This window comes from Dermochelys coriacea, chromosome 5, assembly GCF_009764565.3.
Source record: "Dermochelys coriacea isolate rDerCor1 chromosome 5, rDerCor1.pri.v4, whole genome shotgun sequence".
NCBI lineage: Eukaryota > Metazoa > Chordata > Testudines > Dermochelyidae > Dermochelys > Dermochelys coriacea.
In genome coordinates, this window is record NC_050072.1 from 112,413,709 (window position 1) to 113,459,776 (window position 1,046,068).

Below are 1,046,068 nucleotides of genomic sequence, written 5' to 3' on the forward strand. Positions count from 1 at the left end.
TTTTGTCTTAACCCCTAAACAGAGTGAAATCAGAATCAGGCACTCTGTTTATCTCAGCACTTCCACAGTAGAGTAAAACACAAGCTGTAATACAACCCCTCTGCCCTTTTCTCAGCACCTAAAGGAAGGATAGTCTTGTGGTTGCAAGTGCCATTCTAGTGCCTCATTCCAGTGCATACAAACAGCTAGTGACTGGGATGTTTCCTGGGTTATGTTTGGAAATAATGCAAACTTGAACTATTGAGTGAAACTATCTGGGTGAGAATGATTGACTTGGACTGCAGCATATCACTCTTCTTTCTTCTGTTACAACGAGGCCTGAATTAAATGAGTCTGTAAGTGCAGCATATTCACATATCAGGGTGACCTTCTGGCCTTCTATTGAGTTCAGCTTCTGAGTGATGAGCACTGGGAAAGTAAAGATGATGACAAGAAGGCTCATCAGCTCACTTAATCTGCAGATTGTATTCAGACCCAGGGCCCACGGAGAACAAGTAATGGACTCTGAGGAAATAGGAGGGAGTCTGACTGTGCCTGACAGCATTTTAACACCCTCTTGTTTGTCTGAGGTGTCTAGGACACAAGAGGAGAAGTGATAAAGGTAGGACCAGACACCTCCCTGTAAGAGGTAATATTGATGGTAACCTGATGAGATTGCAGAAAGGCTGAGAAGAGTTTGGATCCTGGGAATACTGCTGAAGGAGAAGCCTTTGAGAGCTGCAGAAAGCTATGGGCTCATGATCTAGCTGAAATTCTTCCTTTCAGTTGCTGCCATTTGCTTTCATCTTTGAGCATTTAAACGTTAATAGGTGGACTGCCCTGGGAGTCTCTTTGTGCAGAGAATGTACTTCAGGTCACTCAGCCTCAGACTGCCTCTATACAAACTGATACTATGTAGCAGAAGGATGGTCTTGTAGCCCAGGCACTTGGCATGTAACTTAGGCAACATAGTTTCAAGTCCCTGCTGTAATAGAGCAATGTTTGTGTGACCATGAGGGGCAAGTCACTTAATCTCTCTGTGCCTCAGTTCACCAGGTATAAAATGGAACTACTAATTCCCTGCCTCACAGAGACATTGAGAAATAAATTAATATTTCTACGCCACTCAAATAATGGGGGGAGGCAGATAAACACCTACAGGGTGTGACCCTGGTAGGCTCTGAAGACCATTTTCTCTGTGCAAATATTATTTATACAGATAAATAAAAACTGCTGTAGTTGCCCTAGGCAAGAAACCTGGCTCAAGTTTTACTTCAGCTCTTTCACCAAGGTTATAGAAATATTAGGCAGCAAGGGTGCAATAAAAGGTTAGAGGGCCCCAAATGAAATCAAGCTGCAGGTTTTCCTGTATTGTAGTCTTAGAGACTGCTGAGCAGCAGGTGGTACTAATGCCCTGCAAATTAAGAATGTATCTGGTAGGTTTCTAGAAGACTTGGATTCAAAGCCATTGCTTTAGCGTGTGTGTGAGAGAGAGAATGAACTTCACAGGATTGTTTGTCTTTAGGTACAAATGTAGCCCTCCCACCCCTCAATATCTGAATACTTAAGTGTTTAAAAATATAAATAATAGCAACAATGTCTCTTTTCCTTCTTCCCAGCATGTAAAAATTAGACATAGATTTCATTTGTTTGTAGATTTCTGGTTTGAAAGAGTGGATAAAGATGTTATTGAGGGAAAGCTAAGTTGAAAGATAATAGTATCCCTTCCTCCCTACAAGTGAAGGGTTCCATAAATTCTGCGGTTTTTTGCTGCTAGTTGCAACTTTACTATAAACAGGTTCCACCTATACATGCAGAGAACTTAACTTGTAGCATTGTAAGCAAGTTGTCATTCTCTCATTAAAAGACTGCTTATAGGTCAAATTGGCAGCACAGTGACTGCCTTGTCTGCAAACAGTCTATTTCTAAAATGCTCCCTAGTCATAGATTTCAAGGTGATAAGGGACCAGTGTGGTCATCTAGTCTGACCTCCTGTATGATGCAGCCCATAGATCTTCCCCCAAATTTCTAGAGCATTTCTTTTATTATTTTTTAAATTCAATTTTTTAAAAATTGTCAGTGATGGTGAATCCATCATGACATTTGGTAAATTGTTCCAATGGTTAATTACTCACTGTTATAAATTTAAGCCAGTTGTAAATGTGCAGTGCTGAGAAACAGCACACTTGCCATTTTCAGCAAATTACATGCTATGTCAGGGACCTCAGCCTGGTGTCTGAGGAGTTTTCTTTCTGTATTCAAATTATAAACCTGTTTACCAAATTAAACATAGGCTAGTGCCCATAATTATCATTGATCCCCAGAGAATGGGATTGGGGTGGGATTGCTTTAGATCGGGGAGGGGGAGAAGGTCACAATGAATTCTTGGGGATAAAGTCCCACATGCTTTATAAAGTGTAATGGGACATACTTGATTTCTATTTTCATACCCTACAAAGGATATTTCCAGTTGTTGCTGCATAATGATTAAACTCTGATTGCTGCAAGATCCATATGATTCATGTACAGACCCTATCAGCAGTCTTTGGAGAACAATCACCTCTTCAAGCTGCATGCCGCCTTTCCCTTCTCCATTCCTTCAGCACAAATGAGAGGGAACCAAATCTGTGTCAGTGTTACAGAATGTTTCACTATAAAGGCACCTGCGATTTAGTTCTTAGCATTCAGCCCACGATTCTAAATTGGTTACAAAATCTTCATTTTCCTGTTGCTCGGTGTTTGTTAACAGCCAGTAGAGGGCATTCTGGCATTTTATTTGAATATGATTTAACTTGAAGGTTTATATTTTCTTTTAGCTTAAAGTTTTAAATAAATTTTTATTAACCAAAGCAGGGGCTCTCACTAAATTTTCCAAGGGCTACTGTGCAAAGTCAAATGTAGGAAGGCAACAAAAACTGCTCTTGCATTTGCTGAATGAAACATGGATATTTAAATAAACAACTCATGAAAATGGCTAACATTTACTATAGTTGCACTCAGGGTCAGAATGGAAGCATTTTACATATACATTTTGAGTATTAGCTAATGCAATCCATTTAACAGTTGAAAAAGACAGGAAATGGGGCAGCTGACTAGCACCCTGCTATTCAGACCATCCATCTGCTGTAATAAAATTACATTTAGTTATCTGTAGCTGCTACAGCACAGTCCCTTCCAGCACAAAGCTTTATAATTTTAGTCAGGCGCACACATGCTTGGTGGATTTTTTTTTCTTCCTCCCCTGCTACGATAACAGAATTGCAGATGCTCACTGTCAGAAGAGATAAATAATAGGAATTGCTTCTGCACCTATTTGGTCAAGTGCAAAGTATTCATCATGAAATGCATTCATCAGCCTTCATTTACAAGGGAAAGTTGTGTGTGTTCCCGTCACTGTAGCCCAGAAGGTATTATAACATTAGTACTTTGCATGTATATAACACCTTATATAACAAGCATTAATTAAGCCTCACACTTACTTGCAAATATTAATTAAACCAGTTAAGGGAGGGAGGGAAGAATTTCTATTATATTCACTTTACAAGTGGGGCCCCTGAGGCACAGAGATCAATTGACATCAACATTTTCAAAAGCTTGGGGATAGGCTCAAATATTCATTCAGATAGCTATCAAAAGGCTCAAGGAGGCATTGGGCACCCAGGGGTTTTTTACACTGTTTTTTGGCTGTGCCCAAGTTATCTGAGCACCCATTGCCTTAAGCTTTCCAAATGGTGGAGGTTTGGTCTTGGGGATAAATGCAGAAGAAGCCTCAAGGAGTACTCTAAAATAGTCATGTCCGTGGCATATCTAAACCAGGAGGCACAAGTTAAGTTGCTGAAACAGCAGCTCCTCATTGCTGGACACCCTTAAAACTGACAACTACCAGGACTAAGATCCACCCCACACATACTTTTGAGAGAAAGTGAGGGGGTGAGTGGATTTACTGAGGATTTACAGGATTAGATTAGGGAAGGCAGAAAAGAGTAACCTGCATGCGTCATGAAGTGACATGGGAAGGAAGTGCTGGCTGAGGTTTAAAGGAAGTGGAGTCCTTACTCTCACAACATGGGTTAGGAGCCTCAGGGGACTTTCCTCGACATTACAGAGACACATATCATACAGAGCTACCGATAGACTCAGTCCCTAGAGTCTATCATGCCCCTTTGCAATGTATCTGAAGGGGAAACGAGAGGCTGTGCTGGAGGAGCCAGGCCTTGTCTATCCTCACTAGGACAGACAAGTAAACAAAGAGATGGCAAGTGTGGGGAAGGAAGTCAACAAAAATATACTCTTCAGTTAATGACGGCACACAAATAGCACAGTGTAGAATCCAAGATCATGCCACAACTCTTCTGTTATGCCATTGCTACCACAGCACTTATCCAGTTTACACATTAATGCCACATCTTTTGCTTTATATGGGCCTGGAGCGTTTGCCCAGTAGCTTTTCCCAGAGGAGATCAATTCTGTAATTATGATATCAAGTTCTGGCTCTACGCAATTAGGACAGCTCTTGCCCTCTCATCTTCTGTCATCACCCATGCCTGCCCCAAATCCTGACTCTCTAATGAAGTCTGAAAATAGTCCTTTTTACACCTCTTACCTACTGTTGCCCCATTTGCATATGTACTTTACTAAAAATGACAAAAGATTCAGAAAACCTGATCTATGAGGAAAGGTTAAAAAAATTGGGCACATTTAGGCTTGAGAAAAGAAAAATGGGGGGGGGGAAGAGACACCTGATAACAGCTCTTAACATATTTGAAGACTATTATAAGAGGATAATGATCAATTGTTCTCTATGTCCATTTATGGTAGGATAAGAAGTAATCTGCAGAAGGGAGATTGAGATTAGATATTAGGAAAAATTTTCCAACTATAAGGGCAGGTAAGGGCTGGAATAGGCTTCCAAGGGAGGTTGTGGAATCCCCGTCATTGGAGGATTTTAAGAACAGGTTCAACAAACACCTATCTAGGTTTACATGGTCCTGCCTCAGTGAAGGGGACTGGACTAGATGACTTCTCAAGGTCCCTTCCAGTCCTACATTTCTATGATTCTATAATGTGCACCTCATATGCATTGCCATCGTGCCCTCAGCACCTAGTAAAACTTCATCAGCTCTTTTGACAATCCATGTTGCTCGGCCAACTTAGGTAAAGCCAATCATTAGCTCTGAAAATCCTCTGGGTGTGCAGCTCCCACCTGAGCTCTAGATGGTCATCAGAGTGCATATTTGCATTTGCCCAGTATGTGGTTTAATCCTATTTCTGTCACACTCAGCTACAGAATGAGAGAACTTGCCTTATTGTTACTTTTTAACAAAAATGATGACCAATTCCTGTTCCCTTTGCCCCATCTATATCTGAGCCTTCTCCACCAGTTCAAGACCTGCTGAGGTCATTGCATTGTTACTGTTCCAGGTGTGCAGATGCCGTATCAGAGAGGTGCTGACATGTCTTGAGGACCTTAGAAAGGGAACGGAAAGACTGAGGCTTCTTGAATTAGTGAGACACAATGTCCTAGAGTAGTGATATCTGAGAATCCCAGGAGTGGGCAGCCAGTTAAATAATCAATTGGCTGTACCCACATTGGCTGAGCTCCCAGGATTTTCAAAAGAGCCCATGAAGTTTTACTGGGTGTTAAGGACCTGACTGCAAAGCGAGCATGTTTTCAGTGAACAGGCACTAACCATGTTCTGCTCTGAAACTTCCCCTTTGTGTTCCAAGGACCCAAAGCTGACCAACTACTTCTCTGCAGAGCACCCAAAGGGCCATAGAAAATTCCCCTTTAATTGCCCGATTTTTTTCAGAGGTGGTAAGCATCCCCAACCCCAGCTGACTGCTCAACACCTCTGAAGATGAGGCCATCAGTGACATTTTCAAAAGTCAGATGAAAGCTAGATGTGAAATCAAGAATAGAACTCAGGATTCTTCACTCTTGGTCCCCTGATGTAACCACTAAAGTTGATCCCTCAATAAATTGTATTTAATGAGTTTTCATTTGACGGGATAGAAGTCTTAGACTAATGATAGGAGAGCCATTCTCCCTCACATGTTCAAGCCACATTTCTTCTGTTTGGGTGGTTCTTGCCAAAGTCAGTTGCATTAATATCCTTGCCAAAACTATTTATTTATTTAACAAGTAGCATGGTTTTATTATGACAGACAGGGACTGAAGTTGTTCTTGTGTGAGCCCCAGAATTTTCTGCAATTGGATTGCATTCTTCTCATGCCTTCTAGGAGCATTCATTTAAGAACTACTTCTTATTTTATCCATCCTACCACCCAGGGTAATTGGTATAGTTATAAAGTGTCTGACATAACAAAATTGTTATACGGTCCCTAACAGATTAACATCTTTCAGTCCCTTAGAGGACACCAAGTTGTTTTCTATCAATTTGATTCAACCTGTGTCCTGGGGAGAAGTTTGGAATACTCAGGAATAAGAACTTGTAGGGCATGTTAAATACCACAGGTATGTAGTCACCTCCTCATGTGTTTTTGTAAAACAACAATAAAATATACATAACTAGATATAGCCTTCCTGGTGTGAATTTGGTAAACTCCAAGAAAGTAAATAAGATTGGATGACATGGAAGTAGCAGAAACTAAACAGGGATAGGATTTATCTGCCTCAGAATGTACATTTCCTAGCTGTGAATTCAGTAAACCCAGCAGGCTTACAGAAGAAGATTGCCTCTATTTGTGCATAGAAATCATACGGTCATGCTCCCAAAAGGCTGCAATAGAGCAGCCACCCAGCAACCCGTGGGCAAATTTCTGTGGCTCACATTCTTTCTGGCATCTGCAGCCTACTCGGCATGATGTGGCCCATTGGGGCTTTCTTTTTGTCTGAGAATAAATAGCCTTGCTCCCACACTCCCAGGTTGCCTAAGGAAATCCCCTGCTCTACATGCTGTTGTCTCCCTAGGCTTAGGGACTGGCCAATTCCTCAGCCACTCTGAGTTTCCTGTCATATGAAGTTGACTTTTTTGGAGTAACTCTTATTACCCAAGAAGTCTGAGTGCTGGTGAATGGGCTGGTCAGTCACTGTTGAAGAGTCTGAGTGTTCACTAGTGCTGTAGTGGTGGTTGTTTTTTTTTCCTCCAGGTGCAATATACAGGCACACTGTTCTGCTTGGAAGGATTGGTAATGCCAGTAGGATTTAAGGGGCAAACGTGATCCTACGAAAGGTAAAATTTATTTTTTATTCTTTTAAGTGGAATGGAATTTTCCAGGTCCATTGATTACATTATCAGTTCAATGATTCTGAGCAAGTCTAGAGACACTGCCCCCCCCTTTTTTTAATTATATGCTCAGGAAAACAGGGGAAATAGTTTCCCACCATGCTAGAAAGAGGCCAGCTCACTAAGGGTATCTCATGAACTTTAAAGCATATTTCATATATATATATATATATATATATATATATATAACGAGGACCTGACTTTGAATTACTTGACAATCTTCACTCCCTTCCCACATATTTTAGGTGCTATTGTAACACAAATACTCAATAGTAATAGAGGTTATTCCAGAATGTCTTTTTATGGGATTTCTTAGAAGTATCTGGCCACAGTCAGGCTGGATACTAGAGAAAATGGATCATTGCCTTATCTGCCCTGATAATTCCAACTTTAGGATCCTTTGTTCAGTTCTTAATTTCTCCATCTTTTTCTCTTACGTTCTCTGAAATTGTCATACTGACATTTTCTGCAGTAGTAAGAAAGCCAACATAAAGCGCTATTGTAATTCCACACTGGGAGCAATATATTATTAAGCATGTAAAGTGAGATTCCCCAAACTTGCCTTTCACAGTAGTAGTCATAACAATCTACTGAATGTCACAGAGAAAACGTATCATAGGCATAGTGCCTTTATACCAATTTGCAGTGACAATATCAGAGTTTAACTTCTGAGAGTGGTAGGCAAACTAAAATCTTAGCTAGATAGCTATAGGAGGAATGTTTAAAAAAAGCTACAGATGAATATTTCTAAGGCAGAACTTCTTAGTGATAAAGAAGAGGTATCTCGTCAATCCAGAATGAATACCGATTTTTAAGTTGTTTTAACTTGCAATTTAAGTCACACTGGATATGGTTTCACTAGTTTTCCAAAATTTGCCAGATTGTTTTTCTATCTACAGATATGTACAGGGGGTTGATTTTTCAGTGTGAACAGAACCCATGAAATAGCTAAGCTAATAAAGATGAGTGGGTTTTTTTGAATAGGTGTGCCCTTGGAATCATTTCACATGGGATATAGATCCAGGATCATGTCAGACCTCCTCTGCTCAGTGGCACAAAGGAATGAGAGTAGTGAGATCCAAATATCTCAGAAGGAGGAGGAAAACAAATGGGTCTCCCACTCTTTTTAAGCCTGCAATAGTCAGCTCATGTGAACATCACCTGGTTCATCTGTGGCATGGCTGAATAGACATCAGGGGAAGTAGGGAGCGAGTAGAAGCTGTCTGTGCAATAGGAGACTTGTGAAGGTAAAGTTCTGTCTAGGTTTTCATATTACGCTATTCACTGTATTGGTGCAAACTATGCCACCATTAACTCCTGCTAATTCCTGTTATGCACCATCTGTCCCACTACTTGACAAGTGTCCTCTAATAAAAAAGTTGCATTTACTCAGACAAAAAATCCCAAGTATACACCTTACCATGCCTCCTAATTAGCATTTTGCCACACATTCACCTACATAATTTAATATGGTAGGTGTAACCGGACACAGACTCACTGGCAGCACCTCCTGCTGATCTTTTCAGAGAATTAGCTCACCAGCCTCCAGAGCACCTTCTTCAAGCCAGTATCTCACCTTGCTGCTGGTGCCCATGTCCCTCCCAGGACCACAGAGCCCCTTTCACTAGGTGCTGCCCCCTGGCAGTACCCCACAGTTCTGGGTCTCCCCCTCCCAGGGGAAACCCCCACCCACTATGCCTACCTCATCTCAGTCACAGGCTCCTACCAGTCACCAGCTAGCCCCCGTACCCTGGGGAAGACTGCAGTATGAGCCACTCATCACCAGCAAGGTTGGGTTTGGACCTGCTGCCACTGCCTCTGCCTACCTCTAGCTGCCCCTGCAACCCCTGTTCCTAATAGGCCTTTCCAGGCCTGCACCCAGGCTCTCTTGGCCTTTCCCCAAACTAGAACCTCTATTCAGGTCACTGCAGCAAAGTCCTTCCCTCTCAGAGCTAGAGAGAGGGTACTCTTCTGTGTCTGGCTTACAGCCTTTATAGAGCCAGCTGGGCCCTGATTGGGGCATGACCCTCAGCTGAGGCTGCTTCCCCAATCAGCCCCGCTGCCTTTCTTCTGCAACAGCCCTCTCTCAGTACTGTTTTAAACCCCTCTGGGCCCCAGTGGGTGTCCACCCCACTACAGTATGACTGACTATGACTAGCAACCTTTGCTCAAGAGCTTGGAAAACAGAGGTGATGTGGGGCAGGACTGAGATGCATTGTTGATAAAGCTTGCACTGAATTGCCTTCTAAAATACTTGGCCTTGGTCAGTGCTTTGTGAGCCTCAGATTCTCACATGTCAATTTGCTATATTTTTTTCTTTTTTAAAAATGTACATTTCTAGCAGAGGTTACAACATGGAAAAAGGCCGTTTGGCATGATGGATACAAACATTTTCAGCATCGTATTCTCCCCACATATTCTTAACTGAAAATGTATCTGGCTCAATTATTTCAGTTTCTGACATAAAAGTTTCTGTTGTAACTGAGGAACTAGGAAATCTATTCCCCACACAGAACATACCTTTAAAATTATTTAATGAATGTTACAGCACATTAACTAGAACTGCAATAAATTCATCCACGATATTTGGAAACCTTGTAACCTTACGTTCTACCTGCACAGTGGAATAACTCTTAACATTATCATATTTAGGATCTCTGGCTTGCTCATGTGTAAGCGCTCTCATTTTTCTGTTATAAGAAACATTCCTAGTCCAAGCAACCTTAGCACACCTTCTGAATTCTCTGCATATTTTCGGTTTATAAAAGAAGCTCCATTGTCCTAGTTCTTTTTGATGTAGCAAGGGAAAGAAAAATGTGTTCTCTCTTCTACCCAGTATAAAAAGAGAGACAAAAGTGTGGGGAACTGTTGAAGTAGAGTATTGCATACCATTTTTTAAGTAAGTGTAAATGAGAAAAGAATATAATGTAAAAGATCAGACAGGCTTTTGGCTGGGGCGATGACAATTGAGGGATGACAAGAAGGCCAAAAGGAAGAAAAAGGGATCTTTGAACAAATGATATCATGCCCATTCTCATGTAAAACTAGGTAGGTTTTGTCTTCCTCCTTGCTACTGAACAATTTTAAGCCATTGGCACTAGGCCAAGACAGAGAGGAATAGATATCTGCACATACCTGTAGTGCAGTGGAAAGGCTTACATGCCATCCAGTCAAATTGCCTTGCAAGAATCTCAGAGATGAAGAGGGAAATATTGTTTGCACTAAGAAGTGTTTAATATGTTGTTTCATTTTTGCTTTGTTCCAATGAAAGCACCTATTAACTATTGAAAAATCTAAATTGTATTCACTTTTCATGAGTGGCTGTAATACTTTAGCCTTAATACTTTGCACTCATTATGCTTTCCCCCCAAGATTTTCAAAGTAACTCGTCAGAGGATAGATCTGAGGCAGAAGTCAGAGCTCCATGTCACACATTGTATCATTGGCAGACATGAGAAGTGAACACTTATCTCACGTCCTTTGTTTAGTCTAACTGCTACACCACACTATATACCAGGTACTGTAATGTATTATCTAATATCTAGACATTCAGCAAATCTTTAATTGTTCATTTTATGAATGGCACTAAAATAGAGCTTGTACATTTCCCAAACATTACACAGACATTAGTTTAGGTAAAATCAAAACTCCACATTATACTCACGGTTCCATTTACTACAAATTTCTCTTATTGGATACCAGATGGTAATAAGAATTTAAACTTTCTAATAGTCCTGTAGTTAACTCTCATTTTTCTTCCCTAAAATGTTTCATTCGTGGATTGCCTACTCTTAAAAAATATGCAAGAAGAAATCTGCAATAATTTGTATCCCTAGGCATCATACCTTTAGAGAGGTAAGTCAATCATATGTATTCTGTGCTAATACCAGGCGTGCTTTTTGTTTTGCAAAATCTCCTTATCTGGGTTTTGATTTTGCAAAACCAGAACAACACGTGGTTTCAAACCATGTTGTATTTCATCCACACCCTTACAGTTCCAGTAGGGGAGGTGGTTTCCAGACAAGTGGTATTGTTCCAGTTTTGGTTTCTCTTTAATTAAAAACACTTTCTGTATCATTCAGGGGGATCATTCATTTACACTGGGTCAGATTCTGATCTCTGTAACACCAAAGTAAATCCAAAATAACAATTAGTTTCACTTGTGTTTCTCCAAATTTATACTTATATAACTGAGATCTTTCAAAATCTGGCCAATAGATTCTGATACTGTCCATTAGGCATTAATGACACAGTTTTCATCTCTCTGGAATTTGCTTATTCCAATTTTTTCCACATTATACTAGTATGGTAAGTGATTACTGTAAATAGGCCCTGTACCCTGGGATTCTCTAGATCAGGGAAGAAATACTTCATTGCAGAAAAAAGAAATATTACAAAAATATGTAGGTTTCAGAGTAGCAGCTGTGTTAGTCTGTATTCGCAAAAAGAAAAGGAGTACTTGTGGCACCTTAGAGACTAACAAATTTATTAGAGCATAAGCTTTCGTGAACTACAGCTCACTTCATCGGATGCATTTGTAAAAAAAATATGTAATCCACCTGCATACAACAGACCTATCCATCTCAGTGACTGATCTATATTCTTCACCCTAAATTATTATCTACTTTCTCTGCATCTCCTTTTGGTCAACAAATGGCTTACATAATTTGCCAAATGTTTCAATAACTGTGCATCAAGAAACCTGGGATCTATTCCTGGTTCTGGCATTGACTCACTTAACCTCCCTTTGCGTTGGTTTCCCTATGCCACCCACCTTTGTTAAGCACTTTAAGTTCTACTAAGGAATGCTGCTATATATGCATGCTAATTACTTTATCATTTCTTTCCCTTAGTTCCAAATGCCAATTTTCTCCAATTCTGAATATTATGTATGAATGGGCATCTGAATCCTCCATGGCTGAACAATAACACAGCTGTTGTACCTGTAAAGAATAATCCTTCCATTTATTTATTTTCTTCAACTTGGGTGAAAAGCCACCCTTCTGAGCAACGTCAGTAACATCTACTTAAAGTGGTGTCTACATCACGCTACATCAGTGGGAGACGCTCTCCCACCAACATAGCTTTCATGTCTCGTTGAGGGGGAGTAATTATCCTGACGGGAGAGCACCAATGTAGCACCGTAATGTAGACTAGCCCTAAGACAAAGTGTGGATTTGATATGTCCTCCAAAGCCTATTAAACTCAATGGACATCTTTCAGCTGACCTCAGTGGTCTTTGGGTCAATCCCTAAATCCTGTATTTAGCATCCTAGACTCAGGTTCTAATAGATCTTTTCCAATTATGTCTGTTATTAGCGAAATGCTTGCCTGGCACACCGAGCACTACCTGCAAGGGAGTCTGACAGAATATTAAAGTCTAAACCCAGTTTAGTCTGCTTATACACATTCCTCCTGGCTGGGCATGACAAGAGAACATGAAATAGCATGCCACTCTGAGAACATCCCCTGTAACATAGTGGAGAATAGTTTTTACTGACCACGTTTAATCTAATAGGCATACAGCACATCCTTGTTGTTTTATATTGTATCTCACTGTGTGACAGGGTTATTGAGCTCCTGAATATCCATTCATTCATCTAGTTCCATTTCATCTTAAGGTCTCAAAGCCATGTGACAATACAGTTCAGCTCTGCAGCCAATCCTAGCTGGCACAGTGTTTTGTAAATTCACCTGATGTGTTGGACTCGAGGAGTCTGCAGGAGCTTATGTTTCTGTGCCAGAGGGAGGGCCACATCTAATGTCTGATATAACTTTAGCTAGTGTCAAAACTGCATATCTATAAGGCGATGTGCCTGCTCTGAGCTCCTTTTTAATGACAACAGAATTCGGGACTTAGTAAATTATTGTCTCCATTAGTTTTTCTTTCAAGTATTCTGCAGGTAAAAGCCTGTTTGGTTCCATCCCTACATTTTCTCAGTGTGTAGTCTCTTCCCTAAGGCAAATAAATACATTTTAAACTCTTTTTCTGCCTTTTTAGTCTTCTCTTTGCCTAGTTACTTTCTGTCCTATCCTTCCCATTTCTTTTGGTCTGCCTTTCCTTCTCCACCTGAGAACAACTCATGTGTCATTTCAGACAGCGTCAACTAACCCGCAAAACTCCTCTCTCTCAGCTCAGAACTTTCCTTCCTCAAGGCCACGTTGGATACATTCTGCCCTAATTGGCGGGGTTTCATGGGCCCTACATTCTAAGAACCAACATTTGAAGTCCAACTGTCAAATCCTAACTTCAATGGAAATTTTCAGAATCTTCTAGAACATTCTAACTCTAGTGTTCTGTTGCTTCTCTCGTTGAAAGGGATACTACACTACACAGCAGTTTGGTTTAGCCCACAATAGGATAGAAGTTGAAGTTTCACTGCAAAATAATATTTCCTGGGATGCCTTCTCCCCACCCATCAGTTCCATTTTGAAATGACTTCAACCATATTCAGAGCTTCTTGCTAGGGTTGGCAGGTGTCCATTTTTTGACCAGAATGCCCAATGCCAGTGAAAAACGGACCCCGGCGGCTCCAGTCGGCACTGCTGACTGGGCCGTTAAAAGTCTGGTCAGCAGCGCAGCGGGGGCCTGAGGCTAACACAGCCTTCCTACCTGCGTTGGGTCTGCACAGCTCCCAGAAGTGGCCACCAGATCCCTGTGGCCCGTAGGTGCAGGGACGCTCCACATGCTACCCCCACCCACGTGGTGGGTCTGCAGCTCCTATTGGCTGGGAACCATGACCAATGGGAGCTGCAGGGGCAGTGCCTGCGGGTGCGAGGGCACCATGCGGTGCTGCAGCGCCTCCCATGTGTCTAGGGGCCACAGGGACCTGGCGACTGCTTCCTGGGAGCCGTGGTAAGGGCCGCCAGGACCCCACACCCCCTCCTGCACTCCGACCCCCTGCCCCATCCCAGAGGCCCCTCCCACACCCAAACTCCCTCCCAGAGCCCGCACACCATACTCCCTCCATGCCAACCCCTTACCCCAGCCCTGAGTCCCCTCCTGCATCCCAAATCCCTCATACCTGGCCCCACCCCAGAGCCCACACAACCAGCTGGAGCCCTCAACCCCCCCGTACTCAACCCCCTGCTCCATCCCAGAATCCCCTCCTGCACCCCAACCCTCTCATCCCTGGCCCCACCCCAGAGCCCTCAGCCCCAGCCTGGAGTTCCCTCCCACACCCAAACTCCCTCCCAGAGCCCTCACCTCCCCCGCACTCCAAGCCCCTGCCCCAGCCCAGATCCTCCTGCATCCCAAGTCCCTCGTTCTTGGCCCCACACCAGAGCCCGCACCCCCAGCCAGAGCCCTCACCTCACCCCCCCACACCACAACCCCTTACCCCAGCTCGGTGAAAGTGAGTGAGGGTGGGGGAGAGCAAGCGACGGAAGGAGGGGGGAATGGAGCGAGCGGGGGGCAGAGCCTCAGAGAAGGGGCGGGGCATGGGGTGGAGCACGGGAGTTTGGTTTTTGAGCTATTAGAAAGTTGGCAACCCTATTTCTTGTTAATCTCTTCCCTCCACCCATTGCTGTCTTTTGCCTTCCCCTCCAGGAACTCATGTCTGAGTTGATGGATCATTATGGATGTATGAACTATATCTGGGTGCTTTTCAACAAGATGTGTACACATAAGACAGTGACAGTTTTCTAGGAGATGTAGGCTATCCAAAGGACCATTAATGGGTATTCCACTGCTCACAATCTCTCCAAATCCTCTTTCAACTTGAAATATGACCTTTTTTTCTTTAAAGGCCTGATTCTGCATTATTAAAATCAGTGGGATTTTTGCCAGAATAGGATCAAGCCATAAAATACGATTCATAATAGAGGAAACATTATAATTGTGTCAAATTTATCACCCAAATCCACTTACAATGCAGTCACATCTTTCTCAAAACCATTCTTGCCCTGTTTATTAGTTACTGATATCTGTGTTTAATAGACCTTTGCTCCTTTCCAGTCCATAGCGTCTTGCAACTAGATCATTGGATCAAGTTGTAATAACCTTTATTTGTAACACTATGTTAATTTCTATGGCAACACAATGCAGTGTCACAAATGTAGGATTATAGTTGTCAGGGAATAAGTTCTTATCTAAGCACAAATACATCAGATAATAAATTACAAATGAAATATAGAAAATGATGGACCAGCTAAATTATTTTGCATATAAATATAGAGAAACCTATCTGAAGTGACCACCCAAGAGATCAACAAAGATTGGTCTCCTAGCAGTGGATGCCTTTAATTGCCAGTCAAACAAAACTGCACTAGAAAGCTGAGGGATACTTTTAAAGTGGTCACTTAAGGTAGGAGGCTTTTTTCTGGGGGTTGGATCCTTGAGACAAGTGGCAGGATAGTCTCCTGTTGAGGGACTCCAGTATGAAAATCACGCTTTAACAGAAGAACTTCAAAGGGGATTTTTTTTAATGCAGACTAATTTCTCTTACTAAATTTAACTCTCACTGACCTTGAGGAATGCTATGGAATTGTTCACAACACAATCCTGTAAGGAATCTTTCAGGTGTGGATTTGGGATCTTTGTGACCAGGTGTCCTTTGTACAGAATACGTGAGAGTTTCCCTAGAAGAGGGTTATTTAGCAAGGCAGCACTAACCTCATTGCACTACTGTTCCTTTTCTTACTTTTCTGCACCTTTGAGTAGTAAACACTGCAGCCAAAATCTTAGCCTGAAAGAAGTAATAAATCCCATTTGGTTTGTGTGATTACAATTAGAAATCTAACAAACTACTCAGATTTTGTTCATGTATTTATTTTAATAAGTGTTTTTTACTTTGTTTTCAGCTTGCCATGTATGAAATAAGATAAATATTTTAACATGCAGAACAACTCTGGGACAATTATTGGGTCTGCTAAATTCCCCCTGTGCTGAACTGACAGAGCAAAGGCATCATAAATCCAGTTTAATTAGCTATCTGGGAATTCCCCCAGCATGGCTTCAATCCTGATTCTGCTGAAATGAATAGCAAAATGACCAGTGACTTCAAAATGACTTTAGTGGTGCAGGATCATACCCCCTAAGTGGAATCTCCATTTGGTGTGAGCTAACCCCTCCTCACAATGCCCAGCATAGGGGCCATGGTTGGAGTATCTCTGTGCTCCAGAAAAAATGAGGAGTCCTTGTGGCATCTAAGAGACTAACAAATTTATTTGGGCATAAGCTTTTGTGGAATATAACCCACTTCATCAGATGCATGGAGTGGAAAATACAGTAAGCAGGTATAAATATACAGCACATGAAAAGATGGGAGTTGCCTTACCAAGTGGAGGGGGCGGTCAGTGTTAATGAGGCCAATTCAAACAAAGTGGATGTGGCCCATTCCCAGCAGTTGCCAAGAAGCTGTGAGTATCAACAGAGGGAAAATTATTTTTTGTAGTGATCCAGCTACTCCCAGTCTTTATTCAGGCCTAATTTGGTGGTGTCAAGTTTGCAAATTAATTCCAGTTCCGCAGTTTCTCACTGAAGTCTGTTTTTGAAGGTTTTTTTGTTGAAGAATGATGACTTTTAAGTCCGTTATTGAGTGTCCAGGGAGATTGAAGTGATCTCCTACTGGTTTTTGAATGTTACAATTCTTGATATCTGATTTGTGTCCATTTATTCTTTTGCGTAGACTGTCCAGTTTGGCCAATGTACATGGCAGAGGGGCATTGCTGGCACATGTTGGCATATATCACATTGGTAGATGTGCAGGTGAACAAGCCCTTGATGGTGTGGCTGATGTGGTTGGGTCCTCGTTGTTTTTACTGCTACAGACTAACATGGCTACAGCCTCTGAAATCTGTGCTCCAAGTTTTCCCAGCTACTGGAACCAACCCTTAGGACCATAAGCAACCAGGCTTTTAGTTTAGAGTAGCTATGAAGCTGCATTAACTTACAAAGGTGGCCAGAATGCCCCCACAACCAGAGATCCACAATAGTGGCATAATGCCACATTTGCACTTCTTCAAGCCAGCTCTGCACTGAGCATTGCTCAGCCAGTCCTGCATATCTGGATACACTGAATAATTAGACTTTTTTGTACATTGATTACACAATGTGAAATTTGGCACAACATCTGGAATAAGAGTCAGCTACCATATTTAGTAAACAATTAGTAATACTTAGCTTTGAACGGCTAGATAAGCAATAGACCTCAAATTGCTTTACTAAGAAGGTAAATATCATTGCTATTTTACAGATGGGGAAACAGAAGTACAGAGAGGAGAAGTGACTTAGCCAGGGCCAGTGGCAGAACTGTGAATAGGACTATGTCTCCTGAGTCCCCAGTGCTCTAGTCACTAGCCCACCATGGTTAAAATGCCTGAGTGTATTACATATTGTTTGTCTGTATTCTTCTATTTGTTGTGGTTTCATGTTGGCCTTTCTATCACTTTCCAAGCTCCAATACTGATTTTTTAAAAAATATGAAAACATCTATACTGCACTCTTATGTATTTTCTTTCGAGTGCTCATGAGCAGTACCAGTAGTGGAAATGCAGATCCAACGGCAGAGCAAACTTCCCCGTACTGTCTTATCAATTATTCTCAATCCTAAACTGTCAATTCACTTCTTAGGGTAAGAGGATAGCTCAGTCTCTAGGATCATTAAGTTCTAGGTTTCTCTGCTGAAACTGCTAACAAGGATGTCAGTTAGTATTGACAGTTATAATAGCTTTTATGCCAGGGAATCTGTCCATTTGGAATTGGGCTAAGATGACTGAGCTAAACGTAAAAAGCACCATATCTCATTACCAGTCTTCTGAGATATCACTCATTATATGACATGAATTGGCATCCATTCTGCTGCCACTGTCTTAAACTTTAGATCTGCTATCCACTTTAATTGCATCTATTCATCTTGTAAATGAAATGGCTGCAGATACGAGGGGTGAGTGATACATTGAAAGGAGGCATTTCCCCCTCCCCTAATTTCCACATCACTCATGAAGCATTGCTAGTTTGAAAAGTAGGCAATTTAACTACTAATACATAGAACAGTAACCCTATGTTTTGCTTCATGTTTCAATGGGCAAAGGATAGTTAAGGGCTACAGTAGCAGACTCCAGTAGGGGCAGATGCACATTATCCTATTACCTTAATCATGATTACTGAGGATCTAAATTTCACTCGTCTTACCTGATCTTCAGTGAAAAGAGTCTCGCCTCGTGCAATCAAGTAATGCCCTGGCTCCTTCTCCTCAGTTCTGAAATAATCCAATCCCTTTGTGCTGACTTGGTTGAACATACTGGTGCCAATGTAAAAGGACCCTTGGGACTAACACTCAATAGCTAGTTCCTTGCCCTCCTCTAAACCTCAAAACTTAAATTACTTACACACCTGTGCCTTGACATGAACTTCAGCCTAAATGATCTGAAGTCTATTTTGGTGCTGCACCTGCTGCCAGCTCTTATTATATAAACCAAAGGATGGTGGGGAGGGGGATATTATGTTCAGTGCTAATCCCATTTTGAATCAACATTCGAGAAGAGGTTCTCCATGCCGATACTTCTGACATGATTTCAGTGCTATATGCTGAGACTACAGGAATTAGATAATTTCTCTGCTGGTGTTTTGGCTTACTTAATTAGTGCTGCCAACTCTCAACATCAGAGAAAAGCTAGAAAATGTGATCCAAAAATGTGCATCCTCAAAAAATAGAAGAATCCCACAATTGTAAAAGCCAAAATCATGAGATTTCTTTTTGAGGCCCAGTTCATGATTTGTGAGTGATTGGCATTACTGATGCATATCTTTCTCAACAGGCATAAAAAAAAACCCTCTTAAAGCAAGTTCTACAGGGGGGGTGTGTGTGTGTGTGTGTGTTTGTGTGTGTGTGTGTGTGTGTGTGTGTGTGTGTGTGTGTGTGTTTTAAAGCCTTTTTTCATATGCTTCAGTGGGGGGTGAATGTTTTTTGGGCTGTAGAAAATTGGTTTCCTTCTTATTTGCTCTTTGTTTTCACTACACTAATCAATCTAAGCAAGGAACCTCGGAGTGTTCTTAGCATTTGGGATAGTCTTCAAAGTCCATCTCTGCATTTAAGGTGAAATTCATTCCTGTGGAGAATGCCAGACCAAGGCCCATGCACAATTTAAGTCCGACTTGAGCTGGGCATGAGGGCATCAATGATGTATAGTCCTTATACTGTCTGCATACTACTTAATCCCCCACATTAAGAATCCTGTTTTGCTCCCATTGAAGTCAATGGGGGATTTGCCTCAACAAGAGCAGGATTTGGCCCCCACAAGTTTAAATGCAGTCTCTCTGCACCAGCGTGAATTTTACCCTTTGTGCCAATGTGAGCATCATTAGGCCGTATGTTAACCATCTGCAACAGGGACTGAATTTCACTTTAAAGTCAGAGATGAACACCAAGCATCCTCCAAATACCAAAAATACTTGGCAGGTCTCCATGGTTTTGACTGGCATGTTTTCTCCATACGAGAGATCAAAGCATTGAAAAGAGAATCCCAGGCATAGCTTTCTGTATACTCAGGAATGGGTATGGGAGTGGAGGCGGGGGAAAAGCAACCGCTGGATTTGGTGGATACTCACCCCCATTGTGTGACAGTAGTATCACCCCTTTGAAATTATGGTCATCCTTCTGTGGAGATTGGGGCAGATAATAAAGTTCAGGCTCTCTCAGCAGTGTACCTATGTGTCCCACTCTCTGAGCTCTGTGGTCAGTCTCTTGTGTTTTGTGAAGTATTTTTTATGGCACAATTGTAGTTCACCCACTCTGTGAAATAATTGGCTTTAAAAAGAATCCAACCACACTTGAACAACCTTTGTTTTCATTTCTGGCATGACAGGATGAATGGATCTGTATGACAGTAAACAAGAAAATAAGGAAGTGTTCTTTGTTCATATTTCTGTTCAAACAGAAAAGGTTCTTATCTTACAATTGGAAAATATTTTGATGAATACCATATATCTTCAAGACTTTTTGAAAAAGCTTAGAAAGAGTGTTGAGAATTCTGACTTTTGTGTGAGAAAACACACACTATAAAGAGACGCTTAATTCAAGAGGTGATGTTCAATGTTTCCATTGTGCTTACCACAAATATGTACTATTATACGCATGCCAGAGTGAGAGAAGCACTAGGTTACTTCAGAAATATAGGAGACTAAGAGCTAGGCAAAAAATGCAGTTTCGATGAGACTGAGATGTTTCATTAATTTGTTTTGGTTTTGGCAAATTGTTTTGGCAGAAAAAAACTTTAAAAATTGTAATATTCCATTTTTACTCTTTCAAAATAAAACATTTTGAGTTTTTGGATCAAAATGAGTTTGTTTAAAAATCTGCTTTAATGTTTTTTAAAAATCAAACAATTGGTCAAAATCAAAATGATTTTTTTTTTATTTTTGTCAGAACAAAATATTTAGTTTGTTTGACCAATACAATTTTTCCCCATTTTTCCTATCCCAGAGTTGCTAGCTAACCAAAAAAAACCTTTATTCAGACAGCTCTACTCTTATGCATATACAGACCTGTAACCCTAGGATCCTGCAAACACTTACACATGTGATTTTCTTTATGTAGCTTAGTTTCAATGGACTACTCACAGTGTGAAAAGTTACAAATATATGTAAGTGTGTGCATGATTGCGACTTAAGCAGAAACAACATGGGCTAATTTTCTGGAGTTCCTTACCAGTATGAAGAGAATGGTGTGTTAACACCTTTCTTTTATGCCCCACAAAGCTCAAGTATGTGTTAGTGGATCAGACATGTCAAAGACATGTTTATTATAGTTATAGATGGGCCAGAGCTGTGAAGTTTCAATCCAGATCCAAATGTCTTTAAAATTCAGATGTGTTCAGACCCAAGGTTTTGCTTCAACTTGTTACAAGGCAGCTGCAAAGTCTGGGTTTTGATACTGTAACTTCCTCAGGGTTTGGAGTGTCCTGATGTTGGATTTTTGTTTGGGCCTATGTTTAATTAGAATTCTTCTGCTTTATTTTTTATGTTATCTTATATTTTGGTTTTGTTTATTTCCCCTATATATGTGTTTTTTGAGATATGAGGGGTGTTTTGCTCATCTTTATAGGTTTTAAAAAATATTTTATTAGTTTGAAAATCTCTCATTTTCATTAATTCTGACTTGAAATTTAAATGTATTCCAGGGTAATTCAATTTGCAATAATTTATCAGCTGTTCTTTCCAAGTAAATCATCATCTTATGGCTTGTCTCTCTAGATCAGTAGTTCTTAACCTTTACTGCAGCCTGCACCCTTTTGGTTCTCAAAATATGTTCTTGCACCCCTTATCAAAAATAGTTGAAGTAGGTCAGTTCTTTAAACCTAGATATATTTTTTGTTTGTATATTACAGTGATTGTTAAAAAAATGTATAATGTTAATAAATACATAGGTTTGATAAAACAAAGTAGTTGTACTTACGTGCCTGTGCTTAATTTGTGTTTTCAATGATTTACCTTCTAAAAAAATCTCGCATGTCTCACACCCCCAGAAAGGGCATCTCGCACCCCAAGGGGGTGCGTGCACCCAAGGTTAAGAACCACTGCTCTAGATGATGAAGCAATACACACTAGAAGGTAGTGAATTCTAAAGTGTACCAACTGTTGTGCATTGTGCATGCCAGCAGGCCATGTGCATAGTTGTATGTTAACATATACTAGGGAACTTTTAGTGCATGCTAGCAGGGTCTTCATGGGCCAGTTAGTGCGCAACACCCCTCTAGAGTGCACATTGTCACGCTGTCTAAAAAAGCCCTCAGTATTGAAATAAACAAATATGTTCATTAAACTCGGGTGCCAAATACAGCATTGAATTGTACTGAATATGCAGTTGTACACTGCCTCCAGATCTGCATTTGTTTTCATTTGTGCATGCAATACTTTTTATAGGCTGTATTTTCCTCTCAGATCCACAGGGCAGCTCTTGACTTCAGTCTTCTGCTCACAAGTGCGAACTTCCATGGATGGTATAAGCAGTGCAGGTACTCAGAACAAGGATAGGGGAAATATATATTGTTCTGCTCATGTTAAAAATTCTCATGTGTTTTGTTGAGAAGCTCTAGAGCCTCCATGCTTTGGAGCAAGGACTAGAAATTTGGCAGGACAATTGTTCTGGTGTCAGGGATGTGCCCTTTGCCATCACTGTGAAAATCTGCCCAAATCTGGCTAAATTATGAGCCTCTGATAATCTCATCTTGCACATGTTCAACAGGGGACTTGTTGGAATTTGGCAGTTAAATTCTCTGAAGATTCCATGTGCACTGAACATGCTTCAGCCCAGGGCTGCAGGACTTTCTCTACAATTGCTTTTCCTAGCTTCTGGAGACTTATGTGGCTCTGGGCACAGGAATTAAGGGCAGAGAGATTCTCTCCTGTGCTCACAGTGCTGCTGCTGATGGTGGTCAGGTATGGAAGAGGAGCAGCCTGAATGGAATGCATAGGGGTAAGGAGCCAGGCCTTGAGAGTAGCAACAGGGGGAGACTGGAAAAAGGAACTGGGTGCGATACTAGAATGAAAAGCTGAGGGGGGGATAGGGAACATAATGGGAAAGGAATTGGGATGTGGAGCTGAGGGGACCAGAGAGTAGACTGGGACAGGGATGGGGACATACTATCTAGGGGGGCAAGGAACTAGAGTTGTTGAACTATCATTTGTGGCTGATTTATTGCTTGTTTTGTAAACATTAATAATTGCAACTGAGTTGCATGTGCTGTTATCTTTGATTGACAAATATCTAGTTTGAACATTTTATGAAAATGAGCCTGGGAAAAATAATCCTTATGGGATAACTTGATGACATCACCACATGTCTTAGCTGTACCAAAAACCCCCAGGTTTTTTTGGTTTTTTTTTTTTTAAATAAAACTAACCCCCTGATGAGGGCCTGAAAGCCAAAAATGTGGGTGTGTGTTTCTGTGTTAACATATTGAATTTGAACAATAAATACAGTATGCTACAATAGCTAATAAATGTGTAAGTAATTGTTCTTTTGATTGAGGCTGTGTAGTGTGGGGATTTTCATCTAGGAAGAGAGTCTAGATGAAAACCACTCCTCATCATGTGGGACATAAACAAATGGAGAAAATGGATTATCTAATCTCTAAACATACTCATCCCCGGCAAAAACAAACAGCAGGTGGTAATAATCAGAAGCCAGATTTGGAAACACCTGTGAGCAGCATACCGAAAGCCATGACACTTGTGACTTTGCTTTCCATTAGAAAATCATTAGCTGTAGAATGGTGGGTTGGTTTTTTTTCCATTCTTTCTGTGTCTCCCGTGTCCGAGGATCAGTGTTCACTTGGAGCACGTTAAAACCATTCAGTATGATTTCATTCATATGGGACACTTTCTACATGTGGGGCTAGGAGGACGAGTGCCTTTCTCTAAGTCACAGGGATGTAGACAAAACTGAGCCTGAGCTGAATGGGAACTGTGTGCGGACAAATGTTTGGCACTGGAATCACACTTGGGCTCCAGAAATTGAGCTGCTGAAGTTCGGTGAGGCTCCACAGCCAAAACCACAGCATTGTGACTTCTCGCTTTATAGAGCCCAGTTTTATATTAAGCATCTACTTGCAATGCCCTGTATTGTTTAACCAGGGATACATATGTCTGTAAAGCAGATATTTATTGAGGGAGAGAAAGAGCAGTACTTGTCTTTTTGTTTTAGTATAGTAATTTGAAAACTTACTTGCAATGGGAGTGTGGTAGTTAAAATCCTACTGCACTCTTTGCACTGTGCACACATTTAATAAAACTGGTTCAGGATCACACTATTCTCTTTGATAGGGCTGATCCTGCCACCCTGTTCATTCTGAGCAGTGCCTTCCTTAACAAATTGTCACATTGATCTCAGTGGGGATATTGGCATGATGAGTTACTCTGATGAAGTGAGCTGTAGCTCACGAAAGCTTATGCTCAAATAAATTTGTTAGTCTCTAAGGTGCCACAAGTACTCCTTTTCTTTTTACGGATACAGACTAACACGGCTGCTACTCTGAAACCTATTCAAAGTAAGTACGATTAGCAGAACTGGGATGTAAAGGAGGGCCAGCCTTACAATTTGTGGGGACTCCAAGTAAGAATGCGGATTAGGTAAATGGTCCTGTGTGGGAACTGGGACTTGTTTGTCTTCTTCTATAGTTCCACCATTCTAATCTATATATGCAAGATCAATCTGTGGCATTTGGCCACACTGCTCTGTTGGGGGAAGCATGGAGCTGCGCTGGCCCCTGAGAAAAAGCAGGAGGCTTCTCAATTGGACTGGGAGGAGTGCAACCTGTACCACCCCTTTAAGGTGTGCTCCTAGTGTGGCTGGCCCTCAACGATTGTCAGCAAATAGAAGGAAGAGCCTTGCCTCCACCTACTCCCCTCCCAGTTCAGGCAAGGTGATCATGGTAACATCCCAGTAATAGTCTCTGTACTCCCCTCTGCACAGGGGCTGCAGTTCTGGGTCTTGTGCTTAAGGCTAGTCCTGTATTAAAGGCCATTCATTATTCGCTTGTTGTACTAAGTCAGTTTTTAAGTATCCCTAGATCTTGCACTTTATAAGCATTGTCCACCATCATACTGGACATTCCTCACACAACATACGTTCCAGCATGCTACAGCAATGATTTTCCATTTTAAAACACTTTGTGTCTGAAAACATATCCGAATGATTTATAAACTTTTCCAGCTGATGGTGTTAACTGTATATACTGCATGTAGGAATCAGCTTTGCACAGCACTAAACAGGTGGCCTCCATGGGGCACAACTCAGCATGCAATTTAACAGTGCACAACAATGCTTCACAACAGTTTAGGACAGAATCTAATCCAATGGTTTTATATGGGAGCGTCAGAGTGTCTTCCACATACAGACAATAGCAACAGTGAAGTCCCTAGTGGACTTTATGGAGTCTCTCCAGTTCTTCCGTCTTTTCGGGGTCAAAGCTATATTTGGGATAGTTTGTTTATTATTGGGTGCAGGAGAGAGATGGTAGGAGTTAGGCAATAAAAGAGGTATCCATCCATATTGTGAGCATCCTTGTGATCGAGTGCTGGAGGTTAACAAGTGAGCCAGCCTTCTAATCAGTTAAGCACCAATTACTTTCCCTGGAGAAGGCTGATTGGGGAATATGTGGCAAATTAGCTGATCAATCTGGGGGCTGATGAACCAATTAGCCATCAGCTGAGGGCTATAAAAGAAGATAGGAAGAGAGAGGATTGGGTTAGCTAATCCCAGCATGCTCTGAGGTCCCAAGGGAGGGAGATCTCTGTTCCTCTCTGGTCCTGTGAAAAAGAGCAAGAAACCACCGTAAACACTTAGCTGCACAAGATTGTATTGGTGGTGGGAATATAAATAAATAACATGGAGAAGCTACTCACTAGTGAGCCTAAGAGGTTTCTGGACATCAGAGTGTGGAGATTGTGTGCCATGTTACAGTCACTTATGATGGAAAGACATTCTCTGTGATGGAAAGATGTTCTCTAAGAAGAAGGTTTTACATTGTTCTCTAAAGATGGTCAGCCTTGGGATTCACTTGATCTTCTCTGAAAGATTCCCTTGACTGAGACTATTTTGTCCTAAGCTCTCATGTGCTTCATCCTGGGCTTTATGATCCCCACTGTCCCAGAGAAGCTCAGCTGTTATGGTGGTTGATCAATCAAAATTCAGTCTTTGATGTGGCCAGGGCAAACCAGCCTTGGTTGCTCACCCCCATGATGAGAAGTGGGAAAGATTTTGATCTTTGCCTGGATGAGGCGATGATCAGCCAAGGAGAGTAGTATGCTGATGACTTCTCCAATATCCAGACCTAGGTTAAAGTTAGGATCCAACATATATCCGGCTGCACGTGTAGATCCAGTGGCTGCCTAGGAGAATCCCATGATTTCCCTGTAGGCCATGAGATCAAGTACTACTGTGCTCTTAAGATTGTCTATGTGAAAGGTGAGGTCACTGAGGACAAGGAATCTGGGGGACAGAGTTTCCATCTGGTGGTCTGTACATCATTAGCAGTTATAGGTGTCTCTTGTCCTCCACCTCACAAATCATATGGATATACTCTAATATTTTCCCCTAAGATGGAATGTCTTCTCTAGCTGAGGCTGGAGTGGAACTACTTCTCCACCTCCTCTTTTCTTTTTTTCTGCTGGATTCTGGAATCTGTCTTGGCTTGTGACATAGAGTATCCCATGTGGACTAGCTGTATGAGGGTGCAATTGGAGGTGGCATATCTAGCAATGGAAGGAAGGTCAGGTACTTCATCCAAAATGACACAGTGCTGGTTTGATGACTGACCTTGATTCAGTAACTTCCAGCTGTTGTTTTCTGTTTCACATTGTTAATAATTGAACAATTGGCTTTGAATGCCTGGTTTTAGGATTTATGCTAGAGTGCGGTGTTCTAGAATTTATCCTGGTTCATGGAAAAAGTCTCCTCAATCCAGTGATAGCTGGGGTTTGGCAAGGGCTGGGGTAATGTGGTTTGAAATCCTTCTGAAGGAGTTGGTGTTCCACTTCTCCAGATCCTGGGAGTCTGGCACTGCTGTGCTATAGGTCAGAAGATTTGCAGGATGGTCCTTTAGCAGAAGTAGTTGATGAAGGTTGCTGCTGGAGTAGTGATTTCTGGTGTGGAGGTAGGATGCATGTCTTCCCTTCTCCTTTTACTCTTGTCTTTGTCATCAGCAAGAGGCACTTTGTATTTCTGTGAAGGCTGCTACTGTTGTGGGGAAGACATGCAGATGCGAGGGCTAGGTGACAGTAGCAGTAGAGGGTAGCCAACATGGTAGGACTAGCCCTTTAAATATTCTAGATGCTGGGAGAGGGGCAGAGTGAAAAGGAGAAAAACAAAATGAGTTAAAACCATGCATTTATCAGTAAAGTTTTGAAGGAACATTCAAAGATTCCTGGCCAGCCAGGTTAGCAGCAGTAGAAGAGCCTGAGTGATTCCCTGCTGGCAGTGTCCTGACTTATACTCTAAGAAATGCATGTATTTGACTTGGAGTGTGTAAGACAGCAAAATTTTGGCTGTTGTATCCAGTTGGAACTTCAGAGAATTGAAGCAGGCAAAAAGCATTGCCCACATTTAAATTTGACCTGAACATAAAAGCTAATACTCTTACACTCACAAAAAATAAATGTGACTTTAAACGATCACAGATGGTCATTACTTTCAGAGAGTATGGCAGAGGTGTCAGCTAGCAATGAAAGTATCAAGCTGGCCGGCAGGAAGTCCTTAATTCTATAATACCAGTTCTGACACCTGACTTCCACTGGGACTTGGGCAAATTCCTAACTCCTCCATGCCTTTGTTCTCCGATCTGAAAAATGGGGCTAATAATACTTAACTACCTCACAGGAGTGTTGTTGAGATACATTTGTTAGTGTTTGTGAAGAAGAAAGGTCTTAATGCTAATGATGGTGAGAAGGTTGAAAATATTTATCTGGAGCAACTAAGATTTAGCAAGATATTAAATAAGGCCAGATTCTCTGCTGATGTAAATTGGCCCAGCTTGATGCAGAGAACTTTGCCCACAATGTGCATGTGTGAGAATTCAAACAAGAAACAACTTGCTCTCTGGCCACACAGGAAAATTTGAAAACCTCTTTAGCGCATGAAACAATTAATAAATCCCATAGCACAAATAGTATATCTGTGGTTAGAGAAATTTTGACAGTACCCTATTCCATCAGAATATGCAGGTCCATTGAAACTGAAATGCTTTGTGAAATTGGCTTGATCAGAGTACTTCGCTGCAATTCCATTTTGAAAGAAAACAAGAGACAAAAAGTTCCAACAGTGTCAAAAGGTCCCGTTTCCACATTTTCAGTATGAAACATTTCAATTTGCATTTTGAAATGACTTTTTTGTTTTTAATTTTATTATATTATTATATGTATAATATAATATAGTCAAAACAAAATATTTAGATCAACCTTTTTTTTTTAAATTTTCCTTTTATGGAGAATTTTGATATCTTTGGCTTTTGTTTCAATTCATGACAAAATCAGATTATGAAATCTCAAAATCTTTTTGGCAAAATAGAACTCACACCCTCCACACAGCTGTAACAGAGAGGCATAAAAAGGGGCAGTCAAGATGAAATTCTGCCCTCTCCATCTAGTGCACAATGCACCAGAGGGCTACATCATGAATGGTACACCATCCCAAATCAAATGTTACACACGAGGTACATTAAAGACACCCGTTTACCTAATTCTGCCCTTCTAGAAAAAAGTGTGAGACATCTTACAGAACAATAGTGTATGTACAGGTTAACATAGTGAAAAGAGAAACCTGCTTTTTCCTGAAATTTTGAGAAGGTGTTGAATATAAACAGTAAATCAGGAGAGTTAAGTGTTGGGTGATACCATGCGATATATCTCAAAGTAATGAGATTAAATGAAAAAAGGGAAAAATAGATTGACCAACTACGGAAGAAACTCCCAAGGGCAAGGGACAAAGTGAAAGCCCAATAGTGTGAAACTTTTAACATTAGACTGAATCAAGTACTGCAAAATGTATTGGATTAGGAAAGAACAATGCATTGGCTGGGGGACGGACTAGATAATGTAATAGGTAGTTTCAGAGTCTAATTCTTGTCAGTGTAAAGGGGCAAAACTCCATTGAATTCAAAGAAGATGTGCCCATTTACACCAGAAGAGGATATGGCCCTCCCTACTTCTCTGAACATAACATTGCCTTGGATGGGAATTCATTAGTCCTCTTGTGGCAGAGGCCTATGTGAGTTCTTAGCTTGGCATCTGGTTTCACCAGTGTGATGAGAACCTGGATGACATTAGACAAATGAAGCATGTTACTCTTGTTTCTTCTGAAATGCTGCATCTGTTGACCAAAACAACAGCCTCGCCCTGATTAGGTCTTCTATGTGCTATATGATTGCTTTCTGAGTAAGTTTTAGTTCCAAAAATGGAATATTCCCATTTTTATTTTTTAATGAGAGTATAATTGATATGACTAAGTGAATATCTAAACAAGGAACAAGCATTCTTATAACAAAAACCTTTACCCTGCCCTTTTTTTGTCATTTTGTGATCTTCTCCATTAGTAATGATTACTTAGTTCGGATGGCTAAATACCTCACAAAAATATACAAGTTCATTCCAAATAATATGTGCTTAAACGTTGGTTTGATATGTATCTAGGGAGATTATTTAATCTAACACTTTCAGACCACCAGCTTCTCTAGGTTTAGTGGCAATTCAAAATTTGTTTGAGTTTATTGCTAGCATTTTTGCAAGGTTTTAGGGAATTATCAAGACTTGCTACCAATTGCCATGGAGAACTTTTCAGCCAGAAATGAGAGTTGCCGTTAGGTACGTAAAATCATAGGTGATGTTGTCAGAAATCAAAACCAAGCCAGTATAAACCTGCAGGACTTATGATCCTAGTCTACCCTCAGTCACAGTAGGAGTTTCCTAGACCTCAGTGGAACTTTGCCCAAAACCCCAAAGGAAAAGAGGTAAGTGTGCATTGATTCAGTTCAGCAGTTGAGAACTTTTATAAGCTAATTAGAATATGTTTAATTCTAGGCTGGGGATCTGAATAGGCTTGAATCTTCCTATTCCTCTTCACTCTTGGACTGCTCCTGCTCCTACTGCAGTCAATAGGAATGTTGCCATTGAGAGTAGGAGCAAGCTCCATGAATATTAGTGTCCCAGTTGGTCTGTTTTGGACAAGCATTATTCTTTTATGACAGAATGGCACAGATGTGGATTCGCTTTAGAAGAAAAAGTGCTTCCTTATTGCTGCTTTCATCAGTTTATTTTTAATACTTCTATTTTTAGAGAGGGGAAAGGCATGTTGTAAGTGAATACCCCCTTTCTATTTACATTTATGGAATATATATTTTAAGGTTTCATAGTAAAAGAACACTTCCTTACAAAGCACTTGCATGTGCTCAACCTGTCCAGAATGCGCCCAGGTTACTAGACAAAAGTTTCCTTTTTGATTTCATGTCAACATTTTATATAGCTTGGGATTTAGTCCAATTCAAATGGAAAAAAAATGCTTTATGCAGCACTCTTGTTTAAAGGGTGCTGCCATGACGTGTAGCCTAATGGATACCTGTACCAGCTGTGTTTTGCTACACAGGTGTGTTCATGTTGTACTGTGCTTCCAGTCTTCTGTCTGGTTCCATTCTGATGAGCAGGGCAGTAAACTAAAAAATTTTCCTCTATGACTCTCATGTATTTCTCAGTCTTGTCTGCTTTTAAACAAGATGCACCATGGCACGACATGCATACCTGTCACCTACATGCATACGTCAGCTCATATATCATGTCATACATGACCACATTACAAAAATACCCAGTTCCCTAATAGTTCCCCCCAACTTAGAGTTGCTATCCGGCCTGGGGAGTGGGGGGAGGTTGCTCAGTAGAGTATTTTAATTCTGCTGTAACCCTCCTATTAGAAAACATATTTTTGGGGAGGTGAGGGCATAGAGGGCAGTGGTTCTTGGGAAGAAGAGTTCAATATGAATGAAAATACATAATTCTCATATAATTTTTAAAGTACTGTTAGGTCCCTTTTAATTATGTGATGTCAGTATTCCAGCTCCTGGAATTAGGTGCTGATTTTGTAGAACTTGACAGATAACATGTCCTTAAAAAAATTAGGTTGGAGCAAATAGACAAGAGTAAAGGAGCTGATTTAAATAAGCAAGTTTTATTCTCTCCCAAATGTTCTATAGTCTTGGAAAAATTGGGTGTATAAGTTAAAACCACCTCCAGGCAGCTTTAATTCATAGGATTGGCACTTACACAGCCGATCAGACTAGGCCTTACTGAATTTGGCAGCAATATAAGGGTAATATTTTTCACATGGATGGGCTATTCTTGAACAATTTCTCCAATGTATTAAACACAAACGGGCTTTCCTCCTGCATCAAGCATGCTGGTGTTTCTCTTTCTCTCCCCCTTACTTTCTTTCCTCCCTCCCACAACAACAAACATAAGTTATTGTGGCTGCTCTAGTGGAGTTGATACCATCCAACCAGAAACTGTATTTGAGATAACATGGTGCTATTAAGAAAGTCACTTTGGACCTGACTGTGCCAGCACAAGTATACAAGAGAGGAAAGTACAAGGAAATTCCTCCTCCCTTTACACCCTGTATACAGGGTCCAGCCACAACTGCAGTCCCTGAAGCAAGGACTGCACCAGTATAAACTGTTAGAACCTTTAAAAGGGGTGGAGAGGAGACAGAATCATGCCCTTGTAGCACACCTCATCCTGGACCAGCTGGCAGAGTGCACATTGTATTCCTGTCGGCATAGTAGCTTGTGGGAGCACTCCTACTCCAAACCAGGGAGATCAGGGAGACAAAATGCTGCCCTTAGCTCCAGCTGGTACAGTGTGGCACCACATTGCTCCCAGTGCAGACCAGTGGCTTATGGGTTGCCATTAGGAGTGGGGCTGAAAGGGAATGGCTGTCTGACCATTCAAGAAAATACATCCATGGGGGCCATAGGCACATCAGGGGATAATATGCAAATGAATTGTGCAACGGAGGGATATGCAATATTGGCTATTCTTTTTTCTCTCTATTTTAAGTATTTGTATAGCTCCATTCACCACAGTATCCGAGCACCTTAATATAATAAAGGGCCTTCTGAAACGCAGAGAGGAAATTGGAACAATAACTATAGAGAGGAGAGCTTTCAATAAATGTTATGTCATGGCTATTGTATGGGGAAGGGATCAAGGATTATTTTGCTTTCGAAAAGTATTGGACATGAGCAAACATTTTATGAATCCAACATAGGGCTTCAGGGCTAATATGGAAATTCAGATTCATGCTTTGATTTGAAAGATTATCAGGAGTATAGGAAGGGAATGATATAGAGGTTGGTCATTGATTCATTGCAGCATCCCAAAGACTAAGAGCTAGTGAAAGACTTTGACACACCGTAAAAGGCTGACACAAAGACAGGAACTCTAGATAAACGAGGCCCTAATGGGAGCTATGTCATTTTACTGAAGCTGAGGATATAGCCCAAGATTTTTTTCTGTTCCCAAAAGTTTTGGCCTACCTGAGTGAAGTCTGAGGTCAGGTTTAGACCTAAGCATGTTTCATCTTGTTTATATTTCATCTGATTTCTCTCTATTTTCTAATAAACTTTGATTTATTTAAGATATTAAGAAGTCTTCAGGATAATTCAGTGTCTTTTGTTCTCAAAAGACAAATCTGTTTTTGACCATAGGGAGAAGGAAGCAAAAGCTACTAAACCTGTAGGTATTACCAAAAGGTTGACTGATACTGGTAAACACACAGCAAGCAGAGAAAGGTTAAGGAGCCTGAAGACTTCAGGACCTACACAGAAAATCCCATTGTCTACATTTGTGCTTTTTACATTGTCTCTCTGGTCTGAAACACTATGTGATCCTGTTTCACTCTCACATCTTTTTGGAGAGATCCTCGTTAGTGTTTCGATGCAAATAAGAAATGTATGATTCTTTCCTATCATTAGCTATGAAACTCAGAGGCAGAGAGATAGTGAGCCTCATCTCTGCCTAAGATTCTGGCATGCCTTTTGTTCCATCTCTTCAGGGTGGACATGGGCACAACCAACCACCACAGCATGGGGTGTGAATGCAGAACATAGAAGTGTTCTTTGTTCAGAATTAGGACTGAGTATTGTGCTGAGGCTGATCTGCCATGTATTTCCTATAAATGTGAGTAACTTTTGAGGATTTGAACATTCATTAACAATGCTGCATATTCTTAGAGTACCAGCAGTTTGGTGCTTCTCTCCATATTATTTATTTATATATCTTTTGTAGAGCACTCTCGTAACACTGAATGTTACTCATTGGCAGAGAGACACCTCATTGTGCCAGAGTGCTGTGTAAGGTACAGATTCTGCTATATAATAACATGGACCCCATTTGGACATATTGACATGTGTCCATGCACTAACTTCCTATTACTGTACATGCAACATCCAGTGGGCAAAACATCACCTGTAGGGCTGCTAAGTTCTGGCTGTTAAAAGGATGTGTGTGGGTTCTCTACATGGAGAACATTCTGACAGAGCTCAGATGTAGTAAGTTATGGAACTACTTTTTCTATGAAATCTTGGAAATTCATAATATTAACTTTTGTTTTTATAGAGCCTTTCATTTGAGAAACTTGGTGTGTTTACAAACATTGATTATTGAAGCCTCAAGCATCTCTGTGAGGTGATTTATAGTGCTTGATTCACACTGGTTGACAGCCTTGGTTACTGGTACATAGAGTGGTGTTTTTGTTTTTTGTAGTGTCATATCTTGCAGTTGTTCTAGCATTATGTTATTGCCAACCCACAAACCATGCTGGCAAAACACCAGATGCCTTTTTTTGGTGACAGGTTTCTGCCTGCAACTTGGTTAAACCTTGTAATTTTTATCAAACATCTATCCTTATGTGATGGTCCTTAATCCTTGCACTTGCAAACAAATAAGTTGCCCTGGAAGACCTATGGGTACCTATGTTTCTGATCACCTGGAGATAGAGCCACCAAAACTACAAGCCTCTTGCCTATCTTTTGCCAGTTGGAGAATATGATTTATCTCTCGGAATATCTAAGATATTATTAGGTAGGTATTAGTAATACCCCAGCAGGTCTGTGCCTGCAGATTGCAGCACAAGTGCAGAATCCCTTCCCTTACTGCCTCTCAGTAGGTCAATTTCTCTAGGATTAGCTGGCCTGGTGCACAGCCAATTTACATGCCCTCTGACGTCCATGGTTATACCACAGTATATACTACTGTATAAAAGGGTCCAGGACTGAGTCCATTGACATTATGTTTAAATGATCAAAAAGGAAAAACAGAAACGGCAAGTGGTACAATGAACAAGGTGCTATTCTACTAATGGATTCATACCTTAGTGCACAGAGACTAATATGGATAATTCCCATTATTGTTACACTAGGGTTTACATGAATAAATTACAGTATCTTATGAGAATGTGACAGCTAATTACTTAAACCTACTATTCTCATTTTCATCAGTACATACAAGTATTGTGTTTCATTAGTAGAGATAAGCAGAGAGGTTAAGCTGTGAAGTTTGGATCTGGATCTGAAGTTCAGAAGTGTTTTGATCTGGCGTTTTGGTTCATGCCATATTAATTTACTAGACTAGCTATTTTATTTTATATAGTGCCTGTAGCACCTATTTCAGCATATATCTTTGGGCTGCATTGTTTATCTTCAAGTGAAATTACTTGAAATAGGTGACAGTCCAATGTTCTTCACAAACAGGATACTTTTATTCAAAGCAGGTTATACAATGATTTGTGGGATGTACTAGGCCTTTGGAACTAAAGGAAAAAAGGAGAAAAAATTAGACCTTTAGAACCATCTCTCTGGGGCAGGGGCTGTCTCTTGTAAGTTTATACAAGGGTTGGTAGCAAATTTTGTGTCAACTATTTTTCAGTGAAAAATTAGGTTTTTGACTAACAGAAATTGTGTGCAAAAAATATGCTTTGTGAGCTGTAATTCTCTGGTGAAATGCTTTTGGATGCATCTTTGTTAAACATAAGTTTTCTGAGAAAAATTTTGAGTTTCCGTTTTAAAACAAAAACAAACAAAAAAACCTCTGGATGCTCAGGGATGGGGGGAGGAGGAGAAGGGAGTTTTCAGCCAAAACCAGAAATATTTTGCTTTTGGGAACCCAAGGCAAACTACATCTCCCATAAAACATTGCAGCCATGATGGTATTGTCATGATTCATGGCCCGCCCTCACCAAGAGAGGAAACTCTGGTGCATCATGGAAGATGTAGCTCAGCAAGGGAGCCCAGCCTATAGATGAGAATGGCAGCATGAAGCACCCAAGCTACAATTCCCATGAGGCACTGCAGCAGCATTTCAGAATTGAAATAAGGCCTACAATATTTTGATTTTAAACTTTTTACCAAAAACTCAACTTTTTTCACAGGAAAGAAAACCCATTTTCCAATTGGGTTAACTTCATACAGCAATCCAGCACAATGGGGCCCCAATCTTGATTTGAACCCTTTAGATGCTACCATACTATAAACAAATGTACATAATTGTATATTGCAAATGGTATACAGTACAATACTGCCTGAAAGAGTCCTTTATATCAAAGAATAAGTGGGCTGTAACAAAATTACAGTAATAAAAATATGTTAAATGGCCTGATTATTCAAAGATTCTGGACAACTCCAGCTCCCATTGTAATCAACAGCAGCAGCTGGTGCCCCTGCACCTTTGAAAATCAGGCCATAAATATCCTATTGAACTGAAGTACAGCAATTTAAGGAGTGTCTGAATGTAAAATTAATGTACAAAGAAGCTTCTTAAAAACCATGCAGTTGTGCTTAAATAAAACTGATCCTTGCTGAATAGTGAATATTCCCTGTAGTACATTCTAGCATGATGATGTAAAGTAGTTCGGGTGTGGGAGGCCATACCATGAAGCACAGGAAATAGTTTAAATCTTTTGAAATGTTTATAATATTAAGTAAATGGGAAATGGCTACAGCCGAGGTTGCCAACCACTTCAGAGTCATTTTTACTGGCAGATGGTCATTTTTTTTTACTTTCAGCATTTCTCTGAAATCACATACACAAGTAAGGTATGTGGGCACTCCTGTGCACTAATCACAGGCTGTGCTCTTAAAGCTGTTGTTTTCAATCCAACAAGTTTCTCTCTTGATCACTCCTGCCCTGTTCATTACCTGAAATTTACTCTCCCTTAGGATGTGTAGTTTGTTTTGCCCAAGGGATTTCAGATGCCCCTTTCTACAGCTTATATGATTTTAAAAACACCCTGACACAAAAGCCAACGGGGTCTGATGCTCTAGTCTTTGGGGACAGCTTTACACCACCCTGCCAGTGTCAAGCTGCTTACACAGTCATTGAAGGATTCCCCTGCAGTAGGGCACTAAAGCAGCCTCCTCTGAGATGCCTCCATGGCTAGGATAAAGGGTGTAACCACAGCTCCTTTGTGCCTGGCTGATCACTTGCTCCTGCAATGGTTCTTTGAGGTCTTTGACAGTCAGCACCATTTAGAAGGGCCTGAAGGCTGCTGTAGCTGACATCAAGAACAAGGATGGCCCAGGATCAGGGGTGAGCACATGGGATTTAAAAAGCATTTTTTTACCCCCACACTGAGGTCCTGATTCAGGAAAGTATCTCTGTTCAGTAAAGCACTTAAGCACATGGTTAAAGCTATATATGTGTTTAAATCCTATTGAAGTCAATGGGATTTAACTGTGCAATTAACATTAAAGATGAGAGCTGGCCAAAAAATATCCAAATTTAAAGTTTTTGAGCAAGAAAATAATGACCTTTTTTTTCAAACATTTTCACAAGCAATCACCCCTTTTTTTCAGCTAGCTTAAAGCTGATAAAAAATAAATCAAAATTTGAATTCCTGATAAAGTATATTTTTCCCTATTTTCCAATCAGCTCTATTAAGCAAGCACTAAAGTACTTTCTTGAAATGAGGTCTGACAGCTCCAAGTGCTCCTTGACTATAGGCCAAGATCTGAACCTAAATCTCTTTCCTTATAGAATTTGTCAGGACTACTGCTGTCTATTTTCTGACATTATGACCGTGCAATCATTAGAAACTTATTTGATCTACATTAGCTAGAGGGATTACATTCAAGAGGAACTTTAGGCTACGTCTACACTAGCACCTTTTGTAGGTAAATATTTTCTGGTCAGCGGTGTGAAAAAAATCAACCCCCTGACCAACGTAAGTTTCACCAACAGAAGCAAAGGTGTGGACAGTGGTATGTCAGAGGAAGTTGCTCTCCCACCAACATAGCTACCGCTGCTTGTTGGGGGTGGTTTAATTATGCTGACAGGAGAGCTCTCTTCTGTTGGTATAGAGCAGCTACACGGGAGACCTTACAGCAGTGCAGCTGTGCCGCTGTAAGGTCTACATAGCCTTGGAGTAAACTTGGAGGGGAGGGAGGGAGAATATTTATGCAACATTAAATATGCCTGAGCAGTACTTTTGGTGTTCCCTTGACTATTGGTGTCTGGTTAAGCAGTTTCTCTCTTTATATTTCATGTGCTGTAACTTGCAAGAAAAACATAGCCTTGTGTTGATTATATCACAGTCGATTGTGAGGGAAGTGACTATGATGTCCCAAATACAACAGTAGGACTTTATTTCAGGAACAAGTAAAAAGAGATGGTGGTGATGTAAGCAATAAGCCCATCTTTAAACACTGACATCACTGGGTGAGACTTTCTTATTGTTTGGCATGAGTGAATTTAGTGCTAGGTTCATGGTTTATCCATAGAGCAGGTACAGCACAGACAGCAGTAATGCAAGCTTCTCCATCAGCATGCATCAACCTTGAACTGGATGGATCACCATGACCATTAATTTTCATAGAATTTCAGGGTTGGAAGGGACCTCAGGAGGACATCTAGTCCAACCCCCTGCCCAAAGTAGGACCAATTCCATTCATAACCATTCATTCCTTGTCCTCTCTGAGACTTCCCACCAAAGGATCAGTTATGATTGTAGAGGTTTTGTTTTTGTGAGGTGGACACTTCTCTGTTGAGAGAGAGAGACTTAGACCAGCTATTCATTTCAGAAGCTGAAAAATCATGCACTGGTTATCACTGTTAGCCATGACTGACCTGAGCTGAATTGGAACTAGTGTCCTAGGGTTAACAAGATCTGTATGCCCTTATCAATCTAGTAGCCCATAAATATCTCTGGAATAGGATTTGATCCTATATAACTTGAAAATCTGTTTAACTAGGGACTCAATCCTTCAGTCCTAAAGTTAGTGGGAGTTCTGTCTGTGAAAGGACTGCAGAATCAGATACTTAGGGCGACTGTATTTCCTCTGAAATTCTTATCCAAATTACAATAATTATTCAGGACAGGTCTTAAGTCATTTGGGAGATTTTAGTTTGCAACTTCTGTTAACTGGCAGTGGGCTTAAAAGAAATCTTACATTTAGACAGTTTCTCAGGAAAATCTGTGAGGATCCACAGTGCGTCTGTTTCAAGGCATGGTGAAAAACACTAGTAGCAAACCATGGAGTTACAGTTCTTTGACACAAAAGTTAGATGTAAAAATATTTACAGTTTACTAAAAGACTCTTTTTTCAGTCCACTTAAGTAATTTAATATACTCTGACTTTACAATCCTATTTGATAAAATGCCATTTATAAATAGAATAACAGCAATTTTGTCATAATGCCCATAAAATAAGTCTGCCCATATACACAGCACCCTCCAATATGACTGCTATACTTAGCCAACTGTTTTGGCACTCAACTCTGGCCCAGTTTACTCTTAACTATAATCCTCATGGATTACCTAATACCTATTAATTTTTTCTCCTTCTATAATGTCATAGCTGTATGACCACTTTGTATCATGTCTCCATTATGACATGGTTATGGCTTCCTTCAATATATGCAGGTATTGAAATCATGAGTTAGCTTCTGATTATGGTAGATTTACCTCTGGTTGACTTCATATTATAAAAGAATTATTTCTGCAAGCAACTGTACTCACGCTCTGGAAAAATGTATATAAAATAAAGCATCCTACATGAAATTCTGATATGGATTAAAAGTGAGCATTGTTTGAAAAATATATATAACTTTTTTTTTAGCAAAACTAGATTTAATTATAAAAACATAGTTTAAAACTATAAAAGTATTGGGCCAGATCTTCAGCTGGCATAAATTTATGTGGCTCCAGTGAAGTCAGTGAAGCTACACTGATTTACACCAGCTAGGATCTGGTCCTGTATATAGCAATGCTGCCATCTATGGTGAAACATTTGCCAGCATATCCATTCTAATCCCATATTTTCAGTGGTTTATTACACCTTGGGCAAATTACATCACCTCTCAGTGCTTCAGTTTTCCCATATGTAAAATGGGGATAATGATACATACCTCCTTTTATAAAGTGCTTTGAGATCAATTGACTAAAAAATGCTATATAAGAGCTAGGTATTAAAAGAAAAATTATAAAACATGTACAAAAGGTGCATAAACATAACACCTTAGGTTACTGCTGGATGCTGGTCCAGTCACTATAAAATTGTTAACCAGTTCATCTTAATACATGCTCTTTCTCTAGTTATTTTAATTTTTAATTTAATGGCTCAAATTCTTTTCTTGGTTACACCAGTTTCCTTATTAGTAAGAGGAGTTATTCCAGATTTACACCAAGTATAATCAGAAGGAGAATTGTGACCAATGTTCATGAAAGGTGCCATTTCAACGGCATTGGAGAGTGCTGCCCATAGAAGAAATACAGCACAGGCAGCAGTAGTACACATACATTACTTTGCCAATGTGCGTCAACCCTGAGCTTTATGGACCTGTCAGCCGACTATATGTACAGGTCAGCCTCCATTTCATTCAGTCTCTCTCAATCAAGGGCTGTGGCGGTTTCTATTTTTGATGATTTTGATGTTAGACACCTGCTCTCCAAAAACACTCCATCAGTATATTTCAAAGCCTACTGAATAAGTGTAAGTGGGTAATAAATTTTTGTCTGGGACAGATTTTAACACACTCTCAAAGTGATTAGAAAGAAGTGGAATCTAAAGTCAGAGTAGTACAGTTGATCATGTAATTGTTTGGCAGAATATCGGTGCTAAAATATTCCTGTAGTCTTCTGGATGTAAAATCTTGAATTCTTTTTTTAAAAAAAGATTGGTTTATCTATCTGTCCTCTGTCATCTCTTTTTCTAAATTGTTGTTTTTCATTGTTGTAAAGATCTTATAAGAAATTATTTGGCAATGCTTATTTTCTTTTGATAAAAAATGGGTACAGATAAAAGGAGGAGACTATCTATGGAAAATATGTGAACACTATCTGTAATACTCAATATATTTAAGGTCCTTTAACTTTTTGTTCCATTACATCTAAAAATGTAATCACTTCTGGCAAGCAAGTTATGCATAATTGGTTAAGTCTAGAACGAGAGGGACAACTGAGTCTTTAAAATTGCCTTTTTAGATGTAGATGTAGCCTTTTAATATATTTTGAAATTAATATCTCTTGGCAATATAATGAAACATGTCTTTAGTGATTCACTCAGTCTGAGTATTGATTTTGATTTAGCCCTGAAGGGCTCAGTTCATGTAGGAGTTAGGCATCTTCCACAATAGGCTTTCTTAGGAAAGTGTGGAATGCTGCACAAACAAGTAAATTCACAAAGACCCTCTAACTCTTAAGATTAACACTCCAAGTGAACTCTGAGCTTTCCCTCCCACACCTCTCCTCCCCCCACCCCCAATGAAATATAGAATTCATTTAAGTGGGATGGTAGTCCCATTGTAGTGAAGCATTTGATAAGGATATTTCAGCTTTTGGAGAAATTTCAAAGTGTGATCTCAGGAGCAAATTTTCCAAAAAACACATTTAGCTTGCAAGGCTAACACAGAGTTTAGCAAATGTTATTGGATGTGTCAGTTCCTATTAGCTGCAATGTTTGCATGCAGGAAATTTTTAATTAATCTGAGTTAGAGTGCGCTTTTCATTGTACATGCAAAAATTTGCCATTTGCAAAGTGGGTGAGGGGTGGCATGGATGAATATTTGTATGTGAAATTGCAGTGTTGAATGTTACGTATTTGTGAATAGGCAACTGCAACTGTATAGTCACAAACCCAGAAGTACAAGCACTTGCTTTTCACCTGCAGCTCCCATTGACCTCTCCTACTGTATGTGATTGTTACATGTCCGCAAACTGTTTATGCAGCAGCAGTAGGGAGTTGATGCAGCTAAGCGAGGGCTGGGAGAAAAGTAAGATGTGGCCAAAGGATCCACAGCCATGTGGCTCCACCGATCAAAGGACCCATGTATGGGTTGTGCAGCTCCTGCACTGGTACTCTATGGTGGAGAAGTCTGTTCCTAGATTTATAGTTTTCCTGTGCAAGGCCCATTTTACTTCAGCTTTCCACAGGGATCCAGATTCTGGCTTTTTCTCTTTTAAAGAAGAGGGAAATAGTTTATAACGTGGTTCATTTTTCCAAAATTTCCTAAGCACCCTGCACTATTCTTGTTGCTGTATGATTACTCTTTATTGACCTGTTGTGTGCAATGAGTTTATGGCACTAGTCTGGGACTCCTGTTTCAAATAAACGAGTGTCCAGAATGAACTTGACACTATTTGTAGGCACCCTCAGCCAATAGACCAAAGACTGAATGAGCCCTGGAGCTTGAACTACCTTCTCACTCCAGCAGAGGTTTCTCCAGGCATGGTGGTGGGGAAGGGAGCACCACCATTATTCATGCTTTACTTGTTATGTGGGTAAGTTTTCAGTGTGATCAGACACACACACACACCCCTTGCACAAAAAATGTTCTTCGTCATTGTAGGCTTTAATTGCTTCTAAATATTTGAGATCAATATTTTGTGTTTCTCTCCAGGTGTGAATGCGTCAGTGCCTCCTAAAACCCAAGGTCAATGCAACTTTTCTCATTCCTGGTGCAAGAGTCCCATGGACTAAATGTAAGTTTCCTGAAGCAGCAACTGTCTTCTACTGTATGTTTGCACAGTCCCCAGCACAATGGGCCCACAATCCAGGTTGAGATCTCCAGTTTGGGTGCTACCATAGTACATATAATAATTTTGATCGGAGTTGGGTGTGCAGATGGAGGGCAGTGCATGGCCATTAATGTCTGGAGTTTTTTTAAAGTCCATTCTGTATGTTTGATGTACTTAGAGCTCAAAGAGAAAAGCTACTGAGAAAATTCTAAGAATGTGCACATGCAATTTCTGTTGCAAACCATCAATCAAAATACATGTACAAATTCATACATAAAGTTCTTACATAAATAGAACTATTTTGTATTATTTAGAACCTATGATTAATTGTTTTTTTAACATGTCAGAGCTTTGAACATGCAAATGTTCATGTACAGTTCGTCAAAAGCTGGTGTGATTTTTATGGCTTGACTATTCTTGAAAATAGAGCTGTTTGTGCTTTTATTGGGGTGGAGTGTGGGGGGAAGGTAGTCTTCTGATAAAACACCCAGATTAAAATAAAAAGGTATTTATCCAGTAAATATCGGAAGGACATCAGAAATGGTGATTTGTTTCTAAGGGCTTGTGTACTTGGAACAATGTTGTGGACTACAAGGGTATGATTACTAAAGTGTTACACATTAATTGGTTCATGTGGTGTGCACTAAAGGCTCCCTAGGGTACTTTAACATAGTTCTATTTGAAACTGTACTACGTGAAAGCACACTAGGGAAGAGATTACTCATTACCTTACTCTTTACAGTGGTATTTAGTGTAATACACGTTACTCATTACAGTAAAAGAAAGCTTTGAAAAACCTTGATTTCTTTGGACATACACATAAAAAATTAAAAATTCTTTAAAATAACCCCCCCATGAAATTAATAAACCCTGACAAACAGAATCTATACTTACTTTATTGTAGTAGGTTAAATAATTAGCATAAATCAAAACTGCGCTCTTATCAGATGCAAGTGATTTGAAAACATTGTTCAAATGTTCTAGTGAAAAATGCTGTCACTGGACAGACAGTAGCACACACTACCACACACAGCTATATTCATATATCTCTGCCTTGACCATGGATGGGGTGAGAGGGTAATTCAGTATCTATAACTATTCCTTTGCTTCTCTGTTGAGACTATCAAGAAGGGTGTTAATACCAGTGGTAGAGGTAGCATTTGCAATGTGGATACCTTATTCCTCATGTCTCACCCTTTCATTTTTCCTCTGCTTTTTGTTTATGCCCTGAAACATAAACAAGACACACATCCCTTATAATTTTTTGTATTCTATTTTTACAGGGCTATAGATATTCTCATTTTCCATGTAAAATGTCTAGTCCTTTTCTGATTCTAAGGGCTTGCCTACACTACCACACGGGGTCAATCTAAGATACACAACTTCAGCTACATGAATAGCGTAGCTGAAGTCAACGTACTTAGATCTACTTACCGTGGTGTCTTCACTGCAGTAAGTCGACAGCTGACACTCTCCTGTTGACTACACTTGTGCTCCTCATTCTGGTAGAGTACTGGAATCAACGGGAGAGCACTCAGTGTTGATTTATCGCATCTATACTAGACGCGATAACTCAACCCCGCTGGATCAATCGCTGCCTGCCGATCCAGCGTGTAGTGTAGACAAGCCCTAAGAGTATGTCTATGAGGCAAGTTACTGCACAGCAAGACAGGATCTGAAGCTACAGCATATCCACTTGCCTTGCTGTATATATAGGTGTATATAAATCTCTCCTCTGTTTTTTCCACCAAATGCATCCGATGAAGTGAGCTGTAGCTCACGAAAGCTTATGCTCTAGTAAATTTGTTAGTCTCTAAGGTGCCACAAGTACTCCTTTTCTTTTTGCGAATACAGACTAACACGGCTGCTACTCTGAAACCTAAGAAAGAGACAGTGACTGCACTTCCACTACTTAAACCCCATTTTGAGGGGCACTTTATTTTTTCCCTATGTGGCCAGCCAGCTCTACTGGCCTGTGTGTAAGGAAAGCAGAGCTATGGCTCTCATCATTCTGCATGCCTCAAACTCAGGCTGCACAATGTGAGGGCAGATTCCTTCTGCCTTCCCTCCTTATTGCCCTTTTCTCATTCTTCTGTACACAGAATTCTCAGAACGAGGTAGGTCTTGAGGCTCCTTGCACATGTGACTAAGCCCACGGAGGTGATCAGCTGAGAAAGAGCTGTAGCTGCAGGCCCCATATATGTGGCCTAGTGGCCTAACCATATGCAGTAACAAATAGATAAGCCAAGCTTAACTGGTCCCTAGTTATTATCTGACTTATAAAGAGGAGCTGAGATTACAGACAGAAAGGAAAAGTACCTTTGCAGTGTCAGCGCGGTAATGTTCCGTGGAAGCTGTTTGAATACTTCTGCTCAACAGTATTGAACTAAGACTTGATTTTTCATGTTGATCCTCAGATTGAACAAGTGAGTCAGCTTTCTGCCCTTGTAGAAGCCCAGCTGAAGTACCACAGACAGGCAACACAGATCCTACAGCAAGTCACTGCCAAGTTGGAAGAGAGGTAACATTCACTTCTCATCAGACACTGGAATTTACTCTTCTGTACAAAGGCAAAATATGTGCTGGATGTAAGACATTTAAAAGATCTTTTCCATTTTATAATCATAACAGTGCTGTCATTTAAGACAGTTGCAAGTCTGTGTTCATGTTGGCTGGAGACATTAGTAAGTAAAATTATGCACTTTTATTAAAGTGCTCCTGACTTAGGCCCCAATTCAGAGAAAAAACTCTCCTATTCAGTAAAGCATGTGCTTAAGGTCTCTAAGGTGCCACAAGTACTCCTTTTCTTTTTGCGAATACAGACTAACACGGCTGCTACTCTGAAACTTGCCTTGCTGTAACTCATTGTGTGGACACTGCGACAGCACAGTGACAATCCCAGAATGTGGCGAGTTACTGTGCAAGCTGGTGCACTGTAAATTCATACCCTGGCTTCCCATGCAGTAACTCTCCTTGGAGACAAGCCATTACTATGCTCTTCGCCTCATTAATATACTGTGGCAAGGAATTCCATGGGTTAATTATGTGTTTCCTTTTCTCATTTTTAAATTTGTTGTATTTCAATTTATTTTGGGAGTTCCCTTATGCTAGTGCAATGAGATAGGGTAAAAAGGAAGGCCCTTAATTATTTAGAGCTCTACACTTGCTTCCTGCACAACAAACAAGTAAAATGAGAGCCCTGACACGTAAACATCTGTGGCTTTGTTCTTCTGTGCCCTCTATGCTGCATAAAGGGAGGGAAAATCGTTCCTAAAAGCAAGAAAATATTCAATCTTTTGAATTATAGAATCTTAGAATTATAGGACTGGAAGGGACCTCGAGAGGTGATCTAGTCCAGTTCCCTGCACTCATGTCAGGACAAGTATTCTCTAGACCATCCCTGACAGATGTTTGTCTAATTTGTTCTTAAAAATCTCCAATGATGGAGATTCCAACAACCTCCCTAGGAAATTTATTCCAGTGCTTAATGACCTTGACAGTTGGAAGCTTTTTCTGACGTCCAACCTAAACCGCCCTTGCTGCAATTTAAGCCCATTGCTTCTTGTCCTATCCTCAGAGGTTAAGGAGAACAATTTTTCTCCCTCCTCCTTGTAACAACCTTTTATGTACTTGAAAACTGTTATCATGTCCCCACCTTAGTCTTCTCTTCTCCAGACTAAACAAACCCAATTTTTTTCAATTTTCCCTCATAGGTCATGTTTTCTAGACTTTTAAGCATTTTGTTGCTTTTCTCCGGACTTTCTCCTGTGTGTCCACATCTTTCCTCAAATGTGGCACCCAGAACTGGACACACTACTCCGTTGAGACCTAATCAGCACGGAGTAGAGCAGAAGAATTACATCTCGTGTCTTGCTTACAACACTGCTGCTAACACATCCCAGAATGTTTGCTTTTTTTTTGCAACAGTGTTGCACTTTTGACTCCTATTTAGCTTGTGATCCACTATGACCCCCAGATCCCTGTCTGCAGTACTCCTTCCTAGATACTCATTTCCCATTTTTTATGTGTGCAACTGATTGTTCCTTCCTAAGTGGTATACTTTGCATTTCTCCTTATTGAATTTCATCCTATTTACTTCAGATCATTTCTCCAGTTTGTTCAGATCATTTTGAATTTTAATCCTATTGTCCAAAACACTTGCAACCAGTTCTAAAAGTACTTTCTCATTGAAATGTCTGTTTATTATACAAATTAACAGGGATCTACAAGCAGTAAATTAATTAGGGAAATAGATTTCTTTTTCACAGTGCTCTGTCACTAGCAGTATAAGCTGTGTTTCCAATCTGCACCTCACTCCTCAGTGAATCAGCTCATGATCACTAATGCAGAATTATTATTGTTGCTCTAATAGGGAAGAGATCAAGTTTTTCCAAACACTGTTCCAGAAAGTCGAATACACCTGTAGAATTTCATAATGTCCTGCTTCAAACTATCAAGATATAACATGCATTATTGTTGGCTACTGCTTCCGTTTTCACAAGAATTAGTACAGATAGCAGGATTTCTGCTTTATTTTACTTTTGTATTTTAACACAGAAATGTGAAGTGCTTCTCAGTTCCAAAGGAAGGTTACTTAAGATAAACTGTTCAGATTGCTTTGGTTTTTCAGACTAAAATAAGCCCCTGTTCTATTATTACTGGCAAAAAGAAAAACATTTCAGTTATTTCTTCATGCTATTGATGAAGGTAAATGTTTTCACTATGCATGCACTGTACATGCTAGGTAAAGAAACACGTCTTAAAAGAGATTCCATGCAGGCAATTTTTCCATAGAATTCCACATTCCCTCAAATGACATAATCTGGTAAAAGTACATGTGCTGGGCCTGACTTTTTGATCTTGCACCACTGAAAATCAGGAGTAACTCCACTGAAGTTATTTAAATTATTCGGCTGTGAGAGGAGAATCAGGCCAATGAACAGCATTGATGGGCCTGATTTTCAGAGATACTGAGTATTTCCAGCTCCCATTAACTTCATTTGGAGCAGTGGGTGATCAGCACCTCTCAGGCCTGGTACACTGAGTATCAGGAGGTCAGTATGATTGCAGAATATCTCACAGATTATAGATGACTTCAGAGAACTCTGAAAGGTATTAAAGGAGAAGGATGTCCAAATGGTCTTCTTGGAGATCCTTCCTGTCCCATGGACAAAAGAAGACACAAGGCAAAAGATTCTCTAAATGAACTGCTGGTACTAAACTAAAAATTAGTGGTTCCTTAGATGCAAATGATCTCTACTTGATTATGCTTATTATGTGCCAACAGAATAAAGTCCAAACCAGTAATATTTATATGTACTTGGTTTTTCAAAAGGGGCAATTTCACAAAGCTGAAACAATAATAAGCCAGATTAGATGGGAGAAGGAATTTAAACAGAAAAATCTGAATGATTATTGAGAACTGTTTAAGAACATTTTTACTAGATGCCCCCAAAGCCTCAATACTACAGGCTTCTCATGCTTAAAGAAACCCCACCCCACTACACTGGCTCAGATGGGATGAGAGAGCAGTGTGATATATACTAGAACAAATGGGAAAAGAAACTAGTTATTGTAGAAAATTGATAAGGGAAGCAAAGGGACATAAGAAGAAATCTATTGTCCAAAGAGACATAAGAAGAAATAAAGACAGTCAATATGGGTTTATGGAAACAAATCTTGTCAAACTAATTTTATCTTTCTTGATGAGATTACAAGTTTGGTTGATAAAGGTATTAGTGCTATATAATAGACTACTGTAAGACATTTAATTTAGAACTGCACAATATTTTAAATAAGAAGCTAGAGTGACACAATCAAAATGGGACACATTAAATGGATTAAAACTGGCTGATTGATAGGTCTGAAAATGTGATTGTAAATGGGGAAACATCATTGAGCAGATGTGTCCTGCAAGGAACAGTGCTCAGCCCTAGGCTATTTAACATTTTATCAATGTCCTGGAAGAAAACATAAAATCATTACTAACAAAGTTTGCTGAGGACACAAAAACTGGGTGAGTGATAAATAATGAAGAGGACATATTGGTGTGTTTAATTTATAAATATGTCCTCATCATTTGCCTGTCTTTAATCAATGTCTGTTTACTGACTTAAAACAAATAGATCTAGATTATATGCAACAGATTATTAGATAGTATTCTAAAAGGAGCTGAAAGAGTGGGTTAAAAGAAGTCATTGCCATCTTTTGGTGCTGCAAGAGGAAACTGCAGATAAGTTACTTCAAAGTAAGGAAGCCTATTTTGCTTTTCACTGCAACCAGATAGAAAGTATGGGTGAGAATATAAGTAAAAGCTCATAATATTGAAAAGTTTCTTAGAAGGAAAATTGGACTGCCTGCTTCTGTTGTGAGACATACGACTATTAAGAAACATTCAAAAACAAGCTCCAAGGGGCATATTCCAGATATTCTGACACAGAGTGTAGCAGTTGCAGCTGTTTTGGAATAAGTACCGTAGTTCAACTATGAGTTTTCCAGGTATGCCTGTAAGCGCGCACGCGTACACACACACACACACACACACACACACACACACACACACCAGTTACTCCTATGCCTGGATGATGTTGTAATGAAGGAAAACATACCAAAATATGCAAAAATATTTGGCTCATGTCAGAATGCCATTCTAATATAGTAGTAAACTGCCTTTTGTGCTGGAATGTATAACTGTCTGAGAACTACTGTATCACTAGAATGTTTCCCATGCCATTTAAACTTCCTGTATTGGATATATCATGCATTGTGTTAAAACACTTAGGGTTATATTGCAAGTGGCCTTGTGCAAGCAAGTAGGAGAGATGGAGGCTATTCACTGCTGCCCCTTATGTGGCCTGAACAGGGTTGTTCACAATAGAAGTCCTGCTTGCAGTGTCCTCCACTGGGTGAGAAAGTCACTTGAAAGAGCGTCAGGAGAGGTTCCCACACCAGCATGTGGAACAAGGCCAGTGTACTAGAGAAGGAGGGAGAAGATCAAGCCACTCTCCCTAATGGATGGCACAGCATGTGTATACTCTGTGTGCATGGAGCATCATTGAGAGAGTTTGTATTACTTGGGGTACGATGTGTGTTAATGCTCCCCCTGGGGTGTCTGTGCTCTGCCCCCTTGCAGTGGGCTCTTAACAAGCAGATCAATAGTGTCTTGCTTGTTTGAGTTCATCCATTTGGTTGAGGGGGTTGATTTCATACCCCAATACCTAAAGGAATCCACCCTGTGTGGGGGCAGACAATTCTTACACCCCGTCCTCCCTCTGCTTTAATGACAGTGAAGCTCTGCCCCCAGAGGCTGCTCACGAAATGCCCATAATCAATGTATCTCCTGGTTGGTCACTCACTCCCTTTTCCCCACTACTGACTTTTGGGGTTGCCCTGGCTAGATATAGGACTTCAGTGAAGTAAATATTGGGGGTACCTTGGACCACCACAATTCCCATCCAAGCAGGTTTTCTGTTACTGGGGTCCCTGCATCCTACTATACTCAGGGATGATTCAAACTGCTCATGGATATTATAGGCAGAAGTTTCTAAATGAGCTAAAGAAACATTAAAAAGCCACACCAGAGTTTCACACAAGAGTTTCTCATAAAAATGGTGGTGCTGATATTATTTGTAATTCTCTAGCACTTGGAGGCTTCCATCAAGATTGAGGCCCCATTGTGCTAGGTGCTGTGCAGGCACATGGACTGAGGCAGAGCCTACATCCAAGAGCTTACAATCTAAACAGAGAAGACAGAGAGAGAACCACAGACACAGAGGTGAAGAGACTTGCTCAAGGTCACATAGCAGGTCATTTGCAGAGCCATGATTAGAACTCAGTTGTCCAGACTTGATGTCCAGTGTCCTATCCACTGGATCATGCTGTCTCGTACGGTTGACCTGAAATGAGGGGGTCTTGAGTTTCCTATCTGTAATAGTGCTTTTTTGTGCATGTATTAAGAGCTAAAATGCACCTGGGCTGAGATTTTAATAAGAACCTAATGGAGTTAGGTGCCCAAATTCCAGTAACTTTTAATGGGAGCTGGATAGTAATTCCCTTAGTTGTCTTTGGAAATCCCACCTGATACTTAGGAAACTTGTTGGTGTTTTTACCATTGGCCAGCAACATACGGGGTCTCCACTGATATTTCCAAGGTGTCCCTTCCTGTGCACCAGCTTTGTAATCATCACGGCTTAGGACAATTCTTTCTGAGATACTTTGATGACACACTCTGCTTCTATGTTAAGTATGTAGCTTTTGACACTTATTCTCCCTTTTGCCATCTGATTTCTGTGGTAGTCATGTGGTCCTCAGTGATAAAGTGCAAGCTTTTTAATAACTATTGGTCAGTACGTTATATCTGTTTTCTAAAAACTGGATCCTAGTTACCCAGATATGTCAGTATAGAATCTTAGAAGAAAACCTTGCAACTGAAGCACTTCATACCTTAATACTTTGCATACCTCCAACACTTACCATTTGTGCCCAAGACTATGATTTGGAGAGATCTTTAAACACAGTGAGTGACAATTTCAACAATTTTTGATTGTTGTTAATCATAGATTTTGTGTGGCTGGTTAAGCCTCACCCAGAAAGCCTCACCCAACACAGTTTATATATGTTGCTATACTTTGGAATGTTAAGTGTTTTAGATGCAGTCCCTTTTGGGAGCTTTTCTATAAAGAACAGGTTTTCTTCCATGATGCAAGCAAGGATTAAAAAAAAATAATACTGAAGCTGCACTATATTGTTTAACCTTTTAACAGTTTGCGATGTCATTTTTTAATGTTTTAAGAAAAACAAATGTCACACTTTGAGTTTGAGCTTTAGCCAAGCCAACTTAAAGAGATTAAGTGTACATGTTCCAAACGTACTAATATTTTATCCAATTAGTGAGTGCTAGTAGTTCATTTTAGCCCCCTTCTCTCTGGCTTGCTCTCTAGACCTCTTCAAATAAACTGTAGATTGCAAAATGAAAAGATAACCTATTGATAAGTTACACATAACATTGAGACATTTTTTTGCCCCTGTGAAAAAGAAAGAGAGTTAGTTTTAATGTTTAAATTTTGAATGTGAATTCCTAGCAGTTATTTTCTGCTAAGATTCTTATTCCACATTCTGTTGTTCATATAGGACACGCTCCAAAATCTGCTGAAGTCAATGGGAAGACTATGACTGAATTCATTGGGTGTTGGATCAGGGCTACAATGGACAGGTGAAAAAATATATATAGTAGCTAAAATTAAAAGACAAGTGCTGATTCAAATACAGCCACATTAAATCCAGGAGATGTGTGTTTAGCCAACAACTTGCTTCCTTTGTTTATGTTAAAAATGGTTGGGTGAAGATGTAAACATTCTTCTTTTTATTAGCACATAATTCTAGGGGTTGAAACTCCTACAGCTGTGGAATAATGTGGATGGGAATATACCACAGAGAGAGCCTAATACAGGAAAGATGATTTGACAGACTAGAAAAGGATATCCAATTTGTCAGGATTGAGATCTTTAATTCACTGAAAAATTTCAGAGCACACAAGCAGAAGCAAAAGAGCTCAGCTCCCATTTTAGGCATCATGCTAAGAGACCAGATTTTTAAAAGATTTCAGTGTCCACAATGGATGCTGCTGGGTGATTCTCTCTTGAATTCTGGCCCCTTATTTAAATGCTAAATGGAAGCTGCACTCTTTTGAGCAATTGAAAAATCTGGTTGTAAAAATCTGATCTTGCAAAGTTCTGAGAATCTCAGGTGTAGTGTTCAGGAATATCAACTCCCATTGGCATTATGGTACTAAGGGGCACTTGGACAGTTGTGCCATGGTGTTGCTGTGGCCTATACCACAAAGAGCTGTGTGTCCCAGCAATGCAACTTAAAATCAATCTACCATTTTACAGACAGCGTCTGTAAAGAATGCAGGGACTGCATAATAAATTTACAGAGGCAAATGTGTGAGAAAACATGCTGCAGCATTCTGCAGAAACAGCAGTGATGGAAAAGATCTGCTCACAGCTTGAGAAAGAGGGAATTACAGTAATCATGTCTTATGGTCATGAGCTTATTTTGTTTCATAGATTCCAAAGCCAGAAGAAACCAGTGTGATCATTTAGTCTGATCTCTGTATAACACAGAACTTCCCCAAAATAATTCCTAGAACATATCTTTCAGAAAAAAAAATCCAGTCTTCCTTTTAAAATTGCCATTGATGGAGAATTCACCCATTCACCACTTCCAATAGTTATCCTCACAATTAAAAATGTACCCCTTATTTTCAATCTGAATTTGTCTAGCTTCAACTTCCAGCCATTGGATAATGCTATATCTTTGTCTGATAGATTGAAGAGCCCCTTATCAAATATTTGTTCCCAGGTGGGTACTTATAGACTGTAATCAAATCATCCTTTAACTTTCTCTTTGTTAAGCTAAATAGATAGACTCCAGGAGCTCAGTCACTATAAGGCAAGTTTTCTCATTCTTTAGTCATTCTTGTGGTTCTTCTCTGAATCCTCTTCAATTTATCAACATCCTCTTTCAACAGAGGACACCAGCAATGGACACAGTATTCCAGAAGCAGTTGCACCAGTGCTCAATACAGAGGTAAAATAACCTCTCTACTTCCCTTGTTTATGCATCCAAGAATTGCATTAGCCCTTTTGGCCACAGAGTTGTACAGGGAGCGTATGTAGAGCTAATTATCCACCATGAGCCCCAAATCTTTTTCAGAATCATACTTCCCAGGACAGAGTCTTCAATGCTGTAAATATGGCCTATTTTCTCTGTTCCTAGATATATGCCTTTACATTTAACCATATTAAAATATATGTTGTTTGCTTTCACTCAGTTTGCAAAGCTCACTCTGTATCAGTGACCTGTCTTCTTTATTATTTATTATTTAGTATTCCCCCAATTTTTTTTACATCTGCAAACTTTATCTGTCATGATGATATGTATTCTTCCAGGTCACTGATAAAAATGTTAAATAGCATGGGACCAAGAACCAATCCCTGCAGGACCCCACTAGAAAGATGTCTTTTCAATGTTGTTTCAGAGTAGCAGCCGTGTTAGTCTGTATTCACAGAAAAGAAAAGGAGTGCTTGTGGCACCTTAGAGATGAACAAATTTATTTGAGCATAAGCTTTCATGAGCTACAGCTCACTTCATCGGATGCAATTCATCGATGAAGTGAGCTGTAGCTCACGAAAGCTTATGCTCAAATAAATTTGTTAGTCTCTAAGGTGTCACAAGTCCTCCTTTTCTTTTTTGTTCAATATTGATTCCCTGTTCACAATTACATTTTGAAAGCTATCAGATAGTCAGCTTTTAATCTATGTAATGTGTATCATGTTAATTTTATATCATTCCAGTTTTTAATCAAAATGTCATGCAATGCCAAGTCAAACACCTATAGAAGTCTAAATATATTTTGTGGTGCAAATTCAGAACAATGCGGGGTTGTCACCACGTGCCCTGTAACCTTGGGACTCTCACAATGCTTTGCTGCTGCACCTCCCATGCGGGCCACTCAAGCAGCCTACCAGCTTGCAGGTCACACCCTGAGTGTCTGTGTGCTAGACAGCCCTGATTCAGCAGCAGTGACCCTAATAGCCTGGCTACAGCCCCTCTCTGGCTTCCACCAGCCTTGGTTATTATTTGCAGGGTGACCCTAAAACACTCCCAGTCCTGCATATTCTCAAAACTACATGCTCTGCAATGTCCAGCTCTCTCCTGGACAATTCAGAGAAATCATATGGTTCATTGCTCCTGTAAAGAAACAAAACCACATCACTGTTTATTAACTTAACTGGGGAGAATACACCCTTCCTTTTAAATACCACACTGAGTTGCTTTCTAGTAAAATAAAACAAATTTATTAATCATAGGACATAGGTTAAGTAAGGCAAGTAAAAGGAATAAATTTAGAAAGGATTATAAGCAAATAAAAGTGAAATCATGCATCTACAAGTCTACATTTTAATTTAGCAAAACACAGGCTTTTTTCAAGATCGTTTCTCTCATCAGTCATTTTTCTTCCCAGCCACAGTTGACTTTCCCTCAGTCAGGACCTTTTACAAATACAAGCTGCTGGTTTCCCTTGTCATCTTAGGTGAAAGATCTTTGCTTACCCAGGTTTCTCATCTATATTCAGTTCCAGACACTTCATCACCCTTCCACACCCCCTTGGTTGAAAGTCTCATCTTTTTCAGCTTGCGGCTCTGTTCCCTGTCTGTCTAGGATGGATGACAAAAATGGTTTCTGTCCTTGCTTATATTTTCCATAGCCCAAGAAACTTGTTGCAGGAGGACCTCATGTTGTTTTTCCCTTCCTTTGGGCTTCCTATCCCCCTGCTGATTTCTATGTAAATGAAGCTTCCAGTGTATGTGGTCACATCATGCTTAATTTACATAGGAAACAGGTAGATAGCTGTGACATTCTCTCCAGTTTGGGCAAGCTGTAAAACTTAATATCTATCCATAATTCCAATAATTATCCATAATTCCAATATATGGTTGTGATACATACATGTCACAGTGATATTAATCACCACTGTGTCATTAGCTTTCAGAAACGACCTCACTATGCACTCTTATAATACAATAATATTGTATACAACTACTGGATTCAATTACTTATCACTTGAGGTTCATCCCCATCTTTATAGACCAGTAAACCTTTGAAATTGGTTTTTCTGAAAAGTAAAACCCAGACCAAACTTCTCTGTCCCGCTGAATGTAGATGCTATGCTGTCTTCTCCCCCTCTTGTTAATGGGAGGTTGGCCTCCACACCTTGTTACCTGGATGGGTCTGTTTACTGCTTTATATGAAAACTGAGGTAAACACACATTGGTTTGTTTAGGACAGACTTGTTTAACAACTCCCCGACATACTTGATTCATACTTGATAGTTACAATTCCATAACCCTTCATACCCATTGAGTACATGCATCAAAAGAATATTAATGATCAGTGAGTTATTAGTTTTCAAATGATACCTCACAAGGCACATTTTGTTCAAAGATTATTACAATGGTATGTAGGGTGTGAATACAGGGATGCTTAGTGGCATGGTGTGCCATGCTAATTTTTTATCATTCTAGTTTTTTAATCAAAATATCACACAGTACCAAGTTAAACCCCTACAAAAGTCCAAGTATATAACATCAACACTATTATCTTTATCTATCAAATTCATAATCTCATAAAAAGATATCAAGTTAGTCTGTCAGGATCTATTTTCCATAAACCCATGTTGATTGGCATTAATTATATTATCCTTGTTTAATTCTTTATTATTTGAGTCCCATATGAGTTGTTCCATTATCATACCCTGGATCAATGTCAGACTGACAGTCCTATAATTACCACGGTCATCATGAGGACTCAAGGTTATTGTGTTCTAAATAAGAGTGCAGCCTGCACAAATGGCACACTTGGTGGGGGAAAAAAGCACTTTAATACCATGCCAAACCACATGGCTTGTCAAACTAAAGGTCTGGCTGAAATTGACACCATAGTTCTTAACCTGACTCAGTTCCCCTGAACAAGAGGAGTCACATAGGCATGAGCCTCTTTATCTAAATCCGGGGTTCTCAAACTTCATTCCACCCTGAATCGGGAGTTCTCAAACTTAATTCCAAACCTTCTGTTTCCCAGATTCAAGGGCTGCTGCTGAAGGAGTTTTGGTACATTCAGTTGTCAATATTGTTCAAACATTCCCAGAGATCAGGGATCAGACTTCACAGAATATGAACAATGAGCATCCTCCTACTCTACCTCATGATTAGAAATCATCTTGCCAAGTGGCCTCATGTGTGATTTAAAAACAGAAGGCAAGACTGTAACCTTTTCTGCTATGTATCACTGGAAAAAATGGAGGGTGGTTCTAGGCACAGTAGCAATGTATCTTTGTCACCAAAGCAAGAGTCCAGCGTCCTTTGTATCAGAAGCTGCAGAGAGATCCAGCATGGCCATATAACCAGTAGCTATAGCGCTACTATCCACAGGAAATTTACTCATGACCCTAATCAGGGTGGTCTCAGCTCCAGATGAAAGCCAAAGTAGTCTAAGTGCACCTGAATACCCACTGCAATCTCAGTCATCTTTCCCAAAAGGTAACATGTGAGAGTTGGCAACAGCGCCTGTGCCATGCTATTATCACATTATTTATAACATCAGTAACTGTCAACAAAGAAGGAGTTTCCTGGTATTTAATGTCCACCTTGGTTTTGCCTTGAAGCCTCAGTCCCTGTTTCAACCAGTAATTTAAATGCCAGGAAATGCCCTCTCTGTTGGCCATTATTTCTTTAAGCAGATAAGCTTATCTGGCAATATGAAATCTGCTAGTGAGGTAAACAGCTCATGGGTGTCATGTTCTGTTCAGGCAAATCACTTTTCTTGGACCATGCATTTTCTATGGCATATTTCCATCCACATTATTCCAAAGCTGTAGGAGTTTCAACCTCAAGAATTATGTGCGAATAAAAATAAGAACTGCAAACAAAGTTTACATATTCACTCAATGGTATTTTTTTAAGTAAATAAGGGAAGTTAGCAGTTTATTCACTGTACACACACTTAATGGATTTTATATGGGTGTATTTGAATAAGCACTTCCTATTTTTAATTTTAGCTACTGTATTTTAGGGGGATGTTTATCATATGAACAACAGATTGTAGAAAATTATTAGATGAAACAAGGTATGAATCCCAATAGAAAATAGTTGCTAGGAATACACATTTAAATCTAAACATGAAAACCATCTTGCTTTCTCTTCATGGGGCAAAAATACGTCTCAACAATGGCTGACATAATATGTAAAAGATGAAGAAAGATGAGGCAGTCTTTAATCCACACCCACATACTGCTTCATCGACATATAGTTTTAGTTAGGATTCCCGTATGATGTATTTGGTTCCTCGACGAGGTGTGCATTTTCCAGGGATAATCCGAGTATGTAAATATTGTATGCCCAGATGCTATGGGAGCATTCACATAAACACATGGTGGCAGCTTTAGAAATGTGCACAATACAGTTTCTTGTGGTTTTGGAAGATACTTATGGGAGATACACTGAACCTTTCACAAGCTGCCAACACAAATTCATCCAGGTTGATATTCCTGTCTGATTGCTAGTTTGTTTTGCGACTTTTCAGTTGGCAGATGTGTGACTGTATATTCAAACCAACATTTTCAAACCTGAGTGCCTAAAGTTAGGCTAATAAATCCATAGGTAGGCACCTGACTAGAAATGGCTTGACTTTCAGAAGTCCTGAGCAACTGCTGTGCTGACTTCAGTGGGATTTGAGGCTAATTTGCACCTCTACAAATCAGACCAGGTCTAATTAAGTGCCTATATATATATATTTATAACCACTTTGAAGACAACAGGGCTGCTCACATAATTGTAGTTAAGCATGAGCATAAGTGGTTGCAGGCCTGGGACTTTAGACTGCCATCTGGGAATCAGATTCTCCATTGTCTTGCATGCTGTGTAGTTATTTACACCAGTGTAAAGTGAACATGCAAAACTACCATTCTGATCTGGTAACCATATTGAACAGGTGCAAAAGACTCCACAGGGAGCAGGCAGTGATGATTGGGGACTGGAGTGCTTCTTATGAAAGTATCACCAATGAGAACAGACCAGGAGAATCTTATTCCAAAGCCTATCCTAGCCTTGTGCTTATCATCTGTCCCATATGAATTCAATTGGACTACTCACATCATGCTTAAAGCTAAGCACTTGTGTAAGTGTTTGCAGGATCACAGTCCTCCTTAACTGACTACTACTCTTTTTTTAAATATTTGTCTGACTAAATTAGCTCAAGAACGCATTGGAATTAATGAGACTGTATACTAGCTAAAGGAGAGATTTTGTTGAATGATAGATTCCTATTATATCCATCCTGCCAAGAAATGGGAAGACAAATGTAATCCTCTAGAAAACTTCCTGGGTAAAAATGTACTCTGTAGTAGAGAGCTTTCAACACCACCACCAGAGGAAATATACCAGAGAAAAAAATATCTACAAGAGGAGACATTTTAGGAAAGAAAGAGGGACTCTCCTGGACTGCTGTAATGATGAAAAGAAAATGTGAGTTTTGTTTGGAGAGCAAAACAAAATACTGACAACAGTACTGTGTCTTACAACAATAGGGCCTTTGCCTCTATTCACAGGGACAACTAGCAGGTGTGAATTGGTGCAGTGATGATAAACTGTTCTATATCTTAATATGCATTTCCCTTGCTGATAGAAACAATATTATAGGGTCAGTGGATTCCCCAGTTACAAGTTTCTCTGCTGAAATACTATAAGGTCCTGGCTCTCAGAGGCTCCTGCCAGACCCTTGTTAAAATTCCATTACCAGACTGCAGGCAGGGCAGCCAGGGGATTTCCCTGCCTCCCATGGGAATTCACCACCTCTCTCTGCATGCTGCTAAATATTCCTTACAAGACAGGAGTCTCCTGGGATTTTTAAAAACACTTAATAGGAAATATTTGGCCTTTGATTTGCACCAAGCATCAGCTAATTTAAAATAATTTCCTGGGCTATGATTCCCTGCATGACTTTAAACTCCTGGCTTTTCCTCCCACCCAACCACACCAGTTGAACACTGGTCTAGGGGATCCATGGCAAGCTAAGGATTATTTGTTTGTTTTAAACAGGAGCCCCTCGTTAGACTATTGACAGCAATATCACCCGATTTTCCTTTTGAAATTCTAGTTGCAGTTTCTCATTTCAAATACTACAGGACTGGTGAATTTCCTCACTTGGAATCCCGAAATCCTACTGGATCTGGAGTTAATCCTAGTGACGGTGTCTGGCTAGGAATGCTGTGGGATCCAGTTGGAATCTCAGATTTTTTCAGGTGAAAGGCAATAGGATGAATAGCTCAGTTGGGGGAGGAAGCCTCCAGAGCTGAAGTGGAGGAGAGTGACAGTGGGCTGGGAGGTGGGTGAGATGAAAACCTCAGCCCTCGAGGGAAAGCGGCGGTGTCTCTTTAAGGCGCGCAAGGTGGGGCCAGTCCCTCCCCAGCCAGCCGCCCGCTCAGCAAACTTATAAATTTAGTAACAATGTGTTTTAGGCGCTTGGATCCTGAAATTAACACCACCACCGCCGCCGCCGCAGCAGCAGCTCCGGGCGGATCGGTGTCTGTTACTCTCCGCCTTCTAGCAGCCCGGACACGAGGAGGGGAGGAGCAGGGGGAAGCGTTTCAACACATTATCCTGCCCTCCTGAGCCAGGACAAGCAGCACCCCCGACCACCCCCCCCCCTTCACACAAGGCTGCCTATGCCCCATGGACAGAGTGCCTTGCCACCAAGGGAGAGCCACTGGGAGCTTGAGCTGCGCCACCAGAAGGGAAGCGTGAGCCGGAGCAGCTGCAGTCGCCTCTGGACGGACTAAGGCAGGAGGTCCGAGGTGAGGCGGGGTTTGCTGGCCGCTTTCCACCTCCCCCGCCCCGGGGAGAGGATGTCAGCGCCAGGGGGGCAGCGAAGCTGGGCTACTATGAGCCCCATCCTCTCAGCCACCTTGTGGCTCCTGTGCTCCGCTACGCAGGTAAGAGACGTTGCTTCCCCTTGCTTCGGCTAGCGCTGCGCTCTGCAGCCCCCCGGGGGCGGCCGGGCACGGTTATCTCAAGCCGCCCCCGTTACCGGGGGGCGGCAGCCACCGCCGCAGCGCCCGGCTGTTCCGCGCCTCTCCCCCGGCGGGCGGCCCGGGCATCGCGCCGCCCGCAGCAGGTTCCGCGCCAGGGCGGGCGCGGGGCGGCTCGAGCCGAGTCCGGCGCGCTCCAGCCCCCGCGCGCGCTTGGCGCCGGCCGGGGTGGCTCCCCCCCCGGCGGTCCCGCGTGTGCCCCGAGCGGCTGCTATCTGGGCAGGTTTGCGGGCTGGGCGGCCGGCACCTCTTGGCTGCCGCCGCGGGAGCAGCCGGGCTTGGGGCTCCTGCTCTCCTCACACCTGGCCCCAGCGGGGACTCTTGACTCCCGCGGGCACCGCGTGGGGCAGGAGCCCCGCACGCCTCCTGGGGACAGAGCCGCAATCTCTGCGGGCAAATGCGGGTCAGGCTAGGCCCCTCAGCTTTGACTAAGGGCTGGGAGGCCTATGCTCTCCTCCAGGCACCCCGTGGGGCAGGGGTCCTCCTCCCGGGGCAGGACAACCGGAGCAGCACCCCTTTCACCCCCTGCCTCCAGCCCAGGCGCCAAGTGGCCCTTCCTCTTCAAATGTACCGTGCAGGGCAGGAGCCCCTTCCTCGCCTGGGGGGTAGACACGCTTCCTGGCTGTTGCTAGAACCACCTGTAGCAGCGGGTAAGTGGGGGCACCTACAGAGGCTTTCTTTAGGAGTGCCACTGTGGGGCTGGAAACTCCCACGCTGGTGGGTGGGATGTCATCAGGTCTCGGCTCGTGCTGTAAAAGAGGGGAGCTGTTGTTGTGGGGAGGCAGGCAGAAAGAACTCTGGGTTAACAAAAAGTGAGCATGCAGCTAACTGGTTTTGTATTTGTATATGTAACATTTTGCTGATATGTTGCGTGTCTTGTTTAAGAAAACCAAGAAACGCCATCAAAACAAACTCTAGGCTGTAAACACGGGTCTCCCAAGGGGGAGTGCAAATGAGCCACCTGTGGCCAATGGCAGTAAGGTTGCTTAATGCACTACTGAAAGGTGGTGGATACTGCTTGGATGAAAGTGATACAAGAAATTGTATAGGACAGCTTAGATAGACAGGGTCCCTGTACCAAATGTTTTAAGTTCTAGGTATGGTGCCACAATGGGTTCCCCAGTTCTCAAAAGGGCCTTTATCAAACTACAGAGAAGAAATAATAGTCAGTTCTTACAAACTTGTGTGTCCAAAACAGACCACTACCTTCTGCAGGCTTATCCCCTCCCTTCCTGATCTATAGCCAGACGCACTAGCATGCATCAGTGATGGCTGATTTTTGTGCAATCACTTTTTATAAATGGCCCTGTATTACAGTCATGCTTTCCTAGCAAAGGTCTTTGAAACTCAAATTGAGGTTAGTTTTATAACTCTCAGGAAGGGAGGATGAGAGGGTCTTTATAATAAAAATTGCGTACTATTAAGCTTTGCTGAATGTCAGGAGTGCAGGTTTTTATTTTGTGGGGAGGAAATGTTTCCAAGTAATAGAATAACTTTGGTAGTATCCTGTCTGTGTTTTCAAATGAGTGTTTCATTTTCTGAGAGCAATGTGCTGAAGTGGGCTGTGTCAACGGGTTTCTCATGAGTATAATTTACACCCACTTGCATGCTCTGCAAAGTAATTTACTTTGCTTAGTCATGAATTCACTGTCGCAGAGATTTTACTTCAGGGAGTGTAGTTAGGGGGAAATAAGATAGGGGATCCTCATTCAGTGCTCTTGGGACAACAGTTGTTGAAATCACTTTCAGCTGTATATGTGAATCTTTGATCATTCTGTTTTTAAGGTATCTGTTAATTTCCCAGGCTTGAGTAATAACACGGAGAGGTCTGTGAAGAAGATCATAGTCACAGACAAAATAATGGAAGTGTAGATGCAGAAGTATGATCCTCTCTGGACTGGCTCGTAAGTGCATCACCAAAATAGGCTTGGGCAAAATACTACTATTATAGTATTGGTGCACTTACATATTAGCCTGCTTAGGTAAATGTCTTCAGATTGCACCATGATATGGAAACTGATGCTGGAAGAGACTTGTTTTTTAGAGACAAAGTAAGCCCTGCACCTTATTCTACAGGTTATTAAAGCCACATTAGCCTGGATTCCCTGGTGGAACTCCTGCCTACCCCTTCCTTATCACCCTCCTCAGCCCTGCTCCTAGACCAATCAGATCTGCCTTGTGACACTTGGTTCTGTCCCTGCTTATCCTGCTTCTGCACACCTGCTCTCACTCTGTTTATCTGGGTCTCAGCTTTCCTCTGCTTCTAAAGCAACTTTTCTTTGAGGGGATCAAAGTAACTCCTTGCTTTTTGTATAAGGATTTTTTTTTCCAGATTATTCCAATCATGTCTCAGAGTCCATGGAGTAGTTCTACAGGGCACAGAGGGGCTGGGTTAGAGCTGCAATAGAAATGCAGTGAAGTTTTCTTTGGCTCTTTTGTTGAATATTTAACTCTAAATTGAAATTCATTTAGATACTCAATGTAACAACTGAAGTAGTGGAATTTGGCATTGCCTCTTCACCGTATGGCTGCCTTCGATTTTTACAGTTAGATGGTTTGCATTGGGGCCACCCCAGCGCACTGTTGCTGTTTTTTTTTTATAAAGTGCTAGCAAGAGTCCGCAGGTGAGGATCAGAGCCCCATTGTGCTAGGCACAGAACACACACGCAATTAAAAGATGGCCCCTGCCTTGAAGAGTTTACAATGTCTTGGCATTGCATAAATAATGTATATATTAATATTTGGGTTTTTCTGCATTAAATGCTATCTTGACCATGAACCAAGGGTTTAAATGGCATTAAAATATCATGTTTTAGTAAAAGTTAATATGCAAAGCCCTCTCTCTCCCCACATTGATATGAAAATAAAATTGAACTGTTTATTGGGTTTAATAAGATTCCCCCAGGAATTATGAAGGCTGGAAGTGTCAGGTAACAGAAAAGAAAGCAGATTTCTGACTCCTGAATTTTTGGGAGCAAGAAGCTAAACTGAGTCTTTAACTTCATCAAAGTATTACGCTGATGGTGCTGGACTCAAGATCTGGATTCAATTCCTGGCTCTGCTACAGGCTTCCTATGTGATTTTGGGAAAGCCGCTTAATCTCTTTGATGTTGTCATTATACTTCCTGTTTCCCCTCTCTGTGTTGTGCATTTAAATCGTAAGCTCTTTGCAGGCACTACATCTCGGTTTGTGCTAGGTGCTGAATGTGCACAATACACTGATCCTTATTGGGGCCTCTAGGCACTATAATAAAATATTAACAAGTGTCATAGGAAGCTATTCTTGGGAGTGAAGGACATCCTTTTACTAAACATGTTTGTAGTGTAGTAACATTACCCTTGTAGTGTAGTAACATTAACATTGAAAGCCACAAAAGATGACATCTAGCTTTGCCTTCTTTTCCATGCTATATTTACTTCATGCTAGTCTACTCCAAGGACACGTTGATTTGTATTCCACTACACAGAAAAATGACATAATTAAAAACTAGGTCCAATTTTAAGTAGGGTAACTCACTGTCAATTGAGACGCTTTTGCGATCCATACGTTTTGAAGACTAGGTTCACATTACAATTAGGAAGTTAGTTGGATTGAAAGATTAAACAACTTCAGCTTTAAAACATATAGGATGTTGTAAAGACAATTTTTTCTCCAAAAATGACTTGGAGACAGAATCCTATGAGGATAGCAAACTTAAATTACTTAGGCAAATATCAAAATGTCCCTCTTGATTTTTTTTTTTTTTAAATCTTTATTACAAAGCAACATAGCCTTGGAAATCATTAGTATCTATCAGCGTAATCTGATGTACGTGTATTGTGTGAATTATGATAGTATTTTGTGGCCTGGATCAAGGTTCTGTGATGAAGGTGTTGTTCAAATGCATAAAAAGATGCTTCTTGCCCTGAAAAGCTTACAAGCTAATTAGATGTTTGTCGTCTTCTTAGATGACCCCTCTTTTTGAGCTTTACAGCACAGTAGTTTCAGATCTTGTTATACTATATGATGGTGTGAGCCATGTGGGAGAATACTTTCTTTACAGCAACATCCATTAATGTATGCGGTGCTAGTAGCACTTCCTGTTAAGGTTGCCTGACGATTTCAACTATGAGACTGTTTTTAGTTGCTTATAATTTTGCTAAACTTAAACTGAGCTGAAATTTTCCATAAGGGGTGTCTGCCTCCGGCTGATTTTTTTTGAAAGTTTCGCCAAAACAATGGAACTATTTCAGAGAATGAGGTTAAGAAGACCTAAATTGTCTTGTCACTTAAAAAAAAATTCGGGTGGCTCTTCTTTGAGAAGCTTTGGAGCAAGGCCTTGAAATTTGACAACATGGTGACCATGTGTCAGGGATATGCCTTTTGCCATTTCTGTGAAAATCCACCCAAATTTTACTGAGTTATAAGGCTTGTCTAAACTACAGCTGTTAGACATAGGTAGACATAAGGCAGTTTACATCCAACTAATTATGTCAGTACGCTACAATGCTGCTTCTGCTGAAGTAAGTGGCCCACTACACTGACATTGTAACTCCACCTCCATGAGAGGGGCAGCGCTTAGGTCAATGTAGTTAGGGTGATGCAGTGTCGGTGTAGATGCTGCATTAGTTACATTGGCTGTCAACTCCAAGTGGGGCTGATAGCTGGAGTCCTCCCCTCACCACCCTGGCAGTGACCGCCTGAGCAGTCAAACAGATGTGGGCTCACAGCTGGGCCTCCACCATGCCCCGGTGCTGAAAGCGTTAGCAGTCAGCTGGGCACAGGGCTCTCCTAGCTGACAGCTCGAGTTGTCAGCACTGGGGTGGGTTTGGGGGCTTGGGCTGTTAGTGCTGGGATGCGGGGGAGAGGGGGCTAGGCTGTGAGCCCCATGCCTGGCTGACAGCTGAGGCTGTCAGCCCCAGGGCTGCTGGGCTCCAGCTGTCAGTGTCCCACAGTGCCCTACTGCAGTCAATGGAAGCCCTCCTGGTGAGGATATACACCATGGACAGAAGGAGCAAGTGTGGACATCAACCTCCTCTTTAATTGCTGTGGTGGCTGTACATCAACTTAAGTCGGTTTAATTTTGTTGTGTAGACAAGCTCTAAATCTTTGAAAAATCTCCATTTGTATATGCCCAGCAGAGACTTCTGAGACTTTAGTTGCTAAACATTGAGAAGATTCCGTCCTCCCTAAATAACCACCAGTGCCTCACAGCTCCTAATGCTGACGAGGCTGCTCATGCAGCATTGACAGAGAGTGACTGAGCAGGTTTCATCCCTTCATAGCTATTATGTGAGGCAGAACTTCACATGAATCCCCCCTTGGCTCCTCCAAGTAAGTGTGCTCCAGCCCAAGCCTACAGAAGCAAAGTTGGACTTTCCTTATAATTGCTGCTCTGGACTGCTTTAGGCCAGGGTGGAACAGAGAGCAGGGAGCCTGCCTATTCTGTTCTCACAAGGACCTCACTGCTGGTGCCCATGCAGCCTGAAGGAGAAAGCTGCCTGGCCTGAATGCAGAGGAGGCAAGAGCCAGACTTTGGAGCCTGGGGGAGGAAAAGGAGTAGATTGGGACAAGGAGCCTGGTGAGACTGGGATTGGAGGAAGGAGAGACTGGCAGGGCAAGGAGACTGGCATAGGGAGGAGAGGAACTGAGAACTAGTTTAGAGAGGGAAGGGAAGGTTTTGATGGAATGAGAAGCTGGGGGAGGGGAAGGAGCCTGGAAGTGGATGGACAAAGGCTGGGGACCAACTGGGGTGATGGGAAACAGATCGTACAATGAACGAGGGTGCAGGAGGAAACCTGAGACTAGCTGGGTGCAATTCCCCGTTCCACTCAAATCTTCCCTACCCCAGCTCCCTCCTTGGCACTTTCCCAGGCAGATGGCACACAGAGGCTGGAGTCCTGAGTGCTGCAGAGCTGTGAATAATGGGCAACTTAAACAACAAGGGTTCCCTTACTTGTTCCTGCCCCTGGGTGGGGCAGGGTCCTCTCCTGCATCCTACTGGGGAGCCTGGTAAGGAGTGCTAGGAAGGCCTCAGTTGGCTCTTGCCAGTCAGTGCCAAGTTGGAGCTTTGCTGCTTTCTGCAGGGTTGAAACTGCCTGATCCATGCACCATTTCCTGCAGCAGGTCAAAGACTCCCTTTGTGGAAAGAGGGAGTTAATCATGTTGTTCTGCTTTTCTCACAGCTCCCACGCGCCAAGCTCAAAACTGAAACTAAACCAAGTTTCTTTGGCTAGGTCTATACTATAAACTTACATGAGTAAAACTGTGTTGCTTGGGCTGTGAAAACTCCACTGTTCTGAATGATACAGTTATACCGACATAAGCCCTGGTATAGACAGTGCTATATCAATGTGAGGGCTTTTCCCGTCAACATAGCTACTACATCTTGTGGATGCAGATTAGGGAAGACGCTCTTCTGTTGATGTAGTAGCATCTTCATTGAAGTGCTACAGCAACATTTTAAGTGTAGACATATCCTTGTCTCTGAGTCAGGCTGTCCCCACACCCTGAAAAAGCTGAGCAGCCCTGGCTCAAAATTGGCTCATCAAACTACTTGTCCAGTTGACTCAATGCAAAAATCTGCATATTGGCTTCAGCAAGAGTTTCTACTCCATTCTGTCCCCATCCCTGGCTCCAAGCATGATGGGAAGTGGTGTCAGGGTACTCTGGTAGCCATTACAGTTGTAGTCCCTAGGATAGGACCCCCCACTCCCAATAGGCTCAGTCTGGCACTCCAAGAGCTGGCAAATGCCAGGGGAGTTTACATTAGGAAGTGTGAATAAATAGAAACTAGTTCACCCACCACTCAAGATACCAGTTGAATTCTTTGTAAATGATGGCCTACAGCATGCCTAACTTTCTCCTCTCCCAATTGATTTCTTAGGACAGAAGGGATCTGTGGATGGGTGCTGTGAAATTCTATCCTAATCTTAGTTGTATGGGCTTCTTCATCCTCTGACTGATTTATTTTACCTGTTCCAGAACAAAACGCTTCTGTCTGCCCTCTGGGGTTAGGGATGGAGTTGATCAATGAATATGGGCAAGATTCTAAAAAAAAAAATGTATTTAGTGAAGTAATATCCCAAATCCCACCTGTGATGGTAACCTCACATAAAAGATTAGAAAAACTATATCAAGGAAAGTGTTAGCCTTTTAATCTCTCAGCAGCTCCTAATCTGTCTTTGTCTGATAAAAGGATGATTATGACTCTCCTGGAATGGGGAAGATGTTACTCAAAGGAAACATTTTATTTTGCACTTCAAGAACATCACTACTTTTAATTACAAGAAAGAAACAATATTTCATTGAGCTAAGAAATTCTTTAATTTAAATTGAAAGGAAGATTTAGGGATTTGGCTGATTCAAATTTGGTGCCCACACTTGAAAGATGTCTCTTACTTGTATCCTGTCTATAATAGATTTTTACATAAGCTGAATAATAATAAAAACCTTCCACTCTGGCCTTTAAATGAGTTACAGTCTCAAATTGCACTGGCATTAGCCCTCCATTGCTGCAGGTGCTGAGGAAATTAGCCACATCGACAATATCCAATAAGGGAATAAAGGGAGGGTAGAAATTGGCCAATACTGAAAATGACAGTATACAGATACAGTACTATATAGAGACTGTGTGTGTGTGTGTGTGTGTGTGTGTGTATATATATATATATAGAGAGAGAGACCATATATAGATACAGCGTGGAAAATAGGTGTGTAAATCTAATATCAGTTTTTTATGGTCAACATGCACATCTGATCCATAGACCGTGCATGATTTATACAGAATTACAAGGATCACATTTTTGTACAGCAGAGAAAGTGTGCAAAAACTAAATTCAAACATCATAACCTGGTCTTCAATCTCTAGTTTTTTTTCAGACAAGTGAATTGTGGCTGTTGCAAGGATATTATCATATTTGTCTAATTTCCTTGGCATAGGAGCAAATTGTATGTGTGTACTGGATTTGGTTCTGCACTAGTATCTTCAGGATTCCTATTTCAAGATGTCAGTGCCATAGAGCAAAGGGTATAGTATATGGTGTTGCTCTTCTGTATTTCTATCAGTAGATAGGTTAACAATATTGTCACGCAGATAGAGCACTCTGAATCTGCACATATCTTAGCTCCCTCACTGTTAACTGGAGCATTGTTTGTGAAGACCATGCTCTTCAGGAGTTAAAAGTGACCGCATCAATTTTGCTAACCTAGGTTTGGTTAGTCTTATTGCTCAGGGTAAACTTGTGACCTCTTCCCAGGCTCCCACTCATGGCAGCCATGCAGGTGGCCCCTTGCCTCAGATTCTTTCTTGGGTCCCCAGTAGCTCCATTCAAGTTTGTCTTATAGTCCACCTACACAGCTTATTAACAAAACATAGTGCAAAGAATCCATAACAGTCTCAAAATATACTCCATGTTACCCAAGTGCACTTAATTCTTGTGCTCACCATACCCCCAGTGTCTTCTGTCACAACTAGATTCCTTATCTAGTCTCTTCCATTACTCTGCTAGGAAACCCATTCCAGTCCTTCCTTCTGAGGTGCAACCCTGCTCTTCCCACTGGGAACTCCCACAGCCTATCTGCTGGGAATACCCCTTGCTTCCCCTGGCCCGGTCACTGTTCCTCAGGGTCCAGCTCTCCAGCATGGAGTCATCAGTGGTAAGTCCCTCTACTGCTTCCCCACTTCCTTCTGGCCTGGAGCTATCCAGCAACCCCTTCTTTCTACTCTCCTGCCTTCAATCTTCTCCCATGAATCACTGTCTGTCTTGGGAAGCTCTCCTCTCCTGATTGACTCAGTCTGCTGTGACTCCCAACTAATCTTGTATAGCCTACATTTTGCTCCATCCTCTTAATTGACCCAGCTGGGAGCACCTAGTGTGGAACAGGAGAGCTAAGCCCAGTTTCATGTGATGGGCCAGCTGCCCTGTTCCACCCAATTTCTTGTCCACCCAAATCCTCTCCCATGAATATAAACAGATTCTTTGTATTAAACTGCAGTTCCACTCTGGGAAAAAGTCTTTTAAAATAATGGCCAATCTCTACATGCTCTCTGATGTCTAATGCGGCTGCACAGGTACAATTGAAGACATAGTTTGTTCTGAGGGATATTTATTACCATTGCTGATGCTTGAGGAAGACCAAATTCAGCTTGGTTGTTGGATCAGATTGAGGTAGTGGCTGTAGCTCTGGCAGGTAGAAAATTAATATGGAGACCTAATAAATGTGGAATGCCATTTTTTAGAGATTTTTTTTTCCAAAATAGGTCCCTGATTTAAGGCTGCAGCTCCTCAGCAAAATAGCATAAAATATACATTATTCATGCAGCTTTGCCTTATATGATCAAAAAAGGAAATCAAACATGCAGGTGTTTTAAATATTCATTTACTCTCTTACACTTTATATATAGCTTCTTTCATCATGTTTCTTGAATCATTTTGCATATCTGAAATGCAGCCACCTTTGGGGTGAAACATGACATGTCTTTAACAGCACGTAGCAATGATACAACATTAGTTCACAACAGCCAGTGAAGAATACCTTATCCAAGTTTAAATCTGACCCTATCAAAAGAATCATTCTTTAAAGTCAGCCCAGACTTGTGTGTTTATGTATTTTGTATGCCCTTTGAGGGGAATATTGTGCAGTCAATATAACTGTCCTACATGTATACTCAGGGAGATGTTTTGAAGGGGATGGACGTGGGGAAGAGGCAAAATAGAATCTTTGGGAAATGTACCAGGAAGGTCTGCTCTGGGGATCTTAAATTGCTTTGGAAAATAGCTTAATATTTGGATTTGAGACACCATCACAGATCTGGTTGGGTTCCCCCTGCTGACAGGTCACCAGTTTGCTGAGAGGACCCATTGCTGGATCCCTTGAGTTTGAAGCTTCTGGAGTCTGAACAGAGCCCAAGTGCTTTCTCTACCTTGGGATCCCTAAGCACGTTTGGGGTACAGAGACCATGTAGTTCCCTGCACAGCCCCTGGAACGAGTGCTTGACCCTCAGACTCTCCGATAGCTAGAGCAGACCCTGGCTTAACCTATAGGCAAACTAGACAGATGCCTAGGGTGGCAGATTGCTGGGAGAAACAATTCGAAAAAAAATCTGTATTTATTTTTGAATGCTTGAGGCCCAGCCTTCTCTTGCTACCACCAGCACTGCCTACTCTGAGCTATCCCCATCACCAGCGCACACACTCACTTCAACAGCCACAGCACCAGTGCCACACCCCCTGCACAGAGCTCTCTTCTCACCCTGTGTAGAGTTCCACACATTGTACCTCACCCCCCTGCCCAGTGAACTGTAGGGCTCTGGCCACTGTACCGTACAACCTAGCCCACTATATATGGGTTCACCCATGGGGGTAGCACACTGGAGTTTTGCTTACAGCAGCAGATTGTCTTGAGTGGCATCTGGCTGAAGCATACCTTTTCCCAGAACTCCACCCAAAGTGTGGAGCCTTCTGAGTTACCTCTTCAAGGGGCCACAAGGTACAGAACGTTTGCATAGAAGTTCAACGCTTTGCTGCACTTTACTTAATCACATGAGAAATTCACAGATCTATACAAAAAATAATAAACCTTACATGTGTTTCCCTGCTTCAGTTTCCTCACTACACCAGAACGTTCTTTAGGCCGAGGATAGGACCTTCTGTGAGATTCACGATCCCTCCTCTGGAGCCACATGACTTCTCTTCTGAAACATGGATCCACTTTCCTAGGTCATCTTGCTTTCTCTAACCTTGGCCAGTCCGTCCACTCCCCTTCTCTTGCCCAGATGTCCAGTGGGTCCTTTTATAACCTTTTGCTTTGGTCACCTGCCTTTGTCCTGTTCTGGTAACTTTCCACTGGTCTCCACTTCCGCTTCCTCTTCCTTTCAGACAGGAAGAGAAAGTGTCTTTTCCCATGCTGTAGCAGACCCATCATTCCAAGGTACTTGACCTTGAATAGATGGCGGCTGAGTTCTAATGTCCACCATGGTCTCTGATCTGGCAGAGAATTGACACAGCCCTGCCCACTCATAGTGGATACATATACAGAGGTGCATTTATGATACAGAAATTTTATAGTAGTAATTTCATAGGATTCATAAATTGTACAGACCGATCCCCCCAAATCATCGCACTCGTGATGAGGTTCTCTAAAACTAGAAAGTTTTTTGTGTCATTTGGAATTAAGACAACAAAGATATAGGTTGGATTCAAACACTGAGCTCTATTACACTGTGGAGTAGCCCTTCTAAGGGAAGTAGTGGAAAACAGATTGCTTTAAACCTATTAGAATATACACTGGATAAAGCAGTAGCATTTAGGCTGTATGGAAGAATTCTAGACTGGCAGGGGGATGGACTGGATGATCTGATGGGCCTTTCTCCTCTTTAATTTCTTTGATGGATATTGGAAAACAAATCCTGTTCTTGCATCCATGCTTCAGCTTGTTCAGTCCCATGTGGCTGCATACTATAAATGATGACTGCAGTACATCAGTCTTAGATATGGGTCACGAAATCTAGCTTGATACCATTGCTTTTGATTTGACAAAATGTTTCCAGAATTTCCATACAAATACTCTTTTAAAACTAACCACATAAATGTGAGATCTTTTGATGAGGCATTTAATAGTGGGAGAATGGCTTTATGCAAAGTGCCAATAATTATTTCTCTTAGCTTTGCATTTATTTTTATATGTATGATGTGAATGAACTGAATTTCCTGTTTGTGGCTTTTGATGTGATTATAATGTCTCCATTGTGTCTAAAACACACGGCCTGAAGAATCCTTTCTTTAGATTGCACAGGTGTCTTTCTGTGGAGAGCTGACACAGAAGACGGACTTCATTTAAATGAATTTCACTACGTCTGTGTAGCTCCAATAGTGAAAATTGGCCCTCCATGGCTGTACACATTTTCTTTTTATTTCCATCGTTAATTTTTTAGAGAAAGGTGGGGGAGTCAGTCTAGCTTTAAGCTGTATTAACTTCCAAAGAAATGCCTGGCCAACATCTGGGTTATGCTACATAAATGTGAAAAGTACCCCTCCCTTTTTTCCATATAAATATCTGGCCTTACATCCTGGGGTGGGGAGTTAGGCAGAAGAGTCTTTGGATGGATGGATGACATCATGCTTTTTTTAGATTTGTAAAAAATTGGTGTTTATAGCTTTAATGTTTTGTGATTAGTTGGTGAGTGGAACACAGAGCAGAAGACAGTCCTGCATGTGTAAAAGTATACACATTCATTCTGGGGAATTACTGGTGGGGAAAATGGACAGCGTGTTTATAAAATGACTACGCTTTTTCATGTTTGTTCTCAGTTTTGTGAAAATGAGTCCAGCTTCATGAAATACCTCAAATGTCGTGGCTCCTTGCTCAACAAGAAGGATGTGAGTGGCAACTATGACAACTTTGAGTGGTACAAATTAGCCTCATCATGTGACACTTTTGATAGTGTTCTTTTTTTTGAAATTGGAAGCGTCTGACATTAGGAAAGGTTGGGGGGGTTTTTTGTTTGTTTTTTGCATGTTTCCATGTGAAATCCAAATTTTGCAAAATGTCTCTGTCATGTGGTGTGGCCCCTTTACAGGGCCTTGTTCTGTCTCCCAGAGATGGGGAGAAGTTAGCCTGGAATGGGGCTAATAAAGGATTAATGATTGGTAATTTAAGACATGGGGATCATCTAAAAGGGTTAAGGTAATTGACCATCACCAAGGGCGGTGGTGTGGTTCAGGAGGAGAGAGCACTCAAGAAGAGGAAGTGCTGGAATTTAAAAGTGCTCCATGTTGGGAGACATGGTAGTGAGTGAGGAGAGGAGGCTTGGAAGAGAAAGGTAGGGTGTAGAGGAGAGGAACATCTCTGGGCAATGAGCCCCGACTGATGGGCAAAACTGCACTGAAACTGGGCCTTGGAAGAAAGTCTGGACTGAAGGAAATTGGACCATGAAAGAAGGGTCAGAACTCGAAAGAACCCATCGAGTCAGACATTACAGAGAGCCTGGCTGGAGGGCCATGGCCCTCCTGCGTGCATTGCATGCAGAGAACACGAAGGCGTGCTCTGCAGCAGATGTGATCTATGAAAGTCGCACAAAGAAAAAGATGGGGCCACTAAAAAGCCTGGAATTTAATTCCAATAACTTCTCTTAAACCCTTCTTCCTTCTCCTTGCCCCCAAATCACTATGGACCTGATCTTGCAAATGATGAAGTGTGTGAGTGTAATGTCAGTCCTGAATGATCCCAGCAAAGTCGATGAAACCAATCATATCAGTACAGTTAAACACAGGCTTACATGTTTGCAGCACTGAGCATGAAGTCTGCACAATCCTAAATATTGGAAGAAAAGTCCCATGTTTGGTATGCTCACTCTAATGCCTCTTTACTTCTAACCTTTAGCTTCGAGGTAATGGCACTGGGTATTGCTTGGCTTATTGTGAGGCACCTGATTGTTAGGACAATGCTTCACCTGTGAATTGTACAGTGCATTTATCGATTTCTGTTTAGTGGCAGATGGCGGCCAAGAGGTAAGCTACTTAAAGTAAACTAGTAAATTATCTACGGAGTTTCTATACCATGCTGGAATGATTAATTGAAGGCAGTGTTTGCTCTGAGGGAAAGTGCTTTTCAGACTTCATGATTCATACAGTTTCTCTGAGATCCTCTTCAAGTTCCAGGCAGCTTTATACTTATCAACCCATTTACATAAATGGATTACATCTGCCCCATATAGGCCAAGTCCCGAGAGGGGCCGAGTACCTACAATGAAGAAGTTTGAGAGGAATACTTCAAGGTGTTGAAAACTGATCATCTTGGAGAATGCTGCCCTTTGTATGAAACTGGCAGACTTCTACAGATTCAGAGGTTGATACTGTAGTTCAGCTCAGATGATTAAATGGTGAAATATTTATTTTAACTTAATTTTAGTATTTTTGTGTTGCATAGTTTTATATACTTAGTTTTTCTTTTTATTAAATTTGTAACCAAAATTTTCTCTCACTAGATGGTTTCTTAAAATGTCTGTTAATAGTTGTCGCGTTCCACTCTGAATGTATATGGGGAACACATTCAGAGTTGCAGCCAGAAAAAAGTGCAGCCACACTGGAAGTGCAATAAGGTGGAATTTATCTCTGTCTTAGAGCTTACATGCCCCCCATTATCATGGTATCTGAGTGAGCCTCACAATCATTAATATATTAATCCTTGCAACACCCCTGTGAAGTAGAGAAGTGCTATTACCCCATTTTATAGACAGAGAACTGAGGAGGTAGTAAATGCCTTATGATAGCTCATCTCAGCACAATGGTCTGCTATGTACAAATAGAAATGACATACAGTTTGTGTGTGTGTGTTTTAAAGCAATAGGTTTGAAAGTGTCGCCTCACAGGTGTCATGCATGCAGGAAAGTACTTTTTCTTTTTATCCAATTGCTGATGCTGTATCTACATTTTTATTATGAGACTGCCCTCTCTCCATCCTGTGTTTGTTCTCAGGCGCTCTTAGCATCAATGCCCACTCTCAATGCTGTGTGTGTGTGTATGCACGCTTGTTCAGTTTGTTTCAAGGTACAAAGGCTACAGTGTTCCAGGGGAAAGCACCTCTAGTGAGGTTTCCCCTGGAACCACACCAATGCTGGAACCATGCCAGTGCACATCCTTTTGACAGTAGTTATGTTAGCACTATGGAAAAAGGTCATTATTATGTTTTGCTTTCTGAGACATAGGGTCTCTGCCTAGTTGAATCCCATATTAGGATGTCCTCTTGCTTTGGCTTCTAATTTGTGCTGCTTGTAAAACAGAACATGGCATTTTGAATTGTGAACATTTCTCTCTGTGTCAAGGAAGAGGAAACTGATATCAAGGGGGAATTTTTTTTCTAAAGTGAAATCAGTACTTGTGGCAGATGCTGGGTTGATTCAACTGGGCTGAATCTCCGCTGGTGAACTTAGAATCTGTAGCTCCCTATTGTTGCAACTCCTCCACTGCTAGCAACGGTGGTGGCTGTAGTATAGATAAGATTTAATTAGTAATTCCGTGGATATTTAAAGGGGTCTGAGGGACTGTGCCCAACTTCTGTTGAAAATCAATGGGATTTGGCTGCCTAGTTCTCTTAGCCCTGGTCTATGCTGCAGAATTACTTTAGCATAACTGTTGCTCAGGGGTCTGAATAATCCATATCCCTGAGTGACTTAGTCATAGCAACCTAAGCGCTGGTGTAGACAGTGCTATGTCAGCAGGAGAAGCTCTCGCCCATCAGCTTAGAGGGTCTTCATTAAAGTGCTACATCAGTGCAGCTCTGCTGATGCAGTGTTTTAAGTGTAGACCTGCCCTTAGGCCCCTTTGAAAATCTCAGGCTCTGTTTATTACACAAGTGCTTAGGGCCGAAGTCAAGGGTCAGGATGCCATTCTGCTAGGCGTTGAATGGACAAGTAACAAAGATGACTATGTACATGTCAGATAGGAGATGCGAGGTAGATGAAATAGACAAATGGGGTGATAGTGTTGGGAGGAAGAGGTGGTAACGAAATGAACAGAGTTGAGCAGAGAAGCAGAAATCTCTGCTTGCTCCTTGCCTAACCAATGTCAGGCAGCAAAATGAGAGCCAGTCATGAAGGGCATCAATTTTTAGATCTGAAATTAGATGTCTTCTATTTTATTCTATGTAGGTTTCTATAATGTGCTCATCACTAGTATCTGAGTGCCTTCCAGTGTACTAAGCAACCTGATAAAACGTCTGTCACATGTTGTCTGTTCAAAGGTTAAGCTCATAATTTGTTTCAGTTTAAGATAAGTGTCAAAAACTTTTAAACACTATCATTTTCATATTTGTTTTCCTGAACTCCCCCCAAACTTTCAGGAAAAATTGTACCTTGGCATAACATATGGAGAATGATTTTTCCAGTGGGATTTCTCTCTCCTGGCGAAGCTGGACCTCAGGCTTAGAGTGAGAAACAACTTTCAACCTTTATTGTGGAGCAGCTACGGCTATTCTGTATTGTCGCACTTTTAGCATTGGCACTTTCTCCTGTGAAATAGCTCACTGGACAGAATGAGATCTGATATTTTAACACTATCCTTAAAACACTGTGGGGTGTGGCACAGCCTTTTCCCTGGATTTCGAGACTATGGACTGACATGTTTTCATGGTTAAACACTCTGAGTACCTTTCCTAGACCTGACAAACAGCTTTGTGTAGCTTGAAAGTTTCTCTTTCACAGAAAAAAATTGGTCCAAGAAAAGATATTGTCTTGTCTCGCTAATATCTGGGAGCAACATGGCTACAGTAACACTACCAGCGTGTTTTCACAAATTACTTCTAAAGACTTCTCTATGCTGGAACCCTGTTAACATGAATATTTACTGCATCCCTTTTCAAGCAGTTTTATTACTGCAAAATATATTCCATCTATAAACCATACCATTTATGTGACATTGGACCTATATCTAGAAGAAAACATAAAAAGGAAAACCTATGAGTTTGTTAAAATAACTTGAAGGGTTTGAGTTAGAGCCATGAAAGCAAGAAAATGTACAGTCAAGGGCTGGTAAGAAAGATTTCCTCTTACTCCCAGCTCTGTTCTGGACACAGTGGAATTTGAAACTACACTAAAACTGTGTCCAATAGAGCTGGGCCAAATATTTTGCATGAAAAGTTTATTTGCTGAAACAAGCAGTTTTAGATCAACAAACTGTTTGCAAATTTAGGTAAATTTGCCACATAGTTTCAGATGCCTTTTTTGGATGGTATTTATCTCCTGAAGAACTTAGATACCATTAACAAAACGGCTGGTGGTTGTGCTGTCCTTATACCCAATAGCCCATTGGCTAGGGCACTCACCTGGGATGAGGGAGTGCCAAGTTCAAGTTCCTGCTCCAAAGATTAATCAATTTCAGCAGAAGAAATTGAGAGACCCACCCCAGAATAACCAACAGTCTGGTGGTCAGGGCACTCGCCTTCACCTGTGAGGGGTTCAAGTTCTTCAACCAGAGAGTATAATAAGAGGGCAGCTGTCACAATCGCCATCATTGGTTTTGTGAATCTAGCCCTTAATTTCCTTTGCTTCTATTGAACTAAAAGTGAAAAAGTTTTTAAAAAATTGTTTCATTTCTCGGCATTTTTAAATGTGCTGAAAATTGCAAAACTTTTCAGTTTCTGTTTACCTTGATCAGAAACATTGGTTTTTATTTTGTTGGAACTGCCAGCAAACTGAAAAATGAGTTATTTGCTCAGCTCCAGTGTGAACACAAGGAAAACAGATGCGTGTTTTAAAAACATGTCAAAACCCTAACAAGGCCATTTGTATTCTAATGTTTTAGTTGTAGGGGGTCAACTCCCATCTATAATAAGATTTTAACATGTTAGTTAACATGTTTTCAAAAAACACACCTTTTTCCTAGCATGGAGACAGCCTAATAGAAGAAAGCAACTTATTTCAATACAGAACTTGGTATACTGAGTGACTCCTATTGCCACACAATGCCTAAATCGGAGCTGATTTCTCTTTGATTGTGTGGAACAGGATCTAATTTTGATGTTGGTACTTTTGTAAAAGCTAAAGGCTGAGATCTTCTTAGGTTTGTTAGACAATCTTAGCAGCCAAAGATAATAAAGTAAGAGGGGACATAGAACAAAGGTAAAATATAAAGCTGTATAAAAAGTTTATTTAAACCCTCATCAGGATTCTGTATTGTGTAACTAATTCAAATATCTTATTGTCTTTGAATCAGAAACCATAGCTATATATAATAGATATATCACAGGATTAACCTGGACACACAGTTGTACAAGGTAAAACTGTTTGCCAAGATCCTTGGAAAAATGGCTTAGTGGGTGGTTAATCAAGCATTCATAGGACCCAAAAATATTTCATGATGTAATTGCTGTTGGAGGTTGCTGCAGTTTGATTATCTAAACTCTCTTCAGAGGGGTAGCCGTGTTAGTCTGGATCTGTAAAATTAGCAAAGAGTCCTGTGGCACCTTATAGACTAACAGACGTATTGGAGCATGAGCTTTCGTGGGTGAATACCCACTTCGTCAGATGCAACGTTGATGAAAGCTCATGCTCCAATACGTCTTAGTCTATAAGGTGCCACAGGACTCTTTGGCGCTATCTAACCTAGGTAATTGATACAAGTGCAATGAAGCATCTTAGATGACTACTATCTTTTGGTAAAATGTCTCCTATGAGAGTAAAGGGGAAAAATGTTCATGTACCCTCTGCAAACAATTTGATTAGGAACCTGTTTGTTTTCCTGAGATAGTAATTAAATCATGTAATTAAATGAACAAATTGCACTTATAAGCATGAAAGAGATGCATGTGTTCCCGCTGTGAGACAATTAATTGTTTTGCTAGTGTTTTATTTGAGTGCTGTTCAGGAGTTTTGTTTGTTTGTTCTGTCCCATTGAAACAATTAGAAACCGAATACCAATACAAGTAAATCTTCAGAAGAATCATTTTATGGTGAAATACTGAATGTGTTTCTAAAAATAAGACAAGGAGGTTTCGAGTTGGAATTCCTGTGTTTTGTTCCTGGGTTTCCCATTGATTTGCTGTGTGTTGGATCTTGCAATCATAGAAATGTGTGATAGCACTCATATGTGAGAGAGACTGAGCTCTTAATCGTTTTGTGCTGAATGTACTCATTTCTAAAATGCAGATAAGATTGATACCATACCTCCCAAGGGTTAATTAAGACATGCCACTGAATAAATCCATAGTGTGCCCACACCTTCACTACTATGTGCAGTTCTGATCACCTCATCTTAAAAAATAAATAAATAAATAACATTAGTCCTTTCCTTTCCTCTAACCTACTCACATCAACTGATCATAAAATAAAGTACATCATGCAGCACTGAATCAAAGGACAAACCTCAAACTGTAATGGGAAAGGCTAAATGATTCCTTCACAGGAATATTGTGTATTGTAAGTGATGGTAGTGCACCAGATACTTTTCCTTATATACTGATCTGCCACCCTTTATACGCACAAGATAGCCACTGATTTTGAGTAAAGTCTTTCTTGGAAGGTAGAGTCTGAGGCCACATGACATTCTCCCTCTTTCCCTGGTTATTCCCTATTCATCTCCTGTTCTCTAAATGATCTGTCTAATTTCCCCCATCAGGCACTGTTGCGGCTCCATCTACTGGTGGGAAAGGTTGGGAGCCCCAAAAAGTTCTTGAGCCAGACACCAGCAGTTCCCATCTTAGTTTCTATTCCCCGGTGTGCAGTTACCTCACCTTCCAGAAAGGAGAGGGAGTCCTGCTCTGTCAAGCAAGAAAAAGGAGTGGGGGTTGCCTCTTAGTATTTAGATGGGTAGGGGAGCTACAATCCCTCCTATTTAACATATGGTTAGTAGAGAGGACCAGGTGCATTCACTTTCTGAATACAACTCTTACCCATATGGAAAAAAAGTATTTTAAAAATTATATTAAAGGTATTTTCAACCTTTAAATAGTATTTTAAATATTACACAGTTGCCCTTTTCCCTTTTTAAATATTTAAAATACATAGGATATGAAAAATTGGATGTATTTGATAAAGTACATACTAAAGTAAAATCTGACATAATAAATTTATATGTGTATTACATATTTTTTCAAAGGTCTATAAATTCTTGACTCAAATTTCACTCGTATTATAAATTTTAGAAATATCTAAAATGTTTTTAAAACACCTGCAGAAGTGTTTCTTCTATTTATAGTTGTAGAAAAGGTTAGTCACAGATTTAAGTTCTAGCATTCAAAAGGGGCAGGTGCAAGGATAACTTTGCCCCACAAGTATTATCAGGTCTAGTACTTGAAATACTTCAAGTCCATCCCATTGGTGGGCTTTGATCCAGCAAAGCACTTGAACATGTGTGTAACTTTAATGGATGACACTGGCACGAACGATATTCTTGTAGTTGCACTCATCCCTGAGTGCTTTGCTGGATCATGGTTGAGAGGGCAATAAAGTCTTTGGTCCTTAGGTTTTACGTGCCTGTAGCTAAACCGAGAGTCTGTTGTCTGGGTGTCCTCCACTTGTTTTCCTCAGCATCTCTCTTTGTTCTTCCATTATAATATAGCATAGGGAATAGTCTCCCATCTTCTCTTTGAGATTATGCCCAATGGATTGGGAGAATCTCCCAACTTTCACCATGGAAATTCCACATCTGATATGGTGCCATGTAGCTTTCTCTGGCCAGAGAGCCAAATGGCTCAATTCACAAGCCTTTGGTGTACATTTTCTCTTTACTTGTATTAAGAACTGCCCCAAACAGGAATCCCCCTAGTCAGCAGTTTAATGTCTTTCTAAGATCTGTGCACCTGCTGCCCTCTTAAACACACAACCCCTTCAAACTTTCTCAAATGGGTCTCCCATGAGGTTTTCCCATGTCTGTTCTCTCCAAGACTAAACTTGCGATACCTTGTTTGCATTTGCCTGAAGCAGTCTTTTTGGGGATTCTGCTCCTTTAAGATGGCAGTAGAAGACTGTTCCCTCTAATTTTTTCTCTAGAACCCTAATGATGTGAGACTTTGTAAACGGGTGTCTTTCTCTTTCAATATGGGCACCTGCTGTCTGTGAGCTATACTCCCTTGTTCTTAGTTAGTCTCTGCCATCTCACTACCCCTGTTCACCACTGCCTCCTATCATTATCTATGTTTAGTTTTTCCTGGGATCTCTAGCTGTGGCACTCTCCCAGGCTCCTAGCTTACTCTGCAGCTCTTGCAACAAAGCCCGTTGCCAACTCTGTCCACATATCTATTCAGGGGATACCATCATAGGGCCTAATCACATCAGCCACACTATCGGAGGCTCGTTCACCTGCGCATCTACCAATGTGATATATGCCATCATGTGCCAGCAATGCCCCTCTGCCATGTACATTGGCCAAACTGGACAGTCTCTACGTAAAAGACTGAATGGACACAAATCAGACGTCAAGAATTATAACATTCAAAAACCAGTTGGAGAACACTTCAATCTCTCTGGTCACTCGATCACAGACCTAAGAGTGGCTATACTTCAACAAAAAAGCTTCAAAAACAGACTCCAACGAGAGACTGCTGAATTGGAATTAATTTGCAAACTGGATACAATTAACTTAGGCTTGAACAGAGACTGGGAATGGATGAGTCATTACACAAAGTAAAACTATTTCCCCATGGTATTTCTCCCTCCCACCCCACCCCCCACTGTTCCTCTGATACTCTTGTTAACTGCTGGAATTAGCCTACCTTGCTTGTCACCATGAAAAGGTTTTCCTCCCCCCCCCCCCCCCGCTGCTGGTGATGGCTTATCTTAAGTGATCACTCTCCTTACAGTGTGTATGATAAACCCATTGTTTCATGTTCTCTGTGTGTGTGCGTGTATATAAATCTCTCCTCTGCTTTTTCTACCAAATGCATCCGATGAAGTGAGCTGTAGCTCACGAAAGCTTATGCTCAAATAAATTTGTTAGTCTCTAAGGTGCCACAAGTACTCCTTTTCTTTTTGCGAATACAGACTAACACGGCTGCTACTCTGAAACCTGTGTGTGTGTGTGTGTATACACATATCTTCTTTCTATATGTTCCATTCTATGCATCCAGTGAAGTGGGCTGTAGCCCACAGAAGCTTATGCTCTAATAAATTTGTTAATATCTAACGTGCTACAAGTATTCCTGTTCTTTTTAAGTCTTTGCAATTCACTCATCTGTATCTATCTGGCGATGAGCTGAATTTCCCACCCCACTTCCTCCCATCTTCTGAAACTTCCTTTCCTAATCGCCAAAGATATGAAACTTGCAGTCTTGGGCAAATGTCAATTCCCTTCTCCTCCCACGGCCTTACTGTAGGCATTTCTATTCAAATCTGCACTTGGCCATTAAAATATTTGGTTAAAGTGTAAAATCTTAAATAGAGGAGAGTGTGGTCTTAAAAGAAAGATGATAGATTAGATCTTGTTGTTTTAGCTGTTGATACTTGTTTTTGCTTTCTGGGGTATTTTATAGCCTCATATTGCATCATATCAAATGTATCTTGACCCTTTATGCATATTTTATGATGTAAGATGATTGTTCTCAGCGATAACTTCTCCACCCCCAGTACTTTTGAACAAATTCACAAAGGAAACCAAAGCTGCCGTTCAGAATAAAAAGGAAATTCTGCCTTGAAATAAATGTTTAAAGGAAATACTTGTCTCTAGGCTTGAATGTGTAAAAAAACAAATAAACCATGGTAAATTGGTGAAATATATGCAGGAATATGCTTAGACTAAGTGCATTCAGGATATTGATTAAAGATAGTGGCATATTGTTTGCACTATATGTATTTCTTTATGGCCTCTCAGTATTATTCATTTTTACATAAAACCATGTGTGCATGTGGTGGACAAAGCGCTGCAGCTTTAATTCCAGAAAGATACAACTGTTGGACAGTAAAAAGCAGTTAAACAGACACCTTTTGTTAAAGTGTTTATTCACTAAAGTTAAATGAAGAAATGCCTGGTAAACGTTGCTGTGACATCCTTGGCCCATAGCGGAGTACAGAGGATATGTAACGTTGGATAGCAGTCTGAGAGTATATGACCTACCAAGGGAGTTGTGGTGGTATGTTTTACAGGGCTGTGTTAAAATGGTGTCTTGATTTTTAATTTAATTTGTATTCTATTTTTAGCACTGATCCTTAGCATTTCTTTTGTAAAAGGTAGAATAAAGCTATGATAGTTAAAAAGTAAGTAAAATCTTCCACAAGCAACGAAACCAATGTTCCAAGTAACGCTGTTGTTTTGATAGCCATACTGTCATACAGTGGGGGCTAAATTTAAAAAAGGTTTGTGGAAATATTATTTACTACTGAACTACATGAATTTGTCAGTCTCTAAGGTGCCACAAGTACTCCTTTTCTTTTTGTGGATACAGACTAACGCAGCTGCTACTCTGAAACATACATTACTCTTGTTCGTTATTAAGAATTGCTTGTACAGTGGTGCTTTACAAATATATAGGAAGACATGTTTCCTGCCTTCATGAATAGTCCTTGAATGAGTTAAGAAAAGCCTACACTAAAGTGTTCTAGAAAGACAATCAGTCAGGATACTTGATAAAAAGGTAGGAAGGATTGCTAAAGAGTGTGCTGAAGGGAGGACACTTGGCAGAGAAGTACAGGAGAAACTGCTGTAGGCAAAGGGATTGGCATGACAAAAAAGCTGAAAATGGGAGAAAAGTCCATGTTAAAAGGATTGGGAAGGGTATGAGGGATATGAGAACAAAGATATACATGAATGAAAGACTGAATAGGTCTTGAAAGAGGGGATAAGGAGCTTGCATTAATACACTAAAGGTAAGGAGGTCAGTGAAAAGAATGGCAGGAAGGAACCAGCAGTATTTTAGATAGACTGGAGGCAGCTCAGGTAAGACTTAAGCAAAATCGGTGCCGTAAAGGCAAGAGTTTTTCACTGTAAGGGCATTAGTGACAGGGATGATAGGAAAAGGCGGATTTTGGTGATATTAAAGGAGTGATGTGATACCTTCATTCTATTCATAGTTGTGCACTTTTGTATTGCCATAAAAGTGTGTGTGAAAACTTGTTTAAATGCTTATTAGCTAACTTAATTGGAGTAATTTTTAGTCAACTAAAAACTTTGAGCAAAGTGGGTTTTTTTTTTTTTTGTAAAGCAATGAATACAATACTTGGGGGGTGGGGAGGGAGAACCACTGAAAGGCTTACCAGAAACAGACAGGAGTGGAGGAGCTTTGTCACTGCTGTAAACGCCAGAGGCATAATGGGAACATGATGATGATGATGATGATGATAATGGGGCTAAATTGTCTAAGGTGCCTCATCTTGGCCTCTAAAATGGTGTCTGCACTGTCTCATGTTTTAAGTTTTTGCTTGCACAATATTTATAGGGATAAACTTTTGACTAACTGAGCTGTGCATGTAAATTAACTTGTACATGAATCAAGCAGACGATTGGGCATTCAAATACAGGTACAAAGGTAAGACCTGTATAGTCAGTTGCTGTTTTAGAGGCTGCTTTTGAAAATTTCGCCCTGGAAGTTTTACTAGTAGAATCCTAAATGCCAACAATTAAACATTCTAAGATCATCAACACCATCGAAGAGTTTAAGCAATGTTTTAACTTTTAAGTTTTGCTTTAGAATTCAGCACAAAAATGTCCCCAGCCGTCTTCACATTAGTAGTATTTAACTTCTGTAGCATGGCCTGGTGGTTGAGATAAAGGACTCTGGCTAATTAAACTTGGACTTTACCTGTAATTTTGCTCTGGGCTTCCTGTATGCATCTTTGAGCAAGTCACTTAGGCTCAGGTTGTCAAGGTATTTCAAGTACCAGAGGGGTAGATGTTAGTCTGGATCTGTAAAAGTGGCAAAGAGCCCTGTGGCATCTTGTAGACTAACAGACGTATTTGAGCATAAGCTTTCGTGGCTGAATACCCACTTTGTTGGATGCATGTAGAGCAAATTTCAAGAGGCAGGTATAAATATGCAAGCAAGAATCAGGTTAGGGATAATGAGGTTAGTTCAATGGGGGGGGGAGGCCCTTTTCTAGCAGTTGATGTGTGAACACCAAGGGAGGAGAAACTGCTTTTGTAGTTGGCTAGCCATTCACAGTCTTCGTTTAATCCTGAGCTGATGGTGTCAAATTTGCAAATGAACTGAAGCTCAGCAGTTTCTCTTTGAAATCTGGTCCTGAGGTGTTTTTGTTTTTGTTTTTTTTTTTCTGCAAGATGGCTACCTTTAAATCTGCTATTGTGTGTCCAGGGAGGTTGAAGTGTTCTCCTACAGGTTTTCGTATATTGCCTAATTATATTGCCCATTCCTAATATCTGATTTGTGTCTATTTACCCTTTTATGTAGGGACTGTCCAGTTGGGCCGATGTACATAGCAGGGGCATTGCGGGCACATGATGGCATATATTACATTGATGGACCTGCAGGTGAATGAACCGGTGATGGTGTGGCTGATCTGGTTAGGTCCTGTGATGGTGTCACTGGTGTAGATATGTGGGCAGACTTGGCATTGAGGTTTGTTGCATGGATTGGTTCCTGAGTTAGTGACTATGGTGCGGTGTGTCATTGCTGGTGAGAATATGCTTCAGATTGGCGGGTTTTCTGTGAGTGAGGACTGGCCTGCCTCCCAAGACCTGTGAAAGTGAGGGATCGTTGTCCAGGATGGGTTGTAGATCACTGATGATGAGTTGGAGAGGTTTTAGCTGAGGACTGTATGTGATGGCCAGTAGAGTTCTGTTGGTTTCTTTCTTGGGCTTATCTCGCAGGAGGAGGCTTCTGGGTACACGTCTGGCTCTGTTGATCTGTTTCCTTATTTCCTCATGCGGATATCATAGTTTTGAGAATGCTTGGTGAAGATCTTGTAGATATTGGTCTGTCTGAGGGGTTGGAGCAAATGTGGTTGTACCTCAGCGCTTGGCTGTAGACAATGGTTCGTGTGGTGTGTCCGGGATGGAAGCTGGAGGCATGAAGGTAAGCATAGTGGTCAGTGGGTTTTCAGTATAGGGTGGTAATGTGACCATCATTTATTTGCACCGTGATGTCTAGGAAGTGGACCTCCCGGTAGATTGGTCCAGGCTGAAGTTGATGGTGATGTGGCAGTTGAAATCATGGTGGAATTCTTCCAGGGTTTCCTTCCCATGGGTCCAGATGATGAAGATGTCATCAATGTAGGTCTTGTGGCCTACATTGGCATACAAGATCTTGTGGCCCAACATTGTTATGAGTAGAAGTTAATATTGCGAAGCACTTGAAGCTCTGAAGGCACTAGAGAAATGCAAAGTATTGTAAGATATTGTCTCTAAGAGGCAGACACTCCCCCTTGATGGGATGAAATGATGACCTAAAAATAGTTGAGTCATAGACAAGAATTACAAATCTCACATGTGGATGGGAACGTTTTTTATTAGTCATCCAAGAAGCCCCAAAGATGTATTTATTTGCACTTACTGAGTCAGCTCTGGAGGCCTGATTTTTGGATCCAAATATATATAATCATCTGTTGACGAAGACATCCTGTGATGAATTGGTATACTAATGGGGTGGAAAATTGCTAGGAAGGAAGCAGTATATCTTGAATCATGTAGAATCAGCTAGCTGCAACTCTTTATTAAGGATTTGCTTAGAATGAGGTGGATTGTGGTCTGGATTTTAGGATTCTTCAGGACACACTTGGCATCAGACACATTTTGGGCAGACTTGCTATACAGGATTTTCCTTACTATGTGTGTAGCAAACATACTTTTAAAGGAGATTCAAACTGAGATGCCTCAAGTAGAGTGGAAAAAACTGAGTGTTACAAATTATATTCCTCCAAATTATCAACAATGCACATTTATTTAAATTGTGTTTCAGAACAAGTCTAAATAGTTTTTATCCTTTAGTACGTGATAATCTCCCTGAAGTGGCTTATATTTAAATAAGGCTAAAGTTAGCTCAAGTTAATGTAAATTGACAAATAGTAGCAGGATCAGCGTGCCGCATCAGTACATAAGTGGGAGACAACTATAAACAGTTTGTGCTGCTTCTGTCACGTTTTGCTGCAATCAGATTATGCACATCAGTTCTGACAACGCATTTCTGTAATTGTTATAAGTGATGCATCCTCTGCAGTAGGACAGGGTTTGAGAAAATGGGGTTAATCTAGCCAACTCCTAATTATTATAAACCTTCCACAAAGAGGAATATGATAGTGCAGTATGAGTGTTGTTAAACAGAGGACTGGTAAATAACTGAATAGATTTTTGAATTATTGGATCAGGCAGTAATGATTTGACGTGCCATTTTATCTCTTATATTAAATCTGAAGGAGATCTTTCTCTCTCTATACATCCTTAAACATCCTCATAATTATATTAAATGACACCTTACAAAAACATTGTTTCATGAATGAGAGAGGCTGTCCATAGCCATTCAGGTATGATATCAAATCAGGTATGATAGGTAAATCGAACACAATTGGTTAATAGTCCGCTTACACATATCCAAGCATAACTGTAAAGGCATATTGTATGCTAGAATTGTACTCAACTGTAATGGTCTAGATCAATAAGGAAAGTAGTGATGTGTTTTAATTAGGAAGAAAACTTGATATACAGTACTCCCTTCCATGAAGTCTTTTCAAGGGATATTTGGGAATACATTTCTAAAGGATTCTCATTCACTCATTGGAATCTCAGTGAGCTGTACCCAAAGTGTAAGATTAACTAGACAGTATAGCTATTGATTATAACATCTATTATTCATTGCAACTATGTTAAATAATAGATAATTTATTGACTGGAAATGGATTTGTAGATTCCAATTTCAGCACAATCAAGAGGTCCATCTAAAATACATTATAGGTGATAGGTTATCACTCCATTTCAAAGGCTATTACCCTGTCTACAAACATCTGTCTCATGGGGACAGATCCTCAGCTGTTTTTAATTTGCATAGATCCAACCTGGTGAGATTTACATCAGCTGAGGATCTGCATCATTATAACAATAGGTAAATACAATAAGACCATTTTTCCACAAAGAAAACATAGTATTTAAATTTAATTTATTTATGTAATGCATATTCTAAATGCAATCCAAGAATTGAAATGGAGAAATATGTGGGACAATGGACTAATGATCTGAGCACAGGAATTGAATTTCATGCCAGCTTTCACTGTCCCCCTTTGTGGTCTTCAGTAAATCATTTTAAACTTCTTCTTTGGATTGTCCATATGTGAAATGCTGGTATTGTGCCTACTTAAAGGAAGAGGGTATTGTGAGAAGGAATAGACTTGTAAAGCACTCAGAAGATGTATTGCACTAAATACACATTAAAGTATTTTTATTAGAAGAAATAATAGAATAGTTCAGTGACTTCTTGAATTTATATCAGGTTTTGAGAGGATATTTCATCACAAAAAGTATCGCTGTTAGTTAGAAATCAGCCACTGATGGAGTATGATTTAAAAAAGAATTCTTAGGATGGGCTATTTGACTCATTGCCAGCATTTCAAAGAGAATTCTATGTAGCTGTTTGATTTTGCTTTCTTTGTCAAATGTTGTATTGCTTAAACAAAATAAATATTTCCTCTAATAAAAAAAGATGATTAACATAAAAGCATCAACCAAACCTATGCAGGTGCTTACACTGGATGTTCAGTATGCCAACAAAGAGAGAAGACTTTTTAATGTAATCTGATGATGAAGATGGGCGATCACTCATTACCGAGAATGATCATATTCCATGGGAGTTATGGGTCCTCAGGTGGCTAATAAGGCCAATCCTTGAACCACAAGTTCTATTACAATGAGGGCAGATGTTTTCAGGCTCAGCAGGAGGCTGTTGACCATGACTGGAAGCCAGTCTATCCTTTCTTCTGTGCCTCTTGTCCTCTTCAGCTTGTTGTCGAGCAAGTTCAAAATGCAGGGGACAATCGCATAGGACTACACTCCATTATTAGTGATCCTGGGCAATTGTCTCTGAAGTGTCAATGTCAATATTACACTTTTTTAGGTTGTCCTTCAGCAAGTCCTTATAACGCTTCCATTGTCCACCCATGTTTACGGAACCCTTCCTTCAGCTGAGAGAACAGGACCTGTTTTGGGAGGCGATGGTCTGGCATCTGGGGACAACATGACCAGTCCAGTGGAATTGCTGACTGATGATCATTGCCTCAATACTGGTGGTCTTTGCCTCTTCCAGAACACTAATATTGGTTTCAGAGTAGCTGCCGTGTTAGTCTGTATTCACAAAAAGAAAGGGAGTACTTGTGGCACCTTAGAGACTAACAAATTTATCTAAGCACAAGCTTTCGTGCACTACAGCTCACTTCATCGGATGCATTGAGCTGTAGCTCACGAAAGCTTGTGCTCAGATAAATTTGTTAGTCTCTAAGGTGCCACAAGTACTCCCTTTCTTTTTACTAATATTGGTGTGCCTGTCTTCCCATTTGATCTTCAGAATCTTACAAAGGCAGCATTGTTGGTGCCTCTCAAGGACTTTCAAATGGTGTCTATAGGTTGTCCAAGTTTTGGACCCCTACAACAGTGTTGGGAGAATAACAGCTTGATAAACAAGAAGCTTGGTGTCTGTCCGAATGTTGTGATCTTCAAAAATCCTGTGCAATAAACAAGAAAAAACGACACTGGCACTATTTGATGCAGAAATTCAACATCGCCTGAGCTGTGCCAGTGTAATGTAATCTAAACAATATAATAAACACAGAAACATTGGTCATGCTAAGTCTATAACTATATCTACCAGAAAAGCTACTATACTAAACCTAAAGTATTTTGATTTAGTAATAGATATGAATACACAGTAGTGGCTGCTCATAATAAAAATGGTCAGGGATCAAATTTAGACAAGCCAGAGCTGAGGGATAGAAAATTCCCCCCAGTTGCATTATCTAATCTGCAAGAAACAGATAAGTTCTTAGCTTTCCAACCAAAGGATCTTTCCAACCAAAGTAAAGAAGCAACAACTGTAGAAGGTTGAGAGGATATCAAAGGACCAAGTTTCAATAACTAACATGTATCTATATCTGATGCAGAGGGTGGAGAAGAGCATGAAATTGTTTGTAGTGACATAGTGGGGAATGGCAGAGTTTTGGGGAAGGACCTCAATTAATTGGGATGTGTTTAAACAGATTTTTTTTTTAGGAACAGATAATTCTGTTGGGGAGAGAGAGAGAGAGAGAGAAACTTAATTGTAGAAAAAATGCCATTACCTATTGCTTTTAAGATGATGGGTTAGGGAGAAAAGTTACCTTGGGATGCAAGTGCGAATTCCTCCCACCTATGGAAGATACTGTTTAGAAAATGATGCATGCACAAAAGCAAGTTTAAAGTAATGGAGGGAAGGAGAAAGTTTAATAGCCCAATACAGAAAAGGTGTCACTAATATGGTGGTTTCATATGCTTAATCCTTTCCTAACATATGTCAAGGAGTAGAGAGGAAAGATGCTTTGTTCCTCATACGCTGAAGTTTAGATACAATGGTTGAGATTCTTGTCCTTTACACCAGGTAAAAAGACCAGAGCAATGTGAAGGGAACTTAAAATCCTTGTATCTGGTTGGGGAAAATTCCATCAGCACAAAGTTCTCTGAGGACCCCTCTGTGAGTCCTGGTATAGCATGTGTTGAGAGTGGGATACAGAGTGGAAAGGGTGGGTTCAGTGTGGCTGTGCTTTAGTCACCTGCCATTGGGCTGCAAGTCCTGTGCTGAGTCTCTGGAAGTCCCAGAAGTAGTGCACAGTCAAAGGCCTTTAGAAGTCGGATGTATTCCTGCTTTAGACTTCAGACTCAGAAATCCAAGTCATGAAGGCAGCTTTGGCTCCCGTTCAGAACTTTTCTTCTTGTTAACCCCAGTAAAATGAGGATAGTAGTGTATCTTTTCTCCTGTCTTTTAATATATTTGTGTAGTGCCCAGCCCAATGAAAACCTCTATCTTGCCTGTAGCCTCTAGATTACACTGTAACCAAATAACTGTAATAAGCAAGTAGAAGCAGAAGTGTTAATGGCAGTATATTTGCAATCTGCCTCCTTGCTGGCTAACTATTCTAGGATGAGACATTTAACTACTAAGAATAATTTTCTGGATTTAGATTTTTGCCCATAAGACAATTCCAAATCTCACTGTTGTAGGATCTGTTGATTTGCATTTTTACAAGATCAAGATTTAATGTCTCCTGAACTTCTGCATTTTGCAAAGAATCCCTAACAATCATGTTACAATCAGAAAATCCTTTACTCCAGAGTTTTCCCTTCACTCTTATCTGCCTTGTCCCTATATCCAGTTTCTCCAAGACTACAATTTCTGATGGTCGTCTTTGTAAGACTGAGTCAAACAATGATCTGGGAAAAAGCCTATGGGGTAGAGTCAAGGGGCACTTTCCTTGCCAGAGCTTTATTGCTTTTGCCAACACCTTCTGACATAGTTGGAATGAAAGAGTGAGGAACAGAAACAAGGCATATTCCCTCCTGCTGTAGGCTTAAACCTCATGAAGAATTTCACTGTTGTGAGTCTGAAGGCTGGCAAGCATATCCAGCTCTGGAGTTGACTCAACTTGAAGAATAACTTGGTGTTACAGAGGCTTTTCTCCACAGGCCATTGCATCTGGACAAGGCACTGGCTTCTGCAGGCTTTGTCCCAGGAAGGTTTTATGTTCTACAGACTGTACTTCCTATTTTGGCATAACTTGAAGAGTTATATTGTCAGATTGGTTATTCACTCTCTGAACTGCTTCCCCCTGGCTTTGTAAGGTAAGACACTACAGCACTGTTGTCTGACATAGTAATGCCCTGAGGAATCCCTAACCCGCTGACAGCTTTCAAAATTCAATGCATGTCTATCTTGTTTAAGTGTAACAAGTACCTTGAGTGGTCCCACAGCCTGTCTGCTTTTTGATAATCAAATAAGCCCTAGCCTGTCTTTCAGACATCTGCCTGGGATTTGTATAATGTGAAAATTTAGAAAGGAGTGGGGCCTAATAACACTGAGGTTCTCCCTGCACCAGTATGAGGTTTGGGAAGGCAAACTGAAAAGATAAATACATAAATCAGAAGCAAATACGTGGGGTTCCCCCCCCACCGGTATGCAATAGACACCTCTGTCTATTCCTATAATACAGAGAGGTTGAACTAAGAGAAGTGGATGCAAAGGCTTATTGGACTGTAACCGCCTTGCTCAATTCCTCCAACATGAACTCTTGACTAGGGCTGGGCAGTAAACTGTTTTTTCCCATTCCACGGAAATGAGATTTCAGAATGTTTCCTGTTCTGCATCAGGACCTTTATTATTTTTTCACAAAAAATTCGAGAGAGATCCACCTGCCTCAGAATAGCCAACAAGCCAGTGGTTAAAGTGCAAACCTGGGATATGGAAAACCCAGGTTCAAGTCCCTGCTCTGTGAAATATTTCTGTGGAACAATGAAAGTATCATTCACATGAATTAGCATCTTTAGTCTGAGATGCCTGGAAACAAACAATTGGCCTCACAATTCTGGAAAATATCCTGGGAACAGTGCACATACCAACAGTCATCCACTATTACAATACCCCTTTCCAGAAGAATATTAGGGTTTGTTTGTAACTTGGATATAAAGGAATCATAGAAATGTAGGATTGGAAGGGACCTCACAGGTCATCTAGTCCAGTCCACTGCACTGAGGCAGGACTAAGTAGTATCTAGACCATCCCTGACGGGTGTTTGTCAAACCTATTCTTAAAAATCTACAGTGATGGAGATTTCATAACTTCCCTAGGTAACTTGGTCCATTGTTTTTAGCTACCCTTATAGTTAGGATTTTTTTCCTAATGTCCAACCTAAACCTCCCTTGCTGAAATGTAAGTCTATTATTTCTTGTCCTGTCCTCAATGGACAAGGAGATGCATTTATCACCCTCCTCTTTATAACCGCCTTTTACATACATACTTATCATGTCCCTTCTCAGTCTTCTCTTCTCCAAACTAAACAAACCAGTTTTTTTCAATCTCTCCTCACATATCATGTATTCTAGACCTTTCATAATTTTTGTTGATCTCCACTAGACTTTCTCCAGTTTTTCCACATTTTCCCCAAAGTGTGATGCCCAGAACTGGACACAATTGTTTAGTTGAGGCCTTATGAGTTCTGAGTAGAGTGGAAGAATTAATTCCTGTGTCTTGTTTACAAAACTCCTGCCAATACATCCCAGAATGATGTGTGGGGGTGGTGGGGGTTTTGTTTTTTGTTTTTTGTTTTTTGCAACAGTATTATATTGTTGACTTGTAATACTGTTGCAAAAAAGAAATTTCTTCATAGGCAGTTCTTTTCCATTTTGTATTTATGCAATTGATTATTCCTTTCTAAGTAGTACTTCGTGTTTGTCATTTAAGGAATTTTCATCCTATTTTTCCTATTTATCTCAGGGCATTTTTCCAGTTTGTCAAGATCATTTTGAATTCTAATCATGGCCTCCAAAGCACCTGCAACTCCTCCCGGCTTGGCATCATCAATAGACTTTATACACGTACTCTCTATGACATTATCCAAATCAGTTTTGAAAATACTGACTAGAACTGGACCCCAGACAGATCCCTGTGGGATCCCAATAGCTATGCCAATAGCTATCTTTCCAGCTTGATTGTGAACCATTGAGAACTACTCTCTAAATACGGTTTTCCAGCTAGTTGTGCACCCATCTTATCATAGTCCTCTAGGCTATATTTCCCTATTTTGCTTATGAGAGGGTCATGTGAGGCTGTATCTAAAGTTGAGATGTATCATGTCTACTGCTTTCCCTCTTCCCCCCCACCGCCCCATCTACAAGGCTTCTTACCTTGTCAATGAAAGATATTAGGTTGATTTGACATGTTTTGTTCTTGACAAATCCATGCTGACTTACCTATTGTCTTGTCTTCTAGATGCTTACAAATTGATTATTTGCTCCATTGTCTTTCCCTTGTACTACAGAAGCATTTAGTTGTATTATTTGTAAGACTATCCCTTCTGTTCATAAAAGTCTTTCAGAATGTCCTTGTGAAAGGCTGAATTCATAAAAAGGCTTAAGGGATTGCCATTGTAAAAGCTCCAGTTGAGATGAAGACCATTTTATCACAAACTTATTTGATCCTCTTGAAGAGTGTCCTGTAGAATCTGAGATGTGTTTAAGTTTGTGAAGAATGAACACCTTGTACTGGATTAAAAAGAAAAGTCTATTTTTAGCCCCTCTGAAACCCCCTTTAGAATGGCTGGAAGGTGATACAACCATTCCCAGGCTTGAATACAAACCTTCAGAATGCCTGTCATTGACAAGGGAAGGTTCCATACCTCTTACTTTAGAAGGGCTACTCTAAAAGAATGGTGGTGATTTAAATTGGTTAGCTTGTAAGTCAGTAACCAAGAGCTTCTTACCTCAGCCATTGCTCTACGGTGGTCAATGTTGTTGAGTCTCCTGAAGGAACTAGAGAAGTAGAGTTGAAGGGCACAACTAGAGCCTACTATTTCCTAGAGCATAGTATGGTATTGGCACCTTTACTTCTGTGCTGCTGCCTGCAGAGCTGGGCCCTTGGTCAGCAGCTGCCACGCTCCAGCCATCCAGCTCTGAAGGCAGCAGCACAGAAGTAAGGGTGGAGGCCAACAGCCATCGCTTTCTGGCTGCCCACTTCTGAAGGCAGCACAGAAGTAAAGGTGGCAATACCACGACCCCCTAAAATAACCTTGCAACCCCCCTGCAACTTCCTTTTGGGGAAGGACCTCCAATTTGAGAAACATTGGTCTGGCTCCGTGAAATCTATACAGTAGAGGGTAAAAGCATACAAAAGACCAGATTTCATGGGGAGAAACCAGATTTCATGGTCCGTGATGTGTTTTTTTTTTTTTTTTTTTTTTTTTTTTTCATGGCTGTGAATTTGGTAGGGCCCTAATTATATATAGTTACTTGTTATATACCTGCCAGTTATAAATGTTTTGCAAACCCAGGGGTCTGCTGAGGTTATCCACAGATTAGTGGTATGTAACATCCTTGCTAGCAGGCCAAAATACAAGTCTTAGAGGAAATTGTGAAAATGAAATAGACCATGAGCTGTATTTTCAGTTACTAGAGCCCTTTTGGAACACTAACAAGCAGGCAAAAGAATCTCTGATCTCATGGGAAGTATTTTGAGTAATTATATGAAACAATATGTTGCATTCTGAATGGAACGGTGGCTTGGGAGGAATATATGGACCCAGAAACACTTGCTTTAGAAGCTGAATAGAACTTTGTTAAAAGTCATTATTTCCTCCTGTTGCTCCTTATCTTTCTTGGTCAAATCTTTCTGAACAGAGCTCTGCCAAAATCTTGATTTATTTATCCCCCCTCTTGAATTCTCACTTTCATTGGGGCTTCTGTGGCTGTCAATTTACCCCCAAAAAGAGGAAGGGTCCTCAAGTCAAGCTGAAGGGCCCTAGTTGTCTTCCCACAGCTTCTCTAGCCCCAACATCTCCCTTCCTCTCCCTGCCAACCACCTTGAGTCAGTTTTCCAGCTCCACTCACTCTTCTGTTTCCCAGAAGAATGCTGCTAGTCTGCTAGATGAGAGACCAAACAAATAGCTTACCCCCACTTTGGACCATCACCTTACAATTTAACTTTTTAACTTTGAAGAAAACACTCAATTTTATTTTTTTTGTGAATGCGTTGGACAGATTTCCACCTACAGATGTCTTTGGGCTCACTAAGCTATGTACTAGTTAATACATAGGGCTCTACCAAATTCATGGCCATAAAAAATGCATCACGGACCATGAAATCTGTTTGTTTTTGTGTGTGTATGTGCTTTTAACCTATACTATACGAATTTCATGGGGGAGAACAGCATTTCTCAAATTGGGGGTCCTGACCCGAAAATGAGTTGCACAGGGGGCACAAGGTTATTTTAGGGTGGCTGCGGAATTGCCTCCCTTACTTCTGTGCTACCTTCAGAGCTGGGTGGTTGGAGAGCAGCAGCTGATGGCCATGCACCCAGCTCTGTTTGTTTGATTGGGTTAATGGCAGTTCAGACCCGAGGCTCAGAGCACTGTCCATCTTTCCCTTTTATTTGGTTGTATAATCAGTGCTCTGTTTCCAGTGCATTGCATTTTGACCAATAGAAAGCTTTTAGACACAATATACCAAATGTAGTTTGGGCATCAAGTCAGAGTTTTCCTAGTCAGGAATTAGTCTTTCAGCTTGTAAAAGATACATTTATCTCCTCATCTGACAGGAACAAATCCTTTATTATCCTTAATGTGTGGGCTTGTGGTTTTAAAACAGTTTTTTTGCCCTGTTAATCAGGAACTGCCAGACAGCTATCTGAAGGCTTAGTTCTGTATCTAAACATTCTTTTGCTATGCTAGAACCACCAGAATATGCAACAAGTTGAGCCAAATTCATTCCTGATGTGACGACATTGGGTTTGAAGGAGTTAAATCATGGATTAATTTGGTCCCTTATGCGGGTAGGAGTTCTACCGGCATTTTGACAAAATTATTCAGAGGTTCTGTGAAACAAAAAACTCAATATATAATCATCCCATATTTCCCTTGCCAACGCCGTTGCCCCACTTATATATATTAAAGAGACAGTATAGATCAGCCCTTCCCAAAGTGTGATCATACTAGTGATCTGTAGAGAGTTTCCTGGTTTTATGGTGTCATCCTTGTTTCTAGCTGCTGCTTCAGGTGTCCAGGCTTTTCAGTGCAAAGACCTGGAGATCTGGGTACTAGGAAGTGGAACCAGTGACCCAATCAGCACGCAGCTGTAGCCCATGTGATATCCTCAGGGCCATACAGGTAGTATATGTATTGTGTAGACATGGCCCACAACACAGAGAGAGCTGCATATGTGGCCCACAATGGTAAATAGGCTGAGAACCACTGCTTTAAACAGGTGTGTGCCCTTAAAATTTTAAGCGATTTGGACCTTCCTGACTCGTATTTCTGGCCTCCATAAGTACCGCTGCTTTCAGAAAGGGGTGTAGGGTGCCTAGGTGCTGGGAGTATGTGCCTACTTGACAGGAATCTTGACTGTTTTATTAGGTCTACAGATTTTTTTTTTAAGGCCAGAAAAAATTATTTTGACCATGGAAATTTGACCTTGTGCTTAACATAGGCTATAGAATTTCACCTAGTGATCTCTGCATCTAGAGCAATAACTTGTGGAATTTTGAGTTTAGGTGAACAGAATGTCTGTATGACAACACTGCCTAAAGAAGAGTTAAAAGAATGGCACCTGTAGTTCAAAAGAAATGCATAAATGGTGTACAGCAAGACCTATCATTGCCACTTGGTATGAAGGATGGCTTGTGTTGCACTGTAACCTCTGGGAGGAACCCATTTCAATGATTTTGTATGCCCAAAGGTCTTAGGGTTTCTGTAAAGCCATTCCCATGGCAGACTAGCACCAAGAGAGAGATCTTACCACAATGGGATGGAGGTGATGGAGTTAATGAAGCACGCATTCCAGTAGGTGCATGATATTTTGAGCACTACGGTAAGGTATTTTAAGTAGCCAGAAAAACAACTTTCTTAATGTTGCTTCTGCTTGGGAATCATCTGAGAACGCATAGGGAATAAGTGCAAACTAAGTCAAGAGTATAGCTGTCTGATGTGAAATCCTGTTGTTACTGAGGCAAAACTCCCTACAGTGAGGCTTTATAGAAAGTAGGCATTGAATAGCTGCATTAGCAGTAAGTTTAAAGATGTAATGAAAGTAGCTACTACTAGGAAATAAGTGCATACACTCTTTTGAAAAGGTCTCTGACTATGTTAGTGGGACTACTGTCCATGTATCAGAAAGATGTGCGAGTTAAGAGCCGCAACAATTAGGCTTTGCTTTTCTAGTCCTTGCTAGAACCAAGATGCCAAAATCCACGTGTATGGTATACTATTCAGTGTTCTGCTCCTGATTAATGTGTACTGTATGGTCTGTGGCCTGACTTGTTCAGAATTCATTGGAGGCTCTTTTTAAAGAAAGAAAGAGAAAGTTGGGGAGGGAGGAATGGTGTGAAACAGCCAACCAACCAAAAGAATCTCCAACCATCCAACTTTTTTGATAAATAATTTTTCTAAGAAAGCACACTTCAAAGGAACATATAGTCACAAAATGTCAGATAGCTGTCTGGCAGTTCCTGATTAACAGGGCAAAAAAACTGTTTTAAAACCACAAGCCCACACATTAAGGATACATTTGGAGAAATGATGAGTCTTCAGAATACTTGTCTGATACGATGCATTAAATCATAGATCTATGACTGAAGGGAGCTCAGGTGGTCATCTAATCCAGCTTCCTGTGCTAAGGCAGGACCAAGTATACCTACATCATCCCCGAAAGGTGTTTGTCTAACTTGTTCTTAAAAACCTTCAATGACAGAGATTCCACAACTTCCCTTGGAAAAGTATTACAAAATTTAATGTTTGTTTAATGTTATTTTTATATAATGTGTTTTCCTAATGTCTCAACTTAAATCTCCCTTGCTGCCGATTAAGCTGATTACTACTTGTCCTACCTATAGTGAACATGGAGCACAAACAAACATCATCCTCTTTATAACTTTTAACATATTTGAAAACCGTTACCAGGTCCCCCCCATAGTCATCTTTTCTCAAGACTAAACATGCCCAGATTTTAAGTTTTCTAAACAGCTTATCATTTTTGTTGCTGTCCTCTGGACTCCTCCAATTTTGTTAACATCGTTCTTAAATGTGGCACCTAGAAGTGCACACAGTACTCTAGCTTGGGTCTCACTCGTGCCAGGTAGAGAGAGACAGTTACATCCTGTGTTTTACATATGATACTCCTGTATGATACGCTAGAACGTTAGCCTTTTTCACAATTGCATCTCGTTGACTCATTCAGTTTGTGATTCATTATTGTTCCCAGATCTTTTTTAGCAGCACTACTGCCAGTCCAGTTCTTCTCCATTTTGTCTTTGTGCATTTGCTTTTTTTTTCTTAAGTATAGTACTTTGCACTTGTGTTCACTGAATTTTGTCTTGTTGATTTCAGAACCAGTTCTCCAATTTGTCGTCAAAGTTTTGAATTCTAATCCTGTCCACCAAAGTGCTTGCAACCCATCCCAGGACATGATCTATTTGCCTGGTCCCAGAAGCATTTCTCGTCAGGCTGTGCCATGATGATCAAAATGAAAAAAGCTAATCTTATTTTACTTGAAATCAAAGCTAAAAGAGAAATTTCAAAGAAATCAAAACTAAACCAAATTCTTATTTCAGCTGAGTAGAGTCTATCCAGGCTGCTGTAGTATTCTACTGATCTTTGCTGTTCAGTGTTGAGGTGGCAAATGAGACAGTTTTGAGGAGGATTTGCAATCTAAATAAATATTGGTTTCTTTGAATGCTCTACCTTATTAACAGGGTTCTTATCTCTTTCAACTTAGTATTAAGTATGTGTGACCATCTTATTTTTTTCCTCTAAGAGGGTGAGGAGTTGATACTTTTCAGGAGTATACTGAGGATATTGAGAAGCTGTTAAAGTAATAAAGGAGGAGCCTAGTAATGCTGCCTTTATCCTTTTTTTTTTTTTTTTTGGTACACCAATTAGTGCTACATTGGCCCTTTTGCAGTACTGATCCTGACTTGTTGAACTGGTTGCTCTTGTTGTAGTTTCTTGCTATGGTAGGTGAGAGTCAACAGAGGGAATCATTGGGCTGGTAGGAGTAGATGGAGGACTTGCAGTTGGAACTGATGGAGTGGGGAAATAGTGAGAGAAACTGTGGGAGAACAGCTAATAGATATCCATAAAAATATATTTGAAGAAGGGTGGGACAGGTAGATGGTGTTGTCAGTAGATCGGTAAGTAAATGCTGGTGTAAATTCCTTCCAAGTATTTGTTGAGGGTGGGATGGAAACGAACTACAGCTTGATGAGAAATGCTTTCAGTTTAGGTAGGAATGGTGGGTAATAGCCATTTTCACATCTTAAACTCTGTGCAGAGGTCTCCTTCTTGACAAAGATGAATGGAGGACTTTTCAGTGAGATCTCTCTCATCATTGTTCCTGTGCGAGCAAACGATAACCCTTACTCATAGTGTGGCATTGTAAAAGTACAGTACAGTGGATTGGTTCAAGCACCAGGTGTGAAAGCAGTACCAGTGTTTGACTTTTCCCTTGACAGATGACTGGATTTAAAGACTGTTATCTGGGTGCAAACATTACCTAAGAATATATTTAACATCAGCACAGTTGGCAGAGATTATAAAAGTAAACAATGTGCTAAAATATGAAAAATGGATGTGTAAAGGGAGAGAATTGGTGGAGTAACCCAAAGAATAGCTTAGTTCACTGTAATGTAGGTGAATAAAGGGTGGTTAGTTGCATAAATAACAGTAAGTTTACAGGCAGGGTATAGATGGAGGACTCTGACCATCTAAAATGTAATGATTCTGTGAAATAGCAATGATACTGTATCTCTGGGGTCAGAGGACTTGAGCTGGCCTACCTGTCTGAGTAGCCGTGCCCACTGCATTTGAAAAAAAGAGGTGGAACCTTATTATCTTGTTCTTTATTTATTTACTTACTTACTTTATTTAAAAAAGGGGTGGGGGCAGCAGGAAATGAGGAAGCAGAAGAAAAAAGCTGTAGCACCTTCCAGGAAGTTGAGGGACCTGAGGTGGTCAACCTGATGGACTGTTACTAGAGTTATTGCTGAGAGGAACTGCTCCAGAGAACCAAACAGATAAGAGGGAGAGACTGTTTGGGAGTTCTTTGCTGAGATTCTCAGATACAAGCCAGGAAATCTTGATAGTGAAGTTAAAGTTGGAGAGAGAGAGAGAGAGAGAGATTTGGCATGGTAATTCCTGTAGTGCCTATCAGTATAGTTCAATGTCTCTGAATCGTCACTATCTGGTGTTAATTATTGGGTCCCTTCATTCTGATGTTTGTCAGTACTTCACATTGGAAGTCATGTGCTGTAATAACTGTGAAGTGACAGGTGCAGGCAAAGAATATGAGTGACTTGTGGGTACTATTTTATTTGTGCAGATTCCTTTCTGACTGAAATCAGAACTATCCTCTAATTTAGAGGATTGGAACTTTCAAACTTGGTAGCGGTTTCTCCAGTGCAAGGCATACAATATTGCTGCACTTATACGTTTTTCTCACTGCAGAGATGATATAACTTACATAACTGGTTTTGTTAGTCTTAACTTCCCACTGTGGGGAAGTTTATATAGTTACCTAGTTAACATGTGGAATAATACAATAGATGGTTCCAGGTTGAATATGCTGTAAGCCACTCAAGGGACTCTGCTGATGTGATCAGTCGCAAGAGTATTCACTCTAGGGCCATGTGTTATTATTTATAATATATAAAACTCCCTTATCAGTCCTTACCTCATTAAATCAATTTATTGAATGAAAAAGCCAAAAGAATCATTTTTAAAAATAAAATATCTGACTTCACCTGTCAGAAGTAGCCAAATAAATTTTTAACGTCTGTTAATGATTTTACTTTCCCTTTTATTTAGTCAGTAAATGGGTGTTACCTCTCCCAGTCCTCAGTGAAAGGAGACCAGCAGTTTACAGAGAAACAAATTGTGCACATGTATGAATATGTGCATGCATGAGTGTAAATGTATCATGTTCTACTTGATCAGCTAGAAACGAATGAAGAAATGATTTGGAGCCTAGAAACTATGGTGATGGAAGAACTAGAAATTTCTCAATGTTAGGTGTATTATGGTGAGGGGTTGTTTGGTTTTGGTAATTTGAAACCCTTCTCAGAGGTTCCAGAGTAGGTATTCAATTAAGATAACAATTATTTAAAAAAAAAAAAAACACAACACACTCGGGAATCATTTTGGTTTCTTCGTATCTTAGACACTTTAGGAGTATAGTTAAGAACTCTCCAAACTAAAAGGAGATACCTCAAGCCTGGGGAAGGCCTCAAGCTGACACATTGTCATGTGCTTTCAAGAATAAAGCTTGCTTACAAAGAAAGCAATTTAATGCAAACAATACTTTCTTCTGAGACAGGGTGTGTAATGCACAAAGGGAGGCTGTTGATAAAGCCAGTGTTCTTAAAGAGATCATTAGCACCATACTCTGTGCGAGGACAATGCAAGTTTGCTTGAAATTTCTACCCTAATTATATGTGCATATGCATATTTTTGTTTAAATAGGCTTGCACCTCTCGAAAGGGTAAAGGAATTTTTGTTTTAGAGATAGTGTGGATGCCCAGCCTTTTCCTGAAATGATTGATTGATTAGTATGTCTCTTCTTAACTGCTAAGATCCCTTATCTGATATGTTTGAATACACTGAATCCTAAATAAACTTGACATAATTTTCATACCTAATATTGTCATTTGTCACACACTGATAGCTTTCTTGTACTTGCATTCTAATATCCACCACCTATTCCTTTATCAAAAATCAGCTTAAAACTGGAATCTGAATCTTATTCAAAATGCCCACAGTCCTTATTTGTGAGAGTAAGGACTGTTTGTATCCATTAAGGGTCAAGCGTTTATTTGATTATTTATTAGTGGTTGGAAATGGCTTATTAATAACTGTCTCCATGTCTGAACTCACTGCTTCTATTCTGTTGCCATTCTATTTAGTTCTGATGTTCCATTACTGTCAAGGAGCTCTAAATACCAAATTGGGTCTTATGTAACAGATTTTCGTATGCTATAAACATCATTTCTTGCTGGCATGGCAATTTCTTTGGATAACTGAATTAGCTGTTTGAATAATTCAGATACAATATTTTTTCTTGGATTTCTATCCATACAGTATAATCACCTCATACTTTGCTTTTAGAGTAGCAGCCGTGTTAGTCTGTATTCGCAAAAAGAAAAGGAGTACTTGTGGCACCTTAGAGACTAACAAATTTATTAGAGCATAAGCTTTCGTGAGCTACAGCTCACTTCATCGGATGCATTTGGTGGAAAAAACAGAGGAGAGATTTATATACACACAAACAGAGAACATGAAACAATGGGTTTATCATACACACTGTAAGGAGAGTGATCACTTAAGATAAGCCATCACCAGCAGCAGGGGGGGGAAAGGAGGAAAACCTTCCATGGTGACAAGCAGGTAGGCTAATTCCAGCAGTTAACAAGAATATCAGAGGAACAGTGGGGGGTGGGGTGGGGGGGAGAAATACCATGGGGAAATAGTTTTACTTTGTGTAATGACTCATCCATTCCCAGTCTCTATTCAAGCCTAAGTTAATTGTATCCAGTTTGCAAATTAATTCCAATTCAGCAGTCTCTCGTTGGAGTCTGTTTTTGAAGCTTTTTTGTTGAAGGATAGCCACTCTTAGGTCTGTGATCGAGTGACCAGAGAGATTGAAGTGTTCTCCAACTGGTTTTTGAATGTTATAATTCTTGACGTCTGATTTGTGTCCATTTCCTGGACACTACGGTGCTAATAAGCGATGGTCACATAAACACCACCCTATATCGGAAACCTACTGACCGCTATTCCTACCTACATGCCTCTAGCTTTCATCCAGATCATACCACTCGATCCATTGTCTACAGCCAAGCGCTACGATATAACCGCATTTGCTCCAACCCCTCAGACAGAGACAAACACCTACAAGATCTCTATCATGCATTCCTACAACTACAATACCCACCTGCTGAAGTGAAGAAACAGATTGACAGAGCCAGAAGAGTACCCAGAAGTCACCTACTACAGGACAGGCCCAACAAAGAAAACAACAGAACGCCATTAGCCATCACCTTCAGCCCCCAACTAAAACCTCTCCAACGCATCATCAAGGATCTACAACCTATCCTGAAGGACGAGCCATCGCTCTCTCAGATCTTGGGAGATAGACCAGTCCTTGCTTACAGACAGCCCCCCAATCTGAAGCAAATACTCACCAGCAACCACACACCACACAACAGAACCACTAACCCAGGAACCTATCCTTGCAACAAAGCCCGTTGCCAACTCTGTCCACATATCTATTCAGGGGATACCATCATAGGGCCTAATCACATCAGCCACACTATCAGAGGCTCGTTCACCTGCGCATCTACCAATGTGATATATGCCATCATGTGCCAGCAATGCCCCTCTGCCATGTACATTGGCCAAACTGGACAGTCTCTACGTAAAAGAATGAATGGACACAAATCAGACGTCAAGAATTATAACATTCAAAAACCAGTTGGAGAACACTTCAATCTCTCTGGTCACTCGATCACAGACCTAAGAGTGGCTATCCTTCAACAAAAAAGCTTCAAAAACAGACTCCAACAAGAGACTGCTGAATTGGAATTAATTTGCAAACTGGATACAATTAACTTAGGCTTGAACAGAGACTGGGAATGGATGAGTCATTACACAAAGTAAAACTATTTCCCCATGGTATTTCTCCCCCCCACCCCACCCCCCACTGTTCCTCTGATATTCTTGTTAACTGCTGGAATTAGCCTACCTGCTTGTCACCATGGAAGGTTTTCCTCCTTTCCCCCCCTGCTGTGGGTGATGGCTTATCTTAAGTGATCACTCTCCTTACAGTGTGTATGATAAACCCATTGTTTCATGTTCTCTGTGTGTGTGTATATAAATCTCTCCTCTGTTTTTTCCACCAAATGCATCCGATGAAGTGAGCTGTAGCTCACGAAAGCTTATGCTCTAATAAATTTGTTAGTCTCTAAGGTGCCACAAGTACTCCTTTTCTTTTTGCGGATACTTTGCTTTGATATTCAAATGCACTGTTGCATATCTTTTAAAAACAGACAGGGGACTTGAACTATAGGAAGGCATAATTGCTACAAAAGGATACTGTTTAAGTGTAGTTTGAAATCCTGAAAAAAAATTCATGGTATTAATATGAAAAATACAAAACAGTCCTATTGTGTCAGTCAGATACACACTATTCTGGTCATAGTGCTCATGCCCTCTCATGTGGGATCAGACAAACACATGAAGGTGCTCATTCCCATCAGATAGAATTAGATTCAGGCAGGTTGGGAAGATCCTCTTGAGTGATCAGACATGTGAAAAAGATAAATTGTCCTGGAGCTGTCCAACAAGAATCGGACACAATCAGCTATGTTCTACTGCTATGTGGTGGAATTAGATGGAAGGGACAGTGAATCTGCTTGAAAAGAGCAGAAAGATGACCCTTTTGGATGTAGTCTGTCTGTATGCATCTGGCTCCAAGCAGCTGAAACTTGCATAAAGGGGTCATTTCAGGAAAGAATTGTTGCCTGGTGCTGAGATCTTGAGTAGACTAGAATTAATTTATTTAATTGTAGGCGGAGGCTGGATCTAGAGCTCCCCGACCCAGCCCAACCACAGATTAGCTGCAAAAAGTATGAAGAATGCAATGGTTGTAAAATGAGTTGGAATGAGGAATTATCTAGAAATTCTGTCATTTGTGTGTGTGTGTATGTGTTCCTTTTGGTATCACGCTGTCTGGAATAGTTCATGACTGTGAGTGCCTACCATCTGGTACACTTCCTGTAAGAGTCCAAACAGCCCACAGATGCAGGATTCTTTTTGAATCCATACTTATAGCTGCTTCTCACAGAAAACAAGCTGACAGTGTAACTACCCACATGGACTTTTCCTTTTGATGACAGAGTGAGGAATGCATTTTGAGTCTTTAACGTCCAGTCATCACACACAATGAGCACTTGCTTTGAAATTGGGTCTTTTCTGTTAGTTCTTCATTTGCATTCCAAAGGCTTCTTTCTCATTTGATGGGTTACTTATTTACAGAAGTATACACAATGTAAATGTTTGCTGTTACATTATAACAGAATGCAGGTATTTGAAGACAATGCAAGTGACATACCATTAGTTTTCATGAAGTTTAAACACCAAATACATTCTTATACACGTAACAATCATTATGACCTGTACTGATGCACAAGTGAATTGGCCCAGGGCTTTGGCAGGAGACTGCACCTGGTCTGCCTGCATCATATATGGATTATTGCTGTGTCTGACAGACATCCCATGTCTAGCATAGATACAGTTCTGGTCAGGTTAGTGGTTGTTAGCCACTTAACAACTGACCTTTACAGGACTTGCCCCAGATAATTCTGCATTTGAGTTCTGTTGTGGCTGGCACCCTGCATTCCTGTGTGGCTTTTTTTTTTTTAAGAGCACCCAGTACAGTGCGCGCAGTCCTGTCAAATAAATAGAAATAAATAATACTAAATTTCCTATGATGCTCCCAGCAGCTTTTCAAAGGCTGGTACCTGAGGTTTTGTTTAAGATGGATGATCATTTATTGGTGGGAAGAATGTCTCTCTCATAAAGAAGTAGCAGCTTGAAGTTGGCGCAGAGGCAGGGGAAGGACGATTGAAAAGTACTAAGTGTGATGCTGAAGTAATCTGGTGTGGTGCAAGAATGAAAGTGAGCATCTCTGTCCAGAATCAATGAAGGTTATATTAGAAACCAAACTAGGATCCTTCCCCCAAAGAAGAAACTAATTTTATGGGGGAGAGGAGGAAGTTTTAAGCAGGAAACTGAGATATGGGTTTGACCTGTGATCATGTCTAGCATTGGGCAATCTAACATATTCTTTCCTTAGATGGACATGTCCACTAGTGCTCATTCATTTTACTGCTTCGTGAGAGAGGGGAAAACCTATGCTCTTCTTACAATGGGTATTTCTACACACGTCGTACCACTTTAACAATGCAAGTGTATTTAGTGGTATAACACCCATCCCTCCCCGCCTCCGCACAGTGTGGATAGTTATGCCTGTACAAGTGTGTTTTATTCCAGTATAGCTAGTCCCTTAGAACAAGGGGAATAAACGATACTGGGACAAGCACACTTGTACTGGTATAACTGCATCCACACTCAGGACTCTACCAGCATAACGATTTTGGTCAATCATGCCCTGAAATGAAATGAATATACTGGTAAAAGTTAGTGTGTATAGACCAGGCCTGAGATCTTTCAAAGCTGTAGGAGGCATTAATAGATAATCCAGTGTCTCATAATAGGGAGCCCATCTTGTCTGGTAGACATGTGAAGAAGTTTTCACCTAATGAGAGAGAAGGATTAGCTGGTCAGATGACACGGACAGGAGTTGTATGCCAAGTAAAACCATGGTAAAAAAAGAAATTGGCCTTTTCAAATAAGTATAATTTCTCAGTGCTTTTTAGGTCATACTAAAGTGCAAGAACTTTTGCTGCTTTTTTGACTTAGTTACGTTAATCTAATCACAGTTAACTCAAATGCCCACAGTTGGACTAGACAGCAAGGGTCAGACCACCAGCCGATGTAACCCACTAGTCAGTGTGTGTTACAGGTCTCCTTTTTGCCTGATCATGAGAGTCTGTTCTAGCTCCTAGCGATAGAGCAGGGGTGGACAAACTTTTTAGCCTGAGGGCCACATCGGGGTTCCAAAACTGTATGGAGGGCCGGATAGGGAAGGCTGTACCTCCCCAAACAGCCTGGCCTCCGCACTCTCCCACTTCCCACCCCCTGACTGCCCCCCTCGGAACTCCTGACCATCCAACCCTCCTGCTCCTTGTCCCCTGACCACCTCCTCCTGGAACCCCACCCTCTATCCCAACCCCCCTGTCCCCTGATAGCCCCGACCCCTATCCACGCCCCCCCAGGACCTCACCCCCTATCCAACCCCCCCGCTAAAGCCCCTTTTGGAATGTGGCCCTGCGAACATGGGCAGAGGACTCAGGAGGAGCAGGGGCAGCTGTGCAGCTGGAGAGAAGCGGTGGTTTCCCCTTCAAAGCTCCGCTTCTCTCCGGGCGACTGGGCAGCCACCCGCTGCTCCTCCTGAGTCCTCCACCTGCGCTTGCCATGCTCCCGCACCGCCCACCTGCTCCCCTGAGGCTGCAGGTGAGCCTCCCTCCCTGCTCTCCCATGCCCCCGCAGTGCAGCCCCCTCCTGTGCTGGAGACATGGTGAGCGGAGGCTGTGGGGGAGGGGCCAGGGGTTAACCTGCCCAGCAGGGAGCTCAAGGGCCGGTCAGGACAGTCCTGTGGGTTGTAGTTTGCTCACCTCTGCTATAGAGCCTGGCTCTGTCACAAACTGTAGTAGCATATGCTTTCAACACTGGAGGTCCCTAGTTCATTCCCCAATGTGCTGGCTAAGATGGTGGCCATGACAGATGCAACTCATTGGTTTCATTAATGGAGTTGCTGTGCTTACTGTATCAGATGAAGTTCTGATTCTAGCTTGAACAGGAATTAATCCAGGGAAGTTCTGTGGCTTGTATTCTATAGGATAATGACAGTGGTCCCTCTTGCCTTGGTATCTATGAAATCTGTGACTCCTGGTATGTGTGTGCATTCTTGTCTCTGTGCCCTGTCCATATAAGGATGCATTCCCAGATTTAAAAAACCAAAATGTGTAGTATCCTATTCCCTCTTGCTGGAGCAGAGGCCCCACCCATAATCAAGGCCCCATTATACAATGCCTTGTCAGAAATGTAAGAACCTATTTCAAAGTCCTGACAATCTCAGTAGACTAGATGGTCAAAAGGTGGGGGGAAGCAGGTGTAACCCATTCTAACAGATGAGAAACCAAGGCACAGAGGCATTGAAATGACTTCCTCAGGGTCTCACAGGAAAACAGTGAAAGAGCCAGGACTGAACCCAGGTATTCTTAGGCCTAGTCCAGTGTCTTAAAGCCAGTATTTCCTCTCAGTGAAATTAATTTGCATTGTAGCAGGCCTTGCATTAAAATAAGTCACAGAATGGAGGAGCAGTTTTAAATTGCAAAATGACTGTCTTAGAGTGTGTGTGTGTGTGTGTGTGTGTGTACGCACGTAGGGTTTATCAGACCAACCAAACGGAACAGCTTCTTGAACTCTTGGGATATCTTGTGGTCACTTTTGGTTACACAGATCATGACATTGTTAATCAACAAACATGATTTCCCAGATGTCGCAGGAATCCATCCATGTAAAATAACCATTTTGCTGGAGAAAATTAATTTCAAAGTTGTCTAAGCGTGGGGAAAACGCTTTGAATTTGTGCTTAGGGGCCCATGAAAATACTATTAACATCCCTGTCTCATAGGCTTTCTGTTTGCCTAATGCCAAAAATATTCTTTGATAGGTAACACGACTGACATCAGGAAGCTAATAATCGTGAAAAAAATGCAATGAGAGAAAAGACTTGGTTTAATCATTGGCATAGGATTGAGAATGCACAGTTAGAACCATAGTTTAAAACATGCAGTGGAACCTGTGTATAGTTAACGAAATAGTTAATGAAATATTTGAACTATATTTAAAGCAAGTTCTGTAAATACAGTTGAGTTCTCTGTATTGAAGAGATTATAATAGCTGTTGTGATAGTCTGTCATAGTTCATTATTTTAACAGTAAAATAAGAGCCTGATATTAAAACTGCTTTTATTTTTGAAGATATTATTTACACCCACAAGAGAGTTGAATAATGAATTGCTCACTGAAGGCATGAATGAAACATGGGTGCAGTTCTTTGCAGGTACAAAACTGTGCTTGTAAAAATAGTGACATAGAAAATCAGGCTTACTGTTTCTAAATTTATGCTATTCTTTAACATGACACTGAATGGAAACCCCATACCTTCGGATGCAAAGACAGAATATAGTGTTGAAACTGGGAAGGCCATTTACAGTATCTGGCTTTTTAGGGCCTGTCAAGGTTCCTTCCCCACTCTGAACTCTCTAGGGTACAGATGTGGGGACCTACATGAGACCCCACCCTAAGCTTAGTCTTACCAGCTTAGGTTAAATGCTGCCACCACCAAAGTGTTGCACCAAGAACAGGAGAAGTGCCCACTTGGAAATATCTCTCCCCCCTGCAAAATATCCCCCCAAGCACTACACCCCCTTTCCTGGGGAAGACTTGATAAAAATCCTCAGCAATTGGCATAGGTGAACAGAGACCCAAACCCTTGGATCTTAACAATGAAAAGCAATCAGGTTCTTAAAAGAAGAATTTTAATTAAAGAAAAAGTAAAAGAATCACCTCTGTAAAATCAGGATGGTAAATACCTTACAGGGTAATCGGATTCAAAACATAGAGAATCCCTCTATGCAAAACCTTAAGTTACAAAAAAGATACAAAAACAGGAATATACATTCCATTCAGCACAACTTGTTTATCAGCCATTTAAACAAAACAGAATCTAATGCATATCTAACTAGATTGCTTACTAATTCTTTACAAACAGAAAAGGAGTACTTGTGGCACCTTAGAGACTAACAAATTTATTAGAGCATAAGCTTTCGTGAGCTACAGCTGTAGCTCACGAAAGCTTATGCTCTAATAAATTTGTTAGTCTCTAAGGTGCCACAAGTACTCCTTTTCTGTTTGCAAATACAGATTAACACGGCTGCTACTCTGAAACCTAACTCTTTACAGGAGTTCTAACCTGCATTCCTGCTCTGGTCCTGGCAAAAGCATCACAGAGAGAGAGAGAGAGAACCCTTTGTTTTCACCCCCTCCAGCTTTGAAAGTATCATTGGTCACTTTGGTGAGGTGCCAGCAAGGTTATCCTAGCTTCTTAACCCTTTACTGGTGAAAGGATTTTTCCTCTGGCCAGGAGGGATTTAAAGGTGTTTACCCTTCCCTTTATATTTGACACCTGTAAGTACCCAAAAGAAAATACCATGCTATGTCTATTGGCCAAAGAGACACAAGTCAGTACATGTGAGTCAGAAAGCTAAAAATGCAGTCTTATCTCTTTAAAAGGGAGGAATAATGAATTAATATTGTTTTCTGATGGGGTAATTAACCACTAATTGGCAGTACTTGAATAGAGCTGTGTGAATAAGTGATTCCAGGGCAAGTGTCAGTCTCTCCTGTTCCACTTCATGTAAATAAATATTAATGGGAGAGGGACTGCAACTGAGGTGTCCTCCCTTGCGGGTTAGTGCCCTAATCACCAGGCTAGCAAGTTATTCTCATTCCCTCTGTCTGGCTCAGTAATTATCCTACAAAATGGAACAGCTTCAACAGGAGAGATTGAGAGAGACATATCCCCAGAATAGCCAATAGTCTGGTGGTTAGGGCACTCTCCTGGGAGAGAGAGAGAGCTTGTTCAATGTGCCAGTGTCCTAACCAGAGTACTGTTTGGTAAAAAGTGCAGTGGCCACGGCCACTTCCTGGGTTCTGTGAATGGCACCTAAATCCCCTCTTGAATCTAGCCTAAAAAATGAAATATTTTGTTTTGATAATGTTGAAATGATTTTCTTTTCTTTTCCTTTTTTTTTTTTTTTTTAATTTCAACTGAAGCGATTAGCCAAGATCGACACAAATTCACAAAATACTTGGATTGACTCAGATTGGCTTTTCTGGAACAAGGAAGAAAGAGCTGGGTGAAGTTTTTCAGCTGAACCTAATACTGAGTTTTGGTCATTGTTTCCAGTCTTACAGACTTTGTGTGTGTGTGTGTGTGTACATGAATACTGCTGTAAAAGTTACACACAGATCTTTGCCTTTTAGGGTTCAGGTAGGTGTATCATCCCATGCATTCAAAATTCCAGCTATAAAGGAGTTTGCAGTCAGTTAAGTCTGATCCAAAGGTCACTCAATTCCAGTGTGTCTTTCCATTCACTACAGTGTGCTTTGGATCAGGCCCAAGATACTGATTCTACAACAAGCTACTTTAGAAATAGTGATTGTTGTCTTTGGTAATTTATCCAGAATAAGTAACGGTATTAGACTCTCACCCGTTTTGGCGTCAGTGAACAAGACACATTTTGGAAAACTCAGAAACAGGTAAAATTTGCAAAAGTGCCAAGTCCCATTTTAAACAATGACTTAGAGGCCTGTGTCCCATTGAAAATTCAAGGAGATTTAGGAGCCTAAGGATATGTCTACACTATGAAATTAGGTCGATATTATAGAAGTCGATTTTTAGAAATAGATTTTATACAGTTGATTGTGTATGTCCACACTAAACACATTAAGTCTGCGGAGTGTGTCCTCGCTACTGTGGCTAGCATCGACTTACGGAACGGTGGAATGTAGGTAGCTATCCCACCGTTCCTGCAGTCTCCGCTGCCCATTGGAGTTCTGGGTTAAGCTCCCAATGCCTGATGAGGCAAAAATATTGTTGCGGGTGATTTCGGGTACATGTCATCAGTTGCCCCTCCCTCCATGAAAGCAATTGCAGACAATTGTTTTGCGCCTTTTTTCTGTGCAGACGCCATCCTGCTTTCAGCAGACGGTGCAGTAGGACTGCTAACCGTCGTCATCCACTGCTTCCGCTGCAACTCTGCTCTGCTGCTATTGTCTCAATAGTGAATTTCTCGATATTGTCTGTCATGGGCTCCTGGGTATGTATATTCTTCCTCGGGAAATGTGCATGGTGCTAACCATCGTCATCCACCACTTCCACTGCAACTCTGCTCTCATGAATCCACTTCACAGGTCCTCTCGTCAGTCTCCATAAATATCTATTCTCATGGCATCGGTCATTAGCCACTGCTTCCGCTGCAACTCTGCTCTCCTGCAGACGCCATACCACGGCAAGCATGGAGCCCACTCAGATCATTGCAGCAGTTATGAACATTGTAAACACCACATGCATTATCCTGCAGTATGTGCAGAACCAGAACCTGCAAAAGCAGACGAGGCGACGGCAGTGTGGTGACGAGAGTGATGAGGACATGGACAAAAAGAAAAGGAGTACTTGTGGCACCTTAGAGACTAACAAATTTATTAGAGCATAAGCTTCCGGATGCATCCGATGAAGTGAGCTGTAGCTCACAAAAGCTTATGCTCTAATAAATTTGTTAGTCTCTAAGGTGCCACAAGTACTCCTTTTCTTTTTGCGAATACAGACTAACACGGCTGCTACTCTGAAACCTGAGGACATGGACAGACTTCTCTCAAAGTAAGGTCCCCCACGATTTGGACATCCTGGTGGCAATGGGGCAAGCTCGTGCTGTGTAACGCCGATTCTGGACCCGGGAAACAAGCATAGACTGGTGGGACTGCATAGTGTTGTAGGTCGGGATGATTCCCAGTAGCTGCAAAACTTTCACATGCGTAATGGCACTTTCATGGAACTTTGTGACTTGCTTTCCCCTGCCCTGAAGCACAAGAATACCAAGATGAGAGCAGCTCTCACGGTTCACAAGCAAGTGGCGATAGCCAGTGATGAGCTGCCAAAATCTTAACAATGGGTTCCCTCCTCGCTCCATGGGAGTGATCGTTGCCCACTCCTGTCCCATCCAACCCCCCCACATTCCTTGATGCCTGTCCCATCCACCCCTGTCCCCTGCCCCCAGAACTGGGCAGGAGGGTCTCATGGGCCACCGTAGTGGGTGTTCACCCCTAAGAGCCAGAGGCACCTGCCGGGGAGCGAGGTGGGGAGTCCTGGTGGTTCTTACCTGGGGCAGCTCCCAGGAAGCATCCAGCAGGTCCCTCTGGCTACTAGGGGCTGGGGAGTGTAGCTGGAGGCGGAGTGGCCGCTCCCTCACTGATCACATCAAATGTGGCGCCTTAGGCGCTGACTCCCTGGGTGCTCCAGGGCTCCTCCACTCCGCCTCTGCCTCCTCCGCTGAACGCGCAGCCCTGCTCTGCTTCTCCGCACCCCCACCCCCTGGCTTCCTGCGAATCAGGTATTCAGCAGGAAGCCGGGGAGGGCTGAGCAGCAGGCCGTAGCTTCCAGCTCAGGCCGAGGGTGGCGGAGGTGAGCTGGGGTGGGGAGCGGTTCCCCTGCGCACCCCCCACCCCGGGTTACCTGCTGCGGTGCGAGCGGTTCTCCTCGCGCCCCCCCCACCCTAAATCACCTCCATCTCCCTGGGCATGAGCGGGAAGCTGCTGCCTGCTTCTCAGCCTGCCCTGGCTTTCCATGCAAACAGCTGATTCACGGGAAGCCTGCGGGGGCAGAGAAACAGAGCGGGGCGGTGCGTTCGGGGAGGAGGTGGAGTAGAGCAGAGGTGAGCTGGGGTGGGGAGCTGCCGGTGGGTGCTCTGCACCCACCCAATTTTCCCCTTGGGTGCTCCATTCCTGGAGTCAGTGCCTAAGGGGCCACTTTTGGCCAGTTAAATTTAGAAGCCCTTTTAGAACCGGTTGTCCCTTGTGGAATGACCGGTTCTAAAAGGGCTTCTAAATTTAACAGCCGGTTCTAGCGAACCAGTGCGAACCGGCTCCAGCTCACCACTGGCGATAGACCTCTGGAAGCTTGCAATGCCAGACAGCTACTGGTCAGTTGGGAATCAATTTGGAGTGGGCAAATCTACTGTGGGGTCTGCTGTGATCCAAATAGCCAATGCAATCACTGAGCTGCTGTTATCAAGGATAGTGACTCTGGGAAATGTGCAGGTCATAGTGGATGGCTTCGCTGCAGTGGGTTTCCCTAACTGTGGTGGGGAGATGGACGGAACGCATTTCCCTATCTTGGGACCGGACCACCTTGGCAGCCAGTATGTAAATCGCAAAGGGTACTTTTCATTGGTGCTGCAAGCACTGTTGGATCACAAGGGATGTTTCACCAACATCAACGTGGGATGGCCGGGAAAGGCACATGATGCTCGCATCTTCAGGAACTCTGGTCTGTTTGAACAGCTGCAGGAAGGGACTTACTTCCCAGACCAGAAAATAACTGTTGGGGATGTTGAAATGCCTATAGTTATCCTTGGGCACCCAGCCTACCCCTTAATGCCATGGTTCATGAAACCGTGCACAGGCACCCTTGACAGTAGTAAGGAACTGTTCAACTATAGGCTGAGCAAGTGCAGAATGGTGGTAGAACGTGCATTTGGACGTTTAAAAGCACGCTGGCGCAGTTTACTGACTTGGTTAGACCTCAGCGAAACGAATATTCCCATTGTTATTACTGCTTGCTGTGTGCTCCACAATATCTGTGAGAGTAAGGGGGAGAAGTTTATGGTGGGGTGGGAAGTTGAGGCAAATCGCCGGGCCGCTGATTACATGCAGCCAGACACCAGGGCGGTTAGAAGAGCACAGCAGGGCACGCTGTGCATCAGAGAAGCTTTGAAAACCAGTTTCATGACTGGTCAGGCTACAGTATGACAGTTTTTCTCCTTGATGAAAACCCACCACCTTGGTTCACTCTACTTCCCTGTAAGCCAATTGCCCTCCTGCCCTTTGATCAGCACTTGCAGAGGCAATAGTCGTTGTTGTTTCAAAATCATGCATTCTTTATTAATTCATCACACAAATAGGGGGATAACTGCCAAGGGAGCCTGGCAGGGGTGGTGGATGAGGGGAGGACAAGGCCACACTGTGCTTCAAAACTTATTGAATGCCAGCCTTCTGTGGCAGTCCTCTGGGGTGGTGTGGTTGGGTATCCGCCTCCCCCCGCCCACGTTCTTGGGCATCTGGGTGAGGAGGCTATGGAACTTGGGGAGGAGGGCAGGCGATTATACAGGGGCTGCAGCGGCGGTCTGTGCTCCTGCTGCCTTTCCTGCAGTTCCACCAGACGCTGGAGCATATCAGTTTGATCCCCCAGTAGCCTCAGCATTGCATCCTGCCTCCTCTCATCACGCTGCCGCCACCTCTCCTCTTGCTCCCGCAACCTCTCATCTTGCTTGTCCTTCCTGTCCTCACGTTCATTTTCTGCCTTCCTGGACTCTGCCGTTGTTTGCCTCCACACATTCTGCTGAGCTCTTTCAGTGTGGGAGGACTGCATGAGCTCAGAACATTTCATCACAAGTGCGGGTTTTTTTGCCGCCTTATCTGCGCTAGCCTTTGGGCTGGAGATGATAGGGGAAGCATTGAAACATTTGCAGCTGTGGGAGGAAAAAAAAGGGAGTAGTATTTAGAGACACATTTTAGAGAACAATGGGTAGATTTTTTTCACGGTGAACCAAGCTGTTAACGTTATGTAACATGCTTTCAGTACAAGGTCATATTTTGCCTTTTATATTGAGGGCCTGCCAGTTTGATGTGAGAGATCACACGTGCAGGGCCAGGCAACAGAATGCAGCTTGCATGCAGCCATGGAAGCCACAGTCTTTCAGCTTCTTCAACCTTCATAATGTGGGAATGATTTCAAACACCAGCGCCCTCCTTTCCCATACCAAGCAGCCATTGGGTTGGCCATTTAAAAGAGGGGCTGAGGTTTTTGGGTTAACGTGCAGCACAAACCCAACTAACCCCCCCCCAATTCTTTGGGATGATTGCTTCACCCCTCCTCCCACCATGCGACTAGTATCAGGGAAGATCCCTGCCAGCCAAATGCCAACAGCTCAGCAAGAATGGGACCCCCATCACCACCACGTGGCTAAAAGGGGATGATTTCTTTTCAGCCACAGGCAAACAGCCCAGCAGGAACGGCCACCTCTGAATGTCCCCTTAATGTCCCTAGAGGATTTCCGCTCCATCCCCAGACACGTTAACAGACTTTTCCAGTAGCTGTACTGGCCACGAATGCATCCTAAGTCTTCAGGGCAAATTAAACACGCTTGCTTTTAAACCATGTATTATATTTACAAAGGTACACACGCCAGAGGTACTGTCTCTGGCTTCATGGTCCGGGAGCCTGGGTTGGGAGGCTATTGGCTCCAGGGTGATAAACAGTTCCTGCCTGTCAGGGAGAATGGTTTCTCTGCTTTCCTCTTGTGCGCTATTTTCCTTGTCCCGCAAATCCTCATCCCTGTTGCATGAGACTCCCCCCTTGCAGGTGTCCACGGACAGGGGTGAGGTAATGGTAGGGGCACCCCCTAGAATTTCATGCAGCTCATCGTAGAAGCGGCATGTCTGGGGCTCTGACCCAGAGCAGCCGTTTGCTTGTTTGGTTTTTTGGTAGGCTTGCCTGAGCTCCTTAATTTTCAAGCGGCACTGCTGTGGATCCCTGTTATAGCCTCTGTCCATCATGTCCTTGGAGTTTTTTTTTTTTTTCAAATATTTTCTCATTTCATCTTTTGGAACAGAGTTCTGATAGCACGGATTCATCTCCCCATACAGCGATCAGATCCAGTACCTCCCGTTCCGTCCATGCTGATGCTCTTCTGTGATTCTGGGACTGCATGGTCACCTCTGCTGATGAGCTCGCCACGCTGGCCAAACAGGGAATGAAATTCAAAAGTTCCCGATGTTTTTCCTGTGTACCTGGCTAGTGCATCTGAGTTAAAAGTGCTGTCCAGAGCAGTCACAATGGAGCACTCTGGGATAGCTCCCGGAGGCCAATACTGTTGAATTCCGTCCACACTACCCCAAATTTGACCCAGCGATGTCGATTTCAGTGCTAATCCGCTCGTTGGAGAGGAGTACAGAAAGCGATTTTAAGAGCCCTTTAAGTCCACAAAAATAGTTTCATCGTGGGGACGGGTGCAGGGTTAAATTGATCTAACGCTGCTAAATTTGACCTAAATTCGTAGTGTAGAGCAGGGCTAAGTCTCACTGATTTCTCTCCCCCTCCAGAGTGGGGGACAGACTCTGAGGAGCCGAAATTCCATTTAGAATCGTAGAATCATAGACTTTAAGGTCAGAAGGGACCATTATGATCATCTAGTCTGACGTCCTGCACAACGCAGGCCACAGAATCTCACCCACCCACTCCTGTAACAAACCCCTGACCTATGTCTAAGCTTTGAAGTCCTCAAATCATGGTTTAAAGACTTTGAGGTGCAGAGAATCCTCCAGCAAGTGACTCGTGCCCCATGCTGCAGAGGAAGGTGAAAAATCCCCAGGGCCTCTGCCAGTCTGTCCTGGAGGAAAATTCTTTCCCGACCCCAAATATGGCAATGAGCTAAACCCTGACTATGTGGGCAAGACTCAGCAGCCAGACACCCAAGAAAGAATTCTCTGTAGCAACTCAGATCCCACCCCATCTAACCATCCCATCACAGGCCATTGGGCATATTTACTGCTAATAGTCAAAGATCAATTAATTGCCACGATTAGGCTATCGCATCATATCGTCCCTTCCATAAACTTATCAAGCTTAGTCTTGAAGCCAGATTTGTGTTTTTCCCCCACTTCTCCCCTTGGAAGACTGTTCCAGAACTTCACTCCTCTGGTTAGAAACCTTCATCTAATTTCAAGTCTAAACTTCCTGATGGCCAGTTTATATCCATTTATTCTTGTGTCCACATTGGTACTGAGTTTAAATAATTCCTCTCCCTTCCTGGTATTTATCCTTCTGATATATTTATAGAGAGCAATCATTTCCAAAAGTGACTTAGGCACTCAAATCACTTTAAGTGATTTTTGAAAATTTTACCCAATAACTTTATTATGGTTAGTCTTTAGATTTGTTTAAAGCACACTGTAGTTCTATTTACAATTCTTCACATATTATAAATATTTTTTGAACTTTTTTATGGGCTGTAAATTACTCTACCTAAATCTTGTGGGAGTTCTTGTTTGACCCACTTCAGTCTTCTTTATGCATAGTCTTTTATACTATGCCTTCCGTCTCCATTTCTCTCTTTCATTTTAATGGCCAATACAAAAAATGGGCAGTATAACAGCACATTGGAAATGGAACATTTCTGCTGTCTTACTCTTTGTAACAGAATCCACTGGGGTCATGAATGCTCCACTATTTACCATCAATATACAAGTATTTCCATTTAACTGGAGATAAGAGTGCTTAATTGAACTCCATTTCTTTTTCAGAGAGAAAAAATAGTACTTCCATTTACTTAGTCAGGTCGCCTAAAACTTGATCTTTTGATAATGCGGTTCCCAGTACACTACTACATTCCATTAGTGCTATTAGCCTTCAGCAGGGTCCTCATGTTAGAGGATTAGTGTATGGAGCTGGACTTCTTCCAATCAGTTAGAGTGTAGCTGAAACTCATACAGAACACAACAGACATATTTACAAACATATTTTGTAAATAAACAAGCTAACCTGCCAAAAGCAGGCTCCTAATTAATTTTAGTGAGCTGTTAGTGCCACACAAGTATTGACCTTATTTGATACAAATAACCTGATTTGGGTTAAAGAACACCCAGCACTGTGGCCTCCTTAGGTTCTACTTTTGGTTTGTCTTCATCAGACTTCTAGGCTATGTCTCTGGACTAAAATGGAAGTTAGTTAAAATATCTGAAAATAAATAAAAAACATGTTACAACTTGTCTTGCCTACACTATGGTTTTATGTTGCCATGTTAGTCGAGGCTTCACTTAACCAGCTATCTTAAAAACAGACCTTTTAAGCCTGGTCTAGACATATCTATGAACAGCTGATATCCATTGAGTAGCGAAAACACTGCTAAGGTTATGGCTTGGAAATCTTTTCGATTTTACAGGCTCTAATTTCAGTGGTTCTGATAAAGTAGCCATCAAATATGTTAAAACTTCCAAGTACTACTTTTCTGTTCCAAGGATGTGGATGCTGCTTATGTAGAGTTAATTAGAAGAGTGGAATAAGCAGCATGAAAAAGTCTTATTGTGACTTTTACAGAGAGGGAAAGAGCAATAAGGAGAGCAAGGTATTTAATAGTCAGAGGGAATGGATGGGGCTGAGATGTCTTTATTTTTCTCTTCCTTCTCCCCTGTTCCTCGGTTGCAAATCTCTGAATTCTGTAACTTGTCAAATGCTGTATTGTCTATAAAACACCTAATATGAATTTGACACACATTCAGGCCTTCTTTTTGATGCTATACACCGAAACCCCCCCCCAAATGAGATAATTTGGAACAAGCTCGGATACAGTGTAGATAGATTACAAAACTTGTAAAACTTGCTGTTTGTTTTTTTTTTTTTCAAAAGCACTGATGACAGGTTGAATGCTGCATCTGACAAATCTAATTGCCAATAAAGAATTCAACTTCTTTTTGAGTCTTGTTAAAACAAATTTACCAACGCCTAATATAAAAGGAGTTTGCTGGCTACATCTGGAAGGTAAAGACGGCTAAAAGGAGACATTCAAAATGAGAGGTGCAGCATGGAACAAAGGAAGAAAAACCGCCGAAAATTTGTTTGTTTTTTTAAGCTGAATAAATGTAAACAGGGCACAGGCCTGTCTGCCTTACAAATAAATAAAACTAATAAAAATGGATCAGTCATGTGAGTACGTGCTATTTTTGTGAGTTTTACAGGACCAGGTCCTAACTTTTCAGGCTCTAGTTATTTGTTCTCTCTGAAAAGGGAACTGGGTGCTCTGAACTGACTGAAAAATTATCTTAATTTCACTAGCTTTGGTTAGAATTCCTGTATCCCTGCCAGTACTTCAGTGCTGTAAATAGGGACATTTACGGTAATATTTAAATGCTTTTAGATAACGGAGGGAGGGAAATATGCATAGTTTTAAATACCACTGGCATACAGTAAACTGGGAGAGCTCTTTGTAGGGGTAGAATGGAGGCAGAAGGAAGTAAATGTTTTGTTTAAAAAAAAAAACAAAACAGGCAGTTGCTATTTGTGTATCTCTTATCTATTGTTTTCTAACTTGTTAGAGCAGTGTCCCCTCAGTAAACTGCAACAGAGAATCCTTATGCTTCCTGTAAAGACAGTTCATTAGAACATTGACCCTCTTCTCTTTCCCATATATTGGGAGAATGCCACTATCTAAACACTATACCAGTGGTTTTCAACTTGTGGGCTGTGGATCCCTGGAGGTCCACAGACTGTGCCTAAGATTTCCAAAGGGGTCCACACCTCCATTTGAAAATTTGTAGGGGTCCACAAATAAAACAAGGTTGAAAACCACTGCTCTATACTATTTAAAATAATTTCTTTTCCTTTCTATAGTGGTGTGTACAACATACTGGCCCAGATCTTTGTTAATGGCCAAGGAGTTCCCAGTGCTGCTCTGGCAGAGATTTGCATTGGAGTCTTGCCTCTCCTGATTTTGATTATAAGTTAAAGCAAGCTGCACCAAGTTAGACTAGCTGCCATTGTCTCCCAGGAGAGACATACAGCAAATGGGGATGAGTGGAACATGGCAAAGCCCATGCCATGCTCTCCATACCAGAAAATAGGAGTGGAGTGGTATGTCATAGCAGACACAACCTTATTCTTATGCCACTGGAGAATCCTCCCTGTATCATAGAATCATAGAATCATAGAATATCAGGGTTGGAAGGGACCCCAGAAGGTCATCTAGTCCAACCCCCTGCTCAAAGCAGGACCAAGTCCCAGTTAAATCATCCCAGCCAGGGCTTTGTCAAGCCTGACCTTAAAAACCTCTAAGGAAGGAGATTCTACCACCTCCCTAGGTAACGCATTCCAGTGTTTCACCACCCTCTTAGTGAAAAAGTTTTTCCTAATATCCAATCTAAACCTCCCCCATTGCAACTTGAGACCATTACTCCTCGTTCTGTCATCTGTATGTTCTCTGCATAATGATTTAAGTATGTTTTTAGGAATATATTATGATGATGATTATTTAATAAGTGAACTTCTCCAAGATTTAACCTGAGTAAGTAGATTACAGGCAGGTTGGTTGGTTTTTTTTTTTTTTTTTGTGTTTTCTTCTCGCACAGAAATGTGGTGAAGCTTGGGTAACTTGGTAGCAAATGGAACAGATTACACAGAACGTTAATATCTTGATTTACTTTTCACATTCCACCTTGACTTCAGTGGGCCCTATGCAGGCATAGGGGACCATCTGCATAGATCACCTTGCAGGATCAGGGCCTGTGTTCTGACAGTGGTGAGGGTCTTTAAATAAGTGAGTTCCAATATCCAGGTCCAGCTCCCATGAAGGTAGGTCTTCAGATGTAACTCATAAGGGTGAACCTAACTAGGTACTTATGCAACCCCTTCACCATAATATCAGAGTGAGAGCCCCTCTCGGTCATTAATGCGTTTATCTTCACAATGCTCCCATGAGATAGAGAAATTCTATTAACTCTCTATTTTTACAGCTGAGGATTTGAGATACAGAGAAATGAAGTGACTTGCCTAAGGTCACACCAGAAGTCTGTAAGTTTCATTAATTGATCCTAACTAACACAATTGATCAAAGTGTTAGTTCAGTAAACTTAACCATAAGAACATCATCTTTCTATGGAACCAACTTGATGCTAGAAATCTTAGACACTGGTCCACCACATATCCAAAACAAAGCAAGAATGTGGCAGTCATGCAATTTACAGATCTGCTGCAGTGTATTAAGAGGCAGAGCGCTTTCTGAAATATACTTGTGGTGTATGCTTCCCAACTGAAGTACTAATTTTAGATAAAGGCAGTACTTCGATAAGGTGAGTGTTTTGGTGGGGAAAATCAAAAGTATCATATCAAAAAATACCATCTAATATTAAACTGGCTGCTACTTACTTTGCATTATACCGTTACAGCTATTTAAGAGTTGTGTAGTTGATGCAAAGTGTTAACAAATTATGCTTTGCAGGGATTTAGCTTTACCATGTGTATCATAGCAAAGTAAATTCGTTTACAAACACTTAGATGGCTTAAAATGTTACCAAATTATTTTATGCAACTATATACTTTTGTTTGGACCTGACATGTGTTTAAATCCAGAGTTAGCTCTTACTCCTTTGGAAATAAGTTGGTCCTCTTAAAATGCATCTTGTGACCTGGACACCATCATGATAGGTGCTGTACAAACATAAAAATGATAGCCCTTGTCCCAAAGAGTTGCGGTCTTAAAAGCAAGACACAAGAGGATAAGATGCAAAGGTGGTTTGAGGGGTGGCTTGTAGGGTAGAGAAAACAATAGGATGTGAGGAATTCTTAGTCAGGAGCAGTAACCACAATTTGCCACCTATGTAGCTGTTATCAGGGGCCAGTTTTCTATATGCATTACAAAGGAGGAGTTTCAAGGAAGGGTAAGATGGTGGCTTTACAGATTGGGTCAGGGTTGGATGGATTGTGAGCATTTCCTGATTTTAAGGTGCAGGTGGCATAGAAAGCATGAAAGTGCTTGCTGAAGGAACAGGTGATTGTGGCTGGCATCTTTGGCAGAGCAAAAGTAGGAGTTGTAAGGTGGGATAATTCGACAGAACTGTCCAGCCGCACACATTACAATACAATAACTGAGGCCATTCAAATGGACTGTGTCCATTTTGTGCCAGTAAATGTTTGTTACACTGCTATGAATCAGGAGAAGGGCTGATAACTTTTCTTTTTGCTACTTGTTATTCTGCTAGACATTCTGCCTAGTTTCAAACGTCAGTCCCCTCCCCATGATGGGCACTGAGGAGAGCACTGGGCAGCAGAGCGATGGAGATCATGATGAAAATTTCTAAGACTGCAATACTGTGCCTAAGCCAATATTATCAGCTGACTTTTTTTTTTCCTATGGAATTGTATAAGACTTTCCCATAAAAGCTAGCAGCCTCCCTACTACAGGTGAGAAGGACCAGGAATACAGTACCCCAGCAAGGCAATAAAAGGGGGAAATATTAAGCCAGTATACATTGTAAGTAGACAAACCAGCATGAACTGCACATTCCCATCTGGAGAAAAACAATCTTCATAGCCACTGGGGTGAGAGGGTGGGCTAGAACCAGAATCCTCTGTTTGAACACCTCTGAAATTGGGGCAAATTTGGACCTTATGCTGAACTCTGTGGTTTGCCCCTTCAATGTGTCTGTAATGCACCAAACCAAACCCCCAGAAATGCCTCCAAACTTTTGGTTCTAAATCAGAACTTCAGTGCTGTGATCCAGCTCTGTGCTTTACAGATGGATAAACTGAGGCACAGAAAGGTCATGAATAAATCTAGGCTAGAAATGAGGAGTGGGGTTCTGGAATAGCCGTACAATAGGAGGAGCAGGGCCAAACAACCTAACTAGTTTTAAGATGGAGTTTGCTAAGTATATGAACAGGATTATATGAGTGGGTTGTCTGCAGTAGCAGGAAACTGGGCTTGGTGACCCAAGAAGTACTATGCTGCAAATCCATGACAGAGAGCCTCCATGAGGCTAGGAAAAATAATGCCCCGTGCTGCAGGAATTACTGGGTGAAATTCTATGGGCTGCGTTAGACTAAATTCTATGGGCAGGAGATTGGACTAGTTCACTATTGAAATATACAAACACACCTAGGTGTCTCCACCTATAACCATTTGCATATGGACTTTCCAAGTGTAAGGTGCCGTTCCTAAAAATCACCAGATTGCTGGGCATAAATTTAATCACTGGGGAGACTGAATAAGAGACTTCTTCCTATGTTATAGAACTATACTATTAAGTGGAGGGTACATTATAAGTTTTTACCCCTTGCCTCTGAATTGTGTGCCATAGGCCACTCTGACCCCTTATGAACTCTTGTTTTGTTCCAGTATATCGGTTCTTACTCCATTTATTTGGCATTAAAAACATTCAAACTACAGGGAAAAAATATTTCTCAAATAGACCTATTTCCTTTAAGCAGTGAAATTTTCTGTTAGCTCTTTGAAAGTTTCTAGAATGTTAGTTTTCCAACCTTTCAAATTATTATCCTGGTGTCGTTTCATTTGGAAACTGGTTTAGTTTGTTTTATCAGCATGGTGATTGGACAAACAAAAGGAATTAAAGGGGACGTTCAGGACCAAAGAGTAATCACACTGACATACAAAATTATCTCCTTTAATTCATCCCTGCTACCATTCCAGCATCTAGAATGACTGAGACTGATATTGTTCAGGAGGTGTAGAATTCCATCTTGACAGCCCCCTGTAGCCAAATTGGGGTTCACTTATCTTTTCACTTTATATAAAGCTGGATCATACAGAAGGCCCGTTCTGCCTTGTATCCTTCATGAAGAGCAAGATGAGTTTGAAACCTTCTGATGTCAAATGCTGAAGTACATCTGTCAGCCACACCAGATAACATCAAAGATAAGGTCACAATGTGATATACTATTTGAAACTGAGAGTCCCATCAGCTCTGCTACCACAGCAGAGGCCCCATCGATTTTTTTTTATTATTTTCAAGGAACTGCATAGGCATCCAAGTTGCATTCCCAGCAGTCAGCTCTTCTGTTTCCTCTCAAAGTGCTGAATTATAATACAGCAGTAGTTGATACATTGATGAGGGAAATGAGGTGGTGAACAAATAGAGCAACACAGATGTGAAGACATCTTTCAAGATCTGCTTATGTAGCTGCGTCCTTGCAACACCCAGGCACAACATACTTTGACACTTGATATTCTCGTTACATTTAATAATGACCCTGTTAAGACGTGGAAAGCTTCTTGGTCTTTCATCATTCCAGTCATGCTAGCGCTTTAATGTCAGATGGATGGGTAAACCTTCCTTCACTTCCAAAATTTCCTCCTATAAACACTCATAATAGCTTTAATGACCCTATGAAAACCTTTTGTGATTCATATCAGTTCATATATAATGGTGTTCCTCCATTTTTCTTTTAGAGGGGACACTAGTGAGGCTTCCCTATGCCAATAAATGTCTTGAAAGAATAAAGGTTAGACAGTAACTTTATAGAACCCTTCGCTCTTAAGGGAAAAAACTTTTAAAGGCTCAGTTTCACCAGTACCAACTTGCATCTAGCTCTGAAAGATTCACAGAACTGTTTTAATTTAGTTTTATTGTTAAAAATCAATTTTTTTTGAATGACTTTGGAGTGAACAATATGAGATTATAAGGAATTATGTGATGAGTAGCACATGTGACAACTAAAACAGAGCCAAAAGCTTTTATTTTTGAACATGCTTTATTCTTAGCACTTCTGCAATATTGCTCCTCAGAATTGGGGCTCCATTATACTCAACACAGGGGAAGATCTGGTCTCTGCTAGCTATGGGCCTACCTAGGGAAATGAACCCCTCTACCAGAGGTGAAAGTAATATTAATCTCTCAGTATGGGGGCCTGGCTGTGGGCCACTGGAAGGGGTGGGACCGCAGGTGGAAGGGGTGGGGCTAGGAGTCAGGCTCCCCTAGCCAGCCCATCCGCACTGCCTGGCCCATGCGGTCTGGGGCTCCGGCAGCAATTTAAAAGGGCCCGGGGCTCTGGCCACTGCTGCAGTGGCTGGGAGCCTGGGGCCCTTTTAAATCGCCAGCCTCGTGGTGGCTGCCCCTTTTGCCCCACCCCAGTCGGCGGCCCGGGGGGGATACACAAAAGGGGCAGCAACATTAATGTATGGGCCGTACAGGCCGACTTTCACCCTGTCCTCTACAGATAAACTTGTTCCCTTGTCTCCATCTTTTCCCTGTGCCATGTCCTGTCACACAGGGTGACGCAGTATCATCTCACTATATGGTGTTGTATGTATAGGTTTCCCTTCCTTTCATGATGGAATTTAACCTACTAGATATGGGATACATTTTCACTAATCTTTTTTCACTCAGCTTAGCTGGGTGGTGTTTATATTAAACTCTTTTCCAGTATAAGAAGTTTAAACCAAGGGGTGAAATGCTGTCTCTATTGAACTCCCGAGGCCAGGCGTTCCTTTAAGATTGTTAAAATGAAGTCAATGTTTACTGGTAGCAAGTTGCCCAAAGTTCCTGTTATAATCTAATTTGCAATTGCATACAAGTAGGGCAGACTTTAATTATACAGGCTGAAATTTTCTGTGCTTGGTCTCGGCCCCATATATATAATATAATATATTTTTAATGTGTGACCAAAACTGATGAAGCTATTTTTGAGAAGAGGGCTATTGGCAGCTTTGCCAATGTTAAAAATTTTCTGACTCTTTGATATATATTTTAGCAGCTTTAATAGAGTTTGTTTTTTCAAGCAGGAACACAAAATTTGGCAGAGACCTGCCTTTTCTTGTGTCCGTGGAAATGCATCCAGACTTGGCTGAACTATAATCCTGTTTAAAAATTAAAAAAAAAATGAAAATCTCTATTTACACATTCACAGAAGAACTTGTTTAGAGCTTTCTCGCTTAATTTTCAGGCTCCTAACTGCACTGCCTATGCTCCTAGCCCTCTGCCGAGTCTCCTGTACAGTTCTGAAGCAGCCACAGACAAGCAAACATCCAGAGCAGATACAAACAAAATTGTTTCTCGGGCCACTATATCCAGTCAAAACTGGGTATATATGCAGTCAAAGAGGAAAGTGCCTTGTGAGAGGGTGGCGGGGGAATAGCACGTGTACATATAATTAAACGCTGCCTCATAATGTATTCACAGAAAGGGACAGCATTAAGATTGGATTATCAGCCCTAATTGTATCACTTCCTGATTTGGAAGTGCTTGACTTTACTGCCTACCTCACAAGGCTGTTGTCAGACTTGGTGTCATATCCTGCCTTGACTTACTCTCAGGGCAAACGCATAGAAGCCACTACATGTGAATGCAGATCTTGGCCCTCTGATTTTATTAAAGCATTTGGGGAACCTTAGCCATTATATGCTGTATTAATTCTGTTCTGAGATATTGTATCAGTGCAAACAGTGTAGTCCAAAATGAATGTCAGTCATTTACCTCACAAGTTAAACATCTGATTTTTATTGTTGAATAATCACTTTTAAGGTAAAAGCTGGCCGTAAAATCCCTCTGCAAATACCAGTACCTCCTAAAAATAGCATTAACAGAAAATACAGAACAGATGAAAAGAATTAAATTGTCATTGTGAAGTATTAGCACACTGATCTAAGCCTTTTATGCTATGATGATGCTACAGTAAATATCATGGATGATAGTATCACTGCCAATAAATTAGCAAGGTTTTTTTTCAGTGTAGTTAAGGTTATACTAGTTCAGTCTCATAAGTATGTACGTACTTTGTTTAATGTCTGTCGCATGTAAAATTTGCAATTAGAGTTTTGGCAGAGGATGGAAAAAATTGTTATTGACAGCTGTCACAGTGGTTTTATAGCTCACTAGATTAAGAACACCTGTTAGTTGGCAACCTGTTCAACTGACTATATTAGCAACAGATGTTGATGGACAAAATGGTTCTATTGCTAGGCACTGCTGGGACATTGGCTTGTTTGCTTGCTTGCTTGCTTAGCAGCGGTGTGTGAAAACACAGAGGCATCCAGTTACCAAAGAAACAGGCATGTAGCTTATTGGAATTTAGAATGGCATCACTGAAACATACAAATGCACTTTGACGCTGCAGCATGCAAGAGAGGTATGTCTCATTGGAGTGGATTTAGCAACCATTGACAAATTAAAGAGTTCTGACTTCTGAGGCTGAAACTCAGGTGATGAATCTATGAATCATTGTTATAAGACTCTGGGTCTGAAAAGTGCTTGTCAAGGGTTACTTTTCACGATTTTTAAAATCTTAACTCCTCATTCTTAGTAATGGTGAAATGTGACTTCAAACAAATTTTAAAATAGGAGGAAATATCCTAATGGCTAGGTTTATTCCTGTCTCCCCCCCCCCCCCCGATTGCATTAGTGTGTGTTTTGGCTCTAAAAACATTCTGGTTCATTGGGTGATGTGGAAACTTTTCTAATTATAAGAACTTCAGGCCAAGAATTTCAAACCTGGGTGCCTAAAATTAGACCTCTAAAAAGTAGTAGTAGTATATTTTTGCATTGGTGCTGTGCGCTTTCCACTTCCATAGTGAAGACAATGGAATTGCCTGGGTGTGACTGGGTGTGATGACAGAATTTAGCTAACATACCGGTGAGGATGTATGAGCTTGACTTTCAGAGCTAAAGATGAGTTTGTTATTCCAACTGCCAGGCTTACAGTCTCTTGAATTGAAAACAGAAACAATTTCAATGTTGAATCATTAACATAACAAACGTGTCTTCTGATGCCTTTTTATAGTCACTTAAACAAAAATACTGTCATTGGGTTGCATTAAAAACAGAGGAGAGAGAACATTTGAACTGAAGTGGCAGTTCTGTTTGAAGCCACTTAATGAGTCCACAGTAATGGTATAGAATAGGTTGCCAAGTATGCACTTTGAAAACTAATCAATTTCAATTAGGAAAAATCAACAAAAATCCAACATAATCTTCACACAATTAGACTATGACAAGAAAAAAAGAAATAATTTTACAAATGTTAATATAAAAACAAATATTAAGGGAATAAATATAGTCATTGAGGATTCTCTTGTGGTTTAGACTTCAGGCTGAGACTCAAGAAATCTGGGTTCAGTTCTTGGCTCCAACACAGGCTTCCTATCGGACTTTAGGACACACTCTGTGCCTCAGTTTCTCAGTCTCTAAAATGGGGATGGTACTTTTAGCTTTTTGATTGTAAGGTCTTTAGGGCTGGGCAGACTCTTACTATGCTTATATACCATGCCTAGCACAATGGAACACTGATCAACATAAGTGCAATATATTATTTGATGCAATAACTCTCCAAACTTGATCTGATTTGGTAATCATTATCATGAAATAAACAAAATAACTCCCTAAGAAGAGGTTAAATGGTAAGTCAGGCTGAATCATTTGTAAATGGAAGCTAGCCACTAACAGAGCACCATCAATATCAATAAGACCAAACTATGTGCTTATCCCTATAAGTTACTTAAGAAAAATCAATGTCTTTTCCATTTTCTTTCCCCCTTTATACAGTGCTTTTGGATAAATGCAGTGAGTGAAATCTTGACTCCATTGAAGTCAGTAGCAAAACTATTGACTTCATTGGGGCAGGATTTCATCCAGTATTTTCTAACTTTCTATATAGTTGATGTTGAGGGTTTATTCTTTTTGGTATAGACTACCTTCCCGCCATTTCTCCCCTACCCCCCGAACAAAAAAAATTTGTTCCTGGAGCCAAAAAGATAGAACACTGACCTTTTGCTATCTGCTCTTCCCCCCCACATGCCTGTGAGACGTGCTAGAAACTCGTTACAATAGTCCCCATGCATTTAAACTGGTCTGCAGCCAAAATGTGGAGACAAAAATAATCCGTGTATTTTAAGTACAGTGCATATAACTTCTTAACCAAAAAAAACACGTAATGAATACATTCACTGCAACTAAAACATTGGTCACCAGCTATTTGCTTCCTACAATGTTGAATTTTTCAAAAGTAGTTTCACCTAAAGAAATTAGTCCCAAGGTAAAAAGCTTGGTCAAATTCTTCCTCTGCAGCTACTCTGGCAGTGAGATCTGATCACAGTGGTGCTAGAAGTAAGTTTTACCTTGCCACAGAAGCTTGGAGGCATTGGAGAGAGTGCTGTTTTGATGCATTTAGTATCTTTGGAGAGGGGTGAGGTGAGTGATCACTATGAAACAAGGGGGAAAAAGTTGAATGGTGATGAAGTAATTGTCAGATGTGCGTATTTCTGTTCTACTAAGGTTCTTGTATTGCACCAGTCCCCCGGATTTCTGAGCTGTCTGGCTAGTTAGAATTTCATACTTTGGGTTAGAAAAATAGTGTCAGAACCTGCAGTATCTGTTTGTTAATCTCTGAACAAAACAGCAAGGTCCTTTAATCAAAAATCTAGTGTCTTCTGTGAAATACATGCATTCCAACATATCTGAGGCTTAAAATGACAAACCTGAATACAACCACACCCAGAACTCAGACTAAGATGTTTCAGAAGTAGGTGCCTAAAATTACGTTCCTAAATTTAGGTATGCAAATAAGCAGCCTGTTTCTTGAAAAAAGATGCTGAGCTTCTAGCAATGTGCATTGAAGTCATGGTGCACAGTGCTATTAAAGATCAGTCCACTTGCTTTGGTGAGTGAGTTGCATGTTGTGTACCCCACTGCCTCCAGTCTGCAGAGGATATCAGTTGTGACAGACCCCACCTAAAGAGAATTGGCTGTACAGTTCCAGCTGTAGCAACTCATGTTTTCTGGCTCTAGAGGTCCTTGGTTTGTTGGCTGAGATGGTTGCTGTCACACCTAAAGAAGGTTTTATGAGCCTAATTTTAGTTCCCTGACTTTGAAAAACTTTTCCTTAGTAAATATTATAGTAGTTTTTTATGAATTTCTCCAAGTAGGGGGAAAGAGATAATACCAAAAAATCCATGAAGTGCTTTTTATCAAATATGTTACATCCTAGCTCTGCTAAAAATTGGACAGAGATAGGTGTCATCTGGGCCCCAGACTCTGCCAAGTATCTCAAGATCAAGCTTGACCATGAGCATGTAGAGACGTAGCCAGTCTAGGCTTTCAGCTCTCCTTCTCATCTTCTGATCCAGCAGAAATAGTTCTTATCACTGTGAATACAAACTATTATGAACATTAAATACAGGTACTTGCATGAAATCATACAGTAGCTAATGTAAGTGGCATTACACTAATGATTGTGATATTAATAGTATTTAAGATAAAAGTACCTTTCATCCCAGAGGCCCTGACCCTGCAAAGATACACATGCTGAACTTTGAGCATGGGAGTAGTCCTATTCAATGAGGTTATAGGAAAAACATATAGCAGGAAAGACAGCAAGAACTATAGTTAAGGTTGCATAGTGGTTTCCATTTAGGGTGACCATATGTCCCATTTTGGCCAGGACAGTCCCTTTTTTAAGTCCATGTCCCAGCTGTCCTGATCTATTTGGCAAAAGTGGGTGTTTGTCCCATTTGCCAACTGACCAAGTTGGCAAGAGCAAATGGGACAAACACCCACTTTTGTACAAAAAAGGGGGGGGGCAGAGGAACATGCAGGGTGTGAGTGGCAATGCCAGCCCCATGCAGGGGGAGGCAGAACTTGGGCCAGCACTGTGCGGGGAGGGTGGCTCGGGCCAGCCCTGTGAGGGGAGCGGGGCTCCGGTCAGTCCCACATGGTGTCCCATTTTTTCTTTGGGAAATATGATCACCCTATTTCCATTCCACAAATCTCTGGTACAGACAGAAAACTATGGGGAGGGGAAATCAAGGCAGGGAGTGCTTTCAGAACCATGCCTGTCTATGAAGGGCTGTAACTGGGCAGGCATGCCCTGTGATAGTAAGCACTGATTTTTATGCAATGGTTAAGTTTTTACTTAATGTTTGACCAAAAGCTTTTCAGCCATCTTTGAGCTAAGAGCAGAAAGGGGAGCTATTTCCCTATGTTAACAACCAACCAACAGACCCAATCCTTTTTAGCATAAACCTATGGGCCAAGTGCAGTATATTTTACTAAAGGGGTGGACAAAACTGCAAAGCTTGTCAAATGTGGAACTAAGGAAGCCCCTGCAACTAAATTAACCACACATGCATAGTGAAAAGTTTACCAAAGGTACACCTGGGTTGAAGCAAGGGATCCTGCAGAATTTGTGGCATGGCTTTCAAGATGTACACATGAGTGCCTTGGTTATGGAACTCATATGGCTAAACCAGTGAGTCTGGCTAGAAGTCAGGGTCTGGTTTCTGCCCTATTCCTTGTGCAGTGCTGCTTCATGCTGCCCCCTAGGCTGGATAACAAAGATACTATCCAGACCATAGGTTGCAAGAGGGGGGCTTTTCTAGACTCTTACAGAACAGGGTATTCCAGTGGGGTCTAGAGATAGCTGCAGATTATGGAATTTACATATATTATTGTCTAGTCTCTTTGCAAAGCCGCTAGAACTTTGAAGTTCTGGGGAATGGTTCTTCTCTTGGTTATTACAAATGCAGTCTGTTGTATACTATGCAACTTCCATATCAATGCTATCCCAGGGCCTTTGTTTATTTGGCATGCACAGAATAGGACATGCTTGTACATAGTGTTACATGCATATTAAAGTTTTAAAAATATTTAAATTAAAGTGTATTATTGGAGAAAGTGTAGGATTGCTAAATTCAAGAGATGAAAAATCATGAATTGGACCCCAAATATGAGACTATTTGTGGGGCATTTTGCACTATCTTCGGAGTTTTTTTTTTTTGAGCTGTCTCTATCCATCCCGTGTGTGGATGACAATTTGTGTTGCCAGCGTTCCCAAATTTATTAGGTAAATTTTAAGGTAATTTTTGGCCCCTGTTGTAGGAACTCTTACCTCTATATCTGCCCATCCTTTGCCCAGCAATTAATTCTGTCCACCCACTTCAGTTCAGCAACCCTCAGATGCTACCCCCACTCAGTTCAGCCTCCCCTCTGCTCGTCCTGTGGTTCTTCACCCTCTCTCCTAAGCCTTGGGGCTATAACAGGGTCCCTCTTCCAGACTGTGGGTGCAGTTCCAGTGGCTCTTGACCCCCTTTTTCCCCTTCCCAGGCTGGTTGTTGCAAGGTGGAGGAGCCAAGGTGTTCTCCTTTCCCCTTTGCTCACTCAAGAGGAGGGGGCAGAGCTCCCTCTATCTGCTGGGCTCATCATGCTCCCTCCTCCCCTCCTGTGATAAAGGTGAGGGGATGGGACTCTGTCTGCAGCAGCTCTGATTAATTATTCTGACCCAGGATGGGGGCAGGCAGCCAATTGGAGGGCTGAAATTCACTAGAGGGCTGGAGCTTCTCTGGTCATCTCAGACTGGCTCCAGCCCAAGCCAAAATCATGTCACTCAGAAAACATCATGAGATCTGGCAACACTGAGTGGTATGATCACACAATTGAAGACTGCATCATGAAGTGTAAACACGGGAACATGGTGAAGATTGCACTTACAGCCTTAATGTTGCCATTTCCTGACCTGAGGGAGTGACCGTGCAATTTTAATGTCCCATTAATGTCATTTCATACAGAGTAGATGTATCACTTTCAATCCCCCCTACAGTGCTTCTAGGAAGAAAAATAAAACTGACTTTTTTTTTTTTAAAGTATGACTCCCAGTGCAAAGCATTTTGGGGAGGATTCATGATTACTTCACCTGCTGGTGAAATACAGCCACTTACAAGAAGTATTATTGTCATTTATGACATTACAGGGAGGTTTCTTAGAAAATTTAGCTGATTCTTCTCACTGTGTAATTAGTAAGTACATTTTTATTTTTAATGTAGGCACATCCTCTCTCTTTCCCAGTGAGGACAGGAGCCCGGAGTCACAAATGCATTCAAAGTTTTTGCATTTTTGTGTTCCCTTTTATAAAAAAGGATAAGTAAATCATCCATCCCTAGAGTGGACAGTGGCAGTTGTTTAACAGCACATAACAGCTGTTTAACAGCACAAGTTGTGACAAGCCGGGCTAATTTATCCATATGAAACTAAAGCAAAGTTGCCAACTCTTGTGATTTTTATCATGAGTTTTGTGATATTGGGTATTGGGTTTTTTTTTTAAAGTTCCCCCTTTTGCAGTTGTGTATGTGTGATGATGTCAGCCTCCCTGTTTAAGTATGTTTGTAACCCTCATGGTAGCAGAGAAAAGCTTGTGACTTCAATGCCAGAAAACACAACAAATAAATTTTTGAGGCTCTTATCTCCTAATTATTTAAGATAGTCTCATAGATTTTTTTTTTAAAGAGTTCTGGGTCATTATTTTTGAACATTTGGGGTTGGTAATACTACAGACAAGCTGAATGCAGTTATCAACACTAGAATTCAAACAGGACATTGAGGTCAACTCCCTTATATTTGTGAGAAGTGTAATAGAATCTAATGGAGGACCTGTGTGTGTGTTTTGAAGCTACAGTACCAGTTATGTGAAGCAATTTCTTTTACCCATAAGCAGTTAGTCTTGTTTTTCCAACAATTCTGTAGCCTTTGTGGGAGAGAAACAGATATAGTATGATATGTGCTCAAAAACTGATCCCAAGCAGGATAAAATGCAGCAAAATCCCAGCCCATCGTTCACACTCTCTCTTTGAACAGACAAAGCCTTTCTGCTCTGGAGTGTAGCCATGTAGTAATCCTGGTAAAAAGCGTGCTTGAGTATGCTCAGATGTTTCTGCCAATTGAAAAATTTTGTTCCTCATGCTAAGCACCTCAGAGTACATCAGGGCTGCTTTTAAATCAGCCAGAGATGTCATTGTGGAGTTGATGTCTTGGAGTGTTGAGACTGGCTGCCTTTGCTAGGCTTTCAGGGAGGAAAAGAGAACCTTTCTTTTTGAATATCTCTTACAGATGCTTATCGTAAAGCAATAATAACTTCAGTGCAGGACAGTTGTGATCTGGTGTTAGGGTTGTCAGGTGTCTGGTTTTTGACCGGCAAGGCAGGCTCCCTGGCTGCCATGGCTCTGAGTGGATCCCGGAAGCAGTAGCATGTCCTCCCTCCGGCTCCTACGTGTAGGGGTAGCCATAGGGCTCCACGCACTTCCTCTGCCCCAAGCACCAATTCCGCAGCTCCCATTGGCCAGGAACCGCGTCCGACGGGAGCTGCAGGGGTGTTGCCTGCGGATGGGGCAGCGCACAGAGCTGCCTGGCTGTGCTTCCACCTAGGAAGCTGGGGGTGCGGGAGACATGCCACTGCTTCCAGGAGTTGCTTGAGGTAAGCGCTGCCTGAAGCCTGCACCCTGACCCCCTCCTGTGCCCCAGCCCTGATGTCCCTCCTACCCTCTGAACCCTTCAATCCCAGCCCAGAGCACCCTCCTGCACCCCAAACTCCTCATCCCCAGAGCCCGTACCCCTAGCTGGAGACCTCACCCCACGCTCCAACCCCCTGCCCCAGCCTTGATCTCCCTCCTGCTCTCCAAACCCTTTGGTTCCAGCCCAGAGCACCCTCCTCCACCCTCCAAACCATTCATCCCTGGCCCCACCCCAGAGCCTGCACCCCCAGCTGCAGCCCTCATGCCCCCCTCCCACACTCTGAACTCCTGAGTCAGCCTGGTGGGGAGAGCGAGCGAGCGATGGAGGGGGAGGATGGAGAGTGAGCGGGGGTGGGGCATCAGAGGAGGGGCAGGGCAAGGATGTTGAGTTTTGTGCCAGTAGAAAGTTGGTAACCCTATTTGGGGTCAACAGACAGATGCATCAGCTCTTCCCTGCTGATTAGTGTTTGATAAAATACCCATAACTCTGATGAAAACTTGAAATGATTAGTGTGTTACAACTTGTGACGTTTCGATAAAAAGTTTGTTTATATTTTGGCAAAGCAGCTTGACTCTTTGAGAGCAAAAAAAAAAAAAAAAACCGAAAGAAAAACATAATTGATACTACTTCCTCCTTTATGGAAAATTGCTCCCTCTCACCCAAAATCACATTAACAATGCCATGTACTTTGGAAACAGGGTCAATTTCCTATATCTTGATTTGTCCTCCAAACTAGTGGTTAAAATTTTCAAGAGAACCTAAGTTCCATTGAATACTAAGTATCTTAGGTGCTCTTGAAAGTTGTACCCTAGGTCATAAATTCCTTGCTCTATTAAACAAGTAATTATCAGTACTCCTTCAGCAAATCGGATTAACAGATGCCAAACATTTGAAGTGGGACAGTGCAGTAAAAACTCTACATTAATTCTCATTCTGCAGTTTATTAGGCTGCAGGAGACTGTGGTATGTTTGTTACAGAATCAGAACAATTGTAAGTTTCATTGGTCTTAATGCTACCATCACATGCACTGAGTGGATCTGCTGAAAATGGCAAAGCTTCAGGACTAAGTTTATGCTGGGGGAAGTATCTCTTTGGGTAATAAGAGTAATGGGTGATCATCACTTTTGAAAATAGGTCACTTAGGCCTATATTTTTGAAAACTTTGGCCTATAGAATTAAAGTGAGTTTCCCCTGCATAGTAGTGCACTATATATGAAACCTATATATGTAACTGTGGTACACAGTAACAACGTGTTTTTGGAAATAAAAAGCATAATTAGTGGGAGTGAGTGAATGGAGGAGAGCCAGGAATTCTTTACTTTGACGCTGGCTAGTTATATGGCCTTTTAACTTACTATTTACAAGCCAATTAGCTACGATGTGCCTGTGTTACTGACCATGCACAAGGTGGGGACTCAGCCAGGACACCAGACTATTGTAAATGGACCCTGTAGTAGGAAGAGAACCTGAGACATAATCCCTTGTATCAGAGGCCTCGCATAAGGCAGGACCTGCTCACAGAATTTGGCAAGAACAGGGCTGATATTGCAGAAATACACATTCCCAAGAAGTGCTAGTCAGAGTGCTCACGCAAATACATCCCCATAAAATAGTACCAGAACATCTCAATATTAAGGATGGTACAAAAACATTCCCCAAGGAGAACAGGAACACACTGACCCCTCCTAAAAGATAAGGTCAGGGTGACGGTACGTAATAGAGATGTTTTGATCTAACCAACATGTGCAAGATGATGATAACTAGCGATGTCATGGAGCAGTAGCTAACTATGTCAGAGAGGCAGTACTAACTTGTTTGTATCAGAGTATAAAGATGTATCTCAGAGGGAGTGTCTTTGTTCCGCCCGGGGGGGGGGAATGGAAAGTCCTGCTATTGTCCCGCTGCATCCATTGTCACGAGAATACCTGCCTTAGTATCCTCGTAGAGTCTGCCAGGCACTATTATTGTGCTTTGCAACAATAAATCTGGCCTGGCACCTTTGTATCTTAATGGATCTTGTGGTCATTGGGTGGCTCACTCGAGTTCTGCTGTGCTTTCCGTCTGCGCAGAGCTGGGGCAGCAGACAAGATGAACACACACGCAGCCAAACATCTAACTACAGACCCAAACTTTATTTCCAGCAACCGGGCTTGAGTGGCACTATTTCTATTTCTGCAACTTCAGGTACATTTCTGGGGGTGCAGACTCCTTGTCTGGCCCCCTCATTGGGATGAGGAACCCTGTGGTCCAGCTGCCCTAGGCCTCAAGCTCAGTGCTGAAACCTCACACCACTCCCAGTCTCTCCAGTAGCTTATGCATATTCCCCAGAGCTCCACTCTCATGGGCATTCCAGTTTACAGTTTAACTCTCCAGAGAGCATGTGACAGAAAGCAAAGAACGCACAAACTTTGCAAAGGAACTTTTAAAACACTCACTTGATTCATAGATTCACAGAAGAGATACAGATCCAGGCAAAATAACAAAAACCTGAATGCACTCCTCTCTCCAGTGTTTTCAGGCCTGGGAGCCTTTGAGTTTTGAACTGTAGTGTTTGGGGAGGTCTGGTCCATCCTACCCCCATTCATCCTGTTCTGGCAATGGTCTCTCTGCCATCTTGTTAGAGAACCTGTCTCTTTTAAAAGATGGGTTTGACACCTCTTCCTGTTTCTTGTTTCATTCTTCTGGCCCTTGAGTGGGGATGCGGGCAGAGGATTATTAAAAGTTAATTGCTCAGCCTGTCGTCTTTCCCCAATACTATCTGGCTAAGGTTAATCAGTTGTTGATGACTCTTTTGTTATGACCCTGTTTCAGGTTCACAAACATGTCTGCTAACTATAAAATGGAAACTTTAATCTACACTGAAGGTTATACTCCTAAAGAGTTCATAAAATCAAATGGAATCCATAAGTTTACAGAGACAGGTTTCCAGAACTGTCACAGCTATTATCTCATTTAAAAATACTTCAGGTTGATATGACAGTGTGAAGATGGTAACCTGCAAACGAAACCTAAACAGGGCTCATGCCCCTGTCTGCTTCATGATTTATAAAGGGGCTTTTCCCTGCTTGTATTTCACATCAGAAATTCAGGTCTCATACCTCCATCATTTTTGTAACTTTTTTAATGAACACTTTTCAGACTTTCAACCTCATTTAATTGTGGACACCAGACCTGGACTATAATCCAGTAATGTTCTCACCAGTGCTATCAACTGTGAGTTTCCAACATACTTATCTAAAATTTCCAGGAAGTCCTCTATCAAGGAGAAGTAGATTTGACATTCCTATTGTTTTCCACTGTTGGTGGGTGGGGGAGAGAGGAAAAATACATACGTCTCCTCCCACAGCCCTTTGTCAGCAGTTTACAAATAGGAATAATAGGGGGTGGGCAGTATGTGTATGTATATAGATAAAACCAAGTCTGGGTCTTAGTCTGAGTGTCTCTTCCTTGGACTAAAACTCATGGCATAATCTGTAAAACAGAACCTAAGAGGAGGGGGAGGCAGCTAATAAATCCATAATCCTCACAATGGGAAAATAATTCATTTAAAATAAATAATGCCAAATCTCAGCAGTTGCTGATGCAAACAAACCTTGTGGTAACAAAACCAAAAACACATTTTTAGATATGCCATCTGAAGCTTGATAAAACCCCAAGGAATTATTTTATAAAGACCACTGAAATGAATACATTATTTGAATAAAGTAGTTTAAATGAATTTAAGTTCTCTGTATCTGACCATGCTGTTTGCCTTGTCAGTCGCTAGCTGGCGCACGCAGATATGAAGGGCTCTGTGACAGTGCATTTCTTGGCTTGAGTGCTGCTGTTGTGTGTAAATAAAATGGCAAATCTTATATTTTGCAGACAGTGTACCCCAAAGGCTTCCTGTAGCGCTACAAAATCTTTTTTTCAGACTGAATGTATAGTTTAAAAAAAATAATTGCCAAATTCTGCCTTTAGACATCATGTGGAACTTCAATTAGAATTCAGGGGAGTTAAATGCACATATCTGTGGGCTGATTTTGGCCTCGAGCTCAGTTCAGCTCAGTTGTGTATGTATTTTACATACATACGGTACTATTTAAAAAGTATCTATTAATTGTGGTATTATATAAACTCATTATGTTTGCATACTAAATATAGAAAATGGTTCAAGTCAATATTGTGGTCTGGTATTCATTGGTGCTCACTGTGTACAGTAAATACTTTGATGGCTCCATCAGGTAATAGTGAACCATAATATAAATCTATGTTCACTATCAGTAGGTAATGAACCCACAATGTTCTCTGTCTAGCATTTGGGTCTCAACAGACAATTATGGCCAGCCTCCTGAACGAATGGGGATCATTTGCCATCAGAGCTCATGGCTCTTTGTGCCTTTGTTAGAAATACATAAACTAAAAAGGTCCTAACTGCATTGTGTGATGCAAATATCAAGTGATGGAACATTTTGATGATAGACTTTCCACTGTGTCCGAGCAGAATCTGGGGGCTGCAGTGAGCCAGTTATGGCCCCGAGTAGTGCACCACCCCTCCTTAGTATAAGTTAATGCAGTTCAAGAGGAGATCTGTAAGTGACCTTATTTCAGTGCAAGGTAGACATAGTGGAGCTCTGCTACATCTCCCTTCCCACCACACAAACACGCACGCCTTGCCTCCCAATACCAGTGACTCAGGAGGTGGCTACACCACTTCCACCAGCTTTACACCAGTTGATAGTTCCCCTTATCCAAAGGGAATTCTCAGCTGGCTTCACAGAGTGGGCTGGAGAATGTGGCCTCAGAGACTGATCTTCTCAGCAGATGCTATTGCTTATTCTGGATACTATTGCCACCACTGCCCTTCTTAGTGCTGCTTTAGTTTCTAGTTTTCAGGATGCCGTATAACTAAGATGATATGGGTGAGATAGTATGCTGTGCCATGGTCAGATGCAGCAATGGTGTTTACGGGAAGACAATGGTGCCTGCCTCTGTCCCTTTTTTGGAAATTGTAGGGAACTTGTGAAGGGGGAGAGGCTGGGGTTCATGCATTTTTAACGCCTTCTGTTGGGGCTTTTAGGTACAGCATGGAGTGAAGGGCAGTGTGGCGCCAACCTGCCCACATAAAGCATTCACATTACACCTCAGGATTGTCTGGTCCTTACATAATGCTCTTATGCACTATCCACAAGGTCTGGTCACAATCTGGGCCAAGGATTGAGCTAGCTATTTTTATAGCCCGGCACACAGAAGTCTGAGTTCCTCACAAATACCCGTGTTAAGTAAGGAGATAGTCTCATAATTTTAGTGACAGGGATCTCAGGAACAGGGAGAGCAAGTCAATTGCTCACAGTCAGACTGCAGCTGAGTATGGTGTTGAATGTAGATCTGTTGAGTCCCAACCGTGTGCTTTAACTACAATACTATGCCTCCTATTCTTAACAGGATCATGAGGATCCTGGCTTGCAACCCACTTCATCTTTTGCTGCATATAGGCTCATGGGGTCTAGGATGTTGGTGTCCTGCTCTAAATATAAGCAGATCTCTTCATCTGCTGAACTCTTCTATTCACCCTGACTGGCCTTACTTATCTTCATTGCACAAGAGAGAGATTTTGAATAACTGAAAGTAGTTAGGGCAATTACAGTTTTGGATCGACCTTTAGTTTAGTCATTCAGAGCCTGAATTATATTTAAAGGCTACATTTTTATTTTGTTGGCTCTTTTGGAGGCTGAAAGTGGAAGAAAGCAACAGGAGTCAGACCTTGCTCCCCATGAAGTCAATGACAAAACTCCTGCTGACTTCAGAGAGCAGGATCAAACCTTGACGTGGACACAATCATTAGGTCTGCCTTATAAAAAGCTTTGCTGCCACTCTAACAAAACACTTCTTCCCATCCCTCCAGTTCTCAATTGTCTCCTCCAACCACAATCATTTGCATAATGAAAAATTATACCTCTTTTTCTTTAAAGGCACTTTCATGTTCAGGAGGTTGCTGTAACCAGCTTAATTACATTTCATTGGAATTTAATGAAAGATTTTTGCATTAAAACATGTATCCAAATTGTGAAACGCTTGCTCATGTTAAGTAGTAACTAACTTTGATTCCCGTTGATTTTTTCAGCAGGACTGCTCTCAGTAAGATATTACTCAGACTGTGTAAAGCTATTAGTATCTGGGTTTATGTAAGGTTCCTGTTCAATTGAACAAAGAAATAATTTAAAAAAGCTCAAACAATCAACAATATAACCCATAGAATGAAATTTGCGAAAGTTATTTATTTTAACTAATTTGGCGACTTTTGCAACATCTTCCAATTTTGCCATGCATTCTTTGCAATGTGAAAAGGAGAAACTTTGCTCACCATTACTGGAACCCTCCTGCAGTCATGAATCTTCTATTTCCTCAAACTGAGATTAAAAATTTTGCGTCCAGCCTCCAATTCTTTTCTAATCTCGAATGTATGGTGCCAAATTCAGCAAACAGAATCAAAAGCAAGTACATCGAAAACTGAATTAGTCTCATGATCACAGACTCAGAAGTCAGTGTATGAGTGAATCATTTTGAAATGGAAATGCTTATGAAGAATCATCTGAGTATCTTTTTACTGTGGATATTGTCCTGAGTCCTGCCCCATTTGGCTGGCTCATGAGTAAATAAAGCTTTGTCCTGCTCACTCATTAATCTGCACTGAATAGTCCTTCCACATCAGAGAACTTTTTTCTCCTTGAAAAGCATGATCCAAATTCTTAAGTGTTCATATAATGTGTTAAACTGTGTGAGTCTGGGATTTGTGTGCACACAACCCTGATTTACTTATGCCATGTGTATGGAACAATTTTGTATATGCAAAGATACATATGCACTGTTAAAAAGTCAAGCCTCTCTGTGTTTCAGTAATCTTGGCATCCCTTTGTGTCCCCTTTTCAAACGTCATTGGCCAGGCACTAAGAGTTGAATGTCTACATGGAAACTTTTTCCCACTTCTCTTGTGTTTAGTAAGGTGTCAGATTTATAGGGATGCTGCACAAATGAACTACTACTTGTGTTTCTGCACAATGAGACATTGCACAAGTAATGAGTCACAATAGCCTAATATACAGGACCACCGACAATTATTAATATTTCCTGCAAGATTTAATTTAAAATTTTCATCAGCTTTTGCAGGAATTGCAGCTAACTGGGCAGTTTCCTCACAATTTTCTCAACCATAGATATTTCATTGGTATGTTCTGAATTTTTGAAGATAGTAACCAGTTGATTCGTATGTGAATTAACCAATATTGGGATCAATCACCATTCATTAAACGATTCAATCTGTAGCTCGTCTTCTGTTTGGATACTACTGCTTTATATTAGCTCAGCCATCCCCTTGTTCTAATGTGCACCTTGACTTGGGTAACCTGTGAATCTTCAGTTCAGTTTAGGGAAGCTAACATTTACTTGGTGTTGCAATATACTGATATTGCTATGCCTTAGTACAATACCTTTGAAACTGACACACTGAAATGGAGAGCCCAGTTTCATTTTACAATCTCTATTTGAGTGTCAAATGTTAAGGAAATAAAAATAGTTTCCGTATCCCTGTTGTTTCATGCCTTGTATGCCAAAAAACTGAATTGTATCACTTGAATACATGTTTAGTTGATAGGGTTTTCCACCTTATACATCTTAAAGTATTTCTCATTCCTTCTACTTTACATGATCTTCATCAGCTTTTCTCCACATATGCAGGTTGGAAAAATCCATACATTTATTGTGCTTTTCCCTGCTCTGTTTTTTTGTGGTTTCAACTGTGACTAATATTTCTTGTTGATATTTTTATACCTTTTTAGTCTACAGTAAACAACTGACACACTGTCCCAGTTTTCATAATCCAACAATAGATGCACTGTCAGTGAGCAGTTAGCGTGAGTAAGTGCCAAGTGAATAATACTGTCGGAGCGATTACAGCTGTTAAACTTTGCAGTAACTTGGCCTTTGGATTTAACCCTCTCACTTTGCCTGGAGCCACAAATAAACTTGGGAAGACTTCCCAGGTCAAAAGAGAACGCAGACAAACTCCCCACTGTGGAGATATGTACAATGTTTGTACTGCAGGAGGATTGGTGGTGCTTATTTTGAACAATCTGGTTGCCACGATACTTGTAAAGTATTCCTTACATCAGCAGCTAGAGCTGGCATTGTGGTATGTGGCAAGAATTTATACAGCTTAGCTTGATAGCTCCCATCAAACTCACTGGCCAGATTCCCACATACTTAAGTGCAGGATTGGGCCCTGTGGGAGTAGTCGCTTGAGGAAAAAATCACTTCCAATATTTGTGATAACTAGGTAAATCAGAGAAGAAATCCAGAGACTGATTTTACATAGTATTTAATCCTCAAGCCTGTGTATGAATATTGCTGTACATGGCTGATTGCTCGGATCTGGATAGATGTTTTGATTAAGTGAAGGAACTCTGGGCCAGATCTCAGCTGGTGTAAACTGACCTAACTCCATTGGTGGTGTGTTAATTTATAGCAACCAGGGATCTGGCCCTTTGCCACAGGAAGAGGGCTCAGCCATAGAAGTCTACACTCCCTTTACTCCTTCTCTGCCATCACATAGTCCTTGAGAAAGGAACATGCTATGAGAGTGCTTGCTTTTTTTCCCTTGGTAAAATGGCTTTTTATTAGAGCAGACGGTTTGGGGTTGGGGGAGGGAACCCCTAAAAATACTGATGAAAATGAGGGGAATTTTTTCCACCAGAACTTTTTGTCCAAAAACAAAAAAAAATCAAACCAACAACAGAGAAATTATCAGCTGACAACTGAAAGTTTTTTTGGTCTTTGAGTCAAAAGCTTTTGTTGAAAACTGTTTTTCCATGGAAAGCACTCTTCACAAAACCTATTTAGTTGAAAATCCTATTTTTCCCTCAGAGTTTCAATGGAAGACTTTTGACCAGCCCTACTTTCCCTTTACCTTGTGATGCATGTTGGCTTTGTGGGTGAATATTTTTCTTCTCTAGTCCAGTGCTATGCAGTAAAAGATAGCAACTTGTACCAAAACCAGATACTTTTTCTAATTTAAATATGGTAGAGTAGCTCTTATCCCAGTCTTATCTGTGACTTTTTTTATGATGTCCTTTTGGGATAATAGGTTGAATAGTATAAGAATTTCATGAGTAAAATCATTTGATTGTGCTACTGTTTATTTATTGATATTAAAACCAAAATAACTACATTAGAAGAACCTTAAGATTTCTAACTCTACTCTCAAAGTTTGGAAATACAGAATTAAGATTCTGTGCAAACTTAATTTGATCCCTGTGTGTGTCTGCATTATGTTAGTCTATAATTACATGATCGCATACTGCTTTTTTCCATAAGATCCCTGCCTCATTCAGTCCTCTTGGTTCCTGAGCCTGGTGCCACAGCAGCTTCTGGCTCCTTGGAAGATCAATTTCCAGAGAGGTCTTGCTTAGCCCTGCACCTCAGGATAGAGCATGCCCAGTGCAAGTGGAACTTTCTGAGAATTTAGCATGCATTACTGAGCGTGTGCAAACTATAATTTGTTGTCACAGGCTTATAACTTGTGCAAATTTGGGTGGATTTTCTTAGCTGTGGCTAAAAAGCACTTCCTTACAGCAGAGTGTCTCTCTCTCTCTCACCCCCACCCCCATCCGCTAGCTCCCCTTGGCCAAATTTCAAGTCCCTGCTCCAAAGCATGGAGGTACAGAGTTTCTCAATGAAATAGCTGTAAGAATTTTTTCAACATGGGCAAAACAATGCATTTTTCCCCAATGTGTTTTCCCTAACCTATTCCAAGAGAGGAAGCTGAACTCTCTTTGATGAAACTTCCCAAAAATAGTCATCCTGAGGGGAGACGGCATGAGCAATTGGCATTGGCATGAGCAATTTCAGCCTGAATGGTTGAGTTTTTGCACAGTTATAAGCAATTGAAAACAGGATCTTCTAAGGGAAAGCATTAGGCAACCTTAACTGTAGATAGTGCTGTTCGTGTAGAGGCTAAAGTGAAGAAGTGTGTGACATCCCCTTCTCTGCAAAAAAAAGTAGAGGAAGGAGCCATTTGAGGTTGGTCAGCTCCCCTTGTATCTTCCTTTTCAACTGTTGGTGAAATATGCACAATCTGAAATGGGAACTGTAGGAGGAGCTGATGCCTGGTTTTGGAGTTCTTGGCCCTAAGTCTTCTCTCCAGTTGGTGAAGCAGCACTAGCTCCTAATAGAGGCTCCCTTCTTGGGCAATTCATTTTCTGTCTGCCGCCGCCTCCTCTCTCTACAGGATCGCCTTCCAGGGAAAAAAGGAGGAGGGGGAGCCTGCATCATCCAACATTTCTTCTGTTCCAGAGGAAAAAGGAGCCCTTCCAGTGGCTTCTCACTTCCTCCCCCAAAACTCGGGGGAAATGGATTCCCTCTCTTCCAAAGTCTCTAGAGGTACCCAAAACTGTGGGCATGCCCCGCTTGTGGGGCATGGAGGAATGTTTGGGAGGGCATGGCTGGGGCCTGGCCAGCCCCCACTGGGGATGGGCAGGGGCTCTGCTCCTGGCCCCAGCCCTGCACCTGGGGCCCTGGCTGTGGCCCTTACTCCTGTCTGCATGTCCCCATCCCCCTGAGCCATAGACCCTCACTGATAGGGTGGGGTGAGTGGTTGACATCACAGGGGATGTTCCTCTGGACAATTCTGTGTCCTGCATGTGAGGGCACACAAAGAGGGAATGGAGGGGAGAACCAGTTAAGCAACTTGCCTTAGGAGCAATATGAACTAGATCAAACAGACAAAAGCCTGGGTTCTACTGCTTGGCAAGACACTAGCTTGCTTTGTGAGCTTGGACGAAATAGCTTCTGTTTCATCACCTGGGAAATGGACATAAAGAGACTTGGTATAGTAAACTATAGCTGTTGCTATTGGTGGCCTCTACAACAAATCTGTGTTGGACAAAATAAGTGCAAATTCAGGCAGGTGAAATTCAGAGAAGAAAAACAGGTGAAAAGGAAAAACTAAAATTTCATTTGTTTTGTCTGAAACAAACAAACCCTGTTCTCTTGCTCTTCAGTGGGTCATCCTTCCTCATGTAGCAGTTCCTGTTGAGTATGTGTTGGCAGAATTGGGCCCTTCATTTGCGTTCTTTAAGTGCATATGTTGGTATATGTTGTCTTCCCCCCACCCCCCAAAGCTATGAAGATTGTTTTTTAAAGAAACAAAACTTTGATTTCAGAGTAAACCCAAATATAACTGAAGGCAAGTGCACAGAGGAATGTTTTTATTTTAACTTAGAATGGAATCAGGTTTTCTTCAACAAAAGCTATGCACTGTGAAGAACTTGTAACAGGCTTGGGAAATGCTGAATTTAGCTATCTCTACTGTAGAAAAATCACTGGAATTAAGTTTCAGGGCCATGCATTTTCTAGTGAGCCTGGAGGTGTATTCGTTGGCAATTTAAAGTTTCACTGTTGAGATCTGTATTTGGTCTCTGAGGCTGTGTGATGGTTTAATCCTCTCCAAAACAAATAAAAGGACAAGACTGCATGCACACTTAACAGCTTTAGTTCTTTTCATATACATTACATTGTCTAGGCATTGGTTAATTCCTTTGATTAAGGAACCTCCTTTACCATCTAACACAAAAGTTCAAATCTGTATTCCATGAGAGAAGAGAAACTTAGAATTTGAAAAGATATTTTAAACACGTTGTCCTAAATTTCATGCAACATATGATACAGTTCTCTCAAAAGAGGCCTCACAGTGAAGAACAGTGAACTTTTAGGGGTAGTCATCTATATCATGTACACAGGAGGAAAAAATATGGGAAATTGAGTGTTTAAGTGATCTGCATTTAATCTGACTCTTAGCAAAATAGAGGCTAAGTGCATATTTAGTTCACAAATAAGGCTAAACAGTGAAAGTTGTGCAACAGTACATACAACCATATATCATCTTAAATCACTCATAAGTTTTGATTTTTTTTTTTGAGACAGGTTGCCTCTCATTTTTTTTAAAAGCACTTGTCTTGTAGTGAAGGCTAAGTCCATGGCAAGTGTGACATTTAAAATGTAGTAAAATGAAGCTGTTAAAGTACCAAAAAAATACCATTTTTTTAAAGGTGACTTCCTCTTAATGATGGCTCAGAACTTTGTTCAAACCCGCTTAGTTCAAATGTTCAGAAAACTGCTACTTGCATCTCTTGTTGTGTGGGGAAACGTACAAAAAAATCTAAAAAGCAAAAACAAAACTTTGCAGTTCAGCTCTTAAAAATCAAGTTTGCCAAGATGTAAAAATGTATAGTAAGCACAATTTATGTGCATTACATTGGAATCTATCCATAATCTAGCAGTTTTCTGCAAGAACAATCCATGGTCATGTCTAACTCTGACAAAAGATCCCTATTTTGTAAACTGATACTAACTTTCTTCTATTTGTACCTTGGGAAGAAGTGATCCAGATAAATTGGAAGATGTTGATACAATAGTATTCTAGACAATATAGAACAGGAATCTCTCATTCATTACTACTTGTTGAATCAAAATGTCCAGTCTGGAATATTCCTGTGAATTATAATAAAATTAACAATCTCTTAATCCTAGATTAGTAGCGACCCATCAGACTTCCATAAATACTTAGGTTCACAGATATTTCTACCATTTTCCTTCTTGGTTAATCCTACGTCATGTTTCTTAGGAGAGTTGAAATCCCTTATTTGGCCATATTTACCCAAATTTGCTGCCAATCCAATTTGCACAGGGATTGCATGAAATGTCCACAGTGTAGATGAACTGGCGTTAGTTAATACATACAGGAAAGACCTCAGAGGGATATTCACAGTTTTGCAGGAAATGGTTTTATGGCATCAGTAGGTGGCATTCTCATCTCTGAATGTTTCCAGTTTTTAGTTCTATTGTATTGTTTTTAGGTGAACCTTAACTTTGAATTTCCTTCTTTATACAAAAAGAAAAGGAGTACTTGTGGCACCTTAGAGACTAACAAATTTATTAGAGCATAAGCTTTCGTGAGCTACAGCTCACTTCATCGGATGACTAACACGGCTGCTACTCTGAAACCCTTCTTTATACAGTTTGGTTATTTTTCTATTCATATTGAGAGCTTGGGAGGAAAAGACTCTCTATTGTAAGATCTTCAGACCTTCTTTTCACTTTATTTGTATTTCCTAGTGCGGGGCAGTGGCTCTCAACCTTTCCAGACAACTGTACCCCTTTCAGGGCTCTGATTTGTCTTGCGTACCCCCAAGTAACACCCCACTTAAAAATTACTTGCTTACAAAATCAGACATAAAATATGAAAGTGTCATAGCACACTTACTGAAAAATTGCTTTCTCCTTTTTACCATATAATTATAAAATAATCAAACGGAATATAAATATTGAACTTAACATTTCAGTGTACAGTATGCAGAACAGTATAAATAAGTCAGTGGCTGAATGGAATTATAATTTGTACTGACTTTGCGAGTGCTTTTTTTGTAGCCTGTTGTAAATTTAGGCAAATATCTAGATGAGTTGATGTACCCTCTGCAAGACCTCTGCGTACCCCCAAGGGTACGTGTTCCCTGGTTGAGAACCACTGCTCGAGGGCCTCTAGGTGCTATTGCAGTATAGACAGTGAATGATAATATTGTAGAATGAGGTTTGAATAAAGACTGGGAGTGGATGAGTCATTACACTAACTAAAAACTATTTCCCCATGCTAATTTCGCCCCATTGTTACTCGCACCTTCTTGTCAACTCTTTGAAATGGGCCATCCTAATTATCACTACAAAAGTTGTTTTTCTCCCGCTGATAATAGCCTACCCTAATCGATTGGTCTCATTAGGGCTGGTATGGCAACCCCCATTTTTTCATGTTCTGTGTGTATGTGTCTTCCTGCTGTATTTTCCACTACATGCATCTGATGAAGTGGGCTTTAGCCCACGAAAGCTTATGCTCAAATAAATTTGGTAGCCTCTAAGGTGCCACAACATTTGTCTGTCTTTCTTTTTGTCTTTCTATACAGACTAACATGGCTACCACTCAGAAACTCATTGAATTAGGGGCTCTTAACCCAATTAAAAACAATATATGGAAACAGTGGCACACTTTGGTCCCACAAGTGTTTACTAAACCTATGAAAACATACAAGACCTAGTTACATATAAAACACTGCTGCTTCTGCTGGTTTCTGTCAGCTTCTGAAACTTAGACCACAGTAAGCTGGAGGGCTCACAAATTCATGGGATACTGCCCTATTCCAGTACAGTTATTTGTTGAATAAATCTGATTTTAGACCTTGTGGTTTACTAAATTTAACACTGAAAAAGGTTTTGGGGAAATTTTGTTTGTTGAGATGCTTCCCTTTCCAATGAAGTCATGTCCCCTTTATAAAATGACAGTACGTTCTCCCTGCATATCGAGGCAATTGGCCCAACAGACTATTTGTTGCTGGGAAATTTTGCATGGGGAAATTTAAAATGTCTCATTTAAACAAACAACAGACTCCTCAATCTGGAAAAGAAGATGATCATGGGGGCAGGGAAAATGGTGGACCCTTTGATGTGAGAGTATCTCAGAACTGTTTTATTGCTTTCTGCAATATTGAAAACTTTCTCAATTTTCATGAGCATAAAATAGCTTTGACCAGATTAAATTGTCATCTATAGTGGGGTAAATTTGGAAGGACTCCAGACTTCTTTGGAGTTGTGGAATTACTCCAGATGTATGGCTGGATAGCGGAGAGAAGTCTTACTTCTGTCGTTAACTGTGACCTCGGGTGAAATCCTGGCCTAATTGAAGTGCTGCTCCCTTTTTAACCCATCTTTTGAGAAATTAGTTTCCAAACCCACCCGACTCCATTCAGAAATAGTGGTAGTAAAGATGGGAATTTCATTCCCATCTGTGACTTGTGAGCTTCAAAGTTTATTTTGGACCATGCAAGTGTGAATATTGTTAAAAATAAGCAATTTCTCCTCCCACAGTCTTTTTTAAAGGAAATTACAGGCTATAATGCTTAATGTATCAACTCTAAAGTTGAGCAGCTTAAATTAGCAAATGTAGATTCTACAGTGACACTAACTCAGCCATATTAAACTCTCTGTGTGTGTGCGTGTGTGTGTATTCTAGAGTATTTGTTTTATGGCAAAAACAGTACTTAGTTTCAATAATGCTTTGGGATCCTTGAGGAAGAAAGCTATTTGGATAAAATATTAACATAATCACCCAAAAGACTAAGGAAGTACTGTACCTTTTTACCCAGAAAATGTCTCATTGTCTAACTTTTGAAAGAAAAATCCCTGTTTATATACATCGGCGTGTAGACATTCACAGATAAAATATGAGAATACAGTATTGCCTGCATGACTATTGTATATATGGTGGTTATTTTATGAATAAGCCAAAGAGGAATGTTTGCATCCCATAAATCTTTTACCAGAATTATTCCAGCAAAAGAAACCACAGATGTAACTGCCAGTCTTAAGTTTCTAACACATTACTCTGCCAGTCCCATGTGAGCTTCCAAATTGAAAGTCTGTGTTGCTCTGAAATTCAATTGGGGTGCCTGCATTTTAGCTTTCTGGATTATTTGCCTGACACAGAATCAAAACTTTATTGAAAGAATAAGTGCAGCAGTGAGTTCTTGTGTTTGCATCTCTTCATTTTTTCTTTTATGCTGAGGATTATGGTTCGAAATATCTCCCTTCAGCTTGATCTCATCCTGGTGCTGCTCATTGCAGGTATTACTGAAAACTTACACAAATGCAGGAATGAAGTTTGTTTTATCACTGTCAAATATGATTAAATGCAGCATGAAACCTACCTGAAAGGATTTGGCTTGCAGGCTGCACGTTACTTAAACCTGACCCATACAGTAGGTGTTAGGTGGATTACTCCTGTTTTATCAGTGTTTGCAAAGCTTGAAAATGACGTGTGCATTTGTGACAAAACAAAATAATACCAATAAAATGACACTGCTTGGTAGAAAAATCTCAGTGGTCTGAATCTCTTGATATCTTGAATCTCTGCCTAGCCTTAGGTTCCCGTCCTGAATGCCACTCTAATACCTGTTACATTCAGAATCTAAGTCTGTGCCATGGCTTCAGAATCACAACATGACAAATGAGCCCACTTACATTGCTGTCTTGATGCTGATGTCTTTATTCATTTGCAAGCTAATTCATTGTCATTTAAAGAAAACAACATGGATCTCCTACTGTTTTAGGAATCCATATGCAATTGGATTTTACCAGTTAAAAAGCTAGCATTTCTAATTGCCAACCTTGCAAACTCACATGGGATCTGAGAATCAAGCTGGGGTTCTCATTTCCAGACCAGAGAGAGGAGTTCTAGCGGCCAAATTATGCTCTTTTACACTTGTGCAGCCTTGTTACTATGAGGTGGGCTGCTTGGTCTTGGGATAGGAACTTCTGAAACCACTTTCCTAATAGAAAAGGAGTACCCGTGGCATCTTAGAGACTAACAAATTTATTAGAGCATAAGCTTTCGTGAGCTACAGCTCACTTCATCGGATGCATCCGATGAAGTGAGCTGTAGCTCACGAAAGCTTATGCTCTAATAAATTTGTTAGTCTCTAAGATGCCACGGGTACTCCTTTTCTTTTTGCGAATACAGACTAACACGGCTGCTACTCTGAAACCTGTCACTTTCCTAATGATGCACAAGAAGGAATAGAATACAGCTGTCTGTGCAGGCTCTAGTTGGCTAAGAGGGAGTAGAAAGTAGCAGAAGCTTATGTTTGTCAGGTCAAAATATGCAACGTTGACTATAGAGGGAGCAGATCAGTTGACTATGAAAGTGCCACTTTTCTATTGTCGATTTTCAAAATAAATCAATACCCCCTCAAAATGGGGACATTCTCCTCCCTATGGCACTTTTTATTTTCTACATGTGTTGTGGGTTTAATTAACTGAGAGAAGTTACCTAAGAAATAATGGGCCACATCCACAGTGAAGAAATGATTTATAACACCTGAGGACCTTGCTGGAAATCTCTGGGGGCACGAAACAGTTGTAAATATTACTGCCTTACAAAGAGATGATCATTGCTATGTCGTCATTTTACCTTTAGAAGGTGATTTTTCTCTGTGCATGTTGACTGTCAGGTGGTCAGCACGCTTTTCAAGGAGCAGAGAAGAATGTTGTTAACTGATGAATATAGAGAAAATGACGTGTAGTCCATAATTTAATCTGATATCGCCAAATAACCTAGAGCCTAATTTTGGCCAATAACTACAGGTTTTCATAGATTCCAAGGCCACAAAGGACTATAGTGATCATCTAGTCTGAATTCTTGTATAACACAGGACATAGAACTTCCCCAAAACAATTCTTAGAGCCTATCTTTTAGAAAAACCTCCAATATAGATTTTAAAAAGGTCAGTGCCAGACACCCAACAGATCCCTTGGTAAATTGTTCTAGTGGTTAATTACTCTGTTAAAAATTTACACCTTGTTTCCAGTCAGAATTTGTCTAGCTTCAACTTCCAGCCCCTGGATCATGTTATACCTTTGTCTGCTAGATCAAAGAGCTCGGTGCTAATAAGCGATGGTCACATAAACACCACCCTGTATCGGAAACCTACTGACCGCTATTCCTACCTACATGCCTCTAGCTTTCATCCAGATCATACCACTCGATCTATTGTCTATAGCCAAGCGCTACGATATAACAGCATTTGCTCCAACCCCTCAGACCGAGACAAACACCTACAAGATCTCTATCATGCATTCCTACAACTACAATACCCACCTGCTGAAGTGAAGAAACAGATTGACAGAGCCAGAAGAGTACCCAGAAGTCACCTACTACAGGACAGGCCCAACAAAGAAACAACAGAACGCCACTAGACATCACCTTCAGCCCCCAACTAAAACCTCTCCAACGCATCATCAAGGATCTACAACCTATCCTGAAGGACGAGCCATCACTCTCACAGATCTTGGGAGACAGGCCAGTCCTTGCTTACAGACAGCCCCCCAACCTGAAGCAAATACTCACCAGCAACCACATACCACACAACAGAACCACTAACCCAGGAACCTATCCTTTCAACAAAGCCCGGTGCCAACTCTGTCCACATATCTATTCAGGGGATACCATCATAGGGCCTAATCACATCAGCCACACTATCAGAGGCTCGTTCACCTGCGCATCTACCAATGTGATATATGCCATCATGTGCCAGCAATGCCCCTCTGCCATGTACATTGGCCAAACTGGACAGTCTCTACGTAAAAGAATGAATGGACACAAATCAGACGTCAAGAATTATAACATTCAAAAACCAGTTGGAGAACACTTCAGTCTCTCTGGTCACTCGATCACAGACCTAAGAGTGGCTATACTTCAACAAAAAAGCTTCAAAAACAGACTCCAACGAGAGACTGCTGAATTGGAATTAATTTGCAAACTGGATACAATTAACTTAGGCTTGAATAGAGAAGGGAATGGATGAGTCATTACGCAAAGTAAAACTATTTCCCCATGGTATTTCTCCCTCCCACCCCACCCCCCACTGTTCCTCTGATGATATTGTTAACTGCTGGAATTAGCCTACCTTGCTTGTCACCATGAAAGGTTTTCCTCCTTCCCCCCCCCCCCCCCCCCCCCCCCCCCCCCCCCCCCCCCCCCCCCCCCGCTGCTGGTGATGGCTTATCTTAAGTGATCACTCTCCTTACAGTGTGTATGATAAACCCATTGTTTCATGTTCTCTGTGTGTGTATATAAATCTCTCCTCTGTTTTTTCCACCAAATGCACGATGAAGTGAGCTGTAGCTCACGAAAGCTTATGCTCTAATAAATTTGTTAGTCTCTAAGGTGCCACAAGTACTCCTTTTCTTTTTATCAAATATTTGTTCCCCATGTAGGTACTTACAGATTATAACCAAATCACCTCTTAACCTTCTTGTAGTTAAGGTAAATGTATTGGGCTCCTTGATCCTATCACTATAAGGTATGTTTTCTAATGCTTTAGTCATTCTTGTGGCTCTTCTCTGAAGCCTCTTAAATTTATCAACATTCTGCTTGAATTGTGGGTACCAGAACTAGACACAGTATTCCAGCAGCAGTTGCACCAGTGCCAAATACAGGGATAAAATAATCACTCCACTCATATGCACGATTTTCCTGTTTCTGCATCCAAGGGTTGCATTCAGTCGCGTAGCCAGGTGGAGGGAATAGGGGGAGCGATACAAAAAAAAAGGGGGGCGCCACCCGCTGCGGCACTTTTACTTACCCAGCGGCGCTCCAGCAGCAGGCCCTCACTTGCTCCGGGTGCCTTCAGTGACACTGAAGGTCTTGCCGCCGATGTACTGCCGAAGACCTGGAGCGAGTGAAGGTCCTGCCGCTGAAGTGCCGCTGAAGATCCGGAGAGCAGCGAGTGGCACTTTTTTTTTTTTTTATTTTTTTTGAATCGCTCCCCCTGTTACCTCAACAGGGGAAAATTTAAAAGGTGCCAAGACATTGACAAGGCACCACTTGCTCTCAGTGGGGGAGCGGCCGCTGCCCCGCTCCCACCCTAGCTAAACTACTGGTTGCATTAGCCCTTTTGGCCACAGTTGTACAGGAAGCTCATGTTCAGCTGATTTATCCACCATGACTTTCAAATCATTATCAGTCATTGCTTCCCAGGCTAGAGTCTCCCATCATGTAAGTATGGCCTACATTCTCTGTTCCTAGATGTATACATTTACATTTAGCCATATTAAAATGTATATTGTTTGCTTGTGCCCAGTTTACCATGCAATCAAGATCACTCTGTATCCGTGGCCTACCCTTTTCATTATTTACGACTCCCCCAATTTTTGTCATCTGCAAACTTTATCAGCCATGATATTATGTTTTCTTCCAGGTCATTGGAAAAAAATGGTATATAGCATAGACCCCACTGGAAAGACCCTGCTCAGTGATTCGTCCCCATTTACAATTACATTTTGAGGCCTATAAGTTAGCCAGTTTTAGGTATCGTGCTTATTGTCATGGTTATGGGGTTGGTGAACCACTGAGCCTTTGCAGTCCTTTGTGCATCTTGCTCAGGAATAAGTCCTCATGCCTTTACTTTCTGGGGTGAATCCTGTGATTCTCCCATTCTTAGACCAGGTCTTAAGCTACAGTACCCTGCAGGGCAATTGTGCTCACCCCAACGGATCCATCTGGGTTGGGGTATGTGTGGTCTTCCCTTTCAAGGTTTGACCAGCAGCGAGTACAGTGACCCAAAGAAGCCTTCTTAAACCAAAGTATTGTTTAATCTTATCCTTCATTCTTATATATTAAGAGGAAAAAGGATTTTAAACACCCCAAAATAACTACATGTCTGACTACGTTACCTAAAGTCCTAGGCAGGTTTATCTTACCCCAGACTCTAACTTCTGGGAGTCTGGGTATCAGTCTGTTCTCCAGCAGTCTCCACAAAAAATGCTTCCCCTCGGAAAAGATGTATCCTTTTAAAAACTAGTTAGAGCTTTTCTCTTCTCTTGTCAGGGTTTTTTTAGCTCTACTAGTCCTGGTGGGCTCCGAGCCAGAACATCAAAGTGAATGGCTCTAGCAGTGTTTCAGGTGTTTGGGGAAAAGCGTCTGTCTTGTTCTACCTCCCCCTTTTCCATCTTCTTGAGCGCATTTCCTGACTCTTGTGCTATTAAACTAACTCCGTGTATGCATACAGAAGACAGTCCAAGAACCAGATCACATACGGTATGTATAAATTATTACAGTGGGGCTCCAAATCCTTCACGGTTACTGTGAATGTTCATGTTAATGGTACTGTTCGGGTAATAAATACTATTCCTAATAATAGCTCTTTGCAGGATTGGGCCCCGCATGGGGCAGATGACCTGGTTACATGCTATAATTTTGACACACATGAAATAGTTATAATAACAAAAGCCAAGGTTCATTGTTGTTAGTTACTCTGCTTTTCCAACAGGAAGATTTTTGGCTGATCCTTTGGGGAAGCCGTGGGGTCCAGGGACAGGCCACTAGACTAATAGACAGGAGATCTGGGTTCTAGTCATGCCTCTGCCAGTGACCTGCAGTATGACCTTAAACAAGTCTCATGTCATCTCTTTGTTGATTCTGTTTCCTCCTACACTCCTTGTCTGTCACACTCTTTTTGTTCACACTTGATGTTTGGGCGCTACTGCAGTACAAATGATTTAATTGCATTTTAGTGCATCTCAGTCGCACACTGTACTGTAATTGGCAAACTTTTGCCTTGGGGGCCACGTACTTTCCCACAAGCTCTCACTTGGCCACTCCATCTGGAGTGCACTTTTTCAGACCCCATCACATGTCAAGAATAGTGAACTGGTTCAGTGTTGTGTACTCCATTAGAGAATCCTAGAAATTTAGGGCTGGAAGGGACCTCAAGAGATCGTTTAGTCCAATCTCCCCCTGTGCTGAGGCAGGACCAAGTAAACCTAGACCATCCCTGACAGGTATTTGTCTCTAACCTGTTCTGAAAGGACAGGCATTACTTTTTTCCTCCTCTTTTATTTTTATATATATATATATATATATATAAAATGCATGAAATACAGTTTATCTTGGGAAATGCCACTATTAGAGTATCTGAGTCTTGAAAAGTATATTGAGTTTAAACTGATAGAAAAAAGATACTTTGGGACTCTTTCCAGTATGTGCCCTTGTTTGAAAGCTGTTCTGCTGAATAGCTTGGCTGTCACCTAACACAACCTCTTCTTTTACAACATGCCTCTTGCTATTAGACAGATTGTTTGGCTATTGTAAACCTCTCCTGTTGAGGGGGTGTTCCGTGTAAGAGCCAGGCTCCACTCTAATTTCCATCTAGGTTATAAAAGCAAAACCAAGCTAATGACATTTACCTCTTCTCTGTTACTGCATCTTTGAGGGGTTTTTTTTAAATGAAATTTTAAAAGTAAAGAGAGATGAGTCCTATACACAAGTGCAACTTTCTCTGACTATCTGGAAAATTACTCTGAAAATACTCGGCATACTCTGGGCAAGCAGTAAACTTAACCAGATTGATCCTGTTGCTTTGGGGAATATGTAGATGGACACTAAACCTTTCTGAAAAGTAAAAAGGAATGGGGGGGAAAGTGAACTGATTGTTGTGTTCTTGTTGTTTGAGGGAGATCTCTGGATCCTCATTTCTTTGTCGATAATTCCCGCCCATCATACCCAATTTGAACAGTGTCCACTAGTGTTAGAGGGCCCTGTGTTTTAATAAACTTTAATAAACTTCAGATGAGATTTTAGATTGTGACTAAATCTGATTTGTTTGGTGATGCTGTTTATGCTGCTACATGTTATGCTACATCATAACTTTACATGCATCGTGCATTCTTAAAAATTACTGGAGCTGAAAGCTTTATGGTGTCATACTTCAGCTGTCTCTGTTACACTCATATGACAATTTGTCTTATGTAAAAGAAAATCAAGTAAATCAATCTGGTTCTTGATTGTCCTCCTGGGATCACTGATGTCTCCCTCTGCTCTTTTGTGTTTAATGACTGATCACACAACTTTTTTTTGTTATTTCTTGTGTGAAGTCCTTTCCTCCCTTTAAGAGGATAGTGGAGTATGTTTGCTGTTAAGAGGCTAATGTAAAATGGGTTTGGCCTCTGGGTGAAAAAAATCTATATTTATGGTGTAAGGGCTGCTAGTTGATGGCCAAATTCTATGGTTAGTGAGAGCTGGCTTTGCCAGTGAACTTTTGTACCTGGCTGTGTGAGTGAATTATAAATTGGTGTCCGAATATATCAAGTATTACTAAATGTTTGGAGTGGCTTGGTACCTTCAGGGGAAAATAACTTTCAAAATTCCAAGTACTTCTCAGCAACTAGAAAAGCCACTGTGTGTAAAAAAGACTTCTCGACTAACCCCCCAAAATGTGAAGGCTGTACTAATTTATCTGCCTTTCCAAAGGGCACTGTAATGTTTCCCAGGGTACCCAGGTTGTGAGGCACTCATGCCCTAAGCATGAGGCAATCTTGTTTGCGTCTGCTGTGGATCAGCTCCCTGAATTTACCAGCCTCTGGCATACAAATACTACTTTGCATGTCTCACTCTCTTTGTACAAGTTAGTAAAGGTGTACCCCTACCCGGAAGTCCTTGGTGCATTCCCTGTGTTGTCCAATACCTTATCCACTGGACACTTCCAGAATTACCAGGACTGCTGTTTCTAAAGGAACAGAAAACACAAACTTGTAAGATTCAACTCAGGATTAGCACAGCACTTAGATATTCTTGCTTTCACTATAAATATAAGTTTATTGTCAAAGAAGAGAGATCCAAGTGATAGTAAGAATATGCAACCATTTCCAATATAAAATAAAATCATAATATGGTTTCTAGAGACTAAACTTAACTAACAAATCATCCTTCTGTCTAATAGAGCTTCTCGCCAAAAGTTCTAACTAGCATTTTCAGCCATGCCTGGTTGAGACTATTCTTTCATTAATGCAAATTGGCCATTTACTTCCTAGGTGAAGAATGTCAGGCTGTCTTTGTCCCCCAAGTATACTTCAGCAAACCTTTGTTCACCTAAAGACTGGGGAGAGGGCGTGAAAGACAACCCCCGGTTTACTACTTTCTGACTTATCTTCATTTGAAGTTTCTTCAATCCTTTATTAGCACTTGGCTCAGACAGGTGAGGAGACCCATTATGAACCTACACTACTTAAATTGCATATAAAGAGCCAGATAAACATTTCTTGTCTGACATAAACCCTGTTTTTTCACCTTTGCTGGCGACCAGTCCCTAAACAGACTTTAAGAACATAATATTTAATGTATATACCTAACTCCTTGCTTAACATCCATACATGCGTTTTGCAATGCTATCGATGACCAGTATGATACTGGCTTTTATTTGAGCGCTCACGTGACTTTCTTTGAACGGAATGTACATGCCAGATCCAGGAGTTCCCTGTAACGCCTATGTGCCCTGTTGCCAGCTGGAATTAAGAGGCTCTTGAGCCACAAGCACATTTTGCCCTTCATGTTGTGGTGGTTTGCTGGTTCATACTCCTAAATTTTCCCCCAAAACATTTTGTACTGTCCAGCACTCTCCTGGACAGTTCAGATACTTCAGGTCCATTACCCCTCTAAGGACATCAATATCCAGCTGTTTGCTATTTTAAAGAATTACCCACACAATTCAGTTTAAACACAACACTGGATTAGTTTTGATAAAAGAATAAAAAAGTTTATTTAACTACAAAGAGAGAGGTTTTAAGTGAGTACAAGAATAAGGCATTAAAGTCAGAAATGATCACAAGAAAAATTCCTAGTACTAAAACCTAACAACTAGACTTGGTTCAAGGTGAAATCTTTTACCACATTTCCAGTAACATTACTGACCAAATTCTTAGACCAGGATTTGCTCCCAAAGGCTATACATCTGTCATCTTTGGTGAATAAAAGAGAAAAAATATAGGGTGAGGGACCTTGGGGTGTGTTTGCCTCTCACTCTGATAGTTCCATCACCCTTTGAAATTTTCCTGAGGGTTACCCCTCAGTAAAGTTCATTACTGCAGTGAGGACAGAAACAAGGAGTCTTGCGGTGAAAGAGGCTTCATGCTGTTTGATAAGTTGCAGATCTGTTCATTTTTTACCCCATTTCCTTGCCAAAGAATGGCCACTTGATACTTTGGCCTGTCAACTTTGACACTTGGCTAAAAGTGTCAGCTTGTCCTTTGTCTCTGAGAACCATGTTAATCCAGACTTGTCTGGTAAACACATTTCATACCTAATTTCAGTTTGTTTATAACATTGCATATAATGTTACTACACACATTTCATCTTATTATTGACCAGTGAGTTATTTAGTTTTAAAATGATAATTTACAAGGCACATTTTATAGAAAGATTATTACAATGGTAGGATGTGAATACAGGGGTGCATTCGGTCACAGGATAATGGAAAACATCAATGACTTTTCTGGTTCATGTTCAGTCTCCCTTAGTGTCACATTTTAGGATGAAAACGTGAATAATCTCTGTCAGAGGGCCCAGCCCCAGAGCAAGCCTCATCTATACAGAAGTGAGCCACTGGCCAGTGCCCCCAGGTGGCTGGGTGTGGGGTTGCTAGGTCTTCACCTTGGTGGCCTCAGTGTGGGCCTTCTGTGACCTAGTCTTGCAGTCAGGTCACTTATTAGTCAATCCCCTTCCGGATACTCAAAGTCCCCAAATAATCACCTTGGAGATTTGCTCCTGTTAATTTGGAGCTAAAGGTCTTTTGCCCCTCCTGGGTTCAGCTCACAGTTCTTCTCTTATCAGAGCACTGATTCCCCTGGTTTTTCCCCACTGGGAGTCCAAATACAACATAAGCCACAATGGTCTTGTGCCTCTGTGCCTCTTGTGGAACGCGGGCCCCAAGGCTGCCTCCTTGGAGCTGGCCCATGTTCCAACAGGAGTTAACACCATTGTTGTGGCTCAGCTCTCCAGCCACAGCCCACCGTGACTGCTTTTCTCCATAACCAGTCCCCTATTTCTGGGCTTTCTTCCTTTTTAAGTCCTGCACCTAGCACAAGTATGGCAGGCTCAGTGTTTCTCAAATGCGGCCACCAGGGGCCTTTCTTGCAACCACAGCCTCCTGGGCTGTGATGGGGTTGGGGGGAGGAGAAGCAGCAGCCCCTCCCTCTCTTTAGTGCTCCTACGTGTACCGCCTTGGCGTTGGCTGCCAGGGCCACCAGCACGGGATGGGCCCTGCCCCCTTCTGGAGACACCTGTGGCACAGTACTGGAGGAGCAGGCAGCCCGTGAGTTCCCCACCTTCCCAGGGGTGGTGGAGCTCAGGGTTTGGGCTTCAGCCCTGGGATGGGGCTTTGGTCACCAGCTCTGGCTGTGCAGGGCCAGGCCCTAGGTTCTGGCTACACTGCTTCAGGCTCCGTTCCTCCAGCTGTGGGGCTTCAGGTTCTGGCCCCCCACTACCCTAGACCACCCCCCCCGTTTCACCTGACCCTTGCTGCGTCAGCCACCCCCCATCCAGGGCTTAATTTGTCCCTTGGCTTGCTGGGGCTGAGTTAGTCTGCTGTGAAAAGTGATCTTAACAAACATACAAGTATCACTTTTCACAAGACTTACTAGCTAGCAATAAATAAATTGAAAGGATTTGGATGTCTATATGTGCATATTTATTTGTTTTTCCTAAAGCTAATTAATTATTGTAGGAAAAAACATGAGAGCAGCCACCAGCAAGGGTTGGTGGCTGCACTCTGAGGCCACCAAATAATTTGTTTTGAGAACCCCTGGTCTAAATGATATTTCAGGAAAAACACGCTGTGGTGAATGTCTCTGCTTTACTGTGTAATGGATATGCTTCTCCACTGCTTTGCCCTTTGTAGTCATTTATACCTGTGCACAGAGTTGTTACAAATCAGTATGGTAACATTTTACGCTCATTCACCACAAATCTAAATGATTAGACATGGGGAAGAAAGTGGAGATTCAGGCCCCATGTTTAGTTTTTTGTATTCAGGTTTCTTCAGGTAGAAATCCCCCCTCCCTCTCCCATAACAAAACTATCACAGATTGTGTAAAATGTATATTATTCATCTGAAGCACCTGAGCAGCCTGTTCCATAGGATAAATACTGTAGATACTTAAAAAGGTATGTAATTATAGCTAAGGCGGGCACAAGTGTCGTCCGTGCTGGGATGAAAGTTACATATTCCTGCACTTCCTTTTCCCCAATTTCATAGAAATTGCTGAGTGTGATTCAGCTCAGTGGTACTGATAGGATAGATCACAACATCCACAGGACGCTGTGAGAAACATTGCTTAGCAAAGAAACTGAGCGATAATTAGGCAGGGAAGGAGCAGTCGAGGTGAATGCCTCATGGTAGATCAGAAATGCAACTGTTAGTGAAGAACAAACATTGCCCAAAAAGACATGATTAAGCCAAGTTTGAAGAGGTAATTACTGTATGAAGTATTGCACTGCAAGCTTGGCATAAACAATTTAATGAGTTAATGAATGTCATTCAATTGCTCCGCCTCCTGGCTTGAAAACAAAGTAAATTACTATGGTTCATTTTACACTCAAAAATAAAAAGGGAAACTTCCTGCACTACGGTGCACAATAAGTAAGGTACTAGGGGTGGGGGAAGATCATATCTTATACTGTGGGTATGATTTAGGGACAGATTCTTGCACATTTACTCATGGTGAGCACATTTGCCTCAGTGAGTAGTCCCATGGATTTAACTGGAGTAGGGTATTACTTAATCAGAAGAATGTGGCCTTCAGAAAGATTATTCATTAGGTAATATAGCTCAGTATAGATTTCTGCCCAATAATGTATTACTGTTAGTTATCACTATTGCTCTACTATTGTAGACTGACGAAAAGCCCAGTGAGGGAAGTTACTAAATACATATTTTTTTTCTTTCAGTGTGTATAGAGCAAAAAGGGTACCTAACCATTTGCTCTGGGTTCCCTTGATATAACTGAAAATACAAATATCTAAAATTCCTTTTGTTACAACAAGACTATAGCCATTGGAATCCCGTTCCAGACTATGGGCTTTCTGGGCCAGGTCTGTCTTCTTTATTTGTTCAGTAGCTAGTACATTAGGGTACTGAATCCTGATAAATAATGCTTAGTGTCCTAGATGCATAGATTCCAAGGCCAGATGGGAACACTCTGATAATCTAGTATGACTTCTTGTATAACACAAGCTGTAGAATTTTCCCAGAATAGTTCCTGTTTTAACTAAAGCATATCTTGTAATAATCTTGATTTTAAAAATTGCTAATTGTGAAGAATCCCCATGACCCTTGGTAAATTGTTCTAGTGTTCAGAGTGTTCTAGTCTTCAATGTTAAAAATTTGTGCCTTCGTTCTAGTCTGAATTTGTCTAGCTTCAACTTTCAGCTGTTGGATCTTGTTATACCTTTCTCTGCTAGAACAGAGTCCATTATCCATTTTTTTGCTTTCCATGTAAGTATTTATATTGTGATCCAGAATCTCACCCACCCACTCCTGCGAAAAACCTCACCTATGTCTGAGCTATTGAAGTCCTCAAATCGTGGTTTAAGCAGAAGCAGAGAATCCTCCAGCAAGTGACCTGTGCCCCATGCTACAGAGGAAGATGAAAAACCTCCAGGGCCTCTTCCAATCTGCCCTGGAGGAAAATTCCTTCCTGACCCCAAATATGGTGATCAGCTAAACCCTGAGCATATGGACAAGATTCACCAGCCAGATATTACAGAAAATTCTTTCCTGGGTAACTCAGATCCCACCCATCTAATATCCCATCACAGGCCATTAGGCCTATTTACCATGAATATTTAAAGATCAATTAATTACCAAAATCATGTTATCCCATCATACCATCTCTTCCATAAACTTATTGAATTTAACCTTAAAGCCAGATAGATCTTTTGCCCTCACTGCTTCCCTTGGAAGGCTATTCCAAAACTTCACTCCTCTGATGGTTAGAAACCTTCGTCTAATTTCAAGTCTAAACTTCCTGGTAGCCAGTTTATATCCATTTGTTCTTGTGTCCACATTGGTACTGAGCTTAAATAATTCCTCTCCCTCTCCAGTATTTTTCTCTCTCGTATATTTATAGAGAGCAATCAGATCTCCCCTCAACCTTCTTTTAGTTAGGCTAAACAAGCCAAGCTCCTTGAGCCTCCTTTCATAAGGCAAGTTTTCCATGCCTCGGATCACCCTAGTAGCCCTACTCTGTACCTGTTCGTTTGAATTCATCCTTCTTAAACATGGGAGACCAGAACTGCACACACTATTCTAGGTGAGGTCTCACCAGTGCCTTGTATAACGGTATTAAAACCTCCTTATCTCTACTGGAAATACCTCTCCTGATGCATCCCAAGACCGCATTAGCTTTTTTTACAGCCATATCACACTGGCGGCTCATAGTCATCCTATGATGAACCAATACTCCAAGGTCCTTCTCCTCCTCCTCTGTTAGTTCTAATTGATGCATCCCCAGGTTGTAACTAAAATTCTTGTTGTTAATCCCTAAATGCATAACCTTACACTTCTCACTATTAAATTTCATCCTATTACTATTACTCCACTTTATAAGGTCATCCAGATCCTCCTGTATGATATCCCGGTCCTTCTCTAAATTGGCAATACCTCCCAGCTTTGTATCATCCGCAGACTTTATTAGCGCACTCCCACTTTTTGTGCCAAGGTCAGTAATAAAAAGATTGGTACCAAAACTGATCCTTGAGGAACTCCACTGGTAACCTCCCTCTAGCCTGACAGTTCACCTTTCAGTATGACCCACTGTAGCCTCCTTGTTAACCAATTCTTTATCCACCTTTCAATGTTCATATTGATCCCCATCTTTTTCAATTTAACTAATAATTCCCCATGTGGCACGGTATCAAACGCCTTACTGAAATCTAGGTAAATTAGATCCACTGCATTTCCTTTGTCTAAAAAATCTGTTACTTTCTCAAAGAAGGAGAGCAAGTTGGTTTGGCACGATCTACCTTTTGTAAAACCATGTTGTATTTTGTCCCATTTATCATTGACTTCAGTGTCCTTAACTATTTTCTCCTTCAAATTTTTTCCCAAGACCTTGCATACTACAGATGTCAAACTAACAGGCCTGTGGTTACCCGGATCACTTTTTTTCCCTTTCTTAAAAATAGGAACTATGTTAGCAATTCTTCAATCATATGGTACAACTCCTGAGTTTACAAATTCATTAAAAATTCTTGCTAATGGGCTTGCAATTTCGGGTGCCAATTCCTTTAATATTCTTGGATGAAGATTATCTGGGCCCCCCAATTTAGTGCCATTAAGCTGTTTGAGTTTCGCTTCTACTTTACATATGGTAATGTCTACCTCCATATCCTCATTCCCGTTTGTCATGCTACCATTATCCCTAAGATCCTCTTTAGCCTTATTAAAGACTGAGGCAAAGTACTTGTTTAGATAATGGGCCATATTATAATATGCCTATATTATCCTTAATCTCCACTCCATCCTCAGTGTTTAGTGGTCCCACTTCTTTCTTTGTTTTCTTCTTATTTATATGGTTATAGAACCTTTTACTATTGGTTTTAATTCCCTTTGCAAGGTCCAACTCTACTTGACTTTTAGCCTGTCTCACTTTATCCCTACATGTTCTGATCTCAATTAGGTAGCTTTCCTTCCTGATCCCTCCCATCTTCCACTCCCTGTATGCTTTCTGCTTTTTCTTAATCACCTCTCTGAGATGCTTGCTCATCCAGCTTGGTCTAGATCTCCTGCCTATGAATTTTTTCCCCTTTCTTGGGATGCAGGCTTCCGATAGCTTCTGCAGCTTTGATTTAAAGTAATCCCAGGACTCCTCTACCTTTAGATCCATATGTTTTTCAGTCCAATCCACTTCTCTAATTAATTTCCTGAATTTTTGAAAGTCAGGCCTTTTGGAATCAAAAACCCTAGTTGCAGATTTATTTTTGTTAATCCTTCCGTTCAGTTTGAACTGAATTAGTTTATGATCACTTGAACCAAGATTATCCCCTACAACCATTTCTTCTATGAGGTCCTCACTACTCACCAAAACCAAATCTAAAATGGCATCCCCTCTAGTCGGTTCAGCAACTACTTGATGAAGAAATCCATCAGCTATCGCATCTAGGAAAATCTGAGCCCTATTATTATTATTATTACTAGCACTGGTCCTCCAGTCTATATCTTCCAGGTCATTGATAAAAATGTAAATAGCTTAGGGCCAAGAACTGATCCCTGTGGTACTCCCCATCATGAGAGAAGAACAGCCACCAGCAAAACTTTCCCACCATTAGGCACCATCATAAGCATTTTCCTCTTTCAGATGCATGGGAGTGGGGAGAAGGATGAACTTTGTTAGGTAACTTTGAATACAATTGGATGGCTTTCAAGGGAACTGATGCATTTTTAGAATTGGAAGCATGGTTTAGTGGTTTGAGCACTGGACTGAGACGGGAGATTGGGGTTCTGCTTCATTCTTTGCCATGCTCTCTCTGTGTAGCCCTGGAGAAATAACTTCAACTCTGTATGACCCTTCTGTAAAGTGGAGTTAACACCTACTTTGCAAGAGCATTGTGAACTTTGATTAATTCAAGTTGGTGAAGCCCTTTCATATATTTGGATTGAGCGAAACTATTATTAACAAACAACTGAGCATCACCATTCAATGGAAGCTGTGGAAGAATGCACTGGTGATGGCCTTGTGTGAAATTGGTTTGGTTTGCACAGGTTTTGTGAACCTAAACCAATTAAGTTCAACTTGCTTGCCCCTCAGGCTGGCTTGTAATTTCAGGTTCACATTAAACCAAAACAGACTAGATTAAAATAACCTATTTTGATCAGTCATTTGTTCTCTGTGTATTCTCGGATGCATGAAAGGACCGGAACAAGTAGGCAGAAGCAGTGTATTTATGGTCCTGCTGCTCCCAAGGGGTGGCTCTGAGATGGACTGCCCACTTACTGAAGTTGATAGTAACAGGGAAGCCTGCCACAATTGAATATTTAGAAGGACTCCAGCCAGCATCTTATAGATACCGGGGCTTGAGGGGACTGTAGGCCACCAGCCCGTTGTCAGATGACAGCAGCCATTTGAGGGAGAGTTCCCAAATGCTGTTGGAAAGGGCTAGATTATTTAGTCTTTGAAGTTCTCTTGCATAATGAAACCTGAATCCATACAAGCTTCATACAGTTTTGTAACAGTTCTTTGTTTTTGTTTTGTTTGCAAAGCTCTTATTTACAGTGTACAGAGGTTTTGGTTCGTGCTGCCACTTGAGCATCATTTGTAGTGTGTTCTGGAATTAGTGCAAGGGAAATTTAGATTGTTTTTAACTGTTTCAATATCTTGTGTGTATGGCTTCATAAATGTGTGGGTCTGTAATAATGAAAGGGAAAGGAGAAGGAGAAACATGGCTGTGAAATGGGTTTTGTTGTATAATTTGTTCAATTATCATGTCGGATAGGATTTTGCTTATTTATCATCCCTGTTAAGGATTTTCTTAGAAAGCAATATTTTACCCTCAAATTCATACTGTACCTTTTGGAGCCACTAACATTTGTTGTGTAGCCAATTAATTTGGCCACACTGTAAAAGTCTTCATGATATTCCTTTGGGAAGGCGATATTACACATGTGAAATGGCTGCTTTTATACAATGTGCTTTTATAAAGATTATTCTCTGGATTTTAAGAGTGTGAGGTCTCAAGTTAGTGAAAAAGAAAAGATTCCAACTGCAAGCTAATTTTGCTGCCCTTTGTATAGTACAAAGGCCCACATTTTCAGTCAAGCTTATAGTTTTGCTACAGCTTACATCAGTTATAACATTTGAAGTGAAGTTAACACTTTACCCTACTCTCACCCCTTTTCCTTTCCAGCTATCACATGATTGAACTTTAGATGGCAATCTCCATGGAAGCTAGAATTCATACCTTCAAATTACAAACAGGTCACAACTCTGCACTGTACAGCTCCTTGGCTGCCGGAATAGTAGTCACTGCTACTTTACCTCTCCAATGTCAAGATTCTAGGTCACTATCATCATGGATTTAGTGGCCCTTCCAACTTCATGCTGGCTTATTTGGGGCTAGCGTGCACATACCATATGGGAGTGCAGATAAATGTACACCCATAAAGGAAGCAGTAGAACTGCATAAGTGGTTCAGAGGTCCAGGCACCAGCTTTCTGCACCAGGAATGAATTTCCTCTGTGATGGATAGTTTTAAATTAATCTGATATTTTAATCCTAAATAATTTAAAAAAACAAAACAAAACACATTATAGGGTTTTGGGAGCATCTGCATTGGTGTGCCCATGTAATTTTTAAAATGCCCAAATTCTCTTCCTTCCTTTTTTTTTTTTTTTTAAAGGCTTCATGTGTCTCGGCCTACAAAGACAAATTTCACAACAGGAAATGTTTCCCTCTGAGTAAACCAAGGGTTTATAATGGAAATCTAGACAAATCACTAACTATAACAGTGTCTAGGTAACTTCAAAATACTGTACACGATACACAGGTGAGATGATTATAAATGCTCTGGTTTTTAACCACCCACAAGCCCCACATATTTTAAGGAGACTCTGTTAAACTAAGGCTGAGTCTACACTAAACATCTTGCAGTGGCACAGCTGTACCAATGCAGGTGCGCCACTGTAAGATCTCTCATGTAGCTGCTCTATGCTGACGGGAGAGAGCTCTCCCATCCACATAATTAAACCACCCCTGATAAGCAGCAGTAGCTATGTTGGTGAGAGATGCTCTCCTGCCGATATAGTGCTGTGCACACTGCCACTTACGCTGGCAAAATTTATGTTGTTCAGGGGTGCGTTTTTTCACACCCCTGAGTGACATAAATTTTGTTGACATAAGTGGTAGTGTAGACATGGCCTCAGTGGCCCAACATGTAAGATTTATAAAATAAAAAGGCCCAAATCCTTGAACTGTATGCATTGTGAGTAATCTGTAACTAATTAACTAGGAACTGACTATAAACAACAGAGGAATGAACTACTTTCAATGTTCAGGCTGGGATCAATGCAAAAAGTAAACATATGGTTAAAAGTTACAAACTAGATATTAAAATTGTTGTCAATATTCTAAGGTTTTAACATTTAAGATAACTGAAATTAGTAATATTTTGAAAAAAAATACCCCTTAAAGTAGGGTTAAGATTGCAAATAGGCCATTAATTGACAGCATTAGAACTGTGAAGTGTAGTTACATAAGGTCAAAAGTCAGGGAATTTGTAGTGTTCTTTTTTAGAAAAGAATTTAGAGGATTGTAGTTCAAAGCCTAAATACCACAGATATTCACTTGAGTTGCTATCACCCATCATCAGTCTTAAATCTATTCCTGAATAATCTCCCTGCTCGGAGTACCTTTCCTGAGTGTTTCAGAATCCTTCCAAAAAACTACATTTGTATAACATTAAGAGTTACTCAGAATCCATCAGCTGCCAAGCCAAACCTAAAAATTTAGAAAATCTCCTATTTAGGTTCATCCTCAGCAGCTTGTTCAGTATATTCCCTTGATATCACCACCTCAACACAACAATCGTGATGATCAAGTGTCCGTAACATAAATCCTCCCATCACACTTTCCAGCAAATGCACAGCCAGTTACTACATGAAATGTCAGGTTTCAGAGTAGCAGCGTGTTAGTCTTATCTGCAAAAGAAAAGGAGTACTTGTGGCACCTTGGAGACTAACAAATATATTTGAGCATAAGCTTTCATGAGCTACAGCTCACTTCATCGGATGTCTTCTCTTATACGATTTAAAATGCATACAATATTTTTATAAGAACCTGTGTTTGTGTAACTTGCATCAATTTAGTGCAGCAGCTCTGTCCCCCTGTAGAATTGACTAGGCCACAGATAAAGGTTGATTTACCTACTACAGCCTTCACTGAGTGGGAGTGGATTACACATGCTCTCCTGGGCAACACTAGGTACACTCTGCTCCTGGGGTCCACCTTGCAGCTATCTATAGGTTGAGTATCTGTGCCCTGTTCTCAAATAGATGTGAAAAAGTTGGTATGTAGCCTGACATCATATTGTGGTGTATCTGACCAATAGTGGGAAGGTGAATGTGATAGAGTACCCAGCCCAAACTAAAGTAATGGGCAAGGGTAAATTTTAATGTTTGTCCCACTAGTGTAGAATTCTGACCCTTTTTCAGTAAGGAAAGTACAATTAAGTCAAGTGGTCTATATTTGTGGACTGATTTAGCATGATTTGGACTGTAGTGAGCATGCCAGAAGAGACTTCTTGCTTAAGCCATATGAAGAAAGAAAGGTTAGCCACTTGGTTAGTAAAGGGCTTGCCATCTGACCAAAATAACTTCGGTTATGGTTTTATTTGCTTACCAAACATATTTAGAATTCTCAAGGGTCACTTCCTTCAATAAAACTAAACTGACTAAAATGAAGCTCAATTCCGAACGTCTGTACGCTGCCAGAAAAAGATGATGTATGTGGTAAGTGAAATAATAAAAATAAGAGATTTATAAGAAATGTGTAAAAATCCAAGAGTGAGGAAAACTGTTCTGACACAAAGTGAAAAAGATGAGCTAACTCCTTAAAGGAAAGCAGTGTCAAATACTTGTGAAAATAACTTTAATAGTTTTATTTTTCCATTGGTGGTAATAATCCTCCTGGAAAGTTAAAAATAACATTCATTTCCTGCCTTGTCATCTTTTTTCCATTTGCCAATTAATTGTATGGGGCCGGATCCAAAGTCCACTGATGTCTATAGAAAGACTCCCATTAACTTCAGGGGGTTTTGTTTTGTCTCTTAAAATTCCATTTTTCTTACAGTTCAATAGTCAGTACGGCTTTGCAGGCTGAGTTGTTTTGTCAAATATGACTCTGATCCTACAATGGGCTTTATGCTCACTCATCGTTCAATTTACTTTAAGGGGCTGCATGCAAGGATATCCTTGCATGAAGTTAATTGCATGATAGTTCTTTCACAGATGCTAGCAAGTGCCCTGTACTGGCCACCTGCTAGGATGCTGTGAGTGGCATCCAAGCATTTAAGCTTTGGATTCCTAGGAGTGTTTTAAGCTTCTGGGGTCCAGCCAATGCTGCAATTTCAGGGCTCCGACCCTTTTGCCTGGCTTCTGCTGTTTGAGTGTTGGAACACATTGTCCAGCCATCTGGCCCTTCCGGCACAACGCTGACCCTGCGACTCCCCAGTGCTTGAATAAACTCCCCTCCCAGAACTCCACCACAAAAGATCTGAAGCTTCTGGTTCACAGTTTAACTCCTTCTGGGGCACACGTAGTTTTGAAGCAGCTCCCCATCCCCAATTATGTTCAATCTATCAACTTTATGTTCTTTACTTTACATCTAGAGTGTTTTATTGATTTGTACTCTCCTGTGCTTTATCTGTTATGTCTCTACTAGCTCACCCTTCCCTTGTGAGAGCTTGGAGGATCATCTGTGTTCCTCCACCCCCTTGCCTGCCCCCCCTCCCTGTAGCAGCCTCTAACTAATCTTAATCTGGTGAAAAATGGCTCTTCCCGCCCCCTCCCCCAGTCCCATTCACCCATGTGAGCCCCTTCATAAACGCCTCCTGGGGTCACCTGCCACTTTTGTTCTGATTGTATTTTCCATTACTCCCAAACCCCACTCAGACAAGAGCAGTAAGAGTCTTGTCCTCAGTAAAGCAAACCTATTGTCCCAAGGCATGTTACTTTGAATAGATGATCGCTGAGTACTGTTTGTTCACCAATTGTCTCCTTGCCTGGCTTAGCCCTGCTAACTCTTGGAGGATCTGCATCCATGACACTGTGATTTCATGACACACATTTCATAAAATCATCCAAAGTTCTGCAGAGGTATAGACAGAACCCCCTGTTTGTCACAGGGGCCTATATCAGCACAGGCTGATCCAGTGTATTTGAAGGGTAATGGTAAAAATTTTTCTAAGTCCTTAAATGGCTTAGGACCCTATGTGCTACTGAAAGTCTTAAGCTGCTAAATCACTTGGGCTCTTCTGAACATTTCTTCTGCTGTTAAAACAATTGACTAAACTTCAAGTTAAATAATGAGATAAAATAGTGTTGAGTTCCGTGCCTGCCCTTGCAATTCCCTATCAATCGTTGTAGTTTGAAACACATTTTTTTTCTGTTGAGTATGTCCCTTTCACAATGGTTTTTAATTTCCTGGCAAGGCAGCCGTGAGTAAGAATATTTATAATTTAGAGGACATTCCTCAAACAATTGTTGGCTTCCTTATTTATACTGAAATATCAATGTTAATAGAATCAGTTTTATTGGAACAGATTGCCAAGGGATGTGGCAAACTCTCCTAGAACTTGGAGGCTTTAAATCAGGATTGGATATCCTTCTAAATGGTATGCTCCGGTTTAACAAGTAGTTAAAATAGCTGCAGCAATTGCTGGATTGAATTCTCTGGCCTCATGTGCAGGAGGTCAGACTGGATTATTGTAATAGTCCCTTCTGGCCTTAAAATATGACTTTATCCTGTTCTGAAGTCAGGGAGCTTGTTTTTAATAGGTGGATCCTTACTTGTGTAGAGATTATTGTGCATGTATGCAGAATAATCAGACATAGCTAAGCATGCTAATAGGATGAAATGTTGACTTTTCTGTATGTCCATCAGGAGTCAGTTTTAAAATAATTTGGGCAGAAAATTGTCAACACCAAATTAGGTTTCTGCTTAGATACTCCTGGCCATCAGTAATTTACTCAGGTGGCCCTTCAGCCCTCTTACTGAAGCTTTGTACTGGACATCTCTAAATCTTAAGTCAAGAGGTTGAACTGAATTCAGCTCTGATATTAATCATACCCTGATTTTCTTCAGTTTGTGAAATGGTTGCTGGTCCTTAATTTAGTAGAATTTCCCAAGTCAACTTGTCCCCTTTGATAATGTTGGTAAACATGTACAATATGTAGTATTAGGTTCTGAATTTGCTTAATATAAAAATTGCGATTAGAGGTATCGCTTTACATTTTATTTGAGGGGTCAAATTCTGCTCTCAGTAATATTGGTCTGGAATAATTCCACTAACCTATTGAGCTACTCTGGATTTAAACTGTTGTAACTGAGAGCTGAATTTGGCTCTTGTTAGTTGTGCAGTAGGATGAAAATATGAGAGATGGGATGGGTTGCATGTGCCCAAACAAGCGCTGTTCTAACTGCATGGAAGCTAAAGGTATTACTCCAGGGATGAAATTGGAACATTGATATAAAAGAAACAGTGTTGTCAGGGAGTTTTTCTCAGTTGAGAAACTCTGATCTAGCAAATCTTGACTGCAAAGTGTGCAAAGCCATAGTTTCTCAGAGCCACCATACTGTTTCCCTATCAGCTATGCATAAACATGTAGAAATTGAGCACCCCGAGGTTTGGCAAGATACTTTGCAGAGGGCTAGAGAACACTCTGGCTTCTAGAATCTCCAGGCAACCTCTGCCAAATACTTCTCAGAAAGCTATGAAACACTGTGCTGCTCAGTGGCAGCTTTGGAAAATAGGTTCTCCAGAGGCAAGGAGAATGTCATGCTGCCTAAGGAGAGCTGGTGGCTGATAAACAGCCTTTTCAGCTGAGGAGAATTTTTGCTTGAGATGGCTTGTAAAACTACCAGACCCTCATTGCCAGCTCCCTTCTAGAAACTTGTTTGCTAACACCATTATCCCTGATCCCTACTAAAGGGGATAATGCTGATAAAAGGGCTCTCACAAGCAGCATCTGTCTTTCCTGGAATTAAGTTACTGATGCACTGGAGGCAAGACAAAGATTTCCCAAGGAAAAATGCTAAACTGTGCAACTGTTGACAGCCAATGCTAGGGAACCTCCAGTTAGAAGCTTTACTGGACAAGCTTTGATGGGAAAAGAAATCTCTAAACAGTCCACATGAAGCTCTGAGATAATGAAGTTGACATGATGAAAACTTTAAAAAAAAAACAAAAACACAGTTTGGGATGCTACACACACACACACACACACACACACACACACAACTGCTCTGCATTGGGCTCTGTTAGAACAACCCTCCTTTGAGGGCTTAGACATAGGGAGCTGGATACTCCTCTGACCTCTTTCGTTGTCTCCATACTAGGTAGCATTCATTGAATTAGGCATGACCATTACACATTATGATCCAAGAGGTCATGACCTCAGCCTCCACTTTCAATGTATGTGTTCACCAGCAGCATCTAAACAGCTCATCTTGCCTTTTGTTTGGGAGATCTTAGTGCTGACTCCACCCTGGAGGATTTTCATGTAGATAGATTCTAGTCCTGGAGCTGTACAAATTGCTAACCCTCTAGGTTAGCGTTGAACAAGTTGTCATACCTGCGGTGATTCCCCCAATTTGTCAGCTCCTATAGACAGTGATGTGCCACATGAGGTTGTCAGAACCACAGAAGCAAAGACTTTTAGAATCCCTTTTGGTCTGCTTCAGCCATGTCTACATAGTGATAAAAGGATTTAGCTACCTTTCTGTTGGTACACTTATTTTAAGGCCTACACATTTAGACCACATACAACTTATATCATTGCAAAAGCATTGCCAGCAGAATAACAATTAATCAGCTGAACCTTGTGCGCTCCCCTCTTTGTCTGTCATCTATCATTTTTCTCTCCTCTTATATGTGCATTGTCAGCAACTTTGAGAGGGGACCTCTCTTCAATAGACTTTGCACAGTGCCTAGCACAATGGGAGGCCTGCTCCTTCGCTGGGACACAAGATACTACCACAATACAAATAAATATTATGGGCTTGTCTACACTGACCAGGGGATCAAAGTGCGGTGATCGATGCATCAGCGGTAGATTTAGTGGGTCTAGTGAAGACCACTAAATCGACCGCAGATCACTCTCGTGTCGACTCCAGTATGCTGGAATGAGAAGAGTAAGCGGAGTTGACCAGAGAGCATAGTGTGTACCCCACGGTAAGTAGATCTAAGCTACATCGACTTGAGTTACGCTATTCATGTAACTCAAATTGCGTATCTTAGATCAACTTTCCCCTGTAGTGTAAATAAGGTCTAAGTCTTTAGAAACCTGAAAGTAAGGGATAGAATAATTAAAAAGGAGAACCAAGGAGAATGATTGTCCAAATAACGTAACCAGTTTAAATAATAACTCCCTCCAGGATGTGTAAGAAACCTCTGGGAAATGGTTGCCAGATGACTGAGGTAAAGGTCTAAGAAGAGATGTGTTCTCAGGCTTGGATACCACAAATGTAAGAGGAAAGTCAGAGATTGATATGGAGGCTTTTTTAGTACAACTTGGAAACATACATCACATATTGTGAGCAATTTTGCCATGCTATCAGGTGCCTGCAGAGGTATGGGGGAGGGAACACAAACTTTATACATGATATATAAGTGCTGCTAGAGATGCTGAATTCAGGTCTGCATATGGGGAAATAACATCAGCATCCTCTAAGGAAGGAAAGGTGGATGATTTCGATCCAGGGAATAAACTGAATACAACTAATGTTCCTTCCCTTGGGACTCAACAAAAAGATGACTAGCAGGAAATAGGAGCTCTGATTGTGGGAGGTTAAAGGAATAAGAGACAGCTGAGGACTATGAACTCTGGTGACCTCTTGAGATTGAATTGGAGAAGGAACAGGGAAAGGATGCTACATGATATAGCCAGATGCAGAACTACTGCACCTGCTGTGGGAAAACATCAGCCTGTTCAACAATACATTGGATGAGAGGAGATATGAAGCTAACTAATGCACTGGCAGAACAATGGAGGGAAAAAAGTGTTCATGTTGAGGCTAACGGTGGTGTCTTTGCAATTCTATCTGACGTGGGAAATATATTGGCTGCCTATGAGAGCATGATTATCCGATTCCCTTTCCACTGAGGGCAAAACTCCCACTGGAGACCAGAGAGTTACGGATCCATCTGAGAGAGGAGTCCTATTTAAAATGTCTGCATTACAATGTTGGCAACTGAGAGGGGAGAGAGAGCATGTTGTGGTCTGAAACACAGGACCTGGAGGCAAAAGGTCAGCTTCCTCAATTATACAGTTGAGCAAGTTTTCAGGGACATCAAGTGAAAAAGCAAACAGCTGAGCTCCTGAGGAAGTTAAAGGCACCTGGAGAATCAGACACATCAGCCAAACATTAGTCATCAGGATAATAACCACCTTAGTAGTTCTGGCAACAGAAACCTTCCAAACCTGCACTGGACACATAATAGTCATTAGGAAGCCACCTGCACTAGAAAGTCTCTGTGTAAATCAGTTTCCTCATTTTGTTGTGTGGTACTCTGATATTTAAGCACTATAAAAACTTAAATAATCACTCCATGTGGTGTCCTGCAGACCAAAGGTCCAGTGATTTCACTTGTCTGCCTCTAATATTTAGGGAGGTGATTCTATCTGTAGAATAGTGAATACCACAAGTAAAATATTCCTCTCTCCTCTCATCTAAACATTAGTAATAGCATTTTTAAAATATGACTTTCCAATGCTGTATACATTTGTACTTTAATTTGTCTAACCCTGTCTCATGTTTGGGGAAAGGGAGACTCAAATGGCGCATATGGAACAGTCTTAGAGTTTTAACTCAATTTCATCCTATGTGAAAATTGTAGAACCCCCTTAAAATCCCTAATTGGAAAAGTCTTTCCAGCTGTGCCTGCTTAAGATTTCTACTGAAATGCCTAATTGGCAACCACACCCCTGGAATGCCCCTAGCACCATATGCATGTAATTAAACTCCCGGTACAGACTCATCTTGTTCACACCTGTTGAAAATCATCTGTATATGCTGCTGGTGTAGTGTGAATCAGTTCAACACACAACAGTGAATCTCTACAAGTAATGTATGCAGAGCTAGAACAATCCATCCTTGAATGCATGGTACAATTTAAGAAGTCTGCTTTGTAAAGGCAAGCAGAACATCAAGGATATGAATATTACATGAATAGTGGTCAGTATCCCAGTAAGATGGTCAAGGTTGTCGGATGACTTTTATATTTCTAGTCTTTAGCATTTCGATGTATACTGAGAGAAGAGACGCTGTGCCCAAACGTGATATTTAAGTAACTTCTCATTGTTTCCCCTGCCTTCCATTAGTCTCACTTTATAAAACATTCTCAATCTTTAGGAACAGTTAACAAGCCTGCATCTGACCTTGTATATCATAGTACTCTATAGTCCTATTAAACATTTAACAAGTCTTGAAAAAATCGCATGCAGGTGGATCATGGTAAGAGTCATTTAAAATTCAGTATGTTTTGCATTGTAAAACATTGCGTGTTTGAATATTTGTCACTCATTCACTCTCCACTTGCTATATCAAAGATCAGTGAAAGATTTGTAACAGGTCCAACAGTGCTGCTTTCCTCGCTGAATGCTTACGTCTTCAATCAAGAGGAAAAAAAAAACAGGAATCCTCAAGCCTAGGTTATAGGGTACCCCTTTGCTGAGTTGGCCTCCTTGCTTCTAAAGTGAAAAGAGGATGTCAGTTTCTTGTGGCTTATTTGTTTGTACCCATTTTGAAAACTCTTTACAGAAGAAACTCTTTACATATAACAATCCTTCCATAAAATATTTAAAATGGAGATTGCTATGGTTAGGATGGTGGGAAAAATCACATCCATTGAAACAAACATAGTTGTTTTTGATGTACACAAACTGGGTCAAATTTGTAAATGCTGCATTGTGTAGCAATTACATTGTTTAACAACTTGCCTTCATTAACAGAGCAAAATACTACAAGATGGTGCTAATCAGAAACTACCATATTAGTGTTGGCAAATCCTTCCAGCTCCCTGCTAGTTTTAATTCTGTAGAGCTCTAATGTAGTCGGTGTACATAGCTCCCCTCTTCTTGGTTTTCTGAAAATGCTAATTATCTGCAGTAGACTAACGGTACCATTACAGTGCTTTCCTAAGATTTATGGTGGATCATTCTTTGTTTACAGAAGCAGCGTAGAGATTTTGATGTGGGTGGAGAAGAGGTGGGGGAAATGCTTATGACCTGGGTTACACTAGTGTGGTTGTGTAATTAATAATGGAAACCTACATTTGTATGAATTGATGGGTATGTTTGTGATTTAAACATTCACATAATAATGACACTCTCTCTCATGTGATTATAAATCTTTTTGGTTTTGGAGAGGTAGTATTGCATAGTAGATAGATTAAGATTCGAAGACCTGGGTTCTATTCCCAGCTCTGCCACTGATCTGCTGAGTGACCTTGGGCAAGTCACTTCACCCCTTTGCGCCTCTGTTTGCCTATCTGTAAAATAGGAGTAATGATACTCTCCTCCTCCATTATAAAGCACTTTGAGCTCTACTGATGAACAGGGCTATAAAAAAAGCCAGGTATTACATACAAAAGTGACTTTTTTTTTGTATTAAACAATTCACTATATGACTCTAAGTACTTCTGTTGATGGTCTTATAGCTAAGAAACAGGATGGGAAGTCAGGAGACTTGGGTTTTGCTCCTGCTTCAGTCATAAACTGTGCAATTGTAAGTAAACTGTTTACAACCCAAATTACCTCCAATTTTGGGGTGCCTATCAAAAGGCAACTTGAGCTGGTTTTGGGGGGCCAACATTCACAACTCTTTAGGACTCTGTATGAAGTGTAGTTGCTTGGCACTTTTAATCAGCCCTTTGACAAGTCAGTCTGGCACCCAAACTTAAGATGCTTATCAGTGGCCAGTTCTGAAAATTTTGGCAATTATTAATTCTGTGCTTCACTTATGTTTTCGTCTGTAAAATGGGGGCAGCAATACATACCTACCTCCTAGAGATGATGTGAGGCTAAATTAATATATGTAAAGGCTTTGAGATCCTCTGATGAAAGGTGCCATAGAGTCAAGTACTATTTGCAAATTAGGATCAAAAGCACTATTTAAATATGAAGTATTTATTTTAGTCACTGGAAACATCTTTATAATTTGCAGATCTGTAGGACGGTTTTCTTGACCTCCACAAATTGCTTGAGAGAGATAATTATCAAACAGGTGAAATGAGACTTAGAATCATAACACACAGTTCAGCTCTGTTACCCTGCTGTAAATCTGAAATCAGTGAAATCCTTCCAGATTTATGCCCGTGTAACAGAGCACAGTTTAGACAGCAGTATTTAGAGATGGAATAAGAATTCTGTTCCTTCCTCTGCAAGGGCAAGATGCTTCCTTCAGGGAGCTTCATCCGATATCTTTACCTTGCATTTGATTGTCTCCATTAACATTTTAGTTCATGGCAAGCAATCTACCTCATACTAGCCTGCCGTGCTCTAACTGTCCATGTTAATCCTGCATAGCAGCATAGATCAAAATACACTGATGAGCCCTTCTTTGAATCAGGAGTGGGTTAAAACGCACTAATGAACTGTGTGTGTGTGTGTGTATCATCAGGGTCCACAGAGACCGTGCACAGCAAGCTAGTGCAGGGTAGATTCATACCCCAGCTTGATGTAAACTAAATGTCCATGTAGACAAGCCATAATTCTCTTGATTTTCCCGGTCACGTGCTTTCACCACTTGATATTTTTTCTTTAGCTAGTTCGCTACTTTTAAACTTGCATTATCTGTCTAAAAATTCCATCTGCTATGCTAAACACGTTAGAAGTGGTGTATTTAATACAGAGTGGAGTCAGGACTCGAGCTCACAGCTGCTCCTAAGTTTCATGGAGTATGATTTCCAAAAGCCTTTAAAGGCTTTACAAGGGAGCCTGAGCTCTCCCAAGGTTCACTGGGGGCTTTCCCTCTTCCAGACTCAACTGCAGGAAACTCAACTCCCAGGAAAAAGGGAATGGTCCTCTGAACAACAAAAGTCTCACCCAGTCCCTGCTCTGTGCATGCCTCCTGAGGTGTGTAGCAAGTGGATCCGCCTCCTGCAGACCTTGACATCTGCAATGGTGGGGTAAGGCTGGAGAGAACAAGTATGTTCAAAGGGCTGATTTTGGAGGCAATCCATTCCTTCCTATGAACTTAGGGAGGATGTTTGCCAGGGGGAGAATCTTCTGATGATCCTCATAATGGTCACTGTCCCCTTGTGAATGTGCAGAGGATCTCTGGGGCTCACCTCCCCAGCTGATTTAGATTAATTGGGGGTCCACCCTGTGCCTTACTTGATTAGGGCCCACTTCCTGACTCCTTGCCACCACCGGCCTGTAGGCTTTTGGGCCTAGATGAGTCTGTATTGGCTTGTGTGAGAGGTTGTTGAGCTTTTTCTGGCTGTGGGGAAACCCTGGGAAGCCAACTAAAGCAGCAGACAATTGAAGGGCCCCAGCAAACATCCCGTGCCTCATGGAGAAGGCACAGGACTGTTAAAGTTCATGGTGTGTCAGAAGCACCTAGACCACTAAGCTGTGCCTGCAGCCTTTATCATGGGGATAATACATAACTCACAACATTGCTCTGTGGTCTTCTACGGAACTTGAAGGTCCTCAAATGAAATATTCTATATAAGTGAACATGGTTTTTTTCCAGTGTTAATAATTTACCTTAAAGTAGCATTTAAATTCCCAATACTGGGAATTGCCTTGCTGATACTCATGCACTTGTGCACCACTAATTCCTACACCAGAATGCTCCTTGTAGTGACTTGTTCATCTGCTATGGCTTCCTCATTGGAGCTAGCACAGTCTCCCACCAGGATAGTCTAGTCAGGATACCTCTGGGCCACCAACAGAAAAGGGAGTTGCCAAAGTAAATGTTTTCCAGCAAGACTCATGCCTAATGAAATAGACATTTTTCCAAACTGTTACTTTAGAGCTTAGTTTTTCTTCAAGGTTTGTAATGAAAATATTTCATGACCTGTTGACATATTCATATGGTGATTTTCAAAAGGGAGATTTTGTTTACAAAATGGACTTGGCAACAAGCTGGAATATCTGGGAAGTAGAACAAGGCTGTTGACAGGCAAAATTAGGGATGAATCATAACTGACCCTAGCTTTGCAGCTGAGCCATTTTTAAAACTGACCAATGGGCCTGGGTGTGGTGTTGACTAGAGTGGAAAAATGGGGAGACCAGCAAATGAGTGCTGATGGTGGAGATAGAGAGGGAGTTGCATTGGTGGGAGATTTGACACAAACAGCTAATTGCAAACTAACCCAGTGACTAATCATGCTTGGTACAAAGAATGAGTCATCTTTCAAGAAATAACTTCTGAAGGGGAAAAAACCTAAATCGTTTCAAGTGGTAATATTTTTTTAATTATCTTTTTCTTGTATAATTACTTTTCTTTACAGTCTCATTTTGTGTTCTCTTACCAACCTCAATAACTTGGTAAATGGGTTAATATTTTGTGATACATGTCAAAACTCAGGATGGTTTTTCTCAGTTCTCTGAGAAATAAACATGGCATAGAATATAGCATTTGAGTTTGGGGACATGATCATGAACAGGACCGGATTTCCAATTTACACAATAGGCACGTGCCATGGGGCACTGGCATTCTAGGGGCGCCTAAAAATTAAGTGGGTTAAAAGTTTCATTCTTTATGGAAAACATGAAGGTCAGCTGTCGGTGGGGGTGGGCACTGAAGATGCTGTGCCTAAGGGCGCATAAGGTGTAAATCCAGCCCTGATCATGAATGCCCTCAGTTTAGGTGTCTCACTCGGCACTTCGTGGGGAATAGTCCTCGTATTTTAAGTGAACAGTGCGTATCTTAAGAAGGAGCTTTTTGTGGTATTAGAAGTAATGGAGCTGCCTTTAAACAGTACTAATGCCAGGGCAAACAGAAACGTACCAGATAGGCAGTTGCCTGGTTGAAATCCATCCTTGTTGTGTTATAGTACGTTCCTCCTAATCTCTGCTTTGACTACAAACTTGCATTGTAGTATCACACAGTGTGTAATATCTTTTAAATGTGCATTCAGGTGTAACATTTTTTTGAAAGATGTTCTGAACAAATCAAGAAGTATTGTGTAAGATGTGGCAAAACTATCACATTAAGATACTAATTAATACGAGTTAAAGTGGATTTCTGTTCATTCTAATTACAATGCTCCACAGTCTAGGATGAAGGATTTTTTTTTCCTGGTTTTCCAGGAGTCAAAGTAAAACCATCTCTAAGACCTCTTCAGAGCTCCCCTGACTATTCAGGACACCTACCTAATGGTTGTCTGACACTTTCCTGGCTCTCTTGAAGCCTGTATATCTCCTCTTGGCTCAACCAGTACTTCTTGCTGCCCCACACTTATCTCATAACATTGGGAAATCACATTTTTTGTTTTGAACTTTTACTATATTTTTATAAGTCAGGAGACCAGCCTTGTGTCTGGGATGCTGGATTGTCTGATGTAGGGGAGGGAGCAGAATACTTCAAGGGTTTGTACAGCATGTTGTAAAATTCTTAAAGCAACATAAAAGAAGAAATGGAATAAACTTACTGATCGAGAGAAGCACAGCTCAATAGGATTTAGTTTAATTTTGCCAAATGTTAACAAAAGGATCATGGAATTTTTCCACAGAAAAGACACCTGAAATATTTCAACAGTGTAGATGGATATGGACATAATCCCATTTAGATCAGTGGCAAGGAGAGAATAGTTCCCCTCTATGAGATGACAGCTGAGATGGTAAATTTCTCTCTAGAGGTTAGAAGCAAATCTGTGAATTTGGAACTACTGTCAAGTTGTGCATTAGACAAACCTTGAATGCCCCTCGCCACATTCCCCTTCTGCTTATAAATACTCTTTGAGGTGGCACTGATAACTGCTTTTGACAATCAACTTTCTAAATTATGTATGTTGTATGTATTTATATCAGTGTTGGAATGTACCATCTTTCTCATTCCAGTTGTAAGCACCTTGGGACAGGGACCTTGTCTTCTAAGCTTTATACGGGTGAGACAAAATTTGGCCCCAACAAAGAAGGTCTTTAATAGGTTCACTTAAATTCAGAAGGCTTATAAATTTAGTTTGCTAAGGCAACAGGTATTTGTATAGGTAATTACGTACATAAAAGTATCCCTTGGGTGAAATTCACTACGTTTTGTATAAGCTTTAAACTACACTACAAGGAGCTATAAGAAAAGGAGTACTTGTGGCACCTTAGAGACTAACAAATTTATTAGAGCATAAGCTTTCGTGAGCTACAGCTCACTTCATCGGATGCTATGTATCATCATGGTCATCAGAGGAAAGCAGTATGTGGGAAAGGTGGATGCCATGTAGGACAAGGGCTGGAATGTGTGCATGTGTATATTGGCTGATAGAAATAGAATAGATTTGTTTGCTCTGTAGGTATACATAATGGCTCTTTGTCATCTCACACCAAGAAACATATTCTTTGTAAGCCAGCTGGAACTGATTTGACAGGATATAGGAGAAAAGCTAGGCTATTTAGGGCTTTGGTAAATAATAAACATCTTCAACTGCATCCCATAGCAAACTGGCAACCAGGGTGATGTCTGTCATTAGCCTACCCTAAAAGGTAGGCAGTAACATGCTCCCTTTGTCAAAACTTCATTATATTGTATACACTAGAAATGGAGTTTGAGGCTTACTCTGAAGTAGTGTATTTAAATGAGTAAGCAACTTCAAACACTAAATGCTTTTTTTAAAAAAAAATACATATGTATACACACAGATTGTATGTATAGAACTCAAAGGAGCACCCTCTGTTTCCTCCTTCCCTCCCCCCCAAAAAAAACCCCAAAACAAAACCCAACCCCTGATGCAACCTTAACAATGTAAGATTTACTTTTTTACTTTGCCAGAACAACCTTAAACCTTCACTGGTAGTTTTGTGCTGTTGTACAATCTGTTTCTGTTTATGATAACAAATATATAAGGTTCACATTGAACAAAGGAAAGAATAGAGAATGTTTGGCATAGCATGTATAATATGCCTATGTTTCAAATATGCAGCTATTTTTGCAATATCCTTGCCTATTTAAAAATACATATAAATTCACCTATACATAGAGGGGACAAAATCCTGGCCTCATTGAAGGTAATGGAAGTTTTGTCATTGTCTTAAAGGGGACTGGGATTTTTACCCATAACTTCTACCCAAACGGTCAATATGCCTGCTAGTTATGGCCCTGTGAAAACAATGTATAATGGAAATATTTTATTTCTATGGCAGTTGACATTTCTCTCCCCATGATATCTATTAGCTGGTAGCAGATCACTCATTTTCTGGCTGGCTGACACGCTGCATAGTCACATTTCAGCTTAACTAGAATCTTGAAATCTGATGCAGTCTTTGATTATGGGGGTATCTGAGTGTGTGTGTGTGTGTGTGTATGATAGGATTCCAAACTGATCTTACTGTCACATTTCCTGAGGTAACTGCACCACTCGCTCCTTTCTGGCTTCCTTGAGTCTCAGGCCTCTACCTGTCACCTTTCTCAGGGTGGCGTCTTGTGATATTTTCTCCCCCTAGACTGGGGATTTAGGCTGCAATTCACTGTAATCAATTTAGTAGGTCTGACTTTAGTTCAGCATCTGCAGTCCTGTTTTCTCAGGGGCGATGATGGTGTTAACCAGTGTCCAGCCAGACTTCATAAAGCAAAGTACTGTATTATTTTTTCAGAACAAAAGTATTACAGAGAAAACTTACCTTAAAAACCATACTGAACTTGCATGCAAGTTTTAACTTGCCAACTACTCTTCATCTTCATATATGTGGAGACCCTGATAGGAACTACGTACATCCGACCCTTTCTACAGGTCTGTCTGTGGATCACCACATGTCAGTTCTTGGATTGAGTGAGTGACTTGTCCCCCTATGTTAGGGTGATCACTTTATACAGTTTTCAGTTCTTTGTTTGCATATACCAGTTTGACCTGTCTGAAGAAGTCTGACAACTATCCCACATTTATTTGAGCATAAGCTTTCGTGAGCTACAGCTCACTTCATCGGATGCTGTAGCTCACGAAAGCTTATGCTCAAATAAACTTGTTAGTCTCTAAGGTGCCACAAGTACTCCTTTTCTTTTTGCGGATACAGACTAACACGGCTGCTACTCTGAAACCTGTATATACCTAGTTCATTTATTTTTCTATACTACTGATTTTGAGTAGTCTGATTCTATAACATCCTAAATATCTCCTCTTGTAACTGTCATAACAGACTAATACCCTTATGTCTGGTGATGAGGCATTTAACCCTAATGTGACTATTCCTAAAAAAGTGAGGAAAGAAAGGTATGGCACATGGAAACATTTGAAATGGGGAAATTGCTGATGATTTGGATACCATCGCCACTTTTACTACTACCACAATTACCCCCACTTAAGCCCCTGAGGGATTATCCACGCTAGGTTTTTTTTTCCATCTCCTATTAATTGATGGCCAATTAACTTGAGAGTTAATACTTTCATAAAGGCTAGTTTGGACATTCCCTATTCCAGGATACAAATGTCTGCAATTATATTCAGGGTTATGTCTTGTATAGACATGCCCTGACAGGATTAAATCTGGTCCAGGTTGATTGTGATTGTCATTACTATATGATAAATGTTTGGTGATGAACAAACAATGAATGAGTTGCTTTCAATCCACTTCCTGGTTCAGGTCACAAATAGTATTAAATGGCAACCTTGTTGCAGTGCTAAAGGAAATTATAATGATACAATCTTTCTTCCTGTCATTGCAAAATCCAGAATCAGTCACCTCTCATCATTCTCAATATATCAAGCATCAAATGATGTGGAACCAGCAGCAAATTTCTCTTGAGCAGCATCAGTCAACACATTTATGACAAAATCAGACAGACGATAGAGAATGAACAAAAAAACCATAAGATTGGTCAGGGCCTAGGCCTTTTGATGCGACATACAAATTCTGCAACAGAATGTGATCCTAGTGATGCTGCTCAAGAGAAATCTGCTGCTGGTTCCACATCATTTGATGCTTGATACATTGAGAATGGTGAGATGAGACTGATTCTGGATTTTGCAATGCCAGGAAGAAAGATTGTATCATTATTTCCTTCTGATGAAACTGCTGGCAAACTGAAGAACACATCAGGAAAACCTCTCAAACCTAACTACAAGTGAGATGGCTTTTGCACAAAAATAAATGTTTTGTCCAACTGAAGTGGATGAAATGGGAAACAATGTCAGCCGTACAAGAGGAGGATCAAAAAAAAGTTTGAGAGAATATGTTTAAAAAAAACCAACAACCCTGATTTCCTCAGTAAAATTGCAGCCACACTGTTGTAGTTGAGACTGTCATATCATAACTTACAAGATGAGCAGGGTTAGTGTACTTGAATGGCTTTCCTTGAAAGTCCCCCAGTGTGGTCCGTGTAATTGTGCTGTCGATTCAGCAGTCTGCACTCTTTCATCTGAGTATAAATTAGACCAATACTCAAACATGGCATTAGGAGGCAGTGTATTGCTAGATGTACCATTTTACATCTATCCTTGCTATTTCTGTTCATTCGGTATCACATGCCATGGTACTTTTCACTCAAAGTGTAGAAGTGTTAACTCTGGTGTCCTGGCCAAATGTTAACTTGCTCAATTATTTGCATAGCAGTAGTGCCTATAGGCCTCAGCTCCATTATGCTAGACACTGTGCAAACAAACAACAAAGAGATGGCCCCTGCCCTACAGAATGTACACCCTAAATATAGGGAAAGAGACAAGTGATCACAAAAACCAGATGGTGAACCACAAGGTGGTAGTGAGATAATAGTCAGCATGTTAAGCAGGGGTTGCAATACACCACTTGCATCATGTATTAGAATTCTCCCTATGTAAATTCTGCGGTTTCCATTGGACTTAGTTGTCAAAGTTTCAGGGCAGCTGCACGTGTATACCCCCTTTGTGGACCCTGATGATCCCACTACACTAGCTTAGTCAGAGGGAAGACTATAGTACATCATGTAGGATGTAGTCTGACTAAAAAAAGCCTAGCCAACAGAGGAGAATGAGTGCATGATGCCTCTAAAGGACAAGTCCCAGGAGGCACCATGGCATAGTAGGCAGATGCAGTTTCATGCTGAATTGACTTGAAAAAAAAAAGTTCGGTTCAGCAAACCAAAATGTTTTGATTTTAGGTTGAACTGATCTGAAACAAAACATTGCATTTCAGTTTTCCAACAGAAACCGTTGATTTTTGCAGAAACTGCATTTTCTGTCTTAAAAAGCCATTTTGATGGAATATTCCCAACTAGCTCGAACAGTTTTTATAGCGCTTGTGGAAGCGTGGTGCTATATAAACATTTTATTATTATTTTATTTTATTATAAGTGAACACATTGAGTATTGAATACAGTGGTCTGCTCTAACAGACACAGGTTTAACAATAATTAGAAGAGAGATGATCATTGCTAAGCTATGGAATGGATTCATAGATATGATGTAACAGTCAGTGTTGGATTTTTGTTTTTAATTTTGACTAGCCCAATAAAAAAGGGGGAAATTACGTTAGGAGGCCAAAACTGGATTTTGAATTACGAGAAAACTCTGAACAGATTTCCTTCCCTTCAAAACAAGGACAATTCCTTATTTGCACTCTCCTTGTAGTTATTAATGAATCTTCCTATTGGACATCTTTTTCTCATTAGTTCAGTGATTTTTTTTTCACTAATGTCAAGAGAATGAAATATACACTAAAACTCACTTAGCTAACTTTCAAGGTCTTGGAAACCATCCAGAGACTTTCCTGCAGGCAATCTCTTCTAGGCAAAGCAGAAGGGCTCTGTACAGCTGGAACAACAACAGAATCCATGGTGGTAATGAGCTCAGAACAAACTTACTATTTATTTGTATTGCTTCTGCAGTGTGGTTGTGACAAAAGTATTTAAAAACTTTATCAATAAGTATTGATTGAGGGGAAAATTATAGTGACGGAAACGTATCATCTAATGGCTGTTCAGTGACTAATGTAACCGAGGTTGTTGGGTTCAGTCTACTTCCATATTCTGAAAACCGCCACTACAGCTAGCACTGTTTGCCATCCATATTAAAAGTCTTAGTAGAGAAGCCAAGAATTAAGTGGCCATGGATCCTAAACAAACCTCTTCCTCTGTAGTAGACACATTGTCATCGCATTGCTGTGCCTGTTTCATGGAAGAGTTGAAGATGTAACTCTCCACAGCTGTCAAAGTGGTAACTTTCTCAAGCATTAACTTTGCGCACAAATATTTTGTAATAAAAAACTGACTAGAATTGATACTCATGGATTCCCTTCAGTGAATACAGGCTTATTACTGTGGTGCAATGCAAATTCGCCCTGCACTGAAGTAGCCGTTCTTAAATTTGAATGGTATTGTTTTCTAATCTAAATAGATGGCTTGTTTTGGAAACAAATTTTTATTTTACTTATGGAAAACGAGTTATGCTCTATTAGTAAATTGTCTAACTTTGTTGGCCATTGAATATGTGCCAAAGAGTTTTTGAGCAACATGTTTAGAAGATAATAAACTGAAATAATTCCCACAGCATGAACTGTGGACTACAGAAAGTAGTTCAAGGCAGTTCCAGCTGTCTCTTTCCTGACTAAAGCATAAGTAGATATCAGTTTCTTCTATGAAAATGAGCTGTCAAAAGAGGAGGATAAGAAAGAAAGGGGGAAAAAAAGATAAAACTAGCTGTAGCCTGTCTTCCTCACTTTTCACTGGATATGTTCTTCGCAGACATTTTTTGTGTTGGCATATGCATTTGTGTGTGATGTATTCTTGCTGAGAGAGTATATTCTTCTGAAGCTAAGCACAGAGAGAGAACAATACAGCAGAGGTGGAATACTTAGCACATGGCTAGATCTAGCATTTTAGTCTTGTTTTTGAAGCCAGTATTCCTACTTCCTTGCTATATTTTGTTTGTTTAGATATAAATAATAAAAAAGGCATCCTAACAATTATTTAAAATTAGTCAAATGATCACAACCTAGTAGCAAAACACAATAGCTAACAAATAATTAACTTGCCCAGCTAATCAAAGCAGCGAAATAGCCCCCTTAGCACACCTTTCCAGGGATGGAAACAATCAGCCATCTCTCCAAACCCTGTCAAGTAAATGGTGTTTGCAATATGCCCATAACGTTATTAAACGTGGACCATTTCAGACCAGTAGTGGACTTCAGTTCCAATCATATTCCCCTACTGGCATTTAACAGTAAGTTAGATAGCACTGTACTTACAACTGGCATGTTGCTATGCCAAAGGATCCTCACAGTTTTCCGGTGATAAAAATAACACCCCCAAAACCTCTATTTGAAGGGGAAGAAAAAGGGTTTTAAGATGAAAATGTTCCTGTTTTCAGGGCTAGGAACTTATAAGCGTGGCACTGAAGCCCAATAATGAAGCAATCACCTGCACATAATATATGGTGGAGAGGTCCCAGCTTTTATAAAACCCACATGAAAAAGTTTGTTTGACATTGGTGAAAAGTTCATTTTTCAGTTGTATCAGATAAGGATGGTGGTCTTTTCTGGACTGGCAGCTCTGATGAAGACCCTCCCTCCTCCTGCTTGAAGTGGAGAGACACCTCTTCTGTTGGGTGAGGGACCTGTTTCTGTCCTCCAAGGCTGGTACAATTAGAGGATTTTTAGAGAGGAAATTTTCTTCCCTTCTGGATCCGGTCCATTGATGGTTCAGTTGAGACTATGTAACAGTCTTTTGCCCTTAATGTCAAGCAAGTGGCCCCTCTTGGCTTTGTTCTCACAAGTCATCTTGATCTACAGATGACCTGTGTCCCAAAAAAAAAAAAAGTGAGACAGGAGGTGACTAGAATGTCGGTAATCTGATCTCCTCAGTAAGAGCACTGAGGACTGAGAAGAGGGTGTTCTTTTAACGTAAACCTTGCAATTCCTGCCTCCAGCTAGAAGGGCTACTATGAGGCTTCTCTCTCTCTGCAACAGTAGTCCCAGTGCTGCTAGCCGCTACTGCCTTCTCTCCCTGTCTCCCTGTCTTCTTCTTTGGCTGAGAGAAAGGAAGTGGGAAGAAGAAAGCCAGAAATCCTGAGTATGGAGGATAGTGTGGGAGCAGAGTAGGGGAGCTCGGAGTAGAGGGTGCTCAGTAACTTGTGTGATGGGGACTTCAAGAACAACTCATTAAAAGTAGCAGTGGGTTTCAGGCCTGTTGAACAGTTAGGAGCTCTTCCTCCTTCCACAGTAAATGAATTTTACATCCCCCAATCTCTTCTCTTCTGTAACTCCTACCACTGTTCCCTATCTCCTCCTGAAAATGAGCAGGCAGTCTATCCCTGCTCCCTGTTCTCCTCCCCACTGCAGATCACAGCTTCCCTCCTTCCATGTTCCTTCACAGACTTCCCGATCCCTCCCTCCCTCCCTCCCTCTCCACTGCCTTCTTAAAATCACAGGTTGGCCAGTGCCTCTCTTTCCCTCGTACTGCCCCTGTGATGGGGATGGAGCTCTTCACTGAGGCTATGACTGTGCTCATGCTTTGAAGCAAATGTTCTTTAGCCCCAAAGAGGACTGAGAAGGTGGCCCATGAGCATGCTCTGATCTCAGCTCAGCTCTGAATTTTCAGTAGTGGGAGGAGCTCTCTTAGGAGTTGGAAGCTGGCTTTCCTACATGCCTTGCCTTCCTCTGACTGTTTCTGCAGCACTACTATCCTGGAGGGCATGGAGCCTGAAAGCTGCCAGCTCCTTCCTCACAAGATTGCACTCAGCTATGCTGTATTGAAAGGCCTAGACTCTGCCAGCCTCCACCTCTGCTTTCCCCACCTACCACATGTTACTCTCTCTGTTGTACTGATGGAAACATGGGAAGGGATGGGGGGTAAAGAAGACATCTGTCCCAATGGTTTCTATAATGAAAGAAAGGAATTAAGGTGGGGTAGTAAGTTATTTATATATACACATGCAGTATGGGTCCTTTTATACAGTAAGAGGACATCTTTTGGCCACCATCCATTTCCCTTGCTGCAAGGCATGTGGCACTCAGTATGTTCACCTGGGGGCCTGGCATAAGTGAAGCTATTTAAAAATTTTTTTTTCAAAGAACTATTGTCTAAATAAAGAGGGATTCTGGATGCCGCTGGGTCCCCATCTGCAGGAGCATTGTGGGAGCATTTTTGTAAATTTCAGATTATTTTTGGTCTTTTTTCCAAATCTTTAAGTAAAGAATCCAAAATCAATTTTATGTAACATGGGTGTTCAGAATACTCATCCTATCCATTCCTTCATTCCTTCTCAATTCAGATATATGATAGTGTTAGACATGGAAATAAAATACCCGAGCATAAGTCAGGTACATAAAATATACAACTTTCAGGTTGGTTTCTTTCTTGGCTTGTTTTCCCAGTGTTTGTTTGCTGCTTTTTCTCTCCATTTGATTCCTTGAGCCTGAGTTTCTTCTCCTTTATGTCTATGGAAGTACAATTCTGTAAATCCAGCGTGGGAGAAGATTCAGGCCAACTATTTCTATCTCCATACTCTTTGCAATTGTTTCACTTTGGTTTACTTTTTTTCTTCTCTCCTTGTGTCAGGTCTCCTGGGTTCCCGACCCGACTTTTGCTAATGCCTCTCTGTGATCCCAAGCAAGCCATTTTTCTGGACCTCAGTTTCCCCTTTTGTACAATGGGGGTAATAACTTCCTTTCCCACAAGGCTGTTAGGAGATTTAGTGAAGATTTGAAAGTTTGGGATTAAAGCTGATACAGTAACGCTAGTGCACACAGTGTAATTTATGATAATATATCACTCTGCTAGACATTTATTAGAGTCTTGAAACTGTTTTTGGTACTTCAAACCATGAAAGAGCTGCTAGCTGTTTGTGTGAGGCTTAGGGAAGGGGAGAGTGAGGTTATCAGTGCAGCTAGTGACATTTATTAAGAAGAGCAGAGACAGTGCAAAATAATTCAGACACTTTTTCTATGCTGGAAATCTAAGACACTGTGCTAAATACATTTCTATTTTTGTTTAGTTTATTGCTGAAACATTCTTCTCTTGTGCTAATAACTTTCCAAGGACACTTGTCTAATGTTAGCCTACCTTGTTTTAACATTCAGTTAAGGCAACACGTGGCAGTTGGATCAAGTCCCATTGTTAGGAACATCCCTACACGAAATGCCCCTCATTACTCAAGATCTGAGTGCTATGTATAAAGAGGCAGAGCGGCCAGCTTTGCCTAGGATTGCCTTTAAAGAGGACAAGGGGGAAACTTTGGAGCCATGGAGAAGTTGAAAAGAGAGAGACATAGAAACAACATGGTCAAGAGTTGTTTTAATCACATAATGGAGACATAATGATTTTATCCAGTTACACTCAACACTTAAGAATAGATGGGGTTCCTGAAAACTGCAGTATGATCCAAAACGTGATTGACTGAAAATTCAAGTGGGCTGGATTCAGTTATGTTGAAAGATTAACTATTTCTTTCAACCTTCACCCCTTCATTATTGTTTAAGTAAAAGGAGGAATTGGGTGGTATTACCACAGGATGATACCTAACTTAGTACAAGCTACAAGAATAGGAAGAAGAGCAGAAGTTCTCATTAGTGCGTGCACGCACGCACGCACACAAAGGAACTGTATTCTTTTGCACGGTAGAGATGTCAGAAGGCAGAGGCTTGGCATTACCCATTCCACTTCTTTGCAAAGGGAGGAGGGGTTGGTGGCCTTAGCCTGCTACTTAGCTACTGTTTTTGGAAAACATCTAGGGTTAGGCCTCAGCTCCTTGGGCATATATATTCCTGTCCCAACAGAAAAGGTGGGTTGAGAACAGGGAGTTGGGGGAATTTGGGACGTGCAGTGCTGCAGCGACCAGAGAAAGAGGTGACTTTCCCCAGTTCCAGGGCTATGGCTGCCGGGGAGATACCCCCTTCCCCAGCCTCAGCTCTGTGGCTGCTGTGTAGGGGGAGCAGCCATGTGGAGTTCAGTGCACTCCTTTGCAACACATTATGCTCTTGTGCAGGACTTGATGATGAATACCTCCTTTAGCATCGCTGTCCTCTGCACGACCCTTCCATTTTCATCCCCGCACCCTCTACCAACTTAGGTACTACTTGTCAGTCACCCTCAGTGGAATACAATAATGACTATTATTCAGAGAAGAAGGGAAGATTACTTAACTGTAACTGGAGATTCTTTGAGGCATGTGGTCCCTCTCTGTATTGCACTTCCGGCCCTCCTTTTCCTCTGCTTCGGATCGGTCAGGTTCGCGGTAGAGAAGGAACTGGGGATTCGGTTGGTCTGCCTTGCCCTTTATCAACTCAGATGGAAGCACAAGGCAAGTCAAGGCACATGCATGGATCAATGGACCCTACTTTCAAAGTTGTCCAACTCTGGGAGCATGGACCGCGTGCGTAACACTCAGTGGAATACAGATAGGGACCACATGTCTAGAAGATTCTCCAGTTACAGGTAAGTAATCTCCTCTCTGTGGATGACACACTGTACTCAAGAAACAACTTTTGATTAAAAACAAAAACTATGGGTGAGATGGAGCTATGACAATTTACACAATCTAAGAATCTGGCCCTAAATCTCTGGTTCCTATGGCTGTGAAGATAATTTTCAGAATATGAACTGAATGCAAACCAATGCTGTTTTGTCTACTTGAGTCTGCACAGAGACTTAAACAATAGCTATTACAGGTGTGAATTGCTTCCTTTAGCTCAGTCGTGTGTGGATTCTGAAGCTTGATGTGTGTATGCTGATTTAACTGCCAGTATTGTGTACTTTCACTGATGATCAAAGTAACAAACATAAGGAAAAAAAACTATTACCGTGTCATAAAGAGCCACACTGAGTGGTGCTTTCTGGCATTATAAATGTCAAATGCTTGAGGTGTGGATGGGGCTTGGGGGAGAGTACCACCTTCTATCTATTCCTTACAAAAAGCAGTACAGAGCTGGGGGAATAAGATGGCATGACAACAGTGAAGAATCACATTAAAGGACACTTTCTTCTAACAGTGCACAGCAAACTTTATTAGAAAAATGAAAACACTTGTAACCCTTCTACCAGGCTGAATTGATAGCAGCAAGGGCTGGGTTCAGTACACAGGGGTTCCCTTTCATCAAAGCAAATGCAAAACTGGCTCGAGCCCCCACGCAGTGACCTTGGAAAATCTTACACACACCCCTGGGTGCCTCAAAGCGGCAATACTGCCCCTCTCGCAAGCACAGAATCTCGGTGTAGCAGAGAATCTTTAATAACATGAGGTAAATGACATCAGCATTAAATTGGGAAAACACCACAACTAGGGTTCATCAACCAAACCACGAGCAAAGACCCACTCCAGCAAATTGGGCCATGTCTGTTCCCTCGGGTTCTTGAGTCCAACAATCGAAAAGTCCAGCCCAGAGTTCAGAAGTTTATCTGCAGAGTGTTATTCCCCAGTCTGGATGAAAGTGACAGAGAGAGAAAGAGTGTTTGTGGTGGGGGGGAAGAGGTAAGGGGCACCTTACATGATCTGAAGCTGACTGCCCCGCAGCTCCATAGGGCTTCACTCCAATCCGCTCCACCAGCAGGTCCGCGAGCCTCTCCCACCGTCCCACAAGCTGCTCCCACTGGCCCGCAAACTGCTCCACTCCACTCTGCAATAGATCTTCAGGCTCTCCACTCTTTAAAGCTCAGTGATTTCAGCTTGTACCAGTAGTAGTAGCCTCAGTGCTGGTGCACAATAAGGTCAAAGTGAATTCAGCTCAGCACCTTTAGCTAGACTCCTAATAGACCCAAAATTAGCTCTGATGTTCCACAGTGGAGAGAGACAGAGATGCAATTGATGTTTCAGGCCCTCACAAAGGGGCCCATGCCATCAGGTACTAATACTTGTCTCCAACCTCTCTCAGTTCACAGAGTTTTGGAACCCATATCCTTTGCCTAGCGAGTGCTACTTAGTTGATGGCGAGTCCCTCCATCATAACAAAAGGCCAAGTACAGTTCCACTGTCCTTGATTCCCATAATCAGGATACTAACAATTTATTTTTCCTGCCCCAATAACAGAGACACTGGGGATTCCACAGCAGCCAAAATGACCATTTGGGCAGCTATGGGCTCATTCTAGGCGGGGTGGGTGTGCCTATGCAAATGAGATCAGCCCCTGAAGTTCTTTTCCACAACTTGCTACACCTCACCACCAGATGTCAGAGTGGAGCTCATCCTGACTCTGCTTACACACTAAATAGTTATTCCTAAAGTAAACTCTCTCTCTGCTTCACTGTAGATGCATGTTTTAAAAGCAGGGAAACAAAATATTCTGCGCTGGTATTATTTCATGCTTTGATTTTTGGTAGAGCCAGGATTCTCAAGATAGGGTTTGTGATACTCTCCATGGGAATATTTTAACCACTCTGCCCTTCTGATTCTGAGTGCTTTATTAGCACTTTAAAATATCTGTTGTACTGTTTAACAGTGAAACTAGCAAGTGCATTTGTAGGAGGAAAACCTGAAAAAAATGTTACCTTTGTCCGGCTTGTCCTCATCTGTCCCTCCACAAACGCAAGTGGATGCCACACCATTCCATTTTGTTACAAGCATGTTCTTTCCATTTCTGGACAAAGAATTTTGTCATGGAATCAGCCCAGCGCATTTTCAGTCTGTCCAGTGGTTGCTTGTGGTCTCTGGGGATCCAGTCACTGATGCGGATTGTCTACCTATTGTCTTGCCTGTGGACTACATGACCAGCCCATCTCCACTTTGCATCGTACATCACTTGCACTACATCGATCACCTCTGTACTAGGGCTGTCGATTAATCACAGTGAACTCAAGTGATTAACTCAGAAAAATTAATCATGATTAAAAAAAATCATGATTAATCGCAGTTTTAATCCCACTGTTGAACAATAGAATACCAATTGAAGTTCATTAAGTATTTTTGGATGTTTTTCTACATTTTCAAATATATTGATTTCAATTACAATACAATACAATACATGTACAGTGCTCACTTTATAGTATTTATATTACAAATATTTGCACTGTAAAAACGGTAAACAAAATAAATAGCATTTTTCAGTTCACCTCATATAAGTACCATAATGCAATCTCTTTATCATGAAAGTGTAACTTACAAAGGTAGATTTAGTTTGTTACATAACTGCAAAAAAAACCAGTGTAAAACTTCAGAGCCTTCAAGTCCACTCAGTCCTACTTTTTGTTCAGCCAATCGCTCAGACAAACAAGTTTGTTTACATTTACGGGAGATAATGCTGCCCTCCTCTTATTTTCAATGTCACCTGAAAGTGAGAACAGACATTCACATGGCACTTCCATAGCTGATGTTGCAAGGTATTTATATGCCAGATGTGCTAAACGTTCATATGCCCCTTCATGCTTCAGCCACCATTCCAGAGGACATGCTTTCATGCTGATGACACTCATTTAAAAAAAATAATGCATTTAATTAAATTTTGACTTAGCTCCTTGTAGGGAGAATAGTACGTCTCCGGCTCTCTTTCCTGCATTCTGACATATATTTCATGTTATGGCAGTCTCGGATGGTGACCCAACACATGTTGTTCATTTTAAGAACACTTCCACAGCAAATTTGACAAAACGCAAAGAAGGTACCAATGTGAGATTTCTAAAAATAGCTGCAGCACTCAACCCAAGGTTTAAGAATTTGAAGTGCCTTCCTAAATGCGAGAGGGACAAGGTGTGGAGCATGCTTTTAGAAGTCTTAAAAGAGCAACGCTCCAATGCAGAAACTACACAACCCAACCACCAAAAAAGAAAATGAACCTTTTGCAGGTGGCATCTGACTCAGATGATGAAAGTGAACATGTGTTGGTGTGCACTGCTTTGGATTGTTATCGAGCAGAACCCCTCATCAGCATGGGCACGTCCTCTGGAATGATGATTGAAGCATGAAGGGACATATGAATCTTTAGCATGTCTGGCACGTAAATAACTTGTGACCCCAGCTACAATAGTGCCATGCAAACGCCTGTTCTCACTTTCAGGTCACCTTGTGAACAAAAAGCGGACAGCATTATCTCCCACAAATGTAAACAAACTTGTTTGTCTGAGTGACTGGCTGGACAAGAAATAAGACTGAGTGGACTCGTAGGCTCTAAAGTTTTACATTGTTCTATTTTTGAATGCTGTTATTTTTGTACATGCTTCTACATTTGTAAGTTCAACTTTCATGATAGAGATTGCATTACAGTACTTGTATGAGGTGAATTGAAAAATCATTTTTTTTGTTTTTACAGCACAAATATTTGTAATAAAAAATAAATATAAAGTGAGCCCTGTCCTGTGTTGTAATTGAAATCAATATATTTGAAAAAGTAGAAAACATCCAAAATATTTAGAATACAAGTTATTTATTATTTTTAACAATATGATAAAGCGTGAGATTAATTTTTTTAACTGCTTGACAGCCCTACTCTGTACACCTTCTGATCTCTATCATATTTGGTATTCTATATACTCGGAGCGATATCTTACACATTTGCCTTTCCATTGCTCTCTGGGTGATGGCAAATTTTTCTTCCTCCACTTTTGTCATTGACCAGCTTTCTGCTCTGTATATCATTGCTGGCAGTTAAAGTAAAGTTGGCTGTGGAGTTAAACAGTTCTTTCCTTTTCTTAATGGGCAGCTCATCATCTGTTAGAGGACTCTTTATTTTGTTGAAACTTGCCTACCCTGCCTTTCTCCTCCGACTGCATTACTTTTTGAATGAGTTGTCTCTGCTCAGGTGCTGACCCAGGTAAATTATATTTGTCGACCTGCTCGATTACTTTCCCGTTTTACAGTGATGATTCCTTCTGCACAATGCTCATTCCACATCCGCTTCACCTTCGATATGTTCACTTCCAACCCGATATCTGACAAAATGTAAAGAGGATAAGTGCTTTAAAATTCACCGGTGACTTGTCCGAATTAAACGTATTGAAACTGAGTAGTAACTTAGGATTTAAATGTATTGCAGCGTGGCTCACAAGTTTTTCTAGTTGATATTTTAATCAGACATTCAATCTATAAAATCCATTGGTATCATGATTATTAAAATATTTTGTATGTGTTTAAAAAGAGACTCCACTGTGAAATCCAGGCATTAGTCTCCTCTTTGGGATAATTTGAAGATGCACAGGAGTATAAGCACATCCATGTAACCAGTGGCAGAAATCCTGATTACACAGCTGTTACTTGATGTTGCTTGGACTTATGAGGTTACTGTTAAGCACTTTACTTTCAGTTGGAGTGCAATAAATATGTATTTTAAGCAATATGCAAAATGTGGTAGTTTGACAGGACAGTAATAGGAAGAAAAGGAAGGTAGGAACAGATTTAAATTTTAAAAATCCTGGTTTGGCATATCCTTTATGGTAGGGGCAAAATTTTCAAACTAAGCCTCTGAAATGCACATGTCAATGCTGTGTGTTCACAGCAAATTGAGTAACTGAGATCTAACTACACAAATGGGTGTTTGTGCTCATAATTCTCGAGGCTGGTTTGAAAATCTGACCCTATGAGTCAAATGTTGTTGCAGTTCTGGAAGTATGTTGTGGCTGCATTTTGAGAAGATGATGGGAGTTCCCAAACAGGAAGGTTGGTTTTAGTGTTTGCTGCCTCTATTGCCAGATGAGAGGCCAGGACAGATCTCTCAAACTGTCCCTCATCCTGGTATAATGTGGCGAATGGAGATTCTAAAAAGTGTCAAATAAAAAGTTCATAATGTAACTGGGGACTCACTGTTAACATTGTCAAACATATGGCACAGCTGTGAAACTCTTGTGCCAGGCTTGGTGAGCTAGTGTTAAAGCTTATGAAGCTAAGCAGGCCATTTAAATCTATAGAGCTGCTAGTAGGAAAGAAGCAGATGATAAAAACATTTTTTTAAAAAAGCTTAGAAAAATAGCCTTGTGATTTATTACCTAAGCCACCAGATGTACAGTACTATATTGTACTACATCATTGATGTAGCGTTATCTGATGTAATAAGGATATAAAATGTGGGGAAGAGAAAAGGGGAGTAGGAGAATTAAGGGCAAGTTGAACAAATAATTTCATAGTTTGTTGCCAGGTTTGGTTGGGGTTTTTTTTGTATTTTTGTTTTTAACTGTAAAGTGCAAAATCCTAATATGTCTATAACCAAAGGGCTCTTAAAAATAATGGTAGGCTGATTTTTTTATCGTAGTTCAAATCTTTGGCAAACCATTCCCTGTATATGCAAAGTTGTTTTAGATTTTGTCATTCTTTTTCAGAGAGTCCTTGCTGTCAGTGCTGGGAAGGTTAGTGACCTAGGGATTGGGTGTGGAGAGGGGAGAGGTTCAAGTTACTCTGGCAACTTTCAGATTATTAGCAGGAAACAGTCATGAGGAAACTTGCAGTTTCTGGAGCCCAGTTCACTACTTCTACAGAAATGAGATGCATGTAGCATTTTTGGTAGCGTATAGATCATACTGGACACGAAGTGCATGAAATACCCTGGTGTTTCTGTAAGGATAGTTGTTTTCTATTTAGGAGTATTTATATAGAAAAGACCTTACACAAAAACTATTTTAAAGGCATCAGCAAAACAGTTAGAGGCTGGGAAGAGAGATCATCTGTGGAGATTGCAGGAAGGGAGGAAGGAGGGTCAGGGTTGGCAGATGGCTGCTGTATTTTATATAAATTGGAAACCTGCCAAGTATTAATTATTTATATAGAGTTGTCAAATGCTTTGCATTATGACTATAAAACTCCTATAGTAAATCAGACAAAAAGTGATTTAACTGAAAAACCATGTTAAATTCACTCCATTTTATGATAGGACCAGATACTTTTATAACTTTTTTGTAGTAAGAAATTCAGGTAGTTCAGATAATTGGAGGAGGAGGAGGGAGTAAGCAACATTTTTACAAAGTCTGAACTTAGACACATAATGGGGCTCAGCATTTGCAACTGCAACATGGATTTGAGTTTTTGGAGATCAGCTATTTCTTTGCATACTGGTATTTATACTGTGGGAGTGCACTGTAGGGGAAAATGATTTTTGCCAAAATAATATTTTTGATGTTCCAGTTTGGAAAGAGAACAAATTTTGAAACTGAAGAATTTTCCATGAAATGAAAGTTCTGGTTCCCACATATCTCTAACTCTGAGCAAAAACTTTCTAGATGGAGGACATAAACCTGTCCTTAAGGGAAGGGTCTGTTTTGAATATGAAGGAGTAGTGGGTTGGGGCAGCACAAGGTGGGAGTAGGAAGAACTGCATCTGGGTCCAGTAGCAGTGAATGAGCAGGATAAATAAAAGCTAACATAAATTTTTGGCTCTTTGTACAATTAATTGTCATCAGATTTTTTTAAAAAAATTATTGAATAAACTGTATTAGTTTGAGTCCAGATAAAGAAGACAGAATGGTTTAAAAATTTTTTTAAATGGATTGAATGCAAACATTATTTTAAAAATATTTAAAGATTATACATATAGCTATTGCATTCCAAATGGATTGTGTAATTATGTTAAACTGTGGCCTAAAACAGTAAATCTCTCTGGCATTAAATCTTAACTATGTAAGGATCAGTACTGAATTCAGTGCACATTATTTGTCTGTCTTAGGGTTTTGTACTGCAACTCCTCAGTTCCGGGGTGTGTATGTGTGGGGGGAACAAATCTAGTGTTCTCTAAAATAGTCTCATGATTCTTTGTTTTAGGCAGGTTCAGGTGACTTTGTAGTAGGGCAAGAGAATGCCAGGATGGAAATTCAGGGAATAAGGTTATCTGAGTGGAAGGTGAGAAAGTAAGAGAGTAGGGAGTCGAGACAAGAAGAAGAAATGAATGGCCGTTCCTCTCTCTCGGTGATGAGACCAAGGATTAGTGGAGTCTCCTTTGGAGCATCCAGAGTGAGATGTGCATTAAAGGTTATTGTTTCAATCTGAAATTATTTCACATGTTGGCAGAGGAGTAAAGGAAAAAAGTGAAAGCAGGCTTAAAAAAAACATTTAAAAAATCTCATGATTTTAGGGTCAATCTGCTGATTTTGATCTCTTGAGGCGAGCAATACATATTGCATGTAGTTTTAAGTCAGCTTGACCTTCAATTGCACCTGCCTAGGGTTCTGCAACGCCTCATGGATAGAGTCCTACCACATTTTTGGTCAATTTCATGGTCATAGGGTTTTAAAAATAGTAAATGTAACCGTTTCAGATACTTGCATCTGAATTTCACAGTGTTGTAATCGAGGGGTCCCAACCCAAATGGAGGCTATGGGGGGGTCGGAAGGCTATTGTAGAGGGGTTGCTGTGTTGCCATACTACTTCTCTGCTGTTGCTGGTGGCAGCGTTGCCTGCAGAGCTGGATGGCAGGAGAGCAGCAGCTGCTGGCTGTGCACCCAGCTCTGGAGACAGCAGTGCTGCCAGCAGTAGCACAGAAGTGAGGGTGGCATGGTATGGGTGGGGGCAGGGATGGCCTGATGGGTGGGCGACATGGGGGGAGTCAAACCCACCTCCCCCTTCTCCTGGTGTCTGTAACTCTCAAGTGTTGGGGTGCTGGACCTGAAGCCAGGGAGAGGCAGGGCTGGGGGTGCCTTGGCTGAGGGCTCCTACTGTACATGAGACTCCAACTGCTGGCCCTGCCCGGACTGGTGAGGGATGGGAATTCCTCTTCCCCTGCATGGGTTGCTCCTAGGGCAGACCTACCTTCAGAAACCTCCTCCTGCTGCAGGAAGCTCTGCAGCTGCTAGCTGGGAGCCAGTGCCTGAAGACAGTGCCACTGCCAGCAGCAATCCAGAAATAAGGGTGTCATGGTATAGTATTGCCACCTGTACTTCTGTGCTGCTGTTGGCTGCTGTCAAGATTTCTTCCCCACTCTGAACTCTAGGGTACAGATGTGAGGACCTGCATGAAAGACCCCCTAAGCTTATTCTTACTAGCTTGGGTTATTTTAGCTTCTTAACCCTTTACAGGTGAAAGGGTTTTTCCTCTGGCCAGGAGGGATTTAAAGGTGTTTACCCTTCCCTTTATATTTATGACACGCCTCTCAAATCACAGATAGGGTGAAACGCTGACTGCGATTTCTTCCTGGAGCTCTAGGAGAAAACAGAGTTAAGACACATGCACCTCTAAATATGCTACCAAGTATATAAAGACTAACCATATTTTTCACATCTCAAGGACGATTTTAACCAGTTGATTCTGGGAAACTTTCACGGGAGAGTGCATCAGCCACTTTGTTAGAAGCTCCTGAGATGTGTTGGATGTCGAAATCAAAATCTTGGAGAGCTAAACTCCACCGAATAAGATATTTGTTATTTCCCGTGGCGGTATGAAGCCATTGTAGAGCAGCATGGTCGGTTTGCAGGTGGAAACGCCGTCCCCAAACGTATGGGCGTAGCTTTTCCAGAGCATAGACAATGGCGTAACATTCTTTCACTGACTGACCAGTTGCTTTCCCTCTCAGACAGCTTCTTGCTGAGAAACATTACAGGATGGAATTCTTGATCCAGTCTGTCTTGCATTAAAACTGCTCCCACACCACGCTCGGATGCATCTGTGGTTACTAGGAACAGTTAGTCAAAGTCTGGGGCCCTTAGCGCTAGGTCACACATGAGTGTCGCTTTAAGCTTGTTAAAGGACTTCTGACACTCTTCGGTCCATTGAACAGCATTTGGGTGTTTGTTTTTGGTTAGGTCTGTCAGTGGGGGGGCAATTGGGCTGTCTTGCGGTACAAATCGCCTTTAATATTGGCCAAGCCTAAGAAGGATTGGACCTGTTTCTTTGACTTTGGGACAGGCCACTTTTGGATAGCATCTACTTTGGCCTATAGGGAGTTGATAGTTCTTTGACCCACCTGGTGTCCAAGGTAAGTCATTCAGTTTAGGCCTATTTGACACTTCTTAGCCTTAACAGTTAGTCCTGCCTCCCTTATGCGCTCGAAGACTTTTTGTAGATGTTCCAGGTGTTCTGCCCAGGAATCTGAAAATATGGCCACATCGTCAAGGTAGGCGACTGCATATTCTCCCAATCCTGCTAGGAGACTATCTAAAAGTATTTGGAAGGTGGCGGGTGCATTCCACAGCCCGAAAGGGAGTACATTAAATTCATATAGCCTGACATGCATGGTGAAGGCTGACCTTTCCTTGGCAGATTCATCTAGCGGTACCTGCCAGTATCCCTCAGTTAAGTCCAAGGTAGAGATAAACTGGGCCCGTCCCAGTTTCTCTACTGTGCGTGGCATTGGATAGCCTTTAGCTTATGGTAGTCCACGCAAAAACGTATCTCCCCATCCGGTTTGGGATCTAGAATCACTGGAGATGCCCATGCACTGCCAGAGGGGCGGATTACCCCCATCTGTAGCATATCCTGGGTCTCCCATTTTATAGCAGTTTTAGCCTAAGGAGATACCCAGTAAGGTGGGGCTTTAATTGGGTGAGCATTACCTGTGTCAATGGAGTGGTATGCCTGTTCAGTCACTCCTGGGGTGGCTGAGAATGTCAGTGCATAGCTAGTGCACAGCTCCTTGATCTGCTGTCGTTGCATAAGCCCAAGGGTCATGGAGAGGTTCACCTCTTCCACGCCACCATCGCTTTTCCCTTCGTAGTAGACACCTTCAGGCCACTCAGCGTCAACTCCTCCCTGGGCTGTAAACTGACAAGCCTTTAATTCTCTGGAATAAAAGGAATTTAGAGAATTAATATGGTACACCTTAGGCTTTCGGTTGGAGGTGGGGAATGCTATAAGATAATTAACAGCTCCCAGGCACTCTTGGACCGTGAACGGCCCTTCCCACGACGCTTCCATTTTATGGGCCTGGAGCGCCTTTAAGACATGACCTAGTTCCTTACTTTGAAGGAACGCTCTCTGGCATGTTTATCCTACCAGGCTTTTTGCTCTTTTTGAGCATCCTGTAGGTTTTCTTTAGTAAGGGCTAAAGAGGTTCAGAGGGTGTTTTGTAGGTTGGTTACAAAGTCCAGAATGTTAGTTCCTGGGGAAGGTGTAAACTCCTCCCATTGCTGCTTCACCAGCTGTAATGGCCCCTTAACCTCGCAGCCATATACCAGTTCAAATAGTGAAAACCCTAAACTGGGATGTGGTACAGCTCTGTAGGCAAAGAGCAACTGCTGCAACACTAGGTCCCAATCATTGGAGTGCTCATTTACAAATTTATGTATCATGGCCCCCAAAGTTCCATTAAATTTCTCCACCAGGCCATTTGTTTGATGATGGTAAGGGATGGCAACCAAGTGATTCACCCCATGAGTTTCCCAAAGGCTTTCCATAGTTCCTGCCAGAAAATTAGTTCCTGCATCTGTGAGGTTGTCAGAGGGCCAACCTACCCTGGCAAAAATGTCTACTAGTGCCTCGCACACACTTTTAGCCCTGGTGTTGCTTACAGCTACTGCTTCCGGCCATTGAGTGGCAAAATCCATGAAAGTCAGTATGTACTGCTTTCCTCTGGGTGTCTTTTTCGGAAAAGGACCCAGAATATTCACAGTTACTTGCTGAAATGGAACTTCAATGATGGGGAGTGGCTGGAGAGGGGCTTTGACCTGGTCTTGGAGTTTTCCCACTCTTTGGCATACCTCACAAGACTGGACATAGGTAGAAACATCCTTGCTCATTCCCTCCCAGTGGAATGACCTCCCCAAATGGTCTTTGGTCCTGTTCACCCCAGCATGGCCACTAGGATGATTGTGGGCTAAGCTCAAGAGCTTGACCCGTTACTTAGTTGGAACTAACAACTATCTCTGAGAATGCCAATGTTACTGGTGTCCACCAGAAAGAGTTTCCTTGTATAAAAGTCCTCTTTCTATAAAAAACCTGCATCTATTAGAAGAGCTGAGAGGCAGTGGGTTGCTCTGTGCCGCCGTCCAAGGTGTCTGGAGGCTTTCATCTGCTTCCTGTTCGGTCTGGAACTGTTCCCTTGATCCTGGAGACATCAGTTCCTCATTGGATTGTGGACCTAGGCTCGCTCCCTCTGGGAGCGATGTAGGGGATGGGGCTGTTTCCATTGACTGTGAACCGCTCTCTGCTGGTGCACTATGTTGGGGTTCAGGCTCCGGCTGAGCCTCTTGTGTAGGGTTATCGGCTGCTGCCGGTTCAGGTTCGGTGGGGCCCTCTGGGGTTGGGGTTGCAAGTACTGGATTCAGTGTGGGTGATGGGTCTGGTACTGGTTGTTCCGCCGGTTCCAGTTCTGTGGCTGGCTCTGTCTGGTCTCTGGGACTGGATTCACTACTGCTGTTGCAGACGTTGGCATGGGATCCAGTTCCATCACTTCTGACCGGGTCCGGGTAGGAGTTTCTGGAACAGAGCTAGGCGTGACAGCTTGCTTAGCCTGGCTCTGGCTGACCATTCCCAACCTCTTGGCTAGCTTCACATGTTTTGCCAAGTCTTCCCCCAGCGGCATGGGGATGGGATAATCATCATAGACTACAAAAATCCACATTCCTGACCAGCCCTTGTACTGGACAGGCAACTTGGCTGTAGGGAAATTGAAAGAGTTGGACTTGAAGGGTTGAATTGTCACTTGGATCTCTGGGTTGATTAAATTTGGGTCCACTAAGGAAGCATGGATAGCCGACACTTGTGCTCCAGTGTCCCTCCACGTGGTGACCTTCTTCATGGCCACACTCAGTTTCCCTCCACTCTGAGGGTATCTGGGAGGTATCTGGGCCTGAGGACCTCTGGTGTGATTCCAGTGCAATGACCTGTAATCTGTTGGGTTCTTGGGGCAGTTAGCCTTTATGTGCCCCGGCTTGTTACGTTTAAAACATTGTCCAGCTGATGGGTCACTGGGGCGAGGTGGGTTGCTGGAGAACGATGTGGCAGGACGATAAGGTGTCTGGAGTATTCCTTGGGGGGTAGGTGGGGCCTTGGGCTGCCCCCGGTAGTAGGGTGTGGTCTGAGGGTGTCCCTTCTGGTGCCTCTTCAACTGCGACCAGGATTGTTCCTCTCTCCTCCCTCCACCCGTTTTGTTCCGGTTTGCCCCTTCTGATATTCGCCCCAACTGCTACTAGTTTTTTTCTTTTCTTCCACCTCCACCCATTTGACTCCAATCTCCCCTGCCTCGATTACAGTTGTGGGCTTCCCATTTGGTATATATCTTTCTATTTCCTCAGGAACACCCTCTAAGAACTGCTCCATTTGCATTAGGAAGGGCAAATCTGCTGGAGATTTAACACTTGCGGCTGATACCCAGGCATCCCAATGTTTCACAATGTGGTAGGCCTGTCGGGTAAATGACATGTCTGGTTTCCACCTTAGGGCTCTGAACCATTGACAGGAATGTTCGGGTGTTAGCCCCATTTTGACTCTCACCTTGGTTTTAAACATTTCATATTTGTTCATGTGTTCCTTAGGCATTTCAGCCGCCACCTCAGCTAAGGGTCCACTGAGCTGTGGCCTCAGCTCTACCATGAATTGGTCTGTAGAGATGCTGTACCCAAGGCAGGCCCTTTTGAAGTTTTCTAAGAAGTCCTCGGTATCATCGCCTGCCTTGTAGGTGGGGAACTTCCTGGTATGTGAAGCGGTACCTGGAGAAGGATTCAGAGTAGCAGCCGTGTTAGTTTGTATTCGCAAAAAGAAAAGGAGTACTTGTGGCACCTTAGAGACTAACAAATTTATTAGAGCATAAGCTTTCGTGAGCTACAGCTCACTTCATCGGATTGAAGTGAGCTGTAGCTCACGAAAGCTTATGCTCTAATAAATTTGTTAGTCTCTAAGGTGCCACAAGTACTCCTTTTCTTTTTGGAGAAGGATTGCTATTCTGCTGAGCCTTTGCCTTCTCCATCTCCAGTGCATGCTTCCTCTTTTTCCTTTTCCGCCTCAGCATGCTTCCTCTTTTTCCTTTTCCTCCATTTCTTTGTCTTTGGCCTCCATAGCTCTCCTGTGGGCAGCCTCTTTGGCTGTTTCCTTGGGCTCTGTCATGTTTGCCTCTCTGTTTTTAACTAACTTTACACCCGAGAGTTAGAAATAAAACAAACAAAAAAACTTGGCTTGTCAAAAAAAATAGGTTGTGCTGTAACCGGATACCTATGTTCTCTGATAGTGATTGTCAGCCTACGGAAAAATCCTTTTAAATAAAACCTAACACCTTTGTCTCCAGGCAAATAGACAGAAAAACCCTCTAGTTGCTCTTAGATTTAAAAAAAAAAAAAAAAAAAAAGCCCTCTTCAGGTCTGTGAAGAACTTGTGAATTTCCCTGCAGGAGGTTAATTACCCTGTCTTTAGGTAGAGAAACTCCAGCTCACAAAAGCAAGCTCCCTTTTGTTATGCTTGTTTCTTTGTCCCCTTTTACAAAACCCTTTAAAATCTTTTAAAATCCTTCTGTACTTCTCGTTAAAAAAAAAAAATCTCATGATTTCAAATTAATCCCACCACTCTCTGTCACCATATCAAGGTTCCTTCCCTACTCTGAACTCTAGATGTGGGGACCTGCATGAAAGACCCCCTAAACTTATTCTTACCCACTTAGATTAAACGCAGCCACCACAAAAATGCCTAACAATAATAACAGGGGAAGTGCCCACTTGGAAGAGTCTCCCCCACAAAATATCCCCCCAAGCACTATACCCCCCCTTTCCTGGGGAAGGTTTGATAAAAATCCTCACCAATTTGCATAGGTGAACACAAATCCAAACCCTTGGATCTTAAGAACAGTGAAAAAGCAATCAGGTTCTTAAAAGAAGATTTTAATTAAAGAAAAAGTAAAAGAATCACCTCTATAAAATCAGGACGGTAAATACCTTACAGGGTAATCAGATTCAAACATAGAGAATCCCTCTAGGCAACACCTTAAGTTACAAAAAGATACAGAAACAGGAATATACGTTCCATTCAGCACAACTTATTTTATCAGCCATTTAAACAAACAGAATTTAAGGCATATCTAACTAGATTGCTTACTGACGTTTTACAGGAGTTCTGACCTGCATTCCTGCTCTGGTCCCGGCAAAAGCATCGCACAGATGGACCCTTTGTCCTCCTCTTCCCCCCCCCCCCCCCCGCGTTGAAAGTATCTTGTCTCCTCATTGGTCATTGTGGTCAGGTGCCAGCGAGTTTATCTTAGCTTCTTAACCCTTTACAGGTGAAAGGGTTTTTCCTCTGGCCAGGAGGGATTTAAAGGTGTTTACCCATCCCTTTATATTTATGACAGCTGCGGTGCTAACTTCAGAGCTGGGCAGCCACCCAGCCTCCGCCACTCTCCAGCTACCCACGTCTGAAGGCAATGCAGAAGTAAAGGTGGAAATACCACTACCCCCTTACAATAGCCTTGCAACCCCTCCCATAACTCTCTTTTGAGAAACACTGGTCTCCCTCTGTGAAATCTGTATAGCATAAAGTAAATGTACACAAAAAAACAGATTTCATGGACAGGGGATCAGATTTCATTGTCTGTGACACATTTTTCACAGCTGTGAATTTGGTAGCGCCCTACTCATGGAAATTATAGATTGGACTCTTCATGCCACCATTCTTTCCTGGGGCTGGGTTCTTTTGCTGGACTATCTTTCCCATAATGCACCATGGTTTCCTCTCTGATTGATCCATGTAGTGCATCATGGGAGTGTCACAGGACTGTGGCGCAACATGGGAGATGTATTGCATCCAGGAAGCCTGCCCCTTATAGAAGAGTGAGGGCATGAGACGTTTGAACTATGATACACTGTGACATCTTAGAAAGATGCAATTTAAAATTGAGCTGACTGGAAATGAAGTGTTTTGTTTCAACATTCCCAAATCAAAACATTTCAGAACTTCTTATTCCACAGAAATATTTGATATTTCAACTTTTTTGTCCCAGTTAAGGGGAAAAACAAATGTTGAAATATTGATATTTCCTGCTGGATAGAAATTTCAATTTTTTTGCTCAACTCTAATGAATATTCAACACCTGCTATATAACTTGTTCACTGAAGGAAGTAGGAGTCCTGTAGAAATCGTTATCTGATTGTGTAATTGAGAACTGAACTGTAATATATAGAGCTAAATGGGCAGAGTTAAGGTTGTGAGGGCAATCTAAATGTTGTTACTTGACTTTGCAAGCTTATTGTTCTTTTATTGCAGCTTTTTTTAACTGAGTTAAATATTCGCCAATCATATCAAATACATTAAGTGATCTTACAGCAAAACAACTTTTAGGATTAAAGAGGTGGGTTAATATACAAATGAACAATCTCAATCCTAAAAAACCACAAGAGAGCAATTAAAAAATAAACAGCTGTTTAGTTTAATGTCATAAATGAATAATAAAGGTACAGAGAGAGAGGGAAGAGAAGGAGGGGTTATTGAATTATGGCATGTAAATAATTGTTCCGAAAACTTGTATATGTATAGATCCTTCTCCTTGTATATTTAAGGACTACAGTACTAGAGTGCAAGCATATGATTTTGCCTCCTCAAAATCAAAACTATTACCTTCATAAATCACCATTTGGCAGGGTAAAATACGGATGCTTGCCTACTTATTGCATTAAACATTACTCCCGAGGGCATTCTGTTCCAAAAAATTAAAAATTCTGTGCACAGTATTTTAAAATTCAGCAAAATTCTGCCAATTTTATTTGTCAAATAAATGTGGAGTCTCCAGGATGGGATTTGGGAGCACAGGCCACTGGCTGCACAGAGATGGGAGATCACTGTGCAGCTCCTCCCTGGGACACAGACTTAGCAGTGAGGTTGCACCCAACCCTGACACAAGGCAAGGGCTGGGTCTGCCCCAGTATCACCCCAGGGCCTTGCCCTCAGCAAGGCGGGATCCAAGTGTGGAGGAGCTTAGTGTGTGTGTGTGGGGGGGGGGGGATCCAGGTGTGGGTTGAGAGGGTTCTGTGTGGGGCAATCTGGGTGCTGGGGTGATCTGGATGCATAGAGGCTTGTTGGGGGGTTCTAGGTGCAACGGTAATGGGACTCTGCAGGGGGGTCCAGGTGAAGGTGGTTGGGGCTCAGACAGGAGAGTCTGGGAGTAGTGGGCTCTGGGGTGCGGTCCAGATGCTGGGGGATTGGGATTTAGTGGGGTGGGGATCTGGGTGCAGCTGGTTGGGACTCGGTGGGGTGGGGATCTGGGGGCAGCTGGCTCTTGGGGTGGTCCAGGTGCAGTGGGAGTGGGGGTCATTGGGCGGGTCCTGGGTGTGTGGGGGGTGAAGCTTGGCAGGGGAGTTTGGATGGATGGGGGAGCAGCTCCCTATACAGGGATCCCTTCCCCTGCATCTGAGGAGCGATGGGTGCAGGAAGCAGGAGCGGGGAGTCTACAGAGCTTCCTGAAGCCGGGGGAGAAATCTTGGGTTGGGACTGACCCGGCCCCAGATGCCATGCAGGGGAAGCGGAAATTCGGTCCTCCCCCACCCAGCCGGGACTAGCAGCTGAGCCTGGTGCAGGGTAAGAGCCACAGCTGGATCTTCCCCACTCCCGCCTCCTGCCCCATAGTGATTTACCTCTCTGCCTGGGCACCCAAAATATACTGCTGGGGAAGGTTGCATGACTGCTCTTCTGGCTTCCCTTTGCTTCCCCAACAGAAAGTCAGTCATTTTTCTGTGGGGAAGCAAAGAAATCTTCAGGGGACATAAATTCTGTGCATGCACAGTGGCGCAGAATTCCCCCAGGAGTAAAACATTATTAACCTCTTGCTGACGTAAGCAGACTCAGAATGAGCTCTACCCTGACATCTGGTGCTGAGCTGTGGAAAAGGACTTCAGGGGCTGATTTAGTTTGCATGGGCACACCCACCCTGCCTTGCACAATGTGACTGCTTTCCCAAATGGTCACTTTGGCTGCTGTGGGATCTTCTGTCTCTTTGTTGTTGGGGTAGGAGTAATAATTTGTTGTTATCCTGGTTATGTGAATCAAGGACAGTAGAACTGTACTTGGCATTTTATAATGGAGAGACTTGCCCTCAACCAAGTAGCACATGCTAGGCAAGGGACATGGGTTCCAAAGCCCAGTGAATTGAGAGAGACCAGGGACAGGTATATGTATCTGGTAGCATGGGCTCCTTCTGAGGGTCCTAAGCACTGCTTTGACCTCTTTTATCTCCATAGTGTAATAACATAGCAAATTGTGACTCTCTTAGTAGTCTTGTTATGTGCTGTAGAGCTGAAATCACTGATTCCTAGTTCTAAGCATTAGACCTTCTTTGGGTTAGTGGTCCTCAGCGTAGCAGCACCGAGGCTCCTCTACTAACAGCTGAAATCACTAAAGAGCTAACATTACTAAGCTGAAATCAGAGAGCTGTGTTAAAGGGGCCGGGAGGGGCGGGGGCTGAAGGCATGTTGGTGAGCGGCTAGCAGCACGCTGGTGGTGAAGTCTGCAGCAGAACCCCACGGAGCGGCATGACAATCGGCCGTCAACCTGAGCAGCAGAGCATGTAAGGTGCCACCATACCTCCCCACTTCCACTCAGGCGGGGAGGTAAACTTCTGCAGATGAACTTCTGAACTCTGCAGCTGCATTGACTAAGGACAAAAACTGTGTGAAGGCTGACTTTTGGGTTGCTGGTCTCAAGAACAGTCTAGAGCTACACTGACCAAGGGCAGAAACTGTGGGTGGGGTGACTGTTGGGTTGCTGGACTTAAGATCCTGAGAGCAAAGGATACTGCCAAACTTACCTGGGGGTGGGTCTTTTGCTCATGGTTTGTGTTAAATGAATCCTGTTTTTGTTGTTTCCCCAACATCATGCCACATTGTTTCCCTCCTTTATTAAAAGGTTTTTGATACACAGACTCTGTGCTTGCAAGAGGGAAAGTATCGCCTCTTAGAGGCGGCTGGGGGGAGGGGAGGTATGTAATTGTCCCAGGTCACTGGGTGGGGCTCGAGCCGGTTTTGCATTGTGTTATTGAAACGGAACCCCTAGATATTGAATCCGGCCCTTGTTGCTGCCAACTCTGACGGGCAGAAGGATAGAAGAGGGTAAACGAAATACCCTGTGAGCAGTGAACTGGAATTTGTGAGTGTTTAAGGTTGTGCTTTGACCCTGAAAGGATCACACAAGTTTGGAGATGGCAGTTTCCCCCTACAACTGAAAACCGTGCAAAGGTAGACAAAAGCCAGTCTCTTTATTTATATTATTATTTGTACATGATTTTAAAACCAATCTCGTGTTTCTTGGGATCTGATTTAAGATTTTTGAACCCTTGGAACTAGCAATTCTGGAATTCCAATTTTTTTTCTCCAGTAACAAGATAAGCCTCTTGTTGAGTCTGCAAATTCTGGGGTTCTGCCTGTGCTGTTGTCTTTGCAGAATCAGATCTTAGTGGAACTGCAATTCTAGGAAATAATCCCCATTTTAAGGCCCTGCTTCCGAGTCTTTTGGGAAGATCCCTTTACATACATGGAGCCTAACTGACATCACTGGGGTTCTTTTCAGATGGGCCTGAATACGGCTTTAATGTGGCTGTGTGGGGGCACCGGGATTCACCTGCATGGTTCTATTTATACCATCAGAGCCTTGGGTACTACTGCATTATAATTAAGGCTCAGATTTTGTTACGGATATTTTTAGTAAAAATTCATGGAAGCCTGTGACCTGTCCCTGTTTTTTACTAAAAGTATCCCTGACAAAATGGGGAGGGAGGAGGGTTCAGCACCCACAGTGGCTGGACTGCTGCAGGGTTCCCCTCCCCTGCCACCCACAGTGACCCTGCCACCCACAGTGACTGGGCTGCTGTGGGGGTCCCCCACTGCCGGCTGTGGCTGGGCTGCTGTGGGGGTCCCCCTCTGCTGCCTGTCACAGCTGGGCTGCTGCGGATGGATCCCAGCTGCCCATGTTGAGTGGGAGCTCTGGGGTTCCCCTGCTGCCCAGGGGCTAGGAGCTCCTGGGGGCCCCCACCAGCAGTAACTGAGCGCTGTGGGGCTGCCTGCTGACAGCAGTCTAGCCCTGGGGCAGAAAATATCACATAGGTCTGTGGAATGGTAGCCCTAATCATAATGAACCAAAGACTGAGAATCTCTGCCTCAGATTTAATTGCGTTTCCTGCTCCTGGCAGAAACTAATACAATTTTTCCACAGAAATGAACCCATGCATTCCTTGGTTAAAATTATCCTAGGTTTTGAGAGCATCCAATTTACCATTGTTAGATCTGATGACACCTTAAACATTGAATACTTGAGATTTTTTTTAATTATTTTTTTACTCTTGAATGGTGAGATGGAGCTGGAAAAATGGCACTGGGTGACCCTAATGCTTTCTCATCTCCAGTGCTTGTGGATGTATAAAAATAACAGTCCATATGCCTCTGCGGGTTCTTTTTTTAGAAGACTTGCCCTGAAATAAGACTAACTTTTTAAAAATTAAGATTCTCACAGTGATTTAGAAAAACAATTCTTTGAAACAAACTAATTGCTGGGTAATTAATACCATTATAAAAAGTCCCTCGTTTTCAAGCCAATCCCTGTATCCACATCTATAAAAGAGAAACTGTGTATAAACAAATGTTATGCCTACAAATGCCATCAGGTATGTGTGACAGATATTGCAATCGCCTGCAATATCTTTGGGGACCATCTTGTATTAAATGTATGAATGATTTAGGTATGATTGTATTCCACTCCGAGGGGAGGAAGTGCATGACCACAGCTCCTACAGGGACCAAACAGTGGGAGGTGATTAATTTGAATCACTGAGATTAACCACCTCTAGAGAACGGTACCACCCCATGGAGTGGTCTACATGTACTGGTTCAAACTGTTTTTTTCCAGAGACTAGGAGATAAAGAAAGGATTTTTGGTATAAAAGGATGAGTTTGAACTGATTTAGGGCCTTCTTTCTGATCCAGCAATTGGAAAGGACCTCTGTCCAAAAGGGGAGCTCCCAATCCATGTGGGAAGGTTGGAAGGACTTGAATTACTATGGCACCTTCAGAAGGCTGGGTGACCTCTGGCGAGCTTTTAGCATGTGCATAGGAATTTTTATTTCAGTAATGCTTTTTCTTTAAGAATAAAGGTGTTTGCTTAGAAAGAGCCATGTGGTAACTTATAAATGTTGGTAATACATCATTCATTGCCCTCAGCGAGAAAGCAAAGCACAGGCTCTGGCTCTGAGGCAGACTGGCTTGCTTGGACTATAACAGTGTAAAGCAGGGAGCTGTGCAGCCTTAAAATCCTCCAGTCAGAAGTGAGTGGGACTAGAGACAGATAATGGCAGGAGACCTCAGACATGATGGTGAACTCTTGCAGTGAACCACAGGGGGAGGTGGGGAAGGGGGAATATAGGTGCAGTTGCCCGGGAACTGTGACAACATGTATGGTGCTTTGTACTGCAAGGGCATGACTCTCTGTCAGGCATTGCGGTTATTACCAAGTAATTGAAGGAACAGGCCCTTAACCTGGGGGAAGAAAACACTGGCTAGCTTGGTCACTCGGGATTTTTGCATCAGTGTAGTTATCCTGATGTAGCTGCACCACTGCAAAGTAGATCTGGTTGAAAATCCGAATTTCCATTCCATGGGAAATTCCAACATCATAAAATTTCCTTTCATCCTGAATCAGAAAAATATTTTTTTAAAATTTCTTGTGAAACAAAATTTCAGAAAAACAAAGCACCTCATTTCAGTTGTATTGTCTCAACTTTTATGTATTAAGTTGAAACAAAGTGCTTTGACCTAATCGAAATGAAATGCTTTGATAATTTTCCTTAAAAACATCATTGAAATCTGTTCCCATGAAATGTTCAGAATTTGTCAAATCAACGTTTTCTGCCTGAAGACTGTTCTGTTGGAAAACTTTCAACCAACTCTGTTGCAAACCCTTCCTGTGGACTCGTTACAGTGTGCATGCCACGTTTTGCACCAGTGCTGTCTGTCTATGTTAGGGCTTTGCTTGGGTGCAGCTACATCATTATAGTTAAACCAGTGGAAAAATCCCTGATGTAGACAAGGTTTTAGGAGGAGAGCCTAGGTTCTGAAAAGGCTTGTCTTGGTGTTTCTTTCAAGTCGCCAGAGCCATAGGTAGAAACAGGTTCAGACAGCAGGTTCTAGTACTGCCATTAACAGCAATTGGTCAGGGAAGCAATACAGCAGGTTGCATATGCCACAGATGGCTACACAGTAGCAACGTCACAGTGTGAGCTGTGTCATACCCTAACCCTGGTGGGAAGGGTGCAGAGGGTCCAGCAGAAGCAAACTCAGCTGGGTACTTTGAGGCCTGTCTCAGCAGTCCTGATGAAGGGTGAAGGGAAGCAGAAGTTGCTTTGGTTTGTATTTTAATTTAGCTGACTTAACTTTAAAAAATACTTTGTTAGATTTAGCACTCTTATCCCTCAAGTTTTCTTCCCTGCGTTTTAGTACGTTGGGATTACTTTAATGGTCCTTGTTTTATTGATGCTGGATGTCAGCCATACTGCTGACCCATTATGGTTCCTTGTAATTTCCTCCTTTCCTATGTCTTACTTTGGGGAAGAGAGAAGCAACTGCTACAAGACACTTCAATGCATGATGTGGCCAAGCTACTCCCAAGTAAAAGCTGCCGATTCTACAGCTGCAACTCCTTAGTGGAAGTAGATGAACTGTGACCTCCTACAGACGGCCACTTCAGATTACATCATTCTATTAGTCACCACCCACCACTGCAGACAGCCAGCTGGAGGAATAGAATGAACAATTCTTTTTTTTTTTTATTGACACTTAATGAATTAGCAGCATAGGTCTGCTTTGAGAGGATCACTGTTGGCAGCTCTTCATCCTTGGGGACTCAATGTTTGAGATTTCCAAGGCAGAGGTTCAGGGAACAAGAGAATAAAATATAGTAAGCATCTCATTGTCGCTCTGAAACCTTATTGTCCTTATGACAATGCGGGATTTTATTTCTTCTGTGCTACTAGGCTAGTAAATCCAATAAAAAGATAACCCTTTTTATGTGGAACACTTAGGGGAAAGTGCTAAAAATGAGTTTCCATTCTTCTCCAGTGACATCTTTCTGGTTCTCATTAAGAAATGACCATATGGCTCTGCTTTTTATCATCCTTGTTTTATATTTCAGCTCTCAAAATGTGGTGAACAAATGCTTCTTTCCCTATCTTCTCATTGATTTGGGATCTGCCTTTTTATAATATGAACTGTTGAACTACTCTGTTAGATGTGGTTTTATTTTCAGATTAGAAAATGAATTAAGGCTCCAAGAAAGCGTGTTGAGCCGTGGCGTGCTATAGAGAATCAGGCCAGAAAAGTGACCTGCTAGGTCTTTGAAAAATAATACCATTTCAACATTGCTAGACGCATGTGGCTTGACTCTTCAACAGCCATTGAGTGGCTTTTTTCCAAAATGTTATTGTGAGGCCAATTATGATTAACCTTAATAATCTTCTATTCTCAATCATATTATTAATCATAGGGTGTCTTAGAATTTTTAAGCATGAGTACTCTAAATGGATTTGAAGGAAATTGGAGATGCATTATACTTCTAGAACAGTATATACTTGGTAGACATGTGTTAATGACTATAACATCTTTTTTTGCATACATTGCCCAATACAGGTAAAATGAAATCTCTTCACTTGACTAGAACTATGTTGGATTCCCCCCCCCACACACATCTGGAAGTGACCAGCTGTTCAGATAATGTAGACCACAAAGAGGTACAATTAGCTTAACTTCCCACTCTGTGCCAGAAAAGCAGAGGCAGTGAGTAAACCAATGGAAAAATACAATATATAGTACGAGTCCAAATCTGACAGATGCATGACTGAAAGATAATGGGTAAAATTTTGAAAAGAGCCTGAGTGACGTACGAGCTTAGATACCATTTTCAAAAGCAACTTTGGCACTTAAGAGTCTAAGTGCTATTGATTCTTCAATGAGACTTAGGCCTCCAAGCACTTAAATAGGCCCTGTCTATGTTTAAAACTTAGGGTAATCTACCTGCATTGCTCTAGGCTATGAAAAATTTCATACCTTTGGGCAATGTAGCTATGTAAACCTAGCTTCCACTGTAGATGCATCTAGGTTGGCAGAAAAATTCTTCCAGTGACCAAGCTACTGCCTCTTGAGGCAATACTAGTGTGACAGGAAATATCCATTCCATTGCTGCAGCAAGTGTTTATACTATAGAGGAATTTATTTGCTGACTTTACATTTCTTTTTTAAAGTGATATTTGCAAGTCAAGTAAGCAAAGGAGGAAGGAAATACTTGAGCCAATATTAGGTATTTTCTGCTTAAAAAAAGAAATCAAATGAGTCAGTTTAAATAAAATATGACAAGTCATAATTTGAAATAAAATGATAAATGTTTATGGTTAATGCCAGTTTGTTTGCTTGGCATTCTTCAAAGGCTTGAGTGCATCATGTTTGACAGTGCATTAGGGTTAGTCCTGTGAGTTGTTAGATGCTCCCTTTTCAGTAGGTGTTGGGGATGATCAGAACATCGCAGGACTGTACCTGGGTGATCAGTTTTATACAAGTGAAGGGGAAGGAGTAAACCCCAGAAGGTCTGGATTTCAGCTTAGATTGGATAAGCACCCAAGAGTTTCCATGTTTCTCCCAAGTACTGTATCTGTGCTGCCTGAATCTGCAAAATTTGACCAGAAATCTCATGAGAATTTCTTGTGAGTCTTCCAGTACTTTCTGCCGCTTGTTGAGCTGGAAATACTGCAAGAACAGTCTTAAGCGTTTAGCACTTCCAGACCCTGACAGAAATGAAAACTAATGGGAAAAACATGAATCCAAACACGTAAAACCACAAAAAGTTTCATTTGTGGCTTTGGTTTTTAGAAACATGAATTTTTTTTTGTGAATAGAGGGAGGTATTTATTTTTCCAAACCAGTTCATGGGTCCCTAGTGAGCAGTTCCAGCAGGAACTGTTACTTATTCTGTTCTTATACAGCTCCTAGCACAATAAAATCCCAATCCTGTTTGGGGGGGGTATGGTGCTATAGTAATCCAAATAATAAGAGTTTGCATCAAACTCAAATGATCATTTGTCTTGCAAACAAAATGCTAAGTAATTAAACGCATATGTTACTTTCTGTTCTGTCTTAGAAATAAATAAATAAATACATGAATAATTCTGGAATCAGGTCACTGTCAGGCAAGAGGAAAACAGTGAAATCTATTTAATAGAACAGTGCAACTGGGAATCGAGTTATTATTAGAGCACACCTGTTTCTTGCATTATTTTTGCAATATGAATATACTATAGTGATCACATTTCCCATTTTGCAAAATTAAAATTATAGGAAAAGAACCCTCTATATTTCTACTAAATACAGGAAGAGCTCTTGCAGATGGCTAAGAAAGTGTAATAGCTGAGAAAGTATATATGTAGAGTGGGTTTATGATTATTTGACAGGAGTTAAGTGGTGATCTCTGGTTCATGATAGTCTTTAAATTCTTCCTACAGTTTACATAAAACCTCAGAGAGAAACATTTTTAGGCATTACAGGGAGGTACCATTAATTTTCATCTGCTCTATAATATGCCTGAAGCTTGCCAGGATTCTTTTTTAAACCAGCCTTAAATAATCCATTTGTAAAATTTGCCAAAAGGTACTTTGAGTTCATTCTTGTTCTTCAAGTTGAATATTAAGAAGAAAGTGGTATGTAAGAAAGCATATGCTAGGGGTGATTCATGCTATGCATCTGAGAACAAAACCTAACCCTTGAAATAAAATGTAGGACAATACAATACCCATTCTAAGGCCTTGTCTAGATGGGGAAATTGACAGGCATGGCTATTGTGGAATAAACTATTCTGCAATAGCTAATCTCAAATAGCTCTCTTTAGGAACATTTTATTCCAGAATAAAAATCTTTTTTTCCCAAAATAATTACTCTGCCAAATCAGTCAATTTTCCTATCTACACAATACCTTAATATTCTGAGCAAGAGAATTTTTTTACCTTCTTGCTTCTTCTGTTGAGGTAAAATCTGAGATGATTCTTGATAGTATCCCAAAACACAGACCGAAGCATCCTGGGAGAGACCACTTCTTTTGCTGTGGGTGCTATAGACAGCTTTGAAGTGGAAGAGAAATCCAAAGCAACCAGCATATGAAATAAAGGAATAGGAAATTTTAATAAACAAAAAGATAAATGATTAGGTTGTAATGAAAGGATGAAAACGGGAATTGGGAAGAAAGCTTGATTTATCAAATTGTGATTGGGCTTTCTAATGGAGCAGATGTTACCATGTGTCAGAGAGGAAGTTCTAATGAACTTGTGGCCACTCCTTTGTCTGAATAGCCTATGTTCATAGACTCTGTGGGTAAGCCTACCCTGCACTCAGTGGTTTGATTGCACCATGTGTAAATATTTCTGAGCTAATTTTAATTTCACTAGCTCGGGTGCCAATAATGAAGCCACACCAGCACAGACTTAAGCCTGAGCTAGTCTCCCCAAGTAAGGACCCCCGAGCCCAAGTGGGCTGCTGCAGCTTCATTGCTAGATTAAAGCTAGCTCAGGTATGTCTACATGTGCTGCAATCGCACATGTACAACCTCTCAATTGCTATATAAACATCACAGGGCCAAATTCTGTTTGCACTGAAGTCAGTGGGAATTATGTCACTTGAGAGCCAGAATAGGCCCCGTATCTGTCAGTAATCTTTAAAATTTGTGTAGCTCTCATCTTTTCTACTTATCATGAGAAATAAATCTCATCCTTTCTCAAGATTTATGAGAGTAATCAAAAACATAATCTACCATCCTTACTCATATTCAATAGTAGTACCTTATGTAACCGGGCCTGGTATGGGCCACAGCTGAGAGGGCCAATTTCAGGTCAGACTGTCAAAAAAAAAAAAAACAAAAAAAAAACAAAAAAAACCCCAAAAAACAAAAAAAACCCACCTATTGGTCATATGTTCTATAATTAGATTCAACCAAACCAGCAACAAATATGTGCTCCTGAATCTCTACTAGCTTAACATAGAGCCTCTCTCTCTATATATCTCACTGCAGCCTATATTACCACCCAGACAAACTGGACTTCTCTGATGAAAGTTATTAAAACCAAAAATCACCACATCTTCAAGCCCAGGAAGCCAATCACATATGCAGGTCAATGGATGCTCAGGACCTTGCACCAAAAACAATGCTGTAGCCAATCCTTTAGTAAACTAACTAAAGAGTTATTAATGAGGAAAAAGAAATGAGTTACTAAGAAAGGTCAAAGCAAATAAAATAATTGCAGTTGGCTCAAAGTATGTAGTCCAAAAGGATAGCAGGGATGTTAAATCTGCTAGTTTTCTACAAGTATCTCTGGGTTGCCCGAATAGTTTTGGGAACTTCAGTCCTTTTGTTTGAAATTTCTCTAGTGTGACAAAGTTCCTCCTCTACCTTGGTGGGTCTTGCGCTTATTGGCGGATTTGCTCGCCAAGGAGATTCACTGCAGCTCTCAGTTTGGCAGTTTTCATGAACCCACAGTCCCAGGTCAACTTCTCCTGCCTCTGACCAGGAGTTGGGAGGTTTTGGGGGGGGAACCCGGGCCTGCCCTCTACTCCGGGTTCCAGCCCAGGGCCCTGTGGAATGCAGCTGTCTAAACTGCCTCCTAGAACAGCTGTGTGACAGCTACAACTCCCTGGGCTACTTCCCCATGGCCTCCTCCCAACACCTTATTTATCCTCACCATAGGACCTTCCTCCTGGTGTCTGATAATGCTTGTACTCCTCAGTCCTCCAACAGTCTGCATTCTCACTCTCAGCTCCTAGCGACTCTTGCTCCCAGCTCCTCACACGCACACCACAAACTGAAGTGAACTCCTTTTTAAAACGAGATGCCCTGATTAGCCTACCTTAATTGATTCTAGCAGCTTCTTGATTGGCTGCAGGTATTCTAATCAGCCTGTCCGTCTTGATTGTTTCCAGAAGGTTCCTGATTGTCCTGGAACCTTCCCTGTTACCTTACCCAGGGAAAAGGGACCTACTTAACCTGGGTCTAATATATCTGCCTTCTATCACTCTCCTATAGTCATCTGGCCCGACCCTGTCACATTAGTTAGAATTCATCAGCCCAGAGATGGAATAGCAAAGAGGTGGCCAGGGACCTTTTTTCTCCCTTTTATATCTTGACACTTTCTGCTGGAAAAATCCTGGCTGCGTTGTGGGTCAGGCAGTTCTATGATGTACATGCTTTGCCATCAGTCCTTCATATGAATTACAAATTTTGCTGGCACCTCCTGCATATGTGTGACTTAGACGTCTTTGGAAATGATATGCAGAGGCCCATGTTTAGTTCTTTTGTTATCCCTGAAGAGCTAACCTGTGTGCGTTTCTCAGACTCATAACATGTTCGAGTTACAAACATATAGCAAAACTTCATAACTTCACATACAATGTTGATATACACGTTATAACAAAATAATACTCAGCAGGTTACAACTTTTCCAATGATGCCTCACAAGGCATACTTTTGTACAGGTTTTATCACAATTTTGTAACAGCAATGACCATATTAGTGTAGACAACCACCTTCCCCTTTAGATAGCATCACACCTCACTCCATCTGTGATTCAGGAAAACATCTACACATGTGCTTAATGTACCCCTGTTCTGATTTGCTAGTTTAGTCTCCATTCCCATATAGCCCTTTGTCTTTGTGACAAGTGCACCAGTTATGATGGTGGGTTTTGTGATCTGGATCACCCGACCTCTACAAACTGGGCTGAGAGTAATGCATCATCTGTCATTGTCCACTGAAAAGCCAACTTTCAGGAACCATTAGAGCTTAACAAGTTAGCTCTTTCTATTGTGAATTATACATAAACAAATGTTTGTTACTTTGAACTGTGAAATGAATATCCCATGTGAACCTATTCCAGCCTATATGTTGCTTTCAAACTATTTGCTTAAACAATATCTCCAACTGTATGATGTTCCTAGTGTTTCTGCTTTTTCACTAGATTATTGGAACTGACTAAATAACTTCTTAGCTGGATAAGGAAATAAGATTGCAAACTTCTGGTGTGAACCTTTATGCAAAAAATGTTTGCATGAGTGTTTGTGAGACTTCAAGAAAACATTATTGGGAACAAAATAAAACAAATCCCTCTCAGAAATGTTATTGGAACTTCAATTAAAGGGCTTTGTGAGCAAACTGATGTGTTTTACTCTGATGAATAATTAGGAATACATTTTTTTAAAATATTTGCTCAGTTGTTGTCACTATTGAAGTGCACTTGAACCAGTGATGTAGAGGTGAAAATTATATCAATCCCTTGAACCAGCTAGTGTCCTGCAGTGTGTGTGCGCATGTGGGTGACAGGAACAGCTTAAACCCCTTGATAGAATAAGTAGATAGTCCTGTTTGAGCCAAGACTACATTAACATGAATGAGGTACGTTTTAGTTCACGGTAGCAGTATCTACAAGGGGCAGTTACAGTACAACACTTCAGTGCGGTTGCAACTCACACCCTCATAGTCCACATTGCTGGGTTGTGTAGACAAGCCCTTAAACTGCCTGCCATGTGCTTTATCTTTAGCTCCTATAATTTTCATGATTGGGCATTTCTGCAGGTGCTAATTACCGATATTCCTTAGCATAAACATTACACTTTAAGTAGACCATAAGTTTAAAGTTTGGGAGAAATAGAGTTGCATGTGTTGAAAAGTATCAGGTTTTGTTACATTTTAAGTGTGTTGAGAAACAGAAACCCATGAAATAATATTGTGACTGAGAGGTTTTTGAAGCTGGGGATCAGCAGTATGTGATAATGGGATCCATTTTTAAGCAAGTAATGTGGTGTGAAACATGAACATAGAAATATTGCATATGTGTGAAGTGGGAAAAGCAGTAGGATAGCAAAAGTTTTCACTTCTCAGGTTCAAGGTAGTGAAGAATAATGTTTGTGAGAATCCCTTGTGCCAAAGTCTACTGTGTCATGTGGTGTTTTCCACAACAGTGTTTGACAGTTCATCTTGCCTGTTTCTTCCGTTGAGCACCATGCCGATGGGTGTGGGAGCTGGGTGATTGTTGTATTAGTAGCAGTAGTTAGGGAGTATGTGTGTGCTTTATCAGTTCTGCTCCTTGGTCTCTTGGTTCACTGTATAGTTTTCTTTAAGTAAAATTTAAAATATGGTTTTCCATGAACATTTGGAGGTGGGCCAGAGTGGTAACTGCCTTTTGTCTGGAGTTTGGCTAGGAGGTTTTTTGCCTCTGTGTTCAAAGCATTATCTTCATATTACATGGATGTTGAAGTCTCTTGCCATGATGAGCCTAGTGAACACTGTTGCCATATTGACAGCATGTCTGTCACTTTCCTTCAGAAACCTTCAATGTCATGAGGCCTGTAGATTAGCAGGATGCTTGTGTTAGTCTTGCCTCTAGATTTGCAGATTGTGTAGCCACCCAAAGGACTTAATTTCACATGATCTTGGGAGGTGGGTGAGAAGGTGTCCTTCACCTTCCATACTTGAGATTTGAGATGAGTCATGGAGTCTAGAAGCAGTGCTGAACATGGTTGAGAAGGTTTTCTGTTTTACAAGCTATCCAGGTCAGACGGTTGTCTGGTACCCTACCTTAATTTTAGTGGTGACGCACATTGCTTATTACCCAAAGAAAGGTAGTACATTTTAGTACAAACATCTCAATCTTCTCCAGAATTTGTCACATGAGGAATTCCTAGATGTTATAACCTGTTGCTGTCCTCTGTGGTCACAACATGACACTGTGATATGACTTAATGGGCCAAGGTGTGTGAATCCTAGTGATGTGTAATGCCTGTCTTGTTCCTGTTATCATGGCTGCTTCTGCTGATTCCTCTGCTGTGAAGCATTCCACTTCTTGCTTTCCTTTGCAACCCTTCATGGATGAAGATAGGGGTTGGGCCAATGTCTTCCTCTCCCTCCTCCTTAACTCCTAATTCTGGGCTTCTGGCTAGCAGCAATGAGATGTGAAGTGTACTACTACGTGCAGTACTCAGACACCCTATTGCCACTGGGCAGTGAGTGTAGTTAGCAGGTGCCTATCTCATGACATGACGACAATTGTTACCCTCGGTCGTACTATAGATAGGCCAAGGACTGACAAGGCATGATGGAGAATGAGCTCCTCTCACTCCTGAAACTTCACTGGCTAACAAGCTTCACTTGCTGTTCCTCAAAATTTGGTGCACCGAAGAAATCCCTGCTGACTTACGTAATGCTAACATGGTCCCCATGTTCAAAAAGGGAGACGGGGCCGACCGTGGCAAGTTTCGAGGCATTGCCCTCCTCTCCATCGCTGGGAAGATTCTTGCTAGAATCTCACTGAATTGCCTGCTTCCTCTTTCAGAGGAAGTACTTCCAGGGTCCCACTGCGGCTTCAGGCCATCATGACGCACCACTGACATCATTTTAGCAGCCAGGCAGATCCAGGAAAAATGTCAAGAACAACATCAGGAGCTGTATATGGCCTTTACCGACTAGACCAAAGCCTTCGACTCTGCCATCCGTGGGACTCTCTGGAAAATCATGTCAAAGTTTGGCTGCCCAAGCAAATTTATCCTCATTGTAACTTCTCCATGACTAGATGACTACCTCCATCCTGTGCAGTGGCTCCACCTCTAACCCCTTTGACATCTGAACTGGTGTAAAACAAGGCTGTGTACTGGCATCCACCCTTTTCTCCATTTTCTTAGCAGCTATGAAAACATTAACCCAAGACCATCTACCACAGGGCATTGGCATCCAATATCAGATTGACATTAACCTCTTTAACATTTCTCGTCTTCGTGCCAGAACTAAAGTAATATCGGCAACAATAAATGAACTCCAGTATGCAGATGATTGTGCTATAGTTGCATGCTCAAAGGAGGATCTTCAAACAGCCCTTAATTCAGTGGTGGGCAACCTGTGGCCCGTGGGCCACATGCATCCCATCAGGATAATCTGATTGTGGGCCACGAGACATTTTGCTGATGTTGACCATCCACAGGCACAGCCCCCTGCAGCTCCCAGCAAAAGGTCTCGCAGCCTGCAATCAGATTACCCTGATGGGCTGCAGGTTGCCCATCACTGCCTTAATTCCTTCTCTGATTATTACAGAAGCCTAGGGATAACTCTGAACATTGCCAAAACAAAAGTTTTCCACCAGCCAGTCCTTGGTCACTCATCAGACACAGCAAGGAAGATGTATTTCGACAAAGAAGAACTGGAAAATGTAGAATACTTTGCCTATCCTGGCAACCATCCCTCACAGAGGGGAGACATAAACATCGAGATTCAGCACAGAATTTGCCGTGCCAGCCTTGCCTTTGGCAGACTCTCGCTGGGTTTTTAACAATCACAACATTAGAACACACGCTAGACTTTTAGTTTATAAAGGAGGGGTAATCCCAACTCTCCTCTATGGCTGTGAGACTTGGGTGACCTACAGAAAACACCTGAAAAACCTGGAACGCCAGCACCAGCACTAGCACTTTCTATGGAAGAGCCTCAACATAAAGCAGGAGGATCATCGCACTAATGTCAGTAGCCTCACAGAAGCCAGCATCTTCAGCGTTGAGACCCTGATTATCCAGCACCAGCTGAGGTGGAGCGAACACTGTATGTGCGCGGCTGCTGGACGCTTACCAAAACAAGTACTGTATGCCCAACTCACGAAAGGAGAAAAGAAATGGGGAGGCCAAAAGAAATGCTTTAAAGACACCTTCAAGATAAACATAGAGATGTGGCATTGACTCCACATGCTGGAAGACAGCAGGATACGGATAACTGGTGAAGACTTGTCAGAGAGGGAACGTCCACTTTTGAGGAAAATAGCCTTGCCCTGGTCACAGAAAAATGCCAGAAAAGAAAGGAAAGTCACGCCGCAGGCCAACTCTGTCTTTCAACACAACCTGCAATGTCTGCCAACTAGCCTTTGGCTCAAGAATCAGGCTCTTCAGTCACCAAAGGACCCATGGAAAAGTAAAACCTGTGGAAGAGCTCATTCTCTACCTCGAGGGATTGACGACTTCACTCACCATGGATATTGTCTGTTCACTACTACTAAATTCACTTTATAAAAGAAAAACACAGGATTGTAAATTGCGGGAAACAGTGAGAAATTTTCCATTTTCCCTGTTTCTATTTCCCTCATGTTTTACTTGGTTTCAGTTGGGTGGTGATACAGAAGGATATTCTTTGGAAGTGTTAATGTCATACATACAAACGAGTGTAACTGTGAAGACTGCAGTTTGGACCAAAGTCCCCAATGGTTTAATTGTAAATCTGTGAACATGGAGAGAAATTGTTAGAATAGTCTATGGTAATAAAACTGTTGGTGGAATTTTTCAGGAAACATTTCATTACTCTGTAATAGTAGAATTTATCTCCTGGGGGTTACACACTTGCTACAGGGAACCCAGAAGACGGTCTGAAATAAAACCCCAACAAAAGAAAAATCTCTTATCAAGAATTCCCACCTTAAACCCTGGATCTCTTAGTTTTATAATTTCATGGTTTTTTTCAACTACTGCCTAGTGATTGGTGAGTTCAGATGTTCTTTGGGTTGACTAATTTGTAGCGTTTTCAAGGTAATTTTTTTTCTTCAGCAGAAATGAAAGAAAAACAGATCCATGTAAAAAGGTGTTTCTGAACAAATGACAGTCTTCCTTTGTTATATATTGTATTTTTTTAATAGAACCAGAAGATTTGGAGATGTAAAAATCATTTTGATCTGCTCCACATTGAGTGTTTTTTTCTATTCAGTACAAAATACTAGAGTCTGTGCAGCTCTATTTTGTTCTTTCCTTAAAAAGATTCTAAAAACTATAGCATTTCTCCCTTTTTATATAAAACAACTGTTTTGTTTGCCACCATAAATTTAATGTGAAATTTAGTTCCTGTTAAAATTACAAAGTCAGTGTTCTTCAACACAAACTTCAGACCATTATTGGTACACAGGAACTGCCAGACTGGATCCAGACCAAAGGTCATTCTGTCTCTGCCTGTAGCCAGTTCCAGATGCTCCACTGGAAGGTGTAAGAGACCTGCAGATGTGGGATAATCTGTGTGCCCCCTTTCCCTTTCTTATTAGGTCTTAAACTGATCTCTAATAGCAACTGGATGAATCATAACATTTGTTATCCTTAATTATAATAACTGGATATTTTTTCTATGGGTGGGGGTTGTCTATGGGCCAGGCAATAAAACATGTGCCTAGCCCATGTCAGATGTTTTGGTCGTGGGCTAGGGCATATATCATACTGGTAGATGCGCAGGTGAACGAGCCTCTGATAGTGTGCCTGATGTGATCTGTCCACATCTATTCAGGGGACACCATCATAGGGCCTAATCACATCAGCCACACTATCAGAGGCTCATTCACCTGCGCATCTACCAATGTGATATATCCCATCATGTGCCTGCAATGCCCCTCTGCCATGTACATTGGTCAAACTTGACAGTCTCTATGTAAAAGAATAAATGGACACAAATCAGATGTCAAGAATTATAACATTCAAAAACCAGTCGGAGAACACTTCAATCTCTCTGGTCACTCGATTACAGACCTAAGAGTGGCTATTCTTCAACAAAAAAAAACCCTTCAAAAACAGGCTCCAATGAGAGACTGCTGAATTGGAATTAATTTGCAAACTGGATACAATTAACTTAGGCTTGGATAGAGACTGGGAGTGGATGGGTCATTACACAAAGTAAAACTATTTCCCCATGTTATTCCCCCCCCCCACTGTTCCTCAGATGTTCTTGTCAACAGCTGGAAATGGCCCACCTTGATTATTACCACAAAAGGTTTTCTTCCTTTCCCCCCACCCCCCCTGCTGCTAATAGCTCATCTTAAGTGATAAAACCCATTGTTTCATGTTCTCTGTGTGTGTATATAAATCTCCCCACTGTATTTTTCACTGAATGCATCCGATGAAGTGAGCTGTAGCTCACGAAAGCTTATGCTCAAATAAATATGTTAGTTTCTAAGGTGCCAAAAGTACTCCCTTTCTTTTTGCCTACTGAGTGAAATGACTAAATTAAGATCATAAACCTTTTATGTAGATTAGCCACTAGGGGGGCACAGAGATGCGCACACATCCATGGTATATGCATATCGGTCTGATCAAAAGCCAGCTGAAGTTAATGGAAAGACTTTTTGAATCAGGATTGGAATGAACTTCCCTGGGCTTTGGATTGGGTCCTTTGAAAGCATTTAGGTTAGGGACACTTACCACTGGGCAGGGATGAGTAGAAGGGTTGCCACTCATTCCTCCAGGTATTCCAGAATCCCTCACCCAATAACTCCTGTCCTGCTCCAGCCTTCCTCTGTAGAGTCATCCTGGCTTTTCCTGCCTGAGTGTCCCCTGTGCAGTTTCATATTCAGCAAGGTGAGCCCAATGAGGGTATGGACCTTCCAAATCCTACAGTGCAGTAGGTAGCACGTCTGTTTGGTGTGCAGACAAAATCTGGATTTAGCTATCATTGGAAGTGGATAGGTGACACCATGGGTCACCCCAGGAAACTGGGACTTTCTTACCTACCTAATAAGCTGATTACCCTGTGCTTTGGGAAAGGAGGTGGGAGGAGCACCCTCAGTGCTGATGTAGCAAGACATTTTATATCTGTCAAAATGTTTAGCTATTTGCATATTTAATACTTTCACACTTGTTTCTATGGAATGTCCTGTCAAACTAATGAAACATGAAGCTACACAGGATAAACATATTAGCTAGATGTGTTGCCTAAGACCATCAGAAATATTGAAGAATCCTACTTAAACTGCCAAGAGATGTCAATCAAATGAATAATTTCTCTCCACGTAGCTTTTCTGGTAGCTCACATATATCCTTTGTTTTTTGAAAGCAAATGCTAGCAAGGAATTCTGCACTCTATCCTTGAATTGTAATAAGTGGAGAAGAGCTGAAAGCTATTAGCATTCCAGATCAAGATATTTTACTTTGGAATATATGCCGAGCTTTGAATAGATGCAATAAATTCATCTGTTTTACACAGGTAGCTTACAGTTCCAACAACTTCAATCTGAGTTTTCAGAATGAATCAATTCTTAATTCCCTAGAGCTAAATTGGGACACAAAGCAGTCCATATTGCACAAATTCCTAGCTTCCTAAGGGTTTCCTCAGGTTTTTTTTAATGGTCTTTGTCTCTTTCCAGAATTTCCAAGTTGTGGAATTCTGCTCGCCTCTCTGTCAAAACCTTAAATAAAAGGGGTACTCTCCTGCTGATTCTCAGTGGTTGCTGGACACTACTTTTTCTCAGTTTGTTGTTTCTTTCACTCTCAAATTTAGGAGGAAACTAGCTCTAGTTCAGGTAGGGTGAGAAAAGGAGAGAACAGCCATATAAAGTTACTGTATTGGAGATACAGCATTCTTAAATGAATGCAAAAGATTACATTGCTCACCAAATCCATACAAGAGAGATGCTTCTTGAGACCCTAGGAGTCTTTCCATCAATTTTGGATGCTTTTCTAAAAGATGTGCGCTACTTTAACCACAAGTTATTGATGACCGATGCCGAATGCATTGATGGCCTGATGCGGGAATTACTAGGTGAAATTCTCTAGCCTGTGTTATACAGAAGGTCAGACTAGTTGATCATAATGATGCTTTCTGGACTCAGAAATCTATCAATCTCTGAAAATGCTCTGAAGCATCATCTGCTGAAACTGAGAGTTGCATGTTAAAAACAAACTTCCAGTAACTCTGTTACAGAAGCAGTACTATTGGCATTCCAAGAAATTGCTGTCCTGATATTACGTGGATAGATTATGGCTAATCCTTGCATAGTTGCACAATAGGGAGAAGGGTGCAAGGAGTATTCTTTTTGCACATCTCTATAATGTGGCTGAGGAGGCCAGACCATGATGGTGCTTTGAAGATGATACCTGCTTGAAGGTAGGTGGGGAAAGTGGCTGAGCTTACCGGCTGGACATGGAGAGGAGGGCATGCAGCACGAGCCCTGGGGGCTGTGTGGGTCCTGTTGTGTTGTGCACCTGTCTGACAGAATTCTTCCTAGGTAAACATGATCTCTGCAAAAGGTGGGATGTAGGCCATAATGCTTTTGTAAGTGACCGCCACCAAGAAGAAACACGGAGATGAAATTTTAAAAAATAATTTCAAGATGTCATCTTTTTGAACGTTCTCAACAATGGTTCTACAAATGATTTTTTTTTTAAAAGGAAGGAGTTAGTTTCAGAGGAAGCAGATATTGATTTGATTCCTCAGTTGGTATAAATCACTGACTTGAAGCTATGCTGCTTTACGCCAGCTAAAGATCTGGCCCATAATTTGCTAATGTATGTTGAATAGCCCACGCTTACGTTAATTACAGAAACTGTTCAGTTCCATATTTAGCGCATAAAGATCAGAGAGCAGTTTGATTCTGATTGCAAGAGTGTGGTCCAACTCACTTCATGAACAAAAACATGTGACAGAGTTTCAACATACCAAAAATGGAGAGAAAAAGAGATGTCCAGCATCGTAAACATACATAAAATAAAAAAACTACTTCCACATATTGTACAGAACAAAAAAGATGACTCAACAGTTACGAAAACCAGTTTTATTGTTGGCAGGAAACATTAAAAATTCAATCATAAGAAAAGCCATACTGGGTCAGATCAAAGGTCCATCCAGCTCAGTATCCTCTCTGCTGACAGTGGCCAATGCTAGGTGCCCAGAGGGAGTGAACCAAACAGGTAATGATCAAGTGATCTCTTTCCTACCATCCATCCCACCCTCTGACAAACAGAGGCTAAGGACACCATTCCTTATCACCATCCTGGCTAACAGTCATTAATGGACTTAACTTCCATGAATTTATCTAGTTCGCTTTTAAACCCTGTTATAGTCCTAGCCTTCACAACCTCCTCAGGCAAGGAGTTCCACAGGTTGACTGTGTGCTGTGTGAAGAACTTCCTTTTATTTGTTTTAAACCTGCTGCCTATTAATTTCATTTGGTGGCCACTAGTTCTTATATTAGGGGAACAAGTAAATAACTTTTCCTTATTCACTTTCTCCACACCACTCATGATTTTATATCTCTCTCATATCCCTCCTTAGTCTCCTCTTTTTCAAGCTAAAAAGTCCTAGCCTCTTTAATTCCTCCTCATATGGGACCCGTTCCAAACCCCTAATCATTTTAGTTGCCCTTCTCTGAACATTTTCTAATGCCAGTATATCTTTTTTGAGATGACATCACATCTGTACGCAGTATTCAATTTGTGGGCGTACCATGGATTTGTATAAGGGCAATAAGATATTCTCCGTCTTATTCTCTATCCCTTTTTTAATGATTCCTGACGTCCTATTTGCTTTTTTGACTGCCGCTGCACACTGTGTGGACGTCTTCAGAGAACTATCCACAATGACTCCAAGATCTTTCTCCTGATTAGTTGTAGCTAAATTAACCCCCATCATATTGTATGTATATTTGGGGTTATTTTTTCCAATGTGCATTACTTTACATTTATCCACATTACATTTCATTTGCCATTTTGTTGCCCAATCACTTAGTTTTTTGAGATCTTTTTGAAGTTTTTCACAGTCTGCTTTGGTCTTAACTATCTTGAGCAGTTTAGTATCGTCAGCAAACTTTACCACCTCACTGTTTACCCCTTTCTCCAGATCATTTATGAATAGGTTAAATAGGATTGTCCTAGGACTGACCCTTGGGGAACAGCACTAGTTACCCCTCTCCATTCTGAAAATTTACTATTTATTCCTACCTTTGTTCCCTGTCTTTTAACCAGTTCTCAATCCATGAAAGGATCTTCCCTCTTATCCCATGACAACTTAATTTACATAAGAGCCTTTGGTGAGGGACCTTGTCAAAGGCTTTCTGGAAATCTAAGTGCACTATGTCCACTGGATCCACCTTGTCCACATGGTTGTTGAACCCCTCAAAGAAGTCTAATAGATTAGTAAAACATGGTATCCCCTTACAGAAACCATGTTGACTTTTGCCCAGCAATTTATGTTCTTTTATGTGTCTGACAATTTTATTCTTTACTATTGTTTCAACTAATTTGCCTAGTACTGATGTTAGACTTACTGGTCTGTAATTGCCGGAAACACCTTTAGAGCCCTTTTTAAATATTGGTGTTACATTAGCTATCTTCCAGTCATTGGGTACAGTAGCTGATTTAAAGGACAGGTTACAAACCATAGTTAATAGTTCTGCAATTTCACATTTGAGTTCCTTCAGAACTCTTGGGTGAATGTCATTTGGTCCCAGTGACTTGTTACTGTTAAGTTTCTCAATTCCAAAACCTCCTCTAATGACATTTCAATCTGTGACAATTCCTCAGATTTGTCACCTACAAAGGATGGCTCAGGTTTGGGAATCTCCCTGACATCCTCAGCCATGAAGACTGAAGCAAAGAATGCATTTAGTTTCTCCAGAATGACTTTACCGTCTTTAAGTGCTCCTTTAGTATCTCGATCGTCCAGGGGCCCCACTGGTTGGTTAGCAGGCTTCCTGCTTCTGATGTACTTAAAAACATTTTGATATTACCTTTTGAGTTTTTGGCTAGCTGTTCTTCAAACTCCTTTTTTGCTTTTCTTATTACATTTTTACATTTAATTTGGCAGTGTTTATGCTCCTTTTTATTTACCTCACTAGGATTTGACTTCCACTTTTTAAAAGATGCCTTTTATCTCTCACTGCTTCTTTTACATGGTTGTTAAGCTATGGTGGGTTTTTCAATTGGTCTCAATTTAAATGAACCACATTTACCTCATGGTATGAAGTTAGTTCCCTAGAATATTTCATGTTGGATCTTTTAAAGTTTTTCATTTCTTCAGAATGATGCAAAAATCCTGAATTTTATTTTAGCCTTGTACAAGTTTTCATGAAAACTTGCCAGCCTGGGCACAAAATACGTATGACAACCCTCTGCCATGATAATGGAAAATTAACCGTTGTTTACTTGCCTATCCAAAAAACCAATTATTAGCCTAGATTTAATAGAATTTTTCAAAAATAGATCATAAATGAAGGAGGTAACCAGAGCAAAACTGAGTTGCAGGTTATATGGATAGGATTACTACTGTACTCTGACCTCAGTTATTGGCATTTCAGTTGTCTAAACTGTTGTAAATACTATATAAGATTTGAGAGAGACAAGGTGGGTGAGATCTTTTATTGGACCAACTTCTGTTGATGAGAGAGACGAGCTTTCGAGTGACACAGAGCTCTTTCTCAGGTCTGGGAAAGGAACTCTGCATGTCACTGCTAAATATAAGGTTGGATAATTAGTATAAGTAATTAGCGCACATTATAAGGGACCATTCAAGTTGAAGTGACCTGTTAACAACACTGTAGTCATAGGGGGATTAGTGGGCTACAGATTGTTATAACAGACTCTAAATCCAGTGTCTTTATTAAGACCATGATTTTGAGTGCCTACCAATGTTATGAATTTAAGCTCACAGGCTTGTCTTTTGAAAGTGTCGTACATGTTTCCTTTGAAAATGAGGACTGATAGGTCAGATATAAAGTGATTGCTTTGTTAAAAATTTTCACCCATAGGTGTTTTTGTCTTTTATTTTTCTGTGTGAAGTCATTCTAGAGCATAGTGAATGTCAGGTTTCACCCACATGGTTGCTATTTGGGCATTTAGTGCAATGGACGAGATAGACCACATGTTGTTGTGATAGGCATGTGTAGGAGCTATGGATTTTGAAAGGTATGTCGGGGAGGGGGTTGTTGATCATTATAGCAGTGGAAATATGCCTGCAGTTTTGCACTGGCTGTTCTGGCAGGGTCTGGTCCCACTTTGAGTTAGTGTGTCATGGTCTGTGGGGAGCTTAATTCTGATGATGAACTGGAGAGGCTGGAAGGTTGTTTGAAAGCCAAAAGAGGGGTTCAGGAAAGACTTTTCAGGATGTGATCCCCATCAAGTGTGGGTTGTAGTTGTTTGATGATGCCCCATATAAGTTCCAATATGGGGTGGTAGGTCAGACAATTAGGGGTGTGTGGTCAGAAGGGGTTTTCTTTCTGTATTGAAGCAGGTTCTCTTGGGGTATTAGGGTGGCCCATTCCATGATGCGATCTACTTCTCTGGTGGAGTGTCCTTGTTTGGTGACTGTGGTTTTGAGTGTGTTAAGATGTATATCCCAGACTTTCTCCTCAGAGCATATTCTGTGGTATCTGGGTGCCCGACTGTAGATAACAGATTTCTTGGTGTGTTTGGGGTGGTTACTGAATCTGTGAAAGAAGGTGTGGTGGTCTGTGGGTTTCTTGTATATAGCTGTCTGTAGGATTCCATTGCTGAAACTGATCATGGTGCCCAGGAAGCTGATGCTGGTGTGGGAGTGTTCCAGAGAGAGTTTAATGGACTGGCGGTAGAAAACTAAGGGAGTTTGTCATCTGTCCAGAGGCTGAGAACATCCTGGGACCAACATATCTACAACAGCACTACATATAAGATTTGCTCAGTAGAAACAATGAAAACAAAAGTCATTTTCCCACTGCAATAATTAGGCTGTTGTTGGAATTCTCATTCGTATTTAATCAGTTAACTGGCGTGATGACCAATCTTATGACAAGACTGCAAAGACAAGCTATAGTTGCCTAAGAGTGACCAAACTGAAGATCTCATTATTTTGAGTTCTCTCCTTTCGTACCATCTAATATGATAGAAGTAGAGTAGTAGAATCTGGAACTTTCACAGCCAGTAATTGAACTTCTCTGGGAAAATGCACTTTAGGGTCTGATACAAAGCTAATTAAAGTCAATGGGAAGATTCCCAATAGGAGCCACTAGAGCAGATGGAATCTTGTCTGAACTTTTTTTTTGGGGGGGGGGGGAGAGGGGCATAGAAAAGAAACTGGACTCTAGGCAGAAGGTAGAATGAATCAGAAAACAGATCTAAGGTAGAGTGGAATATCACTTATCCACAAGGGAAATATCTTCCCAGAATATTTTAAAAGAAAGTAGACTTCATTCTCAACAAAGTGGGCAGCAAAGAGAACCTAATTGCAATGAACCAAATGAAGGGTTATAGGTAGGGCCCTACCAAGTTCACGGCCATGAAAAATACATCACGGACTGTGAAATCTGGTCTCCCATGGTGAAATCTGGTGTTTTGTGTGCGTTTACCCTATACTATACAGATCTCATGGGGGAGACCAGCATTTCTCAAATTGGGGGACCTGACCCAAAGGGAGTTGCAGGGGGGTTGCAAGGTTAATTTGGGGAGGGGTGCAGTATGGCCACTCTTACTTATGTTGCCTTCAGAGCTGGGTGGCTGGAGAGCAGTGGCTGGTGGCCGGGTGCCCAACTCTGACGGTGGTGCCCTGCCAGCAACAGTGCAGAAGTAAGGGTGGCAATACCATACCATGCCACATTTACTTCTGCGCTGCTGCTTTCAGAGCTGGGTCGCCAGAGAGTGGCAGCCGCTGACTGAGGGCCCAGCTCTAAAGTAAGGGTGGCAATACCATACCACGTCATCCTTACTCCCAGCCAGCAGCAGCTGCTCTGCAGCTGCCCAGCTCTGAAGGCAGCAGCAGCACAGAAGGAAGGGTGGCAGTACTGCAACCACCCCCTACAATAACCTTACGACCCCGCCCCCACCCACCCACAACTCCTTTTTGGGTCAAGATCCCTACAATTACAACACCATGACATTTCAGATTTAAATAGCTGAAATCATGAAATTTAAAATTTTTAAAATCCTAGGGCTGGGAAATTGTCTAAAATGGACCATGAATTTGGTATCGCCCTAGCTATTGGTAACTGAATATCTTAAAAATGTATATCTTACTTCTTGACTCCCTTGGCTAGCAGTTCACTGACTTACTACTATGGATCATAGGGATGTGAAGCTTGAGTATCAAAACACCAGCCCAAAGTAAAACTGTAACCCATCATTCTGAAGTTTTATTTTCGAGAGCAGAATATAGTGCAATGAGTTTCGAGGAAGACTGATCATATCTTCTGTAGAACAGCTTATTATTTCATCTTCCAGGATCTCAACTAAATTCAACAAAAAAGGAGGCTAAAGGATTTTAAATCTTAAATCAAAATAGTATGATGGTCTCTGCTTTTTTCAAGCTGAGAAATAAAGCCATGAGGAAAAACCTCTGTAAGCCACTGGTGGAGAATCAACTTTCCATTTTCCACATGAAACTTGGGGGGGTACAAGAAGATAGTGAAACAAAACCTTTCATAAATGTCTTCATTTCTTCTAAATCAGGTTATTTATTTTTAATGATTCATGTGAGACTGAAGGTTGTACGGTTTGTCAGATCTTTAAAACAAGCCTAATATGCAAAGGCATTTCTTAGTACTGTTAAAAAAAAACAACAACAACAAAGTGGAGTAAAATATATAGTAACCCAACTACATTCATAATAATCTGTACTGCAATGTAATAGTACATTCTGACCTAATTCTAGCATTGTCTTAAAATTAACTAATCTTGATTAGGTCACAAATAAAAATGACTTGGGTCTCACTAATCCTTAGTAAATATGTATCCACAGTCCTAAACCACCATGTAATCTGCATTCTCTCTGCAGGCAGGACCTATGTCCTGGACTAGGTTGGAGGCTGAGATGTGTGGCAAGTCAGGACTGAAATACATTGGTAAGGCTGTGTTTTGAAGTTTACACAGTGATTTCCCAAATCATGCCTTGATCTAGTTTCTCATGTTACACATACCATTTTACGCACATTTTAAAATGTGTTTCTGCTCTGAAAAGTGACTAAGAATAGCATGATGAGGTTTTATACTTGTCTAAGAAAAACTGAATAATAATAATGCACTAAGATAAGAGGCAGCAGGAATTCCCTGGGTTGTATGTTTTGGGTTTTTCTATGGCATGTCCCACAGCAATTCATGTATCTCCCTCTGAAGTGTTTTGAGCAACAATAACAGTTTGGCATGTTTTCTCAAGAAACACATGGCTGGAATCCCAGCATTGGATGGCTCCCACTGTCAAAGCAGAGTAAATTATTTTTTGTTTTGTTTTGTTTTATCCTGTTTTATTAAACTGGGGTTTAAAGAAATATAAATATTGTCTACAGAGTACCTGTAAATTAAAAAATAGGTGAAACTGTTAAGCAGAATCTCAGCAGACTATTACAGGACCTTTTTGCACCTGCGCGTTCTGTGGTGATTTGTTAACTGCTAGAAAGAAAGCTTTAATCAACAGGATTTAAAAGTAGTTGTGTAGCATTGATTTGTTTGCTTCTATGTTAGTTCATCTTTCATTCCCACAGTCTGCTCCTCCTATTTTTTCCAGCAAAGGTTGCTTGGCAGCAGTAGGACTGGTGTGTTTTCGTACATTCTACATTTTTGCCACTCCATTTGATGGGGCCATATTGGCTTTCTCTCTTGTCAGAACGCTGTGGGTCAAGTGTAGGCGTGTGTATGCTTTACAAATTTATCCCCATCATTCCTAATGTCTCTTTAAGATGTTAGTTGCCGGTGGTTTTGTTTGAGGGACACTTCACGCTGTAATTCCTGAGTGCAAATCACTTTTTCTTTTGTTCACTTATAATGAGAGACTGAAATGGAGCTTAAATAATTCCTCCAATGAATACATTAACCAGACTCTTCTATTGTGGCTGTTTAAGAACTGAAAATAATTAGCACAAAAAGCCACTTTTCCTTCACAGAACTTCTTTTAAAAGAAGTCAGGGCATTACCATTAAGAGAATCATGAATTAAGTCTCTGTGGGGAAAGGGGAAAAAAGATTAAATATATTTCAAGCCCAGCTGAAAGATTTTCTGGTGGGAACACTTCCAAGCTGAATAAAACATTCCCTGGGGAAATATTTGTAGTTTTATTTTGTGGCATTTGTGAGTATCTCCAGAGGAGCCAAATAAGTCTCCTTTTCTTTCACAGAACTAAATCTACAAAACCACTACACATAATAGCTAACTTCCAAAAAGACAAGTTGCTGGTTCAGAAACATAATAAAATCACAATACAATGGTTTGAAAAGGCCAGAGACAGAAACCCAAATTGTTGATATACAGGCCCCCAGATGTTGTTTTCCACTGTGAAATATTTTCTTTACTGCAGTTGGGGGGGGGGAGTGTCTTTTTTGTCTCCCTCCCCTCTTCAAGGTATGTACTTTTCTCTTCAGATCCCAGAAGAACACGTTGCAATATCTAGAAATGCCATTTTAGGATTGCTTTTGATGAAACAGTAATTTCTCCCATTTCTAAAACTAAATTATCAAACTCAGATGCAACAGTATCAAAATTAAAGGGAGATTTTCAAAGGCAGAAACCAGTGAGGCACCCAGATCCCACTGAAAATCAGTGAAAGTTGAGCACATAACTCCCATTTGCGCCTTTGAAAATCTCCCCCATCATGATCCATGTCAATATAAACTCCCTTTCAAAACCAGTTGGGGGCAATAAGTAGAGGGAATGCAACCAATACTTAGAATACAAACAGTGGAATGTGGGAAATAGCAGGATCCCCTAGGATCTGCACTAGGGTTCATAAGTGATCTGGAAAAGGGAGTAAACACTGAGGTGGAAAAATTTGCAGACAATACTAAAATACTCAAGATGGTTAAGTCCAAAGTGGATTGTGAACAGTTACAAAAGGATCTCATAAAACTGGGTGACTGGCCAACAAAATGGTGATGAAACTCAGTGTTAATAAATGCAAAGTAATGAACATGGAAAACATCATCCTAACTATACATACAAAATGATTGAGTCTAAATTAGTGGTCACCTCTCAAGAAAGAGATCTTGGAGTTGTCACAGTTAGTTTCCTGAAAACATCCACTCAGTGTGCAGCAGTAGTGGGGGGGGGGAGCTAAAAGAATGTTAGGAATCATTAGGAAAGGCATAGGTAACAAAATAGAAAATATAATGCCAATGTATAAATCCATGGTATACCCTCACCTTAAATACTGTGTGCAGTTTTGGTTGATCCATCTCAGAAAAGATGTATTAGAATGGGAAAAGTACAGAGAAGGGCAACAAAAATGATTGGGTATATGGAGCAGCTTCCATATGAAGAGAGATGAAGACAACTGCTACTGTTTATCTTAGAAAAGAGACACCTGAGGGGGATATGATAGGTCTATAAAATCATGAATGGAGTGGAGAATGGGAGTAGGGAATATTATTTACACTTTCACATAACACAAGAACCAGGGATCACACAATAAAATTAATAGCTAGCACCTTTAAAGGAAACAAAAGTGGAACTCCTTGCCAGGGGATGTTGCGGAGGCCAAAATTATAACTGGATTCAAAAAAGAATTAGATAATTTCAAGGATAAGTCCATCAAGGGACATTAGCCAAGGTGATCAAAGAGTCAATCCCATGGTCCGGGCGTCTGTAGCCTCTGACTGCCGGAAGCTGGGACTGGTAACGGGGAATAAATCCCTCCAATAATTGCCCTGTTCTGTTCATTCCCTCTGAAGCATCTGGCATCAGCATTTCAGTACTGTGGAACGACAAGACACTGTGCTAAATGGGCCATTAATCTGACCCAGTACGGGTATTATGTTCTTAAGAATTTACCAGTTTTGGTAGTGCCAGAGTAGTTCTGGGAGTGAGGGATTATGGAGTGGGTGAAAGGAACATTTGTAGATGAAGAAAGCAGTTGAGACTCCAGAGTTAGCCCTCTGGAAGAGCCATTTGATAATCTGTAGGTGTAGAGACAGTTACTCCTTAAAAGTCTGTTACCCTTCCTGCTCTTGTTGTGACTCCTAATTTTCCTGGCTACAAGGGCATTTTATGTGTACAGGCAGTAAGCTGTCACCCCAAATTTCTTCTGTCTGCTCCCACGGCATTCAACTCCAAATAGGTGGCTTCACCATACACCCAGCAGCCTGTAGCTTGTTAAGTGATGGAATGGAGGGGGGAATAAATCATTGGAGTTGCACTAGTTTTGCCCCAGTCAAAGTGAGACTTGAATCAAACCCAATAACTTTGTTGTTCCTAGCTTGTGCTGCATTTTTACATGAAAAATTAGTGGCATGTAATTCTCCAAGTTTTGTTTCCTATATCTTATTGAAGTGACACTACCAAGATGTTTATCATAATGTATAATGTGATATTATCAATGCCTTAGTGTATGAACATTGAAAGAATTTTGGAAACTGAATTTTTTTTTCATAGTTCATATTGTTTCTCTGTCACATCTAGCCTTCTCTGTCTAAAAACTGGTTGTAAGAAAAGAGTTGATTAATTCACTAGAAGGTAAATTAATTTGTTTATGCTGCCACCAACCACCTGGTTTGTCCTTATAAAACCCCAGGAATAAAAGGGTTCTGTTGATCCTTTCCTATTTGTAACAGTAATGCAGTTTTCAAGGTTCAATCCTGTCTCAGCTGGTTGTTTAGCCATGTGTCTTTTTTTTCCGATCATAGAGAATTGAAATGGATTGGTATCCCATTAAAGCTTGCTGCTTTGTGACAGCTAGGCAAAGCTCATTGCTACCACATGGCTACTCCTCTCCATCTGCAGCTCTTAGGACAGCTGCTGCTGCCATGCCACTGGATTGTTTGTGGGAGTTCGTGATGATAAAGGAGGGGGAAGGGGAAGGTTGATAGGCATCCTGTACCTCAGAGAAGCAATGAGTGGCTGCCAGACAGCCGGGAGGTAGGACAGATTGAGTGTTTCGGTAGCATTCATGCTACTCTGCACCACAGACAGATTTTTGTATTTTGTTCATACCTGGTCTTTGTTTACCATTGGGGAAAACACTTTCAGGCTTCACTGGGTTTAATCTGAAAAGATGATTTATACATAGCAAAGTCTTCTCTCTCACACACTCTGATGTTCCCATGGAGGTTTCCTTTGGGTATCTCGATAGTTGACCTTGAACACTCCTAAATGATCACTTTAGTATCCCCCCAGGAGCATCCAGGATGAGTTATGTAAACTTGCCATCTTGGGGGCTTGATTCTGTCAACCTTAACTGCACTGTTGACAGGGGGACTGTACAAGTAAGGTACATCCCCATAGGCAACATTCAAAATAGGGCTTCACAGTCCAATAGCCTGTGGGCTATCAACCCAATGTGATTAAGGGTGACAGACTCGGGCCCCAAAATTGAAGCCTCCCTTCTACATTTAAGAAGTGTTTAGATTCAGCAATTTTGGTTTGGCCCATTATAAAGATGAAGTGAACTTACAAAATTCAGATCTGGATTCAGATTTTGAATCCAGGTTTAGTCAAGGACCAAAAAGAAGAGCTCAGATCAAAACCAGGCTCCAAAATTGTCAGAGATTAAATGCAGTAATAAATTTCATTTTATTTCAGCACTCCCTTAGGGAATATTTGTTAAATCCTCCTTTGAGGCAACATAGCAGTGCTAATCAACAAGTGCCTTTGGCAGCCAGCAGGTATGTGGACACACTTGTGGCTGCTCCTGGCTGCCTTTTCCTGTTTAAGTAACTGCTGTGTAGAGTCAAGAGTTGCAATGAGACTTTCACTTAGTGCTCATAGAAGAGGAAGTATATAGCACTCTTTCACTTAGGAGAAGGCAGGCACATAAAGCTGAGAAATTTCTTCCATGGGGGCTTTTTATAATACAAGCATTGCATATTTTGTACCCAGAATTCTGACAGTAATGCGTTTCCTGTTTGATTTTTAAAATAGACTTTAAATAGTTTGAGTCCCCTGGACTGATCAGTTATATTTAAACTTCTCTTGGTAGGTGTAAAAAGGTGTTTGAAATGTATATATGTTGGACCACATTTGGCTACTCATACTTTGTGAGTAGTCCTACTGGAATCAATGGGGTTCCATGCATTAATAAAAATCTAGCCCTATATTATTGTACTTATTTGATATGGGCCAGATTGTGCCATCCTTACTCAGGGTGAGTAGTATCTTACTCCATGACTAGTCCCAGTGAAGTCAATGAGACTACTTGTAGAGGGAGGTACTACTCAATGGAAGTAGAAGTTGCATCTTTTCCCTCCTAGTTAGTGTTAACTCATTTCTATTGCTGTTCTGTATTTGTTCTGTAGGCTGATTGGAGCTCTCATCTGCACTGAGTTTACACCATTAGGTGTAATAGTTTCTCACGGTTTACACGGATCTGAAGGAGATGGGAATTGAGCCAAATAAGTCTTGCTTTGATTTTTACGCAATTAATGTTACCCTCTTCCCATCTAATAAAACAATTCTTTCTGTTTTTTTAATAGCACCCTAACATAGTGTACTGCAAAGCATTTTACAGAATGTTGAGCAACCTTAAGGAATGGAAGAGCACCTTCATCATTTAATAGCACCAATGAGAGCCGTAAAACAATCATGAAGTGATCTCCTTCCTTATAGTGAGCAACAATTGTGCTTTTCCCCCCTCCTTTCATGTTCCCGTTCATCAAACATTGCTTTCAAAGTTGTTTGCAGGGCCTTGTCACTGTCTCCTTTCTCCTTAATTCCTTCAGCATCTCCTACCCTATAGCAGCTTCAGACTCCCACCCCCTTTTTCATCCCATCTGCTAAAATGATTAGCACTGAAATAGTTAATCATTAACACTTGACATGTCAAGTGTTACTGCTAGGCTTTAGAGTTAACAGCACAATGATATTAATGAAGGCTGGGGAAGTTGGGAGCTTCCAGAGCCTTTATTTCAGGCTGTCTGGAGGATGACCACGGGTTTGTTTATATTTGTAAGGTTCCTATTTGGAAAATTTCCTTTGTAACTTGCTGCTTTTTAAATGAAAACGTAGTTTCTGCAGAATCTGAACATGTCATGTGGGCCACACATATACACAAATTCAGTGAAGTGAGTTAACCCTGAGCTTATCAGCTCGTGTTCAGCTTCCCAAAACTTGACCTGAATCATTAATTGACCCGAGTTATATTCTTAGCTTCACTTACCTTAAGTGATTAAATCACAGGTAGAGCAAGGCACTTTAAAAAAAATAAAACCCCAAACCATATCATTTCTATTGCCGACATCACTTTTTATTACTAAATCACAGCTGTCACGAATGGGATGAATGAGGAGCTACTTTGGGGAGATTTTGTAATAATAAAATCTATAATCCATAATCTTTTTTTAGTGGAAAATGTATTTTAGTGGTAACTTTTGGTTGTGAAATCAACTATATTTCGTGTTTCCATCACTGCTATGACACAATGATACGAGTGTGTTACTCAGTGTTTACTACAGTGTGTCAGGATGGATATAAATTAGACCTCGCATCATAAAACCATATCCTTTTCATAGGAACTTTTTTTTTATTTTTATAGCTAAGTAACTCAAAGGAGTAAGATGCCCCTTACCGATCTGACTGCAGCTACCATGTATCCCGAAGCGGCTGTCTGCTCTCCTAAGCACTATAAACATATAATTCAGGTTGTTCTGTGCAGAGATACCAGGTTTTTCAGGTTTCAGAGTAGCAGCCGTGTTAGTCTGTATTCGCAAAAAGAAAAGGAGTACTTGTGGCACCTTAGAGACTAACAAATTTATTAGAGCATAAGCTTTCGTGAGCTACAGCTCACTTCATCGGATGCATTTGGTGGAAAAACAGAGGAGAGATTTATATACACACACACACAGAGAACATGAAACAATGGGTTTATCATACACACTGTAAGGAGAGTGATCACTTAAGATAAGCCATCACCAACAGCGGGGGGGGGGGGGGAAGGAGGAAAACCTTTCATGGTGACAAGCAGTACCTGCTTGTCACCATGAAAGGTTTCAGAGTAGCAGCCGTGTTAGTCTGTATTCGCAAAAAGAAAAGGAGTACTTGTGGCACCTTAGAGACTAACAAATTTATTAGAGCATAAGCTTTCGTGAGCTACAGTTTCATGTTCTCTGTGTGTGTGTGTATATAAATCTCTCCTCTGTTTTTCCACCAAATGCATCCGATGAAGTGAGCTGTAGCTCACGAAAGCTTATGCTCTAATAAATTTGTTAGTCTCTAAGGTGCCACAAGTACTCCTTTTCTTTTCACCATGAAAGGTTTTCCTCCTTCCCCCCCCTGCTGTTGGTGATGGCTTATCTTAAGTGATCACTCTCCTTACAGTGTGTATGATAAACCCATTGTTTCATGTTCTCTGTGTGTGTGTGTATATAAATCTCTCCTCTGTTTTTCCACCAAATGCATCCGATGAAGTGAGCTGTAGCTCACGAAAGCTTATGCTCTAATAAATTTGTTAGTCTCTAAGGTGCCACAAGTACAGGTTTTTCAATCTGTCACCCTTTTTGTATTATTTCCTAATTCCTCCCCTCTTTCCTTATTAGCTCTTCTCCTTCCAGCCACCCCATTATAGTCATACTGACTTTGCAGCATCTGTGCTCTCACTGCCCAGCTGGAAGCGAAGACTCCCTCCTCTCAGACTGCAATACCAGCTAGCTTTCAAGCAGTGGTAGATATTGGACATCTCATTGGACATACTTCATGTCATATCCATGGTGTTCCCAGATGCTCCTCTCCTGCTCAGCCTTTTAAAGCTCGAGCTAGACTCATGGTAATTATGGCATCTAGCTTTTCAGGTGCAGGGATATAAGAAATAGTATCAACAGAAGCAGGGGAAAAAATCAGAAATAACTTTTCTTGTTTACAAAATAGCCGGAGGTTGTCTAATAAGGAATTTGTGAGTAATACTTCACCATTTGTAAGTAATCTGCTCTTCTCAAGCTCACAAGCAGTTACCCCGATATCATATATTACTAGAGCACTTGGTATTCCATATATATATACCCAAAGTGGTTGCCATTCCAAAATCAACAATTAACATGCTTTAGTATCTGATCATAAATGTTGACCCTTGAAGGATGTATATTATATTAGATGTATAGGCTGTAGACCCAATTACTAAAATATAAAAACAAAATATATTTATTTACATACAGACCTGGACCTATATAGATAAAACAAATCTAGTGAGACTTTATCAAATTGAGCCTTGTTCAAAACATGTTGCAACTGAAATTAAATTGGAAAAGTTACTAGAATTCCAGTTGATAATGAGTTCCCTATTTTCTGTTAATAACTTCCTCAAACATTTCTCTTTGCTGTGGAATTCCTTGTTTCAGCCCAAAGGCAGCTTTTTGTTTGTGGGAACTTTGAAGGAAAAAACCCATAAGTACCACTGGTTTTGAAAATTTAAAACACGTGTTCTAATTTTAAAAAACGTGGTTTGATTCTTTTTGGCTTTGATAATAACACCAAGGAACACAATGAGAAATTAATTATAGTTGTGAGCATTACAGTAGCACCTAAGGCACTGTTCTGATATGTAATGACATAACAGTCTCTGCCTCAAAGAGCTTTTCAAACTTTGCTAGGCTTGGAAATAATTAAATCAGAAATTCAATTAAAATGATCAACTATGGATTTGCAGTATTTTATTTTCCTTACCCATTAAGATGCATATGCACTCACTTGTATACATACATTATTTCGGCCTTAGTAGCATCCATCTCTACACATACCTAAACATTTCCCCTTCTTACCACCCAACCTTTACATAGGCGCAATGGATTAGGACGCCTCTGGGAATTCTGTCTGTATAGTTCAGAATGTGTTTTAAGAAGATATCACTTCACTACATAACATTTTAACTGTGAACTACTGCTCTGCATGCCATACTTTTTGAGAAACAAAATTCCAGCTTGTTCAACCAACAAACCTTTTGAATCATTCGACATCGGAGCAAACTATTAACTACTTTGTTCTTTTAAATGCAGGTCTCCGTTTTCATTAATGGCCACTCTGGTCAGAGCTGGAATTAATTTTCTAATCTAAGAGACAAAAAAGGCCATTAACAAATATCCTGGTTCACCAGGTCTCCTCCTCTTTTTCTTTCTTGGATATGATCCTGATGGCAATGTTGGGGCATTGCTTTTCTTAATGTGCTATTATCTTTCTAGGTTTGTGGAGACCAAAACCAAGGAGCTGTTTTTCTGCGTGAATTTACATTGATTCGGAGAGAGAGCCTCCATGACGATTTCCTGTCTGACTTACTGAATAACCATAAAACTGAAGATCCGGTAGGACACTCCTTTTTTTTAAAAAAAATGTTTATTTTATTAATACTTCATACTGAAATGAACATTTGCTAGGCTGTGAAATTTTGCATCCGGTCCTTTGCTCTGTTGTCCCTTTATGGAAAAGTTCAGGCCTTAGATATTATGAAGAAAACAACAAATGACCAGAATAGAAATGCAATTAGAATAGTGACAGGCTTGTGTGGAAAATTGCTGGTGTTTGATATACCTGCTGTACATTTAAGGACAGATTTTTTCAAAGGAGCCATAATTTGGTCCCTAAAATTATGGTAGCAATATTCTTTCTCTGAGATTTTGGGTGTCTAGGTTTCTGCCTTTATTTCATTTGCTTACGCCAAGGCAGTTTGCACAATTTTTTTTGTGTTCCACAAGAAGCTTAGAATTGGAAAACAACACTTGCTATTTCAGAGTCTCTATTAGAAAATATCATCCTGAAAACTACTTCAGTATTTAAGTTCGTTTTGAAGGAACAATAGACAAAAATAAATGATGCTTTGTGAAGAGTTAGTACATAGAATGTCACTAAAAAGAAAGAGAGAAGAATGGATTTAGGAAAAAAAAAAGTTTTCTCGTTATCCAAAGTATGATGGACTCTGTTTCCACTACCTCTTGTATGTCTGTGCAAGATTTCTGTTTAAAAGTGTGAGGGATTTCAAACTGAATATTTAGAAGTTTGTTCTCTGATACTTTTAAGTTAAAAAATTTATAGAGCAAAACTGTTCTGAGTGATATGTTGAATTGTGCTTTAATTTGAAACTAAACAAATCAGATGATTTTATTATGACAGTAAATTTGCTGGCCTAATTCTTTCGAAGGCTGTCTTCATGTTTTCTAATATGTTGTGGTTAAACTGGAATAGTGGCACATCAGCAGCTGATATATTCTGGGATTGTTGATGTGTCTTAGAGGTTATAGCCCAGAATAATGATTCTGTGGGGTGAGGGAAAGAACAAGAAACTGAAAAGAAGATTCAGCATAGAATAATCATGTGTGGGAGTGACTATGTTTACTGCATACTATATCTACTTATCTAGTAGTCTAGGAAAGCAATGCCTCAAGTTATCTTTTCTAGGCCATGAAAGACTAGCCAATTACCATTTGTGAGAACATAGTTGTACTGGGACGTTGGAGGGATGACTTTTGATAAATCTTGTTGCTTAGGTCAAAGAACCCAGTGAACAAAGCGAATACAAAACATTAAACAATCCACTGTGTTTGTACTAATCCATCTGCTTTCTGACAAACTGTCCTTGGTGTTTTACAATCCCACTAAAAGAGTTCACAGATTGGGCAAAATCAACACTTTCGTTTATCCGTGTTTGTAATTTTATAGGGAGTTCAGAGCAGTATCAAGCAACTGCTTTACTGCCAGTGCAATAAAGATTCTTTGTAAAGATAGTATAATTTCTCCCCCCACCCCTCAAAATAATTAATGATGTGGGGCCTGAATCACTGTGTATTAGAACTATTGAGGCCATGCAGGCTAGTCTAGCAAGCGGCTTTTTTATTACAGTTTTGTCTGTATCACTGACTTGGCCTGTTGGGTCTTGGAATGTCTTGGTCTTGTGCCTGATTGCAAGTGTATTAGGATATTGTTGACAAGTGAAAACATTGTGTAAATTACCGAAAGTTTTCTTCCATCCCACAAAAAAACTACATTAAAAGAGCATTATTAAGGTTGCAAAGTCAAGTACTCCAAAGTTAGGAGATGCCAGCTTTAATGTTGCCTGTGCAACCTTAATTCAGCCCCCTTATGTATATGCATATTGGCACAGTCTTTAATGACATGATCACATACTGTTTTTTCCCACAATACCCCTGCCTCTTTCAGTATACAGGATAGCTGGTGCTTAACTAGTGAGAAGCTATTCAATATTTTGTTTTCTCCTTGTTCAGTGTGTGGCTTTATTTACTACACACAATGCAAACCTGTTCTGAGGACAAAATTATTAATATTAATAGGCTTTTGCAGGTTACTCATTGCTACTATCTGAGTGCGATCTTCATGATACCCCTGTGAGATGAGAGGGATATTATCTCCATTTTAAAGATGGGGAGCTGAGGCACAGAGAGATTAAGGTCAAATTATCCACTAATTTTGAGTGGATTTTTGAGGCACTTCAGATCTAGCATTATATAGTACTTAATATGTTCAAAGCACAGCTCCAGTTGATTCCAGTTGCAGCTGTGACTGCTCAGCACTTTTGCAAATCAGACTCTAGGATCTCAAGTCAAGCACTCCAAAAATGAGGAACACACAATTAGTGACCAGCTGTGGAAAGTTTGATTTTTAAGTGACTTGTTTAGCATCACATAAGAACTGTGTGGCAGAGGCAGGGATAGAATCCAGTTCTCCAGGGTAACATTGAACTGCCTTAACCATGAAACCATCCTTTCTCTTTCTGTAATTTATGGCTTCATTCACTGCACCCCTTCCAACTTCTGCAACAAACGACAGGGATCCTAGAGACAATAACCTTCTTCAGTGCACAACCCTTATTCATAATGTGCACTGATTGAGATGGGTCTTGTGGAAAAAAATCTGTTGTATGACTTTATCATACATGAATACACACAAAGGGGGCTGAATTAAGGTTGTACGCGCAGCTTCTCAACAAAATGTTTGTAAGCTCTTTTTTTTTTAACATGGGCAAAATATTTTTCCCTAACCTTGTTCTGGGAAACAGCTGTACTGTTTTTGTGGACATTTAAAAAAAAATTGCAAGAGCCAGATACCAAGCATTGGAAATTTCAGGCTTGGTGGTTCAAGTTTGACAAAGTTATTAAGCAACTAGAAAACAAGCTTTTTTAATGGAAAGTGGTGGATTGATCTTAACCATAGGCAGCACTACCTGCACCACTTATAATAAAATGAGACATTATTTCTGAAAGTGTCTGTTGTCTACTCTTTCTACAACTTCTAATGACACATCAGCAAAACATGTAATGAATCCTGATACATTTTTGGAATAAGAAATGCAAGCAGATAATGTTTCAAATAAAAACATTTCTAACAAAAATGAAGTGACAGTTTAATACAAGGAAAGCTCATCTTGGGTATCTGGTAACATAGAATTTGCCTTAGTGGATCAGACCAATAATGTGTCTACTCTAGTATCTTGCCTCCAACAGAGGCCAATATCTCTGCTTCAGAGAACTGTGAAACCCTCCATATATTTATGAAATTCTCATTTCAGTATCATTGAGTGTGGGAGGAGGGAGTTCTCTTCTGATTCCTGCAGAGAATTGGCTTCTTTGCTTTCTACCTCAAAGATTTAGATTTAATTACTCTTCAGTATTTCAGATGGCAAAGCAATAAATGTTGTTAGTGTTCACCTGAATTATCCATCCACTGTATTTAATTTCCTGATCTTCTGAATTCGCAAAATCAACAAGCTAACTACTGACTGCAAACTGCGCTGAGACATTATCACATTAAATGCAGTAATTTTAATTTGTTTCGAGTTTTCATGTTATGGGAAAGGAGGCACTTGAAATTAACACATTCACTATCTAGCCTAAGGATTGTACATGTGTTTCAAGCAGCCCAAGAAGTTATTCCAGTTCGGATAGTGGTAGGCCATAGGGTCCCCTGTCAAGAATCCTTTTGGAGGAGGAGCCAGTAGAGAGATGTTAACCAGTAGTTAGTTATCTTCTTTACCTGGCACAGTTGGGGTAATGACCACAATGTGCTAGGAAAGGAGTTCTGCTCTCTGGGACATGTCTCTGGCCAAAGGCATGCGTATATTTATTAGACAGCCACAGTTAATGACGTCAGTGGCCCCAATGTGCTGTCATTCATAAGGGAAATGTGTATGGCTATATGATGGATAATATGGTTTACTTAGCACTGGTACTGTAACTACGCCATGTAGCCTCTGCCTAAGGGCTGGGTGGTGGTCAAGCGTAGTTGTGCTACATGTAACCATTGCAGCCACTGTGGCTGGTGGGTTGTACAGTCACTGTCTATTAGCAACCATATGGGGACTCTTGAGTTAAGCAGAATGTGGAGTGGCCCAACTTTTTACTTCACTGCATATAATACCGGTATAGTGCAGTACAGCACAGTAATTCCCATATTTCAACTACAGTATTACACGAACCCCAGTTACATGAGCTTGTGTACTACTTGCTTAATGGCATGAGACCTCGAATGAATGCTTCTGTTTTCTTATTTTTTGCCTATTCTTCTGTGCAGTAGATCTGAGCTTTTTGACACTATGGCCTTTAACTCCCCTTTTGATCCTATCACCGAGAAACAAGCCTGTTAACATAGCACTGAGAACATTAACCCCAGATACTTGAGATGTAAAAAAGGCTTCTCTAGCTGGGAAAAGATTTTATATTTTGAGTATTTTCCATTCTGTGCTAAGCCAGTAATTAAAATGATAATGAATGTAGCAGAGTGATGAATCTCCTATCCCCTGAACGGTGGTTGTTTTTTTTTTTCTTGAAAAATGAGAAAACAAAGAACTATTAAAAAGAGAGACGGACAGAGGGAAGCTAGGACAGAATTCAAAGTAATAGTGCACATGCATTTTGAGGCTTTAGCAGTAACCAAATACAAACAGTTTGCAGACTTGTTAAGTTTATTTTATTTTTTAGGAATAGTGTCTTATAGTTTTTCCAAATGCTTTACTCTTTTTGTTGCAGCACGTTGTTAAATAGTGTTCATCATCTCTGTGACACCCACAGAGGGACTTGGAGGTATCAGTACAGGGATTAATTTTGTAGCAAGCAATGATTTTTAAAACAAAGGCAAAGTTAAAATTTGAAGTATTCTATGGATATGTCTGATTTCGACACAGTGGAATTACTCTGGGCTTGCGCCAGTGTAAAGTAGAGTAGAATTAAGCCCTCTGTGTTCAGTAATTGGATCTTAGCATAGGTTTTACTCTGGTTTTTACAGCGTTTAGTTTAATCTTATGCTTCCAATATATTATTGCTTTTTCATTTCACAAGGAGGGGACAATTCTTAGAGTATTTTAAGTGTGTGTGTGTGTGTGTGTGTGTGTATACACACACATGTGCTATTGCATTGACTTTGTTTTCTTGATACATTAGTTCCTGATTTCTTAAAAAAACACTTTACTCTGATTTAAGTGATGTGGAAGGATAGAGAACACTTACCTACCCTCTAGTTAAGCAGTGTCCGGCCTTTCTAGGCAGAGGTACAAATGCATTGTTTCCAGAAGGTTGAGGTTACAATTGATAATTTCTGGCAGATTCTCTGCTCTGAGTGGCACAAAGGGAATGGAAATGACCTCTAAATTCTCTGCTAGTGATTCCTTGGTAATGGGAGAGTCCCGAGCAGGTGCAGAGACAGCATAACTTGCTCCCATGCCTTCTTCTCCAGAGCACCGGCACAGGAGATGAAGAGGAGTGCAATGGGGAGATGGGGGAGTGGAAGCATCAGTATCCTACTAACTATCCACTGGTCATGTATAGCATTGCTTGGATGCTAGTTAGAGCATCCCCAGGCTGTTAGAACCAGCACTGTTGCCAACTGAAATGTGACATTTTGGCCATCGCCCAGACCAGTAAGGGGTTCTGTCACTGCCTGCTGTGTAACTATGTGCCTTAATGCTACACTGCCATGGCTCAGAGCTCTGACACCAGTAGCCAGCCTACAAGCAAAAAGGTTTCATACTGGCTTCCAACGGCCTAGTTTCTCTTTGCAGGGTTATCCCAATAGCCCATCTTGTCCTGAGTCCCCATAGATCCATCCCCTACCCCCGGCTTGTTAACTGCCAGACTTTTCCCTTATGGTTGTTCACCCCTGAAGGAGTGAAAAATTCCCCCAATTATCAGTCCACTTGGGATTGCAATCTCCACCCAGTTGGCACAACAGAGACCTGCGTAGGGTAAAAATAATCTAAAAGTGTGTTTAATAGAAAAATCACAGATTCAGAGATGACATAGTAAGACAAAGCAAACACATACAAGTTACATGGAAAAAAGAACACACAGATGTCACCTCAGGCTTTACGCTTCTATATTCTATATAGCTAAATTCTCGTCTCTACTACAAGTTATCTGTGAACAGTTTCCCTGTATGCCTTCTGTTATAGAGGAGAGCTGGAGTTTCATAGACAGCACCCTGCTTACATGCTGGCCCTGCATTTCTGGATCGCCTTCACTTCAAATCCTTCTCTTTTAACAAGATTGGCAGATGTTTTTTCTTTCTTCCAGGCTATGATCATTCATGGTTACATGGTGCAAGGAAACTCCCTCCTTCCTTAGTGTTCCAAGGCAGGGCTTTGCTTTTCAGTTTCCATTAACTTCAATGGTCCACCCATTGTCTTTCCAGGTTGTACAATGCTAGGTGCTTCATGTGAGCCACTAGTCTGAGATGTGCCTCTCCATGCCTGATTGCTTCCCCACATCACTGTAGCACCCTGGTTACAACATGCATACATTCATAACCCTACCCTGCACACACACTTCCTGGTGGCCATCTGATTCAGAACATTATGTGCATTCATAAGACTTTACTTGTCATCTGTTTATACACAATAACATTGTATACAACTGGCTGATTCAGTTGTTTGTTCAGTAGGGATCAGACCCCCTGTTTTCTCCAGAGGCTGTCTGGACCCTGATTGTCGCATCTGAAAATTGTTAGTCAGGCCCACCAAAATCATGAGACTGGCTTAAAAATAAGGAAATTTAATGCAGAGTCAACTGATCTCCTATCCACAGTCTGGCAAGGGATCACGGAATGGACAACAAGTGCTCAGATTGCTCCCAGTTCATGCCACAGCTACTCCTGGGGCGATAGGGGAAGCATCAAAAGGCAATTGGGGAGATGATACACCCTACCTCCTCTATCAATAGGACTGATTCAAGCACTTAATGTCCCTTCCGTGCTAAGGCTTAGGGAGTACATTTTCAATTCGTAATCAAATATACATTTTCTAAATGAAGTCACCCTCAAGACCCCCGGTGGCTCCAGGGCCATAGGTTGGTCCCCACTGCTGGAGGAGAATCCAAAAATCACTCCACATGAGTGCAACCTGAAAGTGCCATATAATTTGAACAAAATTCTAATTAAAGGAATTCTGTTCTTCCATCTGAGCTTGTTCCTGCATTCATCATGTGAGAGAACTGATAGTCTGGTATCTCATAAATCATATTGTTGCCCTGTAATACTATGATTTGTTGCATTAAAGTTCAAATGAGGTGATAAACTGCTCTCCCTCAACATACTTGGAAAACATTTATCGCATTTAACTTCATGAACATGAGTTGGACTAGGGTGTCCCTGAGTCCACACAGTTCTTTGAATATAGGCTGTGCTTCTTTGGGAACAGCCTGTTTAAAGAACAGTCCTTTATAAATGTCTCCAATAAATATTTCTGGGTCTATATTTACTTTACAAAAATGTTGCTTGCTTCCTGCAGATTAAATTACTTTTAAATTGCTAAAGCTTTTTGTTATCTTAATGGTTTATCTGCTTTAAAAAGGCAAAGTTTTTAAAATATGTGTAGGGATCTGTGAATCTTCAAAAATGTAGACAGAGAATTGGCATTTCCCATGTGTCTCAATTCAAGCCATTCTACATGTACTCAGACTTTAAAGGTTCTTATTGTTTTCTGGTCCATTTTCCCTGATCTGCTCTTAACAATGACATTTTTCTATGTCTCTTTAAAAATGGGAGCATGACCCTTTTAATGTTTGGGACCCATGATTGGGGCTATATTTTTTTTTGTTAGAAAGCCAATCAAGATACCACTGCTGAACGAAAATTGCACTCCCAAGTCCCGTAGCTGCCAAAATTGCCCAAACTATCTAGTGTGGGAGTTGACATAGGAGAAAAGGGAGGATGACTTGAGAAAGACAACGTTATTAGCTTTGTCCAAATTAGGAAAACTACCTTTTACTGACATTGGTAAAGCAATGGTCTCAAGTTGCATTCGGGGAGGTCTAGATTGGATATTGGGAAACACTATTTCACTAGGATGGTGGTGAAGCATTGGAATGGGTTAGCTAGGGAGGTGGTGGAATCTCCATCCTTAGAGGCTGTTAAGGCCCAGCTTAACAAAGCCCTGGTTGGGATGATTTAATGGGAGTTGGTCCTGCTTTGAGCAGGGGGTTGGACTAGATGACCGTCTGAGTTCTCTTCCAACCCTGATATTCTATGGTGCTCTGAGCATGATTTAACTACCACTTGTGAAACAATCTAGAACACAAAAAGAAAAGGAGTACTTGTGGCACCTTCGAGACTCACAAATTTATTTGAGCATAATCTTTCGTGATTATGTGGAAAATGCATCCGATGAAGTGAGCTTTAGCTTACGAAAGCTTATGCTTAAATAAATTTGTTAGTCTCGAAGGTGCCACAAGTACTCCTTTTCTTTTTGCGAATACAGACTAGCACGGCTGCTACTCTGAAACCAATCTAGAACACAGTTTGTCCTGGTCTATATTTATAGTTAATCGGTGTTCAAACGGGTTCATATGTACCTCTCACTGACACCTATTTTCAGCAATGGATAATTTCCTTAATGTGTAGACAGCAAGTATGTATGTATGGGTATGTATGTATGGGGTAGCTTTTCTGTTTGCTGTATGAAATTACTGTGGGTCCCTTTCCATCAAACTACCGCCTTCGCTGCAGTGTCCCTCTCTAAGCACTGCTACCCCTCTCCCACTGTCTTTTTGTTCATCTGTCTTCTAGTATTTGCAACGCCTGTCAATTTGATATCCTCATCAAATGGTTGTTAAAATGGTATTTGTGAAAATTGCTGATTAAGCTAAATTGGGAAGAGACTATAAGAAGTCACAAGGACCTGATGGTATTCACCCAAGATATCTGAAGGAACTCAGATATGAAATTGCAGAACTGCTAACTGTGATATGTGACCTATTGTTTTAAATCAGTCCCTGTACCAGATGACTGGAGGATAGCTAATGCAACACTGATGTTTAAAAAGGCTCCAGAGGAGATCCTGTGCCACTTACTGAAGTTAGGCTTATTGGCTTGTATCAGGCAAACTGGCTGAAACTATGTAATGAACAAAATTAGCAGACACAGATGAACATGATTTGTTGGGAAAGAGTAAACAAGGCTTTTGTAAAGGGAAATCATCCCCACCAATCTATTAACATTCTTTGAGGGTGTCAACAAATCTGTGGACAAGGGTGATTCAGTGGATATAGTGTACTTGGATTTCTGAAAGCCTTTGACAAGGTCCCTCACCAAAGGCTTGCAAATGAAGTAGGCAGTCATGGAATAAGAGGGCAAGTCCTCTCATGGATCGGTAACTGGTTAAAAGTTTGTAAACAAGGGGTCACTTTTCACAATGGAAAAAGGTAAAATAGCAGGATCTAGGGATCTGTACTGGGACTAGCGCTGTTCAACATATTCATAAATGATGAAAAAAGTGGTAAACAGTGAGGTGGCAAAATATGAAGATGACGCAAGGTTGCTCAAGTTAATTAAGTCAAAAACTGACTGAAAAGTTACAAAGGGATCACACAAAACTGGGTAACTGTGCAGGAAAATGGCACATAAAATTCAATGTGGATAAATGCAAAGTAATGCACAATGGAAAACACAATCAAACTATATATACAAAATGATGGGGTCTAAATTCCCCTCAAAGAGATCTTGGAGTCATTGTGGATAGAGAAAACATTCAAAATGGATGCAAGTGAAAATATCTGCTCAATGTGCAGTGGCCATCAAAAAAGCTAACAATGTTAGGAACCATTCGGAGAGGAATAGACAGTAAGACAGAAAATATCATAAATGCCACTATATAGATCCATGGTACGCCCTAGATTTTGAATACTGCATGCAGATCTGGTTGCCCCATGTCAAACATGTATTTTTGAATTGGTAAAGGAATAGAAAAAGGCAACAAAAATTATTAAAGAATATGGAACAGCTTCCATATGAGGATAGATTAAAAAGACTGAACCTGTTCAGCTTGGAAGAGAGGCAACTAAGGGGGATATGATAGAGGTCTATAAAATCATTTAATTGTGTGGAGAAAGTGAATAAGGAAGTGTTACTCACTCCTTCAAAAACAGAAGAACTAGGGGTCACCCAATGAAATTAATAGGCAGTAGATATAAAATAAACATATGAAGTATTTCACACAACACACAGTCAGTCTATGGAACTCATTGCCAGGGAATGTTGTGAAGGCCAGAAGTATACCTGGATTGAAAAACGAATTGGCTGAGTTCATGGAGGGCAAGTCCATCAATGACTATTAGCCAAGATGATCAGGGATGCAACCCCATGTTTTAGGTATCCCTAAGCCTCTAACTGCCAGAAGCTGGCACTGGATGACGGGTCATTCAATAATTGCCATGTTCTGTTTATTTCCCCTCAAGTATGACACCTGCCATTGTCGAAAGAAGGATACTGGGCTAGATGGACCATTGGTTTGACCCAGTATGATTATTGTTATGATATGTAGATGCAAATACCAGTAAGGATAGACAAATAATACAAAAAGACTCTCGAGTAGTGTTGGATGATAAAGTGGTAAGAACACTGACTTGTGTCTATGCTACATCTTCCATCGTTGCTAACACTACTGGAGCTGTACTGGTAGTGAATTACAAATTCAATTTTTTTCTGGAGTAGATGAAAACCTGCATATTGACAGCTAAAAGTTTTCAGCAGGTAGTATGGTATAACAAATTGCTAATTCAAATATTTTGGTGATGAGTTTTCTCTTTCGTGGGACTTAGTATTAATCCAGAGTAACAAGAAAACTTTTTGCCTGCTTGGTAGGATAGTTTTTTATTCCCCCCACCCTTCCTTTACGGGCATTAATAGGTATAAAACTGATTGCAGTACTTTCAGAGCCCACACGTTTGCATTTCTTTATGCCCTCTTATTTCTGTGTTAGTCAGCATACAACTTTGTTGCTTTTCTATGAAGGCTTGATAGTTTTTAAAAGAGCAGATAGCAAGTATATGTCATATCTACAGTGTGAATTTCAGAAGTGCATAGGAACATAGTGGAATCTCCTTTCATCAAACTGGCTACAGCTTAGCTGTCTAGAAATGCGTAGAGGAGCAGATCACAATTTCCTCCTGCACTTCATCCATTATTCAAATTAACCCAATGAATGTGTTTCTAGAATTTTTTACTCAATGGATTTCTTGTGAGCAGTATGATACTGTAATATATGACAACTGATCTGTATTGTTTGTTTGTAATTAATCATATAAACCATACTGTGATCTTCATACATGTAAGCCTAGATTCTCCTCTGCATTAGGGCAGCCTTGTGCTGCTCTGCTGGCACAAAAACTGGTTTAATTGGTCATCCACCACTAATACAGCAGCCCCTATGCTGCCCTCCACCCTGTGGCTGGCATAAGGTGTGACGAGAGGACCTTATTCCCTGGTGACCACCAGCTGCCATTGTAGCCAACTGGAGATGTTGCCTGCCAGTGCCAACCTTCAAGTTGCTATAACTTGGCCTGGGGGATGGAGCAGCCTCAGGGGAGTTGAGTCACCTTTGCAAAATGCTTCACTCCATCATCCCAAATTCACCAAGTGCGCCTCTGTCTAAATTGAATGTTGGGGCCAAAGACTGTAAGGACTTTGGGGGCAGTGACTATCTCTTGCTATTCATATATAAAGTGCCCAATGCAACCTTGATCCTCATGAGAGCCTCTGAACACTGTAAAGCAAATAAATATTTGTTCCTATTCCCTGTTTGCATGAGCAAAAGACTTGTATAGCTAATAAGGGGGCCTGAGAAGCCACTAGTGCTTTTAGACTCAGGGAGAAGTAGCAGTTGCAAAGGATTAGAGAATATTAGAAATGTTTAAACCTCTTCCTTTGTGGGTCACACAGAGCCTTGCCAAGGCATCATTCCTAGAAAAAATTATAGTACTGTAAAATTTATTGGCAGGGTTCAGAGTTTAAATTTAGTTTTCTCTTGTAACATTCACACAAAGTAATTGTGTATGCCTGTGTATTTCCTAGCTGTCAAGTGTGCTGTCATATCCCAGTCTGGCTCATTTAATTGCCATTGATCCAGGAAGCTAATGAGGGTATTGGGAACCCTGCTCTGCTGTGTTAAGCAGGGTATCCTCATTTTCAGTGCTGGCACATTCTCTATGAAAGCAGAGAGGGCACTGCATTGCACTAGGAGTCAGGAGACCTGGGTTTTAATCCTAACTCTGCCATTTACCTCCAGGGTAACTTTAGTCCAGTCATTTTGCCTCTCTGCGTCTTTCTCCTCCCATTCTTTGGTCTTGTCTATTTAGACTATAAACTCTCTGGGGCAGGGATTGACTCGTATTATTATGTGTGCAGGGCCTAGTAAAATGGGGTCCTGAACTCAGGGCTACCATAATTCAAATAGTTAATGAAACACTTCACATACACACTCATGTGAGCAAAACTCAGTCCTCTGAATGTTCCCATAAAGAAATGTGAAACAGAGTGCAAGTGTGGCTAAAACAAATCCATTATTAAAATCAAGTGGATGCTGGCAGAACACTTAGGTGGTATTTGCCCAGCTTCCATTATGCATATTTAAAAAGTAATTGATTGAGAAAGCTATGAATGAAGTTGGAATAAAATGATCATCTCCATTTTAAATACAGTGTTGCTGCTGCAGTACAGTCAAACATAACAATGTGGCTTTAATAATGAGTTGCTACATGCCGTAATTGTTACATCACAATGTATTTAATCAAATGGTATTTAATTAACATTCCATAATTCTTATTAAATCCTTATCCAAGGATTACATTAATGTATGCCCCAGATTTTTATTTTTAGAAGCTTTTCTCTACTTTTCTCTGTGGGCAGCTAGCAATGCATGCAGATCAGTGAGACAGATGCATATCCAAATATCTTGGCTCTGCTCCATCAATCCTTATAGTGAGATGTTTGTAAGATTCCAGATTCAGATTTTCAGGAAAAGCAAACAGTAAGCTCTTCTTGATGCAGTCTGAACTTAGGGTCTCAGAAGAATTTTCCTAAGAGATCTAGTACAAATAAACTTTCTAGTTACGAAGTGCCAGTTCATTGTAGTTTTATTTCTATTGTATAGAGGCTATAGTTAGTGAACTTGGAAACAAGAGCCATTTAGATTTTTGCATTTTCTTTCGGAGACCAAGGCAATCCTTCGCACACCCCTTTTTCCTGCCGAGGAATTCCTGTGATTCTGATCCAACAGGATAGCAGTTGTTGTTCAGCATGATCTAAAAGATTTGAATAGAAAATTGTATTCTGTTCTCTATAGGGTTTTCATACTGCACTTATCACCATAGTATCTGAATGCCTTCCAGTATGAGGTATGTGACTAAAAGCAGTCACCTGTGTTGTTCTTTCACCCTCTATCCATGGGGAGAAGTGTGTGTCGAGTGGAGTGTCTGTTTTTGCTAGGGTTTGGGCTTTTTAAAAAAATATACATGTTGCTATGTATTTGTTAGAGAAGGCCAGGTCAAAGAAATGTACCTTGGACTTGGAGTGGAAGGTGCTGAGGTTTGTGGTGGCCCACAGGTCTTGAGGGAGTTCTATCCACAGCCTTGGATTGGCCACCAAGAAAATTCAGTCTCTCACACAGATAAGCTTTACCTTTATTGTAGGGAGTTCAGTTGTGCCACAGAGGAGTGTAGCTGTTGACTCTGGTCTTCATACCAGAGCTTTAGATGTTCTTTTAGATATCCTGGACTCAGCCCATGAAGTGCCTTGAAAATAAAGACCAGGACCTTGAACTTATTAAGAAATTCTATGTGAAGCCAGTGTAGAGAGTGGAGGACTGGTTTGATGATTGCAATAACTTGTGTTGCTGAGAAGCTGCATTAGTGTTCTGTCCTAGTTGGCGTTTCCTAAATGCTGAAGTCTTCGTGCATGGGTATATCACAGTCCTGTACTACCGTCATCATTGTAAAGTATTAATGTTCGGAATCATTAATGTTCAGAAAGTTGGGAATCATTAAGAAAGGGATAGCTAATAAGACAGAAAATTATCATATTGGCTTTATATAAATCCATGGTATGCCCCCATCTTGAATACTGCATGCAGATGTGGTCGCCACATCTTAAAAAAGATATATTGGCATTGGAAAAGGTTCAGAAAAGGGCAACAACAATGATTAGGGGTATGGAAGGCCTATGTGGAGAGATTAAGAAAACTGGGACTTTTCAGCTTGGAAAAGAGACGACTAAGCAGGGATATGATAGAGGTCTATAAAATCATGACTTGTGTGGAGAAAGTAAATAAGGAAGTGTTATTTATTCCTTCTCATAACACAAGAACTAGAAAAGAAGAAATGAAATTAATAGGCAGCAGGTTTAAAACAAACAGAAGGAAGTATTTTTTCACACAGTGCACAATCAACCTGTGGAACTCCTTGCCAGAGGATGTTGTGAAGGCCAAGACTATAACAGGGTTCAAAAAAACTAGATAAACTCATGGAGAATAGGTCCATCAATGGCTATTAGCCAGGATGGGCAGGGATGGTGTCTGTGACAGGGTTGGGACTCACCACCGCAGCACCTCATGCTGACTTGTCAGAGAATTAGCTCAGTCCAGTGTGGAGTGCTTTCCACTGGTGGTGTCCCATCCGTCTCTCGTCCTCTCTTGGCGCCTGGACCTGTGCTGCTCCCTTCTTGCGGCGTCCTCTTCAAGACACTGCCCTCTGGCAGTGCCCCCAGTCTTCATTCAGCCCCTTACGAGGGGGGGGAAGAGGTTATCAGCAGTCGTTCACTTCGCCCAGCCACAGCGGCCAACCACACCCCAAAGTCTAACCCCTTTTGCCAGGGGTCTGGTGCAGTCCACTATTGCCACCTCCAACGCTCGGTGTATGTACAAGGGGGAAGTGGGGGTGGGGGGGACTCAGGCCTGCCCTCTACGCTGGCACGCAACCCAGGGACCCTTTGGCTGCAGACTTCCTGCCCTCCTCCTCTCCCCTTGTCCGCCTCTCTCCCCTAGATGAGAAGTTCTCAAACAGGTGATCTGCGGATATTTTCCTCTAAGGTGCACACCTAGGCAGCCTCATACACCTAGAGTCAAAGGGCTATCTACCTAAACTTACAATTTCCCTCAATGAGTCAGACAGAATCCATCTATTCACCAAGATGCTTTTGGAGTAAATCGAGTGAAGATGAATATTAGGACGGGATGTGGGCATGAGATACACTACATTTGGCTCATAGTATAGATAGCTCTTGACTCAAGCTGGAATGTGCTACTGATAAGAGAATGAAAGGCCACCCACCTGATTAGTGGAGCCATGCCTGTGGAGCCACTAATTAGGTGCCTAGACCCTGGAGCAGACGCACATGTAAGGTGAGGTGGTGGCTTTGGGGGGAATAGGTAGGAGGGGGCAGTGCAGTGAGAAGAGGGGATGGTGGGAATTTGGGATGTACAGGGCTGCGGAGGCCAGAGAAAGTGGTGACTTTCCCCAGGTCCAGGGCTGTGGCTGCCAGGGAGAGACGGCCCTTCTTCCCAGCCCCAGCTCGGAGGCTGCCACGGCCAGGGGAGAGAGGGCACGTCCATTGCATGAGAAAGGTAAGACTACTGATATTAAAATATGAGTGGTGTGCTTTTATTTGTAGAACAAATAAACATTAATTATTAAGGGTTTTTTTATATAGCGCTTTTATCCAAAGCACTTTACAGTAGTTAGCTAACGGTACAAACAACATTTGGAAAGATCATTAAGTGGTCCGCCAAGACCCTCAGCAATTTTCAAGTGGTCCACAAAAAAAAGTTTTAGAACCACTGCCCTAAATGATCTCAACTGTGGGGATACAGTGCAAAGAAAGAGAGAAGTCTAAGGTAGCTAGGACCCAAGCTATATAGGGCTTTATAAATTAAAATCAACACACTGAACTATGCATGGAAAAGTGCAGTGTATAGAGCACTGTTGACTTGTAATGATATCCACTATCCATTTAAAAAAAAAAGGGGGGGCTGTGAAAGTACATGGAGGTGGGGAAAGCTTTCTAGGGCAATCATGTCATTTGCATTAGAATGAGGGAAAAAATCAAGAATAAATACTTCAATGGAGAAATTAAGTGACTTGCTCAGGGTCATACACGAAGTCTTTGGTAATACAGGGAACTGAAAAACGAAAACCATATATTTTCTAGTTAAAAGTTCTGTCACCTTTCAGGGCATGTTGCAGTTGGAAATAAAATTCCTGAATTGTGTGCAAAATACAGGACTTCAAAAGGGTCCTTAAAAATCTCCTTCTGGACCCTGGTGATATCGCTCATGAACTTATAAATGTGCTAAAAGAAAAGGAGTACTTGTGGCACCTTAGAGACTAACAAATTTATTAGAGCATAAGCTTTTGAGAGCTACAGCTCACTTCATCGGATGCATTTGGTGGAAAAAACAGAGGGGAGATTGATATACACACAGAGAGAACATGAAACAATGGGTTTATCATACACACTGTAAGGAGAGTGATCACTTAAGATAAACCATCACCAGCAGTGGGGGGGGAAGGGAGGAAAACCTTTCATGGTGACAAGCAAGGTAGGCTATTTCCAGCAGTTAACAAGAATATCTGAGGAACAGTGGGGTGGGGTGGGGGGGAGAAATAACATGGGGAAATAGTTTTACTTTGCGTAATGACTCATCCATTCCCAGTCTCTATTCAAGCCTAAGTTAATTGTATCCAGTTTGCAAATTAATTCCAATTCAGCAGTCTCTCACTGGAGTCTGTTTTTGAAGCTTTTTTGTTGAAGGATAGCCACTCTTAGGTCTGTAATCGTGTGACCAGAGAGATTGAAGTGTTCTCCAACTGGTTTTTGAATGTTATAATTCTTGACGTCTGATTTGTGTCCATTCATTCTTTTACGTAGAGACTGTCCAGTTTGGCCAATGTACATGGCAGAGGGGCATTGCTGGCACATGATGGCATATATCACATTGGTAGATGTGCAGGTGAATGAGCCTCTGATAGTGTGGCTGATGTGATTAGGCCCTATGATGGTGTCCCCTGAATAGATATGTGGACAGAGTTGGCAACGGGTTTTGTTGCAAGGATAGGTTCCTGGGTTAGTGGTTCTGTTGTGTGGTGTGTGGTTGCTGGTGAGTATTTGCTTCAGATTGGGGGGCTGTCTGTAAGCAAGGACTGGCCTGTCTCCCAAGATCTGTGAGAGTGATGGGTCGTCCTTCAGGATAGGTTGTAGATCCTTGATGATGCATTGGAGAGGTTTTAGTTGGGGGCTGAAGGTGATGGCTAGTGGCGTTCTGTTATTTTCTTTGTTGGGCCTGTTCTGTAATAGGTGACGTCTGGGTACTCTTCTGGCTCTGTCAATCTGTTTCTTCACTTCAGCAGGTGGGTATTGTAGTTGTAGGAATGCATGATAGAGATCTTGTAGGTGTTTGTCTCTGTCTGAGGGGTTGGAGCAAATGCGGTTATATCGTAGAGCTTGGCTGTAGACAGTGGATCGTGTGGTATGATCTGGATGAAAGCTAGAGGCATGTAGGTAGGAATAGCGGTCAGTAGGTTTCCGATATAGGGTGGTGGTTATGTGCCCATCGCTTATTAGCACCGTAGTGTCCAGGAAGTGGATCTCTTGTGTGGACTGGTCCAGGCTGAGGTTGATGGTGGGATGGAAATTGTTGAAATCATGGTGGAATTCCTCAAGGGCTTCTTTTCCATGGGTCCAGATGATGAAGATGTCATCAATGTAGCGCAAGTAGAGTAGGGCATTAGGGGACGAGAGCTAAGGAAGCGTTGTTCTAAGTCAGCCATAAAAATGTTGGCATACTGTGGGACCGTGCGGGTACCCATGGCAGTGCCGCTGATTTGAAGGCATATATTGTCCCCAAATGTGAAATAGTTGTGGGTGAGGACAAAGTCACAAAGTTCAGCCACCAGGTTAGCCGTGACATTATCGGGGATACTGTTCCTGACGGCTTGTAGTCCATCTTTGTGTGGAATGTTGGTGTAGAGGGCTTCTGCATCCATAGTGGCTAGGATGGTGTTTTTAGGAAGATCACCAACGGACTGTAGCTTCCTCAGGAAGTCAATGGTGTCTCGAAGATAGCTGGGAGTGCTGGTAACGTAGGGCCTGAGAGGGAGTCTACATAGCCAGACAATCCTGCTGTCAGGGTGCCAATGCCTTAGATGATGGGGCATCCAGGATTTCCGGGTTTATGGATCTTGGGTAGCAGATAGAATACCCCAGGTCGGGGTTCTAGGGGTGTGTCTGTGCGGATTTGTTCTTGTGCTTTTTCACGGAGTTTCTTGAGCAAATGCTGTAGTTTCTTTTGGTAACTCTCAGTGGGATAAGAGGGTAATGGCTTGTAGAAAGTGGTGTTGGAGAACTGCCTAGTAGCCTCTTGTTCATACTCCGACCTATTCATGATGACGACAGCATCTCCTTTGTCAGCCTTTTTGATTATGATGTCAGAGTTGTTTCTGAGGCTGTGGATGGCATTGTGTTCTGCATGGCTGAGGTTATGGGGCAAGCGATGCTGCTTTTCCACAATTTCAGCTCGTGCACATCGGCGGAAGCACTCTATGTAGAAGTCCAGGCTGCTGTTTCGACCTTCAGGAGGAGTCCACCCAGAATCCTTCTTTTTGTAGTGTTGGTAGGAAGGTCTCTGTGGGTTAATATGTTGGTCAGAGGTGTGTTGGAAATATTCCTTGAGTCGGAGACGTCGAAAATAGGATTCTAGGTCACCACAGAACTGTATCATGTTCGTGGGGGTGGAGGGGCAAAAGGAGAGGCCCCGAGATAGGACAGATTCTTCTGCTGGGCTAAGAGTATAGTTGGATAGATTAACAATATTGCTGGGTGGGTTACGGGAACCACTGTTGTGGCCCCTTGAGGCATTTAGTAGTTTAGATAGCTTAGTGTCCTTTTTCTTTTGTTGAGAAGCAAAGTGTGTGTTGTAAATGGCTTGTCTAGTTTTTGTAAAGTCCAGCCACGAGGAAGTTTGTGTGGAAGGTTGGTTCTTTGAGAGTATCCAGTTTTGAGAGCTCATTCTTAATCTTTCCCTGTTTACTGTAGAGGATGTTGATCAGGTGGTTCCTCAGTTTCTTTGAGAGTGTGTGGCACAAGCTGTCAGCATAGTCTGTGTGGTAGGTAGATTGTAATGGATTTTGACCTTCAGTCCTTTCGGTATGTTGTCCATCTGTTTGCATTTGGAGAGGAAGATGATGCCGTCAGGAACAGTATCCCCGATAATGTCATGGCTAACCTGGTGGCTGAACTTTGTGACTTTATCCTCACTCATAACTATTTTACATTTGGGTCCCCTAATGCCCCTACTCTACTTGCGCTACATTGATGACATCATCATCATCTGGACCCATGGAAAAGAAGCCCTTGAGGAATTCCACCATGATTTCAACAATTTCCATCCCACCATCAACCTCAGCCTGGACCAGTCCACACAAGAGATCCACTTCCTGGACACTACGGTGCTAATAAGCGATGGTCACATGAACACCACCCTACATCGGAAACCTACTGACCGCTATTCCTTCCTACATGCCTCTAGCTTTCATCCAGATCATACCACACGATCCATTGTCTACAGCCAAGCTCTACGATATAACAGCATTTGCTCCAACCCTTCAGACAGAGACAAACACCTACAAGATCTCTATCATGCATTCCTACAACTACAATACCCACCTGCTGAAGTGAAGAAACAGATTGACAGAGCCAGAAGAGTACCCAGACGTCACCTACTACAGGACAGGCCCAACAAAGAAAATAACAGAACGCCACTAGCCATCACCTTCAGCCCCCAACTAAAACCTCTCCAATGCATCATCAAGGATCTACAACCTATCCTGAAGGACGACCCATCACTCTCAGATCTTGGGAGACAGGCCAGTCCTTGCTTACAGACAGCCCCCCAATCTGAAGCAAATACTCACCAGCAACCACACAACAGAACCACTAACCCAGGAACCTATCCTTGCAACAAAACACGTTGCCAACTCTGTCCACATATCTATTCAGGGGACACCATCATAGGGCCTAATCACATCAGCCACTCTATCAGGGGCTTGTTCACCTGCGCATCTACCAATGTGATATATGCCATCATGTGCCAGCAATGCCCCTTTGCCATGTACATTGGCCAAACTGGACAGTCTCTACGTAAAAGAATGAATGGACACAAATCAGACGTCAAGAATTATAACATTCAAAAACCAGTTGGAGAACACTTCAATCTCTCTGGTCACTCGATCACAGACCTAAGCGTGGCTATACTTCAACAAAAAAGCTTCAAAAACAGACTCCAATGAGAGACTGCTGAATTGGAATTAATTTGCAAACTGGATACAATTAACTTAGGCTTGAATAGAGAGTGGGAATGGATGAGTCATTACACAAAGTAAAACTCTTTCCCCATGTTATTTCTCCCCCCCACCCCACCCCACCCCACTGTTCCTCAGATATTCTTGTTAACTGCTGGAAATAGCCTACCTTGCTTGTCACCATGAAAGGTTTTCCTCCTTCCCCCCCTGCTGCTGTTGATGGCTTATCTTAAGTGATCACTCTCTTTACAGTGTGTATGATAAACCCATTGTTTCATGTTCTCTCTGTGTGTATATCAATCTCCCCTCTGTTTTTTCCACCAAATGCATCTGATGAAGTGAGCTGTAGCTCTCGAAAGCTTATGCTCTAATAAATTTTTTAGTCTCTAAGGTGCCACAAGTACTCCTTTTCTTTTTGTGAATACAGACTAACACGGCTGCTACTCTGAAACTTATAAATGTGCTACTAACTCTTAGATCTCTGTTCAGTTTTCTTTTTTAAGCAGAAGAAATGTAAGTCTAATAGTTAATCTAAAAATGGCAAACAGACATAAAGTTAGATTAGATTTATAAGTCAAATTTAATGTCCAATATCTGAAGAGAAAAGTCATTCTCTTAATGAAACCATGATTACATTCTGAAAATGGGCTGCTGAAAGGATTTGGTCTCATAATGAAGTCTCCTGCTGCTTCATTTCCACTGAATGGAAACTCCTGTTATTTTCATAAGTATGTGAGAAAATAATGCTTAAGTAGAATGGACCCTGAGAGCAGTGATAGGCAATATGACTTATTTGACAGTTTGACAATATGAATTAGATCCAGACAAATGTTTTTCTGGGGCTGCTTAAAGCAGCCTATTAACTAGAAAAACTCTTTGAGTGAAATAGGTGTTATAGATGAGAAAAATATGCATATAACTAGCTTCTACCTGTCCATCTATGAGTTCAAGCTTCCCTGTTTTCTTTTTCTATTTTTTTAATTATATCTAACAGTTTTTAAATTATTTTATCCCAGCTTTTTCCTTAACTGGTATTCTTTGATAATGTTACCTACTACCTCTTTGCTTTCCCTTTCAAATGAAGAATATCTACTTTAAAGCATGGGTCAACTTGCACTTTGTAATAACAGCATCCCAGTGTTCCAGGTTTAATGTGTCTCGGTGGTTTCCACATCAGATTTAATCATTTCACAAGTAAAACATTTTTTCGAACTACTCATCCTAAAACGCAACCCCTCAAAGTCCATCTGGGATCTGAAAGTCAAGTTTTCTTTCTGCTTTGAGCATTACTACCAATAAGGATTCTACGGGTCAAAGGTTGCTGTCATGTACATTTGTGCAAACCTATTCATAGAACTTATTCATAGAATATCAGTGTTGGAAGGGACCTCAGGAGATCATCTAGTCTAACCCCCTGCTCAAAGCAGGACCAATCCCCAATTTTTGCCTTGAATCCCTAAATGGCACCCTCAAGGATTGAACTCACAACCCTGTGTTTAGCAGGCCAATGCTCAAGCCATTGAGCTATCCCTCCCCCCTGAACCTACAGAGTGAAGATAACAAAGGGAAAAGAACAATGAGGATTAAAATAAATTCAGATAATTTGATTATATTCTACTGTGTAGGAGTCCATCACAATGTTGGAAATAGTCAGATAATCAGAAGCAAAATGAAAAATAAAGCAAAAAATGAAACTTTTGTCATAAGAACATATGCTAACTCCTAGATAGATCCCACAGGAAACGTAAGCCTTTGCAGATCCAACTAGGATATTGGTTATTCACATTTGCCACTTTCAATGATAAACGGCACTTCAATAATGCTAGCCCAGGTTGTTTACTGCTTGTAATTTTTAGAGATTTGCCAGGTTCCATTTAAAAAAAGAAAGGGAATGAACAGTAAGGTATCTTTTGATTGGAAATAATTAAAACTCACCACTTTCTAGTAGCCAGCTACTTACTGACATTTGTAATGTTCACTAGACCTTTCCTTGATGTCTAAAACACCAACCAAGGGCGGGCAAAAAATACAATCTCAATGATCTATAAGAACATTGGCACGCCAGCTCTATAGCAATATTGCTGTGCACCAGTTATCACTGAGGATTAGCGTACAAAGCATGATGGAAGCTTTTGTCATAAAGAGCTTTTTTGATGGAAGGTTGTTGTGGATGAACAAAAATGTTAAGACAAATTTTAACAAGGAGAAAACATAGGACATTTTCAAAGTCTCATAATTCAAAAATGGCTTGTCCAATTAACCTTACGTTTAAAGAAATATTCTTCTCTGGTCATAAAATATATCTGCAACATTCTATTATGTCTGGAAAGAAAACTTTTTTGGGGGGTAGAAAGTTGGAAGGGGAGGAATAAATCAGACTTAAGATTGTGACGTGGTTTTCATTTTAATTCACTATATTGACTCCAGAAAATCAGGTTATTGGAAAATATCTAGATACCTGTTGCAGCTGCGTATCACCAAAGGGCTGTATGCTAAAACTCTCTAATAATCTTTTCCTTTTTTGCTCTTCTCATGAGAAACGTAATGTCACAGCACAGTGTGTGAAATGATATATATGGGGTGAACTGCAGAGGAGCATAGTGCTTTAGAGACATGTAACTAGATAATAATGGAGATTAATGATGGTGGATGCTGTAAAAAGACTGCTGTTAGCAAAGGTATTTTTAAAATGTGCCATCAAACTGAGATCTGAATAGCCTTAATATTTAATGGGGGAAAAATGGGAATGCTGATAAGCAACTGCCATGAAAGGCTGACTTTTCAGGCACTAGTGACTGTGGAATAGTGTCAGAGGGGTAGCCGTGTTAGTCTAGATCTGTAAAAGCAGCAGAGAGTCCTGTGGCACCTTATAGACTAACAGTTGTATTGGAGCATAAGCTTTTGTGGGTGAATACCCACTTCATTGGATGCATGCATTCACCCATGAAAGCTTATGCTCCAATACATCTGTTAGTCTATAAAGTGCCACAGGACTCTTTGTGGAATAGTAGATACTAAATAAAGAGATGGTCTGTTAAATCATCTTATCCCTCCACAGCAGGAAAAGGAATTGAGTGAATTGAATTTATTCAGCATATTCTCAAGTGTTTTGCCCAGTCAAGCTCTAAATGATTTGAGCCATGGAACCTCCACTATTTCCCCTTAGCATCCATTTCACAAACTGTAGCAGATCCCATGGGAAGAAGACTTGTTTTCCCTTTCTGTTAGAGGAAATTCTTTTCTACTTTTTCCTTGCTGATTTGGAGTGTTTTAAATTCCTTAATTTTAGGTGACGTCACATCACATCTATCATGTGGCAAATTTTACATTTGTTTACCAGGATGAGTTGTTTTGGAGGAGAAATAGATTAAATGGCTTATTTATTGTTTTTCAGTAGAATCCTTGAAGAAAATACAATTGACTGTTAATATTTAGCATGCTCAGAGAATTTAGTCACCCTAGATCACGTGAGAAGTGTTTTCAGAAGTTTTGGGGATGGATGGATTGAGTGGGATAACCACAAGGGAAGAGTTCTTTACTGTAGGGGCCACGACCGTAAAAGTTCAGGTACCTACTATGGTGGTTTCCTTTAAAATGCATGCTTATATTACAGTAATGAGCACCATGTAAATGCATCTTATAAGGCATGTGAGGCTAGAGTACACATACAAGAGCACAAATTTAGATATAACCATGTACCATCCAGCTAAGGGCTTTAAAAGCCAACAGAACAAGTATAAAATAAATGCACCATTTCGTAAGAGAGCCAGTATAAAGAATCCAGGGCAGATACAGTAAGATCATGACTCCTCAGTCCTGTGAGTAGGTATTCTGTGGTATTGTGCACTATCTTCAAGCAATGGGAAAGCACTGTTGAATGTTCTAAGGGGGAATTACAATAACAGATTTCCACAGTCCATGAAAACATATGTTGTGAGATAATTATAGGATGCATAAGGGTACAACCTGTACGAGTTCTGTATCATGTTTGTTATATGGAAAGAGTACATCTGAAAATGACAACAAGGTCCTTGCCTGGTGCCCCTTTATGAACATTTGCCCCTTATGAATAGAAGAGAGAGCTTTCTCGTGCTGATGACCCCTACCCAGCCATGAGTCACCTGTTTTCACAAAGTTGAGAATGAGATGTCTCCAGTGCAGCCAACTGGCAAGATCATCCTAGTATCACTCGAGCACAGAGATCCAGCTATCAGACCCATGGGCAAAAAGACCAACAGTTGTGCATTATCACTGATTGTCCTGCAGTCTGTGGTGTAAAAATGAGTTCGCCAAAGACCTTGCCCTTAGAAAGAACACCACTTTGGAGTTAACTGGATAAAAAACTGGAATTATATGAATTAGGATTGCCAGCCCTCCAGGATTGGTCTGGAGTCTCTTGGAATCAGCATCTCCTATGACTATTGAAAGTACTGGGAGGCTTTAATAGCATATTTTAAGAAAATGACATTACATTATGTTGGGGGGGAAAATCTCCCGGAATAGTTTCAATGTTGGCAACCCTAGTATGAATGTATAAATTGCTTTCCTTCTGATAGTTCAGAATAGCTCTTTGATTGGAGTAATGGTAACATTGGCAATACCTCCGAAAAAGAACAGCCAGGCAATTCTCTGTTACTTGATAGGAATTTTTGGCCTAAATTTCATGCACAGATTTTTTCTTAATTCTCTACTCAGGAATATACTTTGTATCTGATTATTAGTGTTAACTATGTCAATTTAATCCAGGTGTGAAACGCATGAGTTGAGAAGCATATGGGACTAATTAGAAAATCTGTGCTTGCAGAGGACATGTCAGAATGTCAAAAGTTCAGCTCAAGGTGTAGAGACTCATTTAATTCAGCAAAACCAAACACACACAACCTCGTATCTCATTTTCTGTTATTTATAGCTTTGTAATAATTGGAAAAAACTCACTCCAGGCCACTTATCTGTGCATAAAGTTGGCCTGTGCTTATACCTCGTCTTGTTTTTGTTTCCCCCTCACCCCAGTACTGTCTATTGTTTGGTGCATCCCCAGTTGCACTTTGTCTTAATTTAGGCCTAAATCCTACGAATACTTAAGAATATGCATAACTGATTTGCTGGACTGGGATCTGAGAAACAGGAAGGATGGTTCACTAGTTCAGACTCTAGCTGAAATATAGGAAATGTGGGTTTAATTCCTTGCTGTACCACAGACTTCCTGTGAGACCTTGGGCAAGTCACTTAGTGTCTCTGTTTTCATCATAAAATGGGCTTAATAACACTTCTCTACTTCACAGGAGTGTTGAGAGAATAAATACATTAAACTCTGTGAGGTGCCCAGATAATATGCTGATTAGGGCCATAGACAGTAAGCTTTGGGTGGGTGGGGGGCAGGATTGTTTTGTACTTTTTGTTTGTGCCTAGCAGAATGGGGCCCTAATTGCACCTCCGGGTTTTACCATAACAGGAATAGTTTTATAACCCACTGGTTACCTAAACAGATGCTCATTAGACATTGTCACCCACAGGGCGAGCTGTGTCTTTAGACCCTTTTATAGTCCCTCCCGACTGCAGCAGACTTTGTTTCCTTCACCCCTCTCAAGACTGGAACCTCATGGTCCAATTACCCTTTGACTAGATATCTGGGTTGCAGCCCCCTGTTAACCATGTCACTATAACAGCCCCAACTTGCATTTTGCACCTGCAAGAAACTTCTCTCCAGGAGCCTCTGACCAGTGGTTGACTCAAGTGATTTTAAAACAACTTCTTCAAACAAACCTATTGTTTTTTCACCCAAAGGTACTAGCAATCAGAGAAAAGGATTAAAATGACAAAGGCCTAGGTGCACCTGGGTCTTACCTAAATTTATAATTTCCCTCAAAGCCTGGGCAACAAGTTGCCACAGATCTTTTCCTCAGGGCCTATGTTTTGGTCTACCCGTGTCTCCCCTTGAGCAGCTGCTGATGGCTGAACTGCTCTCCCTCTCTAGATAGGGGTTTTAACCATTGTCTTTTTGACCTTAGGCCCTCAGCCTTGGCAAACCAGCTGTGTTACTTTTGGCTGGTGCCTGAAAATAGGATCTTGCCAATTAATGGCCCAGCCAATGTTCTCTTAAGTCCTTGAAGTTATTTACACAGTGGTGTCTTATCTCTGGCTATTGTTTCATTTCCTCCCTATTCTGCCTAGCCTTTTGAGTTAATTCCATGTAGTCAGATACAATAATATCTAGCAGGTAAATTGAAGTACACAATATTCATTAAAAATAATAGATATCCACCTCGTTCTCCACAAATTTAATGCACCAAATAAATCACAAGTGTAACTCCCTTGGCTCGGTGACATCTGTTGGAACTGTGGAGTGGAGAAAAGGGATTTGAGAATCTTCTTTGCCTGTGCGTGCTAATATAAGCACATTGGGTAAAGATTAGATCCATGTTTGGTGGTATATGAAATCGTGATATTCTGAACAATCTAAGAACTTTTGTTTTGCAAGACTTGGAAAATATCCGTATTTTAAATGAATGTCTTAAAATGAATTACATAAATAATTCTTGTTGAAAATGCCCCTTACAGCACAATTTAATACACAGCAGTGGAAAAAAATGGAAGCCTGCATCTGGATTAAATATATCTGAATTGCATAATGAAACAAAAGCTTTTGGGGTGAGTTTTAGAGAGGATGTCATGTGGTTTGAAGGATAAGCTGTTTTTTGAAGGAATATGGTCCTTTGTTTCTGGTCTATGTGATTTGTATTATTTACATATTAAACATACTGGGCCAAATTCATTCCTGATGCAATTTCACTGAAGTCAGCAGAAGTTTATTTTGCCTCTTTTTCTAACCTTAATTTACTGAGTAAATGTTTAACTTTTATGTATGTGACTAGTTCTATGCACACCTGTACTTATACATCATCTATTTCTCTTCCTTTCCCTTTCCTTCCTCTCTCACAATAAAATAAAAACATCTTAGAAGAAAATAAGATTTTCTGAGAATCCACCAAAATATGTCTTACCTCAACATGACTCCATTCCTCCCATTTATACTTGGGACCATACGTAAGCTTTATCACTGAGGCCAGTTTTTGTGGGGTCATCAGATTTTTTTTCTGAAAGGGGTAAGATACAAATTTTGTCCTGATATATGGTAGAATGGAGTTCCATCTCTAAGGGCCTTCCTTTGAGAAGTCAGCGCGAGGGGCCAGTGCTCAGCACTCCTCAGGGTCAAGTTTTGTCTTGGTGCAATTGCAGCGTGATCCCACATCATTGAAATCAACAGAGGGACTCCTATTGTCTTCAGAGAGTATTGGATCAGACCCTTCAACTTGATCTGTTTTTTCCAGTCTTTAAATAACAGTTCCCAGTGGAATATCTAGAACTAGTCATTTGTTGATTTTAAAAGTATAAATAAGCTTCACCACCATTCCCAGCCACCACACATGCATTTGGGTTTCAGCTTTGCAGTCCTTTTTCAAGCAAAACTCCTTCTGAAGGACTGCAGGATTGAGCTACAATTTTTTAAAAAAATCACTATTTTCCTTCCTGTTTTATGGGACCTTGTGACTTTTATAAACTCTGAGGAATAAAGTTGGGTTTCTGAAGCCATTTTAAATTATTAGCTATCTTGTCATTTTGGTGTCATCTTCATCTGTACCACAGCAAATGACTTTTTCATAATCTTTTTGCAAGTTTTGTTTTGAACTGACTTTGGTACACATCTCTGGCTATGTTCATATGCTAATCTAGCATAACTGAACAGAGGGAAGTTTTTTTAGTGGAAAATGTTTTATTTACAAATATATAATAGGTAAACCACAAGCTAATCATCCAATTTACTGGAATTGAGAGATGGCAGGAGACACCGATTACATTCTTAAATTATACTGCTATAGCAAGGAGTTCCCTTCCCCTCACAACAAATCAGTCAGAGACTCTTCGGAGTGCAATCGCCAGTGCCTTTTATTTACAGTGTCAGCTCCTACTGCCTTATATTTACAGTCTGCTACAAAGTAGCAACCTGGGGGACAGCTAGCTTCTCCAGCCGGCAGGGATGCACAGCCCTTGGCTCCTCCCTTTCCTTTCTTCCCTCCCTTTACTTCCTTCCTGCCAGCCCTCTATTGCCCCTGGCTAATGAGGCTCGCAGGTGCTTCCCTTCTAGTAATTAGGTGAGGCATACTCAGCCAGCCCCAATTAATGCATCTTAATTAGAGCTGGGCTAGCAGAGGACTGGCTTAGGACCTCCTGGCCAGCAGCCTGTTACAACTGCCAACAAAAGAGCTTGCAAGCAATATTCTGAACAGCTTTATATGTTTAATGTATTGTATTATTTTATAATAAAACATATTTGATATTACAATAAAAAATGGGGGGGGAGGTCATATTCATTTATTGCAATGTTTAAAAATGTAGTTGTACAAAGACATCACTGTTTGTTGCCACTATAGTACAAGGCCTAGTGCAAAGTCCAACTTTGACTAAGTAATGAGCATGTAAGATTAGTGTCACAGTTTGAAAAGAAGTAGTTTTACTGAATATTTTTACTACATTAATCTCCAGATTCATGCTATGAAAATCTGCTATTTGATAACTTTACAGTATAATTCTTTCTTTGGACTAAATCCAACTTCGTTCTCCATTCTGAAACTAAGGAGACAGGTTTGATGCAGGGGGATTCTGTTGAGAGGAAGGCTAGAAATCCTCTCTCCCTAGGTGATGAAGCAACAGCGTGTGATAAAATGTCAACATCTGAGGCACTCATGTCAGCTACAGCAACTCTGAGGGTGTAATAGTCCCTCTCTGTAAGCTTCAGTGGCTTGTTGACTTGAGCTACACATGAATCATCTGACTTTACTATCACTCACTCTGGGTTTGGCCTGCAACCCAGCTGTGGAGAGGAGCTATATGGCAAACAGGAATTGCAAACCAGTCTTGCCTCTTCAAATCAAGCTCTTGCTTAACAGAACTAGACTAGTTTTGCTGCAGGCAAAAGCCCTCTGTGGCCAGAAACAAGGAGCAAAATTTGCCCCTTTAATTTTTTACTTGATATTAATGTGCAGTAATGTGGGAACTGCAGTGTATTCTAGCACTTTTGAAAATCAGGCTTTTATTTAGTGACTGAATATGGGCTTAGAAGACTAACTTTAGGTAACCATTTCTTTAAAATGTTGGCCTTGGCTTTCAAATATGGTAAAATGAATGCCTGCTTTTGAGATAACAAGTCTGCATTTCCTAAAATGTGTGCTCTTCCTCAGACCTACATGGCAACAGAGATTACTTTCCTAACACAGATAGACAACTTGACAACATGTTACTACGTATTAAAAATTATTGCATGGATTTAAAGAGGTTGCTTTCAAACTTCTAGTTTATCTAATTACAGGTGTACTGCTCTGACAGGACTGTACAATTGATAGTGGTGACTCCTTCCAAATTACCTCTTATGCTGTCTAATTCTCTAATTAGTTCTAACGTGTGATTCCCTTTTAGAATTCTGCACTATTACCTTTGATGAGCATGCTTTAAATATCTCAGAAGATGCTCGGGTGCATGTGATATGTCTCCAGAACCCACCCAAGAGGTGAGAAAGCAACAAAATGAAGGGTCTGTGTGAGCAGAAAGCTAGAATTATGTATTTGATTTCAAATTGTCTGTGGGCATAAAGAATGTCGAGGCAGACACAGGAGAGTTCAGACTCAATTAAATTGTTTCATAAGGGAATTAAAAATGGAACGGATATCAGCAAATGAGATGACAGTTGGGAAAAGACCATTGGAGGTTTTTGTGAAATTATCAATTAAGAGACGATTACCAGGTTTTGGTTTCTTGCTGGGCACCTACTTTACCCTTTGAGTCAGAAGCACCTTTTGAAAAATGCATGATTACCACTGTGCTTTGTTTTAGGGACAGGCAAGTCCAACAGACATTTTAAAACTTGTGCTGATTTAAATTATGTCTGTTAAATATTGTGCTCCAGTGAATTTGTCTGATTAATGCTAGCAAATTTGTCTAGAATGGACATAAATGCAGTCTATTTGTTAAAATAGAATGAATGTGGTTAGCGAGCTTATTACTGGGGAAAAGCCACCACTGCAAATTGTATAGTGTGATGCACTGTTGCAGGCACACACCTCTCAGCCTGCAGAATTCCAAATGTGGGATGCAATTTGTGACAGGTCTAAAATGAGAGACATACAAAATTATTCATGTACAAAACTTTAAAATGCTTTTTTTATTTGTTCCTTTATTATAAATAACTCTAACTTCACAGGTTTCAGAGTAGCAGCCGTGTTAGTCTGTATTCGCTAAAAGAAAAGGAGTACTTGTGGCACCTTAGAGACTAACAAATTTATTAGAGCATAAGCTTTCGTGAGCTACAGCTCACTTCATCCGATGAAGTGAGCTGTAGCTCACGAAAGCTTATGCTCTAATAAATTTGTTAGTCTCTAAGGTGCCACAAGTACTCCTTTTCCTTCTGTAACTTCAGTTTCATGTTCTTTATTTCTGATTTAAATAATTTTCAATGGTGAAACAGAGAAGGCACCAAATTAGTGCAGAACCTAAGTAATTTCAGGACTAAAATTAATGATGTTCCTTGAAATGTCTTGCCCTTCTGTGCAGAGGCTAAGGATGTTAAAGAAATAGGCCATGCACAATCCTTTAAATCTGGCAGAAATTAATCTTTGTGGTTTAGTGTCAACTTTTGCTTTCAGACATCAGCACACGACAAGGCAGCTTACTTTCAGAGGGAGACAGATGGATATCATGGCAAAAAGAGTAGAATGTTGTATGAATGAGATAAGATTGCCCAGAAACTCCATTTAGTCCATGCAAACTACATTTATTTTTCAAGCAAGTCAGTTTTATTATGGTGGAGATTATAGAATTTCATACTGACCTCTGATCCTCAATGTTTCCTCCTCCCCTAATATAAGAACTTGTCTGGTTAGTAAACGATCCTGTCTGAAATCCCCTTTCCTGATTAACATCTAGAACGGTTGTTTCAACAACCAGGGGCCAAATTACAGGCTAGATTTAACTGGTGGATGAGCTCTCTGCTCAGAATGACTAGTGTTCATGAAAAATATTTGCTATTTTTAACAACTTATAGAGATGTCAAATTTTTTTTAAAATGTGAAAGTACTGCTAAAAAGAAAAAAGATGCTGAACTACTGATGAAAATATTTTTGCATTTTTCAGCCAGTTCTGTTTGGGATAGTTTTGATTTACACAAAGTGCTTTTTGTAGAGGGAGGATCTTCAGATCTGACTCCCTCCCTAGTCTCCAGCTCCAGAAGTGGTACTAATTCCAGCTGCTCATTCCTTTTTAGCACTAGTGATCAGTTTACTCTGGTTTATAGCAGTTTATGTTTTCAAGGTTGTCTTTGTAAGGAAAAGAGCTAGAAATGAGAGCCAGCCAAGATGTTCTTGGGGAAAAAAATGAATGACTTTTTAATGGAGCCTATTGGCAGGGTTGGGAAAGCTGGGGGGTAATTGTGCATGTCTGGGGCTTGGGAAGGAAAAAAAGGCCAAGATTAATCTGAACCTCAGTTGTCTTAAGCACATCCCTCATAACTCTCATTTTTACAGTACAAGATGAAGAGAGAAGGAAGTGATCTGAATATCTGGGGCTTGATTCCCTTTACTCACTGAAATGTGTTTTTAAGCCATGCTAAACTCTGATCTGTCCTGTGTCAGTGGAAACTCACCAGTTTATTTACCCTTCCTTTTCCCCAGGACAAGGAATACATGACTTTAGATCTTGTCTACATGGGGAAGTTTTTTCAGATTTACACTTGTATAACTCTACTTGTGTAGAAACCAATGTGGACACGCTTATCCTGGTAGAAGAATTACTCTTCAATTTAGCTTAAACCATTTCCCAGCCGACATATGCCTAACTGAAAAAGTCGCATTTATTCCAGAATCAGAGTGTGAATTTGGAGGAGGACAGGGGGTTTCACTGAATTAAATGACATCTGAGATTATACTGAGAGTACGTTCCCATGTAGAAAAGGTCTGAGATTTGGAAACTTAATACTACAAAGTTCTGTGCTACAGAAGGAACAGTTTTAGTGATGCTCTGTTTGTTTGGCCTAAAGATCACAAAGGCCTAGTAACTGTTGAAGTTTGGCTTTGTGGGTGAATTCATCACCATGGACAGAATTCTGTATAAAGCAGATGTTGTTCTCCGTAAGTCTTATTTGTAACGAGTGCAGCGACATTGGCTTTGCAGATGACAATCTGTTTATCTTATTTCTCTTTCAAATTGTTTTCCCCCAGATGAGTTTTCTTCGATGAAATTCAGACCTTCTGCCAGTTTACCAGACTTCTAAAAAAAGGTTTTAATTAGCTACTTGAATTGAGTGTATCCTGGCAGTTCAGCTTTCCATAAACATACAGCTTCATCATGGACCTCTGGGGGTTGGAGTGGGGGTTGCGTTAGCTCGTTTGGGATGTCTCAGGATAGTAAACCGCCTTTTTTCCATTCCCTCAAGTCAATTCCAGATTAGTGCTTTTACATTTCTTAGCACCACTCCGTCAGGTTTGGCTTTTTTTCAGCAGTGCCAATAAAAATATCCCCTTGGTAGTCATGTTAGCAACAAGCCTGCAACCCAACTCTGGGCTCCCCATACTGGGATCCTGGCTGCAGTGGCTTATGCATATTTAATAGTACAAATAACTACCTATTTGTTTGCGTGAGTCAAGCACCTAAAGGCAGGTCCCATACCCTAGAACTGTACCTAGCCTATCTGTAGAGTACTGATTTTTCAGATCAGGAAGTGGAAATGCATTGGATTCTCAAAGTCCGCTGTCCACCCCTTGAAGTTCCTTTATATCAGTAGTTCTCAACCAGGGGTACACAGAGGTCTTCTAAGGTGTACATCAACTCATCTAGATATTTGTCTAGTTTTGCAACATGAAAAGCATTAGCGAAGTCAGTACAAACTAAAATTTCTTACAGACTGTGACTTATTTATACTGCTCTATATACTATACACTGAAATGTAAGTACGAGATTCATATTCCAGTTGATTTATTTTATAATTATATGGTAAAAATGAGTCAGCAATTTTTTAGTGATAGTGTGGCTGAGACACTTTTTTTGTATTTTTATGTCTGATTTTGTAAGCAAGTAGTTTTTAAGTGATATGAAACGTGGCTTACACAAAACAAATCAGACTCCTGAAAGGGGTACAGTAGTCTGGAAAGGTTGAGACCCACTGCTTTACATCACCACCTCTTCCCTTCCACTTGTCAACCTATCCTATGGCAAGACAGTATGCTGTACTGAGAATCCCTGGGCTCCTCATTTACATAAAGTTTTCCCGTATTTCTCTTTCCTTCTCAATTCTTTTTTTTTGGGGGGGGAGGGGGTAGTGGTAGGGGGAAAGGAATTCAACTTGATTGAACAGCAGATGAGCAGCAAATTTTGAACTTAGGTTGTAAGATTTGGAGGTCATGCATGGACCATATGATCTGTATCTGTCTGCATTAAAAGGTCACCAGATGCAGCAGTTTCACTGGCAGATTGAATGATGTTCAAACTATATTTTACACTGAAGACAGCGAAGAAATCCTTGATAATCCTGCCACTGTCATCCTTAGATCTCAGCATTATGCCTGAGTGTATACAGATTTTAGCACATTTGCTGTGTGAGATCACCAGATATTTGTCAGTGGTAAAGCTGGCTTTACATTTTGAGGTCAATTATGGCTTGAGTCAAGATGGCCTGCTCTCATACATATTCCTTCTGAAATAATTCTAGACTTCCCCACGCATTGGGACACAGTCCATCTGATACTACACGGACGGTTAAGCCCCAAAGTTTTGGGGTCAAATTCTACTCTCAGATACACCTATACAAATCTGGAATAACTCCATTGACTTCCATGTAGTTGTACCATAGTCACACCTGTGTAGATTTTTGCCTTTGTCTTCAGCAGAGATGAAGGAATCCACAGGAGGTAGGCAGTGAACCTTTTTTGTCCAGGTACTGTGCATATCCAGTCAGAGGACAGTGTTTCTGGTTTCTGGGGAAGAGGAGAGGGCTCAGGTTGTTCTGTGTTTCTGTGGTTGTGGAATGGGATGCTCAGACAAAAGCTGTGGGAAGGGAGTAGCCAGCTTGCTTCTTAACTATGATTTGTGAGGTAGTTGACCTAATGGCCAGCTTTCAAAGCAGTAAAAACATAACAGTTAAGCTAGATGGCTGACCCCTGAAGATGCAAGATGGGTTAGGCTCAGATGGCTGCCCTTGAAGATTTAAGGATGGGAAGGGTGGCTGCAAATGACTGCCCGATCTTGTAAGGACAAAACCAGTTAACAGGGTAGTAGTTGCTAGACCTGTAGGATGGATGAGGGATTTGTATATGTACTAGGATTAGCAAAACATGCCTTTTTTTATTACAAAACTGGCAAGTTTAATTGCCTTTGTTACACTTATTAATTTGTATTACAGTAGCTCTTAGAGTCCTCAACTGAGATTGAAGCTCCATTTGTGCTGGGTATTGTAAAAATACATAGCAGATAGAGACGGTCGCTGCCTTAAAGAGCTTACAAATTGAATAGACTAGTCAGACAAAAAAGAGGAGTGGGAAGGAACATATAGGCTCAGAGAGGTGAAATGGCTTGCTCAGGTGCACCCAGCCTACATGGCATAGCCAAGGATAGGACCTATGTCTCCTGACTCCCAATCTAGTGACTATACAAACCTAAAACTCAAAATTGAAGTTCGGGAGATGTGAACTCAGGTCAAATGAACCTGTCATTTTGGGTTCACTTACATTGCTCTAGACCTAATGTGGTAGGTTTTGCATGACTCTGTTACCAGCACTGAAAATTTCTATGAGCCTTTTGAGAGGCAAAAAAACCCCATGCCTAGGTTTCTGTGCACTTCAGGTGTGTCCCAATGAGACAATCATTAAATCCTACAAATGCTCCCACTATTTTTCAATGGATGGCATTTATTTATGTTCATAGGTTCTGATGTCCTTGCCCTCTGCTTCCTGAGATAACATGGTGAGCAGCAGTCAGATTTTTCAGATGTTTCTTTCCTTCTGAACTCTGGTATTTCTCTTGCTGAGAATTTTACAGATGTCCAGTGTCATCTCCAGAAGAAATTAAGGTCAGGAACCTATAGGCTGGATCAAGATAATGGGAAAGGTGTTCAGCAACCTGCAAGAAATAGTACCTAATTTAGGACAAAGAAAAGCAGTTAGGCTTGTAAGCAGCTTTATCTGCTTACACTGCAGATGTAAATCAAGTTAGCTGATTCCTGATGATGGATTGTAGTTTTATGCAGTTCTTGGTCCCAGGATGTTACAGAAACAAGGTGGCTTAGTGAGATAATATCTTTTATTGGACTAACTTCTGTTGGTGAGAGAGTCAAGTTTTTGAGCTTACACAGAGTTCTTCAGGTTATGAACTTTGTGTCAGCTCGACAGATTTTCTCTCTCACTAAAAGATCATGGTCCAATAAAAGATACTACCTCACCCACCTTGTCTCTCTCAGTAGTTTTGCCTGTCTGGTGATCAGTAGGCTCATGCTATATATATAATGAAGGAAGGAAGGATCTAGACTTGCACAGTAATTGTCCCTTATATATAAAGGGACAGTTACAAAGGCAGCCTAGATCCTTCCTTCGTTGTGTCTGTAGATTTTTACTGGGAAAAGGTTATGTTGGAGCTGGAATTAAATGTTTCAATCTCTTATTTCTGATCATTTAAAAAAAATAAAAAGCTGTAGTCCTTTTTTTTTAGTTATGTACATCTGTTTAATTTGACAGCAAACAGAACCCATTTATGAATGTGCGCTATACTGAATTAGTTTGCAAAATTAGTCCTAATATGTAACTCATAGTCTTTGTTTGCGTAATGGAATAGTGGTTGTAATACCATGAAAACAAATCATGACTGTAATTAGGCATTCTGCATATGGGTGTTCTCAGAATCATTAGTTCACTTTCAAGGAAAAGCTTTAACCCAAGCTAGAGTTTAGTTTTTGACTGAAATATGGATGTGAATTTACGAGCAACCTGCAAAAAAAAATTTTAAAAAAAGAATACCCCATGCAAATCCATTCTGAATTTCATACATTTAAAAAAATTGTTTATGCTGTTTTACTGTGTCCTTGTTTTACTTTCTAACTCTATTCTTTCCCTGGAACTTTAACCAAATGCAGCTGAAATCTTATTGTGAAGCCAGGGACGTTTTGTGTAAAGGAGCAAGTATAAAGGCATCCACCAAAAAGGGAATTATTCAGGTAGTTAAACTATTAACTAGTTAAATTATTCAGGCTAACAAAAGATATAAAGTACTTTTAAAACCCCTATACGACCTCTCCCAACAGTCAAGAAGAAGAGCTCTTACCCAATGGATTTTTAAACCCCGCATTCTGATAAACGATATTGCACATAGACATTTGGCTTTGGCATCTCTTTAAGTATCTTATATTGGAAACCTTCTCCATACTTAATCCCATCACTTAGGGAATATTGTGTATTGTATTGAGTCATCCTAACATCTTAATTAGGATGAGTCTTGGCTTTTATTAGCTGTAGGGCATTAGATAATTTACCTACTGTTTTATATCGTTTACCTGAAGGGAAAAAATGTCAGCTTTTAAAAATCATATGATACACCCTAAACAGTAAATAAAAGTTCTTACATTTTGCAGGATGTGGAACAATTTAATTGATCACTCAGATATAATGACTTAATTATTCATGGCTGTCTTACAAAATGTTGTACTTTGATTCAGAACCTGGAAACAAGTAGAGACATAATTAATCGGGCTCTTGTTCTGTACTTTCAAAAAAAAGAAAAGTCTCTCCTTTTCTATTTTATTTTTTATTCTGTTCTTTAAATCTTGGATAAGTGTTTTTGCAATATACTGAAAAGGCTGTAAAGGAGTGGGGCCAGAGTGCTGAGATTTTTGACACTAGAGAATATGTTCATTTCCTTTCGTCCCTAGTTCGTTAAGGATAGAATTGTGGCTCCCAAAAACTCATTTGAAGTCTGGCAGGGGACACTGCCAGATAATTTTTACTCCCATTTTTACTTATTTCTGCACCTTTTGCAAAGCTTTTCTTCCCCATAAGAGGGCCAGTGTGCAATCTGGAAATATTTTTGGTTTCATCCCCAGAAAATTTGCCTGCCCTGCCCATTGGACTGATCTCAAAATGTTCTCTTAGAAAGTACAGCACAGATAAATTATCTTTGGGATTTAGAGGAAAGAAAGGGATTTCCACGGTAAGCGAGAACAAGTCCAGAAATGAAAACAGCCACATCCACGTTGCAAAGAAAATGTCTGTATTGATGTGAGAAATTGTCTGAAAAATAGTAGTTCTGGCCTAAAGATTTATTTTACTGTTTGAGATAATGCTTTGCTACATTTGCTTAAAGAAGAGGAGAGTTTGTTATGCATCCATATTTTTACAATTCTCCTTGCTCGTCTTTTATTTTGTGTGCCATCCTTCAATTGCTTCCCCCACATGGGCCATAGCTGACAAATTAATCCAGGACTCTGTGAAATAATATTTGAAGTCAATCTTGCCCCTTTGAAAATACTCTTCTTTTAGGATGAGTGGATCAATTCATGTACAATATGATCACACCTGAGAACTCTGAGAACGTGGGTTTTAGCCCATGAAAGCTTATGCCCAAATACATTTTAGTCAGTTTCTAAGGTGCCACAAGTACTACTCATTGTTTTTGCTAATACAGACTAACACTGCTACCACTCTGAAACAAGTTAGCATAGTTAACTTTCTGAGCCTGTTTTTGTATATTCATAACAGTACTGAAATAAAAACAGAGAACATTCTTGAAATATTCCTAGCCTCCTGTTGCTACAAGTGTATTGAGATCTTGTGTTCTCGTGAGATTTCTAGACTGAAGAAGTTTCTGTGAATTGAGATAAGTATCCAAATGTTTGGTTGGTTATTAGAACTGAAATGAGCCTTCAAACCCTCCACTGTTTGGCCTTTACTGATAAAAAGTGAAAATATAATGTTGTTGTCTTTCAGAAAATACAACATTTTAAACTATATAGACATTGTTACAGTGCTAAAGGAGTTCTCCCTCATGGATACAAACCTCGGGTCCCATGTGCTCTTGGATTGCTAGGGTTGTGCAGAACTTAGGCATGGTCACTCTGGTTGTAGACATCTAGGCATACACTCTCTGTGTCTGATACTGCTATTGGCAGTGAGCACCCCTCAGTTCAATCATCTAGACCCCGAGGCCAGTGCTGGTTCTCACAAGCCTCTTCTCCACCAAATGCATCCGATGAAGTGAGCTGTAGCTCACGAAAGCTTATGTTCTAATAAATTTGTTAGTCTCTAAGGTGCCACAAGTACTCCTTTTCTTTTTGAGTTGAACAGAAACTTGTTCTTTTGGCATATCGTTCCCCCATCAGGAACTATGTGACACTGAAAGCAAGTAACACAGGACACCTGAACGGAGGACACCATCTCTCCTCCTGCTCAGCCTTGTCTGCTTCAGGTCTTGATCTGCTCCCCTCTCTTAAATGGCTGGTGAGAAAGCCTCCATGTTGTAAGGTTCCAGTCCTCCCTGCTCTCCCGCAGGGTGACTGTCCTCAGTGACTTCAAGTCCCTCATCTGATGACGCATAGCTTGGTTACAAGCTCACCTTGTTGAACTGGTCCCTTGAGTGGCACTAGCTTTTTCTTAGGGTGATTGCATTTGAATGGGAGACACTCCAGATAAATGACCTTTGATTGTTCTGCATTTTTAGCCATCTATTAGATGTAAATATTTCTCCTGACACCTCCCTGGAGGTTTCAGCACAAGATGGAAGGTAAAAGGCCAAAGCATAGGCATAGTAGAATCAAAAGGAGTTGGTAATTTTGATATAGACCTACACTGATCTATATATGTGTATCATATTTAAAAGATAAAGCCATGGCAGATGGCAAATAAGTTTGAGTTCATCTCCAATGTCGTCATAAAGTTCTCTTCCATGCCTCTGACCACCTTGCTATGAAATACATTTTAAAAAGCCAAGTGTTGAACCCATCCCCCACAAGCCACTTTTGACCAATAGGACTGTAATAAATAAATGAATTTAAATTAGCAGTATGCTGACTGCCTGAATCCCTTGATTACAGTCTCAACAGCCAAGAGTCAGCTGTTCGAACACCCTGTCAGTAAATGAAATGTTGTGTGGAATAGCTATAAAGTGTCAAGTGGAGGAGCTCTGGGGCTGGTGAAGTGGTTTCCAGAGCCCCGATCACATGCCTCTAACTGAAAAGCAGTCCCTTTTTCAGGAGGCAGTGGTTAATCCCTAGGAATGAACTCTACACTTAACCATGGAGCAATACCTTTATCAGAGGAGAGAGTAGCCCTCCAGCTGTACCAAGGGAATCCCAAGAGGAAATTCCTAAAGGGAGTTGCACATATCCTACCGCAGCAACAGAGCAATGTGTAATATACATATTAATGATTTCCAACCTGATTCCCAGCCTCTTGACTCTGGACAAAGAGACCTGTTAATTCCCTTTCTGATGCTCTCTGGGGCATGTTTATGAGCTCATAGGGGCATGTCTCTGTTACTTCTGCACTAGTTGACTCTGGTGCTGTTGCTGCTGGGTTGGTCCCTTCTTCTGGGCTGCATCTTTATTTTCTGAGCTGTGCTGTCTCTGCCCTCCTGGCTTGGCATGTCTGTGGCTGCTTATAGCAGCATGCCTTCTGCTCTCTTGGTTCCTCTTCTCTCCAGGCACAAAGTGAAAGTCCAGACAGCTGCAATTCCTTTCCACTAACCCCCCAGCTCTGGGCCAGCTGTTTCACTGAGAATCAGCCAGGTGATCTAGAGCCAATCCCCTCTGTTTTTGGAGTGACATCTGGGCCAAAATCTGAAGCTCACATTCTTTTCAACCCAGTGGTCACTCTGCTATACACAGGATGCCAGTTAAAGGAAAATAGAACTTAAATGGGAGATTAGTTGTGCATTTTTTAGCTAGTGGCAACCTGATATGAAATCACAGCCAATTGGAAGTGGAAGGATGGCTCTAAGCTTAATAAAAGGTTTATGGGTATTTGGGAAATGTTAATCATGGAAACACTGATGGATGCAAAGAATAATACACAGTTGTTTTCCACGTATTGATGCTGCCATTTCAGAAGTTTATTGAGGAAAATCAGACTACTTTAGTAGTTAAATTTCAGAAGACACCAATCCTTTGAGATACTAACTGTACCAGGTAGGTTGCTGTTGATTAGACGTGTCCAGCCAAAATAGTCTTGGAAAGCTTTGTATACAATGTATTCTCTAAATAGTCTGTGACATTTTATGCACAATGATTGTGACATATTCCATCTTCGGCTTTATTTGATGTATGCTTTGCTCCTTATTATGCAAAAATCTAGATATAAATTTTTAACACCCCTTCAGTCCCACCCCAAATAAATAAATAAATAAAAAGCAAAGCCCCCCCCAAAAAAAAACATATTTTAAACCTGGGAATGCTTACTGGAAGATTTAATATCTTATGTTTCTGTCCATCCCAAGTGTCACTCCAACTGTAGTATGTCAATGAATGAAATCCAGGCATTACAGAATTTATCTCATTTGTAGGTACAAAGTAACTGGTTTAGCTCTTGTGTCCTACTGTTCCTAGTAATAATATTAGACTGTAAGCTCTTTGGAGCAGAGACCATGTCTTCCTTTATTATATTTGTACTGGGCCTCACACAATGGGACCCTGATCCTGATGGGAGAGCGCGGGTTCTTGCCACTACTGTAATATAAATATTCAGGATTAGTTTCTTGGCTTTCGGGGAAGAGTGTTAAGTATCTCCAGCTCCATTTAGGGTTTCATATAACTCACGCCTATAGCAGATAAAGCACGGGGTTTATTTTAGGGGCTTGTTGTTTTAGCTCTATAAAGTGTCTGAATTCGTGATGAGAAATAATTTTAATGGGAGGACATCTTGGTAAGTGAGGCTGTTATTGCAGGTCTTTCCAAATACTGGACCAAATTCTGGCAGATGTGCATACCAGAAAAAACACAGCTTGTGGGCAAAGCGTGGGGTGGAAATCAGCTCTGTTGTTCCCTCCTCGCCCCCAAAACCCCACAGAGAGGCCACCTCATGCCATTTCCACAACAGCCAGGTGCAGCATTCTTCAGCATGATCAGAGGGAGTATGGGTGGATGTGCACCGGTGCCCTGACACAGGATTGGAACCTACTTGCAGACCCTCATGTACACATTATTCTTGCTCCTGCCATATGTATCCTGCTGCAGATGGTCACAGATAAGTTTACTGTTGGCGAAACCGTTGGGAAGCATTAACATTTTTCCAGCATATAGATGTGCCTGTGTGAGGGTGGACTAGGAGGTCATTTTTCCTCAACGATCAGAGTTTGGCCCTTCATTTGTGGTTGATGGTAAATAAAAGCTTGTGGGTAAGGGTGCTGAGCTAAGGATGAAGTAGAGCTTGAGGAAGTGAGGGCTGCTGTGGGGGAAGTAGCCCAGGGAATTGTACATGTCATGTTTCTGAAAGGTCAGCTACCATAGCTGATACTATTAGGGTCCCTGGGCTGGAGCCCGGAGTAGAGGATGGGCCCGGGCTCTCCCCTCCCCCCACCTTTGCCCCCTGTTTAATCACTGAGACTGGGAGACAACAGAGACTGTGCAAGCAAGGATAACTTCTCCTCACCTCCCTCGCTGGTTTATGATGAAAATGGCTCAGTAGACTGTGATCCTTGTCTCTAGAGAAAGAAGGGTTAAGTAGAGGGTCACAGTGATCCTCTGAGGCTAGCGAAATCCGCCAGGAAACGCGGGACCCATGGAGGCAAGGACAGAGCTTTGTCACAATATACAGGCTGTATTTTTCCCACAGCTACACATGTGCAGCTCCATTGCCTTCAAATTATTTTGTTTTCACTTACATTTATGCCACTATGTTGTAGTTCATTGGGGTTGCATAAGTAAAACTGAGGGTATAATTTTGAAAGAGTTCCAGGGTTGAGGAGGTATGAGGGCAAAGTTTGGCCCTGGAATTTAAATTGAGCTAACAATTCTGTTGATGTGAGTAAAATCCCTTAGACATATTGAGGCTATTGGGAATAAAAAACAATAAAAAACCCCAAAACCTGAAGTCTGCAGACATGACTAAAAACACATAAGGAGCCAATCTGTGTCCTGATTTAAGAAATCACTTGAAACTGTACTGATCTGTCCTTAAAATGGGCAGTTTTCTGAGCTGGATTCATGGTGAGTATGTTCCATTTTTCCACAGTCCTATTTCTGCGCTATACCGTGTACGAAAGTCACAGTTTGAATTCAATTTTAGAAACAGGTTCATGTTATAGGAATGTCCTGTTTGTTTTGTCTTAATTCTTGCACATCCCTAAGCTGTGTGTGGTTTCAGACATTTTTCTGAAGCATGTGCACCTGATTTCTACATGCTCAAGCTCTTATGTGTTTGTATAAGTGCATATGTGCTTGTATAACTCTGATTTTTGTGCATATAGGTCTGGATGGTGGGAGGATACTTTTAAACTATCTGGCCATCAAAGTGTATTGAAATGAGGTTGACCATAACCCATACTTAGATCTTTGAAAGGAGGGAGCCATGCCAGTACATAGTGATATTTCCAATTTTATCTGACATTGTTCCCTCTCATGCATTATATAGAAATCTCTCTGTGTATTGACTATTTTATTAAAATTGTCTTAGTGAGGCTTTAGTTCAGGTGCACCTGCAATGTCAGAAACATAAAGCTTTAGGCCAGCATACTGTCGATAGAGAGATGGGGCATGTGTTCACAACTGGGAATTAAGTAAAACTGAATTGTTTCATTCATTCAGTAGGGAATCCAACTCTCAAGATAGGAAGGAAGCCTATGATATGGAAGGAATGGATTTCTAAGAATGTGATCCAATGCTCATTGATGTCAATAGGAGTTGTTCCATTGATTTCAATAGATTTTTTTGGATCAGGCCTTAGAGGTTTATGTACTATTTCCCACTTCTGTGGTAACAGTTCATTTATGCCCATTTGAGAAATTGGCATAAGTGGTTACCAATACAATTTTAGAAGTCCCCGTTTAATAACACACTGTGGAATCTAGGAAGTTATCTTGTTGCAGGACCTGTAATAGGTACTCAGGACATGTGCTACAAATGAGAATTTTGACTAATTCTGTTTGCTTTGTAGCTTTCTTATACTTGCCTCCTGCACTGAAGTACTTAAATGTATGAAGAAAAGTTTTATTTTTTCTCCACAGATGTATAAGAATATAGAATGCTGAATACTGATTTGTGTATGAAGGTGGCACTTACGATTAGAAGTGACAGAATATCTTGATAATGGAGTGTTTCTGTCCACAAGGATCCAGGCTTTTCATCTTGTATAGTATTGCCTTTAAACTTAAATGTATGGATGTAGAGATATAAGCTGAAATCATCCCAGTTTGATTTTAAAGGGCTATTAAAATACAGTGCAATGGTGCGAGCTAATATCTTGAATAACAGGTAGGCACATGGGCCCCATCCTGCAATGAGCACTATGAGTATGTCTACACTGAAGTTAAACACCCATGGCTGGCCCATGTTGGCTGACTTCGGGTCACAGGGCTTAGGCTGCGAAGCTGTAAAATTTGTAGTGCGGATGTTTGGGCTCGGACTGGATCCTGGGCTCTGGGACCCTCCCACTCCAAACATCTACACCACAGTTTTACAGCCCTGGAGCTTGAGCCCCATAAGCCCGAGTCAGATGACATGGGCCAGCCACTGGTGTTTACTTGCAGCGAGGACATGCCCTGTATAGGCAGAATCCTGCTCTAGCCTGGAGACCTGTAATGGTATACCACCTTAATGTGCACAGCACCATAATGTGACTTTTCACTAGCACCATGCACTGCCTGCATGAAACACATTGCAGAGGATCCAGGTCACAGCAAAACAATATTTTGGTCATCATTTTTGCCTGAGTTTCTGTCTATTCCAAGTCAAATAATTTGTACTTCTTTTTTTTTTTTTTAAAAAAAATGCCCATTCTATACAATTAAATCTTCTTGAGAATTCTAGCTAAAATAAAAACCAATCCTGGCATAACTATAATAAACAACTATGATTTACTATTTTTATATTATACAAGTGTTCTATCACTTATATACTAGCATGAGACACATTACAGAAAACCGTACTTTACAGAAGAAAATGAAGACAAGGGGGCTGGTTCTGATCTCATCAGTTTTATGATATTGTAAGTCTATTGACTTCAATGGAGTCTCCTGATCTACGATATTATGAGATCAAAATCAGGCCCAATGTCCTTGTCCTGAAGTGCTAACAATATAAAGCCTTGATCTATACAAAGAAATCCTTATACCCACAGTGACTCCCAATGACTTCAGTGGGACTTTTTGTAGGTGTCCAGGTTCATCTGTGGATCACAGCCAAAATTTTGATTTGATGTGATAAATGAAAATAACAAGCTAAAGAGAGGGTGTAAGGCAAGGAGGGACATGTCTTACAGTAGTAAGAACATGCTGTTACTTAATTTTGGCATGTGCTCATCTTGGTATGATATATATTTTTAAAAAACATTGTTTGTTCTTTCTTGTATTGATTACAACCTATATATCTTAGCTGATGCATCTGCCACAGGAGTTCAGACGTCTATAAACAGAAAGTGAACATGCATAATGTGTATATATATATAACCTGACAAGCAGTGCATCTCTGAGCAAGAGCTGCTTGCTTGAGTGTCATCGTGAGGCACCAGGCCAGGTTCTTTCTGACGCAAGCAGTTATCTTGTAGTAACCATTCACCCCTCATGTTAACTCGCATATAAAACAGATTATTAATTAAAACAAAAAAAAAACAATTAAATGGCTGTGGCATTATAATATCTACTTCTTCTTTAGTGCTTTTCATCAGTAGATCTGAGAGAACTGGAATCTCTCTCTCTCTCTATGTGCTATAATTTAATTTAAAAAACCACTACTGAGCCTAGGATCCTAAAATTTCCAGTGTCTAGTTTAGTCCCAACCCTGCTGTGTCTGCACTTTGAAATCATTTGAAGAAGCTGATGGATAAGTCAAAACTTGGCTGTTAGCAGACATTCCCCCTCCCCCCCACCCAAACCACTAGTTCCACCCTTGAGTTGCTTAGGGCAGTGTCAGTCCAATCTGCAGATACTTCAAAGGCTTCAAACATCAGACACCACAACTCAGTCTGAAGCTGAAACAACCAGTTTGAGGAAACCTAAAGATCCTGGGGCCTCCAATTTTTTTAATGCATTTTGAAACGGATTAAAATGGATAGGAAAAGAAAAACATTGCTTTCTCTTTGGGTATATGGATTGGATTTTATGAGGAAGGGACTTGGGCTACCTTCCGATCTATGTGAGGATTGTCCCATAATGAGATTGGCTGGACCCTTCGTTAGGTAATCAGATTTACCAGTTATCCAATCAGATTGCTTGCTCGGTCTTGCCAATTATTACTTTATCTCATCTAACAATGGTGGTTCTCGACTAGCCAGGACATCTATTTGAATGCTGGGGAATTTTGATAAGAGAGCTGGAAAAAATGCTGTACGTTATATTACTGCACAGGACAATTTCCCAAAACTATACAACAAAGTTATTCGCTATTGGCTATTTTGTATTTCACATATCCATAGCCCTTAAAAACCTGCTACTTAACACTGTTACCATTATTTATTTTATTTATGGTAACCGCCATTCCTAGAATGAGGAATGATTGCTAAAATTTCAACGAATATTTAACAGTCATCGCCATAAACTGCAAGCTTTTTAAGGGCTCAGCTTTTACAGCACCATTAACATTTTTCTTAAAATTAACATTCATGCATATTCTTTATCATTTCTTACTCAGGCACTGTGTAATGTTAGTGATAGCACTGCAAATTAAACTGATCCATGAACATGAAATGTTAATTTCACAATTGTCCGATCACAGGTCTCTCTTTACAGATCTAGAGATAAAATTGTCTTTACTTACAATAAGTAGTTTGTTTTTCTGTGTACTCATAGGTGCCAAGATTTGTGCAATTCCATGTGACATTTATGTAAATTGTATAATGCGCTAACTTGCATATTAAAATGCACAGAGTTTACATGTTGCATGCATAAACTGCTGCTGAAAAATAATTATGTGGATATAGTACTGGGGAAAGGCATCAGATAGTTCTGGTAGAAGAAGTCCTGCGTTTTGCTAGCTGGATGCTGCCCTGCCAACATACATCAGCACTAATCTGGATGGATGACTTTTCCTAGTGGTCCCAGCATTTATCAGATGGAAACATCTCTGTGGAGCTGATCTGGATTAAAACTGGTGATGCGCAGGTGACAGGCTTAGCAGCTCATTAGCAACTCCCTGAGTCAGCCAGTCCCAAATGTGATTGGAGTTTATATAGTCAGGCAGGGTCTTCCATATGCTGCTGCCACAAAATCTACTCTCCTACCCTGCCACTTTTCCCATTCTCCTGCAAAACATTCTATCACCATGTGCCCTCCCTAATCTTCCAGGAAGAGCTGCCAATATTTGCTTCTAAGTATTTTTTCACAATATTATTATTACATAGGCTGATAAATTTTAAGGCTACAAGAGACCATCGTGATCATCTAGTCTGGCCTCCTGCACATCACAAGCCACATAACCTCATCCCCCTGCACTCCTGCGATAGACCAATAACCTCTGCTGAGTTACTGGAGTCCTCAGATTTTGATGTAAAGACTTGAAGTTACAGAGAATACTCCATTTACTCTAGTTCAAACCAGCAAGTGACCTGTGCCCCATGCTGCAGAGGAAAGTAAAAAGCCCCCAGGGTTTCTGCCAATCTGACCCAGGGGAAAATTCCTTCCCAAACCCAAATATGGTGATCAGTTATACCCTGAGCACATGAACATACAATCCACCCACCCATTAGAAGAATATTAACTTTGCAATATGAAGCACTGAAATGTTAGAATTAAGTTTCTGTGCACCCTGAATTATGTCTTTTTTCACATAAGCATTAGGGTATATCATTAATCACTTTATAGTATACTATTTCCCCCCATATGATGGCCAGGAGAATTTGAACTTGAAACCTTCAGATCCACAACACAGACCTCTTCCATTTGGGCTGATGGGGTAACTGCCAGCAGAAGTAGGTTGTTATCCTCTGAGGACCAGTCCCTACCAAATGGAGACATAAAATGCATTATTTGTGAGGCGAAAATAGAATGTTGGGTTCTAATCCTGGCTCTGGGAGTAGTGTCTGATGGTTAGAGCATTGATTACAGTCAGGAAAAGCAAGCACACACATTTGGCACTATTTTCTGAAAGACCAACATTGTTGAATGGATGAGACTGGGGCTCCATTACCAGTTCTGTCTGAATTCATTCTATGCAGTCTCTCTCTTGTCTTGTATATCAAACAGGGTGAATCATAGTTGCTGGCCTGTAGGGTTGGGATTAGCGTTGCTCAAAATGTAAAAAAGTTGGCAAAAAAAATGTCGAGAGGAAAAAAGTCCTTTTTATCAAAATTAAAAAGGTTGGTTTAATGTTTTGTCAAAATTTGGAAAACAACAACCACTTATTTAAGTGTTCGAAAACTTGGGTGAATGTGTCTCAATTTTTATGAAAAAATCATCCAATTTTGTTGCTGATGAAAAACTGAGTAAAATTGCAATTTGGAAAATTTCCACTAGTACTAGAAGAGAGAGAGGTCCTTGGTCAGTAATGAAGTTTTAGATTGCACAGAAATATTAAGGGCACTTAGCAGAAAGAGTTAAGACCAGAACCCATGGTCTCTGGGTTCCTAACCTAGTGCATCTTCCAGTGGGCTCCAGGATTCTGTATTCAGGAAGGATCTTGGTCTCTATCTCTCAAATATGTGGGCTTTTACCTGATATATGGACCGGTTTGACAAGACTGCCAAGTGCATGAATGTCAGGAGTTGCATCACTGGTTTGTATACCTTTGCTTAATTGAAGCTAAGCATCTGGCCAAGCCTCTCACTCGTTCATGTAGAATTATTCAATACAGTGGTATTATCAAAGGGGAAAGAGTTGTCTCGTTTCAAGTATTTATGTTCTTGTGTTGGCCTCATTTAAAACTTGTGTAATGCTGTAAATCTGATATGCTACAACATTCATTACTAGAGCGAGTCCAGGCGTTGCTTGCAAGTAACATTCAAATTAGCAGCTAACATGTCTGTTTAAAAGTGTGTTTTCTAATTAGGATGATGTGCACAAATATAGAGGTGGCAGCTTTTTGAAAGGGGCCTTTAATTCTGGGCCCTTGAAATTGCATGCCCAGTTTGTGAATGCAATGGCATGAGTGACAGCACTTTTGGAGTGTGAAAAAACATGGCTAGAGGGGTACCCTTAGTGTGTGAAGTGAGAGCCTGGGTTAAGGGCACTCTGAAAACTTGGTCCAGTGGGGCAAATCCTCTCTCCAAGGGTGTGCACTTGTCTGATAGCTGAAACTGTGCACAGCTGCAAGAACAGCAGCACAAGGAAGGTGGTACTCTATGGGAGTCCCATCTGCATTGTCATAGGAAGAGTTTAATGACAGAGGGGTGGAGCATGGGGGGTTGAGATGGAGCTGATGCATATACACCAGCCCGTTTCCCCTTCTCTCCTACACAGGGACTGTAGCTGCCCGGTAGGGTGCAGAGCCACTATATTACTGCTTCATGCCCTTAGGAGTAGAGATGGTGGAAGGATTCTGTTCCCATGCAATTACCAGTGAACCACACTGCAGCCCACCTCCTTAGTTTTCGTGCAGGGACCAGATTTTGTGCAAGAGTAACTATAGACTATATGCACAGTACTATATATGGTGTACTCAACAGCTGTCCCTGAACAACAGCAAGACATTTTCTTCTTATGATGAAGTGTAATCAGAGGGCTGTTGAGATTGTACTGTACTATTAAATGGTTTCAGAGTGGTAACCATGTTAGTCTGTATCAGAAAAAAACAAAAACAAAAATGAGGAGTACTTGTGGCACCTTAGAGACTAACAAATTTATTTGGGCATAAGCTTTCATGGGCTAAAACCGATGCCCAAATAAATTTTAGTCTCGAAGGTGCCACAAGTACTCCTCGTTTTTTTTTGTACTATTAAATATTATCCTTAATGTGTAAGAAGAACTCAGAGCAACTTTTATAGCATTTTCACAGTCAGGTAGTTTGCATATAGTATGAAAGGATACTAAATTCTACTGTATAATGAATTATTCATTTATTTCTGACGTCACAGATAACATTCTGACGAAAAAGCAATAGACATCTAGCAGTTTTCAGAGTCCACTGTGGCATTTTCACCACATACATTCTCGAATAGTCATCTTTATGTAATCATTGTTTTGTGGTTAAAAATTTATATATAAAAATATTTTACACTAATTAATACTTTTGTTCTCTCTGAGGGTCTGATCCAGAGGTCACTGACATTAATCAGAGTCTTTGTGTTGACTTCAGTGGGCTCTGGATAAAGTCCCTTGTAAATATTTGAAATGTAGGTTTTTTCAAGGTACTATGTTGGCCCAACAGATAAGATTTATTTTTTGCATACCACATTTAACTCCTTGTGACATCATGCATGAATGAATTACATCAAGTAATAAAAAAAATCACAATTATAAATATTAAATTAGCTGCATGCCTAGTCTATAAATAGCATATTTTCTGCCTTACATGCAGACAAATGCACAACTTCTGTTTTGAGGTACTGTACCTGAATCTATGCAGGATGTACTGTACTAGGCAAGACTTCAATTTATAGTCCCTCAGATATCCAGAACAAATAATAAAGGATATAGCCTTGTTTTGTAAAGATCTGGTAAAGCTAATAGGAGACAGCACCTCTTTCAAATATATAAATCTTAGTGATTACTATGTAAAACAAATCAAATTCATTACTTTATTAGCTTTAGCTCTCAGCTTTTTATTGTATGCATTAGGCGACTGATCCTTCAAGACCATTCCATTGTGAGTAATCCTAACTGACGCAACTTGTCACATTAATTTCAGTGGGTTTATCCATGGGTGTAAGGCTTTGCAGAGTCTATGCCTGGCTAATGATTTTGGCAGAAAGGTTTTAGTAGGAAACAGTTTCAGGCAAGTGTGTTTTCAAATTAAATGGCTGTGTAGTTTTAAAGCAGCTCTAAACTGAAATGTAAGTTTTATTAAACTAAAATTAAACAGTTAAAAATAAAAATATCTGTGTAAGGTGTGGGATTTGTGTGTGGGTTTTTTTCTTTTTTTTTTCTTTTAACATTTCCAAACAGTGTTTGGAAACTTATGCAAGTTCATAAGAACCAAAAGATGAAAGTGACTAGGTCAATGTCACTGTCCAAATTGAATCTGGAGAATGGGAAAGATGAAGAAAGGTGAAAAGTAGATTACATTTATATGAATGCTTTCTGTGTTGGTAGTAAAAGGTGCTATTAATCTTTATCTTGGTGATATTTCTAAACTTTGGAGTTAGCTAGAGCTTCAGTGCATCTATTGAAAATATTCCATTAACTCAGTGTTGAAGAAAGATGTATTATTGCTTAATTCCATGTACCAGACCTTACTTTAGAGAAATGTGAGAGAGCGCCCAGTTTGTTGGGTGAATAAAAGAAAAACTATCTAAATTTAATATTTAAGCTAACACTGAGGAAGGGGCAAATTCAGACATCTGCAAATGATCATGCAGTTCTTCTGATGTCAACTTTTGTACTGCTTATAGCACAGGGTCCTTTCTGCATAACTAGCAGCGCTTTGAGATTTTGTGATAGTGATATCTTTTTTTATTCTCTTCATTGAATCATGTTTTGAAATATCAACTAAATGTGGCATAGATGATGATATAAAACTTGACCACTGAAAAGATTTCCAGATGTAACAATGGCAAATGTCCTGGCAAGAAAAAAAAATTGCACTGGGGAAAATGCACTGAAATATGTAACTGGAGGCAAAAAATTCCACACTAAAGCAGCTCCTATCAGCAAGTTGGGTTCTCTCGCTTGTCTTAGTTTCTGGGCTGGATCTATGTGAAAGAGAAGGGAAGGAGAGAGAGAGACCAGCAGGGTTCTTTTGCTTTTCATGTTAATGAAAATGGCAACAGGAGAATTTAATATTAAGACGAGATATGATCACAGGATGGATATTAGACATGTCTGATTACATCTGTCTGTCAAAATGATGACAGCTTAGGCATTGCATTGGAACTCAGGAGAACTGGCTTCAATTCCTGGCTCTGCCACATACTGTGTGACCTTGGCCATTATCATAATTTTGCTGTTTCTCATTTTTCTACCTAAAGTGGGAATAATGCCCCTTTTCCCCACTCTCTCTTGTCTATGTCGATTGTAAGCACTGTACAAAAACACAGTAAGAAACACTCCTGATCCCAAATTGCTTACAATTGACATAGACAAGCAAGAGAGTGGGGAAATGGGAGCATTATCCACGTTTTAGGTGAAAAAATGAGGAACAGCGAGATTACTTGTGTGACCTTGGACAAGTCACTTAATCTGTGGCAGAGCCAGGAACTGGAGCCACTTCTCCTGAGTTCCAGTTCAATGTCTTAGCCATGAAGTCATGTTTCCCCTCATAGCTGATGCTCGTCAGGCCTGCTCAGAGGTACAGAGGGGCCTGGGCCACTTCTAGCTTTTGAGGTCCTTAGCCATAATAAAAATAAAAAATGACAACACGTGAAAACAAAATAAGGCACCAAATAAAGAGTGAGACATAATATGAATATTTTTTATTTAATAAATGCTTTTCTAGCCTTTTTCTGTGCAAATGCACTAAGTATTGAGAAATTAAGTTATTGGCTTTGAGCTCTTAGCTGCTGCTCACTCAGTTGTTTTCGCTGTCTCTTGTACCACTTTCAAATCTCCTCTTCAGAGTGACCTATCTGATCTATTTACATCTATTTAAAGTAAATATGTAGCCTATCCACACTTGAAATATTCTGCTGTAAATAAGTGTCCTATCTAGACTTGAAATCTTCTACTATACACATGTACACAAATGCTGAATTGTACACAAATGCTGAAAAGACTTAAAACGAAGGAATACTAATTAAGAACACAACATGAAACAGTCAGGTTATTATCCTTACCACTGAATTAAAACTCAAGCATGCAAGGTATAACAGGCTGAGCTGAAGACAAAGGGATGGTGTGTGTGTGTGTGTGTGTGTGTGTGAGAGAACACAGACATGGCTACAGATAGAGGGATAATGTCCAAAAATTTCAAACGTGTGTCCTCACAAAACTCACTGTACAAGATTGTCCTCACAAATGTTCACCTTGAATCTGGGCCTATAGACTATGAAAGCCTATGATGATGGCCAGGCTAGGGCTCAACCAACCAGTCAGTCACCTCTTTTAGCTACCATATGAAGATGATGATGAGGAGTTCTCACACAAATAATTCCTTCATCAACTAAATGTAAAACTCTAAAGACACTAAAATGTTACAATTCTCTACCTTTTAACATGCACTTGATCCAGCACCAGCCATTAGTAGTCGTTTGTTTATATAATCAGCTCATCTGAGAGGACACGCTCATCACGGTCTAATCTTGTGCCATCAGAACCAATACATTTTTATTAATATTTATGAACATTTTAAATTCTTTAATTTGACAAAATCTATGTCCGTTAACAAAAAAAAAAGTATGTCTTTTACCAAATCACATCTCTTATTTGCTTAAATTTGCAGCTCTAAGCTGAGAGAGTATTTTCACATTTTGGCCTGAAAGGGATGTATAAAAACAAGTTGCAAAACTTATCAAATGTCAAAAAATTAACAAGTGTCTAAATCTGAAGCCCCCTTTGAGCTTGAGGCCCAGGCCAAATGACCCTCCTGGCCTCCCTTCTGATTGGCCCTGATGCTTGTGTGTCTATACTCACACATGTGCACACATCATGGAGTAATATCTATACCCAATTGATACTGTGGTTTTAAATCCCAATGGCCAGCTCCTTCTAATAGTAAGTAATCTAGAAGAGTTAGTCAGGAAGAAGCTGGTTGGTCTGGAAGACAGAGAGAAAGATGCAGTTGAGGAGGAGTGTGACCTGAGACCGCTGGATTGGTGAATATTGCTGATTGCTGAATATTAGGACTTCTTTTCAACTCTTTCGTCTTCGTGGGGCAGGAGATTGAGAGGCCTCATTCCTACCTCCCCAGGAGTTTAGTAAGCACACAGACTTTCTTACCCTCCTTTGTAAAACTGTTACCACAGAGGAACTGAATCAAAGATCTCCAGGGAAAGGGCAGTACCGGGACTCCAAAGTAAGAGGAAATCATTCTGATGTTTGCCTAGAGCAGTGGTTTTTAACCTGTAGTTGGTGGACCCCTGGGAATCTGCAGAATAGGAAGGGTTCACACCTCCATTCAAAATGTTTTAGGGGTCTGCAAAGGAAAGTGGCTTGGTGGTATAACCTGGGCCCAGTGGATTTAAATTGTGGTTTCATTTACACTAATGCTTTGGATGGGTTTTATTTGATTCAGCATTCATAGGAGTGGATAGTTACTGTCATGCCTTCCAAACCAGGCCCCAAAGATTTAGTCCAAAGAAAAGAGAGCATGACATCTGCAATTACGAATGCTGTTCTGTTGAAGAAATGCCAAGGTTGAGGTTACCAACCTAGTTCGGGGTACGAAACTAATATTTTATGCAGGGTAAATAAAGGAAATAATGGGCGGCCACAGCTATGATGGTACAGATGCTGCCACCTTAACACCTGTCAATTCTACATTGTGGTTGAAATAGGGAGCACATTTTTTCCTTTTCCTGAATTAAGAAATGGCTGAATTAGCAAGGTGTGGCTCATGTCTGTTTCCTTTTTCTAGCCACTAGCCACTACTGTGAATCTATCTAGATGAAGCTATCAAGGAAAAGCCATGCCTGTGAGAAAGCAGGAAGACTGCACTCAGTCGTGTAGGGAAAGGGTTTCCACCGGGAAAGAGAATAGCACAGAGTTGGGCCATGACAGGCCACAAGATATCAGTGCATGCTGCTGACCAGAGCCGCCACCTCCTGGAGGCGTAGGTGATGTCAAAAGCACCAAGATGCTTGTTTGTGTGAGGGAAAGTGAGCAATGTTTGCGTAGGGCAGCTAAAAATGGAGCATGTCTTTCTGCTGACTCGAGTCCAGATGAGAAGCTTCTTGGTGACTTGGACACTCCAGTTGTACAGGTTCACAATACAGTAGCCTTGCTGCAAAGCAGAAACATGGCCATCACAGGATGGGATGCAGCTAAAACAAGGAATAGCTACACCAAAATGTGGGGGGGGGGGTTTAAAGGGGGAGTATGTGCTCTCTGTTTGTTGTTGTTAATGTATCGGAAGATTTGGAGTGTCTTCGGAAAAACCAGTGTACTTACAGGGAAGTGTCAAGTGGGAAACCACAACTTTAGAGGAGGCGAGAGTATGTGTAAGGAAAGTGTTGGTGTATTTTCTGTGTAGTACAGGAGTTCCTCTCTCCATTGGGGTTGTCCCAGTGGGTGGGGTGGGGTGGGGTGAGGAACATTATAAAGGTGCCTTCTATTCCAGCATTATTGGTGGTTATGACTTTAAGGATGAACTGATCCAATTAACAAAGGGTTATCTGCTCATTCTTGTTGTTGTGTTTCTGATGATGTGTGAAAATGGAGGATCAACCTTCCTTCTAATAGCCAACTGGCAGGTAGCCTAAAGGCAGGGCGAGGCATCTCCACTTGGCATTGTCCATTTGCTTCAGTCCTGACTTGAAATGTCAGCCCTTCACTGAAATGATATAGTTGTTTAGTCTTCCTACACAGTTAGACTTTGACCTTGTCTGGGCCAAACATGAAAAGTCAGCAAAACATAATGTTTTTTTTAATTGGGATCAGAAGAATTAAGGTGAAAGTATAAATAAACTGTACACTCAGGGACCACAGTATTTACAGTCAGCTGGCTAGAGGGATATTTTGTGGGGTCTTAAAATGGAAGTGTTATGGGGGAGAACCGATCAATGATAAACAGAGGCTAGGTTTAATAAACAGTGACTTTATTTAAACACTGATATTGGATAATAGCACTACAACGTTCTGCTAGTCCATTTGATTTCCCTTGTTTTTTCCTGCGGTTCTCTGCTTCCCTGACAGAGCTGTCTGCATGGCCTAATGGATTAGGCATCTGGCTTCAGATTAGAAGATTTATGGTATGAGTCCCTTTGCAGTTGAAGTTTCTTTTGGGGCCAAAGTGATTGGCAATCCCCAAGTATCTGAGAGAGAGAGAAAGAGAGACACCTCTATTTTTCCTACCCACCCCTTGTACCTTTTGGAGGCCTATCGTCTCTCCCGTTGACAATGATTAGACAGGTATCCTTTTAGAGGATGCCCATACTTCATCTGTCAGCGGGGTTGCTGTTGAATGGTGTAAGGCATTCCTTTATCTGAGCTTGCTGGCTCTGAAGCACTCTCTGCTGGGCCAGGAGTTGTGAGACTGAGACTAGAGATCAAATGAAATACTCTGAATTAGCACCAAGTTTCTTGGCTACTATTACACCATCAAGTTATCTCCTAGAATTTCATATTTACCATTTTACAGTGTGGCATTACAGCTCTTGTAAATTCAGATACATGTTAACAGTTTAACACAAAGTGCCATATCACAGTTTACGATACTGTGAAACAGCTGCCTAGTGACAGTTTTGAGAAATAGCTTTAAATAATTTACCAGGTATTGATATTAAGAGTTTAAGTGGCTATAGCTAATGATGGATTGCTTTAGCCCAGTTTTATCTCCCTTACTTCATTTGTATGTGTCTGCCTGTCTGTCACCCTTTCTCTCCTTTCTGCTTTCTTACTGTGGTGTCAGTTTTAGAAATTCACCTGGACTTCTGGAGCATTTAACTAATCTTTTTTGAGTAAAAAGTGCAGCAGGGGAAAAAAAATTCTAAAAATTGCTCCAAATCAGGAAGGTGATAACTGCATTTTATTCATTCATTCGACTTACAGAAAATTGCAGTAATGACAACAGTTGACCTGGTTTAAGTGAGGGTGGATCTTCCATGTAAGGAAAGAAGAAAAAAGATCATGTGTACTTAAATGATGCAAAAGCACACTTCTTTATGGCTCTTAGGGACCCCCTGCACAACTGAATGCCTGAACTACAGCAGTCAGTCTGCATGTGAAAGCCCCTTGTCATGCAGAGAACAAGGATAGTTGCAGCTGATAGGAGCAGAAACAGATAGGGAAAGTGTGGAGGACGAATGAAAAATGGGGCTGCTGTACTTAATCCCAGGAGAGAGAACCATAAAAATGGAGGTAAATCAGAGTTGTACAAGGAGAAATGCTCCTTTGGTTCAGGTATGAATGTGTCCAGATACTGATGCTATGTACCATGTCTAATAGTGCTGCATGTACAATATTAAATTTGCTGTGCAGTGTCTGGCTGCCAGCTCTGGGCTTGATAATCTCAATGATGCACGTGTTGCTGGGAAAGGAGTGTATGGCATTCCACCAAAGTATTCAGCAACACAGTAAAATGAGCAAGAATCACGTCTATTACAGGCATCTAACCTACTCAAAGACTAATAAAAATAAATAAATGTTTAATAATCATAGTGCATTACACACTGCATTAGTTACTCCCAAATACCAGTTGATTTATTTATGTACCTATGTGGCCTTTATCACTGTAGTATTTGAGCTCCTCACTATCATTCATGTATTTAAGGTATTGCTATTATCCGCATTTTGCAGATGGTAAACTGAGGCAGCAAGAGACTAAGTGACTTGCCCAAGGTCCCAGAGGATGTTTGTGATGGAGCAGAAATTGAATGCGTCTCTTCTACTGGCCAAGTTAGCACTCAGCCGCTTACTCTTCCTCTCAAGCTCCAAATGGACTGCAACCCAACAAATAGAGGTTTCATTGTCTGTGTTGTCACTATGAAATTGTTGTGGAGGTCATATTAAACTTAGTTACAGTAGTCGTCAGGTAGCCAGTTCCTCGACATATGGTGTTGCACTGGCACTAACGTCTGCTATGATCCTGCATATGCAGATTGTAAAATGTGCAGCTTTAACTTGTTCCTCTTTCTCATGCTGTTTGAAGGGGAGCATGCCAAGTAAGGGATTTTACTTTAGCCTCACCTATGTTTTCTACGTGATGCCAAAAATATGAGCAAACCATCATGCTCCACCTACCCCTTTTGGGCATAGGAATACTACTTTTCTGATCTAGCTTACTCCTTGGGGGTGAAATTCACCCCATGAAGGGGGCCACCCCAAGATCTCTGTAGCATTTAGGTCCGATATAAGGTTTATGAGAGACTTAAGGGCTGCACAGGCTGCAGGTTGGTATCCTGCTGTGACCTAACAGCGTCCCCATGCAAGATGGGAAGGTGATCAGTGGTGTCTGGTCGTGAGTTTCAGCTGGCCTGACCAGTTCAGTGTACCCAATTCATTACTGTACAAGCTGTATCTGATGTATGCCATGGAAAGTACCTTTGGAATACTAATACTACACTGATCATTAATATTTTTTCATGGTGTGTGTGTGTGTATGGTAAATGTCCAAGGGACCATACAAATATGAAAGAAATGTGTTTTACTGGGCAAGTCTGGGAAGTAGATAAGCAGATTTCTCCCAAACAAAGGACAAGCAGATGTCTCCAGTCAGGTGTTGTCAGAATCAATGGGCAATCACGCATCAGGTGTGTGACATTGCACTCCCTATGTTTATGGAAATATGCTTGAGTGTGAATATGATGCAACTGGAATACGCTTTATGCAAAAGGTCTCTTGTAAGGTATCCTTACAAAGCTTATAATCTACTCAGTGTGTTCATCCTCTTTGTATGAATGTATCATTCTTGTTTCTGAAGCTAGAAATATGAAGTATTACTCTGAAGTCCTATTGTAATTATGCAAAGTGTGGGCCATTAATGGTGGTTTAAAATCTTGATGGCTCCCATTGACCAAAACAATTGGTTGTAAATGGCTCTGTTTACTTGTAAGCCTTCCTGTGTTTCTATGGATCAGGCCGGAAAAAATGGAGGCTTGGGGTCTCACAGGACATGTGACCATGTCACCTGGTACTGGAATCCATTTTAAACCTGGTGCTTTTCCATTTAGAAGGAGGGGTGGGAACCCAGAGAGACAAAGGATTCCCCCCTTGGGGCAAAGCTATAAAAGGGGGTGGAGCAGAACAAGGGGGACTACCAGTCCATGAGAAATCACCTAGTTACCACCTGAGCTGAAACTAACAAGAACTGTACTGGGGAAAAGGATTGGGCCCAGACTAGAAAGGAGTCTAGTCTGTGAAAGAAGCTTATTGGAACATCTCTGAGGGTGAGATTTAATCTGTAATCAGTTTCTTAATGTATTAGGTTTAGACCTGCCTGTTTTGTTTTGTTTTTGCTTGATTTACTTTATTCTTTCTGTTATTACTTGAAATCACTTAAATCCTACTTTTTATACTTAATAAAATCACTTTTGTTTATTAATAAACCCAAAGTAAGTGATTAATACTTGGGGGAGCAAACAGCAGTGCATATCTCTCTATCAGTGTTGTAGATGGTGGACAATTTGAGTTAAACCCTGTATAAGCTTTACAGAGAATAAAACGGATTTATTTGGGGTTTGGATTCTGATGGGAGCTGGGTGTCTGCGTGCTGGAGATAGGCGACTTGCTGAGCACTTTTTGGTTAGTCTGCTGCTTTGGGGGCGTGGACCAGACCTGGGTGTGTGTTGCAGCAGACTGGCATGTCTGGCTCAACAAGGCAGGGTTCTGGAGACCCAAGCTGGCAGTGGAAAATGGGTTCAGAGATCATTTTCAGCACATCAGGTGACAGTCCCAAGGGGGTCTCTGTGACCGAACCCGTCACAAGGTGGTCATTCATTTGCCTGGGTTAGAGCCAGAACTGATCAATTTGCATTTTAGCAGATTCCAGTGGGGGTAAAAAACCAGAAGGAACTTCCTTCACCAGGTCACTCCAGGTCTCCTTCCTCACAGCTTGAATGAACTTCAGAGGGGGCAAAGAACCCCAGGTGATCTTTCACCTAGGAAGACAAGGGAATTGAGCACTTTGGACTTTGTGGGAGATTCTGATCAGAAGGCCTATCAGCCATCTTGCTGGAAGAAAGTGTGATAAGAATCTTACCTTGAACCAAGACTGTAGTTTTAAGTCTTAGTTTCTAGAAAGCATTTTTCTCTTTTATTTTCTTCTATCCATTTCTAACTCTATTCTTTATACATGAACTCACTTAAAATCCTATCTCCATATGTTGATACATTTTGTTTTACTTTTAATCTAAACCAACCCAGTGCTGTATTTGAATTGAAATGATAGTTAGCTCCAGTTAAAATGATAAGCTGTGCATTTGTCTCATGAGAGGAGAAAATAAACCTTATGATTCCTCTGAATGATCCAGGAAAGGGTTGGACATTGTGCAACACATGGTTTTTGGACTTGGACGGTGGTGTTTTGGGGTCATTTTGCCAGGTGTAACCAAAAAGCTAGTGAATACCAGAGCGTGGCTAGGGTGTAACAAGCAGGCTGCTGGAGTCAGAGTTGTTGGTCCGGGGTGGCTTTTCACACAGCCAGCCAGTGTGTGCTTGTAATCTGCTTTGAACATCCAGACAAGAGACCTACAGCAAGAGAGCAATTTAAGGCACCCAAAGTTACAAGGCAAGCAGTGATGCAATCCCTCGCTGGTCTGGATTACACTCCTGAACATGACACCTGCGCAGGGTGACTGTCACCCGATGAGAGGATTTAATGTAGCTTGCACCCTTTTGTTGTGTTTAATTCGTGTCGCAGACAGAACTGACCCTGTAGTTTAAATTTGTTCTATTCCTAGCTGATACTTAAATGCTGTACATAAATTGTTACCCCAGGTCCTTCTCCAATCAAAGTCAATTGCCTTCGATTTATGTAGAAGGGGGGAAAAATCAGGATTTAAAAACTTTTTTTTGCTGCAATGTATGAAAGTGACAGTTTTGCAGCAACAACCTGCAGCATTTGCAGCAACAACCTGCCTTTCATTAGATAATATCTCTTGCTGAACTGATGGCAAAGATCAAATCCAGAAGTGTTCATTTTTAAAACATTTCTGGTGCTGAGTCTAGTTAATTTTAATTGCAGTTTGTTATACTGAGTCGTATCATAAATCATATAACATTAATTATAATACATTGGTATCTATTGTAAGTCCCCAAAGGAATTTAATGTCTTCATGTTTTTAGTTTTAAACCTGGAAATACTGTTTGCCAATTACATTCTCTTTCTTGACAAAATTGGATTATATGAGCCTATTCAAATCTCAGGGCTTGGTCTTCAAATGACTGGCATAAATCCATGTGTAGATTAATTCTTTTTAATTAGGGTAGGAAACATTTTATTCTTGGTGCTTTATAAAATTCAGCTTGGATATAATTTGACATGACATTTGCAGTAAATTTGCCTCCTGTCTCATCCTCCCCTCTTTCCAAGATAGTAAACCTGGGAATAGGAAACCAGAGAAAAAGTTTCCATATGTAGTTTAGCTGATTGCTGGAGAATTGCCATATTGCCAACCCCAAGCATTCAAAAACCAAGAGTCGGATCCCCAAAATCATGAGAGACTAAAAACCATGAGATTTAATAATAATAAATTTGTGGGGGGATTATTTGCCTTCTTGATTTTGAGTCTTTAGGATGCATTTAGGTCATGTATTTAGGTCAGGCTATTCTCTGCAACTATGAGTGCTAGAAACTTGCTTGTTTTTTAATGAAAATATTTTCAGTCACTTGACTACAGTAGCTGAGGCTTGAAATAAAATACAAAATTTCAAGTCTCGCACAGTAAAATCACAAGAGTTGGCAACAATGGAAATGTAATGTCTATGGTTGAGATTTTTCAGTACAAAACTGCTGTCTTGAGTGTTGGTTGGCAGAAAATCCTTGGATTATATTTGCCAGCCTGGATTAAGGTGTTAGAATTGATTTTGCACACACCTGTTTGTTTTGAGTATTGTCTTTTCTTCTCCCTGTGTAGATTTTAAGGCCAGAAGGGGAAATTCTAATCCTCTAGCCTGAGGTTTGCATAATACAAGCTATAAAATTTCACTCAGTAATTCCTGGAGGGGAGGGAATTAATTGTACTTTAAAAAAATTATCAGAGCAGGCTTCCATTCTACCTACCCCACCCAACACTCTCTCTCTTTATTGGCTTCATTACAGAAATGAGGGAAAATGTGTAGCACACATTTGCAGTAGAATGTGCAAATATGTAATAAAACCACAGTTGTCGGAGAAGTATTGATAAGAACAAATAGTATAGACCTCCCCCCACCAATATTTGTGTTTGCATAGACATTTACAAGTACATACAGTGTTAATTTATATGGAGTTATTTTTATATAATAATGTACAGCACAGGTAGCCACACAGGTAAAGGTTTTCAATAGGTGGCTAGACAGATTCTTGGTACTCTGTAGTTGAACATTATCGGTACCAGATTGCTGCTAATAGTGCATGCATTTGGTGCAGCATATCTGTGTCTGTATAAACACAAATATTTAGTGTAGCATTCTTGTAGGTGGATACATAAATAGATGACTTAAGTTTTGTAGAAGTCTGATGGGGCCTTATGTATCAGGTAGAATGGTAATTGGAGCTGTAGCATTTCTTAAACATATTCTATTATGAAGACTTCAGGCAGATTCCTTTCATTGCGGCATTATGTACCAGTATATAAAAGTATTTGGTGTAGCATACCTGGGAGACACTGTACTGTCTAGCATGTGATATCTATGTACAAGTAAGATCCTGATGGGTTCCTTCATTGTCTGTTTCACTGGCACATTTGGGTGGGGTAGTAATCTTTATATACTTCAGGCTCTAGTTCTTTCCTTTTGATTCTCCTCTATTTTAAATGCTGGCAGTTTTACATTTCTTTTACTAGTATATGTACCTCATCCGGGCCAAGAGCTTCTGTATAAATGTACTTCAGTGCTTAAGGAGTAGAAGTTTTGGGGAGAAACCCTGATCATTGAGTATGTTATGTCTTGGCACTTCAGCTACAGGTCTACAGCATGGAGTTGCTCTTGGCTAATAGTAATTGACAAACTGATCCTCCAAGAACGTATCTAATTCTTTTTTGAATCCCATTATACTTTTGGCTTTCACAACATTCCCTGGCAATGGATTCTTCAGGTTGACTGTGCATTGTGTGAAGAAGTACTTTCCTTATGTTTGTTTTTAAATCCGCTGCCTATCAATTTCATCGGGTGACTCCTGGTTCTTGTGCTGTGTGATGAAGAAAATAACATTTCCCTATTCACTTTCTCCACACCATTCATGATGTTAGACCTCTCATTCCTGCCGCCCTTACATGACTCTTTTCTAAGATAAATAGTCCCAGTCTTTTTAATCTTTCCTCATATGGAAGCTGTTCCATACCCCTAATCATTTGTGTTGTCTTTTCTATACTCTTTCCAATTCTAATCTATCTTTTTTGAGATGGGGTGATCAGAACTGCATGTTGTATTCAAGGTGTGGTCATACCATAAATTTATATAGTGACCTGATATTTTCTGTTTTATTATCTATGCTTTTCCTAATGTTACGATTCGGTTAGGTGTTTTGACTGCTGCTGCAAATTGAACAGATACTTTCAGAGAACTATCCACAATAACTCCAAGATCTCTTTCCTGAGCGGTAACAGCTCATTGAACCCCATCATTTTGTATGTATAGCTGGGATTATTTTTTTCAGTATACATTACTTTGCACTTATTAACACTGAATTTAATCTGCCATTTTGTTGCCCAGTGTCCCAGTTATACGAGAACCCTTTGCAACTGTTCCAAGTCAGCTTTGGATTTAACTATCTTGAGTAATTTATTAGTATCTGCAAATTTTGCCACCTCAGTGTACTCCCTTTTCCCGGTAATTTATGAATATGTTGAATGGCACAGGTCCCACTATAAATCCTTGGGATACCCCACTATTTACTACTTATGAAAACTGAACATTTATTCCTACCCTTTGTTTCCTCTCTCTTAACCAATTACTGATCCATGAGATGACTGTCCCTCTTTTTCCATGACTGCTTACATTTTTTGAAGAATCTTTGGTGTGGGACCTTACATTAGAATATAAGAAGGACCTACTGGGTCAGACCAAAGGTCCGTCTAGCCCAGTATCCTGTCTTCCAACATTGGTCAATGCCAGGTGCCAAAGAGGGAATGAACAGAACAGGTAATCAAGTGATCCATTCCCTGTCGGTCATTCCCAGCTTCTGGCAGAGGCTAGGGACACCATCCCTGCCCATCCTGGCTAATAGCCATTGATGGATCTATCCTCTATTAATTTATCTAGTTCTTTTTTGAATCCTATTATAGTCTTGGTCTTCACAACATCCTCTGGCAAAAAGAGTTCCACAGGTTGACTGTACATTGTGTGAAAAAATACTTCCTTTTGTTTGTGTTAAACCTGCTCCCTATTAATTTCATTTGGTGACCCTAGTTCTTGTGTTATGAGAAGGAGTAAATAACACTTCCTTATTTACTTTCTCCACACCAGTCATGATTTTATAGACCTCTATCTTATCCCCCCGTTAGTCATCTCTTTTCCAAGATGAAAAGTCCCTAGTCGTCTTAATCTCTCCTCATATGGAAGGCCTTCCATACCCCTAATTGTTTTTGTTGCCCTTTTCTGAACCTTTTCCAATTCCAATACATCTTTTTTGAGATGGGGCGACCAGGTCTGCATGCAGTATTCAAGATGTGGGTGTGCCTTAGATTTATATAGAGGCAACATGATATTTTCTATTTTATCTATCCCTTTCTTAATGACTCCCAACATTCTGTTCACTTTTTTGACTGCCGCTGTACAATGAGAGGATGTTTTCACAGAACTATCCACAATGACTCCAAGATCTTCCTTGATTGGTAACACATAAATTAGACCCCATCGTTTTATGTGTATATGTTTTCCAATGTGCATTACCTTGCATTTATCAACATTGAATTTCATCTTCCATTTTGTTGCCCAGTAACTCAGTTTTGAGAGCTTCTTTTGTAGCTCTTCGCAGTCTGCCTGGGACTTAACTGTCTTGAGCAGTTTTGTATTATCTGCAAATTATGCAACCTCACCGTTTACCCCTTTTCCCAGATCATTTATGAATATGTTGAATAGGACTGGTCCCCACTACAAACCCCCAGGGGACACTACATTTACCTCTCTCCATTCTGAAAACTGACCCTTTATTCCTACCCTTTGTTTCATATCTTTTAACCAGTTACCAATCCATGAGAGGACCTTCCCTCTTATCCCATGACAGCTTACTTTGCTTATGAGTCTTTGGTGAGGGACCTTGTCAAAGGCTTTCTGAAAATCTAAGTACACTATATCCACTGGATCCCCCCCCCCCATCCACATACTTGTTGTCCCCCTTAAAGAATTCTAGCAGATTGGTGAGGCATGATTTCCATTTACAAAAACCATGTTGACTCTTCCCCAACAAATTATGTTGCTCTCTGTGTCTGACGGTTTTTTTCTTTACTATTGTTTCAACCAGTTTGCCCGGTGCTAAAGTAAAGGCTTACCAGCTTGTAATTGCCGGGATCGCCTCTGGAGCTCTTTTTAAAAATTGGTGTCACGTTAGCTATCCTCCAGTCATTTGGTACAGAAGCCTATTGATATGAGAGGTTACAGACTATAGATATTAGTTCTGCAATTTCACATTTGAGTTCCTTCAGAACTCCAGGGTGAACACCATCTGGTCCTATTTGGTTTATCAATTTGTTGCAAAACCTCCTCTGACACCTCAATCTGGGACAGTTCCTCAGATTTGTCACCTAAAAAGAATGGCTCAGGTTTGGGAATCTCCCTCATATCCTCAGCTGTGAAAACCAATGCAAAGAATTCATTTAGTTTCTCCGCAATGGCCTTATTGTCCTTGAGTGCTCCTTTAGCATCTCGATAATCCAGTGGCCCCACTGTTGTTTAGCAGGCTTCCTGCTTCTGACGTACATAACATTTTTTTGCTATTGCTTTTTGAGTCTTTGGCTAGCTGTTCTTCAAATTCTTTTTTCCTTTCTAATTATATTTTTATACTTCCTTTGCTGAGTTTGCTCCTTTCTGTTTTCCTCACTAGGATTTAACTTCCACTTTTTCAAGGATCCCTTTTTGCCTCTCACTGCTTCTTTTACTTTGTTGTTTAGCCATGGTGGCACTTTTTTTGGTTCTCTTGCTATATTTTTTTAATTTGGGGTATACATGTAAGTTGAGCCTCTATTATGGTGTCTTTAAAAAGTTTCCATGCAGCTTGCAGGAATTTTACTTTTGGCACTGTACCTTTTAATTTCTGTTTAACTAACCTCATTTTTCTGTGTAGTTCCCCTTTCTGAAATTAAAAGCTACAGTGTTGGGTTGATATGGTGTTTTCCCCACTTCAGGAATGTTAATTTTAATTATATTATGGTCACTATTACCAAGCGGTCCAGCTATATTCATCTCTTGGACCAGATCCTGTGCTCCCCTTAGGACTAAATCGAGAACTGCCTCTCCTCTGTGGGTTCCAGGACTAGCTGCTTCAAGAAGCAGTCTTTTAAGGTGTCCAGTAACTTTAACTCTGCATCCCGTCCTGAGGTGACATGTACCCGTCAATATGGGGATAGTTGAAATCCCCCACTGAGCTTTTTATTTGAATGGCCTCTCTCATCTCCCTGAGCATTTCACAATCACTGTCATTATCCTGGTCATGTGGTCAATAATATATTCCTACTGCTATATTCTTATTATTAGAGCATGGAATTACTATCCATGCTCTAATTGTATGGTACAGTTTGGTTCATTTAAGATTTTTTACTTCATTTGATTGTATGCTTTCTTTCCCATCTAGTGCCACTCCCCCACCAGCCTGACCTGTTCTGTCCTTCTGATATATTTTCTACCCTGGTATTATTGTCCCATTGATTATCCTCATTCCACCAAGTTTCTATGATGCCTATTATATCAGTATCCTCATTTAATACAAAGCACTCTAGTTCACCCATCTTATTATTTAGACTTCTAGCATTGGTATATAACCACTTTAAATCCTTGTCACTTTTTAGCTGTCTGCCGTTACATGATGTAATTGAATGGGACTTTTCATTTGACTCAGGAATGCTACCATGGAGGTCCTGGACTTCAGTCTCTTACCTAGAGCCTAGCCTAAGCCTAAATTTGGCCTCCAGGACCTCTCTCCTACTCTTCCCTATGTCATTGGTACCTACATGTACCACGACCAATGGCTCCTCCCCCGCACTACACATAAGTCTATCTAGATGACTCAAGATCTGCAACTTTCGCACCAAGCAGGCAAGTCACCATGCAGTTCTCCTGGTCATCTCAAACCCAGCTATCTGTGTTTCTAATGATCGAATTGTTCCTTTGTTGTTGTTTTTGTTTTTATCAGGGGTGGTTTTGGCTTTAAGTTTAAAGAATGCTAAGCTTATATAGCCCCCTCCCACACACACTCTCCCCTCTAAACTCTCTTGCAAAACTCCCGTTAACTGCTCCTGTTCCCTAGCTCCTCTGGTCACTTACGAGCAGGCTTTTTAAAGGCCCTGGTCTTCCTGAGTAGCCCCGCCCCCTGGTTAAGGGTTGATGGGTGCTACAGGGCTTAGAGATCAAAGCCTCCTTAAGAAGCTCTCAGCCTTGCCTAGCAGGCTCAGCACACACATGGTAACCCTAACCAAACAGACCACACAGTATATTTCAGTTAAGCAGCAAGCACAGCATAAACACGCACAGACAGACAACAAAATTACTCCAAGTGACATGTAATCGCTCCTCCTTCACCTGGAGAACTCCCTCGCATTAAAATGTGCATTGCTTTTTTGCACTTAGTGATCCAGATTGCACTATATCAGTGACCTGTCTTGTCATTGTGTATCACTCCCCCAATTTTAGTCTTATCTGCAACCTTTATCAGTGATGATTTTATGCTTTCTTCCAGTTCACTGATAAGTGTTAAATAACATAGGGCCAAGAACACATCCCTGTGGGATACATACCTGCTTGATGATGATTCCCTTCTTTTAGTTAGGTTTTGAGACCTATCATTTAGCCAGTTTTTAATCTTTAATGTGTTGTTAATTTTATATTCTAGTTTTAAATCCAAATGTCATATGGTACCAAGTCAAATGCCTCCAGAAGTCTAGATATATTACATCAATGCCATTACGTTTATGAACCAAACATATAAACTCGTCAAAAATATTAAATTAGTCTGTCAGGATCTATTTTCCATAATCCCATGCTGATTGTCATTAATTATATTACCCTCCTTTAATTGTTTATAAATTGAGCCCCATATCAGCCACTCCATTATCTTGCCCATGATTACTGTCAGATTGACAGCCCTGTAATTATTCAGTCATCCTGTTTACCCTTTTTTAAATATCGGCACATCAGCTTTTAAATTTCTTCTCTTCATATTCTTTGATCCCTGATTAATTTTTTTTCCTTAACATCTTGATTTTGTGCTAAATGAGTGCTCATCTCTTACACTCTCCTTTTTTAAATTAGTTTAACATCCTCCTGACCACTCTAGCCTGCCTGTTGCTGAGGAGATTGGTTTTCCTTCTGCTGAGGGTGAGGCCATCAAACTCTCTTTCCAGTGGTAGATTTGAGATCAAAATCCACACTCAGCTTACTGGGCCACATTGCTTTCATTGTATTCTCTATCTTGTCCATATTTTCTTCCAGGTCAGTGCTGCACACTTTTTAGCCTGTACCACCACTTCTATCCTCCTGTGGTGGACTTTGTCAAAAGAAACTGGTGTAACCCCATTTCTCAGAGTTACGTATGTTTGTCTCATGAGCCTTGATTCCATTGGATGCAAGGGACAGACGCTCTACCCGCTTAGTCATTTACCTGAGGAAACCATATAAAAGTCTTAAAGGTAAAAGAATTTGACATAAACTTGTCCAATATAAGTCAATTTCTGAGGGTTAGCAACAGCAGCAGATGACTGACAGGAAAACCCCTACAGCTACTGTACAGAAATGTGTAATTCCTGGTAGTGACAGACCAGAGGTTATCTAATTAATCCAGGCATGCAGCAACAACATGCAAGCTTCATCTTAATGTGATAATGTTGCTTGCCATCTTATATTTCTTTCCATAAAGGCAAGCATTTTTCCTCTTCTCCTCCTCTGGCTTCCCTCCACTTCCTTTCTGTCTGCAGACACGAGGTAAATGTTGAACAACTTCCAAAATATTGTTCCACTAAACAGATCTGCCCCCTGTCAGGCAGGAGTAAGATTCTGATTCTCTAATAACCAGCAAATTTTTCTCATGACTCAAATTGTGCATGTGTGCGTGAGAAAAGGCTCAATGGCATTCCCCATCTATCAACAGTTTCCTTGATTTGTGGCTGCTTCACTGTGTTTTAAGCAGAGCTAAAAGCACAGGAAGTTGAGACATCGGGGGTGTCACAACAATGATATGCTACAATGGGGAATAATTCATACGGTGTAGCATCCTGCTGTGTTATTGGATTTTACCCCTTTTGCTATAAGCTTTCATCTGGCTGCTCCCTTGATTTCAGAGCAAGATTCCAAGCTTAGCCTTTGTCTTTAGTTCTGTATTTTATTACTAGATTTCATTTACCAGTGACAGCAATATAAATTACTGTTACCACTAGAAGAGTTGCACAGAGCACAATGATTTTCCTTTACCACTACAAGAAACACAGGGATGATTTACTCCGAGTTACATAATGATCCTGAGTTTCATTCTCTTCCACCCCTCCCCCCGCGCATTTCTTTTGCTTTGAAAATCATTAGTAGATCTTGCCATTGGTCTGGAGAACTTCAGATTCCCTAAGAAACTACTTGCAGCTGGACGCCTGTGTAAGGCACTGAACGACTGCAGTGCTTCAGTGTCATCTTATAGGAGATTAGCATATTCAAGGGCCTGATCCTGCAAAGTGCTTGTGAGTGCCTCTTTTGGAATGCTGAGAATGCCCTAATCTTCCTGTGGATGCAATGGGAGTTGAGGGCACTTACCACTTTGCAGGATTGGGCTCTCATATCCAAATCCTCAGTGAGGTAAGTCAACATAACTCCCTTAAAGTTTGTCAGTTACACCTACTGAGGATCCAGTCTTGACTCTCTTCCAGTAGCTTTAAATATTGGCTTAGCTTTTGTAGCTTAGTATTTTCACACTGAGTTCATAATTACTTGGATCAGGCAGTACTTAACCTCTTAATTAAAAAAACCAAAAACTAGTGGCTGATCTGAATGATCAGATTTATTTATCATTCCGAATGTCATTTGAACATGTTCTTGGGCATTAAAGGTCTGCTCTTCCTCCATTCAGGTCAATGGGAGTTTGGTCTTTGAGCTCTCTGGGAGCAGGATTGCCCCCTTATTATACAACACAATGGAGCCCGTGTATGTTTTCATTAGTCTCTTATAATTCTAGATTTAATTTTGATTGATGGGGATCAAAACAGAATCCTGCTGCTACTTGGCGATTGGCAGAATATAGAGGTGTTGTAGCATGACTCTCCACTTGTCCTGGTACCTTTCATACATGGTATTGGAGTATTTGCATGTTCCATTAGCTGTTTTCATTTAGTAGCTTCATAAGGTGACTGGATTATTGTCTTGCTCCTTCTGCACATGCAGAGCTTTTATCACCATTCTCCTGTTAAACAGTTTCAAGATTGTTTGTTTCTTAAAGACATCCAGGAATGTGGTTATATTTGGTTGGTTTGGTTCCCCTCCATTTAGTTATTCCCAGATTGCCCAGGGGAGTAAAGGGTAGCTAAGGGAATGCTACATGTTGTGGCATCAGAGCAATAGCTAAGGAAGGCTGTTGGTCTACTTAGCTACCAGCCATTGAGACCTAGTGGTCAGAGCAGAATCAGAGGGTAGAGCTGGAGTTGTGGTCAGGAGTCGAGCCCAGGATTGAAGTCAGCAGCCAAAAGAGACCCAAAGGACAGAGCCAGAGTCATGGTCAGGAGACAAGCCAATGGTCAGAGCCAGGAGTTAAGAATCAGGAATTCAGAAGCAGGCAGGGATTAGGGCTGGAGTGGAGCTGGAAAAGGGTGCAGCAAGGACTGGACAGAAAGCAGGTCTGGTGCAACTGCGGGCTTTTTTGAATGGTCCCTTAGTGCAGGTTTATTGGGCACAGCCAAGCTCATTGGGTTGCTTGGTAGCCAAGCTCAGAGGCAGCTGAGTTCCTGACACAGGGCAGTTTATACACAAAACGGGATTTACAAAGCAAAATGGAGTTTGTATAGGCATATATCAAACTATAAACACACCCTAATCCATCACAACATACCATTAGGGATATTGTTTTTTACTTATTGAAGTAAGCAAATAATAACTGAAAAGATGCATTACTGCATATAATATAATTGGGTTTGGATGCAGATGTAGGAGGTAATTATGACAGAGGTTATAACTGATGCTTTTTAGGAATGTGAGAAATTGGCTTAATATGACCAAATATATACTTTTTGTTCAGGGCCTCTTAATTGATACCATTTCTTTTCATTAATACTGACATTTTCAATTATAATTATATCAATTTTCCTCCAAGAATATAGTGTTGATGGAACAAATCCCAAATGTGACTATACATTTTGTTGCTATAGTATTACACAAAGTGATGCAATCGTAAAGGACCTGTTTCAGAAAAACAAATGTACTTACTTAGAATAGCATTTAGAATAGCCAGGCTGACTTTGTTCCTATATTTAATTACAGTAGAAACCTCTTATTTTGGACAGCCAAGTGGAAAGTCTATTGCCCCAGTTAAGAAGCCTTTAAAATCTTTTCAGAGATTCTTTGAAACTAAATAAAATTCCGTAATGAAGAAAATGCAGTACAATGAATTTTGTTTTGTTCTATCTTCCTTTCTTCTCCTAATCTTACTTCAGAACTGTGGCATTAAATAAAACCAAACCTACAACTTAGAATTTTACACCTTTTAAGTGTATTGTTAAAAACGGTTTAACCCTTTGGCACTTGGTAAATAAATCCCTAATCGGGATCTGATCCTGTAGTCCTTACTCAGGCAAATCTCCTACTTAGTTTAATGAGAGTTTTGCCTCATTAAGTGTAAATGCTTTATACTGTAGCATTTAAAATAAGAGAGAGAAGAGCAGTGCTGAGGAGGTATGTTCATGGGTAGCTAGATCTTGTATATAATTAATAATAGGGTTGCCAGGAGTCTGGTTTTCGACCAGAACGCCTGGTCAAAAAGGGACCCTGGTTGCTCCAGTCGGCACCAGTGACCGGGCAGTTAAACATTGAGTCAGTGGCGCAGAGGGGGCCTGGGGTTAAGGCTCTGCCCTGGCTCTGTGTGGCTCCTGGAAGCGGCTGCCTGTGGCCCCTAGGCTCAGGAGCAGCCAGGGAGGCTCTGCACACTGCCCCCACCCTGAGTGCCGGCTCCACAGCTCCCATTGGCTGGGAACTGCAACCAGTGGGAGTTTCAGGGGCAGTGCCTGTGGGTGCGAGGGCAGCACATGGAGCCTCCCTGGCCTCACATGCGTCTGGGGGCTGCAGAGACATGGAGGCCACTTCCTGAGAGCCTCTGTTAGCACCACTGGGACCCTGTACCCCCACTCCAACCCCCCATCCCAGCCTGGAGTCCCCTACACACCCAAACTCCTTCCCAAAGCCTGCACCTCACACACACAACCCAACTCCTTGCCCTGAGCCCCCTCCTGCACCCCAAGCCCCTCATCCCCAGCCCCACCCCAGAGCCTGTACCACATAGCCAGAGCCGTCAACCCCCCACACCCAACCCTCTGCCCCACATCTGAGCCCCCTCCTACAGCCCAAACCCCTCATCCCCAACCTCACCCCAGAGCCCGCACCCCCAGCTGGACTCTTCACCCCACCCTCCTGCCCCCAGCCCGGAGACACCTTCTGCACCCTGAACCCCTTATTTCTGGTCCCACCCACCCAGAGCCTGCACCAGACCCCACACCCGGATGCACTGCCCTAGCCTGGAGCCTTCTCCCATACTCCGAGCCCCTCATTTCTGGCCTCACTCGGAGCCCACACCCCCCTCCACAGAGCCCATACTCCCTATGCACCCAAACACGCTGCCCTAACCTGGAGCCCTCTCCTACACCCCAAAGCCCCCAACTCCATCCCAAGGCCTGCAGCCCCAGCTGTAGCCCTACTCCTCTCCTCCTCCTGTACCCAACCCCCCCATTCCAGCCTAGTGAAAGTGAGGGTGGAAGAGAGCAAGTGACAGAGGGAGGGGGGATGGAGCAAGCGGGGGGCAGAGCAGGGGTGTTTGGCTTTGGGCAATTAGAAAGTTGGCAACCCTAGTTAACAAACAGGATTATTTGGAATCCCTCTGTACCAGTGTGGCTTCCCCATATTCTAAATGTTGCGCAGAGAGCAAAGGCACAACAAATGGTTTTGTATCTTAAATGTAAATATCTGTTTACTAAGCAGTTGTGTAGTACTCTCTTTGAAGTTGCCTGATAGTTGTTACTAACGTGGACATGAAGACTTTGCACTACAAAAGCCCTGGAAAAGCATTTACACAATGTAAACAATGGACTTCTGGCCTGTGTTTCAGCAGAGAGTTAAGCTAAAGTGCAGAACAGTGGAGAATAATAGTAATTGTCCATAATTTATTCTCTACAAGTCACAGAAGAGCAGCAGGTTTAGGTTGATGGAATGTATGCTACTGTAATTCAGTGATGATTAAGAGCAGTCATTATAATTTCACTATTAAGCTAAATTGGAGGCATTCTGATTTATTGCATCTTGGTTAGTTGTATGCTGATTAAGTGGAAAAGACTGCATTTCATTATTTACAGGTAATTACATGACTGATATAAACCAATGTCCATGCTCCTAATTTTTGTCTGTTATGATAGAAAACTAGTTACAGATAAATTTATTGCACCATTTTTGTTTTTATTAATTCAAAAGGATATGGCTGGTTTACGAGATCTATTCTGGTTTGCTCCCTAGAAAATAGAGCTGCTGCTTTATTAAATTAATGTTGTTTTGCATTTGAATGGTTTGGAGCCATGGAAGATTATTATGATTGGTATTAAATTGCAAAATGGAGGCCCTATTGTGCTGGGCACTCTTCAAATATGGGGTGTGACAGCTCCTGATCCAAAGAGCTTCTACTCTAAATTGATAAGACAACAAAGGGTAGGAGAGAATACAGAGGTAAAGCGGTGAAGAGACTTGCCCAGGTCACACGGTAGGTTTGTGAGAGAGCCAGGAATAAACACTTGTCACCTAAAACTCCCCATCCAGTGCCCTATCCACTGATGACCCCGTTTAAAACATTTTTCATTTTAAATTGCTGAGGGATTTAACAGGGTTATTTCTCTCTCAGCTTTTCATATAATACAATGGAGGCTCTTGCAGTAGTTCTGATTGAACAGGATTGTCAAGAACCGGTTTGTGCAAAATTTCTCAACCAAGTAATATGGAAAAATTTGGATGAGTATCTTTGTCTCTTGGATGCTCCCCCACAACCTAATCAAGACCTCAGAGCCTTTTGAGGTTTGCTCATGGTTATGACTCAGAAAAGGTCTATTATGACCAGTGTTTCAGTGCTACATATTGTAAGCAAATGTTCCTAAGTGCCATGGAATTCTGTGGCTGTAGAATTTAACGGGACCTACATTTTACCATAGAATCCAATCTTAGAATCTTTTTCTTTATGATTTTATCTGGAGGAGTGTGGCTGCTACTTTTATTTTGCTTTACTGTATCCTATCACCAGGATACAAAGAGGTGGTTTGAAATAATGTGATTACACTGCTCCAGTTGATGTGGTGGAAATTTCTCCTATGACTACCAGTTCCCTATTGTTCATAGAGGAGAATTCACTCTTCATGGTACATGTATCAGTTTGACATTCTCTTCTGGTTTTGTATCCAATCTAGAACCAATGGCACAGGAACAAATTAGCATCTGGAGATGTGAATGCGACTTGTCCCTCTTATCCCAAGCATCAGTTCTGGCTCGTTTGAGGTTGTTTTCTTATATTCAAGGTTCTGGTTTTATCTGTACTCTGAAAATGGTAGTTTATGTTCTTTTCCTTCCTTTCTTCTGTCCTCCTCACTCTGAGCCAGGCCTTAAAATAACATGCATTTTAAAGTCTTCAGCCAGAGCTTCAAAATACATATTCTAAACATGTTTTGAAGAGAGTATTAATGTTGGCTCTATTCAATGGAAATGTCACCAGGGAGCCACCTGGTGAATTTTTCTTGCAACACCACTTAGAGTATAGAATATTTACCAATACTGTGTGAAATAGTGAATACCTAAAGCATTCATTCATATAGATGGATACTTTTTTAGCAACGTTCTACATATCGGCTTGTGGAAGCCAGTGCCAATGTGTGTTCTGGTTAGCTTTTAAAAGAGAGAAGAAAGTGGGAAGAATATGCACCTACTGACTTGTATTAATTTCTTATATATATAAAAATCACTCCCAGCATCAGAGCAGTGCAGCCCAGGGGCCAGAGTCCATATATCCCCCCCCTTGCAGGTGGGGTAGTGCGGCCTAGCGGTCAGAGTCCATGTTACTCATCCCAAACATCCAGGCAGTGCAGCCCAATGGCCAGAGTCCATACAATCCCCCTCGCAAGTGGGGTAATGCGGCCTAGCAGTCCATGTGGCTCACCCCAAGTGTCAGGGCGGTGTGGCCCAATGGCCAGAGTCCATGGAAATTGCCCTAGCATCAGGGCAGTGTGGCCCAGTGGTCAGCACCCATATAATCACCCCTCTCAGACAGGGTAGTGCAGTCTACTGGCCAGAGTCCATAGGATTCCTGTGCTGGGCCACTTCCCTGACTGGGGGATGGGGCAGGTTGCTGGGAGAGGTAGGGGGACCCAGGCCTGCCCTCTCCACTGGGTCCTTGCCACCGGCTCAGCGGGGATCATCCTGAAACACGCCATGCCTCCGTGCAGCTCTAACACCATTTTCCTCTAAAGTTATGGTCACTTCCTACCATAACCTCTGGGTCCTCCATTTTGCGGATTCCTCCGGTTTGTTCATATTCTGTGATATACTCCGTCAGGGTGTGTCCTGGCTTCTGGAGCACAGGCTGTCCGTCCTCAGGAGCCTCCTTCCCCTCTGGCAGTCAGCCCAAAGTGAGAAGCTCTGCAGGCTTTTATATCTGTTCTCCAGTTGGAGCATGCCCAGCAGAGCCTCAGGGGCGTGGCTTCCTCTGCTAGGAAGGAAGGGTTAACCCCTGGGGTACCAGTGCATGGCCACTCTGCCCCATCACACCATGGAACAGGTGCAACATGAGCAGCAGCTGCACAAGCTACCTCACATCACCCTACCCATATAACTGAGTCCTGACCTGGAAGGGTTACCTCTAGGAGTGGAATGGATGTTTGTTTCCTTAACCCAGTCGGATCTTGATGACAGTGCCACAGATGTGGGGTTGTACCAATTGTGTTCATGGTTTCTCTGATAACACAATAACACGTTATATTTATATAGCATTTTCATTTGTAACTCTCATTATCCATGTATCATTATCCCATATTTTATATAGCGAGAAACTGAGGCACAAAAAGGTCAATCAGCTTGCCCAAGCTCACTGAGAGAGCCTGTGGTAGAGCCAGTAATGGAAACCAGGTCTGCTGCCTACTTATCCAGTGCTCCACGGTGATGGAGATTTCTCTCACCAAGCACAGGATTGAGACCACCACCTTGTTTGACACAAGACACTAGAAACCACGTGCAGATGGGGTAACAGCTTTTGGTCACCACCAGTCGGGGCCATATTTGAGGTGGTGATCTGTAGGTGAAAGTCTCAGTATCCCATTACAAATCCCCCAAGACACCAACTTACACTGATGAGTGGAGGGTTGGTGCAGGATAGATTTTTTTGTTTTTGTTTTTAAAGAAAGTACTTGAATACTAATCTTGATGGTTACATTTCCTGTTGATTCCTGTGCCAGTTCAGCTGTGATCTAGAGATGTGCCACAGCTTTCCTGTAAGATTGAATCCTCTTACAGCTGGTAGATGAATTCGTGGCATCAAAGAGAGAGGCCATGTCAACACTAGAGGCATTATAGTGGAATGGCTATGGCACTGCAGCTATGCTGCTGTAGCAATGTGGTATAGACATTTCCTACATTGATGGAAGGGTTTTCTCCATCGCTGTAGGTAATCCAACTCTCTGAGTGATGGTAGATGGATTGATAGAAAAATTCTTCCATTGACCTAGCTGCATCAACACAAGGATTAGAATTAGCATAGCTACAGCTCTCAATTTTTCACATCCAAGTGCTGTGGCTATGTGGACCTAACTTTTAAATGTAGACCAGACCACAGAAAAAAGGGGGCAGGTTTTAAAAATAAGGTATTGATACTGAGCCACTGAAATGAATGCACACACTTCCTCAGTTTCTTTAAAGCAAAACCCAAAAACTTTAAGTCCTGTGTTGCGCTCTTTTTTGTCAGCTCCCTGTTAAATTCTTACTTTGGTTTTTTTTCACCTTTGAACCTGTCTATTTGACAAAGAAAGTTGTTCATTGTTGAGCAACATCAAAATGAGTTCCATTTGATTCCTGCCACCCCCCAGTCTCACCTCTGGGCCTATTCTAGGATGACATGAGGCCTGTTTTACAAATTACTTGATAGTGTTGAAAGCAATGTACAAAAACATATGTTCAGATGGGAATTTGCAGCAGGTAGCAGTCCAGCACAAAACACACAATTCATGACCCAGCATCCTCTAGTGGAATTAGAGGTCAAAGTACTCCCTATCTGTCAAACTACAAAACAAATGCTGTACTGAGCAATGCTGGTTGGGTTAGTAACAGCACATCATAGGCCTGGAAATTCAATTAGTATGTCACGTGAATGGCAGTCTTAGGGAAATGACAGTTACCCTCATTTTATTCTTCCCTTCACTTTTCCTCACTGAAGCCTTAGGTTAAAAAGGATCTGACTCAAATAATTAATTTCAGTGCTGTCTGACAAAATCTGGCTGTATCTCAATGTGTCTGTAGAATGCAAAGCTTTGGCAGAAAAGGGGGAGGGGAGGGGAACTGATACAAAGTTAATGTAAATCCCGATTTGTACAACGTAGTGTTGTTAAATTTTTGAGAGAGAGAACAGGGGTTACAGTTCTGATGAAAAAAGCAAGTAAAGTAACCTTCTTTTGAACAATCTGGGATTGAAGAGTATTTTTTTGTTTTTGTTGTTTTATATTTGAGCATCCTGATGTGTATGTTAGACATTCAGCAATAAGAAGGACTGTATTGCCCTTTGACTGTCATGTGGCAGAGCATGGAAGGTAAATGATTCTAAAGGACATGGGGTACCAAGGAGAGCAGCAGACAAAGGTTTACCTTCCAACAATGGTATTGACATTGTATTTTTAAAATTAAAATGACAAGAAAGCAAAAATAAAAACTTTTTCTACAGCACTGTCTCTGACTCTCCCTCCCTCTGTTCTTGTTTTTTATGTCCTTAAGATGTCATAGGATAGCTGGTTTTGAGTAGACCAGGCCCAGAGCCCCTGTGTCACAGCAGGTGGACCCAACTGAGGCAATTAAGCGGGGTAGGGCTACACCTGAGGCTATAAAGGCCTGAGAGAAAGCAGGAAGAGAAGTAGTGTCTGGGCAGGCTGTGCCTGGAGATGGGAAATACACAAGAGTGAAGCTAACTCTGGTTGTGGGTCCCTGGAAAAAGGGGCCAGGAGCTCAGGGAGGTAGCTCTGTGCCTGGTGTTCCAGAAAGGGAACAGAGCTGGCCAAATGAGAACTGACTGGGAGAAGTGGGCTGACTGAGAAACTGGAAGAGCAGGGTTACCAGAGACCCCTGAGACAAAGGGTGAGCTGAGCAACTGTTTTTGTCTGTTATATGAGTATGTTGGGACAAATAAACCTACATAAAGGAGCCTGGGCATTGCAGAGAGTCCTTGTTAAGCGAAGGAGAATCCCTGCTGTATGTCACATGATGGAGAATGCAGGCAACTGATACCAAGGGAGAGGGAGGTGGATTTTTGGTGCCCATAGAAGTGGAGTGGGGGAAGAGAGGCAAGATGTTGCAGAGCAACCTTTGACTGTGAGGAGGTGCTCGGGTGGTGACCGGCTTCCTTACAGACACCAAAGCATTTAATGGAAAATAAGTTTTGAGATCGTGTGAAGTTTTTGTAGTCATTTTTTAAAAAGCAGGAGAATTATCCTGAGCCTGCAATCATTTGTAATAACTTTCTTTGTCTTGTACAAAAGGATTGAGGTAGATTTGCAGTTACTGTGAAAAAGAATGTTTGTCACATCTTAGCATCTTGAGTGACCCTGGCACTAGTCCTCTTAAATCCATATTCTTAATTGTTCCAATTTAGTGAGACGTTCAGTAGATTGAGACACCTAGCCACAGGTGTACAATGATCAGATGCAGAAAAAAAAAGTACAGCAGAGATGGCCCAAAGCGAAAGTTTTGATCCAATACACTAAAGATTTGAGGAAGCTGCCATCCATATTCAAATGTGGTGACTTGACCCTAAGCTATCTTGGTGAGTGTCAAGAACTGCAAAATGACTGTTGTGCCACCCATCTCTTAGATGCTCCTCTACAAACTTCAGGATGCTCTAGTGAAGAGAGTAGGGATAGATGGGCTAGTGCAGGCATTTGCCAGCGTATGATGCTGGTGGTTCAGTCTGCATCTTCAAATATTTATTACAAACTGCAGCACTGGTGCCTTCAAGTGCAAGTCTAATAAGATGATACATTTATTTTAAGCCTTTTCTTTTTCACGTATTTTCTTTGTTTTTTAAAATGGAAAAAAAATATAAAAATGCATTAACATAATGAGGGTCTGTCCCTGAACCACATAGATTAGGGAATTTTGACACAGTCCTCTTACACCAGCACCTTCTTAGCTGTAGGCACTGCAGCTCATATGTTCCTCCATTAGAGGGTCCTATAACACTAGTTTATGCTACATACAGTACTACTGGTAAAATATCAAAATGACAATTAAAATATATGTTGAATGTCTGGGATGCACCTGAAAATTTTGGGTATAATATCTAATTGCAAATGTGAAGAGCCGCACAGGGCTTGAAAAACTGTTTAGTGGGAGTAAGGACCGTATGTATAATGCCTAAATTCAAAGCAGCCATGGTAACCATAGATGGAGAACTTCTTCCCTTTTTGTTTAATGTAGATATTTATCACTGAGATAGTTGTAGCCACAGCTATCAGTCAGCATATGATGCATTTTGATACACATCTGCATAAAAATGTAGTTGCTAGTGATAAGTTCCGGATTTAGAATCACAATAACCAAGCATACTTCAGCTGTACTTTATGCTCCTTTCTTTGAATTTTGTCATTGTAGTTTCAGCATTTATTTTACTTTGGAGAATACAGCTCTTTCCTCATTATCTAATACAGCCTCCGACTTTGGGGTCCAAGTGTTCCACAGAGACCTGCTGTTGTCTCATTTTGTGTTACTATTATTTAATCCTTCTGGAAATGCTAAAATGGTGTTATAAAAATGCTATACATTGATGTACAACCTGTACTCATTTGCTCAAGCAAAACTGTTGAGTTCAGTGGGAGTTTTGCCTATCTGAGGCCGGTAGTATTGGTACATATAGAATATACATTGCTTGGAATTTTCTGTTCTTGTGATTTGATTTTTGGAATTGGTTCAATTTTTGTAGTAGTCTGGTATCAAGCAATCAGTATTTGGCAGATAGAGGTAATATTCTATGTTTAGCTTTTTAGAAAGCTCTAATATTTGTGAATCAGTAAAATTATGGGCTGTATGAGAGAATTTCAGTCAAACAACTATTCTCTTTGTATTTTAAGCTCATGCTATAGTTCAGATAGTGATTCTACATACCATAGATGTAACATTCACTATTTGGTAATAGCAAGACCATTTCTGGATTCTTTGAAACCCCCAAAACTATGAGATGAGACAGTTAAACCTCTTATGAAAAAGATTTTTGTTTTGTTTCTTTTTTACAATTTACAGATCTTTATAAGGGGCAGAGTAAATATCACTGTATTCCCACAGAAATAATTATAGTCAGAAGACTAATAGTAATTTCACATTGTTCTTAGGAATATATTTTTTTCCTTTTGTTTGTTCCTGGGTCTGTAAGTGTGTACATACACATACATTAAGGTATAAATGTCTCTCTAAATTATATACTATGAGTAACATTTTTCAAAACTTGGGCTCTTAAGGCCAGATTTTCAAAGATGCAGAGAGGTGTCTAGTGGGATTTTCAAAAGTGCCTAAGTAGAAATCAATGGGAATTAGGTACCTAGGCACATCTGAGAATGCCACTAAGTACCTGTCTTTAGATATCTAAATACCTTTAAAATCTAGCCGTGAAGTACTTGTAAAAATGTTACCCATATGTATTTGCATGTTGGAAAAACAAATGTGTATATTTCCAAGATGTTGACATACATAGCCATGTCACGTGTTTTGCGAACCTTAAAGCATAAAGTGCAAACGTTATGCAGTGTTTTACTCAGTATTGTGGTGATTAAGCAGCTGCAGAAGCCTGGAAGGATCTGCCTTTGGCAGTGTTTGAACTCTGAATTCTCTGCGTCTCTAGACTAATAGGTGTTGGCGGTGTTGTGGAGAGCCATAGGCAAGAGTGACAATAGCCATCTGATCGGGATATCCGGCCAACAGCTTGCTTTCACTCTGGGCTGCAGTGAAGCTTTCTGTATTCTAGTACTTGTCACGTTCTCCATATAGAATAAGACCGAGAAGAAGGAATTTTTAAATAAAACACAAACCCTCTTAAGGCTGATTGTTGGAGCAGACTAGCTTTGAACAGTTATGCATTTCCTAGTTGCGGTTATGACAGCAATAGCTTTAGGTATGTATAATATCACACAAAAGTGGGTTTGATCTGCTTTTATATAAACCCAGAACTTTGACGCTCCAGTGGAGAAAATGTACTTGTTTTGTTACGGAATGAAAATGAGTTTCATCAGCAGAGCCCCACCCGTGAAAGGAGCCTCACCCCGTTAAGCTTCAGAACCCCCATTGCCTGGCACCATCTAATTTGGGGTGTTGCCAGCATCCTTTCTTTTCCCGTTTCCTGTGGGAAAACAGCAAACTCCTTCTGGAGGTGATACTCCCCCGAATGTACTTTGCTAATTCACCTAAAGGCTGGGTGTATAAGTGACTTTTTTATTAATTATCCAGTTTAATTTCCTGAGTAGTTTCATCACCTGGATCACTAATTTTGCTGTCATCGACAGTGCCTCCAACTGTAGGGCAACCACCGGATAGCTATTTTCCTGTTATCCTCTGTGGTGAAGACTGATGCAAATAAATGATTTAGCTTCTCTGAAATCTCTATATCCTCTTTACTCTTTGAACACCCTAATGGCCAACAGACATTAAATTTCCCATGGGGTTTCTGGTTCTGATATACTTAAAGAATTTGTCTTTATATTGTTACTGTTGTTCAGTTTTATCCTTCATTGCTGTTTTACATTTGACCTGCCAAAGCAAATGTCTGCTGTTTTCGTGAGTTTTGTATTATTCTGTATTCTTAATGATCTTCCAGCTATAGAATTCTAAGCATCCACATAACTGCTTCATTCCCAATTAATGTAACTAGCCCAGTGAAATAGGGACTTCTTCACAGCATCTGTCAGTTGGTAGTATCAGTCTGATGTCTGCACCACAAAAGCTGCCATTGTGGTTGACTCTAGTTGGCACCTCTGTTGATAAAAGATGCAATGGTTTTTGGTTGTGGCACTGCCAATGCTACAAGCAGTCCTGACCACTGTGGTCAAAAGTAATAGGTTAGCCCCGAAGGCTTCTTTGTTTTGCAGATAACCATGAGGGGTGCCGCAGGCAGAGGAAATAGGGAGTGGGGGAAACTACAATCTTACCTCTCCCAAGGTGATCTCTGCTTCTTTGCCCCTTTAATTTATTTGTACAGAGAGGGAAGATGTCTGCAAGTTTTGCACCAGGATGCCCCAGTATGAGGGAGCAAAGTGGGTCTGATGCAAGCCATGCAGACCTGGGCCTTGTTTAATAGTGCTGGGTCTGGAAAGGAACTTGTTGTTGTGGCTTTGTAAAAGAAGATATATCACTTGAAGACACCCCCCACCATTCCTCATTAAAACAGAGAGGGCACTTTGAAAAGACGATGATTCTGTTTTGTTCTATTATATTTTTTCACCTTAAAGAAAGTAGTTCTTTGCAAAGGAAATGCGGTGTGTGTTTCTACAAAACAAGGGGGCAGGTGCATGCATGTTAAAACCACAGCACCATAATTCTTTGTAATTACTTTACGGTATGTGCTACTCACCAGGAACTTGCTTGGGCTTTGCAAATCTGCAGTCCGCTATAGTGGTTCTTCAGAACTAGCTGGCAATTTTAGTAGTGGAGAATGAGTCTATAATGAGTCATGATGGAGATGTGATTGAAATTACTGTTCCTAAATCCTGAGGAGAACAGAATTGTAGCAAGGAGTTAGAACTGCTTCCCAGGTACACAGCTTTGGGGTAAGAGCTGCAATGATTTTTCAGGCCTGAAAGAAAAAAAAATATTTGAGTCATTTCTGTACAGTATAGGTTCTTATTTAAGCCTCAATTCAGCAAAGTACTTAAGCCTGTGCCTGGGTACTCACATTAAAAACTTTCCTGAATTAAGGCTTCAATGACTAGTTTTCAGCCCTTTTTAAAAAGTAGAAGTAAGATTATAATACAGTATATAGATAACATAGGAAAGAGAAAATTGTTTTGGGTGCTTTACTGTACATTTTTGGGAGGCAACAAAATGTTTATTTTCTCTTACCATGGCCCACACCCCATGGTGCTCTGTGCTGTACAAATGCAGAAGAAAAAGACACGGTCCCTATTGTCTCAGATATGTTGAGTGAAATCCTGGCTTGACTGAAATGAATAGCAAAATCCCAAATGACTTCAGTGAGGCCAGGACTTCACTCACCATGTATTGTCTAATGGTTAGTAGAAGGACTGGGAGTCAGAATTCCTGGGAATTGAAACCAATTCTGATACAGAACAGCAGTGTGTCCTTTGGAAAGTCATTTGAGGCCTCATATTGCTCCCATCAAATCAATAATATAGCTCCTATTGACTTTAATGGGAGAAGTAGCAACTCTTTAACCTCTTTCTCAGTTTATCAATAATATTTAACCTCTTTTGATCTGTATTAAAGTCAGCATTAGCAAACTTTTGCTATCAAATGGCATCTGAGATCTCTGAGAGATATTTGCAGTACGCTTAAGATAGGGAAAATGCTGGTATTTAAGATGCCAATGTGTGGTAAATGTTGGCAAATGTGTTTTTAATGGTACTCACTGTATTTAGCAGGTGTGTTGTAAAGCTTAATTAATGGTTTTAAAGTGATCTGAAAGTTTCAGGCCTACAATCAAATTTTCAGCCTGGCCTTCAGCAGCCCTTTATATTTGTAGTCCCACAATAATTGGAGTAAATAATGAAATTCTTCATCTACATTTTTTTTTTGTGCCTGCAGTTTAGGTCTGTCAGATATCTAAGTCTCACAAACCAGAGACTGAGTTGTCTGTTGATCAATTATATTGTCTAAATAATGGGCACAACATCACATCCATAATTCACCTCGTAAGGCCTGCACCTGCAAAAATGGAGGGCAGCGTCTGAAAATTTTGCTCTAAAGGGAGAATAAACCAAGATTTTCATATGAAATTAATGCAAGTTGTTGGGTGCTCAGCACTTTTGAAAATCAGGCCACTTGTTTTGGTGCCTATTGTTTTTAGAAACTCTTACACCAGTAAATATAATTTTGGTTCCCCTCTGTCGTACCATTTGATTCCTCATCCCAGTGTGAATGTATGATCACATTTCATCACGTTCTCTCCATGCTGTGGGTCAGAGAAGTAATTAAAAGAAATCCTAAAACCCCAAACATATCACACTATGTAAATAAGAAATAATTAAACCATAAAAATAAACATCTTTCCAAGGGTTTGAGATAAGGTAGTTGGACATCATGACATGAAAATAAGGCTAGCAACATCTGTTATAGTTATGTGACTGTGACTTTAAATGTCAACAGATATACACTTCACTTCTCTTTAAATGAGACTATTAATCTTTCAAAAATGCATACATCACTTTATCTTAATGAGAACAATAATCCTAAAAATCCCATAGTCTCTTTTTTCATCTCTTCCTACACTGAGATCTATCCAAGAGAGGTGCAGTTTCATGCCAACAACTCAAAAAATGGACAGGTTCACTGCATTATATCATCATCACAGTGCAGGTTCTCTTATTTTTCCTGTATGAATGCTGAGGGCACAGTGACAGCCTGCACCTCTTGTTGAGATCTGGATTACAGGTACTGTAATCTGATTCTTAAGCACAGACTCCCATGGGGCAGAACAATTTCAAGTGTTCAATTACATTTTAGTTGAATGATTTTTCTGAACCTGTAGCTCAGATCCCACACCACACAAAGTTTGGCTATAGTTGACCATAGTATATACTTTTTTTAGGTTAAATAATGGCTACCACAACATGATTTGGGTGGCAGAGCTCTAATATGGCTGGAGACTAATTTAAGAGCAGTACTTTTTAATGATACTTGTGCTCAAGCAAGCTGAAGAAAATACAGGTGCGATCATAATATGGTATTTTTTAAAAACAGAGATGATATGGCTCTTTGTTTTTGTTTCTTGCAGTATTCTGTTTTTAAGAGGAAGGAGGTTTGGAATGACAAACCAAAAAAAACAAGTCTGGTTCATGGTGCTAAATCCCCCCATCCCCCAAAAACCTGATGAATTCTTAACATTTTTGAATGCTACTAATGTCCAGTAATTTGGTTGTATAATATTAAGCAATTTATGCCTTCATTGATATGAGAAGTGTAAATTCTGGAATGAACTGATGGATGGATGGATGACAAAATCAAAGTTCCAAAATGGTGTTACTGATGATCATTTTTAGAGGTTTCCCTCTGGTGTCTTGGGGATGGAGATGGGGAAAGGTGGCAAAACACAACTGTTTATCCAGTTGCATTTATGGAGGTGTCTAGGAAGATGAAAGACACAAATTTAAACCCTTCTCTCGTTAGGACTGTGGCGTATTTATAGGTTTATGTCCTATTTAATATGACTTCTGTCCGTGCTCCTCTATATAGCCAAATTCTGCAATTCTTAGGTGAAACTCCTGACGTTTTCCTCATTTTAGGACTGCAGAATTTGGCGCCAGTGGTTTTGTTTAGCCACCTAGTAACATACTTTAAGAGCACTTTTTTTTTAATGTACTTTTCACAACCTAGCCCAGTCTCCTTCTCTGGATGGACACCAGTCTATTGTAGGTGGACCCAACTGCTGAATCCAATGTGCCTCTAAGCCCCCAATTACTGATCGCTATTCCTAGTTCTGGGTCTGCCAGGCACACTCCCAGGTGTAAACCCCACGTCTGGCACACTTCTTGGGCAATGAGACCCTGCACTCCAGTCCTGCTGCTTTAGGTCTAGAAGCATTGCCCCATCCCTCCCAAACTCCAGTTTCTTATGTGCTCCCTCAAAGTTCCATTTCTCTGTGGGTGCTCTGAGCTTCTTGATTAACCCCTTCAGGAACAACATGGCAGGCAAGCAAGGAACAACACAGGAATTTCCTAACCAAAACCACTTTGCTCTTAACAAAGCACACTAGAGAATTACTGATCTTTGAAAAATAACAAACCATCCTGAATCCAACACCCTATATTTTATCTCAACCTGTCCTGTGAGTCCAGGGTTTGGTCAGCATCCTTAGACCATCTCCTTAGCCTGTTTTTCTTGCATGGGGAGGTGGTCACCTTCACATTCCCCCTTAAATATAGCCTCTCATCCTTTTGGCCATATTCATGAACTGGGAGAATTACAGGTTCCAGCTTCTTCTCCCCCATCCTCTCCCCACAATTGGCTTCTGTGTAGAAATGGCATTGTCAACTACCAGCCCAGTCACAAAAACAATCAGAGTTAATGTCCCTAGATTGGTCTATGCCAGCTTCTCAGACATAGCCCTTCAACTAGACATCAAGCCTCTACTAATCCACAAGTGAAGTCCCAGAAAATATAGTGTTCACGAAAATGAAATAAAGTTCACAATTTGTAACCGCCATCTGTCATAGTACCCATGTACCAGAACTCTCATCAGTGCTGATTAGACTCTGTGTGTGCTGAATTTGTGCCTTTGGGAACTACAGCAATACAACTGGATCATGGCCACATTGTGCAAATACACAGAAAAACACTATCGCTGCTCCAAAGAGTTTACCGTCTAATTTGAGAAGCGCAACAAGTGATGGTGACAAACAGTAGGAGGGAAGGTGGGGAGAGAATGAGAGTAACTGTGATAAGATCACATGGTAAATTAAGCTGACTAAGGCATAAATGGATACTTCAGAATCACTTCCAAGTATTTATTTGCTTTTAAAAAAATAAACACAATATCAGCCAAAAATCAGCTTCTCAGCTGGGCTTCATTATTTGTTTGGTTTCTTGAATGCATCGCAGTAGAGCGTTTTGGAGGAGGAGAGGTGAGTGGCCTTATTATATGCTGGCTTGAGGATGGTGTTCTATACATAATGGGCAGTGCAGAAAATGACTGTTGAATAGACGTTTGTGAAACGTGAAACTGAAGGGGACAATATCAGGCTATCAAATGTCTCTAATCCTCCTTATTCGTGTGACCCCTAGTGTCTCACAATCTTCACCATAGTGTCTCACAATCTTTAATGTATTTATCTTCACAACACCTGCATCAGGCAGGGAGGTTCTTTTATCCCCATTATACAGATGGGGAACTGAGACACACAAAGGCAAGGTGACTTGCTCAAGATCTGATGGGAAGTCTGTGTCAGAACAGGGAATTGAATGTAGGTTGCCTGACTCAGAGGCTAACACTTAATTTATGCTGTTTTCTTACCAGATTCATTTCACTCAGCTTGAATAATAACAATAGACTAGTCATTTCACTTTGTTTTCATGAATTAGTGTGGAATTGTAGAGGAATGCTTACCTCCAAACCAAATGTTTTGCGTAGCATATTTTTGAAACTTTTTTTTTGTAAGAATCCACAATACCTAATAGTGCTCCTTTAATTTTCCTTATCTCTCTGTGTTGTGGAAGACCTCCTCGGTCAATGTCAATCAAGTTACATATTCTATGGGACCCTCGCTTCCCTCAGGAAATGACTTAGGAATTATAGCAGATCACATTCCTCAAGACATACACTTGCCTTTTAATTATAGCATATTATCTCTGTGACTGTAACCCACCCACCTCCTGGGTGTGGTGTTCTGTCCCATCTAGTGACACTGAGAGAGAGAGAGAGAGAGAGAGTTAAATGAGTCTGCTCTACAGCCTTAGCTAAGAGCCAGTTGGCTTTTATCTCATGCTGCAGAGGCTTATGCATGACTGGGGTCTGACAGACTTACAACTGTAGTACCTTAAGCCTTCCCCTGTGCGGCCATGTCCCAGGGGAAGCCCTGGATTGGAACATCTCAAGAGCTATGTTTAGAAGCCTGGGACGAGGGGGCAAATGGTGGGTTCTCCATGGTGAATGCTCCTTTAAAAATGGCAAATTCTCCTGAAATCCTTTTCTACACTCCCAATGGAAAAATCTGATAGAAAGCATGTGTACAAACTCAGTCTCCCCAGTCTTGTGTAGGTTACTCCTTCACGGAGGGGTTCATCGGGATCAATGTTAAACCTTCTGTTCTGACATTCTTGAATTTGTTTTCCTGCTTAAGAAGTAGTATCTTTTGGGGGATTGTGTTGTGTACCTGAATAGATTCCCTTCTCCAGTTGAACTGGTTGGGCCATATCCCACTGTGGAGGTAGCTGTTTTGAAGTTGATACTTATCCTTTCATCCATAGTTTGTAACAAAGTGCTCCAAAGAAGCTTGTGGTGTTATAGGTCCCAGACAGTCGCATTCACCCTTCTTCCAATAGGTCTAAGTCTGGAAGGAGAGAGTGCTGATGTGGCCTTGAATCGTGTTCGCTTGTAGAGAAGTGTATTCACCTTGCATTGCCACACAGTTCATTGTTGGTCTTTTTAATTTAATATTTTCTTTTTTAAAAATATTTTGGGACCAAAAAATTAGTTTAAAAAATCTTAGAGTTTGACTTTCAGAAGTGCTGAGTAGCCCCAACTCCAGTTGAAGGCAATGGGAGTTGCAAGTGTTCGGCACATCTGAAAATCAGGCTCTTGCGGAATTAGGTTGTTGTAGATGCTGGTTACCAGTGAAAGAGTATTCTACCATATATAATTGACTATATTGTCCGTTTTGTAAATGGCTTTAGTGTCTGCCCTTTCACCATGTCACTGTGGAAAATTATTCCACAAACCTATAGGCCTCTTAGGAATGCTTTCCTTTGCTATTTATACATCCATTATTTCTAATTATACCACTTTGGATCATCCTGAACATCTCTCTCCGCAATTGATGTTTACACCCTTCAAATACTCTTGCCCAATTTTATTTCCCTTCCCTTTTGTCATTGAGTCAAGTTATAGACTATGTAATTATTTTAGTCTTTCTTCAGGAGCCAACTAGACTTTCTTTTGTAGTTGTAAAATGCTGATTTCAAAGAGTCGTTCTGGTTTTTAGAGGCTTTGATGATAAACAATGAAAGTTAGGTTCTATTTCTATTGCAAAAGTTACAACATTAAATACATCAGACACAAGGGGGTGCTATTACATATACTTACTGTAGCATATGCTAGCTGTAACTGGTGATAAAGTGGCACAGTAATAATAATTTACATTTGATATATGTTTACTTTCAAACTTAAAAAGATAGACTGAGAGTAAAAACAGATGAAACTTTGTTTAATTCTCAAAACGTGATTGGTATAGAGTCAGAAAAATGCTGTTACTTCTCAGTGAGCACTGCATCATGCTTAAGATTGTGAAAAGCAAAAATATTGTAGTTACAAAGTTACTTAGTGGTTTTATGTAAAAGTGTACAGATCATATAATTTCCCACTTGCCTGCTCAAAGAGACAGAAAACACTGACATGCAAGGGCGGAAGTGTGTGAGTTTGAGAATGCAAATCTAAACTTTTAAAGAACAAACTGCCCCTCAAGACAGCAAAGTTTTGATCAGCTGTAGGTAGAATTTGCGCAGCACCAAGGATGTCAAAATGTGTGTCATTTTGTGCTGAAAATCAAGAAGTAGGTTTAGGCCATTCAAAATCAACTGAAGTAGTTTAACTTAACTATCTAATCTCCTCCATGTATCTTACATTTTTTTTAATAAAGTTAGTGTACACATGGCAGTCTGAAGACTGGTTTACTGGCAAAATTAGAGGGGGCTACAGTCAGACAATATCCACAGAAAAGAAGCTAGCCATTTTGGTTTTCCATTTTGAACTACTTCAGAAGCTACTGAAGTGAGGGATTAAAATGACCATTAGAAATACTAACCAAAACAAACTACTACTGAGGGTGCTATGGATAACTGAAATACATGAACTTAATTAGTTGGAACATGGATAGGAATTAAAGTACATATGAATAAAAGCTGAATATTTGCACATGTTCACTATTTGTGCCATTACTTGAGAACACTGAGGTTTCTCTGACTTTCACTTTCTTCAAATTAATTACATCTGCTATAGCTAATAAGCAAAACTGGGGTGGTTTTGGCTTTACCAAAATGCGTTCAGTTAGGTTTTGGTTTTACAAAGCCATGATTGGTTTTGGATTCATCCCCTCTCTGAAAATTGAATACTATTTTACTTTGCACACTTCTGATTTTCAGAGTGCATAAAATAATCAGGTACTGGACCTTAAAGTTTAAGCATTCTTATTACCACCTTTTTTCTTCCCCCTTTAAGAAATCCTGGCTAGGTTCTAGAACTGTCAGTGGAACGCAAATTACACTTAGTTCCCCTGACTCACTTTTGACTCTGAATTGTGAAATTAAAATAAATGTCTTTCCACTCCTTTATACTTAAGTAACCATTCACATGAGTAACTCAGAGTTTCAAAATGACATCTCCTTTGTAGGCTAGTTTTTAAAGAAAAAATTCTATCTGTATCAAAAAACTAATTAGTAAGATATTGAAACCCGGTCTGCAGACCACAATGCTCCAGTCCTTTCCCCTTCTTTTCTGCACCCATCTCCAACTGGGCACCTTTCTAATCGTAGAGAGATTCAGAGGAAAAATAGATTCTCATGGTGTTTCACACTCAAGGCACAGTCATCAAATTGCCAAATACTACAATGAAGTGACTACTGGGTCCTGTCAGCAAGAGGAAGGAGAGGAGTCAGTGCTTTCAAAAGTGACTAGTGATTTTTTGGTGCCCAACCTGTGTCAATGATTTCTCTCAAGCCTGACTTTCAGGTATTGCTAACCAGTCACTGTCTGAAAATCAAGCCCATTTAACATGTCTCAAGTTGGGCACCCAAAATTTGGGAGCCCAACTTGACACGTTAGAACAGATACTAGTCGCTTCTGAAACCCTTAAAGAAAGATTGTCATTTACGTCCCAAGCCAGCTATATCCCGGAAGAAGGGAGTAAGCTACTTGGGTAAAGAGGTTATTACCAGAGAGTTAAAAATAAATCGGGAAAGTGCTAAATTGTGTGTATGAGATGTGATGATGAAACCTCTTCCCAAGGGGATCTCTCCCACTCAAAATCCCATCACTAGACTAGAGAGACACCTGACTGCTTGGGAACACCCAAAGCAATCATGTTACTATGGAAACATAAGAGCAACAAATTGAACTGCTCAGCTCAAAATCTTTGTATAGATTATTTGTGATCTTGACTATACTTCCATCATTTTCACACATCCATCTTCATTGTGACACTTTGTCTGTTACAGAAAGTGAATAGTGTCTCACTGAAGTTGACACCATTGTGCCAGCATATCTTATTATGTGTCAAACTCACTCTGTAGAGGGCCAAATTTATATTTGTAATTATGATGTCTTGGTTAGAGCTGTAAAGTTAAGGCCATATACTACTTTTGATCCTCTGTGGATTGCATTGATGACAATGGAGAGGCTCGCACTAAAACTATGTAGAGTATAGATTTTGTGTAGTAACCAAATACAAAGTCACTGCTCTATTCAGCATCACTCTGGGAAGGAATGGTCCAGGATGTTCTTAGCATCAGCACTGTTTCTGATATTTCTTTATTTGACCGTTTGCGTGGTGGATTTACATGCATAATTGAAATAACTTTGTGCAAATTAGGCATTCATTCGCATGCCTAAAACATTTGAAAATATGGCCCTCAGATGTCCCAATTATATTTGAGATAACACACTACTGTGATGCAAAGGGTATACTCTTATGCTTCTTTTAGAGATGTTGTTTTAAGCTATCTAATACTGTGCTTTGTCAACTCGCATCTTCTTGGCAACCATAAAGGCTAGAAACAATTTATTTAACTGAAGTTGGCATTCTGCAGATGTATCCAATGGATTAGATCCTAGCCCCTACCCAGGATTTTGACACACGTGTTCTTTGGATATTATATATAAAGGGATGACCAACTGGGACCTCTCTCACAAATTCTGGACTGCCCGCAAAGTTGTAATAAAACATGAAAGCTCTTGGTTCATCACACCACTTATTTCATTAGTCATGATCAAATTCTTACAAATTCATGTCTGATATGGCAGAGTGAAAGATCAAGTTTAAAATAAGACTAAGAAAACTTTAGTTTTGAGTTGAAATAGGGAAAAACAGAATTTTTATAGAAATTCATGGGAAACCCTGGTGCCTGGTTTGTGTGCTCAGGAGGTATCTGCAACAAAGGCAGCTAACCAACAGTGCAGTGTATCACATGGCACAGGGGAAAATAGTTCAAATAAAAGTTGTTTGGCAATCAGTGAGATGAAAGACATTTTTTTTTAAATTGACAAAATAGTGGTAAGTTTAAATATATGCAGGACTTCTTTAATTTCTGCAATTGGGGTGTTAAGGTTTTGTTTGTTTGTTTTTTCCAGGGAGTATACTTGGATTTAACTACCTTACTTTCATTAGAGCATAAGGTTTCGTGAGCTACAGCTCACTTCATCGGATGCATTTGGTGGAAAAAACAGAGGAGAGATTTATATACACACACAGAGAACATGAAACAATGGGTTTATCATACACACTGTAAGGAGAGTGATCACTTAAGATAAGCCATCACCAGCAGCGGGGGGGAAGGAGGAAAACCTTTCATGGTGACAAGCAAGGTAGGCTAATTCCAGCAGTTAACAAGAATATCAGAGGGACAGTGGGGGGTGGGGTGGGAGGGAGAAATACCTCTGATATTCTTGTTAACTGCTGGAATTAGCCTACCTTGCTTGTCACCATGAAAGGTTTTCCTCCTACCCCCCCCCCCCCCCCCGCTGCTGGTGATGGCTTATCTTAAGTGATCACTCTCCTTACAGTGTGTATGATAAACCCATTGTTTCATGTTCTCTGTGTGTGTATATAAATCTCTCCTCTGTTTTTTCCACCAAATGCATCCGATGAAGTGAGCTGTAGCTCACGAAACCTTATGCTCTAATAAATTTTAGTCTCTAAGGTGCCACAAGTACTCCTTTTCTTTTTGCGAATACAGACTAACACGGCTGCTACTCTGAAACCTTACTTTCATTGTGGCCTTTGACGATATTACTTGATGGCCATGTGTCCCCTCTATTGATCATAGTTGGTCATCCTTCTTATACACAGAGAAACCCATCCCCAATGCCTGGCTCCTCTCTGCCAAGACAGAACCTTTGGCATTGTTTGTCTGCCAGTCTGGTTGCCGCCTTGTTGGCTTTGGAAGCCAGTGCTCTCTGTGGCTTTTGAGGTTGTTTCCATCAGGCAGTGTGGTCCCTTTCAGAGGCAGTAGCATGCCAGACCAGCCTACTTGAATTTGTGCCAGCCCACTTACTTGGGAGGTGAAGCCAAATACTGTATATTTAAAACCCTAATGCTTTGCTTGTCCACCTAGCTCCTGTCTCCTAAAGTCATTACTTGTGGTTTTACTTCACTGTTAAAACTCTTCCATTTTTACTCGCTCAGCTCTGGCTATTTTCAGCTCTGTATGTTTAGCAAGTTGTATGTAGATAAAAGTAAAGAGATTCTGCTGTTCTACTTAAGAACCTTTATTTTTTTTCTTTTTGTTTCCTAAGGAAACAATGTGTTTCTTATTAAATATAAAACACTATGTTTAACATTTAGAATCTGACTTAACTTTGACTGTCCTGGCTCTGGTAGATTTAACATTGATATCCTGTTCCTAGCCTGCGAATACGTATAATGATAGGGCAGGAAAGTCCAATGATTCAGATCAAGAACAGAGCCACTATCTTTAGCCTGTGATTTGTTGCCTTTTTCTCATTTAAAGTCTTGGTTTTAAATTGAAATGATTTGGGGTTTGTGTATATAATTAAGGGGAAAAACTTTATTTCAAGGTTTTAATGATGGTTGTGCTCTTAGTGTCTCTTTTCTAAGGTCATTGTAAACATTAAGAATCGCTGCACTCCTCTGATTTAAGTACCACTAGACCTATTTTATGAATGGATGAACAGAGAAGTTATATAATTTGCTCAAGCTCAGAGCTGGGAATACAATATAGGATTCCTGATTCTCAGTCCCCTGCTCTAAGAACTCAAAAGTGCTGTCTTTATTTTATACCAATATGAGTTGCCCTAAGTCTAGACATCGGTCCCTCAGGTAAATAGTTAATTAGATAGGAGTGTTGTTCTTGCTCACTGAAGGTGGTAGACTGTAGTCATTATGTCATCCTATTTATTCACAAGAAAGATGTGCAGCAGGCACAAGTGATGGGAGAGTAGTTCAGTTTCCATGTCCATTTACTCCTCAATCTCTCTGCTCAGTCTGCCCACAAGTTGTCAGTTAAAGCTAATTGTGGTGTGGTTTTCTGTTACTGGCAACTGTCCACAAGGGGATGGACTGAGACAAGTCTCATACAAGCCACTGGATAACCATCATGTGTAAACTACTTTACATTATTACTGACCAGGACGAAGGATGAACCTATCACTGAGGTTGATTTATAAGAGCTTGATGTACACAGAGTCATGGCAGAGGGGACAGAAATTGCCATGCCAATGCATAGGCCCTGCTGCAGGTACTGTGGCAGAAACAACTTAATTTAAGCGCACTTAGTGGTATGACCCAGAAGTGAACTCATTTGTTGCCTGTTCCCTGACTCACCTAATTACATTAACGAGGTAGTTTGAGGGGTAGAGAAACGCCAACAATCCATATTTATGCAATAGAGCCCCAGAATCTATCCTTTTCAGTCCATTTTGGAGTATAAATATTTATTTTCTAAAAGATGTATATACTGAATGAACTGGAGCAGTTCCTTCTGAGTCTATTGGTTAAATAAGGTATTTACCCATACTTTTCGTGACATAAGCAGATTTTTTTTAATGACCTACTGTATGTTGGCCACACACTATGTATGATTTTCTTTGTGGAACATACAATTTATTGGTGCTAGCTGATATTAGAACATATATATAGACCATTTTTAATTTATGAACCCAATTGATTTCCGGTGGTTGTTTTTCCAATTTTAAAAAATGTGAAGTTCTTGAATGCTGTCCACTTCCCAATGGATTAGTGTTCCCATTGGAATAACTAGCATCACAAATATCACCACTGTTGACTGTCTCAATACATGGACGGGCACACGTCAATGTTTATAAAAACTGTTGAATTGCTTAACAAAAACAACCAAAAAGGAATAAAGGTAAATCTTTGACTAAGATCTTGTGTGCTGCTGTTGATTAAGGAATAAAGTCAAAATCAAAGTCTTAGTCCCCCACAATAATTATCAGTAATAGAAATAATAATGGACACATCTAGTGCATAGAATTCTAGCACTGCTGCACATTTCATTTAGAAAAATTCTCTCACAAGCAGAGCTTATAAACTCACCTTTGTATTTAATTTTGAGTATGCTCATGCCCAAGAAATTAAACTGGTGCAGAGGCTGGGACTTTGTTATGGTCAAACCTGGCTCAATGTTGTTAAAAAAAAAAACAAAACCCACTGCTAGAGTAAGGAATCGGTGACAGTTTTGAAGTATAAAATATCATCTACTTTCAAAGTAATGGATGAATGTTGTATACAATTGAAAAATTGGGATCTTCTCAGATTTTTAGTGCTAAATTTCATACCTTGACAATTCTAGAGAGAGAATGATACTACTAAGCATTTATATGGTGCTTGACATTTGTAAAGTGCTTTACAAACATTAACCTATTTACTAGTCCTGAACGTTTTTGTACTGTCAGCAAAAATATTCCTAGAAAGTGAGACATCAAACCTTAAAAATCATATAATATATTCTGATTCCTATCAGACTTTATCCACTTCCAATATGATTTTAGGATGGGATTTTCAAAGTGCTCAGCCCTCACCTATTGCTGCTCACATTGAAGTTGATGAGAGCATAGTTAGGCCATTACAAACTATGTTCCCTCTCTCAAAATCTTGTTATAGCTATAGAAGTAGTTTCTAGTGTATCCCATATAAAAGACTAAAGCCCAGTTTTCAAAAGTCATGAAGCACTAATCTCTAATTCAAGGAGTTCATGAGAGATTGGTTCTTAAAAACATAGAAGAGTTGGAGTTGGCAGGAAGGAAAAAGCAAGATGGCAATAAAGATGTGATTATTTTGTTTAATAGATATGGTTTCATACCCTACAAGGAATTAATATATTGCTAAAACTTTCAGTACCGGAAAACTTTTCTATGGACGGTTCGTTAGTACCCAGAAAATATTGATTTGATTAATAATAATTAGACAGCTTTGTATATCAGTAATGATTCTGGGCTTGAACCCCTAAACCAGCTAACAGAAGCTGTTTTCTGTGATGAGTTTTCAGACTGAGAAACAGCTCCCTTGCTAAGTGCACAGTTCTGTAACACTTACGTAAGAGGATCAGACTCTTAAGGATCTGGTTTTCATTGAAATATGGTATGGTGGTTTAAATTTGTCATATTAGGTACTGTAGTCAAGACTGAGGAAATAAAATCTCCTTTCATAAGAAATCAGACTTATTATTAAAAAAGATTGATCAAGTTTGAGGAACTAAAGATATTTAAATTATTGTGGTTACAAACTCTGTGAAATGACGAGATCTTAACAGGAAGGCCTATTGCTGGAAGATGGTGACCACGAACACTGATCACATACATTAAGAAGGGTAACTAATATACTTAACATACAATACATTCAAACGTCAAAGGTAACTAGGCAAAATGTATAATTTTCTATGTCAAAGTTAACGTGAAGTGAAATTTTTCAAGGTAAGCCAAACCAAAGTGAGTTGTTGTCATAAATGACTGGCCATAAGGTTTGTTTACTCCTAGTGTTGTAGTATATTGAGACACAGCTCATAAACATAAAGATGAAACTTACTGCACCCTTATAAAAATAAATGGTTATTGATACCCATAGCTAAACAACAGAGTAAAAGAAGTGGTGGTGACAAAAAGATACACATTAAAAATTGGAAGTCATATCCTACTGAGGAAAACACAAATTCAGGCAAGCGAAAAGAGAATTTGAAGAGCAGCTAGCAAAAAGACACAAACTATCAACAAAAAAATTTTGCACAGCAGAAGAGGGAGTCAAACAATCAATGAGACTGCTGGATGATTAACACGTTAAAGAAGCACTTATGGAAGACAAGGTCATTGCAGAAAAGTTAAATGAATTCTTTGCATATGTCTTCACTGCAGAAGGATGTGAGGGAGATTCCCATAACTGAGCCATACTACTTAGGTGACAAACCTAGGGAACTGTCCGAAATTAAGGTGTCAGTAGAGATGGTTTTGGAACAAATTGGTAAATTTAACAGTAATAAGTCACCGGGACCAGATGGTATTCCCCCCAAGAGTTCTAAAGGAACTCAAATATGAGATTGCAGAACCACTCCCAGGGGTATATAAACGATTGCTTAAATCCGCCTCTGTACCAGATGACTGGAGGATAGCTAATGTGACACTGATTTTTGAAAAAGAAAAATCAGAGGTGATCCTGGCTATTGCATTATAGATTGGTAAGCCTAACTTCAGGACCAGGCAAATTGGTTAAAACTATAATAAAGAACAGAATTATCAGATATGCAGATGAACATGATTTGTTGGGAAAGAATCAAGGCTTTTGTAAAGGGAAATCATGCCCCACCAATCTATTAGAATTTTTTGAGGGTGTCAACAAACATGTGGACAAGGGTGATCCAGTGGATATCATGAACTTGGACTTTTTCTGAAAGCCTTTCAAAAAGTCCCTCACCAAAGGCTCTTAAGCAAAGTAAGGAGTCATAGGATAAGAGTGAAGGTCTTCTCATGGATCAGTAACTGGTTGCAAGATAGGAAACAAAGGGTAGGAATAAATGATCAGTTTTCACAATGGAAAGTAGTAAATAGCAGGGACACCAAGGATCTGGACTGGGACCACTGCTGTTCAAGATAATCATAAATGATGTGGAAAAGGTGGGGGACAGTGAGATGGCAAAATTTGAAGACTATACAAAACTACTTATAAGTCCAAAGCGATCTCACAAACTGGTTGACGGGGCAACAAAATGACATGCAAAATTCAATGTTGATAAATGCAAAGTAATACACATTGGAAAACATAATTCCAACTATGCATACAAAATGATGGGGGTCTTAATTATCTGTCACTGCACAAGAAAGAGATCTTGGGGCACTACTGATAGTTCTCTGAGAAAATCTGGTCAGTGCGCAGCAGCAGTCCAAAAAAGCCATTAGGAAAGACATAAATAATAAGACTGAAAATATCATACTGCTACCAAATAAATTCTTGTTACACCCACACCTTGGGCAGTTCTGGTCACCCCATCTCAAAAAAGATATGTTAGAATTAGAAAAAGTACAAAGAAGGGCAATAAAAATGATTCAAGGATATGGAATAACTTGCCACTGGACTCCTTGTTGTTTTATGAGGAGAAATTTAAAAGACTGGGACTCTTCATCTTAGAAAAAAGACAACTGAGGGGATATAATAGAAGTCTATAAAATAATGAATGGCATCAAAAACGTGAATAGGCAAGTGTTGTTTACCCCTTCACATAACACAGTAACCAAAGGGCACCTAATGAAATTAATATGCAGCAGACTAAAACCTAAAGAAGTATTCTTTCACACAGTCTACAGACCTGTGGAACTCGTTGCCAGTGGATGCTGTAAAGGCCAAAAGTGTAATTGGGATTAAAAAAAGGAATTAGATAAATTCATGGAGAATAGGTCCATCAATGGCTTTTAGGCAAGATGGTCAGGGACACATGCTTTGGGTGTCCCTAAGTCTCTGACTACTAGAACCTAGAACTGTACTACAGGGTATGGATCATTCAATAAATTGCCCTTTTCTGTTCACTGTGTCTGAAGCATCTGGCATTGGCCACTGTTGGAAGACAAGGTACTGGGCTAGCAGGACTATTGGTCTGACCCGGTCTAGCTGTTCTTATGGTCTTATACAGAGATTAATAATTTGTCCAGCTATTGCATCTTGCTGGTGTTGACACATGCTAAGATTGTTGGAGAATAGATGATTGAGTGGCTTATATTGCATATTTATATTAAGACTAGAAAAAGCTTCAGCATGGAAATTCTCTGCAAGGAATTATAGTTGCTGATAGAGAAACTTCAACCTGAAAAGGAACACAAAACACTATACAATTGGCCAAGGAGTTTACACCACCCTGACTAGTGAGGGTCCATGGTAACTTTTTATAGACCGTCGAGGCCCTGGGAAAGGATGTTTGATGCAGGTGTCCAGTAGTTGCTTTAACAATTGAAATTCCAAAAGTGGAAGTAGTATGTCCCAAGACATTTGCATATAAGACTTATGGACTTTATGTCCTGGGAACAAAACTCTGTGTCAGTGTGCAGTTACAAGTGTGAACTTGCAAAAGTGACCCCCTGTTTTTAATCTCTCCTGTAAATAAGTGATTGTGATGGGTTGGACTAGGTCTGGAGGCCTCACAGCCCTGCCTCATCCTGCACCAGAAAAGAGAAGAGAAGTCCTCCAGGCAGCTCAGAGTGTCTGCAGGAGAGCAGTCAATCAGAGGGGCTTCTAGAGTGACCAATCAGCGCAGAATAAAAGGAAGCAGCAGAGATCATAGAATCATAGAATCATAGAATATCAGGGTTGGAAGGGACCCCAGAAGGTCATCTAGTCCAACCCCCTGCTCAAAGCTAGAGCAGTCAATTGCTGCCTGGAGCTTGAGGAGGTAAGAACTGGGCACCTGGCTGGCTGGAAGAGCAGCAGGATCGTGGACAGCTCATTACAGGCAGGACTGAGTCCAGGGAAGGCTGCCAAAGATCAGGTGCCTGGTAGCAGAACCATGGGCAGATCAGTGTGGGCAGATTGAGCTCAGAACCTAAGAAGACTGGGTAAGGTTACCATGATGGGCCCCGCTGGTCTGTTAGAAGACTGAGGCCCTACTTGTGGATCAGGGTCCCGTTGTGCTAGGCACTCTAATGCTTCAGATCTCCTGGAAGCTTCAAACAGCAGCCATTTTAAAAAACCAACAGCCTAACACAAACATTTTCTTCTTTTTACCACAATGTGGGATTCCCCCCTAAAATTGCAGTAATCATAGGTGCATGATGAGTAATATTGCATCTTGTACAAGTGACCGATTTAGAGTCTGGTATCTTTGCACCCCATCTGGACCAGAAATAGGAGTTTGTGTAAAAAGCACTTTTATTTAGCCCTGGTAAGAAGATACCAGCCCTTAAAATTGCAGCATTGTTTTGAAATTTTAGAGGGTTCAAAAAGTATTAGTTATAATTTTTCTCCCTTTGACTGTAGTACACTTGGGTTCGTGGTATTAAGGAACCCTCATTTTATAAGTGGAAGGATATGCAAGATAATCCCAATAATTCTGTTTTGAAATAGCTTGTTTGTGTAATGTGGTATGTAGTGCTATGGGTTCAATTTAATTCAATAACGATGTCAAATAGGTAGGCTTAATCAATTTTGATTCATATAGGTTATTAGTTAAAAATTAATGTAGACAGGAAGGCCAGTACTTTACTAGCTGATCTGGGAGGCAACAGTGCAGCTGGTCAACTGTCTCGAAATTTGAGCTTCTATTTATATATATTCTATTTTTCTTTATATACTAGGGTTGTTTACAACAAATGGGGTTTCACTATTTCTTTGCATTACTTTAAACCTAACACATCGTTCTTCTCTATCTTTTTCTGACATGTCTTTGGAAACTTTTTGCTAGCTGGCACAAATTCTGCAATAAACTGGGCAGAGATTGTAACCAGTTGATCTAGTTTTGACCATAGCATACCAAAAGTCAGCAAACCTTTAGAGACGTCCTGTACCAGCTATAGTTTGATATAGAGGGCACATTACCTATGCATTAATAGAATTTATTCCTTGTCCTGTCCCTCTGGAATGTCCCATTACCTAGCACCAACATTACAACATTTTACAGTTCCCTGTAGTTAGATAGTTTAACTTAAATAAAAAATATTTTGGAAGAGATTAACATGAATAAAATGCATAGTTATAAAAAACATATGTGGATATTATATATAATATTGTATATGATATTGGCTAACACTATAATCCTTACAGACTTTCTCTTATCTGACTCCATACATATTTGCAAGCTAGGAGGTCTGTAGTAGCCAAATATAGCAGAATACCTAAAGGCAGAGGGTTGAGTATATTTCTTAAGCCTTGTTGTATTTTCCTGCAGTATACAGAGAAACAATCATCCAAAGTTTATAGGACCTAACTATAGTATGATTTTAGAGGAACATCATTTAGCATGAATATAAAGCATTCTAAATATACTACACTAATTCCTTAATAACTACTTTCTTATTCTGGTTACATATCTCTTTTTAAATAATATTTATAACTACAACAACAAACAAATCCCATGTTTTGTTTAATAAGATTTTGCTTGTGAGCTGATGCAGTCTATTGTCTGGTACTTACTAAGTAAGCAATTCTTGGTGGTTAATTCTGTTTGTGAGAACTAGTTTCCCAGTATATTCTGTTTATAAGAGTTAGCTTCACAAACCTTGATAAAGTCCATTCTTTATCTGACTACTGCTCCTACAATGGTTAGCAATGTTTGTAACTAAAACGTAGTGTTTTTTCCTTTTGCCTTTGGTCTGGCTGCAAATCACCAAGTTCAGCCTAAAGTAGAGAAAATAAGATGGTGTGCTGGGACATAAATATTTTATTGTTGCTCATGTTGGATGACCTGCGTAGCTCAATTCATGGCTTTGCCATTTGGGAGTTCACGCAGCCTTCTCTAACTGATGCTGATAAAACCTTTATGCCTCGCCATCATGTGTTCCCTATATGGTATTTATTTTTGATATTTCATACCATAAAGTAAGGAACTTGCCAAAAAAAACCTGACCCACTGCTGTCCACAATTCAAGAACTGCTATGAATTAGTGTCAGTGACATCTCCAAGGAGAGCTATCAAACCTTGATAAAGTTGAAACCACTAGTGCAAAACGTGCTTTTGATCTCATCCAACATGAAGTTTCTGTTAATCTCATGGCCTGGCTGCTTTTGCATACCAACCTACAGTGAGCCAGAAGCAATTCAAGTGTAGTTCTAGTATAAGCCTTCAATCAGGTGTGTTTTTATGCCTTTTGGGTAATTCTAGGGCTGGTGCATTTCTCACAGGATTTTTTGTCAATATATGTTATGTTGTATATTTGCAGAACACTGAATATAACAGCAAGCTATACTCTAAAATGTGGTTCTTCAGGTATCATTTATCCTTAGAGGTGATAATGCCCTAAATGCTCAGAGGACGAGTCTGTAAAGTGATTAAATCAAATTCATATTGGTTCACTGCCAAGTGCTTATCAGAAATGCACAGGCCATCAGTCAAAATAAGACAAACAGCAGGGAATTTTAAGTCAGCATTTCCATTCTTCAGTGTGTGACTTGCAAAATCAGCCACAAGGGTTCCCTCTTAATTAGCATCCAGATTTGCTCTCCAAACCCCAAGCAGAATGTTCAAGACTGAAAATATTTTTTCTCGGAGCATTGGGAGATCTCTTAACCCATCTGAATGAATGTATTTCTTAATTAGAAAGCCAGTAGTACCTCTAGCAGGGCAGTGGAGGAACAGTGTGATGTAGGGCTGTGGTGTTTTAATGTATATGCATCAATCTGTCTTTCTCTTTTTCCAGAAGGCACTAAGATATTTAATGTTTTAGTGAATATTTCAGTCCTTGTTGGAGGTATGTATGTAGATTTCCACCCTCCCATGGATAATGACATCAAACTACGAACACTCATTGCTAGGTGACTTCACTTGCTGTGCTGCTTCATGCATTCTGAACTTTCATTCCTTACAACAGTAATGACTTTTTGCAAATTTAAGCTATGATCTTGTTGTACTTGTAGGTAGCCCTTTCACATGCTAGTTTGTTATTTTTAAGGATCTTACAAAAGTAAGTGTATTAGTGGTCTAGTCCTCTGAACCTGTGCCTTGACAGCATTTTACCCAGAACTCTGAATTGTTAAAATTTAAGTGTAGGCAGGTTCCATTCAACATCCTGAAGCGAAGTCCTTCATCCCAATTAGATTGATCTCTAACCAGTGGTCCCAAAAGTTAACCATACCTGTCTCCAGTGTAATGTTCTCTTATCCTTGTCATCCTAGGGATTCTGATGCTTGGATCTTGGCAAGAGTCAACTACCCACACGCGCATACCACTTTACCCTCCCCTCACAACCACTAACACGCTCTGTTAAATTATTCTTTTGGTTGCCAACATAACGGGAGCCCTGGTTAATTAGTCTGGATGAGATTTAAGAAGGCTCTTCTTGGTAACATCTTAGTAATTTCCAAACACTTAAAGGAAGTAGAGGAAAATGGCAAGCAAACTCTGATATTCTTATGAAACATTCAGATCCTCTTTGGGCTAACAATACCTCTGTTCATTTCCCTATGCACTATTGGGAATTCTCTCTTGCTTCCTTCCAAGAGAGTGGCTTGACTAAAATAAGAATGAAAGAAAAAGAAAGAAAGGGCAACATACTCTTCCCTAAATCATGAACTATTTTTGTAGCTGACTGATTGACTGACGAGGTTCACTGTATATCATAGATAAGAAAGCATGACGTTAGATTATTGAAAGTCGCACAGTGTCTAGTAGCTTTACTTTGAGGATTCTTTACTTTGGCTGGATGCAGAAAGATGAGAGAACTGGAAAACCTGAAAGTCTGACACTTTGTTTCTTTTTGATATCTAACCTTGAATATCAAGGGCCTCACAATTAACTAAGCTTTCAAGAGCCGGTTGTCAATGATGGTGAAATTATGTAGCCTTGCTTTGTAGCTAAACAGAATCACCCAATAACAATTTAATGGTGGAGGAAGTGACAGTCAGTTGAAAAGCATAAATTGTACCTTGTGAGAGTATTATTAAACTGGGGGGAAGGGATGGCCCCATCCTCTGTGTTAGAAGTGTTGGGTCAGTTTGTTAAGCACCAGTACATAGAGGCAAAAAAAACCAACCCTGTCCTCAGGTGATGGAATCAGACACCATTAATTTTCCTGATAATAGAATACTATTTATAAGTTAGAGGGTTGCTAGTTTCAAAATATACAAATATGGCTTGTTTATGGACATTTTTAATCTTTTTAGTGTGTACAGTTATTAAACAGCAGAACAGTGTTAGTCACTAACTGGTTGTACAAAAAGGTCAAGGTTCAATTTACAACAAATCTGTTTCAACGGGTGGTGAGCCATAAAAATGCCATTTCCATGAAAAAGGGGATGGACAAACCTCTGTAGATTTGGGCTACATTCAAACCCAAAACCCTCTCAACCTTTCCCAGAACTTGAAATAAACTGAATTGCTATCACAAACGAAAGTGGGGAAACTCCACTGAGAAATCATTTCCTCTTTTTCTTCATCACTTATTATACATCCCTATCATATATTTAGTTCTACCCTGTTTTCACATGTATGAAACTGGGATATTGCCTTGTGAATATGACAGCAGTTGACTGGTATTTGTAGTGGGTTTTGACTCTGCCTACTGCTGGATGACTTGAGTGCCACTTGCAGGGTCTTATTTTCTGGCTGCCATTACCTCCAATCTTTTCAAACAAGACAAGGTGGTGTTAAAATGTTAGTTAGATGTGCTTTAGAAGTGTGGAAAATATGTCCCAATTCAGCAAAGCTCTTAGGTACCTACTGAAGTGTAAGCATGTGTTTAAATCCCATTGACCTCAGTAGTGTTAAGATTATATGAAGTGCTTTGCTGACTAGAGGCCATAGATAGTACGCCGTCTTTGAAGAGAACTCCTCACTGAACCTAAGAACTTTGTGTCAGAGTACATTTGGAGGTGTTTATATAGGAGAGGTTGTCAAAGAATCCAGAAAATCTTTAACAATTTTTAAAACAAATTTTCAAAAAAACTTTGGTTGAAAAATGCATACACAAAAAGTTATTAATAGTTCCAATTTTTGGATTAGCTCTAATCATGAGCGATGGAGAACACCTGGAGTCCTCTTCTGGTTCACAAGGAAAGCTTCCCCATGCTGAACTTGAGGACTACAATGTGTTTCTACAGAAGACCAAGCACTGAATGAGACTGTTGGCAATATTTCACTTCTGATGTCTGTTTTATAGACGTGTCCTCAAGAGTTTGGAAACAGACTACAGATTTATTCCATTTTACATTGTTTCCATCTGATGGCTTTTCAATCCTTGATCACTACCACCTTGAATTCGGTTTGTATCTGCAATCTAGAAATTACAGCTATTCAGTTCTCCACTAATGGATATTTAAGTTTCTGTATATACACAACTAGATATTAATCATTGATGTGACTTTGTTTGGGAAGGCCCTTAAAGATTTTAAATAAACACAGCTTGATTTGCACAGCAACAATAACATTGTACATGCTAAGATATATTTAAAATTTTTCCTTGCAATTGCAAACATATCTCCTTGGATCCCAAATAAACACTAAAAATATACAAAATACAAACTTAAATGGATATGATTCTGTGTACTTTGTCTCCTTTGTGCCACTCTGCCAGTATATCACATAGGGTCTGCATAGCATCTTTATGTACACCTCTTTGTGGCCCTGGTGTAAACTGGGGCAAAGGGTAAGTGTTTGGAATAGGTCTTCAAGCCTGGTTCCCAGGGTGGTTCTGCCAGTGGAGACTATGCATGGTCTACGACTAGGACTGCAAGGCGCTATTATAATACAAGAATTTAATGATGATAGTTAGTAGGCTGCTCTGCCATAAACAAAGAGGACTGAACTGGCCCTCAGATGGCCCCAGAATGCAGTAGCTGCAAGGGCCATCTTTGTCCCCATATGCACAAATCCCCAAAAACTGTCTCCTACTTTAAATAGGGCTTGGCTGAATCTGAGAATTGGGTCCTAAATACAAAGCAAGGGGGATACATTACTATTTGTTACGGTATTTTTTGTGCTTTAACATATACAAGGCATGGGTATATGGAAGCAGTACTTAGTATTTAAAATCGCAACCTTAAAATTTCCAGCATTTTTGAGGGCCAAGTAGACTTTCTTTGTAAAAGGAATGGTGCCCACAAAATTTGATGAAGGATTAACTTGATGGCTTTGACATACCAATCTTTCATTTGAATCATCATAAATGTTCCTAGGCTGCAATTCTATCTTTTTGGGCATCTTATTTCACTGATGTTTGTAATCCATTATATTTTTCAGTGTTTATTTGGGATCCAAGGAGATGTGCTTGCAATTGCAAAGAATGTTTTATGTAAACTCTAGTTGGTGTAAAAGAATATCGGATAGGTTTTGGCCTCCTTTGGCACACGAGCAATACAGTATTTATCTGGATATAGTCTTGCTTTCTTACCATCCCCCTGAAAAACCCTGAAGATGTTGTCAATATGCCTTAATGTACTTTCTGAAGTGTAAAGTGGGATCATTCAGCTCATAGAACTTATCCTGGGGTGTTTGGCCATCTTGAGAATGTTGATATCTTCCCTAAGGGATTTTTAAAGCAAACTCCACAGTTGTTGGGTGGAATAACCACTCTTTTTGGACTTGGGCGGAGAGAGGATACACTTACTCAAATTTAGTTCTGTGTCCTCCTATATCTACAGGTACATTGGTTAGTATATTTTCCCTCTTTGCATTTCCTCCTGAATGCATGTGTTATCTTTACAGCTACCTAAGTAGTGAAAAAGATCATATGGTTATCTTGACAAGCCAAGATGATGAATCCTTGCTTTAAGTATAAAATTCAACTTGGCTTTAAATACATAGCCACAACCAGTGCCTCTGTAATACTTGTTCTTTAAAAATATGCTTAAACTATATTTTATACTATTCCACTGTCCAAGAAATACTGCCATAACTGCTTAATGTAGCATATGTATTGAACTGATTGTCCCAATTTTGAGTGCTGAAAATTAGCAAGTTATAGGTGGGGTCTAATTTTTGACCAGCTGAGAACTAAAGAGTTTTAAGTCCAAGACAATAGAAAGTGCTCAGTATTTGAATATCAGGTCACTTACTGAAGTTTTTAATTATGGATTTAAATGCCTAATTTTTTTGGTGCCTACCTTTGAAAATTTTGATCATTGTTCACATTATTAAAAATTGAATAACACTTTGCTCCCAGAAGAATTTCAACTGTAATGTTGCTTAAGACAGGTTTTACATAAACATCTTTACTTTTTTAAATGTAAGAAAACTCGGATCAAATATTCAAATAAATCTGAATGTGCAATGGCTGTGTGCAAATTTGCAATATGAAATGCAAATACAGGCATTTACTATGAATGCTCACCAGCAGAGAGGATCACACATTTAAACAAATGCATGGTTGACTATATAGTCATTGAAGTAAAAAGGCTTTCACAGTGTTTCAACAGAAGCACAGGGGGCTAGGTTGGAATGGGGGCTCAGGGAAGAGCAGGGAGCAATGTAGAGCTAGTGGCAAAGAGAGGGGAGGAGAAAGAGAGAGAAATGGGAGCTAAATGTACCAGGCTTTCCTGCATCCCCTTTGGATGAGTATATTTGTTCTGAGGCACTCAGGGTTAATTTGCAAGCGCCTGGCAATAGGTGCTTAGCATCACTCTTGAGGTTGTAACAACAAAACCCTTGAATGAGATAGATCGTTGCAGTGAAACGGAAATTTCGTAAAAGATAGTAGCATACCGTTCACAAAGCTGTATCTGAACTTGTGTCAGCGCTTTCATTATAAACCTATATTTTCAGGGGGTTGTACCTTGGCCGAAAGTGAGCACTCTGAGTAGAAATTTGGCTTGCCAGCATTTCCCTCTACATGAGGAGAGCCTTTTGATTTTAAAATTAAAAGTGGTAGCTTCTGAAGTGAATTGAAGTGAGCTATAGGGGATTGGTCTGGTGGTAGCGAGAATAGATCAAAGTTCACATTGTACCATGTGGTCTTTCAGTACAGAGCCTTGTGGGAGCGTTGTGGAGATGAATTTGTACAGTCTGCTCTGATGGGGAGTAGGGTGTTAATGCTGCTATCGTAACCGCCTCTACTGGCAGAATTAGATATGGAATAGTACACCGCAGGAGGCCTTTGCCTAAGGAGGATGATGCCATGGCACATATTTGATGCAAGCCAGGACATGGATGCTTCTGCTGATGGTTGCTGCTGTGCCCTGTGAGTTAGAAGTGCTTTTCTGTTGGAAAGGAGTTTGTCATGCAGCCTTGATGTTAATCTTAGAATTTACATTGCCTAATCCTTGCTTCCTAGTTCCCAGAAGAGCATTGTTTCGGGGAAGAATGGAGGGTTGGGATCGAGCCATGGAATGAGGCCAGAGGAACTTGTGGTTATGATGGATGAAAGTTGGCTCAGAACAAAACCAAATAGCCTTATGGATCTTCATAAACGCCTGTTATTTAAAGTTTTCTCTTGGATGCCAAAGGCCTTTCAGTAGGGCACAGTCTGAGTAGCTGGGCTGTGCAGTGGGAATCTCTGGAGGTCTAGGAAGGAAGGAACTCCCTTCCTTCCCCCTCCCCCCCATGAAGTGTCATTTGACCTACATGCAGCAGCTGTTCCAGCCCCAGGCTTGGGGTAGACTGTCACATCTACACTGTCTCTACCCAACCAGAACAAGGACTAGAAAATCCAGATATAAGAAGAGCCAGTGGCTCCCCCCAAACTACTCCCCTCAGTGCTTATGGCACACAGGACTGTAGTGAGGCATAAGCACTGCAAACCGTGCCTATAGCCCTAGCTCCTGGATGCATGTGTTTACATCAGAGTCTCCACTTTCATTTTTAAAAGAGTACGTTTTTAGCAGTTGTGTTTATGAAGCTTGAAAAATGTTACACTAGGTGTAACCAGTGCAGTAACATCTGTCTGGACCTGCAGAGAGCCTGAAATTATAGCTATGGGAAGCGTGTGAACTGCTCCATTCACCCCATGGGTTGTCAATATTGCTCCAGAAGAGGATTCTGCATGTGCCAAGGCACAAAGTTCAGCCACCAGGTTAGCCGTGACAGTATCGGGGATACTGTTCCTGACGGCTTGTAGTCCATCTTTGTGTGGAATGTTGGTGTAGAGGGCTTCTATATCCATAGTGGCCAGGATGGTGTTTTTAGGAAGATCACCAATGGACTGTAGTTTCCTCAGGAAGTCAGTGGTGTCTCGAAGATAGCTGGGAGTGCTGGTAACGAAGGGCCTGAGGAGGGAGTCTACATAGCCAGACAATCCTGCTGTCAGGGTGCCAATGCCTGTTTCTGTTGTTTTCTTTGTTGGGCCTGTCCTGTAGTAGGTGACTTCTGGGTACTCTTCTGGCTCTGTCAATCTGTTTCTTCACTTCAGCAGGTGGGTATTGTAGTTGTAGGAATGCATGATAGTGATCTTGTAGGTGTTTGTCTCTGTCTGAGGGGTTGTGACTTTGTGACTTTGTCCTGACCCATAACTATTTCACATTTGGTGACAATGTATACCTTCAAATCAGCGGCACTGCGATGGGTACCCGCATGGCCCCACAGTATGCCAACATTTTTATGGCTGACTTAGAACAACGCTTCCTCAGCTCTCGTCCCCTAATGCCCCTACTCTACTTGCGCTACATTGATGACATCTTCATCATCTGGACCCATGGAAAATTAGCTCTTGAGGAATTCCACCATGATTTCAACAATTTCCATCCCACCATCAACCTCAGCCTGGACCAGTCCACACAAGAGATCCACTTCCTGGACACTACGGTGCTAATAAGGGATGGTCACATGAACACCACCCTATATCGGAAACCTACTGACCGCTATTCCTACCTACATGCCTCTAGCTTTCATCCAGATCATACCACTCGATCCATTGTCTACAGCCAAGCGCTACGATATAACCGCATTTGCTCCAACCCCTCAGACAGAGACAAACACCTACAAGATCTCTATCATGCATTCCTACAACTACAATACCCACCTGCTGAAGTGAAGAAACAGATTGACAGAGCCAGAAGAGTACCCAGAAGTCACCTACTACAGGACAGGCCCAACAAAGAAAACAACAGAACGCCATTAGCCATCACCTTCAGCCCCCAACTAAAACCTCTCCAACGCATCATCAAGGATCTACAACCTATCCTGAAGGACGACCCATCACTCTCACAGATCTTGGGAGACAGACCAGTCCTTGCTTACAGACAGCCCCCCAATCTGAAGCAAATACTCACCAGCAACCACACACCACACAACAGAACCACTAACCCAGGAACCTATCCTTGCAACAAAGCCCGTTGCCAACTCTGTCCACATATCTATTCAGGGGATACCATCATAGGGCCTAATCACATCAGCCACACTATCAGAGGCTCGTTCACCTGCGCATCTACCAATGTGATATATGCCATCATGTGCCAGCAATGCCCCTCTGCCATGTACATTGGCCAAACTGGACAGTCTCTACGTAAAAGAATGAATGGACACAAATCAGACGTCAAGAATTATAACATTCAAAAACCAGTTGGAGAACACTTCAATCTCTCTGATCACTCGATCACAGACCTAAGAGTGGCTATACTTCAACAAAAAAGCTTCAAAAACAGACTCCAAGGAGAGACTGCTGAATTGGAATTAATTTGCAAACTGGATACAATTAACTTAGGCTTGAATAGAGACTGGGAATGGATGAGTCATTACACAAAGTAAAACTATTTCCCCATGGTATTTCTCCCTCCCACCCCACCCCCCACTGTTCCTCTGATATTCTTGTTAACTGCTGGAATTAGCCTACCTTGCTTGTCACCATGAAAGGTTTTCCTCCTTTCCCCCCCTGCTGCTGGTGATGGCTTATCTTAAGTGATCACTCTCCTTACAGTGTGTATGATAAACCCATTGTTTCATGTTCTCTGTGTGTGTGCGTGTATATAAATCTCTCCTCTGCTTTTTCCACCAAATGCATCCGATGAAGTGAGCTGTAGCTCACGAAAGCTTATGCTCTAATAAATTTGTTAGTCTCTAAGGTGCCACAAGTACTCCTTTTATTTTTATGATCATATAAGGGTCTTGACAGAAATGCCCTTGAATGTTTATGCTTACAAAGGAGATTATCCTTTAAGAAAGCCCCAAAGCAAGAACTGAAATATCTACTAAGAGACAGTGACCAGAAAACAAGGTTTGTCTTCACTTGTCTCAGATGCAATTACAGCAGAAACAGTTAGAATGCAATTGGTGGCAAATAAACAGCAGTTAGAGCATGAAGAAAAACTGGTAGAAATTGAATTGAAAGAGAAACAAAATAGCGCTAAGATGGAACAAGCAACTGAGGTAAGAGAAAAAAATTAGTATGTTTTGAAAAAATTAAAACCCACCTGTGAAAGACTAAAGCAACAGAGATCTGTGAATGTTTTCAACCTGAGACCATATTCCACTTAGTATTACTCTGAAGAGAAATTGTGCTTCTGAAATAGATGTTTGTTTTTTAAATGACAAAAAGGCATTAAAGTGCCTGATATGCTCTTATTATTTTCAGGTAGACTTTGGAGAAATTTTGTTTTAAGTTACCAGGGAAATATATAAATGGATTAAGTAAGCTATTTTCTCTTTCCTCATCATAAGAAGGAAGCATTATACGCTCCAGGAGAACACTGAATATTATTAGATTACAATGTTTAACATTTGTTAGATTTATGTTGCTTTGGAGAATATTGAATTTTACTCTCACTGATTATCTTTTTTGACAATTTGGTTTTAAAATGTGTTTCCTGGAAAACAGCTTCTCAAAGACTTGAGACTTCCTGTACTACAGAAACCTATGGAGCATTTATACATCCAATATTGATCATCTCAAGAGTGAACTCACTGGGCCTGATGAAATAACTTCAGATTCTCTTTCATATACTAAAAGTACTATTCTCTGAGAACAGCATGATCTCAAAGGTATCGTGGACTGAAAAACTGTTAATTTATCAGAGAGATCTTCTTAATAATAATCCTTTCAATTTGCTGAAATAACCAGATTTCAATCATCAGTTCTGCTGCCATCTTCTAATAGCAAAATCAGTGAGTTTACCACATTCTAAATCCAATCATGATTTTCAGAGTTGTTAGCCACCAGAATCCCCATAGCTATGTAGTGATGCAGGGTTCCCTCCTTCATTTTATAATCAGTAAACTGTGATGTAGGACAAGATTAGTTGCTAGGAGGAGTCATACTGAGTAAAATTTGGTACTTCCATGGGACATCATTAAGAAAGATGAGGTGTTACATGGTTTTGCTCTCATTTTGTAAACTACAATATGTGTGAAAATTGGAAGGTATTTGAAGATTTTACCTTTTTAAATTTTTTTCATATAAAGTAAACTATATAGCAAAACAAAACATATAAATACAATGCAAATAGCATTAAATCACACTATTCAACATTCATTGTTTCTCAAAGCTGGAACAAAACAAACAAACAAAAAACCCATAGAGGTCATGCAGGGCATCAATAGTTAAAATGATTAAACAGATAAATGAAAACATAACTAGGAGTATCCAGGACTAATATACACTAAACTGCAAAAGTATGCAATACTTTCATGTGTGACCAGACATCTCATTTTTTCAAGTGTTTCTATGAGATAGAAAAGGCGTACTTGTGGCACCTTAGAGACTAACACATTTATTTGAGGATAAGCTTTCGTGAGCTACAGCTGACTTCATCAGATGCAACTGTAGCTCACGAAAGCTTATGCTCTAATAAATGTGTTAGTCTCTAAGGTGCCACAAGTACTCCTTTTCTTTTTATGGATACAGACTAACACGGCTGCTACTCTGAAACCTATTAGATGGAATCACTTTTTTCTATTAATGTAGTAGTAGAGAGATCACAAAGCCAATCTGTGTATGAGGGAGGAATCAATGCAGATTTCCATTTTCTGAAAATAACTATTTTGGCAACTAAAAAGTTACTGCAAAAATTTCATTTCTTAATGTTCACCAGTAATACCAACAGGCTTGGAGAAGGAAAGTTAGGAATACTTAAGTTTTTGAGAGTGCACTGAATATGATGTTCCAGTACACATGCATTTTTGACAGGTATAGAGGATTTGTGAAAGGTTGGGATGTGGTTGTGTGTTTAACCCACACACCTCCTGGGTGTGGTGTTCTGTCCAATCTAGTGGCACCGAGACCACTTACAGAGATAAAATGAGTCTGTTCTACAGAATAAACTTACAAGCAGTTGGCTTTTAGCTCATGCCGTAGAGGCTCATGCTCTAAGTTCTAGAGGCCCCAGGTTCGATCCTGCCTGCCGATGACCGGGGTCTGTCAGCGTTACATGTGCATCTCCAATATCCATTGTGTGTTGCCAGTAATGTAGCAATCTCAAACTCTCACCAATATACTCTTTATAAAACTTCAGACCATGGGGGAGGGGTTGTGTGGGTACGTGTACAAATGTACATAAACTTACAACACTACAGTATGTGTTTACAGACATTAAATATTATTTGATACAATATGCATTTAAGTTAACTGTTTTGGCTGAAAACCTGGAGTAACACAGAGATTGATTCCTTATTAGTAATATGAACCTAAGCAATTATTGCAAGCCATGGAGACCAAAAATACCCAAGCCCTCATTTTTTGTTTTGGCTCCTTTTGTTTCATTTGTAATCATGTGTGCTCTGAGCAATCTGTCAGACTCTATCCGTCAGGTCTCCTTATGTTGCTAAGAACTGCATGCAGTAATAACTTGATGTCTGCACTAAATAAGGTAAAATATAGATACTAGTGTTTTTTCCCATTTTGAGTTCCTAAAAGTTAGCTCTAAATTCTTTTATACTCATTACAGATGCCTTTGTTCAGTTTGGAAAAATGCAAACTGTAAGTGACCCTAAGCTGTATTTGTGCTACAGTTTCTCAGATGTTAACTCTAATATGTAGTTAGAAATCCCTGAAAGTGTGTTTGGTTCAAATAATTATAGTCAGTTCTTGTACCCTGTTTTCTTTATTTAACTGCATAAGTGATTTTTTTTGCCACTGCAAATTTTACCTCGAGTTCCAAGAGATTTATGGTTTGACTGGCATGTCTGTGCTCATCAGGATAGTATCTGAGTGCCTATCAACAGCCTACCAGGAGTAGTGGAATATTTTGTAGACAGGAAGAAAAGGAGTACTTGTGGCACCTTAGAGACTAACAAATTTATTTGAGCATAAGCTTTCTTGAGCTACAGCTCACTTCATCGGATGCATGCAGTGGAAAATACAGTGGGGAGACAGGACACTGAAGCAAAGCAGAGAGATGTGAATTTATACAAGGTCATACAGCCTGTATCAGAACAAGGAGTAGAACCCAGAGCTCATGACTCTGTCCCTTGCCTTAACCACAAGATCATATTATCCTACATATGAGAGAAATTGGTATTATGCTAACAGGGAAATCTTTTGTGCTTCAATTTGGCTGTGGGAGAAGGGAAGCAACACTAATGAAGATGAAAAGTAGCATTGTCAGGAGTTTAGGGAAATTGATTAAGGTTATGAAAGTTCATAAGATGGCAAAAGACAACCATCCCTTTTCTGACCAGGAACATTTCAAGCATGATAAGGATGCTGACACCAGTACTATGTAATTCTTGTAGTAGAGAAGCAGTTCTAGTATGGAAAGGCTCTGTATGTTAATCAAACTTCTAATATGTTCACAGACCAATAAACTCTGCTACAGGCCATTCTAAATGTCTGATACAGAATCAACCACTATGCCAGCTGAGAAATCAGAATGCTCATGTGGACTTTCCCAGAAACCAGCACCTACTGGATGGTCTTGATTATGCACCATTAGTGACTAATACCCCCTACTATCACACAAGAGGTGAGATGAACAGGGAACATATTTGTTTATTCACTCTGCTTCAGACTGTACCTTTTACTCATAGAACGCATTTTACCGTTAAATGTCATGGCAATATTAAATTTCCTAAAGAAATGTTTCAGCACATCCCTGCAGAAAGAAACTATTTCTCCACTTACTTTCTCCCATGTTGGAACTTTCTTTTGGTGAATAGTACTGTGTTCTCTAGGTAGCTGCAGGGTGAGAAGGCATGGATCTGGTTCTCTTCTCCCCCCCCCCCCCCATTCTTCATATCTCTCTCCAGACCCTGCCTTATTCTCGCATTTTTGAATGTTTTAGTCTCGTGGTCTCCAACCTTTTTATGCACAAAATCACTTTTTGAATTTAATCTCAACCCAGGATCTACCCTGCCCCTTCCCCGAGGCCCTGCTCTGCTCACTCCATTCCCCTTTCCTCCATCGCTCGCTTTCCCCCCACCCTCACTCACTTTCACTGGGCTGGGGCAGGGAGTTGGGGTGTGGAGGGGGCTCTGGCCTGAGCCTGGGGCAGTGGGTTGGGGTGCAGGAGTGAGGGGTGCAAGCTCTGGGAGGGAGTTTGGGTGCAGGGGTCATATGGTGACACAGCACTTAATCTCATAGAATCCACTGCACATTTCATGAATTTTACTTTTTATTAATGTCATTTGTGGTTTACAGATCCAAAATCCTTCAGGGATTGGCACAAATCAGTGTAACATTCTCAACTGTGGGGTGTGTATTGGTTGAGCCTGGGGCTCTGGGAGGAAGTTTGGGTGCCAGAGCAGGCTCCAGACTGGGGCAGGGGGTTGGGGTGCAAAGGGTGTAGGCTCTGGCTGGGAGGTGCTTACCACAGACGTCTCCCAGCCGTCGGCACAGCGGGGCTTAGGCAGGCCAATGGGAGCTGTGGGGGCGGCGGCACTTGTGGGCACAGGCAGCGCATGGAGACCCGCTGGCCCCCTCCCCACAGGGGTGCACAGAGATGTGCCAGCAGCCAGCCGCTTTCAGGAGCTGCATGGGACCACAGCAGGCAGGCAGCTGCCTGAGCCCTGCTGCACCACTGTACTTTTAGTGGCCTGGAGATCGTGATCGGCTGTCAGAGGCTCCAGGATTGACCAGTCGATCGCGATCGGGTTGGTGACCATTGTTTTAGTGCCTCTCAGGTAGTGAAACAGAGAGCATGCAGAGTAGACCACTTATAGCAGTATGGAGAGGAGCGAAAAGAAAATACTGAGATACAGGGCCAATAGAGATGGACAAATAAAACAATAACTTAAGGGAGAATAGTGCCATTTTCTCTGGGGAAAACAAAGGTCGTTTTTCCTAAGCCCCTCTCCAATGTTTTCTTTTCTTTTCTTACCCGTTGCTCTGAGGGTCTGACTTGTGTGCTCTGCCTGGGGGAGCCCAACAGCAGGCAATCTGGTGTCACCACCCATACCTTTTCTCTTCTATTTAGATTTTTACCATGACTGTCATGGTGGTATCTGAGCACCTTCCAGAATAGAAAGCTGAAAAAATACCTGCATCATCAAAATGCTTCCTTTCTCCGCTCTGTCCCTTTGGGGAGTAAGTTCAAATGTTTTCCCTCATGTTGTAATGTACGTCATTTTTGGCTGTCTTGATCCACTGTGCAGGGGCCAAGAATCTTCCCTGCACCTTCAAGAAAAGTCTTTTTAAACATTCAGTTGGCATTTAGCATGCAGTACTTTAATATAAAGCATTGCAAAGTGATTTATGGATTTTTCCAGAACTTTGTTGATGCCTTTGCACTTGTCTTTTCCACTATTTTAGCATAAATGCAGGTGATTCACTGGTTTGCTGATCAGAACTCTGCTTCCCACATTTATGCTGCATTTTCACTATTTGTTTTTGTTCCTCACTGTGAAACTCTCATGTAAGAATTTCTACACAATAAGTCTATCTGTCATTACTCAGGTAAAATACAATCTTTGTCTTTCAGCCCTGATTAAAATAAAATGGGTATTCTTCATTTTGCACACACTCAACCCCACTCCCTTGCCTAACAAGTCCAAGTAAGAGAAAAATAATGCTACGTTTCTACACATGGCAAAAAGAGTGCTATTTTTAAGTCATATGAAATATGAATGTTAGATGTCCAAGTCTAGATTGGCGATCCATTTGATTGCTGCAGGTGACCTGGCATGGATGGAAGAGATACCCCTATATAATTGTTTGGGACATTGATGAGGCGTTCCATAGTTTGAAGTGTTTCCTCGGTCACAAATAGGATTGTGTCTCCATCCCCATTTATGGAGAAGGTAGGCACATCTGCCAGGTAATGTGCAAATAAAATTCAAAGTGGATTATATTTTCCAGAAGAGTGAAAAGCCACTGGGTCCTTTGGGTGGGTCATTGAAGAGATTTTTATTCAGAACATTGGTATCCTTCCACTTTACTTGTCGTTGATCTTCAGGAAAACCTCTTCAAGGTCTTGCACTACAAGCCCAAAGTGTTTTCTGGATTGGTATATTATTTAGGCCTTCTGTAGTAGAAGGGGACGACAACCTTCTCATGGTCTGCCCTGTTATGTGCTAAGGCACGACAAGTAGCGTCAAATAGCCATCTGAATTTCTCTCAGCAAAGTCCTGGATGGAACAGAAATGGAAAACTTATTCTGCAAAATATATAAATAAATGTGTTGCATTCAAGGTTTGTTTCTTAGTGCTTCATTGTAAAGAGGATTTGATCAGGTTTTGATGGTAGATTGACGTAACAAAAACTGATACATTAAATGCTGGTATTTTTTATGGACAGCTAAGTAGTTCACATGCCTGTATCCATATTTATGTGGCATGTATCATTCTGAATTATGTATTCACCTTCTAAACAGCAGGGCTTTCCTGGTTTATGCAGGAGCCGGCAGTGCAAGAGGGCATTGACAGCTATTATTTCCCCATGTACTGGAGGACGTATGGAAGCAGACTGACAGTTTCCAGTGACATCAGATTTTCACATACTGCTAGTACACAGAAGTGGTGCAAAAGACCTATCTATAAAATGTGAGGCCTGCCCAATGGCCATATGTTCTATGCTGTCCTGTGAGGAACCCAGATGTGATATTTCTGCTCAGTGGACATATGGTTTAACTAAGGCAGAGTGCAGGGTAGTCCATCTCCTTCCTCCCACCTTCCCCCATGGTTTTAGGGGTAATTGTTTCTCCTATCATCTAGAACAGGATCTTTTTATAAAGGTCCCAAGTAGGCTCAGAATCTCAGCTCCAGGCCAGACCTGCTTGCAATTGCAACTCTTGCCTGAACTCTGCATCTCACTGAGTTGCCAGTGTGACTACATTTCCCCATAAGATGATTATCTCTACAAAGATACTGCAAAAAGAGTAAGGCACATGTTGCTGCTAAAGAAGATCACTGGCGTTAAAGATGGACACAAGGACATTCATGGATGCTTGCGCCTGATATAATTATGCCAGTACGGTGTGTAAGAGGAAAGGAAATGCGAAATCATGCTACCCACTGGCTCTTTTTCTAAGCTGAAGCAGTTATTACTGTGCTGCAAATTATGGCCTGCATCAAGATGCCCTGGACTGGAACTCTCACTATCAAAATATGAAGAGTAACAATGCTACATAATGCCAGGAGTAAGAAAAAGAAAGTAGGAAGGATAGCATTGGTAAGTGCATTTACAAATAATGACAACTTTCCAGGAAGAAATGGATTCGTAGAGTCTCAAATTCTGAGTCACGTAACGCAGAGCTTTCTGACATACAAACGACAGAAGAAGGAAAGAAATGCAGAATGCCAGGGATTGCAGCAAAGTTGTAGGTGGTTTAGATATCATATTTACAGTTACATGTATTTGTAAGTTCTATACAGGGATCTTCCCCCACAAAATATTTTCCCTCATCATTATCAAGTTAACTTTCAAGATCTAATATTACTAAATCAGATGCCTCTGTATTAAAGCACATGAGTGTCAGTAGTTCTGACATTACCTTGAGCCTTCCCCAGTTCAGCAATTGAACCAAAATGAAAATAAGATTAAAGAAAGAACAGATACCATATCTCAGAACGCTTTTATTGTATTAGTTGTGGAGACAGAAGGGGGGTGTATTGGAGAACCAACTTGCAACCGTCTCGCCTGTAATTATGTTTTTTCTTGATAAGGCTCTGGCAAGCAGCCCATCAAAATATTGATGCGAAATCTGATCGGCCTGGCCTATGGAATTTCTTCAGCACTGGGATTGAGACTGAGAGGTTTGGAAGTTTTTGGCAGCTGTAGTAAATTCAAGAGCTGGAGGCAAGGAATAATTCCTGTCGAACAAACCCTAACATTATATGACTTGACAAGCCGTTCTGTCTTCAGCATAAGTATGCGTGTATGTACAATCTGCTCACACACACACACACACACACACACACACACACACACACACACACACACACACACACACACACACACACACACACACACACACACACTATTTAATATAATGTATTAAAATGAAGATTCACCTGATGCTCCAGGTGCCCGCCAAGCTTTGGCAGTAAAACTACATAACAAATAGGATCAGTGTCCAAGAGACAGACCCTTCCAAATCAAATCCAAAATCATTCCACCACCAGCTCCCATCTACTCAGCACTTTCTCTTTCCCTTGAAGAGAGGCCCAGGAGCACAGACAGGCTTGTGATCATGGCCTGATGGTTAACAAATTTGAGCGTGGGAGAATCAATGAGACAAGTAAATTTCAGAGGATGAGATTCCTCTTTGAAAATAATCTGCCACTAGCTTTCTTCATAACTCGGGGGACGGCTAGCTCAAGTGCCTCAGCTTCTCTCAGCTACTGTACTGTATTTTTCATATGAAGAGAGAAGCAGCCTCTGAGGTAACCAGAGCCCAACCCATTATAGGCTTTAAGTTATGAAACGCACATCTTAAATTGCCACTGGAAATAAGCGAGTAACCAATACAGATCAGGGAGAGCTGGTGTAATGTGGTCTTTGTGAGAAACGCTCACAAACCCTCTCTCCTCCTCCCCTCCCCTCCCCTCCCCACCCACACACATGGATATTGAAGGTTTGGTCCCGATCCAAGCAATTTGTGAAGTTAATTTAAAATACTTTACAATCAGAAATACTCAACTCTGCTACTGAATGGAAACAATGAGGATTCACCTTCATGCTCACCACCTGGATCAGGTCTGCTGCAAAACTATACTTTTCTTCCTACACACACCCAGCAAAAGATCCCCAAAATTATCTTTTTCTGTTGGTCATCCTCGATTTTATCACTTTTCTCCTTGCTTTCATTTCTTTCAGCTCATCAGAATGCCAATTGTTTGTTCATAGCTTTTTAAGCCCAGAAGGGACCATTGTGACTATCCGGTCTGACCTTACTGCATCACTCAGGGCATAAAACTTCACCCAGTAATTTCTGCATCAAGCCCATAACTTTCATTGAGTTATACCATATCTTTTAGAAAGATATCCAGTTGTGATATAAAGACTTCAAGTGATGGAGAATGTACATCCATAGATAAATGGTTCAAATGGTTATAGTTAAAAGGTGTGTGTCTTGTCTTGTTTCAGGTCTGACATATATGTTCTTTGAAACTGGAACCGTGTCTTCTGTGTTTGGAAAGTGCCTACAACATTTTAGGTACTACCACAGAGTAATTAGTGAATAACAGTAATATAATAAGAATTAGGATTACTGTCCATAAATCATGGATTAAAAATTATTCTGACGTTTGATAGTCGTCTATTGGCTATAAAGTGTGTGTGTGTGTGTGTGTGTGTGTGTGTGTGTGTGTATATATATATATATGTGTGTGTGTGTGTATATATATAAATTGTTTTAGAACCATCTGAAACTGAATTGGACTAACCATGGATCTATATTTTTGTATCTCAGATATGCTGATGATATGTCTCTTTGCTGCAATGATTGATGCAAGGCAATGAATGTTAAAGCCTGTAAAAATAGTTAATGAGGAATATGGAGTATTTCTGAATGTGGCAAAAATGAAATACACACATACATGGATACAAGTGAACTTTATGAATAAATGTCAAGCTGTAGAGCCAGTAGATTAATTCAGGATCATATATATCCAACCAAGGAGGCTCCTCCAAAGAAATTGGAAGAAGACTAGGGTGGTTTGTGCAGCCATGACCTCCCTCACTAAAGCATGGGAAAATTGTGGCATCTCAAAATGTACAAAGGCTCAACTGGTGGAAAGCTTAATTTTCCCCCATAACTTATGGATGTGAATCCTGGGAATGTTGCTGACAAGACGAAATTTAAGCCTTTGAGATGTGATGCTGGTGACAACTCTTGCATTTCTTCCATGCAGGAGATACAAACAATGCTAATATTTAGGGCTGTCAAGCGATTAAAAAGATTAATCGCGATTAATTGCACAATTAAAAATAGAATACCATTTATTTAAATATTTTTGGATGTTTTCTACATTGTCAAATATATTGATTTCAGTTATAATACAGAATACAAAATATACAGTGCTCATTTTATATTTTTATTACAAATGTATGCACTGTATTAAAAAAAAAGTGTTTTTCAATTCACCTAATACAAGTACTGTGGTACAATTTCTTTATCATGAAAGTTGAACTTACAAATGTAGCATTATGTACAAAAAATAACTGCATTCAAAAATAAAACAAGGTAAAACTTCAGAGCCTACAAGTCCACTCATTCCTATTTCTTGTTCAGCCAACTGCTCAGACAAACAAATTTGTTTCCATATGCAGGAGATAATGCTGCCCACTTCCTGTTCAGAATGTCACCTGAAAGTGAGACCAGGGGTTCTCATGGCAGTGTTGTAGCCGGTGTCACAAGATATTTACGTGCCAGATGTGCTAAAGATTCATATGTCCCGTCATGCTTCAACCACCATTCCAGGGGACATGTGTCCATGCTGATGGCAAGTTCTGCTCGATAACAATCCAAAGCAGTGCAGACCGACACATGTTCACTTTCATCATCTGAGTCAGACGCCACGAGCAGGAGGTTGATTTTCTTTTTTGGTGGTTCAGGTTCTGTAGTTTCTGCATCGGAGTGTTGCTCTTTTAAGACTTCTGAGAGCATGCTCCACACCTTGTCCCTCTCAGATTTTGGAAGGCACTTCAGATTCTTAAACCTTGGGTTGAGTGCTGAAGCTATTTTTAGAAATCTCCTATTGGTACCTTCTTTGTGTTTTGTTAAATCTGCTGTGAAAGTGTTCTTAAAATGAACGTGCTGAGTCATCATCCAAGACTGCTATAACATGAAATATATGGCAGAATGTGGGTAAAACAGAGCCAGAGACATACAATTCTCCCCTAAGGAGTTTGGACATGAATTTAATTAATGCATTATTTTTTAACGACTGTCATCAGCATGGAACATGTCCTCTGGAATGGTGGCCGAAGCATGAAGGGGCATACGAAGGTTTAGTATATCTGGCACATAAATACCTTGAAATGCCACCTACAAAAAGTCCCATGAGAACACCTGTTCTCATTTTATGGTGATGTAAATAAGAAGTGGGCAGCATTATCTCCCTTAAATGTAAACAAACTGGTTTGTCTGAACGATTGTCTGAACAGGAAGTAGGACTGGGTGGACTTGTAGGCTCTACAATTTTTTGCATTGTTTTGTTTTTGAGTGCAGTTATGTAACGACAAAAAATCTACATTTGTAAGTTGCACTTTGGCAATGAAGAAAGTGCACTACAGCACTTGAATTAGGTGACTTGAAAAATACTGTCTTTTGGTTTTTTTTTACTATTTTTTTTTTACTTTTTTTGTTATCATTTTTACTGTGCAAATATTTGTAATAGAAGTAATATAACATCAGCAGTATATAATTTGTATTCTGTGTTGTAATTGAAAACAAAACATTTGAAAATGTAGGAAAACATCCAAACATATTTAATTTCAATTGATATTCTGTTTAACAGTGCGATTTAAAACTGCTATTGACCGTGATTAATTTTTTTGAGTTAATCGCATGAGTTAACTGTGATTAATCAACAGCCCTACTTATATTAGAAATTATTACTGGAGAGAAGCAGACTCTGCTCTTGGAAATATGTCCAATCTCACGTACTTTGGCTGTATCAGGCATAGAGATGGAAATAACCTTGAGAAAGTTAGCTTGGAGGGAATGGTGGCAGGTCATCATAGCAGGGAATGACCAGCATAAAAATAGATAGACAGTGTATGGTAGATCACTTGGAGGTCAGCTGCTGAATGTATGAAGTTAGCAATGGAACAAGAAGACTTCTGAAAATTTTGCTACGTCACCACTATTCAGACATGAATAGATTAACTTTCCTTTCTTACTTGAAATACTGATAGAAATGAGGGACAGAACGTTATGTGGGATACTATAAATGTTGAAATGTATTCTATTTAGGATGGTTGTTTACTTACAATTTGTGATGGCATCACTGAGTTGGGAAGGTCCTTGCAAACAAATGGCAATAACCTTGCTGCTTCTTTTTTCCTTTGAAGGAGTTTATTTACCCTGGAAGCAACTATGTCATTGATGTGGATTCAACTTACTTTATTGCACTTATGAACATGACTAAGTTTATATGATATAGCTTCAGGCATGAGCCAAAACACTTGGTTACGAATCTTGAGTCCTCAGAGTTATGGAGTCTTACTGTCTAGCGTTTTGGTGGAGAGCCATTTCTAATATTAAATATAATGGATCAGTAAAATTGCCATGGTTTGGGAAAGTAAGACTTTGAGTTTATGATGACTGCTTATACTTCACAAATGGATAAGCTTATTTGTCTCATTTTACAGGTGGGCATACTGAGGTTAATTGAGTTGCCAAAGATCACATTGACAAGTCAGCATCAGAGTTTCAAATAGAAAGAAGGTCTGTTGACTGACACCCCGTCCTCTGGCCCAGAATGTGAACCTGGTCACATAACTCTGTCCTAGCAAATTGAATGTCTTTAGTAAGACATCCTACCTTGCTTTCCAAGGGCTCCCCGCCCATCTTTTACTTAGATCTTTTGTTTTCTTATTCAATCACAGCAGTCCCATGCTAATTTCCCCCTATTGTTACTCACACCTTCTTGTCAACTGTTTGAAATGGGCCATCTTGATTATCACTACAAATTTTTTTTCTCCTGCTGATAGCCCACTTTAATTAATTAGTTTTGTTACAGTTGGTATGGCAACACCTATTTTTTCATGTTCTCTGTGTATATATATCTTCCTACTGTATTTTCCACTGCATGCATCCGATGAAGTGGGTTTTAGCTCACAAAAGCTTATGCTCAAATAAATTTGTTAGTCTCTGAGCTACAAGTACTCCTCATTCTTTTTGCTGATGTAGACTAAGACGGCTACCACTCTGAAACCAGCACCACCTCTGTAGCTCTCATTTCCCAAGATATTCTTTCCACCAGCTGCTGTGGCTTGGCCTTTAAAACTGGCTAGTGTAAAAATGTGGGGAAGCCCCCAACACAGTAGCTACATAAAACTGCTTCACAGGATGTAGGAGAGTCTCAGACAAGTAAGAAATTGTGTGGGAGTTGGGGGAGAAGTAGTAATTTAAAAACCCGAGAGAGAGGGGAAGGAGTTGCTCAGAGAGGTAGTCCATCCTGGTCTTGTCTTATGTGTTTGATATAATAAAATGTATATTTACTGGGACTTTTGGTTTATAGAGAACTGTTCCAACATAAGGAACAAAACTAACCCTCTAGTGGGAAATAATGCCTTCAACCAGTTGCTTTGCACTCTGACGCTGCCGTTCACTTTCAGGCGTGCATAGTTTAGATACCACATGTGCTGCTTGTTATACTTCAACAGAGTGGGATGGACTAGAAATGGATTTTCAGACTTTTGCGTGGGAACTCAAATTAAAGTCAGATCCATTGTGTTATCTAAATGTAACACTGGACTGCTTGGATGGTTGATTTGGGTTTTTATTTAAACAATGGTATTTACTTGAGATAGTGCCAGAGCTGTTTAGGGTGTAATTAGATTCAATCAAAAGATTGAGTGGGGTTTTGTGTATTATTCTTTGCATTTTGCTCTGTGATTTACCCCAATTCTGTTGGTGACCTGCAGGTGAATGGAAAGTTAGTCCAACTTTTAAATTGGCTAACTTCCTTTAAGTGAAGGAAAAAAGCAAAATCATTTCACATTTGTTGGATGCTTTGTGGAACAAGGCCGAGACTTTCTCTATGGGTGGTGAACAGCCCCGTGGGCATCTTGGGGTTTACATCTTCATAGAACCATAGACAATGAGGAGGTTGTTGGTTCATCATCTCTCTCCCCATCAGTACAGGGTTTAAAAATACATGAATCTCCAGTGCAAAAATGTTAAGTTGAAAAATTTGGCAGGGTATAGAAGCTTTGCCCTCTTTGGCCTTTCACTGCAGGAATGGTATAAGAGTGTGCAGTTTGCGCTTCTCTCCCACCCCATGAGAGATTTAAAGTGAGTGCAAAGACCTCTGTATTTTCCGAACTACTATCTCTGACAATTCAACTTGGGATCTGACAGCCAAGCTTGGTTTATTCTTTCTCATTCATCACCATCGGTAGTAAAGGCTAGTAAAGGAGAGTGAAAAGCAAAATTAGGCCAACACCAAGCACTCTTCAAAATCCCACCCCAATTTCATTTGTGTTGACAATTACCTTGTCTCAAGCCCTCAGATATATCTGTTCCCATTCTGTCTTCCACATCTGTTCAACCTCATTGTCTGGACAGGTATAAACTTCATGAAGAATTCTGCAGATGATGCAGAAAGAGGAATAGAACCCAGCTTACTCTCAGTTATGTTGGCCGTGCAGTGATACCTAGACTAATAAGTATTAAGACTTCTAACTTTGATAAAAATATGATTTTGATGTGCACATACAATAGACTGGTGAGTAAGATGGTGTTGTTTATAGTTATTTTCCAGAGTAAAATGGCACTTTAAACTTTCTTTAAGGATTTGCTTCAGAAAAGCATCCTGAAATTTGGAGTTTTACTTAAAACTTCTTAATACCTGATTAAAGAGCGTTGGGATATCAGTTTGATTTCCAAAGATATCCCTTTTTTTCTGCTTTTGCCTAGTTCCGAAATACTGTATGCTGACAGCTTTTTTGTGATATTTCATTATATATGCAGTCAGCTAAAATCAAGAAATGCAGAGGTGCACAAATTTTTTAAAAACTAATTTTAAAAGGTTCATTTGTTTTTGTGGGGGGAAATTTTGGTTATTCTTTTTTCCAGATTGCTTAACCTATCCTTGTCAATTACTTTGACTAGTGCATATAGGCCATCATTTTCAAATGGGTGATTAAACTTGGGTGCCTAAATCCATACTTTTGGCAGCGTAATAAGTGAAGTTAATGGGAGCTGGAGATGGTCAGCCCTTTTGACAATCAGGCTAACTACTTAAACCTCATCTACATGCACAGGCTATACTGGTTTCTACAAAGCAATACAACTCCCCCCTTAATCCTCCACACCTGTGTCAATGCAGGTATATCAGTATAAAGGTGGCTTATACCAGTACAGCTTATTCCTGTATAGGAAGGGGATTAATCTATATCAGCATAAAATTCCTTTAAACCCATATAATGCCAATAGTTACTGGTATAACTATATAGATTTTAAAAAAATGATAACACTAACTGAAAATTATCATGGTTCAGAAATCAGTTTTAGATCAGGCAATCAGTGCCTAATCTGAGGCACCTGCATTTGAAAATTTGGACAGCAGAGTATTTGAAAATTGTGATTTTTTTTTTTCAAGGCAGACAAACCACAAAAGCTTTGCAATTTGGATTCAGTTTGGAAAACCCCCCAAATGTTCAGATGCTTAACTCTAGCTATGATCCAAACCAAAAGAGAATCTTGATCAGCAAGTTGGGGATGGAAATTGCACAAGTTCAGTTCCAGTCTCTTAATTGGTATGACAACAAATACAAGTACAGTACAGCCAAAAGTTTATCAGTGTATTGATTACTTGAATTGTCTATCTAGGAACAAACTGTGCAGTAATGCTTCAGGTCTGTTTAGCATTTCTGATGTGGTAGCGGGTTGCCCTGTTGTTCTGAGGTATTTCTCACCAGAACAGGATTTCTCTTGGTATTTTACCACTTTGCTTCAAGTCTTAACTAGAACCAGGAAGTGCAGAGGTATGTAAAATTAACAATGTAAGCAGAGATTTTTAGAGTCTCAGACGAGGTTCATTTTGATTAGACTTAAGCTTTGAACAAAATTGCAGGCCTGCTCCTGTTTTATTGGATGCTCTAAACTACTTCATTGATGCCTAATGATCCAGTAAAAGAAAGGGAGTGCTTGCTTATTCAGGTACTAATGTCTTCCATATAGTGAACATGGAACTAAAGTCTGAGAGAATATGAAAGTAAAAATACTCTCCTGGAAAATCACCATATAAATATACTGTGAAATACATCAATTTTTTGCATGCTGAAATGTGTCCAAATACTTATAATCATGCAAGGCCTGATCCAAAGCCCACTGAGATTTATGGACTATTTCAATGAGCTTTGGACTGGGGCCAGGGTACTTTGCGATCCTCAAAACCTAGTGTGTGATTCTACACTTGTAAAACAAGGCCACCTTTCCATGTGTTTACATTACACTTAATGCAAACTTTGGCCAGTTCATTCTGACAAATTGCACTGTGGCCCTGATCCAGCAAGCCACCCATATGCAGAAACCCTATGGACTTAATCATAGGAGAGGTGTGTGTGTGTCCAAAAGAGAGAGACTGATTTACAAGATTGGGTCCTGGATCTCTAGTCCCATCATGCTAGCCACGCCCAAGATCATTGACTATTTCGTACAGTGAGTAGATCCATATTTATTCCCAACTCTGCTTAGACATTTGTTACTACCATGATGCACCACTTTAAAACCCTTGGGGAGAAAGGGAAGATTTTTGTTTTTTGAAGTTAATAAGTTGCATTCACAGTTATCTGGAAATGTAAAACTCTATGTAAGTGCTAAGAAGTATTTACTATTTTTCTTTTTCATATTGTGGCTTAGACTATATTAACAACTACCTTCATTGACTTGAGATGCATTGTAAGGTAGCACACATCACCCATAGCACCCACTTGTGCGATCTGAAAGAGGTCCTTCTCTCCAGTGCCTCCTGCTTCTCTGCTACAAAGTGCTACAAAGCAATCAAGAGACTTGTTTAAATATTCAACTGCTATCCGGAATTGTATTTCAGTAGTGACTTACCAGTTTCCAAGGTTCATTCTCAAATGCATCTTGCCTACATTGACATCCTACAGCAGCGTAGTTTGTGGTAGGAGCAAAGTTCTCTAAATTGGGACAGGTGGAACTTATTCCCTGCTCTGCTACTGCTTCCTTATGTGACCTGTGGCAAGTCGGTCTGGGTGAAATCCTGGCCCCATTGAAGCCAATGAGAATTTTGCCTTTGACTTCAATGAAGCCAGGATTTCCTACATCGTCCTATCCCCCTTGATAGTGATAATTCTTACCTACATTTATAAAGATACTTGGAACAACTTTTAGTGAAGAGAAAGCTTGTGGCATTCACAGAGGTGCTGACCACAGTGGAATGCCACTTTTGGGCTTGGGAAACAAGCATGGAATGAGGGGATCACATCGACATGCATGTCTGGGATGATGGGCACCGGCTGCAGAAGTTTTGGATGAGGAATGCCACATTCATGGGACTGTGTGATGAGCTCGTCCCACCCCCGCAGTCCAAGGATACGAGAATGAGAGCTGTCCTGCCATTGGAGAACCACATGGCAATTGCACTGTGGGAGCTGGCTACTCCAGACTGCTACTGATTGGTCTCTAACCAGTTCCGAGTGGGGAAAGTCAACCACTGGACTCATGTTGATGAACGTGTGCAGGGCCATTAATTGCATCCTGCTCCGAAAGACCATAACTCTGGCAACGTGTGTGACATTGTGGATGGCTTTGTGCAAATGGGCTTCCCTAACTGCAGAGGAGCGATAGATGGCATGCATATTCCAATTCTGGCACCAGACCACCTAGCCACTGAGTACATTAATCAGAAGGGGTATTTCTCAGTGGTTCTCCAGGCGCTTGTGGATCACTGTGAGCATTTCACAGACATAAATGCAGGCTGGTCCAGAAAGGTGCATGATGCTCGCAACTTTCAGAACACTGGACTGTTCAGGAAGCTGCGAGCAGGGACTTTCTTCCCAGACCAGAAGATCACCGTAGGGGAAATTGAAATGCCCATTGTGATCCTGGGAGACCCTGCTTACCCCTTAATGCAGTGGCTTATGAAGCCATACACGGGGCACCTTGACAGCAGCAAGGAGCAGTTCAACAACAGGCTGAACAAGTGCAGAATGACTGAGTGTGCTTTTGGCCATTTAAAGGCCTGCTGGTGCTGCCTATATGGGAAGCTGGACCTGGCTGATGACAATATTCCTATGCTTATAGTCACATGCTGTATGCTCCATAATATTTGTGAGGGGAAGGGTGAAAGCTTCACTCAGAGCTGGATTGCTGAGGCTCAGTGCCTGGAGGCTGAATTCGAACAGCCAGAGAGCAGGGCTATTAGAAGGGCGCCGCATGGGGCCATAAGGATCAGGGATGCCTTAAGACAGCAATTTGAAGCTGAAAGCTACTAATATTTGTTGACAGGTTTCAGAGTGGTAGCCGTGTTAGTCTGTATCAGCAAAAACAACAAGGAGTCCTTGTGGCACCTTAGAGACTAACACGTTTATTTGGGCATAAGCTTTCGTGGGCTAGAACTGACTTCATCAGACGCATGGTGTGGAAAATACAGGAGCAGATATAAATACATGAAAAGATGTGAGTTGCTTTACCAAGTGTGAGGTCAGTCTAACGAGACAATTCAATTGACAGCAGGATACCAAGGGAGGAAAAATAACTTTGAAGGGGTAATGAATGGCCCATTTCAAACAGTTGACAAGGTGTGAGTAACAGTAGGGGAAAATAAGTATGGGGCAAATTAGGTTTAGCTTTTGTAATGACCCAACCACTCCCAGTCTTTATTCAGGCCTAATCTGATGGTGTCCAGTTTGCAAATTAATTCCAGTTCTGCAGTTTCACGTTGGAGTCTGTTGTTGAAGTTTTTTTGTTGAAGAATTGCCACTTTTAGGTCTGTTGTTGAGTGACCAGGAAGATTGAAACATTCTCCTACTGGTTTTTGAATGTTATGATTCCTGATGTCAGATTAAATCCATTTCTTCTTTTGTGTAGAGACTGGCCGGTTTAGGCCCATGTACATGGCAGAGGGGCATTGCTGGCACATGATGACATATATCGCATTGGTAGATGTGCAGATGAATGAGCCCCTGATGGTGTGTCTGATGTGGTTGGGTCATTACAAAACCTAAACCTAATTTCCCCCTACTGTTAGTCTCTAAGGTGCCACAAGGACTCCTCGTTGTTTTTGCTAATATTTGTTGCTATCCTCGGGAGTGCAGTGCTTATAATACTAGGAGGTGATTGTGATTGGTGCAGACAATGCCCTATGAAGGTATAAGAAAATTTTCTGTTGCTTTGCAGGGCTCTGTTTGCTTTCAATTAATGGAATAAAGATTGCTTTCAAAGCAACACAATTCTTTTATTAAAAAACAACCAGAGAGGAGAGAGAGAAAAAAAAAGACATCAGCTCTGAGGATATATAGTCTATGTATAGTTTACTATGGTTGTACAAACTCTTCTGTGAATTTAACTCCAAAAAAGGACAAAGAATATATAGATATACTCAGACTAGGCACGTGGTGGTACATGCATCAGACAGACACAAGGCTGCTTTCTGCAACCCTCCTGCCCCCAACAATTCGCTTCAAATCCACTTACTGGGACTTCCTCTCCTGTTTGCACTTGGACAAGACACGACAGCTGTGACTCCTGCAGGGTAGAAAAGAGCTCCTGGCTGCATGCATCTCTGACATCCAAGTCATCCTCTGCCTCTGGGTTCCCCTCCCCTCCACATCCTCATCCAAGATTTCCTCCTCCTGGCTCGGTCCACTCTCCACTGGCACGCGAGCCAACGAAGTATCCACAGGGTCCTTCACAGTGGAGGTGGGGTCACCACCGAGTATCACGTCCAGCTCTTTGTAGAACTGGCAGCTCGTGGGCGCAGCACCGGAGCGGCGGTTTGCCTCCCGCACCTTGTGGTAGGCCTTCTGCAGTTCCTTCACTTTGACCCTGCACTGCAGTGTGTCCCGGTCATGGCCCCTTTCTGTCATGCATCATGAAATCTGTCCATAGGTATCATAATTCCTATGACTGGAGCGCAGCTGGGACTGGACAGCCTCCTCTCCCCAAATGCCGATGAGGTGCAGCAGCTCAGCATTGCTCCCAGCAGGGGATTGCCTGGTGCGTGAAGCAGGCATGGTCATCTGGAAATATGCGGAGACCACTGCACGCATCACTGAGCAAACAAGGAAGGGAACTTTGAAAATTTGAAAGGAATTTACAGGGTGGGGATGACAGTTGATCACCTGAGGGCAGGACAGTAGAATTCAAACTGATGACCAGAGAGGCGACAACAGTCATTGTGGGACACCTTCCACAGGCCAATTGCAGCACTGTAATTGACCAGGGTGTCTACGCGGGCACCGCAGCGCTGTACCCCCGGCGCAGAAAGCTGTACCTCTCTTGCTTTTTTTACAGCGCTGCAACTGTGCAGTTTCTGTGCACTCAGTGGCTTGGCAGTGTGTACACCTCGGGAGTTACAGCGCAAAAAACTGCTTTACTGCAGAGAAACTTGCTAGTGTAGACAGGGCCTTAGGAAGTAATCAGCTCTGATGCTCTGTTTCATCTAAGCAAGTAAGCGCATGCTTATTGACATCCTATTGACCTCAATGGAACTTAAATGTGTGATTTGAGTACTTTGCTGAGTCAGGGCTTAATATCTTGAAGTGAAATCAGAACACACAAAATGGAACCTACTGTTCTGTTTCCCACATTCTTGAGTTTCCTTACTTCTCAATAGAACTCCGAGTCTCAATTTATCTGGGTCTAGAATCCCCAAATCTTTTCCAACCTCAAACCCTGGATGCTTTGACCTTGGAAAGTAAATGGAGAAATCTCAGCTGGTGATTCTCATTGGCTGCTAAATTTTTCCTGTGTGTTCTCTTTCTAGCTCTTTTAACGGGCCCTTTACTGAGTTCTTGCTGTGTTTCCCGGTCCTTGTATTACATAGCAAATACTTCCTAATTCATTTATACTTGTTATAGAAACTTCTTTTTGCAGAGAGAACTCAGCCTCAAACTATTTTAGGTGAACATGATTACATAAAGCTGTTATATAACAAACATAATGTTGCCAAATGTTATCATTTTCACAAAACTAAAGTATAATTTATATCTATCTGGGGTGCTGTAACAACTTGTGTAGTGAGGGTGTTGAGAGCCATTGAACCAAACTGTAAATCCTGTATATAATGGAAACCACTTCAAGCCAGGGGGTGTGGCAGTACCTCCAGCACCCCTAGTTCCAGCATCTATGTATTTATCTTGCTGATCCTCCACGGTACTACTTTGTGATTACTAAATTCTGGGTTTGGTGTGAGACTATTATATTGCAGTCAAACTTGCAGAGCTTAGTGAGTTGTTCCTATATAGGTACATACAACAATCCAGAGTGTTGTGTTTGTTTTTATTTTCTAGCAGGAGTTATGCAATCTCTTAAGGTTTCGTATACTGCTTTGGTTATTTATATCATGGTCCTGGATGCCACTAATGGTGAGACTTAGGTGTTGCCATATAAAAATGGAGTGTGTGTTTCCGGTCTCTCAGGATGGGATTTTCAAAAGTGCTCAGTACTGTCTTACCTCTGTTCCCATTTATGTCAATGGCAAAACTCCCACTGCTTTCAGTGTGATCTTCAGTATTGCTTTGGTTGAAATGGCATCAGAAATTGGCCATTCTTTTTGGCATGTTGATTAGCAGAGAGAATAATCCTATTTTTGTATATTAATATGCAAGCACAATTAGACTAATGGAGGTGACAGTTGTGCTTAATTTTTAAATACTGATTTCTTTACTAACTTATTTTCTGACTTTTATTTCATGGAAAGGCAAAGTTTAGTATGGTTGTACAAACTCTTCTGTGAATTTAACTCCAAAAAAGGACAAAGAATATACAGATAATTGGAATCAAGTTGTTTTAAAAAAAATTCTGAATGTATATAGCACATAGAGTATAGGAAAGATAAGTATCCATTAACTAATTCTCTATTTTGTATCACAACTGGAAACTATTCCAAGGGGTCTTGGATGTTGAGAAAAGGGACAATGGTAGAATAAATACATATACATAGTAAAACAAGAATCCAGCTCCATCAGAGAGCCCTGGAAGGAACAGGGCTGGCCTGGAAATTAAATGATTCAGAATCTCTGCTTGATTAATTCCACCAGCCAGGCTTCTCTGGAGTCCTGGCTGTAAAATAAAGTTTTTCTATCTTGGAGGAGCCCTGTGCTCATATCCATCTATATACTTACCTAGCCTTCATTGCCATAGTGTCTGCGCACCTCACTGTCATCAGTGGGGTTTAGCCTCATAACACGCCTGTGAAACAGGGAAATACTATTCCAATTGTATAGATGGAGGAACTGAGGCACAGGTTAAGTGACTTGCCCACTGTAAGATGGGAAGTCTGTGGCTCAGGCAGAAATTGAGCCAAGGTCCCCTTATCCCAATCCATTACCCTAGCCATTAGATATTAGAGCTAAAGGGTGATCCAGTGGTTAGGGCACCAGCCTGAGACTTGGGAGACCTTGTTTCAATTTCTTCATCCACCACAGGCTTTCCATATGGCCTTGGGCAAGTCACTAAGGGCCAGATTTAGAAAGCTATTCAGGCATCAAAAGATGCACATAGGCAGTCTGTGGAATTTTTCTAAGAGCCTATGCATCTAACCCCTATTGAAATAAATGAGATCTTGGTGCCTAGGGGCTGCTGAAAATCCTACTAAGCACCTATCTTCTTCTTTAGGAGCCTAAATCCCCTTAAAAATCTGGCCTTTATCCATTCTGTGTCCCAGTGCCCCACCTGTAAAATACAGTGAATAGCACTTCCCTACCTCGCATGGTGTTATGAGGACCAATACCTTAACAATTGTGAGATGCTCAAATACTGTGAAAAGAAAAGGAATGCTTGTGGCACCTTAGAAACTAACAAATTTATTTGAGCATAAGCTTTCGTGAGCTGAAAGCTTATGCTCAAATAAATTTGTTAGTCTCTAAGTGCCACAAGTACTCCTTTTCTTTTTGCGAATACAGACTAACACGGCTGCTACTCTGAAACCTGTCAAATACTGTGGTAGTGGAGTCATATAAGTACCTCCAGATGATAAACCATCCTTCTCACTGGTACAGTCATTTGCCTCCCCTGAGGATGAGTGCTTCTGCCAGTGGTGGTTGTAATAAAGATCTGCTAGGTTACAGGGGTGCCAGCAGGAAGTTGTCTCCTGGACCCAGTCACGTGACAGGTGTCAGTATCCACTGACTCCAGCAACTACTATTACACTCATGAGAGGTAATCCAGTCCTAGTTCAGGGTGGGCAAACTTTTTGGCACGAGGGCCACATCTGGATGGGGAAATTATATGCAGGGCCATAAATGTAGGGCTGGGGCAGGGGGTTGGGGTACGGGAGGGAATGCAGGGTGTGGGAGGGGGTGTGCTGTGCAGGAAGGGGCTCAGGGCAGGGAGTTGGGGTGCAGGGTGTGGCAGGGGGCTCAGGGCAGGGGGTTGGAGTGCAAGAGGGGTGTGGGGTGTGGCTGGGGGCTCAGGGCAGGGGATTGGGGTACAGGAGGGGTGCGACAGGGCGTAAAGGGGCTCAGGGCAGGGGGCTGGGGTGCAGGAGGGGCTACAGAGTGCGGGAGGAAGCTCAGGGCAGGGGGTTGGGGTACTACAGGAGGAGTGCATCGGGGGTGGGGGCTCAGGGCAGAGGGTTGAGGTTCAGGGTGCAGGAGGGGTTCGGGGTTCAGGCTCCGGCCTGGAGCCGCTGCTTACCTTGAGTGGCTCTGGGGTGGCCGTGGCGCACAGTGGGGCTAAGGCAGGCTCCTTGCCTGCCTTGGCCCCATGCCACTCCCAGAAGTGGCCAGCATGTCCGGCAGTGGCTCCTGGGGGTGGGGTGGGGCAGGCAGCTCTACCACGCACTGCTTTGCCTGTGGGTACCACCTCCAAAGCTCTCATTGGCCACAGTTCCCCGTTCCCAGACAATGGGAACTGCGGGGGGCGGTGCCTGCAGGTGAGGGCAGCGCACGGATACCTCTTTCCTCCCCTCCCCCAGGGGCCTCAGGGACGTGATGCTGGCCACTTCCAGGAGTGGCACGGGGCCAGGGCAGGCAGAGAGCCTGCCTTAGCCCCACTGTCCGGATTGAAATTCCTGATGGGCTAGATCTGGCCTGCAGGCCATAGTTTGCCGTCCCCTGTCCTAGTGCTATTGTTGTATTCTAACTGAAAATGAGTGGTAAAACAAATCAGTTGTGACTCTCTTATGTCTGCAGCATACAAACAGAAGTTAGATAAAAAACATCAAATATTCTTCCTGGAAGGTTGCAACATAGCATTACTTTATTTCTTAAAATCCAGAACCTTGACATACGAGAACCAAAAGAGACACAGAAGGCAGGCGGCTTGTTAAGACAGAGAGTCGAGGCTCACCCTACCTTGCTCTAGGTTGGCTTTTTTCAGACTGACTCTGAAGACCCAGTTGCATGCTTCCTTATAGAGCCCCCTAGCTGGCAAGCGGGACCAAGAAAATCTTTGAGAATTTAAAGTGGATATCTTATCATTCTAACACAGTTTTCAGTACACCACAGAATCAGCTTCTGTTTCTCTGACTCTCAGGCTATTCACTTTCTCTGTCTTGCAGTTCACTGCAGAAAGTTAATTTTGCATCTGCTTCAGAGCATTGCCATTGAAAAAGGAAGCATGTTATCGTAAAGTAAATAGGGTGGGCATGGCTCATCCCTGTTGTATGTTTTTATTGTCTCTCAAATGCTCTTTCTTCCTTGATGAACAGCCTGGCTTGTTTATTCAATCAAGAAGCAGATGATCTGTGCTTTTGAAATTTGAGATGGGCACAGACCCAAACTCTGGATCTAAATTTGAGGGTTTGGAATCTAGAACCCAATCTGAGCTTTCCTGACATGCATAGTGTTTGGATTTAGCCCAGTATAGTTTAAAAAAAAAAAAAAAAAAAAAAGTCCAAGCTTCAAACTCTGATTGAAATTGGATGGGTGGGTTGTGGAGCGGGAGCTTGATTTAGACCCATATGCAACTGGAATATTCCTTTTGGAGTTGTCCCCTTCCCTCCATCCCCCAGTAGTTGTTAGGTTTAAGAACTTCTCTTCTTTCACTATACCTAATTCCTGCTTTTTTCCTCCTTCCCCAGTTTTACTATTTGAAAATGAGGTTTCCTATGTCTCATTTTGTGCTTGAGCAGTGATAAATGAAGTGAGCATTAACTGTAAACTGTAGCCCAACAGTTGAGTTAGTTTAAAGTCAACCGCTCCTGGTAAACCAAGAGAATATATAATCCTCAGGGATTACTCCTGGAGAATATTGGTGTCCCTTGCAATGCCTGCCTTGGAAGTTCAGCTCTGTTCCTCCTTCCCCACTGAACTATTTTTTAAAAATAATTCCAGTAGAGAGCGACAATGATGAAAGCTGATGTCATAGATTTATGGGATTTTGAATAGGTAACACCACCCGAGATGTATACAGAGCTCAGTCTTCATTTTATAGAGAGCGATAAATTGTGATTAATTTGATTAGGCACATTAGTTTAAAGCATTTATGCTTTTAATTCATGAAGTGTTACCCTAAGAATCTCTCAATGCCAATGGGCAAAAGAGTTCCCTGTTCTGTGGCCGCAACTGCTAACACTCGGCTTTCATAGAATTTACCTCAAAAGCATCCTGTCAGGTGCCTAGTGGAAACTTGTGTCTCACGGGTCCTCATAATCCTTGTGTGGTGTACGTGCGGGTGATATTTGAGAAGTTGTCGGTATGTACTGAAAGTCTATTTTAGAATCTGTGTCCCAGGCAGGGTTCATAGAGTTTTGCTCGACAAAGGGGTGTGAAATCACCTGCCTCAGTTCATATGTAAATTAATCATCGTAAAGCCACCACAAAGGAAGCATCATTTAGATGTGAAAGTCAGTTGGAGAAACAGGTTGATGGAGGGAGGTGAAACAAGCAGTCATTTGGGAAGACACCTTGGAGCCAGCATTCTGGGAAAGAAACCACAGGGGACAAAACAATGGACTATAAACAATGGTATAAGAGGAAAGCACGAGGATCCCTCTTTTATCCTGCACTTGAGAGGGGAACCAGGCAGTGTGATTCTGCTCATGAAAACAGTATCTCAACCAGTTTTGGTTGAAATGCTGCAAAAAAGGGTGTGGTAAGAAGTTGCTTTACTCAAGGTTAGCCTATTAAAGTTAAGTCTTCATCTGGTAGAAGTGTGTTTATACTTTTTTGTTTTAATTGTAATCTGTTGTTCTTATTACCCTTTCTCACTATCCCTTAAATCTTTACTTTTGTTAACAAACTTGTACTTGTTTTTACTATAAATAGATTACAGCTTTGTCATGTTATTGGAGATGATACTCAACTGAATCAACTCGCTTGGGAGTAGCGAACATGGTAATTAATGACAGGTTTCAGAGTAGCAGCCGTGTTAGTCTGTATTCACAAAAAGAAAAGGAGTACTTGTGGCACCTTAGAGACTAACAAATTTATTAGAGCATAAGCTTTCGTGACCTACAGCTCACTTCATCGGATGCATTTGGTGGAAAAAACAGAGGGCCCCCCTCACGAAAGCTTATGCTCTAATAAATTTGTTAGTCTCTAAGGTGCCACAAGTACTCCTTTTCTTTTTATGGTAATTAATGTCAGTGTCCAGTGACAGGTGCTGGCCACAGGGGATGCTTTGGAAAAGTTTGGGGATAGAGGTATGCCCAGTGTTAATCTCCATGGTAACATAGCTGGCTGGCAGAGCCCAGAAAAGAGTGCTTGAGTGGCTGAAGGGCTGGCTGAGTCAGGGAGCTGACAGAAAGATTCCCTCTCGCTGAAAGCAGGAGGGTAGCATGGTGACTCTCTGTCCTAGACACCTGAGAAAGTGTCATATGGAGTCATCTGCTCTCTGGGGAGGGAGGTGCTGTTTGTTAAATAACCAACCAAAAGTAGCAGTGGGCATTGGCAAAACCCTGATTCGTCAGGAACTCTTCTATCACAGCAAGAAGTGGCAATTTTTTTCATTTAAAATGTTGACTTTTTATTCTCTATAAATATTCATTAATTCAGACCTGGTGAAAGGGGCAGGATTTGACAGCCCTGGAAACTGAAGACCTCCCCCATAGAATACATATAGCATGAACAGTAGCAGTGAAAGCATCCTCTCCTCACCCCATTGAGGGCTTTGAAGATAAGGACTTGTGACCTTCAATTTGACTCACTCTTGCTGACATTTTGTACCACATCAAAGCAATCCTTGCCAGCTAGAGATGGGACCAAGCCACGAGGTTGGATCTGGATTTGAAATTCCCCAAAGCGTGGGGATAGTGTGATGCTGGCAGGCCAGATGCCGGCTCCTGCCCAGGGGCTGCAGGCATTAGCTAAGAAATGACTTCTAGGTTTTGTTGGGTCTGTTCAAAGCTAGAAACTAACTGCAAAGTTCAGATCAGGATCATCAAAGATAAGAAGGGCTAAGAACCAAGATTTTGGTTTCGGCTCATCTCTCAGTTCAACATTGTCTTTATTTATTTTTTTAAATGAGACTTTGTATATACTCCCTTACAAGCATAAGGGACCAGATTCTGATCTTGCTTATTTTGTTCCAAGTATGGAGTGAGGTCAGTGACGTTACTGATGATGTACCTTGCTTTGTAATGAGATGAGAATCTGGGCCAATATGTCTTGCTGCCTCCATACGTTCCTCCCCAAAATGAATGCTGGCTATTTTCCCAGCAGGGAATTTAAATATGCCACAACTTTCCAGATATATTTCCAACAAGTCAGTGAGTCTCCCTGACTCTTGCATTCTGACAGAGAGGCCAGTCCCAGTCCCTTTTGGACCCCGACAATGCTGGCTTCCTGAAAGTGCATGTGAGGGAATAAGGTGAGAATGAGGTCTTGGCTGACCCTCCCATCCCTCAAAAGGTGGCCAAAGGAGCAGGTCAGGCATAGAAGCGTCTTCTGGGGGCACCACACTGGTGGGCATTTTTCCTGAGTCAGCCACTAGTCTTCCTGGGGGCTCTGGCTGAAGTGCAGCCTCTCTGTACTCTGCCTGAAAAAAACAGTATCCAGCCTTTAAATAGATGTAACCCAGCAAGGAAGGACAGGAAGGGGAGTGAAGTATTGGCAACCCCAAGCAATGAAAAATCATGTGGCAGACTCCCCAGATTTGAGATTGGCTTAAAAATAATGAGATTTTAAAAATAATAAATGTTGGGTTCTTTTTATTTGCATTCTGGGTTTTGGGCCTTTAGGATTCACGTTGTCAAGCCTTTCTCTTGAGCCCCAAGGGCTAGAAATGTCCTTTAAAAATTAATGAAATCTGAGATTTTCACAAATTCACTTGACTTCCAGGAGCAAGAGCTTTAAGAAAACCCACAAATATCATGATAAAAGACATGAGCAGTGGCAATACTAGGAGTGAAGGGTGTGGATGGAATCATTTTATAAATAAATACATTCTTAGTTTGAGGGAGGAGCATCTAGCAAAAGAATAAGAATTATGGAGTGGAAGTTCTGTAGATTACCTCTATTGTAGATGGAATTCATCGTTGTGTCAGCTCACTACCCTGTTAGGGTTGCCAACTTTCTACTCACACAAAACCGCACACCCTTGCCCTCCTCCCCCTGCCCTATCCCTTCTCCGAGGCCCCTCCCCCACTCACTCCATCCCCTCTCTCTCTGTTGCTCACTCTCCCCACCCTGGCTCGCTCATTTTCACTGGGCTGGCTCAAGGGGTTGGGGAGCGGGAGGGGGTGAGGGCTCTGGATTGGGGCCAAAAATGAGGAGATCAGGATGCAGAAGGGGGCTCTGGGCTGAGGCAGTAGGTTGGAATGCAGGGGGGTGAGGGCTTACGCTGGGGGTGTGGGCTCTGGGGTGGGGTCAGCGATGAGGTTTGGGGTGCAGAAGAGTGCTCTGGGCCGGGATCAAGGGGTTTGTAGGGCAGGATGGGGACTAGGGCTGGGGCAGGGGTGCAGGCTCTGGGTGGCGCTTACCTCAAGCAGCTCCTGGAAGCAGCGGCATATCCCTGTTCTGGCTCCTACTTGGAGGCATGGACAGGCAACTCTGTGCACTGCCCCATCCTCAGTCGCCGCCCCCACAGCTCCTATTGGCCACGGTTCCCAGGCAATGGGAGTTCTGGAGCCGATGCTTGGGGCGGAGGCAGCATGCAGAGCCCCCAGCTGCCCCTACGCGTAGGAGTCAGAGTGGGGACATGCCGCTGCTTCCAGAACCACGCAAAACCACGGTATGCAAAGAGCCTGCCTTAGCCCCACTGCGCTGTCAACTGGACTTTTAACAGCCCGGTCAGCAGTGCTGACCAGAGCTGCCAGGGTCCCTTTTTGACTGGGCATTCCGGTCAAAAACCGGACACCTGGCAACCCTATACCCTGTGGGGCCTCAGACTGTGCTAGGTTTCCATGCACCTCAGCTCACCCTTCATGCTCTCACCAAGGCTGATGATAGATCTCTCTAAGTCTTGGTATTCCCCCTTGGCCATGAGTATTTTGGTCTTGTATAATTGTCATTTGGTTCTGTAGAACAAACTGCATTAGCTAATAAACGAACCACTCTTTGCAAACCTCTTACTCTAATAGCTACATTATATATAAAAAGACAAAGTGTGCTAGGGACAATTCTGTTTTGTGTTTTGTTTTTTACTTTCAACTGTATCTGTTCTTTGTGATGATATTTACCACACTGGCATTAGTGAGTTTTGACTTCTGCAAATAAAATAGTTTAACTGGGAGTGTGATATTTTTTTTTGCTCACTAAGTATTTTCACTTTGGCAAAAAAAATAAATAGGCATTTTAGCTTAAAATACTGCACTTGTCACTGTGTGCGGTGTGACATTAAAACTTAAGTAAATTAACTATTTCTGATCTTACCAAAGATGTGTTTTAAATGGAAGTTTTGTGTTTTTCTGAAACAGTACAGTAGTATCCAGTCGTCTTTGTGTGGCTTTTTAATAGCTTGCATTTACATTTCTTTTATGCGCCTGATGAGCCCTTAATATTTTCTCCCCTTTCTAGGTGGCTTCTTTACCGTGAGTCACAGGAGAGAATCTGTGTTTGTTTTGCTTCCCCAAACTTCACTACGAAGATTTATTCAGCAGTTGTGTAGATTGGGGGGGAAATTGGACATGTGCAAATTTAAACTGCTCCATCCAGATTGGCACTCAGCCTACAGAGTTCCATGTGATAGCAAAGTGACTTTTCTGTCCTCCTTACAGAAACTCTTACCTGTAATATCCCGCTGAGGTAGCTGAAATGAGACCATATAATGAGTATTGAAGTATTTAGGGTAGGATTTTCTAAAGCTCCCAGCACTGGCCTAACTTTATACCCCTTGAAGCCAATGGAAGTGTTACCATTGACTTCAATGGGAGCACACTTAAGTCAATGCTTGAGCACTTTTAAACAGCCCACCGTAAATATTTGCTTTTCTTAAGGAAACCTCCAAGTGAAACTGCATTCCTGGTTGTATGTAATGGCTTCTGCATTCTCCCAGTCTGCGTGGAGATGCTATACCAATTCTAGGATGAATTATATATTTCACTGAACAGAAGTTGCTATATGAAATATTGTGGCATTAAGGAGCTAGCTGGGAGGGGAAAAGAGTGAGCTACTTCATTTTGGTCAATACTAGTCCACATATTAGCCACTGGGTTATAGAAGAGATTCTGTGGTATGATGCATGTCTCTTGGAAAGCAAACATGGGTCACCCAGGAATAGAGTATATAACTCTATACATTGTTGCTTCCTGTTACAAATATTGAATATTTGACCAAGAAAGCAACCTATAGCAGTCCTGGGGAGTGACATCCCAATTTACTCTTGCACATATGGATGATCCTGTGAGCAGAGCAACTGCTGTATTCACAAAATGGCACATCTTTTTACCCCCAGGCACAGTATTTCACCATGATGAGGTCCTGTGAGAGAGAGAGGTTCAAACGGCCAGTGAACATAACTGTCATTAGAATAAACCAGCTTAACTTCCCTATATTTCACTTTGCATTATGCTGTACTAAGCAGGGTGTTAAAATGAGCTGATAAGGGTTGACACTGCTCAGTGCCAGAACTTGACCATTGGTTCCTTGCAGTCAAAGATAAAGTAAGTGAAGTAGAATTGGGTATGTGCCACTAATTGAACTGGTTGGGAAAGAAAACATTCGGGCCCATTAATTAAGCTGTTAAGACACACAAATGTTATCACATTCCAAATATGTTGCAGATTTATATGCAATGACCTTTAGAGCTAAAAGCCACCATCCTGAACATAATCTCTGCACTGAGTTACTGTTGCAGATAATGTAATATGTTGGTGGTGGTTACTCTGTGGCTCTCTGCGCTAAAGGGGCACTGCAAAAGGTTGATCTCCCCACTGCCAGTGCTCAAAAAGAGCCAGTATTACATTTAAAATGCATCCTTGTATGAAAATAACTCTTTGACCTCTCAACGGAAGGCTTCAGACATCTCAAAATGTGTAGCTGGGATTTTCAAAGTGGTCTATCGGAGTAAGGTGTCCAAATTTCACTCCATTGAATTGGGTATTGGGCAGTTAACACCCTTGATTTTTGAAAAATCCAGACATACTTTTAAGAAGACATAACCTAAAGCCTTCCTACAAACCTGAATTTATTTAGTGCGAGTGATATTCTCCCCTCCGTGGACCTCTATAGCACTGCTCTCCATGACACTACACTGATTTACACCAGCTGAGTATCTGCTTCACTATGTGTTACATAGTTCAATTATTTTTAAAAACGCACACATTCTGTACATCATCCTAATAAGCCCTGGGAGTCGAATAAATATAAAGATTTATTTGTTTTCAGCAGACAAATTACTCATATCAGCTGCAGTTTCCCTCCCCCCTGCCCCTACATTTGTATGACACTAGAGAATTGTTATATTTCATAATAAATTGGGCAGGAGGCCTTCAAAGACAGAGTGGTGATAATCTCTGAAAGCAGAACGTATTATTGTAGCTGCTAGGTACAGCCCTTTGTCATATAATATCCTGGCATACTTTAATAAGCGTAACCTACGTTTTTACTGTAGTATCAAAATAGCTGTTAAATGGAAAACAGGTTGTTATAATGCAGCTAGACTTCCCATGATACATTTAGTCAGCTGGAGCCATTGCTTTCTTTTAGCTAATCATTCTGGTCATTTTCATAAAGATGTAATGCAATGTAAAAGCAGTGTCTTATTTTTCTTATTCCTTTTCCCCACTTCTGCTCTATAACTTCTAAAAGCACAAAGAAAGGAACTGGTTCAGAAAAAAAGAACCATTTATCTTTCCTTAAGGAAGCCACCATTCTCACATAAAACCTTTGGTGATTACTTGTATAAGGAGACTGTGTGTGTTAGGGACATCAAAATGGTGAGACTGCTGTAAAATCAGTGAACTGTGTTATGACGGACTTGGTGTACACCACCTGTGTTCCTTACAGACATTAAACACTTGCGGTGAAAACCTAGCCCTATTGAAGTTCATGGGTGAACTCCCTTTGACATCAGTAGGGCCAGGATTTCACCCTTTGGGGCTGTTCCTGCAGTCTATGCTCATGTAAGCGGGGGAATAGTCCCACTATTATGGGGAACTTTCCTGGCTTCTGCACTACCCCGGTGAAGTGGGCTAGTGAAAGGATCTGAGTCCTCGCTCCCACTTCCTTTACCCAGTGGTCTCCCTGCCCTTGAGGACTCCCCTTCCACTCTCCTGTCTGGCAGAGTCCTCATAACCCCAACGAGGCTGGGCCCAGGATTCCTCGGGGGCTTGACCCCCAACCCTGCTATGGTCACCTAGGACAGGGGCTAGGGTGTCCCCACTCTGGGGTACTCTCTCTGCACTGGGCACTTCTCTGACCCACTGACCATTACATACAAGTTAAAACAAATGCAAGTTATTTAATCAACAATTAATTTTAGAAAGAATAAGGAAAAATGGGAAAGGTTAAAGGAAACACATCACCCCGCTCTGTGGCAGGGAACATCACAAACAGTCTCTCTGGAGTGTCCGGGCAGTTCACAGTCTGTTCCTTGTAAGTCCCAGGCCGCCTTCTCAGGCCCTGGCTGTGCTGCAGGGATGCTGTGGGTTGGACACTTGCTCTGGTGGTAGCTACATGCTCTCAGGCTCTAAGTGGTAGGACCCTTCTTCCCAATGTCACTCCTGCCCAGTTGGGGTTACGATCCAAGCCTGACCTGCAGAGCCTCTTGGCTGAGGCATCTCTCTGTGCTGGGCCTGCTGCCCAGGGTCCCCCTCACTCTCCCCAGCTGCTCACCGTACCCAGCTCTGGACTGCTCCAGCCCCAGCTCCACTGCTCTGTCTCAGCGCTGCTGCTACTCTGCCTCCAGCTCACTGGGCTGCTTCTTTGGCCCCTCTGCCTCTGGTTGCTACAGCTCTGCTCCCAGGACAGGTCTGCTCTGCAGGCTACTTCTGTGACTCTGCTCCCACCACTGGCCTGCTTCGTGGGCTGCTTTTCTGGCCCCTCTGGCTCTGGTTGCTGCAGCTCTCCTCCCAGGGAGAGTCTGCTCTCTGGGCTGCTTTTCTGGTCCCTCTGGATCTGGCACAGCTCTGCTCCCCAGCTCAGCTTGGGCCCCTGCTTTCTCCTTAGCTCGGTCCCACTCTATCTGCCCCCAGGCAATTCCAGCTCACACGGAGGAGGGGACCTCCCTGGCCTCCTGACTCCCTGATTAACCAGGCTGACCTGGAGCATTGGCCTCTCCCCATTGCTCCTAGGGAGTGGCAGTCTCAGGGTCCTGATTCCCCATCAACCCTTCCCTCTTTTAGTACTGGGAGCTAGCAACTAAAATATCCCCACTGAATGTTAGGAAGGGGGCAACAGTCACCTTACACTCAGTAAAACACCTGCTGCGTGCAACTGCAGCTTTGCCTAAGTAAGCTAATTACTACCATAACACCACCATTAAGCCAGGACAGTGTGTACATTAATGCTTAACTCTATCCAGTGTTTTTAATCTATTGGTCTCAAAGCACTATGCGGAGGAGAGTAAGTATCATTACCCCATTTGATAAACAGGGAAACCAGGGCATAGAGCAGTTGTTCAGGTTCACACAACAGGTCATTGGGAGAACCAGTAAGAGATTTCTGGTTATAATCGTCTGTAAGGCAAAACCCTTGCTGATTGTTGTACTAGTGTTTTTTTCTTTAATCAAATCTTGGCTAATTTTTGATCAGGTCTTGGTTGATCCGCTGAAGGCTGCCACTGAAAGTTCTGTACATTCCAAGACCTGATCCTGGTTTAGAAGAATAGTTTGGTAAGTGTGAGCTAACCTTGGATTTTGTGTCAAAACAATTAGTGTTTTAAATAACAGGCAAACCTCTAAATGTTATGGGGTTGCTTCACAAGATTGGATGCCCACTGACGTCGTCTTCCCATCTATGGATGTATGAGTCGATCCAGGAATGTATATGGTGCTCAACACTGGTATCCCTCCCTCTGCCTGATCCTTCCCAAAATACCACTCAGATAGTACTTAAGAATAGTGGAGGTCAATCCCAACTAGCGTAGACTGTGTCCCCTTCTTATCCCTACATAACACTAATACTTCTCATCACCTTGAGCAGACTCTCTTCCTTTGCTGATACTCAACCACATCAACTGTAGGATCTTGACTTGTCTAGCACACTCTGATGCCTCCAAATCTTGCAGTGTTCTTGGGATTCTCAAGGCCAGTGGTGCCGCCAAATGCATTTTGTGCCTGTAAAACTAAAGAGATTCAAAGACATCATCTGTCTTATCGAAATCTGCTAGACCTGCTAAGACCTTGCAAAATATGTGGCAGAATAACACCAAAGGCAATTTAGGATGCAGAGTAGATCTTAGTTCCAGGTGAAAGGGGTGTCTTACTTTTGTCCAAGCCGTCAAGAAAGTTCAGTTCAGCGTTCAGGCTGTTGCTTAGTTTTCTGTAGTCATTCACTCATCCCTAGTTCAAAACCTAGCAGTTTTATTTTCTGTACTGCACTTTTCAGTATGAACAACTGCAAAACCAAAGCATGTGATTAAAAACAAAAAGATCCTGAATTTTTTTCAAGGAAACGTTGCTTAGTTGCTCCATAGATGCCACTGTGTTGTGCCAAGGTGGAGAAAAAAAATCAGGTTTCTTGGTTGCTATGAAATTCATTAGTGTGCTGTCTTTTTTTTTAATCATATAGCATTCTGTTATAGATAGTCAATTGATGAAGTGGTTTCAGAGCACATTACAAACTGATTTTGTTTTCATGGAGTGGAAGGCTCTGGTTTGGGATCCAGATACTTTTGTGAGCACAGAAAATATCTTCAGAGACGTTGAAGCTTAGTGAATAAAGGATTGGCCTCAAACCAAGCTAAACGAGTGTGGTGGTCTCAGCTAAGTTGCTAGCAAGCTTTAGCCTGCATTACAAATTCATCACATGCAATTATGTGCAATTTGGTACAATTGCCAGCCCCTGTTTAGAAGAGGCCCTCTGGACTGAGCTACAGAAGACAGAATTACTTCCCATACCTAAAGGGAGCAGCGTTCCTGGGTCAAGGGTATATTATGGACACAGAGCAGTATTGTCAAGCACTTGTTGATTTAGCAACTGTTGTGCTGTATCCAAACAATGGACAAATGTGAAGTCTCTGCTGGAATCTAGGAATCACGGGAGGGTGCTCACAGCAGGCCTTTCTCTTTCCTGTTCAAGTCAGGTTTACTAGGCTCTTCACTATTTAATATTAAATTAGCTCTGGATTCACCTCTACATGGCAGTTTTATTAGCTCTCATTCAGATGTCACCAGCCCTGATTCAGTATTGTCCAAGTGTGGTTAAGAAAATGAAAATCCCAACTAGAGCTGGGTAGGACATAGTTTTCCCATAAAACTTTACAAGATTTCAAAACACTTCCTGTTCCACATTGGAACAGAACTGAGACTTCATGTATTCTTTGCAAAAGGAAAGAAATTATGTGGACTCCACTGAAATACACTTTCAACCTCTAAAATGAAGTTTTGTTTGGGAAATCATTATTTCAATAGACTGTAAATCCTTTAGTGCTATATAAATGTAAAGCACTTTAAAGGATCAGACAATGGGTCAAGTTAATCCGTGGAGTAACTCTGCTAATTTCACCAGTGTTACTCTAGGGAAGAATAGAACCAGCCATTTGTAGCTTCTCTCTCTTTGTCCTTGCTGAGACTGGTTTTTAAACCTTTTGAACTGGATTACAACAGTTAAAGAGGTTTCTTTCGCTTTGTCCAGTTAAGCCTATTTTTTCTTTGCATTAGTGGAGCAGCCCTTAACACCTTGACTCCAGAATTAGATCTAGGAATCTTGGAATACCAAAGACTATTTGTACATTTACAGTGATATCCACAAAATTAAAAGGAAAGGTGGTGGTGAGAACTGCAAGCAGATCCTGCTGGAGATATGCAGGAACATCGATGTTGTAAATAGCTTCTTTGGAAACTATATTATGATAGTGCATGTGTATGAAAGAAAGATCTTTTGAAATATGTTACTAATTTATATTCCTCTTCAACGGTTCTGCATATTTGTAGGGAGGAGCCGCCTCATTCTTCAACCTTTCCTTTTGTTGTGATGTTTTAGGTAAAGATTCTTTTTATTGAAAAAAAATCACTAAATTCATATCCTGTGCATGTTGTTGTTAAATACTTTACAAACCCAGATCTATCATCACATGCACTGGTAGTGTGGAGGGTGGCATGCTTATGTAGGCTCACTGGGGAGTTCTTTACTGCAGCAGGTTATCTGAACAGCTCTTGCTGAAATACCAAACGAAATAAGATTGTCAGAACCCCTGCAACTCTCTCTATCTTGCAGCATAACATTTTTGCCTGTTGTTTAAAGAAATGCACATTATAGTGGCATGCTGATAGATAAAGCATGAACATAAAAAAAAAAGCAGGAATTCCCATGTCGCAAAGTGATCTTAGCAGTTTTTGTTGTGCTTCCCTGGGCAGAATAGAATAATTTTTTTGTTACTGTATGCTTGTGTAACTTGTTTTGTTTTTCTTGTAATGTAGCTCAAATGACCTAAACATGGTGCATTTGGCTGGCTTTTGCGTTTGAGTGCCAATGCACTCTGCTGTGGTGAATGTTAGATCTACTTAAGTACTTGGTGTTTTTAACTTCTTGCCCCCTTAGCGTTTGGAGGCCTGGAAGGAATAGGTAAGTGCTACAGAAGTAGAAGGGCGCCAGCAGCACATCATGACAATGATTAGAGGCATGGAAGAAGCAATTCAGAGTGTTTAGTCTGAAAGGAGACGAAAAGGAAATATGAAAGATGGACGTAGAATGACTGGTATAGAGAAAATAAATTAGGTGCTCTCATTTACTTTTTCTCATAGTACAAGTTAGACATGCAAAGAAACTGAAACAACGCATTTAAAACTGATAATAGGAAACAAGTACTGTTTTATTCAAAGTGTAACTAGCTGTGGGACTTGCTGTGCTAAGATATCATTGCAGTCAAGGAATCGGATTCACAAAAGATTTCAACAATTATCTGGATAATGTGAGTGTCCATATTTCGGACAGGATAAAAGAATACTGGGTATACCTCTCATATGCCGACCACTAACTGCCTGTGGTTAAAAAGAGACTTACTCCAGGGGAAAAGAGTGAGAAGCAAAGACATGGAAAGGGCGGAGGGAAAAAAGCAACTCAACCAGTACCCCTCCTGGAGCTCCGGTGAGCACACACTGCAGTGGTAGCTGTGCCACCCTCTGAACAGTGAGTGCTCCCCTTGGGGGAGGCTAGTTTCTGCAATGTCATTACCATGGAGCAACGGCACCACTTCTCAGCAGTAGTATAGTTGGCCCCTGCACAAGGAACGGAGGGGGGTGACTTGCTCTCATATACATAGCTACTTTGCGTGCCACCATTTTGGCTGATGCAGACTCTGTTTCCTCTGTATATTAGCCATAGAGAAGAACACATGACACCCCTTCTGACCCCTGGAATTATGTTAGCCAAGATCTTGGCTATTAAATATTCCAAGGCACTTGATCTGACCAGTTGTTTACACTTAAAAAATTGAACCCTTTAGTTGGAATGTGCATCTTCCACATGCCTCATGGGGAAGAAAAACTGGATGTCCCAATCTGGATGACTTGGCAATATTGGGCATAGCAAACATACTGAACCTCTTTCATTTTTCTCCATATAACTAATGCTCAAGACTATTGCAAAGGATGATCTCTTATTTTCTAGGTGCTGTTTTGGCTTTATTTCAAAGTATAGAAGAAATGATTAATAACAAAAGGTGATGTAAGGCAGAAAGATGAAACAATATATGTCTTACCCTCTCAGGCAAAAGCTTTGAACCTGCCCCTTCAGTCAATTCTCTGCCTTCTCTTAATATGAAGCTTAAACTTGCTTTATTAGATCCAGAGAAGGCACTTGCAATTCTACACTCAACAATTGAACTTGATTAAAAATACACTGTCCTTTAAATTATATCACTTAGGAGGGAAAACAATGTAACCTTGCAAAAGCAATGCTCAGCCTCACAGGGAGGGTCTGCCAGATGGGGCTTCTGTTAACATCGCTGAGGAATGTAGCTTGTAATGAGATGGAATATCTTTATTTAAATATGAGAAGAACACTAAAATATAGATGAGTTGAGAGATTACGTACGAGCAGGAAACCTGAGCTGGCAGACATAAAAAGCTTTTCACAGCTAGAGAGACTCTAAGAGATGGGGATGTAATGAACTGAAGTACCCCGACTTCACATTTGAGAAAGCCAAGGAGAGGGAGTGTAACCCTAAATTCAGAGAGAGGATTATCAAGGAGACACGTGTGAGCAAATGATTGGCCTGATTGATGGTAGTTTGGAGTCTTGTAAAGCAATTTTTACAACTTCAGGGTTTGTCTATTTCTGATAGAATTGCAGCATGCTAGAGTCCTATTTAAAAACACTTCCTAATCTCTCTTAGGGTATGTCTACACTACAAAATTAGGTCGATTATATAGAAGTCGATTTTTAGAAACCAATTTTATGCAGTCAATTGTGTATGTCCACACTAAGCACATTAAGTCGGCAGAGTGCGTCCTCACTACCATGAGTGGCATAGACTTAGAGTGATGCACTGTGGGTAGCTATCCCACAGTTCCTGCAGTCTCCGCTGCCCATTGGAATTCTGCGTTAAACTCCCAATGCCTGATGGGGCAAAAAATTGTCACGGATGGTTTTGGGTACATGTCATCAGGCTCCGCTCTCTTCCTCCCTCCGTGAAAGCAATGGCAGACAATCATTTTGGTGCCGACCATGGCAAGAATGGAGCCCGCTCAACTCATTGTCACTGTACGTCTCCTGGGTGCTGCTGGCAGATGCAGTACTGCATAGCTACACAGCACCAGCTCCTTGTCTTCATAGCGGATGGTGCAGTAGGACTGATAGCTGTGGTATGTTGCCTGGGTGCTCCTGGCAGACCTCTGTGAGGTAGATTAAGGGTTCCTGGACAGACATGGCTATTCTCCTCTTAGAGCACCAAATGGGAGCCAGAGACTCCAGGTCATTCTCTTCTTTAAGTTTTGCCTCATGGAGAATCAGTCCTGCCTGGAATATCATGGGAGCTGGAGGTTTCTGCCTCAGGCTGCTCTCCCAGCCAGCAGCACTACGCAGTTGCACCTACCCCAGCCTACCCCTTGCTCCCATGGCTCATGAAGCCTGGACAATAGTAAGGAGCAGTTCAACTATAGGCTGAACAAGTGCAGAATGATGGTAGAATGTGCCTTTGGACGTTTAAATGAAATCACTAACTAGATCAGACCTCAGCGCAACCAACATTCCCATTGTTATTGCTGCTTGCTGTGTGCTCCATAATATCTGTGAGAGTAAGGGGGAAACGTTTATGGTGGAGTGGGAGGTTGAGGCAAATTGTCTGGCGTCTGATTTTGAGCAGTCAGATATCAGAGTGATTAGAAGAGCACAGCAAGAAGCGCTACACATCAGAGAGGCTTTGAAAATCAGTTTCATGATTGTCCAGGCTTCGGTGTGACAGTTGTGTGTTTTTTCTCCTTGCTGCAAACCCGCCCCCTTTGATGATTTTAATTCCCTGTAAGCCAACCACCCTCCGCCCTTTGAAATAAAGTAACAATTGTTTGAAATCATGCGTTTTTTCTTAATTTTTTTAAAATGAGATAATGGACAAGGTAGCCCTGGGTGGGGTGGAGGAGGAGGGAAGGACAAGGCCATATTACTTATTGTAGCCACACTGCAAATCAAAACTGTTTGACAGCTTTCTGTTGCTTGGGCCATCCTCTGGAGTGGAGTGCCCAAGAGCCTCCCCTCAGCGTTCTTGGGCATCTGGATGAGGAGGCTATGGAACATGGTGAGGAGGGTAGGCGGTTATACAATGGATGCAGCGGAGATCTGTGCTCTTGTTGGCTTTTCTGCAGCTCCAACAGATGCTTCGTCGTCAGTTTGCTCCCCCATTAGCCTCAGCATTGCGTCCTGCCTCCACTCTTTGCACTCACTTAATTATTTAGTCTTCAGGAAAGCAGACTTTGACTCCCTCAGGGAACAGATGGCCAGGATCCCCTGGGGGACTAACATGAAAGGGAAGGGAGTCCAGGAGAGCTGGCTGTATTTCAAGGAATCCCTGTTGAGGTTACAGGGACAAACCATCCCGATGAGTCGAAAGAATAGTAAATATGGCAGGCGACCAGCTTGGCTTAATGGTGAAATCCTAGCGGATCTTAAACATAAAAAAGAAGCTTACAAGAAGTGGAAGCTTGGACATATGACCAGGGAAGAGTATAAAAATATTGCTCGGGCATGTAGGAAAGATATCAGGAGGGCCAAATCGCACCTGGAGCTGCAGCTAGCAAGAGATGTCAAGAGTAACAAGAAGGGTTTCTTCAGGTATGTTGGCAACAAGAAGAAAGCCAAGGAAAGTGTGGGCCCCTTACTGAATGAGGGAGGCAAGCTAGTGACAGAGGATGTGGAAAAAGCTAATGTACTCAATGCTTTTTTTGCCTCTGTTTTCACTAACAAGGTCAGCTCCCAGACTGCTGTGCTGGGCAACACAAAATGGGGAAGAGATGGCCAGCCCTCTGTAGAGATAGAGGTGGTTAGGGACTATTTAGAAAAGCTGGACGTGCACAAGTCCATGGGGCCGGACGAATTGCATCCGAGAGTGCTGAAGGAATTGGCGGCTGTGATTGCAGAGCCCTTGGCCATTATCTTTGAAAACTCGTGGCGAACGGGGGAAGTCCCGGATGACTGGAAAAAGGCTAATGTAGTGCCCATCTTTAAAAAAGGGAAGAAGGAGGATCCTGGGAACTACAGGCCAGTCAGCCTCACCTCAGTCCCTGGAAAAATCATGGAGCAGGTCCTCAAAGAATCAATCCTGAAGCACTTAGAGGAGAGGAAAGTGATCAGGAACAGTCAGCATGGATTCACCAAGGGAAGGTCATGCCTGACTAATCTAATCGCCTTTTATGATGAGATTACTGGTTCTGTGGATGAAGGGAAAGCAGTGGATGTATTGTTTCTTGACTTTAGCAAAGCTTTTGACACGGTCTCCCACAGCATTCTTGTCAGCAAGTTAAGGAAGTATGGGCTGGATGAATGCACTATAAGGTGGGTAGAAAGCTGGCTAGATTGTCGGGCTCAACGGGTAGTGATCAATGGCTCCATGTCTAGTTGGCAGCCGGTGTCAAGTGGAGTGCCCCAGGGGTCGGTCCTGGGGCCCGTTTGTTCAATATCTTCATAAATGATCTGGAGGATGGTGTGGATTGCACTCTCAGCAAATTTGCGGATGATACTAAACTGGGTGGAGTGGTAGATACGCTGGAGGGGAGGGATAGGATACAGAAGGACCTAGACAAATTGGAAGATTGGGCCAAAAGAAATCTAATGAGGTTCAATAAGGATAAGTGCAGGGTCCTGCACTTAGGATGGAAGAATCCAATGCACCGCTACAGACTAGGGACCGAATGGCTCGGCAGCAGTTCTGCGGAAAAGGACCTAGGGGTGACAGTGGACGAGAAGCTGGATATGAGTCAGCAGTGTGCCCTTGTTGCCAAGAAGGCCAATGGCATTTTGGGATGTATAAGTAGGGGCATAGCGAGCAGATCGAGGGACGTGATCGTTCCCCTCTATTCGACACTGGTGAGGCCTCATCTGGAGTACTGTGTCCAGTTTTGGGCCCCACACTACAGGAAGGATGTGGATAAATTGGAAAGAGTACAACGAAGGGCAACGAAAATGATTAGGGGTCTAGAGCACATGACTTATGAGGAGAGGCTGAGGGAGCTGGGATTGTTTAGTCTGCAGAAGAGAAGAATGAGGGGGGATTTGATAGCTGCTTTCAACTACCTGAAAGGGGGTTTCAAAGAGGATGGCTCTAGACTGTTCTCAATGGTAGCAGATGACAGAACGAGGAGTAATGGTCTCAAGTTGCAATGGGGGAGGTTTAGATTGGATATTAGGAAAAACTTTTTCACTAAGAGGGTGGTGAAACACTGGAATGCGTTACCTAGGGAGGTGGTAGAATCTCCTTCCTTAGAGGTTTTTAAGGTCAGGCTTGACAAAGCCCTAGCTGGGATGATTTAACTGGGACTTGGTCCTGCTTTGAGCAGGGGGTTGGACTAGATGACCTTCTGGGGTCCCTTCCAACCCTGATATTCTATGATTCTATGATTCTATGATTTCCTGGCCTCTGCCACTGAATGCTTCCATCATTAAGCTGTGCCCTATCAGTGCGGGAGGACTGCATGAGCTTGGAAAACATGTCATCGCGAGTGCGTGTTTTTTTCGCCTTCTAATCTGCGATAACCTCAGGGATGGAGATGATAGGGGGAGCGTAGAAACATTCTACACTCTCCGATTCTGGGGGGACTGCATGGTCACCTATGCTGCTGAGTTCGCCACGCTGACCAAACAGAAAATGAAATTCAAAAGTTGCCAGGGCTTTTCCTGTGTACCTGGCTAGTGCATCAGAGTTCAAAGTGCTGTCCAGAGCAGTCACAATGGAGCACTCTGGTATAGCTCCTGGAGGCCAATACCGTCGATTTTCATCAGCACTACCCCAAATTCGACCCAACAAGGTCGATTTTAGCGCTACTCCCCTCGTCGGGGGGGGGAGGAGTACAGAAGTCGATTTTAAGAACCCTTTAGGTCGACGGAATGGGGTTGGTTGTGTGGACGCAGTCATTTTTAAATCAACCTAATGCAGCTAAATTCGACCTAACCCTATAGTGTAGACCAGGCCTTAGTAGGAAGGATGCTGTCTAATTTCTCCTCTTCATTCATTCTCTCTCTTTTTTTCACCATCAGACTTGAAGTATCCACCATACCTCCACTTATCTTTTGTGATATAATCTTGGATTTTAGTGATTTCATTGGGGCAGTGACCTTCAAACTTCATTTCAAATGGCTCAAAGTACCCCTAGGGGTAGTTGCTGTCCCTTTTGAAAGAATACCTCAACTTAAGGTGAGATCCTGCAAACCATAATCCAGTCCTTCACTAGCCACTGAGACTATTCAGATGAAAAAAGCCTATTCAAGGGAGTGAGAATTCAGGCCCTTGCTTTTGGGATGCGAACGCAGGAGCGCTGGAACAGGAGGTGGCAGCGGACCATGGTCCCATCACTTTTTACCAGCTGTAAGGTTGAGTGAGGGGGAGAAGGGGTGGAGAGGAGCAAACGGGGCTTCGTGAGGGAAGGGGTGGCATGAGGGCGGGGCCTCAGGGAGAAGGGGCAGCCCGGGGAGCAGAACCACTGTTTGGGCACCAGTGGCCCTCCCGCCCGACTTTTAGGAAGCTTCCTTCACCCCTGTGTGAATGTTGTCTTGTATTTATATGTATAGGTCATGCGTATGGTACTTCATAATTAATAATAGAGAAATGTGGGAACTGTTGTGTGGGTAGGCCCCACAACACCCAGAAAGGATACATAACCACATAGTCAGCTCTCCAGTGTAATCTTGATACCAGTTAATCCATATAAGGACAAATGCAAAGTACTCCATTTAGGAAGGAACAATCAATTGCACACATACAAACTGCTGCAAAAAAAGCAAACATAATTCTGGGCTGCATTAGCAGCAGTGTTGTAGCAAGACACGAGAAGTAATTCTTCTGCTCTATTCTGTGCTGATTGTCTCTCAGCTGGAGTATTGTGTCCAGTTTGGGGCACCATATTTCAGGAAAGAGGTGGACAAATTGGAGAAAGTCCATAGAAGAAGCAATAAAAGTGATTAAAGGTCTAGAAAACATGACCTATGAGGGAAGATTGAAAAAATTGGCTTTGTTTAGTCTGGAAGAGAGAAGACTAAGAGGAGACATAACAGTTTTCAAGTACGTAAAAGGTTGTTAGAGGAGGAGGCAGGAGAAAAATTGTTCTCCTTAATCTCTCAGGACAGGACAAGAAGCAGTGGTCTTAAACTGCAACAAGGTGGTTTGGACATTAGGATGAACTTCCTAACTGTCATGGTAGTTAAGCACTGGAATAAATTGCCCAGGGATGTTGTGGAATCTACATCAGTGGAGACTTTTAAGAGCAGATTAGACAAATACCTGTCAGGGATGATGTAGATAATACTTAGTCCTGCCATGAGTGCTGGGGAGTGGAATAGATGACCTCTTGAGGTCCCTTCCAGTCCTATGATTCTATATGCAACCATGACCGTCCACATAGATAAGAGATTGATGTTACCATCTAAACAGAGGGATTAGATTATCTCCTGCAGTACAGAATTCACAGCCCAGGACAAGGGAAGATTAAGGTGGCTTTAAGCCACAGACCTGCAGTCCCAACCTCACCCTGCCCACCCCCCACCCCCCCGCGTATCATGGAACACTCCTTTCACAAGGCTTTGGAAGGCAACCTTACTGCTGTCTCCAGCTGTCTCTCAGTGGAGGTATTTAGAGCCCTGTGATGGGTCCGGCACCGCAGCGCCCCTTTGTGGCAGGGGTGGATGGGGTGTCAGGGCCTCGCTACGCCTACGTTCCCATGCCTGTCCTGTAAGGGCGTTCCAGCATAGCCCAACGGCCAGTCTCCCTGTGCTCGCCCCTTAGTCGGAGTAGTGGGACCTACCGGCTTGAGTCCATGTGTCGCCCCAAGTATCGGGAGGTGTGGCCCGATGACCGGGTCCACATAAATCTCTCCCCAGGTTGTGTCAGTGTGGCCTGGCGGCCAGAGTCCACACAATCCCCTTCACAAGCGGGGTAGTGCGGCCTAGTGGCCGGAGTCCATACACTCCCCCCTCGCAAGCGGGGGAGTGTATGCCAGTAGTGGGGGGGAAGGGTAGGGTAGGGGGACCCAGTCCCGCCCTCTCCACCAGGTCCCAACCCAGGGCTCTCCTATTGGCAGGGTTTCCCCTTGTGCTCAGCTCAGTGGGGATCTGCCCGCAACATGCTGAGCGTCAGTGCAGCTTTGACACTGCCTGTCTCTAAGATGCCCCTGGGTCACTTCCTACCCTCAATGTCACCTTCTCCATGCCTGGGGGCGGTGGGGTCCTCCAGTCCATTCCCTACGGCTGAAACCTCTTGGGTGTCGGGTGCGTCCCAGCTTGGCTGTCCGGGTGCGTCCCAGCTTGGCTGTCCCTCCTCCAGAGCAGGCAGTGCACCTCCTTCTCCTCCAGTGCTCAGCCCAGACTGAACACCTTGAAGGCTTTTATACTTATTCCCCAGTTGGAGCATGCCCAGTAGGGCTTCCAGGGTGGGGCTTCCTCTGCCAGACAGGAAGGGTTAACCCTCGCGATATCAGTGCAGGGCCTCTGTGTCCCGTCACACATTCTCTTCCCCCCCCCCCCCAAGACCATGGCTAGGGCTGGCGGTTCCTGGGACTTTTCTTCCCCCTCCCCTTCCCTGACACGGGAAAAGAAATCCGCATTCCCATGAGCCTTCCCCGGCCTGTGTGATACGTGGAAGGAATAGAGTTGGAGAGACAGATACCACTGCATGATCCGCGTATTCGCTTCCTTCATGCTGTTAATCCATCTAAGGGGTGCGTGATCTGTCACCAAGGAGAAGGTGTTCCCTTACAGGTAGTATCTCAGTGCCTCAACTGCCCATTTGACCGCCAGGGCCTCCCGCTCTATGGTGGAATACCGGGTTTCTTGGGGAAACAGCTAACGGCTTAGATACAAGATGGAATGCTCCTCTCCCCGCACTTCCTGGGACAGCACGGCTCCCAGCCCTACCTCGGAGGCATTGGTCTGAAGAACAAAGGGCTTTGAGAAGTCGGGCTGTCTCAGTATAGGCTCCTGGATCAACCGTTCGCATAGGGCATCAAAAGCCTCCTCGCAGGCTTTCGACCACTGGACCTTCTTCGGCTGGGAGCTCCTCATCAGGTCTGTGAGGGGGGCTGCGAATGTGGCAAAGTTGGGTACAAACTGCCGAACTTGTTTTTTTGTTGTGGGCGTGGGGTAGCTTTTCAAGGCCTCCACCTTGTCTACCAAAGGGCGAAGTCTCCCCTGGCCCACTATATATCCTAGGTAGGTCACTTCTCGTTGACCCAGGTGGCATTTGGCCCGGTTTGCAGTGAGACCCACCTTGCCCAAGGCACGCAACACGTCTGCGAGGTGTTGGAGATGTTCCTCCCAGCTGGAACTGTAAATGATGATGTCATCAATATATGCTGCAGCGTACCAACTGTGTGGGCTCAGCACTTGATTCATGAGCCGCTGGAAGGTGGCCACAGCCCATGTAACCCAGAAGGCATCATTGTGAATTGGAAGAGGCCGAATGGTGTGGGAAAAGCTGTCTTTTCTGTGGAGGTGGGTATCAGCGGCATCTGCCAGTATGCCTTCATCAGGTCTAGGGTGGAGATGAATTCTGCCTTACCCAATCGTTTCAGCAGCTCGTCCACTCTTGGCATAAGATAGGCATCAAAACGGGAGATCACGTTCACCTTACGAAAGTCAATGCAGAACCTGACTGACCCGGCTTGGGGACTAGCACTATTGGGCTCTGCCATTCGCTTCTTGACTCTTTGACAACTCCTAGGGCCAACATCATCTCCAGCTCTTTCTTCACGGTCTCCCACATCTTCTTGGGGAGGGAGCGGTGACTCTCCCTCACTTTGTGGCTGGGAATGGTGGCGATATGGTGGCTGGTCAACCTGGTCTTTCCTGGCTGGGTTAACAGGACTGCGGGGAAGGCTGCTACCAACTGTCGTACCTGCTCCTGCTGTACTGGGTCAAGTTCTGGGCCTGTGGCTGCCACCCCTGGTTCCACCGGTTCCCCGGCCAATGGTCCCAATTCGGGTTCTGGTGGGTACGGGGCAATAATCAGGCCTTCACGGTCTCTCCAGGCCTTGAGGAGGTTCACATGGTAGACCTGTGTATCCCTCCTTCGTCCCGACAGCCGAACTTCATAGTCGACGGGCCCTATTCATCGGGTCACCTCGAAGGGGCCTTGCCACTTTGCCAACAGCTTGGATTCCCAGGAAGGCAGCTACAAGAGGACGTGGTCCTCTGGCTCAAAACTTCTCATCTTGGCTCCTTTATTATAATGAGCCTCCTGGCTACGTTGGGCTTTCACCAGGTTCTCTCGTGCTAAGGTTCCCAACGTGTGTAGCCATTCCCGTATTTGGAGGATATATTGAACGGATCCTCTGACCTGAGTCTCCTGCTCTACCCATGTTTCAATCAGGAGATCTAGAATTTCACGTGTCTTCTCCCGTAGAGGAGTTGGAAAGGAGAGAAACCTGTGGATGCCTATGGTACCCCTCTCACGGCAAAGAGGAGCTCTGGGAGTAGCTTATCCCAGTGCCGGGGATCGTCGTCCACAAACTTTCTCAGCATGGCTTTCAGAGTGCCATTAAATCTCTCTGCCAACCCATCCATCTGAGGGTGGTAGACGGAGGTCTTCAGTGCATGGATATTCAGCAGACAGCATAATTCCGTCATCAATCTAGAGGTCACATTAGTCCCTTGGTCTGTCAGTATCTCTTGCGTCAGGCTGATCCGAGCGAAGATCTGTAGGAGCTCGTTGGCGATGATCGGGGCTGTGGTGGACTGTAATGGTACCGCCTCTGGGTACTTGGTTGCATAGTCAACCACGACCAGGATGTACTTGTGGCCTGAGCTGCTCTTTTCCAAGGGTCCCACCAAGTCCAAACCAATCCGCTCGAAAGGTGTTCCCATCACTGGCAGGGGCACAAGGGGGGCTTTTAGTACACCCTTCGGGCTGGTCTTCTGGCACTCGGGACAAGAGGCGCAGTACTCCCGCACTTCCTGATGGATGCCCGGCCAGAAGAACCTCTGGGCCACCCTTTGGAGCGTTTTCTCCCTCCCCAGATGTCCGGCCCAAGGTACGGAGTGAGCTAAGTGGAGCAAGTTCCGCCGGAACTGCCTCGGGACCAACAATTGGCGAGTTCTTCCTTCGTCTGGGGTTCCTGGACCACCCGATAGAGTAGGTCGTTATGGATCTCAAAGCGGGGGGCCTTGCTGGCGGCATCTGGGTGGGTCTTCCTTGCCTGGGGCACCTGTTGCTTGCTCCCAGGCCTGGCTGAAGGTGATGTCTCCCCTTTGTGCTTCTAAGAAATCAGCATCAATATCCAACCATCCCTGGCTCTCCCTCACCTGGTTCTCAGCCGAGCCCGGCCTCCTTCGTCTAGCCCAGGATTCTCTGAGGGCCCCTCCAGAGGGCATCTGGTGTGGCTTGGCCTAGTAACCCCGGCCTTTTGGCCCGCCCCCCCTTTGACTGTGCTGGTCGGTTACCCCATTCTTTCAGGAGTTCAGCAAAGCCCGGCCAGTCGCGGCCCAGAATCACAGGGTAAGCTAGCTTTGGCCCCAACCAGGCACCACCCTTTCTGTTGCGCCGTCTCGAACTGCACCCAGACAGTAGGGTAAGGCTTCACATCCCCATGGATACACTGCAGGCATATGGGGGTCCCTGCGGGGCCAAAGGTTTCTACCAGCCCTGCCCGGATGACTGACTGGCGACATCCAGAATCTGCCAAGGCCATAGTCGGAGTCCCATTCACTCACTAGTATGATGATGTTACCCGGTTCCCATCTCCGGGCCCATTGGCTGTCGGCCCAAACCTGTCCATAATTACAGTCCGTGTACGGGCATTCCCTCCGGAAATGCCCTGTCTGTCTGCACTCATAACACTGCTCCCATTTTCCCTCTCCAGGTGGGGTGTCCTGGGACAAATTCTGTCTTCTCGGTGAGTCATCCTGGCTCCGCAGCACGGGTCGATGGGGTCCCTTAAGGTTGGGCATATGAACGGGGGCTCCCCCCTCCGCCCTGTGGGCCTCTCTTCCTGGGGCTGGGTTCCGGTCACCTGAGATCCCTCTTTTCGAGCTGGCCTTCTGCTCTCCCTCCGGCCAAGTAATCCTCCATTAGCAAGGTTGCCTCCGCGAGGGTCTTTGGGTGGTGCCGCTGCACCCACTCCTTCACCCCGGTAGAGAGGGTCTGCAGGAACTGCTCCAGATCCACTGTCTCGGCAACCTGAAGACTTGCCGATGTTATGGCTCAAACCACCTCCAGCAGAGGTCACGGATTCATTGGACCACAACTCGTGGTCTAGCCCCGGTTCATATCGTTCTCGGTGGAGTCGTTGGCGGTAGTTCTCAGGACAGATGCCAATTTGGTCTAAGATGGCTGCCTTGACCTTGGAATAGTCCAGCGCCTCCTGCGGGTCGAGGTTACGATAAGTGGCCTGCATGGGGCCCATCAGGTAGGGGGCAAGTATAGTGTCCCAATGTGTGTGGGGCCACTGGACAGTGTTGGCAACCCACTCGAACATCACAAGAAAGCCCTCGTGGTCATCCCCGGGCTCCATATTGGTCAAGCACACAGTAGCCCTCTGAGGCCCTCCCCGGCCCCGCCCCCGGCCATGCCAGAGGAAGGACTTGGTGCGTGTCCTAGCAGCATGGTCATCTGTTGGAATAATCGCTCCTGGCTGGCTTGTTGGATGGTCAGCTCCCTAATCAGCTGCTGCTGTTGCTCCTGCTGCCGTGCCACCTGCAGTTGCTGCTGGGCTGCTAGTTGTTGGAGCAACTGTGTTTGTAGCTGCTGCCTTGCGTCAGGCCCTGATCGCTGCCGGCATTCTCCACCAGTTGTAACAGGTCTGGCACCACACCGCCCCTTTGTGGCAGGGGTGGATTGGGTGTTGGGGTCTCGCCAATCCTACCTTCTCACACCCGTCCTGTAAGGGGGTTCCAATGTAGCCCAACGGCCGGTCTCCCTGTGCTCACCCCTTAGTTGGAGTAGCGGGACCTACCAGCTTGAGTCCATCTGTCGCTCCGAGTATCAGACGGTGTGGCCCGATGACTGGGTCCACATAAATCGCTCCCCACGTTGTGGCAGTGCGGCCTCGCAGCCAGAGTCCATACAATCCCCCTCGCAAGCGGGGGATTGTATCCCAGTTGTGGGGGGGGATTGGGGACCTGGGCCCACCCGCTCCACCGGGTCCTGACCCAGGGCTCTCCTATTGGCGGGGTTTCCCCTCGCGCTCAGCTTGGCGGGGATCCGCCCGCAACACGCCGAGCGTCAGTGCAGCTTTGATGCTGCCTGTCTCTAAGATGCCCCTGGGTCACTTCCTATCCTCAATGTCGCCTTCTCCACTCCTGGGCGCAGGGGGAGCTCCTCTGGTCCATCCCCTATGGCCGAAACCTCCGTCTTGGGCATCGGGTGCATCCCGGCTTGGCTGTCCCTCCTCCAGAGCAGGCGGTGCGCCGCCTCCTCCTCCGGTGGCCAGCCCAGACTGAGCACCTTTGCAGGCTTTTATACTTATTCCCCAGTTGGAGCATGCCCAGCAGGGCTTCCAGGGCAGGACTTCCTCTGCCAGGCAGGAAGGGTTAACCCCTGCGATACCAGTGCGTGGCCACTCTGCCCCGTCACAAGCCCCTTTATGCTTCTTTTATCTGGTGTAAAGGGTCTGGAGTGGGGGGGAGCGAGGTGCTTGCCCCCCATGTGTTGTATGTTATGTTAAAAAGTAGTAGTGTGGTCACCTGTATTGAATCTCACTAATTCTTGATTCTTGGGGCTTTTCTAGTACCCAATTTCTGGTGGCAACAGCTTACAACTTTGTTCTGAACTCACGTCTTACTCCATCTTTCACAGCAGCTGTCGTAGACATTTTCACCCACCCCACCATTTTGTGGTATTTACAACAGGGTTTAAAATGAGAGATTCTGAATCCTTCGGGATATTGCTTGTGTACTAAAAACAATCCCTTTTTTATTCAGTTAAGTTTTGATTTGATTGTTTTTTGTTTTGTTTTCTATTCAGAGCCAAATGCAACAATGTATAAAACGAACTCCTCATTTTGTGTAGGTCGGTTTGTTGTTGATTTAAGTGTATTTTGAGAAGTGCTTGTACTTTGAAAGTTAGTAATGTTGCTTCTTTGATCCTTGGCCTGGCCCAACTTGCACTGTAGTTTTTGCCCATTAGCTTTGAAAATGATGCGTCTCAGGGATGAAGAAAATAGTGTTTTAATACTTTTTTTCCCCCTCTTCAGTTTGTGGAGCCACACTTAAACTTGGCTTCAGAATTTAAATCAAATGTATGTCAAACGCTGTTTTCTAAAGCAGTAGCAGCATCAATCCCAAGACGCTTCAGTTTCAAAGCGAGTGGGGAAACATCACAGCTCAAGTTGGGCCAGACAAGGGATCAGAAGAGTACATTTAGCTGCACTTCTTCAGCATGCAAACTCTTCTCGAAAGCAAATTTAATATCTTCTGAGAACTGTCATTTGCTGTGGATTTGTTTTTATTTATTAAGTTTGATTTAAACGTAAAGCACCCATGCCAAGCTCTAGGAACCCTGCCATAAATTAAAAATACTGCTGCTGCACATACATGTGACCCACTGGTCTTTGTTTGTGATGTATTGCCCTCTGTGCCTGATCCACAGAGGATGTTTGTCTACAGCAGGTCTCAGCTAGACTCTGGCTTTTAGATCAGGCTGTAGCAGCTCACCATTTTAGCTCTGGAGGCTGTCACATAAGTCGGACATCCAGGATTCTAACTGGTGTGCTCCTCAGATACTCGGGGCATACTTCTTCTGATTAAAAAAAAAAAAAAAAGGCATGTAACCTGCTGGTGAGTGTGTGTTACAGTGCCCCTCAGTACCAGATCTGCAGAGGATATGGGTCTCTCTCAGTCTTTAGGGTATGTCTACACTACGAAATTAGGTCATTTTATAGACGTCGATTTTCAGAAATCAGTGTTATACAGTCAATTGTGTATGTCCCCACTAAGTGCATTAAATCGATGGAGTGTGTCCCTAATATGGTGGTTAGCATCGACTTACAGAGTACTGTGGGTAGCTATCCCACAGTTCCCGCAGTCTCTGCTGCCCATTGGAATTTTGGGTTAAGCTTCCAATGCCTGATGGGGCAAAAACATTGATGAGGGTGGTTTGGGGTACTGTCATCAGTTGCCCCTCCCTCCCTCTGTGAAAGCAATGGCAGACAATCATTTTGCGCCTTTTTCCTGGGTTACCCATGCAGATGCCACACCATGGCAAGCATGGAGCCCGCTCAACTAACCACTGCTGTTGTGAGCATTGTAAACACCTTGCACATTATCCTGGAGTACGTGCAGAACCGGGCTAAGAGGCAGCAGCATGAGGACGATAGTGATGAGGACATGGACATATGTTCCTGAAAGCACGGGCTGTGGCAGTTGGGACACCATGGTGGCAGTGGGGCTGGTTGGTACAGTGGAACGCTGATTTGGGGCCCGGCAAACAAGCACAGACTGGTGGGACTGCATAGTGTTGCAGGTATGGGATGATTCACAGTGGCTGCGAAACTTTTGCATGCATAAGGCCACTTGCCTTGAACTTTGTGTGTTGCTTTCCCCCACCCTGAAGCACAGGAATAGCAAGATGAGAGCTTCCCTGACAGTTGAGAAGCGAGTGACGATAGCCCTGTGGAAGATTGCAACACCTGACTGCTACTGGTCAGTCGGGAATCAATTTGGAGTGGGCAAGTCTACTGTGAGGGCTGCTGTGATCCAAGGAGCCAACGCAATCACTGACGTTTTGCTAACAAGGGCAGTGACTCTGGGAAATGGGCAGGCCATACTGAATGGCTTTGCTGCAATGGGGTTCCCTAACTGTGGTGGGGCGATAGACGGAACTCGCATTCCTATCTTGGCACAGGACCAGCTTGCCAACCAGTACATAAACCTCAAGGGATACTTCTCAATGGTGCTGCAAGCACTGGTGGATCACAACGGATGTTTCACCGACATCAATGTTGGATGTCCGGGAAAGGTGCATGACGCTCGCATCTGTAGGAACTCCAGGCTGTTCGAGCAGTTGCAAGAAGGGACTTACTTCCCAGACCAGAAAATTACCATTGGGGATGTTGAAATGCCAGTAGTTATCCTTGGGGACCCAGCCTACCCCTTGCTCCCATGGCTCATGAAACTGTACACAGGCAGTCTGGACAGTAGTAAGTAACAGATCAACTATAGGCTGAGCAAGTGCAGAATGGTGGTACAATGTGTCTTTTGGCATTTAAAAGCTCGCTGGCACTGTTTGCTGACTAAGTTAGACCTCAATACAACCAACATTCCCATTATTATTGCTGCTTGCTGTGTGCTCCATAACATCTGTGAGAGTAAGGGGGAGACATTTATGGCGGGTTGGGAGGTTGAGGCAAATTGCTTGGTGGCCGATTTTGAGCAGCCAGACATCAGGGCGATTAGAAGAGCACAGCTAGGCGCACTGCGCATCAGAGAGGCTTTGAAAACCAGTTTCATGACTGGCCAGGCTACGGTGTGACAGTTGTGTGTGTTTCTCCTTGCTGCAAACCTGCCCCCTTTGTTGATTTTAATTCTCTGTAAGCCAACCATCCTCCCCCCTTCGATCACAGCTGGCAAAGGAAATAGAGTAACTATTGTTTTGAAACCATGCATTCTTTCTTTATTAATTAAAAAAGTGATATAACTGACAAGGTAGCCCAGGTGGGGTGGGGTGCGGGAGGAGGGCAGGACAAGGCCATATTACTTATTGTAGCCACATTGCAAATCGATACTATTTGAATGACAGCCTTTTGTTGCTTGGGCCATCCTCTGGAGTGGAGTGGCTGGGTGCCTGGACCCGCCCCTCCGCATTCTTGGGTGTCTGGATGAGAAGGATTTGGAACTTTGAGAGGACAGCAGGCGGTTATACAATGGATGCAGTGGAGGTCTGTGCTCTTGTTGGCTTTCCTGCAGGTCCAACAGATGCTTCATCATGTCCGTTTGCTCCCCCATTAGCCTCAGCATCGCGTCCTGCCTCCGCTCTTCGCGCTCACTTAATTCTTTCCTGGCCTCTGCCACTGAATGCCTCCATGCATTAAGCTGTGCCCTATCAGTGCGGGAGGACTGCATGAGCTCGGAAAGCATGTCATCACGAGTGCGGTTTGTTTGGTTTTTTGCCTTCTAATCTGCAATAACCTTAGGGATGGAGATGATAGGGGAGCATAGAAACATTTGCACCTGGGGAGAGATAAAAAGGGAGAGTAAAATTTAAGATGATACATTTCTGAGAACAAAAGGGAGACTCTTTCACAGTGAATCAAGCAATTTACAGCATACAGCACAGTGCTTTTAGGTACAAGGTCGCATTTTGCCTTTTATATTGAGCGCCTGCCAGTATGGCGATACATCACCCACGGCTAGTCAACAGAATTTGGTTTCCAGGCAGCTATAGTAAGCCTTTTGGTATGCGGGGTTGGCTTCTTATGCCTTCATAACATGTGGGAATGGTTTCAAACTGCAGCGCCATCCTTTCCCATAGCAAGCAATGCCGATTGGGTTTCACATTTAAAAGGAGGGGCTGCGGTTTTTGGGTGGATGTGCAGCACACCCCTCCCCCTACCCCACCTCATGGCTATTCTCTGGGATGATCCCTTCACCCCTCCCACTGCCACATGGCTATTCTCTGGGATGATCCCTTTTAGCCAAGCTCAAATAACCCAGCATGAACGCGGTCCTTTTACTATTCCCTTACAAAAATTCCCCTATCTCAACCAGGTGACCATGAATGATATCACTCTCCCAAGGCTAACACAGAAAGATAAAAACTGAATGTTGCTTGAATGAGACCAAAACCCAGGACCATTTGTTGCCATGATTTGTGCTGCAGTGATTCCAGACTACTTGCTACTGGCGTCGTAAAGTATCCTACCGTGGAGGACGAAATAATGCAGCCCTCCCGAGAAACCTTCTGCAAGGACTTTGAGTACCTCCAGGAGAGCTTCATGGAGTGTCCCTGGAGGATTCCCGCTCCATCCCCAGACACGTTAACAGACTTTTCCAGTAGCTGTACTGGCTGCGAATGCAATTCTTCAGGGCAGATCAAACATTAAACACTATTGCTTTTAAACCCTGTACTGTAGTTACAAATGTGCACTCACCAGAGCTGCCTTCTCCAGCTTCAGGGTCGGGGATCCCACCCTGGGAGTGTATTGGCTCCAGGGCGATGAAAAGGTCCTGGCTGCCAGGAAGAATGGATTCACCGCTTGCCTGCTGCGCATTCTCCTTCTTCTCCTCCTCTTCCTCATCCACAAAATCCTCCTCCCTGTTGCGTGAGACTCCTCCCTTGCAGGTGTCCACAGACAGTGGTGGGGTAGTGGTAGGGTCCCCCTCTACAATGCCATGTAGCTGATCATAGAAGCAGCATGTATGGGGCTCTGACCTGGAATGACCGTTTGCCTCCTTTGTCTTTTGGTAGGCTTGCCTGACCTCCTCAACTTTCACGTGGCACTGCTGTGTGTCCCTGTTGTAGCCTCTCTCCTCCATGCCCTGTGTGATTTTTTGGCATATGTATTAGCATTTCTTCTTTTTGATCAAAGTTCGGCCTGCACAGATTCTTCTCCCCATACAACAATCAGATCCGGTGTCTCCCTTTTGGTCCATGCTGGAGTTCATTTGCGATTCTGCGGGGACTGCATGGTCACCTGTGCTGCTGAGCTCGCCATGCTGACCAAACAGGAAATGAAATTCAAAATTTCCCGGGGCTTTTTCTGTGTACCTGGCTAGTGCATTGGAGTTCAAAGTGCTGTCCAGAGCGGTCACATTGGATCACTCTGGGATAGCTCCTGGAGGCCAATGCCATCGAATTGCATCTGTACTACCCCAAATTCGACCCAGCAAGGTGGACTTTAGTGCTACTCCCCACGCCAGGGATGAGTACAGAAGTCGAATTTAAGAGCCCTTTAGGTCAACAGAACGGGGTTGGTTGTGTAGACACATTCATTTTAAAATCGACCTAATATGGCTAAATTTGACCTAACCCCGTAATGTAGACCAGGGCTAAGATACAGAACCTGGCTCTTTAGCTCAGGCTGTAGCAGTTCATGCTTTTAACTTTAGTGAACCCTGGGTCATCCCCAATGCAGCACATCTTGTATGCACCTACACATAGCCACCACAGCCCAGAAGTAACATTAGTAAGGCCTGGGAGAAGAGAGTTTCTAAGTTCAGCAGGTACCAGGCTAATTAAGAATTTATATGTTTTTTAAAAAAAGCCAACACCAGAATTTGTGAAATACTGGCACCACCTGCTCCTGAAAGAGTATTTAGCAAGTGGTCCACTGTATTCTTAACCCTTTTCAACTTCCGAATGGATGGTAGGTTCTATTCCGAGACAGTGCATTGCAGGAGCCTACCCTGGAGGTGACAAAGGAATGGATCTCAGTAGCAATATTGGTACCTTGAGAGACACGGTTATAACGTGCTGGGCTGCTGATGTTAAACAACAACAAAAAACAGTCTTGATTGATGCTGCAATTTTATCATCAGTAGCACCTGGAAATCTAGCTAGACCCCCAAGTTGCAAACTTTGGTCACAAATTATGGGTGAACTAATGGGTGAGTTGGAGGGGACTAGTATAATCTCAGCTAAATCCTCCTGTTTTTTTCCACCTCAACACACCATCATGACATCAGTGTTATCTGGATTGAAACTCAGCCAACTTATTCTCATCCATTCCCTATCTGGCCCAGTCAATGAGAGACTCGAAAATACTCAGTGCTGTGCTAAGCTGGCTCTCATCAGCAAAGTGTACATACATCAGCCTGAGTGGCCTCATATTTATATATTACATAGAGGGGGTGAATACAGGACCTCTAGGAACAAAGAGGAATTGCCTAAATCCAACCCTTGGGTTCTTCCCATGAAATAGGCATGTACGCACCCTGAGGGCATCTCTGTCCATGCCCACCAAGTATCAAAGGTGAGTCAAGCACACCTTATGATTCACAGCATCAGAGGCAGCTGATGGATCTAATCATATGAGGATGGAGATTACTGATCTTTACCCATTGCCAAGAGAAGATCAGCCAGTGCTACAAGTGTAGTCTTTGTGCTATCTGCTGGTTGGAACCCAAGTGATAAGGATGAAGGAGATTGGAGACATTTTAATACTACAAGAGTTGTCTCACCATTACCTTTTCCGTATTCTTAACAAAGAGAGCTAATTAGATGCTGGTCAGAAATTAAATAAACCGTTATCATCAAGGGATCACTTTTTGAGCAGAGGTCAAAACCATGCTTCCTTTAAAGCAATTGGCACCTTGCCCTCTTCTAAAGGAAGTGAAGACAGGCTCCCCCAACAAAGGGCTTGCTACTTTCCCACAGGCTTCACCAAGGAGGGCAAGGATCCAAAGCATGAGGTGTGGCACAAAGTTCTCAACACATCCAGAATGTCTCCCCCCCCAAACGTCAAGCAGGGAAGACTTAACATACGACTCCTCCAGATATTGACGTACCTGCTACAAACAGTCTGCTCTGAATCCAAATTGATCGATCGGTAAATTGAAATTTCCTCACAATGCATCAGCCAGCTGATTAAAAGTCAAATGAAACATCATGTGCCCACCACTCTGAACCAATACACTGATTGAGAATTTGCAGGCACTACTGTGGAAGCAATAAAACATTTATTTCCCTTTTGCATAGCCATGGTAAAAATTACTTTGCTACAGCCGATCAGTTTCAGTACAAGACTCCTGTCACTGGTGCGCTATCTTCTCTCTCTCTTCACCTGTCACAGATCATCCCCCTCAGGGCACAGACTACTACATTATACCCTTACTGCAGCCTCTTTGTATACTTCTTATCAAGACCTCCATAGGGAGAGGGACAAAAGTTCACCTTGAAGTTTCCTGAGTGCACTGAGACAGCGGGGAGACCCCTAGCTATAGTGGATGACTAGGATACACAGAGATGAGAGTTGTTTGTGTATTGGTGGCACTTTGCTCCATGTCACTTCATTATATCCTTTATCTGGTTGTACGCTGATGTTTAATAAGAGTGGTGACGAGCATTGTTGGGCCTTACCTATCCGGTTATAGACTCCTATCCTACAAAGATCTATCATAGGAACTCTTGGAAAGAAATGAGCGTAGTCACTTTAATGCAATTTTGTCATCTTTTGCTTGGTCATGGAGGTGGGTCAGCTGCACTTTGTGATCACCAGTGGCAAAGGCAAATAAGTAATATCAGCACAATGTTTCACAACTCTTCAGTGCTATGAGGAGGTTTGTCCATCAGTTTATGTGCTGTTTCTGTGTCATACCCAGGCTTGAAGTCAGATTTGAGGAGACTAAGACATAACTGAAGGTCATGTATTGTTGGAGTTGCTTCACTCCGAGTCCTTTGCAATAATTTTGCTGAGGAATGAGTGGTCTAAAAGTAGACAGTAGCGAAGGAAGTCCTAAGAGTTTTGAGAACAGGCCAGTATTTCAGGGCAGTTAAGCATGCCTTCCATGAAGGAGGTATTTCTATCATCAGTAGACCTCACTGCTTTTGACCAGCCAGGAGGATCATGAATTTTGTTTGCACCATAGTAGCATCACATACTTCTTTCAGTATTTTTAATACCACACTGGGCCTACGTGTCAGAGGATTGGAATCCTTGCATTCTTGCTGTTTTCTCTTCCAATATGTTTATCTCCAGTCCCAAAAGACTCCATGGATTTGCTCTTTTCCACCCCAGTGATCGAGGATATGTGTTCCCTCCCCACAGCATGAAGTGGTTGGGCCTGTGGTTGAAAGAAGTCAGGGTTACTAGGAGGCCTGTGGGGTCGAACAGCACCTTTGTTCAGCATTTGGCTGATGGTGAAGAAGGACCTGGTGAGCTACTGAGACAGTTTTGTTACAAAAAGAAAAGGAGTACTTGTGGCACCTTAGAGACTAACAAATTTATTAGAGCATAAGCTTTCGTGAGCTACAGCTCACTTCATCGGATGCATTTGGTGGAAAAAACAGAGGAGAGATTTATATACACACACACAGAGAACATGAAACAATGGGTTTATCATACACACTGTAAGGAGAGTGATCACTTAAGATAAGCCATCACCAACAGCAGGGGGGGGAAGGAGGAAAACCTTTCATGGTGACAAGCAGGTAGGCTAATTCCAGCAGTTAACAAGAATATCAGAGGAACAGTGGGGGGTGGGGTGGGAGGGAGAAATACCATGGGGAAATAGTTTTACTTTGTGTAATGACTCATCCATTCCCAGTCTCTATTCAAGCCTAAGTTAATTGTATCCAGTTTGCAAATTAATTCCAATTCAGCAGTCTCTCGTTGGAGTCTGTTTTTGAAGCTTTTTTGTTGAAGTATAGCCACTCTTAGGTCTGTGATCGAGTGACCAGAGAGATTGAAGTGTTCTCCAACTGGTTTTTGAATGTTATAATTCTTGACGTCTGATTTGTGTCCATTCATTCTTTTACGTAGAGACTGTCCAGTTTGGCCAATGTACATGGCAGAGGGGCATTGCTGGCACATGATGGCATATATCACATTGGTAGATGCACAGGTGAACGAGCCTCTGATGGTGTGGCTGATGTGATTAGGCCCTATGAAGTTTTGTTACAATTAGACAGCAGCAGTCTGACTCACAGCCAGACTCCCTTCACCAGCTTTCTAGCTTCCTGTCTTCACACATTAGCTGTCTGAGTTAATCAGAGAACCAGGATCCTGTGAATAGGGTGTGCTCCCAGAAAGCTTTTTGGAACCAGTATGTCAGTTGTTGATGTAACACTGACAGACCCTGGTCGTTGGCAGGTGGGATCGAATCTGGGACCTCTGGAGCTTAGTGCATGAGCCTCTACCCCATGAGCTAAAAAAACAACTCGCTCTTAGCAGACTCATTTTATCTCTCTAAGTGGTCTTGGTGCCACTAAATGGGACAGAACACCACACCCAGGAGATATGTGGGTTACGTACTTCCCCTAGCTGAGGACGCACGTCCTGAGCTTCAGAGTTTTCCCAGTTGAAATCCCGGACAAGCCCCCCACTTGTAATGCCAACAGACACCGGTGGTCGGCAGGCGGGATCAAACCTTGGGCCTCTGGAGTTTAAAGCATTAGCCTCTACTGCATAAGTTGGCAGCAGAGGCTGTAGAGTAGTCTGTCTCTCTCTCTCTCTCATTTTGGTGCCACTAGATGGGACAGAACACCACACCCAGGAGGTGTATGCGTTACATTGGGATATGTGGGGTCATCATGGTATTTTACCAGATCATCAGTGCCTTCCTTTTGGGGTATATAGTATTCCCTGCACAGGAGTTTTGGAAGTTTCTTGTGTCCTTGAGTTTTCAGGACTGGGTCCATGTGGTTAATTTTGTTTCTAACTAGGTGGGGGGAAAGTTCTGACTTCACACATACTTTTGGTCAATCACTGATTTTGAACATGGAGATTTTGATATTTGAGGTTCAAAAAATCCTGTGTGTCTAGGTATATAGATACTTACATCAAATAAGGTGAATGTGTTGGGATGGGTGGGAGAGGGCAGGCTGCTGGAAAGTGAGGCATCGCTAAGCCAGAAGGCCAGTGCTCCATTTAAAAAAAACACACTGAGCCAGTTTGGTTCTTGTATTAGAGTATGTCCCAGTTTGCAAATAAAAGAAATAGATCAGGAAAAATGTTTTCAGGATGAAATAAGAAATTGCAAACAACAAATTAACTGTTGTAATATGGATGTATGTTTTTAAATTACAAAATACTACCTTCGCTAAAAGAAAAGGAGTACTTGTGGCACCTTAGTGAGCTGTAGCTCACGAAAGCTTATGCTCTAATAAATTTGTTAGTCTCTAAGGTGCCACAAGTACTCCTTTTCTTTTTACCTTCGCTAAGAAACAGAGTGACTGGTTAATGTGTGTTAACCTTATATTATGAATAAGATTTCTATTTCTAGATTCTAAATGAAAGGCAAAACTTTCCCCACAATCTGGAAATTATTTTGCATTTTTAAACAATACATTACCATCATACTCTGTCTGATTCTGTTAGGTTTTCAAATAAATCCCATTTACAAACTGAAGGTTTGTATAATCTATCATATACAAACACTGTCCCCCTCATTATGAGACTGTCTCTGTTTTAACATGCTGTTACGTATAAGGCTCCAGTAGAGCTATCATACATACCATCATTAGAATAATACATTATGCTAACACGCAAAATGCCTGTCTCCTAAAGTTGGTATTTTAACAAGGGTGGAGTGCATCTGAAACTTATATCACATTGCAAACTGCTTATGTTGCCAAACCTTAAATACAAGCTATAGCCACTAGAGGATTTTTGTAATGGAATCTGATATTATTTTAGTTGTTACTGTTAGGTTTGCTTGGAATTTTTATTTGCTTATAAATACGTGTTTGTTAAAATGTAGTGCATTCTTGATGTACAGCTTTATACAGCTCCTTTGGAAATTCCAACTATTGTTGGATACAAAACAATAAATAGCAATTGAAAAAACCAGGCAATTATTTTAAGCATAATGAGATTGACATTCTGAAATCTGTTCTTTACTATGTCACCCTGAATGTTGACATTCATTTATCTCATATAAAAGTTTCTATTGCTTACCACATATCTGGACGGTAGGAGTGGGTGGAGTGACCATCTTTTGGTTTTTGAAAGAAGTTTCTTGAGCCAGATTTGCTTTGTTTCAATAATAACTTCGTAGTGGTGATTTAAAAAACAAACAAAAAAAACCAGTTATGAAGTCTGCTTGACTTTCAGATAAATATGTATGGCTTCGTTCTGACTTGGACACATGAGTGCAGACTGGGACAAAGCCTGGAAAATCATCTATTTCACTTGCATGTATTCACTGTTGCTGCTTTTTTCGTTTTTGTTTATTTAGCTTTATTTTTCAGGAGAGTGTGGCATAACACACCCCTTTATCGAAAGCCAAAATTACTCCATATATGGCTAAAGAGAGTTAGTTTTTTAGACACAATCTAACTGCTATTTTGGAAAGCAGGTGGGAAGAACTCGCTACTGTCTACAGTGACCTGGGTATTGTGGTAATTTGAAGGCGATTGGATGAGAACATCTTAAGTGTAGCAGGGGACTGAGGTTGAAGCACGTTTTCTTGTTTTTGGCTTGGCTATAGTGACTGTGGGCTCTCTTGCACGCCCTGCGATCAAGGGGCACAGGAGCCATTGTGTTTGTCCTACCCCTTAAAGCATGTAGCAATCATTTGTGTAATGACTTGTAGACTATATAAATCCATTTGAATTTCTCTAAAACTCTAGTTATACCTTACAGTTGTATGGTTTAAGGTCACAAGTGACCGCTACATAATCTAGTCTGACTTGTATATCACAGGTCACCAACACCACCCAGCACCCACACACTAAACCCAGCAATGGAAATGAGACCAAAGTATGCCAACCCCTGGGAGATTCAACTATTATGTTTCACAGGCAGAGAATAGGAAGGACCTAGGTGCTTGAGGCCCCCACACTGGCAGATAAATGAGAGACACCCAGATAATCCTGGCACGTGACAAAAACCCACATACTGCAGAGGAAGGTGAAACCTCCCCCCAACAGTCACTGCCAATCTGACCTTGGGGGGAAATTCCTTCCTTATTCCACGTATGGTGATCAGTGAGACCCTGAGCATATGAGCAAGAACCAGTCAGTCAAGCAGTCAGTGCCATCTCAGAGCTCTGGTCCTCCCGGTCTAATGTCCCATCTCCAGCTGTGGCCATCCTTGATGCTTCAGAAGAAGGAGATGCCATGTCATAGAATCATAGAATATCAGGGTTGGAAGGGACCTCAGAAGGTCATCTAGTCCAACCCCCTGCTCAAAGCAGGACCAACACCAATTTTTGCCCCAGATCCCTAAATGGCCCCCTCAAGGATTGAACTCACAACCCTGGGGTAGATATACAACCAAACAAAAAAGCTCCCAGAATACACTGGGGGGAAATGTCCCTCCCTTACCCCCTGCTGGGGGCTAGCTGGAACCCTGAAGCATGAGCTCTAGAATCATAAGACATAAACCAGAAGCGAGCTCCAGGTTTGTTGAGCCCTGCCCCCTACCATCAAAAGCATCCTCATCATACAGTCATACTCATAAATTTATCCAGCCCTCGTATAATGAATTCAGTTGTTTGTCTCTGCAGCTTCTCCTGGAAGCTGCTCCAGAACCTCACCCCTCCAATGATTAGAAACCTTCTTCTAATTTCCATCCTGAATTTGTTCATGGCCAGTTTATATCCATTTGTTCTTGAGCTTAAATTCTACACCCTCGCTAATGCATGTATAGAGAGTAATCCTATCTGCCCTCAACCACCTTTTTGCTGTACGGAACAAGCCAAACTCTTCCAGTTTCCTCTCTCAAGATCATTCCCCTGATCATCATAGTAGCTCTTTTCTGCATCTGTTAATCTTTGTTGAACATGGATGACCAGAATTGTACACAGTATTCCAAGTGAGGTCTTACCCTAATGCTTTGTACAATGGCATTAATACTCCTGTATGTCTTTTGGAAATACCTTGCCTAATACCTCCTAGGATCGTATTTGCCTAGATTCATAGATACTAAGGTCAGAAGGGACCATTCTGATCATCTAGTCCGACCTCCTGCACAACGCAGGCCACAGAATCTCACCCACCCACTCCTATGAAAAACCTCACCTATGTCTGAGCTATTGAAGTCCTTAAATCATGGTTTAAAGACTTCAAGGAGCAGAGAAGCCTCCTTCAAGTCACCCATGCCCCATGCTACAGAGGAAGGTGAAAAACCTCCAGGGCCTCTCCAATCTGCCCTGGAGGAAAATTCCTTCCCGACCCCAAATATGACAATCAGCTAAACCCTGAGCATATGGGCAAGATTCACCAGCCAGATACTACAGAAAATTCTTTCCTGGGTAACTCAGATCCCATCCATCTAATATCCCATCTCAGGGGATTAGTCCTATTTACCCTGAATATTTAAAGATCAATTACTTACCAAAATCCCATTATCCCATCATACCATCTCCTCCATAAACTTATCAAGTAGAATCTTAAAACCAGATAGATCTTTTGCCCCCACTGCTTCCCTTGGAAGGCTATTCCAAAACTTCACTCCTCTGATGGTTAAAAACCTTCGTCTGATTTAAAGTCTAAACTTCTTGGTGCCTCTTTCACAGCTGCATCACATTGGTAGCTTAGAGTCATCCTGCAATCAACACATATGATGAGGCCTCTCTCCGCCTCTGTTGCTTCCAACAGATGAGCCACCATATGTAGCAGAATTTCTTATTATTAGACTGTAAGTGCATGACCTGGGATTTTGTACTATTGAATTACATCCCATTTCTGTTGTTCTAGTCTTCAAAGTCAACCAGATCTTCCTGTATAACATTCCAATCCTCCCCTGTATTGACGATGACTCTCAACTTTGTATCATCAGCAAATTTCATCAGCACACTCCTCATTACGGTATTAGACCTATCCAGGTTCAGCAATAGCATTTTCTGACACGTCCAGGGCAAGTTTTGCCTTTCAGCCCCATTCCATCCCTTGCTCAAAGAAATAAAGATTATTTCTCTTGTGCCATCCTTCCCCCTAAAAAAACCCAAACAATCTGGCTCTTGTGCTCACACTACACACTGTTAATGTGAATGAAAAACACTATCTCCATCTGTATAGATAAGGGCAGCCAAGTGTGTTACACTAGCAAATATGGAATCAGAAACATTATCAGATTCCTATGTTTCACCCAAAAGAAAACCACAAATGTATGGTGGAGGGGGAGAAATGTGTTTCTTATTTCTAATTTGAATTTGTTTGGCTTTAAGTTAAAGCCATCAGTTCTTCTTATGCCTTTCCCACTAGATTTAAGTGTCCTTTACTACTAGTGTTGAAGGTACTTATACCTTAATCGACTCGTTTCTTTGTCTTCTTTTAGATAAGTTAAACAGATTGAGCTCCTGAAATCTCACTGTGTAAGGCATATTTTCCAGCCCTTGAATAATTTTTGTGGCTCTTCTGTATATCCTTTCCCATTTTTCAACATTTTTTTAAATGTGGACACTAAAACAAAATTTGAATCCTTTTTCAGAGCCTGTGAAACAAAAATTATTTCAAAACTTCGTAAGTCTTTAGCATTATTCAACCAGCTCTAATATTAATGGATTAAATGTTTAAAACTCCATTTTGCCGATGGGGAAACTGGTGTGCCTAAGGTCACCCTGGAAGTCTGTGGCAGAGCTCAGAATAGACCCATGGGTTAAATCTTGCTATGTTGAATTCTGTGTCATAGCTCCATGAAGACCAGAATTGCACTCCAGATTTCCGGTGTCCTAATAATAGGCTTTAACTGTAAGACCATCCCTACTCCTTCATGGTCATCTGTTTTAGGTTTCAAAAGAACTCTCTGTTTCGATATAGATGCTCTCCTGTGTCTTGCATAATAGACATGGATAAACCTGGGTCAGATTACCAGATCCAAATTTTGGAGGATATTTGGGGAAGTTTGGCTCCAGATCTAAATGCCACATCTCTGGTGAGGACCAAACACTTTTTAGCATTATAAAAGGAGTGAATTATCTTTAAACATTTTTGGCTCTACACCTAGTAGCTTAGGAAGTTCTTTGTCTGAAGGTGTCAGTTTCTTATAAAGGAACCAATAATGTTCTCAGTGTAATATCTATGTTTGAGAAAGGGATGCTTGTAGCAGGCAAAAGAATGTTAGTTTTAATAAACTTTGGCAGCCTGCAGCTGTATTGTACGTGGACAGAATGCAATTTTCTCACTGAATTCCAAGTGCAACGCTGAGACTGCACATAATAATCAGTGCTGTGGTAACTACGTGAAGCTGGTTATAAGCAAACAATAATCACAATCCATTAGCAAGAGTAAGAAATTAAAAACTATTTTACCAACTAAGGACCCTATCTGAGCTGTATGGATGCAAAGGGCTTCTGACACTTGCTCTGCAGCAGGTTAATCTACAGTACACAGGAAAAGTAAGGTAGTGACTGTGTCATCGTCTGTTTGTATAGCATCTAGCTAAATGGGGACTTGACTTCAGGAAAGCAATCACTTTCTTGGAGCCACAGGACTAGTGTGTATAAAATGGGCTCTGGAGCTTGGCTCAGCTACAACAAGTACCATACTGATTTCTGGCACTGAGAACAGTCCGTATTTTGTATTCTTGTTGTAAGAAGTGCACTGGGAGGGAAGGGGAACAGAGCAGCAGCAGTCTCCCCAAATCTTTCTGTAAGTGCAGGTCAGATACTGTTCAAATGGCTTTGGGAGGTCTTTGGAGGCAGTGCCTCCTGCAGTGTTTCAGCACCAGACCACTGCCATATAAGGACTGGCCACACTTTCAGCTTGGTGTCTGAGCAGTAGTATCAGATACATTAACGGGCCTCACAGCAACATGAATGCTGACTGGTTTCTGCATTAGAACACTGATGTGAGGGAGAGGATCCTGAGGGCAACCATAATTGAGGTCACCGTATATTAATGTTTTAGCATTTGTTACTTAAGTTTTGTACCTACAGCATTCCTAATGGAGGCCTGAAAACATTCTTCTTTGTGTTCGAGTGGGACTGAGATGACTCCGGCGAGGCGATCAATTGAGAAAGTACTGTCCAGTGTGTTCGCCAAGCTAGAAGTACAATGAGAGGTTATACCAGTTAGAAGCATAAGCTATCTCCTGTGTGCAGAATCACAGGGAACCCACTGGCCACTACTGTACTGTACAGGAGCTTGCAATGAATAGATAATGATCACAGGGCTGTGTGTGAGATTGTGGACCTATACTTAATCTGTCACTATGGGGAGAGAACACTTTTTCATACTACTCAATGAAACATTCTCTTCCATCTATTACATACCCTCTTTCTCCCCCTACCCCCTGTCCCAACTACCCAGAGCCCCCTGTCTTTGCCATTATTCACATTCTACTGCTACATTTTGGGTTAGTCTAGCTCATAGTGTTGAGAGACAAGTTTTTGTTCCATAGTCTTGCTGCCATTTGCTCCTGGAAGATGAAGGAAAAGAAAACTGAGAATACAGAATCAAATCGCTGATGATGGGGGAAGGAATCACTGACTCTGAATTCCCCAAGCATTCCCCAAGTGTCCATTCAGCCAATGAGAAATGCTGTATAGGGTGTTGGAGGATGTTGGAACCTCCAAAGTTATCCATTTAACATCAGTTTAAAGGCCGACTGGGCGCACTCCGTGGGGCCAGTTCTCCTATCCTTAGGAAAAACTGCCACTAACACTAATGGGAGATTTCCATTAAGGACTGACTGGTCTTTGACTTTATAGCCAATGGGAATCGGCAGTTACATGAGAATTTTGACCCTTTGATAATTTGCTATTCTATCACTTTATTTTACTTTCCATCTATTTTCAAATATGTTATTTGCATAAGTCCCATGTGCTGTAAACGATTTCACAATGTCCCTGTTTTGGCAGATGAGATAGGCTGGGAGAAGAGAGTAGGCACAAGCTGTACCTGAACAGTCCATGTCCTCAAGCAAGCACGTAGACAGACAAAGATGTGTGTTCATGCAGGTGTGCACACAGTGTGTGCAGTTCTTGGGGATCAACTCTCATGCTCCCATCCATATACCCTACTGCAATGCCAAGAGGGCAGAAAGAACAGATAGGACCACTCTGTTTCTGGGTCCTAGCTAGGGAATCGGGTGGCAGGATCTCCCTTTTTTCCCTGCAGAGAAGGGAGAACTAGAAAGCAACATTTTTAAACTCTCTGTTGCAACAGCTTAAGCTTGTGGGCCGGATGCCATGGCTCAGACCTCAGTGACCTCACTGCCTGAGCTCCTTCATTTTTCTGGTTGATGTCAAGGCACAGGCCTTGGTGAGGATGTGGGCTAAGTACCCCTCTCTCTCTATCTTGTTGTTGTACTCTCAAGGCACAGGCTCTTGAGTCTGCTGGTTCAGAATGTCTATTTGCTGGTCTGCTATGAAGGCACAAGGCTCTCCGTAAGGTCATTACCTTAACAGCTTTACCATAGTTGGTTGATGTCAAGACACTGATGTCTGGGGTTACTGGCCTGCTCAGTTGATGTCCAGGCAGAATGCTGAGTTGTTGAGTTAATGGATAACTGAGAGCAGAGAATAAGGAGCGATGTAGGGAAAAATGAATTTTCGCCACAAACTCTGCCTGATCACATAGGTTTAGAAATGAATTATATGGGTCCTCAAGTCTTCATTTCACTCCAATGAATGGGCTAGATGTCTTTCATGGCAGTGGAGGACAGTGACAGTCTGACTTGTTCTTTGAAGGCCCCTTTCCAACCAGTATCTCTTTGAAGTTGGCTGGGCTGTTTGAACCAGCTGTTCTTTCAGGTGCTGACCTCCTGTAAGCATTGTGACAGGCCTATGGTGACTTTGCAAGGTGTGACGTCCTTATAATGGCTTTGCAGGTCTAAATTGCCCACATCCAGGGGTTAGTTGTATTTGTTTAATAAAGTGGGGCTAAACATACTCTTTTACCTTAAATGGTGTGTTTGGTTTTTTCCCTGTCTGTGGCAGCTTTACTTTACACCCCAGAATAGTTGTCTATATGAGAAGCTAATACTCCATGTTCTTAGTACAGTGAGCTTCCAGTTCTCATTTCTGTTGGCAGCAGTTAGTACGTGTCAGGGAGCTGGTTTTTCACTGCGGGGGTGGGCAAAGTGGTGGAGGAGCATTGAAAAATTTCAGCGTTCAGCAACACAGTTTCCTGCCAAAATTCAGGAGTGGATCAGCACTGCTTTTAAAGCAGCAGTGGCTATGGGAACATGTTCTGGGTTGTTGCAGATGTAAAGAAGGGTCAGTGATTAAACATCGGAATGTTTTAAGAGTGAACAGAGAAAATAATCACCCTGTATCTTAGTGATATTAATATTTGTTTGCCAAATCCAATGCTAACCATTGCATTGTATACACCCACCTCATCCCTCCTTTCTTTTCCTTTCTTAGGTTTCCCCCATGCACACACACACACTGTGCATTCTTTTCAGGCTTAGTATCAATTTGGAATTTTAAATTCAGCCAATTGTTTTTGGGGGTCTGAATCCAAAATCCAGACCAAATGTGAAGCTTATTCATTTCGCCCCCTTGGCTGTAATGTAAAGACTTCATTTTTCCTTTAATAAAGGAATCTAATAAAACATAACCATTTAGCATCTTGCTGGCTGTGTGCACAGAATATGGATGTTCATCTGGGTTGTTTTGCAGGAGGAGGCCTGCTTATAAATGTTATAAATATTATGAATAATATTTTATTGTCATATCAGAAATATCAGAATCAGCATGAAAATAAGAAGAGCATAACATTTAGAGTTCATCTAGGGTCTCGGCACCACTGAAGTCAATGGGAGTTTTGCCATTGATTTCAATGGGAACAGGATCGGGTATCCGAGAGAATGAATTTTCTTTAATGGTAGAGGGCCAGTAATTTTCTTTGGCCAATATATATTTTCTTTGGCAAATATATGTAAGAGTACTTTACAGCCATTAGGAAGCAACAGTTCAATGGGAACCATTTTGCTTGATGATTTAGAAAAGCGTGTTTTGAATCCAAACACTCTATACTATCATCTTGAACAGCATTAAGAGCCATAGGAATAGAGGAAACTCAATTTAAATGGAAACAACAAATGACTGTCACCGTAAGAGGTTCCGGCTCATGCTATTTTGCACTGGGTGCATCACATAAATTATTTTAATACAACAGAGAAGATTTAGTAAACATTAAATCTTGTTTCCTTTTCTTTTTTTCCTCCTCAAGAACTTCAATTTTTTTCTGTTCTCTTAAAAAAAAAAAAAAAAAAAGTCCATGTTTGGTTTGTTTATAAATAAAACTGCCTCTCATTTAAAAATCAGTGTGTTTAAGTGATCTTGGTAAAAGCAGAGGGTGGAAATCCCACTTTTAAACTTAAGTTGTAAAAGGAATATAAAGATTTCAAGCAGTTTGGGCGAGGGATCATGTCTTGCACAGTGATCCTAATTTTGCTGAGTTGAAGCTTGTGAGTAACTTTACACCTGGGAGAAGTCCCATTGAATTGCATGGGACTATTTAGGTACTTAAAATTAAGCACATGCTTAAGTATTTTGCTGGATTGGGGCCTCTGGTGCTTAAAGTTACTCAAATGCATAAGGATCAGGGCCTATATTTGTAAAGTGCAAATTCTGTGTTTCACTCTGTGTGTTGCTTTAATAATAATTAATCGTTCTACCTCATGTATATTAAGGCCAAATTTCTTTCAAAAGTAGCCCAGAACTTTTCACTTTCCAACTTTCTGGTGGTTCATTTTCCATCTATAAGTTTTTGAATACACAAAAATGTTATCCGGAGAAATAGCAGACAGAGTATGAGAGGCCATTTAAACTCACTTTGGAAATTTGGCCCTTTATTCACACAGAAGGCCTGAGCCTTCTGCTCTCAAAGTCAATGGGGATTATTTCATTCACTTCAGTGGGACCAGGGCCAGGCCCTTAGTTAGCTTCACAAAATTAATAGGTGATCTTTAAGCCTGATCCAACCGACTGAGTCCTTTGTTGGCTATAACAGTTATGTCTGATTAAGGGCTGTAAGATTAGTTGTATTCATTTTTCCCAATCTTATTGTGATAAAAGAAATACGTACATAATAGCTCTCTGCACAAAAATAGCTTCTTTTATTGAAAGATCTCAAGGAACTTTGCATATACAGATGAATTAATAACAAACAATGGTGAGTAAAATAAATCTAGAGATACAAGTGCAGCTCAATTTTTTTTATCACAACCTGAGATTCTTGCAGCAAGCAGCATTTTATTAATTACTTTAAAAAACAAAGTCCCTAGTATCTAACAATGTCGTTTTGGCTCTTGTTTGTACTTCACTGCTAAGCAGAACTTGGCTGACATTTCACTTTCTCTGATGCTTGCCACATTTAGAACTGCTAACCAGCAACACATGGCACAAGAAAACTGTTCTAAGAATACAGTGGCAGGATTTTGTTTTAGTGATATGGGACTGTCTGTCACTTCAGTTACCTTTTGACCTTAATGTTTTCAGTTGTCCCTCCACTTCTCCCCTACCTGCCTTTCTGAAGTGGTAAAATAAAGAAATACATATTGGCTTATGAGATATAAATGCATTTATCAGAAACTAGCAACCTGACAGTGTCCAAAGCAAAGCTCTTGCATTCTGGTTCATATGGACAGATCTTTACACCTGCATGGAGTTCCCTTATTTCAGTACATCTGCATCCGTGTTGCTACAGTTCATTCCTCCTCTAAGTTTTGGCATGAGACTTTGGAATTTATTAAGAATACAGTAAGTGTATTGTTTTGTTCTTAGGCATCATTTTTCTTTGCTGTGCTAGAAAGACTATTCACAAAGTTCAGATAGTTAAATGATAGACTGTGAGCCTGGGGCAACTGGCATTCCAAGTGCTACTGTCTTTCAGACCAATTTGTCAAGACAAAACAGCAGATCATTTTCCAGAATCTTTTTGCCTTTTGTTAGCTACATGATCAGTGTTTTCTGCAATAAAATCCTTAGCTGAGTATTTCCAGTCAAACAAGGCAGGGAAGTGTGGGGTAGGGAGAGCTGGAGGAAAGTGGGAAATCTTCCTCTAAAAGAAAGGAGTTGGACTCCCAGTTGGGACAGTTCTTCTCCCATCAGGTGTTGGTGCTCCTCCAGATTTCTAGTGGAAAGCTCTGGAGATCCATAAACTCCCCAGCCAGGCACCAGCTTCTCCTGCTGTTCCCACTTAAGGTTCTTCCACCTTGTGAGTCCTTGTTTCACCAGCCAGTGAAGGGGCAGGAGAGTTCTGAGGGACCTAAGCTGCCCCACGTCTCAGGGAGGGTGTAGAGATGGAACAACGCTCCCACAGGCTCCCTCACAAGCTGCTGTTCCTGAGTATCTCTAGTTGGACAAGTCACAGGCCGCTCTGAGCTCACTGGTTTAGCATTTCTAGCTTGCTGGGCTTATTCCAATGCACAGGTCTTTGTGAGATTACTTGGTAAATGCAACTACCTTGCTGTAACAATGTGAAGACTGAAACCTCTTTGAAGTTCCTGGCTCAGAATCTCTATCTTGTTTCTCTGAGATCAACATACAAGCCTCAGTAATGTTTCTGGGTCCGTGCCTGTAATTTGCTGGTTTGATATCAAGGCAAAGGCTTTTCTTTGAGGTTTTGGCTAAACAACTCTAGTTTGCAGGGCTTATGTCAAGTTCTCTTTAGCTCCTTAGCTTATCAGCACCACCTGCCTCCTGGTTTGATGTCAAGGGAAGAGCCTCTGGGAGGGAAATGCCTTTGCGCTTCTTAAGAGCTGGTCTGATCTCAAGGCACGGGCCTCGATTAGGGTTACTGGACCAACAGCTGTAGGGTGGTGTGATGTCAAGGTGCAGTCTGTCTTTGTGCAATTACTGCCTCATCAACTCTAGTTTGCTTGTTTTATGTGAAGATTCAGATTTCTGGGATGTTACTGGCTCAGAACCTCTAACATGTTGTTCTGATTACGAGCAAGATACAGAAGAATAGGGGATGGTGGGTAGCGAGGGAAGCAATCAAGGGTCAGCAGATAGTGAGAAATGGAGGCAATGATGGCAGAGCTGGCAGGAAAACAAGATAAAGGACAGTAAAGGGAGAGCAAATTGAGCCACAAATGGGGGGGAGAAGACTGAGAAAGCAGACATACAAGATGGGAGAAAATGAAGGAAAGGGGGAGAGAAAAACAATAAATCAAAATGAATCACAATGGCTCCCAATTTTCCTCCATTCCCATTTTGATTTCATGTGGCTGATACCAATCAAAGGAGAGCATTTGTTTCAGAGGACATGGCCAACAATGTAGAGGGAACATGACATTGTGCTGAGGTATTTGAGAAGAAGGTATGTTAATCATGTGGGGCCATGTACCAGTTGGTTGCTTGGATAATGGGGGAACAGATTGCACAAGGGAGAAACAGTCTTAATGGGAGGGTGGGGAAAAGGGAATGGGAAGGGAACAGAGAATGGGGGAAGGGCAGTACATGTGGATGAAAACCTTAAAAGGCTTAGAAAGGGTGGGTGGCTCAGTGATTGGGGTGCTAGGCTGGGAGTTAGGGGGTACGGATTCACTTCCCAGCCCTGCCACAGGCTACCTTGGCAAATCACCTAGGTCCAGGTGATTGTGAGCCTGGCTGCTTTGGCCAGCAAGGGTAGGTAGATGTAGAAAGGCAGCAGCACATTTAAGCTCTGTGTTTGCTGTGTGGAAAAAGTGGGAGAGTGAATTTCCCCACATTACTCAAGTTACCTCCTCTAGCATTATTAAGAAGTGGCATTGATGAGTTCCAAAGGGAATCGGATTTAAGCTGTGTCATATGTGTCTGGAGATTAGGTGGTAGGAGGACTGAAAGAAGAAAGTAGGTCCAATCTATTTGGCACTTAGTGTATTAGCCACAGAAAGATTTACCTTGGTGTACGTGTAATTGAATTATTCAATTTGATTCTTTTGTATACAAGTTGAACAAGTACAAACAAAAATGTTGATAGCTCTCCATTTGGTCTGTAAAGTAACAGAAGAAAGCATTCTTTGCATTACACTATTAAATGGAACACTTAATCAGATCCCCCCCCAAAAAAAGAGAGCTTCCCGTTATATTCAAGTTATAAACACTGTGATGCGGGGCGGGTAGTAAACATACTGGCAGATTTTAGTGTTATAATGTTACATTTACTGTTCCTTGGTTCTTCTGTATGCTAGTCTTAGGTACAAAGAGTTGACTGATGGCTAATATTGGAAAATATGGATTTAACTAGATCTGTGTGTGCTGGGAGGTTTGACTTTCAGATTTTGTAAATAGCTCAAGCAATTCCCAAAACAGTTTTGTCAGTCATTTCTCTCTGATTCTCTTTCTGAGCCATTTCCAGGTTCAGTATTATTTCATCCAAATGCATTATGTCATGGAAAATAAGAAATAGTGTCTTGTGAACCTGTTTTCAAAAGAGCTCACATTAAGTCTGTGTGAGTTTACATAGGTTTAATATGCATCTGAACACGTGACTTTGTAAGGTTCTGCCTAAATCTGCTTTGCTCCAGTGGAACTGAATAAGTGGAGAACTTATATTTTAGCTGCTTCAGAGCCAAATTTTGCCTTCAGAGCACAGTATGGAGCATTCAGTCTCATCCTTCGTTTTGTTCAAAAATGCATCCATTACATTATTATTTTGATACAGCTATGTTGTGCCAAAAGTGTGGTTGGTACTTTTCATACAATAAAATGATATGAGGCTAAATCTTTAGCCGGAATAAATGGGTATACTGTGCTGATTTACATCAGCTGAGGATCTGGCCCATAACCCCTCTTCCAAAGAGCTTAAAAATCAAAATAGAACATGTACAGATGGAGATGGGATACAACAAAAAATAAAATGCTGAAGCTGTCAAATTTCTCATGTGTCTTGTTTCCACCAGTTTTGTTTTTTCTATAATACATTATCTGTACATTTTGGGTAAACCAAAACTCTTTTGAGAGGTAGAGAAGGGTTTATAGGCTTCTAGAAAAGTGTGTTTTAATGAGGAGTCATGAGATATAAATGCAAAATGATTTTCGAGAGACCCCAGAAAACAATAGTCAGTGATTTCTGCCTTTTCAAGGACAACTATTCCACTGGCAACAGAAAACACATAAGGGTTGCTGACTGACACGTTGTAACAAGGATGAGATTTCCTCCTTTGAATATAGATTTAATTTGAGAAAATCAAGAGAACACATTGTTAAAGAATCTTTGCTGAAGTAGTTATGAGTAGACATAAATGGTGTAGAAATTACGTTTCTTTTTTAATGAGCACTTAGGTCTACCTGTTAAATAAATGTTTATTAAAGTTTATAAATGGTGCTATGATACATTGCAGGTATTCCATAAACAAAATGCACTAGTATCTGGCACTCAAGGAAAACTGTACAGCAATGGTCAACATATGTAAAGTATAACCTCCCCTATCCTTACCCCCAGGAATTAAAGACACCAAGGTTACTTCTTACACATATGATCTATGAGCAAATTTATGGGGAACCTATGGGCATATCTTCACCACAGTAAAATCAATCAGATTACACTCCCTTATGGGACATGGAGCTTTTCTGTCATTTCAGAGACAGTGTCAGAAACCAGGTTTCAGAGTAGCAGCCGTGTTAGTCTGTATTCGCAAAAAGAAAAGGAGTACTTGTGGCACCTTAGAGACTAACAAATTTATTAGAGCATAAGCTTTCAGAAACCAGTTAGCTTGCCTAAAGTCTAATGCTGCAAGATGCTGATTATCTTAGACTCATGGAAGTCTATGGAGATTTGATCATGCTCAGCATCTTGCAATATTGGGTCTAAGTTTTGCCTATTTAAACAGAACAAATAAAGTAGGGAAAGTAAAATGTCTTAAGGTTTAAAAAGCATATTTACAATATAGGGCTCTTAGGGATACACATTTTTATGTAGAAGAATGACATTTGCCAGAAGTGTGAAGTTGGTAATATTTTAATATCAATTGATCAACAAAACTCACTATGAAGTACACAGGTTTGTAGGGTGGGTAGTATGAGTGCAGCTACTTACACATGTACACCCGGAATACCTTTTAAACCAACATTTTTTTATACCTTGCACAATCGCTAATTAATCTTAGGCAGAATGGGACATTGTTCATTCATTTTATATAAAAGCAAGCACACTTCTAACCGAACATTAGTGGACATGTAAAGCTCTGTCCCTGCATTGCTCTTTAGCCATGTTGGTTCTCAAAGATTAAAAACAATAAAATAAAATAATTACTCATTTTCTTTTCCCTTCATACTAATAACGATAATACATATGTTTTAAACAAAAAAGCAATGAAAAATGCTCAAACCTGCAAGCAAAAAAGCTATTCATCTGCTACTGATGTTAAACAGTGCCCAGCTGAGCAACAATAATCCAGCCAGTTCCTATATTGTCTGAACTGCTGTTTCAGGGTTTCTTTAAGGATGTGTAGCATGGATGCTAGATGTTTTGTTTTCTCTGGTCTGGAACATTAAAAAAAGCTACAATTAGCAATTATTCTTAATATATATATATATTTAAAAATATTTTAACTCCATCTACTTCCTAAAAAAGGCAGAAAACCACAATATAATAGTATTTTAAATCCAATACACACAAAGTCGACATTAGTTTTGTAACGCTTTGATTTCAATTAATGATATTTAATTCTTGTATATGTTTTTCATTTGCAAATCTCAAGATGCTTTACAAAGAAGGACAGGTACTATTATCCCCATTTTACAGATGGAGAAACTGAGGTACACTAAAAAAAAAGTTCAATATGTCAGCTGCAGAGTCAGGAATAGTACTCTGGACTCCTAATTCCAAGCTAATGTTCTGTCCACTGGACCACACTGCCTATATTGATGTATAAATCTGGACTGGAACCTATCTAATACAATCCCTGATTAATGTTTCTAATAACTTCTGCACATAGTACCTTATATATATATATATATCTATATAGATATATAGATATATAAAATATACTAAATGTATATTTTAAAAAAGGCAATATAATTCTTTGGAAAAGTCCAAGATAGACATCCTTGGGTTTTTACCCACAGAACTTGTACCAAGTAGGCAACAGCAATAAAATCTTCCCAACCTGTATCTCCCCCTACAGGATGAGAGGGTAATTCAGTTTCCAAGCTTGTTCAGTCCTTAGTCTCTCGGAGACGCAGCTAAATGCTTGAGGCTGAATTATAGCTAAAATATTAGACACCAGATAGTGTCAGATTTCAGCCAACCTAGGACATCCCTTTGTCCTTCCAAAGGCAGTGTTATCTATAACTTACATCCCATGCTTTTCTGTTAGTTTTCATAAACTCGTATAAGCACAGATCCCGCCTTTCTTGGTATAAGCATCTTGGCACGTCCCTCTTCCTCCTACACCCTCTGTGTGTTGTAGAGGGAAATAGTATCAGCCCCATGATAACAGAAGGTGCTTTGTGCCTTCTCAGCCTGGCACTGATTTTGTACTGAAGAAGGCTTTTTTTCTAGTTCAAATGAAGATGGACTTTTCCTCATACTCTTCCAATGGTGGATTTCATTGAAGACTGTTTTAGGCATGTCAGTATTTAGAAGGTCCCAGTGTTCTTGTTTTTGTTTTTTTCCTCCAAGCTTCCTTCATTTCCCAAAGATTCATATAAGGATCCCAATTTTTCAAGTCAGATCCAAATCAAACCATGGAACTTTGAAGGTTGGCTGCATACTATATAGGATTCCATTTGAATTCCTTGCAAAGCTAGTACATTTTTTGTAAAGAGTAAATTATGAAGCAAAACCATTGTGCAGTGTATCCTGGATCTATACACAACACCAGACCTACAAAATTTAAACCTAATCTATACTACGAATAACACTGGGAATTTTCATGCATGATAACATTTCAGATAGTCCAGTGTGGACTGAGGAGTTGGGCTCCTTCTTTTTCACCTTCAGTTTAGGCTCAGAATCTAGGCAGGAACAGGCCTGGTTAGGCTTTGTATGGGAGACCTCCAGAAAAAAATCAAGATGTGTTTGTAGTTCAGTAGGTGAACCTCTGAGTTGGTACTAAACCATTTCCCCAATCTGGTGATAAATGTCATTCCACTGATAGAAGTTCTATCTTTTGGCCGAGACATACCAAAGGAGAAGACAGATGGCTCGTTCCCAATTTTTTGGGGGCTTTCAGTGGGGACTGGCTGGCTTGCCCCACTGTTCATCTTTCCTCTAAACCTCCACCCTCTGTTTTTGAGGAGGGTTGGTAAAGAGAGCTCTGCTCCTCCAGCAATAAGTGTTTCTTCTGGGGACTGGAAAGATGTCCAGTCACCAGCTTTGCAGCACTTTTGTGTAGTATCCAGTGCATTTTGGAGCATCTTGGTGACCAGAATGGAGTTAAGCATTAGGTTTGCTGGCACGAAAACATAGTGGAGACATATACTGGATCCACAGATGATGAACTGGGAGTAGGCATGGCAACCATGCTTTTGCAATCCTTCAGGATAAAAGATTTTAGCAATATACATTATTACTATTGCTGGCATAAATATTTTATTAATTCTCTATTGTTTTAAGCTCTGTGGTCATCAGAATTTCTTCAGAAAATCCCTTAATACCATAGGCTGAGTAGACATCCATCTACTGTGTTGCCTTCTTTCTGTATAGCAACAGTTAGCTACTTCTGCTGATGCAGCTTCATTTTTAAGCATCTGATGGAATGAAATCAGAACTCCTTTTTAGTATAAAAATGTTTGCTAAATTTTAAAGGCCATATACAATTCCCTTTTTTTAAAAAATGAAACAGGCATCGTTACACCCAAGATACTTCAAAGCTTGTATACTCTTGCACAATCTGTTGTGAAATTATAGCAATTAACAGTCTTCAGGAATTTTATGATGACTCAAGTCAGGAAAAACCCCATCACCTCCAGAAAGGGGGTGTTATCATTTATATATTTGTGTAATTTCTTTGAATTTGTGTACTGCTTTCCTGTTTTTGTCTAGTTCTTTAGAAGAGTGAAGAAATAGAGTGCATAATAAATTCTCCTAGCTACTACACCTTCCCCCTGTATCTCCTAATGGTGCCCGCTGCTCTCTACAAAGAACGCTATGGATGGCAAAAGGCTTATCTTGGGTTATTTTCATCTTTAGGACACAGGTTCAAATCAAGCCTAGGAGTTTGAGCCCACAAATGTTTAAGCATGTGTATAACTTTACACACACAAGTAGTCCTAGTTATTTCAGTGAGATGACTCCTCACATCAGCAAAGGGTTAGTCACGTAGGTAAGTGTTTGCAGGACTGGGGCCCAGGTTGGCAGTGATGGAATGTTGTTACCATTTTATGGTGGTTCATTGGTCTATGTGAATGAAATTGATGGTCTCAATCCTTCATTATAGGAACATTCTATAGAATGTAACAGGGATTAAACCAGGTGGGTTCTATAGAAATTACTCTAAATACTACAGAATTCAGTAGGCAACAAAATCCATTCTATAGGATTTTTGAGCTTTCTCATAGGATTTTTCAGCAGGGATTTAAACATAAGGTCTTTAATAAAAACCTATAAAAAGAGATAATTTTTCTATTAAATACTATAGAACTTTTTCACATGGGCAGAGAGTTCCTAGTGAACAGATATTAAGATCAGATTTTATATCAGTGAACACACTTGATGGCCATCTAAGTAAAGAGACCAAGGATTGACTGGACCTAGGGAGGAAAAGTACCCAGTCACCCCAGTCTGGGAGAGAAATTCTAGCTCCATTTTAAATCCATCAGAGTTTTGCTATTGACTTCAGTGGTGCCAGGATTTCCCCTCTGATCTCTCCAGGGCAAAGCTGAGTCACGTTAAGGCAACATGGGAAGCTTGTATGTCTGTGCTGCATCAGTTTTGTAAATGGAGAACTTGAGTATCCTGAGTTATGAATATGGCAGATATAATCAATATTCAGTTCACTTCACTTCAATTATTGGGACAAATACTCAGTGATGTACAGGCTTTGAAGAACAAGAGCAACACTTCGCCAAGCCATGTCAAGGCCTTTGACTGTTGGAAAGCATATGTTTATAAATTACTAACAAACTCTCATTTAATTGAAATCCTAGTCAAAATGCTGCTACCTGCAATCTGGCTTTTGAAGTCAGTTGCCACTCATTTGATACCTTACTTCATACCTGAAGTGTGCAGCTGGCATCTGGAAATGCATGAGTCTCTGCAGCTCATCTTGCCACTGTGCACTTTGGAGGCCACTGCATGCTAATTAACATTGGCTATGACATCTCTGTCAACTATGATCATGTGCTTGGAGGTGAGTAATATTGATTACCAGGCTTTGTATTTGATTGTGGCACGCTAGACTGGAGATACTGTATAAAATAAAAAGAAAAGGATTACTTGTGGCACCTTAGAGACTAACAAATGTATTAGAGCATAAGCTTTCATGAGCTACAGCTCACTTCATCGGATGCATACAGTAGAAAATATAGTGGGGAGATTTTATATACTATGCTGACAGCTTGTGCCACACGCTCTCAAAGAAACTGCAGAACCACCTGATCAACATCCTCTACAGCAAACAGGGAAAGATTAAGAATGAGCTCTCAAAACTGGATACTCTCATAAAAAAGCAACCTTCCACACAAGCTTCCTTGTGGCTGGACTTTATAAAAACTAGACAAGCCATTTACAACACACACTTTGCTTCTCTACAAAAGAAAAAGGACACTAAACGATCTAAACTACTACATGCCACAAGGGGCCACAACAGTGGTTCCCTTAACCCACCCAGCAAAATTCTTAACCTATCCAACTATACTCTTATCCCAGCAGAAGAATCTGTCCTATCTCGGGGCCTCTTCTTCTGCCCCTCCACCCCCACGAACATGATACAGTTCTGTGGTGACCTAGAATCCTATTTTTGACACCTCCGACTCAAGGAATATTTCCAACACACCTCTGAACAACATACTAACCCACAGAAAGCTTCCTACCAACACTACAAAAAGAAGGATTCTGGGTGGACTCCTCTTGAAGGTCGGAACAACAGACTGGACTTCTACATAGAGTGCTTCCGCCAACCTGCACGGGCTGAAATTGTGGAAAAGCAGCATCACTTGCCCCATAACCTCAGCCGTGCAGAACACAATACCATCCACAGCCTCAGAAACAATGCTGACATCATAATCAAAAAGGCTGACAAAGGAGGTGCTGTCGTCATCATGAATAGGTCGGAATATGAACAAGAGGCTGCTAGGTAGCTCTCCAACACCACTTTCTACAAGCCATTACCCTCTGATCCCACTGAAGGTTACCAAAAGAAACTACACCATCTGCTCAAGAAACTCCCTGAAAAAGCCAAGAACAAATCCGCACAGACACACCCCTAGAAGCATGACCAGGGATATTCCATCTTCTACCCAAGATCCATAAACCTGGAAATCCTGGACGCCCCATCATCTCAGGCATTGGCACCCTGGCAGCAGGATTGTCTGACTATGTAGACTCCCCTCCTCAGGCCCTACACTACCAGCACCCCCAGCTATCTTCCAGACACCACTGACTTCTTGAGGAAACTACAATCCATTGGTGATCTTCCTAAAAACACCATCCTAGCCACTATGGATGTAGAAGCCCTCTACACCAACATTCCACACAAAGATGGACTACGAGCCGTCAGGAACAGTATCCCCAATAATGTCACGGCAAACTTAGTGGCTGAACTTTGTGACTTTGTCCTCATAACTATTTCACATTTGGGGACAATGTATACCAAATCAGTGGCACTGCTATGGGTACCTGCATGGCCCCACAGTACGCCAACATTTTTATGGCTGACTTAGAACAACGCTTCCTCAGCTCTCCTCCCCTAACGCCGCTACTCTACTTGCGCTACATTGATGACATCTTCATCATCTGGACCTATGGAAAAGAAGCCCTGGAGGAATTCCACCATGATTTCAACAATTTCCATCCCACCATCAACCTCAGCCTGGACCAGTCCACACAAGAGATCCACTTCCTGAACACTACGGTGCTAATAAGCGATGGTCACATAAACACCACCCTATACCGGAAACCTACTGACAGCTATACTTACCTACATGCCTCCAGCTTTCATCAAGACCAAACCACACAATGCATTTCTACAGCCAAGCTCTAAGATACAACTGCATTTGTTCCAGTCCCTCAGTCAGAGACAGACGACTACAAGATCTCCATCAAGCATTCTTACAACTACAATACCACCTGCTGAAGTGAAGAAACAGATTGACAGAGCCAGAAGAGTACCCAGAAGTTGCCTACTACAGGACAGGTCCAACAAAGAAAATAACAGAATGCCACTAGCCATCACCTTCAGCCCCCAACTAAAACCTCTCCAACGCATCATCAAGGATCTACAATCTATCCTGAAGGACGACCCATCACTCTCTCAGATCTTGGGAGACAGGCCAGTCCTTGCTTACAGACAGCCCGCCAACCTGAAGCAAATACTCACCAGCAACCACATACCACACAACAGAACCACTAACCCAGGAAACTATCCTTGCAACAAAGCCCGTTGCCAACTCTGTCCACATATCTATTCAGGGGACACCATCATAGGGACTAATCACATAAGCCACACTATGAGGCTCATTCACCTGTGCATCTACCAATGTGATATATGCCATCATGTGCCAGCAATGCCCCTCTGCCATGTACGTTGGCCAAACTGGACAGTCTCTACGTGAAAGAATGAATGGACACAAATCAGACGTCAAGAATTGTAACATTCAAAAACCAGTAGAAGAACACTTCAATCTCTTTGGTCACTCGATTACAGACCTTAAAGTGGCAATTCTTCAATAAAAAAAACTTCAAAAAACAAACTCCAACGAGAGATGCCACAATAGGATGAAATTTAATAGTGAGAAGTGTAAGGTTATGCATTTAGGGATTAATAACAAGAATTTTAGTTATAAGCTGGGGACGCATCAATTAGAAGTAACGGAAGAGGAGAAGGACCTTGGAGTATTGGTTGATCATAGGATGACTATGAGCTGCCAATGTGATATGGCTGTGAAAAAAGCTAATGCGGTTTTGGGATGCATCAGGAGAGGCATTTCCAGTAGGGATAAGGAGGTTTTAGTACCGTTATACAAGGCACTGGTGAGACCTCACCTAGAATACTGTGTGCAGTTCTGGTCTCCCATGTTTAAAAAGGATGAATTCAAACTGGAGCAGGTACAGAGAAGGGCTACTAGGATGATCCGAGGAATGGAAAACTTGTCTTATGAAAGGAGACTTAAGGAGCTTGGCTTGTTTAGCCTAACTAAAAGAAGGTTGAGGGGAGATATGATTGCTCTCTATAAATATATCAGAGGGATAAATATAGGAGAGGGAGAGGAATTATTTAAGCTCAGCACCAATGTGGACACAAGAACAAATGGGTATAAACTGGCCACCAGGAAGTTTAGACTTGAAATCAGACGAAGGTTTTTAACCATCAGAGGAGTGAAGTTTTGGAATAACCTTCCAAGGGAAGCAGTGGGGGCAAAAGATCTATCTGGTTTTAAGATTCTACTCGATAAGTTTATGGAGGAGATGGTATGATGGGATAATGGGATTTTGGTAAGTAACTGATCTCTAAATATTCAGGGTAAATAGGCCAAATCCCCTGAGATGGGATATTAGATGGATGGGATCTGAGTTACTATAGAAAATTCTTTCCTGGGTATCTGGCTGGTGAATCTTGCCCATATGCTCAGGGAGTAGCTGATTGCCATATTTGGGGTCGGGAAGGAATTTTCCTCCAGGGCAGATTGGAGAGGCCCTGGAGGTTTTTCGCCTTCCTCTGTAGCATGGGGCATGGTTGACTGGAGGGAGGCTTCTCTGCTCCTTGAAGTTTTGAACCATGATTTGAGGACTTCAATAGCTCAGACATGGGTGAGGTTTTTCATAGGAGTGGTGGGTGACATTCTGTGGCCTGCGCTGTGCAGGAGGTCGGACTAGATGATCAGAGTGGTCCCTTCTGACCTTAGTATCTATGAATCTATGAATCTATGAGACTGCTGAATTGGAATTAATTTTCAAACTGGATACAATTAACTTAGGCTTGAATAAAGACTGGGAGTGGATGTGTCATTACACAAAGTAAAACTATTTCCCTTTGTTTATTTCCTCTCCTGCTGTTCTTGTCAAGTGCTGGAAATGGCCCACCTTGATTATCACTACAGAAGGTCCCCCCTCCCTCCCGCTCTCCGGCTGGTAATAGCTCACCTTTCCTGGTCACTCTTGTTACAGTCTGTATGGTAAGACCCATTGTTTCATGTTCTCTATGTATATAAAATCTCCCCATTATATTTTCCATTGTATGCATCTGATGAAGTGAGCTGTAGCTCACGAAAGCTTATGCTCTAATAAATTTGTTAGTCTCTAAGGTGCCACTAGTACTCCTTTTCTTTTTACGGATTCAGACTAACACAGCTGCTACTCTGAAACCTGTGTAAAATAAGAACTGGTGAGAAAGCCCATATGGGAAAAGTTAGATGACTTTAGGCACAGGTTGTTAGCATGGGAAATTAAGAAGTATTGATCAGAGACAAAAGCATTTCAAAAATGCCTTGGGTGCTTAGGGTGTTTCATTCCAAGTTAATGGGAATTAATCTTTCAAGTTCCTAAATCATTTCTGAAAATAGGATTTGAGCTCCTAATTCCTAGCGATCCTAAAAGAGTCTCTCTTTGGACAGATGCCATTTAAAAATGCAAAGAGACAATAACTGCTTTAAGGTTGGGGGGCGGGGGTGTAATAGGAAATGATAAATTAACTCCTCCAATAACCAGTGACTTTCTCCAGCTGTAATGCATTCTGTAGGAAAAGTATCACATCTGAAAAAGGGTAGATACAGTTAAAGTGGCAGTAAAAGATCACTTTCCTGATCCATATTTATTCTTCCTCATTTGCCTTCTTCCCAAAAGTCCTCAGTCCACAAGTTAAAACATGTTTCTAAGTGCCAGCACAGCAAACTCGCCCTCACTCAGAAACCAATAAATGATATCTGAAAATGAAGCTGTTTTTTTCTCCTCTAATGAAGCATGGCTGTGAAACAGGTATCAAATTACTGCTATCAGGGTGACTGCAAACAAGATGGCATAACACTAAAATGGATGTGACTGAGCTAATATATGTATTGAGCTTCTAGCATGCTCAGTGTGCTGGTTTACACTGGCTGAGGATCTGGCACTACAAACTTTTTTTGCAGTTATATTATCTGGGTGTGAGGCAAATTAAAATACACTTTATTCATCTGTAGCTAGAGTCCTGTCTTAATCAGCAGCAAATATGTACCTTTGCAGGAACAATGAAATCCTGATTGCCATCTTGGATTTGCTCCACTTCAGGAAGAAGACTTTGAGATAGTTTACAGAGGTTCTCACCTCTTCATCTTGTGCTGGGAAAGCAGATTTGAACATTCAAATGCAACATTCATTAAGGACGACATTAAAATAGACGGGCTCAACCAGACATCTAATCTAGAATGTACAAATTCTCTTTGCATGGGTATATTAGCAAATGATTTTGGGCAAATGTGTAGGCCACATTTTGAAAATGTGTCCAGATAGGCCTTAAAAGTAGCTGCAGAGATTTCTTCCTCAGAAGGTACAAATCAAGAATAGGGATGGGTTGTGAGCTGAACACGAGACAGGGCCAGCTCCAGGCATCAGCGAAGGAAGCAGGTGCCTGGGGCGGCCAATAGAAAGGGGCAGCACGTCCAGGTCTTCGGCGGCAATTCGGCGGTGAGTGCTTCACTCCCTCTCTCCCTCTTCGGTGGCAATTTGGCGGCAGGCCCTGCTTCTTTTTTTTTCTTTGCTACTTGGGGCGGCAAAAAAGCTGGAGCCGGCCCTGATACCAATCCATTAAGAGTTTGGAAAAGTTTTGATACAGATACAAATTTCATGAGTTAGGTCCATCTCTACTAGAGGCATTTAATCTGGAATGTTGGAGCTGGTCAAAAATGTCATCTGAATGATTTTCTGATGAAAAATGCCCTTTTTGAAAAACCAAAATTTTTGAAGAGGAAAATTTTGTTTTTTCCAAAACATTTTGATTTATCATGAAAACACCTGGACTGCCCATCTGGAAGGCTTCCTGTCAACTTCACTTTCTGCCATGAAACTGAACAAAGCTTTCAGGAAGTGCTGTCCAAGCTGAGTGCCCTGATTCTCTGCTTCCCTCCTCTAGCTCCAGGGACTAGAGGCCTGTGCCTGCTGCCTCTCTACCTCCCTCCTCTGCTGCAGGACCCAGATAACCAGAAATTATTGGTAAATTAAGCAATTATGAGCAGGAAGAAATCTGAGGAGGAAATACTGTGTCTGTGTCTGCAACAAAAGCAGCTTTTTGTAGCTACATTTCTGAATCTTGAGAGATATACATGAATTACTTTATTGCAAATGGGTGGCCAAGTTGTTTTGTCAAAAAAACTCTATATAAATAGTATTCTGTTCTTGTTCAACAGTGCGATTAATTGCGATTAATTTTTTTTAATCTCTTGACAGCCCTAAATATCTGTTAACTGGGATGCAGATTTCTCAGGGGTCCTGTAAGATCAACCTATTCTTTTTGTTTATTCAAATCAAAAACCTATTACAACTATTGGATTATACAATGTCTTAAATTGGTTGCCATTGAAAAAAATCATTTAGGCAGAGTTATCTGAGGTATTTGGAATACCACAATAGTTTCCCTGCACTTAATTAGGAAATAATTGTATTATCCCAGGTATCGGTCTGTGGGGACTGAGGGTGAATGATGACTTTCATATATGTTCCTTGTTTCTGTTATGATGTGTTTGCTGTGTACTGCATTTTAAGTGGAGAGAAGTTCCATCAGCCCATACAGTAGCAATTTGTATTTTGTGGTCCCCTTGTTCCAAAGTGACTCAAACCCTGTGTGTTGTCTCATGAAAATCTGCCTGTTTTCTTGTTTTAGTTGTTCTCTTTATTTTCTATTAAGTACATTCTGGATGAAAGTATATGGTTGCTCTTTATGTATGGAAAAACAAAACTCACCGCTTTGCTTCAGTTGAGGATTAACTAATATTATGAAATACCTCATAAATGTCTATGCTCTTGCTATCCAATTATTGTTTGCTCTTTCACTACTGAGACATTATCAAGTCTCACCTCCTCTCCTCCCCACCCCCGCAATAAAATTACATTCAAAATTATTCTAATATCGTTTGTATAAAACAGTTTGTTTGAATCAGGTGCCCTGTGCATTGGGCAGATGTTTTGGTTCTCAAATCATTTGAAACCTAGTTTATATATAAAGGGGTTAGTTGATTCCACTTCTGCTGATTAGTTCCTAATAATAATTTCACTCTGAGAAAATATAGTCATTTTTAAAAATGAGTAGCATCAGCGTTTTTTGTGTGTCTAATAATAATGATGTTTCCTTTGAGGAAAGGCAGGAAATAATTTTACCCCAACAATTGCATTTAAGAATAGCTAGAAATGGTGTTAGTTGTCATCTGGTTACCATATTACTTGTATTGTAGCAAGGTCATTGAAATATTTAACTTTCATTCCAGACTTGGGCATGTCATGCTTATAAGACACACTTTCTTATTTAGTGGTAGCTAACTAACTATATCAGCCCCATAGTTCTTCCTGTAACCCACTTTAATTAAATTTTCCAGGGCGTTTCACTGGTGACCTAAAGGCCCATAGGGATTTCATGTTCAGGAGCAAATCTGGCCTCATGCCCAAATCCTCATGGTGGTTTATTGCTTCATGGAGAGAAATTACTTTCTGCTCAATTTAAACAGGAATTCACTCTGTGTGTGTGTGTGTGTGTGTGTGTGTGTGTGTGTGTAATATATAAAAGGTTTTGTCCTGAATCAAGTAATCTAAAAGAAAAGCTTTTAAATTGCTATACAATGTATCTAGTCACTCGCTTCTCTCTATGGGCTCATCCTCCCCCAGCTCCCCTGAAGCAACTCTCATGCCTGCAGAGTTCTCCTGAACATGGCAGACATCCTTTTGGGGGAGGGAGATCATGCTGACAATGTGAGATTTCTCTTCCATCAAGTAGGGACAGAAAAGAAGTTTCTCCAGTTGGACTTCATTCCTAATTTGGTTTCAGTTAAAAAAAAAATGTTTGTACACATTATCTGCCATCCTGTGAGTCACACCACAGATGTCACTGTCAGTTACGGGACAAACTATACCTCTGACCTCTTTTAGTGTCTCTAAGTGCACCCTTGCAGGTCTCTGGCTTCTGGCAGTCACTTGTCTCTCAGGGTGGAATCATGTGATTCTCCCACTCTCAGCCCAGATGTTCGGTTGCAGTCCCTATGGTTACTTCAGCGGGTCTGACTTTGCATGTCTACACTACAATCTTAAATTGGCCTGATGTCCACACTACCCTCCTTCCGTCGGAGGTGCACATCCTCACCAGGAACGCTTCCATGCAGTGAAGAGGGGTAGTGGGAGGGGGGGCTGCTTGGAGTGTGTGGGGGAAGCCACGCCCAGAGTCTAGTCAGTTGCCGTTCTCCGGGCGGGAAGCTGGGACCCCAGGGGCAGCAGGCAAAGCCGGGAGCCTGAGTGGTAGCTTGCCTTGGAGTGGAGACCTGGCAGCAGACCAGCTGGGGAGCCGGGAGCCAGCATTCTTCCCAATTCCATGGCTCCAGCAGAGTTGTGACATTGACAAGACAGCCAACAGCTGATGTAAGGAATGTAGTCTCTCCACAGACACAGTGTCGCCCTAATTACACTGGCATAAGCTCTATGCCTCTTATGGAGGTGTGGTTATGTCAGAGTAGTAGGACACTTACTCTGGCGGGAACAAGGCTTGTAGTGTGTATACTGACATTGTTAGGTCGACATAAGCTGCCTTATGTCAACCTAACTCTGTAGTGTAGACCAGGCCTTAGATTCAGACTTCGCAGTTCCACTCCCTATGCAAAAAGTGACAATTGTAATCATTGACCAAACAGCTGCCTTAAAGCAAAGTATCATTTTATTTAGAACAAAAGCATATGAGGAAAAACAGATCTTAAAAACAATAAAACAGCCTATATGCATGCCTGTTTTCCAGATGTTTGACCATCTGCCACGTGTGGACTTTGGAATGTCTAACTGCCTATAGGCTTTTCTGCAGAGCTTTCCGCTGTGTTACCTTGTCTTTCTGTCAGAGCTCACTGGCACTCTCTGGGCAGCTCCTGGAAAACAAGGCTTAGAGCATGTTGGTGACAGGACACAGAATCTATAAAGCCAACAACTTTCCCCATTGTCTTTCAAGTGATGACCTAGATGTCCTTATTTGGGAAGCCATGCTTGCTGGTTCTTCAGGTCTTAGTAGATCAATGCATTCACATAGGAAAGATTTATAACCCTGGTTTACAACAACTTATCCTCACTGTCCAGATCACAGACAAGGTTCATACAATTGTTACAGTTCAGTATTCATAACATTATTACATAGCAGCTCCACTTTGGTCAGTCACGTTTTGTAGCTTTTTGTACACTAGTCAGTATTAATGGAACTAGTGGATCCAAGCGCTTGTTGCCCTGCTTCATGAAGTCCTCTGTCCTCCATATTCTGCTCACGGTAGTTGATGCTCATGTGAGTACAGCATTCTTTATTGTGATCTTCTATCTACAGGAGACAGGAAATGTAGGAGAAGATTAAGAAATCTATCGCCCAAGCTTTTTTAGAAATATTAGAGCACAACTAGAAGTACACAAGGTATTTCTTTGAAATTTGGCTTTCCCTATTCAAGATAGTCAGAAATGTATGTCTAATGTATGCAAAATCTGTTATTTAAACATATGCTCATTGGACTCATTTGTACAAATATGACTTATGTATGATCCTATGGAACTTAGTCTCATGTCATTTCATGTGTCTTTGAAAGCCAGGCCCTAAACATCTCTCAGCCACATTTTGGAGAAAGGCAGTATAGCTCTGATGGGATCAGATGGCCCTGAGTGACATTAGGTGAATCACCAATATCACAAGAGGCACTGATGTTTGAATGCAGAAAACTCAAATGCTGTGGGTTTGAGTTGTGACCTTGAAATGGAGTGGTTAACTTGGATTTCTTTTTCAACTATATTGTCTCCTGTCTGTAGGGAGATGACTGAGTATGAGCTCATGCACTAACATGGTATCCCAATGTTTTCTGTTTTCATGTTCGTTGAGCCCCAGAATGTGTGGAATTAGTGTAAGAAAAAGCACATCAAGCCAAACAACATTATCTGGAGGAAAAGAATTAAGCTCAGGTTGATGCCAGCTTTAGCAGAAATAAGCTGAGCTCATCAGCATATGTATACATTTACTTTAGAGACCTTTATGTGCTTTCCACATCTGTCAGTTCAATCACAGAACCAAACACAAAATATAGCATGCAGAAGCATTAACTGGATTTGTAACACTCCTTAGAAGACCTGAGTTCCGTAAAGCAATGAATGGATTACGTGGAGATATAAATATAGTATTTTCCTCCATGACAGTTATATCTTGCTCCCATTATGTCAAAGGAAACCTGACTCGTTTTCCTCAGAAGGCCAGCACTTTGAAATTTCAAAAGATAAAAAGCAGTTCAAAGCAGACATAAACTAAGATATATTTATGAACTTAATTTGTCATCTTTTAAAGCTTCCAGAAGGAGCACGAGGGGTGCAGTTTTCTTTTTGAGTTCCCAGGACCAATGTGGGCAAACATACAGGGACAGGATTTATTTATCTAAAATAGAAGATGAAGCTGCAAAATGTTGTGGCATGTGTCGTGCGTGTCATCTGTGTACTGTATATGGCATGTCAGGCAGGAGTAAATGACACCCACAAAAATGGTAATCAAGTGAGAACAACACTTTGAAATTGTCAACCAATAGTTCTTTGCTCTCAAAATCACTTATTTGGCAGTGAAAGAGTGTTCTGATGACGTAATGTTTTCATCTTACATTTCACTGGCTGAGTATGCTGTTACTCAATAACCTTTTTGGGGAACTTTGGTGAGGGGAGCACCAACTGAACTGGTCCCTCCCATTTTAGAGGTGTCCCGGCTCTCCAGACTACGTGTCAAGGTTGGTGTGTCTCCACCCAACCACCAGGCGGTTTTGTTTGTGGAATGACACCTGCACCATGCCATGTTGTCACAAGTACAACCTAAGTGATTAGCTACAGCTTAAAGGGCTACATATGGCTTGTCACGTTGTCATGCTAGAGTGCATTATATTTAGGTATTCAAAAAATCGAGCCAGGTTTTTTTCGTATTTTTATCTGTATTGTTGAAATGTGGTGTCTAAATACATGGAAAGCTCACTGTGCCCATTGTAAATCTTCCAAATATAATTGAAAACAGTTAGAGTAGTTCAAAGACTGCATAGTTCAGCTATTGCTCTTCTGTTACCTATATGTGAATGTTTCTGCTGGGACTATGTAAAAAGAATCAAAAGTAAACTACAGGTTAAAATGTCTTCCCAATTTTTAAGTGATATCTGTAATGTACATAATATACCAAATTATGTTCCCATGAAAGGGAATAGTAGTTTCCTCAAGGAGAATCTTTTATACATATGCATACAATAAATAAATTCTGTGTTCTCACTCTTAGAATACCAGAACTATTTTGGGCAATATTACACAACTCCACTTGGAAATCCACAAGCTTAGACTTTCTAAATTTGACTTAATATCTTTTGCAGCTTCGATCACATATTGTATTACTTTTGCAAAAATTTTATTTTTATTGCATAATAAATGATTGATTTTTGTGGCACAATGGAAATGTACGCACACCTCCTCTTTTTTCCCCTGCCCACCCCCCAAAAATAGTTTACATTTTTGCTTGGGAGGAATTTGTGTCTCTGTGTGTGATAGGGGAAGATTGAGGGTAGGAAGGAGATGTTGTCTTTAAGTTAAAATGAAATTTCATCTTTCAGTTCTACAGCCACTAATTTGATTTAAGTTAAATCACGCTTAGAGTACCCTGAAGGCCTCTCTGTGTTCTGTGAAGTAAGTTAATTACCTCAGATTTCATGTGCAAAAGTCACCTACTGGTTCCACATACGTTTTTGGGGCTTGATTTTGCAGGCCCACCACATGTTGAACTCCAGCTGAAGTTGACAGAAGTCCCACATAGGGTCTGAGCATGCAGACCTTCCATTTCTCTTCACTTACTTCTCTTCATGTTTGAAAGAGAGATAAACATGTATTGTACTGCTGGGGGGCGGGGTTTCCTTCAATTTTGTGGATGCTTTGTTAGCATGTATTGCTCCATTGCTTTTCAAAACCAGTTAGTATCAATTTTTCATAATTTCAAAATCAAAAACAAGTTTGTGTCAAAAAAGGTAGGGAGAGGAGGAGGAAATAGTTGGGGTTACAGTTCTTTTCAAATGGAATTCAGCTAATGATACCTATTTTCAGAAGACAAATAGAACTTGTATAAAGGATTCACAATTGGTATCATGTAGTGGCCATGTGATTATCCTCTCACGAAAAATGAGTTCGGGGAGAGGAAGTGAAAAATAATTAAAGTACTTTCAGTAAGAAAACTAAGAGATAATAGGCAAGCTCAGCTGGGTACAAGTAAACCCATGAGTGGGACAGAAAGTAAAGGAAGGCAAATAATTAAAAAACTAACAGAAAATAACTCTACAATGTGAACATATTTCCAGGATAGTGAAATAATTTTTAATCTTTTTGTCTTTAGGTTTCTTGTTGACATTGAACATTAATACATGCAAAAAGTAAACTATATATTAATACAACTAATGATTATATAGAGTTAGAGCGAGCTATATGATGTGTATGTGTCATAGGGTGGCTGGCCCCTGTAAATAAAGTAGATCCAGCGCCCCGAGCCAGAGCCAGTGTTCCTAATTAGCCAATTAGAGTTGTACCTGGGAGCTATAAAGGATCTGGGGAGTCCTGGTGAGAGGCGCGAAAGGTCAGGAGACAGGAGGAGCTCTCTGGAGAAAGCTGCAGAAAGCTCTCTGCCGGCTCTCCCTGGGCAGAGAGAGGAATTGCCTAGGAGACTGTATGTTTGGTTCCTGGAAGAGGGTTGAAGGCAAGACATTAGCAAGAGGTACTTGCTGGCTGGCATCCCCAAACCAGGATCAGAGGGGCTGGACAGGGCTGAATGGAGGAGGAGCAGTGGAAAAAGAAGTTATTTGCTGTTTCTAAACTGAAGGGCTGGAGTGAAGGCCTGGATAGGGTTGAAGGCAGGGGAGTAGTGGAGGAGCTTACCCACTGACATCTCCATGGATGGAGAGCTGGATCCAGAAGAGCCATAAGAGGGTAAGAGGAAGTGAGGGATGCACCCCTGGCAAGGATGATCTCCCAGCAGAGAGACTGGGGGATTGCCATTGGGAAGAGCAGGTTTTCACTCTATTTGGAAGGCCTGGGTGGCTGTCCTAGTACAAGGACAGAGGAGGACCAACAGAGTCTAGGCATGGTCAAAGGTACCGGTGTATGATTCGTCGGGCATCATGGATGAGATGTGAGGGGATCTTAATGACCATTTGTACTGGAATGGGAAATGAACTACATGTTTGGGACTCTTATTATGGACTGCTCTGAACTATGTTCTGGTAATAACCATATTGCTGAATGAGAGGATAAGCCTGCATGGAATTACTAGTTGCTCTGAGAGGGAAAACTGTGCCTGTCATGCCATGGCCTGCATCAGGGAGGCACTCCAAGAAAGGTTGCCCTATGACCTGCATGCAAATATATACCTCTATTTGGTACAGGGGTGATGGCATGTTTTGGGTAAGGTAGCACAGTAACAATCCCAAATTCCCTTACCACCCAGCCCTTCTCAAAATAGCAGATTGGAAATTTCAGAAACTGATTAAGTATTTCATTCCGATTTGCAAATAATTTCAGATTTGTGTTTTGAAAACCCTGTTCCCATATTTGTGAAAAGGGAGAATAGACTAATCTAATTTTAAGAATCTCTTGTTGGAGATACTTGAAGGGTGCTAACCTTAAGCCACTATGCAAATCAAGAGGCTCGAGACTGTTGACTCTCAAGGTGCCTGTGTCTGCTAGCAAGAGAGGGATGCTATGGGCTTTATGCAAAGCCCACTGAAGTCAATAGACTCCCATTGACTTCACTGAACCTTTGATTAAATCCTGTATCTGTATCCTGGATGATGCCAAAAGTTTGTTGCATTGGTCATCGCAAATTTATTTTAAATTAGTCGTGTGCAAATCTGTTATGAGAGTTGTTGTCCATATTCCCTTGTGTATATACATCTTTTAAGATCTGAATATTCTGGTGCCATATTCATGCTCTTCTTTTTCTATTTTGTTCTTCAGTGTCCAAAATATTTAAACTGCTCATTCCCTCAGAATTTTCTTATAGCTTTTCTGTCAGGCAGAACTTTCCCTTTAAAGAGCGTAGGTTTCTAAACTGGGTAGTTATATTACGAATATACCTCATGATCCAGACCATGCTGGCTCAGACAGTGTTTTGTCAACTAAAATAAATGTTAAGATGCAGGATCTGAGCATTCATGGGATGGGAAGGTTATAATTTATTTAAAGGAAGCTATGTCCTGCATAAACTAATTCCCATTGGGTTTCCAGTACAAGAAGTACAGGCTGGCTTCTGAATGACATAGCTGACTTAGTTTAGCTGTGGTAAAGGCTGCAGTATAACACCAGCAAATGTCTTTGAGACAACCGGAAAGTAGTAGGAGTGCAAAGAATTATACTGATGATGAGGAATGATTGAAAAAAATCTGTCGATCTGTCCCTCCACTCCAAATGTTAATTTAATTCCTACTTTTTAAAGCTTTTCCTCTTGTGGTTACTTTTCTCTTCTTTTTTCTTTAGGGCACTGGAGGAGGAGATAATGGTTTGGAGTTACTTGATGAACAGTTAACCAAAGCAGTAAGACTCTCCATAATATCTGTAATAATACTCTGTGAGGTGCTTTCAGTTAACTTGGTATCAATGAAAATGAAAATTGTGGCTTCTAGAAATATTGTGCTCACATTAATCTAATGAGGGAATAAGGGAATTGCATTGTTTCCGTAGCACCAGACAATCCAGTCAAATTAATGTATTACAACTAGGAAGCATCAGTTAGAATCTTGCACATCCTGAGCAGTTGCACAAAGAGTAACACTCAAATTATTTTACCGAGTGAATGGCATTCAGAGCATCATTAACAATAAATATAAAACATGCATCTTTGTGGGTGTCGTTGATAATGGGGCCATTGCCATGCCCTGGTGTTTTGGTTTGCCACGGATGCTCTAATGTACACCTTAAAATGGGAAATATCGCTAACACTGCTGTAAATGTACCTCCTCTGATTAGCAAACATCTCGTTTTTAGTAGCACCACCAACTGTATGCTGTAAACAGGGCTTTGTATCTTAAATATTCATTCTTGGTGCTTGATTCCACTCACTGATAAGCAATGATAAGGAATGAGTTAAGCATGAATGTAGCCTGTCTCCATCAAATTTCAGGGCATTTTGAAGTCAATGGAGTTACATGGATAAAAGCCAAGAGGAGCATGAGGCTCTTTCTTCTAGGATCATGAGCTCACTAAAAATGCAGAAAACCAGAGCATATTTGCAATCTGTTTTGTGATTTTCTTTTCAAAAAACTCAATAACTCGTATTTAGAAATCACTGCTTTGATCTAAGTAGCAGCAGTAGAAGGCAAACCAGCTGTACCTGGCTGTCCAGTCTTGCAAATGGAGGGGACTAGTTAGATTCAGATATTTTTGTGGTACTTTTTTAGTCATTAATGCATCATGGTCTAGTGTCACTTTCTTCAGAACTATTTATTTACAGCCTCGAAGAGCAGCTTGATCCTCACCAACATTAGAAACACCGACCAGATATGAGACCCCTGGACTCTGTTGCGTGTGGAGGCTTGGCTAACCTTTGACATGAGGCTGGAATCTGAGGCCTTCTACCCAGTTCTCTGATTTCCCTGTCTGCTGCTAATATCTCTGGCTTTACATAACTATAAACTGAATTTCCTTTAAAAAGAGAGGTTGGCCTTCTACCTCTCATTGCAAGCTGCTCTCTCCCATGTTGAAAGGACTGTAGGAGTGAACTTCAGGGGGTCGTGTGGAGGGGAAAGAAATTAGAACCTCAAAAAGAGAGAGAGATGCCTCTCTGCCTTCCAGGGGAATAGATGGGGAGTGGCCTTGAAAGCTGCTACCTAAGGATAATAGACCTGCCCCCTGAAGACATGGTGACCCTAAAGTATGCAATGTTCATTTCAGACTCTTCAGTGTTCCTGTGTACAGAGGGCTGAGAGTCCTACATTTTATAACAGAAGCATTGGAACAGGATGAACAGGGAAATGCCCAGAGGGAGAAACAGAAAAATAAGGATCTCTCAAATGGCTATAATGTATTCCATCCCAAAATGCCTTGCTTTATAGATGCAGGGATCAATTTGCCATCCTCTGTTGAAGTGCATCCACTTTGAGATGGAATGCAGCAGTCATTCTCCACTAGCAACAAACAGCCACTTTAGAAGGGAAAGTGAACAAGAAGTGGGTTTAGAAGGGAAGGTGAACAAGAACTTATCCAGTTGAAGCAAAGGAGAGAATTATCAGAGGGGTACCTGTGTCAGTCTGTATCCACAAAAACGACGAGGAGTTCTCTGGCACCTTAAAGACTAACAGATTTATTAATCTGTTAGTCTTAAAGGAGAGAATGTAGTTTGGTACAACATAATTACAGGAGATAACATTTGGGCCAGTGTAGTGAAGCAACATATGTTTCTGAAAAGTACCATGGCATCACTAATATTTAAAATATTCTCTGACCAAGAGAAAATCCTGAAGTGTGTGTGATTGGAATATTGTGTAATGTATCTTTGGCTGCTAAAATCTCTGATGTCTGGAAGTAATTGTGACCTCTGGAGTCCTGAATCCAAGATATCCAGCTGTAATGAGAGCATTTTTGGCCCTTCAGAACTACCACCTAAAATAAGTCAAATTTTAAATTTACTTTTCATGAGTTTCTGTTTTTCACCAAATATCTGCCTGTTAATTGACCACTGCTGTTCATGGTCTCCTGCGTACACTATAAAGGTTACGCTTTGTGTCAATCACATTATCATTGTAATCTTTGGAAGGAAAGTCATGAAATGCTGCAGGCTGATTTAGTGGGTAAAAAATAGTCTTTCCCTACTGGGCTCTTGGTTTGAGCCCAGATTTTATTCTTTAAAAAAATAAGGTTAAAGGCAAGGGATGTATTTCTTCTTTTAGGAGGGGGATATATACACAGCACTATTTTTCTTACTTATTCCTGACATTTCGTCTATTATTCCTAGTGTTTCCTCAGAGGATAAAAAAAAAAGCAATTGCTCGTCAGTTTCGTAAGAAAAATTATTAGCTTTTGGCACAATGCCAAAAATAATTAAGGCACGCTGGGTAAACCCTGACAGAAAAGCAACAGCATTGTTCTCCTTGTAAAGAAGATCGCAAAAATATAGACATTTCCCTTTTTTGAAAAAATAATTTAATCAATATTAACATACGTGAACTTTTCATACAAATATTATCAAAATGAACCCATATTTGTTATCTTTAAAACCCCCATTTGTGTTTGGTCAAGCTCATCATTTACTTTGTATTTATTTTGTTGAAATTCCCAAAATAGTAACCCCACATTATATAACTTATTTGATTGAGATAGGAGGAGTCTCTCCACTTGATAACACTCCATATCATAAAACAAGTAATACATTATTCAACGCAGTTTTGGAGAGCTGGTGCTCTTGGACTGAAACTGGTTTAGCTCTGAGGTGCTATGGAGGATAATCACTTATTTGTTTTTTTAAAAAAACAGCAATATGCTGGGTGCTGAACATGACAAGGATCAAGACCGTGTCAGCCCTGGAAATGTACAAACGAAAAGATAATTTCTCTGCCAGGCAATCTGTGTTGCTGGCTATCTGACTCCTGCTTCTGTAAGTTGGAGGGGAAGAGAGTTTCTACTGAGCTGAATTATCATGCTCATTGTAGTACCATGGGCCAAGTTCTGCATTCAGAGCTGCTGCCATTATAATCCATTGAAGCAGTTTGTGCTTATCCAAAGGTGAAGCTTGGCCTTGTGTTTGGATAAGTTAGTTTCTGACTGGTTATAGTGCATATGTGTGCATGCACACAGATCATATGTACAATGTGTTCCCCAAACCAGTTCAAAATCAATCATAGTAAAAGGAACCAGCTTTCACCCCATAGTATCAACATCAGTGGTATGAGACAAAAATGTCTCTTTCTGCATTCATCATTTGATACAAGAGAAACAGTGTCATTTTAATGGATCACTGTTGCAGGATTCCTGTCTTCTGCTGGGCAAATAAACATCCCTGCTTTACCATAGCATTAATCCAGCAGCAGGAAACCATTATCCTGTGACAATATTCTGATGCATCAACATTATCTCTTCATTATTTGTATTTGCTGTATTAATTTGCATTAATTGTATTGAGCTGACAGGATTGCATCAATTTTGTTCTGTCTGTTCACAAAGTTCTTTTTAGTTTTTCCTCCCGAACAAGAGAGAAGAAATGACAGAAATTAGAGCTGGAGAAGACCTATTAGGTGACTTTTCCTATCTTCCTGCTGCGTACAGTATTAATTATTGTGTGGTAGCACCTAGGAGCTTCAGCCATGAACCAGGACCCCATTGTGGTAGTTGCTGTACCCAAACAGAATAAAAAGATGGTCCTGCCCCTAAGAGCTGCATAAGTGCTTTGTCTCCTTTCTCAAGTGAAATGTTTTTTTGTGCTTGCCAGGTTAGAAACTGTCGCACAGTCCAATAGATTTCTCTGTCAGGAAGAATTTCCTCATATTTAGCCTATATTTTCCTGCTCTTCGTTTCTTTAGGAAGAAGGGGTCAGCAAGAAAAGTCTATTGTACAGTGAGCCAAATTCTGCCTGTTGGATTCCTGTGCCCATGTCCTATTGACTTTACCTGGAGTTGTGCACTCATTCAAGGAGAGAATTTGGCCAACTGCAAATAACAGTGGGATGTGGGATGGCCCTCTGAATCAATTCAGTCTAAGTTTTAATTTGACATAGTATCAGTATAACCTGCTGTGAGTTCTTTTACTCATCTGCTATTGAAAACACTTTGGGCCTGATATTCCTCTGGTTTAAATTGGTGCAACACCATTGAAGTCGGTTGAGCTACTCCGCTTTATAGCTGCTGGGGATGTGGCTCAGTGGATTTGTGTCCAGGATGCTCACTCGCTTTCTGCTTATGGTCAAGGGTGAATGGATAAGCTCTGCTGAAAGGTTAGACAAGTAGCATATGTTGCCATGTCTCCTGGTTTATTTGTAGAAGTGATCTTCTAATTAGAAACACAGCCACTGACCTAACAATGTGATGAGAGGCATTTTAATAAATACTGGTACTGATCCCAGGAAACCGTGTGACATTTTCACTGCCCAGCACTGCTTAGAGAGCAACAGCTGTCTGATATCCGGCCTAATCTGAACACTTGAGTTTTACCACTAAATCCTTTATGTACCCAGCTGTTATCTCTGCTATCATCTCAGACCCAGCACCAGATGGCATTTCCAGGGCACTTCACCATCTCCACTGGATTTCCGAGTCATTCTGGGGAGGGAGGGGAAGGAGAGCAGTATTGCTCATTAGTGAACCTGCTACATGAATTCCTCCTACCTTTCCATTCCAGGCTAGATCAAGTAAACATGGCTGTGCTCATCTGAAGAGACAAGACAGGTTGTACTGATGCACCAAATTGCCAATCTTTTCTTTTACCCAGACAAGCCACTTATAAGTAATGACATATTTAATGGCCAAATTGGAAAAAAAAATCCCCCTCCAAAAATAATTTAATGGGAATTCATATTAAAAATATTCCTATCTGGAACTTGTTTTTATTGCATGGTGGATTTTTTCCCTAACCTGGAGAAGTCTTGCTTGATCTCTTTAGCAGCTGTTTTTCCCATTGATTCCAGTGGCACATACTGGGGAAGCCCAAACTCCCACTGTGCTGTTGACCTTTATCATCAAGATACCTGTGATACTGCATTGGAGGATTTATTCCTTGTGTGTCCAGCCGGACTTTGCAGACTTCCTCCCTGGAAGTATTTTTATTCTCTCTTCTCCTGTCTTCTTGCACAATCTTTCCTTCTCCCTTTTCCCTTTCCAAGTCTCCCACCACCACTATCACTTCCTCACCACCACATACTGCTACTACTTTCTTCTTCAGCTCCTCAGTGGTACCCTGGAGGGGGCTGTAGCACGGCTGGCTGCTTCTTGACAGCAGTCGCCTGCTGCTGTTGGGTGTTAATGTGAGGTTCTGTGCCAGCACATCAGTGCTGAAGTTTTGGTCTCCCCTTAATCATTCACTTACCACACTTTCTGTGCTTGCATACACACATAAGGCCATATTCGTTCCTGGCGTACCTACCTTGAGTGGCTTCAGTGGAGTTACCCCAGCGATGAATTTAGGCCACTCTGTCTACATTAATGGAACTACTTCTGCAAATCAAGCTCCTGCATGGCTTTCTCATTCTATAGAGTTGTGGCTTGTCTTTATCATGTAGCATTCCCTTCCCTTCCCTAGCTGTGGTCTGCAGTCAGAGCTGGCTGGCCCTGCTGTTGAAAAGCACAGTGACCATATCTTTTGAAATTTCCACAAACATGTAGCAGTTTTTAAACGTATATTTATGTTTGACTGTGTGCATGCCACAGGAGAAAACCTTAAATGATAGTCCAGGGATATTTCCTGCCTAACAAATGGAATAAGTATGGTAGTAAGTATAAAAATAATCACCAAGATGACTCTTTGCCTGCTGCATCTCTCTGCACAGCACTTCCAGACTTTTTTTTTGTAGCTGGTTCCATTATTTTTTACAGTGCTGGACTAGGGTGTCTGTATATGTAGTGTGAATCCATGTGTCTATTTGGTGCCTCTTCAGGAGTCTTGCTCTGTAGGTTTTATGGCATCAGAAGGAAAGTACTATTTCAATTTGCAAATCACTTCTTAATCCAAAACTTGTTGGGGGAGGCAGATCAACTGTATGGGTATTTCATGTGCTTTATTAATGCTTCCATTTTAGCACTGAAGATTAATTCTATATTTTGAAAAGGATGTACTTGTAGCCTTTATAATATTGGTATGTTTGGGTTGGCATTACTAATACCAATTATTAGTAATGGGTATCTTAAACCAGTGACTTTGTGAAGGGTTTCGTCTCCTGAATGAATGCAATGTTGGAATTAGCAGGATGAGAATCACCCTTAGGAATATCATTAGATTTAGAGACTCTAGATATACACAAGGAACTGTGACCATACATCATACTCACAAGTTATCAAATGTCATTTTATTAACAATGTTGTTAAGCAGATGAACAGTGCCCCAACTACTGAAACATACACAGAGATGGAAATAAACCAAAGATGTCCAGCATCCATGCTTTCCTACTCTCATCCTTTGGAAAACCATATAGATGAGTAAGATATCATCGGGTGGCCATGGCCATCCGGTTGGGTGTCTGTTCATGTGCTTCCCCCCCACACACACTCAGGCTGAGCAGCACATTTTATCCTGTGTTGATCTTCTGCCCACTAAGCTTCTGCATTTGCATAAAAATATCAGCCCCTTTTTTCTTTATTTGTGCTTGTATACCACACTAATTGAGGGGTGCCCCATTTCTCTTAGTTGATCCTCTTAGTTCCCCTTATTTTCATTAACATATCCATTGAGTTACTATGGTAACATGAGGTTATTACAGAATTCCCAGAAAAGTTACTATCAGCCATCGTGCAATATTAACAGATACATTTGGGCATATTTTCCAGAACATGAACAATTAACACATCTTTTACTGTAATCTTTCATCTTTACTTGCACAGGGTTATCCCTTGGTCATCTAGTCGTGTCAACCTGTTTCAGGCCTGAGACCTTCTGTGGCCAAATTATCTCACTTACAGGCCTAAAGCCTGTAGTCCTTGATTTGCAGCCTTACCTTACTTATCCTTATCTTGCAGCTTAAACCTATTAACCACATATTGATTTATACGTAAACTAACTGCAAGAATAGGTGAATACACAAATTAATACAATCAATCACATAACTATATAATTGCATCATATGATTAACTACACACTCCTGCTGTGGAAACACCTAGTTGGGAATACTCAAATGAGGTTATTAATGAGGATGCAGGACTTGATCCTGTTGTTCTGAGAGTGGAGGGCACTCAGCACATGGCAGGAAGTACTCAGCTCTTCACAGGATCGGAATCATATTCAGCAGTGGCATGACAGTCAGCAGTGTGTGGACTTTGCAAAGTTAGGTTCACATTTTCAAAAGTCGGCCTGCACGTGAGAAGTGCATACATGCTTAAGCATATGCCTGTGCAAATATCTCCCAAATCAGGCACAAGCACCAGTCATTGGGTGTGCACAAAACTGCATGCCCACTCTTGCACAAGTATATTTGAAAAATTGGCCCTATATGCTCAATACTGTTCAGCTGTTTTCAGTTGCTCTCATAGAAAGCCTACATCTAGATGTGAAATGTGCAGGTAGGAACCGTGGCAAGTCGCAGCAAAAGCTAAAATACACAATTAGGAGGCGAGAGATGTACTAGTGCATGTTCAGAAATGTGTGGACTTTTTTCAGTCACACAAGGTACTTCCGCTGTATATGTGACAATAAATCTAAATTTTTGTGTGTTGAATTCAGTAGCTGTGTATGTATTCTGTAAACTCTGAAAATACATACTATAGAATTCTGAAGATAAATCCTTTTATTGTTGTCAAGTAAATGCATATGGGTCAAATTCTGCATATTGTGTCATGTCTTTGAGGCTAGTATGGTTGGGAAAGGGTGTCAGTTGGTTTGAATTTGGCTCTCTCTTTTTAATTCCTTATTATTCTTGATAGGAGTTTCATGCCTCATTCTTGACCCAAAGTGCTGGGAAGGTGGCCCCAGGATGCTGCTTAATGTAATGCAGTCAATTGTACAGATTTCTGAATTGCAAATTCAGTGAGAGTGATCCTGAATTTTGAAATGTTTCATGCATGGCAAACAGAAGAACTGAAGTACAGAGAGAGAGAGAGGGGGGGGGGATTTTTTTCCCAAAGCAAGGAATTATTTGGACTTTCAAAAGTATGTTGTTTAATTAAACCCTTGCTAATTTGTTGCTAAACAAATGTTGTTTTAATTACTTTCTCTTTAAGCTACCTATAGTCATGAACAACATGCATAAGATTTCTTATGTGCAAAGCAAAATATATGTTGGAAAACTGGGGTGATGTCATGGTTCTTCACCACACAAGTTCAGTGAACTCTGCTGACCAGACTCATTGCAGAGTCCACCTGTTGCATGGGGATATAGAGATGAAAGCACGCAGATGCAATTTTCCCCAAAAGAATGAGTGTGAACAAAAACCGTGATTTGAACAAAAATATAGGCAGGAAAGGATTTTATTTTCAAATCAGTGAATTTGAAATTACACAGTAGGAGTCTGCCCTGACTGATATCAAGTGCATCCCCATTGGACTCAGAGGGGATAGATGTCAGGCCAGAATTGGGTCCACTAGTTTTTGCTACCCAATAAAATGCTTTTTTTTTTTAATTTTTAAAAAGTGTTGCTAAAAATGCAGGAAAATGTGAACAACTAAGGATCTTGGTTCAGTTCTCTCTAGGTGACTGGATGTCCTGATTTTACAGGGACAGTTCCAATTTTGGGTCTTTTTCTTATATAGGCTCCTATTACCCCTGCTGCCTGTCTCGATTTTTCACATTTGCTATCTGGTCACCCTTCCTCTCTCCCACACCAGTTAGATGCCAGTGGAGCTGCTCCTAATTTATTCACAAAAGTGTGTGAGAGGAGAATCAGGCCAAGAACTGAGAGCGCTCCGGCCAACAAATTAAGACTTTGCCAAGGACCAAAAATCTGCCTGCAGAGGGAGCCAGAGGTACCCCCATCTCAGGGCTAAATTTGGTGTTTTAAAATACTGTTTCATGTAGCTGATTTACTCATAACTAATTATTTTTGTTGTTATATTTCCGCACTGGTGAGTGTAGATCTGTGGTTTTGGATTTCCTAGGTATCTGGGATACCCAATCGAGATAGCTGAAGTTTAATTAAGGTAGCTATGAGGAGCTTTACTTTTCCAGTGTTGTATACAAAGCATGCTACACTTAAGTCTATTCTTAAAACAGTGGTCTCTAGCTACATTCCAGACAGCCAAGGAGGAAGAGACTACATTTGTGATTTGGGTATGTTAATACAAATTATAATAAGACACAGGCTTGGGAGTCAGGAGATCTGGGTTCTACTCACAACTCTGCTAGATAATTCTGGTATGATCTTGGGCAAGTCTGTCATTTTATTTTTCTGTGCATCACTTTCAGCATCTTTGAAATCCAGATAATACAGGTTTCAGAGTAGCAGCCGTGTTAGTCTGTATTCTCAAAAAGAAAAGGAGTACTTGTGGCACCTTAGAGACTAACAAATTTATTAGAGCATAAGCTTTCGTGAGCTACAGCTCACTTCATCGGATGCATTCCGATGAAGTGAGCTGTAGCTCACGAAAGCTTATGCTCTAATAAATTTGTTAGTCTCTAAGGTGCCACAAGTACTCCTTTTCTTTTCCAGATAATACAGTACTTCCCTACCTCACAGTGGTAAATAAGGTAATGTTTTATTATTGGCCACATTAATTCATGGCATCCAAGCCCTTTTCAGTTCTCGCTTAGAAGGCTTTAGAAGTGCAAAGTATTACTGGCATCTAGAAGGGATTGTGATAGATGCATTAAGATTACCTAAAATCGGTAGTTATGTCCAGTGTTCTAGTCCATGCTAATACTCAGTGATTTTACAATCCTGTAGAGCACTGCACTTCCTAAACTTCACCTGTTACATTGCACTGCTGGCTGCATTTTCAAACGAGGTCTTTTGTGCTGGATACGTCTTTCCAAATGGCAAGCTATACTCAAGCCTTTGAAAGTCGAGCCTTTGATGTATTTTATAGGGATAGGGAAGCATATTGAAGTGTACTCTGTTCGCCTTATTGAGCTCTATTGCTGGGTCAATACTAAAGCTGTAATTTCATCTCCAGCTTCTTATAACTTAACTGCTTTAGCATCACAGTTGATGATGACATCATAGGAAACCATTGATGAGCTGACAGCCTTTTATGACCCAGCAGTGTATGATTTACTCTCTCTCTTCTCTTTTTTAATATGTAGTGTAGGTCTGTGCTCATAAATGTTAAAGAATTACCAACAAAGGAAATCACAATCCTTTGGTTATCCACAGCCCAATTACAGTGGAGGCCAGCAATACAAATATGTCTGCATTGCTATATCTTGTACTCTGAACTCGGGCAGAGGCACAAGGCTGTATAGGTGGAATGATCAAAGTGGGAAGAAAAAAGTGGCAGCTCTTGTAGTTCAGCAATGTAAATTCGTGCACAGTGATTATATTATAAAATACGGTGAGTGCTGCAGAAAAATTCTGCATCACCATAATACTAAATATAATAAACAATTAAAATTAATCTAGAGCTCCCTATAGTGGACTCTGTTCCTTGCCTCTCCTTGGTTCAGCAGCTTTTCTTTCTTTCTAATTATTGCAGCAAGGCTTTTGCAGGAAAGTGAATCCTGCCCCATGCTCTCATTGCACTTTTAGAATATAGACATACCCTAGCAGGAGATTAGGGATTACCAGCTCAAATGCTGATTTGCAGGTGCATAACATTATGGACTGCAGTGCTCAGAGCAATTCTTAAAGTCAAAGATATATAGAAGCCAATTATAAATCAGGACTCAAATAAAAGGAAGCAGGCAAAGCCAAAAACTTCATTAAGATGGCTCTGCAAAAGATGCTTCCAAGCTAAAAATACAGCAGACTATTCTGTGTTCTGGGCAGAAATAGCACCTGGAAACAAATACACACTGACATACACAAAATACCTTGATGCAATAGATGGCATCAGATTCAAACAGAAAAAGATGTAAAACTCTAAGGCAGGGGGCTTTAAAAGGATGGGGGTTATACTATGTAATGGGGAGTATAGAAGAGTGTAGAATGAAGACCCTACAATAACTATGACTCCAAGATGCTAGATGATGCAAAACTAAGGACAACTAACAAAGTCAAATGTACTAGCAAATTAGGGACTATCTAGTGAGAGCAAACTGTGAATTGGTGACAGAGACTATGGGGGAATGGTGCTATTGGTTTCTTTTGTGAAGACAAGGGAAGGCATGATAGCCTTTCCCTTCTGTCTCCACACTCCTGTGCAGGGGAGGTGGAATCCCACATCTTGTGCATCCTGTAGTGCAGGAGTCAGTGGTGGTTGGCACAGCTCAGACTGTCACAAAGATTTATTTGAAGGATGGTCTTGTGCCTAAAGGCCTGCACCAGTCAAAGCACTGGACTGTGACTCAGAAAGTATGAGGTCAACTCTTGGATCTGCCAGAGACTCTCGTGTATCATTTAATCTCTCTGTCTCTCAATTCCCTATCTGTAAAAATGGGGGTAACCCTTTCCTAGTTCACAGGGCTATTGTGAGACTAGATTTAGTAATGATTGTGGGGTGTATCAGTTCTGTACTGATGAGAGCAATATATGTAAATAGATAGACCAAGTAGAAGCTGAGCTAACAGTTCCAGGCCACGGTGGGACTTGCAGAGCTCCCTGGCTCAGAGGTGGGGGAGGGACATGAGACCTGAATGCCTGGAATAAAGGTGAATTGGAAGCCCTAAGAAGAAAGCCTTGGGCCTGAAGAGCCAGAGGGAACTGTAGCCTGTAAGAACTTAATAAATTAGATTAATAAATTTGGGACACGTTACTTCACATACTTTGGGCTGGCAAATGAATTACTGGGAGAATCAAGAGAACTGACAGCAGGGTGCCTGCCACAGAATACTTGAAATGAAACTGATTCAAAACAGGCTTGCATGAACCCTGAAAACACGTACTGCCCACTTTCACTCAGCTCTAGGTCAAATCCTGTAACAGTTATGCTGTTGGTTTTAGTGGAATTATTGTGGATTTACACCAGTGTAATTGAGCGCAGATTTTCTTTCTCGTCTCAAAAATGGAATCGTCGTAAGATAGTGGATTCAAAGTGCTTTCCCATTTCCACACAGTGAAAAGTGTTGGTAAGACTGGCTTCATGCCTGTGATGCTCATTGACATCAGTGGGAGAAGAAATGAGTGCTAAGCTTTGACTCTGCAAAGGTTTCAGTTCCGGAATTTGGATTTAGGGTCAATCTTGGAACTATTTGTTCTCGGGTTAGTGGAAATCAGGAATGCCACAGAGATGTGGAGTTTGGCTTCTGGCTGTAAGAGAGCTGTGGATATTTACTACATAAGTACCTCCCTCCAGTCAGTTCCTGTAGGGTGTCTGTGAAGTGCTGCTGTCTTCCACCTCTCTCCCAGCTAGTTGAAAGAAGAATGCTTCTATTGCAGTTTTAAGGAAGGGGAGGTTTAAAAATTGTGGTGGTGTTTCCTTGTGCTCCCTTATGGGTCTGTCTGTATCCACCTGTTGTTTCTTGTCTAATACTTAAATTGTTAGCTTTTTGGAGCTGCCCTTTAGTCCTGTTTTTGTACAGCGCCTGGCACAGTGAGGTCCTGGCACATGGCCGGGGTTCCTACATGCTACTGAAATGCAAATAATAATAATTAGAGCTGTTTGAAAAGCATAATATATATTTTGTAAAAAAACAAACTTTTTGTGATTTTTTTTTTCTAAAATGTTCATTTCATTGTGATGTGGGAGAAATTTAAATCGGGAGCAAAAAATAAAAATTATTTCCAGTGCAAAAAAGGTGGGAGGAGTCAAAAGTGGTAGGATTTCAGCCAAAATGAGCTTTAAATTTTAGTAGAAAATCAAAAGTTTTTTTTATCAAAATGAAAAATTTCCACCCAAAAAAAACATTGATGGAAAAATCGTGACTAGCTCAAAGCGGTTTTCCCCCAGAATCTGGGGGACAGAGCTGGATCCAGATGCACATGTTGCAGGAGAGTAAAAGCATTTTTATAAAACAAACCTGGGAAGAATTTTCTCATCGATGCTCCTTCATTATCAGTTGTTTTCATCTCCCACCAGTTGCAGGGCACAGGATCCTGATCCTGCCCATTATGCAGATGTATTTATCTGGAATGTCATGTTAGCCTCATGCAAGGTTGAAAGGCATTGACGCTGTTGGTCACATCCATTTCTTTCCAAGCCTTATTACTTGGGGGCGGGGCGGTCTTTGTCACGCTTGTTGTCACTTATTTCAGTTAATATGAGGTAGGGTCTTTGACTTTCAGCTCAGTTATTTAATATAACATAGGCTTTTATCCAATAAAATGCACCTGCACATATAGAGTTGCATGATTAATTGATCCTTTTATGCCTAAAATATAAATTGAGGGCATGATTCTCCTCCCATTTTCATCAATTTTTGACTGTTAAAGCTCCATTTACTGCAGTGCAATTGTTCCTGAATTCTTCTTTGTAAGTGAGAAGAGTTGGATCCAGCAGGTGTAGAATGAGGGTGATCAGCTTGCAAACTGCATGGCTCAAGCTAAGCTAGTCTTTCACAGATGCATCAGCAGCAATAGGTCTTCAATAACCTGAGTGATGGCCCTGAGTGATGAAGTGCTGATCCATGTTTAGGTTTGGACTTAGAGCCCCTAAACTTTTGGGTTCAAACTGGAGTTCCAGTTATAGAGAGAAACTTAGAATACAGAAAAGATTTGCTTTTTCACCTGTTTAGCTGAGGCTGAAAATTTTTTCTTCTCAGCTTAAGGGGAGAAATTTATCTGTTTTATTTAATCATTTCCTGTATTTCTACCATATTGAAACTGTTTAATCCATCAAGTAAAAATTGCTACTCTTTGCATGGCAATCTTTAGCACTGAGAAATTCGATATGGAACTCTATAACCTCTTAGTTATTAACATTATGATTTCTTCCAGTATTTTACTGGTTGCTTATAAATACATTTTTGTTACAACATAATAGTGCATTCATGGTCACGATTGTATACAGGTAGGAATTGTTCACTGTTCTCAAACATTTGCGAGAAACACAAACAAAACCATATGTTTCAAATATTTCACCAAATACCTTTTCCATTTATGTGCATGTGTTGCAGGAAGTTTGAGCCTGGTGCTGCTCCAAAATCCTATCACTTATCTTTTATGTTTTATGGCAGGTTCTTTTAAATATAAATGTGCTTTGACTTAAATTGGGGGTGGTGGGCTTCTCTGCCAGTACTAAATCCTAATCATTATCATCAAATCACAGGAGCTACAATGTTTCCAGCTTTTAAATTGACCATGCTGTAATCTGTAATCCTATTTATTTCAAATGCTAATATGCATTAATTCTACTGATTTGATGTCCAATCTCGCCAGTGCTCTACAGGCGGCGCTCCCATTAGCTTTGGTGGGAGTTCCATTTGCAGAATCACTTCACTGATATTGTGGCATATGAAAGCTGTTAAATGACAAAAGGGGTTCCTTTAGAATGTTCTCGATTCAAAAATCCTTCTGCATCATTTCAAAATCTGCCTCATGCTGTCCAGGCATTCTTCATAATTGTTAACACTAGAGATGGGCCCAAACCATAAACTTGAGTACACCCCTCCCCTGGATTCTGGAAGCACTGGAAATCTGAATCTAGCTGCAGATGTGAATATTGCAAATGGCCGTCTTTAAGCTGGCCCAAACACCAGTCCTGCCTCCCTTATCCTAAGGGTTTTTCAAATCCAGATCCAAAATGCACAGCTTGAGCCTTTCTCTAGTTTAAAACCTCTTTTCTCTTCCTCTTTATTTATTGCAAGTTTAAAACTGATATTTTTTGGCAGTTTCCGCTGATTTATTTGAGGATTGCTCGTGAATCTTTAGCTTTGTTTTTTTGTTTTTGTTTGTGTTAATAAAAAGAAGAGTATCATTTTGGAAAAGCAAAAAAGCACACAAAGAATTATGTCGGTGTCGAAAACTCCTACAAGGGGGGAAAATGCACAGCCTTGCAGGTTAAAGAGCTGAGGAGGCTCAAATGTGTGTGTGTGTGTGGTTTTTTTGTTTTTTGTTTTGTTTTGTTTTTTTAAATAAAGTCAGGTATAACTTTCAAAGCCCAAACTGGTTTCAAATTAACTTGAAAGCTTACCAAATGCTGGGGGAGGGGGAAGGGAGCGTGCCATTTTCTTTCAATGAGCTCCACATAGATACAAACAATAATGTCAAAATCATAAGAGTTGGCAGCACTGCACAGGGATCTGTGTGAACAGCGCTCACTGCAGGATTGGGGCCTTAAGTCCTTTCAGTATTATTATTTATATAATGCCATAAGTATGCCTGGCACCTTACAGAATAGAGTGAGAAATTCCCTGCCCTAAAGAGTTACAATAAAAGACGAGATCTTACAAACACTTGTCCCTGGTGCACTGCTTAATATCATGAGTAGCCCTATTCACTTAATTGGGAGTACACATGAAAGTAAGTACTATGTGGTTAGAGTGCTTGGTAGACATGGGAGACCAGCGTTCAGTTCCCTGCCCCACCATGCTTGGGCAAATCGCTTAGTCTCTTTCTGTACCTCAGTTCCCCATTTGTAAAATGGGGGAAATAAGTATTTCCCTACCTCACATGGCTGTCCTGAGAATAAATACATTCAAAAGATGCTCAGATACTGTGATATTGAGGGGCCATAAAAGTACCTAAGATAGGAAGCAAGTGTTTCCAGAAATGTAAGATATGCAGCACTATATTAAGAATGGCAGGGGAAGGAGGCTGAAGACATTAAGATGAAGTGGTAACTTTAAAGACTAATGCACTTGTTGTTAGGGTTACAAAACTAATTACTTTTAGTAACTCCACATATTTCAGTTGTCTAGAACCAGCACCATAAATGTGGGCAATACATAGCTTCTGACAAGCTGATGGCTGGAATTCCCACTATGTGATTAATTAGGTATGGGGGGTAGGGGGAAGGGAGTGATTGGGGGAAAGTAGTCAGGTGATCTGGAGACAGAGCTAAATGTGGAGCATTAAAGAAATGTCATGATCATTCTGAAGGAGACCTTGATAGAGAGCTGATGTCAGGGCATTTCATTGTGTTAGCTCACAGATTGGCCCTGAAATTGAGTTAAAAGCCTGTGTTCACCTTTTCAGTCTGACCAGAAGAAAGATGGTGGGCTATCAAAAAGGGAGGAGAGGTGTTAAGGGTATGCAAGGGAGAATGGTGCCGTGCAGTGGAAGACCAAATGGGGATAAATCAGTCATGCCTAAGTGTAGTGATGGAAATCTGCTTGTCTATTGTACCTGAGATTCCCCTCCTAAATAGAATGGAAAAGCAGTTTTGTATTTTTTGTTGCAGAATTTCCCTGTTCTGAAGTTGTGACTCGGATCTGAAGCACGCTTGATCAAGGTGTTTGGCTAAGCCACTAAGATACCACACTTTACCAGTGCAAAAACTGTGAATACAATATAACATTATTGTGAAGAGTGCAATGCAAGTTTTATGAACTATTTTAACATTCATTTATCTTTCTCTCTCCCTGTGTGTGTGAGGGGAGGTGACTTTTCGCTATCAAAGGTTCAGGAACAGTTACCGCTGGACAAGGTTGTACAATAGGCAGTACAAACAGCCACTTCACACAGTCCACCTCCCTGATGTGCCATTAACTCCATTCATTAACTATAATCCAGAGGAATTGTCCTATTTTTTTATATCAGGCTCATTGCTGGATATGCTAAGAACCTTTCAAAATGGCCAGAGCCAGCTGTGAAACAGCATTGCTGGTGACTTTGATTCATGCAGGGGATTGCTCCAACCTTGCCAATTAGATCAATTAGTCAGGTCTCAAGAAAGAGCAGAGACCATTTCTTTTCTCAAATGTCCCCAACATTTTTGAGGGTGAAGCAGACTGTAGTTCTTCTAGAACTTGGGGTACAATTGTCATATGATTTAAAGGTATACCATTAGCTTGACATCTAGTCAGTTAAATATAGATGCATTTTTGCTGTGTTCTTTAGTCTGTACCTCATGAGGGTGGGGAAGATAAATATATTAATGATTGTAAGGTGCTCAGTTGCTATTCTGATGGGGGCCATAAAAATACCTAAACTAGACGGTCTCAATCCAATCCCCAGACTTCCTCATTGCAGGTTACTGGTACTAGATAAGTTCTTGGAGGACAGATCTATTCATGGGTATTAGCCAGGATGGACAGGGATGGTGTCTCTAGACTCTCGTTGCCAAAAGCTGGAAATGGGCAATAGGGGATGGATCACTTGATGATTGATTCTGTTCATTCCCTCTGGGGCACCTGGCATTGACCACTGTCGGAAGACAGGATACTGGGCTAGATGAACCTTTGGTCTGACCCAGTATGGTTGCTCTTATGTTCATATGTACTATTTGGCAGTCTTTTTGGCAGTTATTCTCAGCATAAAGGCCAAGGAACAAGTGGATCTGGAGACTGAACTATCCTTTCATCCCTGGAGGTCATCCTTACAGGTAAAAGCAAGGAAACCTGCACAGTGCAGAGTAACGCTGTGCTTGCTCAGTGGAAAGACATTTCTTTCTGTATGGGGTGCTTGCACAAAGACTATGCATCACTTAAGCCTCAAGAAAGGGTTTATGTAGAAGTTAAGAGCAGTATCAGCCTTGCGCATGGGGTGAACTTGCAGGAGATTGTGGTCCCCACAGCTGTCAATCTGACATCTTTCCTAGCCGTTAAATTCTCTCTCTCTCTCTCTCTCACACACACACACACACACACACACACACACTCTCTCTCTCTCTCTCTCTCTCTCTCACATCCTGTCTGAAGCTTCTTTATAAGTGTAAGCAGATTCAGGATGAGCTCTACCCTGACATCTGGTGGCCAGTCATGGTGGGTTATGGAAAAGAACTTCAGGGACTGATCTCATTTGCATAGGCACACCCACCCCGCCTAATTGGTCACTTTGGCTGCTGTAGGAGCCCCAGTTTCTCTGTCATTGGGGCAGGAATAAACTGTTATTATCCTGATTATGTGAATCAAGGACAGTGGAACTGTACTTGGTCTTTTATTATGATGGCGGGACTCACCATCAACTTAGCAGCACTCGCTAGGCTAGGGTTCCAAAACCCAGTGAATTGAGAGAGAGGCTAGGGACAGGTATTAATATCTGGTGGTATGGGTCCTGATGAGGGCCCTACATGCCAATTGCATCATCTCTCTTCATGGTGGAATATCAGAGTTAGTTTTGATTCTACTAGGAGTCTAGTTACAGGCTGCTGAGCTGAATTTACTTTGGGCTAATGATGTACCAGCCCTCAGGCTCCCCTACTACAAGCTGAAATCACTGAGTGTTGTGTTAAGTAGTGGTGGGTCCTGAAGATAAATTGTGGAGCAGTTCGTGGGATGGCTGGCGGAGTGAAGCGGCTGGCAGAGCAGAGCAATTCATGGGGCGGCTGGTGGAGCAGAGTGGAGTTGAGCCCCATGGAGAGGTTGGGCAGTTGGCTTTGGACCACATAAGGTGCCCCTTAAACTCCCCCCCCCATTTCCACCCATGTTAGGAGGTAAAACTCCGTAGATAAACTTTCGAACTCTGGGGCTGCATTGACCAGGGACAGAGACTTTTGGATTGTTGGACTTTGGGGACTTTGGGTGACTTTTGGGTTGCTGTGAACCAAAGGGAAAGGACACAGCCCAATTTGCTTGGGGTGGGTTTTGGCTCATGGGTTGTGTTATGAATCCTGCTGGAAGTGTTTCCCCAATATAATGCCACATTGTTTCTCTCTGTTGCTAAAAGGCTTTTGCTATGCTCACACTCTGTGCTTGCAAGAGGGGAAGCATTGCCTCTTAAGAGGCGCCCAGCAGGGATGGTGTATATTTGTCCCAGGTCACTGGGTGGGGGCTCGAGCCAGTTTTGCATTGTGTTATTGGAATGGAACCCCTAGATACTGAACCTGGCCCTTGTTGCTGCCAACTCTGATGGGCAGAAGGGTTACGTAAGTATTGGCTCCCTCCCACTTTCCATGGTTATGTGAGCATCCAACATCCCAGAAATCAATCCAGAATAATAAGAGGCAATCTAAGAATAACTGCTAACTGAAAAATAAAATGAAATAAAAAATATTGGTTGCTGCAGATCTGATGGCGGAAAAAAGGAGGTTCAGCTCCAGGAAGAGACAGGCGGCTTCTGAGTGAAAACTGTAACATACTCTCCCCAGGGAGATCAACTCCACAGTTTAGTTCACTCTTTCCTGCTATAAAGCATATTGATGTTACTAACTTTCTCCTTCCTGGGCTAATGTTTTTTAAATTAAGCATTGTTGAAATCTGTACAGCTTGGAATGATGCTTCAGACAGTCCTGACACCCTCCTTCATTTCTGCTCTCCTTTCACATAATCTGCCATTGCTGTGCAGTGCTGCTAACCAGCACCACTGCTTACAAACATGTGCAGACTGCTTTAATTTAAACACCTGAAAGGGGGGAAGAAAGGAGTGTAGTTAATGGTCAACGTGGATACCAGAAGTGGTCATTTTCAGGGCTTGTGAGTGGATGCCCTTCACTTGTGACTTGGAGACCAACCCTGCTTCCACTAGTGTTAATGAGAGTTTTGTTTTTGAGTGATATGGATTCAGGATTGGACTAAAATGTCTATGAAACTTAATGTTTTTGCAGTGCAAGATTTGCATGGACCTTTACTTTGGATTTGATTCATGTGAGTTTCCACTCCCTGGGGTTCACTTTTAGTTCTTGGTTCAAATGCATTCAAACTCTCAGAACTGTGACATTTCACCTGGCTTCATGTCAAAACTTGGGTTTTACATGACTTTCTCTTGGAACCAAAAATGGACCTAAGTTCCTGAACCTGAGCTGAGTTTTAAATGTGCAACAAAATCCAAAGTCATGTGAGTTTTGCACCATTTTCTGTTGCATTATGAAAGTCTTGGACAGCTCTGCTATTGTTTTAAATATCAATCTTGAACAAAAAAGAGCTCTCTTCAGACAAATCACATTTTTTAGGCATCTGAGGATAGCAGGCAACACCATTTGGCCACTACCAGTGTATTTCTTCTGCCATGATTTTGCGTGCAAAATTCCCGTTGACTTCAATGAGAGTTCCATGCACAGAATAATGGTGGGACAATAAATTGTGCATGTGTAGGCTCCAGTTTTACTAGCGTTAGAGGATGTTATTTGCCTTTTGAGAGTCTACTTTAAAAAAAAATGCAACAATTCACCTTTTCCAAAGCTGAACAAGGCATTTCAAGGGTCAGTAAATCTGGGATGGGCATGTGTAGCATCAGTAGCTGCTTTTCCACATTAACTGTTTGCTACCAAACAAGTGAATATAGTATTGTGTTTTGGCTTCAGTCAGAAATATGAACTGGAATTTTAAAGGGCGTGCCCATCTCTAATTGGTACATCCTCTACCATTCAGGTAGTCAGGAATTGAGCAGTTTGATTTTGAAAAATAAAAGCAGAATTTTGTGCATGTCTGGAAGCATCCTACTGAGATCACTTCATATACTCTACTGCAAGCCAGTATATTAATGATGACAATGTTTCCTGGTATATGAGTGCACAAAAATTAACTCACTAAAAAGAGGCTGCTTTTGAAAATAATCCTATTTTCGACATCTCAGACTCAAGGAATATTTCCAACACATCTCTGACCAACATATTAACCCACAGAGACCTTCCTGCCAACACTACAAAAAGAAGGATTCTGGGTGGACTCCTCCTGAAGGTCGAAACAGCAGCCTGGATTTCTACATAGACTGCTTCCGCCGACGTGCACAAGCTGAAATTGTGGAAAAGCAGCATTGCTTACCCCATAACCTCAGCCATGCAGAACACAGTGCCATCCACAGCCTCAGAAACAACTCTGACATCATAATCAAAAAGGCTGACAAAGGAGGTGCTGTCGTCATCATGAATAGGTCGGAGTATGAACAAGAGGCTACTAGGCAGCTCTCCAACACCACTTTCTACAAGCCATTACCCTCTGATCCCACTGAGAGTTACCAAAAGAAACTACAGCATTTGCTCAAGAAACTCCCTGAAAAAGCAGAAGAACAAATCCGCACAGACACACCCCTGGAGCCCCGACCTGGGGTATTCTATCTGCTACCCAAGATCCATAAACCTGGAAATCCTGGACGCCCCATCATCTCAGGCATTGGCACCCTGACAGCAGGATTGTCTGGCTATGGAGACTCCCTCCTCAGGCCCTTCGTTACCAGCACTCCCAGCTATCTTCGAGACACCACTGACTTCCTGAGGAAACTACAGTCCATTGGTGATCTTCCTAAAAACACCATCCTAGCCACTATGGATGTAGAAGCCCTCTACACCAACATTCCACACAAAGATGGACTACGAGCCGTCAGGAACAGTATCCCTGATACTGTCACGGCTAACCTGGTGGCTGAACTTTGTGACTTTGTCCTGACCCATAACTATTTCACATTTGGTGACAATGTATACCTTCAAATCAGCGGCACTGCGATGGGTACCCGCATGGCCCCACAGTATGCCAACATTTTTATGGCTGACTTAGAACAACGCTTCCTCAGCTCTCGTCCCCTAATGCCCCTACTCTACTTGCGCTACATTGATGACATCTTCATCATCTGGACCCATGGAAAAGAAGCTCTTGAGGAATTCCACCATGATTTCAACAATTTCCATCCCACCATCAACCTCAGCCTGGACCAGTCCACACACAAGATCCACTTCCTGGACACTACGGTGCTAATAAGCGATGGTCACATAAACACCACCCTATATCGGAAACCTACTGACCGCTATTCCTACCTACATGCCTCTAGCTTTCATCCAGATCATACCACACAATCCATTGTCTACAGCCAAGCTCTACGATATAACCGCATTTGCTCCAACCCCTCAGACAGAGACAAACACCTACAAGATCTCTATCATGCATTCCTACAACTACAATACCCACCTGCTGAAGTGAAGAAACAGATTGACAGAGCCAGAAGAGTACCCAGAAGTCACCTACTACAGGACAGGCCCAACAAAGAAAACAACAGAACGCCACTAGCCATCACCTTCAGCCCCCAACTAAAACCTCTCCAACGCATCATCAAGGATCTACAACCTATCCTGAAGGACGAGCCATCACTCTCACAGATCTTGGGAGACAGACCAGTCCTTGCTTACAGACAGCCCCCCAATCTGAAGCAAATACTCACCAGCAACCACACAACAGAACCACTAACCCAGGAACCTATCCTTGCAACAAAGCCTGTTGCCTACTCTGTCCACATATCTATTCAGGGGATACCATCATAGGGCCTAATCACATCAGCCACACTATCAGAGGCTCGTTCACCTGCGCATCTACCAATGTGATATATGCCATCATGTGCCAGCAATGCCCCTCTGCCATGTACATTGGCCAAACTGGACAGTCTCTACGTAAAAGAATGAATGGACACAAATCAGACGTCAAGAATTATAACATTCAAAAACCAGTTGGAGAACACTTCAATCTCTCTGGTCACTCGATCACAGACCTAAGAGTGGCTATACTTCAACAAAAAAGCTTCAAAAACAGACTCCAACGAGAGACTGCTGAATTGGAATTAATTTGCAAACTGGATACAATTAACTTAGGCTTGAATAGAGACTGGGAATGGATGAGTCATTACACAAAGTAAAACTATTTCCCCATGGTATTTCTCCCTCCCACCCCACCCCCCACTGTTCCTCTGATATTCTTGTTAACTGCTGGAATTAGCCTACCTTGCTTGTCACCATGAAAGGTTTTCCTCTTTTCCCCCCCTGCTACTGGTGATGGCTTATCTTAAGTGATCACTCTCCTTACAGTGTGTATGATAAACCCATTGTTTCATGTTCTCTGTGTGTGTGTATATAAATCTCTCCTCTGTTTTTTCCACCAAATGCATCCGATGAAGTGAGCTGTAGCTCACGAAAGCTTATGCTCTAATACTAAGGTGCCACAAGTACTCCTTTTCTTTTTGCGAATACAGACTAACACGGCTGCTACTCTGAAACCTTTGAAAATACTATAATTATACACCAAAAATGTGTTAAAACAATATTATTAAGATTCCAAAGTCAAGCACTCAAAAAATTAGGAAATTCCAAAATTGACGGTTGCACAAACAACCTTAATTCGGCCATCTTGTGCCTATGCATTATACCACATTATGATAGCAATCATGTAATTAAAGATAGTATCACAATGCATACATCGCAGGGATCCGAATTAAGGTTGTGGAAGCCATCTAGATTCTGGCATTTCCTTACTTTTGAGTACTTGATTTTGCAACCTTTTTGTACTTTTGTCATATGTTTTTAAACTTGTGTATTTTCTTTCTTTTTCCTTTAAAAAAAAAAACACCCCAAACTGAAAAAAAACAGAAATTCCATATATTGATACCCACATGGCTCATCAGCAGGACTAGAACCTTTCAGTTTTGTTCTTTCTCCCTCAAGGTTTACTGCATTTGCACTTTCCCCATCCATGTCCCATCCCTGGGTCCCCATCCCAGTCCTATTCTCTTACCCTAGCCAGCCCCAGTCCCTCATTCCTTGCCCAAATCCTAGTTTCACCCCTCTGGACTCCTCATTTCAGTACCAGTCTCTTGCCCCAGCTAATCTTCTCCACAAACCTTTCAGCTCCCAGTACCAGTCTCTTCACCCAGCCAGTCTCCCCCTGCATCCTGGCTGTGCATCAGATCTATCTCTCCTTCCCACCCCCTCACGCACACATGCACACATCCCTCTAGTTCTCAGTCCCAGTCTTCTTACTATTGACTGTATTCTCCCTCCACAACACCTCCTCCTATCTTAGCTTCCCCACTTTTCTTCACATTTCCCTTCCTGACTTCCAGTCCCTGTCAATTTGCCAAGTCACTTCCAGTCTCTTCCCCATCTCCTGCTAGTCCCAGTATCCTCCCCCGGGGGCTCCTTATGCCAGTCCCGCTCCCCGCTGGTCCAGCTCTTGTCCTGCTCGCAGGAGCGTCATTGAGAGCACTGGAGAGGCCCTCTTGCAGCATGGAGGAGAAAATTGCCTCACTTGAATGCAAAGAGGACAAGAGCTGGACCAGCTGTGGGGAGGCTGGGAGCCAATAGATAGTTGGGAAGTCATGTGTGACCTGTGATTGATTTTTTTTTTTTTTTTAAAAAAAAGCTTATAAGATGGCAGACTTTCATAAGGACAGCAAGAGGCCCATCACAGACACAAAGGCCACCCATGTAGCAAACTTCAGGCCCTTGCTCCAAACCAGAAGATGCTAGAGCTATTGAAAGAAAAGGTTCCCAGAAGTTTTTAACATGGGCAAAACAATTTATTTTCCCTTAGTCTTGTTCTCAGCAATGGCTGATTCATTCTGGCTGAAATTCTCCAGAAAGCTACAGCATGAGGCAGACCCCTGGCAGGGGAAATTTCTGCCTAAACAGTTAAAGTTTGGCAAGGTTTCATAAGCCACTGAAAACAAGGTATTATGACGGGAAGTGGCAACCTTTCTAATAGGCGGTGATACTATGCTCTAACCGGTACCTATAATAGGCCTCACAGACGTCAGTGAGAAACTGGTCAATATAGCTCTGAACTGGTAGTTACCTAACTCATCTGTTGAAGGAGCTAAGCAAGCACATCCCTCACTCAGTATCTGGGGCCCTTTTGAATGTGGATAATTGAAATTGCTTTTCTTTAGGTGATGAGAATGTTTTTCTTAATTCTTTGTTTTACAGACCAGCATCTTTACCAGCTGACTTAGTTACCACAACATTGCAGCCACCATCCATGTAAAGCAGGAAATCCTGAAACCAGTTAAAAATAGATATGAGAATGACAAGAGGTGATGGGGGAGCGGGGGGAGATATGATCCTTTGTGACAAAATGGCATAAAAAGATTTTCACAGTCCATGTTCCCTTAAGGGATACAGGAGGACCTTATTTAAGTAGAATTTATTTTTCTCTGGCAAATTTCTGTCTCTTATGATTTGTGCCCTTTATGGCATGTATTATATATTGACACAGATTATGTTTCTCTCCTCAATGGAACAATGCACAGTTAGAAGGAACACTTTTATACTCGCAACAGCCACAAACAGCTTGTGGCAAGTAAAGGACTAGATCTCTTTGAGTAGGGTTAACTAAAGGCAGAGCACTCCCTTCAGCTTTGCCATTCTCTCTCTCTTTCTCTCTCTCTTTCATTCCTTCCTCTCTTTCTTTCTCTCTTATACTTTCCCTGGACCCCTTGGCTTTGTTATTCTGCATGTCTGATTAGCAAGAGCCTGATTGGCTGGCTGCCTGCTCAGAGAGAGATTCCATTCAGCTCACCCCCCACCCACCCACCCACCCCTTAGTCAGGAAATGTGAGCAGAGCTGATGGAAGCTGATAGGCAGGGCTGAAGTGTTAGCACCAGTAGTGAATGTGACAGCAGGCAGAGGAGCACTTAGCAGCTTATTCAGTGTCCGATTCAGATTGCGGCAAGGATCCAAGCATGGAATGCTGCCGTTGGGCAACTGCTGGCACCTTGCTTCTGGCATCTCTGCTCCTGGTAAATTTCATTTCTTTTATATAAATATTTAACTGTTGCAGTCGAGAGATCCATTTTTCTAAATCTTTAAGACCCAGGTAAAAAGAAATGATTCTGCAGGTATCAACCCCTCTAACCCAACTAGAGGTTCTGGGGGGTATGTCTACACTGCAATTAAACACCCGGGGCTGCACTGTATCAGCTGACTTGGACTCATAGGGCTTGGGCTGCGGGGCTATAAAACTGTAGATGTCCAGGCTCCGGGAGACTATGAGGGGTCTTGTAGTATAGGTTGCTCCAGGTAGAACCAAAAGGTTAATGTTGGCATAGATTCTATAAACGTGGGGAGAGATGAACTGTGCATGATGGATTGAGTGCTTGGAATTTGGACAACAGCCTTTTTTCCCTGTTGAAATCAAACTGTAAAATGTTGTAGTGTTCCTGGAATTTTATGTACTAGGGGGTTGGGTTTTTCTTCTCTTTTTAAAAACTATTTTTTCCTCTGCAAATGCAGAGAAACCAGGTACAGCATGTACTGGGACTTCTGCAGCCAACTCGGATTATCTCTGATAATTACTGTAAGTTATTAGAGAGACAAGTTAGCTCTAAGTTTTGGAAGCAAAATATTGTTCTGTGATCTCAGGTGTACATTAGAGATGCAAAATTGGTGGTTTTTGTTTGGTGGATGTTTGTTTGTTTTATTGCGTCTCCCAAGGAGACTGATAAGATGCTCTGCAGCTGAACACCCTTGCTGAGTTGTTTGATTGAAAATAAATGTTCCATTGTGACTCATACTTAATTTTATGGGTATGAGCTGCGCATTTACTCTCCAGAAAGTCTGCAGTGAAAACATTAATAGTAATGCACACATTTTTAACAGGAGAGTGTCCTGGGCATGCACATTAGCTAAGTCTCATCTGAAGATTAGATTAAATTTGTAAATAGTGATCGAAAGCAAAAACTCTTGTTTTTTTAAAAAACATTAATTTACAACTTTGACTCTAATGCAAAGTGCATATTTTATATACTTAATAACTGAAGAATCATTATTTTATTCCAAAATTCATTATCTACTTCCATTAAGATCAAACTGAGTTTATATCTTCATATACATGTGAATGAAACAAAATGTGCTAATTATTGTATGCTAATGTTTATGTTGATAGCCACGAGAGTATTAGAAACAATATATCCCTATTCAGAATGCATGTTATGGACCTTTGTTAGGTCTCAATAACAGCTAGACGCAGCTCATTAAATATGAGTTTCCAAAATAATTGTAAATATGAATATCTTCCACGCACAAAAAAAGGTTAAAAAAGGCTCTTTCAAATGTAAAATGAAATGTAAGCCACACAAATTACTGTAGAGAGGCATGAGAGGGTTGAACATGCTCTCCCTAACAAATGAAAAGTTTATTAGCCTAGCAACTGTTATGCATTATGAGCCAGATCCTGCAGTCCTAACTCAGGGAAAATCAATAGGAGTTTTTCCTAAGTTAGGACTGAGTAAGGGCGGATGAGAATGTTTGACTCCAGGTTAATACCCCTAGCTTCACCACTTGTACTTACTTCACTCCACTGCTTGTGAATTGTACACTCAGTCCCTAATTCATGAAAATAAATAGTGCATTCTGCTGCCAACCATTATGCATTATATTTAATACTATACCAGTTTGTGTGATTTTTTGCCCCTCCCCCCATCAGAGATTTTTAAAATAAAACTCTTTTTGTGCCTTAAGAATAGTGACATGAAACAAGCAAAACTTTCTTTTTCAGAGTCCAGGCATTTTTTTCTCAGTTCTCACTTAGGCAAATCCCTTATTTGGTTTCAGTGAAAGTTTTGACTGAGTAACGACTACAGGATTTTGACTTGGATGTTAATATGGTGAAGTGTTGGGATATATTTATATATGTGTCACTGCCAGAGTATACCAAACAGTAAATTCATAAAGGGACTGATGCAAAGCCCATTGAAAGTAAGGGGAAGACTCCCCTTGACTTCAGCTGTAAGTAAAGTCAGAGTTTGGACCTGTACTTAAAAAGTAAGTTCAGTCTTGCAAAAAGTTAGCACTCTGAGAGGTCCTTACTACAGGAAGTAGCCCCATTTACTATAATTTACTACCCCCAGTAGAAAGCCTTCAGAGGATCTGTCTCTTAAGTCACTTAGCCCACGTGTTGCTGTGTGAGATGTGTGTGCAGTAGACCCTCCTGAAAGAAAAACATGCTCAAGGCTAGAGAGTCGCTTGGTCTACCTGGGTGCACCAGCAGGGAAGGTTGGCACAGTCCAGATGCAACCCCACCCCTTGCGTTACTGGTGCTAAAAGACTGGAGGAATCTATAGCCAGCTGCAGCGCTAGTCTCCCAGCCTCCTCACACCAATGAGCAGAGCTGAGCCAGTACAGGGCAGACCATTAGACCAGTTTGCACCCTGTAAAAAGATGTAGCAATTGGTGTTGATGATGTGTGCAGTCCTTCAGAGCTCCTTAGGATTAAGTCAGGGCAAAATCCTTTTGACTTCAATGGGGTGTTTTCCCTGAGGAAGGACTGCAGGTTTTTAACTTGTTAATTGCCCTGGAACATAGTGCTCAGAGGTTGTCTGTAAGCATTAAAGCAGACTTGATACTTATTCAAATATATATTTTTTCCTCTCTCCAGACTAAGATCAGATATTTGGGGAATTTTGCTCATTGTCCTACAGACTTTTGCATGCTAAGGAAGTTGTAACAAACCTCTTTTGAGGGAAACAAAAATGAGCAGGCATCCTGTTCCAAAGATTTCCCTTTCTATTCATTTAAAAATAAAAACCCATCACAAGCAAACCACAATGTGTAAGACCAGCCATTGACATGTGTGTTCATCCAAACCTGAAGTCAAGCCACTTCTTGTCAGAAAGGCATTTAATCACATTTGCATTTGCTCTTTGCTTCTTTTTAGTGGTTTTTAGCTCTCTGGCCTGCTATTGTGGTAGTTGTGCAGAAGTAACACTAGGAATTATAATAAAGTACATGTGTCTGTAAGTAAGAATTTCTTTTTTTTCTCTCTGCACTAATTTATACATGGAAACTAGTCAAGCAAAATAGTCCATTCCTTTCAGGTTCTCTGGCACTCTACTCCTCTATTATCTAACTTGATCTGTCTTGGATGACCATAAGCACAATTAGTCTGTGGAATGAATGTTAAATTCCTTGTTTACAGCTGAATGTAGAAAGGCTGACTCTCTCATTTCTCTTCACGTGCAGATATGTCTTTCTACCACTTGTATGTATGCCCATCTGTTTCTATGTTTTTAGCTATATAAGGATAGATTTTGCAGCCTGGACTCCAAACCTGCATATGTACACTTTCTATGCATGCTCATTTGTGTGTACAAACTGGCATTTGAACATTCCAACTGGGTAGTCACACGCTCAACTACACAGTTTGTACATTCAAGTGCAGTCTTTATTCATGCAAATGGGGTGTATTCAAAACTTTGCACAGTTTGGGCACTTGAAAACCTGGCCAATAAACTCTCAATCTGAATGTTTCACATCTGTACACACAACATACAATTTTCTTGATATGAATGGCCAAGTCAACTAGTAAGTGTGTGTAATATGTCAGTTTCTTGATATCTTGTTCTAGAGTTTCATGTCTAGACGTGCTTTGCTGAACTTTTCCAGATTGCTTTTCCAAGTGTATCATTTACTGTCCCTCCATTAACTGACGGCAAGGATTTGTGGGAACTGCTGTAATCAGATGAACTGAGTTGGTGGTGGGATTTTGTTCTTTGGACCCAAATCCCTACACAGGCAAAATGCCCATTGAAATTAATGGGATTTGGACCTGAATAAAGACTATTAGGCTAGGTCAGTGGTGTCACTAGTCTCCTGAGGATTAGGGGTGGGTTTTTGGGTGGCTTTATGTCTTTAGCATAATTCTTAGGCCTGGCTAGAGAAAATAAAAAAGGCCAGGCAATAAAACACCCTAGAGAGACTAGAGGGGCCTAGAACATATTCAGCCATAATAATGTTGGTCCGGATTCTGTTTGTTAACTGAATGAACTAGTCAATCAAGAATTAACTTAATAGACTAATCAATTAGTGCAGTGCTAGAACAGTCCACTCACCAGGAGGAAATAAGAAACTTCTTGAGAAGATTTCTACGTAATATATGCTTTCATTTAAAAAGTCTCCAGCCTTTAGGGTTGTGAAGATAACCATCCAAATGTGAACCAAGAATATCTGGTGCAGTGCTGTCTGTCTGAGACTGCAGACAGCTGCATTGCCTCTGCTGCTGCTCATAGCTGCTTTCTCAAACTGCTGCACAGTCTGTTGGCAGCAATGAAGCTGACTTAAAAAAAAAAAAAAAAAGATCAGATCAGTTTCACTCTGCTATGGCATTGAGCATAGCAGAGGCCAGCACAGAAACAGAGGTTGAGAGAGGGATGGCGTATCAAGGTCATCCCCATAGCAACAACCAGGAAGCTGATCCAGAGGTAGAGTAGTGAAGACACTTCCCACCAATTGCTGCAACCAGGATGCTCTGGGGCCAGATGGGGAACAGAGAGTAGCAGAAAGAGAATGATCCATCTTTCTTTTGGTAGCTAGTCAGAGTTGTGGAGGCAGACTTCAAATGTATCCAAAAGCTAGTAGACAAGTTGGAGTCATCAAAATAGACTGAGGGACAGCACCCAGCTAGGAAACACAACACCTTCCCCTTTTCTAGCAGTTGTAGAGGAGAGCAGTTGGCTTCTCACATGGCCATTGCCTTGGTCAGTGGGAATCATCTTTCATATCAGTTGCTGGCTACTAGGTTTAGTCCTTCAGGTTTTCGGCGTCTGGTAACATTTCCAAACTGTGTGTGTGTGTGTGTGTGTGTGTGTGTGTGTGTGTGTAGTTGCAAGGATGGGCATGGGAGTACGTAGGAGGAGAGCGTGATATGGGTTAAAGTAGAAAAAAAGGAGTATAATATAGAGAAGATACAGAAAATATGGGGGAGGAGATTGAGAATGAGTGGAAAAAAGAATACCGTGCAAGGAGAGAGAAGGAAAAGAAGAAATAGGCAGAGACGATAAATCATTAAGATACACTGTAATCTATTAGAGGTTCCAGCCCATCTCTGCTTAGTGATAGAGAAAGCTTTGCAAGGGGTAGTTAGTGATGGGCAAGATTTTATTTGGGTGGTTGGTGATGGCCGATTCTTGTCCGAACATGAATCTTTTGAGAAATCATGCCCTTTCGTGGTTTGCTCCCTTCTGACAGGAGTGCCGAGATTTCACTGTACATTAGAGCTTGGGAGATATGCCATAGAGGTGATGGGGACCCAGCAGAGAAACTGCTGCACCTGCTGAGACCTGTATCTTTATCATTGAAGATAGAGATGTCTTTGGTAGAGAGCAGAGAGAGAGAGGATTCTGGAACAAATCGAGATCTCAAAACAAAATATTTTAATCCAGGATTGGGCTAAAGTGTGCCTCATCCATCCATCCATCCATCCCTAGGAGATGCACCCACACATGAAGGAGTTGGGGGGAGGGGTAGAAGCTCCTTGTGGAGCAGTGTTAATCATAGTGGAAACTTCTATTGTGCTGTCTCTCTGCCTAGGTGGGAATTTCACCTTTATGATCAAGACATGGTGTTGCAAATATATTTTGATATTTCTGAACATTGGGCTATTACCTGTCCCCATACATACACCCCAGCATCAAGAAGGTTGGCTTTTTTGCTGAGCTGTGTAGGAACTTGGAAGATGTAATACACATAATTTCTTACTCCTTGACTTTAACCTTGAGGTTTTGGGTTGGGAAACCCCAAAAGTTCAAACCAAGCCTCAGCTAAAGGCACCTAGCATTGCCTAGTTTCTGCTGAAACCCATGAAAAATCTACTGAGTATCACGTAGTTTCCACCCAAACATATACCCTGTTCCAGGTTTTCTCCAAACTTACACAGCAGGCCTGAGGTTTTCCATTTGTAACAAAACCTGAGGCTGTGTGTTGCTTTGGACCATGCTATGGAAATCTAACATAGCTTCTGTATCTAGTTACCTTTGGAGAAGTAGTTCCATATTCATTCTGTAGGAACACATCCAGAAGAGGATTCTTGTGGGGATTATGTTGTGCTGGAAAGATTTAATGTCATTTAATGGTGCTGAAATGCCATTCTCAAATGTTTCACCTTCCTATCAAGAATGACAGAGAAAACTCTGTACATAGGTGTCATTGCAGTGTCTCCCTTGACTGGACTTGGTTAATTGGTGTGTAAACATCTGCCCATCTCTATTCAAGCTGCAAATATTATACTTAAAGTAGTAATGCCAAAACTAAGTTCAAATGGACATTTGCAAATGTGGTGCTAGCTGAAAACTAATCATCAGCTGGTGTAAATCAGTTTACCTCTCTTCACTTCAATGGAGCTATGCTGATTAATACCAACTTAGGATCTGGGCCTAAGTATCTTCCTAAAATACCTATTTCAAGTGAGCATTTATATGTGTAGCATGTGCATGTAATAGAGAGTATCCATTTTTAAAAAGTGATCATTCACAATTACCGTGATTTGTATTCTGTGTAGTATTTGATTGTGAATCGTCTTATTATGGAGACATTTTATTTCACAGAACAACTTGTATTTAAATTGGGGGTTCATTATAACCTGAACTTCATAGGCCACCCTGCAATCCATTGAAACAATCTGGAACTTTCCTTCTATTTCACTATCCAATGGAGTTTCACCATATCAGACTTCACTGTACCCAGATTGTGGTGCATTTCTCAGAATGGATAAACACTTTTATTTCCTTTTAATCACACTGGTTAGAATTTCCTTTCACATGTGAGCAGCCTCTCTCGCCTGCCAGATATAGACATTGTCGCAATTTCTTGTAAAAATAACTAAAATAGTTGTGGTGAAATCGGAAGGCATTATGGACGGGTGACCGGGGAAAAAGGAGAGAAAGCAGTGTATGTAGCATGTGAGATTTATTCTTCTTATGAGGCAAGCATCTGCAGAACTCTCTCTAATAGTTTCACCACCTGTGAATTATTTGGATACATCTCATAAGCGGGTTCCTTTTCCTATTTGCGTAGAGAAATAAGTAGTATATACACTGATTCTACAGTACATTAATTTTCACACAGTTTCCATTTTCATCTTCATTGGTCTTATTGAATTTGTTTTAAGGCTTCAACTGTTTCTTAGAATGGTGCTCTGGGCTTTTTGCCTTTCTGAGCTTTTCTTTACAGCAAGTTCAAGAGAGGGTGTCAGGGCAGAGGGGTGGGGGTATGTGATAAAGTAAGACATCCTAGAATAAATTCCAAGAACACTAAAGAAATGAGACAGGAAATTATTTGCAACATATAATAATATTAAACTGTCCCATAAAATAAATATAAGTCATTTTGCTTCCACACGAAGGTACCGTAGGGGTGTCAGATTTCCCCTCCCAACTTAGTTGGATATAATTTTCATTTCCATTTGAAGTCTGCCAGAGTATTGTTCAAATCCTGTGCTGCATCAATAGAACCAGAAATGAAAAGGAATAAAGGAAGCAATAAGAACTCCTAATGCTCTGGTACTGAAATGAGTAGATAATTTTTTTATTTATTTATTTATATATTAATTTAATTAAATCTCTTTCTTTCATCCAGCTCTTAAAACCATCTGTCATTGAGGGCTAATATAACTGCCTGATAGGCATGCCGCACCCTGCTTTTCTTTTTCATTTCAGTGTGTGGGTGGGTTATGATTATAATTGTACTTTGGATGTGACATTTTCATAGGTACTGTAACTTTAAAAAAAAAAGAGAGAGAGAGAGAGAGAGAGGAAAATGATATCAACAATGTGTTGCTTAAAGATCTAGCCCAGGCAGTGATTTTCAAAGATGAAATAGTTGAGCTAATGATTTTAAAGAGGGAAGGGGGGTGGAAACTTCTTACCAAAGATTTATATCAAAAGTGAGTAGAACACATAGGAGAACAGTTTCTTATGAAAAACATTTTGACTCCAATGTGTGGATATGTCATTTTTTTTGAGAGAGAGAGAGAGTGCACGAGCCGTGCAAATATGTATTTTTCCACATGTGATATCAGAGGGAACTTGTAAGGGCAGCTATAATTTAAATCCTGGTAATTTATGTGTGCTTTACCTCTCTTTCTATGTTGTTCAATTAAAAAAAAAAACAACACCCTGCTGCTCATAGCAAACCTTGCTTTGCTTGGTATATATAAACTAATAATGAGATAAGGTGTATTTTCCATCTTTAAAAAAATACACACACCAATATGAGGTCAACATACCTATATTTTACAATGATTTAAGAGGAAAAAAATGTGGTAGACAAACTCCAAGATTTATAGTAGTTCCTTTGTGTTCTGCATGCATCCACCTCCCTTTTTTTTATATTTTAATTCTGATGCAGGAACTGGAGCTTAGCTCATGCATATTTTTTTTATTTCTCTTTATTTTTTACATAAACACATGCCTTTCCCTTTTTTGGCTCTGGTAGGGCTAAAGTTCTGAACCCTCTGAATGGCCCATCGTCATTAAAATAAATACAAATATGAGTCCATGAGGTAACTGTGAGTGATGGGAGACGCTCAAAAGATTGGGAGGTTTGATTTATTTTGGATAAGCCCCAAAATTGTGGCTGTTTATCTGAAATTATACAAATCTTTGGAGATCTCTCTCCCCACTCCAAAACATTTTCCACCTACTGTCCAGAGATAAGGAGTACTTGTGGCACCTTAGAGACTAACAAATTTATTAGAGCATAAGCTTTCGTGAGCTACAGCTCACTTCATCGGATGCATTTGGTGGAATACAGACTAACATGGCTTCTACTCTGAAACCTGTTCAGAGATAGTCTCCCGATTTCCCATCCATCCTATTGTAACCCATTTACTCAGTGTAGCCCTCTGTTTTCAGCTGAGGCAGTACTGGCTCATGCTTTTAGATCCAGAGATCTCAGGTTCTGCAGTTGATGACTCATGTGGGGTGGGGGGGTGTTACAGATAGTAGCCCATACAGGGCTTTGAGTTGGGTGAACCTATAAAGCTGAGGATGAGTTTCCCCAGCCAGGTGGAAGTGTGTAACTCTCACCCTCTCAGTGTGATATTCTGTATCCCTCTAGGGATGGCTAAGCCAGAGATAAAAGTTGATGAGTCTGCTACGCTTTTATTCCCTGGCTTTCCCCTCTTTCTGCCAACCATCAACCAGCCTGCGTGTGATCACCCTTCTTTTACAGCCATACCTGTCTACTCAAGCCTTGACTTCCACCTCATGGACTTGTGACCTGATCTACCTCTTCTTATTATATTATCTGGAAAGCAGATTCCATAGCCATCACTCTCCCTTTCAAATTTAATATCAAATCAGAGGCCATCCCAGGTTGTATTGTGCACTTCTGATATGGAAGGCATAGAGTATGCAAGACTAGTACTTGAGGCCTGCTGTGCTTTCCTCTCTCTCAATCACCTCTCTTCAGCCTCTCTGCTCCCTGGCACAGTGCAACTCTCCACTGTAGCTTGTTACTAGCTGCACCTTCCCAGTTTGTGGTGTCCATATTGAAAGTTTTCAAGTCCCTCTTGCAAACATCCTCGAACCTAAGCCTAGGTCAGCCTACTGGTCTCTCAAGTTCCCTATGCATGAGATCCTTTAGAATGCATCTGTCATCTATCCCACACAGATAACCAAGCCAATGGAGACATCTGTTTGAGAATAGGGATTAGACTTGGCAATTTTGATTTCTCAAGTACTTTGGTATCAAGAACTTTGGTTTTCCACTTGATATTTTGAATACAATGAAGGTAGTGGGTCTGGAAGGTGGTGCTTAGCATCCACTCATGCCTACTGTAGGTGGACCAGGTCTTGCCACCATACAGTAGCATGCTCAGAACACACATCTGGTAAATCCATATCTCGAGTGTTCGGTGTTAATTTTCTGTTATCCCATACGTGCTCTGTCAGTTGACTGGCTGGCTGGCCACCTTTCCAATGTGAGAATTGAGCTCATCATCTAGAGATAAGTTATTCAATGCAGTTGATCCCAGATAGCAAAACTTTGTCCTAGTGTAGTCTAGTTATTGAAACTTCTGGTGCAGTCAACACAGCTTGTGCCATAATCATTTCCTTCTTTAGATTGATAGGTAGTCCAAATTCATCACAAGCTAGCACAAAGCTACTGCAAATTTGCTTGAGCTCCTTTTCACGGCGTGTGATCAGCGCTTCATCGTTTGGAAAAGAAATTCTCTTATCTGCAGGTGTCTGACTTTGCATTTTGTCTTTAGACACAAAGAGTTTCCATCTGATTTTGTATGGAGAGGGACATGTTCGATGCTAGATGGAAAAAGAATGACAAAGCAGCACAGAGAAGAATATACCAAAGTGTGTTTCTGCCAAAACGCATCCCTATTTGACACCACTTCAGATTTCAAAGCTGTCACATTGGTCGCCGTTTATATTGGGCTAGCTTTCATGCCATTGTGGAAGGATCAAAGCAGACTGAGGAGGATGTGGGGGGCAACCAATTCTCTCTAGCAATAGAAAAAGACCCTTTCTGCTGACCAGGTCAAAAGCCTTTTTAAGATCTGTGAAGGCCATGTAGAGAGATTTTCCTTGTTCTTAACACTTTTCTTGCAGTTGCCTCAGTGTGAAGACCATGCTGATAGTTGATCTAGTGTGGAGCTCGAGGATCGCATTTAGTGCTGCTTCAGAAACAGTGGTTTCACGTGAATTGAGCTTATGATAATGTTCCACTCAGCATTGCATCTGTTTGCTTCTATCAATAATGTTGTCTCCTTTAAGAGATTTGAGTGGGGCAGTCTTCTTGGTTGAGGCACCTGTTCATTTCTTGATTCCATCATACATCTTGTATCTCTATTCTCAAAGGGTGTTTGTGTCTTCTTGCACAGATTGAGCCAGCGTGACTGAATGTATTGCCTTGCTGTTCATGGTAATGTGCTCATAGTCACTCTGAGGTTAGCATGTGTCTCAGGAGTGGGGTTCATTGTGCATTGGTGCCATGCTTCAATAACTGGAAGTATTTCTTCAGGATACCAGTCTTTATCTTGTAAAGTCTTTTTACCAAAAAGCAAAGGTTGCACCTAGATGGATATTCATTCTGAGTGTGTTCCATGCTGCATCAGCATTCAGAGGAGGTGCAATCAATGGCATAGCTTCCCTGAGATTCATAGTGAATTGGTGATACCTTCTTTAGTCATCTTTTGTGTTGAAGTTAATGTATGGGCAGCTTCTTTGTTTGGCATGATGAAATACCCATGATGAAAGTCTTATTTTGCAGCACACAAGCACATGGTCTGTGCAGTAGTCTACACTGTGAAAAACATTGAGTATGGAGAACATCCTGTATATTTTTTTCTATGGGTGACAAATCCATTTGGTGCCAATGTCCAGATCTAGGGTTTCTCCATGAGACCGTCCAGTGGTGAACCCCTTGGAATTAAGTTCTGGTAATGTGGGTGCAGAGCTCCAGTAATCTTTGCCCATTATAAGCCATTTTTCCCACTTCACAGTGGCAATATCCTGTGATCTGAGCTGACTCTAGCACTGAAATATATCAGTAGATAGGGTTAATCACCCAGTGGTAGCTTACTGACAGTGCTGCTAGAACAAGTCCTTTTCTTGAGAGATGGAGGAAAGTGGTGAGACATATGTAATGATGATGATGGCAAAACCACCTGTTGTAGATATTCTTAGTGATATGATACATTCTGATGTTGCAATGGGACATTCAACCATGGATGCTAATGAGTTTTGGACTGCAAAACCCACCTTGTGTTCGAAGTCTGGTTTGCTTTTTCCACACCAGAAGGTGTAATGCATCTTGCATCAACAGTCTGTGTCAGCTAGTCTGGTTTCAGAGAGAGCGGCTACATTGATGTCAAGCTTCTTCAGCTCTCTGTTGGTGATAGTGTCATTGACCTATAGAACATTTGACATACTAATGAGAAACCTTTTGGCATGTATGCCTAGGCAGGAAAAAAAATAAGGAGGGTAGAGGCTTGCCTTCGGACCAAAGCCCTCCCCTGAACACTCAGCAATACGGACTGTGCCCGAGAGCTTGGAGACCACAATGTTTGGAAGCCAGCACAGTTGCAGCAGATGTTGTAGGGCACAACTAAGTTGCAGGGCTAACTGCCTGATGTTCTCTCCGGAGCTGACTTAGTTCAGGGTTTTCCTTCCCTATCCCTTGTTCAGTCAAGAACTAGCTGTAAGATAGCAACGCCAGATGGAGTTATTCCTCTGTGGATATTGTTTTTCATTCCAATGGGTGTCTGGGATACTCCACATCATTCAATGAGTGGCAGGGATCCTAGTTTAGTTGCGGAGCACCCAACCTGTGGCAAGTTATAATCAGTTATGTGGTACCAGTAGCAGGCCTTACATGCCTGATCTGACCTGTGCATATTTAAGTCTCTGAGAATTACACACATCTTCTGTGCTACTTACAGTGAATTGAGTTGCCTGTTGTTGTTCACATTGTTGTTCCTCTTTCCACTTGTCTCTGTCCTTTGGCTGTGAGCTTCTTGGAGCAGCTTCCCTTCTTGAGTTTTTGCAAAGCAGCTAGCTCTACCATAAACAATAATTAACTTACTCTTTACCCTGCCTCTCTATGCTCCTTCTTTGCCTCTCCCTTCCTCCCCAGTGTCACCAAAATGGAATGTGAACCCAAATAGCTGGATTTTAAGGTAAACTTCTGAACCCGGCAATGTTTGGATGGGTTCAGAATTCTGCAAAAATGATTTCACTCATACTGAAACTGAACCAGTCCGAGCCTTAGAAACAGTTCTGATTCATTTAGACAACAAGGCTGACATTGAGCCAGCTTGTACTCTTCTCTCTATTGGATCACCCATATCTGGTGTTTACACTTGTGCAGAATGAGTAAAATACAGGAAAGTATTGTAACTTTCATCTGTGTGAGAGTTTGCTCTCTCTTTGGCTTGGTCTACACTACAGGGTTAGGTCAAATTTAGCTGCATTAGGTCGATTTAAAAATGACTGCATCCACACAACCAACCCTGTTCCGTTGACCTAAAGGGCTCTAAAATCGACTTCTATACTGCTCCCCGGTGAGGAGTAGCACTAAAATCGACCTTGTTGGGTTGAATTTGGGGTAGTGCGGACGCAAATCGATGGTACCGGCCTCCAGGAGCTCTCTGAGTGCTCCATTGTGACTGCTCTGGATAGCACTTTGAACTCTGATGCACTAGCCAGGTACACAGGAAAAGCCCCGGTAACTTTTGAATTTCATTTCCTGTTTGCTCAGCGTTGCGAACTAAGCAGCACAGGTGACCATGCAGTCCCCCCAGAATTGTAGAGCGTAGAATGTTGCTACACTCCCCCTATCATCTCCGTCCCTGAGGTTATTGCAGATTAGAAGGTGAAAAAAATGCACTCATAATGACGTTTTCCGAGCTCATGCAGTCCTCCCACATTGATAGGGCACAGCTTAATGCATGGAGGCATATAGAGGCCAGGAAAGAATTAAGTTAGCACAAAGATCAGAGGCAGGATGCGATGCTGAGGCTAATGGGGGCCCAAACGGACATGATGAAGGGTCTGTTGGAGCTTCAGGAAAGCCAACAAGAGCACAGACCCCCCCTGCATCCATTGTATAACCACCTACCCTCCTCCCCATGTTCCATATCCTCCTCACCCACACTCCCAAGAACGCTGGATGGGAGGCTCCGGGCACCCAGCCACTCCTCTCCAGAGGATGGCCCAAGCAACAGAAGGCAGTCATTCAAACAGTTTGATTTTTAGTGTGGCTAGAATAAGCAATGTGGCCTTGTCCTTCCCTCCTCCCCCACCTCACCCAGGCTACCTTGTCTGTTATCTCTCTCTTTTTTTTTAATTAATAAAAAAAGAACGCATGGTTTCAAAACAATAGTTACTTTATTTCGAAGGGCTGAGGGAATTACAATCAACAAAGGGGGCAGGTTTGCATCAAGGAGAAACACACACAACTATTGCACCAAAGCCTGGCCAGTTATGAAACTGGTTTTCAAAGCCTCCCTGATGCACAGCACTCCTAGCTGTGCTCTTCTAATCACCCTGGTATCTGGCTGCTCAAAATCGGACGCGATTTGCCTCAACCTCCCATCCCACCATAAACGTCTTCCCCCTTACTCACAGATATTATGGAGCAAGCAGCAATAACAATGGGAATGTTGGTTGCACTGAGGTCTGACCTAGTCAGTAAACAGCACCAGCGAGCTTTTAAACATCCAAAGGCACATTTTACCACCATTCTGCACTTGCTCAGCCTATAGTTGAACTGCTCCTTACTACTTTCCAGACTTCGTGAGCCATGGGAGCAAGGGGTAGGCTGGGGTAGGTGCGACCGCATGGTGCTGCCAGCTGAGAGAGCAGCCTGAGGCAAAAGCCTCCAGCTTGCATGATATTCTAGGCAGGACTGATTCTCCATGAGACAAAACTTAAAGAAGAGAATGACCTGGAATCTCTGGCTCCCATTTGGTGCTCTAAGAGGAGAATAGCCATGTCTGTCTAGGCGCCCCTGATTGACCTCACCGAGGTCTGCCAGGAGATGTACAATGGCTATCAGTCCTACTGTACCATCTGCCATGAAGGCAAGGAGCTGCTGCTGTGCAGCAATGCAGTACCACATCTGCCAGCAGCACCCACGAGACGTACAGTGACGGTGAGCTGAGTGGGCTCCATGCTTAACGTGGTATGGCGTCTGCATGGGTAACCCAGGCAAAAAGGCGTGAAACGATTGTCTGTCGTGCTTTCACAGAGGGAAGGAGGTAGGGGGGCCTGACGACATGTACCCAAAATCACCCACGACAATGTTTTTGCCCCATCAGGCATTGGGAGCATAACCCAGAATTCCAATGGGCAGCGGAGACTGCAGGAACTGTGGGATAGCTACCGACAGTGCACTGCTCTGTAAGTCGATACTAGCCATGGTAGTGAGGACTCACTTCGCTGACTTAATGCACTTAATGTGGACGTATAAAATCAGTTTCTAAAAATCGACTTCTATAAAATTGTATATAATATATTCTATATAATTTCATAGTGTAAACATACCCTTATTCTCACTTTAGTGTTGCCCCACTGGTGTTTATTTTTACATGGTTAAGCAGAATGAGAGTGTGACTGATTTTATAAGGCATTGTTATAACATATTACGGTGAGCATAGTGTGCCACATATTGAAGTAATACAGTGTCCGCACCATACTCTGCCAATCTCCCAACTTCCCTCTCCCTCTGCCCTTTAAAGGGAAACAAGTGAGCGCACCTTTGGCACATTTCTCCTGGGATACGAACACCAGTCCAGCTATGGGAAATGGTTGTCTGGCTCTTAAAGAAAGCTTTTTTTTCTTTTTAATTATTGCTGTGAACTAGTGCATGCATTATAAACCTTGAAGGGATACAATTTTTGAAGTGCTGTATGGCAGTATTGCCACGTGGCACATGTTCAGGCAATGGGAGTCTCATGAGGCTAAGCCAATGGGCATGACATGGACCATGTACTCCCTTCAGCCACCTCTCATTAAATATTGTTCTGCATATTGAGCTGCTGAATAAGTAGAAGAAATAAGTCTGTCCATCCATTCTTATGGTTAGTCATCCTGTGTTAAGGACACTGATGCTCAGAGGATGACTTCAGTCTTAATACGGGCTAAGGACAGGAGTGCAGGGGAGGGGACATTGCACGCCAGTTGCCCTCACAACTATTCCTTAGGAAAGTTAGTATAACCGGAGGGTGGAATATTTTTCCATGGAGCTCTTTCCTCCCTGATATCACAACTCCATTGGACACACAACTGCCAGGAGCTTGGGGCTGGTGCAGGTCTGCCAAGTTTTTCTGCTGGGGAATCTCTGTCCCCCATTAACACAAGGAGAACAGTCAGGGGAGACTTTTTTGCCTGGGGATTCTCATGGAGATTTCCTCCCCTGAGTTGCCTCTCCCTGTTCTGCAAGAGGGATGATCCAAACAAATTATAATAAAGAATAAAATAAAAATCTAGAAATAACTAGGCATCTTCTGTTTAGAAATTTTTTACACATTCATAGTATAGAACAAAAAGAAAAGGAGTACTTGTGGCACCTTAGAGACTAACAAATTTATTAGAGCATAAGCTTTCGTGAGCTACAGCTCACTTCATCAGATTATGCTCTAATAAATTTGTTAGTCTCTAAGGTGCCACAAGTACTCCTTTTCTTTTTGCGAATACAGACTAACACGGCTGCTACTCTGAAACCTGATAGTATAGAACAAACTCTGTCTTCTTAAAAAATGGGCTTATGGGACAATGCACCAGCACAAAATAGCCAGCTGTCCCTTGCATCCCCAGCACGTGCCCTCCATGCCTCTGCCCTGGAGCCTCTCTTGTGGATCAGAGAGAGCCCATTGGCAGAGTCCTGTGCCAGGATATTCCACGGGGGGAACTTATGATCCCTTTGCCCGGGTTAAGCTGATGCAAAAGGGAACACAGTTGAAAAGTGGATTTTCCAGGCTGAGTAACATTAATGGCTTCTGAATAGTAGTGCATTGAACTAGTGCTGCATCAGCGGCACATTTGCAGATGTGATGAAACTACAGCTGACCAGGAAGTGGAAGACCCACAAGGCAAGTAGACTATGATGACTTCTATCTCTAAGAAATTAGACCCTTCACTGTTACTGTCAACGTTACCCTTTCCTTCCATGATACTTGTCAGAAAACTAAGAGCTTTCAGGGGTTTGTGAAGTTTTCTAAGCAGCAACATCTTTTCGATTAGGCAATACACAGTAAATCACACCTCCTCCAACTGAGTTGTTGTCATGAAATAACCCCACGTGTGGGCTGCTAATCACAACAGTGGACAGCTAACTCTTTACTTTTTAAAGTAAAACTTCTGTGCAAGCAAAACTCCCTTTGTGTTCAGTAACTTTGTATGTGCAAGGAGCCCAAGATCAAGCTCTTACCGTTTGTGCGGCTCTCTTGAAAGTTGGTGGGCTGACAGCTCTGAAGACTGGAGTCTTCTGTTTCGCCTTAGAAGAGGAAAAGTAGGGGTAACAGCAATTCAAGCAACCTCACGCCGCCTTCCCAATGTTCTTCCATCCTGACCTGAAGGAAGCACCTCTGAGGTAAGAGGCTAGTTCAGTCTTCACACCCATTCAGTCCTTGCAACTGAGATTGCCATCAGAGGGTCACCCGTTGTGGTGGTGGTTTCCATGAAATGGGCATGTGTCCACTAGAAGCTGGACTGAGACCACTAATGCATTTCACAGAAGAGCCTGGTCATTCTTGATAACCATTATGCTCCCTGTTATGATGAGATGTGCAGAATGGTAACACATTTTGGTACAGCTGTTGTACCTCAATACTGTGGTACTGTATCAGACAGTATACAACTCTTTGTGCTGTGATGGGGCAAGGCCAGATGGCTATGGAAGAGTAGTGGGAGATAGATATATTAGCTCCAGGCTAAACAAATCCCTGGTACCAGGATAAGTGAAATGGCAGCTGCTCCAGGTCAGTTAAGACACCTGGGGCCAATTAAGAACTTTCCAGAAGTCAGGGAGAAGGCTAGGTTGATTGGGACACCTGAAACCAATCAGGGGCTGGCTGAAACTAGTTAAAAGCCTCCCAGTTAGTCAGGTGGATGTGCATGTCAGGAGCTGTGGGAAGAAGTTGCGTGGTTGGAGAGGCTGAGTAGTACACAGCACATCGGACACAAGGAAGGAGGCCCTGAGGTAAGGGTGAAGTGGAGCTTGAGGAAGTGAGGGCTGCTGTGGAGGAAGTAGCCCAGGGAATTGTACATATCATGTTTCTAAAAGGTCAGCTACCATGCTGATACTATTAGGGTCCCTGGGCTGGGGCCCAGAGTTGAGGGTGGTGGGCCCGGGCTCCCCCCCTCACCTTTGCCCCCTGATTAATCACTGAGACTGGGAGACAACAGAGACTGTGCAAGGAAGGATAACTTCTCCTCACCTCCCTCGCTGGTTTATGATGAAAATGGCTCAGTAGACTGTGACCCTTGTCTCTAGAGAAAGAAGGGTTACGTGGAGGGTCGCAGTGAGCCTTTGAGGCTAGCGAAATCTGCCAGGAAACGCGGGACTCACAGAGGCAAGGACAGAGCTTTGTCACAGTGCCTAAATATATTAAACATATTCTCTGCCCACTAGAAACACTGTTAGAATATTTGATTCATGAGATTTCCAGAGATAATAACCAAGAAAGTTCCAACCGCTAGTCAGAAATGCCTTATCAGCTAACTTTTTGTTCGACAGTAATTATCAATATTAATTCATCTGGCTGTGAAGTTATCTTCTAGCTTTGCCTTCTGTCAAAAAATAGATTTCCAAGCAAATTCCTAGTTGAGCTTTCATCCAGTTGTCACCTTGGATAGAATGCAAGAAGGATGCACAATATTTTGCAAGTGAAAATTTGTAAAACATATATTTACACTGGGGGAAATTTTGAATTTTTTATTCCTTAAAAAGGGATGAAGTCACTATTCCTGTTTCCTGACATTATGCACCTAGCTAAGCCCTGCATGCGGTTACTTCTTGACACACTAGAGACAGCATCGTTTTACTGTAGCAAATTCCTGACCTGTCAGACATACCTGAAGAATAAGAAACACCAACAATTGCAAAAGAGAGAGAATACATTGCCTGGCAGAAACCCAGGTAGGGGTATAACTGTGTGTGGAGGGAGGGAGGGCTTTATATAGAAAAAATATTCTTTTCTGATACTGGCTTCATTTCTGCAGTAGCAAAAGACAAGTTTGGGCAATGGCCTCAGAAGAGCCTTGACTGCTGTCACTGACATATTACCATATCCCCAAATAGTGGGGCTGTGATAAGAACCAGATGATCTGAATTTCCTAACCAAGACCAGCAGCAAATATCATCTGGGAAATAGCTGTGACTCCGATTCCACATCAGCATCCTCATCCGTCAATGGGTTAATGGCATTTTCAACGGGCTGTGTTACTGGTTCATTTCTAGAACTCTCTGGCTGCTTGGAGGATATGACTCCAGCTGCAATTTACTGGAGGAGGAGGAAAATCTGAACCCTTGGAACTGGTGGAAGAACTAAACTTATGTGATCTACGTTTGCACGTGATAGTCTCTGTTTGACACGAGCAAATAGTTGGTTTCAATAAGGAGGCTCACATTCCAAACAGAATTTTCAATTGAATTCCAGTATGTTGAACAACTCATTTATTTTCTTAGGGACAGACTTCTTTTATAGAGCTTAGAATATAAATTGAGGTCTTGCTCCCCATCCCGTTCTCCCGTCGCATATATGCTCATGCATGTTCTCTCTCTCTCTCTCTCTGAAGAAACATGGTTCTCTCACGGTGGATGTAGCTGCTGTAACTCAAGAGGTGTGACATTTGGGTTGTATCACATACTATTCCAAATGGTTAGAGTGACTACTACATGCTGTGTATTAGGGGAGGAAAGACCTGTTGTTCTGCAAATAACATGAAAACCTGAAGACTGTAATAAACAGTCCTTCGATGCTGATTGTTAAACAATGAAGATGGGGTTTTCTGAGAAGCCTAAGGGAGACCCTAAGGTACTCATGGCACCCAGCTCCCACTGAGTTTATTGTGATTGGGTGCCTACCTCCTTTAGACTCCATTGAAAAACGCAGTCTATTTATTTATCTGTTAGGCAAAGGTTTTGTACAGCTCTGTAGTTTAAAACTTGATTCTCCTTTGTAAGGCTCTTGGACCATGTGCCCTGTGCATTCACCACTCTTTATGTATGTGCCTGATTCGTCCAGCTTTCATAATAGCGATGGGGATTTCTCTGACTCCTTAAACAATTTTTCATTTTTCATTTTCCTTTCTTCTGGCAGGGGTCTGTTGCTACGTCACATGGTAGTTGCAGGATCAGTCCTAGGTGAAGTGTATGTTAAGGCAGTGAGGTACAAGGAAAGATTAGCTTTCAGTTATTCCTGGCCGTTTTTTAATGCTTGTCATTCGTAACCATATTGTTGGGAATTTCTTGCATGAGGTGATATTTCTGCAGTTGATATCTCAGCTGTTGGGACAAATAATAGAAATGACTGTAGACAAATCAGTGACTGGCTAAAAGCGAGATCAAACTGAGTCCTGCTTATGACTGCCAGCATGAGGAAAACCCTTCTGATCTCAATGGAAACATATAATGAGCCATGCCCAGAGTCTGCATTCTGGGCAATTGGCATTTAGTGGTATTTAGAGAAACATCAACCTGAAGGAAAGCAACCAACATCTTATAAAGACTTTTCCAAGAAGGAAATAAGTGTTAGTTGAAGGGAGCTTCAGATAGTGGCAGAATTTCTCAGCTGCTCTGGCATGGGATAGTCCTGCTTCTTCTCATCTGCTAAAGAATTCTGTGGTAATGGTTGAAATATTACAAAAGTGTATAGTAGCATATCTAGAATGTTCTGGGCTAACAATGTAGAGGCTGGTTTTTTTTAATATGCATGTTTCAGTTTAGTCAAATCTGCTTTCTAGAATCATTGACTATGTGGGACTGAAATGATTTTCCTTGGGGTATAAGTTTTTGTCTTAAATCTGTACTGTACAGTAAATCCTTAAGTGTTAATGCCATAAACCAAAAAAAGAAAATAGATTCAACTGGATTAAACATGTTGTATGTTTATATTCCAGGCTCTTCAAATTTGCAGTAAACATATGATTTTAGATTTGAAATGGTTTTTAAGGCAATGCTAGGATTTTAGTCTCAAATGCATAGTTTAGAGGAGGGAAATTCACTTTACTTTAACATTAAACATGGATTGAGTTGAAATGAACTATGTTTATTCCACTTGTTAAAAGAAAACTTGGAGCCTGTTCCAGCTTGAGATCACATGCTTTCTGGGAATATATAGGTCTTGTAACAAATCTTGGAATGCAAATAACCGGCACATGGCTCTCTTCTGGGTGGGTGTGCAATTTATTTCAGAGAAATTTGGACCCTTCGCATGTCTAGTTGGGCTGCTTGTAACTTGTGATGAGGTAAGAGTCCTCAGTTACGTGGCTTCACCTTGTAACCCTGTTTATCTGCTCTTCAGACTGGACTTATTACCAATGCTGAATAATTAGCACATGTATCTGTATGCAATTGGAAGATATTGTTTCTTTGAAAAATAGAAACAAGCAGCACACAATTTTGTTTTATGAAGCCGGTAGCCAGAAAATGGCCAGCTGAAATAACCTCAGTAAACTGGCTTCCAGCTATTCTTATCTCCCATGTAAAGGCTAATAAGATTGCATTGAGGGGATGGAATGCATCTGGGAATCTATTGCATGTGTGATCTTTTGCAGCTGGGGGGAAGATTGGCTATAGTCAAGAGTTGAATCCCTTATCATACCCATTTTAATTGCTGCATTTATTCCTAGCAATTATAGGGTTGATTCAAAATTAAGTTGAGCTGCATTTTCATAAAGGTGAGAAAGAGAGGATAGAATTTAGTGTGACTAATCAATATAATACACACAATGGTTGGATCCAGTGTTCTCTCTCACTAAATTAATTCAGTCTGTTTTTTACAGCTGGTGAATCCGAAGCATAACAATATAGTCCTGCATGGTCACAGTGGTTAAAACATGATTCAATTACCCATCTAAATTAGAACCTGCTCTTAAGAAAGCTGCATCTGGGGAATAAAGTTCTGCACCTGTTTAAGAAACATTTCTAGTACCCATGCCATGCAGCAGAGTTGAAATAGAGGCTGGCCACATCCTCAAAACCATCACACAATTTGGCATGATGGGCAACCTCAGCATGGGAGAGGTCCGGTAATGGAGTAGGAGGGTCACAACTGAGGTGCTTTAGTAGACCTGCATGATAAAAGTTTGCCCACTGTATGCCTCTGGCTCAATCCAATGATCCCTCAGTCACTAGATTCACTTGCATAGCTCTTTAAAAAGATCCAAACCAAGTCATTTACTCATCACATTCTCTTTTGCACTCCACCTTACAAATTGTGCTGGGGCCTGCTTGCAGCCTATAATTTTAAAATCTGATCCATTTAAAGTCCATTAAACATAATAGGGGAGTTTTTGCATTGACTTCAGTGGGCTTTGGATCAGGCCCTGAATACCCTCTTAAAAGGGGAAGATCAGGAGGATCTGGCATCATGAGAATTTTGTCAAGTGGATAGAGGTGGCTTCAGAATTGAAAAGGCGAATATATCCAACTCTGTTTACTTGGGGGCAGGGCTTTACACACGTGTATATTTCAAAATGTATACTCTAATTTAAAAAAAACCAAACTGTTATGCCTCTAAGAATACGTGAGCAATAGTGCCAGGAATGCAGCACCAGTGTCATTGCAAGGGTCCAGCAGACAATTATGTTATATGGCTTGCCTGTCAGCCCTGAACCTTAGCCTCACCACTTACTCAGGGCTTCCTTTAAAAATAAACAGCTGTATTCCGTGCTGCTGCTGTAGAGTAACAACTTGCTTTTTCACCCATATATATGTGACTCATTTTCCAAGACTGGGCAAGATAAAAGACAAGTACAGAGATGCGAAGAAAAATTGGTTTGATGGCCGCCCTGAAAATTTTAATTTTTCTTAACAGTTGCCAATTTATGGCCTGGCTCTGATCTCACACTGGTTTAACACCATTGACTTCCACAGGGTAATTGCTGATGCACATCAATGTCAGTGAAAGTGGAATCAGGCCTTTGGAGTGAATATAACAATACAATTTGAAAAAAGAAAAGGAGTACTTGTGGCACCTTAGAGACTAACAAATTTATTAGAGCTTTATAAGCTTTCGTGAGCTACAGCTCACTTCATCGGATGCATACAGACTAACACGGCTGCTACTATGAAAATACAATTTGATTATCACTTCAACCTGTGAAGTCTAAGTATTTTGACATGAACTAAATTGTTAGTCAAGTGCAGTTCCCATATACCTCATTCATGTAACTGAGGGCAAAGGTGAGCCTTCAAAACTTAAGCATTTTTTAAAAAATTATAAAAATTTACTTGTTACTTTTTTTCCTAAAGGGGCTCTTCAGAAGGCATCAGAGAACTAGAAAACATCTATCCTTTATTAATCAATTTAACCCTTCAGTGCCTTTGGGGATTGCAGATTAACTGTGTTCCTAGAGAAGCAACACCTGAATTGCCATATGGATGTTTGTGGCAATAAAACTAAAAGGAATGCCTTGAAAAAAGGTGTAATGCTTTCATATGTGCTCTGCAGCAAAGCATGCATAGGGTTAATCAATTATTTCCCAAAGTGTAAGCTACCGATAAATTTTCTTAACACATGTCAAAGTAATAAGGGGTCTTATTGTAAGACACTTGTAGCAACAACTTCTTAAAGGAAAACAAATATAGAAACCACTATGTAACAAATAGAATAAAGTAGGAAGAATAGAAACCCATCAATTAATGTGACCTCAGACTGTAATGTAGTGGGAAGTTTAATAGTGTACTGATCAGTATGAAAATCAGACATTTCTGTAATGTTCATCTATTTAATATCATGAATTTACACAGATGTAGGAACTCTCTCTCTCTCTCTCTCTCTCTCTCTCTCTCTCTCACACGCACGAACAGAGTACCAAATTCATCTCCATGTAAATGGGTGCAACTCCATTGAAGGCAATTTGCTTTGTCTGTTTTCTACAGTTTTCATTTCCCCCACATTTTGTTAAGTACATACAGTGTACCACTAAGTCATGGAAATTGTTTGTACTCAAGCAACTAATATGAGAGGGGTTACACAACACCAAAGTTAAGCCTCTGAGCATGCCCATGTGATCTAGATGTGTCCAGATGCTTGAGCAGAGCCAGCTGAGCTCAATGTTGGGGCATTGTGTAAAAGTGCTGTCTTCTCTTCAGCCAGCCTTGTTGCTGAGTGCTTACCCTGTATAATATGCGACTGTGAGAACATATGCTACAGCACGCCCTGCCACCTCTGATAGGATTAGAAAATTCCCATTTTAGAACATTCCCTCAGTATTCATAGGATAAATAATAAACTCTTGGTTCCTGCATTACAAACACAAACAATGGTACCTTTACACTGAATAACACATTTCTCACACTGTAAGACCCAGGTGGTTAACAGTTTTAAAGACTGAGGACAGCAGGCATAATGCCCAACTCAGTGGATATTGAGGGTTTGAATTTGGATTTAGGTCTAGGGCTGTGTTATGTTCTAAGTCAGTTCAGAAGAGACATATATATAACTGTTCACTGCCCCAGATCAGTCCGTACTTTCTCTTCTGCCTGTGACTAACACTCGAGTCTTTGCCAGGTTTCAGATTTCATTATACAAGTTGTACATAGCTTTGTTTATGGTGACAAAGTGATTTCTATGTTGATCTGTCTCTGCTTCTGAGAAGAATCCCTGCAGATTTACAGCTAACACAGGTTCCCAGACTGCTATACCAGTGGTTAGTAATGATGCTTAAAATGGTCCTCCACAAAAGCTTTCCCCCTATTTTTGTTCATTCCTCTAATCTGTTCTAAATAAAATAAAAGTGCAGCATTCTTTAGGAATGGCCCAAAGTGCAATGAGCCAGTTTTTCAATGCGTACTTTAGTTGCCCTCCATTTGTACTCGTATACTTTACAAGCCAATCACCTGCTCAGATTATGGAATTTCTCTTCGAAAAACCAATTGTCCAAATGAGCTTTGTTTTCTTCTTTTCTAGTGCAGCAAAAATACTCATGAACAACCCCGAATTTTTTTCTTCTGCCCTACTGACAGTCCCCTTCCCCACAAGCACAGAAAATGCCTGATCTCACTGCTGTATAAAATGCTCTTTCATATTAATCCTCCCCTGTCTTGAGGCTGGGTTGGACTGTGAACACTAAAAGGATGAAATTAGGTATCTTTAACATCATCTACTGTGAACACCACATTAATCCCAAGCAGTTAGGAATTTCAGCAAAACAGCTTTTTGCAGGGTCTGCTAAGACCTGCAGCAGATCTGATACGCAGAAAAGCGAAGTGAATTACAGTAAGATTGATTTAAAACAATTTTTTCTTCACTAATCTCCTGGGTTATGAGATGTTGTTTTTTCTTTTCTAGAGCTCCAGAACAGCTCGATCTGAAGAAGACCGAGATACACTGTGGGATGCCTGGGGTTCATGGAGCGAATGTTCACGCACTTGTGGAGGAGGGGCTTCCTATTCACTCAGACGCTGCCTGAGCAGCAAGTAAGTTAATAAATGCTTTTATCTTAGCAGTGGGAGAACGCAACATGCTGACATATGTCACAGCATAAAGAGCAGTGGATGTGCTGGATGGTGCTGAAATTTCAGCCTCAGTGGAAGAAGGTTGCATATTTTTTTTTAACTCGGGCGACCAGCCAGCAGGTTTGATAGTCCACTAAACCATTTAAAATATGAAACCCATAGAGGAACCAAAGTTTTCTGCACAGTACTGTACCCTGCCAACTACTGAGAAGTGAAACTCCCATGCACCATCTGTGTTTGAGTGGTAATCCTTTTCACACCCACATCCTGGGCTGGAGTTAATTCTCCAGGTTTAGCTCCCTGAAACCTTTAGCTGCATAGAGATTGTAAATGCATCACATAGACACAAAATAATATATTGGGCTGTACAAGTGAGAATGTTAACATCACTACAGATGGTATTCTTCAAATTTACCAGAGTTCCCTAAAGACAGTTCATGCAATAAAGTCTCCTTCCATCACAGGATATGATAAAATTACCATATAGTTCTGAGAGGCAACAGACACCTGGCTGAGAGATGGAAGACCTGGGTTCTATTCCTGCTATTGATATGCTGTGGGACCTTGGGGAAATCACTTAACCTATCTGTATCTCAGTTTCCCATTCTGTAAAGTGTAGATGAAAGCATTTAGGGATTAATAACAAGAATTTTAGTTATAAGTTGGGGACGCATCAATTAGAAGTAACGGAAGAGGAGAAGGACCTTGGAGTATTGGTTGATCATAGGATGACTATGAGCTGCCAATGTAATATGGCTGTGAAAAAAGCTAATGCGGTTTTGGGATGCATCAGGAGAGGCATTTCCAGTAGGGATAAGGAGGTTTTAGTACCGTTATACAAGGCACTGGTGAGACCTCACCTAGAATACTGTGTGCAGTTCTGGTCTCCCATGTTTAAAAAGGATGAATTCAAACTGGAGAAGGTACAGAGAAGGGCTACTAGGATGATCCGAGGAATGGAAAACTTGTCTTATGAAAGGAGACTTAAGGAGCTTGGCTTGTTTAGCCTAACTAAAAGAAGGTTGGGGGGAGATATGATTGCTCTCTATAAATATATCAGAGAGATAATACAGGAGAGGGAGAGGAATTATTTAACCTCAGCACCAATGTGGGCACAAGAACAAATGGGTATAAACTGGCCACCAGGAAGTTTAGACTTGAAATCAGACGAAGGTTTTTAACCATCAGAGGAGTGAAGTTTTGGAATAACCTTCCAAGGGAAGCAGTGGGGGCAAAAGATCTATCTGGTTTTAAGAATCTACTTGATAAGTTTATGGAGGAGATGGTATGATGGGATAATGGGATTTTGGTAAGTAATTGATCTTTAAATATTCAGGGTAAATAGGCCAAATCCCCTGAGATGGGATATTAGATGGATGGGATCTGAGTTACTATAGAAAATTCTTTCCTGGGTATCTGGCTGGTGAATCTTGCCCATATGCTCAGGGTTTAGCTGATTGCTGTATTTGGGGTCGGGAACGAATTTTCCTCCAGGGCAGATTGGAGAGGCCCTTTTTTTCACCTTCCTCTGTAGCATGGGGCATGGTTGACTTGAGGGAGGCTTCTCTGCTCCTTGAAGTCTTTGAACCATGATTTAAGGACTTCAATAGCTCAGACATGGGTGAGGTTTTTCATAGGAGTGGGTGGGTGAGATTCTGTGGCCTGCGCTGTGCAGGAGGTCGGACTAGATGATCAGAATGGTCCCTTCTGACCTTAGTATCTATGAATAAAGCACTTTGTACTATTGATAAGCATTATTTCTGAAATATTTCCACTAAGTATTATGTACATCTACTCAAGTCAATATAGCCCTCATAAGCCAAGCCTATGTGATAAGTTTAAATAGACATCTGCTAGAGAAGGGTATGAAGAAAAACTCCAGCTGTAACTTTTGTGGCTTAAAACTTCTCTCTGACACCTTTTATATTGTAGCACATGAACATAATATAATTTTCCATCCTGCATACATTTGCTTTCACATACCGATGAAATTAAAACAAATCAAGAAAAGCATTCTCTGAACATGTTGCATAGGTCAGATATTACAACACATAACACTGCTTAGCAAAGACATGAGATGGCATAAGACATTGCATCACAAGACAAAAATAAAACATTGTGCGTTTTAGCATCAGAACTAGACAGCACAGAGACTAGAGTTGACTCTCCTGGTGCCTGTAATTATAGAATCATAGAATATCAAGGTTGGAAGGGACCCTCAGGAGGTCATCTAGTCCAACCCCCTGCGCAAAGCAGGACCAATCCCCAACTAAATCATCCCAGCCAGGTCTTTGTCAAGCCTGACCTTAAAAACTTCTAAGGAAGGAGATTCTACCACCTCCCTAGGTAACACATTCCAGTGTTTCACCACCCTCCTAGTGAAAAAGTTTTTCCTAATATCCAACCTAAACCTTCACTGCTGCAACTTGAGACCATTACTCCTCATTCTGTTATCTGCTACCACTGAGAACAGTCTAGATCCATCCTCTTTGGAACCCCCTATGAGGTAGTTGAAAGCAGCTATCAAATCTCCCCTCATTCTTCTATTCCGCAGACTAAACAATCAGCCTCTCCTCATAAGTCATGTGTTCCAGTCCCCTAATAATTTTTGTTGCCCTCCGCTGGACTCTTTCCAATTTTTCCACATCCTTCTTATAGTGTGGGGCCCAAAACTGGACACAGTACTCCAGATGAGGCCTCACCAAGTCGAATAGAGGGGGACAATCACGTCCCTCGATCTGCTGGCAATGCCCCTACTTATACTGCCCAAAATGTCATTAGCCTTCTTGGCAACAAGAGCACACTGTTGACTCACATCCAGCTTCTCATCCACTGTAACCCCTAGGTCCTTTTCTGCTGCCTAGCCATTCAGTCCCTAGTCTGTAGCGGTGCATGGGATTCTTCCATCCTAAGTGTAGGACTCTGCACTTGTTCTTGTTGAACCCCATCAGATTTCTTTTGGCCCAATCCTCTAATTTGTCTAGGTCCCTCTGTATCCTATCCCTACTCTCAAGCGTATTTACCACTCCTCCCAGTTTAGTGTCATCCTCAAATTTGCTGAGGGTGCAGTCCATGCCACCCTCCAGAGCAGTGTTTCCCAACTTGGCGCACTGCTTGTTCAGGGAAAGCCCCTGGCGGGCCAGGCTGGTTTGTTTACCTGCCGCATACGCAGGTTCGGCCAATCGTGGCTCCCACTGGCCATAGTTCACTGTGCCCGGCCAATAGGGGCTGCGGGAAGTGGTGCAGGCCGAGGGACGTACTGACCCCCATTGACAAGGCACAGTGAACTGCGGCCAGTGGGAGCCGCGATCGGCTGAACAAACCGGCCGGGCTCGCCGGGGCTTTCCCTGCACAAGCAGCGTCCCAAGTTTGGGAAACACTGCTCCAGATCATTTAATGAAGATATTGAACAAAACCATCCCCAGGACCAACCCTTGGGGCACTCCGCTTGATACCAGCTGCCAACTAGACATGGAGCCATTGATCACTACCCGTTGAGCCCGATGATCTTGACTGTTGATTACTAGGTTGATGCGTAGAGTGTTCTGTTTGATTGGGGAGTGTCCCATGAAGTCAAAGAGAAAACTATACATTTCCATTCCCTCCCTGGTAAAAGTGCCAATGAATTGTTCTGCTTCTAGACTGGGAGCCAAATTCTTGTCCCTGTGCAAAGCCTCAGCACATAGGCTTTCCTCAGGAGATCCACTCAGGAGATGTCCGGATGGGAACCTTCTCTACCCAACCACACTTCGGAGTCACAGTGACTCTCAAGCATACAGGACATCAAGAATGCTATTGAGTCCAGCTTAAGGTAGCATCTGTTACATGCCACATGTCCCTTATGTGGGGACTGATGTCTAGCAAGTGGATTTGTGTAATGGCTGGGCCTCCTGGCCACACCTGTGTCCACCGCCCCACCCAGCTACCTTCAGTGTTGTGATAGAGGGAGGAACAGTGATCAGTGTCCCATAGTGACAAGGGTGTGTGGAATCCACCTTTGCAGCCTCCTGTCCCAGTGGGTCTTCTGCTCTTCAGGTCCTTGTGTCTACATAAGGAGAAGGAAGATGGCAGAGTCAGAGAGTGTCTATAGAATAAACTCATAAATCAGTTCCATTTGTCTTTAATACAGTAGGTTTTCACTGCCCCGTTCACACAGAATCAATTCTTTCTGCCTTATGAAACCGGATGAGAGCTTGTGTCCAATCAGAGATTGATATCTGTATTTTTAATGTGGAATGCAGGGGGTTATTATGTGACCAACTTCTGCTAGCTGGTAACAATAAATTGTAAACAGTAAAATTTGACCCTGAACTAGCACTGTCATAAAGGCAGAACTGTTTTTCCTTTTTTTCTGGTTTGTATGCAGTTCCAAATTTAAAAAGTGTTAAATGATTGATTTTTGTGCAGGGCAAGCATTTTACAATTTTTAAAAAAAAAAAGAAAGCCGGTGGGGTGTAAGGGAGGGAGGAAAGAAACACCGAAACATTGGGGATTTTGAAATAAACCTACATATATGACAGCTGACAACCTGGCAAGACTATATGAAGAAATACCTGAGCATATATATGTGGAGCAGTTCATTGCTTGATACATTTGATCACATTACAGAAATGTACATGCTATAGAGAACTGTACAACAAATCAAATTAAAAGGAGGAAGCTAGAAATTTTTTGAAAAATTACAAATTGGCAGGTTAGCTCAGTATTGTAGAACAAAGCAAACCTAAAGATTTCTTCTCCTGTGAGGAATGTTCATGGTATGTGATGTCTCCCAGAACAGCAAGGGAAAACAGAGAGGGAGCCCATCTTGTCAGCTTTGAAGCTATGCAAAAAATACTTGCTCCGTTTTTAAACGAAATGCAGCTGACTAACTGAAATCAATTTCTTTCCAACCTGCAGTTGCCAATGTTCTGATTAGTATCACAGTGCTCCTGCTATTTGTTAGGTCCAGTACTGTTTTGCTGTTAAGCTTTTGTGGCAATTGTGCAAGAACGAAGTATTAACTTGAAATTCTGTTTTCAGATCCATGTGGAAGACCCTAACTCTGACATTCTGATGCTCTTACATTCAGCAAACTCCAATTAACATCAATGTTTGCATAAGTCAATAAAATAACATAATGGGTACATAGGACATAATTCTCCTCTCTGAGCTGCCTGGTTTATCTCCAAACTAATATTCTGCATGTGCAGAGCTACTTTTGATACCAGTGGGATATAAATACACATACTATAGGAGGAGCAGAATATTGGAGTTGAGCTCGGGTGTAAGGTTTTTTGGGGTTAAGTAAGAGATAATTAATTAGTAATGCAGCCACTTCCTTTTGAAAATGTGGTTTTAAATATAATGGCTAAATTCTGGTCTCAGTTATATGGTTACAACCCTTAGTAAAGTCAGTGGGGCTTGCACATGTGTAAATGAGAGAAGAATTTGACCAAATATATTATATTATATTGCATGAGTAGAAAAGAGAGGGAAAATAATATCCTCAAAAACAGAAGAGTTATGCTGTACTGCTTCTAACTGTTCTTACAAAATGCAAAGGAGAAATCATGAGAAGATGTGGATTTTGAACTCTGTCACCCCCCGTCGCCCCACTCCCCACACAATTGTATTTTGCATGTACAGTACATTTAAAAGGTAGGACCCAGTTGTGTGATCCTTATTTGCGTGTGTTGCAGTGGACAGCCATTGGGCTGCCAGTCAGGGGAGCTGCGTTCTAATCTGCGACTTTTGGGCAAGTCACTTTGCATCTCTGTGTCTCTGTTTCCTCTCCCACATGTTCAGACTTGTCTTTTAGACTATAAATTCTTCAGGGCAGGAATTGTCATACAGTGCATGTGTGGACAGTGCGTAGCACAAGGGGTCCCGATCTCATCTGGGGACTACAGGAACTATTGTAATACCAATAATAATATAACTAAATTAGGAACACAGGCATTCCCAGACTGGTACAGACCCAAGGTCCCTCCAGTCCAATATACTGTCTTTGATAGTGGCCAGTGCCAGATGCTTCAGATGAAGGTGTAGGAACTCCCACATGTGATTTAATCTGCTCTATGAAGACATTGTCCTAATCCATAGTAGTTAGATGGATTTAAATCCTAAAGCATGAGGCTTTTAATCCCTTCAAATATTCTTTGTGAGTATTAATTTTTATAACTTTAGATATTCATGTTCTCTGTATAAATGTCTAATACCTCTTAGTAAGATTCAAAGTTATTTGCCTCAACGATGCCCTGCAGCAGTGAGTTCCACAGTCTAATTTTATATGAAGTGAAAAAGTAGTTCCTTTTTTTCTTTTTCAATTTTAAATTGGCTACCTTTTCAGTTTCATTGAATGTCCCCTTATTCTTGTGTTGGGAAACAGGGAGAACACAAGCTTCCAACCTGCCTTGTTGGTACTGCGACTTGCCGTTTGATTAGTAGTTTTATCAAAAAATAAGACATCACAATATTAAAATCCATTAGCTATGGAGAAGAGATGACACAGTCTCTGGATCTCATTCTTGAGACTTAAGGTGAAGAGGGTAGGTAAGGCACACTGTATGCCAACAAAATGCCACAAAGTAATTAAATTGCAGTATGGTGGCACAAGGCAGTATCTGCAATGGAGACCTGATGCAGAGAGATTCCACACTCCCTGGCAATATGGGGATGATCTTTGTGCAGTATCTCTATAGGTTTCCTTGAGAGGGAGATGAAGATTACGCTGACACATGGCAGCCCGGGGAATGTCCAGTGGGTCCCCACATTACATGCATCCACTGATCCAACATTCTCAGGTATGGGAGAGCAGCAGGTTACATCTGCTACTCCTTCCTATGCCTTGTTGTAGCAGCCCTGGCACTGCTTTCACACAGACCAAATTTGTATTAGCTGCTAAATACTGTGCTTATGGGAGCCCTAGAAATACATAGATAGACAAGATAGAAAAGCCCTTTACACTGGCTTGGCTCCATTCCCCAGGATCTAGCCCTTATTTATTGCCTACTATAGAAACTGAAGCTATTTCAGCACCCAGCTGGTGTAAAAATAACATTATGTCCTTCAGCTTTCTGACTGACGGAATAAGTGTACGTTGCAATCAAGGTAAAGAATATTCCCAGCGCGTGTGTTGATGCAAGTTGATTTACACAGAAAAATAAAAAGAAAAGGAGTACTTGTGGCACCTTAGAGACTAACAAATTTATTTGAGCATAAGCTTTCGTGAGCTACAGCTCACTTCATCGGATGCATGGATTTCATCTCATGATGAAGGGATGAAGTGAGCTGTAGCTCACGAAAGCTTATGCTCAAATAAATTTGTTAGTCTCTAAGGTGCCACAAGTACTCCTTTTCTTTTTGTGAATACAGACTAACACGGCTGCTACTCTGAAACCTGACAGAAAAATAAGTAGCTGGGAACTCTTTGTATATATCAAATTTGTTTTGAGTCCAACTTTCATTGGAAATATTTTATAATTGCAAAGAGTTGTCACATCAATTCTGTTAATCTAAATTCACCCCACCCTAATCCTATAAATACACAGGGAGCTCTGGAATTGTACTTCACATGTAAGCAAGTGTTGCCATAATATTAAAATTATTCTGCTGCTTCTGGTCTTGGCTGGAAGGTAAATGTGATCTCCCCCACCCCCTTATAATCTTCCAGATTCTTCATGAATTTATAATAAGTAAGGTAGGAGGAGACAGCAAGAAAGCTGAAACTCATGGGGCTGTAGGAATGATTTTAGGAGATAATAGGTTAATCGAAAATCCAGAGTATTTACTTAGAATTCCGAGCCATTATTGTTGCTGCTGTTTCCGGCAGAAGGATGGAACATGGGCTAGGCTGTGTGAATGTAAAACAGAATACTTAGTGGAATGTGAAATCCCATGGATACTGACCTGCTGAATCCAAGTTTAAGGGTCAAAATCCATTATCATCATTCTTTCTTCTAGGAAATCCTGTATAAACTGCTTAACAGGATGGAGGTTTTCTTGACATTAGATGGGTGATGTATGTGTGGTAGGGAAAGAAAGTAAACATTAACATCTTCCTGCCAAGCTCTCCTGAGCAATAAAAGTAATGGGGGTGAGAAAGGGAGGGAATCCACACAAGTGAGTCACAATCCTAGCATTGTTTAGCGGCTTCATGCTGGTCCAGTCACTTGTGTGAATTCATTTTTTCCCTTATTTAAATCCCTCCCTTCCTTCCTGAGAGTGATTTCTCCTTCATAATATGTCCAAACCACAAATCCAGCTGCACCAGCCCCACTTGTTTTGCTAACTAAAATGGGTCTCTGAAATCAGCTGGCATTGGGAAGCAGTCCTACTCTTTTTTTCACTAGCTGTTACAAGTGGTGCAAGCTATCCATTGAGCCAGATTGGCAGATGCACATCACTCAGAGGGCTCGAAGCTAGTGACGTAGTGGGTTGGATTTTTTAGAAGCGCTCAGCATTCCTATTACATATGGCAGAGTGGATCCAATGGCTCTGCTAAGTTGGAATAATCGTTGGCTCTACTCCAGCTTGAGTCAGTCACTCAGTATAGTAAATATTGATAGACACCTTTTCTTTGTAGCGTGAGAGAGGATAAATGGCATACTTTTATGATGCCTATATCCTGTGTAACATTTTTTCCAGGACAGTGTCTAGGTGTGGATTTGTTCCACCAGATGCCATCTCTTCTTGATGGTGCAGATTATCAATTAAGGAATTAAAATAACCCAACCTCATATAGACCTGTGATCCTGAAACTGCTGTGTGTATGGTGCACTCACATGGTGCACTGGCTGCTTTAAAATGCAGTATCAGAACAAGAACCCATTATAACACTGATTAACATTATGAAGATAATACACCAAGTACTTGTGAGTTTGAGATATGTTATGCTACGTCGTGTTTAAGAACTGCTGCAATATATCCTTGGTTCTAAGGTCCATAGCATAGTCTCCTATCACATTACTAACCTTGGTGCTCCAGCACTTTTTCCAAGCCTCAGTTCGGAATAACTGTTGAGGTCTATACTCCTGATTTGTGGAAGCAATCATGGGCTTAGCTGTCTCAGTAACGTCAATTGCCAGAGCACCTGCAAAAATGTAGGCCGAACATTGGGCTAGAAATGCAGCCAAATAAAGCTGGTGGATATTATTGATGTAAAGAATAATAATCACAAGGTGGGAGGGTGATGATGGTCATCTCTGAGGTGCCCTTGTATAGCTTTACAATATGAGACTATTCCTTGGATCATATACAATGAGTGTATTTTCATATTTGCAGCGTGAAACAAATAGCATAAAAACCAAATGACAAACTGAAGATATAAAGGTTTATCTGTAATATCTTAACACAGATCACCACAAATTGTAAGAATTCTTTTGTTGTAATGTAAAGAAAACCTCATGTTTAGGAAGATATAATGCATGTGTCCTTCCAGTACAATGGAGATGGGTAAGGTTTGTTTTCTGTCTGTCCCAAGAGACTATCTACAGAACTTATTTAGTAGAGAATGAAAAAATTTCTTTAGAAATAAAATTTCTGTAGTTTGTTTTTTTTTAAACCGACCTTTAGAATTCTAAGAACATAAGAATTCCATACTAGATCAGAGAGTGGCCCATGTGCAGTACCCTATTGCAGACAGAGGCTAGTAACGTGCTTCAGAGGAGGGTGCACACTTGCTGTAGTACCGTCAGGAAAGTCTCCTTCCTCCTCCCCCAACTAGTTAGAAGGGTGGCTTATTCCCTGAAGCGTGAGGATTTATAACTCCTTATCATTTTCATATTTACTGTTATAACTCTGGATATTTATATTATTCATTAGAAATGTTTAATTTTGTTTTGACTTCTGGTAAGCTCTTGGCATGAATCATACTTTGTGGCAGTGAGTTCCATAGGCCGAATTATGCCTTGCATGGAAAAAGGTTTCCTGGTCTCAGTTTTGAATGTGACACCTTCTTTAACATGGCTGTCATTCTCTGTTAAGCTCTGCTTTATTTTTCCTTTTTGTAGTTTCCAAAAACCTGGTATGGGACTTTTCAAAGAGGGTACACTGGATGGTAGGGCCTTCTTTGATCAGGGACCTTCTTAATGGAACTCCTACCCTGAAGATGACATCTGGAGTCCCTGAAGGTATGTCTACACTGCAGTTAAACAGTGGCTGGCTCAGATCAACTGACTTGGGCTAGTAGTGCTGCGGGGCTGTAAAATTGCAGTGTAGTTATTTGGGCTTGGGCTGGAGCCTGAGCTCTGGGGCCCCATGAGAGGGGAGGGTCCCAGAGCCCAGGCTCTAGCCCGAGCCCAGACATCTACACCATAGTTTTACAGCCCCATGACCCCAAGTCAGCTGACAAGGGTCAGCCGTGGATGTTTAATTGCAATGTAGTCATCAGTGGTTGTCTCCAGGGCTTTGTGACTGGCTTTTCTATGTTGGTTGGCACCCTCTGTGACTCTTTTTAATCACTTATGTCATCATCTCTTCCTTTGAATTTTATTTTCTTTCCTACATTTATGTTGGCTGGTTACATCTGGACTGGTCCAAGTTTTGTTCTAAGTCATATTTCACAGCATCCCAGTTACTGTATTTAGAGATGGGTCATTTTCGAAAGTAACACGTGCACACCCTAATTAAAATAAATAACTGTTCTAGTTATTATTCCCTCTGCTTCCTTTGTTACATAAAGTCACTTTTTAAATGTTCAGAGCAGAGTAGGAATGATTTTTTTAAAATAATTTTTTAAATTAGGTTATCTCAAGTGCTTATATACAAATGCACAAAGCCTTGGAAACAAGCAGGGAGAACTGGAGGTCCTGGTGATGTCAAGGAATTATGACGTGATTGGAATAACAGAGACTTGGTGGGATAACTCACATGACTGGAGTACAGTCATGGATGGTTATAAACTGTTCAGGAAGGACAGGCAGGGCAGAAAAGGTGGGGGAGTAGCACTGTATGTAAGGGAGCAGTATGACTGCTCAGAGCTCCGGTACGAAACTGTGGAAAAACCTGAGTGTCTCTGGATTAAGTTTAGAAGTGTGTGCAACAAGAGTGATGTCATGGTGGGAGTCTGCTATAGACCACCGGACCAGGGGGATGAGGTGGATGAGGCTTTCTTCCGGCAACTCATCGGAAGCTACTAGATCGCATGCCCTGATTCTCATGGGTGACTTTAATTTCCTGATATCTGCTGGGAGAGCAATACAGCGGTGCATAGACAATCCAGGAAGTTTTTGGAAAGCGTAGGGGACAATTTCCTGGTGCAAGTGCTAGGGGAGCCAACTAGGGGGAGCGCTTTTCTTGACCTGCTGCTCACAAACCGGGTAGAATTAGTGGGGGAAGCAAAAGTGGATGGGAATCTGGGAGGCAGTGACCATGAGTTGGTTGAGTTCAGGATCCTGACGCAGGGAAGAAAGGTAAGCAGCAGGATACGGACCCTGGACTTCAGGAAAGCAGACTTTGACTCCCTCAGGGAACAGATGGCCAGGATCCCCTGGGGGACTAACATGAAAGGGAAGGGAGTCCAGGAGAGCTGGCTGTATTTCAAGGAATCCCTGTTGAGGTTACAGGGACAAACCATCCCGATGAGTCGAAAGAATAGTAAATATGGCAGGCGACCAGCTTGGCTTAATGGTGAAATCCTAGCGGATCTTAAACATAAAAAAGAAGCTTACAAGAAGTGGAAGGTTGGACATATGACCAGGGAAGAGTATAAAAATATTGCTCGGGCATGTAGGAAAGATATCAGGAAGGCCAAATCGCACCTGGAGCTGCAGCTAGCAAGAGATGTCAAGAGTAACAAGAAGGGTTTCTTCAGGTATGTTGGCAACAAGAAGAAAGCCAAGGAAAGTGTGGGCCCCTTACTGAATGAGGGAGGCAAGCTAGTGACAGAGGATGTGGAAAAAGCTAATGTACTCAATGCTTTTTTTGCCTCTGTTTTCACTAACAAGGTCAGCTCCCAGACTGCTGTGCTGGGCAACACAAAATGGGGAAGAGATGGCCAGCCCTCTGTAGAGATAGAGGTGGTTAGGGACTATTTAGAAAAGCTGGACGTGCACAAGTCCATGGGGCCGGACGAATTGCATCCGAGAGTGCTGAGGGAATTGGCGGCTGTGATTGCAGAGCCCTTGGCCATTATCTTTGAAAACTCGTGGCGAACGGGGGAAGTCCCGGATGACTGGAAAAAGGCTAATGTAGTGCCCATCTTTAAAAAAGGGAAGAAGGAGGATCCTGGGAACTACAGGCCGGTCAGCCTCACCTCAGTCCCTGGAAAAATCATGGAGCAGGTCCTCAAAGAATCAATCCTGAAGCACTTAGAGGAGAGGAAAGTGATCAGGAACAGTCAGCATGGATTCACCAAGGGAAGGTCATGCCTGACTAATCTAATCGCCTTTTATGATGAGATTACTGGTTCTGTGGATGAAGGGAAAGCAGTGGATGTATTGTTTCTTGACTTTAGCAAAGCTTTTGACACGGTCTCCCACAGCATTCTTGTCAGCAAGTTAAGGAAGTATGGGCTGGATGAATGCACTATAAGGTGGGTAGAAAGCTGGCTAGATTGTCGGGCTCAACGGGTAGTGATCAATGGCTCCATGTCTAGTTGGCAGCCGGTGTCAAGTGGAGTGCCCCAGGGGTCGGTCCTGGGGCCCGTTTTGTTCAATATCTTCATAAATGATCTGGAGGATGGTGTGGATTGCACTCTCAGCAAATTTGCGGATGATACTAAACTGGGAGGAGTGGTAGATACGCTGGAGGGGAGGGATAGGATACAGAAGGACCTAGACAAATTGGAGGATTGGGCCAAAAGAAATCTAATGAGGTTCAATAAGGATAAATGCAGGGTCCTGCACTTAGGATGGAAGAATCCAATGCACCGCTACAGACTAGGGACCGAATGGCTCGGCAGCAGTTCTGCGGAAAAGGACCTAGGGGTGACAGTGGACGAGAAGCTGGATATGAGTCAGCAGTGTGCCCTTGTTGCCAAGAAGGCCAATGGCATTTTGGGTTGTATAAGTAGGGGCATAGCGAGCATATCGAGGGACGTGATCGTTCCCCTCTATTCGACACTGGTGAGGCCTCATCTGGAGTACTGTGTCCAGTTTTGGGCCCCACACTACAGGAAGGATGTGGATAAATTGGAAAGAGTACAATGAAGGGCAACAAAAATGATTAGGGGTCTAGAGCACATGACTTATGAGGAGAGGCTGAGGGAGCTGGGATTGTTTAGTCTGCAGAAGAGAAGAATGAGGGGGGATTTGATAGCTGCTTTCAACTACCTGAAAGGGGGTTTCAAAGAGGATGGCTCTAGACTGTTCTCAATGGTAGCAGATGACAGAACGAGGAGTAATGGTCTCAAGTTGCAATGGGGGAGGTTTAGATTGGATATTAGGAAAAACTTTTTCACTAAGAGGGTGGTGAAACACTGGAATGCGTTACCTAGGGAGGTGGTAGAATCTCCTTCCTTAGAGGTTTTTAAGGTCAGGCTTGACAAAGCCCTGGCTGGGATGATTTAACTGGGACTTGGTCCTGCTTTGAGCAGGGGGTTGGACTAGATGACCTTCTGGGGTCCCTTCCAACCCTGATATTCTATGATTCTATGATTCTATGAAATGTATTCTTTATCATGTTCCCTCTGTTATCACTGGATTACAAATTCCATACAGTACATAGCAGAAATGTTTATGGGGTAAAAGTGGCATTGTTATTAATAACATATGTATCCAAAAGTTTAGATACAGTGTTCTAATAAAATGCATATGATCATTAAATAGGGTCATAATAACACTTGTGGAATCACTAAGCAGCTTGTACAGGCAAAGTTATTTGATTTGGGAGAATGATTCTCACTGACACCATCATCCTAGAATAGAAACTGAGTGTGTGTGTGTACACGTAATATTGTCCTGTGGTTACAGATCTAAAATCTGGAAGAAACTCTGAATATCATTATTTGGTAGAATTCACTTTGTTAATTTAAACATCCTAGCATCATTTTTGTTTTGGGTTTGTTTTAATTGCTGTGGGCTAAACAAGGTTTCACAGTGATTGGGAGAACTTACATTGTTTTAATTTGGTGGGGGAACATCCCCATTTTTCCATAGATGTTACAGGTTCCAACTAAGATAATGTCAAAAAACCCATGTTTAAATCCTAGTTTTGAGTCAAAAGTCTGTGAACCTGTACATTTCACACAATTTAGGTAATCAGTTCCCAAATTATGGTCTGTGGCATACTTGCTAATGGTCCTTGGGGAGCTGGCTAGTCACAGGGTGTTGGCTCTCCTAATTTTCAGCTGCTGCACCACATAAAAAGCATGTAATAGTACATGAAATACTTTCCTAGTGTTACTTTTCCATGTAAGCAGTTGGTGTAGTTGCCACAGAGATGTTACATGATTGTGAATGAGAGGAGAGGAGGTCCATGTGATTGTGAATGGGAATAGAAGACACTCCTGCAACTGTGAATGATAGGAGTGGTGTCCATAAAACAATCTGTCTACTGAGATGTAGCCAACACTATGAAAATGCTTGGGAATTCCTCATTTAGATAGTAAATACGCCTGGGTTCACCTGAGGAGTTTCTGCATGTTGTTAATCCTTTCAACATACCTATTCTGATTTTTGAACAAAAAAGTGTGAAACCAGCCATATTTTTTGTGTGGTTTGGAGTTTCATTGTAAATATTTTGCACAATTGTATTAACTACAGGCAAGAAGTTATACTGTCATTCTTACACATCTAATCTGTTTCTCTCTGTAAGAGCTTTAAAGAAAGCGAGCATTATAGTATAGTCATGTAGTTCCGATCCAGATTCAAACTTAAGAACATAAGAATGGCCATACTGGGTCAGACCAAAGGTCCATCCAGCCCAGTATCCTGTCTACCGACAGTGGCCAATGTCAGGTGCCCCAGAAGGAGTGAACCTAACAGGTAATGATCTAGTGATCTCTCTCCTGCCATCCATCTCCACCCTCTGACAAACAGAGGCTAGGGACACCATTCCTTACCCATCCTGCCTAATAGCCATTAATTGACTTAACCTCAATGAATTCATCCAGTTCCCTTTTAAACCCTTTTATAGTCCTAGCCTTCACAGCCTCCTCAGGCAAGGAGTTCCACAGGTTGACTGTGCAATGAGTGAAGAACAACTTCCTTTTATTTGTTTTAAACCTACTACCCATTAATTTCATTTGGTGGCCTCTACTACTTATATTATGGGAACAAGTAAATAACTTTTCCTTATTCACTTTCTCCACACCACTCATGATTTTATATACCTCTATCATATCCCCCCTTAGTTTCCTCTTTTCCAAGCTGAAAAGTCCTAACCTCTTTAATCTCTACTCACATGGGACCTGTTCCAAACCCCTAATCATTTTAGTTGCTCTTTTCTGAATCTTTTCTAATGCCAGTGTATCTTTTTCGAGATGAGGGGACCACATCTGTACGCAGTATTCAAGATGTGGGCGTAGCATGGATTTATATAAGGGCAATAAAATATTCTCAGTCTTATTCTCTATCCCTTTTTAAATGATTCCTAACATCCTATTTGCTTTTCTGACTGCCACTGCACACTGCATGGACATCTTCAGAGAGCTATCCACGATGACTCCAAATCTTTCTCCTGATTAGTTGTAGCTAAATTAACCCCCATCATATTGTTTGTATAGTTGGGGTTATTTTTTCCAATGTGCATTACTTTACATTTATCCACATTACATTTCATTTGCCATTTTGTTGCCCAATCACTTAGTTTTGTGAGATCTTTTTGAAGTTCTTCACAGTCTGCTTTGCTCTTAACTATCTTGAGCAGTTTAGTATCATCTGCAAACTTAGCCACCTCACTGTTTACCCCTTTCTCCAGATCATTTATGAATAGGTTGAATAGGTTCGGTCCTAGGACTGACCCTTGGAGAACACCACCAGTTCCCCTCTCCATTCTGAAAATATACCATTTATTCCTACCCTTTGTTCCCTAGCTTTTAATGAGTTCTCAATCCATGAAAGGATCTTCCCTCTTATCCCATGACAACTTAATTTACATAAGAGCTTTTGGTGAGGAACCTTGTCAAAGGCTTTCTGGAAATCTAAGTGCACTATGTCCACTGGATCCACCTTGTCCACATGGTTGTTGAACCCCTCAAAGAAGTCTAATAGATTAGTAAAACATGGTATCCCCTTACAGAAACCATGTTGACTTTTGCCCAGCAATTTATGTTCTTTTATGTGTCTGACAATTTTATTCTTTACTGTTGTTTCAACTAATTTGCCCAGTACTGACATTAGACTTACCAGTCTGTAATTGCCAGGATCACCTCTAGAGCCCTTTTTAAATATTGGCGTTAGATTCGCTATCTTCCAGTCATTGGGTACAGTAGCTGATTTAAAGGACAGGTTACAAACTATAGCTAATAGTTCTGCAATTTCACATTTGACTTCCTTCAGAACTCTTGGGTGAATGTTATCTGGTCCTGGTGACTTGTTACTGTTAAGTTTCTCAATTAATTCCAAAACCTCCTCTAGTGACACTTCAATCTGTGACAATTCTCAGATTTGTCACCTACAAAAGACGACTCGGGTTTGGGAATCTCCCTAACATCCTCAGCTGTGAAAACTGAAGCAAAGAATTCATTTAGTTCCTCTGAGATGACTTTATCGTCTCCTTTTGTATCTCGATCGTCCAGGGGCCCCACTGGTTGGTTAGCAGACTTCCTGCTTCTGATGTACTTAAAAAAACATTTTGGTATTACCTTTTGAGTTTTTGGCTAGCTGTTCTTCAAACTCCTTTTTTGCTTTTCTTATTACATTTTTACATTTAATTTGGCAGGGTTTATGCTCCTTTTTATTTACCTCACTAGGATATGACTTCAACTTTTTAAAAGATGCCTTTTTATCTCTCGCTGCTTCTTTTACGTGGTTGTTAAGCCACAGTGGCTCTTTTTTTTAGTTTTTACTGTGTTTTTTTTTTTAATTTGGGTAATACATTTAAGTTGAGCCTCTATTATGGTGTCTTTGAAAAGTGTCCATGCAGCTTGCAGGGATTTCACTTAGTCACTATACCTGTTAATTTCTGTTTAACTAACCTCCTCACTTTTGCATAGTTTCCCTTTCTGAAGTTAAATGCCATAGTGTTGGGCTGTTGAAGTGTTCTTCCCACCACAGGAATGTTAAATGTTGTTATATTATGGTCAGTATTTCCAAGCGGTCCTGTTATAGTTACTTCTTGGACCAGATCCTGCACTCCACTCAGGACTAGATCGAGGGTTGCCCCTCCCCTTGTCAGTTCCTGTACCAGCTGCTCCAATAAGCAGTCATTTAAAGTACCAAGAAATTTTGTATCTGCATTTCGTCCTGAGGTGACGTATACCCAGTCAATATGGGGATAATTGAAATCTCCCACTACTATTGAGTTTTTTATTTTGATAGCCTCTCTAATCTCCCTTAGCATTTCTTTGTCACTATTACTGTCCTGGCCAGAAAGAAAAGGAGTACTTGTGGCACCTTAGAGACTAACAAATTTATTTGAGCATAAGCTTCTGTGAGCTACGTGAAAGCTTATGCTCAAATAAATTTGTTAGTCTCTAAGGTGCCACAAATACTCCTCTTCTTTTTGCGAATACAGACTAACACAGCTGCTACTCTGAAAGCTGTCCTGGTCAGGTGGTTGATAATAGATCCCTACAGTTATATTCTTATTCATAAGCTTCTGTGAGCTACGTGAAAGCTTATGCTCAAATAAATTTGTTAGTCTCTAAGGTGCCACAAATACTCCTCTTCTTTTTGCGAATACAGACTAACACAGCTGCTACTCTGAAAGCTGTCCTGGTCAGGTGGTTGATAATAGATCCCTACAGTTATATTCTTATTAGAGCATGGAATTACTATCCATAGAGATTCTATTGAATGTGTGGATTCATTTAAGATTTTTATTTCGTGTGATTCTACCTTTTCTTTCACATATAGTGCCACTCCCCCTGTCCCCCGGCAAAACCTGTTCTGTCCTTCTGATATATTTTGTGTCCTGGAATGATTGTGTCCCATTGATTGTCCTCACTCCACTAGGTTTCTGTGATGCCTATTGTAGCAATATCCTCCTTTAACACGAGGCACTCTAGTTAACCCATCTTATTATTTAGACTTCTAGCATATGTGTACAAGCACTTTAAAAACTTGTCACTCTTTATTTGTCTGCTCTTTTCTGATGTGTCAATACTTTATGTGAATGTTTCTTGTCTGATCTGGCCCATACTTTATTCTCTTCCATCCCCTCCTCCTGACTAAAACCTAGAGAATCTCTATCAATAGACTCTCCTCTAAGAGAAGTCTCTGTCTGATCCACGTGTGCCTCTGCAGCAATCGGCTTTCCCCATCTCTTAGTTTAAAAACTGCTCCGCAACCTTTTTAATGTTAAGTGCCAGCAGTCTGGATCCACTTTGGTTTAGGTGGAGCCCATCCTTCCTGTATAGGCTCCACCATCCCAAAAGTTTCCCCAGTTCCTAATAAATCTAAACCCCTCTCTACACCATTGTCTCATCCACGCATTGAGACTCTGAAGCTCTGCCTGCCTACCTGGCCCTGCGTGTGGAACTGGAAGCATTTCTGAGAATGCCACCATAGAGGTCCTGGATTTCAGTCTCTTTCCTAGCAGCCTAAATTTGGCCTCCAGGACATCTCTCCTACCCTTCCCTACATCATTGGTACCTACAGGTACCACGACCACCAGCTCCTCCCCAACACTACACATAAGTCTATCTAGATGCCTCGAGAGATCTGCAACCTTCACACCAGGCAGGCAAGTCACCGTAAGGTTCTCCCGCTCATCACAAACCCAGCTATCTATGTTTCTAATGATTGAATCTCCCATTACTAACACCTGCATTTTCCTAATGACTGGAGTTCCCTCCCCCAGAGAGGTAATCTCAGTGCGAGAGGATACCTCAACTTCATCTGGAAGGAGGATCCCAAGAAGGGAAGGTTTCCCTCTGTTCCTCTTGACTGCTCTCCTTCTCTGGGCCTTTCATCTTCCTTAACAGCTCAGGGGCCGTCTGACTGGAGGTGGGACAAATCTACAGTGTCCTGAAAAGCCTCATCAACATACCCCTCTGCCTCTCTTATTTCCTCCAGTTCTGCCACCCTGGCCTCCAAAGCCCGTACACAGTCTCTGAGGGCCAGGAGCTCCTCACACCAAATGCACACATGCTCCACCCACCCACAGGGCAGGTAATCATACATGCTACACTGAATGCAATAAACAGCATAGCTCCCACTCTGCTGCTGGCTTCTGCCTGCATTTTCTCCTATAGTTACCTAGGTTAATGATAGGGTTTTTGTTTATATCAAGAAGTTTTGATTATAGTTTAGTGTAAAGGTTTTAAAGAAGTGTACCTCACCCCTTCCCACTCCCCTTCCAGACTCCCTCTCGAAACTCCCTGTTAGCGGCCCCTGGTCACTTGCTCACTGCTTTATAAAGCCCTGGCCTCCTTGATAGCCCCACCCCCTGACTAAGGCTCAGCCAATGAACAAAGGCTTCTAGATTTCAAATCTTGTTTAGAAGCTCACAGCTTCCAACTGCTGGGCATAGCACACTGTCCTACAAACAAGCAAACAGACAAACACAAGCTCAGCACACAGCACGTAACCCCCAAACACAAACACACACTACAGACAGCAACTTACCCCAAGGGTCCTGTATTTGCTCCTCCTTCACCTGGAGAACTCCGTCTCGAAACTCCCTGTTAGCAGCCCCTGTGTTTACTGGGTTTTAGAGTCTAAGATTTAGTTTGGTCCATTGGGACCAGCCACAAAATTGGGATCTAGATCTGAGATTTTACTGAGGTCAGACATGGTCAGATCTGGGATTTTATTATTCTGAGTCCCAAAGATGTTCTAGATGCTTTTGGCTCAGACCCATCTCTGTGCTACAGTAGGCCAGGTTATATTCATTTAGGTTTCCAAGAGTAACCTCTAGTACTGAACTTGCTTTCCGTTGGAGTGATGGAGAAAGCTGTGATTGGTTTTTTTACTGAAAAACATTTATTTTAATTCTAACCCTTTCATTCTCTGCCTCTCTTGGCTAGTGAGCAACTGCAAAAATATTTGCAAATGTAATGAGCTTTGTGTATATATACACTATGCACTGTATGTGTATTTTACTGATAAGTCTAAAGCCAAAGGCATTGTTTTAAACTATTCTCAGGGAAAGCAAAGATACTGTAGTGACGAACAAACTAGAGAGAGACTAAATATATGAAAATAAACAGAAGTCTAAAAGCAATCTGGCCAATTGTGGACACTTTTTTTTCTTTTTTAGCCATCTGTATTAGTCTTTAACTTTCTCCCAAGTTTTATTGTTGCCAATTTAGTTACACAGACTAGAGATGTCTTACTGAAGATAATTAATATAGTCTAACATTCACTGTTCAGATAGCTAATAAGACAGCAAAGGGAGTTGTTGAAAGTAGAAACTGGAGGGGGAAACAAAACACTATAGTCTAGAGCATTATGGGACCAAACCCTACATCTGGACACGACTGTGGTGTGTATATTAGATTTTGAACTAGGATCCACATTTTGCAACTAACCTTTATTTCAGTAATGGGCCAAATGAAACTCTGGGTTCTCAACCCTCCTTGCCCACAAATATCAGGGTGTTTGAAATATGGATCCAAATTGTCTCCAACCCTCCCTGATTTTGACACTTCAAAGAGATAGCAACATCCACTGAGCTGACTGCCATGTCATTCATTGTCTCCAGTAGGTTCTTTCTGCAACTGTTGCTGAAATCAGTGGGAGTCCTGGTGCAAATCTTCTCATGATTAGATTTTTAGGGTGGAGTGTTCAGATGTACAGCGTTGGTCTAACTTTGCTTCTGTTGCAGTCCATAGTAAAACCGCCATTGAGTTCATTGGGAGTGGAGTTAAGCCTATGCTCTCTGTTTTGAAAATCCCACCCTTAGTTATAAAGTAGAGACAGGCAAGACCCAGACATGGCTTTTGTTTTGTGAAGTCCCATCACTCATGTTAAGATTATAGAAAACCAAAACTAATGTGAGTAGGGTCTCAGACCCATTTTTCTCAATTTTCAATGGAAGCAAAACCAAGGGTGTGATCTGGGTTTTGCCTGACCTCATTGGTCAAGAATTTGGTTAGCCAAATTGTGATTCTGGCTGGTATTGACCAGGGTCTGTTTGTCTGAATCCTCAAACCTCAAAGGGAGGTTAGATAAATGATTAGGGTTTTAACACGTCTAGCATCTTCAGGTAATGCAGTTAATTTAACCATTATCTTCATCACTTTCTTTTGGTTATATAGAGTAAAGTAATAGCAATTTTGGTTCCCTTTCCTCTGCTCAGCAGCATTGCATATGTGCTCCCATTTTCATATGCTGTTCCACTGGTGACTAAAATGTGTCTGCTTTTTAAGGGAAGATGCAGCGATCATGCCTATAATGTTGCCCTGAATTTGAGGGGTGTATATACCCCAGAATGTAATCAAGCTAGTTGCAACCATATTTGTGCACTCAGCCACTATAAATTAATGAAATAAAACACTACATAGTTAAGGGTTAATTTTAAAACAGGCTTTCAGAAGCAAAGCCATAACTACTGGCAGTTTTGCTAATCAGAATGGGAGAAGGGGAAAAAATAAATAACTAAAAATGAAAAAAAATGTAAAACAGCCGTAAGTCTAAACGTCTCTGATATTAAAAGTTAAGTTAAAAAAAACTTGATAATTTCATAAGGGTCATTATAACCTATGTGTTTTGTAAAGTTATAAAAAGATTAAATAAAAAAGTGTACTTTGAAACCATCCTCTGGAGCTATCCTGGGAAAGATGTTTTTCCTGACATCTTTACTTCCCAGCAAGGAGGCGTTTGGCCAGCACTGACCCATTGTTAATTACTCAATACCATCTCAGAATATAGGTAAATATCTGGGATGCTCTAAATCTATTGCTTATGTCTTTGTGCACTTAAATTTAATAAACTGCAGTTTTAAGTAAAGCACGCTTACCTGCATAAATCTTATCAAATGGAATTGCTGTGTTCCTATTAATTTATTCCTGACACCACCTGGAGTAAAATAGTTAAGTTGCCCCTGCTGTGGGTTCTGAAAACCCTGGGTAACAATAAGATAGTAAACTATAAAAGTTCACTAATGTTCATACCTGACAGTTGATCAGGCTCTCTCTACTGAGCAGAATTGTCAAAAAAAAATTAAATTTTGATAAAAGTTGCCTTCAGAATTCAAAAGATGAAAACTTTTGCAAACATTTTTTTTATTTTTCAATCAGTTCTACTAGTAGTTATATCCAAGTCAATGGTTCTCTGACTGGTGGTCCTGTGAAGAGATGGTTGGTCAACATGGGGCTGGTTCTCCTCCATGATGCCACTGAGGAGGATTTAAAAACAGCTAAAAATGAACTATCAGTATTACTTTTCCATAGAAATAATTGCTATAGTTGCTGTAGGAATGCTATGTGTTAGTGAATGGTAGGGCATGACATAAGCCACAAGATTATTGCTAAAGTATGGGCCATACTGAAAAACTTTGAGAACCTCTGATCAAAATCAGTCAGCTCCTAACTATGAAAGGACATACACCAGGGAAGAAATATTTTCCTTGCATTAATATCAAATTTTAAAAAGACCCTCAGTGTCTGAATAGCAGATTGTTTACATGCACAATTGAGATTTTCAAACACTCACAAGGTCTCAAGGTGTTTGCATCCTCATTTTGGTTCAGGCCATTTAGTTAGTAAAAGTAATTTATTTCTTTTTACTCTGTATAACAATGTCTCCCTTATTATAGTACAGAGCCTTATTTTGCATTCAGTGTATTGGGGTCAATCCAGAGTAATTCAGTAAACTTCAGTAGATTTACATCATTGTAACACAGACCAGAATTTGACGTGGAGTCGCCCTTTTAAACCCAAATGTATTGCCTTCACACACAGGGCCCGTGTTTGTTTCATTTTACTTATGATAAATTAGTTACACTAGAAATGCTGATTCCCTAAAATTGAGATTGTCGGAAATGTTATTTATGCCCAGGTATTAATCTCTAATATTTTAAGTATCCTGCATTATTACTAGTAGGCTTGCTCTCACTTTTGGTCATTATCCTACTCCGCTTCCCACATGTGGGCCTTTGGCAACCTGAGACGTATGACTTGTGTTTTGATTTTCCTAGCCAGTTTGCTGACTGCAGTGAGTGAAGTTGGCATTTTGCCTTCTGGTTGTTTATTTTGTTACTGCTACAGAAAGTTATTCATAAGATGTATTTCTAAATTTGCCAGGGCATTTTGGCTTGTCTATCACTGCCCACTTTTCTTGTTTTAAAATTAACTATTCCCATTACATTTCTGATGTTTCATGGGACAAGGTGTGGGAGTCTAGCAGAAGCTGTTAGTCTTCTAAACTTAAAGAGCTAAATTTTCTAAAATCTGCAACGCTAAGTTGCATGTGAAAACCACGGGGCAGCTCAGTGGCAACATAACAATGGGAAATTGTAAATTCTTTGGACAATTTCTCATTTTGAACATGTTAATGGCATGTTTTGCACACACAATATAGGCACACCTCACCAGGTGATTTAAAAAAACAAATTTTTTGCCTAGATTTTCAATGCTTGGGCCTGCCCCCTTGTTATGTTTCATAACTAAGAAAAGAAACATAAGAGAAATGAGCCGCCCATTTTGTTTCCTTACTCCTTGCTGAGGAGAAGTGGAACACAGCAAAGGAAAGGACCTTCTGCTGTGTTTCCATACCTCTTCCTAAGAGGAAAGACATGGCTATAACTTGAGTTCTCTTCCCCAGGAGTATCATTCTTACTGATAGACCCTTTTTTGTTAGCACTATCTTGCGGTTTGGGGTCCTGGTTAGATACCACCTTGTTCTGAAGACTTGGAACAGGACAGAATTTTCCTTTGCAGTCCCGCCTCGCACCAGCAAGGGCCGCTGCCACTCTCCAGTGTGTTCTACAGGCTGCAGAAGCTGCCTGTTTTTCTAGTCCTCACTGGCTTCTGCTACCTTCTTGCCACGTGCCTCAAAGCTACAATCATGTGGGATCCATAGCAGGGGAGAATGCTCTGGTAGCTGTCCTGGGTGGCTGGAGAGGTGAAAAAGGATCAGAGACACAAGAAGCAGCAAAGAATAGGGGATGGGGAAAGAGAAGAACTGTACATGAAAGAAGAGTGGGAAATCTGTGGGAAGGGTGAGAGATGGGGAACTTCAGGAATGGGGAGAGGGCAGGATACCAGCGAACAGTTTAAACTAGGGAAGTCAGGGCCTCGCTGTGGGGAAAGAGAGAGCTGAAGAGGGCACCATATGTGATGCAAAGGGCATGTCTAACATCTACCCCTACAGGGGTAAGGAAGGAGGTAGCCTACTAAAACTTCCCTGAAATCCCAGAGGACATAGGAGCTTACCAGACTTCTCCCTAGGCAACACGGGCAAGGAGTAAGGAAGGCGGGGGGAGGTTTATGCAAATAAAGAAGAATGAGAACAATCTAAAAACAAAATCTGTTTTCAGACCCCAGTGTTGGATATTCATATAAAAATGAAATTAATATTCCCATCACTGACTGGAGCTTAGTGGCCCAGACCCCCAGCATATGTGGCAATTTGTTTCTGGAAAAAAACATTTCAAATGTTGGCAACTCTGGGGGAAGGGACACTTCTGTAGGCTCTGGTGTCATACCATCTCTGCGAATCTTAGTGTCACCCTTGCTAGATACAAGGAAAAGGGGCCTGCTGCGGCATTGGAAGAAGGGCTGTTGTACTGCATGACCCATTGAAAGGTTTCTAAATCCAGCTAAACACAAGGAACACTATATCCACCTCCATTGTGAATATTAGGGGACTTTGAACCAAGCCCCCATGCAGACAGGAATCTGTAGAGAAAAAGAAAAAGTGAGATTTCTTTTTTTTGTGGGAAAGTGTTCTAAGAAAATATGGTAAGAAAGCTTTGGCATTGTTTACTTTAAATAGGGGTGGATATTTTAACAAACTTGAAGTTGTTAGTATTCTTTTAAAAGTCTGCTTGTTCAAATCCAAGCAGCCTGGGTTTTTTCCTCCATATTTGCATATTAATACAACCTGCAAGTTGATTTGCATATCAAGCCACACCTTCCAACGTGCCCCCTGCTTTGTAAAATCCACTACAACTTGTGTCTGATAGCTAGAGTGACCAGATGTCCCGATTTTATAGGGACAGTCCTGATTTTGGGGTCTTTTTCTTATATAGTCTCCTATTACCCACCATCCCCTGTCCTGTTTTTTTACATTTGCTATCTGGTCACCCTACTGATAACAGCTCTAGTTATACAGATGCACAGTTTGTGGATCATCATTGCTCTCATACATGCCTTCTCAGAAAACAAAAGGGTATCATTAGAAATACTAGAATGTTCACCAAGTTTCAGGAGATAACTGCAGTTACCCATAATAAATCCTATTTTGATGGAAGTACGGGTCTGATCTTGCACACAGCGGTTAATAATGCTTTTACCATTCATGGGAGCAGGATTAGACCACAACTCTGCATTTAGCTCTTCCTGGCGATAAGGTGTTTTTGCAGCACACACAGTTCTTTTGGACACTTTTCTGAAAAAATACAATGATTTGGAGGTCTCAAAGACTTCAGAGGAATGTACAACCTCTTTCAACATCCATCAACAGAGGGCAGCCTTCTGCTGCATGTATTGGCTTATATAGTCAGGTCTGGCCAAGGAGCGCACAGTGCAGTTCAAGAGGAGAGGTGTAACAGTAGCCTTTGCACTTTCCGGATATGGGGCTAGACTCTGTGTAATATTTATGCTAGTAGTCATTGGGGCATAAGGATTTCCCAGCCACACCTCTTTGTCAACAGGGGCTAAGGGAATGGCAGGAGAGTCAAGACACTGCTACATAGGTTATGTGCCACCAGAGGTTTTCTCCTGGTCTAGGAGGATGCTTCCAATCCCACCATGCCAGCTTTCAAGCAGTTTTGGGTTTGGGTGTACTGCAAAGCAGCCACAGTGCAGCACAGCATCTAGACAGGGTGAAAAACAGATGAGGAAATTATATAAATGTTAGTGTTGTGCAAAATTTTCTTTCAAACTAAATTAAATACTCATGGTGCCCTATTTTAAATGCTGAGATATTTTGAGACATAACTTCATGTTTAAAGTACAGAGGTTACTAGCATTGTCTTTTTCAGGTCTGAGGTTCCCTAAGCCCACACCATTTTGAATAAAATTTTAATGATTACAAAGGTCTCTCTCATTTTTAAGATTATCTGGTACCTTGTCCTGTATAGCTCAGTAATCTTAGCAGCCTTGCAAAGGTGCCAGGAAAAAGCACCAGCTCAGACAAATATCTACCTGCCTGCTCTTGATCATGATGAGTGGTGATAATGAAGAAAGGTGCTGTAGTCACACACAAGAAAAATTACATACTCTGGGCAAGTGGATAAGTAGGATTTTGCAAGACCAACTCCTAGTTTTCATGAGTCATAATGGCTCTAGTTCCATGCAGATCTGCACACTTGTTCAGAACAAGCACAGCTGCCAGCCAAAGGAGTGAAAGTGGGAGGAAAAAATGGCTGAGGGTGGGGCAGTTGGCTAATCAAAGTACAGTACTTTGTTTTTCCATCAAATACAGCGAATGAATATGAGTGTTGTTCTTGATTTTTTAGATCAGACAATACGAAGAAACAGAGATCCAACCTTGGGAAGGCTTCTGTCAAAGAAGTTTACATTTCCATGGTTGTTCATCAGTTCTGAGGTTTATAAATTATAGTAATTGAAGCTGCAATAACAGCAGGTTGTGTGAGGTAGAGATTTTTGATGGTTTGCATGGCATTAATGAATGAGGTATGTATCAGGCCTGCCAAATGAGTTGCTCTGATATGATTGATGAAAGTTTTTGCTGCAAAGCCTGCACTGAGTTTGCCTATACGCTGCCTTATATGCTCGTCACTTATGCTTTCAGAAAGGGGTGTGGCTGGAGTAGGAAAAAAGTGACATTACAAGGAGCAAAAGTTGTAAAATCTGCCTTGTAAACCAAGTAAGGGAGCCTTCTGACTCATTCTTCCCTCACTTTTATTGATAGTGCAGTTTAACTAGTATAAGGCCCTACACTAGAAAAAAAAATTACCAGTATAGCTATGTCAGTTAGAGTTGTGCTTTTTTTATTAAATATATCAGAATGAGCGCTAGTGTGGACACAGATCTGCCGATTGAAAGATATTCCCATATGGCTTATTTTGCTTCCCAAACCAGAATAAGCTAAACTGTATAAGTACTTTTATACAAGTACACTGTGCTCAGACCTGGCAAGTTGTACTGCTTTAAATATACTGTTATATAAATTAAATGTATATTTAAAGCAAGATAGCTTTTTATGTGTAGACAAGCCCTACGAGGAGAACTAGGTCCTTAATTTTTATATCAAAATGGTCAAACTTTTCTCTGAATTAATTTTCTTGCATCATGAAAGCATTGCTATAGTTATGGTTCACACAGCATTTTCCTACATATTAATTACTTTAGAACTCATTACCTTTGGGTTGAAATTTCTCACGCTCATTCTCATCCCAGAAGACTGAATGGGTGTTTTTTCTCCATCCCTTAGCACCTGGTGCAGTTATTTATACAGTGTAAAGCTACCATTCTGATCTGGTAGCATTGTGTACTCAAGTGTAAACGGCTACCCCGTAGTGCAAGGCAGCAGAGAATTAAGTCTTGTGAGTTTTCTGGTTTGTTTGAGTAGGTTGAAGAAAACCTATCGGGTGACTTTAGGGTTAACTCAGAATGGAAAAAGTTTTTCAATCATTTAATAATTAAAAAAAAACCCTCAAAATCATGCAGATACTGTCCTGGCACTTGGATAATTCAAAAATGGTTTGGGTTTAAAACTTTTGACTTGGCAGGCGTGTAATCCTCAAGGAATGCATGCTTTGCTCAATCTGAGAAATTAAAAATGAAGGGAATTCCGTTCTGGTGTAGATGAAGAACAATGTAAGGGCCAAGTTCTCCATTCTGTTTTTCACTGAGAACCTCTGCTGAATATTCTGAATAGAGCTGGGTGAAATTTTTCAACCCAAACCTTTTTTTGGGCAAAAATGCAGATTCAACATTATTGAAATATTTTGCAAATTTGTGTCTGTTTCATTCAATTGTTTTGGTCAGAAAATACCTTTTAAAAATTCCCCCAATATCAAAATGCTTGGTTTCAACATTTTCTTAAACAAAACATAATGACTTTGCTGGTTTCAAATGATTTTTTGTTTCAAAATGTCCTTTAAGTTTATTTTAAAAATTCAAAACATTTGAAAATGAGGGGAAAAAATCAAAGTGAAACATTTTTTTATTTTTCCGGAATCGAAAAATCCCTTATTTTCAGAGCTCCAATTCTGAACTCCTACAGCCTATGAAACTCCCCTTGAGGTCAATGAGCTGGGATATGTGTTATGGAGCCACACTGCTGAAAAGACATCCGGATCTGGAGCGGTCTTCTACACACACAAGGCCCTGCTAGTGTGGTTCTGCTGTGTGGGAGGAAAGAGAAAGATTTAGCAAAGTCCACATAAGGGGTACGGAGTCCCTAAGCTCCATAGGGCCCAGTGGCTCTGCAGCACAGATTTGGGAGTAGAATGGGGATGGGGGATCTCTTGTGATCCTCTTGCCTTCCCAGGTAAGATGTGAGGCAAGCACTGAGGAGGTTGTACGGTTCCACTGCTGCCCTGTGGCTTAGTGAAAGGATTCCTTTCCTCCTAGTCCATGAGGAATACCCCCTCATGCAGTCTGGCTGCCAGGGCTATGCGTCAGTTTTAGGATTTGGGTTGAAGTGGAGCTGAAGTATAGTTATGCAGCCAGATACGCGATGCTGGAAGGACATTTATGCATTCTTGGGAGGTGTGAAAAATTACTGATGAAATTCAGGGATAGGCTTCCAGCTCAGTTTCTGATGCTGCATTTCTTTATTCTGTTTATGTAGTTGATGCACTTCTTCAGGAAACCCACTCCACATCAGGAGAGAGTTTTTTAGGGAAGGAATGGGGAAAAGAAACTTATGCTAGGAGTATCTATACAAATAAGCAATTGCATTCAAGAAACAGTTACGCCTCAGTTTCCCCATCTTTAAAATAGGCATAATGATCATTACTCTCTTTTGTAAAAAGTGCTTTGAGATCTATGGATGAAAAGTTGCAATATACAGTAAACACTAAGTATTGTTGTGGTATTATGTTATTAATATGTGGGGGTATTTTTCTTTTTGGACACAGGAGCTGTGAAGGGCGAAACATTAGATACAGAACATGCAGCAATGTGGTAAGTGAACCTTACTTATGATGGTAATACTAATAAAATGTATTTGTAATTAATATAATTATGTAAAATAAGTAAATAATAAAAATGGGATGGTAGCACTAATAACGTAATTATTTAAATAATACGGGTGCCATGGAAATACTGTTATGTACCTCGCCATTTCTAGAGCTAATTTGGAGGGTATAGAGCAGGCATGGTAGAACCATGATACTAGCATTGTTCCAGCCATGATTATTTACTTCTTTTATAAACTGGACCAAGCCCATGAAGCATGGAGAAGTGGATTCACTGTTCTGTATAGCTAGTTCGGTGGAGGTAAGGGCCTGATCCTCTTCTAGCCCTTAGTTTGGTAAAACTCTTACTGACTTGAGTAGGAGATTTGTCTGGCTACAGGACTGACTTCCACAGAGAATGGGAGGAAGGTGGTGGCTGAAGAGAAATATGCGTGTGTGTATCTCTCTCATTCTTCTGTTCCTCCCCAGGGTTGAAATCCCTTTTGAACATTTTATTAGGATGTTTTGCGATGGTCCCTTGCATTCACTATTCTATTTTGCCATTGTCTGCCATTCTAAAGGTTTTCAGCTATACCTGGTAGTGAAATGCAGTTTTCAATACAATAAAATAAGCGTCTCAAACTTCTCCTCTCAGCAGAACAAAGAGCTGTTTACACTGGTGGACTATAATGTGGAAAGTCTTGTATTATGCTAAAAATTGTAAAAATTCCCAAATTACATGGGTCAGCAAGAATTTCACTGGTAAAAATCTAAATTAAAGCCAGTCATGCATTCTGTCAAATTTTCACACCTCACAGGGCCAGATGGAGAGGCCTCTCAATGGGAGCTATGTCTCAGAAACAGTAGGGTAAAAAACTGAGTAAATTACTCTGGATTTGGCTCTTGTTTTTTAGAGAGCACAATTCACAAAGAATTGGTCATTTCTGCACAGCTCTAGCATCCCCATGCAGAGAGAATTATTGTCCCTTTGACTTTCACTTCTGCTTCAATCAAAAATTTTGCTACTCCTGGGGGTTTTCTTTGGGTCACTGAAATCTTCCTTCAGTCTAGACATGTGCTGCACTGACAACAACTTGAGTTGTCAGTAAATAAGCCTGCCTGCTGCTTCATGGGCTGTTTTCCAACTATGAGGCACTTACACTACACCAGGACTGAGGAGAGCAGGAAGGTTAATTTGTGTCAGTCAAGCCACATAGCTGTAGCTCCACGGAATACGACATGGAACAAAGGGAAGAGACACTGTTGAGGCTGATAGGCCTAAAATTAGACCCACCAGCTTTAGTTTGGCTTTGAAGTGCATGCATATCGTGTCAGCCCTCCTCCCTGCCTGGCTGGCTCCTCTAAGCAGTGAGGGAAGTGAAATGTACAAGATCCTGCTCTGCATGGGTTTGCTGTTGCTGGATCACCCTTCTGAGAAGCTGTGATTTCATGTAGATTATAATCCTGTGTTTTGGAGTTGCTGAGCTGATTTTCCAAGACATAGGATTTTTTTTTTTGTAAATGTTATTTTTAGGTTAGGTTCAGTTTTGGGCCTGTGGACCTGGACGGTTTCTCTTTAGAATAAAAGAGAAGGTAGGATTTAGGGGGAAGTGGTTATGGGCAATGCTCACAAGCTTTGGTAGTTTGGTTTGAACTAACATCTATAGGTTCAACCTTGGGTCTGTATAATTGATCTAAAAGGTATTACAAATATAGGCATTCTCGTAGCTTTGCCTAGAAGAAATATCTTTACTTACTTAATACTTAATAATATTGGCTCCAAACTTCTGATCACATTAGTAATATAAAATTCACTTGATTATCCAACACCAATTAACCAAAACTTAAACTCCTGGTGTGAAATCCAGACCCTACTGAAGTCAATGAGAGTTTTCTTTTGATTTCAGTAGGGCCTGGATCTCACCCCTACTGTGTGACTCTAACATGAACTTATTTTGAAGAAGGTGCAATGCTGAATGTTGCTCCATTGTTCACTTATTATCAATAAATAGATAGTGCAAGCACTGCAAAAACCAATTTGAAATAAACCTAATTAGACCTTCTAGATTCAGACCTTAGTGTGCTCAGACCTCCGCTGTGCTTGCTTTTGGCCATCTGGATGGTCCTAGCATCTGACTGGAATGCTTAGCATACTTGATTAACAAGAAACAGTTTCCAGATAGTCACGTATTTAAAGAAGAAGCCTGCTGACCTCATACAATTATGAGGGAGTGGGGGGAGGGATAGCTCAGTGGTTTGAGCATTGGTCTGCTAAACCCGGGGTTGTGAGTTCAATCCTTGAGGGGGCCATTTAGGGATCGGGGGCAAAAATTGAGGATTGGTCCTGCTTTGAGCAGGGGTTGTACTAGATGACCTCCTGAGGTCCCTTCCAACCCTGATATTCTATGAATTATATGTCTGTAGAGTGGATACAATTAAGTGTTTTCCATTTACCTTTTTACCATTTTGAAACACTTTAACAGGTTGAGATGTATTCCCTATGTAGCTCTGGTAGTAGGATATCCCTAATGTCTTTGAGAATTGTAAGAGTCATATGTTTCTTTCGACCTATGCCCTCTGTATTTGCATGCTCAATTATCATGAGTATACAAGCAAATGCAATAACTGGTCCTGCAAAGGGCTACTTACTTATGTATCCAGGTACAGGAATGTAGAGACACAGTTTGGTGTGCATTTTTGCTCACAAATCTCAAGTATCCAGCTTCAAAACTTTGTTCCATAAAAACCTGGAAAACAGAGAAGGCACCATCCTGGATGAACGTTCTGCCTCTAGCAAGGGCTTTCAAAATCCATAATGAATCTAGCCACTTCTTCATTCTTTTACACATGGAAAAATTCCTTTCTGATTCTTGGAGGGATCAACTTATGCATGAGCTACCACTACGTTACGTGGATAACTTCTGCACTAGTAGTATAACTGGACATAAAATTAGCCAGTCTTTTTATTTGTAGTTATCTCTCAGAGCTCACGTGCCTTTGTTTATATGACTGTCCTCTCCTGGAGAAGGGCAGTTATAAATGCTAAAAGCAAACTCTTTATTTGGGGGGATGAAATTAGAGAACTGGAACTGTACTTCTTGGAGTTTGGCAATGAACACATTTTCACAGACATCATTTGTGGGATTTTTGCCACAGCTGTTTTTAATTCATCCTGAAATTAGATTACAGGAGGAAAATGTAGAATGGGAAAAGAGAGAGGAGAGGAAAGAGGAGAGAGAAGTGCATCTATTTCTTCAGTGACCTGTATTATTCTTCTGAGAGCTCCAGTCACAGCTGGGGGCTGTGAGAGAGGTTGACACTGTTGTCTAGGAAGCTTTTGAGCAGTCCGGTAAAGGAACACATCTGATTTGGCATGCTTACCAGTTACACTGCCCTATATTCATCAGAAACTGGAAATATTATGAATATGAAGCCACATGTATAAATGTTGAAAGTAGGAATGAAAGACTCAGAAGATGATTTGGGTTCCTAATTACTTTAGAAACATTTTATATAAACACTAATATTGATTCCAAATATGATTCCAATCGTAGAAATTCAGGTGGGATGGGGGAAGCCAGTTGGTTTTCTTTAGAAAATTATTCTGAATGCAATAAAAACATGTTTTGATAATTATATGTCTTATGGTATGAAAAATAAACAAACATTTTAAAAAGTGACTCTCACTCTAGGTGGAATTTCTGGAGCTGGATTCTTCTGCAATGCTGCATTGTGGGCAGATTATAGATGGATTTTTTTTTCTTTTGAGCTGATGAGTTGTGCCTTTTCTTGCCTTCAGTCTATTTCTCAGCTACCAGATTCTCTCCTATTTATCATGTTAGGGCCATCATTCAACCTCCTGGTCACCCTTTCAGTCCGCCTCTCCCTCACCAAACTTTCACCCTGCTTTCTCTGTCTGACCACTGTCCACTGCTTTCTCTGTCTGACCCAAACATCTGCTGTCCCCAACATTCAAACATTTTTGCACATTTGAAATGTTCAGATTTGTCACGAATACTTTTCATTTTGATACACTGCTTCTTGGTTCTAGACAGAAACAGTGATGAGCACTTGAGCACGTTTGACATTCCACTCTGTTGGGTTGGTACTTCCCACGAGCATGCCAGTATGTTATAACACACTGAAGAATCTTTCCCGGCCATTCGAACACCACAAATAAGGTTCTTGTGGTGTTTTCCTCAAATGAAAACAAGCACATGCCAGAAATCTCACAAGAATGCCTATATTTGTAATACCTTTTAGATCAGTTATAGAGATCCAAGGTTGAACCTATAGATGTTAGTTCAAACCAAACTACCAAATCTTGTGAGCATTGCCCATAACCACTTCCCCCTAAATCCTACCTTCTCTGCTTGGCTACAACACTACACGTACATTTTTTAAGAATGAGAATAATTAACCATTGAAACATGTTGTGGAGTCACCATCACTGATGATTTTTAAATCAAGATTGGATTTTATTAAAGGAATTATTTTGGGGAAGTTTTGTGGCCAGTATTATGCAGGAGATTGGACTAGATAATCACAGTGATCCCTTCTTGCCTTGTAATCTGAGTCAATTTATTTGACTACACCACCTTCTGACTCCCATACAAACTTCCTCCCTTCCTGCTTCTTACCACCATGTGCTCCTTTTGTGTAAACAAGCATCAACACCACTGTCGTGTCTTTTTTTTTAAAGGGGCAATGTTGTTACATAGTTACACTTCAAAATATCAGACCTGTAAGGGATGTGCAATTTTCTCAGACAGGTTGTACTGGCTTGCACTTGTGGGCAGCACTGTCCTTGCTGGAGGGAATGTCAGATCTGTTCAGGTGTTTAGCAGTGTGTAGTTTTTCCATCTTCCTATGACTGGCATATCAATAAAATCTTTTGTAACAAAACCACTTAAGTTGGGGCTTTGTTACAAACATAAGCATTTTCCTTCACTTGGATGATTCTGTAAGACACTTGAGTAGGCTGCCAACATGCGAAAATTTGCTCAAGTGAAGAAGGCAACCATAAGCCAACTTGAATCTCTTTATTAACACCAAGTTTACTTAAACCCCCAGAGTAGGAACTGAATTATGTTTTAAATGACAGTTCTCCTGCACTCAGACCACTTATTATGACTACATCCCTTATTGTGGAAGGAGTTTGGTTTGTGTTTTTCCTTTGGACATGTCCATTTTCAGAAGTTATTTTCATAGTAACTGCCTAAGAATTATTTCTTTATGTTAGTGAACAAGTGCCATTAACTATGTTATTGTAATGATAGATGCTTTGAGGTCTGAATTCATGTCTCCCTGTCATCTAGCAAAATAACTGTGATCCTGCTCAACCATTATTTTTTAAGGAAGGCTTTGTCCTAAATAAATACATCAAGAAGATTGGCAGGGCAGACTAGGGGGACCACTGCAGGTGTTCTTCTCTGCCCCCTCTACACAAGTGGCATTTTAGGATTCTGATCAGACTATAATTGATCTGGATAATTTAATAGGATTCATTTTCAGTTTTTCTGGTAAGTCTTTCATTTCAAACCCTTGTATTTCCATTTTCTGTAGTATATTATTCTATCATACACCCTTCAGACCACAAAGTGTCCAGAGTGGCATATTGAAGATCATTCTGCAGCTAGAGAGAATTTTGTTTCTCAACATAGCTGTGCTACTCAGCAAGAGCCCAAAGCAAATGCAGGTTGCAATCCACTGTTCTTCTTCACCTAACATGAAATAACAAATGAGAGAGTCTACAATAGGTGATTGTATACAAATCTGTATCAAATCAGTGATTCTTTACTGCACATTTAATTACTCTATTTCAGTGAAGTATGAGAAAAGTGTCCCCAGATTCCCACCATCCCAACCCCTGAAACACACACACTCCCCAGAGCAGTTCAGTTTGACAGCATGCCAGCTACATTTATACCATAACTTACACTTGTGAGTATTTTCGTAATAGTAGAGGCAAACTCTTCTTAAAGGGTTATACTCAAATAAATTTGTTAGTTTCTAAGGTGTCACAAGTACTCCTCATTCTTTTTGCTGATACAGACTAATGCAGTTACCACTCTGAAACCTGAATTAAAGGTTGTGTCAGAGAATTGGATAGGTAATTTTCTCAAGATCTTCATTAATTTTTTTTTAATTTTTATTCATGACTTTTTGGGTTTGACCTCAAATAGTCAGCCACAGACTCCTCATTGGGTATTAGAAGTTGAATGTTGTGCTGTACTATGTATCATTGGGGGAAAAAACTCCCCTTAGACCTTGAAAAGCAGTCTTCATATATGATCTCAATGTTGTGATAATTTGGGAATTCTTAATCAACTTGTTTTTCAGGTGCTTCTGCTAGCAGAAAGACAAAGCCTCCCAATGAATGTGCTGTTGAGTTACTGATGACTTTTGTGTGGTATCTGTAATGCTGCTTACAAACCAAGTTATTGTACATTTGTAAAGTACATACTAATGTCCTGATCTCACTTGATAACAGAAGTGATTCCTGTTTCTTTGGAAAACTGTTGAATTACCACTGTGTACAAATAAGCAGCACTGGGAATGAAATAAATTTAGAAGTCTACAAAGTATTGCCCCCCTGGAAAACATTTTTTACCCATATTTAGAAACACTTTGATAACCTGTTCTTGTCCCTCTGAAACAGCAGTAGATCAAAGTGCACTATGGAACTTTTAGCACATGGCAGCATGGTCCACATGGATACTTAGGGTTCTCACTGAAAGTTTGCCATATAGGCTCCAGTTCAGCAAAAAATTTAAACATGTCCATAAGTCCCACAAAAGTCAACAGAAGGGGTCAGACAATGGAGATTCAGGCCCTAGGAATTTGCACTTGAATTAGAGTAGCTACACTAGCGCAAAAAAAACCCCAGTATAGACAAGGCATTAGGGACCAGTGAAGGTTCCACTACATCACAGGGCATTTTGCTGTTGATGTCAATGTGAACAGAGTGTGGGGATAAAGCCTCTAGATAGTTTGCTTTTAACAAACAAAAGAGAATGTAGGTGCAAACCTGACCTTATTTTTTAAAAAATGCCCCTCACTGTGGTGGGTCTTTCTTTGGATTACATCATGCAATGAATTTCTCTCTTTTTAAAGACTTTTTATGGAAGGCTCAAACAAACGTAAGGTTGTGTAATCCCAAAGATGCTATGCAAAATAATTAGAATAGTACAGAGGGAAAAACAGTAGTGAGCTAAGCAGTAATGAGAGCTCTGTAATGTTAGTCCTATATTTATAGAAAATCTTTCCTATTGCAGCTGATTCTTCTCCCTTTGCTTGCATCTCCAGGTACTGTATGTCTACAGAACCTGTGGCAGGCTGCAAGCCTCCCAGCCCAGGTTGATTGTCTTGGGCTAACAGGGCTCATTCTGGCACACTAAAAATAGGTGTGGAGAAGCCCACCCCCTTCCTAGGTTTCAGAGCCCATGCTCCAGCCCGAGCTGCAACTTCAAAGCACTGTCTAAGTAGCTTATTTTAGACTACTAGTGTGAGCTCTGCTAGCTCATGTGTGTCAGCCTGGGCTGGGAGGCTCACTGCTGCAGGCTGTGTAGACATACTCTCAGGTGCTTACTCAGTTTTTACTCAGACAAATTCTCACTGCAGGAGGACCTCAGGATTTGACTGTGGAGTCAAACTACAGCACATGTGCCATGGAACTGATTCAATAAACTGTTATGTCAGATGCTACACAGAATAGTCCAGTTGTTAGCCATTTTTTGTGGAAAGGAAAAGCTCAATCTGCAGTAAATCTCTCTTGGCCTCTGAAAATATACAAGTATCTATACTGTAAACTGTTTTAAAGACTCCACAACTGCTTCCACCTTATAACAGCCTAGATATGATCTTTTACATTTCACCCACTAAGTAAACTTTAAAAAGCCTGACCCTCTTTTGTCCCATGTAATCTGATCTACCTATCGCCATCAGGGGACATCTGGGATTCATCTTATCTTTTCCACTGGCTCGTTGATTAATAGAAAGTGTTTTGAATGGGATTCAAATATGGCAGAACTCCACGGACCTTATGAATTACAATAGGGGCAAATAAGAGGTCAGGTTAAAAAAAATTTGGAGGGGAGGGAGTGAATGAAGCCTTAATAATGCAGTCAGGATTAGGTGCGTAAGAGATGGGGATGAAACTTCTGTGTTTATTTTAAAATAGTAGGTTTCATAGACCTAAGGGATTTCTGATCATCTTTAAAGTGAAGTCTGTTTTCACAGGGATGGAGACAATCTCGACCTGACTGGATGAACTGTGTTTATAGACATCCTGCACTGACTCCATTGATCAGAAATGTTCCACAGACCTTTGCATGTCGATGATCAGGAAACAGCCTTCTACACCTAGCAGAGTGATTCTAGGCAAAGTTAATTCGGGAGCCGATGCCTTTTTTTTTTTTTTAAACTCAGTAGACTTTTGCCTGCCCTGAGAAGCCTTAATGAGGAGGGAGGGGAAAGCAGCTGAAAAGAGACTTAAGTTGAATGAATCTTTCCATCTTATCTGGCTCTTTCTGATTCTCCAGGGAGAGGAAAGGCCTTTATGCCCTATTTCTACACAAGCCCACAGCCATCTTTTCTAAAAAATATTAAAATTTGAATGTAGTGCTTAAGCTAGAGTAACTCTCGTCTCAGGTTCAGTCAGTTGGCAGGTTACTCTTCCAGGGCTAGATACTTAGCTGGTATAAAACTGTGTGATGCTGCAGGGATGCAATGGAGCTGTGCCAGTTTACACTAGTGGAGGATCTTCCAGCTCTTCCAACCCCATCCAGTTGCAACAGCTGACCTTCCTTTTTTTTAGAAAATCATTGGAGCAAAGCATTTTCAGAAGTGGGAAAGCATCATGAAATCGGACCCTATGGTTTCTGCTGACTGAAAACCTGCTGGTCGGACATGTAAATTTTAAAAAGAGAGGTGCAGGGAGATTGTGACAGACAAGAAAAGAAAGCTCATTATCTTATACGAAGTTTAATTTAATTGTTTAGAAGTTAATCACATTTTACAGGGTGGAACAAACATGTGGCCAAATATCACGACTTGGTCTTGCTTGCTCATTCAGCAGCTACAATACCAATTTTTAGCCTCTAAGCTCTTGGGGGCAGGGACTGTATTCTGTCTTTAATTAAATGATTGCACAATGCCCAACGCAATGAGGCTCTGCCCTCTACCATAATACAAATAATAATACTTACCAAAAAAAACCCAACCCATGGACATGAGGGGAAAAAAAAGATGAGCCAAATTCTGTACTGACTTTCACTCCATGTGTCCTCATTGTATCCCATATAATGGAAGAAAGAATTTGTGCTGTTACTTTTCGTAATGGTCTCCCTTTGGATGTAAAAAGATACTAATTGGTTACATTTCCAAGCAGAATCACAGAAGAAACGTGTGTGTGTGTGTGTACGTACATATGTATATGGCAGTAAAATTCACCCCAAGCCCAATGAAGAGGCTCAAACAAGACCTTCATACATGTTTAGTGCCAGGCTTAGGGCATTAATGGGAAAGAAGCAGTGTATATGGCTTGTACTGGTTCTCTGCACAATAGGGTCAAATTCTCACCCTCTCTTGCATGTGTGTTCCAGTATGTGTATGCTTATGCAGTGTATGTATGGGTGCTTACATTTATTCTTTGAATGGCTTCGTTTCCCATGAAAACTTTTTAAAAACTAGCTCTGCTATTTAAATCCTTTGTTATATTTTGATCAGGGAGATCAAAGACTGAAAGTAGTTAACATTTGGTCTTTGTCACCTGCAATGTCCTGAGAGCTTGTTATGTTGACTATGTATTTTTATTTATTTGATTTTAAAAATAAAACCCAAATAAACAAATGTAGTGAAACATGTACAAAGCAGGATTATGAACTCTCCATGTTGTGCACTTTATTGGGCCTTTTGTCTTTATAAAAATAAAGCTGTACAAGCCAGGAAGTTTTGAAGGCAGAGCCAAGCTAGAACCAAACAAGAGTTCTGGCTTGGCTCTGTGAGCTAAAGCATAAGCCAAGTATTAGACCTGACTCTCTCCACTTATGGACAGGAAAATTCAGAGAGGGATATGCACTGTAAGTTTTTGTGGCAGGAAGTGAGGCCACAGATTGTCCCTTCCTTAGTTAGTGAACACATAGTTAAACCAGATCTTGGGTCAAACTTTGATTGCCTTGTTCACCTTTGTTTAAAAGCATAACGAAGGCCCAATTCTGCCTGCAGATACACATCTATGTAGGCAGAACTGGACCTATAATGTGAACCTACTCTGTTCGGTCTGTGTAAAGGGTGCCCAAACTTTGCTCCATGCAGAGCTGCATTGGCAGTTTGCCAGAAGCATGAGGAAGGGCACAACTAACTTGTGTATAATTTTACAGGGATTTTTTTAGAATGGAAAATAAATGCATCCAGACATAACAGTATGTGTTCTTGTATTCTTCCATTATGGATTAACAGAAATTGTGTGTTGTCTGAGTTCTGCAGTAGACCCACTTTGTCCTCAACCCCTACACTTATAGGGAGAGGGTGATTGAGGCTCATTTTAGAACTTCGATGTACATTACTCTAGAGTAAGGGGCAACCAAAGTCCCTTTTCCCACCACTCCTCCGACTTTCATAAAGTTGTATTATTGTCTGTGGTATACTGTGGGAACACCATTCATTTCACGCTCTAAACATGGAAGACTTCCATCCCCTACCAGTGTGTATATGGGAGGATTTCCAGGATTCCTAGGCAAGTGCCCTAACTACTCAGCTATTGTGTCAGTCTTTCTTTCTGGCCCAATGAATAGTTAATTATTTATACAAATTGGAATAGCTCCAACAGGAGAGATTGAACCTACTCTGAATCAGGAAGAGCAGGATCTTGAACCCAGGTGTCCTACATCCCAGGTAAGTGCCATAAACACAGGGCCATTGGCTGTTCTTGCTTGTTTTTTAACACTTTTTTTTTTTGCAAGGTGTTTTTCCAAAGTGGAACAAAAACAAATGTCGAAACATTGCATTTTTTCACGGAACAGAATATTTGTTTTCTGTGCAGCCTGAGTGCACCAATAAAAAATGTCTCCCAGTTTGCTCACAAGAGCTATCTGAAAGCTTGTCAAGTAAGAAATACTACTTCTTAGAACCTGATCAATACAATCCGTAAAGTTTTTAAGTTTTAAAATTTACCTGCAACTCTCACAATGACTATACCTTTCCTACCGAACAATGTAGCAATTGGAACTGTTTAAAAATACCAGCAAGGAGTTAACAAATGGAAGTGCAAGGGAAGTATTGTAAGTAGCTAGCACAACAGAAACTGGGAGTGATGGTATAAAACGCAGAGGACACATTTTGGCTAAATAGCAGGAAGGCTTTTCCTTGGACAAAGCTGTCAAGAAATCTTGGAATCTCCATCAGAAAAGAGGTTTACTTCAAGGCAAGACTAGATATACATGAAGCTAATAAGGATACTGTAGAATTTTGTGAGTACTAGGATCATTGTAGTTAGATATGCTAAAGATCTACTGAATCAAGACCAGGGTCCATTTTCATACTCCTTAGTAGATAAAAGATATAGTCTCCAAATAAAGGACGTAACACATATAACGCTGAACGAGCACATAAACAAACACCAAGAAGAATAGCCTTGACTGCAGAAACAGGGTGAGCTAGGGAGGACTCAAGGGCCACTGAAATCCTAATGCAGCAGCATTGCAAACTCTTGCAATTTTATCACAGTTCTTGTGATATTTAGTGTTTGTCCTGTAGACCCAGTGCCTGAAATCATGTGATTATTCAAGACTCTTTGTTTCCATTTAATAAAAAAAGGAGTTTTTAGCCCTGTGGTTGCAGAGAAAAGTTTAAAAATGTGAACCCTAAGGGATCAAAAAGTGGATGATAAATAGAAAGAACCCAAATTTTACTATTTTTAGAAATCTCATGATTTTAAGTCAATCTCATGATTTCATGAGACTCAACTCAATATTTTTGAATGCTAAGGCTTAGCAATACTGATACAATATCTCTGTCTATGGAAAGCATTCAACTGTTATCGCAGAGAGAGCAGTTCAAATCAGATCTGTATTCACCAATAAGTGAAATCTGTACTGGGTGGTCTGAATAGTCAGCAGCTAGCAGTCCTTATCACATAATTTATTGCAAATTAGGGCATTTATGTCTGCACCCAAAATGTTTCAGAAACCTTCCCAGAGAGCTTAACAAAGGATTTTGTTTTTAACATTTGTACAGCAAAACCTAAAAAATTGCTGATTCTGTAGATTGTGAAATCTGTGCCTGTATTAGTCAGGTTGAAGTAATACAAATATACGTAGCATTTTTCTGGCTCTTGTTGCTTCACTGACTGATTTAGGTCACTGGGGGGTGGGGAAGGGGGAGCTAGTTAGGAATGCTTATACATACAAACATTTGAATTGAGTAATTTGTGATTTTTTTTCCCCCAAAGGAAAAAGAAAAGTTCGCTAAAGATTCATGTGTATATGCAGTTTTAAAGTTAATAAGAACGTTTCATGACTGATAAGTTTTATGGTTAAGACAAGCACATGTCTGTCCTATGTTAAAACATATTTCCCAGTGGCTTGATGTTGTTCAGTATTGCTACAGTAATCTCCTGAATGCATAGTAGTCTGGTGAACTACTGACAGATAAAATGGCAAGGAATACTTTGACCAGTGTGTGCCTAAGTGAAAAACTCCTACATCTAAGTGTGTTACTCCAGTGCTGCCAGCTGTGCATCCTTTGACATGAATGTAATTAACCCCTTTGGAGCTGACCTCTTTTTTTCTCCCTTTTCTCCTCTTCAGGACTGCCCTCCAGAAGCTGGTGATTTTCGGGCCCAGCAGTGTTCTGCTCATAACGATGTCAAGTACCAGGGACAGTTTTATGAATGGCTTCCTGTCTCGAATGACCCTGACAACCCATGTTCGCTGAAGTGCCAGGCCAAAGGGACAACCCTTGTTGTGGAACTGGCTCCCAAGGTTCTTGACGGCACGCGATGCTACACTGAGTCACTGGATATGTGCATAAGCGGCTTGTGCCAAGTAAGCAGGGAGTTCTTATTCTAGCATGTGTAGTAATGATTCTTTTCCTGACTATCTGGCTGTCACTCACTCCTTCATCCCCCTCTTTATTTGCACAGCTGTAGGGTTTTCTTTTTATGTATTTCTATTTTCATAATCATTTTAATATACTTTCTGTAAACTACTATAGGAAGAGATGGGCCGGTTCATGAAACAAAGGGATTTTTCTTTTTTTTTTTTCTTTTTTTCGGGGTTGGGGGTGATGACTTTCCCTTCTTTTCACAAAAAATGTGACAAAAATGTGGTTATGGTTCCTGCATTTTATACATTTAGCTATAGTAGCTGTTCCTATTGAAAAAATACCCTAAAAAAGAACAATTTAATATTTGCCGTGTTAGTCTGTATTCGCAAAAAGAAAAGGAGTACTTGTGGCACCTTAGAGACTAACAAATTTATTTGAGCATAAGCTTTCGCGAGCTACAGCTCACTTCATCGGATGCATCGTGAGCTGTAGCTCACGAAAGCTTATGCTTAAATACATTTGTTAATCTCTAAGGTGCCACAAGTACTCCTTTTCTTTTTGCGAAAAAAGTGTGCGCTTTATAAAGCATATAAACATTGCTACTAAGATTAATGAATCTTAGTAACAATTCTGCATTGGTGTCAGTGACATTAAGATAGCTATGGGCTTTAGAGAAATGGTACATTTTTCCAGTGGATCCAACAATAAGCTATATATGTCAAATTTCCAGCCCAGCTAGATGACTTTCTTCGTGTATGTGACTGGGGTCAGTCTGTGGCATATCATGTGTCTACAAGCTGTTCCCAAAGGTAATAATGTCAGGAATAAAGAGTTAGCTTTCGTTCTATGTGACTCACTACCATTCCCTAAGTAGAACGTGGAGGTCTCTGCCCCCCACTGGTGACTGTGGATTTGTTAATTTCCTTCTCAAGATGCTCCATACAGAATTTAAGATATATTTTTTGGGTTTTATCCGTTATTTTTCATATTGATCAGAGGTTTAGAGATCCCAGTAGCCAATTGTCATATTTATGAGGATTTTTGTAGTAAGTATTACAAGCAAGTTGACATTTTTGCTGTACATATGACCACCCATCAGTTTAGCATAAAATCAACACAGACTTCTGACTATATTCGGAATAAGCAAAGCTAGCATCATGTGTAGAGTTATGGAGTTAGAAGCAGCTGTATCAGGAATCCTAGACTCATTAGGAGAACGTTTAGATGTTGTTGAAGAGATGCTTACGTTATCTTTATTTACAATATGGCAGGTGTGTGTGCGAGAAATGTACCATTAACTTGTTGTTGCTGATTCAGTGAATGCTTCCTTTTCACTTTTGACTATTTCTTTCTATGGTAGTAAACGGAGAGGATGGCTCTGCTGTTTAGGGAGTCCTACAAGATACACAGTATCCCCCTTTTTCTTTTTCAGATCCCTTTGATTACAATATGCAACGATTTGCTAACACATAAGGGCCATATCTTGCCTTTGTTCTGATGTACAACACCCATTAAAGCAAATGGAAGTTTCACATAAACCTCGGTGACAGTGTACATTCTTATCAGTAGTAGAAGTTTAAGAATCCTACCTTGCCTATCCTCCATAACTCTGTTAATTGTGGCTTTAGTGTGCTTCATGCAATGTGTCCATCAATAGGAAAGGCAGATTCTAGTGGAAGGACAGGAATCGTGTGGATAATGTTGTAAACAGACTTTCCTTAATATTTAGAATACACTTAGGGTGGGGTTTTCAAAAGCACTCCACATTGGCCTAATGCTACTGGGAGCTTTGCTATTGACCCCCATTGGAGCAATGTTTGGCCAACACTGAGGACTTTTGAAAATCCCACCCTTCCTGTTTGTTGTTACTTCTAACCATTTTAAATCTCCTTTTTTCTTTGGTTTTCTGGAGTATTAGAACCCCTTCTCTTTCCTTCAGTCTTCTAGAAGCTCATCTTGCCTTTTAGCAGCTGTTTCTTGTCCCTATCTTCAACTCATTTTCCTGTCATAAAATCCAGATCTGAAATACTGAGCAGTTCTTAGCTTAGACCCCCATTCTGCAAACCGTAAACTTTAACCCACATGAGTACTTGAACTGAAGTCAATGGAACTGTTCACATGAGTAAAGTTAGGTACGTGTTTACAGGATCAGTATTGTAGTTTTTATAATAGAAAGTGTCTGGAGGGCTACAAACTTGCTGAAAGTGGAGCCTTGGCACTCTAAAAAGATGGGAGAAATTTAAAACTGTCCCTTTTCTTTTTTAACTTCAGCTCTTCCTATTTTTAGTCTATATATCTGGGCTTTGGGAGGGTGAAGATGATTTTCCTCAAAAGGCTATTGGAAGCTGTCTCTTTAGTATCTTGAGTTACTAATGGGTCCATCTTGATTTCCTGGCATCACAGGCTACATTCTGATCTCTGTTCCACCAGTGATTCTTAATTACACCAACATAACGAACATCAGAAATCCACTGAATCTACTTGTGCAGATATCGTTGGTGCCTTCCCATCTCTGATTCAGTAGCTACCTTTGACACTTTGCTTGTGAGCTGATGGAGAAATGAAGTTGCTAATTGCTTTCAGAAACAGTCACTCTAGCTAGAGTCATGATAACTGATAACTTTCAATTTTCAGTCTATGTAAAAGGATCAAGATCTCCTGGCATTAGAAAGGCATAAGCTACAGCAAAGTAAACTGATATGAAAGCAGTTTAGCTATGTATTTTTTAAAAAAGAGAATATTCTGCATGAAAAAATACATGGGAATTTGAATATAAGTGGAAACTTCTCTTTTGGCTGCTGAATGGTTAAGTTGTATAACAGGGCTCTTTGTTCTTTCATTCTGCTTTTCTTATAAAATATCATATTACACTTATTTGAAATCAAGGTTGCCATTTTTCATCATACTTCAATCATCGTCATCACCAGCAGCAACAAAAAGGGTGAGCCAACTACTCTGAGCATTTGTTAAAGCACTTATATTGTCACTTTGTTTTATGCAACTCACACCTAACGTGAAAGCAGACTTAAAGGTACATACCATCAGCTCACAATCTACTTTTTTTTTTAATGAATTTAAAGTAGTTTCAGGTCTTACACCTGCCCATGAGTCCTCCCTGCTCAATCTTTGTGGTTTTACAAACATATTTTCCTGCATTTTAAAATGGTTTTCTCTCCCTAGTTGTTGTGTGAAGGATCCACACAAAGATTGGGGAAGTATGACTGTCTATTCAGAAGAAAAGAATGAAAAATGCTCTTATATGCCAAAAGGAACCAAACTGAAAATGCAGTGGAATATTTTTTTTTCTATAACCTCTTTCAGTTCCAGTAATTTGTAGTAAATCTTCTAGCAAGCAGTAATAGGGTGAACATTTTGCAGGCAGAAGTGTGATTTTTAAATCAACTGTTAATCCCTTTTAATAAGTGTTCCATTTCTGCAGCTTCCTTTTCCCACAGATCCCCAGGATTGGCAGAGTTTGCAGGTCTCATACTCTCCCTCCTCCACTGTTTCCCCACTCCAAATTGATCTCCTGCAAGGGCAGTATTATGGTAGAACCAAGAGGCCCCAAGTAGTGTCTGGGCCCCAGTCAGTGTTCAGTAATACTGTACTGCATGTAGAATTATTGTTTTCTTCAGTAACAATCTATAAGTTCTTGAACTGTTTCATAAATAGTTTTTTATTTATATATTTTCTCTGTATTCATTCAGTAAATTTCTGTAGTTTGTGGACTTTGTTCTTATCTTTTGTCCCCATTGTAACTGATGCAGCATTTTTCTTGGTTATCCAAACAATCAACTGCCTGTTTATGGAGTTCTCCTTTCCCTCGTAATCCCAGCCTACATGTACCATAAACTAGTGCTGGATGCCTGTAGCACAGAAGCAGAAAGGAGCATGGCCTCTCCGATTGGTGCGTACACACAACAATATTCCATGAAAGTTACTAAGACTTTTAAAAAATAAAAACAAAATTTATCTCCTGTCACACAGTGACCGATTTCTTTCTAGCATTTTCCTGTTTTCTCTTACACCAAAAACCTTGGATTTCTCTCTGCTTCTGGTGAGCAGGGAAATGCTTCTTATTCATTGCTGGCCTTTTCTATTTTCACTGTTTTCCCTTTGCTTGTCCCTCCTGTTTTCATAACCCTCACACATTATTCTCCCTCTGTTTCACTTTGTCTCCTACTTTTGCTAACTCCACAAATAGTCAGCCCAAGACTAAGTACGTGAATCAGTGTTACACTCAGTATCTGTGAGGCTCCAAGTTGTGGGGAGGTTTATCATCTCCATTTGTGGTGATAGTCTCGACACTAAATGAAGTCCCATTTTGAAACTTCCAACTTTTTCAGGTTAAAGGATCAGACTTTGAAACACATGTGGGCAGACAGCTCCCTGTTAGCTAAATATCTGAAGAGGTGCAAGCATGTAAGTTATTCTGTCAAAAGTCTGTTAGCTGTAAACAGATGCATATGAAACAGATTCTAATCTCACTTACAAAAAAAATCAACCATATGAAGAATTGCCACCTGTAAGTACTCTGCTTCTTTTTGGAGTGTCACTAATGTACATACAGACATGAAGAGGTGCGTGTTTGGATATGGAAGAATGTAGATAGATTGGTACATACACAAGCAGGCAGAAAACAACTGCTTAATTTTATAAAATATCACAAGGAATCAAGGAAGATGCATGAGGCCAAGTTCTGCCTTCAGTTACAATGCTATGAGTCTAGAACAATTCCATTCTAATCTATGATTTTGTGTCCATTGACAAACACCTGTTTGATGCTAACAGTCTTGCCTGTTGTTCAAGTCAATGAAATTACTCCACATTTACCCTGGTGTAACCAGGGGCAGCATTTGGCTCATAGTGTAGACCAAAGTGCAGAATTAGACCCAATATTCAAAGAGCTGTCCGGTTCCAACCAGAGGCTTGAGGTAGATGTGTATTTGTTTCTTCCCTTGTTAGTAGCTGCCTCCTTTCTTGCTGTCAGGATAAGAGTGCTACCCTCCTACAGACCCCTTCCTATCAGGGAATCCATCATCAGCACATTCTGTTTTTCCTGAAACACAGGATCAGAAGAGAACCTAGAGTAATTTGGGGAACACTGACCATAGAACGCTCTTCAGATGGGCATTCAGCTTCTTACTATAGGGTGCCCATTGTGAGAGTAGGGAGAGGAATTGATTAATGGAGCAGCACATAACTTCAGCAGATAGAAGGTTGGAGGTGGGTGGTGAAGGAGAGTTGCTGGGCAAGCAAGAGAATCATAGAATATCAAGGTTGGAAGGGACCCTCGGGAGGTCATCTAGTCCAACCCCCTGCTCAAAGCAGGACCAATCCCCAACTAAATCATCCCAGTCAGGGCTTTGTCAAGCCTGACCTTAAAAACTTGTGAGGAAGGAGATTCCACCACCTCCCTAGGTAACACATTCCAGTGTTTCACCACCCTCCTAGTGAAAAAGTTTTTCCTAATATCCAACCTAAACCTCCCCCACTCCAACTTGAGACCATTATTCCTCGTTCTATCATCTGCTACCACTGAGAACAGTCTAGATCCATCCTCTTTGGAATCCCCCCCTTCAGGTAGTTGAAAACAGCTATCAAATCCCCCCTCATTCTTCTCTTCTGCAGACTAAACAATCCCAGTTCCCTCAGCCTCTCCTCATAAGTCATGTGTTCCAGTCCCTTAATCATTTTTGTTGCCCTCCGCTGGACGTTTTCCAATTTTTCCACATCTTTCTTGCAGTGTGGGGCCCAAAACTGGACACAGTACTCCAGATGAGGCCTCACCAATGTTGAATAGAGGGGAACGATCACATCCCTCGATCTGCTGGCAATGCCCCTGCTTATACATCCCAAAATGCCATTGGCCTTCTTGGCAACAACGGCACACTGTTAACTCATATCCAGCTTCTCGTCCACTGTAACCCCTAGGTCCTTTTCTGCAGAACTGCTGTCTAGCCATTCGGTCCCTAGTCTGTAGCGGTGCATGGGATTCTTCCGTCCTAAGTACAGGACTCTTGTCCTTGTTGAACCTCATCAGATTTCTTTGGGCCCAATCCTCTAATTTGTCTAGGGCCCTCTGTATCCTATCCCTACCCTCAAGTGTATCTACCTCTCCTCCCAGTTTAGTGTCATCTGCAAACTTGCTGAGGGTGCAATCCACACCATCCTCCAGATCATTAATGAAGATATTGAACAAAAGCGGCCTGAGGACCGACCCTTGGGGACTCCACTTGATCCTGCTACCAACTAGACATGGAGCCATTGATCTCTACCCGTTGAGCTCAACAATCTAGCCAGCTTTCTATCCATCTGATAGTCCATTCATCCAGCCCATATTTCTTTAACTTGCTGGCAAGAATACTGTGGGAGACTGTGTCAAAAGCTTTGCTAAAGTCAAAGAACAACTTGTCCACTGCTTTCCCCTCATCCACAGAGCCAGTTATCTCGTCACAGAAGGCAATTAGATTAGTCAGGCATGACTTGACCTTGGTGAATCCAAGCTGACTGTTCCTGATCACTTTCCTCTCCTCTAAGTGCTTCAGAATTGATTCCTTGAGGACCTGCTCCATGATTTTTCCATGGACTGAGGTGAGGCTGACTGGCCTGTAGTTCCCAGGATCCTCCTCCTTCCTGTTTTTAAAGATGGGCACTACATTAGCCTTTTTCCAATCGTCCGGGACCTCCCCCGATTGCCATGAGTTTTCAAAGATAATGGCCAATAGCTCTGCAATCACATTCACCAACTCCTTTAGCACTCTCGGATGCAGCGCATCCGGCCCCATAGACTTGTGCTCATCCAGCTAACAAAAGAGGCTAATGAGAAATTAGACAAAGCTTGCATGTGAGGCATCAAGTTTCAAATGTAAGACGCTCTGGCTTCAGGCAAAAGTCTGGGCAGGTCTGAGTTTGTGAGCAGGGACTTTGCAAGATTCCCATCAAACTCTGCCAATGTTCCTCAGTCCTGACTTGCAACACCATTGATTGCTCCAGTCCTGGACCTCTTAGCTGCTAATCTGTAAATCTGCATTTGGCTATATTATGTGGTATGTTTTGTAGTAGCACAAACCAGACGAAGCTTGTATTCATAAAATTGCGACCTAAGCTAGGATTGGTTTGTTATGTGCAATGTCCCTGTTGTCTGCTTCTTCTGGCATTTGCTCTGTTTTCTGGGGGGAGGGGAAAAACATACATGACATTCTCAGAACTAATTAATCCACTTTCAATGTAAAATATTCTTCAGTAGTGTTAAACTGGTCTTAATGGAACAACTAATAAACATCTAAAATAAGGGAAGATTTGTCCTCTGAAGAAATGATTTCCTGAAGCAAATAGAGGAATAGTATTTTACTAGCTGTGCTCAAAAGAACACTCAACATTCAGCTAGTCTGTAAAATATGGTTAGTCCAGTCCAAAATAAGGCATCAGATGCATTGAGCTCTAAATATATCGTAGGAGGTTTCAAGTAGACAATCCTATCCTTTGGATTTGATCACAGATACAGCCAGTTTGACAGCAGGTATTACAGTTTAATATTCTTGCATTATTTCATTGCAATTCAGAATTTATCACAGTTGAAGAAGCATATAACACTACAAGTATTATGTTTGGCAAAGTTGTTTTACCACTACCTAGATAATGGAATCCAGATCTGCCAATAGTAAAAGATTAGTTTCAGTAGCTGAGAGAAATGGCTTCCCTTCATATGATATATTGATTGAATGATAATGTGGTAAGAGTTGGGGCTATATAAGAATAATTTAAAAAAAACCGAACACATGAGGAATAAATACAATTGTCTATAATTGTATAAGAGTACTGAAAGTTCCGGACTGCTTTATTTTCTACTTCCTCTCTTCATTCTCTTTCTCTTGTTCTTTGTGTGTACCATTCATTTCAAGGATTTCTTTTTTATGTAAGTGTATTTTTCACCAGTGTTTTTTTTCACTTTTGATGTTGTTACCCTTGCACACCCTGCAAAATCATAGCTATGATTGTAGCAAATATTCTCATATGCTTCAGCAAAGTGCTGTTAGACACTTATCACCATTATTTTCTGACCAGGCATGGCAGGTGTCCATATAATTAAATACAGCATGTTAACTATCCATGACAACTAAGTGAGACTGAAGTTTAAGTGTAACTGAGCCCTGAGATTGTCATACTTGGGTTGTTTCTTTTCACTTCCTATAGCAAGAAAGGCTGGAGTGGAACAATTATCACAGGCCTTTTGATGGCGAACTGGAAATAAACACACTCTGGTTAATTATCTAACAAGCAACATTTGGGCTGCTGTCAATGTCTGTTAATTTTTAGGGACTTGATTTCCCCATACCAGCTGTTACTGTTGATACATTTTCTTTCTTTTCTCAAGGCAATGACAGAAGTAGTGCAGAAGCCAGACTAAAATGAAAGAAAGCATTGAAAACAAAGCATAGTTAGTTAAATGTTTCAGAGATTTCAGTCTCCTGTAATTCAGCTGCCTTGACTCCTTTTTTGGTAATTTAATTTTTCCTCTTAAATGGAAACTTTAACATTTGGATTGCACCCATTACTGTAGTTCCTAGATACCAGGGTGGCTACCTACCCAAAAATTTAGAAGGCATTATTGATGGGATCAGTCTTTAATCAGTTTTATCGTGGCATAACATCCTCCTGTGCTGATCATGATAGCTTCATGACTCTTGAAGTATGTGCTAGGCTTCCAGACTTATATCTTCAAAAAGTTACTGATGATTTTGGAGTGCTTTGATTTTTAGTTGCCAACTTGAGACATCTGAATGAGGCCTCATTTTCAGAAAGTGCTGAGCACCCACCCTCTGAAAATCAGGTGCTTTTATGTTGTCTCGGCTTGGGCACTTGAAAATTGAGGCACCCAAAATCACTAATTGCCTTTTGAATGTTTAGGATACACTTTGAGCTGGGGGCAGGGGGTGATTCCCAGCTTGAGGAGATGCACTCGTGTTAGCTCTCATCAAGCTTGTGTGCTAAAAACAGAGTGTAGCTGCAGTGGCCTGGGCATCAGAAGGGATGAGCTGCCTCAAGTACATGCCTAGCATCTCTGATGAGTATGCACTTGGGGCGCTTATCTCACCCCTCACACTGCCTCGGCTACATTCCCTTTGTAGCACACTAGCTCATTGCTCTTCTCAAGCTGGGAATCATGCCTCTAGCTTGGAGTCTAGACATATCCTTAGACCAGTACTCTCCATGTTACATTCATCCACATCTAAAGACCTTTTGTTGTAAGGCAGTTTAATTTTGAGTTTGTTGTTTCTCCATCATTCTGTCATGGAGAAATAGTGTTTTCTCAGTGCAGTTTCAGCACCGTTCCTAAAGGAATGAAGCAGAGAGCACAACAGGTGTTCTAGTCAGTCAGGGCCATGCATATATAGCCATCAAGGTGCCAGCTACCAATATACATGTGTATGGGCTAGCAGGAGGATAGGCGCTCTAGAAAGTGGAGAGACATGTTGGCCCTGCCATGTGGAAGAATCTGAATTTGAGTCATTAGCTTGGTCCTTTCTCTCCAGGCCTGGAGCTTAGATCTCCCCATTCTAAACCAGTTGGGATTGGCAGCATTGTGGAAGCAATGCGTTCGTGTGACTCAATAGAACGAGTACTTTGTGTTGCTCATAAATGAACGCTCTGTCTGCTGCAAGGTACAGCGCTGAAGAGCACCACAGAGAGAGAGAGAGAGAGACATGTCACACCTTCCTTTTCAGGAGGGAAAGACGTTGTAATATTTGCTGTTGTGAGGATTCCTGGGGAAGTTTCTACTCAGAAAAAAGAATTGGGAGATGCTTAAAAAATGATAGCTCTAGGTGAGACCAGTTCTCTCGGGGTCATGATAGAGTTGGGAATGTTTCTGTCATCCCCTGCTGAGCTGGAAGAAGGTGCTCTGATTATTTTCCTCAGAAGGTATCTTTTCTTAATTAACTTAAAGTCATGCACAGAATGCTGTGGTGACCTGCACTGAGATGTCTGTAATGAGCAGCAGTTTTAAAAATCTCCAAAGAAAGGGACCTAGGGTTGATTGTACTCTCATTGAAGTTGATGGCAAAGCTCCCAGGATTAGGCCATAGTCCTCTGAAATAGTTGAGAATCTCATTCCTTTTTCACACACTTATTCCTGTACAACATGGAGGTTAGGCTGTGATACCATATTGCTTAATGGTACTACAGCACAAGGAGTTTTATTAACGGCTCGGTGAACTGGGATCTCTAAGTATGTGAGCTGTGGATGCAATTTTTTCCTCAAGAGGACAGGTTGCTTGTTGGACTGCAGCATCAGAAAGACCTGCATTGGCATTGTCTCTGTCAATAACGACGTACTCTGGCAGAATCCACATTATCATCAGGACAGAAGACTGGAAACAGAAAACAAAAGAGCCTTGTATTTAAACAGAAAGCATGTATGCCCAAGAGAAAAGGAGATATCAGTGGTGATATCCAAGTATGCTATGAAGTCATCACCATTGACAAAGAATCACATTCAGTGTAATGTGAAACAAGGGCAAATTAAATGCTCTCACTATTATAATACTTCACAGTCTGGGAGACCAGAGTGATACTGGAGGGCAGACTTTTTATATAACTTTCAACTTCTCAGGGAACATTGTTCTGAGGATGTTGGTGCAGAGTTGCCCTGACCATCTTGTGACATTGTGTTTTAACTTAAACTGTCCTGTGCTAGATAATTCTTGGATCTTCTGCTGGAATATTTTCCTGTTCTTCTGGAAAAACTGGCAACTTTTTCCCCTCAAAAAGTTAAATGAGCTAAATATCCAAGGGAGGGACCTGCAGGATTCCTACAGAGGGAATCAGTAAATATTTCAGTAGGAATCTACTACAGTCGAGTTATTTTTTTTTAAAGTCACTTGCATTCTCACTTGTCAACACTAGCACTAAAATGCAACCCGCAGACTTTACTGAGTGTCCAGGGGATAAGGCCAGAAACTTATTTTTGCTCTGGCAAAGTAAAGTCCAAAGAACCAAACTGAAGCAAAACAAAGAGAGAAAACTGTGAACAAAGTGACCAAGTAAAATAAAGGAAAAGAGTTAATAAACACTACAGAAGCCTTTTTCTTCTACAGCAGTTTTTTCCTCTCATCCTCTGCTTATAAGCCATTGGGGACTGTTTCCTGTTTAAATGGTGCCTATTATAGAATGTGACAGCTTCTGGATTTCTTTGTAACCAGAGAGCTAACAAGCTATGGCTTTCTGTTCCCAGTCTCTTGTGTCCGTGTCTGTGGACTGGCCCCAATGGGTAGGTTGGCTATGTTCTGCTAATAATGATTGAGCCTGAAAAGGCAACATTTTTCACATAGGAAGGGTCACCTCTGATGATTTTTCTTTAATTCAAGGGTGATTTCACAAGGAGGCTACATCTTTGTAACCTATATTTCTCTTCGCTGAGGTTTGCTTAGTAAATGTGAAGCTTCTAAATATGGGGTAACTTGAACCGAAGATGCATGATGGCCACCATGCCTCCCTTCTCTGACCAATGGGAATGTCTATAGTGTTCTTCTTACTATTATAACAGTAGCTGTTTTGTCTCCTGGGCTTTGATTCTGCAGCATAGTCTGGGTAGGTGGACCCCGGCATCTGCATGCAGCTCCTTGAGGTCATGGTCTGGGTTTAATAAAGGATTAATAAATAATAGGTAGAAAGGCAGAGCAAACTTAGATTGTAAACTTTTTGGGGCAGGGACCGTCTTTCTGGTGTGTTTGTTCAGAGTCTACCGCAATGGGACCCTGGGTCCATGACTGGGACTCTTAGGTGCAACTATAATACAAATAATGAATAATAATAATGACAGTGGAAGATGAAGAGAAATATGACAGCAATATTAAAATGCAATTCATTTTTAAAAAGTAATTATAGAAATAACTTTGTGGGGTTCTGTGTTTGTTTTGCAACAAATTCTATAGAAACTGTACTAGATTTACAAATCAAAAGTGTTTTTTCCTACTGCTAACTCTGCAAATTCACCTTTGAATCTGTATCGAAAACAGGGTTCTTTCCTCCTTGGATGTCATCATCAGTAATAAATAATCTGAGACAAAGGCTCTGCAGGCCAAATTCAGCTCCCATACTTACTATATTAAGGCTGTATTTTTTAAATATTTTTAAAATATTGAGAGCGACTGCAAAAAGTGCAAATACAGAATGTAAGTGGACTGCATAGCTGCACTGCAGATACAGCCATGACCAGGAATATAAGGGCTACAACTCAGTGGTCCCATAACTCAGTAACAAACATGGTGTGAGTTTGCAGAGTAACTTGGACCTTAGTCCTATTTCATAACCAGACAAAAGTTCAAGGAAACATAATGTGTCAGCTTGATTATAAAACATGGTTAAGATCCAAATTGATCCTCAGCTGTTTGTAAATGGTCACAGCTCCATTGACTTCAATTGAGCTATGACAATTTACATAACTCAAGGTTTTGGCCCCTTGTTTGTAACCAGCTTAGGGACAACAGTGTTGCAAATGGGGTCTTAGCAGTTTGTATTTGTAGTGTAGAGAGGGTCTTTGGAAAGCAGATTTATTTATAATTGGCTAGATTTGCAAGCTTACTTTTATCATATTATTTCCTGCACAAGATTTCTCAATGCTGAAAAGAAATGATTATGAAAACTTCTTACTCCAGAGCATTTACAGGCAGGCAGGATTCAACCAGAACATGTCATTGCTGGTGCAGTTTTATTCCTGGAAAAAGTCTGCTAAGCAGAGCCAGAGTTCATGTCTACCAGGGCAACACACACTCAGCTCCAAGTCATCTTCTCAGACCTTCCATTTGGGATCTTTAAACTGCACATAAGCAGTTTGTTCTGTTAGCTCAATGGCCTTCTTTTCTCATGTAGTGTCTTGTAAAAATATTTTTAGATATGTATCTAAATGTCAGGAGTATCCCAACTCTTCCAACTTATTTTGCTGTCAGTTCAGTCAAATATGGTGATGGGAAGGAATCCAACGCAGCACGAAGTATGGGACTTCAGCCTAAAATGCAATATTGAATCTTTACCTCTGAACAGAGCCGTTGTGCTGCATCCAGAGAACAATACAGTCTGAGCCAACTAAGGCTGAGCTGTTATTGTTCTGGCTTTTTCTTGTTGGGCTGTTTCTTTACTAACCCCAAAAGGCAAGTTAAAAGTCAGCTCGGCTAAGGGTGTGCACTGTCAGAAGATGACACACTTGGTAACATCTGCTGTGCAAAGAGCAAACACCATTGTTGATCTAACTGGTGATTTTCCCAATGTTGTAGGGTGTGCAAAGTAGCTGTCATCTTCCTTATATTATACAAAGTCTGGGGTGCCTCCAAGGCTTGACATGATGTATTCAAGCACCTCACTCTATTAAAAGTACTACAGTGATAAGCCCCATAGTAATGCCTATACATATAAATAAGGGCCTGATCCAAAACCCACTGACGTAATGGCCTTTGCGTTGATTTCAATGGGTTTGGGATCAAGCCCAAAATGAATGGCATGATTGCTACTTGTGACATTTTATGCTGTAGCATATTGCAGTGCACAGGCTGTCCCAGCACTGTGAGAGCACATTGAAGGGATTAGAAACTCCAAGAATTCCAACTTGCAAAGTTTATACTTCATCACCCTATCTGGGTGGGAGAAGGCAGGTTTTCCTTACCCACCATTTGTGAAATGAGCAGGGATTTCATCTCCCTAATATCCCATATTCTCCTGAGATCTATGAAGGTCAGGGCTAGAGTTGATCAAAAACCAGAATTTCCATCCAGGGGAAATTCCAATTTTTTGACATTTGTTTTTGTCATGGATTAAATATAGAAATTTCAGAACTTTTTGTGGAATGAAAATCATGCAGTATTATCATTCAGAAATGTCAAAAAGTTTTTTGGTTCAAGTCATGGCTACATTAATCTCTGCTCATCTGAACAGTCGTGGCGCTTCAGGGGAGTTGTAGTTCAAGTGCCTCATGGCCCCATTCTCCCTCATGGCCAAACTCCAGCCATACTACATCTGCAATGGTACAATTTTCAGTAGTTAGTCCTGACAACAGATGGTTGGGAATAATCTGTCTAGGGGCCCTGTGCCTTGGCAATACTTCATAGCTATTTCAACCCAACTGAACCTGAACTCAATGACAGAAGGATTTATCTAGGAGTTGTGCTCCTATTACTGCACTGATGTCCATTACCCCAGAACCTCTTCTCTGGAATTGATTCACATCACAGAGATGGACAAGGAAGAGAGAGAGTGCTGACTGAGTGAGCATTGCTTTCCTCATTGATTCCATGCACGTTTCTGGGAATACAATGCCATGGACAGTGGTTATAGCCATAGCCCTGCTCTCACCCTCTTTCTGCTCTTGATCCTTGCAGAGGACCTTATGAGGTCCTAGGGAGGTGAAAATAATGTTACAGAGCTGGCACGCCCCTACCCCAACTCCACCAGATCTAGATTCCCTCTGCTAGTGGAGGAAGGAATGATTATACTCATAGATGAGTTGCTTCAGCCTCTTTGGTATTTCAGGAGCTCTGTGGTGTTTTAAGTTGACTTACCATATTCAAGTACAGTCCCAACTTGTACAGTTTCTTTCCTGTAAACTCCACAAAAGGATTTTATACATCTTTTTTCATCCTAAAGAATCACCAAGCTCATTACAAACTCTGCAGAAATCATTTCTCCCCAAGCCATCTCACTTAAATAAAGATACTTCTGGGGAATGGAACGTGGCAGCCATTTAACAGATAACACATCTGTTTTCCCAGGCTTTTCCTGGAGCGGGAGGGGGCAAAGAATGAGTTGGAGGGAAAGTTTTTTCGGGGGGGGGGACATTTTTAATTTTGGTCCAGTTGTTGTCTTGAAAGGAACAATTGGTCCAGTCCATCTGTTATAAGGATTTTTTTTATTATAACCTTTAAAAGGGGCCCGGAGTTTTGGATGGGGATATTTTAAATACTTTGACATAAATAACTTAGAGTACAACAAAACTGGGCAGTAATTTAGGAGAAGAACTGAAGAAAAATACTATGTCCAGTTAAAACTGCAGAGGAACTTACTCAGGCAGAATATAATGATCTAAACTAGAATTTGGCCAGGACAGTGAGATTAACACCTCTGATCTTGTATATGGTGCCATAGGATTTTTAGTGAATACAAGCGGTTAGAGAATGCCATTTTGTCCCATTTAAAATACAGCACTTCCAGAGAACAGTGTCTGGCTGGGGCAATGACTCCATACCGTCTCAAAAAGAATAATGAATCACACAAAAAATTTCCTCCAGCACCTGAGGTTTTCCTTGCCAGTGTTCCATCCAAGTACTGACCTGGTCCAGCATTGCTCAATTTATAAATGAGATATAATAAGATCACAGCCAGAGGTGATATGACTGTTGATGAGTCACATGCAAAGTTATGAAATCTTAAGGGGATAAAAGTTGATGTTGAAATTGAATGGATGGAACAGAATTTGTTTATATCCAGACCCTTTCACACCAAAGGAATTCAGATGTGCTTTACAGTATGAGGTATGCGTGGGCACATTTAGATTTGCATTCCATTGTGGAGCATACCTTTAAATTATTGTGTGGTGCCAGGATCGAGGAAGGGGAAATGCCTGCAGTTCCTCTGGCATCAGGATCTTCAACAGGAGCCTTTTTGCCTAATATTAGGTGTGGGCTGTTATTCAGCTCCATGCAAAAGTATTTCAATCATGCAGTTGTATGTGTCTGATTTCATATCCTAATGTCCTAATATGGGGACAAAAAAAAACATATAGCCTGACTGGTCAGTTGTAATTCACACTTTTTGTTGTTTCAGTGCAAGTGTGTGTGTGTGGATATTTATTTCAGAATCAAAGTGTCCACACACACGATTTGTTCTGAAATAACAAAAGGTGCCAATTAAAGCCAGTTTAGTTATTTTGTACAAGTTTGCATGTAGACGAGGCCCTAGACATATGTCAAGATTGACAATGTAAAATTAGGTCTATTATGGCTCCACCCACAGGATTCAAAACCTATATGCAGAAGCTTCAAATGGAGTAAGTAGTTTCCACTCAGGTTAGAAGTAACTTTATAAACTTGATTATTTCACCTTTATCTGCCATTGTTACAAAGCTGAACAGTGTCTCTTTCTATCTTGGCAGTTTTTGTACATGTATATCTGATAAAAAATGTTTAACATTTACCCCGTGGCCTTTGTTAGCTTCTATAGAGTCATTATGGCTTCACTCATAAATATAGTATGCCAAATTGAACAGGGTTGAAGTGAGTGAAGTCAAAGAAATTGTCTGATTCTGTCTAGTCTGAATTTGACCCCATTGTGTTTTAAAATAAGTCTACATAGTCTGTTCTGACTAATATTAATTGAAGGAGCTTTCATGGTACAGGGAGTAATGTCATTATTATTACTGGTTTCAGAGTAGCAGCCGTGTTAGTCTGTATTCGCAAAAAGAAAAGGAGTACTTGTGGCACCTTAGAGACTAACAAATTTATTAAAGCATAAGCTTTCGTGAGCTACAGAATCCGATGCATCCAAATGCATCTGATGAAGTGAGCTGTAGCTCACGAAAGCTTATGCTCTAATAAATTTGTTAGTCTCTAAGGTGCCACAAGTACTCCTTTTCTTATTATTATTACTGTGACACTTTGGGGGTTCACACAGACCAGTAAGGGGTTGTCACCATGCGACCCGTAACCCTGGGTGCCTCTGTGCTGTGAAGGTTTAGATCAGAGCCCTGACACCAGCAGCCTCTTCGCAGCCCAATGGCCTCAGCCCAGCTTCCACCAGCCTGGTTTCTCCTGGCAGAGTGACACCGACAGCGCTTCTGGTCCCGATTCCCCCCCCCCAAAAAAAAACATCTCCCCTGCAACGTCCAGTGCCTCTCACTGGTTACTCACAGACAATATTAAGTTTACTGCCTCCAAACAGGCAGAGTGCACCAGCCTGTTTTGTTTAGCTGAGGACTTCACCCCTCAGTTTAGTATACAACACTGAGATGGTTTTGTAATAAAACCAAGAATATGTTCATTAACAAAGAACAGATATTTAAGTTACAATAAGCAGAACAGAAAACACAGGTATGGTTACAAGTCAAACAAAACATGCTTTCTAGTGACTAAAACTTAATTTCAGCACTTTATACTCTTTATCCAAGCAGATTTCTCACCTATAGTCAATTCTAGCTATTCTTTGTTAGGTTAAGAGGATCCACTTTTCGTGATCTCATAGGATGCTGCTCATCCTTTGTCCCCTATCATGGATGCCAAAATGGCTTTCTGCCTTTGCTTATATTTCCCAAAGTCTATTGTCTCCATTTCAAGAACCAAGAAGGCTTCCTGAGGGTGTAGGCTCCATCCCCTGTGATCTTTCAGAGGTCTTTCCCCCTCCTGGTTTAGCTTTATGGCTCTGTTTCTTTTCTATGTAGATTGCTTTTCATTGTCCTCTGAAACGAATTTCAATTTACAGTGAATAGGCAGGAAGACAGGCAAAACAGCATTCATTTGTCTAGGACAGGCTGTGTGTATGCCCTGCTTGCAAAACCCCTTCTGAGACCATATTTCCATCACACAAACACCTCCCATACACATTTTTGACCAGCATGTTACTAGTTTGCATAGGATACCTAACATGACACTTCTTTTAAAATACAGATTATGAAAAGAATATGTTGGGGCAATGAGTATGTCAGACCTGATGTGAGTTATGGTACGATGTGTCCTCTGCCAGCTGGAACAGTAATTGAGGGACAATTACTACACAATTTTTAAGTTTAAAAAAAAAAGAGAGAGAATTAAACCACTAAAAAGTTATTAAGTCATAACATTAAACAGGTTCCACATTTTTCCCAGGAGAGCATAAAGGGGGAGCTGACAAAAATAATTGGAACACCCCTTGTTTCAGCAAAGCCTAGCAGAGAACAAACAACCATATGCACATATAAGTCAGGGACTTGTGTCTAAAAACCTATTTGCATTCATCTTTATTGTAGTGTTCAGTAACCCAATTTGCACATGTACATGTGTGTTTTTATGAGCCCAGCTGATGAGCATACATTTTTACAGCTGCACCTGTTGTAATCGCCTTCTAAAATTTGGCACTTTGAATTTAAGTGAAGCCCACGGAAGCATGCAGATTTAGCATTAAGGTTAACACTTTATTCATAACTTACTACTGTTTATATCTATTCTAAATTTAGCACAAACACTGTAGAAAAGAATTTTATGTACAAACCTGGTCCATGGCTGGCTTTGGAAGCCAGAGTGCTAGGAGGCCTTTCATGCTTATTTAATATGTGCAATATGGACTTGCTTATTTTCTTGGCTTTAAAGCAATGTGGGGTGAAACGCCATAATTTCATGTCCAGGATCAGTTCAGATAAAAGGCCAAATTCACCCCCAGCTTAAAAAAGTTTAAATCCCATTTACTTCAGTGGGCACTACAGGTTGTTTAGGAGCCTACATCTGGATTTAGGAGCCCAGTTTGTTCACCCAAAATTAGTTAATTAAAAATTTTAACTAAAATGATTTGCCCAAAGAGAAAGCCTATTGCAGAGCTGAGAATAGAATCCAGATCTCCTGGCTCTCAGTTCTTTGTTTTAACCATTCTTCCCCTCCTTCATCAAATCCTTAACATTATCCAAATGCAGGCTTTGATTGTGTGGAATGGGATTATTGTCAAATGTAATTAAAACCACATGGTTTTCCCAACTGCATATCAGGTAAGACACCACTGAGATCACAGCAGAGCTTTTTAGTTATCTGTTCTGTAAGTATATATCAGTCTAACTAGAATCATATATTTTTCTTTACAAACCTTTTAAAAATGTTATCTCTGATAGGACAGTTACCAAGAAGCATCCACAAGACCCTAAAAAAATCAACATGTTTTTTCTTTCTCTGAACTGCAAAAGCCATTTAGTGCAGACCTGCTGAATATCTAGCTCCTAAGTTCAGTTCAAGCTCTCAGCCAGATTCATTCAGATTCTTTCATTGCTAATGTACTTTATGGCCCTCTGGAGATGATGTGAGAGAAATTTGGCGGTAATTAGCTGCAGAGATGGATCCAGCAGTCCGTAGGTACTCAGTTTGAACTGCACATCTTTCTTTCTTGTCAGATCGTTGGCTGTGATCACCAGCTGGGAAGCACTGTCAAGGAAGATAACTGTGGGGTCTGCAATGGCGATGGGTCCACCTGCCGGCTGGTTCGAGGCCAGTATAAATCCCAGCTCTCAGCAAATAAACGTAAGCTGTTGACTTTAACCTCAAAGGGTAGAACAAGCCCTCTGAACTGAAAGTGGTGATGAGGTGTCAGAGGGACAAGTAGGTGGGTAAAGTGTCAACTTTCCTCTTCTTAGTGAAGTACACAAGCCTCTTAAGGGATAGATTGTCCCCAGGCCTTACTAAGCCGTACAGGGGAGTAAGGTGGAGTCAGGCCATGTCCTTCCCATCCTCAATAACCCCTCCTTGGCCAAGTAAGGACTGCTCAGATTGTGGTGCTGTCTGCAGAGGGAAGAGAATGGGAAAGCCGCTCTTTCTTGCCCGTTACTCTCCCTTTCAAGGTAGTGGGTAGGGAATGGGAAGAGTGTTGGCTTCATCCACTTCACTCACTACTCAGGTTAGCTGCTTGGGCACATAGCCTGGGATGTGTTGCATCCTGACTAGGGGTGAAGAAGTAACTTATGTCACCCCACCAGTACCAGAGGGAGCAGGGGAGGAATTGTCATGTCTTTCTGGGGCACATTTCTACACCAGAGCTCCTATTGGGATGGTATAGCTATTCTTTATGCTATCAGCTGAGTCTAACCCTAAGGGAGCTCATGCTTTGTCTTACAATTCCTGCACGTTCTTTACTCTTTCAGTGAGTTCCATTGGAGTTACATTAGCCAGATCTATATTTTTATCATTCTTTTTTTTTTAATGCTGCATGGTACGTGATCTAAAAGTTTCAAATAACACTATAATTTCGTGTGAGGGTGTGTACGTACATTTGTGGATTTCTATTGGATATCTTGTTCTTTATATTTGCATTTGCATTTGGTTTCTCTGGGGAACAATAAGAGGCGTTTGTTTACAGAATCATCTTTGCTCTGTCAGAGAATAACTTGTTAAGCAGGGAGCACAGCACACACCACTCATTAACACTTGACCTTCTGGATCTTAATGTGCTAGTTGAGATGGGAGGGAGAGGGCTGAGATCTTCTGTTGTACGGAGGAGGGAAAAGAATCATCTGTGGAAGGAGTTGGCGTTGTTGAGGTAGGACTGCGTCTGGCAGCACCGAGGGAATAATTCATAAAGCAAGGAGTGGAATCTCACATCTGAAATGTTCACGAGCAGATTGTGCAGTCCTCAGACTTGAAATCACTTCTGAATTTATTTACAAATGTATTTTATGAATAGCTCATATTTATTATCATTTATTTGTACTGTGGTAATACCTAAAGGACCCCATCAAGGATCAGGGCACTGTTGACACTGTACAAACATGTAACTAAAATGCAGTCCATGGTCCAAAGAGCTTGCAATTAAGTATAAGACAAGAAACAACAGGCAGATACATGTACGTGGTGGAGAGGTACAAGGTAACCTCTCTCCATATCATTCAGCATGCATCAAACATCTGACAAGAAAAACCAGGTTAAGAAACTCAGTTAGAGCCCAGTTCCCCTCTCAGATATACCTGTGTAACTTCCAGAGGAACAAACTGGAGTCATGCATAGAACTGAGGGAATAATTGATTTAACCAACATTTGCAAATATTTTCAGTTGCCCCAAAACTGTGTTTTTCAGCAAATTTACTGTTTGACCAAAAATTTCACCCAGTGCAAGTCATGCATGCCTGTTTGAAGACAGAACTTTATTCATCTGATTAGCCCCACTGAAGTTAATAGGACTAATTCCAAGAGTAAAATGTATACATGTACTTAAGTGTTCACAGGATCAGGGCCTCATCTGTTCTCTGGGATAGGTGGTGACTTTTGAGTAGTGGCCAGTTTAATCTCAGGCCTCAGGACCGGTGTAACCTCTAGGCGAACTAGGCGGCCGCCTAGGGCACCAAGATTTGGGGGCACCAAAAAGCGGTGACCCAAATTTTTTTTTTTTTACATTATTGCTTAGGGGCAGGTACCTGTCAGTCTCCTCTCCACTCCACTCCACTCCTCTTCTCAGACTCCCCGGCCCTGCCGAAGGGTGCAGGAGCCTTCGAAACAGCAGCAGCAAAGAGTACAGCCTCTCCTGCCCCATGGCGGGCTATGCTGCTGCCTGCCCCTGCTGCTGCGGAGGCTGCCGCCACCCTGAGCTTGGGCCACCCGGCTCCCCCTCGAGCGGTGCCCGGTTCCTGCTGCTCTCGGCCGGCAGGTGCGGGGCCCCAGCTGAGCCCGGCCCCTTGCATCTCCTCCACAGTGCCTCCCGCCCGCCCGCATCCTCCCAGGTGGCCGCGGCAGCAGCATCCGGGGAGCCTGAGAGGAGGAGTGGCCCCCGGGCAAGCGGGGGAGACTCCGAGGTGAAGAGGCTGCTGGCCCTGGCACAGCCCGAGCACTGAAGACTGACTGGTACCTGCCTCTGCCCCATCCCAGCACCGCCTACCCTCCAGCCCAGTGCATGTTACCTGGCCCACCAGCCTCAATGCCCTACCCCATGCTGTCAGCCACCCCAAGCTCACTGTGACTCCAGCACCCCTTGGCAAAGGGCCCCCGATCTTCACAAACCACTGTCACCGCAGGTCTGACAAACTCACTGCACCCCATACGTGTCTTACGGGGCACTTACCCACAAAGGAATGTGGAAGGGATCTACACAAGGCTGGTAACTTGTCAAGAGTGAGACTCTTTGTGAGATGTGTGCATGGGTAATATTGAAGGAATAATGTGTTTACCTTAAAAGTCTGCTTTATAGACTTGGAGTAGAAATTAGTCACCAGGGGATAATGGCCCTTTGGGGCAAGGGGGATTTGTCACCCTACCTAACCTAGCTGGTGATGCAATGCAAGGCTCAGTTGTTTAGCTTTGCACAATAGTAAGACTTTGAATGGGATACCATCAGAGGCAATGGCAAACAATAGAAATACCTTAAAGGTAAAAAAGAAACATTACAACAGCCGTTCTGCTTTCTGACAGGCTGTTTATAATGCTAAGTTTACTAGTTTTCAGAGATTGTTGGGGGGAGGGTAGAGTGAGGGGGGGCACAAGGTGGAAGTTTCGCCTAGGGCGCAAAATATCCTTGCACCAGCCCTGTCAGGCCTTCTCTTTAAAAATAATTGTTTGACCCAGGAAGGACACATTTCCTTTCCCATGCTTCCTTCCTGTGTCCTCCAGGAACAGCTCTGAGGGCAGCAATAAGAGACTTTTGAGCCATGTTGTTATGTGAGATAGGAAAAATCAGTAGGAGCATATGTGAAGCAGGTGGCTAGAAGTCATCGAAGGTGTCCCATGGGCATGTATATGATTTTATTTCCCTTAATGTACGTTGGAACATTTACAAACGTGCATTTCTCAGGATGTGCAGGAGGAATTGGGCAGCGGCTTTTTTCTACTGTGCCAAGAGTTGCTGGAAATGGTTTATTTTCTCAAAACCATCCCAAACGTGGTGTTGTGCTCGTCACACTGAATTCATTTTCTCTTGGTGCTTGTATCCAACTCTGTTCTCCACACTGTTTATACCATGCAGATGGGTGAGGAAAGGATAACGCCAGAAAGGGAAGAAGTTCACAGAGCTTTAAAATTGTTTTCACTTGCGACGGAAATGGCTTCCTCAGTATTTATAGGGACAGTCTATCTGTGCCAAAGGCATCAGCAATTGAAACCCAGCAGGGTAGGAAAAGATGTGTCCTTGATTTCCCACCTGCATTTTTCTACAGGAGAAACCCCTGGGCTGATGCCCCTTTTCTCCCATTAAAATAATTAAAAGATCTTGGTACAAAAGAGCGCATTCATTCTTCAGGTCCTGAAGAAGAATTCTGTAAAGTTGGAAAGCTTGTAGCTTTTACCAACATTTGGTCCAATAAAAGATATTACTTTATCTACCTTGTTTTTCTCATATGCTTCAAATGTAGTTACAGCTCCCCCATCCCTATACAATACTACTAGATAACGTGCGGGGGAGGGTAATTATTTTTCTGATCCTGCCCTTAAGCATGAGTATTGTTAACTGTGCAGACTTTTTGCATCAAAACCCAAAGCCAGGAGAATGGATCTGACTTTGGATTTCTATGCATGGTCTTGAAACATCCAGAGTTGAGTGGATCGTGGACTTTTGTATCCCCTTCACAATTCCTCTGTCTTCCTCCACCCACCAAGCCAGGGGCTCCCCCTTCACAATATCTCTATGTATCTTCTGAGGAAGGAGCCAGAGGCCTCATATTCTTCCCACCCTCTCTCCATTCAGCTTCATAGGGCAGCCGGTTGACCCTTTTCTCGCCACATTGTTTGTCTGAGGGTTCAGTCACCAGGTGTTTGCCCACTCCCACCATGTCTCTTCTTGGGGACAAGGGAGAAATGTGTCCACTTCCCTTCCCCTTCTCTTCCTCATAAGCCCCAAGAAATGGTACTGCAGTCTTGCTGCTGCTTTACATAAGCTGAGACTTTCCAGGATGTGCTATGATAATAAGGAATCCCCTAGAGATATGCCATTTAACAAAGAATGTGCTATGATTTCACATGGAGAATAAGCAACAGGAGCAGGTGAATTATATCCCTAGTAATAAAATGGAGAGAGAAAGAATGCAAAGAAGTTATGTGATATAATCTGAGTGGTCTTTAAACAATAAGATTTTCCAATTGTTCCATGGCACATTAGTAGGTCTTTAATTTGAAGATTGTGTTCAAGGTCTCCTGACACTAATCGCAGTTTTCAAATCTGCTGGGACAATTTTCTCTATTTTCTTCAGCATAAAACTCATAAAACAAAGGGAACCCTGTCAGTGGGAGCTACTGAACAATAATAATAAGTTTTCTAATACAGATGGGGAGGTCTAGTGATTTTTTTAAATATAGCATTTTTAAACGGAATATTAACATTTTTGGAAATGTGACACTATATTCTGTTTTCTGAAAATTGGATAAGGAGGGAAACTACATGGCATAGTTATGAACCTCATGCAAGAAAAGATACTTGTGCTACCGGGTTCCTTAAACATTATTGCCACTCAGTTAATATACAGTGAAACAGGTAAGAATCTATAGCAGGTCAAATAATTGAACAAGAACCTATGTGTAAAAATGAAAGAAATGTGTGTTGCTGTCATGAATGATACCAGACACACCCATGCAGGATACATTACAGAACACAGTTGACTGTTTTAACTTCAATTTTCCAAAGGTCTCAGAAGACACCTGAAGCCTTTGGATAATATTGGGTTAGGGTAATAGAGAAAATTGTCCCAGCAGATTTTGAAAACTAATTAGCATCAGGAAACCTTGAACATACTCTTCAAATCCTCTGGGCTGCTCCCCCAATTACAGATACTAGCTGGCTTCACCAAGTCTAGCTGGCTTTGCAGCTTCCCTTCTGCAAAGTGTAAGAGCTCCATGAGACTGGAGGTTTAGCCCTGCAGCACTTAAGGGTTCTGCACAATTGTGCTGCAGAAGAGATCAGTCCAGTACTGTTGGACCCCAGCTCAGACTTGTGCTGCTTCTAGGATCTGGTAATAGAGTATTTGGGAGATCTTTTGGACAATAACTTGAGTAAACCCGTAGGGATAAGACAGTGTTCTAGTTAACCAGGGTTTGGATAATCAAATTTTGATTGAATGAACTTACTATCATTACTGTATAAAATAATCCCTGTCTTTTCCTCCTCTGGCTTGCCACTCCTCCAACTCCATCTCTCCTCGTCATGCACGTACACATACTGTCAGCTCTTATTTGGCCACTGTTCCACAAAAACACACTGGCATCAGCTGATAAAAGATCATTTAGGACATCAGCAGGGAAGCTTGCTGAACTTTTTCCCAGCACTGACAGTCCTAAATTGATTGACTTAATGGCTCCCAAATATTTTCCCTAGGAAGAAAGCTTTCTTTAGTGATATTCCAACCAATCATAAATGAAAGCTGTATCTTCTATTCAGGGTTTAATTCATGCTATGAAAGCTGCACCAGACCAAAAAAGGGAACAGTTTTGTGGTGTCTGGACCAGATGAGATTCACGGCCTATTGATTGGGCAGCTAGATAGAAAGTATTGTAAATACTGAACTAGTCTTACACCTACAAGTCTAGATGGTGACATGACTCAGTGAACTGAGTTACAAGACTTTAACTTGGCTTATAAACAAACTCCATAACTATACACTGAATTTGACAGAGTTGCTAATATCTGGTCATCAGAGGGTCATACAGTAGTGTGGACACTGAATCACTTTTTGCAAGAGAGTAAGGGTGGGGAATCATGGGAGGAGCCCTTTGAAGGCTGGGCTGAGCACACTGAGGGCTAAAATGGAGAGTTTGTCTTTGCTTGCACTTTCCATGACCTATGGGTAAACAGAGACTTTCTATTTTCAGCACTCTCAGTCCATTAAATTTTATGAACATACATTTATACTAAAAATGTTCATAGATGTAATTTTAAAGGCTCCATCAACCTTTTTCCCATTGTCTCCAGCATTTTAAATGTATCTATGAAGAACCCAAAGCTTTCCTTTATGGAAAATCATCATGAGGCAGTGTCATATAGTGGATAACTTTTTGGCTGTTATGATTATGAATAAAACAGGAGAGAGAACAGAGCACATGTCATCTTCTTGAGCCTGCAGACCGAAAGAATAGTTCTAAGAGATATTTGAACTGCCCTAGTCATCGCAACAGGGTATTGATTCTGAACCACAATAATGACAATTAAAATGTTGACCTTCTTAACTATTTCATGATTAGTCGTTTTGAATAAAAATGTTCATCATTCTAAGATCCAGGGTTGGGCCTGAGTACTGTAAATTTTTTTTATTTTCCTTGCTTATGTCTGACTGCTATTCAGAAAGTTCCAGTGACAGTACAGATCTTCCTGTTACTGGCTGTGTTACTTTCACGTGCCAAAATAACACCCTGCTGCTTTCAAAGCAGGTCTTCATGGCTCCTAGTCGAAGGGAGTCACATGATTCAACCTGGGAATAACTTTTATAGGTGTTGAAAGGAACATCCCCCTGCAAATTTCAGCTTTGAGGGGGAAAACACTATTGTCATTCCTGCCCCCAATGGTCAGCATCGAGTTCAAGAGGGGCAGGGGAGACAGGAAGCAGAGAGAGAAGGAGGGAACAGCCTGAGGCTGCTACTGAGTGCAGCTGAGCACTCTCCTGCCTGCCTGGCTTAGCAGCTGATTAGCGGGAAGGTGGGGAATCTGCTCTCTGGAGCCACAACACTCTCCCCTCCTGTACCCCTGCAGAGCACCAAGATGCTATTCAGATAGCTGGTTCTTTAGCATTATTGATCTAACAGCAGCATGTAAACTGCAGGAGAGAGCAGATTAGTGACTATTGCCTTGGACTCACTAAGGGCGCAATCTGGCTCCCACTGAAGTCCGTGGCAAAGCTCCCAATGACTTCAGTGGTGCAGGATCAGGCCCCAAGAGCCTGTTTATGCTGCAAGTCTAATGGGCCCATGTACTACTATGGTTTGTTGTGGGTGGTATGGAAAGGAAAACACAATATACCACCACAGTAGGGGCATGTCTTAGAAGGGTCTGCCGTGAGACAAGGAAGGAGTTGCAGAGTTTAGCTGGGAGATCACATGGCATGCAAAGGCATATGGAAGAGAAAGGGTTTTGGGGGTTCAGCTGGGAGAGGATCACGTAGTATGTGAAGGAACAGGGAGTTCTAGAGTTCAGTGTTTTGACTTTTCCCTTTGAACATTTTTATACTTCCCTAATTCAGCACAAATATATATGCCAAAATAATTTGGAAGAGTAAGAGATGCTTTGTTTTAATTGGAGGTCAGGTGAAAGAAAAAGCTGTCAGCCTCTCTTTAGACTCTTGGGTAACAGTGGAGTATAAATGAAATCAATAGGTTGGAATGTGAACATCCCTTTAAGATGACTGCTGACCTTTGCCTTTTGTCAGGACTTGCGGGGGGGAGGACGAGGGGTTATGGTACCAAAAGCTTGGTTTTTAATTTTCCCGTGAACAGCTCTTTCAATGCTTGGTTGGAGACAGGAGGGCGTCCTTTGCTTACTGACTCCATGCATTTTTGCATTTCTCTGCAGCGGAAGATACTGTTGTCGCTGTTCCCTATGGAAGTAGGCATGTTCGTCTAGTGTTGAAAGGACCCGATCACTTATGTAAGTAGAAAAAGCCAGTGTGGTGTTGCTTTATAAGATCCTTGGCATCCTCTGGTGTTTTATTTACAACAGGAATGTCTGGTTTCTTTCTCTCAAATCACTGATTTCAACACGGGACAGAATTCTGCCTTCGGTTGCTCTGGACAATCCCAGTGAAATCAAGATGCATCATGCATCAGAGAGTAGAATGTGGCCAGAGGCTCAGACTCTTTCTGTCCCTCCACAATTTTTCAACCGTTTCTGTGTATTCATCTTTTGGCTGATTCGTTCAATGCCAAGCACTTCTGTTTAAAAAAAAAAAAAGAAGAATCCCACTGACTGCAGATTTCAGAGTAGCAGCCGTGTTAGTCTGTATTCGCAAAAAGAAAAGGAGTACTTGTGGCACCTTAGAGACTAACAAATTTATTAGAGCATAAGCTTTCGTGAGCTACAGCTCATGAAAGCTTATGCTCTAATAAATTTGTTAGTCTCTAAGGTGCCACAAGTACTGACTGCAGAGATACTGAGGAGGTTAGAGTACAGGCTTCCCTGCTGCTGAGCTCTGTCATCAAACTGCTCATGAGTTTAGCACATGCTTCTGTTCTTTTAATCTCTTGCTCTCTTTAGCACACATGCCCACCCTATTCATCCACAGTGAGAAGAATGGAAAGGATACACGTGTGTAGAGCCAAATTGTGCAGTTAAGGAGTCACCCTGTCCCAGAGGGGATGAGCCCACTGACTGGACTAACCCTTTCATGGTTGAAACATCTGCAGCTGGTGTGGAGGGAGCGGGAGAGGGGACGATGGACCTACTTCCTCCCTGCATTTTTTGAAGTTCCATGTACCCCAGACTGTGCAAGCAGAGAACATTCTCTGCATTCAGGAGAACACAAGGTCTTTGTCATACAGTGGATAAGTTTTGACTGGTCTGTGAGCAAGGACACAAGGCAGGGCGGTAAAGCCCTTTGCACTCTTCCCCTCTCTTGCATACCTATGCAGTAGCCAACCACCTGCTGCCTCTTTTTCAGCAGTGGCACTGAAGATAGATCAAAATGCAAGTGAGCCAAGTAATCTTCCCCCTGCTTTTTTAGAAGAAAATACTGCAGTATTCTCTAATAATTGCCCCAAACACTCAAAGTGGTGTAAATGGTAAGATGTAGCATTTGGGGCAATTACAAAATACTGTAGTGGTTTTTCTCCCCCCCCCTCCCCATTGTGGACACAACTTTCTGACAGCGTAGACCCCAGTAAGAGACAGCAGGCCATATGTCAGCATTAACAGAGCACTACTAATAGCACAGAGCTGAAATACATAGGCAATCACGCCAAAGTGCTTGCATCCTGGTACAATGGAAAGGGTGTGTTTGGAAATTCCAGTATATGATCTGCTATTTGTGTTGAGACAGCAGTAGTTACTTAATAATATTTTTATAGCTGTTTAGATTTAGAGCAGTGAATAATCACCAGCAAATTACAGGTTATAAACTATAACAACAAATACATAACATTTTCTTAAAAGTTCAAATCCTCTGAAATGCATAATTTTTAAGTGGACCGTTGGGTATTCCTGGCCTGCTCTAGTGTAGTTGTTATTCCTTTCCCCGTAAATGACTTTCCCTCTTCCCTTGCTCCTGCCTTCTCTCCCAGCATACATGCTCTTTCCCAAGCTAGCAAACTTTTGCAATGGAATTAAGCTGTATGGCAGCCAAGGGAGGCAATTTTTAGAAGTAAGAGAGAAAAGGTCGATCCAGGACCTTTTTTATTTTGGAATGAGATGTTGCCTCAGCGAAGTTTTGGGACAGTGGGGCACAGATGAAATCACTAGGTTGTGATTTGGATTTGGATCACGTGGCACAATGCCACTCGCTCAAATTTGTCCTGACCAATCCCACTCCGCCTCACCCTTCCCCATCATGATGATGGGGCATCCAGGCCAAACCTGAGTGGCTCTGTGACCCTTTGTATAAGGTCGCAACGCCAATCAGTTTTGGTCATTTCCAATGTCAGCCACACAAATCTGGCTCCACCTCGCAACCCCCTGCCCCCGAGAGGCACTGAGTGCATGTTGGTTAATTTGGGCCTGGTTTTCCTTTACTATTTATTACACTCCATCCCCATGGTATTATTATTTTGTAACTGTCATGACCTCGCCTGCTCTGGGTAATCTTTTTTTGTGTTTGTCAGATTTGGAAACCAAGACTCTCCAAGGCGTGAAGGGAGAAAACAGCCTCAGCTCCACAGGCTCTTTCTTGGTTGACAATTCTAGCGTCGACTTCCAGAAGTTTCCGGACAAGGAGATACTCAGAATATCTGGGCCTCTCAATGCAGACTTCACAGTCAAGGTGAGATGGCTCAAACATGGCTTTGTAAAAACAAAAACCCAAACTGAAACCAGGTTGGTGCAGCAGAAAGACCACAGGGATCTTTCCTAGAGAGCATCCTTTGCCAGGAAATGTTTACATCTAGGGCTTAGAGAAGGCTATTTCCTGCACCCTCTCTGGATTTCTTGATAAATAGATTATAAAAGTTTCACTGGAAGCTCTTTGGGAAGGAGACTGAGTTTATGGAGAGGAACACACATCCCATGTGTGTCTTACTCAGAAAAGATAGACTAATGGCAAGAGAAGGCAGATTACTTTCAGTGGATGTTGTCTGGGATAGGTATAAACTGAAAGCCAAGCAGCTTACTTAGCTTGTGACATGAAAAAAAAAAGACTGAGGGCCTGAGTTTTCACTCCATTATGCTGTTTGTTTTTTATACCAGTGTAGCCCCACTGAAAGTGTAAAATGGGTGTAATAGAGTAAGGAATTAGGCCCCAAGACCCCAAGGTAAGCAAGATGCCTTTGGTAGAGAAGCCATTGTATTGTTTGGAGGATCTGTTTTGTGTTGCACTGGCAATAAGAATCAAGTTGTTTCCTCCCATTAGTGCTTTTTCTGTTCTTCCAGGTAATACAAAACACATTGCTGGAAGCAATGCATAAATTCTGTAGGAAAAATGTGCACACACAAAACTGAACATTTGGGGATTACAATAAAATAAACCCTTTTTTCAGTAGGTCAGAGAGACCTGAAGGATTTCATCCATAAAGCTGTAAAACTTGTACCATGTCCAGGACTCCATAAATTTTTCATCATGGGATCTAGAGCCAGAGGACATTTGATTTAAGCTAATGCTGATGACCTTGTGGCAGCTGGAAGTATGAATGCTGTATTGGAAAATGTGATAGGTGATTGGATTGGAGCAGTGTACTAAAGCATTGTCCTCTGTCTCTCTCAGCATGGTAGCAGCCCCAAATCCAGTCCAGACCCCACAACCAAAAGTGTCTGGTGAACAAAGAGCCAAAGGAAAACAAGCTGAAGTTGTATCTTCCTGGTCAAAGGCGGGAATAGTTTAAAGAGAGCAGTTCAACCCTCGAAATGTCACCCCACAGCACTGATTGAATATATCCAAACTCAAAAGACTTCTCAATTAAAAATGTTTTATATATTTAAAAAAATCCTTTCCTGTTTTACAAATTACACCCTCGCTTAGATTGTTATATTTAATTTACTTTTCATTATTTACTGGTGGTGTGGGAATTTCATTCGGCTTGGACAATTGAAATATAATAGCTGGAAGCAATATGGTCCAGGACACTGAACTGATCATCAGGAGAGCTGAATTGTGTGCCAGGCTCTGCCACTGCTCTGTTATGTGACTTTGGGCAAGTCCCTTCTCCTCTCCATGCCTCCATTTCCTCATCCTTTTATAAAGCACTTTGAGACCCATGGATGAAAAATGCCATATAGGAGGTGGTGTTATTTGCAAATGTTTAGCTTCTACAGTCTGCTCCTGCTTGCCATTGACCTTAATAGAAATTTTGCCATTGATTTCAATGGAAGGTATCTTGTGTCTCTAGTCCATAACGCTTTCAGGTTTTCCCTAGCACCAGGCCACTATGTATGGACTCCAGTTGTACCAGGGGAAAGTTACGGCTTTGCTTTCTATTTATAACATATTCATTTGGAATTAAAAATAAATAAATGCAGGGAAACATTTCTGTTGGGTTATATAAAGGCTTATCTTCCCAAAACCTGCTGGTAAATTTTTGGCCAAATTTGACTCAACAATGTCCCTGTGTTGCAGTATAAAAAAGAGGAGTACTAGTCTCTAAGGTGCCACAAGTACTCCTTTTCTTTTTGCGAATACAGACTAACACGGCTGCTACTCTGAAACCTGTCAGAATAAAAAAGGGAATTGTTCAGTGCAGAATAAGAAAAGAAGATAAGGAGATATTTGATAAAAACTGATAAAGTACTTGGTGCTGCACAATACACGAAAAGCAAAGACAGTGTCTATCCTCTTTTTTTCCCCACACAAGAAAATTATGCAGGCACTTTAGCGTATCTCTCATTAAGGTTGCATAAAAATTTGCATATAGGACCTGAACCAAAGCCCTTTGAAGTCCCTGGGAATCTTTCCAAGGATTGCATTGGCTTTAAATCAGGCCCTTAAAGCAGGAATAAAATCCTTCTCACACTTCATTATTTAAATATGTAGACAATTTCAGTTTTTACTCACAGTAAGTGTAAGAGCAGAATCAGACTAGATGAATGTGTATTTAGCCAACAGCTATCCTCAAATACAACAAACCCTACCCCATTATTCTTTGCTATTTAATTAGTCCCTTTTTTTTTTAAATCTTTAGTTGCTAGATTTTCCCTTTGTCAGGCTTACCCTAAGACTAACTCTTCAGAAGGCAGAATATACAAATGCAGGCATCCCCATACCAAACCAGGCTTGCTCGCAACCTTTCCTGCCCACAAGAGTGCTGAGTGTTTTGCCTGCAATGCAGAGCGAATGCATCTCTGAAAAGCCAATTAAAGGCCCTACAGTGGCGGCAGCCAGCTTTCCTTGCAAAGCGTGCCTTGATTTACTTTGAGTGCCCTGATTTACTTTCCTGGAAAAGCAATTCTTGTGCAAACAGAGCTAAGTGAAAATGTAATAAAAAGAGCTCTAGTTCAGGGGCTTGTTGCCTCTTGAAACACTCCTAGAATCTTTATTAGATTGGCTGAAAATGTTTTCATTTAGAAGAGTCAAGTTAGCAAACTTGTTATAATCCCAGGTATGCAAACATTACATTCCTACTGGCTGAAAAGTTGCTAACCAGAAGTGAGAAAGCAAAGGAGGGCTGAAATTTGGGCTTATTTACAGTTAGATACTGATTGTTCTGAATTGCAGGAAGCAACTGCATGCAAATCCTACAGGAGTTGTACTGAAATAATTGTTTTGGTTTCTTTTACTTTGTAATAGTGAGTGGTGTATTTGAGTCTATAGATCATTGGAAGAGATGTATGTGCTGTCCAGCCGCCCATCATCTGCTTTCACAATTTGGTCGTAGAATATATGAATGGTCAGGAGAATTGAATGCAAACGCCAACTCCGTTTTTAAAGAATCCTGGTCTCTAGAAATGTAGGAGGGAAAGTCCGGAGTTGTCCTGACTGTTAGTTCCATGTTGTTGTTTTTAGTGTCCATAATGTATGAAACTCCTCACCCCTATGCAGTGGCCAGCATGGGGCCAATGCTCCATTTCATTCCCACTTAAGCAGTTGGTGGCCAGGTAGTGTGGGGAGCCAGTGGTTACTACAAGCTTTGGTTGTTGGAAGAAACAGGGCTCTTGGAGAGGAGGAAAGAGCTAAGGGTAGACATACTGGGGGTATGTCTACACTGCAATTAGACACCCATGGCTGGCCCATGCCAGCTGACTCAGGCTACTGGGACTTGGGCTATGGGGCTCTTTTAATTGCTGTGTAGATTTCTGGGCCTCACAGAGTCCTAGAGCCTGGGTTCCAGCCTAACCCCTAGAAGTCTACACTGCAATTAAACAGCCCTACAGCCCATGAGTCAGCTGGCATGACCAGCCATTGGTTCTTAATTGAAGTGTAGACATACCCCAAGTGTCCAAAGAGGGAGAGTAGCTGAATAATTGACTGGCTCCAATTATGAGGAACAAAACAGACCAGCCAGCTCCATCAGGTCTGGAAACCTCTTGGGGTAAGTCTACACTGCAGTGAAAGTCCATAGTTTGAACTCAGGCTCCAACCTAACTCCCTTTTCATCTATACACAAATCGCACTGACCCAGGGTCCCTAGACCTTATGCGATGTGGGGTCAAAGCCTGAGTTAAGCCAGGACCTTTTCAGTGTAGACTCAACCCTACTGGACTTACGTTCTGAAAGTCTGCCAAAAGTATCACACCATCCCACAGGCTGACTTTTTTGTCCTCTGGACAGTCAAGTTTGGTGGACAGTCAAGTTTTCCCACACTGCAACGTGAACAAAGTCAGATGACCCATGCCTGCTGATAGTGAGGGGGTGGAGGCACAACCCTGGAACAGCTCAAGTCATGACCCTTCCCCCTCCCTTCAGCTTCCAACTGTTCCTCCTACCTCTCCCTCTCCCTGCCCGGCATAGCTCACAGCTCGCTAGCTCAGTTCCACCCCCCAGGAAGGGGACCCAGCCACATCATATGACCAAGCAATCTGGGAGGCATATGGCCCCATGTGCCCCCCCCCACATGTCACCTCTGGCTAGAGCGGTGGGTTTGGGAGGGTGCTAGGAAGACTGGGATACGGGTGGTGGTACTTGAGCCCACATTATGCAGTGTAGTTGCTGGAGACCTAGGTTGTGACCCAGGATATAAGCATTCCTGACTTGGCGTTACAAATTAGTGTAGATGCTCAAGTCCTAGGTTAACAAACCCAGGCTCTGCTAATTTGAGTTCTGCTAACCCTGGGTTTACATTGCAATGCAGACATACCCTAGAAGGCTGGGAAGTGAGCAGGGAGAGTTAATATCTGAGAGATATTTCTGAGCCATTAGCAATTATCTTTGAAAAGTCATTTAAGACGGGAGAGATTTCAGAAGACTGGAAAAGGGCAAGTATAGTGCCCATCTATAAAAAGGGAAATAAGGACAACGCAGGGAATTACAGATCAGTCAACTTAACTTCTGTACCCAGAAAGATAATGGAGCAAATAATTAAGCAATCAGTTTGCAAACACCTAGAAGATAATAAGGTGATAAGTAACAGTCAGCATGGATTTGTCAAGAACAAATCGTGTCAGACCAACCTGATAGCTTTCTTTGACAGGGTAACAAGCCTTGTGGATAGGGGGAAGCGGTAGATGTGGTATATCTTGACTTTAGTAAGGCTTTTGATACTGTCTTGCATGACCTTCTCATAAACAAACTAGAGAAATACAACCTAGATGGAGCTACTATTAGGTGGGTGCATAACTGGTTGGAAAATCATTCCCAGAGTGTAGTTATCAGTGGTTCACAGTCATGCTGGAAGGGCATAATGAGTGGGATCCCGCAGGGAATGGCTCTGGATCTGGTTCTGTTCAATATCTTCAGCAATGATTCAGATAATGGCATAGAGAGTACACTGTGACAAAGCTCTGTCCTTGCCTCCATGGGTCCCGCATTTCCTGGCGGATTTTGCTAGCCTCAGAGGCTCACTGTGACCCTGCACGTAACTTTCTTTCTCTAGAGACAAGGGTCACAGTCTGCTGAGCCGTTTTCATCATAAGCCAGCGAGGGAGGTGAGGAGAAGTTATCCTTCCTTGCACAGTCTCTGTTGTCTCCCAGTCTGTGATTAATCAGGGGGCAAAGGGGGGGGGCCGGGCCCACCCGCTACTCCAGGCTCCAGCCCAGGGACCCTAATAGTATCAGCTATGGTAGCTGACCTTTTAGAAACATGACATGTACAATTCCCTGGGCTACTTCCCCCACAGCAGCCCTCCCTTCCTCAAGCTCCACTACACCCTTACCTCAGGGCCTCCTTCCTTGTGCCTGATATGGTGTGTACTACTCAGCCTCTCCAACAGCACAACTTCTTCCCACAGCTCCTGACATGCACACCCACCTGAGTGACTGGGAGGCTTTTAACTAGTTTCAGCCAGCCCCTGATGGGCTTCAGGTGTCCCAATCAACCTAGCCTTCTCCCTGCCTTCTGGAAAGTTCTTAATTGGCCCCAGGTGTTTTAATTGACCTGGAGCAGCTTCCATTTCACTTAACCTGGTACCAGTGATTTGTTTAGCCTGGAGCTATATATCTATCTCCCGCTACTCTTCCATCTCCATCTGGCGTTGCCCTGTCACAACACTTACAAAGTTTGCAGAGAATACCAAGTTGGGAGGGGTTGAAAATGCTTTGGAAGATAGGATTAAAATTCAAAATGATCTGGACAAACTGGAGAAATGGTCTGAGTAAATAGGATGAAATTCAATAAGGACAAATACAAAGTACTCCACTTAGGAAGGAACAATCAGTTGCACACACACAAAATGGGAAATGACTGCCTAGGAAGGAGTACTGAGGAAAAGGATCTGGGGGTCACAGTGGATCACAAGTTTAATATGAGTCAACAGTGTAATACTGTTGCAAAAAAATCAAACATTATTCTGGGATGTATTAGCAGGAGTGTTGTAAGTAAGACACGAGAAGTCATTCTTCTGCTCTACCCCACGCTGATTAGGCCTCAGCTGGAGTATTGTGTCCTGTTCTGGGCGCCACATTTCAGGAAAGAGGTGGACAAATTGGAGAAAGTCCAGAGAAGAGCAACAAAAATGATTAAAGGTCTAAAAAACATGACCTATAAGGGAAGATGGAAAAAATTGGGTTTGTTTAGTCTGGAGAAAAGACGACGGGGGGGGGTGAGATATGATAATAGTTTTCAAATATGTAAAAGGTTGTTACAAGAAAGAGGAAGAAAAATTGTTTTTCTTAAGCTCTGAGGATAGGACAAGAAGTAATTGGCTTAAATTGTAGCAAGGGAGGTTTAGGTTGGACATTAGGAAAAACTTCTTAACTGTCAGAGTGGTTAAGCACTGGAATAAATTGCCTGGGGAGGTGGTAGAATCTCCATCATTGGGGATTTTTAAGAGCAGGTTGGACAAACATCTTTCAGGGATGGTCTAGATAATAATTATCCTGCCTTGAGTGCAGGGGACTAGACTAGATGACCTCTCAAAGTCCCTTCCAGTTCTATGATTCTATGAATAAGAGAGAAGTCACTCAGGAGAGGGAGTTGAGCTATTGAGGTGTGGGGAATAGGCCTGGCAGGAGTCCAACAAAATTAGGTGGGTGATAAGAGTGCATTCCCATGATGGTGATGTTGAAATTCTTCTGTCAGTCAAAGCTGTGATAGGGCTACGTGAATCTTCAGGGATGCTGTCCCTCTGCACAGGGTTGAATTTTACCCATTCTACTGCCTTTCTAAATATGGACTACTTGTCTTGTAAAGAATATTACAACCAATTTAATGAATACCTGCTAATTAACTTTACTAAAACACCCTCAAAAATATTTTTCTTCATGAAGTCAATAGTAATAAAAAAAGGGCCTATTTCAGTAATGTAATTGAAAAATAAAAAATGAAACAAAACTTGCCTGGCCAGTTGGGGGGGGGTGTGTGTGTGTGTGTGTGTGTGTGTGTGTGTGTGTACGTACGTACGTACGTATATGATGTAGGTAGTTCATTGCAGTTATCTGTTTCTCCCTCTCCCCCATTTCATTCCATTCCATTCATTTGCATGCTGGTTCTTTCCTTGGGGACATTACTGAGAGTCAAGCAGTCATCTGAACTTGATAGCTTTTTATTTTAGACTTGTAGAAAGCTTACGTTCAAAGACATTTTAAAGAGTCCATTTTAATAGTCTCCCCAGTGCTCTTGCTTGATCTCTTTTTCCTGGTGAGCAGAGGCTGACACCACAACAAAGAGTTGTGCTTGGTCCCTGGTCAGTAAAAGTGCCTCCTGTCATTTTTTGGTGGTTCCTTTGGCTGATTAAGAAGTGATATTGACAGGCACCAGAGGGAGCTCTCCTCTGTCAGAAAGACAGTTGGCCCCACTCAGGGGACCTTTGAAACTAAGGGAAGTTGAGGCCAAAAATGGACTGGAAGATTAATCCGGGGAGCTCAAAGGTCATGCATTCCTTCCGCCAAGGACAGAAAAAGTATTAAAGGAATCAGCCTCTAGTTCTGTTTTATACTATACAATTGAAAGCCTTCAACATCTCTAATTATTTAGTCTGTTGTGCTTATTGTTTTATTTTAAATCATCATCTTAAATTGTTTTTCCTGCATATATAAATTCATATACAAATTATGAACAGCAATTAATCTCCTACACACCCTAGCTCTCTAATTGTAGCTATAATTGGGAATATTAAAGCACTGTAACTATAGAAAGGAAAGTTTTGTACAAAAGAATCTTGCCATTTTTGTTTTTAACATAAAAAGGTCAAAATTACATATGCCAGATGTGGCTCACTCTTCTCTCCCCTCCCCCCTTCTTTATATGTTATTTAATATAAGGCTTTAATGTTCAGTATGCCATTAAGAAATCAAACATGATGGTTTGGGATTTGGCACTTGCAAAAGCATCTGTGATAATGATGCAGAAAAATCCTTCAGAACTTTTATGATAGGGATGGTGGTGACTGAGTTAGATCATAACATGCCAGATCAAACTTGACTAGACAAAAGAGTGCAGAGTGATGCAACCCCTGGTTTAGATTATACATAAAAAGAACACAAACATACACATGCACACGCACAAATTCCATAAAGTCTCTGGGCATTTTATTAGAATGCAGACATCCTTACTTGACCATATATTGTACACTGACAACTACCTGATGGACAGGAAAGGATGAATTAATAATGCCTGCTGATTAAACAGCACAACTGCGGATGTAAACTTAGTACAGTCCTGGAGGTCAGATTACTGTGATCTATAACAGACATAAATAGATTGCAGAGGCAAAAACCAAAGAGGGGTTTTTTTTAATATATGGGCTAATTTTGTTCTGATGACTCAAAGGACAGCATAGCACCATGTAAAATAAAGCCTAAATATTTCCATCTGCTGATAGTTGCTACAGAAGTGCCATTTGAAAATGTAAATGTTCCAAACCCCAGTTAATTTTGTGCTTCAAATGTTAAGTTATTTGTTGGTTTTCATTTAGGATGCTGCAGTTTTTCCCAAATCAATATTGTATTTTATCAAAGTCAAGGTGCAGTTATTCATCAGGGAACTGAACAGTTGGTGCCTGTTTACACACACACACCCCGCTTTGATAAAAGATTTACAAAAACAGTTTTAAAAAGCAGAGAAATATGGGTAAGAATTAATTATGGGGGCCCTTCCTTCCTTGGAGGGGAAAAAGATCAATAGTGAGGGTTTGTCAAAGAGAAAGTAACCAGTTGGTTCCCCTGAGACAGATATGAGCCTATGCATTCTCCCCAAATCTTCACAAAACTGGTGGTCTTCTGTTATGTCTTGTTCCTGAAAGATGCTAAGCACCTATCTGATCTGCTGAGCCTCCTCCCCGCAATTCCCACTGACTTCAATGGGAGTGGAGGGCAACAGGCTGGGATACTCAACCTACCTAAGCACACAGCTACCAGGATTAAGCACAATGCTAGCAGCCCAGCATCCTAAATTCTTTTACCATCTCAGCCACTTCTGGTCTTGATAGTTCTATGCACTTATTCAACATTCTATGCAGTTTTGAAATGGGTACCATTTTCTCCATTTTGAGACTCAATGATATCCCTAGGACCGCACAGCAAATCAACGTCAATTAAAGAGTTTCTTCTAATTATTGTTTTAAAAGATACACAAGATGTTGCCGCCTCTTCTCAGGGTGGTGGCTACCACCATTGGCAGGGTGGAGTCTAGGAGTAGGACAGCTGGGCTATTGGAGATGGGACAGCTTCACAAATTCCCCAGTCTTCCGGTTTGGACTGGCTGTGGGTGGGAGTTGGCCCTATGCAACAATCTGAATGGTCTCCTGAAGCATTTGATGTTCTACAGAGTCAACATGTGTTACTCTCTGGGTCTTGCCTGGATTAGACAACCCCTGATGTTTTCTGCTGGATCAAACCCTTAGTTTTAACAAATTGTCAAAACATTCAAAAGACATTGCTGCATGGAATCAGTATATACTGGTCTTCCTATGCTTATAGTACTCAGAGAAAATAAACAGTGATTTGTCCCATTCTTTCACCTGACTTATTTAGTATCATTCAGTTCGCATCTGTAGCTCATTGCAATTTCTTTGTACCCATGTGGTTGTCATGGTTGTGTGGGTAACTTCCACCTAGCTCTGGAAAAGATCCGCATCTGCCTTTTCTCTCTGTCGGATCAGACAGACAATCACAGACACACACGGATAATCCTTGGGGAGATGGGTTATTATGTCTTCCTGACTTTTGATGTGAAACCCTTTCCCCCCACCCTTTTACTAAGCTCTGTGTAATCTATCTTCTCATTTATCACGTTCCACCTAAGACCGCACAGCTGAGTGGATCATTTTGGTTTAAGCATCATTGTTGATCTTTATTTTAAAGAGGAAAAGTAAATTCTCCCCGGTGAATTTTGTTTGTGTGTGTTCAAACCAGAGATCTTCTCTAATGGTTTCCAGCATGATACCGTGCTAGTCCCAGGAGCGTGCTGAGCTCTTGTGAACTAAGAAAGGTCTTTCTGAAGAGTGTGATTAATGGACCATCCCAGCACAAGGAATTAGATATCCTGTTTCTGACATACAGAACTAAATGATATGAATCCATACAAGAGGCCTCATTTGCTGAGAAACCTGTATTGCCACAGCTGTATTTTTTCTGTTGGGAATTTACCTCAGTGTTTACTCTAATTAGAAGAGACCAGCATACTCTCAGTGGACCAGAACTCTTGTGGCCCCCCAACATATCCTGCAGCATTTCCGTTTTCTTCCTTCCCCCTTCATGCAGTTCAAGATTTGCTGTGATTTGTTATCATGTTTCTGTCCATCTACGGAGGGGCAGGGGAGAAACCCACAACACAGACTCTGCTGTTCAATTCAACTTGATTTGTGAGGTTTTTTCATTCTTGTTTTTCTTTCTAGTCCCTTTCCCTTTGTCAGTGCCTCTCAATTTTTGGAGGGAGAAATAAAGACAGCATTAAAAGCAATTCTAACCCAAAAAGATTAAAATCAGGGCAACTACTTGACTATATGGAGAGAGAGATATTTAAAACTAGTCTGGATAAAGCACTAGAAAACTCACTTCAGGGAACAATCTTGTACTGGCGAGGGGAAGGACTAGGTGACCTAATAAGCCGCCTCCATTTCTGACTTGTTAGTCAGATTCTCCCCTGTGTTGTGTCCCCTTTGCACCATGGCACAGGTGCAGAACAGCCCTAGCAACACTGACACATCCAGCCCTGGCAATAACACCCAGTCTAGTGGCACAGCAGCTCCCATGCTATCTCCCTCCCAGCTGTCAGTGTAAGAAGCATCACTGGGGGAAAGGGAGGGGGACCAGGGCTTCCGTGCCTTACAGTCCCTCATTGTGGTCAACCCCGTGGGGCCATTGTCAGGTAGGCACTGTGCTTTATGCCAGGGGACCAGTCCTGCACACAGATCATCCAAGATGGGGGGGGGGAAGAGGAGCACAAAGAAGGACTTTAATACACATGCACGCACACCCCTCCTGAGTGTCAGCATATGCGCCTTGAGCAAGAACCTGAGCCTGTAATTAAAAATGCAATCAGATCTCAAGTAGGATCCTAAACTGTATGTGGAAATCCAAAATTCAATTCAATTAAATAAAAGGACTAGTTTATAATATAAAACAGTACCACAGTAGAGAGAGAGAGAATATGAATGCATTACAGGCAGAATAAGAGATACTCCTGGCACAGTAAAGAATTAGATCTTCCTGAAAGCTTTAGTTTGCTCTAGTTGAAGTATTTTACTTCCTTTTACATGTTAAAGTAACATGGATAGTTGCATCTGTTCCTTTTATGCGCATGTGTTTCTCTCTGGTACAAGGCTGTAAAACACTATGGACCCAACTCGCTAACAGTTTGTGAGAGTAATTTCTAGCGTTGGTTCAGTCTGAATGCCAAGAGGCAACATTCTGTTTGTGCTTCTTGTTTAATTACAAAATGCTCTGGTATTTCATGTAATGCATGGTATTTACAAGATCCTTACAGCAAAATGACTGTTAGTGTCACAAATCGTGGCAGCTTTTCCATTCCCATTACATCTTTTTCAGGTCCGCTACACTGGTGCTGCCGACAGCGCGGTTCAGTTTATCTTCTATCAGCCCATCATTCACCGATGGAGGGAAACTGATTTCTTTCCTTGTTCTGCATCTTGTGGAGGAGGTAATATTTTGTGTGTGTGTGTGAGAGAGAGTGAGAGATCCCACCTACAAGATAGCTCAGACCTGCTCAATTATTTGTGACTGTGGCTTTTAGTGGCTAGTCTACGGAAAACATGAGCATGAATACTGCAGGGAAGGGAGATTCTCCTGTCACTTCCATGGTAGTAGCCTGTATTTTTGGATTAGAAGGTCCTAAATTCTATCGTTGCTGAAACCTTGAAGTCCATGTGGCCATAGTGAATGATACAGCTATCAAATAATGGCCCAGATTCAGTGGTATAAAGCTGGTGTGATGGCTACTGTTGATGAATTGTATAGTCAGTTGCTTGACTTCACTTTGGTTTGTTATAAAATATACTCAAGATGCCAAATAACCAATGTCAGCCAGGTTTATTGCTCTAAGCTAATAATAATAATAATAACAACAACAACAAACATAGTACAGGGAAAAAGATTCTATATGATACCAGTCTCTGGGAAGCAGTCTTGTGCAGCATTGTTACATTACAGTGTAATGTGTTTCCCAAGTTATTAACAACAGCTGAAATTTGTATGATGATTTTACACATTATAAATCTCTTTACTAGGGCTGTCGATTAATCACAGTTAACTAATGCGATTAACTCAAAAAATTCTGATTAACTGCGGTTTTAATCACACTGTTAAACAATAGAATGCCAATTGAAATGTATTAAATATTTGTGGATGTTTTTCTACATTAAAACAAAGAATGAAAGGATACCAGTGCTCATTTTATGTTGTTTTTTGATAAATATTTGCATTGTAAAAATGACAAACAAAAGAAATAGTATTTTTCAATTAACCTCATACAAGTACTGTAGTGCAATCTCTATTGTGAAAGTCTAACATACAAAAGAAGATTTGTTACATAACTGTACTCAAAAACAAAATATAAAACTTTAGAGCCTACAGCTTCACTCAGTCCTACTTCTTGTTCAGCCAATCGCTGAGACAAACAAACAAGTTTGTTTACATTTACAGGAGATAATGCTGACCACTTCTTATTTACAATGTCTCCTGAAAGTCAGAACTGGCATTCACATGGCACTTTGTAGCCGGCATTGCAAGGTATTTACATGCCAGATATGCTAAATATTCGTATTCCCCTTCATGCTTCAGCTACCATTCCAGTGGACATACTTCCATGCTGATGATGCTCATTAAAAACAAATAATGCTGTAATTAAATTTGTGACTGAACTCTTTGGGGGAGAATTGTATGTCTCCTGTTCTGTTTTACCCACATTCTGCCATATATTTCATGTTATAGCAACCTTGGATGATGACCCAACACATGTTGTTCATTTTAAGAATAACAAATTTATTTGAGCATAAGCTTTCGTGAGCTACAGCTCACTTCATCGTATGCTGATGAAGTGAGCTGTAGCTCACGAAAGCTTATGCTCAAATAAATTTGTTAGTCTCTAAGGTGCCACAAGTACTCTTTTTTTTTTTTTTGCGAATACAGACTAACACGGCTGCTACTGTGAAACCTGATTTAAGAATACTTTCACTGCAGATTTGACAAAAGGCAAAGAAGGTACCAATGTGACATTTCTAAAAATAGCTCTAGCACTCGACCCAAGATTTAAGAATCTGAAGGCCTTCCAAAATGTGAGGGGGACAAAGTGTGGAGCATGCTTTCACAAGTCTTAAAAGAGCAACACTCTGATGTGGAAACCACAGAACTTGAACCACCAAAAAAGAAAATGAACCTTCTGCTAGTGGCATCTGACTCAGATGTTGAAAATGAACATGAACATGCATTGGTCCGCACTGCTTTGGATCATTATCGAGTAGAACCCATCATCAGCATGGATGCATATCCTCTGGAATGGTGGTTGAAGCATGAAGGGACATATGAATCTTTAGCGCATCTGGCATGTAAATATCTTATGATGCAAATATGTTGCTACAACAATGCCATGTGAATGCCTGTTCTCACTTTCTGGTGACATTGTAAATAAGAAATGGGCAGCATTATATCCTGTAAATGTAAACAGATTTGTTTGTTTCAGCGATTGGCTGAACAAGAAGTAGGACTGAGTGGTTCTAAAGTTTTACATTGTTTTATTTTTGAATGCAGTTTTTTTCCATACATAATTCTACATTTGTAAGTTCAACTTTGATGATAAAGAGATTGCACTACAGTACTTTTATAAGGTGAATTGAAAAATACCATTTCTTTTATTTTTTTACAGTCAAATATTTGTAATCAAAAATATAAAGTGAGCACTGTACACTTGGTATTCTGTGTGATAATTGAAATCAATATATCAATAATATTGTATATATGAAATCAATATATTTGAAAATGTAGAAAACATCCAAAATATTTAAATAAATGGTATTCTGTTATTGTTTAACAGCATGATTAACATACATACATGATGTGGATAATACATGTTATATATTAGTCAATAGCTCCACTCTTCCCTTGCCGATGGCCTAGGGATGTGACTAAGGAAAAATGGAGCATGGGCAGGGACTTCCTTTTCATGCTAATCTTTGGCTGCTTTGTTGGGCCCCTTAGAGTTGTTACTCCTGGGACCAGTGTGCCATTCTGCAGGCCCAGAATCTTGGGAGTGCAAAGGTCTTCTTTACTCTCCCCTTCCAGAGCTGTACCCTGCACGCCTCAGCTAAAAGCAATCTTGATGGGTGGTTCTTCCCTTTTTCATGCCGGGGAATTCCTTTTATCCCGAGTTATGCTCACAACCCTGATGCATAAATATTAGGATGCTCCACTTTGCAGAGGCCATTTTCTTAATTCATAGAATCATAGAATCATAGAATATCAGGGTTGGAAGGGACCCCAGAAGGTCATCTAGTCCAACCCCCTGCTCAAAGCAGGACCAAGTCCCAGTTAAATCATCCCAGCCAGGGCTTTGTCAAGCCTGACCTTAAAAACCTCTAAGGAAGGAGATTCTACCACCTCCCTAGGTAACGCATTCCAGTGTTTCACCACCCTCTTAGTGAAAAAGTTTTTCCTAATATCCAATCTAAACCTCCCCCATTGCAACTGAGACCATTACTCCTCGTTCTGTCATCTGCTACCATTGAGAACAGTCTAGAGCCATCCTCTTTGAAACCCCCTTTCAGGTAGTTGAAAGCAGCTATCAAATCCCCCCTCATTCTTCTCTTCTGCAGACTAAACAATCCCAGCTCCCTCAGCCTCTCCTCATAAGTCATGTGCTCTAGACCCCTAATCATTTTTGTTGCCCTTCGTTGTACTCTTTCCAATTTATCCACATCCTTCCTGTAGTGTGGGGCCCAAAACTGGACACAGTACTCCAGATGAGGCCTCACCAGTGTCGAATAGAGGGGAACGATCACGTCCTTCGATCTTCCCCTTATCTTCATTAACATTTAAATCAACAAGTCCCCTGGTAACTTGCAATCAATGCAGAATTTCCCATCATGTTACAGTTGGGCATCTTGCAATAGTGATGGACATATTGTGGCATATTTTCTCATCACCTATTAACACATCTGTTACAATAATCTTGAAACTTTACTGTTACAAGGTTACCCCTGGGTCAGCTAGTCATGTCAACTTCTTTCAGATCTAAGGCCTGATATGGCTAAGCGGAAATTTGGCAGGCCTGAGGCCTGTAAGTCTTGCTTTACTGCCTTATATTACTTATATACCTAACAAACTCTTACCAATAATACATCCTTATCAATCCTATACCTCCATAATACTACTCTATGTATTCTTATACTCTGACCTACAACTTTAATCTATTCATCACACATTGATTACATATGGGTAAATTACAACAATAGATAACACAATTCACTGAATATATAAGATAGTTAGATATGTAGAAAAATTGTAGCAATGTGATAGCTCACCAGCATGGTGCCTCCTGCTGGTTGTCCTAGGAATTAGTTCTTCCAGCCTGGAGCATCCTCTGTGGGCCAGTGTCTTGCCTGGCACTGGCCCCATGTCTTTCCGGACCCTGGTGCCTCCTCATCCTGGGATGCTGCCCCCTGGCAGTGTCCCCACGCTCTGGGTCTCCCCTCCCAGGAAACCCCCCCAATCCTCTAAACCTACCTTGCTTCAGTGGCTACTGCCAGTCCTCATCTAGCCCCTGCTCACTGGGGCAAACTGCAGTGTAATGGCCACTCATCACTGGCAAGGAGGTTGGACCAGTGCCTCTGCCTAACCCCAGGCTGTACCTCTGCAACCCCATTACCTGTGTAGGCCTTCACCAAGGCCTGCAGCCTGGGAGTTTACCAGGCTGGAGCTCCCCAGCTCTCTTGCCCTATTCCCCAGCACTGCTCCAGTTTTAGGTACCTTGCTCCCAGGAAGCTAGCCCTTCCCACTCCAGGGCTAGAGTGAGACTTCTCCAGCTTCTGGCCCACAGCCCTCTTATAAGGGCCATCTGGGCCCTGATTAAGCCAGCCACACCTGTGGTCAGCTATATAGTCAGCTGGGTCACTACATTTGGGGTTGGGAAGGAGTTTTCCTCTGGGTCAGATTGGCAGAGACCCTGGGGTTTTTCCACCTTCCTCTGCAGCATGGGGCACAGGTCACTGGAAGATTTAAACTAGTGTAAATGGTGGGTTCTCTGTAACTTCAAGTCTTTAAATCACGGTTTGAAGACTTCAGTAATTCACCCAGCAGTTAGGGGTCTATTACAGGAGTGGGTGGGTGAGGTTCTGTGGTCTTCAGTGTGCAGGAGGTCTGACTAGATGATCATGATGCTCCCTTCTGACCTTAAAGTCGATGCGTTAAATGGCCTCTGAGGTGCACAGTTATCCTTTAAATGCCCATTTGCATATGCAGTTTAGGCATAAGCTTTTGAAAACAGGGCTTTCTTGCCTTAATGCAGATCTCACTTATACTGTTTTTACTCCAGCATAAATGAAATAAATTTTACACCAGCATAACACCATTAACAGGGAATATTGTCTTGTGGCTAAGGTATTTGACTGTTACTCAAGGGATCTGGTTTCCATTCCTGATTCTGCCACAAACTCACAGTGGGACCTTGGGCTCCTTGGAGCAGCGTCTCCATGCTCTGCTCCTTTTACCACTGTGGTGCCCAGGAGAGCCCTGCAGTTCTGTGGATACCAATTTATATCCACAGATATCTGCATCCACGGGTATAAATTTGTATCTGCGCAGGGATCTACAAATAATAGTTCATGTCAGAGCCGAATCAGCTCCTTAGTCTTTAATGTATGTGCTTTTTTAATACAATAATATGAACTGTGAAACATGACTACTTATCTTTGCAGTGTTAACTGAATTATATTGCTCCTGTGGCTCTAAAATAAAATAAATAAATAAATAAATAAAAGTTAAGAAGTAATTTCAGTAGTGTAGGCATTTTTGTGAGTTAAAATGTGTGTCTTTATAGATCTATTTATATACCTTGATCCTATCTATATTTAATAGATTTAATGGGTAATGTATGGGGGGAAATCTGTTTTATGAAGGTTTTGGGTGACGCACAATCTTTTTGTAAAATAAGTTTGTTAAATCTGGGGTAAACCTCTTGTTACATTGGGGCGGAGGTGTCACTTTGGGTAGTGTTTTACAAAACCAGGGTTAACTTGTATTTAATACATATACAGAGAAAGAAATTGAGCTCAGATGCTCTGTCTTTTGACTCTCTGAATGTCACAGGTTACCAGCTGACATCTGCTGAGTGTTATGATCTGAGAAGCAGCCGGGTGGTGGCTGATCAATACTGTCACTACTACCCTGAAAACATCAAGCCAAAGCCAAAACTTCAGGAGTGCAACTTGGACCCTTGTCCTGCCAGGTCAGTCAGCTCTAGCATTAGAAGAGACCAGGCACTACTTGAACAAAACCAAATATCTATTTATTCCTCTTCCTGTTTGTTGATTGACCTATAGAATAGCCCCACCTTTTTTGTTGGGCAGTGGATAAAGTAAAATTGGCGTTTTATCCCATGTACAGTGCAAAGAACAGTTTTAGAGATGGTTGTTTCTTCCTTCCAGATTACTTTCTGCCTCATTATATATTGTAAAGTGTGGGAAAACAAACTACCCAGGATAATATCCTATGATAACCACATGTCATTAAAAGTGTTAGTAAAATAATAACAAATCCTGAAACATGTGGCTAGCAGTGGGTAGATCTTGTTTTTATGGGCATTAAATTTTGCCTTTGAAAAAAGGATGGCTTGCCACAACAGCTGCTTCTGAAAATTTAATGCAGGAACGTAGTCTAATCATCAACGTTGTCTGACCTTTCACCAAAAGCAAAAGACCCCTTCCCTGTCCCCTGCCAAGAACCCATTCCCATAGAACTTGCAGAAACAGGAGAGGCACAAAATCAGGGCATCCACTAGCTTGTTAGAGCTCTCTGATCCATTTAAAATTCAACAGCTAGCCACTTAGGGGTCACTCCTGTGAGGTAGTGAGCACCCTGAACTCAGTGAGAATTAAGGGTTCTCAGCACCCTGAATGGTGGGGCTGTAACTGTTCACAAATCATGTATTACATGCATCTTCTAAACATCTGTGTCCCAATTCATGGCTCTGCAAGAAGTGTGCTCAATATAGCTTAGGAGCAAAGATGCCTTAAAGACACCTACTCTCTCCCTTTACCCTGGGGTTGCTCTGTGCCAGGCTCAAACCACACTCAAAGCAGCCTCAATGGCTGCCAGTGGCCCCAATGCATGTACACCCTATGGTACACCAGGGTGTAAGGAAACCCCCAACCCCCCTCCCAGCACCAGCTGCAGGGAGGAGGAGGATGGTCTGGAGCCCTTATGGTTTCTCTTCACCACCCAAGGAGCCCTCCGTAGTGGGTGGTGCTCCTCTAACCAGATAAACTGGCTTTTGGCTAGGTTTGCACCAGCAGAGGAGCACAAAGCTGCTCTCACATTAGGTGACTCTGCCCCTTGATCCCTTTAAAAAATGACATAGAGCCATTGGCGTGGATGGTTTGTCACAACTGGGAAAACACTCAAGTTCCTACAGTCATGGAGACAGGTCGTGTTACACACTTGACAAAAACCTGAAGTACATTCGCTCTGACTCCAATAAATACACCTTGCAGAATCTTTCAAAAAGACGGAGGGGAACAAAACACACTGAGATATGATTAATGATGTGACGCAGGCTGGTGTAAAAGCAGGAAATCCAAAGTTAAAGATGAAGTCAGGAGGATTGAGGTGATTTAAGTCAAGGTAGAATTTGGTCTCAACCTTCCTTAAGTTACACTGCCTTGTGATGAAAAGGGAGTGTGCAATGGGAGATGATGGACTTGATATCCCTGGCTTTCGTGTGTTTCTGTAATACCCTAACACACAGCGCTGGCTCTCAGTTGTGTGCATCTAATCTACAGGCAGAATTTAGCTCAGTGTCTCAACCCTAATAAGGGATTATATTTAGTTAGGCGTGACAAAGGGAAATGAGCTTGGAAGCAGAAGGAAGTCATAGTATTGCAATCTCTCACTATTCCCTTGGTAATTCTTACAGATCCAGGATTAGATTACAATGCCCCAAACTTTAGTACAAGAAGCAGCCTTATCTTGAAAAAAATGAAAGATTAGAAAATAGCATAATATTGATGAATGCAGCCAAATTGAGAATATGTTATGGCAAAAACTTCCAGAGAAGATTAGGCCTTCCAAAGGCTGGCCATGTTTAGGAAACACTGTAAAACCTTCTCTTTGACAAAGCCTTTCCACCAGAACAAGAATGACACTCACTGTCAACACACTCTTCTACTTGCCGCCTTCTCCCTCAATCAAAATAAACAAAAAACAACCCCCTGAAAGTAACAAACAAATCAAAAAACCATAACCATGCTCCAAACAGAGGTTTCATATCCCAGAAAGAGAAGAACCAGAGATTCCATGAAGTCCATTAGGGACTTTGCTATGGCTGTTGATTTTTACATAGAAGGTGCTCAGATACTACAGCAATGAGCAGCAATATAAAACCCTCCATAGATTAGATAAAGGCAGACAGACTGAAATTGCTGGATCTGTTTCCCCCCCACTCCCTCCCATGGATTCAGTGTTCTTTTGTCCTTGATGTTAAGGCAACATTTTGTGTGGGTTTTGCTCTCTGTGGTTTTCCACTGAAACAATTACAATCTGTTGTGATTTTCCTCAAAACAAGTTTTCCAGTGAGCACAGACCGACCGTGGTCAACTACTAAATCTAAAATATTTCAGAAAGCGTGACTATGGAAAAACAGCAGGTTATAATGGAAATCCATTTTACAACCTCAAGTACTGTGAGTATGTCTCAACTTTGAGTTAGCGATATGATTCCCCGCTCTAGGAAACCTATTCAGGCTAGCTCTCATACAGCTTGTGGGCCAAAGAAAAAATGCAGCCAAGGCTTCACAAGCTCGCTGCCCCCAATATGTACCTAGTGTCTCCCATGGACATGTACTCATGTTGGCTAGCCCCTCCCACCACTTGCACCACCATGGCTACACTTCATTTTTCTAGCAGGTTATCTTTATTTGACCTAGTGTTGGTATGTTTACTTGAGCTGGGAATCACACCACTGGCTCAAAGGGGGCATGAGCAGCACCTAATGTAATGAGAGGTTTCAGAGTAGCAGCTGTGTTAGTCTGTATTTGCAAAATGAAAAGAAGTACTTGTGGCACCTTAGAGACTAACAAATTTATTTGAGCATAAGCTTTCGTGAGCTACAGCTCACTTCATCGGATGCATGCAGTGGAAAATACAGTAGGGGGGTTTTATATACACAGAGAACATGAAACAATGAGTGTTACCATACACACTGTAACGAGAGTGATCAGGTAAGGTGAGCTATTACCAGCAGGAGAGAGGGGCGGGGCAGGGACATGCACACCTGCACATCTACCAATGCGATATTTGCCAGCAATGCCCCTCTGCCATGTACATTGGCCAAATCGGACAGTCTCTACGTAAAAGAATAAATGGACACAAATCAGACGTCAAGAATTATAACATTCAAAAGCAGTCGGAGAACACTTCAACCTCACTGGACAATCAATTACAGATCTAAAAGTCACAATTATTCAACAAAAAAAAAGTAAAAAAACAGACAGACTCCAACGAGAAACTGAAGAATTGGAATTAATTTGCAAACTGGACACCATTAACTTAGGCTTGAATAAAGACTGGAAGTGGCTGTGTCATTACACAAAGTAAAACTATTTCCCCATGTTTATTTACCCCCCTACTGTTCCTCACACGTTCTTGTCAACTGCTGGAAATGGCCCACCTTGATTATCACTACAAAAGGTTTTTTTGTTTGTTTGTTTTTGTTTTTCCCTCTCTCTCCCTCTCTCTCTCTCTCTCCTCTGCTGGTAATAGCTCCCCTTACCTGATCACTCTCATTACAGTGTATATGGTAACACCCATTGTTTCATGTTCTCTGTGTATATAAAATCCCCCCATTATATTTTCCACTGCATGCATCCGATGAAGTGAGCTGTAGCTCACAAAAGCTTATGCTCAAATAAATTTGTTAGTCTCTAAGGTGCCACAAGTACTCCTTTTCTTTTTACTGTAATGAGATAATTTTACTTTGGCATTGATTTTAATAAACTGTTACCTGACCTGTTTTTTGTTGGTTTTTTTTTTTTTAAATCCAGTTCTGGTTCACACATGTCTTTTCTCTCTGGCATTTACCCCAAGGCTTTTTTTTTAATAATTTGAAATTGCATATGCTCAAATGTTAAGGCAGGTGGCTGCAAGGTATTTGTGAGGAAAGAGAGAGGAAAAAAACTTTTGGGCAGATGTCAGGAAGTAATTTTTGTTTTGTCCAAGGCACATAACGAGGCAGAGCTGTTGACATAAAGACCCTGGGGAGGAGAGTCATTTGGAAACACAGCTATGCTGTCCTAATGTACAGGGAGTACAAGAAATGACTCAACTTAATGGAAGTGCCTCCACAGAATGCCAAGTTACTGACAACCATGGCTTTCTGGAGAACACACAGAATCAGGAACCCAGACTCAGAATCAAGGACAGTCTCTGATAAGAAGAAAATAAGATTCAGAAAACTATAGACAATCAGGATGGTCTTGTGGTTAAAGTATAGGCTGGGGGGATCAAGATTTCTGAGTTCTAGTCTCTACCATGGGTTTACTATACGAGTAGCTAAAACACACAATCTGTGTGCCTCAATTTCCCAAACTGTAAAAATGGGATAATAATTCTTCCCTATCTCACGTGGTTGCTGCAAGGCTTAATTTACTAATGTTTGCCAGGTACTCATAGACTATGGTGAGAAGTGCCATAGAAAAGCTGATAAAAGTAAGTGGTTTTGAAAAAAGAAATGAAGAGGTTTTACTGTAGTGTAGTTTATATCTGAATTCAAACTGAAAGGGAAGGACAACATTGTTTTATAATAATTGTGTTCCATGGTTCTGGGGATTTACAGTGCCTATAATGTAGTCTTTTACCTCTAGCTTGTTGCTCCCTATTGGCAATAATTAGCACCGTTTTTGGCAGTGTCAGCAGCAGAGAGACCAAGAATCGAATGGACATGGAAAATGAACCACCCACTCTTCCTTAGGGGTGGTTCCTCCAGCTCAGAGTTGAGGAGCAGCATGGGGAAGCTTAGGCTGCCAAATCCTGTGCTGTATCTGATCTGTGGCAAAATTCAGGACTTTGGTCTCTGAGGTTTTCATGAACGCTAAATTCATAGCAGCCCTCTTTTAACTTTCCAAAACATCCACATGATGGAGAGCTTTGAGCTGAAACATTGGATGGGAAGTTCAGGTGTCTCCAATAGCCTCCCAATGGCTGCCTAAAATGATCATGGGGCTTTTCTTTCTGCTCTGGGCCCCAGTGAGTCTAATGCTGGCCCTGCTTGGAGGACCACCTGAAACCTGCTCACGGCCCCCCAGGGAGCCCTGGCCCTCTGGTTGAGAACCACTGCTTTATTGGGTGGTTTAAATGGTATGTACGGCTTTGTGCAGGTCCTCTTCACCAAGTTGAATTTCACCTATAAGCCTTGTCTGTACTTAAAAAATATTCCGTGACAAGCCCCTGGTAGCTGGACCACTTCATCAATTAAACCTGCTTAACTGACACCGGTAAAAATGCCAGAGGTCACCTGAAGCCTTGCCTCTATGGTTCCCACCAGAACTGGTGCTAACACTAGTGGGAATTTTTTGGAAGATTTTCTGGTTCAGACATGTCCTTCAACACCTGGATACCCGCAGTCATTCCCAAACGTATCTTTGGTGTTTAACATTCCCAGCAAAATTGCAACAAACCCTCTTCCTTTAGCATTCTGATGTGGCATTTCTGTATGTGCATGTGCGTGTATGTAGTATTAATATTAATAATAGTAATAGTAATCTCATAGGTACCAAGAAGCAAAATGAAACTTCAATATTAAATAAAAATTGTTGTCCCTATTTTTTTTAGTTGTAATTGTTATTAACTTTTTAGCTATTCTAACAACAGCAGCATGTTACAAATCACAGCACATGAAAGCATTCCAAGTATGTCATGACCATTCAGATCAAGCCAAAGTACTTGGAAACCCATCAGAGCACAAGATCGCATGGACTTTATAGTCCACTTCACTCAGTGATGATTTGATTGTGAAGGTCACTAGTATTTCTTCAACAAACAATAGAAGACATTTGTGTGGTGACCTTTTGTGAATCTCATCAGAGAGGCAGCTAGTGTTTCAGTATCATGAATGAAAACATACAATTAAAAAGCAAACTAAGATATTTTCTTAACTAATCATAAAGGTCTCTGGTTCATTACAAATTGGCAGCCAGTGCAGGAAATTGCCAACTGCCTTCCTTTTAGCTTGTCATCACCTCCTTTAAATGTATTTAATTTGATAGCAATTATGAGGCAACTACCGCAGTAAATCAGTATTCCTGTTTTCACTGCACTCTTTGTCAGAAGATAAATGAAATTAGAATTCTGGCACATTTCTGAAGAGAAGGGGCCTGCTCTCTCTGATGCATGCAGTAGCAGCAATAAATCTGTGAGGATGAGGTTCTGAGAGATGATGGTTCACTTATCCCTATTGCCCTCCAGTGGGATGTACAATAAACTTTATTTTCAATAGTCTTCCATATAAAATGGCTCCAAAGGGCCTTATAGTTACATGATTTAATTGCAGACTTTAACCAGAGAGAGGCAAAAAGATTATTTTGGATTAAATTTAGAAATAGATCAAGTCAATGAGGTGATGAAACAAAGGAAGCCTTTTCCAGATGGTAGGAGATGCAAAGAAGGTGGCTCTCACATCAATGCAGATGAAATTGTGTGGATTAGAGAAATGAGGCTAGCATTAGTTAAACGAAAGGGGTATGTGGTCGCTGGTGAGTATCTGCTTCAGGTTGGGGGGCTGTCTGTAACTGTTACTGTTACTATTTTCTTTCTGTGGCACATGCAATAAAGCACTGTTGCTGTTTGTAAGCAAGGACTGGCCTGTCTGTGGCACATACAACAAAGCTCCCACCAACATAGCGCTGTCCACATTGGCGCTTCTGTCAGTGTAACCTTGTCTGTAGGCAAAAGAACTATGGAAAGAGAATGAGGTGAGAGTCAAGGATGATACCAGAGTAGTGGCAAGTGGGTCATTAGAGTTGTACAGGAAGATGGATAAAATAGAATTGTGCCCGTGAATGCTCTGCTTGCCTCAAGAAGCAGTTTTCTTTTGCAGACACGTAGGTAAAAACCAGAAACACTGCATAGAGCTGAAGGAATCTGAAATGAAGCCACAAGATGATTTTGTTAGGACAGGTAGGGAGGGTGGGTTGGAAGGTGTTAATCGCTATGTGCAGTTGAGTAACATCAGTGCAAAAGTGGCTATTAATGTTAAAGGAAGAGATAAGATAAAGGAAACAAGGAGAGTGCAATCAGCAGCAGTTAATAAGCTACATGGCAGAGAACAATTTCCATGCTAGTGTTAGCACCAAACTCAGATTTCTGTCTGTCCTAGCGGAAGATATGTTAAAGTTGATTGTAGGCTCTTTTAATCAAGTCACTTGTTGAGAATGAAACTCCAGCAAATATAGAAAGACAGTTGGCTGCTGGGATTGGCTATGTCTACAATAGCACTTTTGTCAATATAAGTTACGTTGCTCAGGGGTGTGAAAAAACACCCCTCTGAGCGACACAAGTTACACCGACAGAAGCGCCAATGTGGACAGCGCTATGTTGGTGGGAGATGCTCTCCTGCTGACACAGCTACTGCCACTCATTAGAGGTGTTTTAAGTATGTTGATGAGAGAGCTCCCTTCCATCGGCACAGAGCAGCTACACGAGCGCTTTTACAGTGACACAACAATATCAGTACAGTTGTGCCGCTGTAAGCTCATCAGTGTAGACATGGCCGGATTGTGCTGGATATTCTGCTGTAGCTGTTTAGTGGAAGAAGATATCGCAAATTTTAATCCCTATGTACGTCAGACTTCATCTAAATCACTATGGAAAAGTTAAACTAGATGAAAATGTTGTTGATTTTGACACCTTCTGTTTTAATTGGTGGTACAGCATATTTTAAAGGGCTTTATTGTATGTGCCACAGAAAGAAAAGTAACTTTTGTGCTTTTACTGCTTCCCAATTTAAATTGAAGATACCCATTCCAGGGCATCTAAATAAACTGCCAAGCCTAATCAGAATGCATAACATTATTCTCTTTAAAAAAAAAAAAAAAAAAAAAAAAAATTAAAAAAAATCAGTTGTTTGACACTTTTAAAAAAAAATCAGTTTGCCACTTTTGATTAACCTCAGTTACAAGGGCTTCAAAAAGTCTGATACAGATTCTGGCAATGGTCTTCAGAAGTCTATAGCGATGGCCCATAAATATTAACAATACATTTCTGCAAGGAAAAATGAAAGAAATGCACCCCAGGAAGGTCGCTTTCATTTGTTACGATGATGAGACATAATAGCTCTAGCTCAATGAGATGAGAATCCACAAATATCTAGATATGAGACACTCTAGAATGCTGAGCCAGAGATATGAAAAAAGTTGGCTTTCTCAAAAGGATCATCTGCAGGTTTTTTATCATAAGACTATTTAAGTAGCCACTGACAATCAGCTCAGTTTCATAAGCTCCTTGGAGAGCTGAAACTGGCTTTTACCTATCTGTAATATACCTGACAGATGTAAGGCACTGTCAACTTAATAAATATAATATTACACTTGTGGCTTTTTGACACTGGTGAAGTGCAAGGCACTTGTCTTTTGGCTATATAGTTAGGGATTAAGCATGATGATCCAGATTCCAGAAATGGGAGTGCTTCTACTTTAGAAGTAGGCTGCTTACATACAGAAGTTTGAATTAAAAAGCCATTATCAATCATTACCACACAGTTAACACAGATATCTCCTAAGACTACGGGGAAATGGTGGTGATCTCAGATAGTAATATATGGAAAATGCTTCCTTTTTAAGGGTGAGTACTGTATCTGTTCTTCAGGACAAAACCACCACAATGCAATTGTCTCACATGGTCATGGTGTCACATCCTCATAATATGAGGATGCAGCATCATCACACTGTGACTTAATGGCAGAATGCCTAACCTAAAATACGAGACTTTCTCATGGGACAGTGCAATGAAATCATGACTCTCCTGTAATATTATAGTATATATAGTATCTATAGTAACTTTAGTTTTATATGGCAGCGTTTTTACAGCCTTTTCAGGTGCAGACCACTAGTGGAAGTGTGACATAAGAATGGCCATACTGGGTCAGACCAAAGGTCCATCTAGCCCAGTATCCTGTCTTCCGACAGTGGCCAATGCCACTAGAGAGAATGAACAGAATAGGTAATCATCAAGTGATCCATCCCCTGTCAGCCATTCCCAGCTTGTGGCAAACAGAGGCTAGGGACACCATCCTTGCCCATCCTGGCTAATAGCCATTGATGGACCTATCCTCCATGAATTTATCTAGTTCTTTTTTTAACCCTGTTATAGTCTTGGCCTTCTCAACATTCTCTGGCAAGGAATTCCACAGAAGTGACACTCCACTCCCAAGTTGAATTACCATTGGCTCTTTTTTCTTTTCTTTTTCTTTTTCTTTTTCTTTTTAATTGCTCACAATATGCTTGATGACCTACAGAATGTCATTTAAAAGACAAAGTCCCTGAAAAGTTTACAATCTAAACCCCCTCAGTGCAGAACACTGGGGTAGGAAACATAGCAGTTCCAGCTGCATGACTGCTGGTGCTATGTAGCCTGCAGCACGGGGTAAAAAACAAACAAAAGGAAGCTGCAGTTTCTAAGGGGGCTGCTTTTGTCTCCAATTAGCCCAATGCAATTTGGGGGTAGGGGCAGAAAGGCTTGTAGAGATTGGGGGAGAGAAGTGGGGATGAGGGATCTGCAGGATTCCTGCCCTCTGGGCAGACGTGCCCTCCAATGCTCTCTAGCTAGACGGCTGAAACCAGGAAGAAGAGATGGTCCAGTGGTTCCTTTTTAGCCGCCAACCTGACTTCTCTTCAAGCAGCTGCTCATGCCAAGTTTTTCTTCTTTGCTCCCTTTGGAGCTCACAGATAGTCCAGAGGCACTGAGAGATCCTGCCCTTGCCTTCTTCATAGATCCTTCCAGTAAGCAGTGCTGGGGAAGCTACCAGCATTCTTGCCAGTAGTCCTGGTTAGGTGAGAACAGACCCAATTGGAGCCCCTCACAGAGAAGTTTTGTACTCACTATCCTGAGATTGTGAAGAAGACAGCTGTTTTGCAGTTCCCTTCTCTATTTCCTGCTGGTTGCTGCTCCCAGCTCCAACCCTCTACAGCTGCCTCTAGAACTGTGCTCAGCTCAACAGGTGGCAGATCTGGGTGCCAAACGCATGTAGTGAAGTGGGGGAAGAGGCCACTAACAGCCAGGAGAGGAGCCTGCACTCTCTGTCAGAGTCTCTAGGGTAGATGGGCTGAGCTATGGAAGGAAGCCATTTGGGGAGATGAATTAAGCCACAAGGGATGGAGGGGAGACCAGGGAACTATAGGAGGAGAAAGGGGCTAACACTATTTTCAGGGAATTACACTAAACATCAGCCAGAAATTTGGGACAGCTGGGGGGTTGATGTGCATGCTGGTGAGTTTTCAATGATTTTTCTGTCCATGCTTCACTCACTTCCTAAGAAGAAAACTCCCTTGTAATTCACCCCCAAGCCAGAAGAACTGTCTATTGGATGGGGACCTAGCAGACCCCAGAGTTCTTGATTATTCAGAGAATTGTCCCTGGCCACATTTTTCATAGTGGGAGGGATCTATGAGTAACAGTGAAGGAAAACTGGTGGGGAGAGGAATCTGGGGAGAGAACCTGGAGAGAGAGAGAGGTTAAGAAGTGGTGGCTTCACAGAGGGGCAAGGAAAGGGAAGAATAAGAGTCACAAACTGACAGAAAAATCATTAAAAATGAGAAAAGGGAGGGAATGGGGAAGAGGTGGAATGCAGCAATTGCTCTAGGTACATGTGTGGCCTAGGTGTAGATCCACCACAAAGGGGGGGCTCCAGCCCCTAAAAGATTAAGTATCTCTGATTTAAACCAATAGTAGGCAAAAAGACCAGGGCTTAGTTATCATTAGCCTCTGGCCCTTCGCATCAGCAATGCTCAACTTTTCTCCAGAGGTATAAATTTCCCCCCACGGGCATATTTCAAGCCACTTCCACATGAGCCCTTGATGCCAGGGGCAACAGATCAGAGGCAAGAGGGGGTATGGCCAGGACAGGCTTGTGTCCCAGATATTCTGTGTCCCTGAGGTCTGATTTAACAGCACCCAGAGGCCGTTCAAGCCCCTGCTCACCATGAACAGGGGGAAAGGCAAACTGCCTGCCCTGTATCCCTGTGTCAGCACCTGCACTGACATAGGCCTGAATAGGGCCCCAAGTGGCTAGAAGCTAGATTCATCACATGGAAGTGCAGCGGTGCTTTTCCATACAATTGAAAAGCATCAGCTTCTAGAACCAACTCTATGGCTTTAACAGTGAAAAAGGAACATTGTAGGTAGATATCCAGCCTTTGTGGTGCACCCAGCCTTGGCATGTTTCATTCCCAAGGCAGCAGGGCAGATACACTCAAAAAGCAAACTGCTAGGTTCCATGTAGAATAAAGCAAAACTGCAGTGTGAACAAAGCAACTTGCCAACTGGGAGAAAACATAATTCTACATGTTAGAGAGAGGACAGTCCTCTAAAATTTAGTCCATGCCTATGCCCCTTCCAGAGTAGGATTGTGCCATGTGGTGCATGCAAAGTCCCATTTGTTACTCCCACAGCAGCCTTATAAAACAAGCTTTCTCTCTCCCCCCCCTATATATATGAGGTCCAAAGTATTATTAAATGTCATCTAAAAGTTTTGGGCCCAGTCCCCTGAGTCTAGTTGAGCTGTGCTTGGTGCAGGAACTGGGGGGTGAGGAATGGTGGGTCAAGACACTTTTGCATTTGGACCTCAGCATATCGTAGTGCAGTTTGGGGTCTGCTTTAAATTATACTGGCTGAAGCAGTTCCCTGGAGACTTCTCTGCCTCTGGTGCATGTTTTACTCTGTTTCCACCCTCTCTCACTTGCTCCTTATGCCCAAAATTGGGAGCAGGTGGCACAGAGCTAGTTACGCCAGCTTCACACCACCTAGGGGTTCCATTACATCCGAGGAATATCCAACTGCCCTCCTAGAGCAGCTGTGCCTCCCTTGGCATGGTCAGAGTAGCACAAAGTGAACAGAGCCAGGGTCCATGATCTGGCTGTAGATCTCTTCCATCATTAATTTCAGTGATGCTACAACTGATCAATAAGAGTTTTAAAAACCCAGAAATACCCTTTGCTGAGTCAGAAACCAGACAATTCAGAACTGTAGAGAAGATCTTTAAGTAAATGTATTTTTTGTGAATCACTTTTATTTGTTTTGATTGGTAGCAACAGGCATGTTGTGTAAACTGGCTAGCTAGGATGCAGTTATTTAACAGTAATCGTCTTGTATTGTTTTGTGTCTTTTGGGACAGTGGTTCTCAACCTTTCCCGACTACTGTATCCCTTTCAGGGGTCTGAAGCCTGAGCCCCACCACCTGGGGCGGAAGCATGTAACTTAGGGTATCTGGGCCCCCGGGCAACTGCCCTACTTGCCATCCATTAACGCTGGCCCTGCACTTGTGACCCTCACATAAACCCATCCTGCATTCCCTCCCCCACGGTCATGACCTCTGTGTACCCCCAGGAGTATGCATACTCCTGTTTGAGAACGAGTTTTAGGATATGTCTACAGTCAGAGATGTGACTACAGCACCTTTAGATATACCCGAGCTAGCTTTGATCATTCACAGCAAAGTTGCTGTACAAGCTAGCCACTCAAGTACACATCCAGGTGGTGGGCTTCTACAGCTCATGGTGCCTCATCTTCATTGCTATTGTGTTTACTTGAGCTAAATCAAAGCTAGCTGGAATGTGTGTGTATGTGTATGCGTACTGCTGTCACACCATAGATTGCAGGGTGGACATACCCTTAGGAAGTTTTTTTTGGGGGGGGGGGGGGATTTAGTCAGCATATAACAATGGAAAAACAAGTCATTGTAGTAAAAGTAGTCAAAGGAATAGGATAAATACGTTCTGCTTTGAAAAATCTCATCTTGGGGTTTAATTCAATAAATTTTTCAGCTTCTCTCTGGCAGTTACGCTGCAGAATTTATGAGATGGTATTATGGTCCCTTGACAATATTTCCCAAATACACAGCAATTTAATAAACAATATGATACAAATTACATGTGAATGAAATACAAACTGTGGCCCCTGTACATCCCGAATAATAGTGTTGCCTGGCCCTTCTGTAGTGCTTTACAAACATTAACTAATTAATCCTCACAACAGCCCTGGGATGGCAGTGTGTAACCTCAAGACTCAGTCTCCTGACTAACTGTTCAAACCGAGTTTTATTAGAAGAAAAATTTTTTAAAAAGTTTTAATTCTTTACAGCAAAGAATTACAAATTAGGATTTGAAACCCGTTTGGCTGTCAAACAATGTAGCCTCGTTGACAGTATAATTGCTTCAATTCTGGACTTGGTATTAATCTTTTCCTGTATGTTTCTCAGCAGATTGAGGAGCTGGAGTGAGCTAACAACTTTTGTGTGGAGCAGCACTAGTAGAGTGGTGGGGAAGGAGGGTGTACTTTGCAAGAGCATGACAAAATGTCCATTATATTTAAAATATTATCAAGAGCTTCCCAAATCAGTGTCACTCTCTCTTGTCCGACAGAACAAAACTGGAATGATTTGCTTACTGAACAAACTTTAACTGATCCATCCTTCCCGTTTCCAAACCTACCCAAATCTTGGAACTCTCTCAGATTTTAAGTCAATGGGGAGGCACGGACTCCACTCAGTGCGCGTACACACAACTGCTGTCATTTCAGAGAGTTGTTAACCTGACAGAGAGCAGTCCAGTTCTCATCACACACACTTTAGTGGCTTCAGCTTCTTCTAATGCATTAGCTGGAAAATACCATCACACTGACCTAGCTGTGACTCCTCACTGTGGAAATACAGTGGGATCTATTCTCCCATTGTGGAGAATTATCCACATAAACACTCTTCCCATCAAAAGGAGAACAGAACCCTTTAGCCTGAACATGCCAAGACCCTTTTTAACTCTTGGAGAACTTCTCTTCAATACATTGCACTGAGGATGAAGAATACTTGTTCTCAATTCTTTATTCTTACCTGTTCCCCTAACAGATGCCCTCATCCCCTTTCACCCAACCTATCTCAGCTATCGAAGCCTCTCTAAAATCATCCCTGTCTTGGCCTCCACATCCAGCTCCTTCATTCCAATGTGGCTTACTTCAGCTTTTCCATGAGCTCCTACTTCAAGCCTCTGCCAGGTTCCCAGCCTGACAAAATGATAACGGGTATATGGGTGACATTGGGAACACTGATCAAGGATCAGGGAGGGAGTCACTCCAGGTAAGAAGTTCTTCAAACCCCATCCCCCCCAGCAAAACTTAAAATCCTGGACTAACCAAATAGGACCCCCTAGTTAGACCTTCCTGTTCCCGTCCCAAGTGGCCATTTCCTAGGCGCTGTGCACCTTTTAATAATCAACTTCATAAATTTTCATATAATGCCTGATATCCTCAGTTTTACATATTTTGATTTACATAAGTGCCTATCACAATCTTTAGACACACGAACAATAATATCATATCAGACAAGAACACCATAAACTCCCCAAAGAATGGTCGCTAAACAACAACAACAAAAAACACAACAGCTGTCTTCCTCACTCCACAAAACACTTCTTTCAAAAAGGTCCAAGTAAATAAATGAGGGCTGAAGAGGAACATAATTGGGTTTCTTTGGGTTGGAGAGATGCGAGTCCCAGTGTCGAGGACCCTGCATGGAAAATGCCCTTAGTTACGCATCACAAGTTGCTGTAAATCTAGTGGACTGTTTCATCTGAAGGGCAGAAACAACCATGTAAATGTTAAGTAAGGACCTGATCCAAAGCCCACTGAAGTCAATGGGAATCTCTTCATTGGCTTCTACAGACTTTGAATCAAGCTCTAAATGTATAAGTTTTCAGAGTACTAATAAAAATGATCCCTCATAGTATGTAATTACTTTGTAAGTGAAGAGTGTATTTATGTGTTTATTGGTGTCATTTGTAACAGTGGAACCAACTTTTTGCTAACATGGTGGGTAGCTTAATAAGAAGCAGAGGGTTAATTGGTATGCTAAATGGTTAACTTGTAGAACGACTTGTGAACTGCGAGGATTACTCTGGAAAGGTTTCTTATGTTTTGTTTTCAAAACATTAGCAATGTGGGTAGAATATTTTGACAGTTTTTTAATACCATGTAAAAACAATTGTATAATGTAATCATTTAGTGTTTGTTTTATTGTGTGTACCTTCTACTCAGAGGGTTGGCATTATTGTTCCTAACAGTGATGGATACAAGCAGATCATGCCCTATGACCTCTACCATCCCCTTCCTCGGTATGTAAAACAATCAACCAGACGCTAGGATTAGCAAATAAGTTTACTGCTTTTCTCCTGCATTGCTGCTTTTCTGTAGAACTAAGACAATTGATGCTGCCTGCCCCTTGTTCTGAACTCTCCTATGGAATAATCATGAGTTGCTCAAGCGCTAAACTTGTTGCTATAAAGACTATTGAAGCAGAGCTAAAATTACATCAAAGTAAGTTGAAACAGTAATTCAGTCTGATTGTCTACTGGATATCTGTCTCTCTTTGTCGTCTCCACCCCTCCCTCCCCCATCCCTCCCCTGCCCTTCCATGAATGGTACCTAAACCACTGGCTTTGTGGCTAACTGTTCAACTTTTCCCCCTCAAAAGTATCTAGCATATGCCATAGTGTATTATATTGGTATGAAAGTAGAACTCCAGATTCTGTAGTTCCATTTTGTGTATTAAATTCTCTTTTAAACAAGTCACAAGTTTATTAATTGTGAGGGGTTTTATTTTTTAAAATGAATAGTGTTCAAAGGCCCAATCCTGCAAACATTTCCATATGAGTAACTTTTCTTTACGTACATTTGCCCCCAACTTGCCTTCCATGGGTAAATGTACTCACATGTATTTGCAGGATCAAGCTGGGCTATAGCTTGCCACGCACTTATTGGCTGGGTGGACCCTGCTACCATCTACTAAAAAGTAAACGCACTATGGAACTTTTAGTGTGCCGTAGCAAGTTCCACACAGCCGTTAGTGTGCAGCAAGCTAGAGCATAATAAAGTTACACCTGAGCTTGCAGTGAATTAACTCTCCATTAAAATATGGCCAATGCAAGAGAGTTCTAACATATCCTATTAATTACTTTATGGTTAAGAATGTCTTTAAAGCATGAGGGGGTGCTTGAAAATCTCATGTAATTAGCCATGTTTCTGTGCGTCATTAGAAACCTGGAATATAAAAGAACAGGAAATATAGGTCTGTTACATTGGTGATTGTATTAATAATAGAGTAAGAGTAAAAAGGCTAACAAAGGTACTCTCCCATTTGAAGCAAGCCCATCAATAACCAGAATCTGCACTGTCTTGAGGCAATAGCTTGAAATAGTATTGTTTTTTGCCTCATTTCCTTCTGTTAGTTTATTGTGTCATTGGGCCTTCTAGCACTAAAGGCACATACTAGCCACTGTGTTAATCTCACCTCACTGAGAAAGTGATCCCTCCCCAACCACAGTGAGTCCTAGCACGGGTACCACAGAGCTCTGCTGTAGTGAGTGAACAAAGGCAGTGCATTCAGATTTGAAATATGGTATAGGACCACACAACAGACTTCCCAGTTGAGATTAGGAGGACATGGAGGACAGCAGCGTTTGCCTGCATTTGTGGCTGCCGCTTACATTGTCACCACTGACGTATGATTTGTATAGTTTATATTTATATGCCAAATGCCTGTCTTGCTCACCTTCTACTAACGTTAGATACATATTTTGGGTGGGTTAGGGATTTTTTCCCCATGGCTGCATGTTTCCATATATGAACACAGAGTTAATATATTGGTCATTTATCTCACTATATTTTATGCTCTTATAAAATATATATTCATTTCCTGTCCCTCATTTCTGGAAACCTCTTTTTCTTTCCTATAAAACAAAAACCCACCAATCTCAAAAATTTACAAAAGATTTAAAAATGGTTGTAAAGGACAGTCATTAATAAGATCTGAGTGTCTTGTGGTAAAAAAGTATTTTGTCTTCATTATGACAAAATTCTTGAACATTGACAGAAAGAGAAAGAGACAGAATTTTATAGATCACAGGATGAACCAGCAACACTCAACAGTGGAAGGACTGAATCTCAGCAAAAAGCATCCTGAACCTGGCAGCTTGACAGAGGTTTTCTAACAGTTAAAGAAAATCCAGAATAAAGGATTGACATGCCCTGAAGTATTTGCCTTTCAGCAACACAAAAAGAAAGAAAATATCAGTCCATGAGAAATGATCAAAGGCCTGAGGCAGTGCTTCTCAGCTTTTCCGGGCTTTGGTCTCAATCTGTAACAATCCCTTTAGATCCACCATTTCAACCCCAGCACCATTCTACACATGGGTGGTATCATTTCCCTCACCCCAAATCCACATATTGATTGGAACCCTCTGAGCATGGATCACGGTCAGACCCCTCCTTTGCATCACCACTCCCACTCCAGATGTGACAGGTCTAGAATCCATTTGGATAAGGAATGGGCTGAGTTAAAGGGACCAGAGGGAGGATTTAGGAAGACTTGAGGCAGGACCAGGATCAGAGGGATGCAAATTGTCTTCCCTCTGGACCTATAGAGCTTACAGCCCCAGGCCATATTATCTTTTCTGTGTAGCCTAATCACTGCATGGCTGGTTAGCACCAAGTGGAGTAGGCAGCAAGGCTCTACTGGATCTGAAAGGTTGGGAGCAGGTTGAGATGAGGTCTGGAAGGGAATCTTTGCAGGAACTTCCCTCTGCCATGCTTTTTATCATGAAGAGAGGATGATGTGGTCCATTGCATGTAATACACTCTTGTGGTACCAGAGTCCTCATTGGGCACCACTTTCTTCCCAAATTCCTGGTAGATGGTACATTCTCCCTGTCTCTGGTGACTGTGACCTCTGCTTTGAGAGCCATGATCCCAGAAACTCTTTCAACAATTTTATATTGGAATAGTACCTGAGGGCCAAATTCTTGGCCCACTGTTTGTGCTGCTTTGTAGTGCTGAGGTAACACAAAGCAGCTGGAAAGTTACCATAAAAGGGCAGACTTGGATTCCCATAGAAAGTCCCAAGATATCAGACTCCAATCATCACACTTTTATGTATGGAAAAATTATTGTAGGTAATTATTAGAGGTTTTTTAACTGTTTCTTAGTTCCAATTTTAGGCCTGTATAGGTGGCTCAACATAACTATGGAACTCTGGCTCTACAAGGGGAGCATTAGTGGAAAGTAATGCTAGCAAAATATTTTAAAACTAAGTTCTAAAAATACCTTTTCTTTAACTTCTGTAGCAGTTGCAGAATAGAAGGTGTGGTGTAAAAGTTTTATTAGCACTCCTTTGAGATGAACTACATAACACATCAATGGCTTTGCCACTGGTAAACAATGTGGCCATTTCACACTGTTGTCAATAAAACCTTTATACAATACAATCAGCCATTATCTAGTGTGTGTGCAGATATACATACATTAGAGCTAGTCAGAAAAAGGTAAGTGTAGTTGGTGAAACATTTGAAAAGAACTGAAAATTTTTCATCCTGTCTGAATTTTTCCATGAATTTTTTCATTTGTTTTTAATTAAAATGTTGATTTTGTTTTGATTGGGGAGCACCACTCTTGCTTTTTTATTACTTATTTTTTTATCTCCTGGAATAAAAACTGCAGAGGGGGAGATTTTAGTTTTTCCTAAAAATGATTTTTTTGTTTTTGTTTGTCAAAAAGCAGACTTTGTTTTGTTTTTTTTTTTTTTTTTTTTTTTGCAAAAACTTTCATTTTAATTGAAAAGGCATTTTCTCCAGGAAAAATGTTTCACTGAAAACTGCTGACTAGCTCTAATATATATTCACTATGTGGGCAGATATACAGGAATCACGAGTCTGGATCAGACCCAGGGCCCATCTAGTCTTTGTTCCTATGTATGACAATGGCTAATACAGCTGCTTCAAGAGAAGCAACATCACTCTCTCTGTGTGTGTATTCTATACACACACACACACACACATTGTTTATGCATATATACAGTATATATTTTTTTCTGAAATCTATGTGTATATGTATATTTATAGACATTCTCATAAAGCAACCAGAGCACACACATTTCACTGTTTTTTCTCAACAAAATGTCACTTGTTATAAATCAAATTAAAATGTTCTTCTCATTACCTCAATAGCAGTCAGACAAAAGCAGCAGTGTTTCCCAAACTAACCTGTCTTTCTCTAATAGTCACTAACCATATCAGTGTAATGCTAGCTATAGTTCTATCCCCCGTTCACACACACTTCATCACACAGTCATTTTATTCTCATGAGAAAATTGCTTCCATCTCTGTTTTCCCCTCACCCACTGTGCACATGATGGCTGTAGCAGCTAAGGATGGCATTGCTCCTTCCCCTTGCAATGCAAAGAAGGACATCAACTTCATAGCACACTGAGGTCTGGTCTATACTAGAAAATTAAGTGAGCTCAATTACATCAGTCAGGGGTGTAAAAGAATCCACACCCCTGAGCAGAGGCGTTAAGCCGACCTAAGGCCCAATTTAGACAGCACTAGGTCAACAGAAAAATTCTTCTCTGCCCTGGCTAACACCTCTCAGGGAGGTGGATTACCTACGCCGAGGAGAGAATCCCTCCCATCAATGTAGGTAGTATGCACATTACAGCAATGCAGCTCTGCTGCTGTAATGTTTTAAGTGTAGACAAGCCCTGAGCTTTCAGCAATTTGGAACTTGGGTCTCCCAATATGTGACACATAGTGCCAAGATATAATAGTCTCCCTAATTAACATAAATTAAATTCTCTGTGGTAATAACCTGAACTACTGGGTGGGTGGGGGAGAAGGGAACATCTTGTAAATTAAATACTAATGGCACGAAAACTTTTAAAGGAGCCAGATATAAGTGTGTGTGGTTGTTGGGGCCATACATATAAATGAACAAGTCCTGCTCATAATAATAATCTTATCAAAAAAAGACCACAAGGAAAGGTCAAGCATTTGGGGTGTTTTTACCGCTTCATTGATGCCTTTTTTTTTTTTTTTTTTTTTTTTGTGCAGATGGGAGAGTACTCCATGGACAGCATGCTCCTCCTCGTGTGGAGGGGGCATTCAGACCCGCACAGTCTCTTGTGTGGAGGAAGACATTCAGGGGCACATCAGCCCTGTGGAGGAGTGGAAGTGCATGTACACGCCAAAGATGCCCATTGTCCAGCCCTGCAACATATTTGACTGCCCAAAATGGCTGGCCCAGGAGTGGTCTCCGGTACACAGTTCTTTGTTGAGTTTTGTTGTTTGTATTTAAGCCAGGCATTGGGAACAAATCTTCTGTTCGTTAATGTGTTTGAGAATTTAGTAGAATAAGAATGGTCACTAAGCTTATTTACCTTGTGGAATTTTCTGATCTTCCTGCTTCAAGAATGGCATTTATCCCACTGCAGAGTAAATACTCAGGATTTATAACATTAGCTGAGGAGAATGATGGAAAAGCAAATCAGATCGGTCATGTTAAATAACGATCAGATATAAATGATGAAGTAGAAACATAAACGCACAGGCAGAGAGACACAAGCTGTCAATGGACACGTTCTAATACACATTTATCTTGTACTCTTTGTCCACAAGTCAAATATCCTGGACTGCTGCTCTGAGGTCTGAAATATGAGCAGCCATGCAAGCATAGTCATGAAAGTCTTTGCTCTATAATCATTGTTTAGTACCATAGTCGCTACCTGCTGCCTAATCCTGACTCACCTCGTTTTCTTTAAGACTTGTGCTGAAGTCACAAGACTGGAGGAAAATGAGGTCTGGGTCCTATTCCAACAGGTCTGAGCTTCGTCAAGTCATTTATCCTTTTTATGCCTGAGTTTCCTCACCGATAAAACTGACTTTAAAAACTTACCTACTTTACCAAAATGTGAGACTTGGTAGATTATTATCTGTAAAGTGCTTGGTGATTTTCAGATTAAAGGGTGTAGATATGTGCAAAGCATTATTATTACTCTCTGCTTCTCTCCTATTTGGTTGGTGCCTGCAGCTTCAGAAACCCACTATCCTGGGGGAAATGACATGCCATATAAAAGAATTCAACTTGAGAAAGTGCATGGAGTTTAAACCTCAAATTGTTTCCCACTCTATACAGTGCCATGTTCCAAAATATTTAGTTGTTACGCCCGTTAACCCATAAGTTCCAGTGCCTTGTCCAAGCGGAGTAGACGTGGCCACAGCTGAAACTGACAAGGTGTTAGTGAATACATCCAGTATGGGACTGATGGCCGGAGGCCAAGTGACCAATGCTGAGAGAGTTAGTAGAGTGACACAGAGAGAGAAATCCAGCCGCTGAATCTCTAAACCAAACAATTGTTCAGAAGAGAAAGGAAAAAACCAGCGATTGTTTGTCAACTTTGTCCCTAACCAGTATCAAACAAGTAATCTATGGGCCAGTATGGGCTGTTTCTGATCCAAGTTTTTCCCTCTGATGCTGTTATATTATTGCTGTATACTCCATTTTTCCCACAGGGTGGTTTAAAAAAAAAAAAAAAAGCTACTTTGTACTTTTTCTTTTCTTCTTTCAGTGCACTGTAACGTGTGGCCAGGGGCTGAGATACCGTGTGGTGCTCTGCATTGATCACAGAGGGATGCATACAGGAGGTTGCAGCCCTAAAACAAAGCCTCATATAAAAGAAGAATGCATTGTACCTACTCCTTGCTATAAACCCAAAGGTAAAAAGGCAGACGAATCTTTACAGCTCTGCCACATTAAGGAGCTGTTTTTGCTTGTTGGCTGAAAGTTCCCAAGTCTGTCTGAATGCAGTAATTCATGACTTTCTATCGAGATTCTGCTGTTGCTGTACCAGTTTGGATGTAAGTGGTGGTGTTTGAAATGCTGGCAACCTGTAGATCTTTCAAAACAAATCAGATCTTATTACTATCAGTTGGTGATCCACCAACCTAGAAAAAAAATCCAAATTCAACCCTGATGTAAGTGGGTGCAACTTCACTGACTACATCAGGGCTAAAGTTGGCCCATAGTGCTTTATTAAAGGGAAACAAATATGTTTAAAGTGACTGGTTTAAATTTACCCATAGGTTTAAACAGCATTCAGACAAATCAGCAGCTTTAACTAAGCTAGAAGCAAGCGCTGTATGTCCCATAGAGAAGCTCCTATTACTAGCCAGGCTACAAGATTGTACAGACTTGAAAATCACAACAGTTTTATGGTTAGAGAACCCCTTGCTGCTGCAGAATTGAATAGTCCCTGTCTTGAGCCTCTGATAATAAGTGATATTGGGAGGAGTTCCCCACTTTGGTTGAGGGGAGAAGGAAATGTTGCTGAGGCATATTGATTTCTATAAGGCAGCTATTTGAAGCTGCTCATGGGGTTGGAATGTAGGAGTAAATCCTGGGGTAAATGGAGTAATGGGCAGGGGGCAAGTGCAGCAAAGGTGCTTGATAAATTATCACATGGTTCTCTAATTATATGTAGATGGATATCTATGGATAGAACAACATGGATATAACCTTCTCATGCGTGTGATGTGTGTAGGCCAGTTTATTTTTAATGGAAATTTTCCTGGCTAAAATATGACTTTCATTTCTCTGAATTGGAGGCTCTAGACCCGACATGATCCACTCAGAAATAAAACTAATATAATTTTGTAAATCACTACGGATAATACACATTAAGGGCACTTGAATGGTTGAAATTGAATAAAAGTGGCCTATAACTTTTTAGTGACCACAAATGGAAAGGAGAAAGTTGGAATTTTTATTTCCATACTCAATGGCCAATGATAAGTGAGAGCACCAATGTCAAGATGCCAACCCTTGAAACCTCTGCTGGTGGGGCTCCTATGGAACCCCATCCACATGGCAAAGCTACTCTTCTGATCCAGTATAGCATAATATCTGAGTGCCTTCCAGTAGCAAATTAAGTGATGTGACCAACATCTCTGACATGTAGTTTATTCTTTCTCTTAATTCTCCCCTCTGGGGAGATGATGTGTATGCAGTGTAGCATTTTGGTTTGGTAGAGTTTTGTTTTGGGAGTGGGGAGGAGTTGGTGTGATTTTAAAAATACACTCTGCTGTCCTTTTCAGGTCAAATGCCTCCTCTTTCACAGTTGCCCTTTCAAGTGCCGGGTGGTGCAATTTCCTGCCTCATGCACTTGCAGGGCTGAAACTTACTAGAAAACTATCCAAAAAGAGGTGATTTGCTTAATAAATGTAGAGTTATAAATTACAGTTGAACGAGTCAATACCTGTGGCAAAGTATGCATCTGCTAGTCAACCCTTCAACTTAGCCTGCCATAGCATTCTGAAGATGGATTACTACAGGGCAGAAAATCAGTGATTATGGCTGGTCAAGACTATAAGAAAAAAATACAGAGCAAGTCTTTATCTTAATATACGTCTGCTAAATAAAATGAAGGGTATGCAGCTGCTGTAATTTATCCCACTCTTAGCTCATGAAAGCTCTTAGGTATGTCATAATGTACTGGAAAATTTAAGATATCCCTAAGTTAAATAGTGATTTGTGGTTTTTAATGCTAGGAAGGATGTTCATATATCAGAGGGGTAGCCATGTTAGTCTGTATCCACAAAAACAAGTAGTCTGGTGGCACCTTAAAGACTAACAGATTTATTTGGGCATAAGCTTTTGTGGGTAAAAAAAACCCACTTCTTCAGTGGCTCTGCATGCTATGCATCTGAAAAGTGGGGTTTTTTTTACCTACGAAAGCTTATGCCCAAATAAATGTTAGACTTTAAGGTGCCATCGGACTCCTTGTTGGTTTTGTGTTCATATAGTTGTCCTCCTGCACAACACAAGGCATAGAGTTTAAGAGTTTGTATTAGGCTAAAAACATGAATCTATTGTAAAAGCAGGGGGCTTTTGTTTTATCTCCAAAGTCTTGGTTTCTTCATTAAATTACTTTAGAAATTGGTTTTGTTTCATTATTTGTAACAAGTTATTTAATAAAAGTGAACATCTCTAATACAGAAGTGTTTTTTTTACAGTTCAGTTTATTGGAATTGATTTTACCTGCTTCTCCCCACCAACATGTAACACCATTCCCCCCCAACCCCCAAAAGAAGGAAAGGTTAAAATAAAAGTCACTTTGCAGTCAGCTGTGTAGAAGAGCACAAACTGCTTTTTACAAGACTTTGCATTCAAAAAGGAAAGCAAAAGAGTAAGATCTGGCTTTCCAAACCTCATAAAAATAAGCTATATGGTATATAAATAAAAATATCTCTTACATATTTTGGATAACAAATTTGGTAAACTAAGAGCTGTGCTGGCACATATTCATCCTTAAATGTCACTAATAAATATATCAGAATAGAATCCTGGCCTGCTATTTCTGGAAGTGAAGGCATAATAGCTGTTACGACACTCTTTCTTCGCAGCCACTGGTTTACTTCCAAAAAACTTTGTATTGCTCAGCTGAAGCTGCAGTAGCTGTGAAATCAAATGGCAAGTTATGATCCCTGTACATTGCTAATGTTGCTACTGACAGTTTCAGTAGTTTGCATGTTTATGCAAAAATTCCAATGTATGCACCAAGTTCCTGAAAATTCTCATGTATTTGGAGTGAAATTAATTCTCTGCAGCAGGCCAGCTTGAGGTGTGTCTGCCACTTAAACCCTAAAGGTTTAAATGGAACTCAGTTGGTACATAGACCCTGCACTGGTTCTCTGTATAGGGCTGAATGCCACCCTTTGTGTTTTCGTCTGTTTTTTCCTAATCCTGACCCAAACTACTCAGAAGAAATGCAGAGCTGATTTCAGAGAAATTGTGCCAAATTTGCTCTTTAAAACCAGAACAGCTCCATTGACTTCAGTGCAGATACTCCGAATTCACACTGCTGTGAAAGTAAAATTTGGCTCATAACGTGGACATTTTTTTCCCAAAAGCAACTTATTATATTTAGTGCAGATCTTGGAGAATAAAAAGCATCTGTACTGTTTTCTATCAAAAATGACAGAAAAAATATCCAACTCATTTTTTTAAATCCACATAGCTGATGAACTGATAAGCTTAGAGTCAGAGAACATCACTGAACTATTTCACTCTGGTTTCTCTGTTTCTTGCAGTATCACTCATCAGATGTGGATTTTCTTCAATGTCATAATCTATCAAAAGTGAATTTAATGTACTTTATGAGGCTGTAAAATTTAAGGATACACACAGGGCTATGCAAGGTTAGAGTCAGCAACAATGTTAATATGAAGATTGCTTCCCCCCACACACACACACGCTCCATGGAATGTCTTTTGGGGTGCATTCTTCACAAGGGCTTATGTATTACTTAGGCTCCTAATAAGCCTGATTTTGAGGGCTTATGTGAGATTAAGTCATGCCTAGGCCTTGACTGGCCCCCTGCACAAAAGTGAACTTCCCCCTTTGTTACTTGAGCGGATGAATTTGGTGCACTGCAATTTCCAATTATTTGTCTCCGTGTGGGAAGTACAGTTATTGGCAGTGCAGTTATTGTGCAAATACAAAACTCAAAGCCAAAACAGCCATCATGAATATTTCAGCTCTGCAGTGTAGATGAAAATCTGATTCTCCCCCTGGATGTTAGAAGAGTTTTTGAAAAATACTTTGCTAAAGTGCCCACCTGTGTAGACTTTCCTCTAAAATGGCATTTAATTTGCCATTCTAGCATTATAAAAACAAACTCTCTTTCTTCATAGAAACTCTATATTTCTTTATATATTATATATATTTATTTCTTTATAGACTGTATATTCTGTACTGTAGTGGAATGTCTCTCTCTCTCCCTTGCCCCCTTCTGTGCTGCTCAGTATGCACATGTACAACCATACACACAAGAACATTACAGAAATGCAGATATAGTCACTTACAGAAACAAAGCAGTGTGCATTGCTATATGGTTTTTGTTTTCATGTACCTGTGTATGTTCTCTAGAGAAAGTTCCTGTGGAAGCTAAACTGCCATGGTACAAGCAGGCACAAGAGCTGGAAGAAGGAGCAATGGTGTCTGAAGAACCATCGTAAGTCTTAAAACATAATTCGTTGAAAACACGCTATGGTCAGATCAGGATTCAGGGCCTGCATTAAAATAATACTCTACCTTGAATCGTATTTGGTTCTTTCATTAGGATAGAAGGGCCTTATTCAAATCCTGATGAAATTAATGGGCTTTAGTTGAAGTTGTATCAGGCTCTAGATAAGAGCTGGAGAAACTGAGTACAGGAGTATGGTGTACGTTGAAGATTTAGACTGAATTCAAGGAAACTTATAATCATGATGCCATTTATTTTCGGGCATTTATTATGTGGAAAGTCTGTCTGTCTATGGCACTTGTATAGCCCTCATTACCATGCTATCTGAGCATCTCAGAGTCTTTATTTATTCTCACAACATCCCTGAGCGGTCAGGCAGCAATTATCCCTGCTTTACAGGTAGAGAACTAAGTCACAGAGACATTAAGTGACTTACCCAAGGTCAGAGAGGAAGTCAATGGCACAGCAGGGACTTGAGCCCAGGTCTCCCAAGCTAATGCCCTAACCACTGGACCATCCTTCCTGTCAAGTGGACACAACACAATAGTTTCAGGAAAGTACAGGTTGGACCAATGACCATCATCACTTTAAAACTAATGGTGTTCAATCACATGCTTTACAGATCCTACAGTCCTTTCACATGCAAACTCCTTCTTGATTTCAGTGAGAGCTCTGTGTGGAAAGGCTGAAGGATTAGCCCTGTAAGCTAGTGAAATGACTTAGCAGAGAAAAATACAGAAGCAGCCAGCAACGGCTTTTTTCTCAAGGGCTAATGCAACAGTAGCAAGTGAAATGAATGACCATAAGCAGAAAATAAATCAGAAAACTCTACAGCCTTAGAGTTTAACCCAATCCTGTCACTCCTACAGGGGTTCTTCCCCTCAATCTTCCAAGCATCTGGTTTATAGTTCTTCCCCATAGTGCCTATGCAAAGTTGATCTTGGTTAACACCTGGTTCCCCAGTGACCAGGTAGTATCCCTGCATCATGAGGCAGGCACGTTTGAACAGCAGATTGGGCTACATCCATAAGTTAAAAGAACACAGGATTTCCTGAATGAATGTCCCTATGCCTTTTTTTCTAAATCTATGCATTTATTGCTTCTAAACCATACAGATATTTATTCCTATTCGAGCTTGTAATGCTTCTATGGAAAAATTAGCAGTGTAACTAAAGGAAAATATGCAGTTACAATTAATGCTGCAAAATTAAAACAAAACATTTCAACAAGAACCTAAAAAGGGAGATAAAAATGCTAAATACTTTCTCTTCAATTGAGTACCTACATTCCTAGTAAAACCAGTAGGAGTTTTGATTGCACCAGGATTGCAGGAATCTGACCTTGATGCAGCAAGTTAGTGATACACACAAAGTTAGAGCCACAATAAGAGATATGCTTCAGTCAGATTGAACTACAGCATACTGTATGTGCGGTATTTATTCACAGTAGGAATACAGTAATAAATATGGGATTATGAGTGGTTTTTAAAACCATCAGAAACACACATTTACCACAGTTCCAATGTGGAGGGATGGGGGGCGGGGGAGAAGGAAGCATGCTCATTATGGTATTTGTAATTTCTCTCAAGAAGTTTTGTGGCCCTGCTGAGAATGCCTGCATTTATCCCATTACTTCCACCGCAGCTTCCTTCTCATAGCAATGTAATTGTGCAAAAGATGTTTAATTTTCAATAAATTACAGTCTGTTAGACAATCTGTTTATTGACAATTAAACATCTTTAGGACAATTAAATTGCTATGAAAAGGAAGCTTCTTTAGAGAAATTACAAATACATAATGAACATGTTGCATTTTTATTTTATTTTACATGGGAACAGTGGTAAATGTGTATTTATAAGAAATTCTTTATAGTTTTAATCAGAATGGTGCAGTTAAACACATGGCTCCTTCCACTGTAACTACAGCCCTCTATTAGGCTAATAAATGTTATCCTTCATGGAGTAAAATTGCAGTTCTGGCACAATTAATCCAAACTGAAGTAGATTATAGTTGGAGTACTGGTATAAAGCAAAGGAAATGTATAATATTGTGCTCAAGACAATAATTATTTTACCCCATCTCCCCGATATACAGATGAGTTCCAGCTGTAGGATATAATATGGTGACGTGTATACATAGTCTTGTGTGCTTCATATGTTCAGTTTGTTCATGCATAGACAAGATCCAGAAAAACACATGAACCTGAATTTTTTTTAACTTGTGAAGCACAGTTGGTGTTTTATTTTTTTTCTACCATATTAAACCACTCCACTAAATATGTATTTAACAAACTATAATTACTCCCTAAAAGCATAATGAAAATGCTGTATTGTCAGCAAATTTATAAAAAAAAGGAATCATATTGCTTAAACTGAAATATGATGATGATTTGAAATGCAGCCCACATTTCTGCTGGAAAGTGATGAAGGGAGGACGCTGTGATTTTAGCCTACTGTCAACAGTCCTAAGCTGAATTTTGAGAATTTAATTTTGACATGGCTTTAAAAAATGTGCTTATTTGTTTTATATATTATTACATTCTTTTTTAATATTAACATGAGGGATTTGTGAACTGCAGCATGGCTGGATCTTAGCAAAAGGTGGATGAATTGCAGAGAAAATACTGAAGAGGTCTTTTCAAAATATTCTGGAGAAAAATGAGTATATGATCCATGATATAAAAACAGGGCTTGGGTTATAAGAGCAAAGGAAGCTAAGAATTTTAAAATATTTAAAGTGTGGTTATGATACCTTCTTACAGAACAGATCTGCTCTCAGTGTGTATGTAGAGTCATATTTGCTCACTTTAGTGACCAAATTAAGGTCCCGATCCTGCAAAGAGATCTGCATAGGCAGATCCTGTCCCATGTGGAACATCAGTGGTGCACCATTCTGAGCTTATGCTAGAAACCAGGGTGAAGTGTTCTACATTTTACTCCTATTAGCCCTGCAGAGCCAGCACGGGAGTAAAATGTAGAACACTTTTACAAACAGTAGAACACTCTGGGAGAGTGAGCAGGTTTCTTTTATGGCCCTTGCGTAATCAACACAGTTGTTAAATGAGATCCTACTACAGAGTTTTTTTTATTAATGGTGATTAATGGATATGAGACAACGTTGCAAAAGGTCCATCCATATTCAATCTTCTCGAAGGAGAGATTTCCAAATCTTTAGTTTGGGTCCCTATCTGGTGGTGCATGAGGCAGAAGGAGCACATCTTAACCTTCAGATCCCAAGCTGGGTTTGCTGGGCTGGAGTTACGAAAACAAAACTGAGGGAAATTTACTCTGGACTCGTTGAGATGCTGTAAACTGCTGGTTTTATACAGTCACTCATCAGAGTCTAACACACAGGAATTACAAAAAAAAATACCAACATAAACATTCGTTGTTAAGTACCCAATAATACATGACAGTGAATCTGACAGTCAATATACACACCTCTCGAGTATACTGAGACACAAGCTAGAATCATGTGCCTCAGCATATCCACAGTGTGCGTATTTTAGCACCCCCTGGAGTATTGTTGCCCTTATTCTTGAATTTATTGGGTATGGTAGTGGGGTGGGGAAAGACACATTTTTAGACATTGGGCCAAATACAGTACTGGTATAAAAGGGTGAATGGAGTTCCAGCCTCTTACACCAGCTCTGAATATGAACCACTGAAATATGATCATATATCTATCAAAATTCATCCACTTAAGAGATACAGTTCTGTTTTAACATGTCAACTCATTGTAAATATTGTACAAAATAGCTCCAAAAATGCTGCAGTTTTACCTCACCATCTCTTATTCATATGGTGGGGAGAGGAGGAGGGCTTCCAAAAGGAAGCCATGCATATTATTCCACTCCTTTCAGCTGAGCTCCAGTAGCAGGACTTCATCTGAGAAAATTTTTTGACTTCTCTGTTGAAGCCCCCCTGTTCAGCTCAGGAGAGCAGGGCTGTTGGCTTCTCCTTTGGAGCCCCTCTCCGCTTTTCATTAGGAAAGGAGGGGAGGAGAAGAGGTGAATAGAGGGAGAAAGAGAAGGGGAATGGTTTTTAAAACAGAAGCCCCTGTTATTCAATTGAGTGGCAGATTTGGAAGTGTAGTGATCTGGTTGGCGAAGAGACTATACAGTTTTGATGACTGTGTTTTCTTGAAGACCGTTATAAGGATTGGAAGTCTCTTCAGCCAGTCAGACTGCTGTGTTCATCCATTCCATGTCTGTGAGATTTTCTTACCTACATTGTACCAGCCCATGATTAATTGTGAATAAATAGTAATTCTTTCAATATACTTGACAAGATAGCATCTGTCATCTCTAATATGCTATTAAGCCATCAACTCCTGCCTCTGTTTTGTTAATAATGCCAGCCATTGTCACCAGTTAATCCAATTTTCCCCCAAGAACCTTCACTCTTTCTTCTGTGCCATCCCATAAAAGTCCATAAAGCCACTACATCATCAATCATAAAATTTACTTCTGTCCTGATTGTCTACCAGACACATAGCAATGTCTGGTCAGCCAGTGCATTGTGGCATTATATTAAACATGGGTGTTTCACAGTTATATCCCTTCCATTTGTTTGTTGTATCCTCTTGTTGTCTGTGGTCAATGCTAAATTTGTAAGATTATAGGAGCAATGACTCTTTTTTAAAAATTTCATATGCATACACTATCTATCATAATGGAACCTAGCTGTCTGATTGATTCATAGAATGAAGTCCAAAAGGGACCATTATGATCATCAAGTCTCACCTCCTGCATAATTAGGCTCGGCAAAATTTGATTTCAGTGTTTGTTTAGAAGTATTTTATTATCAATTTAAATTATCATAGATGCACAAAGTCATGGGTTTTAACCATTTGTTTTTATTTATTTAAATTTTCACTGTTTCAGGAAATAATTGGGGGGGGTAGGCAATAGAACAATGAGGGTGGATCAGACAACCAGCTCTGGTGCTCCCAATTCAAATAGGATGTTGATAAATGGGAGAGGCTCAGAGAAGACCCATGAGAATGATTAAAAGATTACAAAACACGCCTGATAGTGAGAGACCCAAAGAGCTCAATCTATTTAGTTCAGCAACTAGAAGGTTAAGGGGTGACTTGATTACAGTCTATGCGTATCTGCATGGGGAACAACTATTTTATAATGGGCTCTTCAATCTAGCGGACAAAGGTATAACATAATCAAAGGGCTGGAAGTTGAAGCTAGACAAACTCAGACTGGAAATTAGGCATATATTTTTGACTGTGGGTAATTAGCCATTGGAACAATTTGCCAAGGGTTGTGGTAGGTTCTCTATCAACTGACAATTTTTAAATCAAGATAGGATGTTTTTCTAAAAGATCTGATCTAGGAATGATCTGGGGACAGTTCTATGGTCTGTGTTGTATAGAAAGTCAGACTAAATGATCACAATCGTTCTTTCTGGGCTTGGAATTTGAGTAGTTTTTTAGTGACAGTAGATGTTGAGATTCAAAAGTTAGTTTTATAACCTTTAAAACACAAATTCTCAACATCACATGTCAAAATATACAAAGTAAATATCCTTACATCAAACTCCTAGCTCTCAAGTATCATTTTCCATACTCTACCTTTATCAGAAATTTATCAGTAAATTTCTATTGTAGATGGAAATATTTTTTTTGTGTATGATGAAATTGATGTTTATCTACGTTTACCAATAAGCATCTAATCCTTCCAAGCCTATGCATAACACAGGCCATAAGATTTCTTTTCGCCATGCTCCTGAAATACTAATATAATAATAATAAATAATGAGTTAGACACCTTTTATATGAATGAACCTAGAATGAAAAGAAAATCACATAATGGTTATTAAAACTATAGAAGGTAGTTCTAGAAGTCTTTGTGCTCCTTTGTCATTACATGTATAAGGTATCTAATACTACCCATTTGGGGAATGGTCATTCACCACTCTCAAGAAAATCGTACATGAGGGATATTTATATCTATATGAGAGCTCTTTCACTGGGGCTCAGTTTTACACCAACACTCTATGACAGCCAGAGTCAGAAAGAGCCGCAGACATGACTGAAAAGGTATGGGATGGTCTATTTTTAATCAGATTGGTTTTGTTGGGAAGGTGGGTTTTTTTTTTGCTGTATAACTCTTGAAAAACACTTTTCTATGTTAACCTGAAACCCAGCTTTTAACATTGCCATAAATAAACCTGGTGTGAGCCATAAAAAACAGAGGGCAAACAATAATATCTGGATGCCAGATGGCACCAGCTTAGTGATGGGGCTGATTCAGTAAGAAACAAAAGGAAATTCCTGACATGCATCTGTGTGAACAGAACCCACAGGGAATTTCACATAGGCAGAAAGATCAGTGTACCAGAGTCACCTAAGCACTATTTCACATTTTTAAATAAGATTTTTGTGTATGCAAACATTCATATATAGTTTATCCCATTTTTCCTATTAAAATAGTGCATCTTTTAGATATTTATACATAGAAATTGACTAATTAGCAGGTTAAAAGTGAACTAAAAGTTGTTCCGACATAGACTAAAAATACTAAATATATGATTTTTTAATTATTTTTTGCCAAATATATTGACTGAGCAAGATGGCAGTAATGACACACACAGATATTACCAACAGGACCAGTCTGTCAGTGCTTCGCTCCATCAATTTCAGGAAACAGAAGAAGAAACAAAAGCAGGGAAAACTTCTTCCCATATTGGGGTTTAATCATATCCAATTAGGCTGTAAGTGCAGCTGCATAAAAGATCATACATGTGTTAAACTAACATTAGATGATGTTTGTGTCTTTTCATTTAGAAGGATCCCACAGTGTCTTAGGGAGTTAATGTGTATAGCATGTACATACTGTATATAAGAATTGCTGTATCCACTACTGGGGAGAAAAACAGTAAATGTTTAACACTAAACAATGAGACTACAAAATGGTGTGACACAATGTGAAGAAAAATATTACATTCAATTGAAACTGCAAGGAACATGTAGGGAAGAAGAATGTAATTACCCAGATTGGCGTTTGACCAGTGTGTTTCGACTGTTCTTGCAAATGGAGCCTTGAGATTTTGAATGACAAGTGATCATGATCTTGTTTTATATCTCATCTGAACAATGGCACCTCCAAGTGCACAGTGCTCTTTGTGATAATGCTGTGGCATTAGTTCAGTACTTTCTCTAGGGGAAGAGTGCCACGTATTGAGAAGGAGAGGAGGTATGGTGATTAAGTGCAGGTCTGGCAGTCAGAAGACTTGGGTCTATCGCAGACACCTTCTGGGACCTTGGGCAAGTCACTAAAAGTAGCCAGTGCTTTGGGGTGTCTTGATTTTTTGGGTGCCTAAATTGACACCTGTGATTTTTCAAAGGTTCTGAGCACCCAGATCTTCAGATGAACCCCAGAGTAACCCAAAGAGGATTTAAAAAATGTAAATGGTATCTTAAGAAAGGAACAAAAGGAAGCATAATGGAAGAGATGGAGGAGTGGCGGTGAGGAAAGGGAGAAGAGGTTTTCACCCTGCACCTTAGATCATGTATGTTCTGTCAGTCAATATTCATTCTGATTCTTCATAATGTACCTGTGGATATGCAGATTCTCAAGGAGCAGTGCCCGTGTGTGTACAATCACGTAGAATGGTCTGGATCTCCCCATAAAGACAACAGGACAGCTGTGGGTCTAGGGTGACCAGATACCAAGTGTGCAAAATCGGGACCGGGTAGGGGGTAATAGGAGCCTATATAAGAAAAAGCCCTGAATATCGGGACTGTCCCTATAAAATCAGGACATCTGGTCACCTTACATGGGTCTCATCCAGTGTCCACTGAAGTCATGAGTTGTCTGTGAGTGTTGGATCAGGCTCTATGTTTCAGCCTCCCACTTCACCAATTTCCCTGTAGCTACTTTCACAAAGCAAAGTATGCATTGCTGCTCAGCTGCCCTCTAGAGAGTTTTTAAGTTAAATTAGTGTGATCATTTCATGCCAAAACAAAGCATGGATGTTCTCACCACCAATATCTGTTTAAAATAGCAAAGTCCATTATGTTGTTTTTATAAATGAGATGATCTTTGGCTGAAAAGCCACATTCTGAGTGCCAATCATGTTGAATTTTGAAATAAATTCCCTTACATAATTATAGAAGATCTTAGATCATGCTATCTAAACTAAGAGGGAGAGAGATAAAATACCACACAGCTTACCACATGAGACAGCAAGAGAGCTGTCATCTTGTGTTTTGAATACGAGTCTGGAAAAATTAAAATTGAATTTAATGAGGACCTGTTTTCAAAAAAATTCTGGTGTCCACAAATCGGCAGGTGCAATTATTTCTGCATGCAAAAGCCTACATATGCAAACAGTGCTAATATATACAAAGTAGGTAAATGAATGTGTATCTAATTGGCATGCACAGCTGGGTTTTCACATACAAGCACTATTCACTTGCATATGCAACTGATTGTATGTGCAAACTGAATGCTGGATGCAAACTTTGAACATTTGGCCCACTGTTATTTATTGGCTTACAAATTCATGTTCTATGTTGTTTTTGTTTTAATTTCCACATTTCCTTAAAATATATTTTCATCAAGGTTTGTTAGGTATGTTACAGAACCAATGAGCCAAACTCTCATCAATCCAGAGTAAATCTATTGAAGTCAATGGCACTACTCTGGGTTTATTCAACGTACCAGTGTGCACAGTTTGGCTTGCTGTATTTATTACATTTTTATGAACCTTGCGTAAATACTAAATGGTACAGCAAAAATCTTTTCAGCTGAAATGGGTCCTGTGCACTATGCCCAACAGCAGCAACTAAGAAATCCTATAGGAAAATACTCTGCCTCTTGTAAATACAGGATCAGTCATTTTGCAAGGAGCCTAGGAAATTCTTGTAATAGGAGAAGGCTGTGTGGCCCACCAGATGAGTGTCTGCACATAAAAGGAACAAGTACATGGCTTTCTTTAAAAGAACCATTTATTTTTAACTCATATTTTTCTTTGTCAAGTATTCCACTTTTGATTCCAATCCTCCCCTTTCATGGTCTTGTCAGTGCCACTGATACAGAGATGCCCTCTGGGGGGTGGCAGACAGTGACATCCTTCAGACTTTCCCACAGCTGGACTCCATAATGTCAACTGAGTTCCTGCCATTCAGTAACAACAGACAATATAAGGTCAGTCATAACAGAACAAGGTCACCAAGGGCCCTCCTTCCAGTTTTCCCTTCTCTTCTTAATAGTGGGTCCCTTGAAAGAGTGAGTGAGTGAGTCCTCTTAAAGAGTGGGAGGGAAAGAGAAGAAGAAAGGACCTAGAACTCATAATGTAAAAGTTGGGTCTAGGAAGCTGGACAAAAAATATAAATTCCTGAAGTTATTTCCAGTATTTACCTTATCAACTGCTAAGCATGGTGAAATTATATAATAATAGATTGTATTTATATAGAGACTCCCATTTCCAAAGGGCTCCAGGATGCTGTAACATAGTATTTCTTTCTTTGTCTGCTTGTGTATTTTATCTATTTAGGTATAAATTGACTAGATGACGTAATAGGTGTCTTTCATGTCTCACATCTGGGATTCTGAATGTTGTGTGTGTTGATTAGAGGAGAGAGGAAGGGCATAAGAGAGACTTAGAATTATACTGAGTTTTGCCCTAAGAACTGTAAGGTGTCCAAGATGTATGGCTGTGATGAGCACTTTACAGAAGTACTTGTATGGTGAGATGAAGCACTTGTTTCCCAGACAAATCATGATGTTTTCTGCAACCACTGGACAAGGGATGCTGCCCAGTTATCTTGGACATTGCTGCTTATTTTGCCCTCTCTCTTGCTTACCATAGGTTTATTCCTGAGGCCTGGTCTGCCTGTAGTGTCACATGTGGGGTGGGCAGCCAGGTGCGGCCAGTGAAGTGTCAGGTGCTCCTGTCTTTCTCTCAGTCTGTGGCTGACCTGCCTATTGACGAATGTGAAGGTCCCAAACCTGCATCACAACGAGCCTGTTACAGCGGCCCCTGCAATGGGGAGGCTGCTGAATCTAACCCTGAGGAAACCGAACTGATCTATGGGGGCCTCCAGGATTTTGATGAACTCTATGACTGGGAATACGAGGGCTTTACGGAATGCTCAGAATCCTGTGGAGGAGGTGAGGGCAATTTGCTTTTTGCTCTGGTTAATTTGCTTTCCCCTTTTCCGGTATACGGTGCTTTGCAATGCACACTGTCTAAAAGATGGCTTTGCTACATCTGTTTGAAGAATAAAAAAGGCTTCAATGGGAAACTGTTAAGAATATACTACATGTATTTCCCATTTGAGCCCATTGAGTATCAAATGCCATGCTCATGCTCTCAGCTGTGAATGATTAATGCAGCTAATACTGCTGTTTACATTTCTTTCTTGATGACTTACATTTTTTATTCACTCAAGGAAGAATAACATAAAGCAGCCTAGTGAGACGAACTAGCATCGTTTTCTGTGCTTGTCTCTTGATATGGTCATATATGCACACACATACAGAACCAAATAATTCTGCCACTGCAGATGCATTTGCTTACTGAACTACTGGGGGCTCAGCTGGTTTCTGTAGCTTATGCTACCATCTGACGTTAGCTTGGATCCCAGTGCAAAAAGAAAACATATGGCAAAAATAGCCAACCATTTGATTGCCTAAAGCTTAACAGACTTGGCATTTGGAGAGTCTAAAAGTTGATGAAAGTCAAAGGTTACGCATATTGTGATAATTATTTACACATTGTATAGTATTAATTTGAGTTTATGCTATCTTTTGTCCAATTGGTTCTGAAAAATTTTCCCATTGCAATTGTTTAAAACCCTAGGCTTTCCCAACTGCTGCCCTTTTAAAGGCAATTTTCAGGCTATTTACAAAAGAATGCAGATAAATAATATGGCCAAAAGAATCAATTTTCTATATTAAATAGGAATGATGTTGCAGAATTGGAAAGAGATCAATAGTGGGTTGAAGTTTAATGATTGGCTAAATATTGATCCTCTAGCAGTCAAATACAATAGAAAAAGATTCCAGAAGATAGAAAAGGATGGAGGGATAGCTCAGTGGTTAGACCTGCTAAACCTAGGGTTGTGAGTTCAATCCTTGAGGGGGTAATTTAGGGATCTGGGGCAAAAATTGGGGATTGGTCCAGCTTTGAGCAGGGGGTTGGACTAGATGACCTCCTGAGGTCCTTTCCAACCCTGATATTCAATGATTCTATGATGCAAAGCATATCACAAAGTGCTTATATATTGCTGGCTACTATATATATATAGTAGTTGGCATTTGATTGCTGTCAACATACAGTTTTCCAACAATTACCACCATTATTTCCTGCTCTAATTATAACTAATTTTACCAGGGCATGTTGACTAGTGGCAAACGCTGACTTTTTAATAGCAACCGTTGTATTTTGAGTCTGACTGGCCAATAATGATTTGTAATGCTTGTGTTTTGAACCTTGTATCTTGACTAGCTCAAGCAATGTCCCCTTGAACTAAAAGGAAATAATTTCAATACATACAGTGTGTGTGTGTGTGTGTGTGTGTGTGTGTGTGTGTGTATATATATATATATATATATATATATATATATATGTATATATGTAGACATTTTCATATAGAACGTACATAAATTATTATGACAGAAACACTTTACCAATTTAAGACCTTTGGATTATCGACAAAGATGGTTAGTTGGGAGATTTACTTATTTATTTATTTGTTATCTGGTCAACCAAAAATAGGCCAGATTAAGAAATAAATTCTAAATCAAAATTTTTGTAGCTACAGTTGCAAGACAGGTCAAGCTAATTTTATTGGTTTTGTACTCTCAGGAGATGAAATTGGATAGACATAGAAGTAACCTTTCACCTTGGAGAGGTAGCAACCAGAAGGAACTAGTTAGTAATTTCATCTGCCGTTAGTGGCTGCATTTCCCAGAACTGTCATCAAATATCATGTAACAATTATGCTATTCTGGTAGATATAAACATAGAAAATCCCATTTGATGGTATATTGAAAGTGAATTTAAACTTCTTAGATTAATGTTCCATCCTTGCACCCTATTACGTTTTAATTTCCCATTCATGAACTAATAGGTATTTTGAAAGAAAACAGTTTGAAGCAGGACAGCTTCATTATGGTGAAATGTTGTGTGATAAATAATATTTAGAAGTGAACCTCAAGCAAGTGTCCTCTGGAAAGTGGAAGGAGCAGCCTTTTCTTATTTGTTATTTGTACTTTGCTGCACAGTTTATGACAGGTAATGAAAGAAGAATATTGGAGGACATAAGCAATAGTTCTTGTATTGATTTAACACTTGTCTTCAATTACATGCATTGGCCTACCCCAAAATATAGGGACAGTTTATTTTAGCCTGCTGAAACACACTAAGTGTGAGATTGTGTGGAGGGGTGGGCAGGCAAAAGTTGTTCTGAGCCACCTTTATGTTTCCCTGATGCCGGGGAAAGCCAGAAGACTGTTTGGTTCCTGGCACAAGTTACTGCAGCCTGTACCCTCTGAGCATAGCCTTCAGGAATCAGTCTGGCAGCCAAGCACTAGATGAACTCAGGGGCTTCTTAGCCACCACCCCTGTTTTCCACAACAGTTATACTGGCAGACAAGTTGGCAGACCGTGTTGGAGCCACTATGGTGGTTCCGTGCCACTGGAAGTCCCCTATATTCGGAGAGTCTCCCTAGTGCCAGTTGAACCAGGTTTCCATGTCCTTTGTGCTACTGTGGTAACTCAAATCAGTAGGATCACACTAGTAAATTGAGCCTATAACATTTATATTGAGAAATCAGCTTTTCACGCATAGCAATAAAAACAATTTTTTTAAAAAAAATTGAGTTTGCAATGTGTTCCTTAGGGAATTCTTCATTTTCATTAGAAAGATAGAGATTTTTTTATTTCCCAAGACCAAATCCAAATACTCCCTGTGGCAGCAAAGTGCAGGCAAACTGGAGCCAGATATGTACAGGGCAGGCAAGAGACATCCAGCAGTCATCAGGCAAGGTGTTAACAATAGGGCCAGCATACTGTGCTGTAACATCTATTTGCTGTTTGCACTTGCTGATAGTGGCAGAAATCATGTCTGCTGGACTGAGTGCTAGCTATGCTCCCTGCTTGAAAAATCATGACCCCTGTGGCTCTGGTGCCTGTCCCATCATATTAGGAGTGGGGGTAAATGAAAGTTCAAGTTTATGCACTAGGACTAGATGTTGTGTCCAGTCCACATCATGAGCGCCACAGTTTCCACACTGCATTTTGACTTCTTATGCCCCTTCTGCCACCATATTTGTCTGTGTAGCAGGGGGAAGCTTTAACTCTAGAAGTTCTACGGTGCAATTTACAAAGTTATCATAATGCTGTTGGCTTGTAGGCCGCTTAGGTGGCAAATACAAGCAATAGATAATACCCGAGTCTGTTCCTATCTTGGATAATTGTTGGAAGGTTTTGAGACTGCATGCAACACATCTTGAATATTTGGCTACGTCTGTTATGATAGTGTATATGTTGGAATATTAATTTAAACATTCTGTTGGCATTGCCAGTCAACTGTAATTGAACATGCTACTTCATATGTCTGCAGTTCATGCTAAATATTTTGATATTGACATGACTTTAGATTTTTAATGGCCTGTTGCAGCAAAATACAAACAAACTACCCCTCTGAAACCTGCTGTCAGTGTTACAGCATGTGGATAGGGGATGTTTAGTAATAAGTTTCAAACACTTCACCCTTCATTGACATAACTGTTTTGAAACAAAATCTGGAATCTCTTCAAAAGTTAGCATGCTTTCTAATGAGTGGGGCTGTATCCAGGCAGGATAGACGATAAAACTACTGGACATACGCTGAGAGACAATTTAGGTGGACTGAATAAGCAAGGAGGAGAGACAAATAGGGCCTGGAAGTTTAAAAAAAAATACTGTAAGGTAAAGAATAGCCTAAGAGACTGATCCTGAGAACTGCAGAGACTCCTCAGTTGTAGTGAGGGTTGGGGAGAGGGATTAGACTCAGCACTTTCAGGATTAGACCACTTGTGGATTACAAATCCAAGGCAAGCACAGTGAAAATGCTAACACTTTTATATTGCATATAACATTAGATAGCAATTTATTTGTGAAACTCCTACATGGGGAAGCCACAAAGAGGTACTGAAGCTACCAGATCAAAATAAATAGGAGAGATGGACTTTAGCTGCAAAATCCACATCTGAACATTTGAAGGTGTTTCCTATCACGGTTGTGGTCCAGGCCTATCTCTAGCCAGTTGTCAGAGAGCTTTGTGAAACTCATTGGTTTCATTTCATAGGAGGTGGTACAAACCATTTTCTTTGGTTTCCATCTGCATTGATTGGCAGCCCCTTCTGACCTTGATTGTTGCTTTCATGTAACACACTCTGTACGGTTAACTCTGTACAAGAAACCACCCCAAAGGACTGCCCAATGTCCTGAGCACAATGATTCTTTACTTTGATTAGAAGACCTTCTCTACTATTCAGCCAATATTTGTAAGACCCTTGGATGGTCAAAACAGTGTTCCCTTTAGTAATAATAATGCATTCAGCAGAAAAGTGACCTGATTAGAAAGTTATTGAACATTTAAAGGTAGGGAACATGTAGGGAATTTGTTCGGTTTCCCTTCATACAAATAAATCATTGACATTTGTTTTAATCTCTCAAATAAGCTATTGTTTTATTTTTAAAAATCAAATAGAACCATCTTTGGGGGCTATTCTAAGTGTCCCACTAACAAAATATTGTTTTTATAAATACCATTCTCTGGGCCATCTGGTAGGGGGAAAAACCCCACAATGATATTGGCTGACTTTGGGGATTTCAGTAGTGTCCCACAATGTAAATATTCAGTAAGAGGTGGATTCCCTTCCCTCTCCCCTTACTCTGGCTCACTGTGGCTGCAACCTGAACACCTGGGAATGAGGTAGCTCCTGGAGTCCTGTGCACACCTGGAATAGGCATGTGCAGCACTCTATCAGCCCACTCATGTCTATATCCCTGGCATGCTATGGAGCTCTGCTTTATGAGGCTATCACTACCCTAGCCTGCAGTGTACGTTGGGGGCAGAGAACAGAGAAGCAGGAGCAATAGATCCATAGGAATAGGAAGATCTATGACTTTGATCAAACTGCACTCCAGAAGCACTATTGTAAGTTGTTGCATATTGGTGAATAATATTGTGCTGTTTTTTTCCTAGTGGCATCGGTTTTAGCTTCAAAAATAATACAGCGTATTGCAGGTTCTGTTTATACACACAGCAATATTATTCTTGCTGCTTTCCCATAGTTACTCAAGCCTGTCAAACACTTTTTTGTGAATGTTGTCATCTTAAGAGGATTTGGGGTGTTTTGGAAAACAGATTACTGTTGTGGTGGTGGTGGACCAGTTATTCAAGGACAAGTCTAGTTAAACTTTTCCCAGTTAAGTGAAGTCATGATTATAGAAAGTGTGCTCAGATTTCCCTTGAATTACTGAAGGTTGGGTTGTCTAGGTAGATAGGCAAATCATGAACTTACATGAATCTTTGTATTGGATCAGTTTAAGGGGCTCAAAAAGTAAATTAGTTTACATGGATTTTTTTTAAATGTAGGTTTTTCTCTGATGCTTATCACAGCAATATCTGACCACTTCACGTACCTTAATTAATTTAACCTCACTACATCCTTGTGAGACAGGGAAGTACTAATATCCCCATTTTACACTTGGGTAATAGGAGACAGAGAGAAACTGTCATGCCTAAAAGCACAATCAGAAGCTGGCAGAACTGGGAACAGATCTCCTGAGTAGACCTGGGTGAAATTTTTCATCCAAAAATTTGTTTAGGTGAAAAATGCTGATTTGGTGACACCAAAACATTTAGTGAGTTTATGTAAATTTCACAGAATTTTTCATTTTGGAAAAAAATCTTCAAAATAGTTATTTTGATTTTTCTGTTTGAAACGACTTGTTTCAAAATTTCCATTTCATTTTTAAAAATTGTAAAAAAAATAAATAATTTTTTAAATGGTCGGAAGCAAAACAAAACGTTTTGTTTGCCCCACCATTTTTTTTAACTTTTCAATTTGCCAAAAAAAAATCATTTTCAGCCTGATCCAAAACAAATTAATTTTGATTCTTTGAAAGGTCCAGCAACGTGAAAAATGCTTTATTCACCAAACTGTACTCCTGAGTTCCAGTCTATCACCTTAATCACAAAACTATACTTCCTAATTTTTAGTTCCCACAGCTGCTCCTGATCTGTTCCCAGCCTCCAACTCTCAAAGGTGCCTTACTCCCCTGCATGACCAGTGTCCAGATTAGATTTAGCGGAGTGCAAGTTAGAGCTCTAGTGTTTGGATGTGGCAGTCTGACAACAGCTATTGTTCACAAATATTGAATATTATCACATTACTTTTTTTTCTGCACCTAGAACAATCCCTATTGCTGCTTAAAATAGAATATATAAATGGGCCATCTTTAATACCACACCCCCTCTTAATTGAATGATCACATCGTTGCCTTGGCTGGTATGCAGTCTGGTTGCATTCATTGTTTCAGTGTTAGAAGACATTTGTTTTGTGTTTTGCTTGTTTCAGTGACACTTGTGGAAGGTGCAGGACCAAGGAATTTGTCACCCTAATAAAGTTGTTTTATGAGATTGACAGCAATGGCTGATTGAAACAAAGCTGGGGCCTCCTTTTTAGTTATTTAACTGGAACTTCATGTACGGTGACCAGATAGCAAGAGTGAAAAATCATGACCAGGGTGGAGGGTAGCAGGTGACTATATAAGACAAAGCCCCGAATATCAGGACTATCCCTACAGAAACAGGCCATCTGGTCACCCTACCTTCAGGTAGGTGGGGGAACAGGAGGAAAGGAGAGGCAATGGTGAATGTGGCCAGAGGTGTGTTTGTTTCTGGAGAGTTACAGGAATTGTAGGTGGAGGTTTCCTGTTAAAACAGAAGGGAGTGGAAGCCTGTGATTCACCCCAGTCTTTCAGGGCCAACATGCCAGGAGAGGCATTCCTAGCCTTTAGGTGCTCATGTTAGTGTCCTCATTGAGCTGCCAGTCAGCATGGAACACCTCGCCCTGCACACTACATGGCTGTAAAGCATGAGCAGCAAAACCTCACAGTAGCATGTCAGCCTGCTCATCGGGGGTTGGAGCCCCTCCCTTTGCCCCCAGCTACAGGTTTGGTAGCAATGTCTGAACTGGCTCCATTGATGGTCCTGAGTATCAAACTGTATTTTCTGATGTGCAGAGGCCCCCACAGCAATTTAGCAGGACCCCTGCTGGTGTCATGTCTGCACTTCATCACCCCTTGGATTCTGTGCATTGAGTCCTGACTGGAATGTTGTATGCAGGTGTCCAAGAGGCTGTCGTGACGTGCTTGAACAAACAGACAAGAGAGATTGCAGACGAAACTCTGTGTGTGACCAGCCGCCGTCCTCCACGGCTACTGAAAGCCTGTAATCTGGAGCCCTGCCCCCCAAGGTAGGCATCTTACATCCTTACCTTCAGCAGCACATGATTTCCCGTGCATGTAGGAGAGGAATAGTTAATATAAAACATAAGAATGGCTATACTGGGTCAGACCAAAGGTCCCTCAAGCCCAGTAACCTGTGCTCTGATAGTGGCCAATGGCAGATGCCCCAAAGGGAATGAACAGACAGGTTATCGTCCAATTATCCATGCCCTGTCATCCAATCCCAGCTTCTAGCAAACAGAGGCTAGGGACACCATTCCTGCCAATCCTGGCTAATAGCAATTGATGGACCTATATTCCATGAATCTATCTAGCTCCCTTTTGAACCCAGTTATAGTATTGGCCTTCACAACACCCTCTAGCAAGGAGTTCCAGAGGTTGACAGTGCATTGCGTGAAAAAATACTTTCTTGTGTTTGTTTTAAACCTGCTACCTATTAAATTCATTTGGTGGCCCCTTGTTCTTGTATTATGAAATTGTTATTGTTATTTGATGTCTGAAACTAATTTGCAATGTCCCAAACTCCGACTTAAAACTGTTTTAAATGTCTCTGAAACTAGGACATTTGGGGCCAGATTTGCTGGTCTGAACCTTGACTTCACTGGAATTCTATGTGTATATGAGTATAACTGAGAACAGTATCATGGCCTGAGGTTTTTAGCCCAATGGCACCTCATAAATTCAGTGAATTGGACTAAACAAATGTTTTGTTCCAATCCCACGTGATTCTTTTTAATTGTTGTAAAGTGAAGAGAGAGAATTTAACTGGATGAAAGTCTATGGCCTTTGTTATACCAGAGGTCAGACTAGATGACCTAATGGTCCCTACTGGCTTTAAAAATGATTAGCTGTGTACCATAGTGATGGAAGGGCTCAAGAGCATGAGCTTACTTGAAGATTTTTCAATGGGATTTAAAGATACCACAGAAGAAGCAAATCAAATATACTAGCATGAGATGATTTCAGTGTAAGCTATTTAAACAATATCCGCAATACACACACACACACCACAACACACACAATGTAATGTATTATAACCTTTTCAGTTTATAGTGTTATTTTGCTTAGGCCTGGTCTACACTGGTGGGGGGGGAATCGATCTAAGTTATGCAACTTCAGCTACGTGAATAACAGAGCTGAAGTCAACGTACTTAGATCTACTTACTGTGGTGTCTTCATTGTGGTGAGTCGACAGCTGACACTCCCCCGTCAACTTCGCTTACGCCTCTTGTCCTGGTGGAGTTGTGGAGTCGACAGGAGAGCGCTCGGCAGCCGATTTCTTTCCCATCAATCCTGCGGATAATGTAGACAACCCCTTAGAGTTACAGAGCTGTGCTAAAATAGAGTGGCATATCTCAGAAGGCTCATACATTCAAATCAGATAAGCATCCAAATGTTTGGTTGTTTGTCTGAACTTTACCCAAACTTACCTGAAGCTTTTGGATGCCCACATTGGCCGCCCTCCTTCCTCTCAATACACCTTGTTCTCAAAAGTCCTCCAGAACCTATTCCTACCAGTGCTTAGATACTATGGTGGAGGATGCTGTGGAAAACCCTCACCCTAAAGATAGCAGACTTCCCCATTTCCAGAAAAAAGGCAGGGTGTCATATCTATGTCACTCATGAAGCAAAATGGCTTTTAAAAGATTCTTAGGGCTTTGTTTAGATGTGATTAGGCCTTTCCAGGTCTGTAGGTAATTATACCATATTATGTATGTGAATGTACTATATATGTTTTTAATTATTTAGGGTTTGATTCTTTTTACATCAAGGCCCCTTTACACTGCTCTGGCAATGTAAAGGACCTTAAAATGGGTTTAAACATAATACAAGTCCACTTTAATGCCCCTTTACATTGACAGAGTGGTATAAAATGGGCACTGGTGCAAATGAGAAGCTCTTAGCCTTTACATATGCACGTGTACGGTACTATATGTGTGAGTAGTATACTCAGGGGTGAATGGTCATGCTGGTATATCAGTAGATTTAGGATGCACTGTGAAGTTAAAGTTAGAAATCAAGTGTGTCCAGTGTCCAAGAATAATAAAGATATTTGGACTGGATATAATTTGGTTGGATGATGAAGATTCTGAGTTGTGCAATAGTGAGAGCCAAATGGGCTGAACCGCTTTTCCAATACCATACAAGAACTATTTTATAAGCAGAATAATGCATTCTTGAGCAGTTATGTTCTATTATTCAGCCTGCATGTCTTGATGTATAAACAGAGCACACACATTTGTTAATGCTGATTCAGCACTGTGACGATGGAAAGCATTATATAAATGTTAAGAAGCAGCAGTATATCTGTCCATAGGTATCACACATTTACCCTTACCTTAATGGAGACAGAATTCACTGCTAGAGAGTTCCTGTTTTAAGTACAGAGAGAGAGAGAGAAAATGTCTAACCCACCTACCAAGACTAGCATGGAGAATAGGCATACCCATTGATTGAGAGGCCTGGAGCATGCCCTAGGCCAGCAGGATCTGAGTTTGATTCTCCTCCCTTCTAGATGATGACAACTGGCTATGTGGGAAGAAAGCATTACCCTTTTTGGAATATAGCTGGCAGTATGAAATAGACAAGTAAACATAATTTGGAGGTGCTTATCTAGAGTTATTCCCTTTTCGGTGTTCCTATTAGTGATGATATGATAGACTGAGATACTGGTCCAGATGTGCTGATGATCTGACTCACCAAATGGACTTCCAGCTGGTGGGAGGGTATGTGTACACTGAAGAATTTGCCTGAATTATATAAAGGGTGGGGTTTTTCAATATTATTTAAAAATCCAGACAAAACAAGAATTTCAGTAAGCTCTTTGGGACAGTAGCTGTCTTTTTGTTCTGTTTGTAAATGCTTAGCACAATTTGGTTCTGGCTCATGACAGACTTCTAGGTATTACCAATAGACACATAATAATAATAAATTAATAATGGATCTGGCCTTAGTGACTGCTCTGTGTGTGGTCAGTTGTATGCAGAGAATTCAGATTCTGTTCTGCTTGCTTGTCAGCAGCGGCTGGAAGTATTGGGGAGGTAGCCGGCTCATCTCCTCAGTGGGGAGAGTGTGTCACTCTGTAGTGATACCTCTTGGTGAACTCAAGAAACAGATTTATAGGGTCTCCAGACATAGCCATATCTAACTCTCCTTTGATGGAAAGTCAGGATGGGAGTGGGAAAAATGTAGGTCCAATCTGCTCACACCTATGTCTCTCTTCACATTTCCTCCTAAATGTTCTCCCCACCCTCTTCCCTGTGCATTTCTCCAGTCTACCTCCCACCTTGCACTCTTGGCTTCGTAACTTTTTATACTGCCTCCTGGTTTGGGGCAGCCTCCCACTCCCCATGCACCAATCAACCTCCCTTTCTCCTTTGAAATCCCCCCTTAACACATGATTTCATGAAAGTTTCCAACACTGATCTCCTCTCTCTTGCTATCAGCACTGCTTTGGAGTTGAACCATCATCTGTTGTGGTATGTATAATAGGACAGATCCACAGCAGTTGTGGTCAATGTAGTGGCATAGCTCAATTGGATAAATATATCTAGGTTAGATGGTAAGGGACTGATTCTTTTTTGGACTAAGGCTTCTGAACTCAATTCTGGCAAGGTAAAGGGGCCTTAAGGTAGGCATAAATTACATTTACTGTGTAAATGAGAATCAGGCCTTTAGTTCCTTAGGACAGGAGCCTTGTTTCCTAGAAGCTTGCAAAGTGCCATTACACTAATGGCATTATATAAATATAAATTACCAAGTAATAGTATAACAACAGTCCGCAGCCTCCAAAGGGGCACAGATGACATCAGAAAGGTTTGTTTGTTTTTTAATCCTATCATCCTAATGAAAGATCCTTCAGAATCTTAACTCAAGAAATCTTGACCCAGGAGTTCTGGTGGCAATCTAGAGTAAAATCCTGGCCCCACTGAAGTCAATGGGAGCATTCCTATTGACCTCATTGGGGACAGGATTTCATCTCTAGTGCTTTGAGGCCTCTGCGACAGAGGTTCCCAAACTGAAATCCATAATGATTCCCAGTATTCTTGCTGATGAATTATGGGCAGAGCTGGCTCGTCTTGTGATGCTGGCTCTTCCTTCTTGTTTCCAGCTGCTAAACTACATTAAAAGAAGCTAAAAATATATTAAATTCTTTCCTAATATGACGGTGCCATGTAAGTTACTGCTGTAGTTGTGTTTATTTGGAATAGGAAGAGAGGGAGTCCATTGGACATAGCAAATGGGGTGGCAGGTGGCCCTTAAGATACTAAACTGTAGTTTACACTGTGAAAAATTCTGAGGATCCCTGCCCTATAAAATGAGAATTCCCTCCCTTTTTATTTAGGCAGTCAGGGGAAACTGCTTCAGTGGAGATTCATCCAGCAAAGGGACAAAACATGGTTACATTTTGAATCTAATCCACTTTAAGAACTTCCTGTTGGTTTAAGAGTGAGAACATTTGTAGGCTTAAGGACTTTACCTCTGCTACAGACACTCTCGGGTTACCGATGGCAATCCCCATAGCTTCTCAAAGGGTTATCCCAGCCAGGCATAAGGCTTAAAAACAAGCTTTTCCTGGGCAATAACCAGCTTTATTTGTTACATACTGTATGTGCAAGAGCAGTGGACAATGGCATTCTAGAAGATTTTTTAAAATTGGCCATTTTTTTAAGAAGACCCTTTCAAAACAGAAAATTACTTACCACAGGAGGAATTGAAAAACGGCTTCACTCTATTTGTTATTCCATCATTTATTCCATCATTTTTCTTGGGCATTTGAGATAGCCCAGGGAGAAGAGATCTTTACAGTGTGACAACTTTTCTCCCTCTAAGTCAGGATAAGGGGAGTAGGCTGTAGGACTGCAGACTTATGGGATTTATAAGAGCACCTAAGTGAGTTAGGCCCCTAACTCCCAATAGAGTGAGCCCCCTACCCTGCTTTAGCCGTTTTTGTAAATACCGCTAGGCATCTACCTGCATTTTAGGTGCCTAAAGGTCTTTGTAAATCTGGCCTTCTATCTTAGAACCTTTACACTGTAAATACCTCTATTGGTGAGAAACCAAAACCAAACCACAAAACTCAAGTTTTCAAAAATTCACAGCTATATGGAGTCAACAAAAAGTTATGCTTTGAGTTTAGACAGAAGATTTTCAGAGCCCAGAGAAGTTGAACACAAAAGTTGGCTGGTTTTGTTTCCTTGTTCAAACCTCAAAGCAGCAGAGTGTCCCATGGTTTTGGATTTTGTGGTGAGGAAGTTTTTCCTTCAAGAAAAATGGCAGAAGAAAAGCCCAATGACTTTTCTCTTGGATACAGCTAAACAAAACCTCCCCGTAAATAATAGCTGTTGAAACAAGGAACGGTGGAATGTAGAGGACACTGGCAGTTCTTATTTTTTAATTTGGTGCCTCGGTACTGTGGTTTTTGTTGCATTAGAAATTAACAGAATAGAATGGTCTGTCCTTAGGTATCCTTACTTGTTATTTCTGAGTGCATACAACAGAGAGATACCCAGGGCATAATTCTGATCTCGCATCAGAAAGTCAGGTGTAACAGGTGCGCTGAATCAAGCTATAAGCAATTGATAGACTAGATCTACACAGTAGTAGACTCAGAATAGCTCATCAATTAAAAATAAAGCTTTCCCCTCACTCCACTGGGAGGGCAATTCTTTGAGAGATAAAAAACACACATTTCTTCTGATTTCTATGTTTGTATTTTATAATTGTTCTAAAAATAGTCTGAAGAATTAATTTCCAGTGATGTCTTCACTCTTTTTGACAGCAAAATTCACCCATGTCTAAAAACATTTCCTTCCCCAACCCAAAATACAAAGGCAGTCATCATTTAATCAGATGTAATAACCCTGGGTTATAACTGCAATAGCATGAACAGCTCATGATAAACCATTGAACACTACCAAAAGGAAGAAAGAGTGTGCCATGGCTGTGTTCTTAATTATAACTACTTAATAGCTTGGTCACTGCATGTTGAAAAGATTTGGTAAACGTGTGTGGAGGAGGGGAGAGAAGCAAAGCAATGAAAGCCAGATGGCTGAAAAAGAAGGAAATTCCAGGCAATTTCTGTAGCTTTGTTCTCACAGGACTAAACTATTTTCAGGACTAAACTTTTATTCTTGTGCAACAAAGAACAGCTGAATGGTACAGAACAGATAAACAGTGAAGAAAAAGTGCACAGTTCCAGGAATAACACAAGCTTTTCCTTCCCACCTCTCCCTACCTCCTCTTTCTCAAGCCTGTAGCTCTAATGAGAACAGAGAAGGGACTGTAAGAGCAAATTGATGGACCCAATACATGGCTGAGGTGTCAAGGCACCAAAAGCCAGGCTGGGCACCCACTCAATGCTCAATGACCACCTTCTTTTTTTCTTTTTCCTCTGATGCTGCCTGTTCTATTTTTGTATAACATAGGACACATTTGAATGTATTATTTTCTCTGCTGGATGCTGAATTTTTTTCCCATTTTGTTCTTTCTCATTTCCCAATTGAATTCAAGCTATACAGAAGGAAAAATAATTTTTTTTTACTTGTTTGGGGATCAGAAGGTGTCAGATTGTTTGTGGGTCAAGCCTACTATAAGTGAATTCCACCTAGACACTGAAATGAATTAAGCATGTACTAAGGGTCAAACTCTGACCCATACACAGGTGCTCAGTGTGTGGGGAAGAGCATAAGAAGCCTGCCCCTGCTACACAGCCAAGCAGAAATCAAGCCTCTCAGTCTGTTCCTTGAAAAACAATTGTGACTTGTGATTTCTTTTTGTGTTATCACTGGTATATTGATATTACAATACAGCGCCACTGGCAGAAAATACCTGTTCTTATTCTCATTACAGCCATTTCTCAGAAAAAGCCTGAGTTATGTCATGCATTGCCAGTCTTCACTGTCTCTCTGTGCCACTGCCTAGTAGGGGTGGGTGGTAATTAACAATTGAAACAACATACTAAGGGATGTGGTGCACCAGGGGCGCTGGAACAACTTGTAGAGCTAGGTTGCTGAGAGCCATGGAACCAACCTGTAAACCCTGTATATGATGGAAACTACTTCAAGCCAGGGGGTGCAGCACCTCTGTGGTGCACTCTCACTCCCTTGAAGTCAAGATTGGCTGTCTTCTGAAACATGCTCTAGTTCAACCAGAAGTTCTGGGCATTGTGCAGGAATCACTTGGTGAGGATCTATGGCCTTTGCTATGCAGGAGGACAGACTAAATCATCCTAATGATCCTTTTTTGGCCTTAAAATCTATAAATCTGTGACCTGGAGAACCATTTATCTTCTCTGTAATCTCTGCAAGCATTGTTAACCCTTCTGTTTTCAAGGGTACCATCCTGTTAAGTGGCTGTCCAAAAGATATCAAGGGACTGCCATGCCCAAAGCTGCTCATTTTTTAAATTTACCTTCCCAGCTATCCTTGGATATGATTTTAGCTTCATAGCCATTAGTTCTGATTCAATATCAAATCTGTACTCCTGTACATCTTATTCTGTAGCAGTGCCAGTACGCCTACCCAATCATGCCCAGACAGAGACTTCGTTTCCAGCACTAGATTCCTACCAAGAGTCAGGTTACACATCAATCATGTAACAACTTCCAAATTGTCTGTTTGAATAAAACAGCTTTAGAAACTCCCTTGCAGTTGTTTTTTCCTCAATCCAAATCCTCTAGATTAATAGTCATCTTTTCCTCAGCCATTTTGGTTCTTTAATAATATAGGTTTTTACCCATGGATGTTCTCCTTCACTTCAAAGCTCGTGTTCAATTCATAGTCCAATATGTTTGTGAAATATTAGAGCACATCTTTAAATAATCTTTGAAAATGACTTCTGGACATTCCACATTTCCCTCTTACTTCTAAGGACATCAGATCACCCTTCTCAGTCAGAGAACCAGATAGTTAGCTAGATACCTTTCTCTGCACAGGTCTCATGGTCACAAACCTTGGCATTGTTAGTACAGCCATGTTAGTACATCCCCAAACTGGAGTATAATTTAATAATTTGATACTTTTCCTCATAGAATAGTTCGTGATGAGTTTGTGCTTACACTGTGAGAGAGTCTTTGTGAGCCATGTAGAGGAAAATTTCTCATTTGCCTTTTCCTGGCACTGTTGATTATCTGGTTGCAGCCAGCTTGCTTCAGTCTGTTTACCTCCACCCGTCTCTTTTCTAGTGCCCACTCTAATCAAAACCGAATACTTGCTGCCATATAATATTTTTCAATATTTGAAAGACGTGCTCTCCATTTCCCATTTTCTACTTTTACTTCTTATTTGGTCTCCTCTTAATTGCCTCAGCAGAAGGAATTCACATTTTTGACTACAAAAGGAATGATTTCCCAACCGTGGCTCTAAAGAGGGAATCTGCCAAAAATAAAATTGCTTAAGTCCAATACATTGCACAACAATGGCCTTTGTTAATTTCAGATTTATTGTGTTATCCTGCAAAATACCTTGCATGATCTCCCAGTTGGGTATCTGACTGTGAAACCGCTATTTTAATTTTTTTAAAAACCCATCAGTATGCCTCTGTGAGGCCTAACATGAAGTAGGGTATATTGGCATCATGTTGTCTTCCAATCACAACTCTGTTAAAGCATCTTGTTGCTGTAGTAAATTGAGGAATGTCTGATATTTGTGGAATCAATAAAGATTTACTAATGAAAACAGGCAGCTTCCATTAGAAGAACAAATAAAAGCAAACCCGACATACTCTAAAGGAATTGTATAATTAATTCAGTCAGTCACATTTATTCATCAAATAAAGGGAGGAAACAGGTTGATTTTCATTTGTAATTGAATTTGGAGTGAAGTATGTTCCCACAAAAAGTGCCAGATTGATAAAACAAAGTGCTCTGTATCCACAAAGTAGGTGCAGCGTGGGAGTAGCAGGATTACTTCCCCACACGTGTCCATCAAACTTTCTTTGAGGATGAGGCTGTAGCTCCTTAGGCTCCATTCCCATTAAGTCCTTGGCCTCTCTGCTAACCTAAAGGTTCAACTATAGTAGTAGATTTTGTCATTTGCACTGTTGCCAGTAGGGACAGAACTAAGACAAACTCACTTCGTACAGACCTCTGAATAGCAGCAGATGTTAACAACTTTTGGTTATTAACACCCTTGAGAGATATTTGAACCACTTACACAGAGGTGAAGAATTTATATTTCATTACAGTCACTTGAACCATCTTATTCTCTAAAAGCCTGGTCTATGCTACAGAGTTTTGTTGGTAGGAGTCGACACCTAAATTTGTGTCCCACCTATGGACCCCCCCCATTCTACTGACACAATAATACCACATCCCGCCATCTATGCACAAATTTTGGACTGGTATAAATACGTTGGATAGGGATATGAATTTTTTTTTACCGAAATAGTTATACTACTAGTACAACCTCTAGTATGAACACAGTTATACTGGTATAAAGGTGCCTTTACCAGTATAGCTTATTCCCCATCCCATGTGGGAATAGGCACTTCTATACAAGTATAACTGCATCCACACATTAGCTGGGTCATACCACTTTAACTATGCCTATATAGTTAAAGCAATACAAATTTTGTGTGTAGGCAAGGCCTAACAGGCTAATTTCAGGGCACCTGGTAGAAGTGCCTCAGCATAAGTCTACAAAGCATAAATCTACTCATATTCATAATGATACTTCAGCTGCCATCATCCTGGATACCATTCAAGCTGCTACTTCCAGACCCTCTGAACAGGATTCTGATCTCATTTGCAGCACTATATATCCATTGACTTCATCAGCTAGTTCCAGATTTACAGCGGTGTAACTGACACTGCAATCTGGCTCTCTGCATCTGGAGCAGCTGCACGCATGTGTTCGGATCTCTGTATGCCAGGATGAGGAAAATCAATTTCTATTCCAAAAGACTGAAGTGGTTACTAAACAGAGTATTAGTCCAGCTATGGCAGCATTATCTCAAAGGGAGAATTAAAGAGAGAACACTAGGTTTGGACGTGATTTTGGAACAAGCCTCTTTGCTGCATCACTACCAGCATGTTGCAAAAGGGGCATCAGGATGGGGAGTTCAAATACAAGCAGAGGTTGGGAATTCCAATGCTGTAAATATATTTTTATGATGAAAAAATGTGCAAAAAGACCTGCATGCCTGAAATTGAGAGAGAGACTGTTTGTGCCTGATACTCTAGGGAAATAGTTCAAGAACAGTTCATCCCAGTGCAAATATTATCTCTGTAATGCTGCCAGCCAGGGTCACCGAGAGTTGCATTATCTGCCATTTAAGTGGCAGCGCTGGTTACAGAAGTGCGACTGGACAGGGGGTTACTTCAATCTGTAGACCACTTTTTCCAACACTGTTTCATTCGTGAATCTACTCTCTTTGTTCATTTGTTTCAATAACACCGCCTCTCTTTCCTTTTTTCTCTGACTCCATTTCAGCACAGGCATCCTTCGACTCGATGAGTATCTTGTTACATGGTGGAATAAAATCTCATGTTGTTGAATATTGATCTTTCAGGTTATGAAGTCAAGGCTCTGTCTGTGATTTTTTTTTCCATTAAGCTTACAGACAATTCAAGCTGACACATGGTACATTGTTCATTTTAAAAACATTTCATTGCAGGTTCTAAAACGTGTTTTTCTCCATGAGAAGGAAATAAGTTTCTTGCACTTCTCCCCCACCAATTGAACAATTTCATACAAATTTGCCCTCTAGTATTGGCAGCCTTCTTGTCAATTCACTTTCTACTGGCTGCCTTAATATTAACTAAAAATGGATCCTTTTGCAAATAGTCATTTTAAAGTTGGGGGTGGTGGTGTGCTGTCCATTTTCACTTTTTCCAGTTAACTTAGTGGAGGGGAAAGGTGTTGGTTTATTTGACCACCATAGAAGGAGATGGAATCCCTGAAAGACCTCTGCCATGGGGAATATCAATTGGATTGACAGTTTTGGCAGCTGAAATCCACATTCCATCCAAAAAGCAGATACAGCGTGGACAGCAACCATGCAAACTTCCTCATTCTGACTCCTGGAGGAACCAACTCTAGGACAGTATTTTGCTTCACAGTTCCTTTGCCCATTCAGTCTGTAGCCTTTCTGTTTATACTCTGAACAAGAATGCCAATAGGATGATAGGTTTTGTGGTGTGGACACTTTTTTCCACTAGGAAACTGGATTTAGACCATCCCTTAGTCTTAAAAACCTCTACTGTCTCATAGGCCTTGCACCCTTCTCTGTCATTCCTGTACCTTACATTCATCCTATACTAGCTGTCTTTCAGTCCTTTACTCTGATGGTGCAAGTGCAGCTCTTGCCATCTGTAATAACAGCCTTGCTGTAACTCTCCTTCACCAGTTCTCCTTCTTTGCTCCTATTTCTACTAATTTCTCTCCCCTGCTGCTCCTATTTTGCATTTTAATTTGTTATTGTATTATTTAATTATGTAAAATCTTTCAGAATATGTTTTTATGAAAGATGTTAGCAAGGCCAGATTGTATTTCACATATACCACTGAAGAGCCTTCTAACGGGAAAGACTTTCCGTCACTACTGTTTTGGGTGAGAGCCTAGATTTGAATCAGCAAATTGGATGTCTTTATTTAACTTAATCTGTCAACCTATTTCTATCATGCTTGTCACCATCATACCTTAGTGCCTCAATTGCTATATTGGGTCACAAAACTCTGTGTGATAACTATGCAGTTGCCATTTTCTCTCACTGTTGTAACTCGTTGATCTGTATTTCTGTTGCAAATTCCCTTGTGGTACATGTGGTGTGTGTAATTCTGGCATTGTCCATCAGGAAACCCACATTGTGTGTTAGACTGCGTCCATCTATTTGGCTTCTTACACCGGGAAAAGAGGTGTCTCCTAGGGCTCGTCAAAATTTTTCCATCTGTACTGTTTTTAATGGAAAATTGTGTCTTCAAATAAAATAATTTTTTCACAAAAAGTATCTGCTTTAAATCCCCAATGGTTTTGGGTTTTTAAGTTTGCCAATAAAATGAACATTTCTGGCCAAAAAATTGAAAAAAAAATTATTTAAAAATGCCACCACAATGTCTCAGGGGAATTGTGGTTCAGATACCTCATGCTTATTTTCCTCTACTGTCTATGTTCCCCAGCCAGACTACATGATGCATTATGGTAGGGACTCCCATGATGCACTATGGTGGCCTAGCAAGAGGGGGAAAATATGGTGCATCATGAGTGATGTAGTCCAGCCAAGGAGCTCCATCTATAGAAGAGAAATAGGAGCATAAGGCACCTGAACTTCTATTGCCAAAATGTACTGTGGCACCAGGTTCAAATTCAAATTTTTTTTGTTTTCATCCAAAAAAATTTTACCTGAAATATTTTAGTTTTCATCAAAAAGTCAAAACATCAGCTAATCAGGATAGTCAGTACTGGAGATACTGCTTCCAGGAGGCAGCAGTACCAGCTCTGTGTAACTTCTCTCCCTCTTTGGCTTTAGAGTTCTTCATCAGTTTTTCTCTATTTTGCTTTCGTATAGAAATATTTCTCCCATAGTTATTCATAATGAGCTGCAGTGTTCATTGATACTGATAAAACTGCAGAGTTAGTGCAGGCCACCTCCATCTGCTCCCAAAGTAATCTCAGTAAGTCTTTGATATGTCCGCATGCACTGGTTTAAAGAGGCTGAAATGCTGTACAATTATCACTTTTCATAGGTTCTCCTCAGTTATGAGATGGATGCTTTTTTGAAAAAGCATATCTCTTTACCTTGCTCACAAAGAACCCTAAAACCCACTAGGTTGTACAGAGCAGTTCTGATCCACTGCCAAGACTGATAATCAAACCACTAGACCTTTAGTCCCTGGGCCTTAGTTTGTCAAATTAGCACTGACATGCTATAAACATGAATGGTTACAATGTTGTTTATGGTTATTATTGTTAATAATAATAACTTTGTGCATGAATGCAGCCCTTTTTTATCTGAGGTTCAAAGTAGTTTTTCAAACATTAGCGAAACCTCACAACATTTTTCTGAGGTATGTGTGCATTTATTATTAGCCCCATGTTACAGATGGAGAAACCAAGGCATGGAAATATTAAGATTAAAAAATTCCAACTTGGATGCTTTAAGTTAGACCCCAAAATCTATATTTAGACACCTAAATATGTGGCTTGGCTCTTGGAGGTGCTGAGGATCCATAACTCTTATAGCTAAGGAATGGGAAATATGGGAATTCAGCACCTGTAAAGACAGGCCAATTCTTTAGGTGCTCAAATATGGATTTAGGTTCTTAACTTAAAGCATCCTAGTTTGAAACAAGTATGAGTAAGCAGCCAGGAATAAAACTCAAGAATCCTGTCTGATCTGATCTAACTATTAGAAGGTATGCTTTCCTCTGCAGGATTAATGCTGATAGGTTTACAATTGGAGCTTGGATTTCCTGTCAGCAATTAAAATCTAACATTGACTAAACTGATTCAGCCCATGGTGAATGTTATAACCGAGTGTCCAACAAGCATATATGCACACAAGAATTGGGTTACATTGCCACAAATACAAATCGAGCACTGGAACTGAAATCAAAAGGATGTGTGCTATCCCATCAGCGATTTCTCCGCCTCCAGTGTCTGGTGCAGGATGTGTAGGTGAGAGGCAGAGAGAAAAAGCCCAGTATTGATGTAATATGTGATTAATTCAGTCTGATGTTTGTGAATATACACTGTTGTCATGCAGCCCCTGAACAATAAGGAGTCTCTCTATGTGCAGGTACCAGATGTTAAGAGGTAAGAGGCTCACAGACAAACCTCATTCCAAACTGAAGAATGCTTATTTTAAAAATAATAAGTCCTCTTGTATCATTTTCATATGGTTTTAACCAAAAAAAATGATAACTTCATTTTTTTTAATAACTGGGCTGGGAGGTCTTTGCATAGAAGACTGTTTGCTTTTCTCGTGTGCTGTTCAATTTTCTTGGCATTACTTGAAGGGAAACTGTCAAGGTGACAATTGTATATCTTTCAAATTGTTCCATTTTTATAACATCTCGATTCTAAGAATGTTTTAAAATCTACTTGTTTTTTTGTTATTTCTGCTCTTCATTTATGGCCTGATCCAAAAGACTTCTTTCCATTGGCCTCAAACAGGCTTTGGAGCAGCTAATTCACATTTTTAAACTTCTGCCTATCTAATCTATCTATACCATGCTTATCTCCATGGTGTCTGAGCAGTCTAGAGTTTTTTGGAACAATTTTGACAGTGAAACTAGATTTGTCAGTTTCACTTTCTATGAATAGTTAGTTAATAGCTATCATCGCTTTCTAGTTCCCATATCTTTAAAACTATGATCTATGTCTCTGTCTAGGACCTTATACTGGCACCAATCACTATGGTGAATAGAGGATTATTAAAAACAAAATTAACTGTTTACTATTATTTGTATTGTTGTAGTGCATAGAGCAGGGGTGAGCAAACTTTTTGTCCTGAGGGCCACATCTGGGTGGAGAAATTGCATGCAGGGCCATGAATGTAGGGCTGGGGCAGGGGGTTGGGGTGCGGGAGGGAGTGCGGGGTGTGGGAGGGTGTGCGATGTTCAGGAAGGGGCTCAGGGCAAGGGGTTGGGGCAGAGGAGGGGTGTGGGGTATACAAGGGGGCTCAGGAAAGGGGGTTGGGGTACAGTAGGGGTGTGGGGTGTGGCAGGGGACTCAGGGCAGGGGGTTGGGGTGCAGGAGAGGTGCAAGGTGTGGCAGGGGGCTTAGAGCAGGGAGTTGGGCTGCAGGAGGGTTGTGGGGTGTACAAGAGGGCTTAGGGCAGGGGGTTTGGGTACAGACGGGATGCAGCAGGGGTCTCAGGGCAAGGAGTTGGGGTGCAGGGTGCAGGAGGGGTTTGGGGTGCGGGCTCAGGGCTGGCACTGCTTACCTGGAGCGGCTCCGGGGTGGCAGCAGCGCACACCGGGGCCAGGGCAGACTCCCTGCATGCCCTGGCCCCGTTTGGCTCCTGGAAGTGGCCGGCATCACATCCCTGTGGCCCCTGGGGGATGGGGCGGGGCAGAGGGCTCTGCGCACTGCTCTTGCCTGTGGGAACATCCCCCAAAGCTCCCATTGGCCGTGGTTTCCCATTCCAGGCCAGTGGGAGCTGCGCGGGGTGGTGCCTGCAGGTGAAGGCAGTGCACAGAGCCCTCCTCCCCCAGGGGCCGCAGGGTCATGGTGCCGGCCACTTCTGGGAGGGGCACGGGGCACCACGGGAGTGGCAATTCTGTGGGCCGGATCCAAAGCCCTGATGGACTGGATCCACCCGCGAGCCATAGTTTGCCCACTACTGGCCTAGAGGCTCCAATCAAGATCAGAGTCCCATTGTACTAGGTACTGTACAAACAAGTAGTCAGAGACAGTCCTTGCCTCAAAGAGCATAGTCTAAGATAGACAATGGGTGAAAGAACAGAAGTATCATTATACCCATTTTACAGATGCGGAATTGAGGCACAGAACTATTGACCTTGAACCAGCAAAACACTTAAGCACTTGTGTACTCCCATGGAAGTCAATAGGACTTGTCACATGCTTAAAGTCCAGTACATGCTGAAGTGTTTTGCTGAATCAGCGTTGGAGTTTGTGGCAGAGCCAGGAATTGACCCCAGATGTCCTGAGACTCTATCCAGTACTGCAAGGCCATAATTTCTGTTACTTTTCTTTCAATCTAAAAATAAAAAACAACACCCTTTTATTGAAATTATTTTAAAGGGCCATTTAAAACTTTCCATTCATATTAGGTTCTGTAAAACTTAAAAGTTGGATGTAAACCTTTGGGTCCTCTCCCATTCCAAGCTGTAGGCCCTTACACAACTAAAAAATGCCTTGTAACATGATGAAGACATTTGATTTAGGGACTTCAGGCAAAAGTCCCATTGACTGTGCTGGGAGCTTTTCCTGTGTAGCAGCTACAGAACCAGACTCTTAATTTAGAGCAGCTCTAAGTTACTGTCTACCTGTGCTTCTGCTTTAGAAACTACTTATCCAGTTTCATATTATGAATAATAATAATATAGTATAATTAATGCCCAAATTATGAATGGAGGTTTGCATAGTAAAGGCATTTTCTGGTGCATTAGGTCTTTTGCTGCTATATTTGCATTGTCTGTATCTCTATCCTGTTCTTTCTCTTCTGCAAATTGCTGGTCCTCAGTTTACTCAGTAGGACTACTCACATGCCTGAAGTTAAGCACAGACTTAAGTACTTGGCTCGATCAGGCCTAAATTTGGACAATGAATCCATTCAGGAAAATCACAGTCGGTTCATGGACAATTTAAAAAATAGAAAAAAAGGTGAAATTAGTCAAATACATTATTCATTACAGATTATTTGTCCAGCTCCTTGTAGGAGCTGATCTCTAGATTTCCTAAATGGACGTTTTTTCTGTGCACATAATTTGTCTGGAAATTGTAATTATTCAGACTTTATAACATCCATCACACCATACATCACTACTCCCCTTTTATTCTTTAACGCTTATTAGAGATACATGACACTTATTGCTTTTGATTTTCAGGGCTTTGCATGAACATTTTGTCCAGTTCCAATGTATCTCTGAAGCTGCATACTCGTGAACACATAACCTCAAAATAAAACGTATTGGAAGCTGCAGCTTTTGACCATTTCATTGCAGAAGCAGCCCAGGTTCCATACAAGGGCTGGTGACTGTCTTTATGTGTACTGTACAGCTTCAAGTGCATTGTCAGTGTTGAGCAAATATGAAATAATAATAAAGATCTGCAGGAAACTGGCCTAGCTTCACTTGAAAGGATCATAAACTTTAAGAAAACTGATCTGTTTTGAGTTTGTAATGATACAAAATCAGGTGTGTTTCAGTTTTGTCATAGACTTTTCACACAAACTAGCAACAGCAATAATCAGGATGTATTGTTTTGATTGTCATCTGCATACTCTGTAGTTCCATAGGAACCTCTGAAAATAAACCTCCTTTCATTTATGCTCACTTGCAGAGTGTAATTATGGGAAAAAAATCCCAAACACATCAAGCACTGTGAATAGTCTTTTTCCCCCCATTTTCCCTTCCTCTTTTCAGCAATTTCTGAATGCTTTTGTTTTTCTGTAGCGGTATTAACAGTTTTTCTTCAGCCAGTTCAAAAGTTCAGTGTGGCGTCTGTATGCAAGTCCATGCAAAGGTCAAAAGCTTTTTGCTTCTGGTCCTTTTGAGATATGGTCGCTGAAATCTTTTAAGCGTCTCATTTGTGTTTTAAAATATAAAACTGCTTTCCAGGAGTTAACTGGGGTGGGGAAAGGTTTTGGGGAGGTTACTTGTTTCAGGCATTGCCCTTACAGGTAAACTAATAGACCTAAAGCAAGCACAGCCGAATGGCTTGATGCACACACATGCCAAAGTTTTCTGTGGGAAAAGCTGGAATGGCATTGCAGTTCTGCTGCTACTTACTGATATTGCTTTGGGCACTGGCAAATGTGGGGGGGCGGGGAGAGACAAAGAGTGTGTTTCAAACAAAGATCGTGCAATCTTTCTCTTTGGCTTTCAGGAAACAATAGAGAGACTACAAAGCCAAAACTGTCAGCTGGTCTGTCAACCAGCAAGAATAAATATTCCTTATAGCTTTTTATATATTATTTTATTCTAACTGCCACAATCAGTTCACTAAGAAGCCAGTTCCAGTTAAACAAACCTCTCTCTGTTCAGTTCCTGATCCTTCAAACACTTTATTCATGTGTATAAGTGACTGTAAGATCAGACCTTAACTGACTATAATAATTCAGTACTGTTACCAGCAACAGGATTTGAGTTATGCCCACAGCCATGGGGTGAAGAGATGTTGTGCTATGTAATCTAACCCTAATACAGCAACTTTCACCATAGTGTCATGAGAGCAGCCATTCTTCAGATGACTCTCTAAACTCATCAGGTGCCTATCACTGGTGGTTCAAGTGGAAGTTAAGATCCCATGACATCTCAGAAAGAACAGGAGTTAACCCTTTGTCCTAACTAGTATTCTCTATTTTTGTAAAGCAGGTTCTAATGCCAAGGCAATAATTGTTGCCTATGTAGCCATTCTGAAGTACCAGTCTTTAACTCATTCTTACAAAGGACTGTGAAATATCTGCAGTGTGACAGACACACATATAATTACACAGCAAATAACCAGATTAAAAGAACATTATCAAGATTTCAACGTCAAGGATTCAAAAGTTAGGAAATGCCAGAATTAAGATTGCTTGCACAACCCTTGTGCATATGAATTATGATACAGTCTTTAATTGCCTGATCAGATGATATATTTTCCACATGCCCCTTGCCTCGCTGAAACACAGAATAGATGATGCTCATTTAATCAGCAGCTATTCAATATTGTCTTTCTCCCCATTGTTCAGTGTATGGCTCCAAATCTTATTTACTGCACACTATTCAAACCCTGTTCTGAAGACAGAATTATTAATTTCCTCATGGCCTTCACTATTGTGTTCATCACTATAGTATCTGAGTGCTTCACAAACAAATTTATTTTCACAACACCCCTGTGAGAAGAGGGGAGTTGTTACCCCCATTTTACAGATGAGGAACTGAGACACAGATATCAAGGACCCCTAATTTTGGGTGCCCAATATGAGACTCCTAGAACCTGATTTTTCGGAGTATGTAGCATTATTTTGCATTTTATATGTTCAAAGCACAACACTGATTGACTTCATTTGCAGCTGTGAGTGCTCAGCATTTCTGCAAATCAGACTCCAGGATCTGAGGTCAAGCTCAGAAAATGAGGAACACATTATTAGTGACCACCTATGAGAAGTTTGATTTAAGTGTATTCGCTGGCATCACATAAGAACTCTGCGGCAGAGACAGGGATAGAATCCGATTCCCTAGGGCATCATTCAGCTGCCTTAACCACAAGACCATCCTTTCTCTTCCTGAAATCCCCTGCCTCATTCACTACACACCTTCCAATTTCTGCAACAAATGAAAGAGGGCTCCTACAAACAACAGTCTTCTTCACCACACAAATCTGATTTATCCCCAGAGCAGGTCCATCCGGTGCACTGAATGAGGCAGGGGTCCTGTGGAAAAATAATATTTTTAAACTCTAGAAAATTACACACACACACACACACATTAAAAGAACTTTATCAAAAGTTTGGGACAGTTTTATAAGCAACTGAAAAAATAGGATCTTATAATGGGAAAGGTTAGACAATTCTAGTAATAATAATAGTGTTGCTACCAACGTATCCATACTAAACATTCTATGATAATTTTCTGTGATGTTATCACTGATCTTTGTCCTTTTTCATTAGTAGGTTGTAAATACTACTGATTATCCACATAACTCCTGCTTTTTCTGGTTATTCAGACCTCCCCGTTAAGGACCAAGTTTTGTTCTCACTTATACCCCTGAAACGCTATTAAAGTCAGTGAAGTTGCACAAGTGTAAGCAAAGGAAGAATTTGACTCCATATTTCCTGATCTCCTCTAAGACTCTCCCATTTGGAGTCAATGGAGAAAATTGAACAAGCCAGTGTTACAGATAGGGCAATAGGTGAAACTTTCAACAGAAAAATTTAAATGCTGCAAAGGCAAATCTTTTCTTCCTATCGAAAAATGGCATTATTCTTTGTATAAAGAAACAGACCTCCTCTTTTGCAGAAGCCAAGAGTTAGAAAGTGTTACTGTGGCACTCTAGCCACTTGGATGTGAACTGTCAACAGAAACATTTATACCAAAACAAACAGCAAGTTGCTTGAAGCAACAGCTACTAACCACTATTGAAGACAAGAAATTTTGGCAGCTGATATAAAAATGAGCCCTGTATCAAAATAGATCCATGAGGACGAAAATGCCTTCTTTTTAGCACCCAACTCAAATATCTCAATCTAAGATGTTCAGTGAACAGAGGGTAGCTGATAGCCACATTAATTTTGATTGACAACTTTATAGGGAAATCTGATTTAATACTCTCATTTGTAAGGGGAGCACACTGGATTAGCAGAACTGGCTGCCAGTTGTCACTGTTGTTCAAAAGAAATAGAGCTGCTGGTGCATTGATCAGACTTACTGGCCTTTAATGTGTTATGGTCAGGAAAGTGACTATGTAAAAATGGCAACTTCTTATTCAGTATGTGCTCCATGTTATATAGAGTTGTTATATTGACAAAAACAAGTTTTTATTATTGCCACTAGCTCTGCAGAGCCAAATCAGCTAGAGAAGGGTGAGCTGGATTTTACCAACAAATGGGCATCTAAGTTCCAACTACAGAATCTTTATTGTTTCTGATGGTGTATAAAGCATATCCTCTGCTGGTGTCAAATGACAGAGCCCTGTTGACAGATCTGGCCTAGTAAGAGCACACTGTGGCTTTTGGGTCCCACTCTCAGCAGCTCAGCCCTGTCATTTGGGGGAGGGAATCCTTTTACTTGTAACCTGAACAATTTGATATAGACATAATTGTAAGAAAGAAAGAACAAATATAGAACCTAGCCTTCTCATAGAACCAGAAGAGTTGGAGATGGAATATATCTGCTACTTTATCTAGTCCATCTCCTAGCCATTGCAGGGTGGTTCAGTATAGTGCATTTATTAGTGCAATGTTCTATCTAACTTTAATCTGCTCGACATTTGGACTCCCACCATTTCCATGTGGCTGCTGATCTCAGTTTAATTCAGTTCTGTATTTCATGGGCGGAATAACTATTGTGATTTGTGAGGTTAAATGGCTCTCTAAATGATTGCCTCCTGCTCTTTCTACAGCTTTTAATCAGTCTTCCTTCAGTTTCTACCTGTGTCCTGTTCAGAGTCTCCAACTTCCGCGTCTCTCCTGATGATCATTTCCTTTGGTTTCTATCTTGTTTTGCTTCCTCTGTGACAGATTATTCCAGCTTAGTATTGCCTTACTCCCATGCCATCTGATTTCAGTGGGACTACACAGGAAGGAAAGTATGACTCAATATTAGGAAAGTTGGCAGAATCCAGCCCTCATGTCTTCCATACGTAAACAGGAGCATTCAAGGCTAGCCCTAGTGTTTTGGGGAAGGTTGATGAGATGACATTTTTGGGCTCCCATCATGAACATAAGATTCCTTTTTAATAATGTGTGTGTAAGTCAGAGCCTTAAGTCAGTCACTGGCTTCCTCTGGTGTAGAAGGAGTGGGGCCCAGCTATTTTTGCTGGGATCTGTGCACAGTTGACCATGTTAGTAAATGTGTTCAACGATCAGTTCCCTAAATTAATCTGTGGGGATGGGGCGGGACCCAGCAGCAAGAAAGTTTTTGTTTATTGTGATGAATGTAAGGGTATTTTTAAGGGCTAAATTCAGTTCAGGTTTATACTGGCATCTACAGTCCCTCTATTGATACAGAGGCAACATTTGCAGCTGTGGGCATCCAGCCAGTGACTCGGAACACTAGTGGTGCCATCCTGCTGCCATTCATGAAGGCTATGGCATTTCCCACCCACAACAGCAAGTCAATTAGGAATCCTACAACCTAATCTCCTGACAGAGATTCCTCCCCAATGCGCCAGCAGCATTTACACTGATGAAATTGTTGCTATATTATTCCTCCCTGCCCTTCCACAAAAGAGCCAATCTGTTTTAGCATGTTCTATCTTGAGGCTCTTTAGCCTCAAGTGCTCCAGCCAGCAATAACCCTTTTTTGTGAGGCAGAAATGTTTCCAGGGGAAAGCAGGCTGCTGAGAGCGTTTGACTTGAATTTACAATACAAAACAACAATAACCAATCAGTGATTCTGTTTAGCTTCTTAATTCAGACATGAGGATGCTGTAGGGGAGGAAGGGCAAAAGAACCCAAACTAATCTGAAAGTGAAGCTTCAGCGGTTTCCATTCAGTCATAGCTTCTCCAGTCCAGCTATCATTGGGATAGGTGGATGATGCTGTTTTCATTGTACGCTCAAGGCTTCCTCTTTCTGGGCCCTTCTCAGGTGGGAGATTGGGAAATGGAGCTCCTGCAGTCTCACCTGTGGAGTTGGTCTGCAGACTCGAGATGTCTTCTGCTCTCACCTCCTCTCAAGAGAGACGAATGAAACGGTGATTTCAGCAGATGAGCTGTGTCATAAACCCAAGCCCACCTTAGTGCAAGCCTGCAATCGCTTTGACTGCCCACCATCCTGGTACCCTACACAATGGCAACAGGTAAGAGGGTGCCCCTAATCCATTGTATCCCATTTGATGCTCATGAAACAGACTGATCTAGTTTAGTCAGTGTTACATAGTTGTTCAGAGTAGGCAAGAAGATTCATTTATCACACAAGGCAGGCTGGTAAGTTCATTTAAAAAATGAAACATAGATGTCTGTCTTGAAGATCCCAGGACAGTGGTATCTTGTTATCTCATCTTAAATAAGGTCAATGTAAAAACAAAGAGACAGAGAATTTTTTTCACTCAAGTGATTTTTATTAATTTTTAATTACAATTTTAACAAATAGCTATTGACTATTACTACGGCTGAATCAGCTTCAAATCCGAAAGGGTCATAAATCAGAGGCACAAGGAATGAGAAAAAAGTGCCACCGCCACATAATTCTTAGCTGCCATCATATGGCTTTCGGGGTAGCCACACAAAGCTCCACGGGAGTCAAGCTATACAGTGATTGTATTGATACCAGGTGTGGGAGGAGAGAATGACTAGAACAAGTTTGTGGGCACTCCTTGAAAATGAAAGAAATATTTTAGTTGTGGAGAGATTTTCCCCCCTAATTATTAAGGGTGAGATTTTTCAAAGTCATAAATGGCAGTTTAGTCTTAGTGACTTTCCGTGCTAGTTGGGTGCCGAGTTGCCTTCTGTCTAAAAATCTGCTTCTAAATTGTGTGGTATTTTGGATCAGTGTTTTTGGAAGGCAATTGGAAGATCTGTTTTAGATCACTACTGAAATGAGTTTGTTGCCATCTAGATGCAAAAGAAAACTCTGAGCTTCTTGACATAACTGAGAGTACTTGAGTTAGGTGTAATCCTGCACAACAAGAGGTCTTGCGGGTCAGGATTGACTGTGAAATTCACTCCCCAACAGAGTGGCCAGAAAAAAGGCCAATGCACCACTTACCTCCCATTTAAACCTTCAAAATATGGTTTGGGTAGGATTTAAGTGGTACATCAGCCTTTTGCTGGCCCTCTGTATGTGGGTTAATTTTGCCCAATAGGAAATGAGTGGGAGTTCTACCCAGTACTTTCCCATGCTATGCCTGGCTCCAGCTGTAATGTATGCCACTTATTTAAAAGCCAGTTGCGTAAGATGATATGTTAATATATTCACCTAGTGGTGCCATTAAACACGTATGGCAGTAATACATGAGGGAGCTCCGGGCTTATGCAGCCATCTTTGCAACAAGTCTCTGATTCAGTGTGCTGTTTTGCTAAAACCACACAGCATGAGTCCTTCCTTTCTCTTGAAAAAGATTCAACATTATCTACACATTTAAAATATGAAGGTGTGTATGTATATATATTATGCACACATATTTTTAAATGTATCTATCCAATACCCTGGACATACACACTGTAACTATAAACTACATGCAAAAAACGACATTAAAAGGATGTTAGGTTGGCAAAGTCAAGTGCCCCAAAAGTTAGGATATGCCAGATTTAAGGTTGCCTGTGCCTACACAAAAGCATACAACAAGTTATTGCAGAGTACAAACTGCTCTAATGTAGCTGAGAACTATCAGAATATCAATATGCTGCAGTCCTATCTACATTAGGACATTGAGGAGGCTGGGTTTTGGAAGCAGGCTTTAAAGCTGAGGCCCTATCTACACCCTAGGGCCTTTTTGTAAGAGTAAGAGTTTTCTCTGGTGTCCCTAGCTGTGAGTTCTCTTACTCTTCAATGTTATGGAGTTTACAGTGCACTGGTTGGCTTCTGGAACAGAGCATACAATAGTAGAAAGGACACTCAGAGTTGGATGGTGATGGCTCCAGGTGTCAGCAGCTACTTCTCCTTTGGGGAAGCCACAACTGGCCAGTGCATCCCTCCTGGTACGGGGTACAGAATCTGGCCTGACAGATGGGGTATGTACTGTTTCAGCTTATCACCCAGGGAACCTCCACTGGCAGGACTCATGTGAAGGTCTGGCCACAGTTTAAAGCTGCAGAACTTTCCATGAAGAGTTCAAACACTGCCTGACCTGACTCAGGGCAAATCCTTCTCCCAGGTTGCAGGGGAGGGTTCATTTCCAGCAGAGGTGAATCAAGCCCCTATAGGAACACACACCTTTCCCACAGCAAGGTATGCTGCAATTTCCCTATAAGCATTTTATCTAAAGTAGAATTTACATAGGATGAAATCTACTACTGTGCAGGGCCCATGCAAAGCTGATGAATCACTTAGCACTTGTCTACTTTAACACTTAGTTTGTGGCAAGCTGGGTTGTGAATCTATCCTGCAATAGCCTGCCATCAACTAGCTGTCCATATGGACCTTGCTTATGCACATTAGCAGTTTGAAATCCTCTTTGGAACAGAACTGGATCAAAGCGCATTAACAAACTGTTAACATGCGTCAGCAGGGTCCACCACAGCTACGGCATGGCAGGCTAGTGCAGGGTAGATTCAGACCCCAGCTTGCCACAGGCTAATTGTTAGTGTAGACAAGCCCTAAGGTCCCACATCAGCCCTTAAGGTGCCACACAGGCCCTTGTGCTTGCCTCCTGACTAGTTGTGAATTTTGCCCATGTAATGTCTATGGTTCCGCTTTTCATAGTGGTCCCTCCTGGTAATTTTTAAACAACAAAAGTTTTAACCTACAAAGATTCAGGAATGATATTTTCTTCTCTGAGGCTCTTTGTTTGTTAAAGGAAGATGGTCTGAATTAGATGCGTTTAAAAGCCCCAATGACCCTGGCAAATAAAGTCCCAATAATCATCAAAGCCTGTAAGATTCCGAATGATTAAAAATACATCCTTATAAATTCAAGACTATATTTATTTTAAAAATGCTGTGTCCCTAGGATCAAGCCATTAGGATGTTTATCTTGTTTTCAGTAGTGTGTTTCTGAAGGAAAGTGGATATCAGTATTTATTTTTTACAAGCCCTAGTAAATATCTGCTCTGCAGGGATCAAGTGGGAGATGTCACATTAATAAATCTTAATCTCTCTTGGCTTTATTACTGAATAAAGGCCGAAGTCTCAGGCCTGTCCCTCTCTGTGGGTGCTCAGTGCTGTCCTGTCACTAAGGTTACTCTGGGACAATTGCCTGACCTAGGTCAGCACTGGAAAACCACTGCCCTCCTCAGACTATTCCAAGCTATTTTTCTCCTTCTTTTAAAATCTCTTTTTAAATTTAAGATGTGGCAGGCCTTAGGAGCCAGCTGGATCCCGCAGAGCTGCTGGCTGGAAAATGCCTGCTCTAGGCTCCCATTGCAGCTGCTCTGCCTTGCTACAGAACCATAGAAGCAAGTCATTTTAGACAGTAAAAACCGTGCTTGAAGGCTAGACTGTGTAGGGAGCAATGCAGCTCTGCATTGCTGCAGGAGGAACTTGGGCAGAGGGTTGGGGTGTCCTTAGGAGGTGCAGTACCTTCCCAAATGCCCCAGTGGGCAGGGAGAACTGCATACGCCGCACCATCCCTCAGAACTTTCAGCCAGCTCCATGAACTGCCAAAGATGGGGCACAGAGCCATTGCCCCATCTTCTTTCTCCACACCGCTTTGTTCTCCACAGTTTGTGTACCACCCCCTGGGGAAGAAGGATTAGCAGCACGGTGACCCCACAGGACTAACTCAGTTTGCTTGCTTAAGTGAATGGGCCTAGCCCCTAGGCTTTTTTCCTCCTGCCACACTTACAAAGTCCTCTGCTGGAGGTGTTGATGAAGGGCCCCAGAGCAGTAGAAAGAGTTAACGCACACCATGGAGATGCAAGGGGCAAGCCATGAGGGCTAGAAACTTCCATTAAAAAAAAGTCTGAAGTAATAACATGATTCTGGGAGCTAATAGTGCCCATGTTTTAGTCTAGCCCTGCATGAGATAGTCATCAGGACAGAGAGGGAATCTGTTGCCATCTCTGCATTCTATCCAGTGTTTTGAAATACTGCGGCTGATTTAGAGTAGCTGATTAATTTTCACAGAACAAGATTACCTGGCTGGCCGGAGAAAAAAGAATTGGTAGAAAAATTCTGTTTTCTCCCTCTCCTCTCAATAAATTCATGGGGTTTGGAAGGAGGGGTGATTCGCGGACATTAGTCTGTCAATTCTTTGGAGCAAGAAGCATCTTATTGTTAGGTGTTTTATACAGTATGTAGCACAATGAGGCTCTGATCTCTGATTGGAGTACCTCAGTGCAATACTACTACTTCTAACAATAATAATAATAATAATAATAAACTTGACTTGTTCTCTGTTCTTGAATACAAGGCTTCTCAATCTTTTCATCTGCTGAAAACTCAAGTAGTATCTTATTTGGTTAAACTTTTCTTGAAGCTTCTGTGCTTTCTAACCATTTTGTTGTTGGGCAAAAGCTGTTTTCAGTCCTCAGAGAGCAAAACAAAATTGAATGCAACTCTTTTTTACACAATTATAATGGCTACACTTCCCACTTTGTCTTTCAAGACCAATTACATTTTAGTAACATGAGGCCTGGACTTAAGCATGTCTGTGTGTGAGAAAGAGAGAGTGACCCCCATTATGTCTACAATGTTTTATAGAGAGTTCATTTTTTTAACTACTTGAATATGTTTGTTAACATTTTTCCATTTCATGCTCTACTTCTCAGGTCCAATTCCCCTGCTGCAGATTATAAGCAGCTCCCATTGATTTCAGAAGATTAGTTAAGGTTTTCTTTTCTCCTCTGATAGGATGAGACAGACCTGGAACTGTATTAGTTGGATCGTACAGGAGAAAATGAGCGTATTTCTAGCCAAATGACAAGTGCATCAGGAAGTAGGGCTGAGCTGCCATGTTTATAGAAGAGGGTCAAAGAAAGCTCTTAAATATGCTTGTTCTAAAGTTCCTACCCTCCTTGGGTGGAATTGGATATGGAGGAGGTTATTTATATTAGGAGAGCGGATAGCTGGAATCCCTAGAAATTAATCTCCCAGATCTACATTGAGTCAAATAAACCTTCCTCCTTCCCTTTTGGAAACAGCACACACTGTTGTCACTGACAATCGTAAATATAAAGGGCTATGTGGTTGCTTAATGGGTTTATTATACTAACCTTATAAACCAATTGTTTAGCGTAGCTGCAGATCAGAGGCCATGTGCAGCTTTGCCATGAATTAAAAATCTGAGAAATCCCACAATGCAGTATGTATTTCAAATTCGGACTTTAAGGTGGGGACTTAAGTTTGGGTTTGTTGATTAATGAATGGTTTCAAGAGTGAGCTGAAAGACCAACGGGCAGTTTCCATTGTGCTGTTTGTTTCTTTGCTCGTTACTTGGAAATGGCCACAAGTCAGAATGTAAGGTCAGAATGGATGACTCCCACTCCTTCAGCTTCTCTCGATCTCCCCCAGTGTTCACAGACCTGTGGAGCAGGCACTCAGAAGCGAGATGTGCTCTGTAAGCAGCGCATGGCAGATGGAAGTTTTTTGGAGCTTCCAGAAACCTTCTGTTCTACTCCGAGGCCAGTTTCCCAACAAGCCTGCAAAAACAAAGACTGTCCCAGTGAATGGCTTCTTTCTGACTGGACACAGGTATGTGGTTATGTTGTATCTGTATAAGTGGGGTGTCCTGGAAATAAACCTCATTGTCCAGAGGGGCCATCTCCTACTGTCTTTTTTGAGTTACTAATTTCGGGTAAAAGCTCTTGAGACAAGAGAAATGAAAAAGGCAAATCCTCAGCACTAGAGGGTCTGATGAAGGAGAAACTATTTATAACAATGGGAGTCCTATGTTCAGACTGCAAAAAGAAGAGTCAGTTTTACCCAGCTATATCCCTGTGGTGTGGTTCTTATCTTACTGGCATCCATTATGACCACTCACTCCGTGGCCCCTCTCTGGAGACTGGCTCCACTGATGTGAAGCAGTCCTCCAGCCAAACTCTAAAGACCTTCCCTTCTGGGGTAAGCAAGAATCCAAACACAAAACAATAACCTGACCTTTCCTGGGCCACCGCCTTCATTTCTGTTGATGGTTGCAAAGAGTGGTTTACCCTCCCCCAGGCTTCCTCCCCTTGTTAGGGTTCCCTCTGTGGATGCAGGCTGATGCCAATAGAGCCCACCTTTGCATTTTTCCTTGAAGCAGAGAAGTGAAGGGAACTTCTTCTGATTCTCTGTCGAAACACCAGCCTGGGCCACTAAATGAGAAAAGGTTCACACGCCTGGCCGCAGTCCTATACCTCTTCTGTCATCCCAGGCTAGTGCTTTCTCCTGCTTTTCCTACACCTCTGAACCTCACCCCCTCAGTGTCACAAGCAGACTTTTACTCCACTGAACTTGCTTGTGCCTCCCCAGCATTTCCTCCATCCAGGCCCTTCTCCCAAGCTCCTCCATAGGCTACTTCTCCAGCTCCCTTAAAGCAGAGCCCTACCCCAGGTCCTGACAAATCCCTAGTCTTCCCTCTTACTGAGGAACAACTCGTCTTTTATCCTGCTTTCCCTCTTCCCAGCAAGCCTTGCTCTCGTCATGCTCCCTAATGAGTCCACAACCCCCAAAATACCTGGCCTCAGAGAGGCCAAGGTCAAGTGACAGGAGTACTGGGCTGTCCCTGCCCGTTAAGGGATAGTACACCCTGATACATTCCCCCTGCTCTCCTTGTACCAAATTCTGCTCTCACTTACACTCATGCAGCCCAAGTGAAGTCAAGGGGCTGCATGGTTTGCAAGTTGAGAGCAGAACTTGGCCTTTGACTTCAGAGGAATTACTTTACATTTACACCAGCATAACTGAGAACAGATTCTGGTCCTTTAATGAAAGGATATTTGTAAACTCTTCCCCCTTTAAATTTCCCCTTTCTCCTTCACACAAGGAGATGATTAATAACTTCATCATGAAGGAGGCACCAGTCATGCTGGGGAAGGGAGCTGTTCCACTTCGACCCCACATGTGGCGATCTGTCTTGACATTCCAGTCAAATAAATGGATTTTCTAATGAAATCTGCTGCCAGGACACACACCCATTCTGGCAACAAAGAGGGTAATTCTATTCCTACCCCTCAACCTATCCTCCATCCCAAGGAGTGCAGCTTTAACATTTTTACTGTACATTATTTACATTAAAATCCATACAACTCATGTTTCTCATGCTGGCACTTTTTAAAATTGATTTTTTTTCTGCTCTAAGTAGCCTTTAGTTTGGTTTGTTCTTTTTCTCTGATCACTTTCAACTCTTTTCCTTCCTCTCATTATGTTTCTCATGCCCACTTCTGTAACACAGACTGCCAGCCACACACACACACACACACACACACTGGAAAAATACTTGGTATGGCAGCTCCCAAGAAACTGTGTGCCTGGTCCAGGATTGGGTCAAGCCTTCTGAGCTAGGGATCTCAAACTTTTTCATAGCATGCACACCATATCAGTGAACCACCAGCAAGTGCTTCACGAACCATAATGCACAGATCATAATTTGAGGACAACTGCACACTGGCATCTCTTTTGCATCTGATCATTGTATCATTAATCTCCCAGGTTAATTTTTAATAGTTCTACAACAGTAAAACAGAAAATCAAAGGTTTAATGCAGTCTGAAGAATTTTTGCCAGTTTGCATCAAACTTGACAAGATAGGGCTAGATTGTGTGTTGCCCTTGTATGGCTGTGTGCAAGTACCTTTCCCTCCACTTTGTGTGACTGCAAAACAGCCACACTCAATTAGCAATTGCTGTGCTGCCTACACTTTAGTAGCACAGTAGCTGCTTGCTTCTGCTCCCCTTTCCAGAGAGGTGTTTGCTGAAAAGAAAGCAGGAAAGAAGAAGGGTTATGGCCCTGCCCTCTTTGCACTCAGAGCTGAGCTAATGCACCAAGAGGAGCAATCTGCTCTGTGCCAATGAATGCATCAAATTGCTCAACCCCCAGGCAGAAGGAGCGGTGCTGGGAGAGATTGTGCCTTTGACATTCCTCCTGGTGGAGCATGGCTCCACACTTCCCCTTCTACAGAGGTGTGGTTTAAAAGCTAGATCTTAATGTACATGTAGTACCAAAATCAAGCTTATTTGAAGAGGACAAAGAAAGAAACATGGACAGTGGGATTTTATATATCATGGAAACAGCCACTCAGCCTTCACAAGAGCAGCTCACTCACATCACTACTATAGTTAAGGTTGCCTGACAATTCCCAGTATAAGACCCAGTTTTCAATTGCTTGAATAACCAATAGAGGACACTCTCCTCCAAAACCTGGAGTTGATCTCAAGAGTGGCTGAGTCTCTACGTTCCTCTGTTTTCAGCAAATAGCTATGAAACCCACTGGCAAGTGTGTGTCTCATCCCCCTGCTAGTGCAGGGTCTACAAAGAGGATGACAACCTACTACTGCTATCAGTTACTACATTGTCTCAAGAGGCAGAAGTCTGTGTGATAGATCCAACCCTTCTGAAGACCCAAACTGGGGAGTCAGTATAGTTCCACATGATAGTATTTTAGTTTTTTCAGTTTGTTAAATAAAATAGGAAATTACATAGAAAAAAATCTATGTTAAAAGAATGTTGAAGTTGTAAAGTCAAACGTTCAAAAGTTAGGAAATGCCAGAATTATGGTTACCCATGCTACCTTAATTCATCCTGCTTGTGCATCTCCATTTTGATAAAGTTTTTAATTACATTGTCCTGTGTTGCTTTTTCCACAGGACCCCAAATATAGGTTTTTTGGCTATAACATAGATGTATATTGCATTTGACTACATAGTATATCTGGGCAGGGGGATATATGTCAAACATAATGCTTCACATACTGTTTCTCGTTTTGTTTCTAGTGTTCAGTGAGCTGTGGAGAGGGCACCCAGACTCGAAATGCCATTTGCAGGAAGATGCTGAAAACTGGAGGTTCTGTCATCATCAATTCCTCAATGTGCCCACCTTTGCCTCTCTCTTCTTTAGTCAGGTCCTGTGCACAAGCTGCTTGCACAAGTGAGTGCACAAGAAACTTGGGCTTGTTTGTGGAGAGAGGGCAGGAGCTCCACCACTAAGTTTCTGGTACTACAGATTGCTAAGTGCACCGCTAGGTGCTGGGAGCCCTCTGCTCTCAACTACCTCACTGAGAGTCAAAGGTGCTCAGCACCTTGAATGATGACTGGGTCCTGTATTTTCTTATTTGGGGCTTTCTCCCATGGTTTATAAAGAGAGCTGAGCAGCTGATGCTTTGCCAGTGTTGGCTGTGAACCTAGCAACAAGACAAAGTAGGGAATGGGAGCTCTAATGGTAATTATTAGAGGTGGGTCTGAAACAAACCCCCTGAACGGGAACCTCTTCCATTTTGATGAGGAGTGATCCAGACCGAAACCCAGATCTAACTTTCATAATTAGGGATTAGAGGCACAGTACCCTCTTGGCAGCTACAATGTCCTTTCTGCCAGGGGCCCATAGGGAGTAAGGACCACCAGTGAAGTGGACAGCACTGGCTGGGAAGGGTATGTAGTCATGGTGGTTTGAGGACATGCTCATTTAGCACATCCCCTCAGTAGCCTGTGCCAGCTGGGCTCCTATGGAACCTTACAGCAGAAATTAAAGCTGCTTCCCATTGGTGGAGACCCTTTGGGAAGACACTAGGCAGCACTCCTGTATGCCCTGCCCTCGGATGAAGCAGGATAGTCTGGTGTAGGGAGATTTAAAAGCAAATCTGTCCCTAGCTCTACAATGAGCTGAACCAGAATCCCAGATCCAAAACCTCATAAACTTTGGGTGGAGAGGGGAAGAGAAGCAGAAGCTTTGAAATCCAGAGCCAAACCCAGAACCAAATGTCCAGATTCAATCTGTCCTATGCTGCTTTATGCTGTGCTTCCCATGGAGGCATGTTTTTCCTTTGTCTGGCAGAGAGATCTGGAAGCTGGAGGGACCCACATAACTAATTAAGTATAATATTATGCACCCTGGGGTTTTAAACCTACTCTAAACAGATTTGTTCTGTTTAATATGAATCCCTGAGGTCGTAACACTTTCACTCCTTCTCAGAGCTATGAGCTACAAAGTTGTGGTGCCTTGCAGGGCCTGAATGGTAAATATTTAACAAGAGGAACTCTCCTTCCCTTTTGTCCTCTTTCCATGTTTATTAACCCACATTCTTCATTTAAATACTCACCCAACAGGGACTCTGTTTCCCCACTGAGTTCCCTTCTCAGTCCAATCTCTGGCACTACAGCTTCTACATTTAACCTCAGCAGGATGACATTTGTGTTGCTAAATGGCACCTTGTTATTTCTTGAATTTTGATGGTGGTAGCTTGATGTTCAGCAGCTGGTAGCCAATTACTCCCATAAAATGTAATAGTTGAAATTACTGCCAGTGCCAAAATAAGTGGCTTGTTTTGTTTAACAGTACCCCCATCCTAATATTATTAGTTACATTTCAGGGCACAACAGGCCGGCTCAAAAGCAAAGCCCCCATATTATGGCCTTGAAGAATGTTTACATCCAGACAAAGAAGCAGAAGAAGCTACACTTTATTGTGGGTGGCTATGCCTACCTACTGCCCAAAACTTCTGTTGTCCTCCGATGTCCGGTGAGAAGGTTCCGTAAATCAATGATCACCTGGGAGAAGGACAACAAGCGACTCCTCAGCTCAGTTCACATTACCATTGCACCGTACGGGTACATAAAGATCCACCGTTTAAAGCCTTTGGATGCTGGCATGTACACCTGCACAGCAGGGCCAGCCCGGGAACATTTTGTGATTAAACTAATTGGAGGCAACAATAAGATCATCATCAACCAACCAGCTGGGACTAGAGAGGAAGAGGGTACAAGGAAGTCCAGTTTGAATGAAGCCTTGCACGCTCAGGAGAAGCATCAGAATGGGATTCTCTTCAACAGGAGCAAGGCCGAGAAACGAGGGCATTTGGCTGATCCTAGCAGCCAGTATGATGACATTGTCTCAAGACTTCTGGAGCAGAGAGGCTGGCCTGTGGAAAACCTGGAATCCTGGGAGGCTCAGGAGTCAACAGAGAGAAATGCCTCTTCAGAGGAGGAGCAGAGTCAGGAGTACAGCCTTCCATTTACCATGGTCACGGAGCAGAAACGCTTGGATGATATGATAAGGAATTTGTCTCAGCAGCCTGAGGAACTTAAGGATGTCTACAGCAAGCAGCTTGTTGTGCAGCTAGCTGATGACATCTTCAAGAGCCATTTGGAAAATCAAGAATCTGTTTTCAAAGTCCAGGGGAGAAGAATTGGTTCAGCTATGGCAGAGTTCCCTTTCCGCAAACAGGTGTCTGGATTCACCAGTTCCTTGAGAACGTCGTCTGCCGAAGCACATCTACCAACTTCAGTGGAGCTGGGGAATGGCTCACGCAGACCCCATCGAAAGCCTGCAATCCTCAGGAAGATTTCTGCAGCTCAGCAGCTCTCAGCCTCTGAAGTTGTCACCCACTTGGGACAGACAGTCGTCCTAGCCAGCGGGACCCTAAGTGTGCTGCTTCACTGTGAGGCTGTTGGGAATCCAAAGCCCACCATTAGCTGGGCTAAAAATCGAGCAGAGATGCAATACAATGACAGGTAGGAGAAGTACTTTCAGTTCCCTTTCTTTTAGGGCCTGTCTACATTACTAATAGAACCATATTTAGCTTTAATTACATGGTACAGATAAGGCCACACTTATGCAGTGGCAAGCTGGACTTTAACTCTTTAGCTCGGTACCTGGATTCTGGAGCAGCCTGGCGTTAAAATTTAAAATTAAAAAAAAAGTTATTTAAATTTAAAAAAAATGAAATTTTCAATTAATTGTGAAAATGAGACAATCAGCACAGTGCTCTGTGTTATTTATTTTGATATTAAATTCCACACATCGGGAGGTGCAGGAAGCAATTTTGGATAATGGATTAAACATATTTGCTGGATGTTTCTGCTAAAATGATCAGCAATGAAACAGTAAAAATGAGATTCTGGGGTACAGTTCTCTGGCAAGGAGTGAATTCTGTGGTTGCTGGTTAGGGTCCCATCTCCACTATGAATTGGAGCGATGTTTGTAACTGCACTTTAACCAGGTTCTCTGATGAGGCTATATTCCTAGAGTTTGTAACCATATTTAAAACTGTTTTAGAAGATGGATGCAACATAGTTTGCTTCCACAATCACCAGTTGCCCAGTTGTGTTAGAACAGTGATTGGAAACCATACTTAGTCCATTGGTAGGGTACTTGTCTTGACATTGAACGTGGTTTCAGTTAATCTGGGCAAATTAGCAAAGCACGGTCCATACCAGAGAACCAAACTGAGCTGGCTACTGCTGTGTTTGCCAACAATTGTCAGTCATATTTATTCTTAATATGTCAGGATCATGCTTAACAGCTATTTTCAGACTTCATTGCTACAAGCACAATATGATGCTCTATTGCATGAAAGGCATTAGTCTTCTGCTTTGACTAGGTGCATCATGACTGCCAGTATGCAAAAATCTGCCCTTGAGTGTGGCCTGAGAACTGCAGGAAAAATACTGTCCATGGTCCTCCATGTTGATTTGTTAATGGCTGAAATGCTGCCATGTCTGCTGAGTCCAGCCTTTATCCTTGATTGCTCCAGTGACCTTCGTAGCACATAATTCTCTGATACATTCTGCATATACAGAACATACACAATTGCTGTTTGCGTTGCTTTATGACAGACTGGTAGCCACAGATTGGGTTGAGCTGCGTTTCTAGCCATCATTAGCCCCTATAGAATTGATATGGGAACAATCATTTATTTTTCAAGGTGTTTTCACTAGACAGGAGTTCAAATGAAGGGGCAGATAAAGGAAATTGGGTTTGAAAAAGCCACATTTTTTGTTCAACCTTAGACATTGGAAATGTTGCTAAAAGAATTTTGCTGAATGAAAATGTCATAATGCATTGTGTGAAGAATGCTGCATCTTATCTTCCGTTATTTGCTAAATGGAAAGAAATTTGCACACTCCTATAAACCTTTAGACTGACCCCTCAAGTACCCATTTGCAACACATTTTTGGGAGCACTATGAAAGACTAGTACATACTAACTATTATTTACAAACACACAGCCACTTTATATTCTAGTTATGTACTTAGCTATATGTTGGTAACATGCTGTTATCCTATGTATACTCAGGATTTTATGGTTTACTCCAAGTAGCATACAAGAGGTGATGGTGTGCCTGGAGGCAGCTACATTAGCTGATGTAGTACAAGCCAGCTGTCCAAGAATATGCTGCCAGTTCCCTCTGCATAAGTTATAGGAGTGAGGTTAAACATCTAAGTCTGGTCACCAGGTCAGCCTGGGAAATGAGAAGAAACTCAGGAGTGTAGTCTCAAGGCTAACATTAATTTCAAGCACTGTTGCTGTGGAACATCTAGTAAATTCTTGATTTATCAGAGGTGCAGTTTGTCCCTGGTTTAGATATACAGTTAGTTTGCTTGCTCCTTTCTCACTTTCATGGTTGAATCGCTTCCAGACTCAATGGTTTCTATAATTTATTGGCACTTGCAGTGTCATTGCCCTTTCAACTGTGCTTTTTCTGATTCTTTTTCTTTTCTCTTTCTGGCAGATAGAGTGCTAAGTTTGACAAAAAATGAGAACTATTTTTTTGTTTCTGAGAACAAGAATGTATCTCTTGTGGAAACCACATGCAGTCTTAATCAAGACTTGGGTCTATGGTATACATTTGGTTGGACGTAGTCCTGTGAAAATATCTTTTTGGCCCCCAAAAAGTTGCACGCACAGATTTCCATTGCTGGTGGTTACATCCTGTTGGAAATCTGCCATCAAGTGATTTCTTCTGTTTGAAACTACTGTGATTTTTGTGGCATGCTTTAAAGAGACTATAGGTTACATAAAGTCCACCTGTGGTTTATGCTGAATATTAGACTCATGAGAAAATTATACATTTATCCCGCACCATATAAGAAACCATAATTTAGCAACAAATGGTTTACTGTTTTGTTGGTAAAGAACAAATAGCCTTTGATTTCTAAAATTTAATTTAACTAATATATATTTACTATATTTAGGGTTGCCAACTTTCCAATTTCTCAAAACTGGACACTACAACACCAAGCCCCCCTGTCTAAAGGCTGAACTCACCATAAAAAGAAGAGGGAGGTTGAAGGGGACTGTGTCTCACCTTCTCCGTCCAGCAGTGGCTCTGAGGCAAAGAGTTTGCAGAGAGTGATGGGAGCAGGAAATTGGGGTGGGGGAGCTTCCTGCAACTGAGAGATTCCCAGAGATGGGCCTGATCTGGCCCCGGGAGTAGCCCTTGCAGGGGAAGATGAAGGGTCCCTCCTCAGCCTGGCTGGGACTAGCAGCCTCCAGTTCTGCCCCTCCCTGGCTCTGGGCCCAGCACTCTCGGGTTAAAGGGGCCATGGGCTGGGTTGACAACGCAGGCCACAGAATCTCACCCACTCACTCCTATGAAAAACCTCACCTATGTCTGAGCTATTGAAGTCCTCAAATCGTGGTTTAAAGATTTTTCAATTTTTTTCCGTTCTACTTGGCTGAAATAGCATCAAATGATATGCTATCATTTTGGATAGACTGGCAACAGACTGCTTACTGCACATGCTGAAACATATTATCAGAACTGCTCTTAGGGGTATGCAGTTATTTGGTGGCCCATGGTACCATTTGGCAGCTCTGCTTCAGACAGACAGACAGGCAGTGCTCATTTTGTCATCCTGCCATCCCCCCTTGCAAAAAGTCTGGTTGCTACAGTTTCGTTGTCAACCCAGCTCATGGCCCCTTTAACCCAAGAGTGCTGGGCCCAGAGCCAGAGAGGGGCAGAATTGGAGGCTGCACATTCCTTCCAGATTGGGGTGGGAGAATTTCTAAATGCCAGTGCCCTGATTTTCCGTGTGCTGAGGACCAATAACTCTGAAGTTAGTGGTAACTGAGCGACCACAGCACATTTGAAAATCAGGCTACAGATGAGTTGCGAGGTGCCTCAAAGCAGCATTCCTTTCTTGGCTAAATAGCCACTTGCTAGCTGTCAATCACCCGTGTAAATGGGAGCAAAAGTGGTGTTTTCCACTAGGTCTGACAAGGCAGCCTGCATGTAGCCAGTAGGTCTGCAGTCTGTCCTCTTCATGCTTGGCTAACCACACAAGGGAGAGGAAGTTAATTTGCCAGCCCACCTCCCAAGGCAGACGGGAAGGAGAAAAAGAATGTGGATACTGCTTCCTGCATCAGCTTTTGACCGTGGTGGCCAAGCCGTCTGCTGATGTCTGATTTGGGTTGTCTGTGTATTTAGATTGTATGCTCCTGTGTCAGGGACTGAGTCTTCTCCTGTGTCTTGCACAGTACCAAGCACACTGTTGGCACTTAGCACTCGTGAATAATGGTAATAGTTTTCAGACTGTATGATATGGGCTCAATTTGAACCAATGACCTGCCAATGGAAGACTTTACAATCCATTACCAAGCCCCACAAGCACCTAGTCAACCCAAAAGCATCCATGATTACTGATATATAGTTCTACTTCTGTTTGTATACTGGACAGGCCAAAAAAAAAATAAGAGCAGTGATTTTTTTTATTTGCTCATGCAAACTAAACATACATTGTAGAAAGTTTCAGTGGCTGGACAAATATGTTTGATGGCACTTGCAGGAATTCTGATCCTTGACTTTACATTGTCACTTTTTATACTATAGTTTTAAAAGAAGTGTTACCCAGGCTGACACCATCATGTGTTCTATCTAGCTTCATCCACTATGCAGAGACAACTCAGTTTCAGAGGAGGAAAGTGCAAATTCCAGCACCTGGGCCTTCTAAAATGATGGAAAGTTAATATAGGCAAAAAAGCTATTCAGATTAGCTACCTGAGAAATCAAGTCTGAGAAATATCAATCTTTGTAAGAGGTTATGAATTGCTCAATTGCTCCAGCTTCAATAACTTTATAAAAAGTGTCTTGCATTCCAAATATTCTCCAATTTCCAATGGTAAGAACCCTTTGAATATGGGAACCTGAGAATGAGGAGTTTCTATATTAGGCATTTGTTAGATGCCATCCGAACTACAGAATTAGTCAGTATGGCTCAAAATATATTTTCTTGAAGACGATGCAGTGTAGGGCAACCATGGTCAGACAGATTAAAATGTGAAGGGAGCTGGGGTATTTTTATAGGGGAAAAAACAGTTTTTGAAATGGCATAGGTTATAAAAAGGATTGTTACATCTGGTAGGTATTTTTTTTACAACAGATAAGACACTCAAAACCTAACAATAAAAACAGGAGACTAGGAGTAAATAGGAATCTCAGGGCAGAATGGTTTCATGCAAAGGATAATAATGTGGAAGAAGTTTCCAAGGAAAGCAATTGAAGTAAAAAGTGTTAATGAATTTAAGAGAAACTTAGATTTATTTCTAGACAAGGAGGGGATTGAGAGACATGGTGAAAAAGCCAGAAGGTCAAATGAAGCTGATTTATTTTTTTAAAGGCAAGTGTTGAACTCAGTTGGCCTTTTCCAGTTCCTAAAAGGACTTAAGCTGGATCATCAGCTACATTGATGTCAATGGAGCCAAATTACAACAGCTGGGGATCTAGCCCCTTATGTTTTTGTCTTCACCCCAAAACAGATTGGAAACACCCAGAGTTAATCGACTGTTGTACCAGCACTATAGTAGCATTAAAACCAGAACTAGCTAAATTAAAGAAATGGGTTCCTACCCTGATGGTGATGTGGACTTTTTAGAAAAGATTCCTATCTGTTTAAAAAAAAAAGTGTGTGTGTTACTTTAACCCTAGGGATCAATCAGTCTGTCAGTTTATATAAAGCCCTGAGTCTATATTTGTGGGGTGAGTGGGTGTGTAATACACACATTTTTAGCCTAGGAAGGCTCATCAAGAGTCAGCTGAAATGCTTGAACCAGTTAAATCAGCCACAATTAAATATGATGGACTGAGACTGAAAGATACAAGGATACCTGTTGCGCATTAACATCAAGTGTTTTTCATTTTGATATCAACACAATGCTTCGTACTAACATGTTTGCTTTGCTGTTGTCTGGATTCTTTGATCTATCCCCAAAAGCAAGGTGAAGCCATTTCCTTGTTGTTATTTGGAAGGATGCTACTGGGGAAAAATTGCCAAGTCTTGTAGGTTTAAAATCATTTTTATGTGCAGATTGAACCAATAGACCTCTAACTAACAAATTTTTGCATGCACAGCTGTTTGCATATGCAAAAATTGCTGGCCTGATCTCACCGGCTCACTGAAAATTTAAAGGTTTTTAAGAGATAAAACGATCCTTAAGTCTGGAGGAGGGGCTTCTATCAACTATTGTTTTCTTTTGCTACACAAGCATGTCAGCAATTTAAATATGAATAACATTTTGGCTTGTAAATGACTCTGCATTTCACTAAGCACTTGAAAGACATGGTTGGCACAAGCTGAATCTTTATTATTGTGATTATTATTTTAAAAATGGGTTTTAAAGGAAATCAGACTCCTCTCTGATCCTAATAGAATTCAATGGGTGGCCTGAATCTGGTTTGTTTTAGAGAGCTACCACCCATGGTGTTGAGCAGGATCAAATATCCCTAGCCTTGTGGTCCATGAGACAGCAGTTTTCATTCAAGAAAAAAAATCTCATCAGCTCAGGGTTAGTGGATCAGACTTTGATTGCATGACTTGGATGGGCTTTTTTCCCTCCATGTCTCTTCCCTCTCCCACTCCCACCCTTGTCTGTATTAATCACCATCCTGGCTAAGGGTTTTATGCAGAACAGCTGCTGAAAGTATAAAGCAAATGTGTCATTAGGTTTTGTCATTAGTTAAATCTACGAATGAATAGAAGTAGGTTCTATATTCCTACCTTAACAGGAAATACATAGTGCTGCAGTTGAGGACATTTGATATATGCGTTAGTTGGACTCTCAGGGCTACATTTTGATCTCACTTACACAGCAGAAATCAGGAGTCAGTGGAGTTACACTGATGTAAAACTAGTTTGAGAGGGTGTAGAATCAAGCCTTTGTGCTCTCAGCTCATACACAGTTCCACAGTGTAGGTCAGGGCGACCTGGAGTCTGTTCCCACCTCTGCCACTGCCTTGCTGTGTGGCCTTGGTCAACTCACTTCACCGATCTGTGCCCAGTGTTGTCAACTCTCACAATTTAATCACAGGTCTCTCAATGTTCAGTGTTTTCCTTAAATCCCCAGTCTTGAGGGCCCTTTGATTATGAGGGAATCTGTTTTCTTTTCTTGTTTTCTTTTTTTCTAAAGCAGGTTCTATTCCCCATTATTTCAGAGAAAAGCTTGACAATGTGACTTCAAAAGGCTCCAAAAAGAGACAGAAAATAAAGAGAACCCCAAATAAAGGTTTTATTATTTTTAAAACCTCCTGATTTGCAATCTAAACTTATGAGTTAGGACCTCCAGAACATAACGTTTGAAGACGTGGCACTGGCAATACTGATGCCTCCATTTCCACTCCCACCGTCTGTTTGTCTTGTCTCTTTAGAATGTAAGCATTTTGAGACAGGGACTGTCTCTGGCTGTGGTTTTGTACAGTGCCTAGCACAGTAGGGTTTCACTTTCACTTGAGGCATCCAGATAGCACCAAAAAACAAACAATAGCTAATTATAGAGAGTCATTCCATTTTGAAAGATACTACCCATTTGAGAGAGAGTCCCTAAACTTAAAATGGGGAATATTGCTGGAATCTGGAATCTCTCTAAAAGCTAAATTAGTGTTTTAAAGTGCAATTACTGTAGCAGTTTAGCAGTGCCTCAAGCTGCTCAGTTGTCCCCAATTTATATCATTTTTGTGAGATAGTTTGTAAGAAGCAAAATTTGATGTTACAATTTGACCAAATAAAAATATGTACCACCTTATTGTGCAGTGTTGTTAAAAGGTGAGGTAAATCGTTTGTAGAAAATCTGGCAATTATTTGAAAATGTGACCTGTAAAGAAAGACTGGAAAATATAAAAGGTTTAGAAAGCCTTTGTGATTATTACCAGTATAGACCATAAACTGGAATCCTGCTCTTTGTGTGAATTCGCAAAAAGAAAAGGAGCACTTGTGGCACCTTAGAGACTAACAAATTTATTAGATCATAAGCTTTCGTGAGCTACAGCTCACTTCATCGGATGCATTTGGTGGAAAAAAAAACCACCAAATGCATCCGATGAAGTGAGCTGTAGCTCACGAAAGCTTATGCTCTAATAAATTTGTTAGTCTCTAAGGTGCCACAAGTACTCCTTTTCTTTTTGCGAATACAGACTAACACGGCTGCTACTCTGAAACCTGTTTGTGTGAATTGATGTACTTAAGTAACAGTAGCGTTTAAGATTTCCAGTGCAAGAGACTTTAAACAAATTGTATCTTACAATCCAGTTGTGAAGGTACCTTTTTCTTTAAAATCAATTGAATCATTCTTAATGTTTCAGTTCTTTATAGTATAGGGCCTGATCCTGATCCCTCTTAAATCGGTGGAGCAGAATCAGACTCATCATTTGCTGCTGATTGGTCTTCAGGATTCACCAGAGTCATTGTCCAATAAAGACAAATGAAAGAGGGCTTTCATACTGAAACCAGTCCAAAAAGTGCAGCTAGCCGTTCACACATGCTACACCTGCCCAACACTCCAAGGCATGTCTAGCTAATCTTGCTAGCTAGCTCCTGTTTAGCTAAGGTATTTACCTGGCCTCCAGTACCACAGTATCTGAGCATCAAACAACCTTTATTGTATTTATCCTCACTATGCCCCAGGATGTAAGGCAGTGCTATTATCCCCTTTGTACAGATGGGTAACTGAGGCATAGAAAAACTAAGTGACTTACCAAAGATCACAGAGCAAGTCTGTGACAGAGTGGAGACTCCACTTTTCCAAGTCCTAGACTAGTGCGCAGCCTTTGGACCATTCCGCCTCTTCCATCAGCAACCTGGTGCAGCAATGCTGAGAATGAAATTAACTTGCATGTAATCACAATCACCACATAAGATGTTTAACCCCTGATTTTCATAACTTTATTTCTTTATTTAAACAAAATCTGCAGGCCCCAACATGTGCAAAACTGTGTAATTTATTTGTCATTCTGTGTCTCTTTAAACATAACTCTTTAATCCTTGCTAAAGAGTTTGCACACACACTTGCTGAGACCTTTGCTTCTGTATTTCTCTGTTGCTCCAGGATACTCCTTCAGCCAGATGACTCTTTGCAGATTCTAGCACCAGTGGAAGCTGATGTGGGTTTCTACACCTGCAATGCAACTAATGCTTTGGGATTTGACTCTGTCTCCATTGCAGTCACTTTAGCAGGTAACAGAAAAGTTAGATCAATTATACAGAACTCTTTCTGCTACTGGTATGTTATTATCAAGTACAGATGGTACGCGCATTCAGTTATTATGTATCTAAAACACAAATCGCAAAATCCTAAAAAACAATAACTCTCCAAAGCTCACCAAAATAATCCCCAAACTCTCCCTCAACGCCCACCTAACAATTTATCCCCCCATGCCAGAAAAACCCTGGAAAAACAAATAGCATTTGCAGCGTGGTTTGAAGATCAGCAGATTCCAGCTGTAGCAAACTGAGACGGGAAATGCATACCACAGTTCTACAATTTCCCACACCCAGAATACCCTGCCATTAGCCCCTCTTCCCCATGTGCATATTTAAACTTGGGGGTGGCAGCCTGAACACCTTGGACAATCTCAACTGCCCTGGGAACACGAGAGGAGCCAGGCAGTCTCTGTGGTGCCCCAAAACATTTCCTCCTCCCAAATCTTGTGTGACTAAAAACATGGGCTCTCTTAAGCCAAATGTCAAAATGGACAATATAAATTATTTCCTCTCGTGTCTGTATGGAAAAACGTCAATCCACTTTGTTCCATTGGAAATTGCTCTTTTAGTTGGGTGCCCCAGTGAGTGAGTTAGATTTGAGGGAAGATGTGTGTTGAGGCCAGACAGATAATATCCAGAATTTTGAACAGCCGCAGGCCATGTCCCAAGCTCAAGCTTGAAATTATGCAGAGAGCTTTTATTTATAAAATATTTGCATTTTCAATGACTATTTCAAATCATCAGTGGTTTTCTCACCACCCTTGCACAGAATGCATCCTATGGGGCTCTAGTTACTGTTAGCGCCATCCTGTAGTCGCTGCATACTCTAGTCCCAATCCAGCTAAGTACATAAACAGTGACTTTAAACCTGGGAATGGTCTTGTTGAAGTCAAGGGGAATGTTCAAGTAGATAAAATTAAGCAAGTGCTTCACTGGGTTGGGATCAGAGCACTCAGCACTTTTCAGAATCAAGCTGTATGTCCTTTCTAACCTATTCTCACCAAATCATGACTGACATCCTTCCGCCCATTGGGAAATAAAGATTCATAAAGGATTAACTTTCTGCTTCATGTCTATCCAGTAATGGTTCAATTCCACACCAGACTAAATATTCTTTGTTCATTTAGGCGTCAATGCTAATAAAAACCTCCTTGGGAAAAACAAAGGAATTGTAAGATTGTGCTTGTCTTCATCTTTTTGGAAACACATCCGCAGAGGGTTCCAGCAGGTTCAGAGCCACAGCGGGGAAGGAGGAGAAGGCCAAAGCAGCAAGAGAGTGAATGGGGAATGGATGCGAAGGATGGGGAGTAGGAAGAAGAGGCAATCAAAGCTCAGGGGTTGTAGTAAGACAAAGAGGTCAAGGAGAAGTGGAATGTGTTTGTTGCGGGGGGAGAGAGGGGTCAAAGAAAACATATTAGTAAAACTACCAATAAGTAGTTTGAAATTCCATATCTGACAGTATAGCTCACTCATGTTTCACTGCTGCAGGTCCCCAGTATGTGTCTATGTAAATAATAAAAAGAAAAGGAGTACCCGTGGCACCTTAGAGACTAACAAATTTATTAGAGCATAAGCTTTCATGAGCTACAGCTCACTTCATCAAATGCATCCGATGAAGTGAGCTGTAGCTCACGAAAGCTTATGCTCTAATAAATTTGTTAGTCTCTAAGGTGCCACGGGTACTCCTTTTCTTTTTGCGAATACAGACTAACACGGCTGCTACTCTGAAACCTGTAAATAATAATAATCAGTGGTGGGTGTGCTGAATAAAGAGGCAGAGGTGTATCATTGGACTTGTGAATAAGTGTTTCAACCCAGAACACAGGCTGACCCTAGACCAAGGGAGCACTAGGTGAGACATGGCCTGGGCTGAAAGCAGCTCTTTCATTTAATAAGATTGGTTGGAAAGACACCTCACCTACCCCATGGAGTAGAAGCAGCTGGTGCCCTTGCGGGGGAAACGGAAGAGCTAAATCAGACCTAAAATAATAATTTAATTAAAAATGTAAAGTTAGCAAAAACAAAGGGCCTGATTTTACTCTCACCTGGGGTACTCTGGTGAATTCAATGGAGTGATGTCACAGTAAAACTGGTGCAAGGCCCTAAATTTTGTATTGATACTATATTATAAAATATTAGACAAAGTTCCTGCATAGTGTAGTTCTGGAGTTACATCAGAGATGAATTTAACATGCAATTTTAAAATGGCATCTTTAGGGAATGGCATAGTGAGAAAGAGGCTTTGCAGTCCTTATAGTCCTGATGGGTGAATTCCTTGTGGGATAATTCTGTATATGTGAATTTGGAAGCCTCTATGGTCAAATCAGTTTTCATCCCAGGCAATTTATGGAAACAAATGGTTCTCAAGCTATAGAAGTGTCCACACAGACTCAGACGTGCACGTGGGATTTTACAGACCCAGCAGCCCTTTTGAGGTAATGAATTATCCAAAATTTGGATCGACTTTGACGTGAATTGTCAACTGCAGACTTCCTGGGCATGATCTTGGTAGCCCCTGAGCTCCTCCTGTAAGGTGCTGTGCATCTTCAACTTCCGCCAGCACCTTGCAAGATGATCCCCAGTTGTACGGATGAGATAATGGGTAATTTTTGAAACAACGCAACAAAACTTTTTGGCACAAAAGAGGTATTTTCCCAAATGCATTGAAGGCCAGAGAGCTTCTTCAGAGGAACTGGGAAATGTGCGGAAAGCTTCTCATTAAAAATGAAGGACTTGGTCTCTCTGATGAATTTCGCATATGCAGAGAGACAGAGAAAATGTGCTTCCCTTTTTTGAGTGGTTTGTTACTTTTTATTGGTTGAACAGTTGACAGATTTTTAATCTAATGAAGAGATCATGAAACCCCCACTGGGAAAATAAAAGCTGAGTTGCTATTTGAGGTCTCTTTCCTTCTTTTATGATTTAGTAGTTGCATTAAAACATCAGAACTTTGTGAGCATTTCATCAGTGAAGCAAAACGTTTGTTGCTGGATATTCCATTCACATGATAGACACAGTAGGTTGATGGCTAGATGGATTGATACACTAGCAACTCTATATACAAAATGCTTTTAACAGTCCTGGAAATGCTCTAAATCCACATGGCAGTTTATGGATTTTAATTAGGGGTAATTGAAACAGTTTGAGCAAAATCATCCATCCAACCAAAACAAACTGAACTTTTTTCTCTCTCTCTTTCTTACCTCCACTCAGGCTTTTTAGGCCAGTTTCCCCCTCTGCTTCAATTGCAGATTTACAGCCAGATTAAGTCATAAATAATATAGGTGCTAGCCTAGGGCCCTGGCCCCTGAAGTTGCATGATGGTGTCACAACCTAAGCTTTCATTTAAAAAAAAACATTTCTAACCCTTATGATGGTGAAGATGAGTTGGAAAATGTAAGTCAGATGTAACTGAGGCAATGTCATCTGCCTGAGCCTGCAGACAGCCTAAAAGAATAGCTCTGACAGGTTTGAAATTTCCATTTTAATAGGTGGTTAACTTTGAACCCCACAGTTCGGTCCCTTACTACCATCACCCAAGAAGGATGGATTTTGCTGTTACCATCCTGTCATGGATCTACAGAAGTGTCAACAGGGACCACACAGACACTCTCTTCCCTCATCTGTTTGGTTGGGGGAGTTCTCCCTCCACTAAGGTGGACCCAGGCCTCCTGAAAACAGAGAGAGGAGGCCCAGCCTGTGTAACATGTAGCAGTAGTGGGCCCCCATCAGACGGCCATTGTATGGGTGGTCACTGCAATCCCCAAGAGGAGTGGGCCAAAATACAGGGCCAGGGCTCTACATGCTGTGTGTCTAGAGCCCCAGATTGCCTAAACCTAGCACTGACCCATACACGACACCAACCCCAAGTCCCATTTAATGCAGATACACATGCTGCTGCTTCCCTGCACTCGTGTCACTGTGATACAACTCTCACGCCACTACTCTCAAACACACCTATGGCCCCATGCACACATCAATACACACACTTCCCCTGCTACCCCCCTCCCCCTGGCCTCATGGTCATGCTGTTGTACCAACCCTCACACCATCACGCACACCACACTCACCTCCACCAGCTGCTCCCATGCCACTCTTACAGTCATGCTGCTAGCTGCCATTGCATCTTAGTCCCCGCTGGGCCTAGCTTTCTAAGTGCTGGGCTTGCTGCATAGGCTGCCCTTCTCTCTCTTCTGCCAGCTGCCCTCTGTTTGCATTTAGGATGCCACCATGCCATACATTAAGAGAATGTCCCAGAGCAACATGATGCACAACCCCATAGTTGAACAGAATGGCAGCAGTCAAGGGCTAGAACTCTTGACTGTCAGTTTTTGGCACGTTTATCTTGCTCCCATCCAGAATTGATGTTGTCTCGCTTCTGTTATTATTAATTATTTTGTGCACCTAAAACGGAGTTTATGGAAAACATGACAGATGATAAAGAAATGAATCTCATGTTGTTCTAAGCCTCCTGCACTGCTAAAGAGCCCGTATCCACCCTTTGGGGGCTTTGTCCTATGTTTGGTCCTTGGCACATGGTACTGTCTGCCTTGTAAGATCAGGTGAACAGCTTGCTGCTGCTCCAGTTGCATTGCTGTTTGTTGGTTCAGCTGGTTCTCAGATGTGCTGGCATGACTTTAATGCTATTCATTCAGTGCTTTAAGTGATATTTTTTTCAAAGCAATGTCAACTATGAAATTGAGCAACTCCTCCATAATATAGTAAAGGCCAAGAGCAGGTGGCCTGCATTACTCATACTCCAGCACCACACGCTGGCAGTCAGCTGTCCTACATCAGCCATTTGTATTTCTATATCGAGCATATTGTTCACAGTCTTCCCTTTGTGACTACCATGTATTTTGCTTTGTGAACTAAGGTGTGTCTTATGTACAGGAAAACCACTGATCAAAACATCAAGAGCTACACTGATCAACACAGAATCCTCCGCTGTCACGGTTGACATTGGAAGCACAGTGAAAACAATCCCAGGTGCAAATGTTACCATTAGCTGCCAAGTTGCAGGTGAGAGACGTTTCGGTCCTTATAGCTAGCAGGTATCAAGTTTGGGTTTAGCTATAGATTTCCTCTGAAGTTCCTTGGCATGTCAGTGTCTGTGCAGAGGTGCCATTGTTTCAGATTTTTGGGTCTCAAGCAAAATTTTTCTTTGCTTTCATACCATGGGAGCATTGGAGTTGTCATCCCATGTCAGATCAGTGGTCCATATACCCTGGTATTCTGTCTCCAGTAGTGGTCAATAACAACTATTTCAGATGAAAGTATAAAATCCCCATAATGGAGAATTGGTGGGCATCCTGGAACTATTCAATATTTTCATTAATGACTTGGCTAATGGAGTGGAGAGTATGCTTATAAAATTTGCAGATGACACCATGCCTGGAAGGGTTGCTAGCACTTTGGAGGATATTATTAGAATTCAAAGTGATCTTAATAAATCATAGAACTGGTCTGAAATCAACAAGATGAAATTTAATAAAGACAAGTTCAAATTATTACACTTGGGAAGGAAAAATCAAATGCACAACTACAAAATGGGATTAACTGGCTAGGCAATAGTACTGCTGAAAAGGATCTGGGGTTATGGAGGATCACAAATTAATGTAGTTGGAAAAAAGATAATATCATTTTTGGGTGTATTAACAGGAGTGTCATATGTAAGACATGGAAGGTAGTTGTCTTGCTATTCTTGGAAGTGGTAAGACTTCAGACTGGAGTACTGTGTCCAGTTCTGGGTAGCACACTTTAAGAAAGATGTGGACAAATTGGAGACAGTCCAGGGGCAATCAACAAAAATGATAAAAGGCTTATAAAACCTGTCCAAAGAGGAAAAGTTGAAAAAAACTGGGTATATTTAGTCTTGAAAAAATAAGACTGGGGGTGGTGGGGGACCTGATAACAGTTCTTCAAATATTTTAAGGATTGTTATAAAGAGGATGGAGATCAATTGTTCTCCACATCCACTGAAGATAGGAGAAGTAGCAACAGGCTTAATCTGCAGCAAGGAAGTTTAAGGTAAGATATTAGGAAAAACTTTCTAGCTATAAGGATAGTTGAGCACTAGAACAGGCTTCCCAGGGAGATGGTGGAATCCCCATCGCCGGAGGTTTTTAAGAACAGTTTAGACAAATGCCTGACAGGGATGGTCTAGATTTTCTTGGCCCTGCCTCAGCACAGGAGGATGGACCAGATGTTCTCCTGAGATCCTTCCCAGCCCTACATTGCTGTGATTCTATGCCTGTTTGGGAATTTTACTCCTAACCTCAGACAGGTAGTGGCTGACTTCTATCATGAAGCATGAGAGCTGATATGCCTTACACGTTTTATATTCTATCTTGGGTATAAGTGACCTCTCTTTATTTTTTTTCATTTACGTATACAAGTGCATAGGTTCCCTGTTGAATTTGTCATTGATTTTAATTATACACTGTAGTTATTCTTGTATATAGAAAAATACCTGTCCAGAGTAGCAAAGTATGCAAATGGGCACATAAAATTATGTTTCATAAGGCATATTGAGTGCTGTCTCTACTTCATAACAGATGGGAATAGTACAACAGGTATTCAATAAATCGGGGAGAGAGAGGACAGTGAAAGGCCCCATCTTCATAAATGATCTGGAGGATGGTGTGGATTGCACTCTCAGCAAATTTGCGGATGATACTAAACTGGGAGGAGTGGTAGATACGCTGGAGGGGAGGGATAGGATACAGAAGGACCTAGACAAATTGGAGGATTGGGCCAAAAGAAATCTAATGAGGTTCAATAAGGATAAGTGCAGGGTCCTGCACTTAGGATGGAAGAATCCAATGCACCGCTACAGACTAGGGACCGAATGGCTCGGCAGCAGTTCTGCGGAAAAGGACCTAGGGGTGACAGTGGACGAGAAGCTGGATATGAGTCAGCAGTGTGCCCTTGTTGCCAAGAAGGCCAATGGCATTTTGGGATGTATAAGTAGGGGCATAGCGAGCAGATCGAGGGACGTGATCGTTCCCCTCTATTCGACACTGGTGAGGCCTCATCTGGAGTACTGTGTCCAGTTTTGGGCCCCACACTACAGGAAGGATGTGGATAAATTGGAAAGAGTACAACGAAGGGCAACGAAAATGATTAGGGGTCTAGAGCACATGACTTATGAGGAGAGGCTGAGGGAGCTGGGATTGTTTAGTCTGCAGAAGAGAAGAATGAGGGGGGATTTGATAGCTGCTTTCAACTACCTGAAAGGGGGTTTCAAAGAGGATGGCTCTAGACTGTTCTCAATGGTAGCAGATGACAGAACGAGGAGTAATGGTCTCAAGTTGCAATGGGGGAGGTTTAGATTGGATATTAGGAAAAACTTTTTCACTAAGAGGGTGGTGAAACACTGGAATGCGTTACCTAGGGAGGTGGTAGAATCTCCTTCCTTAGAGGTTTTTAAGGTCAGGCTTGACAAAGCCCTGGCTGGGATGATTTAACTGGGACTTGGTCCTGCTTTGAGCAGGGGGTTGGACTAGATGACCTTCTGGGGTCCCTTCCAACCCTGATATTCTATGATTCTATGATTCTATGATTCTATTTCTTACAGAGACAGAGAAAACAGGATGATTATGGAGTGTGTAGTTGAAGGAATAAGTGAAAGAGAAGTAGCCAATAAGATATTGGAATCATTTTTAAAGAGGGGACTTTACAATATCAGACACAATGGGCCAGATTCTTTGGACCCACTGAGCTGCTCAAAACTACTCTAAATTATGCTGGCAGGGTAGGTGAGGTAATATCTTTTATTGAATCAACTTTTGTTGGTGAGAGAGACAAGCTTTTGAGATACAAAGAGCCATTCCTCAGGTCTGGGAAAAGTATTCAGAGGATATGTCTATCCTGCAATTAGACACCTGTGGCTGGTCTGTGACTTGGGCTAAGGGGCTGTTTAATTGTGGCTTAGACATTTGGGCTCAAGCTGTAGCCCAAGTGCTGGGACCCTGGCCATCACATGGTTCTAGAGCCCAGGCTTCAGTCCAAGCCCGAACATCTACACCACAATTAAACAGCCCCTTAGCCCGAGCCCCATGAACCCGAGTCAACTGGCACGGGCCAGCCGCAGGTTTTTAATTGCAGTATTGACATACCCTCTGAATACCTTTTCCAGAGTGTCACAGCTAAATACGGAACAGATCGTTCAGTATAAGTAGTTAGCACATATTATAAGGGACCATTCAAGGTGAAAGTGACCTGTTAACACCCTTGTAGTCATAAGACAAAATGGGGGTTTAGTGGGTTAGCTTGTTGTGATAAGCCATAAATCCAGTATCTTTATTAAGACCATGATTTTTGTGTCTAGCAAAGTTATGAATTTAAGCTCCTGGGCTCATCTTTGAAAAGTGTTGTGCAGGTTTCCTTTGAGGATGAGGACTGATAGGTCAGATATAGAGTGATCACTGAATTATGCTGACAGTAACAGCCCCCTCTGACATCCAGGGTGCTTTGGCCATACCCCCTCCAGTCCACAATATGTTCCCTACACCCGGGAGATCAGAAGTGGGTGGCGCAGAGGTGGTATAACCATGCTGGGACTTCTTTGTGTAAGGGATACCTGGAAAAGTATTCACAGTGCAGAGCAGCTGGAATGGGGGTGGAGGATCTGCTCTATTAACACAAACTCCAGTTTTCTGACCTACACCAAAGTTGGTAGGAAATGTTTATGTTGTGGCCATGGAAGATAAGTACCAAGTTTGATTGTTTCCTTCCTTTTTGACTAAATTGGAGCAGGAGGAGGAGGGAAATCTGCCTTCTGACAGGAGATTTGTTTGAACCTTAATTATGGAGAAACAGCATGTCTCTCCACAATATAGTCTGTGTGAACTTTCCTTCTTTCACCCCACCTTCCAGTCCCCTCCCCCAAAATTCCTGACTGTAACGAGTGCATGGCGCATCTTTGCACTGCGTTGTCATCTCTTTAAATTAACAAGGTACATGTGGTACTGGTCAGCGGGGATAAAGACAGTCCAAATGACATGTGGAGTACAACACTCAGATGGGATCCCAGATAATTTAATTACTGTCTCTGGGATTAATGAAAGAAAATTACACTATTACTCTTCCTGGCAGCTCAAGGAGGATTAATCTCAGTAATTCTGCAGCATTCTCATGCCAAAGTCCATTGCAATCAGATTGATTCCCAATGCCTTCTAAAGAAGGGAAGAAGGAAGGTTCTGTTAACTTTCCCAAAACACCTTCATGGCCACCAGCATTGATGGAATATAAAAGAGAGCAAATTAAATATGGACATATAGCTTTCCCTTTTTTGGATACTGGGTTCTTTGCAGCAGCACCTGGAAAATGCCATTGATTCAGATGGTGAATACTGTTAAGGAACTGTGACCAAATTCACCCGGAGTTAACACTGGATTCCACCAGCATAAACCAAATCTACACTGGTGGAGATGCTGCCAGGAAGGAGGATGTGGCAGTGCAAAGTTGCCACAGTATCTTTTACTTCCAAGGACACATTTCCTGTTTGATCAGCATGGAGAGCTTTCCAGCACAGCTGATCATCGAGACTCAAGGCCACAAACACGCTCCAGCATGGAGTACACAGGAGATGATTGATCTTATTGCTGTGTGGGGAGAAGAGTCTGTGCAGGCAGAGCTCCGATCCAGCAGAAGAAATGCTGACATCTATGCCAAAATCATGCGGGGCATGGGGGAGGAGGACTACACCAGGGACACGCAGCAGTGCCGCGTGAAAATAAAGGAGCTTCAGCAAGCGTACCAGAAGACAAGGAAGGTGAACAGTCGTTCTGGTTCTGCCCCACAAACGTGGCCGCTTTTATGAGGAGTTGCATGCGATTCTCGTCAGCGACCCCACCACTACCCCCAAAACACTCTGTGGATACCTCCCAGGAACACCGGGCGACTTCGAGCAACAACAAGGAGGAGGAGGAGAATGTGAGACAGGCAAGCGGAGGATCCATTCTCCCCAACAGCCAAGAACTATTTTTAATCTGGAGCCTATCCCTTTCACAGAACCAGTATCAGCTGCAGAATGTACAGCTGAGCGTGGCCCGGGCTTATTGTGCTATGGTGTCTGCACAGGTAACCCAGGCTTATGAGAGTAGGTGCAAAAAAGGCTTGGTTTGTTTGCCATTGATTTCAGGGCAGGAGAGAGGTAAGTGCATCATGGGAGGCTAATGCCATGTTCCCATAACCCCCCACGCAAATGTTTTGGTCCCATAAGGCACTGCAAGCCCAGGCCAAAATTCTCCTCAGCTACATGCACTGTGGGATAGCTACCCACAGTGCAGTGCTCCGTGCATCAATGCAAGCTCTCCTAGTGAGGATGCACTCCACCAACACAATGAGCACGGTGGGGACACACAAGATCAACTTGCTTAAATCGGGGTCTCAATGTCAACTTAAATAAAATGGACTTAACTTTGTAGTGTAGACATGGCCATAGAAACAAAATGATTTCTGTCTACTGCCTTGTCTATTGTGGGAAAAGGCACCATCTTAGAAAACTTGTCAACAAACTATCATGACATGAAATACAATTTTGCCTTTAGTGTGGCCAAGGATTATGTTATCTGATTGTGATTTAACACAACTGCCCTTGTCCACTCTAAGGAGAAAATCACGTGTGATGTGTTGGTTAGAAAATGTATTATAACCCAATGAATTTTCCCAGTGTAGACAAACCTGATGGCAGAATGTCACAGTTCCCCAGGTGTCATGAGCTGCTCTTCAGAACATCTTGTTCAACATGCTAGAGGCAAAGGAATGGTGGGAAAGTGCTACTAAATTCATATAGAGTACTTGATCCTACAGCCTGTTATAGACTGAGGGAAAGGAAGCAGAATATTGGAGGTAAGAGGAGAGAATTAGAGGTCGCAGTGATATTTTCAGAGCCAATGTCAGGCATCTCTATAGGCAGAAACTTTCCAGAGTTTGTAAAACCTTATTTCTTTTCTCTATGAATCTCAGGGGTGCACCAGAGCCAGTAGCACAACAATTGGAGAATTGCTCCAAAAAGCAGCCGTGGAGCCATTTTCTCCTTTGAACTGAAAGCCCAATTCACCTTATCCTTAGAAGCTTTGTGCAGATGGCACTGCTCTGAATTGTCTGTGATGGAGGGCTTCTAGGGCCGCAACTTACAGCTCTGGCTCATGAAGAGAAATGCTTTTAACAAAAGTCTACAGGGCAGCAGAATGAAAATACACAGGAAAAAAAAATATTAGCTGCAAGGCTTAATTATGACATTTGCTATAGCTGCTGCAGCCAGGAGACAGGAATAGGGGCTGGCTGCTGACAGGTGCTGATAAGCGTGGCTTCTTCAAAAATAAGAGATAATGAAAGGGACCATTACTAGAGCCTGGGGAACTGTTTTTATATAGCTCTTTAATTTCTTTTAGGGGAGGCATAACTGCTGATAAATTCTGTGGTCTGAAATGAATTATAGATGTTTTTAAAAGTAGTTAAAAATTATAGTAGTTTTTAAAAGAAGCTAACTTCCTGCTTGATATACCTTGACTGAGTTACACCAAGGATGAATGTGGCATGTGCAGCTGTGGGACCCGGTTCTGCTCTCATTTCTCCAGGATGCTGCTGTGAGTTTGCCCCACTGGGACTATACATCATACTGGAAAAACATATTTTAACTAATGGGACTTTGCACCTAGTCTAGAGAGGCCAAAATGTGTTTGAAGACTTCGTAAGTGATTGTGACCAACCCCAGGATCCCTCTGGTACTGAGCCTAAGAGCTTATCTATACTTGAAGTGCTACCTTACAACAGGAGAACTCATCAGTGTAGGTAATCTATCTCCCTGACAGCTAGGTTGACAAAGAATTCTTCTTTGAATAGTGTCCATATGGGTGTTCCACTGTAGGTGTATGTGCATCCCTGCGCTTCTGATGAGAGATCTTTGGTAGCAGTGTCCATTTGGCCCACACATGATCTCTCCCCTCCTCATGCTCTGCCTCGAGGCTAATTAGCACTGCACAGGTGAACCACCCTTAGTTCCTTCTCAACCGACGCTGGCTAGACATAGAGCAATTAGCAGTCCACTCACAGATACCTTACTTCTTTAGGAATTCGTTCCTAGCTTGTTTTAGTATTTTTCTTCTTAATCTCAGGGGGCTTGCTTTAGTTTTTTCTCTGAAACTAAAGCTGCTCCTCATGGAGGGAGCTCTTCAGCCTGCAACTCCCATGCCCAGAGATTCCCAGGCAACATGAGTCTTCTCCGCAGCCTTCTACCTCCAAGACCAGTGAAACAAGATACCGCTCGTATGCCTAAAGACCCTATGGGCACAGGCACCAAAGCAGTGGTACCACCGGTCAGGGCCTGAAGTGGAAACCGTACCACTTTCAGGCAGATGGCATTGGTAGGGACATTCTCAGTACTGACAACTGCGAGACAAACATCATTGGGCTGCTTCATGTGAACAAGGTTGCCGGCCCCCTCAGTTCTGCCGACTCAATACCAGCAACCACTGATGGTACTAACTACTGCAGCACTGCAGGAATTTAGTTTCTCTAAGGACCTCACGTTGTCTGAGGTACCAGCGTCTCCTCTAATCGGTACCGGGTCCCCGGTACCGTGCGCATCTTGAGCCCAGGAATCACCACGGGCACCAAGTCTTGCACCTCCACTTTCCATATCAGCTTCATTGTTTTCCAGTGGAGAGTCGGATAGTGACCAGGAGACAGTCCTCTCCCGCCACTCCCATCATGCTTCCGCCCACTATCAACCCGGGCCTGCCCACTCATAGCCTCGGTATGGACAACCCTTGTAGTATGACCAAGTATGGGCTCAACCACCTATGCCTTTTCCGCTGCCCCAGTGGCCCTATTGGGATCTGTGGGTAGCCTATAGTCATCATCCTTCCCTGGCATCTAGTGTGACCAACCAAAAGACTGTGAGCAATTCCCACTCAACCACCATCTCTAGAGCTTCAGAACCTCCTCAGGAGATCTTGGAGGAGCAGGAGGTCAGACTAGAGGAGGAGGTTACACCACTTACTAATATCTCTTCCTCCTCTCCAGATGAACCACCGTCTATGGAAGATGATTTTAAATTCTTACAAGACCTGACTAAGAAGGTGGCAGATATCTTACAAATACCTCCAAGGAAGCTTCTGGATATTCCACATACATCATTCTCCTCCAGGATAGCCCTCCCCATCAATGAGGCACTTTTGGATCCAGCTAAGTTTATATGGCAAACGCCAGCAGCAGCCACACTGACATGCAAACAGGCCTATAAACAATATTATGTACCTCCCAGGGATACGGAATTTCTTTTTTCCCCACACTCCACCTAATTTCATCATGGTAGATGCAGTAAACTTCCATGTCTGGTAACATCATTCCAAGTCAACCCTTTAGGATAGGGATTGGGAGCACCTTGACTTATTTGGATGAAAGGTCTACTCTTCTGCTACTCTGCGATTTAGAATTGCAAATTACCAGGCCTTAGCAACAAAGTTTGACTACATATGAACTATACCAAATTAAACACCCTTATTGACTGTCTCCCAGAATCACAATGGGAACAATTTCGAGCACATCTCAACAGCCTCACAACTCAGGGCAGATGGTTGCCCATGGAAGTGATTCTCCACAGCAATCTCCTCGAACTCAGGGCAGTCAGGAACACTTGTGCTTACTTTCTCCCACTGATCAGAGGTACACACACACACAGGTCATGACAGACAACATCACATAAATCGTCTGAGAGATGCCAGATCATCCTCCTTCGAACCTATGGCCACTTGTTCGCTTACATGCCTATCAACGAAAACAGCATTTCTCGTGGCCATCACCTCAGTGAGGAGAATAGAGGAAATAGCAGCCCTTATGGCGCACCCTCTTTATGATATTCTTTCACAACAAGGTTACTCTGAGGCCACACCTAAAGTTTATTCCCAAGGTGTCCTCATCTTTTCACATAAACCAACTGATTCACCTCCCAACCTTTTATCCCAAGCCTCACTGTGATAACAGAGGCCATGCTGCACACGCTAGACTTAAGGAGAGCCCTAGCCTTCTACCTGGACAGGATGAAGGCTTCTGGCAAATCTCCCAAGCTCTTCCTTTCCATTGTGGAAAGATCTAAAGCAGGGGTGGGCAAACTTTTTGGCTTGAGGGCCACACCAGGGTTCCAAAACTGTATGGAGGGCCAGGTAGGGGAGGCTGTGCCTCCCCAGATAGCCTGGCTCCCGCCCCCTGACTGCCCCCTCCCGACCCATCAGAAGTCCCAACCCATCCAACCCTCCCTGCTCCTTGTCCTCTGACTGCCCCCTCCCGGGACCTCCCGCCCCTAAGCACACCCCAGGACCCCACCCCCATCCAATTACCCTTACCCCCACCCCTATCCACACCCCGCCCCCCGGCAGGCCCCCCGGGACTCCCACGCCTTTCCAACCCCGCCCCCATTCCACCTCCCCTGACTGCCCCCACCCAGAGCACTGGCGGCCCGGCAAGCTGAAGCTGTGGGGGAGGGGCCAGGGGATAGCCTCCCTGGCCGAGAGCTCAAGAGTCGGGCAGGACAGTCCCATAGGACGGATGTGGCCCACGGGCCATAGTTTGCCCACCTCTGGTCTAAAGGCACAGCAGTATTGGCCCAGAAGCTCTCAAAGTGGGTCTCGAACTGTATTAAGCTCTGCTAGCATGTGCACAATATAGTACCTCCATCTGGAATTTGCACACACCCCACAAGGTCAGTTTCCTCCTCCGTCGCCTTCCTCAAGAATGTTCCTGTCAGGGTTCCCTCCCCACTCAGAACTCTGGGGTGCAGATTTGGGGACCTGCATGAAAGACCCCCAAGCTTATTTCTACCAGCTTAGTTTAAAATCTTCCCCAAGGCACAAATTCTTCCTTGTCCTTGGACGGTATTGCTGCCACCACCAAGTGAGTTAGACAAAGATTCAGGAAAAGGACCACTTGGAGTTCCTGTTTCCCCAAAATATCCCCCCAAGCCCCTTCACCCCTTTTCCTGGGGAGGCTTGAGAATAATATACCAACCAAATAGGTAAACCAGGTGAGCACAGACCAGACCCTTGGGTTTTTAGGACACTAAAAACCAATCCGGTTATTAAAAGCAGAACTTTATTATAACGAAAAAAGTAAAAGAAGTACCTCTGTAAAATCAGGATGGAAGGTTATTTTACAGGGTAGTAAGATTTAAAATACAGAGGATTCCCCTCTAGGCAAAATTTTAAGGTTACAAAAAACAGGAATAAACCTCCCTCTTAGCATAGGGAAAATTCACAAGCTAAAACAAAAGATAATCTAACCCATTTCCCTGCTTCACTTACAATTTTTGTAATCTTAGATGCTTATTTCAGGTAGGATTTTAGGAGAGGTTTTTTTCTTGCCTGGTCCCTCTCTCTGTCCCGAGAGAGCACAAACAAAACCTCCCCCCACAAATTTGAAAGGGTCTTCTTCCCTTATTGGTCCTTTTGGACAGGTGCAAACCAGGTTATTTGAGCTTCTTAACCCCTTACAGGTCAAGGACGGATTTTATGCTACCCTTAGCTGTATGTTTATGACAATCCCTCTCTCGGAAATCTGCAGAGCAGCCACCTGGGCATCTGTACATATCTTCACAGAACTCTATATGATTCCTGGAGACTCTGCTTCCAATGATAGCTTTGGATCTACCGTATTATCATCTATAACAGACTGGACTCTAAAGCCCCAACCTCCCATTAGGGATACTGCTCGGGATTCACTTACAGTGGATCACGTGTAGAGACACTACTTGAAGAAGAAGAAGAGGAAGTTACTCACCTTGTGCAGTAATGATGGTTCTTCAAGATGTGTGTCCGATGGGTGCTCCACAACTCACCCTCCTCCCCTCTACTTCAGAGTTCTTGATAAGGACTCTGCGGTAGAGAAGGAACTGAAGGGGATTCGCCCACGCAGCACTAATTGGCCTTGAGATAGAGCATGAGGAGGGGAGAGCACATGGGTGGGCTGAACAGATACTGCTACCAAACACCTCCAATCAGAAGCGCAGGGACACACATACACCTACAGTGGAGCACTGTAGGGGGGACACATCTAGAAGCACAATCGTTACGCACAAGCTGAATAATTTCCTTTTCTGTCAACAAGGGCCTTAAGTCAACGCTCAGGTATGGATTTTTCACACCCCTGAGTGATGCAGTTATGCTGACCTAATTTTCTCATGCAGACCAGGCCAAAGAGAAACAATTCCTACCCATTAGCATGCGAGGCAGCCTGCAGGTGGCAGTGCCTTTTCAGAAGCAATCTGCAGCCCGTCGGTAACTCAAGCACCCTTTTTGTGTCTGAAAATTCAATGTCTGTGGGCTCGGTTGTACTCACATAATGACTACTGGGTGCAATTTAGGTCATATAGATGTCAATAGAAATCTTTCCATTACAATTGGCATCAGCTCAGGTCCTAAATTCAAATACCCTCACTGTATCTGCACGGCAGGCCCTTAGATATCAAAATGGTCAAAGTTACAATTGGAAATAATGTTGAAGTCGGTTTTAAAAATCTGGTGTTGGTCACGACTGACTCAGGACAAATTAGAAGAGGCAACTTAATATTTTTTGCAAACTCTCTCTTTTCCTTGTATTTTATGTTTTTCATTCCTCCAACTCGTCCCTAAGTTTCTTCCCTCTGTGTTTCATTCAAATGCAGGAGTTTTCTTTTGGGCTTCTGGCTTTCTCTTTAAGCCTTGATTGCTCATTATCACCTGCATCAGACTACAACACCGTCTGTAAAAGTATCACTATTTCAGAACATCATAGCACTGGAAACTAGTTTTTGTTGTAAGATCTCCAAATTGCTCTGCTGCCTTTAACAGAATATGTACATCATATAGCTAAAGGAGCAGGGGAATTAGCACACTGCTTTTCACTTATAGCAGTCAGCCTTTTGTGTGAGGGATAAACTAAGTCCAGTGAAAGGTAGAGGAATAATGTTGTTGATGTCTGCTATTGAAGAAGAATGGAGAAAAAGGAAAGTCTTCAGGGGGCACAAATACTATTAGCAAGTATTGGCTTGCTGGGGTAAACACCATCATTCAGTGCCCAGTAGGCTCAACAAAAGAAAAGTTCACAAAGACAAAAGAATCTTACTTCCAAAAGGGAATTTAAATAACTTAGGGCCAGATCCTCAACTGGTGTAAAGTGATGTAGTTCCATTGAAACCAAATTAATGATGCCTGCTTTCACCAGCTGAGGATCTGACCCTGAAACTTTATTTTTAGGCTGCTCTTTCCTTCACATTTATGAAAAATATTGTACTATGACTTCATGCTGGAGACTTGGTTTCAGTTCCCTTCTCTCAGCTATTCATTTTCTATTATTATTTTCTTTAAACTGCATTCTCTCCTATATTGGACACTATTATTTAGGCTACTCTTCCTCTGGACAACAACTGCATGACAAAACATAGAGCTGGGACTGACTGAAATGCTCTTGCTCCCCCTTGTGGTGAGGCTTTGGAAGAGTGGCTTTGCACATGTTTGCACCTGCATCTTTATATTTCTGTTTTTGAAGTGTTTGCCAGCTTGCTGTAACCTTGGTTTCATTACCTGTTTCCTTAGTGTAAACCTGTGTAAGCCACTCATGTAAGAAGGATACTCAAAAACAAAGTTGCTGCTCATTGAGACATACATTTCTTCTCATTCTCCCTATCCAATTTTCTCTGTGCAGCTATAACATTTGGTTTCAATACATTTACGTTTAACTTGGAAGCTTTAGATTAAAGAAGAAAGGAAGAGTGACCTTTCTGTACAGGGTGGTCAGAGAAGGGCATTTATAGATGTTCTGAACTCTTTGGATGTACAAAGTTATCTGTTCTGTAGCAAAGGTAGCTGCAGATTGTACAGTTGTGTTACAGACCAGATCCTGAAATCCTTGGTGGTACTTATTCAAGCAAAATTCTCTTTGACATGAATGAGAGTTTTACCAGAGTAAGAGCTGGGTAGGCCTTTCAGGATTTGGCCCATCTGAACAGCTATGCAATCATCTGCAAAGAAGTGAATTAGTGTAACACAGTTGTCAACTGTTGTGATCACAAGCATTGCCATAGCTGATATTTTTCTTAAAGTCCCAGCTCCTGGAGTCATGTGATTATGGGAGATCTCACTTTCATTAGCTAAAAAAAAAGGCAAATTTCTAACCTCATAGTTGCAGATAAAAGTTTGAAAATGTGACCACATGCACCCAAAAGGCTCAGAAAGCAAAGAAAAAGAGCTCCAATGTTATTTTTTTTTTAAATCTCCCAGGGGGGTGGGTGGGTGTTTTTTGTTTTTTGTTTTTTTTGAAGCCTCGCTCATGATTTTTGAATGATTGGGGTTGGCAGTGCTGGTAACACAAAGATGTGATTCATTGTAAGCATCCTGAAGTAGTGCAGCTACTGTATTAGACTTGAAAGCAGAAATAGCTATAATAGAATAGATTGTGCCTAAATTGGAGTGACACTGAAGGCAAGTGCCACATGCTGGCAAAGTCAGCTGGTGGTGAGGCGGGGATGGAAAACAAGCAGAGCACCCTGATGTTGCAGAAGTGGGCAAGCGGTTCTCTTTCAAGCTCTGGCTGCTTAGCACTGTATGTTGCTTATTGGCCCCATGAAACATTTAGAGTTAGTTAGTCATAGAGATTTCACACAGTGCCCGTCTAGTCCCTAGAGATGTATTCATTCTCTGTGCCCCTGGGTCCTTGTCTTCCTGCTGTGACTGACAACAAAATTGCCAATTGTATGATGGTTTCCATGATGTGGGCACATTACCACAAGGATTGTATCGAGACCACCAGTTCCTTCCACCTACGCTACTGAACAGCTGTCCGATGGCAAGGAATTATCTGAGTTGGGGTGGCTTTAAACCACTGATTTAGAGGCAAAAGTCTCTATCCCCTGAGCCACCCAATGAAGACAGAAGTATCCTTGTTATGTGAAAGAGTACAGAGATCAGAGGTGGATCCTGTCTGTCTTGCAAACTGGGACAACTGACAGGCAGACTTCGAACCTTATTTAAATTCTTGTACCCTGTCCTTGCCAGTTTACTTGGAGTGAAGTGGACGGTAGGGTCACACTTTAATAGTCAATTGCAGCAGGTCTGGGGGATTTCAAAAGGTCACTTTGGATCTTAATACTCTCCAGAAATAACTGACCTCTTCTAGTCTAATAGACTTCTTACCATAGAACATACAGCACACTCCCAACTACTGCAAACCATTAGTTTGTTGGGAAGATCTACCTTTCTGAACAGATAGTCACAGATAAACATTCATTCATTCAAATTCCTGTTGGGGTAACAGCCCCAAGGAAAAGTCTCCTCAGCCTATATCAAAGGATTAGACCTGTGGTTCACAAAATGTCATCTATTGACCTCTCATGGTCTGTAGAGCACTTGCTAGTGGCCCATGAACAGCTGACTCATCACTGGTACTGTCTCCTGTTCCATGTTCTCAGCTTCTAAATCATCTTAAAAGACAGTAAAAATACATTCAGCATGTTCCCAAATATTACTTTGCTCTGTAAGCAATTGCCACAAGGATGTTATATGATCGTGATTGGGAGGGTGGCCCACAACACAGTTGCCATTTTCGTGTGCACTTCGCACTGTGAAAAACGTATAAGAACCTTTGGGATTAGATAACAAATTGGAAGTTGAAGGAGTTATTGAAATTTGAATCATAGGTGTGGAAATCTGAAAAATTCTCTAGCCAGGAGTAGCTCCACTAAATCAACTGCTTATCCTGATGTATCTCTTCCCTGTTTATCTGCACCGCATTGTAAAATGCAGAACATTCTTCAGTGATGTTAGAGAACAGTCAGTGAAGATGAGACAGTCCTGGTGGTGGTATCTCCATTCTGGTGCTGCAGAGGGGGGTGTTCTGGTCCTTGTATGCTGTCCCTGTGTTAGATCATGACATGAGAAGAAGCTATAGAAAAGGGTGTCTCCTTTCCCTCTGCTAAATTGGACTGAAAAATCTCATAAGAACAGACTTTCTCTTAGAATTTCCAGTGGTGCTGCCTGCTTATAGTCAGAACACAAATCCTCCTAGAAAAGCCTCCCTCAGAAAAGCATGGCCCTTCTGTTTCCAGGCCAGAGTGGATCCAGGAAATCCAAAGGCATTTATTTTATCTTTAATATATATATTTTAATGTATTGAAAGAGTTGACCAAACTCTTTTGAACCTCCAAAAATGCTTGGGCTGGAAGTTTGGTTAAAGGCTTGTTTTGATTATTATTTTATCCCAACTATTTTGTCTGTCCCTAGTAGTAAAACCTTCATCCAGCTCCTATTCTTTTTAATGCCTTTCCAGGTGTACCTGAAGCAGAAGTTACTTGGTTGAGGAATAGGATCAAGCTGACCCCTGCCTATCATCTGCATGATGGCTCATTGCTGATTGCAAATGTAACTCTGTCTGATCAGGGGTTATACTCCTGCAGGGCAGCCAATCTTCGTGGAGAGGTGACTGAAAGCACACAGCTGTTGATTCTTGGTAAGCTACAAAAATGCATGTTGTCTATGGAAGGGCTATTTGTTCATGACATTTCCCACGTGTCACTGTAGTAATGAAACCTAGGCACCAAACAGACCTCTCTCTTCGGAGCTAGTCAGAGGACATAACAGAAGAGAGAGTAATATAAACTGCTTTGTGTTCCAGTGAAAAAAAGAACTCTAATTGTGTTAGCAGCCTACATAAGCAGGAAAAAGATTGTCTTCATTTGTGGAGAAGGCAGAAGATATTGGAATGGGGAGGGGGGAAGGTTATGTGGGTTAGAAGAGAAAAAAAGAATAAGCTAAAAAAAAATCTTTAATATGTAATTTTCACATATTCAGATTTTATGGCTAAGGAAAGAACCAGTCTCCTCCCCTGACCATTCCCCAAAATGGCACCCGTGAAATGAAAGCAATACCCTGTGTAATGCTCCATCTCCGAGAAGCAGCCCCCCCTGGTAAAACACTGAGTGACACTGAGCAATTTCACACCTCACTAACAGATGCATAAACTCTGTGCACTTTTACAAAACAGTAACTCAGTTCATTGAAGGGTGAAGTTTACTTTGTCTTGGGTTTCATGGTAGCAGGCTGAATGTCTAGCTGGGTGATTTAGAAAGATATTGTCAGGTCCAAAGCATGGATGGAAGTTTTACCCACGACTGATTTATTGTGCTTGCTGATGGATTTTCCTCCCTAATAACACATCTGTGTCATTTCCTGCTGTCTGAGAGATGAAAGATCCGGCAGGACTATGTAAACGCTACTGTACGTTGGGTAATGAAGTGTGCACGTTTTGTAACCGTGTACATATTATTGCAGCAACACCATTAAAAAGCATCCATTACAAAACTCTGTTTTCAGGGCTTAGTATATTGTTGGTTTAAATCTCAACTATTCAACCTTGCAGGGTGAACCTAGGCCCTGCAGAATCTGCTGCCTCAAAGGCTCCAGTTCTTGGGGCAGATTTAAAAGTGAAAGTTCTCAGTTTTATGGACAGCGCTAAAGCCTCTGTTTGATGTTCACATAGGTCCCCTGTGACTTCAGATGAACCCTAGAAACTTGATCTAAAAATTATCTGCCTAGATTTTAAAAAATAACAACCTGAGTTTCATCTTACAGGTCATAATTCTCACATGGCTTCCTTTTCCTGCTCACGAAAAATGGCTTCTTTTTTTAAAGATACAATGTTACTGTTGTTTCGCCAGGCAGCTTATACCCATTTGTAGTCAAATCACTTTCACAATCATTTTAATAAAAAGAAATAGTATGAAACACCTGAGCCATATATATTTCATAACGAGTACACGTAGCAGTAGCAACCCTGGCTCAACTTACAGCCCCATTTAACTAAATGGGAAGGAATGTAAACATTCACTTACATCAAGTTTAATGTTTGTAGTGTTATTGTAGCTATGCTGGTCCTAAGATATTAGAGAGAGAAGCTGAGTGAGATAGTATCTTTCATTGAACTATGTCTTGACCTGTTTCAGAGTAGCAGCCGTGTTAGTCTGCATCCACAAAAAGAACATGAGTACTTGTGGCACCTTAGAGACTAACAAATTTATTTGAGCATAAGCTTTCATGGGCTACAGTTCACTTCATTGGATGCATAGAATGGAACATATAGTAAGAAGATATACACATATATATACACATATATACACACATACATACAGAGAACATGAAAAGGTGGAGTAAGAGGCTAATTAATTAAGATGAGCTATTATCAGCAGGAGACCTGTGTAAGCTCAAAAGTTTGTCTCTCTCACCAACAGAAGTTGGTCCAGTAAAGATATCACCTCATCCACCTTCTCTCTCCTCTATCACATTCACTGTCACTTAAATGACAGTGGTGGGGAAAACAGGAAACAAAATATAAAAATTGGATCATTGTCATCTTATAATTAATAATGGGCCAAATCCTACAGTCCTTAGGGACTGATCCTGTGAAAAGTGATCCTCACACAGACAGTTACTCCTGCACAGAGTCCCATTGACTTCAGTATTACTTGAGAGTAGCTGTATTCACAGTAATAACTCTCTGCCACTTGGGCTCTTAGGCATTTGGAGTTTTGCCGGAGTAGCCTTCCAGATTTGGCTAGTGCTAAAACAATCCTGAATTATGACCTTATCGAAAGTCCTTTGAAGTCAATAAGGAGGCTCCCATTGGCTTCAGTGGGCATTGGATCAGACCATTAGTATTGTCACTGTGATTTGAGGCTTCTCTATGTGGCAAGTTTCTGGGTGGCAAGCCAACGGGTGAATCTACATTGTACCAGCTTGCTATTCAGTAAAGTCCCATGTGGACACAGCTACAGAGCAGTGAAAGTCCTGGAGTGTGGCTTGGCATACTTCAAGCAGTAGTGTGTTATGACTAGATACTGTATTGGCTGTTCTGTGTGAATTTCCCATCTGTTCTGAGCGACTGTATCTGTTAGTGAACTAAATGTGCTGCAGTGCCTAGCTAATCACAATAAGGATGCTGTGATAGCCTTAATGCAAATTTTCTTAGCATTTGAGGGCTTCTGCCTGACCCTGAATTATTATTTTAACCTCTTCCCTGCCTCCTCGTGTGCCTGACACATCAGGCAAAGCACACCTCTAATGTTGTCCAATACTACCTAGTACATCCCCTTTGGAATGTTGATGCTCCGGCACAGCAAATAATGTGACAGCTGATTTAAAACTTCCTCAATATCTTATCCGCTATGGTGTTCTTTGTTATCTCAGTCTCTCAATCTGTTTCCAGACCCCCCACAAACCCTCCTTCAATTAGAAGACTTGACAACAATGCTTTTAATCTCGGGGCCAGATATTCCCTCCGTGCTGACCTCTCCTTCAGGAACAAGGATGGCGCTAAATCCTGGAAGTTCTGTCCTCATCGGTAAGTTGATCTCTAAAGTTTGTTGGATAAAAGTATGAGAAATGAGCTAAACATGCAAAATTCAGATCCAGATGTTCATCCTGATCCGGGGCATATGAGGGGCTCCTTTGTGCTCGACACTGTACATACACAAAGTAAGAGCCACAGGAAGTAGATGCAACAAAAAGAGGGATGAGGAAGTCAGGATGAGGTTAAAGGTACTCTAGATTGTGCTTCGGTCTCCTTTTCCTCTCCACATAACTACTGGTCTCTACTTTTCAATCATCCATTCCTGTTGTCCTTTCTGCAGGGTTTCTCCCAGAGCTTTGTCCATCTCTCTTCATTTACTTTGCTCTTGCAAGCTGTTTGTTTCACTGTGGTATTTGTTTTAATCTTCTTTATACCACATCTGCACCACCTGAAGTGTGCTCCAAGCTTTACAAGCAAATAATTCTGAATGAAATGATCTTCTTCTTCCATTATTTCATTCTTCTCCACCTTCTGTTTAGTTTCTGTTTTGTCTTTCTTTCTTCTGCACTTCAACCCCTACTGTATATTGTAGAGTGTTTTCAGGCCTGTGGACACAGTCTGTTTACAAAAAGATTCTCATTCTTTTGTTGTTATTATTTCTAAGCTCTCTTTCTTCTAATATTTTGGAGGTCATATTTAATATGAGGCTCAGTTAAACAACCAGCTTCTCAGGCAGCCTTATCATGACTCTCACTGAAATCATCGAGTAGTTCAGTACTGATTTTTAACCTGGCAGAAGCAGGATTGTAAATCTTTAGCAGAGGATCTGTATCTTGTCTCAGTGCTGATGAGAATAGTTGTATTCCTTTCCACAGGCCTCCTACCAGCACTTTGTTTACATTCAATAGCAAATATTTCTATAAGGGGAATTTTTATTTACATTTTTATTTTTGTTTGGGATTTATTTTTCCCTCAGTGCTGACATCTGTGTCCATCTGTAATTGTTTCTTAGCAAGCCGCTCTGGATTGCATTTGTGCTTCCACCAGACCTGCAGTTAAGGAGCTCTTTTGGGGGGGAAATATCTGAAGGTATTTGATAGCATTCAATAAATCATTTCAGGTGTGGTTTTATTGCATTCGCAGTCCTAGGACTTGGTCACTTCTGTTTCATCCATTTCCTCTCAGGTTTTCAAAGCAAAATCTTTAAAAGTTTTTTTGTTGAGATCTGAAAGAGATAATGCACCAGTCATAAAATGTGTTTTGCATCTGTCTGTACATAATAACCTCTACTTCAGTCTCATGGGGCCATATCATCCCCTAACCTGCTGCTCCTGCTTAGGGTACAGGAAACTCCAGGAGTTCCCAATATCAAGCCAAATTTATTCTTGATGTACTTCTATTTATTCTGTGGAGATGCACATTGCTGAAGTTGACCTGATATTATAAAAACCTAAGGAACGTTCTTGATAGATATTCTAATAAAAGATGGGCTGGGACTGAAATATCCAGTCGGCTAGAATTCATACAGATACAACCAAACTGTCCATATGTAAGTGGGTGACACAACATGGCATAGCCAAAACATGTGCGCAAAGCATTTGATACACGTGCAAATTATCCAAACAATTATTGTCTGCAGTTAACCACATATTGTCCTACCTGCATTCAGCTAAAGATAGACCACTTACTTCTGCAAAAACAATTGGCCCACACCTCAGCCATTCTTTTAACTGACACTAGATTAATTTTTAGGATTTTGTCAGCATGGACTAGGATAAAAGACTCCCTTCCCTTTTGCTCCCAAATTCTGTTTCTCTGCAACTATCTAATAGACATTCTGTCTCCATAACCCCTCTCTACAGCTACCCCATCTGGCTGTCCCCTCTAGTCCTTCCTATTCTGTAATCCAGAAGGTCCATTTTAATGCCTCCTAAGCATTGAGCCAGCTTCTACACAGAGATATCACTTTTGCTCTGGATGGTGATATTCTAATTTAATTCTAAAAGACTTGATGCTGGGAGGATGTGGTGAGTGAAGAGGATGCTGTTGGGAATTGCAAGGAAACAAGAAGCTGGGAGTCAAGTGATTGGGAGTCAGGATGTAAGTGGAGAATTCTCTTGGGGAAAAGTTGGGTATCATGGGAGCAGAAGGATTCAGTGAGGAGAGAGAGTTAACAAGGGAAAGAAGAGAACTTTGAAACCCTTGGATAAATTCTGATAAGTATCCAGACTTCTCAGGATTTACGTGAAATGAGAATCTGAATTGGTGAGGTTTGCCTGCTACCTCATTAAACACAGCTTCCTTAACAGGAAGAGGGAAATATGTGAAGCATGAGAAGATGAGGAGGTTAAATTTGCACATTGAGAAGAAGAATGACACGGCTGCTACTCTGAAACCTGTCATTATGCAAGGCACTGAATTTAGCCGTATAGAGTGGAAATCTGTCAACTTCATGAAAAAACTCGCAGCTCCTCTGTTTTTTCCACCAAATGCATCCGATGAAGTGAGCTGTAGCTCACGAAAGCTTATGCTCTAATAAATTTGTTAGTCTCTAAGGTGCCACAAGTACTCCTTTTCTTTTTGCGAATACAGACTAACACGGCTGCTACTCTGAAACCTGAGAAGAAGAATGTACTACTTAATTGAGTGAGAATTAAAAGCTGAAGGACATGGCTTGCAGCCTGTCATTTATGCTGCATACATTCTTCTAGTGTGTCTGCCCCAATATATTTTCAATGACTACATGGATCCATTTGCCATCCCGTCTCAACCCCTGTGGACCTCCCTTGTGGTAAAGCTCTGAGTCTTGGGGCCACAACATGGGTGCCAAGTTTTACAGGCTGCTTTTCACCAGGTGAAAGAGATCCTTCAGTAGCACACTTACCAACTGTGTCATTTTGGCCGCAGGGGCAGAGAGGGAGTTCTTTTTGGGCTTCATCCTTTTCCCATTGAAGTCAGTGGCAAAATTCCCATTGACTTCAAAGGTGGAGGAGCAGGCCCTTAAACAATGTCCTTTTTAGAGGTCACAGAAGCAAACCACCTTTAGAGGTGAAGGGACAATAGTCTCTATAGCCGTGCCCACCAGCTGTCTAGTTAGCACACCATAGTTATCTTTCTCAGGTAGTGACCAGAGGGTACAATTGCTCCTTATCAAATCACCAGTAAGATGCATCCAGCTATGCATCCATTCTCCCTGCAACCCTTTTATGATGTCCCTATTGCAGGCTCTGCTCAACTATCTACCAAACTCAGCTCCTACTATTAAGGACAAGATTTTTCTCATAATAGAACCTGCAGCACCTCTCAGTTTGGGAACTTACCCAATTTTTATATGAACTGAAATTGTCAATGAGTGATAAGCAATATATTACATATGCCAATAATTTCTGGTTTACTTAATTTGTGGCATGTGCAAAATAAGATTTCATGTCACAGGTCCAGTTCTTTGCTTTATATTTCCATAAGTGCTTTAAAGTAACACAAACTTAGCATTTCATGGAAAACCAATAAAAAGTTAACATGTATTTTTATATCTGGGAAACAGTTGTACATTTCGGCAGTTACGCTTATTTCCTTTGAAAGTTTTCAGATTAGTCCCTATTCTACAAGATTTTCTGTGAGGAATACAAAAATATTTTTGGACACAGTTCTTCAAAAGTTGACCACAAGATTACTATGAGGGAGATAAGCAGGCAAAAAGAGAAGCTGTTACTGTTAACTCTCACATGCTGGGATTTTATAATCACGTTTGTGGCCACTTGGCACTTTTCTAAGCCACTATCAAAATGCAGAATTATTTTTCTGGATTGAAAGGACAATTTAAGATTATTAATAATAATACACTTCAACTAGAATCTCTTTACCTACACTCCCAATAAAAACTCATGCAAATTAAAATAATTTTAATAACTAAGGGCTTCATTCCAGTTACATTTGCTATCAAACATTGATTTGCTATCAAACATCAACGAGTAGTCACTTTTACTTCACTGGGACCTATTCATGGTAATAAGCACTATACGTGGAGTTTTCAAATGTGCCTAAGTGGGAAGTGTAGACATTACAGTGATGAGAGGTGTTCTCCTGTCGCTGTAGTTAATCCACATCCCTGAGAGGCAATAGCTAGGTCATCAGAAGAATTCTTCCATCAACCTAGCACTGTCTACACCAGAGGTTAGGTTGGTTTAGCTACATCGCTCAGAGGTCTGGATTTTTCACTCCCCTGAGTGATGTAACTGGGTCGATTTTACTTTTTTAGTGTAAACCTGGCCTTATTACAGTGACAAGAAGGTTCTCCTGTCTCTGTAGTTAATCCACCTCCCCAAGTGACAGTAGCTAGGTTGATAGAAGAATTTTTCTGTTGACCTAGCATTGTCTATGCCAGTGGTTGGCTGGCTTAACTATGCTGCTTAGGTATGTGAATTTTTCTACACTGGAAACTTACAAGGACATAGCTTTGTCTCTCAGGGGCGTGAAAAATCCATACCCCTGAGAGATGTCGGTATGCCAACCGAACCTCCGGGACAGACAGCACTAGATCGATGAAAGAATTCTTTCAACAACCTAGCTACCACCTCTTGGGGAGGTGGTTTACCTACACTGATGAAAGAACCCCTCGTGTCAGTATAGCAAATGTCTATACTGAAGTGCTATAGCTGCAGTAACCATTTAAGTGTACTTAAGGTATGCCTACACTACAATAAAAAAACACTGGAATTTTTACAACAACCCCATGGAACCATTTCTAATGGTGTTGGGTTTTGTAAATATTAGGTCTGTCAATTAATCGCAGTTAACTCAAGTGATAAACCCCAAAAAATTAATCACGATTAATCACAGTTTTAATCTCACTGTTAAACAATAGAATACCAATTGAAATTTATTAAATATGTTGCATGTTTTTCCACATTTTCATATATATATTATATTCCGTGTTGTAATTGAAATCAAAGTGTATATTATTTTTGATTACAAATATTTGCACTGTAAAAATGATAAACAAAAGAAATTGTATTTTTCAATTCACCTCATTCAAGTACTGAAGTGCAATCTCTTTTTCATGAAAGTGCAACTTAGAAATGTAGATTTTTTTTGTTACATAACTGCACTCAAAAACAAAACAATGTAAAACTTCAGAGCTTACAAGTCCACTCAATTCTACTTCTTGCTCAGCCAATCGCTAAGACAAACAAGTTTGTTTACATTTAAAGGAGATAATGCTGCCCTCTTCTTATTTACAATGTCAACAGAAAGTGAGAACAGGAATTTGCATGGCACTTTTGTAGCTGGCATTGCAAGGTATTTACATGCCAGATATGCTAAACATTCATGTGCCCCTTAATGCTTCGGCCATCATTCCAGAAGACATGCTTCCATGCTGATGACGCTTGTTAAAAAAATAATGCGTTAATTAAATTTGTGACTGAACTCCTTGGGTCATTGTATGTCCCCTGTTCTGTTTTACCCGAATTCTGTTATATAGTTCATGTATTATAGCAGTCTTGACAAAATGCAAAGGAAGTGTCAATGTGAGATTTCTAAAGATAGCTATAACACTCGACCCAAGATTTAAGAATCTGAAGTGCCTTCTCAAATCTGATCGGGGCGGGGTGTGGAGCTCACTTTCGGAAGTCTTAAAAGAGCAACACTTTGATGCAGAAACTACAGAACTCGAACCACCAATAAAGAAAATCAATCTTCTGCTGGTGGCATCTGATTCAGATAATGATAATGAACATGCATCTGTCCGCACTGCTTTGGATTGTTATCAAGCAGAACCCATCATCAGCATGGGTGCATGTCCCCTGTAATGGTGGTTGAAGCATGAAGGGACATATGAATCTTTAGCGCATCTGGCATGTAACTATCTTGCGATGCCAGCTACAACAGTGCCATGAGAAAGCCTGTTCTCACTTTCAGCTGACATTGTAAACAAGAAGCAGGCAGCATTATCTCTTGTAAATGTAAACAAACTTGTTTGTACATAATTCTACGTTTGTAAGTTCAATTTTCATGATAACGAGATTGCATTACAGTACTTATATTAGGTGAATTGAAAAATACTATTTCTTTTGTTTTTTTACAGTGCAAATACTTGTAGTCAAAAATAAATATAAAGTGAGCACTGTACACTTTGTATTTTGTGTTGTATTTGAAATCAATATATTTGACAAAGTAGAAAACATCCAAAAATATTTAAATAAATGGTATTCTATTATTGTTTAACAGTGCGATTGATTGCAATTAATTTTTTTAATCACTTGATAGTCCTAGTAAATATATGTTTGGACAAAAGCTAAAACGTGGGCCAAATTTGACCAATTCAGCAAAATTCTGAAACTAACATCTATTATTAGGTGCTGTCCTAAAGTGTTTACTGTAACTTGCCTTTTCTGCAGGCTGCTACCTATAGCTGCTAGAGAGCTGCCAAGAGGGGACTTTTCAGAGACACCAGACTCTCTTTATATAAAAAAAAAAAAAATTCTCAAGACATTGTTTTGTCTTGTTTCTAACTTTATTTTCTCACCACTTTATGCAGGCAACAAAATTGGAATATGTGGCTTATACTCAGGGGTGAAAGTAAATTAAAGACTTACCGGTATGCCGGAGTCCTGAGCAGGGGGCGTGGCCTTAACCGGAAGAGGCATGACCTTAACCGGACGAGGCAGGGCCTTAAATCCTTGGGCCCTTTAAATCTTGATTTAAAGGGCCAGAGCTCCAGCTGCGGTAGTGGCAGCTGGGAGCCCGTGGCCCTTTAAATCACCCCCCAGCTACCAACTGCAGAGGCGGCTGGGAACCCCGGCGCTGGGGGACGATTTAAAGGACCCAAGGCTCCAGCTACCGCCGCGGAGCCCTGGGCCCTTTAAATCACTGAGGAGCTCTGGGGGCTCCAGGCTGCCACTGCTACCTCAGGGCTCTGGGCTCTGGCAGAGCTTTAAAGGGCCTGGGGCTCCGCTGTGGTAGCGGCTGCCGGAGCCCCGAGCCCTTTAAATCCCCGCCTGAGCCCCGCTGCCTGAGTCCTGGGGTAGAGGCAGCCAGGCTCTGTCAGGGATTTAAAGGGCCCCGGGGCTCCAGCCGCCACTACCACTCCAGCCCTTTAAATCCCTTCCAGAGCCCTGCCACTGCTGCTCCAGGACTTCGGCAGCAGGGCTCCAGCGGGGATTTAAAGGCTCGGGGTGGTAGTGGCAATTGGAGCTCCAGGACCCTTTAAATCCCCGCCAGAGACCCCCAACCCTACCCCAGGGCTCAGGCAGCAGGGCTCAGGTGGGGATTTAAAGGTCCCTGGGGTGGTAGTGGCAGCTGGAGCTCCAGGGCCCTTTAAATCCTCACCTGAGCCCTGCTGCCCAAGCCCTGTGGTAGTGGCAGTGGGGATTTAAAGGGCTAGGGCGGTAGCAGGGGGCTGGAGCTCCGGGGCCCTTTAAATCCCTGCCAGAGCCCTGCCGCCGCTACCCCAGAGCTTTGGCAGCAGGACTCAGGTGAAGATTTAAAGGGCCAGGGCGGTAGCAGTGGCTGGATCTCCAGGGCCCTTTAAACCCCCGCCGCAGCCTCGCCGCCGCTACCCCAGGGCTTTAAATTGCCGTCTGGGAAAGCCGGTCCCAGTACGGCACACCGGCTCTTACCCGTACGGCATACCGGGGCATACCGGCTTACTTTCATCTCTGCTTATACTGAACCAGGCTGTGAATCCTTTACTCCTACTGGTGAGAACAGTTACCCACACAAGTATCTGTATGGAAGACATTGCTGGGAGTCACCACAGTCTGCCCATCCTTTGGCTCATAGGCAAAATGTAATCATAAGAGTAACCTATGGGCCAGGTCTGAGCTGCCGTCAAACTACAAAGTGCAACTTGGGCCATGCTGTGTAGAGAGGACTTAAAGGGCATCTTTGCACCCATGTTCCTACTTCTGCTGCTGTGTGCCTGACTGTTCCTCATGCATGTTTTTTTTAAAGTTCCTTTCCCCCTTGATTTTAATAATAAGAGATGTAGTAGATTTGGTGGGAAACGCCCTCTTACTTGCCCATATGTGAGAAAACATGGAGGATACTACCTCATGCTGAAGAATAGCATCTTCTTGCTATGGTGCCTGTTTTTGACTCTGGGGCAGACTGTTTCTGCACCGGTGCTTGCAAAGGTTCCCCCAGCTAGAAAGGAAATAAATCACTTCTATTGTTCATAAAGAGCTATATTCCTCTCTGGCTCTGCCTTTTGGGCCAATAGGCAGAGACACATTTTCTACTATGTTACCTCAAGGGGAGTGTCAGTCAGTCCTTATCCATATTTCTGGGAGTGGGGGCTTTCTTTAAGATCCGTGCTTCAGATCAAAGTCTTTGCCTACCCGCATGTGATCACTGGGATGCAGTCTCACTGGAATATCATTCCATGACCTATCCAGGTTTGGAGTTCAAAAAGTCAGCAAGCAGTTTTGCTTGTAGTGTGGTGTATTTTGACACAACAATTGCTGCTGATGCTTAATGCTGAAGAGATGTCACAGAGAAGTATGGTGGCAAGTGATGCTGTAGAGCGATATGCTATATGATAGCTGCTGCTGAAATGAGGTTGCCCAGTAATAAGGGGGAAAGAAGACTGATGTTTTATCCATGAGTAACATCATATCCATGAATGGTGGAAGTGAGCAAAACCCTTTTACATGAATTGGGCAATGGACTCTCATCTCAAACTGTACCAGTGATGGCATGTTATGTGTATTTGGGGGACAGGAACTACACAAATTCATTCACACATGCTTGTATTCCATGTGCAAGCAAGAAGGCTGGTCTTGTAAAATACTGGGCATCTCCTCCAGATACTGAACACGTCAGTTCCCATTAAGTGAGGTGCCTGAGGTCCCCTGGAATTCAGTGAGGTCTAATGGTGCATTGATGTATCTGAGAAGGCACTCAGCACATGGCAGAATGCATCTCAGGGCAGCAGAGTTCATGCCTTCATTTATGAAGGGGCAGACATGGTAAAAGATGCAGATTTAGAACAGAGACAGAATTGATCATCATTTTCTTACATTAGAGAAGATGTCAGCTAGAAAGTCAGGGTCTCTCCTGAAATCCTTACTCTGGAAAAGCTGAGTTTTGTTGGAGTCAAACTTTGCTTGGGCCTAAATGAAGTTTGTAGAAGTAGAGAGGTTGCCATTAAAAATATAATATGTGTAATTCCTCAATGATTGTGGTATAATGATACCTCCTCATCGAATTATAGTAAAATACCATGGTAACAGCAGATACTTGGCATGGTGAATGCAGAATCTTTAATGGCTCCTTTTTGTATACATGAGACATAATCTTTGCGTGAGGACTTTTGCATTCAGGCTCACTGGAGTCTGAAGATGCACTGCAGATGAAAACAGTGATTTACTATCAGATGCAGAGATGACGGACAGTAGAAGGAGGAAGAATATATTTTGACCACTTTTTTAAAATAGCATGAGGTTACTTGGCATCTGTTTCTTCATTTAAATATTTCCTTGCAGATTAGCAGCTTGTTGTTGCTTGGAAAATGGATATGAAAACATTTGATAAGTCATTCCCCAAAGCATCAGTCCACAAGCTGCACATGTTTTTTCAGATCAGCAGAAATACAGTCTTCCTGATGTGTAGTGATTTTTGAAAATATAATGCACACCCGAGGATCAGTATATAGGAGGGAGAAGCACAGCAGCATGTGCTATATATAATCGAATAAATGATTTGGACGGCATTTACAAGGCAGCCACAGGAAGAGATGCTGCAGTTTTTTGGAATGAAGCTCAAGCTCATGAATTTAGAGAGAGACTGGAACATGGGTACCATTTAAAATAGCTGGGAACTGAAACAAAGGCAGTAAATCCATCTGCTCCAGCCACTGCTTAGAACTGTGAGAAGAATTTAAGCATCATCCTTAAGAAGAGAGAAAATAGCAAACAAATGTTCGGTATTTTAATCATTTGATTAATGATGCCTACAATATATTCTGCCACTGGTGTTTGTTGTGCCAGTCGGTGTATATTTTTAAATCACACATTTCCATGGTACCTATGTTCAGGAAGAGCTGGTCAAAAAACAGGATGGTATTTTATCATGTGGGGGGAGGGGAGGGAATGAACTTTTTGGACAAAAAATAGAGTTGAAATTCTGAATTTTAAACATTTTAGCTCAAAAGCTAGCCAAAATACAGGATGCAACATTTTTGTGAAAATTCTTGGCCTTTATTTTGTAGTTGTTCTGGTTGATATTTCAATTAAAAATCTCAGTGTAATATTTTATTTCAAAACCATTTTTTACAGCTGTAGTTGCTGGTTCTCTAGCCAGCATTTCCGGTGCTTTCACTTTGTTCTGGACTCAGGTGCCCTCAGATGTGTCTGTGCCACTCATAATGAAATCTCTGGAAGCCACAGGAATGCCCCTGGGATGCAGTATGTTTAGCAATCATGCTGTAAATGATGGCCATGGAACCTGTGGAGATTGATGCTAAGTGGCTGTAATCTGACTGGTTTTCTCAAAGCCAGTCTGGAATGTATGGGTAAAGATCATAATGTTCTGGATTCAAATCTAGGAGAGCAATGCCTACCTTGAGGAGCCTTCAGAGACCATCACCCAAACTGGGTATCTAAGAGCGTGAGAAGAGGATGGACCAGGGAACTGAATTAGAATCTTCCAACACCGAGGCTAGTGCCACAGTCACTGGTCCATGACTTGTCCAAGATTATGCAGGCAGAGTCTCTCTGTGCCTCCATTTTCCTTCTGTAGTATGGGGGTAATAGTACTTCCCTACCTCACAGGGGCGCTGTAAGGATAAATACATCAAAAAATTGTGAGGTGCCCAGATACTCTGGGGTCATATAACTAGGAGCTCTAAAATGTGTGGCTATCACAATACACTCGTTCTTTCAATGGAAACCTGACCATCACCCCAGCAGCAGGCACTGGACTCGTTATGGGGGGGTCCAAACTATGACATGCCTGTTCAGTGTGGCATGCTTAAAACAATAACAAAGTTCCTATCTGTAGGGGATACTGAACAATAACAGTAAAGTTAGATGGTGAAGTGTGCTTTTTATGACCCGAAAAGTACAATCAACTATAAAAAGGAGATCCTGCTGTTCCATATGTATTATGAGCTCCCTTGGTGACTTCCATATCAAATTTGCTCAGTTCACAAGTCAGAACAAGATTTTCCTAACTGCCAGCACTGTGAGCAAAGTCTTGGAAAGCAATCTCCTTTTGACTTTTATACCTTATTCCCAATGACTGGAGAGTCAGAACTTAGCTGCCAACTTTATTCTTGATTCAGGAGACAGAAGAGTTAGACTACAATTTCCTGTTCTGCAAATATACAGGCTCTTTGGTGGTGATGCTAGTTTGAAAAACCAACCCCCCTGTTTCCATCAGTAGAGAAAGCAGAATTCACTTGAAAGATACAAATGGCTCAGTTCTGCCACAACAGTATCTCACATGGATTTTCTATTGGAGTCATTCTCTCCTATGCTCTGATGATGTGGCAGGAGAATAAGGCCCATAGAGAGCAGATATCACAGGTTCAGTAGCTAGATATCATTTTGTTTAGTTGTTTTTCTGGCTCTAGCTATTGTTTATAGGCACATTCTCTTTACACAGTATGATTAGACAACTAATTATGAATCTGCAAAAATTGAGACCTGGATTTTGCAGAGTTCAAAATTCAGAGGAGTTCAAATCTGGAAGCTTGGCTCAGCCCTATTGCTAGTATTTTCATCTCTGGAGACTTGGGAGTATAGCTGGATTTGGTGATGAATAGAAGGAGTTTGTTCATCTCATTTGGATGTTGTGGGGTGTTTTGTGGTGAGTACAGTCCAGTGTGATTGGCTGGTTGACCAGGAAAGGCCAACACTCACGTATCAACACTTTCTTGGACTTAGAACATCAGAGTATCACAAAATTCACCTTATTAACATGGAGTATCAATATTTGTTAGAAATCAGTGTGAAATGAACCAAAATAATATACTCTCTAATATAATCAGAGCTGTAGATATGAGTCCAATGTGAAGCTCTATGAAATACACAAAAGCGATTACTTCATCCACTTGAAACATCTGAATTTTCTTGAATACCTTCCTGTCCTGTTCCCTCCCCCATCCCTTCCCAGTTCTCTCATGTAAATCTTCCTAGGCTTGGCAATTACTCTTATGAGTAAAAAACTATAGATAGAAATACAGAATAATTTACACTGTGCACAAAGAAACAGAATAGGGAAAAGTTCACGTAATTATGATAAATCTGGTGTCTCGGGTCCCTTGTGGAAAAGAATAGGACTGGAATGGACCTCGAGAGGTCATCTCATCCAGTCTCCTGCATGCATGGCAGGATTAAGTATTATATAAACAAAGGAAGAAAGAAAAGACAGAAATTGCATATAAGGGTGAGATAAATTCAGGAATATCTAAGGGACTGTTTTTCAGAACATTGTTGGGTGTTTCATTATTATAAGAAGTTGGACTTCAGTGCATTTTGAAAGCATTAATTCATTTTAAATAATGTTACTTGAGCAATTGTAGATAGCATAATGATTACATTTCCATTCATATTGATTTTTAAATATAAATAATAAATCAAATCACATTGTAAGTTGTATATTTGTGAAGATCAAAGTTAAATACAAATAGAAGTTCACTGGATATATATTACTTCATAGGAACCATATCGTTCATTCACCAATATGATGCTATCGCTCTAATTTGATACTAAGCATTGGTATAAAGTAGGCTGTCGATTAATCTCAGTTAACTCGCGATTAACTCAAAAAAATGTAATCGCAATTTTAAAAATTAATTGTGATTAATCACAGTTAAACATTAGAATACCAATTGAAATTTGTTAAATATTTTTGAAGGTTTTTCTACCTTTTCAAATATATTGATTTCAATTACAGCACAGAATACAAAGTGTACAGTGCTCACTTTATATTATTTTTATTACAAATATTTGCACTGTAAAAATGATAAACAAAATAAATATTATTCTACAATTCACCTCATACAAGTACCATAGTGCAATCTCTTTATCATGAAAGCACTACTTACAAATGTAGATTTTTTTGTTACATAACTGCACTCAAAAACAAAACAATGGAAAACTTTAGAGTCTACAAGTCCACTCAGTCCTACTTCTTGTTCAGCCAATTGCTAAGAGAAACAAGTTTGTTTACATTTATGGGAGATAATGCTGCCAGCTTCTTATTTACAATGTCACCAGAAAGTGAGAACAGATGTTCACATGGCACTTTTGTAGCTGGCATTGCAAGGTATTTACATGCCAGATCTGCTAAACATTTGCATGTCCCTTCATGCTTTGGTCACCATTTCAGGGGACATGCTTCCATGCTGATGATGCTCTTTAAAAAAATAATGTGTTAATTAAATTTGTGGCTGAACTCCTTGGGGGAGAATTGTATGTCCCCTGCTCTGTGATTTACCAGCATTCAGCCATATGTTTCATGTTATAGCAGTCTCAGCTGATGACCCAGCATGTTGTTCGTTTTCAGAACACTTTCACTGCATATTTGACAAAACGCAAAGAAGGTACAAATGTGAGATTTTTAAAGATAGCTACAGCACTCGACCCAAGGTTTAAGTTTCTGAAGTATCTGCCAGAATCTGATTGGGATGGGGTGTGGAGCATGCTTTCTGAAGTCTTAAAAGAGCAACATTCCAATGTGGAAACTACAGAACCCGAAAACCTTCTGATGGTGGCATCTGACTCAAATGATGAAAATGAACAGAATTGGTCTTCACTGCTTTTGATTATTATCGAGCAGAACTCATCATCAGCATGGGCACATGTCCTCTGGAATGGTGGTTGATGCATGAAGAGGCATATGAATCTTTAGTGCAACTTGTGATGCCAGCTACAACAGTGCCATGAGAACGCCTGTTTTCACTTTCAGGTGACATTGTAAACAAGAAGTGGGCAGCATTATCTCCTACAAATGTAAATAAACTTGTTTGTCTGAGCAATTGGCTGAATGAGAAGTAGGACTGAGTGGACTTGTAGGCTCTAAAGTTTTACATTGTTTTATTTTTGAGTGCAGTTATTTTTTGTACATAATTCGACATTTGTAAGTTCAACTTTCATGATAAAGAGACTGCACTACAGTATATGTATTCAGTGAATTGAAAAATACTATTTCTTTTATTACAGTGCAAATATTTATAATAAAAAATAAATATAAAGTGAGCACTGTACACTTTGTATTCTGTGTTGTAACTGAAATTAATATATTTGAAAATGTGGAAAACATCCAAAAATATTTATATAAATAGTTTTCTATTGTTGTTTAACAACACAATTAAAGAGAGAGGTAAAATGGCCCTAGAGCCAGTTGGCTTTTAGCTTATGTGGTCAAGACTCATGCACTAAGCTCCAGAGGTCCTAGCTTCGATCCCACCCACTGACAATTGGGCTTTGTTGGCATTACAAGTGGGGGCTCATCCAGGATTTCAACTGGGAAGTCTCTGAAGCTCAGATGAAGTGAGCTGTAGCTCAAGAAAGCTTATGCTCAAATAAATTTGTTAGTCTCTAAGGTGCCACAAGTCCTCCTTTTCTTTTTTCTGAAGCTCAGGACTCACTTCCTCAGCTAGGGTAAGTATGTAATCCCCACACCTCTGGGGTGTCGTGTTCTGTCCCATCTAGTGGCACCGAGACCACTTAGAGAGAGAGGTAAAATGAGTCTGCTCTACAGCCTTAGCTAATGGCCAGTTGGCTTTTAGCTCATGCAGTAGAGGCTCACACATTAAGCTTCAGAGGTCCCGGGTTCGATCCTGCCTGCCAACGACCGGGTCTGTCGGTGTTACCGTTGCTCTTCTTAACCACTCAATATTTGGGAGTATTTCATAGCTTGCATAGCACATGGCAGTATTTAATTGGCCAGAAATTAGGTCCTTTAAAATTCCTTTCACTGCAGTCCATGGAAGTTTTGCTCAAACAAGGGTCAATGACAGTGTCTAAATAACACACTTTTGGGTATAGTCATCTCTTATTATGAGATGGGCCTTTTCTGGCCTATTTCTTCTTTAGTCTCATTCAGTACTTTGTTCATTAAAGTTCAGATTTTCAGTCATGTTTCCTTTTTTGTAGGCACAATTTTGCACTCACAATTTAGGTAACGTAGACGGGTAAGTCCTTGAGACAATGGCAGTCTGAATCCTCAACAATGGAGGCCCAGTTAAGGGTGGGTCAAACATTTAGCACTAAATGGCAACTCCTTATTCCTAGTAATTGGATTTTCCAATAGTATCTGTCTAAGATGGTCAAAATAGATCAAAATGAATGGTGGTGGTTGTGTTCTTTTGTAACACAAATGGCTTAGTTCCTGCAGATTTGACCAAATTAAACCAGGGACAGAGTTAGCTGGAAGACACATTCATATAACGAGGTTTGGACAGATTCTGATAAAATAAGACCTGAACAGAATGTGTGTGTCCAAAACTTAAAATTAACCTTTTCAAAGGTTCAAAGAGAAAAAAAATAAGTTCGATTACTCTTTTTTATTTTCATTCATCTCTTCAGTTCTTGGTTCTTGCTGGGTCCAAAAGTGGAAGAGACAAAATGCCTTAAGAAAGACTGTGGTTTCAGTGTGTCCAGCTTCACTGGAAGCAAGAAACACTAGTAGTCTTTCATGAATTCTTGCTCCTGTGAGATTTCTAGCACAGTTTCCCAAATTGAATAGATTCAGGTAAACATTCAAACTTTTTGAGTTAAGCCCGTAAAAAGTCCTTTTCTTCCCTGCAAAACTTTATTCATCGCCTGTTGTTTCTTTGGTGTGAATTCACTCATGATCAAATTAGCAGACAACACTAAAGCTGAAAAATGTTGGAAAGTGTAGTCAATTTTGGAGGACAGACCCAAAGCCGTGGTCTGCTCTACCGAGTTATGGCAACGCAAGGCAGCTTACATTGACCTAACTATGTTTCTACACCAAAATTTCACTCCCCCTAACGTAACTCACCCACTACACCAACTTAATAATTCCACCTCCATTAGAGATAGAGAGTTGATGTCAATGTAGTTAGGTCGATGCAGTGTGTGTGTAGACATTGTGTTGCTTACACCAAGTGTAGTTGACTTTTAGAAGCCATCCCACAGTACTCCACACTGATAATTTAATAGGCATAAGCATTTGGCCAGCCACCCCTCTGTCTAGACACACCCTCTAGAAGTGTACCCATCACATATAAGTGGTCTATCCAACCAGCCAGCTATGTATTCTACTGTGCGTTCTATTGTAGTATCTGATTCTTATGGAGTTTTCTTTATACTCTTCTAATATTAAAGATAATCAGAAAATGGGGGAAGGGCATTCTGCTGAAAATTTTGGCTTTTCATCAAAATGGAAACCCATACTCCAACATTTTTCCAGTTTTTAGCATCCAAAACACAAGAATATTTGCCCCAAAATTGCCAGACACCCAAAAATTTGGCCAAAAACTGCACAGAAACCAAAACAATTCTGTTTTCTGATGAAATTTCAGGTTTTTGATCTGGCCAAAATATAGGAAATTCTTAAGGAAAGCTGACATTTTCCACTCAAAAATCATCTGTTCAGTTGAAAACCCAGTTTTCCACTGGGAAGAAGATTCAAGAGGAAATATTTGATCAAATTTACCTATAAGTACTACTTTATCTTCATGTAATAAGCACTGCAGTTGCTATAGTCCGGGTCTGGGATTAGAGCTGGGAAAGGCAGGGAAGTGGTCTGGAAGAGGATCTCCATTTTTAAGAACTGGTCAAGAGTGAAGCAATTTGGGAACCCCCTTTCTACACTAATGGTTCAACATGCTGCCATATTAAATAATGTTACTATTGTCTGGGGCCATTTCTGATTAATACCATGTATGAGGGTTGCAACCCGTGAGCTCATGGCTTTAAGCCTGTCCGAACTAGCTGGGCCAGATTCTGCTCTCACTCGCACTGACGTAAACCAGGTGTAGCTCCACTACAGTCGGAGGAATTGCTCTGGTGTAAAGCTGTTGGGAGATCACAGTGTGGCCCTGTGTATCACAGTCTGGGCATCTGTCATTCTTTTGGCTGCTACTACAACAGTCAAAAGATCTTTCAGCCTTGTTGAGGTTCTTGTGTCCGCTCTAAGCATTGCTGTAGGATAAGCAGAATAGAACTTACAGATGGCCTTCCCAATACTGGGGGGGTTTCTGAGCTGTGGTCTCTAGGACTTCTCTGCTACAGGCTTTGAAAAGCCATACGCTATCCTGGGTTGGTTGCCAAAGCCTGTCGATCACTGTCAGAACACCTCGTTAGCCAGACAGAAGTTACACTTCAGCTTCTTTAGAAACACACAACACTGGCTTTCCTGTGCTCTCCCCCACCACTTCCTCTCTTCCTTGCTTGTGATTTTCCTTGCTTCGTTGGGAAGTTTCTGGACTGCCAGAGTCTCGCGACTCAGCAGGCTTATATCAGCTTAATAAATACAAAAAGGACTTCTTGCTTCCATAGCAGCCCTGACCTTGGTAATCCACTCTGGTGTTCATATTGAGCAGTCATTCCTTCCCATGACTTGTTGTTGAACTCCATACGGTGCAGTGGTGCCTCTCAGGATACCTGCTGTGAAAATCAGCCATCCTTCATCTCAGGTATAAATATATGGCTATCCTGCGGCTGCTGTGGTGGTGGAGCAGAGATGAACTATGGCAGATTCTTTTTCAATCTGTGTCACTCCATGAACAGACACATCAGAGTGAGTTAAGGGTGGAGTTTCAGCCTTCAGTTTCCATCCTCTCAGACTTCAGCTTCCCTTTTTCATACCTGTAAATTGGCTTCAGCCTGACTCTTACTGACATTGTGAAGTTGTATCTCGGTGTAAAAGATTCTGCTTTTCAGAATTATTTTACAAACATCTTATTTCCGTCAACAGTTTGAAATCTCTTTGATCTCTTAAAGGGGCCACTATGTGGTTATGTATTTGGGAACATTTTTAGCAATCTCTCTGGGGCGGGGAACATATCTGTATCTATGTTTGTGATATATTGTATAAATTTACAGGACTGCATACATGATTTCTAAGAAAAATAACGTGGGGTATTATATAATCAAGCTATGTAGTCAAGCTGGAAGGGTATATTGAGTTGGGTCCCCCAGGGATAAGTTCTGGGTCTGGTTCTGTTCAATATCTTCATCAATTATTTAGATAATGGCATAGAGAGTACACTTATAAAGTTTGTGTATGGTACCCCAAGCTTGGAAGGGTTACAAGTGCTTTGGAGGATAGTATTAAAATTCAAAATGATCTGGACAAACTGGAGAGATGATCTGAAGCAAATAGGGTGAAATTCAGTAAGGACAAATGCAAAGTACTCCATTTAGGAAGGAACAATCATTTGTGCACATACAAAATGGAAAATGACTCCCAATGGAGTACAGCAGAAAGGGATCTGGGGGTCATAGTGGATCACAATCTAAATATGAGTCAATAGTGTGACACTGTTGCAAAAAAAAAGCAAACATCGTTCTGGGATGTATTAGTAGGAGTGTTGTAAGCAAGGCATGAAAAGTAATTCTTCTGCTCTATTCTTCACTGATTAGGCTGGAGTATTGTGTATCAAGTGGAGTATTGTGTCCAATTCTGGGTGCCACATTTTAGGAAAGAGGTGGACAAATTGGAGAAAGTCCAGAAAAGATCAACAAAAATGATTAAAGATCTATGAGGTAATATTGAAAAAATTGGGTATGTTTAGTCGGGAGAAGAGACGACTGAGGGGCAACGTGATAATAGTTTTCAAGTACATAAAAGGTTGTTACAAGGAGGAGGGAGAAAAATTGTTCTCCTTAACCTCCGAGGATAGGACAAGAAGTAATGGGCTCAAATTGCAGCAAGGGAGGTTTAGGTTGAACATTTGGAAAAACTTCCTAACTTTCAGGGTGGTTAAGCACTGGAATAAACTGCCTAGGAATCTGCATCTTTGGAGATTTTTAAGAGCAGGTTAGACAAACACCTGTGAGGGATGGTCTAGATAATACTTAGTCCTGCTGTAAGTGCTTTGCCCCTTCACACCCCCATCCCTGCTGCTCTTCCGTATCTCCCCCAGCAGTGTGCATCCCGCTCCAAGCACTGTGCAGAGAACAAGCCCCTGGTCAGAGCGCTCAGCTCACCAACAGCCTGGCTGGCAGGCTCCTTTCTTCCCCCATTGCCTCTGGCTGGGCCGGCCCCCCAGGAAAGCCCAAGAACCTCCGTCCTGGGGTGCTGGCCAGAAGCAGTTGAGCCCTCCATGTGCCAGAGCCCCGCACAGCGCTGACATGGGGAAGCCTCTTCACCCCTCAGCTAAACTCTGGAGTGGCGGGGGGGAAAGGAAGCCTGTTCATACCCCCAACCTGCAGATTCCACAGCAACCCCCTGTTGCTGGGGCTTAGCACCCTGTTCCCCCTCATACCTCCCCCCTACTATGGGTTCTGTCCCCACCCTCCCCTGCTGACCCACCTTCCTGACCCTTCTTGAAGCTCCTGGAGTCAGGTTCTCTGAGCCCTTGTGCACAATGCATCCTTTGGCTTAACCCCTTCCTGCCCATACTGTAGCTGGGGGACAGGAGGCAGCTTGGTTATGCCAGTGGCCAGCAGCAGCCTAGAGGTGTTAGCTACCTTTCAACACTGTGCAGGCAGGAAGGAACAAGCTGCTTCCAGCCACATCGGGGGGGGGGGGGGAGAAGAGATGAACTCTGCAAAGACACGGGCCAGGTCATCCCTCTCCCCTCCCCCCACGCCCCACCCAGTGCCTTGGAGCAGCTCCCATCCATTCCCTCCTGCACAGTGCTAAAAGGCTGCTGCTGGCCACATTCTGATGTGAACCCTGACAGAAATCTGGGGAGGAGGGGCACGTGACCCTGCATGCCCACCCCACACACACGTATTGCCTCGGGAAGATGCAGTACCAGCTACCAGGAGAGGCAAGTCCATCCTTGGGGCCCAGCCAAGCATGGAGGGTGGAGAGGTCCAGTTGGTCGGTCAATCATTCCCCCCTACCCTACCCCCGTGAGAGAGGTGTACGTGAATGTGTGTGTGTCACCTCTCCCCATCCGGGGGGGGGAGGTTTAGGCTGTGTGTCACCTCTCCCCATGTGAACCCTAAAGCCTTAAAGATAAGATAAATAAAAATAATCCAACGACACAGTATTTCTTTTTAATGGGCTCAGTCAACTTGATGTTAATTTCAACATTTGTTCTTCATAGTTCTGATTGACATTGAACTTGCTTGAATACAAGTAATTTTACCAGGTGTCCCGTATTCAGCATAGGGAAATATGGTCACCAAAATGAGGACTGTAGATTTTTCACACCCCGGAGCAAGGTAGCTGGGTCGATCTAATTTTCTAGTGTAGACCAGCCTTAAGGCCATGTCTACACTACAGAGTTTACAGTAGCACAGCTGTACAGATGCAGCTGTGCCTCTGTAAAATCTCCTGTGTAGCCATTCAATGCCAACAGGAGAGAGCCTTCCCACTGACAAAATTAAACCACCCCTAACTAGTGGTGGTAGTTATGTCGGCAGGATAGCGTCTCCCCTGTTCTTTTCACACCCCTGAGTGACGAAAAATATACTAACAAAAGTGCTAGTGTAGACATAATTCTTAATGACTTGCCCAAGGGCAAACAGCAACTATATCAGTTGAAATTCACTCCTTAGATTATACTGAAAAATCTTCCCCATGTAGATTAGGCCTCAGATCTTGAATATACATGAAATTGGTACCAGTTTAGCTAAATAGGTTTTTCTGATTGATTTAAACCATTTATGTGGATGGTCTTAAATCAATTTTAAAATCAATTTATCTTGATTGGGTATTTAAAAGTTGATTTAGTTAAACCAGGACATCTTTTGTCTATATACAAGGGCTTAGGCTACGTCCACACTACAGAGCCTGTATCAGCATAGCTATGTCGGCATAGTCCCCCAGTGTAGACACAACATACCCTGACGGGAGGAGTTTTTCTTCTGTTCTAGAAAGTACAGCTCCCTGAACGACGTTAGCTATGTCAAGAGAAATATTCCCATTGATACAGCTGCATCTACACTGGGGTCTGACAGCATAGATAAGTTGATCAAGGAGTTGGTTTTTTCACATTCCTGCACGACATAGCTATGCCAGTATAAGTTTTCTGTGTAGACCAGTACCTGGGAGCTCCAGGGGTAGGGAGTCGTACATTCTGATTAGCAGGGATGACTAACATTAACTGTGAAAAAGGTGCATTAAAATGCTTTCAGGTGCCCTGCAACGCAGTTACAGACCAATTGGAATACTTCCTACTTTCAGCTTTCGATTACCTTGGCTGGTTAAAACAGCTCTAACCTAACATAATGCACACATTTCACTTTGTTGGCTATCTTGCTCTAGGAAGCTTAAGAGCTGGACCAAAATTGTACATTTAGCCATCAGTATTCAGGAAAATGCTAGAGATGGGCCTAAAGTCCCACCATGAACTTTGGGAATGCTTGGATCTAGATCTAAACTTAGCCACGTGGGCCTGTCCCTGTAATAGGAAGTATAGTCCAGTGATAAGAGCACTGAATTGGGATTCAGAAGGCATGGATTTGATTCCTGCTGACCTGCTATATGACCTTGGGCAAGTCATTTCACCTCCCCATGCCTCAGTTTATGCATTGCTAAATTGGAGATTAAGATACTTACCTTCCTTTGTGAACCACTTAATGTCTATGGATGAAAACCTCTACATAAAGGTTATGTATTATTATTAGGCCCAAACTGGAACACAAAATCCAAAGAGGCCCCTTCTTCCACATCCCGTCCGTAACTTTGGGCCAATCTCTAATAACCATTAGAAAGATCTGCTGGGCACTAATATTAGGTTGAGAAGAGTCCCAAATAATGTTTTGTTAGTCAGACGCAGGAGCTTAAGAACAATTTGTAATTGTTTTGGGGTTTGGGGTTTTTTTTTGTTTTTGTTTTAAAGAAAATTCCATTCATTTTTTCAAATGCAAGGCTTACATCTGGCGTTCTCACCACTGCTGTACATAGGCCTCTGCTGGGAATTGTAACAGGCTTCTAGAAGGAGCTCTGTATTCACATGCAGTAACAAACTGCATCCAATGAAGAACTGCAGTGTGGCTGGATTCATTTGTTTCTGTCCTTCAGGTGTCTGTTCTGTGATTTGTTCCCTTTAGCACTGCTAGCCCAGATTTGTTCTTCAGTTTCAGCCATGCAATGAGATTGCACTAGTGTAACTGAGAACAGGATTTGGCCTGCAGTGTTAATTTATTCTTTCCTCTCATGCAGTCATTGGCATTGCTGTAGAACCTTGGTCTCCTGCCGGCCACCCCCTTTTTGCTAACTTTGAAATATTAACTTTCCATTTCTCCCCGGTGTCCCACCGCCCACAAAAATGTATAATTTATATACATTTTTATTTGCAATTCCAAAAAAAAAAAAAGAGAAAAAATATCTCACACATCTGTGAATCATACCCTGGCTTTAGATCAATTTAGAGTCACAATGGACCTGGAAGAGGAGGCCTAAAAGCAATATTTTCTTTCACTGGTTAAGAAGGGCTGATAGAGAAGGGTCTTCTACTGCCAGAGCTCTCTTTAGTCAGGAAACATTGCCAAATACTGCTTCCCCGCCATAAGAGTCCTGCTGTACTAACACCCCTTAGTAACTGCACTGGCTAGAGATGAAAACAGTTTTTCACTCCTATATTGTTTAGCCCATGCTTCGGGCAGGTGCTGAACACTGGAAGAATAAAACAGTCAACGATGACATGTTTGGGAGGAAATGGAAAATAGGTGTTGGTAATCTGCATTAAATGCTATTCATATTATTGCGGGGAGGAGAGCGGGAAAGGGATGTTATGGGAACATATTTTTCATTACAGTCTGATTTTTGCTAAATATGCCTAACATATTATCCCGCAGTTTATGCATCTGTCCAAGTGAATACAAGTAGGATATATCATCTGTGAAGGGTGATTGATGCTCATTCTGTGTACACAAATGGGAAATATCCATTTCATACGAGCCTCATGGGTACAGGCAAGGTTTTTTCATTAGAAGTGGAAAAAATTACTAATTATTCATTGGTAACACATACGGAAAGAATGGGGGATTGATTTTTTTCCCCTATTATTGGCTACTAGCTATTCCCGTAGCCCATTATTTTATATATAGATCTGGGGAAAGAAATTTAGATGATGGAAATAAAATATGCAGTGATGGGAAGAGCAGTAATTAATTTATTTGGCACAAAAATCTTCAAAAGAAACAAAAGAGTTTAGCTATGGATTGTAGTTAATTTCAGTTCCCTTTGTGTTTGCTAGTTGTTGGGTTGATCTTTCCACTTTCTCATTTTAAACCATGGTGGTTGATTTTGCAGACACATACAATAAAACTGAATTAACTGCACGTCTGTATGTTGACCTTTGAGAGACCTCTTTGTAATCACCTAAAAAAAACCCAACTATATATGTTAGAATGTTATATGTGGTGCCGGTGGCCCCGCCTATTAATCAGATTGCCCAACACTGTCCATTATAAGACCCTATTTTCAGTTTCTTATAATTTTGGTGAATTTTAAACATTTAGGCTAAAATTTACAATTCTGGGTGTTTGCATCAGGCTAATATTTATTTTCTTTGTTGTGGGGGAGGTCAAGGTAAATGTCAGCCAAAATGGTTCAGCCAATTCCAAGAATGAGGTTACGGGGGAAAAACATATTTTTTTCAATGTTAAAAAAAAATTCTGGTGACCCTTGCTTTGAGATGCTCTAGCTCCCCCATGTTTGGAGCAAGAACCTGAAATTTGGCAAGGGTGTGGCCTTTGTGTCAGGGACGAACCATGTGGGCGTCAATATGATGCCACTGTGTTAAAAAAACATAAATACTGCAAAGTCAAGCACTCAATAGTTAGGAAATGCACTGACAACCTTAATTCTGGCATTTCCTAGTTTTTGAGTGCTTGACTTTGCAAGTTTTGTGTTTGTGTGTTTATACACACATACCTGCACACCCGCACATCCCTGCACTTGTTATGGATGCTAATTCTTTCCCATTAAATCACAAATGGAAAGATGATCATGTGGTTTAAAGCACAGGACTGGGCATCAAATGATGTGGGTTTTGTTTCTGCCTCTGCCAAAGACATGTTACTTAACTTCACTGTGCGTCAGTTTCCTCATCACGAAAAGGGGACTCATACTGCCCTATTTCACAGGAGAGTTACAGGGCTTAACATGAATTATTCACTCAGGTTTGTATGGTGATTTAAAAACTTCACATAAAAGACACTATGGAAATGCAAAGCATTATTGACCATTTTAAAACTGTTTTTCCTTTGATAGGAAGGCACTCATTATAAACGTCTCTTAGCTCTTTAATTATTGCAAGGAAGAGGGAAAATCAGAGAACAGCAACTTGTTTTCCTTGTTGTATTGATTTCAAAACACCATGTTCTGCTGTAGGTAACTCAGGGATGATTTTACTGTCATTTTGCTGGCAGAAAGCTTATTATTTCTCTTCCCTGGTTTCTAGGTTGCCCAGTGGATGGTCATCCAGCTCCAAACATCACTTGGTTTTATGCTGGTCAGCCCATCACCATGAGACATAACATCCTGGCAGCTGGTCAGATTCTTCAGCTACTAAACATCAGTGATGGTTATCAGGGTGAATTCGGCTGTCTGGCTCAGAATGAAGCTGGCTCACTTATGCAAAAAACATCTCTGATAATCCGAGGTAAAATAATTCTATCCTGTTGCCTTTATAAGATCTTGGCATGGCCAGGACGGTGCTGTTAAATGGCTCAACATCATTCTGGATTCCTTCACTCTGAATTCACAAGAAATGGCATCCAAGGGATGTTTTGGTGCCATAGCTGCTAAGAGTGAATTTGTAGATATGCCCAATAGTTCTGGGTATCTTGGTTTTTAGAGGCCTACACTGAGATGCATTGGACCTGATATTCAGGGTTGTTGAGCACATACAGATCACTCCAATATTAGAAGCCACCAATTTTAATGATAGTGTTTCTCAGCCTTTTCAGGCTGAGGACCTTATCTGCAATCCAAAAATTTTGCTACCATCTTATATTTGATATAACAGTAAGAATGATATATGTATCAATGAGAAAAATGATCAAGCTACATAGTGTGTGTGTGTGTGTGTGTGTGTGTGTGTGTGTGTGTGTGTGTGTGCACGTGTGTTTTTTCCAAGAAATTTACAGAATACTTGACCTTCAAGGGTAAGAGTGTGCGGGAGTAGGGGAGCAAGAGTTTCTTTCCTTTAGAGTATAATAATATTTTCAATATCTCATGACCTCCCACCCCCCAAATACCTTTTATCACTCCTATGGGGGGTCATGACCCACCACTTGAGAAACAGTGATCTGAGTCTTTTGTTATTAACTCAAGTAATAGGTTTTTAAATGTAAATATGTGAATTTTATTTTGGCAGCATCTCTTCTAGGTGCTAACAAAAAAAATTGCTTAATCTTACAAGTTGATCTTTTAATGTGTGATTCAGTCATTTCCTTTCCTCTTAAAAATACCTCTTTAGGGTAGATATTTCCATTAAATTTGAGCTTTGATGTTAAAGATTTAAGGGTAGGTTTTTTTCAAAGGAAATCATGAAATAGTTTTGGTGCCCCTTTAATTATGTCCCTTGAAAGCATTGCATTGGAGTTTCACCCCCATGACACCAATAGCATCTATGGGACCTATGCATCTAGAACTTCGTACAATGCATCAAAATTACTGAGTGTTTTTCTTTTGAGATTCTTGCGTTTAGGAATTAATGATAATGCAAGTGCACAATTAAAATCAAGAATGTTGATTTCTTTTCTATATTTAGATATGTTTTCCTTGAATAATATTATTTAGCACATTATACTTGAAGTAAGTGAAGCTGCATCTTCAAAGTGCTTTACAATCATTCTCTAATTAATCTGTGTGGGTGAACTGTCTCATGCAGAAGTTAGAACTAGGACCAAACGTAAACATCAAATTCAAATACCGTAATTTGCTGGTGTCTGAAACCTGGGTCCAAATTTTCTGGTTTAAGCCTATCTCTAAGTGACACTGGACCACATCATCAGGTGCTGGAAAACTGTGTAACTCCACTGCCTTCAATGGAACTCTGATGATTTACAACAGCTCAGGATGTGGCCCACTGAGAATTCTTTTTCCATTATTAAGATGAATGTTTACTTCTGGGGGAATTCTGCACCAAAAAATTCAAAATTCTGTAAAATTATGCATATTTATTTGTCAAAATAATGCATCACTCCAGTTTCAATTGTTTTGGTAATTTATTTAAACTACAAAACAGAAAAAAATCACAACAACTATTCAGCATTTCCTAAACACATGAAAGTTAAGTTACAAACACTTGGTAACTAATACACTTCATTCCAGTTATAATTCTGGATTTTCATTTAAATTACATTATAGAACACCAAACAGGGAAAAAAAAGTACATCATTTTAAATTGCTCAGACTTTCATATATGAAAGTCATACAGTTTTGCTAATCATTGTCCTGGAACTGGCTAGGTACTTTGGAAAGTGCTTGGTTCTGATTGTCCTGACATTTTTTTGGCTGCTTGGTAAATGTTTTATTTACCCTCAACGTCTTTTTTTTAATGGGTATGTAAATATCCTGAGCTGTAATCTAATCCCATTGTGTCACTTTGGCACAGGAAAAAATGAGAAAGCACATAGATCTTCCTAGCTGAGGATTCCCTTACTGTCATTTATAATAAGGCTCATTTACATCACTCTAGTAGGGGCCTTAAAACTTTCACAGGTTTTATGCTCCTTGGGGAATTGACTGAGAATTGGAACAGTTAACTAACAATAGGAACATTAACAATGTTACTATGTAGGCAGGCTGCTACATTTCTGCCTCACAGAATGAGACCAATTAACTAACAGGCAGGCTGCTACATTTCTGCCTCTAGCATGCCTCGTGCACAATAAAAAGCTCTACCCTTCCACACCAGTGAGCTGCAGTAGCAAGTGAGAAGGACAGAGTGTCTCTCTCTCTTGCGCTTGTTGGCATGCACGTACACCCAGCCCCACCCTGACAGTGATCAACCACGCAGGCATGCACGCCCAGACCCCCCTCCCCCACGTCTGAGGCTGCTCCAGGCATGCGGGAACAGTCGCGCATCCTGGGAAGAGGCACGTGTCCCCCGGCAGGTTTATTTTTGCGTTTTTCTGCATGGGGGCACAGTAAAATGCGGGCCATATGAATTTTACGCCCCCAAAGGGGCACAGAATTCTGTTGGGAGTACATCTAGTGTGTGGATTGCTGCCTTTCTGCAAAGAAACGGAAGGATTGATCTACAGCATGTATTAATAATATGCTTATTTCCTATGTAGTTGGGGAAAGTCTTATTGGATTTAACAGGATTACTTTAAAGGGCATCTATAGAAATTTTATAGAGTTCTACAGAAATTCTTCTAAAAAATGATAGAATTTAATATATATTGAAATAATTTCTATGCTATTTTAACTGTCCTATACTCTTCTGTATCAGCGATGTTCTCCTTTAAATTCCTCAGGATGATTTTAAAAAAATCTGTAGAAAGGTTTTTATTTTCTGTTAAATTCTGTGGGACTTTTCCATAAGGGATATGTGTCATGTGGGACTGATACAATAGTCCCAGGTTCTGTTTCCCCAGTGTGGTATGTATATATCTTAGGTACTTATATAGCCCCCATTACCACAGTATCTGAGCACCTAAAAAACAGGAATGCATTTATCCTCACACCATCCCATTTGACAGGGAAGGGCTATTATTCCCATTTTAAACACTGGGAACTGAGATACAGAGAGACTTGGTGACTTGTCCAAGGTCACACACAAAGTCTGTGACAGAGCAGAGAATTAAATTAGTCTCCTGAGTTGCAGGCTTCCACCTTAACTACTGGCCCATCCACTGGCCAGCGCTGAAGTCACATATCACTTAGTCACCATGCCTTATCGTGATGAGTTCCAAAACATAGGATTTACCATATCAGAGAGGATTGATGGTCTAACAAAGGCTGGTATCCCACCTCTGTTTGTGCTCAGTGCCTGATGATTCATAGGGTGACATGCTTTTCCTATACATAATTCACCTATTTTAAACATTTCTGTAGGAATCACTTTTAACTTACATCAGAGGGGTAGCCATGTTAGTCTGTATCCACAAAAACAACAAGGAGTCCGGTGGCACCTTAAAGACTAACAGATTTATTTGGGCATTAGCTTTTGTGGGTAAAAAACCCACTTTGCATCTGAAGAACCATTTCAGATTTGGGGACTGGGGATGCATCTGAAAAAGTGGGTTTTTTACCCACGAAAGCTTCTGCCCAAATAAATCTGTTAGTCATTAAGGTGCCACCAGACTCCTCGTTGTTTTTATCTTACAAAACATCTCCAAAACGGCAGAGCACCTTGGCATCAATCACTGATATTTTACCATTAATCAGCTTTTCTGATTGATTTTTAAATGTTAACTTGGGTGTCTTGTGCTTGTGGCAGAATATTGGTGGTCAGCAGACAGACTGATGGCATGTTCGGCCTCCTGTGGTAACAGAGGAGTGCAGCAACCGCAACTGAGGTGCTTACTGGATGGGACTGAGGTCAACACATCCCACTGCATAGAGAAGCCCAAGCCAGTGCTACAGCCTGTTGCTTGTAACAGAAGAGACTGCCCTTCAAGGTTTGTCCTTGCGTTGTAGTATATTGCATATGCTTTTACGAAGCATTTAATCAGAGGTGGGCAAACTACGGCCCATGGGCCACATCCAGCCCGCGGGACCGTCCTGCCCAGTCCTTGAGCTCCCAGCTGGGGAGGCTAGTTCCCAGCTCCTCCCCTGCTGTCCCCCCACCCCGCAGCCTCAGCTCGCCATGCCGCCAGCACTCTGGAGGGTGGGGCTGGCTCCGGCCGGGCGGCTGCCAGACATGCTGCTCTGAGCAGCATGGTAAGGGGGTGGGGATCAGGGGAGTTGGATAAGGGGCAGGAGATCCCAGGGGGCAGTCAGGGGACAAGGAGTGGGGGGGTTGAATAGGCATGGGAGTCCTGGAGAGGGGGGCCTGTCAGGGGGCGAGGGTGTCAATAGGGGTCAGGGCAGTCAGGGGACAAGGAGCAGGGGGGGTTGGATGGGTGGGAAGTTCTGAGGGGGGCAGTCAGGGGATGGGAAGTGGGAGGGGGCAGATAGAGGGAGAGGGCCAGGCTGTTTGGAGGCACAGCCTTTCCTACCCAGCCCTTCATACAGTTTTGGAACCCTGATGTGGTCCTCAGGCCAAAAAGTTTGCCCACCCCTGCATTTAATAATATTCTGCCCTGGACAACATGTTATCTTTGCTTTTCTAGTGTCTGCCCAGGAAACAATTGTATCTGAAAGTGAATTTACTGAATCTTAATCCAGATAAATTAGAGGGCATGGTGGTGGATTGGGGAAAACATTCACAGTACATGGCAGAGATTATGTCTACTCCCTCTGTTAAAGGGGTTTATCGTCTTCTTTTTATTAGCAAAGTTCACAACCTAATGGTCTTTTGGATCTTTCCCAGGAAGGATCAGTGCCAAGAATGCTGTTCGTTAGACGAGGCTGGCTAGGGGACTGAATTTTCCTCTTTGACTCACTAGTTAACCATACCTTTGTCAACTCCAGACTAAATATATGCTGTTTGGGGGCATGACCGTGCCCTTCTATTTGTTTGTACAGCACCCAGGAAAGAGAATCTTGATCCTGATTGGAGCCTTTGGGTACTACCATAATATATATGTATTTTTGTCCTTCTGCAAATCAGTAGCAGATTTCAGGGCCCTGCAAGTCAGTTTCCCATTGGAGGGAAAATCAATGATCTGTAGTCTGTTTATTTTCTTCCTTTTGATCTACGCTGCAAAGTTATATAGGCATATCTATGTCGGGCAGGAGTGTGAAAAACCACACCCAACTGACACATTTATGATGACCAAAAAAACCCCTCCCGCCTTCCTCTCCCCCGCCCCCTAGTGTAGATGCATCTATGTCAGTAGACATGTGCTTCTGCCAGGGTACCTAATGTCATTCAGAGAGGTGATGTTCCTGCATCAACAGAAAAACTCCTCCTGTGAAGTTGGGTATGCCAACATAACCATGACAGGATAGTCCCCATAGTGTACACATAGCCTTAGCATGGCTGGTTTTATATACTCTATATACACCAGTCCCTAAACAGAGGTGGTCACAAACAGCATGCAAACAAACCCATGTTTCAGAAATTCAGCCCCAACACCAATGCCTACTTCCCAAGAAGCCACTCTGCCCCAAGAATTGACTTTAGATAGAAAGATAAAGGGAGAGAGTAAATTCTCCAGCTGCCTACAACAGCTTCCCCAAATTAAACTGTATCCCAGAACTAACAATACACCATTTCTTCAACGACTGTACGTTGCTTGTGAAACTTTGTGTAACCATGCCAACTAGTGACTCCCCTGAGAACGGTATCAGTATTAATATTATGTTATGTGAGGGACATTTGTAACAAATCAGAAATAAATCAAAATTAGAGATAGGCCCAAACTGCAAATTTCAGGTTAAAATCCAGAGTGACTCCAGTAACTTCACCAGCATGACTCTGGTTTTGCACTCATATATTTGAGATCAGAATCTGGCCACAATTTCTGACACCAGCGGAGGAGCTGAGAATCGGAAAGTATCCTGATGAGCAGAGAGCAGCCAGCTTTCCAACCATTTGCTTTGGCTGTGGCTTGGGGAGGCAGCTAGGCTGCCCTTTCATTACCTTTCTATAATGTGTTCCTGCACCTCTCTTTAGGCAAATGTTTTCTGGATTGCCAGCTGAGTCATAAGGAGCAGCTGAAACCATGAGAGACTTGATGAAATATGAAACATGCTCATTAATATCAGCAGTTTGACTTGCTGATGGGAATATTTCCACAGGAATGATTTATGTCCTTTTATCCCCTTCCTGAGCTATAATGCAGCCCACGCTTCTCTTCCCGGCTCCTGAGAAAACTGCTGAAGTGTATGTTTGGAAATAAAAGTTGATTGAAATGCAGAGCTGAGCTTTACAAAGGGCAGAGAAGCTGCAGAATCAACCTCGCCAAACTCTATGATACGCAGAGGAGAAGTATTTTTTGTCCATGCCAAGAACTCTATTTGTTTTATTGTTTCTGTAACAGTGGGAATCAGTCAGCAGAGCGTTAATGAAAATATAATGGATGCCTTTATTTGAGTATCAGAGCTCCAAGGGACTGGAAAGCACCTACTGCCTGTTTTGTAAAGTAATCATAAATATGGTGCTGCTGGTTGGGGAGATACTGGGCTTTCACCCCGCCACCCAGAACACATAAATCCTGCAAAGTAGCCTGAAGTGTAGTTCAGCAGAGCTTCTGACTTGACCAGAACTCTCCCCCTGGAACTAATAATCACTTCCCTCCAACCTCTCTTCAAAAACCATCTGGGTAAATATCGCATCACTCCATTGGGAAACAACTCTCTTTGCCTCCTTGTGCCAACTGCTTGGCACATGGGCTCAGCTCTTGCAGTGTTCAGCATCACCATTATCCACGATGTGCATGCCTGAACATGGCCCGTGATTCATGATTACCAAGGGACTCACTTCTTTCACACATTCCGCAGAGCAGTTTTAACAGCCAGTAATAAGCTGCAGACTAGCTGAATGGGAGGCTATTTCACATTATCCCAGGATTGGAGGAAGGTTGCCGATCTCTGAACAACCAGCTAAATCTGTTACCCAGTTAATAGTAGGTGGTAGACCAGTATAATCATATTAATAATAATATTATATTTCTTTATTTATGTATTAAATGTTATTTTGTTAACTTGTTTTAGTGTTTTTAAAAAGTCAATACATATAGGGTCAGATCCTCTATTTCAGCCATGCAGCTCAGGGAAAATGGCACAATGCCCTTTGTGCTTCCCTAATTCCTGCCTGGCTGTGCACCAGCCCATTCCCTTGGAGTAAGAGTAGCCTAGAAGCTGCTGTAAGTTATCCAGGAAACCAGTGGCCCCAAGGAGCCAATGTAGTGACCAGGGGTCAGCAGGGCTAGAGATGTACAAGTTATGCATCTATGTCAGCAGCAAGTTGAGAGTGGGAGCTGCTGTGTGGTCTTTACATAACTGAAGAATCCCCTTATTGGGCTGATCCTCCCATGGCTTGTAATACTGGCCTTAGGTCCAAAATCTGCCAACATGATGATGCAAAGTGACCGCACCGCACCCCAGGGTTAGAAGTATTTACCTGGGTTTTGCAAACAGAGCCAAGAAAATATAAAATAGTTTCTATTCTAGGCCCAACCCCCTTGACAGAGTCGCTAAAATGTAACATACATTAGTCCCTAGCCCATGAGGTGCTGAATTTCCTCAGCTCCCATTGACCTCAGTGGAAGGTGAGGCTGCTCAGCATCCCCCAAGATCGAGCTCAAAGTGATCAAATGGCTGGCTTTCTGCAAGTGCCTCTGTGATTTTAGAGGAGCAGTGTTATGAGATCCCTGTGACACTGTCATTGCTGCCTGATGATTCTGTACTGCTCCTTGACCCCTTTGCGTTTCTCCTATCAGGTGGATGGTGACATCCTGGTCCCTTTGTACACGGAGCTGCGGTGGAGGGGTCCAGACCCGGCGAGTGACTTGTCAGAGGTTGACCGCTATGGGCAGTTCCGTCCCCATGTCAAATGAGGCATGTGCCCAGGTTGCCAAACGCCCAGTGGATACCCAGATCTGTAACAGGCAGCTGTGCATGGAGTGGGTGGCCTCCTCCTGGGGTCAGGTAAGGGCCACACAGACATACAAAACTTTTTGTACAGTTGGGTGACAAGAGGTGCCTGAAGATGAGAGCAATAATTTTGCATCTGTGATTAATGCATCATATGAGGTTTTAAGAGGCAACTCATGTCTTTTGTTTAATGCACTGGATGATTGGGATAACCAAACTTCACACATTTTATGAAAGAGATAGCAGCCTAAAAGACAGGGCTAGATTGTGCCAGATCAGCACTGCCTTGAGCATGGAGGCACATTGTCCCAGGGGAAGCTCATGGAGGGATTATGTCTCCGGCATGCATAACTGCTTCCCAGAGAACAATCTGAGCCCTCCTCCAAGTACAGAGACTGTGGTTGTGACCAATCTTTGCTTGGGGCAAGCAAGGAGCAGAGGAAAGTTCTTCTCCCATCCCCAAATTTGTGTACACTCTAGAAGAGCTAGTCACAATCTGGCCCTTCACTCCTCTCCACTGAATTGTATTCACAGAAGAAGAGGCTTCTTCTTGCAGCCTCTTGTTATGTATTTATTTATTTGTAGTGATGGAAACAATCCTGGAGAGCAAAATCCTCCCAGCATGGACACTGGCAGCTCAAGCTTCCCCATCCTGTTCTGCCAATGTACCTCAGTAATGACCTGGAGAAATTGGTCAGTTTCCATGGCCTAGTCAATCCTTGCTATCTCTTGTGTATCTGGACACAGTGAAACACACACATTTCCAGACCCTGATTGTCTCTGTTATGCAACATTTATATCTGGTCCTGTTCTGCGCTGTCATGTGTTTTTTAACAAACCCCCAGTTTCACAAAAGTTTTGGATATCCCCTAACACCTCATAAAATCAGGATTTACTTGAACCACTATGTAAGGGAAACTGTAATGATGATACAAGACATTGGGTCCAAAGCATTTTAAGACTTCCACACAAGTCAGTCTGAAACTCCATCCTTACTACTTCATGTTGTGCTCAGATACTAAAAAGATGTTCTGTAAATAGTGAATGATTCATAGTATTATGAGTGAAATCCTCCTCTTAGGGAGATCCATGGGAGAGCCCCTTATTGTCTGTGGATCTCTGTGGGCCAGCAGATCTCCAGAAAGGATTGTGGCATATATGTGCTGTAAATGTAACCCACAGCCAGTCAGTGTGGAACTCTGTCTCTCTCCCTCCCAGCTGTAGCTGGCCCACATGTACAGGCTTGTGAGAATTTTAGCTTAGGTAGAAGAGGTTCATATAATTAGACGCAAAGGTCCGAGGTTCAGTCCACCCTGATGATGACACATCCAGGGGCAGAGTGGAATAAGTGAAGGCCAGAGTTTAATCCACAGGCTAGTTTTACTTGATTATATGAGTTAAAGTCAGATATTAATGTTGTTATTTTAACATTTCTTTTGGCCTACTAAAGGTTTTCAATGAAAGAACAGTTCATCTATAACAAACCTGAAGAGGTCATACTTTTAAATCAATATCCTTAAAAAATACTAATCAGGCAACAATAAGGAAATTAAGTTTAGGGGCACACAACAAAAGCCTAATAAAAACATTATGCAGAGTCAGCTTTGTGCACGCAGGGATTGGCTTCATTCTCAATATATATTGAGTTACTATGAAATATTTTGCAGCTTTTCATGATTACTGCCTGGTAAGTCAATGTGGAAACAATGGCAAATAAATCACATGATCTCATTTTGTTCGATTTATAGTGATATGATAGTAGATCTTAGCCACATAAATTCTGTAATTTCTGATATGACCATATATAGTCTCATATATAATATATAGTATATATGAATATACTAAATACAGCCTTGTAGACAAAAGCTACTCATTACACAGCATACTACATTGACTGTTTTGCTCCATCAAGGTCGGTAACTCATTTTATGAAATCTTCATGGGACAAAGGTTATTGCAAAGCATCCAGTGCCATCATCGAAATGAGATATGTTACTGCTAGCGAGCAGAAAATAACTTCATTAAATCCTATGTCTGTGTATTTTGGAGAAAGTTCACTCAGAACATAGACTGAGTTATGCTGAGTAAAGAGCTGAACATTCTTTCAAAACAGAAAAGCAAATTGCTTAATTTGTACTTTCTTTGAAATTTCAGGTAAGGATTGTGTAATGCTAACTGTTGGCCAATTAACTCAAATGGGTGGTTGTAATCTGTGGTGGTTTACCTCATTCCCTATGATGTCATACCAAGTCTCAATCATCAAAGACGCATGAATTCATCTGTTATACCTGACCTTTGTGCTTTATAATATAATATTTCTCCTACCTGAAAAAAGCATTTCTCAAGCTCCATGTAAACCTATACAGCTCTGTTCCAAGCCATGTCTACAAGACAATTACATTAATTACAATTAGGAACAGACCACTGGCTGTGGATCAGTGACATTTCTCCATTGTATCATAGGTTTCATGCCAGGGGACATCAGGTTCATATTGGTCAGGTTTAGTGATTAGCTTTCCCAGACTAAAGTGAAAATAAATAGATGACCTACCCCCCTTCAAAACCTGTTACTCTCTTGTACCTCCCATATTCTTTCATTTAATTTTAAGTGGATTACTGTGGGCTATTTAACCTCCACAGCTTTGGTTTTCTTATAGTCCAACAAAGCTTCAAGACGTATTCCCTAAGATTCCCATTCACTCAGGCCTGTTTATGATGAAGATTGCCAGCACGTATAGCTATTGCAGTCCTGCCCCAAGTACCCAAATTAATGATACCTACATGCACCTGAGCCAGCACCCCCTGTGAAAAGTCTTGCATTGACTTGCATCTCTCTCTTTCAGCCTGCGAGGGAGTGCTATCCTTATTGCGTCTGCACCAAAGCATGAGGCTGCCTAACAGTAGAGTATTATTCTGTAGACCACTTAGGTCTTTGGTGGACATTCAAGATGAATTTGAGCATATTCAATCCCTCTCACTCTACCTAATTCGTTCTCTGACCCCAGCCAAGCTGGTGATTACTCCCTCTCCTCCTTCTGAGGGTCCTGCCTACTTATCTTTTCACAAAACACCCTTCCTTGCAATCAATTCATCGGTCTCCCCACTCCAGCTCACCCTAGTTTTTGTGATCCCAACCAAGCTTCCTCTTTTCTGCTGGACCCTGGTCCAGGTGTTGGTTGAGATGTGAGGAGGGCATGCCAGGGCAGAAGAGGGTTTCTGGCAGTAGGCAGGTAGCACAGGTCAGAGCTAGTGCCAGGTAGGAATCCCAACCTGCTCCACCTTTGCACTGATGGAAACTCCTTGATCCCTACATTCATTTCCCTTCTTGTCCATCTCCAAATCAGCAGTCCCCTGCCAAAACCAGTTTCCAGATATTGGCTGCCTGGAAATCAAGCAGTTTCATAAGGGTTGATGAAAGATGGTGCCAGAGTCGCATGCTTCATGCCTTTAGCTGCCTGTGATTTAAGCTGGGAAGAGGGGAAACAAATTAAACCACAAGAGGCTGACTGACAGGTTTGAATAAGTTAGGATGTCTTTGTGTTAAAGCAAAAACCATTGCTGGCCTGATTCAGTCTTGCTATGAACCACTTGGCTATAAATTGTGATAGTACAAGCTGTAAAATACACAGTAAAGGGACTGTAGCAAGATTTCCTGTATGGATCACAAGCTAGGGGCTAATAAGATGAGAGCTTTTTATTTGTCCAAGCAGATGGATTTAAGATTGAAATAGGCAAAGAGGGAGGGGAATTAATCTAGAGAGCAGATACAGAAATGAGTTTTAATGCTGCCTTGGGGAGGCTGTGTGGGATACAAGAAGACTATGCACTTGGACTCAAAAACCTACTGATCTCTATGAAGTGATTGAGAGCATCTGCATCTCAGCAACATGCATCTCTGCTCATTGGCTCCCAAGAAGAGTTTCATAAAAGCAGGGCATGTTCTTTCTTTATGCCACTGAATGTCTTTTTTCTACTTTTGCAGTGTAATGGGCCATGCATCGGACCGCGACTAGCTGTACAGCACAGACAGATTTTCTGCCAGACCAGGGATGGGAATTCTGTGTCTTCTGACCAGTGCAGTACCCTGCCAAGGTATTACAGAATCCCTCATCATCAGAACCGCTCTTCTGTACAGAAACCTATGAATTAGGCCAGAGATTTTACTGCCTTTGGAGGTTTTTGGATTTGAGATCCTGAGTCTCCTTTCATCTCTCAGGAATAACAGGAGAATTGGGCTCCGTGTGTGTTTGATACCATTTTTACAGAGAAACCCCAATTCTCCCTTCAAGCTTTTCCTAGTGGATGAGCGTCCACATTGCCAAAGCCATCCCAACTAGCACTGCTTGGCAGCATATCAACATTTCTCCTGTGCAATAACTAAATGAGCACCAAGTGTACAGAAGGAAAAGGATGAGTTCTGAACACCGGTTTTTGTTTGTGCCATTTGTAAAACCCTAACAACAATATCTGAAACCCAAGCTTGTTGCATTTATAGTAACAAAGCTATGGTGGCTTACATTAGCCACTTCTTGGTTCATTACAACTCCTCAGTAGATCTGTAGGCAGTATCTGGTCGTTAACTACTTTATAGACAAAAGGAGTGCTAAAGTTGTTTGAGACGGATCCTCAACTGGTGTAAATGGATACATAGCTCCATAGACTTCATTGGAGCTATGCCAATTGACACCAGCTGAGGATCTGGCCTTTTGAGTCCCATTCTGTAATTGCCAGTTGAAGTCAGTGGGCCAGACCCTCAACACAGTCCATTAAGACAATGGATCTATGCTGATTTACAACCACTGTGGATCTGGTCCAGCAAGCATTCAGAGAGGTTCAGGATCAGAGCTATAGGGCCTGTAGTATCCCCACTGTTTGAGGAATACCCAGTGTGACTAAGCCTCTTATTTCCTGCCTGGTGGTATAATAATATCTCTGTCCTTTTTATTAACAGACCTTTGAGCACACAGAACTGCTGGACAGACATCTGTGGTGTGCACTGGAGGGTCAGTCTGTGGACCCTGTGTACAGCTACATGTGGGAACTATGGCTTCCAGTCCAGGCGAGTGGAATGCGTGCATGTCCGCACCAACAAACCCGTGCAGGAGCACTACTGTTCCTGGAGGCCAAGACCTGCGAACTGGCAACGCTGCAACATCACCCCCTGCGAAAACAGTACGTTCCTGTGGGAGAAAGGAGCCACCTGTGAATCTTCACCACAGAGCTGGGTCCCCAGAGTGTGGTGTTGGGCCCCACTTCTGGGCTTCTTGGGAAAACGTTTGTCTGAAAAATGGCAAATTGCAGCCTGCAAAATCAAGTGTTCCTACTGGAATGTCTCCGGCATTGTTTGTTGTTGTTGATGCTGTTTTCTAAGAGTTGGGATCTCATCTTCCTGCTAATAGGGCTAAAAGTAATAGGTGCAGTCCTAATTTTCCATTATTGGTATGGAGAGAAATAATAAATCATAAACAGGTAGTTAGTTGATGTTAACATCAAGCAAACCTGAGAAAAATGAGTTGGTTAGTGTGGGGAATTCCTGCAGTGGATGTGGCTTTCAGGTGACTAGAACTTAATTGGGCCTGTCAAAAAACACACACATTATAAATATTGCAAAAAGAATAAATGATCTGGAACAGATGTGCTTCTTTGGAAACCAAGCCCTGTTATGTCAGTGTTCACCTGGGAACACCAAGTAGCGTGAGTATAAATCACAACCTCTTTGCCAGTCATGGCTCCCAAATACTCTGAAGCATTGTGTTTAAGGGCCAAAACCTGTAGTCTACTGTGCAGCCAGCAATTCTGAGGCTGAACACTGGGGATCTCCACAGAGGCTGGGCACTGTGGAGCAGCAGCAGAACCACTAGACTACAGAAGAGCTTGCTACAGGCCTTCTCCCACCTCTAGAGGCAAATACAGGTGCTCGGGAAAGCCAGCCCGAACACAGTTGGCATGGCTTGGCTTGCTGAGGGAGGACAGGACTGTCAGAGGTGGAGCTTGAAAGCTCCATACTGGCTAGTTCTGAATTCTGGAAATTTCCACTACATGCATCCGACGAAGTGGATATTCACTCACGGAAGCTCATGCTCCAATACTTCTGTTAGTCTATAAGGTGCCACAGGACTCTTTGCTGCAGTTACTGGGAGGTAAGTTACCATTCTTTCATTTCATCTCTTTTTTTGTTCCCCTTTTGCAGTGGAATGCAGAGACACCACCAGGTACTGTGAGAAGGTGAAGCAGCTCAAACTCTGCCAGCTCACCCAGTTCAAATCTCGCTGCTGTGGGACTTGTGGAAAAGCATGAAGATGAGAGCAATTGAGATAGGGGATCAGAGGCATCAGCCTTTGCTTCGCTACAGGAAGACTGTTACAAAACAAATGGGACAGAATTCAGTTTTCTTCATTTTATTTATTTATTTTTATTTTATTTTTTTTTTAACTTTACTGAATCGTTGTTGTAAAGGACTTGGCAAGTTTTCCCTTCAGTGAGACTGGGAGATGGAATGCAGCAAAGCACAGTTGTGGTGGGAGACCAAAAAGAAAGAGAAGACAAGCAACAAGTCAGGCCTGAGTGGAACAGGGCTGTCTAGTAATCCTCGTATAGGCCTTGTGATACACATCAACCAGCAGATGGGCGGAAAACACCAAAGCAAAAACTCCCATTAGCAGCAGATCAGACCACCAGGGCATGGATCAAACAGCTTGACAGATCATGGGCTACTGAAAAAAGGGATTGAACTAAGCATTCAGCTAAGCAATGGGCAGAGACATCATTTGCCCTAGAAGGGTTTGTTAACATAAGCATGAGGTTTTGGTTTTTTAAAATTGCTGTCCTAAAGCTGTGTTCCTGTTCTCTCTCTGTCCCTCTTTCTCTCTCTCTCATGCTAAGAACTTAGGATCTGAAAAGGAGGTTAAACATTGTGCTGAAGCATGAATGAGTTTAAAATGCATTTAAATAAGTGCACCACGTTTTTTTCCCTCAACATGAAAAAATGAAATATAGTATTATTCAGAAAAGGAAAGTGAGTGACAAAATGATCTGCTATTGACAGACCGCTGTGCATACCTGCCATCACTGCTCTGTGCAGAGCACTTATAGGAGGGGTTGTATATATATTTGTGGCAACAAGAGCTACTTACCATGCTGCATCTTAACATGATTAAAATGTATCTGGGGAAGAGAGAAGCCTGAGATCCCAGAGTTATTGGGCTTTCATATCTGGGGTTTTGGTCTATTTCTAACTTAGGATTTGTAGAAATCATTTCTATGTCCTGCCAGTGTGGAATTTTTCTCTCGTTACAGCCAAATCCTCCAGTGATAATTATTAATTTATCAAGAAGGAGAACACAGCTGCTCTGATTTGTTATAGTTCTTTCTGTCACGTAGACATACAGAACGCTGCATCATCAGCTTTGTCCCCAAAGTGGTAGCACAAATTCCTAAAAGACACACAGAAAAGATGGATGCTAGAAAGTGAAGCAATCCATGAATAGAACTCTGCAGTCAGAGGTGATCTGAGAAGTGAGAGTCAAATTTCATGTTTGTAACATGATTTTGCCTGCTCATTGTGATTCTCTCTCCTAATTGCATCAATAATCATAAATTAAGTGCTTCATCCTTCAAGATGCTGGGCATCCTCAAGTCAGTGGAAATCCAGGTTGCTCAGCACCTTGCAGAAATCGGCCTGAACTATAAAGTTTGGATTTGAACTTCCCCGAAGTTTGAGGGAGAGGTGCCCAGATCCGGAGTTTTGGTTTAGGACTATCTCTAAATGTAAGGTTTGGCTGTGCCTCTTGTGTCACCCCCAGTGGGACTCTCTTCTTGTGATGCAGTAATAAAACGCTGTTCAAGTATTGATATGTTGCAGCTTACCTTACATGTGGATTTTTCAGCAAGCCTGGAAGTTCTCTTGTGAGGTCAACACCAGGTCCATTGCATTAAATTGCCTCCAGTTTGGTCATTCCAAAGTGTGTCTGGCAGGGAACACTCTCTCTACAAATGGGTCTCTGAGAAATCACGTTGCTAAGAATCAGTGTAACTTTTATTTAAAAACAAACAAAACAAGTCTTTTTATGTATGTAAATGTATATCTTTTTGTGTATATTTATTAGGATTCCTTGTATAAAAAGTGCAATATTAATAATTGTACATTGTTGTCCAGATAAAAACTATTTTGGGGACTTTTTTTGTGATCTCCCTGCAATTTTATTCCCCTAAAATCAATGGTAATAGTGTAATTTTCCTATTTTTATCAGCACTTTCATTTAACTTTGGATACATTTCACTGTGTACAGATTGCTTCGTAAACTATGACAACTGGGGGGGAGAGGCTTTCCTACTTGTGAAACTATAGTTTTGCATGGAACGAACGACAAATTCCTTACTAATAATTTGGTGGTTGTTTCTAGTACAATAGCTAATGAAAAGCAGTGCAGGGAAGTATTTACATTTTTTAATAACAAAACATATTCAGACAATCCCATGTTGGATATTAGCCATGTAACTGTGCTTAGGATAAACATTTGGAGCCAAGGTCTGGCAAGGCCACTGTGTCTCCTTCACACAGTATAAATATAATTTCAGATATTTGTCCTATGAATTGTGACTTGGCAGTATCCCCATAGGATGATGAGGATTGCTGAGTATTATAGAAGTAGGATTTCCTCCCCTAAAAAACCTGTATTTATATCAATTTTTGTACAGATAATGCAGCTTATTTATTTAACTACTTTTGTCTGACTTGTTCTTTATTAACCTTAAAACAGGAGCTACCAGGGTAGCAGAGCTTTCAAGGTTCTCCAGCCTCCTCCTCTATCCCCACTGTTGCTCAGGTTTGCAAAGCTAATCATCTCCAGGCCATCACCTATGGAGCTCGTAAGTTTCTTGAACAATCAAAGGCACACTTGGGGGAAAATCCTGCCTCTGTTTGCACTGGCACACCGAGCCTGAAAAGCACTGTTCCTAACTCTCCCCATGTGAGCACGGGGTGGGCCATGAGTCAGGAACTACACTGATTTGTTCACAAACACCCGCTGAGCAAGAAGAGAGTAGTATGCTGCAGCCACTAGAATAGCTTCAAATAGCAGTGACTGTACAGTGGTTGTACAGCTGATCCATACCCCAGGTCCAGCTGAGAAGGATGATTGTCATTCCGTGGCAGATGTTCTGTCCTCCCCAGCCCTACAAATCCTGAATAAACAATGAGTCCGAATTCAACACACACAGGTATGGTGCATCTGTTTGTGCCCAGCAGTTGATTTCCACTGGGCATGCTCAGACTGATAAAAGTGATATATTTGTTAAATCAAAATATTTTTTTAAAGCAAGCAAAGGTATTAATCCTCAGTTAGGACAATGTCTGTGCCAAGTTTCTTCTGTAGCCCTTTTCAAACAAGTGAGGTTGCAGCTCTTTTACAAAGGGAATAGTGATTTTGTTCACTCTCCTGTAATTCAAAACCTGATCTAGTTTTTCCAATAGGTGGCTTTTAATTGTAAGTTTCACAGGAAATTCCACACGGAAAAGTTTAAAAGAGGGGGGGAACTTGCACCTGAGGGGCGGGGGCGTGTAATCTAAAATCAGAATCAAACAGAGATTAATTAAAACCTCACCCTTAACAGTCACTTCTGAGTTTACTGGCAACTGAATATGGCTCAACAGTGACAAAAGGATTGCACAAAAGCCCCTTTACACAAAGACGGATGTTACCTTGCTCTGTGGACTCTGCTAACAAAGTAGCACATGGGGCCATATTTAAGACAGGGTTGTCAACAGCAGCTTCCCAAAGTCCAGACTTTGTATATTATTTCACCTGTAATGGGTGATTTTATGAGGGGAGGGACAGGGGTAGCACTATGTAAAATGGCTTCATGCTATTCTGTGGCTAAGATTGTTTGAGAATAAAAGAGCCCCTTAAGCACAGTTGCTATGGAGACTGAGGTAAAGGCCATATCCTGTGACCTTAACTTGGCAATAGCTAGACATTTTCTAGATGTGAAAAGCAACGTTTTAAAAACATTTAAAATGATAGTGCCCATCTATAAAATGGGAAATAAGGACAACCTGGGGAATTAGAGACCAGTCAGCTCAGCTTCTGTACCCAGAAAGATAATGGCGCAAATAATTAAGAAATCAATTTGCAAACACCTAGAAGATAATGAGGTGATTGTGGCGTTGCACTCCATATGTTTATGGACATATGTTTATAAGTGTAAATATGATGTAACTGGAATATGCTTTACACAAAAGGTTTCTTGTAAGGGATCATTACAAAGCGTATAATCTACTGAGTGTGTTCATCTTCTTTGTATGAATGTATCATTCTTGTATCTGAAAAGAGGATATTAAATATAATTCTGAGGTCCTATTATAGTTATGCAAAATGTGGGCCATTAATGGAGGTTTCGAATCTTGTTGGCCCCCATTAACTAGGACAGTTGGCTGTAGATGGCTCTGTTTACTTGTAAGCCTTCCTGTATACCTGTGTGCCAGCGAGTAGGTAATGAAGTCTCGCAGGACATGTGAACATGTCACATGATACTGGAATCCATCTTTAACCTGGTGCTTTCCCATTTAGAAGGAGGGGGGGACCCAGAGAGAGACAAAGAATTTCCGCCTTGTGCCAAAGCTATAAAAATAAGTGGAACAGAAGAAAGGGGTCCCAGTCATGTGGAATCCTCTGCTTTTCCCCCAAGATGCCTGCTGGAACTAACAAGAACTGTACCAGGGGAAGGGGTTGGGCCCAGACTAAGAAGGAGTCTGGTCTGTGAAAGAAGCTTATTGGAACATCTCTGAGGGTGAGATTTTCCTGGATTCAGTTTTTTTATGTATTAGGCTTAAACTTGCGTGTTTTGTTTTATTTTACTTGGTGGCTTACTTTGTTCTGCCTGTTATTACTTAGAACCACTTAAATCCTACTTTTTATTCTTAATAAAATCACTTTTGTTTGGATCCCATTGGGAGCAGGGTGTCTGGGTGTTGGAGACAGGAGTACCTGCTGAGTGGTTTTCAGTTAAAGCCTGCAGCTTTGGGGACGTGGTTCAGACCCTGGGTCTGTGTTTGCATGCAGGCTTGCATTTCTGGCTCAACAAAACAGGGTTCTGGACTCCCAAGCTGAGAGGGAAAACAGTCTCAGAGGTAGTTTCAGCACGTCAGGTAGCAGTCCCAAGTGGGTCTCTATGACCGAACCCGTCACAGTTGTGTAGTCAGCAGGATCTGTACACAGCTGATTGCTTTGAGACAATTTTAAGTGAGTTTTAAGTGTGGTGGATGGAAAACAGACAAAGTGGTTACTGGTTTGTTATTTTCTGTTGGTTTATTTTGGGTGAGGGAAATAAGCACAAGAAAGCAGGAAAATGACTACCAGTGAGGCAGCTACAAAACTAGAGCTGGCCAGACTGGAAGCCAAAGAGAAGGCAAAGGACCGTGAGTGTCAAATATGGCAGGCAGAAATGAGGCTCAAAGAAGCAACTGTGGTCAGGGAAACCAGGGAGGCCCAGAAACAGGCTTAAATTGAAATACAGAAAGCTGCTCATGAAAGAGCCATGGAGCTAAAAGACAAAGAGCTTGAAGCCCAAAAAGCTGCCCAGGTGGAGAAGGAAAGAGAGAAGCAGCTAGTGCAGGCGTTAAAAGACAAAGAAATACAGGCCCAGATTGAGACCCAGAAGCATGAACTGGCTGTAATGGAGTGGAAGAGATAAAACCCTTCAGCAGCTGGCTCTACTTCCCAAAAAACCCACAAAAGGAACGATTATGCCCGCAGTATGATTGATCCAGTGATCTTGCTAAATATTTCATCACCTTTGAGAGACTGTACACCCTCCATGCGATTCTTGAAGATCAAAAAATGACCACTTTGGTTGCAAAATTGACTGGGAGAGTCAATAAGATGCCTATTGCTGATGCTTCAAACTATGGTTAATTTATGAAACTGGTTTTGAAACAGTTTCAGATTACACCTGAAACCTACAGGGTTAAGAGTCTTAAGAAGGGATCTGGATTGAGTAATGTGGCTTATGTAAATGAAATAAGAGATTTGTTAGACAAGTGGGTGAGGGGGAAAGGCGTTACCAGCTTGGAAGAAATGTGTGATTTGATTACTCAGCAACAGTTCCTGAATATGTGCCGTGATGATGTAAAGCAGTATTTGTGGGACAAAAAGGTGGATGCAGTGGGGGGAATTAGCTGGGTTTGCAGACTCTTCCAAGCAGTCACAAGCTGCAATTAAACATAAATTGGCAGCGGGGTGCAGGGTTGGGGGGAAGCAGAATCACTGTTTTACCCAGGCTGGGCATTGACCTCCCCATTCCCCTGTTACTCGTCCCAAGTCTCCTGCACACACAGAGGAGCCCAGAAGGTGCTATCCTTGTATGTCCACTGAGCACCTGAGGAATAAGTGTCCTGGGCTGAGTGGGAAAAGACAGCAGGTAACATATGAAGCTGCTGCTTCTCAGAGCGCAGGGGTATCCCAGGCTGCTGCCTCTTTCCACACAGGATTTGTAAAGGTTCTTTCTACACAACCCAGCAGTGAGCATCAGCATGCTGTTAAGCTTAATAGCAAAGTGCTCCAAGAATGGAGAGACACTGGTGCAGAAATTTCTATGGTCAGGAGGGACCTGATCCAGGAGAAGGATTTGTTACCAGAAAAAATGACAGAATTAGAATTGATGGGAGGTTACAAAGTCCTTGCACCGTTAGCTAAGGTACACATGGAAACTGGTGATTTGCAGGCTGAACTGACTGTTGCAGCAGTGACGCACAATTTTGTATCATTTCTACTAGGGAGTGATTTCTTCGATGTGGCAGAACCTGTCCCAGGGTTTGTTAGCAGCAAGAAGGAATCTTGTGCTAAAAGCTACAGGCGGGAGGCTGAAGTCACATGTGCTGCTGGGAGAATAGGAGAATGTCTCTTTAATTTCTCTAGCAGTGGAGAATGCAGCTTTGGGGGCAGGGGTGGTCGAAACTAGTTCTTGCAGCCCCGGGGCTCAAGGCAGGTCTCTGAGAGAAGGGCTGGATATAACCGGCTCCTGTGATCATCTCCCTGCAGGAGGGGGATGTTCCACCTTGTAACAGGGAGGCCTTCCCAGCTGCTGACTGTCAGGAAGTTGCAGGTCAGCAGGGGACAGGTCCTGCCCTGGGGTGCACAGAGAGGTATCCTGGAGATGGAAGTTGGGGTCCTGGTGACTGCTGTGGTGGGAACAGATCCCAAGGTCTCTGTAGCTTGAAGTAAGCCCAACCTGAGTGAAAGGGGGGGATTTTGCTGGTCAGTGAAAAGTCTGTCATAGCTGGTAGCTGTGAGCCCATAGCTGGATTAGGGTCACCTTCCTTTTTAGGGGACACAGGAGTGTATGCCTCAGAGCGGAGCCCAGAGAGGGAAGTCCAGATGGAAGGTCACGGGGGACAGGAGGATCCGCCCACCTTTTGTAGGAAGGCTTTTTCCCAGGAGGAGGATGAAGGATCTGCATCTAAAATGCCAGACCCCTCACGTATGGATCAGGTTTTAAGGGAAGACCGGGGGTCAGATCTCCTGAAGGGGTAAGTCCACCCAGCTAACCTTTTGGGAACAGAGAATGGGGTGGCTGAGGGGATCTTCCCAATCCAAAGCACTCCATTGAGAAAAATGTTGTTCCTGCTACTCTTGTGAGAGATAACACTGTCTCTTCAAGGCTGGAAGAAGGAAAACTTTGCATTTGGGAAGCTTCACAGGGGGTGACATCCAACACAAAGAGATTCCAGAGGGAGGGGCTGCGGGCAGGCATGGTTGCAGTGCACCCTTTCCTTGCCAAAACCTCAAACACGTGCCTGAATTAAGAGCCTTCTCCAAAGGGGCAGAAGAATCTGTATCTGAGCACCTACCATGGTACACAAAGGGATTGGAAAATGGAATAGACACTGAACAAGCCAAACTGTGTGAGCAAAGTTTGCCTGTCATAAATTGGCTGTTAATCTTTTGTCTTTTGCTCCTTCATCTATGGGTCAAGACAAGGGAGTTAATACTAATGGTAAACCCTTCAAAGATGTGTAACATACCTCATTTGTGGAAAAAACTTTTGTACATGCTAGGGATGGCAACAAGACAGTCCCACAAGCATGTTGCTTTTCAGCTTATACCTGTAAACAGGCTTAGAGCTTGGCACAGCAGCAGAAGCATAAAAGGCCTACACTGCTGTGTGGAAGTGGGAACTGAGGCATGCCGCCTCATGGCATTGGTGGGTAAATGCCAAGACACCTACACTTTAACAGATACTGCTGTCTGCCTTCTGATAGCAATATACCCCAACATGTTTTCAAACACCCAGAACTTTGCTAGGACACCTATGAATGACATCACAGGGTTTAAAAGTACTGGGGGGGGGGGGTGACCAGAGACAAACAGGGATTTTTACATGTACTGCCTCCGCCATGGACAGTGTCCAAGACTCCGGCAGTAAGTTTAAGAGGAGGGTGTGGCGTTGCACTCCATATGTTTGTGGCAATGTGTTTATAAGTGTAAATATGATGTCACTGGAATATGCTTTACACAAAAGGTTTCTTGTATGGGATCATTACAAAGCATATAATCTACTGAGTGTGGTCATCCTCTTTGTATGAATGTATCATTCTTGTATCTGAAATTAGGAATCTGAAATATAATTCTGAAGACCTATTGTAACTATGCAAAGTGTGGGCCATTAATGATGGTTTGGAATCTTGTTGGCCCCCATTAACTAGGATAGTTAGTTGTAGATGGCTCTGTTTACTTGTAAGCCTTCCTGTATACCTGTGTGCCAGCGAGTGGGTAATGAAGTCTCACAGGACATGTTCACATGTCACATGATACTGGAATCCATCTTTAACCTGGTGCTTTCCCATTTAGAAGGAGGGGGGGACCCAGAGAGAGACAAAGAATTTCCGCCTTGTGCCAAAGCTATAAAAATAAGTGGAACAGAAGAAAGGGGTCCCAGTCATGTGGAATCCTCTGCTTTTCCCCCAAGATGCCTGCTGGAACTAACAAGAACTGTACCAGGGGAAGGGGTTGGGCCCAGACTAAGAAGGAGTCTGGTCTGTGAAAGAAGCTTATTGGAACATCTCTGAGGGTGAGATTTTCCTGGATTCAGTTTCTTTATGTATTAGGCTTAGATTTGCGTGTTTTGTTTTATTTTACTTGGTGACTTACTTTGTTCTGCCTGTTATTACTTGGAACCACTTAAAACCTACTTTTTATTTTTAATAAAATCACTTTTGTTTATTATTGAACCCAGAGTAAGTCATTAGTACCTGGGGGAGCAAACAGCTGTGCATATCTCTCTATCAGTGTTATCAAGGGTGGACAATTTATGAGTTTACCCTGTATAAGCTTTAAACAGAGTAAAACAGATTTATTTGGAGTTTGAATCCCATTGGGAGCTGGGTGTGTGGGTGCTGGAGACAGGAGTACCCGCTGAGTGGTTTTCAATTAAAGCTTGCAGCTTTGGGGACGTGGTTCAAACCCTGGGTCTGTGTTGCAGCAGGCTTGCGTGTCTCGCTCAACAAGGCACGGTTCTGGAATCCCAAGCTAACAGAGAAAACGGGCTCAGAGGTCATTTCAGCATGTCAGGTGACAGTCCCAAGTGGGTGTCTGTGACCAAACCTGTCACAGTGATAAGTAACAGTCAGCATGGATTTGTCAAGAACAAATAGCTTTCTTTGACAGGGTAACAAGCCTTGTGGATGGGGGTGGGGGAAGCGGTAGTTGTGGTATATCTTGACTTTAGTAAGGCTTTTGATACTGTCTCACATGACCTTCTCATAAACAAACTAGGTAAATACAATCTAGATGGAACTACTATATGGTGGGTGCATAACTGGTTGGAAAAACATTCCCAGAGAGTAGTTATCAGTGGTTCACAATCATGCTGGAAGGGCATAACAAGTGGGGTCCCACAGGGATCAGTTCTGGGTCCTGTTCTGTTCAATATCTTCATTAATGATTTAGATAATGGCATAGAGAGTACACTTACAAAATTTGCGATGATACCAAGCTGGGAGGGGTTGCAAGTGCTTTGGAGGATAGGATTAAAATTCAAAATGATCTGGACAAACTGGAGAAATGATCTGAAGTAAATAGGATGAAATTCAGTAAGGACAAATGCAAAGTACTCCACTTAGGAAGGAACATTCAGTTGCACACATACAAAATGGGACATGACTGCCTAGGAAGGAGTACTGCGGAAGGGGATCTGGGGGTCATAGTGTATCACAAGCTTAATATGAAACACTGGTGCAAACATCATTCTGGGATGTATTAGCAGGAGTGTTGTGAGCAAGACACGAGAAGTAATTCTTCCACTCTGTGCTGATTAGGCCTCAACTGGAGTATTGTGTCCAATTCTGGGCACCACATTTCAGGAAAGATGTGGACAAAATCCAGAGAAGAGCAACAAAAATGATTAAAGGTCTAGAAAACATGACCTTTGAGGGAAGATTGAAAAAATTGTGTTTGTTCAGCCTGGAGAAGAGAAGACTGAGTGGGGACATAACAGTTTTCAAGTACATAAAAGGTTGTTACAAGGAGGAGGGAGAAAAATTGTTCTTCTTAACCTCTGAGGATAGGACAAGAAGCAATGGGCTTAAATTGCAGCAAGAGGGGTTTAGGTTGGATATTAGGAAAAAATTCCTAACTGTCAGAATGGTTAAGCAGCCTAGGCAGATTGTGGAACCTCCATCATTGGGGTTTTTAAGAGCAGGTTGGACAAACACCTGTCAGGGATGGTCTAGATAATACATAGTACTGGCTTGAGTGTAGGGGACTGGACTAGATGACCTCATCCCTTCCAGTTCTATGATTCTATGAAAAGCTGGAATATTTGCTGAATATAATCATCACGTTACTTTAAAAAGAGACCCTTCATTCCCATGTGAATTATGCTTCATTTTTTTTCACAACAGGCATACAGAGCCTGGTTCCCCCTCCCTCACTTACATCAGTTTGACACTAGTGTACATTTGTTGGCCCAGATCCTGCATGGTGGCTGAGGAGTCCGTGGCATACCTCCCTAGACAGAGTGGTGCAAGGGTGCCTTTAAGACTCTCTTGTGCTCCCCTGATTCTCTGCTGATCTACATCAGGTAAGTCCCCCAGCACAACTTGGAACAGCTTGAAGGCTTCTCTAAATTGCACCAATTGCCAATGGACCTAATGATCAATTATGGCAGGCAGGGGTCACTAAGACCATTGGGTTGCTTTGGGGATGCCCATTAACCCCTACGCATGTTCTCTGTCCCAGTCATGGGGAGGTGGGGTGATGGTACAATGGCTGCTACTTTAGGTCTTTGTCCGTTGAGGCACCTCATCTGCAGAGCTCCTGGGCCAGTTATGCTGACTTTGAGGCAGCTTAGGATTTGCCCCATTACTTTTTTTTTCTTTTCTTTTTTTGCAGCTTTGTTGACAGTAAGAACTTATTCATGAGCTTCAAGACCAAGCCATTTAAAGACAGAAGCACAGTAAAATGTTTTAAAGGAGCGGTACCATTCCACCACACACCCTATACGTCTCCTCCAAAGTTACCTTCTCCATCATCAAGTGGGTTGAAGAAGGAGGCCACAACACTGCTCTTCCTGTGATGTGTCCTCTTGTGCTATTTGACGAGCAAGATGGTTTTGTGTTCCTTTTTTTGTTTTTTGTTGTTGTTGTTGCTTCGGGGGAGTTACTCCAGATTTACACTGGTGTAACTAAGGACAGGAGCTATCCTGATATCACTAAGGGTTTGTTCTTCACTAGAGACAAAATTCTCCTCTTGGAATTGCACCTGGGAGCGTTATGGGACATTCCACATTTGTTCATTATACAATTTTTTCCATTGATGCCAATGAGACATCCATGCACTCAGCTAAATCCTTCAGCCTATACAAGGGTTGCTGCAGAACTGGTATGGTTCTATACTGTGGGACTTCCCAGAGAGTCCACTCCTCTTGCCCAGTGCAGAGCATTTGCTCTCAACCATACAGGGCAATTTGGCTGGCTTAGGATAGGAGGAGCATGGCTGAGGTGTGCTATTAGTTAATGCCCCTACAGGGGGGGTGAACAAGCTAAATGTCACTTGTTTTGGATGTGGTCCTCCAGCCTTTCTGCTAAGGCTGTACATATAAATGTGTCCTATAAACTCTGCATTTAAGCCTTTACTAACTAAATGTTTTATTTGTGTTCCAACATAAGTAAAACAGGGCAGTTTTATGTGGCTGTGAAGGAAGTGGGCACTGGAAGCCTGTACTCTTGGTGCACATAAATAGGGTTTGTTTAGGCAGAACACTTAGCAGGATGTGATTGAGTGCATGCTCAGCATTTAGATACACGTACGTGGTTAAGATCACACCGGCATGGGAAACCATTTCCCCAAGCACCCTCCTCAGTACTATAAAACCGTCTGTTGCCTCTAGATCTCAGGTGGGGTTTGGGCTGACCTCATTTACAAATCCCCAGGGCCAATGGTGAATCACAAAAATAAAACCTGAACCAGAAAGATCAGACCAGACAAGCCACGAAGAGCTTAATCACCAAGCAAGGAGCCAGGACATTTTCCTTGCCTTCTTTAAGGAAACATTTAACGGTTGGGCTGAGGAGTAATTTGGTTTGGGCTGTGCGAAAGGTTTGTTTTTTCCTTTTCCATGCACTGTTTTTTTTAAGCATACATTATTGGTTTAAGTAGCCTCTGAGGTTGGTGGATGCTTGTTAAAACACTTCACTTACTGAAGCATTTATGGAATCAGTTTTCAACTAACAACAGGCCATCCTAGTGGTTTCAATATCAAAAAAAGAAAACCTCGGTGTCAACCCGTTGTATACAAATCACAGCAAATTAAATACAGCTGTGCTCAAGGGGGGTATTTTATTTATTTCTTTTAGAGGGGCAGAGCGGGTGAGTAGTTGATGAGGGCATGGACCAGGTGAAACAAGGCCCAGCATTTCTCTGTTTGCCTGCTTGTCTTGATGAAACATGAGAACTGCTGAATGCCACGTCTGATCGATGGCAAATGTTTAGGCAAAGTTCTATGCATAAATAGGCAGACCCCTATTGGCTTTAGTGAAAACTGGAAGACCTATCATCATTTTAAAAGTTGCTTTTAACTTGCCGTAAAATCCCTGACACCTAAGGGGGGCTGTTTAGTCAGCAGGAGGGAGAGGAGAGTAAAAGAGGCTTCATTCCTTCCTCCCTCCTAGCTCACAAGTACATCTCCAGTGCCTGCTTCATGCAGTGGGAGAGATGCCAGCTGTTGGCCTGTCCCTTCCAGTCCAAGGGAAGGTTTCAGACTAGCAGCCGTGTTAGTCTGTATTCGCGAAAAGAAAAGGAGTACTTGTGGCACCTTAGAGACTAACAAATTTATTAGAGCATAAGCTTTCGTGAGCTACAGCTCACTTCATTGGATGCATTTGGTGGAAAAAACAGAGGAGAGATTTATATACACACGCACAGAGAACATGAAACAATGGGTTTATCATACACACTGTAAGGAGAGTGATCACTTAAGATAAGCCATCACCAACAGCAGGGGGGGGGAAAGGAGGAAAACCTTTCATGGTGACAAGCAGGTAGGCTAATTCCAGCAGTTAACAAGAATATCAGAGGAACAGTGGGGGGTGGGGTGGGAGGGAGAAATACCATGGGGAAATAGTTTTACTTTGTGTAATGACTCATCCATTCCCAGTCTCTATTCAAGCCTAAGTTAATTGTATCCAGTTTGCAAATTAATTCCAATTCAGCAGTCTCTCCTTGGAGTCTGTTTTTGAAGCTTTTTTGTTGAAGTATAGCCACTCTTAGGTCTGTGATCGAGTGACCAGAGAGATTGAAGTGTTCTCCAACTGGTTTTTGAATGTTATAATTCTTGACGTCTGATTTGTGTCCATTCATTCTTTTACGTAGAGACTGTCCAGTTTGGCCAATGTACATGGCAGAGGGGCATTGCTGGCACATGGGGTATTCTATCTGGGGTATTCTATCTGCTACCCAAGATCCATAAACCTGGAAATCCTGGACGCCCCATCATCTCAGGCATTGGCACCCTGACAGCAGGATTGTCTGGCTATGTAGACTCCCTCCTCAGGCCCTACGTTACCAGCACTCCCAGCTATCTTCGAGACACCACCGATTTCCTGAGGAAACTACAGTCCATTGGTGATCTTCCTAAAAACACCATCCTAGCCACTATGGATGTAGAAGCCCTCTACACCAACATTCCACACAAAGATGGACTACAAGCCGTCAGGAACAGTATCCCCAATACTGTCACGGCTAACCTGGTGGCAGAACTTTGTGACTTTGTCCTGACCCATAACTATTTCACATTTGGTGACAATGTATACCTTCAAATCAGCGGCACTGCGATGGGTACCCGCATGTCCCCACAGTATGCCAACATTTTTATGGCTGACTTAGAACAACGCTTCCTCAGCTCTCGTCCCCTAATGCCCCTACTCTACTTGCGCTACATTGATGACATCTTCATCATCTGGACCCATGGAAAAGAAGCTCTTGAGGAATTCCACCATGATTTCAACAATTTCCATCCCACCATCAACCTCAGCCTGGACCAGTCCACACAAGAGATCCACTTCCTGGACACTACGGTGCTAATAAGCGATGGTCACATAAACACCACCCTATATCGGAAACCTACTGACCGCTATTCCTACCTACATGCCTCTAGCTTTCATCCAGATCATACCACTCGATCCATTGTCTACAGCCAAGCGCTACGATATAACCGCATTTGCTCCAACCCCTCAGACAGAGACAAACACCTACAAGATCTCTATCATGCATTCCTACAACTACAATACCCACCTGCTGAAGTGAAGAAACAGATTGACAGAGCCAGAAGAGTACCCAGAAGTCACCTACTACAGAACAGGCCCAACAAAGAAAACAACAGAACGCCACTAGCCATCACCTTCAGCCCCCAACTAAAACCTCTCCAACGCATCATCAAGGATCTACAACCTATCCTGAAGGACGAGCCATCGCTCTCTCAGATCTTGGGAGACAGACCAGTCCTTGCTTACAGACAGCCCCCCAATCTGAAGCAAATACTCACCAGCAACCACACACCACACAACAGAACCACTAACCCAGGAACCTATCCTTGCAACAAAGCCCGGTGCCAACTCTGTCCACATATCTATTCAGGGGATACCATCATAGGGCCTAATCACATCAGCCACACTATCAGAGGCTCGTTCACCTGCGCATCTACCAATGTGATATATGCCATCATGTGCCAGCAATGCCCCTCTGCCATGTACATTGGCCAAACTGGACAGTCTCTACGTAAAAGAATGAATGGACACAAATCAGACGTCAAGAATTATAACATTCAGAAACCAGTTGGAGAACACTTCAATCTCTCTGGTCACTCGATCACAGACCTAAGCGTGGCTATACTTCAACAAAAAAGCTTCAAAAACAGACTCCAAGGAGAGACTGCTGAATTGGAATTAATTTGCAAACTGGATACAATTAACTTAGGCTTGAATAGAGACTGGGAATGGATGAGTCATTACACAAAGTAAAACTATTTCCCCATGGTATTTCTCCCTCCCACCCCACCCTCCACTGTTCCTCTGATATTCTTGTTAACTGCTGGAATTAGCCTACCTGCTTGTCACCATGAAAGGTTTTCCTCCTTTCCCCCCCCCTGCTGTTGGTGATGGCTTATCTTAAGTGATCACTCTCCTTACAGTGTGTATGATAAACCCATTGTTTCATGTTCTCTGTGTGTGTGTATATAAATCTCTCCTCTGTTTTTTCCACCAAATGCATCCGATGAAGTGAGCTGTAGCTCACGAAAGCTTATGCTCTAATAAATTTGTTAGTCTCTAAGGTGCCACAAGTACTCCTTTTCTTTCAGTCCAAGGGAAGAAAGCTATTTGGTGGGGAGGGGAAGAGATACACAGTGTCCCTGGCATGGGGAGAATGCAAAAAAAATCCAGGGGAACACAGAGAATGGGGAACCCTGTCATGCAGGAGGGAGAGAACGGGAGGGTACATAGTGTCCCAATATGGGAAAGAAGCTGAGTTTCTGTAGAACACGAGGGCAAAGAAAAAGAACCAAGTCACTGTTCTGGAGTCACCGGTTCTAACTTAAGTCCTAGTGCTAGTTATGTTCGTGCTATGCATGTGACAAACCTAGACCCATCACTAAAGCTCATTTTAAAAGTCAACACAGACACTGTGCAATTTAGAACTTTTCCATGGAATTCCTGCACTCTAAGCAGAAACCTCTATTCAGAAGTAGTAGCAGTCCTGTTGTTTGGGGGGGCTTTTGTGTGTTTAGTTTGTAGATCTTCAGGGCAGGAATGTTGGTTTGTTTGTTTTTTTGTCATTTTACTTCTTACACTGCACCATGTACACTTAAGGTGTTATATGGACAAAAAAAAAACCAACCAAAGGACATTCTAGTGGGATTTTGCAAATTATTTATTCATGTGAATAAATTAGGCTCCTTGTATCATTTTGGTTTAGTTTTAAAACATTAAAGCATTTTATTAAGGTACAAGTCAGCAAAAATATATAGCTAGCTCCCATGCTGTGAAATCCCTGGAAAAAAATCAGTTCAATTGATTTGGCACATGCTTTTGTGGAGTGGCAGTTGGTGTAGTGTTTGCAGAATCTGGACTTTTGTTATTAATGTTTGAAAACCAGCAGTTACTCACGCGCTGTAACATTTATACTTAGATCCATATTGATACTGATAAATTCCATATGGCAAAATACAGTAAAAAAGATAGGTTTACATCCTAGACACACACTGCTCCATTTTCATTGTCAGGTTAAAGTGTTAAATTAACGGGCAAAGAACTTTACTGTATAAAAAGACAAATCTTTTTCCCAGCACTTAACCTGAATAGCATCTTTCATAGAACCTGTTCCAGAGAGTTTTCAAAATAACTGTTTAATAAATAGCAGCAAATGGCAAGAGAGAGACTAGTAAAAATCTTTTCAGTTGAGATGTGACCTCAGATGGTTTGTTGATCTGCCATAAAGTCTGTTACAAATGGCACAAGCTGCAAAAGGAGAGAGTTCTTGCACCATCAGAAGTGAGAAAATATTTACCAGATTTTAAAACCAAGAGGGACCATTCTATCCTCTAATCTGACCTCCCTGTATAACACAGACCCTGTAATCTCACGCAGTTACTCCTGCATCAAGCCTAGAACTTTTGGCTTAACTATATCATATCTTTTAGAAAGGCATCCAGTCTTGATTTGAAGACTTCAAGTGTTGCAATGGTTAATTACCCTCAATGGTATAAAAAATATTCACTTTATTTCTTGTCTGAATTTGTCAAGCTTCAGTTTCCAACCACTTATATAGAACTTCCATTCCCGAGGGCTTCACGCATATAACTAAAATGCATATTTTACATTGGGATCACTTCAGTCTATTTAAATGGAGCCACCTCTATGGTTGAAACAGAGCTTCTCTGCAACACTGCACAGCAATAATGCTTAGCACTTGAGATTAGAAATTAACACTACTTTACATCATGATTGCTCAACCTGTGGGTAGCCATCCAAAACTGAGTCCATGGCTTGGGGGTGGGGGAGGGAGTTCCTGCACCTGTAGGGAATAGGCCCCGGGGGCCAGGAGATGGGGGGGAGGGAGAGAGAAGGGTCAGAATGCTGCTCAGGTTTCTCCCAGCCACTCCTTTGTCTTGATGCTGAGGGGAGGGGAGCTGTCCAGGCCAAATTTGAGTGAGTGCTGCTGTAACCCCACTCCAGGTTGCAATGCCATGCTCATAAATGTGGTCCAACCAGCCCCCACATCAGGGGGCTGGGCCAAACCTGAATGGCACTCCAACTCCAGAGGTCTCAAAGCCTAGAGCAGAGAGCTGAGCCCAGCCAGACACACGGGACAGGAGATGCACTATGGTATGCACAGTACACTTATTTACTGGGTCATGACAGGCCGTCAAGGTTTACAAATGGGTTGAGAGACTGAAATGGTTGAGAACCAGTGCTTAAGTTACAACTGATTTCAGGGCGGGAGTTTAGGAAATTGGCCTGGATAACAGAACTAATGTATCTATCCTGCAGAAAAGCACCCTGGGAACTTAAATAAGCACCGGTGGTCAGGGCTTTGGTTTTGCATCACAGCCAGAAGATGCCACCTCCAGATGCACTGTGACCCACCTAGCAACATGCATGGGCACTGCTTTAGCACTGACTCGGAGGGAAATGTGCTACCTCAGGGGTTCTCAACCTTTTTCTTTCTGAGGCCCCTCACAATATGCTATAAAAATTCCAGAGCCCAGTGGGGGAACCCTTGGGCATGGGCGTAGTTTGACTCCTATTTTGGGTGGTCAGGGGCCAGCAGGGCTCGAGACAGCTCCGCAAGGGGAGGGTCCAGGGACCTCCACCCCTTGACTCACCTCAGCAGGCCACCCAGCCTGTCTGGTTGTGGGGAGGGGCAACCAAAAATTATAACTCAAGGGTGGGGGGGGGGGGCTCAGCTCAAAAAGTTTAAAAACCGCTCAGGGTGCAGGCAGCAGGTAGCTAGGGGCTGTGTGAGAGCAGGGGGGTACCACAGGGTGCCGGGAGGGGCTCCCTGTTCTCCAAGGGCTCTGCCAGCCATGGAGCAGGGTCCCCTGCCTAGGCAGCTCTTACTGGCTGTGTGAGCAAAGGGGGCTGGGAGCTGAGGAGTAGCTTCAACCCCCCACAGCAGCAGGAAGCCAGGGAATGCCATGGCTGCCTGCTCCAGGGCATCAGCCATCCCCCACTGCCTGGCTCTGGCTTCCCATCTCCGACCTGGCCAGGGGGCAGGGAGAGAAGGAGGTTGGGGGAGTGGAGCTGCCCTGGGACTGCCCTGCTCTTGCACTGTAATTTCCGGGGTGAGCAACACCCCTGTGTCCCCCCAAGTCTGCCCATGGGCTCAGGGCTTCTGCCCCATGGGGAGCACCAGGGCTCCGGAATTCAGCCCTGCTGCTCCTGGCTTCAGCCCCGTGCAGGCCGCCAAGAATCGGGGCTTCCGTCCCGCGGGAGGCACTGGTGCTCAGGCTCTGGGTTTTAGCCGCAGGGCCCCTGTTCAGAACTGCTGTGCTACCTAGACCTCCTAGTACTTATACAACTTCCTGCAGCAAGAGACCTCCAAGGTAAACCTATCCAAGTACTGACCCTTCCTACTTTGTGAGATTTGAAGATTTCTCATGTAGTGTTCTAGTTCTGGGCAGGTAATGTAACTTGATATCTTGATTTTACTAAGGCATTTGCCCTAGTTCCACATGACATTCCCATAAGTAAACTAGGGCAATGTGGTCTACATGAAATTACTGAAGGCTGTACTCACAAATTAGTCCTCAATGGTACACTGTCAAACTGGGAGGGCATAACTAGTGGAGTCCTGCCAAAGTCCGTCCTGGATCTGCTACTATTCAGTAGTTTCATTAATGACCTGGATAATCAAGTGGAGCATATGCTTATAACATTTGTGAATGACACCACCCTGGGAGAGCTTGCAAGTACTTTGGAAGACAGAATTCTACACAACCGCAACGAATTAGAGAATTGGTCTGAAATCAACAAGGTGAAAATTCAATCAAGATAAGTGCAAAACATGTAAGAAGGAAAAATCAAATGTACAACGACAAAATAGGGACTTACTGGCGAGGCTGTAGTATAGCTGAAAAGGATCTGGGGGTTATGGTGGATCACAATGTGATGCAGTTGCAAAAAAGGCTAATATACTGGGATATATTAACAGGAGGTAATTGTCCACTCCACTTAGCACTAGTGAGGTCTCAGCTGGAGAACCATGGCATCTAATTCTGGGCCCCACACTTTACGAAAGATGTGGATCAGTTGGGTAGATTTCCGAGGAGAACAACAAAAAGCGGAGGAAAGATGGAAAGAAAAAAAAAGAGCTGGGCCTGTTTAATGTTGAGAAAAGAAGACTGAGCAGGGACCTGATAATTCTTTAAATGTGTTAAGGGCTGTTCTAAAGAGGTTGGTGATCATTTGTTCTCTGTGTCTGTTCAAGGCAGGACAAGAAGCAATGGGCTTAATCTGCAGCAAGGGAGATTTAGGTTAGCTATGAGGAAAAACTTTCAACTATAAGAATAGTTGAGCACTGGAATAGGCTTCCAAGGTGGCAGCTGTATTTGGTCCTACCTCAGTACAGGGGGCTAGACCTTGCGAGGTTCCTTCTAGCCCTACAATTTTGTGATTATTAAGGGAGACACAATGCTGAAAAATCTAATTTTAAGCAACATTTTTTCTTGTCTTTTATGGACTCAATAAATAAGGCTGGACTTTGGGCTTCTGCTATTTACCTGCACTCACATCTAACCTCTATTTTTATTGTAACTTAAGGGATCTGTCTACCTATCCATCAATCTAGGCTGCTGCACCACACTCATCATGGAGGAGACTTACTGCCTGATATGTTTGTGAACAAGAAATTTGTCACCGTGACATAGACATTGTTTAACTAAAGACAGAGTTTGGGAGATAGAGAAAACACTGACAACCAGAAGATTAAAATGTTCTTTCCCTGGACACTAGGATTCTTATTATTCAGGTGTTCCACCAGGGAGCTAGGCCCGGGAGCTATTTTAACCTCTTTAAAGGAATAAAATCAATGATCAGTTTAAAAGAAGGTTACAAAAAAAAATCAGGCTGTCATGGGTAGTTCCTTTGGGCCAGGTAGGTATAGTCCATTCCCAGAAAAGCTGCTGCTTCTTTGTTCTTTACCCTTTGAACTCAATGGGCGTTCAGCCTCCGATATGGGGCAGTAGAACTTGTGACCAACAGCATCGATTTCTTGAAACACATAGCTTGGGGGCTCTTTGTAGGAGGCCAGGCACTTGACAATTTCCTTTGGCGTGTAGCTGGTGGCATAGGTGGTTTCTCCATTGAGTGGTATGTTAGGCCTCGCAACTGACCAACCCGGCTTAAAGCTCTTAGTGAAAGTTGGGGGGTGAGGGACGTAATGGGCCCGAAAGGTGGTCAGGTTCTCCATTGGTTCTGCTGGCAAAGTAAGTTCTGGGGCATGTATGATGGGTTTTGCTTTCTTACCATGCCATGGCTTGTAATCATCCTTCATGGTGGAGCAGCTGTCAAAGGGTGCAGTGGTTTTCTGAGCATGGCCCAAGGGCCGACATGTCTTGGCTGGCTGTCCCTTAGGGTATGTGTAATGAGTCTGAGTAGTTGTATGAAGGTCCATTTTCTCTACGGGGGGCACGTATGCATCAGGTTTTCTGGTGAACATGGGGTGCTGTGGCCAAGCTTGATATTTTTCCCGAAATTCTGTGGAAGACGAAAATGGGAGATCGTGGGTCGGCATTGACTGGTACGGTTTCACCATCTTGGCAGGTGGGCCAGCCAGACCCTTGTATGACTGTTTGTGTGTGGTGAGGCTATCAAATGGGGTTTCACTGGGTTTATACTTCTCATACTCATGGACAAAGCGTTTCTCCAAGGGATGTGGCACATAATTCAACTTATAATTTGTCAGGTCCTCCAAAAGTGCTTTGGTCATGTGGGCTGGATTCAGAGGTTTGCAGCTGTGAGTGGCGATTGGTCCCTTATATATATAATCATCCTGGATAGTGGTTCTGTAGCCAAATTTTGCTTCTGATGGATGGAATTTATTGTCTGGTTTAATCATCTCTCGTTTTGATTCATTCCATGGTACATAGTCACCTGAAGTGTAAGAATCTAATTTAAGTGTCCATCAATGCACAAGTTCTGTAGTTAGTTTAAAAATATAACAGCCTATCCTTTGGTTATTAGTTTTAATTATCCTTAGTATTTGTTGTTTGTGTTAGTCATGTCAATCAGGCAGGCACCGTACAAACACACTGTGAGAGACCATCCCTGCCCCTGAGGAGTTTACAATCTAAATAGACCACACAGAGAATGGTGGGAAGAAAGGAGTATTAGCATCATCCCCATCTTACTAAAATGATGAACTAAGACACTGGGAGTCAAGTGACTTGCCCAGAGTCACACACCGAGTCTGGGAGAAATCTGGGAATTGAACCCAGCTGTCCTAAGTCCCAATCTAGAGCCTTGGCTACAAGCCAGTCCTTCCTCGCTGTGTCTTCCTCTTTGACGACAACTGATTTTTTCAATGGGCTAGACAGTTTTTCCCTGCCCAGAACTGAGTTCAGGGTTTCTTCTTGATGACATCTAGAGCAGTGCAGAGAGAGGTATTTCCTGCTTTCTTTGCACTTTTCTATATGTTAGCAGTGCTATCAACATGTGCAGAATCCTGATCTTAATTATTATTATTAATTAGTAGTATTGTGCTGTGCACCGTGCAAACATATAACAGAGTTGGTTCCTGCCCCAAACAACTTACAATCTTAAGTATAAGACTAAGTATCATCTACCTCTTTGCCAACATTAGTACATTCTCTGTAGACCCCGTGTGATGGGTGCATATTATACCCTATTTCATAGATGGGGAAACCAATGCACAGGGAGTTAAAGTGACTTACAGAGCACACTGGAAAACTCTGGCAAAAACTCCTGGCTCTCAGACCAGTGTTATAGCCACAAACCCATCTTTCTTCCCTCTTACTAATCTTGCGCAATTGCCCCTAGAGAGCAATATGGTTACTGGTAGGAAGTTGAAATGAAATAGCCTTGGCAGTAACCCAAGTCTTATTTTTTTGCTTTCAAACCACATTGAGAGGCATGAGACAAATAACGTTCCCGCTGATTCTTTATAGGAAGGAAGTCTGGATTTCAAAGTACCAGAAAGTAAATGATGCAACTAGGCATCGGGATATTTGAATTTTCCAGTCCAAACAGTATTGGTCCCTCTGAATGACTGTGCTGTAATACAGCACAATTACAATTATATTAGAGCTGTGCTCATTACAATGCAAAGTTGAAAAATTAAAGGTTATTTTTAAATTAAGCATTTGTTCTCCAGTCCCTCTGTCCCAATGCCCAGCATGAAGTGGCAGTAGTAATCAGCACTGTTACTGCTCATTCTCTGACCTCAGCCTAGTGTCTCCAGTGCACCAGGCAAAAACAGACTCCATGGAAAACTGCAAGGAGGGGCCTGCTAGCATGGGGACCTTCCAAGTGCCATGGCTGATGTTTGAAAATTCAGCTTGGATGAAATCCTGACCCCATTGAAGTCAATGGCAAAACTCCTAGTGACTTCAGTGGGGCCAGGATTTTATTTTCTTCCTCAGCTTGAAGATCTGTCTAATCTAATCTGGCCTAATTTATTTTAAGTGTTTACATAGCACCAGGGTTCCTCGTATTTAGGTACTAAAGGCCAGATTTTTAGAGGTATTTGGGCACCTAAAGATGTAGATAAGTGCCTAATGGGATTTTCAAAAGTGCCTAGAAGTTTAGCTACTACTGAAATCAATGGGAGTCAGATAGCGGGATTTTCAAAAGCTCCCAAATTAAGCATTTATCTTCATCTTTAGGTGCCCAAATACCTTTAAAAATATGGCCTTAAAATCCTGGCCTAATGTTGCTCAAGTCAATGGAAAGCCACCCATTGACTTCAGGGGGCTTTGGATCAGGCTCCACTACCAGATCTGTGGGGATGTCTAGCCATAGTGAGATCTGGAAGGATTTTTGCCGCCCACAGCACACCTACATTTTCCAGGCACTCAAAGATATCAGCAATGCTCAGATTGCTGATAGGAACCTAAACAGCAGTGGCACTGATGATGTTCAAGAAATTTACTATTTGCATGGCCATGTCCACTCTGTGCAGCTTGCACAACCAATTAAGTATATAAAGCGATGCGGTACCCACCTGGATGAGAGTCATGAGCTAAAGGTAAAATTGTGATGATCATGGATGGGTGGACTAGTCCTGGAAACTATAAGGACTGATCCAAATAGGCTGATGTTCGTTCTGATAAATGCCCTTTGCTATTATCCCACCTGTCCTTTCTAAGTTAGTTCATCCGCCCATTGCAGCCTCCCATTGATCCCCAAGCTACTCCAGCCCCTCTGTTGATCCCTTTCCGTCTACCTTTAAAGCCTAGCAATGCAGGTATGGAGGGAGGGGAGACATTGGAGTCATTTGTCCTCCCCGCCAAGGGGGCTGCCAGACAGTCGAACTGCACAAAGACAAGGCAGAGCTAGGCCCAAGTCCCTAGTTAGTTGGGCCTAGCTCTGGTTGGTGGTTGGTGTTCCTAAACTGTCAAACACCACTGGTGGCTCTGATGAGATGAATTGTATAAGGTACCACCCCCAGCCACCAGCACCAATATTAGAACACTGGGACTGGTGAGTCACTCATCACTGTTACCAACTGGCTCAAGCCAATGCAGATACTTGACCATATCGTTCCTTTGGAGCTGCTCGGACTAGCCCCCTAATCAGCCTTGCTTGGTTCTCAGAGAAGAATTTAGGGAGTTAAAATAAAGTCATTCCATCACCCCTGCCCCTGCCATGTGGTAGCATCCTGGCAATGGCAATCTGTCCTGCCTAATGCTAAAACTGCCCTGGCACTCGCATCACACTTCCCAGCACAGTGGGGCTGGACCTCTGGCTAACTCCAGCCTCACACACATGCAACATGATCTCTGAGGCATGTGCTGAGAAGTTTGAAGTGAGCACCCTCCCAGACCCAACTGAAAGGTTGGTGGGCCATATCACTTTACCAAGGTAGGTGGTCCAGAAGGGGAAAAAAGGGGCGCATGTTAAGATGAATCGTAGAAGAGAGGCTGTATGGGCTTATTAAGAAGTGGGTGACTTCTGAGTCTCCACTGCTTATGACATGCAGTCTTCAAGCAAGTGTAGATCCAGTTGAAAAGGCTTGACATTTCAGATGTAGCTAATCAAAACCGAACTGCACCCCAAAACCGTTCAGGGCTTCCCAGCGTCAGTGGTAATAATCTAGTCCAGGCAGTTCACTGAGACTATAGGTTTGCAAAATATTAAAAATAGTTTCCATGTGTCTTCAATTTTAAACTTCTATAAGTGCCACACATTTGGAGTCCTCCTAGGCATTATGAATTTACTTTAGTTTAAGCCAACAATGCTACTATCCCTTCAAAATATGTTACAGTTTTATTGAAACTAATTATTTTCCAGTAGATATTAATGGTTTACCATGTATCACCGTCCTGAAAACTTTAGGGGGTATGGGAAGGAGCCTAGGATACAAACCACATGTGCCTGGTCTCAGGCAGGTCTCCACATAACCAAGCTAGACAATGCTTTAATTTGATTATATACCTGTAGATAGACACACACGACTAAGAGGAGATGAGAACTCTGAAACCATGATTCATGCAGTGTTAAGAAATCAAGTTGCAAAGCTGTCAGACATTAATTGTGATATCTGATAGCATCATTTAAAACCACCCTATACCACTGGGTTGTGTGGACTCACGACTTCATATGAAAGGCTTTTATTGCCAAAGTGGCATTATTTGAAACCTCATAGAGCAGCACATTACAAATAAATTGCACCTTAAAAGGTGATTAATAAAGCCGTTTTATGCCATAAGGCTCAATAGGTAAAAGCACATTGAAAACCTTCGCATTTGTGGCCTATGGCCTTTTAAAATGAATTAACTCAATATGGAACCAAATCTTTGTGGGGTTGTTAGATGGAGAATTCCATTTGCACAGTGTTTTGAGAAATACTGCAAATTACAACCAAATGTGGCTATGCTGCATTTTATTAGAGCTCTTGAGCGCACTAGTAAAGGTCGTGACCTAAACACAGATAAAACAAAAAGATTTGCATATGGTTCTTAGTTCGAATGTAAGCATATCTAAACACAGAGGGACAGACTCTCCGCTGGTATAAAGCATTGAGGCTTTGAGTGCTTTAATTACTTTTACATGGACACTGATTTTCTGGCTTTTTGTCATTTTAATTGTGTAACCTTAATATTGCATTCACATAGGTTTTCTTGCATTTTATTTTCTTGCTTGATTTTTATTTTAAATAGAGCATTACTTATGCTGAATAGGGCCAAACCCTCATACTCGCAATCAGCCTGAGTAAGTAGGCTGTTTTACAGCAGAAAAACAATAATATTCCATGCTTATTAAAGTAATACACAAAGTGCTAGCCCAGCCCTCTAGTGGTAGCATAACAGGCTGCTTTAAGCAGACCACTGTTTAAGACCAAGTCCCTGATCCAGCAGAGGCAAAATGCCCTAGTGTTATATGACAAACAACTCTGAAGCCAGCAGAGTTGCTATGGATTCATGCTGGTATAACTGAGTGCAGTATTTGTCCCAGTGTACTCAACCCCTAGGGAAAGAAGGAAGCAGTGCAGGTGGCTTTTTAGCCATTCTATGGCTATTTCATGAGTAGCGTTTACAGGTTTGGGAGGAAGTAGCATTTAGCACTCATTGAACCAAGAAAGATGATCCCTGCAGTGAGATACCTTCTGGTGAGGGCAGTAAAAATTAAATAGGGTGCAATGGTCCAGTAGAGAGGGCACAAGACAGGGAGACCAGGCTCTGCCACTGACTGGGTGTGTGGCCTTGGGCGAGTTATTTAAGCTCTCCCTCTATGCCTTAGTTCCCCATCCATCACATGGGAATAGGAATACTTGCACACCTATTTGAAGTGTTTTGTGGGCTATGACTGAAGTGCTATAGAAGTTGTGAGCGTTATTTGTTGGCGCAGTTGTCAGAATTTAAAGGACTCCTTCACGTTAGAGGGAAAAGGAGAATGCCACTTCCATTCGAGTCCCTCTCCCCCCACACACACACCTCAGGACAAGAAACAGCAGCAATTATTCATTCTTTAAAATATATATAATTAATTCACAAACACTGGAGCAGCTCCCAATTCACACTAGCAGTCACTTTCACAATCACTGGGAGCAGAATCTGGCCTTGTGTTAGACGGCATTCTGAACTGGACTGGCCCCAGTGACTGAGTTGCTCAGCTAATCAGGAATGAGTTAGGATCCCGGCCTACCCTGGCCCACACAGGCAAGCATTCAGCATTGCTTTTCAGCACCCCCACTCCCCTCGTGGCTGATGTTAGATCATCACTGAGACCTTCAGCACTGCCCTAGGCAAGGGGCAAGAGAAGGGAAAGGCTCCTCAAAGACCCAACAGTCAGTCCACTCCCACCCTGAAATAAGGGCCTGACAAACTTGACACTAAGAAGAAAGTTAAATTAGATTAAAATTCTCTCTTTAGCCTCAGTCCAGCCCAAAGTGCCCAGGTTAGTTGACTTTTCAGTCATTCTCTTAAGGCTCCTACAGAACCAATATAAGAAATAACAAATGCAGAAGTCTGTGTAGCCTCATTCTGTTCTCTTGAAGCAAGATGTTACAAGAGAAGCCCTCCTTCAAAACAGCTGCGAGGATACATACCTTTGTACGTAGGTATTGTGTCCATCTTAACACTGGAGGTGTAGTTAGTCTCACGGGGTAAGCATGGAGGAACTCGACAGATAGGATAGGGGTTGTAGTCTTGTTTATATGTTGAGATCAAATCCATGTTCTCGTCACTCTTGACATACTTTTCAGGTGGTTTGAATTTCACTGGCAACACTTCATGAGGTATGTAATCTCTCCTGTGAATAATAAAGGCACTACATCTTAGTCTGTCTTGAGGACTAAGTATATGTTCCTGTTGCTGGGCACCCAAAGAAAGTTTGGATAATGCAATAAAGGTAGCTAGTGCAATACACAAGACTTTTACTTGTAGAAAGCTGGCAATACTCCTATAATTACAGTATGTGTGAAACAGGACCATGGACTCCTTCAAGTGGGCCAAATTCCTCCTTGTCCAAACCCAGTGGATTTACACAGAGTTAATTATGGAGTTCAATGAAGTTAGACCAGGAAAGAATCTATCCAATGAGTTTCGTGGACTCATTCTAATCTGTGCACATCACAAAGCCTACCACTCTATTCGGAGGCTCATGTTACAGGTAAGGTCCACGTTGGTGGAGCAGGGGGGCATGTTTCTCTTAAGGACGGAGCTGGGCCAGGGCTTGTAATGTGCATGGCCTGAGACAACACCATCAAGCCATAATATTCATGAGCAATAATTTCTTTAAGGCTGGAATTTTTCAAAGGTGCCTAAATGAATGAGGCACCCAAATACCATTGACATTCAATGTGAGTTGGGCACCTATCTCCCTTAGGCTCCATTTAAAAGCCAATCAAAGTATTTTAGCCCCATGACTACTTTGGGACACATGCAAGACACCCCCCCCCCGCCCTCTGTGCAAGGGGAATGGCAAGTAGCCTCTGACAGTGCATTACACAGCAGCCCAACCAACGAAGGGGCTGCTGCATTTCTGGATGGGGCACTATTAATGAAAAAGATGTTGTTTTTCTGTTCTCAGTGTGGTTGTGTGGATCTGCTTCTACTGTGTGTAGCATTATAAAAAAAATTGATGCAATATCTTTAAAGAGTTACCTTCCTCCAGCAAAACTTTATATATAAACAGCCAGAGACCAATGTTGGATGACCGGTCTCTTGTATTTTATGTCATGGCTTAGCTCTTCTGGGGCACCACAGCCACTTTGCACCAAACCACCAGCCCAAAAGTTACAGTATCCATCCCCCGAAGGATCTTTCCAACATCAGACAATATAGCAACGATTGTGCCACTACACCTTGTTGCTGATGGAGGGAACACAGCGGGGGCTTCTCTGTACCCTGCTGCTCCATCTGCCCCTGGGGTCACTGGCCAGAGGACCAAACCAGCACAACAGCTGCCCAGTATTGAGACAGCACCCCCCACCCTGAGTGGCGCTGTGTGTAGCAAGGATCTAGGCCTTTGGCTTTTGCAGGTTATACAAAAGTCACCAAATCTAACCAGAGGACTGAGAATTTGGAACTAGGAAAATTGAATTTCAGATGGAAATTTACACTTCCACTAGACTAACAAAGAGATGCCATGATTGAAAGTCTTGAGTGGCTCCTGCACATGGAACTTGAGTCTGGCATTTGTATGAGCTCTGGACAAGTGTTCCACGTCCAGCCACTCCTGGTTCAGCAATGAATGTAACCATGGCTGCACAAATTGCTATGGGGATCACCTGACCCATTACGCAACATCTTCCCCTCAAAGAGAGAAGATGGGCTAGAAAAGTACCCTCCCCGGCAGCTCTTTGGGTTTCACATTAGATGGAGCACAGATGACGAAGGGATTATTGATGACAGAGCCTGAGGTCACAGAGTAAGTAAACAGCAATATATTCAAACATCAACCAGAGGCCTTCAACTGAGGAAAGAGAAATCAAATTGCTGGCTATGTATCGAAGACTCAGAGTCTTGCATTTCAGTAGCATAACACACCACATGCTCCACTAGGAGGGAGCAGGCTTGCTGATTAATTTAGGGGGAAGTCAGGAAGGGGCACAGTTAAACCCGAGGTCTTGTGTTTAAATTTCACAATCTGAACAGCAGCACAGCGGGGATTCAAAAATGGTTCAGTTTTGCATGGCACGGTACTCTGTGTGTATCTCATTTCCCCCATCATCATTAAAAACACATGGCCACTTATTGTACGTACGGCTTAGCGCCTAGAAGCCCCACTCTCGGACCAGGCCCCTGTATAAAAAGACAATCCCTGATCCAATGAGCTTCAGCCTGCCAGCCTTACTCAGTTCTTTTTCATGCAGAATTCCTGTTGACTTCCCAGGGAGTCTGCCCAATGCTGCAAGTGAGTAAAAACTTGAGCAAAAGCCAAGAGCCCAACCATGCCCCTGTGGTGCACACATGCTCTCTCAGCAGATCACATCTCCCCATCCTGGAAGGTTCAGCTGCCTTCCCAGCAGCAGCTCACCCCAAACTCTGGCTCCCTACATTATTCCCCAATGCCCCCCCAACCCCCAGAAAAGTTATCACAGCCCCAGTATGGAGCACTTAACTAACTGTTCTCCTCAGTCTCTCTTTGAGGGAAGCAATGCTTATTCCCCACACGCACATTCATTCTCTCACCCTCCCTCTCTTTCACTGTTTCTTACTTGAAAGTTGTCATTCCCTCCACGGCCACTGACTGCTTCTGGTACTCTGCCTTGGGCTTGAACGAGTCTCTGGGATGGTCGTAGGGATAGAGGGGGTATTGCTCCACGTACTCCGACAGGAAGCATGGCTTCTCACTCTTCTCATAGATCCTCGTGGGAAGATGTGGGCAATGGTGGCGCCTGTGCAAGAGAGTAGCATGGATGTTATCGACTGAGCCACAGGGTGGAGCAGAGATGTTGGTGCAGGGCTTCAGCAGCACTGGTTACAAATCACCCACCAAACTATAGGGCATTACGAATTATCAGGCAAAGTCCTGGCCTATGCAACTAGTGACACGCCTCACTTGGTTACAATAATGACAACCTATAAAAAACAACACCACCAGCCATAAGTTAGAACAGTGTGTTAACTCAAGCTAGAAAAGGTTCTAGATTCTAGCTTTAGCTAAACACACCCTACTGTGCCAGGCTGGGCATTCCATTTAACACCCTTTTGCTCAGTTGTTCTGATTAAGGATTAGATTCTCCACAGCTGAAACCTTGTGCAGTTGTCCAAAGCTATGCAAAGTGTGTGTGAAGTACTATCAGGTCAGCACTCAACCCTGTGGGGCATTTCACACTCGCATCACACCAGCGCTAAAGGGCTATGCAAGTGCAAGACAAGGGAGAATCCAGCCTTAACAGCATACGCTTGCTCCCATTGACACCATTTCCATCAATAGGAGCAGACGCAAAGGGACTCAATACACTGAGTGCTCTCATTCCCATTGAGACATGGTGGCTATGGCTTCTGAAACCCTGAAAGCCCGTCAGGTTGTGAAACACTCTATTACAATCTAGTGCCAAATGACATATTTACAGTGCTTTACTTCCTTTTAAACGTATTTACAAACCACACTCGCATCCAGCACACTTAAAACCCTCTCTTTGGCTCTCGCCACATCTTGCATTGTCAAAGCAGCATAATGCATGGCAACATCTGCATACCTCTGGATTTTCAAGTTGATGCAGGTCATAAGCCAGCATTGTAAACAATAAACCTTTCAGGATGGATCCCTGAGGTATGCTCTGCACAAGCTTAAAAAAATTCTTAAATCTAGTACTGAGCTAAACAAACATTTTCTTTCAGATTAAGCAAATCAAAACCAAAGTCAAAGTCACTCCATTTGTCAGTGATAGTAAGTCAAGGGCTTTATGGAAATCATCAAATAATATACTCATTTCAAAACCATTAGCCAAAGCTTGATTGATGCTATCTATAATTTTAAAGAGGCTCCCTCTACTTAAAAACCTCTCTTATGTCTGGAAAGTATTTACATATTATGGTTCCAAGTAGCCCCTGAAATCACTTGAAAAGAAATTGGTGGGGAGGGTTGATATTTTCTTTGTGCATTGACAGCACTTTACGTATAGTCAGTTTCACTGTATGGTTAGTTACTCAGTTTCACCTCTTGCTTATATGGCTCTTTCACATTGCAGCAAAGGAGAGGCTGCCCCATAGAAAATGTAACTGTGCCCCCCTCCCCCACCTCAAGTCCCAAAGGGACTTGGAGATAGGTGTAGAAAGGAGCTACTTTTAAATCGTCTTTTGAAATTGACAAGATTTCAAGTTATTTGTAGTAATTATCTTTGCTGTTACAGGAGCATCCAGGAATCCCAGTCAAGGATCCCCTTTGTGCTAGGTGCTGTATGAACAAGACACAAAGACAACAGGCACAGCCCCAAAGAGAGGGTTACAAATCTAGGTGACAGTGACCCTTTAAAGAAAACTGGATTCATCTAAATCATCGGATCTAAAACCAGATTCAGAATAGTGTTATGAAAGACCTAATTGTTAAATTGTACTAATAATTCTCTAGACAACACTAGAAGTAATGAAATGGTGTTGAGTACAGCAATTAAGTTTAATGGCTCATTTGTGGCTTTAAGCTAGGGCTTGAGGCAGACACTTATCTCTCTGGGAGTGCTGGAAAGTGCATGAAGGGAATAGCTATTGCTACACCTTGGTCCAAGTATCAGTGTTCACAAGCCAGTATGGGAAAGACTCATATTGTCTCAGAGAGGCTCCTGACCAGGTCCTCAGTGACCAGTTCATGCCCTGACACATGGGGGTTTATAGTCCTCCTTTTTAAACTCAAAAAGAAAAGGAGTACTTGTGGCACCTTAGAGACTAACAAATTTATTAGAGCATAAGCTTTCGTGAGCTACAGCTCACTTCATCGGATGCATAAATTTGTTAGTCTCTAAGGTGCCACAAGTACTCCTTTTCTTTTTGCGAATACAGACTAACACGGCTGCTACTCTGAAACCTTTTTAAACTCAACCTCCTGTTGATGTCAATGTGAGTTTTGCTGAGTAAAGACTTCAGGAATGGGCCGACTGGGATTACAGCTAGAAAAGACCTATAGTTTTATGTCTAGTACATCATTCCTGCCAGCGTGTGATTATTTCCTTCTGTACGTTCTCCAATGCTCTATTCAGTCTCCTTTCAAGTTATTCAAGTAATGGGGCTTCAATACTTAATAAAGTAGCTGTTAAATCAAATGTTTGTCCATCTAGCGTCAGTAAATGTCTGATTACCCAAAGTTACAGAGGTAGCCGCTGAGCTATGTATGGGGTCACATAGATTCTGAATTATTTTCCAAACTGCAGGTCACAAGGGAAGGACAGACTGCGCTCAGATAAAATTCAGCCTTTGCTTGACAAGCCAATTTTCTACTCTGGCTATGAATCTTTCCATAAAACCATAAATCAGAAAGAGCCCCGGTAGATTCATCTTTGTTTGGAGAGGCTTTAAGGCTTGGATGGATGATGGAATGAAGGAGATCATCCCAGTTTGTTACCATGTTTGAAGAATTAAATTTAAACTGGCAATTTCAAAAAAGCCTAAGAGAGGTAGGAACCCATCTCCTAATGAAAGGCTAGTGAAAAGGGCACCAATCCCCATTCAAGGTCAACTCTTAGGTGTCTTTGAAAAATTCAAGATTTTATACAGATGGAAAGAGGACAAAAAGGAAACTGAATAAGGGGCAAATCTTCCCCCCACTCCTAATCCAACTTGGCCTTGGTGCAGAGGGTTTTGAGGGGATGGAAAAAACACTCAGTCCTCCCAAACAAGAGTCCACTCAGAAGCACCAGACACACAGTGACCTCTAATGCAGTCTCATAGCATCCCCAGCAATTCCTCCTTAGCCCTCCAGGGGAGGAAATGGCCACTGGATCCTTCCAGCCTCAAATGTGCTGGCCTCCTGCCTGACCCTAAGCTCCTTTCCTTCCTCTGTGGATTGGACACAGTGAACTCCTGCTGAGTTCAACTTTATAGTGAGCAAGGAGTGCATGAGGCCCCAATAACCAGCCAGTTACAGCAGAACCACACTGAATCCACTGCAGCAACTGTTATTTACTACTCAGACTATGGAGAAAACATCTATGCTGCAAAAAACGAGGCATTCGGAGCAGGATGGACACCTCATGCCCAGTTTGTCATTGCCCTGCACCGTGGGCAGTCTTTTACACCAGAGCAAAGAAAGTTCAAAGAGTTCACTTTACACTGGAGTAGGTGGCTGCATGCAATGCAGGGCAACAATGAATTGGATCCTAACTTTCTTTAAAGTATGGGGTATGCCACTAAGCAGGGGTAGTGCCAAGCTAGTAGGTGCTTTACAAGAGCATAGATACTTAACACAGAGCTTTATCGGCACTAGCTAAAAATCCATTTGCCCTGTGTATACTGTTGATAGTAGATATGAAAGATAGGTCCCCTCTGTTCTTCTATATAACAATCTTAATCAAAGGTCCTAAAAGGCTGAAGACATTAATTCAAGGAGTGATTTCATTCATTTACTTATTTGGATTTGTAAAAACACAGGAGACACCTTTCTGATCCGTCTCGGCTCCTCAGATACTTATCAATCTAAGGATAAACAGAGACCCAGAACATACAATAATGCTAAGTAACCAAGCAGAAGTAAGCCGCACTCCCTACTTTTCCTAAACATCACCCCCAACAGTCGTGCCACTCTGGTTGCCCTCCTACAAAGCTGTGCTCTGCATTATGCCTTTTAATTTCACCTAATAGGTACCAGATACTCCTGTCCTCTGCACAGCCTGGAAGAGGGCAGCAATTATGTGTGCACGGCCCTCGCTCTGCCTGGAGATGGAAGCGGCCCCTCCATCAGTCATTTGAGGGCTCTGCTACAAATTGCGTATAGATGAGTTTGCCATGCTAACGAAGTGCAGAGACGTGAAGCTGCAGATTCTCCTGGCAAGATTACAGGAGACCTAAAATTCACAGCAAAAAGCCACAATGACTAATGCTGCTCAGAGCTCCGGCCCCAGAATCCCTGACCAGATAGAGCTGAAATTGTTCCATGTGACTTCTAGACTTCTTCCTCTACCCTGACCTCATACCTTGCTCACGAGCTGTTCTATCATTGGTTCTCTCCTTCACTCATTTGCTCAACAGAGGGGTCACAGGAATCAGCTCCCCGGAAGACAGTGGTAAGGTTTTGCTTGAGTGATGGGGGGACCTCAGGAGGGAGATGATCCTTGTAATGGGAAAGGGCCTGGAAATAACCTCAATCTCCTGCAAACAGCCTCATCCCATGCCCATGGAACAGTGGCAGACCAGGACAGACATTCATTGTGTTGAGCAGAGCCCATCTTGGTCTGGAGATGGGCCTGGGTTTAAACCCAAACTCTTCGCCTGCCTCAGCCTCTTTCAATTATTTTTTCATTCCCCGAGCTATACAAATATATGTTTTATATTTAATATCAGATTATGAAAACAACACTTGGAGGTGTCTGAAAGTTAGCTGTTGAGGTAAGTGCTTCCCCATAATAAATCATCCATGGCAGGGTAGAAAAAATAAATCTCTAAGTGTTTTGCCTTTATTTCTTTGCCCAAAATTGTGATGTATGCACACACATTATTGTAACACTTACAGTATCCCATACACAGAACGAGCAGGGGAAAGGATAAACTGGTGTTAATTCTCCACTGACATCAGATAAAATAAGCCACTTTTGCATCGAGAGAGCCTTTCGAAAAAAAATGTTTTACACTAATGTAAATCACAGAGCAAGATACTTAAAAACAAGGAGTAGACCAATACTGAAGCAAACCTTGAGCTCTACTTTACTGTTCCTTCTGGCCCTATAAATATTTATAAAACCATTACACGGTCATTAGGCACTGAAGTCACTGTTATCTGAACACGGTAAGTCGGTATGTCAGTCAGAGTTCAATAGTTAATAGAGCTGGGCAGATGATAGGAGATTACCTCATGGATTCTGTTGGTTTTGGTATGACATTTGTCCAATGGCACCCTAATTTCTAATCCCTGATTATCCCTAACCTGTGACATTTGTTATGCTCCCAGGGGTGCTTTATAGTCTTGATTCTCCTCTGACATATACCTGCACAAATTATACATGACTCCATTGGAGTCAATTGAGTTACACTGGTATAAGTAATAGGAGAATCAGTCCCTGTGTTTTTAATTTCTATTAATAATTAGGAAACAATGGTAGTACCACCAGAGAGCTTCCAACATAAATCTGACTTTGCAGCCCAAAATCCTTCAAGTAATATTGACTCCAAAATTTAGTAGGTTAGGTGTGGGCCCAACATAGAATTTTTCTACAAAACGTGAAGTGGATTGGACACTTTGGCCTAGCTCCTCCGAGGTATTTTTGTGCCTTATTCCCCTTGTTATCAATGGGAGTTAGGCACCTAAATACATTTGAGGATGTGGGGCCTTGGCTCCTGAATGGTGGAACTCCAGACAGTGAGATATTCAGTAGTGTTCAAAAAGGCTTTTCATAATTTTTTTTCTGTAAGAAGAGTGATAATGTAGCTATGGGGTACAGGTGTTGGCAAGCTTAGGTCAGGACATCAAAGGAGTGCTAGAGACCTAAGCTTTCATTTAAGAAAATGTAAATCACTAGCACTTTTCCTTGCAGTGGTAGACCTCAAAGTGCATCCCAATTGCTGAGGAGATTTGTCATGTAAAAAACAAACAATTTTTCTATGGACAGTGTCATGAGGCGGAAGTAAACAAAAGAATTATATCTCCACACAAAACCGTGGTGTGGTTAAGGTTGCAGGCACATGTCAGAAATTTGAGCACATTACCTTTCAAGAACATTAAAACTAAAAATGAAAAAGCAGTGTCAGAAACCCAAGAAATGCAGAATTAAGGTTGCAAGTCTCAGACAATGCACATAAATTCCTTAATTGCCTCCAGGGCCATGCTCTGAGAAAATAAGAAATACACACTACTCTATCCATCCATAGCTAACATTTTCATTTCATCAGTGACCCCCAAAAGACTACAATGCTTTAATCTTAATCATACAGTAGAGGTACCACTTTATGGCCATCTTTACATTAATGCACATTACACATACATTAGACAATAGCATAGTGAAGGCAATCACTACTCATTCCTAAAAGGGCCCAATCTTATTCCTGAGGTCACTTGGCTCCTTTTAGAAGATGCTTATCATATTGCAGGATCAAGTCTTATGATAGGGCAGCCAACTCTCCAAGTGCCATTAGACACAGAGCAAGCAAATTTTATATCCTCCGGCCATGAAATTAGAGCACATACATGAAAAACCAAAAGTAAATCCAAAGAAAGAGTCCTCACTACTAGAGGTAGATGTGCAGTATTGTTCTGTGATCATCAATCAAAGCTAAGCCGTATATTGCAGAGCGGTAGATATAAGATAGTCATAATAATGGCGTCTCATACAACTACTTAACTCTGAGCCAAATATAGGATTTCTGTCATTTTTAGAAGGAAGAAAACAAAAATGCAGGTCCCATAATCAATATTATATGGACACTAAGTAAATGTGTTGCCAACATGAAAGTGGTTAGCACATATCAGCGTTTTCTTTGTGGGGAAACAAGATACAGAATACAAGTTTTGTACTGATGAACTACTAAGCCAACTTAAAATACTGTGGGGGTGATCTTCAGCTTTCATAGATATCAATGGAGCAATGAAAGTTTACACCTACTGGGGCTTTGCCCCACATTTTGACTGAGCCAGCTAGGACACACTAGTATCCTGCCACTAAACACATGGGCTGCTTTTATCATCCTCCTAGAAATGATTTTGAAAGGGCTTGTAAATAATGCTTGTGCCGAAGTTGCTCTGAAACAAAACTAGAACAACAGTGGCTGATCACTTAATGTTTTGTAGTTTGCCCACTACTATCCGTATCTGCCAACAGCTGAGATTATGATTCAGACACTTTGGAGTTCAACAGCTTTCCCAGGACCTTACTCTTCTGCCAACTCCCATGGATTTCAGCAACTGTAGTCTCCCACTGTAGGGTACAACTAAGGCCCATTAATTTCAGGGGCTCCATAAAAAAGGGCAGAATTTTGAATTCTTCTCTCCCAGCACCATAACCTGGTCTTGACACTAGGATTGATGAGTTAAGGTTTTGGTTTTTTTCTTACAGCTCTTTGAAGACATAGGATCAGATTCAGTCCTAGTGTAAGAGGGTGCTACAGCAAAATTTCACCCACTTATATTAAAGCCAAATTTGGCCTATGATGCATGATATAAGTGGTTAGTGATAGTACTATGGTAGTTTCTTCAAGACACTTATTTTGCTAAGCAGAATATGCCCAGGTAAAAATACTGTTTTCCCTTATTCAGAAGTCTAGTTCTGATACCTGTGTTGCCCCTCTGCTGAGGGGAGAGCAGGTCTTGCAGGTCAGCTTCCTAATGGAGGAGAAATCAGTCACATAGAGTCTGGATAGACTCTGAGTGTAATTTGCTTTATTTACACATACAAGCCAGTCCTAAGGTGATGGAGGTGGTCAAACAACATGCAGGGCAATCCCTTCTCCCAGGAATCTTAACCCAACACCAAACACCCAGTGCTTCAAGAATTAACTCTAATCAAAGGCCCAAGCAGAGAGCAACCTCTCCTGCTCACATAGATTCCTCTCTCCCGAAGCCACCTCTATACAAAACTTTGCATAACCAAAAATTAAACCCATCCAGCATGTCTTTGCAAGAGTCAAAGCTTGCTCACCCCATATGAAAAACAACTTGGGAGGATGTGTGTAAAAATGCCAAAGATGTCACCTGTTGTAACAATACTATCTTATGACAGGTTTCAGAGTAGCAGCCGTGTTAGTCTGTATTCGCAAAAAGAAAAGGAGTACTTGTGGCACCTTAGTGACTAACAAATTTATTTGAGCATAAGCTTTCGTGAGTTCCTCCTTTCCCCCCCGCCGCTGGTAATGGCTCATCTTAAGTGATCACTCTTCTTACAGTGTGTATGACAAAACCCATTGTTTCATGTTCCTGTGTGTGTATATAAATCTCCCCACTGTATTTTCCACCAAATGCATCCGATGAAGTGAGCTGTAGCTCACGAAAGCTTATGCTCAAATAAATTTGTTAGTCTCTAAGGTGCCACAAGTACTCCTTTTCTTTTTGCGAATTCTATCTTATGTTTCTACAGCACCTTTCATGTACAGTTCACCGGGGAAGGACCTCTGCTCATTGTGCAACATTGGACAAAAAAACAAACACAATATTAAGGTGCATAAGAAATAAAATAGAAAATGACACTGGAATATTCTATCATCATTACATAAGTCAATGATATGCCCTCACCTGGAATGCTGTGGGGAGTTCTCGCCAGAACATCTCAAAAAGGATTTATCAGAAATACAGGAGTGCAGAGATGGACAACAAAACGGCTAGAGACCTGGAGAAACTTGCATGCAAAGAGAGATTGAAAAGATCCGGACTCTTTAGTTTAGTAAATAAACAAATAAGAAGGGACATGATAGAGACATTCAGCACTATGATTGGTACATAGGATGAAAGGTAAATAGAATGCTCCTATTTACCCTTTCTCATGATTCAAGAACAAAGGGATGTTTAAAGAATTTGAAAGGTGACCAATTTAAAAATGAAATTAGAGAAATATCTTTCCACACATGTAATTGGCTTGTGGAACTCATTTCTACTAGGTCAGGAGCATTTCTGGATTCCTAAAAGGATTGGACATTTGTATAGATAATGAGAAAGATCATATACTGTTTGATAAAGTGGAATATATATATAATGGTAATACACTCTCATGCTTCAGGGCATAAGAAAATTCTTTCCCTTTTGGCTGAGGGTTACTTCAAATTGCCCATTGAGTCATCTGGTGCTGGCTGCTATCAGAAGCAGGATACTAGAATAGATGGACCACTGATGTCATCTGGAATGCAATTCCTAGCTTCCTACAAACTCTCCAATCAAAAGGGATAGCGCCTCCCAGTGTCAGTTCACACAATGAAGACTCTGCAGCCCATTCCTTTCTCTCTCCATCATAACATGCCTTCTGAAGTGCAAGGTATTACAGAAAAGCTTATTTAGACATGGAACAGCATATGTTTCAGCTACTAAGACATCGCCTGTGTTTTGTGCCATGATGATTTGCCAGCTAAAACGTGTCAGCTGATGGTTAAATAAGACCTCAGTCTTGCTGACCTCCAGTTCCCCATCTGTACAAAGTGGCTAATAACATTTCTCAGTTACAGAAGGTTGAGAATAAATTCAGTAATATTTGTGAGCATCTCATACTAGTGCAATGATTCCATAGAAAAATCTATTAATAATAAACAAAGCGAAGGAGAATATTGTATCCAGCTGAAACTGTAGCTAGAATGTAAAGTAAGCAAAACATTAAGTACCCACATTAGAATTTGGCCAGGACAACTGGGTTACTATTATTAATTAAATCATTTCCGTGTAATGGTCTATAGCTGGACACACAGCAGAGGATAACTTATCAATGGGTGTCATGACTGGTACTGAAGAGCAATGTCTCATGAATTAATCAGAAGTGGTTTTCACAGCATTGGTTTTATATTGCATCCAACAGCACAATCTCCCCTACTGTTCACCCTCTGGGTCACCAGCACTATTTCCTGCAGCCTCTGGGTTTGCCTTGGAGGTTTCTCATTTGAGCGCTGGCCAGGCCTAGCCAAGTTTATACAAATCTCTGCTTCAGAGCCGATGCTACCGTCCCTAGGACAACACCCGAGGAAGTGTGAGAGAGGCGGTAACAAAGGACTGGGGAGCACATTCTAGCACTACTGCAAGAATCTAGTGTTGGGGCAGACTTCAAAGCAATTCACTGAAATTCAGTCTATATTTATAGACATCTCCTTTCTCCCAAGCCATGGAGGCACAATCAGAGGTTCGGTCATATGGTTAGATTATAGATAGATGTTTAGGGAGGGAAAAAAAAACACATACATGCATAATGTGTCAAAATGTATCACTTACATACACTGGGTGTGATAAAACTACCAGGAAAATTGAAGCACATTGTGCATAAAGGCATATGGAAAGAATATGTTGCTTTTAGATGGTGCATGGTTTTAAATAAGACTTAAATGCACAATAAAAGGCAACTGTTCCCTCAGCAGAGCAGAACTTTGATTTTCTATGATTATAACTGTACAAAAGACTTTAATCTGAAATCTTTTCAAGGCTAATTGTAATTCCCACAATGCGCGGAAACAGTTTTCTTAATGTCATGTGTGTGATGTTACACTTTGGATGATAAACCTCACTTCTCTGCCCCCCCCATGTTAAAAAATATGGGTCATATCACACAAAAAGCTAATAGTAAAGAGAGATTCTATTTCACAAGAAGCTGGCATGTGCATGCACACATACACAGAGCCTGCACTGTGAGGGCAAAATAAAGCTGTGGGTTTTCTTTAAGTGTGGTTCAACTGTGAAAGACAAAAGCTTAGCCTCTGTTCTTGACCAACTCTGAGGGCCATGACAGAGTCTGCAACCACTTATCAACTATTTGGAACATTTTATTCATTTGGAATGAGCTCAACATTCTAAAAAGAGGACAACAGTGTGTTGTTAATCAACATTGTGAATTTTGTGTTAATGTGCCATGGTCATCGTCTTTGCTGAACGTTCACCAGGTCAGCAAAAGATCCACAATGAGGTCCCTATATTTCACAAGGCAGCCTCAATGCCTCACAGCTATTTTCTTCATGCACACTTTTCCCCCTCTCTCTAGCAGTCAAAAAAAAAATTATACCCCCCCCAAAAAACAACCCACAACCCTCACCTTCCTAGATTTGCTCCAAAAGATGCCAAATATTTTTTTTTGGTATGGATAGACAGTCTCTACTGTGAGCAAATGTTTTCCTTTTTTTTTTTTTCATGCTGTCTCACACCAAAATAATCCATCTGCTCCAATATATTTCAAGGGATGCTATATGTCTGCCTTCATTTTGCTGTCCAAATGTCCCCAGTAACAGTCTTCAAATGTATATAAAAGGTAAGTATTTATTAATTATTGTTATGACAGCTATAACTCCCCCTTTGGAGTTATAATAAAATAATAATATAAGCAGAGATTGACTACATATACCATTTAAAACAGAAAGCCCAGTGGGCATAGCAATGATGGTTAAAACTGATGGCTTCGCAAAAAGTAACAGCCCTTACAGGTGATTTCAAAGGACCTAATAATCTTAGAAAAGATTGAACAGACTTTTGGGATCATCTCCATTTACCAGAGCCTGATCTTACTCCCTTTGAAGTCAAGGCAAAATGCCCATTCCCTCTTGTGGGTAGGATCAGTCCCCAGTCCAGTAGGGCCGTCTTGTAATAACGAACAACCACTTTTTGAGGGGAGGGTTTTGTGGCTTACCGTTGTGAAAACTGGTGAGGTGCTACTCTGTTCCCATGTGTACACACCTCTCTCAGAACAAGGAAAATATACATCCAGTATCACTCTCTCTCTTGCATGAGCCCTCATATTTTTTATTTATTTTGTATAGTTCTATCATAAATTAAGCTTTTTAACAGACACACATATACCCTTCATGTATATTTGAAAGAGGGAGAACTCATAAATATAAAAGAATACCTTTAAATTATTTAATTTTAATTCAATCTAATTCATAGATTTACTTGTAAATGCTCAGAGAATTCATTCTATGCACAAAGAGTAAGTGCAGTAATTTTGTGGAGAATATGCTGTATTCCTCACAAAGCACATGGGTTGAATCCCTGCTTTACGTGCAAAACTCACTTAACCCTCACTATGGAACCACAATTGGAATTTCCATAATGACAGATTTGGGAACTTGACTTATTCATAATAATAAATGGACTGATAGATGGAAAGAGGACATATAATGAATTGAATATTGTTATGGCAAGCATCACCAGGAGGTGCATTTACATATAGTTTTCCAAATTCTTTTTCCTAGTATTTGAGCAAATGTCAGTCTTAGAGAGACATGCTGCACTGTTAGTTTGGGGGCTGTACAAGGCATTGTGTAGAGCCAGTGATCATTGGAGAGAGATCTGTGAGAGCAGCAGGAGAGTTTGTTCTCTGCCTTGATCTCTGCTTAGAGTCAATTTTTGAAACAGAATTGCTCTCTAGGAACTGGGCTTTGGTATGGGGCTAAGATTTCTGAAAAAAAGAGATTGTTCTGCATGCTGTTTGATCATCTTTTTTCCAGGACAACTATATGTATAAATAAACCAAGGTATGCTAAGACTATACCCAGATTCCTTGTTGCTGATTTCTCCTCCTCTGGGAAGGGAACCTGCAAGGCCCCAGACATCTGTTATTGCAATGCAGAGAGGCAATGCTGATGTGAGAGTGGGACACTGATGTCGGGAGAAGGGGCAACAATATGTCTAGGGCAAGGTTCTGTCCTTGGAACAGCATTGCATGTTCCATTGATATGTATGGGAGCACTGTGCGTGCCACAGAGGGCAGTATTTGGCTCTCTGTCTGGTAAAAAGCTCTTGGCTGTTGACTTTATAATGAAATATAAATAAATGCAAAGGTCACAGATTGGGCTTTCCAACATTTCTGGATGTGCCTGCTGAAAGGCCAGTTGGTCCTAGGGAATGAATTAGATGGATAATGGTTCTTACATGCTTAATTTCCTATGTGTACTATGATCATTTGGCATTTCACATGGCAGTAATATACAGCACCTATACTGAACAGTTACTAATGTAAAATGATTTAGCTTAAAGGTGACCAACAATTCCTGTAAGTACCATGGACCAGATTATTACTGGTCTTTGTGTGGGATGGGGGGGGGGGGAAGGGTGCAAGTGTGTGTGTCTCACTCTCAAATACACTGCAAAATTTCAAATGTTAACTTGCATTTAATTGCAGTAAAATTACCTTATCATCGCAAATGGGAAATAAGTATAGACCCCATCCTCCCAAACTATTTGTTACTTGTTCAAAAGTTCAGGCTACGGTCGAACTATACAATAATCAATGGGAAAATATCAGTTTTCATGAAGAGTGTGATTTTTGGATTTACTCTTTTTCAGTGTTGATGGCCATACAAGCACACAGTTAGGTGGGTAGATTCTGTATTTAAAGATGCATGTGAACCACATCCCTGGGTCTGAACTTCTCACACTTTAAGTATGGACCCAAGCTTCATGTATGGCCTCTATCTTTATATCAGGCTGAACCAAAACCCTGCATCCTAACACCACCTAGATTTGGGGGGGGCATATTTGGAGCTTGAGCAGAACTTTGTGATTCCAGTCCATCTCTACGTGTTAGATTTTTATTAATAGCTCTTCTCATTTCAATTCATGTTTTGCTGTATGCACTTGTAGGAATAAAAGCAAAATCCTGTTTAATGACACATACATGGAAGATGAAGGGGAAGGAGAGAAGTAGAAGAAGTTGGGCTGAGAGAAGTGAAACATCTGTGAAAATTGAAAGCAGCTCAACGGAATAAATGCACCAGTTTCAGAATAATGGGACTTGATTCGGCTCTCACCCCCAAGTAAGTGGAGAGTAATTCCATTGAAAGAAATGGAATGACACAGGTGTAAAAGCATTGAGAGAGAAGAATCAGGCCCTTTGTTGGCACAATACACTCATGCATGCACAGATACACATGGAGTGAGTTTGTCATACAAACCCCATATCCACGCTTAGGAAACATCCTGGATTATTGGATGATCCTCCTTCCAGATGGTTTCATTTGGCACCCCACAGGCAGCTAAAAATACTGGCAAGTCCAAGCTAAAACGAGTACCCCAGTGATCCAAGTGATAATTTAAAAAGTGCGGCTTCCACGTATCTACTGAGTACCTCATTGGCATATGTGGTAACTCCTTTCTATGTTAGTAATTTAGGATCTGCAGCAACAATAAGTCATGACTGCACTGGAAATAAACATAGCACATACCAAATGACGCTGTGCAGACTTAAAATGAAAGATGAAGAAAGAAGGTATTGAAAATCTGAATGTACTGTGTAAACTAATGAGACTAGCCTATTGTTGGGAGGGCATCAAAATAATAAGTTTTATTGTGTAAAATATAGGATACTTTTAATCAAATATCTCCCAGGGGTGAGCTAAGCCTCCCAGCATTGTAAAGTAGATAGTATTATGCCCATCTTACAGATGGGAAAACTGAGGCAAATGACTTACACAAAGTCAAACAGAACTCAGAAAACCAGGTTACTAGTAAACATTTCCTTATATAAATTCTGTATTCAGTCGTATGTCTCTGCTAAAGAGACAGAGTATTTGTCTCTGCTAAAAATATCATGTGTTACCCCATTGTCTGTACCCCACTAGGATGAATCAAACAAGCAGACACCTGTTATGTCTTGTCTTGTAGCCTGTAAGCTCTTTGGAGCAATGACTATCATTTACTATATAGGCCTGATCAAAAGCCCATTGAGGTTAATGGGAGTCTTTCCATTGATCTCAGAGACCTTTGATCAGGCCCTTTGTTTGTAGAATGCCTAGCACAATGGGGCCCACACTTTTGTGAAAGCTGTAGGATCTACCATAATAAATTAATATAATACTAATTATAATTCCAGTCCCAGCGCGAGATATGAGGGTTATCACTGTTACAGAGGACATTATGGAGAAGTGTTTTGACTGTATATTTGTATATACACCAATGAATGAACAAGCATTGTTCAGCCTCATTTAATGTATCATGATAAGACTCAGTAAGGTATGTAAACACTTTTCTTTGGAAGCCCTCTTGGCCTAAGAAAGCTTGACTGGAGGTTAAAAGCTATGGGCCAACTTCTGGCACACAACAGGAACTGTATAAAGCCATAAACAATGATGGAAGCCTACACTACTAAAGCAGTATTAATGTACATGCAAAGTCCCGCTTATAGTGGCACAGATCATCCCAAGGGAAGATGGAAGTGGGGTTCAGTCTTGAAGACCACCTCCATATGCAGCCTAAGGAGCATACCTCTCCCTTCTGTGCAAAACACAACTAAGTCCAATGGAAATAAAAGCAGGCATTTTCATTAAAATCTCTCCCTTTCCGTGGTGGGTACTGTCCTCATTGCCTGTTGCCCCTGGCCCAGCTCATCTAAAGCCATGATTAGTGATTTGAGGTGCCTCACCTGAGACACCAGAAAGGGCCCTGATTGTTGAGGGCAGGTGTCACCCACCCCAAACAAAATAAGTTGTTTTTTGGGACTCTGAATCTGAACGTTTTGTGGTTTAATAGTGCAAATAGTCACATATTCGGTTCCAATGTGAAGAGTACAGGAACAATTCAATGAATACACTGGCAGCCTTCTAAAATCAAGATAGCAAGTGGAAAAAAATCTTACAGAAAGGCCAAACTCTTCAAAAAAAGATGGATGATGAGACAAGATGGGTACTGGACCAGAGCCAGGCTCTATGTGAAAAGTAGCTAACTAAGGCTATGTCTACACTTACTGTGGTGTGTATACACCATACACCGCACGCTCAGCTAGCACAGGAATATATAGCAATGAAGATGGTGAGGCGCTGGTTAGGCCAGTAGAGAACAGACACACCAGAACCTATGGGTATGTACCTATATGGCTCCACACACCCAATCAGTTCCTCCCCATCTACACTGATATTTTTAGCAGCATAGTGCCCAACTGCTGGAGCCTTTCCCCACTGCCTTCCCCTTGCCAGAGCCCTTCCCAGCCACATGCAGCTACACCCCGCAGTCTGCTTTTCACTGCAGCATGTATCTACACATACCCTACATGCTGCTGCCAGTATAGACAAGGCCTGAACTGTACAGCTCACCAGCAGGTGCAGCTTTTAGGATCCCAAATACCCATCAAATGGAAGGAATATAATATTTCCGCTTTTGGTGAAACTAAATCTAACAAAGAGGCTTCCCTGAGGAAGGATGTGGGAGATCACAGAGTTCCTGAGGCAAGAGGGCAGTTTTCCTGGCAATCAGAAGCGCTCAGCTAGTAGGCGGCACTAGTGGAATGAGCCGACCTGCATGGCACTTTCATTGAATTTGATGGAGAAATTGATATGCAGGTGCTCAGAAGGATTAGATGTGAGAAATGGAACTTGCTTGGATAATCAGCTGAATATTGCCTTCTGGATCTGAGATGTCAATTTAAAAAGAAATTCATCAATTTTAAAATTTAAAAAAAAAATCTTACTTGGGAACGTCCTACCTCTTTTTGCTGTAAACCAGTGTTTTTCAACCAGAGTTACACGTGCCCCTGGGGGTATGCAGAGGTCTTTCAGGGAGTACATCAACTCATCTAGATATTTGCCTAGTTTTACAGCAGGCTACATAAAGCACTAGCAAAGTCAGTGCAAACTAAAATTTCATACAATGCCTAGTTTATACTGCTCTATACACTATACACTGAAATGTAGGTACAATATTTATATTCCAATTGATTTATTTTATAATTAGATGGTAAAAATGAGAAAGTCAGCAATTTCTCAGTAATAGTGTGCTTTGACACTTTTGTGCCTGGTTTTGTAAGCAAGTAGATTTTAATTGAGGTGAAACTTGGGGAGTACTCAAAACAAATCAGATTCATGAAAAGGGTACAGTAGACTGGAAAGGTTGAGAGCCACTGCTGTAAACTGTTAAGTAAATTTAATTCTCAGGTGTAATGTCACCTAGACTCAGATGAGACTGAATACAATGTCAATGCAGTGAAACAGGAAAGGGGCTTTAATATGAGAGTTGTCATTCATTTAGGGCTAAAGTGACTTTGCCACTAGCCCTGGGGAAGGGGAGTGTATATAGTTGCACTATCCTAGAGGGAAACCTATATAGAACTTTTCATCAGTAGATCTTTAGCACTTTACAAAGGGTAGCATTATCCCCATTTTACAGATGGGGAAACTAAGGCATAGAGTTGAGGTCATTTACCTAAGGTCACCCAGCAGACCAGCGGCAGAGCCAGGAATAGAACCCAGGTCTCCTGAGTCCTAGTCCCGTCCTCTATCCACTAATCAACACTGCCTCCCAAAGCTCTTCCCACTACCTGCACAGGAGTAGCAGCAGGAGCAGATTATCTGTAAACTATAGTGATCTGTGAGGACCACACAAACAGAGGGGGAAACTTTAGGAGCCACCTTATAAGACAAAGGGTACTCATGGTGTCCCACTAGGATGTAAATAATGTGCATTCTTCCTCAAAGAGCTCTGGTTCTATTAATCTCCTGAGATTGTGCCATCTAAACATATTACCTCCTCAAGCCACAGGAGATAATGATCTGACCATGAAAAGGAAGTGAGTCTCATTGTTTGAGGAATGCATGTGTTTCTCACACAGTAGTCACTAAAGCAGAGATTTGGACATGTCTGTACAAGAGATGGATTTGAGCCACAAAGGTCAGACCTGAGTATGGACTGAGATTTATGCAAAGTGTTCAATGTTGAAATCTCGAGTTTTGGTTCAGTACCATTCAGGATGGACTTTGTGGAACACCTCCTGAAGGCCAATTAAAGTGATGAAATCAAGCATGGTGTCTACACTGGCACTTTTTCAAAAAAATGTAGAGGAAAGGAGCCATAAGTCTCTCATTGGGGTGGATGTAATTAGTCACCAAAGCCGGCATTTTTCCCAACACAAGTCACATCACAGAGTGTATGCACCCACTGTTTAGTCGAAAAAAGGCAGTTTTTGGCAACAAAACTTGACAAGGCCTCAATTCTCAGTGTGGACCAGCCCTTAGAAACAGATTTTCCTGAGGAACACACAGCAATTTGCCTCCCAATATAAATGTCAGACACCGTGATTTGATCCTTGGATATCATAGAAAAGGAACAACCAACATGGCAAAGGAAAACCCTGGCCTTTCTCTGCACCATGGAAGAAAATGAATTAGTAGCATGGTGGATGGCTCTCCAAGCTCATGCAGCACTGTACTCCTTTATGTCTCTTCTCACAGCCTCACTGCTATTGTTATGAGAGCTTCTCTGTAATTTTTTAACAGCCTTCCTTCATCCCTCGAGCTCAAGGACTCCCCATATCTTTCCAAACCTCACGTGAAAACGTACAAGCCAGAGCCTCAGCTGCTGAAGCTCTACTGAAGACAATGGAGCTACACTGATTTACCACAGCTGAGCACCTGACCCCATAGCTTGCTTGCTGTGCCGATACCTTTTTTCTCTCGCTCCCTTAGTTCTTGTTCTTTTGACCAAGCAGATGCTTTATCCACATATACCTGATACCCCCGTTTTTGTAATTTATCCATATACTCATCACTGTCTAGTCATTTTTAGTTCTGTAAAGGCTATGAGGAATATTGTTTCTATAAAAATGCCCCATAAAATAAAATTGTTTCTACAAAGGAGGCAGGGTCCCAGTGGTTTTAGGAAAAAACAGCTATTTTGCTAAATGGTCTTAAAAAAACTGCTGGTGGATGGTCTGATAATGGGGCTATGCTTCTGTGGGCCTGATTCTCTTCTCACGCTGATGTAAGTCAGAAGTAACTCATCTGAAGTCAATGGAGTGACACTGGTGTAAAACAGGTGACTGACAGGGGACTCAGACCCTGTATTCTTCTGTTAGACCTGAGCTGTTTGATGGCACATGAAGCTAAAAGCCTTCCCAAAACAATTTCCAAAGTTGTTTTAACCAACTGTTCCCAGCATTTTGGAAGCCTAAGGTTTGCATTAATAAAAACTGTGCCGGACAGTCTCCAACTTCTATTTGCTGTGAACTGAGTTCTTTCTAATATCTTCTGCAGAATGTACACAGGACTAAGCAGCAGGAATAGGGATTTAGAAATGACTCATCGCTACACCAACACAGCACCTTTCAGCACAAAAGAAAAGCCCTCTTTCTGCCACCCCCCCCCCCACTTCGTCAATTGCAAGCTGACTCAATCTGGGAAAATCTGGCTAGGAGCAGGGAGATACACCACTGATGATATAAACAGCATGGAAAGAGAACCCCAGTGGTGGTGAGCGGCTTTAAGACTTTTTCTAGGTGAGAGCGCAATAGGCACTTTTTTGGCTAACAATTAAGGATCCAATCACACACACACAGGATGGAAGTTTTGTAGTCATAAAAAGGAGTTTGAATTTAAATCATCTGAGGAAAAAATATAAACAAATGGGCCGAACATCAGGAAAAATCAACATTTCTGGTTGACCTATTCCCTGACCAGAAGGAGTTCAGCCATGGGAAATCAGTCAGAAATCCTGAAATTTTTTAGCTCTATTCCTCTCTGAAACAATCACTTCTTTTCCTTTGCTGCTCGGTTTCAACATTTCCATGCTTCTCAAAGGGAAGAATATTCAGAATATTCTCCTGGGGGTGATTTATTTTCTAGCTCTGCATCACCTTGTGTGAAAATGGCCTTTATATTTTTCATCTCCGGTTTATTATATTGCCTGACTTTCACCAGTCAAATTAAAGCTGGGTTCTGAATTATCATGGTCACATCTGACTGAATGGGGAAACAACAATAAGCCCAGATGGCTTCTCACTACATGTTTTGTTAACTTCTTCTAAAAAAAGCCACGTAAAAGAGGCATGTTTTTGATAAGGGTATTGTGCAAAATCTTACGTGCAGATAGAGAAGCACACTTTATATCTTTACAAGGTGCCCAACAGTGCACCATCTAAGCAGCACGTCTAATAGAATGCTGTGACTATCATACCATTTTACTGCCTAACAATGACTTTAAAATATTGTCCAAAAATTCTGGAAAGTGGAAGAAAAAGCAAAAGAGCTCGATGAACTGATCATTTAAACTGTAGCGTGTACAATGGAGATTTATATTGCACAACCCTTAGAGGTGCAAACCAAGACTGAAGCCCCATTGTGCTAAGAGCTGTACATTCACACAGTCCATGCCACAAAGAGTTTATAATCTAAATAAACTTGACAGGCAAAGGAAATATTATTCCCATTTTACAGATGGGAAACTGAGGCACAGCGTGAGTAAGATTTACCCAAGGTCACAAAGGAAGCCTATGATAGAGCCAGAAATTGTTCCCTGATCTCCTAAGTCCCAGCCCAATGCCCTAACCAAAGGACACGTTATTTTATCCACGTGAGGGTAGCTACAGATAATCACATCAAGAGGGCAAAGGGATACCCTGCTCAAGACGATCCTTGAAAAAGTCACATGCTGCGCTATCTGCAGTAGATGCCAGAAGGCCTTTGACAATACTGAATGTTGCTACCTCTGGCAAAGGTCCCAGGATGCATGAAATTTGGGAAGGATACCTTTGATCATGACTACATATAGTGTGCCACCCCTCTGAGTTGCTGTTATGGAAGCAGAACTAAAAGCTAAATTGCCAGCTGGTTAGAGGCTGCCTCCTTATCGCCCCTCCTCCCCGCAGTTACATAGCTTTCCTGCCAGAACCCCGCTCAAATGACCTGCAATAAACCAAGAGTGTATACCAGTCCAGGGGAGGAACAAACACCATGGATGACACAACAGCGTCTGTCTAGAGCAGCTAAAGCTACTGCATGTACTGTGTACAAAGACATCTTAGAGTGTGTAGTACATGCCTCCAAATGTTATGCTATGGGATTTGCCCCAGATTACACAATCAAGCAGCAGATGTATGGATCCTGCCTCACCTGCCATTCCCCATAAAAGGCTTAATTAATCTTGGTATATATTAAAGAGGAAATTTCAAAGGCAGAAAGTTGTCCAGCCTCCATTGAAAGTCAACAGGATTTGAGTGCCTAGATTCCATTTCTGCCTTCACCCTGAACTCCTCATCCAGCAGAAGATCTCTACACAGGAAATTGTCTCCCATTGCCAAAGCAAGGCATAAAAAAATTTGTTGGAATAGGCACACCTAATAACTAGCTAGCCAGGCAGAGTGAACATAGCCTGCATAGTTATCCCCTCCAAGATTTGTATGCATCTTCAAATTGTCTCTAAAATGTTAAGCACATGGTTTCATGAGTACAAACATGACAAAAGAGACAACTAAAACTAGATCTCTTGGAGCTGTATGACTGGACCTGGTTTTGCAGAATCCTCGGTTATTGGCATTCCTCCACTAGGTGGACAGAAAAAAAGGATCAGTTTCTACATCCAGTTTGACATGAGAGACAGATAGACTATCAGCAGCATGCTGAGTGTAGAGTGCAGGACAGTAGCTAGGGTTATTAACTTTATTTCAACCACAAGTTATTGGGTTTGATACTGAAAGTACTGAGTGAAATTCTAATCATCATATAGGAGGTCAAACTAGATCATCTATTAGACTAGATGAACATAATGGTCTTATCTGGCCTTAAGAACTATGGCTGAGACTTTCAAAGCCACCTAAGGGATTTAGAGGCCCAGTTCCCACTGAAGTCTATTATCACTATATGATTTCAAATAATTTTTTTTAATTGCAAGGTATCAGATCATGACCCCAGGAGCCACACAGGAGTATGTCACATCTTTTCAAAAGAGAAACTAGACTTTAGATAGGATTTCCCTTTTGCCTTCCTTCAGTATCTGCAATTGTATCAGCCATGCCTACCAAGACACAGGCCTCAGTTCATCAGAATATGTAAACAAGAGAGACTATTTGACTATAAATATAAAACAGGATTGATATTGTGCATATACTAAAGCTTCCAGTGTCTCTGTCCAGTTAAGGAACACAATGCCTGACATACTGAACTGGCAGCAAGAGAAGAAACCTGTGATTAAATCTGGGAACATAATGATCCCATCTGGCCTTAAGAACAAGGCTGAGTGTAAGGGGAAAAAGATAAAAATGCAACTCACTATGTGCTTAGAACTATATAGACTCCATTATATGATCAAGACTTCCACCACTCTGCTATTCTAATCTATATAGGTCTTATACTGCCCTCATCACCATAGTAACTGAGTGACTTCCAGAAGTGCATTAAGTGACATGACCAACATCTGCTATGTGTGGTACATGAACAGGAGAAAAGGCATGGCTCTCCCCCCTCTGGGTAGAGATACTCATACATATTTAAGATATGAGCACTCAGCACAAATTCAAGATGCAATTAATCAAGGAGCCGAAGGACATGAAGAGAAGAAATTCTTTAATTGCCTACACATTAATGCTAGGAGCCTGAGTAACAAACAAAGAAAAATTGGAATTGCTGATTTATTAGCATAAATTTGATCTTGTTGGTATTACTGAAACCTGGTGAGATGATTTGCATAACTGGAATGTTAAAAATCAATGGTTATAATCTATTTAGGATGGATCAAGTGGGCAAAAAGGGAGGGGAGACTCCCCTTTTTGACACTCTGTGTCAAAAATGGTATTACCTGTTTCCAAGTCACTGATAACTCAGAAGAAAATGATCTTGAATACTTATGGATAAACGTCTTAACAGATAAAGCTCAAAGAGGGATACTAATTGGTGTCTGCTACAGACCACCAAATCACACTAGGGAACCAGATGATCACTTCCTTATGTGGCTATCTCGAAGTAAGAAAAAAAAACAGTGAGATCATGGGGGACTTGAATTTGAGTGACACATGCTGGAGGCATCATGCAGCCAGTACTAAAACATCCTTGGAATTTTTAAACATTATAGATGACAATTTCCTAACTCAAAAAGTGTTGCAGCCAACATGAGAGAATTCTATATTCGACCTTGTCCTAACAGATAAAGAGGAACTGATCACAGAACTAAAAGTTGATGGTAGTTTAGGTACAAATGATGGTGACTTGATCACATTAATAATGTACAAACATAATTAAACAGAGTAGTAATATATACACTTGATGCTTTAATGGGGCCAATTTCACAAAGCTGAAAACAATTATGAGCCAAATCAACTAGGAGGAAGAACTTAATCAGAAAAAAGTGAATGATAATTAGGAATCATTTAAGAACACCTTATTAGATGCCCAGTAAGCCACAATTAAAGCAGAAGGCTGTGTTGGTTTAAAAACCAACCTGCTTTAGAGGGAAAGTAAAGGCAGTTGTAAAAAATGAAAAAAAAGGTAATAAATATAGTAATTAATATATTGATAGTAATGGATATAAATCAGAAGTTTAAAATGTAGAAAATTGATAAAGGAAGCATTGGGACACAAGGAGAAACCTATATCTAGCAGAGGTAAGGACAATAAGGAGGAGTTTTTAAAATATACTGGAGAAAAAAAAAGAATCCTGACAATGGTATAGGTCCATTACTAGGTGGAAATGGTAGCATTATCAATAATAATGGAGAAAAGGCAGAGGTGTTCAATAAATATTTCTGTTCTGTATTTGGGGGGAAAATAGATGATGCAGTCTCATGATGATAACATTCTTTCCATTTGACTAGTACCTCTGGAGAATTTTAAACAGAAGCAACTAAAGTTGGACGTTTTAATATCAGCAGGTCCTAATAATTTGCATCCAAGAGTTTTAAAAGAATTGGCTGAGGAGATCTCTGGACCATTAATGTTTATTTTCAATAAGTCTTGGAGCACTGGGAAATTTCCAGAAGACTGGTAATAAGATGATGCTGTGTCAATTTTCAAAAAGGATAAACTGGATGACCTGCATAATTATAAGCCTCTCAAGCCTGACATTGGTCCCGGGCAACATAAGGGAGAGGCTGATATGAGACTCAATTAATAATGAACTAAAGGAAGGAAATGTAACTAATGCAAATCAACATGGGTTTATGGAAAATAGATCCAATCAAGCTAGCTTGATATCTTTTTTGATTATTACAAATTTGCTTGATAAAGATAATTGTGTTGATGTAATATATTTAGACTTCTGTAAGGCATTTAACTTAGTACCGCATGACATTTTGATTAAAAAACTAGAGAATGGTATAAAATTAACATGGCACATATTAAATAGATTAAAAGCTGGCTAACTGATTGGTCTCAAAATGTAACTGTAAATGGGGAATTGCCATCAAACAGGACTGTTTCCAGTGCAGTCCCACAGGGGATAGTTCTTGGACCTATCTTATCTTAAAGATAAAGAAAGAAAAAACAAAATCACTGATAAAGGTTGCAGTGAAGTGATAAATAATGAAGAGAACAGGTCACAGATTCAGAATAATCTGAACAAAGAATGTAAGCCATACTTACAGAATGGGGGACTCTCTCCTGGGAAGCACTGACTCAGAAAAAGATTTGGGGATTGTCATGGAGGATCAGCTGCACATGAGCTCCCACTGTGAGATTGTGGCCAAAAGAGCTATTGTGATCCTGAAATGCATAGTAGGAGTAGTAGGAGTAGAACGGTTATTTTATCTCTGTATTTGACATTGGTGTTACCATTCCTGGAATAGTGTGTCCAGTTCTGGCGTCCACAATTCAAGAAGGATGTTGATAAATTGGAGAGGGTTCAGAGAACAGACACAAAATAATTAAAAGATTGGAGGGAGGAGGGATAGCTCAGTGGTTTGAGCATAGGCCTACTAAATGCAGGGCTGTGAGTTCAATCCCTGAGGGGGCCATTTAGGGATCTAGGCCAAAAATTGGGGATTGGTTCTGCCTTGAGCAGGGGGTTAGACTAGATGACTTCCTGAGGTCCCTTCCAACCCTGATATTCTATGATTAGAAAACATGCCTTATAGACTCAAGGAGCTCGGTCTATTTAGTTTAACAATGAGAAGGTTAAGGGGTGACTTGAATATAGTCTATAAGTACCTACATGGGGAACAAATATTTAACAATGGGCTCTTCAGTCTAGCAGAGAAAGGTATAAACACAATACTATGGCTGGAAGTTGAAGCTAGACAAATTCAGACTGGAAATAAGGTATACATTTTTAACAGTAAGAGTAATTAATCATTCGAACAATTTACCAAGGGTCATGGTGGATTCTCCATCACTGACAATTTTTAAATCAAGACTGGATGTTTTTCTAAAAGACCTGCTGCTGTAGGAATTACTTAGGGGAAGTTCTATGGCCTGTGCCACACAGGAGGTCAGACTAGATGATCACAATGGTCCCTTCTGGCCTTAAAAATTTACGAATCGGTCTTCTGGCAGGCTGTCAGCATCATCAGCATAAACAGTGACAAGTAAATTAGATTGTATGAGTCAGTCCATTTTTTATAACTAAGGTGCTATTGGGTTAAAGCACTTTTTTTTAAACTTGATGGTGTGTCCCTTTTAGCAACTGGTACATAATTTGCCCATTCCTGAGTCCTAGATCTGTTCTTTAACCATTAGACTATACTGCTTCCCCTAATTAAAAGATGAAGTGAGCTTATTTAGAGTAAAAATATGTTAACCTTGGGGGGGAAATTGGTTTATTTTCTCTTTTTTTTTTTCAGTTTCTCCACCAGGAATGAAATCTACAAATTATTATATATCACGTTAAAAGTATTAGTCTGTGCTATTTTAAAAACCAAAACAGTATTTGTGTGTAATAAACTATCAGTAGCACAAAGTATAATCAATATAAACTGAACCCAAAATGTTCATGGATGTGTGTCTAAAGTTAGGTACCTAAATCCATATTGAACCACCTAAATTGCCTGATGGAGGCAAGAAGCACCCAGAACTCCTAATAAATTTTGGCTTGAATGTTTAGAAAATGTTCTAAAATAAAGATAAGTTTAAAATACATGCACCAAGCTGTATGGGTGCACTGAAAGTAGGCAAATGCAATTACAGAAAATCACTGGCTTTTTAAAGTGTATATTGCCACCCTGTGGAAACCAGCTGCAGTGTCAAATTGATGAGAAATAGGAAAAACTGCTCTAGAAAAAATGCTATTGTTTCCACTAATCTCTATTCGAACTAATCAGACCCAAGCTACTCACTGCCAATAAAACATGGTGATACTAAAGAAGAGTAGAACCCTAGATCTGCCAGTGACCTGCTGAGAGACTTCAGGCAAGTCACTTCATCTCTCTGTGTCTCTTCCCCTGCATCCCCTTTGTTTTTCTGGACTATCTAGATGGTAAACTCTTTAGGGCAGGGACTCTCTCACTGTGTTTGCACAGTGCCTAGTACAATGGAGAGTCACCGTAATACAAACAATAAACAACACAATGCCATTTTCTCATTGTTTTACACGTTTATGAAGAATACAAAAAGAACCATGGAAGGAAGCATTGCCACAGAAGGCACCAAACAAAAATTAGCAGAGGTAGTAAGGTGTACAGACTCCTATTTACATGGTGAGAATTAATCAGCCCACAGAAAGGTAGACATTGATGCTTTGTGTTTGTCTGCAGGATAATAATTAATGTGATGGTCCAAAGATGTGGCCCCAAGATCCCAGGGCAGAGGCGACACTCCCTACACAGTTCTCCCTGTCTTGGCAGAAAGAGGGGTCAGCTACCACCAATGGAAAGATGAGTCAGAGGAGGAGCAGGCTGGCCAAGAATAGAGCTGGGTGAGACATATGTCATCCCCCTATCAGCCCTGAGCACCAGCTTATGACAGAAAGTAAAACAGCCTGTGACTGGGGCTTCTCTCTTTCACAAAGGCCCTGGGTGTAGCTGAGGCCAGAGTTGCAGCTCCATTGAATCCACTGTGCCAAGGAGCTAGACCAGAGGCACAGGGGCCCAAAACTGCTACAGAGACACAGAGCCTCTGTGTGGAAGGTTCTGACCTCTCTCTTATCCCCTGAGGTCTGCTCATGGACCCATAAGGTTTGTCCACTGGGGACAAATCTCAGGCCCTCCAAGGCAGAACAACAAAGGAGAAATGTCTGTAAAGCTCACAGAGAGAGCCCACAGTGACCCACACGGCTCTTCCTGCAGGAGGGATTGATTGTGCCCAGAGTTAATAGCATGGAACTGTAAGACAGGAACTGTTAGAATTGAGAGATTAAGGGAGGGCTTCCATAAAGATAAGAAATTGCACCAGGCTCCTAAGCATTATGGTAATACAAATAATAAACAATAAGATCAAATCCAAATCATCTTGGTTTCCTATACTGAATAGCTGTATAATCCTATTACTGTAACCAGGGCCTCTGTTCTCTTTGGGAAGAACCATTCCTGTGGAAGGTTCTGCTCTCCCTTGTCTCTCAGGTGCATATTTAGATTGCACGCTCTCTGGGGAGGGAGAGATGGGTGTTTCCCAAGGAGTTCCTAGCCATATGTGGATGCTATAAAAATAAATAAAATAATAATAATAACAGACATGTAAGTAGCCTTCTCAGACAGATACCAGCAACAAATCTTTGGAGGGTGTTCAGAATTCTGGATCATTATAACAGATCATTCTATTAACAGCAATTTTAATATATTTTATAATGCTGATAAAGCTAGCCCTAAACTAGCTTTTTTCTGTATACCACTACTGGATCTGTTCCTATTCCCAGCAAACTCCTGTTGAGTTCAGTGGGAAGGATTGGGTCCAGTCTTTGCTTGTTCATCCAGATTAATTATGGGATTATACCCATAGGTGCTGAATGACTTCTTTAAAAGTAAACAAAGTCATATTAATCTGTCATACTGGGTATTTTTATGCATTTGGCCAACTTTCCAAATTACTTGCACAATGTACAGGAGTGGAATTTTAATTACTCTTTTTCTTTTACTTTAATCAGGATAATAGCTTCTCATATGATTAAATCTCTCCAGCAAAGTGCAAATCAGTCTGGAAATTTAAACACAGCCACGCAGGAGGGTATATATAATCACAGATGTATTGACGTTGTTGACACACACATTCCTGAACCACTTCCCAGCACTCTGCACAGCTATGAGAGAGATCCCAAAACTGGCTCCACAGCATAGACTAAATACCTTTTTGTTGATAGATATAGACTTCTTCACATGTAATGCAGACAAACATTGTAATGGACAAGGTCACAAATAATTACACTCCGCATATGGGTCCTGGAATGTTCTGGGAAACGTTAACAAGCTTTTCTGAGAGGTTTAGCAATCAGTTGTAGTGTATAGGAATTGCATGGTAGCACTTTAAATAGTCTGTGAGCCCTCTAGGGCCTTCCCTCTCTTCAGTGAGGCAGAAGCCACCAGAGAACTCTGCCAGAGCAGCAGCATATATAGGTAGACAGGCCTTGTGCGTCATCTATAGTAAGTAGATTGGGTGCAATGAGGGCCTAGTAACCCTGGTAGTTCTTTACACAACAAACTTAATGGAAGGAACAAAAGATAAAAGTATCCCTTTAAATTGTTTGTGAACCCTCTAGTGGTGCCCACTGTGTTCTACAAACAAACCAGAATTGCAGTGAGTGTATTTATATAGAAATAGGCCTTGCATGTGATTGAGAAAACAGTTATTTGGCCCTACCATGCCCATGTGGTTTCTTCATACCAATATTGCTGTACAAAGGGCAAAAGACAACAGTTATTCACAGAGGTAATAGAGGAGAAAAAAAGAGAAATCAGAATTGCTACAAGTAGAAGTCACCTATTTGAAGGGAAAAGGAAGACAAGAGAATTAGGGCAGTCAGGTCTGAACTTGATTTCAATCAGAAACAAGACACAAAAGGACCCGCTTTATATGAAACAACAGCTTTATGAGCACAGCAATAAAGTGATACCCATGCTTGTATGGCTAACCAAAAGAGAAAAATTCTGAGATTAAAGATGGACAAAACCATGTGTGCACAAATATCTTGTAATGAGGTGCACCAATATTGCAATTGCAGGTTTTGAGTGTGCAAACAGGTGAATAGGCACATTTTAGGTAAGTACATTTTTGAAGGCCCTTTGAAAATGTGAGTATTTATTACACACAGACACACACATTGTGCAGTGAGGGCATTCGTGCACTAGCCGCTCCCCTTAGGAGAAAAGGTGCAAATCCTAATGTGCTAACTTTATGGATCTGAAAGTTGACTTAGATAATACTTCTCTAGAGGACTTCACCCAGGGTTATACATATAATTACATTTTTAAAAACTACATTAAAAGAACAAAGTTGCAAAATCAAGCACTCAAAAATTAGGAAATGCCTTAATTTTGCCTGTGGCACCTTAATTCAGCCTCATTGTATATATGCGTTATGAGGTAGTCTTTAATTACATGATCATATAACCACATTTTCCACAGGAAGCCATGGAAGTCATTGGAAAGATTTCCTTAGGACTTGTTTTCCAAGGGGTTTGGATCAGGCCCATTGTTTGTTCTGGGACTATTGATTTTTAGGTCAAATAGTTTGTAAAAATGGCTGCTGGCCTGTCACCACCGAAGATATAGGTTAGATATCAACTTATGGGAAGGAGTAACAGCCGCCATGAACAGCGCCTATGCTATTGCTAGTCTGGTGCAGTTATGCAACATATCTAACTAACAGGTCTCAGAGTAGCAGCCATATTAGTCTGTATTCACAAAAAGAAAAGGAGTACTTGTGGCACCTTAGAGACTAACAAATTTATTTGTATCTAACTAAGCAACTCTGTCTCAGTCAGTGAGTTGATGCCCAATCCTGCAAGCTGATCTAGACTCCTGTGCCCATGTAGAGCCCCAATGACCTCAGTGGGACTCCATGAGCATCTGCTTATATGGATCACCTTGCAGGACTAGGGCCTTTGCCTTGCACATTGCAATTCCGGGGCTTGAAATAAAGTTCTATCAAACCAAAATCTGATGGTTGATAATAGGTTATATTTTGGATTCTCTTAGACGAGAAGTAAAACAAAATGCAGATGGTTACATTCTTCAGAGGAGATTTTGCCAACAGCAAAATTATCTATAATTGTTTTGAGCATACAGAAAGGAGACAATCCATAATGTATCTAGACACTGACATACCGCGTTGATTAACATGGAAAACAGCTAGTACAATAAAGGTTACTTCAAGGCTGCAGGGGAAAAAACAACTTTTGCTTTTTGGCTCACAGAGATGATTTTCCACCAGAGATACTGCACAGTATCTGCAAAAGCTGTTCAATGTCACCTTTTATTTAATCAATATTTAGACAGGCTTTTCATTAAAAACAAGAATTCTTCCTGTAACATGTAATATCAACTCCAGTCCTCTCGCCTTCATTTTCGCTCTTTGTTTCAGAGTGAACACGCACTGTATTTAACTAAATAAAGTTTATTGCCAGGGAAATTAATTCCAAGCATGGAAGCAAACATTTTCCAGAATTAAAAGGCAATACGTAACCAATGCAATAGGATTTAAGCCGCAACTCTATTAGCTCTCAGTCTGTCATAGCATTCTCCAGGGAGCAGGGACTCTTGGGTTTCAATGAAATGCTCTTATGGAACAACGAAAGCCAGGATTTTCAGAAGAGTCTAATGGAGTCAGGTGCCTGGATCAGGCAGGGCATTCATCTGGTTTTAAGGCAGGCAGTTCTGGGGTTTTATGGAGGCTTACCCCCCATCTGATATTGCTATCAACCAAGAAGTGATTTTGTCCAGTTTCATGCAGGAAGAATGCTGCTTTGAAGAGTGTGCTGCTTCAGCCCACCAGCATTACTTTGCACACAGTCAGGCTGGCAGGGCCATGGTGATGTGCTCTTTAAATGGCACCCTCCTGTAGTTCTGGTAAAGCAGGACTGAAATGCCAGTACTGGCCACCCTAGCCCAGATCCCATCAGTTGGGTACTTGATTCCCTTCAGCCCCTTTGAAAAACCCAGCATAAAACAGCAACATGCTGGATTCAGGATCTTATTCAGAGGAATTCCCTAAATTTATCTCCATGTTTCTCTCTCTAGTCTACCACTTGTTAGATCCCTACAGGGTCTACATGTTGGCACTATGTCACACTCAACCACACTCCTTACTGTCTCATGACGTGCACAGTGCCTGAGCTGACCCTAACTTGGACGAGGTTCTCTCCAACACAACACATGCAGGGCCTCTCTCCCACACCTGTAACTGGATGTCCCTAGTCAGGACACCCAATGACCATGACGGTCTTCTTGAAACCCCTTTTCAGGCTGTTAGAACCCCTTTCTCTTTTATGAGGCTCTGCAACCTTTCTTGATCCTATTACATGCATCAGGAGGCCACATGGTAGACCTTTCCAAATAGAAAGCAGGAGAGGACATTTAGGGCCTGAGCCAGAGCCTATTGAAATCAAAGGGAGTTTTTCCATTACTGCAAAGGGCTTTGGATCAGGCCCTTAGAGAATTTTGGCTTTGTTGATGACCTGTGGCTCCAATCAGATGGGAGTATGGACAGCAGACTGTGCATGCTGTTCTGGCTGGCACATCAGGTGGGTTCATGAAATATGGAAAGGACGAATGTGTGGCTGAATAAGCCTATGTCTGCCTTTGATGTCCATAGATATACAGGCTAAAGGGGAGATTTTCTAAAGCAACTAAGTGTTTTAGGAACACATGTCCAATTGAAAGTCAGTGGGGTTTATGTGCCTAAATCCCTTGGTGCTTTAGAAAATCTCCCCCCAAGGTCATTTGAAAAGTTACTAAGGTTCCCAAATTGCCAATGAGAAATGGTTACGAGAAGGTTAGGGAGGGGACTTGATCACAGTCTACAAGTACCAACCCATGGAGCTTTCTAATAGGAGAGGGCTCTTTAATCCCGTGAGTCTCAAACTTTTCTACTGGTGACCCCTTTCACATAGCAAGCCTCTGAGTATGACCCCCTTTATAAATTAAAAATACTTTTTTATATTTTAACACCATTATAAATGCTGGAGGCAAGTGGGGTTTGGGTTGGAAGCTGATTGCTTGCGACCCCCCATGTAATAGCTTTGTGAGCCCGAGGGGTCCCGACCCCCAGTCTGAGAACCTTTGCTTTAATCTAATAGACACAGGTATGAGATGTGATGACTGGAAATTGAAGCTAGACAAAATCAAAGTGGAAATTGGCACACATTTTTACTAGTAAGGGTAACTAACCACTGGAACAACATATCAAGGGATGTGATGGATTCCCCATCACTTGGGGTCGTTCAATCAAGAGTTTAAAAGACTTTCTACCTCAACCAAGAGTTCTAGGCTTGATACAGAAATTACTGGGTGAAAGTCTACAGCCTGTGTTCATCAGGAAGCCAGAACAGATGATCCAATGGTCCTTTCTGGACTTAAAAAAAAAATCTATTAAATTTGCCCTAGAAGAATTTTAACTTTCCCCCCCCCTTTTAATACCAGTCAATCTGTCTAAGGATTGGCCACAGAGAGCCTAATAAACCATTTGAATCTCTTCATATTATTTCTTTATTGTCTCATGAAGTGCCTAGGGACCTTTACTATGTGAGGACCCCATTGTGTTAGTCACTGTACATACACATGGTAAATGGCAGTCCCTCTATCAGTTTGCACAATGCACATTTTTGTGTCTGAATTGAGTAAGTCTATGTTTAAAAGTCTGTGCAATTTAAAGCTATGTGATGCAGAGAGATTTATAAATCTCTAAACCTACTGAACTCTTTGAAACCTGATTCTTTGCAATTTCCTCTTTCTTACTGTGAACTGTTGGGATGTGACAAGCTATTCAGCTCAACGTATTTAACACCATATCCATCCATCACACAACACTATGTGACAGAAATATGCCTGATTAGAATTATTTGTTCCTTCTCTTATATGCCAGAGGATAACACAGGCATGACACAAAGTCGCTGGCTGGAATTATAGCACATGGTTGGTTAGTAGAATGCTGCCATCTTCTGGTTAGAAGTCAGGATGCTAAAGAATGCATGAAACTTTATGAGAGACACAAGGTGGGTGAGATAATATAGTTTGTTTGACCAGCATCACTTGATGGAACAGAAGTTGGTCCAATAAATGATATTGCCTCACTTACCTTGTCTGTCTCATATCCTGGGACCAACACAGTTACAATGCTAAAAACAACTATGAGTCTTTTTGGTGACTGAACCATAGTCTACAGACTAGACCTAGATAGTCCTACTCTCTGTTCATTGTGTCATACTTTACAGTATCCAAGCAGTATATGAGGTGCTGTAGCAGAGACCTCATGAGACACAAACCAGGCATGAATCTGTCTTTTTCATCCAGTAGTGAAGTGGTGACTCCTTTTATAGCTCTCATTTTCCCATTGGATACAACGTCTCTAGTGAGGTCATAACTAAGTAACTTGGATGGAAATGCTCAGAGTTATAAACCTGATTCAATATAAAAGGTACCAGTTACTGTACTCAATTAGCCAAATAAATCAGTCAGCCCAGCTACTTTTCAAAAGTATATTCTGCCATTTACTGTGGATATATATTAATTAAATTCTTCAATTCTAACTTTACTCAAAGCTAAGCAAATTAAAGTATAAATCTGACCAGATCTTCAACTGGTGAAAATTGGTGTTCCATTGATTTCAAGAGCGTTTCTGTTGATTTACAACAGCTGAGGATCTGGTCCATTATTTCACTTTCCCAGCTAGGAAATCTTGTTTCTTTTACATTCTTTGTGTTAGTCTAGACAGTTGGGCATAGTTCCTCCTTACTAGACAATGAATACAGAGGGATGCTAGAAATCTGTGAGCGATTATTCCCTTCTACGAGGGGAGGCAAGAATGGATTTGGGCATGTGAAACCTAACTCCAACGAACAGCTACTCATCTCCAGAGCCAACCAAATGAGTGCTTTCTGTCTCAGTAGAAGTGGGAGAGGAGATAAGAAATGGGGATCAGAAATTTAGCTCTCCTGCATCAGTTTAGATGCTTAAAATTTCCAAACAGAACACGAAATAAATAATAATAATAATTTGAAATAATTTAGGACCCTTTCTCTAAGGATCTCAAGACACTTTAAAAAAAAATTAACTAATTAGAACTTAATTCATTGATCAAAATGTAAGTTCAATGAGGGCTACTATCTATGAGACACTTAGATTAAAATACATGTTTCTGTTAGAGATCACAGTGAAGACATTACCGATTAATGTCAATTAAATCTCAAACAGTACCAAAGGTACAAACGAAGAACTGTCTGCCACAGCACTTGGCAGGTCATGCAGTGAAGGATTAGGTGTGACGCTCTCTATGATCCCCTAATTGTAGCTGAGGCTCTCATAAGTGACAGCACATGGTGTTCAAAAATATTATGGTACCTCAAGGACAGGAAATACAATACTAGATATCTCCTGAAAAAATTCAAACCTAGACTTTATCAAAGAGAAAGATAAGATCCAAGGAAGGAACTGGAGAATGAATTGAGGGCCATAAACTCCTAGCTGACTCAAGCAGCCTCAGAACAACTGTACCAGTACCTACAGTTCCTGAAAACTGCCTCTAAAAGCATCTCACAGCACTTATCTGAGCTGTCAGACAGCTGATCCCCAAGCACTATTATAACTAAAGCTGTTCAAACAGAACAACAGAAAGAAAACAACAGAACAGTTTTCTGCTGAAAAATACTGTTTGAAATGTTTCATGGAATCTGTCAATTTCAGCAATATTTCAACTTACGTGCTTGTTTCATTTTGTTCTGAGTTTAGAAGCTGAACCAAAATGATGTTTAAAAATTAACTTTGATAATGTTTAAAAATTAACAATGTTATATATTATATTATATTACATATACACACCTATAATTACATTTTGACATCAAAACATTTGTAAAAGGATTGTTTCAATGTTTCAGGGAAAAAAATTCAGAATTTCTATTACTCAATAGGTTTCAGAGTAGCGGCCGTGTTAGTCTGTATTCGCAAAAAGAAAAGTAGTACTTGTGGCACCTTAGAGACTAACAAATTTATTTGAGCATAAGCTTTCGTGAGCTACAGCTCACTTCATCGGATGCATCCGATGAAATGAGCTGTAGCTCACGAAAGCTTATGCTCAAATAAATTTGTTAGTCTCTAAGGTGCCACAAGTACTCCTTTTCTTTTTGTTACTCAATAAGTTTTGAAGTTTCAACTTATCCCAGTTCAGATAAAGTTTGTGAAGGGTCTGAACACTGAAATGCTTATCTAAACTTTAAGCAGGTTTCTCAGCCTTATGGTTCCTATCCCAGGAGCACTGGAAGCTCCCTAGAAGTGGGGGGGGGCCCCACTGGTTGCCAGAACTTGGCTCCACCCTGCCCCTACCCCTAAGGCCCTGCTCATTCCTCTCCACCTCCTCGCCCTTAAGGAGGGTAAAAAGTGATGAGGCTATGGTCCCCTGCTTCCCCCCCCCCATTCTGGTGCCCCTGTCCCATATCAGCCCTCACTGCAAAAGAGAGTAAATGCTCCATGCAAGGCTCAAGAAAAATCTAAAAATAAATATTAAAAACTGCACAATCCATCTGGCAAGGTCTGCTAGAGGAGAGAGAAAGAACTGGCAAGAGTAATTTGGAAAGTTCCCCTTTCACAGGGGAATGAAATCACTCAGCATCCTAGCATTACTGTCTCCAGCTTCTGGCAATGTATCACTGCACTGAATGTCTGGAGTTGGTATAAAAGAATGTCAGGAGAAGAATTATTAGCAATATTTTTGGACTTGGTATTCAGCATTGGAAGAAGAATTCTCTTGCAAATGACAGAGTGATGACATGCAGCTTGTTAAAAAATAAAAGTGTTTTTTTTATTATAGATGCCTATATGTGCAAAACTAGGCTGATCAAAATATACAGTGTTGTCTGATTGGCTTTATTGTTCATATCTCACTGACTGTAACAACTAAATGAAGTACCAAAATGCCATCATAACATTATAGGCCAAGATTTTCCAAAAGGAAAAGGAAGCCTGCATTTAGATTCCTAAATTCTTACTAGAGACCTAAATAAATGGCCTGAGTGCCAAAGGGGCTGAGTGCCCACTGACAACAATTTTGCCACAATATCATTTCAAAACATACAACAACTGAGTAACAGCCAGTGTATGCCAATATATCTTGCTATCACCTCTCTGAAGCTACTATCTTGTTCTCCAGAATCTCAGCTTTTAAAGACAGAAAGAAGCTGTTTGAGAATAAAAATCTCAAAACTGTGTAGGAAGTGTAACCAATGTAGAGAGCTCTATGTGAATCTGTAGAGGGCATGGAACAATACCCCCAATTGATTTCCCCCAATCAAGAAAGAGCCAAGCCCAAGGAGCCTAGCAATGCCCTGGGCATATACAAACCCCACCAAGAGGGAGCAAAGGAGCCCAGCTGAGCTCAGAGAGCTGCACAATCATGTTTTGAACATCTGCAGGATCTACTATGAATAGAGTCTTGTTTTGACAACTTAAATGGGAGAAGCTTATTTTGTGGACAAAGTTTGGAAAAGTACCACCTTTTTTTTCCTGCAATCTAGCCTCTGAAAAGAATGAATTACATACCTGAACTGAAGGCAATGCAACTTCTATGTAAGGCTCTGCAAATTGGTATTGGGATCTTATTTGGTTTTCCTTTATTAGAAATGCAGCCAACTGCATACATGATCTACAAATTGAGTATGCCCTCGCCTGAATTCTACAGCACCCAATACTGCAAATCAGAGTAAGACCCCTTGATAGGTTACTGTCAAGAGTTCTTAGCATTCATCCCATTACCACAAGCTGACCTAGATCCTAAACATAGTTGTGCATTATGTAAGAGAGCCGTCCTAAACATAGTTGTGCATTATGTAAGAGAGCCGGTAGCGGGGAAAATGTGGAAAGAGTGTTCATTGAGGTGTAAGTGCTATAGCACATCCTGCTCCAGGCCATGTCAAAGTACCAGGTAAGTTCTCCCTTATATGCCTTGTCACATTGAAGGCTATGTTCTGCACAACATTGCTCTTGCATATATCTGTGCTCTTGTCTTTTATGTCCTACTTCACCCACTTCAACAGTGATGCCAGGCCCTCCTCTTCCTTTGTTTCTTTCTCCCACTCTCCTTTTCATGCAATCTCTTACGCCTGAAACAATCTATCTAGCCAGGGTGCCAGGTTTCCTCCCTCTCTTTATTCAAACACTAGATCATTCTGATTTCACTTTTTAAAAATACATCCATCCTCTGGGTCTCCCAGTGGGGTTTCTTTTGGTGTGTGCGTGCTTGTTTGTTTTGTTTGCAGTGGGTTGTTTTTTTGTTATTGTTGTTGTTGTTGAGGGGAGGTTGTTTGTTAGTTAGATCTTTGTCTATGTTTTAGGCTATAAGATGTTTGGGACAAGAACTGTGTCTATTTGCCTCTTGTACAGAATCAAATACTTTGTCAGTGCTTAATTAAAAATAAAATAAATATTGCCTATTGACTAGGCAATGTTGTGTTACACACCGTAAGCATCTTGCCACAAACACAAATCATTTGCACAATAGTGTTATGGTGCCGCTGGCTGTGTGCAGTGTTGTACATGTAACCCAAACCCAGCTTCCTGCAGATATCACGGTATGACATCTGTAATGTTAACTGCTGAAATGCATGAAGCTGGATGGGATGGTTGAATAGCCAGACAGTAGGCAAACCAGTGATTAAGGCAATCATGGACCAGATTGACGGCTGGTGTGACTGTGTGTAAATGATCAGAAACCACTGTCAGTACCATGGAAAAGCACCACCAGATGTGAAATGCTATGCAGAAGTGTTAATATACCCAAAATAAAAAGACACAGATGGACTAACTGTGGGCGATGTGTGTGTCTCTTTGCTCTGTGCCAGTTACAGGGAGTTCCGCAGCTGTGAGCCCACACACATTGCTCCAGACACAGACAGTTAAACAGCTTTCCACAGACTGGGGCGTCAAGGTTATAACCCCTGCTCAAGGCAACTAGATCACTTCTAAATGCTGTCAGCCATTGACACGTGAGGCTACTTGTATTGTAGAGCAGTTTACAAGCGACTGGGGGAAAGGCATAGGGATGAGGACAGCATCTGGTGATCACAGATCATATGGAAGGAGTGGAGGCAGCAGCACTCTTAAAACAAGGTGTCAGCCAGTGCCAGGCATAGTCCCTAGTTATCCCAGCTGCATTTACACAAGCACTGCAGTTGGCTCGGCAGAACTCACACCAGGCCACAGCACAGCTGTAGCCCATGGCAACTCCACCCAAGTGATGTATTACACACAGATGAGCAAACCTACTTACCCCCCCTCACCCCCAACTCCTGAGCATTTGCTCACCATGCTAAACCAGCCTCTGATCACACCTTCTCCCCATGCTTTATGGCACTGGCCCAACTGCAAATGCACATGGATGCCCATGTTCTTTGAGGTGCGGTCTGTGCAGATGAGCACCATGCCTACCTAAGTCAAAAGGGGCAAATTACTCATTGTAATGCACACAAATTCCATCTTTACACAGGACCCTTTGGAGCAGTCTCACCTCCCTACACAGCATCATTTACCCATGTAACCTCCCTTCATCTTTTGATCCATAAATGCTAAACTTACTGACCATTTTTCATATTCACCCTATATCTGCAGGTGTTAATTGTTCAGTGTTGTACCCGAGATAGAAAATATGAAATCCAGTCCCTGGCTTTGATACAAAATACAAGAGTAATTCTTCAGAGATTCTAGGTTTCACTTTTTTCCCTCCTCAGCAATGTGTAATTACCCTGTAAAATCCTGTCCCTACCACCATCCACCCTGAAGTTGCTCAATTCTCTCTTTAACTAACAGCAGCCTCCTCAGGGCGAGTATTGCCTCTAGCTTTATGACACAGTTTATCTATCAGGCCAAAAATGCACTCAGGCCTTCAAACAAGGATCCCATTGGACCCCCAAACCAAAGCACACATACACCTCCTAGGTGAAAAGGATTTGTTTTTAAATAAAAAAGGAAAAAAGTTAGTTCCCTAACAGAGGAAGACAGCTGAGACCGGGCACACACGGTCTTAAGAGCAAACAATTAACATGAAGACAACACTGACACAGCCATCCAACTGCTCAGGATTCCTTCCCAGCTTAGAAAATAAAATAAAGAAACATCTGGATTGGTGGTTTAGTGGCAGAGAACGTACAGCCAAGCAAAGGCTTTCTTTCATCATTCACTTCCTGCACCAGCAGCAAGGAGGGGCCAGAATGTTCACTCACTATAGATACATGGATGTGCAGGGGACTAAAAGAAGCATCTCAGTTCATGCTCAAGTGGTAGGAGGAGTGGAGTTAACAAGTTGCAAGACAACTAACATCCAGGCCTCCTTGCAAGGGTAGGGTGGGGGTGGGAAGAAGAGAAAGTTTCTCCAATTCTGGGCTTATAGGGTCAGTGTTAAGGGACTGTATAAGGAAGTGGGAGGGACTCCAAGCTGCAGCCTGAATGCCTACACTGCAATTAAACAGCCCCTTAATTTGATCCCCATGAGCCCAAGTCAGCTGACATGGGTCAGCCATGGGTTTTTTATTACTGCGTAGACATACCCAGAGGGGCCATCATCCCACTCATGCTCAATTCCCCTCTAAAATGAAAAGAGAAGACCCACAAAATGATACTTTGCAGACACTTAAAATAGTTTTTGAAATAAATCCATTCCACGGAAGGAATGCTAATCCCCGCCCCCATGGGAAACTGAAATGAAGACGTCAGGGTTTGCTAGTTTTTAATCAGAAGTATAATCACGGCAGTAGGAGGCAGAATACATCCAGTCAGACCACTGAGTCCATCCCACCCCAAAGGCAAGGATGCCTGAGAGAGGGTGCATCAGACATGATCATACCGCACTGGATTTAAGCCAACAGATCAAGAATTCCCATTTACTATCATGGATAGTTAAGCAGTGTTAGTTTTGTTGGCGAAATTCCTCCCTGTGAAAACACTCTAGGGTTACACCAGAGATGAATTCAGCCCATTCTTCCCGTAATGCATTCAGTGAAAGCAAAGGGTCATTGTTAGGCAACCTCCAGCCTTAGGAGACCACGTCAACATATCCCCAAATGTAGTGAACAAAATTCTGCTCCAGTCTATTAGAAGATTACCTCGATTGAGTTTTGTTCATCCTTTGAGTGACCAGATAAGGCGGCTTCACTCTACTGGCAAATGTAATTATCAAGGGCCAAATGTTACTCCCATGGGAGTAAATAGGATTTGCACAAGATACTCAAGGGAGAAGTAAAACAGAACTTTTCATTCAGGCCACAGAGCACAAAGCAGGCTGGTCCACAGCAGTTTGTCCCTGAGGTCACCTTACAAGGGGTGTTTTTGCCAGTGGATCCATGTAGAGGGAAGGTCTGGTGGCCAGCTGGCCTAGTGGTCAACTCATGGCCTTACAGTTTCTGCCACTCTAGTCATCCAGAGGGGACTCCAGCTGCAGCTTCATTCACCCCCTCTGATTGGTCTCTCAGAGCTTGGTTACTACCAAGGAGCTTGCAGATGACAGGGGAAAACAAGGTAGGGGGACCGAGGCCCACCCACTCACTGGGCCCTGACCCAGGGCCTTAGGGGACTCTCAAAGTGTCCAGCCCAGTTGCTGAGCTACCCCAAAATTGTGTTTCCCCTGGGTCACTTCCTCCTAGTCTGGAGTGCCTCAGTTTGGCACATGGCCACAGGCTTAGTAGGCTCCCCTCAGTTTCTTAGCATCCAGTTCAGTCCATACAGAGACTTCGACTTTGACTCTGACTGGCGCAGGGACCCGAGACCTTGCTGCTAGAGTAGCCTTCACAAAGCCATTGCCATTCCCTGAATAGCTCTCAGCATCAGTCTTGCTTCTTTGTGTGTCATATAGAGCTAATTCCTCCCTTCTCCTGGGCTACCAGTGTCCTTGTAAACTGTTCCTCTACAGAGAAAATGCTTCCCGAGCCCAGCGTTGCTCTATTCCCTGCCCTGATTCAGTATGGGCCCCATCGCAATCCACATAGCTGTGAGCTCACTGGCCACGCTCCCTCCCCCTGGCCTACCCCAAGCCCCCTCCTCACTGTGGTACTGCGCAACACAAAGAACCAACATGGAGCACTGATCCATGGAGCACAGACCCTGATAGAACCCCAGCATCATCTTCCACATGCTCCAGGCAACAGAGTCTATGCCATTCCACCCTTTTTCCAGACCTCATTAACTCATGGGGGGGGGAGTCTGGGTTTTCCCCTAAAGGAATAAAAGATATACAGCAGATCTAAAACCATTCATAAATACTATTTAAAATTAATTAGCGAATGTCTGGGCAGCATTCGCAGATACAACATGTTAGATGAGTGTTGAGTATCATTACAATTTTTAGAATATGGGGAAGCCAAATAGGATCAACATCCCAGCAATTCACTCATTATACTAGAACTAGATTGTCATAAATATAAAGGGAAGGGTAAACACCTTTAAAATCCCTCCTGGCCAGAGGAAAAACCCTTTCACCTCTAAAGGGTTAAGAAGCTAGGATAACCTCGCTGGCACCTGACCACAATGACCAATGAGGAGACAAGATACTTTCAAAGCTGGAGGGAGGGAGAAATAAAGGGTCTGTGTCTGTCTTTGTGATGCTTTTGCCAGGGACAGAACAGGAATGAAGTCTTAGAACTTAGTAAGTAATCTAGCTAGATAAGCATTAGATTCTGATTTGTTTAAATGGCTGAGAAAATAAGCTGTGCTGAATAGAATGGATATTCCTGTCTTTGTGTCTTTTTTGTAATTTAAGGTTTTGCCTAGAGGGATTCTCTATGTTTTGAATCTAATTACCCTGTAAGGTATTTACCATCCTGATTTTATAGAGGTGATTCTTTTTACGTTTTCTTATATTAAAATTCTTCTTGTAAGAAATTTAATGCTTTTTTCATTGTTCTTAAGATCCAAGGGTTTGGATTTGTGGTCACCTATGCAAATTGTTGAGGATTTTTATCAAGCCTTCCTCAGGCCAGGGGGTGCAAGGTTTTGGTGAGGATTTTGTGGGGAAAGATGTTTCCAAACAACTCTTTCCCAGTAACCAGTTAAACATTTGGTGGTGGCAGTGGAAGTCCAAGGGCAAAAGGTAAAATAGTTTGTACCTTGGGGAAGTTTTAACCTAAGATGGTAAAAGTAAGCTTAGGAGGTTTTCATGCAGGTCCCCACATCTGTACCCTAGAGTTCAGAGTAGGAAGGAACCTTGACATGGTGGCAGAGCGGTGGGATTAACTTGAAATTATTTTGAGATCAATTTGAGATTTTTTTGAACCAGAAACACAGATTTTAAAAGGGATTTTTTTTTCCTTTGGGCTGCTGGAAAGCAGGTTTCCAACTGGAAGTAGTTGGAGTCTTTCTCTCTGCTTTGAGGCCAGAGCAGAGGCAAAAGGGAATTGTCTTTTGTGAGCTGGAGTTTTCTCTACCTAAAGGCAGGATAGTTAACCTCCTGCAAGGAAATTCACAAGTCTTCACAGACCTGAAGTTGTTTTTTTACCTAAGAGCAACTAGAGGGGTTTTCTGCCTATTTGCGTGGAGCCAAAGGTGTTAGGGTTGAGGGTTTTTTTTTCTGTCGGCTGACAGTCACTATCAGAGAATATAGACATCCTATTACAGCACAGTAAAATTTTACAAGCCAAGTTTTGTTTGTTTTATTTCTAACCCTCAGGTGTAAAGCTAGTTAAAAACAGAGAGGTAAAGATGACAGAAACTAAGACACTACACAAATTGGAGTTAGCCAAACTGGAGGCAGTGAAAGAAGCAGAAAAAGCCCGAGAAGCTGTCCACAGGAGAGAAATGGAGGCAAAGGACAAAGAAAGGGAGGCAGCGAAAAAGGCAGAACAACACCAAGTGGCTGCCCGCAGGAGAGCAATGGAGGCCAAGGACAAAGAAATGGAGGAGGGGAAGGAAAAAGAGAGGAAGCATGTGGAGGAGGGGAAGGAAAAAGAGAGGAAGCATGTGGAGGAGGGGAAGGAAAAAGAGAGGAAGCATGCACTGGAGATGGAGAAGGCAAAGGCTCAGCAGAATATACCAACAAACCCTAGCAATCCTTCTCCAGGTACCACTCCCCATCCCAGAAAGTTCCCCACCTACAAGGCAGGCGATGATACCGAGGCCTTCTTAGAAAACTTCAAAAGGGCCTGCCTTAGGTACAGCATCTCTACAGACCAATTCATGGTAGAGCTGAGGCCACAGCTCAGTGGACCCTTAGCTGAGGTGGCGGCTGAAATGCCTAAGGAACACATGAACAAATATGAAATGTTTAAAACCAAGGTGAGAGTCAGAATGGGGCTAACACCTGAATATTCCCGTTGGTGGTTCAGAGCCCTATGGTGGAAACCAGACGTGTCATTTACCCGACATGCCTTCCAAATTGTGAAATATTGGGATGCCTAGATATCAGGAGCAAGTGTTAAATCTCCAGCAGATTTGCCCTTCCTAATGCAAATGGAACAGTTCTTAGAGGGTGTTCCTGAGGAAATAGAAAGATACATCCTAAATGGGAAGCCCAAAACTGTAATCGAGGCAGGGGAGATTGGAGTCAAATGGGTGGAGGTGGCAGAGAAGAAAAAAACTAGTTGCAGATGGAGAGGATACCAGAAGGGACAACCTCAGACCACACCCTACTACCGGGGACTGCCCAAGGCCCCACCTACCCCCCAAGGAACCCTCCAGACACCTTATCGTCCCGCCACACCATTCTCCCACAACCCACCTCGCCTCAGTGACCTGTCAGCTGGACAATGTTTTAAATGTAACGAGCCGGGACATGTAAAGGCCAACTGCCCCAAGAACCCCAATAGATTACAGTTCATTGCACTGGAATCACACCAGAGGTCCTCAGGCCCAGATACTTCCCAGATACCCTTGGAGCAGAGGAAAACTGTGAGTGTGGGCGGGAAGAAGGTCACCGTGTAGAGGGACACCGAAGCACAAGTGTCAGCTATCCATGCTTCCTTAGTGGACCCCAGTTTAATCAACCCAGAGATTCAAGTGACAATTCAACCCTTCAAGTCCAGCTCTTTCAATTTGCCTACAGCCAAGTTGCCTGTCAAGGGCTGGTCAGGAACGTGGACTTTTGCAGTCTATGATGATTATCCCATCCCCATGCTGTTGGGGGAAAATTTGGCCAATCATGTGAAGTCAGCCAAAAGGGTGGAAATGGTCACCAGCAGCCAGACTAAACCAGCCATCACGCCTAGCACTGTTCTGGAAACTTCTACCAGGACCCGGTCAGAGGTGATGGAACCGGACCCCAGGCCAATGTCTGCAACAGCAGTAGTGGATCCAGTCCCAGAGACCCAGTCCCAGAACCGGAACCGGCGGAACAACCAGCACCAGACTCATTGCCAGCACTGAATCCAGTACTTGCAACCCCAACCCCAGAGGGTCCCACCGAACCTGAACCAGCAGCAGTCAATAACCCTACACAAGAGGCTCAGCCAGAGCCTGAACCCCATCATAGTGCACCAACAGAGAGCGGTTCACAGTCAACGGAAACAGCCCTATCCACTAATTGCTTCCAGAGGGACCAAGCATAGGTCCACGATCCAATGAGGAACTGATGTCTCCAGCATCAAGGGAACAGTTCCAGACTGAACAGAAAGTAGATGAAAGCCTCCAGAGAGCTTGGACGGCGGCAAGGAGCAACCCAGCACCTCTCAGCTCGTCTAATTGATCCAGGTTTGTTGTAGAAAGAGGACTCTTATACAAGGAAACTCTTTCTGGTGGACACCAGGAAGACTGGCATCCTCAGAGACAATTGGTAGTTCCAACTAAGTACCCAGTCAAGCTCTTGAGCTTAGCCCATGATCATCCTAGTGGCCATGCTGTGATGAACAGGACCAAAGACCAGTTGGGGAGGTCATTCCAATGGAAGGGAATGGGCAAGGATGTTTCTACCTATGTCCGGTCTTGTGAGGTATGCCAAAAATGGGAAAACCCCAAGACCAGGTCAAAGCCCCTCTCCAGCCATTCCCCATCATTGAAGTTCCATTTCAGCGAGCAGCTGTTGATATTCTGGGTCCTTTTCCGAAAAAGACAACCAGAGGAAAGCAGTACATACTGTCTTTCATGGATTTTGCCACCCGATGGCCGGAAGCAATAGCTCTAAGCAACACCAGGGCTAAAAGCGTGTGCCAGGCACTAGCAGACATTTTTGCCAGGGTAGGTTGGCCCTCCGACATTCTCACAGAAGCAGGAACTAATTTTGTGGCAGGAACTATGGAAAGCCTTTGGGAAGCTCATGGGGTAAATCACTTGGTTGCCACTCCTTACCACCATCAAACAAATGGCATGATGGAGAAGTTTAATGGAACTTTGGGGGCCATGATACATAAATTCATAAATGAGCACTCCAATGATTGGGATCTAGTGTTGCAGCAGTTGCTCTTTGCCTACAAAGCTGTACCACATCCTAGTTTAGGGTTTTCACCATTTGAACTTGTATATGGCCATGAGGTGAAGGGGCTGTTACGGTTGGTGAAGCAGCAATGGGAAGGATTTACACCTTCTCCAGGAACTAACATTCTGGACTTTGTAACCAACCTACAAAACACCCTCCGAACCTCTCTAGCCCTTACTAAAGAAAACCTACAGGATGCTCAAAAAGAGCAAAAAGCCTGGTATGATAAACATGCCAGAGAGCGTTCCTTCAAAGTAGGAGACCAGGTCATGGTCTTAAAGGTGCTCCAGACCCATAAAATGGAAGTGTCATGGGAAGGGTGATTCATAGTCCAGGAGAGTCTGGGAGCTGTTAATTACCTCATAGCATTCCCCACCTCCAACCGAAAGCCTAAGGTATACCATATTAATTCTCTAAAACCCTTTTATTCCAGAGAATTAAAAGTTTGTCAGTTTACAGCCCAGGGAGGAGATGATGCTGAGTGGCCTGAAGGTGTCTACTACGAAGGGAAAAGTGCTGGTGGCATGGAAGAGGTGAACCTCTCCATGACCCTCAGGCATATGCAGCGACAGCAGATCCAGGAGCTGTGCACTAGCTATGCACCGACGTTCTCAGCCACCCCGGGACTGACTGAACGGGCATACCACTCCATTGACACAGGTAATGCTCACCCAATTAAAGTCCAACCTTACCCCGGGTGTCTCCTCAAGCTAAAACTGCTAGAGAACGGGAGATTCAGGATATGTTACAGATGGGTGTAATCCGCCCCTCTGGCAATGCATGGGCATCTCCAGTGGTTCTAGTTCCCAAACCAGATGGGGAGATACGTTTTTGTGTGGACTACCGTAAGCTAAATGCTGTAACTTGGCCAGACAACTATCCAATGCCATGCACAGATGACCTATTAGAGAAACTGGGATGGACCCAGTTCATCTCTACCTTGGACTTAACCAAGGAGTACTGGAGGTACCGCTAGATAATCTGCCAAGGAAAGGTCAGCCTTCACCATACATATCGGGCTGTATGAATTTAATATACTTCCTTTCGGGCTGCGGAATGCACCCGCCACCTTCCAAAGACTTGTAGATGGTCTCCTAGTGGGATTAGGAGAATATGCAGTCGCCTACCTTGACGATGTGGCCATATTTTCGGATTCCTGGGCAGAACACCTGGAACATCTACAAAAAGTCTTTGAGCGCATAAGGGAGGCAGGACTAACTGTTAAGGCTAAGAAGTGTCAAATAGGCCTAAACAGAGTGACTTACCTTGAACACCAGGTGGGTCAAGGAACTATCAACCCCCTATGGGCCAAAGTGGATGCTATCCAAAAGTGGCCTGTCCCAAACTCAAACAAACAGGTCCAATCCTTCTTAGGCTTGGCCGGTTATTACAGTCAATTTGTACCGCAATACAGCCAAATCGCCGCCCCACTGACAGACCTAACCAAAAAGAAACAGCCAAATGCCGTTCAGTGGACCAAAGAGTGTCAGAAGGCTTTTAACCAGCTTAAAGCGACACTCATGTCTGACCCTGTACTAAGGGCCCCAGACTTTGACAAACCATTCCTAGTAACCACAGATGCATCCGAGCGTGGTTTGGGAGCAGTTTTAATGCAGGAAGGACTGGATCAAGAATTCCACCCTGTAGTGTTTCTCAGCAAAAAACTGTCTGAGAGGGAAAGCAACTGGTCAGTCAGTGAAAAAGAATGTTACACCATTGTCTACGCTCTGGAAAAGCTACACCCATACGTTTGGGGACGGCGTTTCCACCTGCAAACCGACCATGCTGCTCTACAATGGCTTCATACCGCCACGGGAAATAACAAATATCTTATTCGGTGGAGTTTAGCTCTCCAAGATTTTGATTTTGACATCCAACACATCTCAGGAGCTTCTAACAAAGTGGCTGATGCACTTTTCTGTGAAAGTTTCCCAGAATCAACTAGTTAAAATCATCCTTGAGATGTGGAAAATATTGTTAGTCTTTATATACTTGGTAGTATATTTAGAGGTGCATGTGTCTTATTAACTCTCTTTTTTCCTAGAGCTCCAGGAAGAAATCCCAGCCAGCATTTCACCCTATCTGTGATTTGGGGGGGGCGTGTCATAAATATAAAGGAAAGGGTAAACACCTTTAAAATCCCTCCTGACCAGAGGAAAAACCCTTTCACCTGTAAAGGGTTAAGAGCTACGATAACCTCGCTGGTACCTGACCACAAGGACCAATGAGGAGACAAGATACTTTCAAAGCTGGGGGGGGTGGGAACAAAGGGTCTGTGTCTGTCTGTGTGATGCTTTTGCCGGGGACAGAACGGGAATGGGGTCTTAGAATTTAGTAAGTAATCTAGCTAGATATGTGTTAGATTATGATTTCTTTAAATGGATGAGTATCATTACAATTTTTAGAATATGGGGAAGCCAAATGGGATCAACATCCCAGCAATTCACTCATTATACGAGAACTAGATCAAATGAGATTCCTTTCCTACCCTCTGAAAGTGCTAACAAAATTGAACACAAGATTCTTAGAGCTTCAAAAGTGTCCTTCTGACTCCCCCTGGTGGTTAAAGAAAAATCTTATCTTCCCTGTGTCCAGATGAGTTCTGATGCATCTGAAGAAGTGAGGTTTTTACCCACAAAAGCTTATGCTCAAATAATCTGTTAGTCTTTAAAGTGCCACCGGACTCCTTGTTGTTTTTGTGGATACCAACTAACACGGCTACCCCCTGATACCTGTAACAAGACAGTGCAGGTGTATGTATAGCATGTTTCCCTTAAGGGCCATATACTTCTCTCAAACTATATGCACAACTCCCATTGGCATTAATGGAACTTCTGGATGAGGAATGAAGACAGATTACAACTACATTTGTGTTCTCCTTATAATCATTCTTAAAGACACAGTAGCCACCTTTTCTTCTTTGAATACTTGTTTACATGCGTTCCACTTCCGGTGCACATGCACCACCGGAGACCAGAGTGCTCTAACAGCCAGCAGTGCTCATTGGTAGCACCTGCTCTCCTGAGGACCTAGAGCCCCTAGCCCTTTGAGGGTAGCAAGGGGCAGAGCAACCAACTGACCCTCAGTTCCTTTTAACCACTCCTGGCTGTGAAATGGATCCAGGTAGCAGTGTCAACTCCTTTTTCCAAATGCAAATTTTATTACAATTTTGTAAATGGTTAATTAATGATTTAGATGAGGTATTTAGCATAGTGATTAGTATAGTGCTTTTAGGAAGTTTTAGCTTTTTCTAGGTTAGTTTTTGCTCTGTACAAGGGGATCAGGTGTGATGTTGCCCCTCACCAAAAAACTTTAAATTTTGAGAGTCCTCTATGAAAAGTGTCACAATGATGGTTTTAATCTCCAGAGGTCTGCCTGCTCCTGCCTCTGTGGCTGCAAGCAGTGACAGGCACAGCTCCTCTGAGGAGCGCAGAGGAAGATCTCCTCACAAGACTTCCTCAGAAAGAAAAGGGGTTGGTTCACCCTTTGCTGGCTTCAAGAAGAAGAGAAGCAGCCCCTCGCTCCTCCTCTCAGTGGGAGGCAGCAGTCCAGAAGACTTCACTGGTGTCCATGTTTGCTGCTGTCTGCTGCCAGCTCCTCTGCTCTCTGGGTCAGCTCTAAGCTGTCAGCCTGCACCACCAGCTCATTGTGAGAGTGCCCGTCCTCCAACACCCAGCTCAGTTATAGACTCCTACAGTGCTGACTTGTGCTCCTCCTCCAACACTCAGGTCAGTTACGGACCCCTGCAGCGCTGACTTGCTCCAGGGGTGCTCAGGGCCGCACTGTCTGTGCCTTTGCAGTTGGAGCCTGCTGCTGTGGCAGCTTTTAACATAGCAGCTCTGATTCCTCCAGCAGCGGAACTACCACTACCAGTATTAGTATCTCCAGGCAGCAGGGGCTTTGTTATTACCAGGTCAGCCTATGGCAGCGTACCACTTGGGGCCAACGTCTATGGCACACAGTGATTTGGCCATTTCCATGCAGTCCAATTCCCCCTTATTAGATGTTTCTGTCAATCAGGGGATGCTTTGCAAGTCACATGGGGGTTATTGTGGTCCCCATCCCCTCCCTTAGAGGAGGATGGGTATTCCTATTCTGAGAGTGGGGATGTTTCACCCGCTTACTTTTTGAGGGTACTTTTTTATGACCAATGTATGTTTGAAAGTCAGGCAAGACATGTGGGTAAATCTAGGCATGTTCAAAATTGGTACCCGCACCTCACTCATGTTGTCCTCTAGACTATTTATTTTTAAACACAGAATAAAAGCATGGGCCAACATGCGTTTTTATAGAACATTCTATAGAAACATCACACACTTTGATCTCTGCTGTCCTGCTTAAAATTATAGACAGATGTATTCTGTTATAGCTACCTACACCAGATGTTATATTACAGAAAGTGAATGCTTGGGAATGTTAGTTGAAACCAATGTATACTCTGCACTGTGGAACATCCTCTGGTGACAATGCTTATCCCCTTTGGTGAGGAGGGGACGTAAGAACAGCTTTCTGATGTTTTGGGCAAACTATGAGAGGTAAGTAAAATGGTCCTTTTTACACCAGTATGCTAAAGGTGGGCAAATCTGGGCTGCGACATATTCATGACAGTTGTGCTAGGCTGCATTGGGATATAGCTTTGGACACTAAAGGCCTGGTTTTCAAATAGTAAGATGCACAAAGATGTGTGCAACACTGTATCTATACCCAGCAGCCAACATCTTGACAAGAATCTTTTGGGGGCTTACTAACTCCACCTCTTTAATTGTTCAGTTAAGCAACATGAGGCAGTCTTTGCCCAAGAGGAGCAGAGTGCATTGTTTTGGGTTCAATTTTAATTCTGAAAAAGATACAGCCAGACTGACTTTTAAACTCTCATTGGCCATTAGGGACAAAAGTCACCACAATCCTCAGTAAGTGAGAACATTGCTTAGTACTGGGTAAGTGCTAATAGCTAATTTGCATAATTATAAAAACACTTTACATTAGTTAAGCTAAAACAAGATTGCTGCACACCTCATTAAACTGAGGGGAGGGCAAGTAGCTGCCTTCAGCACGGACAACTCCACAAGTCAGCAAGCAGTAAAAGGGTTCCAGGAGCAAACAGCCCTTTCACTCTTGGAGCCAAATATACAGCCTTAATCGCATACCTGAGCTTCACAACCCAGCCGGAAACATTTCTGGATGTTCGACATTCTTAACTCCTGCAAGTTAGCTCATTGCCATCAAAAGATAAATGTAACAGAGACCAGAACATGGCCCAGATTTTGCCAAAACAGGCCCAAAACCAGCACAATATTCATGTGCTTAACTTAAAGCATGTGAGTAGTTCCATTGACTTCAATGAGATTACTCACGTGCTTGAAGATAAATATGTGCTTAAGTGCTTTGCTCTGCAGGGGACAAAATGCACAACATCTTCGTGGATCCAGTCCATGAAGCTAGAAACTTAGCTCCATCATCACATCGCAAGCATAATGTCAGTCTGAGAGCTTCACCATTGTTTGAAGTCAGTCACATTTCCCAGCCAGAGCCAAATGTGGAGTTATCAACATAGATTTTTTTTTTTAAAAGTAGAGCTAGAAAGATGAAAGGAATGAACAGAGATGCTCATATATTACCAGGAGTTTGATACAAGTACCTAGACAGGTAGATTAGATTAATACAATTATATTCGATTTTATATTCTTGGGAGCAGAGATGATCATTTATGATGTTTGTAGAGCACCTAGCACAATGGGGCCCAACCTAGTTGTGACCTTTTAGTTTCTACCACAATATAAATCTTAAATAAAAAATAATTTACATAATATAATTTAAATTGTTGACAGACAGACCAGACAGACCACAAGGGGGAACAATAAAGAAGGAAATTTTGCAAAAACTTCTCTATTGTCATAGTTGAAATACAAAAGTATGTTAGCAGAATTTTTTTCACTAACAAGCCCAAGCAAGTTAGAACATAGACTAATCTCAGGATAACATTCACATAAATGTATAAACTATGGTATTTTTATTTCCCCTCATTTATTATTCAGAGCTTTCCTCTTCCTTGAGAGGAAGTGTAGGGTGACCAGATAGCAAGTGTAAAAAATCGGGATGGGAGTGGGGGGGTAATAGGAGCCTATATAAGAAAAAGCCCCTAAAATCGGGACTGTCCCTATAAAATCGGGACGTCTGGTCACCCTAGGGAAGTTAGATGTGTTTTATAGTCTTAAATCTATGGTGACTATCGGAATTGAGCTGCAGTCAGAAAGACTGTTTTGATTGATAATCTTATTCTTTCGTCTGCAGATTTAGGAGGATGGATCCTATGAAAAAGGAGATCTGGTTATTTCTAGACCACTGCTGTGAACAAGCAGCCATTGGAGAACTGAGATTTAGAAAGTCACTAATGAACAGTGTTAATTTTAGGTGTCTGCTCCATTTCTACTGTTCTCACCCTGCATACCCTGTGGAACAAGCACATTTTAAGAAGCACTATCATTTTTCACTACAGGCGAGCAAAGAATACTAGTCCCTTAGAATGACTCTAGCTAAGAAGTTTAAAGCTCTCTTATTGGGGGAAACATTTCAGTTACATACAAGAAAGTTTAGAAATAAATAACGAAAAATTAGAATGAAGATTTTACAATATAAAACAAAACAAGTTATAAATAATGGAGTGATACAGTCGCAGATGGATCCAACACAGAAAAATTACAGCCCTGTATATTTTAATAAGACTATTTTAGAAAAGATTTCAATCTACTTCAACTCCTCTCTCCTCCCCCCCGCCCCAGTGAAATCTTAGCAACTGGGGCAGTGACTACCAGTTGCAGTCACACCTGCCCCAGGCCCAGGGGAATTTAACATCTAACCAAAAGCCAACCTGGAAACCTCTGCTTTGGGGGGATGAGATTACTCCTATAGCGGCGGCACAGCAGAGTCCTGCCCTGAAGCTGCCAGTCCGGTTGGCTCTCTGACGTACCCGCAGGAGCACAGCTGGCAGATGCACTTCTTGATGGGGAGGGTCTTGGGTGGAGTCACGGGAGGAGACATCCCGGCGATGGGCTGGAGCTAGAGCCGCTGTCTCTCCCCCCAGCGGAAGCTCTGGGACCAAGAACCGCTCCAGTAGCAGCCCCTCCAAGGGTTTGTTTCGGAGAAAGTTCCCCTAAGTGCCAGGGACAGGGCTAGATCTGGCTGGAAGCCAGCTTCTCTGCAGCAGGTGAGAACTGTACTGCATGAACTACATAGCACAGCTGGTCCGCTTCCCTGCAGCCACCTCTGCTCTCGAGCCTCTCCTCAATCTCACTTCTTCTCCAGCCCTAAACAGCACTGTGAGGATCCAAGGGATTACAACCTCCCAGTCACCCAGAGAGCCTTTGTGAGGTCACCAGGGCAAGCCCTAGCGCTCAGCTCTGCTGCCAGCATACACTACACTGCAGGCAATTAATGACTCCCCCTACCCCTGGGCTGGGCACAAGGAGGCTGCATTGGCACCTGGATAGAACACTTGGGTCTCATCTACACTACTTAAAAATGTTACAGGGGAGAGAGACACACACTCGTTTAGACTGGACACTAATGGTTTAAGGACCAGTTCTTCTAGATAGCGACTAGGTAGTCACATCTAGTCACTAGCCCGCCTGCGCTCGCCACAGCTGGATAAGAAAGAATGGAATTTCCTCCTCCAGCGTGGGGAAGTTGAAGTGCAAAGTCTAGGGTAGGCACAGTCTTTGATATGAGCAGTTTAATTAATTTAAAGGAAAGATGTTCTACACAGGCTGGCAAAACTGCCTTACCTGAAACTGCTTCAAAAACACTTTTGAACACAGCCCAGCCTGTAGAATAAAGGGACCTGAGCTACAGAAAATGGTCCAGTGCCTGCTTTTCTCTGTGTCATTCTTGAATGACTGCTTCAATCTCCTATTAAGGAGCCCGGTAGTACTGGAAGTGCTGTCTTTTGGATAAGATGAACTCAAGGCTTTAAGCAGCTGTGACCTTTTTAAAAGCTGATAGCATTTTGCATCAGAGGTGGCACGTTAAGCCTAGCTGAGCTGGCCCAATTGCAACCAGAGTACATTTTACCTGCACTTCCTCTGGAGTTTCACTAAGCTACAGCAAAAACAATGAGGAGTCCTTGTGGCACCTTAGCCCTGGCCTACACTGGGGGGAAATCGATCTAAGTTACACAACTTCAGCTACATTAATAATGTAGCTGAAGTCAACGTACTTAGACCTACTCACCGCGGTGTCGTCGCTATGGTGAGACGACTGCTTCCGTGCCCGCATCGACTCCGCCTGCACCTCTTCTGGTGGTGGAGCACAGGAGTCAACGGGAGAGCGCTCGGGGGTTGATTTATCGTGTCTAGTCTAGACGCGATAAATCGACCACCGCTGGATCGATCGCTGCCCGCCGATCTCGCGGGTAGTGTAGACATACCTTAGACATACCATAGATCAGTGGGCAATGATCAATCCAGTGGGGGTTGATTTATCACGTCTGGTCTAGACATGATAAATTGACCCCCAAGCGCTCTCCCATCGACTCCTGTGCTCCACCGCCGCGAGAGGCGCAGGCTGAGTCGATGGGGAGCAGCAGCAGTCAACTCACCGTAATGAAGACACCACGGTGAATAGGTCCAAGTACATCGACTTCAGCTATGTTATTCACGTAGCTGAAGTTGCGTAACTTAGATCGATTTCCCCCCTTCTCCCCCAAATCCAGCGTAAACCAGAGCTAAGAGACTAACAAATTTATTTGGGCTAAGTTTTTGTGGGCTAAAACCCACTTCATCAGATGCATGGAGTAGAAAATACAGTAGGGTATAAATACACAACATATGAAAAAGATGAGAGTTGCCTTACCAAGTGGGTAAGCCCTGGTCTACACTGGGGTCAAGGTCAGCTCCCAGACTGCTACACTGGGCAGCACAGCATGGGGAGGAGATGACCAGCTCTCTGTGAAGAAAGAAGTGGTTCGGGACTATTTAGAAAAGCTGGACAAGCACAAGTCCACGGGACCGGATGCGCTGCATCCAAGCGTGCTAAAGGAGTTGGCGGATGTGATTGCAGAGCCATTGGCCATTATCTTTGAAAACTCATGCCGATCGGGGGAGGTCCCGGACGACCGGAAAAAGGCTAATGTAGTGCCCATCTTTAAAAAAGGGAAGGAGGAGGATCCTGGGAACTACAGGCCAGTCAGCCTCACCTCAGTCCCGGAAAAATCATGGAGCAGGTCCTCAAGGAATCAATTCTGAAGCACTTAGAGGAGAGGAAAGTGATCAGAAACAGTCAGCATGGATTCACCAAGGGCAAGCCATGCCTGACTAATCTAATTGCCTTCTATGATGAGATAACTGGCTCTGTGGATGAGGGGAAATCAGTGGACATGTTGTTCCTGGACTTTAGCAAAGCTTTTGAAATGGTCTCCCACAGTATTCTTGCCAGTAAGTTAAAGAAGTATGGGCTGGATGAATGGACAATAAGGTAGATAGAAAGCTAAGTAGATTGTCGGGCTCAACGGGTAGCGATCAATGGCTCCATGTCTAGTTGGCAGCCGGTATCAAGTGGAGTGCCCCAAAGGTCATTCCTCGAGCTGGTTTTGTTCAATATCTTCATTAATGATCTGGAGGATGGCGTGGATTGCACCCTCAGCAAGTCTGCAGATGTCACTAAACTGGAGGAGAGGTAGATATGCTGGAGAGTAAGGATAGGATACAGAGGGAACTAGACAAATTAGAGGACTGGGCCAAAAGAAATCTGATAAGGTTCAACAAGGACAAGTGCAGAGTCCTACACTTAGGACGGAAGAATCCCATGCACCGCTACAGACTAGGGACCGAATGGCTAGGCAGTAGTTCTGCAGAAAAGGACCTAGGGGTTACAGTGGATGAGAAGCTGGATAAGAGTCAACAGTGTGCCCTTGTTGCCAAGAAGGCCAATGGCATTTTGGGACGTTATAAGTAGGGGCATTGCCAGCAGATCGAGAGACGTGATCATTCCCCTCTATTCGACATTGGTGAGGCCTCATCTAGAGTACTGTGTCCAGTTTTGGGCCCCACACTACAAGAAGGATGTGGAAAAATTGGAAAACGTCCAGTGGAGGGCAGCAAAAATGATTAGGGTACTAAAACACATGATTTATGAGGAGAGACTGAGGGAACTGGGATTGTTTAGTCTGTGGAAGAGAAAAATGAGGGGGGATTTGATAGCTGCTTTCAACTACCTGAAAGGGGGTTCCAAAGAGGATGGATCTAGACTGTTCTCAGTGGTAGCAGATGACAGAACGAGGAGCAATGGTCTCAAGTTGCAGTGGAGGAGGTTTAGGTTCAATATTAGGAAAAACTTTTTCACTAGGAGGGTGATGAAACACTGGAATGCATTACCTAGGGGAGGTGGTGGAATCTCCTTCCTTAAAAGTTTTTAAGGTCAGGCTTGACAAAGCCCTGGCTAGGATGATTTAGTTGGGGATTGGTCCTGTTTTGAGCAGGGGGTTGGACTAGATGACTCCTGAGGTCCCTTCCAACCCTGATATTCTATGATTCAGGTTGGTAAGGCAACTCCCATCTTTTCATGTATTTATAACTGCTCCTGTATTTTCCACTCCACGCATCTGATGAAGTGGGTTTTAGCCCACGAAAGCTTATGCCCAAATACATTTGTTAGTCTCTAAGGTGCCACAAGGACTCCTTGTTGTTTTTGCTGATACAGACTAACACAGCTACCACTCTGTAACCTGTCACGCAGGATATAGCGGTAATTCTTAAACTACAGCCACCCTCCCTCACCAGGGAGAGGAGATCTAGTCGAAAGTTAGGCAGTGCACATTTCTTGTTTTAAGAAGTCATCTAACTGCAGAAGAGTTAGAAAACACTGGGATACAATATTCTTCTGTTCTAAATTGTTGGTGAAGGTATTAGGTACTTAGTAGACATGTTTCTTCCCAAAAAGATAGATACATGGCAGTGTGTGCACTACACACAGCAACTGAAGTACGCAAGAGCTCATTTGATGTGGAAGAATGCAAAAGGTACATAAAAGTAAAATCACTTATAACCACTTCTCATAAAATCAAATGTGTAAAATAGTTATGCATTTATAACCTAAAGCATAGGATTAAATGAAAAGGCATCAATAAAATATGAACTGACATTTACAACCGACTATTTCATTGTGGTGGGAATGGAAAGGTTCCCCCATGAGCAAGTCACTGCAACTTTAATATTATTGCCATATTGTGACTGTGGCAGTAGCCTGCAGTACACATACACTATAGTATACATAGCAAAATGCATTTGCACATAATGTAGTTTAACAATAATAAACCTTTCCTATATTTAAATGTACTAAATATGTAACTTGAACAGTAAATGTACTGGATCAACTATCAATGTAGTACCAGTGCTGGTAATAGGAAATTTGTTTTTGTCAACAAGTTAAGCAGGTATGTTTGAATTCTCCCTTCTCTGTTCAAATTCTTATCCTGCAATCCACCTGCAGCTGATGGCACTCTTAACAGCCCTGACAGCAGCACCTGCTGATCAACTGTTGCAGGGCACAGTTTCTGGCCTCCACGTAGGCTATGTTCTTTTTTAATCTTGATTTGTCACACTAGTTTAATGTAAATACAACATTGCTTTGACTATTGAACAACACAGTTACTCTGCTTCCATTAATGATGATGTTGCAAATATAGCAAACACCTAGAGTCTAGACCACATAGCTTACAGGATGAATGGGTTATGCAGTTTTAAAGGTACTTCATATCATATTTCAGATTCTTAGATTAGATTAAAGCAACTTTAGTATGGCACCATTCAGCTTTTTCTTCCATATTCTCACCTTGTACCCCATCAGTATAACACAAAGCACCAGTACATTGAATGTGACAGTTACATGTTTAATAGCGAAGAGTGAGCTAGATTCATGCATCAACAGTGGCAGCTAAATGTGGATTACAGAATGAGTGACTGATTGTTTGGATCAATGCATACTGATTTGAAAATCATTGAGGATAAAAAAGCCCACAATGTACTTTTTTTTTTTTCCAGAGTAACAGCTTCAGCTAGTGAAAGTAGACTTGCTCTGCCTTCCAAATTCAGACTTAGCTGTCATCAGAATTCACTGTGTAAAGTGGGACTAGTGAATTAATGTGGTAGGAGAAAGCTGATAGCAAAAAGATGGAAATGTACTGTTCTAAGATTACATTTTACTTAGCAATTTAGTAGGTGATGGTCATTTGCTAATTCATCTGCCATCACGAAGGCATAATGCAAAATTCACATGGAGGGGCCCAAGAGCTCAAAGACTTGTATAAAGGGCTTAATTTTTTCACTTTTGCATGGTTTGTTGAAGAGAAACTCCATCTTTCCTAGTCCATGGAATGCAGATTTTGAAAAAACAAAACAAGTGTGAAGAAATACTTGTGTAAGCATTTTTATAGCAATGGAAAATTATAAGAAGAGAGGCAGCCACACTGTCTGTTCATAGGCAGGCTGATGGAAAAAAAACATGATTAAACAATCCAACCTTTCTAACATGTTTAAAGCCTTATATCCAATTGTTTCTCCTGAAGACAAAAAAAGCTTATCTAGGTCTTACTGTATTTGCTCCAACACCACCACCACCACCTGCTTGTCTCTACAACAATACTTTATCCAGCAAATTCTGGTCATTTGGTGTCAATTATTTTGACCATTTAAAATGGAAATTCATTTAAACGTATCATTTTGTATGCTATGAGCACAGTAGCTGGTGTTTAACAATGATAAAGACAACTCTACAAAGTCCTCAGCTGAATGCTGGACTGAAGCTCAGTTTATGATTTCTAGAGTAAATATGCTGCTAATTCTCTTTATTTCATAGTAATGCACAGTCACTTTAGATATCTAGTCCCATTTCATTGCCTAGAACACAAGTAGACAAATCTTAGACTGAGTTTGGAGGATGAAGTTTATAAAATTAAATATTTCTGTAACAAGAATGAAAACGGTTTCATTTTAATAAACTATTTAAAAACAAAGTTTAAATAAACACATGACAAAGTCAAACATGAAATCTAAAGTTAGACAAAAAAAAATCCTAAATTACTTTAGCCAACAAGTGGATTTCTAATTGGTCTTGTTAGTGGGTTTAGTTACAGTGTTTGTGAGCAGTCCTTTGTCCTACTCTTCATATGCCTTTCTTCCACTTGACTCCACTCTCCCTAAATCTTTCCACATGTTGGGGACATGACTGTTCAAGTAGAACTAAAGGCAGAGTTTTAAAATTAGGGGTTTGTTTATGGGAGGCCATAGACCTCAGTGCTCTATCTTACCAAATTCATTCTCTTCCCTTGCAAGTCAATAAATTAGGCTAAATCATATCCACCCCTTGATCTGAATATGCAGAAGTTTTCTGTGGCTTATAATGGGCAGAGTAGAAGGGGGATAAATTTTTATCCCCCTTCGGTCCAACCTGGAAAGGTCTCCAGCCTTTTCTGAATAGCCCCATCATTTCTCCTGACAAACAATGCTATAACCAAGGGTACCAGCAGTAGAACCATGCTGCACCAGAGCTGGTGCCCAAACAAGGGCCTCCATAAAATATACCTGACAAGTCAGATTGGGAGGCAATCATCATTCCCAAACAGGGAATTGGGTAGAGGAGGCCTTTAAATGAATCCATTCTCTTTCTCCTACAAAGTCCCTTCACAATTTGTGTGGTAATGAAAATTCCAATTTTGCTAGACTTCAAAAATTAAAGGACGATATCCTTCATAACTTATAATGCACATGGTTAAATGTCATTTTTCAACAAGGTCCTTGACTAGTTTTTTTTATTTAATACTTCAGATTAAAATGTGAACTGTTTTAGGAAATCGCGTCAGCCTCAGGAGTTTCAGTGTGCATGACTTAACCACACAATCCAACAAAATGCTTGATTCCACACATCTGACTACTAGTCTTCTCATATCAATGGTCAAAAGTCTCCAAGTCCCTCTGACCAATGACCAAAAAATTGAGCCTTAATGGACACTGTACACTAAGGAAATTTCTTCCCAGGTCAGTTAAAATAAGCATTTAAAATGTATGTATTGGCAGAATTTCAGTCTGAAATGGATTTGAAAAATGTAAACAAACAGCATTTTAATTATGAGTCTAATTGTTTAGTACACAAGCATTACACCTCCAAGTGCATCATAATTTTATTAAGTGTGAAACTGCTTCATCTTTACGTGTCTTTATATCAGATGATGATTCTTTTGCATCCAGCTTCTCCTTCAAATTCTCTTCTTCTAGAAAAAGAATGTATTGTTATATAAATGTATAGTATTAAAAAAAAATTTAACATACCAAATACCCTTAGGAAAAAGAGACTAGTGTTTGGGGACACTTCCTACAGATGCAATTGTTCCAAATCAGGGAAAGGAAAAATTCCCATTTCTGCACATCCAAAGAAGTTGCTGCTAATAACTAGAGAGGATTCTGGTGTACACCAGCATTGGCAGTACAACCTATATGCAACCAATTTAAAGCGTTAAAATGTTATTGCTGCTTAGTATATGTAAAAGCATCAGTTATGTAGCATATATTAACTACCTGCTGCTACCGAGGGAGAAAAGACTTATCAAATGTGGACTACAAGGGAGATGATCACTTCCAATAAATGAGAATGTTACTGCATGTAGATTCCTCAGAGCTCCCAGCAAGCAGGGCCAAGGGAGAACTAGTTTAAGCATCTGCTTGATTTCCTTTCATGGTCCTGCATGTATTTCTAATAAGCAATCTGGTCCCAAATCATTTAGGACTTTTAGCTTTCAGGTGTCATCTAAGCTGTTTATAAGTTAACTGACAGCAAGTACAATTTATGGAGGACTACTTAACCAAGCAGTTACATTCATTACTATCTTCAATTTATTGATAGTTGCAGGATGCAGCCCCATAGAGTGCATTGCAGTTCGAATCTGTCATTGTCCCTTTAAGATAAGCCCATTAAATTCAATTTATCAACTTTTCCATTTGACATTTAAGTGAAAATGTCCTGGATACTTACTGTGGAGTGACAGTTGAATAAAGTCCACATTAAATGCAAGTGCACTTACAAGACTAATTCCTGTCGTACTAATTACTCAAGTATACTGAATGATGCTTACAGGCATCAGGCGTACCAGTAAGTGCCTAGTGCCACTGTATTTCTGTTTCTGGTGTGGGAAGCTATACTGGGTTTCATTAGCATAAGTATTACCTAGGTCTCTCTCACATTTTGGTGTCTATAGTTTGGCAAAGACTCCCATAGTTCCATATCTGGAAAATGTAACTTGCAAGATATGGACTTTATCAATTTAAATGCCCACTTCTGGGGAGAAATATCATTTTTCAAGAAAGAAAAATTATGCATATGTGAATCTTTGGAAACTAGTAGATTGGAGGATGACTGTCTTGAATATACACTTTTTAAAAGTTTAAAAGGCTCCCTCTGCTCCACTGCTGAAAAGACTAAGACATCAGAAAGTGCACACAACCCAAAGATCAGATCTGCATCTTTCTCCCTCCTTCCATGATCATATATATGCACCTACATCACTCCTTCCAAGGAGAAACACAGTAGCTGTAATTGTGGCAACAATCCACTACCCCTTGGTGATTCCCTTCTTCCCCCTAACTCCTAAAGCAGAAGCCAAGTGCTCAGATTACGTCCAGGAAACCCAGAAGTGAAGAGTTCCACATGTACAGATAGTGGCACAATCCTGTCAAAAGCACAAACATAGGCTTACCCTTCAAGTTATGCAGGAAGTCTCTAGGTTTCTTTTGTGCTTGAACTGGAGAAAATGCAATCAGTGGAGAAAGAGTGTGCCTTCTTTCAAAAAGAGACATGCGTGAAGGTGTCTTGATATACTCTGCATCCAATGCATAGAGTTTTCCTAGAGGACTAAATACTTCTTTTGTTTCTGTGCATCCTGGAGTAAGGTTTATCTCAGATCCACACCTCAGAAATTGTTTTCTAGGTGAGTGAAATGAATCTGCCTCATTTTGAAAAACTGTCTTTTTCAGCGCTTCATACCTGTTGCGAATAGACTGTAAATCCAGTTTGCATTCTTGAGCAGCCCAATCATTTTTCACTATGTTTTCTAAAGACTTGCTATCCCTCGAGTTACCTTCGACTTCATCATCAGTCTCTAAACTTTTAGAGCTATTAAGACTTATGTTGCCAAGTTCCTCTGGAAGAGTCTCATGTAGTATTCCAAACTGGATAACTTCATGACTGTCAGAACTAGTACCACTTACCATTTGAGAAGCATCCCACGACAGAGTTGTATGCATTGAAGAATTCTGACAAAGATAAGGTGACAGAGCATCTGTTTTAATATATCCCTCTGCACTATTATCCAGAGGATTCATGCTCTTATCTACAGCTGGAAAGACAGATTCTTCTGGATCTTCTGTGAGACTTTTACTTGAAACAGTATGTTTTGATCCAAGCTCCCAAGATCTTTCGTTATCTGGCATTCTTGTAGCTGGTATCTGTGTTGGCGATTCACTGATGTGGCTAACCACCAACTGCTTTTTAGGTGCAGGTGTCATCCAACTTAATGAAGATTTCCCTTCTAATAAGTTAGAAGCATTAAGGTCAGACATGTGAGATGAAGACATAAAGCAGGCCATACTAGAATCTATTCGGCTAGAAATTGCAGACTCTAGATCCAATGGAGCTTCTTTTTTCACCATTTTAGTCTGAACCAACTCTGTATCTGAAGGATCTTCAGCTTGAATAGCTTTTCTCCATGAGGTTCTAATTTCAGTAACTAAGATTGAAACAAATTAAGGACATATTTAAGTGCAATTCCATATTGTTTACCCACCTATTTTTCTACTTTCATAAAAGTGTAAACATGCTACTTTTGAAACGATTGATGTTCCCCACCCGTGCCCCCAATGCCGACAGCACAGAGGTGACAGCATAGGAGTTCTATACCAGTGTTTCTCAATCTTTTATATACCAGAAACCACTTGTTGCCTTCCTAAACTGTGTCAGGGAGATCTCTGGGACTGGTGCCAGTCTGTGCACCGGTCATCGAGAAACACTGCTCTCTTTCGCCTTAGTCATACTATGTTTGTTTTGTTACAGGTACTATGTTGTGTTACATATAATGTGTGTCATCATGATGAAGACTGTTAAGAGTTAAAGCCATTCTGATTGAGCAGTAGTTTGTTTGTTTGTTTTTTTTTGGGGGGGGTGTCCTTGAATATGACAGCATCTCTATTCAACAGAAATTCTCTAAAGTTCAACTACACTCCATTATGAAAACAGAACTTACTCAGATTTTCTGGAGTTCGTGGGATCTGTTTCCTTGTTAAGAAAGGGTTAGAAGCCAATGAGCCAATTAGGTCATCTAACTCCATTCCTTTTCCACCACCGCCCTGAGTCGATTCTGATACCACTACATCTGCAACCTGTAGGAGAAAGTTTAGAGAATGGAAACTCTCGAGAAAGATTATAAAACTTTTGTTCCTGCCAATAATAGCACTGAATGAATCCCATTCTCTCCACCCACTCCAGAGCATTAGGAGTTCCACAACCCTTGCTTAAATGTGTGTGTACAATTATGGAAAATGCACCTTTTAAAGTGAGTAAGTGTGAAAAAGAACAGAGCCTTCTCGTCAGAATATGAGACTGGAAGTCAAATTCTGCATTCTATTCTCTAATTTACCACTGACTTGTTTCAGCCCATGCTTTAGTTCACCCATCTTTCTTTAAAATGGAGGCAAGATTCCCTGAGAGATGAGGAAGTGAGATTAACTAACAACCAGGAATTGAGAGTCCTGGATGAAAAGCATTTAAGAGAAGTATTAAGCTTTTATTTCGAGAGTTCCAATCTGAACAATTATGGGAAAATCATATCACTTGGGATGTCAATATTCTATAAATGATCAAATATTCTTGAGTGCAGCTGACAATTAACTACACCATTTCAGGGATGAAGACGCTTAGTCTTCTATCTCACTATATAGCACAACTTTGAGGTTCTTGTAACAAAAATTCCCTTTGAAGGACTTAAAGTGCCTGCACACACCAGCCATGTCCAGATGTTTGTCGAACAATATTCAGATGCTATAGTTAAATGCCAAAATATGTAATAGTTATAGACCTAAGATCAGTTTTGTAAGTTGTAGAAAGCTTTCAGTAAGTGAAACAAAGGAAAAGCATCAACTCTGTCAAGCATATTAAAAAAAAAATACATGAATGGTATAATAAGCTCTATGTCACCAGGGTACGCTTAATCACAGTCTCCCAGGGAAGACCAACAGCGGCTGCTTAATAAGAACAAGTAATCTTTGATTAACAACACAGTTTAGTTGGTACCCTTTCATGAGTCTTATACTGGCTCTGGTAGTTTGTTGCCTTAATAGCTTTCAGTCCCTTCTATATTTGTGTGATATACAAAAGGAATTCAAACCTTTTACCCTCCCTCTTCTGGGCTATTAGTTTGTTCCATCAACGGCAGCTACATATACTTGACTATTATTCTATTTACTGCACAGTGTCAGCAGTAGATGCAACAGAGGGACAGGCTTAGGCCCTCTCTCGTGGAAGTAGACCTATTTGCAGAAATCCAATACAAATACAGAAATGAGGTGCCTTAGAAATATCCAAGCACTGTGAACACTCTCCAGTAATATTATGGGATTTATAGATTCCTGCACAGCAGAATTACTCTTCTCCTTGTAATCAGAAAGGCCACCACCCACTAGGATATTCCAATTAAGAGTATTCTATTGTATTTGAGCAACGTGTATTTGAACAATGTGTACTTTTAAATTATAGCCTTCATCCTTTTCTTCTTAAATGACTGAAAATTAAGCTTAGACAGCTACAATTAAATAAGAACAGTTATCAAACAATTGAGTACCAAGATTGAGTACCAAGATCAAGTTATCTTTAGAAGATCAGGATTAGTGAATAAAGTGTAATTAAGAAGCCAAGCCTCTCCTAACCTCTTCTGCCAGTTGCTCTTGTGCTATCTTAACAGGATCTTCTCTTTTAACTGCACTTGGTGATTGGAGTACACGAGTGTCTTCGTTCTTCCAAGCTTCTATTGGTCTAGGTTTGTGAACTGCATATTTTAAGATTTTTTGAGAAACAGACCGTTCTTTCTTTTTGGGAGTTGTAGTATGTACATCCTAAAGGAATATAAAGAAGTTTTTAAAGTCTTCTATTGTGAAAACGCACAACCTGAAGGAACTACCAAACTCAACTGCATACAGCACTTGTAGTGTCAGCGTTAGTTTAATCAAATAGTAAATCAAAACACTGACAAACATTCATTCCAGTCAGATTTTAAGTTGACACAAAGCATGCCTACGTAGGTGAAGTGTTGCATATAGATAACAGCAAGCCCTTGGGTTTGCCCTTTCTGTGTCTAGTGCAGCCAAGATGCAGCCAAAGTGCTTTTTAGACAATACTTGCGTTCCTCAAACTGGGACCACCATGTAAATCCCGAAGCATAATTTAGGATTGGCCCTGATGCTGCTGAAGTTGTGCTGCCACTTCACAGTCCCCATAAGGAGCTGTTCCAATAACCAGATATTACTAGTGTAGTACAGCCACTTCCTATGCTGGGAGCCAGGTGTGGAAACTTATCACAGGTGATATGCAGCCTGACAATTTTCCCAATGCCTGGGGAATCCTCTGATAGGTGTCGCTGCTGACATCATAACCATTTTCAATCTACCAGCAGGACCCAGGAAAGTATGCCAAGTTTATCTTGCAATCTCTTAATGCAGACAGAATACAAACATCTCAAGTGTTTATTTTCTTCCCCCAAAGACAATTTAAGCTATTAAAAACTGACCTTTTCAACCACCACACTGCTGGGTTCAGCTGTGAGAAAGCTCTGTGTAGCTGACTGCAAGTGTGAGAGCATCCTAGAAAAAGACAACATTCCAGTTATTGAAATTAAACCAAACATGCTGCATACAAGTCTTATGAAGCTCAGTATATTGTCTGCCCCGTATCTGTCCGTTATGATTTCCCTCAATTCATCCCGGTCATCAGAAGGCAGGTTTACTATAGGGAGGACTAGTGACAATTAGAGCGGATTTTTAGCCCTATTTGTGTATCAGTCTCCCAAGCTGTAATACGTATGAAACCCCCCACACATACTTCTAGAGTGGAACTTTATATAAGGAGATGTATATTATTCATATTGGGAATTTGAGATCAACTTGAGTTCTAAAGCAAAATGTTGAAGGATAAGTGCATCATTTTAAGTGTCAATGTATTTCAGTTCCCTTGTCACACCACATGAAAGTATGTATTCTTTAAGTGTTAAGTAACCTGCCTGTAAGCCTTTTGGTGCTTGTGGATTTGAATTGTGTTTTAGGTGTTTTATGAAGTCAGATAGTTGGCTACTAGTACAAGTTTAAGTCAGTTCTGATGGGTAAAGAAAAGCAGAAGAAAGCTAAACTAAATACCATCACTGCTTCTAAGTAATTTTACCTATTTCTCTTTTAAAAACTATGCTATTAAAATTCAGTTCACTCACTAGGAAGCAAGTACTCTAATTATGTATAGTAGTATTCCGACATGTTTCACCACTTTTATAACATAGTTGTTTGTCCATGCTACATATTTAGTTTACTGGAATTTTCAGGAAGTTACATAAAGTTGCTCAGTAAACACAAGTCTAGCTTTAACTGCTTTGATAATCTGAAGAGAACTCAGATGCAGATGATATGAACCGATTTCTAGGAATGAGATAGCTAGTCAAAATTTGTTGAAATTTTTACTCCCCTTTATTTTTTCCAAACACAACAGTTTTCAGGGGTTGGTAGGAGTCCTTATGTGGGTGCATGAAAAATACAACTTTCTAAAATGCCATAGAGGACCTCCTAGGGTAAACAGCTGCCATGCAACTCAGGACACCCAAAATAGGGATAGTTATATAGTTTCACCCTTTGTAGGGATTATGGAAAGGTTTCATAAAAGAAAGCGTTTAGAGGAAGAATTTTAATGAGGAAAGTAACCGTCTGCACCGGTTGACCTCTTTTACTCATGCATTAAATGGTCCAAGATAGATTTTTAATCATACCTTCCAGTAGATGTGTCCATGATACTTTCCAATGCTGCATTCTCTCTCTTATCGTTATTTGCCTGACAACCCTTTTTTGGAGTATCTAGAATAGGGAATGGAAAGGATTTGTTACCACTTTTTGCCTCGTCTATTTTCTTTGATTATGAAGGACCAGAGGTGACACACAACAATTTTAGATCTAGAAGTGCTATAAGCAGACTAGTTCAAAAGGCTATTCAAAATGTCAATTTAACAAAGCCCTTATGTACTCTACAGTGATTTGCCAATACCAGAAGATGAGTTATGGAACGAAGCTGGTGGGCAGAAAAGTGTGCAGATATCAAATAGCAAACACATTCACAATTTAGTACAAGGGTTCTTCAATTAACAGAAATTCAGTATTTTGATTCATTACAAGCATAAAAATTCAACCCACGTGATAGGGTTTTTTGAATTAAGTCAAAGATATTGCCACTTCAACCACAAGAACCTCATTATATCACTACATTTATAATGCCAATATATTGTAAATTAAGCTCTAGGAGTTAGCTACGGTTAATATGCAGGCAGCTCTATGTAGAAGTGGATGTTAGTGAACACAATTTTAACCAACTTAAAAACACATTGTCCTAAAGCAGACAGACAGATCACAAAGGCAGAGTAATAACCAGGATGGTTCTCTAGAATCATTAAAAACTGCAAATTAAAAAAAACTCCAGCCAAGAATCTGTATGTAAGAAAGCCAAGGCAAACACACATGCTATGGAAGTGTTACCAGAATTCTGAGACTTCTTTGGGTTTTTGTAGTATGTTACCTATACAGCCTAAAAATGCACATTTCTACTAGAAACAGGTTTAAGTTATTGCAATTAGAAATCTAATAAGGATTTTACTTTTTTTAAAATGAATGTTGACTAATTGGGGGAGAAACGAGGCTCATGACAATCGCAAGAGACAATATACTTTAAAACGCTCACCATGCATTAGTGAGATGAAAGTGGCACTGAAATCCATGTTTTAGACATGTTAGCAGTTTTCCTCTGATAAGAGCTGAGTTCTCAGCCCAAGTTTCCTTATTCCTCCATGATCAAGAAAGATTTTTTGGCAGACACAAGGAGCAGTACTGAAAGGCTCCAAAGAAACAGCGCTCAGCACTCATCTGTCAGAAAGATGACTGCCATGACAAGAAGTTATTGAGGACTAGAGTATTGAAGGCAAGCAGAGAATCTTTTCAGGACACAGAACACCCTACGGATGACCAAAAACCTTATCCAATTTACTCACCTGGAATTGATGCTGGATATTTACAGAAGACACTGCTTTTATAAGCCTCTTCTGTTGCAGGATCAAAAGAAAGAGGAGACATAGCTGGTAACAAATCAAGTACCTTTTCAAAATAAAAATAAATTATTCAACAATTATTTTTGTGAAAAACTCCAGATCAGTAGTATTTAACACTACTAAAAGTGATTCAATATTTTTTTAAAACTAAAGGCCAGAGGCAGCGAGATCACAAGCAAATGTTTAGCAGATGCTATGAAACCGTTATCCTTCATTCACTGGAAATAGTCTAAAAACTTGCCTGGTCAAATTTTATGACGTAAATTTTATGCTCAAAGACAGACACCACTTGAAAATTAAGTGCTCTCTTAACTACAGAGAGTTACAGGAGGTAATTGCTATGCAAGTTTACCTACTGATTTGCTGCTACAACTCACTCCTGACCTGACGGGACCAACTTTGAATTTCCTATAAGGATACCAACTTTCATTGGTTATCATAAAGGACTTGTGTACTTTGAACTAAAACTTACATCTACTCATCTTAAAAAGGCCAAAGAGACTAGAACATTTTTAATATCTGGTACACTGGAAGCATTAAAAAGGATTCTACTGCAGTTATATATTTGTTAGGAAGTCTGCTTCAGCTCTCCCAACCCCAGAAAACAGCCGTACTCTACTTCTCCAAAAAGCTCGTATTACTTACTGGATTCTGATCTTTAATTAAACTAAAGGGAGATTGGCCAAGGAAGTTTTCCCACTTCATATCCCAATCTCTTTGTTTTTCAGCAATTGATTCCACTACGGACATGTGATCCTCTCGCTTCAGTTTGTGCCTGCAACATTTAAAAACAAATGGACCTTAAGTATTTGTACTGGAAGTAAAATGATGTTACATAGAAAGCAGACTTTGATAGAGATCAGATGTTTTTCCAGGTATGTTGCAATTGCTTGGGATGAACAACTTTGTGCTATCCAAGTGTATTCGGGTGTTGGTTTTGTTTATCTTGTAACAATGGTCAGATAATGTAAATATATAGTCACTAAAATTTAACGAGACACAGGATTCTAGAGCATCACCCACTTAAGTGTCCCATTGTTTCTTTTTTTTACAACCAGTTTTATATGCCAAATGCAAGCTTTGCAAAGAAAGCATAGATAACTGACTAAAAATATAAATGCTGACAAAAAACTGCCATTAGAGTCTTTAAAGAACACAATACCTAAAATAATTAAAGGGTGAATACAAGAGATTTAAAATCTTAATTTCAGTTTACTATGCTAAAATTTAGCCAGTACAATAGACTTCTCACCTATTATTTAAGGTCAAAGGAGTAAGAATCCTTCACTACCATCACTGAACTAAGATGCCCAGCCTCCGTTTTCACAAAGCCAGGAGCACAACTGGTTAGCTCATAAAAAGAGAGCAGAGGGGAAAATGCTGAAGTTTGCAGATGCCTCTGTATACGTAAAACTCCAAGCAACACCAATACATTTGTCAACCAAAATATTTATCAAGAGCAGAGCTGATGAAATCGGCATATTTTCTCAGTGAAGCAAATAAGGCCAAAATATGAAGTGTTGTGTTATTTTGGAAGAGACATGCAGGAGACTACACCTTCCCTTGTGCAAGAAAATAAGCATAAAGGGCCTCAGAAAAAAATTTAACAGTTTACCTCATGGACTTCAGACCCAATAAAATTTTATTCTGAAATTTGGTCTTCCCTTCAATGTACTGAAGATCTAATCTTAGTGCCTCATGATCAACTTGTTGACGTTCATGTCTTAAAATCTTCAATGCTTCATTTAATAACTGAATGACTGTTAACAGATTGAGTTTTCCAGCTTCATATACATTTCCTATATGCAACTTCAAATATTGAAAAAAAGAGAAAACCGATTAGTAAACAGTTTCATAGATACATCAGTTATTAGACCACTACCTTTTCTCTGAGGAGGTATAGTATAGGGATACAAAACCCCTATGGATTATGAATCTGTACTTTAAAAAAAAATTGATACACACACCTTGGTTTAGATCCAGAAAATTAAGGGTGCTTAGAAGGGGTTATATATTGACTTAATATTAATATGAAATGAAAGCATTTTAACGAACACCATTTGTAACCACCACTCAACAATTCTATGAATCTGAACAGCACCGTACACAATGCATGAGTCTGACCAGTTTAGTTTTGTTGTCCAAGCAGAGCGAAATGCAAAATGTAATCAGAAAAAATAAAGTTAGTTTTAAGTGTTCGTTTTAATATGGGATTAGCAATGCAGTTATTGATTTAATAGCTTTAGTGAGATTTACACTTGAAATAGGACTTCAGATAAAGAATATACGTAACACCGTACTGTAAGACATTTTACCTCAATACCTCCAAGCACATTTGAACGTAGAAGAAAATAAGCCCCCAACCAATTGTTTCATTACTTTTCCTTATTCCTCAATTTTGACAATGACCAACATCTCCCTCTCTAAATTTTTTTTTTTTTTTAAATTTGAGGAAAGATCATGTTTTCCATACATGTCTTAGAAATTCCCGCTACGTGTTTTTCCAAAAGTAATCTAGGCCTTCCCTTCACCCAAACATGATATCATTACTGCAGTTTAAACATTTTTAAATGTGATAATTTAAATGAATAGCTTATGCAGGTTTGTAGGACAGGTTACAGTAAGGACATTAAATACAATCAGATCAGATTTATTCTCTCTCCCTTGCTACGCAAGAGTACTTGGCATCTGATGCAACACTAATCAAGGCATGTTCCCAGGTCTATGAGCAGTATTCTGCGTTGCTCTGGGCCTATAACAGATGGCAAAACAGACGTGCAGCTCTATTAAGTGAGAATAATTTTACTTGTCGCTTTTGTAAGGCAACTAGGAGTTCTATGAAGAAAAAGCACAAATGTGAAGAGACAAGTATTAGGTACTTTAAAGACAATCACATACGTTGTACATTTGATTTTCAATTTTTTCAAGCAGCAGCCTTGGAACGTTGATAGTGACATTAGTTCCATCTAAAGCATACTGGTCCACGTGACCATCAACAACAGAATCTACAACTTCTTTTTCCTTTTCCAAGAATGTAAGGGTTTCCATTACAGATGCCCACCTGGAGCGAACCTTAATGGGGGAGGGAAAAAAAAATGTCATGGCTCAAATGTTTGCCACACTATCTTGGTGAAAAGTCCAGAAAAGCATAAAGTTAAATGAGGAATGCTAGCATGTTTGAAGTAGAGAGCAGTATCTGAGATGGAATAATTGCTGGAGGGGTATGTTAACTAAAAAAAATAAAGTCAGCCATCTGCCATCAAGAAGAAACTCCTCACCTTTTGAACTCTCTCTGCTTTGTTACTTTGCTTTTGGTTATTTTGCTCCATTCTAGTTTAAAAAAAAATAAATAATTGAGTTAGCTATGATGAAACTACCATTAAAAGTTTCCAAGTCTGCCTTTAGCTTCATAAATCTGAAGAACAGTTAGGAAGGAATACCTACTTTTGAAGCAGTTTGTGCAGCTCTGCACATTCAGATCTGGCATCTCTTATTTGTTTAGTCAATAATCTGCAAAAAAACAAATGAGCAAAACAGAGCTACTATATCAAGTTGAACTTGCATTTTTGTTCTGATATCCCAATTCTAATGGTCATTGACATTGGAAAATATGAAGGGAAGATAGTAATTTACTTTTCAGGCTGTTTCAGCCCAAACCTGAATATCCAGGTAGCTCTGAAGCCTTGCACAGTTCACTATATAGGCTCACACAAGTTATTTTCTGCAAGATCTTTCCTAAAGATCTTACCAAAGACTTGAAAGTTTGACAGTCTTCCATTGCATTATACTGAAATACAGTTTGCAGTAGAGACAAAAACGATATAGTTACCAGAAATGTTATTTCTCAGCTATCCAAGTACTTAAATTATGGCTGAGGGCCAATTTACATGTTAATACACAGTTTCTCAACTGTCTGGCATACAAATTCCTGTGTTCCAATTGACTAGTACCCACTAGGAGCCAGAGCACTGGGATTTACATAGCTGCAGTGCTAAACTTTTCAAGACCCAAGAGCCTATCAGCTTAACTTGATTTTTTGTTTTGCCACTTATATATAAATGGCCTGATTTTTAGAAGTACAACAGGATCTTCAAGTATTCTGAAGTTTTTTTTTTAAATGGGAAAAATAAAGAAGTGGAAGCTTTGAAAAGATGTAACTCAGTGGAAGTCAGGATGTTAATTATTCCCCAGCAGGAAGAGACTGGATATGTCCCAGGTGAAGACTGAAGAGGATAATTTAGCAAGACAACTAAAGGATGATACTGAGAAAGCATATCCCAAACTGATAAACTCAGAGGCCAAAGGCTCTTATAACCACAAAATAATTTGTTTTTTAAACAGCAGTGGCTTTAAATACACTATTAACTTAAAGTCTACTCTATACCCATCCCAGAGTGCTCCAGCCATTTTGCTGGATGAATAATCACATTTTAATGTTTAAAATTTCTCTCTGCTGTTATGCGTAAAGGGCTACAAAACAACTGAAACGTACAAAGTGTTGTCAATTGCAAAAAGCTGGGAGTTCTTAACACTAGTAGGCAAGACATTTGCAAAAATGTTACTTTAAGCTGAAAATGCCTTTATCTATATTGCCACTCATGTAATAAGTAATTTTTATGAAGACTTTCAATTAAAAATATCCTCCCACACAAGAGTTACTTACTGTGCTTTTCTTTGATACTCTCGAATTACAAAATCTTCCCTTTGTATAGACTGTAAAAATCTAATACATGCCACCCTGTATCTTGCTGCTGCCTTATATGCGTCATGAGGCCTTGAATTCACAGCTTCCGGAAAATGTACATTGGTGTCTATATAAATCAGTTAAACAGAAAGTTCAAAGTGTGCCATCAAAATTATAGGTAACAAGACATGTTTCTAATTCAGATGATTTAATTTAAATGCAAAATATAAAAGAGAGGTTCCCATCTCTTTAGATGGGATGGATCAACATATTTGGCCCCTATTCACTTTGTCCTTTTATCCATTTCTCTTCACCTTTTTCCCCCTTCAGGGTACATTTGTTCTTTCTGCATTTTTCCCTAACCATCTCACCAGAAGACTATATGCTCCTCGGAAAGGGGGAAAATTGCTCCTTGGGGACTCCATAGAGCTGACCCACATGTGCTGTGAAGAGTGCCATCAGAACAGAGAACAGAAGATAGTAGCTTTCCTGCCCAAGCTTATCCAAGCTGAGTAGAGGAAAACTGCTCCTGCAGCAAGGAGCACTATAGGAACTGGGAAGGAAAGGCAGATTTTAAGACCCTGCCTGCTGACTTGCTGCTGCATGAACACTTTTGCAATGGGGCAGGGAGGAGAAGGAGGACTAGTTTGTCATGCACTTTTCCCTTCCAGCACTACTGTACAAGAGAGTATGTTTACATGGTAAGCAGAAAACCACAGCAGCGAGTCTCAGAACCCTGGTCTACAGATTCAGACTCATGCTACAGCACTAAAAATAGCTGTGTAGACATTTGGGTTTGGGCTTTGAATCCCAACCCCTTCTGTACATTTCAGGGCCAAAGCTACATCTACTCAGCTGTTTTTAGCACTGTAGTGCAATCCCGAGTCTGTTGAGCCAGGCTTTGAGACTCACTGCTGTGAGTTTCCGCTTGCTGCATAGACGTAACCTTTCATGCCACCATCCTTCTTGGACTAATATGGTGAACACTCACCCCCAGATTAGGAAACACTAACATAGTATCTCATAAGAGCATGAAGAAACTGGTTCCTCTACTTCACAGTACTTGCATGTAACAGAGGGGTATTTGGTTGTGTTTGACTAAGTTTGCTCAGAGGGAAACTCAACTAAGTCAATTTCAGAAAGTGATTAAACTAGTTTTAGGGAAACTAAATTCCCCCTGCCAGTTTTTTAGGTAAAAGTCATATTTAAACATCATCTCGTTCTTTCCACAAGAACCATCTTAACTACACCGGTGTTACCACCCCACCATAAACGCACAAAGCACTGTCAGGTGCGCCTAGCAACCCACCTACAAAAAGCTCGTCTTTCAATTACAACAAAAAACTAACTTTGACAATTGTAGGTGAAAAACACAGATAAGATCAGTGTCCCTTTAACTTAAGGCACCTTTTCATAAGAGCTGGAGTTACCAAAGAAACTACAGTGAGATCTCAATCATCCATCTAAATGTTTTTAGTTCCCATTTTAAAAACAGGTGAAGTCATAAAGAGCATATTAGTAAGCAGTAACTCAGACCACCAAGAATAGCAGGCTAGTCTTATTTTTGACAACATGCTTGTTCCATTCGCCAATTAGATTGTAATAAAACTCTGCCATCTTCCCAAGACCTTCCCTGCAGCTACTATTAGAAACTGGAAACAATACAAAAATAGGTAACACTACTAAGAGTTTAGACTGCAGTTTCTAAGTTCCCACACAACTTGTATAATACTATAGCCTCTATGCATTGTGCTCACTTGCACTAGAATCAGAATGAATTTAGTTATGATTTCTGAAGCACTTGCAAAAGATAGTTCGGAAGTCATGTTTTCACTTAGTTTCATTTTAGCTCAGACATAAGTTAAGGGTTTGTTACAGGAGTTGGTGGGTGAGGTTCTGTGGCTTGCATTGTGCAGGAGGTCAGACTAGATGATTATAATGGTCCATTCTGACCTTAAAATCTATGATTAAGTTTAATTTAGCTTGGACCAGATGGGGTTGATAATGGAAGAAAGCTTTGCTGCTCTCATCCCATACCAGTGCATTTAGTACTTATAAAAAGGTACCTGATGTGCACTCTTGAAGACTGAAGTTCTCTACATAAAGAGAGAACAGTCAGCAGATTCCTAAGCTGCTGTCATTGTGCCTCAAACCTGTTTCCAGACCAGTTTATTTAAGTTGGTGTACCTTGTCTAAGCACAAGCTGCAAGAGTGAAATGAGTAGTTTAGTCTCCATGCTCATGCACATATCTTGACGCACTGCTGAACAAGTGTATCAGCTAGTGCTACTGATACTCAGACAACTGGAGACAAACTGCCAGATCAGTTCACAGAATATTCTGAAACATGCAGACAGAAATATTGTTTATCACTTCACTCCATCATATGAATAAAAATCAACCCTTAGAACCTCACACACCTTTATCACTTAAGAAGATCTGTAGTGCCTAATTACCAGTGTTCCCTTTAGGAAAAAAAAAAAAAAAAAAAGGAAGTTCTAAATGGCTGCCATTTCTGTGAGGATGCGTATTTTAGAACTAAATGGAGCAAGAACATGCACATAAATTTTAGCATCAAGATACAGGCAAGTGTGTTTTTTTTTTTTGGTTAGGAACTAGAAAAGATATTAGATAAATCAATTTCCAAACAAAACTATTATACTATGGGGCACCAATACTAATTGAAAATGGGTTTTAAAATGAGACCAGATTTGAACCCACTCCCTTCTAACCTCCAATGAAGATCTGGATTAACAGCTCAGGGCCTTTTAAGATTTTTATAACAGATTAAGCTCTAAGCAGTTTCACACTGTCACATATTACGAATGAAACTATTAAAAAAAAAAAAAAGACAACCCAAAACTTACCTTCACAATCTTTTTTCATATGTTGTACTATTACATATCTTGCAAAGTGGTACATTAGATGAGTAAATTTAGGACCACCAGGAGACAGAAATAGTGAGGCTACAACAGGGGGAAAGCTGTTTCCACATTCATCCTAAGGAAATGAAATTGGTTACTATTAATAAATTCTCCCAAGAAGTGATTTTGTCAAAGCAAAAACTACCACACATTGAATTAAATATAAGAACATTTTAATGAGATAAAGGTCTTCAGCTGCTACATAACTTTGAAGCAAACCCAGTCTATGTGTTGTCAAAAGAGTAAACAGTTGTGATATGTTTCAGAGTAGCAGCCATGTTAGTCTGTGTTCGCAAAAAGAAAAGGAGTACTTGTGGCACCTTAGAGACTAACAAATTTATTAGAGCATAAGCTTTCGTGAGCTACAGCTCACTTCATCGGATGCATTTGGTGGAAAAAACAGAGGAGAGATTTTTTCCACCAAATGCATCCGATGAAGTGAGCTGTAGCTCACGAAAGCTTATGCTCTAATAAATTTGTTAGTCTCTAAGGTGCCACAAGTACTCCTTTTCTAGTTGTGATATGGTAATTTGAAAGTTTGGATCCCCTCCTCCCCATCTCCAGGATGGGAACAAACTGTTTCAAGACTATGGTTGGGATTAGTTATGGATACCTGCTAGACTTCCTCTGCTGTCCCAACCCCCTAATAGGTAAGTGCTCTATTCCAGTTACACTGTGTCCTGGAAAATACTTTTGCCACTGTTTCTTTTCCATATCAAAGGCACTCACTGTATTTTTTTCCTTTTCTCCGGTGATTTTGCATAATGCAGTTCACCCAACTTGCCATTAAGGAAAGGGGTTAGGATCTTGTGACATACTGGAAACCCTCCAAGCATGAAGGCCATGATTAGCAGAACCCCATTTAGACAGAAGCTAACGCAGAGGAACCCAGAATACAGTTAGGGAACCAATTTTGCTTTGGGCCTCTATCATTTCTACTCAAGAAGCTTGTTTAAAACTTTAGCAGCTTTGCCCTTACCCAGGACAAACTAATATTCTAGAGCTGCAAAGTTTCTTATATCAGTCAAATCGCATTCTCAGTACCAACCTCTTCTACAATGGCTGTAATTAATTGAAACATACAATATTTATGTTGAAATAAACTCTTCCCAACTTACCTTTTAAGAAAGCCTGTTCACCTACAGGTTTGTTTGAGGCATGAAATACACAGAAAGCTAAGTGTATGGCTATAGCTTTTTGCATGCATGAAGCCCAAATGTATCAGCTTTGCAGTCTAAGCTTTACCATACCATGCTGTAACTTTCAGTTCAAGTAAGTCTAAAAAGTTGACCTATGCCATATATTGTACTTGGGAAAGTTAGAGTTATTCTTTGGTGGCAGGTACTTTGTTTAATAACCTAAAACGCTACTTATACATGCGGTACACTAAACAGACAAGAATTCTCTGCAGTGATCATTTCATTCTTGCCAATACTTACTGAAATTTTTTTTAGCCATTCGCAGCACTGCTTCCTGAATTCAGCATCTCCCTTTTTATCCGCTGGAGGGCAACAAAATCTTTCCATTCCAGAAGAAGAAAAGTCAGTTTCAGTATATTTGTAAATAATCTAATTTATCTATTTAAGTATATAGCTGAAAAATGCAAAAGTCTGTAGTGATTCCTTTTAGGAGGAAGGTAAGGTAGGAAAGTAGTAACAGTACTCAAACTATGATCGAAGGGTACCTGGAAGGTTGCTAAAATGACTAGCTGTGAAACAGTTCACACGCACAGATTTTTGCTATAAAGGTTCAGTTAATACATTATAGCCAGAGCTGGTAGTGCCACCTATATTTAAGGTTGCCATTTCCTATTATAAGGCCCTGTTTCCAACTGCCTATAAATTTGCCCAGCTCCTTGGGCTGAAATTTTCTATGCCAGGTGTCTGCTTTAGATGGAATTTTTTTTTTTTTTTTTTTTTTTTTTTTTTTAAGAAAGTTTCTGATAAAACTGTTTGAGAATCAGATCAGGGAAAATCTTTTGCCCACGTTAAAAAAAATGCTTGTCATTTCATTGAGAGGCTCTATGGCTTGAACCTGATACTTGAAATTTGGCTAGAGGTGAGGAGATGTGCCTTCTGCCATCCCTATGAAAACTTCCCCAAAATTGTCTACATTACGACTACTGCCGTAAATATTTGAGCTAGGCAAGTTGTCTGCCATGCATTAAGAAGCTGTACCCCAAGTGTGAGAAATCTACACAGATGGTAGTTTTGTAAGTGATTTTTGTAACACATTCTCCAAACAGGTTACCTCTACCCCAGAGAGATAAGTGGTTATTCTATTGTGAGTGTGTACAGAACATTGTTATTAATTACACAAAAATTGTGCGTACCGGAAAACCTCTACTGAGCGTGAATGATCCAGTTTAGTAAACAAGAAGCGCGCAACCACATGAAAAGCATCCTTGTTCGGCTTGTCAAACATGTTCCTGATAAATATAAAGTAGTTAGTGACAACAGCCAAAATAATTGAAATTTAAGCATTCAAACAAACAAATTTAAGGTTTGTATGTGAATTTAAGATTACAAAACCCCTCAGATTCTTTGGTCTGCAAATTTGGCAGAACCCTTCCAGATTATTTTAACAATTTTTAATCCAATGAAGGACTCTGCAGCATTCTAGGCTCCTTAATAACATTTAGACAATCCCATCAAGAGAGTTTATTGTCCTGAAAGCAGTTACGTCAGTTCAGTGCCAACACACTACCAAAGTGACTGTTTCCATATAAACTGCATTGAATTGTGTCAAATCCACACAGCAAGAGCTGTTGCTATTTCCAGACCTCATTTCTTCTGACAAATATCATGTACACTATTATTTGTAGTTAGAAGCAACCAATGAAAAGCCCATTTTGTTTACCAGAGATCCAGTGCACGGCACTGTAAAGTCTGACTGCTCCACATGAAAGGCCTTTCTACAAACCAGTGAAAAACATCACACAATATCACATCTCGCCGGTCGATTCCCACAACAGAAGGGATTGCAGGGACAGCTAGCTCCATGTTGGCAGATGTAGGGTTGGTGGAAGAGATGTGTTGCCACAGAAAGTCAGGGACAGGCTTCTCCAAGAAGAACGGACACACCCCACCCTGCCTTCAAGGTGGGAGCCCCACCTCCTTTGACCATCTGTCCTGGGCAGGGTTTACTGGAGAAGAGCCAGGCCCTGTGCAGGTTACCACACATCCAGGTTTTTCTGGCTATTACCTCTTTTTGGAGGATCCATCCTCTGTCTGGACAGAGTTTTCAAACAACAGGAAATGTTTGGATTTTTTCAGAGCAGACACTGCAGCTCAGAAAGAACCTCGCTTGGTCCACTTCCTAGTTGGTCCCTCCCCTGCATCCAAATCTGCCCACCTAAGCCCTGGCTCCCAGCCCTGGGGAAGGGGCCCTATAGCAAGTTGCTGACTTACATGTCCTAGGCTTCCGCCAGCCACTCTGCCACTGTGTTAGGGAGCAACACTGCTCCCCAACTCCAATGAGTACCCCGCCGCAGATACCCCCTTCAACTCCCCAACCCCCACAGCATCTTCTTTTTGGAAAAATTAAATATGGCAACCCTTACTGTGCAGCGTCTGCGCCGCGCAGCACCCAATGAGATGCTCCCAGGTGATCAGGCCAGGAGACACCCGAGCAAGGCATCTCCTGCTCAAGCGATCCCGCCCCCCGCGCCAAATCTGCCAGCACTAGCTCGGATGCCCCCTGGGCACCCTGGTTGGGGAGGGGGGGTGGGCCCGGTTGACTCGCTCGCACGGGCCGGGGGCGCTCCCCCCACCCCGCACTCACACTCCCAGGCTGAGGTGGGTGCTGAGCTTCCCGGCGGCGGCGGCGGCTCCCGCTCCCGGCTCGAAGCCCAGCGCCAGCAGGCAGTGCCAGAGATGCTCCTTCTCCCAGACGCTCATGCTGAGGGCCGGGAGCGCTACCGGCCTCGGGGCGGGATCGCGGGCCGGAGGAATAGTGCGTCTCTACTCCGAGGGCTTCTCCCTCCGGCGGGGCCCTCTCTCGCCGCCGTTCCCGCTCCCTAAGGCGGCCGCCATTTCCTTTAACCCGCCAAAGAACAAACACAGGGCGCGGAGCGTCCCTCGCAGCGGAAGTGACGCCATAAGGGCGCGCCCAGCGCCGACCAATCAGAGCCCGGAGAGAACCCCTCCCGCGCAGCTGTAAGAAAGAACGCTCTACCAGGAGGATTCTTAGATGCGGAAATGTAGGTCCCAGCGTGCAACGCGGCACACTCCCTTCCTTCTGGGTAAAGCATGGCCTGCTGGGAACTGTAGTCTCGGCCGCGTTGCCAGCTGGGAACTGTAGACTCTATGGCTATGAGCTACTAAGGGGAAGGCACTGATCTGGTCATGGGTGGCACGGGGCCGGGGATTCCCCAGAGCAGCCTGGGGAGCCCGGACTTTGCTGGGGTGCATCAGGAGCTCTCAGAGAGACTCTTGCAGGGAAAAACAAGGCTCTGGATTTCTAATGTAAAACGCACGCCTGTCCTAGGGATAGAGGGTTTACTACTTGGATAGCCAACCCACCAATAACCATCCAGGACTTCTCTATACGTCATAAACAAACAGACAACCTCCCCCCCCCGCCCACCTTTAAACTAAAGAAGATTACAGACTACAATTTGTAACATTAATGCATATTAAACACACTTCCCTCAGCCAGGCAGATGTTGGGCAACTCCCAAAACACTGGATTTATTGCCATCTTTTGGAATATTTTAATACAGGCTGGTCTACACTGAAAACTTACACTGGCGTAGCGACATCTGTGAGGGGTGTGAAAAATCCGCACCCGAGAGACATAGCCATGCCAGTCTAACCCCCAGTGTAGGCAGCACTCCATGGCTACACTACATAGCTTACAGCGCCGCCCTCCAGCGCTGCTAAGGCAGATGCTCTAAGCCGATGGGAAAGAACTCTTCCACTGACTTAATTACTCCAGCCCCAGTGAGCAGCAGTAGCTATGTTGACAAGAGAAGCTCCCCCATCCACATAACACTTTCCCCACTGGCGCTTAGGTCAGTGTAATTTACATCTGTCAGGGAGGTGGCTTATTCACACCCCTAAGCAATAGCACTTGCATATCAACATAAACTGTACTTTCTACATAGCCTCAGTCAGGTGGATTAACTACAGTGATGGGAGAACTGCTCCTGTCACTGTAGTGAGCATCTACACTGAAGAGCTACAAGAGCAGTGCTGAAGGTGTATTGCTGTAGCGTTTAAAGCGTAGACATACCCTATCTGTCAAAATCATTCATGCCACATTGCTGTCATACAACATTATCTATCACTTTGCAAATAAAATCATCACACCAGCACAGGGGTTCTCAGACTTTGGTACTGGTGGACTCACAGCAAGCCTCTGAGTGCAACCCCCTTATACATTAAAACACTTTTTTATATATTTAACACCATTATAAATGCTGGAGGCAAAATGGGATTTGGGGTGGAGGCTGACAGCCCACAAACCCCTATGTAATAACCTTGCAACCCCAAGGTAGGGGAGGGCCACATCGGAGATGTGAAACTGTATGGAGAGCCAAGTAGGGAAGGCTGTGCCTCCCCAAACAGCCTGGGCCCCACCCCCTCCCACTTACCGCCACCGACTACCCCCCTCAGAACCTCCAACCCATCCAACCTCTCCCCTGCTCCTTGTCCCCTGACCACCCTCTCCAAGTACCCCTGTCCCTAACTGCCCCCCCAGACCCCATCCTCTACCCAACCCCCCATTCCCTGTCCCCGACTGCCCCCCCATCCAATCCCCCCGCTCCTTGTCCCCTGACCGCTCCGACCCCATCCACACCCCTGCCCCGACACGCCCCCCAGGACTTCCACGCCTATCCAACCACTCCCTGTCCCCTGACTACCCCCTCAGAACCTCCGCCCCATCCAATCGCCCCCTGCTCCCTGACTGCCCCCCGAAACTCCCTGCCCCTTACGCAACCCCCACTCCCTGCCCCCTTACCATACCACTCAGAGCTTGCAGCCCTGCCACCTGACCGGAGCCAGCCACACCACTGCGCTGCTAGGCAGGAGCGGCAGGCCAGAGCGCTGGTGGTGCAGCGAGGTGAGGCTGCGTGGGAAGGGGGCAGCTGGGGGCTAGTCTCCCTGGCCAGTTCAGGGGCCGGGAAGAATGGTCCCGAGGGCTGGATGTGGCCCACCTCTGCCCTGAAGGGTCCCAACCCCCACTTTGAGAACCCCTGCCATAGCACCTGTTATATTACAACAAATATAATCAGTACTTATCTGGCTCTGTGAATCTGCATTCAGAATACAGGAGTCAATTTTGTCTGTCCCACAACTGGATATCTGTGAGCCCCACAAGTGAGTCTGTCCCTTGCCTGCATAGGGTCAGGTGCAACTCAGTGTGTGACTATTTGTGAATCAGAAGCTCATCTGGTCCTTTTAAAATGCATTCTTTCCCTGCTTCAAATCATCAAAATAAGAGCTCTTTAGGCAGGAATTAAGTACAGGAGACAACAAAGAAGAGAAGTCCAACCACACCAACTCTAAGATTTATAGCTCAAACTTTATTTCAAGGCATCTCAGTGACTAGACTTCAAAGCTTTCACAAAAATCAGATAGTACATTATGATAGTAGGGGTGTCAACCTCATTCTATAGCGAGAACCTAATCAGGATCTGTGGGCCTGGTCTACAAAATTAGCACCATATAAAACCCACAAATCCACAATGGCTTCCCAGTGGTGACAGTAGGATTTTTGCACAAAGAATAAGAGTAGAACATGATCTATAGATAATAACATAACACTGGGTCTGATCCTGCAGCATTCCTCACGTACTCCAAAACTCCCACTGAAGTCAATGGTGCGTGCAAGAAGTGCAGTATCAGGCCATTAAGTTATTAAAGTTAATTGCTCCATTTGGTTACTCAGCCAAAAAAAAAAAATAGTGTAGGTCTAAGTTACTATTACCACAGTTTCTCCTTTGGTTCAGTTTCTCCTCTATCTTTCTTTCTGTTTGTCTTTTGCCCATGATTATTTGTACGTCTCCTCCATACTTCTTTGTTTTCTCCTTTTCTCTTTCCTTTTTATTCCTATTTCTCCCTTTGTGTTCTCTGCCTTCTTATTTGCATTTTTCTGGATTTGGCCCCATATTTGGGCTCTTCGAACCCCAACTCCCATTCTTAGTCTCCCCCCGGCAGCAGAAGTACTTACACATGGAAGGGATGCAGTGGGAAATGGCATTCTTTTATTATGAACACTTTCTACAAAGGACACCGTTTCAAGCTCTTTAGACACAGAGTCTCACCAAAACTGACTAGGATCCCATGATCAAGCCTGTAGTCCTTTCCAGCAGCAAAGAGGTAGATGCAGAAGTGCTTTACACATAGACTAAAAAGGGAAACTTTTATCAGCAAATCCTAGTCAGTTTCCTTTTGCTGACAGCCCTTTGTGCAGCGCTGGAGTGCTGTTTTGGCTGCTGCTGACAGCAAACCAAATAGCAGTGCAGTTTTAAATGGATGTGTACACCAGTCAGTACGATTGGGCCATAGGAGGCCTGGAGGGTGGAAGTTTGACACCAATGCTATAGAGTTACATTAAATGCAGTCCTTAAGAAAAAAAGAGAGAGATGCAAATCAGAATTTCAATGCATTTAAGTGAAACAAAATTGATCCAAAAACTGTACGCTTCAAGAGCTAGATAGATTTCTTTTTAAAAAGCAGAAATATAAGTTAACATGGCAAAAAAAAAACCCATATCAAATCAAGAGAACAGTTTTGTGCCTGATATTTATTCAGCTCTTGGTCCCATGGTGATAGGGCCATTTGTGCGTGAAAAATCTTGCTGGTCTTCCTCATCCAAACCCAAAATGTCTGGAATATCATCAGATTCTGAAGACAAGTCTGTGATAGTGAAATCTGGCACCTGCAGAAGAAGAAATCCAAATAAATTTGAAGGAAAAAAAAAAAAAAAAGGAGCTGAACACTCAGGATTCCAACTGAAGTCAACCAGGGCTGCAGGTGTTCAGTACCTCAAAAATCAGGCCCAAAGTACTAAACAAATCAAACATTTTCAGTCTTATTTTAGATAGAGTGACAGAAACATCTTAAGCAATATAAATTAGTGTATTAATGGATACATTCTTATAATAAAGGTGGAACAGAACTGCACTCAACACAGAACATTTCATAAATACTTTGGGGTGGTATGTTAAGGTTTTCTAATAAGATTGGTCTCTTGCAAAGACTTAGTGTATATTATATCTTGCATCAATTTAGAGGTGTTATACATGTTTGCTATATCATCTTTATCTTCAGTCCACTTAAAACTTCAGAGGGGAATGAGGGACTGAGAAAAAATTAATGGAGAGCCTGGTTATTCACAGAACAGATACAGCACAGGCTCTTCTACCCTGCACTCAGTTGAGGCAGTAGGCCTCAATCTTGTTCTGAAGAAATCATATGGGGAAGTGACTCCCTGTAATTGTGAGAAACTAACATTTCACAACAGTTTTCCAAGGAAAATCTGTATTTGTAATGGACTCACACTGATCAACATTTTAAGAAAGACTACATGGCTAAACTTTCATTTGTAAAAACTCAAATCTGCCACCAACTAACTTCATAATAGTTAATATATTTTTAAATCAACCCAGCAGAATTGACCCTACTACAAGTGAAGAATACCCATTCCATCACTCATGCACTCATCAGTTTCAATGCTGCATGTTATTCAATTTCTACACTAACTGGGTATGTAGAATTAGTATGGACCGTTAGCTGCTTGGTGAGCAGTGATGGTCAAAGTGATTTATATATATGTACAATTGCTTAGTAAAGCACTTAGCACATCTAGATGTTGGGCAAAATTTTCAGAAGCCAGTTAGGAGCCTAATTTCCATTCCTGTCAGTGAAATGTATGTGATTTAGGAGCTTGGGAGCATTTGAAAATGGGATTTATGCTAGCTGATTCAGGCATTTTTGAAAATGTTACCCAGTGAGAGCAAAGTAAATATATTTTTCAGTTTGATGCAGAGTTGGCTTAAATGTAGGCAAGCTGAGTAAAAAAAAACTCACCTACAGCATTTGTGCAGCAACTGCAGTATGTGTATAGTGCTTGGGTTTACATTTAGGGTAAAATAGCAAGTAAATACCAATGAATCTCCTACTCCCACTGCACTATCTTAAACATGATGCTAGACTAAGAAGCAACCCACTTTATTCCCCCCCCCCCATTAAGATAGTTCTTTAAAGAACTAGGTCTATGGCACTGTATGCGCTGCTGTGCAGCAGACTATGCTCAGTCCTTGATATCAGAGGATGACACATTTAGAACAGGGAGGCATGGGCCCGAAGAAGGAAGTGGCTCCTCACAGTACTCAGCAACCTCTCTAGTAGATAGTGGAGCTCTGAAGTGGATTTACAGGTAGGGAATTTAGAACGGGTCCAGAGAGATGAGTGCCTCTAGTAAAATAAAACCGGGTTTCAAAAGACATTGTCATCATCCTGGGGCTCAAGCAATTAGCATGAAGAGTGCAGCACAAAAGGCCTACAGCAGCCTTTGACTAGTTTTGGATAGAGCTTGATCTTCTAAGGAGATCAATAGCATTAATCCCACTGACTCCAAATGGCAGCAAGAATGAGGCTCCATCCCCCTAGTGCCAGAAATTACTCTGCACCCTGCTGCATAAAACATCCACATAGTAAGAAAGACTCCACCTAGTAACGCACTTAAAATAACTCCATATACTTTCAGGATCTGTACATAGCACTCCTTGCCACACTAGTAACTGACTAGGAAGTCTAAAACAATGTAACCAAGATATCAAGAGCCAAATTTGGAGGTGATAGACATAGGTAAATTAGGCTACACTGCACTTTTGTCAGTAAAATTTTTTGTTGGTCAGGGGTTTGAAAAAAAAAAAACAAAAACAAAAAACCACACCCCGACCAACAAGTTTTCCAGATGAAAAGTGCCAGTGTGGACAGCACTTTGTCTGTAGGAGACACTCTCTCACCCAAAGCTATTACCTCTCATTGGAGGTGGTTTTAATTTTGTTGGTAGGAGAGCTCTCTCCTAACGACAAAGAGGGGCTACATGGAGTACCTTACAGTGGCACAGCTGTAGCAGTACAACTGTGCTGCTGTAAGGTGTGCAGTGTAGACATAGCCTTAGACTTACAATAAACTTCTGCAGAACTACTTCTAGCCCCTGTACTCATATTTAAGGGAGTCTACATTGGAGTCAGTCATTTACACCTTCTCCAACTACCCTGTCAAGTTACTTGCACTAACATCTAAAAGGAGTTTAATAATGGACATAAGTAGCTCTAAGAGACTCTAAATTAGGCCCTATTAACATTAGTGATTCCAGCTGCAAACCCTGTATAAATGCACTATGTCAGCCTACAACAGGATTTGCATCAGATTTATCTTTATTTTGAATCTGCTAAGTTGCACCAGTGGAGCACATATTTAAAAATTTATGAAAACCTGCATATAGATCAATGCAAAAGCCCCTACCACAGCTAAGCCTTTAATGCAAGGGTCTCTAACTTCTACATCACCTCTGTATTTGCCCTTATAGTTTCATATTTGATGGGGAATGGAAGAACACGCAACCCTCATTTTTCTTGTGATCATGACCAAAAAAAGCCAGGTAAAAACTTCTCTTGCACCCATTCCCCCTCTATCTACACTAGTTACATTCTCTATTAAGTTACTTTAGTCCATAAAAAAAATTAAACTACACTCCAGTATATGTGCATTTAGCCTCTGTCTTATCAGAAGATAATTTGTATTTTGTAACTTTAGTAAGAAAAATATGGGGAGCTCTTAAGAGACTTTTGAAGCAGAACTACATCCAAGCAGCATAGAAAAGCAGTTCCTTACTTCACGGTTTTAGCACATGGATTCAGCCTTTAAGACTGAATACTTCAAAAAACAAGTTTCAATCTTAATGTACAAAACTAAAAAATTCAGAATGTTAAATATTGATATCCAGAGTATTCACAATGCTACTGCCCAATTGTTAAAATACCAAGCACTGCACTGCCTGAGTGTAATACCCTATTGAGAAATCAAATCAGCAAAAATTAATTGATAATTGCAGGTTAGAATATGGGTCCTCATTTTTGTGGATGAGATTTTTGCAATTTTTTTCCAAGCTCATAAAAAAAGTTTTGTAAGCAGCATTCAACCAATGCATAAGAGAATGTGAGAGGCCTGGTGTAGTCAGTAACAATATTACTACAAAGAGCACCAACATATGTTTTATTAAGATAACGACAGCTTCATCTTTCCTCTGGATCAAGATAGCTTGGAACACATTCTACTTTCAGCTAGTTCTGTGCAACTCCAATAGAACAGACTGTTACTGATGGAAACAATGCTCTTTGTTCTGAAGAGCGCTGTGTAAAGTAATGACAGCTATTTTGTAAGAATATGCAAGTGCAGATTCTGGCACTTAACTTCCTCAGGTTAAGTATTCACATTTGGGGTAGAAAAGCATTGCAACATCCAAGTGTTTTCTGGAACCTTAAATGGTTATTCTAAACCAGAAACTGAAATAGGAAAAAGTAACTAGCATCTAAAAGCAGGTGTAGAGTCAGGCTCATCTTTATGTCAAAGATTGTAAATTACAACTAAGTGAGGTGTAACTTTACAAATTGTTACTGTTCTAACCCTTTGTTTTAGAGGTCAGTGCACTTGTTTATAAGTCAGTATATTTAAAACTTCTGTAGCTTACAAATGATTGTCAGGGTGTAGGAAAGGAGGCAAAGCAGACCACAGAAAATCAATAGCTGAGATGTATGGTGGTTTGGCTTTCTGTTTTTCTCCACCAACATCTAGACAATCTGATTGTTTCAGAGATAGGGCTAAAACACCATTTAGTATGAGAAAAATAAGTATCACACCATTCCAGCAAGTCATTATGCAATGTATCAAACCCACCGTCTTAAAAAAAAAAAAAAGTATGAGATTTTTTTTTTTTTTTTATTCTCAGCTGATGGTAGGGTGGAGAGTTTCTATAAAGTGTAGCTGAGCTGTTGATTATGCAAGCATGGTGAGAAAGGTTTAAAGAGTCAGACATTCATGTGAACAGCTTCTGCCCTTACCAAGGCTTTAAGTGCTGCACCAATTCTCCCCAGGTGGACATTTGTGAGGCTTTTAGCCTATAGCTTCAAACTAGACCTATAGCAAATGCAGTACAATGTTATTTAGTTCAGAATGGTTTGGCAGGCAAATATGGATACAGTCAAACCCTAGAACAGCCTACAGATGCACCTGCATTAGGTATTGTAATTTAGCAATGGAGCTAGCAAACAGGAGCTTTGGCACAGCTGAGCTCTTAGTACATGGAGCAGGAGCTGCTTTGGGAACATCCTTATATCCATGGCTGCTGTGTCACAAGGAAAGAGCTGAATCAGTTAAACTGAATCACAGCTAACGGGCATTCATGAACCACACTGCTCCCCTTCACTTTCTTGGAGAAAAGTCACTGCAGAAAGTCACTATCAAGATTCCTTCCCTACTCTGAACTCTAGGGTACAGATGTTGAGACCTGCATGAAAACCTCCTAAGCTTACTTTTAACCAGCTTCAGTTAAAACTTCCCCAAGGTACAAACTATTTTACCTTTTGCCCTTGGACTTTTGCTGCCACCAAACATCTAACCGGGTTTATTATTGAGAGAGTTGTGTGGAAATGTCTTTCCCCCAAAATCCTCACCAAAACCTTGCACCCCTCTTCCTGAGGAAGGTTTGATAAAAATCCTGACCATAGATCCAAACCCTTGGATCTCAAGAAGAAAGAAAAATCACCTCTGTAAAATCAGGATGGTAAATACCTTACAGGATAATTTGATTCAAAACAGAATCCCCTCTAGGCAAACACAAAAAACACCACACCCAAAGACAGGAATATCCATTCCATTCAGCACAGCTTATTTTCTCAGCCCACTTAAAGAAATCTAACACATATCTAGCTAGCTTACTTATTAAGTTCCAAGACTCCATTCCTGTTCTGTCCCTGGCAAAAGCATCACACAGACAGACACAGACCCTTGGTTCTCCCCCCCCCCCCCCCCCCCCTCAGCTTTGAAAGCATCTTGTTGTCTCCTTATTGGTCATTGTGGTCAGGTGCCAGCAAGGTTATCCTAGTTTCTTAATCCTTTAGAGGTGAAAGGGTTTTTCCTCTGGCCAGGAGGGATTTTAAAAGGTGTTTACCCTTCCCCTTTATATTTATGACATGCCCCCCAAATGCTTTTGCTCAGTCTTATGGATCAGAAGACTGGCTGTCCAGGGCTGCTCAAGATTTCTACTCCCAAGGACCCACCAATCTAACAGCTGACATTTGGAAATTCAATCTTGAATCTCTCAGCCTACCTGAATGTAACAGTAGAGGGAAGACCAAAACTGCGAGTGTGCTCAGACTGGGAGAACTGACAGCATCATGCTTTCACAGGCACCCATTTGTATGGAGTCTAGCATAGGGGTAGTTTATTTTTGATAAAGTCAAAGTGTATTGATCAAGGTATAGTCAGGATCCAGACTACAGAAAAAAAAAAAACTTTTCATACTGCAATAAAGTAAGTAAATACAATTTTGCAGTCTGTTCAGTGTCTGGTGGTGTGGATTTTGGCCCATGGTCTAAATGACAACCCCTGGTCTAGCACTACAACCCATTTGTCCTTGCTACTGTAGCAGAAAGTGCTTTTACTAATAATCCTCTAACAACTCACAGTTCAACTGATTGTGAAACCCCATTGTGTGGGCTGTGCATTTAAAAAAGTGTGCATTTTTAAAAGGTGTTCTTAAACTGGCCATTTACCATGGAGAAAGTTTTAGGGCCAAATCAGAGATCTAAGCAGCTGTAGATTTTCTACACCTTCTTCCAAGTCCCTTCAGCAAGTAAGTTACACAGACTTGCTCATTCATAGTGTGCCACACTTCCTTACACCTCCTCTGTATTCATCTCATAATTTAAAGTGTGTAATTTAGTTGCCAAAAGGCCCAGAAGAGGGTCCAACAGGAGGCACTATGACTCCTACTTTAACTTACATCCTCCTGTTAGTTGGCTTTTCCTCCTGTACCTTTTTGGTCCCTCAATATGCAAGTTACACCATCTTAGGAGCATCTTAGTTTGAATTAGGACTTTGTTCTCCACTGATAATTATGAGGGAGAATTTAGGATGTTGTCTGAGCTACCAACAATTGTTCCAATATCCACAGTCCTACTTAGATTTGTAAAAAAACAAAACAAAAAACACCCTAAAGATTAGAGATTTCAGAAGGTAAAATATGGGTTAAAGAGAACAGCAGAAATCACACCACACACACACACACACACACACACACACACACACACACACACACACACACACTTGTGCCAACAGGGAGAGCCCAGATGCTGAACAGGTTAACCCAAGCTTGACCTAGGGTAGAACCATTAACTAGTGTCCATTAGTACTTGATTGGAAGTATTTTTTTTAAGTTACATTTCTCTCCAGAGTGTACAATATGCAGCACATGCAGTAAGCAAATTAAATAGTGTGATTAAGCTTCAAATCTTTGTAGTTTCAAATGCATGTTTGTGTTTTTAATCACAGCCATCTATTTTCAGTTCTGATTTTTCCAACAAAGAGCATGTCAGTCCTCCTGCAGCAGGAATTAAATTAAGTCACATGCAAGAATGCCCATATTGCAAGCAGGACAAACAGTTGTCCAGGCCATCCTGCAAAGACCACCTCCTTTACATTACTGAGCAGCCATTTCTGCAGTCCAAGTTCTCTCTAAAGGCAGACAATACACAGACAGACAAGCTGGAATAAAGCTAAGAGGGAGCGAAAGGGTGGATGGGGACTCTGAAACAAATGCAGCAGCAACATCTGACCCATCTCTATATGTGTAATGAATCTGATGTGGGTTAGTAACCAGTAGTTTATGTCTACTTTTTTGCATTTTAAGCCTGCCTTCTCCTGGACCCAATTTCAATTTAATAAGGAAGTGCTAAAATGCTTGTTTTTACACCATTCAAATGAGACAGACTTTGGCTGCTGAAGCATTTATTACTGAACATACAGAATGAATTACAAAAAAAAGTGAAGTACTACAAAGATATGTGAAGCTAGGCACCCTGGTACAAACGCGTTCATATTCCATACTGCAGATTTAATTCTCAGTATTGGTTTTAGTTTGCTTAGTGTAGTTAAATAAAAAGGATTTTTTAGAAAGATTTGAAAAAAGCAATGAAAACTCATGGCATTTAAATGACTGAACAAGTTAGAGTCCTTACTTGAAAACAAAGTGGCAGATTCACAAAAGCATAATGCCTTAATTTGACCTGTCCAATGACATGATTAGGATAATTGTAGTCTGAGCCATCATAGCCAAGTGCACAATCTGTGAAAGCAAATCATCAGTGGAAGTTTGATAAAGTTCTCACTGAGCTGCAGGGCTTTTAAATGGAGCGCCAAACGAGATCATACTACTTCTCTATTTTTCCTGCACAGGTCACCTGATTAGTCAAAGTATTTGGTTGCAATGAATTCCATTTAAGGTCATGATATTGGACACTTTAGCTGTCCAGATAAGAGGCTTCTTAACCAGTAAGGTGAACCACTGCTGTAAGCTGCTGAAGCATCAAGACTCAAGGCACTTTGTGCTCATCATTATTTCTAGAGGCACTTAGACAGAACAACAAAATACATTTTCTAAATGAAAGTTCCTCTTAGGTTAGAAAGGACACATTCAGATCTTTAGGCCTCTACCATCCCTGCATTGTGGATATTTTTCCCCCATAGCTGCCAGGTGACAGCTACAGTAGTTAAGTCACCTTGATAGCTCAGACTGCAGAGTATGTGTGTGCTATGCAATTTAATCTGTGCTGTGTTCAGGCTGTTTGTTGTCCTGGCTGGCAATTTTCTCCCCTTGACCCTTGTGCTCAGCATGCTGAGACCCAGCCAGTTGTGGGTAAAAGGGACCTACCAGCCAATTGAGTGGTGTGTTGTTAACAAGATAATCCATCACATCATCCAGAGACTCCTTCATTTTCTTCAGCTGTCCTCTGCTAGTGGTGAGAATATTATCTGATACTTCGTGGAAAGATGAAGCAGAGTAGAAGTTCCTATAGACGTCTCCTGCCATTGCCCCAACATGATTGACTTGGTCCTGAATGTTCTGCGGCAACCCCTGTATACTTGACACCAGAGTGAGGCAAGTGGTCTGAAGCTGCTGAGTCAGGCTCCGTGCAATAGCTAGTGTGCGTGACTCAATGTGCTGGAAACAAAAGCATAATAGCATTTTAGAGTCAAGCACTTCATTGACCAGAAAAAGTTGGTTGCTGCAGCAACTCTACCATTGCTGAAAGCTCATCTCCCCTTCATTCCGTGGTGTGGAGAACAAGCTGTGGCAGATGATAGCAGGGCCTTCATTTCATAGCCCTGGTCCACACCTGGGGGGGGGGGGCAGGGGTGAGGGGGTTGACAACCTAAGATACACATAAAATAGCATAGCTGAAGTTGGCATACATCTTAGGTTGACTTACTGGCCACAAGGATGGCGGCGAGTGGACTGCTAACGCTCCCCCATTGACTCTGCTTCTGCCTCTTATGAGCTGGAGTCAAGAGGGAGCGTGTTTGAGGATTGATTTAGCATATCTAGACAAGATGCGATAAATTGATCGCTGATAGATTGATCACTACCTGCCAATCCAGCAGGTAGTGATGACCTGCCCTCAGAAAGAAATTAAGCTGTTGGCTTGAAGGAGTTAGCTAGGGTCCTGGCTTTTGAAAACAGGTCTGACAGATCCAGGATACGTGAACCTTTGAAGGCTGCAAGTCTCTGAAGTGTGCTATATGTCACATATAGAAACTGTCTGGCTGTTCGTCTCACTAAAACCAAGTGAATTAGTGTGCTTGTACTACAGTAGTTAGCTGAAACGCTTCCATCTTTGAGTTTCAAGCACTTAATTGATTAGCTGAATTTAAAATGCGCTCTCATTGCATTTGTGCAGTTATCAGGATTAGTTGCCAAGAGGCTTGACAGGAAAGGGAATAGTCTAGCAGGGTGGGGAGAAGAAAAAAGTAGGATTGGAAAGTTGCATCGTCAGTCCCACCCAAGTTGTTCTAGCTTATCTTTGGAAGATAAGATGTCCAGGACAAATACAAGTACCTGACTAGGTGTGGGAGAGCAAGTCATCAGTAGCTTGTCCCTAGCAATAGTCTGAGCCTGTGATTTTATCTGGACAGTAGGTCAAAGCAGCTGAGTACAGAGGTCAAAAGGCCTCTTATTTTTTTAAAATAAATAAGAGACTAAAAATGAGGCTGCAGTAAGTATGCTGAAGCTTGACTGCTAAAATTATAGTAGCATTTGGAGAATATAGAAGATGGCACCCAGTTACTATATCAGGCCATTAATGCAATGTTGTTCAGGGTTCTTCTAGGAAACACCTGCATCTAGTTAAACTAGTTTGTTGTTGTAATCAACTCAGTTGAGTGTAAATGTTAGCTTGCATTACTAATTATGCCTGGTGCCAATAACCACTACTTAAGCTGGCCACCATATAGCTGAATTTAATTTTGCAGAGCAATCATGGGTGGAGCAGGGCCCTACAGTGGGGGGGGGGGGGGAAGAGAAGGAGAGACAGACACCATTCAGGTTCTTCTATGCTGCTAAGATGTACCGGAAGCATGGAGGTTTCATGAATAGTTTTGAAAACACGAGGACCAAAAGCGAGTTGTATGTATATACTTTGCAATATGTAATTTATACTCTTGGTACAGTTACTTACCTCAGCGCTGTGAGATTCATCACCATCATTTTGGCCTGTGTTTTTCTTCCATTCTACCCAGGACTGATATAGCATTTCCTGGGCATCATGAAGTTTCTGGTTGGCACTATTCATGTTCTTTCTGGTGTACTCAATCTAGAAAACAACCAATGAGGTAGTGAAGCAAGGATCCCAAACACGATTTAGGGCGATTATAAAATATTCTCTAGCCTGCCCACTTTTTGCAAAAAGTCATTTCAAGAGACAGTTTTGTTGGGTGAAAGGACATTAAGAGTGATTGGGAGGGTGAGAGGGGAGTAGGAGAAAAATCTGCCTTTTCTTGTTTTCTAGTAGTATGTACAGGTCTTCGTTAGAGTAGGATTCTTTAAATCTTGCTTTGATACTAATGGAATGGAGTAAGATTCTTGAATAGAGCTGCAAGACATTCTTCACTTCAGGGTCTTAGCTAGTCCTTTAAACAGGAACTGGTATTAAGTACATTTTCTATTAGACTTGCAAAAAGAGATGCAATTTTATTTTGGGAGTTGAGACAATCAGTTTTAGTGCAAGATGAGAACTTCAAAGATAATGGATATGTTCTGTACCATTAAGAAACTTTGATTTAAATAGTGAAACAGTATTGGTTAAGTTATCCATGTTTCTTTGGCAAACCCAGCTCTAAGAGATATTTAGACCCCAAATCATAATTCTTGAAACTTACCAAACCAACAGTGTAATTGAGCTGTGAAATGGTCTCTTGGCTTTTGTGCTTAGCATCTCTAACCCTGATTAAGGCCTGTTGGTAGGCACGGGTGCGGACCTTTGAGGACAAGGATCCAAGTCTAATGTAGTAGCTTGGCTTTTGAATTCCAACTTCAAATCCTTCAACCTTTGTAACTTCTTTTGCTAGAGAGAAAAAAAGGTTATTTTAGACAGACTTAAAAAAATTAGGTTAGCAGTCCAACCTCTGAAGCAGTCCAACATATCTGGATGGGGCAAAAAGCCTACCACTTCATTTTGAATAAGCCACTTTTCTTCATATACCTTCCCTGCTGACAAGAAAGCATCATGGTTGGCATGGTGAAGGGCCATGTCTGAGACTAGTCTCAATACAGTGCCATTCTGTTCAACTAGTAGGGTTGTCCAGTGACACCGCTCGTCTCTCCCAACTCCCCATCCCCAGTTGGGGTCTCATCTCAATTAGTCTTACCTAGCTCCTCTTCAGTAAGTGGAAGATAATGGTCTACGAGAGTCTCCGACCTGCTGAGTGCGCTATCCACCCCACTGCTCACCATCTGCACCACACGGCTTCCCAGGACAGTATTAATGCTGCCATTGACAACTGACTTAGTCATTTCCACACTGTCATGCACAGCTTCTTTAGTCTTGTCCATGACTCCAGTAATTGTGTGGGCAACAGTATCCCTGGCACCAGTCACAGTGATTGTTACAGCCTCTCTTGCACCAACAACTACATCCTTGGCATTGGCAACCACCTGCAAGGAAGAAATAGCAGGGAGGTATTTAAGTTCTGGATTTACACACCCACACTTTCCAAAAAAGTAAAGAAAACTAATGTTTAGTATAACTGGTTTCAGGATTCTTTAAGAAGCACTCACTACAGCAATAGAAATTTGGCTGTCATAGCAAGCTGAAAGCTACAGCTACTCAATCAGCATTAGAGGAGGCATTTCTACCACAAAGAAAATTCATAATTTACACTGATGCAAGCCTAGAATGAGTAGGATAGGAAAAAACAAAAGTTTTGGATGCCTAACCTGCAACTCTTTAGAGGGACCAAGTATGAATGCTCTGTTCTGATCAAGAGTCTTTTGGGTTAGGATGATTTATTCTTCCTACAGTGGATTTTGCACTACCAGGTCATAATTAGGCTATTTATACTAAATAGTCATAGATGTGGAGTCTCTCCATATCTAGCCAACCTTCCAGGTAGTACTGAAGCATCACTACTGAAAGCAGCACAAGTATCACAATAGACAGGAACCCAGCTATGTGGTCCATTTAGTTGCACCATGTAGGAGACTACTTGATGACAGGTCCCCTAATCCCCCAAAACACACACCTATAAACCCCCGCAAAGAAACTTCCAACTACCCTAAGGAAGGACAGTAGCAATATGAAGGGACAGCCAGGAGATGAGCTTTATTAGTTAGAAGACCTTGAAAGACTTCAGGTTAGAAGGCAGCAGTATTAAATTTTTAGAAAGACTGCTATGAAAATTTGAAAACTGAGCTCTCAGTCACAAGCAGTATTCTTCCATTGTACTCGCAACGGAGGAAAGCAGACCCTCTTACTTTGCAGTATGCTGAGCCACTGGGAAGTAGGTTAGATTAAGCTCTTGGAGCAGTGACTGTCTTCCTGTGTGTTGGACCGCACCTACCACAATGGGGTCCTCATCCTAAATGGGACCCTTGGGCACTACAGCAAAATATAGCAATTCACTACTTAGTTTTCCTTTCCACCCAAATGGATAGTGAAAGCTACAAACTTTCACTTCATAGTTCTCCAGTTAGAGCTCATTTTTAAGTTATATAAACATTTTCTATGAAGTCATTTCAACATAAATTTAATATGGAAACTTTCTACTTTGATTACATAAGCCATTTCTATAGTGCTTAGCTATCTGAAGTATTGCAAAAAACATTAACCCTTATATTGCTCTTGCAAACCAGGAAAGTATCCCCATTTAAATGTGGGGAGAAGGAAACAGATTGAGGGCCTGAATCACAATAGTGCCATACAGCCACTGACTTCAGTTGGAGTTCTGGATCCCCCCACCCACAGGTGGGAGTAAGAGAAGGTCTTAAGTGACTCTAAAGGGTGTCTGGGACAAACCCAGGGTTAGAATAAAAGTTCCAAATTTTCAACATTTGCTCTGCTCCTAGCCTTGCTACATCAGTAATTACTGAATCTCTCTGGTTATTCCACTTAGGGATTTAAATGCAGTAACAATCTACCTTGTCAGTTGGTTGATATAGGATAGGCAGCCTCTCTTCAATTTTGTCGAGTCCTACGCATGCATAGCTGTTGGCAACTGCAACTAGAGGAGAAAAGTTGCAAGAATGATTAAGTTGCCCTTGTGATGTTAAAATAAAATCTCACAAGCTAAAGGTTAACATTTGTTGAAACAGGAAGCCCAATCCAAAGAGTAACATTTTGGTTAGTTTCTTCCTTAAAAAGGAGTGAGGAAAAATGTTTATGCAGCTTAATTCTACAACAGCTTTCAAGCACTTTGAAAGTGCAAACAAAACAAAACAAAAAAACCAAACAATTGGCATATCTTTCAAGGAAGTGACCTTGAGAACAGACTGATGAAGTGTCTCCTGGCCATTTGCCAATTCGTAAGAACAGGCTCCAAGCTAAAACCAGAGCAAGCAGCCATGAAACAGTTGCCAAATGTGTAACTAAGTTGTACTCAGAAGTAGGTGAAAGGGAAGCATGATGCAGAGCTCAAAACTGCAGGAAAGGTTAGGACAGAAGTTGATTGAGCAAGAGGCTTCTTACTCAAGCAATCGTCTTAGAAATCAATGTTAGTTAGGAACAAGTCATTAAAGGTTTACTCTTAGGAGATCTAGAGGTCGCTTAACTTCAGACTTTGTTTATAAGAGCTCATTACAGTTGCTCATGGCTTATTGCATAAAGCAAGGTAACAGTTATCCTGCTGTCACTGACTTGTTACAAGCAAGTTTAACCTCACATAGTGCCCCCAAATTCTTTTCAACACCCTCCCCTGCTCCCCCACCCCCAAAGCCTATATATTTATATCTGAACTCGATTGAATAGTTGAGCATAAATGCACAGAAAAAGTAGTCATGCCTTACTTTGTGGCTCCAGCTTCTGGATGATAGGCATAGCACTTGTCATGGCCACTGCAGTGATGGTCTTCACTCCTTTCTCAGCTATCTCACATACTGATTTCAGATAGGGATGGTTATCTTTTGTGTTGACATAAGCAGAGGACACCATGTCATAGGTGGAACTCACCAAGGGAAGGTTGACAACCCTGACTACCACATTCTGTGTAAACAGAGAGAGAAGGTTAAACTCACATCCTTCTTGGCTACATAACAAAGACTGACTAATCATCAACTCATACCTACCTGTTGAGAGTCAGCTGCTACTAATGCCATTTTTTTAGGTCTTGAATCTTTGAGATCTACAACAACAAGATAATGAATTTTTAATTTGGATTAAGTCCCCAATAGCCATCCCACTTTAATAATCTAGGCTGGAACTCCTTCCTTTCTGGAGAAGAAAGCAGTTATTCTTAAGAAAGGCACCCAAAAAAGGTATTTTGAAACTTGAGTGTACCATCCCCTTCACGAGAAGGCTCCAGACTGTGGGCTGTAATGAATTAGAGCTCATACTGTAATAATTTACACAGCTAAAGCTTAGTTTCTCTACTACATTCACTAGTTCAGGTAATAGGAATTCAGGTACTAGATACAAAATTAAAAAAGGATGGTCAACTAAATACTTTGAGAGGTTTGTAACACAAGTGTTTCCACTGATTACTTCATTGATTTGACAGCACTGTGTTTCTAATTAGGTTACCCATTTGGATGCATCTTCCACATAGCAACAGAAAAATACTGAAGAGCTAAAAATTGTGATTGTAGGTGGGAAGATCCAGGGTAAAATGGGTTTTTACAGCTACTTTTAACTAATATTTCAAAATGGACTAGATTTTAAAGGTGGACAACATGGAGGAGACTCTTGAAAAAAAATTAGAATTGATGCATCTAAGAATCCCAAATCCTGCAGACACTTGCACATTTGTCACTTTAAACAAACAAGTTACTTGTGTATTGTTAGGTTTCAGAGTAGCAGCCGTGTTAGTCTGTATTCACAAAAAGAAAAGGAGTACTTGTGGCACCTTAGAGGCTAACAAATTTTAAAATTTCCACTCTATATCGCTAAATTCAGTGCCTTGCATAATGACTGGTTTCAGAGTAGCAGCCGTGTTTGGAAATTTTAAACGAAATCAGACTAACACGGCTGCTACTCTGAAACCTGACACTTTTTATACTAAGTTTGTGTGTATTATGTGGGGTGTGTTTTTTCCACCTGTCTATTTGTAGTCCTTAGTAATAATCTGCTGCATGCCACATTGGTTCTGTGTACAAATAGTGGCTGATCTTATTACTACATCAGAAGGGGGGAGGGGGGAAATACAAAAGGCAACTGTGCATAGTCATTCCCTGTGGGTCTTCCTGCAGCGGCCACTGTCGGAAGATAGGATATTGGCTAGATGGACCATTGATGTGACATGAACTCTAGTGTTTACTACTTTATTAACACTGGTGCACATTACATGTGGAACTGTTTCAGTGGATTGGTTTGTCAGGAGCTCCCGACAGTGTGTGGGGTGTGTTGTGTTTGTGTGTGGTGTGGTTTTTTTTTTTGCATAGCTCTTTTGTGGACTATATAGTGGCATTCTAACATCCTGAGATACACAGGTCTTTTGAGAATGAACAGACCCTTAAAAAGGCACAGTCATGTTGGACTCTGTAACAAATAAAGAGCACTTGTTCTTGTGTCTTCTGTCATGTCTCTTGACACTATGGAAGTACACCATGGATTGGTTCAGGAGTACTAGTATATCCAGTCCTAACTGAATTATCTACTCCCTCTCTATTCCCAGAGATGGGGATGAAAACCTGGCAGATTTAGGGGAGTTATGGGGGAGGACTACCATACTATCTCCCTGGCTCTACAGAAGTTTGTCTGTGGAGAAGCAGGATGGGTGGGTCTTCATGTGACAGCTGCTTTCTCTTCCAACCTAATGTGATTTGGCAATAAATGTTGACCCTGCCAATACTAATTCAGGGTTCTCTGCAACGGGGAAACCCTATCCTGTATATGGGATAAGTGACCTTGGTACAGATAGGCGAGTCCTAAATGATCTACAGTCTACGTGTCTTAGGAGCAACAGGCCGAAACCCTCTGCCATTTCGGTGCAGGTGGGGAAGGAATCCAGTACAGATGCCAACTATAAAGACAACACCATTCTAGGACTTTGTTTATGCTGCTACATTTTTAAATCCTTTGTAGGAGGTGCAATGACACTACCTCTTGTACAGCAATATGTCCACTAGAATCTGATCCTGCAAAAACACATTTACCTTAATCTCACTAAGAATACACAAAAAGAAAAGAGGAGCACTTGTGGCACCTTAGAGACGAACGAATTTATTTGAGCATAAGCTTTCATGAGCTACAGCTCACTTCATTGGAAGCTTATGCTCAAATAAATTTGTTCGTCTCTAAGGTGCCACAAGTACTCCTTTTCTTTTTAGTATAAAAAAGTGTTAAAGCTTACAGGATAGATTCAACATCAGCAGACAATAAAATACTGTAGTCATGCAAAATGTTATTAAGTTCCTTTATAGACTATTGATTTTTAACCAAAAAACAAAAACTGTTTGATTTAAATCAGATTTTTTTTGATAAATGGATTTTTCCTCAAAAAAGTATTAAGGATAATTTTTAAGATATATCTTTGAGCTATGTAGTCTCATCATGGAATAGGGATTGTAAATTCCAATTCTATAGCAGGAGACAATATTCATGTAATATTTAAGAAAAAATTTTTTGTAAATAAGTTTTAATAGTTCATGGGACCCAGGGGCTTCTGAGAAAGATTAACCTTAATCTGTAATCTACCCAATGGGTCTCAGGGCTCAGTCTAGAAGATACTATTGGAGATGGTTAGTTTTGCAGTTCTCAAACTGTGGATTTGTGTCTCCAGAGACAACATGCTTGTTAACAGCAAAAATGTTAACTATATATAGGAGGTGAGAAAACAGATCCCTCTCCAAATTTGTGTACACAGAGTCAATCCCTTATCTCTCTAAAAGGTTTCAAAAAGTTCAATGAATAAAAGATTGTTGAGGGCAGAATAGATCTGGACAAGGAGAAGTAGTCAGGAGGTAAATGTGAGAAGGGAGGGACAGGCAGTAGAAACAAGAGGGAAACTGTTGGAGCAGCATATTCTAGAAGTCTTGAGGTCTTTCCGAGCGTAGCCTTCATCGATTTGTGATCTACCATACCATTCTCTCTCCAAAAGGGAAAGACCTAAAGTGGCAGCAGGCTGTAAAGAGACCCAGTGTGGGAATAAGAACCATTCAAGAAATAGGTTTGCTGATGTTTTAAAGAAAGTCACACCAGTGACCTGGTGGAAATCACTTAAGCACTTGGATTCAGACACTGTTGCAGTAATAATCTCACTTTTTACAGCAGTAGCTTCTTCTGCTGGAGTAGAAAAGCTTCTCTTTCTTTGGACTAACTCATTCCAAATTGAGAAATTGTTTGGGACCTGAAAAAGCAGGAAATCTTGTTTTTCTTTTCCAGATTATAAAAAAAAAAAAAAAAAAAAACAGGAAAATAAGAGATGAAGATGAGTTAGCTCCAGAAGTAAATATTTTAAGTTTCTCATGTTGACCTGGCTAACACTCCACACTAAATAGACCATTTCATTTTAACTATTTTAGTTAATAAAAACAAAACTGATTTTAAAAAACTTGAATGTTTAAACTCAAATTCATGCGCTTGTTTTGTTAAAATATGTTTGCTATTGAAGAAAAAAAAACAGATTATGTAATGTTGTTGTTTTAGTTAAAAAACAATTTAAATGTCTGACGACATTCTCCTCCTAATACATCATGGCAAGAAAAATCTTCCAAATATGAATGATTAACCTGTTGAATTGGCAATAGTTCACCTCCGAATAAATTCATAAATATTTGCTTCAATTATCTTTGGTAAATGAAATAACCAAACAATCATTCCTTGTCAGATATAGCTGTGGCACTAATCGGAAGAGTTTTTAAAATAAATCACTTTAAAAATGTAAAAAGAAAAAAGGAGTACTTGTGGCACCTTAGAGACTAACAAATTTGAGCATAAGCTTTCGTGAGCTACAGCTCACTTCATTGGATGCATTTAGTGTGTACTTCTAAAAATGAAACCTACATCTCTGAGTTGTGAGGAATATGTATTAAGGTTATAACCACCAACAACACACTTATGTAGAAATCCATGATTAAATTGAGTCTTCCTGACTAGTGATTTAAATCAAATCCACCCTGGACTATATACACACAGAGCGCAACTGAAAAAACCCCCACCACCTTTGGACTGCAAGGTACTGCAACACTGGGATGGGGTAGCAGCACCTAGCAAGGAGAAGAGATATGCAAGTTTTAATATCTATGCAGACCAGATAGGGCCTTAGTTTTTAAAGGTCTTGTCCAAAAGACTCACACCACAGAGGGCATACTGAATTCCTCTCTCATGGAAAAAATTGAGTTTAGCTATTCCGGGCATGATTTTAACCTCTCATTCCAGGAGCTAACCCAATGCTTAAGCCATTTCCTGACCATAACTACCGCAGGTCCCAAAATATTTTAGAGTTCACTACAAGAATAAATAACCCCACAAGAACTCTACGGTATATTTTCAGCCACTTTTACAGTCCCTGCTAGTTAAAAGCCAATGCGAGTCTAAGCAAAGGAAGCGCATTTGCAAGATGTTTGCGTCAGACCCACAGGTCTGAAGACATACTTTAGAGACCGCTCGGGCTGTTAGACAGGAAAAATGAATAAGCAGATTGAGTCAGCGGTTCCGTTCTTACTTTCATAAAGAGGAAGAGAGGCGAATGGCTTTCAACCTTCAAGCAAGGAGACTAGAAGCCCCCTTTCCACTCAATACACCGAGTGGACCCAGGGATTGGCGCCTATCGGCTCGGTGTGAACTGCCGACAAACACCTGCCTATGGAGGTCATAACTGCAGCTTCTCAGTGAGCCACGGGGCAGAAACTGGCCCAGCATCGTGCGTGATCATAGCAGAGGGGCACCTGGTCAGCTTCACAGGCGACTCCAACTACAGGAACCACAGTCAACGGAGCTCTCCTGCGAGGGCCACCTGAATGAAGGAGGCGTCACACACACACCCCCCCCAACGTTAGGGGCCACACTTTTCTATACCTCATTAAAGCACCAACTTAAACCCCCCTCTCTGCCCCCAGGGAGACGGGCTGGAACAGCCTCGCAGGTGAGCACAGGATGGAGGCGGAAAGGGGAACCCCGCAGATTAAGACAGCGGGACACCCCAGAAATGCAGCCCCTCTCCTGTCCCTCCCCCCCCCCCGCTTTGCCCTAGCCCCAGCCCCCCTGCAACCCCGCCCCGGGGCTGTCCGCAGCTGGGCCGGCGGCAGGGGAGGGCGAGGGCCATCGCAGCGCTGGGCTAGCTCCGGGCACCAGGCGGGGCGAGCCCAGGGGTTTAACCCGGCTCCGCAGCCGCTTCAAATGCGCCACCGCGGTAGGTGACGGGCTGCGGTCACGGGCGGCTTCGCTCACCCGGCCGCGGATCCGCCGCCAACGCCGGGCTTCCCGCGCCTAGAGACACCCCCGGCGCTAACGCCAAGCCGCCCCGGGACCCGCCCCCCGGCTCGCTCGCGGCTCTCACCTCCGACCGGCTCCCAGACGCCGCAGTGACCCAGGGCAGCCTGCCCCGGCTATTTATGTGGAGCGGCTGCCTCGGGGCCGCGTTCTCCTCTCGCGAGATGGCGGCGTGTCACGGCTGCGGCGGCCTCCTCCTCCTCTCACGTGACTAGCTGCCGCCGCGGGGTGGGGCGCGGATCTGCCGGGCCGAGGCCGGCCTGCCCGTGGCGGGGCGCGCCCGGCTACTGCCGGGCTACCCGGGCCTGGGGCGCTCGCTCATGCGGGGATCGATGGGGGGTGGGGAGAGAAGCCAGCGCCCCCTGCGGTCGTGCCGTTGTTCGCTTTGCAGGGGGGCGCCGGCGGCAAGAGAAGAGGGAGGCCGCTGGGCAGTGATCTCTGTGCGGGCACTAGCTCCTGCCCAAATAAATCTGTGGGTCTCTAAGGTGCCACCGGCCTCCTCTGTTGGGTAATACAGACTAACAGGGCTACCTCTCTGACGCTTGACGCCAATCGTCAGTCCGCGTTCCCTTGTGAAAAGAAAAGGAGGACTTGTGGCACCTTAGAGACTCGCACATTTATTTGCGCATAAGCTTTCGTCATTCTGTCAGAGATCCTCTAAAGCGCTATCAACCTATAGATAAGGGAAAGGACAATAACCAGCTTGTGTCTTTAGCCTGCTGGTTGCTTCTTACAACCTCATCATAGCTTCCTGCCTACTAAACACAGACTCAGGTTTCAGTCTCTTGGGCCTTGGAATGCACCCTCTACCTGTGGTAGCAATGGAAGAAACTGATGCGTAGACAATACTTACATGAAGTCAGGCATTCCTACCAGTATGTTTTGTAACCCTGCTCTGAGGAGATGAGGGAATACCAGGAGCACATTACATGCCAGCAATGCCCCTCTGCCATGTACATTGGCCAAATTGGACAGCCTCTACGTAAAAGAATAAATGGACACAAATCAGACGTCAAGAATTATAACATTCAAAAACCAGCCGGAGAACATTTCAGTCTCTTTGGTCACTCGATTACAGACCTAAAAGTGGCAATTCTTCAACAAAAAAACTTCAAAAACAGACTCCAACAAGAGACTGCTGAATTGGAATTAATTTGCAAACTGGATACAATTAATTTAGGCTTGAATAAAGACTGGGAGTGGATGTGTCATTACACAAAGTAAAACTATTTCCCCATGTTTATTCCCCCTGCCCCATTCTTGTCAACTGCTGGAAATGGCCCACCTTGATTATCACTACAAAAGGTTTTTTTCCCCTCTCCTGCTGGTAATAGCTCACCTTACCTGATCGCTTTCGTTACAGAGTGTATGGTAACACTCATTGTTTCATGTTCTCTTTGTATATAAATCTCCCCACTGTATTTTCCATTGCATGCATCTGATGAAGTGAGCTGTAGCTCACGAAAGCTTATGCTCAAATAAATGTGTTAGTCTCTAAGGTGCCACAAGTACTCCTTTTCTTTTTGCAGATACAGGCTAACACAGCTGCTACACTGAAATCTGTCATTATGAGCTCCGCTTCTCCTGCTACAGTCTCAGCTGGCTGCTGCTGTTTTCACTCAGACTAACTTCTTGTGGCTCCTCGGAGCTAAATATTTAGCCAATCACTAGCTGAGTAACAGAGAGAGGAATATTAACTGGAAGTGAGGGGGAATGGCTCAGGGTAGCATATATAGCAGGGAACATGGTGAGCATGGGTGATACTGTATGGGGAACATGGTGAGGGAGCAGAGATTACATTTCCATTCAACAAAACACAGCTGAGACAGTCGCCAGCCAAGGAGCTGCAGAGCTGCAGTGTGTGAGGGGGTGTGATGAGGGGACCTGTAGGTTACCGAAGAATATACATGGCGTGTGAGAGAGGACTCTAAGTCATCAAATGAAGTCTTCACTGCAAAAATAGGTGTGTCTTTACATCAAGAAATCTATCTCAATGTAAAATCCTAGTAGAGACAAGGCACTCTAGTTTTTACCCTGGTGTAATTAGCCTATGCCCTGCTCCTGGGGTTCACCTTCACTAGCAACATTTTAAATTGCAACACTATATGCAATTTAAAATGATTTTTACTCTTTTTCTTTTCTCCGAGTAGGTTTATCATCTGTGCTTTTTAAAAGACATAACACAATATTATTGCAGGTTTCAGAGTAGCAGCCGTGTTAGTCTGTATTCGCAAAAAGAAAAGGAGTACTTGTGGCACCTTAGGGACTAACAAATTTATTTGAGCAGAAGCTTTCGTCAGCTACAGCTCACTTTAACACAATGCTGTTTGGTAAAATGGCATCATTTCAATCTAGGAGTTACAAAGTACTACAACTAATTATTTCAGATCACAGTTGACATCACATCATCAAAATTAGCTCTAGAAGAGTATGTTGATATTCTTCATAAGTTCATGTTTCTGCATCTGGTCCTGAGAAGTGCACGTGCCCTAGGCTCCAATGTTGCAACCACTCATGCACATGCTTACCTTTACATACATCAGCTCCACGAGGTACTTAAGTATGTCCTTAAATTTAAATATGTGAGTAGTCAGGGCACATGCTTAACTATTATGCTGAATCAAGGCTATAAGTAGTCCAAATATTTAGTTAGTTATAAATGTTTTGACCTGTCTCCACTAGGTTCCACAGCACCCCTGTATCAAATGGGAAAGAGGGCACAGAAAGGAAGAATAACCTATTGCTAGGTGCTAGTCTGGAACTTGAAGATCTGCATTCAATTCCCTGTGCTGCCATAGACTTCCTTTGTGACCTTGGGCAAGTCACTTAGGCCCAGTTCCTCAGAGGTTTTAGGTGTCTAACTCCCACTGATTTCAAAATTAATTGATTTCATTGAAATCAGTATTGGTTAGACATAAATAGCTTTGGGGATCTGGGTCTTAGCACTATGAAGAGAACTATGCCTTATTTCCTCATCTGTAAAATATAGCCCTTCTCTACCCAACAGGGGTGTTGTGAGGATATTAAAGATTGTGAGGCACTTAGATGGGGCCTTATAAGTACATAAGATGGAAGACAGATAGCTTAAATATATTATTATAATGGTCCCTTCTGGTCTTAAAAATCTATGAACTTCAAAGCATAATTAATTTTCTTTTCAAACCAAATGTCTGTAAGTATCTGCTTATCATCAGAGATGCGACAAATGGTCCTTCTGAGTTGGTAATCAACATATCCCTTGTTTGGGATATGTCATCCATCATCAAATTTTAACTCAAGATTATCCCCATTGGCCCTCCCACATTTCCCCATCCTTTCCAGTCTCACATAATCCTTTTCTAGGTTTTGCAATCCTGCACTGTATCCTTTTGTCTTTGGACTCCACACTTATTCTTTATTCATCTAACTAGTCTGTCTCCTTTACTGTACTTGTTGGCTTTGTTGATAAACCTTTGTGTGTTCCAGTATCAAAAGCTTTTTCCTAATCTAGGGTAATCATATCCATAGCTTCCCTGCTATGCTCATTTTGTTTTTTCTTCACAAGATTATGTCATATTTTAAGGCACGATCTTTTTGTGAATCCATGGTGACTGTCTTTACAAACAACATCTCTCCTATAAAGTCCTCCTCTCTTTTTTTTCTGATCACTGTATCCTGCATACATCTTCTAGCACAGTGGTTCTCATACTTTTGTACTGGTGACCCCTTTCACATACCAAGCCTCTGAGTGTGACCACCCCCTTATAAATGAAAAACACTTTTAAATATATTTAATACCATTATAAATGCTGGAGGCAAAGCAAGGTTTGGGGTGGTAGCTGACAGCTTGCAACTCCCCATGTAATAACCTTGTGACCCCCTGAGGGGTCCCGACCCCCAGTTTCAGAACCCCTGCCCTAGCAGACATTCCCTCTACTTTCTCTGGGAAAGTGTCTCATCAGTTGTTAGGCACTCTAATTTTTCTTTGTCACCTATTCTACTGGAACTGAGTTCCTGTGACAGTTGAGAATTGCCCCTTTCCTAGTTCCTTTCTTTAAACACTAAAGGAAACAGAGTTTTCCTGACTATCTCATTGCCTTGTGTGGGTTTCTGTTTGTGGCTCTGTGCAAGAAAGCAGCCTTGTACTTGTGTCCTCAAAACTGCTATGTTATTTCTACAGTGAAACTCTATTGGCTTCAGTGCAGAGTTGAATTTGATCCTAATTTGTGACTTGATTGTTGAGATTTCCCATTACCTTTAGTATGTCCTGTTCACAAGTTATCTTGGTTTCAGATATTGTCTCATTATGTTGTTCCTTCGGATGTGGTTGTCACTGCAAAATCTTTCCACCAGCTTGCTTCTTGCTTCTAAATTTTCAAAAGTGCCAGCTTGCAGTTACAGTCATTTATGCAGAGGCCATAAACTAGAGCTACACTGATGTCCTGTCAGTTTAAATACGCTAAATGGTACAAACGTTTGGAATTCAACAATTGTGAGCACAGTAGGTGGGAGCAAAAGCAAGTGGGGAGAGAATTGCACTATTGTCTGTATCTAGCATACATTCATCCACACATCTGATTTCTAGAAAATATAGCACAGAAAGGGAAGGGAACAGATCAGTTCCTAAGCTGCAAGAGCAGGTGGCAGACGACCAATTTACTGGGCTGCAGATGACTTAAGGACCATGGACAGATGTCGTAATTCAAGAATTTCTTTTCCTGTGCATGGGCAAGAAGAGGGGAAGTGACCCATTCCCCCAGGAGAGATACAGATGCAAAACTAAATGAAACACAAAAAGACTGCAGAGGGTGGAGGTGATCACATAGGAAGTATCATCTGCAGATGGATATAATGTTGAAGTATCCAGTTTGTGGTCACTGTGATCATGCACCCGTCTCCAATGTGGTTACGTCCCAGGATTTAGAGGATAGCATCTAGGCAAACAAATAGCCTTGGAGGAACAAAAATATCACTAGGTAAAGATAAACACCATTGTCCATACAGGGGACAGCACAGTGCTCGAAGTCAGAGGTGGGAGAAGCCTGGTGAAGTAAAACACACAGGAGGGGAAGCGAAGTGTGGATCATTCATGTTGGAGGTGGAGGCACAATATCAATTGCATGTACCTGCATATTGTTCAGGAGGTCACCATTCCTTCAGCAACTATTGTCCATCCACGCCAGATATCAGAGGAATACTGGTCAGGCAACAAGCATGTTGCTATAGCAACAATATGCCCTCCCAGGAAGATCACTACAGGCTTCCATGTCACACTGCAGCATGTCACAATAACCCCACCCCAGTACACACCCTGACACTGCAGCACTGTGACTCTCCTGTGTCTATTCACAGGGACAAACATACCAGAGCCGATCCAAAAAAAGGACAATTTAGAAGGAATGTGTAACCTTAAGAACATCCCAGTGTCAGAGGGCTCCCTGGTATGTAGGAGTGAGTCTCAGCTGGCCTGACCAGCTCAGTGCACATCACACAGTGTTATCATGCTATTAATTTAATAGGTGTCTTGTATTATATCACTGGAAAACTAATATCTCACTGATCATTAATAGCCTTATGTGAAGTAGGTATCATTAACGTATAAAGAATTATATGTGTACTGGAAATATGTTCTTAAAATGTGCTTGGCCCTAGACAAAGGAATGTGGTTTTGTCTACTCGAATGTCAGTTTCCAATGTAAATTGAGCACGGAGAGATCATGGAAGCACATTTACAAAAAAGGTGAACAAAGTGATCAAATTAGTAAGTGTGGGAGATAGCCACTTAACCATCACGATATGGGGAGGAGACTGCAAAAACTAACATGGCGTCAGCTCCCGTGGGGACACAACAAGCTGAACCCCCGGGACGGCTTCCTGGCTTTGAAAACAAAGGTAAACTTTCAGAATATAAACAGACAGAAAAAGCCATTTTGGCATCCTTCACCTAAAAAGACAAAGAAACCAAACACTTTGAGCTATACGTTGGCTCCTGTGTAAAAACTGGCCGACCATGCTGGAAGTCTGGGGATGAGAAAACTACTTTGAACAAAAGACGCCAGTTTGTTAATTTAGGTTTTGGTCTTAAAAATAAAAGGAATACTTGTGGCACCTTAGAGACTAACAAATTTATTAGAGCATAAGCTTTCGTGAGCTACAGCTCACTTAATCGGATGCATTTGGTGGAATGCATCCGATGAAGTGAGCTGTAGCTCACGAAAGCTTATGCTCTAATAAATTTGTTAGTCTCTAAGGTGCCACAAGTACTCCTTTTCTTTTTGCGAATACAGACTAACACGGCTGCTACTCTGAAACCGGTCTTAAAAATGTGTTTGTTTGTTTGTAGCCAATTTATTTTACTTGATATTATTTAAAAATCTATTCTTGGTTAATAAATGTAATCTTATTTTATTAAACAACCGTCTTAGTGCAGTGTTTCAAACTGAGGAGTAAAATCTTCAGCCAAACTAACAAGCTGGTGCTGTGGACTGTCTCTTTAAAGGAGCAACACACTTGATAAGGTTTTGTGACTGCTACAGTGAGAGGGGCTGAGCATGACAGAGGAGACACTCTGGGGACACTCGGGACTGGAAGGGCTGTTGGTGTCACCCTACAAGGAGTATCTAGGCTGGTGGAAGCTATGGTGAGACTGTAAGCAGGCTGCTGATGCCAAAGCTGTACAGCATAGAGGCATCCAGGATTACAGAGCAGGGAGTGACACAACCCCTTACTGGTCCGGGTGAAACCCCTAAAGCCTCACAGAATGATGTCAGGAAGAGCTGCATTCTAGTTTATTTCTGGGGGATTTGCAGTGTGAATTATGATCCATAACTCGGGCCTTGACCCCTGCACAAGGGAAATGTGCGTATCAAGCAGTCTCGCACATGGTAAACACATAACTATGACTCCTAAGGTTACTGTAGCTAAATTATCTGAATTTACCCAGGCTCTAGCACTCCACCCAGTCCCAAACTCCCCAGCTAGTCCAGAGAACTTGCCAATGGAGGAGTTGTGACATTCTTCTGAGTACTAGGTCAGTTTTTCTGTGATGATGTAATTAGCATGGTAGGTAATCTGCACATGTATAGAGTAGAGCTTTTTTCTGTCCCTGAAGAGGGTTTCAGTGGCTGAAGGTCCCCTTAGGGGGAACACATGTACAGCATTCATCACAGATGGCCACATCTTATAGGACTTGCCATCTGTTGGTGGGAGGAAATCAATATAAATTAAACTGTTGAGAATGGCATGAAGAAACTGATTAACATGGGTGTAGATGACAGACTGGTTTATTCCTGTGATGGTCACCACTCAATCTCTGAAATACTCCCGCTGTGAAGGAATCCCAGATCTGAGGTAATTTTGACTACTACAGTTAAAGTATGGCTCTTCTGTGTTTGACTCTCAAAACCTGGGCAACACCACAGAGAAATGCAGGACAATTGCAGAGTTAAATTTGTATCTTCAGATGATTTCTTCCTCAGAAAAATCCAAGAAGCCTTCTCCACCTCTCCCCTTATGGGTCCTGTTAGCAGAGTACAGTTTGATTCTTTGTTTTGCCTGGGTCATTTGGGCCCCCTCCTTCACCTTCTCTGATCTCTCTTCCTTCAGGGACCTCAGTGTCCGCTGTCACCCAAAATGTTTACAGGCTCCATGCTGTCTCTGTCACCAATTGACAGTTGGTTCTAGTTTCCCTACATCTACCCCATAAAACATGGTGGGGTTAATAAGGCAAGTGTGGGCTTCTCACTGGATACAGATTAGGGTAAATTCTGCTTCTCCCGGTGTGATTGGTTGAAAATTCCATGGTGTGGACATTTTTCTTACCCCCACTCCTGGCAGATATAATTCACTTATGCCTCCACTGCACCTAGCTTAATATATTCAGCAACGCAAGTTCTACTTACACCTGTAAATGTGGATGCAAAAGCCCATTTTAATGGTGCAAAGCCTTTGAAAATTTAGCCTTACTGAGTTACAAGTTCATAAAATTCTTCTCTTTACTTATAGGTGTCCTTGCTAAATTCTACTAGAATTAGTACTGTGTGGTGGATTGGTTCATTCTGGTGTTGCTATTAACTTTTATCAGCGGTGTTTTCTTGTTTTGACATTGCTTTTGAAGAGGACTACAACCACTGAAAATATAACACTTCAGATACCCAGGGAAATGGTCTTTGAATCCTTGCCTGTAGCTGGACATCCTTCAAAAATGTTTAGTCAGTGACTCGGGGATTTCCACTGGAACTGTTACTATGAATCACTTAGCTCCTGACCTTTGCAATGAGAGAAACTAGAAATAAAAATGACCTTTTATGTTGCCTAGTCCAGTCTGTTCCTCTAGCAATGCAGGCTTGTTCCCTATAGCACCTTCTCCAGTGCTTTGTTCAATACAGTTTTGAATTATTTAAAGTAGTATTTCCCAAATGTTTGAAAGCTTCAGGAAAATGAAACCAATTGCATCCCTCCTGCAATCCTGCCATAAGTTCTTAACACCCTACAACTTTTAATATATACATCTCCTGTGCCTCATGCTTTTGCAAACACTGGTATAGATCTTGATAATATGACACTGCATTATCACAGTATCACCAACAGGCCCTAATTAAGCGCAAGGCCCCCCAAACACATGGGATTGGTGTGTTTTAGAAGTCTGCAACATATACCCGTTAAATATACTGTGTGATTGTTATCAGGGTAAAGCATTAATTAATAAAGTTATAAATAACCACAAATGTTTCCCTAGGGCTTGCTATAAAGGGAAGCTATTGTGAAGAAGGCTACCAGGGAGGTTATGGAGAAAACATATTTAAGGAAAAGTTATGACAGGAAAAGTTAAAGAGCAGTGGGGACTGAGTGATATGAACCCATTCAAACTCCCTCTATTTATACCTTGGTTTTCTTGGAGTAGAAAAAGAAAACTGGGCCCGATTTTCAGCTGGTATAAATCAGTGTAACTGTGGACATCATTGGAGATATGCTGACTTAAAACAGCTGAGGATCTATCCTTAAAAGCTTTGGAAAGGAAATCAAATGTGACGGTAAGAACATTGCAAGAATTCCTTTGTTGCATCAGAAATGAGATTCTCTGGGATCTCTTCCCCAATCCCTCCACTTACTCCCTTCACCATCCTTTGAAGGCTCCATATCTCAGCAAGTCTCTCTTAGGGTGACCAGACAGCAAGTGTGAAAAATCGGGACAGGGGGTAAGGGGTAATAGGAGCCTATATAAGAAAAAGACCCAAAAATCAGGACTGTCCCTATAAAATCAGGACATCTGGTCACCCTAGTCTCTCTTCAGTGGAACAGGGCCAGATGTGGTTTTCTCAGCAGCATGTCACTGTCAGAACAGACGTTGGGCAATGTCCCTTTGAGAAGGAAATCAGCTTACAACATGAGATACTGTTGTGCAACTAAGTAATGTGTCAAAATGTTAATGAACCTTGTTAAACTCCATTGGACCTTAGCTCCAATGGTATGATTTATAAGAAATGACTCCTCTGTTGCTGGAATACAAAGGTCACTACCCTGCTAAATCAAACAATGTTCTTTGGACAGATTTTTAGTTGGTGAAATGTACTGCAAACAGTTGGCATGTCCACCAAAGTTATACAGCAGGGGTCAGCAACCTATGGCATGCGTGCCAAAGACGGCAGGCGAGTCAGTTTTTAATGGCACGCTGCTGTCTGCCTACCCCAGCCCGGCCCGGCCCGGCCCGGCCCGGCCCGCTCTTCTCCGCCCACCACTCTCTCCTTGCAGGGCAGGCAAACTTCCCCCTCCCCCCCGCCTCTTCCCCCAGCGTGCTGGGTTCCTGCCCCTCCTCCTCTCCCTCCCTGCCACCGATCAGCTGACGGCCCTTGCTACGGAGGGGAGAGGGAAAAGCGGAGCTGCAGCGCGCTCTCTGCTCCAGGGACCTTGAGGAACTGGGTGGAATCAGGGCATATCCCCTCCAGCCCCCTGCCGTGAGCCGCTCAGGGCAGGGGGCTGGGAGCACCCCTCACATACCCCAGCCCTCTGCCTTGACCCCTGCACCCCCCTCACACACTCTAGCCCTCTGCCCTGACCCGTGAACCCCCCCACAACCCCAGCCCTGACTCCGGCACCCCTCACACATCCCCAGCCCCCCCAGCTCCCTGCCCGGACTCCTGCACCCCCCACACATACCCAGTCCCCCCACACTCCATGCTCTGACTTTTGCACCCCCCACATCCCCAACCCCACCCTGAGCACCAGACGAGAGCTCCTGCACACACACACACCCCACACACATTCCCACCTGCACCCCTTGCACCAAATGGGAGCTGCCCAGGTACGCGCTCCACACCCAAATCTCCTGCCCCAACCCTGAGCCCCCTCCCTCATTCTAGCTCCTGGCCAGACCCTGCACCCCACCCGCCAGCCTGCTCCTTCAGCCCCAGCCCTGTTCTCAGCACACTCCCACCCTCATCTCAGTGCAGAGAGAGAGGAAGAGAATGGCTAGAACCAGGGAGAAGATAGGTACCTACTCTATGTGGACAGGGCCGGGACCCCAGACCGGCAGCTGGGACCCTGGCTGGCAGGTGCTCACGGAGGGAACCCCAGACTGGCAGCGGGCTGAGTGGCAGCAGGCTGAGCTGCTCAGCCCACTGCCGGTCTGGGGTCCCGGCCGCCGGCCCCACTCAGCCACTGCCGGTCTGGGGTTCTGGTTGCCGGCCCCTTGCCAGCTGGAGTCCCGGCCACAGGCCCCCTCAGCCCGCTGCCGGCCTAGGTGAATGGAATCCCAAGCTGGCAGTGGGCTAAGCGGGCCGGCAGTATAAGATCAGCATTTTAATTTAATTTTAAATGAAGCTTCTTAAACATTTTGAAAACCTTGTTTACATACGACAACAGTTTAGTTATATAATATATAGACTTATAGAGAGAGTCCTTCTAAAAAAATGTTAAAATGTATTATTGGCACGCGAAACCTTAAATTAAAGTGAATAAATGAAGACTCGGCACACCACTTCTAAAAGGTTGCCGACCCCTGTTATACAGCGTGTATCTGAGGTGGCATGGTCTTGCCAGTGGAACATAGAACTGAAATCAGGGGAGAAAGTTTCTAAACCCAGCTGTAACACTAACTCAGTGTATCTTTGGACTAGTCACTTGATTTCTCAGTGTCATCTGTAAAAAGTTTCACAGGAATGTTGTGGGGTTTAATCAGTTTGCTTAATTAATCAAAGGCTTAATTAGTGTTCATAAAGTTCTTTGAGGTCCTCTGATGGAAGATGCTCTGTAAACAATACATTCTTAGTAATAATGTAGTGCTATTCGTCCATAGATCTTAAAGTGCTTTACAAAGGAGGGTATAATTACCCCAGTTTCACAGATGGGAAAACGGAGGTAGAGATAATATAACTATTAATTAATATTTATTATTGTTGTTGTTATATTATTATTTATTAGTCATTGTTATTGATAAGAATAAACTGTCAGTTGTAGGCTACTTGTTCATCAGGACTGGCTCTAGGCACCAGCAAAGCAAGCACGTGCTTGGGGAGGCACAATTCCAGGGGCCACATTCCGGCCACCCCTTTCTTTTTTTTTTTTTTTTGCTTGGGCAGTTGCGCTCTCGGAGCTTGGGACAGCAAATTTTTTGCTTGGGGTAGCAAAAAACCTAGAGCCGGCCATTGTTTATACAGTTTTAGCTAGGATAATTAAAGCACTCACTGTAAAGAGTGGGTTTCATGGATGGTGTAGAGAGAAGTGGATCAAAACACAATACTAAGATCTAACCAAGTGCCATAAGATTTTGGGGAAGATTTTATTCTGATCCAAAGTTTTTGCTCAGGCCTAGCTATAACTGTATGTCAATATATTTGTGCAACACAGGTACAAGGGAGGCCTGACCCAAGGTGAAAGTTGGCCTGGTCACCATGAAGATGGACAAAGAGGAAAGCATGTAAGCAATCCCTGGCCAACTGCTGCACTTTCATGGCATTCCAGTTGGGACAGAAGTGATTGCAAAGAGGCTGTGGGGTAGAGAGGACAGCTGCATTCAAAACAAAGCTCATGGCTGACTCCAGAGCAGACCAATCATCAAGGAAGAGGCTACTGGCAAAGAGGTCTCTTGATTGCAGGGTCCCAGACTGGCCCAAATCTACTCTGCAATGAGCTACTTAAACCACTGTAAGGCCTTTCTACACTGCTCCCACTCTCTGAGGTGCTCTGTAGTTTAGGAGTGATGGCTTTAAATTCAAAATGCAGAGGACTGACATTGGAGACAGAAGTAAAGATAAGATGTAAATTTCTCTTCTGGCAGAAATTCTGTTCCTGATGTCAAAATGTTAATTGCTGTGTAGTCTGTTATGAAATACTTTTTCCAGGGCAGCTGGTTTATTAGCAGTTAGTAAACAACCATTGTTTTTGGCACTGATTTGAAATTCTACTTTGATATTGTCATCTAAGATTTTAAGACCCCATTGGTCAAACTCTCTTTTTGACCCAAATCCTGAGCTCAGAGCACAGCCTGAACATCTGCACTATATGCTGAAGAGTTCACTTGGGGCTGAGAGGGGGAAGAAGGCAACTTCCCTCTGGGCTGTAGAGTGGCACAACAGCTGCTTTTCAATGGCTATTCTATTTCAGGGCTTGAGTAACCACCTGTGTTGCTTGTGGTCCTCTGAGTGGCAGAATGGTCCATGGATTGGTGTGAAGGTGGCTCTACCAGCTCCAGATACCCCAGATCTTTCATGTGCAATAACATGGAGGGACCACCCTGACACAGGGATTTTGTGGCATGCAGGGGGTGCACAGGTTCCACATGGGAGCTGTGCTATGCAGTGGCACTGCTCTCATTCTACTGCTAGAGGGCCCTCTGCAGAGTGGGAAAGGCAAGTTTTGGCCCTTTGTGCATACAACTAGTTTTTGATCTATTGATCACTCTTCCTTTTGCCATTCTGTCACTGGAACCTGGTTAAAGGTGCCCCTACCTCATTGCCAGCAAACAGGGGAATAACTCCCTGCTCAGGGCTTAAACCAGTGCTCACTGAAGTCAGTGAAAAGGTTCCTATTAACATTAATGGATGCTGGATCAAATCTTCAGCTCCTGAGGCTTGTCTTTACTCAGAAATAAAAGGTGTTTTCTCAACTGAGTTAACTAACTCAAGATAAAATCCTAGTGCAGACAAGGCAGTTAGTAGGTTTCACATGAGTTAACAGATTGAATTAAAGACTGTGGGAGTGTAACGGGTTGCCTGGCTCTTTATGACAAACCGGGCTCAATCTTGCCTGTGACCTAGCTAAGTGTGATGGAGATTTAGTTATAATGACTGATCCCAACTGTGGGTTTTCAGACAAATGACTACTTAAATAGAGCTGTGAACATGCTCTTGTGGGGGAGAGGAGCTATGTCTCTGAAAAGAGTCTGGTGAAGAACTACAGGAAGCAGGTCAGGCTTGAGAACTGCTGAGAATGATCCATCTGATTTCCAGGATCCTTTAGTCCCCAAACCATATGTGCTCCTCCCACACTTCCTAAATACAAGATGATCCAGGGTTCTCCCCAGGGCTTGAATTGGGCTGGATAAGCCACCTGGTACTTTTTATTAGGCTGCCATTTTGTGAATGCCAGTTTTCACATAGTAACAGGTTGAGGTAAAGATCTGGGGAAGCCTAGGGTTTATCTTGATGTGCTAACTTGTGTTGGCACTGCCTTACCTTCACTAGAATTTTACCTCAACTTAGTTACCATGTGTTAACTAATATGAGGTAAGAACACACCTTTTTGCCTGATGAAAACAAGGCCAGGATTTCATCCTATGCTTCTCTATGCTCGGAAGACATAGCCTTAGAGTTGTGACCTCTTCCATTCACCTCAATGAGGCTTTAAGTCAAATATCCAGTCATTATAAGTTCCCTGTGAATATTGTTAACTGCTTCATTGCTGACCAAAGCAAGGAGGAGTCTGTAGACTCTACATGAGAAACCTTCCATTTTGGTGCCCAGTGGGAATGGAGTCCCATCAAGGGGGTGCTGAGCCCCGCAGAATCCACCTCACCAAAGAGGAGCCGACAGACCATGAGCAATCAGTCTGAACATTTGTGAAATCTCTGTGAGGGGCAACTCACTTGGGTAGCTCAAGCAGGTGGAAATTGGCCTGTGGACAGAATTTGGGAAAGTACCACTACTTCATAAACACTACCCAACTTGAGCCCGGGTTTTCCTGTTCTTTATTACATTAATTGCCAAGTCTCCAGTGACTTTTGTAACAGCTACTGCTCTTTTTTCCCCTTGTCAAAATCCCTGCTCTAGCTACACAATCTTGGCAGCACTGAGCATGCAGGTTTTTGGCTAACCTGTTCTACAGAAAAAATCTGCCCACTGTGTAGAGTCAAAATTCACCCCCATCCTGGGGTGTGGCTTTCTTTAGAAAGAAAACAATAAGGAAACAAAGCACCCCTCCACCCTTCTCCCCAGATGTGATGGCTCTTAGGGTTTCTCCCTCAAAACTGCTCAGATTAAATCCTAAAGAACCAGGCCTACTGGATGTGGAAGATAAGAAACCATGCGCTTCAGTGGGTAAGAAGAACCCACTCACCCTTTTCCTGCAGCATCAACACCTGCTAATATGATGGGAACTGGGGTACGTCAGGCTTGTTGCAGAGCCTTACCATGACTGTGTCATATTTAATCACTGCACCTTTTGCTGACTTCTCTGTACCTTTCTCCTTGCCATTTGCAAAAGTCCTAAGGCCTCCTGTATCAGAACCAATGTCCATTGATCACCAAAGATGACAAGGAAAGGGAACAGTTTGAGTAACTAATGACAACAATCCCCACCCTCACCCCCTTGCTTTATCAGTTGCCTGCATGGTAACCACGCTTATACAAATACTGAGGACATAAATATTTAGGTAACAAATGTATAATCCTTGACCTCTCAAGCCCTTTACAACTAACAGATATCCAATGTCAATAGCCTAACTCTTGTTAATCCCTCCAGTAGGCCTTCACTAACAATGCCATTTTTCCTATCAAGTTAGAGGATCATGGAGCCTACAACAGAAACAAACATTACACATATCTTCACAAACATATCTGCAAACCCTTCCCTCTCACATGCCTAAGAAGTTGCTGGCGTGAGGGTTCCATTTTACAATTTAAAAAAACCTTTGGCTGTTACAACAGCCTCCCAAATATGACCATCCTTTCAAAATTCGCTGTGTCCTTCTCAACCGCCACCACCACTTACCATCTTGCATCTCTGAGAAGATTTTATAAGTATCAGCTTTTCCTTACCTATTCTCTACCTCTGATCTCCTATGTTGATGTTTTTCCATCCTCCAATTTGTAATGAAGATTTAGGCATCTCTTATTTTAAAGAAAAAAATCTTGGGTCCTTGAGCCAAAAAGAATCATACTAATATTTTCCGTTTCTTTGTAAACTTATTTTTCCTAAAAGGAACTCAATTGTATCAATATGATCCTAGCAACCTCAGACCTAAAATTTGTCATTTTAATTATGCCATAAAAACCATTAAATCTAGGAACTATTAACTAATGGGAGTTACAACTGAAAATTCCTCATACACTGGAGGAAGCCATGCATAAGTCTCATTCTCTACTATTAACTATCTGCATCACTATATATTTCTAAATTCACCCTGCTTTCTTCAGGCACATTGATGGCACTTTCTACAGAGAACTGGAACAGCATCATCCTCTACAATAAAAATACTTTGCATTTACAATAGATGGGCCAGGTGTGCCTGGAGCAGTTGGGAAAGGAGATTGCAATGCTGGTTCTGATCCATTTTTACAAGTTTATGCTCCTCAGTAGGTCAAGCATTGGTCTGCTCCCTAGTGTAAATTAGTGTAGCTGAGGACCATAACAATTGTTATCTATAGTACAGTAGCACAGAGAGGCCCTAGCTCAGAATAGGGGCCCATTATGCAAAGTGTTGTACAAACACACAGTGAGTCCCTGCGCTGAAGACCTTACTGTCTAAAGAGATTAGGCAGACAAAGGGTGGGCAAAGGGAAGTATTATCCCAGTTTTTACAAATGGGAAACTGAAGCACAAAGATTAAATGCTGATCCAAAGCCCCTTGAAGTCAATGACCTCTAGGGTCTTTCAGTCACCCCCTAATTTTATTAAGATGATGTTTTAAAAAAGTGAATGGTACAGAGTTGAAGCATAGAAGTTTCTTGTTATCAGGGAATAACATACAGATTATCAAGAGGTGTGAAGTTTGGTTTGGGATCGGATGGCATAAGGAATACATAATCTGCAATATCCCCGATTGGGGGTAAACGGTTGACGGGCCAAAGTACAGACATTGAGATATGAGGGTATGTTGTTCATATAATGGCTATGTTCAGGTGTGGAGTATAATGAGTGGATATGATGACGAGGATGGATTGACCCTCATTTGGTGAGATTTAACGTTCAATGAGTTTATGGTTCCAGTTCATATGGTCCAATGGACAAAGTCTCTCAGTCCCTTTCTTATAGTGGATGCACGATGTCGCTCCAGCTCACAGCTCCTAGTACTGTCCGTGGCCAGTGATGTGTTCGATGTAGATGTTCCTGGACCATCGGATGGTGTCTGAGACCATGAAGTGCTGCATGAGCCGTGTGTAGTGTTGACCAATCCTGCAGGCCCGCAGCACTCACCGTTGTAAACCCCTGTCTGTGGGACCCAGGCTTGCAGACTTGATGTTTAGAAGCCCACGCTTGAGCAGTCACCCTGCCGTCTCAATCTGGGCTTACAGTTGCTGGACCTGGGTCTCACAGCTGTGCTATCATGTCCATACCGCACGACAAAGCCCTTCTGACTTTAATCTGCAGCTTAAGCTGCATCTACACTGCAAAATGACAGGGCTTGAACTAGGACTTGGCCTCTGACTCACCCCTATAGCAGGTTCTGAGTGCTTGCGGACCCAAGACAGACTGATTTCTGTGAATGTTGAAGTGGGGCTTGGGCTAGAATCTAAGCCAGGGCCCAGGCTTAGTGCCCAATGTAGAGATATCTTAAAGTGACATGCCAAAAGTCTGTGGAAGAGACACAGAGTCTGTGGAAGAGCTGGAAACTGAGCCTGACTACTGGGCTATTAAGTATAAGGGGGACACCACTTCCTCATTTTGGGGGGGAGGTTGTTTTTTTTGTGAATCTGGCTCTTCATTTCCTTTGCTTTTATTAAAAATAACCCAAATGCAATGTTTTGTTTAACTCAAAATGAAATTGTTTCGATTTTTTTAATTTGCCAAAAATTTTGAAAAATTCCAGTTTTTGTTCTAGTTGAACCACTTTTTTTTTTAAATGGCCCATGAATTGAAAAAATCAGTTATTCACAAGCGTCCTACTCCTGGTCTCCCATAGTACATACCAACTTTTTATGTGATTAGACCTCTAATATTTTCCAAATTAGACACAGATTTTGAGCTCCTGGTAAATTTCCAACACAGTCTGTATTTAGGTTAAAAAGGGAGAGTCCCTGCACTAAAGGCTCAAGTATTAGCTAGTTATAAAAGTGTATACGTATTATTCATGTTGATCTTTTTGACTTAACTTGACTGCATTTTGATACCTTCTTTGATTCTCTTCACCCCTATGTTTCTGACCTGTTTTCCCTAGGAAGCCTTTTTTCAAAGTATAAAAATAAAGTTGAACCAAGTAAAATTGTTCTCTTCCTTAATGACACAGATTATTTTAGGAGAGTCTATTCTACTCCTTTCTGCAACAATTTAACTTTAACTCCACCCCTGGAGGTGTTGTCCAGATCTCTTGTATTCTTCCTAGGGATGTATCACTGGCATGCCTTTCTGAGTAATAGTCAAATATGGCTATTCTCTCTGGAGAACTCTGTGTTAGTGCTTGGACCATACTTACAGTTGAACTGAAGTGAAATGGATTAAAAGAACATTCCAAAATGTCTCACAATTACTGCAGAACTAATGTTTGGTTTTATGAAAAAGGAAAGATACAGTATTTGAGTGGTAGGCTATTTTCAAAGCATTTCAGTTTCTGCATAACATGTTTCATGTATGCGATTTCAGTGTTATAAGTATTTGCTACATTTTTAATATGGTCTTAAAAGTGATTTGTATGCAACTGTCTATGACTTTACAATAGATTTGTAATTATTGTAATGTGTACAGAATTCACTGTAGACATGAATGTTTTTCTTACAAAGTTAAAACGTTATTTCCAAAAACTATTTCTTATTTCTTATTACTGACTTGTAAGAAACTATTAGTATCAGAATAATCTATGGGTATTGTTTAAATATACAGAATATATTTTATTTAGATATACTAAGTGTTAAATTATATGTTTATGTCGTTTGGATTTACTGTATTTATAAGAAAATATGATTGATTTTTAGACCCACTATTGCTCCCATTGATTTAAATGAAATTTATATAATTTACATTGATGAGAACAGGAGCAGAACTTTTAAGGAAAAAATCAAGAACAACCATGGAATGAAATGTATGCCAACTATACGTATAAAATGATGGGATCTAAATTAGCTGTTACCACTCAGGAAAGAGATCTTGGAGTCATTGTGGATAGTTCTCTGAAAACGTCCACTCAATGTGCAGCGACAGTCAAAAAAGCGAACAGCATGTTGGGAATCATTATGAAAGGGATAAATAATAAGACAGAAAATATCCTATTGCCTCTATATAAATCCATGGTACACCTGCATCTTGAATACTGCGTGCAGATGTGGTCGCCCCATCTCAAAAAAGATATATTGGACTTGGAAAAGGTTCAGAAAAGGGCAACAAAAAAGAGTAGGGGTATGGAACAGCTGCCCTATGAGGAGAGATTAGTAAGACTGAGACTTTTCAGCTTGGAAAAGAGATGACTGAGGGGAGATATGATAGAGGTCTATAAAATCATGACTGGTGTGGAGAAAATAAATAAGGAAGTGTTATTTACTGCTTCTCATAACACAAGAACTAGGGGCCACCAAATGAAATTAATAGGCAGCAGGTTTAAAACAAACAAAAGGAAGTATTTTTTCATACAATGCACAGTCACCCTGTGGAACTCCTTGCCACAGGGTGTTGTGAAGGCCAAGATAAGAACAGGGTTCAAAAAAGAACTAGATAAATTCATGGAGGATCGGTCCATCAATGGCTATTAGCCAGGATGGGCAGGGATGGTGTCCCTAGCCTCTCTTTGCCAGAAGCTGGGAATGGGTGATAGGGGATGGATCACTTGATGATTACCTGTTCTGTTCATTCCCTCTGTGCTGGGGTACCTGGCATTGGCCACTGTTGGAAGACAGGATACTGGTTTAGATGGACCTTTGGTCTGACCCAGCATGACCATTCTTATGTTCTTATGAAAAGGTGTCTGATGTTTCTTCTAACATTTGAATGTTGATGCCTATATTAAAGTTGATGTTGAATGTCTAGTAGCTGATGCAATATTTGTTTTCCCTACTCCATTCAGTTATACAGCACTGTTTCTTATTCTGTATTTGGAAAGTGTGTAGCATATTCTGGGCACTTCTACCATATAAATACATAATAAAAAGAGGTAACAAGCCTTTGTGATGGTGCTAATTATTGTACACTTTAGGTGCCTTGTGATGTGCTTCCAGGAGTCCAAGGAGTACATTAAACAGCACTTAGTGTTTTCATGTAACCATTCAAATTAGCTAATAGAACAAACCAAAAAATGTGAACAAGGTGCAAACAGACATTGTGGCCCCAATGCAACAAAGTATTTGAGTAGCCACTGAGGCCACTCACATACTTAAAGTTAAGTGCATACTAAGTGCTTTGCTCTGAATTGAGGCCTACATACCAAAGACATATTATGCACCTGCTACAAGGAAGCTCCAAGCATCTGTGTATGGCAATTGTGGAAGAGGTGCAACAATCCTGATCTGCTCTGCTGATGATAGTGCTATGTGCAGATGTAATGCAGCATAAGCAACCAAAATAGGATAACTAGTGTGGATGTGTTACCGTATTCCCATCTGCAACAACACAGTTTGGATGAGTCTACTGGACCTGTAATTCCCCACTTATGGTAGCTGGTAGCAATGACAGGACATTTTTAGAATGTTTCCACTGCTGGTAGCAATGTTGGGGACCCTAGAGTAGATGAATCATCAGATACTGCTGTTGTTTTTACCACCAGGTCATGTAACCCTGCTCAGAGCATGTCAAATATCTGTGCCAGCCAACAACATCTTTGTGATAGTGCTCCCAGTTTTGCTAACACCAGTGGAGCTGAAACAGTGTTAGCAACGACAGGACATTTTTAGAATGTTTCCCTGGTGTAGATGGGGCCCCAGGGACAGAAAATACAGTGGTTAAAATACCTGCAGTCTGCCTACACTACCCCTTCTACTGCCTACACTACCCCTTACTGCTGATGTAACTACACAAGAGCTGAACTATGGGTCCAAATTTTGCTAAGGCAAGGCCTTAGAAATTACTCTGTTGCTAGAAGTGATTTTTGACAACAGTCTCCCTGGACCAATATTGAAAACAGTGTAAATGCTAGTGTAGACCAGACAGTATTGAAAACAGTTTTGTCTAGATATCTATACTAAAACTTTATGTGCAATTCTGTTTTCAATAGTGACTTTTTATAAATGCCATTGTGAGGTTCCTTTTTACTATGGCTCTGATTTCTTTATTAAACTTACTGATCAAAAATAGTTTTTTTCTAATTGCCAGCCCCACAAACTCCACATGGTTCTGACAGTCAAGCTAGACTCTTTTCATCTCATCCATCATTGCTAGTAATAGCAGTTTTCCAGGCCAAATGAGACCCTGAGCTACACTTGTGCAACCCCATTGTCTTCAGGTTATAGTCTCAATGGCCCCTGGTTACACCTACTCAAGGTTAATGGGGTAAACTGTAGGCAAAGGCATAGTTTTGCCTGAAGAACCTCTATTGTTAGTGTTCTCTGAGATGTAAAGAACCCAAGCTTGACAGTCAGAGTCCAGGAGGAGTTGGCAGTTATATAAGTTTGTATGCAGATACTTTCAGATAGCTAATTTGATATGCAACTCAGTCAGCTGCAATGACATATCTACAAAGTCACTTTTGACGATAGAAACACATTTTAAATTGTTTTCAATTGTGGTTTAAAGGGGATTCTTGCTCAAAACCATTTTGAGCAACTGTTCCATTATTTAGGTTTTGTCTATACAGGGAAGTTAGTGTGGAGTGAGCTAGGGTGTGAATATAAAGTGTACTAACTACTCTTCACTAGATACTCCAAGCTTGTTCTCCATGTAGAGAAGCCCTTAGTGCTGACACAGCACAAATGGCATCGTCACTAAAATTTGGGACCTTTACCCTAGGTGAAAGTCTACAGTAGATGTGCAGTGTAAATGTGTAATTGCCACGAGACTGACCAAAGTTTAAGACTTATGTAATAGTTAAGTTGTATAGTTAAACATATATCATCATAAAAGTATGAAGACCATAAAAAGTGGAAATAATGTTTTAAGAGGAAATTATTCAACAGCAGCCATGCAACATTGCATAAAGTGTAGCCTATGTTCTGCATTTTGTCTACTTTTGTTTTGCTTTACACTACTTACAGGTGACACCACAAGGAGGCAGTACACATGCCCCCCAATCACTTCCCACACTGTCTTGATCCAGCAGCTAGCAGGAATCTCCTGGGGAGCAGAACAAATGTTCTACAAACCTCCATCCTTGCACTTGTATTCATTTCATTGGAATGTTGTGCAACAGTTTGGGACCGAAGTTGACGTATGATCTCGTTGATTCAGAGATGAATACACCTGACCATATCATCAGTAGTTCCATTAGCCACACATTAACATATAATGTATATGTGTTGGCTCATATAGCTTCCACAAAAATTCAATGAGATGCCATCGCCCTTAAAAATGCCTGGAGGGCTAAGATTGAGTAAAACAACCTGCTGCACAGAATCCTAACAATGGTTCCAGTAGGTGCAAATAAACACACTTCCCACAAGAAGATCTGCCCAACTCCAGAAGAAAATACCTTCCCCTGCTGTTCCTGATGACTTGCCATGACTGATTTTGCAACATCCTTTTGCCACAGCCTTTTATGTGTTCATGTCCAGTGCAGGTGGGCCGGTGCCAGTTGTGGATGAACAATGGTATATCAGGAGCAACAACTATATCCTCTCAGAGTGGCAGCAGCTCTGGGATAGCAAGTCAGGCATGGTGATGAACTTCAGAAGCCCTAATTTATACCCACCTGTTTGCAACTTAGTATGCAGGTTCTGGACGAGGCTTAACAGACTGCTGTCTGGAAAGGCCAGGGTGGCTGCCACAATACAGAAATTTGGCTTAGTCCAGTCTTCACAGTGTGACTGCAGAGCAGCAGTGCAGATGGTCAAACATGATGGGAGTCTGCACCATTAGATGATTGGAGTGTGGACTGCAACACCTTGCGACCCTCAATGTTCAGCCAGCTATCAACAGCATTAACCTAAATATTGACTTGTGATGCATATGAAAGAAGATTACATAAAATAGATATGAAAACTCTAACCACATTATCAGGACAGAGGTATTGTCTGTTTCAGCATGTATTCAGTGTCGCAGTGAAAAGATCTTTCCTGTTACATCAGTGTTTAGGCATAAGGTATTTTGAACTAGCTTCATTAGTAGAGTTTAATAATATCAGTTTTTTTCTTTGTAGGCTGTCTTTTTATTTGTCTGTCTTCTAATTAGCTTTGCTATTTTCACTTCTATTACAAATCACTAAGGGGATGACCAGCAATTGAATTACTGTAGTGGCTGAATATTCTTAGAGGGCCAAATCATAGAATTGTAGGACTGGAAGGGACCTCGAGAGGTCATCTAGTACAGTTCCCTGCACTCATGGCAGGACTAAGTATTATCTAAACCAGTGGTGGGCATCCTACAACCCACGGGCCACACACAGCCTGCCAAGGTAATCCACAGGTGGGCTGCAAGACAGTTTGTTTACATACATTGACCGTCCGCAGGCATGGCCAGCTGCACCTCCCAGTGGCTGCAGTTCACTGTTCCCAGCCAACGGAAGCTGCAGAAAGTGGTGTGGGCCACAGGGACATGCTGGCCACCACTTCCCACTGCTGCCACTGGGAGCTGTGGGCAGCTGTACCTGCCGATGGTCAATGTAAACAAACTGACGAGCCATCAGCAGATTACCCTGATGGTCCATGTGTGGCCCGCAGGCTGCAGGTTGCCCACAATTGATCTAGACCATCCCTGACAGGTATTTGTCTGCTCTGAAAAGTCTCCAATGATGGAGATTCCACAACCTCCCTAGGCTATTTATTCCAGTGCTTAACCACAGACACTTATGAAGTTTTTCCTAATGTCCTACCTAAACCATCCTTACTGCAATTTAAGCCTATTGCTTCTTGTCCTATCTTCAGAGATTAAGGAGAACAATTTTTCTCACTCCTCCTTGTAACAATCTTTTATGTACTTGAAAAACGTTATCATGTCACCCTTCTCTTCTCCAGACTAAACAGACCCATTTTTTTCAATCTTCCCTCATAGGTCATGTTTTCTAGACTTTTAATCATTTTTGTTGATCTTCTCTGAACTTTCTCCAACTTGTCCACATCTTTCCTGAAATATGGCGCCCAGAACTGGACACAATACTCCAGTTGAGATCTAATCAGGGCAGAGTAAAGTGGACGATTTACTTATTGTGTCTTGCTTAAACTACTCCTGGTAATACATCACAGAATGATGTTTGGGTTTTTTGCACCAGTGTTACACCATTGACTCATATTTAGCTGTGATCCACTATGACCCCCAGATCCCTGTCTGCAGTACTCCTTCCAAGACAGTCGTTTCCCATTTTGTATGCATGCTACTGATTGTTCCTTCCTAAGTGGAGAACTTTGCATTTGTCCTTATTGAATTTCATCCTATTTACTTCAGATTATTTCTCCAGTTTGTCCAGATCATTTTGAATTTTAATCCTATCATCCAAAGCACTTGCAATGCCTCCCAGCTTGATATCATCTGCAAACTTTATAAGTGTACTCTCTATGCCATTATCTAAATCATTGATGAAAATAGTGAACAGACCTAGACCCAAAACTGATCCCTGTGGGATCCCACTTGATATGCCCTTCCAGCTTGATTGCGAACCACTGACGACTACTCTCTGGAAACAGTTTTCCAACCAGTTGTGCACCCACCTTATAGTAGCTCCATCTAGACTGTATTTCCCTAGTTTGTTTATGAGAAGGTCATGCAAGACAATATCAAAAGCCTTACTAAAGTCAAGATATACCACAGCTACCACTTCTCCCCATCCACGAGGCTTGTTACTCTGTCAAAGAAAGCTATTAGGTTATTCTTGACAAATCCATGCTGATTGTTACTTATCTTATTATCTTCTAGGTGTTTGCAAATTGCTTGCTTAATTATTTGCTTCATTATCTTTCTGGGTACTGAAGTTAAGCTGACTGGTCTGTAATTCCCCAGGTTGTCCTTATTTCCCTTTTTTATAGTTTAGCACTATATTTGCCCTTTTCCAGTCCTCTGGAATCTCTCCTGTGCAGACTTTTCAAAGGTAATTGTTAATGACTCAGATATCTCCTCAGTCCACTCTTTGAGTATTCCAGGATGCATTTCATCAGGCCCTGGTGACTTGAAGACGTCTAACTTGCCTAAGTAATTTTTAACATGTTCTTTCCCTATTTTAGCCTCTGATCCCTACCTCATTTTCACTGCTGTTCACTATGTTAGATATCCAATCACTACTAACCTTTTTAGTGAAATGCTGTAGTCCTAACACAGGCAGAATGCCCATGGATTGCAGTGGGACATTTAAGGGGGAAATTTGACCCAGCGGATCAGGAGAGTGCATATGCAACACTTCAGTCCCAATGAAGCCCTCAGGGGATGTAAGTGGTGTCAAGGCTTTATACTGGCCTTCTGCACAGAGATGAGTTACATTTGAAGAGAGTAAAGACTACGGACCAGATCCTACAGTGCTGTAAAACAATTAAAGTTGTGTCTTCACTGGGTGCAGTACTGAGCCCTATTTGTGCGAGTGATGATTTGCAAGATGAATCCCTAAAATAGTACAGAATAATTATATATGTGGACACAAATCTAGTTATGCTAAAACTCCCCCCACCCCCAATAAAACTGTCACAGAAACCAGATGGAAGCTTCAGCTCTGACTGCCAATTGTCACCCTGTCAGTTCAGCACTATTATATTGGTTTTACATAAATCATCATCAGCAGCACTAATTTATTTTTTCTATATAAAACACATGAATTAAACTTTTTAATTAAAAAGAATATTAACCTCTACACCTGTGTGACACAAATATAAAGAAGTTTGTCTCACTGGAGACACAAAAGAAATCTTTGCCTGCAATGTTGTTTGGTGGATTAAAAGACATTTGAAGTACTTCCACATGAATGCCTGGTACATTACAAATAACACTATTACAAAGAGCCATGAAGGGCTACCATAGAAGGATGAGAAAGAACAGCCAAAAATTCTCCCATAGGAAAGAATCTGTTGTACTGTCTCCATGGAACATTAAGAAATATACACTTAGCTTGTGGTTTTGTCCATGGATAATTTATCATCTAAAGCATACGATCAAAGCATTTGGGGAAATAACTATAAATTTGAACTATTTTCCCTTATTCTACAAAAAATAATTCTAAAGTTGAATAATCTGATTTTTTTTCCTCAGTGCATAACAAAACCTGTAAATCACAAGACCATTATTATTTTCATGGAGCAGTTGTATCTTTTCCGAGACACAAAGAAAGATGGAATACACATATGCCAAATTATGGCCTGGTCCTGTAATTGGATCTGGGTGGGAAGACCCCTATGCCCATGGGGAGTCCAGCTGACTACAATAGAACACTGCACAGAGTAAAGGGAGTGTGAATCTATCTGCAAGATCATGGCCTTACACAAGACAACTGTTATAGCTCATGGTACTTAATAATAAAATCTGCATTATTATTAATTAGCCTCTTACAGTTTGTATGGCAACTTCCACCTTCTCTGTATGTATATATATATCTTCTTACTATATGTTCCATTCTATGCATCCGATGAAGTGGGCTGTAGCCCACAAAAGCTTATGCTCTAATAAATTTGTTAGTCTCTAAGGTGCGATGAGTACTCCTGTTCTTTTTGCAGATACAGACTAACATGGCTGCTACTCTGAAACCTGCATTATAAGGATATCTAGAACCACTTACACTTAGAAGTGTGGTGTAAATGAGTTTAGCTCCATTGAATTCATTCTCAATGTAGAGGCAATTTACGTGCATCAAGCTCAAGATGCACTGAAATAGACATTTAAATCCCATCCAGCAAAGCACTTAAACAGGCATGTACTGTAACTTTAAGCATGTGAATAACTTTAAGCATTGATTTCAATTACTCTACCCACATGCTTAAATTTACATATGTGCTTAAATGTTTCATGGAATCTGGGCCATACTGTATTTTAAAGCTCATAGAATCATAGAAATGTAGGGTTCGAAGGGACTTCGAGAAGTCTTCAAGTTATTCCCCATTTTGAAGTTGTGAATTTGATTTTTTCCTTCCTAAGTGAAGTACTTTGCACTTACCTTTATTGAATTTCATTTTGTTGAATTCAAACCAATTCTCTAATTTGTCAAGGTAATTTTGAATTCTAATCCTGTCCTTCAAAGTGCTTGTGACCTCTCCCAGCATCTGCAAATTTTGTAAGCATACTCTATGTGACACTGCACCCCATATTCTTCACAGTGATATTATGATATGATTATGGCATAATTATGATGCATTTTATGCAAGACGGGTCATGTAAGGTGTCATTGAAAAGGTTATTATTTGCTGAATATGATTATCCCTATTTATATGCATGTATCATTTTTGTATCTGAAATTATAAATACTAACTATGTATCTGTACTTCAAATGTAGTTACACCTGAGTAACGTCCACTAGACAAGATGCTTTCAGTCTAGATAGTGGGTGGGTAAGGCAATGGGCCATTAGGAAAAACAATAGGCCTTAGGAGAAGCTTATCCCCCACCTGGTGAGCCTTCTGGAAAACGCTACAGATAACCTGTAAGTAATGGCTGCTACGACTCTACAAGGACATGTGACCAGGCCACATGATGCTAGACTCCATCTTGGGATGTCAGTATTTTCCACAAACTGGTCTGGGAACCAAGCTTTGAAACAAAGGGTTCCTACCATATGCACTCCCAACACAAGAAGTGTTCTGGAAACACCTGAGGAACAAAGACTCAACTGGGGGAAGTGCTGGACCCAGGCTAAAGGGATTTCTAGCCTGGGTGTGAAGACCTGAGAAACCCAAGCTCTAAAGCTAATGCAGCTTGTGCCTTAAGAATCTACAAGTCTGCCTGTACCATCAGTTTGGGTGAGAATCTGCTATTCATATCCAATCTATTTAGTATATAAAGCTTAGTTTGCGTTTTTTATTTGCTAGGTAATCTGCTTTGATCTGATCGCTTATCATTTAAAATCTATCTTTTGAGGTTAATAAACTTGTTTTTGCTTTATCTAAACCATTGATTTGGAGTGAAGTGTATGAAAATTGTAGCTCAAGGGGAAAAGGCTGTTGCATATTCCTCTCCACATTGAGGGAGAGGCGGATCGGGTATTAAACCCATATACTGGCCAGATTTGACCATGGCAGAACGGTACTGCTTTGGGGCCTGAGGTTGGGAAGCTAGTGGTTAGAGAGCCTTTGTGAAACTGCAGCTGGGTGTGTCCCTACCTGTGTGAATGCTGGTGAAAATGCAGATTAGAGGGCTTTGCAGTTTGTCACAGCAGTACAATGTGAGATGGTCCCCAAGCTGTTGAGTCAAAGGGCTCAGTGATAGCCCAGTTCCAGGTGTCACCATCAGGGGAACCTGTCACACTCTCCATTCCATTATCCAAGTCATTAGTGAAAACATTGAATAGAACCGGACCCAAGAATGACCCCTGGGAAACCCCACTGGATATGCCTTCCCAGTTTGCCGGAGAACCATTGATAACTACTCTTTGTATATGGTCTTTCAACCAATTGTGCACCCACCTTATAGTAAGTACATCTAGAGCACATTTCTTCAGTTTGCTTATGAGAATATCATGTGGGACTATGTCAAAAGCCTTACTAAAATCAAGATATATCATAACTACTGCTTTCCCCCATCCATTAGGCTTTTAACCCTGTCAAAGAAGGTAATTGGATTGGCTTGGCATGATATATTCTTGACACATCCATGTTGGCTATTCCTTTTGGTATGTCTTTTATTAATTCACTCTGACTTACCATTAAAGCATCAAAACAATCAATTACACTTCAAATTCTATTAAAAAAATACAGGCAGATATAAACACAGTATAACTGAAGAGGGTTTCATTCTCAAGAAGACTTTATTATTAAGTTTCTAAAGAATTATTCAGATAATATTGAAATACGGGATGGAATTTTCTGAATGCCACCTATTGCATTATGCCACATTCAGAGAAGAAAAAATGAAATCTTGGTCAAGCCCCGTTGATATTGTGAGAGGACCTTTTCAAAAGCCATCTTTTCCATTTACAGTAGAACCTCAGAGTTATGAACACCTTGGGAATGGAAGTTATTCATAACTCTGAAATGTTCATCACTATGAACAAAACATTATGGTAGTTCTTTCAAAAGTTTAGAATTGAACGTTAACTTAATACAGCTTTGAAACTTTATTATGCAGAAGAAAAATGCTGCTTTTAAGCATCTTAATTTAAATGAAACAAGCACAGAAACAATTTTCTTACCTTGTCAAATCTTTTTTTAAACTTTCCCTTTGTTTTTTTAGTAGTTTGCATTTTCCACAGTACTGTACTGTATTTTCTTTTTATTTATTTGTTTGTTTGTTTTGTTGCATGCTGCTGCCTGTCTGTGTACTTCGAGTTCCAAATGAGGTGGCTGACCAGCCAGTCAGTTCGTAACTCTGGTGTTCGTAACTCTGAGGTTCAACTGTATAGGATATTTAGCCCCACCTAATGGTCAGAAAGAAAAGCATTTTACTGTCCAGTTTATATTTTCTATATGAAATCAAGGTTCCAGACTTGTAGCATGCATTAAATCAACAGACATAATTATATTAATATACCATTAAGACTATCATTTAAACTAACAAAATCTAGGAAGTGCCAAATCACTACATCTGAAACTCACTTCATTGTGCTGTCACAGATGGAACAATTATGGATCGTCCATTATATGTGGAGCTATGCCATTTAGCTGTGATCTTTCCATAAGAAGAATACTATATTTTGAATGTTATTCCATCTGTGGTGCACTCAGATAACAGGCCAGATCATCAGCTGGTATAAATTAGCATAGCTCCATTGTAGTTAATGGCGCTATGGTAATTTACACCAGCTGAAGTTCTGGGCCAATATATGCTATTTTATTTGCTGATGTTTTTGTATATTAATAATATATATCAGTGCACAGTATTCTTAATGGAGGAAATTCACTCCATTAAGAAATACAGCATAAAATCTATGCACCACTTAATTGGAAATTAATAATTTGTACCTGTATTCATCAGGCACAAATTTAGGATATAGGTAGTCAATTCAATGCAATGATTTTTAATGTATCAACCCTTTTTCAACTGGATATGTGCATAGTCTGGATTTGTTAACCCTCTTGGGCGTGACTACACAGCATATGGTAGGGTACTTCCTAGCACAAGTAAAACACATGCACTAGCACTGCTCGTGCTAGCAAGCCAAAAACAGCAATGTGGCCATGGTGGCATGGGTAGTGGCTTGGTACGTTCTTGGGTGGCTTGCTTGAGTTGTGACTTGTGCTGCCAGGGCCAAAGAGTTATTTTTAGCACACTAGCTCAAGCAGACCTAGCCTGTGTCTGCCCACCTGCGTTAGAAATTGTGCTCTGCTGCTGTGTAGACATACCTTCAGGTATGCTGCAAAGCCCATCATTTTTCATTGTCTTTTGAGAAAACTGTGAATCTTTAAGAGGTGGAACTGTGGCATTTAGGCTGGCATAGTTCCAGTCTGGTGGTTAATTTTATTATTCTTGTGGGGAGTCCAATAGTTCAACAACTGAAATATTGCAGTGAAGATTTCCATTGTTACAGTGACTGTTGTATTTTATATGATGTGAGATGACTGGAGCACAGGCGCCAACTTTCCAAAGTGCTGGGGGGGCTTGACCCCCAGCTCAGCCCCACACCCTGCCCTCACTTTACTTCTTCCCCCAAGGCCCCACCCCTGCCCCACCTCTTCCTGCCCAGTCCGCCCCCTCCCCTGAGCATGCCGCGTCTTCGCTCCTTCCCTCTCATCCCCCAGAGCCTTTTGAATGCTGCGAAACAGCTGATCGTGGAGGGCGGGAGGTGTGGGGAGGGAGTGGGAGATGCTGATCTGCAGGGCCAGCTGGCAGGCAAGAGATGCTGGGAGGGTGGGGGAGAGCTGATAGGGGGATGCCGGTGGGTACTCAACACCCACCATTTTTCCCTGTGGGTGCTCCAGCCCCAGAGCACCCCTGGAGTCGGCGCCTATGGACTGGAGCCTGAGATAGGTGCCAGATGAATCAAAATAAAGATTTTGGCTTTTCCACTAGTTCTGAGCAATGGGCAATGCATAAGTATCTTAAACCTGGTACAGATTACTTCCTCTGGTGCCCAGTTTTGCTGTGCTGGCTGGCGCCTTGAGGTAGGGTTGCCAACTTTCTAACCACACAAAACCGAACACCTCTGCCCCATCCTTTGCCTCACCCTTCCCTGAGGCTCCACCCCCCCTCACTCCATCCCTCTTCCCTCCGTTGCTCTCCCCCACCCTCACTCACTTTCACCAGGCTGGGATAGGGGTTTGAAGTGTGGGAGGAGGGTGAGGGCTCCGGCTGGGGGTGCAGGCTCTGGGGCGGGACTGGGGATATAGGGTTTGGGAGAGGGCTCCAGCTGGAGCAGGGGGTTAGAGTGCAGGAGGGTATGGGCTCTGGGCTGGGGATGCGGGCTCTGGGTGGGGCCAGAAATGAGGGATTTAGGTGTGGGAGAGGGAGAGGCTGGGGCAGGGGGGTTGGAGAGTGTGGGGGGTGAGGACTCCAGCTGGGGGTGCAGACTCTGGGGTGGGGCCGGGGATGAGGGGTTTGCAGTGCAGGAGAGGGCTTTGGTCTGGGGCCAAGGGGTTCAGAGTGTGGTGGGGGGGTGGGCTCCAGCTGGGGGTGTGGACTGTGGAGTGGGGCTTGGGATGAGGGGTTTGTGATGCAGGAGGGGGCTGTGGCAGGGGGTTGGAGTTTTGGGGGTGGGCTCTGGAAGGGAGTTTGGGTGCGAGAGGAGACTCTGGGCTGGGGGGGGTTGGGGTGTTGCGGAGAAGGTCGGGGTGCAGGGTCCCGGTGGTGCTTACCACGGCTCTCAGAAAGCGGCCGCCAGGTCCCTGCATCCCCTAGACTCATGGGCAGCCAAGGAGGCTCCATGCCTGTTCTCGCACTCGCAGGTGTTGCCCCCACAGCTCCCATTGGTCGCAGTTACTGGCCAATGGGAGCTTTGGAACCAGCCCTCAGGGCAGGGGCTGTGTGTGCAGCCTCCCTGGCCGCCCATGCATCTAGGGGCTGCAGGGATGAGGCAGCCGCTTCCGGGAGCCGCGTGGAGCTAGGGCAGGCAGGGAGCCGACTGGACTTTTAATGGCCCGGTCAGCAGTACTGACCGGGGCTGCCAGGGTCACCATTTGACCAGGCATTCCGGTCGAAAACCGGACGCCTGGCACCCCTACCTTGAGGGGGTGGAGCCACAGCTCTGCTCACTACCCACTCACCTGCAGGGGGAGTAACAACTCAGCAGAGGCTGCTTTTGCATATTACCAATGAAAATTTTATTGAGAGCACCTTATGAACCTTACACCCCTTTACAGGTCAAGGGGGCACTTTACACCCCATTACACCTGTACATGGATATAAATGACTGGTTACATTCTGGCCCCAAATAAATATTCCTTCTTGCAGCCACTTTTCTGTGCATTTCCTAACAAAACCACAGCAATACCTGTACGGAGGGTTAGGGTGATGAAGAAAAAAAGGTGAGGTAGGGTTTAATATATGATCATAAGAATTCTTTTTGTTAAATTGGCAAAATAAAAAACACCTAATTTGAGATTACTGGTTTATTTTAAGTTTGAAAAAAGATGGCTGTAAACACCCAAGGTAGCTCTCATAACTTATTTTCATTAGGATAGTATTTAATATTACTTTACAGATGCAGTGCTGGGCAAATTCACATTACTTCAATCTGAATTGAAACGATAAATAAACCAGAACATTTATAATGAAAGAGCTTGAAAGCCTAGATTATAAAGAATAGTGCCTTTCATCTTTACACACAGAAATACCCAACCATTTACAATTATTGGGCCAGAGACTCATTAAACCAAGGCCTATTTACACTTCTCTGGCAGTGTAAATAGGCATTAAATAAAATATCATTATACTTCCACAGTGGTGTAAAGGAATCTTAGTATAAATAAGAATAAGGCCTATCATTCTGAAAATGAGTCGTTTAGCATAGAGCTAATATATAATATATTATTATATATAATATAATATTACTTTACAGATGCAGTGCTGGGCAAATTCACATTACTTCAATCTGAATTGAAACGATAAATAAACCAGAACATTTATAATGAAAGAGCTTGAAAGCCTAGATTATAAAGAATAGTGCCTTTCATCTTTACACACAGAAATACCCGACCATTTATAATTATTGGGCCAGAGACTCATTAAACCAAGGCCTATTTACACTTCTGTGGTAGTGTAAATAGGCATTAAATAAAATATCATTATACTTCCACAGTGGTGTAAAGGAGTCTTAATATAAATAAGAATAAGGCCTATCATTCTGAAAATGTGAGTCGTTTAGCATAGAGCTAAGTATCACATGAAACTATATAACAGTACTGAGTATAAAACATAGTGTGGGGGTGACATATGGGGGAAAGCCTTTTGAATCTGTAAAAGCTGATTTCCAAATGTGAATCATTCAACCATTTTAAATAGACCCAAAAATAACAGAAGTGGGCCTAGCCACCTTATGGATTGATGGTTTGTATGTTTTGAGTTCAAAGAGTGCAAAGTTATCCAATATTTGTATATGATTTGCACTTTCATCAGATGTATATTAAAAAGGAAATGTGAACACTGCAGAATTATAACTGCAGCTTCAAAATGATACTTTGCAGCGAGTCCTAGAGTATGTAGCATCAATCAACATTTTCATAGATTCATAGATACTAAGGTCAGAAGGGACCATTCTGATCATCTAGTCCGACCTCCTGCACAGTGCAGGCCACAGAATCTCACCCACCCACTCCTACAAAAAACCTCACCTATGTCTGAGCTATTGAAGTCCTTAAATCATGGTTTAAAGACTTCAAGGAACAGAGAAGCCTCTCTCTTCAGTTAGATCTAGTTACTTTAAACATATTGTAGAACTTAGAGCAGTCACTAGTGAATCAGGTTTCAGAGTAGCAGCCGTGTTAGTCTGTATTCGCAAAAAGAAAAGGAGTACTTGTGGCACATTAGAGACTAACAAATTTATTTGAGCAGAAGCTTTCGTGAGCTACAGCTCACTTCATCGGATGCATTCAGTAGAAAATTTAGTGGGGGATTTATATACACAGAGAACATGAAACAATGGGTGTTATCATACACAATGTAAGGAGAGTGATCACTTAAGATGAGCTATTATGAGCGGGGGGGGCGGGAAAGAAAACCTTTAGTAGTGATAATCAAGGTGGGCCATTTCCAGCAATTGACAAGTACGTCTGAGGAACAGTGGAGGGTGTGGGGGGAGGAAATAACATGGGGAAATAGTTTTACTTTGTGTAATGACCCATCCACTCACAGTCTCTATTCAAGCCTAAGTTAATTGTAACCAGTTCGCAAATTAATTCCAATTCAGCAGTTTCTCGTTGGAGTCTGTTTTTGAAGTTTTTTTTGTTGAAGAATAGCCACTCTTAGGTCTGTAATCGAGTGACCAGAGAGACTGAAGTGTTCTCTGACTGGTTTTTGAATGTTATAATTCTTGACGTCTGATTTGTGTCCATTTATTCTTTTATGTAGAGACTGTCCAGTTTGACCAATGTACATGGCAGAGGGGCATTGCTGGCACATGATGGCATATATCACATTGGTAGATGCACAGGTGAACGAGCCTCTGATAATGTGGCTGATGTGATTAGGCCCTATGATGGTGTCCCCGAATAGATATGTGGACACAGTTGGCAACGGGCTTTGTTGCAAGGATACGTTCCTGGGTTAATGGTTCTGTTGTGTGGTGTGTGGTTGCTGGTGAGTATTTGCTTCAGATTGGGAGGCTGTCTGTAAGCAAGGACTGGCCTGTCTCCCAAGATCTGTGAGAGTGATGGGTCGTCCTTCAGGATAGGTTGTAGATCCTTGATGATGCATTGGAGAGGTTTTAGTTGGGGGCTGAAGGTGATGGCTAGTGGCGTTCTGTTATTTTCTTTGTTGGGCCTGTCCTGTAGTAGGTGACTTCTGGGTACTCTTCTGGCTCCGTCAATCTGTTTCTTCACTTCAGCAGTGTGTATTGTAGTTGTAAGAATGCTTGATAGAGACCTTGTAGGTGTTTGTCTCTATCTGAGGGGTTGGAGCAAATGTGGTTGTATCGTAGAGCTTGGCTGTAGACAATGGATCGTGTGGTGTGATCTGGGTGAAAGCTGGAGGCATGTAGGTAGGAATAACAGTCAGTAGGTTTCTGGTATATGGAGGTGTTTATGTGACCATCGCTTATTAGCACCGTAGTGTCCAGGAAGTGGATCTCTTGTGTGGACTGGTCCAGGCTGAGGTTGATGGTGGGATGGAAATTGTTGAAATCATGGTGGAATTCCTCAAGGGCTTCTTTTCCATGGGTCCAGATGATGAAGATGTCATCAATGTAGCGCAAGTAGAGTAGGGGCATTAGGGGACGAGAGCTGAGGAAGCGTTGTTCTAAGTCAGCCATAAAAATGTTGGCATACTGTGGGGCCATGCGGGTACCCATCGCAGTGCCGCTGATTTGAAGGTATACATTGTCCCCAAATGTGAAATAGTTATGGGTGAGGACAAAGTCACAAAGTTCAGCCACCAGGTTAGCCGTGACATTATCGGGGATACTGTTCCTGATGGCTTGTAGTCCATCTTTGTGTGGAATGTTGGTGTAGAGGGCTTCTACATCCATAGTGGCCAGGATGGTGTTTTCAGGAAGATCACCAATGGATTGTAGTTTCCCCAGGAAGTCAGTGGTGTCTCGAAGACAGCTGGGAGTGCTGGTAACGTAGGGCCTGAGGAGGGAGTCTACATAGCCAGACAATCCTGCTGTCAGGGTGCCAATGCCTGAGATGATGGGGCGTCCAGGATTTCCAGGTTTATGGATCTTGGGTAGCAGACAGAATACCCTAGGTTTGGGTTCCAGGGGTGTGTCTGTGCAGCTTTGTTCTTGTGCTTTTTCAGGGAGTTTCTTGAGCAAATGCTGTAGTTTCTTTTGGTAACCCTCAGTGGGATCAGAGGGTAATGGCTTGTAGAAAGTGGTGTTGGAGAGCTGCTCATATTCCGACCTATTCATGATGACGACAGCACCTCCTTTGTCAGCCTTTTTGATTATGATGTCAGAGTTGTTCCTGAGGCTGTGGATGGCATTGTGTTCTGCACGGCTGAGGTTATGGGGCAAGTGATGCTGCTTTTCCACAATTTCAGCCTGTGCATGTTGGCAGAAGCACTCTATGTAGAAGTCCAGTCTGTTGTTTCGACCTTCAGGAGGTGTCCACCCAGAATCCTTCTTTTTGTAGTGTTGGTAGGAAGGTCTCTGTGGGTTAGTATGTTGTTCAGGGGTGTGTTGGAAATATTCCTTGAGTCGGAGACGTCGAAAATAGGATTCTAGGTCACCACAGAATTGTATCATGTTCGTGGGGGTGGAGGGGCAGAAGGAGAGGCCCAGAGATAGGACAGATTCTTCTGCTGGGCTAAGAGTATAGTTGGATAGATTAACAATATTGCTGGGTGGATTAAGGGAACCACTGTTATGTCCCCTTGTGGCATGTAGTAGTTTAGATAGTTTAGTGTCCTTTTTCTTTTGTAGAGAAACAAAGTATGTGTTGTAAATGGCTTGTCTAGTTTTTGTAAAGTCCAGCCACGAGGAAGTTTGTGTGGAAGGTTGTTTTTTTATGAGAAACCAGGAATCTGATTGTGTCATATGATAGTAACCAAACATTAAACAATGGTACACTGTTTTAAAGTGATCCCCATTTCTTATCTGACTGAGGTCACCGTCATATCAGTTGCTTTATGTGAAGCAAAGCCATAAAAGTGCTTAATAAGAACATAAAAATAATGAAGAAAACCTAGAAAACATATATTTTGGCATCGGGAAGTTGTTTATTATGACTGCTGTTTGTTCCAGAGTACAGCTGATAAGAAATGTACCATAGGCTGATGTAGGTTTTGAGTTTTATGCATTGGGGACACCAACAAATTCAGTGTGAACAGACTGATGGTGAGATTGAGCCCTGGGGGGATTTTAATGATTAATGACCCACATAAACTTCCATGTTAATTTATGTATGCTTTGCTTGTGCAACTGCATTGTTTTGGGAGTTTCATTTTTTCTACCTTTGGAATGCTGAGATACACCACTAGTATGCAATCAGGAGTAGTACAAGCCAAGTGTTCAAATACCAAAGAGATGACCACACTATATCACTAATTATTTGATACCTAAGAGCGTAAAAGAAAATGGGGACTGAGAGGAAGAGTGGGTTAATCCACCACAAAGGAGAAAAGAACACCAATTCACAAATGAAAACCAAAGAAAACATTTGGAAAAGTTGGATGTGCATATTAAGCTAGTTCCAGATATCATCTAATTTGTAGGAATATAATTTGAACAGCAAATATGGTAGGCTGATGACCCAGGCAAGCATTGCAAGAGCAATATTTCTGTAAAGTTACACTATTCGTGAACTACTTCCCCCCCTCAATGTAATGCCAAGAATCCATGCCTCCTTGCTCTTCCCCTTTTATTTGTAAAACAACATTTGTTTTTGGACAATTCAAGGAAAATCCACTCTCTGTGTTTGGGTTACCCAATGTAGGGACAGAGTCCTAGCAGAGGATGAAGGAGGGATGAACCTTTCACATATAAACACTCACAAAAGTTAAAAATAAGTCTAATAAATATTATGCTAGTGAAGAATCTTTATTTCTATTTGAAAGTTCCATGTAATTAATAAATACCCATAATATCATGCCCTTATACAGTGCTTTTCATACAAAGATCTCAAAACACTTTACAAGAAGTATGTATGCATAATTATCTGAAGCATAGAGTGATTAACTGATTTATCCAAGGTAGCTTTAAGAGTTGGGAACAGAACTGCTGTGCATATATGCTGATTCCTGTACCATGCTCTAACCATAAGACCATGCTGTTTCCCAAAAAACATTTATATAGCTCCTTTCACCTTGAAGGATCTCAACACATTTCACAAACAAGCACTACCGACATGCAATCACTTCTGGTGGGGAGGGTGCCTACCAACCATGTGGATAACTGGCAATCAGCACACTGCATAACAGTGAGAGGAGAGCAAATTTAGTCCAAGAATACTGAGGCAAACACCTACTCCTGTGAAAGGAGCAATAGTCGTACAGGGGACCGTGGAAAAAGGGAGCAGGTAATGGGGTCAGAAAGAACTCCTGTCAGGGAGAAGAATGGCGGACCCTAGTCTGGAGGGAGGGGGAAGACTGGTGAGCACACAGAGCCCCTGCCATGGGGGGAAAAGTGGGAAAGGGGATGCACATGAAGTACCTGGCAGGGGGAGAAAGAGAGACCCTGGCATAGGATCAAAGGGAGAAATGGGGGATGTGAGGGGAAAAGAGAGAATGGGGGTGGACACAAAGCCCATGCCATGGGGAGGAGAATAGGGACTGAGACCTGGAAGGGGCATAGGGGGGCATGAAGGGTACACAGAACTCCTAGTTGGGAGGGAGATTGTGGGGCTGTGGTACAGCGGAAGGAGAGCACACAGAGCCCCTGGCATGGAGGGAATGGGGGAATGTAGGGGATAGCGGGAAGGAGGTGCACACAGAGCCCATGTTATGGAAAGAAATATGGGACCCTGCCATGTGGTGGAGGGAGAGTGGGGGGACACAGCCCCTGACATGGGGAATGAGGAAAGTGAGTGCCCATGGCATGTGGCGGAGGGCAAAAACATAGATCGCTTGCCAGAGGAAAATGGTGGATGCCTAAAGCCCCAGGCATGAGGGTGGGGTGGAGGGAGTTTCAGGAAGTCCCTGAAATAGAGGGGAATAGGAGGGTGCCACACAAGGAGCTTGTTGGGGGAATGGAGGGATGCAAGGAGCCCCTAGTGTGTGCAATGAGTTCAGCCTACAAAACCTGTTAGTTAAGGTCACACCTGAAAACACTGCACATGGCAAACTGCACACAACTCCATTTATTTACCTCAGAAGGATGAAAGACTGAGTCACTCCTGATAGGATCTGAACCTGTGATATGAACATAGAGTAAGCAGGTAGCCTATCTCAGTCTTCACTCATCTAATGCCAGCAGCATGCTACAAGGTCATTCCCCTCAGGTTTGTTCATGCAGGAGAAATGCAGGGCTTGAGCTGAGGGGGAGCTGTGGAGATTGCAATCTGTTTTGTTCAATGAAAACACCATTAACTGAATAAATACAAAAAGAAAAGGAGTACTTGTGGCACCTTAGAGACTAACAAATTTATTAGAGCATAAGCTTTCGTGAGCTACAGCTCACTTCATCGGATGCATGCATGCATCTGATGAAGTGAGCTGTAGCTCACGAAAGCTTATGCTCTAATAAATTTGTTAGTCTCTAAGGTGCCACAAGTACTCCTTTTCTTTTTGCGAATACAGACTAACACGGCTGCTACTCTGAAACGTGAATAAATACACGGAGAAAACAAAAGGGGTAGGAGCAGGAGACATTTCTCTAATTAAATGTTTATCACTTAAGCCCAAAGAGAGCAGTCACTGCTGTGCTCTGCGGCTCTCTAACAGGATCAAAAGAAATAAAAATTAAATTTTTATTTGCTGTCTGACTCCAGGTGCTGTGATCAAGCTAGTCCCTGAAACAGTCCCTTCCTGCACCCTTACCCTGTCAGCACTATTTAAGAACCAGACAGGTTTTACAGTAAAAAAAAAAAGCATCCATCTGGTGTAATTAAATACCCACAAGGACCTGAGTTCCATTGTTCTCACTGATTGTTTATCTCAGAGATAAGTACCCTTAATATGTTTGAATCTAGCAGCTCCTTCTGAAGACCACCACCCGCACCTTTCTGCTCCCATGGCAATTAGATGTGCATGTGCAGCAAATGTGAAGCATTTTCTGTCCATGAAGGCAGCTCCTCAGAAACCACCAGCCTGAATTCTTCTCCTCCATGGCAAAAGACTAGTTGCAAAGCATGCGAACCCCCTTAAATAGCACCTGACCCCCATCTCATATTCTTTTCTATTCAGCTTGTAATAGTGCATCCATTACACTAACAAACAGTCTTGACAGGGAACAAACTATTAATACCTAAAAGATCCTCCCCACCTGCCTATTATTTGTCTATTAAGAACAGGTAGCATATTAAGTGAAAAAGAAAAGGAGTACTTGTGGCACCTTAGAGATTAACAAATTTATTTGAGCATAAGCTTTCGTGAGCTACAGCTCACTTCATATTAAGTGATTTTTTGCTTTATCTCATGCACTCCCAATCAGTTCTTACTGGACCAATAAAGGGCTGCTCAGGGTGGGCTTTATCTCTTAATAAATTGAATGGAATGTTGAGATTATTCAGCGATTCTTAGATTTTTGAGGCCAAAAGGGAACATTGGATCATCTAATTCTAATCTGACCTCCTGTATGACACAAGCGTAGAATTTCACTGTTACCCTTGTAGTGAACCCTGTGTTTGACTAAAGCATATTTTCCAGAAAGGCATCCAGTCTGATCTGGAGACATCAAGAGATGAGAAACCATCACCTTGCTACATAGTCTGTTCCAATGCTTAACATCTTCACTGAGAAAATGTATGCCATATTTCTAATTTGAATATGTCTGGCTTTCACTTCCCGCCATTGCTTTTTGTTATGCCTTTCTCTGCTAGGTTGAAGAACCTTTTAGCACCTGGTATTTTCTCCCTATGAGGAGACTTAGACATCATGCTCACATCACCTCTTGATCTTCTTTCTGATAAATAAAAGAGGCTGAGCTCTATAAGTCTCTGACTTTAGGGTATTTTCTCCAGCCCTTAAATCATTTTTGTGGCTCTTCTCCAATTTTTCAACATCCTCTCCAGGTTTTCAACATCCTTTTAAAAATTAGGGTGCTGAAACGGGACCTGATATTCCAATATCAGTATCATTAAAGCCATTTACAGACATAAAATCACCTCCCACTCTTACGCACTGCTTCCCTGTTTATACATTCAAGGACCGCATTAGCCCTTTTTGCCACGGCATCATACTGGGAGCTCATGCTGAGTTGTTTGTCCATTATTACCCCTGAATCTTTTATTCAGAGCCATTGCTTTCCAGGATACAATCCCCCATTCTGATGGATCTGCAATCCATTCCAGATTATGACCTTGTATTTGGTTGAATTAAAAGACTGTCTAGTTTACCAGGTGGTCCAGATTTTTGCATAACTATCATGTCCCAGTCATTATTTACCACTTCACCAATCTTTGGGTCATCTGCAAATTTCAACAGCAATATTATATATTTATATTTACTTCTCATTGATGAAAACATTGAATAGCGTCGGTCCCTGCACAACTCCACTAGAAATGCCCCTATGTGATGATGATTCCCCATGGACATCTACTCAAGAAATCTGGCTTCTGTGCAAAGCACTGTGGGGCAGAGTTGCAGAAATTAAAGCACTCTTGTACATTGAAAAATGAGTTTGCCATTGTGTGTCTAATTTGTGTGTGCAATGAATGCAATTGTGCATGCAAATTCTTCAGCCAGTTATGTATTTTGGTGCCATTTGTATACAAAAGTACCCAATTTTCAAGACAATTGCAGTAGCTGCATATGCAAATTAAGCACACAATTGCACTCTTATTTTTGCACATGCACGTGAATACTGGGATTCCTACAATAACCCCAATTCTCTAGAAATGCTCTAGATATTCAGTTGAAACAGTATCACCCATAAAAATAACCTATACAGCTATCTTTCCCAGCACTGCCTTTTTCAGTATAAAAGATCAATAGTTATTTTGGCAAAAGAGCATTTTCTGAGGATTAATGACTGTCTTTGCCCCAGGCCTTCAACTTCTCATGGATACATCCTGTACCTTGATCATTGTTTCTTATATAACAATGTTATTAGCATGGGAGAAATGAAACCAAGTTCATTAACCTCTAGTTTCATTTTCTTTATAGTCCTAACTGTGTTACAAGAATCCAAGAAGCTAGTTATATGCTTCAGGAAAGGGAATGATCTACCAAAACTAGTGAAAACTTAATGCCACTAGACCTCTGCTCCCTTCCCCCCTCCCTTCATTCCACTATGTATAATTCCAAAAAAAATTCCTTTATTGAGTGTCATTAAGTCAGACAGTGATAAACCAAGGACCTTTTACAAACATCAAAAATAGAGAGAAATCCTTGACTCTGTCTTACCACAGGGCTAAATCCTGACGTCTCTGTGTGGGATTATGGATTATGTTAGCCATTTGCTCTCACATTGCCTAGCAGCACAGCATGATGACTGATCCTCTGGATGGTTGGGGTAGTGCAGAATGAAGTGCAGAGGTGCACCTCAGCTTGGTTGTTACAAAGGTGAGCTTGGAGGCAAGGATCATGAAAACTACTTAGGAGAGGCTATTCTGAATGAGAGAAGGGACTAGGCTGGTGCAGAATCAACCCTAGAATTAAGAAACTGTGAATTATTCTTTTGTCTCCCCTGGATAACTACAGAGGAACTGAGTGGTCTGGGGACAGGCTCAGCAGTTGTTGTCTCTTCTGTTGAGGTGAGGCAGAAGGAGGGCTAGCAGAGCTGAAGGAGAGATGGATACTTCCGACCTCGTGAGGCAACAATGCTAATTAAAATGTTCATTTAAACCTATAAAATTCTGACCTGAGCCTGCAAAATAAGTCCCGTTTTGTATATAGTACAATAAATACTTTGTGTAAAAAGCCCTTCCTCCCTGATTCCTTTCTCTCCTGAAGTGACTCATCTGCCATCTTTGCTATGTTGCATGGATTCCCAGACTCCCAGAATAATATGAGATCCTGGCAAGGTCTTTGGCATTTCCTGATCCAGCCTCCCATTCCTGTGCACTGTCTGGTTCATGGAACTGGTGCTCTCCTTCTGCTCTTCCTCATCCATCGCTATAACACTGACCTTCTGCGCTGTCCAAGAGAGCAAATAATGAGGGTTCAATCCAGCTCTTCAAAGAAAGGACAGGTTTTCCTCCTTACACCAGGCACACTATTATTGCGCCTGGATTTACTAGACTGGATTTTAAGGTAAAATTTGCCATAGACCAGAGTGTTCAAAATGACTGAGGTAAACTGGCACTGAATGTTTTCATCATATCAGGTAGCTACCAGTGCCACACATCTGCATCTTGCCAGCTCGCAGCCCATCTGTAGGAAATTTTTATCTCAGGCATGCTTGCTACCAGTGGAGTAGATTGCTAGGGAAGACTTTGATACTAGCCAGATAAGAATGCAAATGAGTTCTACAGTATTTGCAGTGTGCAGGAAAGTAACTTCTGGCAAACTTGACTCTTGTTCCGAAGAATGCAAAAAGTAGAGCAAACAGGTCAAGTAGTGACTAGTGCACTGTGGAATGGTGGAAGGAGAATTATTTGCACTGTTAGAGCTGTTATGCCAGCTATTCCTGTTCACACTGGCAGTACAATGGGAGAGCCTAGCACAGTGGTTAGTTTAGCTCAAAGCAAATCTAATCTACCTGCTGGTGTGATTGCCTATGCACAGTCTGCAGTATTTTTGTGCATGAACATGTGATGTGTCACAGTTGTGTTAAAAGAAAAGGAGTACTTGTGGCACCTTAGAGACTAACAAATTTATTTGAGCATAAGCTTTCGTGAGCTACAGCTCACTTCATCGGATGCATTCAGTGGAAAATACAGTGGGGAAATTGTGTTAAGGGGACCAAGTGATGGTGAACAGACCGGTTTTCTCTATTGTATGCGGGGTTTATGGCATCAGCAATTTCTCTGGTACAGCTAAACTTAAGAGCCAATAAATCAGCCACATGAAAAGAAAATCTGTCTGAAATTTCATTGGAAGCAAGGGTGGAAATCTCATTCAACTCTGTTCTGATCCTTTGGCTGGGTATTAGAAAGCTAGTGCTCCAAAAGAAGTCTTGAATAAGTTGTAACTTACAATGTAAACCAGTCAAGGAGGCTTGTGAACAATGAATGGCAACAGTCCAGATGAGATGAAGGAAAGGCTTGAATGAATGACTCAAAGTACTCTGGAGACAATATGGATCACAGATTTGCTAATTTTCCAGATGACAGTCACAGCATGAGGCTTTTGTAATGCAACTAAAATAGTTATTTAAAGGACAGGGATCAAAACCAGCCTCAAAATGATTAATATTACCAATAGAGTATGCCTCACTCCAATCAAAAAGGACTGCCTCAGAAGCATGTATAGCAGAATAACAATAAAGTCCCCAAGAACGGAAACTGGTACTTGACTATCATGATGATCTGATATTTCACACAAACTTATATTGTGTGTGTGTGTGTGTGTGTGAATATATATATAAATTCCAGTAATGTCAGATTTTTTGCAGTCATTTGCCACAGAGAAAATGGGAGGAGATGTTGAGAAATATCTCTGGCTTTTCAGTCTGCAAATACAGGCAGGTCTGTCTGAGTATAGATAGATTATCAGCTTCTGCCGGCATTTTAACCAGTATGTCACTGAGACTAGCTCTGAGTGGAGCAAGGGAACACCATAGTTAAAAAGCCAGCATCCAGTCTACATGATGGCTCCCTGTTGCTGCCACTGGTGAAGCTGTCATCCTGCTAGCAATGGTGGGAGATTTTAAGAATAAAGAGTAGTGTAGACTCAGCCAATGAGATCTAAGCAAGTGTCTAGAGGCCACAAGGCAATTAAATGAGCTGGTGGCCAGCTGGAAGAGTGAGTGAGGCAAATTGATCCAAACTTTAAAAGGAAGTTCCTAATGTTTATTGCAATTATCTAACCACCTACTGGAGGTACAGGTAATAGAACTCACAACTTGTAGCTGCAAAAACACAGTCCTTTATGTGTTCAATGGGCTGGATGAACCAATAGGGAGAGCCTATAAACATTTGAGTAGGTCTGGTATTCTGTTTTATAGAGGGCAGTGCTGCATCTGTACAGCAGCTAGTTCAAATACATGCAAAAACAAACAAAAAGATGACAATGAGGATGGGACAATAGAGATCTGCAGTAAAAAGAGGGCACAGAAAAGGTCTAGTGTGTGTTTCACAGTCATGTTTTCTGTGGGCAGTCAGTGCTGTGAGCAGAACAGCTTTAGCGTGGGTTCAGCGGTTCAGCTGCACCCACAGAAAACATAAAATCATAAAATCAACGCTGCCAAACCTGAGCGGTGCTGTGACTCCGTATGCCAGCTTGCAACACTACTCACTCAAATTTGGCCCAGCCACACCTCTGTCATGAAGGAGGAGTGGCTGCACTGAACCTGAATGGTGCTGTGACCTCACAGGCCAGGTTGCAATGTCTGGAGTGGGGAGCTGGGCCCAGCTCCGCTAGACAGGAGCCACTGCTGCAGGGCTACCCTCCGACCCACTGCCTACCTTCTGCGTTGGGCCAACATTAGGGCTGCGATGCCATGGCGGAGAGTGCTGCTGTGGGTGGTCAGTGTCCCCCTTTACTACAACCCAAAATCATGTCCAAGAAGAGTCTAGTATAGTACACCGATTTAATGGGAAAGCTCATCATCCCCTGGCTGTGAGGCAGCATACTCAGTCCCTGTGGGGGCCTGGTGGGGGGAAGGAGTGCCATTTCTGTCACTTTCAGCTAACAATAGTTGATTTAAGAAGAAGCACTGATGGGAGCCATATCCAACCATTCTAGGATGAAGAGAGAGTGGCTGTGATGTGAGGCTTTTGAGAGGAAAGGGAGCATAATGTGGGTCTGGAGAACAGAACAGAGGGATCCTAGAGACTCTAAGAAAAGCTTTGGAGGCTTCTTGAGAAAATTAAAAGCTAAAATAAGCTGACAAATCTACCCTGTCTATTATATAAACTTTCCCAAAGAATTATATCATTCTATTTTCACTTAAAGGGATTTAAGAGTCAACATGAACTTTTTCAAAACGACTACTTTCAAAATATTTCAGGGTCTGCTAAAGCATCCATTAATTTTTAAAGAAATTCCTAACAACAACAAAAAGAAGAGAGAGAAAGAGAGAGAGAGATTTTTCAATTTTCTTGGTGGTGTTTATGAAGATCTTTCCAACAAGGGAGAAATTGACGTTACCAAGGTTCTGATCCTGCAAACACTGACTTCACATACCTGGGGTGAAATTCTGGCCCCACTGAAATCAACACCAGTACCTCCCACTGACTTCAATAGGGCTAGGATTTCACTCCTGAGATACAATTTGCTCCTGTATTGCAGGCCACTTAGAGCTTCAGTGGAATTTAAGTGGTGGACAAGCCTTGTATTGGCTCTAAATGTGGAGTGAATTTAAGCCATGGGTAACACCAAAAGTTACTCCTGTACATGATTTAGGGGGATCAGGGTCCAACTGAAAATACAGAGGAAAACAATGAAAACTCTACTACACTATGCTGTCAAGTACACAATAAACAAACTGAAAAAAGAGAAAAATATTTTCCCCCACTAATTTCTTTTAGTTGTAGTTATCTCAGATATTACTTGTAATAATTGTTGGCCAAAAAGTTTCAGACAGAAATTTGATTTTCAAGTTGATGGTTTACTCTTCAAATTTATTTGTACAAGTTATTCCTTTTACATGCCCAATGTAAGTCCTATATACTGTACTTTAAACTAAAGCTTAAGAGTAACATTGACCTAACTTTCAGCACTGTGTGATCAGTGGTTAGAACCATGAGGAGCATGTAAACCTTCAATTTCCATCCTCTCTCACAAAATCTAAAGTTAAGTATTGCAAAATTATAGCCAGCTACCCAATCAAATGAAATACTCAGGCTCAATTCTTTCATACTTACACAGCTGTTTAGCTGAATGGGGCTACCCAGCTGCATGGACCAAGATTCAGTGTGTGGTCTTCTCTTCACTTATCTTCCCCATCCCACTTCTGCTCCAAACTCCTATGCCATATACCAGCTTTGGGAAAACAGGGAGTCTCAGGGTTAGTCTGCACTAGAAGTGCTACAAGGGCACAGCTGCACTGATGCAGCTGCACCACTGTAGCGCATTTGGTGAAGATGCTTTCTGCTAACACATGAGACTGGTGAGAGCTCACCCATCGGGGTAATAAAACCATCTCCCCAAGAAGCAATGTCTGAGTCCACGCCATGGGAGATGCTCTCCTGCCGACATAGCACTGTCCACATCGGCACTTAGCTCAGTGTTCTGGACCAAGGTGCTTGAAGCACCACAGGCCTGGCAGGAGTACTCTGAGAAAAACAAGGCTTACACACAGCTGTGAGTTATTGGCTTTACTGAAGGTTAGTGACCCACCCGCAACAGGGACTCCAAGCATTGCAGTCACGGAGGCGGGGAACCCAGCACACCGGAGCTCTGCCTGGGACGGAGTCCAACGGAGGGGCAGCCAGTCAGCCTTAATAAGCACTACACAAAAACAGCTCATGAATATAAAATTAGGTACTTCCCAAAGAGGGGGGCTTTCCGCTACCTGGCGAAGAGCCATGCAAAGCAGCTATGTCCTTCAATTACTATCTATATCCCACAATAACAAAGCAGCTGTGTCCTTTGGCTCGAGAAAGCAGAAATTCCCTAGCTAGGCCGTAACAAAGTCTTTCGCAGTTCCTTACAGTCGGTATAACTTATGTCACTCATGGGGATGACTTATACAGGCCCCTGAGAGACATAAGTTATACCAATATAACCTGTAGTGTAGACAAGCCCGCAGTAACATGTCCACAACTGGTGTGTTTGTGTATGAGTAAATGAATGCTTCCTGTAAACAGGAGGAAAGGAGTACTTGTGGCACCTTAGAGACTAACAAATTTATTAGAGCATAAGCTTTCGTGAGCTACAGCTCACTTCATCGGATGCATTTGGTGGAAAAAACAGAGGAGAGATTTATATACACACACACAGAGAACATGAAACAATGGGTTTATCATACACACTGTAAGGAGAGTGATCACTTAAGATAAGCCATCACCAGCAGCAGGGGGGGGAAAGGAGGAAAACCTTTCATGGTGACAAGCAAGGTAGGCTAATTCCAGCAGTTAACAAGAATATCAGAGGAACAGTGGGGGGTGGGGTGGGAGGGAGAAATACCATGGGGAAATAGTTTTACTTTGTGTAATGACTCATCCATTCCCAGTCTCTATTCAAGCCTAAGTTAATTGTATCCAGTTTGCAAATTAATTCCAATTCAGCAGTCTCTCCTTGGAGTCTGTTTCTGAAGCTTTTTTGTTGAAGTATAGCCACTCTTAGGTCTGTGATCGAGTGACCAGAGAGATTGAAGTGTTCTCCAACTGGTTTTTGAATGTTATAATTCTTGACGTCTGATTTGTGTCCATTCATTCTTTTACGTAGAGACTGTCCAGTTTGGCCAATGTACATGGCAGAGGGGCATTGCTGGCACATGATGGCATATATCACATTGGTAGATGCGCAGGTGAACGAGCCTCTGATAGTGTGGCTGATGTGATTAGGCCCTATGATGGTATCCCCTGAATAGATATGTGGACAGAGTTGGCAACGGGCTTTGTTGCAAGGATAGGTTCCTGGGTTAGTGGTTCTGTTGTGTGGTGTGTGGTTGCTGGTGAGTATTTGCTTCAGATTGGGGGGCTGTCTGTAAGCAAGGACTGGTCTGTCTCCCAAGATCTGTGAGAGTGATGGGTCATCCTTCAGGATAGGTTGTAGATCCTTGATGATGCGTTGGATAGGTTTTAGTTGGGGGCTGAAGGTGATGGCTAATGGCGTTCTGTTGTTTTCTTTGTTGGGCCTGTCCTGTAGTAGGTGACTTTTGGGTACTCTTCTGGCTCTGTCAATCTGTTTCTTCACTTCAGCAGGTGGGTATTGTAGTTGTAGGAATGCATGATAGAGATCTTGTAGGTGTTTGTCTCTGTCTGAGGGGTTGGAGCAAATGTGGTTATATCGTAGCGCTTGGCTGTAGACAATGGATCGAGTGGTATGATCTGGATGAAAGCTAGAGGCATGTAGGTAGGAATAGCGGTCAGTAGGTTTCCGATATAGGGTGGTGTTTATGTGACCATCGCTTATTAGCACCGTAGTGTCCAGGAAGTGGATCTCTTGTGTGGACTGGTCCAGGCTGAGGTTGATGGTGAGATGGAAATTGTTGAAATCATGGTGGAATTCCTCAAGAGCTTCTTTTCCATGGGTCCAGATGATGAAGATGTCATCAATGTAGCGCAAGTAGAGTAGGGGCATTAGGGGAATTAATTTGCAAACTGGATACAATTAACTTAGGCTTGAATAGAGACTGGGAATGGATGAGTCATTACACAAAGTAAAACTATTTCCCCATGGTATTTCTCCCTCCCACCCCACCCCCCACTGTTCCTCTGATATTCTTGTTAACTGCTGGAATTAGCCTTCCTTGCTTGTCACCATGAAAGGTTTTCCTCCTTTCCCCCCCCTGCTGCTGGTGATGGCTTATCTTAAGTGATCACTCTCCTTACAGTTTTCAGAGTAGCAGCCGTGTTAGTCTGTATTCGCAAAAAGAAAAGGAGTACTTGTGGCACCTTAGAGACTAACAAATTTATTAGAGCATAAGCTTTTCGTGATGCATCCGATGAAGTGAGCTGTAGCTCACGAAAGCTTATGCTCTAATAAATTTGTTAGTCTCTAAGGTGCCACAAGTACTCCTTTTCTTTCTCCTTACAGTGTGTATGATAAACCCATTGTTTCATGTTCTCTGTGTGTGTGTATATAAATCTCTCCTCTGTTTTTTCCACCAAATGCATCCGATGAAGTGAGCTGTAGCTCACGCAAGCTTATGCTCTAATAAATTTGTTAGTCTCTAAGGTGCCACAAGTACTCCTTTTCTTTTTGCGAATACAGACTAACACGGCTGCTACTCTGAAACCTGTAAACAGGAGGGTAAGAGAGACCTGAAGTGGTCTGCCAGGAACATGGTAAAGGGAAGGCACCTTGATTCCCCAGGAAACTCAAACTATTTTTATCAAAGAGCTCAATCAGCAAAAATCATCCCATGCTCCACCCATGTACCAATGCAACATGAGAGTAAAATCTCACTTGTAGTGGGGGGCCCATGCCCTGCTGCAGGCCTCCTGCAGCTGCAGGTTTGTCAGTATTGTGTGGTAAATTAATGTAACGGATTCTTGACAATTGGCTGAACCCACCCCAAACAGAGATCTCAGTATGGTTGTGCAGAAAGAGAAGTGAATGGATGATTATAATGTAAGATTTTTAAATTATAGGCTCTCTGCAAAACTCAAGGGTTGACTGCAAGGTGAAAGTAAATAATTTAGGTATTATCTTTCGAGCAGCCTTTACACAATTGGTAGTTAAATCGTCATCTCCCATGATGAAATCTGTAGAATGAGAACAGGAAACTTCTTGAGGTTGCCCTCTAGAATTTCCAGAAAATCAGCCTTTTACGTGGGAGGATCAGTTATTCTCATTTACTAACCCTCTGGAAGGGAGTTGCTAAGAAGTACAGATTTATCTCTTCTGTGTTGCCCTGCTAACCCCACTTTTTCCCTGATTGTCTTCCAAGGATGAACAGGGGCAGCTATGGAAGAGGCTTTGAAGAAGTCTTTCTGGCGCATTTTGTATCATTTCATGCGATGGGCCTGATTCTTCTCTCATTTTCAGTGGCTTTATACTGGGGTAACACCACTGACTTCAGAGGAATTACTTCTGATTTACACAGGTGTAATATAATCTGGTCTAAAAACTACACAGATGAATAAGGGATACAGGATCAGGCCCTCAATCCTTAATCTTTAACTTCAATGGTTTTGCCAGAGATTTGGCCTGAAATAATTTGTAAATGGATCTTCAGCAGTGCACCCACTGTAGGTTACAATAACAAATTTTAGAGCTTACCTCAAAGGAAATGATGGGAGCTTTAACATTAAAGGATCTGATGAAGATGATTAAATGCATCCGATGAAGTGAGCTGTAGCTCATGAAATCTTATGCTCAAATAAATTTGTTAGTCTCTAAGATGCCACAAGTACTCCTTTTCTTTTTGCGAATACAGACTAACACGGCTGCTACTCTGAAACTTAACATTAAAGGAAACTGGTGCTTTTTGGCCTCTGTTTAATACTTTTCCTTTTTCCGTCTGAAAGATTAGTGCAAAGACCTGTCGTGTTTACAGAGGGAAGAAATTCATGAGCTCTCTTGTATTTGTTTAGTACTTATGTTTCTTCCCATTACAGAAAATGGTACCTGCTTTGGAAGACGCACAGCTTTTTAGTCTCAGGGCTAGTCTTTGATGGTAAAGTAAAATGTCAGCACTTACAACAGCATAAATATAAATGCCTTAATGGATGAACGCAGTGTGTCTGATTACGTTGGTGTATAAATACTTGTAGGCTTGTAAAAGTTCTGCGCCGGGAGAGCCTCCCTATCTGTATGTGGAGTCGAAAGTTCTTTCAGAAACACTCAGGGTTTGATTGCCATAGGCAGTCATTTGCAAAAGAAGTGTAAAACTCTACCAAGTCAGCACCAGAGCTGCAGGTGTAGGTGCTGGAACTAGGGTTGCATCTGCACCCACCACTAGCTGGAAGTGTTTTCCATCATACACAGGATTTACAGTTTCAGAGTGATAGCCGTGTTAGTCTGTATCAGCAAAAAGGATGAGGAGTACTTGTCGCACTTTAGAGACTAACGAATGTATTTGGGCATAAGCTTTCGTGGGCTAAAAACCCTCCACACATTATTCCAGCACCCCTGGCTATAGGTGCATCTTTTTCTTCCCCTGGGCAGCTCCACTTTTATTTAGGTACCTAACTTTAAGCACCAGAAATGTTAGCCCGAGGGCTTGTCAACACACACAAGTTATTGTGCTGACAGGGATGGGGGCACCAGGACACAGGAATAAATGTGTGTATACGGATATAGCTTATCCCTGTAGAGGGGAGGGGAATAAGCTACACCTCTATAATAATAACTCCTCCCAGCGGGTGCAGCACCCGGGCGTGCGCTGGTATCTCTGGGGCTGCATTGGTACCAGCCCCACCACCCCAGCCCAGTATTATACGGGTTCAAGCTGTGCCTGCACCAGGCCCTGGAAGGCGGCGCTAGGCGGCTGAGGGGGCGCGGCGCTCTGCGCACGCCGCGGGCAAGGCCGCGCGGGGCGGCCGTTGCGCTCTGCCGCCCCCTGGCGGTGAAGCGGCGGGCGGCGCAGCCCGTGTTGGCCCGCTCCCCAGGCCTGGGCGGGGCCGGGATCCGCCTCCAGCCGCTTGCGGGGGTGAAAGTAACATGGTGGCCGCTTCCTCCCCAAGCAGCGGCGGCGGGTCTGGCTGCTCCTGAGGTTGCAGCGGGGGGCGGGGGCCCGGCCGGGCGCGCAGCGGCTGCGGGGGTGAGTCCCGGGCGGGGGGGGGGGGGCAGCGGCAGGTGAGCGAGCGAGCGGGGGAAGGGGCTGACAGGCGGCGGCGGCGGGAGGCTGGATCCCGCCCCCTCCGTACCCGAGCGCTGGGGGCCGGCCCGAGCCGCGGGGCAGGGTCCGCGAGAGGCGCCCGCTGTCCGGCTCCGTGCCCCGGGGGCAGCGCCGCGCTCTCCCGGCCGGGAGAGGGGAAGGAGGAGCCCGGGCTGGGTGGCTCCTTCCTCTGCCGCCGCAGCTGTTCCTGCCGGGCTCGGTCCAGCCCCCGCCCAGTGCGTGGGCTCCCTCGGGCCCGGCAGCTGCGGCTCGCTGGCCGGCGGCGCCCCGGGCGGGGGATGCTTGCGGGAGGCCGGGCTGACAGGTGAGGCTCAGGGCCGCTCCCTCCGCCTTGTGCGTCTCTCTCCCCCTCCCTGCCCAGCCCGCGGGCGGCGCCAGGTCCTGCGGGCGGCTGTGCGAGGGAAGCCCCCGAGGTGTCCCGGCAGGGACCCTGGCGGCCGAGCACGCTGCTGGCACGGGCCCCGGGGCCATAGGATAAGCGCTGCCCTGGCTGGAAGCGGAAGCGCCAGAAGGGCGTTCATGTGATTCCTCCCACCCCCAGAGGAACAGGTTGAAATGGTTTTCTGCAGCCCGGGTCCCGGTCGGAGTATGGCGAGCTCCCGGGGGCTGGGGCTCATCGGTGACGCCTGACCCAGCTAGCAGGGCAGCGTGGCTGTGGCCAGACAGCGCTCCCAAAGGTTGCCTTGGCCTCTGGGCGGTGGCATCGCTTGGAAATGCTTCCTTCTGTTTCTGCTGGTAAGAGTGGACTCTTCTGGATGCTCTGGGTGCTCCCATGGAGTAACTGCTCCGGCCCGCGATGGGGTAGCTCCTACCTGCCCGGACCCGACCAAAGTTCTCAAGGGGGTATTAGGTGGCTAAATTGTGCTTGAGCATGTCTGGCTGCATTGGTGAACACATGGTTGGTGAGAACAGGTCCATACGGCACCGATCATGTCCGTTGCTAATGTCTTACAAAAGGTCAGTGTTTGAACTCCCGCTATAGACAGGGTCCAATGGTTGAACAAAATTGTACTGAAAATCTAGATGGTTGCCTGTTACTTCACTACTTGTGCCCTTTGTACCCCTATACATGCATTATTATACCCCCTATATGCTGTAAATTATGAGTTAAACATGGTTCTTACCACACTTCTTGCTCTGTTACCACTCAATAGTCTCTAAATGTGAATTAAACGTGTTCCATAAATTTACCTACATTGTGATTGAAATAATTACAGAGAGAGAGAGAGAGAGAGAGAGAGAGAGAGAGATCAAAGCTGCTGCCTGTGGTTGAACTTCAGATCTTTTGCATCAAGTTTTAGCTTGTAAACAGAATGTCTGATTTTTTTTTTTAACCCTTAATTCTATCTGGTGTGACTTCTGGGAGCTTTAGAGTAAGCTTTTGTTATTTGCTTAAGTATTGTGGCTTATTATGACAACCTTACAGAGCTAACTGTAAACCTGTATTTGTATATATTAGTGGGAGGAAAAGTATCAGCTTTAATAATGAGTTGTCATTGGAGGTCTGACTTTTTTTTTTTTTTTTTTTCCTAGTACCTTTCTCTCTTTACAATTGTGGTTTGTTTTTCTTTAATTTGAAGAGATAAATGTTTCTCTAAAGAAAGTATGATGGGATGGAAATTATTTACCTGCTTTTCCCCCCCCCGCTGAATGTAGACTCCTTATTTCTCCCCACCCTTCTTTTTTGCTGCATTTTTTTTTTTTTTTAAAGAACAGCATGTGTCAACTACCCAGCACACTCATGAACAGTCTCATTTCAAGGGACTATTACAAACAGCTGAGTGTTTTTGTACTTTTTAATTCTGATCTGTTAAATAGCTTGATGACAATGTCCTGAACAAGATCCAACACTCCTGTTTGTGAGGACATCTTTTTTTCTGTTCTTAAAGAACTTGTTAATTGCTTTTTACTATGCTGGTGAATATGACTAATATAATTATGTATTGTACCTTTCATAACTATGCATGAACTGACACAGCACAAGACTTTAGCAGGAATTATTTAAGTCTTAATTGTAAAACATAATATAACTTTGCCTAGTAAAATCTGCAAAATGAAACGTGAACAATTTGTTAGAGAAGGTATATCTTTTATACCTAGGCTGGGAACTTCATTGTCCACAGGCAGCTAAGACTTTGGCGGTTCCAGTTTTCAGGCTGAGGTCTTAGTCTCTGAAATAAAGTTTGTGGAATATTATTGCATTTGTGACGGTGTAAAGACATTGTGTTTTGTTTTGGACAACTGTCAGGATTTTTCCATGTTTTTTTCTTTCTTTTTTAAGTGTCTGACTCTTGCCCTTTTTTTTTTTTTGTCTTTGCTTTATTATAAACATGCTTCTGTCAGTGCTCACCTGAGAGTGGCAATTAAAAATGAGACTAAGCTCAAGTAAAAAATTCTAATACTGAAATGGTATTATAGATGATGTCCCTTTCGTTTGAAATCTAGATTTGATCATTCAGAACAACGCTACTGTTGTGCTGCCTGCTGTTGAAGTTGAGTGCTTATTGTGAATCTGTCCACACATTTGGGATTTTTTTTCCCTGACCTCCTTCGAGCCAGTAGAGAATAGCGTCTGGTGTTTCAACGTAACTAGAGGAGGGCTGCTTAATCCTATCTGCATTAAGTCTTTTTGCTCCGTCCATATATGTGTGCATGTGAAAATATACATATATATGCTCCTTTATATATTAAAAAGTGTGTGTGTGTGTGGGGGGGGGGGGGCTTGTTTAAGTTTGTGAAAACCCCACATTCTTCCACTATAGAGCTAAGGGGACAGTAAACATGGTATTGCTAAGAAGAGCACTGTAACCAGAAAGGCAGGTGGCCTGGCAGTTAAAAGGTCTCTTAAACCTGCATGTGCATTGCCACTTGTAGATCTGTTATGTAATATGAGTATAATTTCAGTGGCAACCATGGACACAGAGCACTCTTCCTCCTCACTCAGTCCATGTGTAAAATTGTTTAGCAGACAGTCTGTGCGCTGCCACAATGAGCCTATGTCTCTTCTTATGATACAATCAGTATGTGGAGTCAAAGCATTGAAATCATGTGAATGGTGGTGGTTGTAGCCTGTTAAATCTGTCAGCTCTGTCAGATCTTATTGATATATATATTTTATTTACTCATTCCCCCAGCAGCTTTGTCTCCAAAGATGCAGAAAAGTTATCCCCTCAGATTTGCCATGCCTAAAGATGGTTGTCTTTCATTGCTGGGAATTTCAGCCTAGCACCTTCTAGCTCTTGCAAAGCCTTGAACAAGAGATTGTCTCCTGGAAAAGTAAGAGCCTTTAGTCAAGGGATGGATATGGGGAGAGAGATAGAGTAAGGGAATTAGGTGGTGGTACTCTTCCAAGCTACACCCCTGGGAGTTGCCAAATGCAATGTTGCTTTTTGTCGATTGTGCAGATGTTGAGAAAGTGTGTGCTCTCACTGGACTCCTTGAAATCTGCTCTGCTCCCGCTCTGTAGTGCTTCAGTGTGCCTCGCTAGGCTCCTTGGACTTAGCTCCTTTATTTTGTGGGGTGAAGAAAATGGCTGTATGTCTTAAATGCCATTCACGTCTGGCACCAAAACTATTCAGGCCTGTAACTCTCCCTCTCAATTCTTACATGAGGAACAAAATGATCAACAATTAAATTATCATCCGTAGGCATTGGATTTAACACCTTAGTGAAATGAATGGGCAGTTCACACCCCTCAGAGCTATTGTTACAACGGATGCCTTCATAAGAATCTGCAGAAGGCTTGGATTGGATCTGGCTCATGGTGCTTAAGTTTTCTTTGTAACCATAAAAGCTAGAGACATTGTTCTCTTAAAAATGAAAGTTGATATTCTGGAGAACAAAACAGAATCTCCTTTTGATTTCCTTAAGAGTGCCCCTAATTTGGGCTATGTCAGCCCCTGGCTGACTTTCTGCTGTACATCCTGAACGAGATACAGGGCAATGACCAAAATCTATTGTAGCTAATTTGAAAAGGATTTTCAAAATTTCAGTCTGGGATAGTCTTGATTTAGAATAGCAAGCTCAAGGCAGTGGCTGATACAGCGTGCAACGGCAACATGAGTTACAATATCTTGTCTAAACTGGGCCTGCACATCATTTAAACAATGCACATTCACTGTTGTAATAATTCAAGCCCGCTAACTTTAATTTGAGCTGTTCTTGTTAATTCACCACACTTTTTAAAAAATTGTGCTTCTTCCCTTTTAACCCAAAAAGTATAATAAACTGGTTTGTGTTTCACGTATTAACCAAATAGACTTTTTTTAATCCAAAAGTTTTAAAAATTGCAAGTCAATCTCTGATTTACACTAAGGTGCTTGGCCTTGGCAACTGTAACTGAATTTATGGTTACCAGGCTGTAACAAAATGCTAGATGTTGTTTCTCTCCGAAAATCAAACTGTGTGTTGCAGCTGTGAATGAATTTCAGTTTTGTAACAAAGCCTATTAGGATTGCTAGCCTTTCTGGCAAAACTAACTACCTGCCTGTATGACAGCACAATGCCATAGCTACACTGGCAGAACTGCATAGTGTAGCTATAGGCTACACTTACTGAAGGGGTCTTCCGTTGGTGTAGGAACATTTACCTCCTTGAACAACAGTAGGTACATTGACAAAAGCATTCTTCTGTTGCTATAGCTGTGTCCTAACCCTGGAGTGAGGTCAACATGTCTCTGTCAGTCAGTGGTGTGGTTTTTCACACTCCTTTTAATCTAACTTTGAAGTGTAGACCAAGCCTCAGCAGAGCAATTTTCCCTGGCCCCACCCCTTTCTTTTTAAGGCATTATTTGTATGGTGGACATCTATAATTAGCACATCTCCCCAGAAGCACCATCTTTTATGGGCATTCTGTTTCTCTCTCTTAGCCTTTCTGATCACCAGTCATCTGACTGGCAACTCATCAGCCTCCCGTATTATTCACTGGGCAGGAAATTAGATACTTTTACCTGTGCCACACTTCTGGCCAATACGATTTTTTCCCCTTAGTTTGTTGTATTATGTGCAAACCCGTTTCCTGATGATGGAATAAGTAGTAGTAACTTTTATAAATCAACAGATTATATATTTTGTGAAGGAGAAGACTGCATGTATCTCCTTGGAGCAGGGAAATATGGGGACAAAATGGATAATGTTCAATTATTTAAGTTGTGGCAGGAGGTGGAGGAGAGAACTGCAATAATTTGTAGGCTGCTGTAAAGCTAACAAGGATTATCATTTTAAAGAGTAATGTGTTCGCTCTTTCCTGAAATGTTAAATGCTTGAACTCAAAGGTAACTTGTGGCTACATCTAAGGGAATAGAGTTGTCTCTCTGTATGCATCAGTCAGGGCTACTGCAGAACCTGGAAACAGGACAGGCCTAAAGCTGAATAAAAAGCTTTTGCTGGGAGTGGGTTGGGTGGTGTGAGAAAGATTCTATCTTTTTGGAGACCTCCTGATCCTATGTGGGCTCTACAAATGGCAAAGCAGCTTGACCAGAGTGGGAAGTCATGCCTGTACCTTTTTCCAGTCTCTTGGCAACCTGAATTCCCTATTCCTAATGTATTGTAAGTGATGATCTGTGGTAAAAAATGGGAAGCTTTTGGTGTTCAGATGAATTCCAGATGGCAGAAGGCTGTTGTGTTGCCCCCATTCTAGATAACGTGGAAACATGGATGCACTTTAATAAACCTCAAGTGAATTATGAAGGCGCACACTGTCTCTTGAGTACTCTTCCTGAAAGTATGTTATAAAGAAATGCTGTGTTCTGCCAGTAGAAATCCTTTCAAGGATGCTGATAGTCTGAGAAAAAGGATAAGCATGGAATGCACAGTGACCTTTCTTGTGGATCTTAATCCATGCAGGGGTTGAACATTTCACCAAATGCCCACAAATAAATATGGATCTTAGAATTCAGAAGGCGGGAAATGGAGAATACCAACACAAAAGACGTTGCTCTCAGTAAGCGATTTTAAAAACTCCACCCTTCGTCTTTACCTACAACGAGCCATATCTGTAACGTAACGATATTTTATAGTTAAAAACGTCATAAAAGGATTGAAAATTTAAGAGCAATAATGAATTTGGCCGTTACCAAAGTCCTTGCTTATGAAAGGTGAGCTTCTTTATTGTTTGTTGTTTAACATGTTCATGTGTCTTGTTTTCTGCATGGGAAGGAACTGGGTGTCCATTTCACTTGTACAGCTCCTGGTGTAGATTTGTTTTACAAGTGGATACCTAAAATTAGGCTCTTCAATAAGTGGCCAGATTTTGAGAGGTGCTAGACATGCAGAAGCTTCCCACTGACCTCAGTAGGGAGCTGTTGGTTCAGCTCTTCAGAACATTTTAGGCATCCAGTCTTGAAAATCTCTTCTGCGTTTTAAATATGGTACACTGCCGTAGGGTTTGCTAGTATAGCTATACCAGCATATCCTTCTGGTGTAGATGCAGTTTTGCTGGTTATATAGCTTATACCAGTTTCCTGAACATATTAAACTGTATACCAACAAAATCATTTCTTTTGCCAGTATAACTGCATCTACACTGGGGCTTTTGCTAGCATAGGCATGTGTCAGTTAGGGGTGACTTTTCCTCCTCCCTCTCCCATTTATGCCAGCAAAATTTAAGGGCCTTAGAAACAGCATGCTTGGTTGCTGAAGTAACCAGAATGTAGTACCCAATGAAATCCAAGAATTGCTAGATCTTCCACACATCTTAATTGTAAGAAATGTGATTGCTTTAATGTTTTTGAGGAAATGCAAGTCATGTACTGGCATTTCAAACTCTCATTGCTTTCCCACTGTTTAACTTTCACATTAGACCATCTTTTTGTAAAACAACTTAAGGCTTTTACAGGACATATTTTGGGGGTTATGATCGGTCACTGGCTTCTCACTGCATTCCTTCCAGTTTTCATTTTAAAAAACAGAAACCCTTCCACATAAGGCTACTTTGAGTCGCATGAATTCTCAGACAGAGCTTGGTCTTTCTCCACCATCCCCTGAGATATGTGATAGTGCCACCGTTCTTGGTAGTCTCAAGCAAAAATAGCCCCTCAGTTGCCTAACAAAATTGATTAGAAACACTGTGAAGGCTAATTGCAAGTCATCTGTGCTTTAAAGTTGTTTTCTTCTAGCTAAATAAACTGGTGATGCACAAATCTCTGGGGAGGGACTTTTCTGAGAATTAGGTGTCTAATTCCTTTAAAAAAATCTCTTCCCTTCCTTCCTTTCCGCTTCAAAAAAGCTATTAAAGTTCACTCTCTATCCTACATAAACTTGACAGCAGCTAAATTAGAATGCTAGCAATATCAAAAAGGCTGTTTTTGAACTTCTTATGCTGTCTGATTGTAAAATATTTCATATTTGGTTGCCAAATATGAGCACATGTATTTAAAGGGGGAGTGGTTTTGGTCTTGGATCAGCCATATTCAGAACTCTCAAAACATGCCTGCAGTCTAAAGCAGTCCACGTTTAGGAATGGTAGCATAACCCATGGTTTCAGGTTTTACTGTATGGATTTTTTTAAATATAGCATGATGGCTCTTCTTTTGAGTGAGATTGAATATTTTCAGTCTGCTAGTGTATTTGAATTGTATTAACTAATATTTCATAGTCAGGTGTATGCTACAGACTTCTGGCAGTATAGTTATGTCAGTGAGGGGTGTGGTGAGGTATGAATTGTGACTGACATAGGGGCTTTTGCCAGAGCAGCTAGTATAGCTGCAGTTATACTAGCAAAGCTGCACTTTTGCTCATATAGCTTGTTTTGCTTGGTAGTGGTGGCGGCGGCTTGGAATAAGCTGTACATACTCATGGCTGCCCTGCCTCTTCCTGTCTATTCTGGGCCATGGTGCTTGAAGCACCACAGGTCCAGCAGGAGTACTCTGAGAAAAACGAGGCTTACACACAGCTGCGAGTTATTGGCTTTACTGAAGGTTTACTGACCCACCCGCAACGGGGACTCCAAGCGTTGCAGTCACGAAGGCGGGGAACCCAGCACACCGGAGCTCTGCCTGGGACGGAGTCCAATGGAGGGGCGGACAGTCAGCCTTAATAAGCACAACACAAAAACAGCTCATGAATATAGAATTAGGCGCTTCTTAAAGGCGGGCTTTCTACTACCTGGCGAAGGGCCATGCAAAGCAGCTATGTCCTTCAAGAACTATCTATATCCTGCAATAACACAGCAGCTGTGTCCTTCAAGAACTATCTCCTACAATAACAAAGCAGCTATCTGTGTCCCACAGTAGCCTCTCGGCTCGAGAAAGCAAAAGTTCCCTAGCTAGGCCATAACAGTCTTCCGCAGTCCCTTACACCGCCCCATCCAGTTCCGCCCCTTCCTCCGAGCACACCCTGTCTCTGCTCCTCCCTCTCTTCCCCCCTACCCCCAACTGTGCCTGATGAATGCTGCTGAATAGCTGATTGTGGTAGGAAGGAGGCACTGGGAGGGAGAGCAGTTGAGCGGCGGCCCTGTGGACGGGAGGCGTGGGGGGGGAGTGGGACAGGGTGCGTTGGCTGCTGGTGGGTAGTAAGCACCAACAGAAAAGTGACACAAAAGGTGAAGCGAGTACAGTACAGTAAGTGCAAATGATGGATATGCAGATTGGGACAGACGTCAGTCGGAACATGTTCCCCTATTGATGAGTGACAGATATGCATAACAATGGATAAGTGGGAGACCTATACCAGGGACCCTCCGTATCGGCGGCAACAACACAGCTTTGCCAGTATAAGGTGCATACATCCTAGGACTGCTTTGCTGGCATATATAGCTAGAGCTAGAGATCTATATTATAGACTTAATCTCAGTGTTTGCTTTTATAACTTTTTTTTTTTTTTTTTAAATAATCCAGAACCAACCATATTCCACTTGGTGCACTCATTGTCTTATATCAGATGGGAACTAACAATATCAGGCAATGTAGCCTGCCCATAGGAAAATATTAACTTCAGCAGTATGCTTTGATTGTTTAGATGACTATTTAGTTATAAAATATAGCAAAAGTCTGTGTAAATAGGTGGGTCTTGACTTTCTGGGCATATTGCTGACTCTCTCTCTAGTTCTGTTGGATCAGTGGGGGAGACAGATTCCAGATTTGAGGTCCTCCATTGGGAAAACCTTATTCCCATCTCTATGGTCATATTTGGAAACCACTTACTTAAATGCTTTATCTCCCTTCTGCTTCTGGGGTAAGATCTGAAGATAAAAGAGGCTTCTAGATTGTCCAGGACCTAAGCCATGTGGTTAAAACCACAAGATCTTCTTTCCAGGTGAAAAAGGACTGCTTTTACGCATTATGGAGGCATCACTATAGTTAATCTGGGGGTGAACTTCCTGTGCTCAAAACACATTTTTGGCCATTGTCTCTTCACCAGTGCTTCCACGGGTGCGTTTCCATTAATGTTAGAAATGATGGGACCCTTTAGGTTGGGTAGAGTGCCAGCAGCTGCTGGTATTTGTGAGCATCACATCATGTAGACCAGTTCAGAGGAAGGAAATGTTCATGGTAGCCTTTCCTTTAACTTATAATGAAGGTTTGTACAGTAAATATTAGTGTTCTTACTAATGCATTTTATATACAAGTACAGAAACACACACACCTATTAATTTAAAAAGTTTTCAGTAAGAAAAGAAGCTAATGCTCTTAATTATTTTGATTAACAATGATCTATGAAAATGTACATTAGAGTACTAAAAATGGAAACTTAAAATCCAATTCACTCTTTGTATTGCTGTCAACTTGGACAATGAAAGTTAAATTGACTATGAAATCAATTTCGCTTTCAGGTCCAGTCATGCAATATTTACATTTCAAATACTCCAGAAAGGTGTGTGCATAAATTAAAAACAAATGTTTTAAGGGCATTTTGTAATAGTGAAAATGGTTCTATTGGTGTAAAGTTTCCAAAGGTTTTTTTTTTTTTAACACAACTTAAATTTTGAGTTATTAAATCGACAGGTTCATAGAAAAGTTTGCGTACTACTGGAGACACACTTAAAAAAAGTAGGGCTGTCAAATGATTTAAAAAAAATAAATTCCAATCAATTGCAGTTTTAATCGCACTGTTAAATTTCAATTGATGATTTGTTGTTTGTTTGGATTTTTTTTTTTTACATTTTCAAATATATTCATTTCAATTCCAACAAAGTTACAGTGCTCACTTTATATTTTTATTACAAATATTTGCACTGTAAAAATGATAAACAAAAGAAACAGTTTTTTTTCAATTCACCTCATTCAAGTATTTTAGTGCAATCTCTTTCTCGGGAAAGTGCAATTTACAAATGTAGCTTCTTTTTTTTTTTTTTTTTTAACATAACTGCACTCAAAAACGAAACAATCTAAAACTTTAGAGCCTACAAGTCCACTCAGTCCTACTTCTTGTTCAGCCACTTGCTAAGACAAACAAGTTTGTTTACATTTACTGGAGATAATGCAGCCCACTTCTCACTTTTAGGAGACACTGTAAATAAGAACAGGCGTGTGCATGGCACTTTTTGTAACTGGCATTGCAAGGTATTTGTGTCCGATATGCTAAACATTCGGCCACCGTTCCAGAGGACATGCAACTTGTAGGAGGGCTGCTTTATAAATAGGAGAGCGTGTAGTTAAAATAACCTTTCAGTGTCTGTGTACTTTTTTCATCAGGATGAGTCCTGTTTAAATACTTGCTTTTGACTTTGGAAAAAGCATGGGAAGGATGGGAGCGAGTTGATCTTAGTTTGTATATCTTGTGCTATTTAAAGTCATTGTACTTTTGATCCTGGAAAGTCACACTGTAATCAAGCTTCCTGTTAAATGATGAATATTTCACTTTGAAGAGTTCAACAATATAGCTAATTTATATCCAATGGATATTTTAGGTGTTTAATGTTATCGTGCAAACAAAGTATATGCCACATAACTTTTCTTTACTTCCCATCTGGTGCCTGATAAGACCTTTGACATATACAGTAATAGGAAGCTGGAGCTTCTCTTAGGTGGCTTTCATCACTTATGAACTGTTTCAGCAGAAAATAGTTATGGAAGCATTTGTTTCTCTAAGAGTTTTATTGCTTTTATGTACTGTTTTCTTTGTATCATGGGGTTTGTCTTTTGAAAAAATTGATTCTTGCACACAGAAATAATGTATAGCATTATAAATTATCGTAATAGTTTCATGTACTATATTACACACGTGCATGCACACAAAGTGTCTGGAAACGAGCGCATCATGAATTTTGGTACTCATTTCTGTGACAAAATATATTTGAGAAGTTAAACATCAAGTCGTTCTACAGGAAATGCCTTGCCGAGTAGAAACAAAAATTTAGGAGGGAGATGAAATTTGTTGCCTGAAGTCAAACTCTCTGTCTCTCTCACACATTTTTAAAGTCCCTACAAAGATTTAGCAAATCTCTGAAGGGAGAGAATTGAATGCTTGGCTCTTATTCAGTAAAAAATGAGATGCCCAAGCTTTTCATTGCATGTGTTTAAGTGAGGGGGAAAGATAAGCCATCAATCAGGCTTGCTGTGGATGTCTCTTGTCTCTAACAAAATTGGTCCCTCCCAGTACATACTCCAGAATGTTAAATCATGTTTTAACATTCTGGAGTATAGTTCTGACTCCAGGATAAAATATCAGCAGAATTTGTAATTTATAATGCTTTTCATGAATGAGTTTGTGTGATATTGCTGCTTCCTGTCTTGTTTTGCACCTACACATTCAGATTCTTGACTTTTTATGGAATGTTTTTCTCTTTCAATAATAGGCTTTCTTTTGGAAATATCGTAAATTAGGTGGATTGATTAAAACTACTTTGGTTGTCACCTTTTTTTTTTTTTTTTTTTTTTTAAAGTAGGAACTTTAATCAGCTCAGGGCTGGTATATATGCTCTTTTGCTGTGACTTCCTTTTGACTTAAAAACTGATCTAGATGGGAGTAGAATGTAGATCTTCCACATCTTTTGTTTTGAGCCATTATTTCCAACTTTCTTATCTCCCATTCCTTTCTTTAAATTGGACCAATAGCAGTGGCCTAGTGAGCTGGTATTTAATTCTAGAGGCTGCCTTTTTGTGGTCCACTTTTTCTGAAGTCTCTGCTCTTATGTTTTGAAGATAGTCTTAGTTTATATTTCAAAGGGCTTGTCTTTGCTAGGAAGCTTAATTATAATTAAAAAGGACTTTTGAAAAACAATCGAGTTGTGACAAGATGCAGAACACTACTTGTCAAGATCAGCATCATTCCATGTAACTCAGTTTTTTTAAACACAGTCAAACTTTCTAGGGAAGATGACCCTTGTGTGTAAACTAGTATAGTGACGTCAGCCTGAGGCCTTTTCTATATGCTTTATTCTTTTTTAAATTGGTGTAGCTGCACCAATTTAAGCTCCTATTCTAGTTGTGCTTCACCAGTATAAATGATGACTTGCCCCATTGCAGCTTACCTTTTACAATTAGTTTAGTGAGGTGCAAAATAACTTGGGGCTTGTCTACAGGAACAGTGAGTTTGTGGCAAGCTGCGGTGTGACTCTACCCTCACATGAGCATGTTGTGCTCTAACAGCATATTAATGTTCTTTGATCTAGTCCTCTGTGAAACGGGTCTAGATCAGGGTGCATTAACTAACTGTGCAGATGCACATGGACATTAGAGAATGGAAGGCTAGTGTGGAGTAGGTTCCCCTAGCTTGCCACAAACTAAACATTCATATATAAAAAGCCTAAGGTTGCAGACAGCCTGAAATAAAAACAGTCAGAGGTGTGAATTACTCAAATCAATGTCGGTGGGTATTATCCTTGTTAAGTTTCAATGTTAATTTAAATGTCAACAGTTAGCTTTCACTGCTGGGTGAAGAATGCCAGAAGAAGGATAATGTGCATCTTGGACATGTGCACAGTTTACTTGGAGTGGCATCTCATATGGGTGGATTGGAAGATGATTACATCTTTTTTTAGTTCTTGTGCAAGTGTCTTTGGATTCCAGTTTGTGAGTGTCATGCCCCTCTGAACCAGTGGATTCATCTGACTCTTGATTTTTTTTTTCTTCTCTGCTTTATTTTCATTTAAGACTACTATATTTGACTTTCATCAATAGAGCTTCTAGGGATCTTCATATTTAAAAAATGTAGGTATCTGACTTATTACATAATACAATGAGCAGGGCGTCTGCTGACCTTTCAAAGGTCACCAGTAGAGCAGCAAGTGCTTCTTATTAAACAGTGGTTCTCAAACGTTTTGTGTTTGTGGACCATTTTTATAAAGATCCTCTTGTGGACTACTTTCTTGCCAATCCTTGCAGTAGCCTCAATGTTTGGTTAGATGAAGTAGTAATCTTAGGATAGCATTAATGAGACAAGATGAAACTGTGTTTAAATAATTGGGTACAGCTGCTTGGCCATGTCCTCCTTCCCTGCCTAGCCTTTTCTCTCCTTGGCTATGAGACTTCACACTTACTGGTACTAAATCTCCCCTTACTGCTTCCAGCTGCTGCTGGAATCTGTGCAGGTCACTTTACAATTTGTTTTTTTTGTCTTGCAGTTGTTACCTTTCTAATTCTGATGTGATTAAACAACTTGTCTGAACTTACTTGATGGTAAAAACAGACACAAAACAGCTGTGTAGGGTGCTGAGGGTAGGTTTTTGGGATAGCTTTGTTCTTTTCCCTTCTTTTTATTTGGCTGGAATGGAGGGTCAGTAAAGCCTCTAATATCCTAGGCCTCTTGGACCTGGTTATAAGTATCAGCATGTGTTGTTTTTTGAAGACTTGCAGATGCTTTGTCACTGTGACAAAAGCCATTTGCATAGCAATGCTTCTATGGTCCAGACTCCTGGTCAGTAGACATCTGTTCAAACACTGCTGTAAGAGCTTCCATCTCAAAGCTGTTAGTTGAGTCTAATAAATTATATAATTGCATAAATGCTGATGAGAGATGCACTAATACAAGCAACAGTAATTAGATATTCCAGCAATCTAAGTGAAAATCTGACTGACTGAAGATATAGCTGGTTTCAGAGTAGCAGCCGTGTTAGTCTGTATTCGCAAAAAGAAAAGGAGTACTTGTGGCACCTTAGAGACTAACAAATTTATTAGAGCATAAGCTTTCGTGAGCTACAGCTCACTTCATAATAAATGAATCCGATGAAGTGAGCTGTAGCTCACGAAAGCTTATGCTCTAATAAATTTGTTAGTCTCTAAGGTGCCACAAGTACTCCTTTTCTTTTTGAAGATATAGCTGTTTCTCACAAAACAGCACCCTTATTCAGAACTTTCTTTTCCTATCTCTCTTATGAATAGCAATTCCTGCTTACAATAAGTAAGGCCCCTATATCGTGGACTACCTTCTCCCCCCACAGCTGACAATTGCCTCTTTGTTAATATAATCAAAAGTGTGCACGTTTTTGAGAACCTCGAAGTGTGCTTGAAACCTTAACTTAAAATTATATTTTCTAGCAACTCCTCCCCCATTGCATATTCAAGGTCCTGATTTCCCCTCAGACTTTCATTTGATTAAGTCAGTTGGGTTGGGGGTGTATGTCTGAGAGAAGAACTTGGGCCAGTGGATATCTAAGCCATTTTTTGATAGCATAGTTAATGATCAAAAGTCCCTCACTAACTCATATTGCAAGTTTAAAGTGCTCATAAAGTAATAGCTTAAACAGTTTTAAACATTCTGTGCAGGAAGTGCAAAACTTGTTGACTTGTTCTAAGCGTCAATGTTGTTTCCTAGTTTCTTGGATAAAAATTTAGTATTCAAATCTCTTTTGGGGAGGATATCCCATGACTCTGCATGATCATCAGATCGTATGCTCCTTGGGACAGGGACTGTGCTTTCTCTGTACAGCAGCTACTGTCAGACGTGAGCGCTGCCAGAAGTAAAGGGGGACTGTGGTGACAAATTACAAAACTCTTTCTTACTGCATTCAAAAGTATGCTACTTACTCATCGTTCTTTATTCCATAAGATATGGTTGGTGCCCTGAAGAACTTGAAGTCTTGTGTAGCTGGCATTTTTCTCTTAACTTGAGGGGAGGAGTTTAATTAAAGTCATTTTATCTTTAAATCAAACAAGGAACTGGTTTGCAATGGGGATGTCATTAGCCAATTTGCCAGGGGCTAGAGGGGTTTTGGTGAACACATGAGAAATGCAAACATATTTGTGTGCATTCTCTCATCCTTACCTTTCCCCTGACTTTATAGCAGGTGGTGCAGATGGCACAGCAAATTCTTGAGTGTACTGGATAAACTCTTTGTTCATAGGCTATGAAGGTAGCTTCTCTATTATACTAATGGAAAAATGTACTGGTGTGAACACTGTTACCTCTGGCAGTTTGTCTCTCTCTCTCCTAAATTTGGAAGAGGAACGGTAGTACACATCGTTTTTGTTGTGCAGAGTATGTTGCTGCTTAAGTTAACAAACTATCACTCGTCCTTACAGTTAGCCATTTTTATTTGCTATCTTTATTTTTACAGTTACTTAGCAAAAACTGTCAAATGTTACTTTAGTTTCATAACTAAACAAAGTAAGCAATAAAACTTCTAGAATTAGCTTGCATAAATTCTTCAAGTGCATAAAAGTTCTGTAATGCTGCTCAGCTAGTAAAGAACACATTTACGATTCCAGTTCTGTGTCTTTCAATTAGGCAGAGGAGCAGCTCCAGTGAAATAGGTTTCTGGACATTGTAATGAAATGTAATGAAAATGAGCTTAAAAACACATTCTTGGTGGTTTTTAGAAAACACTTATTCTGTGATTTGAAGGGAGTAGTTTTATTCTAATTCTGTCACTTCAGAAAAGTAGCTGAGGTGAAGGAAAATGTAAGCACCTAGTGTAAATATAATAGCCTTTACCTCTTTATCAAGGTGTACTATACAGATGAGGAAACGTATCTAGAAGAGATATGTAACTCAAATTTAATTTAATTTGGGCAGGGAGGGGTGGCTTTGAACCTAGTAAGTAGCAATGAAGTTGCTACACATAGAATCATAGAATCATAGAATATCAGGGTTGGAAGGGACCCCAGAAGGTCATCTAGTCCAACCCCCTGCTCAAAGCAGGACCAAGTCCCAGTTAAATCATCCTAGCCAGGGCTTTGTCAAGCCTGACCTTAAAAACCTCCAAGGAAGGAGATTCTACCACCTCCCTAGGCAACGCATTCCAGTGTTTCACCACCCTCTTAGTGAAAAAGTTTTTCCTAATATCCAATCTAAACCTCCCCCATTGCAACTTGAACATACCCCTTGAAACATACCCCTTCCATCCCCCCCATCAGCTATGTCTTTAAGGCTGACCTCCTTCTGATCTGTTATGGCTTGTTTCTGCAGAGAACTGGTTTATATTGAATGGGGTGTACTATGTAAACTTAAGTTGAGCTTTTGAAACTTTTTTACTTTTAAATGGTAGGTAAAATGAATTAAGATTTGGTTTTTAAGTCTGTCGTCTAAGGCTGAGTCCAGCATCTAAAACTTGTACATCACCATGGTACAGTCTTATGGCACAAGAATTGTCACTGGTCATAGTCAATATGACTAAGGTAGGGTAAATATAGGCATGGGGTAAATTTTGAAAAGCTCTCATCAATTTTTAAGAGTTGACTTGGTATAAAGGATATTTTCTAGTCTTGAAAGAAGACTGTCATATTCCCTACTTCTCTCACAGCTCCCTCCACAGATTTTTTTCTATAGTGTTGATACATGAAGGCATGGTCTGCACTAGAAATCTCTTCTGGGTTAGCAGTGTAAGGTGTGGTTTTTAATTTTTGGTTTTTTACACTTCTGTATCTGCAAAAGCCCTTGTGTAGATGCAGTTATACCAGCATAAAAGTTCTTTTTCTGGTATATCTTATTTCACACACCAAACTGGTATAAACTATCCTGGCAAAGCAACTTTTTGCAGGTGTAATTTGCATTACACTAGGACTGTTTGTGAGTATAGCTAAACTGGCAAACGTTTTCGAGCGTAGACTAGGCTAAGGCCCTGTCTTGGCAAATAAAAAGGGTGTGTTAGCTCAGTCATTAAGCTTAATGTGACTGAAAAATCCTATCAAGGTAACAAGTTTGAAGTTGTGCCATCTGCTATAGTGTTGGTATTGCCAACCCCAAATGTTCAAAAATCATGAGTGGCTTTAAAATCATGAGATTTGGTGTTTGTTTGCCTTCTGCTTTTTGAGCCTTTAGGGGTCACATTTTGAAGCGTTCTCCACAGCCCTGAGGACTAGAAACTTACTTTTTCTTTAGGAATGAAGGCTGAAATCATCACATATCCACTTGGCTCCAGGAGTTGGGGCTTTAAGGAAAATAATAATAATTGAGACTCATGGAAAAAAATGAGTTGGTAACACTGCCCACTGCTTCCAACATATCAACCTGTAACTTGATGGGCTTTTCAATCTTGTAAAGCCAATTCAGTTGACAAACACACACCCTCTTTGCATGTCAATATAGGGCCCATGCTGCTAGGTTTTGTCTATTACCTTACTCAGAAAAACTGTGCTATACAGTATGAGGTTAGCAAAAACAATGAGGAGTCCTTGTGGCACCTTAGAGACTAACAAATTTATTTGGGCATAAGCTTTCATGGGTTAGAACCCGCTTCATCAGATGCATGGAATGGAAAATACAGCAGCAGGTATAAATACAAAACCTAAACCTAATTTCCCCCTACTGTTGTTCACACCTTCTTGTCAACTGTTTGAAATGGACCACTCTCATTACCACTACAAAAGTTGTTGTTCCTCCCTTGGTATCCTATTGTTGTTTGAATTCTCTCTAGACTGACCTCACACTTGGTAAGGCAACTCCCATCTTTTCATGTATTTATACCTGCTCCTGTATTTTCCATTCCATGCATCTGATGAAATGGGTTCTAGCCCATGAAAGCTTATGCTCAAATAAATTTGTTAGTCTCTAAGGTGCCACAAGGATTTGCTGATGTAGACTAACACGGCTACCACTCTGAAACCTGTCACCATGCAAAGTATGAGGTTAGGGCCATCAGGGGTGTGCACAGGTATAAAAATTTGGCCACTTATGGAGGGGCACTTTCTGTGCCCCCTGCGGCTGGAGGAGCTGCCTCTCCCCAGCGCCAGTGGAACTTTCTCTCTTCTACCCCCTGTGGCCCTGGAGCTGGTGGTGCGTGATTTCCTCAAGCAGTCGGAGGAGCTGGATCTCCCCCTGCTCTCTCAAGGCTGGAGGATCTGTCCTCTCCCACCCTGGCCTAGGGACTGAGGCTCTCCTCCACTTCCCCTTGGCCCCAGGGCCAGTGGAACTATCATCTCCTGCCCTGGCCCCAGAGGAGTTCTGTGCCCCTGCTGATTTGAGGGGGGCCCTATGCCCCTGCTTGCACCCCCCGTGCATGCCCTGGAGGGCCATGCTTTGGATTCTGAGCACTTTTGAAAACCAATTTAGCTGATTTTAAAAAAGAGTTGGCTAGTGTTGGCTAAGGGCTGACTGATCATGTAGGAGATACCTATAAAGAGCAGTGTTAATCCTGACTCCAAACTTTTTGTTGTTTTTTTTTGAAATTCTTCCTCAGACAGAGTAGTGTAAGTTTTTTTGCTTAACTTTTTTTTGTTTTTATAACAGTTCATCACTTGTCTGATACATTGTGAATACCGAAGTAGAGAAGCACACATGTTGAATGAAAATTCTTTTTACAGTCATTTTCTGTTTTGTATAGCTGACTTCTACAACACGGATGTCAGGGATATAATAATACCTTAAGGAATAGTGTTGTTTGGGAGTTGAATGAAACCTTGTTGAAGCTGGTGGATGTAATGGTCATCCTTCATTTGGGATAAATGTAAAAACAAGTTAAGCCCCTTTATGGAATAGATAGCTGAAACAATAGGAGTCATCACCCAAAACACAGCCAACATGGAAGGCCTGTCAGGAATCTGAGCTATGTGGGAGGAGGGGTTTTCTTGTGACCTGGTTTCAGAGTAGCAGCCGTGTTAGTCTGTATTCGCAAAAAGAAAAGGAGTACCCGTGGCACCTTAGAGACTAACAAATTTATTAGAGCATAAGCTTTCGTGAGCTACAGCTCACTTCATCGGATGCATTTGGTGGAAAACATTCCACCAAAAATTTCCACCAAATGCATCCGATGAAGTGAGCTGTAGCTCACGAAAGCTTATGCTCTAATAAATTTGTTAGTCTCTAAGGTGCCACGGGTACTCCTTTTCTTCTTGTGACCTGGGTATTGTTTGATGGAGTGGGGTGTGTGTCAAGGAGAGAAACAACAGAAATGCCACCGAAGCAGTCAGAAGGTAGCAGGGAATCCATAGAGAAAAAGCTTGTAACTTGATCCTGAGAAAAAAGCCAAGAGATTTTAGGTAGGGTGCTGTCTGGAAAGAGTCTTAGTCAGTCTCTTTGCTTACTGCTCCATCTTCTGCTGTTTTGATTCTTACTGTGTTCAGGGAAATGGAATAAAGTGTAGGTACTTTGTAAGTAAACAAGATTGCATCAAAGAAATACTAGTTTCTCCTCCAAATGGAAACAGCCAATATTTGGGTCTTGCTGGTTAATAGCTCAGGTCAAAATGTGTGCAATATTGTACTTATTTGTTTAGACTAACACTGTGCAGGCTGACACCTTTACAAGCATTTCACACTGAATAAACAAGTGCAATTACAACTTACAGTTCCATAATGGTGACGTTAATAGTAATTAGTTGATTGGGGGTACTGCTCTAAATGTGCTAGTATTTTTCCAAATATAAAATAGCTGTCCTGAAGAATACACTGTGTGATGCTAAATAAAAGCAATCTTGGTACTACTTCAGAGAGGGGAATGTTCTTGATGTAGATCTGTTGGGTTGCTGTTGGCTATGCAACCAAATTTAAGTATTTCAACTTAGGTTTCCTAAAATTTACCACAACACTTGGAAATCTTTTTTGTTTTTTCTTCCTCTCCTTCCTACCAATCTTGGTGCAACAAGGAGAAAAAATGACTTCGTAAGACTGAGTTCTCACAGAAGGGATCAGTTGTAAATTTGGCAAACTAAAAAGGGGATTTTTTTTTTTTCTGTAAGGGTATGTCTACACTGCATCTGGGAGCAGTACTGTGTAGAGATGTTGCTTTGACATTGTGTCTCAGGCTCTCAAGCCCATCTCTCTACCACCACATTCCTGGCTTCAGCCAGAGCTGCAATGTCTACACACTATTTTTAGCATGCTAGTGTAATCTGTGGATCCAGGTTGGGAGGCTTGCTCCCAGATGCAGTGTAGACATGCAAGAGACCCAGGAAGTCACATAGGGGCACATAGGAGGCAACTTGGCTGTTTGTAGTATCCATATCAGTAATCTTGTGTGTTGATATTGCAGAGAAGTATGGGGACGGGGTGAGGGTGCGGGTGCAGACACAACCATTCTGACTAGATGCAAACTTATACTGTTTTGGTTTAGATTGTATACACAAGTTTTTCTGTAGCTTCCAAGAATAAAATTTCAAAGCGTGTAGTCCGTTTCATCTATGTTAACAGTGCCATTGATCACTGACCACAGATTGGTCAGGTAAAATAAGTAATTTAAGCTTCAGCAGTGCTAGGGATCTCTGGTTGGCTTGAAAACACTTCTTATTGTGTACTAGATATTGTTATCTATAATAAATAGACTGAATGCATTGTGGTAACAGCACAATGAAGTGGGCAAGCCTTAAACAGAATATACTTATTTCTGACATTAAAAATAGTGGAGCATCTGTATAGTAAAAGCACATGTCTAGATTCTCTCACACCATGCTGTACTCAGATAAAAATACATCTTAAGGAACTATATGTAAGATTTTATTCCAAATATGGAACTTGCAGTCTGCAACTCTTGTACTCAAATGTAGCTTTGTGTTCTACAAAGTAGACTTGTAACTTTAAACTGTAGTTACAGTTCCCAAAGGCAGATTGGGTGTTTCATCAACATGCTGATCTGAAGACTGTTGGCAATATGTTTTTTATTCCTTTTGAGAAAGTGGACATTTCACATATACACTTACTAACTGCTAATTGGTCATTAACGAAAAAGAGATTCATGCATCTTTTACTATTTCAATTGTTTTGAAGTTTTTACATTTTTATTTCCTATAAATGCGTGTGTCTGGATTTGTAAGGTAGTGATTTTTCAGTGTCTGACACTTGCGTATTTTTTTAACCTAGTTTTTCAGATCCATGCAACTTTTTGTTCAGTATTTTAATAAATTATAGGTTCCTGTACTTTTAGTTTTTCCAAACAAGCGCTCTTGACTCATTTATTTTAACTAACTAATATGAGTAAACATTGATGTGTTTGACACCCCTGAGTGATGTAGCTAGGTTGACCTAAGGTATAGACAAAGCTAAAGCCATGTCTACACGGGCACTTACGTTGGCAAAACTATGTCACTCAGGAGTGTGAAAAAATACCCCCTGAGCGACATAAATTTTACCCAGCATAAGCGGGAACGGCTCTGTGTTGGCGGGAGATGTTCATTAAGCTGGCTTTTTATTATGTTGATGGGAGTGCTCTCTTCTGGTGCCATCATGCGGCTACGTGAAAACTCTTACAGTGACACAGCTGTATCAACACAGCTGTGCCGCTGTAAGCTTGTAATTGTAGACATGGCTTAAGTCTTTAAGGCCAAGTCTGTACTAAGAGCACTTAGCTCATATAGTATATCAGTATACTGTATTAATATGGCTGTATCTTATCCTGGGAAAGCTATGTTTTTACCTGAAGAGAACAAGCTAGAACAGTAAAATTGCAGTTGTGCCTGCCCTGGGGCTTCTGCTGGCACAGCTGTGTTGGTTGGTGGTCATACCTCTTCACACCCGACTGACATAGTTATGCTGGCGGAAGTCTGGAGTGTAGACATACCCGAGTTAACAGTAATGTAAGCACAGTGTTCTAATAAATGCTCAAAATAGGGAGCTATCATGTTTCTCTAAGATCCAGGACATCTAGTAGGGATACACTGAGGAGCATGAACACAGTTGACTAATCTAAAAGTTTTGTCTTTAAGTCCTCTTTTCTTGATTTAGTTATGCTTCCTAATTCTTTTCTCTCTCTAATTTTCTAGTGTTTTTTTTTTTTGTTTTGTTTTAAGGCGACACCCTTTTTTTTTAAAAAAATAGGGTTACTTGTGGCACCTTAGAGACTAACAAATTTATTAAAGCATAAGCTTTCGTGAGCTACAGCTCACTTCATCGGATGCATTTGGTGGAAAAAAACAGAGGAGAGATTTACACACACACACACACACACACACACACACACACACACACACACACACACACACACACACACACACACACACACACACACACACACACACACACACACACACACACACACACACACAGAGAGAGAGAGAGAACATGAAACAATGGGTTTATCATACACACTGTAAGGAGAGTGATCACTTAAGATAAGCCATCACCAGCAGCGGGGGGGGGGGGAAGGAGGAAAACCTTTCATGGTGACAAGCAAGGTAGGCTAATGCCAGCAGTTAACAAGAATATCAGAGGGACAGTGGGGGGTGGGGGAGGAGAAATACCATGGGGAAATAGTTTTACTTTGTGTAATGACTCATCCATTCCCAGTCTCTATTCAAGCCTAAGTTAATTGTATCCAGTTTGCAAATTAATTCCAATTCAGCAGTCTCTCGTTGGAGTCTGTTTTTGAAGCTTTTTTGTTGAAGGATAGCCACTCTTAGGTCTGTGATCGAGTGACCAGAGATTGAAGTGTTCTCCAACTGGTTTTTGAATGTTATAATTCTTGACGTCCGATTTGTGTCCATTTATTCTTTTACGTAGAGACTGTCCAGTTTGGCCAATGTACATGGCAGAGGGGCATTGCTGGCACATGATGGCATATATCACATTGGTAGATGCGCAGGTGAACGAGCCTCTGATAGTGTGGCTGATGTGATTAGGCCCTATGATGATATCCCCTGAATAGATATGTGGATAGAGTTGGCAACGGGCTTTGTTGCAAGGATAGGTTCCTGGGTTAGTGGTTCTGTTGTGTGGTGTGTGGTTGCTGGTGAGTATTTGCTTCAGATTGGGGGGCTGTCTGTAAGCAAGGACTGGCCTGTCTCCCAAGATCTGTGAGAGTGATGGCTCGTCCTTCAGGATAGGTTGTAGATCCTTGATGATGCGTTGGAGAGGTTTTAGTTGGGGGCTGAAGGTGATGGCTAGTGGCGTTCTGTTATTTTCTTTGTTGGGCCGGTCCTGTAGTAGGTGACTTCTGGGTACTCTTCTGGCTCTGTCAATCTGTTTCTTCACTTCAGCAGGTGGGTATTGTAGTTGTAGGAATGCATGATAGAGATCTTGTAGGTGTTTGTCTCTGTCTGAGGGGTTGGAGCAAATGCGGTTATATCGTAGCGCTTGGCTGTAGACAATGGATCATGTGGTAAGATCTGGATGAAAGCTAGAGGCATGTAGGTAGGAATAGGGGTCAGTAGGTTTCCGATATAGGGTGGTGTTTATGTGACCATCGCTTATTAGCACCGTAGTGTCCAGGAAGTGGATCTCTTGTGTGGACTGGTCCAGGCTGAGGTTGATGGTGGGATGGAAATTGTTGAAATCACGGTGGAATTCCTCAAGGGCTTCTTTTCCATGGGTCCAGATGATGAAGATGTCATCAATGTAGCGCAAGTAGAGTAGGGGCATTAGGGGACGAGAGCTGAGGAAGCACTGTTCTAAGTCAGCCATAAAAATGTTGGCATACTGTGGGGCCATGCGGGTACCCATCGCAGTGCCGCTGATTTGAAGGTATACATTGTCATCAATGTGAAATAGTTATGGGTGAGGACAAAGTAACAAAGTTCAGCCACCAGATTAGCCGTGACAATATCGGGGATACTGTTCCTGACGGCTTGTAGTCCATCTTTGTGTGGAATGTTGGTGTAGAGGGCTTCTACATCCATAATGGCTAGGATGGTGTTTTTAGGAAGATCACCAATGGACTGTAGTTTCCTCAGGAAGTCAGTGGTGTCTCGAAGATAGCTGGGAGTGCTGGTAATGAAGGGCCTGAGGAGGGAGTCTGCATAGCCAGACAATCCTGCTGTCAAGCATTCTTAAAACTACAATACCCACCTGCTGAAGTGAAGAAACAGATTGACAGAGTCAGAAGAGTACCCAGAAGTCACCTACTACAGGACAGGCCCAACAAAGAAAATAACAGAATGCCACTAGCCATCACCTTCAGCCCCCAACTAAAACCTCTCCAACGCATCATCAAGGATCTACAACCTATCCTGAAGGACAACCCATCACTCTCACAGATCTTGGGAGACAGGCCAGTCCTTGCTTACAGACAGCCCCCCAATCTGAAGCAAATACTCGCCAGCAACCACACACCACACCACAGAACCACTAACCCAAGAACCTATCCTTGCAACAAAGCCCGTTGCCAACTCTGTCCACATATCTATTCAGGGGATACCATCATAGGGCCTAATCACATCAGCCACACTATCAGAGGCTCGTTCACCTGCGCATCTACCAATGTGATATATGCCATCATGTGCCAGCAATGCCCCTCTGCCATGTACATTGGCCAAACTGGACAGTCTCTACGTAAAAGAATGAATGGACACAAATCGGACGTCAAGAATTATAACATTCAAAAACCAGTTGGAGAACACTTCAATCTCTCTGGTCACTCGATCACAGACCTAAGAGTGGCTATCCTTCAACAAAAAAGCTTCAAAAACAGACTCCAACGAGAGACTGCTGAATTGGAATTAATTTGCAAACTGGATACAATTAACTTAGGCTTGAATAGAGACTGGGAATGGATGAGTCATTACACAAAGTAAAACTATTTCCCCATGGTATTTCTCCCCCCCCCACCCCACCCCCCACTGTCCCTCTGATATTCTTGTTAACTGCTGGAATTAGCCTACTTTGCTTGTCACCATGAAAGGTTTTCCTCCTTCCCCCCCCCTGCTGCTGGTGATGGCTTATCTTAAGTGATCACTCTCCTTACAGTGTGTATGATAAACCCATTGTTTCATGTTCTCTGCGTGTGTGTATATAAATCTCTCCTCTGTTTTTTCCACCAAATGCATCCGATGAAGTGAGCTGTAGCTCACGAAAGCTTATGCTCTAATAAATTTGTTAGTCTCTAAGGTGCCACAAGTACTCCTTTTCTTTTTGCGAATACAGACTAACACGGCTGCTACTCTGAACCCTATTTTTAGTTACTCTCTCCTATGATTCCCTCTGCATTGTCTTATTTCTTTGTGGTTAATTTTCATACATCTGGTCTCTCTTCATGGGTGTATATATTTCCTGTGTTAATGTGATTTACACTTGAGAGTATAGGCTATAGTAGAATTAAGGGATTAAAAAATAATAATAGTACCATCGTCCGTTAACCCTCAGCTAGGAGAGAAATGTATAATGGTTAGGTTTCAGAGTAGCAGCTGTGTTGGTCTGTATCCATAAAAAGAAAAGGAATACTTGTGGCACCTTAGAGACTAACAAATTTATTTGAGCATAAGCTTTCATGAGCTACAGCTCTCCATCGGATGCATTTGCTTTCGTGAGCTATAGCTCTCTTCATCAGATGCATTTGCATCCGATGAAGTGAGCTGTAGCTCACTAAAGCTTATGCTCAAATTTGTTAGTCTCTAAGGTGCCACAAGTACTCCTTTTCCTTTTTGCGTATAATGGATAGCGATCCTCATAAAGGCATAATCCATGGTAGTTATGAGATTTGGATTATGAAAAAAAACCTTCCTTTTCTCTTTCTGCTCTAAGTAGCAATTCCTTCTGGGCTCTTTACACCTTCATCTGAAGCGTCGGTGTTGGAGACAGGATGCTGGTCTTGATGGACCGCTGGTCTTGATGGACCACAGGTCTGACAATTCCTAACTTTTCATTGTGTGTGAATGCTTGTGATTTTTTTCTTTGTCTATTATTATTGAGAAATCCCAGTTTAAAAGTGGATGAATTGATGCAAACTGCAACATCCGGATCAAATTATTCTGGTTCATCTCCCTGTGGCAGGCTTTTGTTTAAATTTTTAGAAGGTCTAAGAAATGCATGTATAACGAATTTGTTGCCAAATCTGAGTATGTAATGCAGTACCAATAACGGCTCTCTTTGATCAGATTCATCCCTCCCCCCCCCCCGTTTTTATAGGGAGTTTTATAAATAATGCATATTTTCCCAACTTTAATGAAAACTTTGTAGCCTGACTCCCTTCCTCCTTGCCCCCACTCTCCCCCCCCCAAAAAGAGAGAATAAAACCTAAACAAGGATGTAGTTTTTTTGCTGAAGTTCCTAACATTGATGTAGCTGGTCTTGTCAGAATTATTTGAAATGTAATGTTTTCTCTTTATTTTTAGAGAGACTTGTTCATTGTGTGTAGAACCTCAGTTTTGGACAAATTGCTGAGTTAAAGGCTTCTGACAAGAATAAATTGAACAAAACTGTACTCTCGACACACACACATATGCAGTGACATAATCTGACTGTTTTTCAGTATGGAGATTTATAACAAGTGAATAAACACTGCTTACTAAAGATTGAAGTGAGGAACTCTTACGCTAAGGGCCCATCTATGCATGGAATTACTCAGGAATTGCCATTCCTGAGTAACTCCATGTGTAGACCAACCTTTATACACACAGATTATCACTGTATTGCTTTAAAGACTTAAAACCTTTACTGCCTGAGTAATGCTGTTTTGTTTACCATAAGATTTCCTTTTATTTTCCTTTCCCACTCCCTGCTTCCTCTAACACTGTTTGGGAAGTTTACTTTAATATGTCATCTATTAATGTATTCCATCTGTTGCTAGATTTATCCTATATGATCGGGCAAGCTCTGATAGACCTATAACTAGGTCTTCATCATTCACTATTATCCTAGTGATAGAAATAAAATGAGAGATGTGAGTGAAAAGCCCCTTTACAAAAGTGACCCCTTACTTTTACTAATGAGAGGCGGAGGGGGAGAAAAAAGCTCCTGGTAAGGGGAAAAATTGCTTAGATACATTTTTAGGAAAAGAAATTATACATAATATACTCTTATATGCTGTCTCACTTATGCTCAAATAAATTAGTTAGTCTCTAAGGTGCCACAAGTATTCCTTTTTCTTTTAGATAATTGCTACCTCACTGCCAATTGCTCGTTGGAAGAGGGGGGGTGTGTGTGTGTGATTTTTCCACTAATCAAAGGATATGGTCAAAGTTTGACATAGACATAGATTTGACATAGATTGACTGACAGAGCATTTTGTTTCAGAGTAGCAGCCGTGTTAGTCTGTATTCACAAAAAGAAAAGGGGTACTTGTGGCACCTTAGAGACTAACAAATTTATTTGAGCATAAGCTTTCGTGAGCTACAGCTCACTTCATCGGATGCATTCGGTGAGCTGTAGCTCAAAGCTTATGCTCAAATAAATGTTAGTCTCTAAGGTGCCACAAGTACTCCTTTTCTTAGAGCATTTAATGTATATTTCCATGTTCAGCCAATTGACATAACAGCAAGAAGAGTGATTTAGAAGATCTAATTGCAGTGCCTGCTATTAGGTGCAGTACATAGAAACACAGGCCACATCTGTATTGTATTAGTATGTACGCTGGTTTCTTTAGGAATATCATGCACCATCTTCCTCCCCCGCCACCCTTACCAGATTATTAGAAAATAAAAACAGATGGAAAACTTCTTGGGAAGGGGATTCAAGTTTTTAGCCTTCTAATCTTGACCAAGTCTCTTTTTAAAATATAAAGCTTTTCATGTATTTAAGCTCTTGACGGGCATGTTTGTTTTATATATAAATATACCTCGATTGAGAAATTAAAAGTGCAACTTACCTTCTCTTTACAGAATACTGTAACGTAAATGTTTCCTGAATTGAACTCAGAATTCAGTTAAACAGGGCTAGAGATAGTTTTGGTAGTACCACATACATACAAAAGGGAATATTGGTCTCAAAATCTAGTTAGGTGTTTGCACCTGTCCAGAGCACTATGGCTACTATTATATTAACTCTGCATTGTGGAAATCTGTTTAAATTCTCTAGGAAGTCTTTCTTTACCATGCATTGCAGATAACAGTGAAAACTTCTTAAGAGAACCTACTGCAGAATGATGATTTCTTTAAATAAGGATGAGGAAACTTGAGTGGATTTATATCCCCAATCTGGAACTGAAATGCTTGTAACTATATGTGGGTTAGGCAACATAGCTGCAGAACAAATATTACATGAACAGTCCCTAGTCCTGTTTAATTCAATGGGACTAATGCACATGTGTAACTTTATTAATATGATAATTTTGTAGGATCAAGCCTTCTGTGGTAGTTCTGGTTAGTAATTGTTTGCATATGCAGGGAAATACAGTTCAGTTGGCTAGACTTTCTTTCAAGACAATGGTATAAAATAAACTTTAGAGCTAACTGGTCCATACCAATAACTGACTACAACTTTTTTTTTTTTTTTTTTTTTTTTTTTTTTTTTTTTTTAAATTCAGGTCTTGTTTACAATGGGTTTCTTTCCTCCAAACGGTAACTCTTTAACACTGGGTAAACTGATTTGTGCTAAACTTTGTAAAATGTACAGTTACCCTATGTAAAACTTGTAGGTCTCATCACAGTTCTGAATGGACAGGTGAACGTCACAAAATACTGTCACAAATTATGTATTGGCACCCCTTTTGACAGTTGTAGAAGCCAATGCTTAAGTAGACATGGAAGCTGAACACTAGTAGAGGTTGATGCAAACTGGTAGTGCATTGAGAGGGGAAGCTTGCAGTCTTCACCATATCTGTTTTTAACTTACTTGCTGAACAGAAGCTTGACTTAACCTCTTTAATATTAAAGTGCTTTCAGTAAGTCTGTATCCACTTGATTTTCCTCTTATCCATTGTCAAACTGAAGTTTGGAAGTGTAACAGTTCCCTTTCAGTGGTAAATGGTAATTGAGATCTGCATGGGATTTTAACAAGTGACAGTATGATTATACCATTAACATTGATCGCCATATTTTGTTTTGCTTTTTGAAATAGTAGAAGTTAAACCTCAGTCTTTACAGCAAGATTTGTAGTAACCCTTTTGTGGTGTCTAGGAATGAATTGCAATTAATTAATTTATAAGCCTGTTATGGACTGCATGTCGTATAGTTCTTAAAAAATGTAGTGCCCAAGAAAGCTATGGAACACAGCAGCCATTGCCAATAATGCAACTACACATTAAAAACTGAGTTCTCTAGTTGAAAAATGACCTCAAATTAAAATTGCTAAATTTCCAATATGGAGGCTATCAAGGTTCCTTCCCCACTCTGAACTCCAGGGTACAGATGTGGGGACCTGCATGAAAGACCCCCTAAGCTTATTCTTCCCAGCTTAGGTTAAAAACTTCCTCAAGGTACAAACTTTGCCTTGTCCTTGAACCCTGTGCTGCCACCACCAAGTGTGTTTAAACAAAGAAAAGGGAAACAGCCCATTTGGAGATGTCTTCCCCCAAAATATCTCCCCAAAGCCCTTTCCTGGGGAAGTCTTGATAAAAATCTTCACCAATTTGTACAGGTGAACACAGACCCAAACCCTTTGATTTTTCATGGTTCTTAAGATCCATCAGGTTCTTAAAAGAAGAATTTTAATTAAAGAAAAGGTAAAAGAATCACCTCTGTAAAATCAGGATGGTAAATACCTTACAGGGTAATCAGATTCAAAACACAGAGAATCCCGCTAGACAAAGCCTTAAGTTACAAAAAGACATAAAAACAGGAATATACATTTCATTCAGCACAGCTTATTTGACCAGCCATTAAACAAAAGGAAATATAACACATTTCTAGCTAGATTACTTACTAACAGAAGTTCTGAGACTGCATTCCTGATTTTTTTCCTGGCAAAAGCATCAGACAGACAGACCCTTTGTGTCCCATCCCCCCCCCCCCCCCCAGCTTTGAAAGTATCTTGTCTCCTCATTGGTCATTTTGGTCAGGTGCCAGCAAGGTTATCTTAACTTCTTAACCCTTTATAGGTGAAAGGGTTTTGCCTCTGGCCAGGAGGGATTTTATAGCACTGTATACAGAAAGGTGGGTACCCTTCCCTTAATTCTTATGACGGTGGCATTGGGCCAAAATCATACCTTATTGTAAATCTAATGAAAACTGCCTTTCCAGTGACTTGTGTATTGGTAATGGTTATACCACATTTATGTTTGTCAACTAACATTCAGGCTTTACAATTATACCACTTTTAATAATCTTAGGCATAATTGGTAACATTGTTTCACTGTGGGTATTTCACCAGGCTTGGACAATGAAAATCCGATAAAGTCAGTTTTACTTTTATAGTCTTATTGCTGTAGCATTTGGGTGTCAAACCCTGCAGGAAAATTAGTTTAAGCATTGATAGAATTTTTTTAAATTGAGACTTTCCTGTTTGATACTATGTTTTCTAAAAGCCTGTTTTTACAAAATTAAAGTTTTGGTTCAGACTTCTAAGGCTGACAGTATCCCTTTAAATTGCAAAAGGAATACGTTACGTCTTGACAGGGTTTGGCTACTGATAATAACACATAGTGTATCATTGAAGATTCTTCGTTTTTAGTTTTTACTGTTTTTTTCAATTAAAAAAAATCCTGGGTTTTAAAAAAAAAAAAGTTTGGTTTTTACTGAATTTTGAGCCACTCAAATACATGAAAATACTAAGGCTGTCGATTAATCGCAGTTAACTCATGCAATGAACTAAAAAAATTGTGATTAATCACAGCTTTTATTGCACTGTTAAGCAAAATAGAAATTTATTCAATATTTTTGGTTGCTTTTGTACATTTTCAAATATATTGATTTCAGTGGCCACACAGAATGCAAAGTGTACAGTGCTCACTTTATATTATTTTTTATTACAAATATTTACACTGTAAAAATGAAAAGAAATACTATTTTTCAGTTCATCTTATACAAGTGCTATAGTGCAATCTATCATGAAAGTGTAACTTAGAAGTGTAGTTTTTGTTGTTGCTTAATTGCACTCAAAAACAAAACAATGTAAAACTTTAGAGCCTAGAAGTCCACTCAGTCCTACTTCTTGTTCAGCCAATCGCTCAGACAAACAAGTTTGTTTACCTTTACGGGAGATTATGCGGCTTACTTATTATTTATAATGTCACTTGGAAGTGAAAACAGGCATTTGCACGGCACTTTTGAAGCTGGCATTGCAAGGTATTTATGTGCCAGATATGCTAAACAATGTATGCCCCTTCATACTTTGGCCACAGATCCAGAGGACATGCTGCTGATGCTCGTTAAAAAAATGTTAATTAAATTTGTGACTCAACTCCTTGGGGGACAATTGTATGTCTCCTGCTCTGTTTTACCCTATATTTCATGTTTATAGCAGTCTCAGATTATGACAGAACACATGTTGTTTGTTTTAAGAACACTTTCACTGTAAAGCTGACAAAACGCAAAGAAGGTACCAATGTGAGATTTCTGAAGATAACTACAGCACTTGACCTGAGGTTTAAGAATCTGAAGAGCCTTCCAAAATCTGAAAACATGCTCTACACTTCATCCCTCTCAGAAGTTCTAAAAGAACAACACTCCTGTGCGGAAACTATAGAACCCAAACCACCAAAAAAGAAAATCAACCGTGTGTTGGTGGCATCTGACTCAGATGACATGAATGAATATGCATCAATCTGCACTGCTTTGGATCATTATCAACCAGAACCCGTCATTTGCATGGATGCATGTCCTCTGGAATGGTGGTTGAATCATGAAGGGACATATGAATCTATAGCATATTTAGCACGTAAATATCTGCAACGCCGGCTACAACAGTGCCATGAAAATGCCTGTTCTCACTTTCAGGTGACGTTGTAAATAAGAAGCAGGCAGCATTATTTCTCAACAAACTTGTTTGTCTTAGCAATTGGCTGAACAAGAATTAGTATTGAATGGAATTGTAGGCTCTAATGTTTTACGTTTTAGTTTTGAACGCAGTTATTTTTGTTCCTGATTCTACCTTTGTAAATTCAACTTTCATGATAAAAAGATTTTATTTTTTACAGTGCAAATATATGTAAAGTAAAGTGAGCACTGTACACTTTGTATTCTGTGTTGTAATTGAAATCAATATATTTGAAAATGTAGAAAACAGCAAAAAATATTTAAATCGTATTCTTCTATTTAACAGCGTGATTAATCTTGATGATTTTTTTTTTTAATCGCTTGACAGCCCTAGAAAATACTGATTGTTAAGGAAATCCAATACATTACATTAGGTAGATGTATTTGTTAATAAGTAGCCTAAGTATAAAAACAAGGCTATCAATGTATGGTAGTGTAGTGGAACATAAATGCACAAATATACATGTGTGTATGTACTGTTAATGTACGGTTCATGAAATAAATCACAGCACTAAACTGCTTGCACTCTCAGTTCTTTTCTCTATTGTTTGTGTTTTTCTGTTCTGCAGACCATCGATATTAACCCAGAAAGCTGTAAAGTAAATTTTTTGCACTAGTTTTTCACATTTTTTATATTTTGTTAATAAACACTGATGAATTCACAAGAAATTGTAAACAAAATAAAAACTGAAAGAATGAAGGGCCTTGCATCCCAACCATTTTAAAGCCATAATGAATAATAGATTATAAGCCCACAAAGGACCTCTCTGATCATCCTAGTCTGACCTCCTACATAACATAGGCCATAGAACTTCCCTGAATTGATTCTAGTTTGAACTAGAGCATGTCTTTTATAAAAACATCCAATGTTGATTTACCCCGATAAGTTGTTATAGTTGATGAATATTACTGTTAAAAATTCGCACCTTATTTTCAATCTGAATTTGTCTACCTTCAACTTCCCACCATTGGATGTGCTAAATTGAAGAACTCACTATAAATTTTTTGTTTCCATGTGAGTATTTAGACTGTGATCAACTCGCACCTTAAACTTCTTTTTGTTTAAACTAAATAGACTCAATGCTCAATATTTTCCAATCCTTTAATAATTCTTGGGGCTTTTCTCTGAATCCTCAACATCCATCTTGAATTGTGAACACCAGAACTGGACACAGTATTCAATAGTGTTCACCCCAATGCCAAATAGAGGTATTATATAACCTCTCTACTTCTAATTAATATTCCCCTATTTATACGTAATAGAGCTTCAAACTATACCATAAAATCTCTGTGGATAGAAATTCCATGCTTAGATAATAAGAGTATAGCAGTAGAAATGTATTACCATTCACCTAGTGAAGATGTTGACCATAACTGTGAATTGCTGAGGCTGATTACAGGGGCTACAAAAACAGAAGAGCAGTAATAATGGAAACTTTCAACTATCTCCATATTTACAGGTACATGTCACCTTAGGATGGGATGCAGAGAGAGAATTTCTAGATAGCATGAATGGCTACTTCTTGGAGCAGCTAGTCCTGGAACCCACAAGGAGAGTGGCAATTGTCAGTTTTGTCTTAGGTGGAGTACAGGATCTGGTCAAAGAGACTAATATAGCTGAACAGCTTGATAATAGTGACCATAATGTAATTAAATTTAAGATTCTTGTAGGAGGGAATAGCAAAGAAACTCACTACAATAGCATTTAAGCTCAAAAAGGGGAACTGTACAAAACTGAGGAAACTAGTTAAATGGAGAGGAATGGTCATGAATGAAATGTCTGCAAGCTGCATGGAAACTATTTAAAAACATAATAATAGCTGCTGAAACTAAATGTATTTTCCCCCTTCCCCCCCCCCCCCACACACAAAGCCATCATGGCTAACGAGTGTAAAAATGGCAATTAGAGGGAAAATGACATCCTTTACAAATTGGAAATTGAATTCCACTGAGGAAAATAAAAAGGAGCATAAACTCTTGAAAGTCAAGTGTTGTTGGGGAGGCCAAAAGAGAATTTGAAGAGCAATTAGTAAAAACTAACAGCAGAAAATATTTGAAGAGCATCAGAAGCAGGAAGCCTGCAAAACCATCAGTGGGGCCAATGGATGATCAAGGTGGTAAAAGAGCATTCAGGGAAGATAAAACTGTTGTGGAGAAGCTAAATGAATTTTTTCCCCCATCAGTTTTCACTGTAGAGGATGTGAGGACAGATTCCCAAATTTGAGCCATTCTTTTTTAGGTGATAAATCGGAGGAACTGTCCCATGTTAAGATGCCAGTAGAGGAAGGTTTTGGACCAAATTGATACATTAAACAGTAATGAGTCACCAGAACCTGATGGTATTCACTCAAGATTTCTGAAGGAACTCAAATATGAAATTGCAGAACTAACAACTGTGGTATGTAACCTATTGATTAAAGCAGCCTCTGTACAGATGACTGGAGGATAGCTAATGTAATACTGACTTTTTTAAAAAGGATTCGGGGCAAACCTGGCAATTATCGGATGGTAAGCCTAACTTGAGTATGAGTCAAATTTGGTTGAAACTATAGTAAAAAAAAAAAAAACAGAATTATCAGACATATAGAGGAACACTGTATGTTGAGGAAGAGTCAACACAGCTTTTGTAAAGGGAAATGATGCCCCACTGTTAACTTCCCTGAGGTTGTCGTCAAGCATGTGGACCAGGGGTGGGCAAACTTTTTGGCCTGAGGGCCACATCAGGGTTGCAAAACTATATGGAGGGCCGGGAGGGAAGGCTGTGCCTCCCCAAATAGCCTGGCCCCCGTCCCCTATCCACCCCCTCCTACTTCCCGCCCCTGACTGCCCCCCTCAGAATCCCTGACCCATCCAACCACCTCTGCTTCTCCCTCTCCCGGAACCCTACCCTCTATCCAACCCCCCCCTTCTTCCTGTCCTCTGACTGCCCTGACCCCTATCCACACCCCTGCCTCCTGACAGGCCCCCCCGGGACTCCCACGCCTATTCAACTGTTTAAGTAGGCATTTAAGCAGAGTAAGCAGGGAAGCTCCTCTCATAGATCAATAACGGATTAAAAGATAAGTAACAAAGGGTAGCAATAAATGCTCAGTTTTCACAAAGGAAAGTGGCAAATAGTGGGGTGCCCCATAGATGTGTACTGGGACTATTGCTTTTAAACATATTCATAAATCTGGAAAACAGGGTATACAGTGAGATGGCAAAGCTTGCAGACAATACAAAGTTGGTCAAAATAGTGAAGTCCGAAGCTGACACAAAGAGATCTTGGAGTGATTGTGGATAGTTCTCTGAAAATATCCATCCAATCAAAAAAGCTAATAGAATGTTTACTTTACAAAAACTAGACAAGCCATTTACAAAACACACTTTGATTCTCTACAAAAGAAAAAGGACACTAAGCTATCTAAACTACTATATGCCACAAGGGGCCACAACAATGGTTCCCGTAACCCACCCAGCAATATTGTTAATCTATCCAACTATACTCTTAGCCCAGCGGAAGAATCTGTCCTATCTCGGGGCCTCTCCTTTTGCCCCTCCACCCCCATGAACATGATACAGTTCTGTGGTGACCTAGAATCCTATTTTCGACGTCTCAGACTCAAGGAATATTTCCAACACACCTCTGACCAACATATTAACCCACAGAGACCTTCCTGCCAACACTACAAAAAGAAGGATTCTGGGTGGACTCCTCCTGAAGGTCGAAACAGCAGCCTGGATTTCTACATAGACTGCTTCCGCCGACGTGCACGAGCTAAAATTGTGGAAAAGCAGCATCGCTTACCCCATAACCTCAGCCATGCAGAACACAGTGCCATCCACAGCCTCAGAAACAACTCTGACATCATAATCAAAAAGGCTGACAAAGGAGGTGCTGTCGTCATCATGAATAGGTCGGAGTATGAACAAGAGGCTACTAGGCAGCTCTCCAACACCACTTTCTACAAGCCATTACTCTCTGATCCCACTGAGAGTTACCAAAAGAAACTACAGCATTTGCTCAAGAAACTCCCTGAAAAAGCACAAGAACAAATCCGCACAGACACACCCCTGGAGCCCCGACCTGGGGTATTCTATCTGCTACCCAAGATCCATAAACATGGAAATCCTGGACGCCCCATCATCTCAGGCATTGGCACCCTGACAGCAGGATTGTCTGGCTATGTAGACTCCCTCCTCAGGCCCTTCGTTACCAGCACTCCCAGCTATCTTCGAGACACCACCGATTTCCTGAGGAAACTACAGTCCATTGGTGATCTTCCTAAAAACACCATCCTAGCCACTATGGATGTAGAAGCCCTCTACACCAACATTCCACACAAAGATGGACTACAAGCCGTCAGGAACAGTATCCCCGATACTGTCACGGCTAACCTGGTGGCAGAACTTTGTGACTTTGTCCTGACCCATAACTATTTCACATTTGGTGACAATGTATACCTTCAAATCAGCGGCACTGCGATGGGTACCCGCATGGCCCCACAGTATGCCAACATTTTTATGGCTGACTTAGAACAGTGCTTCCTCAGCTCTCGTCCCCTAATGCCCCTACTCTACTTGCGCTAGTCCACACAAGAGATCCACTTCCTGGACACTACGGTGCTAATAAGCGATGGTCACATAAACACCACCCTATATCGGAAACCTACTGACCCCTATTCCTACCTACATGCCTCTAGCTTTCATCCAGATCATACCACTCGATCCATTGTCTACAGCCAAGCGCTACGATATAACCGCATTTGCTCCAACCCCTCAGACAGAGACAAACACCTACAAGATCTCTATCATGCATTCCGACAACTACAATACCCACCTGCTGAAGTGAAGAAACAGATTGACAGAGCCAGAAGAGTACCCAGAAGTCACCTACTACAGGACCGGCCCAACAAAGAAAATAACAGAACGCCACTAGCCATCACCTTCAGCCCCCAACTAAAACCTCTCCAACGCATCATCAAGGATCTACAACCTATCCTGAAGGATGAGCCATCACTCTCTCAGATCTTGGGAGACAGACCAGTCCTTGCTTACAGACAGCCCCCCAATCTGAAGCAAATACTCACCAGCAACCACACACCACACAACAGAACCACTAACCCAGGTACCTATCCTTGCAACAAAGCCCGTTGCCAACTCTGCCCACATATCTATTCAGGGGATACCATCATAGGGCCTAATCACATCAGCCACACTATCAGAGGCTCCTTCACCTGCGCATCTACCAATGTGATATATGCCATCATGTGCCAGCAATGCCCCTCTGCCATGTACATTGGCCAAACTGGACAGTCTCTACGTAATAGAATGAATGGACACAAATCAGACGTCAAGAATTATAACATTCAAAAACCAGTTGGAGAACACTTCAATCTCTCTGGTCACTCGATCACAGACCTAAGAGTGGCTATCCTTCAACAAAAAAGCTTCAAAAACAGACTCCAACGAGAGAGACTGCTGAATTGGAATTAATTTGCAAACTGGATACAATTAACTTAGGCTTGAATAGAGACTGGGAATGGATGAGTCATTACACAAAGTAAAACTATTTCCCCATGGTATTTCTCCCTCCCCCCACCCCCCACTGTTCCTCTGATATTCTTGTTAACTGCTGGAATTAGCCTACCTGCTTGTCATCATGAAAGGTTTTCCTCCTTCCCCCCCCCTGCTGTTGGTGATGGCTTATCTTAAGTGATCACTCTCCTTACAGTGTGTATGATAAACCCATTGTTTCATGTTCTCTGTGTGTGTGTATATAAATCTCTCTTCTGTTTTTTCCACCAAATGCATCCGATGAAGTGAGCTGTAGCTCACGAAAGCTTATGCTCTAATAAATTTGTTAGTCTCTAAGGTGCCACAAGTACTCCTTTTCTTTTTGCGAATACAGACTAACACGGCTGCTACTCTGAAACAATAGAATGTTAGGCACTATTAGGAAAGGGATAGAGCACAAGACGGAAAATATCCTACTGCCACTATATAAATCCATGGTACACCCATATCTTGAATACTGCATGCAGTTCTGATCACCCCTTCTCAAAAAAGATGTATTAGAATTAGAAAAGGTACAGAGAAGGGCAACAAAAATTATTAGGCATATGGAACAGAGGGGAGGGTGTAAAGACTGAGATTGTTCAGCTTGAAAAAAGAGAGGGGGTGTGTGTGTGTGTGTGTGTGTGAGTGAATGTGAATGAGAGGTCTATAAAGCATGGGTGATGTCAAGAAAGTGAATAAGGAAATGTTATTTACCCTTTCACATAACACAAGAACTAAGGGTCACCCAATTTAAATTTAATAGATAGCAGGTTTAAAACTGACATGAGGAAGTATTTCTTCATGCAATGCACAGTCAACTTGTGGAACTCATTGCCAGGGATGCTGTGAAGGCCAAAAGTATAATTGGGATTAAAAAAGAATGTGATAAGTTTCTGGAGAATAGGTCCATCAGCGTCTATTAGCTAAGATTGTCAAGGAAGCATGTGTTGGGTGTCTGTAAAGCTGGGAGTGGACAACGGGATGGATCACTCGATAATGGCCCTGTTCTGTTTGTTCCCTCTGAAGCATCTGGTTACTGTCAAAGGACAGGATACTGGGCTAGATGAACCATTGGTCTGACCCAATATGTCCATTCTTATGTGCACTAATAGATTTTTTTTGTTTTTGCTCTGCTCTTTCTGCACCCCCAGCAAGCTTGTTATTTTTCCCCCCGGTGATTCAGAAGGGTTAGGTTGTTTGAACTTGCATTCCAACGGGGCTTTGGTTTTGAAGTAGAGAAAAAGAGAGGGGGGAAAAAAGACTTATGAATAGGCAAACTCACTCCTACATAGAAGTTCATAGCTCAAGACAGAGAGATAATTGTGCAGCAATTATTTGAAACTGTAGCACTGGTGACACATCAGATATCTGAGTATGTGTTCATATTTACAAAGCTATTGTATCTTAGAGCAGCTGGTGGTGATTTCATTAAGAGTTATTACCTTGCGGTTGCTTTAGAGAAGTTCTGTTGCTTTAAGTATTTGCTGGAATAGGATTTTTATTAGGAAGATAAATCCTTCAAGAGCTGCTACTTAATGCTCACTGTTCCTCGACCCTCAGTCTTGTTGTTCCGACTTCTGGAAAGTGAAAAAGAACTATATTGAGAACTTAGAACTCAAACACTTTTAAGAGATCTTCAATATTCTGCTGACACATGAAGCCTATGTGCCAAGTTTTTTCTGCTGAATCCTATTCTGTGACTGAATTTTGCCTGCAGCATGTTACATTGAAACAGAGTATGACCTTAGCTGAGGTGAAAATATCTAATCTTAACGATAGAAATGTATTCCTCATTTCTTAACCAGTTGCTACAGTATTGCTAACCCTAAATGTTAGAAATCATCAGACTTAACAAAAAAAATTGGGATTCTCATTCAAGTAGTGTTCTTGTGGGTGCTCCACTTTAAGTGCGCATGAGTCCCTGAGCCTTTGATCAGAAATTTTTGGAAACAGTGCCCATTCTGCCCACACATGCACCCAACACATCCTTGTGCTCCATACTGAGGCGTTGTAAGGCTTTGTGGGTGAACCCCCTCGGTTACTTCTCAGCTGCCTTTGGCTAGAGACAGAGTCTAATGTTTGCCTGTTTGCTGTATTCCTGTTTTCCCCCTTTTATTAGCTTTATAGTTTTATAGCTTTATAGCTTTTATTAGTTTTAGCTTTATAGTTGGTTCTTAGTAATGTGGGTTTAGCACCTTATAGTTGAAATGTGTGTTTCCCTCTTTCTTTTTCTTAAAAATATATACATACATACATACATACACAAGCACACATTTTTGTTTTTGTTTTTCCCCTGTTGAGGGGCTTGAACAACTTTATTCTGTTGAGGATACTTGGCTCCTTGGGATTTAAAAGGTGCCTCACTTGCCGAAAAATAATTCCTGCTAGTGATGAGCATTCCCACTGCATTTGTTGTTTGGGAGACTGATTCCCAGCAAGTGTAAAATTTGCTTTTCTTTTTAGGGGAAGATCCTTTAAAGTAGGCTTTGGACCCGGGTACAGAGAACTTGCTATACAGGAACTCCTCACATTTGTCAGTGGCCCGGCATCAAGAGCATGCAAGGAAGGGGAAGACTGCACCAGAACTCCTGTTTCACACTCGTTCAATTCTCTGCACTCTGGTTGTTTGTGTATGAGTACTATAATTATAGTACCGAATATTTTTCAATAATAAACAATACAGGATGTTCAAAAAATCCCTGTACTCTGGTGAATGGTTACCAGTGACCAGAGTGTAGAGATTTGAATAACGTGCAAATTTCTCTGCTTCAATAGGCTACTTGCTCAGAATTCTGAAACTAGTTGCCGTCAACAACTGAGGCCACCCGACCATCTCACCTCTTATCAGATGAAGTAGGGAAACTCAAATGTACCCAAAAGAGAAGAAAACAATGCCCCCCGAAAGCAAAGAAAATTGTCTGTAAAATTGTAAAAAAGAGGAAAACAAGTTAAAACTTGACTTTATTGGGAGTAGGACTGGACCTGAAGGAGGTGAGCACGTCACATGAAAGTGGATGGATGCTTCACCTTGCACCAGCAGGTCTAGTGTCCTTGCAATCACTGTTAGACTTGGGGATGATAAATGTAATAATTTTTATTTGACTTCTGTTGTCTGGCTGACATCATGACATACCTTTTTGTTGGAATGTTTTTGTGGGGAGTGTTAAGATGTTTTACCTGTTCTTGCTTAATTATTATTGCACTTTAATTTTATCCTGCAGTGTGGCTAAGCCTAAAATGCAGATGAGCAAATAAGTGTGCCTCATCTGTGTCATAACAGATACTGTGAAGCTGGTGTAAATATACCCGACAGATCTTTGGCTTTGTATTGTGCTGCAACATCAGACATGTCCTATGTGAATGATTGTGTTTTAAAGGGGTGATTATACTGTCTCCTCTACTCTCCTCCCTCCTTCTGGCTGCCTGACTACGTTCCTCATATCTGTATATGAGGTAATAGGTAGATGGGTGTCTGGCGGAGGGGATCTTGGATTTAAACCCTATGGTGCCTTTAACAGAAGGAACAGTGTCTGTCTTCCCCACTCAGTTAGCTTTGTATTACTTTTGGTTGTGGAGAAGAGGACTTGGATGGCCTTAGACCTGAAAGTGTCACTGAAATTGCAAAAAGAAAAGGAGTACTTGTGGCACCTTAGAGACTAACAAATTTATTAGAGCATAAGCTTTCGTGAGCTACAGCTCACTTCATCGGATGCATTTGGTGGAAAAAACAGAGGAGAGATTTACTCTCCTCTGTTTTTTCCACCAAATGCATCCGATGAAGTGAGCTGTAGCTCACGAAAGCTTATGCTCTAATAAATTTGTTAGTCTCTAAGGTGCCACAAGTACTCCTTTTCTTTTTGCGAATACAGACTAACACGGCTGCTACTCTGAAACCTGAAATTGCAAACAGACTTAATAAGAACTTTATAAACCCTGAGAATAAAGAGGTGTTTTTCCCATGTGAAGAATTTCAATTTCCGTGGCTCCCCCTGTATTTATTCAACACACCTGGATCCTCCAATCTTTCACGGGTTTCCAGGAATCTCCCTAGTGGTGGACATGGTAAGGTGTGCAGGCAGAAGTTCAGCTTCTGCATTCTTTTAGGGCTGTAGCTTGGGTATAGCTGACTGGGCCTAGGAGTTCTGCTGGAGCAATGGTACTGCTTTGGGAGTCTCGTGAGGCTCCCACAGGAGCATGATATGGTGATGGGTAGTAAGTTAGTTACAAAAAGTCTCTCCTTGTTTCTGAGCAAAACTAGGAATTTCCTAAGATCTGACAAGCTAATCATTCAATGCACCCAGGATTTTTAAATGCAGGCTAGCAACTACTTTTCTCACCATTATGAAATTGCACTTCATTATTCTAAAAGAGAGATGTATTCATCCTATGCTGCAGAACAGTAGGTTATTCCAGGCCTGGAATTTGCCACTGGGTGGTGACGTATGCTGATGGAATATGATGACGGATACACAGTTGTGTAAAATCAATTCCAGATGTTCAAATTGCTAGGCAAAGGCATGAAGGCTGCAGTGTTATTTTTCAACTCTGAAATAAATTGAAGTGTGCAAAAGATACTGTAGAAAGCACATAACTTGTATTGCTTTCTTTGTTGTGCATAGCAACGTAACCCTGAAGCCGAATGTGTAAAAGGGAACAATACAGCTTTTTAATGTCTGGCCATGGATTAGCCTTAAGGACACTAGCAATGAAGAATATGTACTTTAATTGGAGGAGATGCATTGTAGGTACTTGAATGAATTGATGACCCTGAGAGGATTTAAGGTCGGGCAAAGTTGACAAATGCTAACTGACCCCTCTTTGTTTGTCACCTTCCAGCTCCTAACCAGAGGAATCCTTAAAGTACCTACTATCAAGTTTCTTAGTTCATTTGTTCATTGATCTTTATACTCAGACTCAGCTTTTGATGACACAACTAGAAACTCCAATACGTACAATAGTGTATTTCATTGAGCAGTATGAACCTTTGGGAGGATTAATCCTGGGGGTTACCCTACATTTGTCATGTAATTTTTGGGATTATATATTAAAATGCTTGATTTACTGAAATTAATTTTAAAACACTTTTGTTTCTGTAATCTTAGCTCTTGTGAAGAAGATAACATAGAAAATTCACGTGAAAGTTGTCAACCTGTTCACTTTTTACTTTTTCAGGAAGTACAGAGACAACCATGATAGAAGACAAAGGTCCAAGAGTGGCTGACTACTTTGTAGTGGCAGGACTCACTGATACTTCTACCCCTCTGGACCAAGAAGTAAACCGATTTGAAACAAAGTCAGTTGGTCCAAAGGCTCCAATTACAGACCTAGCTGTCATCATCAAGTCAGCTGGTGAAACGGTGCCTGAGGGTTACACCTGCGTTGAAGCCACCCCCACGGCCCTTCAAGCCAACTTGAACTATGGGAGTCTTAAAAGTCCAGAGCTTTTTCTTTGCTACAAGAGGGGCCGGGACAAACCACCGCTTACTGACGTTGGGTGAGAGTCCTTTAATTATTCATTTGTTCATCATACGTGACTTTTTGTAGAAAGAGAATAAGAATTTGATTGTTACTGAAGCAAGGATTTACCAAAAAAAAAAGCATGAATTTTTATTTACATAATGATGATGCTGATTTTAATAACCTGGTCAGATTTGTCACTTAACTCTGAGAGTCTGTCTGAGAGAGAGAGAGATTTGTTCCCTTTTTGAAATGCAATGCAAGAGACAAGTGACATTCTTCTTAAAAATATTTGTCAAAATGACCAAGTGGAATATGTCTAATTCAGTAATGATGAGACTCAACTGTGATGAGTTGAGACATAAAAGTGGATACATGAGATTCTTTTCTGGGACATAGAAATTGTAGAGAGGTCCAGAGGGAAGATCATGGAAAGTGGTGAATGTGTAGTTCACAACATAAGGAAACCAGAAACAGAAAACACTATACTATATTCCAGAGGTGGGCAAACTACGGCCTGTGAGCCACATCTGGCTCGCGGGACCCTCCTGGCCCTTCCCTGATCCCTCCCGTGCAGCCTCATCTCACTGCACCACCGGTGCAATGCTCTGGGCAGCAGAGCTGCGGCTGCCTGTCCTGGTGCTCTGGGCGGTGTGGCTGTAGTGCCACCAGCCACCAGTGCTCCAGGCAGCATTGTAAGGGCCGGGAGTGGGGGGGAGGGGGGTGTTGGATAGAGGGCAGGGGGTTCGGGGTGGGTGGTCAGGGGGCGGGGGTGTGGATAGGGGTTGGGGTGATCAGAGGGTGGGGGACAGGGGGGTTGAATGGGGGCAGGTGGGCAGTCAGGAAGGAGAGGCGGGGTTGGATGGAGCGTCGGGGGGGCGGGCAGGGGCAGGGGTTCTGGGGGCAGTCAGGGGACAGGGAGAAAGGCTGGTTGGATGGGGCAGGGGTCCTGGGGGGGCCGTCGGGGGGCAAGAAGCAAGGGGGGGTCGGATAGGGGGCTGGGGCTGGCCCACGCCTAGCTGTTTGGGGAGGCTCAGCCTCCTCAAACCAGCCCTCCATACAATTTCGGAAACCTGATACGGCCCTCAGGCCAAAAAGTTTGCCTGCCCCTGTTATACGCCATACTGTAAGGTGGTGATTTTAGAAGACTTAATGAACATGTGGGAATAAATGCACACAAACTATGACAGAAGCCACCTTTAATATCTTAGTGGAGTAGAATCATTGGTAGGGCTTGAACCTTAGGGTTATCGGGTATCTAGGTACTTATGTGGTCCTCATCACTGTACTGTCCTATGATCACCTATGAGATTGTTTCTTATATGTTCTGACAGGTTTTTTTTGCAGAGATTGGACCTTGTGTAGAGCTCTGCTGGGGTGTCTAAATTTACGTATTCTTTTGGAACCACAGCTTTTTGATTTATGGATCTTATGTGCCTCAGAAGAACTTCTTCTACTTTTGTATTTAAACTAAATATATTTGTTTTGCAGAACTGTAACAGCTCTGTTTGATGTCTGTGATATTTGTAAGTCTTTCAAAATCAATCAAGGAGTTTACAAGCTGACAAGCTTTACTAAAGCTCCTTCGAGTTTTATATTATTGTAACCAATAAATCCAAAATTATCCTCGTATCCTTAATCACAAATATTTCTAGATATCTTTAGTGAGGACTAATTAGACCAAGATATTTTTCTAGTTGCATGTAGACCGTGAAATCTCAGAGTTGAGAACCTCAAGTTTTGTAAACCTTCTCGTATATCAAAACACCTTGATGAATTTTGAAACTTCAAATGTGCAAAAAACACTCTTTTAGATAGAAAGCATACAGGCTTGCTTCCTCCTGGAACTTGTCTCAGAAAAGTTGGAGAGGGATGGATTGTAAAACTCAGGCTTACAGTATAATGGAAACATTTTCCCTGTGGCGCGTATAAAGTCCTCTTCCAGCCTGTTCAAAATTGAACTGGGGTCCACGTTGGCACCAGGGCAGATCCAGGACAATGGAATCTCAAAGGTGGTTTTAAGTTCTTTTGTGCCCTATCCACACCTCCACTTCTGAGTTGTGCAAAGTGTGTCATGACTGTGTTCCCCCTCAGACTGCCTCTCCCAAGATCTGTCAATACCCTACTTCTCTTCTCTCTCCCCCACCCCCGCCCAGTCCATTGACTCAGACTTGCCAGACACTGACCAGCCAGAGGACTAAACTGTTCAGCCAAAGAGTGGTAGAATAGATAAACAGATAGAAGCTTCCCTCAGCTTCTAGGAAAGGGGAGCAAGTTGGGAGTCTAAATAGGATGCTTCCTTGATTGGTGTGGGGGGGCGGAGGTGTGAGAGAGAGAGAGACTGATTCCATCTTAACAACCTGAAGCTAAGTATCTGAAATCTGAAGCCTCCACCCCACTTTGCAGGAAGTGAGGGGTGTATGCATGTGTTCCCTCTTTCCTCCCCTAGAACTACCTGGCAGGGTGTTCTAAACCTGTTCTAAACATCTTAAATACAAGAAAAAATTCTTGAATCTCTTGTATCATTCAATGATAGTGAAGAGTTGAACGCAGTACTGAATGCACAAAAAAGGAAAGGTAACCTGTCCTGGGTAGCCCAGAAAACATGTACTTGAGTTCTCTTTTCACAAATAATCCTCCAGAAGTATTGTTGACTTTCAGCTGCTTATAATTTTGGAGCCCTTGTAACCTATGTCTTGGACCCATCTCGTACTGTCTACTTTTTTTTTAATGAGAGTATCTGCAGAAATACTGACTGATTAAAAATCTGTCTTCACCAAATTTCATCTCAAAGCAGATGAGAGTTAAACCAACTCTCAATGAAGGGACTACACCCTGTTCAATTGGGAGCTATTTGTAATACTTGCAGTGTTCCATAATGCCTTATGGCCCATTTCACAGGATTCTATTTTTCACATTTACATGGGAAAATTAATAATTACATGAGGCAAATAATGACTTTGGCTTTGTGATATCTAATAATGCTAGTATAAGTAGAACCTTAATGGCATTTCTAAATCTTCTGACTCACCACATTTTTTGCGCTAGCTTTGGCTTCTCCTGCTATTTAATATTTGTAAATTGCCTTCTTAACTCTCTTTAACAGAGATAGGAAGGGTTGCTGTGCTGCAGAGACTTGCTTAATACAAAGGCCGTTAGAGTCAGAGGTCCAGCTTGAAGCAGGAGGAGGAATCAAACTAGAGTGAACCCTGGGTCTACTGTACTAGAATATGGTATAGAACAGTGCAGTAGTCCATGTATTATTTGAAATTGTTCCTAGTATTTTTAGATAAATTATTTTTACAGATTTCCTTGATTGTGGGAAAGCTGCACTTTTTCCTCTAAGTGCTGTTGACTGATGCATTATGACATGTCTTAAATCTAGTAGATTTGAGGACCGAACATATGCCTATGACATGACCTGAATCTGGTGAACAGAGACATTCTGAGTCACTTGAGAAGGAGATACTTATCCTGAAGAAATGGATGGCTACGTTCCAAATAAGTTTTGATCTAAATCCTATTGAAGTCAGCAGAAAGCCCCTCCCATTGATTTAGGTGGTGGATCAGGTCCAAAGTATGAGATCACTGAAATAGGGAACAGTTCTTATCCTTCGAAAGGTCTATCTCCTAAATGTTGTACGAGTAAATTGTATGCTCTGATTAGGGCCGTACCTCTGCTGATAAATCTGAAAGGGGTTGCTGTGTGGAAGCTGAACTCAACAGAAGCAAACTTATGACACACTGAGAGAGGGCTTTGCTCACGTATTGAGGGGTGACCTAAACCTGAAGTGCTGTGGCTAACATGTCCCAAAGATCAAATTTTGATTCTGTGGTCTGGAATGTTACAAACACCTTTCTTCTAATAGTCTGCTTCTAGATTTCATTACTGTGCATGAAGCCAGGAACTGGTTTGGTTTTGTCACATTGCTAGCTAGTGAATTCCCTTTTTATGAACCTGATAGGCAGTTTTGAAGCCTGATTAAACATCCAGTCTTAAAAATCATTTGATTAATTCCGGGATCTTTAAGCATCTTTCTGGTAGTACTTGGAAATGTATGAAATTTACCCTGGGGATTGAGGGATACATTATCCCCTTTTTAGAAGCTGAAGTCTAGTTGGAAACATGCTTCAAGAATAAACTTATTTTAGTGTTTAAAAAAAAAAATCTGATATTAAACACTTGTGAACTATAAATAGGCCTTAATTTGAAACCTCTCTGAAACTCAAGTAGAAGGTAATATTTTTTGCTAATATGAAAATTATGGGACTACCAATATTTTTTTTATGGTGACAGTGCTGTTGCTGGGAATAGTTTGATTCTCTCTCCCCACCGCCCCCCATACATTTTATTTAATCTTGTCATAAAAAATGTCATGTGAAGGATGCATTTTAGAAATACTCTCTTGAACACTCCTCTGTCCAAGATGTCTGAATTAAGATTCTGATACTTTTTCCCATTATACGACCCTATCTTCAGTTTCTTAAAACTTTGCTGGACTTAATTTGTTCAGTTTAAAATTTTCCATGCCAGGTACAAAGGAACACTTCACTTTTCAAGTAAGTCAAAAGTGAGGGTAATATGATACATGGCATGCTCTCTATATCCATTTTTATATTGCATTCTGCACCATCCGAGTTCTTATGCACATACAATTATTATTATGCAACCCAAAGAAATAATCTCGTAGTAAGGGGCACGAAGTCTGACTTAGAGCCCATCCATTTCGGTGGTGCAGGATCAAGATCAGACCTTTAATGGACTAAAATTGCTTTTTGAAGTCCACTGTGCAAGAGTCTTCTGTGGCTCAACTGACTGGTTTAGCCTGCTACATGCTGACATAATATGAAAGCTATATCATACTCTCAGTTGACTTGATCTTTTTGCTTGAATGGAATACTCTAGGTACTAGGTTTTTTAATACATGGACACAAATGCATGGTATGCTCTTAAGACTTATTCGTGGTGTGTCACAGAAGTGATTGGCACAGGATGTTTGGGGACAGTTATAATTGCAGGTACTCTATCCACTTACCAAAAAAGAACGTACGTGATTAGAAGCTAGGTGCCAGTGTTCTTGGAAACAAGAAAAAGAGAATCCTCAGCATAACTAAGTATGATTAGTCAAGGGAAACAAAAGAGGTATGTTAAGATTTTTAGAATATTGTTTAAAATTGTGTGAAAGTGGTAAGTATGAGTGGTGTGGAGGTCTGATTAGACAGAACAATTGCTTTCTTTTGGATGGGGGAAGATAAAACTTGCATGTTATATTATTATTTTAGAAATACGATTTGGTATAGTTTGAATTCTATCTTTCTTGCCACTGTTCATGTCCAAGCAACTTTTTCTCCATGCTGAGTATACTTACGGTTTTCTACTCCTGGAAGTTAGTGGTTATCCCAGCATACTAAACAGAAAATTTAATCCTTTTAATTGGCTAGTGTTTGAGATTAAGAACCCCTACAAAAAATGCCAGAGACACCATGAATCCAAACTTCGATTGGCCCACTTCTCTAAAAGCTGACCAAGCTAGCAAATTTGTTTTTTCTAATCGTCCCTTAAAAATAATTGAAATGAGCTTGGAATGAATTTTGTGACATTTTAGTACTTCTGAAAAGGAATAACTCCTAGCATAAGACATGTTTAGATATAGTGTGAGGAAACATTGTGAAAGCTTCCTTTTACAAATGACAGTGCAACACCTCCACTGTTCCTTTAGTTAATTACTTAGGACCAACCTTTCAGACTTGGGGTCCGAAAGTTACACACCTACATCCATATTTAGGCACCTCACAGAAATGCTGAAGACTTGCCATTCCCACTGAAGTCCCCTTTTTAAAAGTTTCTCTGCGTAGGCCAGTTGCCTACTGTATATTTTCACATCCCTCACTGCTCTTGCTCTTGTGAGACTATGGTTAAGATGACTCTGAAATGTACAATTCTCACACGTCAATTATTTACTATTGATGTGCAAAGCTGATTGCAGTCCTAGAAAGACTGCATGCATGTATCTGTACAAATAACGTGATGTATCTGTGTGTAATGTTTGTATCTTTCTGTTTGTTTCCCTCATCTGCAGAGTTCTATACGAAGGGAAGGAACGTGTAATCTTAGGCTGTGAGGTGATCCAAGCTACTCCCTACGGTCGTTGTGCCAATGTTAACAACAGTTCAGCTACTTCCCAACGAATCTTTATTACCTACCGAAGGGCTCCTCCAGTACGGCCTCAGAATTCCTTGGCTGTAACAGATATCTGTGTTATTGTTACCAGCAAAGGAGAAACGCCTCCCCATACATTCTGCAAAGTTGATAAGAACTTAAATTGTGGCATGGTGAGAATAAATGTCATTTTAAAAGTTTAGGCCTTTCTAAAACAAAAAGGGACAAAACGGGAAGGCTTTGGACTCTTTAATGCTGTTATTAATGTGTGTATTCTATTCTTAATATATTTTCATTCTCAGTATGACTTAATGTCATGTTAGTTTTGTAGTTCTTCTTTCAGCTTTTCCTTAGAAGTTTCTGCCAGGATTATTTCCATTAACTAACTAGTCATTTTCTCAAGTTGCATGTTGACACACCATTCCCCTTTTAAAAGGGAAAAACAAACCACCTTAGTGGTACTTAAGGGCCAATACAAAAACCACTGTAAACACATTTCTTTACCTCTGTTACTGATAACACTGTTTTATTAAAAGTCAGAGAATCCAGCTCACTGCTTATATTCTTTGTTTGGACTTCCCATTGGACAGTACACCAGTGAAATTAGCTTTACTTTTATTTATAGTCTGCTTTGCCTTCAGTTTCTGAGCTGTAGAGTACACTTAAAATTTAGATTGACCTAGCTATGTCACTTGCATTGTCTGAGGATCGTAGTTAATCCTCCCAAATGCTGGGTGTAGATCTGGCTAGGTCAAGGCAAGAATTTTTCTGTTGACCTAGCGCTGGCCACTCAGGGAGGTGAATTACCTACATTGATGGAGAAACCCTCTTCAGAAATGCCTATGCTACCTCAGCGTGCTGTAGCTATGTTGCTGTAGCGCCGATAGTTTAGACATGCCCTTAGTACAGCACTCCTTTAGTTTTCAAACGCTGCAGGGAAATCTGTTTTAAAAACATTTGTATATGTTGTCAGACCCCAACTCCCCCCCATCCCCCCCCCAAAAAAAACCCACTGTGGAAACATTTCCATTGGTCTCTTTAAGTCTGTAAAAGCTTATGATGTCCCTCTAACTCTGACTTGAATGACAAAAGGAAGGAAATGTAGAAGTGAAAGCTGCAGTTGCTTTATTTCACCTGTACCTGTTTCATTGTTTGTTGGCCACAGAACAGTGCGTGTGTTTTTTTTATTTGACCTTTGATAAAGGGCTCAGTATTAACTCTGAATTTCATGATATGGTGTTATGTGTTGGGCTGATGAGCGCCAGCAATATGTTTCCTCTAACATTTTTTATTTAAATGTCTCTGCTTTGGGTATAACTGTAAATAGGTTCAAACACTTAACCTGTATTGCTCCATTCAGGTGCTGTCTCTGTGATTTTTGATGACACTTGATTTGTGTCTTACAGTGGGGGTCCAGTGTGTATCTCTGTTATAAGAAGTCTATGCCGGCTTCTAACTCAATAGCATATAAAGCTGGTAAGTTTTGCAAATAGGAGCACCTAAATATATTCTCAGAAGTACACAAGTGTCCTGCCTAACTTTATTTTAAATTATTCTTTCAACTTATTAACTTTGCTTTCAGGGCAGAGATCCAGTATATAACAGCGATTGACAAATGTCAACCAAAATGAATTCCTATAATCCTTCCCTCAGCTTATCCCACTTTCCTGGGCAAAATCCTGAGCAAACATATAAAGCTTGTACCTAGCTTAAAGGTAGATCAACTTGGCCTTTGTTGAACAAGCTAAGATTAGAGTTCAGGGCCCACCACTGAGAGTGTCCTCCATTTTAGTTCCCTGTTGGTCAAATCTAGTGACTGCCAGCAGGAGCATCTGAGATGTAGTGTGTAGACAGAGGGGAATTAAATTATGTAGGACTGTAGAGAGCAAACACAGCTTCATAACTTCTCAGTCTTAAGCAGCTCCATATGTGACGTTTCTCACCATTGAGAACAAGTAGTCCACCCCCCACAGACCTGTATGCTGAGAGCAGATAGAAATGAGGCAGGAGCCTAGTCCTGTGTACCCTTCAGTAGCAGGGGCTTGTAGGAGCCAGGATGATGGAGACTGAGAATGCCAGGGAGAGGTGGTGGTTGGGAAGCTAAAGGGTAGTTTGAGTGGGGGCGTAGCTTGGAGTGTTGATTGTTGAGGAGGAGTTTGAAAAATCAGGGTGAAAGCCTGGAATAGCCACCTCCCAGCTAGCTTGGATTTAAGAGGATGAGTAGTGAGAGCAGAGGGTTAACTATATTGGCTGTGTGTTATTTGTCATTGTAGTCAGGTGAAGAAACTGCAGGGGAATCCCAGCAGACCACCTGGATAAGTTATATTTTAGCAGGGCTGTGGAGAGGCATTGAATTACTGCCATGTGTCTGGGTCTTGTGAGATGCCTGATACTTAGCAGTTCTTAACTACTGATTGCACTTGGTAGAAAATTGGAAGCCAGTTAAGTCTGAGGAGATTAGGTATAATACACTACCAAATGACTACCATTATTACAAGCAATTGGCTGTGTTTTGTACTGACTTCGCTGCTTGTGTCCTTTATTTTTATGGCTTGCCTTGGAAGACTCTGCAGCCAGGTATCCTTAACTCAGTTTAGCAAGCATTTGTATTTGCTTTTAGTCAGGAAAAAGCTTGTCTTTATTTTGGTTGTGTTTTGGGGGATGGTGGGGAGTAAGAAGTGGTTGGAGGTTCCAGGCAACCTTTTGTTTTTGTATGTTCCTCACAACCATCAGGACATTTTGCATATACCATGGAAGCTAGGTGCATTTCTTCTGTCCTCCTGCAATCTGTTCACCTGTTTTAAGTGAAGGAGAGGGGCTGAGGAATGTCCCAACCAAGAACTGGTGGGGAAATCTTTGTGTCTGAATTTACATGAAAATAGTGGCAGTAGCATTAGGTTTCTAAAAAAGAGACCTTCCCAGTTGGGCTTATGGAGCATAAGACATCAGAAGTCTAGGGACAAGCGTCTTCCTTTGCCCATTGAATGGAATAAATTGCCAACATTTATTTCCTGAGTGGAGATGGAAACCATAAATACTAGGGTGGATGGTGCTATACAGTAACCTAGATAAGTGACATTGGTATGCTGATACTTCTATGCAGTGTTTCTAGGAATTCAGGAGTATCTCAGCCAGCCAGAAATACTGCCCAAAAGGTATTTAATGGTCACACGTCTGTACTAGCAGTTAAATTACTAAAGGATTAGTATAAATTAATTGAACTTTTAAAGTAGACAGCCAGTTAGTGAGTTCATCTTTCTGTTCAAATGAACATGAATTTTGCTCGGCAAGGCATTGTTAGCATAGCTTCCTCCCTGGAGAATTCCTTTGTAATGTAACCACTTTAAATGGCACATCTACTTATTGGAATAAGTTTTAAGCAGCTCCTATGTAGTTTAAAGCCAAACCTTTAGTTATCAAGTTTACAATTTGGAATTGTTTGAACTATTACAAAAAGTGAGTTTTAAACTTATGTGGATATTTGAAATCAACATTAGATTGTTTAGTCTCTCCCAGTTTAACAGGAATTTTCCGCCACCCCACCTAAGATTTTATATACAGACAGCTATGATGTCTGGTTAGCAGTAGATCTTAATGTATAGCTATAGAAAACATACTGCTGTTACTTTGTTCAAGGCTTGCAGAGCATTGAAAACGCACTTGTCAATTTTTCTTTCTTTTTCTCCAAAAAGGCTTAATTTTCAGATATCCAGAGGACGATTATGAGTCATTCCCATTGTCAGAATCTGTACCTCTTTTCTGCCTTCCTATGGGAGCCACTATTGAATGCTGGGATCCTCAAACCAAATACCCATTACCAGTGTTTTCAACATTTGTCCTGACTGGTTCTTCTGCAGAAAAGGTATGATTGAGTATTGTGTTGGTTTATTTGCTGCTGCTGTTTTTTAATGGTTGGTATCAGGACTTATCCAAAGCTAGAATTCAATTGGTATTGAGAAAAAATATACATTACTCCTTCAGTATTAGAGAAATTTCAGTTATCCTATTGAATGTCTGTCACCGATGCACTTTGGATTTATTGAGGAAAGAGGATACAAATCCCCCTGATCACTTGTGACTGACTGACTAGCTAAAATGATCTCCTTTCCCCTTCAAGTAATTAGTCTTGCTTCTAGAACTTTGGGGGAGTTCTGAAATATAATGTCCAAAATACACAAAAAAGCATGTAGGAAAGTGGCCCCCATATTAAAAGTGGGCTGATCGAGCTCTGCATAGACACTAAGTGTCTGAGCCTATAGGAAGGCAAGGGGCAGGCAGGCAGGAAGGAAATAATATGAAGAGTGTTTTGTGGTGGTTAGTCCCATGGGAACGAAGAACACAGTTATGGTTCCATAGAACTAAAATTGCGGGACCTGGTGGATCAGGAAATCCAAACTCACTCCATGTGGGCAAGAGAAGTTTTAATCCATCTCTAGAAAAGCTGTTCAACTGAAAAGGGGCTCTTCTTCAGTTGCCTCATTTATAATAATATTTAGATTTAGTTTCTGTTGGTCTCATCCCACAGTACCTAGCTCTAATATTGCTCCATGGTCATCCAAGAAGCCCCAAACCATTTCTCCAACTTAGTAATCCTTGTTGACCAAAGGACAAGTGAAACCTGTATCAACCTTTTTCCTTTATAAGGAACATAATAGGTTATTGATCGTGCATTATCAGTTTTCCAGTATATTTCAGTTAACCTGAAACTTTGGCAGGCAAGATTGGGAGTGTTAGCAAAAGTCACTTTTTTGTCAAAAGTCCATGTAAAATGGATTCTAAACTTCAAGCTCCTTTGTGTTTAGTGCGACCCTCACATGGAAATGGTGAGAAACATAATGGTTTTCTAAATTGGTTTGGGTTGTGTAGAAGGTGCCATTTCATCGGGTTCCTTCTGGATGATGTTAGTTTACTATATATTAACTTTTTGGGGAGAGACAAAAGAAATAGTGAAAAACTTAAAAGTTCATATTTATATATTCATAAGGATGCTTTAATATAGAATTACATATTTCATTTGTGTGTGTGTATTGTTGTGCCTAGGATCCCCAGCCATGGACTAGGGCCCCATTGTATAAACACTCAGCAAAAAGAATGAAGAGTACTTTAAAGAAATCAAACCCAACTTTCTGTTTAACCATTGGGCATAACCATTTGCTTGTTTGTGTTTTTGTTTGTTTGTTCTTGTTCATCCATCAGGTGTACGGTGCTGCTATTCAATTTTATGAGCCTTATTCCCGGGAGCTGCTAACAGAAAAGCAGCATATGCAGCTGGGTCTCCTGACAGCTGTGGAGCGAAAAGTGGTTACTTCCAAATCCATCAATTCCAACACGTGCATCTGCCTTCTCTCTCACTGGCCTTTCTTTGAAGCCTTTCGAAAATTTCTTATGTTTATCTACAAGCTCTCTGTCTCCGGGCCTCATCCTCTTCCCATTGAAAAGTATGTTTGGCATCTTCCAAATAAATTAATGTTTCAAGGCACTTAAAAGAGCTGTAGCTCAAAAAATGAGGTGACCTTACGTAAATGGCACCTTCTTACTTGGTGTATTTGTTCTGTACTCTTAACTGTACTGTCTTTTACTGAGTTGACAAAAATTACTTGTTCCTACTGTTAGCACTACTGCAAAGCCCAGATGTCTTTGAGGAGTGGACTGGATTTTTGCTGCCTCATTTATTAACATTCTGTCTTCATGTTCTCTTACTGGTGACAGAAGAGGCAAAAAACAGCTAGATTTTTAGATCCTGACTTACATTTGCAGCACAGCAATTTAGAAAAATAAATCTGTTCTTTTAAAATGAATTGATTTGGTATGAAGTCACTGAGGGTATAAACAGAGTACTCTAAGGATATTTAAAGAAAATGCATATTTAGTCTATTTTTTAAATCAGCAATTTAATGTAGAGTGGTCATGACTATCTCTATAAGGAACAGGATTTCATGGCTCCCATCAGATGCCTAACAAACTAATTCACAAAACTTGAAAAAAGTGGCATGTGTGCTGGAAATATTGAGACTTACAGAAATGGCACATTTCTAGAAATGACCGTGTCATAGTTTATTGGTTACATTTCATCAGAAGATCCAGTGCAGACTTTGGTGTTCTTTGGTCTCTCTTCCCATTTGTTTCCTTTCCTTTTTGGAAAGGACATCTAAAAGTTAATATGCCTCTTGGTGGTATCTTTTGTGTCTCACACTGTGCCCTTGAAGTCCCAGAGCTGCTAATATTTACTTTCTTTACACACTAAGAATGTGGGAAGGAGATATTTTTGTAGCAATTTATGTATAGATAAAGAGGCCTTTAGAGCATTTTTATGAATCTTAACTAGATGATCTCTGTACAGCTCATTGCAAGTAGTGAAGACCATATTAGACAACTGTGTATGTTAACAGAGTACAGAGGAGACTGTAATCCTATTAATGGGAAGATACATTTGGATGACTCTGACCTGTAGCACTGATATTTGATTCCTGTCATCAGTGAAACTCTCCTCTATGCCTCCTAATCACCCAATTTGTCAGGCTGAGCCTGGAGATTTTCTAGTTTTTGGTTATTCAGATTAGTGATGATGGAATAATATGTTATGTTTCAGGATGAGCTATTATGTTTTTTTTAAGGCTGGGCTAATAACTAATGAATCTCTCCTTTTAAGACAGGTGTTAAGACATGTGTTAGAGTAACTTCGCTGTACAATTACAGCCTAAAAATGTTTGAAACATAAACTGTATCTTAAACCATCATTTCTATCTCAAGGTATGGTGTACACTGCTAAAATGGTAATTGAATTAGTAATGTAACTAGATTCAAATACCACCTACAATATTAAAAGTAGTTATTTAAGAATTTTTATCTTTGAAAACTGTAAATTATTGGAGCTTTTAGTTCTGTTGTGTAATCGTGTCTCAGAAGATATAAACAAAAATAAGTGCAGATGACCTTAAGTTGATAGTTCCCTGGGGATTTTTCCAAAGGTAGGTTTTTACAGTGGCTTGAGATCAGAGAATATCATACTAAATCAATCTGCTCAGTAATCTCCTGACCTAACCAAAATCCATGAATAGATCTCCGATGACTTAATTTTAATTGAGAATGGACTATTACTGACTATTAGCCAGGAAGTTAGTTTGGATGAAATGTAGGATCAATGTCCATCAAGATTAGTTAATGACACTGACAACCCCTGCCCACTCCACACCCCAAAATTCACCTCAAACTAGGCTGTGAGGGAGGTGAGAATAACTTTACCAGTCTCCCACTTATTTAAATAAAATATTGGGGAAGCTGCATTAATCAATGAAATATAGAGCATTTGACTTTTAGACTGCCAATTTGAATCCAGCCCATGGTCTGTAATGACCAAGTGTTACCACTGTTTTACAACTATTAACTATACTACAGTGTTTGATAAGAGTGGGATGGTCGCTATCCAGTTCCTAATGGACAAGTGTCAGAATAATTAAACTGCCACAGTTAATGCTAATTGACCCCCTTGTTGGCTGGATGCCAACAGGGATTAATGAAATGTTAAAAACTTTGATAAGGGAGAAGCCAAGGATTTGGCATGGAAACTCTCCCTCTTGGATGTTACTGCTATGAGAGGTTGGGGCATATAGGTGTGAAGCATGACAAAACTCTCACTGTTCTAAGTGAGCTAGCAGGCAATGAGAAATTCCCTGCTGTCATTAGAGTATGGGTAGAATAAAGAGTGATGGTAGTGGTCCATTTTTCATAATTTTCTGGGAGTGGGTGGGAGGTTGTGTTCAGAGGTTGTGTTCCGACAATGCCATGTCACTTAATCCCCAGATTAAATGTACCTGTTTGCAAGTAGTATGGAGTGTAGTCTTTTTACCTCCGCTTAGTGTTGTGTATTTGAAAAAATATTCACTGCAATAAAAACACAACAATAATAAAACCTACACTTGCCATAGATTCTAAACACACACAACCTGAGCATGTGATATTAATAATCAGAATGCATTTTGTAGGCATGGTAAGTGGGTTCTTATAACAAGATGCTGTTTTAAAAATAAATTTAACTTTGAATTTTAAAATGTGTACCTTTCACCTGTTGTCTCATATGCTGAATAATTAATGCTTGTGCCTGTACGCACAATATTATAGGAAGTTAAAAGCAGTTTCCTCTTGCTGTAGGACTTGAGGAATCTCCTCCTTGTTGTCCTTCAGCAGTTAGGTGTGTAAGTGAATGAGTGTGCAAACCCTCCTCTGGACTGCTATAAAGGAGTTGGAAAAAAAAAAGAGAGAGAGAGAGAAAATCTATAAAAACAAACCCGATGAAAGGTGGTCTGCTATACTTAAAATTGAATTTGCTGAATTGAAAACTGAATTTTTTTTTATATGTTCTTTTCAGGCACATATCCCATTTCATGCACAATATACCTTTCCCTTCGCCTCAAAGACCAAGAATCCTTGTACAGGTAACTAAAATATCTGCTTCTGTTTCTGGTTATAAAGGTTGGGTGGGCCTTCTCCCAGGTACTGAAAGTGTGGGTTCTTCCTTTGGGCTTCTGTCCTCAGCCTTAGAGCTACTCTTTACACAAGGGGCCAAATGCTCATCTCTTACAGCTCTGTAAATTTGGAGTAGTTCACTTCAAAGTCCATGGGAGCTCTTCCAGATTTACAGTCATGAAACTGGCGCTGGAATGTTCTTCTGGTTCCTCAAATTTCCATTACTTACCTCTTTGTTTTGTAGGCACCCTTTACTGTACTATATTTCTTCTTTCACCTACCCATCCACCCCGCGGCTCTAGATTAGATGAGCCACCCCCTTGAAGTGTCTGTAGTGCCACTCTGTTAATCACCAGGCAGTGGTTGAATGTTTAGTGCTGGGTCACAGACTGCTTCTTGTAACTTCTGTGAGTTGTCTCAATGGTTACTCTGGGTTGTCTTGACCCAGTGAACAGAACTTTCAAGAGTTATCCCTGACGATATTTCCCTGCATAGCATTGTGACATACTGTCTTTAGTGTGGCCGCTGTGCCATCAGAATATTCTGCCATAAACTTTGATTGGAATATTATACTCTCTTGAGTTGGCCATAAAAATCCATTTAATGGTTTCACCTTTTTCAGCTTTCTGCCCATGATGCATTAATATTGTCTCAACCAGTTTCTACACCCTTGCCACTCAGGTAACATTAATAATGTTTAAATTCTATACGGTTTATTGATGAAGGGTTTTTGTTTTTTAAAACAAATGGGCTGGGGATGAAGCGTGAGAGAAAGTAAAACTTTACCATAATACGATCAAATCTCAAATAATTGGAACAGGTCAAATATATGTACGCCGTATATTTATAATGCAGTTTGTGTGGAAAAAGTAGTGTACAAACTCCATCATGCATGAGGGAGTAATAATGCTTGAATAGTTACTATATATGAGCAGCAGATGATTGCTTGCTGGCTCAGTGTGGGATCTCTTTTGAGCAGAGATTGCTAGCTGAGAGTGATGATTTTTTACATAGTTGATATTTTGGGAACTGAGTTATATGTCATGATCTCCATATTTTTCTTTTGCAACAGAGACTTTGTTGTTGTACTTCCTTTCCCCCCTTCTAATCCATGGGAGAGTGTGGCCACCAGCTTTGTACAATCAACTAGTGTGCATACATGTGCAAGCACAGTGGAAGGCAAAAATGAGTCTAAAGATGTATTTGTATAGCCTATGGGGATTGGCACATTCTCTGCAAAAACAGTCTGAAGCCTTCTCTGTTCTGGAGCCCTGTACGCACAATTTAAATTTGTAGTATACATATTTATATTTACAAATTTGCTTTTCAATTTTAATACTTCAGTTAACCTTTGTTCAATAAAATCTCTGGAAACTTTGTTTTTATATTGTACCTCCTATGCTGGAGGATCCCAAAGAGTTATTTGCAAACGACAAGTGTCGAGCACCTTTGGAATGTATCCACTTTAGTAGTAGAGAATAGCAACCAGACAGTAAACTGCACAGTGGTGTGGTGCATAGAGAGACACACTTGCTCCAGGACAGGAGGGTAAACCCCATATCTTTTGTATGAAGTGTCACAGAATCTTTAATGTCCACACATCACTTACCAAAAAAAAAAAGCGCACAAACTAAACTGCATGGAATTAAACTTGTATCTATCTCAGAAATATGAAGGATTGAGTTGACCCAGCTGCAGTTAGAACCTGTGAGTCCAGGGGTCTAACATGAATAGGCATTGTTTTTTGATGAACTGATTGAAGTATTCCATCCTAAACAGTGATGCCAGATATCTGCATAGCTGGAACATTCACTAGCCAAACAGGCCTTCCTTTCATAATGCCTATTTTATTTCATAGCATGTTTGGCTGATGGATGCTCATGCACGTAACAGGAAACTCATAAACATAACAAAGAACAATTTACTGAAGCTATTTTAAAGCGGTTCCCTTGGATTTAGTTTCTGTTGCATTAGTGAAACTATTGTGGTAGTGAGGTGATGGTTATTGACTAGCTATTCATAATTACATGAATTGAAGCCAGCAACTCCTCTCAGCCAGTCATAGTCCCCAGTAAATGCCCAGCATTTTGATTGCTGTTGCTGTAGTAATTATTATACCTTTAGCTGTATGTTGAACACTACTGTTTGGATTCAAGTAATCTTCTCTTCTCTTCTCTTCTCTTCCTAGTGGAGCAAACTTCAGTACTTTGCTGATGAATCTTGGACCAGAAAACTGTGCTACTTTGTTACTTTTTGTATTGCTAGAGGGCAAGATCCTGCTGCACTCTCTGAGACCAGCTGTACTGACTGGAGTAGCTGAAGCTGTAGTCGCTGTAAGTACAGGATGTTCTGTACAGTAGTGAATGAATGAAGTCATTGCTGAGTCCACAGTGTAATTTTTCATTACGATTTCCACTCTTTTTCATCACCTTCTAGAGTTGACGCCAAACCTCCTCCTTTTGGCTTGAAAATGCTTATGCCTAGTCTCAGCCAAACTATGACAGAAAGATCTTACAATCTTTTTGTGTTGTTGTGTTTATATTAAATGCCACTGTTCTTTGTTTTATTTAAGTTGCCGACACTTTGCTGTCAACTTGTCCTTGACAATTGCTTCTGGGGTATTTAATGGTTGATTCTTTCCAAGGTAATGGAATGCTGACTTCTTGGGATGTCAGAGACCACAAATAGCAGGTCAGAGGTCCTAGAGAAGGGTCTGTGTGTCCTTCAGCAGTGGTACCATAGGAAATGTCAGGGCACAAGGAAGGTAGCTGGGAGTTAGGTCCCACCTCTTACAGAATCTCTAGAGATTTGTACGTCCAAATTCAAATGCCTCAGGAGACACTGGAGATGTACTTTTGAACCAGATGTCTTTATATGTGCCAATAATACTAGTCTCTTTGTGGGTTAAATTAATGGAAAGTGTAAAAACAACACTTTTGAGTTATTAGAATGACACAGAAAAACATTTGCATAAATTCACATGGCTCAATCAACTATTGTTGAAATAAACAGGCCCTTTTCTGAGCGAAAATTAACTGCAAGAAACTTCAGCCTAAAACTTGAGAAGAAACCTACTCTGAACCTCTGTCTTTGGCTTTACAGTTCTCTTGAGTCCTATGCTTATGATGTTAATGATATCTCTCTCTTTGGTAGGGGAATAGCAAAGTTGAAGCTCAGATCTGCCATGGCTTCTGAAATCTTTTGTTAATGCCATACTGTTCACACTTCAGTGCAGCTATATTTTTCCTCTTGGGGGTCTTAAAACATCTTTTTTTATCTTTTAGCAAAATGTTTGCAGATTAGGTTAAATCAGGTTAAAAATAAACTTTTCAAGTTCATTTTTACTTCCAGTGCAGAGCAAATTAAATGTGGGCATATCAGTGAGGATATTGCAAACGCAATTGGTGAAGGAACTATAGCAGAAATCCATTAAATTTCTACTTCTTCAATGAATTTTTCTGATGCCTTCAAGAGTGGCTAATATATTTAATCTTTGACTGTAAATTAATGTGTGATTGCCCTAAATAGCCATTTTACAACAATGGCATTTTGTGAATATCAGTTATGCTTAGGTCTCAGTTTTAATGGTTATAACTATTAGAATTGCTACAGTTTGTTACGCAGCCCTTTAAAAAGTGCACTGAAGAACCTGCAAGGCAAGCTTGAAGGTGGCTTTAGTTGTTGACTGTGTAATACAGCTCTTAGTATTTTTGTTTCCTGAATTCACCAACTTCACTTGTTTTTTATTGCACAATATCTATGTTGTCCTGTTTAATACATGGGTTTCATTTCATTTTTCCTTCAGATGATATTTCCATTTCAATGGCAGTGTCCATACATCCCCCTGTGTCCTTTGTCTCTGGCAGCAGTGCTCAGTGCTCCTGTTCCATTTATAGTTGGAGTTGATTCACGATACTTTGATCTGTATGATCCACCACAGGATGTTGTTTGCATTGACTTAGACACAAACATGGTATACCTGTAAGTTTTTTTTTGTTTTTTTTTTTTTAACTTTACTGATTTTATATAGGGATCCAGAAATCCCTAAAGTAACCAGTAAGGAGACATGTATAATATAGAAGAATGTTTCATCAGCCTCTCTCTCTCTGCTGCTGCTAATGCTTCATAGCAAACTAAAATGTACCAAATCAGCCTCTTGGGCTAAATTCAGAAGTGTGATGCAAGTGGTGGTGTAAGTCTGAATGCGTAAGGGTTACAGTAACATAATGTGAGGAAGGTGGAATTGTAGGACAGAAAAAGCAAGTGATCAGAGGGTGTAAGCTAAACTATGGGAAGGGCCTGCATCTTATATCATCCCGTTGGTTGCTTTCCTTTCTGCAATCTCACCCTTGCACCACCATTTACACCATCTCTGAATTTGGTCTGCATGAGTGAAATACAATTCCAGATATGTGTCCCACGAACATACGGGATGTTCAGTTTAATGTAAAACTACTAACTAAAATAAAAATGTATATACAATGCTGATGTCCACTTTTCAGGTCCTTTGTCAAGCATGAATTCAGTCTTCTAAGTCATTAGGGAAGCTTTAATTCCTTTAGCTGGATGAGAGTTATAATGACATGAGGCATATATTGTATGAAGAACGTGGAGGAAAAAAACACCTTCCATTAAAACTCAGACCCTTAGGTTGCATTTCTAATCCTGTTCTATTTAGTATAGAATATGATGGCAAATGGGTCTGTGGAGAACAGCAGATGTGAGGATTTTTCTGGTACTACAAAATTCAAACTCTTGAATGTTCACTAGTCAAACCACAATTCTTTTCAAAACCACATTTTATGTACCAAGAATTGCATTCAAACCATAACTTTGAAGTGGGGAAAAAATATCTGATAATGCTGCTCTGAATGTGCCCTTGGCAATATTTGTGATGTAAATATTTCAGTCGAAACTGTATTGCTTTCTATTGCTTGTACATGCAATGCAGTACAAACTTGATTTCTGGTTAACTTCCATTATGTTATTTCAAATACTGCACTGTATAGACAAATTAAAGGAGGAGTGACTGAAGGGGCAGAACTCTAATAATAAAGAAGTACATGTTGAATGAGCTGAATGACTGTATAAGGCTTTTTCTTGCTGTAATAAAGGACTCCCATTAATCTAATAATCACATGCTCGTCTGAAAATGCTAACCTACTAGTGTTAAGTGACCCCTATCAGTATTGCAACTGAATGAGTAGAGTGTTTCTATCTTCAGTTTTATTTTGTGCATCTCAACATTTTGCATATAATCAGTTTTATTGTTTCTATTGTATAGTTAGTTAAATTTCCTTCTTTATCTGTGTCACAGCAACAATAGAGAGAATTTTGAGAAAGTAATTATGATACCACAAATCTCGGAGGGATTCTGGCAACTATGGTACCCAAAACTACTTTTACAACTTTTTTTTTTTTTTTTTTTTTTAAAAAGCTGGCTAGATTTCATGTTAACTGTGTCCCTTTTAATTTTTTAAACCACATATAAGGTATACTTCATTAACTGTTACTGTTGTGTTTTCCTTATTGTGAATGAGTTAACCAAAAGTAGTTGTCTCCTTTATGCAGTTGTCTGTGCAATTCCCCCTCTCAAGGAAAAGTTGACCTTTCTCTCCAACTTATTTATTAAAATGATTTAAACTTAATCATTAATGTAAAAATAAGATGTTGATTAATTTGACTTAATTATTTAGTGAATTGTCTCATGCCTTTTAGGATTATTCCAGGCTAGTGGAAACGACAATCTTGAATGATGATGATGTTGGCTGTAATTGCACACTCTAATTGCACACTTTTTTCTTTTCCTCTGCAGAAATACATTTTGTATTGTGCCATGTTTTTTAAATTTTTAACTCTAATCAGATTTTCATGCTTAAACATTTGAGTTACAATTAGTCAGTGGGTTTGACTCAGTTTGAACCTTTTCTTCTTTTTCTTCATGTCAAGAGGACAGTTCCTGTGATATTTATTGGAAAAAGAAGCGTTTCCTTTCAACTACTGCAAGACTCACTGTGCCTGTGGTACTATCAAAGGAAATACTGCAGAACAATGCTGCTTGTGTATTTTTTTTTTAATGGAAATATTGCAGAACTCGTTCTCAGCAGTCCATTTAGGAGACTGTACTACAGAAGGAATGGTGGCTAGGAAGAGGAAAATAATAGAATTAAAAGATTTTTTTTTCTTCATTGTAACAATATCTTTAGCATTTGGTTTTGGGGTATTTTTGTTTAAAAACACTGCCAGTGGAGACTTAAGTATTCAGTCATGGAGATGTGATTCTCCATATCTCCAATGTGTAGTAGTGTGGTATTAAGTAGAGAGAGATGAATTGCGAAAGGTTCAGTTCAAATAAGCAGATGAAAGTTCAAATAATATAAAACTTATTTGGGCTAGTTAATGGATTGGAAATCTTCTAGGAACCAGATTTCTTGTGGGACTTCCTGTAGTTCCCGGCACTAACTTGGTTAAAACCTGATGGTGGTGAACAGTGGCAAAATGTAACATTTAAAAAGCCTCTCAAACTTAAAAAAACAAAAAATCTTTTGGTCAAGGCAGGGGACTGGGACTCAGGAGACCTGGTTTCCCTGCCCAGCTCAATCACATAGGTTCATGTTTTCAAGACTATCACCTAAAATTGTTTGCTTATTTTGGCCATTTTACTGATGGCAACTATAGCCTGATTTTCAGAAGTGCTGAATACCTACATCTCCCACTGAGGTAGATTGGAGCTGTTGGTAGCTTCACTTCTGGAAATACATGCCCTCCTTTTCTCTCATTAGGCATGTGACAACTCTTTCCTCACCTGTATAATGGGGGTATTTCTTTATCTCAGCAACTTGTTCATGCAGTATCTGTGTCAGTGAAGTATTTTGCATGGAAGACTGTATAGAAACGTGAAGTGTTATAAATGAATGTTTTTTTTATTTTATTTAAGCCCCATTCCTTTTTCTGTGGGGAGATACATTTTATTAAATATAACAGTGCTGCTATAGTGAAGCTAATTTTGAAAGACCCTTAGAGCTGAATAGAAGGGATAATATTTTTCAGAAAGGCAGTGTTTTCTAGTACAACAGTCTCAACTAGTCATTGACAAGTGTCTTTTGAAAGCATTTCGTGCTAGTAGATCCGTTATCATAGACTGATGAAGCATTATTTACTGCCAGCAAATGTTGAATGGCTTTCATTCATCTAACGTTCTCTTTAGTGACTGTCCTTTGTTGCTTTCAGACTATATCTGCAAAAGCAACAATGACAATCTTTTTGAGGGAGGTTGTTAGGAAAAGAAGAGGTGGTTTTTTTTTGTTTGTTTTGTTTTTTAAACAAGTCTTCCTTTTTGTTTTGTTTGTTGCACTGGAGAAACAGTATAGCCAATGTTGCTATAGAGAGATCAGGGAGAAAGTGGGAGGAGAGTTCCCTGAGCACACAACTGTGAGCTAGGGATCACAGAGTTCTAATCTTGGCTCTGACTTGCTGTATAGTCTTTGACAGCTCTCACTTAGATCCTCTGCCTCAGTTTCCTTATGAATAAAATGGGAGTGATTGTTCTTGCAAAGACCTCTGTGAGGCTTGGCTTATTATTTGTAAAACACTGAGAATGAAGAGATGCGTATAGTTGCTAAGTGTTTCTTTTGTTTATAATTTCTGCAGGCAATTTTATCTCTAGTAAAATGTCTAAAAATTTTTCAAAAACAAGAATGTAATCAGCTATACTAATAGTGATCCAACAGTCGGTGAGCAATCCTATTACTGATGCAAAAGGACAAATGAGCATGCCTGCATCAGCCAAACTAGTAATAAGTGACTGACTAGGTACTGTGCCAGCAATATCTGCTACATTCCCTGCTACAATAACTTCCCTCTCCCCTTGCATTCCAGAAGGGAGGCACATACATGCCTAGAGTTCTCAGCATTCACCCCCACCCTCTCCATTTATTTCTTCTCTGCTAAACAAGGACTTGCATTGTAGCCGCTTTCTTTCTAACCAAGGAAGAACCTCACTTTAGGCCAGTTAACTGCATTGCTTAATCAGCCACATAGGTCCCGAAGTGTGTGCTGAATCCTCAGCCTTCCCAGTCCCTGCTGGCCTAGTATTGAGACTGGAAATAGACATTGAATGTCTGATACATGTGGCAGTGCAGCATATGACCATAAAGATACCAGGCTGGACCCCAATACTATTGTAATTTTTACATGCCTTTTAATACTAATTACTCTGCTCCTAATTGCCAGGGTGACCAGATAGCAAATGTAAAAAAATTGGGATGGGGTGGGGGTTAATAGGTGCCTATATAAGAAAAAGCCCACAAAATTGGGACTGTCCTTATAAAATCGGGACATCTGGTCACCCTACTAATTGCTGTGCTTACCCTTTTCTGCCATGCATCAAGCCTATATTTTATATTTATACTACTGCTATTGGATACGAAATGGAATAGGAAGGTCAGTAAGTGAGATGAATTGTATGTTTTCATGTCAATCAAGTGCAGATGAGCCTGATTAAATTATTTTCTTCAACGAGATAAAAGCAGCCACTTTGAGATTGATTAAAGCACCAATTTAAATGTCTAAACCAAATCTAAACAAAAGTTCTGGTTTCAGGTTAATCTGGGATCAGATCCAAATTCAGTTTAGACTGCTATATTATTAGGAGGAAATAGTTTTCAGTTCTGTTCTTTCTACTGTGTATTTTATTTCTATACAGAAATAAAAGTGATGAAAAGGCTTCTTTCCAATGCTATTTTGTTTTGGTATTGAGCCATCTCGAAAGCGAAGTAACAAAACATTGTTTTCACACGCTTACCATTCTTTTTTATTTTGCATGCATTGTTTGTTTCACTGTGTAGATCGGATGATAAGAAGAGCATGAACTGGAAACAGCTTCCTAAGAAGCCATGCAAAAGTCTACTCAGCACCTTAAGGAAATTGCATCCACAGCTGGCATCAGGTAAAGCATGGGGATGGGAAAGGAAGCTGCCCTACGCAAAGGATTTACAATAATTTTCACAGAATATTTATTTTGCTGGTATAAACCAACAACTCTTAACAAATAAGAACCATAACTATAAATGAAAGGCCATCCCTTTAAGTACATGGCATGACATTTTTGCACTTTTACTTTGCTGTCATTCTGAACTTTAAACCATATGGAGATTCTTTCCAGTTCTCAACATAGATGGGGCTGTCAAAGGGGAGTTGTGTTTAAAACACAGTTCAAACAAAGCTCCCACTGAACTACATTTTGGAAATGAGTCTGTTAGGTTCATGTTAGACCATTACTCTAAACAATTGCCAAGATAACTGAAAAATGCTAAGGGTATGAGGGCAATAAGTTTTCAACAGTATTTACATAGCCCACTGAAAATGTGAATATAAAAGTCAGAAAGTAGCTTAAACTCTGACCAAATATTTGTAGAGAAATTATATGTTTTGTTAAGTGAATAATTTCTTATTTTGGCTTGGCCCTGTCCAAACCAACTGTTTTGGCAGGAGCCACATTCGAACTATTTTCAGACACTGCTGCCTTAGGAGTATAGATAGGACCTTTCAATTTGAAGTTTTAAGTTGGTTTAATAATGCACACCTTACACTGAACTGAGGAGGCGATGCTGGCTCCTGTGTGACAAGTATATAAAGACTGTAAAATGAAGGAAACACTCAAACAGAAATAATATGCAATGATTTAGGGAATTAAATGACTTTCTGCCTTTTCCTCTATTTTCAATAAGCTTTCAGTGAAAGCCCTTTGCCCAACCTGCCCTTGCGTTGAGTTCTCTCAGCAGGATATATTCAGAGTCAGATGTTATAACTAACACAAAGCTGCTATAGGCTCAGTTCCAAATTTAACTGGAGCAGAGGCAATGGTGTACATCAAATTGGGTTAATGCTTTTATTCTTTTGCACTACACGTATTAAGTTAGCACCCCTAAGGAAAAATGTCATCAAGATAGCATAGAAATGGATTTCTCTTGTGTGTGTGTAGGAAAAAACAGTCTACCACACTCAGTTTTAGAAGACTGAAGCCCCTTCATAACATAGTAAACTACAATTGTAGTATTAAAACAAAACTCCTACAAAAATGTCTTGATATTCTAGTTTTTTCTCTCTCAAATTTCACAGAAATCTTAAATTAACTGAGATAGAGATGATATTGATGTTACAGGGTTGAAGCAAAACCACTTGCGGAGTGACAAAATAAAAAAAATGTAGCAATATAGCATACTGGGGGTAAATTTTTAGCACCTCTCATCTACTTGTGCTTTCACAAAACTGTGAGAACACATGCAGGGGCTCACATTACAAGTGTAAATCTTGCATCCACCTGGCTGTTTCTAACTCTTTACTGCACAAAGATGTTAGAATTTTTAACGTGTGCAGGCACTTCTGTGTGCATATGCAATTTTACAATACGTAATAGGGAAGCCAGGTGGTGAATGAGGTGAAAACTTGATCTTCAATGTTGATTGTGTACTGATCCATTGCAAAAGATGAAATTCAGTTTAGGAGGTGACAGGTGTAATGGATCCCACTTTAATTATCTAATATCCAAGCAGGACTGGCTGGCTTACGGAAAAGAGATCTCTTGTGTGCATGTAGCCTTTAATCTGGCCCAGATGATGATAGTGAATGGAAATAAGTGCCATATAGTGGTTCTTCAGTAGCCCACATGAAATAAGTTGGCTAGTCTCATGATTAGCAGAGAATTTTAGGCCTGGTCTACACTGCGAGTTTGTCGGATTTAGCAGCATTAAATCTGAATTAACCCTGCACCCGTCCACACAACAAAACCATTTTTTTCGACATAAAGGGCTCTTAAAACCGATTTCTGTACTCCTCCTCAACGAGGGGATTAGCGCTGAAATCGACATCGCCATTTCGAATTAGGGTTAGTGTGAACGCAATTCGAAGGTATTGGCCTCCGGGAGCTATCCCACAGTGCACCATTGTGACCGCTCTGGACAGCACTCTGAACTTGGATGCACTGGCCAGGTGTACAGGAAAAGCCCTGGGAACTTTTGAATCTCATTTCCTGTTTGGCCAGGTGAGCTCATCAGTACAGGTAACCATGTAGTCTCAGAATTGAAAAAGAGCTCCAGCATGGACTGAACAGGAGATACTGGATCTGATCGCTGTATGGGGAGAGGAATCTGTGCTATCAGAACTACGTTCCAAAAGACTAAATGCCAAAACATTTCAAAAAATCTGAGGCCATGAGGGACAGAGGCTACATCAGGGACGCAACACAGTGCCGCATGAAACTTAAGGAGCTCAGACAAGCTTGCCAGAAAACCAAAGAATCAAACGGACACTCTGGGACAAAGCCCCAGACATGCTGCTTCTACGCTGAGCTGCATGCAGTTCTGGGGGGGAGCGGCACCACTATCCCGCCCCAGTCTGTGGACTCCGATGATGGGGTACTCTCCGCCATATCTGAGGATTTTGCAGATGGGGAAGATAAGGAGGAGAACGACGAGTTTGGGGAGAGCACACAGCACACCGTTCTCCCCGACGGCCAAGATCTTTTTCTCACCTTGACTGAAATACCTCCCAACCCAACGAAGCCGGAGAAGGGACCTCTGGTGAGTGTACCTTTTTAAATATAATACACGTTATAAAAGCAAGCGTATTTTAATGATTAAGTAGCCCTGAGGACTTGGGTTGCATTCATGGCCAGTACAGCTACTGGAAAAGTCTGTTAACGTGTCTGGGGATGGAGCGGAAATCCTCCAGGGACATCTCCATGAAGTTCTCCTGGAGGTACTCTAAAAGCCTTTGCAGAAGGTTTCTGGGGAGAGCAGCCTTATTCCGTCCTCCATGATAGGACACTTTACCATGCCATGCTAGTTGCAAGTAATCTGATATCATTGCATGACAAAGCCTGGCTGCGTATGGTCCCGGTGTTTGCTGGCCTTCAAGCAACATCCATTCTTTATCTCTCTGTGTTATCCTCAGGAGAGTGATATCGTTCATGGTAAACTGGTTGAAATAGGGGAATTTAATTATGGAGACATTCAGAGGTGCCCGTTCCTACTGGGCTGTTTGCCTGTGGCTGAAAAGAAATCCTCCCTGCAGTTAGCCACGCGGTGGGGGTAGGTGGGGGGGCATTGGCGCTGAGCTGTTCGCCTTCGGCTAGAGGTATCTTCCCTGATACCAGCCAGGCAGTGGGGGGGAAGGGAAAAGCGATCATCCCAGAGAATTGGATGCGGGGAGGGGGTTAGTTTGGTTTCTGCTGCTGCACGTTAACAGGAAAACCGCAGCACTAAACGGCCAACTCAAGAGGCTTTGCTTGGTATGGGAAAGGAGGGCGCTGCTGCTATGAAGGTTGCAGAAGCCGAAAGACTATGGCTTACCATGGCTGCCTGCAAGCCAAATTCTGTTGCCCGGCCCTGCATGTGTGATCTCTAACACCAAAGCCGCAGATACTCAATATAAGATGCAAAATGCGACCTTGTACCAAAATCACATGTGCTATGTAATGTGAATAGTGTTGTTCACTGTGAAAGAGTATAGCATTGTTCTGTAAAATGTATCTTTTTAAATACTTCACTCCCTTTTTTTTTCCTCCAGCAGCTGCAAATGTTTCTAGCCTCCCTCCTCCTTCCCAAAGGCTATCTCAGATAAGGTGGCGGGAAAAAAATGCACGCACGATGAAATGTTCTCTGAGCTCATGCAGTCGTCCGGCACTGACAGAGCTGTGTGGAGGGACACAATAGCAGAGTACAGGACAGTGGCCGATGAATGTGAGGAGAGGTGGCGGCAGGAAGATCAGAGGAGGCATGAGGCAACGCTGGGGCTACTGCGGGATCAAACAGACGTGCTCCAGCGTCTGGTGGAGGTTCATGAATGGCAGCAGGATCACAGACTGCTGCTGCAGTCCCTGCTTAACCGCCCTCCCTCCTCCCCAAGTTCCATAGCCGCCTCACCCAGACGCCCAAGAACGCGGGGGGCGGGGAGGCTCCGGGCACCCAACCACTCCACCCCAGTGGCCAGCCCAAGCAACAGAAGGCTGTCATTCAAAAAGTTGAAGTGGCCTTTTTCTTCCCTCCTCCCACACCCCACCCAGGCTACCTTGTGAGTTATCTCCCTATTTTTATAATCAATTAATAAAGAATACATGTTTTTTAAATGATAGTGACTTTATTTCCTTTGCAATCAAGCTGTGATCGAAGGGGAGGAGGGCAGGTGGTTTACAAGGAATTTAGAGGCAATCAAGGGGGTGGGTTTTCATCAAGGAGAAATAATCAGAAGTGTCTCACAGTATCCTGGCCAGTCATGAAACTGGTTTTCAAAGCTTCTCTGATGTGCAGCGCTTCCTGCTGTGCTCTAACTGCCCTGGTGTCTGGCTGCACGTATTCAGCGGCCAGGCGATTTGCATCAACCTCCCACCCCGCCATAAATGTCTCCCCCTTACTCTCACAGAGATTGTGGAGCACACGGCAAGCAGCAACAACATTGGGAATATTGGTTTTGCTGAGGTCTGAGCAAGTCAATAATTTGAATATTTGAAATATTTGCGCCAGCGACCCTTTAAACATCCAGATGCACACTCTACCACCATTCTGCACTTGCTCAGCCTATAGTTGATAACTCCTTACTACGGTCCAGGGTGCCTGTGTACGGCTTCATGAGCCAGAGCATTAAGGGATAGGCTGGGTCCCAAAGGATAAATATAGGCATTTCAACATCCCCAACAGTTATTTTCTGGTCTGGGAAGTAAATCCCTTCCTGCAGCCATCTAAACAGACCAGAGTTCCTGAAGACCTGAGCGTTCTGAACCTTTCCCGGCCATCCCACGTTGATGTTGGTGAAACATCCCTTGTGATTCACTAGTGCTTGCAGCACCATTGAAAAGTACCCCTTGTGGTTTATGTACTGGCTGCCGTGGTGGTCCGGTCCCAAGATAGGGATATGCGTTCTGTCTATAGCCCCACCACAGTTAGCGAATCCCATTGCAGCAAAGCCATCTAGTATGACTTGCACGTTTCCCAGAGTCACTACCTTTGATAGAAGCAGTTTAATGATTGCATTGCCTACTTGCATCACAGCAATCCCACAGTAGATTTGCCCACTCCAAATTGATTACTGACGGACCGGTAGCTGTCTGGTGTTGCAAGCTTCCACAGGGCTATTGTCACTTGCTTGTGAACTGTGAGGACTGCTCTCATCTTGGTATTCTTGTGCTTCAGGGCAGGGGAAAGCAAGTCACAAAGTTCCATGAAATTGCTCTTACGCATGCAAAAGTTTCGGAACCACTGGGAATCATCCCAGACCCGCAACACTATGCGGTCCCACCACTCTGTGCTTGTTTCCCAGGCCCAGAATCGGCGTTCCACAGCATGAGCCTGCCCCATTAACACCATGATCTCCAAATTGTGGGGGAATGCGGTTTTAGAGAAAAGTGTGTTCATGTCCTCATCACTGTGCTTCCGTCGCCTCCTCGCCTGGTTTTTCAGGTGCTGGTTCTGCATAAATTGCACGATAATGCACGAGGTGTTTACAATGGTCATAACTGCTGTGGTGAGCTGAACAGGCTCCATGCTTGCTGTGCTATGGCGTCTGCTCCTGCTTGTGCAATCCAGGGAAAAGGATGCGAAACAATTGTTTGCCGTTGCTCTGACAGAGGGAGGGGCGACCGACAACATGACTGACAGGGTTGGCTTACAGGGAATTAAAATCAACAAATGGGGTGGCTTTGTGAGAAATAGAATGGCCCCCTCAAGGATAGAACTCAAAACTGGGTTTAGCAGGCCTTTGATTTCACGGAGGGAGGAAGGAGAAAATGAATACAAAACAAATCTGGTCTATTTCTTGTTTTGATTCACTTCATCTATCTTTACACATCTTGCTGGCAGCAGAGTGTGCAGTACGAGCGCTAGCCATCATCATCTCCTGGGTGCTCGACAGAAGACCGTTCAGTATGACTGCTGGCCATTGTCATCTCCTGGCTGCTCATTAAAAGACAGTGCAGTAGGACTGCCGGTAGGACTGAATCCCATGAGACGAAACTTAAAAGGGTAATGACCTGGCTGAGTCACTCCCATGTTTGCCCAGGCGCCCCTGACCTCATCGAGGTTGGTTAAAAGGAATATGTTAACAGCTACCAGTCATACTGCACTGTCTGTTGCCAAAAGGCAATAAACTGCTGCTGTGTAGCAATGCAGTACCGCGTCTGCCAGCACCCAGGAGATATACGGTGATGGTGAGCTGAGCGGGTTCCATGCTTGCCGTGGTATGGCGTCTGCACAAGTAACCCAGGAAAAAAGGCACGAAACAATTGTCTGCTGTTGCTTTCACGGAGGGAGGGAGGGAAGGGGGGTCTGACAATATGTACCCAGAACCACCCGCGACAATGTTTTAGCCTCATCAGGCATTGGGATTTCTACCCAGAATTCATATGGGCGGCGGAGACTGCGGGAACTGTGGGATAGCTACCCACAGTGCAACACTCGGGAAGTCGATAGTTGCCTTGGTACTGTGGACGCACTCCGCTGACTACGTGCACTTAGAGCATTTGTGTGGAGATACACACAATCGACTGTATAAAAACACTTTCTACAAAACCAACTTCTATAAATTCGACCTAATTTCATAGTGTAGACAAAGCCTTAGTTTCCTGTGTTGTCATTCTGACAACTTTCGGGAATGCTAAGTATAAAAGGAAAGAAAAATCTGTCTTGGGTGTTCCTAGGATAATCTGTTTTAATGTCATCCATAATAAAGCTCACTTTCCCTTTGCTCCTGTTTCTAGTTCACAGAAAGACCCAAGAAGGCTCTGCAGTGGAGATGACGCCTATAGAAGCAGATTTCTCCTGGCAGAAGAAGATGACAGAACTTGAGATGGAGATCCAAGAGGCTTTTCTACGCTTCATGGCATCTATTTTAAAGGGGTACAGAACATTCCTCAAGCCAATTACTCAAGCACCTTCAAATAAAACTACTGCTGCTGATTCCTTGTTTGACCTTCAAGGTAAGGCTGTCCTGGATCACATCGAGGGCAGGGTTGGTGTGGTGATTATTATAATAGTGCCCAAAAGCCCAGTGAGGGGTCAGGATGTTGTTATGCTAGGTGCTGTCCAAATGCATTGGTGGACATGGCCTGTGCTCTGAAAAGCTTAATTGCAGTTTAATTGGCGCATGTTTCACATTAACATCACATCTGAGAGCAGAATCTTGCCCTTTAAGTTATTTTGAATCTTTTAAATGTTGTAATTTGATTAAAATATAAGTAAAGCTGGTCAGTAATAAATAGCATCTGTGTGTTGTAACGTGGCCATTCTGCTAATGTAACTGCAGGTCTTGCTATTGTTGAAGTTCTGACAAAATCATCTCTCAATAATGTGACATTATCTCTGGTGTGCACATTTCTTTAAGATGGCTCTTGGGATTATAGAAACTTTGCAACTTGTATTGAGAATAAATGCTCTTAGAAGCCAAGCCCTAGTGGCCTGATAACACAGAGAATAAATGAAAGTGTTCTTAATTCTACACAGGGTAAGAATAGAAAACTTTGAGGGGGGGGGGGGAAAGGTTAAGAATATAAGGAACACCAACTGACTCCCCTCAATTCATTCTGGTTGTGTAGACTTCAGATAGGTTGCTGTTTTGACAGAGTTGAGAAAAGTTCTTAATGGAGATAGTTAAAGGGACTCTTGAAAAAAGATTTTAAAAAACTTTCCAATCCTACATCTGCCCCTGAGAACCCATACATTTTTGACCTTTTACAGTCACTTTTTCTTATGTTTTTGTGTGTATTATTTTTTTTCTGTCTCCTTTCTTGCTGTGTGAAAGAAGTACACAAGCCCAGGAAACTAATTATACTGGGAAGTGGTGTAAGTAACTATCCACCATGTACTGTCTAATGCAAAGTAAGCAAACTTTATTTAAAAAAAAAAAAGACAAAGCAACTCTTTGAAATTTAAGTGATTTTATGTGTTTAGTATAACAATTGACAGGTGAAACACTGCAGACAATTGTGACTTTGTTGTTGTTGACTGTTTCTTTTGAGGCTTCATCTTAAAACTAGTATTTAGTTTTTCTAAATTTTTTTTAACCAGGATTTTTAAAAAGTAGAGACCGTGCCTACACAAAGTTCTACATGCTTCTAACCAAAACACAGATATTTAGCCGCTTCATAGAAGAGTGCAGTTTTGTGAGTGACAAGGATACCAGCTTGGCATTTTTTGATGACTGCATAGAAAAGGTGAACAATTGTATTTCATTCTTTTTTAAAAAGTATTTGTGCTGCTGTTAATTGTGCCTTCATGTCTGTGGCTTTTAGTCATAAAAAGTGGAGCAGCAGCAGCTGTTGTGAGATAATGGAGTTCGCTGCAGTTATCATTCAGAGTCATTTTCCTCTTCATCTTGTTGCATGTTCATCTTCTTTTTGGTTAGTGTTGGAAACTTGCAGTGGGCTCCCATAACTTCTCCAATTAAAAGGTACACAGTGTGACGTTTCAGTGATTCACGTAAAGAAAAACGGAGACTGCTCTGAGTACATGGCATGCCATTTCCACCCTGCTCCTCTCATACCTCCATCAAGTGCATTCTAAATATTCACCTGTCTGTCAGACTCTAATCCCTAACCATCCACTCCACTTGTCATGCTTCACCCCAAATTTTCATTTAGCTGTCATTAGAATGTAAATGTATTTATAAAGTAGCAACATGTGTGCCAAACACAACTGCTCAGACTTTTGTTTTTGCATCCCTTCCTCCCAACATATTTTTTTTTATGTGTGGTGTCTGTGTAGATGATCTTGATGGGGCAGGGACCTTTCCATCTTGTCTGTAAAAGCAACTGGTGCTATATAGATGGTTTTGGAATAATTTCCAAGTCCCATCCATGTTTAAAATATAATCCATTCCCAGGGTGTAATTCCAGTCCAAATGGACAGTGATTTGGTACATCTTAATCTGTAAAAGGCCAAGTGCATAATTTACAATAAACTAGATGATCAATAATTAAGGCATTTATTTACCTGTGTGTACGTGTGTGCTTTTTATTAAAATAGTATCTTGGTTTTGGTAGTATCTTGGTTTCTGGCTCAATTTTTTAGGATCCTGGAATGAATCTTTTGCTCCTAACTATTGAATTAATGTATTTTATGGTAGGAAGACACTATTTTCTTGGAGATAATATAACCCTAAACTAAATTAAAGGAAGCAAAGTTTCTTTTTCTAGAATTAGGATTGCTTATTTAGTCCGCTCACGTGACCAACCTGAAGCTTGTTGAGACAGCCTGCTCCTTTAGCTTTTAGTAAAAGGAAGGAGTATTTGTAATGGAGATTATTTGCATTCAAAATAATATGACAGTGTAATTTGATCATCTTGGTGACACAATAGAGGAAACAACTTCAATGAAAATATGTATATGTAAAAATACTTAGTTTGTTGTTTTACAAGAAGCTCTAACTCTAACTTTTTCCTCTTTCTAGCTTTTTCCTGATAAAGGAACAGAAAAGGGAGAGAAGGTACAGGTCTCCTTTATATTTGCTTTCAGGGGTTTCTGATTGCAAAGTAGAAGTGAAAATATAATGAGTGGGAGTGGAGTTTGAATATGTAGAAGAACTATTACTAATGTTGAAACTGGTGTTTTGTCCTGATACTGATTTGCAGGTTGATGTAGATTCTGCAGAAGATACACGGTTAATTGAGCTTGATGAGTCACAGAAGAGTGAACACACAGTGTTTATAATGCCACCAGAGCCTCCCCCTGATGATGGACAGGCCCGAGCACCTAAGTACAGGTATATTGCAAACTAACAGGCTAAGCTGAGGCTCTAGAAAACTAATGAGTCAAGTGAAATGGGGACTTATCCCTTCAAACATGAGCGCAAATAGCTATTGCATCTTGCTTTAAGCCCCTACCTAAACTTGAAGTATTTTAGGTATAAAAAGGACACTGACAACTTGAATTCTGGTCAGTTTCTGCAGTCTGATAGTTTCTTTCTTTCTTTTTTTTCTTCTTTTAAATACAGCTACTGATCACCACCTGGGAATCCTTATTTCTAATTACATTTCTTTATACATGTTCCATGTTTTCCTCCCCTGCTGATGCTGTGTGCATATCACACCAACTGCAGTGGAGTATGCTTGTTTCAGTCAGGGTAGCTAGTGAAACTGCACAAGATCACTGAGCCCCTGCTGTGAGTACACACCATAGACTACCAGCAAGGGATCTGTCCCTTTGGATGCCCTGTGCTCTTTAACTGGATCCCACGGGTCCAAAGGGTGATAGAACCTGCTCCTCTCTTCCCACTGTGGCTATTCTGCCACCCCCAGTCCTCTGGAAGGATCTGTGGCAGGAGATGCCTAATTCTCCTGTCTTCCCTGCCCTGTGAAATGTTTGGAGGTTTCAGGGTTGCTCCTGCTTCCAGCTTCTCTCTCCTGACTCTACTAGCCACTTGTTGACTCACTGGTCTCCTGTCTCTGCTGGGCTCATGGATCAAAGGAGAGTCCTTCTGATATCTTCTCCCTAACCTTCTCTCAACTGGAAGAGCCTTCCTGTCCTTCCACTCACTCCCATTTTGTGGGTTCTTTACAAAACATTCTTTGATCTCAGTGTGCTGAAGCCTTCAGCTTGCAGGTAGAAGGCCTTTGCACCAAGTATATAAAGTTGGAGCAGAACATTTGGAGATTTGGAAATTTAAATATGACACTTAACATTTTTTTGTAGCTATAAAAAGTTCCCGAGCCTAGATTTTGAGCTCTTCGACAGGCCACAGGAGCTCAAGCTTTCGTTCAGCAGGCACCCAGCTGGAGGGAACATTTCAAATAGTCCAGCACTCATGGCAAAGAGGACAAAACAGGTTAGTTTTTAACTAGCACTGCCTTTATATAATATAGTGTGTGTGAGCATCAAAAACTACGTAGGTGTTGGGTAGAATTATTACCACCCATTTATGCTAGGAGTTAGTGTGGTGTTTAAATAATAATAGATATTGTAACTTTGAAAACAGATGTACGTGTAGAGGAACGAATCAAAATAAATATGAATTTAGAGGCAGTGCTTCCTGTACCTAAGGCTGTACTTCAGAGCCAGACATGTTGGTGTTTATGGTATAATACATGCTATAACAAAGAAGGTTGGAGCAGAGTTGCAATGGGATTAGTATGCATTCTCTTCCCCGTGATTACCTTATGACGAGCTCTACAGAAGGGAGACTCTGATGAGAAATGCAGCTTAATGTTCATGGTTTGCATGGTTTCCTCCAGGGTAATGAGCTGCAGCATCCAGTTTTAAAAAAGCTAGTATCTGTTTAAAAGAAACTTATCCTCCAAATTTAAGCTATTCTGTATTTTGTGTGTGTTTATATCCTTTTTGTTTTCTGCCTTTTACAGGAGATAAAAACAGCCCATAAATTAGCCAAGAAGTATTACACAAACCCACCACTGTGGGCTAAGTGCCTCTTCAGTCACTGTTATAGCCTATGGTTCATTTGTCTGCCAGCCTACATCAGAGTTTCCCATCCCAAAGTCAGAGCACTGCAACAGGCATATGACATTCTTATAAAAATGAGGAAAACCGAAGTGGAACCACTAGATGAGGCAAGTACAAAGGGGGGGAAAAAAAAGCCCACACCTATTCAATGGGAATTCAGGTACAAGAACATGTTAATCATCAACTGTTAATGTAATGTTTCACTTCTAAGAATAAGTAAAGTTCAAGCTTGCTACCTACCTTACAACTTTTGTTTCTAAACCTTTTTTTTAATTTTATTTTAAATTATGGCATATTGAAAGAATGTGCTGAAAGCTGTGCAGTTAGTTTGGGAAGCTGGAAATTAAAATCAATTTTCAACACTAGCATGCTAGCAAAGGCAGTTGTGCCATAAATTGGAGGGTGAGGGTTATCACCCCTCCTGAGATTATTGGTGCAGAAAGCATCAACCATCCACGTAGGATTCTGCCAGAGCGAGCCATCTTGAAAATAGTATCATATAGCTCTAGTAAATCTGACTATATTTTCAGGTTGTAAGTGTATTGGCAGCATCTGTCGCTGTCCAATGTAGAATTTATTCTACAGGGCAGTACTGGTTCCAGTTGAGTGTGTGTTTTTTGTCCTCAAATGTCTATTTATGAAGTAACTTAAAACCAGGTTATTTCAAATAACGGGACTGTTCTCACTAAAATGTACATTTTGAGTGTTTTTTAATTTGCTGTTTGAAGTAAACTATGTAGAAAGTGTGACCAACATGTCAGACATGGCTGTAAAATAGACTAGTACTATTCTGGGAAACTTGGATGGCTCATATTTTGAAAAAGTCTCTTGATCTAAAGCCTCTTATCTTCAGGCATATAGGAACTACTGATCTGAGTTGAATTTGAACTAGAAATTATTCTGTGACTGCTACTTAGCTTACTTAAAATGAGACTAATGGTCTTGGTACATTCCCAGTGGACGAGTATCTATATCACAAAAACCACTTCCACAGTTGCATTAATTAGTAACCTCATACTGTGCCTCATTAGAGAAACCCAGAGATTTAATGGGCATAGAGGCTGGGTTTCTCTCCCTCCTGATCCAGAGTTGAGACACGTTGGTAGGACAGTGTGGGGAAGCTAGTACTGAGGTTGCCTGTGCTCTACTTGCTCTTTGGTGAGAGCTTCATATACTATTTTTGCTCTAACCCTTACTCTTGCATTTCATTTAACATAAATGTGGATTGCTTTCACTGTTCAGAAAGATATCTGTGCAAAAACAATCATTGCTTTTTTGCTATTTTCTTGCTTTGTGTTTCAGTGTGAAATAAGATTGTTTCCCAACAGGCTGTAATTTACCATAAATAACACTTTGAAAGTTATTTTCACTAATTTCTCTAAAACCACTAAATATGACCAGTTTTAGAATTCAGTGATTGATTGATTTTTGGTAACAATGGCTAGTATTCTGTAGCTTTGCACAGAAATAAGCGTTGTGCAAAGATAATTTTACTATCTCATTTTAGTGAAGGGGGGACCCTTCAGGGCATGGATTGAATTTAATGGGGGTAGATATGTTTGTGATTTTGGGCATACAGATTCTCTCACACCAAATTTTAAAAGGCACAAAAACATTAATTTATTGAAGTCTGAAGCTATGCTAAATTTAAAGGATGATACTGATGCATATTTTTAAAATGTTTTACATTTTTGTGTTACTCACGTCTGAAGCAGGATAAGCCTTAAAACTTGAAAATAGCTTTCCCTATAACTTGTCCTCTTCCGTCTGGCAATCAGATATGTATAATGGAGTAAATGTGAGTATCCTTAGCAGTGTTCCCTGACGCTAACATGACTGTCTTACTGATTAACTTGTGCTCCCTTTCCTGGCCTTTGAGGATTCTATATTGAATAGTTGCTTTTGTGTGCCTTTTCTCTCTTGCGGATTTCAACACTTGTAAAATAGGTCATGTTTTGGTGCCTAATTTTGTTTCAGAATATTCCTTAAAATTGACCATGTTATGGGTTTCTCAATCTTATCAGGTGTGCTACAGAGTTGTAATGCAACTCTGCGGACTTTGTGGTCATCCTGTTCAGGCTGTGAGAGTCCTATTTGAAATGAAAAATGCTGGCGTACAGCCGAATGCGATCACCTATGGTTATTATAACAAGGTAAGAGATCTCTTAATGAAGCTGGGGCAGGTAAGCAGTCACTTACTTGTCATTGTTGTCACTCTCATTGTCTTTGTCGTGTCTTCCTCAGGTGCATTGTGGAGGCTGATAATCTTTAATGGTTTTCATGTAGATCTTTTTGCTTTGTTTATTGGCTGGCTACCTGATTGGGTTTGCTGGATACACAGACTTAAAATTTACTTATTTTCATGGCTCTGTCCTTATTTCACTTTTTTACATTTTTCTGTATGTATATATGTCTGAGAGCTCTCTGTCTGAGCTGGTTAACCAAATATACTGTCGAAATTTAACTGTGGTCTCTTCCAATTTTTACCATACTTAAGTCTTGGAACAGGCCCATAATTAGGGTATATGGCTGAGGGTGAGGGATCGAAGAGGTGGTGAACCTGGGAGTAGACACCTGGCAGTAACCTCTTCTCCTCTTCCCTCCCTCTCTCCCCCCCCCCCTCATCCCCCCAATACACAAACAATCGAGTCAAATTGTATGTTGTAACTCTGTGGACACCAGTCTGCTGTCACCTAATTCTGTGACACTTCAGGTAGAATTGCTTACCTCCTTTTTGGTGAAGGGCTCAGTTGTGGATCTCTCAAAGTAGCAGAAGCTGAGCGGAATGTCTCAGTGCAAGTAAACCACTCCAGCTGAAGTCTGTGGGAGCGGAGGGCTTAGTGGGGCTCTTGTTGGTACTGCATTGTAAATAACAAATATGCATTCCACGGTCTATTTAAATCATGCTTTTCACAATCGAATGTTAGTCATTCAAGACTGGTGCTCTACACACAACCTTGAGACCAGGGGAGAAGGGCTTTTTAAAAAAAAAATCAGTTTTAAAATGTTTGCATTTCACATCTTAAAAGAGAGCAGTTTTTCTGTAGCGGGTAAGAGAGGACAAGCTTACTGACTAAGCAGTTACTACCAGAATGCCTTTGATTTTGCAGGCAGTTTTGGAGAGTCATTGGCCTAGCAGTAACCGCAGTGGTATCTTTCTGTGGACGAAGGTACAGAATGTGGTCCGTGGTGTAGCACAATTTCGGCAATGTCTAAAAAAAGCAACAAGGAGCTCACAGGTGTCTGTGATATCAGGTAATGTATAAATAGTGACTGAAATGGGCTCACTTCTGCTGAACTAGGATAGGATGTGCACGCTAACGACTGCTGTGAGCATGATTGTGTGTGTGTGTGTGTGTTCTAAATGCTTCCAAGTCAGGAATGTTTTTTTCAAGTGCAGAAAAATAGACTGCTGCCAAGTTCATGCTCAGTGGTATGAGGGGGTGTCTTGCACTGAGAACTAAATTGCTTTGATCTCTTACTCTATGGCCTAATTATATTTATGGAACTGTAAGTATCTGCTGTGAGCTGGAAAGGTTTGATTGACTTTTTATTTAAAGTTTGACAAGTTTTCAAACCCTTTCTTTACTAACTGGCTCTTGTTCATATCTCTAGCTCCTCGGAATGCCACGGGTGGAAGTGATGGGGACACGGTGAGCCATGGTAGCGTGGATAGCTCTAATGATGCTAACAGTGGGGAGCACACACTCTTCGTCAGAGACTTAGTCAGGCTTGATTCCATTGATAATCACTCTAGCACAGGTACTAGAGTCTGCTGGGTTTCACTACTAACAGTTCCACCGACAGCAAACTTCTCTGTCCTCTCCTGTTGATTCTTTTCCCCTTAAACACTTTCCTCCTCTTCCTGAGGTTGTGCGTTATGAATGGCTGAATCAATATACTTGTAGAAAAGGAAGTATACAGTAGTTGCAGGATATTCCTCTTTATTGCATATTGGTACTCCATGCTCAATGTAGAGTAAACCACGACAGAATGACTAACTCTTTAAACTTATTTTTTGTACTTGTATTGCTGGTGAAGCAGTCATATGGTCCATATTTTAATTTTGTGACTTTTTTTTAAGAGAAATCTCCAAGCCTTTAATTATGAGCATTAGCAATTCTTGTTGGCAATTACTCATGCACACTAATAATAAAATTTACTGGACTAAAATAAACTGTGTGTGTAAACTCTCATTTGTGTTTACAAGTGAGGGTGAAAAAGTTGCTCACACATAACTGCAGACCATTGTTTTCAAATCTCTCTTTAATATTAATTGAGGGTAATTAAAATTCCAGGATCTGGTATGTATGTTTGATCACTGTAGTGCATACTTTTCACATAACAGTTTGCAAACTGCTACCATGGTTTGCAGAACTTAAGAATTAAAATTGTAAATTATCTGAACTTTATCATACATGTAATCTTTGGGAGAGTACTTGAGACTTCAAATACTTTTGAAAAGCCAGAGAGAAGTTCTGCACTTAATATGGTGTGTACTCTTAACAGACAAATTAGGATGAAATAATTCACCCCCAGAAAATTACCTGAGGTGACAGGTTATAGTTCTTCCTTACTGTAAATCTGATTATACCCCAGACCATAATTCAACTAAACCTCCTATATATTCGTGCATCACAGGACCTATTGTGCATATGGTTGTCGCACACCCTTTTTTCATTTATTAATATCTTGAATCTTCCTTTAAAGAGAACTTGAGACTGATTCCTGAGCTGCACCTGATGTACTTGTCTAGATGACTGAATTTTCCTTCTCTCTGCTCTTTGTTACTCTGCTTCTTGCTCTGCGCTCTCTTGGTGCTGCATTTGTCCTTGACTGTCATGGTGTGGGGTGCAGACTTGTGTGGTGTGAAGCCTTGGATGCACATGTGCATTAATTCTGCCTTTTGAGTGTTACTGCTGCAGGTAAATTTCCCATTTATTGATAGGATATTTTCACTGATGTGCAAGGAGGGTATGGGGGGAGATTTCTACATCGCTAAAGTTGTGATAGAAGAAAATAAAGATCAAAGGATGCCTGACGTTCTTGCTTATCAAGTTGTTTGTAGAATAGATCCAAAACATGAATTAATTGTTAGTGACTTGGGCTTTTTTTTTTTTTTTTAACTCTTATCAATGCTATTCTCCATGTATGTTCTATGGAGATAACATGAAAGGTATAGTCTTATATCAGGCATTCAGAGCAAGTTTGTTGTTCAGCTTTGTAACTAAGGAGCCATGCGAAATTTCTTTGGTACTTGAGGGTAATTTGCATTGTACTTCTGTGTTTTGAAACAACCTCATGTATCCAAAGACTTGCTAATAAGCAGGTTTAGGAAATAGATCTCAACATGCTGTATGTTATGCTATGGAATGAGTCCCATCTGTTCTCCGTTAACACTATTTCCATCATAAAAGTTCCTTTTTTGGGTGCAAAAAGAGCACAGATGTTATGATAGCTGAGTTTTGGGTTTCTATAAAGTTGACGAGCTGTCTAGGCTGAACACTTTATAGTAACAAGGTGGGTGAGGTAATATCTTTTTTTTTTTTTTTTTTTTTTTTTATTGGACCAACTTTTGTTAGTGAGAGAGACAAGCTTTCGAAGTATACAGATCTTTTTTTCAGGCCTGGAAAAGGTGCTGAGTATGTCAAGCTAAATACAAGATCAGACACAGAGTTTAGCATAGGTAGTTAGCATATATATTATAAGGGATCAAGGTGGAGTGGCCCATTAAAATCCCTGTAGTCTAGAACAGAAAGTGGGTAGTGGGTTACAGGTTGTAATAAGCCATACATCCAGTGTCTTTATCAAGACCATGATTTTTAGTGTCTAGCAAAGTTACAAATTTAAGCTCCCAGGCTCGTCTTTTGAAAGTGTTGTGCAGGTTTCCTTTGAGGATTGGACTAATTGCTTTGTGAAAAGTGTGCACTCCCAGGTGATATAGTGTTTGTTGTCATTTTTCTGAGAGTTCATTCCAGAGCAAAGTGATTGTCTGTCTGGTTTCTGTGGCATTTGGTTCTGATTCATGCAGTGTATAAAATTTGTCAGTCATCCTTCGAGAACCTGCCTTTCAAATGAGCTATCATAACATACTGGTGGGGGTACACTTAGCAAATTCTGTAATGTACAAGTCATTTTGAGAGTGTACTATACGTAGTATATTGTAGCAAATAGACTATTAAACCTAAAATAGGCTTTTTCATTCCTGTCTTTGCTATTGTTTTCTGCTTTTACCATTACCAATTAAATACTGTGTGTGTGTTTTGTGTGCTAGGCATTGGTGATCTCCTGACTCAATTTCTTTTTTTAGCAAAACTAGATGTAGCACAAACAAGTTGCACTTAAATATCTTAACATGCAAGAGAATTTCTCAGTTTAAAACAGAAAACAGTTAACTACTTGCTTGTATTCTTTTCAACAGGGGGTCAGTCAGACCAAGGCTATGGATCCAAGGATGAACTCATAAGGGATGATGGAGATAATCTTGCAGCTGAGACACTAGCAGAAAAAGATTCTTCTTGTAAAATAGAAGACCTAACAGGAGGTCAAGTATTTAGATATACATTGATAAGGGTTTCTTTTAAATTTGTCCAATCCATTTAAAACATTCACAAAATTACAGTCACCACATGATTGTCTTTTATTATTCTTTCTTGTTTAATTGATCCCTTGGATAGGAAATAAAGTACAGCTATATCATATCTGAGTTGCTGGCTTGAATCCAATCCGTGTCAGTAATGACCACAAACCACCATTTGTTAAATAACTGTTCTGTGGCTAAGTCCAGTTCCTATATCACATTTGGCACTCTTATCTGTAGAGAAGCAAAGCACAGCATGGGTGTGGAGATGATTCTTCTGGTTTCACCCTGTGTCAGGGCTCATAGTTAAGGCTATGTTTATGTTATGGATGTCATGAAGTCTGTTTGAGCCCCAGGGGCTCTCAGAATTCTGGAGCTGACAGCCAGTGGGACCCTGGCAGGGTTCCAGCAAAAGGAGACAGCAGCGACAAGAGATGGAGGCCCTGAAAAGTTCCAGCACAGATGACAGACCTCTGAGGGGGCCCTCCTCAGGGTTCCAGCGACAGGCGACAGCCTCGCATGGTGAGAGGGGGACGCCTCGGGTGAGCGGCTTGGGTGTCTCGTTTTCTCTTTGGGAAATATGGTCACCCTGCAGCTCCCAGCCGCCCTGGGCTGAGGGGGAACCCCAAAGCTCCCAGCCACCACGGTGGTGGGGCAAACCATGGAGCCGCAGCAGCAAAAGTCACAGACAGGTCATGGCTTCCATGAATTTTTGTTTATTGCCTATGATCTGTCCGTGACCTTTACTAAAAAAATAACCATGACAAAATCTTAGCCTTACTCATAGTCATAGAATTTAAGGCCAGAAGGGTTCCCAGATCATCTGGTTTAACCTCTTGTATATCCCAGCCCACCAATACCACTCAGTACCTCCAAACTAAACCCAACAACTGAAATGAGACTGAAATATTACAATCCTCAGAAGTCTTACCCATTGATACATCTCCAATAATAGTTAAGCTTGTGCTGTCATTGCCATGTTACTCTACTTTGTGAGCAGAGAACATCAGGATTATCAGTCTAGCAGTTCCCTCCAGCACTAAATTCATTTTAAAAAGAAATATATTTAAAGCTGCCATATTTGATAAAATGCCATGGCAGAATGCATGTGACTTGACCCAGGCTCCACTGCTCTTTATAAAGCTTCTAGACCATTCACGTTGGTATGCAAGTGCTTATCAGTATTGATGGATATACTTAGGGCATGTCTACACTACAAACTTAACTTAACTTGATCTATTTTAGGTCAACTTACAGCCACTGCAGTGGTTCGTGTCCGCACTGCTCTCCTGTGGGTGGTACACATCCTCACCAGGAGTGCTTCTACTGACTTAAGAGGGGCAGTATGGAGGGCTGAGAGCCTGGGCTCTCAGCTACATACCCACCAGGAGCCCAGCTGCCTCCCTCCCCTCTGGCTCTCTGCTGGGAGCCCGGGTGGCAGCTGAGCTCTAGCTAGAACCCCTGACCTACTCTGGGGTGACGGGTCCCATCTATAAGCCCAGCTTCCTTGTCAATTTCATGGCTCCAGCCAATGTAGGTAGCCCGCAGTGTATCGTCCTGATTACACCAACCTAAGTCCTATGCCTCCCGTGGAGGTGGAGTTATGATGTCAGTGTAGGAGGGCACTTACATTGGCAGGAGCAAGGCTGTAGTGTAGATACTGACATAATAAGGTCAACATGAGCTGTCTTATATCAACCTAACTCTGTAGTGTAAACCAGGCCTTGATATCTAGCATGATAACCTTCTAGATTATTCTATGCAAGACTAGAATCGATAGCCCACTTCTTAAAACTAATATTGCCTTTCATCTTCAAAGTGATTTATAAACATTAATCCTCACAACACCCCAGACAAGTAGTTGTTCCCTAAGCTAAATGATTCGCTCATGATGCGGTCCCCTGGATTGGCCAATAGAGTAGAATTTAAGAGACCTGGGTTCTAGTCCCAATTCTCTCATTGACCTGCTTTGTGACCTTGGAGAACTCTTGTCTTGTCTACTTAGATTTTAAGCTCTTGCCTGCAGTATCTGCCTCTTACTATGCGTTTGTAAAGGCGTAGTACAATGGGGCCCTAATTTCAGTTGTGGTCTCTGATGCTACCATAATACAAATTAGGCGTAGTAGTACTAACGCGGATGGAATCTGAGTTAGTGAGCTCTAGAATCTTAATTCTAGCTCCCTGTCCTGTGCTTAACCATGCTTCTCATGGAAGCCTACCATATAGGTCCAAGGTAACTTGATGTCCCACTTAGGTATTGCAGTTGCCTTTCAGTGTTGGAGTGCCTCAGAACAACGGCTGATGTTGTCTATGTTAAGAATGGTATCAAGGCACAATAAAAGTGAAGAACCTAATTATCTCTTGGTTTTATGGGTCCTTTTCTTAGTTTTCTGTAGACATTTTCCTTTCCTTTTGAAGAACCATCTATTTTTTTTCTTTTTGAACATATTAAACTGTAGTTATAGGCATACTTTGTGTGCACCTGCTCTTGAATTGAGGCAATTATTGCTGTTCACAACAATATAATCACTTCTACAAAATCCATATATGAAGGTCTGAGAACGTTAGTTCCCTCTTTCGCTCTATGCCGCCTGCAATACTTCATCCACACAGTGCAGCTGGTGAGAGAAAAGCAGTTCTTACAGAGGCAAATCCTGCAGACTGTGGTTTGTATTGAATTAATTGCAAGAAATGCTCAGTGCCTAGAAGGATTGGCATCTGTGGGCACTGTACTAAGAAGAAAACAGCTTGTACATTTTGTCTAAAATGTATCTTCCAAAACTATGCTGTCTAAACAAATAACTTGATCTGCATTATTAAAGATGGGTTTCTCTTACTCTAGAGGTTGGTGGTACTGGTGAAAAGCATCAGCAGAGTGCAGAACCTCACAGTTCAGCAGAACCACCTGCGTGGGGAAGCAGTATTGTGAAAGTTCCATCTGGCATTTTTGATAGCACTGGCAGGAAAAACAGCAGTGGTGAGTTACTGAGTATATTGTTTAACACAACTGTTTATCAGCAAAATTTGCAATTGCCTTTGGTTTCTTGTTGTTTAACTTGGATGTTTGGTAAATGGAATCTTGAACTGATATGATCCCAGGGACAGGACAGTGTAGAGGGGAGTCAGGAGACTTGGGCTGTATTCCTGGCTCTGACACTGACGTGCTGTGCGTCCTTGGGTAAGTCATTTCACTCCTCTGTTTTGTATCTGAAAAATGGCAATATTTGCCTTCCCTTGTAAAGCACTTTGAGATCTATGGATGGAAAACGCTATGTAAGAGGCAATATCGTTGTTGTTACTATTGCTAATTGTTGGTGAATGGTCTTTTGTCCTGACAAGTAGAATTACCAATTACTAGAAGACACCATTTTAACTTTAACATTACTATCTGGGATTTGCAGAGATGTAGCACTTATGTCACCTTACTGTGAAGACCCATGGAGTGGACATTTCCTGTCCTGTGATAGGAATACACACTATACTTACTACCTGCTCCCCAGCCTTGATGGCAGGGACAGCTGCAAGAGTCCCAGAGTGCTAGGTCAGCATGTAATTGGTGTGGGAAGATTGACTCAGGCGGTGGTAAAGCACCTCATAAACTTGCTGCATATGACAGCTAAGGGAACTGACAGCTGTTAAAGGAACAGACAGAATCGGTGTGAGATTGAGACACATACAGACCTAAGCACCTTTAAATCACCTAATGGAATCCCATTGAAGTAGTCACTATACCCACTAAGCGGTTGTTACTGCCATTAAGTTTCATTAGGCTTACGTTAATTGTCTGGTTAATCCTGACCGAAGTGGAGTGTACTACAATATTCAGAGGTTTGGTGCTGTCAGTACAAAGGCAACTTTAGGCATAAGCTAAGAAGGATGCTATTAAAGAGGGAATCTGGAGTAGCACTAGGACTACCATGGTGAGTTCATGACAGATCAATCCTGAATTACCCTTCTTCAGTTATGGTGATCCTTTCTCCAAAAGCATGTATCTGTGTTCTTGACACATGCAGTAGATAGATGTCTTTGGGACTTAAATGCTCCACAGAATTATTTGTCCTGCGTGCTTCAGTGTTGTTTTAGAAGCAGTGCCACAGCCAATGCAGATAAACCCCAGTCTTCTGAGAGCTAAAAATATTGGCAATAAACTGAACATAGAGAGGGTAGAGTCCACCCTTTCTGGGAAAAGAAATGATGGAAAGTGAAGCAGGTGGACCACTGAGCTTGGTGGAAAGAGGGAGTGACAAATGTCCATCTTTGCTTGGGTGCTGCAGCCTGCTCATGCAGGCTAATAGTATGCATCAGTAACTAAAGCACTAACTTTAACTTTAATCTTTCCACATGTAATTTGTGACTCAGTGGTACTTTTGTAGAATTGCTCTAAAGTATATTTACCACTTTCTTATTAGGAAACTTGTAAAATTTTTAAATAACCCAGACCATATGACCTTTATTTAAATTATTTCCTTAGCAGTATATGTTGGGGGGGAAAACAAGGTATCACATTAATGCCATGTGCTTTTTTTTTTTTTTTTAGGAACTGCATCTAGCCCACTCTTTATAACTCAGGATCCAGTTGAAGATTCAGTCTTTAATGATGCTTCTCCCAAGAAAACAGTTGAAAAAGGGCAGAAGAGACAAAAGCTCTTTTCAGAGAGGAGCTGCAGTTTTAGCACTGAAAGCAGAGCAGGTATGCTGCTGAAGAAAGGCAGTTTGGACTTGAGCTCTAGTGAAATAGCGATAATGATGGGAGCAGATGCCAAGATCCTCACAGCAGCTTTATCTGGGGCCAAAACTTCACCCCCTCACACTAGTAAATCCAGTAGCTTTGGCAGTATGGGTGACCAGCAGGTCTCTGGGCTGAGTGGCACCAAGACTTATGTGAGCGAAGGTGCTGGGGAACTAGAGCATAAGTCGTCTTCAGTGCTGGACAAACCTAAGGAAGGGCAAGAGCACCTTGAAAATGGAGGTGAGGACAGTGCAGCCAAAGCAGAGAACATTCATGCCAAACTTCTGGATGGTGATCAGCCCCCAAACCAGAAAACAGATGCCAGAGATGCAGTGACTAAAAGGAATAGCTTTTATGGAGTGATTAAGCCTGTTGAAAGGGAAGATGTTGAAGTGGGCTTGGACCCTTTATCTTTACTGGCTACTGAGAGTATAGAACCAAAACCCCTAGAGCTTGAAGAAAAGATTGTGTCACCAGTTGTAGCACGTAATCTGGCAGATGAAATAGAAAGCTATATGAATCTAAAGAGCCCCCTGGGTAGCAAGTCTTCCAGCATGGAGCTCCACAAGCAAGAGAACGGAGAGGCAACAACCTCTAGTACACTTGATCGCTCCCAAGAGAGGAGATCAAGCCTACCTTCAGATTCTGTCCCACCAGCCCCAGAGAAGAGTGAAAATCGGAAAAGTCCATTAGTTTCCAGATCTAAAACCTTTACAGGGCGACCAAAGCAACAAACCCATTCACGAGTCCAAAAGGAGAGGCCTTCATCATTATCGGTGTTGGGTCGCTCTTCACAGCATGGCTCATTGGGGTCTGTGGTAACAAGTTTATCCAATCTGAAGCTGGACAATATACTCTCTGGACCGAAAATAGATGTTCTGAAGTCTGGAGTGAAACAAGCAGTTAATGTAGCCAATAGGATGTGGGGTGCTGTAACCTCACAATATAACTACTCGGATGATGAGGCAAGTAGATTTTAGTTTGATATTTCCTGTGCAGAAGGGGGCATTGCTATTCAAGATATTTGACTATTTAAGGAGCCTTATTTTTCATAATCTGTTTATTCAATTTTTATTTTTTGTTGAGTCAAGCATAATTTTTTGTCTTTTTTTAAGTGTTCTTAAGATAAAACTATGGCCTGTCATCCTCAGCAATTGTTTTATTTAAGAAACTGTGAGCAAAAATCACTTTGAAGTGGTCATCATTTATCAAAATACTGTATGAAACCAGATCAAGACTTGTTACATTATTATATGACACTATATGTGATTTTTTTTCCCCAAGGGCTTTTGTAGTGAAGATAAGTTGAATTCCAGAGTTTAAAGAAGCTAAATTGGTTGGAGATTGGGGATTTAAAAACAGAAAGTTGCTAGAGGACATCCAGGCAGTATGATTAAACAGCATCCTTCAGGAATTTGGGGAGAGGACACTAAACTAATTCAAGGGGAGGCACTAGAACTCGATCCAAAGGGGAGGCATGATTTTTTTTTAATCTATTCTCTCTCCTTCCCCTACGTCCCAATGGCATGTTATGACCTTATATCTGTAAATTAAATATATTCCCCTCTTGAAAAGACTCTTGATCCAATTTGCCTCTCTAGCTGCTGTCTCTCTTTCTCCTAAGTTTTCTCTCCAAATTCCTGGAGCATATTATTTACTCATGCTGCCTGGATTCCCTCTCTTCCAGTTTTTAATCCCCACCACCTGGCTTCTGTTCTTTTCACTCTACTTGAAACTGCCCTAACCAAGGTCACTGTTAATGTCCTTTTAACTAAATCCAAAATACACAGCCTTTTCCTTAGGTCTGCTCTACACTGGGAGTCGGGGGGGATTGATCTAAGTTGCTCAACTTAAGCTACGTGAATAACATAGCTGAAGTGGACATACTTAGATCTACTCACTGTGGTGAGTCGACAGCTGACACTCCCCTGTCGACTCCGCCCTCACCTCTCACTCTGGTGGAGTACCTGAGTCAACAGGAGAGTGCTCAGCGGTTGATTTATCGCATCTAGACTAGACGCAATAAATTGACCCCTGTTGGATTGATCGCTGCCTGTCGATCCTGCAGATAATGTAGACAAGCCCTTAGTCATCTTGATCTGTCTGATGCCTATGAAAATTATCACTTATTCCTTTTCTTTCCTTCCTCGCTTGGCTTCCATGACTGAGTTTTCCTGGCTGTCTTTCTACCTTGCTGATTTTTCCTTCAGTGTTTCCTTCATCATTTCATCTCCCATCCTATTTTGGCATCCCTCAGGCATTCTGCTCAGTCCCCATCTCTCTTTGTATCTCAGCAACCTCCCCTGTGCCGAGAATTCTACATGTTTCTCCACTATCAAGTCTTGCATCTTAATTAGCTGCTTCTCTGTCCTGTCCGTCTGGGATGTCACATACAAACTCTGGCTGTTCAAACCTGAGCTGCTTCTTCTTTCTTTTTCATCCCTGTCCTTTGTCACCCTTCTCTGCTGTTTAACAACTACACTGTCCCCCTTGTCTCTCAGGATCACAACTTCTAGGTCATCTTTCTGACTCTTCCCTATATCCAGTATCCAAAACTGTAACTTACTTTTTTTTGGTCTTTCTGCCATTCTCCTCTGTCCCCTTCCAGTCTATCCAAAATGCAATTGCTCAAATAATCATCTTCTCCTACCATTTTAACTGTTGTAACTCCACTCTTTAGATTCCCTTTTATTTCCTTTTACCAGAAACTCAGTTTGTCCTTACTTCCAAGGCCCTACCAACTCTTGCCCTCTGTCTGTGCTCTCCTTTCCTTCAACTACCGTTCCTTTTTTTTTCTCCTGCTTTTGCTCTTAGTACTCCCCATTTGTTGTCTCCGCACCTTGGACTTTGCACTTGTTTTTCTCACTGATCCCTGCACCTGGAAACAATCAATGTTCTGTTTTGTCAAGAATATTCTCCTTCAAATCCTTTCTTAAAACTCTCTTCTGTCTGCTCTCCTTACCACCAGTAGTCTGCAGCGTGCTTTCTTCCATGTACTCTTGGCCAATGTGTTTTCTTGCCTGTATGACTTGCCTCAGTTGTACTGTATGGTCAGGGGATGAGACTTGATCTGTTTTGTAAAGAGTGTAAACCTATAAGGCTGAATTACTTTTAATAATGATTAAATGGCAAAGAAATACAGTACATGTAGTTCTGAAAATATTGGGGAAAAAAATGTGAAGTTCCTTCTTTTTGAATTAAAGGAAGAAACCCATCGACCAGACTTCACCTTTCCTGCTGGTTTTGAAGATCGTATTTTAGGAGACAGTCTGTTACCAAAACCAGGAATCCCTGGGTTGGTAACCAGTGAACTCACACAAAGCACTACCAGTCTTGGCAGCAGCAACAGTAGCGGAGATGTAGGAAAACAGCACTACGCAACAGGTTTGAATTTTTCCTTCCTAATTCACTATTTTTGGAACATAATGAAGAGGAGAAGCTGTTGTGCATCAGTACAAGAGTGAAATGGCTCAATGCAATGGGTTCAGTAGCACTATCAAACGAGAATTTATCTGCAAATGTGAGTTGATGCACTTTGGAAAGACAAATAGCCTTCTCCTGTAAGTACGACATAGTGAATACATCTTTGTTATGTAGAACAAAATATGTTCATAGTGCTTTGTACTAGATGGTCAGCTATAAAAGGATTTCCTGAGTCTGGAGAGCCAGGAAGATATTACATCTTTTCTTTTTTGTCTAATTCTTATAGCTACGCTAAACCTACTTATTCATGTAAAATCAGCTTTCTATACATGAGTATGCCCAGAATATTAATATTAAAAAATGAGCAGCCAGATTTTCCAAAGAGCTCTCATTTAGCCATCTAAATGATGTGGCCAGATCTTCAAAAGTGTTCAGCACCATTTTGAATAATAGGAGCTGCTGGGTGCTGAGTTGTTGTGAAGATCTGAAGTGGTTAGTGGGTATATCTAAGTATGTACATTGTTGGTGTCGTCTTCTCCATTCTAAAACTGAATGAACCTTAATATCCCCAGTGACTAGGATTACAAACCACTCTGGCCCAGGACAGGAAGGGGCTAATGGTTTGTCCTGGATATTGGGCCTTAAATTAGCCCCATCCTGCAACATCTACTAGAAATGTTAAGTCTGGAGGGAGGGCCTTCCACGTATTGCTCATCAGAAGGGAACATTATATAAGGGAGAAGAGTCAGGTTTGGAGAGCAGCTACCCTAACCAGGGGAACACACACATGCCTAGAGGGAGATGGGTTGCAGACCTAAGGATTGCAGCCTGCAGATGAGGGACTTCCTTGGAAAGGAAAGGCTCCGTCACGACTGCCTGCTGTGAGTGGCAGAAGTTGACCGGGACTCTGAACAAATGGGACTAATGGGGTTTTCCTCTCTGGAACTGATCCCAGCCTATCCTCCACTTGGGCAGCAGGATTTTGAGGGTTTTGCTAGGGTTGTTTTCTTTATTCAAACCCCCCCCCCCGCCCCAGAAAAAGGTTGACCCCCCAACCCTTAATATCACCCACAGGCTTATCCTAGTTTTTGGCTCAGCCATGGCCAGTGAGCACCTGTTGTGACACTTGCACCCGTAGCTTGGTGTTTCTTCTCATTGGTTTCCTTTTCTTGTTCTTTGTGTGGCTATATCAATATTCAAGAGATGTAGGCATTGTACAATAATACATGGACAATTCTTCTTGCTCTTCAATTTCCTTTCTCTTTGGTTAAATCTGTTAGACGCATCATTCCTATCACTTTTACTTTTCCCCCAATTTTCTTGTGCCAATATATCATGTATTTATTAATGATGCACAAATACTACTTGGAAATGCTGATGGCAAATACAGGACTCTATTGTAATGTTTACATAACAATATTACTGCTATAAACTTACTCATACAGAACCTTGGAATGAATTCTTCTATAGTGTTGGCAATGTCACTTTTTTTCCTGTATTAGTGAAACTTTCCATTTGAAGAAAAATAAACTTCATTTACTTTGGATAAAGAATCTAACTACTCCTATACAGGTGAGGTTTCATTCCCAAGAAGTATGAAAGGTCTGGATTCTGAGAAGTCAGAACATGGATCCTCCCACAATACCAGTTTGTCCAGCATCTTCCAGAACTGTGCAATGGAGGTAAAATGATGTCTCAGTTTTGATTTTAAAAAATATTTTGGTATGAAGAAACACACTCAATACATGGGCTGCTTATATTCTCATGATGCAAAATGCCCTTTCATTCTGTTAACTTCATTTGGAGGAGTTCAACACCTTTCAGGGTCAAATCCTACAATAATTTAAATACAAATGAATTTAAATAAACAGAGGGGGGGAACAACTAAGTTCCCTCAGAATCATTCTTCTTTGATAACTACTCCTTACTAAGGCCATGTCTACACTTATGCTGCTGTGATAGATGCAGCGGGGGTCGATTTAGCAGGTCTGATGAAGACGCGCTAAATTGACAGCAGAGTGCTCTCCGGTTGACAACTCCAGTTCTCCATGGAAACGAGAAGAGTAAGGTAAGTCGAAGGGAGAGTGTCTCCTATTGATGCAGCATGGTGTAGACACCGCGGTAAGTCGACCTATGCTATGTTGACTCCAGTTACGTTATTCACGTAGCTGGAGTAGTGTAACTTAGGTAAACTTACTGAGGTAGTGTAGACAAGGTCTAATGGGAAACTGAATTAGTGTGCTGCCTTCAGCATCTCCCATCGCTGCCTACTGGTGCATTTTTACCTTTTGTTTGATGTCTACATGACTAACAGAAACAGCTTTGCCTCATGATAGCAGTTCCTGCAACTCTTTCAGTTCAGATATCTAGGACCCAAACAGTCTCTCTTTTAAACAGTATCGGGGGTAGCCGTGTTAGTCTGTATCCACAAAAACAACAAGGAGTCCGGTGGCACCTTAAAGACTAACAGATTTATTTGGGCTTTATAAGCTTTTGTGGGTAAAAAACCCACTTCTTCACATGGTGCCACCAGATTCCTTGTTCTTTTAAACAGCTGTTTGATCTCCTGGAGCAGGGGTGGCCAACCTGCACCTGAAGAGGAGCCAGAATTTACCACTGTGCATTGCCAAAGAGCCACAGTAACACATCAGCAGCCTCCTCCCCTCCATCAGCTCCCCTCCCGCCCCCAGTGTCTCCCACCCACCAGCAGCACCACCGCTCAGCACCTAATCCTCTATCCCTGCGCCTCCCGCCTGCTGCGATCAGTTGTTTATGGTGTGCAGGAGGCTGGAGGGGGTCGGGGGAGGAGAAGCAAGGGTGCAGCAGACTCGGGAAGGGGCGGGGGCCTTGGGGGAAGGAGTGGAGTGGGGCGTGGGCCTGGGGCAGAGACAGGGATTGAGCAATGAGACCCTGTAGCATATTGGAAAGTTGGCGCCTGTAGCTCCAGCCCCGGAGTTGACGCCTATGCAAGGAGCTGCATATTAACCTCTGAAGAGCCCCACATGTGGCTCTGGAGCCACAGGTTGGCCACCCCTGTGCTGGAGGATTGAGGAGCCGAACTGTTGAAAAGTAAAGGATAGTAAAAGAAAATCCTTACTATAGACTTTGAAGCGCAACCTATTGTGTTCAAAGAATGAAACTCCAAGAAAATGGGAGTCATAGAAAATAGACTTGAAAAGACTTGATGTTATATAGTCTATCCCCCCTGACAGTGCAAAATTATTTCCCTACACCATGTTCTCCTCCAGTACTTGGTGTGGTCCAGTTTTAAAAGAATCAAGTCCTGGAACTTCCACCAGTGAAAACTTGCTTCAACCAACCAAGGAAAAAATAGCAAACATATCTGTGTCTCACATTACTATCTGAATGTATCCCAGATCATCCCTGATCACAGCTAGAACTACAAAACTTAATATTGGCATCAAGCTATGTTTCAACATCATTTACCAACTCCATGTGTGGAATTTGTTTTATATATAATTCTGCAGTATTGTATCTCGTTATAGATGAGGTAAAAGGAGTAAGTATGTGCATTTGAACTCCTTCCTGCCTTGTGATAGAGATTGAGAAAAGCTGCAGATTTTGTCAGTGTTCCTCCACACATCCATGTTTTCAGTGTGTGAAGTTTTTACAAAGTGTCCTTATTTGTAAAGACCTAGTAAAAACAGAAATGTACAGATTTATAATAAACACTTTAGAGGCATTTTGTCAGTGTTAATGTTTCTATGCTTCATGTACATTGAATGTATCAAAGTAGCATGTAATTGCTAAATAAGAGCTGTTCTTATTTATTTAGCACTTACATAGTGCTTTTAATAGATCTCAAATCACATGACAAAATGGATTAATGTTGTTCCCATTTTATAGATAGCCTTTTTGTGGATTGCTGTCTAACCAAGTGGCCTTTAGCATAGCAAGTAAGTGGCAGGGCTGAGAATAGAACCCAGATCTTCAGACTGTCCTCTTCTCATATCTGCTGGGCCACTGTGTGCGCTACACCTCTAAAACTGTAAAACAGGCTAATAATCATTCTCTGTTGTAGGTCTTGATGTCAAGCTGTTCTCAGTGCAGAGTTTGCGGCGCATTGGTTTATGATGAAGAAATTATGGCTGGATGGGCTGCAGATGACTCTAACTTGAACACCACATGTCCATTTTGTAAAAGCACCTTCTTACCTCTTCTTAATGTGGAGTTTAAAGACTTGCGTGGATCTGCGAGGTTAGTGGGTTTGCCAGGAGCTTTACCTTTCCCACTTTACACAACTTCAGAATTTCTGTTGTGTTATAAAATTATTCATATTCAGACGTTAAGGCTCTTTAGGGGAGGGAACAAAACAAAGACACTTACTACCATATACAGCTGGGGCACGTCACTAGCAGTTTCCCTGTTTGTACAATCATGATTGGGATAAAGCATACTAAAAATATCGTAAACCATTGAAGATTATAGTAACTGCAGCTAGAAAAGACTGAACTCTCAGGTTCGTCATTTACACTTGCCAAACGTCTCATTTTCTTGAGTGTGTGCCCCATAACTGTTACCATTTGGAAGGCAGAATATCTGTTTTTGTTTTGCTTTTTTAAATCAAGACTAATGTATGTACAGCTTTTTAAACTAGATTTTCAAAAAGGCTTTATATATGGAACACTTTGTAAACTTCAACAAGCAAGGTTTTTCCCTCCAAGACTGGTTTAGCAAGAGTCATGTTATTGCAGGATATCAGTTTCAAATTGGGCTAATTAACAGGACCATGAGACCCATAGCCCAGAGCGCATTTTTATGTACAGCCTTTCCAACAACTTTGTATTCTGCTGCATTGAACTGAATGGTGAAGACAGATGACAAAAATCTCACAATCTGAACATAATTTTAAAATGATCTCACACAGCACATGTCATTAGTGGTATGAACTAGCTATAAGCTACCCATTCCTTATGACTTAAATAAGCCTGGGAAAGCCAAAGTATCTATAAGCTTATACATAGAAGATCACTAGGAAAACAAGATAATGTTTATGTTGCATCCTTAATTATACGTGGTCTTGATGTAGCAAATCTCTTTATTGTGAAATAACAAAATAATGTTTTAAGTGGTTACTTTAAAAAAAAAAAAAAAAAAGTCCACTTTGGTGTGGGTATCTCTGCAAATGTCAGAGTAGGGTAGCATGTGGACTAACTTCACATGTTTGGTGTTCTCTCTATATTTGTAGTAATGATAGAGGGATGTCAGTGGCATTCTGAAGCTCAGTGCAAGTCTTACTGTTGTGATTTTGAGGGGATTTTATGTACAGTTCTTTTTTCTTTTGTATGTTTGTAATTGTAAATATTTGGAAAATCAACTTTTTAAAAACATACATAAACTTATGCGTTTAATGCCTTTTTTTCCCCTTTTCTCTTGGTCATGTCATTGTTTAGCTTTTTTCTGAAACAAAGTACATCTGGAGATAGTTTACATAGTGGAAACATTCCATTAACCATGGATCTTCTGGAGCAGAAACCTGTATCCAGTCCTGCTGTTGCTGATTTGATCAGTTTTTCAGATCACCCAAAGCCCAACCAGACCATAGCTGAAGAAAGCAGCTCTGCAACTGAGCAAAGGTAGAGAGGAGAAAGGAGAAAACTGTTCTTAGTTTCTAAACAAAATACTTTGTGATGGTATCATTAGAAATTACTAGCACTTTCAATATTGTCTCTCTCTTGTTGAAAAGTGAAAATTTAACATATTATTGTCCCACTGTATATGAAACGCTAGTGTGCCAAATATGATATAGAAAAGTCATTCTTACTATTATCATTGGTTGGTCTTCCCTCACTTTTTGCACTTTATAAGAATAATTGTTAGCAAATTGCTTTAAGTTCATCTCTATGAATTAATGCCTTAGAAGCAGTCTGCCTATAGAACTGCAGTTGAATCTGATAATTCAGTTATACATGAACTTGGAGCAATTTCCTATGAAATTTAACATGTATTTTTAAAGTTATTTTAAGCGTGCACTTTTCCAGTATGTGAATTAATACAGTTTATTATATTATGGAAATAATCAATTTGTTCGGAATCATCTCTTTAAGGTAAGAGGTTTTGCTTAACATAAGCAGTTCTGTATTATGCAATATTAACACTATCGTAGAAAAGCTATCACTCTTGTGGCAGTTTGTGAAGAAGCATGAGGGCAGTAGCCCTGTGTTGTGTGGAAGAGGTGTAGAACTGGTTTTAAAAAAAAAAAAAAGGCAATTTTTTTTATATGTGGGGGCTTTTGTTAATTGAATTTTCAACAAAATTTTTATCTAACTCAAATTTAATGAAAACTTTAAAATTTTACGTTTGGAAAATTTGAGTAGCACCAATTATGCCCTTGTGAGTGAGACTCTTAAGGTGTGAACATGACCTATTTTTTTATTGTGTAATATTAGTTAATCTTATGCTCAGAGATTTAAACTGGTTTATCATTTTACATTAATGCCTCTTAACTCTATCACAAATGTCTCAGTGGAGCCAAACAAATAATTTGGAACTAAAATTTTATCCCATGAATTTAGCCCCTCTCCTGCTGCAAAATATCCGGAAGAAGACTGATTTTTTTAAAAAAATCAATTTGTTCTGAAGTAACTGAATTTTTAAGATTTTTCAACTGCGTGCAGTGCATTGATTCCAAATAGTTCTGAGAGTAGTCATCGTGTGCTGTTTGCGGTACGAGCTGCATTGGTTCGTTATGACTGGTCAGATGAGTCACACAGTATTGCTTCAGTTCCCTGATGGCAAGAGTGGGGGAGCACTTCTAGCTTGAAATTAAAATTAAGGATTTTTGCAAACATTTATGCATGCCGTTTATAAACCTGCTTTCTGTGAACATTTATGCATAAAATTCAATTACTTGACAGTTCAGAGAAAGAAAGCAAATGCAAGGAAAGTTGAGGTAAAATGTGAGCATGACCAAAATAAATTAACCTTAAATAGTAAGTATGTATTGATAGAAAATACCTTGCAGTTCTTGTCCAGCTCTGTTTCTAAGCAAGGTGGCTGCACTAGAGTAATAGGCAGCATAAGGGCAGGTTTTAGTTAAAAACTTTCAAGTGCTTTTCATAGTTGATACAGAAATGTTCTTTTAAAATGTGACTTTTTTTTTTTATATTGTGCTGAATTTTTCTGTGGAATAGTGTTGTGCCAACCCAATGACTGAGGCTTTCCTTTCCATAGAAAACTACATGGGACACCTATGGGAGAATCTTTCTCTGGTTACTGTCAGTCAATAGGTGTTGCTAGGTAGCAGTATGTTAACATGTTCACTTCTGAAACCCAAATAGTGATGTGCCAGAAGAACAGAGTGAAGGCCCCAGGGCTCTGAAGAAGTCTGTTATCAATTCATCAAAACGAGGAGCATCTTTGACTCGGAGCCATAGTGTCGGAGGCCCTCTGCAAAATATTGATCTCGCACACAGACCATCTCATGGCATTTCAACAGTTAGTCTTCCAAATAGCTTGCAAGAAGTTGTGGTAAGTTGCAAATAAGATGTTTGATGTGAAGTGAATCTAACCCAATGCTAATAAATTGCTGCCTGAACAACATCCTGAGAGCTCTATTGCTGCTTGCCATTCTTGAGCACTACCAGGCTCAAATGTATATCGACCCTTTCCGTAAGAGTAAAGTATTTTCTTCTAAGGGCTTGGCTACACTTGCAAGTTAGAATGCATTAAAGCGCCCCAGGTGCCCTAACTCATGACTCATCCACGCTGGTGAAGCACTTAGAGCACTGGACTCTGTAGCTGGAGCGCTCCTGGTAATCCACCTCCAGGAGAAGCATAACGCTTGCTGCGCCTTGGCTGAAATGCCCCAGCGTCAGTGTGAATGAGGTGTTGCATTACTGCGCTGTGATCAGCCTCCGGAAATATTCCATAATCCCCTTGAGTCAGTTGGCCACTCTTGCCATTGTTTTGGAATCGGCTGCAGGAATGCGGATACGCCCTTTCAAAGTTCTGTTTCTGACAGCCTGCTGCTTATCTGCTCTGGGACAAAGCAACCAGTATTGTGGAATGTTGCTTGCTGTGAGTGTGAGAGAGAGAGAGGCGGAGGGGTGGGGGGTCTGCTTCTGTCTGAACTTACAAGACAGCATGCTGACACACTCAGTCCCCCAAAAACCCACCCTCTGCCCCCACATAGATATAACACACTCCCTGTCACACTCCACCCCTGCACCCTATTTGAAGAGCACGTTGCAGTCACTTGCATGCTGGGAGAGCTACCACAATGCACTGCTCTGTGTGGCCTTGCAAGAGCTGTTAATATGGCTGTGCCAGTGCACTTGAATCTGACGATGTGGACACACTGCAGCGCTTTCCCTACTGCGCTCTCCGAGGGCTAGTTTAACTCTCAGCGCTCTAAATCAGCAAGTATAACCATGTCCTTAGTATGTCTAGATATCTTAGGTCTTTCCATGCTTCAGTTGCTCTGACATGGTTGAAGGATTGACTTTCCTGTATACATTTTAAGTAGTGCTTCTTGATTTGAAATTCTTACTCTGGAAGTACAAACTTTTCCTTAACCTTTCTAAAGGGATCAGAAATTTATAAACAAGTGACCAGTATTCTGGAATGGACCATCTAATAATAAAAATAGCACATTATTCCAAGAGGTGTATGCAAGTCATTCCCTTCACTTACCGCCTGTCCTCCCCACCAAAAAATGGTTCAGATGGTTTTTCTTGTGGGGAGAGAAGGGGGTGGGGGAACAGAGTTCATTACAGTAGGTACTTCCATGTTAAACAAGGATGTGTCTCCTTCTAATGGACTTAGAGTGGCTGCTGGTCAATGGTGAAGTTTGTTTGCCATTTAAGCTGCTTCCTGATGGACTTACGTTATAATGTGTTGCAACACAGGTTTTTAATCTTCTGTAGATCGATTATTTTAACGAGCTCTGCTTTTGTGAAGAAAGAGCAGGAAAAGTTCAGAAATCAAAACCGACAGCCCCGGTATATCAGTAGTGCATTCGTTACTTCCAAAGACTTAGAAATGTTAGTTCTGCAGCAGTGCAAGTTAAGATTGCTATGGGAAATTATCCCCAAAAGTATTTCAAAAGTAACAATTGCTGCTCTTCTTTCAGGATCCTTTACGGAAAAGGCCCAGTCCGCTCCCTCTGTCTGTACCCTACTTGAGCCCTCTGGTGCTACGTAAAGAGCTTGAATCCTTGTTAGAGAATGAGGGGGAACAAGTGATTCACACATCCACATTTATCAACCAACATCCCATCATTTTCTGGAACCTAGTTTGGTATTTCAGGCGCTTGGATCTACCTAGCAACTTGCCAGGACTCATTCTGACATCAGAACACTGTAATGATGGGGTGCAGGTAGGTGCCTTAACAGTAATTGGTCATGCACAAACATTGCAGCATATTGAATTATTTTTGTTTATAGAAAATGTCAGAAAAAGCTTGCTTGACAATAGTTTAAAAAAATCTAGATTTTTTTAATACCAAATTGTGTGTTTCTATTTCTAATATTGGTAATAAGATTCCTTTTACATGAGCTATCTTGAATGATGATAATGAGTGAAAAGAGCACTTGGCTGCTGGTCAAACTGTTCTCTAGCCATGGAATCTGATGGGTTTCTCTTTTTCTCCCCCCCCCGCCCACTTTTGGGGTGCTGCCTGGAAGTGGGGTACCACTGAGCCTGCCTGACCCACCAGCCTGAGCTCCTTTTACACTGTATTGCTGAGGCAAGGCAAGCCCTCCCTCAGGTTTCAGACTGCACTTAACCAACATACAGGTAGGGACACACCCAGATGCAGCTATTCATACAGATGCTGAGATCAACTCTGCATGGGAAAGCTTAGCTAAGGAACTGCCCAGTACTCAAGTGCACACCCCCCTCTGGAGTGTAAACCCAAAATTGTACTGTCTTGCACTGCACAGAGAACTGTACAGCATAAGCTCATGAAATTCACCCCTCCCTCAATGTGGAGAGGGATATATGCAGCTTTCTGCCCCAAGTTATGATTTTCATACACTGGGTTTTAGACCAAACAAAACAAGTTTATTAACTACAAAAAATAGATTTTAAGTGATCGTGAGATTTAGCAAACGGATCAAAGCAGATTACCTAGCAAATGAAACAAACACGCAATCTAAGTTTAATATACTAAAGAAACTGGTTATAAGTAGCAAATTCTCACCCTAAATGTTGTGGTAGGCAGATTGCGGAGATTCTTGAAGGCAAGCTGTATTTGCTTACAGCTTAAATCTCCAGATATTCTTTTCATAGGCCTGACAACCCTCTTGCCTGGGATCAGTCCTTCTCCCCTAGTCCAGTCTTTCCGTTCTCATGTGTTTCCAGGAGTCCCTTTTCTTGGGTGGGGAGTCAATGAATAATGAACCACAATGCTGATACTACCCTGCCTTAAATAGTTTTTGCATATGATAGGACTCCTTTGTCTCCCAGTGTGATTCCTACCCCCGATCAGTGGAAAAACACTGGTATCATCATGGAGTCCAGTATCAGGTGACTTTGTCACGTGTCCCTGCAGCCATAACTCAAAGGCTGTTTGCAGCGTCCCCAGGAAGGCTTTCCAGGAAGATGGGAGATAAGCATCTTCAAAGACCTGTTGTTTTTCCTAGTGGCCTTTCCCAGCTGGCTATCCAGACCGATTGCATTCTGTCTAGTGGGCATTTCCCAGGTGTAAACACATTTGTAATAGATGCATAGACAATATTTTTAACTTCAGATACAAAAATGATGCATGCATACAAATAGGATAATCATATTCAGTAAATCATAACCTTTCCAATAATCTCTTACATGACCAATCTTGCATAAAAGGCATCTTAGTTATGCCATAATCATATTAAAAATATATCTCTATGAAGAATATGGGGTATAATGCCACTACATCCTTTTATAGATTTTTCTAAAGCTACTAAGTGAGATTCTTCCCAATGGCTGCTGATAGCTGGGGTTAGAAAGAAGCTCTGGGGGAATTCTAACAACTCATGAACAGCAGCTTTAAGTTATAACACATCACAGCAAGGCAGGTTCCCTACCACACTGTAAAATCTCTTTCAGATATTGGGCTGGATTCCATGCTTCATTCCACCAGTTTTTTGTTTTCATAACTTCATTGAGTCACATCAGTATAAAAATGTAAGAAAAGACTAGAGAATCAGGTGCATTATTTTCTGGCATTTCATCCTTTCTTTTAAGGGCCAGATTTTTTCAAAGATAAGTACACACCTGACTTCTGCACATGTGCCAAATGTGAATACTAGAGGTCATCAGGTATTTGAACTATGTAATGGAATAGTCTGTCAAGAGATGTGGCTGAAGCCCCATCACTTGGGAAACTTTACAAGCTAAATTGGAAAATACACTGTCTAAGCCTACACTGACTCAGAATGAATTACACAGCTTTCTTGTCCATCTCTCACTTCCGATTCATGCAGCAAGTGCATAGTCATTCAGAAGGCACTTCTAATTTTACAAAAGTTATCAAAAATTGAGCTGTAATTATGAGTTTCATGTGTCTGCGATAACCAACCCACTAGATGTGTGGTGTTACTAGGGATAATTTATGTTCTTAATAAATATCTGTGAGCAGCTGCCTTTCCCAACCTGCTGTACAAACAAGCAGCTGCCTTTCCCACCTGTTACATAAAGTCTAAATGCTCTCCTTTCTTGGAGCTTGGAAACCAACAGAAGGCTTTCCTTTTGCAGCAGGATCACCATCTGCTAGCAGTGCCTCAGGCACATACTACCAGCAGGGCAAGGACCATCTTTTTGTTTGCATTTGTACAGTGCATAGTTCACTAGGGCCGTGGTCTGTGATTCAGGCTCCTAAGTATTCATGCAATACAAATAATAATATATTTATATCAATACAGCCTGTGTAGGTGCCCAGTACAAGTGGTCTTTTTTGGTTTAGCTTAAATCACGCAAGAAGGCGTTTAAAAGCCACTTAGTGCTGCAGTGCAAACAATACACTATTCAATTCCTATCAACTGAAATCTGCAGTTTAGCCTCTCCATTTTTGTGTCTCAAAATGAATAGCACAAATCTTTTCAGCAACAGAGATGAGAAATAACACTTTTTGGGCCTGCTATCAAGTTTTTAATCACGTGATCCTGTGCTGATCTCTTTAAGCTTCTCTTTCCCTCATTCTAGCTTCCTTTGTCATCTCTGTCTCAAGACAGTAAGTTAGTATACATCCAGCTACTGTGGGACAACATCAACCTTCACCAAGAGTCTGGAGAGCCTCTATATATATCTTGGAGAAATCTCAGTAAGTGAAACAAGTGTGAAAGAGTGTGTGTGGGATAGAGAGTGAGAGGTGACACTAAACATTTCTTTTTACCTTGTGGCTTCTTTATAGATTGTAAGCTCTCCATGGCAAGAATGGTCTTCCCCTGTGTTTGCAAAGCACCCACCACATTTTGAATGACAACACAATGTAAACAATGTGAAACCTGATATGAAAACATTTGTTGTCTTCCTCCTTTCTATACACATTGCAGTATTCTTTGCATGTTTATATATCAGGTATAAAATAGGGGAAGGATTTGATCAGATGGCAGTGTGTATATAAACTTCAGTAAGGACATGGGTCTGAAATTTTTTGCTGTGTTACTGACCTGTCTACCTTATCAGTACAACCATGAAAGGGAAGAACCGCTACAAAGGAAAATCTTTCTAAAATAAAATTCTTTGCTTTTGTTTTTTAAAAAAAAATAGTTGCTATCTTTCTGCATCCTGATTTACCATGTGTAGCTATAGTGTTTATGCCGTTAGCTTCCATTCACATGGTTTTCCACTATAGCAGGAGAGTTTTGAAACATGCATGCATGCATAGTGTACTATGTAGTCTTGTATTACATGTCTCAAATATTTTCTTGGTGCATGAGCTGTTCTACTTGTCTTAACTTTAAGAAATGATCTCAGAGCTGTAAAACACCAAGGAAGAAGAGTTCCCTCCCCAAAGGAGCTTTAAATCTAAGAAAACTGATTGAACCAAAAAATGTACTGGGAGAACCAGAGGAGGAGGAGGATGTCATTTGTTTTGTTTTTGTTTTATTTAATAAGAGGTTGGTGACATCCATATGAATCATGAATGACAACTAGAATCTTCCAATACTCTAATTTGCACACCCCCAATACAAACTCGTACAATGTAAGTAAGGGAACAAAGGTTTGTTTTAAATGGTTTTTGTGCTGAAAAACTGGCCAAATAGTACCCTTGAGAGAACCTGCAGTAAATTCAGAAAATATCTGGAAAACAGGAAAATATGTTCACCAAATGCACTGAATCCTGCTATCCTTTATATCCAGGCTATCATAAACTTACTGGAGTGATCACCGTGTCTAATGTGACTTTCATCAACAGATGCCCCTTGCTTGCAGCTTACTGTGCAACTTTGCTATGCATTGATTCTGCCTGTAATCTAAACTCCACTGTCCCCTTGATGCGCTGTTTTTATTAAGTCAGTTCATTGTCATTTTGGAAACACCAGTTCATGCACCAGAACATTGTGGTAAATGTGTAAATGCCTGACTAGATCAGCTGCTGATGGTTATTGTGGCAACATTTCTGTTTCAGCTTCAGTATCGCTACACTAATGGTAGCCTGTTGCCAAAATTTAGCAACGGCAGCTTCGCTTTTCGTCCTTTACAAACTGTTCTTAAAGGCAGGCTGATGGCGTAAATATTATTAACTTTATTTTCTTTAGAATGCACTTAACTGTCTGTTCAATTTGAAGCCAACAAACTAATGCAGCATGGCTGAAACATGGTAGCTTTCAGCCACATGCTTCAAACACATCTGATTGTGTGTTTGTTTCCAGGTGTAACACAATCAATGTGTTCGAATTCAATGTAAATTAACAAGATACTGTAGCACTAAAAAGAACCATTTTTATATCAGTGTCAATATACAAAGATTTTGTTACAAAAATATACATGGCAAGAACTGGAGGCAGTTTGGTCTCTTGTGCTTCCTTGTCAGGACATACTCAGAGTGTGTTTGCTTTACACGGTCCCTGCCACAATAAAGGATGACAGAATGCCTAAATAGGCAAAGCCATTCCATTGTAGTGGAAACTTCTTCAAGATGGGCAAAATTTCTCTGCACACAAAGACCACATATTTCTTGTACTCACTGCATGTTTCATGGGAGTGAGACTGTTAAAGAATTACATCTGTTTTTGTATTGGTCTGAAATGCTGCATTCTCCTACCAGATTTAGCAGAGAAGAAATCATCCATAGCTTCAGAAGATCAGCAGGCAACAAGCACTTTAGTGGAGAACATCAAACTGAGCATTCAACACAACAATGTTGTTGAACCCATCAAGCTCCTTCTGCAGAAAGTTAAACCAGATGTCAAACGACAAAGGTAAAGGGACAGTGTTTTTTGTTATTTTCCCTCACTCTCATACCCAAACCTACACCAGGATCACATACCATTTAAGTGTTGTAAAGGCCTCGCATACGTGGCTATAGAACATTCAACCCCCTCTGAGACTCCCAGTCAGTACACATACTACAGCCACAAGTTTAGGGTCAGATTTTCATACGGGCACTTGGAGATCTATAAAGATTCTGGCTTGTGTAGATCTACTTCTGTACATGTAGTTGCTGCAGTTATTTGCAAATCAGGTAGCTAAATTCCCAGTTGTGTATACAAAACCTGATTATTATTTTTTACGCAAGTGAAGTAAATATGCGTGCAAAAGCAGATACAAAATATGTGGAGATCTTGGGCCTCGATTTACATTTGTCATTGAAACCTTTATGTTGCAAAGGATCTGAAAGCACCCTATGAACTATCTTTATAACCACTGAAGTTCAGCTGCAAGCGAGTTGCCGGCTGGGAGGAGTCAGCACTGCATTTTGCACAATAGTTTTGATTGAGTAAAAACTGGCATCTGGAGGCTGAGGAATATTTATCACCCTTATTCCTAGGATTACTTTCAGGTTTCCAAAAAGAGGATGCTGCCAGAGGGGGTATTTATGGGGGTACTGGAGGGGTGTATGTACTGGGAGAGGGTATTTGGGGGTTCTGGAGGGAGTATCTGTGTCCCATAGGTGCCATCTCCATGGGTGCTCCAAGGCTAGAGCACACACCAGCAGCCAGCTTCCCCCCAGTGACTCCTGCCCACTGGCGGCCCCACTGATCAACTTCTCCCCCTCCCTCCTAGTGCCTCCCAGCTTCTGCAATCAGCTGTTCCCTGGCATACAGGAGATGCTGGGAGGGAAGGGGAGGAGCGGGGGCCGGGGCACGTTCAGGGGAGGGGATGGGAAGAGGCGGGGCGAGGGTGGGACCTTGGTGAAAGGGGTGGGGGGAAAGAAGGGGTGTGGCCAAGAAGGGAAGGGGCCTTGGGGAAAGGGGTGGAGTGAGGGCAGGGCCTGAGCGAGAGTTGAGCACCCCTGGGCAAAGGAAAAAGCCAAAGCCTCTGTGGTGTCCTCAGTCTTGAAGTGGGGGCAGTGTTGCTCTGTCTTGGTGGCAGGACGGCTGGCACAGGTCTGGGATGCCGCACCAGCCGTCCATCGCTCCCTGCCTCTCCCCCCTCCCCAGGGCTTGGAGCCAGGACCTGGTGGGTGGGATCCGGCAGCTGCAGTCTAGAGACCTATTGGTAGCTGGGGCAAGATTGACAGTCCCTCCTGCAGCAGGCTCTGGCTCCTTTTTACTCTGGCTCAGCCAGCAAGGTTTCCCTGTCTTGTAAAGGGGAATTTTGTGTGCCTGGGTGAGGCTTGCCTGTCTGTGCTTCTCCCACTCTTTCTGTAGCCAGGTTGGCAGTTTCTTTCCTTCTCCTACAAAGGCTACTCAGTACCAAGTGGTGCATGTTTGTTTGCACGCTCGCTCTGAGTGCATGAGAACTTCAGTGACCCTTTCTCTAAGGAGACCTGGGATAGGTCTAGTCAGCTGCCACCTTTAGGGTTGACTCCCAGAGCTTCTTGATTGGCTCTTCTCTTCTGCCTCCCCTCCTCCCCGCTACTGGGGAGTAGAGGGGCCGACATAAGCAAAAGATGAAAGCAATTTTTTTCCAGTGTAATCAACAGACCAGATGTAGGCCGTTCCCTTTCTTCATTCAGGCACAATCTAGATTGATTTACAAAGAATACAGTGACTATGAAACCAAGAGGCCAGCTCTGTGTCAGTTTGCCAGAGTATTGTGCATATGTCTTTAATTCTTCAAGCCTATCCCATTCTTAAGTGCATACTGACTGAAATACAGAAACTGTGTATTTTCAGGGTGTTAAAATGAAATCACTTTTTTCAGTAATACAATCCCTACTTTTTTTGCTCCTAGTTCCATACATCTATTTGTTTAATTTGTGGATAATTCTGTTCCAGTGAAAATTTGACATCCTGAAACTAAACACAGATAACTTTGCCAATTCCAAATATCAAAAAATCATGATAAATTTAAAAACGAGATTTTAAAAATACATTTTGGGTTTTTTTCACTTGCCTTGTAGTTTGTGAACCTTGGGGGGCGGGGGAAAGGGTCACATTTTCAGCCTTTTCTCCACAAGCATGGTGACTAAAACTTTTTTTTTTTAATGAAAGATGAGATTTTTTTTATATAAGCTCTTGACTCCAAGAGCTGGGCTCAAAGAAGCACACCAAAAACTGCAGGACTCTTAAAATCATGAGTTAACACTGATTAACAAGCCACTTATAGTACATATAAGATTGGAAACATAGTTAAACAAAGCTGTGTTTATAGGCGATGAACATGCTTTCTGCATTGATTTCTTGAGTGTAGTTTGTACTTTAATTGACTCACATTTTAAAATATTTTACAGGAGTTTTTATAGAGAAATCCTTTTCCTGTCTTTGGTGTCTCTTGGGAGAGAGAACATTGACATTGGTAAGTTGAAAATGTTGTGAAATGTACATGTTTATTTGCACAAATATATTCAAGAGACGGCTCAGTCCGTGTGGACTGATGTAGGATAGATAGCTTCAAAAAACTGGCATTTGTTTCAGGGGATACTAAGCAGCTGTTCAACTGGCAGACTTCCTTACTTCAGGAATAACTAATGAATACTATTACAAGTTTTGCTTTTGTGATTCTCAGTTACTGCTTATTTAAAACAGCTACATCTCGCAGAGTGATGCATTTTAAAAAAAAGAAACTTTATTTTTGTGGAAAATATTTATGGTGTGCACTTGAAGTCATTTAAGCAGCACTTTCAACTATGCTCTGTGTATTCCAGAGGCCTTTGACAGTGAGTACAGACTTGCATATAAAAGTCTAACGACAGAGGTGCTTGAGAAGATGCAGAAAATAGATGCACCGCCAAGCAGTAGTGTGGAGTGGTGCAGAAAATGCTTTGGAGCACCTGTTGTATAAAAATGAGGGAAGAGGTGATGGAACTTCACAAAAGAGAAACAGATGGGACAAAAACTGAACATATGTAGATTTGGATTCAAGTTCCTAAAAGAAGACTAAATCCAGCAAGTTGTATCCAGATCAAATCTCTCTCTGGGACAGTTCTGATTTTTTCTTTTGTCATCTCATGAAATAGTGTAAAGTGCTATAAAATACCGTAAAACTTCTTAATACCAAGATATTCAGTTCTTGAATGGCTTATCTGCTTTAACTTTATTTTTCTGTATATATTTTGTTTCTTCTTGCTTGTCTGCCATCTTCTTCATCAAGTAGTTGAGAAGGGAGATGGTGATTCAAAAAGAGCATTTAGTTGGTGGCTTTCTTAAGGACCATCAATACTGGGATATTTTATAAGTATATGTTTTGGATTGCCATTCTAGCCCAGTAGCCTGTTAAGTGCACTGGTAAAGCAGGATATGTTTGTTGCATATGTAGGTGCAGCATGTGTGTACATATTTATGGAACCCTTGAATTGTGACTTGCAATGCAGCTATTTTAGACAGGTCACAATACCAAACAATAGCTTTAGTTATTACCTTTCTTTTTGACAGTAGTCCTTTCCCGATTAATAATTTAAATCTCTATTGACTGACAATAACTCTTCCATTTTGGCTATCTTATAAAACTTTAGCTTTTCTCTATTCAGTGACCTGCTCCATGAAATCAGATATACTCTGACTATATTGCATTGTTCTCCCAAACAATGATGGGCTTCTGCCCTGAGCAGCTTGGAGATGGGTGTCTTTCTGCAAGCTACAGAGAGAGTTTAATGAAACTAGGATGTAAAAAGGTTTTGACATAAACATTGACCAGAAATGAAGATTCCTTCCCCCCCCTCCCTCCCCCAAGTGCCCCTTGGGGTGAACTTGCAGCTTCAGGCACTATTGCCCCATACCTGGTATCTTTCTAATTATTTTGCACTGTAGGTCCAGAGTCAATATTTTTTTACTCTACATATATTTATATACAACTCTTAAAGTTGTGTATACAGAGAAAAATTGAAGAGCTCAAAGGACTGGTCTTAAAAGTTAAAACCATGTTTAGTTGATTGCCAGTAGATGGAAAGACTCATGCACCTACTTGACAATACTTGTCATGTTCTCTGCAAGATGAAACTTAGACATTGGTCTTTGACTTAAATGTTTCCATAACTAAATTACATGGCAACATATGTGGATAGCCCTGTTGCTTCTGCTTCGATCAATTGAGCTGAATCAGTACATGTCCATCCCTTACTAAGGAGGTCACTCCTGGAAGAAGCAACTGAGAGAAGGCATGAAAGAATTATTAAAATAATATGACTTAGGCATGATCTTACTTTCAGCTTGAATATAATCTGCTCATACTACTCCCATGCCAGCATCTTTACTTATTTTTCACACTTCAGTCATTTTAACTCTTTACAGGGGCACTAGAATCTCATTGAAAGTGCCAGTACCTGAACCCCTCCTCAGAAACGTCAAAGTACTTTTAACATGCTGCTGACATAACATTTTTATAAGATGTGTGTTCCTTCAAAGAAATGAATTTTGCACTATTTGTATCAGAAAATATTTTTGGCATTGTAGACTGGATGCTCACATTTAATAATAAAAGCAAACAAAACCAAAAAAAACAACCCATAGCAATTGGTGATCCTAGGCCATGTTAGTATATTAAGTTCATTTGGAATCCTCCCTCCATGAAAATATTCGGCATTTTCAATTCTCAAAAGCAAAAAAGCACAACCACGGTACAAGAACTTTCTCAATTCTTCTGTCATTTTTAACCTTTTGAGTTCGTTGTTTGTTTTGCAGATTTCAGACCAACTCCACAATGAGTAAAGAGCTGTTTTCTTATACTCACCTGTGGAATTGGTGCTTGATTTTCTTCTCTGCTCCCCACATCAACAATGTAACTAATTGTTCATATTTTAAATTTAAAAATCCTTGTGAAGCATGCTCTTGAATACTTACATTTGCATTATAGTAGTTGCTAATCTAAATAAGTTTTATACAAATAGCAAAGATTGTTCCTAATACTTTACTTTAGTACTGGCTTTAAAAGTACAGCAGCACAAAGATTAAATTATTACCTCTCATTGATAGTCTTAAATAATAAGCAGCTAAGCCTTATGGCTCCTTGGAGCAATTTAAATAGCAATACTCGTTGAGCATCCTAAATATTTAGCTACCCTTATTTTCCCCAGCTGCAGAAAATCTTTATAACGTGTTGTTTTGCCTATTGGCTAATAATGAAATAACTGGATTCCTTTTTCAACCTCAGACATAATTGTAGATGACATTTTTTAATCAATTTTGCTTTGTTTTAACAGCCTTCCCATATGTATTGCTGCAAATCTTCAACAGTATGACACTGGGCTTGTGTAAACATCCAGAGCAGCTTGTGTGTCATGGTATCTAGCACTAAATGTTTGTTTCCTAAGGCTAGTGAGATAAAAAGGAGATTCTTATGATCCTGGATCATTCTTGAAGAGGATTTAATGTCCCTGGATTTACTACATCACACTGATTCCTCTGCATGTTATAACGTAGCCTCTATTCTGTTGTACATACCTGTTTCCCAGCTAGTTGAAAGCGCTGTGTGAAACTAAGTGAAGTCAAGTCAAAAACCCCACTTACAATTACTTTCCAACTTAGAATCCAGGACATATTGAGGACTGTTGTTTTGTTGTTGAGTTTGGGTTTTTTTAAACTGCTTGGTTTTTAATTCTAGTTTTTAATAGCTGGTTAACTAGCTGACTCTAGAATAGATTTATGCAGGAGAAAGTGAAAGTCCTCAAGGTGATTACGTAATCACAATATTTCATCTAACATGCAGCTAGATTTGCTCACAAGAGGGCTCCTTCTAAGTTGCTGCCTCCTTCTGACCATGTATCACTTCCTATTCCTCCTCCTTTGACTTGTTTATATGAAATATTTAGCTGCAAACATTAGAGATTGAAGCAAATTGTCCTAGAGCTGGATTTTCAGAGATGAATGCTTACCTAATCTGAATATACAAACCGTCATGACTGCATTTGGAAGACAGGTATGGCACCTGACTAGACTTGAATGCACATTAATACCCATATGATCGAAAATCTGACCCAAAATGCATGAAGACAATTCCTTAAAACTTTTCCATTTGCATTTTAAATGGGTCCCCCCCCACACTCCTTGAGGCACTAAAGACATTATAAATGTTTCCCTGCAAATTAATAACCTAATAAACTTGTGGGAGGGGAGAGATGAGTAAAATAGGAAGCTGCTTGACTAAGAATTAACATTTTGAACTATATCCCTCAATGATCTAAATTGCCATACATCCGTTGTGTATGAGTGAACTTCCCCCAGATGTCATCCAAAGAGAAATCTGAGTTCAGCTCTAGTTCTTTCCTTTTACATAAGCAGTAAAATAAATGCCTTGTTAACTTGGGAACCCCTGGCTTCCAGAGGCAGAACAGTTCTAGTCTGATGTAACCGGCAGCCAAGAATGGGATGGAGATGCTTTCATTTTATACATTTTGGAACCCTAATTTATAATCATAATGGTTGCAGATGACTATTACCTGAAGAGCTTGCTCTTGGGCTGCACAAAGTCAGGGTCCAAACCAAAATGATCACATAGGTGGAGCTGGGCACAACTTGGTTGCAAGCATGCTGAAGTGTGTGAGAGCTGTTAAAAGCAGCTTATTAGGCTAAAACAGATTACGAACACAGGAAAGTCTCTTTGAATTTACGTAGTCTTTAAAATTTTGGACTACTAGTTAACTATATGAAGAGAGCAATGTATTTTGCAATGTTCATCCAATTGTAAATACACCAAACTTGCCTTGTTTCCCTTTATTAAACAGTATATCTACATTTTCTGTAAAGTTAAATGGGATCTTTAGCAGTTTGAAATCAAGATTCTCAATACAGAACTTTTTTTTGAGTGTTGGATGTGCAGAGTGAATAAACTCCAGAACATTAAAGATTAATTGTAATTATTGTAAATGAAAATGCAATAGATTCTAAAAAGCTTGTGTATATAGAAATAACAAACTGAATTAAAATGCTGTGCAGCGTACCATGAAAATAGTAGAACATCTGTGTACAATGCTGATAGCTATATTCTGTCTTCATATTTTATAGACTAGTTAAGAAAATAATTGAAAAATTGTTTTATGTAGAAAGTGTATCTTAAACTAAATTATATTCCACTTTCTCAAAAAACTACTAAGTTAGTCTTACCTACAGCTGAATTTCACATGTTGGCTAAACTCTTAATTCACATTGCGTTTGTGAATTACTAGATTTTTTTCCACCCTAATGGTGATAACTTTCTGTATTGCCTCAAATTTAGGATATACATGTACCTTACTTAGCTTGAGTTTACTATTGTCATAGAAATAACTGCAACATGGGGTATGTTTGCAAAGTGTGTATTAATTAGACCATAGAAACCTATATTTTTAACTGTTTAAAAACTTAAAAAAAAAGAGGAATCCACCCTAAAGTAGAAATTTGTTTAATCAGTCATCAATTTCTTCATTCAAATAATGTATTTTATTAACAATTGAATCTTTTTATTGAATTAATGATAAAATTTTTATTTGTAAAGGCTTTCATTTAACAATTTGAAACCTTCAGGTGCCTTCTATATATCAGCTTTTCCTTGTAGACCTTTTCAGAAACAACCGCACTCCCTTGTAAACCGTAAATACTGAAATTGAACAGTTGAGTTGGGTACTGTTCTGATTTTACTGTGCTGTATTTTGTGATACATATTAGAAAACTTTTTTTTTCATTCTACATCAGTCAATGATGCAAAAAAAAAAAAAAAAGGGATTATGTTTCTGGTTCTTTTTACAAGCACACTGAACTCCTTTTAGGAGCTTAAAAATAAACTAGGTTAATGAGGATAAAACAAGTGTGAATAAATTATCAATTTACTAAATGAGTTGGGAAGTTTTCTATTAATGCAATATTTGCACTGGTTTAGTCTTTGTGAACTGTTCAAAAATGACATCCATTTACTGTGCTTTGATCTAACAATTTCTCTAATGTTTTTGTACATTTGACAATGTTTCTTGGTGCTTTGTTTATTCTAAATTTTGTATAGCTAAAACATCTGAAAATAAAATACGTACAACTGCTGTCTGGAATGCCCTTTTTTAGGTCTATTTTTGTCATCAGATTGCTTTAACAGCAATAAACTTAAAAGGGTGGGTTCCGCTTGGGCAACTGTACAGCATACTGATGTTTTAAAAAGGAAAATCACCACCCTCCCCAGTTAATCCAGTTTTAGCTAAAAACTTAACTTTGAATCACCCAAAGTGCTTGTTATACCCACAATAGCTGTGACTCCACTTTGTGCAGATGTTGGATTACTATATATGGTAACATTAATGCCTTTATAGATCTGCAGTTTAGCAGAGATGTTTGCTGTGGGAACCTGAATTCGGTGGATGTATGAAATTTCAACCATATAATTACAAGGTAACCTTAATGAAAATTATAATGAAAATTTGTCAGCCCTGGCACACGTTAAGGCTGTTGCTTTGATAGTCATGGCTTTGTCATAGCAAACAACTGAAGTATTGCTTGAATCAGTAAGTCTTGCTTGAGAACTGGAAAATCAAGTATGTTTCTATAGAATAACAATGTTAAACTATTTTAATGGGCTATGCTAGACATACCAGATCAAGTATTGAAAGTTTAGTCTTGTTTACTAGCAGAGTGTCTGGGGTGACAAACAGCATAATTCTTTCTGGTGAGTGGGAAGAGGCCTCTAAAAATAAAGGTCCTTGCCATGGAACTATGGTCATAAATAGCTCCTGCAGTTTAACTATATAATACTATCCTGTTCACCTGTCAGGAAATAAAATTACTTGCTGCAAGCCAAGAAAGAGGGCAAACAGAATTCTGCAGTGGTGCATAAAATGCACTTCTGTTTTGGAATTTCAGTGTTGGTGCATTTGACTGAGTGAACATTCTGATAAAACTGTGAAACTGTAAACAGGTCAATATAGAGCACTGTATAAGTTAAAGGCTTTATCAAAACAGAGGGAGGAAAAAAATTTAACTGGCAGGGGTTCTAGATATGTTCCCCTTCAGGAGCTCCACTGCCCCCTCCCTGCATTGATTTATTGGAAATTCAATTCAAATAGGAACTACCCTCAGCCTCCCCATCTAGTGTCCTCCATGCACTAGCTATACCACCCTCCCTGCAGCCCCTGCCCTGCCCCTAGTTCTAGAGCCTGTTCCATCCAGGTCACAGGACCTGCGGGGGGGGGGGGGGGGGGAGAGGAGAAGGGGTGGTGCACAGGCCTCCTGCCAATGCTTCTAGGCCTGATCCTGAACTACTCCATTTGTGCACCCTCCTGACTTTACAGGGCAGGTGCCCCTCCCTAGTTATGGCCCTGAGAATATCACAGGGGCCATAGCTGTGCTCTGACTGGGCAGCAAGTGGCCCACAGGTTGAGAACCACTGCTCTATTGCCTATGTTAAACAGGTCAAACCATCTGGCCTAAATCTGTCCTTTGAGAAGATGCTTCTGTGCATGTTTATTTTGCCTTTTTGCCAAGTAGGAGAAGAGACCATGGATAGAGAAAAATAAAACTAATGCAAGTTATAGAAAGCTGCTACATCAAAGATTTTGGGAAAAATTATGTAAACACCCATTTGAGGTAGAGGAAACAATGCTAGCAGTATTGACTAGAAAGTGAGTTTATTCAATCTAATACTTAAGAGTAGAATTACTAATTTAACTATCCTAGATGTGACTGCATGAAGAACCTTCTCTGGAAGAACTACCTTTTTGATGGGAGTTATGTTACTTTCCCTATTTAACAGTGGCAAAACAAGCATTTTTACTAAACACACATTCAATTTCACCATAAAAGATTTATTTTCTTAATCATTTACATCTTTTACTTTTGACTTGACTCAGATTTAGATGTAGAGGCCCTCAATGAGGACAGTCGTCTTCTCTTGGCTATCTGCTCCTGGCGTTTTTCCTTGGCCTCCTTTAAAAAGAAAAGCAGCACCCAGTGAGTAATGCATAATACTGTTTATAACTGAATAAGACGTACTTCTGTAAAGATGAACACACTCTTGCTTACGACATCTATTCAGTACAATCTGATGTGTCCAACTGGAAAGCAAGAACCCCTTTTAAACATTCAAACTTGTTCCCAGTGTTTCCCCCTCCCACATCTGAATTCCACAGATGCCCCTTTCTTGGCAGCTATATAGAAACAGCTCCATTATTTCTACTATTCAGCACAGCGATCTACACCACGCTACCATGGTGATTTACTTGAAGGATATTTTTTTTAAGATCTGTATTTTCAATGTACATTATCCCAGTTAGTCTACTTTGGAGCTAAGGAATTCAATCAATCCTTACCTTTCACAGGTAGGGTACTTGATTTCAACTCTCCAACCCTACCTGCACTGGGCCTTAAGAGTTCAGGAAGTGAGTTTAACAGTTAAGTCAGTTTAACATTGCTAGCGAAGACAAAATTATGTTCAAGGGCCAGTATTACACATGGGGTCCCCAGCCTACAATGTGATGATAAATTGTTGTACCAGAATGTCCATTCCAAACTGTCAAACTATGCAAGACAATGGTTTAACTGGAACAGCGTTTACACGCAGCTTATGCATGTAATGTGGACAAGAGGTGTCTACTCCTAAAATGGTTAAAGAAAGCTTGAGCAATGTAACGAGTTGCATTGAATAGCCAGTCTATCATTAGAGCCAGCCAGGCTGCTATCTGCTTGTGAACTCCTGAAAGGCACAGCACAAGTCTTTACTAGTCATTGTAGGAGTCAGATTTTGTTCTGTAATTGACTGCTGTGGTGCTAAAGAGCTACCTCCACCCTGAAACACGCTGTCTTCAAAAGGAGTAGACATACCTTCATTCTCTTGGCCAAAAGCTTAGCGTATTCTGCTGCTTCCTCCTTGTTCTTCTGAGTTCGTTGCTTCTTTAGAGCAATACGTCTGCGCTTGTGTTGCAGAACTCGGGGAGTCACCAATCGTTGGATCTTAGGAGCCTTGGTCCTGGGTTTCTTGCCTAGGAAAAAAAATGAATTTAGTAGTAGAAAAAGCTTATGTTTAGTGTTTATGGAAATCACACAACTGTTCAACAGTACAAACAAAGAACCAAGTTCCTCTCCAATGTGTTTTCCTGTCTTATTTTGAAAACTCAGGTCTTTGATTCGTTTTAATGTCAATAGTAGTTTTGATGCTTTCAATGTTTGTTGCATTTGTTTTCAGCAGATCTTCAGAACACAAAGCATCTGAACAGTACAGCTATTCTTCCCTCCCTTTTAACTAGAGGAGAGGCTCAAAAACATTTAAACTATTGAGCACAAGTCACCCAAAAGTCAATTAGGATTATGTTCAAAATCCTTTGTTGCTTTTGAAAGCCCTCCCCTAACTAGTGTACATCTTAATCAAGATGCTCTTTTAGCATGATAGTCTGATCTATTGTACATAGATCTAGAGGCCTAAAGTTTATTCAACATAGCCTAGTCAACTTAAAAGAGCTACTGTAAGTATATCAAACTCAAGACCTGCCAATTTGCATGAATAGCCACATCTTCCATTTAAAAAGTCCTGTGTGTGACTGTAATATTTCAAAGTGCTGTAAAATAAAGTAAACCAACAATTCTGGCTATCATAACTGCAGGTGTTGTGTGAATAATTTCAGATAAGTGATATTTAGGTTGACTGTCTCTTTGCTGACTTGTTCAATGAAACATTGAACTATTTTCTCAGGTCACCTTCACCATGGTGCTGAAGTAGCAGGATGCAAAAGGCAAAAGCTGTGGGGAGAAGTATTCAAGGTGACAAATACATTCTCATTACAAAGAGCACATCACTTAAGAAGCACTGCTTCCAAGCAAAGATAGTTTTGTGGCCCAAGATACTATTGAAGCAATTGGAAAGTCTAAATTTGAGGGGGGTCCTGACTTTGTAGCACTTAAATTGCCAAAGAAGTTATTTGGGTTTAAATAAATGTTCTGTGGGAGGACTTCCAACCACAGTAAGATTAAAATGTCAGTCATTTCATTGATTGAAAATTACATTGTGAACCAGTGGTACCAAGAGATGCATCTAGAGACTCCATCATGTCTTTAACTCTGACCTCCCCAGTGACTTTTTGGGGACTAAAAGGGTGCTCTAGCTAAAACTTAATACTAATTAGTGATACTTGTCAGTGCTTTTATGGACGGTGAGCTCAAGATCTAGCTGGTAGAATATTTTCAGATACTGATTTTTAAAGTATGGTTTCTAATCACTACAGAAGCGTGGCTGCCTGTTGTAAGTAACAAACCCATAAAGTTGCAGAATCTGACTCACCTTCCTTGTTCAGGGGTTTCCTCACCACATACTGACGCACATCATCTTCTTTGGAGAGGTTAAACAGCTTGCGGATTCTGCTAGCCCTCTTAGGACCAAGTCGACGAGGCACAGTGGTATCTGTCAGTCCAGGAATATCCTTCTCACCTTTGGGAGAGTTGTTAGATTAGTTATCCTCCTAGATTTTAATGCTGTGGCTGCTTGGAACTAAGGCTATGTCTACACTGTGCATCTTACAACAGCACAGCTGTGCTACTGCACCTACACTGTTGTAAGGTGAGCTGTGTAGCCATTCTTTCTTGCCAGGAGAGAGCTCTCCCAGCACCAAAATAAAACCACCTCCAGCAAGGGGTGGTAGCTTATCCCTAGGGAGCATGGCTCCTGCTGACAAAGCATTGTCCACACCAGTGCTTTTCTCATTAAAACTTGTCATTGGGGGTGTTTTTCACACCCCTAAGGAACAAAAGTTAAATCATAGAATCATAGAATATCAGGGTTGGAAAGGACCTCAGGAGATCATCTAGTCCAACCCCCTGCTCAAAGCAGGACCAATCCCCCAATTTTTGCCCCAGATCCCTAAATGGCCTCCTCAAGTTGAACTCACAACCCTAGGTTTAGCAGGCCAATGCTCAAACCTGTGCTAGTGTAGACAAAGCCTAAGACTGTGTGTACTTGCCAAAATTCCAACACACATTTGTTTGAGCTTGACAGTTACATATTTTTCACATTGATATTAAAGATAGGGCAACATTTGAGCCTACTAGGCTATATTGTCTCAAGTCAACCCCCAAACTTTGCTATCAATTATGATAAAGTTTCACAAGATTACTTCATCCTGTCATCCTTGGTAGCACTTAAAACATTTCAGTTTAGAAATGGACCATCTGTTAATCACCAAAAGCATACTGAACTATTGTGTTGGTTAAATGGACTCCTCACACCTGTATATTAAGCCATGTACAGTACAGCTTATTTTCTCTCATCAAATACAAAGGTTTCAGAGTAGCAGCCATGTTAGTCTGTATTCGCAAAAAAAGGAGTACTTGTGGCACCTTAGAGACTAACATTTATTAGAGCATAAGCTTTCGTGAGCTACAGCTCACTTCCAATGAAGTGAGCTGTAGCTCACGAAAGCTTATGCTCAAATTTGTTAGTCTCTAAGGTGCCACAAGTACTCCTTTTCTTTTATCAAATACAAAATGAGTCTAATTTGCTGTGTGATCTTAGGTATAAAAATTTCAAATCTGACAAGAGTATAATTCTTAGGAGCCCACCAGTGGTTCAAGCTCTTTCAAGACAGATTCTCACCTTTCTTTACAATGACCAAATTCAGGACACTTAAGTTGGCATCAACAATGCAACCTCGGACAGACTTGCGTTTTCTTTCTCCAGTTCTTCTGGGGCGATAGCAGGAGTGGCCCTTACTGAGCAGCAGGCGGACACGTCCATGGGTCAGAACACCTTGTTTCATGGGGAAGCCTTGTTTATCATTGCCACCACTGATGCGAACAACATATCCCTGTTAAGATAACGGCACCTTATATTCCTTTAATTGTCCTTAAAAGCATTTGTTTCCATCAAACAAGAAAAGTCAGCACACCCTTGTCTTTTATAAATTCAGTAGCTGTGTTCTTTGTACCTATGCCTCCTTGTAAAACCTCCATCCACAAGTATTCCAGACAATTTACAGGCAGCATGCCAAATAGACTTGCTTTCAACAAATCTAATTCAAGTACTGTACAGTTTCAGTGCCAGTGCTGGACACAAGCATGACAGCAGAAACTATTCAGAGTCTTGCTAGTCTCTCACATTGAATTAGTGGCCTTTCAAAGTCTCCTCTATTGCATCGCCTTTAGGAGCTATGGGAATAGGTATTCTGAGTAGACTGCAACTAAGACTGTTGAACAACAGACACTAACAATGGGTCTCATCAATTTAGTAGGATTTGTAGAACAATTTTTTGTGCATGGGGGGGGGGAAAGAGAAGAGTGGGAAGCTTTACAAATACCCTAGCATCATTTTAGCCCCATATCAATGGAGAGCACAAATCCAGTTTACATGCAAATTTTAGCCAAAGTCATACTAAGTTGAATTTTGTTTAGTGCAGCTTGAAAGTACATTTAGTTTGACACTTGTTAATCAGAGGTCTAAACAATATGGTCTGAAATCCAAAAACTTTTGTTCAATCTTCATGGTAGAGTTTAATTTAACACAATGCTCTGTTTACAGAATGAAACTTTAGTATGTCTATGCCAGGAAAATATAGATTTGACACAGCTGGCTCAAGCAGTTAAGTCAGTAGTCTGAAACTTTATACCACCCAAGACTGCTATAACTTAAAGCAGTGGTTTTCAACTTTTCAGTTGCAGACCCTTAAATTCCAAATGAAGGGGCAGATCCCCTCCCGAAATCTTAGTCTTCAGACTCCCCACGGTCCATGGACCACACATTGAAAACCACTGTTCTATGGTTTCAGAGTAGCAGCCGTGTTAGTCTGTATTCGCAAAAAGAAAAGAAGTACTTGTGGCACCTTAGAGACTAACAAATTTATTTGAGCATAAGCTTTCGTGAGCTACAGCTCACTTCATCGGATGCATCCGATGAAGTGAGCTGTAGCTCACGAAAGCTTATGCTCCAATAAATTTGTTAGTCTCTAAGGTGCCACAAGTACTCCTTTTCTTTTCACTGTTCTATGGTAATGATACCCTTTCATGGACCACTTAGTCATCAGACCCAAGGTTGATTACCATTACTTAAAACTACAGAAAACGTGGTTCATTTTTCTAGTTACTTTCTGGGCTTGACATTTACTTTCTCCATAATCTTTTCCCTGTTAGCCATTTGTGTTACAGCAGCATCTTGGAGGCCAAGGGTGATTAGTACCTCATTGTGCTAGGATTCATATACATAGTGGGAGACCCTCAGCCAAGAGAGCTTACTCTCTAATGGGACAAGATAAGCCAAAGGCAGAAAAATCATCAGTTTTACAGATGGGGAACTGAGGTAAAGAGATGAAATGACTTGCCCAAGGTTGGTCAGCCTGTGACAGAGCTAGGCACAGAGCCCTGATGTTTCATATCTGTCCCTCTCTTTAAACCAGGAAAAACTGTTCTAAAAACACCCTCTTTAGCAAGCAGATGAAAGCTTTGATATTAAACCTAAAACCTTAGTTTTAGAAATGTGTGTCCTTTAAGTTGAGTAGACAGTGTTAAGAATGAGCCACTGCCCATACAGGGTTTGTTTTTTTTGGGGGGAGGGGGGGGACAGACCACCCAACTGAGTATGTACAATCAACCTTAATGATACCATTCTCAAATTAGAAGAGTGCCCTTTCCTACAGCTCAATTTATGGTATAATTTCTATCCTCCAAATACTGATTTAGTGGTTTACTTTTAACGGAAAGCATTTTTCTTAATGTTTTACAGTTTCATTGCACAGCAAGACACTTCAGGTCTGCAAAGAGCATTAATTATGTTCCTTAGCAATGCCTGTTTTCCTCATTCCTCCCTTCTAACAGCCAAGCTATAGGAGAGCAAGACCAAGAACAGCAAATAGGCTGCTGAAGAGAGCAGTGAAACAGATACTCTAAACACAACTTCACTACAAAAAACAAAAATTGTCACTCAAACTAAATATACTTTGAGACAATTGTTTAAGGCATCATTACACCAGGTACTACCTATCCCGGGCTCTTTATGCAAGTAGTGTGAGACACTGAGTATTGACTCAGTTTTATTTCTTATGCCTCACTTTGCCTCTAATATGCCAAAAGTAAGTTTTCAGTACATCAGCCCAATTCTTACCTTCCATTCTTCACCAAGAGAATCAGCAGCAACTTCAGTGGCCATCCGCTTCTCATAGAAGGTACGCAATTTGCGCTCATCATCCACCTCAATGAGCTTCTGGCAGCCAGTGGCTGGGAAAGAGATGTTGAGCTAGGAACAACAACAAAATAAACTCACGTATTTTCTCAAGCTAAACTCTCATCCCATGAAGCTCATATTACCCCCCCCTAAAACCAACATAGTATTTCAATTGATACTGCAACATTCCTTGTGGCTTGTTTCAATATTCTTAGTTTAACACAGTTAAAAGTCACAACCACTCCTCAATCTTCAGAGACTTACCAACTTCTGTTCCTCTGTCAGTCCACTCCTTTAACTGGTTAGCAAACTGCTTCAGAGTTAAACCTTAACGTCCCGAAAGCTACAAAGCTACGTGCTCAGATGCTATCAAGATGCTGCAAGCTCCTTGGGGCCGAACCAAGGCAGCAGGCTCTGGGGCCAGAGATAGCTCAGTGGTTTGAGCATAGGCCTGCTAAACCCACAGCTGTGAATTCAAACCTTGAGGGGGCCATTTAGGGATCTGGGGCAAAAACTGGGGCTCGGTCCTGCTTTGAGCAGGGGGTTGGACTAGATGACCTCCTGAGGTCCCTTCCAACCCTGATATTCTCTGGTTCTCTGACCCCCCCACCCCCCTCTCCCCCGGCACTCAAGGCCCCGTGCTTCTGCACTGCCAAACGCCTGAAGCGACCCCGAGCCGAGGCTACAGCGGTCCCGCAGAGCGACCCCCCCGGTCACCTCGCCCTTGTGGGGGAGGCGGCTGAGGCGCAGTAAGGACGGGACCAGCCCGACGACCCGCACCGGGGGGCTGCGCTTCGCCCCGCCGGGACGGGACGGGGGGGAGCTCGGCGCGCATAGGGATAGCGGGGGAGGGAAGAGCCGCCATGTTCCCTGCCCGCCCCCTCGCTGCGGACAATCCGTCCCCATCCGCCCCGCGGCCGCACTCCCCAGCCCAGCCGCGGCGGCATCGCCTCCCGCAGGCAGCCCCGCCCCGAGCGCCGGGGGCCATCGCCGGCCGAGGCGGAGGCGCGTGCCCGGCCGCTCGCCTCACCTTCATCCTCGCCGAGCCGCTCCCCTCGGCTCCGCCGCGGTAAAAGAGGCCCTACTTCCGCTCCCCCCAGCACACATAGGCGCGCTGGGATCTCGCGAGAGAGCCGAGCGACACACGGAGGAGTCTCGCGAGACAGGGAGCGCGGTCCTGGGCGGACGCAAGTGCCACGTGACCGAGCTTAGCCAACGGCCAAAGTGATTCCCGCGGCGGGCGCGTTTCTCGCACCGGAAGGGAAGAGCGGGGGATGCTCGTGGCCGCGCTGTCCCCTGTGGTGGTGTACGCCGCGTGCTCTATGGTTAGCAGGAGCCGGTTGTTGCCATGGCAACAGCTAAATGGCCTCACTCCCCTCCCCCTCCCAAGGCAGGGTTAACTCGGAGCCGGTGCAGCGGGTGCTTCGCTTAGGGTGAGAGGCTACAGCCCCCTCGCCCGCTCCCCACGGCAGGCAGGCCCGGTTCCCGCCAGGCGGCCCCCCCCCCCCCCAGGCGTCTCGGTGAGTGGTAACCGGTGCCAAACGCTTTAACAACGGCTCATGTTTTCCTCTCGGCCAGGGCCGGGAAACTCCGAGAGATGCGGTTTGTGGCATTTCCTGCTTATTCGTTCCCTCCCGCTGCGGAACAAGGAGCCCGG

General features: G+C 41.5%; 6 protein-coding genes, 1 long non-coding RNA gene and 1 other non-coding gene across 24 annotated transcripts; 2 read left to right on the forward strand and 6 right to left on the reverse strand.

Annotated features, from left to right (window-relative positions):
* Window positions 1–57,506: 57,506 nt before the first annotated feature.
* ADAMTSL1 (ADAMTS like 1) lies at window positions 57,507–740,717 on the forward strand. 5 transcript variants are annotated; one of them, XM_043515182.1, is made up of 32 exons: window positions 57,507–57,801; window positions 58,461–59,267; window positions 243,653–243,772; window positions 449,056–449,112; window positions 499,776–499,903; window positions 529,187–529,232; window positions 542,035–542,271; window positions 561,384–561,510; window positions 569,453–569,527; window positions 571,693–571,850; window positions 583,596–583,707; window positions 589,365–589,503; window positions 604,588–604,638; window positions 609,406–609,610; window positions 610,920–611,067; window positions 615,278–615,362; window positions 625,204–625,505; window positions 632,741–632,870; window positions 654,783–654,993; window positions 660,305–660,484; window positions 663,702–663,855; window positions 665,294–666,434; window positions 675,019–675,146; window positions 680,067–680,195; window positions 695,478–695,657; window positions 698,409–698,543; window positions 723,001–723,201; window positions 726,994–727,174; window positions 731,045–731,252; window positions 735,181–735,290; window positions 736,150–736,370; window positions 737,389–740,717. In XM_043515182.1, exons 2-32 carry the CDS (start codon window positions 59,181–59,183, stop codon window positions 737,493–737,495), a joined length of 5,493 nt encoding a protein of 1,830 aa, XP_043371117.1. In that variant the 5' UTR covers window positions 57,507–57,801; window positions 58,461–59,180; the 3' UTR covers window positions 737,496–740,717. The 5 variants fall into 5 exon arrangements, with proteins under 5 accessions (XP_043371117.1, XP_038259526.1, XP_043371119.1 ...); XM_038403598.2 differs by lacking the exon at window positions 449,056–449,112; XM_043515184.1 differs by lacking the exons at window positions 57,507–57,801; window positions 58,461–59,267; window positions 604,588–604,638 and adding an exon at window positions 239,976–240,094.
* LOC122460402 lies at window positions 658,439–684,841 on the reverse strand. Its single transcript, XR_006281682.1, has 3 exons — window positions 684,673–684,841; window positions 661,012–661,024; window positions 658,439–658,449 (listed from the first exon to the last, which is right to left on the reverse strand). It is a non-coding gene; the product is annotated as an uncharacterized LOC122460402 (long non-coding RNA).
* A 17,090-nt stretch (window positions 740,718–757,807) lies between the features above and the next one.
* SAXO1 (stabilizer of axonemal microtubules 1) lies at window positions 757,808–819,359 on the reverse strand. Its single transcript, XM_043515185.1, has 4 exons — window positions 819,289–819,359; window positions 767,087–767,266; window positions 764,474–764,676; window positions 757,808–758,838 (listed from the first exon to the last, which is right to left on the reverse strand). The coding sequence occupies exons 1-4, from the start codon at window positions 819,357–819,359 to the stop codon at window positions 757,808–757,810; spliced, it is 1,485 nt and encodes a 494-aa protein (XP_043371120.1).
* A 4,822-nt stretch (window positions 819,360–824,181) lies between these two features.
* Window positions 824,182–846,511, reverse strand: HAUS6 (HAUS augmin like complex subunit 6). 8 transcript variants are annotated; one of them, XM_038402680.2, is made up of 18 exons: window positions 846,087–846,431; window positions 845,163–845,217; window positions 844,636–844,731; window positions 843,743–843,821; window positions 842,247–842,379; window positions 839,360–839,507; window positions 838,141–838,206; window positions 837,975–838,026; window positions 837,595–837,768; window positions 836,312–836,505; window positions 835,342–835,471; window positions 834,640–834,742; window positions 833,374–833,458; window positions 832,135–832,207; window positions 831,278–831,463; window positions 829,600–829,735; window positions 828,058–829,086; window positions 824,182–826,578 (listed from the first exon to the last, which is right to left on the reverse strand). In XM_038402680.2, the coding sequence occupies exons 2-18, from the start codon at window positions 845,204–845,206 to the stop codon at window positions 826,481–826,483; spliced, it is 2,826 nt and encodes a 941-aa protein (XP_038258608.1). In that variant the 5' UTR covers window positions 845,207–845,217; window positions 846,087–846,431; the 3' UTR covers window positions 824,182–826,480. The 8 variants fall into 8 exon arrangements, with proteins under 8 accessions (XP_038258608.1, XP_038258606.1, XP_038258607.1 ...); XM_038402678.2 differs by lacking the exon at window positions 845,163–845,217 and having other exon boundaries at window positions 846,087–846,511; XM_038402679.2 differs by lacking the exon at window positions 845,163–845,217 and having other exon boundaries at window positions 824,182–826,575; window positions 846,087–846,433.
* On the reverse strand, window positions 832,281–832,412 carry LOC119856461. Its single transcript, XR_005293311.1, has one exon.
* Window positions 846,512–848,812: 2,301 nt separating the features above from the next.
* On the reverse strand, window positions 848,813–869,631 carry PLIN2 (perilipin 2). Of its 4 annotated transcripts, none has more exons than XM_038402745.2 (9): window positions 869,416–869,628; window positions 864,156–864,211; window positions 863,877–864,072; window positions 863,013–863,095; window positions 861,245–861,530; window positions 860,756–860,940; window positions 860,056–860,190; window positions 858,252–858,542; window positions 848,813–850,190 (listed from the first exon to the last, which is right to left on the reverse strand). In XM_038402745.2, the coding sequence occupies exons 2-9, from the start codon at window positions 864,183–864,185 to the stop codon at window positions 850,056–850,058; spliced, it is 1,341 nt and encodes a 446-aa protein (XP_038258673.1). In that variant the 5' UTR covers window positions 864,186–864,211; window positions 869,416–869,628; the 3' UTR covers window positions 848,813–850,055. The 4 variants fall into 4 exon arrangements, with proteins under 4 accessions (XP_038258673.1, XP_038258672.1, XP_038258677.1 ...); XM_038402744.2 differs by having other exon boundaries at window positions 869,525–869,622; XM_038402749.2 differs by lacking the exon at window positions 848,813–850,190 and having other exon boundaries at window positions 857,313–858,542; window positions 869,416–869,631.
* A 51,150-nt stretch (window positions 869,632–920,781) lies between these two features.
* DENND4C (DENN domain containing 4C) lies at window positions 920,782–1,036,330 on the forward strand. Of its 3 annotated transcripts, none has more exons than XM_038401203.2 (33): window positions 920,782–921,163; window positions 963,755–964,076; window positions 970,120–970,372; window positions 971,606–971,675; window positions 973,892–974,061; window positions 975,396–975,637; window positions 978,565–978,631; window positions 979,285–979,343; window positions 980,851–980,995; window positions 982,468–982,643; window positions 987,509–987,609; window positions 994,411–994,629; window positions 995,717–995,862; window positions 997,098–997,133; window positions 997,279–997,409; window positions 998,339–998,471; window positions 999,004–999,210; window positions 1,001,128–1,001,256; window positions 1,002,214–1,002,358; window positions 1,002,719–1,002,865; window positions 1,005,525–1,005,647; window positions 1,008,526–1,008,660; window positions 1,010,221–1,011,377; window positions 1,013,616–1,013,796; window positions 1,015,408–1,015,517; window positions 1,017,878–1,018,053; window positions 1,019,250–1,019,432; window positions 1,021,137–1,021,326; window positions 1,022,930–1,023,175; window positions 1,025,983–1,026,100; window positions 1,028,051–1,028,204; window positions 1,030,622–1,030,686; window positions 1,031,036–1,036,330. In XM_038401203.2, exons 2-33 carry the CDS (start codon window positions 963,772–963,774, stop codon window positions 1,031,170–1,031,172), a joined length of 5,856 nt encoding a protein of 1,951 aa, XP_038257131.1. In that variant the 5' UTR covers window positions 920,782–921,163; window positions 963,755–963,771; the 3' UTR covers window positions 1,031,173–1,036,330. The 3 variants fall into 3 exon arrangements, with proteins under 3 accessions (XP_038257131.1, XP_038257134.1, XP_038257132.1); XM_038401204.2 differs by lacking the exon at window positions 920,782–921,163 and adding an exon at window positions 921,516–921,545; XM_038401206.2 differs by lacking the exon at window positions 1,002,719–1,002,865.
* A 1,736-nt stretch (window positions 1,036,331–1,038,066) lies between these two features.
* Window positions 1,038,067–1,045,590, reverse strand: RPS6 (ribosomal protein S6). Its single transcript, XM_038401207.2, has 6 exons — window positions 1,045,442–1,045,590; window positions 1,044,352–1,044,483; window positions 1,041,856–1,042,066; window positions 1,040,548–1,040,694; window positions 1,039,098–1,039,255; window positions 1,038,067–1,038,203 (listed from the first exon to the last, which is right to left on the reverse strand). Exons 1-6 carry the CDS (start codon window positions 1,045,445–1,045,447, stop codon window positions 1,038,108–1,038,110), a joined length of 750 nt encoding a protein of 249 aa, XP_038257135.1. The 5' UTR covers window positions 1,045,448–1,045,590; the 3' UTR covers window positions 1,038,067–1,038,107.
* Between the last annotated feature and the right edge of the window lie 478 nt (window positions 1,045,591–1,046,068).

Bases quoted from the DNA above. Each gene is read 5' to 3' on its own strand.
- SAXO1 (XM_043515185.1), bottom strand. From the start codon at position 819,359: ATGTCTCCTCCCGTGACTCCACCCAAGACCCTCCCCATCAAGAAGTGC. The intron at 767,267-819,288 runs GTACGTCAGAGA...TCTCTTGCACAG, and splicing joins TGCCAGCTGTGCTCCTGCGG to GCGCCACCATTGCCCACATC. The intron at 764,677-767,086 runs GTAAGAAACAGT...TATTATTCACAG, and splicing joins GAGGGAATGACAACTTTCAA to GAGAGATTACATACCTCATG.
- ADAMTSL1 (XM_043515182.1), top strand. From the start codon at position 59,181: ATGTCAGCGCCAGGGGGGCAGCGAAGCTGGGCTACTATGAGCCCCATC. The intron at 542,272-561,383 runs GTAAGCAGGGAG...CTTTCTTGTCAG, and splicing joins GCATAAGCGGCTTGTGCCAA to ATCGTTGGCTGTGATCACCA. The intron at 675,147-680,066 runs GTAACAGAAAAG...TCTTATGTACAG, and splicing joins CATTGCAGTCACTTTAGCAG to GAAAACCACTGATCAAAACA.
- RPS6 (XM_038401207.2), bottom strand. The intron at 1,042,067-1,044,351 runs GTAAGAATTGGG...TTATCTTAACAG, and splicing joins CTCTTGGTGAAGAATGGAAG to GGATATGTTGTTCGCATCAG. The intron at 1,039,256-1,040,547 runs GTGAGTCAGATT...TTTTTTTCCTAG, and splicing joins GAAACCCCTGAACAAGGAAG to GCAAGAAACCCAGGACCAAG.
- HAUS6 (XM_043514618.1), bottom strand. From the start codon at position 845,305: ATGGAGCTAGCTGTCCCTGCAATCCCTTCTGTTGTGGGAATCGACCGG. The intron at 833,459-834,639 runs GTGAGTAAATTG...TCCCTATTCTAG, and splicing joins ATATCCAGCATCAATTCCAG to ATACTCCAAAAAAGGGTTGT. The intron at 829,736-831,277 runs GTTAGGAGAGGC...TTTCTCCTACAG, and splicing joins AAGAGCAACTGGCAGAAGAG to GTTGCAGATGTAGTGGTATC.
- PLIN2 (XM_038402745.2), bottom strand. From the start codon at position 864,185: ATGGCATTAGTAGCAGCTGACTCTCAACAG. The intron at 864,073-864,155 runs GTAGGTATGAGT...CTGTTTACACAG, and splicing joins TAGCAGCTGACTCTCAACAG to AATGTGGTAGTCAGGGTTGT. The intron at 858,543-860,055 runs GTAAGTAACTGT...TTTTGTTTCCAG, and splicing joins ATGAATCTCACAGCGCTGAG to CACATTGAGTCACGCACACT.
- DENND4C (XM_038401203.2), top strand. From the start codon at position 963,772: ATGATAGAAGACAAAGGTCCAAGAGTGGCTGACTACTTTGTAGTGGCA. The intron at 1,002,866-1,005,524 runs GTACTAGAGTCT...TCTTTTCAACAG, and splicing joins TGATAATCACTCTAGCACAG to GGGGTCAGTCAGACCAAGGC. The intron at 1,023,176-1,025,982 runs GTAGGTGCCTTA...CCCTCATTCTAG, and splicing joins ACTGTAATGATGGGGTGCAG to CTTCCTTTGTCATCTCTGTC.